A 1,153,433-nucleotide genomic window follows, 5' to 3' on the forward strand; every position below is an offset into this window, starting at 1 on the left:
CAACAAATTTAAACAAATCAGTAAGAAAAAAACAATCCTATCAAAAAGTAGGCTAAGGACACGAATAGACAATTCTCAAAAGAAGATATACAAATGGCCAACAAACATATGAAAAAATGTTCAACATCACTAATGATCAGGGAAATGCAAATTAAAACCACAATGCGATACCATTTCACTTCTGCAAGAATGGCCATGATCAAAACACCGAAAAACAGTAGATGTTGGTGTGGATGCGGTGATCAGGGAACACTTCTACACTGCTGCTGGGAAGGTAAACTAGCACAACCACTATGGAAAACAGTGTGGAGACTCCTCAAGGAACTGAAAGTGGAACTACCATTTGATCCAGCAATCCCACTGCCGGGTGTCTACCCAGAGGAAAAGAAGTCATTACATGAAAAAGATACTTGCACACGCATGTTTATAGCAGCACAATTCACAATTGCAAAGTCATAGAAACAACCCAAATGCCCATCAAAGAGTAGATAAAGAAACTATTTTATATATATATGTGTGTGTATGTGTGTACACACACACAGTGGAATACTACTCAGCCATAAAAAGGAATGCATTAACAGCATTTTCAGGCCCGACGCAGTGGCTCACACCTGTAATCCTGGCACTTTGGGAGGCCGAGGCGGGTGGGTCATGAGGTCAGGAGTTTGAGACCAGCCTGACCAACATGCTGAAACCCCGTCTCTACTAAAAATACAAAAATTAGCTGGGCGCGGTGGCAGGCGCCTGTAATCCCAGCTACTCAGGAGGCTGAGGCAGGAGAATCGCTTGAACCTGGGAGGCGGAGGTTGCAGTGAGCCGAAATTGTGCCACTGCACTCCAGCCTGGGCAACAGTGTGAGACTCTGTCAATAAATAAATAAATAAATAAAGTTAACATAAAAAAAAGAAGAAACACAGACAAAAAATAATAAATTAGGCAACTCCATAGCCATTTTTATTCTTGAAAAAGAATTACCTTGTGTGTAAAGGGAATTTTCTTTTATTTCCTTGTTTTCTTGTTTTGTTAAGAGATAGGGTCTCGTGGTGTCACCCAGGCTGGTGCCATCATAGCTCACTGCAGCCTTGAACTCCTGGGCTCAAGCAATCCTCCCACCTCAGCTTCCCAAATCACTGGGATTATAGACCTGAGCCACCCACCGTACCTGGCCTGTGAAGGGAATTTCCTAAATGAGTTTGAAAGTTTAAGTCGTGTCATACAAATAAGTGATTTCAGCCTCCTAGGCTGCCAGGAAGCTCTTAATATAAGTTTGCTAAGTAAATTCCTGTGAAACCGTAGCCTGTCAGCTATCCAAACCATACTTTGTAATTTCTCTGAACTCATTTCATTAATTCTCAAAATGATCATGGAAGATCTACTGTCATTTTCTTGAAAAATTAAAACATAAAATGCTTATTAAATAAACAATCAATACGTGATGTGGACAAGTGAACAGTCATGCTTTGTTGGTGGGAATGTAAAATTGAGGCTACCTTCCTGGCAATTTGGCAATCCATAAGAGTTTCAGAAATTTTATATCCCGTTATCCTTCTAAAACTCTTTCCTAAGGACAAATCAGAGATAAGGATAAAGATTTTTGTTCAAGAATATTTGCTGTTAGGACATTTATAAAAATGAAAATTTAGAACCATCTCAAAAGTCTAATAATAGAGACTTTGTAAAATAAATGTTAGTGCATCCACCTGATGCAATTATAATATAGCTGTTAACTGTTCACAATATCATATTATTTTTAAAATGAGGAACACAAAATTATATTTACAGTGTGATCCCAGTTTTTTTGTTAAATATACATCTATAACACACACATACGCTTATAAGGACTTATACAAGACTATTAAGAGTAATTATCTTTGGGTGATGGATTATGGGTGATTTGAATTTTTTGTTATTCTCTATAGTTTTAAAATTCTCTACAATGAATAGACATTACTTCTAAAATAAGTGATACTTATTAAAACAATAAAAATATTTAAAAATCAACCATCTGGTAACATTCCATTTTCATTACTTATGTAGACTTAAAAGACTATAATCATGAAATGACCTTAGCTAAAATTTTAGAGACTTTTAATCAAGGGTATTTCTGAAATAGTCTATCGATTCGTAGAGAGTGTAGCCGATGGGCTTCATTAGTGCCTTTTTTTTTTTTTTTTGAGACAGAGTTTCGCTCTTGTCACTGAGGCTGGAGTGCAATGGCATGATCTTGGCTCACTGCAACCTCCGCCTCCCAGGTTCAGGTGATTCTCCTGCCTCAGCCTCCCCAGTAGCTGGGACTACAGGTGCCCGCCATCACGCCCAGCTAATTTTTGTATTTTTAGTAGAGACGGGGTTTTGCCATGTTGGCCAGGCTGGTCATGAGCCATTAGTGCCTTTCAATCACTAAGTTATTTGGTTCATGACATTGTCTTGATTAACCCAACAGAAAAAAATCTGATTTAGTCCAACACACGAACTACCACTAATCTTATTGGTGACAAGAAGCTCCTGATAAGGATGAGCTGAAGAGGTGAAAATGAGGGCAAGTTTTGGGATTTAACTTCACTGAAACCATTTTCTTTGAAGGATTGGATATCTGATCTGATGTCGTTTACTTCAGATCTTTGAACAAATCATTACACAGGTATGTTTGGGAAGGAAGGAGTTAAGTCTAAAAAGAGTGCTTGATTCAGGATTTGTTTTGGAATCACTTATCTATTGGGTTGCTGACAGCAATAAACATTTTCTAAATACCTAAAGGAATGAAAGTAGAGTGTCACCCAGTGAGAAGGTGGCAGGTGAAACTTGGTTATTTCTTTATATTAGTTCGGCTGAATGTTAGAGTTAAAAAAACCCTAAAACAAAACAAAACAGATAAAAGTTGCCTTTTAAATTTGTCACACATCTGTCGCTGGTGTGTGGTCCTTTATAGTGTCCAAGATGGTCTATGGAAGATATTTATTTTGTAAAACAAAGTTCGAAAAGGCAAAGAGATCATCAACTTAGACCAAACATGCAATAACTCCTGTAAATGGATTGTCAGCAGGCATTGACATACATTGTCTATTTTGGCCAGGAAGAGGTGGAGTTATTCTCAAGGTTAAGTAAAGGTCATCTCTCTCTACCATACTGCCACTCAGCAGTGATGGAAAAGCAAAGCCTGAAGTTGGGTACTGGGAAATTTCACTTGGGAGACGGATGGCCCAGTCTGTCTGTGCACTCAGGTCATCTTGGTTAGTTTTCCCATAATTGTACTAGATCAGCAGTCAAGTGAAATGCCAGATTCATCACTGATAGAATCTCTGTCCTGGGTTGACAGTCCTTTAATTTGTGTGCCTTTGTGGCCAGAGGCCATTATTTCTAATTGCCTTTTTGTCCTGTAGCAGTTCATCTATCTTTCACACACACCAAATTTAATCTTCATGTTAGACAATGATGGGGAATTTGGGCTGAAGTTGTTATCAAATGAGTTTCATAAGCTTTAGTAACCTCAGGGAAAAAAAATCTTAAAAGACTTACCAAAATTTGAAAATAGTAAACAATGATGGCTTTCTAGTAATTTAAGGTTGTTACAGGATCTCCATACTGATAATTCAAAATATCTGGGTCAATGATTTGACTCCTTAACGTATGAAAAAAGGCTTACACTTCTCTTATTGCACCTACAATTTAATTATAACACATCTGATGATTTCTGATAGGAATGTCTGATTTTTTTTTTCTTCTTCACTCAACAACCATATATATATATGGTAGCTACCTTGAGGTAGGCACTGAGACCCAAGATGAATCAATCAAGTCCCTGTGAAGACAAATGAAACAGCCGAGTCTGCCTTTGGACCAGGTTGTGTACCACAGGGTACATTCGGAGAGAAATGGAAGCCCGTCTGGGGGTGTGGGTAGGGCCAGGGAACATGGAGGGAGCAGCAGTGAGACCATGGGATAGGCTCTGTGAATACCAGGAGTTTTACCCACTCCACCTGATTCAGCCCTGGGGATAGTGGAGAGAGGGGTCTCCATCTAACAGGTGAGGAAACAGAGCATTAGGCGGTGATATAGTTTGGCTCTGTGTCCCCACCCAAATCTCATCTTGTAGCTCCCATAATTCCCACATGTGGAAAAGACCAGTGGGAAATAATTGAATCATGGAGGCAAGTCTTTCCCATGCTGTTCTCGTGATAGTGAATGAATCTCATGAGATCTGATGGTTTTAAAAACGGGAGTTTCGCTGCACAAGCTCTCTCTGCCTGCTGCCATCCATGTAAGACCTGACTTGTTCCTCCTTGCTTTCCACCATGATTGTGAAGCTTCCCCAGCCACACGGAACTGTAAGTCCACTAAACCCCTTTTCCTATATAAAGTCTCAGGTATGTCTTTATCAGCAACATGAAAACTATTACAGGGGGTGAACACTCCCATGGCCTCACACAGCAAGAAGGAAGATGGGAGCACTTGAGACCCAGTGTCCAGATTTGTGAGTTGAGTTGGTCCAGCTGAGCTGGGGTGATGGGAAGCAGTTGGGGTCAGGAAGCTGCACAAAGGTCCCAGTCGCCCAGCCGACCAGGACAGAAAATGCTGAACTGTGAAACTATTTGGGACTTGTCTTTTTTTTTTTTTTTTTTAATGGAAAGGACTTCTCTGCACATGCGTTCACTTTCCTGCCCATGCCAGCAGCTCAGTGGCCCCATTTTTCGGGTGAATGTTGCAGGCATGGTATAAAACCCATTCCATTTCCCGCATTAACTTTGCACAAGCCACATGGTCTCTTTTCTCTCAGATCCTTCACACGGCTGTTGTGAAGAGGGGTGGAAGAGAAATTTACATTCCAACCTTCAGAGACAAGTCAGCCAAATTATGCCAAGGCCTCTGTCCCTCCATCTGTCCATCCATCCGTCCATCCATTAGAGCCAGGGCAAGTAGCATAGGGCTCTGGGTGGACGGCCCCCAAGATGTGCTTTACCTCCACCGCCACTTTCTCTGCCTGGCTTACTCATTCACTGGGCAGGTATTTATCGAGGGCCCTTCTGCATACCAGGCCTCCTGCCTCAGCCTCCTGAGTAGCTGGGATTACAGGCGTGCACCACCCTGCCCGGCTAATTTTTGTATTTTCAGTAGAGATGGGGTTTCACCATGTTGGTCAGGCTGGTCTCAAACTCCTGACCTTGTGATCTGCTCGCCTCAGCCTCCCAAAGTGCTGGGACTACAGGCATGAGCCACCGTGCCTGGCCTTAGGTAGTTCTTTATAGCAATGCGAGAACATGTCCTTAGAGGACAGAGGCCATGGGAGGTTTGATGGATACTGAAGGGGAGCACCCACAGGACCACTGAGGCAGGCAGTGGCGAGACGCAGCCACAAACCAAGGCTGTGTGATGTAGCGTAAGGCTGGACAAGGCCAGGCAGTGTCCCCTCCCACTTCCGGAGGGAGTTTGGCCCTGCTGAGGCCTTGATGGCTCTGAAGCTCATCTCAGTCTTGTGACCTCCAGGACTGCGAGATAATCCATTTCTATTGTTTAAAGCCACTTAGTTTGAGGCGATTTGTTACTGCAGCCCCAGGAAACAAATACAATGATGGACAGGAATTGGTGGAGATGAAGCAGTTTCCAGAGTGGTGAACACAGTGAGGAAAAGTGTGGGGTACAATAGCGATTACCATTACTCAAGGCCTGACTGTGGCCCAAGCACAGTTTTAAGCATTTTATATACTTCCTGTTTCCCAGTAGCCTACACAATAAGTGATGTTTTACAGATGAAGAAACCGAGCTCAGAGAGGTAATGTAACCTGCCCAAGGTACACTGGCAGGAAGTAGTGTAGCTGGGACTTGAGCTCAGTTCTAATGGATTCCCAAAGCCCATGCTCTTTTCACTTTGCTCCTTGGAGGTTGGCCACTTAAGTGCCATTTGTTTATTTATTCATTCACTGTTTGTCTATTTGAATAAAAATACTGAGTTTTTATCCACTATTTGAATAAAAATACTGAGTTTTGTTAGTATTCCAAGTTGCAAATTAAAACTACATACCATTCCTTAATTTCTTAGCAAAAGTGGGACAAGTGGTAATTACTGAGCCACTTTCTGGCATCTGGCCTACTTTTTGTTGCTCTATTCTGGGCCACCACATGCCTCGTTAAAAATGGGGAACTATTTCAAAGGAAGATGGGGAGAACAAACACAGAGATGTCAGAAGCCTCTGCCACAGGGTGTGTGCCCAAACCCAGCAGTGATGGCTGCGGGTGCTGAGACTGGGACAGGTGGACAGAGACCAATACAGTTGGTGTGCAGCACCCATGGAGGAGGGCCTTGAATAGCGGGTTGGTTGAGACACGGTCCTTTGGACACAGAGCTCCAAGCCCTGTGAGCCTTTGGCAGTTTGTGAGGGAGGGGAGGGAGGAGGTGGAACCATAAGCCTCGATAAGGCACAATGGCAGTGACAGCAAATACCATAGATTAAAAACAAGTATCCTCTTCCATTTTCTTTGATAGAATAAGCATAAGTAACCCAAAGGAGGGTCAGGAAATCCCACAATAAATGACTCTGAAATGTCTGTTAATAATGAACCGTGGAAAATCAAAGCATATTCAGTTAGACTAGGAAAAATGGAACACCATGATATTTTGTATACTCCAAATTTGAGGAACAATACATAAGGGTACATGGGTAATCCCCAGTGTTGGTGAGTTACAGGGAGTAAACTGATAGAATCCTTTTGGAGATCACTCTGGTGTTTTATATTAAGTGTCTTAGTCTGTTTTGTACTAGTATTATTTGTATTAGTCCATTCTCACACTGCTATAAAGATACTACCTGAGACTGGGTAATTTATAAACAAGAGGTTTAATTGACTCACAGTTCCACATGGCTGGGGAGGCCTCAGGAAACTTACATTCACGGCAGAAGGTGAAGGGGAAGCAAGGCGTGTCTTACATAGTGGAAGGAGAGACAGAGATAGAATGCAGGGGAAACTGCCACTTTTAAATCATCAGATCTCGTGAGGCCTCCCTCACTTTCAGGAGAACAGCTTTGGGGAAACCACTCCCATGATCCAGTCACCTCCCACCAGGTCCCTCCCTCAACACGTGGGGATTAAAATTCGAGATGAGATTTGGGTGGGGACACAGAGCTGAACCATATCAACATTCAAGCTCTTTGACCCTGTAGTAATTCCAATACAAGAAGCCTAGCCCAAGGACACAATTTCATAAAGTTTATCCACAAAAGATGTTTGTTGTACTCATTGTTTAAAATAGGGGAAAACAGGAGACAGCCCAAGTGGCTAGTGTCTGGGAGCCATCATGTTTTTGCCTCAACAATTGCAACACTTCAGTCTTTTTGGGGTAGTAGTGAGGAAGCCACTTCTGCCACTCTGTCTTCCCTATATTCTTTTTTATTTTTTGAGATGGAGTTTCACTCTTGTTGCCCAGGCTGGAGTGCAATGGAGCAATCTCGGCTCACTGCAACCTCCACCTCCCGGGTTCAAGCGATTGTCCTGCCTCAGCCTCCTGAGTAGCTGGGATTATAGGCGCCCACCTCCACGCCCGGCTAATTTTGTGTTTTTAGTAGAGACAGGGTTTCTCCATGTTGGTCAGGCTGGTCTCAAACTTCCGACCTCAGGTGATCCACCTGCCTCAGCCTCCCAAATTGCTGAGATTACAGGTGTGAGCCACCGCGCCCAACCCCCCATATTCTTTATACCCCTGGGAAGAGCTGTGACTTAGCCGATGGGTGAAAACGAGCCAAGAGTGACTGCATGGAGTTGTCTGCTATCCACCTGGCCCTGCCACCTCCTGAGCATGCAGCTGGTCAGGCCATGTCTCCAGGTCTGCAGGCCCAGTCCTCCTCACATCAGTCCCCAAGTCTAGATTTAGGGAAGAAAGCATGATTTTGGCTTCAGGCTTATGCAGCACTTGAAAATCGGGCTCCATCAGCAATAAGGTAGACACTGCATTTTAATTCTTGCCAGGTGCGTAAGTCCTTCACAGAATGGTGGTGAGGAGTGAGTGACTGAACTTTCCCCAGGATGTGCCCACCCATGGTGCATTCACTGAGAACATTCAAAAGAGGTTGCCTTAGAAACCAAAGTATCACAGGGAGAGATGGGCCTCTTGGGGCAGCAGCAGCAGCTGAAGCAGGCTGACTCACAGCTGCTTCTAATATGCTAGGCTTTGTGTAAACAGGCTTTATGACACAAGTGGGCTGACTACAGTGCAATTGGAGTGTGGCATCTGAGTCACTGTGAGGCTCTAGCTGGCTTCTTCCAGCCCTGGCCATAGGGTCCCCTGTGACTGTAACCTATACAAGCAGAGCTTGGGCATGCTGGATTTGCAGAAATAACCTTAGGCAGGTATTGAATTATTGGACATTAACTTCCCCTGCATTGTGTGAAAATATAAATCTTGGTCCACAAATGCCCTTGTTCAAGACTGTATTTTCCACAATGCCATCATTTCTCACTCTGTGAGTCCTTTGGTCCCTAATTGAGATTTCCATTGCATTTCTGACCTCTGAGACTTAAGTGGTGATGAGGCACAGAGAGGAAAAGAATATCTGGTCCTCAGTCATAGGTCCAGATAGGTAATCACTGAAACATCCACTGTGCTTGTCCATGTGGCCCTGTTCAGATTTGGTGGCTACCTCAAAGTGCAGTTCTTTGAAAACTAAACTGTTATGTTAAGCCATTGACAATTTAGGATTATTATTTATTTATTTATTTTACCATGGAATGACAAACTCTCCTGACTAGAAAAGGTGGGATAAGTACATTTCCTCCCAACCCAAAATAGTAAATAGTGCCACCATGAACCTAATTGTGTTAAACTGAGTGACTGAGACCCATGAAAACTGCCATAGCCTGACCTGCACCCCAGCACGATGAATCAAGAAGAATCTCTCTTTCCTCTTCCGTTTTCTGTCTTCCTTTCCCCATGTCCCATCAAGTCTGTTCTAGTTACTGGCTGGTGGGTCTGTACTATACAATGTACTGGGTTCCATCACTATTGCTGTAGGAGTTGATTTATTTGGATTTTCAAAGTTCCATGGGCATGGGACTGTTAATATGACATTTTCATATAGCCTACTGAATCTTTAAAAAACTGGGAGATGCAAGAAATTTTGGGTTGGGTCAATGTGCTTAAGGAATGACTCCCATTCTTATGACAGCCTAGGCAGCAGCTTCCTGAGGAAACCCAAACATCTGATTGAGATCCTTTTAACTAAAACAGGGCAGGTCAAGAAATTAGGGGGAGCAGAATTTTGGATTTAAATTATGTTGGCTTTTCATTAGGTGATTTCATACTTGGGCTTTTATTTCTCCCTGGGAGTTGAATCACTGGAGAAGGTTTTGTTAATATATGGAAATTTTTATATTATTGACACTTTCTATTTGGAGTATTTTAGGCTATTATTTGGGCTCATTGCAGAACAGTGTCTTTCAAACTTTTTTCTTAAATTAGGACATGCATTATACATCATGGCAGAAGCACAATTTTTACAAAACAAAAACATCTCACAGCCTGGGCAACACAGGGAGACCCTGTCACTACAAAAAAAAAAAAAATAAAAAGATTAGCTAGGCATAGCGGTGCATGCCTGTGGTCATAGCTACTTGGGAGGCTGAGGTGGGAGGATCGCTTGAGCCTGGGAGTTCAAGGCTGCAGTGAGCCATGATGGCACCACTGCATTCCAGCTTTGATCCTGTCTCAAAAATACCAAAAACAAAAAACATCTCAGCTGGAGTTCTGAAAGCAGAGACTGGGACAAAGGCTTGTGTGCAGGCAATTTACTGGGAAAGTGACCACAGAGAGCAGGGCCAAGTGGCAGAGGGTGCAAAACACATCAGACAGACAAGCACGTGGGCTGAGTCCACCACCATCGTGGCAACCGCAGTTCAATCCCATGAGACCTTCTGAGGAGCTCATGGAATGCAGTGCAGAACTGTCTCCTCCGGGCTGAAAGAAGGATGTGTATATCCACTGATACCTCTCCCAGGTTGGGCTCCAGGCTGGTCCTGTGGGTGTTAACCCCTCTCCTTCCAGAGTGTACTATAAGAGGCACCTATGTGGATGTGGTTAAATTTGCATGAACTGTTTGGGGCATCAGTGGCTGGAGTAAGAGGTGAACAGAGAGGCTCTGAAGTGGTTGAAACAGACGTTCAGTCAAAATATTCACCCTTACTGAGTGCAATGCACTGACATATTCTATTCTAGTTCATCACACACACACTAGTGGAGGCCCACTAACCAGTGGTTCTCAAAGTCCGGGGGTCCCAAGACCATATTTCAGGGGGCCTATGAGGTCAAAACTATTTTCCTAATACTGCTGAGATGTTTTGTCTTTTTCATCCTCGTTCTCTCATGACTATGCAGCGGAGCTTTCCAGAGGCTTCGTGACAGGCGCTAATGTCACAGACTGAATGCACAAGCAGATATGAGAAACGGCTGTGTTCCATGAAGCCAGACATTAAAGAGACTTGGAGAAATGTAAAACAATTCTACTTGTCTCACTGAATTTTTTTGTTTTAGAAAATAGTTATTTCTCATGAATATGTTTATGTTAAATTTGTCCTTTTAGAATCAGCTTAGTATTACTACAATGATTTGGGTGAAATGTTTCTGTAACAGAAATTTTGTTTCTCATTATGTGATGAGTTAATTTTATATCTAAAAGGTAACGTATTATTTATAAACAAATATTTAAAAATTTTCTATTTTAATTTTTAAATATATCTACATACACAAAAGGTCTTTGGGGCTCTCACTCTTTACAAGAATAAAGGGGTCCTAAGATCTTAAGAAAAGATAGAGAATTGCTACACTAAACTGATCATGACCCTCAAAAACACTGCTGCCCATAGTTTGCAAAACATTGGTGTTCCTTTCATGACCTGTAAGGACAGAGTGGTTGGAAACCAGAATGAAAAGTTAATTTGAGGCTTAATGTGCAATAGAACACTAGAGTCCATGAAGGTTCTATCCTGACCTATTTCAAACCCGTCTCAGGCCCATCACCTGTCCGAGGGGAAGACAAGGGAATACTGCTGACATGAGCAAGAGTCTCACAGATGGGAGGGAACCGCTCGGATAACTGCTGGCTTTCTCTTCCAAAGCTTACAGCTACTGCCCTGCTTGACCAAAACTCAGTTAAGTCTAATCATGTAAGGGAGTCCAATCATGTAAGGGAGTCCAATCATGTAAGGGAGTCCAATCATGTAAGGGAGTCCAATCATGTAAGGGAGTCATTCTCGACCCTGGCTGCATATTGGAAGCATCTGGAAGATGTTAAAAAATTACCCCTGCCTGTGCTCTACTCCAGACCAATGAATCAACATTTTCTGGAGGTAGGCATAGGCACTGTTTTTTTTTCCCCTTTTTATTGAGGTGTAACTTGCATCAGAAGCAGAAATCTTAATAACTTAATGATTTTTTAAAAACATGTATTACCTCCATGTAACCATAACCACCACCCAGATCAAGATGTAGGGCATTTTCAATTCACCAGCAGGCTCCTTCATGCCTCCTCCTAGATAATACTCTTCTCCAAAGGTAACCATTATTCTAATATTTGCCACCATAGATTAGTTTTTCCTGATTTTGAACTTCAAATAAAGGGAACCACGCAGTAGTTTACTCTTTTGTGTCTGGCTTTTTTTGCCCAATGTTATGGCCATATTAATTCATATTATTAGGTAGAGAAGTAATGCATTCTTGTTTGCATGGCTGTGTAGTGTTCAATTGTAGAAACAGACCATGATTTATTTATCATTCTATACTTGGTGGAGTTCGCTGGTTCCCTTACACTGCTTTTTTTTGTTTCTTTTTTTTTTGAGACGGTTGCCAAGGTAACCGTCTCGCTCTGTTGCTAAGGCTGGAGTGCAGTGGCATGATCTCGGCTCACTGCAATCTCTGCCTCCCAGGCTCAAGCAATTCTCCTGCCTCAGCCTCCCGAGTAGCTGGGATTACAGACGCCTGCCACCACGCCTGACTAATTTTTGTATTTTTAGTAGATATGAGGTTTTGCCATGTTGGCCAGGCTGGTCTCCAACTCCTGACCTCAGGTGATCCAGCTGCCTCAACCTCCCAAAGTGCTGGGATTACAGGCATGAACCACCACATCCAGTCCCCTTATACTGCTCTTAAGTGTGGTGACATGCTCTCACCATAAAATAACAGGAACTGGGACAAACTAGGGAACAGGAAAAGCAGATTCATGTTATCCATCTCATGCTTACTGGGTAAGGATATGGTTATTGTCCCCTTCCCAGCTCCTCCTCTGAATCTATTCTTCATTCACCAATCAGGATGACTTTTAAAAACAGAAATCAGGCCATGTCATTCCTTTCCTTCAAGACTCCCAACAGCTTGATCCTAAAGTGCCTCAAACTCATCACACTTACACTTAAATCCACACTTCCTACACCAGCCTACAAAGCCCTTCACAATCTGGGCCCGGTCTCTCCAGGCTCACCTGGGACCACATTCTCTCTTGTTTGGTATGCTCTATGCCCAATGCCAGTCTTCTCTCTGTTCTTAGGACAAACCAAGTTCCTTCCCACCTTATGGTCTTTGCCTCACCTGCTTTATACTTAGATCCCAACAGCCTCTCTCTGAGAGGCCTTCCTTGACCACCCAATGTGAACTAGTCATCCCTTTGCATTCTAGAATACATTATCTTAATTCTTTGCATAGCACTCATCAAATTATATTTCCTTGTTTATTTGCTTAGTTGCCTCACCCTGCTTCTAAAACTATAAGCTCTTTGAGAGAGAATCTTACCATTACTTCATCCTCAGTGCCTAGAAAAATACCTGGTACACAGTGAGTACTCAACAAATATTTGTGTCTTAGACATGAATCTGATGGCACAAGTACTAACTGTACCCTTCCCAAAAACTAAGGGTTTGAATTCTGGGCCCCTCAGGACAAACAGGAGGAAGGACATCATTGCCCTTTGCAAATTACAATATAAATGCCTCTCTGGAGGAACTTCTTGATTATACTGACATTGATTTTTTTTTTTAAGTCTGCTATATGGGAATGCAATATTGTATTTATTCTATTCATTAACAATACTTGAACATTTACAATATTCATTGAACATAATCTAAGAGAAGGTCAACTTACATTTTTTACTTCTCTATTAATAAGAGAGATGGTCAAATTAATTTATGGTCAAAATTATAATGGCAAAAACTTATAAATAAATACGTGCTTGGTGTTACTATGGTTACACACAGTTCAGTTTTTGGTGTAAAGTTCTTTGGCTGCAAGAAAGAACATTTGGTTTACTTCACTAATAGAAATATCTCTTAAGGCTGGAATGGCCTCCTCTTGGTATTTCTTCTGCTGTTGATTTTTTGCATAGTTATCTGTAAGAAAAGACCAAAAAGCTCTGTTTACCTAAGCAATTTCTTCTACAGTCTCTGTGTCTGATGGAGACCCACCACATAGTTTACTAGGCTGACGTTTGGATAGTGACAAACATCATGTTTAACATAATTAGATGATTACTTAAATCCTCTCTTTAGAAGAAATGTCCCAATTAAAATAAAAACATCCCTGTCTCTACTAAAAACACAAACACACAAAATTAGCCTGGTGAGGTGGCGGGCGCCTGTAGTCCCACCTACTCGGGAGGCTGAGGCAGGAGAACAGCGTGAACCCAGGGGGCGGAGCCTGCAGTGAGCCGAGATTGCGCCATTGCACTCCAGCCTGGGTGACAGAGCGAGACTCCATCTCAAAAATAAAAAATAAAAAATAAATAAATAAATAAATAAAAATAAAAAAATAAAAACATCAGTAAAGTACTTTTTTCATCTCTAACTTGGAAAGAAATCAATATTTTAATCAACCATACAATGATGATTAAAGTCTCATTTGCACATTTCTCACGGGAACAGAATTATATCCAGGCCTTGAAAATGTATTTAAATCAACATGGCAAAACTATTAAATCATTTGGTATAAATATTCATGCAATCTTAACAATTTCCCCTCTTTGCACAAATTACCTATTTGCTGCCAATTCCAATCAAGAATGCATGGAATGCAGTGTATTAGAAAGACACTTAAAAATAATAGAATTGATTTTCAAAATACATTGTAGAGGCTAATATATAAAGGTTTTGAAAAGTTGAAAAATCATACCAGGGAACTTAAAAAATACTTTACTTTCTAGAATTTAAGCAAGCTCAGGAGTCTGATTTATTTTCATCTTTAGACTTGAAAGAACTTTAAAAAAATAAAACCAGACGAACGTGTTGTGGCTCTTTTATCCACTTAATTGGAATAAGGAGTACACAATGATCCTGAGGAGGATACACACCCCCAAAGTCCTTTTTCTGAACAAGGTCTGCATGTACTATTTACTATCCCTTGATCAACGGTGTCTGTTCAGGATAAGCTTCTCTCAGGCAAAGTTAATGGGAACATATTATAGACACATATAGCATATACTTGTGGTTTTTATGGGAACATACACCTGCTAACCAGTGCTATAATTAATTATAATTTATTTCCTCCATGAATATAGCTAGTGTGTATTCATCAGAACTTAATTCCTTCATGCAAATATTTCCTTTTATATAAGTTTGTATTTATTTCTCTTAGTAGCTTCTTTTTACTGTCCGTGTGTGTGTGTGTGTGTGTGTGTGTGTGTGTGTGTGTGTGTGTTTTCTTTTAGGATGGAGTTTCACTCTTGTCACCCAAGCTGGAGTACAGTGGTGGGATCTTGGCTCACTGCAACCTCTGCCTCCTGGGTTCAAGTGATTCTCCTGCCTCAGCCTCCCAAGTAGCTGGGATTACAGACGCGCACCACCAACATGGGTTTTGCAGCCTGTTCTTTGTTGCTTTTCTGGGTAAAAGTGCTAATACTCCACTCTTTCATTGCCCCAGCACTTTCCTTTTATATAAAGTTACCTGTGATTGTATGGATGGAGTCGAGTGGAGAGGTACTCATCATGTTAATCCCAAACAAGAGCACGTAGCCAATTACTATAGCAATAAGGAGGTAGACAGGTAATGCAACTGCCCAATATCTGCCAAAGAGAATATTAAAGTACATAATAGACACTTTAAAAAAGTTGTAATTCTCAAGAGTCGGTCACAAAGCCAACATGTTTTTTAAATTTAAATTTTATAAAGTAATATGTGTACATAAGAGACAAATAGTTCCACAAGGCTTACAGTGAAAAACTGCAGTCCTCTATCCCACCATCCCAACCCTGGGGTCTCACTCTCCAAAAAGAAATGCTTTGAGCACTTGAGCTGTCTTCTGGTACTTACCTCCTCATTGCTACAAAACATGCTCATATTACTATTTCCTCATTTTTTTCCATTACAGACATTTTCTCTAGGCTTCCTAATATGGAGATAAGGAATTAACCTCCTCCTATCCTCTTCTATACTTACATTGCAATTTCTCATTATAGCAGCAGGTTTTAGAAATAATTGTACCTACATAAACAATTTTGCAACTGAGGATCTTAGTACATTATTATTATATATTTTCTTGTACAACTTTTTTTTTTCTGGAATAATTACATCTTTTTGTCTGTTCACTTGGTTTCCCAGGAATCCACCAATACCAGAGCCTCAAATTCTCTGATAGGACTCTATTATGCCTCTCAGTATCATTATGTACATGGAGTGCTATTTTTCATTGAGTGTTTTTTTTTTCTTTTTGAGAAAGCATTTCCCTCTGTCACCCAGGCTGGAGTGCAACGGCATGATCACAGATCACTAGCCTCAATCTGCTGAGCTCACTTCAGCCCTGCAAGTAGCTGGGACTATAGGCACACACCACCACACCTGGCTAATTTTTAATTTTTTTGTAGAAATGGGGTCTTGAGATGTTGGCCAGATGTTTTTTTTTTTTTAAATGATTTGTTCTCTATTATTTTCTCTTTCTGGAACTTCTAATAGTTTGAATTTTTAACGATTATACTTTCTTATATTTTCATTTTTTTTTGTTCTAACTTCTAGAGATTACCTTTGTTTTATTTTCCAGTCTTTCAATTAAAATTTTAATTTTGGTTATCATGTTTACAATTTCCAAATACAGTAATTTCCTGTTTGCATAGCATTCTGTTCTTGTTTCATAGTTATAATTGTTTCTTACCTCTGAGAATTTTATGTTATTTAAATTTTTTTTTCTGTTTCCTGCATTATCTCTATTTCCTTCAAATTCCCTTTAATTTTCTGCTTTTTCATTTCATGCTAGAGGCTTTCTTTTAATGTCTGGTAACTTAGAGTAGTCCATTCATATTTAAAAATGAAGTGCTAACAAGTGAGTTGGAAGCACTATGTGTATGTGGGCAGGGATGGTCAACTGGTGAGCCTCACTCTGAGAGACTTGGCCACTTCACTGGGGTCCTCTAAATGTCAGAAATTATAGATCCTTTCTCTCGGGCTGGTCAGCTTCCTCAGGAAAGAACTATCTATCTTTTTCTGTGAGCAGTAGGGTGATATAAGCCTCGAAGCCCCAAGAGGGAAGATGGAGCAGGAGGTAAATCTTCTCATTAAGCCATGTAGATTTTCACTTACTTCCCTGTTTTCAGTAAGATGCCGCATTCCCACACTCAGACTTAGTGGCCCCCATGCTAGAGACTCTTACTTAACCTTGCCAGAGAGTAAAACTCCTGTTTTCTGCAGGGGAGGGCAGGGCAGGCCTCCCAGCTTTGAGGGCTGAGGGAGATTTGAAGGCTGAAGACTTCATATGGTCTTTAAACATGTTTTCAGTTCAACCCAGAATTAAAGAGCTACCTGGTACCCCAATGTCTGAGCTATTCTGGAGTTCTAAGGCACAAATATTCTTGCTGGCTTCCCTACTTCAGCAACGTGAAAATCACAGAAACAAAGGCAGTTACCTCTCACCTATCACAATCCACTTTCCAAAATGTGGTTGATATCTCTTTTCTGCTATACTATTGTTTCTGTGGTTTGTATCTTCAGTTTTTTTTTTTTTTCCTGTAGGGTCATTTTAACAAGATTTTTGGAGGAAATGGATGGAGATAAACATGTGTGTTCATGCTACCATCTTTAATTAGAGATGTATCAATAGCGATCTTTAAAAAGCTTTCAATTTCTATATGGCTATTCATGAATTTTAAGAGAACAAATATTTAAGATTTGGGTAGGTTTAAGAAATGATATGACTCCTCAAAACAGCATTAATTATATCCTCATTTAAGAAATATATTAAACTTACTTTTGAGGCCAATAGGTTAAACCTAAAGAGTTTAGCCAAGATTCAGGAATAAAGGCCCACACGAGGTAAAGTACTGTAGAAAAGAAAAAGAAAAAAAAGAGGAAGAGAAGTCAGTAAGACATACATCTAATCTATCAATCTATTAAGATTCAGATAAAACAGAAAAGCTCTTTTGAAGTGTCCCTGATTAACTCAGAAATGATTTTTTCCTCCTTTCAGTTCTTCTAGCTCGTTTGCACAATTCTTATAATACTTATAATTACTGTATTAGTCTTTTTTTTTAATATCTTAACTCACATTATATTTTAAGCAATTCAAGGATACAAATCATGGCTTAGCAATTGTTGTAATCCTTATTACCTAGCAGTTTGCTTTAGGTACAGTAAGTGTTCAATACTTCATCCCCACAAGGTTGAAGTAATTATAGACATTTAATTGCTCAAAGGGAAATTTACCTACCCTAGTTCTCATCCACCACATACTGAGCTTCTGCCCTATCTCCCAGAGTACAATGTTATTTCCCTCAATCCGAAATCTCGGCACTCTTTACTGTTATCCCACGATAACAACAATGGCTAAGTTCTGAGCACTCACTGTGGGTTAAGCACAGTTCCAAGCATTCTGTATGCATTAAGATAATCCTCCAAGACAATCCTCCAAGGCAAGTATGCAATTTTAAATGATGAGGAAATGGAAGCTTAGAAAGGATACATCACCTACCCAAGGTAAGCGGCAAAGATAAATTTTAACTACCTACTACATCAGTGATGATGCATTCTTTTCTTAACAAATATGTATTACAGAATTCTGTATGTCAGGTGTGTGAGACACAATATTGAATCCAAAAGAGATGGCTTCTGCCCTCCCTAAACTTAAAATCTAGTGGTGAATAGAGAAAATTGGTATTTTCACTACATTGTTACAAGTGCTCACGAATGAGTAATAAAAGATGACATAGAAGCACATTAGAAGGCCCTCCTTCCACTTCGTATCCTCCTTCCCTTTGCTTAATTTCTCCCCATAGTACGTTATCACCTGATACTATATACGTTTTTCTTATTTAACTTGCCCATTGACTATCTCCCCCCGGCATGAGAATGAAGACTCAAAGCAGGGCATTTTTGGCTGTTTTGGTCCTTCCTGGCCTGTAACAGTGCCTGGCACATGGTAAGCACCAATAAATACTTGAATTACTTTTTGGTTGTGGGTATGATGGAATTTAATTTTGTTTTGAGACAGTTTCGCTCGTTGCCCAGGCTGGAGTGCAAAAGTGCAATCTCAGCTCACGGCAACCTCCGCCTCCCGGGTTCAAGCGATTCTCCTGCCTCAGCCTCCCGAGTAGCTGGAGTTACAGGCATGCGCCACCATCCCGGCTAATTTTGTATTTTTAGTAGAGACAGGGTTTTTCCATGTTGGTCTGGCTGGTCTCAAACTCCCGACCTCAGATGATCTGCCTGCCTCGGCCACCCAAAGTGCCGGGATTACAGGCGTGAGCCACCAGGCCGGCCAGAATTTAAGCCTTAAAGTGATTGCTTTTATTTATTCATATAGCTTCTAATCCTTGACATACTCTTTGAACAAGGATTTACAAAAGTGCTAACAATAACATCAGTAGCTAACACTTATTAAGTCCCTAACTGTTCCTAGGCATTATTTTACGTGCTTTACATAAATTACCCCCGTTAATCCTCACAACAGTCAGAAGAGGCAGCAGAGTGAAGTCAGCCAGTGTATTTGGGTTCAAATTTAGAAGGCTTTTATTTAGTAGCTTTGCAATCTTGAGCAAGTTACTGAAACCACAGGATGCTCATCTTTAAAGGACAGTAATAACAGAACCTACCCCATAGAACTGTTTCATGCGTCATAAGCATTTAATAACCATCATTATCACTACCCTTTTACAGATAAGGAACCTGAGGCTCAAAAAATTTGCTGAGGGTCCCAGCTCACATGGCTAATCTGTGGAGGAGTCAGAATTCGAACTCAGTTGTAACTTCTTCACTTCACTTCAGTTTTAATAGCCTGGCCATTACATTCATCTGCAAGCTGTGCTGATGGTGCAGGCTGATATATTTTAGTTAGGGTTCAGAAGTACTACCACTCCTCCACTTTCCTGGTTTCCAAACAGTTGCAGAACGTTGGATCACGGGCACTCAATTTTCTCCCTTTTGTGTGCCTCAAAATTCTCAAATCATTTTGGGGAGAGACTTGGGACTTGCTGTGTGAGTGGGCATATTAGTGTCTTAGTGAGCATCAGTCTCCTTATCTGTAAAATGGAATGTTATGGGGTTAAATTAAGGGAGATCCAGGACGCAAACGACACACCTTTCAACCCGACTTCTCTGGCCTACTTCTCCTGTTCCCCAGATCCCGCAGGGCACACTGGTGACATCACAAGCTCCTCGGGTCCAAACCCTCTCACGCCCTCATTCAAGGCCTTTCCACTTCTTCCCTCCCTCTTACTCTTTCCTAATCAGCATCAGTGCCAGGGGGAAAGGCCTCTGTAGAAAGCCTTGACTTTCCAGTCTGGTTTCAATGTCTCTCCACCGTGCTCCCTGACACTCATCACACTGAGCATTAACTGTAGATTTACCCATCTGTCTCCTCCACAAGACCACGACCTCCTTAAGGGCAGGGACCAGGCTTTATCCACTTTGCCATCGCGTCTGGTGCTGTATAAATATTTGTAGAGACTAAAACCTCCTAGGCTAGTGCTGGCACACGGAACACTCAGCAAACACGAGATCCCTTCAGATTTTCTTAAAAAGAGACATAGGGAGAAAGAATCAACAGTTCATGTGTGCACAGTCTAACCAATGTATTCTTCCCTTGTCACTGAACGCCAGAAAAAGCCCCTGGCCATCCATCAGGAAAGTACTTACTGAAGCCAAATTGGGAGCTTAAGAAAAGAACAAAGCCATAAATCGCTCTTTCTGGCAATGGCGACGGTGAATTTTCCACCATTTTTCCTGGGGCTTTAGACAATCTGTGGAAAAGGAACACAATCAGCGTCAGCGATGTGCTCCGTGGCACCATTGATCCATTCTCGCCTCCTCGCTCCGCCGCGGGTACGGCCCCCGCCGCGCAGAACCGCCTCCCGCGCCTCCGTCCGCAACCCGCGCCCCCGCCTCGAGCGCATACAGACACCCAGGCTGGCGCGCGCCCCGCAACAGAAGGGGTGGCGGAGGATAGGGCAGGGAGGGGGGTTCTGGGGCGATAGACGCGCGCTCCAGCTCTGCAAGCGTGGCCTCCCTGTGGGAGGGGAGGGCAGGGAACAAGGCTCGCGCGGCGCCCACCAGCATGCGGGCCTACTAGGTCGCGGCGCCCAGGCCCCGGGCCCTGCCCATTCGTGGAGACTTCTATTTCTCATTCGAGGCGGGGTATGGGGGGGCCCTCGACCTCGGGTCCTTCATACGCCCACCCAGGCCCCTCCCGACACCTCGGCCACCTCAGCGCTGAGTTCTCCGCGCAAGCGCCGACTGGGGAGCCGCAGTGGGGAAGAGGAAAACCTGAGGGAAAGGCCTAGGCGCGACGGCAACCCCCACCCTGGCGCAGGCGCACAACGACCCTCCCCGGGTGGGAGCCAGCGAGCGCGGGGGCGGGCGTGATCCCGCGGCTCGCGACGGCGAAGGAGGGGGCGGTGGGGTGCGACTGCGCACGCGCGCTGCCAGCCCACGTGACGCACCTCGCTTCAACGCCGCCACCCGCTCCCTCCCGCCGTCGGCTGACGTGGAGGGCCGGAGGTGGCGGCGGCGGCGGCGGCGGCTGCTGCTGCTGCTGCCCGCGTCCGAGGCTCGCGGGCGGCGGGCCCGGGTGAGTGCACACCCGGCGCGCTGCCGGGCTCCCGGATGTGTCACCTTGTCCCGCTGCAGCCGAGATGCCGGGGGAGCGGGGCCTTCCACACCCCCTCCGTGGGTGTGTGGTGAGTGTGGGTGTGTGCGCGTCTCCTCGCGTCCCTCGCTGAGGTGCCTACTGTGTCTGCATGGGTTGGGTCCCGCGCGATGAGGGGGTGTGGCCGCCATTGCCTACCCCAGTGGGTTTGCCCCCTTGGTCTGGTGCCCCTTCGCGAGCGAGGCCCTGGGATGCCGGTGCGAGGGTGTGAGTAGTCCCTTTGTGCGCAACCCCCCGCTGCCCGTGCCTCGGCCGGTGCGTGGCTGACACCTCCGCTGGGTGGAGGCGCTCGCGTGTCGCCTCGTCGCCCCTTTTGTGTCGGTGTCCGCGCTCCCTGGCGGCTGCGTGGGCGCTCTCGGCCTTGCAGGTGGCCCCCCTTTGTGTTACTGCCCCTGTCTGTGGGCTGCGCGTCCCCTAGCGCGCGTGGCCGCGCCTTCTGCAATTGCGACCCCCGCCTAGAGCCTTGCTCGCGCAAGTGTGCGTCCTTGCGTGTCTCCGAGTGACGCAGAGTGTCTGCGCATGGGTCCTGTTGAGTGCGTGATCTCTTGTGTGCGGATTTAATTCTGTCGAGTGGGTATCTCTTGTGTGCAGGTTTCGTTGGTGAGCGTGAACGTTCGTGCACACCCCTTGCTGTGTGTGCGTGTCACGACTCTGTTGCCACCTGTTTTCGTGTGAACTGGCAGTCCAGTCCAGGGCCTGTCCCCACGGAACGGACCCAGGAGGGGGGTAACCTCGCCGCTCCCCTCGCCCCCGCGCCTCTTTCTGAGCATTCTCTCCCACAGACGCTAATGGGAAGGGGGGTGGACAGGATCGAGTCTGGCCAGCTGCTCCGCAGTGTTGACGCTGCCAGTGTGGCCTCTTCAGCCAGCCTGTTCAGGAGACAGAATAGGGGGATCAAAGATAAAAAATGAAGCCGAGACGTAGGTGAATTTGGGCTGGTACCAGTGCGCCGTGCCTTTTCCAGTGGCGCCCTGGACGCCAAAACCCCCTCAGTTGCAGAGACCTTTCAAAATATATGCACTCTCCTACTGGGCGATGCGGTCCTTAGGCGTTCTTGATGATATTTAATGGTTTATAGAGTATTTTATGGCATTCACCTAAATCTCTTTCCATTTTGCCCAAGATCCTGGCGAGGGAAACAAGGTAGAAATTTTACAGATTTTACTCCTCCGGAGAGAGCCTTTTCCTTATAACTACGACTCTAGTTAGGACATTTTTTGTTGCAAGAAATTTGCGATTTATCCTAAGGAAAATGGGATATAGTATAAGGATACCTAGGGTAAGAAACTTCAAACCCCTTAGAGACCCAGCTACTGCTCCGATTGCTCAAGGTTTCGTGCTCTGCGCTCAAGGGCTGCGTTTTGGTGTCTTTGTTCTGCCCAATTTTCTTATTGTCTAATTTTCCTTTTTTTCTTTTAATTTTTGGAATATTTCAGATATCAAATACAGAGGGGGAGCTAACCAATCCATGATTCAGATTTTACAGACGTGATTATTTAATCTTTTGCCAAATTTACTTCAGATACTCTTTTTTTTTAAAGAAATAAAATTGCTCTCAGTTCCTTCCCCTCCTTTTCTAGAGATAGCCACTGCGTTGAGGTTTGTGTATATCTTTACTTTGCATATTTTATACTTTGATCAAGGTGAATCCATACACAATATATATTATTGTTTGTTTTTAAACTTTAATGGCATTAAAATATACATGCCTTTTTGCAACTTGCTTTTTTTTTTTTTGCTCAGCATCATATTTTGAGGTTTATATATGAACAAATTGAATGATTGTGTTATCTTTGGTTCATTCATTTTAATTGCTGGTATAGAATTGCGTTGTATGAATATACCATATTTATTTATACATTCCCCTGTTGATAGACTTTGAACTTGTTTCAGTTTTTGACTCTTAAAAACAGTCCTGCAATAAATATCTTTGTACTTGTCTGCTTGTGCACACATTTGGAAGTTTCTGTAGGAAGTACACCTAAGTAGTAGATTTGCCGGATTGTAGGCTATGTGCGTCTTCAATTTAACCAAGTATCACAGAAGCTCTCGAAGTGGTTGTACCAATTTTCACTGTCACTGGTGTTGAGTGAGAACACAATTTCCTCACAACCCTGCTAACACTTTATGTTATGAGACTTTACATTTTTGCCATCTCTTTACTGACCAGCTTCCTTATGACTTTTGGTTGCTGCTAAATTTGCTTGTAGCCACCTTGGCTTCTCTTGTAGCCCTGTGTCAGCCTATGGATTTATCTCTTATAGCTAATTGGCTTAGTCTTTATCTCCTTTGGTTCTCATAAGATTAATTCCAATGAACATTTGTTGTATACCTAATGTATGTCAGATCCTATGATTGATGTATAGATAGAATTTCCATGATATGTTAAATATGTACCTCTTTAGTGGCAGGTGAGGTGATTTAATTAAAAGTATTTTTTTTCTTATGATGAATGTTTAAAAAATTTTTCTTTTCCTCTCCATTTTATTGTAGTATTTGATAAATTCAAAATATATGTAAAACATATGCAAGCTGTATAGCAGAACAATAAAATGAACACCTATGAATTCACCACTCAATCCAATAATCAAAATGACCAGTATTGAATGTGCTTACTTCCAGAGGTGACTACCATCCTGAATTGTGTATATTATGCCTTGTTTTTAAAAATAATTTTATCAGATATGTATACATCCCTCAAAAATGTATTGTATGGTTTCTGTTGTTTTTGAGTGGAAAAAATCATATTGGGTATAGTTTCCTGGGACTTGCTTATTTCACTTGATGTTATGTTTCTGAGTTACTAATATTGGGTATAGATGTAAGTCATTAATTTTCACTGCTGTGTAATATTCCAAGTGTGAATATAACACAGTGTATGCATTCTTCTGTTAATGGGCATTTTGGTTGTTTCTAGGTTTTGCTGTTATGAAGTTATATACTTTTTGGTTCACAGTTGTAAGAATTTTTCTAATTTTCACACTGGGGTATATGAGCCCCAGAGGAGTAATGAAGATTTGCTAAGGAATGTGTGGGTACAAATGATGTTAATGAATCAGTTTCTAGATCATTACATTCCATAGGTACTCTTTCCTAAAAATGGTAATGCCTGAGGCCTCCTGCTAGTGCTACTTTCTTACCTTGTGTTTCTAACATTGCACTTTACATAAGACAGGCAAACCACAGGTTCTTGTGGAATCTTACTATGGCATTGCCCAAAGGGGGAAAACTCCCTTGGGGAAAACAAAGGGATTTTTTTTTTTTTTTTTTTTTTTTTTGAGTGAAGTTTTGCTCTTTTTGCCCAGGCTGGAGTGCAATGGCACGATCTCGGCTCACTGCAACCTCTGCCTCCCAAGTTCAAGTGATTCTCTTGCCTCAGCCTCTGAGTAGCTGGGATTACAGGCGCGCACCACCACACCCGGCTAATTTTGTATTTTTAGTAGAGACGGGATTTCACCATGTTGGCTAGGCACGTCTTGAACTCCTGACCTCAGGTGATCTGCCCGACTCGGCCTCCCAAAGTGCTGGGATTACAGGCCACCGCGCCTGGCCTACAAAGGGATAATTTAAAATACCACTATAGTGTTAGGGAAAGCCTCTTTTAATCCTGGCACTTCCCCATCCATTTCCTTAAGAGAGATATTTCCAATAAAGTTGCTTTTTTTTTTATGTTATCAGGGTATATTTTTTGGCCAACCATATGCTGGTAATAATTATACATTTAAAAGAATGAGATAATCAGTTTTACTTTAAAATGTTACTGTGATGTTCTAGAAATTCACCCTTTGCAATTATTTAATCTTATGGTGATATTTTTTAAATGTCATCTTAATGGGTAAAGGGTATGCAATTTTAAAAAGCACTTTTGGTGGTTTGCGAGCAAAAAAAAAAGGTTGAAATACCACCATGTTAATTTGTTCAGCAGCAAAAGAAAAAGAAAAGAGAAAGAAATACTGCCGTATCACTATAGTAAGCTGTTTGCTAGAAATGGGATTGCTAGATCAAGGGGTATGAATGATCAGCTTTACAAAATAATGTCAGATTACTTTCTGAAGGGGTTGTATCAGTTTGTACTTTGGCCAGCAGTTTTGTCTGTTTATATACTTTGATCAACAGTGTGTAAGAGTTACAGTTGATCTACAACCTCTCCAACACTTGTTATTGTCAGACTTAATATTTGCCAATGGAATGGGTATGAAATGATGCATCATTGTGGTTTTAATTTGCATTTTTTGTTATTAATGAGATTGAGCATCTTTTGTATGTTTATGAACTGTCTTTGTTTCCTTTTTATGAAATATCTAGTCATATATTTTACCCTTTGTTCTGATGAGTTGTCTTTTAAAACTGGTAACATCGATTATGTGCGTTGTAAATATCTTTTTCTGGTTTGTGGCCTGTCTTTCTACTGTTTATGGTGTATTTTGGTGAACAGAAGTTCTTAATTTTAACATAATCTGATTGGAACCTTTCTTGCCCTGGGCTTATAAAGACATTCCTCTGTTTCTTTTTAGAGGTTTTAAAATGATGTCTTCCACATTTAAGTTCATAATTTATCTGGAATTGATTTTTGTGTATGTTCTGAGATAGTGATCCACATTGATTTTTTTTTTCTCCTGTGTGGTTCTAATTATCCCTGTACCATGTATTGAATTGGCCCTCTGTTCACCAGTGGTCTGCTGTGCCATCTCTTTTACATGTTTAGTTACTACCTGCATGGGTCTGTTTTTGGCTTGCCTTTCTGTGTCACTTGTCACCTTGTCTGTCTCTGTGTTCATACCACACTGTCTTAATCATTAATACTATAGTTTTACCTGAAATCTCGGTATCTGGGGAGGACTTGAATCTCACCTATTTTTGGTCATTTGTTCTTAAGAATTAGCTTGTTACATGACATGAAAAACCCTGTAGGTATTAATTAGAATTAATTGAATCAGTTTGGGGGAGAATCGAAATCTTTAAGATTTTGATCCTTTTTATTTTTAAGAATATGGTATGTATCTCTATTTATGTAAAGTTTTAGTGTAGTTTTGTAATATTCTCCATAGAGGTCTTCCACTTTTTCATATGTTAATTCTGATGTTATTGTTTTTGTTGCTATTATAAATGGTGGTGTTCTTAAAGATTCTATCTTAACTTATTTATTGTTAGTAAATATTTTAACTTATTGTTAAATAGAAATTTAATGAATTTTTAAAAATATTGACCCTTTAGTCATCCACTTGATAAACTTACTACTTCTAATATTTTTTCTGAAATTCCTTTGTGTTTTCTGTGTGGATAATTATATCATTTGCAAATAGTGACAGTTTTAGTTCTTCTAGTTATTTTTGCTTTTAATTTATTCATTTTTTTGGTCTTAAATGTGCTGGCATACTTTATACTTACGTTCAATGGAAGTGATTAGGGTTGTTCATTAGAAGCGATTATAGTGGGCATAGAGTTCTTGTTCTCAATTTTAAAGAGAATATTTCTCAGCTGAGAATAACATTTGCTGTGAATTTTTGTAGATACCTTTGATTAAGTTAGGGAAGTCTTTTCAGTTGTCACATGCTTTTCTGCATTTGTTGAGAATATCTTGTGTCTTTTCTTCTTTAATCTGTTAAATGTAATGAATTCCGTTTTATAGATTTAAAACTGTTCATTTTCTTTTATATTCTTTCTTGAGATAAACCCAAATTGGTCTTTATAGATTATATTTTTATGAACTACTAGATTGAGTTTGCTCATATTTTATTTAGATTTTTGTGTCTGTTTATGGCTAGAATCACTTCTCATTTTTCTTTATTGGCTGTCTTATCTGACTTGGGTATTAAAGTTACACTGACTTTATACCATGAGTTAGAGAATAGTTCCTCTTTTTCTGTTCCCTGGGAGAGTTTGGATTGGAGTGATTTGTTTCTTAAAAGCTTGGTGGAACTTAACTATAAGGTCATTTGGATCTAATGTTTTCTTCTTGGAGGTTTAGTAGTAATTAGCAGTTGAACAGTCATAGGACTGTTCAGGTATTCTATTTCTTTTAGTCAGTTTTGGTAAGTTTTAGAAATTTGTCCTTTCATCAAGTTTATGGTATGGTTTTTTTTTTTTTTTTTTTTTTTTTTTTTTTTTTAAGATAGAGTCTCCCTCTGTTGCCCAGGCTGGAGTAGTGCAGTGGTGCCATCTCATTGCAACCTCTGCCTCCTGAGTTCAAGCGATTCTCCTGCCTCAGCCTCCTGAGTAGCTGGGATTACAGCCGTGCGCCACCATGCTTGGCTGATTTTTTTGTATTTTTAGTAGAGACGGAGTTTCACCATGTTGGCCAGGCTCTTCACAAACTCCTGACCTCAAGTGGTCTGCCCACCTCGGCCTCCCAAAGTGCTAGGATTACAGGTGTGAGCCACCGCTCGTGGTATGGCATTAATTCTCTTTTTAATCTCTGTTTTATTTGTATATGTGTTCCCCTTTTCTCATGTTGAATATTATTTATGTCTGACTTCTCTTTCTTGATCAGTCTTAGTAAAAGTTTGTCCATTTTTAAAATCTTGGCAAAGGATTAACTTTTGGCCTAATTTGTTCTATTATTTGTTTTTTATTTCATTGATCTTTTTTCTCTTTTATTATTTCATTTTACTTTCAGTTTATTATTTTACTATTTTTTTCACTTAAATTACACACTTAATATTAATTTTCAACCATTCCGATTTCCTAGTATAAGCATGCAAGACTGTAAACTTCCTCAAAGTTCATTTTTGCTTATCTAACATAGTTTAATTTATAGTGTTTTCATTAACTTTCAAATCTAAGTATTTTTACAATTTCTATTTTGATTTTTTCTTTGACTTATGAGTTACTTAGACATTTTTAAATTTTCAAATGTGTCTATATTGTTTTCCTTTAATTATCGATTTCTTACTTGTGTTGCCAGAGAATATTTTATCTTTTTAGCATTTTTTTTTTTTTGCCCTTGCTTTATGGCCTTGTACATAGTGAATTATTAGAACTGTTCTGTGTACACTTGTGAAGAGTATATATTCTGTAATTGTTAAGTGTCTATTAGGTAAAGCTTGTTATTTGTGTTGTTCTGATAGTCTTTATCCTTATTAATTTTGGTTTATCCTATCATTAACTGAGAGAAGTGTGTTGCAATATTCCACCATTACTAGTTTCTAACAGATTTCCTGTAGTTCTAACAATTTTTGTTCTTCTGTATTTTGAGACTTTTATTAGCTACATGCAAGCTTAACATTTTTTTCCTAGTGGCTCGAACCTTTACTATATTGTGATCTTCTCTAAGTTTGCTTCTTTGTCTTAGAGGCTTTTTGTCTGATCCCGTCTTTCTTTTGGTGCTAATTTACCTGGAATATTCTTTTCTTTCATTTTACTTTGATTTTTTTTAGTGTCCTTACATTTTAAGTGTCTCTTATAAGGGACATACTACTGGATTTTTCTTTTAATCTCACCAGACAACTTCTGTCTTTTAATTGGTTATGTTCCAGGTGTCTTGGTTGGTGTTTGACTCAGTTTTAGATATTAAAAAAAATCTAAAAGTATTTTTATTTTACCTTTGTTCTTGACAGATCATTTTGATGGATGTACAATTGTAGGTTGGTGTTTCTTTTCTGTCAGTAGGGTAGGAATACTATTCTGCTGTTGCTTATACAAAGTGTGCTGCCAGTTTTATTTATGCCTTTTTTTTTTTTTTTTTTTTTTTTTTTGAGGTGGAGTCTTGCTGTGTTGTTAGGCTGGAGTGCAGTGGCGCCATCTTGGCTCATTGCAACCTCCGCCTCCTGGATTCAAGCGATTCTCCTGCCTCAGACTCCCAAGTAGCTGGGACTACAGGCACCTGCCACCATGCCTGGCCAATTTTTGTATTTTTAGTAGAGATGGGGTTTCACCATGTTGGCCAGGATGGTCTTGATCTCTTGACCTCGTGATCTGTCCGCCTCAGCCTCCCAAAGTGCTGGGATTACAGGCGTGAGCCACTGCACCCAGCCTATTTATGCGTTTTTTGAAGAAAATATCATTTTTCTTTTAGTTACATTGGATTTTCTGTCTTTTGTGTTACATCATTTCACTTCTAAGTCTAGATAGAGATTATATTTATCCTATTTTGGATGCATGTGTTTCATGATTCTGCATTTTGTCTTTCATGAGATCTAGAAGTTTCTGAGCCCTGTATTCTTTAAATATTATGTCTCATTAGTCTCTTCTCTCCTGCTGGAACTTTAACTGGATATATATATACACTAAACTGTTTCCAGATCACTTATTCTTTATCTTTCATATTTTTTATCTCTTTGTTTCTCTTTACCAGAATTTACAGTGCTGGATAATTTCATAAGGCATATATTTTAGTTCACCAATTTTCTCTTCAACTGTGCCTAATATCCTCTGTAACCCATCCTGTCTCTTTTTTTTCTTTTAACAATTGCATTTTTAATTACTTTTTTTTTTTTTTTTTAAGATGGAGTCTCTCTCTGTCGCCCAGGCTGGAGTGCAGAGGCGCGATCTCAGCTCACTGCAAGCTCCGCCTCCCGGGTTCACGCCATTCTCCTGCCTCAGCCTCCCGAGTAGCTGGGACTACAGGCGCCCGCCACCACGCCCGGCTAATTTTTTTGTATTTTTAGTAGAGACGGGGTTTCACCGTGTTACCCAGGATGGTCTCGATCTCCTGACCTCGTCATCTGCTCACGTTGGCCTCCCAGAGTGCTGGGATTACAGGCATGAGCCACCATGCCCGGCCGCATTTTTAATTTCTAAAAGTTCTGCCTGGTTCTTTTTTGATATGTCCAGTCATTCTTCATGTTCTCATGTTATATGCTGATTTTTGTGACTCTATAGCTATTCTGTAGACTATATCAGACATTCCCAATGTCTGATATCCTTGAGGAGGGGGATGTCTAAATTTATTGCTTTTTTGTTTTTTTTTCTGTTGTCTCTCCTCAATGTAGCTGTCACCTCATGTGTTTGGTGATCATTGATTATGAACTTCTGTTTGATCTTTGTGGTGATCTTGAGAGTCTAATTTGAGGATGCTTGCTTTCTGAAAGCATTTCTATCAGCTTTGTCTGGGAGCCAGAAAGTTTAGCTGGCATCACTTTTGAGTTCCTACATTTTGCTTCTGGCCCAGGGCTCAGTGTCCTGATCCTATTACTGCTCTTGGCACCACTACTTGTAGCACTAAACTGTAGCCAGGTTTAATTTCTAGCTCAAGGTTTGTTGCTTTTGCGTGGAGAGGGTGCCTTCACATGTTCCCCTATTTCTATGAGCTCAGCAAAAACATCCAAAAAGTGTTTTTTTTTTTAATCTAGGATATACCTTTTTCCTCCCAACAGTACATTCCCCCAGAGTGTATAGTTGACCATAACTGATGGGATCAGAAGCTCTTTATTTTAATATTTAATTTTAGTAGTATATTTTTGTTTGATTGTATTATAAAAAATTTTATGGTACCAAGCAAGCTTTCTTGGTGATACCAACATTTCCATTAAAACTAGTTTACATCTAAGTTAAGATTTGAGTTATCCTAAAGAAAAGTATTAAGTAAATAGCAGTACAGATGGCAAATGGATTGCACAATATATCCTCTGGATCCATAGTGACCCTGCAGAGATAAACCTGTGATGGTCAAACAATGTGAAAACTGCTGTCAGAGACATGGGCAGGGTGCTCTTGTTTACAGAGAAGAGGTGCAAAAATCAACTTGATGGTAGTGGGAAGATCAGGAAATGCTTCCTGAAATTGAGTATTAAGAACTAATAGACATTAGGTGGTTGCAGAATAAGTTTTGTTTAGGAAGGACAAGCAGTTGGGTATGACTGGCTTCTAGGTTGTGTGTTGTGGAGTGACTGGGGATAAAAGCAGGAGCAAGATCACAAAAGGTCTTCTATGCTTATATTAGGGAAGTTGGACTTTATTCTCAAGCTGAAGGGAAGCTGTTGCATGGTTTTAAGCAGTAAAGTGATATGATCAGAGTTTTAGAGGATGCCAAGATTGAAGGCAAGTCTGACCAGTTAGGAGACTGCTTGTTAAATTAGTTCAGAGGAGAAACAGTGAAGGCAGTGGCACTGGGCATGAAGAAGTATATGTGTGCTAATTTTAGATTTCTTAGGGAAGCAGAAATGACAAGAGTTAGTGGTCCATTGGACAGAAATATTGAAGGAGACTGGGGAGTCTAGGTTGACTCCCAGGGTTTAGGTTTGGGCAGTAAAATGACATGTAGAACAATTAACTGATAAACAGCATACAGAAAGAGGAAAGAACTTCATTTCATATGTTTGTTTTTGAGGAAAAGATGTTTGTTTTTGAACTTCCTGATTCAGAGGGGCTTGTGGGACATCTTGGTTAAGATCCTGTAGTAGTTCTAGTAGGGTCTAGAAGTCAAGAGATACAACCCCGCCTGGAAGGATTTGGGAGTCTTCAGCATTTGGAATTTTGGAAGCCATTGTTTACTGCAGTGCATATGAGATAATTTAAACTGGTACATAGATAAACACTTGAAAAAATTTTAATAGATAGGAATTTAATGTGTATGAGAAACATAACTTGCACATCTAACCTTTGATAATCATGGACATTATCACTTAGGCCAAGTGAGCTCAATAAAAGGGAAATATTAACTAAAAATATATGTGATACATGGAAATGGCAAAAATCACGGTGAAGCTATGCAAACGATGCAAGTTCAGAAAGTGCTGTGTTAAGTCATGGGTGTGGTGGATAAATTCACCCAAGGAGAGAGTAAGAGTGAGAAGAAAAGAGAGTTGACATTGGGTGGCGGGGAATGGAGAAGAAGAACCCATGAAGGAAACTGAGGAAGAGCAGCCAGACGAATAGGAGGAAAACCAGGAGAAGATGGTCTTTGGAGTCCAAATGAAGAGTTCTGAGGAGGAAGTGGTCCACAGCGTCAAGTAAGTTGTAAGCTGAAAAGTGCTCTTTGGATTTAGCAATTAAGGTAGACTATTTAGCTGGAAGCATCCAAACAGTGGATTTTAAAAATACTCATCTAACATTAATGTTAATGATAGCTGGTATTTATAGCATTTCCCATATACCTGGTACTCTTCTAAGCTCTTTACATGTATTAACAGATTGATCAGGTAGGTAGTATCGTTATCCCCATTTGATATGCGAGGAAACACAGAGGAAGCACAGAGAGGTTAAGTAACTTGCCCAAGATCACACACCCAAGGAAACAAGAGAGCCAGGACTCAAGCCCAGAGTCTTGGCTGCAGAGTCCCTGTTCTTAACCACTTTGTCACATTGCCTCTCTAGTTAAAAACAAAATACAAGGCCGGGTGCGGTGGCTCACGCCTGTAATCCCAGCACTTTGGGAGGCCGAGGCGGGCGGATCACAAGGTCAGGAGTTCAAGACCAGCCTGGCCAATATGGTGAAATCCTGTCTCTACTAAAAATACAAAAATTAGCTGGGCGTGGTGGTGGGCACCTGTAGTCCCAGCTACTTGGGAGGCTGAGGCAGGAGAATCGCTTGAACCCGGGAAGTGGAGGTTGCAGTGAGCCGAGATCGTGCCAGTGCACTCCAGCCTGGGCGACAGAGTGAGACTGTGTCTCAAACAAACAAACAAACAAACCAAAACAAAATAGAAAATAAAATATACCCCAGTGTCGTAATTACAGTACAATTGGTGCTGTGTGTGTTATCAGTGAGATTCGCTAGGCTTGAATGACCAGTATCAGTCTGCCAGGTATGAGCACATTAATTGTATTGTAATTGATGCCATGATGTGTGGGCTGTGACAGTTCTTGGCTCTTTCTGTATTTTATGCCAAAAAAATTTGTAAGACAAGTGAGATTAGCATATACCTCATATTATGTGCTATAGTTTGGGTGCTCCAGTATCTTATGTTTTCTGGTCATTGTTCACTTTTAGAGTTAAATTTTTTAAACTCTAGAAATATTCATGCAGAATAGGTCAGGTTCTAGACATTATAGATAACCAGTCTTTTGTGGAAGGTCATTAATGATCCTAATGAAAGCAGTTTCCCTTGAATGGTCGAAGTGGAAACCAAATTGTTAGGAAACTGACAGTGAATGAGAATGGAGGATTCAGATGGGTGAAAAATGAAGAGTTCTTGATGAAGTTGAAGAATGGCTGTGGTAGGAAATCAGGAAGACATGAGCCGTAATGACTCTTGGCTATGGTCAGAGAGGAGCTAATAAAGATTTAAGAACTGGTTTCGACCCAGGTAGTGATCTGAGGTGTCCCCCTGGGGTGGGAGAGCCTAGTGAGGTAGGCAGTGAAGATCATGTTAGTTGAGGAGGTTGTTAAACTACAAGGCTAGGGTATTGTGTGCATGGACCTCGATGTGGCTGGGATGATGATAGAATTTGGAGGAAAGAGAAAAACACTGAACTAGTTGCCAGTGATCTTGAAACGTGACAGTAACCAAGAGATAAATAGGTGACAATGACAGGAAAATTAGATGTAGTAAAAGAGAGTGTTTGAGAGCAGAAGCTATGGCAACTAAAGACTGGATTTGAATCCTTCCTAGCTTGGTGACATGAGCAAATTACTTGATTTAAGTGAGCATTTTCCCATCTGTACAGTGGAGATAACGATAATTGTGCCTGCTAAGAAGAATTGCTGTGAAGATTAGTGAAATAATGCATGTAAAACATTTGGTACAGTATGTGACACATAGTACAAATAGTTTGCTAGGAAGATTGTTATTATTCTTCACTTGTGATATTGTGAAGTTTTCATACAGCAAATTGGACATCATGAGATGGATTGATTAAATAAATAGATTTGAACTTCAAGGACTGGTAGTGTTCTTGCTTTGGAAAGAAGAAACTTGGTTTATCCTAATAATAGTAGGATAATAATGGTGAAGTGATAGGTACAAGTAATAGTGTTTATGATGCGCTGGTGATGATAGGAAAAGAAAGCCATTATATGGGCAAGAGCTAGAAGTAATAAAATGGTGCATTTTTCAGTGATGTTTGGCCTATGTAGCTATTCTCTGATAACTATAAAAATCCTTATTATTGAAGATTCTTCAGGAAAAAAAACCCTTAGTCTGAAACTTTACCACCAATCCCCCTTGCCCCCCATTGAAATACGTATTTTTAAAACATGGCTTTTGATAATGTGAGGGTTTTTTCCTTTTTGCGATTTAGCAGTGCTGATTGTGTATTGCAGTAGTTGTGAGAGCATTAGAAGCAGCAGTCGATAGGAGGATGGAAGGTCTGGATGCCGCCTTGGGGAGTTAGGAGATTGGCAGACTTACCCTGTACCACTCTAGCCCTACTCCTTTGCCCAAGACAGAAACACACTGAGATGGATAGGAGAATATGAGCAGTTGATAGGAAAGTTCTCAGTGGAGTCAGGATTTAGGTTAGGCCAGGAGATTGAGAATATAACAGTTTGTGTATGATGAAATGGCATATTTCACAGAATGCAGTAAAAGCAGGTAGGGTACAAGTGCAGCAACAGGAAGATGTCTTTTCTTCATTCAGCAAACACTTATTTGAGAGCTTACCATGTGCTAGGCACATACAAAGATAAATAAGATGCCCTTGATGATCCTCTATTTAAAGGAGACATGTAAACAGGTTAACTTAGAGTAGAGATGGTGAATATGTGAACCTGAGGAAAGGAAGAAATAGATTAAATTATCTGGAGAGAGAGGAAAAGTCAGCAGAATGGGGACGAGAATCTTTCGGAGCTCAGTGTTCTGATAGGAGTTATTTCCTTGGGCATAGGTTCCAAGTATTTTTCTAATATACCATAGAAGCCAGGAAAACTTTCTTCTGTTATCTCAAATGATTTAATTACTGACTTGAGTTTGTGTTGTCTCCTTAGACTTGTGCACCATGGACAATTTTGCTGAGGGAGATTTCACTGTGGCGGATTATGCCTTGTTAGAAGATTGCCCTCACGTGGATGATTGTGTCTTTGCTGCTGAATTTATGAGCAATGATTATGTTCGTGTGACTCAGCTTTACTGTGATGGGGTGGTAAGTAGGTTTGCTAATTTTTCATTTTTGACATTGTGTATTGAAGGTTTTCTGGTTTAGGGCTATCTGAGTAAAGATGTTTTTGTGGTACGTGCGTTTTGACAGGGAGGTACACATGCTGTTGAAAAGTTGATTTGAGAAGGGAAAGTAAGCACTGGCTCAAAAATAAGATTGTGGAGTGCCAGAGAATGAGTGGTGGCAAAAGGTGGTTTTCTGACAGGGCATAAGAAAAGCTCTTGGGGAGAGCCATAGAAGCAAACTCAGGTAATACTGTAAAACGGGTCTCAAATTAAGACTCTTTGGCTGAAGATGTGTTTGAAGCATATAAATAAATGCCCACTGAAAGTTCTTTGGTTAGTTCTGATAATCCTTAGATTAAAAATCAAGAACATTTTACTAGACACAAATCAAAATAATTTTCTTCTTTTTAGGGTGTGCAATATAAAGATTATATCCAAAGTGAGAGGAATTTGGGTGAGTACGTTGGTATTTTTAATGTTAATTTATGGAAAGACTACAAAGGGAGGTCCATCCATCCTGTCATAGCAATACAACAGATTTATATGCCTTTTAAAAATGTATTCTTACTAGTTTTTCACTAGAAATCAGAACTTTTCTTTGTTAAAATAGAGTTTTTGCCAGCACTTAAATATTCTTAACATTTAACAGGCTAGAATACTTCATTCATTCATTTCTTCCCTCTCCATATCCATTTTTGCCTTTTTACTATTAAGTGTTGATTCATTAAAAAAATGAGGCACAAACATTAATTTTAAACTTTTTTTTTAATTAAGAATTTGACATCTGCAGTATATGGTGTAGTAAACCAATTTCTGTCCTGCAAGATTATTGCGATGCCATTAAAATAAACATCTTCTGGCCACTTCTGTTTCAACATCAAAACAGTTCCGTAATATCACGATTGCATCCCTGTGTGGACGCCAAGTAAGTTACTATATGTTGCTCATTTTGTGTGGACAGTGATAAACATGTTACCCAATACCAAGAAATGCAAGTTCAATGGAAGGCTTATGTCTTATTCTTGTATGCTGCTCAACGTTTGTGTAATAGGGTGGAAAAAACAAATACTTGAGATTTGGATATGAATGAATAATTGTAACATAATCAGTGAAATTCTGAATAGTACTAGATGGTAGACTGGAAGCTGAGTCAGGAGGAATTAACATGGGTGTTTATAAGTATCAGTGTTATAGTGCAGAAGAGAGGAAAAAGATACAGTATTTTGTTCATTTAATAAATAGCTTAGTTATTGTTACCTAGAGTGAAGAAAAAGAGAACTTATTTTTTAATGGTTTGAGATATATAGCTAAGCATAAAGTTCAATGAATTTGTATATATGAGAATCTAATCTTTTAAAAAATAAATTTGTCTTTAAGCAATTCACGTGCTTCTGAGATAAATTTGAAGAAACTACAACATCTTGAGTTGATGGAAGATATTGTGGATTTGGCAAAGAAAGTTGCTGTAAGTGGTAGAATGTAGGTTCCCCCGAGCCCTTGGTTTAAATAATATAAGCATTTATATGGTGTTAGGCTCAAATGACTAATTTATAGCAATTAACAGGTAATGGTTTTAGTTTTGGTTAACCTGAGATAAATCTGCTGTCCATCAGTGCGTGCTCAGTATTTGAGAGATCAGGGAGATGGCTGATGTCATGGTTCTACGCTGGGGACCAGGACTGCATCTTGTCATTAAAGGATAGAAATTGGAACTTGTCACAGAAAGTGGGGTATGGGTTCATGAAAACCTTTGCCACAGGTTCTGAAAGTGATGTGCTCTATCTGTTGATATAAAATCACATCACCATCAACAAATATTTTGTCTTTGGGTAGGTAGACTTTATCAGGGCAGATTTGAGGAGGTGTCCTTCATTATGCTATTGAGATAAGTTGAGAGTTTTTGTGGTTTTTAATTTTTTTTTGAAAGCTATTGGATAGCTTTTTAAATTTCAGTTGGTTATGGAGTCAAGTGTTGTTCTTGGTACTATTAAATTTAGAAAGGGCATTCTGATGTTTATTTTCTGCAGTAGTTATTTGCAGTAACATACAAACCAGTGTACCTTTATAAAAAAAATTAAGTGCAATGAACTTTATTATTATTATTATTTTTGAGATGGAGTCACCCTCTGTCGCCCATGCTGGAGTGCAGTGACGAGATCTTGGCTCACTGCCATCTTCGCCTCCCGGATTCAAGCGATTCTCCTGCCTCAGCCTCCCGAGTAGCTGGGACTGTAGGCGCCTGCCACCATGCCCAGTTAACTTTTGTATTTTTAGTAGAAACGGGGTTTCACCATGTTGGCCAGGCTGGTCTCGAACTCCTGACCTCAGATGATCCACCCGCCTCGGCCTCTCAAAGTGCTGGGATTACCAGTGTGAGCCTGTAGAAACCTCACCTCTACTAAAAATACAAAAATTAGCCGGGTGGTAGTGGCACGTGCCTGTAATCCCAGGTAGTTGGGAGGCTGAGGCAGGAGAATTGCTTGAGCCTGGGACGTGGAGGTTGTGGTGAGCTGAGACTGCGCCACTGCACTCCAGCCTGGGTGACAGAGTGAGACCCTGTCTCAAAAAAAAAAAAAATTCACATGTCTAAAGATTATACTAAGTTATTTTACTGCTAGAACCCTATTGGAGACTATTTTGGAATTCTTGTCTTAAGATCTTAAGGGGTAACTTGGTCATGTAAATGCTTGTCGGAAGTGTACTACTGAGTACATATAGTAGTGTTCCTAAAATGTAGGCCATTTTTCCGTTAGAAAATTCAAGTAGAATTGACTGAATAAGGAAAAAATATGTCCTTTTTTTATTTTTCAGAATGATTCATTCCTTATTGGAGGCTTATTGAGAATTGGTTGTAAAATAGAAAATGTAAGTGTTAAACACTGAAACTGGCACAGCCACTGTGGATGAGTGGCAGTCATCTCACTGCTCATTTCCCCTTGCATTGGGTCCATACACTCAATGTTCTATATGTGGTATTTGGTAGTATTGACTTCTATATTTTCCTTAAGGAGACTCCTCATTTTGGGGGTTTGGATCATTTTCTCTCTTTTTTTTTTTTTTACCCATGTACATAGTGTAATTTTGAGCCTATTTTACAAGTTGATTCTTTTTCTCTTTTAGATTATTTACCTGGCTTATGTTTCCCCAAATGAAATTATTAGGCCTCTGGTATGAATATTTTTTGTTATATAATTACTAGGTAATCTCCAGATTCAATGTTAAACCAATTTTTAATGATACTGATGCCATAAACATCTATGTTTACCTTAAGCCCATTGTTAACTTTAATTTTTGAAGTTACTTTAGACATTAGAAGTACAAATAACATTTCTGTGAATTCTTGATCCTTCATGGAGATCACTGCACTGAGTGCCCATTTGCCCAGCCACATCTTCCTCTTGTTCTTTATCTCCTTATTCTTCTGTTTGCCACAGACCACGTAAAATATGTAGTTCCTTTGGAGAACTTTAATCTATAAATTTAACCTTGGGGTAAGGATGGAAGTCTTTGTGTAGATGAGATCTGAGAACCCTCATCCACCTTGTTATATTGCACTTGCCTGCTACCCCAGGCAGTCTGGCCAGGTTGTAGACCTCAAATTGCAGGTCTGTAGTAATTGCAGAAGCATCTTGAGCTCTGAGGGTGGCCTGAAGTCACCTGAAGAGGTAACATATATGAGTCCATAGTATCTGTTAATTTATATGTCAGAGTCTGTCTACTCTAAGTTACATGCCAGAGTAGCAAAAAATAAGTGGTTGTACCAGTTTTGTAGTAAGGATCTGAAATACTTGCATAAGATGAATTTATAATGCCACATGCAAATTTAGAATTAATAACCAAAGCCCCATTCTTCATTTCTCTTTTGAAACAGAAAATCTTGGCAATGGAAGAAGCTCTGAATTGGATAAAATATGCAGGCGATGTAACAATTCTAACTAAATTAGGATCAATTGACAATTGTTGGCCTATGTTAAGTATTTTCTTTACTGAATGTAAGTATAAATGCTTTAAATTGTTACTTGACTCAGTTTTTAAAGGTGTTTGGGAAAATGAGATATGTAGTTAAGTGATTTCTGATTTATCTTAGAATTTAAAAAAAGTTTTTATTTTGTTATATATGGCTGAAAAAGAGAATTTCTTTTTTTTATTATTTATTTATTTATTTATTTATTTATTTTGAGGCAGATTCTTGCTCTGTTGCCCAGGCTGGAGTGCAGTGGTGCAGTCTCTGCTCACTGCAAGCTCCGCCTCCCGGGTTCACACCATTCTCCTGCCTCAGCCTCCCGAGTAGTTGAGACTATGGGCGCCTGCTACCACGCCTGGCTAATTTATTGTATTTTTAGTAGAGACAGGGTTTCACCGTGTTCACCAGGTTGATCTCGATCTCCTGACCTCGTGGTCTGCCTGCCTTGGCCTCCCAAAGTGCTGGGATTACAGGCGTGGGCCACCGTGCCTGGCCGAAAAAGAGAATTTCAAACTGGTAGTTTTATTCTATATTTTCTGTCTTAATTATTTTTATGACATTGTACTTTAAAAATTTTCACTGAATGGATATTGTAAGTTGTTATATGTAATACTCAAAGAGACCACAACTGGGTAGTCTCCTTTGTAAGAAAAAGTCACTGAAGCTAAGCTTATGATTTTTATTTTCTTCATGAATCTGTTGTTCTTTTATGTATGAGGTAACTGCCTTACATATTTCTTTTACTTTGTGAAATATTTTTCTTTAAAGCATTTGAATATTAGCAGTGTTTTTATAGTATAGTTATAGGAATCTTGAAACAGGAAAGGTTTGGCTTTTCAGTAGATGATGACCAATAATTTACCATCTCTGCTGAGATAAAGGCAAATTTTGCACTATTGACTTAAGTGCTAGAAAGGAATTAAATGAAGACACATCTTTCTCATAGGTTTATTAGACACTGGGGTGTATTACACTGATAGAGGTTGTTCTCTTCATTGTTTTGGAGGCCCTTAATTATAAGCTAGATTTTATGGTGGAAGTAGAGAAGCAGTATCTTGTACTAGGTACACCTCTTTAGGCTTATAGCTGATTTTTTACATTCTATTTTCTTTATAATAGCTCTGCAAGGTGGCTGTTACTATCTTTGTTTTAGCAGTGAGCACACTGACTTTGAGAGGTTAAGTGTTGTTTCTGCAGTATAGTAAGTAGTAGGTAGTAGTAGGTAAGACTAGATAAGTCAGATCTCTCTGATCTCAAAGCCCAGGTTTTATTCCATGTAATCTTACTCTGTCCCTTAGAATTTCTTTATTTGGTGACTTTCTTAGGTCCTTTATTGAATCTTAAATTTTAGGTGCTCTTTTCACTTTAGAAATGAATATGTTTGGCTAGAGGCTTAACTATAGTTTTGTTGCAATAAATTTTTTTTTGCCACTTTAAAATATCCTTTTTATATAATAGCTTACAATGTAGAAAATGAGGCCCGATAAACTTTAGTTACTTACTGCATCTTAATTAGTTTATTAAATTTTTATAATAATAGTGTTTCAAATAACTTCTCATTGTAACATTTTACTCATGAGAGTCAAAATACTAAATAAAAACTTTTGAAAGTATTTATTTAAAATATGTTGAGCATCAAAAATCCAAAATCTGAAATACCCCAAAATTTGAAACCTTTTGAGCTTCGCTATGACATTCAAAGGAAATGCTCGCTGGGCGCGGTGGCTCACACCTGTAATCTCAACACTTTGGGAGGCCGAGGCGGGTGGATCACGAGGTCAGGAGATCGAGACCATCCTGGCTAACATGGTGAAACCCCGTCTCTACTAAAATTACAAAAAAAATTAGCCAGGTGTGGTGGCACATGCCTGTAATCCCAGCTACTCGGGAGGCTGAGGCAGGAGAATCGCTTGAACCCGGGAGGCGGAGTTTGCGGTGAGCCAAGATCATGCCATTGCACTCCAGTCTGGGCAACAAGAGTGAAACTCCATCTCAAAAAAAAAAAAAAAAAAAAAAAGGAAATGCTCATTGGAGCATTTTGAATTTTTGGATTTGGGATACTCACCCAGTATAATGCAAATATTCCAAAATCCAAAATTATCCAAAATCCAAAACACTTCTGATCCCAAGCATTTTGAATAAGAGATACTCAATCTTTATATTAAATAGATTGTAGAAAGTAGTTTTGCAGGTTTTTGTTTTCATGCATTTTTATTGAATATTGTGCATGGTACACCATACATGCTTGACAGTGTTTATTGAATTGACTTAAGTAATTATGTGGCCTATTTGGAATATGTTATGACAGAGCATTTATTGTAAATACAATTACAACTAATATAATAATAAATAAAGGTTTTTTATTGCTAGAAATAAAAGGTGAGATTAGATTCATAGCAAGCAATAACTGATGTTTTCTGCAACATTTTATCAGTTTATTTTTTTACTGAGTTATTTAATAGACATAAAAGGTTACAAGAAACATGTGCTATTTAGAAAGAATAATAATATAGGACCGTTGTGGACTCACCTAACTCAAGAATTAGAATATTATCAATACCAATTTGTTTTTTTTTAAACAAATGTTCTCTCTTGCTCTCTCCTAAAAATAAAATTTAGACAAGTACCACATAACTAAAATTGTAATGGAAGACTGCAATTTGCTTGAAGAACTTAAAACTCAAAGTTGTATGGATTGTATAGAGGTGAGAATGAATATTATAAATATATTTTAAGATTTGCCCATTAGAACTTTTTAACACTCAGAGGAAGTTAATAAAACTGCTGACAATATACAATTCATAAAATTGGATGACATATTTGAGGGAAAGAACTAATATCTTGATCAGAGTTCTCTAATGATTTAAAAACCATTAATTGAAAGTGAAAATTTGGTTTTTAAAAACTTTAGTCTTTAATGAGTTGAAGAAATATGATTTTCTTTGGTAACAGCTGAGATGTAATTCATGTGCTACACTGTTCATTCATAGGAAATAGGACTTTAACTCAATTTTATAAAAGGAATTTGGGAAAATATTTAATGTTGTATTGAATTCCCTAATGCTGTTGATATGATGTGATTTAGTTTATTTTTAAAAAATTGAGTGTTCGAAATGAAAAGTTTTAGTTTTTTCTCTAGCACCTTTCATATATATTCTCGTTAACCTACCAACTCATGCTTTGCAATTAATCTAATCAGCATTGCCTCTATGTTATTGATTTATATATGTTTTTCGGCACTAAGGCTTTTTGAATAACATCACATTTGCTAACCTAAAGTTAAAATTCTACTTTGCATCTATTTTTTAGCCTTATAGATAAGGTATATTTAAAAGTGGGTCTGCCAAATACCGCACAAAATTTTAGCAATTATTCATAAGGTGATGGTTTTGTTTACTTTTTAATATTCTCTAACAAAGTTAGTGTTGAGTCATTCAAGACAGGTTTATTTAAATATATATACCGAGGCTGCACATGATGGCTCACACCTGTAGTCCCAGTACTTTGGGAGGTCGAGGTGGGAGGATTGCTTGAGGTCAGAAGTTCAAGACCAGCTGGGGTAACATAGCAAGACCTGGTCTCTACAAAAAATTTTTAAAAATTAGCTTGGCATGGTGGGGTGCACTTGTAGTCCTAGCTACTTGGGAGACTGAGATGAGAGGATCCCTTGGGCCTGGGAGATGGAGGCTGCAGTGAGCTGTGATTGCACCACTGCCCTCCAACCTGGGTGACAGACCCTGTCTCTAAAAATATGTGTGTGTGTGTGTGTGTGTGTGTGTATAGTGGGTGTGTATATATATATGTAACAAAATATTGGGTATTGTAATCTCATTTTCTACATAAATAATCCCCTATGTTATTTCTGATATCGAAGATAGAAATCCAGATCCATTTTTACTAGGTATTGGGTTCTTGATGATTTTTGGAGGTCATTGATGGGTCTTCTTTCACCTTGGTTTCTCAGGAAGGAGAACTAATGAAAATGAAAGGAAATGAAGAGTTTTCCAAAGAAAGATTTGATATAGCTATTATCTATTACACCAGAGCCATTGAATATAGGTAAGAGCAAATAGAACAAAAGAGATGCTTTTTCTATGGCACATCAAGTTAGAATGGTAGTCAGAAGAAATAAAAACAAGACGGAGAATTGGAGAGTATCTTCCAACTTGTGCAGAATAGATTTTCTCATCCTTGGGTGTTGGAAGCATTGGAGATGGCCTGGGTATATGAAGCTAACGTAGTAGCATAACTCAAGCAAGTCAGGCAAAATGGTGAATTTTCTGTTCCATTTTCTTTAAAACTTTCCAGTACAGAGTTACCTCTTTTGTCTTGTTCTCATTTTGCTATCAACCAAGTCCTCCCAAGTTATTAACTGGTCAAAAAGGATTAAAGGATTAGTTCTTAATAGTTAAGATGCCACCCATTCAGGGTTTTTTGCTTTCTAAGAGGGAACTTTTACAGGATAATTGAGAGAATGCATACATGCTCTCTACCTTGTCTTCTCTTTGCTCAGCTGCTAGAATTTTGTAGCTTTCCTCCAGATGTGCCTCATAACTGTGCGCCTATTGTCTCAGTCAGGCCGCCTAATATTGTAGCAGCCTTTGAAGGGTGCTCTGTAGCCACTGCTCTTTTTCCTCCCTTGTGCATCTCCACAGGGAATGAGGGAATCCGGTTAGTGTACCACCTCTGAGAGGCTGCTGCCCTATTCTTTTGAGGAAGAAGTGGAGGAAAGGGAGATACGTTTCACCACACAGTCAGATAAAACTAAAAAACAAAAGTTCAAATGAAGCTATTTTAATTTGCAATTACTGTAGGCTTCCTTTCTCAGTTCTTTGTCAAAACGACATAGTCCTGACTTATTATATAAGTAATCCTATCCTCTAGAGTTACTCTGTAGTTTGCTAGCTCTTTAATATGTCTCGTTTGATCCCCCAACAGCCCTATGAGTTAGAGCAACTAGAGTTATCTTCATTTTGAATATAGGGAAGTTTAGGTTGGTTCAAACAAAGTTACTTATGTAAGAAGTGAAGGAACGGGGACTTCGCCAGTTAAGACTCCAGGTCCTATATTCTTTTTGCTTTGCCACACATATGTAAAGTTTAAAAAAAGTTTTCTCATGCCTTATGTTTTCTACGTGATTTTTATTTGTTTCATGTGTAATGTGCTTTACTGACTAAACATTGTATCTTTTTAAGACCTGAAAACTACCTTCTTTATGGTAACCGAGCTCTTTGTTTTCTTCGTACTGGACAGTTTAGGTAAGTTGGTTAAAATATCTCAACCACTGAATTATTATGCTAAATACCCATTTTTGGGAAACGTTTCTGTTTTTCAGGTATACAAGAAAATCCTTGACTGGTTCTTTGGCAGAAATACTTAAGTGGTTAAAAGAGTATGCTTAGGCTTTATATATAATAACAACAGTGACAGCAGCAGCTATTCTGATTGAGTGCAGACATATGTTAAGCATTATTTTAAGTGCTTTGCATATGTTATTTGGTTCTCACAGCACCCGTAATAGGTAGGTAATGTTATAGTCCACATTTTACATGACCAAAGTGTACCACTAGTAAATAGTGATACCAAGATTTGAACACAGATTTTATCTGATGATGTCAAAGTCTGTGTTTGTGGCACCTATATTACCTCTTTATGCTCTGTTAATTAATCCATATAGTATAAAAGAAGCATTTTCATCTTTTCTCTGTTTATCCTGGTATAAAAAATTAAGTAAATATCCTTCATAAGTGAAAGAAAGCAAATAAATTTAATATTATGAGAGTGGAGTCATAATTAATTCCAGTTCCTTATATTGAATTTGAGCTGAGTTTTTATTTATTAGCTAAGAAAGATTGAGAAAGATACTGCACCATGATTTTATTGTTCCCCAGTATAAAATTTTTAGAACATAAATTATATATATTGAGCATTAATATTGAGCAGGTAGACTATTATATTTAATTTTGTCCTGCCTTACTGTAAGAAAGGTGTAGGGTGAATTCAAGAATACATCCACACAGTAGAAGAATATTCAAAATAAAACAAACCAGAAAACGAAGTTGGAATCTGGGATTCTCAGAACCAAGCTACATAGGCATAAGGTCCTGCATAGGTATTAGTTATAATTCATATTTGCCTCTGACCTTCAGCTACCCAAAATGAAATGGGAAAACTTGACAAGTTACTTAATTCTCATTGTCCATAAAGAAACAGGACACCAATTGGTCAGGTGAAACAGTTTTCCTAGTATTTAGTTTTGAAAGAAGTTGGGCTGTAATATTAATTGAGTGATGGAGTAGAGAATAATCTCAGCAGTATCTTATGCATAGCAAAAAACTCCCTGAAAGCACAGTTTTGGGTTTCACAAATACTTTTTTTGTGAAGTTTTCTCATGAAAGCTGAGAGTCTGCTATCAGTTGTTTTTCAGTGAAAGCGCTTGTATGGGAGGGTGGGAGTGGGGAAGGTAGTAAACTCTAAGCATGTAGCTTTAAAAATAACATTTATTGTGTTTTTCTTTTATTGTAAACAGAACACATTCTCATGGTAGAAAATTTGGAAAATACAAGAGTTTAAAAAGAAGAAAATAAAAATCACCAGTAATCCAACCACCTTGGAGAATACCGCTGTATTAACGTTATGCAGCTTTTAGATGGCTTAAGCCGTGGATAAACCGAGGCTATCTAGACTAGAGGAATGGATGGGCTTGACACAGTCTTCCATCAATACCACTGTCCTCAACGGGTTCTGACAAGAAATGAGCTGCACATGTCTTTAGGTTATTGCTACTGGCTAGGTCCAGAATTGCATTTATTTTGTGCTGTTTGAAGGTGAATTTGTATGCTTTCAAGATCAGATGAATAGGTTGGCAACTTGGCTAGCCTCTTGTGAAAATTGAGGTGCCTGTCTGAAATATTGCCTGGCAGAAGGTTTTCCACTTTCCACTTCTGAGAGCTGAGAGGCACACCAGGGTGTTTCTGCTCTCTTTCATGAGTGTTGAATGCTAGACACACAAGGAAGATCCTTCTAATACCTTGCTGCAACAGGAGGTGAATCAGAGTAGAAGTACAGAAGCTAGGTAGTTTGGTGAGGTAAAGGCCAAGAGCAGCTTGTGGATCTATCCTTGTACCTCCTTGCTGATGGTCTAGCTTGTGGTTTAATACCATCTACATTTCACTAAAGCCAGGTCAGCAGCATTGTTCCTTTGTTTCTTATTAGGCAATCACCAATATATATTGGATGCCTATTTTATTCACGAAGTGTTTTACCACACTGGTTTTGCTGGTGTTTCCTACCTCCTCACACATTGTCTATATGATTTGCTCAGTAATGTAGGGATAATGTTTTCAGAGTCCATAGTATATATAACTCCTGATCAGGTGACTAGATGGTGTGACTTAAGGAAAGAACACGTTGCCAGTAATTCAGATGTGCCATTGACACAGGAGGACCCATGCCTGAGAAAGACTTTTATCTGAGTTACTGAGATTAAGATGTTTTGAAGCTCCCAAGCAGAGGGATGCTGGATCTGCTGTGGAAATCTGGCTGAGCAGCTGCAGGGACAGCTGGGGGTAAAGCATCCACCCTCCCCCAGTTTGGCGAGGATGCACTCCTCAGCTGTTCTGGAAGGCCAGACTTCTTATCTGCTGTCATTGAAGCAAGAATTGAGATGTCCAAAGAGAACAGAAATGGGACAATTTAATACTAGAAAGGAATAAAAGGGTTAAAGTCTTGAATGCTAAAACTTCTGAAATAATTAATTTATCCTGAAAGATTAGAAAATATAAGTTGAAACTTTAAATGAAAAAGAGATTCAATTTAAAAAAGAACTTTGGCAAGATTGATATCTAAAAGGGTAAAAATAATAATACTGTATCTTACAACATGGTTATCACTGTTCTGAGCATTTAATGTGTATTAACTCGTAAAACCATCACAACTACGTGAGGTAGGTGCTACTGCCTTTTTACAGATGATGAAACAGGTATAGGGAGGCCAAGCAAAGTGTCTGAGGACACTAGGTGGATGTGATGGAGCCAGAATTTGAACCCAGGCAGCCTGGATGTAGAGTCTCTACTATTAATCACTATGGGAAGGTGGTGATAGAATAAAAGGGAATGTGAAAGTCGAAAAAATTAAAAAATAAATGGTCTAAATAGTCAATAAACGTTTATGAGGAAATGATTATCCTTCCAGGACATGTAGATTAAAAACTACGAGTTTCTCATTTATACCCATCAGATGGACAAAAGCTTAAAAATCTCATAATACCAAGTGTTTGAGAGGATGTGGAACAAAGGAGACTCTCATATTCAGCTGGAGAAAGTGTAAATTGGTACAATCACTTTGGAGAGCAATTTGACAAGGTGAAGATGTGCATACTCTGCAACCCACTTCTAGGCTCATATCCTCTGAACTCTCAAATGTGTACCCAAGAAGATATGTACATGCCTTCATGATAGCATTGTTTGTAAGAGTAAAGAAATGAAAACGACCTAAATGGCCATCAATAGGGGAATGGATAAATATGGTATATTCATACAATGGAATTCTATATGGCAGTTAAAATGAACGCAATGTTGAGTGAAAAAGCAAGTCACAGAATGATTTGTACACTGTGATGCCATTTATTAATGTTTAAAAACATGCAAAACAATATGCATATATACAGACTGTGTATTAACAATGTTTAAAAATGCATGGGCATGTTAAACACCCGGGGAGTGGCTGGGGAGAGAAGGAGGGAAAAGGGATTGGAGTTGGGAGGGGTGGTACACGGTGGGTGTCAACTGTAACAAACTACTACAAAAAGAGCTGAAGTATATGGCAACATGTTAATTTCTTGCTAAGGTGGTATGCCATTGGTACATGGGTGTTCATTTTGTTAATGTTCTCTGTACTTTTATGTATACTTGAAATATTTGATAAAAAGTAAAACAAAATGTAATTAAAATGCACATGATAAAAGGAACAGAAAAAGAACAGAAACAGTGACCACTAAACATCAAGGATAAAATAGTGAACAATGATCTTGAAAAGAGAAATATAAGTATTGTAAGGCCAGTTGCAGAAGCGTGAAGTGTGCATGGGGAAGCCTGAGGTGAGGTATATATGGGGAAACAGATGCTTCCTTCTGGTGGCAGTGGCAGTGATGATTTTAATGCCAAAATAGTCATACAGTTTGTAAATCCAACCACTTTTGGGTGAATATAAGTTAGGCCAAGAGCCTTTCAAAACCCCCCTGGGCCTGCGAATGTTGCGCTTGGAAAACGCAGGAGATGGGGTTGGAATGAGGCAGGGGTTGGGGAACTGCGCTGCCTCCTGCGCCCCCACTCCTGCCGCAGCCTCTCCCCTTCAAATCTTCACATTGAGGATTGTGTTTATCCCAGGACACCTGGCTTAGAAGATGAGATGTCCGTTTTATTCTGCTCCTTCTCAAAGTGTACTTTTCAAATATGAGTTGGTAACTATAGGGCATTTGAGAGTGATCATTGTAATTATAGTAATCAGAACTTTTCAGTTTAGTCAAGAATCTGGACAAAGGAATCAGTCATATCTGTACCTTCTGCAGTTCCAACAGCTTATGTAATGTACATGATTAGGCTTTGCCCACTTAGTGTTCAGTTCATTCTTGTGAGACTCGTGGAAAATTCAGATTCTTCGGTGGGATGTGATGAACTGTGTAAGGGCAAATGTTAATTGGAGAAAGTGAATGCTTAGCTTGAATCGTTTTTGAATTGCTTTGGAAACTCATGTATTTTTAAACTTGGTGTTTACTTGAACTGTTGGTATTCATTTAAGTATTTACCCATCACATGATAACTGCCTTCCATCAGATCCCAACTGTGATTGGTAGCAGACAGATAGACTTTAACTAACTCTTCTCTTGTTGCTTTTTTTCCCCCCTAAATTTCTGGAAGACTAGAGATATAAAGCACTGTATGTTTCTGTGAGAATTTCACAAATTCTTGTGTGTGTGTGTGTGTGTGTGTGTGTGTGTGTGTTGGTTTGGTGAATTATTCCTCACTCTGCCCTCTGGTGTGTGCTCTTTATTTTTACTTAGAGCCACTGAATTTGCTTTTGAAGAAAACATTTACTTTTTTCAGTCTTCTTTGGGGTATACCCCCTTTTTAAAAAAACAGTAACAAATGCACATGGTAAGCAACAGAGTAGGAAAAGGTACACTCGCCAGCTCTGACCCATCCTCTGATTCATCTCTTCAGATCCTTGTGTATTCCCATAATATTTTATGCCTATACAAGCATTTATGTTGAACCAGATGAAATTGCCATTTTTGTAAGTCAGAATATAGGCAGTTTTATTTGGTTTAATGTAATGTATATGTCTTTTTCTTTAAATGGGTAGGAACATACTACATACACTGTTGTACATCTTGCTTTTTTTTTTACATTTAAGTCTTGGAGCTTGTTTTGGATCTGTATATAGAGACCTACCTTGTTCTTCATGGCTGCACAGTGTTTTACTGAATGGATTGCCTATGTAATCCATTAGTTTGTATTATATTAGTATATAGTTTATATATATATATTAGTTTATATTAGTATATAGATTATTTTATTTACAATGTTAAATTATAGATATATTAGTATGTAGATTTCCATTTTAAAGATTATATATACCTATGCAATGATTATCTTTTTACTTATGTTTTACACTCAGGTTCAAATATATCTGTAGGACACATTTCTGATAAATTTATTTTACTCATGATATATGAATGAAAGAACATATCATTTTAATTACAGACACTTTTTATTTAAAATGTATGTTTATTCAGTCCGTGGTTATTACTCACTGCATATTTGTCAGTGACTGACCATTATACCTGAATCTTGCTTTTGTTCCTTAGTTGGAAGATCTGGAAACTTGGGGAATAGTTGTTATTTCTTTATTGATCTGGTCATATCCTGAAAATAATTATAATTGAGGAAAAAAGGAATATCCCTTATATGGCTTGCAAAATTCTTGCATACTTTTTATGGTATGGTTTAAGAGAGTCAATAAATAGCATCTCCTTTCCCTTCCAAGTCCAGAATCAGTTAAAAGATGGATGGAAAAGACAGGCAAATGGTGATCAAATATTGCCTTTATTACTGATGCAATTGGAGAACAGGCCTTAAGTCTGATAGTCAAGGGGCTGGTTACTATTAGGTTGGTGCAAAAGTAAATGTGGTTTTTAGAAATAATGGCAAAACCCCTAATTACTTTTGCACCAACCTAATAATTCACCCACAGTCAGACAGAACTGGGCTCTTGGGAACTTTAAGCCTGGAAGAAAAGGGAATCTGGTGTTTTAGATTCCAAAGAGTAAGGCCAGGTGCAGTGGCTCGTGCCTGTAATCCCAGCACTTGGAGAGGCTGAGGCGGATGGATCACTTGAGGTCAGGAGTTTGAGACCATCCTGGTCAACATGGTGAAACCCTGTCTGTACTAAAAATACAAAAATTAGGTGGGCATGTTGGTGCATGCCTGTAATTCCAGCTACTCAGGAGGCTGAGGCAAGAGAATTGCTTGAACACAGAAGGCAAAGGTTTCAGTGAGCTGAGATTGCGCCACTGCACTCCAGCCTGGGCGATAGAGTGAGACCATGTCTAAAAAAATAAAAGGATTCCAAAGAGTGAGAAAAAGAAGAGGTGAAGCCATGTATGATTAGTGTCCCTCCCTCACCATTAGATAAATTATTATTCATCATCTGGGGATGTTAGCCAAGGGTGGGGAGAGGAAAGAGTTCAGGAATAATTAGCAAATCCACATGGAAACTAGGGGAGAGGGAATAACTGTTCTTTACAAGCATCATCTTTTAGGGCAGAATGTAGCATATTTTATATGCAGTAATGGGGAGGGGCTGGAGAAATAAAAACACTTCCCTATGTAAGAGCAATAAGTTGGAGCACCTGGACTAGAACTCTCTTTCTTACTCTGTTTAATACTCACCATGTCACACAGTCTTCAAGAGTAAATAACCGTTTGCATCTGGAGTCTTGTCCCATTTTCATACATCTCTTGCACAGGGGATTGCTGCTACCAAAAGTCAAACCTGATTATTTAGACCCTGGGCTGCAGTGGTCTGGATGAGCAATAGCATCATGTAATTGACTATGCCCACTTTGCCTTAGTTGTAGGATGTGGTCATATGCCAGTAAATGTGAAATTTTATTAGTATTAATATTAATTGCATTCATATACTAATTGTGATATTTATAATATATGCTATTATAACGCTGTTTGTAGTGCTATATATTATAAGTAATGTTCAGCATTGATTCAACAAATATTGGGGTTCTGTTGATGGATAATGTCAGAAATGAGCAAAAACAGCCTCTGTGTTTCAGACAGTGGGCTGGCATTGTGAGGGCCTTGTAGTGGGAAGGAATTTGTTGCATTTGTGGAACTGATAGTTGCTAGATGGCCTGAATACAGAGGAGAGGGTAGTATGTTCATAGGCTAAGCCAAGGAGGGCCTTGTAGGCTGTGTTAAGGCTTTTGGCCTTTAAGAGCAATAAGAAAGTAAAGGATTTTAAACTGAGGAGAGAGAGCATGATTAGCACTTAAAAAAAAAATTTGAGCATAGTGAAAATGGATCTGAAGGGGATGTAGTGTGGATGTAGGTTAGGAGGCTGTTGCAGTAGCCCAGGCCAGAGATGATGGCTTCCAGCAGAATATTGACAGTGGGAATGGAAAAGTAGAAGGATTCAAGAGTTTAGAGGTGAAGCTGACAGAAGTTGCTCGTGGTTGGTGTTGGAACTTGAGAGTGAAGGTGGTTGGAACTGTTCTGACGTTTCTGCCTTAAGCAGCATCATGGATTATGGGCCTACTCACTCACATTGGGATTGCTGGAAGAGGAATAAATTTGTAGGAGGTAGAACTGGACTTCACTCTCGGACACTGAATCGAAGTGCCTTTGAAGGCCAGGCATGGTGACTCACGCCTGTAATCCCAGCACTTTGGGAGGCCGAGGTGGGAGGATCACCAGAGGTCAGGAGTTCGAGACCAGCCTGGCCAACATGGTGAAACCCTTTCTCTACTACAACTACAAAAATTAGCTGGGCGTGGTGGTAGGTGCTTCTAATCTCAGTTACTCGGGAGGCTGAGGCAGGAGAATTGCTTGAACGTGGGAGGCGGAGGTTGCAGTGAGCCAAAGTAGCGCCATTGCGCTCCAGCCTCGGCGACGAGCAAAACTCCGTCTCAAAAAAAAAAAAAAAAAAAAAGAAAGAAGTGCCTTTGAAGCATCCAAATTCCAATGTTGTGTAGGTAGTGAGTTATATGGGTCTGGAACTCAAAGGAGGGTTTGGATGGGAAACATGTTTGGAATAGCCAGCCTCCATGATTTGAAGTTGTAGATGTGGGTGAGACTGCTTACAGAGAAGTTTTTCTCAACCTGGACTGCACTTTGGAATCACTGAACTTTGACAAATACCACCCACCCCAGAGATTCTGATTCAATTAACCTAGAGTAAAGCTTGGGCATTGGGCTTCTAGGAACTCCCCAGATGGTACTAATGTGCAGTCACGGTTGAGACCCACTGGCCTAGAGAGAACCTAGGCTGAGACTAGGAGAGGAATCAGGATTGAGCCTTGAACACATATGGCCAATTGGAGAAGGATGAGCCTGCCCAGGAGATTATTAAGATGTGACCAGAGAGGTGGAACAAAGACTAAGTGTGGTGTCATAGAAGTAAGTAAAAGAGTGGTCAGCAGTGTCTGTTGGCTACTGAGAAGCCAGTTACAGTGGAACTTAGATTTGGCAACATGGACATCATTCACTAACCTTAGGGGGAGCTGTCAGTGGGAAGCTTGAAACATGCCAATTAGATGGGGTTGAGAAATGCAAGGAAATGGAGACAGCTAGCGTAGGCAGCTTTTAAAGGTGTTTGGGGAGAGAGACCCAGGGTGAGTCTCTTTAAATGGTAAAGAAAACTTACCTTATTCAAGAGTTCCAGAAGAAGGTGGCACTAGGGTTGTATATTCAGTGGCTCAACAATGTCATCAGAGACTTAGATTTTTCCAGCCTCAGTGTGTGACTTGGTCCTCAGGCTGTCCCCTCAGAATGTAGGATGGCTGCTGTAATTCAGACATCTTTAGCAGAAGAAGGACAACTTTGTCTTATGTCCTTTAAAAAAAATCTTAATACACATGCTGAAAAGTATACAAGTGTTAAGTGCAGCTGGAATTTTCAGAAGTCAAACAACTGTAACCAGCATGCAGATCACAACCCCAGTACCCCAGAAGTTCCTCTTAGTCATGACCCTCCTCCTAGTCATGATCCATCTCCTCCCCCAGGAGAACTACCATCCTGGCTTCCAGTGGTTAATTTTGCCTATTTTAGTACAATGTAATGAAATAATATACTATGTGTTCTTTTATGTTTGGTTTTCAGCATCGTTTTTGAGATCCATATTGTTGCATGTAGTTGTAAAGTGTTCATCTATTGCATGAATATACCACATTTTATCCATTCTATTGTTGATGGGCATTTGGGTAGCTTCTCCTATTTGGCTTTTACAGGTAGTATTGTTGTGAACATATGTATTTATTTCTGTTGAGTGTATAATTAAGGAGTGGAATTGTTGGGACAGAGGGTATGCTTATATGCATTTAGCTTTCCTGTGTGATTGTATCATTTTGTACTCTTACAGCAGCATATGAGAATTTCAGTTCTGTGCCCTCAACACTTACTATTTTTCATCTTTTATTTTAGACATTCTGGTGGGTGTGTAGTGGTATACCGCTGTGATTATAATTTGTATTTTCATAAATTGATTAAGGATGTTTCAGATTTTCATAAGGTTATTGACCATTTGGATATTCTCTTTTGTGAAGTGCCTGTTGAAGTCTTTTGCTATTTTTTTCTCTTGAGTAGAATGCCCTATTCATTTTTAGGAGTTTTTCTTTTGTATTCTGAATATGAGTCATTGGTCAGATATATGTATTGCAAATATCTTCTCACATTCAGTGGCTTGCCTTTTCACTGTTGATGTTTTCACAAACAAGTTACTAATTTTAATGTAGTACAGTTTATCAGTTTTTTCCTCTGTGATAAGCTCTTTTTGTGTTCTGTTTATCATCTTTACCCATTCAAAGGTCACCAGATTTTCTATGTTTCATCTAAAGGTTTAATTGTTCAACTTTGATGTACAGATCTGCAGTCCATCTGGACCTGGTGTTTGTATTTAGTGTGAGGTAGTGTTCAAGATTCATATGGGCCAGGTGCGGTGGCTCATGCCTGTATTCCCAGCACTTTGGGAGGACAAGGCAGGAGAATTGCTTGAGCCCAGGAGTTTGAGACCATCCTGGGCAACATAGTGGGACCGTGTCTCTACAAAAAAATTCAAAAATTAGCCAGAAATTAGCTAGGCATGATGGCATGTGCCTATATTCCCAGCTACTCAGGAGGCTGAGGTGGGAGGAGCGCTTGAGCCTGTGATGTCAAGGCTGTAGTGAGAGGGACTGGCACTGCACTCCAGCCTGGGTGACAGAGTGAGCCCTTGTTTCAAAAAAAAGAAAAAAGATCCATATGGATGTCCAATTGACCCAGCACCATTTATTAAAAGAGTATATTTTCTCCATGTACCGCAGTATCACCTTTGTCACGAATCAGGTCATTATGTGTAAGAATCCATTTCTAGTTTCTCTGTTCTATTTTGTTGGTCAGGTTGTCTATCCTTATCTAGTTGGTTTTTTTTTTTTTTTGTACGTAACCTTTTAGTAGGTATTGATATCTGGTAGTATAAGTTATCTAGTTTTGTTCTTCCTTGTAATCTCTTTAAGAGTGATGAATTAGCATAAATATGAATGTGAAATGATGAACCAGCAAATATTAATCTACGTTGAAAAAAGAAGGTGGATAAGTCAGTGAGTTGGGTACCCTGAGGAGATAGGAACAATTGAACAAGTTAAATGGGATAAGCAAGGTTATAGTGAGAGGTGGATACCTGAATTAGTGATTGAACAGTTTGAAGTTTGAACAGTTTTGAGTTTGAACACCCTAAGTTCCAGGGGTGCAGTGATGGGTGGCTGAGTTGGGCTAGAGGTGGAAGTCATTGAAGATAAGGAAGCCAGGAAACTGATAGACTGTGGTATGGATCTGTTAGTTCTTGATAGGTTATGAAAGTACATTTAATAATGTAGTATCTAATTTAATATCTACCTCAGAACAGGTAGAACAGAATTATTTACATTTTACAGATGAGAAAAATGGGCCCAGAGATGTTAATAACTCCCTAATAGCCCCAAGAAAATTAGTGATTAAATTAGACCTAACCTGGGTCTTATGGTCTAGCTTCCATGCTCTATTCAGTGTAGCTTAACTGATGTTGTGTGAAAGACCTGGTAGTGATACATTTGGAAAGTCTTACTGACATGCAGAAATAGTACAGAAAAACATACAAATAGGAATGTTATTGGCTGGGCATGGTGGCTCACACCTGTAATCCCAGCACTTTGGGAGGCCAAGGCGGGTGGATCACAAGGTCAGGAGATCGAGACCATCGTGGCTAACATGGTGAAACCCTGTGCCTACTAAAAATTCAAAAAATTAGCCGGGTGTACTGGCATGTGCCTGTAATCCTAGCTACTTGGGAGGCTGAGGCAGGAGAATCACTTGAACCCGGGAGGCAAAGGTTGCAGTGAGCCAAGATCACGCCACTGCACTCCAGCCTGGGCGACAGAGCGAGACTCTGTCTCAAAAAAAACAAAAGAATGCTATGCATAGGTACAATGTCGAAATGTGCAAGAAATACTTCAGAAATATTAAAAGTAGTTATTCCTGGGTAGTTGTGATTGTGACTCTGGGTGACTTTTTCCCTTTGTTTTATTTTTCTGTATTTTCCAAATTTCCTATAATGGACATATATTATATGGATTTTTTTTAATTAAAATTATCTTTTGACTAGATAATATACATGGAAAATTCACAAAGTACACATATGCAAGATATAATACTTTTACTATAAAAGAGTGAAAATTTTTAAATACTTGTTTTTCCTTTTAGAAATGCACTCGGTGATGGAAAGAGAGCCACTATTCTGAAGAACACTTGGCCAAAGGTAGGTTTCTTCTGTATTTTATATTGAGCAAATAATGCCATACAACATTGTGAAAAATCTGTTTATAGGGTGTGTTTGTTCATAAAAATGCTATATGAAATTACGTAGAGCTCCAGAATGTGAAAGGGGAGTCATCAGATCCATGATCAGCGTGGGGACCCAGCCACAGCACTGACAGGCTGTGCGTGAGGACAGGTGGCCTGTGGGCATCTTGAGTCTTCAGGGTGCCTTAGTGATTGAGAGGTCATCTCTGCGTATTCTGGGTGGGTGTGCCTGAATGTGAAAAATGACTTAAAACTGGGGAGGAAGTATAGGAGGCTGTCTTTATAGGAGGCAGGAAAAGATTTCTTAACACACAGTGCACAAATCAGCAGTGAAGACAACCATCTTGATATATTTGGCTATATCGAACTTAAAAACTTGTGTATGTCAAAAGGCACCATAGATGAAATAGTAGTTTGAGAGGAGATAATTTGCCACATATATAACTGGTAGGATTTACAGCTGGAATATGCACATAATTCCTAAAGTAAATAAGAAACCCCGTAGAAAATGGGCCAGTAAAACAAGTAAGCATTTCACAGAAGAGTAATCCTGAATGGCCAATAGAAATAAGAAACTATTTCGGTAGGGGTGGAGCCAAGATGGCTGAATAGGAACAGCTCCAGTCTACAGCTCCCAGCGTGAGCGACACAGAAGACAGGTGATTTCTGCATTTCCAACTGAGGTACTGGGTTCATCTCACTGGGGAGTGCTGGACAGTGGGTGCAGGACAGTGAGTGCAGCGCACCATGTGTGAGCTGAAGCAGGGTGAGGCATGGCCTCACCGGGGAAGCGCAAGGGGTCAGGGAATTCCCTTTCCTAGTCAAAGAAAGGGGTGACAGATGGCACCTGGAAAATTGGGTCACTTCCACCCTAATACTGCGCTTTTCCAATGGGCTTATCAAACGGCACACCAGGAGATTATATCCCGCACCTGGCTCGGAGGGTCCTACGCCCATGGAGCCTCGCTCATTGCTAGCACAGCAGTCTGAGATCAAACTGCAAGGTGGCAGCGAGGCTGGAGGAGGGGCGCCTGCCATTGCTCAGGCTTGAGTAGGTAAACAAAGCAGCCCAGAAGCTCGAACTGGGTGGAGCCCACCACAGCTCAAGGAGGCCTGCCTGCCTCTGTAGGCTCCACCTCTGGGGGCAGGGCACAGACAAACAAAAGACAGCAATAACCTCTGCAGACTTAAATGTCCCTGTCTGACAGCTTTGAAGAGAGTAGTGGTTCTCCCAGCACGCAGCTTGAGATCTGAGAACGGGCAGATTGCCTCCTCAAGTGGGTCCCTGACCCCCGAGTAGCCTAACTGGGAGGCACCCCCCAGTAGGGGCGGACTGACACCTCACACGGCCGGGTACTCCTCTGAGACAAAACTTCCAGAGGAACGATCAGGCAGCAGCATTTGCGATTCACCAACATCTGCTGTTCTGCAGCCACTGCTGCTGATACCCAGGCAAACAGGGTCTCGAGTGGACCTCCAGTAAACTCCAACAGACCTGCAGCTGAGGCTCCTGGCTGTTAGAAGGAAAACTAACAGAAAGGACATCCACCACCAAAAACCCATCTGTACGTCACCATCATCAAAGACCAAAGGTAGATAAAACCACAAAGATGGGGAAAAAACAGAGCAGAAAAACCTGAAACTCTAAAAATCAGAGTGCCTCTCCTCCTCCAAAGGAACGCAGCTCCTCACCAGCAATGGAACAAAGCTGGACGGAGAATGACTTTGACGAGTTGAGAGAGGAAGGCTTCAGAAGATCAAACTACTCCGAGCTAAAGGAGGAAGTTCGAACCAATGGCAAAGAAGTTAGAAACTTTGAAAAAAAATTAGATGAATGGATAACTAGAATAACCAATGCAGAGAAGTCCTTAAAGGACCTGATGGAGCTGAAAACCACGGCACGAGAACTATGTGACAAATGCACAAACCTCAGTAACCGATGCGATCAACTGGAAGAAAGGGTATCAGCGATGGAAGATGAAATGAATGAAATGAAGCATGAAGATAAGTTTAGAGAAAAAGAATAAAAAGAAACAAACAAAGCCTCCAAGAAATATGGGACTGTGTGAAAAGACCAAATCTACGTCTAATTGGTGTACCTGAAAGTGACGGGGAGAATGGAACCAAGTTGGAAATATCTGTAGGATATTATCCAGGAGAACTTCCCCAATCTAGCAAGGCAGGCCAACATTCAAATTCAGGAAATACAGAGAACACCACAAAGATACTCCTTGAGAAGAGCAACTCCAAGACACATAATTGTCAGATTCACCAAAGTTGAAATGAAGGAAAAAATGTTAAGGGCAGCCAGAGAGAAAGGTCGGGTTACCCACAAAGGGAAGCCCATCAGACTAACTGCTGATCTCTCGGCAGAAACTCTACAAGCCAGAAGAGAGTGGGGGCGAATATTCAACATTCTTAAAGAAAAGAATTTTCAACCCAGAATTTCATATCCAGCCAAACTAAGCTTCATAAGTGAGGAGAAATAAAATACTTCACAGACAAGCAAATGCTGAGAGATTTTGTCACCACCAGGCCTGCCCTACAAGAGCTCCTGAAGGAAGCACTAAACATGGAAAGGAACAACCGGTACCAGCCACTGCAAAAACATGCCAATTTGTAAAGACCATCAAGGCTAGGAAGAAACTGCATCAACTAACGAGCAAAATAACCAGCTAACATCATAATGACAGGATCAAATTCATGCATAACAATACTAACCTTAAATGTAAACGGGCTAAATGCTCCAATTAAAAGGCACAGACTGGCATATTGGATAAAGAGTCAAGACCGATCAGTGTGCTGTATTCAGGAAACCCATCTCACGTGCAGAGACATATAGGCTCAAAATAAAGGGATGGAGGAAGATCTACCAAGCAAATGGAAAACGAAAAAAGGCAGGGGTTGCAATCCTAGTCTCAGATAAAACAGACTTTAAACCAACAAAGATCAAAAGAGACAAGGCCATTACATAATGGTAAAGGGATCAATTCAACAAGAAGAACTAACTATCCTAAATATATATGCACCCAATACAGGAGCACCCAGATTCATACAGCAAGTCCTTAGTGACCTACAAAGTGACTTAGACTCCCACAGAATAATAATGGGAGACTTTAACACCCCACTGTCAACATTAGACAGATCAACGAGACAGAAAATTAACAAGGATATCCAGGAATTGAACTCAGCTCTGCACCAAGCGGACCTAATAGACATCTGCAGAACTCTCCACCCCAAATCAACAGAATATACATTATTTTCAGCACCACACCACACCTATTCCAAAATTGACCGCATAGTTGGAAGTAAAGCACTCCTCAGCAAATGTAAAAGAACAGAAATTATAACAAACTGTCTCTCAGACCATAGTGCAATCAAACTGGAACTCAGGATTAAGAAACTCACTCAAAACCGCTCAACTACATGGAAACTGAACAACCTGCTCCTGAATGACTACTGGGTACTTACGAAATGAAGGCAGAAATAAAGATGTTCTTTGAAACCAACGAGAACAAAGACACAACATACCAGAATCTCTGGGACACATTCAAAGCAGTGTGTAGAGGGAAATTTATAGCACTAAATGCCCACAAGAGAAAGCAGGAAAGATCTAAAATTGACACCCTAACATCACAAAAGAACTAGAGAAGCAAGAGCAAACACATGCAAAAGCTAGCAGAAGGCAAGAAATATCTAAGATCAGAGCAGAACTGAAGGAAATAGAGACACAAAAAACCCTTCAAAAAATCAGTGAATCCAGGAGCTGGTTTTCTGAAAAGATCAACAAAATTGATAGACCGCTAGCAAGACTAATAAGAAAAGAGAGAAGAATCAAATAGACACAATAAAACATGACAAAGGGGGGATCATCACTGATCCCATGGAAATACAAACTACCATCAGAGAATACTGTAAACACCTCTACGCAAATAAACTAGAAAATCTAGAAGAAATGGATAAATTCCTCGACACATACACTCTCCCAAGACTAAACCAGGAAGAAGTTGAATCTCTGAATAGACCAATAACAGGCTCTGAAGTTGAGCCAATAATTAATAGCTTACCAATCAAAAAAAGTCCGGAACCAGATGGATTCACAGCCGAATTCTACCATAGGTACTAGGAGGAGCTGGTACCATTCCTTCTGAAACTATTCCAATCAATAGAAAAAGAGGGAATCCTCCCTAACTCATTTTATGAAGCCAGCATCATCCTGATACCAAAGCCTGGCAGAGACACAACAAAAAAAGAGAATTTTAGACCAATATCCTTGATGAACATTGATGCAAAAATCCTCAGTAAAATACTGGCAAACCGAATCCAGCAACACATCAAAAAGGTTATCCACCATGATCAAGTGGGCTTCATCCCTGGGATGCAAGGCCGGTTCAACATATGAAAATCAATAAATGTAATCCAGCATATAAACAGAACCAATGACAAAAACCACATGATTATCTCAATAGATGCAGAAAAGTCCTTTGACAAAATTCAACAACGCTTCATGCTAAAAACTCTCAGTAAATTAGGTATTGATGGGATGTATTTCAAAATAATAAGAGCTAGCTATGACAAACCCACAGCCAATATCATACTGAATGGACAAAAACTGGAAGCATTCCCTTTGAAAACTGGCACAAGACAGGGATGCCCTCTCTCACCACTCCTATTCAACATAGTGTTGGAAGTTCTGGCCAGGGCAATCACGCAGAAGGAAATAAAGGGCATTCAATTAGGAAAAGAGGAAGTCAAATTGTCCCTGTTTGCAGATAACATGATTGTATATCTAGAAAACCCCATCGTCTCAGCCCAAAATCTCCTTAAGCTGATAACCAACTTCAGCAAAGTCTCAGAGTACAAAATCAATGTGCAAAAATCACAAGCATTCTTACACACCAATAACAAACAGAGAGCCAAATCATGAGTGAACTCCCATTCGCTATTGCTTCAAAGAGAATAAAATACCTAGGAATCCAACTTACAAGGGATGTGAAGGACCTCTTCAAGGAGAGCTACAAACCACTGCTCAATGAAATAAAAGAGGATACAAACAAATGGAAGAACATTCCATGCTCATGGGTAGGAAGAATCAATATTGTGAAAATGGCCATATTGCCCAAGGTAATTTATAGATTCAGTGCCATCCCCATCAAGCTACCAATGACTTTCTTCACAGAATTGGAAAAAAACTACTTTAAAGTTCATATGGAACCAAAAAAGAGCCCACATTACCAAGTCAATCCTAAGCCAAAAGAACAAAGCTGGAGGCATCATGCTTACCTGACTTCAAACTATACTACAAGGCTACAGTAACTAAAACAGCATGTTACTGGTACCAAAACAAAGATATAGACCAATGGAACAGAACAGAGCCCTCAGAAATAGTGCCACATATCTACAACTATCTGATCTTTGACAAACCTGACAAAAACAAGCAATGGGGAAAGGATTCCCTATTTAATAAATGGTGCTGGGAAAACTGGCCAACCATATGTAGAAAGCTGAAACTGGATCCCTTCCTTGCACCTTATACAAAAATTAATTCAAGATGGATTAAAGACTTCAATGTTTGACTTAAAACCATAAAAACCCTAGAAGAAAACCTAGGCAATACCATTCGGGACATAGGCATGGGCAAGGACTTCATGTCTAAAACACCAAAAGCAATGGCAACAAAAGCCAAAATTGACAAATGGGATCTAATTAAACTAAAGAGCTTCTGCACAGCAAAAGAAACTACCATCAGAGTGAACAGGCAACCTACAAAATGGGAGAAAATTTTTGCAACCTACTCATCTGACAAAGGGCTAATATCCAGAATCTACAATGAACTCAAACAAATTTACAAGAAAAAAACAACCCCATCAAAAAGTGGGCGAAGGATATGAACAGACCCTTCTCAAAAGAAGACATTTATGTAGCCAACAGACACATGAAAAAATGCTCATCACTGGCCATCAGAGAAATGCAAATCAAAACCACAGTGAGATACCATCTCACACCATTTAGAATGGCAATCATTAAAAAGTCAAGAAACAACAGGTGCTGGAGAGGATGTGGAGAAATAGGAACACTTTTACACTGTTGGTGGGACTGTAAACTAGTTCAACCATTGTGGAAGTCAGTGTGGCGATTCCTCAGGGATCTCGAACTAGAAATACCATTTGACCCAGCCATCCCATTACTGGGTATATACCCAAAGGATTATAAATCATGCTGCTATAAAGACACATGCACACATATGTTTATTGTGGCAGTATTCACAATAGCAAAGACTTGGAACCAACCCACATGTCCAACAATGATAGACTGGGTTAAGAAAATATGGCACATATACACCATGGAATACTAAGCAGCCATAAAAAATGATGAGTTCATGTCCTTTGTAGGGACATGGATGAAGCTGGAAACCATCATTCTCAGCAAACTGTTGCAGGGACAAAAAACCAAACACCGCATGTTCTCACTCATAGGTGGGAATTGAACAATGAGAGCACATGGACACAGGAAGGGGAACATCACACACCGGGGCCTGTTGTGAGGTGGGAGGGGAGAGGGATAGCATTAGGAGATATACCTAATGCTAAATGACGAGTTAATGGGTGCAGCACAGCAACATGGCACATGTATACCTATGTAACAAACCTGCACGTTGTGCACATGTACCCTAAAACTTAAAGTATAATAATAATAATAATAATAATAATAAAGAAACTATTTCTATTTCCTAGTAATTAAAATTGTAGGGATTTGGTACACAGATAAAAGAATGAAACCAATAGTGCAGAATAGAGGGCCTCCACACAGAACCCACTATGTGAGTAAATATTACAATGTCATATTGTCTGAGTCCTTCAGATTGGCAGAAATTAAAGAGGCTGATAGTCTGGTGTTGGTGGGTATGTGTAGTAACAGGAAGCCCCAGTAAACTGGTGGGAGTGTGATTGCTTACAACCAAGTCAGGGAGCACTATAATAGACTCCACAGTTACTTGATTCTGAGTGTGTGTGCTCTAGAAAATTTCTTGCAAATGTGCACATGGTTTGATATGCAAGGTTGGTCATTGCAGCATTGTTTTAATGGCACACAACTGCAAATACCTACATGTCTATTGATAAAGCAGCAGATAAATGTGGTATTTTCACTTGATCAAAGTTGTTACTCTGACCTGTGTGATCTGTCCCCGTCTTGAACACTTGTTGTTTCTCCAACCTCACTGCTCCTGCTCTGTCCCTGGTTCACTTTATCTTGGCCTCTTGGCATCCTCACTGTTCCTCAGACATTCCAGGCCCACTTCCACTTTGTACTTGCCCTTCCCTCTGCCTAGAATGCTTTTCCCCAGAGCGTTGGCCAGCCCCCTTATTTCTTTTCAGTCGATATTGAAAGGACTCTTCTCAGTGAAACATTCCTTGGCCTCATTACTAAAATGCCAAACACCTCACTTCCTACGCATTTCTTATCTTCTTTCCTTGCTTTACTTTTTTCTTCTTAGGACTTACCATTATCTAATACATTATATCTACTGTTTGAGTTATAGTGGCTATTGTGTGTCTTCCAGTATAATATGAGCTCCACAAGGAAAGATTTTTTTGGTGTTTGGTTCACTTCACTCTTGAATCCAGACTGTCTGACAAGCTGCCTGACACTTACTTAGCAGGCACTCATTAGTAAATAATTGTTGACTTAGTGATTGAATGAATCAAATAGTAGATTGCAGTTGAATTAGCTGGCTTATCAACATTTATGGATTTTAAAAAGTTAAATGAAAAAGTCAATAAAACATAGGCTGGAAAAATATCTATCGAGTTCATGATAGTGTTTGCTTCTGGGCAGTAAGAGAGGGAAAGGAGATTGGAGAGGGTACAAAGGAGATTTCAGCCATATCTGTATCATCAGAAATAGTTTTATTTATTTCATTTAAAAATCAGAAGCAAATATAACAAAATGTTAACAGTTAATTCTGGGTATCTGTGTATTAGTCTCTGTATTTTCCTAAATTATAAAAATATTTTTTTTTTAAGTGAAGCTTTAGATGCCAGGCATGATGGCTCACACCTGTAATCCTAGCACTTCAGGAGGCTGAGGCGGGCAGATCACTTGAAGTCAGGAGTTCCAAGACCAGCCTGGCCAACATGTGAAACCCCGTCTCTACAAAAAAATTTTAAAAAATTACTGGATGTTGTGGTGCATTCCTGTCTAGCTACTCAGGAGTCTGAGGCAGGAGAATCACTTGAACCCAGGAGATGGAGGTTACAGTGAGCTGAGATCACACCACTGCATTCCAGCCTGGGTGACAGAGTGAAACTCCATCTAAAAAATAAAAAAATAAAAATAAATAAATTTTTTTTTAAGTGGAGCTTTAAATAAGATATAGAAAGGCACATGTATTTCATACTTCATTCCTGGTTTTACGTAATTTAAAAAAAGCTAGTGCAAGTAGAATCAGAATTTGAAGGCCTTAGGGAATTTAGTCTAATTTGATACTTCCATTACTGCTCTGCGGATAGCCTTCATTAGATTAATTGTAGGAGTTTATTTTGTTTAATTTTTTTAAATGAACTTTATATTATAAATATCACATGATTAAAGAGAAAAATAGAATATAGCAAGGTATAAAGTAAAAGGGAAAAGTCAGCCTGGAGACCTTGTTTAAAAGACAGATTTCTTCGCTTTTCCCCCAAATTGTGATTCAGGTGGCCTAGGAATGTATCTAGGAGTGTGGAGATTGTAAAATTCCCCAGGTGGACTTCTGCATCCAGATTTTAGAATCATTTTTTAAATGCCTTATTTTACACATGAAGCAATTGAGTCCCAGAGAGGTAGAGTGATTTTTGCAAGGTGTCATTGCAAATAAAAGACAAAACTGGTGGTTCTGTTTGAGGGTGACCAGTTTGTTGGTATTTTCATTATGAGTCATTCTTTTGCTTGAAACAAAATCTTTGCTGATCCTTGAACCTGGTGTTTGACAGGTGCTATATCAATATTTGTAAAATGAATGAATGAATGATAGAATTCCAAATACTGAAACCCAAACCATGATACTGGTTTTCCAGAAATACTTCCTGCTATTTTAATATATTATCAATTAAGAAAAACAGTTATTAAAACTTTTTGAAGACCTGGCGCTCACTCCTGTAATCCCAGCACTTTGGGAGGGCAGGACGGGCAGATCCCTTGAGTTCAAGACCAGCCTGAGCAACATGGCAAAACCATATCTTTACAAAAAATTAGTTGGGCATGGTGGCATGTGCCTATAATCCCAGCTACTTGGGAGGCTAAGGTGGGATAATCACCTGAGCCCAGGAAGTATGAGGCTGCAGCGAGCTATGATTGCGCCACTTCAAAAAAAAAAAAAAAAAAGAAAAAAGAAAAAAACTTTAACAATTATTTTGAGAACTTTGTGGAGAATACTTGTTCCTGGCTTAGTTTCTTAAACAAAATATTCACTTTTTTTTTTAAATTGGAATGTTTGGTGATGTCCAAACATCCCTTCTCAGGGGATACTCTCTTTTGTTGCCTTGTATTGGTGATGTGTCGTATGATTGCAGAAATATTTGTATAGATAAAAACATATAACCACTAGTAAGTATTTTAAAAATTTGGTAACTACATAACTAGGTTATTTTTCTTTTTTTTTTAAAACCAGAAAAGAATGCTTATTAAAGGATAAACTTCAGGAGCAAAAGTAGATCATACAGGGTATATTTACTTTTATAAGATTGCCTTACTTTAGAATTAATTATGAGCCTGAGTCTATGGAGTCATACCTCTAAGATGTAAGTGTGTTAGTGGAATGTATTCTGTAGATTTCTATGTGAGGGTAGGACATTTTTTTCCTTCTTCTTAATGGGGAAGATTAGTACAGTGCTACCTGTCTCTAGACTCACTTTCAGGATTTAGAAAGAATGAGTCATTTGTCCTGAAGAGTGAGAATTTTTCTTAGCCTCAACAGATATGTTTGTGCAGGTCTGTGAGCATTGTGTTTTGATCTATATCATATAGGATACAAACTAATAACCTCAGAAATGTCCTCAAGAACATTTAAATTTTGAGGGGCGCATTAGGACTTTTGTTGTGAATGACAGAAACTGAACTCAGATTTGATTTAAGTAGAAAAGGGAATTAATTGGCTCATGTAACTGAGAAGTCTAGGGGTTAGCTTCAGGAATGGTTGGATCCAGATTTGTACACATCTTTCTTTCATTTTCTCAACTTTGCCTCCCTGTTTGTCAGCTTCATGTTTAGTCTTTTTTCTAGCTTCCCTCTCTGATTTTTACATGGATTCTCTTGTTATGTCTTCAAGCTCACCCATCTTTTCTTCTGCAGTGTTTTATCTGCCTTTATTTCCATCCAATGTACTTTTCATCTTAAATGCTATAGTTTTCATCTCTAGAGGTTAAATTTGGGTCTTTCTTGCATATTTCATGTCTTTAACATATTCCATCTTTCCTTTCACCTCTTGAACACATAGGGGATAGTTATAATAAGTATTTCAATGTCCTTGTCTACTAATCTGTGTCATTTGTGGGTTGTTTTCAGTTGGTTTATTTTGCTGTTCATTATAGGTCATATTTTCCTGGTAATTGTAGATGGATGCCAGATATTGTGAATTTTACCTTGTTTGGTGCTGGATATTCTTGTTTTTCTTTAAATATGCTTGATCTTTGTTTTGGGATGCAGTAAAGTTACTTAGAAACAATTTTAATTCTTCAAGGTTTTAAGATTTTTTTTAGGCGGGACTATAGTGGCATTTAATCTAGGGCTAATTTTTTCCCCACTACTGAAGCAAAACTTTTCTGAGTACTCTACTTGAAGTAGAGAATTCACCCCATGAATTATGGTGTTTTTCACTCTTGTTGATAGGAACAGGAATTATTCCTGATTTGTTTCCGTTCCGGCTCTTGTTCCCTGTTAACCTTTCAGGTTGTTCTTTCCCTGGCTGTGGACCGTTGTCCCCCAGGGATGTGCTGATCAGTACTTAGCTGAAGACTCAAGGGGTCCCTCTGGAGTTCTCCCTGTGTGCAGCTTTCTCTTCTCTGGTCCTCTGCTCTGTGAACTCAGCTGCCTTGGTCCTCTGTACTCCCGCTTCTGTCTCCTTAACTGAGAGAGGCTGCCAGTCTCTGCCTAGGTTTTCTCTTCCCATGCTCTGGCTTAGAGACATTCTTATCAGTAAGCGGGATCAATCACAGGGCTTACTTTATATGTTTTTCATACTCTCTTTTGTTGCCTTGTTTTCAATGTCTTGCAAGCTGTGGTTTCTTATCTTTTGTCTTTGTTTTAGGTAGGAGGGAAAAATCAAGTCCTTATTACTTCATTTTGGTCAGAAGTGGAGGTTAGAGTGTAGGCGCTCTTGGTTTTATTTTTAAAAAGACTTTTACCATGTAGTGGGATCTGCAAACTGATGTCATGAGTAGCTGTTAATTCTAGGAAAAGGAGACCCTCTCTCAGTGTGTGTACAGTAGACCTTAGGGATGCCTCAGACTGATTCTGATTGAGTCATGTGCCCACCTGTGGATTTATTGCTTTGACCTAGAAAGTAGTGCATTTCAATTGGCCAGTCTCCTGGGTTACAGCCACACTTCCACCGTGCCGTCCATTGTTGGGGTGGAGCACTGGAACTGACAGTCCTGCTGTTACTGTGAGAAGTGGGAACATGGTGGTCTCCTAAGTGAGGGGAGACTAGAGAGATGAGCAAGAGGGAATTTCCACATGTGTGATAGAGAATGAGATAGTGAAAAGACCTTTTTATTGTAATTGGGTTTCAGAAACTCTGAGATACCTTTAATTTAAGCTTCATTGAAATAACTTCAGTAGGGAGGTCTGAATTAAGTCTTTTCTCAACTAACAGGAGTTACATTATGTTTTATAGGGTTCAGGGAAAAGGATCCAATAAAAGGTGAGAAAAGTATGGAGAAAAGAGAAAGAAATAAAGTTCTCTGCAAATTTAGTAGATTTGGTTTATGATCTATCATTATTTCTTATGCTAGCTGTGGGTTTTTTAATGCAGTTATTTAAACTTTGAAGTCCGTAAATGCTTAGGGGATAGGATTTGACCTTGTAGCCTATCTGAGAGATGCCTTTGTCTTCTTATACTTTAGGTGTCAGGAAGCATGGCCTATACCCTTTCAGCAAAACAGAGTTTAATGAAATGCCATATGAATTGGAGTCTGAGCTAAGCCCAAATAGTCTGTCTAAAAAAACTCCAGAACCTTTAGAGCCACACGGTACCCCAGAGCAGGATTACTTATGGTAAACCTGCATAAACACGTACCCACGTAATTGTTTCTGGCTTCTTGTAGTGAAAAGCTGATCCTTCTTAAAAGCGTTGTTTGTTTTTTATAATTTCTCCTAGATTTTCACTGAATCACAGTGTTCTTTGTGAAATGTGTAGTGAAGAGGAAAGAGCTTTGGACCAGGTGTCATAAAAATCAGGGTTCTTTGGTTTGCCTCTTAAGTAAGTGTGATATTAGGCCAGTTTCTAGCCTCTAGCCTCTTTCACTAGTAAATCACCTTGCCAGTAGTACTGTGCCTAAAATGGGAATTTGGTTTGGGAGGAGCTAGAAGCAGGGTTGGTTCAGTTAGCTTCAGGTTTTGGTACTGTTAGCTTTGTAGATTAAAAAGTTTATACTTAATATAGAAGATTTCCAAAATATGTAAATGGACCAGCAAAGATTTTGGTTCTGTAGCAAAAAACCCTTATCATTGGAATTAAATGTAAATCCCTGGTTTTTGGTTTCTTAAAGCCAGGAGCTGCACTTAGAGATAACAATGAAAAGCTGAGTGAAGGGGAGACGGCTGGATGGAAGATCTAGCCTGAGCACATCCCCCATCTGTCTGCACTCTTCGGAGGTATCGGAAAACCATGGCACAGGCCCATGGTTCCATCCAGCTCTAAAAACTTCTCGATTTCCAGGTGTAGGAAAGGCGATGACTTAGAGATTGTTACTGCCTTCAAATATTTTTAAAACATAAAGTTATTTATAATGAATGACATTTTTTACTTTATCTGGCACAAAATTATTATATTCTCTGTTAGCAAAATATAACAAAAGTTGAACTCTGCTGGGGGTACAGAAATTTCTTAAGCAAAAATATTGATCCTTAGTTATTGTGATTATTTGTGTATTTATAACTTTTCACTTAGCTCATTAGGTAATGTTATTTCCTGAGGTATTAACATTTTACATTTATTTTTCATTGGTAGGGACCTAATCTAATATTTTAAGTAATGAATCAGTTTTCAAGCAAAACATTTTTCCTTACCTGTTTTCTTTAACTTAAGCATATTTTTGAGAAAAAATTAAATTTATCTTTTTGGAACAGGGTCATTATCGTTATTGTGATGCTCTTTCTATGCTGGGGGAATATGACTGGGCCCTGCAAGCAAACATAAAAGCTCAAAAACTCTGTAAAAATGACCCTGAGGGAATCAAGGATCTAATTCAGCAGCATGTAAAGTTACAAAAACAAATAGAAGACCTACAAGGTATTTCACCTAAGATTCTTTTGGTTACAGTCTTAATTCCCTTTCAAACTTTGGAGGGTGGGTTTCTTGGATTAACAGAGGACCACAAATCAATCCTCAGATGATTTATCCTTATTTTATCATGTTATCTTGGTCATGGCACTTGAGTTTTTCATTTCTATCTGTGTAGAGTTACATGTTATCCATTAAGTAATTATAAATGATTTGTACTTTTTATTTGAAACAGACAGCAACCAAATTGTTATTTATTCCTCTGTAGAAAAAAAAATCCCTTTCAGAAATTTTGAATAAAATAAAAGCTTTTTTGAAACAAAATTATTTAAAAATATTTCCTTCATTGCTAAAGTTATTTCCTAAAGAAAAGACCCTTCAGTAGAGCTGCTTGATGTTTCCGCACCATTTGTGCTAATTCTGCAGCGTGCTGAATATATATATATATAATATATATATATATATATTATATATATATATATAATGTTTTTTATATATATAGCAGAAATTGGCTGTGCAGGCTAGGAGTTGTAGATTTTCATTCTCTCCTTGTTTTCTCTCCTAAGTCTTTTTGCTTTCTCCAATGCCTGAAAGTCCCTTAGTCTACATTTTTAGTGTATGAGTCTTTCCTGCTTTTTCTTCTTCGGGTTGTACAAAGCTGAGCTGAACAGCTCTGTTTGACCGGCAGATGTTGTTATCCATCATAACATGATTATGTAATAAGATGGTGAGCTCCTTGAAGACAGGTGCCACCTTTGATTCAGATTTACATATTGCTGTCATCTTGTCAATGATCACATGTGATGGAATGTCAGACAAAGTTTGTGTAACATTTTGTTGACACCATCCTAAAACTAAAGACATCTAGAAATGTAAAATTGCTTAGATTTACTTTTCAGTTTTCTAAATTTGAGGTCCTTACTATCAGCTTAAAGTAAATTTGAAATCTTTTAAAGTCTGTGTTGCCAATCCATTGATTACTATGTGTGTGTGTGTGTGATGACTTTTATAGGTCGAACAGCAAATAAGGATCCAATTAAAGCCTTTTATGAAAACAGGTAAGTTAATAGCAGGTCAGTAGCTGCTACTACTAGGAATGGCTTTGCTGCATGAATTTAAGAATCACTTATGTTTGACGCTTTAGGAGCTAATAGCAACCACAGTAAAGTTGGAGATGGAAGGAAGAGAGGTAGTTTTTTAAGTGTCCGTGTTATCAGGTGACCTGTAAGTTGTCAGATTTATTTCGCTGTTTTAGTGAACCATATAGATATAAGCTCAGTAGCCTAATCCTGTGGGAAAAGAGGGGTGAAATGTTAATTGGACATTACTATGCTTGGATGGGACCAGTTTGGCCATGAAACTCCTGGCAGCACAGAGCTAGGACATAGCCTGTGCCCTGTGCCCTTCACCTCTGTCTTGGAAGTATCTATGGCAAAAACCACAATTACTTTTGCACCAACCTAATATTTCCAGCTTCCTGATGTCTTTCAAAGGCTAAGATACTTCCTATTAGAAATAGGCAACAGATAGACTTGAGTATGCTCACAAGAAAGCAATAGCAGCCAGGGTTCTACCTTTACTTATTTGGCAATTAAAACAGATTAAATGTTTTTCTGCATTCTTGTTCAGATGTCTGGGATACCGAAGCTGCTAATTCTGTAGCATGCTGAACATGTAGACATAAAGAAATTGGCTGTGGAGGCTTTAAATTTAATTTTAGTATCCTAATTTAACTTAACTTAGGATATTTAAATTTAGCACAAGGTCATAGGTATTTTTTTTTTTTTAATTTTTTTGAGACGGAGTCTCACTCTGTCACCCAGGCTGGAGTGCGGTGTTATGATGTCGGCTCACTGCAACCTCTGCCTCCCGGGTTCAAGCGATTCTCCTGCCTCAGCCTCTTGAGTAGCTGGGGCCACAGGCGGCTGCCACCACGCCCTGCTAATTTTTGAATTTTTGGTAGAGATGAGGTTTCAACATTTTGGCCAGACTGGTCTCAAACTCCTGACCTCAAGTGATCCGCTCGCCTTGGCCTCCCAAAGTGCTGAGATTACAGGAGTGAGCCACTGTGCCCAGCCTGAGCCACTGTGCCCAGCTGATATTTAAATGTTAGAACGCAGAATACTTCTTTTTGAACTGTTCTTTTTTTTTTTTTTTTTTTTTTTGAGACAGTCTCCCTCTGTCACCTAGGCTGGAGTGCAGTGGCACGATCTTGGGTCACTGAAACCTCCGCCTACTGGGTTCAAGCAGGTCTCCTGCCTCAGCCTCCCCAGTCGCTGGGATTACAGGCACATGCCACCACACCTGGCTAATTTTTGTATTTTTAGTAGAGACGGGGGTCTCACCATGTTGGCCAGGCTGGTCTTGAACTCCTGACCTTAGCTGATCCACCTGCCCTGGGCTCCCAAAGTGCTGGAATTACAGGCGTGAACCACTGCACCCAGCCCTTGACCTGTTCTTTATTATTTTGAGTTTAATGCCAAATATAAAATAATGTTTATGTATAAAGCCCCATCTCACAGGTAGGAAATCTTTTTAAAACAATAATACCTTGCTTTCAAGGAAAAAAGGCTGTGATTGCTGCAACCTGTTCATTCAAAGGATAACTTTCAAAAAATGTATAATAATTCCTTTTTTCCCCCACTTAGGGCCTACACACCTAGGAGTTTATCAGCACCTATATTTACTACTTCACTTAACTTTGTGGAGAAGGAAAGAGATTTCAGAAAAATTAATCACGAAATGGCCAACGGTGGTAATCAGAATCTAAAGGTAAGCTCCATTGAAAACTACAGTTTTTTTCAAGGATAGATAGTCTCATATTTTTACAGTAATATTTTGGTGGTAATAGAAACCAAATTTTTGGCGATTTGAACCCTTTTTGCCTATTGTTACTGAAATAATGATTCTCTTTTAAATAAATAATCTGAGTATCTCATATAACTACGTAAATAATATTTGAAAGTCACAGAATTTCTTTTGAAATCACATTTATGTGTTTCCAACATATTTTTAAAAATAACCATTTTGCCGCTTCTCTTTGTATCTTTTCCCTTCGGTTGTTGGAAAAGTCCTCTTGTTGATAATATTGAAAATTTCTAAGAGACTGTGTTCAGTTAGGGAGAGGAGTTTATACCGAGCATCTCCAGCTGGATCTGGAATTGTATTGAGCATTTCCAGCTGGATCTGAAGCTAAGGGTCTGTAAACACTCACCTCAGCCTGCCTTAGCAGCCCTTTTCCAGCCTTCCACCCTTTTTGAGGTCTTGAAATCACACAGGTTTACTTAGTGCTTCCGAAATGAACTCTACTCTTGGGTTCAGGCCATTCTGTCCAAATCGTACTTCTTTCTCAAAACCAAACACAAATGCTGTATCCTCACTAACATTTTTCTTAACCACTCCAGCTTAAGTGATTTTTCCCTTTTGTGAGTTGTGAGAGATATTACTGACTATGCAATTTATATGTCAATAACAACACAGTATTTTCTTTTCTTCATAAGGATGGTTGTTGTTTAACTACTGAAGTGATGTGTCTTTTCACCCCATCTGATTGTAAACTGAGAACGGGAGTTATCTCCTGTATCTCTCTGTATCTATGGTAGACCTAAATCATAATAATGATCGCTATTATAATTGATCTTTAATAATTGATTATATTTAATAATTTATTATATATAGAAAAATATCATCAGTAGCTTCTTTTTTGGCTTACCCTTTTGTAGTTACACTCACATACCACATTGCTGCTTCTGTTTCTTACTCCAATTTATATTTTAAAAATAGTTTTACTCTCAGGCTTGTAGATTTTTATGTACAGATGTGATAGTGTTAATTCAAACATTATTGAACAATTGTCATGTCAGACATCGTGCTAGGCAATAGAAATAGAATTGTCATTCAAGAATTTGTTCGTTGCCATATCATGATCCTTATCATTAGTTATCATTTTGTTTGCTTGTTTATACATTTAGGCTTAATAACCAGCTGCATATTTTAGCTGCTAGGGTGAATTCTATCCTATTCTATTCTAAATTCTTTTATATAGCTATTGAATTCTTCATGGCTGGGTTGTTTTTTTTTTTTTTAAGTCTCACTAATTTCATTGGCAGGTGGCGGATGAGGCGTTGAAGGTAGATGATTGTGACTGTCATCCTGAATTTTCACCACCATCAAGTGAGTATTGTTTTTATATCAATTGTTGCCAAGTTAATATAATGTCTCCTAAATTTGGATGCCCTACAATGTGCACAAGCCTTGCTTATATCCACTCTTGTTCTCCTTTACTTTATAATGCTTCTATGTTAAGAAAATATTGAATATTTATTTGAAATCAATGCTCAGTCTTTTTGTATTATTTAGTGAATGTAATTTTGGAAATTCAAATAAAAGGAAAGGAAAAGATGAAGTACATAGCTCTTTTTGGTCTGCTTCTTAATTTTTTTTAGGCTGTTGTTTCTCATTATTGAAAGTTTATTATTGCCTCCCTTCCTCCCACCTGCTAGGAGCCTGTTTAGACCTTTTTAAATCTAATTGTTCTCCCTCATAAAATTTTAATAGCTGTTTATGTACCATATGTGCATCTGCGCTTTATGTATAAAAGGAATTGATTTTGTCTCCCAATAACTAATTTTCACCCTATTGGGGGTGATATCACCCATATTGAGAACAGATGCTGCTGTAACAAAAATACCATAAACTAGATAGCTTATAAGCAACAAACATTTATTTCTCACATTTCTAGAAGCTGAGAAATTCATCATCATGATGTCAACAGATTCGATGTCTGCTGAGGGTCTTCTTCCCGGTTCATAGATGGCCATCTTTTTGCCGTGTTCTCATGTAGTAGAAGGAGCAAGACAGCCCTCTGGGGTCTCTTTTCTTTTTCTTTCTTTTTTTTTTTTTGAGACAGATTCTTGCTCTGTTGCCCAGGCTGGAGTGCAGTGGCATGATCTGGGCTCTCTGCAGCCTCTGCCTCCTGGGTTCAAGCAATTCTCCTGCCTCAGCCTCCCGAGTAGCTGGGATTACAGGCATGCACTACCACACCAGGCTAATTTTTGTATTTTTAGCAGAGACAAGGTTTTGCCATGCTGGCCAGGCTGGTCTCGAAATCTTGGCTTCAAGCAATCCTCTCGCCTTGGCCTCCCAAAGTGCTGGGATTGCAGGTGTGTGCCACCACGCCCAGCCTGGGGTCTCTTCTTATAAGGGCACTAATCCCATTCATGAGGGGACAGCCTCATGACCTAATTCCTCCCAAAGGTTCCACTTCCTATTACCATCGCCTTGAGGATTTGGTTTTCAACATGTGAATCTTGTCGGGGACACAGATATCCAGACCATAACAGTGCTGTAGGCTAAGTCTCATTTGTTTTAAGTTGTGTGTGCTCAGTGCATGTATTTATTTACATATCTAGTAAACACAGACACCGCAGAACCTCATTACTTGGCATCATTTGGAGATGAAGGTTCTGGAGAAGTGAATATTTTTGTGCTTCATTTATTTCTGAATCTTAATACCACCAGAGTTTGATGAAAATCCTCTAAAGTATATTACATGCTTCCCTGCCTTTTAACACGGAATTTAGGAAAATACAGGTTTTCTTGATGGCTTAAGGTTGTGGTCACACATAACAGTGACTGACCTCAAGCCTGGTGGTGTTCCTCCCAGGATTCTTCAGGTGAGATTGTTGATTTTTTAGTTAGTGATCCTCTCTTTTCCCTTGTCTTGTTTGTTGGGTGGTTGGTTTTTCTTTCCATAGTTTTGCTTCTAGCAGCCATTTCTATTTTTTGTGACCTGCAGCTCCATGTTCGCTCAGGCTCAGTTAGTTCCATAGATACAGCTACTTAGTATTGAGCATTTCCATTTGGTTAGCACATTAGCGTAATGATAGGGAGGGGAAACTCAGGCAGTTGTCCTACCTGATGCAGTTCCAACAGCATATAAAACATCTTTGAGGATAAAACTTTTTTTTGGAAGATAGCTTTTAATTTCTTCATATTTCTCAGGCCATTACTATCATTTAATTAAATAAATTCTGTCCACCCTTCAGCATTTACATACAGGGGAAGAAATTGAGGTTCCAGGATTAAGGTTAAGTAGTTTTGTCCAAGGTCACAGAATGGAAATCAAACTAGAATTCTTCTACCTTTCCAAAAGCTGCTTTTGTTTTCTGAGGCCACCAAAGCCCAGGCTCTCATTCCCTCCTTATTACATTGGCTCTGACTTGTGTCTGTGCCCTCCCCTTAAACCTTCATCAGATGCACCCTGCTCCTCCTGCCATACCAGTTCTTCTACACAGCTCTGAGCATGGCTCTCCCTGCCCAAAAATATGCAGTGGTTTCCTACTCCTGCCAGCAGAATAAATCTGGGCTCACAGAGCTGGATCTGAAGCTAAGGGTCTGTAAACACTCACCTCAGCCTGCCTTAGCAGCCCTTTTCCAGCCTTCCACCCTTTTTGAGGTCTTGAAATCACACAGGTTTACTTAGTGCTTCTGAAATGAACTCTCTACTCTTGAGTTCAGGCCATTCTATCCAAATCGTACTTCTTCCTCAAAACCGAACACAAATGCCATATCCTCACTAACATTTTTCTCAGCCACTCCAGCTTAGGTGATTTTTCCCTTTTGTGAGTTGTGAGAGATATTACTGACTATGCAATTTATATGTCAATAACAACACAGTATTTTCTTTTCTTCATAAGGATGATTGTTGTTTAACTACTGAAGTGATGTGTCTTTTCACCCCATCTGATTATAAACTGAGAACAGGAGTTATCTCCTGTATCTCTCTGTATCTATGGTAGACCTAAATCATAATGATCACTATTATAATTGATCTTTAATAATTTAATTTATTATATATAGAAAAATATCATCAGTAGCTTCTTTTTTGGCTTACCCTTTTGTAGTTACACCCACGTACCACATTTCTGCTTCTGTTTTCTTACTCCAATTTATATTTTAAAAATAGTTTTACTCTCAGGCTTGTAGATTTTTATGTACAGATTTTAGGAACAAATACTTTTGTGTTCACAGGTCAGCCTCCAAAACATAAAGGAAAACAAAAATCTCGAAACAATGAATCAGAAAAGTTCAGGTATGTTTTTTCTCTAAGGTATGTTTTTTTCCCCTTAATATACTCTTCCCAAGAAAAAGGAAAAAAAATTGTTTTTCGAGTATTAGCTACTTTAATGTATGTATTATGATGACTACCAAAATCCCTTTCAAATATCAAAAGCATATCTTTAGGAAAGGATAATTTTTGGCTAAAGGATTATTAATCCTGGATATTAATATATTGACTTCTGAAAGTCACATAATATGAAATATTTCCATATTAATTTCTTAAATCCCAGAATATGTACTCTAAAAGGAAAAAGCATTAAGAGAGATATAAGGTGCACATGAAGCCTCCTTCCCTGCTCACCTCATTTGACCCTCCTGCAGTCCCTTCTCTAAGGCCTCCTCCAGGAATACACTGTTAACAGTTTCATGACTATTGGGAAACTTACTCTGCATACGCAGACATGGGTATGCATATTTCAGATGCCCTTTTGAGTAATTATTGTTAGAGGAAAATCTTTCCTAATGAATTCTGACTACTTCTAAAATGAATTCTATCAAACATCCCCATGAAAATTAACAGTAATTAATTGCCTCCTATCTTTTTTTTTGTTTTTTTGAGATAGGGTCTTGCTCTATCACTTAGGCTGCGGTGCAGTGGTGTAACCCTAGCTCACTGCAGGCTTGAACTCCTAGACTCTAGTGATTCTTTTTGCCTCAGCTCCCAAGTAGCCAGGACTACTACTGCTACTATGGTGCACGTCACCATGACTGGATAACTAAAACTAAATGTTTTTTAGAGACAGGGTCTTGCTCTGTTGCCCAGGCTGGTCTTGAACTCCTGGCCTCAAGTGATCCTTCTGCCTTGGCCTCCCAGAGTGCTGGGATTGCAGGCGTGTGCCTGGCCTTGCCTCCTGTCTTTATTGTTAACACCCCATTGACAACAAGATATAAATTGATTACAATGTGAAATTGTAAATCTTTTAATACAGAAGTTTATGAAGTGAATTAAAGTGATGTTGGAGAAACAGCAAAGCCATGTCTGCCACAATACACTGGTTTTCAATTTCTTCTCCATTTCTTAATCTGAATCCATGATAGATGCTTCAGGGGGAATGATTTGAATATCAAAACACTAAAAAAAAATCAGTGAAGTCTCATTTCTTTTCAAAAATGACCATTTTTGGATGCTGCTACAAAAATTAAATACAAAGCAAGGATATAGCATATTATTATGTTTTTCTATTATTTGATAGAAAAATCATGAGTCTTCTTCCCTGCCCTCCCCTGTACCCCTAAAGAAACCAGATATTAATATATGATAATTTTTTAAATGCAGAGTTGTAATTTTAACCTGTTTTATTTAAAAAAAATTTATTTTTCTGATATTTTGTTTCACTTTTCCAACTGAACACTCCTTTATTAGGTAATATCTACCATATGGGACTATTTCTTCATTAAATGGGATAACCACGTAAAACACTTAGAGCCCTGGAACATAGTAAATCTTCAGTGTACTTTAGTCGTCATTACTGTTACCACCATCATTTTCATTATTATTAGAATGACTCTGGCCTACAGCTTGCTTTTTGTCTTTTACAAAATATCTTGTGTTTCTTCCCATGTTCAGAACACAGAGCTCTTCCATTCTTCATTTGCTGTACAGTATTTTGTAATATGGCTGTATCCCCCATTTTTGTGCATTTAGGCTCTTCATTCCTCTTTTCCTCCCTCACTTTCTATCCCTCTATCCATCTCTCTCTTTTTCTTCTTCCTTTGAGAGGGATAGATCAGACAGTACTTCAAACATCCTTGCACATACACCTTTGTGCACCTGTTCATGTATATTTACAATAAATACTTTGTAAATAATGTATAGAAGTTGTTTCTGTAGTGGGATTGCTGTATCAAAGGGGATATGTAATTTTATCTTTGACAGATATTGTGAAATGGTTCTCTTAGAAAATAGGCACTGTTCACACTCCGACTAATCTACAGGAGGGTGTGGTATAATAAAAATATATATATATTTGGTATTTGTCCCAGTTCCTGGTACAGAGCTCCCAAAACCCATGGCATTTCCTGAATGATAGGAGTGTATTTTGTTACTCATCATGAGCCCCTTTCCATGTACTTGAGTTTATGCTAATGAGGTGACTCAAGGTAGTGCCTCAGATAGTTCAGGAGGAGGTCTCGTCACTGGAAAGACCAAACACCTGATTAGAGGGTTAAGACTTTCAGCCTCATACCTGACCTCCAAGGAGAGGAGGGGGGCTGGAAATTGAGGTTAGGCACCAATGGCCAGTGGTTGATTTAATTGTACCTACATACCTACATAATGAAACCTTAGTAAAGTCCTTAAAAGAGGGCATGGGGAGCTTCTGGGCTGACGAACACATTGATGTGCTGAGAAAGTGGCATGCCCAAGGGGATCATGAAGCTCCTCGCGCCCCCCAACCTTCCTATGCATCTCTTCCTCTTGGCTGTTTTTGAGTTGTATCCTTTATAATAAATTGGTAATAGTAAGCACTTCCTTGAGTTCCATTGTTTTTCTAGTGAGCCTGAAGAGGGACTCATGGGAACCCTCTTGTAGTCAGCAGGGCAGGAGTGTGGGTGACCTGTGCACCCCACTTGCAGCTGAAGTGAGGGCAGTCTGGTGGGACTGATTCTTTACCCTGTGAGGTCTGCGCTAACTCTGGGAGTTAGTATCAGAACTGAATTGCATTATTGCACACTCATTTTGTGTTGGACAGTTGAATTGATACGGAAAAATGACAATATTTGGTATTGGAGAAAATCTACACATTGGATGTCAGAAGTACTTTCAGAAAACTCCACATCGAGTGCCTCAGATTTTCTTACTCTCACCAACTTAGGGAGTCAGACTTTCTGAAATGCTTGTATCTTATTATTAGATTTTCCCATCACATTGAACATCTTTGCACTGTTTATTGGGCACATTTATTGTTTTAGGCCCATGTTGTTACTAGTGACTACAGATCAAGGCAAATACCCCTTAATTTTTCTCTTTTTTCAAAAGCTGTTTTTCCATATCATCTTTATAATCAATTCATCTGGTTTCCCTCCACCTCTGATTTTATAGGAATGTTTATTGAGATTGCATTGGATTTAGAGATTTCTAATAGAAATATTGCCAAAATGCCAATTCCCCCCAAAGAATGGCCAACTTGTATGGCTCACCATTTACTCACTATTTTACATGGCCTTCAGTAAATATATTTTTTTCTTCTATCTGTCACATTGGAGGGATGAGAGCGAACTAATATTCAGATTCTATTTTTTTTCTTTTTTTTTTTTTTAGATGGAGTCTTGCTCTGTCGCCCAGGCTGGAGTGCAGTGGTAAGATCTCGGTCCTGGGCTCAAGCAATTCTCCTGCCTCAGCCTCCCAGGTAGCTGGGATTACAGGCATGCACCACCACGCCAGGATAATTTTTGTATTTTTAGTAGAGACAGAGTTTCACCATGTTGGTCAGGCTGGTCTCGAACACCTAACCTCAGGTGATCCACCCACCTCGGCCTCCCAAAGTGCTGGGATTACAGGTATGAGCCACTGTGCCTGGCCCTATTTTTTCTTTATATGAGTAGAACTTTTATTTTAAAATGATTTTTAAAAATGCTTTTTTTCTTTTAGTTCTAGTTCACCATTGACTTTACCAGCAGATTTGAAGAACATCTTGGAGAAACAGTTTTCTAAATCTTCCAGAGCTGCACACCAGGTAATGGAGAAGCTTTTCCAATGGAAAAAGCAAAACTCTTTGAACAAAACATTGTTCACATGAATAAGGTTCTAATCATGTACATCTCTAAGTTTTTTTTATATAATTATTGTATTATATTGTAGTTTTGTAGAGATGGGGTCTCACTGTGTTGTCCAGGTTGGTTTCAAACTCCTGGCCTCAAGCAATCCTCTTAAAGTGTTGGGATTACAGGTGTGAGCTATTGCACTCAGCTATTATAGACATATCATTTAATATATATGACTGCTAAGAATCCAATCTATCACTAATTTAAATATTAACTTGATAATTACGTTAGCTAGAGGTTTAACTAATGATTAGCACTGTGGAATTATTTGCTTCTCAAAGAGTTAACAGTAGTATTAACTTTAAATATTTTTAAAAGATTTAAACACAGTTTCATTATACTTATTCTAAAATCATTAGAGGGCAAACTTTTATTCTTTAAATGATTTAACTTAATCAGATAATGTTGTATATAAAATTCTTTTTACGTTACTTCATGATGGAAAATATACATTAACATGGAATAGAATACTCATTTCAAAACATGTGGATCTTTTTTTAGGTATACATAACAGATATTTTACAAAGAACTAAAATAGATTCCTAATCATTTGCTTAAAAACATTTTTGAGAATTTCTTAAAGTTGGAGATTTTAAATTATATCTTTTTACATTGATTTTTACTGACTCTAAACACCATGAAATACTTAAATAGATGACAGCCTGTGAAGATGAAAAGACTATTTAAATAAATATGATCGCTGTTTTTGAGCCTCTGTTTGTTCATTCAACACAGTTTGATTGAGGCTCTCTCCATATGCTGGGGAGTGAGAGAGATTGGGTGCACAGTGATATGATTTCGGCCTGCTCTGCTGGAGCTTTCAGGACAGATCATTTATGTCGTATTGAGGGAAGTGACTTCCAATGAAAGCATGAGGCTGTATGGATCTGATTTCTAGACTGATAAAGAAAGCTGGGCATGGTGGCACGTGTCTGTAGTCCCAGCTCCTCAGGAGGCTGAGGTGAGAGGATTAACCACTGCACTCCAGCCTGGGCAACATAGGAAGGCCCTGTCTTATTTATTTATTATTTTCTTTTGTTTTCTTTTTTAAGCCTCTCACTAGTTTGGGAGCCCTGTCTCTTTTAAAGAAGAAAGAAAAAGAATGAGAACAAGATTAAAATTGAATGAGTTTATGCAAGGCTAATAACTAGTATTTGTAGGGCTAGTATATCATCATTTATAACTTCAAGTTCATATCTTAAAACAAGTATGGCTGTCATCGAGCTTTTAAGTTTTTCTGAAAGCTGCTCTTTTCTATGCATATTCTGGGGAGCGTTCTGCCAAACTTTGATTCATTGGTTCAAAAGCCAGCAGAGGCCGGGTGCAGGGTCTCACACCTGTAATCCCAGCATTTTGGGAGGCCGAGGCAGGCGGATCACAAGGTCAAGAGATTGAAACCATCCTGGCCATCATGGCGAAACCCCATCTCTACTAAAAATACAAAAAATTAGCTGGGTGTGGTGGCGTGCACCTGTAGTCCTAGCTACCCAGGAGGCTGAAGCAGGAGAATCGCTTGAACCCCGAGGTGGAGGTTGCAGTGAGCCGAGATCTGCCACTGCACTCCAGCCTGGACGACAGAGCAAGACTCCATCTCAAAAAAAAAAAGCCAGCAGAAGGCTTTTGTTAATGGGTAACCAAACTGCTTTTTCCTCTGTGATTTGTGCAGTGGGGCCTCCTTTTGGATCTTCATTGTTAGGAATGGTGAGGAATACAACATACATATTTGCATTTGCGGCCCCTTTGAATGGCGCACACGTGTATAGCAAGGAGTGAGGAGATTTTAGGCTTAATGTCTAGCCTTGCCTCTCCAATCTTTGTGGAACTTTGGTGACTTACAGCTATTCCCATGTCACTAAAATATGAATTCAAATTATAATGCGTATTCAAATTACAAAGTTTTTCTCACTTTAAGGGCACATGATAGCAATTTTGTTTTTATTTTTTATTCCTTATGTTATTCCTTTTGCATTTAACCTATTGTTATCTCTCCCAGTAATTTTATCTACTTATATTCAAATATATGTTAGGCAGGAGTACAGTTAACAATTACAGTATTTATTTCTTGCTTAGAATTAAGGTTTGTTTCAGAGCAGGATGGCAGTTGTTAAAATCTGGTAGTGATCAGAATATTGATTGTATGTTCTTAAGTGTCTAATTGTTCTACTCCCAAACAACTTACTTATTTAAATGATGGCTGTTGTTTTTCATATATATTGTTAAAACTTAAAAATACTGTCTGTTTAGTCTGGAGAGCAAGTGAGGCTTAGTACCATGTAGTGTAAAATGAGCCACCTTTGTCACAGGCAACAGAAGAGGTGTTGCAATTAGGATGGTAAAGCAGTACCTTTTCATTTTCACTTTAAAAGTGTGGTGCTGAGAAAGGAATATGATGAATAAGGGTAGTTTGGGTATTGATGTAAACATTTTATCATTAGTTATAAAATATTACTATGAACTTGGCATCTTAGGTTTTAAATTAAAAATGTGTAGATTCAGGTTACTGAAATAGAATTTCTTTTTTCCAGGATTTTGCTAATATAATGAAAATGCTGAGAAGCTTAATTCAAGATGGCTATATGGCCTTATTGGAGCAGCGTTGCCGCAGCGCTGCACAGGCCTTTACAGAGTTGCTGAACGGTTTAGATCCTCAAAAAATAAAGGTAAATTTGCCATATCATAACTTGTTTATCAATGCTAATGCACCTCAGATGAATGCAGAAGAGAACCAAGGGCTTAACTCATTGTAGTAATGTACCTAAGACCTTGCTGAGATTGGCTGAATCTACTTCAGGTTATGGGAAGCAGGTACTGCTCCAATTCAGACTTCATGAGTATGTTCAGTATGTGATCCATGTTTATATTCTCTCCTTGACTATAGTTTAGGGTCATTAGAACTGGCTTTTTCTCTGAATCAAGGTTTTCAACTATCTTTAGTCACACCTTTTCACCCAGGAAGAAAGTACAGGCACACCTCGTTTCATTATGCTTTGCTTTATTGTACTTTGCAGACAATGCATTTGTTACAAATTGAAGATTTGTGGCAACCCTGTGTCAAGCAAGTCTGTTTTCTGAAAGCATGTGCTCACCTCATGTCTCTGTGTCACATTTTGGTAATTCTCACAATATGTCAAACTTTTTCATTATCATTATCACTGTATCTGTGATCAGTGATCTTTGATGTTACTATTGTAATTATTTTGGGGCACTACAATCTGTGCCTATGTAAGAAAGGGAACTTAATAAATTGTGTGTGTGTGTTCTGAGTGCTCTGCCAACCAGCTGTTATCTCCACCCCCTTCCTTAAGTCTCCCTGTTCCCTGAGACACGATATTGAAATTAGGCCAATTAATGACCCTACAATGGCCTCTAAGTATTCAAGTGAAAGGAAGAGTTGCACGTCTCTCACTTTAAATAAAAAACTAGAATGATTAAGCTTCGTGAGGAAGGTATGTTGAAAGCCAAGACAGGCAGAAAGCTAGTCCTCTTGTGCCAAATAGCCAAATTGTGAATGCAAAGAAACAGTTTTTGAAGGAAATTAAAAGTGCTACTTCAGTGAACACATGAATGACAAGAAAGTGAAACAACTTTCTTGCCGATGCAGAGAGTCTTAGTGGTCTGGGTAGAAGATCAAACCAGCCACAACATTCTCTTAAGCCAGAGCCTAATCCAGAGCAAGACTCTAACTCTTCTATTCTGTGAAGGCTGAGAGAGGTGAGGAAGCTGCAGAAGAATAGTTTGAAACTAGCAGAAGTTGGTTCATGAGATTTAAGGAAAGAAGCTATTTCCATAACATAAAAGTGCAAGGTGAAGCAGCAAGTGCTGATGGAGAAGCTGCAGTAAGTTATCGAGATCTAGTGAAGATCATTGATGAAGGTGGCTACGCTAAACAACAGATTGTCAATGGAGACTAAACAACCTTCTGTTGGAAGAAGATGCCATCTAGGACTTTCATAGCTAGAGAGAAGTCAGTGTCTGGTTTCAAAGCTTCAAAAAGGATGGGCTCATTACTCATTAGGGGCTGATGCAGCTGGTGACTTAAGTTGAAGCCAGTGCTCATTTATGTTCCAAAAATCCTCAGGCCCTTAAGAATTATGCTAATTCACTCTGCCTGGAGCCCTAGAAATGGAACAACAAAGCATGAATGGCAGCACATCTGTTTACAGCATGGTTTACTAAGTACTTTAAGCCCACTGTTGAGACCTACTGCTAGAATAAAAGATTCTTTGCAAAATACTATTGCTCATTGACAATGCACCTGATTGCCCAGGAGATGTGGTGTACATGTACAAGGAGATGAATGTTGTTTTCATGCCTGGTAACACAATATCCATTCTGTAGCCTATGGATCAAGGAGTCATTTTGACTTTCAAGTCTTATTATTTAAGAAACATATTTTATAAGGCTATAGCTGCCATAGTGATTCCTCTGTTGGATCTGGACAAAGTAAATTGAAAACCTTCTGGAAAGGATCACCACTCTAGATACCATAAAGAACATTCATGATGCATGTGAGAGATCAAAATATCAACATTTACAGGAGTTTGGAAGAAGTAAATTCCAGCCCTCATGGATGACTTTGAGGGGTTCAGGACATTAGTGGAGGAAGTCACTGCAGATGTGGTGGAACAAGCAAGAGAATTAGAAGTGGAGCCTGAAGATGTGACTGAATTGCTGCAACCTCAGGATAAAACTTGAAGGGATAAGGAGTTGCTTTTTATACATGAACAAAAAAAGTCATTTCTTGAAATGGAATCTACTCCTTGTGAAGATGCTGGAATATTGTTGAAATGAGAAACTTAGTTGATCAAGCAGTGGCAGGATTTGAGAGGATTCACTCCAATTTTGAAAGAAGTTCTAGTGTGGGTAAAATACTGTCAAACAGCATCACACATTACAGAGAAACCTTTTCTGAAAGTAAGAGTCAATCAGTATGACAGACTTCATTGTCTTATTTTAAGAAATTGCCACAGCACCTTAATTTTCAGGAACTACCACCCTGAACAGTTAGCAGTCATCAATATCAAGGCAAGACCATCCACCAACAAAAAGATTATGACTCACTAGAAATACCCAGTGTAGATGACGGTTGATGGGTGCAGCAAACCACTGTGGCACGTGTTATACCTGTGTAACAAACCTGCACGTTCTTCTGCACATGTATCCCAGAACTTAAAGTATAATTTTAAAAAAAGTTTAAAAAAAGATTATGACTCAGTAAACCCTCAGATGATCATTAGCATTTGTAGCAATAAAGTCTTAAATTAAGGTGTGTACATTGTTTAATGGACGTAATGCTACTACACACTTAATAAACTACAGTATCGCTAAAACATAACTTTAATATGCACTGGGAAACCCACAAGTTTGTGAGACTCACTTGATTGTGATATTTGCTTTATTGTGATGCTCCAGAGCCGAGCCCACAGTATCTCTGAGGTATGCCTATAATAGCTAAGTAAATGTCTTAATCTGTCACTAGTACTGCTTATATGCAAAATAATATGACTTTAATTATAAATTAATCTATTATGAATCATGCCTCAAGGAACTCTGAGACAGTGATTCTGTGTTTTAAATAGCAGGATAACTGCTTTATTGGAACAAAAATCTCTTTTCTAATTTGATTTGGCCAATCATATTGATTAGTGAGATTTTATGACAATCATTGATTCGTAAGATTGATTAGTGAGATTCTATTACACTTCTTTTTCTGTTGTGACTGGATGCAAATTGGGCAGAATTATATTCAGATTTTTAACTGAGGCATTTTTATTGACAGCAATTGAACCTGGCCATGATTAACTATGTTTTGGTCGTCTATGGACTTGCCATTTCTCTCCTTGGAATAGGACAGCCTGAGGTAAGATTTGTAACAGTGGTAATAAACAATTAAAATGATATTGACATATCTTATAAAAATTATTTTCTCATTTTTACCCATTTTCTTCTCTGTACCTTCTGATAATTTTGTCTGAAATATCTCAGTTTAATTTAGTTTGTGTTTTTAAAGAATATTTAGTTTCCTATTAGAAAAAGGCTTTGCCAGGCAATCAGTGGGAATCTACTTTTTATTTGTGTAAAAATTAGTATGTAATGTATCATGATTGATAGATTTCAGAAACATAATCTTGAGGGAAAGGCAAGTTGGAGGACATAAACATTGTGATCCCACTTATATACTTTTTGGAAAACATACATAACAGTACTATATACTGTTTATGAATTCTGTGCATCTTGTAAAAAAGTGAAAAAATATGGATTATGTTTATATAAAATTTAAGATAATGGCTGCCTTTAGTGATGGCCAGGAGGGAATGGACCTGGGGAGGTTTCGTGTTATGCTGTTTTCCTAGAAAAACAAAGGTAACAATGATAACGTTAGTATCTCTTATTTGTACGTAGAAAGTACTTGGATATTGTATTATTTCTAGATTGCAGGCTTCCTATAACTGCATGTAGTCAGTGTATAGACATGAGCTCCCAGGATTTCCATTAGTCATGCTCCTGCCTGGCTCTCCTGGAATGTTTACCTACCTATACTGTTTGGCATTATAACTTTGCTTTCTGAGGTTTTGAGTTTGCTATAAATGTTGAAATGCTCTAGAATTACCTCAAGTATAATATATAATTTGGTCTCTATTTTTCCCTGTCTAGATGAAGGTTTAACTCTAACTTGCCACCTAGTGAGGATCTAAGTAGTCTTTTACGTTCTGTTCTCTCCCAGAAGTTGACAGTGCCCAAGATTCATTTTCCTTGATCTCAGTGTCACAGATTAATAATGTCTCCCATGAATGCTCTCTAATTCTATTTTCCAAGAGACAGTTGGAGACAGAACTTCATGATTTTCATTTTATTCCTGACAGAATAATAATAAATACCATATTTTACCTTATTAGAATTGAAGAAATCATTTATTACATTTGTGATTTAATGTAAAATAGCGAGACTGATTTAGAAAAAAAAAATGTGTTATAGTAGAACTTACATGTTTAAAAGAATTTCATCAGAGGACAGCCCTTGCTTCAAACGTTTTTAGAATGCCTCCTTTGGAACTGGCCTCAAAGCTCCATTTTGTAGTGACATTTCTTTTTTTCACTCACAGTAGGGTTACCAGTATTTCTTAGAACTATGTATCTTTTGGATGTTTTCCAAAAACAAAATTCATTCAACTTAGTGGTTTTTCACTGTTGAGAATATTCAAAAAAGAATGTACTCTAAGCTATGTTAAGTGTTTACTAATGGGCTGTTTTTAAGACAGAGCTTTCATCCGTCTTGTGCCACAAAAGACTGTGACAACGTCATTGGAATGGCATTCCTTCCAAGGGATTAGCACTTAATAGGATCTATGTTATGGTGTGTTTACACCATAATTAGCCTTTTTTAAAAAACAAAAACAAAAACACGATTTGACTCTTTTTAGTATTAGCCAGCACACGCCAGGCCCTTAGTGCGTACTAGTAAATGCTTATAGGTTGATTGTCTGATGTGTTCAGCAGGATTGGTTTGGTTGTGTCTCTGACTATCCATATGATCAGAAATTTATATAATTCCTAAGAAAGTGAAACACAGAGGTATAATTTTGCCACAGGAATTTGGGGATATGCAGTTGTTATTTTAATATTATAAAAAAAATCAACCTTTAGATAAAATTTATTTCAGTATTTCTCTTTGTATGTAAGTGATCATTGTTTTCACTGCTATTCAAGGAATTATCTGAAGCCGAAAACCAGTTTAAGAGGATTATTGAACACTACCCCAGTGAGGGCCTTGATTGCTTGGCCTACTGTGGAATTGGAAAAGTATATTTGAAAAAAAACAGGTTAGTAGAAATGACACTACTTTAAGCTCTAGGCTGGTAACTCATTTAAAATCCAATGTGATAATGATCCATTTTCTAGAATTATTTTGATATCTCCTCTGTAGCACACTATCATAATTGTGATTTACTTTGAGGACCTGAAATTTCACTATCAGTATTAATTGTTAAAGCAAGGCCAGTCATTGCAGTTCTTGGTACTTCCTGATTTTAAATCTAATAAGTCAACAATATAGTAATTTGACATTAAAGATTTAATAGTCTAGTGTATAATCATCTATAGATAGTGAGTGAATTGATATAAACTAATGTTTTTAAAATCTGATTGTTTAATTTTTTTGATTTAATTATTTTTTAAAAATCTGTATGAAGATGGTTTTAAATAAGAGGTATATATGTGTTCAAAGACATCATGAGTGAGTTAGGAATATAAAAGTCTGTCCTCTGAACTCTATTGTAGTTGTAATCCTTACCTGCAGTTTAATATTGAAGCTGTTCTCTAAATGCCTCATGTCTCTTAGTCTTGTCTCCCCGAATGTCAGTATGTCCCTGAGGGGACAGGATTATGTCTTGAGCTTTAAAAAAAGAAAATCTGTTTCTGCCACTTGTACCCAATATAGAGGTAGGTATGTTAGATTATAAAGAAATAATTGTTGACTGATTGAATATTATTTATAATTTCTAACTGTCTTTAAATTTTCATGTAACTTGTTAGGGGAAATTTTATGAGATTTTGGGGAATCCCCCCCCCAGCCATCTTAGAATGTGCCTAGAACCTCCTTTATAGTTTTTTTTAAATTAAAGAAAGTTTTTTTTTGGCCAGGCACAGTGGCGCACACCTGGAATCCCAGCACTTTGGGAGGCCAGTGGGTGAATCACTTGAGGTCAGGAGTTTGAGACCAGCCTGACCAATATGTTGAAACCCTGTCTGTACTAAAAATACAAAAATTAGCTGGGTGTGGTGGTGCGTGCCTGTAGTTCCAGCTACTCAGGAGGCTGAGGCAGAAAGAATCACTTGAACCCAGGAGGCGGAGGTTGCAGTGAGCTGAGATTGCACCACTGTACTCCAGCCTGGGCGACAGAGTGAGACTCCATCTCAAAAACAGCAATAACACAGAGACACAACAAAAAAAGAGAATTTTAGACAATATCCCTGATGAACATCCATGCAAAAATCCTTAATAAAATACTGGCAAACCGAATCCAGCAGCACATCAAAAAGCTTATCCACCATGATCAAGTGGGCTTCATCCCTGGGATGCAAGGCTGGTTCAACATACACAAATCAATAAATGTAATCCAGCATATAAACAGAACCAAAGACAAAAACCGCATGATTATCTCAATAGATGCAGAGAAGGCCTTTGACAAAATTCAACAGCCCTTCATGCTAAAACTCTCAATAAATTAGGTATTGATGGGACGTATCTCAAAATAATAAAAGCTATTTATGACAAACCCACAGCCAGTATCATACTGAATGGACGAAAACTGGAAGCATTTCCTTTGAAAACTGGCACAAGATAGGGATGCCCTCTCTCACCACTCCTATTCAACATAGTGTCGGAAGTTCTGGCCAGGGCAATCAGGCAGGGGAAAGAAAGAAAGGGTATTCAATTAGGAAAAGAGGAAGTCAAATTGTCCCTGTTTGCAGATGACATGATTGTATATCTAGAAAACCCCATCGTCTCAGCCCAAAATCTTCTTAAGCTGATAAGCAACTTCAGCAAAGTCCCAGGATACAAAATCAATGTGCAAAAATCACAAGCATTCTTATACACCAGTAACAGACAAACAGAGAGCCAAATCATGAGTGAACTCCCATTCACAGTTGCTTCAAAGAGAATACCTAGGAATCCAACTTACAAGGGATGTGAAGGACCTCTTCAGGGAGAACTACAAACCACTGCTCAATGAAATAAAAGAGGATACAAACAAATGGAAGAACATTCCATGCTCATGGATAGGAAGAATCAATATCGTGAAAATGGCCATATTGCCAAGGTAATTTATAGATTCAATGCCATCCCCATCAAGCTACCAATGACTTTCTTCACAGAATTGGAAAAAACTACTTTAAAGTTCATATGGAACCAAAAAAGAGCCCGCATTGCCAAGTCAATCCTAAGCCAAAAGAATAAAGCTGGAGGCATCACGCTACCTGACTTCAAACTATACTACAAGGCTGCAGTAACCAAAACAGCATGTTACTGGTACCAAAACAGAGATATAGACCAATGGAACAGAACAGAGCCCTCAGAAATAATACCACACATCTACAACTATCTGATCTTTGACAAACCTGACAAAAACAAGAAATAGGCAAAGGATTCACTATTCAACAAATGGTGCTGGGAAAACTGGCTAGCCATATGTAGAAAGCTGAAACTGGATCTCTTCCTTGCACCTTGTACAAAAATTAATTCAAGATGGATTAAAGACTTCAATGTTTGACCTAAAACCATAAAAACCCTAGAAGAAAACCTAGGCATTACCATTCAGGACATAGGCATGGGTAAGGACTTCATGTCTAAAACACCAAAAGCAATGGCAACAAAAGCCAAAATTGACAAATGGGATCTAATTAAACTAAAGAGCTTCTGCACAGCAAAAGAAACTACCATCAGAGTGAACAGGCAACCTACAGAATGGGAGAAAATTTTTGCAATCTACTCATCTGACGAAGGGCTAATATCCAGAATCTACAAAGAACTCAAACAAATTTACAAGAAAAAAACAACCCCATCAAAAAGTGGGCAAAGGATATGAACAGACACTTCTCAAAAGAAGACATTTATGCAGCCAACAGACACATGAAAAAATGCTCATCATCACTGGCCATCAGAGAAATGCAAATCAAAACCACAATGAGATACCGTCTCACACCAGTTAGAATGGCGATCATTAAAAAGTCAAGAAACAACAGGTGCTGGAGAGGATGTGGAGAAATAGGAACACTTTTACACTGTTGGTGGGACTGTAAACTAGTTCAACCATTGTGGAAGTCAGTGTGGCGATTCCTCAGGGATCTCGAACTAGAAATACCATTTGACCCAGCCATCCCATTACTCGGTATATACCCAAAGGATTATAAATCATGCTGCTATAAAGACACATGCACACATATGTTTATTGCGGCACTATTCACAATAGCAAAGACTTGGAACCAACCCAAATGTCCCTCAGTGATAGACTGGATTAAGAAAATGTGGCACATATACACCATGGAATACTAAGCAGCCATAAAAAAGGATGAGTTCATGTCCTTTGTAGGGACATGGATGAAGCTGGAAACCATCATTCTCAGCAAACTGTTGCAGGGACAAAAAACCAAACACCGCATGTTCTCACTCGTAGGTGGGAATTGAACAATGAGAACACATGGACACAGGAAGGGGAACATCACACACTGGGGCCTGTTGTGAGGTGGGGGGAGGGGAGAGGGATAGCATTAGGAGATATACCTAAGGTAAAGGACCAGTTAATGGGTGCAGCACAGCAACATGGCACATGTATACCTATGTAACAAACCTGCACGTTGTGCACATGTACCCTAGAACTTAAAGTATAATAAAAAAAATATATATATATAAACAACAAACAACAAAAAAGTGTACACCTGCCACAATAAAGCCAGTGTCCAAGACGAGTTGTGTTTAATGTATATTACTTTTATAGCAAACAGCAATAGTGACTTTGTTTTTTTAAAGAAAATTTAGGTTACATTGAATATTGCTGTTCAGTGATTCATCAAATGTATTCGTCCCAGTAAGCTTGAGATCTTTGGTGACTTTTGAAGGGAGTGAAAATACCATTTTACATCTTTAATGCCTTTTTCATAATTATGACTTTAGATTTCTAGAAGCTCTCAATCACTTTGAGAAAGCAAGAACCTTGATTTATCGTCTTCCTGGAGTGTTAACTTGGCCCACGAGTAATGTGATTATTGAAGAGTCTCAGCCACAAAAAATAAAGGTAACCATTTATTTTTGCAGAGTGTTTCTTACTGTGAATGCTTATCTGCATTGACTGACTCAGGTATCAGGAGGCGGAGAGGTAGGAGCATTCCATCCCCACCTCCCTTACACGCATTTCCCCTCTACTGTCTAATGAGAATCTCTGACATTTATTGAATGTTTTCTGTGTGCCAGTGTGTACCTTCATTTATCATTATGCTTAATCCTTATAGCAGCCCCGTGCAGGGGGGCACTGTGATCATTCCCATTTTACAGATGAGGAAGGTTAAGTTTAGAGAGGTGAAATGATGCACTCAAGGTGAAACAGCAAGCAAATTGTGGTCCTGGAACTTGAGTCCAGGCATTCTGACTTCTGAGTATGCATGATCATGCACTCTGCTGGACTTGGTTGTACTTAGAGGAAGGTATAGTATTGTTGTTTCATCATAAAGTTACCACAGTTACTGAGATGGTACTTGAAGATTTAGAAAAATATGAATTTAGTCTCATATCCAGAAGCATAAAGATGCTTTGCTTGTTCTAGAAAGACTTACGTGTGAAATGACTGAGATAGGCTTTTACTTGTAGTGAACTCTCACATGTACTCAGAACTTGATTTTGGCTGAAGCTTTTAAAATCACAGAAGTCAACTTTTACAACTCAATAATAAAAAGACAAATAATCTAAGAAGTAGTCAAAGGATCTGAATAGACATTTCTGCAACGAAGATATACAAATGGCCAAAATTAGCACATGAAAAGACATTCAGCATCATTAGCTATCAGAGAAACACAAATCAAAACCACAGTGAGATACCACTTCACACTCATTAGGATGTGGGCAGACAATAAATATTGGCAAGGGTGTAGAAAAATGGGAACATTCAGACACTGCTGGTGGTAATGTATAATGATGCAGCTGCTTTGGAAAATAGTCTGGCAGTTCCTCAAACAGTTAAACATAGAGTTACCATGTCTCAGTCCATTTGTGTTGCTATAAAGAAGTACCTGAGACTGGTGATTTATGAAGAAAAGTTGGCTTATGGTTTTGCAGGCTGTATAAGAAGCATGGTGTCAGCACCTGCTGGTGAAGGCCTTCAATAGCTCCTACTCATGTCAGAAGGCGTAGGAGAGCCTGTCTGTAGAGATCATATAGTGAGAGACAGGGAAGTGCCAGGCTCTTTTTAACAACCAACTCTTTAGGGAACTAATGGAGTGAGAACTCACTCACCCCAGGGAGGGAATTAATCTGTTCATGAGAGATTCGTCGCCATGACTCAAAACACCTCCCACTGTGCCTCACCTCCAACACCGGGGATCAGATTTCAATGTGTGGTTTGGAGGGTCAAACATTCAAACTGTAGCATACCATATGATCCAGCAGTTTCACTCCTAGGTGTGTACAGAGAAAGGAAAACATGTTCTCACAAAAACTTGTACATGAATGTTCATAGCAGCATTAGTCATAATAGCCCAAAATGGGAAATAGCCCAAGTATTCGTGAGCTGATAAATGGGTACGTAAGTATTGGAACCTGGGAGGTTGAGGCTGCAGTGAGCCTTGATTGTGCCACTGCAGTGCAGCCTGGGCAACAGAGTGAGAGTCTGCCTCAAAAACAAATGGCCAGTCTTGGTGGCTTACGCCTGTAATCCTACCACTTTGGGAGGCCAAGGCAGGAGGATTGCTTGAGCTCAGGAGTTCAAGACCAGCCTGGGCAACATGGCGAAACCCATCAATACAAAAATTAGCCAAACATAGTGGCACATGCCTGTAGTCCCAGCTACTCAGGAGGCTGAGGTGGAAGGGTCAGTTGAGCCCAGGAGGCAGAGGTTGCAGTGAGCTGAGATCGTGCCACTGCACTCCAGCCTGAGTGACAGAGTGAGACGCTGTCTCAAAAAAAAAAAAGAGTACTGATAACATGCTGCAGCATGGATGGACCTTGGAAACATTATGCTAAGTAAAAGAAGCCAAACACAAAGGGCTTGTGTGAGTCCATTCCTATGAAATCTCCAGAATAAGCAAGTCTGTATATAGTGACAGAAAGTAGACCAGTGATTGCTGGGCCTGGAAGGTTAGGGGAAAATGAGGAGGGACTGCTAATGCGTATGGAGTTTCTTTTTGAAAATGTTCTAAATTTAGACCGTGGTGATGTCAGCACATCCTGTGAATATGCTAAGAACACCGAACCGTACACTTCATTTGAGTTGTATAGTGTGTAAATTATGTCTCAACAAAGCTATTATAAAAAATACAACACAGGGATTCTTGGATTTACCTCTCTTCATACAAGATTGGGATAGAGGCATAGGAGCTATTGATAACAAAAAGCCAGCACTGGAAGCATGGCATGAGTCTCTTGGGGGCTTCATTAGCAGTGGAATAATTCTCCAGGGAGTCCACAAACAACAGTGGCAGAGCTGCAAGGAGGAAGATAATGGGAGTGTTAGGATTCTGGATGAGGTGATGTTGGGCAAGAGGAGCCTGGTAAAGTCCTCAGGATTACCCTAAGGGTTATTCTGCCTTACTTGACTTCCTCTTAATGCTTATGGAAGATTTCTGAGAGCTGTAAATTATAAAATGCGATTTGATGATTGTAACAGGACAAAATTTTGATTCTTTCGAAATTCTGAAAAAAAATTTTGTCCAGTCCTCTTTTTAAATCTCTCTTATGTCTCTTATCAGCCTTCCTTTTAAAAGGAAAAACTTTAAAAGTTGTATGTAGTTTGTTGTTGGTGAAAAAATTTAGTCATTCTTATGCTGAAAATATTTTGATGGCAAGAGGTTATTGAAATCACAAGCATTTTTATTGACAGATTAGTATTGTAATGGTATCATTTTTGTTTATTTTGTTTTAGATGCTGTTAGAGAAATTTGTTGAAGAATGCAAGTTCCCTCCAGTGCCAGATGCCATTTGTTGCTATCAGAAGTGCCATGGATATTCTAAGATCCAGATATACATAACTGATCCAGACTTTAAGGTAAATAATGAGTGTACAGTGGGACATTAACTTGCAAAATCATTTCTTAAAATGGGCTCAAAACAATCTGTAATTGGAGGCACCCAAGTTCTCTGGCTAGTTAGCAGTCGTCCACCCCTTTCCCAGGATTTTTTTTTTTTTTTTGAGATAAGTCTCACTCTGTCACCCAGGCTGGAGTGCAGTGGCACGATCTTGGCTCACTGCAACCTCCGCCTCCTGGGTTCAAGCAATTCTCCTGCCTCAGCCTCCCAAGTAGCTGGGATTACAGGCGTGTCCCAGCACGCCCAGCTAATTTTTGCATTTTTAGTAGAGACAGGGTTTCACCATATTGGCCAGGATGGTCTCGATCTCTTGACTTCGTGATCCACCCCCTCAGCCTCCCAAAGTGTGGGATTACAGGTATGAACCACCACGCCCAGCCTTCCTGGACTTTTTTAGGTCTACATCGTCTCACATGGGAACCAGAGCCACTGATGTATAAACGCTCTGGGCTGGGGTAGTGACCTGAGAAGGCAGGCTGGCTCATTCTTTTTCCTCTTCAAGCTACCTTAGGAGGATAGGAAACAAAGTGAGATTGTTACCTCTGATTTGTTGCAATTCTGATCTCTCATAAAATTTGAGTCCCAAATCTAAAGGTCATTGTGATCATTGAATTAGCTGTTAGAGACCTAAATTTGAGATAAGTCTGGCACTTAATTGAGTTATACTGGTTTATTCAAGAAGCTAGTAGCTGCCCTTGTCCTGCTGTTCCAATGTCCCTGGTTAGTAAATCAGATGAAATAATGTTTATAAAATATTTGATATATTTTGAAGAATGATGCAACTTTATGCTGTGGAAATAAATATGTTAGTCAAGCTCTCTCTGTCTTTATGTATGTTGTAGTGAGTGAGTGTGCAGAGACATCTTTAAAACGTTAATTAAAAAATTTTTTGTAACCCTAGGGTTTTATACGCATCAGCTGTTGCCAGTACTGTAAAATAGAATTTCACATGAATTGCTGGAAGAAGTTAAAAACTACAACCTTTAATGATAAAATTGACAAGGTAAAGCATAACAGGATTGTCTGAATTTTTCAGTATACTTATTGTATGTCAATTTTTCCCCCAAGAATTCCTTCCTGAACATTCTGCACATAATTAGAAAATTTTAAATTATAACTTTAATAATAAAGTGGAAAATCAAATTTGTTTTTATTTGGACAATCATAAAGGCATTAACCATAGAGGCTTTGTTTTTTTAAAGAGACGGATCTCACTGTGTTGCCCAGGCTAGAGTGCAGTGGTGCAGTCGTAGCTCACTGCAGCCTCAGACTCCTTGACCCAAGTGATCCTACTTCAGCCTCCCAAAGTGCTGGGATTATAGGCATGAGCCACTGCACCAGGCCCCACTTGAAAGTTTTGATGTGGAATTAGGGATTTCAAAACCAAAATTTGATGAGGTAATTTGTACTAAGAAGTCAACTCAAAACAATTTTTTTAATGTTGGGAAGAAAGATCAACTTCAATTTTAAACTGCCATTTCTCTCCAGGGATTTTCTTATTACCAAGATAATGATGTTAATTACCATTAAGTAGACATACTTTGAGGGAAGTCATAGTATTACAATCTTATTTGTATTCATAGAATTTGTTTCTGATCTATAGAAACTATGGACCTTTTCCTACACTTCTTAGGCTTATGCAGACCACTGTTCTTATTGGGGAAAGAATGAGGCAGTTGTACTAGGCATCTGTTAACAATAGCAATTATTAAAGTATGGTAGAAATAAATTCTCACATTTTGTACATTTTCACATAATTAATTAACAATATAATGATATGAGTAAATAACTGTCACCTTTGAGTCACTTCTGCTATGTCTTTGTCTTACCTAAATTGAGTTTCTCTAGTGATATACCCTCTTTTAGTGGTCTTAACTATTCCCATCATTTTAAATACACTCTGTAAATTAGTCAGCTTTCCCTAGGATATGCTGAAGTGATGCAACCCAAATATCTTGTGGCATACATCAGAGAAGTTTGTTTTTTGCTTACATGACTTGTCCTGCAGTTCTGCAGTTGTTGGCTGGGACTGGGCTGTAGCAGCTTTATTTTGTGTGGCTCTATTCCTTGTTTCTCAATCTAAGTTGAAGAATGACCCTTTTCTGGAACATCTTCCTGTGTCAGAGGAAAAAGAACAATGTCCAGTCTATGAAGTGTTTGTTAAACCTTTTGTCTAGACATGTGTATGTCATGTCTGGTCACTTTGCATTGATGAAAACAAGTCACATGGTCAGACCCACACCTGAAAGTATATTTTTCCTACACGGAAGCCTTAAAATTCGCATGGCAGTGAGTAAGGATTTTCACCACTTGCCTGAAGATGGTTTTAGTCCGTATTTTGACTGTTCCTAGTGGTAAAAATAGTATACGTGTATAGATTTATCCCCCCTAGACATAACATTTTTCTTGTTTTTTTTTTTTTTAATCAAATAGGATTTTCTACAAGGAATATGTCTTACCCCTGACTGTGAAGGTGTCATTTCTAAGATTATCATCTTCAGCAGTGGTGGTGAAGTTAAATGTGAAGTAAGTAATAAAGGGGAAACCTTGTTAGATAGATAACCAAAATGTTTACACCTTTTGAAACATGATTTGAATTTGTAGATATCATGTAATTTGGATCTTTTCCAGGAAAGAAACAATTACTTCATTTAAGAAAATATAGGAAATACTGGGATGTGAGAATGCTTCATTGTAATGAAAGCATTCTTATATTCTTTTATTTCTTAATAGGAAAAGGAGGCTTTTTATATCTTAGTTTTACTATTTTTACTGTTTTTGATAACTTCATTTTCTTAATCCCGGTAAACTTTTGGGCAGTAGTGGGTGTGCAGGTTTTTAGGGAGGGGGAAGAGCGTCTTGAGGGATTACCTTTAACTTCATGACATGGGAATGGCAAGAGTGGGTAGTTGTAATAATATTTACACTTTATTAGATCGTCTGCTTACTCTTAATTTTTTAAAAACTTTTTCCTCAAGTGTGTCTACCCTCTTGTTCCTCTTCAGTAAATTATTTTGCTAAAGCTTTCTGGGCTTTTGTCTGGGTCAGAACATCATCACTGTTCTCTATCAAACTGAACATTATGTGTGCTTCTGAAATACTTGTTACTTGTGGTTTTGTGTTTTATGTCATGGGAGTATGAGACAAATTTTGGATGTCTTTGTTTTATTTAAAGTTTGAACACAAGGTCATAAAAGAAAAGGTTCCTCCAAGACCTATTCTGAAACAGAAATGTTCTAGGTAAGATTTTTAACAATCAATCAGTGGTTTGATGATGTCTCTTAGAATATAATTCTATTAAATGCAGATTTCTAAATTATGCCTTTTTAAAAATTGGCTGTGTATACATATATTCAAATAAGTGTTTTTTAAAATGATTTTTATGGAAAATTAAAACTTAAAGAGAACTAGCCTAGAATGATTAAATACTAAAAACTTGATTCAGAATTATTTATCTAGTGGTTGAATTTACAATTAAAATTATAACATTTGATGCTGTGAAATTACATGTTTGATTAATAGATTTGGCATTTATATAAAAACTATACAGTTTGCTCTCAGTTGTTGAAACTTTAATTCCAAAAGCATATTTTTCTTTTTATCTCTCTTCAGTAAACATTTTGAACCTATGACTATTTTTTACCCTGAAATACTCAATGTACTGTCTAAATTATTACTTCTCTATAGCTTTTTGTTTAGATCAAATAATTCAGATTCTTTTTTCTTTTCTTTTTGGTCCTGCTTCTTGTTTTTCTTTCTAAGAAGTGATTTTTTTTTATCATTTGTGACCAAGAAAAAGCAAAAGAAAAGATGAACAGAATTATTTGTTGGAGAGAATTCATTGTAACCAGATCAACCAAATTATAGTGTTGTGGGTTATTATTGAGATGTGAAAATTATATTTTACTATGGGACCTTTCTTAGAAATGAGAGTTTACATGAATTATTTTGCAGAGTAATTTGTACTATTTCTGTTTACCCTATGAAGTAACTTAGATACATGAAAGTGACATCTATACAATCTGTAGACTGCATCCTTAGACATCACCTAATCATTGAGGTTTTTGTTTTCATGAAACAAGTACCCTTATTTTGACAATACTGACAGTTTCTTACATTGAATGGAAGATGTAGGCCGGGCTCTGATTAAAAAAGGAAAACTTCTAATATATTGCTTGGAAGATGGTTTCTACGATAGTCAAAGGAAAACAGTTCATTGAGTTGTCACTAATTGTAAATGTTTATCAGCCTAGAGAAACTAAGACTGAAAGAAGACAAAAAATTGAAGAGAAAGATCCAAAAAAAAGAAGCAAAAAAGTTAGCACAAGAAAGAATGGAGGAGGACTTAAGAGAAAGTAATCCACCCAAAAATGAAGAGCAGAAAGGTATGCAGAAGCCAAAGGCATGATAAGAATAATATACTCTCATTTAAATGTATAAATGTAAGCATCTTTTGGGCCTTATATTCATCATTATTGAATTGAAATAAAGATTTCACTTAGTAATTTAATACTATCACTGTCTTCTGTTACTCGAAGACAGAATTGGGTTGGTGTAAAGAACACTGAAAAACCTTTCAGAGATTGTATTCCCACTGAAAAACCTTTCAGAGATTGTATTTTAACTTTCTGTGCTTAATGACTAAACATATTTATTGTATATAAAGTTAAGGTAGTTGATGAGGCTGGGTTAGGATTGTTGAAGGAAGTGGCCGTATTTTAGGGGAACTAAGTTGTTTTTTTTTTTTGTTTTTTTTTTTTGAGACGGAGTCTCACTCTGTTGCCCAGGCTGGAGTGCAGTGGCGCGATCTCGGCTCACTGCAAGCTCCGCCTCCCGGGTTCACGCCATTCTCCTGCCTCAGCCTCCCCAGTAGCTGGAACTACAGGTGCCCGCCACCATGCCCAGCTAATTTTTTGTATTTTTAGTAGAGATGGGGTTTCACCGTGTTAGCCAGGATGGTCTCGATCTCCTGATCCACCCTCCTCGGCCTCCCAAAGTGCTGGGATTACAGGCATGAGCCACCACGCCTGGCCTAGAGGAACTAAGTTTCAAATGCTACTACATGAATGGTTCAGAATGAAGGGTGTAAAATGCTTACTTTTGGTATGTTTATTTTAGCGTACACTTTCATGTCTTTTCAAAAGTATTGTTAAGTGTTTATATTTCTAATTAAAGTTTCTTGAGTTTAGTAAAACAGTATAATCAATCTGAATCATATTTTATATTATGTAATTTTGTTATTTCTAAGTTTATGTAATTGTGAATTAGTCCTATTTATCACTTTAACCATTGTTATTTATCCTTAGAAACTGTAGACAATGTTCAGCGTTGTCAGTTCCTTGATGACAGAATTCTACAGTGTATAAAGCAGTATGCTGACAAGATTAAATCCGGCATACAGAATACAGCCATGCTTCTCAAAGAATTGCTTTCTTGGAAAGTTTTGAGCACAGAAGACTATACAACCTGTTTTTCTAGCAGAAATTTTCTAAATGAAGCAGTGGACTATGTTATTCGCCACTTGATTCAAGAAAATAACAGAGTAAAGACAAGAATATTTCTGCATGTTTTGAGTGAGCTTAAAGAAGTGGAGCCCAAATTAGCCGCCTGGATCCAAAAACTTAATAGCTTTGGTATGTCCCTTTATATTCCAGAGCAATAAACTTTAATACGAAGGGGAAGTGTAGGTCTCTGAGTCATTTTCATTTTCCTGCCATATAATTTATAACTTTAAATGCAGGACTATAAATTTGTATGGTTAAGAATACTTTTCCAGTCCCAGCTACTTGGGAGGCGGAGGCAGGATGATTGCTTAATCTCAGGAATTTGAGACCAACCTGGCAATGTTGCAAGACCTGTCTCTAAAAGAATTTTTTAAAAAAAGAACTAAATATATGAAGGCCTTTAAAAAACAGAAAAACTATTACACACACACGCACACCACAATTTTTAGGTTATTTTATAGATAGGTTACAGTATACTTCTTCAAAAGGTGCAATCTAAGGAAAGACCAGTCAGTAAAGAAATCCAGACCTATATTAGACTAAACTATTTGTAAATGTGTAGATGTGTGAATACTAGGCACAACCATGGTAAATAACACATCCTGGAGTCTGCCCCCTGCTCAGGAGCTGTGTTGAGAAGACAAATCTATAATTCAGATTCTTTGAAGAAAAATTTAGAGGCAAGAGTGGATGAGACTAATTGCTCAGGGTCACCTAAGGCAAATCTGTATCTAGAGATTAAGAGGAACATATCCTAGGGTTGGACTGAGCTGTGGTAAATCACAGGATTATATAACTCTGTACTGTGTTCTGACTTTCGTAACTTGGCTGGGAGAAGGGAAGAGTGAGCAAGCCCCCTGCCCTCCCCTAAAGCAGGCGCTTTGCCTAAAGCCATGCAGGACTGCAGAAGGCAGCTGCAGATACAGTTGTTGTGTAACACGAGGTAGGGATGCTTTGGGCACCTACCAGGGCACTATTTATCTTGCTGACTGGATAGCAACTGGCCTAGCACAATAGTTCATTCAGTCGGCAGCTATTAGATAAGAGGCTAAAGTACGCCACGGGAAAAAGGCAGGGCCTTTAGCCGCAGACCACAGAGTGAGGCCTGCTAAGCCTCTGCCAGCCGTCCCCACCTGTCTGAATGTTTAGAAACGTGGGGCTATTAGAATTCTAGGGTTTCAGAGAAGATACTGGTCAGCTTCTGCCAGAAGAGACGATGTAAGATGGCAGCAAGCCTGGCATAGTTAGACAGCTGAACATGCCTGCTTTGAACATAGATCCTCATGGATTTGTGATCCCGGAAAGTTATTTTTAAGTGACAAGATTGTCACTAGTGAGTATCAAGTAAGCAAATTATAAAGTTAATGCTTGCTTTAACATGCTTTAGGAGATACTCAGGACTGGAGAAATAGGTTTGCCTGGGTTATGCTACACGGTCAAGACTGCCAGCCACTGTTCATTCAGGTAAATGCAGCACTTGAGCCCTCCAGCTCACTGGCAGGAAAGGGTGAACATGTCTTTTGATATAAACCATGTGTTTTTTTTGTTTGTTTGTTTGTTTTTTTGAGACAGAGTGTCGCTCTGTTGCCCAGGCTGGAGTGCAGCGGCGCGATCTCGGCTCACTGCAAGCTCCGCCTCCCGGGTTCACGCCATTCTCCTGCCTCAGCCTCCCGAGCAGCTGGTACTACAGGTGCCTGCCACCACGCCTGGCTAATGTTTTGTATTTTTAGTAGAGACGGGGTTTCACCGTGTTAGCCAGGATGGTCTTGATCTCCTGACCTCGTGATCTGCCCACCTCGGCCTCCTAAAGTGCTGGGATTACAGGCGTCAGCCACCGCGCCCGGTCGATATAATCCATGTTTATTCTGTAGATTAAAGGTATCATTTTAATAAGGATATATGTATACTATTTAAAGTAGCAATTTTTATTTAAAGTTGTGAAATGAGTTCAAGCATGTTAATTAGTAAGGCTGTTACTACAGTCCTGAAGTAAAATGCACACTTACTTAAATAGTAAGTAAAGCAGTTTTCATTTCCTGGAATTTTCTTCAATAAAACGACTATTGGGTGGACTTACATCATGCACATATTTACCATAAGAGAGGTCCAGTTTTTATGTTCAGCAAAAGATGAAGGGAGGAAAGGAGGAAAGGAGGGAGGGAGAGAGAGAAATAATAGAGCACTAGTGAGATAAATTTAACATCCCAATAGTGAACACTGCCTGCCTGCATTCCCCTCACTGACCACAAGCTCTGACGTGGATAGGGAACGGGAATGTGCTATTTTTTCATTGGGCTCTCATAAATCTTTTATTGTGTGAGTATTCTACATGGTCCCTTATTCTGGTGTTTAAAGATCCTAATTTTCCTGCAACATGATCTCTGCAAGCTAACTCTTTAATCCAGAAGCAAGCAGTCTAGGATAATTTTGACTCTGAGCAATCTCTGCTTCATTTGTTGACTTCATTTGTTGACTAAGGCCCTCGGAAGAAGTGACCGTTTTATATTAGAGGCATGATGGAGAAACTGGACAGAGCTCCTTTTTGCTGGCTGTTCATCAGGAGTGGGGCTTCACCGTCATTTCAGTAGGAGTCTGTATGAGATTGTAGTCACCTGTTTTCTAATTTGGAGAGTGGAGAATAAAAGTAGGCATACTGACCACCTTGATTTTTGTAGAGAGGGGTGAGGACCCACATTTTGGGGAATAAGGAATGTTATTTTAGGTGTTGGGGAATGGGTTTACCCATTTCCTCTTTTAGACACATTTGGGAAGATTCTGCATATTGTTGATGTTTTATTACTATGGAATCCATATAAAGAATCATAAAATCTTGCTAGTTTATACTAATTGGAATGAAAGTCTTTATGAATTAGTGAAAACATTGTTTGGGTTTGTTTTTTTTTTTAGAGATAGGGTCTTGCCCCATCACCCAGGCTGGAGTGCAGTGGCGCCGTCATAGCTCACTGTAGCTTTGAAGTCCTGGGCTCAAGCAGTACCCCCACCTCAGCCTCCCAAGTAGCTGGGACTACAGGCATTTACCACCATGCCTGGCTAACTCTTTTTTTTTTTGTAAAGATAGGGGTCTTGCTATGTTGCCAGGGCTGGTATTGAACTCCTGGCTCAAGTGATCTTCCAGCCTTGTCCTCCCAAAGTGCTGGGGTTACGGGCCTAAGCCACCATACCTGGCCTCATTGTTATATTTTTAAAGGAATTTAATGCTATACTTTCATCTCCTAGGTCTAATAAAGGTAACTATGATAGTAGAAGGCTTTGGCCCACATTATTCAAATCTAATAGACAAGAATTATTATAATTAGCCTAACAATGTTAAATGGTGTTTCTAAAATGCCCAATAGCTTGAACGAATCTGTTCTCAACTATTTAAATGTTTTTGCTGAGAATATAAGCAAACTATAATCAGCTGCTTTCAGAGATGTGAAACTAAATGTGATTTTACAGTAAATAATTTCCCTCCTCTTCTGATTTGGGTTTTGTTTTTATTACAGGCTTAGATGCCACAGGAACTTTCTTTTCTCGTTATGGAGCATCTCTTAAACTGCTTGATTTTAGTATCATGACTTTCCTCTGGAATGAGAAATATGGTCACAAACTAGACTCTATAGAAGGAAAGCAACTTGATTATTTCTCTGAGCCAGCATCATTGAAGGAAGCCCGTTGTTTAATATGGCTGCTAGAAGAACACAGAGACAAGTTCCCAGCATTGCATAGTGCTTTAGATGAATTCTTTGATATAATGGGTATGTGGACTGAGTTTAGACTTATATTACATTTAATCTTAAGGGGGAAAAAATCTGTGAAGGACCTAGCTTGTTTAAATATATAACAAAGAAAATAGTGAAAATTATTATGGTACAATCAGTTTATGTGGGGAAGTTAGTGATTAACAGTAGCAATTTTTTTATATCATGAAGCTTTTTTACTTTATCAGTTAAAGAGATACTCAAATGTAGGTATGTTATGCTAACAATACACAATGTTCTTCCCGTCTTAGATATTTTCACAGCATCATGGGAAAGATTGCATGTTACACTGACAGAATCTATTAGTAAGTGGTTTGATTTATAGCATTTTAGAAAACATTGGTCTGCAGAAGTAGGTGATGTTTGCAGAATCTAGAATGGATAGCATTCTAGGATGTTTTAATGGGAAGAGCCTAGAACTGGGGGTCAGGAAAAGTAGGTTGTGGCACAGCTTCTTCCTTAGTTTGGTTCATTAAAAACCCTGTGGGCCCAGTGATGGGTGTTGAGAAGGAATTCAGAAATGCTTACACTTGTCTCTGCCCTTGAGGACCTTGTGTTCTAGAAAAGAGAATAAGAAGCATGCACTAATAACAGTAACATGGTAGTAAACTCAATACGGGAGGGCCAGAGAAGGTGCCAAGGGCATCAAAGGAAGGACCCAACACTTTCTTTCTCCCTGGGAGAGAGGAAAGCTGTGGTGCAGGGGTAGAGTCTCAGATGGGCTGTGAACGTGAAAGTGGAATTAGAAAGCTGGGTGTCAGGGCTTATTTGGAATTGGGGACCCTATTTGGGTAATGGCATGGAGTCCAGCTTGAACTAACTAGCTAGCTAGCAGCTAATTCCTTCTTTTCTCTTAGATCTTAATTTCCTCACATTAAAATGAGATGATTTGGAGGCAGTGACATGTGTGGTCCTGTTTTACTTAAAAATTATAATATTCCTAGATTCTAAATGATAATTTCTTACCTTTCATACTATATGAACATATTATGATAATCCCCAAGTCCCTCAGAATCAGAAGTCTCCTTTATGTGTTGTTAGGAGTTAGACTTTTAAATGTCATGCTGTTTGTTTTAAAGGGTACATTAAAAGGTCTGGCCTTGTACGATGGTGTCACAGATGATAAAGTTCCAATGCATATAAGGAGTGGAAAGCTTACTTTTGACAACAAAAGTTCTTAGAAAAGAGCACACTCAAATACAGATGGCTTTATCTTTTCAGGATACTGCTTCATGACTGAAGGTGACATGCTACTTGATAGCCTGAATTTATTGCCATCAGTTTGCTGCTGCTGGTAATAAAATGCTGTCCCGGGACTGAGCTTACAAAACCTGATGCATGTTTGGATCACAAAACAAGACAACTAAAAAGGACACAATTCCCTCTCAGCATACACTCGTCCTTTAACTTGTGTTCTCTACATATAATACACAGCACTTCCAGCTGCCACTGTTTCTCTGTTTCTAGTCATGAGGTCAGAAGCCACTAACCAAATTATTGGCAATCCCAATGGATTCTCAAGTGCAGTAGCTCTGCCTTCCACCTTCACCCCAAACATTTTCAGTTTTATCTCTTCATTTAAAAGAATAGTTATATTTCTTAAAACTTTTCAAAATCTACTGATCTTGTAGATCAGAGTGTTTGACAATGTCATGAGTGCTTTGATAATTGAGAGCCCCGACTTTTTCCCTGACCTCTTCATGCATGATCCCCTAGGGTATTTCTGTGAGACAGCCAAATAGCCCCTTAAAGCAGTATGACTGAACCCACCTATCACATCTTCAGAGATCTGTTTTTCCTCAATTTATCTCAGTCAATAATATTGTATATCTAGTATTTAAACAGGAAACTCTGTAATTAGTCTCAATTCTTTCTTTTCAGTATTAAGAGTATAACTTGTTTGTCATCAATCCAAATGAGCTTTGTCCTTGATCTGTCCTTTGCTGTCCACCCCACTTCCCGAGGCCAAGACCTTAGTTGTCTTTCCACAGTTAGACCACTATAGTAGCCTCCAAACTGGACTCCATGCCTCTAGAATCTCCCATTTTCCGTCTTCCTCTTATATTGCAGCTAGTGACTCTTCTAGAACATCTGTCTAACATTCTGTTAACTATTCAATTTGGGAAACATTTGTTTAGTTTTAATTGCAGATTAAGTTCACATCATCTGGGGTCTGGGTTCATCATCATCCTCTATCTCTGAGCACACACCCCACTACTGACTGTGCCCAAACCTGCCTTGTGCTTTCCTGCCTCCTGTCTTCACTCACGTAGTTCCCCCAGCCATGCCCCACCCCTTTGCTTGTTCATTTCAAGAGTAACTTAAATGTCCCCTCTACCTCAGAGCTTCTTTGCCCCTCCTGTGGGCCTCTCCCTTGCAGACTTCAGACTTGAGTCCTTCGTGAGCCTTTGTTGCCTTGTGTTTCACGTGGTCCTTAGCACGCTGGGTTACAGGAGTTTGTCTGTTTGTCTTTCTGGCAGTAGAACAGGAGTTCATCAATGGTAGGGACTGTCTTGTGCATCTCTATTCCCAGGACTAGCATAGATGGTACCTAGAAGGCACTCAACATTATGCTGAATCAGATTGAAGTTTTATGGTTCTTTGTAGTTGGTTTCCCGTTTAGTCAGCCATTTTGCCCTTGGTTTCTAAACTACACTTGTGTCAAAGCCAAATAAGGAATAGAACATGGCCTATGCCAGTAGTATGAGGAGTTATTTTAAGGCTTTAGTGTACTATATGGAAATGTAAATATTTAGTTTTCTCACAAAACCATCTGTATATTCCTACAGACAGCCGCTGTACTGTGTTAAGGAAACAAGATAGTGGTGAAGCACCGGTAAGTTACTTGGATCACTTGAATCTTACGTTCTAATCTGATGTTAAACCAAGGATGAGAAGGGGACCCAGGCCAGTGTTTATTGACATCACAGCCAGCATTCAAGAACCACATTAAAAGGACGTCTGGGTAGTACGTACTATTATTCATTAGAAAGTCACTGCCAGTTTTCCTCTCGGAATTGGAGCAATAATCAGCAAACTATGAGGCTTAAATTAGACAATTTCTATAAAGTTTCAGAGCTGATAAACATTAATATTCTAATTAAGAAAGGAAGAGTTCTTCATCTCCTGGCATAAAAATGAAAAGTTGTCTTTAATAACTAAACTTCTAATGTTCTGCTCTAGAAGGAAAACAAAGGGACTTTGTTTTGAGTGGCTCTAAATTACGTTTAAGTTAAAACAGTTCCAGAGTTGTCTTCCTTAGTAGTTTGCAGTTGCCTTTTATTCATTCTTCAGAAATTCTTCAGTTTAGGAAAGTGAGTAAATAGAGAAAAGCACAACATTGTGGCAGTTTTCAAAGAGAAAAATGCCTGTTTACTGATTTTCAGGAGCAAATCATCTATCTATATGAAATTTTGTCTTAATCTGCTCCATCAAATATTGCCCAGCTAAGCAGGGAAACACAGCTGAAATACTCCATAAGGAGCTGAAGGCTTCTTTATTCACTGTTTGTGCCCCAGTGTCTGGTCAGGTGCAGAATGTCTAGTTTGGCTTAGTAAAAGAAATATATTAATAATAAATTTACTATTATGGCATCTAACTGGAATTACTTAAAAGTCTGATTAATTACTTGAAATAACAGTCCAACCCTGTGGAAAATAAGATAAAAATGTTGGAACAACTTAATTTTAGTATACATTAGTATTATTAAATTTTGTTTGTTTTCTATTATAAATCGTAGCACTTGGGCTGATACACTGTAGTGTTATTTTTGTTAAACATTTTATGTACATTTAACTTATGGCTAGTCTGTAAAAACTCATATGGTTTCTTTATGTTGAGCTTCATAATGCTGTTATTTGAGTGTTCACTGATTTTTCCCCCCATTTTTTAGTTTAGTTCAACCAAGGTGAAAAACAAAAGCAAGAAAAAGAAGCCAAAGGATTCAAAGGTATGGAGTATTTTCTGTATTAATTCTTGTCTAAACTCTCCAAAATAGTTAGTTGGACATATACATTAGAATTGAGCAATTCTTGGGATATTTTGAAACATTTGTAGAGAAAGACTTTCTAGGACTTAAAGATGTTTTGGCAGTCTTCTACATTTTGAAGAAATTCCAGGTTCATATTATATAATAGCAAGTCTTGACACTCGTATTCTTTATTGTCTTTTTTATTTTTCTAGGTATTTCTGAGTAAAAAAAAAAAATTGTCATAATGTCCCAAAAAATAAATAAGTCTCAAAAAATAGATAACATATTTAAACTAAAAATGATGAATACTAATCATTATGACAGTCCCAGGATTGATAGAATCCCTTCCTTCCTCTCACCAAAGGCTCTCCTCCAAGCCCATTAGATAAGTAGGGCATTTTTATTTTTATTTTTGAGACAGGGTCTCCTTCTCTCACCCAGGCTGGAGAGCAGTGGTACAGTGACGGCTCACTGCAGCCTCAAACTCCCAGGCTCAAGTGATCTTCCCACCTCAGCCTCCCGAGTAGCCGGAATGACAGGCGCATGCCACCATGCCCAGCTAATTTTTTGTATTTTTTGGAGAGATGGGGTTTTGCTATATTGCCCAGGCTGTTCTAGAACTCCTGCGTTCAAGCGATCTGCCTACTTTGGCCTTACAGGCGTGAGCCACTGTGCCAGAAGTAGGGCACAATTTTTAAGTCTTTGGTGGGTTCTTCATGGCTCTTGTGTGTATGTGGGGAGCAGAAAGGGGGATGGAGTGAGAGAGAGTAGCAAATCTTCAAAGGATGAGAACAGTTAAGGAGTTCCAATACAACTTTTATTTTTATCTTTGACTATGTATTTAGTTTAGATAAAATGGGAGTTTAAACTGAGTAACATTTAAATTTTTTTGGAGCATTGGAAACTATCCTAAATGTTAATTTGAGCTTATTTTTGGCTGTTGAAACTTTTATTACTATGTGTTCCTGTTTATAAGAAAATTTGGATAGATCTTATATATCAGCAATTTGTATGTGTGTTTATATAAGTATTCATCAATTTTAATGATTTTTCTCTTTAATGGAATTTTAAGGTAGAAAATCATTGTCATTTTTCTGTCTTTTAAACCAGCCTATGTTAGTTGGGTCTGGAACAACTTCAGTAACTTCAAATAATGAGATCATCACTTCAAGTGAAGACCATAGGTAAGTATAATTTTTAAATTTTTGCTTCATTTTAACTCAAATGTCTTTACTTAATAAGTTGTGTTAATTTAATATATATAAACTTGTGTTTTATTTCCCTAACTTTCCTTTCTAAAGCTGTGCATCTGACAACCTGATGTAATTCCATCTTGATTACATTTATATAGTGTGGCTAGAAGGCATTAAGAATTCATTCAAACTGTGTTAAAGTCACGACACTGGTGACATTCATTCACTAAGTACATATTGAGAACCTACCATGTGCAAGGCTCTGTGGGAAAATCATAGAAAAATGTCTAGAAATTATTCTTTAAAATAGTCAATAAAGAGAATGTCCTGTTAATACTTACTAGGCATTTTTGCCTGTAAGAGAGGAAGCTGTTTTGGGAGCTGTATATGATGTTATGTTTTCACCTTATATATTAGTGATTTTCAATGCCATCTGGTTGTCAAAACTGAGTTTTCAATAAACAAATATTTAAGAAATAAAACTAGTGAGTAGCAGTAACCTTTTTATATCATACTCCTTTATGAACCAAAAATGTACAACATGGTTTTTTTTTTCTCATTTCTTAAAGGAGCTATCAGAGCAGTTAAAAATTACGTGGTCATTTCATGGATTCTTTAAGTAGGGTAATTGTTTTAAGTTAAAATAATAGCCTGTCTTAGTCAGTTTGGGCTGCTATAACAATATACCATAAACTGGGAGGCTTACACACAGAAATTTATTTCTCACAGTTCTGGAGGCTGGGAAGTCCCAAGATCAAGGTACTGGCAGATTCAGTGTTTGGTGAGGGCCTGCTTTCTGGTTCATAGATGGTGCCTTTTTGCTGTGTTTTCTCATGGTGGAAGGGACAAGGCAACTCTCTGGGGCCTCTTTTATAAGGGCAATAAGTCCATTCATGGGGGTAGAGCCTAATTACCTCCCAAAGAATCCACATCCTAACACCATCACATTGGTGATTAGGTTTCAACATATGAGTTTTGCAGAAACACAAACATTCAGACCATAGCATAGCCTTTACTGAGATTAATTCTTATGTATCAGACATTGTTTTGGGGGTTTACATACATAAACTCTTTCAATCCACTTATCCTGCCTAGGAGGTAAGTGCTATTATATTCTGTCCAATGTACAGATAAGGAAACTCTGAGGCACAGTGCAGAGCGACTTGCCCAAGAACACAAAGCTTATAAATAGCAGAGCTGGGATTTAAGTCATGCAGCCTGGTTTTAGAGTCCACACTCAAACTACTACATCTTTTTAGAGTGCTAACATCTTACATTTAAAAAAAACTTTTGTTTAGATGGAGTTTCGCTCTTGTTGCCCAGGCTGGAGCGCAATGGCGTGATCTCAGCTCACTGCAACCTCCACTTCTTGGGTTCAAGCAATTCTCCTGCCTCAGCCTCCTGAGTAGCTGGGATTACAGCCATGCGCCATGACGCCTGGCTAATTTTGTATTTTTATTAGGGACGGGGTTTTTCCATGTTGATCAGGCTGATCTCGAACTCCTGACCTCAAGTGATCTGCCTGCCTTGGCCTCCCAAAGTGCTGGGATTACAGGCGTGAGCCACCACACCTGGCTTAAAAAAAACCTTTTATTAATACCATTTACCAGTCTCAGTCTCACTTTAAGTTAATTTATAGCAGTTATAATACAATCTTCATTTGTCTTTCAGTCATTTAACAAGTTATAATTAATGCAACTTTTTTTAAAAATATGGAGTTTTAAGAATTTTGCTCTTTGGAGCAAGACTAAATAATTGAAAGTGCTTACTTAGATTGTCAGATATGATATTTCTCGCCTATAACTGTGGAAGGGTAACTTTTCTACACTAAGTTCCCTGGTGCTATTTTTTTGCAACATAGAGCTGAGTAATATATTGCCATTATTGTGTTTATTTCAATTAGACATTCTTCTGGTTAAATAATAAACCAAAGGTCTATCATCCACAAAATTGGGTGTTTTTTGTTGTTATTTACCAGCAATCGAAATTCAGATTCTGCAGGCCCATTTGCAGTGCCTGACCATCTTCGGCAAGATGTAGAAGAATTCGAAGCTCTCTATGACCAACACAGTAACGAATATGTTGTCCGCAATAAGAAGCTATGGGACATGAACCCAAAACAAAAATGTTCAACTCTATATGAGTAAGTGGGTTGAAATTTTTACAACCATTATTTTATACTAAGGCTGCCAATTAAAGATCAGAAGTTGTTTAATTTGTGCCTGTTTTTAGAGATTTTGCCACATTTTACACAAAGTTAATTTAGGATTTTTTTTTTTTTTTTGAGACAGAGTCTTGCTGTGTCACACAGGCTGGAGTGCAGTGGTGCAATCTCTGCTCACTACAACCTCTGCCTCCCAGGTTCAGGTGATTGTCATGCGTCAGCCTCCCGAGTAGCTGGGATTACAGGCTTGCACCACCATGCCTGGCTAATTTTTGTATTTTTAGTAGAGAAGGGTTTCACCATGTTGGCCAGGCAGGTCTCCAACTCCTGGCCTCAAGTGATCTGCCTGCCTCAGCCTTCCAAAATGGTGAGATTACAGGCATGAGCCACCTCGCCCCGCCCTGAGGATTTTTAATTATTAAATTTAGAGTCCTAATGATTATTGATTTTGTCAGTTTGAGCTACTAAGTCGATACTGAGTGGGGTGGATAAAACAAGTAAAAAATTCAGGAAAATCTCAGATAGCTTACCATTTTGAGCTTTGTGTTATTAGATAGTGCATGAGGCCTTCCTTTTAAGAAAATAAATCAAGGGCTGAGGTCTGTAATAGAGTATTAATTTAAAAGCCAACTCTTCTCCTGGAAGTCCTGTCAGTAGCATATCCACCATATGGCCCTTTCTTCTGTTTTCCTGTATTGCATCATTCCTATTTAGTTCTGTGCTCTTAGATCCTTCTTCATGGTTTTTCTTTAGAGTTGAAATGCTGAGCAAATCATATTTCCAGAGAACTCTTGGGTGACAGTGTGGAAACAACTGTAAAATTATACTATTATTTCTTAAAGTATGCTAGAATTTGCTTCAGGCATCCAAAAGTAAAGCTAAAGTATGTAGTTTTCAGTATTTACTGTACGCAAATTCAAATAGGATTTGTTTTTGAGATTTGATTTTCTCTTTTTATTTAAAATTCTTATTGGCATTATTATCTTTCCTGAATAAATTTTTTGTTGTTGTTTTTAGAATAAATTATGTAATTACATAGTTGAAAGTTATGAAATAACTTTTTGATTTCCTTTTGCTTTCCCCTGCTCCCAGAAAAGTTTTAAATGATCATTTTCTAGGAGGTAGACAAAATTTTCTTTATAGTATCATTGATTGCAGTTAACCTTATGTTTGTTATATTTGTTGTTGAGGAAAGGTTGAGATCAGTGAAAAGTGAAACAGTGTTTTCCTTTGGGAGAATAAAAGTTTTTTTCAAATAGACATATTCAAGTACTTCCTTATAGTAACTCATGTAAATGTAAATTTTTTCCAAGTTACTTCTCTCAGTTTTTGGAGGAACATGGTCCCTTGGACATGAGTAACAAGATGTTCTCTGCAGAATATGAGTTTTTCCCAGAAGAAACTCGACAGATACTAGAAAAAGCAGGAGGTTTAAAACCTTTTCTCTTGGGATGCCCTCGTTTTGTTGTGATTGACAACTGTATTGCACTGAAGAAGGTTGCATCACGGCTCAAGAAAAAAAGGAAGAAGAAAAACATTAAAACAAAAGTAGAAGAAATTTCAAAAGCAGGGGAGTATGTACGAGTTAAACTACAACTGAATCCAGCTGCTAGGGAATTTAAACCAGATGTAAAGTCTAAACCAGTGTCAGATTCATCTTCAGCACCAGCTTTTGAAAATGTGAAACCCAAACCTGTGTCTGCAAATTCTCCCAAGCCAGCTTGTGAAGATGTGAAGGCCAAACCAGTATCCGACAATTCTTCTAGACAAGTTTCTGAGGATGGGCAACCCAAAGGGGTCTCTTCTAATTCTCCTAAACCAGGCTCTGAGGATGCAAATTACAAGCGAGTCTCCTGTAATTCCCCCAAACCGGTTCTTGAGGATGTGAAACCAACTTATTGGGCTCAATCCCATTTGGTCACAGGATACTGTACGTATCTTCCTTTCCAGAGATTTGATATCACCCAGACACCGCCAGCATACATAAACGTGTTACCAGGTTTGCCCCAGTACACCAGCATATATACACCCTTGGCCAGCCTTTCTCCTGAATATCAGCTACCAAGATCAGTACCAGTGGTGCCGTCTTTTGTAGCCAATGACAGAGCAGATAAAAATGCTGCTGCCTATTTTGAGGGTCATCATTTGAATGCTGAGAATGTTGCTGGTCACCAGATTGCCTCTGAAACACAGATCCTTGAGGGCTCTTTGGGAATATCTGTAAAGTCACACTGCAGCACAGGTGATGCTCATACAGTCCTGAGTGAGTCTAACAGAAATGATGAGCACTGTGGAAATTCTAACAACAAATGTGAAGTAATTCCAGAAAGCACCAGTGCAGTAACAAACATTCCACACGTGCAGATGGTTGCCATACAGGTAAGAGTTAAATAGAAAAGTCTTCTTAATACTGAAGTTAAATTTTCCTTTTCATTTTTCATTGCCGTTATATTTGCAAGAATCCTTAAAGTTGATTGACTTTATAATGATTACTGAAGCTTTTGCCTGAAAATACTTTTAAAATATGAACTCTTTTGTGAGGCATGACAGGTAATCTTCTCAGAAAGAAGCTTGGGTCCAATAAACAATACCCATCTTTGCTACTGAAATTCTACACAGATTGAGAAATAAGACAGCAGGTGGAGCCAAAACGTCATCCTAAGAATTAATAAAGGTGCTGGAGGAGAAGGTGGCTGTTTGTAGGAAAGTTCAAGTGCTAGCTGGAAGTGTAGCCTGCATCACAGTGCCTTACCTGCCAGTTACAGGAGGGCCCACCTGGAGGCCTTCCAGCGTGGGGTGCCTGCCCCATAGGACTTAGCGCATGAAGGAGGAAGGGAAAATGTGCTGGCAGCTCCTCAGAAAGAGAAGGAAAAAGGAAGACTCTGACCTACACAGGCCCAGCTTCTCCTGTCAAACCAGGGGAGGAATGAGAATGTTAAAAAGAGACAGCCAGGTAGAAACAAGAGGGATGTGTATGAGTTCTTTCCTAACAAGGAAGAGATGAAATCAAGATTCTCCTATGGTTGCCTTTATAGGGTATGAATTCATTAAATCCTTATTGAATTGCCCCACTCATTATGTTTTCTAGGAAGCTTTGAAAAAAATAGGTTAAGAGCAATGGATCATAATCATTTCCAGATATGCTAATTCTAAATAACTTTCCTAATATACATGTTTACGGAAAGCATGGAACATGATCTAAATGGGAAAAAAAACTTGAAAAAATTGTGGGTGTGTTTTAAAGTGTTACTACTTGATGGGCTTATTTTACTAGAGCGATTGAGATAAAGTGAATTTTATTTTTTGTTTTGCCCACAGGTATCTTGGAACATAATACACCAAGAAGTCAATACTGAGCCATATAATCCTTTTGAGGAACGACAAGTGAGTCAAAATTACATTAAACTGTTTAAAGGTTTAGTTTTCATTAATTTATCTAGATGGAATGATGAACTAGAACTATTTTGGAGTCAGCTTATTCCACACAAAGTTATCATGGAATAAGCTTGAGAACATAACAAAAAAATGATTTTGTTTTTATTGTTGAAATTTGAGAAGGGAAGGAAAAGGTAATTTTTTTCCAGCATACTTATTTCAAATTATAACAGCGTTATTGTTTTATTTTATTATTTTTAAAATTTTATTTATTTTTATTTTAATTATTTTTGAGACACGGTCTCACTGTCATCCAGGCTGGCCAGCTTTATTGTTTTAACTGGTATAATGAGCATATAATAATTTATAAGTAAGCTTATTCATGCGAATAATACAGAAAGATAAAGACCTTCTCTACTATAATAATGATTCAATTAGAAAACCTACTAATATAATTTAGTTCGTTAATATGCATCATAAGAGAAAAGTTGTCTTATCAACTCAAAGTTGCTGTAAAGGTATTGGATAAAATTCAGGTCACTGTCTTGACCAAAACTAGTAAGAAAATGGGAATTGATGAATATTTCTCAACATGCTAATATTTTAAGCCAAAAGCCATCATCTTGCTTAATGGTAAAACATCACCATTAATATTTATTGTTATCCTGGGTATATTAACTGAGAAAGCAGATATGAGAAAGAAAGAAGATAGAAAAGAGGAGATGTGAGTATCATTATTTACAGAGGCTAGGGCTGTGTACCAGGAAAATCCAAAATGATCAACTGAAAACCTACACTAACCTATATAAACCTATACTTGTATATAAAAATATATATAAACAATTACCTGTTAGAAAGTATGTTGAAAGAAAATATTTTCAATACCAAAAAAGAGATAAAATACTTAAATGTATATAAAGAAAAATTTTTAAATGCTATGGAGAGACACATAGAAGCCTTAAATGAAAAGATATTTCATGTACTTGGATAAGAACACATATTATGATAATGAGATTGGTTCTCCCTAAAGCTTTTTAAAATTTAACACAATCCCAGTATATACATGAACAGGGCAAATTAGTTATGTATATTGCTGTATATATAACAAACAACCTCAAAAGCTAGTGGCTTAAAACAGTAAAATATTTCACAATTGTGAAATCTCACAATTTCGCTAAGTCAGGCATTCAGGAGCAGTTTAGTTGGATGCTTCTGGAGATTCTCATGTAGCTAGCCAAGATGTTGACCAGGGCTTGGTCATCTGCGGGAGTAACTGGGCCCAGAGGTTCTACTTCCAAGATAGCTCACTCACATGGCTGGCAAGCGGATGTTGGCAGTTGTCAGGAAGCTTCAGTTCCTTGCCTTGTGGACCTCCACCTAGCCCTGCTTGACCTCATGGGGCTGGCTTTTCCCAGAGTGTGTGATACCAGGCAGAAGCGGCAGTGCTTTAGGAAGTCACAAATTATCACTTCTGCGCATTCTCTTGGTCACATAGATCAATCCACCAACCCTGATACATGGTAGGAGAGGTCTATACAAGGCTGTGACTAACAAGAGGCCTGGTTACTGCACAGGATTAATTTGAAACTAGACAAATTGATTTTAAACTTCATATGTAAAAATGAACATCAAGAATGGGTATGGAAGAGAAACTAAGAAAAGGAGTTGTGCAACTAAATATCAAAACACAATATAAATCTATCTATATTACCACATACATAGACCATTAATATGAGAGTGCCTGGCCAACATGTTGAAACCCCGTCTCTACTAAAAATACAAAAATTAGCCAGGTGTGGTAGCTTACCTGTAATCCCAGCTACTTGGGAGGCTGAGGTAGGAGAATTGCTTGAACCTGGGAGGCGGAGGTTGCAGTGAGCCAAGATCACGCCAGTGTACTCCAGCCTGGGCGACAGAGTGAGACTCCATCTCAGTCAGTCAATCAAGATGGTAGATTGGCTGGGTGTGGTGGCTCATGCCTGTAATCCCAGCACTTTGGGAGGCTGAGGTGGGTGGATCACGAGGTTAGGAGTTTGAGACCAGCTGGCCAACATAGTAAACCCCATCTCTACTAAAATTAAAAAAAATTAGCTGGCCGTGGTGGTGGACACCTGTAACCCCAGCTACTTGGGAGGCTGAGGCAGGAGAATCGCTTGAACCCAGGAGGCACAGGTTGCAGTGAGCCAAGATTGCGCCACTGCACTCTAGCCCGGGCGACAGTGCGAGACTCTGTCTCAAAAAAAAAAAAACAAAAAACAAAACCGAAGATGGCAAATTATCAGTGAGCAAAAACTGGATTATTAAATACATAGGAGAAATGGATTGCCATCTAGAAAAAATCAATCTTGGTCCCTACCTCATTCCTTATACCAAAATAAGTTCCAGGCAGATTAAAGATTTTAGCATAAAAAATGGACCTATAAAAGTATCCAGGAAAAAAACGGGAAAAATTTTTTGTAAGATCAGTAAACAGCATGGGAAAAAAGAATGTTTATATTCATATACACATGCATGTAATGTGTATATCCTATATGCATAGCATATGTATGACAACAAATACATACACATACACATATCAAAACACAGGAGAGAAACAAGGAAAATTATGTGCAGTGTGAAACAGATAGAGAACTAATTTCCTTAACAACAAAGTTTCTATAAATCAGTAAGGAAAAGATCAACAATCTGTCACAAAGATGAGAATGGATGTGAATAGACAATTCACAATGAAAGAAATACAGATGATTTTTAAACATATAAACAGATGCCCACCCCACTTGAAATAGGAAAAGCAATCATTCACATTTTGAAAGATAGTGAAACTGAAATTTCTGGGAAGGCAGTTAGGAATCGATCTGCACTCATATATGTATAGAGAGACCAGTGAGCCAAGGGGATTTGTATGTTTGTTTTGTCTGTATTTGAATCAGCAGAAAATTGAATACAATCTAAACCTCCATCAATAGCGGACTAGTTAAATTATGATATACCTATAAAATGAAATATCATGCTGTCATTTAAAAAGCAGTTCTATAGTTAGATATGGAATGTTTGACAAGATCAATGTCTAGTTAAGTAGGAAGAAGGTCAGAGCTTGTGTTTCCTGCTGCTATTTGTACAAATAGTGTTTAGTTTTTGCTAATGATAAAATAATATATAGAGTTCTTAAATTTTTTAAATGAATAATACCAAAAATTATGAAAGAGAAATTGAAAATCATCTACCTTCCCATCACTCATGTTAATATTTTGATGTGTAGCCTTCCAGGATGTTTGAACATTTACATATAATTAAACAATAGTTTTTAAAAGATGGGATCACAGCATATATATTTTATTTGAAATTTGCAGGCTTCAATTAATATATTGTAGACTTGTTTCCATATCAGTAAATACGATTTATAGCATCATTTTAAATGGATACTTGGTTTTCCATTTTATTAATGTGTGATCATTTATTTGACCAATTTCTTGTTGTTGAACATTTAGATTGTATCAGCTTTTTATGCTTACAGGCAGTCTTATAGTGAACATTTTGGCCTGTTTACTGTTGTTGAAGTCTTATGCTGTGCTTAGCTTTAAACCAGGTAGGCTCTGTTGTTTAATGAGTCAGTGCTTTTGACCATCAAATGAATGTTTTTATCAGTGATGGGAATGTTCACAAATGCTTTCTTAAATTAGCTGTTAGTTTTAGGACCTTGATGCTAGTATAGGTGATTGCTGGCTTCTCAACCAGTGAGAATTGCATTTGAATCCCAGCATTGCTACTTTCTCCTGGGACTTTGAGAAGTTGCATCACTTGGTTCTCTGATCTATTAAAGGCAAACATAATGTATTTCTCACAGAAGTATCGTGAAGTTTAAATGTAATAACATAGAGGTGGCATTTAGCTTCCTGCCTGTCTCTGTTGGTAATTTGGGGCATGTAAATTCATTCACGACAGCAAGTTACTATTCACTGTGATCCTTTTGCTGAATTAAGAATTAAAATGGAGGTAACTAAAGTCTTAAACCATAAAGTTTTGCTCCTGGTTGATAGTAAGGTTGACTGTTTAATTAATTTAGTTAAGCATGGACTCTATTTATAGTACTAAACTTTCGGTCTGAGCAGACAAAGTGGCATGCTCCAAGGCAAAAGGGCATGTATGGTCAATCTGACCATAATTCACAGTTCTCCAACTGATCATTCACAGAGTTTCAAATACTTGATTCCCTGCTTTTTTACACTTGAAAGATACTAAGGTATTGGGGGAAGGTACAGGAAATGTCAGAGCTGGACCAGGTTTGTGCCTGGGATAGATTTCTAAAGCCTGGCTGCCACAGGGAGGACAGTTACCTGCAGCTGGAGAAGCTGCCAGCATCAAACAGATGCTCTTTCAGAGTTATATGCAGTTTGAAAGGTTTTAAAAAATAATTACATAAATGACATTTATTGTTTGCCAACAGAATGGTTTCTGGGTTTGGGGTTTTTTTTGTTGTTGTTAAGCTGGTGCAAGAAATATAACTGACAATAATTCATAGATAATATTTTAATTTGTCATTTTGAAATAACCAGCAACTATTTATTTGAAACACCTAAAAGTAAAGCCAAAGTTAAAATGTTCTGTTTATATCTAAAATATGTATAATATGTGCAGCTTTTTAAACCTAATAAATAATCGTTGGTGTTAATTGTGGAGAGTGACATTTAAATCAAACTGTTGATCTGGTATTGAACCCTTCTAAAGCAAATATTCAGAACTAATTATAGTATAGATTGGAGAATTTATGAATTTCAATAATATGAATGATTATATTTATAAAAGTGCTGGTTTTGCTAAGCAGTGTTTAGGGGTTTTTAATTCCTGAATGATTGTGACATTTCCCTTGTAAATTTTCATCTGCTTTTTACTCTCCTTTGTTTATTTTAAGAAACAGTAAAGAACAAGATCATAAGTAGGCATTTTAAATGATTTTTAATAGATTGTTTTGTAATTCACTTTTAGGGGGAAATTTCACGGATTGAAAAGGAGCACCAAGTATTACAAGACCAACTTCAAGAAGTGTATGAAAATTATGAGCAGATAAAACTTAAGGGCTTAGAAGAGACCAGGGACCTGGAAGAGAAGTTGAAAAGGCACTTAGAAGAAAACAAGGTAATCCTGTCTGAAACCTGTCTTTAATTGCATGTAGCATAGTTAGGAGAATGTGAGTGTAGCTGTGCTTGTGCGGCCTCAGCTGAACTTCTGCATTGGTGGCTAAACAAAAGATTCTTTCTCAGAATCGCCTGCTTCAGATTTCTTCATGACATATTAAAGTGGCTGTTGCCATGCTTTAGAACTTCTGCAAACTGCCTTATGAGAAAGGGGCTGTAAGTCTGGGTTTTCGTTTAGCTATAGTTCAGTTTCCCTGGTTAACTAAAACTCTATTTTATGGTGACTGAGCTCTGAGGTAAATTCTTGTTTATATTGAGAGGCAGCATAGGAATAGAGGTTCAGAATGAGAGCCCTGGAGACAGACTGGCTGGGTTCAGATCTAGGCATGGTTCTATACTAGTTCTAATCTTGGGCAATTTACTTAACTTCTCTGTGCTTTAGTTCCTTACCTGGAAAATGTGAGTAATAATAACTCACATTTTGTATGGTTAGATTAATACTTATAAAGTACTTAAAACTGCCTCGTTAGTAAGGACTCAGTAAGTATTGTCTGCTACTGTTATGATCATCATCTTCATCTTACTCCTAAGGAAGTATAAGAATAACACATGGAGCCTTAGACATACTAGAACTGTAAAGTCACCCAGAGTATTTTGTTGAGATCTGCTGACCTTGAATTCTGTTAGTCAAGACTGATCATCAGATACATGGCTAGTGGAGGGATAGCAATTAGTGGCAAAGCCAGATTGAATTAGTGAGAAAATGGAATCACAGATGTGAGGAAATCATGGTGCATTTGTTTTTAAAAGCTACCATCATCTGTTTAGAAAGGTAACAAAAGAATAGTAATTCATTTAAGAAAGGAGGAATTTGTTCCAGAAGTCTGGATCAATAGCTGGGATAACATATTAAATAGAAGAAAACTAGCTTAGTGGGACCTTAATCAGGAAACCTATTTACTAAGATTTTAGTAGAAATCTTAGGGTCAGTTTGTAAAGGTAACTGTCATAACATTCCCCAGGACCTGTTTATACTCAAGATGAGGCTGGGGAGAGTCTAAGGACAAGAAGAATTAGATAGATCCTGAGACTTTACTCAGTTTCCTGGCTGGGAGAAGTAAAGAAGAACAAAATCCTACACAGCATAGTGACACATGGAACACAAGTTTCTATAAGCTACTTGTGGGTTTAACAAAACAAAATAGTTTTATAAACTTTATATTGCCTCAGGAAACTTCAGTTTTAATTCCCATGTGGGAATTCCTGTAGCTGCCTGTTTGAGTGATGAGGCAGATTGGAGACATAGTCTTAAAGGTAGCATTCAGCCGGTGAGATATCTTTCTTTCTGGCCGAGGCTTTCCTGGCTTTATAAATTGCTGGTCTGACTGTGTGTTCTGTGTGCACAGTTCATCAAGGCTCTTTCTTTGTACAGTCAGTCCAGAAGAGTCTCGGAAATAAAGCACCCAGTGGGAGGGCCCCAGCTCTCAGGCTTTTTTTTAACTTGTTAAGGCTTTGAGTCTGCTGTTGCGTGGCCCTACTCAAGAGTGCCTTAAAAGGGCAATTACTAAGCCCCCCAGATCACAGGCCTGATAAGTTATTAGACTTGCCACGTAAAATGTATACCTATTCCCTACCAGGATAAGTCGCTAATCTGAGTTCCTTGGGTTGGTGTCCACATAAGAGTAGATGAGATTTAGCCACAGTCATTTCTTTATTAATGGTGGTTACGCTCATAGCTCATGGAGAAATTTCTTAAAACATAGAAAGAAATGAGTGGCTTTTCCTGATATGTCCCTTTGGCCTTTGACTGCAGATTGCTGAGGTTATGAGCTAACCAACTTTTCCTTTATACTCCAGTTACTTGATGCCATGTTTGGATGTAGCAAATGCATACCCAGCCCCTTATAGAGAACAGAAAAACAGGGAAGCTATAGAAATCTGAGTGCATTAGAGTCCCACTGCCCATACCACACCCTAGCACCTCCATGTAGTAGCTTTGTGATGTTAGACAATTTCTTCAGCCTCTTTGACCCTCGGTCTTCTCATTAATAATGTATTGTCTACTTCACAGCTTTGTGAGGCCTCACCTGGGGTGGTTGAAAAAGGACAGGGGCTAGCCAGAGATAGTAAGTACAGTACTCAAGGAGGAACTGTCCCACCCAAAATTCTGCTTGTGCCTCTGCTAAGCAAATTGTTTTTTTACAAACCACTTTAAGAATACTTAGCATATGGCCAGGCGCGGTGGCTCACACCTGTAATCCCAGCACTTTGGGAGGCCAAGGTGGGTGGATCACGAGGTCAGGAGGTTGAGACCATCCTGGCTAACACGGTGAAACCCCGTCTCTACTAAAAATACAAAAAAAAAAAAAAATTAGCCAGGTATGGTGGTGGGTGTCTGTAGTCCCAGCTACTCAGGAGGCTGAGGCAGGAGAATGGCATGAACCCGGGAGGCGGAGCTTGCACCGAGCCGAGATCACGCCACTGCACTCCCGCCTGGACAACAGAGCGAGACTGTGTCTCAAAAAAAAAAAAAAAAAAAAAAAGGAATGCTTAGCATATACAGGCCGGGCACGGTGGCTTACACCTGTAATCCTTGTAATCCCAGCACTTTGGGAGGCCAAGGTGGGTATATCACCTGAGGTCAGGAGTTGGAGACCAGCCTGGTCAACATGGTGAAACCCCATCTCTACCAAAATTACAAAAATTAGCCTGATGTGGTGGTGGGCGCCTGTAATCCCAGCTACTCGGGAGGCTGAGGTGGGAGAATCAGTTGAACCCAGGAGGCAGAGGTTGCAGTGAGCCAAGATCGCACCATTGCACTCCAGTCTGGGCGACAAGAGCTAGACTCCATCTCAAAAAAAAAAAAAAAAAAAAGAATGCTTAGCATATACTAAGCATCAGTAAAAATCTGAGCGAGGTATTATATATAGCTGATGGGGTTCTATTATTATTCATGAGCTAAGAATGGCCTCTTTAGGCAATTAGGCCAGTTATCTATTCTCTGCCGGCGGAAAAGTGGCTTTTTAAATTTTTTTTTTTATTTTTTAGATGGAGTCTTGCTCTGTCGCCCAGGCTGGAGTGCAGTGGCATGATCTTGGCTCACTGCAGCCTCTGCCTCCCGGGTTCCAGCATTCTCCTGCCTCAGCCTCCTGGGTAGCTGGGATTACAGGCTGCACGCCACCAAGCCTGGCTAATTTTTGTATTTTTAGTAGAGATGGGGTGTCGCCATGTTGGCCAGGCTAGTCTTGAACTTCTGACCTCCTGTGATCCTCCCACCTCGGCTTCCCAAAGTGCTGGGAAGGCACCGTGCCTGGCCAAAAGGCACGTGAGGCACCGTGCCTGGCCAAAAGTAGCTTTTTTAAAGCCAGAATCTCTTGTTGTTTTTATTGTACCCTAACCTATGACTGGCAGGTTATAACTGGTTGCAATATTGCTGAAGGACATAGGTTCATTTTTGTTTGAGAATAAAATTCTCATAACATAAAATTTGCTGTTTTAACCATTACAAAGTATACAATTTAGTGGTTTTTTGAATATTCACATTATTGTGTAACCATTACCACTGTCTAATTCCAGAAAACTTTTATCACCCCAAAAAAGAAACCCCATATTTATTAATCAGTCACTCCCTATCTGCCCAGGACATATGGTCTTAAGGTGCTTTAATGAGATGCTAAAATGGGCATTGAGTCAACATTAGGTCTTAAAACACTGTCAAATTATTTGGCCCAGAATAATTTACAGGGTAGAATTTTGGACCTTTGTCTGTATTAGAACAGAATCTTGGCCCTGCCTGCCAAAACTTCCTCAGCCCACACTGGTGCAGAGGTGGGATTCTCCTCTTCAGTCATGGGTCCTTGTCAAGTTCAGCCTTTTTTAAATCTATCATTTATGAAGCTCCTACTATGTGCCACACTCAATTGTTTTTACATGTATTTAATCTCAAAACAGTCCTTATACAATAGTGTTATACTGTAGTACATAAATAAATCTCCATGTTACTGGTGAGGAAATGGAGGTGGGAGCAGCTGATGCAGCTTTCCCCAAGCCACACCAGTACGAAGTGGCAGAACAGGTTGTGTCAGGCTTCAGAGCCCATGCATTTGTTCTCCCTTAAGAGAAGGTCAGCTCCACGGCCTAGTTCAACTAACTGTTAGGAATGTTTCTCACCACTTTACAGCAGTGTAGGCATATCAGTTAATCACTGTCATAATAATGCTGAGTGACTCCCAGCCACAAAACCCCAGTGACACATGACTGTAATCGCTAAGCGTAGAAGTCTGGATCAGCTGGTCCTGCTTGGGCTCGGCTGGGTCAGTTCACCTTAGGGCTAGCAAGAGCTCTGCAGCATCTTTGCTGTTCTTGCCTACATATCTGGGTTCAGCTGGCTGTAGATTGATCTAGAATGGCCTCAGCTGGGATGACTGGGACAACTAGCTCTGCTCCACATGTCTTGCATCTTCCACCCTGAAAATCCTATTCTGAAGGCAGTAGGAAGGTGCAAAGGCAAGCAAAGATGGCCACACGGCACCTTTCAAGCTTCTACTGACTTCAGGTCTGCTCAGACCCCACCGGCAAAAGCAGTCACATAGCCAGCCAGAGCCCGGGCTGGGGAAGATAGACTTTGCCTCCTTAGCGAAGGGAACTGCAAGGTCACATGATAAATGGAATGGCTAGAGTGTGAAGGATGGAGCTATGAATGCCATCCCTCCACTACAGTAGGTCAGCGCCAGTAATTTACTAACACTCAGTAATTACCAAGAGCCTTCTGTGATTGGTGCCTGCTTCATCTTCCGCCTTCTCCCTTGCCAGTTCTCTACATTGTTCTCTAATTTAATGGATAATGTTTGTCATTCGATTTCTCACTTCCAAACCTTTTCCCAGTACCATCCCTTCTGCCTGGAGTGGTTTTCCTTCTCCCTGAGCCTGACTCCCTCCTGCTTCTCCTTTGGGCATCACTTTCTTGAGGAAACAGTTGTTGATGGCAACCTCAGGCTTGCTTACAGGCCTTTGTTAATGCAGTGGTGGTAATAATGACTATGTGAGATGGTAATTATCATTTTATAACATCTTTATTGAGATATAATTAACCATAGCATAACATTTACCTATTAAAAATAGACAACTTAATGGTTTTGATATATGCCCAGGTCTGTGTGTAGCACAATCTAAGTTTCAACCATTTTCATCAACCTAAAAAGAAATCTTATACTCACTAGCTGTCACTCCCCATTCTCTCCTGTATCCCAGCCCTTGGCAACCACTGATTTACTCTCTAGATTTATCTATTCTGGGCATTTTGTATAAATGGATCATGTTACATGTAGTCTTTTATAAGTGTCTTCTTTCACCTATAGTGTTTTCAAGGTTCATCCATGTACATCCATCTATGTTAATATGTATCAGTGTGTCATTCCTTTTTACTGTGGAATAATATTCTATTGTATGACTATATCACATTTTATTCATTCACTAGTTGATTGACATTTGCGTTCTTTCCACTTTTTCACTATTCTGAATAATGCTGCTGTGAACATTCATGGACAGGTTTTTCTTTGGACATATGTTTTCATTTCTTTTGGATATATATGTAGGAGTGAAATTGCTGATCATATGGCAATTCCACATTTAAGCGTATGAGGAACTGCGAGCCTGTTCCAAAACCATCCTACCAGCAGTATATAAGGATTCCAGTTTCTCCATTCTCACTTACACTTATCATCGTTTGTCTTTTTATTTAGGCCTCCTAATGGGTATGGAGTGGTATCTCATTGTGGTTTTGATTTTTATTTCCCTAAAGGCTAATGATGTTGAGCATCTTTTCATATGCTTATTAGCCATTTGTATATCTTCTTTGGAGGAATGTCTACTCAGATCCTTTATTCATTTTTGAATTGAGTTTGTCTTTCTATTATTGACTTATAAGAGTTTTTGGGCCAGGTGCGGTGGCTTACACCTATAAAACCAGCACTTTGAGAGACCAAGGCAGAAAGATCGCTTGAGCCCAGGAGTTTGAAACCAGCCTGGGCAACATGGCAAAATCCCATCTCTACAAAAAGTTAAAAAATTAACCAGGCATGATAGTACGCACCTGTGGTCCCAGCTACTTGGGAGGCTGAGCTGAGAGGGTCACTTGAGCCCAGGGGTTTTGAGGCTACAGTGAGCCAGGATCATGCCATTGCACCCCAGCCTGGGCAACAACAGAGTGAGACCCTGTCTCAAAAGGAAAAAAAAGAAACAAAACAGGGCTGGGCATGATGGCTCACACCTATAATCCCAGCACTTTGGGAGGCTAAGGCAGGAGGATTGCTTGAGCCCAGTAGTTCAAGACCAGCCAGGGCGATGTGATGAGACCCTCACTCGCTACAAAAAAATTAAAAAATTAAATAAATAATTAGGTAGGTATGGGGATACATGCCTGTAGTTCCAGCTACTCAGGAGGCTGAGGTGGGAGGATCACTTGAGACCAGGAAGTTGAGGCTGCAATGAGCCATGATCTTGCCACTGCACTACAGTTTGGGCAACAGAGCAAGACCCTGTCTCAAAAAAACAAAAACAGAGAGTTTTTCTATATTCTGGATACAAGTTGCTTATCAAATATTTGATTTGCACATATTTACTTCCATCTTCCATATTTGTAAATGTATCTCCTGTCTCCATTTTGTGGGTTGCCTTTTCACTTTCCTAATGGTATCATTTGCAGCACAAAAGTTTTTACTTTGAGTACACTAAGTCCAATTTCTCTTATTCTTTTGTTACTTGTGCCTTTGGTGTCATAGCTAAGAAACCCGTCTACTTCAAGCGCACTGCTTACCCATTTAGGTCTGTGATCCATTTCACATTAATTTTTCAAATAGTATGGTATAGTAATTATCTTTTATGCATATTTTCTCTACCAAACTGTGATCTTGAAAGTAAGGACTGTTTTTCATTTTGTTTGTTTTTTGAATGGGGGTCTCATTGTATTGCCAAGGTAGAACTCCTGGGCTCAAGGGATCCTCCTGCCTCAGACTCCTGAGTAGACAAGACTACAAACACATGCCACCAGCCCCAGAAGGGTGGTTTTTAAAATTATCTTTGGTTGACAGCACCTAGCTTAGTATACAAACTAGGAGCTTTGCAAATGTTTATCAAACAGTGTGTGCTTGGCCCCTGAAAAGCTGCATTTAATGAATTGTGTTTTCATGTTCTCTATCAGCCTACATCAGAGGACATCAGGCTCACATTCTGTGAAGTTTGCTGCTTTGTTTACTGCTAGTATGGAGTTGGGGATATTATCCATTCTTTCATGTGACAGATATTTCTTGAATGTTCTCTTAAGTGTCAGGCTCTGTGCTGGTCTTGTGGGGCGTTTCTGCAGCATCCTCTTCTTGAGGCCCTTCTGTCTGCCATCACTTCCAGGGCCTCTCTTGTGCAACTGGTTTGTTTTTATGTTTTATATTGAATTGTACAGTTCATTATATTTTCTCTTTGACCTTGTCTGCCAGAAAGTTTTCATGTTATTTCTAAAGAATGGTTAGGACTGCATGCCATTCATTTTTATATTACTCTCACTCATGGTTTTGTATTGTCATTCCTCTCTCTCTATTCTGTTTTCTTTATCTGCTTAGCATTCTTTTTATTTTGTCTTTTAAATATTTATGTATATATTATCTTTTTTTTTACACCATGGAATACTATGCAGCCATAAAAAATGATGAGTTCATGTCCTTTGTAGGGACATGGATGAAACTGGAAATCATCATTCTCAGTAAACTATCGCAAGAACAAAAAACCAAACACTGCATATTCTCACTCATAGGTGGGAATTGAACAATGAGATCACATGGACACAGGAAGGGGAATATCACACTCTGGGGACTGTTGTGGGGTGGGGGGAGGGGGGAGGGATAGCATTGGGAGATATACCTAATGCTAGATGACGAGTTAGTGGGTGCAGTGCACCAGCATGGCACATGTATACATATGTAACTAACCTGCACAATGTGCACATGTACCCTAAAACTTAAAGTATAATAAAAAAAAATGGCTTTATAAGGAGAAAAAAAAAAGAATGTTTTAATTTCAGTAAGAATGAAACAATAAAACTTTAGAAAATGTAAAAAAAAAAAAATTAAATATTTATGTATATATTATCAAAGGTACCTCAAATATTTATTTTAGAACAACACTGAGGTTTAATAAAAAAGATAAGTTTTTTCCTAATTGAGAAAAAGAAATTGTTTATAGTTATGTCAATAAACTGTAATATAGCAGATACAGTTGTGTATAGCCTATTTGTTTTATGCTAAGTTTGAAAGAAAAACGTTCAGGAGATCATTCTGTCTTCCATGCAGTCAGAAACAAGCTCGTGATAGCTGACCTGTTTAGCATTGTGAGGCAGCTATGGCATTCAGCAGTGGTTAGTACAAACAGAAGATGAACTCATGTGGTATTTTCGTTGCCTGAGCTATATGTGTATGTATGTGCACATATGTTTATAATACTTTGTGCTTCTTGATACTTGAACTCCCTTAGGTACTTGTTGCCAACTAGGTTCTTATGCCTCAGCATAACCTTGTGGTTGCACATAATCTCCCAGCCAAAGGGATGGATCCCAGGTGAGATCATTGGCTCAGAATAGGAGCACAGGATAGGTGAGAAACAAGATTGGCTTGGCTGCCAGCAGCAAGGCATACAAATTCACATTGGTCCTGGTAGAACCGAACCAGGTGGAACACAGGATTCTTAAGTAGAGTAGGCATGGTGGTCACCTCAGTCACAGTAATGACTCAAGAAATTCAGGATCAACAAGGTTGCAGCTAAGAAGATGTGGGAAGAACTGGTTCCTATGTTAAAGGGAACATTACTGAGCTGTTGTTCAATTTTTGCCACCTAAGAACAGTTGTCCTGTGCCAAAATCAACCTTATCCCTGCTGTAGGATTCAGAAATCTTAAAGGACCTTGACTGGTTAGCAAATCTGCCTTTAAAAAACATGAAAACCTTGGTGTCTAAGGCTGAAGAGGGAGTAGTGGTCTCTTAAGTTGATAGAGCTTTTGACCTGAGGGCCATGATTTCCTATGGAATCCATGTAGGTTGACTTTAGTGTCCTTTCTTACAGAGAAGACCTCGAGTTTCTATAGCTGAAATGACCTACGTGTGCTCTAAGCCTAAGCAGGAAGTTCAGGCTGTAGGGAACCTGATAGGAAGTAAAAAATTAAAAGTTTCCCTAAAGCAAATGTGAAGTTAGGATTTCATTAAGCCGTCATTGATAATAGTGAGATTTTAAACTAGAAAATATTTGTTTCCTTTAAATATTGCTTTGATTCACGTTTAAATTAATTATTAGAAATATTAACATAGGGAATGTTTTACTTATAAGTGACTGGTATTTATAAGCATGTGCCCCACCCAAACCCCTTGCTACAATTAAATAGATGATACTTCAAAAAAGACATCAAACCTTTAGAGAATGTGTAGATTCAGAAGTTTCAAACCAGCAACTACATAGGAAGTTGACAAAGAGGGTTAGGTGTCAAGTGGTGCTGTACCAAACCCTCCAGGGGAACGGTAACTAGCATTGTCTCCAAAGAGGTTTTCATTTCTCTTTGTCACACTGCCTGAAATTCTGGCAGGTATCTCAACCCAAATGCCTTTAATGACCAGCAAGAGGATTACATTTATATTTATAAAAGCAAACAAAAACTATTGGCCTTGCCAACTAAAACATGCATACACTCCCTGTAGATTAGAGAATCATTTAGGCTGGAGAGTAAGTGTGAACACTTCTGGGCACGTCGGAGTGGTTCTTCGGGGTGTCTTACTGTAATCAGGTACACGTAGCGGGTAGGATGTGGCTGTCTGGTGTGACTTGGTGTCCCAGGCTTGGCTGGGGGGCATAGTCTGCCACAGGGCGCCAGCTTGGGAGTGTGTTCCACTGAACTTAGGTCATTGTTTAAGCTATGGCACCGTCACAATTCTAGCCTTTCAGTCTCTTTTGTTAAAAAGTATATTTTGCCATTTATTTAAGTACTTTCTAAATGTTTTTAGATCTCAAAGACGGAATTAGATTGGTTCCTTCAAGATTTGGAAAGAGAAATTAAAAAATGGCAACAGGAAAAAAAAGAAATCCAAGAAAGACTAAAATCACTGAAGAAGAAAATTAAAAAGGTTTCAAATGCCAGTGAAATGTAAGTAATGATTGAAAGGCAGTAATTTTTATTTAAAAAAAAATATTGTGGCTTTTGGTTATTTTCACATTTTTGATATTTAATATTAAACTACATCAAGTAAAGTAAAAATGAATACTGTTTTCATTGTTTTGTCTCATTTAAAAAAGTATTCATTGAGTAATTATCTCACCTGAATTTTTTTCTAAACTTAACATTTTTTCAGATAAATTATATAAAAGTGAGAGTAGCATGGAACTGAGAATCCCCAAGGAACTGACTTCCTTCCAGTTTGAACACCATCCCTTTCTCTGGCCCTCTTTTTTCTTATCAGCAAAACATGGGGGCTGGTCTAAAATCTAAGGTTCTTTTCAAAAGTAAGATTCTGTGATGATTATTTATAATTACTTTTATCCTGAATCTATAAATTATTAAAATTTGTCTTGTAGTGTGAACGATTTGATAACATATACAGATCCTAGGAATGATTGTCAGGTGGGCCAAGAGTGTGTTTTAAGATTCTCTGTGATCCATCCCTAACCTCCCTCTGCTCTTAACAGTGATAGGTCAAATTCTTCAGCTTGTTTTCTACCACTGTGTAAGAAAACACCCAAAAGTCAGTTTCTTTATTAGCAGCCATTGTATTTGCTCATGGTCCTGCAATCTGGGCTGAGTTCAGCTGGGCCATTCTTCTGCTGGTCTTGCCAGGAGTCCTCATGTGGCTGAATTTAGCTGGGTGATGACTGGGGGTGGCCTCAGCTGGGATGCTGGGGTGGCTTGGCCTCACTTTCTCTCTGTGTAGCCTCTCTGTGATTTTTATTTATGTGGTCCTTCCATATGATCTCTATTATGATAGCCAGACTTCTTACATGGTAGCTAAGGACTTCAAATGGTGCAGAAGTGGAAGCCACTAGGCCTCCTGAAGGTTCAGGCCCAGAACTGTCACAGCATCATCTCTGCTACCTTTTATTCCTTAAAACAAGTCATAGGCTTGGTCCAGATTCAAGGGCATGAATAATGGGAGGCTGGGTTCACTGGGGGGCCACGCTACACACTCACCTTTCAAGGGCTTTTGTGTTTTTCCATGCCGCATGCCATATGATCAGATGACTTTCATTATGAGTCTTGCTAGCATTACATTTAGGCAGTCCTCAAACAATGAGGAAAAGTAAAACACTGCCTCAGAATTTTCACTCCCTGTGTCATGTCATTTTGATGATCAAAGTAGCTTCACTAGTAGAACACACTTACGGAAACAATAATGTCTGTAAAGCTTTTTACCTCTAATATTTGAGCATGACCAGTCTTGGTCATTTTGTTACTAAAAAGTGTGGAAATATTTATATTTAACATACTTTTTTTGTTCAATTCAGACATACTGTCAAACTAGACAAGGTAACTAGAGGCTGTTAATGATAAGAAATTTTTTTTCTGTACTAGCATAAAAGTTAATTTCTGCTGGAGAATAAACTTTTTATTGTTGACTTTTTTCCATTTTATTATTAGATTTCTTTACCTTTCCTGTCACAATTTAAAGATAAGCCACACGCTTCTCTCTAAGTTTTTTGCTTTTTTTTTTGAGACAGAGTTTTGCTTTTGTCACCCAGCCTGGAGTGCAATGGTGCAATCTCAGCTCACTGCAACCTCTGCCTCCCATGTTCAAGCAATTCTCCTGTCTCAGCCTCCCGAGTAACTGGGATTACAGGTGCCCACCACCACGCCTGACTAATTTTTCTATTTTTTTTTTTTTTTTTTTAGTAGAGATGGGGTTTCACCATGTTGGCCAGGCTGGTCTCGAACTCCTGACCTCAGATGATCCACCCATCTCGGCCTCCCAAAGTGCTGGGATTACAGGCATGAGCCATTGCACCTGGCCTGCTTTTTACATTTTCCAAATAAATGCTTTAAAGCTCAATTTTTCTATTTAGATTTTTAAGTAAAATCTTTAAACTTTTTGGATCTCTTTCTCAGAGATGCACAAGGGACATGAAAAATGATTTCTTGGATGTTTCTGTGCTCTTGATCACACTTAGTATTCGTTAAGAAATGACTAGAACATAGAGCTCATGATTGGTACAGTGACACAAACCACAGATGGCTATGAAAGAAGGCAGGGCTTCCATGAGAGTGTCAGAGTGTCACCCAGTATTTGTCTATTTAGAGGAGGGAGGAAGTGTTTTACAAAAGAAGTAAAATAATAGTTAAACTGGCTTGTATTAGAAACAAGCGGCTTTAGTAAACAGAGATGACTGCAAAGGTATCTCAGGGTAGCATGAAAGAAGAGGCAGAACCCGCCTTGTGCAGGGCATGGCTCAAGAATCGGAGATTCACACACTTGTTTTGAAGGATTATCAGAGAATGTGAGTGTGTGTGTGCGTGCGCACCCGCGTGTGTGCATGAATGCTTGTTTTGACTTTAAGTTCTGTTTTAAAGAGTAGAAGGCTGTTTTCATTTTGAATGAGAATCCACATCTTCTCATTTTGAATAAGAATCTCTGGTTACACTGATGATGATGCCGCAGTACCTGTGTTCTCTGCTTGAGCTGCACATCTTAGACTGAGATAGGGTGATTTACCTGTAAGCATATGACTTAGAGTGAAGAAAAAGGTGATCTGGAAGGAAAATTTCCCAAAAGGGAAATGACCTCAAATTATTTTCCTATTTAGAAGATACTAAAAATGAAACAAAATGTAAAAATATATATATTAAAAAATCAAGAAATGTTTTTAAGGATATGGGTGCAATTTACTGTGTGGGGGTCCTGTTAAAAATTTTTCAAAATTAATTAATATTTGGTGATTATGCTTTTATAGGTATACCCAGAAAAATGATGGAAAGGAAAAGGAACATGAATTACATCTGGATCAGTCCCTTGAAATCAGGCAAATTAAGCTTAAATTTATTTTTAATATATTTTAATACTTTTAATGCCAGGAGTACAAGCACAGTAGACTTTGAAATATATTGTTGCTTGTCTATTTCTTTTAAATAATTATGTTTCTGTTTTCTTTATTTCTATTTCTGTTGCATTTTAAAAATTAATTTATAAATATATTCTTTGAATATTTAAATATTTTTATTTTACAAGATTTCTGCATTTATTTCCCATTGTCAATATAAAAATACTGAATTTATTGTTGTCAACTTTTTTTGGATTAACTTGAAACTATAAACATGTTGTAAAAACTTTTCTTTTGTGTTACTTGGAATATTCGTCTCCACTGTAGGCTGGTAGTTTGTTGCTGTTATTGCTTTATAATTATAGGTTCATTAAATTTTTACTATGAATCTATGCAAAGTTTCCTTTTAACCCTTGCTTGCTAATGGAAATAATATGTTTTCACATACTGCTAACCAGTACATTCAGTGATAAGCAGTTGCATTCTGCTTTTCTCACTATTGTTTCTTACGCACATTCCCATCCCGGTTTTTGAATAATTTTGTACAGATTTCTTTTTCCCTTTGGGTTCTGTCCTTGTAATATGCGTCAAAACAGAGTTTCTGGCTCAAAGGATAGGGAATGTTTTATAAAGCTTACTTTTTAAAATTTTTATTTATTTATTTTTTGAGATAGGGTCTTGCTCTGTCACCCAGGCTGGAATGCAGTAGTGCAGTCATTGCTCACTGCAGACACCATCTCCCAGCTCAAGCAATTCTCTCGCCTCAGCCTCTCGAGTAGCTGGGACTACAGGCACGCACCACCATTGTATTTTTTGTAGATATAGGGTTTTGCCATGCTGTCTAGGCTGGTCTTGAACTTCTGGGCCCAAGCGATCCGCCTGCCTTGGCCTCCCAAAGTACTGGGATTACAGGCCTAAGCCACTGTGCCCGGCCTATACAGTTTATTAATGTCACCAGATTGTACTCCACCTGCCCTCATAAAAATGGTGAACTGGAACAGTACCCTCACCTTGATTCTCAGCATGCCCACCTAATGTGCACTTCCATTTCATATCTGCCTTTGATCACTTATAAAGCACAAAGAGCACACTTGAGCCTGTGTATTGTGTAGTAAAATATGAGATGAGAAACTGCTCTGGAAGATGTAGCTGAGGCTATCGTGGTGTGGTTTCAAAGCTCATCCAGCCTGAAACCTTTGTCATCTCACTGTGAAATTTTGTTCAAGAAAGTTTTTTTTTTCCTTCAATATTTGTAGCAACACACTTACAAATGAGAAAATGAAAATAGAAGAGTATATAAAGAAAGGGAAAGAGGATTATGAAGAGAGTCATCAGAGAGCTGTGGCTGCAGAGGTGAGTCCATGACACTTAGTGACCACTATGGCATTTGTCATTTGTTTTTGTGTTTCTTTAATGACATATGAGGCATAACAGACATTACTGAAAAGTGTGGTGCATAAAGGATATCCTGTAACCCATAATATATCCTCCCTAAAACGACCACTCTTTTTCCTTGCCTATAGCCTTGTAATGTTTTACCGGTATTATGTTGTTACTTAAATGCACTCATAGTGTACACCAAATTTTGTAACCTGCCTTCCTTATTTACCATTATAATTCAGCCATTTCCTATATTATACACTTTGAATACTTTCATCATATTTAATCAAGTGATGTACCATGAAGTAGCCAACCATATTTGCCAATACTTGGAAAGGAACTTGAAAATAATCCACATATTAAGAATACGCTCCTTCTGCCCCTAGAAGAATATATAGCAATGTCAGTACACTGTTTCAGAAACTACTGAGACAAAAATCAAAATTATGACATCTGGCTGTATTTTATTTAGTTCCAGAAACATGATTCTCTATGTTTCTGTAGCTGAGAAACAAATGATATTTATTGGCATATGTGTCTGTGATTATTCTGGTAAAGTAAGAAAAGACTTAGTTTATACAGTCTGCAAACATTAGGCTTTTCAATTAAGAATTGACTATGCACCTGCTTCTAAGGACAGGAAAGGAAAAAGAGCCAAAGTATGAATACTTTTTGGGTCCTACACCAGCATCCGTATTCCTGAGCTTGTTTAATTCACACCACCGTTTGGTAAGCAGGTTTGCCTGGTGGGCCCTGTCAAGTTTACTGACACCTGGATTAAAAGGCTATTTAATGGATCATTTGGACCATGAGGCCATTTTACATTTCCTGCAGTGATTCTCACAAAAATGGCCAGTTGGTTTGTGGGGAAGCCACAGAGAGTCTAAAATCTTAAAAGCATACCCCGAAGCTTTTGATGCCCTTGCCGAGAACAGCTTCTCTGAGGCTTTTCTAAACTTGCAGAGGATGCAGCCTTTATTAAGGGTTATTCTGCTGCAGGACCATAGGTAATGCACACTCGTGTACACATGCAGTTAACCTGGCTCTGTGCTTATATATAGCTTAAGCAGAAAGCCATGTACAGTTATTCATATCTGCAAAAAGGATCATGGAAGGTATGCATTTGTGATGTCATTTTGTTCTGTTTTCAAATCTCAAAGTCTAATTCATGTTCACCTATGATACAATCAAGTTCTGATGATTCTGTCATGCTTCATTTAAGGAGAAATGGGAAAGTGGTTTGAATGTTTAAGTTTTAACCTTTAAAATAGTTTCAGGCTGTCATTTGTAAAATACTCATATGTCTTCTGATCTACTGGCAGGTATCCGTACTTGAAAACTGGAAGGAGAGTGAAGTGTATAAGCTACAGATCATGGAGTCACAAGCAGAAGCCTTTCTGAAGAAGCTGGGGCTGATTAGCCGGTATTGCAGTTTCGTGGGTGTTCTCAGCACGTCATTTAGAAGATAAAGCTAGGACCATTTGAGAAAAACATTATTTTGTATTAGGACCATTTTATTTTTAATAGTTATATAATTGATACATGTTCAATTGTAGAAAAGTTAAGACATACAAACAAAAATGATAAAAATCATTCCTAATTCTAAATGGATAGATAACATTTGTATTTTGGAATAAATTCATGAAGTGTTTGAAAAAATGAAAATTTATGAATTATTTTTACTAAATAGTATATAGGAAATTTATTTTCATATTGGTAATTACATATCTCCAACCTAATTTTGAAAAGTTGGATAGTAATTGAGCATAGAAACATGTCATGATTTACCAAACACTGCTGTGCTGGAACAGTGGAGTTGTTTGTGAATTTGTGTTAATATAAGCCACCCTGCAGTGAGCATCCTTATAGTTAACTTTTTATGCACATTATTAGTCATTTCCATGCAGTAAAATTTGGAATGAAGATCACATTTTCAAGGCTTTTAAAATTTTTTGCCAAGTTGCTTTCCATAGTAGCTATTATTTAACAGTCTGCATGACAGCATGCGAGAATGTTTACAAAGTATATTCACACATGTTAATTTTTTTTCAACTCTCCACATAATCTCTACCTGTTTTTGTTTGTTTTTTTGCGACAGAGTCTCGCTCTGCCACCCAGGCTGGAGTGCAGTGGCCTGATCTTGGCTCACTGCAACCTCTGCCTCCTGGGTTCAAGCGATTCTCTTGCCTCAGCCTCCCGAGTAGCTGGGATTACAGGCGCGTGCCACATGCCCAGCTAATTTTTTGTATTTGTAGTAGATATGGGGTTTCACCATGTTAGCCAGGATGGTCTCTATCTCCTGACCTCGTGATCCACCCACCTCAGCCTCCCAAAGTGCTGGGATTACAGGCATGAGCCACCGTACCTGGCCTTGTTCTTGTTTGTTTGTTTTTGAGATGGAGTCTCGCTCTGTCGCCCATGCTGGAGTGTAGTGGCGTGATCTCGGCTCACTGCAAGCTCTGCCTCCCGAGTTCACGCCATTCTCCTGCCTTAGCCTCCTGAGTAGCTGAGACTACAGGTGCCCGCCACCACTCCCAGCTAACTTTTTGTATTTTTAGTAGAGATGAATTTCACCATATTAGCCAGGGTGGTCTCAATCTCCTCATCTTGTGATCCACCCACCTTGGCCTCCCAAAGTGCTAGGATTACAGGAGTGCCTCCCAAAGTGCTGGGATTACAGGAGTGAGCCACCACGCCGGCCGGCCTTGTTTGTTTTTAAGATAAGGCTTGCTGGGATTCCTAGAGGATCTTCTTCACCCTAGTACTTAGCACTTCTCTATGTGGGATTACTTTTCATTGAGTCCTTTTACCATGTTCTATACACAGATTTTGTGTTTTTAATCCCAGGGTTTTGATCCTTCCTGGTGCTTGCCTTTTGATTCAAATTTCAAACCCTCAGCATTGAACCAGAGATTGTGTGAATCACGGACAGTTTTAGTGTATAGTTCTTTTTCTTTCTTTTTTTTTTTTTTTTTTTTTTTTTTTTTGAGATGGTGTCTTGCTCTGTCGCACAGGCTGGAGTGCAGTGGCGTGATCTCGGCTCACTGCAACCTCCGCCTCCTGGGTTCAAGTGATTCTCCTGCTTCCCGAGTAGCTGGGATTATAGGCTCCCACCACCACGCCAGGCTGATTTTTGTATTTTTAGTAGAGATAGCATTTCACCATGTTGGCCATGCTGGTCTCTAACTCCTGACCTGGTGATCCGCCTGCCTAGGCCTCCCAAAGTGCTGGGATTACAGGTGTGAGCCACCATGCCCGGCCCCTTCTTCATTTTCAAGATTTAATTTTTTTTCATGAGAAAACTTTTCTGATTAAAAGTAAAATGCTGATTTAGAATATAGGACTAGTACAGCTGAGGTTGAGACCAAGTGGTAGTCAACCGCCTGTACTAAGCACCCACCATAGGCTGCATTGTGGCTCATCTGGGAAACAAAGATAATCTCAGACTCATTTCATCTAATAGTATCAACTCTTCCAATAAACGGTAGAGTATACAAAGATTCTTTCTTCAGGATGCCATGCTAACTCTGCCTTCTCCACCAAAGTATAGAAACATAGAAAAGGGGTAAAAAGAATGCTCTGTTTTTTCTTCAATATGTATAATGAGGTCTTACTATACCCACAGATTGGTAGTGTTTTTGATCTTCTCAATTAGGAGTAGTCAATTTATCTGTCACTTTCAATAGACCAGATTCATGAGGTGCTGAGATTCATGAGGTGCTGAGATTATAAATTTATCTTAGGCTCATCCTTTATTTTTATATTAAGGTAATGATTAGGGTTTGATTGGAATCTTTTGAATGTTTCAGACTACCTTTTTAAAAAATCTTTAAATGCAGACGCTGTCTTTAATATTAAACATAAAGATGTCAGATGAAGAACGGTCAAACTTTCAAATTTGGGAAAAGAACTTAAAATTCAGGAGACTTATTTTCTCTCTGCCCTTCGGTTTTAGAGTTTTTGTTATATTAATAATTAAAATTTTCTAAAGTGTCTCTAGTGGCAAGTTTACAAGATAAGCAATTCCTTAAAAATAGTTGGATTTTTGTGTGTATGTGATTATGTTAAATGTCTCTTTTGCTCATGTTTAGATGTTTATTTGACCGTAAGTGCTTTTAATTTTTAAAATTTCTAAAGCAGTTTTATATTATACTTTTTCAGTGATCCTGCAGCATATCCTGACATGGAGTCTGATATACGTTCATGGGAATTGTTTCTTTCTAATGTTACAAAAGAAATTGAGAAAGCAAAGGTAAGTTGTAAACATCTTTTAATCCCATCAAAATCTTTATGATAGTTATAATTCTCGGGAGGCTGGTGTCATATTGAATCTATTTCTTTTTTATCTATTATTATCAATAATTTTTTTTGTTGAAAGTATTATGAGCTTTTCATGGAACTAATGGTTTTGTTTTGTTTTTTTGAGTTGGAGTTTCGCTCTTGTTGCCCAGGCTGGAGTGCAGTGGTGCGATCTTGGCTCACTGCAACCTCCGCCTCCCAGGTTCAAGTGATTCTCCTGCCTCAGCCCCCCAAGTAGCTGGGATCACAGGCATGTGCCACCATGCTCGGCTAATTTTGTTTTTGGTTTTGGTTTTTAGTAGAGATGGGGTCTCTCCATGTTGGTCAGGCTGGTGTCGATCTCCTGACCTCAGGTGATCTGCCCGCTTCGGCCTCCCAAAGTGCTGGGATTGCAGGTGTGAGCCACCGCGCCCAGCCGGAAGTAGTGATATTTTCTTAATTAAATTAACCATCTTGACCTCTGCCTTGATTGGTAAGATTAGAGGAGTTATGTTTGAAAAGGCTTTGGAGCATTCGGTTTAATGAGGTCTTATTTTGAATTTCCTTACCAAGACAGTTATGTTTCATTTATAATGTGTAGGAAGAAACAAAGTATTAATTGACAATTGTGGTTTTCCCACACTTTACTTTCTACTCACAGTCTCAGTTTGAAGAACAAATTAAGGCAATTAAAAATGGTTCTCGGCTCAGTGAACTTTCTAAAGTGCAGATTTCTGAGCTTTCATTTCCTGCCTGTAACACGGTAAGTCTAGCACATCTTTTTTTTTTTTTTAAACCATAATTCATTTGTTAACTGGCCAAAGTAGTTATTTGTTGTTGTTTCCTGGGAGTGAGGATGAGATTGGTTAATAATTGCCTTAATGTTTCATTATTGGTGCTACTGATTAACCTTTTAAGCTTTATAACATTCTTATATAAAATAGATCAGTCTTTCTACATCTGTATGAGGGATGGACTGAGATGAATACACCATTGCTACATTTCTATCACTCTCATGTTCCTTGGCCTGTCTTCTATCTTTGTGTGTGTGTGTGTGTGTGTGTGTGTGTGTGTTGTATATGTATTCCTGACTTTGAACAAATAATCCAGGAGTAGCAGTTGCCTGTTGCGCACTGCTTTTGTGATTCAAGCAGGCCGCTATCACCACCTCAGATTATACTCTTATTCCTAGATATTTGGGACATAAGACCAAAATCTAAAAATTAAGAGGTTTCCTCCTCAAATACAGAATAAAAGCTGCTATGCCTGAGGCATACAGGGCTTTGTTGGTCCGGCACATCATATTTTACTATTTGTTTGAGGTATTTGCCGAATCTTGTTAATAACAGTGAATAATCTTGTCTTTTTATTTTAATATACACAGCACAGTAAAGAAAAGCATTAATTGCATTTTGTGGACTTTACAACATGGCTAAACCCATATTTCTTAGATTTGGACATAGATAGATGCTTAGTAAATACTAAATTGAAATGAATTAGGCCCAGAGGAGATCAGACCATAGGAATTTAAAGTTAGATCTTGAGAGAAAACTTAGGTAAAAAAGAAAAACAAAATTAAAGGAGGACTGTGTGTGAGAGTTGAAAGATATAAGTTCCAGAATGTTGTGGCAGGACAGTGAAATCTTCTGGTTCCTAAAGACGGAGGAGACTCTCTCCCAGCACCTGACTTCCACCCTCCCACTACTGCCAGACCTTTGCCTGGGCTGTTCCTAGCCTGGAGCACTGTCCCCGCTCTGCATCCTGCCTTCCCCTGAAACCCCGTCAGGCGTGCCCTCTTTTGGCCTCCCACTGTGTCCCTTCTCTCATGTGCATTAGATCTCAGCCTGGCCTTGAATGTCTCTTTCTCACCAGTACCTTGCACAGTAAACATTCAAACTTACTGTGAATTCATCTGAAAAAAAAAAAATTAAGTGTGGAAAAAGTGTGACCACCCTGAACTGAGTAAAATATTCTGTTGAGATCCAGTTTTTTCTCTCCATTGAATGTGCAGTTTTAGTTAGAATTACACTAAAGGGCACTTATCATTTATCGTTTTTCCAAGTTCTTGTAACAGATATGTATAGAGAAAACGTTGGCTCTCAATAGGATATTTTACTGTTAGTTTGTAATCCTAGCTTATGTTATTTTATCAATACTCAAAAGGATTTTCATATCCTAAATTCTGGGAACTCTTAGTGTGCCAGGAGCTTGAGTAATAAGTGTGCCTAAAAATTATTTGTATCTCATTTCTCCCTCATTCATTCATTCGGTAATTAGTGGTGATAAAGACTGATGTGGGCTGTGCCCTCAAAGTGCACATGGACTTGGGGAAAGGCAGACTTTAAACCCATTGTTACCTGCAGCAGAGTGAGGTTTCTCATGGCAGAATGCTGGAGCGGCGTGGATCAGGGGCCACTAACCTAATCTAGAGGTGTGGCCTCAGCGGGAGATTCCCAGTTGGAAGTCTCCCAGAGACAGAGATCTGCAATAGGAACTTACCAGACAAAGGAGTGAGAGGGGTGTGTTTGGACGGTTAGAGTTCCAGATGGAACACACAGTGCTCCTGGAGCCTAGAGAGACAGAGAACACACTCCTTTCATACTGTAATAGAAGCCCAGTATGACGCAGGGGCAAAGCCAATGGAGCCTTCTTCTCTAAGCTGTGTTACAGCAGCTTAGACACTTCTAGCTTCATTAGACCAGACAGGATAGGTCTCAAATAAGGGAACAGCAGCAGAACAGGAGTCCCTCCTTCTTCATGGCTTCGCTTTCCGTGGTTTCGGTTATCCGCAGTCAACCGCAGTTAGAAAATACTCAATGGAAAATTCCAGAAATACATAATTCCTAAGTTTTAAATTGCACACTGTTTTGAGTAGCGTGATGAAATCTGTATTCTCACATGGTCACATTGTGACCTCCTCCCTTTGTCCAGTGTTTTCATGCTGTTGCTGCTCCCTGCCCGCGAGCCACTTAGAAGCTGATTTGGTGACCAGATGAACTTCTCGCGTTACCCCAGTGCCTGTGTTCAAGTCACCCCTATTTTACTCCATAATGGCCCCAAAGCATGGGAGTAATGATGCTGGTCAATCAGATATGCCATAGAGAAGCAATATATTGCTTCCTTTAAGTGAAAAGCTGAAAGTTCTCAACCCAATAAGGAAAGAGAAAAGATCGTATCCTGAGGTTGCTAAGATCTATGGTCAGAACAAATCTACCCATGATATTGTGAAGAAGGAAAAAGAAATTCATGTACAGTATATGTAGGGTTCGGTACTCTTTGCGACCTCAGGCATTCACTGGGGGGTCTCAGAATGTATCCCTGAGGATTACGGGAAGCTACTATGCTTTTTGAAGATGAGCTTGCCACTAATGTGGGGGAATGTTGGGGAGGGGCTTGAGTGATTTCCATTTGTTCGATTATCAGTTTATTGCCATCAGCCTGTCCTGGATGGGGCATGGCAGTGGGGGTGGAGGGAAGAGAACAGATGTGAGAGGTGATTGGGGGTACATTTACAGGTGCCATGCTGCTCAGGAGACCAGGCCCCATGTGTCCACGTGGGAGTTGAGGGTGAGTCTTGGGCTTCCGTCCAGGAGTACTAGGGGAAGAGCAGGACTGGGGAGGCTGCCTGAGGCTGGTTTCCAAAACACTGACTTTGAGTTGCCTTGGAATCACCCAAGTGGATTTGCAGATTTGGATCTCAGGAAAATATTCTAGACTGCAAACTTTTAAAAAGATTTGGCCTCAGGCAGCTGCATGGGGAGGAGTGTCAGCACTGCAGGCGTGGACGGAGGCCTGAGAGCTGCCAGGAGAGCTGGCAGGGAAGAGGAGGCGGCCCCCTGGGATGGAGACAGCTCTGGGGAGTGTGGTGGCCATGATGTTCCATCTGTCAGCTACATGGTTTAGCTCAGAAGGGGAAAAGTGTAACCAGGTAGAGGCTGAAGGAGGGCCAGTAGGCAGGCAAAATGGTCTCATCTTACAGAGAAAATAGTGACTTATAGAGATAATTATTTAGAAGTCTGAGCCCTCCTACTCTTGTTCTAATAACTAACAAGTTATTGTCAAGAATTCTTTTAAAACGAAAATATTTAATTCATGGTATTCAGGTTTCCTGTGCACGGAGCCTCTGCGCTGCGTTACTGTATTTATTCATCGGCCTTTGTCCTTGGGCGTTTCATCCTTCAAGGGAAGCCCTAAGTGATCCATGGTGTGGTGTGTTCCTCACAGGTTCATCCCGAGTTACTCCCTGAGTCTTCAGGCGACGATGGCCAAGGGCTTGTGACTTCTGCAAGCGACGTGACTGGAAACCACGCAGCACTTCACAGGGATCCTAGTGTGTTCTCTGCTGGTGATTCCCCAGGGGAGGCTCCTTCTGCGCTGTTGCCAGGGCCACCCCCTGGTCAGCCTGAAGCCACTCAGCTGACAGGGCCAAAACGGGCTGGCCAGGCAGCTCTGTCAGAACGAAGCCCTGTGGCTGATCGGAAGCAGCCTGTTCCTCCAGGACGTGCTGCGCGTTCAAGCCAGTCTCCAAAAAAGCCGTTCAATAGTATTATTGAGCACCTGTCAGTGGTATTCCCATGTTACAACAGGTATGAACAGAAAATGTCTGTGACTGTGTTTAATACTTTATCGAACTGAGGTTTCCTGATTAGATAAAATCATGGCTAGTTAGGTGTTAACATGAAAAGGGTTGCATAATTGTTTTGCTCAGAAAGACAGTTGCTACATTTCTTTCTTTTTGTAAATATAGAGATAAGTATTTTCAAATAAATTGGTGGGTTTTTTCTTTCTTTTTTTTTTTTTTTTTGAGACAGAGTCTCACTCTGTTGCCTAGGCTGGAGTGCTGTGGCACAGTCTCGGCTCCCTGCAACCTCTCCCTCCCGAGTTCAAGCGATTCTCCTGCCTCAGCCTCCTGAGAAGCTGGGATTATAGGCATGCATGACTAAGCCTGGCTAATTTTTGTATTTTTAGTACAGGTGGGGTTTCACCATGTTGGCCAGGCTGGTCTCGAACTTCTGACCTCAAGTGATTCACCCGCCTTGGCCTCCCAAAGTGCTGGGGTTACAGGCATGAGACGCCACACCCAGCCTCAAATAAATTTTTTAATGTGCATATGTAAATTGAAAACATTGAGCACTGGGTAATATTCATCAGAACCCATGACAATTTGCTAAGATTTTGATGAGACCAATAGCACTGTCTAAAACTAGTGTTATAGTATCAATAAATGAACGCAAAACAATAATTTTGCATCATTTGGGGGGACAAAATTATATATAGCAAAGAAGGCAGCAGCAACTTAAACCTTGTTATATAAGACCTCTGATTTGTTAGAGTGTGAGGTTGAAGACTGGATGGAATTCCATAGTGAATGGGGCATGTGGACATGTTAACAAGGGGTCCTTGTGAATGTGGGAAAAAGCTGCCCTTACCTGAGTGAGCAAGAGCTGTAAATAGAGTTGGGATGATGGCAGGCTCTTCAGTAGCGTTTCTGCCTCCACCTCTGGTTTCCGCTGTTCAGGTTGTTACGAGGGGGACAGAGTTGCCTCTTGTCTCAGCTGTGAAAGATGATGAGGTAGAGGCGGTGTCTCTGAAGTGCAGCTCGGATCAAAGGACTCTATGCTCAGGAATGACCTTTGGCATGTGCCCTATTATTTCAGTTTCTGAGACAGTGTTAATTACAGGCTTCAAAATTGAAATTTGTAAACAATGGGGCAGTTAAAATATGATTAGCCAGCAGGCATGGTGGCTCACGCCAGGCCGAGGCAGGTGGATCACCTGAGGTCAGGAGTTCGGGACCAGCCTGACCAACATGGTGAAACCCCATCTCTTCTTAAAAAAAAATGGCAAAACTCGCTTGAACCTGAGAGGCAGAGGTTGCAGTGAGCAGGGATCGCGCCACTGCCCTCCAGCCTGGGCAACAGAGTGAGACACTGTCTCAAAAAAAAAAAAAAAGTTATGCTTTTTAGATAGTTATTGTTGTTATCAGTGGTCTTCAGATTAATTTTATGTGCATTTGTCTTTGTTTCTTTGGGTTGGGCTGTTGGATTAATATTGGCATGTAATATTTCTTAGCAGTAGAGAACTTTCTGTTGTCATTCATCACTCACTCTCCCTTTCAGCACTGAGCTTGCTGGTTTTATTAAAAAAGTGCGAAGCAAAAACAAGAACTCACTCTCAGGATTGAGTATTGATGAAATTGTCCAAAGAGTGACAGAACACATTCTAGATGAACAGAAAAAGAAAAAGGTATTTTATCTAGATGTTCCAGTTTATCCTTATTTATTTATAAAATATGAGAATTGTTAAAAAAAAAAAAAAGCTTCAAACCAAAACCTAGAGAGCAATGTACTAAAGACAGAAGATGGTCAAGTTGTTGGATAACTGGTTGCTTCCCTCTTGTCCCCTCCCCGCCACCCCTGTTATTTTCGCAGCCAAACCCAGGAAAGGACAAGAGGACTTATGAGCCCAGCTCTGCCACCCCCGTGACCAGGTCCTCCCAGGGCTCACCCTCGGTGGTTGTTGCACCATCACCCAAAACCAAGGGGCAGAAAGCAGAAGATGTCCCTGTGAGGATTGTATGTATAACTGTATAGTTTTGTTTTTTAATGAAAAACAAGAAGCAAACAAAATTTTTAATCCATGATTTAGCCCCATTCATTTCTAGACCTAATTTATTTGATCCCAACATTAGAAACTGAATTTCAATGTACTTGAATGTGTCCAGTTAGAGCAATCAGTGAATGGCCGAGGTCATGGTGTCTGCTGTGATACGTTTGGGCCCAGCATGGAGAGAAGCCCCTGCACATGAGTGACAAGGGCTCTGACCATCGTGGGGGATCTGAGCCTTCTCTCTCTTGCCCTTGTTTTGCTGCAGATGGTCAAGTACATGAACTTTGTACATCCAGTGTGGTATTTTGAACAGTTGGGGAAATCATTTTTGAATAATTTTCTTCTGTGTAACCATGGCTTTGGAATTACACAGATGTGTCAATGTGTCGTGTGGCCACACCCACCCCAAGATAGACCGTGATTGCCTGGAGAAGAGGGTTCTGTTTTTGCTTCATGATGGATGTTTGTAGTAACGAAGATATAAAAGCTGACTTACTGAAACTTCACCAGATTGTATGAGAAAGAAAAATATGTGTTCAAACTGGGACCTAATTTGATAACCATAGTTTGTTAAAATTAAAAGTATTAATTTTCAAATTACAAAGTATTACATACAATAGAAAATACAAATAAAAAGGGCATTTAAAAACCCGCCCTGTAATCAGTATTACCACTTTGGTATATATTTTTCTAAACTCTTGAATGCATGGATATGTGAATTAGTCAAAACTGAATACGCTAGTCACACTTTGTATGTTCTCTGAGGGGCTGAATGTTTTGGTTGTTTTCCATTTTTTTTTTTATTGTGGTTGTCCTTTTTTTCTTTTAGTTAGAAATATACTGTGCCCATCTTTTCTAGGAAATAGAAAACGGTCAAGTTAAGTGTATATTTTTTTCAAACTAAACCTGGCTCCGAGCTTTGCACTGGGCATTGGAGAGGCCTTCAATGGCTCTTCCCCGGTCTGGCACTTCCTCTTCTTCCCTGACCCTCGAGTCATGGGCAGCAGTGGAGGGGCATGAACCCTCCTTCTGCAGCATCTGCCCCATCTCCTCCTGGGCCGAGTCATGCCTTGGGAGAGACAGCAAAACCCTGAACAGCAGTTCAAGGTCTTCTCAGCCTTGGGGTGATGCCTCCAGTGCCACTCCCTGAACTTGATCCCACTGCCAGGGCTGCCTGCATTCGCCCACTCCCTCAGCAGGGGTTTTTAGAGCATGAGTTTGAGCTAGGTTTTCTGCCAGCTGCTAAAGACCCAGATGGGACTCATTTTGTGCCTTCAAGGCGCTCAGAGTTAAGAGGCAGTGAGCTAGAGTAGAAGTTAATGGTGCAGTAAGGGTAAGTGCTGTGAGCTGCAGGGAGAACTGTGCCTGGAGTCCCAGGCGACACTCAGGTCTGCTCTCACATCGAAAGCACTGTCTATGCTCACCAGACTGTGAGCCGCTGAGGCCAGAGCCCTCCATTCATCTCTGCGTCCAGCACCCGACACCAACCCTGCCCATGGATGTTTGCCGGATGAGCCATCCGTTTGTTTTGTTTTGATTTGCACAAGTAATCCATGCTCATAGAAACTAGAAAATAGTAAAGAAAAAGATTAAATCTCCCTTACCCTGAGGCAACCACTGTTAACTGTTTTTCTAGGCATGTATGTATACATGCAGCCCCTTTATTAAAAAGTGAGTTATATATGATACATGTTGTCTTGTTAGCTGCTTTCATTCAGCAGGCTGTTGGGGCCAGCTTTCTATGTCAGGGATTATGGGCTTCCGTCATGATTTTCCTTTTGGCTACACAATAGCCCATTGTGTGGATGTGTTGGAATTTACTACCCTCAACTGTTAGATGATTAAATGTATGATTAATTCACACCATGCCATGTGATTATCCCATACTGTACTTTAGGTATGGTAATCTTCACCTGGGGATCTTCTGGTCACATAAAACAGTTTTTTCTCTGAGGAAATTAGAACTTTATACTTTTCTTTTTGTATTTTTATATTTTTTCTTAAGAAATGCTATTAAAAAATAAGTTGTTTCCTCAGACTGTTTAGCTGTAATTGTGAATAATTTGCCACCCTTTGTGGCAGAAGATGTTTGAAGGCCACTTGAAGGAAGAACTCGTGTCATAAAAACAACTGTAGTTATTCTTTACTATTCAGGTGTGTTTGTTTCCACAGGCACTGGGTGCAAGTTCCTGTGAAATATGCCACGAGGTGTTCAAATCAAAAAACGTGCGTGTGCTCAAATGTGGGCACAAGTATCACAAAGGGGTAAGAGCTCTTTTTGGCCATCCTTACAGCATGCATTGGGACCTTCAAATATTTTCAAAATAAGAAAGGAATTGTTTTCTAGTCATCAGTATTTATTGTGCTTTCAAACTATTTTCTTTGCAAACCTCCCGTGTCAGTGTTCAGTGCCTCCCTGTCCTCACACCAGCTCTGCAGGAAGGGCAGCTCTGGAGACCGTCCTTTCCATCCCTTGTGGGGAGAGGGGAACAGCAGCTCCAGCCACTCGTTAGTGCTGAGATTCAAAGCAGTATTAGTTCCTTGAAAGGTGATTTCTTACACACTTGACTAAATGGAGAAACAGTGAAACCATTTTTTTGACTTAGTGTAGTATATGAAGTCAGTTTAACATTTTAGAGGAGAAAAACTAAACCTAGCTGAGTCCCTTCTGCCTGACCCAGGGACAGTCCTGCTCGTACCGTTCTGGGATCTGTGTGTGAACTATCATGGTGTTCTAGGTACCGTGAGCATTTGTGTGCACCCCTGCTGCTGGGTTAGAACAGATCAGGTCTCTGCCATGGGGATTTGCTAATCCCTTGGAACGGGATAAATACAGCATGCTCACTGAAAGGAATTGAGACCACTTGCCAAGTCTCTGGTGTGGTGTGCCTCCTTGGGTACAGGGTCTTATATTTGGGCTAGCTGACTGTCCACAGCCTCTGCAGTGTGGGCAGCAGCAGCAGGAGTGTGGCGTGCAGGCTGGAGGGCTGTTCCAGAGCCAAGGGCCAAGGCCAGGCCAAGGGATGGGCTAAGAATGAGTGATTGGGTCATAGGGCCGAGAATGCCAGGCTCTGGAATTTGGCGCAGCTGAAGTGGAAGAGCCGAGCCTGGAACCGGGGATCAGGGCAAGACCACCCCCTGAGGCCAGGTTGGAGGCCCAGAGCGCTCAGGATCTGACCCTGAGGTGGGATCGTTTGCGGCTGGGGCTTTGTCCACACTCTGGCCTGAGCGGGTGTTGGTGTCCCTGAGTATTGGGCAGCTCCAGGCCCAAGAGACCAAGGGCAAGTGAGCCACGCCTGCCAAGGAGCCCAGCAGCACAGGGGAGCTAAGCTTCCTCATGGTCCTGAAGGCATCTTCTGATTTTGTTTTCTCCTTTTCAGTGCTTTAAGCAGTGGCTTAAAGGGCAGAGCGCTTGCCCGGCCTGCCAGGGTCGTGATCTCCTGACAGAAGAGTCACCTTCTGGAAGAGGCTGGCCCAGTCAGAATCAGGAGCTGCCTTCCTGCTCTTCTAGGTAGTCACACTTCACTAAAGTGTCATCCACCAGTGTGTTGAATCCGAAGAATGACAATTTTCTACCACTGGTGTAAAAAACAAACATTTGAAGACCCTTGTGCATTGTGTGTCACAAAGCTAAATACATGGAAATCGTTAATATCGCTGATATTAAGTAATTTCCCCACTCTGAGTGAATACTTTGATGATTGCCAACAGTGGCTAATAAAATGACGGCTACCACACTCATGGGTCACTGGGGCTGCGCAGGGCTCTTTGAGGTGGGTGGCTTCTTTTGGAAAGTACTATGAACGTCTCGAAGCAGTATTCTAGTGATAAGAATTCTTAACATAGCCAAGCGCCCCACGTTTGTTCCCCACGTTTGTTCCCCTTTTCTGTTTGAAAAACCTGTTCTGGTAGCTCCACAAGAGAGATGATACTGACTTTTTAAATTTTTTACAAGAGTCTGTATTCCTGATATGCCTATATTTTTCCTCAAAGATTCTGCATTTTAAGGATGGGCATAAGCAAACTATATTTTAATAATTTATAGTTAATGTTAAAATATTGGCTGATTTAGACCAAAAGATTCAAATCTCCTCTTTGTGAAATCCCATCTGCATTTGATTTTTTATTATTTTATGTTCCCCCGTTAGATTGTTTTAAGTGTTTGCTTTTCATCTTTTATAGATGTAATCTGATTTTCAAAAATCATTAACACTTTTTAATTAGTATCGACTAAGACTTTTTCCCCCTGGAATCGAGGCTGTGTGTCCGTCATCCCAGCCCCCGGTTGGAGCCTGCTCTTTGAACTCCGCTGCCTTCCTTAGCAGCTTCTGTCCTCTTCTGTGAGTCAGTCAGCGAGTGCTTGGGATCCGCATCCAGCCGTGCTGAGCACACAACAGGCTGTGTGTGGAAATGGCCACCACCATTCTCCTTCCCCACCCCACCACAAAAAGAGAAGCTGTGTCTTTAGACAACCCTGAGGTATCTGTGTTACAATCGTTCTGTGTTTGATATTTGTGTAAAGTATGCATGCAGTCTTGTACTGTGACCTAAGAACAAAACTGTAACTGCATTAGAAACCATGAAAAAATTAGATATTGTTTTGTGACTTTTAGACAGTGGTAAATATAGAACCATGAATTCTGGTCACATTCCATTTCTCTCCAACATGAAGGATCAAAAAATGTTTTTCAATGTGTTCTTTGTTCCACTGGAAACTTAGAGTCATGAGTTTATGAGCTGATTTGGTCACCTTCCTCTGCCTTTGTTCACTGTGAGTTCTGATGTCTTAGTGACTTAGTTCTTAGAAGCTCACGCCTTAGTTTGAAACAGATTCTCCACGGTGGTCCCCAAAACACTGTCTGCATATCCATAAGAATTGAGCGCTATGGGTGTTAACGTGCATGAGGATCAGTTTGCAGCAGCAAGTACAAAAGGAGAAGAGGAACATCCGTTGAATGAGTGTGTTTTGTACATAACTTCAGATACTTGTGAACATGCCTTATATTTGTCCAACAACTGTCAGAATAAAGAACATTCTAAAATGAGAAGTTCACTGTCACTCTTGTCCATTCTTTCTTAGAGAAGTTTAAAAATGCATTCTTCTGGAAAACTTAGGACATGTATGTCATGCTAACATTTTAAGAGTGCTTTCGTCAGGAAAGAACAGCCACGCCATGCTGTGTCTGAGGAGTCTGACCAGGGATCTCAGGGCGTTTTAGGGCCTGGGTCAGAATTTTCCTTTGTGCCTGCGTAAGATCGACTATAGGAGTTCACACAGAGATGATAGAGTTTACTTCTTAAGGCTAAATTAAGAGATTTTTCATGTGAATACATATAAGGATGTTGAAGATAAATTGCATTCCTTGGTATATTTTTTGAGGCATTTGTGGATTTATGGGCCACTGAGGCTGTCGATGGGGTTTCCTCTATAGAGGGGCTTCTGGGTATGCTGAGCACTCACAGAGTGAAAGCTCATTTGAAGAAAGCTCATTTTCAAAATCTGTCTTCTGTTTTTTCAAGTGTATTCAAAGTATTATCAGTACGTATTTTTAGTCTGATGGCATTTAATTTAATTTAAAGCAATGACTATTCCTTAAGAATTTAGGCCGGCCGCGGTGGCTAACGCCTGTAATCCCAGCACTTTGGGAGGCCGAGGTGGGCGGATCACGAGGTCAGGAGATTGAGATCATCCTGGCTAACACAGTGAAACCCCGTCTCTACTAAATACAAAAAACTAGCCGGGCATCGTGGTGTGTGCCTGTAGTCCCAGCTACTTGGGAAGCTGAGGCAGGAGAATGGCGTGAATCCGGGAGGCGGAGCTTGCAGTGAGCCGAGATCGCACCACTGCACTCCAGCCTGGGTGACAGAGCGAGACTCCGTCTCAAAAAAAAAAAAAAAAAAAAAAGATTTTAGATTAGTTTTCCCTGCTGAACTGCTTAATCTATGTTATGAATAATGGATAGCCTGGTATAAAATTGAAGTGGTGCCCCAGCAATGCAAAATGTTACTACGGTTTTAAGGTAATCTCAAAGACTACAGAAGTGCCCCCACTTATTCGTGATTTTGATTTCCACAGTTTGTTACCCACGGTCAGCCGTGGTCTGAAAATAGGCAAGTACAGTGCAGTACAATAAGATATTTTAAGGGGGAGAGACCACACTCACATAATCTTTACTACAGTGTAATTGTTCTATTTTATTACTAGTTCTAGTTGTTCATTTCTTACTGTGCCTAATTTATAAATTAAACTTCATCATAGATACATATGTATAGGAGAAAACATTGCATATGTGGGGATTGGAATTTTCTGTGGTTTCAGGCATCCACTGGAGGTCTTGGAACATATCTCCCACGGATAAAGGATGTGTGTGTGTGTGTGTGTGTGCAGTCGCAGCAGGTGGTCAAAGTGCTCAACACACCACAAACTGAAGCAGTAAAACTATTTTAGAGTAGTTTTTTAGTCAGATGACTGGAGAAGGGAATTAAAGGAAACAGTAGAAGACACAATAGCAAAGATGGAAGTTCCTTCTGTCAGCCTGAGGTACTTACTCAGGAGGCTGAAAAAGCAGAGGCCGTAAAGTGATAGGATGGTTGGTCAGAATGAGGACCAAAAAGCATCTGCAGTATGACCTCAGAAAGAAAGAAGGTATCAGAAGGAGAAGCTGGGAGGGTATACAGATGAGTAAATTCCTGGTGAAGTGCTCAGCACAGTGCCTGCACACAAACTCGTGATAACCGGAGCTAACAACTAACTGTCACTAAGATTAAGGGCCTGGAAATTGCACAAGAAAGAGTAGGATAGTACAGTAGGAAAGCCGCCGTTAGTTAGGAAGTCCACTTCCTCAGTGTGGCCTGGATTGGAACACGATCCAGTGGTGAAAAGAGCAAGAAGAAATCAGATCACCTCAAAGTCGTTTTGGAAAATAACAGCTTTGTTCCTGAGATCTCCCTGAATTGACTTCAGGAATATTGTGATTCTATAGCAATGGATCATTTCACCTTTTGGCTTTCCCAAATTATCGGACTGAGCAGCTTTGAGTCAACCTTTCCTATCCAGTTTGGGTTGAGGATCAGGGCCCTGTGGTGGGCTCACTAGGGATATGCCCTGGAGCATCGGTGTGGCCAGGCAAGGCTCATTGTAGTGGAGGTGTGTAGTCCAGACTCCCTGGCTTAGGGTGAGAACTGTTACCATTTGTTCCATCATCGCCTCTACTTTTTTTTTTTTTTTGAGACGGAGTCTAGCTCTGTCGCCCAGGCTGGAGTGCAGTGGCATGATCTCCACTCACTGAAACCTCCACCTCCTAGGTTCAAGCGATTCTTCTGCCTCAGCCTCCTGAGTAGCTGGGATTACAAATGCACACCAGTACACCTGGCTAATTTTTATATTTTTAGTAGAGACACGGTTTTATCACGTTGACCAGGCTGGTCTGGAACTCCTGACCTCAGGTGATCCACCTGCCTTGGCCTCCCAAAGTGCAGGGATTTATAGGCATGAGGCACTGTGCCCAGCCCATTGCCTCCACTTTATACTGTCTCTTCCTATTCTCCCTTTAAAGGTGAAAAAAGATAAATATTAGCAAGAATGCAGAAACTAAACAATAGTAAACTAGAAAATCCTAATGAGTCATCCATTAATCAAGTCGGATTGATAAACCATCATGGCAAAAAGAGACTTTTAACTATGTTAAGAAGAATAATTTGGGGGCCAGGGCCTGGTGGCTCACATCTGAAATCCCAGCACTTTGGGATGCTGAGGTGGGCAGATTGTTTGAGCTCAGGAGTTTGAGACAAGCCTGGACAACATAGTGAAACCCCATCTGCAAAAAATGCAAAAATTAGCTAGGCACGGTGGCACATGCCTGTGGTCCCAGCTACTTGGGAGGCTGAAGTGGGAGGATCACTTGAGCCTGAGAGGCAGAAGTTGCAGTGAGCCGAGACTGCACCACTGCACTCCAGCCTGGGTGACAGAGTTACCCTGTCTCAAAACAAAAACAAAAACAAGATCTCCATATGAAAATAAATGAAGCTTGACCTCTCACAGCATATACAAATGTCAATTCCCAATGGATCACAGTCCTCAATATGGAAAGCAAAATAATGCAGCTTCTACAAGAAAACAGACAATCTTCCTGCCCCTGGAATAGGCAAAGATTTTAAGGAATCACTAGCTCCAAGAATAAAATGTTGATAAACTGGATTTTGGTCTGCACTAAGAACTCTTAAGTTGCTGTTGAGAGAGTGAAAAGGCAAACCATGAAGTGGAAGACGCTGGTAATCCACACTTCCAACAAGACTCCTCCAGAATGTACAAATAACTACAAATCAGTAAGAAAAAGATAACAATATATTAGAAATAGGCAAGAGATTTGAATAGGCACTTCGCAAGTATCCAGATGGTTTGTAGGCATTTTGATAGCCACATTTGTTCAAAATCAATCACCAAGGAAATATAAATTAGAACATTGCTGGCAGGGTGATAGGGTTTGGATTCGTGTCCCTGCCCAAATCTCACGTCGAATAGGAGGAAGGGCCTGGTGGGAGGTGATTGGATCATGGGGGCGGATTTCCCCCTTGCTGATCTCATGATAGTGAGTCCTCATGAGATCTGATAGTTTAGAAGTGTGTGGCATTCCCCTTTGGCTCTCTCTCTCCTGCCCCCATGTAAGTCATGCTTGCTTCCCCTTCACCTTCCTCCATGATTGTACATTTTCCTGAGTCTCCCAGCCATGCTTCCTGTTAAGCCTGTGGATCTGTGAGTCAATTAAACCTCTTTTCTTCATAAATTAGCCGGTCTCAGGTAGTTCTTTATAGCAGCGTGAGAACGGACCAATACACAGGGTATTTTAAGTTGTCTTGAAGTTTCCTGGTTCTAGCAGGTAGGACCATGTACTTAGCAAGGACCTGTTTTGCTGTTCTCTGGGGCATGGGTGAAGGTCTGGGGTGTGAGAGGCTACAGTGAGCTGTAATCACACCACTGCACTCCAGCCTGGGGGACAGAGTGAGACCCTGTCTCAAAAAACAAAAAAAAAAATTGAATCATGTATACACTTATATCAAAAACCAATGTACTCCTGATTACCTCAACTTATTATGTTGGGATTATTGAGGTCTATAGTATCTGTATGGTGGAAATACCGTATAATGCAACTCTTCCCAACTCTGTGTTTAGTGGGGTGACACTGGTAGCTTGAAATCAACCATCGTTGGAGTACTAACACCACAGTCATTGGCAAATGCTGTTTTGCTTCCCTGGAAAAGCTGGTAAAGCCTGGAGTTCTGCTGGTCTGGTGGTGCTGGTCTGGTGGTGCTTGATACCTTTCTCATTTCACATTTGAAATGGTGATTCAGGCACTCAGCAAACCCTGCTGGGATGATTTCTGCTGAGAGAGCTCCTTCCCATTGCTCTTTGGCTAGGGTCCTCACTTCCCTTGCCACCGCCTGGCCTTGCCTGGTTCTCTGCCATCCTGGAAAGGAGACACTGCTCTCTGCAGCGTCTCTGGCCCAGAGACAGGCCGAGTCTGTCATTGCATTAGCCTCTTAGTGGTTCCTTGGGGGCCACTCCCAGCAGAACCTCTGTCCCTGCCACAACAGGTCCTGTGCTACGAAACACCAAGGAAGTCCCCTTCCTGCCTCTGGCCAGGCCCTGCCTGAGAGGGTGCATGTGAATGCAAAGCAGGTCTGTTTCAGGAGTGCCCAAAAAGAAGCCACCAGGAGGACACCTCCATGCCAGAGGTGACTCATCTTACCTCCCAGAGGAAGGACTGGGGCCGGTCCCTTGGCCTTGCCAGGACAGCCTCCACAACGAGCAGCTGGTATGGTTACAGGGCTCCTGTGGCAGGCACTTTCAAAGAGACAAGCTTGCTCTCTGTAACATGTGCCTTTGTGTCAAACAGACCTGTCATTGTTTTCAGCAAATACCTTGGGACTTCAGTGCATAAATACCATTCTAGGTATTTTTCAGAAGTTGTGTATAAAGGCATTCTGCCTAATTCCTTCAGTCCTCTATTTCAGTTTCTATTTATTTGGTGTGATAGAAAGCTCTTAATTTAGATCTCCCCACCGCCAGTTCCAAGAAATCTGCCACCAGCTCCAAGCCTCATGTCCTGAAGTGCCACCTCATTCCCGCGGGGTGAGCCAGCAGCCTCTGAAAAGAGGAAGCCATTGAACAGATCACACTGTGCCTCCCGCCGCTGGCTGCCGCCCCAGCGCCAGCAGGACTCCGGCTTTGACTGGGGACTCACTGGAGGCCACATCGCTTTTGCTTCCAGTTTCCAAACTGCCACCACCTCGAAACTGCCAGACCTTTGAAAGCTGAGGCACAGTGCCTCACCCCTTCCTTCAGAAGACTGTCCAGCTCCCCCTCCTTCCCCTCCTCCCTCCCCCACTGGGGACCTCTCCTAGGGGAGGGGTCTGGTGTCCTCAGCTGGCTCCTCTCCACCTTCGCTTCTACCCGGGGGCTCCAGTGCATCTGGCTTTATCTCTGGGGTGAGCCATGCGGCCCTGGTCATCTGGACGGGCCACTGAACTCCACACATTCACCTGTTCACTGGCTCATCCATTCATTCATCTGGTCTCATGTGCTGCCCTGTTCTAGGTGCTTCCATACAAAGGGGACAGAAGAGATGATGGAAGGCCTCAGTACTGCAGGAGGGGAGACGGATGTCATCTACAATCACACAATACATGGGAGGTCACAGGTGATCCCGAGGAAAACGAAGCTGGGAAGGGGATGAGGGAGTCTCTTTGTCTAAACTTGACCCAGGTTTAGACAGAAGCCAGGAACGGCGTCATCTGAGTGCAGCCTGAGGGACGGGGGAGGAGGTAGGGGCAGGGGCGGGCAGTCAGGCAGAGAAGCCAGTGGAGCGATGCCCGCTAGGGTGTTTCCAGAGCCCGAGGAGGCCAGAGCCGCTCTTTGCCTGGAGGATTGTACAGAAGTGGGGATTCCCAGGGGGTGGATGGGGGTGGGGGCTGGGGGGCAGTGGCCTGAGCCTGGCAGCTCAGGGATTCATGCGGCAGGCGGTGCAGCTTGTTGGTCAACCTCATGAAATACTAGTTTTGCACGTGGCCTTAGACTCTGGGGACTTGGTCTGGGGCCAGGTAGGGGGCATTTCTGATGTGATGTCACCTGTGTTACTCTATCCGTCAGGGCCTTACGGAGCCCTTGCTTCCTCCAACACCCCCACCGGCTTTCTCCTGTGGCTTAAAATTGACCTAGTCAGTCCTGCCAGTGGGTCTACCCTGCAGGCCCATGGGAGCACCCATGGATCCCAGTCCTGGCCCAAGCACCTGCCCTCACTGCTACCCACCCCAAGCCATCAGCCTCATTCTCACTTTACCTCCTCACACCTGGTTTCACTGAAGCCTGGGCCAGCCCCCTCAACCCCTTCCCAAGCTCCCATCTACCCCTGCCACAGCCCTGCTCCCTGCAGCAGGGGCCTCAGAAGTTAGTCTCTTGGAGCGCTGGGGTTAAATGAATGTGCCTTGCACATACTAGCTGCTCAGTAAACACAAAAAAACTCAACCCAGGCTCCAGAACAAGAGCCACACCCCACAAGCTGGCTGTGGTGGCCTCTGAATCTGAATTCCCACCTCCATGTGACCTTCCTTAAGCCCCTCACTCCAGCCCTGCTCTTCACCATCTCCCAACATGATATTTACTAATGGTCATTTCAGGTACTGTGTTACCTGTCCACAAACATTGCAGCATTTAATTTCCCCAAGTACCCTATGAAGAAGAGATTACTCTTGCCTGCATTTTACAGACAAGGAAATAAACCTAAAAGGTTAAGTGATTTCCCCAAGGTCATGTAACTGGAAAATGTCAGGATTTGCACTTGCTAAGCCAACTCTCTCCTCTAGCCATTCTGCTTCTTCCTCTTAATACAAAACCCACTTGTCCCCCAAGGTTCAGCTCAGGTTCCCATGCCAAAACCAAACCTTCTTAGGCATGCAGGTGGCAAAAGCCTTGGAACCCCTGTTTACTACTGCTCACCCTCACACCACGGCTGCAGTGGCTTTCCCCTTCACGTTTGCTCATGAGGCTGATGCAGGGCAGGTGAGACCCAAAATCGGGGCTTAGCCCGGGAGGGTTCTTGGCTTCACCCTGGAAAGAATTCAAGGGCAAGCTGGTGGTGTTAAGACAGCAATTTTTATTGAAGCGGCCATGCATAGCGGCAGCACAGGTGCTGCTCCCTGCAGAGCAGGGCTACCCCATAGGCAGTGCGTCCAGAGTAACAGCTCAGAGGCAGTGCTGCAGTCCTATTTATAGCCACTTTTAATTATATGTAAATTAAAGGGCAGATTATGCAGGAGTTTCTAGGAAAAGGGTGGTAACTTCTGGGTTGTTGAGTCCTTGCCATGGGAAGGGGAAGTAATGTCCGGGTGTTGCCAAGGCAATGGTAAACTGACATGGCACACGAGTGAATGTGTCTTATGGACGGTTGCTTCTTTTTAGGACTTTATATATTCTAGACACAAGTCATTTGTCGGATGTGTTTTGTAATTTTTCTTCAAGTCTGTGGCTTGCATTTTCATTTTCTTAACAGTATTTTTTAACGGTCTTTTGAAATTTTGAGGAAAAGTCTTCAATTTTGATGAAGTCCAATTTATTATTTTTTTCTTATTATTTTTATACTTAGTTTTTTTTTTATTTAAAAAAAATCAGCAAGGCTGGGCATGGTGGCTTGTGCCTGTAATCCAGTACTTTGGGAGGCCAAAGTGGGTGGATTACTTGAGTATAGGAGTTTGAGACCAGCCTAGGCAACACAGCAAGATCCCCCCCTCCCCATCTCTTTTTTCAGAAGAAGAAGGAGAAGGAGAAGAGGGAGAGGGAGAGGGAGAGGGAGGGGGAGGGGGAGGAAGGGAAAGGGTGGGGAGGGGGAGGAGGAGGAGAGAAGGAAAGAAGAAGGAGGAAACAAATCTGCCAAACCACCCAAAGTCAATAAGATTATTCTTCTCAAAGTTTTTTAGTGTTCTTACATTTAGGTCTCTGATCATTTTCTAGTTGATTTTTGTATGTGCTATATCATGAGGATTGAGGTTCACTTTCTTTTTGCATATAGTTAACTGGTTATTTCAACTTGGAGCCTTGAAATCATGTAGCGTAAGTCCTCTAATTTTGTTCTTTTCCAATTTTGCTGTTGACTATTCTATTTATTGCCATATTAATTTTACAATTAACATCAATTTTTACCAAAAAGTCTGCTTGGATTTTGATCTAAGCATCTATAGATCAATATAGGGAGACTTGACACCTTTACATGATTGAATCTTCCACTCTGTGAATATGGAATATCTCTCCATTTATTCAGGTATTCTTTAATTTCTTTCAGGAATATTTTGTAGTTTCTGGTGTACACATCTTTCAATCTTGCACATCTTTTGTGAAATTCATCCCTAAGTATTTTCTATTTTTGATGCTGTTAACAATGTTTACTTTAATTTTAATTTCTGATTGTTCATTGCTAGGATATAAAAAAGCAATTGGTTTTTGTATATTTATTTTATATCCTGCAACCTTGCTAAAGCCACTTATTGGTTCTAGTAGCTTCTTTTTATGGATTCTGTAGAATTTTCTACATAAATAATCATGTCATCTGAGAATAAAGATAGTTTAAATTCTTTCTTCCCAATCTGGATGCCTTTTATTTCTTATCTTACTGAACTACATACAATGCAATTAAGTCCAAATGTTGAATAGAAGAGATGAGAGTGGGCAATTTTACTTCATTCTTCATCTTAGACTGAAAGCATTCAGTATTTTACTACTAAGTATAATGTTGATTGTAGATTTTTTGTAGATGCCCTTTAGCAGGTTGAGGAAGTTCTTTTATAGTTCTAATTTGCTGAAAGTTTTTTTTAAATCAGAAGTCAATAACAGATTTGTCAAATTTTTTCTGCAATTTGGATGATTATATGTATCAAATTTTAAGTTTTCCTTGTTTAATCTGTTAATATGATAAATTATTTTTAAATGTTAAGCCAACTTTACTTTCTTGGGATAAACCCCACTTGGCCATCCTTTTTATATTATTGTTGAATCCAATGTTCTAATTTTTGAAGTGAATATTATTTTAAATTGACAAATCATAAGTGTATATATTTATGGGATACATTGTGATGTTTTGATATGTGTATACAATGTGGAATAGTTAAATCAAGCTAACAAATATATCCACCAACTCACTTATTTTTTTGTGGTGATACATCTGAAATTTACTCTTTTAGCTATTTTGAATATACAATGCATTATTAACTGTAGTCACCCTGCTGTGCAAATAGATCTTGAACACTTATTCCTTCTGCCTAACTGAAACTTTTTACCCTTTGACAACGTATTTCCATTCTCTCTCCTGTCCCTACTCCCCAGCCTCTGGTAGACACCATCCTATTCTCTACTTCTATGAGTTTGACTTTTTTAGATTCCATATGCAAGTAAAATCATGTGGTATTTGTCTTTCTGTGACTGGCTTACTTTTTTTTTTTTTTTTTTTTTTTTTTTTTTTAAATGAGACAGAATCTTGCTCTGTCTCCCAGGCTGGAGTGCAGTGGCATGATCTCAGCTCACTGCAACCTCTGCCTCCCAAATAGCTGGGACTACAGGCGTGCGCCACCACACACGGCTAATTTTTGTATTTTTGGTAGAGATGGGGTTGGTCTCAAACTCCTGACCTCAAGTGATCCACCCACCTTGGTCTCCCAGAGTGCTGGGATTACAGGTGTGAGCCACCATGCCCAGCCCGACTGGCTTAACATAATGCCCTCTAGGTTCATCCATGTTGTCATAAATGACAGAATTTCCTTATTTTTTTTTCCATAAGAGACAGCCTTAAATAAAAAAGAAAGAAAGAAAGGGAAAGAAAGAAAGAAGGAAAGAAGGAAAGAAAGGAAGGAGGGAAGGAAGGAAAGAAAGGGAAGGAAGGGAAGGAAGGGCCCTTTTTTTTTTTTTTTTTTTTTTGAGACAGAGTCTCGCTCTGTTGCCCAGGCTGGAGTGCAGTGGCGTGATCTCAGCTCACTGCAACCTCTGCTTCCCGGCTTCAAGCAATTCTCTGCTTCAGCCTCCTGAGTAGCTGGGATTACAGGTGCCCACCACCACGTCAGGCTAATTTTTTGTATTTTTAGTAGAGACAGGGTTTCACCATCTTGGCCAGGCTGGTCTTGAACTCCTGACCCCATGATCCACCCACCTCAGCATCCCAAAGTGCTGGGATTGCAGGCATGAGCCACTGTGCCCAGCCAGAATTTCCTTCTTTTTAAAAGCTGAATAGTATTCCATGGTGTCTATAGATGTATCATATTTTCTTTATCCATCCATCTGTTGATGGTCACCCAGGTTGATTTCATATCTCAGCTATTGTGAATAATGATTCAGTGAACATGAGAGTATGCCCGGCCTCTTTCACTATCAAAAAGATAATAGCCATTGTAACAGGTATAAGGTGATATCTTTGTGGTTTTAATTTGCATTTTCCTGGTTGGGCGTGGTGGCTCATGCCTGTAATCCCAGCACTTTGGGAGGCTGAAGCGAGTGAATCACTTGAGGCCAGGAGTTCGAGACTAGCCTGGCTAACATGGTGAAACCCCATCTCTACAAAAATTACAAAAATTAGCTGGGCATGTGGGCCGGGCGCGGTGGCTCACGCCTGTAATCCCAGCACTTTGGGAGGCCTAGGTGGGCGGATCACCTGAGGTTGGGAGTTTGAGATCAGCCTGACTAACATGGTGAAACCCTGTCTCTACTAAAAATAGAAAATTAGCTGGGCATGGTGGCGCATGCCTGTGGTCCCAACTAATTAGAAATAGTTGTTTCCAATTTCTAATTTTTAAAAGTTTTTTGCATCCATGTCCATGAAGAATATTAATCTATATTTTCTTATATTGTCTTTCTTTGACTTTGATAACAAGGTGATTTGGCTTCATATAATGAACCCAGACATCCTTCCTTCCTCCCTCCCTCTCTCCGTTTCCCTTCCCTTCCCTTCCCTCCCCTCCCCTCCCCTCCCCTCCCCTCCCCTCCCTTCCCTTCCCTTTCCAACAGGGTCTCGGGCCGGGTGCAGTGGCTCACTCCTCTAATCTCAGCACTTTGGGAAGCCGAGGTGAGTGGATCACGAGGTCAGGAGTTCAAGACCAGCCTGGCCAAGATGGTGAAACCCCATCTCTACGAAAAATACAAAAAAATTAGCCAGGCGTGGTGGCAGGCATCTTTAATCCCAACTACTTGGGAGGCTGCGGCAGGAGAATCTCTTGAACTTGGAGGGCGGAGGTTGCAGTGAGCCAAGATTGCGCCACTGCACTCCAGCCTGGGTGACAGAGTGAGACTCTGTCTCAAAAAAAAAAAAAAAAAAAGACAGGGTCTCACTCTGTCGCCCAGGCTGGAGTGCAGTGGTGCAATCCCAGCTCACTGAAGCCTCAACTTCTCAGGCTCAAGCGATCCTCCCACTTCAGCCTCCTGAGTAGTTGGGGCTAATTTTTTTTTTTTTTTTTTTTTGTGTGTGTACACAAAGTTTCTCTATGTTGCCTAGGCTGGTCTCAAACTCCTGGGCTCAAGTGATCCTCCTGCCTCAGACTCCCAAACTGCTGGGATTGCAGGCGTGAGCCACCACACCTGGTTTGGTATTCTTTTCTCTGTGATTTTCTGAAAGAGTTTGTGTGGAATTGGTATTATTTCTTCCATAAATTTTGTTAAAAGTCATCACTAAACCCATGTGGGCCTGTAATGTTGGGTTTTCATTTTGGTTAAGTTCAAAATATTTCCTAATTTTGATCTTCTCTTTAACCCATGAGTTATTTAAAAGTATGCTATTTAGTTTCCAAGTATTTGGAGAGTTTTCAGATATTTTTCTGTTACTAATTTCTAATTTAATTCCAAGAGTCAGAGCATATACTTTGTATAATTCAAATCCTTTTACAATTATTAAGACTTTGAGTTGTTTTATAGTCCACAGTATAATCTATCGTGGCAAATGTTCATGTGTACTTAAAATATGAATTCTGAGCCGAGCGTGGTGGCTCATGCCTGTAATCCGAGTATTTTGGGAAGCCAAGCAGGGCAGATTGCTTGAGGTTGGGAGTTCGAGACCAGATGTTGTGCAATGTGCCAGACAGTCCCAGAGAGCGAAGTCTGATTCTGTGCTCGGTAAGACTTTCCAAAGTCCCACTGACCTCCACCTACATCCGTGCTGCTGCCCAGTGATGTGAACTGCATCTATAATTTTTTTTTTTTTTTTTTTTTTGAGATGGAGTCTTGTTCTGTCGCCAAGGCTGGAGTGCAGTGGCACAATCTCAGCTCATTGCAACCTCCGCCTCCCAGGTTCAAGCAATTCTCCTGCCTCAGCCTCCCGAGTAGCTGGGATAACAGGAGCCCACCACCACGCCTGGCTAATTTTTTATATTTTTAGTAGAGACAGGGTTTCACCATGTTGCCCTCCTGGCCTCAAGTGATTCACCTGCCTTGGCCTCCCAAAGTGTTGGGATTACCGGCATGAGCCACTGTGCCCGGCCCATAATTTTAAGATTTCTAAGAGCTGAATTTGAAAAGTAAAAATGAGCTGAGTGCGATGGCAGTCACCTGTAGTCTCACCTACTTGGGAGGCCGAGGCAGGAGGATCCCGTTAGCCTGGGAGTTCTGGGCTGTAGTGTGCTGTGCTGATTGAGTGTCCACAGTAAGTTCAGCATCAATATGGTGACCTCCTGGGAGTGGGGGACTACCAGGTTGCCTAAGGAGGTGTGAACCGGCCCAGATCAGAAATGGAGCAGGTCAAAACTCCCATGCTAATCAGTAGTGGGACTGCACCTGTGAATAGGCGCTGCATTTCAGCCTGGGCAACATAGCGAGACTCCCTCTCTAAAAAAATAAAAAATAAGTAAAAATAAAAAGTAAAAATGAGGAAATAGAATTTTAGAAATAGAATATAGAATTATATTTTGTTTAATCTAGTATATCTAAAATGTTTAAAAATAAAATCAATATAAAATTATTGTCATTATTATTATTATTATCTGAGTTGGAGTTTTGCTCTTGTTGCCCAGGCTGCAGTGCAGTGGCGTGATCTCGGCTCATTGCAAACTCTGCCTCCCAGGTTCAAACAATCATCCTGCCTCGGCCTCCAGAGTAGCTGGGATTACGGGTGCCCGCTACCATGCCTGGCTAATTTTTTTTTTTTTTTGTATTTTTAGTAGAGACGGGATTTCACCATGTTGACCAGGCTGGTCTTGAACTCCTGACCTCAGGTGATCCATCTGCCTTGGCCTCCCAAAGTGCTGGGATTACAGGCGTGAGCCACCACGCCTGGCCTAATGTAAAATTATTAATGAGGTATATTACATCTTTTTTTTTTCTCATCCCAGGTCTACAACATCCAGAGCAGCCACATTGCAAGTGCTCAGTAGCCACATGTGGCTGGCACATGTGGCCCATGGCAACTGTGCTGGACATGGTGGGTCCAGACCTCACTTCATTTTATGTATAAACACCAAGTATCTTGTGAGCTTTACTGTACGTGAATTTCTCAGGAATGCTGTAACTGTGCACATTGAGGTTTGAGGTTTGATTGCCCTTTTGTTGTTTTTTTCTGAACGTTACTAAGGGTTGTTCATAATTTTGGAAGGTAGTATTATCCAATAGCCCCCGCCCCCTCCGCGTCCGCAGTGTGAGTCCCCTGCACAACATGCACTGAAGCCTCTGCATTTGTAGCTCTCACATTCATGGTGATTCTACCCGAGGCCATGCACTGAATATGTCAGTATCACGGCTTGATATCTTCCAGTTTAGCTGTGCCTGAGTGTCTATGTACTGAAATCTGTATTATTTTATAATACATTTCTTTGTTTTTTGAGATGGGGTGTCACTCTGTCGCCCTGGCTGGAGTGCACTGGCGTGATCTAGGCTCACTTCAACCTCCGCCCCCTAGGCTCAAGTGATCCTCCCACCTCAGCCTCCCGAGTAGCTGGGACCACAGGCACACGCCAGCACGCCCAGCTAATTTTTTGTATTTTTGGTACAGATGGGGTTTCGTCTTGTGCCCAGGCTGGTAAAATACATTTCTTTATATTTATTTATTTATTTTGAGATGCAGTCACTCTGTTGCCCAGGCTGAAGTGCAGTGGCGCGATCTCGGCTCACTGCAAGCTCCGCCTCCCTGCAAGCTCCGCCTCCCGGGTTCACGCCATTCTCCTGTCTTAGCCTCCTGAGTAGCTGGGACTACAGGCGCCCACCACCACGCCCGGCTAATTTTTTGTATTTTTAGTAGAGACGGAGTTTCACCGTGTTAGCCAGGATGGTCTCGATCTCCTGACCTCGTGATCTGCCCGCCTCGGCCTCCGAAAGTGCTGGGATTACAGGCGTGAGCCACCGCACCCAGCCAATTGTGATTTCCTTTGTTGCTATGCATGTAACTGATTTTTGCAGTTTCCATGGATTAAAAAACATGTATTTGCTACCAGATATAAAGGAAAATCGTGGTAAAAGTACACTCACTTCTTAAGCATATCTTTTTTATGTATGGGATTTTGCTTTTTTGTTTGTTTTGAGACAGAGTCTCACTCTGTCACCCAAGCTGGAGTGCTGTGGCGTGATCTCAGCTCACTGCAACCTCTGCCTCCTGGGTTCAAGCAATTCTCATGCCTCAGCCTCCCAAGTACCTGGAATTACAAGTGTGTACTACCATGCCCAGCTAATTTTTCTATCTTTTTTTAAGTTAGAGACAGGGTTTCGCCATGTTGGCCAGGCTGGTCTCAAACTCTTGGACTCAATTGATCCGCCTGCCTCGGCCTCCCAAAGTGCTGAGATTACAGGCATGAGCCACTGCGCCCAGCCATGTAGGGGATTTTGAATTCAACTTTGAACTTGTGTTTTCTTAATACATATTGGTGTCGAAAATTGTTTTAAAACAAACATGAATATTTAAGATTTTAGTTTTTTGCTCCTTTCTCTCACCTTTCTGCAGCTAAGCCTGGGTGCATCCTTTTTTGGTGTATCATGCGGCAGTACATCTGGGCTCCTGGCCCAGCCTCCCCAGGTGGCCCCATCAGAGGCTATACATCTGTAGACAGAAAAGCTGGTCTCCTTCCTTTCACTTAAGACCCAGAGGTTGTGGTCTAGTTCTTGAAGGTCTAGTCCTTGACCCAGGTGGGGGACAGTGACCTCTGAGAAAGGAAGTGACCACACCCTGCTTTATGGGGCCTTTGCTGACCAAACCCTACCTCTCATAATGCTTTTCGTTTGAGTTGCTTTGTCCCTAAGTCTTCATGCTCAGCCTCCTACCACAGCTGGACGTTTGTAAAGGGAACCAGAAACATCTTTTGGGGAAATGACAGTTGATGCAGATGACAGTAAACCATAAACTTTTGGTATTATCCTGACCCTTAGTCCTGATCAAGCTGGCACTCCCCAGAATGCGACAATATACAGACATAGGCACAAATTCTGTTTTCATACTTTTCTAAGTACTTAAAACCTCCACAGCATATGTCTTTTGTATGTTATACACAAGACTGTAAAGAGACTGGCTGGGGTTGGACATGAAAAGCCCTACAAAGTCAGAATCCTGCCGGCCTGGAGCGGGGTCTATCCAAGGGATTCCATCTTACCAGTGACATTCATAGAAAAGCACAGTAAAGCACAGGAGATCCTTGCTGAGTTTTAATTCCTCAGTCTGCCTTTCTGCATCTTTTGAGTGATACACTCTAATAATTTGACTGCATTTTGTGTGAGTATAGCTGGATCCGCTTTGATTCTACAAATTAGGTGCCCTTCTGTTTCTTAGTAATGTCATATTCTCTGACCACTGTAGCCACTTAAGATAGTCTCAAATATGAATAATTTTCAGTGGCCATAGTGGAGAAGATGCTGACCCAGGAGGCTTATTCTCACCTCCACCTCTTAGACTCACATGTATGATTTTTTTTTCTCCCTACCAAAGTGGCTAGTTTTGACAGCCTTTAGGTTGCAGAACTGTTTATATTCGAAAGAAGACCTTACCTTCATAGAGCATTTTCCCGGGCAGTTGTTCTGCTTTGTGTTTTTAATATCTACTCTTATTCGGAGTCCCAAAATGAGTTAGCTTGGGTAGCTCTCACAATGAAAACTGATTTCTTCGCATAAAACTTTATTCTACCTTTTTGAAAACCAGCTGGAAATGATGAATGGTGGCTTCAACAGTAATGGTTCACGAAGAACTGATCGTGTCCCCATCAATGAGGTCTTACCCATGGCAGGGCAATGGCGGTCTACTGTAATTCTGTGTTGGTTGTAGTAAGTTGGGGGAATATCAGGCCAAGAATCAACAGAGCTACGTGGCTTAGGCAGGTCAGTTTCTCTGTGCCTCAGCCTGCTCACCTGTGAGATGGGAATAATAAACACCCCTCAGAAGGTATTGTGAGGTCATTCACTAAAGGACATTTCAGTCCTTTGAATGGGTCTGGAACATACCCTAGTATTTTTACTCTACATAGAAGAAATCAGTCCTAGAATATAATTAGATCGGACTTTCTGGTCCTTTAATCACTCGCCTCCTTCCTAAACTGGATCCAGCTGCAAATGATTGCGTTAGTCTCAGGACTTCATTTTCATTTGACTCAGCTGATCAAAACTGAGACCATTCTGAGGCAGGAGAATAGGGTCTGGAGGCAGTAAACCTAAGCCCAATTCACGCTGACTTCCTAGAACTAAATCAAAAGGAAAACCCCAACTTTCCACATCCAAGTAACAAAAGGACCAGAGGCTACTCCCTCTGCAACCCCCCTTTTTCCACGTGGCAGATAAACTCTAAGTACCTTTGATTGGTCCCCTCCCACAGCCAATGAGGCTGTTCACAGGTCAAGACTTCATTTGCATGGGAGTATAACTTTGTAACTTCAGCCTCTGATTGGTTGCTTTCTGCAACTAATCAGATGTTTGCATAGGGTATAGCTTTATAACTTCGCTTCAGCCTCTGGTTGGTCCTCTCCTGCAACCAATCAGACTGATTATGGTCCACTACTTCATTTACACAAGGTGTACACCAAGTAACCAATGGGAAACCTCTACAGGGTATTTAAATCCCAGAAAATTGTGTCACCGGGCCCTTCAGCCTCATGGGCTGCTCCCACCTTGTGGGTGTACTTTCATTTTCAACAAATCTCTGCTTTTGTTGCTTCCTTCTTTCCTTGCTTTGTGTGTTTTGTCCAATTCTTTGTTCAAGAACGCCAGGGTGACGTAACAATTCAAACCATGAAGAGGTAACAGAGCCCTTCGCGCGTCTCAACACGTGGTGACGCAGCTAATAACCTGTGATGCATACATGGGAACAAATGCATAGAAAAACTTGTCAATGACACGGCAAAGTAAAACCCAAATGAAGCGAGGTGAAAGAATGGGCTGCAGCGCAGGCAAAACTGCACCACGTTACAGACTGCTCGCCTGGGATGGAACGGTGGGGAGGTGCGCAGACGGATGGACAAGCGCCTGGCAAAATGGATTTCTTTTCCTAGACTGCTAATGCTACTAACAGTTCCCTCCTCACAGGGTCGCTATAACGAGGTAACATACAGCACTTAGAAGACGGCCTGACCCAGAATAACACTAATGTTCACATGGCTGCGAGTCTCAGACCAAAATCAATAGCCGGTATCTACTGAAACTGCAGCAAGGCGAAACCACGGGAATGGCGCTCCGTTGAGTAGAGCAACGCACAGCACATCACATCGCATCCTCCGTAGCGGGAGGCTCTGGCCTCACCGCAGCGGCACTTCCCGGAAGAGCCCAGGATATTCGGGGACCCGCACCGGACAGGCGGCCCAGGCCCCCTGGCGCCCAGCTGGCCGCCCTGTTGCAGCTCTCATGCCAAGACCTGCGCCTAACGGCAGGGATTCCGGCGGTCATCATTTATTCTTGGCGCTAAGCTGCCGCTTCTCTTTTTTATCACCACAGAGTAACGCAGACCCCACCGTTTCCTTCCATTCTGAGCCAACCACTCCAGCAGCCACCGGGGCGCCAGGTTATGCTGGGGCTGCACCACCCGGCCCGAGGCTTTTGAAGCCACGCCTGAGCGCGGAGGATGGGCAGGATTTGCCCCGTGAACTCCCGCGCACGCAGGCTCCGCGCGAGGCCCGGGCGCCCGAGCGGCGATTCCCTCCCCTATCACCAGCTCCAGGGTGGTGCCCCCCGGCTGTGGAGCCCAGACCCCGGCCGTCCAGCAGCGTATAGACGAGCCCATGTCTGCGATGTAACTGCACCGCGCTGGGGATCCACCTCCCGCCAGGGTGAGGGCGCCGTCCTCCAGCGTATGCTAGGCAGGCGCGCCCCGCCCTCCTGGTCACGTGACCACGCCTACAGCCGAAGAGGATGGGAAAATGCGGCCCTGTTCCTGAACAGGAAGCGGAAGCAGGAAGGAACTGAGAACACCAGCATCTGCTGCCGCCCTGAATCAGCGTTAGCATGTGGAGGCAACCTCAGCCCCCAGTTTTTGAAGAAGGTGATTCAGATTCAGACACAGGAATTATGGTGACGGTAGAAATGGACTGGAAGGTTCGTTCCCCTTGCCCACCAAGACTCCAGAGCAGGTGGGTTCTTGATGTCTACTCTGCATGAAGCCCTGGGCTTTCCGGCCCTCCCTACTTTTCCTCCGAATTCACAGCACAGCGGAGCCAAAATGTATTCCTGCCAAAACGGGCATTTCCCAAAAGAAAATATTGTTTTAGATTCATTGTTCACAGCCTCTTTTTTTTTGTTGTTCATTTGAAGCAATTTTTCTTTTTTATTATTATACTTTAAGTTTTAGGGTACATGTGCACAGTGTGCAGGTTAGTTACATATGTATACATGTGCCATGCTGGTGCGCTGCACCCACTAACTCGTCATCTAGCATTAGGTATATCTCCCAATGCTATCCCTCCCCCTCCCCCCACCCCACAACAGTCCCCAGAGTGTGATGTTCCCCTTCCTGTGTCCATGTGTTCTCATTGTTCAGTTCCCACCTATGAGTGAGAATATGCGGTGTTTGGTTTTTTGTTCTTGCGATAGTTTACTGAGAATGATGATTTCCAATTTCATCCATGTCCCTACAAAGGACATGAACTCATCGTTTTTTATGGCTGCATAGTATTCCATGGTGTATATGTGCCACATTTTCTTAATCCAATCTGTCATTGTTGGACATTTGGGTTGGTTCCAAGTCTTTGCTATTGTGAATAATGCCGCAATAAACATACACGTGCGTGTGTCTTTATAGCAGCATGATTTATAGTCCTTTGGGTATATACCCAGTAATGGGATGGCTGGGTCAAATGGTATTTCTAGTTCTAGATCCCTGAGGAATCGCCACACTGTCTTCCACAATGGTTGAACTAGTGTACAGTCCTACCAACAGTGTAAAAGTGTTCTTATTTCTCCACATCCTCTCCAGCACCTGTTGTTTCCTGACTTTTGAATGATCGCCATTCTAACTGGTGTGAGATGGTATCTCATTGTGGTTTTGATTTGCATTTCTCTGATGGCCAGTGATGATGAGCATTTTTTCATGTGTTTTTTGGCTGCATAAATGTCTTCTTTTGAGAAGTGTCTGTTCATATCCTTCACCCACTTGTTGATGGGGTTGTTTTTTTCTTGTAAATTTGTTTGAGTTCATTGTAGATTCTGGATATTAGCCCTTTGTCAGATGAGTAGGTTGCGAAAATTTTCTCCCATTTTGTAGGTTGCCTGTTCACTCTGATGGTAGTTTCTTTTGCTGTGCAGAAGCTCTTTAGTTTAATTAGATCCCATTTGTCAATTTTGCCTTTGGTTGCCATTGGTTTTGGTGTTTTAGACATGAAGTCCTTGCCCATGCCTATGTCCTGAATGGTAATGCCTAGGTTATGGTTTTAGGTCTAACGTTTAAGTCTTTAATCCATCTTGAACTGATTTTTGTATAAGGTGCAAGGAAGGGATCCAGTTTCAGCTTTCTACATATGGTTGGCCAGTTTTCCCAGCACCATTTATTAAATAGGGAATCCTTTCCCCATTGCTTGTTTTTCTCAGGTTTGTCAAAGATCAGATAGTTGTAGATATGCGGCGTTATTATTTCTGAGGCACAGCCTCTTTCTTTCGTCTCCCTTTCCTTTCCTCATCTCTTGCTCTAATTGGAGAATTTGACAACTCTGAACCTCTGACTGTGGATAACCCCAACTCCAGCAAGCCTGGGCAAGAGTGGGACAGTTGCAGCCCAAGGTAGCCAAACATCTGAGTTTTGCCTAGTAACAGATCATGGAGAGGTCAGACCAAGAAGTGGAAGGAAGTGGCCGGCCTGAGGCCTTTGTTTGGGCCACTCAGGGTTGAATGAAATGATAAAGGTAGCCACGTTGTCTGGATGCGCTTCAGGTAATAATTATTCTCTAAGGAAAGCAGTCATATTTATATCCATAAAATCAGTTTATTAAATTACATAGCAATATACATCCCAAACCTTTTCTCAAAATTGTCATTAGCTTTTTAAATTCGTTAAATATTTTCATCTCATTAAAAATGGTTTCTTCCTTTAAAATTTCCCAGAAAGTGTGGCCTCTGTTTTCTGCTACTCAGTTTAAACACATCATCAAGGATAGATAATTAATGTCAGGTGAGCATAAAAGGAGATTATAAACCAGAAATGTGTTTTCTGGGAACCAAGTTTCAAGTGACTCAGATAAGTTTTATTAATTTCATGGGTGAAGCCCCTGGATAAAGCAGTGCCTAAATCAGGCTTGTTTACCCTTGGCATTATGTCACCAAACACTGTTTCAGGATACTGGAAGTACATACAGCTTGGGAGGTCTTTGGCCTGAGCCTGTTTTGGCCAAGCCCATCCAGAATGAAAAGTACAAAAGAAGGCTAGTGTGTGTGCAAAGCAGCATGGCTTATTTTGAGGTCCTATTAGTTGTGGGCCAACAAAACAGTGGCAGGATTTGAAGGAAGAAATGTATTGCAATAGTCCATATCCTTCGAACCACAAAGGGAGACTGAGGAAATGCTGGCTTTAGGCCAAAAAACCCTGGCTCAAAACAGCTTCCTCCAGTGGCTCAGAGGCAGACCAAATTCATCAAGTCAAGGACCTTTTCCTGCTACCACCTTGCGGAGAGGGGCCTTCACCAGCCCACCCTGCACATGGGTTTCTGCTGTTCAGAACCTACCCAGTAACAACAGGAGCAAACATACATGTTTTCCCCTCATGTAACTTTGCATTTAAATATATTCTGGGAAACTGCTGGGCACAGTGGCTCACACCTGTAATCTCAGCACTTTGGGAGGCCAAGACAGGAGGATCACTTGAGTCTAGGAGTTCAAGACCAGCCTGGGCAACATAGGGAGACCCTGTCTACAAAAAATTTGAAAATTAGCTGAGTGTGGTGGCACTCACCTGTAGTCTCAGCTACTCAGGAGGCTGAGGGGAGGGATCGCTTGAGCCAGGGAGGTTGAGGCTGCCGTGAGCTGTGATCCTGCCAGTGCACTCAGCCTGCGTGACACAGTTTGGAAAACTGTCTCTCTCTATGTATGTATCTGTTCAGGGAAATGGCAGCGTGAGATTTTATGGCAGTTCTTGAGACTTCAGAAACACTTCGGCACCAGCCAAATCCCCCCAAGAGAGCAAGGAACACTTTTCCAGTTGCTTAAAAAATTTAAAGTTATAATGAAAAATGTTGTAAAAAGAACTACAGAGGCTGGGTGTGGTGGCTCACACCTGTAATCCCAGCACTTTGGGAGGCCAAGGCGGGTGGGTCACGAGGTCAGGAGTTCAAGACCAGCCTGGCCAAGATGGTGAAGCCCCGTCTCTACTAAAAATACAAACATTAGCCGGGCACGGTGGCAGTCACCTGTAATCCCAACTACTCGGGAGGCTGAGGCAGGAGAGTCGCTTGAACCTGGGAGGTGGAGGTTGCAGTGAGCTGAGATCACTCCAGCCTGGGTGACAGACTGAGACTCCGTCTCAGAAACAAAACCAAAAAACTACAGAATAGAGTAGGGGTGGAGGGAAGTCATGCATTTCCAGTGGCTAGCACTTTGCGCTCTGCCTTGGCGAGTATCTGCAAACTTCCTGACCATCAAGTGCGCTTGCAGCCATCCTGGATGTCAACTGGCCACAGACCCTTTGCTATGGGGAGTCCCTGGCTACATCCATTAGCAAGTCAGAGGTTTCCTTTTGTCCCCATGATGCCACTCTCCAGCAAGCTCAAACTGCTGTCACAATTGTTTTACTGTACCTAAAAAGGAACAGATAAGGCAAGAGCCACAGTCAATGTTTTCTGTGAAATGGTCTTGGCAAATAGCATTAAGAAATCTTGTTGAATTTCAAAGAAAAGGTCTGATTAGAGGTGCCTGTTGGAAGCAGAAGCCTCAAGAAATGAGGAAGGAAAGTTAATTTGAGGGTCTGTTTCATTTCTGATACAGAATAATCACAAAAACAAGTATATGCCGCTGGCTGTAGCTCCCCTTAGGATTTGGATAACCAGCTGGATTTCCAGATGGCCACTCCCGTTCTCTATGCTTCCCTCCTCCGGGCTATATCCTGCAGAGCTTCAGCGGGAAGTTCTCCGTGATGAGGTGGTCAGGGTGAAGCAGCACCACGATGTTAACCTCAAATTCTGAGAAGAGAAGAGAGGGTGGGTTTGTGCTCACTGTTACCAAGCAGCGAAACCACACGCCGCCACCACTGCAGTCGCAGGAAGCTCTAACGGCGAAGGAGCACCCGGTGCGGGTGGGTTTCATTGCTGTCCCCTCAGCGCCACCCTGACCTTTCAGCCAAACTTTCAGTGGAGATGACTATGCTGATGTCTGACTACCTCTGTCAACTTTCTCTAAGTGAATTTTTGTCCTCTCATCTTGGAACATGAGTGATCAGGCTTCACCAACTACACTTTCCCTGTCCCTTTGCTTTCCTAAAAAGGATATTCTAGAACCCTTTCAATTCATTTGTATTCCTTTGCCTTATTTTTACATTTCCTACGGTTCTTAATGAAATAGCAGACTGTGAACCAGCGCATAGCTGTCTGGGCCCATGTCCCCAATCCCCAGGTGAGAAACAGTCTTCAGAAGCAACAATTTCATTGTTGCTCCATTGGATACTATTCATCCATCACCTTTCAGCAAACAGGATTCCTTCTCCACCGACTCTTCAGCTGATATGGGTGAGCCTTGTTGATCCTAACAAAAGGGATGTGTGTGAAGAGGAAGCACCTGACGACAAACAAGCACCATCTCCTTCCCCAGTGTGAGGAGGGGTGGGAAGGGCATCGTGTGGGCAGAGGGCACCCTGTGCTGAGCCCCACACTGTGGCAGCTCAGCTGTGGAAGGGGCCTTGGAGTCAGTGCCCACCTGTGGCTGGGGTCTGCAGGACAACATCCCCGTGTGGGAGTGTCCACCTCCGCCCAAACATCAGCCACAAGAAGAGTCGGCCACCAGCAGTGGCCGGCCTGTCCTTCCTCACTTTATTGTCACTACATTAGAGTCCTCTGGGCACTTCCTGCCACCACTCCCTTCAATGGGTTCTCCACCCCTCTTGTTGTGCCCCCCAGAAGGGTGGAGGGTGTGGCTGGAGTGGACAGAGAGGGATGCCCAGCAGGCAAGATAGGGAGCTGGCGGGGGCTTTCCTTTACAGCAGGAAAACAGCTGCACTGGAGCCGCCATGATACCCAGGCGCTGCTTAGAGTCCGAGTGAGTTCCAGTCTCGGGCCTGACCGTGCATTTGAGGTCACTCGCACGGAATTGGAGGGGAACACACAGAGGTGCTGCTCTTGATGTGGATGCAGTGCTCACTCCTGACTTCCAACCTAGAGGTCCCCGAGCCTCTCTGAATCACAGTCCCCTGCTACTGAGAAGGCTCGGTCCCTTCCTACTGGGTCTCTCTGTTCTACTTCTTCGTAGTGTGGAGTGATCTCCCAATTAACATGATTCTTATTAAGATGGAGGTCCCATTACAATATTTATAGGAAGAGTTAAAAACATGGAAATGTTCATGATACAATGTTAAGGGAAAAAGGCAGAATATAAAAGGGTGTCTGTGACCTGATTCAGATCCCATGGTTAAAATATGAACACACAGGTTCATGGAAACTCACTAGAGGCATCTAGGCCGCGGGGCTCAAGGCCTTCCTGCTTCTGAGCGCTCACTCTGGGGTTTTCACGGGTCCTGGACCTTCACACAGAGCCACTTTCTCAGTATCCACACCACCCCCCACTCCTGTGGTGCTCGTTCACGGGAGTTTTCTTCACGGAGCTCAGCGTCACCTGCCCATGTCTACACAGAGCTCAGCGTCACCTGCCCATGTCTACACGGAGCTCAGCGTCACCTGCCCATGTCTACACAGAGCTCAGCGTCACCTGCCCATGTCTACACTGATGTGGGTCTGTGTGTTTCCCCATGTGACAGTGGAAGTCCCACAAGCACCAGGACTGCCTGTGGGTGTGTCCCCTGTGCGGCACAGCAGCTCCTTAACAAGGTTTTGTTGAGCAGCCGAAGGGCAGCAGGCTCTGAGCTGTATGGCCTGTGGCAGGCCCTGGCACTGAGGGACCGAAGGGCGGCAGGTTCTGAGCTCTGTGACCCACAGCAGGCCCTGGCGCTGAGCGGCCCTTCCCATGGGCCCATGAGGGCTGGGAGGCGAGTGCCACTTACCCACTTTGAAGTTGGTGGTCTCCAGTGTAGGGCAGGTGAACAGCCTAGGGAAGACCATGTAGATGGGGACAGAGAGGCCCCTGCACACATCCCCGTCGGCGATCTGAATGTTCTGAATCTCCGTGGCGTCGCGGGCATAGCCTTCTGCACACCCTGCGGGAGGGAGGCCACATCACGCGGTCAGGGCCAGCAGAGGCTGCGGGGTCCACATCCGCACCGGCACCACCCACCAGTCTGCTCCAAGAATCCTCCAGGGTCCCCTCCCCTCACTTTCCTTAGACACGCGGCTACTGCTAAGGCACAGCCACGCTCTTACTTTTGCTTCCCCGACGTCCTCTCGTTTTTTAGAGTCAGGGTCATGGTCTGCTCTGCTGCCCAGGCTGGAGTGCAATGGTGCGATCTCAGCTCACTGCAGCCTCAAACCACCCTCCCACCTCAGCCTCCTGAGTAGCTGGGATTACAGGGGTGCGCCACTGTGCCCAGCCCCCCAGCATCCTCTTAACCATGGAACGTGAGGGTGGCAGTCGAGGGGGACAGGCAAGCGCCAGGCCTGGTGGCACGGCCCTCACCGCACGTCTCCACGCGCACCAGCTGCAGCTCCACGCTTCTGATGGCGGCTTCCGAGCTCTCCACCACCAGCTCTCCCGTTAGTGGCTGCGTGATGACACAGTTTGTTGAGTTGAGATGTCCTCGAAGGAGAAATTTGGGAAGCAAAGCTCTCTAAAACAAAATGAAAACAAATACATCAGAATGCAGGCAAGGGGGGAAAGTGCTCCATACTTTGGTGCAAATAAAACCTGGAAGCGAAGTTGGATAGTGGTTACACAGTCCACCGGGACCGTCTCACAAAACGGGAAGAAAGGAGCGAAGTACTGACGTCTTGGACATTAGCCGGCTGAATTATTCAACGACTCTCTACATATGGCACCTGACTGACACTCTGTGTACAGAGAATGCCTCAGAGAACCATCCTAATTGCCTAGTCTCAGAGCTAGAAAGCTCCTTCTTACCAAGGAATAAGACATGAAAAAGTCTGAGGGAGTCGCCATGGTGTTCAAGACAACCTGACACACACACAGTTAAAAAGAAAAGTCCTGGCCAGGCACAGTGGCTCAGGCCCGTAATCCCAGGGCTTTGGGAGGCAAAGGCAGGAGGATCACTTGAGGCCAGGAGTTCAAGAACAGCCTGTGTAACACAGCAAGACCCCATCTCTAAAAAATGTTTTAAAAATTAGCTGGGCAGGCTGGTGCACACCTGTAGTCTCAGTTACGTGGGAGGCAGAGGCAGGAGGATTGCTTGAGGCTCCAGTGAGCAATGATTACACCAGTGCACTCCAGTCTGGGTGACAAGAATGAGATGCTGTCTCTTAAAAAAAAAAACATTCAAAGATGTTCCCAATTGTACAATTTTTAAAACCCAAGACATTTATTTTATTTCATGGAAATTTGAAGAAAACTAGTTTCTTTGACGCTTGATGAGAAGCCTACAAACCTTTACTCTGCACACCTGACGCTGGCCAGGAAGGACTGATGATGGTCTAGAGCAGGGGTGTCCACTCTTTTGGCTTCCCTGGGCCACGTTGGAAGAAGAAGAATTGTCTTGGGTCACACATAAAATATATTAACACTAATGATAGCTGATGAGCTAAAAAAAAATCACAGAAACAAAATCTCATGTTTTAAGGTTTATGAATTTGTGTTGGGTCACATTCAAAGCCATCCTGGCCGGTGGGCTGTGGGTTGAATGGGCTTGGTCTAGACAGAGACAATTTTTCTAGGAATCTTTACCTCTGGCTGGATCCCAGTTACTGAAAGGATCAGATATTGGCATACTACTGTCCAACAGAAACATAATGCAAGCTGCGAGTGGAAGCCACATATATAATTTGGAATTTTCTGGTAGCCACATTAAAAAAGAAGGTAAAATTAACGAATATATCAAAAGTGTTATCACTTCCACATATAATCAATATCAAAAATATGAATGATGTTTTACATTCTTCTTTTCATCCTGAGTCTTTGAAATCTGGTCAGTATTTACACATCCAACTCAGCTACTTGGTCCAGCCATGTGTCCAGGGTCAATGGTGATGTGTGGCTGGTGGCCACCTGATCAGGCAGTGAAGCTCTGGACCTGAAAAGCCCGGGACTCTGGACCTGGCAGTCCCCAAAGGTACAGACCTCTGAAGAAGTCTGCATTCAAGATGGAGCTTTTATTTATTTGTTTTTATTATAAACATTTTTAGAGACAGGGTCTTGCTCTGTTGCCCAGGCTGGAGTACATGGCTCACTGCAGCCTCACCTCCTGGGCTCAGGCAATCCTTTTGCCTAAGCCTCCCTAGTAGCTGGGACTACGATCGCATGCCACCACACCCAGCTAATTTTTACATTTTTCTTTTGTAGAGACAGGTTCTATGTTGCCCACGCTGGTCTTGAACTCCTGACCTTAAGTGATCCTCCTGCCTTGGCCTCCCAAAGTGGTGGGATTCCAGGCATGATCTACTGTGCCTGGCCAAGACAGAGTTTTAAAAATAACTAAGAGAAGCTATTTGTGTAGAAAAACAAAAAGCAGTAGCAGTACACATTAAAATTCTTTTAGGCGACTGATGAAAAAGGATAGCTTTCAACATTCAGCTCAAGATACTGACTAAACAATCATTTTCCCTCTCCTCCCACTGACATGATATTAACATATACAAATAAAATAAACCTATACTATTTTGAGTCTGAGCTCCAGCCTAGTAGTTCCTGTAAAGCTGTCTTATATCCTTCCAATAAATCTCTTTTCTACTTAAAAATCTACAAGATTTTCTACAATACATCTCTTTTCTACTTAAAAAGCAAAACAAAAAACCACCAGTGGCATTTTGTGAATAAGCAATTTTATTTTATTTGCTTTATGTGTTATTTTCTTATTTTCCAACAATAAACCTGAATGGTTCTGTGGAAAGAAAAGTTCTTCGTGTTTACAAATAAACCTATACCTAGAAAAGCCACAAGGAACGCCCCGTGGGGACCACCCCAGTGAAGTGTTTCTGTCCGGCAGAAAGTGGACAGACAATCCGGCTCCCGGGAGTTCGGGGCACCCGTCCTCCAGGTGGCAGGGGGAGCGGTGAGAGCGGGTGTGCTCGCAGGGCGTGTGGTCAGCCTGCCATCGGGCGGGGGCCTGCGAAGGGCAGTAGGCAGGTATCACAGGTGAGCTCACCAGATGGGGGAAGCTGCCACAGACTGGCACCACAGCTTCCTGCAAAGGGGATCTCCCACCCGGAAAAGCAGACTCGGGGCAAGGTAGGACAAGTGTCCCACGTCATTCACAGCCACAATGCAGACAGCGAGCCTCTGGACTCAGGAGACAAGCTGCCTACAAACACCCCGGCCACGTGCCACACCCAGGGCAGAGCGCCTCTGATGAGCAGGTGCTGAGGACCAGGAGAACAGGTTCTCACCTGGGCTAAGGATACAGCCTCTACAACACCACCACACACATTAGATCCTCATTTGTAAATGTAAACTGACAACCGAGGATCAATACACATTTAAGGAAAACAAAAGCAAGAAAAAGACACACACACTCGACAAACAGAACCAACCCCTGAGAAACAGAATCAATACAGGAAAAGGAGATGAAAGGCCACTGCGTCCGTCATGGAAGCAGCAGCTATCCCGAAGAAGAAACGGTGTCTAGAAATGAATCACATTACTGCTGAGGTCAGCGCTTCCGAAGACAGGCTACAGAGGTGGGAGACGGGAGTCTGAGTGGCCCACTGGGGTCGCGTGCCCTCAGAGCCCGGAGAAGGGAGACGTGCAGAACAGACAGAGGAGTGGCCTTTCCTCCCTCACCTGTCTGAAAGGCTCCCCACGACACATGTCCAGCCTCTGAGGGATGAGGCCAATGACATCCCAGGGCCCAGGCCTCCCAGCTTGTCCTTCACTTGATCCTAGTCAGTGTGGTCCAGACAGCAGAATAAAGAATTAGAGGAAGGATGAAAAGTTACATCCAGGAAGAACTACAGGACTCCACTGTTTAGGAGAAATGCATGGCAGTGGATGAGAGGGCAAGATCAGGGAGGCCGGGGCCAGGCAGAGTTTTGGACGGGCCCAAGTTCACCGTGCAGCTCGAGGGACCAGCTGAGGCTCCACCAGCGGCTGCCACTGACAGCCAGACAGCCCTGTCCTGATGCAGGAGGCGGGGGAGCTGGGCTGGCACTGCCCAGGCGTCTGTGTCCTCACTGTACCTGCCCTGGCCGTGAGGCGTCCACCACGGAGGGCACTGCGGAATCTTTGAAAAGCACGTTGCTGCCCGGCCTCTGTCTGATGGGAATGCTGGGGAAGAAACTGCAAACTAAACATCCATGGAGGATGACAACAGGCCAGGGGGCCGGGCGCAGGCCCCGGCTAACCATGAGAAATGAAGGGACGTGGCCGTGTCATGGGCAGCAGGGGGTCTTGGGGGCCCATGATGCAGTAAAACTGAGGGAAAATGGTGAGATTAATAGACATGGACCCTCCCTGAGGAACTTTTCAAAAGCAGTCCTCTTCTAAGCTGCTTTACTGAGCTTAAAAAGGAAATCAAATGGAAAATACTGAGTAATTTGGGTACAATCAGAAATCTCTGCCGGCTGATGACGTGATTTCCAAATGAAGACCACCCGGGCAATAGCTAGTCCGTGGGGTCTGGCTGCTGGGAAGATACCCACGGCATTCGCCTGTGCAGGACGTCTTACCTCTTTGACGTTCTGTAAGGTTTCAGGTGTAATCGTGAAGTCCACGGGACTGGGAGTAAACTTCCCCTTCTGAGGCTAAAACGAGAGGTGAAACCGAAATCAGTAGGTGAAGGCCAAGAGTTCTGCAGGTCAAATAGCTTTTCCCTTTCAAAAATAAACCAACGGCAGCCTGGCGATGCAGGAAGGACGGGGAACTAAGAGGCGCAAGCCTGGGTCCTGAACACAGTTCTGTCAAATTTCCCCATCTTGCTGAAACTCAGTTTCCTCATCTGTAAAATGAGGGGAGAGATGTCTTAATCTCCAACGTGCCTTTCAGATTCAGAATTTTAAAATCAGATCTAAGAAACAGAACAGTGTTATTGGCAAGTACTTATTTGAAACCTCAGCACAGTGACCCTCCAAAGGGCTCTTCACACCTCCCAGATGGTCCCACTTCACAGACGAGGCAAGCGGGGCAGAGAGCTCAGTGGCCTGCTCAGCTCAGTGGTGGAGCTGGGGGGCTGAGCATTGAACCCAGGAGGTCAGGTTGCTATTGGCCTCTGAGCTATAGAGCTGTCACCTGAAGAATCATACTTTAAACGTTACCAAAACAGCAGTAACAGTGATCACCTCCATGTTACATAATTTCAGAATCTACAGATACAGCCGAGCTTCATGAGAGCCTGCCTGGCATTTTTTATCCAGGGGCTGGGATGCAAAGGGCCAGTCTACCATCCAGAGAGCCAGGGGGAGGAAAGGTCCTGCCTGATGTGCCGACGTGGAGTCCCTCTGGCCCGCGGCCTCAGCTGGGGGACTCTGGGCCCAGGACAATGATGCACACGTGATGCGCATGCCACCGACTGTCTCTGACCCAGAAGTCTTGTGTCTTCTGCCAGCACCCGTGAAACAGTAAGAGGCTAAATGGTGAGCTTGTAAATAGGGTAAACTCTCAGACCCCATGGGAGATTCCTATCATTAAGCACCAGAGTCCCCGAGTGAAGCTTACAGCGGAGTGAACGATAAATTCACAGGTCTTTGTCAAGTCCTTGGCCAACAGAGACCGCTTCATGTCACAGCGCAGTGTATACTAAAGGGGAGAGTTGGAGGAAAAAAGTTCATTTTAGTGGGATTTGCTTTCATCTTGGAATTATATTCAAAGAGACAAGTCAGTCAACATATTTTAGGGAAATGTTGTACAATCAGTGCATTATAGAAAATTAACATACATAATATAATACATAATAGGATAGTTAATGTTCAAAATAAAGGCATTTCTGTTTTAAAAATGAACCACTTTAAGGTTATTCTTCAATCTGTTTGCACAGCTGGCCTGCAGTTGGACCCACTGGCAAACAGGTGCACGGTCCCACCTGTAGCAGGGAGCAGGCTGGCGAGACAGAAAGGGCAGTGCGCTCAGGAGCAGACGCCAGGCCAGATCCCGTTGTTGTCTGCCTTACTGTGCGAGCCCAGACAGATAACACAACTTGTCTGAGCTTCTGCTTCCCTTCTGTAGAATGGGGCTCTTAAGACCCACCTGCAGCGAGACTCCAATGAGATCATGTGTGACAAGCACTCAGCACAGGGCTGGCACAAAGCAATGCTGGAAAACAGCAGCTACTTTGTAAGCGGGATTAGAAAATCCATGCAGTGAGGACTGCAACCCTGGGACAGCACCCAGCATGTCACAACCCTTCCTCGCTGGGCACCTGCTCTGAGTGCATAGCACTGCCCTGGGCACCAGAGCCAAGCTCAAGGTCACACCTGGTCCTCAGGGAACTTCTAGTTTACTGAATATGCAGTAACCCACACATCCATCAACCAACTTCCACAAGGGTCAACTCATGGCTAATCTTATTTCTCGAGACATCTGAGGTCTCTCTCCATCTGCCAACACACAGATGTAGCCTGCACCTCAAAGAAAAAGTGGGTTGGAAAACAATGTAGCATCGCACTTGCACACTTGCTTTTTTAATGTGGCAGAGCCGCATTCCATTTCTCTGCTGTCCCTAGGTTAGTTTTCTGAGCTGGTTGCTACCATGGTGCCTACTGCAAGGTGAGCTCTATTCCCCCAAGGGGAGCCCCACTGCAGAGCTGGTATTGAGCTTAAAGCAGGCTTTGAACGGAGACTGTTGCTTCAAATCCCTGTCCGTGAGCTGAGAGACTATTTAAAAATGTAATTCTACAGCAGGACCACTGTTGTAATGCCAGTCTTTAAAAAAAAATCACATAATCCACGTTTAATAAAGTTAGTTGTTGTTTTAATCGTCCAGGAAAAACTTCAGAATTATGTCAAAAATAATTTTCATAACTCGGACTCTATGCATAACTGAATCTTCCAAGAAGCTAATATTCGTATGAACAACCTGTCCGCATGAAATAAGAAGTTACTATATATATTTAAGGTACTACTGGGAGAGTAAAACATTGTTTAAAAGAATCATCCTTGTCTGCAAGGATCTTTATGTAGAATATATATACAATATATATATTCTTTTTTTGTTTTTTAATACGGAGTCTCACTCTGTCACCCAGGCTGAAGTGCGGTGGCGTGATCTCGGTTCACTGCAACCTCCACCTCCTGGTTTCAAGTGATTCTCTTGCCTCAGCCTCCTGAGTATCTGGAATTACAGGGGCCGCGCCACCATGGCTGGCTAATTTTTTTTTTTTTGAGATGGAGTTTCACTCTTGTTGCTCAGGCTGGAGTGCGATGGCGTGATCTCGGCTCACTGCAAACTCTGCCTCCTGGGTTCAAGCAATTCTCCTGCCTCAGCCTCCCGAGTAGCTGAGATTACAGGCATCCACCACCATGCCCGGCTAATTTTTGTATTTTAGTAGAGATGGGGTTTCACCATGTTAGTCAGGCTGGTCTTGACCTCAGGTGATCCACATGCCTTGGCCTTCCAAAGTGCTGGGATTACAGGTGTGAGCCACCGTGCCTGGCCTAATTTTTGTATTTTTAGTAGATACGGGGTTTCACCATGTTGGCCAGGCTGGTCTCGAACTCCTGACCTTAGGTGATCTGCCCACCTCCGCCTCCCAAACTGCTGGGATTACAGGCGTGAGCCACGGTGCCCAGCCCTGTCCATAGTTTTAAAGTAGATTCCTATAAAAGGAATTTTTAACTTTGAAAAGGGATGACTAGGATCTCTAGAAATGAGTGCTGAATATACAATTTCAGCAGACATGTTTTATGTGATAGGATAAACGCTTGCTAGCACAGCTACAAGAGTAAAGCAAGAGTAGAACAAACCTAATAAAACTTGCCTACAATTTAAATTATTGTAAAAAGAAGAAGTAGATGCACAAAGGGCAACTACGGAAGACTCTGATGATCATATGAAGTATCTAGTAACAAAGACAAACATGAACGCAACATGACTGAGAAGAATGTCAAGCTCTTCATCTAAAAAATGACAAGAAAGCCAAGCCTCTGGAAGTCAGGAATATAATACTGGCATTTGATACATATACATATATATGTGTGTATATGTGTGTGTATATATATATATATATATATATATATATTTTTTTTTTTAATTAAAAAATTTTTTTCTTAAGAGATGAGGTATTGCTATGTTGCCCAGGCTGGACTTGAACTTCTGGGCTCAAGTGATTCTCCTACCTCAGCCTCCCAAGTGGCTGGGTTTACAGGTGCATGCCGCTGCACCCAGCACGTCTATCTTTTAAATCCTTTATTCTGATTTATGATTTTTACCGTTTTAGATTGTTACAACACAATTCAATTTATGAATGAAAAATTTCTTGGCACATAATTTAAGAAAGATGATATTAGGGTTTAGCAACAAAAGTTTCTATCCAAAGAAATGTGCCTATGTTAACCTTTAGAGTAAGTGCGGTAAACAGTGCGGGCCGAGGAGTGCTGGTCTGGACCCGCAGGCTGAGGCTGGCCTGTGTGACCACAGGAAGTCACTGCCGTCTCTGGGCGGCACTTGCTCTACTATAAAACTGTAAGAAAAAGACCTGCCAAATAATGGCATGAATGAATGAATGGATGGATGGATGATGACAGATTTAAAAAAACATAATCTTAGTTTCTCTTAAATTTATTTTCTCAAAAGACGACAAATTTTGATATGAATCAAGAATTAATCAATACTTGAGAATTTTTACAAATTCTGATAGGTGTGCAAATGTTAACTGTAATTATAGAGACAAACGTCCTTAGTTTTTGGAGATGCGCAATGAGGTATTTTGAGATGAAGTATCAAGACTCTGAAACTAACTTTAAAATGATTTAGAAAAAAATCTAAATTTTTAGGTGAACAAAGATGGCAAAATACTATTAAGTGCTGAATGACAATAAGTGTGATAAAGTCATGGAAATCAGAGGTTAAGCTAAGAAATCTCTTCATTGTTAGAAATCGGTGAGATAGTTGGGGAGGTACTGAATTCCAAATTGTAGTACTCTGAGGTTAACCCTCAAATGGTAAAATCTGATGATGAAAAGACGAGGGTAGGGGCAATTATTCCCTTTACTAAGGAACCCACCACCTGTTAACTCTCCTACTATATTTTAAGTAGCCTCCAATGTACACACAGCTCTGCAGCAACAGAAGCACACAAGCTTTTTGTTTTGTTTTCTTTTGTAGAGATGAGATCTTGCGTTGTTGCCCAGGCTGGTCTTGAACTCCTGGGTTCAAGCAATCCTCCTGCCATGGCCTCCCAAAGTGCAGGGATGACAAGCGTGAGCCACTGTGCCTGGCCAGCACACACGTTTTCTATGTATATCTGAACATCTGTCTTGGCAACATGTGGAAAAGGATGGGGTTTCCAATTTGACTTTAAACAAATTCATCTTCTTTTGGTAAGTCTTGATGAACGCAGGAGTTAACAAATATGATCACTGAAAACGTGATCTTATTCCAGTTTCTAATGAACATATTCTTGTATTTTTAAATCAACCATATTAAAGAACTGCCGTGTGGATAAAGCAAGTCGATACTGATTCTGGGTAGATAATAAAAATAATTTCCAAAATCAATGTTCAAGATATCTTCAGTATTGCCAAAAAGGCATTTTTCATTCAGTTTCTTTCAGGGTGGAAACAGTCCCAACCTAGAAAGCTGATCAGAAGACTCCCACCCACATACCAGCAATTGGTATCTGCATGGCTACGTACGCAGCTTCCTCTGAATCCAGGTACTACTCAGTCATCACTGCTGCTTCCTTGGGGCTGTCCAAAGCCTTTGGTGCTAACAATAAAGGACTAGAAACACTTCTTTTCTTCACAGAAGATGTACATCATACTACATGTGTTTCCTCTGGACAGATCTCTTAGGCAATTCATAAAACTCCCATACAGATGAATCTTTAAACACTCACAGGGGTTTGGGGGGCTTTTATTTTAAAGGTTCTATTATTTTCAGCAGGATAATGTATCTACTAAGGCCAAATTATTGACCAAAACTTAATAAATCAAAAAAATTCCTGACTTTCATCCCTCTTGCATATAAGACTGAAGAGTTGTGTCTCATCCAGCAAGGGAAGTGCTGCGAGGCTGCTATCACAAAAGTATCTTTCTTTCTGCTGCATAAAGGAAAGGCTATCTCACCCCGCGTGGACTCCACTGCTCCTGAGACAACAACAGCAGACTGTCAAAGACGTCCCTTAACCAGCAGAGGTAGACAGGAAGTCATAATCCACTTCCCCTCATTGACAAGGTTTGTTCAGTAAAGAACACCAGCCTATGTCAAAGTAGTAGCCTTTGGGTGTTAAACAAAGAGATACTTGTAAGTATAAAACAGACAAGTTAATGCTAGTGCCAGAAAGAAGTTAGGGCATATCTGTTACCAGACAATAAAAGCATCCCTTACAATGTGAGGTGGCCTGAAAAGAGCCCAGAAGAAACAGAGGGAAAAGAAGTTACAGCACGAGTGCCTTGAGGCTCCCATCAGAAATAACGGCCATACATCAAATGCATTTATCAGGGAAATGAGAAATTAACGTCGAATATACATGCGAGGTCTCAGCAATAAACACAGTATTAAATTCTTGGGCCCGTCTACTAACGTTGAGAGAAAGACCACACCGTTTGTCAGAAGAAAACTTGTGAAGTCAGTCGCGTAGGACTAGGAAGCTCTCACCTGAATGTTGACAAACACGCCATGATACGTCTCATACAGAACTTTGTTACCCTTCAAGTGCAGAGGAAATTCAAAAGGGATTTCTGTTTTGCCGCTGGGAAATTTCCCCGGCTTCACCATTTCTATGGTGCTGTTGATAATCTGGATAGGCTGTAAACAAAAATCAGTTCAGTCCATCAGCACACACTTGGAAATGTCCTTTCCAATTACTAATAACGTTCTGAAGGACACAGCACCCCGACCCCCTGGAGGCCACCATCCTGCTGTCTTCGGCAGCTCTGCGCTGGGTCTGGAGATGAACAGTGACTTGGCTCTGCTTTTTAAGACTCTGGCACAATAATGATTCATTTACAACATGAGACACATAGGTGCTTGAGACACATGGGAACTGAACTGATACATCCCTCTCTCCTCCCCAGGTATCTCATTTAACTGTTTTAACGACCCCGATCTTCAGGATCAAGAAGCAGACCCAGCACAGTGAGGCTGCCTGGCTAACAGGGTTGACGTGTGAACCCACGGCTCCCCCTCACCGAGCCCCGTGCTCTTCTGGGCAGCGCTGCCTCTGCTCCTGACAGCCCACCAGCTTCCTCGGAGCCTTCCTGCTGCAGCCGCTCAGGGAGAGCAGGCCTTTCCTCCAGCCCTGTGGCCTGCACAGACCTCCTCAGCTGGGCCTCCAAGGAGGAGCAGGAGGGTACTAACATTTGGAACCTGCCTTCAAGGCACGTATTCATGCTTTTTAAGCATTTATAGTTTAACATCAGTGGCTCGGAGAAGACCCATGACTTAGGAAGTGAATCTCTTAAGTACTAATGGATTAAAATAAAGTTGTAGAAAACATAGGAAGCCCCTAAATCTGAACACTGTGAATGCACCTTTCTCTGTCTTCACTCTTTTCCCTGCAAAACTTAAAGCGTTAATATGTCCTTCAGGAAAAGGCAACTACAAGAATAGAGAAAGAGTTTACATTCTGGAACACAAAACTCTACCCTAAATGACAAAAACAACAGTTACTTGCTCTATTTTCATCTTACCTTAGTGTCAAATCAACAGTAGCATAGACACAGCTAATAAAATGACAGTTTTGATTTTGGAAGGCATGTAACATAAGCCACAGGCACAACTTCTCAGAAGAGCTGTGATCTTTTTTTTTTTTTTTTGGAGATGGAGTTTTGCTCTTATTGCCTCAACTAGAGTGCAATGGCGCCATCTCAGCTCACTGCAACCTCTGCCTCCTGGGTTCAAGCGATTCTCCTGCCTCAGCCTCCCAAGTAGCTGGGGCACACGCCATCACACCCCGCTAATTTTTTGTGTTTTTAGTAGAAACGGGGTTTTACCATGTTAGCCAGGCTGGTCTCGAACTCCTGACCTCAGGTGATCTGTCTGCCTCAGCCTCCCAAAGTGCTGGGATTACAGGCGTGAGCCACTGCACCCAGGTGTGATCTTTTTAATGGCTGAAATTAATACATTTATAGTTCTCCTAATCCTATTTATCAAATAGGAATAAATATAAGCAGACTTTCAATAACAGGATATACTTAGAAACAAAGTATCTCCATTTTCGCAGGTTGATTAGTAAATATCAGAAGTGTAACTACCACCATCCCTTGCAAAATAACAACAGATAACAATAAAGGCACACAGCAAGTGAAACCCACCATAAACATGTCTTTTTTTAAGAGACATGGTATCTTGCTCTGTTGCTGAGGCTGGAGTAGAGTGCTGTGATCATAGCTCACTGCAGCCTTGAATTCCTGGGCTCAAGGGATCCTCCTGCCTCAGCCTCCTGAGTAGCTGGGACTACAGGCACGCACCACCACACCCGGCTAATTTTTAAAGTTTATTTATAGAGATGGGGTCTTGCTATGTTGCCCAGGCTACTCTCAAACTCCTGGGCTCAAGCGATCCTCCCGCCTTGGCCTCCCAAATTACTGAGATTACAGGCCTGAGCCACTGCGCCTGGCCCTGAGCCACTGCGCCCAGCCCAACATTTCAATATTGAACTAAAAACTTGCAATCTAAGCATTCTTTCTTACCTTAACAGAATTATAAAAAGCTTCAAACACACCCACACTTTTGGCACTGAGCTGGAGGTTTACAGTTCCTTCCATGGTCAAAGACACTCCCTGGTGTTGGACTGAATCCTTACTCGATATGACCACCACGCCAGAGAGCACTTCCTGGGAGAGAAAAGACAGCCACCAATCAAATTAGCATGCTTCCTCCATTCTACCTTGTTTATTAGCAAACGTAGGTCTCCTTCATCATCAATTTGTTTAAAGATCCAGACATTCACTGAGACACCTGGATACCAGGGTGGAGAAGGCCCAGGTCCTGGTAGGGGACAGATGCCCACTGATAATGACGTGGCAGCCTGGACACACCTGACGGGGAGCACCCGGGTGTGGGGATGAGAAACCTCGTCCCGTCACTGCCTCTCAGACATGTCTTCATTCCTGGTTGGGGAATCTCAACAGATGTCTGAATTCAAGAGTGCAAGGAGAAGGGCCAGGGCAAATGTAAGTTCCCAGTGATATCACACATGGGCATGGATGAGGTCCCTTCAAAAGGAACAGAAGAAAATAAAACTCTGTTCGTTAGGCTCTTTCTCAATAGCGCTGACTAAAATGACAGCACAACTGCAAATGCATGAGTAATTTAACACGATGGTTAGCCTGGTGTCCTTTCTGCCCAGAAATGCCTACTGTGAGCAAGACTGGAGGTTATTGGTGCCACCCACGAGGCAGCAGCATGCCACTTTCCAGAAGGACTGCCCTGTCCCTGTGGTTCCTGCTCACACCAGGAGGCATCGGCGCCTCCATTCCCTTGGTTCACACATCATCGAGAGACTTCACAACAGATCATCTGTGCATTTATCTGAAGATAATTACTGAGTAATAGATTACGGATAGTAACTGCATTCGCTATTGGAGAGCAGTTTCTTCCTGTCACCATAGAACTGGATGGTCTCAATCTGTTACAGGGGCTCGAGTGGAAGAGGAAATTGAGGGGATGAAATAGTATCAAGCGGAACAGAAAGACTGAATCCACAATCCACACAGAACAACACGTCTCAGGCTGGGCGTGGTGGCTCATGCCTGCAGTCCCAGCACTTTCAGAGGCCAAGGTGGACAGGTTGCTTGAGCCTAGGAGTTTGAGACCAGCCTGGGTAACATAGCGAGACTCCATCTCTACAAATAATAAGAAAAAAAATTAGCTGAGTGTGGTGGCACCCACCTGTGGTCCCAGCTACTGGGGAGGCTGAGGTGGGAGAATTGCTTGAGCCTGGGTGGTTGAGGCTGCAGCGAGCTGTGACTACGCTACTGCATTCCAGCCTGGGTGACAGAGCAAAACCCTATCTCAAAAATAAACAGTAAAAATAAAAATTGGCCTGCAGATCAAACCATTAAAAAACATCTGTCCTACTGGTGTTTAAATCTGCTTATCTTTTATTTCTTCTAGTTATCCAGTGAAAAATTTTTACCAAGTTCTTACTTTAACTTGAATTTTGGAAGCAAGAAATATTCTATGTCCCTTAAATGTGCTAAGTATTTTGTTTTTGTTTCCACTCCCCATCCCAAAGCCTTGAAGTCTAATTAAAACAAACACGATCATCTCCATTTTAAGCAATCTTAAGAATAAAATGAGTTCTCCTTGAATTCTGCTTAAAATGGAGATGACTGTGTTTGTTTCAATGTTAATGTTTAATGTTTAATTTAATGTTCCTAAAAAATTCCTAAGCAGACTTAAATAAAAATTCCTGTGAAGTAACTTAAATTCTAAGTTTAATTAACATTAATTCTATTAATTTTTTGTATAGCCCAAATTCAAATGGAAATTTAATATTAAAAATTCAGGCCAGGTAACATGGCTCATGCCTGTAATCCAGCACTTTGGGAGGCTAAGGCAGGAGGATCACTTGAGCCCAGGAGTTCGAGACCAGCCTGTGCTGCATAGTGGGACTCCTTCTCTACAAATAAAAAAATTTTAAAAATTAGCCAGGCGTGGTGGTGTGCTCAGGAAGCTGAGGGCAGGAGGATCACTTGAGCCTGGGAGGTGAAGGCTACAGTGAGCCATGAATGAGCCACTGCACTCCAGCCTGAGTAATAGAGTGAGACCCTGTCTCAAAAAAAGAAAAAAAAATTTAAATCCACTAGTATATTTTTTAAAGTTTACTTGACGAATATGTCCCACAAATAAATGAGACAAAATAATTTGTGAGCTTTATCAATTGAACCACACAGTAGCGCCTGAGGATGGTCCCGTTCCTATGCAGTCATAACCCTTTCCGTCAGTCTCACGGGAACAGGTCTCTGGGTCTCCCTGATGGGCATATTCTAACTATGACATCAGTAAAGCCTTTTCCCTCCTTAATCCCTGCAGCGTAGGAGGAAAAAAGTAGTGACATACCTCGGAAGTAAGCAGAGTAAATATTTTATGACTCGAGACACAATATAGTACAGAAAATACAAAATTAACATTTGTGGATAAATTAGATATTCTTATAATATACAGGTTTATTCAACTCCTACCAATGAAAGAAGGATAGGGAATTAGCCCACCTGAGGCCGAGGGCCAAGGGATTTAGAAACAGGAGACGGTTTAACAGAGAGGCAAGATCTGTCTACACAATGCTTGATTGATCCTGGCAGAGGAAGATAGGATACACTGGTAGAACAGACATTAAGGAAAACCCAAGATCTCACCAAGAACTTCTCCCTCAGATTTTCGTCTAGACTTTCATCAGGAAGACATAAGATTTATGGCTCCAGATAGTACTAATACCTCGTCCAACATCACAAGCAGAGGCCTTCAACTGGGGGCCGTGACTACAAAGAGGGACCGTTCACAGACTGGCAACGAACCCAGAACGTATACACCGAAATCGTGTGCAGGGTGCTACTGTTTTGGGAGAAGAGCCGTAGCTTCTGTCTCATCATGGAGGAGGCGCCTGGCCTGGGAAAGGCCATATTGTCAAGTGGGAGGAGGAAGAGGCGCAGCCCCGTGTGGTGTGCGTGCTCATCAGAGAAGCCAGCACAGACACTGGGACCCACTCGCGTCACCAAGAGCCAACCCCTCTTCAGGGTGAGTAAAGGAAAGAGCTTTCATTGGAGGAATGTGAATACTTTTCAGTTATCCAGCCCAGAGACACTGAAAGGAGACGGCAGTCCCGTCCTCCCCTTCTCTGGGTTGTGCTCATCTCTCGAAACTACCTGCTTTTGCCACCAGCAGCTAAGCTATAAATTCCCTCAATCACACCCCATCCGAGACTACAGCCCGCACCCTAGAGCTTAACAATGGAGAGCCAATCGCCCATCAATGCCATTTCTGTAAGCCTATGAGAATTCCTGGCAAACAACTTTGTATCACCCCACTCCGTGTCCCCCTTTCTTTGCCTTAACAACCTACTTGTAACACAGGGGAACGGAGTTCATATCCAGGGTCACTGGGTCTGTATCTTCTGGGCAGCTGTCCTCTCTTTGGCTCGAGTCAGCTCTTTATTATACTTTGTGCCTCAGCTGCTTTGCTTTAGATGGACAGAGGCCATGCACCCAAGAACCACACCACTCAGAGCCTGCTTCGAGGGGCTCCTCCAAGTCCCTGCCCTGGAGGAGCTAAGTCTGGAGAGAGGCCTGAAGCTGCCCATCTTCAACCTCAGCCCAAAGAGCCGCCTGGAAACAAGCATTCCAAAGGCTACTGGCCACCTTGCTCTTCTCAGCTTTGCTGGCTCTCACAGCGGAAACCACTGGCAAGTTTGTTCAAAGGGGGGCAAAAGCAACCACATTTTCTAACTTTGTATTCTCTTTTTTTTCCTCATTCACTCTGTCACCCAGGCTGGAGTGCAGCGGCACGCTGCAACCTCCGCCTCCTGGGTTCAAGCAATTCTCCTGCCTCAGCCTCCCAAGTAGCTGGGACTACAGGCATGCACCACCACACCCAGCTAATTTTTTGTATTGTTAGTAGGGTTTCACCAATGTTGGTCAGGCTGGTCTCGAACTCCTGACCTCAAGTGATCCACCCATCTCAGCCTCCCAAAGTGCTGGGATTACAGGTGTGAGCACCCAGCCTAACTTTGTATTCTCTAAATGTAAAAGGCCACTACCAAACTATACAACTCTTTTTCTTATTTGTTCTCTGTAATAAAATGCCAAAACCATAATTGGAACTCTGGATTTGAAAATAGTGGCATCAAGTCCGCGACCCCTCTTGGCTTCCTGGAAATCACCCAAAGAATGAGAACCAAAACCACAAACTGCATTTTCGGCGAGGCAAGGAGATAGCTAAATACCATGAAATAGGTGGAAGAGCTGTTAAAAGAAGTGAAGACTGAGCAGGGGGACGTGATGAAAAACGGAAAGAAGGCCCCCAGCTCTGCAAACGTGCTTCTTCTGGAAAGTGAGGGTACACCTGGGAACAGCTGAGGCCACACCCAGAGAGGCATCCTGTCAACCCGCCCCATGCTGGAAGCAGTCGGTCTCTGCAGTGGTGGAGACAATGAGCCCCTCTGCAAGGTGCAAACGCCCTGCAGCTGGTTACTGCATGGGCTCATGCAAAGTCAAGATGAAAGAAACTCTCACGTAAATCCTCCGGCTATTAGAACACTCCAGCCAGCCTGGTCTAGGAATAAATTCATCTCCTGCAAGGAGAGGTTAAAAGGAACCAGCAGAGGAGCACATGACATCTAATGGATTAAAAAATGAGAGTGGGAAGGGAAAGGAAGGAGGGGAAGTGAGGAAGGAGAGAAATACGAGTGGCAGATGAATGCGAAAGCCAGGTCAGGTCACTGTTCCACTTAGATTTTTCAGCAGCTCACCATCTCAAGCACACAGTAAGAGCCACAGCAGCCTACAAAGGGGGACCCGCCCTCTCCTTACCTGACGGCCCTCATATGGGGCCCTCTGCTCCCTCGCTCCTGCCCTGGCCCCCTTGCCATTCCTTTCAGAGGCCTGCACATTCCAGCCTTAGGCAACTGCCCACGTTCCTTGCTCCACCTGCTTGTTCTTCTCAGATACCTGCAGGACTCGGTTCCGTGAGCCCACATTTGAAACTGTACTACTCCCTCCCTAGCACTCATTATCCCCCCTCCCTGACTGACTGCGCTCTGTGACACTTACACCTTCCAAAATAAGACAAAAGTGCCTCCCTATTTTATTTATTGTCTGTCTCCTGCCCCTGAACATAAACTCCACCAGGGCAGAGTGATTGGCAACAGTAGGCATTCAATGAACATTTACTAAATGAATAAACGATCATTCACCAGAAGAAAAATCCATACCATCAAGCAGATGAAAATGGTGAATGTGCATTTCACCATGAATTTGTAAAGTCCGATGAGACAATTGCTTCTATAAAGGATGAACACAAAACAGAGCTATAAGAGCTCAGGGAGGAAATGGTGAGGCAAAAGGAAGAGATAAAAATATAGGAAAGCTCAGAAAAGAAGTAAAAGGAAAAAATCAAACCACCACAGAAAATAAATTTAAAAGGGTCTAAGGATATATGCAGGGCAGAAATGACAAAATCCAAATAAATTAAATGAAAATTTAAGAAAGAATTCAAAAAGAACCACAAAGAGATAAAATTGGAGACAGGTAACAAACACACAGCTATGCCTAATTAAGTTCCAAATAAGAAAACTGAAATAATGAAGCAGAACAAATATTTACTGTGATAATTCAAAAACAGTCAAGGGCAAAGGAATTAGGAGCACTCAATGAAAATACTCTGTAGCAAAAGTGTTCTCATTCAAAAAAGAAAATATCCTTTTGGAGTCAGGAAAAAAGATCGAGTCACTCATAAGAGGAAAAGAAACCATATTTCTCCATAGCAAAATGGAATTCAAAATGCAAGCAGAATGATACAACAATGCTCAAGGCAGTGAAGTGTGACCCTAGAATTTATACTCACCTAATCTGTCATTCCAGTGTAACTGAAAGTTTTAAATGTGCAAAAATAAAAAAACCCAACCAAACTAAAAAAAAAAACATATCCCAAGCAATACTATATAAAAGTCCTTCTTGAGGAATGTACTAAATAGTAAACTATAGCTATCCAAGAGATGGCTAGAAAAACTATGTCAAAAGAACCAACTGTGAGGATTAACTCCATTTAATTGTAAGAAGAAGACTGAGATAAGTGATGATTATAATGAAAGAAGAGAATGCAAAATATAAGTCCTGACAATGTAGAATGTAATCGACACTAGCTGGGAGACTAAGAGAACTAGAATCTAGGAAGTAGTATAATGTACATGGCTTTCCCATCTTTGATGGCTGGGATTTAAAAATGTATTATTCAAACCATACTTCCATACTTTTAAGACAGGGTCTTATTGTCACCCAGGCTGGAGTACAGTAGTGTGATCATAGCTCACTGCAACCTCCACCTCCCAGGCTCCAGTGATCCTCCTGCCTCAGCCTCCTGAGTGGCTGGGACTATAGGCACACACCACCACACCCAGCTAATTTTTGTATTTTTTGTAGAGATGGGGTTTTGCTGTGTTGCCCAGGCTAGTCTTGAACTCCAGGGCTCAAGCAATCCTGCCTTGGCCTCCCAAAGTGCTGGGATTACAGGTGTGAGCCACTGCACCTGGTCTACACTTTTCAGTATGGTAGCTGTAAGCCATATGTGACTATTGAAACTTAAACTTATATTAATAGTTAAAATTCAGGACCTTCCATTTCAAGTGTTTAATAGCCACACTATGGCCAGTGGCTATCATAAGAGACAGAGCAGATAAGAAGTACATTCACATCATCACAGAGAGCTCTACTGGACAGTGCTGATTTAAAGTTAATAAGTCAAATAATGTCGTACAAATAAACTTAACAGAAGTAAACAACGACGAATACTATAAGTAACTAAGATCAGGTAGTAGCGGGAAGAAAGGGAAAAGGAAAGAGGAAATATGCTAATTTACCATTGTTCACAGTAGGAAATTAATAAATAATGTCTAAAATGTGAAGATTCAGGTACAATAAAAAGTTGCAAGGGTAACAGTTAAAACAAAAATAAAACTCCAGATGACTAGAAAATCATACAAACAACTAAAGCAAACAAGACAGACTGTAAAAAGATGTTTCAAAAGCTACTTAAAAACACATTCCCCCCAACCAAGCAGGAATGACAGAATTAATGCCAAACGTATGTCATATTAACAAATGAGCCAAATTAATGCCTATTCAAAAACAGACATGAATATTCCATTACAAGGCAAAACCCAATTTTATGTTGTATGACAGAGAAGCACCTAAAATGGCAGGGGTGGATTTGGAGAGGATAAAAAAGAAAGGATAAACAAAGGCAAAGAAAGAAGGCATGGATTGTCACCTTAATATCAGACAATGCTGAATTCCGAGAATGAAGGATTAAACAAGACAAAGGGGACTTTACAATTCTAAAGGAGCAACTCACAATAAAGACTTGTGAGGCCAGGTGTGGTGGCTCATGCCTGCAATTCTAGCACTTTGGGAGGCCGAGGCAGGAGGATTGTTTGAGCCCAGGAGTTTGAGACCAGCCTAGGCAGCATAGCGAGACCCTGTCTCTAAAAAAAGAAAAAGACGTGGTATTATTATCTGCAGATCAAACAGTGTCCACACTTGTAAAGCAAAAACTACAGGGAATAGATTTAAGGAGAAACTGAGTAAAACAAATTCGTTGTGGGAGACATTAATTTACAGATCATGACCAATAGAGTAGACAGAAAGAAACAAGGATACAGAAGACCTACGTCACATATCAACAGGGTATAATGAACTGGCATACATAGATCTCTATACCCTGAAAACAGAGAATATGCTCTTTTCAGTGTCCATGATATACTTTTAAAAACTGGCCAAACTGATCCCTTAATAAGTCCAATAGGTCTTTCTTCTGGGGGTGGGGGGAGGGGGGGAACAAAGCAAATTATTAAATAATCTAATCAAAAAAGAAAAACACAAATATCCAAAATAAGAAATAAGAGCAGAAATACTAGAAAAATGGAGGTAATTAAAAGATAATATTCAACACTATTCAACTGTATATAAGTAAATTTGAAAAGCTGACTAAGTGAATTATTTTTCTGGGAAAATATAATTTATCCAAAATCACTCCAAGGGAGACATGAAATCCAAGCAAATCAATCATCATAGAAAAAATAAAGTTCTAAATAAGGCCCCCAAACCCGACAGCTTCACAGGAGATCATTCCCTGAATTTTTCTGTGTGAAGAACAGAAAATTCCACTATAAAACTATTAGAAAGCAACGAACTTAAAAAAAAAAAAAAAGCCAACATAACAATGACAGCAAAATAAGACAAAAGTCTACACACTCAGAGAGAGAGACAGGAGAGAGAAGAGAGAAAACTAGATTATTCTCATTTGTAAATACCAGTGCAAAGGTCCTAAATAAAATATTAGCAAATGCAATCCAGTAGCAACTTAAAACAACACTATACATAACCAAGTAGAATTCAGTCAAGGAATATAAGCATAGTTTAATAATGAGAAAACTGGTAATACAACTCATATTAATAGCTATTAAGAGAAAAATTATATATAGTCATCTCCATAGATGCTGAAAAGGCATTTGAAAAAATTTATGCATTCTTGATAAAATTCTTAGTAAAATAATAGAAGGATGACCAAATATATCTACCTTACCCCAAAGCCAGCATCAAACTTAATGAGAAAACAAGATATCATCCATTTAAGTCAGGAATAAAAGAAGGATGTCCACTATCACCACAATTAACGTTCTGCAAGTACTAGTTAATACAATAAAACTAGAGAGAGAAAGAGGTAATTCAAAGGCAGGAGGTAAAATGATCACTACTTGCACAATGAGTGTATACCTGAAGAAACCCAAGGGAATCCACTGAAAAACTACTATCAACATGAAGAGAGTTTCAGAAAAGATGACAGCTGGGTACAAAATTAACACAGAGAACCCAATAGGTATCACATATAAACCAACAACTAGTGAGAAGATACAATGGAAGAAATGGCCTTATTTTCAAAAGGAACAAAAAGTTAAAATATTATAAGTCAATTTCACAGGAAATGTCTAAAACTCCCAGATGACAAAACTTAAAACATGCCTGAAAGCCACAAAAGAAAATTTGAAGAAATGGCCAACCATGCCAGATTTTGAATGGGAAAGATTTAATGCCCTTAACAAATCTACTTTCCCAGAAGTTGGTTTATAAAGGCAACCTAATCTTAAAAGAAAATAACACCACAATTGTTTTTCTTTTTTGAGGGGGAGATGGCGGGAGTGGGAGGGATACACTAGACAAGCTGATTCTGAAGTTTATATGCAATGATAAATCTGAAAAGAAGGAAATTGGAGAAACTAGCCCTGTGAGATATTACAACGCTGCTATAATTTACAAAGTGTCATACAGCACACATGTTCAGGCTGAAAGATCAACAGAACAAAAGTCTAGAAATAGACCCAGACAGTATGGGAAGCTAATGTTTGATAAAGGTAGCATTTAAAATCCTTAGGGAAGAGAGGGAATATTCAATAAGTGATACTGGGAAACTGGCCAGAGAACTCAACCAAAAAAAATTAAGTTGGGCCGGGCAGGGTGGCTCACGCCTGTAATCCCAGCACTTTGGGAGGCTGAGGCAGGCGGATCACCTGAGATCAGGAGTTCAAGACCAACTTGGCCAACATGGTGAAACACCTTCTCTACTAAAAATACAAAAAATTAGCCAGGCATGATGATACATGCCTATAGTCCCAGCTACTTGGGAGGCTGAGGCAGGAGAATCACTTGAACTCAAGAGGTGGAGGTTGCAGTGAGCTGAGATCACGCCACTGCACTCCTGCCTGGGTGATAGAGTAAGACTCTCTCTTAAAAAAAAAAAAAAATCAAGTTGGACCATACTGAAACTTTTTGTGTATGACAAATGTAGCAAATACTTAAATGTAAAAACTGAAATAATAAAAGTTTTGGACAAAACCATAGAGAATAATTTTTTTCACATCTAAGTGGGAAAGGCCTTTCTATGAATGCCTCAAAACTCTGAATAAATATGGCCACAAATATGACTATGAACAATACCACTATATAAATGATAAACTAGGTAAAATACCTACAACTTAATATAACAAATTAGCAAAGGGCTGATTTCCCTAATATTTTAAGAATGCCTAAAAGAAATCAATGAAAGGCTGGGCGCGGTGCTCACGCCTGTAATCCCAGCACTTTGGGAGGCCGAGGTGGGTGGATCAGGAGGTGAGGAGTTCAAGACCAGCCTGGCCAAGATGTTGAAACCCCATCTCTACCAAAAATATAAAAATTAGTCGGGTGTGGTGGTGCACGCCTGTAATCCCAGCTACTCGGGAGGCTGAGGCAGAAGAATTACTTGAACCCGGGAGGCGGAGACTGCAGTGAGCCGAGATCACACCACTGCACTCCAGCCTGGGCAACAGAGTGAGACTCCATTTCAAAAAAAAAAAAAAAAAGACATCGATGAAAAAGATAACTCAGAAGAAAAATGAAAAAAAAAAGGGCAAATGATCTGAACAAAGAGCTCACAGAAAAGGGAATGCAGATTGTTCCTAAACACAGAAAAATATGCTCAATTTCAACAAAAATATGATAAATAGCAATTAAAACAAAGATAAAAAAATGTCATTACATTGTGTTGCCAGAGGGGAGGCAATAAGCCTTCTCTGCATTGCTGGGGATAACCTGAAATGTTGCAACCTCGTGCCGGCTATTTGGCAAGACCAAAAACATTTTACAAACACATGGGCCCAGCAGATACATTTGCAGATGTGAGATGACTTATGAACATAGTTATTCACTGCAACACTGTTTGTAAATAACAAAAGATGGTCGACAAACTAAATTCCAACAATAGGAAAATTGTGAGTTTTCTTTCAACAATGTGGAGATCATTTACACTAGTACATATGGGGATGCAGGGCTAGTTTCCTTCATTTATCTTAAGAACTGACTCCTTATTGCATATGAATCAGCATGTCCAGTCTACGCCCCCTCACTCCCATACATTCTACTTTTTTTTAAAATTTAAGCTGTATATTGCACCATTTGTGAAAAAGAGGAAGAAAAAGCACATTTGTACATATTTACTTGTAGATGCATACAGTATCTTTGGAAGGAATCACAAGAAATTGATAGCTGTGGTTGCCCCACAGGAGAAGCCCTTGATGAATAGGGTGGGTGAGGCAGGGGGTATCGATCTTGAAATTCATGAATGTTGAACCCTGTGAATTGATTACCTATTATAATGAATCCATTTTTAAATAAAACAAAATCCCAGAGTGGGTAGCCTTTAGACCTCAATGTACAAAGTTCTAAGCCTCTTAAATTTTGATAACCTATAGGCCTAATAGTCTCTCCTCAGGAAAAGATCTGAAGATTGTGTGTTAAAAAGTCACATTTCTTTGGGTTAGTTCTTATTTTGGACTTGAACACAACTGCTAGAAAAGTAAAAGCCTCTCAACGCCTCAGCCATTCTCTCTGCAATGCTTTTCCTTTCCAATGGTCCTGGCAGTGGGATGCACCATGACAGCCCATCTTCGTTCCCCACAGTCGTGTGCATATATCTGAACAAGGCCTTCCCTCCTAAACCACCTGAGATTCTGCCATCCCATTTGGTCTAAAGATCCGGTACACCTATAGTGAGATGCCTTTTTATTTACCAATGAGGACCAAATGCACTAAGTAGTGAACTAACATGAAAACAAAACACCAAGGTAAGTTACTGAGCTGGGTGGGAAAACATGAGTGAGACAATTAATTGCTTGTTGAAACACTCTACCCTTTCTTAGTAGCACTGAGAGACCCATTTTGATTAGAAAGCGGAAATCAGAAACATTAAAGAGATTTCAATGTGTTAGGTATCCCCATCTCCACTATTTTATGTAACTGTTTCCATCTTGTCTGAAAAAACAGGATAAACAATCCTCAGATAGTTCTCCACATGGTAAGTAATGGCCAGTATTATGTGAAATTTACTGAAGTTCCAGGAAAGAGAATTTTGCATGGAATACACTATCTCCAAACTATCATTTAAACTGAGATACTCCAATGCAGTTCATTTCCTGGTACAGAAACAAACAAACAAACAAACAAACTAAGACAATGCCACTCAGCAACCCCATTCCTAGATTTTAAAACCCAAGTGAAATGAAAGCTATGTTCACACAAAAATCATGCCCAAGTGCTTCTGGGAGCTTTATTCATCATCACCCAAACGTCTTCTACAGGTGAATAGATGAACAAACTGTGATACATCTATGCAAGGGTGGACAACTCGGCCATCAAAACGAATGAACTATTAACACACAACCTGGATGAATCCGAACGAAATGCATTACGCTAATGATAAAGCCAGATTCAAAGGCTACAAAGCACATAATCATATTTATGCCAGTTACGTGACATTCTGGAAAAAGCAAACTATAGGGACTGAAAACAGGGGCTACAAAGGAGCACAGGGGAATTTGGGGGGTGTCAGATCTGTTCCATATCTTGAATTGTGGGTGGCTACAGTCTCAAGGAACTTTATACTGAAAAGAGTCATCTACTGTTTGTAATTATACCTGTTTTTAAAAAACACAGAAATTATCACGTATAGGAGGAAATAGTTATATTACTTTCTGGACAATTGAGTCATATTCTAAAATTGATTAATGTTTAAGTAAAATCTACAAAAGTTAGTTCACTAGCAATGAAACTGTAACAAAATAACAAGATATCAATTTACATGGCTTACATACATGTGCTGCCAATATAGAGAAATAATACCATCATTTGACAACTTTTTTGGCATGCTTGCTGTATCAGACACTGTTTTAGGCACTTGGACATGGCAGGGAACACAACAGGTGAAGCCCATGCTCTGGGGGCTTATGTTTTAGTATCACATTCTGGGGCAGAACCAACATGGTAAAACATAGCTGGTTCCTTCTACGTATGGTATAGTATACACACAGGCGTCAATACTAAGTAAAATGGGCTGACAAAAAGCATACTGTCCAATAGTGTGATGTGAAACTTCAAAATCTGAAACTTTCTTGAGAGCCTGGAAAAGAAACTGAAGCCACTGAACAAAAGTTTAAAAGAAAGGGAAAAATACTATTCATAAAAAGTAAACATTAATAAAAGTAAGTATATGCAGGATCTTTAGCAGCAGAGTATTAAATTCTAATCATGGTGTGTTGCGTGGCTTCAGGAGTTAGATAGCACATATTAACAAAATTATGTTAATAGAGACTACCTGATTTCAGATTTCAATAGGATGGAGCATCCCTAGTCTGAAAATCTGAAATCTGAAACGTTCCAAAGTCCAAAGCTTTCTGGGCACTGACATGACATTCAAAGAAGACCCTCACTGGAGCATTTCGGATTCTGGATTTTTGGATTAGGGATGCTCAACCATTAAATATCTACAAATACTCCAAATCTGAAAAAATTCCAAAATCCAAAACACCTCTAGTCCCAAGCATTTCGGATAAGGACTATTCAAGAAATAACATTCCAACTTGTAGGTTTACAAAGTTGACATTCGTTTGGAACTACTGGCATAAGTGCATGTAAAGACTCCAGACTATAAACCAAACATTTAGGAGGGCTCCAATTACAAAGGAGCCTGGAATTGGCATAATTACAGGCCAAAGTAATGACCGTGGAACACAGGGAGTCCGCCAAAGAAAATGCTCTGTAGAGCCAGCCCACACTTATATATGAACAACCAAAGAGCCAGCAGATTGAAATCCCAGAGTGAAATCATGTATGAATCACGATAGTGCAGCATTCAAATCCAAGCCAGGATGCAGGCAAACTTCAGAGTAGAGGACAAGAGATGAGTCTAGCAGCAAATGAGGCTAACAGCCTAAAGGGCCCTTGTTAGAAAGCAAGAGCACGGTTAGGTGGGGTGGCTCGCACTGTAATCCCAACCCACTTTGGGAGGCTAGGATGGGAGGATCACCTGAAACCAGGAGTTTAAGGCTGCAGTGAGCTATGATTGTGCCACTGTGCTCCAGCCTGCGTAACAGTGCAAGACCCCATCTCTAAAACAAGTAAGTAAAGAAAGAAAGAGCTCAGGCTGGGTGCGGTGGCTCACGCCTGTAATCCCAGCACTTTGGGAGGCTGGGGCAGGGGAATCACCTAAGGTCACAAGTTCAAGACCAGCCTGGCCAGCATGATGAAACCCCATCTCTACTAAAAATACAAAAAATAGCCAGGCATGGTGGCGGGCACCTGTAATCCCAGCTACTTGGGAGGCTGCGGCAGGAGAATTGCTTGAACCAGGAGGCAGAGGCTGCAGTGAGCTGAGACATTGCATTCTGCCTGGGTGACAAGAGCAAAACTCTGTCTAGAAAAAAAAAATAAATAAAAGAAAAGAAAAAAAGAGCTCAGCAAAAAGAGCACTGTAGGGTAGATCACGTGTTAATTAAGCAGTACGGAACAGGGTCTCTGCTTCAGGTTAATCCAGGGTAGGCTCTGGGGACAGATCACCTAAGGCTGCTCTATGAAACTACTGTGAGATGCAGAGAATGTCATGTGGTTAATTCTGGGCACTGTTCATGGGGCAGCAGAGGAGAAGGGGCAGAAGACATTCTTTTGTATTAGTTGCATTTTCTTAGCAAGTAAAAATATATATTTTCAATTTACAAAATGGTTTTTTAAAATCTGAAACACACGGTCAAACTATCATGACTGTATTTTTTTTAGATTAGAAAAAGCTTAGTTTTTTTCCTGATGATTACTGAAGAATGGGATTTCTGCCCATCGGTTCCTAATTTTCCATTGACAGGACTGCTTGCTGCTCCTTTCCCAAAGGTGAAGATTTGGGTTTTAGAGAAATTGTCTTAAATAATTCTTTCTGATAAAACAAAGGAAGAGCTAATTTTGGGCTGAAATCATGCCTGGCATGTGACAGTAAAACCATAAACGTAAATAAGACACTGTCATGGGGGAACGGTAGTGAGGATGAAGGGACCGCGACCATCACTGGAAAGCATGTGAGCCAATGCTACTGGCCACCAGAGACCTGCCCAACGGATCAGAGCACACACAGCAGGTGTAACCCTCACAGCTACCCAGAGGTCAATTCTGTCTGAGCATCAGTAATCCAGGGTCAGGACAGCTTGTTCCTATCAGAAGCAAAAGGGCCACAATCTCATGTTGTCCTTCCCAGCTCAAGTTCCCAGGACAAGTAAGTAGGACAACAGTGAAGGTCTCCAGAGCCCACCAGCTTTTGCTGAGACTGCTAGTCCAAGAGCCCCAGCTGAGTAAATTCTCCAGGAGGAAAATGGCAGAAACTATCAAAGGATAGTCAGTAAACTGGTGGGTCTGTACCTTTTTGGCTTAAATGCTCCAGTAAATAAAGGCAAAATATTTAAAGCCTCATTCTATGCACTGCATTTTTTTTTTTTTTTTTTTTTAGATAGAGGCTGGAGTGCAGTGGTGCAATCTCAGCTCACTATAACCTCCGCCTCCCAGGTTCAAGTGATTCTCCTGCCTCAGCCTCCTGAGTAGCTGGGATTACAGGTGCCCGCCACCACACTAGGCTAATTTTTGTATTTTTAGTAGAGACAGGGTTTCTTCATGTTGTTCAGGATGGTCTTGAACTCCTGACCTCAGGTGATCTGCCTGCCTCGGCCTCCCAAAGTGCTGGGATTACAGGCATGAGCCACCGTGCCCGGCCCTAGGCACTGTATTATATCTGAAAGCTAACAGAACTTGTAAGTTTTGACACAGGACCAAATTAAATGGGTTGGCATGAAAAAACTTCAACTTTGTTGCCTCTTGCTAGTCACAACATCCTATAACTAATACTTTACAAGAGAACCACTGGCCGTAGGCCTGTGAAGACACCTCAGCAGCCACTTTGGGATGTGAGGAAGAGTCAGGGAAGGGAGGGAGGAAATAGATATTCTCACTTAAAGTAGAACAGCTCTGCTTTTATCTGTTTATAAAATAAAGTATTTTAATATGTATTATTAAAATTGACATTAGAATTTTATATAAGACTTCATTTAATAAAAGGGTTTCATTGCTTTTTTGGAAAATCTTTATGCTAAACGATGTTCATTTTATTGACTTATTTATAAGGAAACAACCATTTGTAACTTACCAGATGAAAGGTAAAATCTATTTTCTATCACCTTGGAAAGGCACTATTTCTCTGAGCCTGGATTTGTTTTCTGCCAACAAGTGACGGCACAAGCTCTCTATTACAGAGAGTAAAAAGCCCAGGCAGTCTTTTTCATGGCTGCTCACCATGTAAACATGTCCATAAAGTGTTCTGTGTAGCTAAGTTAGAGGACAAGAAGAAGTACTTTACAAAAATTACATCTTTACATATTTGCGTTTGTATGACATACTTTTTTCTTTTATTCCTGATAATAAAGTTTTACCATTTTATAATTTAAAAATGTAAATATGGAGTTGGGCATGGTGGTTGGGAGGCTGAGACCAGAAGATCGCTTGAGCCCAGGGGTTTGAGACCAGCCTGGGCAACATGCAGAAACCCTGTCTCTACAAATAAAAAATTAGCCAAGCGTGGTAGCACGCACCTGTAATCCCAGCTACTCGGGAGGCTGAGGCAGGAGAATCGCTTGAGCCTGGGAGGTGGAGGCTGCAGTGAGCTGAGACTGTACCACTGCACTCCAGCCTGGGTGACAGAGTGAGGCTCTGTCTCAAAAAAACAAAACACAAAAAAACAAACAAAAAAAAGCAAATATATGTAAAAATAGGAAGTGCGGTTTCCCAAAATGAGGTCTGTAAACAACTGATCTAGAAAATGTTCTGGAAAAAGTAAAAAAGGATCAGGATCTGAGGTCAACTGACCTCTCCCTGCGCTCTGGACAGGCAAACAGGCAAGGTTCCCTCTGAGGCCGTAGCGGCTTCTCGTGGGCGAGTCCCTGTTCGCAGGTGACGTGTGGACCACGCTCTTCCGAAGCGTCTGGCCTGTGTGCTCTCGGGGAGGGGACGCAGGTCAGCCCACCTAGCCGATGGCTAACAAGTCAGTTTGTTTTCTGAACGGAAGCTTAAACCTAGAAAAGTAACTGGGTTGGGGTGGGGGTGTAGCCACATGCAGTAAAAGCACTGCCTGTCTGTATAACAACGACCTGATGAAAAAAGGAACGCGTGAAATGGGGAGTGTTAGGGCGTCACAAACTCCAGTGTGGTTGAAATGAAAGCAGAAAGCAAATGGCAAGCTGGCTTCCCCTTCCAGCTTTTCACAACCCTGCCTTGCTCATGGTCAGCCCCAAGCACGGGCGGAAGAAAGGACTGGAGGGGAGGGAAAGGGGTGGGGAGCGAGGGTACCAGAGGCGTGGGAGGACGGGGACAAAGGGGCAGCAAGGGACCGGCGGAAAGGAAAGTCGGCGTTAGCTGGATTGGAAACAGTCCAGACAGAACGATGGGCTCTGCTGCCTCCGGGTGGGGCACCAAGCGGGGAGCGGGGCCACGAGGCAGGGGACAGTGAAGCACCATGCAGCGCCCACCAGCCGGCAGCGCCCACCAGCCTGCGCTGCGCTGCACATGGTACCCGCGGCCCCAGCTGGCCAGTGTGTGGCGGAGATGAGACCCTCGTGAAGAGACTAAGCGGCCACAGCAGGGGGAAGGGTTGCTCACATAACCCCATACTGCTCACACTACGAGGTTAACTGCCGTGAGATCTGCCTGCAGCCAGCAGAAACCCGTTCTAGGAAAACGTTGCCCAGTGACTTCAGTGAGTGCCACTGACCCGGGCGCCTCCGCCCCGGCGTCCGGCAGCAGCACCGATTGCGCAGGAGGCACCTTGCAAACAACCTTTCCTGATCCGCGCTGCAGTTCCCAGGCCGGTTGCAGCCGTTTCACAGAGACTGCGCACACAAAGCGTCTCCGTGCCCTGCCATTCACCTTTCGACACAGCCGCAACCCCTCTTTTCAGTGTTAAAACCTGGCGCCAAAAGGAACATGCGATGTGACGTGTTACCTCTGCGCATGCGCCGGGCATTCCCAGCGCCCCGAACCTGATGAACGCGCGGTGGGGACCCCAGGCTTCCGTGCTTTCGTTTTCCTGGAAGCTACGTGTCCTCAGTCTACATATTGTTACCTGGAAAATAAAGTTTTCTCCTTTTTTCTTCCTTTGTTAACAGGCAGAAGGTGTAGGCTGCAGGTTTCGGGCCTAAGAGAGGGCATGGCTGGCGACACGGAGTAGACTCCTAGATGACATAACGGAGGCGAGTCTGCACCGGGGACTCGGCATTAGGAGGAGGCAGAGGAAAAGCCCACCACCGTGGCCGAGGGAGATCTAGCAAGCAGCTTGCAGGGGGTGAAGTGTGTGCAAAGCAGGCTGAGACCTGTCCAGTATCGAAACACGCCGCGGTGGTCAAGCAGGCTTTACCATGCTCAGGCGCAGGCTGGTACAAGATTTGCAGCAACAAACACCAAGTGGAGAACTACATGAACACTTTTGATCGCATCCCAGTTTTCAGACAATCTCGGATAATTCTGAAAATGCTTCTTATGCATTATATAAGAGTTTAGGTTATGATTTAACAGACAAGCTTTTTCAGGAGTATTAGGTTATTGGCAGAAGAAGAGACCTACTTAAAGTTTGGATGACTGTATTCCTAAAAGGTTCATACCTCTCAAAATTACCTTAAGATCTCTTCTGGCTCAGAGATTTAAATTTTTATACCCTAAGTCCTTACAACAAGCATTCACTGTTACAACTGATCATTCATTTACTAAGAATCCAGCAGGTTAAAGTAGAATATTTAAGCTTAAAAAAAAAAACAAAAAAACTAGCATTTTAGCTTTGCAATTTTTCTTCATAATAATGAACTGTTATGTATAGGGTTTCTCCTTTTTTTTTCATAAGAAATTACGGGCATGCCCAATTAAGGTAGTATTGAGGTTCTTAAGGTAACAGTACTCAGTCCACAGTGTATAAATTTCTTCTCACTGTAACCTGGCTATGCTGGGGAGTAAATCTCTTATTTATGTTTTTCACAACCATAATATTTAACAATGTCATTTTCATGAGTACATGTGCCAGAATTTAAGAATGTAAAACATTCTGGATTTATAAAAACAAATGAATTATATTTACACTACAGAAAGATTTACTGCAGGATTTTTCTAACCAATAAGCTCCCCTACAGCGTTCCAAGACACAAAGTAATTTACAGTGCATTTGAGTCCAACTTTTTGATCAAGAACACATCTGCTGCACTAAGCAAAGGAGTTGCAGCAACACCAAAATCACACTTGGCTCTCACGGCCAAAATCGCCGTCACCTCCGTATGTTCTCCTTGGTCACTGACTCTCCTTCCTCCAAGCAGACATAGACAGTGGGCACATATTTGACAATCTGTGAAGCATCTGACAAGCACTCATTATGCCATTTGGAGGGTGTACTAACGTAACTAGCATTGTGGCATACAAAGGGCAATTCTAAGGGTGAACAGACTTCGGAGCGTGGAAAAGAACATGACAATGCCACCACCTATTACTGCGGCCCCCACGAGGTGTTGGAAGCTAGGATAAGTGTCTTAAAACACTATCTCATTTAATTTTTAAAATACAACCTTTGAGTAGGTATCATCTCCATTCTACAGATGAGAATTAAGACCCAGAGAAGGCACAAAGAATCCTGGATTTAGGAATAAAAAGATGCAACTTCAAATATTTGCTATCATCAGTCCCCCTGGCATGTCCCTGAATTCTCTGGGCCTCAGTCTTCTGAACCACAAAACGGAGAAAACGCTACCTCTTAACAGTATATGGAGGATTAAAGCACTCTGTGAGCTGGAAAAGGCTATCCTAGTCTACCTAGTTATAAAACAGTATTAGTTAGGTGTTTCCATGGGAAATTTAATCTTTCACTGGAAGTAGGGAATTAGGGAATGTTTAACACAATTCCTGATTATCTCATATCACCCATGGGTCTTTGGAAACAGAAGTCAAGTTTTTAGGCCAGGTGTGGTGGCTCATGCCTGTAATCCCAACACTTTTGTCAGGCCAAGGCAGGAGGATTGCTTGAGGCCAGGAGTTTGAGACCGACCTGGGCAACATAGCGTGATTTCATCTCTATCTTAATAAAATACTTAAAAAAAGAAGTTTTCTACCCAAGTGGAAGGATGCTTAGGGAGAAGGTGCCCCAACAGCAATGCTGCAAGCTTGGAGAAAGGGTCTATATTCACGCTGAGCCACAGGAACTGGGATGAAGACCCTGGAAAATCAAACCTTGGACAATTTTCTATTATATTCCATTCCTGAATCAGAGAGAAAACCATATTTATAGGAATTCTGGAATCTCTACTCCCAATTTATTTGAATCATGATCTTAAGAATGACTATTTTAAAGCAAATACAAGTAATGGTGGGTGCAATGTGTAGCTCTGGGGCTATGTCAAAATAAGAATAAATCTTATCAACATCTGTCTGAAATTGATACCTAGAATATTATTTATAATTACGAAGCAAAATCCATAATGTGCCTACAATACCATAGTTTCCCCTTTCTGATCAATGCATTTATAAAATTATCAGTCTTCTGCATTTTGTTTAAATGTTTCAGGGCTTCAACTCATCATTTAATAAAGTTTTTGAGCACCTATTAAGTGGTGAGTACTGCCAGGCCCAGGAATACAAAGATAAACAAAACCAAATATTTTAATTGAGTGGACTAATAGAACAAAGTCACTACAACAGAAGGTAATCAGTGCAATGACAGCAGTATACACAAAATGTGTTTGTAAACTATTGCCAGTTACTACTAAATTACAGAAAACATTCCCATGTTATTCTGTTCACTTTGTTTCCTTCGCTGTGTAGAAGTTTTTTAGCTTGATGTGATCCCATCTGTCCATTTTTGCTTGGGTTGCCTGTCCTTTTAAGGTATTGCTCAAGAAATCTTTGCCCAGACCAATGTCCTGGAGCATTCCCCAATGTTTCTTTTAGTAGCTTCATAGTTTCGGATCTTCTAAGTCCTTAGTCCATTTTGATTGTCATTCCCATGTTATTTTGTCTTTTCCTGACAATTAGACTTGACATTCCGTTATCCCATCACAATCTCACTTTCTTGTTAGTTACTCTTTTTGTAATTCTGCTTGTAAGAAAGTTTCTAAAATTTAAATATTAAAATTAGGAATTTTTGTAAGGCTATGGGTGACAAGAGTTGTTGCTATAACAGAAACTGAAGCACACATTTCTATACAACTCATGTCAAAAAAAAAAATGGAAATTAGAAGATATTTTAAGTTGTACAATGATAGAAAATACTACCAATCAAATCTTGTGGACACAATTTTCAGACTTGGCAGTGAAGCATTATCTCGGGGTCCTCTGACATTCCCACAGTGCATGAGGTTACCAAACCATGAAACCTCATCAAGGTCCTTTGGAGCAGGGTCTTCTCCCAGAATCTAGATGGAGTGATCCTACTTCCAGTCTCCTCTCCAGCAGGATGTGGGTAGGGTTACAAGGGTTTGCCTTACAATAATTCACTCACCTATTAAAAAGAAAAATAAAACTTAAGGTACGAAGTACTACTTAGAGTAGTACTTAGTGGGAAATGTCTACATTTTTAAAAAGGAGGCTACAATTCAATATGCTGAACAGCCAACTTACAAAGTTTAAAAAAAAAGAACATAATAAACCCTAAGAAAACAGAAATATTTTGGAAAGACAGTCAACCTAAGTCACATTAAAAAACTGCTGTTGCTGCCAGATTAGATGAGGATGAGCAACTATAAACACCTGGTCAACCAAGTAAAAGAAACAGTCTAAAGGACTCAGGTTGCGTCCCAAATGTCTGCAAACTCTTCTTCACCAGGTTTACATTGTCTATTCCTCATGACTGAAACCAGCAGTGCATGGTGGGCACTTAGTTTAACACTCAGTTTTCAAAACTAGGTTTGATGAAGCTCCAGAAGGGCCCCCAGCTTCTCCCTTTTCCCCCCAGATGACTATACCCTACTTTATGCTCCTTCATACATCACAGATGCTCTTATTTGAGCACTTGATCATCTTTTTAATCATCTTTTATTTTATATATTTGCCTATCTCTACTAACCTGTAACCCTCATGAGATCAACATACATTGGCTGAATGAAGCTGATTGATTAAATAATATAAAAAAGAATGGGACTGATGAAAATGTTAATATGAAAAGGTATCCAAGATAAAGGTACATTATTAAGAGAACAAGTTGCGTGTGTGTGCACACGTGTGTCTGGAACACTACACAAATCATCAGTGGATACGTCCAAGGGCAGAACAGGGAGTCAGGAAGAGTAAGGAGACTTCACTTTTCATTTTACCTTCTTCTGTAGCACGTTAATTTTTTTTTTTTTTTTTGAGACAGAGTCTTGCTCTGTTGCCCAGGCTGGAGTGCAGTGGTGTGATCTTGGCTTACTGCAACCTCTGCCTCCCGGGTTCAAGTGGTTCTCAAACCTCAGCCTCCCAAGTAGCTGGGATTACAGGCGTGCACCACACCCAGCTAATTTTTGTATTTTTAGTAGAGATGAGGTTTCGCCACGTTGGCCAGGCTGGTCTCAAACTCCTGGGCTCAAGTGATCTGCCTACCTCGGCCTCCCAAAGTGCTGGGATTACAGGTGTGAGTCACCGCACCCAGCTGGGATATTACATTTTAACGTTTATATTTTTTAAATGCTTCAACTGTAATTTTTAAAAAATCATTTTGTCAGTGAGTATTTTTTCTTAAAAAAAAGGTCAATTTTAAATCTAAGTATAACTTAGGTTTCTCTGGTGTCCACAGAATCAAGCCATTTTCAAATGCTTCCACAACTAAGATACTGAAAAGCACAATAACAGAATCAGCATATATTCAAAGTAGAAGTCATATCAGTCTCTTTTTATTGAAATATCACAATGTTATTCACAGCACTCCTACGAAATGAATAACAACATTTCTATATTACAAATTCCTCCATTTTGCATAAATGGCCACTCCTAGGGAGGCAGAATAATAGAGTGTTCAATGGACATGCTTTGAACTGGAACTGATCTGAGTTGGAATCCAGACTCTGTCCAATTAGTCGGGTGAAGTTCTTCAACTTGTCTAGTTGGGTTATGAAATTCATCAACTTGTCTAAGCCACCATTTCCTCATTAGAAAAATGAGAGTGATACTGCCTGGCTGTCAAACCCTACCCCAGAACCTCTGCTGGAACATAAGCTTGCCTTATGTGCTTACGCTGACAAACACGTTTCACTTGAAAGACAATCACTTAATGACCTCAAGCCTGGGATAGTACTGCTTAGGATCAGGCTAAAGTAGGTGGCAGTCACCTCAAGCAACCCATAAGAATTGTAGGCATGGTGCTCTGGCAGGTCCATAGGTAAGTCAAATCTTTGGTAACTGAATCTTTACTGTCACTGTTGAGATGTACGGAGAAAAGAGAAAATGTGTATGCTATCAGCTCCATTGCAGCCAGCTAAGGGTGAGGAGGATAGGAGAGAAGGGCCGCTTCTCCCACAACCACAGCGCAAACTAGATGTGACATATGCACTGTCTGCAGTCAATGAGGCCTCCTCAAGGACCAGACAGCAAGGATCCTGCTACGTGAGGCTTGGAAAACAGCCATGACAGTGCTGGCTGCCTACTCCACCTACCCTGAATTACAGATCATGGAGTCTAGCACATGAGTCATGGGCACACATGTCAGAGATTTTTGTCAATTGATTAATTAGTTTAATAACTTTCTCTTTTCTGTCGCCTTTTAAAAAAACATAGCAACCATCTATTTGGAAGTTATACTGGTTTTTCTTTTATATTCACCATATAAGGTTTCCTTTAAAATGCATGTAAGTATAAAAAGTGACTGAAGGTTGAGAGAAGCTGCCTTCAGCCATCAATTGCAGATGCTGTTCCTTATACTAGCACCAGGAGATGTAGTCTAAGGGACAGAGCTGACTCTGTCTTCAACTCTGTGACCCGCAGGAAGTGGTCCTGGCTGTGTATGACTTCTGCTGGGGCAACTTTACCATTCCACTGCTTGTGTCTTTTCTAATGTACTTTTCATTACTTGTATCATATTTAAAACCACAGAAAATATCTCAGCATCCCAGCTGGAGTAACATTTCTGAAGAGAACATGCTAACTTGTTAATGAAATAATGAATACTAAAGTTAAATGCATATATAGTCTCCTGTCACTGCCCTCCCATTGTTATTTTGAAACATTTCCAAGCTCCAGAAAAGTTACGAGAATACAAAGTAGTGGAAAAATTGGAACCGTCATACAGTGCTGGTAGACTGTAAAGTGGTGCAGACATTTTTGGAAAATAATTTGGCAACTCTTCAAAAAGTTAAAGTAGCTCAGCAAAATCCACTCCTAGGTATATATCCAAGAGAAATGAAAACATCCTCTCACATAAAAACTTGTACTAGAATGTTCATAACATTATTAATAGCGAAAAGGTAGAAATAACTCCAATGTCCATCAAGAGACCAGTGGTTAAACAAAATATGATCTATCCATACAATGGAATATTATTCAGCCACAGAAAGGAATGAGGAACTGACTCATGCTATGACAAGCATGAACACTGAACATTACTCGAAGTAAAAGAAGCCTGTCAGTCAAAAGGGCCACATAGTGTACGATTCCATTTATATGAAATGTCAAGAATAGGCAACTCCAGAGACAAAGTCAATTTGTGACTGCCAGGGGTCAGGAGGGAGGGGGAATGAGGAGTGACAGCTAATGGGTTCAGGGTTTCTTTTTGGGGTGAAAATGTTCTAGAATTAGATCGTGGTGATGGGTGTGCAACTCTGCAAATACACTAAAAAACTACTGAATTGTATACTTTCAAAGGGTAAATTTCGTATTTTAAATTATCTTTATAAAGCTGTTTTTAAAAAGAATACAAAGTAGACCCATGTAGCTTTTAACTTCATTCAGCAATTGTTAGTATTTTGCCACATTCACTTTCTTTCTCCTATACACATATGTGCATAAACATATGTGCACAGTCTACGGCTTGACACTTTGATCCTAAATACTTCAGCATGTGGAGTATTCTACATAACCAAAATATAAATATTACACTGGAGAAATTCAACACCAATATACAACAATTATAGTCCATAGTCGAATTTATATTTTATCAGAAATTAAGCATTCTATTTGGTTCTCATGTCCCTTTAGTCTTATAGTCTAGAAAAATTATCTCGCCTTTATTTTTTGACACTGATATTTCCGAAGAATCCACGCTACTTGTTTCACAGAATGCCCTTCAATTTGGATATTCCTTATTGTTTCCTTATGAACTGATACGGATTAAACATTTTTGGCAGGAATACTACATAGGTGAGTTGTGGCCTTCTCTGTGCATCATGCCAAGGGGTACCGAATGTCAGTCGTCTCATTAGTTGTGATGGTGAAGTGGTGTTCATTGTTGTGCTTGGCTAGAGGAGTGTGACTACCAGATTTCTCCATTATAAAGGTAGCTTTTTCTCTTTTTTTTTTTTTTTTTTTTTTTTTGAGACGGGGTCTCACTCTGTTGCCCAGGCTGGAGTGCAGTGGCACAATCTCGTCTCACTGCAGCCTCCGCCTCCCGGGTTCCAGCGATTTTTCTGCCTCAGCCTCCCTGGTAGCTTGGATTAGAGGCGTCCGCCACCACGCCCGGTTAATTTTTGTATTTTTAGTAGAGACCAGGTTTCACCATGTTGGCCAGGCTGGTCTCGAACTCCTGACCTCAGGTGATCCGCCCGCCTCGGCCTCCCAAAGTGCTGGTAATACAAGCGTGAGCCACCGCGCGGGCCAGATTTTTCCCTTTGTAATTAACCATCAAGGGGATGACCATTTGAGCTTGTGTAAATAAGAGCAGGCTTCCCTAGTTGTCTTTTGCCCAAAAGTTTTAGCATCCATCCAAGACCTTTGTCTGAAATTCTGTCCCTTTTGAGATTACTTTGCATTAATATGACCAACCACTGCGATCAATTTTATTCCAAAGAGTGTTGGGGCTGTGATTTCAACCCTAGCTGCACATATATCACCGGTATCGCTGGGAGTGGAACCCAAGCAATCATATTTTAAAATTCTCCAGGATGACTGATTCTGATGTAGAGTAAGGGTTGAGATTCCCCGAGTTAGAGGAACCTTACAACACCCTCATTTGCAAATAAGGACACTGAGGCCCAAGGAGGTTAAATGACTGGCCAATGTCACAAAACCTGTTAATGGCATAGTCAAGATTTTACTTTTTTATACTTGCATTTTAATAGCCATTCCTTTGTGTCAGTCGAAGAATAAAACCAGAAAAAGCAGTAACTTTCGTAGTATGTTAGTATGTTGTTAAAAGTGACTACCATCTAATATATGCTGCCGCCAGACATACCCATTTCTGCTTCCAAGGTTTGTTTTAGCTTTCGTTCATTAGACCTTTGCGGTCACCTTAGGAGAGAGGGAAAGGGGAGTTTGGTCGTCAACTCCTCCGCCCTCAGCGCTCACTGAGGGAGCTCAAGCCTGAGAACCCAACACCGCCGGGTGTTCAAGGGGCCAGATGGGAAGAGCGCAGCCCCGGAGCTGGGCGCCTGCCCTGCACGTCCCGCAGATGCGGCGGCGGCGCCTGCCCTGGGGCCTCCTCGCAGGGCAGCCAGCCTCGCGCGGGAAGCACCTGGCGGGGACGCACCTGGCGGGAACGCACCCACCTTGGCGGAGACGCACCTGGCGGGACAGCCCTGCCCCGCCTAGGGACGCGGGACGTGCGCAGAGCGATGGAGACAGCGGAACCTGCAGACCCGCCCAACCCCACCTCCATCCCCACCCCCAGCCCCCACTTACCCCGGCGTGATAAACTTTATTCGCTCTTTTAATCTTGATGTCCAGGGCGGTCCCCATCTCCAATTCTCCGCAGCAGCCGCCACTTCCGGCTGCGCGTGACCCCAGGGAAACAAGGGGCGCCTCCCCGCTTCGTTCTGGGCCCCGCCCCTTTCCCTCTCTGCCGGCAGTGGCTCACGTGACCTCGCAGCGGCGTCGCACACACTCCCTAGCTCCGAGGGGCGAATGCCCACGCCTTCCTCCTTCCGGCACAAGAGCCGGCCTTAGTGCGGGCCGAAGCGCTGTCACGGTTCACCCCGCCCCCTCTGGGCGTGAAAGACGGGGCCAAGCTAGCCCCACCCCTTCCGTAGGGACAGTCTTACGCCGGAAATGCTCCTTTGCTGTCCGGGTTAGCGGAGGGAGGGAGGAACGGCTCTCCCCGCGTGCCCCGCGGCTGGAGGCGGAGCCGAGCCTGTCTGTCGGTTGCAGCCTGCGCAGGAAGGATGACGCTCCCGTCAGGCTGTGCGGCGCAGACGGTCGCCCAATGGAGTTGTCTTTCAGGAGGTTTTAACTTGGTAATGCCTGCCCTCCTCAAATGTCCTTAGTCTCCTCAACTCTAGCCCTCCACCGCTTTCTCCCTGGGGTTCTGAAGAGCCGGCGCCCCCTTGTCTGTCTGCGGCCAGGCGCCGCACCCTGCCCTTCCCGCGGGAGCGGTTCCGGTCACCCTCAGGGGTGCGGCCCCTGCGTGCTAGTCCTGCAAAGCGCTGATTGGCCGGCGGCTCGGTTGCCTCGCGTCCCAGCGCCAGCTGGGCCTAGGGCCAAGGTCTCGGGAAGCGCCGGGTGACCTCGCTCCTCTCGGAGCCGCGGGCGCTGGGTCACCCGCCAGCCGGGCTCCGCGGGCCGCGAGGGATTGTGGGTGTTCCCCAGGCGCGTGTCCTGGAACCGGGTGTTAAATATTCAGATCCGTGCGCCCCGCGTGAAGGGTGGAAAGGCACGGCCCCCAGGCTCTGGGGCTTGGAGATTGGTTGCAAATGAAAGACTGAAAGCTGGAGTGAATCTGCCTATTATTTTTATTCCCAGCAACAGCTGACCCCAGATACAGTTTGTGGGGGTGGGGGGCGTTACTGCAGGGCAGGGCAGTGCACTGTTAACGTACTTCGTTTATTGAGTTAAAATCTCTTGTAAATGTTATAAATGAGGATTTTGCCAATAAGCAGAAGGTCAAATTTCATTTTGACAAATGATTTAATTAAATAATGCGGTGAAAAGTGCTTTTTGTTTAAATTCTTTGCTTTTTGTTTAAATTCTTTGATTCTGATCATTATTTTTTAAAGTGCATTGCTTTTGGGATAACATCAGAAACTATCTGTAAAAAGAATTAGTATCACGAATGCCTCCCTCTTAAGAATATAAAATGTTTTACAGGCCAGCAGTGATGGTGCTGCAGCTACAATTGCATTTGAAGGTTAATAAATGGTATTTTCAAATATTCAGGTCTTGGTTTGCAGCTCCTCTCTGCCCTCAGGGCTTTGGTCTCTGTCTTCAATGTTTTCCTGGCAATTCAAAACTCAGCGATTTTAGAACAATTCATTAGGGACTTGAAAATCACAGTCTAGTCTATTTGAATTCAAGAAGTGGATCCCTTTCCGCTAGACTCACCCATCATTTTCAAGTGGTAAAAAATCAATCTCAGTAGACACTGCAGAGAAACAGGAAAAGAAACACATGTATCAACATTGTATACTTGGTTTTTTTGTTTTGTTTTGTTGTTGAGACGGAGTCTCGCTCTGTCGCCCAGGCTGGAGTGCAGTGGTGCTATCTTGGTTCACTGCAACCTCCGCCTCCCAGGTTCAAGCGATTCTCCTGCCTCAGCCTCCCGAGCAGTTGGGACTACAGGCATGCGCCACCATTCCCAGCTAATTTTTGTATTAGTAGAGATGGGGTTTCACCATGTTGGCCATGCTGGTCTCGAACTCCTGACCTCATGATCCACCCGTCTCGGCTTCCCAAAGTGCTGGGACTACAGGGGTGAGCCACTGCGCCCAGCCTCCAATCGCTATCCTTTTAAATCTTTTCCATCCCTCACTCACACCTTAGATGATACCTTAACTTTCTGGTCCATTTGAGTTACCAAAAATCAGACCGTGTTAAAGTGTCGATCTCATGTCTCAAGTGGGACCCTAAATCCCTTAGTGTGAGTGGGAAGGTGCAAAGCGTGGTTCTGGCATGCAGACACTTCTCAACGTACCTCTGCAAGGCCTGGCTTCTGTGTTGAGATAAGGAAGAGGAGAGAAAATGAGACAAATATCTCTTAACTAGCCACTGCTGAATTTTCTTAGTTGATTCCTGCCTCTCTGGTAACTGTCTCGTTTAAAATTCCTTTCGTGGGGTACAGATGGGGAGGTCGGGTGGGGCCTTCTCCCTGCCGCACAGTTCCATGGGAGATCTTTTCCATCACCCGCCCCCGCCGCCGTCAGCACCGGGCAGTACACTCAGCCTCTCAGGCAAGATCACTCAGGACCATTTATCTTCCGCATAGGAAGAATTTGACCCAGGAGAAATACACATCTTTGCCACACAAAAGGGCTGGACTGAAGACCACCCCGTGGCTACTCCTCTCTCCCCTGCTATATCCCTCTTCAATTTTGTTGTTCCCCCTTGCCATACAGACAGGGATAAGTCAGCAAGAGTGCTGGAGGAACAGATCTGCAGGCAACAGATAGAATACCAGACTCCCCTTCCAGCAGGCCCTCTGATACCTTGGAGAGATTGTCCTATGTCCTTCCCAGCTACATCACTTCCCACCAGAAACACCGTCCTCCGCAATACCGACTGCCTCCTTTCATTCCTTCCCCTGCCTTCCTGTATAGATTGAGGAGAGGACTGGGGAAGTATTTGGTGGAAGCGGGGCCAGATCTGCAGCTTTTTATTAAGCCCTGGGGGAAGTGGCCCCAATTATAGGCATCTTTCATTAGGAGATGGAGTACTATGCCTGTAGTTTTCCATTGTGAGCCTAGTGCCAATTCTGGGACAATAGTAGAGGTCCCACTAAACATCTTTAAGTGGGTGCTATGATTCTCTGCGCAGACTCTTCCTGCAGGACTGGAGGACATGTTCCCTGAGCTGCTAGGAGTATTGGTCTCAACAGTTTTCAGCTAAGTCACTCTTCAAAGCTTGGCTTTAATGAAGAAAACTGCCTTGCCCAAGGTCATTCCCCCTTCTAGGGGGCAGCCCACACTTGACAATTAATCCATTTAGGATATAGAGGCCTCTCCGTTGTTCCAGTTTAGGACAACTCTGAAGGACCATTCCATATTCAAAACTCCCAGTATTAGTTAAATACTGATGTGTAGCAAATTACTCCAATCTGTAGTAGCTTTAAATAACAAACGTCTCATTATGTCTGCGAGTTGGGAACTCAGGAGCAGCTTCCCTGGGTGTTCCTGGCTCAAGGTGTCAGATTCTTGCAGTTGTCTGAAGGCCTGTTGTCGGCTGGAAGATCCAGTTCCAAGATGGCTCCCTCACATGGCTGAGGTTGGGAGCACTCACTTCCACTCCACAGGCTGCTTGAGAAGCCTCACAGTATGGCAGCTAGCTTCTCCCAGACCAGTCAATCAAGAGAGAGTGCAATTAGGGAGCTGCAATGCCCTGTGAGGCCAAGTATCTGAAGGACATCTACTTTTCTTCTCTTCATCAGAAGACAGTCACTAAATCCCACTAATTCCATTTGGGAAGGGGAATTTAGCTCTACCTATGGAAGGGAGGGTCAAAGAATTTGAGGACATATTTTAAACCACTACGCTCCGCATTGAATCCTGCTTCCTACACCCAAACCCTGTGCGCCTGTTGATCCTGAGAGCATCTCCCCAATAAACTTCCTGCATGTTAAATCTCCATCTCGTATTCTGCCTTCTGGCAACCTAACCTCAACAATCCAGTTATGCTAGTTTCATAATAACCCTCATAATAACCCTCAAGACACTCTTGTGATACAGGAAAAATTACTATTTCCTCACCTTACAAAAGGGAAGACAGGCACAGAAAGATTAATGTACTTGCCCAAGGTCATAGAGCAACTAAGTGGCAGCCACCAATTCTGACTCCAGAGTTCATATAGGCAATTGCTGATCAATGCGCTACATACATGCACACAACAAACGCCTGGGTGCATAACAATGGGGGGCTCATGATCTTAATCAAAAGACTGGACAAAAGACTGCCAATCAAATGGGAAAATCCAGCAGAGGTGCAATGTCATAGTCAAAGGCAATCTTAAAGAGAGGAATGGGGGGTCATTGTATCAACTGATGGTGAAGATAGAATATTAAAACTATTGCAGAATAGTATAATGCTTTAGTTTGCTACGGCTGCCACAACGAAGTACCACAAACTGGGTGGCTTCAAACAACAGAAATTTATTCTTTCACTCTTCTGGAGGCTGCAAGTTCAAAATCAAGATGTCAGCAGGGTTGTTCTTCTGAGGACGGTGAGGAAAGAATCTGTTCCAGTTCTCTCTCCTTGGCTTTTAGGTGGCCCTCTTATGTCTCCTCACTCTATCTTTAAAAAATGTGTCTTCATGGCTGGGCACAGTGGCTCACACCTGTAATCCCAGCACTTTGGGAGGTCAAGGCAGGAGGATCCCTTGAGCCCAGGAGTTCGAGACTAGCCTGGGCAACATGGCGAAACCCCCCATCTCTACAAAAATATAAAAATTAGCTGGATGTGGTGACGCATGCCTGTAGTCCCAGCTACTTGGGAAGCTGAGGTGGGAGGATCGCTTGAGCCTGGGAGGCAGAGGTTGCAGTGAGCCAAGATCATGTCACTGCACTCTGGCCTGGGCGACAGAGCGAGACCCTGTCTCAAAAAATAAAATAAAATGTATCTTCATGTTCACGTGATGTTCTTTCTGTATCAATGTCTGACTCCAAACTTGCCCTTTTTCTAAATACACCAGTCATCTTGTATTAAGGTCCACTAATGACCCCCTTTTAACTTGATTACCTTTGTAAAGACCCTACTTCCAAATACCGTCACATTCTGAAGTACCAAGGGCTAGGACCTTAATTTGGCAGGGAAACAATTCAACCCAGAACACCATCCTCATAGATGGGATTAGTGCCCTATAAAAGGAATGGAAGGGAGCTAGCTAGTCCTTTTGCCCTTCTGTCCCTTCTGCCAAGAGAGGACATGGCATTTGTCCCTTCTGGAGGACTCAGCATTCAAGGCGCCATCTTGGAAGCAGAGTGGAACCAGACACAACGTGCTGGTACCTTGTTCTTAAACTTCCCAGTCTTCGGAACTATGAGAAATGAACTTCTATTGTTTAGAAATTACCCACTCTGTGGTATTTTGTTATAACAGCATGAATGGACTGAGACAATTGCATGTATGGCCACTAAGAACATCTCAATGTTGATTATGTACAAGTTTGATTAAGGATGTCCTGGATACCTTAACTACCACAACTTACACCACTTGGCAGTTAAGACACACTTTCTCAAATAACAAAATGTGAAGCATTCTTTGTAAACAAACACATAAAAATACAATATTTGTTTTTTATAAACAATATATATGAAATTTATATATAAATAAAGAAAAATAAAATTTTAAAATAAAATTTAAATTAAAGATAAATTAGCCAGGTGTGGTGGCTCACACCTGTAATCCCAGCACTTTGGGAGGCCAAGGAGTGTGGATCATCTGAGGTCAGGAGTTCGACATTAGCCTAGCCAAAATGGTGAAACCTCATCGGTACTAAAAATACAAAAATTAGCCAGGCGTGGTGGCGCAGGCCTGTAATCCCAGGTCCCCGGGAAGCTGAGGCTAGAGGATCACTTGAACCTGGGAGGCAGAGGTTGTAGTGAGCTGAGATCACGTCACTGTACTCCAGCCTGGGTGACAGAGTGAGATTTCATCTAAAAAAAAAATTAATTAAAATAAAATAAAATAAATAAAATTAGAAAATAAAATAGAATTTTAAAATGTAAACATACATAAAAATTTATATAAAAATGTTTAATGAATTTTATAAAAATAAAATTTATATATAAATTTTATATTTTATATAAATTTTTTATTAAAATGTGATTAAAATACAATATTTGTTTCTTATTTGTCAAGAAACAAGTAAAAATATGATACCAGACTAAAAATAACAAAGTATGAATGCTTCACACCAAAACCTATGGGATACAGGTAAAAAAAGAATCCTCTGAAAAATTATTGGAAAAAGTTTGGAAATTTGGTCAGAGTGAAATGATATGCTATCTGGGATTTGCTTCTAAATAACTCTAGGAGGAGGAAGAGGGAGAAGGAGGAGGAGGGGGAGGGGAGAAAGAGGAGGATGAGGAGGGGTGGAGAAGGAGGAGGGGGGAGGGGAGAAAGTAGGATGGGGAGGGGCGGAGAAGGAGGGGAGGAAATGGAGGAAGAGGGAAGGGGTACAGGAGGAGGAGGAGGAAAGGTTTTATTCACTCATTCACTCTGCCTTTGTATACACTTGAGTTCCATAACAAAAGAAGAGAAGATAAATTTACAAAGTAGGATAATATTTTTGAAATATTAAGCTGAAGTATTTTTAAAATTCCTTGTCATTCCCAGCAGGTGCCCCTCAACTCTCTCTCCATCAAGTTTATACCCTGAAGCAAAAAATGTGTGTTGAAGAGCACTTTGCCAAAGATCTGAAACATGGTTTGGTCTAGAGGAAGGGGAATAGAATGAGAAGAGCAGAAGTAGCTCCTGGGGTGGGATCCAGCTGTATTTCATGCTTGGAGTCAACGTCCCAGTTGGGGTTAGAAATGCGCAGGGCAATAGAAAACATGACAGGAAACTCGGAGCTCGAGAGAGAAGAATCAAATGATTAAAATAACCCAAAAGTTAGAGGTATGGGCTGAGTCAGCCAAGGGGGAGTCCCGGCTCTTTCTAGCGGTCCCTCTAGTGTGCTATTGCCTGTGCAGAGATGGGATTTTGAGACACTCCAGCTGGGACGTTGGCAGATAGGCAAGGGACATGGCATTTTTGAACCATATGCCTCTCTCCATCCCAAGTAGAATGCTTTTGGGGAAAGGTAAGAAGGAGACTGAGGATGTGAAAAGAGAATTCTAAAACACTGGCTATCAGCTGGGTTCCAACTGAATAATGAGACTGATTTTCTTCTCCCCTGTCCTCAGCAGAAATGGTTACTGGGGAGCTAAACTGGGTTAATTTATAGAGAAATGAAGACTGGTACTTTTTTGGTCATCTATATGTATGCCTGTAAATTTTGAAACAGCCTACGTATGCAAAAATCAATAGGCATTACGATTTAACAGCAACAACCAGTTAGAAAATAAAATGAAGATACAGACTGTATTCTCAATAGCAATCAAAATATAAAATATTTGGAGTAATTTGAATGTGATCTATGTTTTAGTTACATGAGAAAAGCTATAAGGCTGAATTAAGAAATGTGAAATATGGCAAAATAGAGATTTACAGTATTTCTGAATAGAAAATCTATTTTAAAATGTCCAGTTGTATACAATTAATTTTTAGAGCTAATTACTCTCAATATCCTAATAAAATTTTTCATGAGGAAATTCAATGAAATTCTGTTAAAATTCTTCTGAAAAAATAAAGAAGTATTTTGAAATGACATCTCTTTAAAGAGCTAATTGTAGGAGAAAGGTTTTTACTAGGCATAAAATATAGTATAACTGTAAGAATTAAAAGAGCATCATCCTGACATAAGAGCAATTGGATAGGACAGATCATTCAGAACAGATCCCAACATATTATGTATAGGATTATTTATTTATTTATTTATTTATTTATTTATTTATTTATTTATTTTTGAGACGGAGTCTCACTCTGTCACCCAGGCTGGAGTGCAGTGGCACGATCTCGGCTCACTGCAACCTCGGCCTCCCGGGTTCAAGGGATTCTCCTGCCTCAGCCTCCCGAGTAGCTGGGACTACAGGCGCAGCCACCACGCCCGGCTAATTTTTTGTATTTTTAGTACAGACGGGGTTTCACCGTGTTAGCCAGGATAGTCTCTATCTTCTGACCTTGTGATGATCTGCCCGCCTCATCCTCCCAAAGTGCTGGGATTACAGGTGTGAGCCACCACGCCCGGCCTATTTATTTTTTATTGTATATATTCAAGTTGTATATGAAATTTCAATAAATGATAAAAGAGGCATTGCAAATCTATAAAGAACAGGGGATTACTCAGTAAATGATATTACACTAAATGCTATTTAGAAGAAAAATTCATTTAGATTTTACCATAACAGCATATATCAAAAAAAAGGAAGAGAGAGAAGAAAAGACCTAGTTGGATTAAAGAGTTCAGGAAATAATAAAACAAGTTAAGGCACAGACTTAATGAAAAGTATGGAAAACTTATATGAGAAAAACTACTAAAGTCTTGCATGAGACGTCACAGTAGATTTGAACAGAAGGCAAACATACCATTATCTTGGATAGGAAAGTGTAACATCATAAAAATGTTAAGTCTCCTCTGCTTAATTTATATATTTAAATTAACACTAACAAAAATATTAATTTATTTATGGAGCCAGGCAGGTTGATTATAAAATTTATTTGGAATAATAAATAAGGGAGAATAGCCAGAACAAATCTCAAAAGAGATGAACCGGTGGGGGGCAGGGGGAGGAGGAGGAGCCTAGGACGTGTCATACAGAGAGTGGCACCTGGGACTCATTTTAGCCAGTGGAAGGCAGTGAGAGTTCTGCACCTAAATCTTTTTTTTTTTTAAACAGAGTTTTGCTCTTGTCGCCCAGGCTGGAGTGCAATGGCGTGATCTCAGCTCACCGCAACCTCCACCTCCCGGGTTCAAGCAATTCTCTTGCCTCAGCCTCCCGAGTGGCTAGGATTATAGGCATGCACCCCATGCTCTGCTGCTTTTGTATTTTTAGTAGAGATGGGGTTTCTCCATGTTGGTCGGGCTGGTCTCGAACTCCCAATCTGAGGTTATCCCCCTGCCTCAGCCTCCCAAAGTGCTGGGATTACAGGCATGAGCCACCGCACCCAGCCTCTGCACCTAAATCTTAAAAAGGCCTGGCAACAGGCCTGGCACAGTGGCTCATGCCTGTAGTCCCAAAACTATGAGCCAAGGTGGGAGGATCGCTTGAGGTCAGGATTTTGAGACCAGCATGGGCAACCCAGTGAGACCTATCTCTACAACAACAACAACAAAATTTTTTTAATTAGCTGGTCACAGTGGCATGCGCCTGTAATCCCAGCTACTCAGGAGGCTGAGGTGGGAGGATTGCTTGAGCCCAGGAGTTTGAGGCTGCAGTGACCTATGATTACACCACTACATTCCAGCCTGGATGACAGAGCAAGACCCTATTTCGAAAAAAAAAAAGGCCTGACCTGGCAACTTCTGCTTTTACATGCTGGGAGGGCTGAGTATGATGTAAGGAGCCCAGTGACCCTGATGGAGACACTGTTGAAGGACCACAAAGAGGAGAGGCCCTGAACAATATGGAGAAAGAAGGGGTGGGAGAGAGAGAGAAAACCCCAGCTCCCCCAGCGTAGCCACCAAGAATGGCCCTCCTGCCATGTCCACAAGGACCCAACATACACATGAAGCCATCTCGGGATTTCCACTCCACTGCCATAAAACTGCAGTCACGTGAACGACACAAAGTGAGACTGGCAAAAGGACCACTCAGCTGAGCCACAGTCCACCAGTAGAATTGTGAAAAATAATACAGTGGCCATTGTCCTAAGCCACTGAGTTTTGAGGTGGTTTGTGATGCGGCAGTAGGTGACCAGATCAAATGATTACCGAAGGGGAAAAGACAGAATAGGGCAGGGAGACAGGAAGAGAAGCAAGACATCTCTGCATGTTATGTCATAGAATTTTGACTCTGTATCCATGTAAATGTTTTAGCTAATTTAAAAAAATTTTAATTTAAAAAATTAAACCACACAGAAAAGAGAAATACAATGGAATTGTTAAAACTTCAGTGGGGTAGAGGTAGGAAGACTTTCTACATGACTGATAGAAACATCACAAAGGAGGCCAGGTGCAGTGGCTCACGCCTGTAATTCCAGCACTTTGGAAGGCCGAGGCGGGCGGATCACAAGGTCAGGAGTTTGAGACCAGCCTGGCCAAGATGGTGAAACCCCATCTCTACTGAAAAATACAAAAATCAGCTGGGCGTGGCGGCATGTGCCTGTAATCCCAGCTACTTGGGAGGTTGAGGTAGGAGAATTGCTTGAACCCGGGAGGCGGAGGTTGCAGTGAGCCGAGATCGTGCCAGTGCACTCCAGCCCGGGTGACAGTGCGAGACTGCGTCTCAAAACAAAAACAAAAACAAAAAACAAACAAACAAAAAAGAAACATCACAAAGGAAAAACATAGCCACAGCTGGATGCAGTGGCTCATGCCTGTAATCCCAGCACTTTGGGATGCTGAGGTGGGAGGATCACTTGAGCCCAGGAGTTGGGCAACATAGTGAGACCCCTATGTAAAAAATACAAAAATTAGCCAGGCATGGCGGCGTGTGCCTGTAGTCTCAGCTATGCAGAAAGCTGAGGCCAGAGGATCACTTGAGTCGGGGAGGTCGAGGCTGCAGTGAACCGTGATCGCATCACTGCATTCCAGCCTGGGCCACAAAGCAAGATCATGTCTCAAAAAAAAAAAAAAGAAAAAGAAAAAAAGTCAATTTATTATATAGAAAATTTTCCTATACATCAGTGGGGAAACCCATAATAAGAAGGAAAGAACTGCTGGGCGCAGTGGCTCATGCCTATAATCCCAGCACTTTGGGAGGCCAAGGCAGGTGGGTCACCTGAGGTTGGGAGTTTGAGACCAGCCTGACCAACATGGAGAAACCCTGTCTCTACCAAAAATACAAAATTAGCCGGATGTGGTGGCACATGCCTGTAACCCCAGCTACTCGGGAGGCTGAGAGGGGAGAATCACTTGAACCCGGGAGGTGGAGGCTGCGGTGAGTCGAGATCGCGCCATTGCATTCCAGCCTGGGCAACAAGAGTGAAACGCTGGCCCCCCCCCGCCCCCCCAGAAAAAAGGAAAGAACATTTTGGGAAATATATACAACAAACATGACAAGAAAAGTTCACATTTTGACCACAGAGGATGTGTTAGTTTTCTACAGCCGTGTAATAAATAACTATAAATGTAGAGATGCGAAACAACACCCACTGATTAGCTCACAGCTCTGTGGGTTCAACTGGATTCTCTGCTTAGGGTCAAACAGGGTTGAGATCAAGGTGTCTGCCTGGCTGGGCTATTACCTGGAGGCTCTGGGAAGCACCTACTTGAAAGCTCATTGAGGTGACGGGCAGAATTCAGTTCCTTGTGGTTGTAGGACTCCAGTCACGTGCCCTCGCTGACTGTCAGCAGGGACCACTCTCAGCTTTTAAAGACGTCTCTCTGATCAGTGGGCAGAGCCCCTCCATCATCAAAGCCAGCCATGGTGCATCAAATCCTTCTTGTGCTTTGAATCTCTTTGACTGCCCTTTCTGCGGCCAGACAGAGAACATTTTCTGCTTTTAAAAGGCTAATGATATTAGATTAGGCCCACCTAGAAAATCTCCCTATTTGAAGATTAACCATGCCAGGTAACATAATCTTGGGAGTGATATTTCATCATATCCACAGCTTCCACCCTCACTCAAAGGGAGGGGATTATAGAAAGAAGAAGGTCATTGGGGGTCATTCTTAGAATTTTGACTACCAGAGGGGATAACATTCACATCTATAATAAGAACTCTAAGACACAGGACATGAATAACAGTTTGCAAAAGAGGAAATCAAGTAGTTAGCAGACATATGGGAAAATGTTTCACTTCAATTGAAATAAAAGAAATTCTAGTAGAAATCTTCTACTCACAGATTAAATTAGCAAAAAATACTAAATATTGGCAGCTATGTGGTGAAACAGGCATTTCATTCATTGATGATAGCAATGTGAATGGTACAACACATGTAGAAATAAATTTGGAAATATATACCAACGCCTTTAAAATGTTTATATTCTTTGGCCCAGTAATTTGACTGCTGGGAATCTATGTAAAGATTAATCCTAAATTTGGAAAAAAAATTTCCCAGCAATCAAGTAATCCTAAATTTGAGAAAAAAACATTTTTAAACACTGATATGGTTTGGCTCTGTGTCCCCACCCAAATCTCACTTTGACTTGTAATAATCCCCACGTGTCATGGGAGGGACCCGGTGGGAGGTAACTGAATCATGAGGGCAGGTTTTTCCTGTGCTGTTCTCATGATAGTGAATAAGTCTCACAAGATCTGATGGCTTTATAAAGCAGAGTTCCCCTACACAGATCTCTTGCCTGCCGCCATGTAAGACATGACTTTGTTCTTCATTTGTCTTCTGCCATGATTATGAGGCCTCCCAAGCCATGCAGAACCGTGAGTCCACTAAACCTCTTTCTTTTATAAATTACCCAGTCTCAGGTATGTCTTTATTATCAGCATGAGGACAGACTAATAAAAACACCATGGTATTCACGGCAAATTATTAATAATGAAAAAGTGGAAACAATCTAATTGGCAAAATGGACATTGTTGGATACATTACACCTTCAAATCAACAAGATATTAGGCAGTCACTGAAAACATGGTTATGCTGAAAGAAAATACAAGAAGGTCTGATAAATGGAGAAGAAACATTCCATGTTTATGGAGTACAAGACTCAAGATGCCATCTCTCCCTCAATGCAATTGCATTCTATAATCCCAGTTTTTGGTTTAAAAATTTAAACACTTGTATGATAATGCAAAGATCCTATAACAGCCAACACATTTTGAAAAAGTAGAGCACAGCAGGAGGATTTACACTGCCTGACTTTAAGACCTGGCATAAAACAACAAGGATCGATGCTTAAAGAGAGATAAGCAGATCAATGGAACAGATTAGGGAGTCCAGAAATAAAACCGTATACATATGGTCAACAAAAATCATATATGACTTTCAACAAAGGTGCCAAGGCAATTCCACAGGGACAGGAAAGCCTTTTCAACAACTGGTGCTGGAACAACTGGATATCCATACGGGAAAAAAATGAACCTTGCCTGTTACTTGACACCATATACAAACATTAACTTGAAATGGATCATAGACCTAAAAGCTAATACTATAAAGTTTCTTTTTTTTTTCTAATCTTATATTTTTTATTTTTTTTGAGATGAAGTCTCACTCTGTCATCCATGCTGGTGTGCAATAGAGCCATCTCGGCTCACTGCAACCTCCGCCTCCCAGGTTCATGCAATTCTCCTGCCTCAGCCTCCCAAGTAGCTGGAACTACAGGTGCCTGCCACCACACCCAGCTAATTTTTGTATTTTTAGTAGAGATGGGATTTCACCATCTTGGCCAGGCTGGTTTTGAACTCCCATAGTGCTGGGATTACAGGCATGAGCCACCACGCCTGGCCCTTATGTTTGGTTTTTGCTCTTCTCACAGATATGCATTATTTCAAAACTATTTGCCAGTAAATGAAAGTATTTACTATTCAAGTTAAAAATATTTCCTATTGAATTTAAAAAAAGTGAAAGGAAATTGACAAGAGCAGCATTAGCATTATTTCAACTGCAAGAGCCAGAAACCAATTTATTTTTTATTTTATTTTGTTATTACTATTATTTTTGAGACAGGGTCTTTCTCTGTCACCCAGGCTGGAGTGCATTGGCACAAACAAGGCTCAATGCAGCCTCAGCCTCCTGGGCTCAAGTGATCCTCCTGCTTCAGTCTCCCAAGCAGCTGGGACTATAGGAGTACACTATCATGGTTGTCTGATTTTTTGATTATTTGTAGACACAGGGCTCTGCTATGTTGCCCAGGCTATTTTTTTTTTTTGAGATGGAGTCTTGCTCTGTTGCCCAGGCTGTAGTGCAGTGGCACAATCTCAGCTCACTGCAAACTCCACCTCCCGGGTTCACGCCATTCTCCTGCCTCAGCCTCCTGAGTAGCTGGGACTACAGGCGCCTGCTACCATGCCCGGCTGATTTTTTGTATTTTTAGTAGAGATGGGGTTTCACCGTGTTAGCCAGGATGGTGTTGATCTCCTGACCTCATGATCCGCCTGCCTCAGCCTCCCAAAGTGCTGGGATTACCGGCGTGAGCACAGCGCCCAGCCTGCCCAGGCTAGTCTTTAACTTCTGGGCTCAACAATTTTCCCACCTTAGCCTCCCAAAGTGCTGGGATTACAAGCATGAGCCACCATGCCCAGTCCAGAAATCAAAGTAAATAACCTTAAACCAAACACAGATGAATTGGCTTTCCTAACTCAACCCAGGATGGAGTTGTTTTCAGTTGAGTTACATATACAAAGTCAATTTACCAGTTTCCTAATAGTCTTCTTACCATTTATAGGGGAGACATCTAAGTTATGTCAATAGGCAAATCAACGAATACTACATCACAAACAGTTTCAATATTTAAGAGGCAATAAGAGAAGGAAAGCTTGTGGAAACCACACATTTTATTTATTACCTTCATTTCATTCTCACAGCCTAGCAATAATTCAGAGCTAACGTGTGGCAACACATCTCCACTTTCCTGGTTTGTGCGTTTGCTTCCTCCTTGCCTGTCCCAGTGCGGGGCGTCGTTTGCGATGGGGGTCCTGCCCTGTGCTGACTGTAAACCTCTTGAAGCACATCAACAATGCGCCAGCACGTCCTGAGAGTTTGTGGACTGAAGTTATTCCAAATTCTAAAATGTAAATCCACTAAAAGAAAGTATAAGAACTGTAGCCTGAACTCGCCAAAAACAAGTCCCCCAAATGTGTGTAATGGCAGGGGTCCCCACCCCTCCCGCCCCCCTGGGCCCCCTTTGAATCCCCCCTACAGACGCCGACTTGTTAGGAACCGGCGGCACAGCAGGAGGTGAGCAGCTGAGCAGCAGGTGGGCCGGCAAAGCTTCATCTATACTTACAGCCACTCCCCATCGCTGGCGTTAGGCCTGAGCTCTGCCTCCTGTCAGATCAGCGTCGGCCGTAGAGTCTCATAGGAGCATGAACCCTATTGTGAACTGCACGTGTGAGGGATCTAGGATGCACGCTCCTTATGAGAATCTAGTGCCTGATGATCTGTCTCTGTCTCTGCCACCCCCAGATGGTGTGTCCGGAATTGGTGGGTTCTTGGTCTCACTGACTTCAAGAATGAAGCCGCGGACCCTCAAGGTGTTACAGCTCTTAAGGTTGCGCGTCTGGAGTTTGTTCCTTCTGATGTTCGGATGTGTTTGGAGTTTCTTCCTTCTGGTGGGTTCGTAGTCTCGCTGGCTCAGGAGTGAAGCTGCAGACCTTCACGGTGAGTGTTACAGCTCTTAAGGCGGCGCGTCTGGAGTTGTTCGTTCCTCCTGGTGGGCTCGTGGGCTCGCTGGCTTCAGGAGTGAAGCTGCAGATCTTCGTGCTGAGTGTTACAGCTTATAAAAGCAGTGTGGACCCAAAGAGTGAGCAGTATCAAGATTTATTGCAAAGAGCGAGAGAACAAAGCTTCCACAGTGTGGAAAGGGACCCGAGCGGGTTGCCACTGCTGGCGCGGGCAGCCTGCTTTTATTCTTATCTGGCCCCACCCACATCCTGCTGATGGGTAGAGCCAAGTGGCCTGTTTTGACAGGGCGCTGACTGGTGCGTGTACAATCCCTGAGCTAGATACAAAGGTTCTCCACGTCCCCATCAGATTAGTTAGATACAGAGTATGGACACAAAGGTTCTTCAAGGCCCCACCAGAGCAGCTAGATACAGAGTGTCGATTGGTGCACTCACAAACCCTGAGCTAGACACAGGGTGCTGATTGGTGTGTTTACAAACCTTGAGCTAGATACAGAGTGCTGATTGGTGTATTTACAATCCCTGAGCTAGACATAAAGATTCTCCACGTCCCCACCAGACTCAGGAGCCTAGCTGGCTTCACCCAGTGGATCCCACACCGGGGCTGCAGCTGGAGCTGCCTGCCAGTCTCGCGCCATGCACTCGCACTCCTCAGGCCTTGGGTGGTCGATAGGACTGGCCGTGGTGGAGCAGGGGGCGGCGCTCGTCGGGGAGGCTCGGGCTGCACAGGAACCCACGGAGGCGGGGTAAGGCTCAGGCATGGCGGGTTGCAGTCCCGAGGCCTGCCCCGCGGGAAGGCAGCTAAGGCCCGGCGAGAAATCGAGCGCAGCACCGGTGGGCTGGCACTGCTGGGGGACCCAGTACACCCTTCACAGCCGCTGGCCCGGGTGCTAAGTCCCTTATTGCCCGGGGCCAGCAGGGCCAGCCAGCTGCTTCCGAGTGCGGGGCCCGCCAAGCCCACGCCCACCCGGAACTCCAGCTGGCCCGCAGGCGCCGCACGCAGCCCCGGTTCCCGCTCGCGTTTCTCCCTCCACACCTCCCTGCAAGCTGAGGGAGTGGGCTCCGGCCTTGGCCAGCCCAGAAAGGGGCTCCCACAGTGCAGCGGTGGGCTGAAGGGCTCCTCAGGTGCTGCCAAAGTGGGAGCCCAGGCAGAGGAGGCACCGAGAGCGAGCGAGGGCGGTGCGGACTTCCAGCACGCTGTCACCTCTCAATGGGACCATCTAGTTTCAGGAAAACAAGCTCAGGGCTCCCACTGATTCTACATTATAGTGAGTTGTGTAATTATTTCATTATATATTATTACAATGTAATAATAATAGAAGTAAAGTGCCCAATAAATGTAATCCACTTGAATCATTCCAAACCCATTCCCCTGCCCTGTCCATGGAAAAAAATGTCTCCCATGAAACCAGTCCCTCGTGCCAAAAAGGTTGGGGACCACTGTTATGGGGTAAAGCTAATAACTCTGCAAAGAATAGGGCAAGCCTTTGTAAAATACATCAACATTCACTTGATTTCCTGCCACTGCAGGAATGCCTAAGAACGTTTCAGGGAGTGGAGCTAACCGTGGTTGAACCATGACAGTGGCCAGGTCCCCACTCTGGCGCCCGTATCAGCTGCAGGAGCCGCAGTGCATAGCGTGTGCGCTGGCCCTGCAGGAAGAAGAGGCAGGCCCATCTAGGCAGCAGACACCATGATGGAGCATGGTGGACTCCTCAGCAACCAGCTCTTGGTGGCTGCCAGGATTCATCAGTTGTGGCTGCACCAAATCTCTTTCTTCCACCACTCCCAACGGCCCGTTATCCTGGGCTTCTGTTTATTGGGATTTCCTGGAATTCCAGGAGTCCCATGTGGCAATAAGATGTCAAGTGATGCCACAGGCCCTTAGGGAAGGTCCTCATTTTGGCTCCAGATCCAGCCAGGCTTACTCCCTGATCCTGACTGAGTGGGCCAAGGCGTGGGCCCTAGGGACGGGTCCTCCAGGTGAGGTATCCTTAGTTCATGTCAGTTATGGTCCCATTGATTTATTTTCTTTCTTTCTTTCTTTCTTTCTTTCTTTTTTTTTTTTTTTTTTTTGAGATGGAGTCTCACTTTGTCACCCAGGCTGGAGTGTAGTGGCGCAATCTCGGCTCACCGAAACCTCTGCCTCCTGGGTTCAAGCGACACCCCTCCGCCACCCACCTCAGCCTCCCGAGTGGCTGGGATTACAGGCGCATGCCACCATGCCTGGCTAGTTTTTGTATTTTTTGTAGAGACGGAGTTTCACCATGTTGGCCAGGCTAGTCTTGAACTCCTGACCTCAGGTGATCTGCCCTCCTCTGCCTCCCAAACTGTTGGGATTACAGGCGTGAGCCACCATGCCCGGCCCCATTGGTTTATTTTCTGTATTATCATGGAGCTCTTCTTGGTTTACCTGAGGTGTTTCGATATTAACCCTAACTGAGGGCAAAATGTTTTATTAGATAGATTGGTGGATAGGTAGATATGTGATACAGCAAACATAGCAAAACATTTATTCTAGAATCTGGTTGGTGCCTGTTCATTGTACATTTTTTCCAGCTCCTATCTACGTTTGAAATTTAAAATAAAAGTTGGGGCTGGAAATTGTGATAGAGGTGCTTATTATACAATTTACAGGGATTTAAAAAAGGTATTTTTCAAGCCGGACATGGTGGCTCACGCCTGTAATCCTAGCACTTAGAAAGGCTGAGGTGGGTGGATCATTTGAGGTCAGGAGTTTGAGACCAGCCTGGCCAATATGGTGAAACCCTTTCTCTACTAAAAAGACAATAAATTATCCGGACGTGGTAGCACACACCTGTAGTTCCAGCTACTTGGGAGGCTGAGGCAGGAAAATCGCTTGAACCCGGGAGGCGGAGGCTGCAGTGAGCCGAGACCACGCCACTGCACTCCAGCCTGGGCAGCAGAGCAAGACTTGGTCTAACAACAACAACAAAAGATATGATACATTTCTTTGGTCAGTCATTGCACATCTATTTGCTGGGTGTCAATTATATATGGTACTGAATCCTGAAGACTCACCAGGGAACAAAACAGGTGCAATCTTCCCCTCATGTAGTTTACAGCCCAGAAGGGAAGAGAGATGACCGAACAAGTAATTCCAGTAGAGTGTGAAGAGTTGCTGTAAGCATCAAAGTGTTGGGGGGAGTTAGTCTCTTACTAGCCCCTCCCAAGACCCTGCACCCCTCCTACTTGTGCACAGAGTCCCAGCCCTGGCCTTCCTAGGGTGTTGACATCACTGCTGCTTGCAGTACACCCTGCACCAGCTAGGCCTTAGCTGGCTCCAGAGTGTGGCAGGGGTGGGTGATTGCAGAGATACTTTCATTCCAACAATGGTCAAGTCTAGTTTTCTCCTTAGTTACTTTAGGGTGCTGTACTGGCTTCCTAGAACTGCTGTAACAAATTATCACAAAATTGGTGGCTTACAGCAATAGAAATTTATACTGTTACAATCCTGGGAACCAGAAGAGTCCAATTTTAAGGTGTTGGCAGGGCCGCTTCCCCCTGGTGTGTCTGCAGGAGAATCCATCCCATGCCTCTGTGCTGGCTTCTGCTGGCTGCCGGCAGCCCTTGGCGTCCTTTAGCTCGTTGATACATCAGTACAATCTCGACTTCGGTTATCACATCTGCTTCTCCTCTGTGTGTCTTCTCCTTTTTCCTCCTCTTCTTTTTTTTTTTTTTTTTTTTTGAGACGGAGTCTCGCACTGTCACCCAGGCTGGAGTACAATGGCACCATCTCGGCTCACTGCAGCCTCTGCCTCCTGGGTTCAAGCGATTCTCCTGCCTTAGCCTCCCGAGTAGCTGGCATTACAGGCGCCCACCAACATGCCCGTCTAATTTTTTGTATTTTTGGTAAAGACGGGGTTTCACTATGTTGGCCAGTCTGGTCTCAAACTCCCGACCTCATGATCTGCCCATCTCGGCCTCCCAAAGTGCTGGGTTTACAAGTGTGAGCCACTGCGCCTGGCTCTTTTTTTCCCTCTTATGAGAACACTTGCCATTGGATTTTGGATCCACCCAGATAATCGAGGATGATCTCATCTCAAAATCCTTAATTACACCTGCAGAGAACTTTTTTCAAATGAGGTCACATGCACAGGTTCTAAGAGGACGTATCTTTTGGGGAGGCCAACACTCAGCCCGCTATGAGTACACCTATCTCATAACTAAGAGACTCATAGAGCACATGGTCTCTCTCCTCTTTTTAACATGTCGTGGGCTTATTTTGTCATAGGATATTTTCCTCTGTCTTGGGTCTGATTTCTTCACTCATTATTTAAAAAATTTCTCTCGGTCTGAACCATGATGAATGAATTCTGAGTGGGTTATTGCCATTCTCCAAAGTTTTCCTCCTGTGCCCAAATTTCTCCTCGATAGTGGTTCATTCCTCTACATACAGAGAGCTATGGAGGTACATGGAAGGTGCTATGGTTTGAATGTGGCCTCTCCAACATTCGAATGTTGGAAACTTAATGCCCAGTGCAACAGTGTTGGGAGGTGGGGCTTGATGGGCCCGATGCTGCTATAACAAGGGCTTTGGGGCATGGGTCTGCTTGCCTCTGCTCTTCTGCCATGTGAGGACATGACGCTTCTCCACTCCAGAGGATGCAGCATTCGAGACCATCTCAGAAGCACAGAGACCAGGCCCCAACCTGCCAGTGCCAGGATCTGGGACTTCCCAGCCTCTAAAACTGTGAGAAATTAATTTCTATTGTTTATTTATTTATTTACTTATTTTTGAGACAGAGTCTCACTCTGTCACCTAGGCTGGAGTGCAGTGGCACGATCACAGCTCACTGCAGCCTCGAACTCCTGGGCTCAAGCGATCCTCCTGCGTCAGCCTCCCAAAAAGCTGCGACCACAGGCACGAGCCACCATGCCCAGCTAATTTTTGTATTTTTGTAGGTGGGGTTTTGCCATGTTGCCTGGGCTAGTCTCAAACTCCTGAGCTTAATCGATCCTTCTGCCTCAGCCTCCCAAAGTGCTAGGATTACAGGCATGGGCCACCATGCCTGGCCCCAACATGTGTTTTTTAAGGGAACACAAAACACAATGCAACCCATAACATTAAATGATCACCTTTGCGTTTAGAAAGACCCTGCACATTGCCTGCAGTGTGCAGCGTGTGGTAGAGGGTAGCAGCTCACCACACATTCCAGTTGGCAAATGTTTGTAGTAATCTCAACAACAGACCATGGTGAGTGGGCAATGCCCATAGTGGCAAAGTAGGATAAAAAGAAGTGGGACAATAGAAAACAACGTAGCGGCTAGCCCCAGTGTGACTCAGTCACTGAATGGACCTGTGCTGGGACAGCGAGAGAGGCTCCACCTGTAGATGAGGGGTCAGGGTTCCATGTCCCACGCAAATCCCCATTCCCGTCAGATACACTCACAGGGCCTTCATGAAGCTTAATGGTCAGTGTAGGAAAGAGTCCCCGCTTCCTGGTTCCCCGCGCCCTGGAGCCTCACTCCACTCTGGGATACACCCCAGCCATCACACCCAAATTATCCATTCGCTGATCGGCGGTAGATAATTTGGTGTATTCTGAGCTTCAGGAGGAAAAACCCCTCTGTTTACTTTTGGAATTAGTAAACTTCCATTTCATGTTTTTCCCTGAAGGGTGTTTAATGTGAGGTCCTTTTTTCTCTCTCTCCCTACTTTTTTAAGGGAACAGCATTAGTCTGAGGGCTACACAAAGGATGCTTGTTGAATTCTGTCAAAGATCTGCACAAGATGAGTGACAGTTAGGTAGACCTGTCTGCTTTCTGAAATTTCACATGTTTGCATTGAATCCCCGCCTGAAAATGTACATATAATTTTAGAGATCAGGTCAGGGACTCTAGACATTCTGTTAGATGTCTCCCCCTATATGTCCTCCCCTTCCTCTGTGATAGCAGAAACCTCAACTTTTTTTTTGAGACAGAGTTTCATTCTTTGTTGCCCAGGCTGGAGTGCAGTGGTGACATCTTGGCTCACTGCAACCTCCACCTCCCGGGTTCAAGAGATTCTCCTGTCTTAGCCTCCCAAGCAGCTGGGTTACAGGTGCCTGCCACTACGCCTGGCTAATTTTTGTATTTCTAATACTTTTAGTAGAGACGGAGTTTCACTATGTTGGCCAGGCTGGCCTCGAACTCCTGACCTCAGGTGATCCATCCACCTTAGCCTCCCAAAGTGCTGGGATTACATGCGTGAGCCACCACGCCCGACCTAAACCTCAACTTTTTAGCTGGACGGACATGTGACTGCCCTGAAGAAACCTTGCGTTTCTTCACCACCTATGCAGCTAGAGGTGACCATGTGGGCTGTTAATGGAAACCTAGTGTGCAACTCTTGGGAGGTGCCCTTCAAGAGAGGGTGCAAACCGGGCGGTGGCTCACACTTGCAATCCCAGCACTTTGAGAGGCCGAGGCAGGCGGATCACCTGAGGTCAGGAGTTCGAGACCAGCCTGACCAACATGGTGAAACCCCGTCTCTACTAAAAATACAAAAATTAGCTGGGCGTGGTGGTCTGCAACTGTAATCCCAGATACTTGGGAGGCTAAGGCAGGAGAATCTCTTGAACCTGGGAGGCGGAGGTTACATGAGCTGAGATTTCGCCACTGCACTCCAGCCTGGGTGACAGAGCAAGACTCCATCTCAAAAAAAAAAAAAAAAAAAGAGGGTGTGCAAGTTCTTCTTTCCTCCCATTCTTCCCACTTGCTGGTTAGTATTTGGATGCACTGGCCTGAGTCTGCGTAGTCTTCTGGGGCCTTGAGGCAGAAGCTACTTACTAGGATTGTAGAGGGATGAGGGACAAGGCAGAAGGAGGCCGAGCACTTCCAGGTACCCTCCGTCCTGGCCCCAGCTGCCTATATTTATTTAAGAGAGAAACAAACAGCTATCTTGAGGGGTAGACAGAATAATACTTCCCTCCTTCCCCGAAAAAGATGCCCACATCCTTGCCCCTAGAAATAGTTGATATATTGCTTGACCTGGGGAAAGGGACTTTGCAGATGTGCTTGAGGACCTTGAGATGGGGGCGGGGGTTAGCCTGGATGATCCTAGTTATTCTGGGTGGGCTCAAAGTCATCATAAGGGTCCTTATATGAGATAAGCAGGAAGATCAGAGACAGAAAAACAACCTGTGATGACAGGAGTGGCCAAGGTTGAAGTGAGGCACCTTGAATATGGAGGCAGGCCCAGAGGTCAAGAAAGAATGCAGGCACTGCAACACCCTGGAAAAGGCAAGGAAACACGCTCTCCCCTGGAGCCTCCAGAAAGAACTCAGCTTGGCCCACACCTTGATTTTAGTTCCTCAACTCTCATTTTAGAGTTCTGAACTCTAGAGCTGAAGGATAATACATTTGTGTTGTTTTAAGCTAGTAGGTTTGTGGTCATTGGCTACAGCAGCAATTGGCAACTTATACACTTCATCTTGCTTGAGCGACTGTTATTTTGTAATTTCAGACACTTGCAGCTACCTCCAGTCCTAACCAGGACAAAATCTGGTATCTGGAAGTGGGAAAATGTATGTTGCAGAACGTAGGTTGTGGCACTGACTTAGCAATGACATGCCCGGGACTCATATATTGCAGGTTCGGAAAAATGATGGTCATTAGGACATGGCAATGGGACACTTGGTGGCATGTTTCCAGGGTTACTTTAGAAGGCATACTATATGCTGACCAAGGCTGAGAGTCAGGAGGAAATGGTTGGAAGATCAGAATTTTGGGCACAGTCAGCTTCTTCCTGCCACGTCCTGCAAAATCCAAAAGAAAGGTGAACTTGAGGAAAGCCAGCCAGTCTGTCAACCGAATGAAAAACATCGTTTTGGCAAAGGAGCCCTCTCTGCCTGCCACTTGCAAGCAAATTTGAGTGATAAGCTGGTAATTTGGGGCCTTGCTGGACTGAAAAACCCAATGGCTTCTGTATTCCAAGTAAAGGTTTTACCGAGGTCTCAATGTTTTGCAAAGGGCTTTACATGTCCAATTCTCTGCTAGACATTGAGAGCCAGTCCAGAGGCAAACATGTTGGGGAAGGTAACTTTTCTTTCAGTTCGTGGGTTTCCAGCCTACAAAGAGCCCTTCTAGACTTATGGAGAGCTCTGAACACCACCCCAGGGTGCAGGACTTGGAGCTGGAGGAAGTGCATTGGTGGGACTCTGAAGTTGTTGCCCTTGGTAAGGCTATGAATATGTACCACGTGTGGGAGGAGAGATGTGTATGGATATCAGGCGGCTAAGAGGGCAAGCTGTGGCAGTTTGCTTTTCTCCTCCTCTTCTATAGCAGAATCCTGGCATGTCTTGAATGAGTTATGTGTGTATTCAGATACTGGGGTCCTCAATTTCCAGGGCAGACAAGTAAGCCCTGGAACAGCGTCGAGCCTCTGGCCACGATCAGCTTTGTCCTTTCGCCCCAGTGTACTGTTATAAGGAAATGGTTGGGGCATTATGAAGTTAAGGTGAGCATAGTCTACACATGCTCACCCTCACTCCTGAGAACAATTAAAAGTATGGGGGATTCCGGCCGGGCGCGGTGGCTCATGCCTGTAATCCCAGCACTTTGGGAGGCCGAGGCAGGTAGATCACGAGGTCAGGAGATCGAGACCATCCTGGCTAACACGGTGAAACCCCATCTCTACTAAAAATAGAAAAAATTAGCCGGGCATGGTAGCAGGCGTCTGTAGTCCCAGCTACTAGGGAGGATGAGGCAGGAGAATGGCATGAACCTGGGAGGCGGAGCTTGCAGTGAGCCGAGACCACGCCACTGGACTCCAGCCTGGACAACGGAGCAAGACTCCGTCTCAAAAAAAAAAAAAAGTATGGGGGATTCCCAAAACCACTCTCAGTTTTGATAATTCACTAGAAAGACTCACAGAACTCTCTGAAACCTGGTGTACTTATGGTTACAGTTTATTACAGCAAAAGGATACAGATTAAAATCAGCCGAGGGGGCTGGGCGCGGTGGCTCATGCCTGTAATCCCAGCACTTTGGGAGGCCGAGGCTGGCGGATCACGAGGTCAGGAGTTCGAGACCAGCCTGACCAACATGGTGAAACCTCGTCTCTACTAAAAATACAAAAATTAGTCAGGCGTGGTGTTGCGCATCTGTAATCCCAGCTACTTAGGTGTCTGAGGCAGGAGAATCGCTTGAACCCAGGAGGTGGAGGTTGCAGTGAGCCAAGATCCTGCTACTTCACTCCAGCCTGGGTGACAGAGCGAGACTCCATCTCAAAAAAGAAAAAAAAAGAGAAGAAGAACATAGGGTAGAGTCCAGGAAAGAACCCATCACAGAGCTTCCATTGTTTTCTCCCTGGGAAGCCATGGATAGTGCCACTTTCCTGGCATTAACGTGGACAACACACATGGAGTTTGCCCACCAGGGAAGCCCACCCAAGCTTAGAGTTTTTATTGGGGTTCCATTGTGTAGTAATGATTGATTTCCCATGTGGTTGATCGCAGCCTCCAGCCCCTCTGGATGTTGAACTAATACGACGTGACCCCAACCCCCTCCCTAAATCACACTGTTAGACTTCCTGGTGTGGCCAGCTCCCAATCTAAACAAAGATACTCCTATCGAGCATGATTTTCCAAGGGCTGAGAGATTACCTACCAGAAGCTGAAGGCAAAGGATGGACCTCTCTTTGGGCAAGGTCAAATTCTTTATTACCCAGATGCATTGTTCTACAATAATGGAACCTCAATTTCTAACTGAGCACAAAGCAGCCACAATCAAGAATCCCAACCTCTGCCAGAATTCCAGCCTTTTGTGCATCTACTTACATCCCATTGTAACCATGTGACTAAATTCTAGTCAATGGGATGTAAGTGGGGGTTGTATTTGCCACTTCTGGGAAGTGTCCTTAAATAGAGGGGCCTTCTTTTCCTCTGCCTTCTGTCTTTTTGCTTCCTATACGGGACTTGAGGAGCCTTCTTGGCCCATAGGTAATGCTTAGGGGTGCAACAAGGTGGAAAGAGCCTGGGTTCCTGTTGATTGAGGCACCCTTTATACCTGCACCAGGCTGCTTGGAGAAACCACTTCTATCATGTTTAAGCTGCTGTCATTTTGGGTTTTCTGCCATTTGCAGCCAGATATAGTCTCAACACCTTGCTTGAAACTTACATTTATATTGGTTACATCCAGATTTGTAAAACTCTGCTCATCAAATTGACGATCTCATCTTTAATCCAGCTCACACTCATGCTGCCAAATTGTAGCCTGTCACTGGAACACTAGACAGGGTACTGGACAGTTGCTTCTCTGGAACACTGGCCTTTATTCCCAAGCCTTCATCACATTCAGAAGGGACTGTTTTCTTTTTCTTTTTCTTAAGAAACTCACAGTCTACCTTTTCCAAGTAAATAATCATCACACTTTCTGTGGCTAACCAGTTGGAGATTTGACTGAACACCTAAACTTTACTAATGTTATATCTAAACTTTAAGTGAATTTTTGCTACACCTTTAAAAAACTGACTAAAAGATATTTTTTAAATCAAAACGAACATTTACAGATCTTTCCAAGACCTGATATTTGAATTTTGTTCATATTTTATCAAAGTGGGCCAGAGTTTCCTATGTGCAATGGCTTGGCATCGTGCCTAGAGAAAGCAGGATAAACACTGAATCTCTGCCTTTTATTTTTTGTTTTTGGTGTCTTGCCATCCTTTGTTCTTCATAAAGACCTTATGGTAGCTTTTATGAATATCTCTAAGAAATTAATCTTTAAAATATAGAAGGTGGACAAAAAACCCTTTGCACATTGTGAAGACAGGGATTTTATCCTTCGTTCATTGAAGAGCAGCAAGATATTGGGACTTGGATATGGTGCAACCTCTGTCATCACCTTTCCTGTTTGTAGTCTTGGGATTGGAGGTTGAAAGAGAATGGAAGAAATGGCACTAGAACCCCAAATTCCATTTCTTTCTTTCTTCTTTTTTTTTTTTTTTTTTTGAGACAGAGTCTTGCTCTGTCGCCCAGGCTGGAGTGCAGTGGTGCGATCTAGGCTCACTGCAACCTCTGCCTCCCGGGTTCACACCATTCTCCTGCCTCAGCCTCCTGAGTAGCTGGGACTACAGGCACCCGCCACTACACCCAGTTAATTTTTTGTATTTTTAATAGAGAAGGGGTTTCACCGTGTTAGCCAGGATAGTCTTGATCTCCTGACCTCGTGATCCACCTGCCTCGGCCTCCCAAAGTGCTGGGATTACACACGTGAGCCACTGCACCCAGCCCAAAAGTTCCATTTCTAATTTGCCTACCTTAATGACTTGATTTTCTTATTTTCATAGTAAATAGGAATATGTATGTTGAAGAAATATGAACATTAATTTTCTCATAACTGCACAGTCAAAAACAATGTTTTAAACTTTAATAAATATCAATGACTTGTTTCATACTTTGCTCCATTACAAACACAAGGAAAGAAAAGATGTACAATGCCTGAGGAATAGAAACACCATCAATCCTCAACAGGGTCACCTAACTGTCATTATGAAGCAAGGGACTCTTGCCAGAGATTTGTGTCCTCAGTGAAAAAGGCCTCATGGAATTTTCTTGCTAAAAGGAACCTGAGACTTATTGACACACGCGTCCTCCTTTTCCAGACGAAACACTCAAGGCTTAGGGAAGTCAAAGTGTACAGAAGGTCCCCGCTAATTAGCAACAAAGCCAGACTCAGCACCCAGGTTGTTCTCGCTCCTGGATCAGGGTTATTTGTGAACATCCCATGTCCTCTTTATGATGGTTACAGATGTTTCATATCATCAAGGTTAAGATGAAAGATCTCAGAAGCTGCAGAAGTGCTTAGATGCACCCACAGAAAACCACCGGATCCAGCTAACTCACTCTTGTGATTGGAAAGAAGCATATTCTGGTGAAGCAAAAGATTTCTATCTCCAGAATAATGCAGAAAGCATTTTTACCTACCAAGCCACAACAAACCAGTGAAAGAACATTTAGATTTCCAGAGTCCATCGGCAATACAAAAGTCACCTAAAGAATAATGCCAGAGGCATATCTTCTCTTGTAGGTTGTAAATTCCTTGAAAACGAGAACTGCTCAACTTCCCATCTCCTACGACACCCAGCACACAGTTGATGCTGGAATTTCTTTTTAATGAATGAAACACACAAATCATTGCTTTAAACCCTGGAATTGTGCCCTTTTCAAAAGAAGCACTTAATAGACATGTGTCTAATTTCCTGTGCTGTCACAAATATTATTTAATCACACTGTTAAAAATAAAGAACTCTGGGGCCCATGAACTACATTCTCCAGGCCATTAGCTGCTCTTTCCACTTTGGGCCTCTCAGCTGTGCAGCCGGAAATGGATCGTGGGGAGAGGAGCTGCCACTCTTCTGCAAATATCCTGGAATCTTGGCTATGTCAGGAAGTGTTTGGAGAATGCCTTGGAAGCTGAGAAAGTGTTTCCAAAGCAGCATGCACACGAAGATATTTGAACCAGAGAACGTCCACTCTGAAATAGATGCATGGAGTGCATTCACAGAATATCACGTTTTTCTGAAGTTTAAAAGCTACAGCCCAGTACTCTGAACCCAAGAATTAAGGTAAGTGTAAAAAGTGAGTGCCTCAGATAGTTGTTATGTTTGCAACAGGTCACTTGGTTTTACATCAATCTCATGGTAAAATACATATAAAGTCGTTATGAAGCTCATAGGCATATTATAATGGTTCCCTGGTAAATGACACTAGCATGTTGCATAAACAACTATATCTTTTAGGCTGGGCGTGGTGGCTCATACCTGTAATCCCAACACTTTGGGAGGCCGAGGCTGGTGGATCACCTGACATCAGGAGTTGGAGACCAGCCTGGCCAATGTGGTGAAATCTCGTCTCTACTAGTGGCAGAGATTAGAGGCAGGAGCCACTGAGCCCGGCCTCTTTTAATTGCTTTTTTTTAAAAAACGGCTTTATTGGCTGGGCGCAGTGGCTCACACCTGTAATCCCAGCATTTTGGGAGGCCAAGGTGGGCGGATCACCTAAGGTCAGGAGTTCGAGACCAGCCTGACCAACATGGTGAAACCCCGTCTCTACTAAAAATAGAAAAATTAGCTGGGTGTGGTGGCACATGCCTGTAATCTCAGCTACTCGGGAGGCTGAGGCAGGAGAATCGCTTGAACCCAGGAAGCAGAGGTTGTAGTAAGCCGAGATCATGCCATTGCACTCCAGGCTGGGCAACAAGAGAGAAACTCCATCTCAAAAACAAACAAGCAAGCAAACAAAAAAACCCCAACAAAACAAACAAACAGAAAAAACTATATCTTTTAAAAATGATAGTCAATGATTTTTCACTGAAAAATAGGTATTATTCATTAAAATCTAAGAATACAAACCAGCCACAGTAAGAAAACTGTCCTCTCCTCTTTGCCAGCAGCCTACACAATTGAGATGCTGTGCAGTTTTCCCCTCAGCTCGTAACACTGAAACAGCAAGAAATTGTCTAAGGTTAGAATTTCTAGTCATAGGAAACTTCCAGCGATGCCAATGTAAAAACATTTTGTTTCATTTCAGAGAGTTAAGAGAGCAAATCAAGACATGAAAATGATCCCCCCGTGGAATATGCCCCTGCTATTGAGAGAATAAACTACTGATCTACGCAACAGCATGGATGAATCTCAGAGACATTTTGCTAACTGAGAGAAGTCAGACACAGAAGACATAGTCAATGATTCCATGTGTATGAAATTTCTAGAAAAGGCAAAACTATAGAGACAGAATGGCTGATCAATGTTGTGGCTGATCAAATCGAGGCACAGAATGATCAATGGTTGCCTGGAGCTGCGGGTGGGAACAGGAGTGACCTCAAAGGAGCAAGGGGAACTTTTGGGGGTGGATGGGAATATTGGGAAACTGGACTGTGATGGTTGCTAAGTGCGTCAGTTCACGGAAACCTATCACACTGTACCCTCACAATGAGTGACGTTTATGGTTTGTAAGTTAGACCTCAATAAAGCTGTTTGTAATCATTTTATTTATTCTTTTTTTTTTTTTTTGAGACAAAGTCTCACTCCATCACCCAGGCTGGAGTGCAATGGCACGATCTCGGCTCACTGCAACCTCCGCCTCCAAGGTTCAAGCGATTCTCATGCCTCAGCCTCCCAAGTAGCTGAGATTACAGGCGTGTGCCACCACACTCAGCTAATTTTTTTGTATTTTTCGTAGAGACGGGGTTTCACCATATTGGTCAGGCTGGTCTCAAACTCCTGACCTCAGGTGATCCGCCCACCTTGGCCTCCCAAAATGCTGGGATTACAGGTATGAGCCACTGCGCCCAGCCAATAAAGCCATTTTTAAAAAAAAGCAATTAAAAGAGGCCGGGCGCAGTGGCTCGTGCCTGTAATCCCAGCACTTTGGGAGGCCAAGGCAGGCAGATCACCTGAGGTCAGGAGTTCAAGACTAGCCTGGCCAACATGGTGAAATCCCGTCTCTACGAAAAATACAAAAATTAGCCAGGCATGGTGGCAGGCACCTGTAATCCCAGCTGCTTAGGAGGCTGAGGCTGGAGAATCGCTTGAACCCAGGAGGCGGAGGTTGCAGTGAGCAGAGATCGCACCATTGCACTCCAGCCTGGGTGACGAGCGAAACTCCATCTCAAAAAATAAAACAAACAAACAAAAAAAAAAACAAAAGGCAATTAAAAGAAAGGATTCTTTCAAGGCCAGTGCAAAACTGCTTTGCAGAAACAGGTGACCTCCCTTGTAATATTCATGGTAGCCATCACACTTCCCAAGTGTGGGACACTTTGTCCTGAGCAGGGGTTCTCTGAGGTGCACATCCAGATGCTGTCACACCAAACCCGGCTTGGTGATCTTTCAAACTCCAGAATTTACAATTTCTAAACATAATGATTATGATATTAGTCAACTCATAGAGTCCAAGAACATGAATACATGGAACTGAGCAAAACAAACAGCATTTCCCTAATGTCGGGGGATGGTGGTATGACTGGGAGCCAAAGAGAGCTTTGTGGGCTTTTGCTGAACTACGCAGCTGTTCGGGGCAGCTCCTGGAACGAGGAAAGGTATTTCGGGTATAGACTGAAATACCTTCACTAACAACTGTGGAATGCTGGCTATACACATCACCATCACTGCAGAAATGTGGGGAAATTATTTTAGGAAAATCCATCTTGCTCAGAGGCAAAAGAATAAATCGAACATTCTGTAGTCCACCTCACCAGTGTTTCTATCCACAGCGAGGGGTTTTCAAACTTGAGTGTGAGTCAAAATCTCCTGACCTGTTGAGAAGGCAGATTCCCTGGCAGGGCCCCAAGGCCATACAACTGAATGCCTGGGACCAAGTGCCGGAGTCTGAATCTTTAACTAGCCCTCGAAGTGATGAGGGTCCTCAAAACACGGCGTAAGGAACGCTGGCCTCCAGCAATGAAGAAGGTGAAGACACTCAGTCAGTCTGTGCTGTTTGGGCACCTCTGCTGATTTTAGTTCTGCTTCTTTCCATTCCTCTCTGTCTCATCTGCACATCTCACGTTGTGCCTTGGTCCTTACCTGCCCCATAGCCTTGCTCTCAGGGACAGAAGTCCCACCCGTGGTGAACTGGAGACAAATAATTGTTAAAAGGTTTTCTCTTGCCTGCCCCCCTTCCCCTCCATGGGACAAGACTATAACCAGAGGCTGATTAAGCCTGTGCCCATTGGCTTCTATACCGGTTCTCACTTAATCACTGGAGAGGAAGCTGCAGCAGGTTCTAGGTTCTAACACCCTGCTGGGGTTTTAGATTGGTGGCTCATGCCTATAATCCTGAAGCTTTGGGAAGCCAAGGTGGGAGGATGGCTTGAGTCCAGGGATCGGAGATAATGTCTCTACAAAAAAAGTTTAAAAAAAAATTAGCCAGAAGTGGTGGCACACGCCTGTAGTCCCAGCTACTCAGGAGGCTGAGGTGGGAGGCTGACCCCAGGAGTTAGAGGCTGCAGTGAGCCGTGATCCCACCACAGCACTTCAGCCTGGGCAATAGAGTGAGACCCTGTCTCTAAAATCAATCCATCAATCAAACCGTGTTGAAGGGGAGGGAAGCATAGACTTGGTTGAATTGGACAACCGAGCCCAGGACAGAGCTCTAGTGAGGCCCCCTGTTCTGCTGTCCCCTGGGAAGGGAGGGATGGCCCCTGCATGAGAGCACCTGCACATGGTGGTCCACTATGCTCTTGATTCCTGGGCTTCAGGGAGGCCTTGACTTCCCACCCTCTTCTGCAGCAGCCCAGCCTTTGAGTGGTGACCCTTGGCTTTCTCTGCAAGATTCTCCCCACCCACCCAGACCCTTGGGGGAAGCCTTAGGCAGCCAGATCCATAACACGTGACCCCAGCCCCTAATGCTCAGACCAGGAGTAGACTTAACCAAAACTGGCCAATCAGAGCCCCTTTTCCTGGAAACTTAAACTTCTAAGATATTCCCATCTTGGTGTGTGCTGGTTTCTCATACAGAGTAGGCAAAATGCTGGGGCTGGAGCATTGCTGAGTGAGTGGCATAGAAAGCTTAGATGAAAGGGAAGCAGGTCGTGAGATGGAGAGGGCATCCTGGGTGACTGCATTCAGCACCCCTCGGGAGTCAGTCCCCTCCCGAGGCCCAGCTGAGGTCCTGAGCTCAGTTCCGTGAGACACCCCAGTGTTATTGGAATAAAGAGCCTTTACTGTGGCAGCGCTCCCTAACGCAGGAAGGATCACATTTCCCTTGCCATCTCTGTCCTTGTTTTAACCCGTACTCTCTTTCCGTAGACAGGATGGCAAACCATGTTGTCCTCCTTATAGTGCAAAACGGGAATTTTCCCAAAAAACTGATTTGGTTTGAATGAACTGTCTTTGGCGATAGTATGAAATTATTATTTATAGGTGCAAAAATAGAACTGTGAACATGTTTTATCTTAAAAAGGGTTCTTGTCTATTAGAGTAACTTTGAAATATTTACACCTGAAATGATGTCAGGAATAGCTTCAAAACAATGCCAGGGCCAGGTGTGGTGGCTCACGCCTGTAATCCCAGCACTTTGGGAGGCTGAGGCGGGCGGATCACAAGGTCAGGAGTTCAAGACTATCCTGGCCAACATGGTGAAACCCCATCTCTACTAAAAATACAAAAATTAGCTGGGCATGGTGGTGCGCACCTGTAGTCCCAGCTACTCGGGAGGCTGAGGCAGGAGAAACACTTGAACCCTGAGATGGAGGTTGCAGTGAGCCAAGATCGCGCCACTGTACTCCAGCCTGGCGACAGAGCAAGACTCCATCTCAAAAAACAAAAACAAAAACAAAAAAAAAACAATGCCAGGGAGGCCGGGCGTGTTGGCTCACGTCTGTAATCCCAGCACTTTGGGAGGCCAAGGTGGGCAGATCACTTGACTTCAGGAATTCAAGACCAGCCTGACCAACATGGTGAAACCCTGTCTCTACTAAAAAGACAAAATTAGCCATGCGTGGTGGTGCATGCCTGTAATCCCAGCTACCTGGGAGGCTGAGGCAGCAGAATTGTTTGATCCCGGGAGGCGGAGGTTGCAGTGAGCTGAGATCACGCCATTGTACTCCAGCCTGGGCAACACAGCGAGACTCCATCTCAAAAACAAACAAACAAAAACAAACTAACAAACAAAAAAAACAATGCCAGAGGACAGGAAGTGGGTGAGGATGTAAATGAAACAAGGTCGACCTTGAGCTGATAATTATTGAATCTGGGTGACGAGGGTTCATTGCCCAAGTCTGTCTTCTTCTGTGTATGTTTCAAATTGTCCATAGTGAGAAGTTTTAAAAAATGCTGATTTAGGGGTATACCTATGAAATATCACAAAACCACCAGCCTTCCAAAGTGAGAAGAAGCTTTTTAAATGGGAGATCTAAGTGTGGCTCCAAAGGCAGCTACCCCTAATGGGACTGGGTGTGGTACTGTGAGTGTACAGGTGTGTGAACAAAAACATATGGGGAAATGTCCCTCTTTCCCTTAGAGGAAAATAGGAACTTGGGCTTCGTGTTCAATACATCTCTGATGATGCAATCCAAAAAGAAATATGCTAAGCTCTATGGCTTGCTTTTAAATTAATAAAAGGCACATTTAACTATATACTTTGTAGATTGTATTAAAAGTTATTTGGTAGATTTAAGGGTAAGAAGCATTGCCTCCAACTAGAACATTTTCCTAATAGGTTGAAAGCATATGTGTCGAAAGTAAAGCATTTTGGGAGTTCTCCAGCAGCTATAAAAAACTCAATGTATCTATGCATACCTTCTAATTTAGAGGAGCGAGTGGGAGGTAGGAGGTGGCCGATGCTTGTTGGATATTCAAGAGCATCTGTATTCACTTTTTTATAAATTCATTATGGTTAAGAGTGGTCTTTTGTAGGGGTTTGGATTTCGGGAGAAATCATTCATAATACAAGTTTTCCTTTAAAGTTGTGACTGTCCATTGTACCCTTACGCTCGCCCCGTTTTCAAGGAGGCCAAGTTCTGTTTTCTGTATGAGGACTCAAGGGGGCCTGCTACTCGAATGCCCCGTCGCTGTCTAATTCTGTGGTTAATCTCATAGTGTGGACACACTTGGGGGCCCAGCTCTGAGACCAGGAGTCCCCAACCACTCTGTTCATGTCTGAATGTCTGTCCCTTTTCATTTCCCCCTTCTTTCCATCTACTCCATAATGTCTGCAGTGGAGGTGCTTGCATACTTCACTTGTACTTTGCAATATTTCTCTTTCTTTTTTATTGTCATTATATTTTTTGAGAGGCAATCTTCGCTCTGTTGCACAGGCTGGAGTGCAGTGGCACCATCTTGGCTCACTGCAACTTTCTCCTCCTCGGTTTAAGCGATTCTCCTGCCTCAGCCTCCTGAGTAGCTGAGATTACAGGCGCCCACCACCACATGTGGCTAATTTTTGTATTTTAATATAGAGACGGGGTTTCACCATGTTGGTCATGTTGGTCTCGAACTCCTGACTTCAAATGATCCACTTGCCTTGGTCTCCTAAAGAGCTGGGATTACAGGCATGAGCCACCGTGCCTGGTCATCTTTTAACTGATCTTTCCACTGTAGCCTTCTGCTTTTATAATATATGTGTATTCAGAGAAATGCATCCTACTCTCTAAGTTATTGGCCCTTTGGGTCCAACAATAAAAGACTCACTCTCTACTTCATGGAAACAAGAGTTCATTGTAAGAACACTTTTCATTAAGACACATTGAGACCAAAAATAAAACCGTGTTTCTCCACTCAGGAGCCAGGTACCCCTCGTCATCACATCTCCACGTATTCATGAGCTGAATGAGACTAAAGGTTTAAAGTTACAAGGGCGGTATTTTAAAATGTTTCTGTTGGCCAGGTACAGTGGCTCATGCCTGTAATCCCAACACTTTGGGAGGCCGAAGTAGGAGGATTGCTTGACCTCAAGAGTTCAAGACCAGCCTGGGCAATATGGTGAAACCCTGTCTCTACAAAAAATACAAAAAAGTAGCTGGGTGTGGTGGCACTCAGGTACCTGGGAGGCTGATGTGGGAGGATCCCTTGAGCTGGGGAGATGGAGGCTGCAGTGAGCCATCATAGTGCCATTGCATTCCAGCCTGAGTGATAGAGTAAGATCCTGCCTCAAGAAAACAAGTTTTTGTTGAAATAAAATATTTACACTAAACAAAAAATAAAGCAAATAATATTCTAGCTAAGTCATGGACCAATTAATAGTTGACATTATTTTTTCCGAGAGAATAATATTAACCAGAAGTAAAACCTAGAGCAGGCCTCTCATCACTACATTCCAAACCCAAGCTAAATTTTAGTTAAATTGTACATTTCAGATTTTGAAATAATGCATCATTTAAAATATTTTAAAGAAAAATGCAAAGGCCTTTCAAACCACAATTTCTTCTATGGATTATATCTCTGTAGATGTGCCTGACTATGAAACAAACTACTATAATATCAATTATTAGGCCAGGTACTGTGGCTCATGCCTGTAATCGAAACACTATTTTTTTTTTTTATTTGAGACAGAGTCTCGTTCCATTGCCCAGGCTGGAGTGCAGTGGTGTGATCTCAGCTCACTGCAACTTCCACCTCCCAGGCTCAAGCGATTCTCATGCCTCAGCCTTCCAAGTAGCTGGGATTACAGGTGCACAACACCACGCCCAGCTAATTTTTTTCATTTTTAGTAGAGACAGGGTTTTACCTTGTTGGCCAGGCTGGTCTCAAACTCCTGGCCTCAAGTGATCCATCCGCCTTGTCCTCCCAGAGTGCTGGCATTACAGGAGCCACCATGCCCAGTCCATACTTGCTTTAGATCATTTTTTCGAGATCATAGTGGAAGGCACCTGTGTACCCCTCTCACGTCAAATGCATCTTTCTATCTCCCAGAGGCAAGAACTATTCTGAATTTGATGATTACGCTCCCCATGTGTGTTGTTATATAATTGCTCTAAGTGTATGAACCCATAGGGGATATGTAACATTGGTTTTAATGTTCACAAATTTAAAACAAATGCTATATTACTCTGCAGCTTATTTTTTTCTGTGTATTATGATGTTTTCAAGATATATTCATATCGGGCTGGGCATGGTGGCTCATGCCTGTAATCCCAGCACTTTGGGAGGCGGGTGGATCACGAGGTCTAGAGATCGAGACCATCCTGGCCAACATGGTGAAACCCTGTCTCTACTAAAAGTACAAAAAAAATTAGCTGGGCCTGGTGGAGTGCACCTGTAGTTCCAGCTACTCGGGAGGCTGAGGCAGGAGAATCACTTGAACCCGGGAGGCGGAGGTTGCAGTGAGCCAAGATCATGCCACTGCACTTCAGCCTGGCTACGGATTGAGACTCCGTTTCAAAAAAAAAAAAAAAGATATATCCATATTGACATTTTGTTTTGTTTTGTTTTGTTTTGTTTGAGACAGGATCTTGCTCTGTAGCTTATGCTGTAGTGAAGTGGTGCAATTATAGCTCACTGCAGCCTCGAACTCCTGGGCTCAATCCATCCTCCCACCTTGGCCTCCTGAAGCTGGGACTATAGGCATGAACCACTATGCCTGGGTAAATTTTTCTTTTTTCTTTTCCTTTTTTTTTTGTAGGGACAGAGTCTCACTATGTTGCCCAGGGTGTTCTTAACCTCCTGGGCACAAGCAGTCCTCCTTCCTTGGCTTCCCAAAGTGCTGGAATTACAGCTGTGAGCCACCACATCCAGCTGATGTATTGTTCTAGTTCATGCTTTTTTTTTTTTTTGAGACAGAGTCTCACTCTGTTGCCCAAGCTGGAGTGCAGTGGCACAAACTCAGCTCACTGCAACCTCTGCTTCCCAGGTTCAAGCAATTCTCCTCCCTCAGCCTCCCGAGTAGCTGGGACTACAGGTGTGTTCCACCACACCTGACTACTTTTTGTATTTTTAGTAGAGATGGAGTTTCACCATGTTGGCCAGGCTGGTCTCGAACTCCTGACCTCAGGTGATCCACCCACCTCAGCCTCCCAAAGTGCTGGGATTACAGGTGACTGCAGGGTATTCCACTGTGTAAATGTTCTGTGCTCTTATGATCCATTCTCCTGTTAATGGGTCTTTAAGTTGTTTATCATATTTTATTATTGCCACCAATGTTGCAAAAACGTTCTTGGGCACCTCTCATTCTGCACTTAAGCTAACATCTCTGTAGAATATGCACAGGAGCTGAGAGGGCTGGATAATGAGCTTTACCACCTATTGACACAAATTGTTCTGTAAAGGGACTTCTGCTCCTACTGGCTGTGTATGAAATTTGCTGCTTGTCTACACCTTGAACAGTGACACAGAGGCTGTCCTTCCAGTCATTGTATCAGCTGTGTCTTCGAGGAGCCATTGCAATTTTCTGTCAAGCCGACTGCATCTACATGGGGTGGTATGTGGTTCTATCATTGGACCCCAGGGTCACAGGCCCACTCTGTACCTTCTTGGCTCTGAAATGGGTACCTGGTCACTTCTATGTCATATAGGATTCCTTGTCTGTGGATTAGGCATTCTGTGAACCCCCAGAGAGTGGTGTGTGCAGGAAAGATAAATCCAGAATAGACTTGGTGCGTGTGTGGAAGGATCATTTGGCATGGAAGGGGCTCAGTGTAGACAGGTGCTACCAAGGGATTGGTTGGTCTCGTTGAGGAACACTGTCTTATCGGGAGCTCGACATCGGTCTCTGTTGCTGGCAGTTGGACATTTAGAAGCGGCAGTAGCTAGATTGGCCTTGGTAAGTGGGAGTCCACGCTGTTGCTCCTCCCGTAGCCTCCATATATGCCAAGGGGAATCCTATTCAGTTCTCCTTGCTATGGACTGAAGCTTGTGTCCTTAGATTCATGTGTGAAAGCCTGATCTCCAGTGCGATGGTATTAGGAGTTGAGGCCTTTGGCCAGTGATTGGCTCGTGGTGGGGGAGCCCTCCTGAATGTAATTGGTGCCTTTGTAAGAGACAGGAGAGAGCTTCCATTCTCTCTCTCTCTTCACCATGTGAGGAAACAATGAAACAACTGCATTCTGCAAACCAGGAAGAGAAGCAAATTGGCCAGCACCTTGACCTTGGCCTTCCCAGCTTCCATAACTGTGAGAAGTAAATTACTGTTGTTTAAGCCACCCAGTCCATATGAATTTGTTGCAGCTGAACTGACTAAGACACCTGTCATGCCAGTTCCCTAGCAGCCAGTGAGAAAGACTGGCTCATGTGAACTTGGCTGTTGAGTGTCCCTTCTATAGGGGATACTTTCTCCTTCTCCCCCCCACCCAGCCCCCCATAGCTTTATTGAGACATAATGGATATAAAATAAGCTGCAAATACTTAACGTTTACAAAATGAGTTTTAACATAAGTATGTATCTATGAAGCCATCACACAATCAATACAATGAACATATCCATCACTCCTAAAAATGTCCCTTTGTCCTTTTGTAATCCCTCCCCAAAAACTTTTTAAGGGACACTTGGAATGTGCTTATCTCAGTGGAAACTGACTTAGGTAAATAGTTCAGAGAAACCACCTGCTTCTCCATACCCCTGACTTCTATAAATAAGGATCACCATAAGAACACAGAATTACCAGAAGGTATATTTTTCTTTAAAAAAATTTTTGTTGGGGCCAGGGTCGGTGGCTCATGCCTGTAATCCCAGCACTTTGGGAGGCTGAGACAGGAGGATCACTTGAGTCCAGGCGTTTGAGACCAGCCTGGGCAACACAGTGACACCCCGTCTCTACAAAATAATTTAAAAATAAGCCGAGTGTGGTGGCACTCACCTATAGTCCCAGCTACTCAGGAGGCTCAGGTGGGAGGATCACTTGAGCCTGGGAGGTTGAGGCTGCAGTGAGCCATGACGGCACCACTGCATTCCAGCCTGTTTCAAAGAAAAAAAAAACTGCATTATAACTCATATACCATAAAATTTACCCCTTTAAAGCATAAATTCAGTGTATAGTCACAAAGTTATGCAAGTCTTGCTACTATTTAATTCCAGAACCTTTTTATCGTCCCCAGAGGGAAACTTTGTATTCCTTAGCAGTCACTCCTCAATCCCTTTTCTCCCCAGCCTCTGGCCACCACAGAGCAGCTTTCTGTCTGCTTGGATTTGTCAGTTCTGAGCATTTTATGTAAATGGAATCATACATATGTGGCCTTTTTGACTGACAGGCTTCTTTCACTTAGCATAATCTTTTCAAGTTTCACCCATGTTGTGGCATGTATCAGTACTTCATTCCTTTTTGTGGACAAACAATATTCCATTGCATGGATATAGCCATATTTTGTTTATCCACTCATCGGTTGATGGACATTTGAGTGGTTTCTATCTTTTGGCTGTGATAAATAACACTGCTATAAACATTTGTACACAAGTTTTTGTATGGACATGTTTTCCACTCTCTTGGATGTCAACCTAGGAGTAGAATTACTAACTCATTTTGTAAAATATACGTTTAACTTTTTGAGGAACTGTCAGACTCAGACTGTTTTTCAAAGCAGCTACACTACTTTATATTCCCATGTTCCAATTTCTCCATGTCCTAGCCAACATTTATTACCTTTTTTTTTTTTTTTTTTTTTTTTTGGTGGTGGGGCAGAAGGACAGGGTCTCACTCTATTGCCCAGGCTGGAGTGCAGTGGTGCCATCTTGGCTCACTGCAACCTTCACCTCCCGGGTTCAAGCGATCTTCCCCTCTCAGCCTCCCAAGTTGCTGGGACTATAGGCACACGCTGCCATGCCAGCCAACTGTTTTGTAATTACCTCACTTTTTAATGATGTCCATCCAATGATGTCAAGTGGTATCTAATTGTGTTCTGATTTGCATTTCCCTAATAACTAATGATGTTGTATATGTTTTCATATGCTCACTGACCTTTTGTGTATTTTCTTTGGAGAAATGTTTATCAAAGTCCTTTGCCCATTAAAAATTGGGTTATTTATCTTTTATTATTGAGTTGTAAGACTTATTTACACATTGTATATACAGCCCTTCTATCAGATATGTAATATGCATGTTTTCCCCTCATTCTGTGTGTTATCTTTTGACTTTCTTGACAATGTGTTTGGAAGCACAAAAGATCTTAATTTTGATGAAGTTCAATTTATTTCTATTTTTTCTTTTGTTGCTTTTGCTTTTGGTAGCGTATCTAATAATCATTACCAAATCCAAAGTCATAAAGTTTTACTTCTATATTTTTTCTAAAAGTTTTATAATTTAGCTCCTAAATTTAGTTTTTCAATCATTTTTAGTTAATTTTTATATATAGTGTGAGGTAGGACTATAACTTCATTCTTCTGCATATGGATATCCACAGTCCCAGCACTGTTTGTTGAAAAAACTATTCTTTGTTCTTTTGTGAAATTTTTTTAGTTATTCTGAGTCTCTTGCATTTCCATATGCATTTTAGGATCAGCTGATCAATTTCAATAAAAAAGACAGAGGAAGCTAGGATTTGGATAGAGATCACATTCAATCTTAGATCAGCTTGGGGAGTATTGCTATCTTAATATTAAATCTCTCAATCAATGAAACTGGGAAATATTTCCATTTGTAGATGACTTCTCTAATTTTTTCCAATGATATTTTCTAGTTTTCAGTGTACAAGTGTAATCTTTCTTTGGTTAAATTTTTTTTCTAGTGTTTTATTTCTTTTGATGCTAAAGTAAATAAATGTTTTTCTTAATTTTAATTCAGAAATTTAATTTTTAATTTAGATTGTTCTTTACTAGTATATAGAAACTCAATTGCTTTTTTGTATATTGATGTTCTATCCTGTAATTTTGCTGAATTCATTTATTAGTTTTGGTGAATTTCTTAGAATTTTTGATATGTAAGAAATATTTGATATTTTTGCAAATAAAAATATTTATTCTTCTTCCTTTCTGATGCCTTTTATTTCTGTTTGTTGCCTAATTGGTCTGACTACAACCTCCAATACAATGTTGAATAGAATGGCAAGAGGAACGATTCTTGTGTTGTTCCTTATCTAGGGGGAAAGTATTCCATTTTTCACTGTTAGGTATGACATTGGCTTTGAGTTTTTCATTGATACCCTTATCAGGTTGAGGAAGTTCCCCGCTATTCTTAGTTTGCTGATTGTTTTTTTTATCATCAAAGTGTGTTAGATTTTGTTAAATGCTTTTTCTGCATCATTGAGATAATCTTGTGTTGTTTCCCCTTTTTACATTAATATGGTATATTACATTAATTAATTTTCAAGTATTAATTTAACCTTGCATTCCTGGGATAAATCTCACTTGATAATGCTCTATAATCTTTTTGTACATTGGTAGATTTGGTTTTTTAGTATTTTTTTTGAAGATTTTCATATTAACATTTATAAAGGAGGCTACATGTGGTGGCTCATACCTACAATCCCAACATTTTTGGAGGCCAAGGCTGGAGGATCACTTGAGCCTAGGAGTTCAAGACCAGCCTAGGCAACATAGTGAGATCCTATCTCTAAAAAAAAAAAAAAAAATATATATATATATATATATATATATATATATATATATATATACATATATATATATATATAGACATGTCATAAGAAAAATCACTGAAGAACTAAAAAGTTAGTGGGGAATTTTCTGGCCAAATTCCTGAGAAAAACTTGAACCAGAGAGGTAAGAGGAATATTAGTACACCTAAGATATTTTTTAACTCTGGATATTTATGATGCTACAAATTTGAGCTTTGATTCTCTGGCTTCAAGCGGGAGACAGAAGTCAAGGATCAGGACTCCCTAGAATACCCACATTTGGCTGAAACCCCGAAGTACTCCACTTTCAACATTAGAGTACAATACCATCACCACTTCCCCTGGTAAAGCATTTGAGATATTACATGAATTTTAGAAGAAGCAAGTTCAAATCTTCTCTAAGTGAAAGCATTCTCATGCTAGGTATTATAGAAACTGCTCAAGTGATTTTTGAACAGCAATAATCAGCAAGCAGGAATACAAAAAACTTTAGCTAAATACAACAGAAAAAAAGACAGTAAAAACAGATCTAAAAAACCTGCAAATATTGGAATTATCCAACAGATTATTCAACCATGATTACCATGTTGGAAGAAATAAAGGATAAACCTAAACAAATGTTCAGAGAATAAGAACCTATTAAAAACAACACAGTAAAACTAATTACAACATCTAAACTAAAAATAATATAAATACAATTAAAATTAAAAAGAGGTGCTTGGCAAAGTATTGGACAGTGAAGGAAGTAAGAATTGATGAAAGTTAGATGAGAAGAAATTTGCAATGTGTAATGCACACTTTTTAAATATTTATTTATTTATTTATTTATTTATTTATTATTTTTTTGAGATGGAGTTTCACTCTTGTTGCCTAGGCTGGCGTGCAGTGGCGTGATTTTGGCTCACTGCAATCTCCACCTCCTGGGTTCAAGTGATTCTCCTGCCTCAGCCTCCCAAGTAGCTGGGATTACAGGCACCTGCCACCACGCCCAACTAATTTTTTGTATTTTTGGTAGAGACAAGGTTTCACTATGTTGGCCAGGCTGGTCTCAAACTCCTGATTTCGGGAGATCCACCCACCTCGGCCTCCCAAAGTGCTGGGATTACAGGCATGAGCCACCACGCCTGGCAGACTTTTTTTAAAAATGAAAAATAAAGAAGAGAGGTTAGGACATATACGTAGGATAATGTCATAAATCTAACACATGTTAGATGGAAATTACATAACAAGAAAACATGAGAGACTGGGGAATAATTAATATTTAAAGGAATAGAATAAGATTTTCTAGATATGATGAAAGACACCAATCCATTAATTCAAAATAACCAACAGTTTCCAGGTAGAATAAATAAAAGGAGATCCATATCTGGATATATCCTAATGAAATTTCAGAATACTTTGGTAAATGAAATCTTAAAAGCCAAGGGGGATAAGAGGTAGCCTTTTTAAAAATGAAAGTATTTAGATTAACAGCTGACTTTTTAATTTTTGTGGGTACATAGTAGATGTCTATATTTATGGGTTACATGAGCTATTTTGATAAAGGCATGCAATATGTAATAATCACATCAGAGTAAGTGGGATATCCATCCCCTCAAGTATTTATCCTTTGCTTTTTGTTTTTGTTTTTCTGAGAGGGAGTCTCGTCCTGTCACCCAGGCTGGAGTGCAATGGTGCGATCTTGGCTCACTGCAACCTCTGCCTCCCGGGTTCAAGCGATTCTCCTGCCTCGGCCTCCTGAGTAGCTGGGATTACAGGCACATGCCGCCATGTTCAGCTAATTTTTGTATTTTTAGTAGAAACGGGGTTTCACCATGTTGGCCAGGCTGGTCTCAAACTCCTGACCTCAGTTGATCCGCCTGCCTCAGCCTCCCAAAGTGCTGGGATTACAGGCGTGAGCTACCGCACCCAGCCAAGCATTTTTCCTTTGTATTACAAACAATGCAATTATACTCTTTTAGTTATTTTCAACTTTCAGTCATTTAAAAATGACAATTAAATGGCTGAGCGTGGTGCTCACGCCTGTAATCCCAGCACTTTGGGAGGCCGAGGTGAGTGGATCACCCGAGGTCAGGAGTTCAAGGCCAGCCTGGCCAACATGGCGAGACCCTGTCTCTACTAAAAATACAAAAATTAGCTGGGTGTGGTGGCGCATGCCTGTAATCCCAGCTACTCGGGAGGCTGAGGCAGGAGAATCGCTTGAACCCAGGAGGCAGAGGTTGCGGTGAGCTGAGATCGTGCCATTGGACTTCAGCCTGGGCAACAAGAGCGAAACTCCGTCTAAAAAAAAAAAAGACAATTAAATTATTTTTTACTATACTCACCCTGTCATGCTAACAAATACTAGGTCTCATTCATTCTGTTTAACATTTTTGGTACCCATTAAACATCCCCACTTCTCCTGCCTTCCATTACACTTCCTAGCCTCTGGTAACCATCTTTTTACCTCCATTTCCATGAGTTCAATTGTTTTAATTTTTAGCTCCCACAAATAAGTGAGAACATGCCATATATGTCTTTCTGTGCCTGGCTTATTTCACTTAACATAATGATCTCCAGTTCTATGCACGTTGTTGCAAATGACGAGATCTCATTCTTTTTTGTGGCTGAATAGCACTCCACGTGTCTATTATATACCACATTTTCTTTATCCATTCAGCTGTTGGTAGACACTTAGGTTGCTTCCAAATCTAGATTATTGTGAATAGTGCTGCAATAAATGTGGGAGTGCAGATACCTCTTTGATATACAGATTTCCTTTCTTTTGGGTGTATACCCAGCAGTGGGGTTGCTAGATCATATGGTAGATCTATTTTTAGTTTTTTGAGGAACCTCCAAACTGTTCTCCATAGTGGTTGTACTAAGTTACATTCGCACCAACAGTATACAAGAGTTCCCTTTTCTCCACATCCTCACCAGCATTTGTTACTGCCTGTCTTTTGGATACAAGCCATTTTAGCTGGAATAAGATGATATCGGGCCAGGTGCGGTGGCTCAGCCTGTAATCCCAGCACTTTGGGAGGCCGAGGCGGGCGGATCACGAGGTCAGGAGATCAAGACCATCCTGGCTAACATGGTGAAACCTCGTCTCTACTAAAAATACAAAAAATTAGCCGGGCGTGGTGGCGCGTGCCTGTAGTCCTAGTTACTCGGGAGGCTGTGGCAGGAGAATCACTTGAACCCGGGAGGCGGAGGTTGCAGTGAGCCGAGATCACACCATTGCACTCCAGCCTGGGCGACAGAGTGAGACTTCGTCTCAAAAAAAAAAAAAAAAAAAAAAAAAAAAAAAAAAAAAAAAAAAGAGATATCTTACTGTAGTTTTGATTTGCATTTATCTGATGATTAATGATGTTGAGCACCTTTTCTATACGTGTTTGCCATTCGTATGTCTTCTTTTGAGAAACGTCTATTTAGATCTTTGCCCACCTTTTAATCAGATTAGAATTTTTTCCCATACAGGTGTTTGAGCTCCTTATATATTCTGGTTACTAATCCCTTGTCAGATGGGTAGTTTGCAAATATTTTCTCCCATTCTGTGGGTTGTCCCTTCACTTTGTTGATTGTTTCCTTTGTTTTGCTGAAGCTTTTTAACTTGATGTCATCCCATTTGTCCATTTTTGCTTAGGTTGCCTGTGCTTGTAAGGTATTACTCGAGAAATCTTTGCCCAGTTGAATGTCCTGGAAAGTTTCCCCAATGTTTTGTTTTGGTAGTGTCATAGTTTGAAGTCTTAGGTTTAAGTTTTTAATTCATTTTGATTTGATTTTTGTATATGGCAAGAGATAGGGATCTAGATTCATTCTTCTGCATATGGATGTCCAGTTTTCCCAGCACCATTTATTGAAGAGACTCTTCTTTCCCCAGTGTAGGTCCTTGGCACTTTTGTCAAAAATGAATTCACTGTATATGTATGGATTTATTTCTGGGTTCTCTATTCTGTTCCACTGTCTGTGTGTCTGTTTTTATGCCAGTACCATGCCTTTCTGGTTTCTACAGCTCTGCAGTATAATTTGAAGTCAGGTAATGTGATTCCTCCAGTTTTGTTCTTTTTGGTTAAGATAGTTTTGGCTTTTCTGGGTGTTTTGTGATCCCATATGAATTATAGGATTGTTTTTTCTATTTCTGTGAAGAATGTCATTTGTATTTTGATAGGGATTGCATTGAATTTGTAGATTGCTTTGGGTAGATGAACATCTTAAACAATATTGATTCTTCCAATCAATGAACATGAAATATCTTTCCTTTTGGTATGTGTATCCTCTTCAGTTTCTTACATCAATGTTTTATAGTTTTCATTGTAGAGATCTTTTACCTTTTTAATTAATTCCCAGGTATCTTATTTTATTCATAACTATTGTAAACATAATTACTTTCTTGATTTTTTTTCAGATTGTTCACTGTTAGCATATTTTTTGTATGTTGATTTTGAATCCTGCAACTTTACTGAACTTGTTTATCAGTTCTAATAGTTTTTTGGTGGAGTCTTTAGGTTTTTCCAAATATAAGATCGTATCATCAGTAAACAAGGATAATTTGACTTCTTCCTTTCCATTTTGGATTCCCTTCATTTCTTTCCTTGTCTGATTGCTCTAGCTAGGACTTCCAGTACTATGTTATATAAAAGTGGTGAAAGTGGGCATCCTTGTTGTAACTGACTTGTTTTTTTGAGACAGAGTCATGCTCTGTCGCCCAGGCTGGAGTGCAGCGCCGCAATCTCGGCTCACTGCAAGCTCCGCCTCCTGGGTTCATGCCTTTCTCTGGCTTCAGCTTCCCGAGTAGCTGGGACTACAGGCACCCACCACCACGCCCAGCTAATTTTTTTGTATTTTTAGTAGAGATGGGGTTTCACTGTGTTAGCCAGGATGGTCTCGATCTCCTGACCTCGTGATCCGCCTGCCTCGGCCTCCCAAAGTGCTGGGATTATAGGCGTGAGACATCACGCCTGGCCAACAGCTAAATTTTAACAGCAATAGTGGTAACTAGAAGAGAGTGGCTTGATAACTACATTGTGCTGAAAAATTTAAAAAATAACTGCTAACCAGTAACTCTACACCAAGAAAATTTATCTTTCTATATTGAGGGCAAAATAAATAATTTCAGACTTCAAATAATTTTCAAATAAAAGCTGAGAAAATTTATTATCAGTATTAAGGAGAATCTAAAACATATACATAAGCCAATAACAAGCAAAAATGGTAGGCCAGGTGCGGTGGCTCACACCTGTAATCCCAGTACTTTGGGAGGCTGAGGCGGGCAGATCACGAGGTCAGGAGTTTGAGACCAACCTGGCCAATATGGTGAAACCCCGTCTCTACTAAAAATACAAAAATTAGCCGGGCGTGGTGGTGCGTGCCTGTAGTCCCAGCTACTGGGGAAGCTGAGGCAGAAGAATCGCTTGAACCCAGGAGGTGGAAGTTGCAGTGAGCCAAGATCGTGCCACTGCACTCCAGCCTGGGTGACAGAGCGAGATTCTGTCTCAAAAACAAACAAACAAACAAACAAAAAAACAAGCAAAATTGTTGCTAGATACGTGGGGAAATGGAAGTAAATATTAAATGTATAAAACAGAATAATAAAGTCTAGTGGAATTAGAAAATAAAGAATTAAAATATTTATATACCATACCACGTAGGTTGAGTAAGCAGGTCAGTGGATGGAGTAAGAGGGGTCTAAGATCTTTGTTTTACCTAGAAGCAAGGTAAAGGTTTTTATTATTTTTCATAAGTTAAGTAATACATACTGTAATTTATAAGTGAACAACTAAAAACAATAGAAACAAAGTGTATGACTTTCAAACTAGTAGAGGAGAAAAATCATATGCTAAAAAATACTCAGTAAAAAATAGACAATAAAGGATAAAAGGGATATCATCAAGAAACAACCATAAAAATGGGCAACCAGCAGCCTTCAGGGCTGCTCTGTCTATGGAGTAGCCATTCTTTTGTTCTTTTACTTTCTTAATAAACTTGCTTTCACTTTAAAAAACAAAAAAGGATAAAAGAGAAACCAAAGATGGGAAAATTATGATTTAGTGGCAAATTAAACTATAAATTTATCAGGAGTTACATTAAACGTATGCACAAAAATTGCCATAGTTAAAAGACAAAGATTGTTGAACTAGGTAAAAGTATAAAATGCAACTATATGCTTTTGATAAGACATACCTAAAATGTAAAACTATAGAAAGGTGAAAACAAAAGCTTGTAGAAAGGTATACTATATAAATACTAAGCAAAAGAAAATTGATTAGTAAGACAAAGAGAATTTAAGACAAAAATAATTGTTAGAGAGATTCCCTTCATAAGGTTAATGGTTAAATTCACCTTAAAAATTGTTTTCGGCTGGGTGTGGTAGCTCACACCTGTAATTCCAACATGCTGGGAGGCTGAGGTGGGAGGATGGATCACTTGAGCCCAGGAGGTCTAGGCTATAGGGAGCCGTGTTCACACCACTGCACTCCAGCCTGGGGAACAGAATAAGACCCTGTCTCAACAAAAAAATATTTTTTTAAATTTTTGTGGGCTTAGAAATATAACTTCAAAATACATAATGCAATATTTACAGAATTATAAGGAGAATTAAACAATCTATAATCACAGCAAGAGATTTTAAGACACATATCTCAGTAATTAATAAAACAAGCAGACAAAAAAGTCAGTATTGATATAGAACATTTGAACAATAGAATAAATGAACTAAAGCTGGAGGCATCACGCTACCTGACTTCAAACTATACTACAAGGCTATAGTAACCAAAACAGCATGGTACTGGTACCAAAACAGAGGTATAGACCAATGGAACAGAATGGAGCCCTCAGAATTAATACCACACATCTACAACCATCTGATCTTTGACAAACCTGACAAAAACAAGAAAGGGGGAAAGGATTCCCTATTTAATAAATGGTGCTGGGAAAACTGACTAGCCATATGTAGAAAGCTAACACTTGATTCTTTCCTTACACCTTATACAAAAATTAATTCAAGATGGATTAAAGACTTAAATGTTAGACCTAAAACCATAAAGACCCTAGAAGAAAACCTAGGCAATTCCATTCAGGACATAAGCATGGGCAAGGACTTCATGATTAAAACACCAAAAGCAATGGTAACAAAAGCCAAAATTGACAAATGGGATCTAATTAAACTAAAGAGCTTCTGCACAGCAAAAGAAACTACCATCAGAGTGAACAGGCAACCTATAGAATGGGAGAAAATTTTTGCAGTCCACTCATCTGACAAAAGGCTAATATCCAGAATCTACAAAGAACTTAAACAAATTTACAAGAAAAAAATCAAACAACCCCATCAAAAAGTGGGCAAAGTATATGAAGAGACACTTCTCAAAAGAAGACATTTATGCAGCCAACAGATGCATGAAAAAAATGCTCATCATCACTGGCCATCAGAGAAATGCAAATCAAAACCACAATGAGATACCATCTCATACCAGTTAGAATGGCGATCATTCAAAAGTCAGGAAACAACAGGTGCTGGAGAGGATGTGGAGAAATAGGAATGCTTTTACACTGTCGGTCGGACTGTAAACTAGTTCAACCATTGTGGAAGACAGTGTGGCAATTCCTCAAGGATCTAGAACTAGAAATACCATTTGATCCAGCCATCTCATTACTGGGCATATACCCAAAGGATTATAAATCATGCTGCTATAAAGACACATGCATACGTATGTTTATTGCTGCACTATTTACAATAGCAAAGACTTGGAACCAACCCAAATGTCCCTCAGTGATAGACTGGATTAAGAAAATGTGGCACATATACAATATGGAATACTATGCAGCCATAAAAAAGGATGAGTTCATGTCCTTTGTAGGGACATGGATGAAGCTGGAAACCATCATTCTGAGCAAACTATGGCAAGGACAGAAAACCAAACACGGCATGTTCTCACTCATAGGTAGGAATTTAATAAACAACAATTAGAATATCCACAATTTAAAAAATTGAGAAGTGTAGTTTATATAATTTATAAAAAAGTAATCTTTAGAGATATTAGAATTAAAAGATTCATAAAGGATTGCGTCCTAAGAGTTGGTGATTGTGGCTAAAATGCTAATTTAGGGAAATTTATAGCCTTGGATGAAAACATTAGAAGTGAAAAAAAACACTCAAATTATTTTTTCTTTTACTTTTTCTTTTAGACTGTGCCTCACATGATCATGGCTTACTGTAGCCTCAAACTCCTGGGCTCACAAGATCCCCCTGCTTCAACCTCCCAAGTAGCTGCAACTATGGGCACGTGCCACCATGCCTGGGTAGTTTTCTTATTTTTTATAAAGATGGGATCTCACTGTGCTGCTCAAGGTGGTCTCAAACTCCTGGGCTCAAATGATCTGCCCACCTCAGCCTCTGAAAGTGCTGAGATTACAGGCATGAGCCACCACACCCAGCCTAAAAAGCTGAAAATCAAATTAAATATCTTTCTTCAGAAGTAAGAAAACAAAAAGCAAAATAACTCCCAAATAAATAGAATTATAAAAATTAAATATAAGCAAAGATATTATAAAATAGAAAGCAAGGGCCAGCCTGTAATACCAGCACTTTGAGTGGCTAAAGTGGAAGGATCACTTGAGCCCAGGAGTTCAAGACCAGCTTGGCAACATAGCAAAATCTCATCTGTACAAAAATTAGACGGGCATGGTGACATGGACCTGTAGTCACAGTTACTCAGGAGGATGAAGTGGAAGGATCAGTTGAGCTCAGGAGGTCAAAGCTGCAGCAATCCACGATTGGGGCACTGCATTCCAGCCAGTCCAGCACAGTAAGACCCTGTCTAAAAACAAAACAAACAAACAAACAAAAAAGAAAAGAAAGCAGGGGGCAAATAAAGAGAACCTAAAAGTTGGTTCTTTGAAAAGACAAACCTCTGGTGACAATGATATTAAAAAGAGAAAGAAAGAATATATTAGAAGTGAGGTAAGAGGATACTACTACAGACAGGGTGTACATTAAATAAATAATAAAGTTGTATTTTGCAACACTGTGTTCAATAAATGTTTAAAATTAGACACAATGGAAACAAATCAGAAAAAAATGTATAAAACTGACATAAATAGAAATAGAAAAAATGAATAGTCCTATAACCTTTAAAGAAATCAAATCAATGCCAGGCATGGTGCCTCACACTTGCAATCCCAGCACTTTGGGAGGCTGAGGCAGGAGGATTGTTTGAAGCTAGGAGCTTGAGACTGAGTTAGGCAACATAGCAAGACCCTGTCTCTACAAAAAAAAAAAAAAAAAAATTTCTTAATGTCCTGGGCATAGTGGTACATGCCTGCAGTCCCCACAACTTGGGAGGCTAAGGTGAGAAGATTGCTTGAGCCTAGGAGGTTGAGACTGCAGTGAGACAGGATCACTCCACTGCACTCCAGCCTGGATGACAGAGCAAGACTCCTCTTCAAAGAGAAAAGAAAAGAAATCAAATCAAATCAACAGTTTAAAATATTCCCACAACAAAAGCTCCATGGCTGATATGAATTCGTTTGTGAGTTATATCAAACATTCAAAAAAGAAATTATTATCATCTTATGAAAAACCATTTAGAAAATAGGAAAAGACTCCTCAATCTATTTTAGAAGACTTTAATAATAATGATACCAAATTCTGGCAGGGATGACATAAGAAATCCAAAACTGGCCGGGCGCGGTGGCTCATGCCTGTAATCCCAGCACTTTGGGAGGCCGAGGCGGGTGGATCATGAGGTCAGGAGATCGAGACCATCCTGGCTAACAAGGTGAAACCCCGTCTCTACTAAAAATACAAAAAATTAGCCGGGCGCGGTGGCGGGCGCCTGTAGTCCTAGCTACTCGGGAGGCTGAGGCAGGAGAATGGCGTGAACCCGGGAAGCGGAGCTTGCAGTGAGCCGAGATTGCGCCACTGCAGTCCACAGTCTGGCCTGGGCAACAGAGCGAGACTCCGTCTCAAAAAAAAAAAAAAAAAAAAGAAATCCAAAACTAAACAAAATATTGGCAAACCCAAACCAGAAATAAAGTATAATACATATGGCGATGTGCAGTGGCTCACACTTGTAATCCTAACACTTTGGAGGCTGAGGCAGTAGGATTGCTTGAGCCGAGGAGATTGAGACCAGCCTGGGCAACATGGCTTTAAACATTAAGAAAATACTTCATTTTTTCTTTAAAGAAATAAAGAACAAGTACAATGAATACAGAAAAGTTACAAACATGGTCAATATTAATTCAACTATATTGAAAACTACTTTAAAAGTGAATGGTCTTTGGGAGGCTGAGGCAGGTGGATCATCTGAGGTCAGGAGTTCAAAACCAGCCTGGCCAACATGGTGAAACCCCATCTCTACTAAAAATACAAAAGTTAGCTGAGCATGGTGGCTCATGCCTGTAATCCCAGCTAACTGGGAGGCTGAGGCAGGAGAATCGCTTGAACCCAGAGGCAGAGGTTGTGGTGAGCCAAGATTGTGCTACTGCACTCCAGCCTGAGCAACACAGTGAGACTCCGTCAAAAAAAAAAAAAAAGCAAATGGTCTAAATACACCAATCAAAAGACAGAAGCAGTGGCTTATACCTGTAATCCCAGCAGTTTGAGAGGCTGAAGTGGGCCAGAAGTTTGAGACCAGTCAGGGCAAGATAGTGAGACTCTGTCTCTATAAAAAATAAAAAATTAGCTAGGCATGGTGGGGCATGACTGTAGTTCCAGCTACTCAGGAGGCTGAGGCTGGAGGATTGCTTGACCCTGGCAAATCAAGGCTTCAGTGAACCATGATCATGCCACTGCACTCCAGCCTGGGTGACAGAATGAGACCTTGTCTCAAATAATAATAATAGTAATAATAATAATAGCAGAGATCACCTTTTAATAATTAAAAAAAGACCCAAAATTCACACCCATTAGAATGGCTACTATCAATAATACAGAAAATAACAAATATTGGCAGGGATGTGGAAAAGTTGGAATCCTGTGCACTGTTGATGGGAATGTAAAATGTTGTAGCCACTATAGAAAATAGTATGGCAATTCTACAAAAAACTTAAAATAGAGTTTTATATGATTGAGCAATTCCCCTTCTAGGTATAGATATAAAAGAATTGAATGTAGAAGCTTGAAGAGATATTTGTACATGTGTGTTCATAGCGTTGTTATTCACAAAAACTTAAAAAGATGGAAGCAATCCAAATATCCATCAATGGATGAATGGATAAACAAAATGTGGCATATACATACAATAGAATATTATTCAACCTTACAAAGGAAGGAAATCCTGACATATGCTATGACATGAATGAACACTGAGAACATTATGCTGAGTAAAACAGGCCAGTCACAAAAAGACAAATATGATAGGATTCCACTTATTTAAGGTATTGTGAGTAGTCAAGCTCATGGAAACAGAAAACAGAATGATAATTGCTGGCGCTAAGGGGAGGGGGAAATGGAGAGTGGTTTAATGGGTATATAGCTTTGTTTTTGCAAAATGAAAAAGCTCTGAGGATTGGTTGCACAATAATGTGAATATATACTTCACACTACTAACCTGTACACTTAAAAATGGTTAAGATGTAAATTTTGTGTTTTGTGTCTTTTACTACAATTAAGAAAAGCACACCCAAAACTATGACCCAACTACATGTCATCAACAAAAAGCCCAATTTAACCATAAAGACATAGACTGGTTAAAAGTAAAGAGATGGGGAAGAATATGCCATATTAACACTAGTTAGAAGAAAGTTGAAGTAACTATGTTAATTTCAGACAGAGCAAACTTCAGGGAAAGGAAAACATTCAGGGATAAATAGGACTTTACATGATTCTTCAGGAAGATGTGGCAATCCTTAAAATGTATGCAACCACCAACAGAGCACCAAAATAGCTAAGACGAAAATGGATAGAACTGCAAGGAAAAATAGACAAATTAAGATCTATTGTGATAGATCAAGCAGGCAGAAAATCAGTAAGGATATGGCTGAACTGTGTATTAATCAACCATCAGTCAACTGCACCATTAATCTACTGGATCTAATTGATGTTTATAGACTATTTCATCCAAAAACAGCAGAATACCCATTCTTCTCAAGTTCACATGGAATATTCACCAACAGAGATCATATTCTTGGTCATAAAGCATACCTTAACAAATTTAAAAGGATAGAAATCATACAAAGGATATTCTCACAACACAATAGAATTAAACTAGAAACCAATAACAGAAGACAGCTGGAAATTCCCAAATATTTGGACATTAAACAAAAACACTTCTAAATAGCATATGAGTCAAAGAAGAAGGTTTAAGAGAAAATTTACACTATTTTGAACTAAATGAAAAACGAAATACAATTTATTAAAATTTGTGAGCTGCAAGAAAATTTATAGCATGAAATGCACATATTAGGGAAAAAAAGAACCTAAAATAAAAAATCTAAGATTCTACTGCAGGAAACTAGAGAAGAGAAGAGCCTAAAGCAAGCAGGAAAGAACTAGTAAAAATTAGAGGAGAAACCAATGCAATCAAAAACAACAGAGAAAATTAACAAAACCAAAAGCTGATTCTTTGAAAAGATCAATACAAATGATTAACTTCTAGCCAAACTAAGAATAAAAGAAAGAATATACAAATGGCTAATACTAGAAATGAGAAAGAGGTCATCACTGTTGATTCCATGGACAGTAAAAAGATAATAAAGAGGGCCAGGCGAGGCAGCTCACGGCTGTAATCTCAGCACTTTGGGAATCCAAGGCAGGTGGATCACTTGAGGTCAAGACTGGCCAACATGGTGAAACCCTGTCTCTACTGAAAACACAAAAAATTAGCTGGGCGTGGTGGTGGACACCTGTAATCCCAGCTACTTGGGAGGCTAAGGCAGGAGAATGGCTTGAACCCAGGAGGCAGAGAATGCAGTGAGCCGAAATCAGGCCATTACACTCCAGCCTGGGCGACAGAGCGAGGCTCTGTCTTAAAAATAAATAAATAAATAAATAAATAAATAAATAAATAAATAATAATAATTAAAAAAATTTATGAACAATTCCATGCAACAAATATGATAACTCAGATGATGTCAGTGAATTCCATGAAACACACAAGTTACCAACGCTCATGCAAGGAGAAAGAATAATCTGAGTAGACCAATAAGTAATAACCTTCTCAAAAAATGTTCCATGTCCAGTTGGTTTTGCTGGTGAGTTCTATCAAATATTCGAGAGAGAAATGATACCCATTCTCCACAATATCTTCCAGAAAACAGAATATACTGTTCATTTCTTTTTTCTATTTTATTTTTTAAATTAAATCTACAGAAAAGTGCCAAAAAAAACCTTATTGGCAAACTAAGAATAGAAGGACAAAATTATAAAACTTTATTAAGAAACATTTAAGAGATCCTAAGTTTATGGAAAGATACATTGTGTTCATGAGTTGGAAGATTCAATTTTAAGAAGTTGTCATTTCCTTCTGAATGGGTTTATGCACTCAATGCGATGTCAAATTCCTAACGGTGTGTATATTTGGGGTGTGCGTGTGTGTGTGTGTGTGTGTGTGTGTGTGAATTTGACAAGCTAATTCTAAAATGTTAATGAAACTATAAAGGGATAATAGTAGAGGGATTTAGTTTTGTTCATTTAGTGGTGGTCACATAGCTCCAAAAGCAGAAAGAGAGGGCAAGCCCCATTGCCCTGAGCAGTGCGAGTCTCTGCTTGTATCACATTTGCTATAGTTCAACTGAACAAAGCAAGACCAAGCCACGGGTTTATGTGGAGGAGGCAACTCAAAGATCTTCATACATGGAGTGGGAGAATTTCACAATACATGGAGTGTGGACAATTTCACAATCTGCCACGACAAGGTGCCACAATCTGCCACATCACTAGCAAGTGATGGAGGCTGTCCCAGTATGTCCCAGGCAATCTGTCTCCGGGGTTAATGTATGGCCTTATCTACCAGAGCTGCACCGTCCAATATGGTAGCCACTAGCCACATGTGTTTATTTAAATTTAAGTTAATTAAAGTTTCATTACTAACTTAATTATTACCCCAAATTATAAAATTCTGCTTGTAGCCACTAGCCACATGCTAGTAGTGGCTTGTACAAGCCACTCAATACTACACGCATAGAATATTACCATTATTACAGAAACTTCTATTGGATGGCACTGTTTTAAAATATACTGCCTCTCTTAATAATATTGACAATTTTTATATTAGAAATCAAACAGTAGATTAGTTGGATTCTCAACCATGTTCCGTGAAGCCTAAAAGTTCTTTAAAAACCTAAGGGGTCTTAGGAAGGATGGGTCCTTATGGTAGACAGCTCTAACTGACAAGTGTGCCAACATGGATGTGAATATCACAATTTTGCAACATAAAAGCAATATGTAAGTATGCTCTAACCTAAAAAAAAGAAAAAAAATTCTTACTACATCTTAAAGAGTCATGTTAAAGCTTTTTCAAACAGAAAAATACATAGCTAAGAAACCAATAATTATTTGAACAGTTAACTACAAGATAATTAACTTAATGGGAAAAAAATGGGTTCAACTGTTGCTCATGTTTGCTTCAAAGAAATGCCATTCAACTGCGAACTTTGCGCATTCATCTTATAAGTGAAAGTTCTGATGTCTGGGGGCTGTAACCCACATGCTACAGAAAGTCATCAGCTCCAAGCATTGGTGGGATGTGACAGACACCGTACAGGCTATCTGACTCAACCTCCAATCCCAGTCTTTTCCCCTTACTTCCTGTGATTATTGTAGAGTGAAACTGAATGTTTCACTTTCCCAGCCTCGATTGCATTTATGGATGGGCATGACACACAGTTCTGGCCAGTGAATGGAAGTAGCAGGCTTCTGGGGGCCTTATTTCTGGAAAAAGTCAAAGAATCTTGAACTCCCGTTGTCTCCCTTCCAATCCTCTCTGCAGTTAACGTTAGATATTTTAGTGCCACATATGTAAGTAACTCCACAATATGTTGTTGTTATTATCATTTTTGTTAGCCCATGCATTCTAGCAGAAATGATATTGCTCCCCTGTCACCAGGGGTGGGGAAGATTCTATTAAAATGCCTTAAAAAGCTGCTTGGGAGGATGTTAATACAAAAGTGACAAACATTGCTCTAGAGAGTCAATTATCTCTTAAAGAAAAGTTAAATATACAAGAAAACTACATTTAATTCATACCCACATATTTACAATTTCCCAGTGCTTATTTACTTATTTTATATTTTATTTTATTTTTTGAGACAGAGTCTTGCTTGTTGCTCCAACTAGAGTGCAGTGGCACGATCATGGCTCACTGCAGCCTCGAACTCCCAGGCTCAGGCCTTCCTCCCACCTCAGCCTCTTGAGTAGCTGGGACTACAGGTGCATGCCACCAGGCATGGCCAGCTAATTTTTTATTTGTAGTTTTTGTAGAGACAAGGTCTCACTATGTTGCTCAGTCTGGTCTTGAACTCCTGGGCTCAAGAGATCCTCCTGCCTTGGTCTCACAAAGTGCTGGGATTATGGGCATGGACCACCACCCCTGGCTTTATTTTATTTTATTTTTTTATATAGAGATGGGTTCTCACTATGTTGTCCAAGCTGGTCTTAAACTCCTGGCCTCAAGCAATCCTCCTGCCTCACCCTCCCAAAAGTGCTGAGATTACAGGCGTGAGCCACCATGCCCGGCTTTATTTTATTTTATTTTTTTACTTATTTATTATTATTACTATTATTATTATTATTATTATTTTGAGACAGAGTCTTGCTCTGTTGCCAGGCTGGAGTACAGTGGCACAATCTTGGCTCACTGCACCCTCTGCCTCCTGGGTTCAAGCGATTCCCCTGCTTCAGCCTCCCAAGTAGCTGGGACTACAGGTGTGTGCCGCCACGCCCGGCTAATTTTTTGTATTTTTAGTAGAGATGGGGTCTCACCATGTTGGCCAGGATGGTCTCGATCTCTTGACCTTCTGATCTGCCTGTCTCGGCCTCTCAAAGTGCCAGGATTACAGGCGCGAGCCACTGTGCCTGGCCCCCACTGCTTTTTATTCCTTTGTGTGGATCCATGTTTGCATCTGGTATCATTTTCCTTCAGCTTTAAGAACTTTCTTTAATATTTCCTCTAGTGCAGACTTGCTGCTGACAGGCTTGGTCAGCTTTTATTCATCTGAAACAGTTTTTTTTCACCTTCATTTTTGAGGGATGTTTTTGCTGGATATAAAATTCTAAATTGACAGGTTTAAAAACAAATTTAAAGACTTTAAAGGTGTCCTCCAATTCCTTCTGGCTTTCATAGTTTCTGATAAGAAGTCCACTGTAGAGGCTAAGGACATGAACCTCTGCAAAGAAGACATCCGAGTGGCCCACAAACACATGAAAAGATGCTCATCATCACTAATCATCAGAAAGATGCAGCTCAAAACCACAGTGCGACACCATCTCACACAGTCAGAATGCCTTTGATCAAAAAGTCAAAAAATAACATGTTGGCAAGGCTGAGGGGAAAAGGGAATGCTTACACACTGTTAGTGAAAATGTACATTAATCCAGCCACTGTGGAGAACAGTTTGGAGATTTCTCTCTCTCTCTCTCTCTCTTTTTTTTTTTTTGAGACAGGGTGTCACGCTGTCCCCCAGGCTGGAATGCAGTGGTGTCAACATGGCTCACTGAAACCTCAACCTCCTGGGCTCAAGCAATCCTCCCACCTCAGCTTTCCAAGTAGCTGAAACTACAGGCGTGTACCACCATGGTTGGCTAATTTTTTTTGGGTCTCACTATGTTGCCCAGGTTGATCCTAAACTCCTGGGCTCAAGCCATCCTCCTGCCTCAGCCGCCCAAAGTGCTGGAATTACAGGCGTAAGCCACTGTGCCCACCCGAGCTTTCTGAAAGAAGTAAGAGTTGAACTATCATTCTGCCCAATAATCCCATTACTAGGAATATACCCAAAGGAAAATAAATTTTTCTACCCAAAGGACACACGCTTCCCGTATGTTCATCACAGTGCTATTCACAATAGCAGAGACACAGAGTCAACCCAGGTGCTCATCAATAATGGATTGGGGCCAGACGCGGTGGCTCATGCCTGTAGTCCCAGCATTTTGGGAGGCCTAAGCGGGTGGATCACCTGAGGTCAGGAATTCGAGACCAGCCTGGCCAACATGACAAAACCCCTACTAAAAATACAAAAATTAGCCGGGCATGATGACGGGTGCCTATAATTCCAGCTACTCAGGAGGCTGAGGCAAGAGAATCAATTGAACCCAGGAGGCAGAGGTTGCAGTGAGCCGAGATCGCGCCACTTCACTCCAGCTTGGGCAAAAGACTGAAACTCCATCTCGAAGAAAAAAAAATAGTGGATTGGATAAAGAAAACACGGTACAAATACACCATGGAATACTATGTAGCCATTAAAAAGAGGGAAATCATGTCCTTTGCAGCAATGTGTTTGCAGCTGGAGGCCATTATCCTAAAAAAACTAATACAGAAACAGAAAACTAAATACTGCATGTTTTCACTTACAAGTGGGAGCTAAATTTGAGTACGCATGGACATAAAGATGACAAAAATAGACAATGGAGCCTACTAGATAAGGGAGAGAAGGAGCGGGGCAAGGGCTGAAGAACTACCTATTGGGTGCTCACTACCGGGTGATAGGTTTAGTCATACCCCAAACTTCAGCATTATGCAATATACCTTCATAACAAACACGCACATGTATCCCTGATTCTAAAATAAAAGTTGGAAAAGGAACAAAAAAGGGGCTGGGCATAGTGGCTTATACATGTAACCCCAGCACGTTGGGTGGCCAAAGCGGGAGGATGGCTTGAGCCCCTGAGTTCAATACCAGCCTGGGCAATATAGTGAGAACTGTCTCTACAGTTAATTTAAAAAATTAGCTGGGCGCAGTGCTGCATGCTTGTAGTCCCAGCTACCTGGGAGGCTGAGGTGGGAGGGCCGCCTGAACCTGGGAGGTCGAGGCTACAGTGAGCTGTGATTGTGCCACTGAATTTCATCCTGGGTAACAGAGCGAGACCCCATTTCCAAAAAAAAAAAGAAAAAAGAAAAACAGTTTACTGTAATGTTTTTTGTGCTTTGTATATAATGTGTCTTTTTTCCCCTAGAGCTGCATTTAAAATCTTTCTTCTAATATTAGTTTTCAGTAACTGGATTATAATGTATTTAGATTGGTGGATGTTGTGTGTATGTTGGGTGTTGGGTCTATGTATTTATTGTTTTCAAATTTAGAAAAAAATTTTAGCCATTATTTTTTCAAACCCATTTTCTGTTCTTCGCTCCTTCCTCTCTTTTTAGGTCTCCAATTAAATGTCTGTTAAACTAGCTTATACTTTCTAAAGGTCACAAAATCTGTTCGGTTTTTTTTCCCGTTTTTTTTCTCTATATGTTTTATTGCAGATGTATCTCATTTCCTTTTTTCTGATGGGAAATTTATTTCTTAATTTTACATTGATACATAATAATTGTACGTATTTATGGGGTGAATTCTATGTCTATGTCTTCGAGCTGCCTGATATTTTTTTATTCTGCAAGGTCTAATTTTGTTTAGTTCTAGCCAGTAAAATTTTTATTTCGTATATTGTATTTTCATCTCTAGCAGTTTCATTTGGTTCTTTTTTTACTTTCTAAAATTGCTCATTTCGTTATGTACATGTTTTCACTAACTTTTCTAAACATAGTTGTATTATCTGTTTTAAGGTCTTTGTCTACTAGTTTCTTCATAGCTGTCATTCCAGGGTCTCTTCCATTGACCAATTTTCTCCTGGGTATAGGTCACATATTCCTGCATATTCCTGATTTTTTATATATCTAGAATTTGCAGTTGAATGGTGGACATTGTGTGTGTTACAATGCAGGTGTCTGGACTGAGTTCTCATCTTTTTTTTTTTTTTTTGAGACAAGGTGGAGTGCAATGGTGTGATCACAGCTCACTGCAGCCTCAATCTCCCAGGCTCAAGTGATCCTCCCGTCTCAGCCTCCCAAGTAGCTGGGATCACAGGCACACGCCACCAAATCTGGCTAATGTTTTGATTTTTTTGTAGAAATGAGGTCTCATTATGTTGCCCAGGCTGGTCTCAAATGCCTGGGCTCAAGTCATCGTCCTACCTTGGCCTCCCAAAGTGCTGAGATTACAGGTGTGGGCCACCACGCCTGGTCGAGTTGTCATCTTTTAAAGACTTTGTTTCAATAGGCAGTTAATTTACTTGAAGTTATCAGCTTGATACCTTCAACCTCTGGGAAGTGGAATGGAGAACACAGCAAGGGAAAGCTTTTCTTTATATATTTTTGTACATGATATTTTTTCAATGAATATGCAATAATTTTTGTAAAAGTTATTTTAAAATCTTTCATGAACATGTGTGGTCATACATTCTTGCCTCGGCTGAATCTACTAAGCATAGATTGAGTATCCCTAATCCAAAATGCTTGAGACCAGCAAGTGTTTCAGATTTGGGAATTTCTTCAGATTTTAGAACATTTGCATACACACAATGAGATATCTTAGGAATGAGATCCAAGTCTAAACAAAAAAGAATTCATTTATGTTTCATATACACCTTCTCCACATAGCCTGAAAGTAATTTTATACAATATTTTAAATAATGATGTGTATGAAACAAACTTTTTTTTTTTTTTAGAGACAGGGTCTTGCTCTGTCATCTCGGATCACTGCAGCCTCCACCTCCTAGATTCAAGCGATTCTCCTGCCTCAGCTTCCTGAGTAGCTGAAATTACAGGCACATGCCACCATGCCTGGCTAATTTTTGTGTTTTTAGTAGAGACGAGGTTTCACCATGTTGGTCAGGCTGGTCTCAAACTCCTGGTCTCAGGTGATCCACCCGCCTGGGCCTCCCAAATTGCTGGGATTACAGGCGCGAGCCACCGCGCCTGGCCTGAAACAAACTTTTGACTGTGCTGTGACTGTAACCCATCAGGATGGTCAGGTGTGGGATTTCCCTCTTGTGGTGTCATGTCAGTGGCTCAAAGAGTTTTGGATTTTAGAGCATTTGGGATTTTGGATTTTTCAGATTATGAAGCCTCAACCTGTATAAATTAATCTTCATTTGATGCATTGTCATCATCTGCTCTTCAGGGTTTCACTATTTGCACAATAAATACTTAGATATGTGACTGGACTGAAACTATTCTAATCTATTCAGAGTGTTTTGGAATCAAACCCTTTATAATGTTTATTAATTTCCCACTTGCCTTTTTCTAAACATACAATGTATTGTTTTTTTAAAGTTTATGTAAAAGCTTTCCAAAAATGTTATGAGAAGATATGCACATTCCCTACTACTGGGATTATTTGAAATTATTTTGGAGGTTCCAATCAATGCTATAGATATATATAAAACATATATCTATAGCATTGATTGATTAATATATTATATATTAATATATTATATATAAATATATATATTAAATAATATATTTAATATAATATATATAATATAATATATAATATAATATATATTATATTATATATTATATAATATAATATACAATATAATATAATATATAATATAATATAATATAAAATATAATATATAATATATTATATATTATAATATATAATATATTATATAATATAATATATAATATATTATATTATATATAATATATCATATGATATATATTATATGTATTATATATATTATACAATATATTATATTTAATATATATATTATATAATATATTATATTTTATATATATTATATTATATATATAATATAATATATATAATAATATATATTATATAATATATATTATATTATATATATTATATAAATTATATTATGGTATTATATTATATATATAATATAATATATTTTATATTATATATTATATATTATATATTATATATATAATATATATATAATATATAAAATATAATATATATAATATATTTATATATTATATAAATATATATTTATATACTATATTTATATTTATAATAATATATTTATATTTATAATTTATATTTATATTTATATTATAAAATATTATAACTTAATATTTATATTTATAAATTTATATTTATAATAATATACAATTATATGTATAATTATATATTATATGTATTATACATTAACATATATTTTATATATATATTTCACATATGTATGTGAAAGAAATTATTTGTGCATGACAGTGTTGTCTACCCAGAAAATCTGAAAAAATAAACTGAAAACCTATTGGAACCAGCAGTAGAGGTCATTAAGGTAACCAGCTACCAGATAAACACCTCCCCATACCAACTAAGAGGAAACAAATTTCAATTTTATTAAAAATAATATTTCTATATACCAGCAGAAACCAATCAGAAAATAGTTCCTAAACGGAAAAAATTCCATTCCCAACAGCAACCAAAAGCTAAAAAATAGTCCAAGTTTAATAAATGTTTGAGACCTATATGAAGAAAACTGCTGACATTATTGAAAGACATTCTGAACATATGGCCAAGGGCTGTCTGTTCTTGGATAGGAGGGTTACATTTATGGTGCATTATTATGTGGCAGGCATTTTAAATGCATTATTCCACTGAATTCTCATCATAACCCCATGACATGAGTATTGTTATTACTTCTGCTTTAGAGATAAATAAATTAAAGATTCCTGAGTTGCGCTAACTTGTCAGAGCAGAAAGACTGAGTTTCTGGTGCCTGTCTCCTGTCTTTTTAACCATGGCTGCATCATACTGCATCATTTCTCCCTAAACAGTTATAGATTTGGCCAAGCACGGTGGCTCACGCCTGTAATCCCAGCACTCTGGGAGGCCAGGGAAGGTGGATCACCTGAGGTCAGGAGTTTGAGACTAGCCTAACCAACATGGTGAAACCCCGTCTCTATTAAAAATACAAAAATTAGCTGGGCGCGGTGGCAGGTGCCTGTAATCCCAGCTACTTGGGAGGCTGAGGCGGGAGAATCGCTTGAACTTGGGAGGCGGAGGTTGCAGTGAGCCAAGATTGCACCATTTCCCTCCAGCCTGGGAGACAGAGCAAGACTCTGTCTCAAAAACAAAACAAAACAAAAGTTATAGATTCAATGCAATTCCTATCAAAACCTTAACAGGAATTTTTTTAACTTAAAAGTTCAGCTGGGAGAGTAAATACTAAATATTGTCAAGATGTTTTTGAAAAGAATGACAAGGTGGAAATTGCCCTATTAGGTATAAAAAGAGACTACCAAAGTAATGGAATTAAAAGTGTTAATAGAAAAAAATTAGCAGGGCATGGTGGCATGGGCCTGTAGTCCCAGCTACTCGGGAGTCTGAGATGGGAGGTTCGCTTGAGCCTGGGAGGCAGAGATTGCAGTGAGCTATGATTATGCCACTGTACTCTAGCCTGGGCAATAGAGCAAGACCCTGCTGATTTAAAAAAAAAAAAGAAAAGAAATGAAAAGAAAAGGAAGAGTTATGGTTGTACGGGTATTTCAACTTTGGGGTAAAGTAAATTCAGTAAATGGTTTGGAGATAAATGGCTATTCAGTTGTAAACTGTGGAATAGATAGCCACTTCAAACAAAAAATAAAAGTAAAATGAATCATAGTTCCAAACGAAACAACAAGAGCACCAAGAGAAAATCAAAGAGACTATGCCCAGGGATAGTCTAAGTAAGACACTAAACTCAAAAACAATACAGACACAAAATATTAACATTTCTGGCAAATGTGATTAGGAGAAAAAGTTTAACATCACTGGTGAATAGGAAAATGCAAAGAAAATCAAGAAACCATTTTCCTCCTATCAATTTAACAATTGCTTTTTTAAAAATGATACTATCCAAGCTAGGTGCGGTGGCTTACGTTTATAATCCCTGCACTTTGGGAAGCCTAGGCAGGCAGATCTCTGGAGCCCAGGAGTTCAAGACCAGCCTGGGCAACATAGCGAGTCTCAGTCTCTACAAAAAATACAAAAATTAGCCAGTGTAGTGGCTCACACTTGGGGTCCCAGCTATTTGAGAGGTTGAGGCAGGAAGATCACTGGAGCCCAGGAGGCTGAGGCTGCAGTGAGACGTAATTACACCATTGTACCCCAGCACGGGTGGCAAAGTGAGACCCTGTCTCAAGAAAAAAAAAAAAGGATATTATCTAGTGTCAGTGAAGACTTGGAGAAAAATCCTTATCATTGGTGGAAATATTAACTGATACAGCATTTTTGGAGGACAAATTAACATATCTATCAAACGTTAAGACTAGATCCTTTTTGACAAATGAGCGCTTATTTAGAGTGGTAGATTGACCATAAAATATGGATCCAATACTGACACAGAGGTTAAAAAGAAAAAGCTCTCTCTCTTACTTTATCCCAGAAGAATTTTTAAATTTTGTATTTTGATAATATATTGTTTTATAAAGATTCAGAGCTACCATCTTTTTGGTGCATTGGATCTTTTATCAATGTATATATTCTCTTTAGCTCTCTCTCTTAAGGTGCTTTATCATAAAATTATATTTTGTCTGATATTCATATTGCCACCTATATTTCTTTTAGTTTGCATTTGCTGTTGTTCATCCATTATTTTCTTATTCTCTTTCTTTCTTTTCTTTGTTTAAATTGAGACAGAGTCTTACTCTGTTGCCCAAGCTGGAGTGCAGTGGCATGATCATGGCTCACTGCAGCCTCGACCCCTCGGCTCCAGTGATCCTCCTATCTCAGCCTCCCAAGTAGCTGGTACTACAGGCATGTTCCACCATACCCAGCTAATTTTTTTTTTTTTTTTTTTTTTTGCATTTTTTTGTAGAGACAGGGTTTCAACATTTTGGCCAGGCTGGTCTCCAGCTCCTGGACTCAAGCCATCTGCCCGTCTGAGCTTCCCAAAGTGGTGGGGTTATAGGTGCGAGCCATTGCCCCCAGCTATTTATTCTTCTTCTTCTTTTTTTTTTTTTAAGATGGAGTTTCCCTGTTGTTGCGCAGGCTGGAGTGCAATGGCGAGATCTCAGCTCACTGCAACCTCTGCCTCCCTGGTTCAAGCGATTCTCCTGCCTCAGTCTCCCTAGTAGCTGGGATTACAGGCGGATGCCACAGTGCCCAGCTAATTTTTGTATTTGTAGTAGAGATGGTGTTTCACCATGTTGATCAAGGCTGCTTTCAAACTCCTGACCTCAGGTGATCTGCCCGCCTTGGCCTCCCAAAATGCTGGGATTACAGGCGAGAGCCACTGCGCCTGGCCTGCCCCTAGCTATTTCTTATTTTCAAAAACTGTTTTGGTTACTGTGTATCTGATGAACATCATATTGTTGGCTTTAAAAATAATTTTAATAGACTATTTTTAAGAGCAGTTTTAGGTTCATAGCAAAGTTTAATGGAAAGTACAGAGAGTTCCCATACACACTCCTCACCCCCACATGCATAGGCTCTCCACTCTCAACATTCCCTACAATAGTGGTATAGCTGTTACAATCGATGAACTAACACTGATGCATGAATATCACCCCAAGTTCACAGTTTACATTAAGGCTTCTTCTTGGCATTGTACATTCCATGGGTTTGGGCAAATGTAGAATGAAATGCACCATCATTACAGTATTGAACAGGAGAGTTTCACTGCCCTAAAAATCCCCCGTGTTCATCTATTTATTCCTCTCTCTCCCCAAGTCCCTGACAATCCCTAATCTTTTTACTGTCTCCATAATTTTGCCTTTTCCAGAATGTCATAGAGTTGGAATCACAGAGTATATCGCGTTTCCAGATTGGCTTCTTTCACTTAGTAATTTGCCTTTATGTTTCTTCCATGCCTTATTTATTTTTATTTTTAATTTAATTAATGTTTGTGGGTACATAGTAGGTGTATATATTTATGGGATACATGAAACATTTTGATACAGGCATGCAATGTGAAATAAGCACATCACAGGGAATGGGGTATCCATCCCCTCCAACATTTATCCTTCGAGTGAGTTACAAACAATCCAATTACACTCTAAGTTATTTTAAGATGTACAATTAAGTTATTATTGACTATACTCACCGTATTGTGCTACCGAATAGTAGATAACATTCATTCTTTCTATTCTTTTGTACCCATTACCCTTGCCCACCTCCCCACCCTCCATGTCTTCTCATGCCTTGATAATTCCTTTCTTTTTAGCTCCGGATAATATTCCTTTGTCTGGATGTACCACAGTGTATTTATCCATTTACTTACCCAAAGACAGTTTGTTTGCTTCCAAGTTTTGGCAATTATGAATAAAGTTACTATAGACATCCATGTACAGGTTTTTATGTAGACACGAGTTTTCAGCTAATTTGGGAAAAACTAAGGAGTGTGATTGCTGGGTCATTTGGTAAGAGCATGTTTAGTTTTGTAAGAAACTGTCAAAATGTTCTACACTACTGGTGGGAATGTAAAGTGGTACAACTGCTATGGAGAACAGTGTGGAGATTCCTTAAAGAACTAAAAGTGGAACTAACATTTGATCCAGCAATCCCCCTACTGGATGTTAACCCAGAGGAAAAGAAGTCATTATACGAAAAAGATACTTGCCCACGCATGTTTATAGCAGCACAATTCACAATGGCAAAAAATGTGGAACCAACCCAAATGCCCATCAATCAATGAGTGGATAAAGAAACTGTGATTGAGATATATGTATATATAAAACAGAATACTACTCAGCCATAAAAAGGAATGAATTAATAGCATTTGCAGCAACCTGGATGAGATTGGAAACTATTATTCAAGTGAGGTAACTCAGGAATGGAAAACCAAACATTGTATATTCTCACTCATAAGTGAGAGTTAAGCTATGAGTTAAGCATTGAGCATAAGAATGACACAATGGACTTTGGGGACTCAGGGCGGAAAGGGTGCAAAGAGGATCAGAGATAAAAGACTAGAAATATGGTGCAGTGTATACTGCTCGCATGATGGGTGCACCCAGATCTCACAAATCACCACTAAAGAACTTACTTGTGTAACCCAATACCACCTGTTCCCCAATAACCTATGGAAATAAAAAAATAAAATAAAATATTTGAGAAGAGAAACTGAAATTCTTCTACTTAAAGAAGAATAGCATTTTAAGAAGTTGCCTTGATACTAAAATCTGCAGGTATTAAAAAAAAAGGAACTGACAAAATGTCTTCCAAAGGGGCTCTTGATTCTGCTTTCCTACCAGCAATGAATGAGAGTCCCTGTTGCTGCATGTCCTTGCCAGCATTTACTGTTGGTGTGTATTAGTCTGTTCTCACACTGTTCTAAATAACTTTCCAAAACTGAGTAATTTATGAAAAAACGAGGTTTAATTGGCTCACAGTTCCTTAGGCTGCACAGAAAGCATGGCTGGGGAGGCCTCAGGAAACTTTCAATGATGGCAGAAGGCAAAGAGGAAGCAGGCAAGTCCTACATGGCTGGAGCAGGAGAAAGAGAGCAAAGCGGGAGGTGCCACACACTTTTAAACAACCAAATTTTGGCCAGCATGGTGGCTCACACCTGTAATCCCAGCACTTTGGGAGGCTGAGGCAGGCAGACCACTTGAAGTCAGGAGTTCTAGATCAGCCTGGCCAATATGGTGAAACCCTGTCTCTACTAAAAATACAGAAAAATTAGCTGGGGGTGGTATTGGGCACCTGTAATTCCAGCTACTTGGGAGGCTGAAGCAGGAGAATCGCTTGAACCTGGGAGGTGAGGTTGCAGTGAGCTGAGATTGTGCCACTGTACTCCAGCCTCAGCGACAGTGCGAGACTCCATCTCAGAAACAAAACAAAACAAAACAAAAACACACAAAAACCTCCCCCAGCTTTCATGAGAATGAACTCACTATCACGAGAACAGTGAGGGGGTCATGATCCAATCACCTTCCACCAGGTCCCTCCTCCAACACTGAGGATCACAATTCGACATGAGATGTGGGTGGGGACACAAGTCCAAACCATATCAGTGTTTTCAGTGTCTGACATTCTGATAGGTATGTAGTGGTATCTCATTGTTGTTTTAATTTGCATTTCCCTTATGACAATTATGTTATTGCTGGATGTTTATGTTTTCATTCAGCCTAAGAGTATTTAAAAGTTTTTTAACTATGGTAAATGACACATGAAATTTACCATCTTTATCATGTTTAAACATACTGTTTAGTAGCATTAACTATACTCACATTGTTGTGCAACTGTCGCAATCCATCTTTAGAGGTTTTTCATTTTGCAAAACTGAAACTCTGTACCCATTAAACAACTCCCCATTGCCCCCTACCCTTAGCTGCTGAGAGCCGCCATTCTACTTTCTGTTTCTATGATTTTGCCTATTCTAGGCATCGCATGTACATGGAATCATACAGCATTATTTGTCTTTTTGTGACTGGTTTATTTCATTTAGGATAATGTCCTCAATGTTCATCCATGCCATACATTTGTCAGAATCTGCTTCCTTTTTAAGTTTGAATAATACTCCACTGCATGTGTAAACTACGTTTTTTTTTTCTTTTGAGACAGAGTCTTGCTCTGTTGCCAAGGCTGGAGTGCAGTGGCTCGATCTTGGCTCACTGCAAGCTCTGCCTCCCGGGTTCAAGTGATTCTCCTACCTCAGCCTCCCGAGTAGCTGGGATTACAAGTGCCTATCACTAATTTTCTGTATTTTTAAGTAGAGAAAGGTTTCACCATGTTGGCCAGGCTGGTCTTGAACTCCTGACCTCAAGTTATCCACCTGCCTCAGTCTCCCAAAGTGCTGGGATTACAGGAGTGAGCTGCCACTGCGCCCAGCCTTTTTTTTTTTTTTTTTTTTTTTTTTTTGAGACAGGGTCTCACTCTGTCGCTCAGGCTGGAGTACAGTGGCACTATCGCAGCTCATTGCAGCCTTGATCTCCCAGCTTAAGTGATCCTCTCACCTCAGTCTCCCAAGGACTACAGAGGTGCACCATCAGGCCTGGCTAATTTTTAAATATTTTTGTAAATTCCAGGTCTCGCTATGTTGCCCAGGCTGGTCTCCAATGCCTGGGCTCAAGTGATCCTCCCACCTTGGCCTCCCAAAGTGCTGAGATTACAGGCATGAGTCACCTCGCCTGCCTTATATTTTGTTTATCCATTTATTTGCTTCTACCTTTTGGCTCTCGTGAACAATGCTACAATGGACATAGATATGTAAATATCCCTTCAAGATCTTGCTTGCAAATCTTTGAGGTATATACCCAGAAGTTGAGTTACTGGATCTCATAGTAATTCTGTTTAATTTTTCCAGGGACTGCCATACTGTTTTCAATAGTGGCTTCACCATTTTACTTTCCCATCAACTGTGCACAAGCGTTCTAATTACTTCACATTCTGCCAACATTTGTTATTTTTGTGGAGTTTTTGGTTTTATTTTTATTTTTTATAGTAGACGTCTTAAGGGGTGTGAAATGTTTCCCTTTAACAGAGTTGAGGCTGAGTGTGGTGGCTCACACCTGTAACCCCAGCACTTTGGGAGGCTGAGGTGTGTGGATGGCTTAAGCCCAGGTGTTCGAGAGCAGCCTGGACAACATGGCGAAACCCCGTCTCTACCAAAAATACAAAGATTAACTGGGCGTGGTGGCACATGCCTGTAGTCCCAGCTACTCAGGTGACAGGCGGGAGGGTCACCTGAGCTTGGGAGGTCGAGGCTGCAGTGAGCCATGATTGTGCCTCTGCACTACAGTCTGGGTGACAGAGTGAGACCCTGTCATAAATAAATAAATAAATAGTGAGTTGAACCCATTCACATTTAATATAGTTACTGATTTCTGATATTTTATGTTTTTTATTACATTGTTCTCTTTATTATTTCTTTTACTTTCTTATTTCCTAGGATTTTTTTTTTATACACTGAATTTTCTTTTTTTAAAACTCTCTTCTGGTTGTTTGAAAAGTTATACGTACTATTTCTTTTTTTTTCTTTTTTTTTTTTTTTAGAGATGGGATCTTGCTATGTTGCCCAGGTTGGCCTTTGAACTCCTGGCCTCAAGGGATCCTACTCCGTCAGCCTCCAGAGTAGCTGAGACTACAGGTGCACCCCACGGAGCTGGGCTTTCTTCCTATTTGTCTATTTTCAGGTAAAGGCTCATGTTCCTTGAACACCTGCTATGTTCCAGCCCCTATGCAGACCTTTTTATATTGATGATCTCATTTAATCCTTACGACAGCCCTATGAGGTTGCTCCTATTTTTAAAAATAAACTTTATATTTTAGAATAAATTAATTTTAAATTAGAATTAACTTAGAATTATTTAGAATAAATATTTTTACTTTAGAGTAATGTTTTTAGGACTTAGATTCTAAAAAGAAAAAGGAAAGTGCTGTAGGCAGTACAGAGAGTTTCTGTTTACTCTACACCTAGTACACCCAGTTTCCTTTAGTATTCATAGCTTCCATGGATATGGTATGCTTGCCAAAATTAATGAACCAATAGTGACACATTTTATTAGCTAAAATCTGTAGTTTATGCACATTTCCCAGGTTTTTGTCAAAATTTTACAATCTGTGTCAACATACCACACGACATCAGCCTCCTGTCTCCCTTAGGTTCTTGTTGGCTATGACAGTTTCTTTGTTTCGATGACCTTGGCAGTTTAGAGGAGATGGCCTTTAATTTAATAAGACCTTTTAAACATCTTTCTCCATAAACATTTAGAATGAATCAGTATCCATAATTTTTCCCTCTGGAATAAGATAAGATCTTAAACATCTCATGCTTTGTAGGAATAATCTAAAATTTCAGTTCCAATTGAGCAATAAAATTCTTTCTACATTTCTCTTTCTCTTTAAAATAGTTTCTTAAATGTCTTAATCTTAAGATCTCAGTATAAATTTTATCAGTTTATTTATATTTGTTACCACTTTTTCATGTTTTGAATTTAATTATCTTTCTTGAATTACTTTTTCCCCCCCGAAGGAAATATTTTCAGAAAGGATGGTTGGGTGATAAACTTTCTGAGCCCTTCATGGTCAAGCTTTTCTTATTTGCAACATGGAGATCAAAATACCTATCCCACAGAATTGCTGAAGATGAACGAATTCATACTTTTAAGCTTTTAGCAGAGTTCACCATATAAGCAATCAATAAATGTTAGCTCTTGTTACTATTACAATGAGCACATATTATTTTGTAATTATAAGGAAAACTATGCACGGACGCACGCAAGGAAGGAGGGATAGTGGTAAAGAAGGTGATAATACGGAAAGTGATGTGACAGAATGGAAGAGCAGGTGACATAACCACTATTTTCAGCTTGGTAAATGTGGAAAAGTCCTGAGCATTTCTGCCAACCAGCTTAACCTGGGCTATGCTGTCATCCATGGTCCAGACAGCCACGTGGGTGTTAGAAGCCACATGGCCCATCTGTCTCCTCTGAGGTCACTGGAGTTTATCAGCTGTTGTGTACCCTTAGCATGAGTCAGGAGGGTTCTGGGAAAATGTCTTTCTAGTTGAAGGACTGGCAATTCAGTTCAAAGATTAATAAACACAAAATAACACTTGAGAAGCATGTGTCATGTCAAATGCAGAACGTGTGTTCCAGAGGGAGGAACAAAACACGAGTGCTCTCTAAACAGACCAAAATTTCTTCAATTGATTCTTTGCTATTCATGAGCAAGGGAGGGAGAACAAATTGTTATGCCTGACACCAGATTTCAGGCCTGGAATTTTGTAGTGTGATTCATGCAGCTATATTTAATATTTGCAGAGTCATCCAGTAACCCCTGTCAGAGCCCAGGGAAGCCTTCACCCTGGGGCAACTCCCTTCTCCACCATCCATGCACTGCTTAGGGATCCTTGTAGGACGGTCTTGGTATGACGTATCATTCCTCGCATGCTTGAATGGCAGTTGTGTCTCCATAAACACCAGTGCCGGCCAAACACAGCCAGGTCTTTCATGTCAATTTAGGAATGTGTTGCCCTCATAAAGATAAGGCATTTAGTGCTCTTGACCTTGTTAAAGGTCTGTGACTGGCTCAGAATTTTTAATACCCGGGGAGTAGTGCGGAGGCGCGGTGGGGGATGGACTCTAGTTGTTTCCTGTGCTCAGGGTAGAATCCTGGAACCTGAGTTGCCAAAAAAAAAAAAAAAGAAAAGAAAAGAAAAAAAGGAAAAGAAAAATTGGATCATTAAGTTAGGATATTATGTTTAAATCTTATAATGTACTTGTAAATGTTGATGGCATAATATGTAAGTAACAAAAGACATGGCTTCATCAATTTCTACTTTAAAAGCTTTCACAGGAAAGAGATAAAGAATAATGTGGCTAATAAATGACATGCTGATAAAGTATTAAAAAGAACAGAACACTTCTGATGGCTTCACACTCTGGAAGGATGGGAAATAAGCAAACGCAAAATAAAACAGCTGGGTAGACTCAAAGGAAATAAAAAAGGGGTTTCCCCCACCCCTGTACATTCCCTCAAATAGGAGCTAAAAAGGAAAATAAAATTGCACCAAACCATGAGAGGGGAACATTTAAGCATTCTAATATTGTAAATAGACATTCAGGCTGAGTTTTCCATCCAAAAGCTAGGACAGGAAATAAATCCTTAAGCATAACTAAGAGACTAATAAGGAAATATTTTCAGGGGTTTAAAGCAAATAGTTTTTTTAATGCAAAAACAACATAATCAAGACATATTATCACATGTCATATATGACAGCAAATATGCTTACCAGGCTTCTTCCAAGAGCAAATGAGATAAAAGTACTTTGAAACCATAAAACGTTATGCAAATGTGCAGTGATATTAGCGTTATTTGGGAAAATAAAAGCACTGGGCTTCTCCCTTTTCCTGTTTCTCATTCCTTTTATTTACCTTAAAATACAAGTTTATTTCTTCTCAATATACCTGAGGAGTTGCCTAGTAGGAAATGGAACACACACAAAATCCGGCTTTTTCTTCCTGTCTTATTGTTCGTTTGTCACAATATTTGTTTTTCCTGGTTGTTGTTTAAAAATTGTTATGGAAAATTTCAAACAGACATCAAGTTAGAGAGAATTTGATCATGAACGTCATGTCCTCATCCCTCAGACTCTACATGTGTTATTAGCTTTTTGGCCAGTCTTATTCCATCTATAATCCCACCTACTTTCCAACTCAGATTATTTTGAAGTAAATGCCAGACATCCTGTCATTTCCATTAGAATTCCTAAAAGATAAAAACTATTCAAAAAAGAACACGGGACAGAGGCAGGCGGATCACCTGAGGACAGGAGTTGGAGACCAGTCTGGTCCAACATGGTGAAACCCCGTCTCTAGTAAAAATACAAAAATTAGCTGGGTGTGGTGGTAGGCACCTATAATCCCAGCTACTTGGGAGGCTGAGGCAGGAGAATCGCTTGAACCTGGGAGGTGGAGGTTGCAGTGAGCCAAGATTGCTCCATTGTACTCCAGCCTGGGCAACAAGAGCGAAACTCCATCTCAAAAAAAAAAAAAAAAAGAATACAGGCTGGACGTGGCGGCTCACACCCATAATCTCAGCCCTTTGGGAGACCCTGGAGGAAGGATCACCTGAGCCCAGGAGTTTGAGACCAGCCTGGGCAACACAGAGAGACCCAGTCTCTACAAAAAATACAAAAATTAGCCTGGCATTGTGGCTGCGCCTGTAGTCCCAGCTACTGGAGAGACTGAGGCTGGAGGATGGCTTGAGCCCAGGAGATTGAGGCTGCAGTGAGCCGTGATTGCAACACTGCTCTCCAGTCTGAGTGACAAAGGAAGACTCTGTCAAAAAAAAAAAAAGAAAGAAAGAAAGAAAGGACCTTACTATAACAATTATTCTTGAATATCACCAAAATCCAGTCAGTGCTCCATTTCCCCGATTGTCCTGTAATTTTTTAAACAAGTTGTTCGAATCAGGATCCAAAAAAGTTCCCATTCATTGTGATTGATTGAGGTGTCTCTTTAGATTTTTTAAGCCTGGAGGTACTGGCACAACCTCCTTCTCTCTCTCTCCCTCCTCCTCCCACTCTTTCTCTCCCACCCCCTCCACCCTCAAACCCAGCAGGTCTGACCAGGCAGCAGTGGTCATCTGATTGACGCGCATTGAACTCTCTGCCTGAAAAGATGCTGTACTTCGTTGAGTTCCTTCCTTTTCTGTTCTGCCCAAGCTGTAATGGCTCTGAGGATTTGGAAAAGGTTTTAGAATCTAGGAATGAATGAGAAAACTGTTTTAAAGGGCCCCTCCACACTACTGAGGTCATTTACTTTTTCTTACTCTTTACCAAAACCTGTATAGATCACTGATATAATAGATGCGAAAGATACTCTAGTGGAAAATGTCATGTAAATGTAAAGGACTGCTGATGGTTATGTTATCATTCAAGAATGTTTTACAGGGGGAGATCTTAGCAAGCGGAAGTACAAGTAAAACTGAATCATGAGCAATTTATGTTATTACCTTCAGGGCAACCATAAATTAAGCCAGATAATTGTTCCCGGGCTCTGAACACTATGGGACAAGAAGCCATGGCTATAAGCCAAGAAAAAAAAAGCCGTATTTTTAAAAATACCCATTTAAAAGAGGAAAAGCAATTAGGGAGCAGATCCTGTAAGTAAAGGAAGACGGGGAAATAGCATTAAGTAGGTATCCAACAAGTTATTTGATATGACAGTGGTACAAATGATGCAAAAATATTCTCTTTCTTCCCTCAAATTTACAGAAACTGGCTCACAGTTTTTTGAGTAGTGAAGAATTTTAGGGCTGGGCGCAGTGGCTCATGCCTGTAATCCCAACACGTTGGGAGGCTGAGATGGGAGGATCACTTGAGCCCAGGAGATCAGCCTAGGCAACATAGTGAGGCCCCATCTCTACAAAACATTTTGAAATTAGCTGGGCGTGGTGGTGCACGCCTGTAGTCCTAGTGTATTAGTCTGTTCTCACACTGCTATAAAGGGCTGTCTGAGACTGGGTAATTTATAAAGGAAAGAGGTTTAATTGACTCATGGTTCCACATGGCTGGGGAGGCCTCAGGAAACTTACAATTGTGGTGGAAGGGGAAGCAAACATGTGCTTCTCCACATGATGACAGGAAGGAGAAGTGCAGAGCAAAAGGGGGGAAAGCGCCTTATGAAACCATCAGATCTCGCGAGAACTCACTCACTACCATGAGAACAGCAGCATGGGGATAACCGCCCCCATGATTCAATTACCTCTCACCAGGTCCCTCCTGTGACACGTGGAGATTTTGGGAACTACAAATCAAGATAAGATGTAGGTGGGGACACAGCCAAACCATATCACCCAGCTACTTGGGAGGCTGAGGTGGGGGGATCCGCTTGAGCTGGGGAGGTCAAGGCTGCGTTGGGTCATGATCGCACCACTATACTTCAGCCTAGGCATCAGAGTGAGACCCTGTGTCAAATAAATAAATAAATAAACAAATAAAATAAAAAATTCAGGCCAGGCATGGTGGCTCACGCCTGTAATCCCAGCACTTTGGGAGGCCGAGGCGGGCGGATCATGAGGTTAGGAGATCGAGACCATCCTGGCTAACATGGTGAAACCCCATCTCTACTCAAAATACAAAAAAATTAGCCAGGTGTGGTGGCGGGTGCCTGTAGTCCTAGCTACTCCGGGGGCAACCCAGGAGGCGGAGCTTGCAGTGAGCTGAGATTGTGCCACTGCACTCCAGCCTGGGCAACAGTGCGAGACTCCGTCTAAAAAAAAAATTAAAAAAAGAATTTTAGAGACAACTCAATCTGCCATTCCCGCATCCCCATCTTTTTCTTTATTTCTTTATTTCTTTTTCTTTTCTTTTTTTTTTTATTTTGAGACATTGTCTCACTCTGTTGCCTAGGCTGGAGTGCAGTGGCGCAATCTCAGCTCACTGCAACCTCCGCCTCCCAGGTTCAAGTGATTCTTCTGCCGCAGCCTCCAGAGTAGCTAGGATTACAGGCGCACGCCACCGCACCCAGCTAATTTTTGTATTTTTAGTAGAGACAGGGTTTCCCCATTATGGCTGGGCTGGTCTCGAACTCCTGGCCTCAGGTGATCCACTCTCCTCGGCCTCCCAAAGTGCTGAGATTACAGGCGTGAGCCACCATGCCCAGCCTCCCCATCTTTTTCACAGATGAGAAAATGGAGACCTAGATGGGCTATGAGGTATGCCCAAAGTTGAAGAGCCATTTAACTGTGTTGTGGGTTGTAAGCCATAGGTCTCCTGATACTGAATCCAAAGCTCTTTCTCTCTCTTTCCTCCTTTTTTCTATCATGCTTTGAGAGAATTTACAAAGTGTTGGCCATAATTTTACGGAAATAACGCTAGCAATAAAGGTAATTTGCTATCAGCAATAGTCTTGAATCTGGAGTTTCAATTAAATTTATTAAATGTGTTGGGTACCTACCACCAGGTTATAAGAATACTTTGAAGTTTCTTTTGCTTTTAACATTACACTTTTTCTCAGGTTTTTTATTTGTTTGTTTGTTTGTTTGTTTGAGACGGAGTCTCGCTCTGTCGCCCAGGCTGGAGTGCAGTGATGCGATCTCCGCTCACTGCAACCTCTGCCTCCCAGATTCAAGTGATTATCCTGCCTCAGCCTCCCGAGTAAGTGGGATTACAGGTGCCCGCCACCACACCCAGCTAATTTTTGTATTTTTAGTAGAGACGGGGTTTCACCGTGTTGGCCAAGCTTGTCTTGAATTCCTGACCTCAAGTGATCCATCCGCCTCGGCCTCCCAAAGTGCTGGCGTGAGCCACCGCGCCTGGCCACTCAGGTTATTTTAATGCCACAGTTTACTGTCACATATAGGAGGTAGAGATTCCTTTCATCAAACTTACCACTCGTGTTGGCACCATTTATGGTCCATTATTTGCTTTTCTCCTCGCCATCCTCCAACCCATCTCTTCGTCTCCCATTCACAGCCAAGGATTGACTTATTTTGTACAAAAGTGGCCGTGCCTGCTGGTAGGAAGGTCAAGAGGGACGTCCACCAGTGGTGCATGTGGCCGTCTGCCTTTAAACTTAAACTTTCGTTTCTGCTTGCTTCAAAATTATAGTTTGAAAGGTCGCTTTCATTGGTAGCTAGATCTAGCTGCCTCTTTTCACAGGTAAGACCACAGGAACCCAGAAAGGCAGAGGGCTTGCTCAAGGTAACTCGAGGTATCAGTGGTAGATCCAGGCACAGAGCCCAGGTCTCTGCAGTGCTCTATCGTTGGATCTTATACACAAGAGAATCAAATCTACTCAGCTGCCTAGGGATTTGTGCAGAAACAACTTCCATTTGTGGTTGAGATAACTGATGCGAGAATTTTCAGTAACAGGATTTCTTGGGTAGAAGTGGGAAAAAATCCCCACTGGGAACAAACTTAAAATGAAAAGATGTGAAAATGTATGCCTCTCTGAGAAAAGATGTTTCAGCTGCTTCCTGGAGTGACTTGGGTTAGAGAATGAGTTTGTAAGTGCGTGCTGACCCAGTTAATGTAGGAAGTATCAAACTCCAGGCACAAGTGACCTGAAAGAGAAGGAGTCCTCTTTTTAATAAACGTAAACAAATGCTATCTTCATTTTTCCATTTAATTTTTTTTTTTTTGAGACAGGGTCTCGCTCTCTTGCCCAGGCTGGAGTGCAGTAGCACGATTGTGGCTCACTGCAGCCTCGACCTGTTGGGCTCAAGCAGTCCTCTCACCTCAGCTTTTGAGTAGCTGAGACTAAAGGTGCACAACACCATGCCCAGCTAATTTTTGTATTGTTTTGTAGAGATAGAGTCTCACTATATTGCCCAAGTTGGTCTTGAACTCCTGGGCTCCAGCAATCTGCTCACCCTGGCCTCCCAAAATGCCAGATAACAGGCAGGAGCCATCACACCTGGCCTAATTTTATTTATTAAAGTAATATATGGCTGGGTGTAGTGGCTCATGCCTATAATCCCCACACTTTGGGAGGCCAAGACAGGAGGATCGCTTGAGCCCAGGAGCTCAAGCTCAGTCCTGGCAACATAGCGGTATCCCATCTCCATAAAAAATAAAAATTCAAACATTGGCCAAGTATGGTGACATGCAGCTGTGGTCCCAGCTACTTGGGAGGCTGAGGCAGGAGGATTGCTTGAGCCCAGAAGACAGAGAATGCAATGAGTAGAGATTGCGCCACTGCACTCTAGTCTGGGTGACAGAGTGAGATCTCAAAAATAAATAAATAAATAAATAAAATAAAACAAACAAACAAAAAGAAAGTAACATATGCATATAGGAACAGTTCCACTAGGAACCAGAATCTAATCATGAAGAAACATCTTAGCATGTGAGCCATTCTGAGACAACTAGACTGCTGTCTTCAAAAAAGTCAGTGTCATGAGAAGCAAAAAGGCCTGATGGGACAGGGACTATTCCATATTTTAAAAGTCCAAAAAGACAAAACAACCAAATGCAAAGTGTGAAACTTAATTAGATCCTGGATGAAAAAAGATATATAAAAGATATTTTGGGGACTACTGAGGAAATTCGATTGTGGATTGGATATCCAATGATCATGGGAGATTATTGTGAATTTCCTTAGATGTGAAGATGATATTCTGGGCATGGAGGAAAATGTCCTTGTTCTCAAGAGACAGCATCTGGAATATTTCCGAATGAAGCATTGTGATGTTTTTTAACTCACTTCAAATGGTCCAGAAAAAAAGGAGGAGAGATAAAGCTTATGTGGAATCCAGGTTAAAGGTATATTGGTATTTCTTGTACTATTTAACTGTTACATAGATGTGAAAAATTTCAAGCTAATAGGAAAAAAAAGTCTAATGCAAAAAGACTCTTTACAAAAAATATGGTCTCCACCCTATCCTTTTCTGTTCCCTGGGATATCTGCTTTTATATTTTATTTTTATTTTATTTTTGAGACAGAGTCTCATTCTGTTGCCCAGGCTGGAGTGCAGTAGTGCAATCTCAGCTCACTGCAATCTCTGCCTCCTGGGTTCACACAATTCTCCTGTCTCGGCCTCCTGAGTAACTGGGATTACAAGCACACACCACCACGCTTGGCTAATTTTTGTATTTTTTAATAGAGATGGGGTTTCTCCATGTTGGCCAGGCTGGTCTTGAACTCCTGACCTCAGGTGATCTGCCTGCCTTGCCTCCCAAAGTGCTGGGATTACAGGTATGAGCCACTGTGCCTCGCCTACTTGTAATGTATCTAGTTGCTTGTTCTAGTATTTAACTCCAAATTAAAAAATAAATACAGATACTGCTATTTCTTGAGTCTATAACTTTAGATAGTTCTAATAATTTTCTCTGATAGTAGGTGATGTTTTTAACTCTTTTTACACCCCATGTCTTTTCACCACATGGTCTCAGAATTATTCTATCAAATTTTGTGTTGAGATCCATATTCAATATTTTCATTATTATTACTAAATGATACAGGATCATGTACTGATTAACAAAAAAGCATATAATGATTACAGTTCCTTTATTATGACACCTGCTATTTTTTTACTGAATTTAATCATTGCTTTGTTTCTTCAGTTGCTTTGCTTTTATAATCCATTGTTAAGTATTTCCTCACCTGAAGAAAACAGCTTGGTTAAACTTCACCCAAGGCCATTTTTTCCCCTAAAATCTCTTCCAGTTCCTTTTTTTTTTTTTCCTGAGAACACCTGGTGTGGAGCTCTCTAACCACCTGCTGTGGTCTGGAGTGCATGCTCACCAGGTTTGCTCCATAATTCCTAACTGGGACTTTCCTCCACCCCTGCCCTGGGAATTCCCATTGCATTGCTCCTATGTTGGATCCCCTCTGGCTCTTGGGTTCCATGCTTCCTTGCTTCCCTATCTTACGGCTATCAGCGTTGTGTTGAGAAGTTGAATTCCATTTCAATTCCTGACTCTTTGCATGTCACCTACTTTTTCTCTCTAAAAATTCTTGGGATATTTTCTTCTATCTGATGTCCTGAAATTACACCATGATGTTCTTTGATGTTGGTGTTTTCCATTCAGTGAACTGGACATTGCTTGGAATTTTTCATTTAGAGGGACATGTTCTTCAACTCTGGGAAAATTTATGAAATTATTCAATAATTTTCTTCTTTCCATCTTCTCTGGTCTATCTTTCCAGGACTCTTGTCAGTCAGATATCGAGTTTCTATATTGAACTTCTGAGTGTGTTACTTTTTTTCTCACTATGATCATCTTCCTTTTGCTCTACATTCAGATAGATATATTAAATGTAATCCTTCAGTCCTTTTACTATTTTTAAATTTCTGCTATCATGTGTATTTATTTGTATTTATAGTCACCATATTTTCAGTTTTCAAGAGTTCCTTCTTTTTTTCTAATCCATTCTATTTTAAGCATTCTATTTTCATTTTATGAATATAATATTTCTCTGGTTTTTCTTTTTTTTGTTTTTTATTGAAGTTTAATCTCTATATAATAAAATACACAAACTTTAGGGGTAAAACATAATGAATTTATATATAAACATATATTAGATCTATTACATATTATTATGTTTATATATTTGTTAAATATTTTATATATCATATATTTATATAGTTTACATATTTATTTGTAATGAATTTTAAATTTTATATCACTAAACATTATTTTATTATATATAATAAGTTATATATTACAAGAAACTAAATCATATATGATGTGACATATTTGTATATATGATTTATATTCTTATGTATGATTTATGTTTATATTATTTATAAGTTATATGTATTTATAATATAACATACGTAATTTAAATACACCTGCATAACCACCAGTCAGATCAAAATAGAAAACTTTTCCAGCATATCAGTAGACTGCCTTGTGCTGCCTTCCTGATCAATTCCCTTCACAAAATAACCACCATTGCCACTTCTATTGTATTATTCAATTTTTCCTATTAGCTTTTATATTAGATATTCTTACATATTTTTTCAGTAAGAGAGATCACAGTGTGACCTAATAACTTATATAGTCTACTTTGAATTGGTCCTTTTACCACTTACAAACAATGCAAGAATCTAACAACGGCTTAACTCTTTCACTCCTTCCTTAGCTTTGTGATACTGTTGTCACGTATTATACTCCTGCATGTGTTACAGAACACATAGGACAGTGTTATTATTGCTAATTTATATGGAAATAGTCCTTTATATTTTCCCACATTACTCTTTTTGGTGCTGTCTGGTGCTTCTTTTAGTAACATATTTCTTTCAGTGATCATTTTACTTCAATTTCCAGAAGTTCCTGTGGTATTTCATTGAGTACACATTGGATGGCAACAAATTCTCCCAGTTTTTGTTTGTCTGAAAATGATTTAATTTTGCCTTCATTTTTGAAGGATATTTTCACTAGGTATGGAATTCTATGTTGTCAGTTTCGTTTTCTTTTAGCACTCTAAAGATGCTCTTCCATGATTTTATGGCTTCCATAGTTTTGTTGAAAAATCAGCTGTCAGTCTAATTGTAGCTTCTTACAGATGTGTTTTTTTACTCTAACAGCTTTTAAGATTTTCTGTCTGTCTTCAGTTTTCAGTAGTCTGGATATAACATTGGTGATTTTTTTTTAATTTTGCCTAGATTTTGCAAAACCTCTTGAATCTGTAGTTTAACATTCTTCCTTCTCAGACATCATCTCTTCAAATATTGCTTCTGCCCCGTTTTCTTTCTCCTTTCCATACAGGACTCCAATTTTACATTTGTGAGACCTTTTGCTGTGACTCATAAGTCTCTTATAGCAAGTTTTCTTACTTTTTTCTGAGTGTCAGTTTGAATAATTTTCTATTAACCTTTCCTCACATTTGCCATTTCTGTCTTTAGCTATGTCTAGTCTTCTGTTAAATTCTTCCCATAAATTCCTAATTTTCATCATTGTATTTTTCAGTCTATGTTTCTTTTATAGATTTAGATCTATAGGTTGAAGTTTTTATTTAAATTCTCCATTTTTTCATCCATTTTGTCCACCTTTTCCTCCACTTACTTTTACACAGTATTTAGTTATTTTAAAGTTCTAGTCTGCTTATTCCAATATCTGGATTGTCTGTTGGTCTGCTTCTATTGTCTGTTTATATTTTTATTTATTATTGGCTATATGGTCTTGTCTCATTGAAAAGTTAACTGTTTTTTAATTATATATTAGGCATTGTACATAAAAGAAGTGTAGAGCCTCCAGATGATATTATTTTCCAACAGAGAGGGCTTCATTTTTTCCTATGTGAAGTACACAGGGTGAAGCACTAATCACTTCAATCTAGTTAGAAATTAAAGTGGATCAGGGCTAGGCTGCAGTTTTTGTTTGTTTGTTTGTTTGTGTTTTTTGAGACAGAGTCTCACTCTGTTGCCCAGGGTGGAGTGCAGTGGCACAATCTTGACTCACTGCAAGCTCCACCTCCCAGGTTTGTGCCATTCACGTGCCTCAGCCTCCTGAGTAGCTGGGACTACAGGTGCCTGCCACCACGCCCAGCTAATTTTTTGTATTTTTAGTAGAGCCTTGGCCTCCCAGAGTGCTGGGATTGCAGGCGTGAGCCAGCATGCCCGGTCCTAGGCTGCAGTTTTAAGAAGATTCAATTCACCTCTGATTCATCTCTGTATCTTGGGTAATCTTCAGCCTGACTTATAGGATTTCATTGGTCTCTCTCAAATGAAAGCATTAAATTAAATTTTTGTTTTGTGTGTTGGGGACTTGGAGTTGGCACTCAATCAATGTCCTTTCTTCCATACCAAATTATATAGTTTGAAGAGAAATTATGGAGGCCAAAATATTATACTTATTAGTGTTAGAAGCCCTGTTGGAGAACAAGGCTTTAAGCTTGCTGAACAAGTTAGCTTGTCTGTATTAAATCTCAAATTAGGCAAACTTTCTTACCTAGAACCAGATAATGCTAGATGGGATCAAGTCTCCTTATACCGGAGTACTGTGTAGGCATGAGGGCACAGCAGAGAATGTTTGGTTCTACAAGCAACTTCCTCCCAAGAAGAAGTAGAGCAGAGTTGAGTTGAGCATGCTCAGTTATCTTAAATTTATCAATCAAATTAATGATTCCACCTCCCTTGTATTATGGGGAAATTTTTCACTGTAGAAAATAGGAGTGGGAAAAGGTATTCCTCCTCTAACATGCACTGGACTGTGTTCTTGATAGGGCCACAACGCTGAGGCAGAATCACCAACCTCATTTGAGTAAATAGTCCCCTTCATGCATTCATTCCCTAGTTAAGAATTAAAGAATGCCTAAAAATTAGTCATCCAAAGGTTTTCTTATTGCCAGTTCTCCCCACATTCTCTTACACCAAGGGCTGATAAACTGTGACCCATAAGCCACATCTAGCCTGCTCCCTCTTTCTGTAAATAAAGTTGTATTTGGAATGCAGTCACATCTGCTTGTTTACATACTGTTTATGACTGTTTTTCACACTTCAATGGCAGAGTTGAGTACTTATGACAGGGATTGTATGGCCCTCAAAGCCTAAAATATTTACTGTCTAGTACTTTACAGATGAAGTTTATCAACCCTTATATTAGACCATGGCTGGTTTTGTACCAACCTTTTTCTCTCTCTTTCTGAGGCTTATTTAAAGAAAGAAGGAATAACTGGATAAAAGGCCAGATACCCTCCTCTCTATCTCTAACACACCTAACATTTGAGGATCTCTGAATATTTCTCATAGTTGTTTCTTTCTGCCTTTTAAACAATAAAGGTTCCAGTCAGAAAAACCAAGGCATGGTATGGATCCGGGAGTTAGAAGGAAACAAGGCTTCCATGATTGATATCAGCTCTGGTTTCCTGCAAAGGACAAAGTCAAGCAAGGTTACCTATCAGTTCTCCATAGCAGGTAGTGGCCAACGGGTCTCAGACAATGCAACCTTGAGTTCATTGTTTCTCAGGCTTGGCAGTCTCACTTTGGACAAGCGGGATAAGTGCTTATACACACTTTAAGAATATCTCTAGCCAGGTGCGGTGGCTCACGCCTGTAATTCCAGCACTTTGGGAGGCCAAGGAGGGCGGATCACGAGGTCAGGAGATCAAGACCATCCTGGCTAACACGGTGAAACTCCATCTCTACTAAAAATACAAAAAAAAATTAGCCAGGCGTGGTGGCGGGCGCCTGTAGTCCCAGCAACTCAGGAGGCTGAGGCAGGAGAATGGCATGGACCCGGGAGGTGGAGCTTGTGGTGAGCCAAGATCGCACCACTGCACTCCAGCCTGGGCAACAGAGCAAGACTCCGTCTCCCCAAAAAAAGAAAAAAAAATTGGTTGATTGAAGTGTTCTTTTAATTCTAGGGCAGTTTTCTTTAGTTATATCTTTAAATAACTTTTCCTATACTCTCCTCCTCTTATTTCTAGTGAGATGAAGGCTATGTGTATTGAATCTTCTTTGTCTTCCATATTTAAAACATATTCTCTCTAATCTTTTAAAATATTTATTCTCATTTATTTATTTTTGCTTTTCTCCTCCAGATCCTCCATATGCTTTATTACGTTTTTCAGTGTTTATTCTCCTTTGTGTTACTTCCTATTTGACCTTTATTTCTAGGATTATTTTCTCAGTTTCTCTCCTGGGCTTTCATTTCTTTGGTTGCCTGGGCATCTTTCCTGAGCACTTGATCTCTATGTGTGCTTTTTTACTGTGGAGAAAATAGTTTTGTTGGGCTTTTGTAATTCAGTTTTATCTATTTGGAATCAATTTTCATCTACTATATCACAATTTCCATCTGTTCCATGACAATATTTTTCTATTTAATGTCCATTATTTGTCATTTTTCTATCATTTATTTCTGCCAATATAATTATATAGATTATTTTAATTCATTTTTACAATTATGAGTTTTGCTTAAATAAACTAAATATACTAGGGATAAGCTCATTTCAGGAAGTTCAGATGGAGGAGAGGTGAGGATTATGTTCCTCACCTATTAGACAATATGTGATGTGCCCTAGTGAGCTTTTTCAGCCTGTATTTCTCCCAGTTATCAAAGCTCAGCCCTGCATTGTTGTTCATAATACAGAGTTGCTCTGTCCACCACTCCTCTACAAGATGTCTCCTATAAATATGACTTTTCTGTGTGAGGCTTTATTTGGTAACATATTCCTTGTTCATCAAGAATCTATGCTTACACTGGGCATGGTGGCTCACGCCTGTAATCCCAGCACTTTTGGAGGCCAAGACGGGCAGATTGCTTAAGCCCAGGAGTTCGAGACTAGCCTTGGCAACATGGTGAAACTCTCTACAAAAAATGCAAAAAAGGCCAGGTGTGGTGGCTCACACCTGTAGTCCCAGCACTTTGGGAGGCAGAGGTAGGTAGATCACCTGAGGTCGGGAGTTTGAGATCAGCCTGACCAACATGGAGAAATCCCGTCTCTACTAAAAATATAAAATTAGCTGGGTGTGGTGGCACATGCCTGTAATCCCAGCTACTCGGGAGGCTGAGGCAGGAGAATCGCTTGAACCCAGGAGGCGGAGGTTGCGGTGAGCTGAGATCGCGCCATTGCACTCCAGCCTGGGCAACAAGAGGGAAACTCGGCAAAAAAAAAAAAAAAAAAAGTAATAGTAATGCAAAAAATAGCCAGGTATGGTGGCACATGCCTGTAGTCCCAGCTACTTGGGAGGCTGAGGCAGGAGGATCACTTGAGCCTGGGAGGTGGAGGCTGCAGTGAACAGTGATTGTGCCACTGCACTCCAGCCTGGGTGACAGAGCGAGACCTTGTCTCAAAAAAAAAACCAAAAAACAAAAAACCATGTCCATTTAAACTACTTAAATCCCAAAAAGGTGATGCTGAAAAGCTAATAGAGAAAATACACATGATGAAATTTATACATGTGCTTGATTTACCCAAGAGAAACCACTGAAGAAAAAAGAGACAAAGTACAGATTGCATTGCACAGGTAGAAAACAAACGCCAAGACAGAGGTGTAAACTCAGTTATATCAGACATGTAATTAACCCTTCTCCTTTAGGAAAAAAAAAAGTGCATCTTGCTGCCAGTGTTCATATTTTACATAAACACTCTCTTTGAGGCTGAAGCAAATCTGACTGATTTTTTTTCTTTTTGAGACAGAGTCTCGCTCTGTTGCCCAGGCTGGAGTGTAGTGTTGCGATCTCAGTTCACGGAAACCTTGACCTCTCGGGCTCAAGCGATTCTCCTGCCTCAATCTCCTGCTGATTGATTTTCAATGTGGAAATAAAATAGAAAAACTGTTCTTGGAGTTACTTCTAAACATAACTAACAGAATCATCAGAATCGTCTATTTCGGAAAAATAGGATTCATCAAATGAATCTTTGGCTAACAACTGTTCGAGAATGATGTTAACATCGTAAATAGGAATGCTACGTTTTCTAGCATTTGACTTTTTCAGTGATCGAGAATTACGATATTTTGTAATGGAAATACCACTACTAAAAACAAAATGAATGCTATAAATAGAATGATGTCTTTTGTTTCCAAAGTAGATAAACTAGAGCGATGCAAAAATAATAATAAGAGCAAGATATTTCATGGCAAAGTTATCTTAGGATAAACACTGCAGCCGTAAGCACCGGAGACGAGTATTCTTGGGGCAAATGGAGAGGGTTAACTTAACATGCACCACATCCCGCAATTAAAAGGCAAAGATTGTCAGGTTCAATAAGAAAAGCTCCAACTATATACAATTTCACAGAGACACACGTTAAATATAAAGGTAGGGGAAAGGTGAAAGTAACAAGATGGGAAATGACACACCATGTAAACACTAAGTAAGGTTGGTCCGACAAATTAATCTTAAAAACTAGATTGAAAGGCAAGAAGTACTACTAGTGAAAAACGGGCATTTTATAACAATAAAAGGGGGAATTCAGCAGGAAGACATAACAATTATAAATGTATCTATATCTAATAATGAATCTTCAAAATATAAAAAGCAAAATTTGGCAGAAATTAAAAGAGAAACAAGCAAATCCACAATCGCAATTGAAGTAAATCCACAATTTCTCTCTCAACTGATAGAGCAAGCAAACAAAAATCAGTAAGGACACAGAAAATTTTAATAGCACTATTAGCCAAATTGCCCTAATTGACATTTTAAAAACTTTCTGCCTAACCACTAAAAAATACACACTGTTTTCAAGTGCGCATGAAACATTCACCAAAATAGAGTATACACTGAGCCATAAACTGAGTCTTAACACATTTTGAAGTGTTGAAATCATACAGAAAATATTCTCTAAAAACGATAGAGTTAAAGTTGAAATCAGTAACAAAAATTAATATCTTAATTTGAATATTTGAATATTATTCAGCATATTCCTAAATAACCCATATCAAAGAAAAAAGCACAGTTAGAAATATTTTGAATTACCAGCCTGGCCAAGATGGTGAAACTCCGTCTCTACTAAAAATACAAAACTTGGCAGGGCGTGGTGGCACGTGCCTGTAATCCCAGCTACTTGGGAGGCTGAGGCAGGAGAATCACTTGAACCCGGGAGGTGGAGGTTGCAGTGAGCCGAGATCGCGCCACTGCACTCTAGCCTGGGCAACAGAGCGAGACTCTGTCTCACAAAAAAGAAAGAAAGAAATATTTTAAATTGAAATAATAATTTAAAAATAGTTTAAATACAACATATCAAAATGTGTAGGACAGAGCCAGAACAGTGCTTAGATGGAATTTACTGCCTTAATGAATAAACTGGAAGAAAAGTTCAAAGCTATATATATTTCCATCTGAAAATGCTAGAAAAATGAGACCAAATTTAACCCAAAGAGAAAGAACCTTTATACAAACTCCTTCCTCCTCCCCACTCTCTATCAGGCATTCCAGATCTATCACAAGCTGGGAGGGTAAGTGACAAAAACTTCAGGCCGTTGATCTGGGATTCCCCCAGATGGGGTTCAGGGGCCTCTTCCTTCTTACTCCAGAATTTATCACGTTATAGTTTCTTTGACCCATTTGGTCTTCCCTACTGGTCTTGGACGTTTTCAGGACTGGGGTCCAATCTCAACCATCTTTGCATCCCCAGCACCGATCAGAGTAACTGACACAGTGCAGACACTCAACGAGTGCATGTGGTATAAATGAATAGCTATGCACTTCACTGCAGGTAACCTGTGACTCAACTGTAGAAAGATTTTACAGGTTATGGGGTTTGAGAGAATGGTGACTGCATCCACGAAGGCACCGTCTAAGACAGCCGGTTTTGGGAAAAGGTGATCTCTGGTGTGACAAGTTGAGACCTCTGGGCTTTTTGTTCCATTTGTTTTGGTTCTCACTGTCTTGACCTCCTTCTTGGAAAACCCTTTAACATGCAAAATTGCGAGTGGCACATGATACTTGCTTTTCTCTCTCCAAGGCAAATAATGTCAGTCCCTTTGGTGATCCAGGGATCAGAAACTAGACTACGCTCTGATAAGGACATCACCCGTATGATGGAAGGATTAACTCCTGGCCATTCTATTTTAATTTTACTGGCTTAAAAATACTGCAAAAATGGTGAAGCTGTTGTTCCTTCTATACTTATGTCCCTTTAAAGGGGATGTGTCTTTCTCTTGCTGTTGGAGCTGGTAACTATTAGGGACCTCTGATTAATAGCCCAGACAAGCCAGGTGTGGTGGGGCACGCCTGTAATCCCAGCACTTTGGGAGATAGAAGCAGATGGATCATTTGAAGCCTGGAATTCAAGACCAGCCTGGCCAATGCGGTGAAACCCCATCTCTACAAAAAATACAAAATTTAACTGGATGTGGTGATGAGCACCTGTGGTCCCAGCTACTTGGCAGGGTGAGATGGGAGGATAGATTGAGCCCAGGAGGTTAAGGCTGCAGTAAGCCATGATCGTGCCACTGCATTCCAGCCGGGGGGGACAAAGCTAAATCCTGTCTCAAATAATAATAATAATTTTAAAAAGCCCAAAGTGAAACATACAGCAAATGTCCTTTGTAATACGGAGTAGAAATCAAGCCATAGGAAGCAGCTGAGAGAAGGTTTAATGAGATGGAAGGATGCGAGAGTGCTTTTCAAGTACTTAGGCAAGTAAAGAAGAAAACAAATATTTATTGAGTGCCCACTGGGCTCCTGGTACTCTGAGGCTATTTGCTACACATATTAATTTCTGAAATGAGAAGTAGGAAGAAGCCTATTTTGTGATATTCTAAAAATTAAGGTCTCAGGTCATTAGGTAAAAATTACAGGGACACGGGGTCTATTTTTTCTCCTGATTACCAGTAGTTGATTATACAAAATTTGAAAAACAAGCACAAAGAAGACAAATTATCACCTGTGATTGTACCCTCCAGAGATAAATGTTACAAAAATTTTTTATTATATACATTGTTTATTATAAAGTTGAAGTCATGCAAAGTATACTAACTGCTGTAATCATTTTTCTCATGTTGTGAAATATTCTTCATTTTGTGTTCTATTTCCACAAGTCGATGAGCTATATTTTAAAATTGAGGCTCCACCGCTGGACACTTAGGTTGTTTCCAAGGTTTCACTTAGTGATGTTATCAACAGGAGTCATACGAGGGTGGGGGCTGGTCTGGGGAAACATACTGGATGAGCAAGTGAGAGAAGAAAACGTGTTTAGCCTGGGAAAGTCACAGCTTGCTTCAAATGTTTGAAGGTTGTCATTTGAAAGAACAGTGAGACTTGGTCTATGTGGTCTCAAATGGGAAGATTTAGAAACTGGGTGGAAAGCCTGGGAAGAAGATCCATTCACAGAATGCAAAGGCAAATTTCCTGTAGTTGAGGGTGACCAAAGAAGGTCTGGGCAGCTTTAGGAGGTAGTGAGTTACCGGTTGGTGAAGACATTCAAATATAGGCAAAGAAAAATAATAACTTACAGGAATATAATGGGTTAAATGTGTTTACAGCAGAATGACCTGAGTGTTTTGAGAACACGGAAGATGTTATTTATTTATTTGAGATAGAGTCTTGCTCTGTCGCCCAGACTGGAGTGCAGTGGTGTGATCTCGGCTCACTGCAACCTCTGCCTCCCAGGTTCAAGCGATTCTCCTGCCTCAGCCTCCTGAGTCGCTGGAATTACAGGTGCCCACCACCACGCCTGGCTAATTCTTGTATTTTTAGTAGAGACGAGGTTTCACCATGTTGGCCAGGCTGGTCTCGAATTCCTGGGCTCAAGTGATCCACCCGCCTCGGCCTCCCAAAGTGCTGGGATTACTGGCATGAGCCACTGCGCCTGGCCTTTCATTTATTTTTGAAAGGGGAAAGGGTCTTGGGAAAGGCTTCAAAAGTTAAAATTTGAATCGAATCAAATCCTCTTATTCTTTACATCGGGGCCCAATATTTACACAATGATTTATAGTTCACAAAGGATTAAAGACTTCCCTTAAAGGATGAGGAAACAAATTCAGAGAGGGTAAGTACACTACCCCAGTTCCTGCGGCAAGGAGGTAGTTGAGAATCCCCCATGTTCTCTGTCCCAACAGAGAACTCTTGTTTCCAGTTGCTATTATTATTATTATCAAGCTCACCAATCCCTTCTAAAACATCCAGACTTGCAAGACATTGTCTGTGCCCTGCTTCATTACAATAAAATGAAAATGTCTCCAATGACTAATGTGAACAAAATGTCAGTGTTGTCAGGTAAGTTTTCCTGCATGGAAATTCCATTCCCTTTCTTTCCCACAGCAGCCACTGGATGATTAGAGTTTATGATAGGTAACGATTGGGCTCCCCTCAACTCCAGCATCTATGTGTGAGTCTATGATGTCTCTGCTTGCCTTCTGCTCAGGGCGGGCCTCCTTCCCTGGTGGTCTGAGACCCGTGAATGAAGGTACTTCCCACATTAGCCCTATGTCTCACAGATGCCTTCCATTCTGTCAACTCAGGACCCTGGAAAGCTGGGCTTCCATCCTCCACTCTACCTGTGCAGCTGCAAAGTTCGTAGTCCACGAATGTGTTCCTGTTTCCAGCATCTACCCTGAACCCTGGGCTCCACCCCAGTTCTTCTGGGCTAGACAAGCTAGAAGGAAATGTGGAGGTCCCCTTTTGGCTACAGGAGTGGGCTGTCACCACCCTCAGGAAACCAGCTCCCTTCTGCCCCTGCTGAGGTGTCCCTTCCCACCCAGCCTTTCTAGCAAAAGCAAATCAGAAGGTCTCTGTGCCATGACCTACCCCATCCAAAAGGCACCCTCATCCAGCACTCCACTAACGCCACCTCAGCCATCTGTGGGGCTGACAGCCCTCCCACCGAACAGCCCTCCCTATCTTCAGGAAGCCAGCGTCCAAGCTGGGAGCGAGAGGAAGGCCGGATGCAGATGGTCCCTCTTTCAACTCCAGAGTGAAGTGTAGTTCTCTTGCTTTTAACCATTTCCTGGATTTAATTGCTTGCCTACTCCATCCTGCCCGTGCTGTTTTGCAATTCTCTGGTGACTCTGTTCTTGCAAAAACATTCATTTGGTGATCAGTAGATACCAGGCACTGGGCGAAGCACTGAGAATAAAAATTCCCAGGGAGCTAGGTTTGTACCCCTGGAGGGTTCCCTTTTCTCCTAGTGCATGGAAGAAGAAACCTACCGTGAAAATACAGTGATAAGTGACTTGACAAGGGAATGAGGCTTTCCTGGAGACAGCAGAGGAGATGAGAAAGAATGGGTTGTGTTCTGGGAGTGTAAAGTGGTGGACCCTGAGCAGAGAAGGCCTGAGAGGTCAGATCATGAAGGGATTTGGCACCAAACTAACATGTAAGAATGTTATCCCCAAAACAAAAGCTTAAAGTCCTCTAAGCTTTTCAGTGGGCAATGATGTGATACCCAACTGTAGAGTCCCATGAAGCCTTGAGGAACCGGGTGAAGGACAAAGGAGTCCGGGAGGCTGGTGGGAGGCTTGGACTGTTTATTTGACTCTTTTCTGTTCTGTTTGGATGTTTCAACCATGTACTTGATTATTTTTTATCTTGAAAACAAACAGGCCAGGCACAGTGGCTCATGCCTGTAATCCCAACACTTTGGGAAGCCGAGGCAGGTGGATCACCTGAGGTCAGAAGTTCAAGACCAGTCTGGCCAACATGGTGAAACCTCATCTCTAACAATAATACAAAAATTAGCTGGGGGTAGTGGCGCATGCCTGTAATCCCAGCTACTCGGGAGGCTGAGGTAGAAGAACTGCTGGAACCTGGGAGGCGGAGGTTGCAGTGAGCTGAGATCATGCCACTGCTCCAGCCTGGGAGACAGAGCAAGACTCCATCTCAATAAATAAATAAATAAATAAGAAAACAAATGGTCATGGCTAGGTGTGGTGCTTCATGCCTGTAATCTCAACACTTTGGGAGGCTGAGGTGGGAGGATAGCTTGAGCCTAGGAGTTTGAGACCAGCCTGGGCAACATGGGGAGACCCCCATCTCTACAAAAAAAAATAAAAAAATTAGCTGGACATGGTGAGGCATACCTGTAGTCCTAGGTACTCACGAGACTGAGGTGAAAGGATTGCTTGAGCCTAGGATGTCGAGGCTGCAGTGAGGCATGCTTGTGCTACTGTACTCTGGCCTGGGTGACAGAGTAAGATCCTGTCTCAAAAAAAAAAAAAAAAAAAAAAACCAAAAACCAACCAACCAAACAAAAAACTCCAATCCTAACCAAACCAAACTAAATCAAACAGTATTTATAATATTCCAGATATGGTGCTTGTGACACAAAGATGAAAATACAGGATGCTTGCCCTAAAAGCACTTCTAGTTTAGAAACAGACATGGAAATACAATATAACAAAATAGTACTAATGCTATAACAACTATAAACATATTTTGCATTGAATTGAAGCAAAAATAGGAAAAATGTTGAAAATGATAGCAGTAAGTGTGCAGATCAATAAATACTGTAGAAATATTAAAAGATGTTCACTACATACTTAGATTAAAAAGCCAGGAAAATAAGCCAAAACTCTCAGGAACTATTGAGCTAATGAGCCAATGCAGAAAGTTATCTTTGTAGAACTCTGTGCCTCCTGCCTAATTTTAAATTCCATTACTTAATTGTTTTTCACAGTTTCATTAGGGCATTTTCCTCAACCTGTTAATTTTGAGGAAGCTAATATATACGTATGAATCAATATACAAAAGTGGATTTCTTTTCAAGTCTTGCCAAAATGTTGCAAAATACGATTTTCTTTTTTTTTTGAGACGGAGCCTCACTCTGTTGCCCAGGCTGGAGTGCAGTGGCGCCATGCTGGTTCATTGCAACTTCTGCCTTCTAGGTTCAAGCGATTCTCTTGCCTCAGCCTCCGGAGTAGCTGGGACTACAGGCACCTGCCATGACACCTGGCTAATTTTTGTATTTTTAGCAGAGACAGGGTTTCACCATGTTGGCCAGGCTGGTCTCGAACTCCTGACCTCAATCCGGCTGCCTCGGCCTCCGAAAGTGCTGGGATTACAGGCGTGAACCACCAGGCCCGGCCGCAAAATATGATTTCAAGATATTCTGAAACTGTGGAATACACACTTTAATAATTACATATTTACTATTTAAGCTTTATCTTAATGTCACAAGAAAAGAAAATGTTAATGGCAATTCATAAAATAATATTGGTAAACATGCTTACATGATAAGGAAGGCAATGAATATTGTCCTCTCTCTCTCTCTCTCTCTTTTTTAATGGCACCATGAGAACCACATCTTGACATAAACAACTTTGTAACCTTAAGATTCTGGGAGAGAGTCCTTGGTTGCAGGTGTCTGGTTAAGAGGAGGAAGGAGGCCAGGAGCCGTGGCTCATGCCTGTAATCCCAGCACTTTGGGAGGCCATGGCGGGTGGATTACCTGAGGTCAGGAGTTTGAGACCAGCTTTGCCAACATGGTGAAACCCCATCTTTACTAAAAATACAAAACTAGCCAGGCGTAGTGGTGCATGCCTGTAACCCCAGCTACTTGGGAGGCTGAGGCAGGAAAATCATTTGAACCCGGGAGGTGGAGGTTGCAGTGAGTCTAGATCGCACCATTGCAGTCCACCCTAGGCAAAAAGAGCAAAACTCTGTCTCAAAAAAAAAAAAGGGGGGGGGAAGGACAGTGAGAGCAAGAAAGGCGTCGGGCTAGCCCTACTTGGGAGATGGCTAGGAGAATGAAGATGGCCACAGACACATTGACTGGGGTGACATTCATGTATCAATCTAACAGCATCCCATGGCCTTCCATTTTTCTTTTTTTTTCTTCCTGTTTCTTTTTACAGTAAAATCTCAAAAAAGAAATCAATTAAAAAAAAAAAGGCTGGGCGTGATGGCACACGCCTGTAATCCCAGCACTTTGGGAGGCTGAGGCAGGCAGATCATGAGGTCAAGAGATCGAGACCATCCTGGCCAACATGGGTGAAACCCCGTTTCTACTAAAAATACAAAAATTAGCCGGGCATGATGGCGGGCGCCTGTAGTCCCAGCTACTCGGGAGGCTGAGGCAGGAGAATCTCTTGAACCTGGGAGGCGGAGGTTCCAGTGAGCTGAGATCACACCACTGCACTCCAGCCTGGGCCACAGAGGGAGACTCTGTCTAAAACAACAACAACAAAACCAAAACAAACCACAAACAAAAAACCAAAAACCCCAAATACTTCTCTGCTTTCCCAAATAGGCATCAGATAGATATACACAGGCAGGGCACAAATACACAACAAACATATTTTTAAAAAGTCACAAAATGTCCAAATAAATGCAAATAAAAATAAGAGGGTGTGGCAGGGTGTAGGAAAAAGCCATTGTCACACATTACTTTTAGGGAGTGCATATTGGTGGAATCACTTCTGAGGAATATTTTGGTAACATGAATCAAAAGCTTTTTAAGGACGCATACTTTTATCTGAAGGAGATAATTGGACAGGTGTGTAAAATGGATGTAGGACATGTTTATACAACTTTATCTGTAGTAACAACAACAACAAAAAGGAAAAACTTCCTTAAAAAATAGAGGAGCAGGTAAACAAATTATGGCCTATTCAACTGATGGAATACTAGTAGCTGTTAAAATGATTATCTAAATTTCAGTTGATTAACACTAAAATGTGCTCATAGTATAATTGTAAGTAAAAACGGCATGAAACATATCTGCAGTGTTGTATGTGGGTGAATGTACTCATGTCTCCCTAAGAAAATCTGGAAGGACATATGCTAATATGAAAATACCAATAAGGTTTTTTTTTTTTTTTTCCTGGGTGATATCTACGAGTAATCATTCCCTCTTCATTGTTTTCCATATTGTAAAATCGTCTGTAATGACCATGCATGACTGTTACATTTTGTTTTTGGACCTTAGGTACAAAGAATTAAGAATTAACTCCTCGGCCAGGCGTGGTGGCTCACACCTGTTACCCCAGCACTTTGGGAGGCTGAGGAGGCAGGATGGCTTGAGTCTAGGAATTTGAAACCAGCCTGGTTGACACAGAAAAACCTCATCTCTACAAAAAATACAAAAAGTTACCCAGGCGTGGTGGCATGCGCTTGTAGTCTCGGCTACCCAGGAGACTGAGGTGGGGAGGATTGCTTGAGCCTGGGAGGTGGAAGCTGCTGTGAACTGTAATCTTGCCACTGCACTCCAGCCTGGGCAACGGAGTGAGACCCTATCTCAAAAAAAAAAAAAAGGAAAAAAAAAAGAATTAACTTCTTATTTCATAGCATACTACCATTGTCAGTTTATAGAAGGCCTTTTTCTTGTTTTAATTAATTTTGTTTCTTTGTAATCTGTTTTAGATAACGAATTACCTTAAAAATAAGAATAAACAAGGCCGGGTGCAGTGGCTCTCACCTGTAATCCCAGCACTTTGGGAGGTCGAGGTGGGCAGATCAATTGAGGCCAGGGGTTCGAGGTCAGCCTGGCCAATGTGGTGAAACCTTTTCTCTACTAAAAATACAAAAATTTGCCAGGTGTGGTGGCGGGCACCTGTAATCCCAGATACTCAGGAGGTTGAGGCAGGAGAATCGCTTGAACTGGGGAGGTGGAGGTTGCAGTGAGCCGAGATCACACCCCTGCACTCCAGCCTGGGTGACAGAGCGAGACTCTGTCTCAAAAAAAAAAAAAAAGAAAGAACGAACGAACAATAAAGTTTGTACAAGGGCAGCAAGTGAAGACTTTTACCCAGAAGTCTGTAAGAACAGTAGGGGTGTCAGATGCCACGCCATGCCACTGTCTAGGGACCAAATGCAAATTGTTCACCTTCTCGCTTGGCGTGAGGAGCATTGATAGGAATACTGGTTTGCTTGTTTGTCCTTGGAATATTTATTTGGGTTATAACTCTCAGCGAGATTCCAACTACTGGACTTTCAGGCTTAGAATAGTGCCTCACCAGGAGTGGTCACTAACGGATATGAAGCCAACCAAAAGAAACCACCATCTTGGCACGCATCTGTGTGTTAGTTTCCCTTAGTGCCACTACAAAGTACAAACAACTAGGTGGCTTAAACAACAGAAATGTACTGTCTTGAATTTCTGGAGGCCAGAAGTCCAAAATCAAGATGTTGGCAGGGTTGGTTCCCTCTGATGGCCGTAAGACAAAATCTGTTCCATGCTTCTTTGTCAGCTTCTGGTAGCCTCAGGTGTGCCTTGGTTTGTAGATGGCCACCTTCTCCTGGTGTCTGTACGTTCTTCCCTGTGTTCGTTTGTCTTGGTCCAAATTTCTCCTTTTTATAAGGGCAGCAGTCATTTTGGATTAGGGTTCAATCTAGAGACCCAACTCGATTACCTCTGTGAAGACTCTAACTCCATATAATCTTGAATCATCTTGGTGTGGTAGAAAGAACATGGGCTTTGCAATTATACCTGTGTTTGAATCCTGGCTTCACCACTTACTGGTGAGTGGTGACTGCCTTGAGAAAGTCATGTAATCACTCAGGACTTGTTTTCTCATCCACATAATGGGGATGTAATGTTGCTGTGAGGATTAGAGATACTCTAGAACATGCTGGGTAAGTGGAGGCTGTTACTACCTATGAGCTGAGGGCCTTTGCTTTTCAAGGTGAACAGTCTATGAATAAACACATCTGTAAGTGAATCTAATGGGAAGATTCTTAGATGACAAGGATTTCATCTGTGAACCAGGTCAGCTGGCATCTATACCAGAGTCCTTCCGGCCTACATGTGGTCACTTGTTTGGAGCCAGCTGTAATTCACAGGTTACGTTTTTAGGTGAAGCCTGTATAAAACCATTTTACAGCATTCCAACCTGGATATGACATTCATTGACCAATGTTGTCTAAGGCTGTCACACTGGGGAGAAAAGGGGTGCAGCCTTCTAGATACGAAGACCAGCAATGCCTTCTATACCCGCATGTTTATAATCTCAAGATTCTGCCCCACTCCGATATCTTCTAGGTTGATTTGAACTGAAGACAAGGACACATATCTTGAGACATTATCATATTCTGTTCAGGTTACCTGGAAGATTAACTATACAAGTTTCTTCCATTACCAGGAATAAAAATTTGAGTCAAATTTAATTTAGTATTAAAGGTTGCAAATGCTGATGTGCTCTGATAGAAGCGAAAGCTTGGTGAATGGGGTGGGATGGGGTGGGGGCAGGAAGGAGACCCACAAGCAGAGAGGAAGAAGTTGGTTGTATAGGTGGAAGCTTGAGCTTGGGAGGAACCAGGTAGGGACCTCTCCTCTGAATAAGGGGCGCTCTGGGCCACTTCCTCTTTCTTCAAAACAATTAAGTTGACCGTGGACCTTAATCACACTAGCAGGGCAATTTTGAAACAATAATCCGAAAGAACTTTTGCCAGCTACGGCAACTTTTTTATATCATGGAGATCAGCCTGAAAGCAAGCTATTTGCCCGACCACTTTTTGACCAATTTATTTTCGGTTTAGTCAGGTTTCTTCCAAGTCTGTGCTAATCTGAATGGTTACCTTAGTAATTACTTTTTGACTAATTTATTTTCGGTTTAGTCGGATTTCTTTCAAAGTCTGTGCTAATCTGAATGGTTACCTTAGTATATCAATGTCCTAGTAACTGTAGCAAGGACATTTTTGCTGGAAATCATTTAAAGCAGGTGTATTTGAGTCATGTAGCATAGACAGCGGCATTTACTGCGAGTTTTTTACATCTAATATTGTTTATAAGATTTTATCTGTTGTCACATTTGTGAAATTTATGAAAAAAATTGGTTACGAACACTATCACAAGGTGGCAAAATCAAGCTTAGAAATCAATTAGTGACTCTGCTGTAAAATAGTATATATATACACACACACTCTTTTTAGGTATACATTTATTAAATGCCATTAGAGTTGGTACAAAATACAATTTTTAGCTGGTGGCTCTCTACCGATTACAACGCAGCCAGCACAGCATACTTGGGTTTTCAAGCCTCGGGAGCTCACCCAGCAATACATAGCTAGGGAGAAGGGGTAGGGAGAATAAAAATCAGCGAAAGCCAGGATATTAATAAAGAGTTTTGATGGTTAAGGACAAGCAGGCGAATTAAGACTCTGGAAACCGAGAAGGTGTATAGAAAAGAAAACCAGAGAGCTGGACGACAAGGACACAGTAACAGCACAAGGGGATTCATCTAAAGGGCATTCCGATGGAGCAGGCAGGCTGCGCCCCGAAAGGTGGGGAGAGGTTGGAAGCAGATGGGCAGGCACAGGCGAGCGTGCACTGCCTGAAAAAGTTTTCATGATGGCTCCAGCCTAATTTCCCAACGCTGGTCTCGGGCGCCACAAAACCTGGGCGGCCCGACCGGAGCCAGGTGCCAGCCTCAGGGCCGCCGGGCCCGGCGCAGCGTCCGGAATTCCTGCGATGTCTGGGGCGCGGCGGTGGCTCCTCCCCGCCCCCACCACGGCCTCCGCCGGCATTTTCCGGCTAGGAGGCCCGCCAGCCCTTCGAAGAACCGGCTCCACGCGCGGACGGTCGCGGCCGCCGCGCTTCCCGGGGAGAGAGGCGAGCGCGGCGCCCGGACCGCGGTGAGAGCCCTCCAGGCCCGGGCGCGCGGGGTGGGCTTCCCGGGTCCCCGCCCGAAGGCCGCGGCGCCCCTCCTCCTCCCCCTCCCCCGCCCGGGGCAGCCCGCCCCTCCCCCCGGCGCGGGCGGGGCTGCGGGCGCCGACGCGGAAGCGCGGGGCGCTAGGGCTGCGGGGGCGGCGGCGCGGGAGGCCGCGCGCGCTCCCCGGGCCGCAGTCGGCGCGGGCGCGGGGCGGGGCGGGGCGGCCGGGAGGCGGCGGGCGATCGCGCACAGGCCTGGCCGCCGCCTCGCCCCCCCTTCCCCAGCCCCTACCCTCCCTCGGCCTAGCCGTCCCCCTCCTCTCCCCTCCCCCGGGCGAATCACGCGCCCTCCTCTGACACTCGTAGCGGACCCGAGCTCCGAATTTATCCTTCACGTGACCTGAGGGGGTTGGGTGGTTGGCTGGGGACAGAGGGGGAGACGGAAAGGAGGGAACGGAATCTGCCGTTACCTGAGCAACAGGCCCCGCCCGCCGGCTCGGGGCTGGGGGGCGGGAGGAGGACGTCAGCACGTCAGCCGGGGTTTTGCGTTTTGATTGACAGTTGCTATAGCGACCGGGTCGGTCCGTCGCCATTTTGTTGGTTGGTTTTTTTTTAAACCCTTTCGCTTCCCGCCCGAATAATAATAAAAAGCCCCATTGGAGTGAGGCGGGGGTGGCGGCGGCAACCGCGGCGGGGGTATCCGGGGAGACTGCTGCTGTCGCTGCTGCTGATCGCGGCCCAGGTCGGCCTCAGAGAGCGGACACCCCGAGCGGGGGGTGCGGGCGCCGCCGCCGCCGCTTCTGCTGCTGCTGTTCCTGCTGCTGCTGTTGGTGCCGCTGCCGCCGCCGGCGAGCAGGCGGGACCGGTGTGAGTGCGAGTGTGTGTGCGAGGGAGCGTGTGCGAGGGCGATTGTGCGCGCGAGTGTGCGGGTGTGTGCGAGTGTCTGTCTGTCTGTGCGGGGACTCGGGGGCGGGCGGTTCGGGCTCTCCTGGCGGAGGAGCCGCCGCCGCCGCCCGGGCCCCGGCGCTTCTCGCTGCGCAGGTTCGGAGCGCGCGCCATTTTGTGAGATTTACAAAATCCTCCTCGGGAAGAAGCCGCCGGCAGCAGCCGCCGCTCGGCGCCCGGCCTCGCCGACGCCGCCCTCTGCGCCGGGCCGGCCGTGCGGCCCCGCCGCCTGGAATCGGGGCCCGGGGACTGCGGTATTTGCCGGGGAGGGGGCTGTCGCCTCCCCGGCCCCGGGCGCCGCTGGAACCGCGAGCCGAGGAGAGACTGAGCAGGCTGCGGCGCGGCCAGGAGCCGGAGCGCCGGGGGCGGAGAGAGGCTGCCGGGGCGGCGCTGGCTGCGGAGGCCGCGGCGGGAGCGCGGCGCGGGAGCCCGAGGCTGAGACTCACCGGAGGAAGCGGCGCGAGCGCCCCGCCATCGTCCCGGTGAGTGTCCGGCCCGGCCGCGGCCCCGCCCGGCCTGGCGCTCGGCTCCCCCGGCGGCCCGCAGCCGGGCCGGAGCCGAGGCCGGCCGGGCGGAGGGAGGGACCTGCCATTTTAGGAGGAGGCGCCGCGGGCCCAGGGCCGGCCGCCGGGGGAGGGAGCCTCAGGCCGGGTCCCGGAGGAGCGGCGGGCGCGAGCGGAGGGAAAGTTGCGGAGGGTGGGAGCGGGGGCCGCGGCCTCCCGGGAGCCGGGGCCTGGGGGGCCGTAGACAGCGCCAGACCTTCACTGGCCGCCCGAGCGAAGGGGTGGAGGTTGTCTTCCTCCTCCTCCTCCTCCTCTTCCTCCTCATCCTCTTCCCCCAGCTCCTCCCTCGTCCCTCCTCTCGGTCCCCACCAGTGTGGGAACCGCCGGGGTGATTCGCAAGGACAATGCACGGGTTAAGAAAATGGGGCCGGCTGCCGGGTGGGCGAGGACGGCGGGGCCGGGCCGGGCCGGGCGCCGGCGAAGGTCGGGAGCCGCTGCCTCGGCGGCCCTGGGGGTCCGCGCTGGAGCGAGGGGCACTCACTGGCCTCCGAAGTTGGGCGGGGAGCGCGAGTGTCCCCGGCGGCTCGGGGTGGAGGGATGACCTGCCCGGCAGCCGGGGGAGTTGGTGGCTGAGGAGAGGTGAATTAGAATAGATACCTGTGTATCGCCACAAAACTTCACCAGTCTATTTATAGGCACAAACCCACTCTCGCTTCGGAGCCACCAAAGCTGCTGAGTAGCTCAGTACTTGGCGAAAGGCTCCTCCCTAATCTGAAATAGTTAAAAATGGTAAAATTAGTGAGTCAGTGACTCTGGTTACTTGCCTGTGCCTTTCGCCCAACCCTAGGTGACACGAATCCCATAATCTGGGCACAGCGCAGGAATGCTAGCACCATTTGGTTCTTGAATTCCGCCCAAATTGTCAGAAAATACGCCTTAGAACGTTGTTTTCACAAGTGCCAGGCTCTGTTTTTAGGGTTTTCAGTGGATCGACCAGCTTGCCCAGCCGGTAGGAACTGTTCCCATTTTATAGATGAGGAGAGTGAGTCTGGAGAGGGGCACTGACTGGTCTAAGGTCATACAGCTGGGACTCCAGGAGCCAGAAGGCTGTAGCCAGTCTGGAGTTGTGAATCATTAGGGTGTAACTCATTATTAGAAATACTGGCAAATTTTGGAGTGATTCGTGTTTAATGACTCAGGGTTCTAACCTAGAGATGTGTCCCCGTAAGGTTTTTAGCGTGGAATTACCTTTGTGGCTTGCCGAGGCCAAAAGGTAAGGTAATGGTGATGAGGCCTGTTAATAAACTTTTCAGGCCTTTCCCCCCCCAAGAAAACTATGTAGTCAATTTTTGAATGAAAGGAATTAAAGATATTCCTTGATGTGTTTTGTACTTCAAACAATTTTGATTATAGTCATTTTTTGAGTATTGATGAGTCATAAGAAAGTTTTGTGTAAAGTTATTTTTAGTTATTCTTTGAATGCTTAAGGGTTCCTCTGTGACCCTTTTATAGTTTATGTGTCCAAAGTATTAATGAATATATTTAGCATTTTGATTTTGAGGTGTTTTAATAACTCAGGGGAATTACCTTTAGCTTTTGTGTTGTTTAATTTCTCATGTCTTGATCAGTTACTTTAGGATAATATTGTTTTCAAGTAGACTTTTAAAAATGTGAGACCAGAACTAAAGTTTCATGTGTTAAGGTTTTAAGCTGCAGAAGATCATTTCAAAGAAACTGGTTATGAAAAAAGCTTACTTGATTATAGTCAAGATTTTTTACGCATACTTCAGGTATCCCAGTACTTTGGAGGATTTTCCCTGGTATAGCAGTGGTGTTTATGGTAGCTGTCCAAATTTATTTATACTTCAAACCATGCCAGAAAGTTAAGGATTTCTGTCAATGTCTACACCTAGTTCTCTTGTTAAGACTAGTAAAAAGTTCTCTTGTAAAAAGTTCATTTTTACCTCGAGAGGCATAAGCTCAGAGATTATTGCAGGAGGAAGGGTCACCCCTTGTGTTTGCGCCATGAAGGCACACTCCTTTTTACCTGGTGGGTGTTGAAAAAATATTTGAAGGAATAGACCTGAATGAATGGTAATTATTGGTAGGGGTGGGAAATGGACTAAATGACCTAGTGAGATCTTTGTTTTGAGATCTAAGTATAAGATCATCTCTTAAACCTTTTAACAATATTTTGGTGGAACCTATTAGAAACTTAACACATTATTGTGTGCAAGATATCTAAAAATAAGTCCAGTTTTTTAGAGGCAGTAACATTTAAGATAATTTAAAACATTCCATATTAGTGTAATGTCTTGTTAGGGAATGTGGACAGTAAAAACGACCATTTGTTAAATTTTTTTTCCCCTCCAAAATATTGTCTGATGTTTGCTCCTTCGTGTTACTTATGGAGAGTTACTGTTTATGACTTAAAGATATGGGGGTGGAGAGGCCTAGGTAACTGCAACAATGTATTTAGGTAATTTACATTAGGTTTTTAGAGGGCTATGACTATCTGCAAAAGGAAAATTCAAGATACCTTGTTATAAACATGGTATACAGTGACCTTTGGCATGCATTTTGTTTTGTAACTACACGAAGTGTTAATTTGGATTGAATCTTTGTTTTCACTTGAAAACCTTTTTTTTTTTTTTAAGAAATAGCTTGGAAATTTAGGCTGCCCTGAGGTGTTTTCGTGTGTCTGTTTATGGTTGACAAGTATCTAGTTATGAGAAGAAAATGTGGATAGAATTAACTGTATTATAGGCGAGAAGGGAATTGCCTTATAATCTTGTGCCACTGAACACAAGATTAGTAGAAGAGTGGGCTTCACTTGTGACTTTCTTGGTATTTGTGATTAGGCGTGTGCCAGTTTGTCTTTGCTTTGGCATTAGCTTTCCTCATATTTGAGAAGGCTTTCACGTTTCCTGTACACACACAGGAAGCAGTTTCACCCCTCCCCAAGAAAAAACTTATCTAAACCCAGCAAAACCCAAAAACTTCCAGAAAGTCTTTATCAAGAATTTAGTTCCTCATCCCCAAAGTTGTGTTAGTCTTATTTTGTAGTAATCATAAGCAGTTATTTAAACTGAACCAAGAATCTTTACTTTCTGTTGAGTGTTTTGGTGATTTTACCTCCATATATGTTCGTCTATTTTCGATTTAGAAGTAAAGATATTACGTGAAACTATTAGTAATGTTTCCTGAAACTTGATACTAACAGTTTGCTCTGTGAAAGTGAATTGTGTGACCAGTGTAATAGCACCTTATGTATATATGGTGGTTTTGCCTTTTAAAAGACTTTTTACCAGATGTTATCTTGACTGTTGGGCAATTTTCTGATGGCTAGAGAGGTGGTAATTTATGACCCAAAGCTTGCTCAACTTTGGATTAAAAAGTTTGGAGAGTTAAAATTTGTGTTTAATTACTTGGAAAAATCAGCAAATTATATTAAATTACCTAAAATTTCTCCTCAGTTGCTCCCAAATGAAGAAAGCTTTTTGAAATCTTGCCTTATGTCAGTGCTACAATTTTAAGCTAGAGTTGTAAAGTTTACCATAGAGTGTTTGAAAGTGAAATGTAGACTTCATGTGACTAAAATAATCATTGAAGGTTCGTTCATATTGGGTAATTGAAGAAAGATCTTATTTGTTAATACTGGCTACCAGCAGCCTTAGTTTGATTATTATTTTTTTATATGGAAACAAAATGATTTGGAAATATTGCACTGCGTAAGCCAGCTAGGTATTTAAAAAGTTAAGCTTTTGCTTTGAAATCCTACTTCCAGAGTACTAAAACGAGTGAGAATTGTTTATTGGTGATAATACCCTACGTTGAACACGTGAAATGGTGTGGTTTCTTTTGGGCATATATGTTTTGCTAATGTAGAACCATTTTGGTGTCTTGGCAATTGGTTCTTATACCAGAGCTATGTATCTTCTCTTCTAGAAAGCGATATTTAAAAGTTTGTATTACTGTTAAAACTAGGTTTTGACAAGTTACATAATTTTTTTTTGGTTTGGGGCAGATGCTCATATCTGATACATAGTGAGTAATAGCTTAAAATGTGTCTTTGTTCTTGTCAGTGAATATTCTTGTTTTATCTCCCCATGTTAGAAAAGTTTGTTTTAATTGATTTTTGGGGGGGGCCCAGTGAACTGGCTTAACATAGAATGAAACTGGCTTTCAGCATCAACTCTATTTTAAATAACATCCCTGTTCATTAAATAACCCCCTAATTTTTCTTGAGTGTATAACATTTCCAATGACAAGATTTGATTTTTTAATTTTTAAAAAAGCTTTCACAAAAAGCTTTTCCGTATTATCATTATCTATATTATTTGATAATATAGAGCCATTTCGACATCTTGGCAGTTGGTTCTTCTACCAGAGCTATGCATTTTCTCTTCTGGGTTTTTCACAAAAGCTTTTGCATGTCCGTAAAATGTTATGGACATGTATGGTTAAGGCTTGCATCTTGGCACCCATGTATTTGGGTAAAAAGATGCTTGAGGCCTGGCGTGGTGGCTCACACCTGTAATCTCAGCACTTTGGGAGGCCAGGGTGGGCGGATCACTTGAGGCCAGGAGTTCGAAACCAGCCTGGGCAACATGGTGAAACCCTGTCTCAAAAAACAAAACAAAACAAAAAAAAAACAGGTGTGTTAGTGCCACCTGTAGTCCAGGCTACTCAGGAGACTGAGGTGGGAGGATCAGTTGAGCCTGGGAGGTGGGGGGTTGCAGTGAGCTGAGATTGTGTCACTGCACTCCAGCCTGGGTGACAGAGTGGAGCACTGTCTCAAAAAAAAAAAAAAAGGTTTGAACTGTGACATCTGTCTGTCTGCTTGCTATCCAGTTATAGACAGCAGTTGAGGCAGCATGATACTGTGGAAAGATCCCCTGCCCATGAAACCATGAACAGAGGCTCCAGAATCTGGCTGATCTGAGTCTCAACAGGTTCTGTTGGCTGTGTGACTTTAGGTACAGTGATTTCACCAAACATCAGTTCCCTCATCTGTAAAATGAGGTTGATAGTAATTAGCATAGGAATCTTGTGAAAATTGAGATAATGCATGTACATTTCTTCATGGATTTCTTTCTCCTCCTTTTTTCTCTCCTCATCTTCATTCATGCTCATTCTGTGATCCTAGCATAAATATTTTCTTCAGAGAGGCCTTCCCCAAACCAGGTAGTCTTCCTTGGCCATGCATTCTTTTTTTTGGCCAAGCAGGACCATTTGTTTTTCTTTGCAACCCTTACTGCAAATATGATTATTCATATATGTTCTTATATATAATTGTTCATTAAATTTCATTTAATATAATTGTAAATTTAATTTCTCCATTAAATTTTAAAGTCCATTTGGACAGGAAGAAGTTTTTCTTGATCATGGCTGTAACTCCAGTGCCTGGCACATAGGGGGTTTAGATTCATAGAATGATAGAATGCGGAACCTGTATGTTGAATCCTTCCTGACTACCACTCCTTAGCCATGTCATCTTGGGCAAAACAGCTTCTCCTCGCTTCAGTATCCTGTATGCCAGATATAGATAGCACCGGCTGCCCTGCCCAGGATTTTGAGAATGTGAAATGAGACACTATAATGAAGTGCTGAAGTGTAAAATGCCATATAAATATAAAATGGCACAGTAGCAATAATCTCAGTAATGGGGTTATTCAGTAGGAAGCTCTATTGTGACTTAAGAGTATAGAATTTTAGCTTTGCTGAGTTGGTTGGTAGCTAATATTTAAGAGTTACGATAAATTTAAGCTTTCTTATATGTACCAGTTAGAATGTAGATGGGCCTGTTTCTGACTAAATACAGTGGCTTAAACGAGAAATTTATTTTTCCTTCATAAAACAACAGTATAACTTATCTAAGGCTGATATGGTGGCACCACGATGTGAGGGAGCTTGGTTCCTTCTGTCTTGTTGCTTTCCTGTGCTTACCATTTTCTTCATAGTACAAGGCAGTTTCTCACTACATCCACAGTCCAGGAATAGGATTTTGGGAAGGCACATTCCATCCCTTTAAAGACAAACCTGGAAGTTGCATACATGATTTTTCTTCATACCCTATTGGTCATAACTTAGTCATGTGGCCATGTTTAGATACAAAGGAGTCTGGGATATGTGGTCTTTGATAGGTGACTATTTGGCTGAAAATTTGGGTCTACTGAAGAAGGGGAGAATGGGGGATGATTAAACATTGCCTGTTACACTTCAAAATGTTTTGGGAGAAGCTTCCAGAAATAGACTTTGAAAATACAATGGATTGCATTAGTTAATAAGTTTATTTTCTGTATTTAATCATTAATTTTTTAAACTATGGTATGTGAATTCAAATAGACCGTTATGCAAAATATAAGTAAGTGGTCAGATTAGAAAAATGTAGCTATACTTTTAGTAGTGAAGGGATTTTGGGTCTAATAACAGTTATTTTACTGACGCTTTATTTTCTGATAGAAACATGGTTCTTGATTGCTGTGCTTGTATCACGTAAGCAATATTTGAAATCTGAGCTTTTGCATTTAGTGTTAATAGTCCACTGGACCAACTGAATGTCTTCTTGCTCATACCCTCAGCAAACAATGCTACAATAACACTCGCATGTTGTCAGGATGTCATAAAGATTTGAGTCACCGAACACTGCAAGAAGGATGATAGCAGAGATATTTAAACGTACATTTACTATCTAGTATGTTCCTCTTGAATTCCTGTGGATTTGAAAAAAGAGAAATATAAATATCTAAGATTCCCTTAAACTATGAAATATTATTAGCTCTAGTACAGACTTGGGAAAACTAATGGTTCCCAAACAGTCTTCTGGAGAACTTGTCAAAGTTAAGAGATTTCCAAGCTCAGATGCCTCTCTTTCTGTAGGTTTAGAGTGATGCTCTGGAATCTGCTTTCTTTTTTTTTGAGACAGAGTCTCGCTCTGTCGCCCAGGCTGGAGTACAGTGGTGCGATCTCGGTTTACTGCAAGCTCCGCCTCCTGGGTTCACGCCATTCTTGTGCCTCAGCCTCCCAAGTAGCTGGGACCACAGGCGCCTGTCACCACGCCTGGCTAATTTTTTTGTATTTTTAGTAGAGACGGGGTTTCACTGTGTTAGCCAGGATGGTCTCAATCTCCTGACCTCGTGATCCGCCTGCCTTGGCCTCCCAAAGTGCTGGGATTACAGGCTTGAGCCACTGGGCCTAGCTGGAATCTGTTTTCTTAAGGACTCCAGGTAATCCTGATGCAGTAGGAACATTTTGAGAAACACCAATAAAGTTCATTTCTCACATATTAGAGAAGGAAGTGGGTGCAGAGAAGCTGAGTGACTAATCAGTGCCTCAGAATAAGCAGGCCTGGGACTAGCATTGTTTTTCCTGACTCTTCGTTCTTTGTTCTTTCTACAGAAGAGGGAATAAAGGACAAGGTGTACAGAGTGCAGTGGGATTTTATAGGAATAGTTATCATCTTAAAGTAAGTATGTGGCTTTTAATGTGGGAGCTTATGTCTAGTGAATGGTTGGCCCAGTTGTCCTTTTTGCCCTATAGAAAAATAATGTGAATATTTAAATACTCAAGTGAATGTTTAAAGGTTAAGTGAATATTTAAAGGTGAAAAGCTGAAGGTTTTAAGTAAGGTTTTGTTAGTATCAGCACTATTGTGGGCAATGTATATACAGCATTAGAATAGATGTATAGGCAGCTACTTACTTGACATGATTAGAAGGAACAAAGGTAGTTCTTGTCCTCAAATTACTACTTTCCTTTTAGGTTGCTTGTAATTTTCACTGTTGGAATTCATTTCATTAGATTAAGATAAAATCTGGAATTCTCTAGTTTAAAATTTTAAAATTAGAATATTCCTAGAGGAATATTACTTTTTTTTTTTTTTTTTTTTTTTGAGATGGAGTTTCACTTTTGTCACCCAGGCTGGAGTGCAGTGGCACAATTTCGGCTCACTGCAACCTCCGCCTTCCGGGTTCCAGCAATTCTCCTGCCTCAGCCTCCCGAGTAGCTGGAATTACAGGTGCCTGTCACATACCCGACTAATTTTTTGTTATTTTTAGTAGAGACGGGATTTCACTATGTTGGTCAGACTGGTCTCCAACTCCTGACCTTGGCCTCCCGAAGTGTTGAGATTATAGGTGTGAGCCACCACACCCAGCCCTGGAGGAATATTCTTTACCTGTTATGAGGTTAACACTTTATTTGTATCAGTTATTATTATTAGATCTAGCCTGAAAACCCATAGCCCTAAATTGGAACAGGCATGCCTGTTTTTGCACCCAAAAGTTGCCTTTTGGCCCGCCAAGCCCCCCTCTTCCTATACCAATATAAACCTGAAACCGCAGGCCCCACAAGCAGACGAGGAGATGAAGAACAGAATGACAGAATGGCTTGGCAGAGAGAAGAGAGAGTCTGAGTGCTGGGAGGAGTTCCACTGGGAGTGGTCAAAGGGGAGAACAGCTGCTTAGTGCAGGTGTCAGTCCAGAAATCAGAATGATGCCTGCACTAAGAATGTTTTGGAAAGGAGGGAAGAACACAGTCCATGTGCCCTTTACTGAGAAAAATGAAGGGTATGTTTAGGCCAGGCGCAGTGGCTCATGCCTGTAATCGCAGCACTTTGGGAGGCCAAGGCGAGTGGATCACGAGGTCAGGAGTTCGAGACCAGCCTGGCTAAAATGGTGAAACCCCCATCTCTACTACAGATACAGAAATTAGCCAGGTGCAGTAGTGAGTGTCTGTAGTCCCAGGTACTTGGGAGGCAGAGGCAGGATAATTGTTGGAACCCTGGAAGCGGACGTTGCAGTGGGCTGAGATCGTGCCACTGCGACAGAGTGAGACTTCGTCTCAATTTTTTTTTTAAGGGTATGTTTAAGAAATATCACCTTGTGGTATGGTCATGGGAAGGTTCATGTGAGTATTCTCTGGTGGCCAGAGGTTGGTAGTGTTAGCTTGCTTCGATGGCTTCCTATCACTGAGAGTGTTGGTAATGGCACTGTGGGTAATTCTGCCTAGGACCCTGCGCTTGATTAACTACTGGACTAGAGGGAGTGTCCCTGTTTTCTTACTGTCTTATTTGTTAGGGCCCGTATTTGAGCAGTGTTATCAAACATATAAGGTACGGTTCTGATCATCTAGGATATTCTAGTTTTTAAAGAGATCCACAAGTAGTATATAGTTTAAAAAAACAAGCTCTGTGGAATGATAGCAGATCATTTCCCCCTTCTCATGTTCCATAATAATAACTGTTCAGTTTTTCCTACCAGAAATGTATGCATGTGTATATATACACACACAATTATATATATTATACTTTTAGTATGTATTGTGTTAGAAAACTATGTATGATTCCATTATTTTTAAGTGCATAGACAGGTGTGTGTGTGTGTATGTACACAGTGTCTGTGTATTTAAAATCCAAACCAAATGGGATCAGACATACTAAACACACAGTTTTGCAACTTAAGCTTTTTATTTATTTAGTTAGTTTTTGAGACGGAGTCTCGCTCTTTCCCCAAGGCTGGAGTGCAGTGGCGCAATCTCGGCTCACTGCAAGCTCCGCCTCCTGGGTTTACGCCATTCTCCTATCTCAGCCTCCCGAGTAGCTGGGACTACAGGCCCCTGCCACCACGCCCGGCTAATTTTTCGTATTTTTAGTAGAGATGGGGTTTCACCATGTTAGTCAGGGTGGTCTCCATCTCCTGACCTCGTGATCCGCTTACCTCGGCCTCCCAAAGTGCTGGGATTACAGGCTTGAGCCACCGTGCCCCGCATTTTTTTTTACTTGACCTATGTTAGAAATATTTCCATGTCAGCTCACAGAGCTCCCATTTTTTAAAATTTGGGACAGAGTCTCGCTGTCACTGAGGCTGAAGTGCAGTGGCATGATCATAGTTCACTGCAGCCTTGACCTCCTGGGTTCAAGCGATCCTCTCACCTTAGCCTCCTGAGTAGCTGAGATTATAGGTGTACACCACCACACCCAGCTAATTTTTAAATTTTTTGTTGAGACATAGTCTTGCTATGTTGCCTAGGCTGGTCTTGAACTCCTGGCCTCAGTGATCCTCCTGTCTTGTCCTCTCACAGTGCAGCTGTGAGACACTGCCCAGCCTCTATTGTTCTTAATGGTCGGAAAGTATTCTGTTCTATGGTTGTACCTCTGTTTAGTCAGACTGCATTAAAGGACATTTAAGTTCATATTTTTGCTCTTTTAAACAATGCTGGTGCGTACTTCCTTGCATGTATAGTTGTGTTCTGTGAGTATTGGCCATAGGATGTCTATTTATAAGGAAAGTGGCTGGTTCACCAGGTATATGGATATTTGAATATATGTTGCCATATTGTCTTCCAGAAAAGTAGCAGTAGTTTATGCTTTCACCAGCAGTGTCTGAGAGTGTATAGTTTCTCAAATCTCACCAACACTGTTGTTACCTTAGATTTTTGTGAATGTAATAGGTGAATAATGATGTCTAGTTGTTTGGATTTGCATTTCTTTAATTATGACTGAGTTTGAACACCTTAAGTTGTACTATAAGATTTTTATTTTAAATAACAAAATAATTCATTCTTCATCAGATGTATGTTATAGTTAAAGTATTTCCTGGGGGCCAGGCATGGTTTCTCACACCTGTAATCCCAGCAATTTGGGAGGCCGAGGTGGGCTGATCACCTGAGGTTGGGAGTTTGAGACGACCCTGACCGACATGGAGAAACCCTGTCTCTACTAAAAATACAAAATCAGCCGGGTGTGGTGGTACATGCCTGTAATCCCAGCTACTGGGGAGGCTGAGGCAGGAGAATTGCTTGAACCTGGGAGGCGGACGTGGTGGTGAGCCGGAGATCACGCCATTGCACTCCAGCCTGGGCAACAAGAGCGAAACTCCATCTCGAAAAACAAAACAAAAGTATTTTTTGGGTTCCCTTTATTTCGTTACTCTGTTGATTGAATAACTGATGTTTTGATAAATTGTAAATGCCTACAGAAAAGGGGGCTCTTGTTCTTCTTCAATTGAGTGAACATTTGCATGTCCTCTGTATGAGATATGAGTCGTGGTAGAAGCTTTTGATTATAAAAGTGAATAAGGTTTGGTTACATCTGCTTTTAATGTTGAGATAGGTGTGTCAATACAGGAAAACTTGAACACAGATAAGACCATGGCCGTTAACAGTTAGAGGGGTTGACATGTGGAGAGCTAGAAGAGCACAGGAAGTAAGACAATTATGGGGATTCGAGTGTGCATTGTGGAGATGGGACTGGGTCTCGATCTTGAAGAGTGGATGGATGGGCTTTTTATGGTGGAACCTGAGGACTTGACAGTCTATTGGAGGAAGTCATGTGGGCAATGGGTGGTGGTGGGAAATGAAGGTGACTTTGAAGAATGACAGAGTCATATCCCTGGAGCATCAGATGAGGGAGAGAGGGAGGGAGAGTGAGTTTGGTATGCTCAGGGAGTGAAGGGGACACTTGTGGACATGAGAGTGGGGTTGAGTCTTAATATTATAAAGATATGAATTTGGGGCGATTGAGGGTTTTTCAGCAGGGATTAGGACAGATCTGTGGGTTGGAGGGAGGTGACACTGTAAGAAGGAGGGTTTGGAAGGCAGGACCATTCTAGATGTAATGTATAGGCATGAGGGAATACGAAGAGGTGAAAAGTGGAAGACAGATGGGAAAACCTTAAAAATATTCTTAATTATACTTTAATTTCCAACAGACCAAAGTGAGTATTTCTGGATTCAAACAGCAACATGGCCAAGTTTTTGGAGATAGGAAAAAGAGTATTAAGCTTTGTTGGCAGTATACTAAAAGGTTCTAGGAATGCAGTGATTAGGTTTTAGTGGGACATGGAGAATATGTCCTACTGAGGACCTGAAGGAACTGTTGAGGAACTGAAGATAGAATTATTATTGTAGTTCAGACCTTACATTAGGGACAGGTGGAAATAATTTGCAGCACCATTAAATATGAGCTAAAAAATAGGGCAGTGGGAGAGGGCAATGTTTGAAGCTGTGAATCTGTAAAGGAAAAGGTTGTATCATAATTCATGGTTTGGAAAATGGAGAGTAGCTGAGCATGTGAGCAGTTTCATTTTTTCTGAGCATCTTAGTATTTGCCTGAAAAAAATCTCATATTCTCTTTATTTTTTCATGTATCCTAATTGGAAGACTGGTTATTTAAAAAGCATTTATCTTGTGGAGTGATAGAACTATTTATTGAGCACCTGCTGGTGCCAAATATAGAAAAACCTGGGGCCTGGGAATCAGTGCTGAAACAAAGGCCACTCCTGTCCCTGCTATCACGGATGTTACGTTCTGGCTGGGGGAATCTTTAATAGTTCTTGAGTAGGCCTAAGGACTTAGTCTAGAATAGATACAAATTAAATTTTCCTTAAAGCGAACATAGAGTCTATAAAATGGAATAATTTTTGATGTTGCTTTTTGAAGGTCAAAAAATTTTTGTTTCATTTTAGAGTCCTTTTAACAGTTAATTTTGACTTAAAAGTTTGTTTGGATAAAAATAGGACTCTAGCCCTTAAGACAAATACTGTCTGTTGAAAAATTTATTCTGATTTGGTTATTTTCCCTCGAAAAAAACAACTGTTACCACAGTGGTGTTTTTTACTTTATCTTTACATCAAATGTTCGTTATTGAGAGACATTGCTTCTGTGATATAAAAGATTGTTTTGTAAAAGTTTGTTGAAACAACAATGGTAAGATCCTATAGGATCTCATTGAGTATTTTACAGTTTAATTTTTTTTTTTTGTATTTCGTTGTTGTGGTTCTGTAGTACAATTTAAAACATCAGTAAAGCTAGGTAAATTTACCTAGGAATTGGCCTGAAGGCCCACAGTTACTCAGCAATATTAGAGACAGCTATGCAAAGGGAGAAGCCAGGCGTTTTAAGATTCACGGGAGACAGTTTGTAGGAAGGCTGTTTGCTGAATAAGACAAAGATACAGACATGCAAAGTAAAGGATGTGGGCCTATAGGGAAGGTCAAAGAATAAGGAAAGTTCACTTGAGTGAGCAGAAATGGAAGAGGGATTTAAGCAAATAGATGAACAAGAATTGTCTCTCCTAAAAAAAAAAAACCTACACAATTATTTGATGATTTATTATGACTTTTGGGGTAGAGACCACGCTAGTCACAGGATCTGCAAGCCCTGCCACCTGGATGATCTGGCTCCAGCTGGCTCACTGCCTCTTCTCACCAGTCTCTGGATCATGTGACTGTACCGGCTCCTAGTCTTTGCATATGCTGCTTCCTTGGCTTGGGATCATCACTTCTATCAGCTCTTCTATCCCTTCTATGCGCTCTTCGTTTTAAAAATCTCATGTGTCCTTGTACTCTTCCTTCATAACGCTTATTACAGTTGATAATTTTTTAGTGCTTATTTGATTAATGCCCTCCAGAGATGAGGACCAGTAGTGTTTTGCTCTCTCTTGCAATCTCAGTGGTTGGCAGGGTGCTTGGCACATAGTAAACACTAAATAAACATTTGTTGAATGAATCAGTGAACTACATGCTTTGGTCTTTACTAGTTGGTCTCAAGGACCAAAAACCTACAGTAGGAAGATGTTTGTTGGACTAAGAGATTAGCAGGAAATATGAGAGCTTTGAGGAAAAAGGAAAAGATGAAGTTTTTTAAAGATAGGATTAGAAAGTTCTATGTAGTCAGGAGAAAGAAAATTATTCGTGGAATAATTCAACAAATGCACATGAAATGCCTACTATGTATTGAGAATTAGATACTGGAAATGTGGAGTGGAAAGATTCTGTCTTCTGTATTAAAGGAGTGTATAATTGTAGTAGTTTACTGAAATGGGGACAGTCCTTAGTGGTTGTTTGGAGCAGGTGTAAGTTGTGGAGAGGGATCAGCCTGGATCAGGATATTCTTCACTCTTCTAGCCGACACAGTGAAGTTCATTCAGCAGTTATATCTGGAATGTAGCTCTGGCATTTGTAGTAGCTTTCAGGTGCATATCGAATATAAGTGCTATAGCCAGGTGTGGTGGTCCGCAGTCCAGCTACTCGGGAGCCTGAGGCAGGAGGATCGCTTGATTCTGGGAGGTTGAGGGTGCAGTGAGCTGTGTTTGTGCCAGTGTACTCCAGCCTGAGTGAGTACACTTTGAGTGATACCCTGACTCAAAAACAAAAACAACAACAAAAATCCCTGTAGCTTTGATTATTTGTTTAAAGACTGACAGAATAGTTCATTTGGATTCTTTTTGGCTTTAACTTCAAGTTTGGACAACAGAACAAGAATGAGGAAAAGTTTGTAGTATGGACAAGTTTTCAAAAGAATGAGTCGTGTAGTTAGAAAATTGAAGCTGTTGATCTTGTCAGCTGAATGAGCTTTCTTAAAGCTTATAAAGGGATATGTTTGAATATAGTTTTATAACCTTTTTCAGTGACTAATTTCTGTAGTAAATATTTGGAAAAGCAAATCATCACATAATTCCTGCAGGTCTCTTTGTGCCTGGCTCCATGCTAAGCTCTTGGGACATAATAGTGAATCAGATGGATATTCATGGTTCCTGCCCTCATGAAGCTTGCTTTCTTTTTTTTTTTAAAAAAAAAAATTAAATTTTTTTTTATAGTGATCTCACTTTTACGGGGATCTCACTTTGTTGCCCAGGCTGGTCCAAACTCCTGGGCTCAAGTGATCCTCCTGCCTCAGCCTCATGAAGCGTAAGCCACTGTGCCTAGCAGTTGAAGCTTTCAGTTAGTCAGAACTCCCTGGAGTGAGTGTAAAGGAAAACCTGGCTTGTGGATTGGGTGAGCAGTTGTATTGATTTACTTATTTATTTATAATTTCTTGAACTTAGTTTTGGTAGCACCGTTTTAAACTACTTTAAACTACTTGTTGCTTTATTTCTGGTAACATAGGGAGTGTGGGATCACACTTACTTTACCAAGGTAAAATAAAAACTTGGATCTTCAACCTTTTGGCAGATTATTTTCTAAAAAAGGTATTCTTGTAAATCTGAGTTTCTCCTCTTAAAAAGCAAGCTACTATTTAGTAACAGTAACAATAGCTACTATTAATCAGTTACCTGCAGCAGACCAGCCACTGGCCTACTGAATGAATAACTATTTATTATTAGTTATTTTAATATACCTAGAAAGTGATTGGTATTATCCGTGTTTACCTCCAGATAATAAAAAGCCTAAACAGTTAAGTGCCGTAAAGTTGAACATTTAGAGAAAAAGAAGAGTTTCTGTAACCCATTAACTGAAGAAATAGATAAAAGTTCTGGCATGCTGGGATTGATACCTTGTGTTATTGGTTCATTAGTTTTTTTGGATTATAAACAAGATAATCTAACACCTTTCTGTGTTTGGGGAAGTCTTTATCTTAGGAGTCTTTGTGAGAGGGAGAGCGATCTCCACCATTAAGAAAGCTAATTGTTCACTTTCCCCACCGCTTTTGCAGTTAGGATGCAATCCTGTGGCCTCCATGACTGGCAGTGCTTGCCTACCTCAGAGGCCAGTGATCTGCAGAGGCAGGCGGTATGTAGAATCTGTATTCTCTAGTCAAGGAGGGATGGGGATGGGATAGCAGCTTATCTTTTCCATAGGCAGCAGTGACTGAGATTCCAGTTGCAACACTTAGTGCCTGGTGTTGGTATCAGTATAAGTTGCAGTGACTGAGTCTCATTTGGTCTTCACTGGACCATATCTGTGGTTTGAATTTTGGATGTTCTTAACTATGTAGCTTTCCAGCCTGGTCCCCATGGGGTTTTCTGTGAGTTGCCTAATACACTTTAATAACTTCCTTTCAGCTTAAACAAAGCCAGAGCCAGTTTCTTTGTTTGCAACTAAGAACCTTTACTTGGAAGATGCTAATTAAGACAATAGATAATTCCAAGGAACTCTCCTGGGTCAGGTTTACCTGCATGTAGATTAGAATTTACTGAGAAGAGTTCACAGCATATATTAAGTGAAATACTTAGAAACCTGTTTATTGATTTAATTAGTTTGCTGAATTTGAGTGCCTCTTCTTGGCTGCGATATGTTTTAGGTGTTAAGGATACAGGAGTGACAAGATTGACAAGGTCCCTGCACTCACAGAGCTTATGTTCCATTGTAAGATGTAGAGTAAACAAGAAAGCAAATAACATAATTACAAAAAGTGATAAATGCCATGAAAAAAATAAAGATGGGGTGATGTGATAGGTAATGGTGTATGTGTGTGTGTGTGTGTGTGTGTAGTTGTATCTTAGTGTAAAACATTTAAACTTCAGTGTCAGGAATCATGGCTTCTGCTTTTGACTATTCTGAATTTGCCTTCCTACTGTAAACATCTAGAAAACTGGACAAAACACAGGGAAGAACTGTTTTCAGATATCAGATAATAGGTAGCACAGAACTGTGATCCCTGACAGATGGGAACCAAGTGAGATGAGCCCTGTGATGGCCAGTTTTCTGCTTGAAGGCACTTTTCACACCTCAGTGCAGGAAGGGGATCCCAGATAAAGCCACGTGGCCCCACTAAGTTGAGAAAACAAAGATTGGAGTTAGGGGTAACCAAGGGTGGTTGTCATTTGAGGAGCAGAGTTCCAGAGAGGAGGGAGCTATACTGAGAAAGAGTTCTTATACATCTACTTAGTGGTCCCCTTAAATGTTTGATTGTACATGTATAAGGTGAAGTTTCACAAAAGAACAGTTTCTGGGGGAGCTGTAAGCAGAAAAAATCTCAGAGTTTACAGAGGGCTGAGAATTATTTGAGTACCTTGTAACCAGAGTGGAAATGCAGGATTCATTGAGACCCCAGAAGAGTTATGTCTTGGTAGTGGGGCTAAACTAGTCCTGAAGTAAAGACTCCTAGCTTTGCCTGAAAAAAGCTTAAAAGCAAGCCTTCAAAGAAGCAAACTAATCTGAAACTAATGTAATTGCCTGTTACTACAGTGCCCAACATTCTTTAAAGGAATATAACAGATCCCAATATTAATCATGTAAAATGTCCAGCATGCAATCAAAGATTACTAAATGTGTAAAGAAGCAGGTTAACATGACTCATAATTAGGAGATCAAGCAGTTGAAACCTAGAACTCACACAGATGTTAGGGTTGACAGACAAGGATATTAAAACAGTTATTGTATTTCATATGTTCTGAAAGTTTGGCAGAAACGTGGAAGGTATACAAAAGACCCAGATCAAACTTTTAGCAGCAAAAATTATAATATGTGATATGAAAAATATACTGGGTTGCATTAATGGTATTTTAGACATTTAGAAGGAAAGATTAGTGAACTTGAAGACACAGAAGAGAAAACTCAGTCAATAGAAATAGTAATGACAGGTAATAGAATTAGCAGACAAGGTTGTTAAAGTGGCTGTCATAAAATGCAGGATCAGATTGTGGTTAATGTTGACATCTTGGACGTGAGGTTTGCTTAAGAACAATTGTGACAAGCAGAAGTTGGCTTCATATATACATCTACATGAAGTTAGAGTAGTTGAAAATCAGTATTTGAGCAGAGCAGGGACTATGGTAGAAGAACTTTATTATGTAGCAGTATGTTTATCTCTTGCTAAATGACAATATCACCACAGAGTTAGTAGCTTAAAATATACACTTCCATTTATTATCTCAGTTTCTGTGGGTCAGATGTCTGAGCACAGTTTAGCTGAGTCCACTGCTTTAGGGTCTTAGAAGGCTGTAAAGATGTTGGCTGAGGCTGTGGTCTCATTTGAGACTTAACCACAGAAAGATCTCTTCTAAGCTCATATGGTTGTTGGCAGGATTCTGTTCTTTGTACGCTGTCAATCAGCAAACATTTGCCATCAGTTTCTTGCCATGTGGTCCTTTCTGACACACCCACTTACTTTTGCAAAGCCAGTAAAAGAGTCACCTTGCAAGAGGTGTACATCTTAACGTGTCATAACCATGGACATGCCATGCCATTACCTTTGTTGTATTCTCTTGCTTAAAAACAAGTCACAGGTACTGCCCACACTCGGGGAATGGTGTGCACAGGATGTGAACACTAGGAGGTGGGTCATGGGAGCCTCCATCAAAGTTCTCTGAGCTTTTCTTTCTTATCGCTTCATGACTTGTTTCACCGGAATTTTAGAGCTATTAGGCTTTATTGCTTTAAGAAAGCACTTTTAGTATTACCATACCATGTTCTTCTAGTTAATGGAGAAATTAGTCTGAAAGATTTTCCCTCTGTTTCTGCTCTTCTTCCCTAAAATTTGCTCTGCAAACCATTCCTCCTTCAGATGGTATGAAGGAAATAAGCCTGGGGAAAATTACCTTCTTGGAGATTGACAGCTCACATTAGCATATTGTAGGAAACCTTCTTTGCACCCGTTAACATAGTTAGGGCAATCTTTATTAAGCTTGCCCTGAGCACTTTATAAACGTACACATACCACTAGCCAGTAAGGTACTGTTTTCATTTAACCTATGATGAAACAAGCTTAGAGGTGAACTAATTTTCCCATTTTAAATGGGAAGTGGTTGATAGGGTAGGATTCAAACCAGGCCTTAGTTTCCACTCTTAGATTTTATTCTGTATTCCTTCTATATTATGGTGAGTTGTATAATTATTTCACTATATATTAATATTAAAAGGTAATACTAATAGAAATAAAGTGCACAATAAATGTAGTGCGCTTGAATCATCCCAAAACCATCTCTCCACCCCCAACCCCCACCCTGTCCTTTGAAAAATTGTCTTCCACGAAACTGGTCCCCGGTGCCAAAAAGGTCAGAGACCGCTGCTGTAGAGCAATACTTGTCAGACTTTCTCACGTCGGGGCCTTCATGGACGAAATTGAAGACACCGTTTTGGGTATTCTGAGGGTTTTAGGGGATCTTTGCACATCTAAAACATCTGTGGTGCTGTGTGCCACACACAACAGTTGGCAAGCTCTGCCCTATAGGTAATCACTTTTTCCTCAGTTCTTTTAGCTGCTTCTTCAATTTACCTGTCTATTCTAAACAATGTGCTTGTTTTATCAGGATGCTTTTGGATGCAGCTATTGAACCTGACCCATACTGGCTTAAAATAAGAGGACTTAACTCACAATTGGAATTCCAGGGACAGGCTCAGGGGCTAATTGATTTGGTAGCACAGTGATGTCTTCAGGGCCCCAGGTTTTCTCATTTCCCCCTTTAGTCACTGGCAGGCTCTATCCTCAGATTAATCAGATGGTTGCGGCAGTGTCAGGAGTTGGATTCAGATGCAACAGTGCCCATGGGAAGAAGGGAAGATTATTTTTCTTGTAGCTGGATAAGAATGTGGTACCTTGGCCTAGGAACACGCCCTGGATTCAGGAAAGACTCACTAGAAAGGGAAATGGGATTACACTTAGACCAGTTAGGCTCACTCCTGGCACTGGGCACGCTCTCCTTGAGCACATGTCTAAATGGACGTGGGTCCCTTGGCACTGGGCATGCTTTCCTTGAGCACATGCCTAAATGGAGGTGGGTGTGCAAGTGGGTTCTGAACAAAATTAGCTTCTGTTACAAAGAAAGAAAGGGAATTTGGAGGCCGGGTAGGCAACCCTGTCCCTATTTTTGTATTTGCCTTAAGATTTAATACATTATTTGTTGATTTTATTTAAGGTCGATGCCTATTTAACATTAAGCCACCTATCACACTTTTTTCTTCCAGCTCCTGATTATAGTTATATAATCTTTTTTGGTAAAATCAATATTCCATGCTTAATTATGACTAAGTTTTGTTCACCATAAACCAGATTGTGTACTATGATTACATTTTCCACCTTGTATAATCTTGTTTTTCTAAGAGTTAGTAATTGTATTTCCATTCGCTTTGTTTTCTAGTACTTGTAAGTTTTCTCATTCTTTTTAGTAGCCACTCAATGTAGTTTTTGGTATAATAAAAAATATCCGACAGTTGTTTTTGTTCCCTCTTAAGAACCATCTTATAGAGCCTCAATCAAACTGCTCCTCTATGAAATTCTTGCTCTCTGGACCTAATAGGATCCCTTTTGCATATTTTCCAGCATGGTTGGATCTCCTGTTTCCTGGCTTTCTGGCCATTATCGTTTCTGTTTTTATCCTTCGTTTTACTGGAGGACATCTTTCAATACTTCCTGAGAAAAGGGTACATGGGAGGCTAATTTTTTGAGATACGGTCAGAAAATACCTTTAATCTGCTTTCATTTTTAAAAGTTTTGACTGGGTATAGAAATGGAGTTGGAATGTAATTTTTACTGAGAATTCTGTATATGTGGCTTCATGGCCTTCTAGCTTCATACAGCAGATACAGTTTGAATTTTGGATTTCGTTAAAAAGAAAACACAACACTATGGAAAAGGTAGAAAATATAATGAGCTCCTTGTACTCATCATTCAAATTCAACATGTGTTAACTCATGACCTCTTTATAAATGTCTGTGTTTTTATCTCTCCCTCTTCCCTTCATGACCTCCTTATAAATTTCTGTGTTTTTATCTGTCCCTCTTCCCTTTGATTTTTTTTTTTTTTTTTTTTTTACTCTTGCCCAGGCTGGAGTGCAGTGGTCATGGCATACAGCAGTTTCGACCTCCCTGGGCTCAGGTGATGCCACCTCAGCCTCCCAAATAGCTGGGACTATAGGCACATACCACCTTGCCTGACTAATTTTTCTGTATTTTGTAGAGACGGGGGTCTTGCCATGTTGCCCAGGCTGGTCTCAAAACTCTGGGCTCAAGCAGTCCACCCACCTTGGCTTCTCAAAGTGTTGAGATTACAGGCATGAGCCACCAGCCTGACCCTGCCTCTTTTGCATTTGTAAAAGCAAACCTAGATGTATAATTTCACTTTTGAAAATTTTAATGTGTATCTGTAAAAGATAAGGATGCTGTAGCACCAATTCCTTTGTCATACCTTTAAAAGGTTAACAGTGAGTCTTCCAGTATCCAGTAAGAATTCACATTGCCTTGTTTGCCTCATCAATATTTTTTTTAACAGTTTATTTTAATCAGGATCTAAGCAAGGACCAGAAATTGCCTTGTTTGACAAATCTTTTGAGTTCTTTTTTCTCCATTTTTTTTTTTTCGGAGTCTCGCTCTGTCGCCCAGGCTGGAGTGTAGTGGGGTGATCTCGGCTCACTGCAAGCTCTGCCTCCTGGGTTTATGCCATTCTCCTGCCTCAGCCTCCCGAGTAGCTGAGACTACAGGTGCCCACCATCATGCCCGGCTAATTTTTTGTATTTTTAGTAGAGACGGGGTTTCACTGTGTTAGCCAGGTTGGTCTCCATCTCCTGACCTCGTGATCCACCAGCCTCGGCCTCCCAAAGTGCAGGGATTACAGGTGTGAGCCACTGCGCCCAGCCAAAAAAGTTTGTACTATATTATTTTTTTGAGGTGGAATCTCATTCACTCTGTTGCCCAGGCTGGAGTGCAGTGGCCAAAAAAAAGCTTTTAAATTAAAAAAAAAAATTTTTTTTTTAAGAGATGGAGTCTTATTGTGTTGTCCAGGCTGGTCTTGAACTCCTGGGCTCAAGTGATCCTTCTACCTTAGCCTCCCAAAGTGTTGAGATTACAGGCATGAGCCACCACTACTTGGCCTTACTTTTCTCTCTCTCTCTTTTTTTAAAAAAGTATATATATATATAAACAAATACATACTGCAGTCTTGACCTCCCTGGGCTCAGGTGATTTTCCCACCTCAGCCTCCTGAGTAGCTGGGAATATAGGCGTACACCACCATGCCCGACTAATTTTTTAGTATTTTTGGTAGAGGCGGGGTCTCATTGTGTTGCCCAGGCTGGTCTTGAACTTCTGGGCTCAAGCAGTCTGCCCGCCTTGGCCTCTCAAAGTGCTTGGAATACAGGTGTGAGCTACTGTGCTGCCTTAAAAGAATATTTCTGATTCGAGGTTGGTTGAACTTATGGATATATGGAGGACTGGTTTTTTTTGTTTGTTTTTTGTTTTCCATCATAGCGTTGTCTCAGTTTCCTCTGGATTCCTGTTTCTCTGCTTGTTTTGGTTTCTTTCCTTGATGTTGGCAGCTTTCCTCAAATATTTGGCCATCCTTGGGCATGTGGCTTGTATTTAGGAGTAAGGCATAAAGCTGATGAGAGCTCTTTGCGAGGGTGAGGCTTGTTCGCTGGAGGCTTAGTAGGCGGATTGGTGGACCCATGAATATGAGTATCCCTAAGGTTTTATGGCAGTGCTCTTGGGTCTCAGGTTGGGGTTGTGAATCCCATGCTGGTGTTCTGCAGGCAGAACTGTGGAAGAAGGGCTGGCATGCACAGTTCTGTCTAAACACTTTTGCTCACTTCTGTAGTATTTACTTATGTATTTTGTTTTTTGTTTTTTTTTTTTTTTAGAGACAGGGTGTTGCTCACTTGCCTGGGATGGAATGCAGTGGCACAATCACAACTCACTGCAGCCTGGAACTCCTGGGCTCAAGTGATCCTCCTGCCTCAGCCTCCCAAAGTTCTAGGCTTGCAGTTGTGAGCCACTGTGCTCAGCCTTCACTTTTGTTTTCAGTCCTGTGCCTCAAACCTATTTTCTGTTGTGCTTGATACCTGTCAGTACCAAGTCTCCATATTCACTGGTCCCCAGAGAATATGTCTTTGATGTCTTTGGAGCTAGGATAGTTGCCATCCTGGATGGGGTTTGGGCCGCAATTTTGGGGTCTTATTACCTTTATTTATTTTTCTTGACAATAACTGAGAAAACTTGCAGGTATGGTACAAATAGCTTATTTTCTACACCATTTAAACGTTGTTGGCATGAAGTCCATTATTTGAAAACTGTAGTGCATTTTTCCTACAAACAAGGGCATTCTCTTACATAACAGCAATACAGCCATCAAAGTAGCAGTTTAACATGGAGACATTACTGCTATCTAATCCATATGACTCCATTCCGTTTTTGGCAGTTGCCCCCATAGTGTAGTGTTCTTTATGGGGAGAGAATGTTGCCTAGGATCATTTACACATTTTGTCGTTACTGTTTTTCTTTTTTTATGAGACAGTCTCGCTCTGTCACTCAGGCTGGAGTGCAGCGGCATGATCTTGGCTCATTGCAACCTCCGCTTCCCGTGTTCAAGTGATTCTCCTGCCTCAGCCTCCCAAGGAGCTGGGATTATAGGTGCCTGTCACCACACCCGGCTAATTTTTTGTATTTTTAGTAGAGATGGGGTTTCGCCATGTTGCCCAGGCTGGTTTCGAACTCCTGAGCTCAGGCAGTCCGCCTGCCTCAGCCTCCCAAAGTGCTGGGATTACAGGCGTGAGCCACCACGCCCGGCCTGTTACTGTTTTTCAACTGTCCTGATTTAGAACAGTTTCTTACCTGTTCTTTCTTTTGTGATGTTGATATTTTTGAGGAATACAGACCAGTGATTTTAGAGTGTTACCCTCAGTGTGCGCCTGGTGTTTCCTCATATTAGATACAGATTAGATGTCTCAGGCAGGAATGATGCTGTTTTGAATTTTGATGAAGTCTAATTATTAAAAGTTTCTTTTATGGATTGTGCATTTGTTACCAAATTTCAGAACTCTTCCTAGTGCCCTGGTTCTTTGGAGTGGAGAATGGCATTTGGAAACCTATGTCTGAATGTTAGGTGTGCTTGGTAGTGTTAGTGTGTGGGCGCTCCTCGGCTTTCAGTGGACAGAGCCAGAGAATATGTGCATGTCCTGAGCCTCCTGTTCGTCCTCTTTCCAGGTTTGGGGATACATGAGCTAGTTTCCTTGGCATCTTCAACTGTAGACACTTATTCTGTGGCTTCCTTTAGTCTCCTAAGCCTGCCACTACTGTGCCATCTTCTATCCATTGTCTAAAAACTTCTTTGTCCATCACTGTCTTGTATCTTGTTTTATTATTTTTTAACTACTGATTTTAGGTGAGTTTTATCTTCAGTGCAGTTTTGTGAGAGAACAGAGGTAAATGTATGGATTATTCAATATGTTGTTTACTTGCTGAAGCTTTAATACTCTTTCAAACCAATTTTTGCCTTTTATTATTTTTTGCAGTCCTCCTTAACCCCTTGTTTACCTGCTCTGTTCCTGATTGGGCTGTTCTACAGCCTATAATCTTCCACGATTCTCCTTTGTATGGAATGAAGACAAATTTATTAAACTATTCAGATTCTCTTGATAACCTAGCCCTAGTTTATCTTTCCGTTTTCTTTTCTGCAGTTCTGCCATCTTCCCTCTACTTCAGAGCTTACATTTTCCCACTCGTGTTAGGCTCCTCTTCAGCTTTGCCTTTGGAGCATACTGTGCTTTTCTGATAACGTTTTCTATATGGCACAGAGCCTCTGCCAGGGCATGTAGTAGGTGTGTTCAGTGCATTAAACAAACATACAGATCCTCTAAACTAGTAAAGCCACCCAAGCTTGTTTGTTGCCTGTTATCATTTTCCAAATACTGTCATTTAACCCTCAAAGCAACTCTGTAAGCCATTATCCATCTTTCATAAATGATGTTGAGTAAATTGCCCAAGGTTACATAGTTGTAGTTGTTAACACTGAATTTAACAAATGTTTGTGTGCCTGTATGTGACAGGCTCTTTGAGGTTGTAGAGACAGTTGGGGAATAAAGCTGACAACATACCCCTAATGGAAGCAGTGTTAAAATGCTCAATCCAAGTGAGGTTGATTTTGGGGCAAGTCTTCTGTAACCTGACGTACTCATCTCAGATGTCATCTCCTGTAGTCTTTCCTGACTTTCCTAGAAGGAGGCAGGGGAGAAGTGGAAAGAATAGCTCCATCTTTTGTTCTCATTAGTTCCTTCCTTTCTTATTGTATTATCATATATAGCATTTATAAAATTATTATTTGTATTTGAGGCATGTCTTGGTCTGTTTGTGCTGCTCTAACAAAATACCTTGGACTGAATAATTTATAAAAAATAGAATTTATTTTTCACAGTTCTGGAGGCTGAGAAGTCCATATCAAGGCACCAGCGGATTCGGTGTTTGCCGAAGGCCTGCTTTCTGCTTCATAGATGATGCCTCTTGCCGTGTCCTCACATGATGGAAGGGCAGGGCAACTTCCTTTAACCTCTTTTACAAGGACATGAATCCCACAGTTCCCCAAAGGCTCCACCTCTTAATACTGTTAGGGCCTAATGTAGAAATTCTGTGGGGAACACCAGTATTCAGACTGGTCATAGTCTGTGCTGCTGTAACAAAACACAGGTTAGGTAGTTTACAGAAAACAAAATAATTTCTTACAGTTCTGGAGGATGGGAAGTCCAAGATAAAAGTGTTGGCAGGATTGATGTCTCGTGAGGATCCAGTCTTTCTGCTTCCAAGATGGCGTTTCAAACGCTGCACCCTCTTGAGGGGAGAAATGCTGTGTCCTCACAAGGCAGAACGTGAAAGAGCAGAAGAGACCAAACTTCCTCTGTTAAGCCCTTTTATAATGGCATTAACCAATCTGTGAGGGCAAAGCCCTTATGACCTGAACATCTTCCAAAATCCTCATCTCCCAGCACTGTTATGTTGTGGATGAAGTTTTCAACAAATGAATTTTGGGGGACACATTCAGACCATAGTAGGGCCTTTGATAGATTGAGCTGTTTTGGTGGGGAGCTGTCTCTTTCTGGTATCCAGGATGCTTGCCACATGATGTGTAGTCTCAGTAAGTGAGTGCATTGATAAAGAAGTATCCATGATGTGCTTTACCGACAGCAGGTAGCAGTACTCTCTGTTACTCAAGACTGCCTCTTTGTAAGGGTACAAGTAGTTTCAGAAACTCCACTCTCTGTTTAGTTGGGAGGATGTGCTCTCAAAGAGGTTACCTACAGGCACATTTTTACCGGAGTTTAATAAACTGTCTTTTTTCTGGGTACATATAGGTCTCTGGTCTGGAAGATGGGGTCTTGACTCCCCAACCACCAATAGTAACCATCTGGTAGGAGTTTTGAATTATTTGTTAAAGAAGTATGCTGATATGAGATGTCACAATGTACAAGCCTCTTTTCAAATCAGGAGATAAATTATTTCAGAAGAGGTAGAATGTTTATTTTGAAACATTTTACAAACAGGTTTGTTGTAATTCTTTCCTTGTATTTGTTGTCATATAACATGTTGAGGTTATCTGTTGCTGCTTAACAAACCATGGCGAAATTCAGTGGCTTAAAACAATATTCATTTCTTTGCTCACTGTGTTCCAATTTGGGCAGGGCCTGTCTCCATCCCACGTGGCATCTGCTGGCACTGGGCAGTCCAAGGTGATGGATTCCCTTCCATGCCTGGTGCCCTGGGCATCTTCCTCCAGGTGGCCTTTCCACCTGGCACACTTGGGCTTTCTCACAGCTGTGACTGGTTTCCCCACAAGTGCGCAAAGTTGAGGCTGCCAGGCCTTCTTAAGACTTACACCTTGAACTGGCAGTGTCATCTCCACTGGATTCTGTAGGCCAGAAGCAAGCCACAGGCCAGCCCAGATTCAGGGGGTTCGGGGTGGGGTGGGGATTGTACAAGGTGTGAACACTGGCAAGAGTGGTTTATTGGGCCACCAAGGAACACTACCACATGAACCAAGTCTCTTTCTGAAAGGGAAAAAGAAAGATAACTTTTTTATTCTGTTTGTTTTTTATTGTCTAATCCTACTGACCGATTCATTTTGTAATGCAGTGGTGTATTTCTTTTTTTTTAAACCCTTTTTTTTTTTTCTAATTTTTTTAAATTTTATTATTATTATGCTTTAAGTTTTAGGGTACATGTGCACAACATGCAGGTTTGTTACCTGCAGTGGTGTATTTCTAACTTTTGCTATAACTCCATTCAAATAGCAGTATAAAATTAATATAATTTTTCAAATTCAGTTGAACTGTACTCATCTTGATACGGATCATAAATACAGATTTGGGAGTGAAGAAAGTAGAACAATGAATACTTTATGGCAGGGGTCTCCAGCCACTGGGCCGTGGACCGGTACTGGTCTGTGGCCTGTTAGGAATTGGACTGCACCCCATGAGGTGAGCTTTGGGCAAGCGATCATTTCTGCCTGAGCTCTGCCTCCTGTCAGATCAGTGGCGGCATTTGATTCTCATAGGAGCGCGAACCCTGTTGTGAACTGCACATGTGAGGGATCTAGGTTGCATGCTCCTTATGAGAATCTAACTGATGATCTGAAGTAGAAGAGTTTCATTCTGAAACCATTTCCCACCTCCTCCTGTCCGTGGAAAAATTGTCTTCCACAAAAGTAGTCCCTGGTGCCAAAAAGGTTATGGGATACTCAGCTCCACGTTGCACCTAAAGTAGCAAAAGACTAGATAAAAACCCTGAATATGTACTTGTGAAATCCTGAATATGTACTTCGTGAAATCAGTGACATAAACCTCCTCCTGGGTTACGTGTTACAGTTCACAAACGATCTCAAGTATTCTACAGTTCACCTGTGGTTGTCCTTTGTACAGGTGGAAGAAGAGAGGGATCTCAGATTCCCTGTAGTTGCGTCCCCGCCCCCAGACAGATCTCTCCCTTCTTCATGCCCTGGATTGTTTCATCCATTTAAATAGTTCTCTTCTTGATTCTGACTTGAGGGATGGGCATCCTGTGATTAGGTTTGGATGTGACAGTGGAAGTTTGTCAGAAACATTTTGGCTCATGGGCCAGATACATTGGAGTCCGTCCGAAAGCTCACTAGGAAATGTAGATTCTCAGGTTTAACCTAACTAGGCTAACTATACCTAAGTATCTTAGCAGAGGTTTGGATGTTACAGAGTTTGAAGATCGCATTTTTAGGCCCTGTATTCTTATTCTCTGTAAGGATGATGTCGCCCTTCAAGGGTGTAAGGATTGTTATTGGGGAGTATATATTCAGGGCAGCTTGAATCTGTGCTCCCGCTCCTCACCTCATTGTTCTTCGGAGGGGGATGGAAAATCTTAGATGTTAATCATGGTTTGTGGCCCTCCAGAAGTTAATCTTACCTGACAAAACCTTATTCCTTAATGTTTAATTTCCCTTGTTAAGAATACATTTAATTTATTGAATTAAATTTAAATTAAATTTCTCTCCTGGGGATGGGATACTCAAAAAAAGGTTGAGAAACATAATCCTATAAGAATTACTCTGGCATAGTACCTGCCCTGCATTATCTGTGTCCCCTCTCCCATCTTTGGAAACCTTAGGATGTGATTTTGGCTATATTATTTTAATACTAAGATTTTACTTACATTTAATGGATTAAAAAGAAAAACATTCTAGATGGGTGGAAACATTTACTCTGTGAAATTTTGCATCCAAGTCAATTGGTTTTTATCCTTGTGAATAAAGCCCTGTTAGGATAGACTCTGTTCTGGGATTTGGAAACCTTTTGTCTTCATAATGGCACTGTATACTGAAAACTCTTCATGTTTTCCACCTTGTTAACATATGACAAGCCAGGGCTTTTATATGCCACACAAAACATAGGAGATGTTCTCTCAGGGACATGTTCTTAAGTCATTGCTGTCTTTCCTCCTGGGAGTGATTCCTGGCCCCATGTATCTGTTTTCTGTGTAGTGCAGGGCCAGTAGGTGAAGTGGGTGGACCACAGGTCCCTGTGCCCTTGTCCTCTAGGAAGGAGAAGGGGTATAGGAGGCATATTGTTATCTGGGTTTATTGGTTTGTGGCTTTGGACTTGGTATAAATGAAAACGCCTCTTTTTTTTTTTAGGTTGGGGATGGAGGGCAGTAGTGGGAGAAGTAGAATAGGGTTTCTAATATATTACCCTCTTTAAAGAAAATTTTCAAAATGAGTTATTTTTCTGTCATTTAAGGTAATGTTAACTTCTTTGTATTTGTCCGTTTTCTGTGTAATTTGTCCAGGCTCAGGAGAGTTAAAGGCATAGTATAGCCAGAAAACTGAAGTCCTCTGGAAATCTCCATTCACCTGAAAATACATTGCTTGGCAATTGATAGATGCTGGGGTAAATTATTTTTTGAGTCAGTGAATTAAATTAATCCAAAGTTTTTTTGTTTTTTTTTTTAAGTGTAATTCCCTGTTCTATGATTTTAGAATCTAGTCCGTAGCGTAATATTGAGGGAAAAGTGAACTAGGAAGTTAAGAGACCTGGCATCAACTATTCTTACTACCTACCATGTTTTAAAATTTCCATAGGCTTAACTTTCATTGTTTATAAACTTGAAGAATTGGTAGACGACCCTTTGAGAGCCCTTCAGGGTGCAGAATTTTATCATCAAGTATGGTGAACACATTAGAATGTCCTCAACTGATGTAGTTGTGAGAAGGAATTAGTTCCATTTATCATGTAGAGAGTAGTGAATTAGGGTAAACAGTTGAGCCACTCTAACAGTTCCAGCAATTTGATGGCTCTAAGAGCATGGAATCATCTGGAGGTGAGTGCCTAGGTTGGTGGCGGTGACTGCCTCACGTGGTCATCTGGAGTCATGCATTTTTTTCCGTCTTGTTCCTCTGCTCTGCCCTAGGGTATAGTCCTCGTGTGTTGTCTCTGTACTAGCTCAGAAGATGCAGAGTAGGAGGTGCAGAGACAGAATAGAAATGCTCACTCAGTGTCCTAAGGCCCAGAAGTGGCACTTGTTTTCACATTCTTTCCATGCGAACTTAGCCACATGGCCATACCCAGCCACAAGGGAGCCTGGGAGGTATAACCTAGTTGGGCCGTCATGTGCTGGGCTACCATTACTATGGAAGATGATGACTGGAGTCTCTGCCACAACTAGTATATATGAAGCTATTTCTTAGTATATTTCTGGGGACCCTTTTTCCTCATTTTTGTTTAGCAAAGAATTAATGTAATTAATGGAAAAAGTAAATTATTTGGGCAAGTTGTGCTAAGGGTAGTATATTGAAAGACAAGTTTTGAAATTAATTAGAAACCTAAAACTAACCAGCCCTGATTATACCTTTGTCTCCTCTAATTAAAAGTCCAGTGAAGAGTAGTTAGAAGTTTGCTACACTCTGGTTTCTTAGGAGCACTTAAGTACACATTTAGTCACAAGGGACATCTCTTTTCCAGAGCAGGAACCTATAGTTCTCTTCAGTAAACTAGTCCTATAAAAGGAAGCTGCTGCTTGAATATCACCAGGCCTCTTGGGCTCCAAATTCTTAATCTAAATACCCAAAGTTGGCCATGTTTCAGAATTGCCTGGGGTCCTTGTTCAAAATATAGGTTCAGGCCTTACCCTCTGGAGATTCTGATGGTTGTGTTTCTGAATCTGAATTTTTTAACAAGCCCCTCAGGGTGATTGTGATGCAGCTGTCAGTGGTATGGGATCCAGTACCTTAGCCATCTGTGCCCCAATCGCCTTACATGTGAAAGTGCGTAATTAATACTTGCCTGGCTCCTGTACCACACAGGATTCAGAGAGCATGAGATGAGTTGTATTTCAAATTATTTCATAAATTTAAAAGTACCGTAAAAGACTGGGCACAGTGGCTCACACCTGTAATCCCAGCAAACTTTGGGGGGCTGAGGCAGGAAGATTGCTTGAAGTTTGAGAGCAGCCTGGGAACATAGCAAGACCTCATCTCTTAAAAAAAAAATATATATATATATTTATATTTATATATTTTTGTATATTTTATATTTATATATGTGTATATATATATATTTTTTTACCCTGCAGTGTACACACACACACATACACACACACAAAATAGTTAGCCTGGCACAGTGGCAGGCACCTGTAATCCTAGCTACTCTGGAGGTGGGAGGATTGCTTGAGTCCAGTCTTGAGTCCAGGGCTGCAGTATGGTAGGATTGCACCTCTGCCTTCCAGCCTGGGTGACAGAGTGAGATCCTGTCTCTTAAAAAAAAAAAAATAAAAGTGCCGTAAAAATTTTTAGGTGGTATTACAAGTTGTTTGGCAAGATTTTGTGTACAACAGCCCTGAAAGGTAAGTGCTATTATCTCCATTTAGGAATAAACTGGGAAATAATAGGTAAAACCCTAGGCTTCTTGATTTTGCGTAATTAAACAGACTCAGAAAAAGTTATCTGTCCTGTGTAACTGCCAATAGCAGAACAAACTGAATAATTTATAGATACTTTTGTTTTTACATAGTTTATAAAATACCAAATGACAACTTGATGCCTTTGGTGTCCTATGTGGAAGACTCTGCTTTGTACTTTGGCGATGTCAAGTTGAATGAGACACATTGTCTGCCCGTATGGAAGTTACAGTCCAGTAGAGGAGAGAAGACTTAAAAACTATTCATTATAATGTCCTTAAGAATCATTTTCTTTTTATGAATGAGCCCTACAACCATAACAGGACAGGTTGTGAATATATTGTACAAGTTCAGAGGAACGGAGAGGCCACGTGAGGTGATCCTTTTGTAAAAAGCACAGCTTGAGACAGGAGGAGAAACTTTTTTTTTTTTTTTTTTTAAACCGCAGAGAGAACAGTGTCGGTTGCTCAGAGGACTCTTCTTTCTACCCTGGTGCATTTACTAGGACCTTGTAGGCAAATAAAATGATAGAGAAACTTGCATAGATGAAGGATGTGTCCCATTCCCTGAAGTCAAGGGAAGCAGAGCTAAGATTGGTTATGCAGACCATGGGCTAGGCACTCCCTACAAAGTCACTTTAATCATTCCCAACAGTCTTGTGAGTAGAGAGAGCAGAGCCCTTTAGTGGAAAGAGCATGAGATTTTTAAAACCTAGAAGTGGTTGGCAATGGTGGGGCCAAATCTGGATTGTGTGTGGATATTCAAATAAGTGGATTTTCCTTTTTTATAAGACCCATAAGACTCTTCCTCCTTTTTCAGCACATTTGGTTTGCCTTGATTTTGACAAGAGTGTGATTGCTGCTACCCCATTATGAAATTGGGGATAGAGATCTGTGGATTCATTGTCAAGGTGGAGGATGCAGGCAGGGAAAGAGTGCGGGAACCATTCCTGCAGAGTTTGTGGTAGGGGACCTTTACAGGAAATGTAAAGGTTAATTTATTTGGCAAAGATTGTACCAGATGTTTGGGGTAAAGTAGTGAAAAAAAGACAAATACAGTTTGTACTTTCATGTTGTTGACAGTTTTGGTGTGGCATTTTAACATTTACTGTTCTTAATAGAATATGTGACAACTTTCTAGACAGGTACTACTGTTTAGGATTGGGTAGCTCAGTGTTGGGTTTCACTGAGCATGAGAGGCGTGGAGAGTTTACATTACATGTCTTCCAGTGGTTCTGTCTTTCTAAAGCTTGAAGGTACTCACGAGAAAGCAGTGAGACTGTACATCATTCCAAATGAGATGTTGATGTAGATTAAGCACAGTTTTTCATCCCAGAATGCAAATTAAGAATACAAACACAGGTTGAAGCATTTTTCATAGGTGACATTTGTAGAATGTATATATTTTAAGAACATTTGGAAAACTTTTTTTAACCTACTTGTATTAGTTCCCTGTGGCTCCTGTAACAAATCACAGATTTAGTGACTTAAAACAACAGAAATTTATTCTCTTACAGTTCTGGAGGCTAGAAGTCCAAAATCAGAATCATTGAGCCTAAACCAAGGTGTTGGCAGGGCCAGGGCTGTGCTTTAGGAGGCTGTAGGAGAGAGCCACTTGCTAGTGGCTGCCAGTACTTCTTGACTTGTGGATGCCAGCATTACTTGACTTGTGGCCACATTACCTCAATCTCTCCTGCGATGGTTGTGTTGTCTTCTTTTTGTGTCAGATTGCCCCCTCCCTCTCTCAACATTTGTGATGGCATTTAGGGCCCACCTTGATGATGAAGGATAATCCCCTCATCTCAAGATTCTCAACTTAATCACACCTGCAAAGACCTGTTTTTCCCCCAAATCATAAAACATTTATAGGTTTCACAGTGTAGGATGTAGATATCTTTTGGTGGACCATTTTCCAGCTTATCACACTCCTATAAATTATTTGGAAAAGTAGGAAGGTTGCTTTTGAAGTAGCAACTTGTAGATATATCATAAGTATACTTCCAGCTATAATAAGAATTAGTCATAGTTTTATAACTTTTTAGTGTTAACTTGATGATCCAAATTTGAGATCCAACCTGGGAGACAGCTCCCAAAATTTTACCACCTAATCTGTTTTTTATAACAATGGTTTTGAGCGACTTTTCTCTAAATAATGGAAGTTATTGTTCTTTTAGGGTCAGTGTAAGCTGACAGTGGTAATTTTTATCAAGTATTAAAAATGAGTCTGAGTTTAGGGAAATGATATGAATGATTGGAATTTATTTTAGCATCTAGGAATTTTATTGACTGAGAAAGTGCAGATTGCAGAAGAGTAGCCAAAAATATACTATGATTGTACCCTTTCTAAAGTTGCTTGGTTAAATCAAGGTTGAAAATAGGGGCCAGGTGCAGTGGCTCACGCCTGTAATCCCAGCACTTTGGGAGGCTGAGGTGGGCGGATCACTTGAGGTCAGGAGTTCAAGACAGCCTGGCCAACATGATGAGACCCTGTCTCTACTAAAAATACAAAAATTGTCCAGGTGTGGTGGTGCACACTTGTAGTCCCAGCTACTTGGGAGGCTGAGGCGGGAGAATTGCTTGAAGCCGAGAGGTGGAGGTTGTAGTGAGCTGAGATCGTGCCACTGCACTCCAGCTTGGGCGACAGAACGAGATTCTGTCTCAAAAAAAAAGGAAAGAAAATAGGTTATAATTGGACTATATTTTTCTTATTGTGCTATATTAGGTAGTTAATTTTGGACTGGTCTAATATAGCCCATTGTGAATAAAATATAAGCATATGTAGTGTTTAAAAAAAAGATGTTCACACTTAGAAAGGTGCCAGTGGAAAGTTTTCATGGTCATGAGCCAATCATGAACATAAACGTGTGTATTAATTTTAATATTTGATTTTTTTTCTTGAACCTGCCTGTTTTTTACCTTTTACAAAATACTTTTTATTTCTCTACACCTTAAGATACGTATTTTGAAGTTTTTCAGATAGTCTTGTTATTTCTAGTTCCTTTTTTTTTTTTTTTGGGAGACAGAGTTTCGCTCTTGTTGCCCAGGCTGGAGTGCAATGGTACCATCTCGGCTCACTGCAACCTGCGCCTCCTGGGTTCAAGCAATTCTCCTTTCTCACCCTCCTGTGTAGCTGGAATTACAGGCGTGCCCCACCACACCTGGCTAATTTTTGTATTATTAGTAGAGACAGGGTTTCACCATGTTGGCCAGGCTGGTCTCGAACTCCTGACCTCAGGTGATCCACCCACCTTAGCCTCCCAAAGCACTGGGATTACAGATGTGAGTCACCACGCCCAGCCAATTCTAGTTCTTTTGGTGTGAAATTTGGTTTCTCTTTTGTAATGAAAGGTTCTTTGTATCTTTCGCAATTACTGTGTATAAGCTCTTCTTCACATGAACTTTGGAAGGTGTTCTACATTTTGAGGGATATACACATTACATATTTTCAAATATTTAGAGTTAATATTGTTGCAACTCCTACTTCACACTGACAATTTCCACTTCCCACTTCCCATTCCCCAGTTGCCAAATGTAGTAGCCATAAAGAGCATCAGATTGATTTATCTGCCATCCCTTTGTGCAATTGCTGCCATGTTTTTACTCCTACTTATATTATACATTATGTACAATTTTATTATTTTTGCTTTAAGCTGTATTTTAAACAACTAAAATTTATTTTTGTTTAAAACTCTCAGTTTTTAAATATAAGTATCCAAAGGAAAAATATTTATGAAAACTTTGTTTCCATTTGGTATCAGTTTTCTGTCTTAACACTCTTCGGCATTTCTTGTGCAGCTCTGCTGGCAAGGACTTCTCTCACTTTTTTTCCCTTCTTACAAATTTTAATCTCTAAATGTCTGTATTCAGTCTTGAGTTTGAAGGTTTTTTCACTGAATGTAGAATTCTAGATTGATACTTTTTGTCTTTTAGCACTTTAATGGTGTTCCATTGTCTTCTGGCTTCCATTGTTTGTGATGAGATGTAAGTGGTAATGACTATCTTTATTCCCTCGATATACCAGTCTTTTCTTCTGGCTGCTTTCAAGATTTTCTATTTCTCTGCTTTAAGCTGTTTTACTCTGCTGTGCCTGGGTATGGTTATCATTTGAAAGATTTTAAGCTATGGTTTCTTCAGATATTTATCCCTTTTTTTTTCTGTGACTTTATTTACTTGCATTATACAACTTGATATTGTTCCACAGGTCACTAAGGGTCTGTTCAGTTTTCTTTAGTCTTTTTTCTCTCTCTTCTTTAGACAATTTTCTTTCCCTTTCTCTTTCCCTTTCCTTTTCTTTTTTGAGACAGAGTCTTACTCTGTTGCCCAGGCTGGAGTGCAATGGTGCCATCTCGGCTCACTGCAACCTCTGCCTCCCAGGTTCAAGTGATTCTCATGCCTTAGCCTCCCAAGTAGCTGGGATTTACAGGTATGCACCACTATGCCTGCCTAATTTTTGTATTTTTAGTAGAGATGGGTTTTCACCATGTTGGACAGGCTGGTCTTGAACTCTTGACCTCAGGTGATCTGCCCCCCCTCAGCCTCCCAAAGTGCTGGGATTACAAGCGTGAGCCACTGTCCCTGGCCTAGATTAGATAGTTTCTATTGATCTGTCTTCCAAGTTTGCTGATTTTTTTTCCCTACCATCTTCAATATGCTGTTTAATTTCATCTAGTAAATTTTGCCCTTTGGTTATTATGTTATTCATTTTTAGAGTTTTCTTTTTGTTCTTTTTTTTATAATTTTTATTTTTCTGCTGAGATCCCCTATCTGTTCACACATTAAAGACCATGTGTTCCTTTAAGATTTTGAAAATAATTCTAATTCTTTGAATGTATAAAATAGCTGCTTTAAAATCTTTGCTGCTAAATTTAACATCTGTTCTAACATGGGGTTGGTGTTTTACTGACTCCTTTTTCCCCCTTATTGGATCACATTTTTCTGTTTCTTTGCTGCCTACTAATTATTTTTGTATTAAAAAACAACAACAGAGGCAAGGTCTTGTTCTGTCACCCAGTCTGGAGTGCAGTGGTGCAGTGGTGCAGTGGTGCAGTCATAGTTCACTGCTACCTCACACTGCTGGGCTCAAGTGGTCCTCCCACTTCAGCCTCCTGAATAACTGGGACTACAGGTGTGCCCCACTATGCTCAGCTAATTAAAAAAAAAAAAAAATATATATATATATATGTGTGTGTGTGTGTGTGTGTGTGTGTGTGTGTGTGTTCACCAGGCTGGTGTTGAACTCCTTGCCTCAAGCCATCCTGCCTTAGCCTCCCAAACCATGCCTGGCATGCTTCCCTTGGAACTTTTGATGAATACTGTTTTTTTTTTTTTCTTCTCCTAAGAAGGTTGATTTTTGTTCTAAAGTCTGGTTGGTCACCTTGAACTTGTGTAGGCTTGGTTTTATACTTTATTAAGGCAAAATTTATTTACCTTAGGTAACCTCAAGGTGATTCCTTACCCTGTCTAATATGGTGGACCATGACTTTCAAACTGGGTTTTCCTGTGACTCTTGTCTGGATTTTGTTTTAGACATTATTGGTACTGGTTTGGAGTAGGCTGTATGCTAGAGTGTGGTTCTTAGTCTTGAAGGAGGAAGGGAATGTTCAGGTGTGTATTAGGGTTCTCCAGAGACACAGAACCAATAAGAGATACACAGGCGTGTATATATGTATGTATCCATAAGTAAATAAACAAATATAAATTGATGTAAGGAATTGGCTCACGTGACAGTGGAGGCTGAGCAGTCATAAGATGCACATACCCAGAATAATGCTTGACCAAATGTGTGGGCACCCTGTGGCCTAGGCAGGTTGACACATAAAGTTAACTATCACAAGGTGTTAATGAGATTTCTTGTCTGTGGCTGGGTAGGGACCCCAGATCCCCCAGACTTGCTCATTGTCTATCATTTTGGTTCTGGTCTCAGCCTCTAAGTAATCATTCTGTGGCTCAGGTTGTTTCACCTGGCCCATGTGCATTCTGGTCCTCATGGCTCTCCTACATCCAGACTTCTGGAGGTCCCCTTCTGTGCACCTCCCTTCTCTCTGGCACATGGTTTCAGATGCCTGAACTCTAAGCTTTACCAAGCTTTACCTTCACATCTCAGCATGCCCGCCATGCTTTACTGAGCCTCTAGTTCGTTTCACCATGTTGGGAAATTGTTCCCAGACAACCAGGAGACTCATGACCCTTCAGGGATCACAGTCTTGGGCTACCATTTGTTGATTGTCAGAAAACAGTTGGCGCAAATATTTTCTTCAGTTTTGTGGTTGTTTAAAGTGGAAATAGCAGTACTAGTTATTTTCTTGTACAGAAGCAGGATATGTGAGGATTACTGTTTAATAGCCGTTAGGCATACAGGTTCTTTGCAGGTGCTTGGAGGAATGTAAGGATTAATACAGTCAGTTTCCTATTGAGCATGGCTGGGGTGGGATTGTGTAGTGGAATGTATGGATTTAGAATGGTTCAGTATAAGCAAGTATCCAGCGTCATGATTCCAGAATACAGTTTTGCTCTTACGGCATGTACATTCTCAGAAAGTACAGAATCTAAGGATGAAAAAACAAGCTGAGTGGTGGAGACAGTTTTCTTTTACATTTTAGCTGTTCCTCTGATTATATTTCATGGGGTAGGTAGATACTTAAATGATTTTTTAGTGATGTCGGCCTTTGGGTGAAGATGAGGCCCACTGAGAGGACTCTAGAGCAGTTGAACCCCGCTTCCCACCTAGGGTTGGAATCATGGCCCAGGCAGATGCTGTGGGTCCCAAGCTCTGCAGGAATGACTGGGGGCTGCCATTCATAAAGCAGCTGTCCCATTATTGGATGTTTTTGTTCTTTTATCTATTTTCTGCCTAGTCTCCTGCATCCTTTTCCTAATTCTTGGCTTTAGTTCTGTTTTCTTCAACTATAGGGAGCGAGTCAAGTCATCCCACCTCTGTGAGACTTGCTTGATTATTTGCAGGCATCTATGCATGACTCCTTCCGTCTTTCATTGTCTTGACTGCACAGCCTTAGTACCTCCAGATCCCCACCCACCTATTACTTTCTCAGGAGTTTTGAACTTTCTCACTAACTTTTTTAATGTGGATCTAGGATTGAAAAGAATCGTGAGCTTAGGAAGCGTTACAGATACAAAGACTACAAATTCAGGTCTCACTTGTCAAATATCAGAAAGGTTATTTCTGACAGTCCTCCTTCCCCAAATCTAAATGTTTCCCTCTTTTAGCAATCTTTCCCTCCCTCATAACTTTAGCATGGTGTATGGTGTGTGCGTAGTCATACATTAGTGTGATTTTTGTCTGTTTTGAACACTATACTGTGAAGTCCACGAGGTAGAGGCACAGTGACAGCAAGCCTCACTCTACATCTTCAGTGCTGGACGTCATCCAGTGTCATGGCATCATGTGATTTTTAGGGTACTATTCATGTGTGTTCAGTTATGTAAACTTGTTTCTCAGTTGTATCAATAGGCGTAAATAAGTTCTCATTGTTGATGTTATTGAAGTGTATCCATAAGTATGTATGGTCATTCCTCTTTTTTTTTTTAAGGATGATACATATATTTATTTCTTAAAAATTTCAGGGGACGTCCCAGTGTTAGCCACTTCTTGTCCCTTCTGTGGCTACATCCAGTTGTAATTGTTCAGTACAACACATCAGGTGTTTGAAATGCCTCAAATGTCAAGAAACACTAACTTATCTCTGGCATACCGTACTTTTTAAAGCAGAAGTATTTTCTGTAATGGTTACTACAGAGTGTTTACTGGTTAATTTTTAGTTAACCAGAAGCATACATTCCATAGCTATTCCAGTTAACTGAGGTTTATATCCATAAAGACATTACCAGAGATAGAAAAATTTCCCTTTTCTTCAGCTAGAGACCCCAGGCACCAACACACCCTCACCACCTTCTTGAAAATATAAAGTGATGGGACAGGGTGCGGTGGCTCAAGTCTGTAATCCTAGTGCTTTGGGAGGCTGAGGCAGATGGATCACTTGAGACCAGGAGTTTGAGACCAGTGTGGTGAACATGGTGAAACCCTTCTGTACTAAAAATACAAAAACTAGCCAGGTGTGGTGGCACATGCCTATAATCTGTAATCCCAGCGACTTGAGTGGCTGAGGCATGAGAATTGCTTGAACCCGGGAGGCAGATGTTATAGTGAGCTGAGATCATGCCACAGCACTCCAGCCTGGGATACAGAGTGAGACTCTTGTCTCCAAAAATGAAAAAAAAAATTATATCTATGTATATCTCTATATATCTCTATATATCTATATATGTATATATCTCTATATACATCTCTATATATGTATATAATTATATATATCTATTTATATATGTAATTATATATATATATCTTTAGTAGTGACTTTTACTAGTGAAAATTTTAATATCCTAATTACCGTTATTTAGAAAAAATTCTTTTTGAGTTGATGTTTAAAATTCTTTTGATTTTTTTTTTTTTTTTAAAGTCATCTTTTACAACTCCTCCCTACCGCTCCTCCCCTAGCTCTCCAGGCCCATTGCCCTGACTAGTAAAGGTTTGCTGTTTTTTCTTCTGGACATTTTCCTTTGCGTCTTCATTTATATATAAGTGCTCATATTCTTGTTATACACAGATATATTTACAAACGTAGGTTGGGTATCCCTAATTCGAAGTGTTTGGGAGTACAACTGTTTCGGATTTTGAAATATTTGCATATATGTAGTGAGATATGTTGGGGATGGGACCTAAGACTAAACATTCATTTATGTTTTATATACTGTAGACAGCCTGAAGGTAATTTTATACAATATTTTCAGTAATTTTGTGCACACAATAAAGTTTTGGCTGAGCTGTGGCTGTAACCCATCATATGAGTTCAGGTGTGGAGTTTTTCACTGGTGGCATCATGTCTGTGCTCAATAGATTTAAAATTTTGGAGCATTTTGGAGTTTTGTATTACAGATGCTCAACCTGCACTTCTGTAACAGAGTAGTTTGAATGCTTAATTAAAATGGCAGTTGAATATTATGTTAACTTTGGTTTTATGATTAAACCTTTTCAAAGTTTTTGTTACTTTCAGATACTCATAAGTAAGGCATATAACCTCTCTAGACCTCACTTTCCACATTTGATAAAGGAACGATTTGAATTAAATGAAATTGAAAATCTCTTAGCTCTAAGTATAACAAATTATGTGTTAAATTGTATAATTCATCTCTTAGATATCATGAAGAATGTGTTGTTTATAATATGAAAAAGTATGAAGATAAAAATCAAATATGACTTTGGGTAGCAAGAAGAGATTTTGGGGGAAGTTGCTAATGTGTACAGTTTTTTCCCCTAAGAGCGGCGAGAGAATGGCAGCTGATCAGACTGGTGGTGGAATCTGTCTCTATTGCCCAGCTTGGCACTATGAAGTTTGACCTGTGTCGATCACTCAAAACTAGCTGATGACATCTGAAAGGGAGTTTTACCCCGGCTCCCTGAAGTTTCACATTACAGCTCTACATTTGTGTTAACACAATGAATGCTTCAAAAAAAAAAAGTTATAGAAATCAAAGCTTACATAGGCAAATCTTTGTTAGTGACTTAGTTAAAAACATTTCATGAATAATAGTTGCTCAAGCTATTTTAACCCTTTTCCCTTTCCCAGAAGAGAAACAAGAAAATCCCACACATTTTGCTCAGTCATGGTATGTTTGTAAGCTCTCTTGTCAGAAAGTGTCACTGATTCTTTAAATTTCTTTTAGTTAGCTGCTTTTGTCCAGTAGCTCACTTATTTTGTGGTTTGAAGATGACTGTACTTCTGACACTTTTCTCACATACTCCTGCTTTAATTTTTCGAAAAACTCAATGGCAAGAAACTGAAAACATATACAGAAGTGGAGAGAATACTAGAATGAGCTCTCACGTCCCTAGCCTCTTGGCTTCAGCAGTACTCAGTGTTTTGCCCATCAGATTTTCTAATGCTTTTAGTGTAAGTAATGCCACATTTAAAAATACTCCTTTTAGAAAAGAGACTTAGTATTTAAAAGGAAATAAACCAGAGTCATTCCCAAGATTTATCTGATTAAACTGTAGAGTTTATAATTATATAAATTTTTTTTAGCACATAGAACAGTCATTCTCTATAGCAAAAGTACTAGCTTTTGTGCCCTTTGCATTGGATTGAGTTATAGAGCTAAACCACAGCAAACTCATTTGTTCCACTCTTAGGTTGCAAGTATCACTTAACTGTGCTTACTTATCTCATCTTCAATATTTACAAATTTTAACTCACATTTGTTTCAGTAAAGCAACCCAAAGTAGATGTTTTAGGAGATGAGTTGGTTTGATGGTTATGATTTTCTTTTACTCCTGTATTGACAGTCAGCTGTAGTTGAGACTATTAGCCTTCTGGAGGGTGAGGTGAACAGGGCTTTTTCCACTTCAGGGGCTAGAGGCTGACATGCATGCAGTTACCTGCAGTTCAGGGCAGAGTGGGGTTAGGGTGGTAATGGTGGCATAAATACTGTTGTGCCAGGGTCATGTCTATAGGTGTGTGGTGGGAAGCTCTGGGGGAGACAGCACTGGCATTGGGTTTGGACGTGGCATTTACGGGCAGAGGTGGATAAAGAAGACCCATGGAGTAGCCTTAGCAAAAGAGTGGTATTTGGGTAGTAGGACTTTGTTCATGTGGCTGGAGTGTAGATGTGTACTAGGAGATAGAGTGAAAAGGTGGAGGTAATAGTAATTTAAAATATAACAGTAAAAAGAAGCAGCTGTGTATTGATCACTTACTGTGCACTGTTTTAAATGGTTTACAGGTGCCACATCTTTGATAATACAGCAATTCTGTGGGTGCAATAAGTGATGGAGCCAGGAGTTCACCTGGGGCAGGCTGGCTCCGGAGCATCACTGGTGCCTTAGGGCCTCAAATACCAGATTCAGCAACGCTAAGCACTTTTTTGGGTCTTATTTTTGGATGGTGATAGTTAGCAGGATATTAACTGATTTTTAAAAACAAATATATTTGTCCATTGTCATGAACTTTTTAACTCTGTTGGAGTTTAAAAAATTGGAAGTACTTAGTGGTTACTCATTGTGGCCCCTAGTTACAGTTCATGAAAGGGATTTTTTAATGTTAAGATGGAAGCTGAATTTCTTGGACCATTTTTTTCCTCATAAAAGATGTATATATTTATAAAAATTGCGATACATTGAGAAGTATAATAAATTAGTAATTACTCAGAATTTTATTGGCCAAAGATATTCATTATGAATAATCTTAAATGCTTTCTTCGAGTGTTTTCTATGTATTTATTCTACTCTTCTAAAACTGTGCTTTGGGAAGGGCTTTGAGTCCTTTCTAATATAATGGTATAACTTCCCCCCTCATGCAGTGAAGCTTTCAGAAGAATTCAAGTGATCACACAACATCATATCTGTGTTACCTTTTGTGTTGAACATTTATTATTTATAACATTTAATTTTTAATGATAAACTTTTGTATATACATTTTGTATATTCTGTTATGAAACGGATTTCTAAAATTAGAGATTGAACATGAAGCAGAATGGCCTACAAAAGGAACATGAATCTGTGCTACAGATATAAAAACTATTTTGAAGGCTATAGGAACAACCACATTTGCCAGGACTCATGCTTAAATAGACTGTGTACGGCTGTGGAGATCATAAATTGAGAAAGCATGATATTTGAGCAAGAAAAATTTACTGAGGTTTGTTAAGATTTGAGAAGAGAGATGGAAAATCTTCCTGTTCAGTTGGAGAAGAAGCTGAGGAATAAGTCTTTGTGCATATGAAGAGTGTTTTGTAGGCTGTGTATAGGTATTTTCTGTTTCTTCAGAATGTAGCAAAAAACAGTGTGAACTTAAGTTGGTATAGAGGAATTTAGGAGATAATTTATGACTAGGGATTGGAAGCTATTGAAATAGTTTATCATGACAATTCTTTGAAATGGATGAGTTTTCATTATATTTAGGATTTTATTCTCCTTAAGGAGAGGAGGGGTTAAGATGGTGTCTTACAGGTATTTCTAGAACTTTATTCCCAAGATTTATTTATTTACTTAGAGACACTTTCACTTTGTCACCCAGGCTGAAGTGCAGTGGCACGATCATAGGTGGTCACTACAGTCTCAGATTCCTGGGCTTAAGCAGTCTTCCCACCTCAGCCTCCCCAGTAGCTGGGATTACAGGTAAGTGCCACCATACTCGGCTCATTTTGATGTTAATTCCAGTTTTCTCACCTATTGCACGTCTCCTGGACTTACACAGAAAATAGAAGACAGTTGGCTGGGCACTGTGGCTCACGCCTGTAATCTCAGTACTCTGGGAGGTCACAGTGGGCAGATCACTTGAGGACAAGAGTTCGGGACCAACCTGACTATCACAGTGAAACTCTGTCTCTACTAAAAATAGAAAAAATTATCTGGGCATGGTGGCGCCCACTTGTAATCCCAGTTACTAGGGATGCCGAGGCATGAGAATTGCTTGAGCCTGAGAGGCGGAAGTTTTAGCGAGCTGAGATTGTGCCACTGCACTCCAGCCTGGGCGACAGAGTGAGATTCTGTCTTTAAAAAAAAAAAAAAAAAAAAAAAAAAGCCCAGGCGTGGTGGCTCACACCTGTAATCCCAGCATTTTGGGAGGCCGAGGTGGGTAGATCATGAGGTCAGGAGTTCGAGACCAGCTGACCAACATGGTGAAACCCTGTCTCTACTAAAAATACAAAAAATTAGCCAGGCGTGATGGTGTGTGCATATAATCCCAGCTACTCAGGCGGCTGAGGCAGGAGAAATGCTTGAACCCAGGAGGCGGAGGTTGCAGTGAGCTGAGATCACGCCATTGCACTCCAGCCTGAGTGACATAGTGAGACTCTGTCTCCCCCCCAACCCCCTCCCCCCCAAAAAATGACAGTTATACTACATGAAGGTTTGTAGTTTTGACTGAAAGGACAAACCAAAACAAGAAAACCCCACCTATAATGCAGGTAGAGTAATAGCATGCTCATGTATAATTGATTTGGCAAGTCTGTGAATGAAGTCCCAGAAATTGTATATTCAGTTTAGTGAGGCCAATGGAATTTGAAGTACAGGTGTAGAAATGTTGACATTAACAAATGTCATATGTATTAGGATTGTGACAGTGTGACTACTGACATGGTAGTGTGCCAGTCATTTTTATAGAATGTCTATTGGTTGAGAAAATTCCAGGGTAACAATTTTAAGGTTTAAGTTTTAATTTCATCACAAAATACACATTCATTTTAGAAAATTTAGAGAATACAGATAAGAATGACAATTCCCTGCAGTTTCTCTCTTCTGAGATAACTATTATTTGCATTTTGTATGTAATCCACCAGTTTTTTTCCTGCACATAACTACTATTCTCTTTTTGAAAAACAAATACAATCATGTTATCTGCATATTGCTTTACAACCCACTTTTTCTACATGAAGCAATATTTTCATTGTATTCCGCTGTGCCAATCTGTTTATTGAACATGTACTGCGATACAGAAATACGAGATCTAGTGGTACTTTTCACCAAGTAGTAGATAATACCACTGGAGTGAGTATATAACATAAATAATTAACAGAATATAGCAGGAGATAAATGCAAGTTAAGAGGAGAGGCTGGAGTGACTTTAAAGTGGATGAAGGCAAATTGAGGTGATCTTGAAAATGGATAGGCAAGAAGGGGCAAATTTCAGGTAGAAGAAATAAACACTAATGCAGAAGGGGCTTAAATGCACTTTATGGAATGTCACATTGAACTGTGAGTTCAGAGGAATAAGATAAGATCATACGTTTCTAAATTATAGAGGGGTTAAATCCAGGTTGAAAGTTCTGTGTCTCAGAAAAGTATGTGTAGCAGCTTTATGCAAAATAAATTAGGGCAGCGGATACAGCTTTTTAAGCACAGTAGTTCCCAAACTTCGCTGGGTCCAGGATTCATCTGTAACATCTTGTTAAAACAAAACACATATTCTTAGGTCCTTGTCCAGGCTTCCTGAATCAGGATTTTTGGGAGTAGAGTCTGATGTAGTTTAGGGAACCTGCCCTAGAGTTTATGACATAACCATCAGGCCTAGGAGATAGTTAATTCTAGGAAGCATTTGTAATACTTAAGGTGAATTAAGGACTTGGTTCAGGTGACTAAAGTGAGCATGGAGAGGAATGGAAAGGCATGAGGCACTTCGAAAATGGATAGGATTTAGTAAGACCATTTAGATAAAGTCAGCAGCTTCTAATGAAATTACTGAAAGAATGGTGGTGCGGGAATAGAGATGGGAAGTTCAAGTGGATAACATGTGGTGCAGGAATGTGATGAGGAGTTGTAGGCATAGAGAATGGAGGCAGGGATGTGGCACTGTAGGCAGCCACCCAACAGCTTGTTAGACTAGATATTGAGTGAAAAGTTTGAGTGGAGAAGAGAGTTTGAAGTATTAGTTTGGAGTAAACCATTGAAAATACTTCTTTTGCAGGGAAAGATGTATAGAGAAATGAGTGAAGCGGTCAGGGGATAGAACCAGAGGTCACATCTGAGGTTAGGGCTAAATGTGAAAGAGACATGGATTATTTGGAGGATAGCTAGTGTTGTGAAATACAAGAACATACATTTTAAGAATTTTTAAGGGGGTAGCATTTCTCTGTAAACTCCACAGAAGTGTGGGAGGGGAAGTAAGTAAAACTGAACTCACTTTACTGCTTTTAGTAATAGACTCATTGGAAGAAAATGTAAGCTATTCATGCAGTGTGTGTTTTTGATTATTTCTGGGCCTTGTTATTTTTCTGTGTTTCTGAGATGCAAGGATTATTTAAAGGCAATGGTTTATAAAATGATATATAATTACATACGTATAAAAGTACATATAACCAACTAAGTATATGTATGCATGCACTCATGCAAATCAATTATATATTTACATTTTATATATAAATTATATATGTGTGTATATATTGTATTATAGAACATCCTGTGTGGAAAAGTTGGTGCTGTCAGAAGGGAGAGAGAGCAAGGCAGTTTTCCAGTGCATTTCTTATAAGCTAGTTATGAGAAGGGCTTGCAGGTTACTGATTGAACATATTCTTTCTAAATGTCTTCTGTCTGATAGATACTCCTTTGTTAGGGAATATATACATAAATGAGATTACCCTAGATGTTCAGGTTAGTGAGGGAAACGTTACAATAGATAGCACTAAGCGCTGGATCTCAGCTTTGATTCCCAGAGCACCTAGAGCGTCATTGGGCCACCTCTTCTAAGTTCCTCTTAAGATCTAGAATTGATTTGAATAATAGAAATTTTGAGTACATTTTGTGTAGGTGACATAAAAGAACATCCTTAAGCAAGCATATCAGTTAAAGGACTTGTCTTCATGGCTCTTGGTGTTTTCTTCATACCACTTTGCTCTTAGTTCCTGTTAGCAGAGGGGAAGAAGCAGGCTCTAAGATTTAAAATTCATGCTAGTGAAAATTAGAAACAAGCCACATACCCTCAATAGGTGTTTGCTTAAAATGCATTTACGTCTTTGCAGTGGAGTACTGTGCACCTGGTAAAATGATGATGCAAATATAAATTGTTGATATAAAGATATATATGTATATATACATATATTTAAGGAGCAGAGATTCCAACACCAAATTTTGGGTGGTGGAATTTTATTAGGTTGGTGCAAAGGTAATACAGTTTTTGCCCTTGGGAGATTGGGCTGATGGTGACACCCGTTACCCAAGACTGAGAATACAGAAAGGAGAAGTGGATTTTTTCTCTGTTTTTCCTCCCTTTTTGAGTAGGGGAAATGGTAGATTCAGTTTAATATGGCCAAAAGCAGTGGCTTAGTAGTCAGTTTGCTTGGATTTGAATATCTCTCTACCATTAGTCGTGTGTGATTTGGGATGGTTTCACTTCACCTCTCTGTGCCTTAGTTTTCTCACCTGGACAATGGGAATGATAGTGGTACTTACTTTTTGTAATTATGGGGTTTAGTGGTTTAAAGTAGAAAATTTATACCAGGGCCCATTAAAGATAAGTCATCTCATGCAGTGAAACATAACTGGGACTTTCGAGCTCAGTTCACTGAGGTCTTCTGGGCCTGGAACAAGCCCGCCTTATAAAAGTTGGCTTTACATACTACATACTAAAGGAGTTCTTAATGTAGACTTTTAACCAACTGTCTTAGAAATGAGCCTTTGGAACCTAGGTCTGCATGTGATAGGGGTGCTTTCTAGTGTCTACTTGATAGACCAGTCACTTTCTAGTAGTGGGAGTTAGGTTCCCGAAAAGCTCTGTGGTTTGAGAATTCATTTTTGAGAATATCTATTCACAAGAGAATAGATAAACAGTTGATAGACTTGAAGGTCATACAAACCTGTGCAAATCATTGTAAATGTTTTCACATTCTAAAGGAAGACAGAGGACAGCAAGCAAAATAGAATATCAGTGGTAGTTTACATATTTTGAGTTAGTAACAGAGTACCTGTACTACTACTTTACAATTACTGATGATAACTTACCCCCAGAAACTTCTGTTTCTCCCCTTCAGTTTTAGAAATGATGTGTCAGTGCATTATGTATTGTTGCAGGTAATGTGCATATGAGGCATTTCCCTCCTGTTTTCCTCTATTTGTTGGTACGTCCAAATACTCAGTGCCTGATTTTGTCTTTCAGGCCCAGATGTGCTCTCAGAGATACTGAGTTGATGGTTGAGATAGCCAAAATTTGGGGCAAAACTCATTTAATCTGCTCAGCTTTTAGTTCTTAAACCTTCTCCCTAGTTCTTTTCACATAATTGCATGAGAAAGCACATGCTTCTAGCCTCTTTAACACAAATTTCAGCTATTCCACTTCCAAAATGCCATTGGAGTAGTATAATCCAGCACCCATGTTTATAATCCCACATGTTCTTTGACCTTGACCAAGGTTTTAATGCAAAATTGACTCATCTGCTATTGGTTTTTACCTTCCTTTCAGTTTGTCTCCTTTAATATATATATGTTTTTTTTCTTTTTGAGACAGGATCTCACCCTGTTGCCCAGGCTGGAGTGCAGTGGCATGATCAGGGCTCACTGCAGCCTTGACTTCCTGGAATCAGGTGATCCTCCCACGTTAGCCTCCTTATTAGCTGGGACTACAGGCTGCACCACCACACCCAACCAAGTTTTTTATTTTTTGGGGTAGAGATGGGGTTTTGCCATGTTGCCCAGGCTGGTCTCCAACTCCTGGTCTCAAGCGATCTACCTCCCTCTGCCTCCCAAAGTTCTGGGATTACAGGCATGAGCTGCTGTGCCTGGCCTAAAATGTTTTTGGTAAAGGGAAAATATAGCAATCTGTTATATGCTGGAATCAAAATTTTTCTACTAGATGAACTTTTGGGGAAATTTAGTATTCTGTTCTAAATTAAATGCCTTTTTCAAGTAATTACTGCTAATGAGCTCTTGTTTTTTCATGTTTAGGGTGGTTGATGCAGAGTAGTGCATATAGGGGCTAAAATCAGACTTAGACACTTGGGGGTTCTTGCATCTCTGTATTTTCTCACAACTATTTCAGTGATTCTTAATGAGTGGCATCTTGGCATAGTGAACTTTAATGTGGGACCATAGTTCACAAACTGTGACCTTAGGCCAGTTAATCCTTCTGACCCTTGCTTTCCCTGTTGATGAAATGGAAGTAACACTACCTACTCGTAGGGCTGTCAGGAGGTCAAATGTGTCAACGTCTATAAAATGCCTTAGCCAAGTGGTTGGCACATAGATAGTAAGTGTTCCACAAATGTTCATTTCCCTGTAGTTTTACTAACCATTTTGGTGCAATATTATATTCTTTATAAAGTCTTGTGTTTTGGCCTTTTTTTTTTTTTTTTTTTTAAAGACTGTGACTGTTTTCTAGGGTTTTGAGGGGAGTGATAAATGTTCTGGGTTTTTAGGATTTCACTTGAAATCCTCCTATATAACTGCTTTTTCTCTGTAATGCTGCTTGATCATCTTATTGGAAATAAGAGATTTTTTTTCTTGTGTGTTAGGCATCAAAACTGTGATACTTCTATTTTCCCTTTGACTCCTTTGGCTATTATAATTCTAGAAAATTATTTCTAAAATTGCTATATGGAAAAAGTACTTTCTTCTGTCACTTCTTTAATTCGTTAGTGTAAATGAGCCAAAGTTTATAAGAGAATGTTAGTTAACTGTATAAATTTTAGATAATGACATAAGTTTAATTTATGTAATCTAATTTTAGATCTAGTTTTTCTTGATTTCTGTTTTGTAGCTTTTCTGTTGTTGCTTATTTTTAATGGGCATCTTCTGAGTTATCTTTTTAGATCCCAGTGTGCACTGTATTTTATCTTTTCATATGGGCTAAATTTTGTAAATTGTGAAATATGCGAGCATTTATATAACATATAAAATGAAGTAATAAAAAACAACTTGGTATTTTCTTCCAGCTTAAGAAATGAGGTAGTACTTAACTAGTACTTTTGAAGCTCCTTGTATCATACTGATTTTTTTTCATCTGCTACTTGTAATACTTCATACTACTTTAGTTATTTTGAAATTAGATATAATTTTTAGTTTGGTGTCATTACAAAACACTGTCACATTAGAGAACATATTGCACCTGCCATTTAGTTTATTAGCTCCTGGGTTAGTCTGAACTTGCCTGTCATGCTGATGCATTCATTTCAGTCCCAGTCTTACATTCTGGATCTCTGTTTATTAGTGTATATATATATATTTTTGGAGACAGAGTTTCCCTCTTGTTGCCCAGGCTGGAGTGCAATGGCATGATCTCGGTTCACTGCAGCCTCCGCCTCCTGATTTCAAGCAATTCTTCTGCCTCAGCCTCCTGAGTAGCTGGGATTACAGGGATGCGCCACCACGCCCAGCTAATTTTTTTTGTATTTTTAGTGGAGATGGGGTTTCTCCATGTTGATCAGGCTGGTCTTGAACTCCCAACCTCAGGTGATACGCCCACCTCGGCCTCCCAAAGTGCTGGGATTACAGAGCCACTGCTCCCGGCCTTGTATTTTTTATTTTTCTTTTCTTTTTCTTTTTCTTTTTCTTTTTTTTTTTTTTTTTTTTTTTTTACAAATCTTGGTGTATCAGTGCTTTTTATTAGGTGACTTGATTTCTCCCCAACCCCTGCCTGTGGAATACAGACACCAAGAGACTAAGCTCAGTACCTATCTGAGCATACCGTGTGTTTAACAGCCTGTGGAAACTGTCCTGTCCCTGAAGATACGCTGTAGATTAATTTTATGCAGTGATTTTAAGACAACTAAAAAAAATGGTTTGTAAGTTTAACTTCAAAAAACCATGTAAGCTCGGTTCCTGGATTGTTCGTAGACCTTCACATTGCCTTTGGCAAACTGAGCTAGAACATACTGTAGAAGATTTGAGGGTCATGAGAGGTTCCTGTGGTAAAGAGAGATGTTTGTCATTAGCATTTGATTGTTACTCCATAGTTTGTGAATGGCTCCATTTGTGGGGCAGATGATGAAAAATATACTCTATATTTTTCTCAAAAAAATGAAAATATGACTGTCTAGATTTTTAAGCTTCTTTAAGAAGAAAATCGTATCTGTAGCTTATCTGCAAAGCACATTTGGTGTGTGGAATTATCTGCTTATTGTCATATAAAAACTCTGACCTTGTATTAACATTTTTGTTTTTGAAAAGTGGCTAGCCTGAAGGAAGGATATATGGAATAATCACTAGAGTCCTTATTTAAAGTAATCCAAGGTGAAGATTTCTGGAGTTTATTGTTACTTAGCATATGATGGTTTGGTTGCTGTATAAGTCAGCAGAAAATTATGTAACTCAGAGATACTTTAGGTGGCCTTTCATATGAGTAATGATTAATGGATAATGTTTCAAAAAGGTGTCAGAAATTTTGATGTGTCTTACCTTTAGATTTTTAAAATAGTAATGAAATCTAATTTCTAACAATTTTTAATAAAGAATACTGATAATTGATTCTACTGTCTTACAAAGAACTTTTGTGTCAGTAATATCTACTTCTATCGAAACTGGCGAGGTGTAAGTAGCATTGTAACATTTTCTGGGTGAAGAATATGATGTTGAGAGCCTAAAGGATTTGATTATATAGTTCATAGCTAGAGATTGAATTTATGTTTTCTTTCCCCATAGTTCATGTCATAATTTTAAAGACTGACCATTTTAGGGGAAAAATTATTAGAAAATGATGTCCTTTGAGTAAAGATAATCTTGATTCAATTATTTTTACAAATAAAACTATTCTGATGCAGCACTCTAGTGTTCATCCATCTAGTCATACACCCCCCACAATATGATACCAGCTAGTTGTAGGTCTAGTGTTTAATGTAATACCGTAACAGGCATTTGAATTGGAATGGTAGTTCTTCAGGAATGGAATCTGGAATATAGGCAAAGATTTCAGAGACAATTCCTAATTTAAAAATAACTCATATTGTCTCTGAGGTTCTTTTCCAGTGAAGTGTTTAGTATTGCTGCTATTTGGAGTACAAAGTTGGAGCTTTTAAAGAACCTGGGAGTTCAAAAGTATAAGGAGAAATAAATGAAAAGCAGAAATATTTTGAGGCAATAAGTATAGACTCAAATCTATATTATGACCCACTTGTAGCACCACTTGGAATTCTACCAATAAGAGATTTATTTGGGCAAACTATAATGGTTGTTGGAAATTGCAAATCTTAGTGTGAATTATTTTAGTCCAGTTGGTTTCTTTCTTTCTCTTACCTGAAATGAACTATACTGAGGCAATAGGAGCTTTGTATAGTAATTTAGGAGTGTAAAACAACTTAGGGAAAAGGATTATTAAGCAGGATGATTGGGATGACATCATGTGAAATTTAGGAATTGGAGGCATTGGGAATTGAGAGGGTGCTAACAAAGGAAAACAGCTTATTTTAGAATTTGTCTGGAGGATGTAGAATTGAAGAAGTTTTGGTATTTCTTCTGCAGCGGCCCCAGTGCCCTTGACCAGGAACATCTCTTGGAGTCAGTAGTTTTCATGAGGCTGACCTAGGAACTTGGCCAACATATGCAACATTGTTCTATTTAAAATATTCCTTGAATTAAATTCGATAGTATCAATTTAAAACATAAAGTTTTCACTCAACTCCTTTAGAAGTTAGATTTTAGCTTGTACTTGTCTTTACCTCTTCTGCTGATTATCAGTTGACAACACTGAGATTACTTTCATTTTCCTGTAAGTCATTATGAATTTTTCTGGTCAACCATGAGTTATCAGTGGAAGCAATAAGTAGGAAGTACTGTAAAAGAATTACAATAAAATAAGAGAAACCACTTGGAGAGCAAGAGGGCTTGTGGACTTGGGGGAGCGGTTGTGAGAAATGTCTCAGAACTTAATTTACAAATAACATTGGTAGATTGACATGTTGTCTTTCCTATAAAGTAACTTTACCTCTGTCTTAATAGTAAACTACTATGAAAGTGAATTCGTGTTCCTCTTGATTTGTGAACTGATGAAAATTACAAAATGTGGAGTTTTTTCCCCAGATAAAGTAAATGGTGGAATATTCAGGTTTATTTGATACCTAGAAAATACCTGAAATTTTCCGTGGTAATAGGCACATTTTGAAACTGTTTTTTTTTTCTCTGACAATTGAATATATTTTATATATAGTTGATTTTGATTATTGAAGACTAAGGAAAATTTAAGTTTGAATGTTAGAAAATGAATTTTGCAAATTTGAAGTAATTTTATTCTTTATGTTTTGGGATTGTAGTTATGTTAGATATTCCTCAGTTGGGGTAATTGTCTTGCATCATTATCTCTTATCATAATCTGTTTTTCTTCACACAGTGTTATAGTTTTGCCGCTGGACTCTTCCCTCCCTTCCCCCACCCCATCAGGATGATATGAGACTTGAAAGAAGACGATGCATACAGGTGACTCAAGTTTTGAAATACAGTAAAACTCTGGCTAAGAGAATGTGGGAATCGATGGTCTATTTTGAATGGGGGAGGTTTCTGATAAATAGCAGTTAGTGGGGGGAATTGTAGATCAGTAAATGCAAAGGTAGTTGGGCTATTTGTTAAACTTACTTTTGAACTCAGATTGATAATCAGTGATTTATAGTGGTGTTATTACAAATACAGCATAGTAAATGCTAGCACTTAGGCTTTTCAAGAGCTAATATTTTGGTGGGAATTGGAATAATTCTGTTAATGTAAATAACACAGTCACCTTTATGGTTGAATGCATGTCTCCCCCAGAACTCTATTAGAATATGGCAGATCTTTTATGGGAGTAGATGTTAGTAGGATATCATCAAAAAGACTGACAAGTTAAGGATATTATACCCATACATACGGTTTCTTAAAAAGATATGCTCTGGGATTTTGTTTATTTTTTCCTTGTTCCCAATATCCCTGCCTCCCATTTCCTTTCTTCCCACCCTCCCCCTCTTATCCTTTTGTCATTTGTATTTTTATACAGAAGAAGCAGTGTGAAGGCATTTTTGAAAGAATATTTTTTGATTGCTCTATAATTAATTGAGGTGATCTTTTACATGGGAAACTGGAGGCTATTCCACACATGGCTATGTTCAAATTTCTGAAAATGTAGTGCAGCTAATGTATAAAGTGTTAATAACTTTTGAACTTAAATGTTCTTAAATTAGGCATATTATAAGGCATTTTGTTGAACTAAGTGACTTAACATTTGAAACTCTGTCAGAGAGCCTTATTTGATTATATTTATAAACTGTTTGAAAATGTGATTGCTAACTGGAAAAGAAATATTTATATAAATTTTGAATTGATACCTAACAGATGCCTAATTATATCATTGGTGTAGTTTTTGTGATTGGTTTTTATTTTTGGCGATCTGGGTTTTGTCTAGGGGAAAAATCATCATTTTATGATTTTAAGATTTTAAAAAATTGTTTCGGTGTACTATTTTGTATGAAGAAATGTGCTTGAATATATTTATAAATTAAATTAGAGAGTATATAATACTTCACGTTCATGTAGAAGTCACCATTTTAAGACCGATGTTAATTCTTGTTTACGTCAAAGGTGATTGAGCAATCATCTCTGTTACGCATCTATCATGCATGCACACAGGCTTGCACATGTATGTTTGCCTGTACATATTAGAAGTATGCCAGGTACACATTCTGGCTGAGTTGCTCGCTGATTGTTAAAAGCAACGTGATGCTGAAGCTGAATATCACCATCATAGAAAAACAAATAGGCATATTTACAGAAACATTTTTAGAATTTTATGCACATTTTTTTGTTGTCAGATTTTATAAGTTTGACCTTTTGGTGCAGGAACTATTTCTCAGCATTGTCAGCTCCTGGATTGCTCCTTGGGCGCTATACTGCACATTGGCTATACCAAGTAGATGCTCACTTTCGACTGAGGTCAGTAGAGGAACAAAGTATTTTTGGGGTATCTCATAGATTTATCTATGAATATTACTGATTTTGGAGATTTTCTCTCGTGAAATTTTGGAGTTACAAAGTTTCTATTTATCCTCACAAGACATGGAGGGTTTCCAAATAGCTCTTTTTCTTGAAAGGCTTATGGTCTCAATGGAATGAAATAACTAATGAGTAAATACAGTTTATAGTTATCTAGTTAATTTTATGAATGCTAGAACACAAGAAAATTCTACAGATTAGATTTATGATAAAATCCAATCTCTTATTCAGCCTTGTATTCTTTAAAAATTGTCAGCATTTATTGGCTTACAGAGGAAAAAACCCAGGAAAGAAGATCTAGCTGTCTAATAAATATATTAGCTGTTGGTGTATTCCCTTTCTAATAGTTTGAAAGTTAACAATTGTTTTTGAACATAAAATTAACAGCTTTCAGAATCATCATTAATTAATGTAGCAGTTTGGTCTTGTATTACTATGCACACATTTATTCGACTGATAGAATTTCAACACATTAAAACTAATGAGTAGATGTTCACCGAAAGTTGTTTCTAGAGAATGCTTCCTGACATTTGAAAGCAAGTGGTCTGCTTTCTCTGGGCCTTGTTTTTACCCTCTGGCATTGTTCATGGTACTGGCTTTGTTCTGTTGGTTAGATGTGGTAACTTACTCTCATCTTTTCCTTGATGAGGCACAGGTTCAGGGATGCTGGAAAGGACACTGAAGTAGGCCTTGGCTGATGGGCCTTTCAGAAGTGAACACTTAAGAGTAGGTTTTCAGAGTAACTTTGTGAGGTGATGAATATGTTAATTGGCTTGATTGTGGTGATCATTTCATTTTGTATATGTGTATCAAAACATCATGTTTTACACCTTAATATATACACAATTTTTATTTTCCAGTTATAACTCAATAAAGCTGGTGGGAGGAGAGAAAAAAATAGTTTTACTGAACACTAGGCCAAAGTCAGACTTTGATGTATTTAGTTCATGTATCTATAGGTGTTCCTGTACTTACTTAATTTGAGAATCTTTTTGCATGTTTTAAAATACAGTTAGAACATGAATGAAGTACATTTGGATTTTCTTTTGATTTTTGGAAGAACAAATGATTTGTTAACAAACATTTATTTGGTGAGCATTTGCTTTGTACCAGGTACTATTATAGGTGCTGCTCTGCATACAAGGATCCCTGAGCTTATGGATAACAAATAAATGAGGCAGTGGAGGTTTTTGATAAAGTTTTAAGACTCACCTATTGAATTCAAGGCATGCAGAGAGAAAGTAGAGAGCACTGTCTGGGTAATGACATTGACAGTAATGGCTTTACCTGTAGGCAGAGGTTACCAAAATCTCTGCATCCCATTCTTCTCTTCCGAGCTCCACACTCAGGTAACTGCTTTCTGGATGCCTCTCCCGCATATTCCCTCCTCCTCCCCCATTCAGTCCTCTTAGTAATGAGTGACACCATTCTACCCTAACACAACATCATTTGGGGAACCTAGCAACCACTCTTTGCCCTTTTGAATCACAAGTAACCAAATTCAGTTTATTTAAGGTGTAGAATGACTTCTCAGATTAGATTTGGAAAAAGTACTGCCTCAGAGATTACCATGTATATGAACATAAAGACTTTTATATAAAGAAACCTGTGTAAACCAGCATTTCTTCAGTTTATTTGATTAAGGGACCTCCCCTCCCTTTTATTTTTGATTTATACCTATTAATAACATCCTGTGGACCATGATTTGGGAAAATCATGTTGGAAATAGAAGGGGCTGCCATTCTTTGTTTTGTTGAAATGAACTTCTTTAACAACTAAAATTTTTTAAACAATAGTGATATACTAGTCACTTTTAAATGTGGAATAGTTCCAAAGCATACAGAGCTATCACTTTTTGAGGATGAATAAACATGGAAATTTATTTTTAAATGTGCTGATTTGTTCATATTGTCTATGTCATAATTCTTATGCATACACTATATATATACTCATATATATGAATTTAAGTACTTAAAACCGTTTGTGGCAGAGTTTTAATTTTGGATTCTCTTAACTCATTTTAAAATGTGAATTTTGTAGGACAAAATTTTCATATTTCCAGTGATCACAAATGGGGTGTATTCATTATACAAGAGTTAGAAATCAGATCTGTAAATTACAAAACCCCAACTTTTAAAATCCCATCATATGTGGGGTACACTAGGAGAATGAAAGGGCATGTAGATTGTAATATTTAGGAAGCTGTCACCAGTTTGCCTCCCCTTGGAATTGTTGTCGTGGTCGTGTGTGTCTGATCTTTTTCTTTGTCTGTGTCTCCTTCTCTAGCTTTCGTTCATGTCTCAACCCAAGCAGTTTGACTTTTTTCTTACTGATTCAATAAATTTATTTTTCTAGTAAGTTAAAAAGATAGTGGATTTGCTTTTGCACTCATGTTTTTACTTTTTGTTTATTAGATGATACAAAATCACTGAAAGAATTCTGAAATGTATAAATATATATAGATAAGTATAAGGAAACATATCCCAAGTTTTAGTGTCCCCTACAGTGTGGCACATTCCCTTCCAGTTGTTTTTCATGCCATTTTTTTAACTAATTGAGGTCATTTTGAATATTCAGGATGATGTGGTTGGGTAAGATCCATTTTATACTCGTGTTGACTAACATATCATAAATGTTGCCCTACATCATCAAAAGCTAACCATAGTGATTTGCTGTTACTTTGAACTTGGAGCAAATCCAGGGTACTCAGAATGCTTTTGAAGATAATTACTTTAGATATTTATTTTACAGTATGCTTATTTCCTAGTTAAGTTAGGTATCTCTTATTTTTAGGCATTAAGTTGTTTTTTAAAGCACTAATACCTGTGCATAGTATTTGGCTGTAAAATTATTTTCTTATAATTGATTCCTAGGAGTCATAATGTTTGAAAAATTTTCAGGCTCTTGATGCAACTTTTCAGAAAGCTGTTTGGTAATATGTACCACTCTGTACATTACAAGAATGTCTCTTAATTTATTTTTCTCAGCATTGAGTATTATAGTTAAAATAAATCTTCAACAGGCAAAAAGAAGAATCTCTTATTTTGGAACAAATGAAGTAGTATTGTATACTTGGTGGAGGAAATATAAGTGCTTTAGAAATGCATAAAGTAAAAAGAGACAGCCACTCCCCTTTTCCTAATAGTTTGGAGTCTGTCTTTCTAGCGAGTAGTTTTTGTTTAATACGTTTATGGCATTTGCACATGTTGTTTACCAGTTTTATGTCCAGCTAGTCCGATAGTTCCTGAAGGTCAGGGGGTTAAGGCTTATCCTCTTTGTGTGCCCTGTGACTGTCTGGCAGGATTTCTGGGACACAGGAAGTGCTCAGCAAATGCAAAAAGAATAATTTTTGGCATCCTAATGGCATTTTTAATGCCTAAAAATAAGTATATTAATGCTTGCTTTAATACATTTCTTCAAGTGGTTTTAAGAGTTTCTTATTATTTTCCATTGCTTTTTATGTTTCATAGTTTTATTTATGTTTCTAAGTGGAAGCAATTAATAATGATTACATTATGTATGTGTCATATGAAAAAGCATTTGATATTTATAGAAAAAATGATGGGAAATCTGAGGTAAGCCACATTGTAAAATTGAATTTTTTACCTTAGTGTGTCTATTTAAGACCCAGGTAAAAGAAAATACATTTATATTCATGATTTTGGATTTTAGGTATACTTATTAAGTGTACCTTGAAAGAATGTCTAAGTTCTAGGAAGATGACAACAGAACATAGTTTTAAAATTTTCCCATTTTCCTCTAGAAGAGACAGAGTAACTAGCTCAGCAAAACCAAAACGTCACATTCAGCATCTGCAAGACTAGGTGAACAGTATCCCCACTGACTCACATACAAGTAAGTAGGTGAGAGTGAATGTTGATAGCAAGACCTGTGTGGTATCAGCATTTGTGCAGAAGGAGGCATGAGGGTGTCTGATGGACCTGAGAATAGGAGAACCCTAAGATAACCAACAGAGGAGACTCACTGCAGTGAGAGACTTGCGGAAATTATGTTTGAGAAGAGCAGCTGGAACTGGAGATAGTTTTGAGTTCCCTGGAGGACACAATAAGTTCTGAAGGGGGGTTAGAGTCATGTGGTCCCCATGAACTCTCAAAACCAGTTTAAGCTCCATTCCCAGTCAAAGCCCTACACCAAGGAGACACTGCTGGGGATAGAATCCACATTAAACAAGATGGAGATAATGAGGGCAAAGGAAAAAATGTCAGATGAAAGTGGGAGAAGATAAAAGCACAGGAGATCTTATTCATGAGTCTATATTTTGGGATCCTTCATGAAAAGGGAAGAGAACTCTTATTGAAGTCAGAAAAGCTACTCCAGTTTCCCCAAAGTTTTTTATTTTACATAAAAACGAGCAGTGGACAGGGATCATAGTCAAAATCCCCACAGAGTTTTTATAAGAGAAAAGCATAAGGAGCCGAATATTATTACTGCAGACAATGAAAGCATGCCAGAAAGAAATGTCCACAAAATAAATGAAACTATAACTTGTTTCAGAATAATCCCAGAGAAATTTAGAAAATGATACAAACACTAAAGCACAATGTAAATCTGAATAAGGAAAAATCAGAAAAGTGGTGATAACCCAGGAAAGAGAAGTAAAAGATAATTTAAAAAATGAAACCTAAACAGAGTGAAAAACACAATATAAAATTTCTCAAAAAACTGTTTAAGATGAATAACCAGCCGGGTGTGGTGGCTCACGCCTGTAATCTCAGCACTTTGGGAGGCCGAGGCGGGCAGATCACGAGGTCAGGAGATCGAGACCATCCTGGCTAACATGGTGAAACCCCGTCTCTACTAAAAATACAAAAAAAAAAAAAAAATAAGCCAGGTTTGGTGGCGGGCACCTTTAGTCCCAGCTACTTGGGAGGCTTAGGCAGGAGAATGGCATGAACCTGGGAGGCGGAGCTTGCAGTGAGCCGAGATAGCGCCACTGGACTCCAGCTTGGGCTAAAGAGCGAGACTCGGTTCTAAAAAAAAAAAAAAAAGAGATGAATAACCAAGAAGAAATGAAGAAAAATGAAGCATTCCAGAGAAAGCGACAGTTACTAAAGACAGGCAAGGAAGTTTCAACATACAAATAACAGGAGGCTCTGAAGAAGAACTAAAGCAATGAAACTTAACAGATACTAACAATATAACTCAAGAAAATTTGTTGAAATTTGCTTTGCAGATTTTTTTTAAGAGAGTCTTGCTGTGTTGCCTAAGCTGGAATGCCATGTGGCATAAGCATGGCTCACTGCAGCCTTGAACTCCTGGGCTAAAGCTATCCTCCTGCCTCAGCCTCCCAAGTAGCTAGGACTGCAGGCACGTGCTGCCACACCTGGCTAACTTCTTTATTTTTATTTCTGTAGAGATGTGGTCTTGCTGTGTTCCCTAGGCTGGTTTTGAACTGCTGAAGACCAGCCTTAAGTGATTCTTCCGCCTTAACCTCCCAAAGTGCTGGGATTACAGGTGTGAGTCACCGTCTTGGCCTTTAGTCACTTTTTAGTGTGCTTTTAAAATTTAAACATTCTCCAGCATCAATATTCTTCTATAGTACTGTTTTAAATGACTAATCAGTATTCTGCGAATTAGTTAATGTTTAACGGTTCCCCATTTTTGCTAATTAGTTCATGAACAATGTTTAAGTGGATACTATTATCGTGTTTTTTGTTTGTTTTTTATTTATTGCCTTAGGTTCAATTCCTAGAAGTTGGAATTGTTAAGGTGAAGCATATGTACATTTTAAAGCCTTTTGATACATTATTTTCAAATACCTTTTTAAAGTACAGTTTATGCTTCTACCAGCTGCACATCAGAATTTTTCTGCACCCTAGGATCCTAGGTATTTTAAAATGTTTGCCAATTCAATAGACAAAACATAACTCAATATTTACATTTACATTTGCTTGAATATTAGACCGAGTATGTTTTTTGGGGGGTTTGTTACTCATGTTTTTTGTGAGTTTCCTTTTATCATTCTTTGTTGATATTTCTTTGGGGTTTTAATTTTTTTTCTTAATTTACCAAAGTTTCTCATTGAACCCTTACTAGATGCCAATGACTATTCTAAATTATTTACAGGTATTAACTTATTTACTCCTAATGATAACTCTGGTACAGGTACTGTGATTGACCCAGACAGAGGTTCGGTAGCCTGCCCCAGGTCACACAGCTAGTAAGGGATGGAGCTGGGGAGCAAATTCAGGGCCTGTGAGTCCCTCCTCTTAATGATCATGCTTTTGATTTTAGGGATACTTACTGTTACTTATTGCTGGTACATTTTCCAGTTTGCATTTGCCTTTTGTTCATGGTGTCGTTTTATACAAGAGCTTTAACTTTTTGTATGGGAGAACTAAGTTTTATTTATTAGTGTAATGCCTCAAACATAACAGATTCTCAAATCTATGTGTTGAACAAATGAGAATGAACCCATCAGCAGTCTGTTGATGGTGATGACCTTTTATGTAGTGTAATATGTATCTCCTTTTAAAGGGATTCCCAGGGCTTCATAAATGAGTTACTCTTTGGTTTTTATCAGGCACAGTAAGCTTATCTGTATTAGCTCTTCTGGAAAGTTTTTTAGATGTAATCACTGCTTTTAAAAGGAACATGTGTTCTTAAACAAGCAAATAGGAGTTGTGAAGAATGTATTTATTGATAATGATTTGAATTGTAGATTCAAAGTGAAATGAAATAATTTCACTCTAGGAATAATTTGATGGGATTTGTTTTTTGTATTTTTAGAAAATTATAGATTTGGCCATTGTTTAAAAAGTTTTGAATAAATTTTGGCTTAGTGTAAGAAGATTCTTTGATAGGAAAACTAAAACTATTTGATATAAAAAGTTATCATTGCTTAAGATTTGGATAGTGTAGATCATCTCCTCAAAAGGTGAAATTTAAGATTTTACTTTTCTCGAATTCCTGACCTCAGGTTATCCTGCTGCCTTGGGCTCCCAAAGTGCTGGGATTACAGGTATGAGCCACCGTGCCCGACCAAGATTTTACTTTTCTTTAAGCACTCTTTCTCCTCTTCTCTCTGGTGGTGAATACCAGGCTACTTAATGGTGCCTTCTTAGTTTGGCCTCTGTATTCCTTAGTCTTTTAAAAAAGTGTAGAGATCCATATTGCTAATGGATATACATTAGAGAGAAACACAAATAAGTTAATTTTAATTTTTATAAACCATCCACAAAATATACTCCATGGAATCAGATACTCAAAAAGATACCGAGATGTAAATATTTATGTTGTTAACGCAAATCCAGGTCTGCTTTGTAGAAGGTTACCAAAGCTTAAAAACCATTGTTGAGTGCTTGCTGTTTTTGTAACCTACTGGTTGCAGCCAGCTCTTTCCTCTCCTACTGGTGGTAGTAGTATTCTTCAGGCCATTTGTATTAGTCTGTTCTTGCACTGCTATAAAGGAAACCTAAGACTGGGTCATTTATGAAGAAAAGAGTTTTAATTGGTACACGGTTCCACAGGTTATACATGAAGCATGGCTAGGGAGGCCTCAGGAAACTTAGAGTCATGGTAGAGAGTGAAGGGGAAGCAGGCATGTCTTACATAGCCCCAGCAGGAGGAAAAGAGAGAAGTGGGAGTGCTACACACTTCTAGACAACCAGATCTCGCGAGAACGTACTCACCATCGTGAGAATAGCAAGGGGGAGGTGTGCCCCTGTGATCCAATCACCTTTCAAGAGGCCTCTCCTCCAACATTGAGAATTACAGCTTGACGTGAGATTTGTGTGGGGACACATATCCAAAACATAATCACCATGCTTAGCCGATATTGTTAAATTCAGACTTGTTCTTTTAAGCATTAATCAGTCAATTTACATGCTTATGTTAATAAAATTTAATCCATTCTGGAAGTAAAAGAACGAAATGTCAGTTTTCCTTTTCCTCGTTTCCACTTACAGGGGTAACCCCTTTTACTATTTTCCGTTTTAAAATTCTTCTCTTGGTTGCCTCCATGATTTTTAATACATTAGTATGTTTGTAGCTGTGTTTTAGTATTTTAAAAAACTATTGAAAAATGAAACCAGATAGCTCTCAGTGCTACCTCTTTTCCATCCAGTTTCTCCCGATCCTCTTTTAAAGTTTTTCTGTTGATTATTATTAAAATTTTATAAAACTAACTTAAACCTCATTCTTGGCCATCAGTTTTAGACAGTTTCTCTTGATTTCTCAAGATTTGAAATGAGAGCTTTAGAGCCCTTTATATTTCTTTTTACCTCACAGCTGTTACCCACCAGTTACTTCCAGCTTGTATATAGGTATGTTCACTTACACATCTTTCTTTCACTTAATTGAATCCTTTATTTTTGTCTTAGAATCTTCTGAATATTGAAAACAGAGAACTATACTGGAAGAACATAGTGTATTAAGACTCATGGAGAGGGAGATGTGATACTGTGTCACTGAGGTCGTTCCAGTCATAGGAGAAATGTTACCACTGGATTGAGGTCTGGTACATTTTAAAAGATGATTTAATTCTATGATATGTGTTCAACTTGCACTAGGATAGTTTTTACTTTCACCTTTGTTCCATGCACCGCGCAAATACCTGGGAACCCTTGTTGCCCAACTCAAGAGCCAGAGTCCTCTGTCATCATTTTGCCTCTCTCCTAAGTGACAGGACTGAGTGCAGACTTGGTGTTTGTGGGTGAGGCATGTGGACTGACAGGCAGGCTTCAGTTTATTTAGCGAGTGTGAGCCCTGGCAGGAAGATTCTCTTTCTCTGCTTGCCAGGTTGAGGAGGCCTCATTAAGCAGTTTGAACTTGTGGTTTTGGCGTGTCTAGTCCTGGTGCAGGTGGCTTGGTATCCTCACAGGCATTTCTTTGGCCTCACCCTTGGGGTGACTGTTCACTTGTGTTTGAGCGGCTGGGACTCAGTAGGTTCACTGGAGTAGGTATTTCTTTAGAGCCACTGGCGGAGGCTGATCATGCGGCAGATAGTTGTTTAGTATCAAGCCAGTCTCTCCCCTTCTTTCTACTCCAGTTTTTCTTTACCACCCAGAATGGCATCTGCCACTTCTGCTCTGGTTCCTAGATCTTTTTGACATTCCTTAAATTATTGGTATTATCCCAGTTGCCTTTTCTTGCAGAAAACTGACAAAATCTTTGGTTCACTGGTATGTCTCCATCCCATGCTTTATTTTATTTAGTGATCTTTCACTGCTTGTTTCTATGGATGATATAGAGGAATATAGAGGATAAGAACAATATGTTTACTCTATCCAGTGTTCTAGATTTTCTTGTTAGAAGCACCCTCCTTCCCAGCTTGGGAAAACTGAGCTGCTGGGGTGGCTGTTGGCTCCTTCGCTTGCTGTTAGTTTTAAAGGATTGTTTTCAGTCACACTTGAATTGTAGCTATCCTTGGTTCTCTTTTTACCAATGAATTCTGGTAGTATGTTTTAAGAGCTGGGTGGCCTTCCTGGCCTTTGTAAACATTTCCTGCAATGCCTAGCTTTAGTGAGCTGCGAAGTTGCCCATTGGAGATGAGGCTCTATTGAAAGTCAGCACCTGTACTTCACTCCCTGCCTTTTGTGACTTTGGGTTTCGACCGGGTGTTTGGAAGCACTGTTTCTTCTGTCCTTGACCTTGTTCCACATGTTTTACCCATTACCTCCTGTGAGCAGGCACAGGGCCTTTCCTTGTCACCTGGGCTTCAGCTGCTTTGAGGATGACTACTTACCCCTTGCAGTAGCTTCCCACCAAGGTTCTTGAAAGGGAAGTTTTCATAATGTTCATTTTTTTAAAAAGTTAGACCAGCTATACCCCCTAAACTTAAGTCTGCTTGTTTTCATATGACGTAGAAATTGATACAAAAATACTTTATGTAGTTTGTATAGATGTAGTTGCTTAAGAAAGATGACACTTACTGTACTATTTTGTTGTCTTGATAAGTACAGTACAAAAACCAGTTTTTAAACCCTAAAGTTAATTTGCAAGAAATTGATACAAAAATACTTTATGTAGTTTGTATAGATGAAGTTGCTAAGAAAGGTGACACTTACTGTACTATTTTGTTGTCTGGATAAGTACAGTACAAAAACCAGTTTTTAAACCCTAAAGTTAATTTGCAAGAATCTTTTTGTTTTGACAATATACTATTATAACTTTTAGCTGAATAAAATCTTAAGTCAACTTTTATGTTTTCATGATACCTAAATGAGGGAGCAAAAGTATATTTAGTATATGACAGTATACTGTCATATACTACTGAATTTTCATAAGGTTCTAGGAGCCTTTTTTTTTGTTCTGGGAAAGGGAGGGAGGAAGAGGATGGCACTGTTACCCAAATGTGAGTTAGTTGATTCAGAAGAGTAAAGAATAGTCCAATAGTCCAGTAGTTAAAAATTTATGTCTGTAATCCAGATTTAAATACCAGTTTATCTTCTAGCTTTATAAACAGTCTTAATGAGAAGTAGGGGACAAAAAAGAAGCAGGATTGCCCTTAGGTTAGAGAATAGAAATATCTACTTGGCTTAACGTTTTTATGAAAGATGTCCAGCAAAACTGTGGTGGCAGCCTCACTTTAGAGAATGAGGTATTAAAAACTTGACCAAGGTAGTCATGCCAGACTTTTGAATATTTTTCCAAATAAGATGGCTTCAAATTGAAAAATTTTATCCACTTGATATTTTTCAAAACTATAAAGCTGTGTTCTATTTCTACCTAAAATATAAAATTGTTAGTATGGTATGATTTGTCATTTGAGATGATCTTGGCTAATACATTACTGGGCATAATAATGGCTATTACACATTGAGAGGATAGAGGCTGTTTCCGTGTCTCAAGCATCATTAACTGCAGATAAAAAAAAGTTAACAGTTATTCTAAAAATATTTCTTATAGGGGAGAAAATGTAATCAGTATATTGTATGTTTTAGTCTGGTGTGGTGGTGCAAGCTTGTAATCCCAGCTACTCAGGAGGCTGAGGCAGGAGAATAGCTTGAACCCAGGAGGCGGAAGTTGCAGTGAGCCGAGATCGCGCCATTGCACTCCAGCCTGGGCAAAAGAGCAAAACTCCATCTAAAAAAAAAAAAAAAAGTTAATGATTAATTGTATACTTAGAAAACTTACTTTCTTTACTAGGAATTCTAAATATATATATATATATATATATGTAATGAAGATTTTAGTTTAGTAAGTTAACTATTTTAAAACATGTTTAATGTTTAATTTCTGATTCTAAAAGTAGTACTTTTTGGTACTTTCCTAAACTCCATAATTTAAGTAACTTTAAAAAGAACTGATGCTAAGCTAAACATTTAAATTGAGGATTATCCCAGAGCATCTGTCACTAGGCAGATGATGTTTCCTTATGTCTCTAGTCCCCAAAGGAAAGTAGGAGTGCCAAGTTTTTAATATTTGTCCCTTTCAAGAAGGGGAAAGTTTTGTGATACAAAAAATGTTTAAGAGGTGGACCAGGAAACAGTCCCTTGACATGGAAAATGCCCAGGCTGAGTTAGGATTGCTTTATCTATATGGAGGGAATAAGAACCTGGGAGAACAAACCAAAATATTAAAGATTCATGAGTAAGAGTATGAATGAAATTGGCTTTAAAATCTTTCCCTTTTATTTCTCTCTTACCTTTATCCTTCGGAATTAAAGGAGGCTAATGCAGGTTCCAAGTAGTTCAAAAATGTACCAAAAGTTGTGAAGTTTAAAGGGCTGAGATTGAGTCTTTCAGGGAATGGATTAAATACTTTGGTTTCGACAGTGATTTTCAAACCTGTCTTAAGCCTTGACTCGTAGTGTGTAGATGATAGTATCGTGAATGATCCTGAGCTAATCTCATGAAAGCTTACATTTAAACAAATTTTCATATGGACAAGAAACCAAGAGACATTGATGTGTGACTAAAATATTGATTATTCATGGATTCTGCGAGAGCTTTGCTTTTTATCTGTGGGATCTTACGCATTATGTTTCTAAAAATATAGTTTCTTTGTTTCTAGGATGGGGGGGTTAATATTAGATTATTTTTAAGTTTCCTTCTAGTTTTAGAGTTATTGATCCTTTTTCTGACTTTTAGAACCTGACTTTTCCAGTCTTGGTTTCATTGGACTTTAACGGGTTCCAGAATTCCTGAGTAGAGAGAACATGGGAAGAAATTAAGGGACAGGTGTGGGTGATGGGTGCTTAGAGATGGTGGAAAAGTGGCTTCAGGAGAAGAGAAATTGTAGTGTTAGGGATAGGACCAGCATGCTCTTCTCTTGGAATCTGATGCTTGAAATCTACTCTGTCTTAATGAAATATACTTTACAAATGCTAGACGTCTTTCTGGAGACGTTTATAGACACTCTATGGAAAAATATCTAAAAATCATGAAATTTTTCATGATGTGGAATGAATCTGTACTCTATTTAGGAGGAGATAATTGCTAGGCTAGGTGGGACAAGTTGATCTATTTTAAAATAAAATTGTATCTTTTATAAGGCACAAATGGGAACTGTGTCTCCTTGACATGTTTCAAAGCATTTCTCTGAATATGTGAGATTAAAGAAACTCTCAACCACTCAGAATTGTCAGAACACTGATGTTCTTTAAAACTATCTTTGTAGCTGTTAGTATGTACTGACACAGTTGAAGTTTTTAATGTTTTATTCATTATTAGACATTTTGCATATGAATGTAATGTCTTTTATTTACAGTTACATCTTAACTGAACTTGGTTCCCAGATATGAGTATTATTTACTTGGTCTCAGTCTTCATATTTTAAGCTCTATAGGTTAATACTTAATTGGGTTTTATTTTAAAATTATTTTTGAAGCTATATATTAAAGTTTGTCGTAATAAACCAAATGTTAGTTTTCCTCCACCTGGGAATACTTGAGACTTCAGTGAGCCACGCTTTCTGTTATGCCCACCTCTTTAGTCTTTCCATTATAGAATAAACATGCTTTGTGTGATTTCTCTAAAATGTAATGTTTGAGAATCTATTTTAATGTATAGAAAGACATTTACATAATGCTTTTGAGTAGGTGGGGAAAAAAGTTGAAATGTTGATGGCAGCATCTGTTAGAAAAACTCACATGTCTATATAGTAAAAAGTTAAAATTACAACAAATGCACTACTTTAACTGTGTTCTGCATGTTATTCCATGGGATCGCCTTTGGAGTAAAGTAGAATATGTTTCTAGTCTTTTATAGTTGGTGTTAATTTTGTTCTAAACGTGAAAGTGTTAACAGCAAGTTGAAAATGTGACAAAGCTCAATTTCATTTCTTGTTTATTGCTTGTTTTCCTATTGGACAATTGGAAGTAGCTTTGCCCTGGCAACTAAAATAGGCTATTTGCATAACCTAGTTTGATTGGCTAGCATCCTGACTAACAGTTCCAATCATATGGTGTCGGTTTAGTGGTAGGCTATGCTAATTAGCCGCTGTTGCTGGGGTTCAGGGATGGTTTCTGTGTGCTGTTCTGCTGCATTGTGTTGCCTGGTGAGAGACATTGATAAATGAGCGTTTAATGATCTGCAGCAGTTCCCACTCACTGCGGGCAGGCGGATTTTAGAACAGAAGTGGAAATAAGGCTTTAATTGCTCTGTTAAATAACTGTAACCAAAATATGTGTATTACATTTTAGAAATTAAGTTGTATGAAATCTTAAATACTTCATAACACAAAAGGAAAATACTTTAGCTTTGTCTCTTAAAATATAACTCAGGTAGCAGCACTATGCACAGGTTTCCTAAAACTGTGAAACTGATCATTTTTTTCAGATCAGAAACAGTACCCTTGTAGTAAGTAGCATGCTTGATTTTTCTTATGACTTTGACCTTTTATAAAGATACACGTTTGTATTTAATAAAATGTTGCAAGCTTTTGGGCAGAATTTATCTTGTACTGCCTGTGTAGTCTAGCAAATAAGAGCATAAACTTGAATTCCCTGTTCTTCTTCTGTTGAATTTGAAGATCAGGTTGTTATTCACTACCTCCTGCTATTACTTTTCTAATTGAAGTCAGATGTTTTAACTGTTGCTTGTACCGTTATGTTGGTGTATGTGAAGTCTTTATTGGTACTGTCAGATGGTAGGTTCTGCAGAAAAAAAAATCAGTTCTTTGTTTAAGGAACATGAGGTGAAGAATAAATACATGTGACGTTAGATTAAAAATTCAAGATGACCATATGGAAAAGTGCTGTAAGGATTTATCTGGAAGGGTATAGGGGAAAAAATTCTAGGCCTTTTTATGATAGGGACATGGGAAATGGATTGAGAGTCTGGGAAAGGGTTAAAGAGGAAGCCCATAGAATTTGTGTTAAGGTTTTAAATATCACTTAGGTTTCAAACAGCTAGAGAGTAATAAGAAGAAAGAGCATTTTAGGGTGAGGAATAGGTGAGCAAAAGTAATGTTTCTGGTATTCAGTTGTCAAATGTAAGTGGTCACAGTGATCAAGGACTCCGGGGCCTTAGGTGTGTCAGTGCCCCAGCTTCCAGGCAGGCTTGTGTCATTCCCTTGAAATAAGACCTGGTGTCTTACTGTTCCAGCTAGCACCATTTCTGGCTTTTTGTCACTTGGTTTTGTTGGAAGCAGGGCTGTCCACTTTTTGTGTCTGATGGTTAAAGCATAGGACTCTTTTGCCTTCTTTTGTCCCTCCCATTGGCCCTAAAGCATTGAAACACGGATGCCAAAAATAATTCATGTGAATTTAGATGTTTGTATTAAATTTTCTGTAAAGTGTATCCCTTTAATTGTTCTGGCCTTTATTTAAGAGCATAGTAAAATTAGACAAGCTAACTGGACAATCTTACAGACTAGTAAAGAATGAAAACCAACATTAAACCATAACATTTGATTCTTAATCACACGTCCCCAGGCATATATACTGAACATGTATTCTAAAATAAATTTACAGAAATGCTTTATTCAACCAGTCAGAGGGGACCTAGATACAGAATTTATAATTTAACAGAGGTGGATATGTCTTTACATAACTATATGACATGGTGGAGTATGGAGTATCCATGCTGTAAGAGAGGTGGAAATTCAGAAGAGGGAGAAATTTTTGGATTGGGACTAGGAAAAGATTCTTGGCGAAAATGGTATTTCATATGGTCTTGAGGAATGGGCAGTATTTTAACAGGTGATGTTTGAAGGCTACAGGGTGTGGAAGATGCTATACCAGTTGAAGATGGGGGCCTGTTCGAAAATTGCATTTACTAAGGTAGATGGTAGAGGAGACTATGTTGTTGAGGGCCCTAAGTGGTGGATAGTATAGACTTTGAAGTTTTTCTTGTAAAAAGTGGGGGATTTTTGAATTTTTTACAGCAGTGGTTCACAATGTGTTTTTTAAAAACACATGCCCTCCATGAATGTTTGCAAGTTTCAAAATAGACATTTCTTTGATTTTTAAAATATGAAAATGTGGTATTGAGTAATTTCAAGGGGTTTTTGAGTTGCCATCATCTAAAACGAGATATGTTGTAGGAGAAGCAGATTTTTTTGTGGAGTGGAGGGAAGGGATTGATTGTACTTAGAGTCAGGTTTTGAATGGGTTAAAAGTTTTTAAAACAGCTTTATTGTGTTATAATTGGCCTACAGTAAACTTCACATAATTGAAAGTATACAATTTGATGGATTTTGACAAGTATTACTTGTGAAACTTTTACCACAAGTCAGATAATGAAGATTTATTACTTCACTTGTTCCAGAATTTTATATAAACAGGATTATATGTGTTCTTTTTGCCTGGTTTTAGTTCTTTTGAGAGTCATATGTGTTGTGATACCTATCAGTAGTTCACTGTTTTTATTGCTGAGTAGTATTTCATTGTGTGTATATACTTTGGTTTATCCACTTACCTGTTGAAGCACATTTGGGTTGTTTCCAGTTTTTGTCTATTACAAATAAAGATGCTATGAATATTGTTGTACAACTTTTTGTATGGACATATGTTTTTATTTCTCTTTATTTCCTAACATTGGAGTGACTCAATCATGTGGTGGGTATATGCCTAACTTTTAAAGAAACTGCTAAATGGTTTTACAAAGTAGTTGTACCGTTTTACATTTTCACCAGCAGTTCAGGAGAGTTTCAGTTGCTTCACATTTTGCCATATTTGGTGGTCAGCCTTTTTAATTTTAGCCATTCTAATACTTGGGTAGTGATATCTCATTGTGTTTCTCTGTGATTAATGTTGTTGAGCATCTTTGTATGTACTTTTTTGCCCCCTGTATGTCGTGTTTGGTGAAGTGTTTGTTCAAATCTTTTGTCATTCTTTTTTCGGTTATTGAGCTTTTAGAGTTTCTTATACATTTGATACAAATCCTTTATCAAATACATGATTTGCTAAGCTTTTCTCCTAGTCCATGGCTTGTCTTTTTATTCTCTTTAAAAGTGTCTTGAAGATCTGATGTTTTCAATTTTTATGAAGCCTAATTTATTCATTTGTTCTTTTATGAAAGCTGCTTTTGGAAAGTTTTTGCATAATTGTCCCATGATCAAAAACGTTTTTGCCTATGTTTGTTGTTGTTTTTTTCCCCACTAGATTTTACAGTTTTAGGTTTTATATTTAAGTCTGTGGTCCATTTGGAGTTAATGTTTGTTAATAGTGTGCTGCAAAGTATAGATCAAAGATCACTTTTTTTTGCAAATGGATATTCATTTATTGTAGAACCATTTGTCAAAAGGACTGTCCTTTCTCCACTGAATTGCCTTTGCACCTTTGTCAAAAATCAGTCTTCCATATATGTGTGGGTCTGTTTGTGGATTTTCCATTCTGTTCCATTAATCTATTTGTCCTGATACCAATACCATATTGTGTTGACCTTCTGTGGCCTTAATAATAATTAATGCAATCAGGTAGTCTTAATTCTACAACTTTCCTCTTATTCAAAGTTTTTATAACTACTCTAGGTCTTTTGCATTTTCATATGAATTTTCAAATCAGTTCGCTAATTTCTTCAATAAAGTTTGCTAGGATGTTGATTGGGGTTGTGTTGAATATATAGATAATTTCAGAAGAATTGATACTTTAACTGTATTGATTTTTGGACCCGTGCACATATATCTATTTAGCCCTTTCTCTCATTTTTCTAATTTTCAGTATGCAGTTTTTTCATGTATTTTGTCAGGTTTATGCCTAAGTATTTCATATTTTTGTCACTATTTTAAATGGCTTTTAAATTTCAGTTTCTGATATATAGTTACAGTACTAGCACATAGAAATACAATTGATATAAATATATCCTTGTATTCTGTGACCTTGCTAAAATCACTTAATAATGCAGCTTTTTGGTAGGTTCCATCACATTTTCTATCTAGATAATCACATTTCCTATGATGAGAGACAATTTTTCTGCTTTCCAGTTTGGTTACCTTGTATGTATTTCTTTTTCTTGCCGTTCTACATTGGCTCCAACCTCTATGGAATGTGGAATATATATGGAACATAGACTACAATGTTGAATAGAAGTAGTGAAAGAGGACATTCTGTTTTGTTCTTTATGTTAGAGGATCAAACAGTATGTTAGCTGTAGAGTTTTTTTGTCAGTGTCCTTTATCACAAGGGTCCCCAACCCCTGGTACTGTCTGAGGCCTGTTAGGAACTGGGCCGCACAGCAGGAGGTGCCGAGCACTACCACCTGAGCTCTGCCTCTTTTCACGTCACCTGAAGCATTAGACTCGCATAGACATGCACATGCAAGGGATCCAGGTTGCGTGCTTCTTATGAGAGTCTAATGCCTGATGATCTGAGGTAGAACAGTTTTTCATTCTGAAACCATATCTCCCCCCATGGAAAAACTGTCCTCCATGAAACCAGTCCCTGGTGCCAAAAAGTTTGGGGGACCGCTGCTTTATCAGATTGGGAAAGATACCTTCTATTTCTAGTTAATGAAAGTTTGTTTTAGGTCAAGTATGGATGTTGGATTTGTCAAATGTTTTTTCTGCATCTCCCGAGATTACCACATGGTTTTTATTTTTTAGTTAATTTGATGAATTGTACTGATTGATTTCTTAATGTTAAACTGATAATAGTGTTTGCTGAAATAAAGGTCACTTTGTTATGATGGTCTTTATTTTGATTGTTTGATTCAAATAGTTACAATTTTGTTTAGAATTTTTATATCTTATGTTCATGAAAGATATTGGGGTTTTATTGATTTCTGTTTTTCTGTTTTGTTGATTTCTACTCTGGATCCTTATTTTTGTTATTCCGTTGACTTTGATTTTGTTTGCTCCTTTTTTTTTTTTTTTTTTTTTTTGAGACGGAGTTTCACTCTGTTTCCCAGGCTGGAGTGCAGTGGTGTGATCTCGGTTCACTGCAACCTCCGCCCCCTGGGTTCAAGTGATTCTCCTGCCTCAGCCTCCTGAGTAGCTGGGACTACAGTTGTGTGCCACTACGTCTGGCTAATTTTTTGTATTTTTAGTAGAGACAGGGTTTCACCATGCTGATCAGGCTGGTCTCGAACTCCTGACCTCAAGTGATCCGCCTGCCTCAGCCTTCCAAAGTGTTGGGATTACAGGCGTGAGCCACTGCGCCCAGCTTCATTTGCTCTTTTTCTAGTGTATTAAGGTAAAAAGCAGAAGCCATTGATTTAAGAACTCTTTTCCTTTCTAATAGAGATGATTAATGCTATAATATTCTCCGTAACTATTGTCTTAGCTGTATCAAAAATTTTGATATATTTTATTTTCATTCTTTTCAGAATGCTTTATAATTTGCTGTTTGCTTTCTTCCTTGAGTTGTGGTTATTTAGGACTATTTTGTTTTGAGTTATGGTTTCTTCCTTGAGTTGTGGTTATTTAGGACTATTTTGTTTTACTTACATGGTTCTGTTACTTTATTCTGATTTAGTTTGTCACCAGAGAACGTATTTTGAATAACTCGATTTCCTTTAATTTATTAGGGTTTGTTTTGTACCCCATAATGTTGTCTATCTTGGTTAAAGTTGCTTTGTCCCTAGAAAAGAATGTATATTCTGCTGTTCTTTGGTAGAATATTCTCTAAATGTTAATTAGGTCAACTTGGTCGGTAGTGTTGATCAGATCTTGTATATCTTTATTGATTTTCTCTCCACTTGTTCTATCAAATATTGAGAGACGGATATTGAAATCTCTTAATATAATTGTGTCTATCGTTGTAGTTTTATCATTTTTTTTGGTCTGTGTGTTTTAAAGCTCTGTTAATAGGTTCATAGATGTTCAGGATTTAGTATGTTCTCTTGGTGATTTGACACTTTTATCATTGGAAAATAACTTTCATCTCGTGATATTCTTCAGACTGCAGCATACTTTCTTTGATAATATAGCCATTCTGTCTTAATTTTGATAGCATGATATATCTTTTCCCAGATGTTTACTTTTAATCTATTAATGTCTTTGTATTAGAAATTTATTTCTTACAGACACATATAGTTGACTTGCTTTTCTTGTTGTTCCTGGTCTGAAATCTCTGCTTCTCATTTGAGGTATTTAGATCATTTGTGTTTAATGTGATTATTGGTATGTTTTGGTTTAAATCTGTCATCCTGCTATTTATTTCCTATTTGTGTTGTCTGTTTTTCCCCTTTCCTCTTTTTCTCCTACCGTCTTTTATTCTGCTTTTGGATTGATTGAAATTTTTAAATGATTTGATTTTCTTCCTTTTATTGGTTTATTCATTTTAACCTTGTTTTTTAAATTTAGTGGTTTCTCTTTATCTTATCACAGTCTACTTCCAAAGGATATTAGATCACTTCACGTATAGTGTATTGACCATACCATAGTATTCTTCTATTTCTCTACTACTGTCCTTTTTACTGACTTTAAAATAGATTTTGTTTGTGCATATGTTATTAACCTTACACTACATTACTATTATTGTTTAAACACTTAGATTTAAATAAGAATTCCTGTATTCTTATCCATTTCGTTATCTTTTCTGGTCTTCATTCCTTTGTATAGGTCCATATTTCCATCTAGTTTCATTTTCCTTCATCCTGAGTATTTCTATTAACATTTTTTGTAGTGCGTATTTACTAATGATGTATTCTTTCACCTTTTAGGTATCTGAAAATGCCTTTATTTTGCTGTTTTTTTTTTTTTTGACAGATATTTTCAGTGGGTATGGAACTCTAAATGACACTTTTTTCTTTCAGTAATTTAAAAATGTTGCTGCACCATCTGCTCTCTCGCATTGTTTCTTACAGAAAATCTTCTTTATTCATTTGTATATAATATGTCTCTTTTTCTGGCCGTTTTTAAGATTTTTCTGTTTATCATTGGTTTTTAGCAGTTTGATAATTACGTACCTTAGTTTAGTTTTCTTTGTGTTTCTTGTGCTTGTGGTTTGTTGAACTTTTAGATCTATGGGTTTGTAGTTTTTATCAGATTTGGAAGATTTTTGACCATTAGTTTTTCAAAATTTTTGGGTTCTCCTCTCTGTCAGGAACTTTAGTTACATGTATATTATTAGGGTGCTTGAGATTGTCCCAGAACTCAGTGAATGTCTGTTAACTTTTTAAAATCTCTTCTGTTTTGACATCCAATTTCAGTTGTTGAGTACTCATTTGGAATTCTGAGGTAGTTTTTATTGCTGTGTCTTCAAGGTCACTAGTCCTTTTTTCTGTACTATCTAACCTTTTATTAGTTTTACCCTTTGTGTTTTTTATCATTCACATTGTAGTTTTTATTTCCATTTCTATTTCATCATCTCCTCCTCTTCTTTCTTTTTTTAAAATAGAGACAGGGTCTTCCTATGTCTCTGTTTGCTATGACGGGCTGGATTTGAATTCCTGGCCTCAAGTGATATTCCTGTCCCAGCCTCCCAAAGTGCTGGGATTATAGGTGTGAGCCAGCATGCCTGAACTGTAGTTTTCATTTCTAGTTCAATTTGGGTGTCTTAAAAATATTTTCCATGACATCCCTTAGATATTTGAATACATGGAGTACAGTTATAGTACCTGTTTCTGTTTTTTGTTTTGAGACAGGGTCTCACTCTGTCACCCAGCCTGGAGTGCAGTGGTGCTTTTGTAGCTCACTGGGGCCTCATACTCCAGGGCTCAAGGAATCTTCTCCTGCCTCAGGCTTCTGAGTAGCTGGGACCTACAGGCATGCACTACCAAGCCCAGCTAATTTTTAAATTTGTAGTAGAAACGAAGTCTCTTGGTGTTGCCCAGGCTGGTCTCAAGGGAGCCTCCTGCCTTGGCCTCTCAAAGTGCTGAGATTACAGGTGTGAGCCACTGTCCGCAACCATAGACCAGGGTAGGAGATGTCTTTTTTTTTCCCCTTTCTTTTAGAGACAGGGTCTTGCTCTGGGGCCCAGGCTGAAGTGCATTGGTGCAATCATAACTTACTGCAACCTTCAACTCCTCAAGAGATCCTCCTGCTTCAGCCTCCCAAAGCACTGGGATTACAGATTGAGCCACCGCTCCTGGCCAGTACCTGTTTGGGTCCATTTCTGTTAATTCTAACAGCTGTATCAATTCCTGATTGGTTTCCATTGATTGATTTCCCCCACCCGTATGGGTTGTGTCTTTCTGCTTTTGTGCGTACCTGGACATTTTTTATTGTGTACCAGCCATTGTGAATTTTCACTTTGTCGGGTGCCGAGTATTTTTGTATTTCTTCTGTAAGTTTTCTTGGCTTTTGTTCTGGAACAGTCGGGTTACTTAGAAATAGTTTGATCTTTGAGTCTTACTTCTGAGATTTTTTAGGTGGGACCAGTGCAGTGTTTAATGATAATTATTCTTCACAAATGGGAGCAGTGTAGTCCTGTGTAGTTTATCCAATGCTCGGTGAGTATCGATGTTTCCCATTCTGGTTGGTGTGGGAAGCTTCTGGTAGTTTGCTGGCAATCTTGGGCATTCCTTGGCTTCTGCTGCATTACGCCTATCTTTGCCTTCTTTCTCACACGGTGGTCTTCCTGTGTGTGTGTCTGTCTCTGTCTAAATTTCTCCATTTTATAATAACACCAGTCATATTGCATTAGTGCCTACCCTGATGACCTCATCTTAACTAATTATGTGTGCAGCAAAGCTTTTTTCCAAAGATGGTAACATTCTGAGGTACTGGGGTTAGGATTTGAGCATAGAATTTTGAGGGGACACAAGTTGACCTGTAACGTTGCCCCTGGAATGTTTCCTGAATATACTTCTGTGCTCTTAGGGTGTTACACACCTCCTTCTCTCAGCTTGGTATGCCCCCGTTCCTTTCTTCTGCTTCTCTTTCTTAAAAGCCACCTGCTGATGAGAACCTCTGTTTAGAAGGTTTATCAGATTGTACCTTTTATTATAAATATTTACATGGCATATTTCTGCACATAAAACATTTTTGAAGACCTGGAGAGGATTTGTCCCACTTCTTTCACTGTCTCCCAGTACCACCTGTAGTACTTTATAACTAGTGATTACCCGAATTGAATACGTTAATGAGTATGTCTGAACAGACAAGTTGCAGAATGGACATTTTAAGAAAGATCAGTAACTGCAGGAAGGATTGGAGGCTTAGGCATCTGGAGTGAGGAATTCATTTTGGAGATTATTATAGTAAGTCAGGCACGCATTAATTTATTAATTGAGCCTACTAAGTACGGAAGCCTTCACTGGGTATCAGGTGTAGACCTGTGACAATTTCAGAATTTGCCTCTGTCCCCATGGACCTTACTGTGTGTGGGGAGTCATGAGGTAAGAACAGAAAAGATGGACAAGAAGGGTTTTCCTGAGGAACCCTAGACAAACCTTGAGAATGATTAGTCATGGGTGAGGATGAAGCATCGAAAAACATGATGCCAAGCCTGGGTGCATGAGAGAGGACCGTTAGTAGAAATGAGAAGTCAGGCATTTGGTGGGTAGGGGATGATAAATTAGTTTGCTTCTAGATAAGATGAGTAGAACATCTAAGTAGAAAATCCAGATTGCAGAAAACTCACAGTTGAATGGTGGAGTGGTAGATGTTCTTGCTTGGGTATAAAGGGAGAGAGAGCACCAGCAGTTAGTTGGGTGAAGGGGCTGACAGTCAAGAGCAGAGATTTTTCTGGGTAGGTGCTACACCGAACATATTTGTAGGAAGAGGGGAAGTGACTGGGGCACTGGGAGGTGACATGCAATTATTTCCATTTTACAAATGAGAAAACTGGGACACCTAAAAGTTAAGAAAGGTGCCCCAGGGACACAGCTAGTAAGTGGTGGAGCCAGAATGGAAATCTGGGCAGGATGGCGGCAGAATCTGTGCTCCTAGGCACAGGATGGTGCTTCTGATAGTTTTCTTTAAATCTATTAACTTTTTAATATGTTAGTTTGCTTTCATAGGGAATTAATACTATAAAGTTAGAACACCAGCCCTGCTTGTCACTTACAGAAGGCAAGAGTAAACACGAATATAGGGAAAGCAGAATAATTCAACAAAACAGAATGCACACCGGAAAGTAATGGAACTATTTGTGATCAGTTAGTAACTAAGGGGTGTTTTCTGTTAGATGCCAGGAGGTTTAAGATGATGAGGAATGTTTCGGAAAATAAGCAACAAGTATTTGAGCATTTACTGTGCCAAGCATTTCATGTTGGTGCGGGGGATGAAGTAGTGACTAAGACAGAGTCCCTGCTTTTGTGGAGCTCGTTTTGTAATGGAGAGAGATACACAGTAAACATCTGAACAAATAGAGTTGGGGAAGATGCAGTTTTTGCTGGGAAGATCAGGGATAGTCTTTCCATGGGAGTGCTTTTTTTCTATTTCATTTGGTTTATTTCAAATGAGCAAATACATCTGTGGGGTAGTCTGGTTTATAGAAGTGCCCATCAGTCATGCAGATCTCTTGTATCATGAACAGTGTGACATTTTTTCCCCATTGGAGTACAGTAGTAACAGTTTTTCCATATCAAAGCCCAGCACCCTCTATATAAAAGAGTAGTCATTTGTAATCAGATGCCAAGAAAAAGTTGGGAATTTTAGCACCCTGTCCTTAACCAATATTAGCAGTCTTAACATTCTTACTGGCAGGGCACAGTGGCTTATGCCTGTAATCCCAGCACTTTGGGAGGTTGAGGTGGGAGTATTGCTTGAGGAGTTCGAGACCACCCTGGGCAGCCTAGTGAGACCCTCATCTGTATTTTAAAATAAAAAAACAACATTCTTACTGTAATTGATGTGGGAGGAAGAGCATCCCTGCTTCTAAAACGGTAAATCAGTGTTGCTACCAGAGTATCTTAGGCGTTAAGAAGTGAACGCAGTGATGTGCAGGAAAATGTATTGGAAAATCCTTGTTAGTGACCCACACCTGCTGTCCTTGTTGCTCTGAAGAACATGCTACAACTGCAAGTTTGAAAAAGTTTTCCTGAGCATTGGGCCTCTCAACGCTCTCATTTTGCATGTAATGGATTACATTGCTGTCTTATTTTAGCCATCTCCTAAGAAGTATTAGCTCTGAAAACATATTTGCTTTTTTTCTAGAATGCATTGAACTAAATGCATTACTATTAAGATAAATACTGTAGTGGATGCAACTCTTAAAAAAGCTAACAAGTTGCATTTTCAAGAAATTCAAAATGAAAATGGCCTACTAAGGTCTGTGGGGAAAACTTTTAGAAAATCATTTAAATTGATTTTCCCTATTTAATAAAGTAGTTAATGGGAAAATTCACATGGCTTTCCAGCTATTAAAATATTCCTATCCTGACATTTGAGAATCTACAATGTATAGGCAGGTTTGAAATTCTTTTTTTTTTTTTTAATTTGAGTGGTGTTTCAGAGTTTACAAGTGTGCTCACACGTGTTACCTCACGTGAACCTCACAGAGATGTCAGAGTGGCTTATCATCCCAACTTTACAGTAATGGCAGATGAGCCTTGGAAAAGGTCAGGGTCACACAGTGAGTTAGTAGATCTGAGGCTAAAATGGACTTTTCTGTTTATCATATTGTTTACTGAATGCCTGTAATATGCCTTAGGTACGCAAGAGATCTTGTTCTGCGCCCCACCTTGTGGCGGTGGAAGCACACAGGTCAGGCCAGAGGAGGAGTTCTGCTCCTTTTGTGCTCCCTCTGTGATTTGGGAGCATGCAGTTCTTCATAAGAATCCCCACTCTCCTGATTGTTACTAGTCTTGCCACCATTCCTCATTGCTACCACTTGTCCCCTGTGTGAGAGGGATGGGTTGGGAGGGGAAGAGAGGGCACTTAACATCTGATTACAGAGGCAGAGCTTTATGTGTAATAAATGCTCTACTCTCCTAACAGGAGAACTTGCTTCTTTTATATCCCCTTCCTCCCTGTCAATCTATGATTGGATCTCAGGAGGTGAGTTGAGTGAGACAGTGTTTTCTCTGAGGGCCTTGTTTCCTGCTCATTCACTAAAGATTTGTCAGTGAATGAAGCAGCACTTCCACCCTCAGGATCTTATGTTATAGTTGGGGGGAAAGTGACAATGACACACCCCATGTAACTTATAAATAAATATATTTTATGATACTAATATATAAGTGTACATATATATACACATTTTTATATGTGAACATACATTAAAAAAACATAATTTCAGAATGCCTCACACGAATCTTGCTGCCACTCAAGCCTTTAAGACCTAAAGTCTGCTTACCTCTTTTTGTAAATAAAGTTTTATTGGAATATAGCCCTACTCATTGGTTTATGTATTATATCTGTGGCTGCTTTTGTGCTACATGGGAAGAGTTTTGATTAATTGCAACAGAAGCTTCATCTTCCGCAAAGCCTAAAACATTCACACTCTGGCCCCTTAAGAGAAAGCTTGCTGACCCCTGCTCAGGATGTAGCAAGCATTGTACTCACGGCATTATACTCACGGCCATGGTGCAGCTGCAGACTTAGAAAAGAAGGCTTGAGTTGGCGAGCTGATGGACATGGCAGGTGGGTGGAACTTAGCAGTGGAGTGGGTAGTTTCTAGCCTCTAGGTGTGGGATCACTGTGCTAAGTCAGGAAGTGTGGCTAATCTTTGCTTAGAGGTGGGGAACTTGTGCTTTTAAGAAAGCACTTGGTGTTTTCTAGTAAATGTGAATTGTGGCGATTAAAAAAATTGTATATTAAAATTCGGAATTAACAAGTTTATGTAAATTAGAAAGTGAGAGTTGCCGCTGTCCCCTCAATTCCCACTCTTCAAGGTGTTAAGAGCTGTTAAGAGATGGAGTTTTTCCCCCTCTGAGTATTAACTTCTACTTAGTAATTTAAAAATCTGCTATATTTTAGACCATCTTTTTTTACATTGTGACCCTGAGGTTCACTTGATTCCCAAAATGTAGTCGGGATTGTTCAGTTGAGTGTTTGTTACATAGAAGATTAACGTGTAAAATATTTCAGAAGAGATTTTAATAGACATCTCCCTGTCAGTTGATGAGTTGACATTGTTTTTCTAAATAGTTTTAGAATTAGGCTTTTTATGACAAGTATTAAAGCACTTTGTACTGTATTACTGGTATTTTAAATTTTTACAATTTTTTTTAAAAACTCTTGTTCTGGTGGAGGGTCCCATAATCAGAGTCACCTGAGAAACTTCAGAACAATGCTGGTGCCTGGTCCCCATTTCAGGCCTAGCAAGTCCAAAACTCTAGAGGTCAGGAGATCATCTACATTTGTAAAAGCTCTGCAAGTGAGCTATGGAGTAGATAACACTTTTTATAACATAACTTTGTTTTTATAATAATTTGTGGGAAAATAGGAAGGTTTAACATGAAATATTATAGGTATGATTTATATTTCTAGTACAGGTCATGATTTATGCTGAAAAAACTTGTATATTTTATTTAAACTCAAATATTGAGCAAAGGAGGGAAATATATATAAAACAAGTATTTAAAATTTTTTTTGTTTGTTTTTGAGGCAGAGTCTTACTCTGTTGCCAGGCTGTCAGGCTGGAGTGCAGTGGCACAATTACGGAGCACTGCAGCCTCAACCTCCTGGGCCTAAGTGATCCTCCCATCTCAGCCTCCTAAGTAGCTGGGACTATAGGCACATGCCACCATGCCTGGCTAATTTAAAAATTTTTTTGTGGAGATGAGGTTTCGCTATGTTGTCCAGGCTGGTCTTGAACTCCTGAGCCGAAGCAATCTGCCTGCCTTAGCCTCCCAAAATGTTGGGATTACAGGTGTGAGCCACCATGCGTGGACCTAGGAATTACGTAATTTGATTTGAAGAGTCATATCATTTTTCCCCTGCTTTACTTTTGTACCTCTTCTCCAAGAAAAAAGTCTACTCTCTCAAAAACCGAAAACACATTTCTTAACTTCTGGGAGGTAGTTTTGTTTGTATTAGTTCAAGTCCATACTGGAATACGTTTGACCAGTGTTTTCAAGCTGAGAAATGACATTTAATTATTTGTTATCATTTCTAGGTAGATAGTAATTTCTGTATTTACTAAGGTAAGCTAACTGGTTTAACGAACACACCTAATATTTCAGTGGTTTAAATCAGTAGAATTTCTTGCCATATAATAGTCCAATGACTGTTAGTACAATGGGATAACAGCTCTGCTCTGCAGTTATTCAGGCTCTGAACTATGGGCATTTTTCCTATTTTAAATTTAATAGTGTCCAAAGGTCATCCTAGGTTTTGGCATTTGTTGAATGGGGGAAGAGCATGGAGGTTTTCACACGCAATTTTTATGGGTCAGACGTGGTAGTGGCACACATCACTTCTGTTGACATTTCATTGGCTTGGTCTTAGTCACGTGGCCATGCTAACTGCAAGGGAGGCTGGAAATGTAGTCTAGTTGACTCAGGGAAAAAAATGCCTTTGGTTATCAATTAGCAGTCTCTTTCGTGTGGTCAAGGTAAACAACATCAGCAAGACATTGACTTCTCTGTGAGCTACCTAATTATTTCGTTTTTGCTTTTCCTTTTCTCATTTTCCCATGTTTTTGCAATTACTCTCCACTTTTCCCCATAAATATCCTGTTTTTGAGGTGATGGCCCGCATTCTTCATTTACTTTCAAGTCTAGTCAAGTCAAGTCTCTTGGATGCAGACAACAGAAACCCATTCCTGGCCAAGTTGGGCAGAAAACAAATGTAATGGAAGGCTATATGTTAACCCATAGAATTAATTGAAAGCTGGAAACTATGCTGGAAAAATAAGTAGGGGCCAAAGCAGGTGGCAGCAGAGGACACAGCCAGGGTCGCAGCAGAAGACCAGTCTGCTTCGGATCCCACACCTGGCACTTGTGCAATGCATTGCTATGTGAGCCTCAACTTTCCTGCCTCCACTGTGGATAGTCTCTTACTGTCCCTACATCTTGCAGGAGTGACCCATCAAGACTCCAGAGTCTGAACAGGAGCATGTGATTGTCAAAACTTTGGTCACTAGCAAAGCCCTGGTTACCAGGGAGGTAAGGTAGGAGATTTGTTAGTTTGGTTTTTATACTTGGTGGCATGGCTTTTTTGCCTTCCATGATTCTCATGAACTGTGAAGAGTGTTCAGATACCAAATGGCCTAAAAATGACAAATACCTATGTGGGAACCTTTTTCATCAGGAGAAATAAGTTGTGGTATAAGATGGGAGGCTGTGTTCCAATCTTGATTTTTATCACGTTGTTAAGCCTCTGGGTTGCAGCCGCCCCCTCTGTAAAGTGAGGTGGGGGAACTAGATGTCTGACAGTGTCTGTTCATTTACTCACTCATTGAATAAATATTTAGTAAGTGCCTTTTATGTGCCAACACAAAAGAATTATCACACCCTTGCCTTCCTATATTTGGGTGAGTCAGCAGAGAAGTCATTCTGATACAGTTAGGGTGAAGTGCTCAGATACTCTAGCCTTGGGCAGGGGTTTAGGAGCTCGTGAGAGTTCCCAGGCCAGCCTGGGCAGAGAGTGTTGGAGTAGGGGATTCAGGGACCACACTCCGCTTCTTTCACTCATTCGTTTAGTGTTTCCTTTAAGCCTTTGCCTTGTTGTTATGAGAATACAAAAATAAATAAGACCAGTACTTCCCTCCAAAGCACTAATTGTGAGAGCATGCTGATGGCTTTAGCAGGCAGCATGCTTGCTGTGTTGAGATAAGAGCAGAATACAGTCATGCACCAAATAACATTTCAGTGTTGGACTGCATATACGACAGTATTCCCCTAAGACTGTAATGAAGCTACAAAAATCCTATCACCTAGTGATGTCTTGCGATCCTTACCCAAGGAGGTCTTGGCTTACGTGTATGTGTATCTTAATTTTTGAGAAAAATGTTTAAAAAGTAAAAAGTTAAAAAAATGAAAGCTTACAGAATAAGAATGTAAAGAAAGAAAACATTTTTGTACAGTTGTGCAGTGTTTTAAGCTGTTATTACAAAAGAATCCAAAAGTTAAAAAAAGATTAAAAAGTTATATAAAGTAGGCTAAAGTTAATTTATTACTGAAGAAAACAAGTTTTAAAATAAATTAGTGTAGCTTAAATGTACAATGTCTATAAAGTCGACCGTAGTAGACGGTTTAATGTCCTAGGCCTTTGCATTCATTCACTCATCTCTCTTCCTCTCCGTCCCTCCATCCCTCCCTCCCTCCATCCCTCCCCCACCCATTGCAACTTCCAGTCCTGCAAGCTCCATTCCTGTAAACGCCCACACAAGTGATCTTTTATATCATATTTTTATTGTACCTTTTCCATGCCTATAGCACAAATAATGAGGGTTACAGTTGCCCTCATTATTCAGCACGGCTGAACAGGTTTGCAGCCTAAGAGCAGTAGGCTCTACCGTCTAGCGTGGGCGTGCAGTAGGCTCCACCGTCTAGCGTGGGCGTGCAGTAGGCTCCACCGTCTAGCGTGGGCGTGCAGTAGGCTCCACCGTCTAGCGTGGGCGTGCAGTAGGCTCCACTGTCTAGCGTGGGCGTGCAGTGTATACTCAGTGATGTTCTCACAACCATGAAATCGCCTGACAGTGAATTTCTTAGAACATATCCTCATGGTTAGGTGACAGGTAAGTGTTCTGAGGGAAGAATGGAGTAGGGGACCAGTTCCCTGTAAGATTCTGAGAACGTTTCTTAGCATGACATTTGATCCTGGGTCTTGAAGTTTGAGTTGAAGACTTCTAGGAGGAGAAAATAGGAGGGCGGGGATAGCATGCTAGTTGGAGAGAAGAGTTGCTGAAGAGAAGAGCGAAGAGCTGCTGAAGAGCACCATTGAAGAATGGTGAGAAGGTCGGTGCAGTTAAGGGAAAGGATGTCATGGAGGGGACAGGATGGAGAGAAATGGTGGGAAATAAGACGAGAGGTGTAAACACTTAACCTGGGTACTCTGGGTATTTAAAGTATTGTGAAGTATTGATTTTGAGCTTTTTTTTTTTTTGGTTGTGGACATGAACTTTGACAGCAGTAGGGGGAATACACTGAGGGAGGGCATGGAGCCTGGATAAGGAGCAGTTATTGTAGGGGATTCCCCTGGCCCCTTTCTGGATTAAGATCTTGACAGAGCATGGAAATAAGCAGCTGGATTCATGAGACATTCCAGAGGCCAAAGTCACAGAATGTAGTTAGATTGAGGGGGATTGAGGTAAAGGGGGTGGGGAGGTGGAAGTAAGAGAGCGAATAAGATTGAGGTTTCTAGCTTGAGTGGATGGATGGGTGGAGATGCCGTTTATAGAACTGGGTCAAACTTGGCGCTACTGCCTGCTCCCCAGCCTGTGCAGACACAGTTAAATATAGCATGCCGTGCTTTCCAGCTGAGGCTTGAGTTAGCTTTGGAATCTTTTCTATAGCAGTGAGTGCTCCAGACAGCCACTGCCAATCTATTTGAGTTTGTACTGGAGAGGAAACCTATTTGCCTTCCCTGTCATAGGAGATGGGGAGGGGAAGGGAAGGGGAGCAGGGAGAGGAATCCCACCCACACTAGTCCCTCTTTTCCCTGCGCTCTTTTCTTCAGAACACATCATTTTCTGATCTCACACTCCCGTTTTTTTTTTTTTTTTTTTTGCTTGAGGATTCTTCTGTGCCCAGCAAAATACAAACTCCAGGAGGCCTGAGATTTGGCCCATAATTTTTGCATTTATGCCTTTAATGTTAAGAGCGTTGTCTGGAACAGCACTGCCAATAGAAATGTAAGCCACTTATGTAATTTAAATTTTTCTAGGAGCCACATTTTTAAAAAAGTAAAAAGAGGCCTGGAGTGGTGGCTTACGCCTATAATCCCAGCATTTTGGGAGGGCAAGGCAGGTGGACTGCTTGAGGCCAGGAGTTCCAAGGCTGCAGTGAGCTATGCTTGCACCATTGCACTCCAGCCTGGGTGACGAGGGAGAGACCCTGTCTCTTTAAAAAGAAAAAAGTACAAAGCAACAGTAAAATTAAACTTAAATATATTTTAATTTACCTGGTGTTTCCAAAACCTATTATTTCAATTTATAATAAAAAAAATTGAGGTATTTTACATTTTATGTTGCTAAGTCCTTAATCTTGTTTTTTCCATTTATAGCACATCTTAATTCTTTGTAGCTACATTTCAAGTATTCAGTAGCCACATATGACTATTGTTGACTGCATTGGACGGTGCAAGTCTAGAATATAGTAGGGGCTCAGTAGATGTTTGTTGAATGAATGAAGGAGAGGAAGATGAGTTGGTTGTTAAAGGTTGATTGTAGAATCGAGGAAGGGTTTTGTTCTCACAGTGAGGCAGGAGCATATTTTTATGTTTAAGACAGAGCTGGGAGAGAGAGAGGCGGAGATAACAGAAGTCAGCACGTGACTGATGGAGGAAAGCCCGAGCAGGTGTTTGGTCCAGGGGTCTGCAGCCAGGTAGATGGGAGGAGAGATGCCTTGCTAGTTACTTCCCTGAAGGATAATCTTCAGTTACATTTTAAGAGACTTAACTCCAGTTTGTTTGGCATAAACTTCTCATTGAAATGTATTATAACTCTTCCTTCCCCACATTTTAGGTGCTGGTTAGTTGAGGGTCATTTTTAAAGTCTTAAGGTGTTTCCCTAGTGACTTAACAAAAGAAAGGAAAATAAAAGCCTCTTTTTTTACGTACAAAATAGGAAAAGTCTTATTGGTGTATCTCAACATCTTTACTTTGGTATCACTCAGCTAGAAAAATAAGTACTTTCTATACTAAAAATTGATTTACTGAATCTGATTTTTAGCATTATTATATTTGGAGTTGTATAAATTATATATTTTGCAGTCAATATAAAATAAGGTTATTTTCCCCACTGTTGTCCCTCAGTCTTTACATACTTGAGTCCTCAATCTCCTACATTGTCTTTCATATTATGAGATGTAGTCTCCTTTTTTTTTTTTTTTTTTTTTTTTTGAGACAAGGTCTCACTGTGTTGCCCAGGCTGTAGTGCAGTAGTGTGATCACAGCTCACTGCAGCCTCGACCTCCTGGGCTCAAACGATTCTCCTACCTCAGCCTGCCAAATAGCTGGGACTATAGGCGTGCGCTACCATGCCTGGCTGATTTTTAACGTTTTTGTAGAGATGGGATCTCTCTGTGTTGCTCAGGTTGGTCTTTTAACTCCTGGGCTCAAACCATCCTTCTGCCTCGGCCTCCCAAAGTGCCGGATTGTAAGTGTAAGCCACCGTACCTGATCTCCATTACTTTGAGTAACAAAGTCTTATTTGAGGTTGACACATAGACATGGAGCAACCTCTGTCAATAGTAGTTTTGGATGCTTATGGAGGTCACTTGATGGAATGAGTCTAAAAAGTGAAGCAATGAAATGTAACAGATTTTTTAGGTTATGACCTCACATTTTCAGGTAATGATATTCTAAATCTTTCAAAAAATCATTTTAAAAAGTATTGTTGTAAGTGAAAATAATTAATGTACCTATTGGGTTAATGGAAAACACCACCTTTCTGATGTTAAAAAATTTTATCTCATTGTTACTTGAGATAAAATATCCAGTTATAGTATTTTACAGGGATTCAGTAAGTGTTGTATCTAAAACAACTTAGAAGTTAAGATTATGTGCTGCGGAAAACCAGATGACTTAAAGAGGATTTAATGACGACAAAGATGCTGATGTTAAAGATGGAGTAGGCTTTCCACTATATTGAGAAGGGCACCTTATCCAGACAGATTTTAATAAGTGAGATTGGTCTTATCTCTTTGCTTTTGGGACAGCTTTATATTCCTGAGTGTGCTGTGCTCAGCCAGATGTGATAATGTCAAAGCCGGTAGTGATTGTAGAGATGGTTATTCAGGGGTGGTCACCTTTTTTTTTTTTTTTTTTTCGTGCCCCAGCATACTTGAGCAGGTTAGGTTACATTCTGGCAAAAAACAGGCTCCCAGGACAATTCTTGGGAGATGGGGGAGGGAGAGAGTGGTGTATATATTTTGAAGAGGTCTTAACTACACAGTGATTCTACCCCTGTGTGTGAGGGCCTGGGCTCTTTGGACAGATGACATGTTTTTTCCAGTGTTATGGAGTTAACCTTAGAGCTGGGACCAGAACCCTGGACTTGCTCCTTGTGCCAGTTTTAATTTTCTCAGCCACACCCTTTTCTTTCCTTTTATTTTGTACCCTTTTTTCTTACTATTTTCAATAGAATTTTAAATGTCATATGTTTAATAAGATGGAAACTGCTGATATAAATCAAGAAGCAGTCTTTAAATTTTAAATAATGGTACATTTATGGAGACATTATCAACTAATTTAATTTCTTTTTCTGACTTTTTAAGTCACCTCTTTTTTCCAAGTCACCATGGCTTGGAACCGCTGAGTCATTCTTGAATCCAGCTGTCTCTTATCTGTCGTCCGTATTGAAACAGGTTTTGAAGTCCTGTCAGTCTGCTCTCAGAGTGTCTCTTCATGCATCTCCTTCCTTTCTTTTGCTGACAATTCCCTCCTTAAGGGCTCTCACCGTCCCGTGCTTGGGCTGGTGCAGTAAGCAACTGATAGATCTCTATTTGTGGTTCCTCCTGGTTCCAGTCCACCTTACACATTCGTTCTATCATTTAGCATTTGCCATTTGCCAGGTACCATTTTAAACATTAACTCTTTACTGTTCTTAGTACCTTGAGGTTTAAGTACTGTTATAAACCCATTCTGCAGATGGAAAGGGAGGTATGGATTTAATTGATTTGCCCAAAGCGACACAGAAGTTGGTAGCTAGCTAGTAAATGGCAAAATTGAATCCAGACTCCTTATGGTGTTAATTGCTATAGCTAAAGATGAAACTGGAGTTGTGCCACTCCTTGCACACTTTTATCTGTCACCCTCTTAGGCTGTTTTAGAAAATCCCATGTTTTAGCTTGCCATTCTGTTGACCCAGCCTGCCTTTCTAGCCTTAACTTACCCCTCTGTCTATATTCTATTTTCCAGCCAAATATGAGGTGACGTTTAAGCTGCTACTTGAAAGAGAAGTGGGAGTTAGGCAGAGCAGTAGGGGAATCATGTTTGGGGAAGAGTGAAGAGTGTACTTGAGAGAGTGTGGAGGTGCCTTGGAGGAGCTGGAGCCCAGAGGTGCCCCATGAGAACAACACAGGAGGCTGCAGGTGGAGGTGGGTGCCTGATTGTAGAATGCTTTCTAGTTGTCTTCCACAGGACATTTTTGGGAGCTATTCACAAGATTCATGGCTACCGTGCTCTAAAATTTGATGTGAAGTTCATTTTTCCTGGACTTCTTACTTAATTCCTCTGTCTTTTGGCCCAGCCACCCCTTTGCCAGTTTACACGGGTGATGAGCAGGCTGTTTGGAAAGAACGTCCTCGAGCAGGGTGCTGTTTCCTAACCCTGCGTCTTTTTCCCCTCTGAGATCAGTTTATCTTTATTCACTTGCAGGTGTTCAACAATCTTGTCTTTTATGGGGAATTTCTAATGTGTCTTGAGCACTTTCCCACCCTCCTATCTTGGAGGCATGGTTCAGAGTGGAAAAGGGCGCGGGCCCACCTACCTCTGGCCTTCCCACCTCAGCCACCATGCTTAGGGCCGTGGTGGAGTGCTTGACCTCTTTGTGTGTACAATGCAATACATGCTGGAATAATGCCACCTTATGCATAGGGCTTTTGTGGGTGTAAGGGCATACCGGAACAAGTTGGCATAGAATAAGAGTTCAGTGAATGTTGTCACTACTTTTTATTACTTTTTAATTGTGAAAAACTCACAGATTCTGTAATAAAGGGTCATAGAAACCTGCTTTATCCATACTATCATTACTGAGAATACTTTCTGGTTTGGAAAATTTGCTTGAGAGGTAAAAAGAAAATTTACTTACTTACTTACTTACTTACTTATTTATTTATTTATTTATTTATTTATTTATTTATTTATTTATTTAGTAGAGACAGAATCTCGCTCTGTTGCTCAGGCTGGAGTGCAGTAGCACGATCCTGGCTCACTGCAAACTGACTCCTGGGTTCAGGTGACTCTTGTCTCAGACTCCGGAGTAGCTGGGACTACAAATGCATGCCACCACACCTGGCTAATTTTTGTATCCCCCCCGCAAGACAGAGTCTCACTCTGTTGCCCAGACTGGAGTGCAGGGGCACGGACTCGGCTCACTGCAACCTCCACCTCCCGGGTTCAAGCTATTCTCCTGCCTCAGCCTCCCTAGCTGAGACCACAGGCGTGTACCACCATGATCGCCTAATTGTGTGTGTGTGTGTGTTTAGTAGAGGTGGGGTTTCGCCATGTTGACCAGTCTGGTCTCGAACTCCTCGCCTCAAGTGATCCGCCTGCCTCAGCCTCCCAAAGTGCTGGGATTACAGGCATGTGCCACCGCGGCTGGCCTTTTGTGTTTAACTTTTAAAGCGTCTCTGGTCAGATGAATATTTTGCCTTTTGGGTATTTTTAAATGGAAAATTTATGTAAATAATCAGTGTTTTAATTAGAATCACAAAGCCAAATGATTGCCTCATTGGATAATTTTAAGTATTATGCTGCAATTCAATATAGGTACCAAGTACTTAACTAGACTTAAAAATATCTTGTATGTTTAACAGCTGTTTAGCTAGAACTAAAAAAGAGCAAGTCCTCTATGTGTATGCTTCTCCCCTTTTCTCCCTGGGATGGGAGAAGGAAAAAGTTAATTTTTTTCCCCCTTGACTGCTGTTGCTGTGCCTGCTTTAGAAGAAGACAGAGGTAAAGATCAGGGAAGGCAACTTTGTTTCCAAAGAAACATTATGTGCCTGAAACTTAGTAACACCTTCAGACACTTCTTAAAATGGCTTGGTTATGGCATAGCTGAAGGTCTGAGGCTGTGGTAGGTAACCTTCTGCCTGTGTTGTATTCCTGGCCGCCTCTGTGTGTTCTGACCCTGCTCCTCTAGAGAGGAAAGCAGCTAAGCAGGCACCTTTCAACTTTTGAATGGCTTCATAGTATTACAGCATTTAGATGTGTTGTGCCATTCCCCCTCTTTTTGTACTTACGGGTTTCTTGGAAGACAGCTGTAATATGCCTGTAGGCACGCTAGACAAAGTTATGGTCAAGGGGGCGGTAGGGGAGGGCATCTGGGTAATTTACTGTGTGTGTGTGTGTGTGTGTGTGTGTGTGTGTGTGTGTACATATACATATGTATTATATTTTAAAAATTTTACATAACTAGTATTTCACTATCTTTTTGATTTTGAAAAAAATGAACTAAGTTGAACTTTAACCACCATTTATTAAAACATTTCTTTTAAGCTCTAAACAGAGGCTCCAGATCGTCTTTGAGGCACATTTCCTGTCCCCTGGCAACTCTGTGTGTAACGTTTCAAACCCAAGGCATTGTACAAGGGAGAGGAGTACTTTGGGTTTACATGGTTGAGGGTGATGATGAATCCTCTTATTTCATGTGTAAGAAGACCGGGTTATTTGTTGCCATGCCCCACACTGATGCTGGGGCCAAGGCAAGCAAAAGGGGACGCCTAAGTCCTAGCCTAATGTCTGTCTTCTGTAGAGCAAGCTGAACTTTCAAAGGTATTTCTCGTTTTACCTGTTTTGTAAATGAATATGCTAACTTTGCACGCCGCAGAGGAATGTGAGATATAGAGAGCAGGCCGAGGTCCATGGGGCTTCATAAAGGGCATTTTGAGCAGCTGGAGGCTTGTGGTTACCATGTCCAGGCTCTTCCCCTGCTCTCCTTAACTATCCTACAGATGCCTCTGACCTGGGAGGAAGGAAGAGAAGCCCTCATCTCCTGACTGAGAGTGGGAAGTGGCAGTCACTGAATGTGCTTGCCGTGTGACATTACTGCATGTCAGGCTGGCAGTTCACTGTTTTGTGTGTGGAGGACTGTTTCTGATGCTCTCTGCTATTTGCTAAGCCATAAATAAGGATATACCGTCTGACAACTACTATAATAGTATGAAGGACAGCTTTGAAATCAAGACGTCTGATAACCTTAAGCTGTGGTCACTGTCATTTTTCTCTTGAAAGATCCTGGACTCTCAGGATCTGGCTTACCATCTTTGATGGACAATCATTTTATTAGCTTGCTTGAAAGAATTAGTTCCTCTGTTATAATCACTGTAGTGTCAGTTGGAATGACTTGAGCCATTTTTGTAAAACTTGTGAAATCTTTATGTATTTATGAAAGTTAAACTTACTGAAGGCTGAATGACTGCAGTGAAAGTATGAATCCTTTAATTAAATAAGTGGTTAGCATTTATATAAGCAGTCTAATTAGGACCCCAAATATTTGTTCATTTTCTTTAGGGCTACTAACCTGGATGCCCGATGGAGTAATCATCACTGTCCTGTGTAGATCTTGTAGATTTTTGAAAGTACTTTCTGTCTCACAGTGGTGGTAGATTTTGTTTATTTAATTATTTAGGGGGCATGTTTTCAGTTTAGCCTGATTAGTTACCTGCTGAATAAATAATGTTATTCTAATACCCTGCTAGGAAGAAATTTATGTAATTGAAATTCTGATTTCTATGTAACGTTCTGTTTTCGTATTGAGACATGATACTGCCTGACAGGGCTGCTTCAGCAGCTGTCATCTGGTTTGTTGTTTCTTGTGTTGTTATATGGATTCTGCTAGCCTAAAAGGCATTCTTCTCTGTGTCTCTGCAGGGCTGTCCAGTGAGTCATCTAAAATTAAACTTTGATCAGAAATAAGTTTCGTTTTTTTCCCGCAAAGGACTGGAGTGAGTGGGCTTGAGAATACTTGTATGCAAATTAAAAATATATATATTCATAAATATTTGGGAGCATTAGGTCAAGTGCCAATTAAGTCAGGAAGGATCCTGCAGCCATAGTCATGAAGATAAACTTTTTAAATTGCATTTGCTCAAACTTAAACATGTTTGTGAGTATTTTGTATAAGCGACCATTATTTCAGTTGCTATGTTAGATTTGTTGCTTTCTTTAGCATGGATTTTTTTTTTTTGGTAAAGTGTTAGTTTTTAATGTTTCAAAAGATTTTTTTTGCAGTCATTTAAAATCAATTGTCAGTTAATACCTAAAATTCGGCAGATTGTATGTTTTATTTATTGCAACATGTTGAGAATCTTTTGTTTCCTGTTGACATTTTAAAAATCTCCTAATGGCAGATTGATTTGTCTGTGCTCTTTTTGTATTATTAAGTCAGGCAGCAGATACTTAGAGAGCTTCTGCTGTTTTAAGCCATGGGGAGGCAGTAGCGAACAAAAGGGGTGGGGGAGTCTTGCGGCGTTCACATCTCAGAAATGTTACTGCGCTATGAGGGAGACTTTGGCCTCTAATCCACTGTTAGCCACTAGCCTCCAGTCAAAGTTAGAGAACCACCGGTCTTCATTCTTTTCATTAAGTGGTTGGACTTGTCTAAAAAGGTTTAATTTCACCTCCAGACTTTGTCTTGAGACATTGCGTGTCTTTGTTTACCTGTCTTTTGTTTCCAAACGTCCCTACGCTCATTCCTAGATTTAATTAAGGGCTCAAAGACTGCTCAATACCTTGTTTTGTACTAAGTAGGGAAGAATTTTAATTTAAATAGGTTTCATTACTGATTATTAATTTAAAATTTATGGGCACTACAAGAAAAACTATTTCTCTACCTGGAATTTTCATGACTGCCAATAACTTAGTACTAGGTGGTATTATCTGCTTTATTCATTCTTATTATTTAAAATATTTTATAACTTTAGGATATTAAAGAAAATATAAATTTACCCATATTATATGTTATCCTCTGTACAATATGATAATTTATGGAATCCAGCAGCTATATGTTGGATTACTATTTTAATCTTTTCTGTCTTCCAGATGGTATTACCAAAAATAAATCCTTGGCCTCCTATTTCAGCTGTAAGAATTTGGCTTACCTTTTGTAATCAAGAGTGGTAAGGGCCCTTTTACTGTAGGGTTAAGTAAGATTTTCTGTTATTTAGTTGTTGAGGATAGTACAGTTCCTAAAAAATGATACGTGCTTGTTAAATACAGAATGAATGAAAAGCACACATCTGCATATTAGTCTTAAAGTTTTAAGATGATTATTTTTGATTTTCAAATATAGGTAGTATTTCATTTTATTTAAGTTATACATTTATTTAAATTATCTAAGTTATAATAAAATGGCAAAACCACAACTACTTTTACACCAACCGAATACTTACATTTATTTCTCCTGTCCTTTGTGCTGTGATTGTTTTATTTATATGTAATAAACTCCACAATGTTATTTTTGCTTTGAACAGTCAGTTGGCTTTCAAAAATATTAAGAAAAAATGTCTTTTATATTTATCTACATACATATTTACATTTCTGGTGCTCTTTATTCCTTTGTGTGAATCTCAGTTTCTGTCTGGAATCATTTTCCTTCTGTGAACTTGTGTGAACATTTTTTGAGGGCGGATCTACTGTTGACAAATTCTTTCACTTTCATGGGTCTGAAAAAGTATTTTGCCTTCGTTTTTGAAGGGTGTTCTCACCGGATATAGATTTGTAGGTTAAAGGTCTTTTTTATTTTCATCATTTAAAGATGTTTTATTTTCTTCTGGCGGTGCACATGGTTTCTGGTGAGAAAGTGGTGACTCCCCTATATGGAAACAGGTGTTTTTGTCTCTGGCTGCTTTTACAATTTTTTTCTTCATCATTGGTTTTCAGCAGTTTGGTTGAGTTGCCTCAGTGTGATTTTTGTGTGACTTTTTCCTTTTTTTTTTTTTTTTAAACTTGTTTTCAGTTTGGTTAATTTATATTGCTTTGTTTTTCCATTCACTTATCTTTTCTTCTGCGGTGTCTGAACTGCTATTAGGTCCGTTCAGTGAATTTTTCATTTGAGTTATTTTGTTTCTCATTTTTAGAATTTCCATTTAGTTCCTTTTCGTAGATTCTATTTCTCTATTAAGATTCACTATTCCCTTATTTTGTCCATGTTTTCCTTTATATTTTAAAACATTCATAATAGTGGTTTTGGTCTGCTAACTTCACTCTTTCTGTCATTTCTGAGTCTTAAATGGATTTTTTCCTCCCGAATACAGACCACATTTTCTTGCTTCTTGCTGTGCCTAGTGAATTGGGCTGGCTATGGGGATGAGGAATGCTGGCCCGTGAGTGTTTGGATTTTGTTGTTCTCTTTAAAGAGTGTTGAATGTCGTCCTGGCAGGCTGTTAATTCACTTGCAGACCATCTTGATCCTTTGAGGTTTGTTTCAGTCTCTGTTAGAACAGGGGCCAGCCTTTACTGTAGGGCTGGATTAGCCCTAGCCCTAAATGTGGATTTTCTGGGGTCTCTGTTGAATGTCTGTGGGTTTCTCCACTGTAGCCTGTTTGAACACTCAATGTCTTACAGTCTTGTGTGAATTTTAGTAGTTATTCAGTTCACAGTTCCCTGGTAGTTGTTCTGTGCCTGGCTTCATGGTCCTTCTCCCAGTGCTTGTGCAGCTTAGCATTTGGCCAAAGAGTCAAGGAGAACCCTATGTACGGATTGATGGAGCTCCTTCTCTTTTTGTTACCTGCTGCACAAATTCCAGCCAATTCAGTGGCCTTGAACTCTTCCTTCTGTCTCTGCAGCACAGTGAGATTGCTGTGTTCTGTTTGGGCTCCCCCTTCCTATATTGTACCCTGGAAAGTGCCTCTAGATAGGAAACCAGGGGGATTGTAGGGCTCACCAAGAGTGATTTCTTTTTTCAGTCATCACGATTCTGCACTGCCTGTTGTCCAGTGTTTGAAAACGGTTATTTCGTATGTTTTGACTAGTTCTTTAGTTGTTTATGATGAATGAGGGAGTCTGGTACCAGGTACTCTACAAAGGTCATAAGTGGAAATCTGATAATACAAATTCCTAAGGGTAACATGTTTTTATCCATAACCCATTGTTACTAACAATTTTAATATATAGATTCAGTTAATCTTTCATGCTGAAAAACCTGAGATTTTATTTACGTCTTATATGAGCAATTTCATTGTGTTTCTAGATAATTGAGTATGCTCTTTTGGCTAGTGGGTTGACAAGCTTGTGTGTGCATGTGTGTGTGTGTGTGTTTAATGTTGGCACGTGTGTGTGTGTGTGTGTGTGTGTGTGTGTATCCTGTAGTAACACATATTGGCCACTAGAGGGTAATAAGAAAGCAGTTCATTTGTTCTTATTGGCTCACTGTTACTAAATAGTCCTTATCATTAGACTTTTTGCATAGTCACAGTCATTGCTTACTTTCACTTTAATATATATTTATTTAACACCTTCTGTGGAGCCAGGCACTGCACTGTGTGCTTGGGATATAAAAATGAGTAAGAGCAGTTGACTGAGCAATAGCTGTAGCCTGTGCTATAAGACTTTTCTCTGCTTTTGATTCAAGAACCCCTCATTTAAAAAATACTACATTCATCCTTACCTCCCGTGCAGTCCCCTCCCTCCCTCTCTCAATGATTTCTTCACAGTCTAAATATTCCTGATGGATTCAGTTCATTCCTTTATTGCACAGATATTTATTGAATGCAGGCCATGTGCCAGGCACTGTTCTTGGTGCTGATGATAAAATCGTGAACAAAGCTTACTCATGGACTTTCGTTCACTTACCCTCTTAATCATGTGCCTTTATTTCCGGCCATCATTAGAGGTGCAATTCATTTTGGATGTGCCTTGTTGCTAGGGACCTCGTGGGTTTTTGCCCACATAAGCTTGGTTGCCCTCCTCATTTCTTAGTGGATTCTGTCTTAGAACCTCAGCCTCATAAGTTTCCACATTTAGATGCTATAGTTTTAATTAAATTATTTTCATTTACTTTTTGTTCTTTAATATTGTTCTTTGATTTAACTGTTTCTCTTTAAAATCTACTATCAATTAATACTGTCACAGGAATGGTCCCCTGTTAACACATTACTAACAAAGAAATTCAGGTTAGGTAAGAATAACATTCAGATCTACAAGTAGAGCTACGTGTGGGTTATGTATCAGAGATGATGGCTTCTGATACTTGTTATTTTTACTTTTTTGTTTTTAAACTTAGGGTCTTTTCTCATGCTTTTTGTATTTGCTGTTTCCTCTGTGTTTACCACTATCTTTTTGAATCTTATGTCCCAGTCTTTGAGATGTGTTGTTTATGAAATATTTCTCTGTAGAATCAGTGCTGATCCATACTGGTAATATGGTCTCTAGTTATTATAGTTCCTTGCTAGAACATAGTAACGTGGCTGAAGTAAGAAAGCTGCTTCATTTTTCTTTTAGTAAAATATTGAATTTTTCCCAAGTTTAGCAAAGTTACAGAAACATGCTCATGGTAAAAATGATCCATACAGTTCAGAAGCACGTAAAGACAGAACTCCACATGCATGATTTTCTCCAACATGCTTTCCATACTGTTTGACAGCAGTTGAAAATACTTTGGAACTGCACTCCAAATGATGATTTTAGATAGCTTTGAATTATTTGTTAAGTTCATCATTAAATTATAACATTATCTGATGTTAAAACATGTATTGTGATACATTCTTAAGCTAAGATATTATTATACTGAGTTGAATAAAGATTATATAATACGGTAGATAGTAGGTTGAACCATATGAAATTACTGTTTTTGTAAGCCAAGGGTAGTCAGAAATCTATCAGCAGTTTCATATGGTTCCGCATAATACTTTATATGATCATCCCTGTTACAGGATGAACTGAGTCATTTTTTCCATTAACATTTGCATTAAAATTTTAGGAAGATAGAAACTTAAGAGTAAAAACATGGGTAATTTGCTTAATTATGAAATCAGGTTAACTAGAAATACGCATATTAGTTTTGTCCCCTTGGAATCTTATCATAGGAAAGGAATGAATGAATGGATAACTTAAATACTTTTTGGTGTTGCAGGAGGAAATTAAACTTAGGTTTATTCTGAATTTCATACACAGCAGTCGAGTTAAGAAAGGAGACAATGAGCATGTGGCAAGCACACCTCGTTTATATACCATGTTTACCAGCAGTCCTCCTGTACTGGTGGCTTAATCTTTCTTCACTTTCACTAAATAACTGATAATGTCACTAACTAGTTATGATAGGTGTTATAATACATAGCTAAAAAGGTACCAGAAGTGAAAAAGTTTTTTCTTGCCAATTCACATTCAGATCATCCACAGCAAATTCCAAAAAGAACATCAGATTCTTTGTCACCTAGCATATCACCGTTATGCATGGGAATGTGTATTATTCTCCCTAAAAAAAGTTTCAACTTTATAACTAGAAAAGTAAATCTATTGGGGAAAAAAAACCCTCTAGTGTATTGTTTAGATAGACTATAACTTATTTTTGGATTATCCACTACTTGAATTAGTTGGAGAACAGCTTTCTTTTATTAAGGTGACCAATGCTTTTCAAAATAGTATTGGCATCATCTGATGACTTGTTAGAAATGTTGACCCTTGGCCAGGCATGGTGGCTCATGCCTGTAATCCTAGCACTTTGGGAGGCCAAAGTGAGTGGATCACCTGAGGTCAGGAGTTCAAGACCAGCCTGGCCAACATGGTGAAACTCTGTCTCTACTAAAAATACAAAAATTAGCTATGGGTGGTGGCGGGTGCCTGTAATCCCAGCTAGTTGGGAGGCTGAGGCAGGAGAATTGCTTGACCCTAGGAGACAAAGGTGGCAGTGAGCCAAGAGTGCACCACTGCCCTCCAGCCTGGGTAACAGCGCAAGACTCTGTCTCAGAAAAAAAAAAGGAAATGTTGACTTTCAAGCTCTACTGAATCAGAACCGTCATTTTTAAAAAGATTGAAAAACAATTTGCAGGCACATTAAAGTCCAAGAAGTGCTGTTACAGATTATGAATGGCATTGTCACCTCCGCAAGACAGTGCTGATGCAGCCCCTCAGTAAGTGCTTGTTGAATTTAATGCATATAATTCACTCAATCTAGATTCAAAAAATGAAACAAGTATTTCAGGAGGGTAGTGATAACAGCAGTAATCAAGGGAACTACCTGTTTCTTTGTAATTCTTTCATAGCTATCTGGATGTCACAGAATTACCCATCTTTCCTTCCAGATGCATCTTTCAGTCTGATTCTATCCATGCTGGATGGTCATTTGGATGTCTTGTGAATACAGTAGATATACACACATATGTGTATGGATGAGAGAGCAACAGAATTAAAACAGAAATCAACATAGTGGATGAGTTTAGGGAGTAATTAGATTTTGATTAGTCAAGGATGCATAATCTTTTGTAATATTGTAATATATAAGGTAACTAAAAAATAAAAATATGGGGAGATGATATAAAAAATTCCAGCAAAAGATAAGAAAGGAAAAGGAACATAAAACAGTTGGAACAAATAGATTGTTAGTGTTCATTTATAGATACAGCTCAACCACATACTCTTTACAAGAGATAAACCTAAAATACAAGGAAACAGAAGAAGGTAAAGGTAAAAAGATGGACAAAAGACATACCATACAAAAATTGATGCAGAGAAGGCTTGGTGTAGTCAGACTGATAACAGATAAAGCAAAAAGCTTTACTAGAAATAAAGAGGGCAGTTTATGATGATAAAAGGTATTATTCATCAGGAAGGCATAACAACCCTGAATTTGTATTATCCAGTATAACACTTTAAGTAGGAGATTTTTAATACATTGTTGTTGGTAACTGATAGAACAAGATGAGACCAAAATTTAAAAAAAAATACCTATATAAGACAGCATACTTAATAAAATTAAACCTTTGATGAGGCGGACCATGAAGAAAGAGAAGACCTCATTAACCAATGTTGAGGTGAAGAGGATATCACAAAAGCTTATGAGAAGATATTATAAAAACTTGATGTCAGTCCATTTGAAATTTAGATGAAGTTATACTATTAGAAAACTACAACTTAACAGACACAGCAGAAAATAGAAAATCTGAATAGTCCTATTAAACATGATCCTTAGTGGAAAGAGCTACCCACTAGTTTTGAAGTCTTTGGGATTTACAAAAGAAAAAAAAAAAAAAACAAAACAAAAAAACGGAAACTATCCACAAGCAAAACTCCTGGTCCAGAAGGTTTCACCAGTGAATCTACCACACACGCATAAAATCATGACCAAATCGCATTCCAGAAATGGAAAATCTTTTTTTGTTTGTTTTCACAGGATCTTGCCCTGGGCTAGAGTGCAAGTGGTGCAATCATGGCTCACTGCACCCTCCTCCTCCTGGGCCCAGGTGATCCTCTAACCTCAGCCTCCTGAGTAACTGGGACCATAGGCATGTGCCACCACACCCTACTAATGTTTTAATTTTTTTGTAGAGATGGGGTCTCACTATGTTGTCTAGGCTGGTCTCAAACTCCTGGGCTCAAGTGATTTTCCCACCTTGGCCTCCAGATTGCTGGGATTACTGGTGGGAACCACCATGCTTGGCTCAAGGAAAGTCGTTTATCATTTCAAAAATCAATCAGCGTCATTCACCACATCAACAGAGTAAATCAGAAAGGTCATCTCATTTCAGTAGATACAGAAAGAGCATTTAATAAAAGTCAGCATCTATTCATGAGGAAAAGGTCTTAGAAAACTAGCAGTAGAAGGAAACTTTGTTAATCTGGGAATAGTATCTGTTAAAAACCTGCAGCAACCATAATACTGGAGAAATGTTGAAAGCTTTCTTTCTAAGAAAGCTGTATTTCCAAGATTGAGAATATGTGAGAGTAGTGTCTGTTACCTCCTTTTTAAATCATCACTGTACTAAAGGTCCCAGCAAGTAGAATAAGGCAAGGGAAAGAATAAGGATTGGAAAAGAAAAATAAAATTGTTCAGATGCTCACTAGCCACATGTGGCTATTTGCTACATTACTGATACAGGTAAATCCATCATTGCGGAAAATTCTGTTGGGCACCACCATTCTATAGAGATCAATGCAATTTCAATTTCAACATCCCAACATGGATTTGTTTTGGTGGATTTGATGAGGTGAATCAGGAACTTACATGGAATAGCCAAACTTACTTACTTTTTTTTTCTTTTAGAGGTAAGGTCTCTGTTACCCAGGCTGGAGCACATACAGTGGCACAATCATAACTCACTGCAGCCTTGAAATCTTGGGCTCAGGCAGTCCTCCCACCCGAGCCTCCTGAGTAATTGGAACTACAGGTGTGCGTCACCATGCCTGGCTTTTTTTTTTTCTTACAGAGATGAGGTGGTGGTGTGTTTCCCAGGCTGGTCTCAGACTCTCGGGCTCAAGTGATTCCCGCCTTGGCCTCCCAAAGCCCTGCAATTACAGGCATGAGCCCCTGCGCCTGGCCTGCCAAAACATTCTTGAAGAAGAACAGAATTTCCTGTTGGATCTTAAAATTTTTAAAGCTATTGTAATTTAGGTAGTGTCCAGTTCTTGAACAGAGACCTAGGTAGGTAAGTCTGTATCCAGTAGAACAGAATAGGCAGTCCAAAACTAGATCCAAGCATAAAGGGAAATGTGATTTATGATAAGGATGGGGTTACAGAGCAGTGGAGAATGTTTGTCTTTTAAATAATTGGTTAAGGATCAATTGGATGTTAATTTGGAGGGGGAAATGAAACTTGATTCCTATTTTACACAGAAGTCAAATGCAAATGGATTTTGCATTTAGATGTGAGAGAGAAAGCCCAGTGTTTAGAAGGTAATAGATTTTTTTCATGACTTTGATATAAGGAAAAATTTCTTAGATTCCAAAAGTATAGTACTAATTGTAAAGCAAAAGTTGATAAAATTAAGAACTTTTATTCATCAAAGTATACCATTAAGAGGGTGACAAGGCAAGCTGCCTGTAACCAATAGGGGCTCGATCATATTCAGAATATGGATTTTTAAAAATCCTAGAAATTTGTAAGAAATGGGCTTACAATTCAGTAGAAAAAATAGAAAAGCAACCTGAATGTACATTTCACGATGTGATGTATAAGTGGCCAATAGACATGCAAAAATGCTCAGAGTAACTAGGAAAATGCAAATTAAAAACCACATTGGAGTACCACAGCACAAATACACTTAGCATAATGGCTGAAATTAGACTGATGATTGCATGCCATAGTGAAGGAGTGGAGCGTGAGAATTTTTCATAAACTGCTAGTGGATAAATTGATTGGAACAAAAAAAGACCAGAAAAACAACAGGACAGCATCTCTGTGTATACCAAACGATGCATAACAAGAAGCTTACAAGTGGCAGTGTTCATAGTAGCCCCAAACTGGAAATAATCCAGGTGTCGGTCAGTAGTAGAATGGATAAATTATCATTTGTCCATATTGTTGTAAAGCAAGGTAATGGACAAACTGCAGTTTATAGGCATAAGATGAAGTAAACAATTCTACTCTATTACATTAGTTTGTACTTGCCCTGCTATAAATAAATACCTGAGACTGGGCAATTTATAAAGAAAGGAGGTTTAGTTGGCTCATGGTTCTTTCTTCAGGCTGTACAGGAAGCATGAAAGCCTCTGGGGAGGCTTCAGGAAGACTTTCAATCATGGCAGAAGGCGTTGGAGAAGCAGGCATGTCTTACATGGCCTGCAAAGTCAGGCAAAAGGGGGAGGTGCCACACAGTTTTAAACAGCCTTTTTTCGTGAGAACTCTTATCACGAGGATAGCACTAGGGGGGATGGTGCTAAACCATTAGAAACCACCCTCCTAATCCAATAACCTCCTACCGGGGCCCTCCTCCAATATTGGGGATTACAGTTCGACATGAGAATTAGGCAGGGACACAGATCCAAACTGTATCACCTGCTTATATGAAAACATCACGCCTGTAATCCCAGCACTTTGGGAGGCTGAGGCGGGTGGATCACGAGGTCAGGAGATCGAGACCATCCTGGCTAACATGGTGAAACCCTGTCTCTACTAAAAATACAAAAAATTAGCCAGCGTGGTGGTGGGCACCTGTAGTCCCAGCTCCTCGGGAGGCTGAGGCAGGAGAATGGCGTGAACCTGGGAGGCGGAGCTTGCAGTGAGCCGAGATTGTGCCACTGCACTCCAGCCTGGGTGACAGAGCGAGACTCTGTCTCAAAAATAAATAAATAAAAACAAATCGGGTTTTGGAGGTCAGGATAGTAGTAACTTTTGAGGAAGAGGAAGGAGGTGTTGGTTAGAAAGGGTCATAGAGTGGTGTGGTGGGTTTCTGGGATGCTGGCCATTTTTTCCCCGTTTCGTGACACAGATTGATTTTATGATAGTAATTTAAGCTTTGTGCTAATGATTTTTATCCTCTTTTCTACAATATTGCATTGAATAAGTTTAAACATAGTATATAACAGTGACATAGATAATAAAAACAGAAGCTAACATTTTTATAAAAAGTGTTTGGTGTGTGTCACAGGTTTCATTCTGTGTGCCTGTTGGTGGTATCTCATTTAAACTTTGTAACAAGGAATAGGGTCAGTATAGTAATACCTCTGCTTCATAGATAGGGAATCTAAGGCTTTGAATGGTTAAGAAATTTGCCAGTCACAGCCTTAGTCTTTTACTGTTTATAAGAACTTTTTATATATTAAGGACCTCAATTCTTTTTATTTATATTCCTTCCTACCTTTTTCTTTTTAATGTTCAGATTTAAAAGCCCTCATCACCCCCAGTATTTGAATTTAGATTTTCAATGTTTTGCTTTTACAAACAACACCAGGATAAACATGCTTGGCATCTTTGTGCACATCATTGATTATTGCCTTAGTGTAAGTTTGTAGAAGTTCTTTTAAAAAGTGAACAAGGTTGTTTTACAGAATTGAATTGAATGAAAGTATTTTTGACTATGAATGATGAAATGTTTAGAAAAGTTGGCCATCTTTCACCACAGTTGTACTATCCTTTTACTTATTTAATAAACATTATTAATCATGTAGATTGGGAAAGTTAAGGACCTCACTGTAATGGGGAGAGACAGAAGAGAATCTAAAGTCTGAAAGCAATGCTAGGGGCAGTTGACATTCCAGCTTCAGCAGGGGTAGAGGACTTGAGATTTGTATTTTAGAAAGGTCACTTTAGCCATGTTATTGAGTAGATCCAGAATTGAAAATAGAATAAAGACAGCTATTAGGAATCTGTTTTGGTAATCTTAAGTGTTATATGTGGTGATGTAGATGAAAAGGTTGTGTTTGAGTATTCTGTTAGGAGAGGGAATGAGCAAGATTGGGCAGCTGTAAGGGAAGAACTCTAACATGACTGCCAGAGTGTTGAGTCTCGTTGACTGCGTAGGAAATGGTGTCATTCCCTGTGGTGGAAAGTAGAGGTGGAACTTATGTTTGGGGAGCTTTGTTCTCTTTGTTTTGCAGAGTGTGTGCCACATTCAGGTAGAGATGGTATGCTCCACAAGGTGGGCACTGGCCCCATGAGCCTTTACTGCACATTGACTGTGCATTACTCTACAGTACTTGCAGATAACATTGGGCCATTTATTAATTGCCAGAGCTGTTCTGAGTATGTTGTATGTACTAAAGCACTAAACCTTCATAACAACCTTTTCAGGTAGGTATTATTATCATTATCAGGATATTAGGTATGCATGGCCATACAGCTGGTCACCGGTAGTGCTGGGATCTCCAACCCCAGCAACCTGGCTGAGAGTCTGTGCCCTTCACTGTTGGACCACCATTATTGTGTGTCTTGAAAATGGTAGAAGTCGGAAGTATTTTGCTACTGAGCGTTATGGTCGGTTGTGTTGTGGCTGTTAGCTGGTTCATTCAGGAGGACAGGCACAAGTATTTTGAATCTAGTCATTCTTGTTGACCAAGGTTTTAGGCTTTAGTCTGTGATTACAAATTTGGCTGAATTTAAGAAAAATCTTTTTTTTATCCTTTTCTTAAAGAATTACCTTTTATTAGATACCATTACTTTTATGGACCAAAGTGTTAATTTTTCATTTCCACCATGGATATCATGATCATGGTTCATCCTACCCGTAGGATAATTATTGGTTATTTTTTCTTTGTGGTGAGCTTGCCAGGTCTAGATTCCCTTAGGACTGTTTGAAAGGTGCAGAGAAATCCAACGACCTTGGGTTGAGAAGTTTAGTTCTGTGTTTTATGTTTGTTTTCCTGTTTTTATATCCAACCTTTGATTGCCTGTGTCAGTGGAGAGCACCATAAGGTTTCACCTGGTTTGGGGAATGCTGGCGATGTTGTTTGCCGTAAACCTGGCAGCAGGTGCAAAATAGCATCTCAGAAATGTTCCTTTGAGTTGGTTTGTGAGGAGCTGGTCTGTTGGAGAAGTCCCTCAATAATTAAAAGATTACTTATTTAACTTGTATTATGGTTCTTAATTTATGAAAATCTCGTAGGTGAAAGTAAGTCTTAAAGGTTGTTGCTGTTGCTTTACAAAAAGATTTTCTGAAGATTTTCTCAATACAAGTTTATATTCATTTTAATCACTATGGATCTTCTATACCATTAAAAACATAACTGTTGTGTTGAGTAACATATACCTGTTTGTAGTTAGAAAAGTTTTTTAATATTGAATATCCTAAAGTTCTTATTTAAGGAACCATTAGATATGTCAAATGATACAAACATTAGGATATGAATATTTCCTTTAAACCTCACTTATCTTCTTGTAGGAGGAGAGACTTCAGCATGCAAACCTTCATCTGTTCGGCTTGCACCGTCATTTTCATTCCATGCTGCTGGCCTTCAGATGGCTGGACAGATGCCCCATTCACATCAGTACAGTGACCGTCGCCAGCCAAACATAAGTGACCAACAGGTTTCTGCCTTATCATATTCTGACCAGATTCAGCAACCTCTAACTAACCAGGTAAGTTCATGGAGTATCAGAAATGACTATTGGAATGGCAGTTTATTCCTTAAAAATGTTGGAATACTAAGTAGGCAAAATGCTTTAATGGCTTTCAGTTTTACATGCAACGTGGGATTATGGATTGGGAAAACATGTTAAGAAGTTTGCATTAAATTTTTTTTTTTTAATTTTTACTTGTATTTCACTTAAACACTCATAAACATAACCACAGTCTCTCATTCTGTAATAGAAAGGGGAAAAGTTATTTCTGAAGAATATTAAAGGATCTTGAAGAAAAAGCTTATTTTTATGGAAAGGTGGCTAAGTTAAAACCGTTACAGGAAAGCAAGTCAGATTCCATTACAGCAAACTTACAGAACCAATTTTGTGTTATTTTAAACTACCTTTCTACACATTTGTAAAAATAAATACAAAACTCCCTAAAATTCAAAAGAGATGTATGCAAATTAACCGTGCTATTTATTCTAATATTCAGACAGGCTATTCACCATTTTTCTATGAAGTGAATGGTGTAAATAGAATACATGCTGAACTCTTGGTACTCACACACACATACACATGCATATATATGTATGTGTATGTATTTTTAATATCTTTCTAAATTAACTGCACCGTCTACGTTGAGTTTTGGTTTGGGAGACTTAACAGCTGTAGTTGTGTGAAAGTTTCTTGCCCCACGGATATTTGATGTGTGATGAGCACTGAAAATGGCTGCTTTTCCATGGACTTAGAAATTTGGTTTGCCATTCTTTTGTTTAGGTCTTTTAATATATTGTGTGAGGATAAAAGAGTTGGGAGATTTAAAAGTATGTCTTTTCCTGGTGTCTTGTTTATATTAAAACGTGTTTGTAATAAAATTTTGCTAGTAGGCTGACATAATGTTTAAAATATACAACATGTTAACATTCACAGTTAAATCGTTACAATAAGATGAATTTGGCAGGACTTAAGATTTTATGTAGTGAATTGATTTCAGTTTAGTTGCGTGTTTGAGAATTGGGACAGTTGTTCAGAATGTCCAAGTTTAGGAAGTGTTTAATTGTGTACCAGAAGAAAACTGCCTGGAAATCTAATAATAATAACACGATGATCCATTTGCACTTTGAGGAAACCAAGTTGATTCAGATTAATTTTCCCACTTGTTCAAAAGCAGCCTGTCAGGCAGAGTGCTGTTTTTAATGTGTTTCACAGCTGAAAGGACTGCGCTCCCATTTGTGACTTTTCCGTGTGTGAGCAGGAGACTGTGGGGTCCAGCCTGGGCTTCCTTCTTCTTAGATACAGTGCTCTTTCAGGTCTAACCTCTGGTGTCTACAGCGGGCTAGGAAAACTTCCAGTCCTTTAAAGTCATTTTTATCATTATATTATTTTAGTAAATAATTTAATTAACAAAGCACCTATTTTTATATCCAACTAACGTCTTATGTGTATTTGGATCATATAAAATAAGAGATATTTCACTTACTATTTCTGTTTTAAGCTATGAAATACTTTTAAAGATTTGTGTGATGTAAAAAGACTATCTTTAAAGTAATAATACTCAGCCAAATATTTCTGCCAAAATCCAAAAATTTCTGGGCCTAATAAGGGAGTCATATTAGAGGATCCCTTTCCTGTAACTAAAGTGTAGGCTGCGTATTAAGTGGCATAGTCTAGTCATAGGACCTGGCTTCAAGGTCTTGGCCGGCTCATGATCTGGTTGTAGGATTTGAGTTAGGTTATTTGTACCCTTCATATCTGTTCCTTGGGTGTCAAATTGGCACCTCCGACTAGAACCCCCAACACATACAAAGTACCTTTTAGCTGTAAACTTACTGTAATTTCATTATTTAATTTTCATTGTTTCTTGTTAATCATCCTATCAGATGTCTTTTAAAAGAGAAATAGAGCGAAAGTAGGTGTAGAAGAGGAAGACTGATGTTTGGAATGCTGGCTCTCTGGGCTATTCTAGTTTTCACAATATCTTCCATAGTTCTTAAATTCTAGTACCCTGGATATGTGTTATAGATGCTATTCAGCTTTATTAATGCTCTCAAAATAACAAGAAAGGCAGAATACAGTGTTTCTGATTCTTCATTATATAGGAAAACAGGAGGTAAATATAAATAAAATGAAATAGGTATTATAATGGAAAACAGTTTTTGAAAGGAGTCCTAGAGCTTATACTAAAGAATCTTTTCAGGACAAAAGTTAATTATTGTTTTAGCTCTTATAACTGATCTAAGCAGGAGGTTTGTAATCTGGGTGAAGTAAAAGGAGCAAGAGATGTGAGCATTGAGGGTGTACTGTTTCTAGCTCCTGGAGGCAGATAGCTGAGGCAGCAGGAGGAGGTCACCTCAACTTCCCTTTTATTAGGTTACTTGCCTTGCAAAAGGGGTCATTTCTGCAGCTTGGTGAGCTCCTGGGTCCTCTGAACACCATGGACTTAACTTTTTGCTGTAGAAGGTAGAAGGGAGCTTGCTCTATTACTGTACATTCTCTTGACTTTGGCTAGCAGAAGCAGGAAGTAGAGAAAGTGTCAGATGCTTAGGGCTGGCCTTGAGTGTTAGTATAGATATATAAGTAGGTATTTGGAAAAGCTGCTTTCTAATTCTGGATATGTACTAATGGCATCACAATGTTCCAAAAGAAAAAATTGGTTAATATGAAATCACAATGAAAGCATAGGGAGTATTACTTGCTTTGTAGACATTTATTTGTTCTTTCCATGTATTTTGAGCATCTCAATGCAGGATGTTGTTTGAAGCATGAAATATAAACAGCTTGGCCTTGTAGGCAGAGTATGACCAGTTGTGGAAAAGATTAGCAACATTTTGTGAAGTGCTAAGCACACAGCACACACTCATATTGAGTGCAGAAATTTGATCATGTAACTCATGTTTATATCCTATTTTGTATATGTACTGTATATTTGAAATTTTTTTTTGATTATATGTGATTTTGGTGTTTTTTAGTGAGCATCATTACTCCTGAATGTAGTTACTGATTCTTTTTTCAGATGTTTGAAATACCAGTGGAATTGTAAATGGGCAAGTTAAAAACTTAAAGACATTCACAGTTTTTTGATGTAACTAATTTTAATAAATGCCTTTGCTTATTTTAGGCATACCTCAATTACTTTGCTCAACAAATAGCCTAAAAATGACTGCTAAGAGGGTAGACTAGAGGCGTAACATTGATAGGGAGCTCCTGGCAAGAGTGTCCTCGTTAAGAGCCTGGGGTTAGGCATGGACATCTTCAGCTACAATATTATAGTAGCTGCACTACGATAATATTTCGGACCACCCGGATGGTGATTTTCCTGTTCTTTAACTGGCTCTGGGACCTTGGTCAAGTTCTTTAACGTTGGAGACTCTGGTTTCGCGTGTGTAAAATGGTCACAGGAATGGTATTTATCTCCCTTGAGATTGTTGAGGGGATTGCATGGAAGACTTGTAAAAATATGCATGCTAAAAACATGTTGTTCAGTAAATACCTGCTACTGTTATTGTTACTTTATTATTAAGTTATTCGGTTGACTCTACCAATGACTTATACTTCCTGTCAACTTTTATTATAGCAGTAATGAAGCATTGCACTGATTCAGATTTTGTGAAACCTCACATTTAGGCTGCACTCCACCAGCCCAAGAAAGGGGCTTACTGAATAAACTACCTACATGAAAACAATGCTGGGAACTTAAATTAAAAAAGAAAAGACATTTAAGGGAAACCTTTCATCACCCTAAATGCTTACAGCATTCATTCACAGAAAAACTGACGTTTATTACCCATATTAATTTATGCATTAAGTCCTTAAGGAATAGTATAAAAATATTCTGTGAACTTAGCATTAGCTACTGTTTAGAAAAGTAAGACTGTCTATTTGAAAAATTAAATCAGATCATCTTCTTAATTCTGATGATTTTTGTCAGACAAATAGTATAATCACCAAGGGTTCCCCCCCCCCCCAACCTTATTTGGAATTAAGAAGCACAGGACTTTGAGAAGAGATAGTGTTATTTCAGTAAATGGGTGAATTTGCCCTCTGGGTAACAACTTTTTAGAGTTTGAGTATACATGCAGAAGAAACCAGTGTTAATGTTGGTTCATGATAAAGCGCACGTAGTAAAGTTCATGATTTACAGCACGTAAAATGCTGTAACAATTCTGTCTTTTCGGACCACATGGATGGTGATTTTTCCTGTTCTGTCCACTGGTACAAACCTCCCCTCTTCTCTTTTTTGGTGTGGGTTAGGTTAACAATTATACCATGACTCCACACATTTTTGCGAGGTCTTAGTATGATGTGTTTACTGTCACTCTGCCCCTCCGATTGACCCGAGTGTCCTTGGAGAGATGTTGTGTCAGGGTCTTCTGGCTCATTTCCCAGCACAAATGTCCAGAAGAGTTGGGCAGGAACACAAAGATGGGCCAGGGGGAATGGCTGTGACCACCTTGATGGAAATAATTGGTTTTGAGGATCTGTTGATTGCAAGAACCCCCATTGGGAATCCTTTGACTGAGGCATGGCACTTGCTGGAGCAGTGGCACTTGGACAGCAATCCAGGATCATTGATGCTAGCCACAGCACTCCTGGGGTGTGTGTATAGAGGGGGTGCATGCCCCTGCTCTATCATCTGTTGTAATTGCTGTGGAAACGGTCTAGCAGGATGCTCACGGTGGAACCCCTCATTGCCTGTCAGATGGTGTCGAGAGCCATGAGTTGGGATCAGGGAAGGGGACTGTGAGGGCAAGCCTTGGTTAGGGGCAGATATTTGTCAGAGGGCAGCAGGGTCTGGAGACATTAGGAGCTGAATTTCTTCTTATTAGGAGCAGTTGGAGGGAATGGTGCTCTGCTGCCAGCCCCCTTTTTTGGTGCCAGCTGGGTCCTGAAATCCTATGTTAAGGAAGCTGAAAGTTGCCTCTGAGGGCTGGGTTTATCTTTGTCTGCTAGTTGTGAACCTGGTCAGGTTTTAGGAATAATTCAGAAAAAAATTTTCTTTGGGCTAATTGTGTGGTAGAGAAGCCCTCGTGGGCAACATCCTGTGTGTCTCCTAGATTGGCGTATGTCTGCATTTCTACCACTTTAAATTTGGCGGAATAGGATCAAAGCCTCAGGCAGCTGGGCATATTATCCTCTAATTTCATTGATTTGTTCTAGTGGTTGTCTTTATTGGAATCCACATGAAAGGGAACTTTGAGAGAGAATGTATAATCATCTAATGTGTAGCTGTCTTTAAAAAAGTAGATACATGCAGGTTACAGAAGAGGGAATTTATATCTTATAGTTAAAGTGCTAGTCTTTTCTGTCTATTTAAGGTGATGCCTGATATTGTCATGTTACAGAGGCGGATGCCCCAAACCTTCCGTGACCCAGCAACTGCTCCCCTGAGAAAACTTTCTGTTGACTTGATCAAAACATACAAGCATATTAATGAGGTAAGACTTGATTTGTTATAATAACATCTATCTTGCAGTATGTCATTGAGAAAAAAAGTGTGACCTATTTACCCTAAACTTTTTTTTCATTCCTAGTAGTTGTCATATTGATGATTATTATGAAGACTAATGATTTAGAAATAATATTACAATTATGTAAAAGATATATTAACAAGGACTGCAGAGTATAAAGATAATTGTGGATAACTTGATTTTTTTAAGGTTGTATTTAATATACTGTTATTTCTTTTTTTAATTTTTATTTTTTGTTTTTTATTTCATTTGAGTTCTGTAATAACTTATTCAAAACAAGAAAGGGGAATAAGGACTCTAAAAGTATATATGTGTTAGAATTTTTGCTAGAATTTTTATATATTTGTTTCTGCTTTTGCCATGGGTGTCAGGAAGCTCTGAAATATGTTTAATACCTAGTTACAGGCATTTGGCCTAGTTTATTTGATCTATCTATATTTCTGTGATTTTATTGTCTTTTAACTTTTTATGTGTGTTCTTTTATCTATATCTTTTTATGATAAGATGTCCAGAAGCTTTTTTGTTGTAAGTAAATAAGATAAAAAACAGACACAGCACTTTGAATTCCTTGCCTGTACTTGGTGTTTTGCCACCGAAAATTTTTCTGGTGTCTTGGACCATTGGCTTCATTGCCATTTGCTTGTGGCTTCAACTCTGTCTCCAAAGTTAATTATTAAAGGAGCATTTCTGGAGAAGAATCCATGCTTTCTTTCCTCTTCTAGTGGGAGCCCTGCACCCTTTCATGTTGAAGGCTTGTCCTTTGCCAGCTTTAGAGCTGCTTAGCTGAAAAGTGAAAAGATGTTCTTAGGTACATGCAAATTTTATAGCAATTTAATGTTATTTAATGACAGTATTACTACATTACAGTGGCAGTGTGGCAACGTAAAATTAGAATGAACTCTGTGAGGAACATTTCTGAGTTAGATTTTGTACACATTTATATATTATAAACATGTTCCAGACTAGCTTGTGATTATCTGAATATATCTGATAAATTGTTGATAACAGTATATTAATTTCAATTTGTTATTATCTGATAAATTGTTAACAAAGCTACAGTTAAACTGTTGTTAACAGTAGCTTTCTTGGAGCTTGTTTTTAAGTGTCTTAACCACGTTATAAAGTAGACTTTTTCTGATGTTATTCCATGCAGTGTAATTTATAATTTCGCCAAAGTTAGTTTACCAGTTACCTGGACTGTTTCCTAGTTCATCTAGTATTTTTTTTTTTTACTAGTCTTAGAAACAGTGTTGGTGTTTTGTTTTTGTTTTTGTTTTTGTTTTTTGTTTTTTTTTTTTTTTTTGGAGACAGAGTCTCACTTTGTCACCAAGGCTGCCAGCCTGGAGTGCAGTGGCGCGATCTCGGCTCACCGCAACCTCCGCCTCCCAGGTTCATACCTTTCTCCTGCCTCAGCCTCCTGAGTAGCTGGGACTACAGGTGCCCGCCACCATGCCCAGCTAATTTTTTGTATTTTTAGTAGAGACGGGGTTTCACCGTGTTAGCCAGGATGGTCTCGATCTCCTGACCTCGTGATCCACCCTCCTCGGCCTCCCAAAGTGCTGGGATTACAGGTGTGAGCCACCGCGCCTGGCCCAGAATCAGTGTTAAAGAAAATAACTCAGCCTGTGATTAACCATAGGCGTATGGTCTTTGGGAGTGGGGGCTAAGAGGCCATAGCTGTTTTTCATTAATCGTTATATTTTTATAGGTTTAAAAACTGGGCATGTCTCAGAGGGCCTATTTATTTTAGTAAAACATCACTTGGTCTACATCTGAACTTATTTTAAAAATATGTTGCCATAAAATCAAATATAAATAAATTCATGCAAGTTACAGAAGAGGGAATTTATATCAATAAATTCCCTTTATATCCCAAATATAAAGTTGGGATTGACTGGAAGGGGGCATGAGAGAACTTGAACTTGAGGGACATGAAAATGTTACTTGGCTGTTTGGCATTTGGTAACTTTTGTCAAAATTCCTCATGTTGAACTCTTAAGATCTGTGCCACCTCACTGTATATAAATTATACTTCAATTTAACAAATAAATATAAACCAGGTCCTTTTACTTTTCTTGAATGGCATACTTTGGACAAGTCACTTAACATTTTTTGTTTACAAAGTCTATAAACAGTATAACTATAATGAATTTCACTGTATAAATTTTTTCATTGGTTAGATCAGTATTATTTTCTAACTCAAATGTCAACTGTAGAAAATAGGTGTGTGTCAATATACTCTGATAATGCCCTTCCTCACAGTGATTTAAATTTTACAGTTAACACTATGTATTCTCATTTCAGGTTTACTATGCAAAAAAGAAGCGAAGACACCAACAGGGCCAGGGAGACGATTCTAGTCATAAGAAGGAACGGAAGGTTTACAATGATGGTTATGATGATGATAACTATGATTATATTGTAAAAAACGGAGAAAAGTGGATGGATCGTTACGAAATTGACTCCTTGATAGGCAAAGGTTCCTTTGGACAGGTAATTTAATGGAAAATGCTGAATTTCATTAGTTAGAAAGAACTTCTTAGTGAATCTTGTTGTTAACAGCCCTTCCTCAAGAGTGTACTTTTAATATTTGCAAATAGAGCTCAGCAATGGATATGCAAGTATTTGGATGACCATAATTCTTTAAAGGTAGTGATACTGCATCAGTAATATAAACTCCTTAGACTTCTAAAAACTTTTATGGCTACCAAGTGCTCATTTTACTAATGACTGGTGAATTTTAATCACTTAATAGATAGTATTGCCTCTTTGTTATGGGCCTTGTATAGTCTGTAGATGATTGTTAATTACATATGCTAGAGGTATTTACCTTCTTGTCCGATAGACCACTTCAAAGAGAAAAGAATTACCATGTTCAGGTGGTGCAGTGGGAGTCCACTCACTTTTCAGGAGGCTTTGGAAAGCTGGGGGTTGTTCCCTGGCTTTTTCTCCCACTTCATGTTGTAACTATATCAGACCTCTAAGCAGGCAGGCAGTCTTAGTCTCTTGTATCAGTCGCACCAATACCAAGAGTTTTGGGTCTTTCTCCTTGTGCTTTATTTATTTATTTATTTAGAGACAGACTTGCACTCCTGTCACCCAGGCTGGAGTGCAGTGGTGCACTCTCGGCTCACTGCAACTTCCATTTCCCAGGTTCAAGTGATTCTCATGCCTCAGTCTCCCGAGTAGCTGGGATTACAGGTGTGTGCCTGTAACCACACCTGGCTAATTTTTGTATTTTTAGTAGAGACAGGGTTTCACCGTGTTGGCCAGGCTGGTCTCAAACTCCTGACCTCAGGTAATCCGCTCACCTTGGCCTCCCAAAGTGCTGGGATTTCAGGCGTGAGCCACCATGCCTGGCCTCCTTGTATTTTTAAAAATATTTTTTCGGGTCAGGCGTGGTGACTCACACCTATAATCCCAGCACTTTGGGAATCTGAAGCAGAAGGATCACCTGAGCCCAGTAATTCCAGAACAGCCTGGGCAACATAGCAAGACCTTGTCTCTATTCATTTAAAAAAAAAAAATGTTAGGGGGATCTCTGGTTGTGGTCCCCCAGCTGTTCCCAGTTGTAAGTCCTTCTATCACATTGAGTCACAGAGCTGTGTTTTGTTTGAGGTGTGATTTGCTGATAATCCCAGTCTCCTCTGCCTTGCAGCCCTTGTGGAATGAGATGGTTATTAATCTGCAGTCCAAACTTTTGACTTTTCGATGATGAGGATAGAATGGGAATCAAAATGACTTTTCCTAAATTGCCTTTTTTTGTTTTCTTAAACTATGGAACCTGCATGTGCTTACTTCTCTGTTCCTGCCCTGAGAGAACACAAAATACATGCTCCTTTTTAACCTGTGAGGAAAAAGCCATCATGCTTAAAACAGAAAGTGTTCTGTATTATCGGGGGAAATTCAGCCAGATATCGGGCAAAATTCACCCCCAATATTTCATGTAGGTTCTTTTCTATTTTCCCTAAGCGTCGGCCGGTTTGAGAAATAAAGGGACAGAGTACAAAAGAGAAATATTTTAAAGCTGGGCATCTGGGGGAGACATCACATGTCGGTAGGTTCTCTGATGCCCCACAAGCCGCAAAACCAGCAAGTTTTTATTAGGGATTTTCAAAAGGGGAGGGAGTATACGAATAAGGTGTGGGTCACAGAGATCACATACTTCACAAGGTAATATAATATCACAAGGCAAATGGAGGCAGGGCGAGATCGCAGGACCACAGGACCAGGGCGAAATTAAAATTGCTAATGAAGTTTTGGGCACCACTGTCATTGATAACATCTTATCAGGAGACAGGGTTTGAGAGCAGACAACTGGTCTGACCAAAATTTATTAGGCGGGAATTTCCTTGTCCTAATAAGCCTGGGGGTGCTATGGGAGACTGGGGCTTATTTCATCCCTACAGTCTCGACCATAGAAGACGGCCACACCCAAGGGGGCCATTTCAGAGACCTACCCTCAGGGGCTCATTCTCTTTCTCAGGGATGTTCCTTGCTGAGAAAAAGAATTCAGCGATATTTCTCCCATTTGCTTTTGAAAGAAGAGAAATATGGCTCTGTTCCGCCCGGGTCAGTGGTCAGAATTTAAGATTATCTCTCTTGTTCCCTGAACATTGCTGTTATCCTGTTCTTTTTTCAAGGTGCCCAGATTTCATATTGTTCAAACACACATGCTCTACAATTTGTGCAGTTAATGCAATCATCACAGGGTCCTGAGGCGACATACATCCTCCTCAGCTTACGAAAATGAAGGGATTAAGAGATTAAAGACAGGCATAGGAAATCACAAGGGTATTGATTGGGGAAGTGATAAGTGTCCATGAAATCTTCACAATTTATGTTTAGAGATTGCAGTAAAGACAGGCGTAAGAAATTATAAAAGTATTAATTTGGGGAACTAATAAATGTCCATGAAATCTTCACAATCCATGTTCTTCTGCCGTGGCTTCAGCTGGTCCCTCCGTTTGGGGTCCCTGACTTCCCGCAACACTCTATGTCATTAGCAGCCACAGGTCTAAATCCAGAAAAATAAACGTGTAAGCAAATATGAACATTTGTGTTAGACCTGTGTCACTCCAGTGTGGCCCTACCAGTCCCTGATGTCACGTGTATATGTCTTCTTCCCATGATTTGAAAGAATTTTGGTAATTACACATAATCCAGGGACTTTTTCCTTGAATTATAACCTCTTTTTCTTCTGAGGGGGTTTTCAGTGCTTTGGGAGTCCTTTTTTTTGTTTTGTTTTGTTTTGTTTTGTTTTTTAAGAGACAGGGTCTCACTGTATCAGCCTGGCAGGAGTGCAGTGGAGTAGTGATCATGGTTCACTGCCTCAACCTCCTGGGTTCAAGTGATCCTCCCACTTCAGCCTCTAGAGTAGCTGGGACTACAGGCACGTGCCACCATGCCTGGCTAATTTGTTGTTTTTTTGTAGAGGTGAGGTCTTACTGTGTTGCCCAGGCTGGTCTTGAACTCCTGGGCTCAACCAGTCCTCGCATCTCAGCTTCCCACAGTGCTGAGATTATAGGCCTGAGCCACCACACCTGGCCTGGGAGTCCCTCTTGATTAAGGTCTTCCTGTTAGTCAGAAGCAGCTTCTCTGTCAGCCTCTTAAGGAAAGGCATTTGTGAGGCCCAGTCCTTAACTAAGGGTGTGAATACCCTCTACTGGTTCCCAACCCGGGCTACACAGCAGGAGGTGAGTGGTCAGCAAGCATTACCGCCTGAGCTCCGCCCCGTCAGATCAGCAGCAGCGTTAGATTCTCAAAGGAGCTCAAACCCAATTGTGAACTGTGCATGCGAGGGATCTAGGTTGTGTACTCCTTATGAAAATCTAATGCCTAATGATGTGAGGCAGAACAGTTTGATCCCCAAACCATCCACCTCACCCCTACCTACCCTGGCCGTGAAAAAATTGACTGCTGCTCTAGACCTAGAGAGTGCTACCTCCGCCATGAAAACTTCACTAACGTTTGGGCAGTTGCACTCAATAGGTCCCTTTTTTTTTTTTTTTTGAGATGGAGTTTTGCTTTTGTTGCCCAGGCTGGAGTGCAATGGTGTGATCTTGGCTCATTGCACCCTCCGCCTTCTGGGTTCAGGTGATTCTCCTGCCTCAGCCTCTTGGGTAGCTGGGATTGCAGGTGCCCCCCACCACACCTGGCTAATTTTTATATTTTTAGTAGAGATGGGATTTCACCACGTTGGTCAGGCTGGTCTCGAGCTCCTGACCTCAGGTGATCCGCCTGCCTTGGCCTCCCAAATCATGCTGGGATTACAGGCATGAGCTGCTGTACAGGGCCTAATAGCTTACTTTCTAACTTTCCTGACATCTACCATGCAAATTGTAGCCATACAGGCTGCTCTGTAAGCTGATTGGCCCCTGATGACTCAGTCTTTGTGCTCATAGTTAGGTTTTTCTTCTCCCCTTCACCTTAGTTTTCTCATACTCAGATTCCACAGAACAAGTGAGCACAGGAACCCTGTGACGATAGAGTCCTGCTTGACGTTGAACTCCTTTTTCCCAGGGCAGACTGATACTTCCCCTCTTGGGCTGAGGTGTTGTGCAGTGTCCACGTTGAGGTTCAGGTCCTGTCCCTCACCAGAATAGTATCTTCTGTATAGACTTGGTCAGACTTTCTCCACATTCTGTGTCAGGTTATTGTCAAATAAGGGATTTCTCCATTTCCGTAGCCAATACTTACCAATCCTGATTGCGTATTGAAATTTCTTGGGGAGCTTACCCAAAAAATTACTGATGTCTGGGCTCCAGGCCAGTTAAATTCTCTAGGCATTGATGTAAAAGAAAAAAAAAACCTTATTAAATTTGTAATTCATGGTCAAAAACTGGCAGTTAGCCTGTTAACTGTTTGGCAAGTCAGTAGATACTTGGGCCCACATGAGTGTCCTTTATCCTGCAGCCCATCAGGATCTGGGCACTGAACTGCAACTCTTAGTGCAGTCAGTACATCCAGTGAAGCAGAAGCATATCAGAACCCCTTGGCCACATGTTTACAAGGGTAGCCTCTGTTATAAAAGACCACAGAGAGTGTCTTTTAGAATTGAGTGAAACCAGAGATTAGTGCATTTTTTATTCCAAGTTTGATTTCAGTTGAGCCATTCAGAATCTGTCACAGTAGATTTAGCCTTGACTGATGAAGATCTGAGAACATACGTTTCATCCTCTTCCTGACCTTATGGTTTCATCCTGCACCTTGGAATCATTTGGAGTTCCTTCCCCATCCCCAGGCTTTTTGAATGTGCTAGAAAATGTATCTAAAAGAATTACTTATTCAGACAATGTATAATATTATAAATGTAACTTCTATTTTATTAGTTGTAATGGTTGTCACTGGTTAATAAGAGATAACATTTTCTTTTACTTATATATTGATTTTGTAATGTTTATGTAAATCTTTTATAGTAGTATGAACCTCGTTTTAAATGAGTCAGATTTCAAGTGAGAGGTGTTGCATGGTGATGTGTGCTCATGAACGCTGTGCTTTCCTTAGCAGTAATTCTCATTTTAAAACTATCATAATCCCCCAATTATGGCGTTTGTGGCATTGTGGAACTTTACTGGTAATTTGTGTTTGATTTTTTTTTAGTCTAAACCAATTTTTCTTTTATATACTTAGGTTTTTATGTATGAAAATCTAATTGAAAGTTAGAAAGTTATCTGAAGCCTTCTGCTGATAAACTTTTAAATATTTCATACATATTCTTAGGGTTCAGGTATCTCTCATTAAAAGAATAGTTCGATGAGTTGTTTTATAGTGTTATTTAGTAAGAAAGATAAAAAAACCTAAGCATTTGTCAAGAGTCATAATTTATTTCTGAAGGAGGAAAATAGTTAATTTAATTTTATTAAGAAAATTATCTATTTTGTGGATATTTAGAAATATTGTACAAATGCAAAAAGAAATTCAATTTAAAAGATTGATTTAAAGTTACTGTGTAATAAGTGGATATATATTGAATAGAAATAGATGGCATCTCTTCTACTTAGGAAGGTCAGAAAAATAATTATAAAAACATATAATTGAGAATTAGGTAAATGTTATAATTAAGGTGAATTATAAATTATTGTGAAATTTTTGCAATTAATGAAATAGAGAATTATTCATCTTCTCTTTTAGGTTGTAAAGGCATATGATCGTGTGGAGCAAGAATGGGTTGCCATTAAAATAATAAAGAACAAGAAGGCTTTTCTGAATCAAGCACAGATAGAAGTGCGACTTCTTGAGCTCATGAACAAACATGACACTGAAATGAAATACTACATAGGTAAACAAACAGGCAAACAGCGCAGTGTGCCCCAACCCACACCAAAACTTTGAGTTAATGGTTCTTTTCTATCAAAATATTTTGATTTTATTTTAAAGTGGCTGATTAAAAATTTGTTTATTTCTGTTGGACAGCAAGATTTATATAAGTGACTTGATCTGGTAGTAATAGTCTAAATCTTGGGGAATGTGCCTTCCATGTAGCATACCATGTAGAAACAAATGAGAATAGTGTGTGTGTGTTTTTTATTTGCAACTTACTGGTACCATTTGTTTGCTAATAATGATGCATGTTTATCCATAGGGTCATCTTTCCAGTAACTTTAACCATTTCTAATCTAGCTCAGAAACTAGTTGTGAGCTAGTATGTTCTTAGTGGTTGTGGAACCATTTTTGGGGCATCTGCAACAAGATCTCAGGCTCCTCCCCAGTCTCTTCATCAGCTTGGCAGCATTAGAAGCTATTAGATTTACAACTACAGAAAAGAGATAATAGCCACTGCTTATTGAATTTCTACCACATTCCTTATGCTTTTCTTCCATCATCTGTAATAATTTATAGCAGTCTTATAAGGAAGATGGTAGAATCCTTAAGTTATGGTTGGTTTGTATAAGAAGCCCCATACCCAGGGTCATAGGGCTCTGCAGCTAAGATTGGAAGCTGCCGTACTTCTGCCTACTCCAAAGTCTGTTTCATTCTCACATAGTCTTCCTTCTGAAAACAGAAATAGGAGACAGAAGAATTATGACAATACTGAAGTCTAGGGCCATTTGATACATGGGCAAAATATCTTCTAGTACACCTTCTTTCGCAGTATTTTTTAATCAAATCTAATATGTCAGTGATTGTAAGACACCATCATTTTATGTACCGTCAAGGAAAAAACTGTTAAGTATTCATATAAGATGCCATCAATCGAAGATACAGACCTTAAGATCAGCACAGAGCCATAGTCACTTGTGTTCAGAAACACTGACCTTATTTGATACACGTAAGGCTGAGTTTTATTTAACAGATCTTTTAAGAAAACGTTATGATTCTTTGGTCCACCCCAAAAAGGTAGAAACAAATAATGGATCTTTAAAAGGGGCAAGCTTCAGATTGTTTAGATTTTGTTTGTGAAATACTTCTCATTCCTCATTATTAAAATATAAAATGAGTTTCTATTAATTTTTCTTAGTTTCTTTATAGATACTGATATAATTCATAATAATACCATTCTTATCTTAAAACCTTGTCACACACAATGAAACTTTGCTGTTCACTGTCAGTTATAACTTACATGAGGTGACCCATTTCCATTCAAGGGTTTTAGAAGCACATCAAGGACATTCTAAGGATGATTGACTTACACAATGATCTCTGAACATGCCTCCTGCCTTCTCCTCACTCTTGAGTATTTGCTTAGGGGAGCAGAAAAAATACTGGTAGCATTACTGTAACATTTTAATTCTGCTTTATTTAAAAAAGACATAGCTGGCATATAGTTAAGTACTGAAAAATGTTAGCTACTCAGTTATGTATAATGCTAGTATTTTGTTTTGAATAAAGTTGACATTAATGATCATATTATTAATTGTATTAGTTATTACAGATACTCTTTGGATGAGTTTTTAAATTCTTATTTCAGAAGATGGTGAATGCATAACGTCTCAAGAAACTGAGATTCTGTTTGGAAAACAAAAGAACTTTAGATTAGACAAGTTCATATCAATTGAATTGATACCTTAAACTTAAGGTATCCGAAAGTCATATTGATTTTTATGATGTAAATTAGTTTTAAAGTGATTGATGAGTCTGATTTATTCTGATGAGTTTTATTGTCTTGTCTTTGAACTTTAAAAAACATCTACTTCTTTACTGTGTAGCCAAATTTCTTATCTGGATTATTTGGTACCTGCCATGGTCTAGTTAAAAGAAAATTTAGTTGAAGTCTTCAACAAAGTCTTGCCAGCCCTCCATTCTCCCCAAAATTTGGTTAAAAAGACTGAACAAATATGCTTGTTTGAGCTTTCTTTGACAATGTCTTTAGTGCTCAGCACACTGTAGATACTAAGTAAATGAATAAAGAATTGTGAGGTCAAGTGAAACTAAGTAGATCTTTCATTGGACGAACATTGTGATCACAGAGCTTCTTAAAGGAATTTTTATAATCACATTAGAATTCTGACAGCAGTTACTTTTTGCATTCATTTAGTGGCACCTGCTTAACCAGGAGATTAAAAGCCATCCACAGACCATGATTGTGAGGTATCATGGAACTATGTTTTTAGTTTTAAACCTATAAACTGAAGTGACTAAGAGCAGATATTTTACATTCTTAGGTAACATTTAAGGATTCCTTTTGTTATTTTTAGTATCGAGTTGTGCTGTAGACTCCTATATAGCCATGTAGTTATTTTTATTGTGTTACTTATTCTAACTTTAGATCACCTATACCATGAAAGATCTAAAAGCAATATTGATGTTCACTGCTTTGAGGCAGGCAGCCCAGGACTATTCCCAGGAAAACACAATGTATCCACAGTTCTTAGTGATCAGACATTGATTACTATCAGTTTATTCCAGATAGATCTGTAGAGAAACCTCTCATTTTGTAATACTATAAGATAAAATGAAAATCACCTTGACAGATGGGTGTTTTATGTCATTGCAGTTGTGTTACAGGTGCTCAGTTTGGTATATATAAGACTTAACAGGGAGGGACAGCACTTTATCGAATAACCTCATCTGATGTGACGTCAGTGTTAATAGTTAAAGCACAATCTTTGAGGCAATTTAGTGAGTATTCAGCCTTTTTAGAGGGTCAACAGTGATAGCGACCTATGTATTCTATGCTGTTTCCCCACTCACAAGCCTCCTTATCATCTCTTCTTGTAGCTGAGCTTTATTTTGAAGTTTTCCAAACCTTCAGTCTCACACAAGAGTTGTCACTTACCAATTTGATAAACACAGTTAAGTCCTCCAATACTTTTACCAAAGCATGATTTTCAGACATTTGTTGTATTTGCCTAAAGGGTAAAAAAAAAAAAGGCTATCAATGAAAATTGTGACAGAAAATTACCAGTGAAATCTAAAGTTCAGCAGTGCAGATACATTTCAAAGCCTACACAGAGGGCTGCCAACTACAGCATTGTCACAAACCAGAGATCCCAGTAGGTGGAGCTTAGACATAGGAAGTTGTGAGGTAGGGCTCTCGGGAAGTAAAAAGTGCTTTCTTTTATAAATGAAGATAAAATTGCTGAAATATTCTCACTGCTGTTTGTCCATTTGGTCCTTATGTTTTCAGATCTGACTTTTAGAGAAACAAGGCATTTTGGTAGCACTGCTTACCTTATATCACTTACCGACATATGCTGTACCTGTTTAATTCAGCAGAAGAGCAACTTAGATATTCTTAACTGATTGAAAACTGCTGTTATTACAAAATGCTGATCTCCAAACTTTAACTGAACTCTGCATTTGATGTAATAATGTTATAGAACATTTGAGAGTGCATGTGTTTGTTACTCTCAGTTTATTGGTATATATAATTTAAAATGAAACTGTTTTCTCTTTCAGTGCATTTGAAACGCCACTTTATGTTTCGAAACCATCTCTGTTTAGTTTTTGAAATGCTGTCCTACAACCTCTATGACTTGCTGAGAAACACCAATTTCCGAGGGGTCTCTTTGAACCTAACACGAAAGTTTGCGCAACAGATGTGCACTGCACTGCTTTTCCTTGCGACTCCAGAACTTAGTATCATTCACTGTGATCTAAAACCTGAAAATATCCTTCTTTGTAACCCCAAACGCAGTGCAATCAAGATAGTTGACTTTGGCAGTTCTTGTCAGTTGGGGCAGAGGGTAAGTATTATTTCAGAACTTGTGAATTAAATAGAAATTAAATAGAAGTAGGTAGGACAGTGTAGGTATTAGGTTGGCGCAAAAGTAATTGCGGTTTTCGCCATTGCAGTTGCTGTTTTTGCAGTGGCAAAAACCGCAATTACTTTTGCGCCAACCTAATAGATATTTGAAATGTTAATAAGGTGTATACCATTTAGAGGCAATTACAGGATGCTTATTTATCTTTAAAATGTAGCACTTAATTACCTTGTGTTGATATCTATTTTGGGGAAATACCTTTTAAAATGCAAATAGCAATACTTTGAGTCAAAAGACATTGATTTTTTTGAAATGGGTATATTTAAAATTGTATGTATGCTAAAAGATTAAGGGAGAGAATAGGAGATGGAATGATTAAATATTAGGGGATTTGTAACTATATTTCCCAAGTAAAGGTTTTAGTATAAATTTTGGGACTTTCCAGTACTAGAACATTGAATCTTTGCTGTAAAATACTTCTCTGAAGATGGATCAAGATAAATCTTTTTTCTCAAAAACTGATGGTTCAAAAAAATGCAGGTAATTTTGCATTAGTCATGGTATAAGTATAGAAAATTCAGTTGATAGACTTACTTGTTTTGATAAATAAGTTTGTCTTATTTTCCCCACTCTTATTTAAAATTTACATAAATTCTGACACATATCCAAGCTGGTTTTTTTCAGACTGCTAAAAACAGATGTGTTCGTAGTGCTGATAAGTTTAGCTGATTTAGGAAAGCAGTTTTTTCCTGTCATTCTTCCAGCATTATGAAAACTACTCTAACAGCATTGTTTTATGTATAAAATAGAAGTGATAGGGGTCTCCTCTTGAAAGGAATTAGTGTCACCATTTGATAATATTTTACTCATTTTAAGCACTATTCTTTTTGCTTTAAGTATTGAAACTATATTTCTTCTGTTTTAAAGAAACCCGGCTAACATACAGATGTTAATTTTTCTTACTGACTTTTCTGTTTCTTATTTTTCCAAATTAGTGAAATTTTCTGTCCCGTCCTACTTTTGTCCAGGTTTTAACTATAACAGATTAATTTAATCATAAGGATTTATAGCCAATTAATAGGACTGTCTTTTTGTTATTTTCTGCAACTTCTCATGGTAGTGAGGCTATCAAATGTTAAAGTAATTTTTAAAAATTGGAGTAGGGAGCAAAGTTTGCAGTTTTAGATGCCTTCAAAAAATCAAGAGATGCTCGTAGTTAATATGTGGTAGAGTATATTGTGAATGAAAAATACATGCCCATCTTGACAGTAATTTGAATAGATTATAGAGTTGGGAAAATTTCCCCCTATTTAAGCCAAATTATGTATTTTGTCCTAATATTAAACATTATTATTTCTGTCTAGCCAAAATGAGCCAGTTATCCCTACAATAAGTTTTTAACTATTCAAGTTCATTGGCATCACATGGGAAGTTATTTCTAAAATAGACCTGCAGTGGTCCTGCCCCTAGATCTGTTGGATTAGAATCAGAAGGTGGTAGGGCAAGTGTGTTTTGGGGAAAGCAACTGCTTTAAACAAATTAGATAGGGAGGTGACAAAGTTCTTGGCATAAGCTGTGAAATAAAAGTCTCAGGAGTGGTGAGTGTTTGGGCCTAGGGAGTTAACAATGGTATTGGCTTATAAAAACCATGGAAATGTAATACTTCTTCCCAGTTCTTTTAAATTAGACTTTCTTCTCATAGTTCCTTAAGGTTGGTTGACCTACCTGTGGAGGCCTGAGATTGTTCTCGAAGACTTGGCTGGAGGTTTCAGTGGGAACCACAGAAAATTTCATGAGCTTTCTGGCTGCATGGTTTGGGTGTTAGGAAATTTAGTTAGGATTTTATTTCTTTTCCACTTTTAATAAGTGAAACAAATTGGTCTCTGAAGACATCCTAACATTACTTCATTGAAAATAGTCCATTTCAGGATTGTCTTTCTATAAGAAGTCTTGGATGGAGGTAGAGAGAGAAGATGAGAGAAGAAGCTATTGGTCAGAGACAGCTCTCAATTGAATCTTTATGTGGCAGTGTTTCTGGGATTTATCTGTGAGACAGCAAGAGTACAAATATCTGAATTTTAAATTATATTATATTGAAGTTACTTGACTTTTAACGCTGAGAAATACATTGTTTGGGTTAATTTAAATACTATTTAGTTGTAAAGTTAGTGGTAAACTAAGTGCCAGCCATAGTAGGAAGAAATAATTATTAGGGAAATACATTGCTTTCAATAGTGTTTTTTTTTTCCTAGTGAGGCATAATTGTTTTAAGAAATATCATGATGACTAGGTAGGATTAGACTAAATGAAAGGGCTTGAATCTTTACGTATTATGCATTTCACAGTCAGATTAACCAATCCCTCAAAATGTTTAGTTCTTTAAGCCGTATTCGTAGTCTAATGTTGAAGTTAATCAATGGAACCCTAATTCAGGAATTAGCCAATTCTTTTCTGTTAATATCAGATCAATGTTTTTAATCCAATGCTGACTGCAGTTTTAAGCAATTGAAGTAATACTATTTTGAAATATATTTCAGATATACCAGTATATTCAGAGTCGCTTTTATCGGTCTCCAGAGGTGCTACTGGGAATGCCTTATGACCTTGCCATTGATATGTGGTCCCTCGGGTGTATTTTGGTTGAAATGCACACTGGAGAACCTCTGTTCAGTGGTGCCAATGAGGTAAATGATGTATTGCTTTACAAATTCTGTTTTCATAATTTCTTTTTGTCTTTCATCTGTGACAGTGTAATTTAAAAGTTGTTTTTAGGCAAAGATGTCTACTTAATCATTCAAATGTGAGGTCAGTTTGAATATACCTATTTTTCATATTTGTCAGTTGTCATGTAAGTTTAGAATTATGAGATAGGAGTAGGATATTTTAATCTACTCATGAAGGAGAACAGTTAGAAAGTGTTAAGTATTTTGGCATACATTTTACAGGTTTTAAATACAATACAGAAAGCTTAAAGATGATAAAGAATGAAGGCCATCCTGAAGAGTGATACAAACATCACTCTAAATTTTGAGATTATGATTTGGAGTTGAAGAGTAATGATCAGTAGGACTGATGGATACTCAGTCTGAATAATGTAGAGTAAACGAGATTATAGACTTGTAGGGCTACAGAGACTGTGTGCAGTTCTGAAGTCTACAGGTTTTCAGTCTGTGTTCTGGAAGATTTTTCAAGGTCAGAGGCAGTGAATGGGAGGGCAGGGACAGGCCTTAACTTCCCTGCAGTCAGAGAAATTAGACTTTCATTGTTTTAAAAACTACACCTGTGGGGTTTTGTTTGTTTTTTAAAAGAAAAATTGACAATTTGCACGTCTTGATCAGTCTATTTATAAATGAGAAGAGAAAGGCCAAAGGCATTAATGACTTGTACCGGATTACACAGCTGTTAATAGGTGGTGTCAGAAACTTGTTTCTTCCATCCTTCCTTTTAATTCTTCTTTTTTTTTTTTTTTTTTTTTCCCGGAGATGGAGTCTTGCTCTGTCACTCAGGCTGGAGTATAGTGGGGCAATCTTGGCTCCCGAGTAGCTGGAATTACAGGCAAGCGCCACTATGCCTGGCTAATATTTGGATTTTTACTAGAGTTGATGTTTCACCATGTTGGCCAGGCTGCTCTCGAACTCCTGACCTCAAGTGGTCTGCCCGTCTCAGCCTCCCAAAGTGCTGAGATTACAGGCGTGAGCCACTGTGCCCAGCCCCTTTTAATTCATTTCAACTTGAACTGGTGAGCTACTCTTTTATAGTAACTGTCATAGTTTGTTTTTTTTTTTAGTATAAATCTTACTGTGTAAATTAGTATCTTTCTTGGGCTTAAACAATATTAAAAAAACTTTGCCATGTTACTCATTGTAAAGGCCGAGGTCCTTTGAGTAACCCACAGATTCCTACTTCCTCTGATGCCAGTTCTCTCACCACCACCTGGTCTCTCCTTCTCCCCTCACTCTGTGGTCCCTTGAAAACGCCAGCTACAGGCCCATAGCCCTTTGTATTTCTTCCTTCCTGTGCCTAAAATGCTCTTTTCTGAGATACTCCTTTGCTGATGTTAGTGTTTGCTCTGATGTCACATTCTCGGTGAAACCATATACCCCACTTACGGTTGCAGTACCCCTTCTCCTCATCCCATAGTTCTTAGCCAGCATCTGACATCATGTATTTAATTATTTATTGATAATGCCGGGCGCAGTGGCTCACACCTGTAGTCGCAGCACTTTGGGAGGCTGAAGCAGGCAGATCACTTGAGGTCAGGAGTTCGAGACTGGCCCTGCCAATATGGTGAAACCCCGTCTCTACTAAAAATAGAAAAATTAGCCTAGTGTGGTGTTGCGTGCCTGTAATCCCAGTTACTTGGGAGGCTGAGGCAGGAGAATGGCTTGAACCCAGGAGGCAGAGCTTGCAGTGAGCCGAGATCACGCCACTGCCCTCTAGCTTGGGAGACAGAACAAGACTCCATTAAAAAAAAAAAAAAATTGTGTGTTTGTGTGTATATGTATTTGCTGTCTTCCCACTATAACATAAACTTCTTTTTGGCAGGAATTTTTATGTTTTGTTTATTATTTTCTACCACTGAATATGGTTCCTAGCATATAATAGGCACACTCATTTAAAGTACTTAAAAAAGTACTTTATTAGGTCCATACTTTATTAAGCCTCTGGGATTTTGTGTGTGTGTGTGTGTGTGTGTGTGTGTGTGTGTGTGTGTGTGTGTGTGGTTATTTAACATGCTCTGAAAACTGGGTTGGGTGCCGTACCTCACGCCTGTAATCCCAGCACTTTGGGAGGTCAAGGTGGGAGGATTGCTTTATCCCAGGAGTTTGAGACTAGCATAGGCAACATGGTAAAACCCCATCTCCACAAAAACTTTTAAAAATTAGCTGGGCATGGGGCCGGGCACGGTGGCTCACACCTGTAATCCCAGCACTTTGGGAGGCCAAGGTGGACAGATCATTTGAGGTCAAGAGTTTAAGACCAGTCTGACCAACATGGTGAAACCCTGTCTCTACTGAAAAATATGCCTGTAGTCCCAGTTACTCAGGAGGCTGAGGCAGGAGAATTGCCTGAACCTGGGAGGTGGAGGTTGCAGTGAGCCGAGATTGCGCCACCGCACTTCAGCTTGGGTGACAGAGCGAGACTCCATCTAAAAAACAAATAGCCGGGCATGGTGGTACATGCCTGTAGTCCCAGCTACTCAGGAAGCTGAGGTGAGAGGATCACTTGAGCCTGGGAGGAGGTCAAGGCTGCAGTGAGCTCTGAGTGCACCACTGTACTCCAGCCTGGGTGACAGAGACCCTGTCTCAAAAATAAGTAAATAAAAAAAATTTTTTTAATAAAATTCTCCCAAAACAGAAACTTTAAAACTTCCTCTCATCTTTCCTTACTGTTCAACATTGTATCCATGGCTACCTGACATAATATGTTTGTTAATTGACTGTCTTCCCTTCTGTGGGGTATTTGACTCAAGGAAGGTAGGGCCTTTCTTGTGTTTGTTCATTACTGTATGCTGGATGTCTAGAGGAGTGCCAGACACACAGGAGGTGTGCAATTTATTTATGAATGAATGACTTGATGAGCAGGAGTAGATGTACAGTAGAAATTACAGGTTTTGTTGTTTTTATTTTTAATACAGGTAGATCAGATGAATAAAATAGTGGAAGTTCTGGGTATTCCACCTGCTCATATTCTTGACCAAGCACCAAAAGCAAGAAAGTTCTTTGAGAAGTTGCCAGATGGCACTTGGAACTTAAAGAAGACCAAAGATGGAAAACGGGTAAAATAAGGATATATCTGTTTTGAGCCTTTATTAAATTTCTTTATCATACCTGTCTTTTTATAGCTCATTTTGCATTTACTTGAAATCAGTGTGTTTCAGTTAACGATTTTATTGATACCTTACATAGATATTTTGTTCAGAAGTTGAGTATAGTTTGACCTGAACTATCAGGTATGGACCAGTGTTTGATTAATGGTCAGAGTTATCTTTAAAACTTCATATTAAAAACTGTATGCCTGCATTTTGAGGCAGCTGATCACATCACCATACTTGGTTTCAACAGTAGAATTAATAAATTTGATCTTTGTTTCTCACAGCTTGGGCATGTAATGAGGTCACAGTTAATACTGCAGCTGTGAACAGAAGTCACAATTGGAGTAAATGATTTTTTTTTTTTAAGTTCAGTTGGTAAATTATGTCAGAAGATGATTTTTGGCTTAAGTAGTATGTGATTTTTTTCCAAGGATATTAACTGACTAGATGGTCCTTTGATAGACTTCAGATTCCTAGCTCATTGACTTGGATAGCAAAAATTTCACATCTCCAAAATCTTTTAAAGTGAGGTTTTTAAAACATTTGGTTTGTTTTAGTAATTTTCTTTTATCTGAGGACTTTTTAAAAGATACCTAAACTATGTCAGTTTAATAGAGTAAATGATGCCAATTTTGCATCTTGATTTTTTACTTTTGTTTTATAGATCTGTAAATAATCATGTTTTGTAATTTACTTTGGTCCTAGTATTGAATGAATGTAATGTATAAATATGTGATTGAATATGACCCCCACACACACATGTACATACAGAAGTCACCTTGAGATCATAGTTTTGCATTTTATAACATTTAAGAGTTTATTTTTGTTTCAGTTATTATTTTGCCTTGTATTTTAGCGGACGCTGCCACCAGGTGTCATTTTCAGTGAACTGAAGATGATGGTTGATCGCCTTAATTCACCTCCACACAGCTATGGAGTCATAACTTTTAATATCAGATGATTTTCTTTAGAATATTTAAAAGCACATACGTAGTTGTATCTTTCAAAACTGATTTGTAAGTTCTTGTGTTCTGCCATATTCACTAAAGCTATAGGCAGTGCAGTTTCCAGCTGCTAAATTATGCCTATTCCCCATAAGGAAAGGATGGAAAATGCCATCGAGACCTCCTGGGCTCTTGTTTTTTCTTTACCCACATAGCTCATTAATCGTGGCCCATTTTCCATGTAACCAAAAACTTAGTCTGGGAATCCTTACTAGCTTCACCAGCATTTAAAGGCGTTCCTACCAGTTTGAATTAGCATGGAGAGGAAATTAAATCTTTTTTATGTTGTCTCTCTCTGTGATACAGGCTGCTGCTTTCTCCATTTCAGATTGATTTATTTATATTTTGCTTCTGCTATTTTTTTTCCTCAATAAAACATCCCATTCCATCTCCTAAATCTCTGCCTTACAAAAACCACAGTGACCTATCATTTCTTTCAAATTGATCTATAGGTATTACTATTTTTAGTTATTTGGGGTGGGGGCATTTCAGAAATGAGTAGATTGTCTTTTCCCTTTTAAAATTGGAAGTGGATATCTTAACATACATTTAATACATGTGAATTAACTAGATTTTTATGAGATTTATTTTAGTCGCACTTAGCAATTGACTTAAGCAACTTAATTTTTAAAAATATGAAATAATTATTTTGCTTTTAAGAGATAAATTTTGTAACAAAAAGTCAAATTCATAATCAAATAATTACATTACAAATGGTACACTAAGAATTTTGACTAGAGATACAAATAGATGTGCATATACTTTCATTGGCTATCTCTTTGTGGTTTGTTTACTGATTTTATTTTTACTTTTAATTTTTCATTTTACATTTCAAAAGCCCCATATTAGGGTTTTCCAATAATGAAATAAATACTATATATTTTTTTCCTGGTGGAGGTGCAGAATGAAGAAGACAATAAATGATGCTTTTTTTGAAGTACAGTTTATATAAGATACATATTTTAAGTGTTGAGTTTGTTTTCACCTTTGTGTACAGCAGTGTCCCCCATCTAAACCAATATGAAAGATTTCTATCATTCCAAATCCTCTTGTGACCTTTTCTGTTATCCCACTACTTTCTGATTTCTATCATCAAAGACTAGCTTTGCTTTTTCATTGGCAAACTTAGTATAATTGGAGCCTTATAGTATTTATTGTTTAGTTTTGGGTTTTCTTCACTCAGCAAATGTATTGTTTTTGGAAAATCATCAATATTGTATGTCTCAGGAATTAATTTTTTTTTATTGCTTCAACATATTTCATTGAATGAACATGCCATAATTTATATTCACCTGTCAGTGGTCATTTGGTTTGTTCCCAGTTTGGGACTATTATGAATAAGGCTGCAGGGAACAGTCTTTTATACATATGTTTTCATCTCTCTGACAGCACAGTCTAAGAGTAGAATTGCCAGGTCATGGGGTATGTGTTTACCTTCACAAGAAAACACCAGTTCTCCAAAGTTGTTTTATTTTATATTCCCATGATGTATGAGGGTTCCAGTTGCGTGACATCCTCACCATTTTGTATGGTTTGTCTGTTGGGTTTTAGCCATTCTGTAGTGGATATGTAGTGGTTTGCATTTGCATTTCTTCATGGCTAATACCACCTTTTCATATGCTTATTAGCCTTTCATACATATTCTTTGTCACAGGTCTTTCCCATCTTTTGCTTGTGTTACTGGGTTGTTTAATAATTGAGTAGTCCTTTGTCATTAAGTTTTTTGTCACATGTATGTCAGTGTATTTCCCTAGACTGTGGCTTTGCCTTTTCCTTTCTTAATATGGTATCTTTTGATGAATAGGGAGTTTTAATATTGATGAAGTTGTATTTGTCAACTTTTTTTGTTTGGTACTTTTTTTATCCTGAAAAATCTTTGCCATCTCCAAGTTTGTGAAGATATTCTGTGTTTTCTTCTAAAAGTTTTTTATTTTTATTTTTTAGTCTGCTTTTACAGTTAGGATTCTGTGGTCCATCTTGAATTAATTTTTGAGCGTGGAACAGGGTGAAGGGGTTGAAGTTCATTTTCTTCCATATGCTTACCTAGTAGTTACAGCAGCATTTGCTGAAAGCAATTACTTTACCCTGTTGATATGTTTTCTATTCTAGGTCCTTTCTTTTCACATATGGATTTTTAGAATCAGCTTGTAAATTTCTACCAAAAAAATGGTGCTAGCATTTTGATTTGGGTTGCAGTTGGGATTGCATTCAGGAAAATGGACATCTTAACAATATTAAGTCTTCCACTCTGTAAAGATGGGTTATCTCTCCATTTATTTAGGGCTTAAAATCTCTCAGCAGTGTTTTATAGTTTTTAATGCAGAAGTCTTACATATTTTGTTCACTTTATTCCTTAGTTTTTAATTTTTTAGATGCTATTTTAAATGGCATTTAAAATGTATAATTTCATAATTTTTCATTTTTGGTATACAGAAATACAACTGATTTTTGTATATTGATTTTGTATCCTAAGACCTTGCTAAATTCACCTATTCTAGTACAGTTGACCCTTGAACAATACAGGTTTGAACTGCACAGGTCCACTTGTATGCACATTTTTTTCTGACAAATAGAGTCAGCCCTCTGTATCTGAAGGTTCCACATCTGCAGTCAAATGTGGATCAAAAATACAGTATTCCCTGGATGTGAAACCTGTGTATGAGGGCCAACTTTTCACATATGTGGGTTCCGCATGGCCTCCTTGTGGAGCTTGAGTATGTGTGGATTTCAGCATATTTGGGGGGGTCCTGGAACCAACCCCCTGCGTATACTGAGGGATGACTGTATTTTTGTTGTTGAAATTTGATAGGGCTTTGTACTTAAACAGTCTTAATGCTCCATGAATGAAGACAGTTTTGTTTTTTCAACTGTATGTCTTTTTTGCTTTTTTAATATCATGAGTGGGTTTTGAATATTGTCATGTTTTTTCTGCACGTATAGAGATCATCATATGATTTTTCTCCTGTTTTGTGGTAAAATGCATTAATTTTTTGAATGTTAAGCCCCACCCTGTGATAACCTACACTTGGCCTTGATATACTATTCCCTTATATATATTGCTCAGTTCAATTTGCTAATCTCTTGGTAAGGAATTTTGTTTCTATGTCATTAATGGATATTTGCATAACATTTTATTAATAAAACCATCATTGGGGTTTGATTTTAGGATTGTGCTGGACTTGTGAAACTATTAGGAAATATTTTTTCTTGATTTTCTGAAAAAATTTGTATATGATTGGTTGGCATTATTTCTTTTGTGATGTTTAGTAGAGGTCATTGATGAAACCTTCAGAACCTGCGACATTTTTTGTTAGAAGGTTATTTAATTATAATTTATGTTTTTTGATGAAAATATGGTTATCCAAATTTTTTTTAAGTTAGTTTTGGTAAGTTGTATCTTTCAAGAAACTTTTCTTTCTCATCTAAATTGTTGAATTTGTTGGCGTAAACTTATCAATAATATTTTACTATAATTTTTTTTTAATATCTAGAGAATCTGTAGTGATAGTCTCTCTTTTATTCCTGATATTGGCCATTTGTACTTTCTGTTTTTTCCGCAAGTAGTCTTGCCTCAGGGTTGATCAAGTTTATTAATCTTTGCAGACAACCAGCTTTTGACTTTGTTGATTTCTTTTTTTTTTCTTTTCTTTTTCTATTCTTGATCTAGTTTCTATTCTGTTTTTTGCTCTTCATTATGTCCATTTACTTGGGTTGAATTTACTCCTTTTCCAGCTTCTTAAAGGTGGAAACTAGATCATTAATTTTTAAGCCTCTTTGCTACTATAGAATTTAATGGTATAAATTTCCCTCCAAGCACTGCTTTAGCTGCATTCTGCAGCTTTTTATATGTTTTTTTTGTTGTTGTTGGTTTTTTTTTTTTTTTTTTTTTTTAAGACGGAGTCTCGCTCTGTTGCCAGGCTGGAGTGCAGTGGTGTGATCTCGGCTCACTGCAACTTCCGCCTCCCAGGGTCAAGCAACTCTCCTGCCTCAACCTCCCAAGTAGCTGGGACTACAGGCACCCACCACCACACCCAGCTAATTTTTGTATTTTTAGTAGAGACGGGGTTTCACCATATGACCAGGATGGTCTTGATCTCTTAACCTCGTGACCCACCTGCCTTGTCCTCCCAAAGTGCTGGGGTTACAGGCATGAGCCACCACACCCGGCCACTTTTTATATGTTTTAACAGTCATTCTGAAATGTTTCTAACTTGTGATTTCTTCTTTAACCTGTCATTAGAATTTTGTTACATAATTTCAAAATATTTGAGGATTTTCTAGATGTCTTATTGAGTTCTAGTTTAGTAGCAGTTTGGTCACAGAACGTGATTTTAGTCCTTTAAAATCGAGACTTGTTTTATGGCCTAGCATCTAATGTGTCTTTGTGAATGTTTTATGTGTGCTTGATAAGAATTGTATTTTGTGTTTGTTTGGCGTAGTGGTCTCCAGCTATCAATGTAGATCAAATTGTTTGATATTTTTCTTCATATCTTTTATATCTTTGTGTGTATTTGTGTATATTCTGTCAGTAATTGAGAGAAGAGTCTTCATTGATAAGTTTGGATTTGTCTTAGACTCCCTTTGTAACATTGCTTTATGGTTTTTGAAGCTTTGTTAATAGGTATATGCATGTTTGATATTGTTACGACTTATTGATAAATTGACCCTTTTATCATCCTGAAATGTCCCTCTTTGTCTCTAGTCATGTTTGTCTTTAAGTCTGCTTTGTCCGATATCACTATAGTCTTACCAGTGTTCTTATTCTTGATATTTTCATGGTGTGTGTGTGTAGATATGAAAGATATGAAGAAAAATATGCAACATGTGTAGACACACACACACACACTTTTACCCTTTTACTGTAAACCTGTGCCTACCTTTATATTTAAAGAATTATTTTTGTGTTGTGTGCAACATATGATCAAGTCGTTTTTTTAATCTAGTCTGTTAGTGGTTAACCCATTATTCAGAGTTTTGGGTTTAAGACTTGTCTTATTTGTGTTCTGTTTGTCTTTCCTGTTCTTTGTTTCCTATTCCTTCTTTCCTGCCTTTTGCGGGGAGGTTTGTTGAATACTTTTTGGCATTTTATTTTATCTCTTGTACTGATTTTTTTACTTATTCCTCTATGTGTCATGTTTAGTGTTCCTTTTATAATATGCACGTTTAACATTAGTTTACCTTCAAATAATAATATATTGCTTGTTAAACAGTGTGATAACCATGTGATTCTATCTACCTCTTGTGCACTTGTTGTATTACTTTTGCATGTTATAAACCTCACAACACATTGTTGGCTGTTTAAATAAAAAATAGATTTAACACAAAAAAGAAATTTAAAAAGACATAAAATAAGGATAATAGATCTTTTATATTTATCCTTATATTTGCTCTTTTCTGGTGTTATTCATTCCTTTTTGCAATTCCTAGCTTCCATCTGGTATTATTTCTTCAGCCTCAAGACCTTCCTTTAACTTTTATTTTGTAATGAATAAGCTATCCCGATAAATTCTCTCAGCAGGTGTTGATCTGAAAATACTTGTTTACCTTTATTTTTTGGAAGATATTTTCAGTGAATATAGAATTATAGATTAACTTCTTTCTTTCAGTGAAAGAAAAAGATGTTACGATATAGCTTAAAGATGTATTGACTTTTTTTCTGGATTACACTGTTTCGGTAGAGAAGTCAGTGGTTATTCTTAGCATTGTTCCCCTGCATATAATATTTTCCCCCTCTTCCCTCTGGCTGATTTTAATATTTTCTCTTTGTTTGATTTCCGCAGTTTGACTATTTACCTAGGTATGATTTTCTTTGTATTTTTTCTCCTGGGAGTTCACTGAGTTTCTTGGATCTGTGGGTTGATCTCTATCATCAGTTTTTGAAAATCCTCAGATACAGTCTTGCCAAATATTTGTTCTGCTTTCGTCTTTCTTCTAGTTCTCCAGTGATGTGTATGTTACAGTGCTGAATATTATCCCAGAGGTCTCTGTCTGGTTTATTCATTCTGTTTTCTGTTTGTGTTTTTAATTTGGATAATTTCTTTTTCTGTCTTCTTGTTCACTGATTTCTTTTTTTTCCTTGTGCTGAGTCCAGTCTGTTGTTGAATCCATTAAATGGATTCATGTGATGTTATTGTTATTTTTGAGACAGGTTCTCACTCTGTCACCCAGGCTAGAGTGCAATGGTGTGATCATGGCTGATTACAGCCTTGACTTCCTTGGCTCAAGCAGTTCTTCTACCTCAGCCTCCCAAGAAGCTCGGACTACAGGAGTGGTGCAACCACCATACCCAGCTATTAAAATTTTTTGTAGGAACGGGGTCTGGCTATGTTGCCTTGGCTGGTCTTGAACTCCTGGACTCAAGCAGTCTTCCCACCTCAACCTGGGTGTAGAGACATGAGCCCAGCCTATATTTTTTAGTTCTAGCATTTCTATTTTGTTTTAAATATAGTTTTTCTCTTCTGAAATTCTACATCTATTCATATGTTGTCCACTTTTGAACTAAATTGTTTATCATAATTTATCAGAAGTAATTTATCATAATTATTTTAAAGTTCCAGTCTGCTATTTTCAACATCTGCACCATTTATTTATGTGTATCTTCTATTGGGTTTTTTTCTTTCATGTGATTGTGGACGTCATTTTTAAAAAATGTTTGTAATTTTTAAATGTGTGACAAATTTTCTTTGCTTAAGAACAGTTAAAGATGGAAGTGAGTCATATTTTCCCTCAGAAAGAGGCCTCTCAACTCTGTCAGGCCCCTCATGTGGGGCTGAGTTGATCTCTTTTGTAGCTTAGCTGACTCTGGGCTTTGCTTGTTTGACTTAGATTCTACTCCCCACTGTTTTCATATGTTTTGAGCTGGGATCAGGACATTCCCTTCAGCAGTGTTTGTGTCTTTAGAATCAGGGAAAATCTAGTGGTCTCTATACATTACTGCCCAGTCAGCAGCCCCACTCCTAACTCTCTGTGCCTGGGAGATCGCCTTCCTCCTGCTGTACTGCCCCATCCTTCTGTCTGTCCACTCCTGGCCGTCAGAAGTTGGTTCAGACTTGGGCTGGAGTCTTCTCGCTCATCTGTGGCTTACTTGCGCCTTCTCCCACTGCAGGTCTCTTCCAGGAGAGGCTTTTCATTTTGTAGAATTCAGGAGATTTTTGTTCCAACTTTGGATCCTCATACAGCTCTCTGATGGGTCTTTAAAAGGCAGTGATTTTATGACTTATTAGAGGAGGAACAATCATCTCACACATTTCTGCATTGTAACAGAAGTCAAAGTCTGGTGATGCTATTCTTAAATTCAATATTTATAGAGATCTTGAGGGTTATAGTATTATCTGTCAAAAATGAGTTTTCAGGAAATCTCAACACACGTTAGTTTATTATTACATAGATTTTCTAAAGGGAAGCATACATAATTTTCTCTTTTTCTACCATGAGCAGGTAGGGTTAGGCCAGTGCCTTTTTATGTAGAACATCCTTGGTGTCATTGCCATAGCTTTCTTGGGCTGCTGTTGCTGAAGGAAGTGTAACAGGTGCTGCGGGTGCACAGTTAGGTAGGAAAGAGGCTCCCAGCCAGGGTGAGCAGGGGCATGCATGTTCTCTGTAAAAGATGAGAGAAAATGCTTTTAGCCTTGTGGACCTCTGTTGCATATTTTTTGTTTTTGGTTGCTTGTTTTTACAACCTTTGAAAACAGAAAAACCATTTGTAGCTGGAGCTGTAGAAAACCAGGCTCTGGATCAGGCCATAGTTTACTGACCCCTGGGCTAAATGATCTTTATAGCCATTTTTGGTCTCAGAATTAATGTTGAACTGTAACTACCATGCATTTGGGATAGTAATGTGTGAAAAGGCAGAGGATTTAACTATGAAGTGTCCTTTTTAATAAAGGCCTCAACATATATATTTAAACATATTTGAAATTCAATTATGTGAGTGTTTACGTATTCCACCAAATTTAGAGAAAGCCTTTCATCTTCTCTCTTACAGGAGTACAAACCACCAGGAACCCGTAAACTTCATAACATTCTTGGAGTGGAAACAGGAGGACCTGGTGGGCGACGTGCTGGGGAGTCAGGTCATACGGTCGCTGACTACTTGAAGTTCAAAGACCTCATTTTAAGGATGCTTGATTATGACCCCAAAACTCGAATTCAACCTTATTATGCTCTGCAGCACAGTTTCTTCAAGAAAACAGCTGATGAAGGTACAAATACAAGTAATAGTGTATCTACAAGCCCCGCCATGGAGCAGTCTCAGTCTTCGGGCACCACCTCCAGTACATCGTCAAGCTCAGGTCTGTGCTGCTGCGGTTAGATTAGGCTTGGGAATGTTTTGTGTTTTCTTTATGAAGTGGGATTATTTTAAAGTGTTGATTAAATTTGTTAATAGAGTGGGGAGCAGTTACTTTACTTAAATCTGTTCTTTGTAGTTAGTAGTAAATTCATCTCCCCCAAAGCTCCAATATTTAGTTACGCATGTAATAAAATCTGCTTGGCAGTTGGAAATCTGTTTACTAACCAGCATTTTAAATTACTTCTTAAATGGAATTTTTGTCCACATTGCTTGAGTTTTCCCCTACCTTAACCAGACTTCATTGTATTTTAGTTAAGTGGTGGACGAGAGAGAACCTGGTTTTAGTCAGAGAATATGAAGACTTTGTGATATACTTTCAAGTTAATATTAGAGATTTTGTATGTGTGTGTGTGAGTACTTTCAGTTTTAATGGTATAGCTTCAGAGTATAAATTTGAACAAAATGAATTTTAAACTCACAGTTGTATTGTTTTGTGTTGTGATATTTCAGGTGGCTCATCGGGGACAAGCAACAGTGGGAGAGCCCGGTCGGATCCGACGCACCAGCATCGGCACAGTGGTGGGCACTTCACAGCTGCCGTGCAGGCCATGGACTGCGAGACACACAGTCCCCAGGTGAGCTCGCACGTGGTTCATTTGCTTGTGTCACCTGCCATTCTCAGGTGGAGCAGCACTGGATGCCAGGTGCCTTTAGAATGACCGTATCATTTACCCTAGAGGTTCATGACGTTCCTGTCTAAGGAAATGTAAGTATTTATCATAGAGAAGCACATTCTTGCAGTTTTCCTCCTCCTTGTCTAGAAGTGGCTAACACTTATTGGGGGCATAACAGTTGTTGTTTTGAACAGTTTTTTTCCTGTGTTTATCTCATTTACCAAAGCAGCGTTTTGAGCCTCATGCTTTTTTGATTCCCATTTTACAGTGGAAACTGAGACTTCATGGGCTAAGTAAATTTCCCTGGGTCATGATCTGAATGACTCGACTCTGCTTCCTCCCATGATTTTTTAGCATTTATAGTCCTGGATTCTGAATCAATTTCTGATTTGATTTTAGCCTTTTTGTTGTTGTTTTGTTTGTTTTCTGTTTTTAAACCTGTTGAAGAGGATCTAATTAAGTACTTTTTCAAAATTGGAGTGAAGCAGATGGTGATGGTAAAAATATTTAAATAATCTAATAAAGTTGTAAGTTGGTTCATACCGAGTTTTGCGTGATGGTGTTTGAAGGTGAGAGGCCAGTGTAGTATTTGATGGATGAGTAAACTGCTGTTGATTAAGAGTGCTCTCCATTCTTGTGACTAGGGCAGCTGAATGGTGCTGGAGAAAATCCCACATGCAGCTGTTTGTCAGCACTGTTAATACTCACCAACCTCTGCTGGGCAGTCTTACATGTTTTCCAAGTTGTCCCATCCTCTCCTATTCTCTTTAATAATAGTTTCAAACTTTTCTACTCTTAGAAACCTTTGCCCTCCCCTTCTCTGTTCTTACCCACTCTTTGCTTTGTAAGGAAAAGAGTCTTCAGACAGGAACTCTCTCCACTTTGTAACATTGAATACATGATCCTGCCTATGTGTGCACTGTCCACTTCTCCTCTACCCCTTTTTTGTTAGAAGCAGTGTGTTTCTTTCTGCCTAAGGCCAAGCCCACTCATTGCCCTGATCCCCTCTCTCCTGCCATCATGGGGGCTTTGCCCTTTGGTCTCCCTCAGCTCCGGTGTCTTCACTCTCTCCTCTTTTGGCTTTTTCTGTTGATCAGCATTTCCTCATCCTCAGGCCTCTCCCATCTTAAGCAGCACCTTTGCGTGTCCCCCTTTCTTTCCCTATACTTCTGCTACCTGTGGTCTTTGTCTCTTTACCCTGAAGACCTCTTTGCTTGTTCCACTTAGGTCCTGCCCTCCAACTCTCCTGCCGGTGTCAGCGGTGACCTTTATTCATGGGTCCAGTGGACACCCTAATGCTGTCTTTCTGCATTCTACAACTTCATTTGGCAGTGTTGACTTTTCCCCACTCTTTGAAACACTCACTGCTGGTTTCCTTGGCAGGATGTTCTTCTTTCCCTCCCCCCACCCCTTTTCTTTGCCCTTTCCTTCACTGTCTGTTTCGTTTTTTTTCTTCTACCCAGCACTGAAACCTGGGTGTTCCTCGAGGCATGACCTGTGTCCCTTCCCTACTCCGCTTAATGTTTCCTGGATGATTTCAGCCACACCTGCCAGGGCCTGCAGTCACCATCCTCATGCTAGTTGCTCCTAAGTCTTGACTTCTGACTTAGACTTCACTTCTGAACCCCTGGGGCCTTTCTAATTGTTTACTATAAATGTCACCTTGAAAGTCTCAACAATATGTGCACACACAGCACATAAACTGAAGTCATCATTTTCACTTCCTTCCCAACGCTTCTACTTTTGCCATTCTTTGTAAAAATGGCCCTAAATTTACCCATTTGCTCAAGTTGTAAATTTGGGGGCACTCCTCTCTCCCTCTTTCCCCACACTGAATCAGACAGTAAATTATCTGGATTCACCACATCTTAATACGTTTTTATTCTCCACCTTTCACTTTACCTCATTGTTATGACTTGTCTTATTAGAATGGAGTGTCTCATTCCATTCACCTGTCAGCACCATTCTCTTCCCTGCAGCCAAGTGAGCTTTCACTAAAGTGGTCTGTTCTTGCTATTTTCCCTACTTTTTTTCTCCCCTGCTGAGACGGAGTCTTGCTCTGTCGCCCAGGCTGGGGTGGAATGGAACAATCTCTGCTCATTGCAACTTCCGCCTCCCTGGTTCAAGCGAGTCTCCTGCCTCAGCCTCCTGAGTAGCTGGGATTACAGACGCACATCACCATGCTGGCTAATTTTTGTATTTGTAGTAGAGACGGGGTTTTGCCACGTTGGCCAGGCTGGTCATGAACTCCCGACCTCAGGTTATCTGGCCATCTCGGCCTCCCAAAGTGTGGGGATTACAGGCATGAGCCACTGCACCTGGCCTGTTTTCCTTACTTTAAACCAGTTTTGACTTGCCCTTCTACCTGAAGTGAAATGTAGACTTATTATCAAGGCGTCGGTGCTTTCCAGGATCTGGTCCCCACCGAGGCCATTCTTTCTCCTCTTCACTCACCCTAGTCACACTAATTCATTTTTCACTTTGTGTAATATGCCACATTCTCTCTTACTTTTCTTACATTTCCTGTGCTCTCAGCCTGGAACACTCTTTTCCTCCTCCTTTTGTTTTGGTAACTACTATTTATGCTTCAGGTCTTAAGTATCACTACTCCCAGGGGCTCTCTCTAAATCTTTAGACCATCCGCCTGTCTTGTCTTCTTCCCTTTCTTTCTTCCAGATCTATTCCATACCGCAAACACATACAAGAGTAGCATAAGACACCGCGTTCTTCCCACCTGGATTTCACAGAGGTCAAGATTTTGCTTCAAATCCTTTTTTGTTACTTAATTTTTGAGTGGTTGATATAGTCACATGGTTTTAAAAATAAGTAAATATAAAAGGGAATTCAGCGAAAGGTTTTCCTTCCTTCCATGCCTTCTAGCCCCTCAATTTCTAAACCAGTGTTATTAGTTTATTAGTTTTTTGTATACTTTTTGAGATATTTTATACATATTCAAGCAAATACAAATACATATTCTTCATCCACCCTTTGTACACAAATAGTACCATACCAGGCAAACGCTTTCAGAACATCTTGGTTTTTCTAGTCTTGACATATATTTTGGAGCACTTTCTGTATATCAGTAAATAGAGAGCTTTTTCATTCTTTTATTTATTTGCACAGTATCCCGTTGTTTAGATATTCCATAAGTCTTTTCACCATTCCCCTATTGTTTGTTTATTCATTTTTAAATTTATTTTTAGAGCTAGGGTCTTGCTCTTTAGCCCAGGCTGGAGTGCACTCGTGTCATCACAGCTCACTGCAGCCTTGAGCACCTGGGCTCAAGTGATCCTCCCACCCCAGCCTCCTGAGTAACTAGGCCTATGATTGTGTCCCAGCACACCCTGCAGTGAGGTCTCACTATGTTTCTCAGGCTGGTCTTGAACTCCTGGGCTGAAGTGATCCTCCCACCTCAGCCTTCCAAACTGCTGGGATTACCGATGTGAGCCGTCTTGGCCACCGGTCCCCTATTTATTAATGGACATTTAGTTCATTTCCAACCTTTTTTACTATTTACAAATGGTAGTTTAATAAATAACCCTGTACGGTAGTGTCCCTTCTTATCCACAGTTCCAGTTATTCAGTCAGTCACGGTCCAAAAATATAAAGTGGAAAATTTCAGAAGCAATTCGTAAGTTTTAAATTCTGTTATGAGTAGCACGATGAAATCTCATGCTGTCCCACCCTGGGCATGACTCATCCCTTCGTCTAGCATGTCCACACAGTAGATAAGTTACTTTGCTTTGTAGCCATCTAGATTATCAGATCAAAAAACATAGTATATAGAGGGTTTAGTCCTCTGCAGTTTCAGGCATCCAGTGGGGATCTTGGACTGTATCTCTTGTGGATAAGGAGGCACCACTGTACATGTCTCATTCACACATAGACATTTTATCTGTGATATAAATTCCTGAAAGCAGAATGACTGTTTCAAAGGGTAATGTGATTTATAATTTTGATAACTATTGCCAGATTGCCCCCCATGTGATTTTCTAATCCAGTAACTTGATTAACTTCATATAAAAACCATATAGTATTTTCTGAGAACTCACTGCCAGCTTTTCTACTGATTGTTTTCAGTAGTATCTCTTAAAAGTTTGGTTCTCAGACCACCTTTGTTGAATAAACCCTTAACAATTTGTGCCAGCCACTGGATAGAGACTGAGCCTTTTGCCTTCCTAGAGCTTACAGTGACACAAGTAAATAAAATGAACATGAAGAAAAATGGCAAGTAGCATTAGCTGTTAAAAAGAAAATAAGGATAATTTGGTAGAGAAAGACTGTTTGTTGGATAGGATGTATTAATTAGAATAGGCCAAACTCTGATATAACAGACCCCCAAAATATGGTAGCTTAAAGAGTACCAAGTTTCCTTCATTTTTGTGCAACAGTCCAGAATAGGTGTTCAGGTTAGTGGCTAGGCCGTCTTCCAGGTCCTGATCTCCTACCATCTTGTGGTTCCACCTTGCCCTAGGGCCTACTTGTCTACTGTGTCCAGCAGGCAGAAGGACTTGGGAGGTATTATCTTGTGTGCCAGGCTAGCAGTGACACAAGCTTTCATTCACATTCCATTGACAGCTTAGACATATGGCCATCAGTAAGTACAAGGGAGGCTGGGAAGTGTTGTGTAGCCATGTGCTCAGGAACGAGAAGAATATTGTGCACAACCAGTAGCTTCTGCCACAGTTGTTGAGGCAGCATCAGCCAGAGTGGTCAGGGAAGGCTCTGGAACTGAAGCGATGAAAAAGAGACATCCAAGCAATAAGAAAATCCAAGAAATAACATTTCTAGGCAGAAGGGAGCAGCGTGTTACTAGTACACTGAGGCATTTGAGAGATTTTGACCCAGGGGAGGAATGGAAGGCAGGTCTTCTTTGTTTGGAACTCAGGTAGCCAGGGATAGGATGGGTGGAGAAAGAGGTTAGAGAAGTGGGCATTGGCCAGATGATGCAGATCGTTGTATCCATTTGGGTTTATTTTGTTTTTCTAAGTGCAGTGAGAAGTCATTAAAGGATTTTAAATAGGGAAGTGATTGGATTTGTGTTAAGAAAAGATTGTTCCTGCTACCCTTTGGAGAAGGGCAAGGATGGAAACAAGGAGTTCATTTAAGGGGCTGTTGTGTTAGCGTAGGCAAGAGATGATGGGGATGAAGAGAAGAGGCCAAATTTGGAATCTGTTTCACAGGTAGACTCATAAGTTCTTGCTCATGGGTTGGACAGAGGCATTGTTGAGCAGCTAGGTAGATAGTAGTCCTTTATTGAAAGAAGAAAGATGGAGAGAGGAAGGACATGAGGGAAAAGTAAAGACTTCCTTTTGGACCTGCCCAGAATACTGTCCAGCCCTTTTCAGGAAATATTTGCTGACCCCTGGCATAAACAGGGCTCCCAAGGAAGGACAGTGGCTAGTGAAATAGATGAACCTATTTAAGGATATAACTTCCTAAAAATTGCAGCTTTCATGATGAAATTTTTTGCCCTTGAATGTATTTGGGATTTTGTGTTATAAAACTGTCTTAACACATTAAAAGTTTCAAAAACCGTTTCCCCCTGATTAATATGATGCTAGTTTGTTAGTGTCATGGCTTTTGATGGAAGATTAAAGCTTGGAAACAGTCCTCTGAAAAATCCTTTTAAAAATCTGTTCTTTCAGGTGCGTCAGCAATTTCCTGCTCCTCTTGGTTGGTCAGGCACTGAAGCTCCTACACAGGTCACTGTTGAAACTCATCCTGTTCAAGAAACAACCTTTCATGTAGCCCCTCAACAGAATGCATTGCATCATCACCATGGTAACAGTTCCCATCACCATCACCACCACCACCACCATCACCACCACCATGGACAACAAGCCTTGGGTAACCGGACCAGGCCAAGGGTCTACAATTCTCCAACGAATAGCTCCTCTACCCAAGATTCTATGGAGGTTGGCCACAGTCACCACTCCATGACATCCCTGTCTTCCTCAACGACTTCTTCCTCGACATCTTCCTCCTCTACTGGTAACCAAGGCAATCAGGCCTACCAGAATCGCCCAGTGGCTGCTAATACCTTGGACTTTGGACAGAATGGAGCTATGGACGTTAATTTGACCGTCTACTCCAATCCCCGCCAAGAGACTGGCATAGCTGGACATCCAACATACCAATTTTCTGCTAATACAGGTCCTGCACATTACATGACTGAAGGACATCTGACAATGAGGCAAGGGGCTGATAGAGAAGAGTCCCCCATGACAGGAGTTTGTGTGCAACAGAGTCCTGTAGCTAGCTCGTGACTACATTGAAACTTGAGTTTGTTTCTTGTGTGTTTTTATAGAAGTGGTGTTTTTTTTCCAAAAACAAAGTGCAAAGCTGCTTGAATCAGGAGGAGATTAACACACTGAACCGCTACAAGAGGGCAAAGCTGATTTTTTTTTTAACTTGAAAAGATTGCAAAGGGACATTGAAGTGTTTAAAAGAGCCATGTCCAAACCCATCTTCATGGATAGCTCAGAGGTATCCTCTTTTTGCTCCCCCATTTTAACTTGCCACATCCCAGTCACAGTGGGGTTTTTTTGTCTTTCTATTCAGCAAAAGTTAATATTCAGATGTTGGTCTTGGTCATTTGCCAACTAATTTTAAAGTAAAAGGCACTGCACATAATTTGCATAAAGGGCCCCATGAGGGTGTTTTTTTTTTTTCTTTTTGTCCCCCCCATCCCCCTTTTTTTTTGTTTTGTTCTGTTTTGTTTTGGGTGGGAGGGTGGGAAATTTGGGTTTTTAAGTCCTCTAAACACACTTGGGCACGGAAATGCAGTACTGTAAGGAAGAGGGACCTCCAGCTTCCACAAACACCATCTTCAGCTGTATGAAAGGGACGGTTGTGGTGAAGTTTGTCAGGCACAGTAAGCATGCTGAGTGGCGGGGATCAGAACTCTCCTATCTGAACCTACTGAGGAGCAAAGCAGCAATTACATGGGATCCTGTGGCTCTCCCGTTGCAGAGGCCACAGGAAGATAGGATGGAACGTGACTGGTCTCCTAACCAAGGTGCACTGAGAAGCAATCAACGGGTCGGTCGTGGCCAGTCCTGGGGAGGTCTGAGTGGTGGTCTTTGGGATAACCTTTGGCCTTATGGATTTGGACTCGAAATTAGAAGAGCCTACCATTTCAGATGCAATCACTTTTGGACATGCTTTTGCAGACAGTCCTTAATGCTGAAAACACAGAGAATGGGTAATTCAAGAGGCCTTTCTTTTAAAATAGACTTTTGTGACCCACTAATTGTAAGGTATTGCAAGGTCACTTTGCGTGTGTCATAAAGTTGACTTCCTTATTGGTTGAAGGTCACAGAAGTAGTGGTTTGCTTTGATGGAAATAGCTACAGCTGTGTCCCTTCCTGCTTTTTACTTTTTCTTTTGCTTTTTCTCGGCACGTGGTATCTCCACCATTTCTTCTGCACAAAGATGTCTTCTGTTCATCCTGAACATTTTTAAAAAATGCAGAATTTTATGTGACTGCTTTTTTGCCTCACAATTATGCTGTGAATTTTACAAAAATTTATTTTCTTTTTTGATAATTTATTGTACCAAAGCTGTTTTTATAGCACATAGATGTCTGTAACCAATAATGTAGCAGTTCTGCACTTTGACACAAGGTGTAACTAGACCATTTTTAAATGTCAGTTGAAAATTATGGCTGTACTATTGCTTAAACAAAACTGGAACTGTTGTTGAATCCATAGCCAATACATTTACAGCAATCTGTGTACTGAACATAGTAGATTGACATCTAATTCAAGATTACAACATCTGTTACATTCTAAGTGTGTTCAGGCTTCTGAAGGTAAAGGGACACTGGATCCAGAAGCTATGGAACCAGCAGTTGATTCTTGTATTCCTGATTAACCTACTTGTAAACTTGAAAGCAAGACCTTGATTGCACCAACAGGTCCAGAGTATGAGTGCAAGCAAAGCAGAACTCTCATGCGTGACCTGAGCAGACAGGCTGGTATTTAACAGGTGCCTCGTGTTGAGATTACGCTGCCTTAATGTAACACAGTCTGGCAGTTGCTAAATTTGTGTTCCCATTTTAAATTGACCAATTTTGGGGTGTGACACTTTTGAGCGGTTGAATTGGGAGAATGAAGATAAGTAATTTACCTGTCCAGGATCAAAAGAAGCCTAGAAAAGAAGCAGTAATCTACCTCTGCCGATAACCTGTTTAAGATGACTCAGCAGAACACCGCGTTTCATTCTATTGGTCAATTCCATGTGGCTGACTAGGTCAATTTTTTTTCTGAACAAAAGCAGGTTTTTATATGTAAACAGTGAGAAAAGAAAGGCTAAACACTATGTAAATGTGAATGGAAACTTGGAAATACTCGTTTTTATAAACTACAAAAACTTTTTGTTGTTTATCAGGAAATCCATATTTATTTTGTAATTAACTGTCAAGCCTGTGGATGATTTTTTTGAACTTGGTAGTTCATAAAGGTTTACAGTGAATAAAAGGATATCATCTTGAGTATAGCAATATCAAAAGGAATTCAGTAGTTACTGCTGTTTAGGAATATAAGGTTAAGATATCATATGGGTCAGGTCATTTTTTTTTTCTGTGCTGGTTGCCACATCTTAGCAAGCACCAAAAAACTAAAGCAGTTTTTAAACCGATATTTACGTAAAGAAAATCATAAAATCCAATGCTTCTGCATACTGTGTTATGTTACAGTCCAGTTTTGTGTGCTTTACTACACAGTTTGGTTACAGGACTTCTGTGCATTGTAAACATAAACAGCATGGAAAAGGTTAAATACCTGTGTTCAGATTGTAAGATCTAGTCCGGACTTGCTGTGTATATTGTAACGTTAAATGAAAAAAGAACCCCCCTTTGTATTATAGTCATGCGGTCTTATGTATGATAAACAGTTGAATAATTTGTCCTCAGACTCTTTACTATGCTTTTTTAAAAATTAATTTAAGAAAAATGTAAACATAGTAAAAATCTTCCTATGCAATTAAACTGGTCCAGGTCTGGTAGGTATAGTATCAAAGTTGAGTTAAATGTGTAAAAAGGAAACTATTTGAGATACATTGACATAGGCATCAGCAATCTCTGAAAGTAAAAATTGGAGGTTTAACAGATCATTTTGATTTTTCACATTGATTTTTTTATTTGAATGTTTACATAATTTTGTGATTCAAAATGCTCATATTTTAGTTGGTAGCATTTCGACTGGATGTGAGGGTCTGATGGTTTTCTCTGATATGCTTTGACGTGCTTGGATGAAGGAAGGAATACGAATACTCATTCTTCCTTCCCTAACTCCTCGTACGGGGCCATATCAGAATTCTAGAATTCTTGCCACTGTGATTCAATTGCTAACCTAAAGTCTTCTCTTTTTACAAATTCACCTGCTTCAGTATATATTAAGGTGGCTTTCGAGAGGCAAGATGCTTATTTAAAAGTTAAGCGTGAATCTGTAAAATTAAGGTTGGTTGCGTAAAGTTGAAGTTAACCACATGTAAGAAAGGAAAACTTCCATTAGTTTTCTTCTTAGGGTGTGAGAATTTTACCTAGGCACATGGATATTGGGCTGAAAAAAAAAAACCGACATTTTTATTTAAAACTACATGTAAAAAATCATGAAAGATTCAGTAATTATGTTAGGCTCACAAGTGACCATTGAGTTTGCCCCTGTACTGCTTCCCAGCTTTTGTGGTGTTGAACTTTTCTGTTCTTCCAATAGGGAGATACATAATCAAAATACACACGAAGACGAGATAGCAGGCACTCAGTTCTAGGCCAGTTTCTCAGTTTCCTTTGGGCCTGCCTTTATTTTGATAGTCGCAGAATGCAGGTTCAGATGCGATCCGGTGCATTCTGGGTGGTATCCCCATAGACAGAATACAAGTTCAAGACTCATTTTTATGTCCATTTTTATAGTGGTAGACTGTATGTAATAGACCAGATGGTTCATTCCAAATACATGACTTGGTCTTACTGCTATATATGAAGGAAGTTTGAAAATGTAATGGGGACAAAAGCCGTGCGTGACTTCGGTATACCCAGACTTCATTCAGATTTCTTAAAAATCTGCTAGGGATGTCTGTTGACCAGACGTTGGAAAACCTTTGGTGTCAGGGAGAGTAGAGGAGAAGTTCTGATTTTCATAACCCTGGTTTCTTATCTAGGCCTGTTTCCTTGCGTGAAAACATACATCACCAAGTAATTTGTAGTACAAAGAACAAGAGAAGAAACCCTAAGAAGATAGCTTATTTGTTATCCTCCCTTTTAATGACTAACCTTAATCCAAATGAATCCACTGAGAACCAGCCTGTGGATGCCTACTGGGCTTTCACCCTGGACCAGGAATTTTTGACGTATGCCTGTGTTGAAGGCACTGGATGCTTGTTTTGTGGAAGACATGTTCATTGAGGTAAGTGGCTCATCGCTTGGTGTGTTTGGCTCTCTTTGGCATTATGCATAGCCAAGGTCCCAGATTTTGGCTGCTCTCAGTGGGTGTTCTTGCATCAGAACTTTAAAAAAAATAACACTACCTTAACACTGAGACTGTCAGGTATTTGTCAGTATTTATTTCTAATTTCCTACTTTAAATCTTAGGAGACAAAGTGTTTCTCCAACTGGACGCTGATTTGAAACACAACTAGAATGCTACAGGTCTCTCTTCCAGTATGCAGCTGCTGTACCTGAAAATTTTTCCCCATAATTTCCCATCTTTAGGGTATGTCCCTGTTATCAGGTGTGGAATTAATGTGGGTAAATTTCCATTTCAGTTGAATTTCCTGTCATCCCCAGCAAAACCTGTGAATCCTTCTTCAAAGCATAGAGGAGGCAGAGACAAGTCTTAAACCGGCTTCCCTTCGCTTTTACCAGGTAGCCTGGTTCAGTCCCAGCTGGGTCCTGAAGGAGCACAGTACTAGAGCCTGAGTCATGTTGACTATTAATAAAGTGCATTAAGTTTGGGTCAGGCAAAGTGGTGGCAAAAGTTCATGATGCAGGACAGAGGAAACAAGTGGACAAGACAAGTGGAGCCCAGCTCTGTTCGCATGGGAGGCCGGGCGATGCTGGCATGGGTGTGGTTGGCCGAGTTCTCATAGCTAGAGAAAGGCCGTGTAGGTATAAGTGCTTAATGTTTCATCTGTCTGAAAGACCAGCTATTTGATAATCTTCCCGATTAAATTTCTAAAATTGCTACTTTGGGAATTTTTTTCTTTATTCTTGTAAAGTTTTGCTTCCATTATATACTCATTCATTAGTCAGTGTACTTGCCCCTGAATTCCATATCTGAAACTGCAGTCACGGGAGATTCAGAGCCAAGGGCAAAATAAAGTGGCAGGCACTGGGTGTGTGTGGTAGTTCTGCACTAGGGTGGCCAGGAAGCAGCCAAGCAGGTGTGCCGGGCAGGGAGTTGTTAATGAACACCCAGGCAAGAGGACGGGCCTGAGCCTGAGTGTGGCCAGCAGAAAGTGTTGAGTTGCTTAAAAGAGACCCTGGGAGGATGAATTTGGAATCATCATCCACTCACTGTTGGACAGAAAGACTGCAGAGAAGGGCACTGCTGGGGTGGGGTTTGTTAACTCCCTCTGAAATGAAAGAAAATACCTCTAGTGGCATGAAACGGCTAAGTTTTTTTTAATGTTACTTCTTTAATTTTAGAGACGGTGTCTGGCTTTGTCACGCAAGCTGGAGTTTGGTGGTGTGATTGCAGCTCACTGCAGCCTTAAACAACTGGGCTAGGTGATCCTCCCATCTCAGCCTCCCAAGTAGCTGGGACTACCTGTGCACACCACCATGCCTGGCTGTTTTTAATACGGGGTTTTGCTGAGTTGCTCAGGCGCTCCTCAAACTGCTGGCCTCAAGTGATCCTCCAGCCTGGGCCTCTCAAACATAAATAGGCTGGGCGTGGTGGCTCACGTCTGTAAAGATTTAAAGCGGAAAAGCGGAATGCAGTGAAATAGCATGAGAAAGAGCGTTTTTATGTACATCACAGACAAGCCTTGTTCTGCTGAAGAGGTGATGCCACGAGGTGGGGAGGAGCTCACTTCAGGCACCACTCCCACTTCCATTGCCCGCAAATCCAGGAAAGAAATGACTAATGAACTCTAGTGATCGCAAACTGCTCAATCGGTACTCATCAATTTAAAATGACTGTCCAGCCTTGCTGCACACTAAACTCATCTGTAGAACTTTATAAAACCACGGATGACCATCACACTAGCAGGATTTTAGATTCAGAGTTGGGGTGGGGCCTGGAGCTCTGTTTTCTGAAACTTTGCGGGCCATTCTGAACCTGCAGCCAGGCAGGACTCTGGCAAGAAGAGGCGTGTGGCTAATATGACGGAAGTCTGAATCCAAGGACTTTTTTTTTTTTTTTTTTTGGAGACAGTCTTGCTTTGTCTCCCAGGTTGGTGTGCAGGGGTGTGATCTCGGCTCACTGCAACCTCCATTTCCCAGATTCAAGCGATTCTCGTGCCTCAGCCTTTCAAGTAGCTGGGATTACAGGTGCACACCACCACACCCAGCTAATAGTATTTTTGATAGAGAGGGGGTTTCGCAATGTTGGCCAGGCTGGTCTTGAACTCCCGACTTCAAGCTATCCACCTGCCTCGGCCTCCCAAAGTGCTGGGATTACAGGCGTGAGCTACTTCACCCAGCCCCAAGAACATCTTGAAATGGAGTTTGATTACCAAAGTTTACATAGAGTAATGGATAATTAAAATTTTCAATTTATGGTGCATTACAAAATGTTATAAACAAGCCTCCGGGAAAGGCAGAAATTGCCAGATGTAAGTATATAAAACTTACACAGTTTGTTCCTTTTTGTTGTCTTCCCTTGTGGAGATGGGTCAGTGTAACATCCTATTCATTAATAGCTCTCAGATGTCCCATGAGAATGGCACATGTTATTTCCCAACAGTGGGAATGGAATTAGTTCCTTTATATCTCAGTCTCATCTGGTCTTGTAAGCCGGTGAAGGGTTTCCCAGGGCACCAGCCACCAGCTCTGTATAGTAGTTACAGTTTCCCTCTCTAGAATCCCAAAGAGGTTCAGATCCCACTGCTCCTCTCATTGGCTTCGTGACCCTGGGTACGCTGCTCAACTTGCGCAAGGATTACTGTCCGCTTTGTACAATGGAGATACCTATAGTGTCCACTTAGGAGATGCTGTGCATGCCTCAGTGAGGTAATGTCCGCAGAAAGCACAATGCCTAGTATGTAGAAAGTGTCCGATAAATATAATATGCGGCTAAACAGCGGAGTCCACAGCCTGAATGGAACTTCTTTTTCTACGTAAATACAGCAAACAATGCAGGGAAATGAGGTGGACAGTGTTCTCCGTGGAGGGCTAAACAGCATTGCTTTCCAGCTGACTTTTATTTTTGGAGTCTGGGACTAGGTGTTAACATTCCTTTACTAGTTGGTTTTGCATACCGCACAGTCCCTGCATCTATTTAAGAGTTTTGAGGTTTGTTGTGGGAAGTTTTTTTTTTTTTTTTTTTTTTTGAGGCGGAGTCTCGCTCTGTCGCCCAGGCTGGAGTGCAGTGGCGCGATCTCGGCTCACTGCAAGCTCCGCCTCCTGGGTTCACGCCATTCGCCTGCCTCAGCCTCCAGAGTAGCTGGGACTACTGGCGCCCGCCACCACGCCCGGCTAATTTTTTTTGTGTATTTTTAGTAGAGATGGGGTTTCACCATGTTAGGCAGGATGGTCTCAGTCTCCTGACCTTGTGATCCATCTGCCTTGGCCTCCCAAAGTGCTGGGATTACAGGTGTGAGGGAGTTTTTCGGTAGTTTGCTTTGCCTTGATAAACTATATGATATTTAAATGTTTTATAAGGATGGGTTTTCAGTAGAATTTCTCTGTACAACCTCAGGGAGACTGCCTGGAGGAATAACTGTGGTAAGGGTCTGTTTTTGAACAGGCATGGTCATTAGACCCTTGTGATCACGCATCCAGGGGCCAGTCCCCACCCTTTGCTCCCACTCCAAGGAAAGTCTGTTACATTTTTAGCCTTCAGAGGTTTGATGTAGATAGGAAGAGATGAGGGTGACAGAAATCAGCTCTTAAGTTTATAAATAAAACAGGGATATTATCGGGGAAGCTTTTGAAATGTAATAGGTTGTAACCCACATTTTGAAAGCAGTAAGGAAATAATTGCTGCTTTTTTCTTCTTCTTTATTCTGTTGACTTTGTTGATAATATTAGGTGACTACATCGAGCCTGGGTTCTCTCAGTATTAGCCTGTTATTCCTAAAGTATCATCCTCTCCTTGTATCAAATATAAGGACAAAAATGTCTTAGGATAAAAGTCTGTTTGTTTGCATTAGACTATACATGATTTGCATTACAATGGGCCGTGGATTTGGATGGATGATGAAGCTGAAACAAGGGACCTAATCATGGGATTTAACTGTTCACTTCAGGTAGATAAGATATTTCTGGGAGAAGTAAATTGGATGAGCTTTTGTGCTTCCCAGCAGCTCCAGGTCTTGTCCCTGGCCAGTCTGGGCAGCTCTGCGCTCAGAGGCCTTTGGCACGATGGGTCCTCCCAGCAGGGGCTCCAGCGCTCACCGCTGGGTGAGATCTACAGGGCTCAGTGCGCTTGGAGTCCTGGATTCCTCCAGGACTGCTACTGTATTCCAATTGAGTGGTGGTTTGCTCTTCACAGAGCGCTTACATGGGATTCTTACCTTCTGACTGGAGTGTCACCCTCGCCCAGGAATGTGGGTGCTGGAGAGACGGGCTACCTCTTTCTGTAGGCGGATGTTTCTGAAGGCATCTCCCACTGATTATGTAATGACAGCTACTTAACATCTTCTGTAGTCTTGAAGAATTCAGATGAGGAGCTTGTCCAGGGAGGGCTCCCACGTGCGTATTCACTAATTGTGGTCTTTCTCCCCAGCTCGGTTTTGTTTGCGTATTAGAGTTCTGACCATCTTCACTAGAAGTGGGGGCGGCTAGCAGTGACTAGATGCAAGAAGCAAAACGGTAAATTTCCTTTTACTGGCAAAATTAAAACAGTGAACTTGAAATATCTCCCCTACTCCCTGCAGAGACACTCTGAATCAAAGAAAACAATCAGTACTAACCCTGGAAACAATTTAAAAATGAACAAAAAGTCCTACCCTGAAGAAGAAGAATGTCTTACCAGCAAACGGTCTTGGGACAGCTGGTGTGAGAACTATATAAGAGAAATCAACAAATATTAATTGAACACCAGTCATGTGCAAAGCACTTAGCTAGGTCTTAGGGATGAGGACAAAAAGCATGTCACATTTTGTTGTTATAAGTGGGAAAGATAAGTAATTACAAGTAAGCCCAGTGTTTTTAAAAGAGTGTGAACAGAGACCTTATTCTAATCCAGAGAGGCTGTGAAGTGCTGTATTCCCAAGGAACTGAAGTTCTAGCTGATACCTAATGGAGGAATGGGTGTTATCCTGGTGGGAATGCCCTAGAATCTAGGAGAAGACAACAGGCCATTCGAAGGTGAGGAGGCTTGCCAGCATCAGTTTATAAGTGGACAGAGTCGAGAGCTATTTAGGAAGGAGAGCTGACAGACCTCGGGGACTGAATGGATGCTGGGAGTAGGGGTGAAAAGAGAGGAGTCAGGCTTCCTCCCAGAGTTTGAGGACTTTGAGTGCTAAGGGCTTGTAGGAGAACGTTGTGGAGATGTCCGGTAGGCATCTGAAAGAATGGATGGAGGAGGGGAAAGTCGGGCCTGGGAATGGCCAATTTCTGGTCATTCTCATATAGGCAACTGATGGCGAAGGGGATGACCTAGAGGGAGTTGGGAGGACAGCCTAGGATACGTAAATAAGAGAATCTTGTATGTTCTAAAAATTAACATCATTGCAGCTTCCTCAGCCCTAGGATGGTTTTTAGATCTATCAAGGGATAGAAGATTGTCCAGCCCCTTGCTGCCCAGTGTAGTCAGTGGGCTGACGACATTAGCATCACCTGGGTGCTTGCTAGCAATGCAAAATCTCAGGCCCCAGCCCAGACCACTGGATGAGAATCTGCATTTGAACAAGGTCCCCAGGTCATTCATGCACATTCAAAGTCAGAGACACTGCCCCAACACCTCACTTTAGAGTGAGAAAACTTAACAGGTTTAAGCAACTTGCAGAAGATGACACAACTGACCAGCGACAGTCTGTCTTCTAGTCAGGCCTCTTTCCAGTTCTCCACGCTGACCTTGACTTTCGAGATCACATACCAAGACCTTCAGCTGGATGGTCCCTGTAGCTGCTGTGACCACTAGAAGCAGGGTTAGGGGCGAGACTAATTTAATATCAATTAATGTAGACACTAGGCTTAGGGCTAGGGAAAATGTAGTGAAGGATGCCTGTATTGTCCTAATGAACCACACTGGTGCCTACAAAATTTTTATTTTGGCAAAACCGTCCATGAATTTGGAGATGTTGAACAGGTTTCTCTCCGACAATCGTCTCGTTTAATTGTGAAACTAGAATCACTTCCAGGAAGCTCTGAAGAATCAAGTCTGAGTGATGCAATGCTGCTTCCTCCTTCCTTCTCAAAAGCCTGCTCTTTGCCCATTTCTCTGTTCCCAAGGTCATTTTCTCCCCTTCTTGTTTCCAGGATCCACAGTTCCTGCTCTGCTTCCGCTTTCCCCACTGCTGGTTCAGGCTGTCTGCAGCAGCAGCAGCTCCAGGGTGCTGGGACACTGCTGGGTGACGCTCCACAGTGTGTGCTTCCCCATGTGGCTTCCACAGTCCCCTCTTGCTTCTCCCACATGTTAGTCTTCATAGATTAGTCTTCATCAATTCTTAGTATTATTTTTTAGGGATAGGGTCTTGCTGTGTTGCCCAGGCTGCAGTGCAGTGGTATGATCTCTGCTTACTGCAGCCTCCACCTCTGGGACTCAGGCGATCCTCCTGCCTCAGCCTCCCAAGTAGCTGGGACCACAGGCGCATGCCACTGTGCCTGGCTAAATTATTTTATATTTTGTAGAGTTGAGGTCGCACTTTTTTGCCCATGCTGGTCTTGAACCCCTGGGCTCAAGCGATCCTTCTGCCTCAGCCTCCCATTACGGGCAGGAGCCACTGCACACAGCTGATGAATTTTCGTTTAGGCCCCTTTCTTTGTGAGAGGGGGCCCCAGGATTATGCCCCGGGATTAAAAGAAGCTGGGAGGCTCTCCAGGACCCTGAACAAAGGTGGAAGTAGGGTTGTAAATGGAAGAAAAAATAAGAGAGATTCATTATGTTCTAATGACTATGAGGGAAGCTTTAGTTTTTGTCTCCCTGAAGCATCAACCTGCTTTCCTGCTGCTGTTATCACATCCTTCCAGGGCTATCGGCTGTTCAGGAACAGGAGAGCTCTGGAAGAGCAGGGACGACTTTGGCTTCTGTTTCCTGCCCATTGCAGATTAGGCATCAGCAAGGTACCCTCCTGTTTTTGTATGGCTCACCAAACTAAGGGTGATTTTCACATTTTACATGGCTGAAAAACATCAAATGATATTTCAGGACATAGGGAAATTATATGACATTTGAATTTCAGTGTCCATAAATGAAGTTTTATTGGAACATAACCACATTCATTTGCAAGTTGTCCACGGCCACTTTGGTGCTACTGTGGCAGAATTGAGTAGTTGCTGCAGAGACCGTATGATGAGAATATGTGGCATTCTCATCATTTTGCCCTGCCGCTCTGTGCAATGTAAATTGCAGTGACACAGTTATAACTCAGCAGCATTTTGAATGCCACTTGTATTCCCATGCTACAACATTTTATTTTTTATTACCAATATATACAAGAAAAGTGGATTTCAAATATCATTGTGCTTTTAAGGTACAATGGAGTATGAATTGTTACTGAATTAGGCAGCAAAGTGCAATGACATGGTAGCTGTCCTAAGGAACACAATACAACCAGGTGCAGTGGCTCATGCCTGTAATCCCAACGATTTGGGTGGCTGAGGTGGGAGAATCACTTGAACCCAGGATTTGGAGACCAGCTTGGGTGGTATAGTGAGACCCCCCATCTCCACAAAAAGTAAAAAAAAACCAAAATACATGTTGTTACTTCCCATCTTAGCACTCATCAAGATATTTCTAATTCACAAGAAAGCAATGGTCAGAAAAATTAGAAAATTTAAAATTGAATATCTCATCACAGAATTTATTCACAAAAATAAAAAATGAAAATGAAGCTACAACCAAAGTAAGTTTCAGATGGCTCATTTGTTAGCCAAGCAAGGAAAGTCACTTATGGTGAATTAATTAAATCATGCTTGATTACTGCAGCTGAAGAAACATGCTCAGAGAAAGTAAACTTGTTTATTGGCCTTTCCACGACAACAGTTGCTCAAAGAGTTGACATTAGGAATGACATCAGTAGTCGACTAAAAAGGCAAATGGTTTTGAGTGGTTTCCCCTGACTCTCATGACAGGGGTCACCATATGTTATGCACACTGCTCCGCTATTGCTCTTTATTTGAGGAGCCAGTACCAAGTTGGAAGTAACTGAAGAATTGGCCTCTATCAATAGTCTTATGTGGAACAACTACTGGCAAAAGTATTTTCAAAGCTGAGAAAACTGGTCAGGTGTGGCGGCTCATGCCTATAGTCCCAACACTTTGGGAGGCCAAGGTGGGCAGATCACCTGAGGTCAGGAGTTTGAGACCTGCCTGGCCAACATGGTGAAACTACATCTCTACTAAAAGTACAAAAATTAGCCGGGCATGATGGCATGCACTGGTAATTCCAGCTACTCAGGAGGCTGAGGCAGGAGAATCGCTTGAACCCAGGAGGTGGAGGTTGCAGTGAGCTGAGATTGCACCACTGTACTCCAGCCTGGATGACAGAGTGAGAACATTGTCTCAAAACAAAAAGTTGAGAAAACGAATTCAGTACACCCTGAAGTGGAATCTGCTAAGATGTGTTATGACTGTTGGTAGTGGAAATATATGTGTGTATTAGTCCATTTTCATACTGCTATAAAGAAAAGCCTGAGACTGGGTAATTTATAAAGAAAAAGAGGTTTAATGGACTCACAGTCCCGCATGGTTGGGGAGGCCTCACAATCGTTGTGGAAGGTAAAGGAGAAGCCAAGGCAAGTCTTAGGTGGCGGCAAGCAAGAGAGTGTGTGCAGGGGAACTGCCCTTTATAAAACCATCAGATCTCATGAGACTTACTCACTATTATGAGAACAGCATGGTAAAATCCTGCCTCCATGATTCAGTTACCTCCCACTGGGTCCTACCCATGACACGTGGGGATTATGGGGGCTACAATTCAATGAGATTTGGGTGGGGACACAGCTAACTCATATCAGTGTGGAATAGAAAATGGCTCAGTTGGACAACTTACAAAGCTTGTAATAATATAAGGTGTTAAAGCCTATAGATTATTCATTGTATTATTTAAGTCAACAGATACTTTGTGAGAAATATTTGAATCTATCATGCATTATTGAACCAGTATTGTCAATAGTGAACTTCCTTTAGCTCTTGTGGACTTCACTATCAACAGCTCTCATGAATTTTTGTCAGAAATATTAGCTGAATATCCCGACATGGCCTGTAATACAGCAGTTCAATGGTTTAGTAGTGGTAAAGTTTCATTTAAGTTTTGAGCTCAGGACAAAGATTGAAATTTTTCTGAATGAGAACTGCCCCGAACCACCGTTACTAAACACTGAATAGTTTTGGAAATTCACTTTTGCTGCAGACTTGATAGTGTTTCTTAAGGAATTCAGCCTAAACCACAAGATAAAAACAGTGTTTATGTGAAACTCCTACTGTGTTAAGTGATTTCAAGAAGAACTATTGTTTGAATCACAACTAATGTTACTGCTTTAAGCTCTTCCCATGTTGTTAAAAGTTAAAAAAAGAAGAGCTCCATTCCCACACACATTTGCCACAGATACATTATCTGAGCCCAAACTACAGTTTGAGCAGTGTGTTAGGGACCTCAATGCAAACCCAAAAGAAATTTTTATATTTCAGAATCCATTGATCTGCATTTGAGAAGTGATTAATGTGTTGAAAGGCAACTATCTAAAGAAAAATTTAATAGAGTCTAATAGAATCTTATAAAAATGTATAAATGTGTTTTATGTAATAAATATGCTAAGCTAAACATCTTATGCTCATGAGCTGGGTGCAGTGGCTCACACTTGTAATCCCAGCACTTTGGGGGTCTGAAATGGGAGGATCACTTCAGCCTAGGAGTTCAAGACCAGCCTGGGCAACATGGTGAAACCCTGTCTCTACAAAAAAAAAAAAAGTACAAAAATTAGCCTCGCTTGGTGGCACATGCCTGTGGTCCCAGCTACTTGGGAGATGGAGGTGGGAGCATCATCCGAGCCTGGGAGGCAGAGGTTGCAGTGAGCTGAGGTCACACCACTGCTCTCCAGCCTGGGTGACAGAGCAAGACCCTGTCTCAAAAAAAAAAAAAAAATGCTCATGGACATAGTAGTGTTGGGAAGGTACCTATCTGTGTGAAGACATGTTCAAAGATGAACTGTGTCACATCTCATTCCAAATCAGCATTAACAGATAAATATATGCAAATATGCAATTGGTTTTGACGATTCACAACACTAGCTCTGAATCTCAATTAGGGAAATGTTATTCCCCCAAAAGATTTCCAATTCTTATTGGTAGACCGGCGTTACCAGAAAATTGTACTCTATTGTTATCCTTGAATTTCATCAATTAAGATTTTTTTGGAAAATATTTTTGGAAATATTTATTCTCTTCTTATAGAAAACACCTATTCAATATTTTAGATTTGCGCCTTTTGACCCAGAAAACCTAAAGTATTTGTTATTTTTACAAAAAACATCTCTAAGAGATGGAGCAAATAAGTAAATGGGTTTGGGTTTACAGGTTGGTATCCCCAAAAAGCAAGTTTGGGGCAGGAATCTGGGACCTTCTGCTCCCACTCCCCAGCACAGCCTCTGCTTCTTAAAGTCCTGGGGCCTGTAGGAGGAAGGCACCTTGGTGAGAACCACCAAGAGGATGGCTACGTGCCCAGCAGCGGGAGATGGCAGTCCAGAGATGAGTTTGCAGGCCTGCAGCTCGTCTGCTGAGCTCGTCAACCCTCATGCTGATCTCCACTCACCAGTTTGCCTGCTTAGCGGCAGTCCTGTTGTGTGGATCTTCTCACTTAATGCACACAGCAGTCCTGTGAAGCAGATGGACCCTGTTCCTGTCCTCATTTCTGAGATGGAGAAAATTGAGGCCCCAAGAGAACGGTCACTTGTAGCATCCATTGGCTGCAGTGTTGAGGCCAGCTTTTGACCCCAGGCAGGCAGAATCCAGAGACTGCTTTGAACTCCTCTGCCAAGCCCACTGGTGAGGAATGCTCAATTACTGCCCCACATTGAGAGGCATTTCTTTATTCCTAGTACCAAAAAAAAACATGCTTAGCAAATAGGCTTTGGAGTCAGGCAGAGCCTCCCCGCCACTTTTTTTGTGTTTTTGTTTTGTTTTGTTTTTTTAATAGGAGACAGGATCTCACCCTGTCGCCCTGACTGGAGTACAGTGGAGTGTTCATAGCTCACTATATCCCTGAACTCCTGGGCGCAAGCAGTCCTCCTGCCTCAGCATCCTGAGTAGCTTGGACTACAGGTGCATGCCACCACCAAGCCTGGCTAATTTTTTTTTTAATTGTTTTTGTAGAGACGGAGTCTTGCTATGTTGGCCAGGCTGATTTGGAACTCCTGGGCTGAAACACTCCTCCCAACTTGGCCTCTCAAAGTGCTGTGATTACAGGTGTGAGCCATCATGCCTGGCCCAGACCCCATTTTAAATCACAGATCTGTCGTATACTAGTTGTGTGTCATTAGGCAAATTGCTTAGCCTCTCTGATCCTTTATTTTCCTCAGCTATCAAATGGGGATAATAATATTTGCCTTGCAGCATTGTTAGGGTTGGATACAAGTTTGGAAGGCCCAGATGTGATGATTGGCACACAAAGGCTAATACTGGGATTCCAAGGAGTCCCATGTGGTGGGTCCATCCGGGCCCAACAGGTTGTATATCTTAGCACTCATTCGGCCCCATCCTGCCTTTCCCTGTAACAGTGGCCGGTAGGGGTCCCCCGAACAGTCAAATTGACCAGTGGTCTTGCCCGTAAAGGGTGTTTCTGGGATCAGAGGGAAGAGGAGGATTAATGATTCCAGAACAACAAAAAGTCCTCAATTTCCACGTTTCTGGTCTTACTCTTGGAATCCAGGGTCGCCATTACCATTATGGAATATGGAGGAACCCCCTTTTTGGGCTTGTAGAAACCCACAGACACATTTCTCAGGGGCTGGGCCATGTGTGCATTCTTCCCCAGTCTCCTTCCCACTCCCACTGGCCGTGTCCTGGCCTGGCCTTATCTTTGGCTGGACTCATTGTTATAATGCGTGCTGCTGGTGAAGTGCTCACTATGTGTGAGTCTCTGTGCTGAACAGTCCACTTCTTCCTCGCTCTGGGACTTTGGGCAAGGTACTTAAACTATCTGGGTCTCTGTTTCCTCATCTGTAAAATGGGGATGAGAATGTCACCTTCCCTATAGGTTACTATGGGATCAAATGAGTTAATACACTTGACACTATCAGAACAGTGCCTGCCGCATAGTAGGGCTTCATGTTCGTGGTTCTAATAGCCTGGGACATAAGGACTGTTACCTGAGATTCCATAATACACCCAAGGCCACAGAGCTGCTGATTTGAGAGTGAGGGTTCAAACCCAGGTTTGCAGACTAAAGCCAGGCTACTTGACCATTACCCCAAACCGCATCCAAGCCATGCCCACCCCCTCCCCTGCTGTCTCCCCATGCCCCTGTGCCCCGGCTCCATCCGTTACCTGATGAGCAATGCAGACATTTCCCTCTTCTATTGAAAGTCCTATCCCTGTCATTGCCATATAACCTAAGAGTCTGGACAAGTCATTCCCTAACTACCCTCAGCCTCCTGCACTCCAGCTTTATGGGCCTCTCAAATGTGCCTCCTCTGGCACTTGCTTCTGGCTTGAGCTTCTGTGATGCTTTCCTGGTCCTCACCAGCATCACATCCATTCATGGCCCGTGGTCCCATCTGTGTTGCCCTGCACTTAGTTTGTGTCCTTAGTCTCCACACCCCATAGCTGGTGTCAGAGTCAACAATGTCTCTCCCCTTTTCCTCCTGAAGGCAGGAGCTGTTTCTCCTCCTTCTCCTACCTCTAGTGCATGGTGCGCATTGGATGGATGGATGGATGGAGGGAGGGAGGGAGGGAGGGAGGGAGGCATGGAGGCACTTGCTTCTTAGGAAGGAAGACAGTTGGCTGGACCAGTTAGATCTCTTTCCAAAAGCTTTTTGAAGTTACTTTTTAAAACTGTGCTAATAGAGCTGGAAGGGACTCCCTCAAGCAGGAAGTTGCTGAGGGAGCCAGGGACTAAGAAACACCATTTCACTCTTGTACCTGAAAGAGCTTTCTCGGCTTGGAGTGGGAAACCACAGGCTGCCATCCCCAACTCTGCTGGTTTTAGAGAAACACAGTCGGGAGGCGCAGCTCCCCCATTCACCGACACCCTTTGGGGCAGATACTTTTAGTTTTGTTTGGGCAGAGAGGAAGCTCGGGGCTGGGGACTGTCATGGGTGGCCGTGTGTGCAGCTCCAGCACCCCAGATTGGTCAGGGTTGAGGGAGCTGACTGAGGTGGAGCTGTGCCCATGGCCAAGGGCAAGGGCCCAGGGTTGGTTCAGGTGGGTGGGCTTGGGCTGGCCTGAAGGGGGCAAGAGTGGACATTTGGCCACCAGGAGAGAGGGTGAAGGCAAATAGAAAAATATGAGTTGCATCAGGGAATTTTGGCTTTTGAACCTAAAGCCAATTTTTTAAAAAATGATCAAGTTTCTTTGCTTCTTTGAATATTTAACAAATAGTTATATGTGATGTAAGCCTGAATTGTGAAGAATCTATGATTATAAAGAGTTAGGGCTTGAGTAGCATGCCCCATCTAGTCCCAGATGTCATCCAAAAGGTCACAGGATGGGCCGGATGCAGTGGCTCATGCCTGGAGTCCCAGAGATTCTGGAGGCCAAGATGGAAGGATTGCTGGAGGCCAGGAGTTCAAGACCAGCCTGGGCAACAGAGTAAGACCTTGTCTCTGTTAAAAACAAAAACAAACAACAAAAAACACACATAAAATTATTAGCTGGACCTGTTGGCACATGCCTGTAGTCCCAGCTACTCAGGAGGCTGAGGTGGGAGGATCGCTTGAGCCCAGGAGTTCGAGGCTGCAGTGAGCTGTGATGGCACTACTGCACTCCAGCCTGGGTAACAGAGCAAGACTCTGTCTCTAAATAAATCAATAAATGAAACCAGGATGGCTAAATAGTAGCAAGCAGAGGCTTACCGGCAGTATCAGTTTGTGGCATGTACCGAAGGCGATATCCAGGGAGAGGGGAAGGACAGGTTGGGTTTTATGCCTCATGGGGCCCGTATCACACAATGGAGTCACAGATTCAGCAGGTCTGGGGGAAAAGCTATACATATTTCCAAGGGAGATTGAGCGCATGGGCAATAGGCAAACGTGTAACATGCATCCCATGTCCACTTGGGGGTGAGGTTCTAGCATTAAAATGAGGTGGATTTGGCTTTTGACTTCAAAAGGTGAGCTATAGGGCACAAAGTTGGTGCACACCCTGTCGGCGCTCAAGCTGGCCCCGGGTCTGCAGTGTTATGAGGAGAGCCGGTAGGGCCGCCCTCGGTCCCAGCAGAGTTGTAATGGTCTGTGTTGTAAATCAGAGTTAGGAGGGGTCTGACAACTTTCCTGTTAGTGCGGAGTTTAGCCCCAGTGTGGTTTGTCCTGCAGCTCAGGAATCTAGGGGGTTGCCTGCCCACTGAGCTTAGACCCTGGAGCCCAGGGAGCTCTTAATTGACAGAAGGGTGTCCTTTTGGTCTCAGATCATACCGGTAACGCTCCTGCCAAGCAGCCCTGGACAGGGGCCCAGCCTACCGCCAGGAGCCACCTGTCAAACGGCGGCTTAGGGGGTTTAAAAAGGAAATTAATCCCTCTTCAAGACCACATAGATAAACCTCTGGTTGGGAGGTGACAGCAAATCTTATCAAAGCAAATTGTCTAGACGTTTCGAGGAGCTCTAGGACGTGGACCTGCTCAATCTTTCTAGAAAGGCCTGCGGCTGCAGGGGCCAGGTTAAGGGGCCCCTTAACCTGCTTCAGAAGAGGCAAGACTGCGTCCTTCCCCGCTGCCCACTGGGACTGACTTGGAGGCCCGAGGAAGGATTTGTTCCCGCAGGACCAAGTTCCCTCAGGCCACACCAGCCTGGGAACCAAAACAGGATTGCAGTGACAGAACACAGCGTCTCTGGCTCTGCGCCTACCCTGTTCTTGCTGTGCCCCCAGCGCTCTTGAAGCTGTGTCCTTCCCTGCCTGCCTCCCTCCAGCTGGGCCCCCCTCTCCAGCCACCCTGTCCTGCCCTCCTTCCCTCCCTGCCTGGGTCTTGTGGCTGCGGAGGCCAGAAAGTGGAGTGGCCCCTATGTTACCACAAGTCCCGCAGGGCAGAGGAGGGGAGGAAGGGGGCGCGCAGGAAGCCTGGGAACACCCACCCTTCAGGGCTCAGGACAACCCCACTCCTGGACAGCCTCCAGCCCTGGCAGCGACAATCCTGGGCCCCGCCCAGTACTGCATGGGCACTGCCAAGACAGAGCTGGACACATGCCCACGGGGTAGAGTTTGATTTGGGGGCCATTTTTGCCCCTTTCTACAATGACGTTTTCTCTGACAAAATTTAGACTGTAATTTAAAAAATAGTTTCTGACTGTGATGAGAAGGAAAAGGCAACATGCTTCCCAAACTAAGAGTATTTGAAGACTTTTTGAGTTCCTGTAATAATATACCAACTTCGCTTAGATTTAACAATTGTTTTTTGCTGAAACGTGGTATTTCCAAATTACTTCAGTCTGCATCTCTAAAAAATGACATTGTCTTGCTTATCCATTAATACCATTATCACACCTTAAAGAGAATTAAAATCATTCCTTACTGGTGTCAAACACTTGATCCGTATTCAGTGTTCCCATTGTCCCCAAAATATTTTACTGCCAGTTTGTTCAAACCAGGATTCAATTAGGGTCCACGTGTTGTGTTTAGTTCGTTTCTTACCTCTCCTTAGATCTAGAACAGTTTGCTCTCTGTATTTTGGGTAAAAGAAAAATGTTCCCCAGCACTTTAGGAGGCCAAGGTGGCTGGATCACCTGAGGTCAGGAGTTCGAGACCAGCCTGGCCAACATGGTGAAACCCTGTCTCTACTAAAAATACAAAAATTAGCCAGGCTTGGTGGCGGGCACCTGTAATCCCAGCTACTTGGGAGGCTGAGGTGGGAGAATCGCTTGAACCCGGGAGGTGGAGGTTGTAGTAAGCCGAGATTGCACCACTGCACTCCAGCCTTGGCAACAAGAGTGAAACTCCATCTCAAAAAAGAAAAGAAAAGTCTTCCCCAGTCTAATGTTTTTAATGGTTTCATATTTTTCACGTAAATCTTTGATCCATTTGGAATTTATCCTATTATTATATATTGTGAGGCATGGATTCAATTTTATATTTTCCCAAATGGCTGGCTGGTTGTTCCAACACCACTTATTAAAAAGTTCATCTTTCCCCCATCTTAGTTAAAGATTCACATTGATCACTTATCATATGATAACTGTCGTGATTACTTGGGTCTTCTTCTGAACCTTCTAATGTGCTGTGTTGGTTTGTAAACCTCTGCACATGCCACTCCTACCTGGCTTCAGTTACAGAGGCTTCTGGGCCGTTTCAATACTTAGCAGGCAGGTGCACCTCATTTCATCACGTTTCTCTTCGGGGTTTTCCTGCTTACCCTTGCTTTTATTCACACACACACATATATATACACACACACACGTATACAAGTATATATAATTAACTGGAGTTGGGGGAATTAGCTGATAAGAGAACTGGCTAAACAATGTAGGAATCACCAATGCACCCAGCAGTCACTACACCTGGAACTGATCCTGAGCACCCAACGAAGGGCCACTCCTACCCGCACCCCTCTGCTAAGACCCAGACCTCGTGGAGAGGGCTGCCGTCATGACTCATTCATGGGAGAGGGTGTGATCGTGACTCACTGGACGACAGAGGAGCTTGCTGAGGTGCTTCCCCAGCAAGACGTGACTGAAACCCACCCTCTGCTGTGGGAATTGGCCCCCGGGGAGGTGCCACGTCTCAGAGCTCCCTGCTGGCTGCCTCGGGCAGTGCTGCAGAAGTCCCTGGGGGGGAACCTGTCTGGCTGCAGGCTCTCCAGCACTGCTCGTGGGAGGGTGATTGGCAGGTGTCCCATGGTCAGTGCTGTGCTGTGCAGTCACTAGGGTATGTGCCCAGGTAAATCCATCCGTGGGTGTTTCTCCTGCTGGCACTGGCTGGAAGCCACCCAGGGCTGGGGCTGTGCCATGGAGGCCGCTCATGGGGGGACTCACTGCTGGAATGCCCAGGAAGCAATCCAGGGAGAAGCGACCAGCCCGCAGGACTGAGAGGCACTGATACCAAGTGAACTGAATTAATAATATGGGTGAAGTGTTCGTTTCATTTTTTTTGAGAGGGAAAATAAAGATTCTTGGTTTCATTCTAACTACCTACTCACTTGCCAAATTGTTAGGGGGACTAGTGGCACTCTTAGTGTAGACTCTCAAAAACAGCTCAAGGATATTAAAGGACCTATTTTAAATGTAAAATTTGACCCGTTTTTTAAAACTTATATTTGTAGGTTCAGGGGTACGTGTGCAGGTTTGTTATATAGGTAAACTCATGTCATGGGCGTTTGATGTACAGATTATTTTGGCACCCAGGTATTAAGCCCAATGCCCAATAGTTATGTTTTCTGCTCCTCTCCCTCCTCCACTCTCGGGTAGGTCCCAGTGTCTGTTGTTCCCCTTTGTGTTCATGAAAACTTGATCAGTTTTGATGTATGTATACCCTTATGTCATCACACCACTATCAGAATGTCAATTTCATCTCCCCAAAAACTCCCTGTTCCCATTTCTGGTCCATCTTTCTCTCTGTCCCATTCCTAGGCAACCACTGATCTACTCGTAGCATTTTCGATTGGTTAAAATAATATAGGAAAATCAATGCCTGAGAATAGCGAGAAAAGCACAAGGAAGAAGAGCAATTAGGGGTGGGGCGACTTGCTTCACCAGATGTTGGAATATTCTTTGAAGCCACTGCAGTCTGATCAGTACGGTGTAGGTGCAGGAAGAGACAACTGGATTGGAGGAAGGACAGACCGGTTGAGACACAGCCCACTGCCTAGGAAGGGGACTGTGAAACAAGGAGCAGTTCTATCAGAGGCAGTCTGACAGGGGCCACCATGCATGGATACTTCTTTTAATGTGGTAGGGGCATGATTCAAGGATTGGCAGGATCCGAAGAGGAACAGGGTGGGCAGCTTCAGAGGAGGTAGCACTTGAGAAGGGTTTGGCATGATGCCTGCATTTGTTTGAGGACCAGTGCATGGGGATTAGGAGTTCAGGGAAGCTGTTCAAAGAACTGCATCAGCAAAGGTAGGAAGGTGTGAGTGGCATGCTTTGATGGAGGCAGAATAGTGGCCAAAGCTGTCCATGTCCTACTCTCAAGAGCCTGTGACTGTTAGGTTACATAGCGAAGGGGAATTATGGTTGCTGATTAGCTCGCCTTGAGATGGAGGGGATGAGCCTAGGTTATCTGGATGGAGCCAGTGTCATCACAAGGGGCTGTATGAGCAGAGGAGGAAGGCAGGAGAGGGAGACCCAGAGAGGCTGTAGCACGAGAAGGACTCGGTCCCATGCTGCTGGCTTTGAAGGTGGAGGAGGGGCCTCTAGAAGCTGGAAAAGGTAAGCACAGGGATTCTCCCCTTCAGCCTCCAGAAAGAAATGCCGTCCTGCCGACAGCTTGATTGGAGCTGAGTGAGTCCCATTTTGGACTTCTGACCTCCAGATAATAAGTTTGTGTTAATATCTGCTATGTACCAATAAAAACAAAAAATAACAGACTTAACAATGACAGCAAAAAATATTTTGTGTTAAGTCACTGACTTTGTGGTAATTTGTTACAGCAGCCACAAGAAACAAATACTAGCACAAAGTAGATCATATTGGTGGAAGAGTAAATCCAGTAGAAGGTGGGGAGAGATGAGGGCAGAGAGGGGATCAGGGCCCAGATCATGAGGTCCTTGAGTGTCACCCTGGGCGCTTCATTCCATTGGCAATGTCAAGGATTTCTGTTTAAGGACCATGACTTTGGCTGGAGGGTTTGGAGGCAGAATAGAGTGCACTCTTTGTTAGACATTGGTGTCATTTCCATCTTGGTGACGTCGCTCCTTAGAATACTGTTATAGGAGAGGCATTAATGAGTGTTGCTGCCATGGGATGTGAAAGGCTACACAGTCTTTACTCGACTTGCCCTTCTTATGCTTTTAATTTCAGGTTTTCTACAAAGTTTCACTTTACCTCCCCTTTTTATAGTCTGGCTTGACTTGGTGCCCTGAAGTAGAAGAGCTACAAGTGGCATCTGGGAGCCGTAAGAAAGAGCCACGGAGGAGAGGAGGACTTGGGCAGAAGGTGGCAGTGGGGGCAGGAGAGGTTTGCGCAGAGGGCAGATGGCTTCCTGCATCCGGGACCCCTTGGCACAGCATCTGTGACAGTCGTGGCCCATCTTGATCCAGACTCGAGCTAGAAAGCCTATGCCTGGCTCCTCTCAATACTCTGGAGACTATTCACGTGGCTCTCACCTCCACTGTCACCTCAGGGTTGAAGTAACCCAGGGAGTCTTTTCCTTATCATGAAAAGAGCCCAAACCATTCTTATTATTCATAATTATTATCATAATGATTACCTGGAAGTCTCTCATCTGAAGTTCATCTGACCCAATTTAATTAATGTCAGGGCTCAGGCAGGTCAACCCATGATTATTTTCGTGTTTACTCAAGTAGAATTTTTGTTTATTTGTTTCTGAGGCAGGATCTTGCTCTGTCACCCAGACTGGAGTTCAGTGGCACGATCTCGGCTCACTGCAGCCTCCACCTCCCAGGCTCAAGTGATCCTCCCACCTCAACCTCCTGAGTAGCTGGGACTGCAGGAGTGTGCCACCACACCTAGCTAATTTTTTCCTATGTTTTGTAGAGATGGGGTCTCGCTATGTTGCCTAGGCTTGCTCAGGGAGATTTTTGTTGTAGACAGTAAGCAACACAAGTATTTGTTATTCAGTGACACATTAATAAGCTTGGTTAAAAGCCCTGTCTATCTCCTTCAGTTCTGCTCTAATCTTAGTTATTTCTTGTCTTCTGCTAGCTTTTGAATTTGTTTGCTCTTGCTTCTCTAGTTCTTTTAATTGTGATGTTAGGGTGTTGATTTTAGATCTTTCCTGCTTTCTCCTGTGGGCATTTAGTGCTATAAATTTCCCTCTAAACACTGCTTTAGCTGTGTCCTAGAGATTCTGATACGTTGTGTCTTTGTTCTCATTGGCTTCAAATAACTTATCTATCTCTGCCTTAATTTAATTATTGTTAGAAATAAGTCTCAGAGTCCTAAGGAAAAATGAGCATTTAGACAAAGGATTTCTCAGCAAAGCAAATTTACTTCTATGCAGAAGGGTGTCTCCCATATGGCTGGTTGCCACGAGAGCACTTAGAACACAGGAGAGTAGAAGTTTTTATTCCTAATGCGACTCCTGCCCCTGTGTCCTTCCCCCATTGGCTGGGGTCAGACCGCACAATTTAAATTAGACCCGACTGGCTAAACGTTTAAACTTTCTTAGATAAGGTGGATGCATAATGGGAGAGAGGGGAGAGGAGGAAGGGGTCATCTGCGGGGAACTAGAGAGCCAGTCTTTTCCTAAATAAGGAAAGGAATGTGAGCTGTTGTTGATAACGCCACTGGTGCTGTGGCATGCCTGAGCATGTAGTAAAGTTAGAAAAAAAAGGGGAAGAAAGGTGGGGGGTAGTACTTGGAATTAAAGAATAAAAAGTTGAGCAGGCTGTTTGAAGAGAAACCTTGCCATATTTCACAGTTATTTACCCAGTAGTCATTCAGGAGTAGGTTGTTCAGTTTCCACGTAGTTGTGTGGTTTTGACTTAGTTTCTTAATCTTGAGTTCGAAACCTACATGTTCTGCACATGTGTCCCAGAGCTTAAAGTACAAAACAAAAAATAAAAGGGAAAAAAAAAAGCCCTGTCTATTCTAGGGGTTACTGTTTTGCACAAGTGCTGTTCTCAAAATCACAGCAGGCCTTGGACCATGGCGTGGTACTAGCAAGAGGCTGCTGCTTTTAAGTTCAGCAGATTCTCACTCAGCTCCATGCAGAGCAGGGCCCCAGCCTCCTGCTCACTCCAGGGAACCCTGGGCAGCCGCCCTGTGCTGACATGGGTGGGCAGTGGGGCTGCGGTGGGTTCTGAGGCAGGTGGCAAGGGACATGGAGAAAACACACCCAGGTCTTCAGGTCCTGCTGTACAAAATGTCGTTGGTGTTGTCTTTATTTTATTTTAATTTTTTTTTTAGAGATGGAGTCTTGCTCTGTTGCTCAGGCTGGAGTGCAGTGATGCAATCATGGCTCACTGCAGCCTCAGCCTCCTGGGCTCAAGCATCTCCCACCTCAGCCTCCCAACTAGCTGTGACCACAGGCATGCACCACCACACCCAGTTATTATTATTATTATTATTATTATTATTATTATTATTATTATTATTTGGTAGAGATGGGGTCTCAGTATGTTGCCCAGGCTGGTCTCAAACTCCTGGGCTCAAGTCATCTCCCTGCCTCAGCCTCCTAAAGTACTGGGATTACTGGTGTGAGCTACTGCGCCTGGCCTGGTGTTGTCTTTAATGTTTTTTGAATGTAGAAATGTTGATAAAGTTCTTGCTCTCAGGCTTTGTAACCCAGACTTTCCTACAAAGCCTGGTGCTCACCCCTGCCTTCCATCTTGCATTCAAGGTTGTGGGGGAACCCAGAACATTCTAGAACCGATCAACTCTTTGCCTTTGGTTCAGCACAAATTAGGCTCACTTTTGAGGGAATGTTCTTAAAATGCTGCTCCCTGGTTTGGTCACTGGCAACAAAACTGAAATCTGTTTTATTTTTATTTTTATTTTTGAGATGGAGTCTCACTCTTTCGTCCAGGCTGGAGTGCAGTGGCACGATCTTGGCTCACTGCAACCTCCGCCTCCCAGGTTTAAGCAATTTCCCTGCCTCAGCTGCCCCAGTAGCTGGGATTACAGATGTGTGCCACCACACTCGGCTAATGTCGTTTTTTTTTTTTTAGTAGAGATGGGGTTTCACCATGTTGGCCAGGGTGGTCTCGAACTCCTGACCTCAAGTGATCCACCCGCCTTGGCCTCCCAAAGTGCTGGGATTACAGGCGTGAGCCACTGTGCCCAGCCCTGAAAGCTGTTAGAAGGAGATGCCTGTGGGGAGTTGAGCTCATCAGAACTGAATTTTTTATTTGTTCCTTACTCAAAAGTAGCAGCTGTTTATGCTTTGAGGGTAATAATTCTGCTTAGTACAGTAAACAATTATTTAATGCCTAGTGTCATGTTACCCTGAGTCTAAAATAATTATCAATGGTAAGACGGACCATGAATTTATTATAACAGCTTTATAGGAAGAATTAAAAGAAACACCATGGCATAAATGGACCCATTGATTGTAAGACTGGTTCCAATATTAGAATCATTGTATTGTGAAAAAAAAGTGTGCTTTTGAGAATCGAGGGAAGAAGATATGTGTGGTGAGAGAAAAGGGCAAGAGTAGCCATAAAAATACGAATTCTCAGTATTAAAACCCATTTATGCCTAGTGTTCCATTATTGGAATGCTAAGCATGTGGGAGTTATTTATATCCTACTGCTGAAGGTCATCACCAAGGTCTGATTGCCTCAGGCATACATGGGTTAAGAACCCTTGCTTTGTCTGATGGCATTTCATATGTAGACTCCCTCATGCTCTTCCCATCCTTTCCCATGAGTCCCCAAAGTCTATTGTGTCATTCTTAATGCCTTTGCATCCTCATAGCTTAGATCCCACTTTTGAGTGAGAACATACAATGTTTCGTTTTCCATTTCTGAGTTACTTCACTTAGACTAATAGTCTCCAATCTCATCCAGGTTGCTGCGAATGTCATTAATCCATTCCTTTTTATGGCTGAGTAGTATTCCATCGTATATATATGCCACAGTTTCTTTATCCACTCATTGATTGATGGGCATTTGGGTTGGTTCCACCTATCTAGTTATTTTTGTAGAATAAATTCCTATAGGTAGAATTACTAAAAAGTGCATGCATGTTTACACTATAATGCTATTTCAAAGAGTCCTACTGACGGGGTTGTACCTTTCTCTAGACAGTATACCAGAATGTCCATTTCTATTTCAGCACGTACATTTCCCTCCCTCTTGTCATTTTTGCTTGGATGTACATACACTGGCTTGTGATAGGAGACTCAGTTTACATGTTTGTCATTTTTCCTATTAGGTTGTTCCTCTTTTTCATTGATTTCTTTCATTTTCATTATCTTAAAATTATAAAATATGTAATACATATAAAAAGGTATGAACACTCTACTTGTGAACTTATTTACTCATCAAACACTTAAAGATAACATTATTCATGCAGCCAAAGCCACTTCTTACTGATTTTTCAGGCGCTTTTTACATATTAATCACCCTTTGGCTGTTTTGTATATTGCAGATATGTTTCCTAGTTTGCCCTTTGTCTTTTCATTTGTCTATGATGTCTTTGACATATGAACATTATACGTTTTTATGCAATTATAAAGAATATGGTTTCCTTTATTGTTTTTTACTTTCCTGCCAGACTAAGAAGAACCTATGTGCTCCAGGATAATATAAACCCTCTCCAATATTTTTCTCGACTTTTAAAACCTTGTTTGCATTTAAATGTTCTATCTATTTGGAACAGACAGTATGTGTGTATGTGTGTTGAGATAAAAATATAACTTTATATTACCAAGAAAATTGAGCATTGAGGTTAGAATAAACTTACCAAGTTGGCAATCTGAAAGTATATCACCTTAATGAATGCATTTCTGATACGAATTGAACATTCCTAATCCAAAAACCTGAAATATGAAATGCTCCCAAATCCAAAACTTTTTGAATGCCAATATGATGCCACAAGAGGAAAAACTCACACCTGATCTCATGTAACAGGTCAAAGTGCAGTCAAAACTTTTTCATGCACATAATTATTTAAAATATTTATAAGATTACCTTCAGGCTATGTGTAATAGGTGTATATGAAACATAGATGAATTTTCTGTTTAGGCTTGTGTGGGTCTCATCCACAGGATATCTCATTATGCATATGCTAATATTCCAAAAATCAGAAAAAATCGGAAATCTGAGACACTTCTGGTTCCAAGCATTTTGGATGAGGGATACTCAACTTGTATTACTGGAGAGGTTGAACCTCTTCATTCTGTTTTTCTTGAGTTCTCTCTTTGAAATATTTTATTATACAAAAGTAATGTAATGAATTTATCTGTATTCATGACTTAGCTTCAACAATTGTCAACTTAATAATTCATCTCTATCTCTACCACTCCCCACCCTGTATTCTGTTGAACCAAATCTCAACATGTTATTTTATCTGTAAGTATTTCACTATGTGTCTCTAAAACATAAGCAAGGGCTTTAAAGAAATATAATCATAATACCATTATCATACCTTAAGATATAATTGTTTTATATTTTATTTTTATTTTAAGCTCTGAGGTACATGTGCAGGATGTGCAGTTTGTTACATAGGTAAACGTGTGCCATGGTGGTTCGCTGCACCTATCAACCCATCACCTAGGTATTAAGCTCAGCATGCATTAGCTATTTGTCCTAATGCTCTTCCTCCTCTCACCCAACCCCAACAGGCCCCAGTGTATGTTGTTCCCCTCCCAGTCTCCGTGTATTCTCACTGTTCACTTCCCACTTATAAGTGAGAACATGTGGTGTTTGGTTTTCTGTTCCTGCGATAGTTTGCTGAGGATAATGGCTTCCAGCTCCATCCATGTGCCATGCAAATGACATGATCTTGTCCCTTTTTATGGCTGCATAGTATTCCATGGTGTAAATGTACCACATTTTCTTTATCTAGTCTATCACTGATGGACATTTTGGGTTGATTCCATGTCTTTGCTATTGTGAATAGTGCTGCAATGAACATATGCATGCATGTATCTTTATAATTGAATGATTTATATTCCTTTGGGTATATATCCAATAATAAGCAATAATGGGATTGCTGGGTCAAATATAAGCAATAATGGGATTGCTGGGTCAGATGGTACTTCTGGTTCTAGATCTTTGAGGAATCATCACACCATCTTCCACAATGGTTGAACTAATATATATTTCCACCAACAGTGTAAAAGCCTTCCTATTTCTCTTCAACCTTGCCAGCATCTCTTGTTTCCTGACTTATCAATAATCACCATCCTGACCAGCGTGAGACGGTATCTCACTGTGAGTTTGATAGATATAATTGTTTAATATGATCACATATTAGATCAGTGTTTAAATTTCTCATTGTCTTATAAATGTCCAAATAAGTTTCATATGTTGGAGTTGGTTAATATAGCTCTAAATCTCGTTAATTTCATAGACCCCTTTCTATCTCTTTTCTTTTTCCTGCAATTTGTTTTGAATACATTATTTTTAATTTATTCCTTATTCTGTAGAATCTCCTAGAGTCTGGGTTTTGCTGATTGCATCTTTGTGGTGGTGTTTAACATGTTTCTTTTTCTTCTGGTTTTTTAGAAGATTGGTAGTTGGATCTAAAGGATTGTTCATATTCAAATGTGACGTTTGGGGGTCAGTTCTATAGGTAATATTGATCTCACCCTCTTTTTCCCAATATTTATTATAAAAAATTTCAAACATACAAAAAAATGGAAAGACCTGTATAGTGAACACTAATATACTTACCATCTTGATCATATAATTAGCATTTTGCTATATTTCCTTTATCACATTCTATTCATCTCTCATCTCTTTATCCATCCCTCAACCTTCTTATTCTTCTTTATTTCAAGTAAGTTTATCAGTAGAGTTCACCTATAAACACTTCAGTGTGCATATCATTAATTAGAGTTCACATTTATTTATGGTTTTTGTTTTTTAGGTAAAATATACAGAGAGTGAAATGCACAAATATTAAGTGTACATTTAACGTGTATTGACCTTTGTAACCAACACCTGTCAAGATACAGAAATTGTCATTACCCTAGAAAGATTCCTCATCCTCCTACTGAGTCCCTACCTGCAACACTCGGAGGCAACCACTATTCTGATATTTTTGCCACAGATTAATTTTGCTTCTTATGAAACTTCATATACTGGAAAACAAGTAGCATGATAAGAGATTTAAAACCAACCATTTTACTAACTACACTAAATGTAACTGAAATTAAAACTCCATTTAAAAGGTAGAGACTATCAGACTAGATAGAAGAGCAAGATTAAATGTATGCTGTTTACAAGAGACATGCTTTTGGTATAAAGACAGAATAATGAATTAAATGAAGGAAAAAGATATAATATCATGCAAATACTAACTATAGGAAAGCCAGATTAGCTTTCCTATAGTTATATCAGATTACCAGATATAAAGGAATATTAACAGAAACAATGAAGGAGCATTTTATAATGATAAAGAGCAATACGACAAGGAGATATAACAATCTTAAATGTATATGTACCTAATAATAGCTTCAGAAAACATGAAGCAAAACCCAACAGAACTATAGGGAGAAATTTCCACATCCACAGTTATAGTTGGAGATTTTAGAAATCTTCTTTCCATAATTGATACAGTTAGTACTCAGAAAATTAGTAAAGACAACAAAGGTTTGAATAATCCTATGACCAGTTTAACCTGTTTATCATTTGCAAAACACTACACCTAAAGGATATCAAATGCTTTGAAAAGGATTTTAAAATTTGTGAAATACAGCTATAACAGTGCATAGAGGGAAACATAGCTTTAAATACATATGTGAAATAAGAAGAAAAGTTTAACATCAAAGGTCCATAAAGCTTAAAATGCAGAGCAAATTAAAGCCAAAATAAGTAGAAGGAAGATAATAATAATATGAGCAGAAATTAATAAAATAAAAAAATGGGCTCAAACTCTTGGCCTCAAGCCACCCTCCCACCTCAGTCTCCCAGAGTACTGGGATTACAGGTGTGAGCCACAGCATCCAGCCTATACAATGGCCACAGAAGGAATAGAAAATCTGAATTGCCTTGTATCTGTTGAGAAATTGAATTTATGATTAAAAACCTTCCCACAAGAAAACACAAGGCTCACATTGCTCACTGGTCAATTCTGTCAAATACTTAAGAAATAAATAGTAACCCTATTATGCAGATTTGTTTGGAAAATGAACAAGAAGGAAGTACTTCCCAATTAATTTTATGAGGCCAGCATATCCCTATTTTAGATGGTTTAATGCATTAAATTTCATAACATTTTGAAATACTTAAAAATTTAAGAAAATATGTGCAAAAATGTAAGACAATATCTACCTATACATTGAAAACTAAAACATTTTCATGAGAAAAATTATGGAAGACCTAAACTAATGGAAAGATATAGCATGTTTATGGGTTGAAAGATTCACAATTGTTAAGGTATCTTTTCTCCCCAAAGTGATCTATGGATTCAACACAATCCCAATCAAAATTCCAGGAGGCTTTTCTGTTGGATTTGACAAGGTGATTCTAAAATTTTTATAGAAATGCAAATTTTTATAGAAATGTTATGGAATATCCAAAACAATTTTGAAAAAGAACAAAGTTGTAGAAATTATTCTACCTGATTTCAAGATTTACTACCAATATACAGCAATTGAGACTGTATGTAATGGTAGAGAGACAGACAACTAGGTCATTGGCATGGAAGAGTGACTCCAGAAATAAATCTGCTTTTAGATGGTCAATTGATTTTCAACAAAGGTACCAAGGTAATTCAATGGGGGAAAGGATATTCTTTTCAACAAATGGTGCTGAAACAACTGGAAATCCATAGGAAAAAATAAACTTCAACCATTATCTCATATCATGTACGAAAGCTAACTTGAAATGGATCCTTGGCCTAAATATAAGTGCTAAAACTATAAAATTTATAGAAAAGAACACAGAAGGCTGGGCACAGTGTTTACCCAAACAAAATGAAAACAGGCTTACAAAAAGATTTATCTTAGCCAGGTGTAGTGGCGCACACCTGGGCCTACAGTCCCAGCTACTTGGGAAGTTGAAGCAGGAGAATTGCTTGAGCCCAGGAGTTCGAGGCTGCAGTGAGCTATGATTGCACCACTGCACAGCCTCAGCAGCAGAGCAAGACCCTCTCTCTAAATAAAAGAAGAAAACACAGAAGAAATTACTTCTAGAAGAACCTTTACAACTTAGTAAGAAAAAGACAATCCAATTAAAAAGGAGGCAAGATACTCGAACATACATTTCACAGCAAAAGCAATATTAATGGGCCAGTAAATTCTTAAGAAAGTGTTCAACATTATTTTGCATCAGTGATACATACAATAAATTAAAACCGTAGTATTATACCTTTTATGGTTTTAATATGCATTTTAGTAGCATAGATCCTATTATACTCCAGGAGAACGGCTAAAATTAAACCCTGACAACAACAGGCGTTAAGGATGTAGAATCACACAATGCTCTTGCATCATCATGGGAAATATGAATTGCATATCAAGGTACAATTGCCATGGGAAAATGCTTGGCAGTTTCTTCCCAAGTTCAACATTCACCTACTCTACAACCATCAACTCTACTTCTAGATATTTATGCAAACATATAAAGTAATAAATATGGCTGGGTACGGTGGCTCACACCTGTAATCCCGGCACTTTGGGAGGCTGAGGCGGGTGGATCACCTGAGGTCACGAGTTCAAGACCAGCCTGTCCAACATGGTGAAACCCCATCTCTACTAAAAATACAAAAAATTAGCTGGGCATTGCGGCACTTGCCTGTAATCTCAGCTACTCGGGACGCTGAGGTGGGAGAATTGAACACGGGAGGCGGAGGTTGCAGTGAGCTGAGATTGCACCACTGTACTCCAGCCTGGTTGACAGAGTGAGATCGTGTCTCTAAATAAATAAATAAAGTAATAAATATGTACTAAAGTAGTCTTTTCAAATTACTTATATTTATTATAGATTTAACACAACAAATGCAAAATTAGCTAAACTTGTTTTTACTATACATGTGATACACTGTGTGTGTGTGTGAATGTGGATGCCACACAGGGTTTTGCTCTGTCACTCAGGCTGAAGTGCAGTGGCTTGATCATGGTTCACTGCATTCTTGACCTCCTGGGCACAAGTGATCCTCCCACCTCTGCCTCCCGAGTAACTGGGACTATAGGCGTGCCCCACCACACCTGGCTAATTTTTGTAATTTTAGTAGAGATAGGGTCTCGTTGTGTTGCCCAGGCTGGTCTCGAACTCCTGGGCTCAAGTGATCCTCCTGCCTCGGCCTCCCAAAGTGGTGGGATTGCAGACATGAGCCACCGTGCCCAGCCCCCATCATACACTTTCCTTTGAGGTAGGGGAGGAGTACGGGGAACCTTAGTGGCCAGGTGGGTGCTACCTTTTTGTTGTGGATGCTCCTTCTCCAGGATGGCGATGTAGGTCCACAAGGTGGATGGGGTCCTGAGTGAGGACCGCCTCAGAGAGACAGCCAGGGCTTGTGGTCGGTGACTAGACCGACCAGTGTTCAGAGAGTGAGACAGCAGCATTCCCGCATATGGCTGGGCTGGGAAAGCTGGGAGACTGTGTGCTCTGTCGTGGATATGATGAGCGGTTATGCGGGCTCTGCTTCTTGCCACCTACTTGCAGGTTGAAGGATGTGCCTATTCCACATCGCTGATGGGGCATCCGAGCTTTCCTTGGAGGTGGGCAGCTCTTTCGGGGTTGGTACCCATCAGGTGCTGTGGCCAGAACTCAGATTCGGAGTCTAAATTCATACTCACACTCTATACACCTGGATTGAGATCACAGTATTATTATTTTCACAATCGAACTGAGCAAAGATACGGCAGCCACTGAAGACTCACTGTGAGGTGCGTCTAAGGGAGAAACCATGGGCTGTTGCCGAAGATCTGGGAGAAAAAGTGTGGAAAAGGCAAAACCGCGCCTGGGAGCTCCTGCAGGAGGCGCCCCGGGACACTAGGACGCTGCCTCTCCAGCGGGGGTTTGCAGTTTTCATGGTCCTGTGTGGCGTGTCCTGCCTGGTTTGCATTTCAGAGAGAAAGAAGGAGAATGAAATAGGTTTGGTTCACAGCCAATTTCAGGCTCACCGTGTCTTCAGACATTATGAGGCTGAGGTTCCGGGGTCCGGCTGCACTTTGGATTACAAAGGAGGGGCGTTGTGGGAATGGACAGGAAGGGAGTGGGTCTCCTCCGGTGGAGTTACAGCAAAGAACGGGGGACTTTGGGGCAGGCACGTGCTTTGGTTCCAGGATGCACTATTGTTATTACCTACTATCTTTTAATATCACCTTCTAGTTCACACGATCTCATTAACCATCAGAACAGTCCAGGGAGGTAAGTCGGACCATTCCCGTTTTATAGATAGGACCCCAGATTGGTCAAGTGGCTTGTCCTCGATCACATAGCCACAAAGTGGGAGGGCTGAGGCTCAAAACAGGTGTCTGTGAGCTTCACAGGCGGTAAGGCCGTGTCTACATGGCCGGGACATGCATCCCGGGGCTGCCCCTGCCGTGCTGCCCGAGTGCACGGGGGATGAGGACCTGACAAGGCCATTGATCTTGCGGGAGCTTCCTGAACTACTCCAGCGTGAAAATCTTCCAGAAGGATTCTCCACAGGGCAATGAGGCAAGAAATTTACAGCTTAGCCTGATTAATGGGCCAGGCAGTTAAGAGTTCTTTGCCAAGCTATGAGCATAATTTATAGTCATCACGGCAGGAGGAAAGGCCACATAACTCACATCCTTAAAGGGCCCTTAGAACAAGAGACACGCCGGATCATTGAAAACGTCTCCACTCCTGGCGCCAAAAGAGATCGGCACGTTTCTGGGTATTCTGGTCAAAGAACAGGGAGTCTGGATTAATATACACGGCAGAAAAAAGCGAAGAAAAGACACACAGGTCATATATTTCTGACTGATATTCCGTTTGTTGTTTTCGGAGGGACTTGGTATTTATTTAACCACATTCTCACTTGACACGCCCCCTCCCCACACCTTGTAAATGCCTTCCTCTTTAGCCGAGTCATTTTTCATCACATAGAATTGAAATGTTGCCAGGAAGGCGGTTTATGAGATTGTAGAAATGGCACTAGAGAAAGCAGTGTGAAAAGAGGCCTAGAACGTAAAAGTAGAAGATGCAGTTTGATTCCTGGCCCTTTTGCCGTGGGCTGCCATGGGACCATATCAAGGTACAATTGCCATGGGAAAATGATTTTAGGAACTTCCCCTGATCTCTCTGGACCTGTTTCCTCCTCTGTAAAAGAAAGAGTTTGGACAAATTGTCCTCTCTGGTTTGAAAGTTGTGTGAATTCCTTGCAATCTGACAACCACAATCTTATCATTACTCAGCATCTGGAAGTAATACTTCCCTCTGAAACCCCCAGAGCATTCTTTCTATATGTTAAAAAATGATATTTATCACTTTGTATCTCAAGTTCTAGTTATTTATGAGCATTTATTTTTTTCTTATTCCTCCCCAAATGGACTATGAGTGCTTTTGGCAGGCTGTCTTTTTCATCCTTGAATTCCCCAAGCCCCAGCACAGTATCTGGCCTGTGGGTGTCACCTAATAAAACTCTGAGTGTGAAGGACAAGCAAATGAATGAGTAGAGATGGTCTCTGCTCACTCTGTCCTTAGGTGGTATGGCTTGATTTAGAGTTTTTCTTACAAAGCATACATTCTTTCTGTTTGATATAATTTATGTGTTTCAAAATGAGGAGTCAGAAATAGATTTCATTTTTGCAAGATACTATTATTTTAGGAGAATCGTATGAAAATCTTCCCCTGTGGTGTCTCTTTTCCCCACATCAGACTTTGAATCAAAGCAACATGCTTTTCAAGGATTCTGCAAGATACAGCTCCACAATTTCCATCTCGGTGGCTTTCTTCTTCCTGCTGATTATTCAAAAACAATCCACCCTCTTACTGTGGAGAGAATATGCCCACTGATGTTGGGCCTGAACAGGTGGGCTGGCTTAGGCCCATGCAATGGTAGCAAATGGCACGCAAGCAGAGGCCTTAGATGTACTAGTGTGGTTTTCCTTGCCTCTTGTGTGTCTGCCTTTTATCCTGAAAAGAACTTAGAGAAGAGACCAGAACCCAAAATGCTGCCTAGATCAGCCCAGCACAGTTGACCTGCAACACGGTGATAAAACTGTCATGAGATACTGGGTGTTGGGACTGTCTGTCATGCAGCATTATTGCAGCAAGAATTGACCAATACAGTTACCAGCAGCAGCTGGTACCAGGGTCTGCAGCAACCTCAATTCTGGCTTCCTCAGAAGACAGAGTTCTACTGAGGGTCATAAGACAGAGGGAGAGACCAAGGCAAGTTTTAGAGCAGGAGTGAAAGTTTATTAAGTTTAGAGTGGAATGAAAGGAAGGAAAGTACACTTGGAAGAGGGCCAAGCGGGCAACTTGTGAGATCATCTGCCCTGTTTAACCATTGACTGGGGGTTTTATATGCTGGCATGCTTCTGGGGTCTTGTATCTCTTCTCCCCGATTCTTCCCTTGGGGTGGGCTGTCCGCATGCACAGTGGCCTGCCAGCACTTGGGAGGGGCCGCGTGTGCAGTGTGTTTACTGGAGTTGCACGCATGCTCACTTGAGGCATTCTTCCCTTACTAGTTGGGTGTTCCTAGAAGGTCACCTACCAGTTAAACTCTGCTATTTTGCCTCTTAGTGCACATGCCTGAGCCCACTCACCAACTCCTGATCACCAGTTTCAGTTTTTTTTCTATCTACTGAAAGACTGCCTTTCCCGGCCCTGGCTGTGACCAATGGTTATTTGAGAGAGACAGTTACCAGCCGCCTGACCATCACCTAGTGGTCACCTGACATTCCTGGTGGGGGGGACCCTCTCCTGCCCCGCTCATGTCTGACTAGCTAACAACTGCAACGATACTTCTGATTTCATTTCATCTTTGCATGTGTTTACTTTCCCCACCAATTCTTTATCTCATTTTCTTTGTGCCTTTTGAGATAGAGACAGATGCACTGCTTGGCTTGGACATCTATTTTTTGTTTTGTTTTGTTGTGTTTTATTATACTTTAAGTTCTGGGATACATGTGCAGAATGTGCAGGTTTGTTACATAGGTATACACGTGCCATGGTAGTTTGCTGCACCCATCAACCCGTCATCTACATTAGGGATTTCTCCTAATGCTCTCCCTCCCCTAGCCCCCCGCCCCCCTAACAGGCCCCAGTGTGTGATGCTTCCCTTCCTGTGTCCATGTGTTCTCATTGTTCAACTCCCACTCATGAGTTAGAACATGTGGTGTTTGGTTTTTTGTTCTTGTGTTAGTTTGCTGAGAATGATGGTTTCCAGCTTCATCCATGTCCCTGCAAAGGACATGAACTCATCCTTTTTTATGGCTGCATAGTATTCCATGGTTTATTTGTGCCACATTTTCTTTATCCAGTCTATCATTGATAGGCATTTGGATTGGTTCCAAGTCTTTGCTATTGTGAACAGTGCCTTGTTTCATTGCCCAGGCTGGAGTGCGATGGCACCATCTCAGCTCACTGCAATGTCTGCCTCCCGGGTTCAAGCGATTCTCCTGCCCCAGCCTCCTGAGTATCTGGGATTAGAGACGTGTGCCACCACTCCCAGCTAATTTTTGTATTTTTGGTAGAGATGGGGTTTTGCCATGTTGGCCAGGCTGGTCTCAAACCCCTGACCTCAAGTGATCCGCCTGCCTTGGCCTCCCAAAATGCTGGGATTATAAGTGTGAGCCACCCCACCCGGCCGGACATGTATTTTTTTATAGCGACAGTTCCATCAAGCAGCTTCTGCAGACACAAGCCCGCAGCTGGAGAACTGAGTTTGGCATCTCTCATTCTCTACGGTCATGTCTGCACTTAGTTTGTTGTTCTTTATACTTTAAAATAATTTGAAACATAACCTCTGGAAATGTTACATAATTTACCAACGTCTCTTTAAAAATCGACACTTCCGTCATACATCACATTTTATGGAATCAGAAGTTCCAGATGGCTCTTCCTTGCTGAAACAATGGCTAAAATAAACCCTTTCATATAGGATTAAGAAATTTGAAAATTAAAGTAGATCTAAAGTAAAGGCATTTGTTTTTTTAAAAATGAGATGAAATTCACATAACATAAAATTAACCCTTTTAAAGAAGGGCATTAGTAGTCTTCATCTATTCTAGTAGGTAGTAAGCTACTTCTTTCATTTTAAGTTTTATGACAAACCATAATTCAGGTAGGCCAGAGTCAGAGGAGGGAGGGAAAGGGGAGAAGAAGCCCAGAGCAGCTGGAGAAAAAGCAGAGAAGGTGGGAGGACTGAGAGGGGAGAAAGCTGGGGGAGAAAGCTGGGGAAGAAAGAAGCTCCAAACGATGAGCCTGTGGCTGCCTTCTGCTCACTGCCCTGTGTGTTGGGGGGGTGGGGGCATCTAAAGCAGACCCCATGCTCTGTGTGTTCTGGGGGTGCACTAATGCTCCCCCAAAACCATTAGTTAAAGCAGGAATCGGATAGCCATATTCCCAGCTGCATATCATTTTGGAACTGGTGGAGGAAAAATGGAACTAACGACGTGGTTTTTAAGGCAGGAGGTTAAGACGTTGAAAGTCCTTGGCTTGGACAAAGTCTAAAACTTATCTCTTTGCTCAGGCTTGAGGCAGGATGGCTCCTCATCGCCCCCCTCCCACAGCACGCACACCCTCCGGAGATGGGATGGGCCACCCTTGTCCGTCCCCGCAGGCCAGTCCCCTGCTGTCTGCTGCTTGGATCTGACCCCTGCATAAATACGCAAGCATGTGTCCCTGCTGTGGTCCGGGGGTCCCTGTGGGGGGGTCCCTGAGACTCTTCCGGGAGTCATGCAAGGTCAAAACGATTTTTCATAGTAATCCTAACGCGGTATTAGCTGTTTTCACTCTCTTGCATGTAACGTGGAGATTTCCAGTGGCCCCATGACATGCGAGGGGGAAACAGATTGAAGGCAGACGCAGACCTGGGATCCAGCTGGCTCCTGTTCAGCCAGACACGAGTTTGCAAACATTTAAAACAATGCCATTCTTGCACATTTTTTTCTTTCAGAAAATATATTTACATTTCATAAAAATGTTATTCATATGAACCTGTAATGGCTTTTATATTTTAAAAATGTCTCTGTTGTAACATGGTAAAGAGTGATTGCTGTGCCCCACATTCACAAAAGCTCGCTGGAGTCTTTCCAGGACTCTTAAGACCAAGAAGCCCGAGGACTGTTCGGGAGCAGCCGGCAGTGTTTCTGCAGTTTCCTGCTACACATCCCACGTGAAGCCTTGTGCAAATAAAAAGATTGCAGGAGGGCCCCCTGGGCGGTGTGCAGGCTCTGCTCTGGGCGAAGGCCTGAGGGGCTTGCGCTGCCGCTTTGGCTCTCGGTGCCGCGCCTTCCCAGTGCTGGGCCTTGCAGGCCGCCTGCCTGGGACCACCCCCTACCCTCACAAGGCCTGGTGCCTTCAGGCTGCCAGCCCCAGCAGCACCCTGAGGCCCACCAAGTGGGCATTTGCACTGAGAGGCTGAACATACAAATGGACAATGGTGAGACAGGCTGCATAAAAATAAACTCTGACCACAACCTCTGCAGTGACCTGCTGGGTAGCCAGTCCGCGAGCTCTGCAGCTGTTGGCCCCAAATGGCCAGGACTTGGTCATCGATGGCCAGCTTCTGAAGTTTTGCCAGTGCTTCCAACTCAGGAGCACCTAGTAAAAGGCAATGACTCACTGTAACCCTTCCCAGAGGATGCCCTGCTGCGGCCAGCTTCCCTGCAGGACAGCCAACTGTGGCCTCCCCTTGGTCACTCCGCCTGTCCACACCTGACTTGGCTTTGAGTCTCTGCCACAGGCAACTGTAATGGGTAGCACTGTGTCCCCCAGAAATTCATATGTTGAAGTCCTAACTAACCCCCTGTGACACAGAATGTGACCTTACTTGGAAATAGCGTGGTTGCAGATGTAGTTAGTTAAGATGAGGTCCCATATAACTAGTGTCCTTATAAAAATGGGAAATTTGGACCCAGGGACACACACAGGGAAAACACCATAAGAGGATGAAGGCAGAGCAGGGCTGATGCTTCTATAAGTCAAGGGGGACAAAGACTGCCAGCATGCAGCAGAGCCGGGGACAGGCCGGGGGGAGATGCTTCCCAGTGCCATCAGTGGCAGCTGGCAGACCTTAATCTTGAACTTCCAGCCTCCGGCACGTTTGTGCAGGCCACCAAGTCTGCAGTACTTTGTCACGACAGCTCTGGTCAGCGGCAGTGGCTGACATCCTGGCTGCAGCAGGCTTGTCCTCATCTGGGTGGGCTTCATCTATCTCTGCAGCCCCCACACCCCTGCTGCGGGAAGTACAGGCCTTGAGGTGCAGTTCGCAGGACCCCAGGCTTTGAGTCAGTTTTGGAGAGGGCAAGGCTGATGGAAGCCTTTTTGTGGGCTGCAGGTGTTCAGTCTTAGAGACATGGCCTGAAGGATCTCCTGACATGGTCCAGGGAGGCCTCCGTGCCGTCTGCCTTCATCTCTGTGTCACCCAGACCCCCCTCGAGGCGGCCTGGGCCTGGGCTGCAAACCACTGAGCAGGTCTCAGCCTCAACCCCAGAAGCTCACAAGTGGGAGGGAGCCCTGGAAGCCCGTGGTGGTGTTTTGATTCCCGTGGTGTAAAGAGCCTGGGGTTGGCTCAGAGGTCTTTATTTGGCCTTGCGTGTGCATGGGGAACCAGCGCCTCACTCCTCCCATGGCAGGCCAAGGCCGACTGGAAAGGAGTTATTTTGAGATCAGCACAGCCTGTACAGATAACAGTAATAGTATTTCACTGCTAAAGTTGTGTGAGAAATGTTGGGTTGGGGGAGAAGAATGGAGATGAGTTTAAAAATAGAAGGCTGTAATTAGCCAAGCACGGATTTGTTCTAGAAGGCATCAATTACTACGGCAACCACACGGCCCAGATTTTCCAGGGCGGTCTCATTCCATGGGACCGGATTCTTTTCAGTAAATGTGATCGGTTCCACGTGGAAAAGTGATTTGCTGTCATGGAGGTGTCCGATGTTACACATAAATTAATTCACAAATCCAAGCCAATGCTTTGTCCTATCAGGACTCTCTTTATTTTGTTATTAAAATGCAGTCATTTTGCCTGTGGTCTTTTCCTACAGGTTAAGAACTATTCATGTAGATAAGAATTCAGGAAGGTGTGCGTTGAAAGCGGGGCCGCTGAAGGAGTGTAAGGAGGAGAGTCAGACAAACTTTTTGGTTGCAGTGCTTTCCATTTTTCATTTTGGAGACAGTGTCTGCACTCCCAGGCTGGAGTACAGTGGCGTGATCATAGCTCACTGAAGCCTCCAACTCCTGGGCTCAAGGGATCCTCCCTCTTTAGCCTCCCCAAAGACTGGGACTATAGGTATGTGCCATCACTCACAGCTAATTTTTTGATTTTTTATGGAGAAGAGGGTCTCACTGTGTTGCCCAGGCTGCTCTTGAACTTCTGAGCTGAAGAGATCTTCCCACCTTGGCCTCCCAAAGTGCTGGAATTACAGGCATGAGCCACCACTGTGTCTGGCCACTTTAAAAAAAAAACTTTTTTCTTTTTTAAATTTTAGAGACAGGATCTTGCTGTCTCCTAGGCTGAAGTACAGTAGCAGATCATAGCTCACTGCAGCCCCGAACTCCTGGCCTCAAGCGATCCTTCCACCTCTGCCAAATAGCTGGGACCACAGGTATGCACCACCGTGCCCAGCTAACTTTTTTTTTTTTTTGAGACGGAGTCTTGCTGTGTTGCCCAGGCTGGAGTGCAGTGGCGCGATCTTGGCTCACTGCAAGCTCCGCCTCCCGGGTTCACGCCTTTCTCCTGCCTCAGCCTCCTGAGTAGCTGGGATTACAGGCGCCCGCCACCACGCCTGGCTAATTTTTTGCATTTTTAGTAGAGACGGGGTTTCACCGTGTTAGCCAGGATGGTCTTGATCTCCCGATCTCATGATCCGCCTGCCTCAGCCTCCCAAAGTGCTGGGATTACAGGCATGAGACACCACGCCCGGCCCCAGCTAACTTTTTATTTTGTTTGTTATAGAGATGGGCTCTTGCTATGTTGCCCAGAATTGCTTTACATTTCTAACTGGACATACACCCAAGGGGCTGGTCACAAGTGTTTGCCACATTTGGTATAGTACATCTCACAGTATGCCACAGACGCTCCGCAGGCTACACTCACACAAGCTGTTCTGTGCATGGGTTATTATGGCTTGTGTATCCTGCGTGCCCATGAAGTGCCACACGAAGTGTGTACTGAAAGGGATGTGTGTGAATGCCTCAGAGGCCAGAGGCAGAGCTTGGAGCCAGAGAGATGGGAGCGCCTCAGGACCAGAGCTGGTGGAGTCATCCTAGCCGCGTGGGATAGGAAACCGTATTTTCTGTTTTCTGCTTTGGTTCTCAGAGAAGGCAACGGTTGTGTTGGGCCGGTAGGTGCAGGGGGAAGTATGCCAGCAGAAGTCTAGGAGTCAAGGACCCTGGAGGTGGAGGTGAACGGAGGGACACCCACTCACTGCTGGTGAGCGGGCATCTTAGCAGTAGAAACCTACATTTTGGAGACTTGGATATTGTTGCTATTTATAGTTTCAATCATGATTCCCCTTAGTTTTCTCCATCTTTTGCTTTATTACTTTTTTTTGCAAATGTCAGCTAATTTTAGTTATACTCGGGATAAGGCGATTGGAATTTTGATGGGCATGGTAGAAATCAGAGTTAAAAACAACAACAACAGCAACAACAAGCAGAACTCCAAGGGGAAGGTGAAGCTTGGAGGTTAAATGCTGAGAGCCCTGAAGATGACTGGAGCCCCTGCTCCCATTCCGCAGCATCTCCTAGCCCTCTTCCCTGCTTAACCTTTGGAGGGTCTTGCACTTTTGTTTTAAGAGGAAGCTGTTCTGTGTTCTTCACAGCTGATTACTTGCTACCAAGGAGGTGGCATCTCCAAAAACTTGCCTTCAACACTGGTTTGTGGCTGTACAACAGTCAAACAGTTTCTCAAAGTGTGCTTTGTGGCCCGTCAGCACCTGAAGCCCCCAGGGGCCTGTCAATTGCAGAATTCCAGCTTCCTCTTCAGACTGACTGCATGAGTCTAAATATCTGAGTGGCTGGACCTCCAGATCTTCATTTTCAGCACACAACTACTTAATTTTTCAGCACACCAAAGTTTAAGAGCCACTGCTGCAAAATCTCAGCAAGTTGAGCTGAACTCTGAACTCCCTCTTATCTCCACAGTCCCTAAATGGGGAGTATCATTTTCCCAGCTCCAAGGCGACATGCCTGAATTCCTTCAGCTTGAGTGGCGTGAACAATGTGGGTGCCTTTAAAAGGCTAACATGCTGCCAAAAGATAACCACAGGTGGACATGGCTCTGGATGGGACTCAAAGATGTGGGTTGTTTCCAAAGATAGCAATACCAAACCCGTGCTGATGACTCTGTGTGTCTATATGTGTGTGAAGCTGAAGAGCCTTATATAGCGAGGTGAGGCCCCAGGAAGGATTTGCGGAGTACAGTGCGTTCCGCACGCTCTTGAACGTGCGTGTTCTCAGAACTCTGATATGTGTGTCTCGGCAGCTGATCTGTAAGGAGGTCACCACGTGTCCACATCTATCTTTGCAGACTGCCCCATCCAGCTTAGTGAACAGCTGATAAATGCCTGTAGCAAGCAGAGCGAGGCAGCTGAGCCAGAACTTTTACAAATGGGAGCAAACATCTGCCGTGGTTGCTCGTGGTAGAGGGGCTGTTATTAGTGTTATTACAGTTGGGGATGGATAAACTGCGGAGCCTCAGATGGTTCTGTGGAGATGGACCAACAATGGCACCACAGGTAAGAAGAGGAAAGGCACACCCGGCAGCCACTCCCTCTTGTTCAAATGTTGTTCTCTTGGTTGTTTGTTGATTCTCCCATTGTATTAGTTCATTCTCACACTGCTATAAGGACATACCTGAGACTGGGTAATTTACAATGGAAAGAGATTTGATTGACTCACAGTTCCACAGGGCTGAGGAGGCCTCAGGAAACTTGCAATCATGGTGGAAGGAGAAGCATATGCATCCTTCTTCACATGGCAGCAGCAAGGAGAAGCACAGAGCAAAAGGGGGAGAAGCTCCTTATAAAACCATCAGATCTCATGAGAAACGCACTATCGCGAGAACAGGATGGGGGAAACTGCCCCCCATGATTCAATTATCTCCACCTGGTCCCTCCCATGACACATGGGGATTATAGGGACTACAATTCAAGGTGAGATGTGGGGACAGGCACGGTGGCTCACTCGTGTAATCCCAGCACTTTGGGAGGCTGAGGAGGGCAGATCACTTGAGGTCAGAAGTTTGAGACCAGCCTGGCCAACATGGTGAAACCCCATCTGTACTAAATCCCATTAGTATATAAATTAGTCTGGCATAAAATATAAAAATTAGTCTGGCATGGTGGCAGGCGCCTGTAGTCCCAGCTACTCGGGAGGCTGAAGCAGGAGATCACTTCAACCCAGTAGGTGGAGGTTGCAGTGAGCCGAGATCACGCCACTGCACTCCAGCCTGGGAGACAGAGCAAGACTCCCTCTCAAAAAAAAAAAAAAAAAAAAAAAAAAAAAAAAAAAAGAAAAGAAAAGAAAAGAAAAAAAAGAAGAAAGAAAGAAAAAAAGAGATTTGGGTGGGGACACAGCCAAACCATACCACCCATCAAAGCAGGGCACTCTCTTCCCTCACCTGCTTTACTTTTCCTCAAAGCACCCACCATCCCCTCTGGCATAAACGCCTGGATTTATTCCCAGTCCCCTTCCTGGAACATGAACCCTAGGGGAGGCTTCCGGGATGTTCTGCTCACACATGGGAGGAGCTCAAAGAGCCTTTGTTGATTGAATCGATGATAGACAAGCTATCTCAGAGGAAGATTTGAAGTGACTGGGAGCTCCTTCTCAACCCTCTCCCTGAGACCTGCTCACAGAGCATGAAGTCTAAATTCTGGCTCTGAATGAGTCTGAGCAACGCCTGAGTGCCCAGCAACCTCAGCTAAGCACAGCAAGTTTCGGTTTGTGGCTTCCTCCCTGTGCCGAGCAGATCCCATCCTTGGGGAGTCCCCAGCCGGTCTCCACAGTGTCCAGACACCACGGTTCTCATGAGGCTCTACCCTCCCTGACTTCCACTCATCCAAGGGCCTCCAAGTCTTCAAGGCCAGCTCAGGCCCAGCCCTCCAAGAAACAGTTTCTTCTGATGACACCAACCCATCCTGATGTTTCCTGATTCCCAGTTCCTATGGGCTCCAGGCCTATTGCAGTCCAGGGCTCTGCTACTGAAGCTCTGGGTCTCACCAAGTGGGAGGTATGACTGTTCATGGGATCAACAGACCCCAGAGTCCAAGGTCCAGGGCTCTTAGATTAGGTAGAATCTGGTAAGATAGTAAGATACTACCAGATACTGGTCAGGCGTGGTGGCTCATGCCTGTAATCCCAGCAACTCAGGAGGCCGAGGCAGGCGGATCACGAGATCAAGAGATCGAGACCATCCTGGCCAACATGGTGAAACCCTGTCTCTACTAAAAATACAAAAAATTAGCTGGGTGTGGTGGTGCATGCCCTGTCGTCCCAGCTACTTGGGAGGCTGAGACAGGAGGGTCGCTTGAACCCGGGAAGCAGAGGTTGCAGTGAGCTGAGATCGTGCCACTGCACTCCAGGCTGGTGACACAGCAAGACTCCATCTCAAAAAACCAAAAAACCAAAGATTCTACCAGATACTACCCACAGTGTACCCCATGCATAATACCTAGTACACAGTAGAGTACACATTAGGTGCTCACAAATCCCTGTTGTTTAATTATTCAGGCTCCATCTCCATAGGTACCATGATCAGTTTTTTCACACATTCCTCTCTTTAGGGTCACAGTATGTGAAAGATCCCCTGATGCATTTTTTAAACATTTTATCAAAGTAAGAGATGCATGTAGTTGAAGAACTGTGTAGAACTGAAGGGCACGGTATGGTGAGAAGTGGTGCCTCCATCCGTTCCTTACCTCCCGGAAGATGACGCCTTCCTCTTCAATCTTTTAAGGACCCTGTGAGTATATTAGGCCCACCCAGATAATCCAGGACCATCTCCTCATCTCAAAGTCCTTAACTTAATCACATCTGCAAAGTCCCTTTTATCACAGAAGGTAAAAGTCATGGGTTCCAGGGATTAGGTTTGGGACCAATTATTCGGCCAACCACCTCCGTGTGAGCGAATGCCATTATTTCCTGATAAACCCATCCTTCACGCATCACCTGCCGATTTCCTATTACGAGAAGGATTTCACTCTTGTATCTTTACCTCACTTCCTCTCCCATCTTCTCACAATGTTATTAAGACCCTGCAACCATCCTTCCCAGCAGAGCCAGCTCATGTACTATCATTTCATGTCCTTTCTTGGAGGGGATTTTCTCCTACAGTGGAGACGCTTCTTCAATTTTCTGGCTGTCTTTATCTCTGTCCTGCAGTTTGCTCTTATCATGTTCCTGTCCTTCTCCTGGAACCCTCCCTCTGGAGTCCTCCAACTTTGTCCTCTGGGCACCTCACAGCATAGTGGTTGGGTGGGTTTCAACCATTGAGAGATAGAGACAGAGAGAGAGAACACAAACACGAGAATACTGAGTAGAGTCCTCTCACCTTTTTGACCCAGCCTTGGCAGTCACACAATGTCACTCTGGCTATACTCTTCTTCCAATTCTATTCACAGAGGCCCTGGTACGTTCAAAGGGATGGGGAAACAGACACTATCTCTTAAAGCAGGGGTAATGGTAACATTCTAGAACATGTGAGACCAGAAATGTTACAGTGGGCAACTGTGGAAATTATCAATCCACCCTACAGCAGAACAGTCTTTTTTTTTTTTTTTTTTTCCCCAAGATGGAGTCTCCCACTCTGTTGCCCAGGCTGGAGTGCTGTGGCGCAATCTTGGCTCACTGCAGCCTCCACCTCCCGGGTTCAAGCGATTCTCCTGCCTCAGCCTCACCAGTAGCTGGGATTACAGGGATGCACCACTATGCCCATCTAATTTTTGTATTTTTTTTAGTGGAGATGGGATTTCACTATGTTGGCCAGGCTGGTCTCAAACTCCTGACCTTAAGTGATCTGCCTGCCTTGGCCTCCCAAAGTGCTGGGATTACAGGTGTGAGCCACTGTGCCCGGCCTGGCATTATAGTCTTTTTCTCAAACAAAAATCTGTTTTCTCAGAGAGAGACTGGTGCTAGCTGAATAAAACATTATTTTCAACTCCATCCCGCTTGCTTTTCACTGTCTACCCACATACCGTATACAACTTTGTCATGAGGCTTTAAGACAACTTTTCTCTCTTGTTATCTCCACCCCTCCCATTATTTTCATTTTATATGACCTTATCTTTTTTCTTTGCTTAGTATTAGAAAAATAGCTTTTAAAATGAAGAATAGTATTTTTTCTTCAAAGGATGCATCCAGAAACAGTTGCATTTCCTGAAAGTCCTTTATTTTTTTAACCACTTCAAAAAATATAAGGTCTTTGGGACAGATTTTTGTGTAACCAAAAGGCTGATGTTAGGATGATGGCCAAACTGTAACCACTCCCTGTCACCCCCTTGGCTTGTTGCTCTTGTTTTAAAAATCATTCTTTTGAGAACAAATACTTTTAGGCAATCTAATTACAATATGATATGTAATATTTGAACCAGTTGACCAAAATCAACATTAAATCCAAATCTCACATTATTTAGGCAAAAAGGAGACCTAATGCATTACATTACATGTAGATTTCAAAGTTCTTACACTATTAAAACAGTGAGAAGACAGCAAGGGTTGCCTGCAGGCCACACAGCCCCTCTGTGATGATACCTTACGAGTACCACTGAAGATGTCAAAAGCCGCTTTGAGCCTTCCTGGTGCAGGTGCTGCTTGGACATTATGAGGCTTCACTGGCTCATCTCAGCCCATGTTCACAGAGCTTACTGCTGTCTAGTGCTTGGGGAGCCTCAGCCTCATCAATGGCCTGTGTTACGCTGCCGTGGAGGGTGTCCAAATGTGCTTTCCACTCTAGGTCACCAGGTACAGTAGTGCGTGCCAGGCACTGAGCAACTCTAGGGGCACCATTCTCATAGGGGTCATCCTAGGTCAGTTTCCTAACAAATAGTAGAATTTATCTCTAGCAATGGGAGCCTTTTCTAGTTCATGCCAAGGTACATGCTGCCTGGAGGGAAAAGAGCACTGTTCCTGCAATCAGTTAATTGGGGCATAATCCTGCAGCTTTCGTTTGACGACCCTGTGTGTATTAAGTTTCCTAGGGCTGCTGTAACATACAACAGCCTGGGAAACAACAGAAATTAATTTTCTCACAGTTCTGGAGGCTAGAAGTCTGAGATCAAGGTGTCAGCAGGGTTGGTTTTTCCCAAGGACTATCTCCTTCGTTTGTAGATGGCTATTTTTTCCCTGGCTCCTCACATGGTCTTCCCTGCGTGTGTCTGTGTCCTAATCTCTTCTTACGACACTAGTCATATTGGATTAGGACCCACCTTTATGACCTAATTTAACCTCATTTATTTCACTCTTATTTGTTAAGAGTCAGAGTCTTGCCCTGTCACCCAGGCTGGAGTGCAGCGCCATGATCACAGCTCATTGCAGCCTTGAACTACTGGGCTCAAGTGATCCTCCTGCCTCAGCCTCCTGAGTAGCTGGGCCTACAGGTGCGCACCACCACAGCCAGCTTCATTTATCTTTTTAAAGACGCTTTATGCAAATATAGTCACATTATCAGGTACTGGGGGTTAGGACTTAAACATACGAATTTTTGGAGAACATATTTCAGCCAATAACACTGTGCCTCAAGGGCCCTAATCTTTAACCTAGGGAATATAATGATATTCTTACAGAAAATCATATCAAAGTGCTTTGTAGACTGCAAAGGGCTGCACAAATATTGTGTGGTTACTTCCTGTGTCCTGACAACTTGTGCCTGGATCCCTGATGTGATCATTTAGATCTGGTAGAAATACCAGGTGGAGTCAGCCTCCTAAAGATGGAACAGTGGGTAACAGGTGTAGAAGCTGGGGCATGAGGTGGTGGCGTGCTCTCCTTGCATGAAGGCCCTCTCTCCCCTGCTGCTCCCGCTGTTGGTGCTGATGTTCAGACTCATGGACAGTGAGCCCTACAATGTGTCATACCCCTGGGGCTGAGGGCAAGAGGGAAAGGGAACAATGGCCCACACCAAAATGTAAAAGGCCCTCCGGGAGTTCTGGTGTATAGGCCCTCCATGTAGCTGGAAATGATGGCCACAATTCCTCAGACGCCTGCCGGCTCTTTCTTCCACGTCTTTAGTAGGGGATCAACAAGGTCACTTACTGTAGGGAGTGATTTACTCCGCCTTCCCTGGATCACATCAGATTGATTCTAATCAGATATCTATGTACTGTTACTCCCTGAACAAGCATTTGGCAGTACTGGTAGTGGGGAGCCAAGATGGATTTAATTTCCTTTGGCCGATATGCTTCATTTTCATGATAACATTTCTCAAAACTTAACGGAGGGGCTCTTGATTTCTGAATCTGCCCTTTTTTCTAGAAGGGTAAGGCAGGAAGGTAAGATCTCATTCTCAGATGATTAAGACCAGCACCCTCCTGCAGTATCCACGCTCCCACCCTGGGGCTTTCCTTTGAAATCAGCAAGAGTCTGTGTAGATGAAGAGATACGAGTCAGGAGCAGGTCCACATAGAAGCGGCTTTCCCATATTAATAATAATGTTTCACAATAATATCACTTTGGGTGCTTCCTCTACTCCTTGGAGCCATAGATAGTGGATTTATTGACTTGTTTTCCTTTGACTTATGGCTCTTTCTCGTTATTTTCTGAGTGTGGTTTTGCTTTGCTTCCTGGAAAGGGAAACAGAAGTGGTTCTGGTGAATCCTGGGAGAGTAGAGCCTAGTTTTGAACTCTTACTCTCTTGATGACACGGCTGCTCAGAGGGAAGCGTGGCCAGAAGAACATGTTGGAGTTCCTTGCTCATATCCCTGTGAATATGGCCACATGTGGCTCTAGGCATTCAGTGGGTTCATGCAGTCTTTGGAACAGAACCCCACAAGGGGCTGACAAACAACCTTCTAAGGCTTGGGGAGTGCTGAACTGGACAAACCAGGGTTTAGAGCTTCCTCAGTGACATGCACCGAGTGGATCCAGTGGCCCCTCTTAGAGTCTCTCCAAAAGGAGGGGGGCCCTTCTTCCCTTTTTTGCATCTCCACTTCCCTCTCCCTAGGGCCCAGTGCTTTGTCTGACCTCCTCTCCCACTGGAAATTTAGAGGTTATGTGCATTTCATCTATCAATGAATACAAAGAAGATGATTCCGAATCCGAGAACTGCTAAAATGGAATTTCAGGCATTTCCAGGGAGAGTTTAAATGGTAGAAAGGGCTGGATTTACCATTAGTGGCTATTAGTTTGATTCTACTAAGACAGCATTTCTATTTTGCTGTTGGGACTGAAACAAACCTCATTCATTTGACATGAAAAAAGTTGGGACAGTTTTGGTATCTCCTTAGCTGGCTCGGTTAAGTGTATGTGAGGGAGACCATTTTTCACGCCTGGCCGGCTCTGTGCTTAAGTGGCCCCATCGCAGCCAGAGTAGCCTCATTACAGCTGAAGTCCCTGGTAGGTCTCCTCCTTCCTCTGAGCCCAGCGCAGTGCCAAGGCCGGGGACTCTGGCTGGCACTGGTGACACGCTGTCTTGTCCTGAAGACACGAGGTTGGGTTCGGCAGCTGGCTCCTCCGGGACAGGGCCCAGTGCACTGAGCTTAGCTGAGCCCTTCCCCTCACACCTGAAGTGTGGCACGAGGATGGTCACTCAGAAGCAGCGAGTAGGGTGTCCTGGTGGGAAAAGCCTGGCTTTGTGCAGTCTCGGGGAAGGTTTTCAATGCCATCTGAGCCTGTTTCCTCATCTCTAAGGCAGGGACCAGGTAGCCCGCCCCGCAGGGTAGTTGCAGGAAGCAGACATGTATCTGGGAGCAGCTGGCGAGTTCCTGGCATGCACTGCTCCCATCCGATTTCCGCAGATTTCCTGCTGGAACGTTCTCTCGGGCCTCAAGTTTTCCTGAGAGGACGACGTGGAGAGTGGAGACAAAGATGCTCAAAAGCCAGGAAATCGCAGGCTCGGAAGCCCCCACGCATGCCTCTGAACGCAGCGCCATCTCGGGGCTGCGGCGGGACCAAGCGGGACGCTTGCAGGCTGTCGGCGGCGGGGGCCGCGAGCCGCCGGCGTAGGCCGCTCCAGCTGGAAGACCCCACCGCTAGGGTTCCAGGGGGCTGCGGACGCTTCCGAGGGGCCCAAGGCGAAAGAACGCAGCCCGCTTGTCGGCCACGTGACCGTCCCCGTCCGCGTCCGCAGCGACCACGTGACTGTGCGTCCGCGGCGTCGATTGACTGGGAGCTCCCTGGCCACGCCCTAAGCGCCAGCCCCGGGCTTCGGGGGGCGGTGCTGCTGCGGTTGCCATGGCGTCTTCCGAGCGCGCAGGCGTGGGCCCAGAGTAGCTTTTCGGGTATTTGCTACCGGCTCTCGGTAGGGCTGGTCACCTTTGCTTGCTGAGCTTCGCGCCCTGCGTCCTTTGGTCCCCAGCAACTTGCAGGGCAGCCGTCCCTCATGAGGCCCTCCAGCGAATGCCCTAAAGCTCCGAAGTTGCTCCGGAGGAAAACAGGCTTGCTCCGAGGGTGCACGTCCTTACTGCCCGTGACGTCGTGGTGCCTTGAGGGCACCCTTCTGGGAAGATCCTTGCAGAGGCCATGTCCCCTCTCCACGACATCCAAGCCCATTCCCAACTTGCTTTTCACTCCTGTCCCCCCGGGGAACGTCTACTGGACCTTAGGACAGCCCCTCACCCCCGTGCACCCCCCAGGTGGATCTGCAGCGAAACCTCTGTGGTGACTCACAGTTGCTAGCATTGGTTATCTTCTTCCTGGCAGAAGGTGGCAGGCTGATGCTGTCGTCGTTCCTGTGTGTCTGACAAATCACAAATATGAATTCAGATCGTCACAGCTGAGTCATGCCCAGGATTTCCATGAGCCCTGCTGGGGTGGCCAGCTTGAGCTCCCTTCCCCACAGCCTCCTCCAGCTCTGCAGCGCCAGGCACCAGTGTGACTCATGGGGGCCTGTGGAAGCCGGGGCTGCTCAGTGGGGCTGAGTCTAGGAGGGGGAGAGAGAGAAAGGGAGCCCATCAACAATTACAGTGCAAACGCCGCAGCTGCCACCACCGAGTGCCTCCAGTTAGGAACTGGTTTGTGAAATTCATTACCCTATGAGACGAGTTTTATCTCTGTTTCACTCAAGAGGATTCTGAGGCTCAGGAGGTTGTGAATGACTCGGGGAAGCACAGCTGGTAGGTGGCAGGGTTGAAATTTGAATCCAGGTCATTCTGACCCAGGAGTTCAGACTTTTTCCCAGCCCAGCCTTTCCACTCGACCTCAATTAGCACAGTCATGCTGGGTGCCAAAGCTATTTACTTTGCTTGCGGGAGTCCAGGAGCTGGCTCCTAATGGCTCCATTTGAAATGGTTTTTTAGGCAAAGGAGACTAGATGAACGTGGAGGAGAGGGAAAGTATTTAGGCGCGAAGATGCTACAGAACAGGCTTATTCCAGTGCACCTCCAAACCCAGGCGTGGTGTTCTTCCTTCTCGTGCCTTACTTTTACATCCCCAGCCACTGCTTGGTATCACCTGGTTGTCCTCTGGGCACCTGAAGCTCAGCATTTCCCAGGATGAATATTTGCTTTTCCCTGCCATATCTGTCTGCCCTGAGTGAGTCAGTATCAGCGGCCATGTGACCGTCCGTGTCTGCAGCGTCCTCCCCCCATCCCAATATTCTTGCAGGCAGTCAGGCTTTGAAGACCAGGTTGTCTCTTGTTAACTTGAAAATCACACAATCTAGAAATTTGGACCAGGAGACTTTCTTTCTTTCCTTTCTTCCTTCCTTTTTTTTTTCTTTTTTTTTTTTTTTTTGACAAAGTCTTGCTCTGTCGCCCAGGCTGGAGTGCAGTGTGGCTCGATCTCGGCCCACTGCAACCTCTGCCTCCCGGGTTCAAGCGATCCTCGTGCCTCAGCCTCCCGAGTAGCTAGGATTATGGGCGCCCGCCACCATGCCTGGCTAATTTTTGTATTTTAGTAGACACAGAGTTTCACTTTTTTTTTTTCAAATAGAGACAGTGTTACTGGTGGAGGGTGTCCAGGTTCTTGGCGTCTTGTACAAAGAACTGGGCAAAACCCACAAACACAGCAAGGAAAGAACGAAGCAACAAAAGCAGAGATTTATTGAAAACGAAAGTACACTCCACAAGATGGGATCAGACCCGAGCATAGGGACTAAGAGCCTGGTTTCAGAATTTTCTGGGGTTTAAATGCCCTCTAGAGGTTTCCCATTGGCCACTTGCTGTACACCCATGCAAATGAAGTAGTGGCTTGCAATCTACTGTAACTACAAAGTGAAGTTACAAAGGTTACACACTATGCAAACGTCTGATTAGTTGTGGAAAGCAACCAATCAGCGGCTAAAGTGAAGTTACAAAGTTACACTTCTATGTAAACAAAGACTTAGCCTGCAATCAGTCTGTCTGGTTGTAGAAAATGGGAAAGTATGGAGGGTTTATCTCTGGTCCTTTTGTTACTTTGTTGTGGAAAGTTGGGGTTTTCCTTTTGATTTAGTTCTAGGAAGTCAACATGAGTTGGCCTTAGGTTCCCTGCTTCTAGACCCCATTCTCCTGCCTCAACAGGGTCTTACTATGTTGGCTAGGTTGGTCTTGAACTCTTGGCCTCAAGCAGTCCTCCTGTCTCGGCCTCCCTAAGTGCTAGGATTACAGGCGTGAGCCCCCACGCCTGCAGAGGAGACTTTATTTCTTATAAGGGGTTATAGGCTGCAGGGTGGCCATCCTGTAGGCTGGGAAGAGCCTCCTTCAAAGACCAGAGACAGGCCCTCTGGGGGAAGAAGGGGTAAGTCAGAAATTTAAGTTGAACATGTTGACCAAATGTACATATTCAACAGATTATCAGAGGAGATGTGAGTATTTATGAAGGGGGTCCTGACACATGCATATTGAACAAACATGCATGTAACATACAACCCATGTTCATTTGGGGTGGAAAATAACATTTGAATGTATTACAATTAGCCCCTATAGGTCAAAAGTTCCTTTTGGGACACAAAAGCACTCAAGTGTGCACCCTCTGTAAACTGGCTAGGACTAGTTCATGATTGGATTGGTGGTGTCTCATCTAGAGAAAGTTACTGACATCAGTGTCTTGTACAATCAAAGGTGTAGTTATGGCTGGGCAGTTAGTCTGTGCCTTATCTGCGTGAGCTGCAAATTGTTTTAATATTGCTTATCCTGAGACCAGTGCTTATTTAGACGGTAGAGAAAAAGAAAAATTCTGTGGCTGTTAGAACAGAATTTATTCTTTAAGCATAGAGGTGAGTGATTCAACCCTTGCTTGGTGTAAGGAACATGGTTGTGCTTTGGTCAAGGATAGGCCAAGGTGGGATGTTTACATCCTGCGTGACTCAGGGAGTTTAGAGCGCAGGCGTATAACTCCACTTGTTATCGCATCCACGGAGCCATAACATGGGAAGGCCGTCCCTTGGCATTAAGCCACTATTGTCTGTAAAAGGTATAATTGCCCTGCCGACACTGTACAGGTGCTGGCACCCAGAGAAAGAGAGAGAGCCAGAGCTGTCCATCTTTGCAGATGGACAGAGGGGAACCAGGACACAGCTTGGCTCACTGGCGCCCAGAGAGAGACAGAGTTAAGCTGCCAACCTTGAAGGCAAGGGAGAGCTGGCTGCGCAGCTGTGTGTGTGGGAGCTACCAGACTAAGCAGCCGAGACAGGGCGGACAGTGTGAGAAAGCTGTTGATGAAAGCTGCTGTTGAATAAAACCATATTCACCTGCCTACCACCCCATGACTGTTCTTTCTGCTCATCTACCCACTCCCTTTGGACCTCAGCATGGGCTGGAACCTGACCCCAAGTGTGACATTTGGCATAGTTGTGAGCCTGACACCTGGCGTGGCCATAGGTCTTATTTATAGTTTGATGTCTTATTTATAGTGTGATATCTTATTGTCACAGAATCTGTTGTCCTATGATCTCTATTTTAGCATTAATGCTCATCAGCTGTGTCTAAACCGCAAAATGGGAGGCATTAACGAGGCATGTCTGCCTGCCCATCCTGTCATGGCTGGGAACTCAATTTTTAAGGTTTTTCAGGGGTCCCTTTGGCCAAGAGAGGGCTCGTTTAATTTGTGGGGAGGACTTAGGATTTTATTTTTAGCTTACACTCTGAAGCTCCTGCTCACATCCAATTGTATGAAAACAAGCTTTTCATGTATTTCGTCTAGTAATTTTTTTAAATTTTTTGTTTTTGCAGCAGAAGGATTCCTCTGGTTCTCCATCACGGCCAGAAGCATAATTTGATGACAGCATTTTTTTTTTTTTTTGAGACAGAGTCTTGCTCTGTCACCCAGGCTGGAGGGCAGTGGTGTCACCCAGGCTGGAGGGCAGTGGTATGACCTTGGTTCACTGCAACCCCCACCTCACAGGTTCAAGTGATTCTCCTGCCTCAGCCTCCTGAGTAGCTGGGATTACAGGTGTACGCTGCCACTCCCAGCTAATTTTTTGTATTTTAGTAGAGACGGGGTTTCACCGTGTTGCCCAGGCTGGTCTTGAACTCCTGAGCTCAGGCAATCCACCCACCTTGGCTTCCCAAAGTGCTAGGATTACAGGTGTGAGCCACCGCGCTCAGCCGATGACAGCATTCTTTTCGATCATTTTCTTTTCTGCTGTTCAGACACTGCTAATGGCTTGTAGTTTCCCGTGATACTAATGAGACAGGCTAGTTTATTAGTGTTTTGTTCTCTTTTTTCTATCTCCTCCCCATGCCCATTCTGAGCAGATAGCTGTACTCTTCACATGTCCTTGCTTCAAGAAACTGGTTGAAGACCACCCTTCGTCCAGCCTTGTGTGAGTCTGAGCTTGTTGAAGAGACTTTGCCACAAGTTTAGTGGTGGGAGAGGGGGAAAAGGAGTGCTTTTGAGGTCTGGGAAGGAGAAGAAGATATTTTAGAACCGACTCTCACACCTCGTGCCTCCCAGCAGGGCCTCGAGGGTGTGGTGAGACACCAGGACCACACAGCCTTGGGACCAAAGCTGTGCCTGATGTGATACAGGTCTCCATAAAGGTTTGCCAAACAAGCAAGTTAGTACTTACAATTTCCCATGACTGTCACTCAGATTACGTGTGCCTAAATAACTTGCCCATCGCTTAAAAGAGAAACCCCATAAATGTCCTTTGATCCATTTATGCCTCAAGACTGTTGTCATTGTCATTGTCATTATTGTCATGTTCTCAAATATTTTTGCCTGGAGAGTTTTCCTGTCTGAGGACTTTTCACATGTAGAAGAATTACTTCTCATTCTTCCTGTTGAAATTACTCTCAAATCTTTTCTGACAGAGTTGCAAACACACTGACAGCTCCCGAATGATCTGATACAGGATCCTTAATAGGCATGGAAGTGTTCGCCAGACAGAGGGGTCCTGCCCTTGCTGATCTGAGCTGGTTCTGTGTTAGAGACTCCGTGGGCGTCTGTTTGACAGGATCTGCCAGGAGCTGAAGAATAACTTTCCTGATCTGGAAGAGCAAATCTCAGATATTTTGCACATTTGCAGGTATTTTAAAACAGTTTCTGTAAGATGCCAACATTACTTTTCCAGTATTTTGAAGTTCTCCAGTGTTTACTGAGAAGAGCTCAGTTGTGTTTATACCGAATTTCAGGTGGGTTTCTTGACCGCGCCTCTCACTTCATCACCAGCTTTGCTCTGGGCCCCTAACTGTACTCCTCCTGAGGGTCCCGCGGATTCAGGTGACTGGTGCCCTTCAGGTTTCATTTGTGAGGACCTATTCTTCTTCCTGGGACTTTGGCTTGTGTCTTTCTTCTGCTAAACCAAATTTGCCACTTCCTCTAAGATTCTGTTCCAAACTCTCTCATCTCAGGAACGTTTCCTGAAAACCCGACTCCCTGTGCTGATTTTTCCTGATGAGCCTTCCCTATGCCCTTGGTAAAATGAAGTTTGACAAACACAACTATGTTTATGAACATTTGCATTCATATAACTTTTCTCTTCTCTTGAATTATTTGCTTAATAATCCTCCAGGAGTGAATTTACTGGATGAAAGCATTTCAACTTTTTTTTTTTTTTTTTTTTTTGTGAGATAAGGTCTTGTTCTGTCACCCAGGCTGGAGTGCAGTGGCACAATCATAACTCACTACAGCCTTGACCTCCGGCTTCAAGCAGTCCTCCCACCTCAGCCTCCCGAGTAGCTGGGACTACAGGCACACACCACCACACCCAGCTTATTTTTGTATTTTTTATAGAGACAGGGTTTCCCCATATTGCCCAGGCTGGTCTTGAACTTTTGGGCTCAAGTGATCTGCCTGACGCAGCCTCCCCAAGTGCTGGGATTACAGGCATGAGCCACCCTGCCTGGTCGCATTTAGACATTTTTATGGGTGATTGAATTCATTCATTAAAAAAGTATTTGTTGAGCATCTGTAGGGTGCCAAGACTGTGCTGGTAGCTAGGGTGTGACAGTGACTCATAGTGACCTCTTATCCTTCCTAGAACCTACCCCTAGGAGTGGGAGAAGACCACAACCAAAGAAGCAAATGGACACACGGACTATCAGATGAAAGGCAGCTACACAGGAAAATAAAGCAGTGCAGCAGGATTGGAGGTGCTTGTGGTGAGAGGAGGTAGGGAGTTGCTTTTTACATGGGGAGATCAGGGAAGGCCTCAGTAAGGAGGTGATATTTGAATAGAGAGAGACCTGGGAGAGGAAAGAGAGTGAGCCCTGTTGATATATAAGGGTAGAATGACTCTGGCAGAGCGGTTAGTGCAAAGGTCTTGTGGCAGAAAACACCCTTTTGGACTTCCATTGTGAATGTCTTGGGACACTTGATGGTGTCCCACAGGTCTCTGAGGCTTTGTTTGTTTATTTATTTATTTAGAGACAGGGTCTTGCTCTGTTGCCCAGGCTGGAGTGCAGTGGTGCAATCATGGTTCACTGCAGCCTCAAACTCTTGGGATCAAGTGATCCTCCCACCTCAGCCTCCTGAGTAGCTGGGACCACAGTTGCACACCACCATGCTCAGCTAATTTCTTATTTTTTGTAGAGATGAGGTCTTGTTTTGTTGTCTAGGCTAGTCTCAAACTCTTGGAGTCAAGCAATCCTCTCTCCTTGGTCTCCTAAAGTGCTGGGATTAAAGGTATGAGCCACTGGCCAATAAATCATTTTAAAAAATCATTTTTTCCCTTTCTGTTATGGACTGAATGTTTGTGACCCAACCCCCGAATTCATATGTTGAAACCCCAATCCCTAATGTGGTGGCATTTGGAGGCGGGGTCTTTGGGAGGTAATTGGGTTTGAATGAATCTCGAGGTGGAGCCGGTGAAGGGATTGGTGCTTTTATAAGGAGGTGAAGGGACCAGAGCTCTCTCTGTCATGTGAGGATATGGCAAGGAAGCAGCTATCTGCAAGCTTGGGACCAAAGCTAAGAAAAGACTATGCTGCCACTCTGATCTCAGACTTTGAGCCTTGAGAACTGTGAGAAATACAGAGTTATCGCTGAAGCCACCCTGTCTGTGGCATTCTGTTGTAGCAGCTGGAACTGACTAAGACAGGTTCCCTTCTTCAACCTGGATAATCTTAGTGGACCTACCTTCAAATCTGCTGTTGAGCCACTGGTGAATTTTTCATTTTGGTTACTGTACTTTTCAGCTCCAAAATTTATAGATATATATTTTGACAATTTCTTAATTTCTGTCTCTTTATTCATGTTCTGTATTTGGTGAGACATGGGTCTCGTACTTTCCTTTATTTCTTTAGATTGGGCTTTCTTTAATTCTTTGAACGTACAGTTGTCCTTTGATATCTGCGGGGGATTGGTTCCAGGACCCCTGGGGATACCAAAATCTGTAGATGCTCAAAGTCTGTTGACTCTCCCTATCTGTGGATTCAACCGATCGTGGATTGAAAATTGCAGTGCAGGAATGTGGATAGGAGGACTGACCATACGTTATTTGTAATAGCTGACTTGACATCTTTACATAGTCAGTTCAACATGTGGGCCTCCTTAGGGACAGTTTCTGTCTGTCTTTTTCCCCCCATGTATGGGCTATATGTCACGTATCTTTTTATGTCTCCTTGTTTTTGCTGTTGAAAACTGGACATATGACATAACATAATGTGGTTACTCTGGAAATCACATCTCCCCAGGCTTTGTTGTTTCTGCTGTTTATTGAATAATTTCCCTGGATAAAGGGTGTAAAGTCTATGTTCTTTGTCACAGATGATTACGAGGAGTTTCTGGGAACTTCCAGACAGGTTAGACAATAACAATCTTTAAGAGTAGGACTTTCGGGGAGTTTCACTCCCTGGCTCCCCTGTCCAGCGGCTGCCAGCTTTTTGCATTTACAACTGCTGTGGAGCTGGGAAGAAGGAGATGGCAACAGGGCAAGTTAAAATGCTGCACAGCTCACAGTTCTGTCTGAGATTCAGTCATTTTTCTTGAATAAATCTCCAGGAATTGTTGCAAGCCTTTAGTTAATTTCCACAGTTCTGAAAAGTTGATTTAGACAATTTTCCATCATTTTCAGCCACAGCCAATTTCACCATTCCCTTGAAACTTGCATTTATTTTGCTTACATCCAGATTTGCAAAACTCCTTGCTCACTGTTCACTAGATCCCGTCTTTTTTTTTTTTTTTTTTTTGAGACAGAGTCTTGCTCTGTTGCCCAGGCTGGAGTGCAATGGCGGTATCTCGGCTCATTGCAACCTCCGCCCCCTGGGTTCAAGCAATTCTCCTGCTTCAGCCTCCCGAGTAGCTGGGATTACAGGCACCACCACCAGGCCCAGCTAATTTTTTTTTTTTTTTTTTTGTATTTTTAGTAGAGACGAGGTTTCACCATATTGGTCAGGCTGGTCTCGAACTCCTGACCTTGTGATCCGCCTGCCTCGGCCTCCTAAAGTGATGGGATTACAGGCGTTAGCCACCACGCCCTGCCAAATCCCATCTTAATTCAACTCACCTGCACGCTTTCAGACCTCTCTTGGTCTTTGCCCCTCTGTGGTAACTATTGCATTTCTAGAACACTGGACTTAATTCCCAAGCCCTTCTTCACATCCAGGCATTCTAGGACAGGAAGAAACTGCTGTCTGATTCTATAATTATCACACTTTCCATGGCTGAGTGAAGTTTTGACAGAACTTTTATTCAAATGTTATACCCTTGTTAAAGCAAACTAAATATGGCTTGAGAAGGACTCCGTACTTCTATATTTTAGTCCTTGTGGATGAACTGCAAACTAACTTCATAGGTAGACAAGATTGAGACCCTGATTTCAGAGTATGCACACCTGTAACAATAGCTGAATCTTGGCCAATCCCAGCAGCCGTACTTCAACCACTCAAACACTGCTGAGTGTTCACACTATGTTCAAATAAGGCCAACACCGAGCCATAACCAATCCAGCTGTTTCTGTACCTCGCCTCTGATTTCTGTACATCGCTTTACTCTTTTTGTTTATAAATGTGCTCTGACTACGAGGCACCCTGGGAGTCTTTCTGAATCTGCTGTGATTCTGGGGGCTGCCAGATTCGTAGATCATTCATTGCTCAATTAAACTCCTTTAAACTTAATTCAGCTGAAGTATTTCTCTTAACACACTTTATGTCTAACCTTTCCAGTTTCTTGATGCACCTTTTAAAAATTGAAGAACAGGCTGGGTGCAGTGGCTCATGTCTCTAGTCCCAGCACTTTGGGAGGCCGAGGTGGGCGGATCATGAGGTCAAAAGATCGAGACCATCCTGGCCAACATGATGAAACCCCATGTAGTAGGGTCTTTAGTAGAGATGTCTCTACTAAAAATACAAAAATTAGCTGGGCATGGTGTCATGTGCCTGTAGTCCCAGCTACTCAGGAGGCTGAGGCAGGAGAATCGCTTGAACCCAGGAGGCAGAGGTTGCAGTGAGCCAAGATCGTGTCACTGCACTCCAGCCTGGTGACAGAGTGAGTCGACTCTGTCTCAAAAATAAATTAAATAAATAAATAAATAAATAAGTTGAAGAACAGATGTAGGGAGCTAACACTTCACTGGGGTGTACGTGAAAATCCCAGAGAGGCCAGAGCGAGAGCTCAAGGGATTGAGGAGGGAAGGAAGGAAACTCATGGAAGGGGATGAGTTACTGATCTGGTCCCAGCTTCTCTAGGATGGCCAACTGGTTGCTGCTGGGGAGGCTGTTTGGCCACGCTGTTTGTCAGAATGCTCCGCAGGAGGGGGAGTGGGAAGGATGCATCCAGTGGAAACCCCCATCTGTCTCCTCTCATCAAAATTCTCTTCTCAGGGGGAATTTTCATTAACTCTCCACAGCTCTGGGTCCCCCTCCCTACCCAGGAAGCCCGAGGGGTTAGGCTCTTTCTCAGGATACCCCTTCTCTGGGCAGCCTGGCTCCTTTCTCTCTGTTTTTTAAAAAAAATTCATTTTCTGGCCAGGTGCCCTGGCTCATGCCTATAATCCCAGCACTTTGGGAGGCCGAGGCGGGAGGATTGCTTGGGCCCAGGAGTTCAAGAGCAGCCTGGGCAACACAGTGAGACCCCATCTCTACAAAAAATTTAAAAAAATTTTTTTTCTTTCAGGATGGGCCCTGTAGAGTGCATTTCTCACAGGGAGCACGTGTTTTGGGTGCTGTCTTTCCATAGGGCCCTTCTGACTGGCGGGTGAACCTCTGTGACTTTCTGCTTCTGAGTGGTCTTGGTGGGACTTCCCCCACTTGGGAAGGCTGTTCCTTTCTTTCATGTAACCGAAGCTGGGATCTTGGGGTAGAAAGAGTCAAGGGCCATGCAAGCAGCCCTGGCAAGGCCAGGCTGCGGGAGGGGTGACATCTGCTGTGTTTCCCCCATTGCTTACACCTCAAACCCGTGGTTCCTGTGTTCTGGTCAGTTCTGCCTCTGGCTGGCCTCACAGACCCTGCATGTCTAGAGCATGCCCTTGGGCTCGTTCCTGGGAGAAGAATGGCCACATCAGGACAGACACCTGCCTGTCTACTAAGAAACACGTCCCCATGGCCCTGAGTCCCCCTTGCCTCACCTGTGTCATATCCTGCATTTCTGGCCCTGCCTCCTTCTTAGCTCAGCTCTGCAAAGAACCTTAGAGAACATTTGGAACAGTGGTTCTCAAACTTTAGCAAGCTTCAGATTTCTCTGGAGGACTCGTTACAGATGGCTGGGTCACATCCCCAGGCGCTCGAAGTGCCTGATCTAGTTGCCTGTGATGAGGCCTGGGAATTTGCATTTCTAACAAGTTCCCGGGTGCTGCTGGCTCAAGGACCCCACTTGGAGAACCAGAGCGCTAAGGGTCCTCGGTGGCCCAGCAGGACCCCTGCAGATGCCTAAGGCAGATCAGTGCTCAGTGGCTAGGAGCGCAGACTGGAGCTGGCCTCCCTGGGCTCAAATTCTGACCAGGGGCAAGTGACTGAAACTCTCCACTCAGTGTCTCCATCTGCAGTAGGGATAGTGACAAGGTTCTGGGGGTGAAGAGAAAGAGAGTGTCTGGAAAGCACTGAGAGCAGTCCCAGCTCATTATTTGGGCCGCATCAATGCAGCCTATTGTCATTCTTGTTTTGCTCACAGGGAAAGAGAAATTTAGGGGGTGAAAATTAGGCCCAAGCTGGCCAGAAGCCCATCGGAGCCTAGACTCCTTGTCTTCTCACTCCGGTGGCATTACCTTTCCACTCTCCAGGCCACCTCCTTTTGGTGTCTTGGTCACGTAGCTGCTTTCATCAGCCCCTGAGGAAATGTGGGGTCCATCCAGAAGAACATGGAAGATGTCTGTAGATGCCACCCCAGGCTTCACCCAGTGCTTTCACTGGGAAGAAAGAACACAGGGTGGGAGTTTGTCGCCAGCTCTTGCATTTCCCACCCGCATCTCTCAGGGCCTTTCTTTCCTTGTGTGAGGATAACAGTGGTGCCTACCTCTGAGGTTTCTGGAAGGATTACATTTGACGAAATATGATCAAGCCCCTAGCAAAGTGTAAGGCACAGAGTCCGCCCTCTGTAGAGCCTCGTTGTCACCACGGCTGACACGGGTGTCCTCTGGTCTCCTAGGATCAGGCCAGGTTTCCTTATCTCCGCAAGAAGTCTTCTGGTGCATGGGCCCAGCTGTCAAAACAGATGGTTTTGCTGTTTCCTTCATTCATGCAAACTATTAAAAATAAATCCAGGAGTGACTGCATGGAGGCGTGGCAGCTCTGCGGTTCTGCCAGGGGCTGGGTGTCCCCAGCTGTCCCCGCCTCATGACATCTCCTCCCCGCCCCCTCTGTTACCCTTTGATCCCCGTCTACACAGCACAACTCACATTTTCTCTATTATTTTATACCATTCCCGTTAGTTTTAATCCTGTGGTCCTAGATTTGTATTTACATTTTTTTCTGATTATTGGACACCATTTTGTCCAAAGCCCTGCCCTCTGGCTTTCATGAGTAACAGTGAAACCAGATCGAAAAACTTGAGAAAATTGAAAAATTCTTTCCTTTGAACCACACTTTTAGGGAAAAAAGGCAAAGCATAAGAATAAAAAAAAGCTAATAAAAATTAAGAGACATTGTTAATTTATTTGAAGACCTTTGAGGGCCTGTCTTCACACCACCTCCACCTCACTATCACCAGGAACTGTGACTGATGTCATTGAAACATGGCCAGGACTTTGTATGCAGGTGTATTTAGGTTTGTGGGGTCCAAAACATATGATTCTGGGGGCCCACTTTAATAATAGGAAATTATGAATATGAAGTTAGGTATAAAAGTGACTATCTATTTAGAAGAGACACCAATCACCATCAATTATAAATTTAATAACACACACATAAAAGGATCCAGAAAAGTAACCTAGTATTTTATTTATATTAACTAACTATATTTTTTTTGGGGGGTGGGGGATACCTATTCTTTGCTCTCCTCTTCATTTGATGAAATTTTTAAAATTTTCTAAAAAAGAGAATGGATTGGTAATCTGGTCTTTCCCCTGGCATCTGGAATCAATATTTATTTATTATCAACAGGTGAGACATTATTTATTTATTTATTTTAGCCTCACAGCTCATTATTGGTAATGATGTCATGCAAAGTTTTAGAATTGTTGTTAAAATTGGGAAGACCTCTATCAAGTTTCTTTCACACATGGGCTTTAAGTGTTCAAGGCATTTCATGTTTTCTTGACTATGCTTAAGTAGTCTTTGAACCAACATTTCCTCATTATCCAGATGGTCAAGATTGCCTATATTATGAGTTTTTCATTATCAGTGTCAGTATTCAGTGCCACAAAAGCAAAAAATTGGAATCTTATTTCACTGTGTTCCTATGATTCACTTTTTTTTTTTTTTTTTTCAGACAGGGTCTTGTGCTGTTGCCCAGGCTGCAGTACAGTGGTATGAACATGGCTCACTGTGGCTTCAACTACCCAGGCTCAAGCAATCCTCCCACCTCAGCCTCCCATGTAGCTGGGACTACAGGTGCGCACCACCACACCCAGCTACTTTTTTGATTTTTTTTGTAGAGACAGGGGTCTCACTATGTTGCCCAGGCTGGTCTCAAACTCCTGGGCTCAGCAATCCTCCTGCCTTGGCCTCCTAAAGTGCTGGGATTATGGGAGTGAGCCACTGCACCTAGCCCACTTCTTATTATTAATTGGATATCAAATCATTCAAGAAACTATTTATTATTTCTATTAGAAATTTATCTTCCTATTAATGATTTACTGCTTTTGGTGTAAACTTTTTTGTTATTGAAGTTCCTTTTTTAATATAGAAATAATTTCTGTTGTTTCATTATTCATCATTATAGCTTTTAAAATATTCTATTTTTTTCTTTTAACCCTTTAACAAATTTTAAATTGTCAAAAAGTTACTTTTTATGCATGTCTACATAAAGAGTCTGTAATTTCTCCCATGTTTTATCGAAACATTCCAAAACATCTTTTCAAATCACAGTTAAATTAACATATTCAAGCTTCGTCAACATTTTGAGTAAATTTTTTTTGGCATTCCTGTTGTGTTTGGGTTTCTCTCTCCCTCTGTCATGCAGGCTGGAGTGCAGTGGTGCAATCATACTTTACTGCAGCTTTGAAATCTTGGGCTCAAGTGATTGCCTTTCCTCAGCCTCCTGAGCAGGTGAGACCACAGGCATGTACCACTCTACCTGGCTATATATATATTTTTTTTTGGTAGAGATAGGTGCTGTTATGTTGCCCAGGCTGGTCTTGAACTCTTGGCTTCAAGTGGTCTTCTACCTTGGCCCCCAAAAATGTTGAGATCATAGGCACCCGTCACCACACCTGGCCCTCTCTTGAATCTGTAATAACATATACTAGAATCCTCATAATACTATTATAACCATGTTTCAAAGGTTGGAGAGGTTTATAAGGACATCTCTGTAATTAGACCCATCAAAGAAAAATCCAGTTGATATGTGTGCTTAAAATACTCCATCAATGAACCTGAACTGCCCCCCCTGCCACATATAACTATTGCAGAATATCAGGGTAGTTAAAACTTTAGGTCCTGTGTAGGCAGATACTTTTCCTATGAGTCAAAGAAATGAGATGTTCAATGCCCATATATTGTGATATTTGTGTCACCAAGCTGGGTGAATTGGAAGAGTGTGTAGGAAGAGTATTCCTAGAGGTCATTTCTACACTAGACTAGCTGGTGATAAGTTCATGTGGAAGTAATTGTGAAGCACATACATTTATCCTGTTAAACCCAAACTAAACTTAATCCCACCCCTGAGCCAGAACACAAAAATCACGGCAGCCACTCCAGTTCCACCAGTCATGAGGGGAAGTGTGATAGAGGGAAACTGAAGTAGGTGGAGACAGTGGTCTAATTCTTGAATCTGTGTATTGATGTCATTCATCAGTTTTGGGAAAAAATTTCAGCTAGCATCACTGCAAATATTTATTCTGACCTATTTTGTCTCTCTTCTTCTCTGGGACTTCAATTACATGTGTATTAGACCATTTGGTATTACCTTACATTTCTCTCACCCTCTGCTTTTTAAAAAATACTTTTTTCTTTCTATGCTTCAATTTAGAGAATTTCTACTGAGAATTTCAAGTTTACCAAAGCTTTATTTTGTTCATTCTGCTATTAAGCCCGCCCACTGAATTCTCTACGTTGGTATTGTGTTTTTTAGTTCTACAATTTCCATTTGGTTCTTTTTTGGGGTTTTGATTTCTTTGCTAAAATTCTTTATATTTTCACCCATTTTGCCCATATTTCCCTCTAAAAATGTCACCATATGTATTAATTAGTTTAAAATCTTTAGTTGCTAATGCCAACTCTGGGTCATCTGTGGGCCTGTTTCTACTGACTGCTTTTTCTTTTGATTATGGGTCATACTTCCCAGTTTATATGCATGGCTTGTAGTTTTTGTTTTTTTTTTTTTTGAGGGAGTCTCACTGTCACCAGGCTGGAGTAAAGTGGTGCAATCTCAGCTCACTGCAACCTCTGCCTGCCAGGTTCAAGTGATTCTCCTGCCTCAGCCTCCCGAGTAGCTGGGACTATAGGCACAGCCCACAATGCCCAGCTAATTTTTGTGTTTTTAGTGGAGACAGGGTTTCACCGTGATGGCCAGGATGGTCTTGATCTCTTGACCTTGTGATCCCCCTGCCTTGGCCTTCCAAAGTGCTGAGATTACAGGCGTGAGCCACCATGCCCAGCTGGCTTGTAGTTTTTTTATTGAATGCTGCAGTTTATGTATACCATAGCAGTGGAGACTGAAAGAAGGTACTAATTTTTCTAGGAAGTGCTTGCCCTTTTGTGTGTCAGGTATCTTGGATTAGGATCTGATCTCTTCAATCTAATAATTAGTTGAGCTGAATTAGAGTTGAGGTTGCCACTCCAGTTGATTTAGTTCACCTCTGGTTTCAAATATCTTGAGTGTGAGATCACCCTCTCTCCAGGAAGGCTATGAAATCTAAGCACCATGACACCACAACATTTCTCTCTGCTTTTCTGTGTCATCTCCTGACTTCTTGGACACCATTTATTCAATAAATTTCTATGAGAGAGAGTTGGAAGACGGACAGAGATGTCCAATGCTGTATTTGGGATTCCTCCAGGTTCAAGTCTAACACTAGCTGTAAAATTTCCAGTTAGTTTCTCCTTATTCCCCCAAATTTTATTTGCCTGTAGCAGACTTGATTTTCTGTCCATCTACAACCCCATGCTTGACAACTTACCACAGGAATGGAAGGGACCAGTTTTCTCACCTGACATGGGCTCATCCATCTCTGGAATTTAGTTTATTTGGATTTCGAATCTATAGGTTTTAAATAGTTTTAAAGAAAAAGACAATTTAATAGCTTACCAGTGCTTTATCCTTGCTCTGCTGGAGTGGTGGTCTTTTGTGATTTTTTACATCCTAACCAGAAGTTGAAACACTTAATATCTTTTTAATTTTGTAAAATCTCCTTTTTTTTCATTTTTGCATTTTACATTTCTTTTAAGGCATTATTTGTTTTGTTTATTGGCTCTGATGTCCCTTCTAATTTAGTTTTTATTTCTGAAAAATTTCCTTTATACTTCTAATTCTGTTTTGTGTTCTGTCATCTTCATCTGTCTTTCAAATCTTATATTTCTAAATGTTTCTAATTATGATTTAAATGATACTTTAAGATACTTTAATGACACCTATCATTTTCCTAGTTCTTTTTACCTCATTTCAAATATTAGGTTACATTTTCATCTTCATTGAATGTGTACCTCTCTGTTGTATTTTCATTGTCTGTAGGGCCAATATTATTGTTGTTATTAATATGTTATTATTCTGCTTTCTCTTATCATAACTTTATATTAGATTTGGCTATCATCCATTTTATTGCTTTTTTTAAAGTGAAACAAGTTTTTCTTTGTTCATAGGATGAGGCATAGGTCAAGACAGGTTTTCAAACTTCATGGGTCTACATTCCCTCTTCTGTTGTTTTTCCAAAATGATTTCAAAAATACTGCCTGTGTTTTCTGAGATCTGACATTCTGATCCCCATTCTGCATTTTCTTCTAAGTCATTTCTCTTATCTGGGCATTTTGTTTGCTAGCTTTGAAGACTTATAGACTGCTTCACTGTGGTCAGAATAGTATTGTGGTCTCCTTTACCCACTCAGGAACTGAACCCGGTAGAGTCATCTCCCAACCTGCCACTCTCGGATTGGAGCTCTGTGCTTTCAGTGAACACAGGTCAGCAGTGTTGTTTTTTCCTGTCCTCTGGACTGTTGGAATCCCAGTTGACTTCCCCAACTTGCCAGTTGTTTCCCTTTACACAGATCCTCATACCACGTGGGTCCTGCAGCTGTTGGTGGTTTGTGCCACACACTCTTACTGTGAGATTCTTTGGGATTCCTGGTCATTGATTTTGTTGTAGAAGTACAAAGTCTTTGATTTTGATATGCTAGTTATTCAGTCTGTTTTTATAAGGAAATTTGAGGAGATTAAATTATTAAACCCTATAATCTCCCCAGAATCCTTGTCATAATTATGTTCAAAAGACTATAAAAGAAAAAAATAGTTTACTAATTATCCACCTCTGGTGCCAGTCAACTGAGATATTTCTGGAAAGGATGGTTCTCTCTCAGTTTGATGGCTAGACAAGGTCATACACACCATCTATGGCTGTTTGCAAAGACCCCCCAAAAGCCTGATCTGGTTCCTTGACACCTTGAATTTTCTCTGTCAAGGGCTGAACTGTGTCCCCCAAAAGTCATCTGTTGAAGTCCTAACCCCCAGTACCTCAGAATGTGACTGGATTTGGAGATAGGACTTTTAAGGAGGTGACTGAGGTTAAATGAGGTCACAGGAATGGGTTCTAATTTAAACTGACTGGCATCTTTGTAAGGAGAGGAGGTTAGGACACAAACAGACACAAAAGGAAGACCCTGTGTAGACTCAGGAGAAGACGCCATCTGCAAGCCAAGGAGAAGGGCTTCAGACTGAAATGAAATGAAACCCCCACTACAGACACCTTGATCTTGGACTTCCAGCCTCCAGAACTGTGAGAAAATAAATGTCTGGGCCGGGTGCAGTGGCTCATGCCTGTAATCCCAGCACATTGGGAGGCTGAGGTGGGCAGATCACAAGGTCAAGAGATCAAGGCCATCCTGGCTAACATGGTGAAACCCAGTCTCTACTAAAAATACAAAAATTAGCTGGGCATGGTGGCGGGCACCTGTAGTCCCAGCTACTAGGGAGGCTGAGGCAGGAGAATGGCGTGAACCCGGGAGGTGGAGCTTGCAGTGAGCTGAGATCGTGCCACTGCACTCCAGCCTGGGTGACAGAGCGAGACTCCGAGACTCCGTCTCAAAAAAAAACAAAAAACAAAAACAAAAAACACATTTTGTGGAAAGAACAAGAAAGAATAAGGTAGAGTGATTTTTATTTTATTTTTTCTGTTATTTTGGCACAGGCACGACAAAGACCAGGAAGTGATTGGTCTTTTATCTGTTTTCTTATCTGTTTCTATTATGGCTGTACCTGAAAGTGTTTAAATTATACCAAATATTTTCTTGCTCTCTCTCTCTGTGTCTCTCTGAGTTTTACTCCAAAGGTTTTCTGGAGAGGGCACGCGGTGGAAACCAGACTTTGTTGGCGGAAAGAGATGGTTCAAACCTTTTGTCTGCTGCTTGCTCACTGGACGTTGGGCGAGGCATCTTACATGTTTGAGCCACTGCTTCCTCATTTGTAACTGGGAAATGATGCCCTCTCAACGGATAGACATGAGCGTTATATGAGATAAAGCTGTAATTTGCTTCCTGGCCCATAACAGACCCCAAATAAATGCTATTTTCCATTTCTTCTCTTCCTTCTCCCAACCCATAGTTAGCCAGAAAAAAACCAGTTATGAACCAAAGAAAATTCCAGTTCACTGAATCCCTGTTTACATTTATGTAAATTAGAAGCATAAATGTAAATTACATTTATGTGCACTGCACTCCCAAATCAGTGTCCTCAGCAGGAGTTCAAAGAGGTGCTGCTCCCAGACTCAGGAAGTGCACCACTAGGCCGGTCCATGGACAGTCTTCTGAGCATGGGCCCCTCTCAGAAACAGAGGCTGTTTCAAGAATTCTATAGACATTGCATTTATTGGGCAACTGGCAAGCTGATGTCCCACCTAGTGGTCAGTGGGAGGTAGCCCATTTCAAGAAGAGATGAGAAGACCTTTCATAATATCTTCTGCTGGGCAGAGCCTGAAGAACTGTGTCAGCTCACCCCATTCTCTCCATTTACAGAGGCCTGGGCACGTACAGCACAAGCGTGAGGCATGACAGGTGCAGCGTGCAACGTCCTCTGGCAATGAGGGTGGGGCTGGTGAGAGTCACTCTCCTGGAGAGAGAGAGAAAGTCCTGAGATTAAGAGGCATACCTTTGAATGGTTTCCCTAAAATATAAAATATTTCAAATACACAGAAAAGTTTATAACACACAACACATTCCCCACCCAACTCTCTTGAGTGCTAACATTTTGTCACACTTGCTTTCTGTTTTATTAAGAAGCAAAACAATACATATGCCGTCAAATCTCCTAAAATACCCTTCCACGACCCTTTCTCTTCCCTGTCTTTCACCCAGTGGTAACCATCAGCTCCAATTTTGTGTGTACCTTTAATGGCATTCAAAAATTCCACTAACATCCCATGTGTGAATCCATTTTTTACATGTTTTCAAAATTTATTTTATTGATGACATGCTGTATGTATTTTTTCTATTATGAATAATGCAATGAACTTTCTTGTGCCATTTTCCCTATGGAACTTCTGCAAAAGTTTCTCTATTATTTTTTTACATGTGGAACTGCTGGATCAAAGAGCAAATGTTTTCTTTCCAGAGGTATTGTACCAAATTACCCTTCAAATCTCCAGAGGTAAGAAGACCTCATGCTCTATATTTGCACTTATGTTGAGATTGTTAGTCTTCTTAATATTTTCCATTTGATGGTTATGAAATGACATTTCATACTGTTTTGATTCATAGTTTCTTATTTAGTAGCTATATTGAACATCTTTTTATGTTTCTTGGCCTTGTATTTTTTTTCTCTTCTGAATGGTCTGTTGATATCTTTTGCCTTTTATTTTTAGTTTTCAGACAGGGTCTCGTTCTGTCATTCAGGCTGGAGTGCAGTGGCGGGATCACAGCTCACTGTAAACTTTGTCTCCCAGGTTCAAGCAATCCTGCCTCCTCAGCCTCCTGAGTAGCTGGGACTACAGGTGCACGCCACCATGGCTGGCTAATTTTTGTGTTTTTTGTAGAGACAGAGTTTTGCCATGTTGCCCAGGCTGGTCCCGAATTCCTGAGCTCAAGTGATCCTCCCACTGTGGGCCTCCCAAAGTGCCAGGCATGAGCCACTGTGCCTGGCCCCTTTTATTTTTTAGTTGGACTTTTTTCCTTACTGATTCTCAGGGTTGCCTTATATATTCCTAATAGGAATCCCCATTTTCGGTTATATGCTTTGCAAATATCTTCTCCCATCTGTATCTTATCTTTTTTATAAGTAAAAAGTTTAAAATAGAGTTATATACATTCATAAAAATGCACAAATCATAAATGTAGAGCTCAATGAATTGTTACACCCATGTAACCATCCAGATCCAAGAATTGGAATACAACTTGCCCTACTTCCTGACCATTCTAGCACCTGCCACACTCCCAAGATAAGCACCGTGCAGATTTCTGAGTAACTTTGTGTTGTTTTGAACTTTATATGATGAAGTCGCACACCATATACTCTTTGGTTTTTGTTTTTTTTCACTTGATTATAAAGTTGCAAGATTCGCTTATAATGTTGCGTGCAGCAGTCATTGTTTATTTCCCATTTCTATTTAGTATTTCAATGTATGTATCTACCTACTTTCATATGAATCCATTTGAGTGTTAAAAATGTTTGGGTAGGATGGACGTGGTGGCTTATGCCTGTAATCCCAGCACTTTGGAAGGCCAAGGCAGGCAGATCACTAGAGGTCAGAAGTTCGAGACCAGCCTGGCCAATATGGTGAAACCCCATCTCTACTAAAAATACAAAAATTAGCTGGGCATAGTGGCACATGCCTGTACTCCCAGCACTTTGGGAGGCTGAGGCAGGAGAATCGCTTGAACCCAGGAATCGGAGGTTGCAGTGAGCCGAGATGGTGCCATCACATTCCAGTCTGGGCATCGCAGCGAGACTCTGTCTCAACAACAAACAACAGCAGCAGCAACAACAACAACAACAAGTGTCTGGGTAATTTCCATGTTTGAACAATTATGAATAAAGCTGCTGTGAACATTCTGGTACATGCCTTTTGGTGCGCACAGAGCGAAAGTGCGAGGTCATAGGGCCCACGCGTCCAGCGTTTGTAAAGTCTGCCTGTAATGATGCTGCGAGTGCTGAAGACCCTTCCATTTTCGACCTGTCAGGATGTTAGCTGCTGCTGGGAGCTGCCTGGCCAAATGCTATCCTCTTAGCCCAGTGACAGTCCTGATTTAATGACTAGGAGATGTGGGGATAAAACAGCCCAGCCCCACAGGTTAATGCTGGACGTCTCTGAAGGACCATCCCAGCTTCAGAACTTCCTGAAGGATCACCTGAAGTCTCCATTTCAAAGTTGAACAGAAGCAGTCAGGACAAATACAATTTTCCCTTCTTACCAGTGTAAGGGGGAAAGCAACCTTGTATTTCTGGAATCAACTCCATTGGTCATGATGTATTTTTTATATTTCCCTTGTTATTATTGGTAGTATTTTAAAAAAGATGTTTGGACCTAACTGCATGAGGGATATTGGACTATCATTTTCTTCTCTTATCTTCTCTTGCCATAAAATGAGTAGGGAAGAGTTTCCTCCTACTATATTTCTGAAAGAGATTGGTATTTTTATTTCTATTTGATAGACTTTACTGGTGGAACCATCTGGGATGAGTAATTTCTTTGTGAGAAAATTTTAAAATTACAAAATTCAATTTCTCACTATATATATATATGTAGATGCGATTTCTCCTAGGTTTATAATTTGTGTCTCACAAGGAATTTGTTCATTTCATCTAAATTGTCACATGTATTGGCATAAAGTTGTTTATAATATAACTTTATTAATTTTTTACTATTTGTAGGTACTATAGTAATGAGCCCTCTTTATTCCTGATATTGATAATCTGTGTGTTGTCTCTTCAGTTTTTTTTTTTCTTAATCAGTCTATTTAGAAGTTTATCAATCAACCAGCTTTTGATTTCCTGTAAGTTTTCCTATTATTTGTCCACTTCCAATTTCACTGATTTCAGCTCTTTACTGTTTCCTTCATTCTTTTGATTTTGATATTATATTACTCCTCTTTTTTCTTCTAATTTCTTTAGGTTGATACTTAGATAACTGATGTTAGACTTTTCCTGTTTTTCAATAAAGAATACATTTCTGACTACATGGCAGCATCCCACATATTTTGATATTATATTTTCATTCACTCGCATTGAAATATTTCTAATTTCCTTTGTGATCTCTTCTTTGACCGATGAATTACTTAGAAATGTACTACTTAATTTCCAAACATTTGTGGATTTTCTAGATATCTCTTTTAGTGGCTTGTATTTTAACTTCATTGTAGTTAGGGTACATACTTGGTATGATATAAATCCTTTAAAATTTATTGAAACTGTTTCTGACACTGGATATGGTCTATAGTGAATGTTCCGTGTACACTTTTTACAAGATCTCTCTTAAATAAAATGCAAAGCTATAAAATTTCTAGAAGAAAATTTGCATAACCTTAGGTCTATTGATGAGATTTTACATATACAACACTAAATGCATGATCCATTTAAAAAGTTTATAAGTTATTTACAAGATCTCTCTTAATTTATATAAATATACATTGAAATCAGTACTGCCTGCATCACTGACTTTTATTTTTTATTTTTATTTGTAATTTTTTTTTTTTTTTGAGGCTGGAGTCATTGGCACGGTCTCTGCTCACTGCAACCTCTGCCTCCTGGGTTCAAGTGATTCTCCTGCCTCAGCCTCCTGAGTAGCTGGGACTACAGGCATGTGCCACCACGCCCGGCTAATTTTTGTATTTTTAGTAGAGATGAGGTTTCACCATATTGGCCAGGCTGTTCTCGAACTCCTGACCTCGTGATCCTCCTGCCTCAGCCTCCCAAAGTGCTGGGATTAGAGGCGTGAGTCACCGCACCTGGCCGTATTTTTTATTTTTAATTTGTTATTATTTGGGTGAATTTAAGGGGTACAAGTGCAATTTTGTTACATGATTATATTGAGTAGTGGTGAAGTCTGGGATGTTAGTGTATCCGTCATCAGAATAATGTACATTGTGCCCATTAAATCATTTCTCCTCATCCACCTCCCTCCCACCCTCCACCCTTCATAGTCGCCAGTGTCCAGTAATCCACAGTCTCTGTCCATGTGTACACATCCTTTAGCTCCCATTGATAAGTGAGAACGTGTGGTATTTGTCTCTTTCTAAATCTCCACGGGTTTAACATAACCTAAAGCATCTGTTGGTAAACTCAGCGTTTCAGGTGTGAAAACTCTGAAGTAGAGGCACCATCCAGCGAGATGAAGCAGTCAACTCTGACCCTACCCTAATGTGTGACTTAAGAGTCCTGAGCACCTGAGCACCTTACTCTGAAGATGACTGTCCCCAAGGGCATGCTGTGTCCTAGCCCAGTGTCAGTAACAGAGCTCCTTCTGCCTCATGCCTTACCCTCTTCTCCCTCTGCTCAAGAACCAGTTGTTTGGCTGTGAAAGTGGCACCACGTAGGGAAGGGAGTCACACACCCAGCCCTGAATCCTGAACCGGCTGGGCACAGGTGTGCTGTGAGAGTCTCGGAGCCTCCCACAGGGATCATCTTGCCTGCCTTGCAGGTTGGGTATGGACGATACATCACTTATGTGTGGTGCCAGCCACAGAGTGAGCAATGAACACATTCATTCATTTATTCCACAAATATTTATTAAGCAACTGCTTTACACCAACAACACCGTCCAGGCACTTGGGATAGGGTAGTGATTAAAATATAAAAAGGCCTGCCCACGTGGGGCTTAGACTCTAAAAAGCAGCAAAGAAAATGTAAACAAATAAACATATTTCAGGTCAGGAGTTGGCTGGGGCTGCTGGAACAAACTGCCACAGGCCGGGTGGTTTGAACAACTGAAATCTCTTACTGATCTTCCTAGAGGCCGGAAGTCCAAGGTTGAGGTGTCCCTGGGGTTGGTTCCTGCTGGGGCTGTGAGGGGAAATCTGCCCAGGCCTCACCTCAGCTGTAGATGACCGGGCTGGTCCTGCCCAGGTCCAGCCTGGAAGGAGAATATCTCCTTGGTCTAAGAACCATTTGCCTTGTGTGGGAAGAGATTGATAGGTGGAAGTTTCAGCGGGGGAGTAGGTGGGAGTGACTGATGTGAAGGAGAAAAACTAGCCATGAGGGACAGAAGTTGGAATGCTAGCTGTTTGTCTAGCCACCTTATCAGCATAAGCATTGCCTAGAGCAATGGGATCTGATGCCTTTTGATGCCCCTTGCAGTGAATGACTCCAGCTTCCTTTGGAAGTAAAGCGGCTTTGAGAAGTGTTTTTATTGAAGAGGGATTAATGATAGAGGATCCTTGTGTAGTGAGGAAACCTCTTGTATGGTGGTGCAGGATATGGATGGCATATTTAGAGTCAGTATAAATATTGACGTGTAGTCCCTTTGCAAGAGTGAGGACTTGACTTAAGGCAATGAGTTCGGCTTGCTGAGAGGTAGTGGATGGGGGCAGAGCGATAGCCTCAATGATAGGTGTGGAAGATACTATAGCATAGCCTGCCTTTGCTGGTGAGTGGCGATTAGGCCTAGTGGAACTGCCATCAATAAACCAAGTGTGATCAGGGTGAGGAACAGGAAAGAAGGAAATATGGGGAAATGGGGTGAATGTCAGGTGGATCAGAGAGATACAGTCATGGGGATCAGGTGTGGTATCAGGAGTAATGTGGGAGGCTGGATTGAAGGCCGGGCTAGGAACAATGGTAATTGTGGGAGACTCAACAAAGAGTGAGTACAGCTGAAGGAGCCGGGGAGCAGAAAGTATATGTGTCAGGTGTGAGGAAGAAAATAGATTTTGGAAGTTATGAGAACTGTAGAGAGTGAGTTGAGCATAGTTTGTGATTTTAAGGGCCTCTAAAAGTATTAGGGCAGTGGCGGCCGCCGCACGCAGACTTGAGGGCTAGGCAAAATAGTAAGGTCAAGTTGTTTGGACAGAAAGGCTACAGGGTGCGGTCCCAGCTCTTGTGTAAGAATTCTGACCACACTAACCATGCCTAGGAAGGAAAGGAGTTGTTGTTTTGTAGGTGCTGGGGTTTGAGAGATCAGTAGGACATGATCAGCAGGGAGAGCACGTGTGTTTTTATGAGAATTATGCCGAGATAGGTAACAGATGAGGATGAAATTTGGGCTTGACTGAAGTAATGGGGGCTATCTGTGAAGGCTTGTGGCAGTACAGCCCAGGTAATTTGCTGAACCTGATGGGTGTTAGGGTCAGTCTAAGTGAAAGCAAAGAAAGGCTAGGATGAAGGGTGCAAAGGGATAGTAATGAAAGCATGTTTGAGATCCAGAACAGAATAATGGGTTGTGGAGGGAGGTATTGAGGATAGGAGAGTATATGGGTTTGGCACCATGGGGTGGATAGGCAAAACAACTTGGTCAATAAGGCGCAGATCCTGAACTAACCTGTAAGGCTTGTCTGGTTCTAGGACAGGTAAAATGGGGGAATTGTAAGGAGAGTTTATAGGCTTTAAAAGGCCATGCTGTTGGGAGGCCGAGGCGGGCGGATCACAAGGTCAGGAGATCGAGACCATCCCGGCTAAAACGGTGAAACCCCGTCTCTACTAAAAATACAAAAAATTAGCCGGGCGTAGTGGCGGGCGCCTGTAGTCCCAGCTACTTGGGAGGCTGAGGCAGGAGAATGGCGTGAACCCGGGAGGCGGAGCTTGCAGTGAGCCGAGATCCCGCCACTGCAGTCCAGCCTGGGCGACAGAGCGAGACTCCGTCTCAAAAAAAAAAAAAAAAAAAAAAAAAAAAAGGCCATGCTGTAACAGGTGAGTGATAACAGGCTTTAATCCTTTTAAAGCGTGCTGTGGGATGGGATGTTGGCATTGAGCAGGGTAAGGGTGATTAGGTTTTAATGAGATGGTAAGGGGTGCATGATCGGTCGCCAAGGAGGGAGTAGAGGTATCCTATACTTGTGGGTTAAGGTCGGGGGAAACAAGAGGAGGACGCAAAGGAGGCTTTGGATTGGGAAGAAGGGTGGCAATGAGATGTGGCTACAGTCCAGGAATAGTCAGGGAAGCAGATAATTTAGTTAGTGTCTCGGCCTAATAAGGGAACTGGGCAGGTGGGGATAATTAAAAATAAGTGCTTAAAACAGTATCGTCTAAGTTGGCGCCAGAGTTGGGGAGTTTTAAGAGGTTTAGAAGCCTGGCCGTCAATACCCACAACAGTTATGGAGGCAAGGGAAACAGGCCTTTGAAAAGGAGGTAATGTGGAGTGGGTAGTCTCCGTATTGACTAAGAAGGGGATGGACTTTCCCTCCACCGTGAGAGTTACTCGAAGCTCGGCATCCGTGATGGTCTAGGGGGCTTCTGAGGCGATTGGGCAGTGTCAGTCTTCAGCTGCTAAGCCGAGAAGATCTGGGAAGGAGTCAGTCAGAGAGCCTTGGGCCAGAGTTCCAGGGGCTCTGGGAGTGGCTGTCAGGTGAGTTGAACAGTCCGATTTTCAGTGGGGTCCCGCACAGATGGGATGCGGCTTAGGAGGAATCCTGGGCTGCAGGCATTCCTTGGCCTGGTGGCCAGATTTCTGGCACTTGTAGCATGCTCCCGGGGGAGGAGGTTCTGGAGGAACCCCTGGCAGCTGCGCTTCAGGCGTTTGGAAGTTCTTGTGTCCTGGAGATGTGGCTGGGGTTTGTCTCACAGTGGAGGCAAGGAATTGCAACTCAGAAATATGTTGCTACTTGGCTGCTTCTACTCTATTATTGTACACCTTGAAGGTGAGGTTAATTAAGTCCTGTTGTGGGGTTTGAGGGCTGGAATTTAATTTTTGGAGCTTTATTTAAAGTCGGGAGCGGATTGGGTAATAAAATGTATATTGAGAATAAGACGGCCTTTTGACCTTTCAGGGTCTAGGGCTGTAAAGCGTCTCAGGGTTGCTGCCGAACGAGCCATGAACTGGGCTGGGTTTTTCATATTTGATGAAAGAGCCTAAACGCTAACTGATTTGGGAGAGGTCGGATAAAGAAAAAGGAGCATTAACCTTGACTATGCCTTTAGCTCCAGCCACCCTTTTTAAGAGGAAATTGCTGGGCTGGTGGGGGAGGGCTAGTCACGGAACGAAACTGTAAGCCAGACTGGTGTGAGGAGGGGAGGTGATAAAAGGATTATAAGGTGGAAGAGCGGAGGCTGAGGAAGAATTGGGACCTAGCTCAGCCTGGCGAGGAGGGGAGGGGTCAGATGGGTCTGTAGAAAAGGAAGATTAGAAGGACTCAGCGATGCTTGGGGTTGGGACTGAGGGGACAGGCAGGAGGGAAAGAAGGAAGATTTGGGACGACTTGCATTGGGAACAGAGACTAGAGAGGGACTGATGTGTAAAAGAATGCCTGGATGTCAGGCACCTCAGACCGTTTGCCTATTTTACAACAAGAATTATTTACATCTTGTAGAATGGAAAAATTGAAAGTGCCGTTTTCTGGCTATTTGGAACCATTGTCAAGTTTGTATTGGGGTCAGGTGGCATTGCAGAAGAAAATAAGGCATTTAGGTTTTAGGTCAGGTGTGAGTTGAAGAGGTTTTAGGTTTTTAAGAACACAGGCTAAGGGAGAAGGGGGAATGGAGGGTGGAAGCTTGCCCATAGTGAAGGAGGTAAGCCCAGAGAAAAGAGAGAGTAGAGACATGGAGAGAAGGGGTGGGGGGTTCTTGACCCCCAGAAAAGCGGAGAAGGGGTGGCGACACAGAGAGAAGGGGTTGGGGGGTTGTTGCCCCCAGAAAGGCGGTACTTGCCGCTAAGGGTGAAGGACCAAGGCAGGCGTCCCGTGGTAAAACACCTCTGAAACGTGGGTGAATAATCAGGGAGGTGTCCCCGCGTGATTAAACACCAAGGGAAGACTTCTTGAGTCCGTGACTGGCGCTGGAGTTTTGGGTCCACGGATAAAACGCGTCTCCTTCGTCTCTACCAGAAAAGGAAAGGAACTGAAATTAAGGGAGAGATTAAAGTGTGGTGCCAAGATTGAAAGGAGAAAGAGGTTGAGGGACAGTGAGAGAGGTTGGAGAAGAGAGTAAAAACAAGGCCACTTACCGGAGTTAAAATTGGTGAGATGTTCCTTGGGCTGGTTAGTCTGAGGACCAGAGGTCGTAGGTGGATCTTTCTCATGGAGCAAAGAGCAGGAGGACAGGGGATTGATCTCCCAAGGGAGGCCCCCGTTCCGAGTCACGGCACCAAAATTTCACTCGCGTCCTTGTGAAGAGACCACCAAACCGGCTTTGTGTGAGCAACAAGGCTGTTTATTTCACGTGGGTGTGGGTGGGCTGAGTCCGAAAAGAGAGTCAGCGAAGGGAGATAGGGGTGGGGCCATTTCATAAGATTTGGGTAGGTAAAGGAAAATTACAGGCAAAGGAGGGTTGTTCTCTGGCGGGCCGGAGTGGGGGTCACAGGGTGCTCAGTAGGGGAGCTTTTGAGCCAGGATGAGCCAGGAGAAGGAATTTCACAAGATAATGTCATCAGTTAAGGCAGGAACAGGCCATTTTCACTTCTTTTGTGGTGGAATGTCATCAGTTAAGGCAGGAACCGGCCATCTGGATGTGTATGTGCAGGTCACAGGGGATATGATGGCTTAGCTTGGGCTCAGAGGCCTGACATCCTCTCAACCCCCAACTAATTACATTTGCAAAGACGCTATTTTAAAATAAGGTCACATCCTGAGGTTCTGGGTAGATGTGAAATTTGGGGGATACTATTCAACCCCTTACAGGCATTCACACTGGGCTCAGCATGTGGTAGCAAGGTAGTCACCCACAGTGGCTGGAAGCTCCTTCCTTTAGGCCTGAGACAGGAGGCCCTGAGAGTCCTGGTCCCGACCTGGTGAGCCCTGCTCCCGCCCCAGATGACCCCTCATGACCCCTAATCTTTGGGGACAAGCCTGCTGACACTGACCAGGCTGGAGGACATTTGTTTGCTCCCCTCCTCCAGCACCCAGGGCAGCCCTGGAGTTTTTTCTAGCTTTCCCCGATTCTTTTTTCAGCCCTATTTTATTTTCTGCATCTTTTTTTCCTATATCTCAAGTAGCCTGCAATCAAACCAAAGCCACGGTCTGAATGTTGTGGTTATTGAGAGGGTAAAGTTTTTTATTTTTATTTTTAGAGATGGCATCTCTCACTGTTACCCAGGCTGGAGTGCAGTGGTGTGATCCTTTGGACTCAGTTGATCCTCCCGCTTCAGCCTCTTGAGTAGCTGAGTCTACAGGCATGCACCACTGTGGAGTCCAAATTAGTAAGCAACAATGAGAAAGGGGCCCCCTGTGGGGACAGCCATTGTTCTGAGAGACCGGTAATCACAGACAACCCACTAGCACAACATCCTGTTCCCAAATACCTCGCGCCACACAGCGCCAGCAGCACAACCTCATTCTGCACATAGCCCCCTCCAGTGTGAACCTATAAAACTTCCCTCCAGCCCCTGCCTCTCTGCACACAGCCCTTTCTCTGCTGTGCTGTCCATTAAACCCTTGCAACATTTCTCTGTACCTTACCTAATAAATTGGCCTTTCTTTACTTACAACTGTCTTGGTAAAATCTTCTACCACCTGTGATGCTGGCCCCAGCCAGTCGCACCCACGACAGCCACCATGTCCGGCTTTTTAAAAAAATTTTTGTAGAGATGGGGTCTTGCCATGTTGCCCAGGCTGGTCTTGAACTCCTGGCTTCAAATGATCCTCCTGCCTCAGCCATCTAATATGCTGGGATTACAAGCGCAAGCCACCGTGCCTAGGCTGCAAACGTTTTTCTAAACGTTAAAGCAATCATTTGTTTAAAACTATTTTTAATTTGAAAAGAGAGAGAAAGTACAATAGGTAAATGCGTGAAATTGGTGGTGGGCTGCAAAAATGCTCATACTGAGTTCTTTCTGTCTGTCCCCTCTCGACTTGGTTATCAATTCCTGCACCCCCTTGGGCTCTGTCAGGATTGCATCCTGCCTGCTTTGTACACATGGAACAGACTTCTGGGTTCTTGGCAGCCCTAAGGGATCAGGCTCTAGTGAGTGATCACAGCCAGCGCTGCCTTCCTTTCAGGCCCTGGTGCTTCTCTGTTTATGTGCCTTACGGCTTCTGCAGCGCTGCGATGCCTGGAGGAAGAATTTCCCACTTAGAGGCTTACTGCTCTGTGCACAGACACGCGAGTTGCAGAATGAGTGTCTAATTTGGCGTGGCCCATGAAGGGTGAAGGCTCAGCCCCACGTCTTGGTTTACCTTCAGCTGCTGGCAATGGAGGTGAGGGGGAGGGTGGGGCCGTGGGTTTCCACTTAATTTGTTTCTCCTGGATCTTTGGCCCTGGCAGCCTCCCTTCAGCATTTCGAGGTACGGATAAACCCCCGGAGAAGGTTTGTTCAGATTCCATTTGACACCAGTTATCTCGGTCACCCTGTGTCTGAGTGCCGGCTAAGTAGCTGTCCGCCTGCATTTCCCACTGCAGTCTTCTCACTTCCAGGACTTGTTAGGGTGCATTAGCCAGAGCTAATTAGCAGTGAGATTGTTGCTGTGGCTCAGAGGGTTTCATAGGGCGGCTCTTCGTGGCTTCAGCATGGGTGCACACCAAGGGATGACGTGAATAGCGATCCTGACAGTTGTGTTTTCATCAGGGAGCTGCTGTGACCCTCTCGTTGGAATGCCGTGAATATGATGTGGTTCTGTCTTCCTTGTTGCTACTTTTTGGCGGGGAAGTGATGTGTGAATTCGGAGAAGGAAGCAGAGGAGGGCCGGGTGGGCGTTGCCCTGGGCAGGTGCTGTAGAGGGAGGGGACAGTGTGGAAACTGGGCTGAGGGAGTTAACCCCTCTCACCAGGCCCCTTCCCAGCCCAGCGTCCGCAGAAGTGGAAGGGAAATGGCAGTGAGGCCTCATGTGGCAGGTGGTTTTCCAAAGCTAACTACAAAGCTGTTGCCACGCCTATGGTCTTCTGTGAACTTGCCACCCTGTGATGGTGGAGCCTCTGCGTGGTGGAATCCTGGAATCCGACTGCATGGAGCATCGGAATATGGTGAAAAATCACTCCGTTCCTCGTGTGGATAGGTAAACCAAAAATAAAATTCTAACCCCGCCCCCCGCCCTCCCCATCTGAAGGTACCCCTCCCCTTGGCAAGGGTATTGGAAGGCTAACCTGAGGGACTGGTTCAGGCCACGATGTGGGGCGGGGGCTGGACATGCCTCACTATCCCCTCCTCCCTTTCAGAATGACTGATAGAACAGGCTCTTTCAGTCTAATGAGAAACATTTACAATCTCTTCTCTCTGAAGCCTGCTACCTGGTAGCTTCAGCTGCATAATAAAACTTTGGTTTCCACAACCCCTTAACATAACCCAGACACTCCTTTCTATTGATGCCAGGTCTTTAGATAGTAACTTAACTCCTTCAACCGATTGCCAATCAGAAAAAATTTAAATCTAACTATAACCTGGAAGTCCCCTCCCCGCTTCCAGTTGTCCCGCCTTTCTGGACAAAACCAATGTTTATCCAACATGAACTTGATGTCTAGTGTCTCCCTAAAGTGTGTAAAACTAGGCTGTGCCCTGACTACCTTGGGCACATGTTCTCAGGGTCTCCTGGGGCTGTGTTATGGGCAGAGTTTGGCTCTTTTCACTGACAGACATTAACATTAACTGAGGTGCTTTGGCTTCTAGCCCCTTGGAAGCTGCCGTCCTGTAAGGAGGGGCACCTGGAGACTTCCCGACTGGGAAGAGCTCACATCTTGTGGAGTTTGGGGGCTGCGGAGACAGAGCAAGACAAGGAGGCTGAGGCACCCGCTGATGGTGCTTGGGTCAGAGACACATCCTCTGTGCCTGTCCTCCCAATCCCTGACCTGTAAAATAATGAGAAAATAAAGGATGATTTGAAGCCTTGAAGTGTGGGGAGGCTGCCTATGGAGCAACCACATCACCGGAGCATCCAGCCAAGACAAGGCTGGGATGCGGATGAGGTTGTAAGATGAGCTGCCCAATAGCCTGGTGGATGGGGATTTCAGCGGCTCTCCCAGGCAAAGAGAGGGGCATCTGGCAGGGCCCAGTGAGGACTCTGGCTTCCTGTGCAGCCTGGTGGAGGCCCCCATCTCACTGCCTCTGGGTGTGAGAGGGGACTGAGCAAGAGCAACTCACTGTCCGCTTGCTGGGAAGCTCAACGTTCATCTCCCCACTTAGCAAATGCATCCCGATTACGTGTCCACAGGCCTGCTGAGACAGGAGGAGCAAACAGGTGACCTGGGCCCTCAGCAACTGACGGTGTAGTGGCACGTCCCAAGAAATCCCTGCACATCCCTGGGAGGGGCAGGCGGGTTTCCATGGGTCACTCAGAGTGGGGAGTGCAACCCAGATGGTGGCTGCTCCACCAAGAGCCTCCCTTAGCTGGTACCTCTCTGGATGCTCCTCTGGGGAGTCTTAGCGATGGAAGCAATATGGCCATCAAGGTATCATAGCTGGGTCATGACATGAGCACCTCCTGAATCCAGGTGGATAAATACAGGTGAGATTTGCTTAGGGGCTTTGAGGCACCACTTGTTGAGACCCCTCTCCCTCGAGGAACAGGGAGTCATGTTTAGGGACTAAGCCCTGATCTTTTTCCCTTCGTCTTTGTTATCCTTGGCAGTAGCCCTGAGCCCTCCTGTAAAAAGTAAAGTAGAGGTTCCTCTTCAAAGATTTTCTCCCCATTTAATTAGGAATAAATAGTAACTTCTCTTAAAAGCAAAATTTATTCAAAGACCTGCACTAACATTCTTAAATATCTGCTAGCCGTAATAAAGAAATCAATATACTTTATGTTCTTAGCTCCCACAATTTAGCCTAAATATTTGCCCTGGCATGCTTATACTGGTCCAAGCAAGCATTAGGTCATAGCCTGTTCCTCTTCCTTATTTGAAGGTGGTTTTACCTTTCTCAGCATTCCGCAAAGTTACTTCCTCCTTCCTCTGTTCTCCTCTGCCTTTGCCTGTTTTAAAAAGTTCTAAGTTGCTAGCCAATCGAGACAAATACAGAATGTGAGGTTCCCTTCCAGCCAGTGGAAACCGGACACAGCAGTAGGGTGGACGCGTCAGGTTATAAATGATCCCGTCTCCTTTGTTTGGTGTATTGTCGTGGCAAAACTGCTGGCGAGTGTACCCTTTCTGCAGAAAGTATAAAAATGGCCTTGCTAAAAAAATTAAATTTATGTTCAAGTGCTATTTCTTTCTTTCTTTCTTTTTTTTTTTTGAGACAGAGTCTTGCTCTGTCGACTAGGCTGGAGTGCAGCGGTGCGATCCCGGCTCACTGCAACCTCCGCCTTCTGAGTTCAAGCAATTCTCTGCCTCAGCCTCCCAAGTAGCTGGGACTACAGGCACATGCCGCCACGCCCGGCTAATTTTTTTGTATTTTTAGTAGAGACGGGGTTTCACCGTGTTAGCCAGGATGGTCTGGATCTCCTGACCTCGTGATCCGCCCACCTCGGCCTTCCAGAGTGCTGGGATTATAGGCGTGAGCCACCACGCCCGGCTCAAGTGCTATTTCTTTACGGCACCGGGAAACAAGCATTTTAAACACCTCCTGACTCACTGAAGCCAGTTTTTGTTACTGGGCAAGAAGGAATGGCTGAAGATCCCCCACAACGTGGTGCCTCCTCTGCCCAGCAGCCTGTGCCTTATGGTGTGAGACGCAGCCCCAAGGACTTTTCCTCAGGAGGAGGCTCATCTTATCCTGGGGCTTGTGGGTTTTGTCCTGGGCTCAGGAGGGCACTGCACGTTTATAAAATAAAACCTCAGATTTCTTTAATAATAGGGAATTAAAAGGGAGTGGATAAACTTAATGTAAAGACAATTCACAAATGTTTTAATCAATAGTTGTATTACTCCACCCTCACGCTGCAAATAAAGACGTACCTGAGACTGGGTAATTTATTTTAAAAAAAGAGGTTTAATGGGCTCACAGTTCCACGTGGCTGGGGAGGCCTCGCAATCATGGCGGAAGGTGAAGGAGGAGCAAAGTTATATCTTACATAGCAGGCAAGAGAGCATGTGGAGGGGAGCTTCCCTTTATAAAACCATCAGATCTCATGAGACGTATTCACTATCGTGAGAATGATAAGGGAAAAACTACCCCCATAATTCAATTACCTCCCACTGGGTCCCTCCCACGACACGTGGGGATTATGGGAGTTAAGATTCAAGATGAGATTTGGGTGGGGACACAGCCAAACCATATCAATAGTTTAATCAAAGCTACTTATGGGGAGCTAATTTGAAACTTCCTTCTGTTTCTTTCTTGTTCTGGACGTGTGCGTTACGATGTTATCACCAACTCTCCAGCAGCAGTGGGATGAGCTGGGAAGTTCATCATCATTTCTATGACTGATTGAGATTTGATTCTGTCTGATTTCATGCCTGCATGGGCACATTTTTCAAACAGTGTGTGGTCGGCCCGTTCCTCGTATTCATTCATGGCTTCTGTGTGAGGAACCTGTGGTCAGTGTTAAGGGGACAGTGTGACCAGCAGGGATGATAAAGCTGTGGGCATCTTAGTGAGGTTCTTGGGGTAGCTCCTCACCCCTTGATCACCCCAAGGGCCACGTGGCTTGCCCCTGAACCTCCCTTCGCGTCCAGCTTCCTGGGCTGGTCAAACACTGATTCCAAAGGAACACTCACACGTTGGTCTGCTTGAGGGCTGCAGAATCGTGTGTGGAAGTTTGGCAGCTCCTTGGCAAGCCTGCTCCTTCCCCAGCAAATGGAAACACCATTCTGAACACCTGGGCATTGTCTCTGATGTCCCTTTTCATCTCCCTACTCTCACACAATCCAGCTGCCTCTCTGCCTTCCACGGATATTAAGAACGTCCACCATCTCCTGAGTCCAAGCCCTTCTCACTCACCTCTTTCTTGAACTAATTTCTTTCTGTTTTTTTCCAGTCCTCCCTTCTGTTCATGTCTCTCCTCTGCACACTTCCATTTTCTGGTTCAGAAAATGTCACCGTCCCAGTCACACTTGCCTTATGGCTGTTGTGTCATAAATACAGTTGACACTTGAACAACATGGGTTTGAACTGCATGGATTCACTTATACACATATTTTTTCAATACAAATATATTTAAAAATTTTGGAGATTTGCAACAATTTGAAAAAACTTGCAGATGAACAGCATAGCATAGAAATATTGAAAAATTAAGAAAAAGGTATGTCATGAATGCATAAAACATATGCAGATACTAGTCTATTTTAACCTTTACTGCCATAAAATATACACAAATCTATTATAAAAGGTTAAAGTTTATCAAAGCTTATGCACACAAACACTTATAGACCATATAGGGAGCCATTCAGTAGAGAGAAATGTAAGCGAACGTAAAGGTGTGCTATTTAATCACAACTGCATACACACTGTACCACTGCACTAATTTCAGAGCCACCTCCTGTTGTGATTGTGGTGAGCCCAAGTGTTGTGAGGATCTGCTTAAAATGCCATGTGATGCTCATCCTGTCTGTGTGAGCAGTTCATTTCTCCAGGAGATCGTGCATCGCAGGAAAAAGTGATCTCTCGAGTGTCCTGTGTATTTTATGTCGTGTCTGGTGCAATATTGTAAACATTGAATAACATCATGGGACCCATGCGAAGTTCCACTAGTGGTGCTGGAAGTGCTCCCAAGAAGCAGACAAAAGTCATGACATGCCAAGGAAAAGTTGACTTGCTACAGAACTCGGATTGAGGCCTGCCGCTGTGGTTGCTGCCATTTCAGACAGATGATCCAGCTTGTAAACAGATGACATAAACTTATGGTATTGATAATAGGGCATAGCACTGTCCATGTACTTTCTCTTCCTTATGATTTTCTTAACAATGTTTTCTTTTTTTCTAGTTTACTTTACTGTAAGAATACAGTCTGTAATGCATATATGAAATGTGTGTTAACCGTTTATGTTATGGGCTTCCAGTCAATTATACTACTAATAACTTCCAGGCTATTAGTCAAATTTTTAGGGAGTCAAAACTTATATGTGAATTTTTGACTGTGTAGGGGTCCTGCGTTCTTCAAGGGTCAACTGTGCACCGCACTGGGTGGCTTAAACAACAGAAACGTATTCTCTCATGGTTCTGGAGGCCAGAAGTCTGAAATCAGTACTACTGGGCTGAAATCAAAGTGTTAACTGAGCCCCTCTCCCTCTGGAGGCATCGGGGGGAATTCCCTTCCTTGTTTCTTCCAGTTCTGGTGGCCTGTGGCCTTCCTGGGTTGCGGCCACATCACTCTGATCTCTGCCTCCTTCTCCTCTGTGTGTGTTCTGGATCTGCCTCTCTCTTATAAGCTACATGTGATGGCACTTAGGGCCCACCTGGATAACACAGGATAAGCTCCTTCTCTCAAGAATCTCTACCTTATCACTTCTTTTGCCATATAAGATAACAGTCACAGGTTCTGAAGATTAGGAAGTGAATCTACATGCAGGGGCCCCTTGTTTTGCCTGCCACCACCACCCTACTTCAAGATGGCACCCTTTCCCCTCCAGCTTCCTTTCTCTGCTTTATTTCCTCTCATAACATTGGGAATAAGGAAACAGAAAGCTCCAGGGTTTCTTAGCAGTCAGTCCCTGGAGTTGGTGAATTTTAGGCACTAAAATGCCCAAGAACTGTAATGCACCAAGAACTGATGGCCTCTGTATTGGTCGGGGTAAAGAAGCCACTCAATGGATTTCAGGTCTGAAGGGCTTAGTTAGGGAGTTAGGGGCTTGCCTATCTCCTGGGAGAGCTGGAGGAGAGAAGGTCAGGACTTGTCTCTCCTGAGGCACTGAAATATCTGGGTTTCAGAAAACTGGAGTGACTCCCAGGGTCTCTGGGCAGTTTGCAACAACTTTCTCCAACTGCAGCAGCAAAGTAGGCGATGTCGAAGAGTTTACCAGATGGCCGTGGAGTCTCATGTGTCTGCTTGCAGCTGTTTTGGGACAAGAGGGGCTTCTCCTTCTCTCCTCTTTCTAGGCTTCACACAAGTTCCTCTCATGGACAGACTCACCCAGAACCAGACAGGGATGGAGAGTTGGTAAAGGTAATTCCTGGCTTCCTTGAGATGCAAAGGGGAGTGTAGAAGGTAGTGGCACTGGTGATGCAGGCTGACCTCCCATCTCCAGCCCCACAAACAGTGGGGAATCATTCGCATGTCCTCACAACACAAGTGTCACCGTGTTTATTTCTCAATACTTCTGCTTATCTTTAAAATGCACTCATCCATTCGTTGGCTAGAATAGATTGAATGCTTACTCTGGACAAGGCATGGCTTCCACTGAAATGCATGTCTGGCTCATATATTTGCTCTGGGGAATTCTTCCCTAGATCTCCTTTCCCTTACTCTCTGCTCTTCCCTCACTTTCTTCTCTTTTCTCCCATTCTTTCATTTTCTTTCCCTTTTTCTTTTCTCCTGATTCAATGGTGAACTTTTGTGAAGTCCCGTTTAAGTCTTCATTCACTCAATTCATAAACATGCCTTCCCTTTTTTTCTGTATCATTCAAGGATTTTGGATGCAAATAAGAAAGCTTGAACTCTGGTTGGGAAGTAAACTCTACATTTTGAACTGCATATACTCATTGTCATGTCCTCTGTTGGAAGTGCTATTCCCTTGGGTACCAAGATCTCTAAACAAGCAGACCCTATAGGTTGTAGGATAAGATGCAAACATTTTGCAAATGGGTCTTAGATGTAGTCCTGAGATGCCCCATCTCCACTTCCTCTCCTTCTTCCCATTCCCATGTCTTCCCGTAATGGGAGAAATAGTCTCATATCACACAGGTCACTGGCTCAGCATGCACACTGTATCCTGTGAGATGGCCCTCAATCTTGCAGGGTGTAGCCTCCCAGTTGATGGTGTAACTGAGTCTTCAGTAGGCCTCTTCATGAGCCTAGCTGATTGTGAATAATGGGTACATGGTCAGGCTTGTGAATTCCATAGGCACCTGGTCATTGCCTTAGTTCTTCTGCTGGTGTGATACCAATAATGTGATAAAGTGAATCCTTGTTCAGAAGCAGTGTCATGTCTGATACTGCGACAGTAAGAAAGGTGACCAGTAGGGCCATGTGCGATGGTGTTGGTATAAGTGAGGGTGTTGGAAAAAGCAAGCCGAAATCAGAGTAAGAGTCTCTTCCAGTGAGAATGTATTGCTGGGGTGATGGAGTCCCAGTGAAACAACTGGTTGCCAGGTAGCTGCCATATTGGTCTAGAATTGAGTGTTCACACGTGGTTACTGCATTGGAAAATTAAGTACTCAGTGGTGTAGCAGCTGAGTCAGCCTTGGAGAAGGAGCTGTCTGTATTTTTGAGCTCATGAATAGGATCCATCCTGAAACCATGGTCCCTTTGTTGCTGGGTTCCCAAGCAAGCACAATGATGGTTGGGGAGGTTGGTGATTGACAGTCATAGGTAGCAGGGCCTTAATACAAATGATCGGGACCCTTCTCCGCAGTAAAGACTTATTGGTGAGCATTTGCGTGGACCACAGGTATTCGCACACCCAGCGCTCATTCCTAAGGGTCTTCTTTCTGAATTTATTGACGCCAATCATCCAACTGTGCTTCTTCCAAGACCCTGGCTGCCCAGTCAAACCAATAGTCACTGCCTATGTTCTGGTCTAGCTATTTCTTCCCCTAGGCAAAGTAGACAATGAGAGAACCCTTGAAGTTATGTCTACTAAAAATATTTACCTTCTCCACCATCTTTCAGAATCATCTCTGGTTTGTTTTGGGAAATGTTTAACAACAGGCTCTCTGGAAAAATAGAAGCTGTAATTTGTAGTATTTGCCAATTTCTGTGGTATAAATATTCCCACAGTCACCAGTCTCAAGCTACTGGCTTGACGTCACTGACTGCAGAGTTGGGAAGAGAGGTGCCATTGTCTTCCATTAGATAGCATTTCCACCAGGCATATACAATAGATGTCAGTGACCTCAAGAACAGAGATAATAGTGAAATACATAAAGCGATGAAGAAGAGATGAATTTTGAGTATTTTTTTTAAATCTTTGTTTTAAAACATAATTTATTTAATTGTAAGTTTATATAATTTTGTTTTTAATAGTGGTTGTGTTTAACAACCAGCCTGCAAAATTCCTGGAAGAATTTCGGTTGGCTCTTGTGAACTGGTCCCAGCCGGCTCCAGCTCAACACTGGCTGTAATGCTGCAGTGTTCGTCCCACTGCTGGCTGGGGCATACGTGGTTGGCAGTGCTACCAGTAAATTGGGCCCCTTTTTTTTCTCGCCAGGTAACTGGTCATAGAGAACTTCCCATGAGGCCTTAAGAGTGGATTAAGGAATGGGTAGCAGTGAAATGAGACTAAGCATGCCAGGAGTTTGCAACCCCTACCTCCACTTATGCAACTTTCTATGGTCTTCAGACCTGCTCAATCCCTGGCCTGTACATGCCATCCCCCCCAGCTGATGCAATGCTGCTGGGGTGCCCACTTGATGGCCAGCTGGGAGAGACCCAGCAGGACCTAGTATTAGTGGAGTGACCCTGCTAGGAGGTCACTCACCCCCAGTCAGCTGTTTCCTCCATCATTAGCCAGTGTTGTGCCCCTGCCAGCCTTGGCAGGGGTTGATTAACGTTCTTATACCCCCTCTGGCTCTAGCCTACTGACTCTGTCACCGTGTAGCTAATGATGGGGTAAATGCTGGTGTTCATTTCTTCCTTTCAATACAAAAGGACCCAGACATTAGATCATCTCACAGTGTTCACTATGTAACCAGCAGTATAACTTTCCATTCATTGTTATAATTGTGTGATACTAATTGTCATTTGTGATGTAATTTCGGACTAAATATTTAAATCTCTGAGCCTCTGTTTCCTCAGCTAGAAAATAGCTACTGATACTACTGATCTTGCAGGACTATAAGGATTAAATAAGATAATGTATAAAGAATGCCCTGCACCTATACATAAAAGTGCCAATGAGTGGTGGTGTTTGTAGTTGGGGTGGTTGTGCTGTGATACAGTCCACAAAGGGAAGGAGTCATCTGTTCACCTTGAGTCTATAAAAGTGAAAAAACAATGGTTTTTGAGACTGGCTTGACAAGAAAGAAGTTGGAAATGAGACCTGAAATGTATTGACCATAGCCTCTGGCAAGGCTACTCTGTCCTCACTTTACCCCGCTGTACTAGTGAAAAGCAATGGTTTGGGGAGCCACATTTCCCATTTTCTTGTCTTTGGGATTTCCTTGATGCTGGAGCACAGGGAGGCAGAGACTGATCTGCTCCAAGCCTCCTTGGGGGATGGAAGGTGGCCCACATGTCTTCTCTCTGGAGATGATTTCAGGATTTTGAGAGAAAATAAACATGGAGCTGTGATTTAGGAAAACTGTAAATCAAGCAGCTGTTGGGAAGACCCAAAGTGACATATTTATTTATAAGGGAAGAAAGATCATATTATATGAGCAAACATATAAAAGGATGTGTGTATTCGTGCTGGCTAAGGACAGCTGCCATAAAATATACACATATATTTTATGTGGGAGACACGTGCTGTTCCGAGTTCCTCCACTGTGCTCTTTGAGTCCCATTGGGTGTAACATCTGTCCATCCTGAGGGGCCCTGCCTAGGTGGTGAATGTGGAAGCGCTTGCCTTTCTGGGGTACATACTGACCTTAGGTGGTTAAATGTATCCTACTGGTTATAAGTACCTGGGTCACAGCCACAAGCAATAATTGGATAAAAGGACTCCTTTAGTTAATGTATACTAATTAATTTCACAGAAATCACCTGTAAGAGCTGATGTAAGTAGTGCGTTGTGTTTTGTCAAAATATGAGATAATTTGGTAGATTAAACATTTCTACTATAGATGGAAAGCACCCAATAATTCCCAGCTGGCAAAGAATGAAATTTCAAAGAATGAAATTTTCACAATATAATGCAACTGTGAAAGCAATAATAAAGGTTTCAGTGGCTGCTGTAGTCACCTGAATGGCGAACTCTGAATATTCCATCCAACCCCTCCCACTCAGCCACCCATCCAGTCACCCATCTACTCATCTATCCATCCATCCATCCCTCCACCCACCCGCCCAACCATCCATCTACCCATCCACCCATCCATTGACCCATCCACTCATCCACCCATCTACCCATCCACCCATCTACCCATCCACCCATCTACCCATCCACACATCTAGCCATCCACACATCTAGCCATCCACCTTCCCACCCATCCACCCATCTATCCATCCACTTATCCACCCATTTACCCATTCACCCATCCACCCATCCATCCATGTACCCATCCATCCACCCATCTACCCATCTACCCATCCAACAATCCACCCATCTACCCATCCAACAATCCATCCATCTACCCATCCACCCATCAACCTATCCACCCATCTGTCCATCCACTTATTTACCCATCTACCCATGCACCCATCCACACATCCATCCATCCACACATCTACCCATCCACCCATCCACACACCCACCTATCCACACATCTACCCATCCATCCACCCATATACCCATCTACCCATTCAACCATCCACCCTTCTACCCATCCACCCATCTACCCTTCCACCTATCCACCCATCCACTCATCTACCCTTCTACCCATCCACTCATCTACCCTTCTACCCATCCACTTACCCATTCATCCACTCATCCACCCATCCACCTTTCTGCCCATCCACCTATGCATTCATCCACCCATCCATATATCCATCCACCCATCTACCTATCCACCCATCCACCCATCCACCCATCCACCCATCCACCCATACACCCATCTACCCATCCACCTATCCATCCACCCCTCCACTCAGCCACCCCTTCATCCATCCATCCATCCATCCATCTATCCAATAAATAAGTACTGAACACCAACTAAGCTCCAAGCATTACAAAAGGTGCTGAGAACAAAGATGAGTGAGACCACCTTTGGCTGACAGAGAGCTTGTCATGTACTGGGGAAGACAGACAAGAGGAGTGAACACACAGGGCAGCGTTAGTTTACAGATCTTTGAAGACCCATACTTGGAAGCCTACTGGCTCCCCAGGGGAGTTAGGGAAGGATGTCTGAGTTCCCTGGATGGCTCTGAATTCACATTCCAGAAAGAAAGGAACAATATTGTCAAAGCCGAAGTGGCCTAAGAGGGTGTGCCCTGTCTAGGGAAAGTAGACATTTGATAAGGTAGGCTAAAAGGGGAGAGTTTTGGTCTGCAGAGGGGCCCAGGGCCCAGAACCTGCTGGTGCTGAGAGGCTCAGCTGAGGCGTTTGGACTGAATGCTGCATAGCAGTGAGCATTAACCTGTGCTCCGGTGGCAAGAGTCTTGGGGCAGTTGGGTTTGAGGGGTAGGGCTCTTAGCCTCCACCCATGCTGCAACCAAGCTCTCCACTTTGTCTGCGTTAAATATCGAGCTTCTGCTTGAGCTTTCCTTCAGAGCATAGTTTCTTTAATTTGAAAACTACCGGAATAGATGAAGAAGTGTCAGTATGGTTTTGACCAGGGAGTCGCTTTAGCCAATCCCTTGGGGGTAATGCAGAGGGTTGCCTCAGTGGCCAGAGAAAAGCAGAGATGGGGCTCTTCCCTGGATGCATCTCCACAGGGTTGCGTGGGGCTTGATGGGTGCCAAGTGCGACAGACACACAGGGGCTGGGGGACACAGAGGACAGGGTAATAATTCCACCAGGCACAACAGTAATATTGGCAGGGGCACATTAGGAAAATCAGGACGAAATACACACGATGTCCCAGGGTTTGTTTCACCAAACACTAGCTTCTGGGAAAGAATTTATCTTAGGCACATTTTTACATGACTTTTGTTCATGTTACAGTATGAGGCAACTCACGTGTCATTTTAAACCTTGGCTTCCTGCACGCCTCGGTAGAGAGGGACAGCTGGCTAAGCCACCAGCCCGAGATTCCCTGGTGGGGAGGAGTTAGAGCCGAGCCGAGGCACTGGAGTTTGGCAAAGCCAACCCATGCAAAATGGACCACTGAGAACACGAAAAACTCTCACGGAATGTTTCTTTAGTCCAACATGGAACTTTATCATGAATGATCAAACTCCTTTTATTAAGACTCTTAGAGCTGTGACAAGGGGCAGGATCAACTGCTCTGCAAGTCCCTAATTCCCTTTCGTTTTTTTCAAGTTCCATGAAGTGCAAGGTACAAACAGGTATCAAAGGAGTCCCACTTGGGTCAGTAGGTGTGGAAAGGAGCGGAGCTGACCCATTGCTGGGATCTGGCCATAGGCAGAACATTGTGGGAGAGATGGGGAAAGAGACAGGAGGGGGAGAGCGAGAAGGAGGAAAGGGAGCAAGAGAGTTAGGGAGAGAAAGAAAGAGATGGAGAGAGAGGAAGAGTGGGAGGGAAGAAGAGAGAAGATCACTCCAAACCCATGGTACTATCCTTGGGTTATGCCTGATATGCCTGACATCTTGAGTGGCCCTGGGGCAGGGTGTTGCGCTTTGAAACAATTCATGCTCTCACTTGTAGAAAAGGCCGACTTCTTTGGACACAGACACACATAAAAAAGAAACCAAGGCCATATCAAATTTTTCTTTTATTGTTCCAGTCAAAAAAAGAGGAACACCTCAATATGTAAACAGTTTCCCTAACACAGCGAGTTCTTAAAGATATATATATATATATATATTTTTTTTTTATTTTAAAAAAATTTGGCATTGTAGTGATTTCTCAATACATAATTTGTGCTTTCGCATTGAGCATGCTTTCGTCTCATTGTCCGTGCACAGACATACTTGGAGTTGAGTAAAGGGAGTTACAAAAGGACCAAAAAATGGGACAGGAGCCAAACCAGTACTTGAGCCCTACCTGGTGTTCCTTCCTAAAAAGCATGGTGGAAAAGTTGGCAAGATTGACCTCAGAAGCAAATCTTAGTGACTTTATTCCAAAGAAATCTTAGAAGCCTTGGTAGCAACTTTTGAAAGAAGCATTTCTTGTTTTCTTTCTGTTCATCCCTAAAGGATCATTGGTTTTGCTTGGAGAAAACTTTAGTTATTTTGTATGTTATATTTCTTAATATCCCTAAGTCCCTTCTAAAATAAACTCTTGTTTTGTGATTTTGCTGGACACATGATGGTTTACAACTACATGCTATTGAAATTCCACTAGTGATTTATTCTGCTTTTTGCTGAATCATTTCAAAGTGCTTGACAGTTGTGTAAAGACCTTTTGGTTTTGTCCAGTGAAAATTATTTTTTAATTCAATACTAAAGACTTCAGAGCCTTTAAGATGCAATGATGGGTTTATCAATAATACTGTTCATGCTATTCGTTTCTTAGTCCTTGTCCTTAGCCTGAAATTCTAAGTCTCTATAAATTAGCACCAGTTTTCCAAATGCATATTTTATCAAATCCTATGATCCTAGGCTGGTCTAGGTACCATCCCCCAATCTTACCTTGTGTGTTTCTGTTTTAAGACCCTCTCCCATGCTGGCCTTGCAAACTGAAATGCCTTTGCTTTTGGATCTCTCTCTCTCTTTTTAAAATAGAGATGGGGTCTTGCTGTGTTGCACAGGCTAATCTTGAATTCCTGGGCTCAAGCAATCCTCCCACCTTGGCCTCTCAAAGTGCTGGAATTACAGGCATGAACCATTGTGCTTGCCTGCCCTTGGATCTCTGTCTCCAAAACCTAAGCAGTCTTTGAGAAATGTCAGGGCAAATGTCCCTTTCTTCCTCATGAGGCCATTTCTTACTGCTTACGCAGAAACTGATCTACTTTCTTTACATTCCAGCAAATTTGTTGTGCCTGTCCCTCTTCGTTTAGGTATTTCTAAAACTAGACTCAGTTACTTCACGTGTGAAGTGGGAAGCAGTATTTTCTCACAGGGTTTTGTGTGGTTCGATGCACTTAGCGCAGTGTTGTTGCATGGTAAGGGCTGGCAGCCATGGGATTACAGGCTTGTTGAGGACAGTGGGGGATGTTACTTTTTCTCAGAGTCTTCATAGTAACTTGTCAAGGACATCACTCACTGTACTGCAAGTGTTCACTGAGTGCTCATGGCCAGCACTCAGGCAAGTGAATACACATTTGGAGTAATAAAATATGGGGCATCAGCTAACTTTCAGAATATTTTGAGTGGAGTTTTGTCCTTGTCTAGTTTTAGTTGCCTGTTGGGATCCCTGAGTATAAAAATACAAGTGTGTGCCTGCTCCCAGCATTGACGAGCTTCATGAACCTTGAAAATGGAACACTTTATTTCTCTGTAGGATGTGAGCATTTGATAAAGAACTCAAGTTCCTGAAAAAATTTCTGGAGACAAAGTTGAGGATCAAGTATCATCTGTGCTTCATTTCTTTTGGGAAGATGTGCGTTCTCTAGGTGTGGATATTGGAGTTGGCACACTGACATGCACCCTAATGACCCTCAGCTTGGGGACCCAATTCTGACACCTGCTGGGCTTTGCTTTCTTTGCTTAACTAGTTCTTGAAAATTCTGTGTGATGGTGAGAATAAGAAGTTCCAGGTACATAGAAACATGAATGTCCACAAACATGCAACCCCCAAACTAGATGCAGTCTTATCTTCAATCGCATAGATTCAAAATTAAAGAGACTATTGAAACCTTGGCACTGCTAGAGACTTTTGAACTAATAGCTTTCTGGAATAATTTTCTATCCTAAGAAATAGCTCACAGAACAACCCTATATTTTACTGGGCCATAGTAAACATTTTGGGCCTTAATATAATGCCATTTTATTAGGAAAGACAAATACAATGAATTATCTTATGATTAATAATGAAAAGTGGCCACTATTTTCCATTACTGGTATATAACTAAAATAAAGCAGTAGTGCTACGGTTAAAATAAATCAGCTTAATTAAAATATTATGGTTTAAGCTTTTTGCCTCCTTAATTATCCTGTCTGGTTTAGTTTTTGTTTTGTTTTTCTGACTGGGGCCCTAGGTGCATGCTTTAGGGAGGGTAGAGCTGGATTTGGGTTAAAAGCAAATTGTCAGTAGCCTGCTGGAGCTGAAGGAATTGCTCATGGATGAGCTGGCGAGATGCAGCCTCACATTTATTTTCTATCAATGATGCTGACCTTCCTTGGACATTTTTCTACTGCAGAGAAGACCACAGTGCATGTCCAGTAGCACCTCATTTATCTAGAAGGCACCTACCTCACAGCTCATCTCTCTGCTACCGGGTTTAGTGGTGGTAATGACAGGGGAGCAGGACGTGGTCGGTGGGTGCTGTTGGAGACAAGTGTGTGGCTGGTAGTTAATTTCCCTGCTGCCAGCAAGGGAATCAGTTAAATGATGAAAACAGCTGAGACTTAAAGCTGAACCATCTGGGGTCATTTAGTGTAGAGGTACAGTCTAGAACTGATGGTGGTGTAGGTTGGAATGGATACTAGAATTATTAAAGCAGAGACTATGGGGTTCAAATGTTTGTTGAAAAAGATGAGGAAACTACAGCAGATTAGTCTTTTTGCTTAAGCTTGCATGGAATGTTCATCAAGTTAGACTGCATTCTGGGTCATAAAACATACCTTAACACATTTAAAAGAATAGAAATTCTCAGATCACTTGGGATCAGGAGTTCAAGACCAGCCTGGCCAACATGCTGAAACCCCATCTCTATTAAAAATACAAAAATTAGCCAGGTTTGGTGGTGGGCACCTGTAGTCCCAACTACTTGGGAGGCTGAGGCAGGAGAATCGCTTGAACCCCGGAGGCAGAGGTTGCAGTGAGCCAAGATCATGCCACTCTACTCCAGCCTGGGCAACAGAGTGAGACTCTGTCTTAAAAAAAAAAAAAAAAAAAAAAGGAATACAAGTCCTACAATGTTTGCTCTTAGATAACAATGGAATTAAGCTAGAAATCAGTAACAGAAAGGTAGCTGGAAAATGCCAAAATACTTGGAGATTAAACAACACACGTGTAAATATCATGGGTCAAAGAAGAAATCTCAAGATAAGTGAAAAAATATTTTGAAATAAATGAAAATAAAAACATAGCTTATTATAATTTGTGGGATGCAATAAAAACAATGCTTAAAGGGAAATTTATAACATTGAATGCAGATAGCACAAAAGAAGATCTGAAATCAATCATTTAAGTTTCCATTTTAAAAAAGTAGAAAAAAAGAGCAAATTAAACCCAAAGTAAGCCAATGAGAAGAAATAATTAAAATTAGATTAAAAATTCACGAAATTGAAAATAGGAAATCAATAAAATAAATAGAAACAAAGTTGATTCTTTGAAAAGATCAATAAGCTCCATAAGTCTCAAGGCATGCTAACTAAGAAAAAAAGAGAAAGAACACAAATTACTACTATCAGAAATGAGAGCGGGGACGTTACTAGCAATCCCATGGAGGTTAAAAGGATAATAAAAGATAATGAAGGAATTTTATGAATGACTTTATACCCACAAATTTGATAATGTAGATGAAATGAACCAATTCCTTGAAAAATAGAATTTGTCAAAACTCACACAAGAGCAAATAGACAATCTGAATAGGTATATCTCTGTTAAATAATTTGAATCAATGGTTAGTAACCTCCCCAACCAGAAAGCACTTGGCCCAGATGGGTTCACTGGTGAATTCTACCAAAGACTTAAGGAAGAAATGATACTGATTATCTACAATCTCTTTCAAAAGCTAGAAGCAGAGAGAACACTTGCTAACTCATTCTATGAATCCAGCATCACCTTAATACCAAAACCAGACAAAGACATTACAAGAAAACTACAGACCAATACCTGTCATAAGCATAGATGCAGAAATCCTCAACAAAATATTAGCAAATCAAGTCCAACAATATATGAAAATAATTAAACACCATGACCAGGTGGAATTTGTCCTAGGTATATAAGGCTGGTTCAACATTCAAAGATCAACTAATGTAATGAATATCAACAGGCAAAAGAAGAAAAATTGCATGATCATATCAACAGATGCAGAAAAATCCAAACAGTCTTTCATGATAAAAACACTCAGTAAAGCAGGAATAGAGGAGAAGCCCCTCAACCTGATAAACAATATCTAAAAAAAAAACCTTACAGCTAACATCATACTAAATGGCGTGATGGTGAGAAACCTGAAGCTGTCTCACTAAGATCAGGAAAAAAAAGGTGTCCCCATCACTACTGCTTTTCAACATGATACTGGAAGTCCTGGCTGATGCAATAAGACAAGGAAAGGAAATAAAAATATATAGATTGGGAAGAAAGAAGAAATAAAACTTTGTCTTTGTTTACAGATGACATGATCATCTATGTAGAAAATCTGAAATAACTGACCAAAAAACAAAACAAAAACAAGCCCCAGAACCTTCCTGGAACTAATAAGGGATTATAGCAAGATTTTAGGATTCAAAGTTAATATACAAAGTCAATTGTTTTCCTATATACCGGCAATGAATAAGTGAAATTTGAAATTAAAAGCACATGATTATTTAAATTAGTATCCCTTGAAATGAAGTACTTAAGGTATAAATCTAACAATATGTATAAGATCTACATGAGGAAAACTACAAAACTGGTGAATGATATCAAAGAAGAACTAAGTAAATACAGAGATATTCCATTTCATGGAGGGACTCAATATTGTCAAGATGTCACTTCCCAGCTTCCTCTGTAGATTAAATACAATCCCAATAAAAATCTCAGCAAGTTATTTTGTTGGTACCAAAAAACTGAGTCTGCAGTTTATATGGAGAAAGAAAGCTACAGTACTCAAGACGATGTGGTGTTGGTGAAGGAATAGACAAATAGATCAGTGGAACAGAATGGAGAGCTGAGAAACAGACCCACACAAATATAGTTAACTGATCCTTGGCAAAGGAGCACAGGCAAAACAGTGCGGCAAAGAGGGTCTTTTCAACAAACGGTGTTGAAATAGCTGCACATTTGCACATCCACAGGCAAAAAAAAAAAAAAAAAAAAGAGTCTAAATACAGACCTAACAAACACTTTTCACAAAAATTAACTCAAAATCGGTCACAGATCTAATGTAAAATGCAAAACTATACAACTCCTAGAAGGTAACATATAAGAGAAAACTTAGATGACCTTGGATATGGCAATAGATTTTTAGATAGAACACCAAAGACATGATCATGAAAGAAGTAAATGATAAGCTGAACTTCAGTAAAATTAAAAGCGTCTGCTCTGAAAAAGACAAGGTCAAGATAATGAGAAGACAAGCCACGGACTGGGAGAAAATATTTACAGAAGACACATCTGATAAAGAATTATTATCTAAAATTTACAAAGAACTTTAACAAATCAACAATAAGAAAACAACCCGATTTAAAAAAATGCCCAAAAGACCTGAACAGACACCTCACCAAAGAAGATGTACAGATGGAAAACAAGCATATAAAAATATGTCCCAAATCATGTCATTAGGGAATTGCAAATTAAAACAGCAATGAAACACCACCGTACATCTTTTAGAATGGCCCAAATGCAGATCATTGACAACACTAAATGCTGGTGAAGATATGGAGCAACGGGAACCCTCATTCATCGCTAGTGGAATGCAAAACAGTACAGCCACTTTGGAAGGCAGTTTGGCTGTGTCTTGCAAGACTAAATATAGCTTTAACATATCATATTTACCCAAATGAATTGAAAACTTATGTCCACACAAAAACCTGCATACAGATATTTATAGTGGCTTTATTCATAACTGACCAAACTTGGAAGCAACCAAGGTGTCCTTCAGTAGGTGAATGGATAAATAAACAGTGGTACATCCAGAAAATGGATGAGTGTTTGGTGCTAAAAAAGTGAGCTCTCAAGCCATAAAAAGATATGAGGGAAACTTAAATGCATGTTACTAAGTGAAATAAGCCAATTTTATAAGGCTGCGTACTGCATGAGTCCAATTATATGCCATTCTGGAAAAGGCAAAACTATGGAGACAGTAAATAGATCAGTGGTTGCCAGGGGTTGGGAGGACACAAGATGAATTGGGAGAGCACAGAGGATTTTTAGGGCCGTGGGACTATCCTGTATGATTCTATAATGGTGGATCCATGCCTTTATACATTTGCCCAAATCCATAGAATGTACAACACCATTGTAAACAATGGACTCTGGGGTGATAGTAATGTCTCAGTGTAGACTCATCCATTTCCACAGATGTACCATTGTGGTTTGGCATATCACTCGTGGGGGCGGCCATGCATGCGGGGGCCGGGGGTAAATGAGAGCTCTTGGTAATTTCTGCTCTATTTTGCTGTGAAGTTAATGCTGCTCTAAAAAATAAAATTTATCAAGTTTTTAAAAAAGGGGTGGAGGAAGCTATTTCCGACCAGTGAAATGATATACCCAGGACGACATTGCTCATCTGGGGGCAAAACCTGGTCTTCTGAATCCAGGGTTCCTACCAAACACTGGAAGAAAGGCTGTTGCCTGCAGGTTCAGGGAAGTGTATGGTACATTTTTAAAATAATGCCACAGTGCATGCAGGGGAGGAACGCCAATCTTAAGGCTTTGATTTCTGGAAATTTACTTTTGTGGTGTCACTCATAACTGATTGGAAAGGATAAGAGTGTGTGTGTGTGTGTGTGTGTGTATATCTGTGTGTGCGTATGCATGTGTCTGTGTCTGTGTGAGTATGCGTGTATCTCTGTGTGTATGCATGTGTCTGTGTCTGCGTGTGTGTGTATGCATGTGTCTGTGTGCGTGTATGCATGTGTCTCTGTATGCATGTGTGTATGCATGTCTCTGTGTATGCGTGTGTGTGTATGCGTGTGTGTATGCATGTGTCTCTGTATGCATGTGTGTGTATGCATGTCTGTATGCGTGTGTGTATGCATATGTCTGTGTGTGTATGCACGTGTGTGTATGCATGTGTCTCTGTGTATGCGTGTGTGTATGCATGTCTTGGTGTGTGTATGCATGTGCATGTATGCGTGTGTGTGTATGCGCATGTCTCTGTATGTGTGTGTATGCATGTGTCTGTGTGTATGTGTGTGTGTATGCATGTGTCTGTGTGTGTATTTGTGTGTATGTGTGTGTGTTATGTAGGGAGAGGGTGCTTATATTGTTACTGTGTTACTTATGAAGGACTGGGGACATTATTGTTGCATAGTGTAACATTCAGAGGAATCCTCATTCTTTTAGAAAAGGAAAAAATCTCTATGAAGGTGCACACAGGGAGGAACCATGTGATAACAGGCCACATGTTTTGTTGATGCCTGTTGTCACAGAATTAGAAAATACACAGAAGAAATTCTTACAGTGCAGTTGTCGAGATTGCGGAAAGTTCTCATCTACCCTCTAATGCCCCATGAGACACAGCAAGCTGACCAGGTAAACTATGGACCCTGGGATCTTGTTAGGCCTGACTCCCACAGTGTGGGCATGGTTCAGGGATTTGAATATTAATGTCCTCTTTCTGAAATCAGACCCTCGACTGACATTCCCAGCATTCTTTTTTTTTTTTTTTTTTTTTTTTTTGAGACGGAGTCTCGCTCTGTCGCCCAGGTCGGACTGCGGACTGCAGTGGCGCAATCTCGGCTCACTGCAAGCTCCGCTTCCCGGGTTCACGCCATTCTCCTGCCTCAGCCTCCCGAGTACCCAGCATTCTTAAGCAGTACCATGTCCAGAATTTCTCCAGGGTTTGTGTTCAGTACGGTGGCTGCAGAATTGTTACTGGTGAGCAGAGTTTATTCTTGCCTGGTCCATGGGGCCAGACTAAATTGAGCTCTGAAAGTTTCAGTGGTAAATTCCACTTTACCTTTTATGCCAATATAGGGGAGTCTATTCTCAAGTTCAAAGCCAGATGGAAAATGGCAAGTTCAAGAAGAAATAGTATTCTGGAACTTTGCTCTGGGGGCAAAAATGAGTATTTCTGATTTGAAATCAGGTTTTCTGAAAGAATCCATAAGTAAATTTTAAAATTGCTTTTGTTTATATTTGTGCTTATTAAAACACTCCCTGTTCTGGACCAATCTTAATCTTCTAGGCAGAATTTATTTAGTGTTAAGAAAATGGCAACTCTTTGGACATCTGTTACATGGGATAATACAAAAATAATTTTGAAAATTTTTTAAAGGCAAATGTGACTGGAGTGTGGGCATGAGTGTGATATGAGGATGATGGCTTGAAGAAGAGCCTTTTAAGAAGCAATTTGGCCACCTAAGTGCATCCCATCTTAGGAAGAAAGGATGGGAATACCCCAGACCTGGCGTGCGGAGGGAGCTCCTGTGTGCTGGGTCCTACTCCACATTACCTTGGGTTCTCCCAAGGCTGTCTGCAGGTGGAGCAGCCCTAGGGAGCCTCCGCCCCATGGGGCCTCTGCCAGGTCTCCTCGAGCCTGCGGGAGAGTGGTCCACACTGAGAGGCTGGGAGTTACCATGGCAGCCAAGCACATCCTCGGTAACCAGGCACCCACAAGTGCTGGGAGTTTCCCCAGAGTACAGTCTGTGCAGACAGTGGGAAAGGAAAGAGCACTTTGCCAACACAGGCAGACACTTGGGGAGTCAATCATTTTGGAATCCTATGAACTTGTGAGTTCACTGTTGTCTCTGTGTGGCTCTTGGTTAAGACGAGGAAGCACTGGGCTGAATAAAGATGTTCAGGAGCTTCTTTGGCAAGCTGGTCCCCTAATGGCATGCTGCAAAGGACAAGAAGATCCCACTGGACCAGTCCAGCTGTCCTTTCAGCACAAGACCTAACTTTATGCTGCTCTCGTCAGTTACCGGGCTGAGACCATGTATACGCCCAACCATCACTCATAGACTCTCTGGGCAATTATGAAGCAGGAACAAAATGTACATATATATATATATATATATATATATGGTTAGACTCTGAACATATACGCTCGGTTAAAATTGGTGGTGGCTATTAAGTGGTAAGGAATAGGACTAACCCCAATAATAGGTTGCTGGATTGTGGATGCTCAAAAATGATATTAACCTTCCAACGGGGGTGCCAGGAAAAGTGAAGTTTTCGTGGTGAGATGAGGGAGCAAATTAAGAGAGAGCAGCTGGGGGGAATGGTTGGCTGACAATCTGCCATCACCCGAAAGCTGTGTGGGCACCAGGAGACAGCATAAGTTGTGTCTGTAAGTGCTGCAATGCAGAGTTCCTTGCAGATAATAACGGGACTTGAAATTGATGCCTTCATTTGGTGACCCTGATAGAGGTGGGGATGTGCGATTTCTTTTCTCTTTCTTTCTTTCTCTTTCTTTTCTCTTTCTTTCTTTCTTTCTTTCTTTCTTTCTTTCTTTCTTTCTTTTCTTTTCTTTTCTTTTCTTTTCTTTCTTTTTCTTTCTTTCTTTTCTTTCTTTCTTTCCTTCTTCCTTCCTTCCTTCTTTCTTTCCTTCCTTCCTTCCTTCTTTCTTTATCTTTTTTCCTTCCTTCCTTCCTTCCTTCCTTCCTTCCTTCCTTCCTTCCTTCCTTCTTTTCTTTCTTTTTTTGAGACTGAGTCTCGCTCCGTGGCCCAGGCTGGAGTGCAGTGGCATGATCTCAGCTTACTGCAACCTCCCCCTCCCAAGTTTAAGCTATTCTTGTGCCTCAGCCTCCAGAGTAGCTGGGTGTACAGGCAGGAACTACCATGCCCAGCTAACTTTTTCATATTTTTAGTAGAGGCGGGGTATTACCATATTGGCCAGGCTGGTCTCAAACTCCTGGCCTCAGGTGATCTGCCACCTTGGCCTCCCAAAGTGCTGAGATTACAGGTGTGAGCCACAGCACCCGGCCTTGTGAGATTTCTTAGCCAGGGTGGGATTCTATTGGTTGTGGGGTGGCTCAAACAAACCAAACTCCCAGCCTTACTCAAAAAGAGGGACCAGGTCAGACTATCTGGAGAGAGTTCTGCCATTGGCCCGATGACTGAGTCTGTGCCCACGGCATCGTGATACCAAAACGTGAGACTTCCTAGAGAAAAGAGAATTAGATATGTCATGAAAAAGAAAAGCACTGAGATCATCACCATGAGAAAATCAGAACTTTTGGGGATTTCCTTACCCTGACTCCATTTATTTTACTTGGACTTTCACATGGGAGGGCACCCCTGTGCTTAGCAGATGCTAAAGGTCTTAATTTAGTCATCATTCCTGACCCAGGGAGGTGCTCTGTGGGGTCAAGGGTGTGGGGCAAGTTAAGCTTGAAAGATACAGGGTCCCCCGGAAGATACTTCTAGGGGGTCATTGTCCAGATGGGCAAGAGCCAGACCCTGCAGGGAGAAGCTCCCCTAGAGAGACCTCAGTGGGTGGGCATGGCTGAGGATTTTGTTCTGCCCAAGTCTGAGCTACGGGAGGGTATTTCTCATACCCATGCCCACAGTCAGCAATGCTGAGAGATGATGTCAGGGCGATGCCCGTGATGGCCGGATCTGAGGACAGTGCTCCTTCCCCTCTTCTAAGAAGACTGGCTGAAGACCCAGAGGTTTGGGTAATGCACGGCTGACCGAAACTCTGATCTCTGCACTCCAGTTGATCGAGTTCTACTAGTTGTGTTTAGTGATAAGACCCAAGACTGACATACTCCATAAGGCATTCAGCCTGGACTAGGCTCTTTGTAGCCAAAAGTCTGCTCCTAGGCTCCTGGAAGACCTTGCCCTTTTGCTTGAATGTTTTGTGATTTCTATCAGAGTTTTAGAAACGATGATGATTACATGTTTATTTCACTAGTGCTTGTTGGTAGCAGATATTTACATTGCCTGAGAAAAACAGCCCTTCATATTCTTATAAAGATTGGCTTAGTTGATATCACAGTATTGATGATCGGTGTTAAAACAATGGGCACTGAGCCTTAATCTTGAAATGGGCAATTACACAAAGTCGGTAGGAACATTTCATTCTCTGAAATCAAGATCTGTTTACTATGTGGCCACAATTCTCCGGCCAACCACAGTGCATGTTGGGATTTGCATCTAGGGGGTATAGTGTCTAAAAATAACTCTATAAATACTGTTTTCATCAGTGATAAATCTAATCTCCATCACTTAATCATGTTGACCACCCCAGTGAAATATTTTTGTGTGCCTTTAAAGTATTTTGCCTTCCTTTTCCTAGGACTCTCTTATTGAATTAGGTGGATACATGAAGCTTTCTTTTACCAAGGCAATGAGGCCAAGTAAAAGTTTGACTCCTTTTACATTTATTTAAGTTTTATGGTGTTGAACTTTGAGATTTGTTTCCTCCCACTTAGTTGTTTCCTCCCACTCTTCCATGCAGTTGAAGGGTCACAAGCTTTTTGCATGATCTATATTGTAGATACCATTACCTACTTAGTTTCAGACGCAGGATCAAATCCATCCTTTATCTGTCGACAATATAACAACATCACAATGATTTGTTACATTGTTACTTTTTTTTCTTTCTCATCTGATTTCCAGGAAAGCACTCATAAGAGAACTTGATATGTTTTTCCATAGAACTAAAAAGATAAGGAACCTAGCTTGGCTGACTACCTCTGGCATTAGAAATGCTTCCTTAGAAGACAAGGGAGTTCAGCTTAGTGACACAAAGAATGCCATTTAATATTGACTCATCTAAAAACCCCAAGGTCTGGACTTTTTCCATCCATTATGTCTGTAATTACCAATCTTTGTCTTTGCTTCAGACTCAGAAAGCGCAAGAAATCCAACAACCCTTTACTATACTTCCGTGTCTCCCTGAGCTCTTTTCAAAGGACCTTTTGGTTTTCCATAAGAAGCATTTAGTTCTTTAATTACACATTAAACTTCTAGCTTAGTGGCTAGAGAGAGCAAAAACTAGCGCAATTAAACATGAGCTAGTTCCAGGTTCACGTTCATCACCTTGATCAGTTGTAAACTGTAGGCTAGAGAAAACTAGCAAGAAAACAGAGGGAGACATCTGGGCCACCTATTTAACTCTCCTCCAAGAGAGCCTAAGAGAGAAGCCATGTGGAGGAGCGAGGCGGGTTTGATGTGTGGCAACCACTGCAGGTCTGGGCTGCTTTGCTGAGCAGAGACTGGCAGCCTGAGCTATGTACATCATCCAACGCCTGAGGGTGCCACTGAAGCAATATTTCAGCGGCTGGGCTGGGAATGCCCATTTCTCTGTAGTTCATTAAGGAGTAATTTTACTGTATCCACTTTCTGAGTTGACCGCTAGATCCTGGCTGGCTGTTGACTCTATTTGCCACTCTGGAGGAATGGCATGAAAAGGAAGGATTCTTCCTTTGAGACCCTAACTGAATGACTGGGCTCTCTAAGTCTTGTGAAGCAGTTGTCTCTTTGACAACCGAAAAAAAAGAGTTATGTTATTTTGAACAGACTTATGAGTGACTTCAATAATTTATGCTAGAAAAAAAGTCATTCTTCTATATTGCCTAGGACTCTCTTAAGAGTACAGTACAATATTTCATAGTACTTAGTACTCTTACATACTATTATTAATAGTACTATTACTAGTACTTAATAGTACCAATAGTACTTAACAGTACAGTACAGGGGTCAGCAAACTTTTTTTATACAGGGCCAGATAGTAAATATTTCAATCTTTGCTGGCCACACGGTCTCTGTTGTAATTACTCAGCTCTGTGAGTGCATGTGGAAGCAGCCATAGGCAATACACAGACAAATGGCTGTGGCTGTGTTCCAATAAAACTTTGTTTGTGGACATTGAAATTTGAATTTAGGATGATTTTCACATGTCTCAAAATATTCTTCTTTTCTTTTTTTTCCCCCAATTATTAAAAAATGTAAAAATTGCTCTTAGCTCACAAGTGGTACAATAACAGGCAGCAGGCCAGATTTTTTTTTTTTTAGCAGATTTGGTTTGCTGAAATTTTTTGTAGTAAAAATAGCCCACAGCTTAGGGCCCTGTGACCTGGATTTGAGACAAGGAGCTATGATTCACTGGCCTTTAAACTTGGCCAATTTGCCCAAACCCTAGTTTTCCCTCTATAAAATGTAAATTATAATACTCAACCTCTCATGGTGAATTAGAATGAAATAAGATAATTTGTACAAGTGCTCTTAATGCTCTCAAACACCACACCATGTTGGGTAAAATATTGTTGGGTTATTATTATATATTCTGTGATTTATCAAAATCTCTTAGCAGCCTTCTGACAGAATTTTGACTTCTAGATGACACTCTGCATCTAAAGCACTCAAGACATTAAAGGCAGAAATATTAGGAAGAGGCGTGCTTTACTCAATTTTAAATTAAAGGCTAACATTTTCTTAGATACCGGTTGGCCATAAAGTTCAGAAACAAGATAATGTTATTTTAGTGTATTGTAAAGTAATATCAATGAATCATCTATTATGTATATGTTACCTATGTTTTTCAATGTTAAAGCCATCCATTGAAAGGAAATCATCCTTGAAGATAATGTTTACAATATATAGAGGACACTGAACTTTCAACTACCTTCCTGACATTTTTAAATCATACAGAGTATCACCCAAGTCAAGGAAAGAAAGACTGAAGAGTAGCCAGACTATTAGCAAACTGTTTTGGAAATGATTTACTATGAGTATTTTAATTGTATTCTCTCAGCAAATCAAATGATTTCCCATTCTTCTGGTGAGTTCAGGTAGTTTTCTAATAGCATTCTTATGCCCCCTTTCTCTGTCCACCAGTTCCCACCTTTGTAAGCAGTTTCTAAATATCCCAAAGACACTGGCTTAAATCTAAATAAAAAAGCAAAGGGGAAAAAAGTAAGAAAACTGAAATGTAAGAAAATGTAGGGATGGAAAGCATAAGAATGTTGCTCTGGAGAATTCAAAATTTAGACTATTAAATGAAGTCATGAATAATTTTTAAATTGGAGTGCAGTGAAAAATAGACATTTCAGAGCCCTAGCTTGGTTAGACCTGCAAGAGAAAATTGTGCTTAAGAAATAGGTTGACATTTGCAGCTGGATTTCTGTTAGGGAACATAAGGTACTGAACTAAAACAATAGAATTGGAACTGGAGAACCAGGGAAACAGCAAAGGATGGGGATAGATGGAAGAACGGAGTGGGGGAAGAGAGAGTTCTGCCTCATGGACATAGAGGGGATATATGCTGGAACAACCAGGCTGGAAGGCCATGTTTGAAGGAACAGAAAAGTTGACATTTGCTATGTTAATGTAAAAGAGTATAGCTTACCCAGGGGACAGCTAAAACAGAAATGATTTTATTGGTTCCATAAAGTTGATTTATAAATGAATGGGTGCTCTTCCAGTTGGAGAGCACGTTGGGGTGGGTGGAGGTGAGAATCCGAGGAACTCAGCAGCCTTGTGGTGGGGGGTCATGCTTGCAGCTGAACCTGCCCTTCCATCCAGGAGCACTTTGTTCTGTCAAATTGGGGTCAACTGTGGCAAACCATAACCCTTAAATTCCAAATTCTTATCTGGCTCACGGATCCCACCATGCTTTATGGAAAAATGACTCAAATACATTAACCAAACAGACCAAAGGATCTAGTTGAGAGTGATCTTCATTAGTTATGGATACTGTTGTATTAAAAGAGACTTTTAAAAAATTCTCATTGCACTTGGTTTGCTAATGGAGTGACTGAGGGAATGAGGACTGGATATTGCGGAATAGAATGAGTGGAAATTGTGGGGTCAATTTTGTTGAGCTGTCTTAATGGAAAACACCATTCACTCACTACTCGCTGCTTAGAAAATCAGTCTCAATGAACTTTCAGTTCCAAATTTTAACAGTTGACACAAAATACACTGTTAAACTGTGTTAACAACTGTAGAAAAATAGACATGTTTGATAGGGACATTCTAGTAAAAGGTTCTTCAGGAGCATCCCCATGTAAAGATTCAGAGGCTCACATTACAAAAACGAGATTTGGTTCAAGTTCTGTCTCCAACTACATTGACAACAAAGACAGTGAGAAACAGGGAGAGACCTCACATCTGGGTGCCCGTCACAGACACAGAACTGACAGGTGCACGTGGCCAACGTGTTGTCAAGGCTCTTCGTTCAGTTGTGCTAAAGGGCAGGCAAGCAGGGATGAGGCCCTGAGCTGCTTGCTCTTCCAACCAGACACGGGGGTGTGCGCTGTCCTTTAAACCTTAGCAATGGAATTAAAAAGGCCCAGTGAGTCTTCAAGAGCTAAATTAGAAGACATTTTGCCGCCCCTATTCCATCTTGTTTTGTGCCTGCCATGGCCTGCCCTGCGACCCTGGCAAGGTTGCAGGGGAGCTCCCCAAGCCAAGAGTGCCCTTCATTAGGCTGCAGAGAGGTCAAGCCATGGCTCCTCCCCGCAGCCTCAAGGGGAGTGTATCGAGCTTCCTCCTCCCGGACCACCACCTCCTTCTTAGAGTGTGCGAAATAAAGAAATGATTCAACAGAGATTCAATGCAAAAAAGGAAATGCTGGCAAACAGGAAAGGGCTATAGCCAACAGTTTTGTTTTCCTTAAAGTCAGTGCCAAGAGGCAGTTGTCCTGATCCAAGGTCTCTGAGATGGGAGAAGAGAGGCCCCGAGGTTATATTTAGGAGCCACTTTCCTTATCCTGGGACTTCTTTTTTAGTAGACAAGGTCCCCAGACTACACCAAAGGCCTGTGCGATCAGGTCAGGGAAGGCAAGGGAAACAAAGAGGGACAGCTAGTTTGATCTCTTTGACCTCCATGGTGCAGAGCCTCAAACTGAGCACAGCTGTAGGAGCTGAAAATAAACTTGGATCCATTCAATGAATATTTATGATGGGCAACTGTGTTAAAGAACAAACAGCTTATAAATGCAAAGTGAATGTGAAAGATCTGTAACAGTGCAAAATCTCCACCTGCCCCGGAGGTTTGATCTAAGATTTGTTTCCTTATTTTTTTCATTTTAAAATTCAGATTTCCAGTACAAATACCCTTCCTTCCTTCCTTCCTTCCTCCCTCCCTTCCTCCCTTCTTTCCTTTTTGCAGATTAAAGTGAATTAAGGCTGGAATTTTTTTATTTGTTTTCTTTTGATTGACAGACACTGGATTTGATTTCTAGCCTGTGGCATACTCTAGAGACATTTCTTAGACAATCATCAAGATTGTTGATCTAATCTTTGAATACTGAACTCTGGTCATTTCAAAATAATAAAAGATCACAATGCAAGAAATGCTGATGGATAAGCCCCAGGGACAGGCGAGATGTCATTCTCAGAAAGCCAGATAGAGTCAAAGTGAGAGGTCGATGATTATAATGCATGCCACTCACTACATGCCTTTGTGAATTTCACGGCTTTAGACCCAAACCATCTTCTGCTAACTTACCATGTCTCATTGTAAGAGTGTAGAGAAACTACAGCTGGAGAATCAATGGTTTTGCAGAAAAGTTTCCTAAATTATTGTACTACAAAGGGCAAGAGCTCATGTGAAAAGTAAAAACATACCTTTGGTGACAGGCTAGAGAATATTTCCTTCCTGGTATTCCCCCTCCTCCAGGCCAGTTAGTGAGGCCCTTGTTATCTTTTAAAAAAAGACATCTGTTTTGTAACATTTCACAGTATATCAGCATATTGGTGGTGGGTTTTGCCATCTACCAGACCTCTCAATTTCCCCCAGACCTATGGCTTGTTGGATTCAATGAAAGGATCCGTGTGGGAACAGTGAGGTACCCTAACGTCTGCCAGTCTGAGACACAAACAAAGGCCATGCACTGAAGGGCCAGCCGTCAACTGGATCAAAATAACCTGGAAAACACAGACATCAAAACAGAAATGCCTACTGCATGTTAGGAATCTTTCTTTCTTTCTTTTTTTTTTTGCTTCTTATTTCTAAAGTTATATATCTAAACCTACATTAATGATACATCTATGTACAGTATTTAGCAGTTCTGTTCTATGGTACTTTTGTACATGCTGGGTTTTATTACTAATTACAAAAAGAAAATAATTACATAAGGCATATATATGTACAGTGGTTTGTCTTCAGCTCACCTGGGCCCTGTAACTGCCACACCCACATGGGGGCAAGCACCTCACCCTGTAGTAGATGAAATGAATTGGGATCCATAAAACTGAGGGCTCCACTCTGTGTCTCACTGAATGAATAAATAGGCACCAGAAACCTTGCTTGTCATATCCCAGGTAAAATCTTTGACACACCTTTTTGAGTGATCTGGTATTGTACAACACATGCAGGTAAGTAACTGAAATCTCCAGGAGTTGGATGTGTAGTATTTTGGGAGGAGACCAGGCTTGGGCCACAAATGAGGGCACTTTGCACTTTCATCAAATCCATGTCTACCTTGTCAATCTGAATAACTGAGAGAGGGCAGGTAGATATTTTACACCTTGAAGATTTGTTTTCTGGTCATGTAAAAATTAAATATAAACAAATAAAGAACAAAGCAAGAGAGACAGAAAAAGAAAGAGAATGAGAGACAAGGAAAGATTGTGTTGGGGGGAGAAGAGAAGGGTTTGCCCAGCTAGGGCACTAAACTTTGGATTCATTCTCCAGGTTTGCCACATCACCATTTCTTTCTGTTTGCTCTTCGAGGTTCTTTTCTTCCTCTTCAGTCTCCAGTTCTGCATGTTGGTTGAGTTTGCTGGATACAGACCAACTCAGGGGCAGCTCTGCCCTGCTGGCTAACTCGGCCAGCTCTTTGGCACTAAGGGATGGGGTGCTGGTCTCATAGGTCTCATGGAAGCTGTTGTAGTCAACTTCGTAGAACCCGTCCTCCAGGGTCAGGACAGGTGTGAACCGGTAACCCCACAGGATCTCACTGGTGATGTAGGAGCTTCGAGCTTGGCATGTCATCCCTGCAGAGAGAAGAATGGAGGCTTTAGCATATGTAAGTGTGGGCTTTCCATGGCCAAGGAGTCACAGAGAGCCAGGAGGAGTACTGCATGCAGCTGTTGAGACTGACCTGCATACGATGCCACACTTAGTAGGTGTCATTCATGTTGTAGACACATGCTAATGTGCCATGGAGATTCCAGGCCTCTTAAGGGAGTCCTGGGGAACAATGAGAGAGTCCTGGCCCACATCAAGCCACATTTGCCTGCATGGCCATGCACATGCAAAGGAAATCAAGTGTGCAAATGCACACAAGTTTTCGCATGTGCATGGCTATGTCTGGTCCACTCTGCTCTGGGAGAACCCTGAAGCCATGACTCTGGCCTCCTACTGCTCTTGGAGGTTTAGCCTGGGTTCTAATGGGATTTGAGCTCTTTGGCCACAGACTTAGAATGAAATTTCATATATGGAACTACACTTAGGCTGCTTTTAAGCTAGAGGCCACAGATCAGTGTTACCCTCCCACCTGCCATTAACACACAGGCCATGACTGTGGCTCCAGATGCAGTTGGAAGGGTCACCCACCTGAATTTGCACTTTACTTAGGCCCAGTGGTCATAGTTGCTCAGACTGTGCAATCATAACTACTTTAAAAGCTTTTCCCCCTTCTTTTTTTTTTTTTTCTTTGAGATGGAGTCTCGCTGTGTCGCCCAGGCTGGAGTGCAGTGGTGCGATCTCGGCTCACTGCGACCTCCACCTTCAGGATTCAAGCAATTCTCCTGTCTCAGACTTCTGAGCAGCTGGGACTACAGGTGCACACCGCCATGTCCGACTAATTTTTTTTTGTATTTTAGTAGAGACGGAGTTTCATCGTGTTGCCCAGGCTGTTTATGAACTCCTGAGCTCAGGCAATCCGCCTGCCTCAGCCTCCCAAAGTGTTGGGATTACAGGCGTGAGCCACTGCTCCTGGCCACTTTTCCCTTTTCTTAAAGATAAGAAGCCTTTTTGTAATTTGCATAAAAGCACCACGTGAGCTACCAGCAGCCCTGGAGTCAGGAAGTAGCTTTCTCTTAAATATGAAATGGCAGAATGAGGAAAAGTCCAGCCACCTCCTTGGAAAATAAAAATAGGCAACAAGTGTGGCATAAGATATGAGAAATGACACGTGTGGTTTTTTAAAATTTTTTTCTGAGGTCAAAGAAATCTTTTATACAAATTCTCAGGAAATGAAAACATTCATTCAGTCATTAATCCAGGGCTGACTTCTCCATTAGGCAAAAAGGCGTGGTGTCTATGGCCCATGATACTTTTAGAGGCCCGTGAAAATGTTTTAACTCTTTTAAAATCAGAAAAAGATAAACTTTTAGATGGAATGGTAATATATTTATCTTTATGCCAACACAGTTGTAAAATATAACTTAAAACATTTTTTTAATGGGGCAAGGGGCTTACAAAGGCAAGCTCACCAGGGACTCATGAATATAATACTGTGGCCCTGTGTCCATTCAGGAGAGCAGCCAGCCAGCCAGTCAGTATGTCATCTGTTAGGACCACCAATAAGTATTACGCAGCTGCTTTGTGCTGAATGCAGGTGGATTAGGGAGAAGAGAATACCTGTGAATGTTTACACAGAAGGATCCAGAGCTACACAACATTCCTGCAGCACTGCATTTGCTCCTTGTGTCTAGAAGAAGAAACTGGGGTGCCAGGGACCTATGTGGTTGACTCAGCTACAGCTGTCAGAGCCTGAGCCAGCACCAGCCCTCACGCCAGCTCTGTGCTCTTCCTCTTAATCTCAAAACCGAAATGTGACCCTTTTTCAATGTTTCCCTGAATGACCCACAGAAGCCCCGCCTTTATGCCTCTAAAACAAACATTGCAGGGCTTTTAGGTATTAGGAAAAAAAAGGTCAACACTGATTTGATTTTACTTCTCAAACAACGTTTCTCTTCTGAATTATTTTCTTTATCTGTGCTTGAGGGTGGGGTGAAGACAGGTGATGGCAGTGATATGTGGGCTCAGAATGAGAAACAAACAGGAAGTCAAGAGGAAAAGGTGATCCAATAACTCTTTTTCCACCAAGGAAGTACATGTTTATGGTAAAGTGGCTAGAAAATAGGGCTGTGATAACAGTTGGGGAAAATAGCAAGCTAATCAAAGAACAAAAAGAAATTCTGGGGAAAGAGGTTCACAGGGAGCTTTGGAAAGCTCTGACATATTCCTGAGAAACTAGAAGACCACATGCATGTGTAAGGCTGTGCACATGCCCAAGAAAAACCAGAGAAGGCCCTGAGCTCTCACTTCTGGTTGACACCGAGTCTCTGTGCAAGTAGGAGGTGAAGGTTAATGCAGTTGTAAAGTGCCTGACTGAATGTTGAAGGCACGTCCCACCATGTGCATAGAGACCCTTGACAAAGACTGGGAGATTTTTGGTTACTGGCTCTTAAGAGAATCTGTCTAATTATTAGCTGATCACTAAATTAACTGAGCAGAGACTTTAGTGGCCATATACACAAAAAGTACAGACCTTACAAAATTAGCTCAGGAAAGTTACTAAAAAACAAATAGCAATGGCAACAAAAAACTCTGAAAAGGAGGGAGAATCTGATTTTCAGGGTTACTACATTATATTACTTAAAATGCCTGTTTTCAACAAAAATTTATGACACATGCAAAGAAATAAGAAAGTATGTCCCATACACAGGAAGGCAAGCAGTCAATAGAAACTGTCCTTGAGGAAGCCTAGGCATTGGATTCACTAGAGAAAGACTTTAAATCAGCTATTTGAAATATGTTCAAAGAACTAAAAGAAGCCATGTCTAAAGAACAAAAGGAAATTAGGGAAACACTGTTTCCCCAAATAAAGAATATCAATAATAAAAATAAGTTACATGTAAAATCCCAACATAAATTCTGAAGTAAAAAGTATAATAAATGAAAGAAAAGAATTACTACAGGAACTTAACAGATTTGAGCTGGCAGAAGAGAATCAGTGAGCCTGAATATAGGTCAGTTGAAATTATTGAGGTATAGAAAGAAAAAAGAATGGAGAAAAATGAACAGTGCCTCAGAGACCTGTGGGACAGAGCAAGCATACCAACGTACGCATAATAGGAGCTCCAGAAGGAGAGTATAAAGAGAAAATAGCAGAAGGATTATGTGAAGACGTAATGACTGGAAAGTCTTTAGTTCAATGAAAACCATTAATCTATACATCTAAAAAACTTAACAAACCACAAGTAAGGTGAACCCAAAGAGATTCACACTGAGACACATCATAATCAAACTGTTGAAACATGACGATGAAGGTAGAATCTTGAAGGCAGCAAAAGATAAACAACTCATTACATGCAAGTGATTTTCAATGATATTAATAGCTTATTCCTCATTAGAAACCATGGAAGCCAGAAGGCCATGAGAAGACATTATTAAAAGCACTGAAAGAAAAAGACTGGCAACCAAGATTCCATATCCAGCAAAATTATCCTTCACAAATGAAGGAGAAATGAAGCCATTCCATGAACAAAAATGGAGAGACTTTGTTGCTAGCAGACTTGTACTCCAAGAAATAATAAACGGAGTCCTTCAGACTAAAATAAAAAGACACTAGATAGTAACTCAGATGAGAACAGGTGTGTTCAGGGTGGTATGGCCATAGACTAGACCGTAACTCAAATCCACATGAAGAAATAAAGAACACTGGAAAAAGTAACTACATAGGTAAATATAAATGTTTTTCTCCAGCATGATTTTAAGGTTATTCCATTTTATGGCAATTATACTATTCCATTATATGAATATATCATGGTTTTATTTAATCAATAAAACAAAGTGATCCAAAATATGTGGTGGGTCTGTTTGTTGGGGGAAATATTAATAATATTGGCTTGGTTTGTGTAGGTTGTCTTAAGTGTACTATTATGGGCTGAATTGTGCACCCCCACCCCCACATTCATATGCTGAAGTCCTAATCTCCGGTATTTCAGAATGTGACATGTTTGAGATGGGATCTTTAAAGAGTTAATCAAATTAAAATAAGGTCATACTGGTGGGCCCTAGTCCAATATAATTGATGTCCTTATAAGAAGAGGAAATTAGGACACAGACACACACAGAGGAAAGATTATGTGAACAGAGGGAGGAGATGGCCATCTACAAGCCAAGGAGAGGGGTCTCAGAAGAACCAGCCCTGTTCACATTTTGTTCTCAGACATCTACCATCCAGCCTTGTGAGAAAATAAATTTCTGATGTTTAAGCCACTCAGTCTGTGGTACTTTGTTATGGCAGCAAACTCAATACACTTACTGACTTCTATAGGGAGAGGAAAATACCTTTCCGTAGTGCCATTTGAAGAGGAGTATTTAATTTATGTAATAAGTAAGATTTAAGTAAATGCTCATGGATGCTTTTCCAATTTTTATTCATTTTTATATCAGAACTCATTTAAAAAAGGATAAAAAAGAATATTAATGTTTGCCTATCAGTAAAATATTAAAAAGTATTTCTGGGGTAAATTGATAATTTTCTTCAGAAAAATTCCTGTCTTACGTATTGACTTAGGTCCCAGTCCAGTCTTTAAAACTGTGATGTTTTACTGAATTTGGAAAAGTAGCAAAATAAAACCAACTGAGTTAGCCTCATAAGCAAGGCAGAACTGCCAAGATGACATCTCTGTGTGTGTGTGTGTGTGTGTGTGGTGTTTATGTTCCATATCAGGGACATCATCATAAAGGCTCCCAGAACTAGGTTATTTTGTGAGTAAAGTACTTTCTGGAAAAAGAGATGCTTCATTTGGTGAAGAGCAAAACGTGGAAAACCTGATCTTGATCTCCTTTGAGCATGCAGTCATAGGTGTCTGTTTTTCTTATTGTATTGTGAATGCCTTGAGGATCTATTTGTCTTGTTTATTTCCATATTCCTTAGCATTTGCACAGTGCTTCAATATTGGAGGTTCCCAATAAGTACTTGCTAAGTGAAAAGAGTGGACTTGGGGAACTATACAGAAACAGCTTAATATTGTTCGTTGGCCATGTCTGAATTTATTATTAAATAAAAAGATGGCTTGTGAGTCATTAGAAAAGAAAGTGGGAGATTTCTGCTTCCATCATCATGTCAGTCTGCATATGAAGGACCCTTAGCTAAGATATAACACAATGCTGGAAAATTACAAAATGTCTTACCTTTCGTTTTATGTATTTGACAAGTAAAAATTATACATATTGATGGTGTACATGATATTTTGATATACGTGTATGTTGTGAAAAGGCTAAGTCTAGCTAATTAACATAGCCATTACCTCACACACTTATTTTTTTGTTGTGAGAACATTTAAAATCTACTCTTAGCAATTTTTGGGTATATAATGCATTGTTGTTAATGGTAGTTGCCATTTGCATTTCTATTTTTGTGACAGTGCTTGTCCTCTCCTTTATCTTGAATGCCCTTCCCATAGTAAAATGCTGCTCATCTTTCAAGAGCTAACTAATGTGTGGTCTCCTTTCCAAAGCACATTGTGACCAACCAGTCTCTTGCTGGAACTATCGAGTTCCAGGCCACCATAACACTTCAGTGACCTATCACAGCACTTATCAGAGTGTTTTACAGCAGTTATATGTGTCTGTTTTCCTTGCTGAATTGTGAATGCCCTGAGGATCTATTGGTCTTATTTCCATATTCCTTAGCATTTAGCACAGTGCTTCAACATTGGAGGTTCCCAGCAAGTACTTATGGTTAAGTGAAAAGAGTAGACTTAGAGAACCATACAGAAACAGCTTAATATCGTTCATTGGCCATGTCTGAAATGTATTATTAATGTTAAATAAAAAGATTGCTTGTGAGTCATTAGAAAAGAAAGTGGGAGATTACTGCTTCCAGCGTCATGTCTGTCTGCAGATGAAGGACCCTCAGCTAAAATATAATACAATGCTGGAAAAGTACAAAATTCATAATTTGAATTAAACCTGAGTTCAATAAAAGCAAGAGATGAGCCTTCTGGGGCTGGTGAAGAGGGAATAACACGCCTATTCCTTCCCACCAAGTATAGTTGAGGCCTCTGGACAATGTACAAAATGAAACCACCTGAAGACTCTAGAAAGTTCACAATAGCAGGACGATTGGAGAAGGGAGTCAAAACTTGAGGAATGAATCGTCTGAGGATAAATTTTTCTGCCTTCCTCTTTTATTTTCTGGCTTTAACCTGAGAGTGGCCCCAGTGTAGAACTGGGGCCCCAATGCAGAACAAGTGCTGGCAAGAAAATCTCAGAGAGAAACCCTGCCTTTCTAACCGGAGGACCAGGAAAAGGTGCTGCTGTGAGTCAGAGACGGGAGTGGGAATCCCCGTTAATTGAGTGTGAGGACTTCCCCACCAGCCCTGAGTGCAGCCTTTGTCCTCAGCTGCTCTGCAGTGCAGCGGTGACACAGGTGCCAAAAACTGAGAGAGAGCCTGTCTTTTTGGACCGAGTATTGGGAAAGGGGAATTCCAGGGACCAGAGTTTGTGGCTGCATTTTCCTCTTTCCTCTGACTGCTTTACCCTAAGAGTGGCCCCGATTGTGTAAAACAATGCAGCAGCCCAGGTGGCTCAAATGCTGAGCAAGTCTTGGCTTTAGAGAAAGAAGTATCAGAAAAGGAGGCCCGGGAGCTGAAAGTGGGGGCCGACCGGGGGGAGGGGTGGATCTCACAGAGGAGAGAACTGGAGAAGAGGATTTCCAGATTCTGTGTATGAATTGATATAATCGTGAGCTTTGCATGCACAGGACGGAAAACAATAAGAAAAGATGAACTTAAAAATTACCTCGTTTTGGAATATATGACCACACTTCTAAATGTCAAAGAAGAAACCATAATGGAAATTTGATAGTACTTAGGACTGAGTGATATTGAAATTCTAAATATAAAAATTAAAGGGCATATAGAAAGTAAGAAAAATTTATATGCCTAAATGCATATATTAGAAAACAAGAAAGTCTGAACATTAATGTTTAGAATATTCAACTGAAGACATTAGGAAATGAACAACAGAATTAATTCACGGGAAATAGGCAACAAAGATCATTGTATAAATTAATAAAATATAAAACAAGTCAACCACAGTGAGAATCAATAAAGGCAAAAGTTGTTTTTTGAAAAGTCTAGTAAAATAGACAAATCTCTGATCAGACTGGCCAAGTAAAAGGTGTAGAAGGCAAAAATAAATGGCATTGGGAACTCAAAGGTATACATAACTTTAGAAACAGCAGAGACTGAAAACACAAAAGGAGATTATAATAACTTAAAAATATAGACGAAATGGACAATTTTCTAAATCATATAAATTACCAATACTTATTTAAGTAAAAATAAAAAGCAGAGATACCTTATAACCAATTATGAAATTGAGCCAGTGATTAAAAACTTGCCATAAAGAAATTACAAAGCCCAGACAATCTTAAAGATGAGTTCAATGAAATATTCTAGGAAGAAATCATGATAATTTTACATAAACTCTCCTAGGAAATAGAAGAATCATTTCCTAACTCATTCTATAAGGCAAATAATCTTGATAATAAAGTCATAAATATAGTACAAGAAAGAGAGAAAAAAAGGGAGAACACAAGCCCATATTATTCACTTGTGTAGCTACAAGAATCCTAGAAGAAATATTAGCAAACCAAATCTAACAGTTTAGAAAAAAAGACACCATGATCAAGTTGGGTTTATTCCAAGGAATGCAAGGGTGGTTTAACCTTAGAATACTGATCATATAATTTATCATGTTAAAAGATTGAAAGATCATTTAAATATGTGCATAGAATTCATTTGATAAAATTCAAAAACCACTTATGATGAAACTTCTTAATAAACTTTGAATATGAGACCAACTGTATCTACCAAAAATCTAAACAATCATTATTTTTGATGATGATGATGATCAAAAGTTAGGATTGTTTAAAGTCAGGACCAGTGATTTTAAATACAGATGCAGTAAATGCTTGCTATCACCTTTTCTATTCAGTATTTTACCAAAGGCCTTTGCCAGTAAAAATAAGATAAATACAATAATTTGATTCAAAAATAAATGAAACTTTCATTATTTGCAGATAATATAACTGTGTACATAGAAAATCCACAAGAGTAGTACAACTATTAGGATTACTAAGAATGTTTAGCAAGGTGGCTAGAATTTAAAAATCTATGCAGAAAACTTATGTATCTTTTTATATACCAGCAACAAATAAAAGACATAACAGCAACCCTTCACCATTTCCTCTAGCAACAAAAAAAACCCTAGAAATCAATCTAATAATAGAAATATAAAACCTTTATGACAATTTACAAATTATACAATTTGGGAGACAGTAAGGAAGATTTAAATAAATGGAGAGATATATCATGTTCATGGATAGGATGATTAAACATCCTAAAGATGTCAGTTTTTCCCAAGTTACTTTATAGATTCAATACAATCCCAACAAAACATTCTTAAAGTCAAAAAAAAAATGGATTTGACAAATCCTTTCTTACACCATGAGGAAGTACAAAGACTCAAAAGTCAAAACACTCCTGGAGAAGAACAAACTGTAGGGACTCACTCTATTAGATCACAGGACATATTTAGTAAGTATGGACATGTGCAACAGGAAACACGTATGATTATGTTCATAGCAGTTGTTATACTTTGGATATTTGTCCTCTCCAAATCCCAGGTTGAAATTGGATCCCCAGTGTTGAGGGTGGGGCCTGATGGAAGGTGTTTGGGTCATGGGGTGCTTGGTGCCACGCCCAAGGTAATGAGTAAGTTCTCGTTCTATCAGTTCTCATGAGAACTGACTGTTTAAAAAGAGCCTGGCACCTCCATCCCCTCTCTCTCTTCCTTTCTCTCTTGCCATGTGAGCGTCATGCACCTGCTCCCTTTTCCCCTTCTGCAATGAGTGGAAGCTTCCTGAAGCCCTCACCAGAGGCCGGGGCCATGCTTCCTGTACAGCCTGCAGAATCAAGAACCAAATGAACCTCTTTTCTTCATAAATTACCCAGCCTCAGGTATTCCTTTATAGTAACACAATGAACTAGGACAGCAGTATCATTTTTAACAAATTGGAAACAACCCAACTGTCCATTGACAGACAATGGCATATATTCACCTAGTGGAATTTTAAGAAGTACTAATAAGTAAATTACACATGCAGGGTCTAATATAGATGAATCTTAGAAACATAATATTCCACAAAAAAGCAAGTTTTATAAAATTTAAAAATATACCACTTTTATGAAGTTAAAATAAGCATAAGTGAATAATATAGTATTTAGGAATACATACAAATCATTTTTTTTTTTTTTTCAGACAGAGTCTCACTCTGTCACCCAGGCTGGAGTGCAGTGGCATGATCTTGGCTCATTGCAGTTTCTCCCTCCTGGGTTCAAGTGATTCTTGTGTCTCAGCCTCCTGAGGAGCTGGGATTACAGGCTTGCACCACCACGGCTGCTAATTTTTGTATTTTTTGTAGAGATGGGTTTCGCCATGTTGGCCAGGCTGGTCTCGAACTCCTGGCCTCAAGTGATCTGCCCACCTTGGCCTCCCAAAGTGTGGGATTACAGGCATGAGCCACCATGCACAGCCAAATCACTTTGTGGTTTTTTTTAAAGAAAGCAAGGGAATGTTAAAAACAAGTAGTTATATTGGGGTGAGAAAGGAATATAGAAGTAGATATAATGGTTAGCAGTGTTCTAGCTCTTAAATTGAGTGGCCAAGTTACAAGTATTTTATATAATATTACTTTATTTTATTTATTTATTATTTTGAGATGGAGTCTTACTCTGTTGCCCAGGCTGGAGTGCAGTGGTGTGATCTGGGCTTACTGCAACCTCCGCCTCCCAGGTTCAAGAGATCCTTCCCCCAAGCCTCCCAAGTAGCTTGGAGTATAGGCGCTTGCCAGCACGCCCGGCTAATTTTTGTATTTTTAGTAGAGATGGGGTTTTGCCATGTTGGACAGGCTGGTCTCGAATTCCTGACCTCAGGTGATCTGCCTGCCTCAGCCTCCCAAAGTGCTGGGATTACAGGTGTGAGCCACCGCACCTGGCCTATTATTTTGTTTTTTTGAGACAGGGTCTCTCTCTGTTGCCCAGGCTGTAATGCAGTGGCAAGATCTTGGCTCACTGCAGCCTCAACCTCCCCAGGCTTAGGTGATCCTCCCACTTCAGCCTCCTGAGTAGCTGGGATTACAGGCATGTGCCACCACACCTGACTATTTTTGTATTTTTTGTAGAGATGGGTTTTTGCCATGTTGCCCAGGCTGGTCACGAGTTTCCAAGCTCAATTGATCTGTCTGCCTTAGCCTCCCAAAGTGTTGGGATTACAGGCATGCGCCACCACACCCAGCTAAATTACAAGTGTTTTATTATCACATTTTATAACAATATGTGAGGTACATTATTTTGTACTTATCAAGTACTATATTAAAAAATCACCTAATTCCATTTTTGTTGGAAATTTTTTGTATTACACTGCTTGTAATTATTCATGCAAAGGTCCTTCTTGTTCAGTGTTTTCAGAACCATTAACTATTCACGTATTTGGTGGTGGGTAGGGGAGAGCTACTGGTCTAAGTCCTGGGCTCTGAAGGTCTGAGAACGTGGAGTACTGATGTCTGAGGGAGAGGATGGACACCCATCTCTAGAAGAGAGAGCTGATTTCCCTTTTCCCTGCCTTTTCCCTGTTCTATCTGGGTCCTCAATGGATTGGATGGTGCCCACCCACACAGGTGAGGGCAGATCTTCTTTACTCACTTCAGATTCAAATGCCAGTCTCTTCTGGAAACACCCTCACAGACACACCCATAAATAATGTCTTATTAGCTACCTGGGTATCCCCAGCGCAGTCAAACTGACACGCAAACTCACCCAGGACAGGAAGGCTGCTTGATTTCCACAGTGTTGTCTGAACTAAGTTATTTCTCCAAAGGGTGTGTAGGAGTGTGCGTGTGTGCGTAGCTTTTAACAATTATTTCATTCCGCAGTTTCTCCACTGAGAGCTTCTCTGTCTGGATGCCTAGTTATTCTTCCAAGAGTTAAGCTTGCAGGGACATGCATGCAAACAACCTGTCTTTGGGTGGCCGTTTCATTCCCAATAAGACCATGTGAGAAGGAGAGCTTGGAGGGGAAGGGAGTGCGTGTTACGGGTGGTGATTGCAAAGCTCACTCTGCCTAGGATCCAGGAAAACAGACTGAAACATAGCTAAGGAATGTGCCATAGGCACTGAGCAAACACAGGGGCAGGCCCTGCAAGATGGAGATTTAACAGGCAAAGCCCTATTTTTAGATCCTGTGACAAATTATGGTGGGAGAAGTTTGTGTGCAGAATACCAATATGATGAAAGTCATCCTCATGAGAGAACCCCCTGGACAAAGCCAGAGGTATAGTCAATACATAGACAATACATGAAAACAGCCTGGAGGATATGATTCCAATAAAATTAGATGGATACAAACCACTCTCACCACTTCTGAATACTGTAAAATGAATCTGTATTGCCAATATTCAAAAACAGAACTGATTGTAGACACTTAACCATTTTATTTCAAACACCAGGCTACATAGATGATGTTTTCCTTTTCCTTTACTCCTGTGCCCATTCTCAATAAGAACTGTGCTGAATCAGTGCAGTAATAAAGTGTTGTGCACTTAGAAGTCAGTGCTGGGTCGCTTTTCATGTGGGAGAATGATGTTGGTGATTAACCAAGCCCAGTGTCAAAAAGAAGCAGGATAGTGTGATTTCTGGCATAATCATGGTTTTAGTTCATTAGGTTTTGCCAACTGCCGAACATTTAAATAACGATGAGCCCTGCCCTAGGCTCAGGTTAAAAATCCCTTCAATGAACAGTTGTGTTTCTTCTATTACCCAAATATTAGAGGGCCAGTGAGGGTCACCTCCAGTTATGCAAAAACAAATGGAAGTGTGGATTTTTAAAAATGTCTAAAAAAGATCCTACATGTGTACTCCTAATTCTATTCTCACCAAGGTCATTGATAAGTGTATAAATTAAGTATTGAATTAAGTAAGAAATGTTATTTATTGAGTGTTTACTGTGTGCTGGGCTCAGTGTGTGCTCGGTGTGAGCCAACCATCTGGTCCCTGAAACAGTCTTCTCAGACAGATGCTATGATCTTATGTGTGAGCAAACTAAGGCAAAGACAGATTAAGTAACTTCTCTGGGTCACATAGTGCTGTGGATTGAATATCATGCCCCAAAATTCATATTCAAAGCCCTGACCTCCAATATGACTGTATCTGGAGAACTGGCCTTAGGGAGATAAGTTAAGTCAAATGAGATCATAAGAATGGGTATCCTTAAGAGGAAGAGACAACAGAGCATGTGTACGCTCTTTCTACATGCACACAGAAGAGGCCGTGTGAGGACACAGCAAGAAGGTGGTTGTCCTACAAGCTAGGCAGAGAGCCCTAAGCAGAAGCCAACCCTGCTGACACCTTGATCTTGGACTTTCAGCCTCTAGAACTGTAAGGAAATACATTTCTCCTGTTAAAGCCACTGAGTCTGGTATGTTGCTGTGGCAGCCTAAGCAGACAAGTAGGTACAATAGGTAGTGGGGTGAGGGTTCTCATTTAGGAGGCCAAGCTCCAGAGTCTACGCTGTCAACCACAACACTATTATTTCTACATTTGAGGACAGAGACCACATGTTAATTTTGATCTTGATTTATTTTTATTTTTAAGATGGAGTCTCGCTCTGTTGCCCAGGCTGAAGTGCAGTGACGTGATCTCAGCTCACTGTAGCCTCTGCCTCCTGGGTTCAAGTGATTCTCCTGCCTCAGCCTCCCAAGTAGCTGGGATTAGAGGCGTGTACCACCATGCCCTGCTAATTTTTGTATTTTTGGTAGAGATGGGGTTTCACCATGTTGGCCAGGCTGGTCTTGAACTTCCGACCTCAGGTGAGCCACCCTTCTTAGCCTCCCAAAGTGCTAGGATTACAGGTGTGAGCCACCGCTCCCAGCCATAAATTTTGATCTTTATAACTGCTATAGTGTCTTACACCTAAAGATTGATAACATATTTTACAAAATAAAATGGAGTGCAAATGAATGATCATAGCCAAAGGCATTCTGCACACCAGCACCTGGCCACCATTTGTCCCAAATTGCCACTCCCTTCTGCCTACCATTTCCACCCTCCGCTAGCTTTCCTTTTAAGCCTGTCCATTCTTACCTCATCTTCCACACAAATGGTGTTTATTCTCTGCCCAAATCTGGGGTCCTGGCTACCATCTTCAGAAAATTGCTTGCAGACACCAGGCAACCTTCATTTACTTTTAAGAAATCACGAGATAGCCCCAAATCAAATCTCAAACTGCAGGAAACTTCTTCAAATTCTCCCATTCTATATTTGTATCTTCCTCCTCCAACAGTAAGAATCTGAATTCTCAACAACCTGTATATGTAGGCTCTCTCCTACAAAACATACAAAACACTTTCGGAACGGTCACATCCTTAACTCTACTGAGGAATTGCTTATGCAAGACTCAGACCTCACAGCTAAGGACCAGCAATTCCTCCAGTTGAAAAAGAAAATCCCATGTCACCTTATTTAGCCTGAGGGCTCCCAATAATGTACCAGTAGGTGATGGACCAATCACAAACTGCCCAATGCACTTGAAAGCCAATCAGAAAGCTTCCCTACTTCCAAAAATTCTACCTAATAGAACACTCACCAAGCAAAGATTATTTGTCTTAAGACTTCCTTCTTTTACTCTATAAAACCCACCCTCCTTTGATTTTTCACTAGGAGGAAAGTGATGGTAGCAGTCTTCCTTGTATGATCTCAATAAATAGCCTTTTGTTAATTCTACAGATGCACTTTGCCCTTTTGATACCAACAACTACAAACCTCTGAGGTAAAACTAAAAATTGCTTGCAATTCTTTTAAATCCTAGAATATTCCCACGAGGTTGTACAATCAAAACACTGTGTTCAAAAGTTACCTGAACTATTTTTTTTTCTATGTGGTTATGTTATCCATTGCATAAACAGTTAGGTTCCTTTGTTTCTATTTGTGTTTCCCTTTAGGGTTTGCTTTTGTCATTCTTTTTCTATTTTGTTTTTAAACTTGTAAGCCATTTAAATGGTTCAAAAATTTAGTCAGCACAAAAAGACATATTCAGAAAAGTCTCATTCCCATCCTAAACTCCTTCTGCCCACCTCCAATGTGAGGTCATTTTTATTCATTTCTGCTAGATCCTTGATATGGTTTGGATTTGTGTCCCTGCCCAAATCTCATGTTGAACTGTAATCCTCAATGTTGGAGGTGGCCTGGTGGAAGACGACTGGATCATGGAGGCAGATTTTCCTCTTTGGTGCTGTTCTCATGAGATTTTGTTTAAAAGTGTGTGGCATTTCCCTGACTCTCTCTCTCTTCCTCCTGCTCCAGCCATGTAAGACATACCTGCTTCCCCTTCCCCTTCTGCCATGATTGTAAGTTTCCTGGGGCTTCCCCAGAATCTGATGCTATCATGCTTCCTGTACAGCCTGCAGATCTGTGAGCCAATTAAACCTCTTTTCTTTATAGATTACCCAGTCTATAGCAGTGAAAGAATGAACCAATACAATCCTTCCTGTGTCTCCTTCTGTAAAAATAAGCAAAGCAAACATATATGCATACACGTTCTTGTTTCCCAGTCTTTTCCCATGGAAACAATGTTTCAGAACAAGAAACTGAATAATAGGTTCCTTCTGCTAAAGTAATTTGAAATCACTTAATGCATTCATTTCATTTTACAGAGCACAGTCTCCTCAATGAAGCCTAGGGGCCACACTACAGGAGTGGGAGGCACACAGGCCTGGGTTTGAATCTTGGCTGCTTGGAATGGCTGTGGGACCTAGGACAGGCTACTTCACCTCTCTCACTTCCTCATCAGTCACATGGGGAAAACAATGACCAGATTATAGGTGCTATCACATCAATGTGAAGCATCACATGTGAAAGTACTCAACACATGGCTCTGCCTGAGGACACCACTAGGGATGCTCTTAATTCCCTTCCTTTCCTTGGTCAAGTGTAAAAGCAACAGCTGACCTTTCTTGTAGAATTAGCCTCATTGATCAATAGCGTTTGTCCCTTACATCATATGTTTTGTTGTTTGTTGATTCTTTCAAGTGGAATAAAAACCTCCACAGGGAAAGATCTGGTGATGCCATGTCTTGGCTTCCTATTGATGTCAGGGTTTACTTTACATATACTTGTTCTTTGGACATTTCAAAATACTCTTTGATGCGTGGTATTTAAAGAGTCGCCCTTCATTTCATTGTCCCTCATTATTCTGCATTTTTCAGGCACTGGTTCTTAACTTTTTGAGGCAAGGACCCTTTTGGGAATCTGATGAAACTCATAGATCCTCTTCTCTTAAAATATACATGCATTCCAAAGTTTCCCAATGATCAGGTGCTCATGAACTCACTAAAGCCCATAGGATCCCAGGTTCAAATAAAACAAAGGAAAGCAGAAGTAGAAGAATAAAACAACTCTTCCAGGGTTAAGTGCGTGCATGCATGTAATGGGGAGGAGGTTTAAGAAAAAGTAGGGAATAGGAAGAGGGAATTTACTTAAGCTGCAACTGGGTTATAGGAACCTCACACACTTTCACAGTATCCAGTGCTCACCCCATCAGAATCTTTTTCACCAAATTGTAACTGTCAATACTTGTCTGTATCTCTCTCAAGTCTGGGGATGGGGGTTTCTGTGGGCAGGAGCTCTGTCTTGGCCACAATTTTATCTCCATTCCATAGTATAGTATTTGGCTATATGTCTAATAAATAATGGCTAAATGAGTAAAAAGACCCAGCTGGTAATAATTTCATTTATTTGTTCATCATGTATTTATTGAGAATCTATTATGTGTCAGGCACTTTGATGGGTTCTGAGAACAGAATGATGACTTGGCCCTCGGATTCATTGGATGTATAGTCTACTGAGAATCCGAATAAATATAAAGTTACTCCTGTGATAAATGCAATGAAGTAAAGGTGGATTATCCTATGAGACTGTAAAAAAGGACTGTATTTGGTCTTGTGTGCAAATTAGTAAAAATGTCTCCCTGAGGATGTGACATTTGAGCTAAGATTTGAAGGATGGATAAGGCAACGTGTGGGGTAAGGGTGAATGCCCTACAAGCAGAGGGAACAGCATTTGCAGGGGGAAGAGCTGTTGTAGGAAGGCTCCTTGGGTGTTCAAGAAGCTGAAAGTAGACGAGTGTGTTTGGGGGATGGGCAGGGGAGCTTTTGGTACCAAATGAAAACACTGCTCTGACTGCAGAGGAGAAAACGACTTGGAGGAGGACAAAGTAAGCAGATGTGGGGGAAATAGAAAGCTGCTTCAATTGCACGAAGAAGAAATTATAGTATTGGGACTAGAACAGAAGTGATGAAGATAGGGAGACTGAAATGGATTCAAGACATATTTAGGAGGTCAAGTAGACAGACCTCTGTAACGAATTATTCATGAGGGCCAGTTAGAGGGAAGAGCCGAGAAGGACACCCAGGTTTCTGGCATGGGCAACAGGACGGATGGATGGTGGTGCCACTGGGAATCTTGAATGCAGGAAGATGATACGTTTGGTTTTGGACATGTTTACATTGTTGTGGCTTTGACACATGCAAGAATATTGAGCAGGCCATCGGGATAACCAAATCTCAGATCTACAGAAGAGGCCTTGGTTAGACATACACAGTGGGGATATCAGTGGCATATGGATGATAACAGAAGCCTGGGAGGGGGCGAGATTGCCTAGGGAGGGTCAAATGAGAAGGAAAGGCTGAGCAGGAGACAAAGCCTGTGAAAACGTAACATCTGATGGGCAGGAGAAGGGGGATGAGCCTGTCCAGGATGTTGAAAGAGAGAGGCTGGAGAGGCAGTAGAAGATCCGGAGAGCAAAGGGCGGCAGAAGCCACGTGAGGAGGATATTTCAGGAAGAGCAAGTGGTTAACGCTGTCAGAAAATGCTAAAAGAGAAAACTGCCGCAAACTGAACAATATGCATTGGATTCAAACATGGTGGTCAAAGCTGAGGGGTAAAGAGGGAGCCAGTGAGGTGGTTTGAGAAGTGTTTGAGGTGAGGAGGTGGGAAGTCAATATAGAAAAGTTTCTCAAGCATCTGACCCCGAAGATAGGGGAGAAGGCAAAAGTTAGCAAGGGATATGGGGTTGGGTGAGTTCTGAAAGCCGTGAGCATCCGACCATGTTTAAACATGGCTGAGAAAGGCTCTGTTTGAGTGGGTGTGGCTCCATCTACAGGTAGGGGAGGAGGTGATCAACTATTTAAGGTTCTGGAGAGATGGGTGAGGCTGGGAGAAGGAAGTTTGGCTTAAAAATTTAAAAACTTTCTACTAAAACAAAAAAAGATACTTATAACTAAAATGTCTTCATCATGAAAGATAAAAGCAGGATCTGTGATCCTGAGCATGCCCTCTGGTGAGTTGACAAGTCTTGGGAAAGCTTATGTGATATTATTGCTCTGTGTAGCTGAAACATAAACATCTATGTCAATGGACTTTATGATTCTAGTAAAAACAGACAGACCTCCAAGTTTTGAGTATGATAACTGAACAATATAGAGCTATGGGTGGTGGGGGGGACAGCTTAACAAAAGACTTAGGATCTTTTTGATGGACAACAGGCATATAGTTGGGCAATTTTCATGGATCTATGGGCTCCAGTCCTAGTATGTTTACCACTGGTGTTAAAGGCAGGTATTGTGCTTTTGAGAAGACAAAAGCTCCTAGGAAACTCTGTCTACATTGTTTCTGTAGCAGTCAAGTGGAAAAAACAGTAGAGGCAAACCCTCTATGATGGTCTCATCTTAATTACCTAGCCCTTCATGAAACCAGGAGCTCAGGGAAGCCACCCTGTGGACAGGAAACAGACTGGCCATCAGACCAAGACACTCAGAGCCAAGGGACCTGGTAAGAGTGAGTGCAGTGGTTTCAGAGCTCCTGTTGTGGGCAAACTCACTGGTCTGGCCCTGCCTCTACCCTTGCTCCTGGAAAAGGAAGAATGCCTTTAGCTGGGCCCTGAAGAATGGGCAAGGGGTGGGTAGCTGGAGGGGCCAGGGAGTTGCTGCACGGGAGTCGGACCAATGTGTGTCAGGGTCTCTATCTGTTGTTTGCAAACAAGCTCTGGACTAAGGTGATACCACCCAGATGTGGACACCTGAGGAAAAGCTAAATTTGTCATCCTGTGCAAACTATTGGTCTCCCACAATCCCCTGTGACCCCTTAGGTCTCTAGACCTCCCTTTGCCACACATTTGCATCTGGGCAATTATCCAGGAAGGTGAAAGTGAATAGAAAGGTCTCCTGAAGGCAGAGGGTTACTAGAGAGAAAGAAGTTTAGACCTAAAAACAGAAATATCAATCGACCCAGCAGTCCCATTACTGGGTACATACCCAGAGGAATATAAATTTTTCTGTTACAAAGACACATGCATGTGTAGGTTCATTGCAGCACTATTCACAATAGCAAAGACATGAAATCAACCTAAATGCCTATCAATTGTGGATTGGATAAAGAAAATGTGGTACATATACACCATGGAATACTATGCAGCCATAAAAAAGAATGAGATCATGTTCTTTGCAGGAACATGGATGGAGCTGGAGGGCATTATCCTCAGCAAACTCATGCAGAAACACAAAACCAAATACCACATGTTCTCACTTAAAAGTGGGAGCTAAATTATGAGAACTCATGAACACATAGAGGGGAACAACACACACTGGGGCCTGGTGGAGGGCAGAGGGTGGAGGAGGGAGAGGATCAGGAAAAATAACCAATGGGTGTTAGGCTTAATACCTGGCTAATAAAATAAGCTGTATAAAAAATCCCCATGACGCAAGTTTACCTATACAACAAACCTGCACATGTACCCCTGAACTTAAAATAAAAGTTAAAAAAAGGAGAACTTTTACTGATTTGTCAAAGCATATAATGCCATATAATACCTATTAAAACAACTTTTGGTTCCCCAAACCGAGATTTGCCTCTGTGGTATAAGATGCATGTGTCTAAGGCTTGATTTAGTAACTGGGTAATTTACTTGTTGGAAGGAAATAGAACGTGTAAACCTCTCCCCCCGACATATTTTTAGGTCTATGAATCTGACTGATATTTCAGAAGTATAGAGAAACTGGAGAAATTAAACTAAAAATTAAACACAGCTTACGCCTGGCCTAGCTATAGTTCACTTTTATTGCCTTTTCATAATTGTTTACGTTCTCATTAATTTTGCACCTCGGGAGCCACATTTGATCAATTTGCAGAGTGATAAAATATCGCCATTCTCTGAGGACCAGTTTGTACCCTGCTTTGTTAATAGCCTGTCAAAAGGAAATGCCTTGAGCGTGTTTTAAATTCTTCTTAAAGTTAAGGGAGACTGGCGAAACAATAGCCGGACTTCCTGCCCTCCCTCCTCACCTCCGCATCCTTTCTAAAAGATTCCAAGGTGCCCTTCTCATGGGGAGGAGGGCTGATGAGCAAGGGAAGAAGAAAGGAGAGCATCACTGGTTGCAAGAAAACAGGTGGGTTTTTTTTTTTTTTTTTTGTGAAAAAACAGACTTTAAAGAATTTTGAACCAAAAGCAATAGATTTTTTAAAACAAGGCTGGGTATGGTGGCTCAAACTCGTAATCCCAGCAATTTGGGAGGCTGAGGCAGGAGGATCATTTGAGGCCAGAGTTAGAGACCAGCCTGGGCGACATAAAGAGACCTTGTCTCTACATAAAATAAAACAAATTTAGCTGGGTGTGGTCCCAGCTACTCAGGAGGGGAGGCTGAATAGGGAGGATTGCTTGAACCCCAGAGGTCGAGGCTGTGGTGAGCCATGATTGCACTACTGCACTCCAGCCTAGGCAATACAGCAAGACTCTGTCTTTAAAAACAAACAAATAAAAACAAATAAACAAAAAAACCAAACAAGCTCCTTACAGAGTGACTCACAAATCCAGCACCAGGAAGATGATAAAATAGAGACATATTTATCGAAGCAACCACATCTTCTCGTGGGTCATCTAATGAAGGCAGTCTTAAATTGAAATAGTGGGCAAATTTGGAAAAGTAAATGTAGTTTGCATCCTCCATGTTTGTGAAGGTCTGTGGATCTTGGTGGCAGTGAAGTGTTTGAACCATGTTTAATAGGGAAGTTTTGTCCCAGAGGTTCTAAGCCATTCTGCCTAGGCTGCTCTGGGGCTGCGGTGACCCTGGAACGGGTGAGCACCCAGTGGTATCCCAGGTACCAGTGTTCCTTTGGTGGTAGCTACTAGACTAGAAAATATTACTTGTAGAGTCACGTAGCAGCCTTTTCCAGAGCTTCTTCATAAATCTGATTCATTTTTACTATTAGAGCTGTCTCAAGAGGTCCAGAGTCCAGTGCACAGCCTCTCTTGTGATCTGCTGGAAGTCCCTCACTTCTTCGGACTTAACAGTGAACAGTTAATAAAACGGGGGTAAAAATCCACTTATGACTCTGTTAAGGACTCTCACCCTTTCTTCACACTTGGAATCTTTCCTGACTTGTGGAAAATTTGGTTTGGTTTATAGAATGTGAGACAAGCCTTCTGAATTCGTACATCCTCGTAAATGTATGCGTAATACATTTAGAAGTCAGAGAGTCTCCTTCAGTCCAAGTCTAGTTTTGAAGTATTTATTTCAAGTGTATATATCAACGGATCTCTACATTCCTACATTAACTGGGGTAATGTAACCTAGGAGAGTTTAGCATTTCAAATATTTTTTATATATATTTCATAAGAAATATTTTCAGGAACAAATGAAAACTTGGTGTGGCAAAATAAACCCCCACCACGCTACATCCCTTGGCTCACAAATCACCACCATGTGCCCAAGTTCTGTCCTGTGAAATTCTAGTAATAACAGGATTATCTCATCAATTTATATTCACACCTGTAGCTTGTTATTATCCCGGGGTGACATGAGATCCTTGTAGCTTAATCATTTATTTGGCTCAGGCTTTTAAAGACGAGCGGGAGCTGAGTAACAGCACTGTGTGCCTCTCTGGGCTAATCTCTGTCATCTCAACACACTGTTTTCCCTCTAGGGAGGGTTGGCATGTTCCAGTTCCAGCAGCCGGTGTGCCGGGCGATGTTCAGCAGAGCCAGAGAGCAGGAACAGCAGGTACCAGAATCCTGGGTCACGGTGCAGTTTCAGTTAGTTTTTTAAATTATTTTTATTTTTTTTTTTGAGACGGAGTTGGCTCTGTCGCCCAGGCTGGAGTGCAGTGGTGCGATCTCGGCTCACTGCAAGCTCCGCCTCCCGGGTTCACGGCATTCTCCTGCCTCAGCCTCCCCAGTAGCTGGGACTACAGGCGCCTGCCACCACGCCCGGCTAATTTGTTGTACTTTTTTAGTAGAGACGGGGTTTCACACGTGTTAGCCAAGACTGTCTCCATCTCCTGACCTCGTGATCCGCCCACCTCAGCCTCCCAAAGTGCTGGGATTACAGGCCTGAGCCACCGTGCCTGGCCAAGTTTCAGTTAGTTTAGTTTCAACAGCAGCTCTTCCAAGGTGGTGGAAATAGACTGTGTGTAGGGATCAGAGCGACGGGGAGGGATGGAGCCCTTTCATCTGTCCTATTTTGAGGAAGACAAGTCATGTATTAAATGAAGTAATACATGAGGATATAGCACAGGGCAGAACATGTAACATGTTCTTCATGACATCACTTATTATGCATGGGCTATTATTGGTATCCTTATTATAACTTGAAGGGGCTGACTTAATTCTTACTTTTTAGCTCATTTCTTTGGATCCATGAGGTTTTTTGGTCTTACTTCTAAGAGTGTCCTATTAGACATAAAGACTTGGCCGACAGATGTGTGTATGAGTAGGGTCGGGATGGAGGGGAAGCTGTATTTTGTGTCTATGTCAGAAACGGCTTAGTTCTGGGTTAGTGTCTTAACCATGTCTTTTATTTTCTGTATTCTGATCCTTTGACATCTGAGGCTGTGCTGACCCAATTGCCAGAGACCAGTAAACAACATTTGCCCATGGAATCACTTTTCAGATGCAAACCAATGGCTCCAGGGTCCATACCCCCAATCACTTCTCTCATGAAGCTCTCTCACTCCAGGCCATGATCCACTCACCTTAATCCCCCCCAGAGTTAGGCCTCAAACATTAGGGACAGTCTCCATGCTCCAGAGTCTGCTGAAATGATCCAAACTAGCCCATCCTAAGCCTGCTGACCAGCATCATCCATTCCTTCTCATGGAAACCATGATAAGGGGTCTTGCCCACAGCTTCCCTCCCTTGTTCCCTCCTGGCTGACAGGGTGCTTCCTCATGTGGAACACCTCTGCCCCCCAATGACATGGTGTGGCCCCGACTTTGGGAACTGTGAGTAACAAACACCTCAGCAGAGCTTTGTGGCAGCAGAGGCAGCATCTATACCTTGGTTTATGTTGATATTGCGTGGAAAATGGCACTGCTAACACTGATTGCATTTCCTGGACCTCAAGTTGGGACAAGCAGTCTGAGCTGGCAGAATGTGTCAGAAGTCATGCCTGTGATCCGTGACTGTTCTGAGGCTGCAGGAAGCCTTTCCAGCCTGGGTTAGCCAGGAGTGAGCTGGGCTGCTGCTACCACTGACCCTCATCAGACAGCCCAGGGAGGGGGACATCAGGCTGAAGCACAGCTGGTAGGGGTGGCATTTCTGAGCATGCAGGTGTAAAACGGGGGAGGAATCTACAGGGGAGGAGGCTGTGCCCCTGAGGGCATAGGCTGCAATCACTGAGGCCAGGGAGCTCTGTCTACAGAGCTGTGGGCCGTGGAGGGGAGGAAGTCTTGCAAGTAGCTGGGCCTTGTCACTCAAACCTTCATGAATGGCACCTGCTGGCTGAACTCTTGGACTTCTCGGAAAGATGATGGGGAAAGCTGTGGTCTGTAAGGTTTACCTTTCCTCTGGGGAATGCTACTGGCACACGTTATAGACATCAACATTTTAGCTGCTAACCCTGGAGAGCTGGTCTGGGATCTCCATGGGATGTCATCTTGCTAATATTTAGAGTGGGGGACAAAATCCAGAATAGATTATTTCCTTTCCTGGATACTTTAATTTCACTTGTAACCAAATTGCCAATAGGTGCATTTTCTCCTAACCAAATTGCCAATAGGTGCAAGTTTAAAATGACTTCTCTTGGAATAGACAGTCTTAATTTTATTATGCTGCTTCTTGGAGTGTGGATGCCACCTGACAAAATGATGAAAATTAACCTTCTTCCTGCTATTTCTTGGGGTCAGTCATTTGTCCAATCACATCACACTGAACTCATTACTTTGGGTTTTTAAAGTTTTTTTTAAAACTGCAGATATTTAAATCAGGTCACCTACAGAAAGGGAGTTTAGGCCAGGCGCGGTGGCTCATGCCTGTAATCCCAGCACTTCGGGAGGCTAAGGCGGGCAGATCACCTGAGGTCAGGAATTCGAGACAAGCCTGGCCAACATGGTGAAACCCCGTCTCTACCAAAAATACAAAAATTAGCTGGGTGTGGTGGCGGGTGCCTGTAATCCCAACTACTCGGGAGGCTGAGGCAGAAGGAATCACCTGAACTTCGAAGGTGGAGGCTGCAGAGTGCTGAGATTGTGCCATTGCACTCCAGCCTGGGTGACAGAGTGAGACTCCATCTCAAAAAAAAAAAAAAAAAAAAAAGAAAGAAAAAGAAAGGGAGTTTATAAATCACTGTGCTTTTGCTTTCCCTCCTCCTCACTTATCTTACATTTCCTCAAGCTAACCATGGCATGTTGTGGGAGAGGCCGAGGAGTTCCGACCCAAGGAATCTTGACCTGAGATTTCTAGGAGAAGGAGGTGGTGCTGCCTCTTTCCTCTGAGGCCACCTCCAGTTGCACTAATTGTTCAATGTTGTTCCACAGACTCAGAACACATTATAATTGTATGCTTCTCAATAGGAGTTATTAATGAACATAGAATGAGAAATTGATGAAATTTTTTTTAAGTCGAAAAAGCTCTCAGCAGCAATCCCATGACGAAACCCAGGAGACAGGGCTTTCTGTAGTGGGAGGCTGTGGGCAGGAGAGTTTGTTTGCAAGAGGCTGTCTGCGGCACCACCGCGATGTAGCCAGACCCCGCATCACCTTTGCTAGGCTGTGCCTTGCTGACATTTCTGCAGGTGCTGCTTCCAGATGAACCAGCCTGGGTTCTGATCTAGCCACATTGATAATGAATGTTCCTTTTGATACCGAAGCACAAAACTGGGAGAAGCTGAGCTTCTTCACTTATTTCCTATCTGTTTGTTCTATGTCTCTAAATAGGTCTGTCTCGCTCTGTCGCCCTGGCTGGAGTGCAGTGGCGCCATCTCGGCTCACTGCAAACTCCGCCTCCCAGGTTCACGCCATTCTCCTGCCTCAGCCTCCCCAAGTAGCTGGGACTACAGACGCCCGCCACCACACCCAGCTAATTTTTTTTTTTTTTTTGTATTTTTAGTAGAGACGGGGCTTCACCATGTTAGCCAGGATGGTCTCCATCTCCTGACCTTGTGATTCACCCACCTCAGCCTCCCAAAGTGCTGGGATTACAGGTGTGAACCACCGCGCCTGGCCTAATTCCAGCATTTAAAAACAATCTGTCCAGTGTGTCTGCATTCTAGAAAAGCAGGGCACAATGAATGTGGCTTTGATTCTGCCTGGTCCTTAGATAATCCTGGCCACACATTAAGCCCAGGTTTAGCGTCTGGCGCCAGTTCCCTCTGCCCGCTTCCTTGAGCTCTCTGCTCCAGCAAGGTGGGGTGGGCAGATAGGGTTGTTGTAGGCTTGGGCTTTGGCAATAAGCTACCTCTGGACTGAGTCCGAGTTCTGCCTCTCACTCTCCACATGAGTTGTGACAAGCTCCATTACTTTCCTGAGCCTCAGTTTCCTTGTGTGTGAAAAAGGAATAATAATACCTCCAGGTTGTTGTCAGGTGCACATATGGTAGGTACCAGGTGTGTAGTGCGTTATAACTGCCTCGCTGTGGGCTCTCAACAAAGACGGCAACTGGATGGCCACAGCCTCCTCACTGTCCTGCGTGTCATTCCCCTGCCTGGACTACGCTTCCTCTCCCTCTGTTTATTGAAATTCTATCCAGTGGTTTTAGGAGGCCTCTCTGAGCATCTCAGCCAGCTTTCCTTCAAGAATCCTGCTTCATCTATTGTCTGAAGCACCTGCTAGGCTCTTCACACTCTGCTTATTGCTTTTCACTTGACAATTTTTGAGGTTTCATTCATTACAATTATCAAAAGAATTTTGGCATAAGTCTTCCTTCCCCAACTAGGCTGTCAGTCTCTGGCGTTTAGTAAATATGTATGCTTTGTCTGTCTTTGTACATCCACCCTCATCTCCTAATCAGATAATCTCAATGAGATTTGTATCTCTTGTATACCATAAGCTCGATAAATACTTGATAATACTCGATGACAACTCAAAAGTTCAATTCTATTGCCACTCCTTGAATTATAATAGCACTTACTCTGTGAGACAGTTACTATGTTAATTATCAGAATGAATGAAACTAGAAACAGACCTTCTCCTCCTAAAACTTATCGAGGCTAGGGAAATGAAAGACATTGATCATTGTATAAAACTTGTAATGAGTTTTACAAAAGAAAGGTACAGAGAGCCACAGGACCATTTAAGGGCAGGAGCTTGGTGTCACTTGGGAGTAGGGATGGCTTTCTCGATGTCACACTACAGGGGGGTGGACAGAGAAGGGTATCCCTGGACTGAAGGAGCAGTGACTGTGTTGTGGGGACAGTCATACATGAGATAATGATATGAGGTGAGGCTAAAGAGGAGAGCGGGGGCCCACATGTAGGCCTGTCGGCCACATCAATAAACCAGCCTTCCCTCTAAAAGCAGTAAGAAGGCATTGGAGAGTTTGGAGGAGATAGATAGGATCCTCCTCTCTGTGTTTTGAAAAGAGCCCTTGAGCTGCAGTGCTCATAGGGGACTGGGGCAGAGCAAGAATGAACAAACCGAGAGCAAGGAGGAGCCTTCCCAGTGGTCTGGGCAAGGGATGATGGCGGGTAGATTGGAGTGGTCATGCAGAGGAAGGGAGTGGAAGGATTCAAGACAGAGCGGGGAAGGGAAATAGACTGAGCTTGATGCTGGGTTGGAAATGGGGACAGGGAACATACAAATTCCCTTGATGTCATCTAGGTTTCTGGACTGAGCACCTGGGTGGACAGTGGAGCTGTACACCAACATATGGACTCCTGGAGAGGACTGGATTGAGAAGGAGTGTGTGAGTTTAGTTTGGACAGGTTAAGTGATGCCCAGGCTCTAAGAGGAGCTGTCAAAGGATGGTTGGATAAAGTCTTCTGGAACTTTAGGGACAAGTCTAACTTGTCCAGCATTGATGGTGACTAGTTCACATGTCAACTTCAACCACAGTCTCCATCCTGCGGGCTTGTAACCTTATTTTCAACCTTACTGACCCACTGATTTTACTCCATATCTCTTTAGGATGAGTCTTTAGGTTAGAGGTAAATTTGGGAGTCACTGGTGTACAGTAGCTGATGTTGTGGAACGTCAATGAGAATTGGAGATAGAATAGAGTGAGGGGGGAAAAGAGATTAGTTAGACTGAACCTTGAGAAAATGAACCAACATTTTCATGGCTGGTTACAGGAGGTGGAGGCTGAACAACAGCTTGAGTGAATAGAGGCAGAAGAAAAACCAGGAAGCTTCAGGTCATAGGAGCCCACGGAGGAGAGTGGTTCCAGAAAGAAACAGTGGTCAACATCAAAAACTGCTGGATGGACAAAAGAAATGGAACTAGTGTATTGGATTTAAAGACTAAAGATCATTGATGAGCTGGGCAGGGGATGTTTCAGCAGAACAGTGGGGTCAGAAACCTGTGGGAGCCTGTTGAGTAGTGAATGGCAAAAAGAAGAGGAAGAATGGAAGTATCAACAACTCTTTTGAAGAATTTGCTTGTCAGGGGGCAGAAAGAGCCAAGGTTGATGGAGAATTGTGGAAGCGAAGGAGGGTTTTTGTTTTTTTTGTTGTTTTGTTTTAATGGGAGAGACTTGACACAATTACATACAAAGAATTCATTGGGAAGAGAGAGGTCAAATATTTGGGAGAAAGAGGGGATTATTTATAGTGTTTTAGGGTGAGGCTATTCTGGATTGTCCAGGACTAAGAGGTACCCTGGGACACAGGACTTTTAGTGCTAAAACTGGGATAACTTTGGACAAACTGGGATGATTGGCCACTCTAGTTGTCAGATAGGCAAGAGAAGATGGGACTTAAAGCACAGGAGCTGGAATTTTCTGCAGGAAGAGGGGCATTTTCTCTTTTGCAATGGGAGGAAAGAAAAGGATGGACTCAGATGTGGAAAACACTGCAGGCTTACTTGAGGAAGCTAGGGGATTCCTGTCTGATGTTTTCAATTTCCTGAGTAAGTCCATTTGCTGAGAGGGAATGAGTGGAGAAAGTTTGAAATGCTCTTTGTGGAGCCTGGGAGAGCACATTGAACAGAAAAATTACTGGGCAGCGTTGAAGGTCCCTGTGAGGTTGGGTTGCATGAATTTAGAATGATGCTCATCTGCCCGTGTGTGTGTGGGATTATTTAGCAGAGATCAGCAGCTCAAGTGCAGCTCACAGAAGGTCAATATTTGGCTACTTCTAGGGCTGACATTTTCTCCAGTGATGCAACAACAACAACAGCAACACAAAACAAAGGAGTAAAAAGGGAATTAAGGAACTGTCAAGAATTTTACTGAATTCATGGACTAGAGCTGGATAAAGAAAGAAGTGAAGACAGGAAACGATAATGAATTTGGAGTAAAATCAGTGGGTCAGTAGGTTGAAAATAAGGTTACAAGCCTGCAGGATGGAGACTGTGGTTGAAGTTGACACGTGAACTAGTTGCCATCAATGCTGGTGGCGCAGGTGTGTGGTGGCAAGGGGTGCTGGCCAGGCTGCAGAAGCAGATGGGGAGATGTAAACATGCATTCTCTTTATGGGAAGTTATGACAAAGGAAGGGAGGGATTAAAATACTCAAGGGGGGACGTAGGGTGAATGATGATGGAAGCAAGCTTTCTAACTGTGCTTAAAAAATAAAGCAAATGCATTTAAATGCTTTAGGGAAATTGCTGTTATCAACTGCCAATATTAATTCCACAGTGCATGGTATTACAGGACTTCAGTCAATGTTTGATACATTTCATAGGCTCTCTCCATCCTGTCTTCAACCCTGTTGTAATTCTAGTTTGGTATTCTGAGCAAAGTATTAGTTTAATTATCTTGCCTTTCTTATTCTCTGATGTACTATGTTCCATTCTTATCAGGTTGCACAAGGTAAGCATATTTGACTTGTCTTAGCCAGCAAACCACTTTCCACAGAAAGTTAGAGATGCATTCTTAGTTAGGGCAACCTCTAGAAAAATGGAGTGAAATATGAAAGACATTACTCAAAGTGTGAGAGAGTCCCACCCCAACAGAGACTCCAGGACCCTACGGTGGCTCAAGAAGGAGTGTGGGGACCCTAGAAAGTTCTGGAACCAGCCTGGAGAGACTCTTAGGTAGGAATTTTATAAAGGCTGCCCTTGGGCAACCCTCACTGTCTCTCAGAATCCAAGAAAAAAATTCCACTTTGTGGGTTTTTTTTTTTTTTTTTTTTTGGTGTGTGAGCATTAGGGATCATGGACGTGCAGCACCAGGCACAGTGGCTCGTTTGTTAGTTCATCCACACTTTTTCCTTTCATTCATTCACTCATGGAATCAGGAAGCAAGCATCTCTTCAGTCTCCATGTCCTGTGATCTAGGTGAAGGTGCTGGAACACAGAAAATGGACACCCACACACCTCAGTAGACTCAACAAATGGAAGCGTCTGTCAGCTCTTCTGCTACTTTCTGATTGGTCTTCTACCTTCTTGATTCGACATCTCTCTGCTGTCTTGACATTTGGTAAAAAAAAAAAAAATGTTTTGGCATTTCCTAATAACTCTTCCCATATTGCTTTCCTCCAGTTTACTCTCACAGCCCCAAATACAGCAGTTTTAGGAGAAACAGCACCAGTCAGGGGTAGGGGCCCTGACTCATGTGTCCTTGAGTGTGTCAAGAGACCCCTCTGGCCACCATGCAGGGCCTGCCCATGCTGTTCCTTGCCATTTTAATGTCTCCGTTGAGCTTCTCAATGGCTCGGTGAAGCAGCAGGCAGGGGTGGTTCTTGCTACTTCCATTTCACTGATGAGCAAATCTATGAGATTAAATGACTGGTCCCAGGGACAGAGCAAATTCATGGAAGACCTGGGTGTCCTGGCATTTGTGGTGGCCTCCTGGCATCTGCATCTTCATCCTGTCTGCACAGCCCCTGGCTGGGTCTGGGGATGCAGCTCTCTCCCTGGCTCTGGGTGAGGAGTGCATGACCAGCCTCAGCCAATCGGCATGGACATCCCCAAGGCCAATGGGTAGGCCTGTGGCCCGAGTCAATCACTGTGATTCTCAGAACTCATGGGAGCTATGGGCAAGTACTACAGCTCTTTCCCATTAAACTTGAACCTGAGAAGATGTGAGAGAGAGGTGGACCGAGACAGAGGCAGCACAAAGGAAGTGGAGCAGGGAGATGGAAGAAGAGAAGGTCCTGGTGACATCATTTGAGTTCCTGGGTCAAGCTCTATCCAAGCTAGTCCTGCCATGGTCTTAGAATACACTGCCTTCACACTCTAGACATTTGTGTGTGTGTGTGTGTGTGTGTGTGTGTGTGTGTGTGTGTGTGTGAGAGAGAGAGAGAGAGAGAGAGAGAGAGAGAGAGAGAGAGAGAGAGAGAGAGAGAGAGAGTGTAACCATGAAGAGGTAATTGATACCTAGGGCCTCTGAGCTCCTCCACCAACACCCTCCCCAGAAGTGGCCAGATTACTTTTGGAGTAATTGTATCATAGGCAAATCAAAGCTGAAATTATTTATGAAGAAGCTGAATGAACTCATTGATTGTTCTTTACAAGAATTTCAACAGACTTTTTCTTCTAAGGAAGAAGTAATACCAGGTCTTATGTGGGTTTTTATATAGGCTGTGCACTTGTGTGTGTGTGTATGTATTTGAGAAGGTAGGACATAGGAAGGTAGAATGGACAAGGGGAATGATGTGAAAATTCTTTGCAAAGTGAAAAGTCCTATTTAAGTATAAAATTATCTTCAGTTATGTTTCAGTTGGTAGTTGGCTTCTTATAATCCAGTGCTTGACTCAGGGACCTTCTCTGATTCTTAGTGGTAACCAGGGAGCTCTGTGTCAGCATGACTCCCATGCATGGGGAAGCATTTTTCCCCAAAGGTCATAACTAGAGGCCAGCCCTGGGGCAGAAGAGGAGCAAGACGAAGCCACGGAGGTCAGGGTTTGCACTTCTGTTTCTGTATTTGGCTGACATCATTCCATGGACTTGGGTGTGGAACTTCCCCTATGTCTCTCTTGCTCTCTCTCTTTTTCTCTTTCCCACACACAGCCCTGGGAGGATGGCATAGGAGAGAGCGTGTGACACCACATGGCCATGGCCCATGGGGGGGCCTTCCTGGACCCTCATGGACTTAGGGGTTTTGCATCACCATGGTGCTGCCAGACGTGGCATGCACACGTTACATCAATGATAATGGGACATGGTGCCTGGACTCAGCGTGATGCTGCTGTGCCCTCTCCAAATGATACACCCCTGCTCCACAGGCTGGCATCAGCTGGCCACACCCCTTCTCCCTGCTGAGCAGCACAGGAGATGCTGACTCCTGGCTCTAGTGCTTTCATCCAATCATTGGGGGTTCTTCCTGCTGTGCTCAGGGTCCACAGAATCTTGACAAGCTCCTCACACAGAAGACACAGGCCTGGTCTGTGCATGCCAGCTTCAGATCCCTCATGAATGCTAAGGGGCTGCCTTGATGTCCCCACCAGCTCTCCTCTCCCTGCTGGGGCCTTCCCGGGCTGCAGCTGCAGACCCAGGCTGAGTCAAAGTGGTTGGTTTGTGGGGTAGACGATGAGCTTTAGCATGGTGGCCCCCCACCCAGGCTCACATGTGGTACTCTAACCTCTGAGGTGGGCCGCATAGCAGCCTCCCTTGCCCGCTCCTCTCCCAGCCTCCCCATGGCTCTGCAGCCCTGCAGGGGTGGTGCAGCTGGAGCTGGAGCGGCTGGGGCTGGCATGGGACACAAGGGCGATTCTTATCTTTGTCCTTTCCCCGGCCTGCCTGAGCTGGACGGTGGCTGGAGATCAGACCCTTGGCTTGCCTTCTGTCAGGGACACTGTCCTCAAAACTTGAGGATGGAAGAGAAATTCACATTCTACGTGGCCAAGCCTCCTGTCTCTCTTCTCTGGGGAGGGGAGGCTGCTTTTGTTTATGCTTCCTTCTCTCTGCTGGAAGAGACTATAATGAGAGGATATTTTCTTGTCCTTTGGCCCAAGAAGTTGGCACCCCAGCGCCAGGGTACTCAATGATGCTTGTGCTTCCTTCCCACCCAAAGAAAAGTTCCAGGGGATGTCAGTGATGGCGCTGTCCTGTTCTGCCATTGGAGGTCCTAGAAGATGCAGAGAGGTTGCTTCTTGGAGAGGAGGGAGGGGACAGGGTGTCCTGCCCTGGTACCCACATGGGCCTTCCTACACAGGGTGAGGAGTCTGAGAAGCCAAGGGGACCAGTCCACCCAGAACCCCTGCCTCACCCCCAGCCGGTCCCCAGGTATCTGGGACCTGGGAACTCTCTCCTCCAACGGCCCTGATCCAAGGCCTGTGCTGGCTAGAGTCATGGAAGGGTGGCTCAGGGCTGCAGAGCTGGGGATGGGACTTGGGGAGCTGGTTGGGGTGAACCTACACACGTCACCAATGACCCTCACTGGATGAGACAGGAGATAAGGGTGGGAGAGAAGAGGCATGTCCTGGGGGCCCCATTTGTGCTCTTGTTCTGGCCCTGAAAACCTTAGGGGTGGGTCTGGGGTGAGGCTCAGCAGTGGGAGCCCTGGGAACCTTCTCTGCCATAAGGACGGGGGATTCTGAGACAGGTGAGGGTCTGCCTAGTGTGCCCAGAAAATAGTTCCTGCTCTTCCTTAGTAGCACAAGCACTGAGGCTGCCTGCTCCCAGCTTGACAGGGGTTCACTAGGACCCCTTCCTCTCCTCTCCCTCCTCTCAAAGAGATTGGGGACTCAGCTGGGATCGTTGGGTGCCTGTAACAAACCAGAGGGGTGCCCCTCACTTTCTGGACTCAGTGAAAATCAGTCTTCTAATTTTGCCCATATCATTCCTGATGAAAATTCAGTTAAGTGAGGTCTTAGAGAAGAGGTAGTAGAGAAAGTGGTAATTTCTCATAACTGACCCGCCCAGGCCACCCTCTGGTTTAGAAAAGTCCCTGCTCCATGAAGGGAATTTTCTGGGGGAGACGGCATCTGAGAAATCAGTATTTCACGACGGTGTCTTTCCAGTGATGGTTCTGCAAGCTGGTAGAGTGGTGAGTCGGGATTTGAACTCAGATCTTTGGCCACCCAGGTTTTCCTTGCCTTGCCTTGCAGGGCTGGTCTTAGGCTTCAAGATTCATTTTTGTAGTTTGTGGGTTTTCTCTTAAAACGAGGCTCTTATTCCTGCAAATATTTACAGGTTACTTTATTCTGTGTGGAACAGAATTGCTTCTAACCTGGTGGGGGCAGGGAACACTGCAGTAAGGGCTCAATTAACTGATTTCACAGTGGTCACGACTCAGACATTCATTTTAGAGATTAAGTGGAAAATAAAAGAGATCAGAGCACCTCAAGCATACAGCAGGAACGCACAGTGAATTAAATGGAGAGATGGAAGTATTTGGTCCCTGAAGACGAGCATGACATTGCGATTTAGCTTGGATGAGAAAACTGAGGTTTCTTGGAAATGCCTACCCACGTGGGGGAATTTCTCTGTCAAGTTTCTGCTGCTTTGCAGCCATTTAAAATGGGTCCTGAAATATCTGCAGTGCAGAACATCTGAGAAGAGCTTTTCATTTGCTAGAATGTTGCAGCAAGCAGGCTAAGCGATGTTAGCAGGCAACTTTGTGATAGATTTAGAAAGCCCCGAAGAAATGGGTGGTGGTGATACAGAGAGATTTTTTCTTTCCTTTTTTTCCTTTTTTGGCTTGTCTGCAGAATAGATGAAAAGAGAAAATATACCCAGATACTTTGCTCACTCTCCCAAGTGCACACTAGGCAATGTAAGCTCCAGAGGCAGCGCTTACAGGAGGGGAAGGGACGCTGAGGCCAAGAGTGCTGGCTCACTGGGGTGGAAGGGACTTCAGAGGGCGTTCCTCACTCCTCTTATTGCAGGTGAAGAAACAGAGGCAGTGGTCCTTTGCCCCAGGCCATTCAGCTGGCCAGTAGCGGAGCCCAGGGCTACCCAGATCCTCCAATGCCCAGGCTGGTCCTCTTTCCTTTCTGACCCCAACACATGAAGAGTCCATCTGGAAATGTTGGCTCCCACACTTCAAAACATTAAACTCCTTGTTCTCTTTCTCCAAATGATTAATTTGTTTTCAGTGTTTACATTAGCTGGAAGCCAAGTTGGGAACACTCCTAACTCGTTTCTCAAACAAGATGTTTTTAAAATGAAGTTTCCCAGCATGGAATGCTTTGCTACTTTGTAAGGGCTTCAGTTGCTAAGAACTTACTGCACCTGTGTCAAAACTGTGCTCTCAGGGCCCCTGGTGGAGTCCAGAAGAAGAGTTCCACGCAGTCCCTGTTTTTCTTTTTTTTCCAGGAACTCCTGGAAACTGAATCACAGATCAGATCATGTTGTTCCACAAGAACGATGTGTCACTGTGAGGCTGCATTCCTGACCACGAACTGAGCACCAAATAAGTCATGGACATGCACCAAAAGGTGTGACCCAAGGGAGGCAGGGTGAGCCCCATGTCTCAGAACATCCTCGCGGACAGCAAAGCCCTTGATGTGGTGGAGTAGGGGCCTGTGGCAACCCCTCACACATGGCAGGTCCTTTGCAACCCCAAGTGCTTCAGATGCTACCAGCCCTCCTTGGGCAGGTCTGAGATGTGACAGAGAAGAAGATGAGAATGGAAAAAGAGAAAGAAGAGCGGAAAACTAAAAGAGGGAAGGGCAGAGGAAAGAGCAGAAATGCAGTCTAGCTGGAGGGCAGGCTGCTGGCTCCAGCCACTGCCTCAGATCCCCCCGACCTGGGGTACTCAGGAGTCTGAGTGGGTACAGGGCTATAGCCTCAATTTCCCCATCTGATGTGGGACTTGCCTTGACCCAATGCCTGGACCACAATCATCCCTGATACCTGAAGCCTCCATAGATATGACTCTTTCTAACGTTTGCTGCTTCAGGATTCAACCTTGTCCACTTTTGGCTTCTTCATGCCCTCTCCAATGAGCAGTGATTCAAAACCTTTTATAAAACTACCCATCACTATCATCTCTGGCAACATGGCTGTCTAGAGAACTCAGAAAACTGTCTCCCTCTGTAATGTTTAAAATGCTGGCTATATTTCAGAAATGTAGATGGCTGCACATGACAAAGTTAAAAAGAAAGGGAAGTGTTCAGAGGTCAAAAGAGGATGCCAAAGTCCAGAGAGCTGCAGGAATGCTGGAGGGAGGCTGCCCTGGGGCAGGTGCTAACCCCATGACCTCAGGTGGCTTTGGTGTGCCCACTTCCTGGGGACTTGGCACAGCAGCTTGGGTGAGACTCACGTGCAGAGCTCACTGTCCAGGCAGCTTTCCCAAGAGGCACCTGCCTGGGCACACACCTACACTCTCTTCCTTTTTTCTTTCACAACTGGTCCCCTCCAACTTGACCAAGAAAGGCCATGTTTTACCAGGATTCCTGCCACAGGGTGCAAGGCCCTAGACAAAGGGGCGAGAGATAAGAAATATCAGTGCTGTTGGACACCCTTCTAATAGTGGCATCATGTGCCCCAGGCTGGCTTCGGGGCTCTCCTTCTCTCCCATGCTCTACCCTGAATGGGAAGCACTGGTCGTGGGGTGTTCTGGCCCAGCTGTGAGGTTCTGAATTCATTTGAGTTGTAGAGTGGGCTAGCACATGGGATGCTGATTTTCCTTTAATGACCTTGCCCCTTCCATTCCCTACTATGGCCACAGAATGCATTGTTCCCATAAGGACCAAACAAAGACTTGTAGACGATGGTAGCTCATGTCACCCAGGCAGCAAACACACACCTCACTGGCGTACCTGTGTTAGAAATAATTTGGGATGGGGAGAAGGCGTGCTGGGACTCTCCATGAGGTTCAGAGCATGCTGCTGTCATGCTCACCACCAGGGCTGGAGGGAGCTTGTTGGAGAGCACGCTTACTGCGGGCCAGGCACTGCACCAGAGGGCACCCGTTTGGCCTTAATTGACACCGCTAATCTTGGTAAGGCCTGTCTCCCATCGGTGTCCCCGTCTGTGCCTTGGTTGGATCATTTGCATGATTTTAAGGTTGAGAAAGTGAAAATGTGCACACCTAAGCAGATTGATGGAACATCTCTGACAGAAAGTCACATAGGATAGAGGTAAGATAGTGTCTTAGTTTCTTCAACATTTACAGGGAAAACACTTTCATGATCTTTTGGCCAAAATACAATTGAATATTGTAAATCCATATTCAACTTTTTTTGCAAGGGTCTATTGAAATTCATACTATCTCTATGTTTCTGAAATTTTCACAGGATATCAGGCTAAAAGAGGCTTTTCTAACTATGAGTAACAGATTAATAGTTATTTGATAACTGTTGATAAGACCCCCTCCCCACTCCCACCTTTTGGTATAATTCCTTGAAAGTGAGAATGTGACTGTCTATAATGACTAGTAACAAATGACTAGTAACTTTTGTAAGATAGGTGGGTTCTAATTATTTGCTTTTAACAAAACGGAAACAGCTTATGGGTAATTTAAAATAACTTTCCATGATTAATCAGCACGTGATTTTTAATAACAAATGACTCCAAAGGGGTTCATAGAACAGAGTGATGTGCTACATCAATACTCATTTCTTCCCTTTTCTGTAATTTTGAGAATAATGTTCATAAGTGCATATATCTAAACTAATAAAGATTGGAACAGAAGTAATGCTGAATCCTGCCTTAGACTACCAGTAAGTCATATTAATCTATAGCTACATGTAAAAAAATTAGAAGCTCCACCCATTTCCTTAAGAGACATAGTTTTTTTTTTTTTTTTTTTTTTTTTTGAGACTGGAGTCTCTCTCTGTCGCCCAGGCTGGAGTGCAGTGGCGCGATCTCGCTCACTGCAAGCTCCGCCTCCCAGGTTCACGCCATTCTCCTGCCTCAGCCTCTTGAGTAGCTGGGTCTACAGGCGCCGGCCACCATGCCCCGCTAATTTTTTCTATTTTTTTTTTTAGTACAGACGGGGTTTCACCGTGTTAGTTGGGATGGTCTCGATCTCCTGACCTCGTGATCTGCCTGCCTCGGCCTCCCAAAGTGCTGAGATTACAGGCTTGAGCCACTGCGCCCAGCCTAAGAGACATAATTCTAATAAAATTTTACTATTTGTACTTAAAAATTATTTACCAAAACTTAATATATTTATGTTTTGATCATTTGCGTTCTGCTTATGTTATAATAACTATCTAGAAGAAAACAATTTAATCCTTGCAGTCTTGTGATCAGAGAAAATTTTATTTATTTTTATTTTTATATTTTAAGTTCCAGGATACATGTGCAGGATGTACAGGTTTGTTACATAGGTAAATGTGTGCCATGGTGGTTTGCTGCATCTATCAACCCATCACCTAGGTACTAAGCCCAGCAAGCATTAACTGTTTTTCTTGATGCTCTCCCTCCCCATCCCCATCCCTGACAGGCCTGAGTGTGTGTTGTTCCCCTCGCTCTGTCCATGTGTTCTCATTGTTCAGCTTCCACTTATAAGTGAGAACATGTGGTGCTTGGTTTTCTGTTCCTGTGTTGGTTTGCTAAGGATAATGGCTTCCATTATTCCAGCTTCATCCATGTCCCTGCAAAGGACATGATCTCATTCCTTTTTATGGCTGTATAGTATTCCATGGTGTATATGTACCACATTTGCTTTATCCAGTCTATCATTGTGGGCATTTGGGTTGATTCTATGTCTTTGTTATGTGAATAGTGCTGCAATGAACATATGCATGCATGTATCTTTGTAATAGAATGATTTATATTCCTTTAGGTATATACCCAGTAATGCGATTGCTGGGTCATATGATATTTCTGGTTCTAGGTCTTTGAGGAATCGTCAGACTGTCTTCCACAATGATTAACTAATTTACATTCCCACCAACAGTGTAAAAACATTCCTATTTCTCCACATCCTCGCCAGCATCTGTTATTTCTTGACTTTTTTATAATCACCATTCTGACTGGCGTGAGATGGTATCTCATTGTGGTTTTGGATTTGCATTTCTTGAATGACCAGTGATGTTGAGTTCTTTTCTCGTATGTTCATCAGCCACATAAATGTCTTCTTTTGAGAAGTGTCTTTTCATGTCCTTTGCCCACTTTTTAATGAGGTGGTTTGTTTTTGATAAGATTTTTAATATTTTAAATTTTGTATACATATTCTTGTTGCAGAGAGGTCTGAGAGGGTGATTAAAAAATACTTGGAAGCAAAAAAAATTTAATATATTAGGATAAAATTCTGTAGGTGAGATGAAATGGAAATAAAAGTTCAAGGAAGAAAAGGATACTCTAAAACTCCAGATGTTTAAAGAAAGGCTTGACTTGTGTTTTTTTAGTGGACGATGATGGGTATTGAATTGTTGTAAATTTATATTCCATGGGATCTATTTACATGAGTTCTGTAATTGTTTATGTCAGTATTTACAGTATGCTAGAAAAAACATCTTTTATAATTATTTAAGCTTATAATAAAAATTCTGGATGTCAAATTAAAAATATGTGAGAGGCCTAATAGTTTTCCCAAATGTTTAAGGAGTATGTGAGCAAAAAAGTTGAAGACCACTGTCTTAGAGCACTCAGCTAATTCTCTAGTTAAAAGACAAAGAGAGTTTCATGAAACAAAAAAAAAAAATCCAGCTACATACTGTTTACAAGAGGCACTCCCCAAACAAAAGGGCATAGAAAAGTTGAAGCTAAAATAATAGGAAGGGATATATCAAACAAATATTAATCAAAAAGAACAGTGGTATAGCTATACTAATATGGGACAACATGGATGAAGGCAAAAGGTATTGCAAGAGATGAAAGGGTCACCATAATGATGAAAGATTCTACTCACCAGGAGAAGAATACTGATTATATACATCTAATAATACAGTTTCACAGTAGAAAAAACCAAGAGTACAAGATGAAATGGACACAGTCACCATCATAATGACAGCTCTATCAGTAATTGAAAAATTAAATTAATAGACAAAAATCAGTAAGAATATACGCATACCTATGAAGAACACAATTAGCAAGCTTAGCCTCATGAACACATGACAAACACTGCATCCCACAGCTGGCCTTGCATTCTTTTTAAGCACCTACAGAACACTGGATATTTACCATGTACAACGTTAGCAAGTAAGTCTTTATAAGTCCCAAAGAAACTATCATTCAGTTCACATTATCCAATTATTATGAAATTAATTAAGAAGTCAGTAGCAAAGAAGACTAATAAAACACCATACTTTTGGAAATAAAATAAAGTTGAATCTAAATAATTTATCAGTTAATAATCCAACATCATAGGAATTAGCTCTTAGAATTGAACAATAGAATAAAAAACTACATATAAAAAGTTTTGGGGTAAAACTGACTCTTGGAAAATGAACCCTAAATTACATTAGAAAAAAAGAAGAAAGAAAAATAATGAGCGAAACACCCACTTTAAGAAATTAGAGAGAAAAAGTAACAGAATTCAGCCAGAGAAAAAGAAATAAAGAGACAATAAAGATGACAGCAGAAAGTAACCAAATAGAAAACAACTGTGCAATGGGAAGAATTAAAGTTGATTCTTTGGAGGTAAGTGAAATTGACCAATCCCTGATGAGATTAATACAGTAAAAAAATATATAATTTAAATACACAATATCTGAAATTAAAAAGTGTGCATAACAAAAGATGCAGTAAAAATATTTTAAGAAATATCATGAATTCATACCAGCAAATTGGAAACTTTATATGAAATAAACAAAGATCTAAAAAATATTACTTACAAAAACTGACTCAGTTACAAATAGAAAAACTTGAATAGTCCTATAACTATTAAAGAAATGAAATCAGTAGTTAAAAGAGTTCATAGAAAGAAAATGCTAGATGGTGTTTTACTCTGAGTTTTCCCAAACATTTAAGGAATAGATAATTCCAACGTTATGGAGATTGGAAAAAGAAAGAATATTCCTTTTTTTTTTTTTTTTTTTTTTGAGATGGAGTCTCGCTTTGTTGCCCAGGCTGAAGTGCAGTGGCGCAATCTTGGCTCACTGCAAGCTCTGCCTCCCGGTTCACACCATTCTCCTGCCTCAGCCTCCCGAGTAACTGGAACTACAGGTGCCTGCCACCGCGCCCGGCTAATTTTTTGTATTTTTTAGTAGAGACGGGGTTTCACCGTGTTAGCCAGGATGGTCTCGATCTCCTGACCTTGGGATCCGCCTGCCTCAGCCTCCCAAAGTGCTGGGATTACAGACATGAGCCACCACGCCTGGCAAGAATATTCCTTTTAAGCCTTGGTTTAGTCATTTGCCAAATGGGTCAACAATGGCACAAATCTCACTGGATCCCTGTGAAGATTAAAGCAGATAATGAATAGAAGTATCTTGCAGCAAGCAAGAGAAAGGTTCACTGGCACATAGGATGCATTAAATAAACAGTAACTATTATTATCATTATTTATGATTATTGATGGTTCCCAAGAGAGCCTCCCTGGCAAGGCAGGCCATGGTGCCAGTCGTCTGTATAAGTCCATGCGATCATTGAAAGCATTATTTCTCCAGGAATGAGGTAGTCATTGTTCTCTGGTTTTACAATAAACATTTAGCAATTGGCAGGATGTGGACGAACCTCATGGGAATCGGAAGTAGCTCTGAATTGTAAAGAGAAACAGCCAGATCAGATAGGAAAGTAATTTTTAATTACTCCGCTGAATTTCTAGCAGGGAGATTGCAACCTTGGTGAGTGAGTCTCCATGCTGGTATGAGGTAGAGCTGGATTTGGACAGCTCAATGCAGGTGTGCCAACCTTTCCTTCCTCTCTCAGTGGACAAGGAAGGGAGGAACAAGACTAAAATACAGTTTTAGGTCGACCAAGTGTCTGCTCGCTGACATCATTCATCCCTCCCTCAAGTATCACAGACAATTTTTGTAGCCGAGCGTTGCTGCTGTTTAGTAATTCAAAGTGTATCTGAGAAACACAATTATCTCGACAGAGAGTTGGACAGCAGCTGAGGGTGATGTGTGAGCTGGTGCCAGAGGTTTGCTTGTTTAGTTACTCCAAGCAGGGAGTTGTCATAAGGCTTCCTGGAGGAGTGGAGCTGGGGGCAGAGAGTGGCCTCTCACTGGATGCAGGTAGAAAAAGGAGCCAGAAATGAGCAGGCCCAGCTAGTTGCTGGATTGGCTAGTTGCTACCATGATGTCATTTCATACCCACAGCCACCCTGAAACCTGAAAGCAAGGTTTTATCACTTCCCATGTTGCAGGTTAGAAGACATGGCTTGCACAGGTGGAGTGATCCTTCCCAAACCACAGAAGCGGGAGTGAAGGGATCCTATCCTTGGGCAGAGGCTCAGAGGGGAGAAGATGGGTACACAGGCAGAGATCTGGGAATGGCAAGGTCAGCTTCTAGTGGCCCAAGAACCCCTAGTTCTGGCTTCCTGTTGAGTAGGACCAAGTCCTCACTCCCCTTCCCCTGGGATTCCTCAGGCTGACCTGAGGCTGAGCTGACTCTCACGGTTTGGACTGGGTGACTTGGCTCAGGGGCTCCTGTGGGATGAGCACCATGAGCTGCTCCGAGGTGCCAGGACATCCAACCCCAACCCTTGCTGGCTGTGCTGTCTCAGCAAGTCACCTTGCCTCTCTGAGATGCAATTTCCCAATCTGTAAAATGGGGATACAATGCTAGTACATCGTTCATTGTTTTCCCTTTAAAAATTAAATGAGGTACCCGGCCGCCACCCCGTCTGGGAAGTGAGGAGTGCCTCTGCCTGGCCACTGTGCAATCTTCCAAGTGTAAAGTGACAGCCTTTCTGCAGGTGTACCCAACAGCTCTGAAGAGACAGTGACCATCGAGAACGGGCCATGATGACGATGGCAGTTTTGTCGAAAAGAAAGGGGAAATGTGGGGAAAAGAAAGAGAGATCAGATTGTTACTGTGTCTGTGTAGAAAGAAGTAGACATAGGAGACTCCATTTTGTTCTGTACTAAGAAAAATTCTTCTGCCTTGGGATGCTGTTAATCTATAACCTTACCCCCAACCCCGTGCTCTCTGAAACATGTGCTGTGTCAACTCAGGGTTAAATGGATTAAGGGCGGTGCAAGATGTGCTTTGTTAAACAGATGCTTGAAGGCAGCATACTCGTTAAGAGTCATCACCACTCCCTAATCTCAAGTACCCAGGGACACAAACACTGTGGAAGGCCGCAGGGACCACTGGCTAGGAAAACCGGAGACCTTTGTTCACCTGTTTATCTGCTGACCTTCTCTCCACTATTATCCTATGACCCTGCCACATCCCCCTCTCCGAGAAACACCCAAGAATGAGCAATAAATACTAAAAAAAAAAAAAAAAAAAAAAAAAAAAAATTAAATGAGGCAACGCAGGCAAAGTGTCCAGACCCAAACTGGATATGTAACAAGGGCCGATGAGTGTGAGTTCCTTTTGTTCCCTCTTCATATATCCAGGCCAGGGTTCCACATTTTGAATTGGAGAATTCTCTACTGTGGGGGGCGTTTAGCAACACCTTTCCCTCATCACATAGGACCTCTTGTAACAAGCCCATCCTGTCTGGACCAGGGGGATTCAGCTAAGCCTAGGGTCAGTCCAAATAATTCCAGGACTTGGAATGACTCAATAGGACATCAGGGGTAGTAGGCGCCGGGGTAGCGGGAGCTGGGGTAGAGGACGCTGGGGTAGTGGGCGCCGGGGTAGCGGGGTCCGGGGTAGCGGGCGCCGGGGTAGCAGGCTCCAGGGTAGTGGGTGCTGGGGTAGCAGGAGCCAGGGTAGCGGGGTCTGGGGTAGCAGGCACCGGGGTAGCAGGTCCAGGGTAGCAGGCGCCGGGTAGCAGGTCCGGGGTAGCGGGCTCCGGGGTCGGCACTGCAGGGTGTTTAGCAGCATTCTCTGCCTCTGATCACAGGGTGCCAGTAGCAGAGTCCTCTCACCCCATTGTGACATCCAAAATGCCTCCATATATTGCCCTCTGTCTCCCGGGGGACAAAACTTGCCCTTGACTGAGAACCACTGTCCTAGGTCCATCTCGTGCAGTTGGGCCAGAGCCTACCTCGACTCTGGGCACAGAGAAGCAAGTGCCACTCCTGGAGTGGTGTCCTCCTCCAGGAGGCATGCCAGAGCTCCTTGGAGCTTCTTAAAAGCGCAGGGGCCTGGGCTTTACTCCACAATTCTGATGTCATTGGATGCAGTGGACATTTGCTGAAAGCTCACGCCATGGTCTGATCAGTGGGCGCAGCTGAGAACCACTGGTGCCTGGCTCCCTTGGGGACGGAGCCCACAGCCCCAGGGCCTCAGCTCGGGTGTGTGGGGCAGTTCTGTGCATGCTGAAAGCATACCCCCTCCAGTGCTTGATGGGGGCTTCTCTGGTCTTCTGCCTCAGAGCCCTCTCCAAAACCCATAGAGGCCTTCAGACCCATGTTCAGCCCCACGTGAGGAGTTGGAGGAGTGCTAGTGCCCCAGGGGTAATGGGAGCCTGTAGGAGCTCCCCAGAACTGCCTCAAGGGAAACCACAGATGGCGCCTTAAATAACACAGTTCTCTCTCCTTGGCTTACAGATGCCCTCTCCTCCCTGGGTCCTCACAGGGTCACCCCTCTGTGTGTGTCTGTGTCTGTGTCCTAATCTCCTATTCTTATAAGGACACCAGTTAGGTTGGATGAGGGCCCACCCTAATGGCCTCGTTTACCTTAATCACTTCTTTAAAGGCCCTACCTCCAAATACAGCCACATGCTGAGGTATGGGGGGTTAGGACTTCAACATAGGCAGATTGGGAGATACACCTCGGCCCACAGCAGCATCCGGAGGCCTGTGTCTTCCTGTCTGAGCCTGGGTGTGGATGCCGCACCCGTGCTGGTTGGAGGAAGCTGGCCTGCACGGCCTCTGAGCTTCTCCACTTTCTTACTCATCTGAACTTTGGGGCACTCCAATTCTGCTGAGGAAGGAGAAGGATCCTTTTTGCAAATTATATACTGACTCTAGTATAACATCACATGACAGGTAAAGGAGGATATCAAAATATTTTATCCCAAAATAGGTTTCTTTGCTATACTTTGAAATGGTGCTGCAAAGCTGGCTTTCGTGATGCAAAATTTGCATCTGTAAGGAATCTCTAATAATATAACTAGGTATTTCCCCTTCCAGGCCCTCCCAATCCAGAAGAGATTAGCACCTTTAAAAGATCTAAATAGGAAACATTGCCATCTATTGTCTCAAAGGGCAGCTACCTATGAGACTTCATCTACATAACAAGAACCCTGGTCTCCACAACCCCTTATCTTAACCCAAACACTCCTTTCTATTGATTCTAGGTCTTTAGATAATAACTTAACTCTTCAACCAATTGCCAATCAGAAAATCTTTGAATCCACCTATGACCTGTAAGGCACCCCCCCACCTTCCAGTTGTCCTGCCTTTCCAGAACTAAACAATTTATACCTCACATGTATTGATTGAGGTCTTATGTCTCCCTAAAACGTATATGACCAAGCCGTAACCCAGTCACCTTGGGCACATGTTCTCCGGACTTCTTGAGACTGTGCTTTGGGCCCTGGTCATTCATATTTGGCTCAGAATAAACCTCTTTAAGTAGTTTACAGAGTTTGCCTTTTTTTGCTGACATACTACAAATTCAAAGCTCAATGAAAACAAAACAGGGAAGCCTCAAAGAAATCTCTGCTTGATGCCAATCAGTTCTTTGTATCTTTAGGGAGATGGTAGGTGGTGTTGGGGAGCATGAAGTCTGTGTGTGTTGTGTGTGTGTGTGTGTGTGTGTGTGAATGTGCATATGCATCTCTGCTATAATGCAGGGATAAAAACAACAATGCTTTGGACATTTTCATGATGCTGAATCTACTGTTTGGAGCTTACAATAAGGAAATATGCAGAGACTCTGAAATGTCTTCACAGAATTGTAGCTGGAATAACATGGTTAAGATGGATATTCAAAATATTTGAAAATAATTTGAAAATATTTTCTCCCATTCTGTATGTTGTCTTTCACTTTCATGATAATGTATTTCAATGCATACAAGTTTTTTATTTTGATGAAGTTATATTTATATTTTTCTTTTGTTGCCTGTACTTGTGGTGTCACAGCTAAGAATCCATTGATGAATCCGAAGTCATGAAGATTTACCCCTGTGTTTTCTTCTAAAGAGTCTTACAGCTTTTGCTCCTCTATTTAGGTCTTGATGCATTTTGAGTTTATTTTTGCAAATGTATGAGGTAGAGTTTCAACTAATTCTTTTGCATGTATATATCTAGTTGTCCCAGCACCATTTGTTGAAAAGAGGATTCTTTCCCATTAAATGATCTTAGTGTCCTCATGAAAGTCAATTATTCTAAGGTGTGCAGGTTTATTTCTGGACTCTAAATTCTATTCCACTGGTTTAGATGTCCATCCTTATGCCTTATATTCAGTCACTGCTTTAATTACTATAGTTTTATAGTAAGTTTTGAAATGAGGAAGTGTGAATCTTCTAATTTTGTTCTTTTTCAGCATTGTTTTGGCCATTTGGGGACCCTTGCATTTCCATATGAACTTGAGGATTGGGCTTTTTAGTTCTGCAAAATGGCCATTGGAATTTTGGCAGGGATAACATTAAATCTGCAGATCACTTTGGGTAGTACTGCCATCTTAATAATATTAAGCCTGGGCTGAGTGCAGTGGCTCACACCTGTAATCTCAGCACTTTGGGAGGCTGAGGTGTGCAGATAACTTGAGCTCAGGAGTTTGAAACCAGCCGGGGCAACGTGGTGAAACCATGTCTCTCCTAAAAATACAAAAGTTAGCTGGGCATGGTGGTGCATGCTTGTAGTCCCAGCTACTTGGAGGGCTGAGGTGGGAGAATTACTTGAGCCTGGGAGGCAGAGGCTGCAGTCACCCAAGATCGTGCCACTGCACTCCAGCCTGGGTGACAGAATAAGACCCTGTCTCAAAAAGACAAAACAAAACAAAGCAAAAATAATATTAAGCCCTCCAACCTATAAGCACAGGATGTTATTCCATTTATTTAGATATTCTTTCATTTCTTTCAGCAGGACCTTATGATTTTCAGTATATGAGTTTTCACTTCCTTGGTTTGAACTTAGGTATTTTATTTCATTTTTTGGATGCTATTGTCAATGGGCCTGTTTTCTTAATTTCCTTTTTGAATTGTCCATTGCTAGTGTATTGTGATATTGTGAAATATATATTTGGCCTTTATCCCATTTCCTGATACATAGCTCCTAAAACCACTAGAATCTCTGGAGTGTTAAGAATGTCTTTTGTTTGCTACTGAGATGACTGGCAGCTGCAGACCTCTAGATAGCTTCCGGGTGGGGGCTGGCCACCTGAAAGACCATGGCATGATTAGAAGGTTGAGACTTTCGGTCCCACCCCCAACCTCCAGGGAAGGGAAGGGGGTTGAAGGTTCAGTTGATCACCAATGGCCAATGATATCATTACTCATGCCTACATAATGAAGCTTCCATAGAAAAGCAAAAGGACTGAGTTCTGGGGGCTTCTGGAAAGCTGAACACATGGATGTTCCTGGAAGGGGTTAACCCAGGGAGGGCGTGCCCCTCTTCTTGCCTCTTCTCCCACACTTTGCCCTGTACCCTTCTTCCTTCTGGCTGCTCATCTGTACCCTTAATTATATCCTTTATAATAAATGGGTAGGTGTAAGTAGAGTGGTTCCCTGAGTTCTGTGAACTGCTTTCGCAAATTAATTGAATCCCAGGATGGGGTTGCGGGAACTCCCAATTTACAGCCAGTTGGTCAGAAGCACAGGCCACAACCTGTGCTTGCGACTGGCATCTGCCGGGGTGGGGCAGGCTTGTGGGGCTGAGCCCTCACCCTGTGGGATCTGACACTGCCTGCAGGTAGACAGTGTCAGAGCTGAACTGAATTAGGGAACACACAGGGGTGTCCACTGGAGAATGACCTGCAGCACTGGTTGTTGTTGGAGAAACCCCAACAGCCCTCTGGAGTCATGGAAGTGTTATCTGTTGTAAGAGTATAGTACGAGATGCGGAGTTTGTTTCTTCCTAGGTCCTTATGTATAGAAATTCAACATTTTTTTTTGTGTTGATCTTGTACTCTACAACTTTTCTGAATTTGTTTATTGGCTCTCGTAGTATTTTTGTGGATTCTTTGGGGTTTTCTCTGTATAAGATCATGTTATCTTTGAATAGAACTAGTTTTACTTCTTTCCAATTGGAATACTTTCTGTTTCTTTTTTTTACTTAATTGCTCTGGAGGGAATTGTGTCTTGACCCATTCTCTACCTGTAGTCTAGGAGGGATTGACCCCATCTCTTAAGGGTGATCCCTGCTTGGCTTAAGCAAGTCCATAGAGCTCATCTGCTTGTCCCCAGTGATTGGGTCGGAAATGGCATATGACCTCCTTAAGGACAATGAGATGCAAAGAAATATAGCTTTAGCTTCTAGGAAGGAAGCTTCTCTTTTCTGTGGAAGCTTCTGGAAGAGATCCTGACTCTTCTGCTTGTGAGAAGTTGGGGCCTGAAATGTGGTGGACACTTCTGCTACCATGAAAGAAGTAGTCTAAGGATGACGGTGATGCAGAAGGAAGGGAAAGCAGGAGACCTGGAGAAAAGGAGCTGGGTCTGGGGGTCATCTCAGCGCCTAGGAACCGGCAGCATCGGAAGTCCTCTCCCCCTGGGTTTTTGGTTGTATGAGCTAAGACATCCTCAATTTTTTTTTCTTTTTTCATAAGTCAGTTTGGGTTCTCTGACATCTCTTTTTACTTGAAAATGTTAAAGTTCAAGATACATGGTATATCCTTAGCTTAGTATAAACTTATCAGCTATGGTTGTTTCACTTGGACTTTTTACCTAATCAAAAAGGAAATAAAGATGTAATACACATGTAAGGAGATGGTAGGTTTTTCTCTCTTTCTCTTTTTCTCCCTTCCCCTTCCCTTCCCTTCCTTTCTCTTTCTTTCTTCTCTCTCTCTCTGTTTTCTTGAGATAGGATCTGGCTATGTGGCTAAGGTGGGAGTGCAGTGGTACCATCACAGCTTACTGCAGCCTCGAACTCCTGGGCTAAAGTGGTCCTCCTGTCTCAGCCTCCCAAGTAGCTGGGACTACAGGTGCATGCTGCTGTGCCCTGTTAATTATTTTATTTTTTGTAGAGACAGAGTCTTGCTACATTGTCCAGGCCAGATTTTTCTTTTAAGTGTGGTAAATGCTATAAAAGTCTCCTTTTTACATTATTCTCAAAACGTTTTTAATGAGCAATAATATTCATTATTGAATGCAAAATGAGAGAGAGAAAACAAAGGAGGAGAAGAAGAATTGAGAGGAGACGGGGACAGGTAAGACAGCATGAGGGAAAGAGGAGTGGTGGAAATGGAGCAGAGGCTGGAGGAAGAGGGTTGGGACCTGAACCATCTCTAGGGCTATGGCCGATAGGCCCAGGGGCAGCCTGCTGGAGCTAGGGAAGTGGGTGGTTGTCCATCAGCTTTCCTGGGTGGTCCCATTACTGGGAGGCTTCCATCTCCAGCTGGACTGTCCTGCAGCTTCCTTTGGCTGGGCTGCCCCTGTCCCCTCCCCCTCTTCCAGTCCTGTTTCTTTCCAGGAGCCGGCTCCTTGGAGCTCATCCATCCTCCTTCCTGGGGCTCCAGGCTTCCTTTTCTCAGGGATAGGATTTGTCTCTCAGCTTCAGAAATGAGGGTGCATCTCAGAGCAGCACTTTTCCTGGCCCAGTGGCTGGGCTCACTTGTGTCTGTGTTGTGTCCAACTCACTCATCACACACCTGTTGTGGATAGGACACAACACAGGGACACAGGGATGAGACAGAAATGAGGACACAGGCACTGACATGCATAACCAGCAGACAGATGGGTATGTTTAATTTTAGAGGTGTGTTCAGAGTTAGAGGGGGACAGGGAAGGGAGGGATTCTCTAGGCAGGACTGAAGCAGGGAAGTCTTTACAAAAGATGTGCTGGGCTTTGAAGGATGAGTAGGAGTTGATCAGGCAAACCAGTGGAGGAAAGAAGGGGAAGGGGCTCTCATTGGGGCTCATCCTGGCTGCACATCGGAGACACCTGGAGGAGCCTTGGGAGAGAAGATGGCCAAAGAGCAGGGAGAGCTGATGCTGTTCCCTCAGGGTTTACCTGTTTGCTTCCATGCTGTGACTTTGAGCCCTGTGATTTCCCTTAGTGATGACAGCATATCCCAACCATGTGAAGTCTAACTGCCCTCTAGCCAGTGTAAACAGGCTATTCTGGAGTGTGGGGCCAGGGGAGAACCTTCAGATCCCTGAAATATGCCCCAGATATGGTTTGCGGAACTCAACGGCATCTTTTTCACCTTCAACCCAACCTGTCCCCAATGTCAGCTCTCAGCTGAGTTACTGCAGCAAACCTTTCCCCAGTTACTGGCTGCTATCTGCACATTGTGTGACCAACTAATCTCTGTTTGCCTGGGACTTACCCACATTTAGCATTGAATGTCCCACATCCCGGAAATCCCTCAGTCCCAAGCAAATGAGGACAGTTGGTCATCTACAGCTCACACGCCAACCACAGCCATCCTTTCAAAATGCATGTAATGTCATGCCACTCTTTGCTCGACACCCTCCAGGGCTCCCCTCTCAGAGCAAAAGCCACACAAAGCTCTCCCTGGCCTGGTGCCTGTGACCTCACTCGCCTCCTCTCTGCCCACTCCCCTCCTCACCCACTGGCTCCGCCGAGTCAGGCCTCCTTGATGCTTCTCCAAGCTTCCTTTCACCACAGGGCCTTTGCATGCAGGTCCTCTCTGCTTGGAACACTCTCTCCCTGATACCCACAGGGCTCACACCTCCTCTCACCCAGGATGGATCTAGTATTAGCTCTGCAGGGACAGCTTCCCTGACTCCCCTATACCTCACGTACTTCACCCCCTCCAGAGCCGTGATTCCTTTCCTTTCTGCACGTCTCACTCCGACAGGCTTACTTTCTGGTTTAGTCTTTCTCTGCTCACTTGGATGTAAGCTTGGTTTACTCATGCTGTGTCCTGACTACCTAGAACACTGCAGAGCGCATAGCATGAGGGCAATAAACGACGAATGAATAAATGAATGAATGAATAATGAATGAATGATTGAATGAAAGAAATCTGGACAACTTACTCACTTAGGGTGGCTAAGGAGAGGTAAGGGCTGCTTTTCCCAGACAGCCCACCCTGCACTGCCCCTGTCCCCAAGCCTTCCAGGTGGACTCATGCAGTCCTGCTCGGAGCTCCTCTGCTGCTCCGGGTTTGACTCAATCGACACCCTTCGCACCACTTTCTAAGTGTCTCCTTTGGACTGGGCCCTTGAGCCATGAGCTTTCTTTTATTTAATGTGATATTCCCAGCGTCTGGCAATGTAGCAGGGGCTCCGTTTTGAACTACTGGCCTGTGCAAAACCAAAAGTCTTTCCTTTAAGGATCTGGAGTTAATATGATGGCTGCGTCTCAGAGATGTAAAGGCCACACAGATGAGACCTCAGAGAGGAAGGAATCAAGTTGGCGGGGATTTTTCCGCGAGTGGCTGCATTGGCTTTAAGAAACTGCGCCGGGCTGGGCAGCCGACGCACCGCTAGGTGGCGCACGCGCTCGCTGCGTCTTTCAGGGCTGCAGGTACGGTGCGGGTTTCTGGTGCGCTGACCGCGCTGGGGATGAGCACCACTGTCATCGCGGGGACCCTCGGGCTGCGCCTCTGCCCCTCGGTCCCCAGCACCCCTGGGAGGAGCTGCTGCGATGACACCCAGTCCCTGGGCGCCGCCGCATCGCCCTGCCCTGAGCGGAATTCTCCGGCCCCAGGAGAGGCCGTGTGGCCATAAAAGGGCTGACCTCCTGATTCGGACTCCGCAGGTAGTCACTAGGGGCTTTCGCTGCTCCTGGAAGCAATTTCAAACCAGCAAGCAGGCTCTTATAGACTCTTACACCAAAAGAAGAATTTGGAGGTCCACCCCTAAACAGTCCATCACTGTTACATTGACTCCCAAATTCCTATGCTAGAGTTACCTTAACGGCAAGCCAGACCCCTGACCCCAACCCATGTCAATAGCGGGGGTGGGGGTGGGGGTGGGGGTGGGGTGCGCCGACCCTGCTGCGCTTGTCAGCTTCTCTAACTGTGGCTTGGCTCCTCTGTCCTCATGTGAGCTCTGGACCAGCAATACCTGCACCCTTGCCAGCAGGTTGCAAATGCAGAACCCAGACCTCCTGAATCTGAGCCTGCATTTTAACAGGGTCCGTGGGAGATTCGTGGGCACCACAGAACTGCAGGAGTGCTGGCGGAGGGCAGGGCTGAGTGCGGAAAGGGAGATGGGCAGGCCCATGGCGTGGGGACTGACCTTTGGCACAGGGCACGTCTGAGTGCAGAAAGGGAGGTGGCAAGTCTGTGGCTTGGGGACTGACCTTTGGGTCAGCGGTGGAGAGGAAGGGTACAGGGGTCCTTTCTCCAGGAGGTGGTCCTGGCATGGGCCAGGTGTGAGTCCCGTGACCTCCAGAAGCACATGGTAGGACAGGCCGGGCAGGCCAGGTAGGCCCTAAGCTCCATCTATTAGTGCAGGAGGGAGGCCCTGCACTTTGCTCACCACTGAACTCTGCCGCCAGCCAACACCAGGCACCTGATGGATCTATGTTGGGTGAAGCAATGAAGTGGACAGCCCAGTGCCTTGTGGAAGGGACACCAGGGAGTGCTGAGGCCTGTGGGTGGGCGTATGAGGTGCAGGGCAGCTGGCATTGGCCTGGGGGCTGTGCTCAAAGACAAACTCCATCCACTTCTGGCTGTGCACAGGGCCAGCTTGGGGAGGTAGCAAGTGGATGAGCAAAACCAGGGGAAAGCAAGGCACCAGCCAGAGCTGTGTTCTCAGCAGGGTTGTGTTGGCCCAAGTGGGGACAGCAGCCATGTCTGGAGACATTTTTGATTGTCAAACTGGAGGGGGTGCTACTGGCACTTAGAGGTAGAGGCCAGGAATGCTGCACACAGCTTGCAAGGCGCAGGATGGCCCCTGCAACAGAGAGTGACCTGGCTCCAAATGCCAATAGTGCTGAGGTTGAGGAACCACGAGAGAAAGCAGCAGGCTCTGCAGGCACTGGTGGAGATTTCTAGTGCCAATAGCTCTATGTCCCCTTCCCCACCTCCACCAGTCCCCATTGGGACCTGAGACCTTATTAGGAGTGACTACAGTGCTGGTCCCAGTTGACTAGGAAGAGGGCTCCTGGTCAGGCTGACGTTGCACTCAGGAGTCTAACTGTCCAGTGGCAGAAATCGATAATTGGTTCCAGTTCCTCTCCCCAGGTGCCACGATGCTGGCAGTGCCCACCACTCTGCTGGCCTTGGACTGCAGGACTGGTCCCTCCTGTGGCTTGAGACAAGCTCCAGCTAGTCTGCTGCAGTGTGACAGCCTGGGGATGGGGAGGGAGAGGACTCCGGTACACAGCCTGGGAGATGGCTTTTCCATGGCAACAGCTCAGTTCCTGGTAGGCAGCCCTCACCTGCTCTGATCCTGCCACATATGTGCAGCTCCCTGTGTTCCATCCAGAGATCAACTTGGCCAAAAGAATTTATTTTCAGTTTTTTGGGGAAAACCAATAAAAACACCTCCAAATAGCCCTGCTTTGCCAGGAGTACCAAATCCTTGGGTTTGCAGAAATACTAACGAGTGCTTTTATTTGACCTTTCCTTTCTTCTCCTTTCCCTTTCTTTCTTCTTCCTCCCTTTTTGTTGTTGTTTGTATTTGAAATTTATGCTTTATGTTTCATATGAGTTCATCATGATGGGGCTGTTTTCCATAACATTTTTCTTTAGCAAATTTCTTCAAAGTATGTGTTAAAATTATTTTTGTTTGACTATTGCATAAGCTCCAAGAGATCAGAAACTGTTTCTCTCCATCCATTTATCCATTCATTCAATCCATCCATCCATCCACTTCCTCACCCATATACCCACCCACACACCAAACCATTTGTCCATCCATCCATCCATCCACCCACCTATCCACCCACCCATCCAGTCATTTCAGTCATCCATCAGTTCACTCATTCACCCATTCATCAACCCATTCATCAACACACCCTTCTGTTCACTCATTCATACAGCCAGCCAACAATCCATTCATCCATCCATTAATTCATTCATTGGCAAAGGCAAGCATTTGGAATTGCTGCTCTTTGCCTAGCCCTACAAAAGTTCTTACTGTCACAGAGATATTTCTCTAGTGGAAGGCTAGAAATTCACAAAACAAAGTGTTAAATGCATTTGAGTGTTATGCACAAAGGCCCTATGGGGCCAAACAGAAGCCGGCTAACTTGGCGGGTGGTGGTGTCAGAGAAGATTTCAAAGAGGATGGGACCTATTAGGAGAGCCTTGAAGGATAAATGCAGGGCAGTGGGGTCAGTAATTATCTAGAAGCGACAGCTAGTGAGTGATTCGTTGGGCTGCTGAAGTGAAGATGGGGACATGAGATGATACTGGTCAGGTAAGGTAGCATTGTAAAAGGACTTCAATGATGTCCAAGGAATTTGCATGTTATCCTGTAATCCTGTAGACAATAGGAGTTATCCATGAATGTTATGGTCGGTGCTGTTTTAGAGAGAAACTTCTGGGATTGTATAGAGAGGTGGGGATGCTCTCCTAAGTGTCTTAACTGATTGGTTTGAAAACTCTTTTCTGGGGTCATAGGCTTCTTGCATAATTCCCAGAAATACCCAGAAAGCCTCCATGATAGGCAGTGGTGCCTGGACCTGCAGCTCTGAGGGAAGGAGCCTGGAGGAGAGGACTACCTGCACTGAGCAATAACCCATTGATGAATGGATTGATGAATGTATGGGTGGGTGGATGGATGGATGACTGGATGGGTGGACAGATGGATGAATGGACAGGTAGATGAATGAATGGATAGATGGGTGGATAAATAAATAGAAAAGACTACAGAGCTTTGTACATGTGGCTGAGAGACCCACGTAAACTCAGGGAGCACCTACTGTAGTGGTGAAGCATGTAGCTGTTGGAGCCAGTCTGAGGGGGCCAAATCCCAGCTCTACTGCTTACATGGTTTAAAACACAGGCACAAAATATTTGATGCTCCCTCTTCAAGAGATGGAGCCTACGTTCCTTCCCCTTACATGTTGGCTGGATTTAGTAACTCATTTCTGTTAAATAAAGTGGAAGTGATGGTGTGTAACTTTAGAGACTAAGTCTAAAGGGTGCTGTGGGTTTTCTCTTTCTCTCTGGAATTGTTTGCTTTGGGGAAAATTAGCTATCATGTTGTGAGGACACCAAGCAACTTATAGAGATGTCCACGTAGCAAGGAACTGAGGCCTCCTGTCAACAGCCATATTAGTGTATCATCTTGGAAGTGGATCCTCCAGCCCCAGTCAAGCCTTCAGATGACTGCAGCCCCAGCCAACATCTTGATTGCAACCTCATAAGTACTCAGCTAAGTAGCTCCTGAATTCTAGATCTACAGAAGCTGTGAGACAATAAGTGTTGGTTGTTTTCAGCCACTAAGTTTTGGGGTAAATTGTACAGCAAGAGATAACTAATACAAAAGCTATGTGCCCTTGGACAAGTTAATTCACTCTCCTGTGCCTCTGTTTCCTTACTCATATAATTAGGGTGGTAATAACAGAATCTACATTATAGAGGAGCAGTAAGGATTTTGTGAGTTAATACGTGTGAAACACTTAGAACAGGGCTGGCATGCAGTAAATACTCAATGAATGTTAGTTATAACTACTGTTATTGATAATTGCATGATCTCAGGCAAACACAGAAAGAACAGGGAAGAAATAGAGTGCTTGCTGAATGAAGGAAAGGTGGAAATCAACACTAGTCTTAACCATTTGTCATGTACTGTCAATCCAAGCTCAGCCCAAGGGTTAGTGTGTTCATTGGCCAGTGGAAGTTTGACTGACCTTCACCGAGGGGGCCTTCTGTATGGTAGGGATTACACTCAGCCTGGCACTCTGTTTATCTCTCTAAATCCTCAGGGCCACCTTTTGTATGAATTGGTGTATCACATACTGTCGCCTTTCTAGACATGGTTGGAAAAATCTTCAACATTAACCTGGAAGAGCTTTACCAAACATCTTCGTTATTCATTTTTGAAACAACTGAGAGTATCCATGGTCACTGGTGCTCAGGGATTCCCTATGTCAGCAGAAGGGCTGGATACCATTGTGACCATTTTAATTAAAATTCTTATTTGACAAGAGCCAGATATTTGTATGTATATCAATGGCATAGAGCAAATCATGCCTTTTTTCCTGTCTCTCTGATACAAAAGTGAGATTTATAGATCCCACTCATTCTCTCTCAACTGGTTTCCTCTACTGGCTAGGAGTATATATGAACAACAGCTTGTTTTCAACTATATTATTTACTCATTTTTTACCTTTTGGAGTGAAAAAAGGTTGTAAAGTTCCATCTCAGTGCAGAAATTCCTGAGGAAGAAAGCCCTCTCGAGACAATTCAGAGTGAAATGTTGGGCAAGACCCAGCATTATGTTTCTCCCCCAGCCCTCCCTGAGACTGAGCCAGTATCCAAGGATCTTCACTCCTCGAGCTCACAGAACAGTTGACCAACGAACTCTCGGCTGCACGTGGCTGCTGTCAAATTCCTGGGTATCCAGACTATGACGGTTAATTTTATATATCAACTCGACTGGGCATGGGGCACCCAGATATTTGGTTAAACAACCTTCTAGATACTTCCGTGAGAGTGGTTCTGGATGAGATTAGCATTTGAATCAATAGACTGAATAAAACTGATTGCCCTTATTCAATCTGCTGAAGCCCTGAACAGAACAAAAAGGCAAAGTAAAAGAGAATCTGCTCCCTTTGCCTGACTGTACTACAGCTGGGACACTGGTCTTCTCTTCCTTTTGGACTTGGACTTGGACTAGGACTACATCATTAGCTTTCCTGGGTCTCCAGGAAACTGCAGGTCTTGGGAATTCTGAGCCTCCATAACTGTGTGAGCCAATGCTTGTAATAAATCATGTATATTTGTATCTGCATAGACAGATGTATATCTCTCTCTTTCTATCTCTTCATCCATCCTATTGATTATATTTCTCTGGAGAACCCAGACTACATACACACTGTATAGAATGCAGCCACCATCACTGTGACACCCTCCTGGCGCTTCTTTAACCCATGAACCCAGTATCTAGCTGCTCGCCAGGACAGTCCATTCTCCCAAGGGACAGCGCTCAGTAGCTCTGCAGAGGTTCCCATCAAGGACACTGGGCCTGAGGATCATGTTGGTTGTGAATGTCGCTATTATCTCTAGAACTGAATGGAAGATTTCTAACTAATCTCAAGGAACCTGTCCATTAGATGTCAAAGAATAAAAAAGGTTCGGTTCTCACGACCCTAGTCAGAAATAACAATGCCAAGGTGTAGGGTTCCTCTTTTCTCTCTAATTCTCTTCAGGGGCTGAGAATTCTTGTGTGTTGCCTTACTTGGCATTTGCCAATTGATGCTGACAACTTGAAACTCTCAAATTAGGGGAGGAATTCCCAAGGTGTAGGCAGGGATAATGAAAGATGATCTAGAAATAGTCGTGGTAATCTGATAACTTGCCAAGTTCCTCTGATGTGCTCTTCTCTTTTTCTTCTCTGGACAGCTCTTATGTTGGTTTTGGTCTAAAAGAAGAGTGACAGTTGCCTGTTGGGGAATTTAACACTGGCTCTCACATTGTCCTGGGCTGAACATAAACCTGTAATTTGATGAAGTGCTTCTGACAGGTGTATGCACATGCTTGTTGGTTTCACTCGGATCTGTCTTGAGGGAGTTGCTTCTTAGAAATTTCTGTACTGAGTCAGATTCTTCATAACTTTTCTTTCACGCTAAAAGGTAAAACATGAGTGACTTTAAAAATCTTTCTATTCATTCAACCTTTTGTCGCTGAGTACACATGTGGCTGGTGAAATTTGCTAGTGACTCAACCAGAAAGAGAGCGGGAGAGAGGACGAAGAGAGGAGTAGAGGGAGCGACCCAAATCACATTTTCTAGAAGGTCATACCTCTGAGTAGTAACCTTGGTTCAGTGAGACCACTCACCCATGGAGCTCCTGTGTAATTTGAGGTCAGGGTGTGTGATGCTGGTCTCAGTTGGTTGCTGAATGGGATGAACACCAGCTGCCCTATTTCTTCATTAAGGGGAAAGAAGTCTGTCTTGTGCATACACTGGGGACTGGCCTTGGCCCATCACATTACTGTCCTGTTGCTTCTTTCATTCCACAAATGTTATTTGTTCAGGTGGTCACCAGGTAGACAATAGAAGGGGAGGGGTGGCTCGCAAGGATGGTGGATTAGTTTCCTGCAGCCGCAGTAACAAATTACCACAAACTTGGAGGCTTAGAACAATAAAAAATCATTCCTTCCCATTTCTGGAGGCCAGAAGTCTGAAATCAGGGTGTCCTCAGGGCTGTGCATACTCTGAAGCCTCTAGAGGAAGGTCCTTTCTTGCTTCTTCTGGCTTCTCAGGGAGTAGTGTTAGCACGTAGGCTGGTCATTTGGAACAAAATGCAAGCTGACTGCCCAGCCGAGCCAGCAGGGTCAAAGAGCTCAGTCTAAAAATTAAACTATTGAAAGCACTACAAGAAAACAAGGGAGCATTATTTTATATTGGTTTTATAGGAATAGAGGAGGCCTTTCCAAGTGTAACGTGGTGGCCCCAGGCATTCCTTTGCTGGTGGCTGCATCACTCCAGTCTCTGCCTCCATCTTCACGTGACCTTCTTCTGTGTGTCTCTTATAAGGGCAATTGTCATTGGATTTAGGGGCCACCAGGATAATCCAGGATGATCTCATCTTGAGACCCCTAACCTAATTACATCCTTATAGGAAAAAGACCGTTTTTCCTATAAGGCCCCATTCATCGGTACTGGGGCCTAGGATGTGGACATATCTTTTTAGTGGTCACCAGTCAACTCACTACAGATGGGTTGGTGCTTAAGCAGTGAGCAGAGTGGTCCTCTGTCCGCCCAGGGGTGTTCCTTGGGGTGGGGCCAATTCTGGGTCCTGCTGCTCATCCCTGGGCCATCTGTCCCTGCAGCCTATTGGGAAGTTCTGCAAATCCAGTGGCCTCCACTAGATCAGGAGTGATGGGGAAGGAACACAGGGCTGCTTCAGGGAGCAGCGGGCTCAGCCCTGCCAGTTAGTGGGGAACCGCGCTTCGGCCAAATCAGAGCTGGAACATTCAAGCCAGCCTTTGTTTTCCCAAGTAAATCCAGCTTGCTTCCATACTGTTTCTCAGTCTCTGGCGTCAAGCGAGGGAAGCATTCCTGGAAAAATATGTCCTCTGAATCATATTACCATCCTGATTTACATTATAATTTCTTCAGCTATGTATTCCCAGAGGGAGGAAATTGGCTACAAGACATCACCAAAAATTCACACATAAGCACAAAGCAAGCCTGAAAGAAAAATCCTATTTGCAGAAAAAGGAGCCAGTGTTGCAAATGTGGCTTCCCCCGTGACAGAAATGGCCCTGGTTACCAGCAAGAGGCAGCAGGGAAGAAGCCCCCCTTTCTGGAGGGATTTTCCAGGTTCTTGCTTTTTTAAAAACAGCATTTAAAGAGAGCAGCTTGAATAAATCCTTCCTCAGGGTTTCCTGGAGTGATCATCTTGTTCCTCCCTTCTCCCCTCCTCCTCCTCTGTCTTCTCTACCCTCTCTTCCTTCTTTAAGCCCACTGGCTTCTTTAGTTTTTATTTGCGCATTGCAGATAACACTTCTCTGCTGAGGACCTCTAGGTGCACTGTCTCTTTAAGGGCCAGAATGGTCTGTTTTCCCTGCTTAACATATTTGTTTGTTCGTTTGCATGAAAAGGGTAGGAAAGACCAAAGCCTGGCAGGGAGGTAGAAAGGAAGACAGGACAGAAGCCAACCCCAAGGGAGTGAGATGCACAGAGTTCCGGTGTGGGGAGCCTGAAGTGGCCCCACAGAGCTGGGGTCTGGACCTGGGGCCAGGCTTCTTTCTTGGTGCGTCCCAGGGGAAGGAGCAATTATGTGAAGTGGCAGAGGGAGAAAGGATCCCTTCTGCAGCGGGGGTGAGCTGGCTTCTCGTCATGCCTACTGCACTGGCTGAGTGGGCAGGAGGCCAGGCATGAATCTTTCTGATGGTCTGAGAGGCACAGTGACCACGTTTGGTGAGCCTGCCCTAAACAGAGGAAAGATGTTCTGTGTCACACCTACTCCAACAACAACTGAACTGGTCTCTAGTAATAAACAAGAAATGATCAAACTGCCCTATAATTGTTGTCTGAGTCTCCTTGGGCTGTCATAACGAAGTATCACAAACAGGTGGCTTGAATGACAGAAATGTATGGTCTCACAGTTCTGGAGGCTGGAAGCTGAGATCCAGGTGTTGGCAGGGTTGGTTCCTCCTGAGGCTGTGAAGGGAGGTCTGGTCCAGGCCTCTCCCCCGGGTTATGGTAGTTGCTGGCGATCTTTGGCTCTTGTTGCATCACCCTGACTTCTGATGTCATCTTCACACGGCCTTCTCCCCGTGCACATGTCTGTGTCCAAATTTCCACTCCATTTTTTTTTTTTATGAGGACACCAGCCACATCGGACTATGGTCTGCTCTTCTCCAGTAGGACCTCATCTAACTTAACTAATTACATCTGCAATGGGCCTATTTCCCAATAAGATCATATTCTTAGGTACTAAGGGTTAGGACTTTACCATATGAATTTTGGGGAACACAAACAGTAATTGTGAAGTGTTATGTTAGCATAGGAAGGTTAGGGGAACTCAGACTGGTATTTGAAACAGTTACCCTAGCCTAAGGTTAGGAATATTATTTGGAAACCATTGTTTTCTTTTGCTAAAGTGGGTGGGATAAAATCAGGAAGTACAAAGCTGAAGACCACTTAAGTCCATGGAGGAAAGCCAGATTATTCGGTGAAAAGTGTTAGGACATCGGCTGGTCTTCCAGCAAACAATGCAAGCTGGCTGCCCAGCCGAGTCAGCGGGGTCAAAGATCTCAGTCTAAAAATTAAACTGTTGAAAGCACTATGAGAAAACAAGGGAGAATGACTTTATGTGAATTTTATAGGAATAGAGAAGGCCTTTCCAAGTATAACATAAAACTGAGATGGCAGAAAGAAACATGTCAATAACTTTCACTACATAAAATAAATATATTTTGCAGGTAAAATACCATTAACAAAAAAATCAATAAGACAAATGACAGACTATGAAAGATATCTGCAAAACATAAAACTGACAAGGGAGTCATTTCCTTTATATAAAGCCAGCCATTACAAATCAACTAGAAAAAAGAAAAAATCAATTAGGAAATGGGCAAAGAGAAGAAAAGGAAACACCAGTAAATATATTGAAAGATGCCCAACTACATGCTAGAAAACACGAATGACACCCGTTTTCACTTATCCTACTGGCAAAGATCAATGAGTTGTTTCTACCCAGTGTGGATGAAAATAGGTAGACAAAGGCGTGCCTGTCTCTGGAGGTAGGATTGGAAATCAAATGATCCTTTGTAGGAGGGCAATTTGGCAATATCTTTAAAAGCAAAATATGCATATCCTCTTTTATCCCATCAATCTCACTTCTAAGAATCTATCCTGGCCGGGTGCAGTGGGTCACGCCTGTAATCCCAGCACTTTGGGAGGCCAAGGCGGGCGGATCACAAGTTCAGGAGATTGAGAACATCCTGGCTAACATGGTGAAACCCCGCCTCTACTAAAAATACAAAAAATTAGCCGGGCGTGGCGCGTATGCCTGTAGTCCCAGCTGCTGGGGAGGCTGAGGCAGGAGAATGGCGTGAACCCAGGATACGGAGCTTTGCAGTGAGCCGAGATTGAGCCACTGCACTCCAGCCTGGGCGACAGAGTGAGACTCTGTCTCCAAAAAAAAAAAAAAAAAAAAAAAAAAATCTATCCTATGGATATCAGAGGTTTACTGCACTGTTATTTGTAACAAAAAAAGTAGAAAGCTGTCTATAATATTCTCTAGAGCACTAGTTATAGAAATGATCGTATGTCCATCAAATAAAGTATTATTTTGCAATTTAAAAAGAACAAGTTAATGTGTTAATAAAGATTTGTGGTATATGTTAAATTAATAAAAAGCAGTTGACCATATACAAAATCATCCACTTCCATTTGTGTAACACAATAGGAATATGTATGAATACATGTTACAATATACCTGAAGAGGCATAGAACGTTTCCAGAAAGGCACCCAAGTGACAGTGAGCACGGCTTCTATCCAAGCAGAGGGACTGCAGAACAGAGGATGGAAAGGGATGTATTTTTCATTATCTATCCTTTATACCATTTGAATGTCTTATCCTGTGCAAGCATTACTTTTAATGTAAAAACACCCAAATTAAAATTTAAAAAATGAGGAACAGAAGATTAATCCTTCTCTGTGGACAAAGAAGGATTTGCTGTGGGGTACTCATACGTGCTCTCTTGATACCCGGTTGAGGAGGGGGACAGGTGAAATCTAATTTCTTTAGACTGAAGCAGATGGAGGGAGACTCATCACTCCAGTCCAACTGGCTGTGAAGGTGGAGGAAGCTAGTGTCTGGGAAGGAGAGAATGCCTATGATTGAAAAAATATGTGTTGAAGTTGGTGTTTATAGTTTGCAACCTCCACGCATTCACTCTCCCGGGTGAAGTCTTTTTTTTTTTTTTTTTTTTTTTTGGAGATGGAGTCTTGCTCTGTTGCCCAGGCTGGAGTGCAGTGGTGCGATCTCGGCTCACTGCAATCTCCGCCTCCTGGGTTCAAGTGATTCTCCTGTCTCAGCCTCCTGAGTAGCTGGGATTACAGGCACCCACCATCATGCCTGGCTAATTTTTGTATTTTTGTAGAGACGGGGTTTCAGCATGTTGGCCAGGCTGGTCTTGAACTCCTGACCTCAGGTGATCTGCCCACCCTGGCCTCCCAAAGTGCTGGGATTACAGGCGTGAGCCACCGCGCCCAGCCTCTGTGTGAAGTCTTAATCGGGACACGGGTGGAGACAGGGACCTGTGCATTTATTTGGTCATGGCCTCAAATTCACATGCAGCAGGTGTCAGGATGTAGGCTTGACAGGAAGGAAGGCAGGGGTTGAAAAAATGGAGGGTGGGCAGAGGTGGGGTGGGCTGGGACAAAACCCAGAGAGCACTCTTCTTAAAGGCAGGCAAATTCAGACTTGCAATACACATTCTGCTGAACGAAGCTAATTTCTGAGGAAAGTGAGGCCCAGAGTGGTTAAGTGATTCATGATGGTATCAGGGAGGGCCCTGAGGGTTCTGATCACTCCCAGCACTTGATCCAAAGGCCCCAGGCCCTTGGAGGCATTTCAGTGGCTGGCTTGGGTTAAAACTGCATGACAGGCGCCTCTTAACCTGGGCCTCTTGGGCCTGGAAAATTGGCTGCTGGAAGGGAGAAAGGCTAAGGGTAGCGTCCCAGCCGGTATCTCAGCAACGCGGGGTTACAGGCCGCAGGATGAGTGCTCCAGCTGACCCAGACTCACCACTTTTCAGTTGTCATGCAAGCAAGCAAACACTTCCCAATTCCAGGCCAGAAATCTTTCTAAACTGTGGCAGCCGCTTCCCTTTCTTCACAAGCAGACGGCACTGGGTATAATTTAAGCTTTTTCTTCATGTCTCCGTGCCATCTTGCTGAAACATCAGCTACTGTTCTGTCCTTCAATGCAGACCTGGCCTCAGGAGATTGTAAGGTGGGTAGAAACATTGGCTTTTCTCATAAAGGATTCCAGACAGTGACGTGTTTGGGCTTTTTTTCTTTGATTTATAGCTCTGGGCTTTTTTTCCATTCACTGTCAGACTTGCCTCTTGTTGCTCTCAATGTGCCTGTTTTATAGCAAATCCATCTCCTCCCTTTATTTGCTGCTTTGGTCTCCTCTGGTCTGGGAGACCAGTCAGCTCTGAGCTTGTTAGGATTTCTTATTAGAAAAACAATAAATAAAAAGGACACACCTCTGCTTAGCTTCCAGCATCGGTCTTAGATGCTGGGATGGACTGCACGGGCATTGTGGCATCTTCTGTGATTGCATTTCTCCCCTCAGTTTGGAGTTCTTAGTTGTATTCTAGAGTCTAGATGGATAAAGTTGCTAGATAAACAAGTGCCAGATGATGGAATGGTTTCTTTGTTCTACCAATAGCATATTCAATAACTGTGGATGATTTAAAGTGTTTTTGTTCACTGAGTCCTACCATCTGAGATGGAAGGTGTCCTTCTTATCTGACCTGTTTTAGGCATAAAACACATGAATGAGAAATAGAGAACTCTCTATTTCTATAGCTGATTTTTAAAGAGCTTGGCAGACAGGTGTTTCTTCTTCTTTATTTTTCTCTTATAAGGATAATTTTAGAGCAAAACTGTTCTAACATATTTGAATTATATGTGATGGGATTCCCAGCTCATCTCATTCAAATTCAACCTAAAAAAGAAGCATTACCTGCTAATTCCTTATTAGTAAGCACTTTTTCTAACTTGACATTTTTAGATGTTTGAACCATCTGTCATTTTACAGGCAAATGGAACCTCTTGAGTACTAGAGATACACCCGTATTTTAAAAGCATTTTTTTTTTAAAAAATCTACTACATTCTAGATTCTATGCTATGTTTTTTTTTATCATCTAATTTAATAATCATTGAAACCTAGCCAGGCAGGAATCTCATCAGATAAAGAATATGAGGTCCAGGGAAATCAGATCAGTCAGTCAAGGACACAGCTAATGAGCAGGAGGGACAGGGCATGAGTGAAAGGGCTCTGGACACAAGTCCAGGGCTTTTCCTAGTGAGCCTAACCTTCGTTTTTCAGCTTAATGGGATGTGTGACACAACCCACTGTTGGCCAGGCTTATTCTGTGATATCGGACTCAATGACCCAAGGGGTGGGGGAGAGGGGTGCAGATGCCAGATAAGGCACCAGAGATTATTCACTTATGAGACATGTCTTCCATGATGGTTGGTTGGAACCCAGACTTAGGTGCCTAGTAAGTATTAATATTTTTCTCTTAGTTGTACTATTTTGAAAAACTTACTAGACACAAGGACATGATGAAAGTGTTGGCTGAAGTATCACATCCAAAGAGGGGATGATGGCAGTCAAATGGAACAGGTTTGAATATGTTTCATGAATATAATTCTATTGTAGTAGAGATACATTTAGATATATGTATTGTAGATATACACCAAAGGTGCATATATCATTGGTGATATAAATCACCATATATCGTTGGTGATAAATCAAAGGTGATATAAATCAATGGATATCTGAATGATGTATGTATATGTATAATATATCTCTATTCTCTCTGTTCCTCTATCTATTGAAGTGCAGGAGGAAATGAGAAGTCCCATTACAGGAAAGCTTGCAGAGTCTACAGCTTTTCAAAAGCAGTCACTTTCTGGTGGACAGAGCCCTAGTAATGAAGAAAATGGTGCTCTCCACCCTCCACCATACTTAGTGAGATGAAATTTTGACTAATTGCTCTGCAATCACTTCAAAATCCATACATACTAAAAAGTCTGATGGAATGGATAAAGAAGTGTCACTTGGAAGCAAATTCATAAGCAAAGTATATTTTCTTTTTCTTCTTACTTCCCCCTTTCAGTGGTTTCCATCTTGTTTTCCTCTGACCTTTTAAGGGGCTCACTGTTCTCATCCTGTCTCTTTGTTATCAGAGCCTCCCAATAGAGGAGAGTTACAGTTCAGGTCGAACATTCACGGCATGACTTATCTGTCCATCTATCTAACCACAGTCCTCATTCTTAATACATACTAGGCACTCAGTAAATTTCTATCTTCTCTCTCTTCCTTCCTCTCTCCATTCATTCCTGCCAAGAATTAACAATCTATTGGTGAGAAGAAACCAATTACCACTGAGTATCAGACAAATGACATGTCATGCCGGGCTATGTTTATGTTGAAACTCATGGCCCACCGTGAAAGAAAAGGGTTAGTCTCTTAACACATGAAGTATTGGGAGATGAGTGCAAGGGACGTGGTGGGCTGGGACTTTCACCCACACCATTGCTTCCTATCAGGGAAGCAGTAGTGTCTCCCTGTCAACTAGATGGCTTGGGTCTCAGGCAGAGTCAAAAGTTGGGTCTCACATGGCCAAGACACCAACTCACAGATTCTCCATTAATGACCCCCACTCCTGCATTCGTAGGGAATTTAATTTTAGATAAATTATTTCAAAAAATAGAAATACTCTTATCCCTCTGCAATAAACTACAGATTATCCTTATAAAAATCCTTTCTTTCTCAGTATAAGATTATGCAATTAAAATTGTTTGATTGAAATTGTTTGATTGACATATGATATAATTATTTCAAAATATCTATATATTTGATAAATTACCAGTGACTATGCTTCTTCATGTCATCATTATGAACTACTCAATGTTCAAAGGTTTATCATTTTCCATGTAATTATTTTTACATTCAAGGCTTTCTACTCTATAGCATGAACCTGACAATAACGATTCCTCCTTGAATCTGTATTGAAGTTTATAAAGCTTCAAGGACTTGTCAATGATACATAAAAAGTTAATTAAAATCATTCAAGGACTGCCTACCATAAGACTTGCAATAAACTGTCTGTTTGCATTGAAATGATGGGGTGCTCTGTGGGGTAGATTTTCACCTCCAGCCAATGTCTACTGTGGAGCTGCATGCTTGCATTTGTAATGGGCATTGCTGGGATAAAAGGTCTCAGCTGTGACAGTCTTAGGAAACCTCAGGATTTTTCAATTTTCCAAAGGCCTAAGAGTATTTTCTTGAAATTTCGGCATGGTGCCACAGCTACCAACCATGACACCTGGCTCAGTGAATATCTATGGCCACAGCCAGGGCACAAATGTGAATTTTAAAAATTCCACAAAGCCCCTCCTTTTCCAAACAGAAATTGGACATAAATATTCGTACATCAAAGTAACATATTAATGGGTGATACTTCAGGTTACTTCTTTTTTCTTTTCTTTTTTTTTTTTTTTTGAGATAGAGTCTTGCTCTGTTGCCCAGGCTGGAGTGCAGTGGCGTGATCTTGGCTCACTGCAACCTCTGCTTCCTACCGGGATCAAGCAATTCTCTTCCTCAGTCTCCTGAGTAGCTGGGATTGCAGGCATCTGCCACCATACCCGGCTAAGTTTGGTATTTTTAGAAGAGACCAAGGTTTCACCATCTTGGCCAGGCTGGTCTTGAACTCCCAACCTCGTGATCCACCTGCCTCAGCCTCCTAAAGTGCTGGGATTACAGGCATGAGCCACCGTACCTGGCCCAGGTTACTTTTTCAATTCCAAGCTAAGCAAGCTTAGGTCACACCTTTGAGGAATAAGGACAGAGACAGATAATTGAATTGTGTGGGGCTGAGAGTGCAGGGTTTCCAACCCCTGAAGCCACTGCAAGGGCAGATGGCCAGGTATGGCTAGGACAACAATTTCCTGGCACCCCTAGGCTCAGGTGTAGGGGGGCCTCTGTCAGGACCTCTAAGGATTCCCACAGGGTCTTCATTTACTAGACTGGAAGTGAGAGACATCTCCCTCCCCTCCCTTATTGGGGGCTGTGATGCTCCCAAATCTTAACTTTCTGATGATTTATCTTCAATGAGGGTGAAGTGCTGGGCATTTTGACACCCTCCCAGCCTGCTTGGCACAGCCTGCTCAGAGCTCTGGCAGCTCTTGTTGGAAGGTGGGAACTATTGACACCTATTGAATGGGAGCATCAGCTGAGACCGACTTCTAAGGAGTTCCTCTGAGGTGTCCCGTATCTTCCTGATTCACAGTTTGGCTTCTGGCTAGAATGGTTTCCAGGAACATCTTCAGCCACTGCTCAGTGATTACGGTCTCTGTTCTAGCTTTGCTCAGTTTTTGGCAAATCCAAAATCTGATTTTGGATATGACAGTGGGATATAGTGAGACATGGTTGGAGGCCACTCGGCAGGGGTGGAATCTGTGTGAGTAACCGCGCACCTGTGCTCACAGGAAAGCACAGCCGTTAGAACTCCTTAGACCCTGCAGGCAGGCCCCGCTAAGTTAAATAGTGACAGGGACATGAACATATTCATTCAATGTGCTTTTGCTATGATCCACCACTCTGGATCAAACATATTTTTTGAGACGTTTTGCTGTATAATTAAAAAAAAGGTTTCTCTAACCTCAGCTGATGGCCCATTTATTTCAAGCAGTTTGGGATGTCGTGGCATTCCAGCACTTAGTCATTTGGGGTTTGAGGCAGTGGAATTTGATATGTGTGTCCATTTCCATGGATTGCATTAGGACAAATACTTAATGCATGCGGGGCTTAAAACCTAGATGACAGGTTGATGGGCGCAACAAACCACCATGGCACATGTATACCTATGTAACAAAGCTGCATGTTCTGCACAAGTATCCCAGAACTTAAAGTAAAAACAAAAACCAAAAAATCCCAAAAAACAAAAAACGTAGAGTGGCAGACAAATTCCCATTTAATATTTGTGTTTCAACTGCCTCTCCCTTTACCCTTGAGAAAAAAAGGCAATGCATTTTTTTTTTCCTTCAGAATAATTTCCAAGGAGCAGCATTAGGGGTGTGAATGGTACTTAAAGTGTGTGGATTTAAAGTAGACAGAAGAATCAATATATTCTCCTCAGCAGTGCCAGTCCCAGCTCCCACACTGATCTGCTGTAAGGATGTTGCCTCTATCCCAAGCCCCATTTTAGTGCAACAATTTGGAAACTGACGGGAATGTGGGGGGCCAATAGGAACCGTGTCTTGATTAGACATGTGCTGGCCTGAGAGACAACATTCTCTTCTGCCAGGATGTTGGGGCCCAATGGTTGGGGCCTTCCTGCTCTCTGAAATAGAGTTTAGGTTCTGGCTTTGGAGTGAATCAGGAAAATGGCAGAACCCTTCAAATTCACTTTCAAAGAGACATAGAATATTGACAATGTGACATTCTCTAACAAACAAAATGTTTCCATTGATAACCACAAATTACTCAGCGATCTGCCAAGGAACCATTGATTTAGCCCAAATTTCTAAGGCCACTCCCCTCACCTAAATGGTTATTTCATTAAACTTAGAGCGAAAGGGTAGCATTAGATATGCTAAGCTTTACTCTTAACATAGATACCAAGAAGGGACAGTTTTTGACGCAAATCTTTATTTGGGTTGACAAGAGCCACAAAGAAACTCATTCTGTAAGTGAGCTTCTACAAAGTGTCACTAGTGACTGCCGCACCCTGTGTATGTTCCATCATGTTTTCAAGCTTTTATTAAAAATGGTTAATGGGTAGAGGGAAACATCCCTCTATTTTGACAGCAGGAAATTAAAAACATGAATCCAACTTGGAAATCCATCAGATGACCTGTTTAAATGTCTTAATTTTTCGAGATAGATGGTACCAAGTGCTATGTTTTCTTGCCACTTGAAGGTAGAACTGATGTTTTAGGCAACATCCAAGCAATGTCTCGTTCAATGCCCACATAAGCAAGACTGTAAGTTCTGCCATCTCTTGATTCACATCACCATTTGGAGGATGGGAGTCTTAAATTTCTCTGTCACAAGGAGGGGCCCAGGGATTGGCTGAGTTGCAGAATGAAGGAGTATGCAGGAATGAACCACGGCGGATGAGTCCATAAGACAGAATCCTGGAGGAGAACCAGGAAATCAAACCCTCAAGGTGGGCTGTGTGGATCTGGGACAAGCCGGGAGAGAAGCAGGGGCCACCGTACGCCCCTTGGGCCTCTCTAGCAGGCAGGTGCTCGCCCCTGAGAACCTAGATCCTCTCAGACGAGAGTGGGCAGGAAGAGAGGTGGGAGGGGTGGGGGGATACAACATAGTGAAAATTTAAAAAATTGATACGTGATTTTGGGATAAAAGCAGAAACACTATTGGATGAGCTAGAACAGAGCTCCCCAGGCCCACAGACAAATGGTCTAATAGATTAAATGGTAACACTTTGATAATCATTATAAAGAAGTTTTTCATAGAACTGTTACCTTTTGGTAGTCTGGCTTCCTCATGCCCTCCCTCCAGCGGTACCCACTTTCTTCCCTCAACCTGAACTCATTCCTGCAGAAATACTTTTCACGCTTTTCATTTCTTCCATGTGCCCACTATCTTCATTCAATTATTTACCATTTTTTTTTTAAAAAAAACAAACATTGGAACAAATATAATAAAACTTCTTTACATTGATTATCTAAACATTGACATTTAATCCCCTAGCCTTTTTGTCTAACAGTTTTGTGTTGTGCCAGCCACCGGGCAAATGGTGCCTTCCTGCCAGAGGGGCGTGGGAAGTAAGAAAGTGCTGAGAAGGTTCTGGAGGGAGAAAGGCCCCTCCTGGGACAGAGGTGGTGTTCCCCACACTGCAGCCTCAGATACCTGTGGGCCCTGAGTTTTCCTGAAGGCACTTTCTGCTGCTGTGGAGGTGACGATTGGACCCATGGATGGCCGGCTGTGTGTTTATCTTAGTGCTTCTCACCAGGACAGCCTCCCATCACCTTCACTCAGACCCTTGACCTCCTCCACCTTGATGGTTCTTTTAGCGAGGACAAGCTCACACGTTCAAATAGAGAAGGGGCATGGCCAGCTTTGGAGAAAGAGTACTGTTAGCATTTTTGGTATCTTTCAATACTGCCTGACTGTGGAATAAGAAGCCACATTTTACATATAGGGATTTTGCCTTACATAACTTTAGATAAAGCACCATTGATCAAGCTACATGTGTGGCCCTTACAACATTTTAGTCTGCAAAAAGTCAGGTTCTCTATTCCAGGTGTCAGCGGTGTGTCGGGGAACTTATGTGGAGGCTACAGACTTTTAGTGATGATGAAAACATTGTGTCCCTTTATTATTGCTCTGATTTGGTCCAAGAAGAATAGAAGTACTTTGCGTAATGTCATGGACTGAATTGTGCACCCCCCAAGTTCCTATGCTGAAGCCCTAACTCCCAATGTGACTGTACTTAGAGGAGGTCCCAAAGGTGAAACGTCCCACTGTCTACTCATTGTATTGTATCAGGTGGGGAACCTGATCCAGTAGTTCCAGAAGAGACACAAAAGAGGGCTCCTTCTCTCTGTGCCTGCACAGAGGAAAGGCCCCGTGAAGATAGAGTGGGAAGGCCTTCATGCTAGGAAGAAGGCCCTCACCAGGAACCCAAGCTACCTCTATCTGGGACTTCCAGCCTCCAGACTGTTAGTAAATAAATATCTGTTGTTTAAGCTGCCTAGCCTATGATATTTTGTTATGGCAGCCTGAGCTGACTAATATACACAGCATATAACACAGCCAATTTCAGGGGTGGTGCTATGGAGAGAGTAGCCCCTAGGGTAGGGACCTAAAAAGCACCAGGAATGAAGTGAGCATGCACACCATAATGATGCACAATCTTGCTGCATGCCCAATAAATTTGATTCCAGGCATTGTTGCAACCACAAGGGAGACCTGGCTTGTTACAGAACTTAACAGTGTCCATCCCATAAAAGGAAATCAATGGCTAAGCAAAAGTCCAACTATTCTTAGTGCTGTGACATGAAGAAATTTCCCCAGAGAGTTTGCAACAAGGCAGCTGGTGGGGAAGTTAACACCACCTTCTAGCAGACACAGGGTCAGTTTCACAGGGCTGGTTTTTACATTATGCAGCTCAATAAAAGTAGTGGGCTTCTAAGTGTAGGGTGGCTCTTTGATCCTCCTGCAGGTGTTAAGAGCTGGGTCTGAGACTTCTGGAAGAATGCAGGAGCTGTGACTTTATGCAGACCTCCCTACATGTTTTCACTCCAGATCAACATGCTGGTAAGTATTGGAGTGAGGAGCTTGGGATTTCTCCCTGACAGTTTCTGGAAGGCAGTGTTTTTGAGCTATGAGTTTAGTTCAGATACGTGTACTTAGCAGCCAGTTAAGCTGGGCTAGAACCGACCTCTTTTGTAAATGGAGGGACCTGGTATGAATATCTTCTCGGTACACCAAGTGCCTATGTCTTGGCTTCTAAAGACCATTCCCTAGTAAAAGGAACAAGGAATCTTTGGAGAAATGTCTGACTCCAGAGCTGGAGCTGAAAAAGTCCAAGGTGAGCCTGTAACATCTTTTTGTGCCAGAAAAAAGGAAGAACACACAAAATGATTATGTTCAAAGGGCAAAGAGCCACTAGAAAGGGATCCCACTGGCCAGATCTGGGATAATGTGAGCATCACAAATAATATCAGTAGCAGATTATAACTCATTGAATACAAGAGGAATCCATGAATCCATACTGATATAGATAGATCAATAGATAACTAAGGGAGGGGAAAAGCTCTTCCTTATAGCTGAAAGAGAACACATCAATGTAGAAAGAACCATGCATTCAGAGGTAACCATCGTAGAAATAACCGATTCAGGTTAGAATTATCGATGAATGCTAAAAGCAAAGTTTGAGGAGGAATAAGATATTTACATGGCCTCAAAGTAACTGCTCTGAGATACTTCTTACAAGGTGAAAACTAGTAATTTTAAAGTTAAGAAACCTGGCAGACACCACCTGAGCCAGAGATAGAAGTTAACATCATTCAAATTAGGAAAAGCTGACCTTATGTGCCTCCTGATATAATGCACTGGGAGGGACACAGCACCACTTTGTATTCTTGCCCCACAGACATAACCTAAATCTAATCATGAAAAGAACATTAAAAACCTTAAGTTGAGGCACATGCTACAAAATAACTGCTCTATAGTCTTCAAAAAATTAATGTCATGAAAGATAAGGAAAGACAGAAGAATTCCACTAGATAATATGAGATTGAGAGACATGACAACAAAGTACGACCTGGGATTTCCTAGAATATAAGAAGAAATGGTTGGAAAAATTGGCAAAATCTGAATCAAGTCTGCAGATGCTACTATATCAGATTAGATATAGTAGCATTATGTCAATATGCATTTTCTGATTTTGAAAATCACACTGTGGTTTTGTAAGACTGTCTTCACTTTTACATAACTGCATCATGCCTACAGTTTACTTTCAAATGATTAAAAAAACTCACATGTATACATGCATTCACACATACATCTACATGTGTGTCTATATCTAGAGAGAATGATAGATGTGGTAAAATGTGGAAGATCATTCCTTCTGCCCCTAGCTCCTGAGGTAGCATGGCGAACAGGATCAATTTCATGATCTGAAATGAGTTAGCTGTGTTGAGCTTTTGTAGCCAGATTCACTCATCAAATTGTCCTCAATGAACTCTCCTGTGGTTTGGATCCACAGTCAGGCCAAGAGGTATCTTGACAGGCTCCCTAAATTGTCACCAACAGGTGCTGTGGTCTTCATGTGCTCAGCATGGTGCCAAGGGGAGGAGGGAGCGAGAAGACCATAAGACGATTGTTTGACCACCGTGTGGCTTAATTCTGCCTGGAGAAATGTCATTGACATGGGGGAAGTAGGAAACAGAACAGGGGCCAATGGGGTGCTCCCCTTGCTGGGGAGAGCTAAACTGGTTTGAGGAGGGAGCACAGGATTGGCTGAACCCTGTGAGGCCTCATGGAAGAGGCAGAGCTTGCTTGGACCTTACAGGGTGTGAAGAATTTCGATTGGCTGGGGGAAAGGAGCCATAGAAAGTGGGGTGGGAAAGACAGAGAACAAAGCAAGCCGGGAAGAACCTGAGTATTCCCAATGTGTGTTTTCCAGGGAAAATCCATTCTAGAAGAAAACGACTTTGAGTTGAGAAATTTCATATGTGCTACTGGTACTCAAGCGTTTGTTGCAATTATTCTGATCCAAGGTCCTGCCTATCAGCTGGATAGGAATTAAGCCAAACCACATCTTAGGGTCTTTGTGAGGGCTTCCCACCAACCACATTTGGTTGGTTTGGTGATGAGAAAGTTCAAACAATATTCCTTGGGGGCCATGTTGGCAATAGTTGATCTGTGTGATTGGATGCATTTTCAAAGAGTTTGTTAATGGTGCCTTTCTGCATAGACAGTGTTCCACAATCGCCTGAGAGAGGATAAGGTTGTGTGGTGTGGATGTGTGATTTATATTTGTTGATGGTACATTATTCTAAGTTACACTCAGTCTCCTAGGCAAATAGGGGTGGGAGAGAGAGGAGTTTGCACAAAGAGAGTCTCTTTTGGAGTGGGTGGAGTTTGGGACCTTTAACGTTCAAATGCATTTATGATAAGAATAAATGTCGGTGTGAGGAGTTGGGACACTTTAAGTAGTGGGAGTACTTTTCACCCAAAGAAAGACAGAGCAAGCCCAAAAGGAAATGGGGGCATTGGTGCAAACACTCGTTAAACAAAGACACTCATGCTCTTTTATCATTTTCTTTGAAAACAGAATGTTAATAATAGTACTGTTTACTGCGGGATCTCTGCTTTTGAACAGAAGTTCAATTTTATCTTCCTCCCAAAGGTCAGGAAACCTCATCTCCCCCTTATTTTCTCATCCAGGGAGAATGCAAATGCAAATACACATGCAAATGATCTCATCTCCTCATGGACTGTGGCCACTTCTGCCTGTCCAGGAGAAATGGATGCTGGCTGCCCTGCTTCTCCAGGCGGGGGCTGCCCTTGCTGCATCCTGGCAGTGATGATGCGGTGCCCACTCGAAGAGCGGTTCTGGCTGGGAGTGCGGGAGGGGGGCTCATGGTCTTCCTGCTGTTCCCCTCCTCATCGAAAATGTTTTCTTATGTATATGATTCCATTCCATATTGTATTGTAATTTGTTTTTATGTGAGGAAAGAATTAAAAATAGTTTTGACTTTTGTTGTTGTTGTTTGAGACAGGATCTCGCTCTGTTGCCCAGGCTAGAGTGCAGTGGCACCATCATAGCTCACTGCAGCCTTTCGACCTCCTGGACTCAGCTGATCCTCCTGCCCCAGCCTCTCTAGTAGCTGAGACCACAAACGAGCGCCACCATGCCCAGGTAATTTTTTTTTTTTTTTTGAGACAGAGTCTTGCTCTGTCACCCAGGATGGAGTGCAGTGGCACGATCTTGGCTTACTGTAATCTTTACCTTCAGGGTTCAAATGATTCTCATGCCTCAGCCTCCTGAGTAGCTGGGATTATATGTGTGTGCCACCACGCTTGGCTAATTTTTTTGTATTTTTAGTAGAGATGGGGTTTCACCATCTTGGCCAGGCTGGTCTTGAACTCCTGGGCTCAAGCCATCCTCCTGCCTTGGCCTCCCAAAGTACTGGGATTTCAGGTGTAAGCCACGGCACCTGGCTAATTTTGCCATTTTAAAATGGTTAAAAAAAAATCCAAAGTGAAGAATAATACTTTATGACATGTGAAAATGATATGTGTCCATAAACACAATTTATGGCAGAGTTGAGCTGTTGTGACGGAGACTATCCACAAACCCTGAAATATTTACAATCTGGCCTTTTACAGGAAATTCTTTGCTTAATCCTTGCTCTAAAATACCAGTTCCGTAAGGGCAGGACTTTGTCCTTTTTATCTTTGTACAATGCCAGGCACATGGAAGGTTCTGGAAGGTCTTTGCCTGCAGATTGAGTACACCTCAGCTTCGGCCCCCTTGCCTGTTGAGTTTTTACCTTTCAAAAGGCCTTTTGCATAGTTTTGGAGGCTCATCCTTCCCACTCCTCCTCTATTACTGCAGGGGGAAGGGATACTTAGGGATAGAGCATTTTTTATTGATATGGATACCTCATATTCATATTAATTAGAAACTTCTGGAAAGCGATCACCCTTCCCATGTTTTGCTCTTCTGAGAGCCAGCTTGTTCCTCTGGCAGAGGGGAGGAGATTTGCCAGGGAAATCGGATAACATCAAAGGGAGTCCCTGAGCATGTAATTAGGTAGCATGAAAGCCTTGGGGCATGGCTGCTCTTGGAGTCCAATCTCCTGGCCTTGGAGAGTCTCTGTTGGACTAGACCCACTTTAAAAAGGGGCACAGGGATATTCCTAGTTGGCAGAGTCTCTTGAGTCTCTTGTGTGATTTTGAGACTGAAATCTGGGGACAAGTTTGCTTTTTGGATGTCCGCTTTAAACTCTCTGTATTTATGTCAGATGGAGTTTATAAGATGTGTGGTGAATACTGGGTGGGAGGGGAACCTATAGAATAGACTCTTAGTAAAATGTGTCTTTAATTTTTACATTAAATGACATGACAGCCTTCATAGGGAAGCCAGATGTTGCCCACAACTGGTAGAGCCCAGATTACATAGCGTCCGGTGGAAAGGAAACTCTTGAGGGTCTGAGACATATTTAGAAAGGCCACACCTTATTTTTAGAAAAATCATTTATTTTTTTCATCCTTTTTATTGAGCACTGACCATGTGCCAGATTGTGTTACTTTCTGGGAACAGAAAAAAAAAAGGCATAATCTTTATCCTCAAAAGTGTAGTCTGTTGAGGACACCCACATGTGGTCAGTCACCCATGAAACATCATGGAGATTTGCAGAAACTCAGCAGAAGCAGAGGGAGGACTTTTGAGAAAGGTTCCATAGGGGTGGCATTTGCAGGGAGATTTGTGGGCAGGAGTTATTGGAAAGGTAATGGAAAAGGGTATCCTAGGCAGAGACGATGTCACAGCACATGTGCAGGCCAGGGTTGAAATAATCCATGGCATATTCAGGAACGTCTGCAGCCTATGGAGGTAGTGGGGCAAAGGACAGGACACCTGGAGAGGTGCCATGTCTGTGACAGGCAAAGGTGGTTGGTCTCTATTCTCTAGCTCCTCAGAAGCTATTGAGAATCTCTGAACCGGGGAGTTGAGGGGATGAGATTTTTATGTTACAAAGTTTATTCTGACAATGATGAGGAAGGGAATTGCAAAAACGAGAGACTACATTTAGGGAGATCAGTATGGAGCATGGTAATGGTCCAGCAGGAGGGCTTGGTGGCATGAACCAGGGCAGCGGCCAAGCCCCTGAGAGGAAAGGATGTTTGGGTACTAGAGACAGGTACAAGATGGAATGGACAAGCTTAGCCAGGGCCGCCTCATATGGTTGTGCAGGATGTACACTGCACAACTCACCACATCTTAGGGGTACAGCTATATAGACCTATTCCACAGACTTCCCAGCAGATGGCAGTAGAGTGTCTTGAGGAGGGATGCCTTTTGCTCATTTGCATAAGAGAGCCTATGGTCTGGCAGCAGCCCCATGGGAATAGCTGGGCTGTGGAGCACGTGGGAGGGAAGAGCACAAGATGACGGCCAGGTCATTTCCGACCTGGGCACCTGGGAGACAAAGTTCCTTTCATCAAGATATGAAATGCATGACAGGAAGCAAATCTGACTTTAGGACACATTATATTTTAGGGACTTGAGAGCCACCCCAATGGAGATGCCCAGGAGGACACAGCTGCCTGGGTCTGTAGCTTAGGAGAGAGGCATGGGGCTGTGCCTGTGGGAACTACCTCTATACTGACGGAGGTGGTGCCCAGAGGCAGGAAGAGATTGCCTGGGAAAATGTGCAGAAGGGAAGCATTGAGGGTGCAGGACAGAGCCCTGGGGAACCACCGAGGTTTTGAATTGCAGGTGGAGGAAGGGAACCTTGAAGGAGACAGGGAGGAGGCGGTTGGAACTGGTTGCCTGGAGTTATTCCCATTGCCAGAAGGTAGAGGCTTCAGGTTTGACCAAGACCAGGTTAACTTTTTGTGTGTGTGTGTGTGGCAATTTTAAGTGACTCAAGACTTCTTTTCTATGTGCTTAAGAGAGCAGTCTGGTTTGTGACCACATAGGAGATTTCACTCATTTATTCCTCCTTTCATTCTCTCTGTACCTATGTATCCAGGGCCCGCTGTGGTCCAGGAACTGCTCTGGGTACTGAGAGGATAGCAATGAGCAAGACAAGGCCTTGCTCTCACAGAGCTTACATTCTAATTGGTAATAATTAAATTAATGACATAATGTCAGCTGGCCATGAGTGCCACACAGCATTGTATGACGCACAGTGGTCAGGGAGCTAGTTTCTTTTGGGTGATCAGAGAAGACCTCCTGAGCAAGATCTCTGTGCTCAGGATTGGAAACCCATGTGGCTGCAACATGTCAGTTGGGAAGAGGTTGGAGGTGAGAGCAGACAAGCAGGCAGGAGCCAGGCCAGGGGGATCTTATAGGCCAAAGATTTTTCCAAGTGCAGTGAAAATCCACTGGAGGGTTTTAAGCAAGTGAGGTGATTTGCTCTGATTTATGTCTTACTAAGAGTGCTCTGGGCCGGGCACGGTGGCTCATGCCTGTGATCCCAGCACTTTGGGAGGCTGAGGTGGGTGGATCACTTGAGGTCAGGAGTTCGAGACCAGCCTGGCCAATGTGGTGAAACCCCGTCTCTACTAAAAATACAAAAATTAGCTGGGCGTGGTGGTGGGCGCCTGTAATCCCAGCTACTTGGGAGGCTGAGGCAGGAGAATCGCTTGAACCCAGGAGGCGGAGGTTGCAGTCAGCTGAGATCGTACCACTGCACTCTAGCCTGGATGACAGAGTGAGATTTTGTCTCACAAAAAAAAAAAAAAAAAAAAGCTCTGACTGTTCTGTGCCAAGTGAACTTTGGTAGCGTGGTCATTAGCAGATAGACCAGTTGAACGTCACGGCCTCCACATTATGACAACTTAATCTGGGATGGTGGCCATAGAGACAGACATATTTTGGAAGTAATACCCATAGGATTTCCATGGTAAGGGACTGAGATGAATCTCCGATGACGCTGTAGTTTTTGACTTGAGTCACAGTATGGCTCAGGATAACATTTATGGCCCTGGGGAAGATGAAGAGCCGAACAGCCTCTAGAGGACTTGGGAAATCTCTAGCTTCTGCTTTGGCCATACTGGTTGTACAAGCTTGTTAGGCCACGTATGCATTTAAATCTTTGAGTGCAGAGCTCAGGGGAGAGGTTAGTACTGAAGATAGAAATTTAGTGTCACATAGAAAAAGATGGTAATTAAAGACAAGGGCTGAAGTCGCTGAGAAGGAAAGTAGGGGACAGGACTCTGGTTGGAATAGGCTCTGAGGCATTTTGGGAAGAGGAGAATAGCTTGCAGAAGAGAATGGAAAGGCACTCTTATTGAGGTAGGAGGGAAAGCAGTAGGGGAGTCATGAGTGCCAAGGAAGAAAGTGCTGGAGAGGGAGGCTGCGGTCAAGTGCGCTAATGATGTGGAGAGGCCAGGGAACCCAGGAACAGTGGAGTGGTCTTTGGATCTGGCGGGATGGACGTTGTTGGTGAGTTTTGGTGGTGTGGTGGGAAGGGAAGCCCATTTGAGATGGGAAGTAAGAAAGTGGCGAAGGAGAGGACAGGTGATTCTTTCTAGAAGTCCTGAGAGAAAGAGAGCTGAGAAATGGGAAACTACTAGAAAGGGACATGGCACCAAAAGAAGTATAGTTTTGTTTTTCTTTGTTTGTTCTTTGAGGTGGTGGATATTAGGGAATGTTTTGATGTTGATGGAAATAGAACTATTAGGAAAAATTGGTGATGGAGGAAAGAAAGAGGATGGTTGTAGTCCAAAAGTCTTTGAGTAGGCTGAGGGAATGGGAGTTGGAGATGGCCCTTGATGGAACAGGGCTCCACAGCAACAGGGGGGAAGAAAGAGGGAGAGGCCCAGGTGTGTGGCAGAAATGGGAAAGAGGGAGAGGCCCAGGTATGTGGTGGAAATGGTCGTGAGAAGATGCCAGTGTTCGGTCTGATTGCTTCTATTTTCTCAACTAAGCATGAGACCAGGTTGCTATCTAAGGGGGAGATGGTGTTGAAAGACTGAAGAGAGGGAAGAAAGTAGAAATCAAGAGTTTGGTGGGTTGGAAGATAAAAAGACTAAACATTTATATTAAATTCATATTACATCTGTGGATTTCGTTTCATTATAAGAAGAGACCCTGGGGTGAGACATATGACAGGTACCCCCTGAAGGCAAGTGCACAAAACATCTAACACCCTCCGTGCCCCCTCTCCACTGGGCCACCACCTTCCTGGGTCATGGGTGCTCACTGTTCATGAGATGCTCCTTGTACCTGGTCAAGTATGTGTCAGACTGCACTCAAGGACAGAAACGCCACTGTGCCATTCTACCTTTCAATGTGGTAGTGGAGGACACCTTGCCTGGCTGGCACAGGGAACTCAAAGTACCCACACTGAGCCTCTTCAATGTCGGGGATGAGAAATCCAGCCACAGGTGAGGCTTTTGCTAATTCATCCACCAAACCCAGGATGTGACTCCATGCAGCTGTATTGGAACCCAGCCCCGCCTTGCCCTGCTGGGCCTGGTTTGTGGGTGGCCCCTCAAGCTGCCTTCCCTTTCATTTGTAGTCATGACCCATCTGTTGTTGGCTTAACAGATATGATCTCTCTCTTCCCCTAGCCTTGGGGGTATGGGGTAACACAGGGTCTGCAGGCCATGCTGAACATGCTGAGGTCCCTTTGGGGGAACAAAAAGAAATTCTGCTGGAGGGACCAGGAAAGTGCTTGAAAATCTCTCTTGACCCATCCGTGTCGGACCTCACGAATCCTTAACATCATCTAGGGGGATCACGAACCAGCAGCATATTTGTTCCCCTGAGGTTGTACACCTTTTCCAACTTTGTTTGAGGAAACATAAAGTACATATTACTGAGTATGTTAAGCAAACAAAGCCCTGCTTTTTATCACTACTTTAGCTTTCCAAGTTGTATTAAACATACTTAATTTTGGGCCAATGCGAATGGAGCCTTAGTCTATTTTAGACTCAGTCTCTACAGTCTAGCCATCTCAGCTATCCCCTATTGTACATTCTCCTCTAATCCCATTACTCATCAAGCCCTCCATTATCCGTCCGCTTTCACAGATTTCTATTAATATTTACACTATATAAAACATGCTTGAGGAAATGTAAAAGGAAATGTATTTACTTAGCAGATGAATAATTAAAATCTTCCTAGGATGGCCTCAGTATGAGTCGTCGTCATCATCATCATCATCATCATCATCTCCAAAAAGGGTCTTGTTGAGTGTTTTACAGTGGAATGGAAACCCCAGCCGAGCTTAATTAGGCTGATCAAAGCCTATATCTTTTTATTATAGTGCTTTCTGGCAGGGAATTCAGAGTCAAAATTGATTTTTCCCTTTCAATGTTAAACTTTTTTTTTTCCTCCCTTAAGGGTTTGTCAGCTGGCCGCACTTTGGGTTACACTTGGTTGCACTTTGGGTTATACTTGGCACGGCACCAGGGCATTTTGGATGGGGTTAACCCAGAGCTTCAACTGGCACAGTCACCTGATAACACTGAATTGGGTAGAACTGGAGGGTGGGAGCCTCTAGACTGCCCTTTCAAGGGACTCAATGCCAACTGTTATGCAAGACTGGATCATTCCTGCCTGCCTCCTGCAGTCAGGAAAGGGGAGCCCAGTGGAGAAGCCATGGCCTGTAATCAAGAAATTATATATCATTGAGCCATAGTTGTCGGTGCATTAATGAACTCGAATCAATAACCACTATCTTGGAGCTCCTCAAACATGCCATAGGATTTGTGTAGGCTCCTCTAGAGGGGCACTGGAGCAGATAGACTGGGGAAGGGGCAGCCCTGAGACTGCATCCTGGCTTCATCACTTCACCAGCTGGGTGACCTTGGCCAAGTTACTGTCTTCCCAACCCCCTTGCAAGAGCCAACTTCCTCATTTGTTAAATGGGAATGGTACCCACATTTCAGAATTGCTTTGAAGATTTAAAATAATCCATGCAAAACATCTAATAAGGTAATTGGCATCCATTAGGCATGAAATAAATGACAGCTATGAGAACAGTATGATTCACAGAATCATAGTGTCACTCTCTTAATTGATTGAGCACCTACTACGCACCAGGCTCCACAGTGAAGGATGTGCATGATTATCTCGTGGAATCTTTTTGTAGGTACAAGTATCATTCCCATTTTTCAGAATGGGGAAAAAAAGATTTTGTGAAGGTAAGGAATGTGATATACTCAATCACAGGGATAGTCAAGAGTGGAGACAGAGTTTGAATTCAGTCTGTCTGATCTCAGTCTTCACCAGTGAAGAAAGAATTTAAAAGCTAGAGGAGAAGTTCTGCAAAGTAGCCAGCTGCAGATTCATTTCCTGGCAAGTCTAGTATGCTTGGCAGTATACAATGGCCAACTTGTCAAAATGTTAATGTGACATTTTATATCAGGCAAGATAGGCTAGATTTTACCTTGGTGACAAGCAACCCAAATTTCAGTAGCTTAACCCAACATAAGGTTATTTCCTCAGTCATCCTGTATATCACATGGGACTTGGCTTGAGGTCTACTCTTCAAAGCCAGTCAAGGGTCAGGAGGACAGAAGCTTCTCTGTGACATGTGCTTCCACGAGAGCCTTAAGAAGTGGGAAGGGAACACACTTTGGCTTGTAAAGTTTCCACCAGAGGGATACTCACCTCTTAATGTTTCTATTGATGGGACTACTGTTCGCATAGCCCTGTTCAACAAGAATAGGGAAATGCAATCTAATACGTGTCTGAAAGGATGAAAGCTGGGAATTTTTGGTGAACACGCTAATGACACCACACATTTCAAAACCTAACTCACAAAAAATTTTTCAGCTCAGCTTACTGGTTTTCAAAACCATGAGGCGATCTGTGGTAAACTGAAATTGTTGCTCTCAATGATTTACTCGAAGCTCCTGTGAAAAAATTATATTTCCCCATTTTATTGACATTAGGCACTGCCATATGACTTGCTATGACTAACAAATTGTGAGCAGAAGCGAGTGTTTGGCCCTGTCTCTTGTTTTTCCCTGACTTAAGAACGGTGTGTCCTATGTAGGGGCTGCTCCTTCAGTCTGCATCTTGGAGAAAACAGGCTGTAAACAGCTGCGGCTGCCATGTAGTGCGAATGAGAAATAAACCACTGTTTTCAGCCTTTGGGGTTGTCTGTTACAGCAGCATAACTTAGCCAAAGCAGACTGATATAGTATCTATCATTCTTTCTATGTAAACAGAGAATAATGAAATTGGCTACATAGAAATTCACATTTACTGTCCACTTCGTTGAAGTATAGCTGTACTTTAAAGCAGATGTATCTATAAGAACTAACCATGAAAGTAAATATTATTTGGTTAACAGCACAGAAATGCATTTTCTAAATTGGAACATCAGCTGATACCTCAGAATTCTTATGAAAAATCTAGGAGAGGAAATGGGAATATAGAAATCATATTGTTTTCAAATGTAAACGATTAGTCTTGTTCTCACTGAGCAGTTGCCTCAGAAGACCTGGGAGTAATCTACATTCATGTCCACTTTCGGTAGAAATTGGAATGATGAGACGTTACTATCTATAGGAATGCAAAGTCCCTTCTGACTGAGTCCAGTGATTCTCATTAATTCAGATCCCATCGATTTGTCATTCATGGCAGTACCCGGGCAGAGGCCAGGCTGGCTTTTACCCTTGCATTGTGCTTGTGCACTGTGTGGCCTGGTGCTCACAGGTTAACACTCGCTGTTTTGACTATTCAGAGTGGTTTTAGAGGGGAGTCATTTGTCATTCTATCACAGCACTAACTGCAAGGTCCCTGGGGACAATGAAGATGCTCGCTGGGACTGGGTCTCCCGACTGCCCGGCCTCCTGTCCCCGCAAAGCTTTACTCTTTCTTGTTTTTTGCCTGTGTGGTCTATAGAGGAAGAGATGATCTGCTCTAATGGAATTCAGAGGGTTGAAAGGTTACCCGTGAGTAGGTACCATTATTGTTCCCATTTTAGAGTTGAAGAAATGGAGACAGACAGAGGTTACGTAAGGCAGGGAAGGGAACAACTGTGGCTTGAACCCAGGATGGCCTGATGCTGTAAATGACACAAAGGGGCACAGATGAACTGAGCTATAGCCAGAGAAGTTAATTTGGAAAAAGAAGCTTACTAAGTAATTAATATAACAAACAAGGTTATAAGTGGGTGGGTGTGCCACTGTGGAGCAAGGGCATGATTGACTGAAGCAGCAGCACCTCAGGCTGCTTAGCTGTTTAGTATCTGTGCATGTGTGTGTGTGAATAATTTACATAGCTTTCCCCAGTGATCCTCTTCCGGTCATTAGAAATTGTTGAGTAAAACTGCTTTGCTGGCAACCTGCTGTCCGCACTTGTATTACTGAATGCCCTAGGAAATAATAAAACTCTATTTGTTTAAGGATATGCTAATTAGAGACTTCACACGATTTGACGTTCATCTCCTAATTTGGATGATGCTGTTCCTTTGGAAGATGAGTATTGACTTTAGAGTTTGGGTCTGAGCTAAATTTAGATGCTAGTCCAATTTTGTCCAATGGCTTTGAATTCCACATTGTATATACTGAGAGATCATCACTCACTTCTATTGAGCATCTAATTTAGTGGCTTCTTATGGCCCATTTGGAGAAGGAAGAACAATGGATTTTCTGGTATTGGTGAACAATGAACAATTTTTGCCTTTTTCAATCACAGTAATATATGGTGACCTTGACTCCTTGTCTTCTAAAGTATGGGAAATGTTTAGTGGAGTTATAATGCTAGGTTTCTTACAGTAGCCTGCCTTTTGGAAGGAGTGGTAGAAAAGTTAAGACTCTATGTGTGCACCATAGCATCCAAAATCCAATTGTTAAGACATCTGATGAACCAGAACACAGTGTCCCCAAGCTGTGGAGGATTATAGAGAGTTTACCATATTTGGGGAGCAGTTGTCACCAGTTTTTACCCAGCCAGCCAATGATACTACTGGGATATATTATAATGAGATAGACATATTGGAAGGAAGCCCTGAATAAATGAGCTACACTTAATGCTCAAAAAGAAAGGAGAGCTGGATTTCTTGATTTACGGGTGGCAGATTTTGACCTAGGAAAAACATATTCCATATGTCTTTAAATTGAAAAAAATCACTCCTTATAGAGATTCCTCCAGGAAGATGCCTCTATGAAGAGTTTTACCCAAGTTCTTAGCATTTCAGAGCTCACCAATTAACTCTTTTCCCAGGCTGGGTGGTTGGGGTTATAACTCTTAAGATAAAAAATGGTAAAATTGGAGATAATGGCTTGGCAATGGAGGGATCAGCAGTAAATTATCAAAAGGAGAAAAATAAGATTTGAAAAATGTAGCAGCTATGAAATATCATTACTAGAAACAGTTTAAGAGCATGGTGATGCTTACCCTCAGCAGTCTTATCTTTTCAAAGGCTGCAATCTCATATTCTCCCCTGCTAGGGTAGATTGGCATTTTTGATTACAGTAAAGAAAAATGTGCCTGGAAATCAGACCTGACAGAACATCATGTTCTTCCAGGGGTATTTTTGTAGACAATGCTTATTTAATTTTGATTTCAGAATTGTTTTGTGGTACATCTCATTCTGATACATGGTTGTTTAAAATTCATGTCAATGTCTACGTAATTTAAAAATGAATTGATAACATTTGGAAACAGAAGAACCTTAAAGGAAAGGAAGAACTAATGGTGAGAGAAAAGAATTGAGGGCACATTAATACCAGTCATCTGCACATGAAATATCAGTTGTTGACTGGGCGCGGTGGCTCACACCTGTAATCCCAGCACTTTGGGAGGCCAAGGTGGGTGGATCACCTGAGGTGGGGAGTTCCAGACCAGCCTGACCAACACGGAGAAACCCCATCTCTACTAAAATTACAAAATTAGCCGGGCGCGGTGGTGGTGCATGCCTGTAATCCCAGCTACTCAGGAGGCTGAGGCAGGAGAATCGTTTGAACCCAGGAGGCGGAGGTTGCAGTGAGCCAAGATCACGCCACTGCACTCCAGCCTGGGCAACGAGAGCAAAACCCTGTCTCAAAAAAAAGAAAAGAAAAGAAAAGAAATATCAGGTGTCTTTTCTGGGTGCATTTCTCTGCCGAATCATCATGAATCAGCAGCACTCATGGTGCAAAGGGCACTGAACACAGAGTGCCCGACAACACCATTGGTGGCTGTGGCTTTCAAGGTCCTGCCCTGCTAGTGGCTATTTGACCTTAGCCAAGTCACGGGTCTTGTTGAGGTTCCATTTCTTCATCTGTGAAATGGGCAAAGATTCCCTCCAACTCAAAAATTTTATGATCTGTGGTGTGATTTATGTGACTAAAATTCTCTGCCTGGGAATAACTATACTAGTGACAGAACTGAGCTTTTCTGTGGTGAAGGATGGGTGATGGGTTGCCTTCACCTATTTCCAGTGAACACTGGCTGTCCTCCTTGTTAACTCCCAGATGGCAACTTCCGATTAATTGGCCTTGCCTCCTTGTCTATAAAGTGTTCTCTGGTGTGTTTCATCCTCCACTCTCCCCAGTGTTCTATGCAGTATTTAAATCTTTCAGAAGTTATCTTCTTTAAGAAAAACTTATTGGAAAAAAAAACAGATGGAAGAAGAAGTCATAGATTAAGAGGCTTACAAGATATCTCAACCAATCACCATGTGTTAACCTTATTTGTATCCTGATTCAAACAAGCTGATTGTAAATATAAAAAACAGTGACATGTAAGAGACGATTGGAAGTTTGAACACTTGGTAGATGTTGGATCTTAATTTATTGGTCATTATTTTAGGTGTCATAATGGTATGATAGCTATGTTTTTAAAAGAATCCTTATCTTTTAGGGGCACATACCGAAATATTTGCAGATGAGGATGATGTGATTCTGGTGGGCAGCCAATGAGTGGGGATACAGAGGAAGCAAGTTTGACCCTGAATTGATAATCACTGGAGCAGAATGACGGGGACACAGAGGTTAGTGATACTACTGGGTCTGTTTTTGTGTAAGTCTGATAGGTTCCATCAAAAGAAGTGTAAAATAACCAAAAGGCTTAACGGGGACTCATCCTTGCCAGCACATTTGCCGAGGAGTGGGCAAGTGCTGCCTGTCGCAGTTGTATAATCGCTGGGGGTAAATGTGGAAGTTCGTCAATCAGCAAGGCCGTAGTGGGGGCTGACTGGCAGCAAGCCCAGCGCTGCGTGGCTGTCATCTTGCCTCGAGGCCCATTTGCCCTCTATAAATAACAGTCTATATGAATGCTTTACTATTTTAACACACATGGGCCACAGCTGCTGAGCACGTTTGTTTACGTAGCTATGAAACCTTCTGTAAACACCACTATCTCAAAATCGCCCATGTGTCAGGAACATAAACGGCCCCCTTTAAAAATATATCTGCAGATGAGACACAGCCAACTCCTAGATGTCTGAGTGGCTGGTGTCAGAATTTTCCAGGGTTTGATTCATTTTCAAAAATAGAACCACATGACTGGAAGGTTCTTGAAAGGTCGCCTGGCATGTCCCTCCTGACTTCAGGCGGGACCAGGCCAAAGCCATTCACAAAGGACTCGGGGCTGTTCTGCGTGGGCATGGGTCTGTCTTTTGTGCAGTCCCTTCAAGGCCATGAAAGGGGGGCTCGCTTCCAGCCTTCAAGGAGCCCACTTTCGTTTTCTAAAAATGGAACCTGACCCTGCAATGCGGCTGGCATTGGAAGGCAGTGCATCCACAGAGCACCACTCGCCTGCACCGGGCCTGAGCTCCCAGCAGACGGAAGGACCCAGGTGGCCTCCTGTGGGACAACTCCGGTCTCCGGAAAACACCACGCTGGGATCATCCTGTGCCCAGGATGCCTGCTTCCTAACAGGGAAGAGGGCACCGCGTGAAGGTGGCCATGTGGGCCTTCCCTCCTCCCTGGAAGAGGCCTGCTCGTGGAGACCACTGAGCACAGCAGGTTAAGGTCAACTGCGACATTGTTGAAAGAAGTGATGAGCGCAGGGGAAGCTGTTTTGTGTCAGCTTGCTATTATCACGGCTCCTGATTTCCAGTCCAGCACTACAATGAATAATTAGATCCCTGTGAATTTGTTTTCCTCGAGTGTGCATTTGGTCCACATTTTTTTTTCCTGTGGTTTTGAGAGATTGAAGCATTTTTCTCCCCTAAGGGCCTGTTTAATGCCCATAAATCCTAATTGAGCTTTTCATTCACAAAGAAACAGTATCCTGCTGAAGCGTAAGAGAGCAGCTGTGCTGGGGGTACTGAGTTGTATGATTCCCCTGAGGAAAAGACCAAGACACTTCCAGTTTCCAGACACCTCCAGAACTTTCTAGAACCCCCCCCCCAAGTCTAGAAATTAGAAGACTATTTTTTAAAAGAAAATGAGTAGCAGTTGCCTTTTCCCAGGGATGGGGTGAGCGTTTGGATTGATTTTGCTGGTAATTACTCAGATTTCTCTATGAAAGCTGTAGAAAGGCCATAGGGTGCTCAGAGGCAAGTATCACTGTTAATTACCAAGAAAACCATATTCCTCCCTTTGGAAAGGCTCACTCATTACCAGCTGTCATCAGAAAGCCAGGGCCTGCCCCAGGGAGAATTCTGACTCAGGGACATCACAAAGATAATTTGCTTATTCCAGATTCATTTATTTTACAGAGATTGGGCTCTGGTTTGAGGGAACACAAAGCTTAACTCCCACAATTTAAAGCTCAGACTAGCATCAGTAACCAGAGGGTACGTCTCCAGTGGTTTTTGCTTCTTGAGCTTGGAGACACTGCCCTCTCTCATGTCCTCTTGGGGGAATTTATGGTGAAAAGGGAAAAGAAAAACTGCATCCTGAGTGGTCAGTTCATAGTGTCAGAGGCTGTAGCTCTGTGGCCGCTAGGGGGATCCAGAGTCCCTGTGCTCAGCTGAGGTTGGGGAAGTTTCTGGTCTGTAGGAAAGTGACAGCTCCCTGTTTGAATTATTTCTCTTTCCTCCCTCCTCCCCAGCCTCCCCTCCTCCTCTCTCCCTCCTCCCTTTCTCTTCCCTCCCTCCTCCCCTTCTCCTCCTCTCCTTCCTCCCTTTCTCTTCCCTCCCTCCTCCTCCCTCCCTCCTCCCCTTCTCCTCCTCTTCTTCCTCCCTTTCTCTTCCCTCCCTCCTCCCCTCCTCCTCTCTCCCTCCTCTTCCCTCCCTCCTCCCCTTCTCCTCCTCTCCTTCCTCCCTTTCTCTTCCCTCCTTCCTCCCCTTCTCCTCCTCTCCTTCCTCCCTTTCTCTTCCCTCCTTCCTCCCCTTCTCCTCCTCTCCTTCCTCCCCTTCCTCCTCCCCTGCCTTCCCTTCTACTTCTCCCTTCTATCTCCCTTCCTCCTCCCCACCCAACTATTGCCACACAAATGCACCCCCAAATCAGGCTCAAGGTACAGATAGTCCTGTTAACACCTGGAGCACTTATGTCTTATTTTGCAACAGTGACTTTTGTTATTCTTTAAAGCTACTTTCCGATTAGGTTCCTGTGCCTTTTGTTCTATGGAAAGGAGACCGCTCCTACCATTGAGCTCCATGCAAAGCCCTTTACTCACGTTTTCACTGTTTGCTGCATTTAAAAACCCTATAGCAAAAGTTTCACACCACCACCGTAAAAGAAATTTGTGAGAGGTTGTGACCTTGCCTGTTGGGTACAGGGAGGTAGAAACATGGGACCCATGGCTTTTCCCTAAAAGGGATCACAGGATTAAGTTACTTGTCACAGGTTGATGAAGAACATGGGGCCAGCCTGCTGGTCATGCAATTTCAGACAATATAAACCACCTGAATCTCAAGCTGAAGACTTAAAAGCGTAAAAGGGCTGATGGTATCAGGAAAAAGGACCCCAAAGACACTATTACTACCTCAAAGAACAATAAAGACCTTAATGAATTAGGGTTCTGGTTTATACTTTCCCCGTGAGGCACTATGGTTATCTTGAGTCCTAGCTGATGGCTCTGTTTTGGGGGATGTTACATACAAACATGGGCAGAACCTGCTTTGCTGTTGGGATGTGTAACGTGCAAATTTCAGACATGAGCGAAGACGTCAGTAAAAACAGACCATTTTCTCTATTTCCTGAACAGATCATCTTCCCTAAAACATCCCAATGATTAGCCATTAACAGCAGGAGGGCCGGCGGGATTAAGATGAATGGATCTTCAACTTTTTTCTTTTCTGCTAGAGTTATTTACTGTGTCTGCAGCTTTATACTTACTGGGAGCTCAGCAGGTTGAATGTGGAGAGATACTAGGCACTCACTTCATACAAAAGAAAAACCAATGCTATAGGCCTTATAAATGACTCTCAAAGAATGGGTGAAATTGCATTTTTATTAAAGCAGTTTGTCAGGCTTCCTTTGAAAGGCTTAACTTCCTCCTTCTAACTTGGTAACAAATAACCTCAAGTATTTAAATTAGCAATGTTTTAAGGCCATTTAAAACATGCTTTAGAGACAGATCAGAGTTTAATTTAGGTAAATATTTGGAGACTTAAAATATATTACATGGTGATTTTTCATTGTTCATTAATTTATTTTCCAAAGGGCTTTAAAAAACTAAATGGTTAGGCTTCTTGGTGGATATACTTCAGGTGAGACATGTAGGCATACTATGTCATGAAGCAAGGGGATGTTGTCAATATTGAGTGAGGTTCAGTATTCTAGATCTTGTAATAGATAAGAACATCAGGTCCAGTTTAAAATGAGCATCTATCCCACAGCCATCCCAGGATAGAACACATCTTACCTGTGGCTTCCACCATTCCTTCTAGGATGACCACAATTTCCAGTTCCTCTTTGGGCAGCTGGGCTTTGGAGATCTCCCAGAAAGGACTCTGTTGGTTAATTTCATGGCTAATGATCAGCGGTGACACCAGAAACAGACGGTCATCCCCCGTGTAATACCCTACGTTGATATCCGTCTGGTTCAACGGGATGAACTCCCCCTCCGAGGTCTGTTTGGATTTGATCAACTTGGCTCTGATGGAAGCCTCCACAATGTGGGAATTCCTAAGGTCCCCTACCCGGAACATCAGGCACAGTTTCCCATCCCGCATGGAGATCACTGCATGGGTGGAAAAGACCAGGGTCTCTGCCCTCTTCTTGGGTTGAGAGATTTTTACAAACATGCATCCCACCATGAATGCATTGACAATGGACCCCAACACAGATTGGATTAAGAGAAGAATAATTCCCTCTGGGCATTTATCTGTGATGACCCGGTAGCCATAACCAATGGTGGTTTCTGTCTCTATTGAGAATAAAAAAGCAGAGACGAACCCGTTGAGGTTGGTAACACAAGGAGTCCAGGAGGGGTCCTCTATGTGGTCCATGTCTCCCCGTATGTATGCGATCAACCACCAGATCATTCCAAAAAAGAGCCAGGTCACTGTGTAAACCATGACAAAAATCAATAGGTTGAATCTCCACTTCAGGTCCACTAATGTGGTGAAGATATCGGTCAGGTAGCGATAGGTCTCCCTCACGTTGCCGTGATGAACATTGCACTTTCCGTCTTTCCTCACGTACCTCTGGATTTTCCTTTTGGTCCGATCTCGGCTGATGTGTCTTGGCAGGTCATCCCTGGCCTGCTTAGGCAACTTTGGCTGGTGAATGGCCACTGGGCTTTCGACGTCCTGATCCATGGAGTCGCCCTCCAGGACGTTAGCTGGTGGTTTGGAGAAAAGAAAAGAAACACTGAATGAAAGGCTGGCTCTTTGAGGACAATGGAACGGCACACTTTGTATGGGCTGGTGAAACCAAATACCATTTGTGTAGCTATAAACAAAGTAGACAAAGCCATTTTTATTCCACACCATCTGGATAGGCCTCTAGTTGACTTGGACTTCTGTGCTCTTCGATCTAGTTTGTGTAAGTACTTCACCATCCTGCCCACCAGGACGGAGCTTATTGCTGCAAAATTGTGTCCCTGCCAGCAGGTTCTACTGAGTCAGCTCTCACAGAGGGATGCCTCCCAACTCTGAGATGCTGTGGCATGGGAGAGGCAGTAAGCTCTGATGAAGGAGTCCTCTTTAGATTCAGACAGGCTTAGCTCTACTACTTAGCAACTCTTAGTGGGCTCTTGGCCATGATATCTGTTATGGACTGTATTGTGTCCTCACCAAATCCATATGGGGCTTGAGCCCCAACCCCTAAGGTGACAGTATTGGGAGATAAGGCCTTTAAGGAGATAGTTAAAGGTTATATGAGGCCATAGGGTTGGGGCTCCAATCTAATAGGACTGGTATCCTTATGCGAAGAGGGAGAGACACCAGGGGTGCACACAAACAGAGGAAAAGCCATATGAGACACAGGGAGAAGGTGGCCATCTGCAAACCAAGGAGAGAGGGCTCCCAGAAACTAACCCTGCCAACACCTTGATCTTGAACTCCAGCCTCCAGAACGATGAGAAAATAAATGTCCATTGTTTAAGCCACCCATTCTGTGATATTTTATTATGGCAGCCTGAACTGACTTACAACACACTATCCAAATTCGTGAGCCTCAGTTTCCTCATTTACAAAATTGATCATGATACCCAACTCACAGTGTTGTTATAAGGTTAAACAAAACCATGTATGTGATCTGTGCCTGCATGTAACAGACTTGCAATCAATATTTTTTTGTAATAAATTGTTCCCTTGTCACTTTCCTTATGTTTAGGGCAAGAGTCTTGAACAAGCTCTTTGAACTATTGGCCAAATTTCAGGGTTTAAAAAACATTTCTGGTTTTTGTCGGTAAGTATGCATGCATTGTACTTTAATGGTTGATTCAATGCCAAGGTAAGTAAAAAAGGGTGGGGAAATGTTCTCTCTGTCTGTGTGCTTACATATTTGATTTGGTTTCTGCCTCCTCAACATTCAACATCTGTAATTTTAGCTTGTGGTTATTTTTTTTCTTTTAAAAAAGTTTAAATTTTTTTTTTTTTTTTTAGAGATAGGGTCTCGCTCTGCCACCCAGGCTAGAGTATAGTGGCACCATCATAGCTCTCTGCAGCCTTGATCTCCTGGGTTCAAGTGATCCTCCCACCTCAGCCTCCTGAGTAGGCACAGGAGGCTCAGGCTTATGTCACTATGCCTGGCCAATTATTTTATTTTCATGGAGACGGGGGTCTCACTATGTTGCTCAGACTGGTCTTGAACTCCTGGTCTCAAGCCATCCTCACACCTTGGCCTCCCAAAATGCTGGGATTACAAGCATGAGGCACCATGTCTAGTTATGTTGTTTCTTATGGCTTTCATGATTAATGCACTGGTTCACTCATTAGTTAATAATGCATTAGGAAAGCTCTCCTAAAACTTGAGTGCAGGGGAATTTTGGAACCGATTTCTGCTGTTTAAAAGCATATAATCCACTTATGAAATTATTTATTTGGCCAATAATACTAAAGTCTTCTACAAGTTTGGTAAGAAATTTCTTCCTCCAGACTTAAATTCTGTGTCGTTTGACTCTGCCATGTGTTTCCTTTATGGACACTCTGTTTTTAATCTTGGTTAAAGGACAAATGTCATCTCTCCACAAACCATCATTTATCTGAATAAGAACATAGCCGGAGATGGGATTTGAGTGCCCCCAACCTAACTTATGAGTTAACCTTGCTCATGGATGATCAGTTGCCTTAAAAATCAATCTCCTGGATCTGTTTTTGTGTTTCAGCCTCAGGAAGAGACAGCATCTGTTCTGCAGAGCCTACTCTCTAGTCTGACAGCTTTGACTTTTAGATGATCTCCCTCAGTAGTCCTTCATTGAAAATAAGAAAAGTCATTCATTTGTAAGAAAATTTGCTTTTTTCCCTTTCTTAGAACAAATACCAGGATAGGTGTTGATGGGGGGCTGTTGAGGTTGGGAGGGCTGGAGGTGGGGTGGGTGTATGGATGGAGGCAGAGGCCATGTCCTTCTCACTGGAGTTAGGGTGGGTGTGTGGAGGGAGGCAGGGGCCATGTCCTTCTCACTGGAGATGGGGTGGGTGTATGGATGGAGGCAAAGGCCATGTCCTTCTCACTGGAGGTGGGTTGGGATGTGTGGAGGGAGGCAGAGGCCATGGCTTTCTCACTGCCGCTACCCCCTACATGGCAGGGTGTTCTTGTCCTTGAATGGTCAACAACTCTGAGCTCTCACTGCTAATTTTGTGCTGAGTGGAAGTCTCTAAATATGACTTTATATGGAACGGTGTCTGGGCTCAAACTGTGCCTGGCTGGGGAGACCTTGTCTGCAGAGCCCTGCGAAGGGTCCAGCAGGCCTGGTGTATATCCCGTCTTGACCGCTGGGAGGCTGCCCAGCTGTGCAAAGCCACCCTAAGCTCTTGTCTTTCTGAGTCCTTAAGTGGGAGAAGAGGGTTTGTCAAATTAGCTGATTCTCAAGTCTTCAGTGATATATCATACTTAAAAAATGTTACAAAGGAAATTTATTCCTGCCTCCCCTCCATCTCCAATTTGTAGGCTTTATCCCTTTTCTGACTAAACTGCAAACCCCCAGCTCCAGGCAATTGTCCTGACCTGGAAGAACCTGTTTTGAAAGGTTAATGAATGAGTAGCGATCAGTGCTCTGGAAAGTCTGGGGGGATATCTGTTACTCCCCTAAAATCCAGTTCCTCCCAGGGCTGGACCACATTTCTCATCCTCTTTGCATTGAGGGTTGGCCATGGTGATTGAGTCTTGGCCCATCTGGAGTTGAGTGTGTCTTCCTGGGCCATTGTCCTAAACAGTGGATGTGTCCCCTCCTTATGCCTTTGCCCCTTCTGTGGGGGACAATGAAGTCAAGAGGTGAAGGAGCCTGGATCCTGAGTCATGGGTGGAGAGCTGCTATCTATCTGTCTAGAAACCAGAAAAGCAATGATTGTGTTTGACCCATTATATATTTTGTGTCTGTTTTCAAATTGAGCCTTATCTCTAATGTTGTGGGAAGAAATATATGACACCTATAAGCAGATAGAAGAGTGGTCAGGGGGAATGGTTGTGGGAAAGAGCAAAGACAGAGAAAAGAAAGCCGAAGATGAATGTCTGGGTTTAGTGTTTGTAATGAATTAGTCTGGGGTTAATTAAATGCTTGTGTTTGTTATTAGGGGAAGAAATGTAATGCAATGCTACTTCATTGCCTTTAAAAACCAACAAAAAGTAAACACTGCATATTCTCATAGGTGGGAATTGAACAATGAGAACACTTGGATGCAGGGCGGGGAACATCACACACCGGTGCCTGTTAGGGGGTGGGGGATTGGGGGAGGGATAGTATTAGGAGAAATACCTAATGTAAATGACAAGTTGATGGGTGCAGCACACCAACATGGCACATGTATACCTATGTAACAAACCTGCACGTTGTGCACAGGTACCCTAGAACTTAAAGTATAATAATAAAAAAAAAATACAATAACAATGGGAAACAAAAAAACAACAAAAATTTCAAAACAAACAGAAAAAGCCAAACCTCCCTGGTAGTGTGTTTGGAAGGTGGCTCCGGTGGGTCCCTCCCAGGTGAGGCCGTGGGTGCAGGCCAGGTGCATCCATGGGGAGATGGGGAGGGAAGGCTGGGCCTTGCATCATGGCAGCTGGTGGGATGAACAGGCATGGAGTTGAGAGAAATAAAAAAAGCCAAGGAAATGTGAGAGTTCTGGGAGAGAAGAGATGAAGGAGGAGCCCCGAGGGGCCAGGAGGAGGAGAGGGTGTGGGGTATGGGGTGGGTGAGAGCAAAAGAGGGGCCAGAGCCTCAGGGCTGTGTCCAGAGTCATCACAGGGAATGGGGCTAGGGAGAGAGGGCGAGTCCAGGTCTGAGCAGGGAGCGGCGGCTCAGCACTCACTGGCATGCATGCAGATGTTGCAGGGTAAATATAGAAGGAAATGGTGATCACATTTTGTGACATTTCTTTCTTTCTCGGAATCCCAGGTGTGAATTTGAGCGGGGGATCTGAATCGCATCTCCAGGAGCATTTTGAGCTGCTCCGTAGGGCAAGTTGCAGCTGTGGTTGGGAGAGCAGACATTTCTCCCATGTTACTGCACAGCTGATGACACAGGCAACTTCTTACCACCAAGGATAATGTAGAGGGGGTACACCCTCTGTTAACCATGAAATGCTGCACAAATGTGCAAAGGGACCCAAAGAATGGCGCTGAGAACTTTGATGATTTACTTGACTTTGAGAGTAGCTTTTCAGGATTTTGGCTCAGAGTAAATGTGGGCCTGTGTGAAGGTCAGTTTTTCTCCTCCTCTCTTTTGTTTCTTTCTCCTTCTCTTTTAGAAAAATTATCAATTTACATGGAACTAGCTAAGGTACAAAATAGCCTCATGTTGAAATTTAATCTGAAAGAAATAATAATAAATGACAGAGCCACAGCTGGGCGGAGCCTTGTCCTCGAATCAGTGGGATTGTGTTGTTGCATTTCAGGTACAGCTCTTGTTGCAGGGAAGCCTCCCCTGGTGGCCCTGGTCTGTAGTAGATGTTTCTTACATTTCAAGTTGTATATGAATTTTGCAGGTGAAACTTCCAGTATCCAAGAAAACATACAAAAAGTACTTTGAGACTTTTTAATGTCGTGGGGAAAACCTAGTTGAGAAAAACAGGATAGATCTCTAATGTACCTGCAAAGTCAAAGATTGGAAGGAAATACACCAGATGTGAATGTTAATAGGGCAATTTTGGGTGGGGGGGTTCATGAGTACTTTTAATTTTCTTGTTAAACAAACATTTTTGAAATTTTCTAGAATACATTTATATTACTTTTATAATTAAAAAAACAAATTGCCAAACAACACATCGAGACACTCTAGATACCTGATTTAAGAAATGTATCACACAAAGAGCTAAATAATGATAAAGCACTTGATCTGAAGGTATCCCATCCCATACAGCTGACAATTTAGAAACTGAGACATTTGCTTGACCTGAATCCAAGAAAATCGTAACTAAACCCTACAGGGTCCTTATTGGGGGTATGAATTAGAAGGAAAAATGAGAATGTATGCAAGTTTGAGGCAACTTGAGGAGTGAAACCTATAGGACAAGTCGAGTCAGCTATCCCTGTAACTGTCCAGGGGACCTTGAAGGAGGAGGGTGTCCAGGAGGCCTGGGGGCTGGGGGCGCTGTCACAGTGAGCTAAGGAGAACGGGACAGATGTCATCTTTCTCTTGGGTTTAACCAAGTGTCAGTTGTTTGGGCAGTGCCCTTAGTGACACAGAAGTGTGGTTTCTTCCTCATCAAAAATCACCCCCAACCCACAGAATGGGAGAAAACATTTTCTTTTCTTTTTTTTTTTTTTTTGAGACGGAGTCTCGCTCTGTCGCCCAGGCCGGACTGCGGACTGCAGTGGCGCAATCTCGGCTCACTGCAAGCTCCGCTTCCCGGGTTCACGCCATTCTCCTGCCTCAGCCTCCCGAGTAGCTGGGACTACAGGCGCCCGCCACCGCGCCCGGCTAATTTTTTGTATTTTTAGTAGAGACGGGGTTTCACCTTGTTAGCCAGGATGGTCTCGATCTCCTGACCTCATGATCCACCCGCCTCGGCCTCCCAAAGTGCTGGGATTACAGGCGTGAGCCACCGCGCCCGGCCGAGAAAACATTTTCTAGTCATACATCTGATAAGGGACTGGGATCCAGAATATATAAAGAACTCTTACACCTTAACAAAAAATAAACAACCCATTCAGAAATGGGCAAAGGACTTGAATAGACATCTCTCCAAAGAAGATATCCAAATGGCCAATAAACAAATGAAAAGAAATTCTTCATTGCTAGTCATTAGAAAAATGCAAATCAAAGCCATAATGAGATACCACTTCACATCTATTAGATGGTTATTATTTTAAAAAAAGAAAATAGCAAGTGTTGGCAGGATGTAGAGAAATTGGAATGCTGGTATATCACTGGTGGGAGTGTAAAACAGTGCAGCTGCTATGAAAAACAGTATCTTAGTCCCTCAAAAAGTTAAACATAGAATTACCATGTAATCCAGCAATTGCACTTCTAGGAAACCCAAAGGGATTGAAAGCAGGGGCTCAAACAGATACTTGCACACCAGTGTTCATACTAGCATTCTCCACAGCAGTGAAAAGGTGAATACAACTGTTGCGTCAAGAAATGAATCGCTAAACAAAATGTGGTATGTACATACAATGGATTATTACTCAGCCTTAAAAAGGAAGGAGATTCTGATATATGCTACAACATGGGTGAACCTTGAAGACATTATTTAAATGAAATAAACCAGACACAAAAGGACAAACATATGGAAGGAAATTCTGATACAGGCTACAACATGGCCTCATTGGAAATAGATTTCCGCCGGTTGGAAGTAAGTTAAAACACTGTGGAAACAGAGATCAGAGAAAGGGGCACTGGGGAGGGTATGGGCAACATTACATTTCAATTTGTCTTGGGTGTAGAGCAGGATGGGTTAGCCCAAGGTAATGGTGAGTATGTGCTTGCTTCCTGATGGACAAAGACTGGGATGGTGGGGCATCTGAAAAGCAAGCACAGGAAGTCCTAGCCAGAGCAATCAGGCAAGGGAAAGAAATAAAGTACATCCAAATAGGAAGAGAAGAAGTAAAATGATCTCTCTTTGCTGATAATATGATTCTATACCTAAAAAATACTAAAGACTCTGCCAAAAGGCTCCTGGAACTGATAAACAACTTCGGTAGAGTTTCAGGATGCAAAAATCAATGTACAAAAATCAGTGTCATTTCTATACACTAATAATGTTCAAGCTGAGAGCTGAATCAAGAATAAAATCCCACTTATCATAGCCACACAAAAATAAAACACCTAGGAATATATCTAACCAAGGAGGTGAATGATCTCTACAAGAACTACAAAACACTGTGGAAAGAAATCAGAGATGACACAAATGGAAAAACATCCCATGCTCATGGACTGGAAGAATCAATATCATTAAAACAGCCATATTGCCCAAAGCAATCTACAGATTCAATGCTATTCCTATGAAACTACCAATGTCATTTTTCACAGATTTATAAAAACTGTTCTAAAATTCATATGGAACCAAAAAACCTGAATAGCTAAAGCAATCGTAGGCAAAAAGTACAAAGCCAGAAGCATCACATTATCTGACTTCAAACTACACTATAAGGCTACAGTAACCAAAACAGCACGGTACTGGTACAAAAACAGACACATAGACCAATGCAACAGAACAGAGAACTCAGCAATAAAGCCACATACCTATAGCCATCTGATCTTTGACAAGGTTGACAAAAATAAGCAGTGGGGAAAGGACTTTCTATTTAATAATGGTACTGGGATAGCTGGCTAGCCATGTGCAGAAGAATGAAATTCAATCCCTACCTTTCACCATATACAAAGATTAACTCAATATAGATTAAAAGTTTAAATGTAAGACCTCAAACTATAAGAATCCTAGGAGGAAACCTAGGAAACACCATTCTGGACATCAGCCTTCGGAAAGAATATATGACTACGTCCCTTGAAAACAATTGCAACAAGTCAAAAGTTGATACGCAGGCCCTAATTAAACTAAAGAGCCTCTGTACAGCAAAACAAACTATCAACAGGGTAAACAGACAACCAAGGTAATGGGAGATAATATTGGCAAACTGCATCTGACTAAGGTGTAATATCCAAAATCTAAAAGGAATTTAATTTAACAAGGAAAAAACAACCCCATTAACAAGTGGGCAACAGACATAAACAGACTTCTCAAAAGAAGACATACAAGTGGTCAACAAACATATGAAAAAATGTTTAACATCTCCGATCATCAGAGAAATGCAAATGAAAGCCGCAGTGAGATACCTTCTCACACCAGTCAGAATGGCTATTATTAAAAAGTCAAAAAACAACAGATGCTTGTGAGGCTGTGGAGAAAAGGGAAACTTATATACTGTTGGTGGAAATATAAATTAGTTTAGCCACGGTGGAAAGCAATTTGGAGATTTCTCAAAGAACTCAGAGCTGCCATTCAACCCAGCAATCCCACTACTGAATATATTCCTAAAGGAAAATAAATTCTTCTACCAAGAAGATACATGCATTTGTATGTTCATCGCAGCATTATTCACAAAGAGTAAAGACATGGAATCAACCTAGGTGCCCATCATTGGTGGACTGGTTAAAGAAAATGTGGTACAATACACCATGGAATACTACACAGCCATGAAAAGAATGAAATCACATCCTTTGCAGCATAGTAGGTGGAGGTCATTATCCCAAGTGAATTAACGCAGGAACAGAAAACCAAATACTGTATGTTCTCACTTATGAGTAGGAGCTAAACACTGAGGATTAATGGATGTAAAGATAGCATTGGGAAACACTGGGGACTACTAGAGGGGAGAAGGAGGGACGGGCTCAAGGGTTGAAAACCTATTGGTACTACGTTCACTAAATGTGTGACAGAATGCTGTACTCCAAACCTCAGCATCAAGCAATATGCCCATGTAACAATCCTGCACACGTACTCCTTGAATCTAAAATACAAATTGACTGATAGAAAACAAATAAAAAAAAAAAAGAAAAGCAAGAACAGCATGTGTAAAAGTCTTTAAAGGCATGAAACAACTTTGGTTGGGAGTGGCACAGATTCTGCACTGCTGGTATGCGGTGTGCGTGGAGGAAATGAAGGGGAATGGGAAATGAGAAAAGAGAGGTGGATGAAGCCCACGCTGGGCCCTGAAGTCCTCTGTGCTAGACTAAGGAGATTGTTTTTAAACTGGGGAGTGATATGATTGAGTATTTTGAGTGTTTTAGAAAGGTCTCTGAAGAGCAGTGGTATGGAGTATAGATTAGATGCAAGGGTCGGCAAGCATTCTGTAAAGAGCCAGACGGTAAATACTTTTGCTTAGTCAATGTGTTGCTTTCAGGAAACACAGGTCTCTGTTGCATATTAAAAAAAAAAACTTTTTACAACCCTTACAACACGCACAACTATTACTAGGTTTTAGCTCATGGGTAACACAGGAAGCGTCTGCAGTCTGGCTTTGAGTCACTGGGCAGTCGGTTGTTGAAGGGTGCCTGTAGGAAGGAGAAATGGCCAGGTGCTGAAATAAGGAGGCAGCCATGGGAGTGAAGAGATGGCAGTGGATTTGGGGCTAAGAAGTAGAACTGATTTAAGTTGGAGACTAGTGAGTGTGGAGGGGAGTGGGCAGGAGAATGACCCAATGGCGGTTGGGTAGTATGGTGGTCGAGACAGGAAGAATGGATTTTGGATGGCAGAGGATCATGTTCGTTTGGGCATATTCAGTTTAAAGTATCTGCAGACATTCAGGTGAGTTCTCCTGTAGGCAACCAGGTGTGTGGGGCTAGAGCTGAGGGCGACCTGGACCTGGAGCAGTTGCAGAGGAAGCATTTCTCAAGGGCATTATTCACTGCAGGCTGTGGGACAACTGATTGCCCTCCTGGAAAAAAAATGATGAGTCTTCTCCTTATTCCTTTTATTAGAATAAATTCTAAAGAGATCAAGGATTTAAAGGCAAAAAATAAAACTACAGAAGTGTAAGATGTCTTAAAAAAAATTCTAAGATTTAGGCAGGCCTTTTTTTAACCATGACAGAAATCCAGAAACTATTTTAAAAGAATATTTCTGACAATGTAAAAATTGTAAATGTCTATTAAAAAAACAGGAAAAATATTTACAACACGACACATATATATTCCCAGTTTACAAAAGCAATAAATACCCCAACAGAAAAAAATGGTCAAAGGAAATAAATGAGGAGTTTCTGATAGAAGGAATATGGATCATGAGATCAGAAGTTCCAGACCAACCTGGCCAACATAGTGAAACCCTGTCTCTATTAAAAATACAAAAATTAGCTGGGCATGGTGGTGCGTGCTGGTAATCCCAGCTACTTAGGAGGCTGAGGCAAGAGAATCGCTTGAACCTGGGAGGCAGAGGTTGCAGTGAGCCGAGATCACGCCACTGAACTCCAGCCTGGGCAATAGAGCAAGACTCTGTCTTAAAAAAAGTAGCTAGAAAACATATAAAAAGACTGTCCATCCATGGCAAAGGAAAGCAATACAAATAAGATAAACTTTGTTACCCTAAGATTCGCAAAATTTTAAATAAATGACAAATGAGTATGTGAAAGGTGTGTGTTGGGAGAGGAAGTGTAATTTCATACTTGTATGTATTATGTGTAATAGCACAGTCTTTCCGGAAGGAAGGGTAAGAGTAGGTATCACAATTTAGAAATGAAAATTCACCTTGGACTGACAATTGAGGGTCATTTATTCTAAGGAATTAACATAACAAATATTCATAAATTGTATGCAGGGATGTAGTACAGCCTCTTTTATAATAGTGAAAAATCAGAAACAACCCAAATGTCTATCACCAGAGCATTGGTTAAACATACTGCTGCAGATATAATCAATGGAATACCATGCAGTCATTAAAAATTATTTTTCAACATTTTGGGATCTTCAACTCTTTGCAAAGATTATCTTTTCAATGAAGCTTGCATTTATTTATTTGTTTTTTGTTTTTTTGAGATGGAGTTTCACTCTTGTCACCCAGGCTGGGGTGCAATGGAGTGAACTCAGCTCACTGCAACCTCTGCCTCCCGGGTTCAAGCAATTCTCCTGCTTCAGCCTCCCAAGTAGCTGGGACTACAGGTGCATGCCACCATGCCTGGCTAATTTTTGTATTTTTAGTAGAGATGGGGTTTCACCATGTTGGCCAGGCTGGTGTTGAACTCCTGACCTCAGGTGATCCACCCCCCTCGTCCTTCCAAAGTGCTGGGATTACAGGTGTGAGCCACCACACCTGGCCAGGCTTACATTTAAAATCTCATCCATTACCTCCCAGTACTCATGGTCATCCTTCCTTGTTTTACTGTTTTCTTTTTCTGTCGTGTTTTTCACCTTCCAATATGGTAGATGTTATTGTTTTCATTTTTAATTGTCTGTTGGCTCTTGTCAGAAGGTACATTCCAGGAGTGTAGGGATCTCTTTCTGTTTTATTCACTGCTAGAGCTCAGGCCCTGGAAAAAGCACGTGGTACATGGAGTAGGGCCACAGCACTTATTTATTGAATGAGTGGGTGTATGTTTATTGACCTGGCAAATTGTCCATGCCACAGCATTAAGAGAAGCAGCAGCATAAGAAACATATGGTCTACTTTGCAAATATTGCCATCTTACAGTAATGTGTGCATGTTTGTGAATGTGTGTGTATGTGTGTGTGTAAAGAATGAATGTTCTCCAAAGTATAAATTTTGATTAATCTCTGAGTTGTAAGTTTCTGTGGGTGTCTTTGCTTTCTCTTTTAATTCTTCTATTTAAAAATTTCCCCTAATATGCTTCTACCATCTAAAGAACCAGTAGGAAACATAAATCTATTTCTATTTTGAATAACCAAAACAAATGCTGCATAGAGCTACTGGGAGCTGTCCATTGGACTTGGCAATAGGGATTCACTAGTGTTGTGGATTGAAGGGTTCCCCTCCAAAGTTCGTATCTACCCCAAACCTCAGAAGGTGACCTTATATGGAAATAGGGTCTTTGCAGATATAAATAAGGTAGGGGTCAATATATGATCATATGGAATTAAGGTGGGCTCTAAGTCCAATTAGATGTCCTCATAAGAGACGAGCAGAATTCACAGGGACATGGAGAAGCAGCCAGATAAAGACAGAGGCAGAGACTGCAGAGATGTGGTCTCAAGCCAAGGAACACCCGGAGCCAACAGAAGCTGGAAGAGGCAAGGAAAGATTCTCCCTTTGAGCTTTTGGAGGGAGGGTGGCCTGCTGACACCTCGACTTTGGACTCTGACCTCTAGATTATGAGAGGATAAGTCTCTTTTGTTTTAAGCTGCCCAGTTCATGGTATTTGTTATGGCAACCCCTGGAAACTAATAGTAGGGGTGACTTTGGTGATGGTGGTGTTGGTGGAGTGGTGGGGTCTAAGGCAGATTGCAGTGGGTTAAGGAGTGACTCACCTGTGAGGGAGTGAGGGACGGTGAGTGTAGATGAAGTATTTAAAGGCAGAGAGAGCTGGAGGGGAGCTGAATGGAGTGAGGACTCACGTGTGTGTGTGTGTGTGCATGGATGTGTGTGCATGTGTGCACATGTGTCATGGGTGTATATGTGAACTGGGGGAGTTTTGAATACTTTTACATGTTGAGAAGGAGCCAAAAGGGTTTAGGTTGATGTTATAAGGAAGAGGGAGAGCCGGTTATAAGGAAGAGGGATAGTCGGGTGTTTGATAGAATAGAAGTCAAGACAAAATGCTGCTGAGACCTCTGGTAGGAGGGTAGGCTCAAATGGAAAAAGTGATGAACTTCATCCCAGAGTGGTGGCGAATATTTGGGAGGAACGGAGAAAGATGGGGGAGAAACAGAACCTTGGAGACAGTTCTCTTAGGGTTTGTATCACAAACAAGCCTCAAACTGGCTCATTTTTGAGTGTGAATTTCAAGAATGCTCTATTTCAGTTGATTCATTGAATTGAATCTGCATCTAGCAACAACAACAACAACAACAAACTGAACTCAGCATAATCACAGATCAAGCAAAGCCTTCTGCATCTTGACTGGTCAAGAAAGGCATATATAAATGAGTATTTGTATATCCATGTTCATAGCAGCGTTATTCACAGTGGCCAAAAGGTGGTAGCAATTCGAGTGTCCATCAACAGAAAAATGGATAAACAAAATGTGTTCTATCCATACAGTGGAGTATTATTCAGCCTTGAAAAGGAAGAAAATTCTAACACATGCTCCCACATGGGTGAAGCTTGAGGACATTATGCTCAGTGAAATAAGCCAGACACGAAAGGACAAGTACTATATGATTTCACTTACGTGAGGTTCCTAGAATAGCCAAATTCATAGAGACAAAGCAGAATGGTGATTGCCAGGGGCTGGAGCAGGGGGATTGGGGAGTTAATGTGTAATGGGGACAGTTTCTGTTTGGGAAGATGAAGAGTTCTGGAAATGGATGGTATTTCCATTTACCTTGAATGTATCATTGAAGTGTGCGCTTTAAGAATCGTTAAAATGATAAATTTTATGTTAGGTATATTTTACCACAATGAAAAGGAGATTGTGCTTAAACACAGAAAGCATAAATATATTTAAAATGAGAGATCAGCTTGTGACTGCATTCTTGTCTCATTGCAGGAAGAGCTTACAAAGAGCTACGATGCTATAGCTCCAGACTGAAAAATGGTGGGATTTTGCCATCATATTGATTCCTGCGATCTTGGATTTATAACCAGTTACTAGTTAGTGATGCCTCTGGGTAGGTATGTGTGTGTGTGTGTGTGTATATATATATATGTTTGAATTGCAAAGCAGATGTAGAGAAAAGCGTATGGAGAGAGACGCTTCCATTTTATGACCTAGACACATGTGAGAGATAATTCAGAGCTGTAGTTACAAGTGGAACCAGAAGTTCAAAATCAGTAGTTTCCTTTTGGTCCCTTGCCCTGATGTTTATCCTTTGGCATAAGTCCTTATCTGAAGTCTTGCCCATCAGCGACTGGTGATAACACTTGTCATTTGTGTCTGTGTTGTCATGTGAAGGTGAGCTGGTTTTGATTTGCTGTGTCCCTTGAGCTGTTGTGACTAGGGGAGACTATTCTAATCAGAATTCCAGACAGACCAGAAAGTTTGAAGTCATAGGTGTATGTGGTAGAACAGATCCTACATCCCATGAGGACCTGGTGACAGCTTCTAAAGGGTAAAGGGTCCTATTAGCATTTTAGCTTGGGGACCCCACAATGTGAATTTAAATTTAGAATGTCTAGTACCCACTGCAAGGTCAAAACACTGATGTTGGCTGCCCATGGCATATGGCTGGGTAAAATGTGCAATTTCATTGCTTAAAGGAGATAAACGCCACGTCACTCTGGGCTGGATAAAGGAGACAGATATTCAATACCCTGATTCTTCTTCTTTTTGGGGGGGGGGGCAGGGTCTCACTCTGTCACCCAGGCTGGAGTGCAGTGGTGCGATCACAGCTCACTGTAGCCTCAACCTTCTGGGCCCAAGCAATCCTCCCACCTCAGCCCCCTAAGTAGCTGGGACTATAGGCACGGGCCACCATGCCTAGCTAATTTTTGTACTTTTTGTAGAGACAGGGTCTTGCCATGATGCTCAGGCTGGTCGTGAACTCCTGAGCTCAAGCGATTCACCCACCTCAACCTCCCAAAATGTTGGCATTATAGGCGTGAGCCACCATGCCCAGCCCCTGATTCTTCTTTAAAGCGATTTCAAGAATCAGGACTGTCTACAGTTAGTTAGAACCATTAAGAACCTGTCATGACCATCATGTACAGCGATATAGGTTGTCCGCTAACAAAGATGCCCAGATGAGGGGAGAAAGAGGGTGGAAACCTAGTCAATGCTTCCCCTGCCAAGACACATGCCCGTTCATAGGGCTGAGTCCACCCAGAGGAAAGGGCACCTGTGGTAATTTGCACAAAGGCACTGTATGGGCTAGCAGCAGTCCTGCAACCTCAGATGTCATTTACTTCATCCTCCTTTTTTTTAGATGAACACATGAAGAAAGTGAGGCCCAGGGAAGCCAACAGATTTGCCAGGAGGCAGAGCTGGAGTGAGCTCCCAGACCTTGGGATCCTAGGCTGTCCGTTCCTCCTTCTGTGTTTCCCTGAAGCAGTGGCTGCTTCAGGCTATTGTCTTGCCCAGGGACTGTGGAGTTGGTGGTTTCCTTCTGAGAGCAAGAAGAAATCTATTGCTCCTGATTCTTCCAGTGTGGAGCTTGGAGACAGCCAGTCCTGGGGAATCCCAGCTCTGCTGCCCACCAGCCAAGGGACCCGCAGCCTTAAGTCTTCATATGCAAAATAGGGTGAAATGTCCACCTTGCTGGGTTGCTGGGAGAATGAAATGACATAATGAACTTTGGGAGCCTGGTGACAAGGTGCTTGGCTATAGTGCCTGGTGGGCCTGGGTTGGAATCCAGTTCTCCCAACTCCAATCTGCAAGTATTTGTTCAGGCCACTTCTGCCTCAGAGTCTGTTTCCTCAACTGCATAATGAAAATAATAAGACCTACCTTGAAGAGTTACTGTGAGAAAGAAAAAAATCCTGCAAGGATGGCACCTGGTCCACAGCAGCCATTGAACAAATGACAGCAATTATGATAGTGTCTGGGTCGAAGAAGGTACACAATTTGTAACTACAATAATCACTATTTTTATAAGCTCAACATTGTCCTGGAAACTGTGGGAAATCCAGAAATAATCTAAGAAACAGATGGGCAGACCCATCTGGAAGCTAAGAGCCTGCTTGGTAACACAAAACCTGCATAGTGCCCCATATCAATGTGCAGTTGCATTCTACACTGTGGACAAGAGGCCAAGAATGTTCTAGTGCATCAGAGACAGAGGCCAACGGTGGCTGGACTAATTGGCAAAGGCATCACAAAGGAGGTGGGAAATTATTGTGGCTCTGATGTGTGAAAGGGAAAAAGCCAACCCTTACTGAATATCTATTATGTGCCAAGTACTGGGCAGGGCACAACAGCCCACAGGGGGAGTATTGACCCGTCTTACAGATGAGGCAGTGGAGGTGCATAAGGTTCAGTCACTTGCTGAAGCTTACATGTCTAATATTCGGTGGGGATAGGAGATTGAACCCTCCATCAAGTTGGTCCCATTCTGAAGCTTGTCTTCTTTCCTTTCTGCCATTGCAGATAGATGAGAGAAGTGTGTGTGTGTGTGTGTGTGTGTGTGTTTGTGTGCCTGCATGTGTGTACAAGGTGAGAAAAAGTGGCAACAAGAAGAATCTTGCCTCACTCCTGTGTTAATAGAGTAAATTACCCCAGTGGAGCAGAAGAAGTGGAAATAATGGAGTGAAAGATTTAAGGGGCTTGTGTTTGGGATATGGGTCAACACTAGAGAGAGGATGCTGGGGATGGAGGAGAAGGGATAAGGCTAATAGAGAAAAAAAGACTTTCTAAGATTTGATGGCAGATTAAGATCTGGTAAGTGGGAAGATCCTGGTGTCTTACAAAATCATAAGTTGGGAAGGGGAACTCGCAGCTAGGGAATAGGATGAACATTTATTGAACACCTACTATGTGCCGGCATTGAGCTTTGTAGCTTCACATCTGTTTTCAGCTTTATTCCCTCCCCTTAATAAATCTGTGTGGTAGGCAGCATCATTGATCTGAGAGAGGCTGGCTACCTTGCCCAAGGTTACACAGCTGCAATTGGGTTTGGTCTTGGGTGATTGCTCTAAGTCTAGGGTACTTTTTATTAACCAAACAGCACAGAAGCATGAAACACCCAAGGGTGCTGAGCAGACAGATGGGCTGTCTCAGAGGATGAGAGTATAGAGCAACAATCAAGAATCGAGACCACCAGATACTTCAGGAAGCATCCACAGATAGTGCTCAGGAGGAGCAGAGGGTGCAGGCAGTGAGAAGGCGGAGGAGTTAGTGGAAATGAGGGGGCTCTGCTGATAAGAAGAGTCCAGGATGAGGAGGCCAAGGTGGTGCATTCAGCAAGGGAGAGGCCCTTCCTAGCAAGGAAGGAAACTCCCAGAGACTCTGAATAGGGTGGTCAGGATGGAAGTTCGACTGCAGGGACAGAGGGTGATGATGGCTGAAGCTGCAAGACACACTCATCTTAGATGAGGAAGGGAGATGGCAGCGTGGCTGGGGAAAACAAGCATGACACCTAGTTTTCCAAACGAGGGAGGGGAAGCAACCAGTAGAAATGAAGCAGTGGGACATTCTAGAGGGAAAGCAAGAACAAGATCTCCCAGGGATTGGGAAGAAACAGAATGAAGGTCAAAGCGTTGCCCTCAGAGAGAAGATGGGCCCCTCCCTGTCTGAGAGACACAATGCCAGGCACAGCAGGGTGTGTGGGGCTGGCCAGACTGGTCACCCCTGCTCAGAATGTGACAGTTGTTCCAGTCTTTCCAATGGATTGTGGTCACCTATCCTGGAGTGTCCATAAATTAGATCAGACTTTTCAGTCTTGAAGAGGGGCAGAGAGAAGCGAGAAAGTGATTGCTTGGTTTTCCCACTCCAGTTAAGACACAAGTCGCCCTCTCTTAGATTCCAGAATTGTGGAAAGCCAAATCTTCTAAAAAGGTCTGGTGAGCTTTAGAGTGAGGAACGGGGAAGCTATTTCGGAAGAACTAGTCTCTGCATGACTGATGGGCAGGACGTTTCCTCGTCAATTTTCTGGGGCAAGACCGATTTGGATTTGCTTTGATTCCACCACGTCATGGGTTCTCACGACAGAGGAAAGAATAGTCAATCCAAACCCTCACATTAGCCGGAGTTCCAATTTTAGACAGATGTTCCAACCCACTTCCCACAAACCCGCTTCTCTTAAGAATTCTAGCAAGTGGAAAATTGAATTTCATTTTCTCTGCTGTCCCTCTCCTGGGGATGACAGAAACTGGGTTTTGAAGGAGAAAAAAGGGTCCCAGGTAATTCACCCAGAGCAGTGACCACATAGTTGAGGGTTAAGAACAAACTGATCCCCACAACTCAACACCTGTTGGGTAGCTCCACCTGGTACCAGCAAGAAAAGGGGGGGCTGGCAAGCAAGCATTCAAGGGTATTTTCCCTGCTCTAACAAGGTATGTTTAATTCTACAAGAAAACTGTTATTTCTCTGCATCATTTTCCCTCTTGACTTCACCTTTAATGCACACTCTATAGACGTCCTGTTGTTTAACTTTGTGCTTGCAGTTAAGTGTTAGCATTTTGAACAAATTAATGCTGACTTCCTCTTTTCCTATAAAGGCTGCACCCTCTGGATGTATTTCAGTGATTATACTAATTCCTGCATCAATAAAATAGAATTACTTTTACTTAAACGTGGCTTAAATTCCTGGCGATACTTGAGTGGAATGCAAAAGGCCTATGTTTTGCACTTCATTGCATCTGTGTTGTTCTGGAGAAATCTGCCGTTGGTATTTCGGGGGTCTTTTGAAGAGGAGTCTGCTCTCTGTAATCATTGCCATGTTTTATTTGAGCTCTCGGAGATGGGCATTTCCTTTGCCTGGGTTTTGTGGAGGAGACATGCACTAACTAGATTTGGGGTTTCAAAGACTCAGGTCCTCAGATAATCACTTGGTACCTGTTCTTTGGCCAGTGGCCAAACATCTCCGCATCTCAGCATCTTTCTTCTAGGGACTGTTGGTCAACAGCTTATGCTACCAACTTCTACCCTGAAAAATATTCACTTTTTTAGGGTTTTTTAGGATAAAATAAGAAATTTCTTTTAAAAGAAAGCTTGATGTGTCTTTGAATGGTCTGATGCATTGAATAAATTGCATGTCCTTTTTCTAGAAAGCAAATGAAATAATTTTAGTTAAAAGGTTTCATAAGGCAGGTTTCGGTTGATGGGAGCGCAATGTCTCCCTGTATGGTCACATACACGACTGTGTTTTGTGAGTGTTGCATTTCCCCAGGTTTCAGAGAAGAAAATGATTCTTTTCCTCCATGGGTCAGACATGTAGGTGTAGTTCTTCTCTCAGCCTCTGCCTTCATTTCTCAGACAACTTGGTTTCCTGTGAACCAGGCACATGCATGTTCTTCAAAATGGCCCTGGATTGAAGCAGGCCACCAGTTTCCATTTAGCCTTAGCTGAATGAGAAGATGTTCAGTCCTGCCAGCTTCATTATCAGCAGGTCTCTTGCATTTTAAGTGTTTTTCTCAATTTGTTTGAGTCATCCTGTTGTGTACCCTGAGGCTTTGAGGTACCAGAAGACGGAGGTTGAAATCTTTACAGTAGATGTGGGCTCCTACCTTTCTATTGTGTCAGGTTCTAGGAATATCATTTTTCTTCTCAAAATGACTTCACTAGCGGGGAGAAACCAGCTGGTTTTTTTCCTGGTAGGGGTGGCTTGAAGATGCTCCCACGGGGGAGGAATTGAGGGGCTTGTGACTTTGTGCATGGATCTCTGCTCTACTAGTTTGTGCAAAGTGGAGATTGTGCAGACCCTAAAATGTTGTACAGAGGAGAGCCCAGTCTAAGGGTTCTATAGCGGAGAGAGCACCAGCGAGGAGTTCTTGGATCCAGTGGGCCCCCTCCAATCCCAGGAAGCCTCTATAAATTGATCTGTCTTAACAAAAAGCCTCAATTTGTAGCATTTGTCAATTTTTGTGGTGTACAAGCTCCCACCATGGCTGACTGCAAACTATCACCTGTTGACCAGCTCACAACATTCCCGCTATTTAACGATCAGCTGTCATGAGCTGATACGAGCTCACTGCAGCACCTCCACTGAAACAAGTCCTACATCCTTGCAGTGGGGGTGAAGGGATCCTATTTTGCTGGAAGGTGGTGGGAAGGAGGGGGTGACATGGAAGGGAAATAAAGGGATGCAGGTTTGGGAAAGGTTGCCCACTCTGTCTCCCTCTTGGAGAGTTCTAGAACAAGTGAGCCTATTAAGGGCTCTGAGAAATCCTATGATTGATATATATAATTGCTTAAATGTGCTTTCCCAAACTCATTTGAGCTTAGGATAACCTACGCACATCTTGGTTCTGTGGAACGTATTTGATATTTGGTTTGGCGGCTCCTGGAATGAATGACAGGAACGTTGGAGATGGGCACACCCCCACTATGCCTTCTTCACGATTCGCTCAGGGCCAGCCCAGCATGTCCCCGTTTCCACCTGACACAGCCCAAAGCTGTCAGCCCAAGCATTCACTGTCAGCATCCCCTATTGTCCTCAGCGTGCACCGACTCCCGCTCCCTTCCCCTTGCCTCAGTAGAAAGAGACATGACTCAGTCAACCAGCAACAAGCAAAAAGGAGAGTGACATATTACCCAAACAGAGGAAGATTCTCTGACACAATGGGAGGTTAGCTTAGACTCTGTTGCTAGACTCAGAGGGTAAGATGAAAGTAAAGGTTCTAAAATAGAATCCTATCACCAGAAACGGGGACAGCCTGAGGCTGGGATTACCTACAGACCACCCACGGCGCTTTCACCTTCACCCACTCCAGTTTTTCCCTATGGGTTTGCAAATGGAATCATTCCATATTCGAGTGCGGTGCTGCTCCTCCAGCTGCCAGGAAGCCCCCAAACCTCAGCACTGTAGGCTCTGAATGTGTTCTGCATTTATCCCTCCTCCAGCCCTTCTCACTGAAGCTCTCAGCTTGGTGAATGATGACTTGGCAACTAGGGAGGTCGGGGCCAGGGCCAGTGTAGTATCCACATTGGGCTCCACCCCATAGACTCCATGCAAGCCCCCTGACCTTCCCTTGAGAGTGATGTGTATGGGCTGTGGGAGGAAGGGGTGTGTAAAGCCTGTGACTTTGCTTGGTGGAAACCCACAGCTGGAGGCAGAGGACACAGGGACACCTGCTCTGAATGAGGCCTGGAGCAGCCACTTGGAGGATGCTGAAGGCACAGCTCCCACCTCTACGGCAGCTGTGGCAGTGGCAGTGGCAGCTGGGGCAGAGCTGGGGAGAATTATTAGGGGAGAAAGAAACACAATCAAACGGCCTTCCTTGAAAGGTTTCCTAAGGGAAGAGAGCCTGGGGTATGGAGCCCCATCTATGGGATGAGCCATTGGGAAGCACATGGGGTCAGCACTCTGAGAATAATGGAGAATTCTCCCCCTCCGGGCTCTGACTTTTTCGGTAGCACAGACTTGGGTGAACTTCAGGTGGAGTCTATAGTAAAGTGCAGCCTAGGGGCTTGGCTCAAAACAGATGAGCTGAAACGTACATACCTGATGGCTCAAGCACAGGCTTGGAGCCCCATCTCTGCCATTTTGGTCCCATAACTTCTACCAGGCACCTCCTGTGTACCGAGCCCTGTGCTAGGCCCTGGGGATGCAAAGACCAATAAAACACAAATCCCTGCCAGGGGAACTCAGGGTTCTTTTGTGGCTTAAAACTGGTCTGAGTCTGGGGGTGAGGGTGGGGTGGGGTAGGAGACATTTTTTTGGAATGAAATAAGACATCCTCTTAAACACTGTTTTGGAGTTGGGAGTCACTGCTTTATGAGCATGGGCTTTCCTTTTGGGGTAATGAGAATGTTTTGGAACATGATGGAGTTGTTGGCTGCACAACATCATCAATGTACTAAATGCCTCTGAAATGCACTCTTGTAAATGGTTAATTTCACCTGAGAAAAGAGAAGTTGCTTTTGATGGTAAAACTCTAGAAGTCCAACACCTCTGGAAGGTCATGTGTCTTCATCTGCCTAAGCCTGAGAACCAGGGGTGTGCAGGGTAGACATCTGAGAGATAAAGCATGGTGGCATGTCCATCCAGGGCCAGTGTCCCGATGGGGAGATGGAGAGAGGGAGGCACAATGCAGGGGACTCCTCCATGAGCCTGGGCAGCCTACATCCCAGCCCTGTTAAGGTACTGTTCACCTCTGCAGCCTGCAGCGCTGACAACCATGCTTGAGGCCAGGTTGGAACATCTGGCAAGCCATTAATACCTGGTGACTGTGATGAATGCCTATGAGCTCCAACTGACTTCAGCATTTCACGGTCACCCTCCTGGAGGCACCGTCCTTAATAATACTTTTATGCAACTTAGACACGAGTTGCTGCGCTGGGCTGTTGCAGTTGACTGGGGGACAATGTGATTTTTCTCCTGACATGAGTTTCCTAACAAATTACGTTGGGGGCACGATGCTTTTCCTTTTGTGAGATTGGACTTTCTCTTTTATTGTGTGATGTTCTTTTCCTGTGTTGTACTGATATGTTACGGGGGGATCTGCAGAGCTTCTTTACACAGCACAGCTTGTTTTTTCTCTGAGGTCCTCACTGTGCATCAGTGCCCGATGGCAAGAGAAGACCTGTTTCATATTGCCTCTCTCTGGGTATATGTGCTACAGGAGTACGTCTCATTAGGGGTCAGAGTGGCCAGAAGTAAACTGGATTTGTGCTTATCAGTCATTTATTCCTTGAGGTGATTCCTACTTTAACCTGAACTACTTGGTGGATTTTCATCAGACAGTGGAAATATTTGCATTTTCCTTTTTCTCTCAGCTTGGGTGGCAGTGTTTCTCTTGCAAAATTAGCTGCATTTGTAAAGTGAAGCAGAACGAAAGTCAAGAGGGCGATTTCTCTGTTGGCGTTTGTTTGTTTATTTTTCCAGGATCATCTTGCTAAAAGGAAAAGTTTTCCTAGCAATAACCTTGCGATATCTTTAGGCAGCTCTGATCATAATTGATCTGCAGTCAAGTCTTCCATCCTGGAAGGAAAATATCCGGAAAGAGGACTTGATTCCCTTCTGCCCAGTCATAGTCTATTTAGGGTGAGGCCTGAGTGGTGTCTGGGGACAGGGTTTCTGGGGACAGAGTCTGAGTCACAAAGTCTCCCTGCTGATTCTCTGCTCACCAAGCCATGTACTCTGGTTTGGGACAGTTGCTGCACAGAAGGGGGCAGATTCCTGCCCGATGATCTTGTATAACCCTGCAGTGGCCCCGTCTAGGAACCCAAAGACATTCTGGTTCTATGTTTGTAGAGTATATTTTAAGGCCACAGTGAATGAACTTGGAAGGAGATAGAAGGATTTGCCATTGAGATGCCTTTTTGGTAGACAGCATGAAAACTCTGGGCTTCTCCCTGGGGTCAAACCATGCTCTGCACCTGGCCAGCTCTCCAGGAAGCCAAGGTGGAATGATGGGTTTCAGGACAGTGGTTTCTCATACTTTCCAGGGCTGTATTTGTTTAATGCTCACACTCTTTTTTAACAGTGAGATTTTGAGCACTTTTGAGTCTCGGCTCACACAGACAGCCAGCATGGGCCATGGAGACAGGCAGCCCTGGGGGCCAACTATGGTTCCCCATTTGGTGTTCTGTGTCTCCTGGGGATGACTTATTAATAGCTCATAGATTACAAACGGCCTGTACTTCCCTGCCCTGTGGCTTGTCTACTGCAATGCTGTTTGGGTTTCATGCACTTGGGATATAGTCCTTTTAAAATTACATTTTCTCCTGCTTCCATGCTTCTCCCCCCTGGGGCCCATTGGCAAAGCCTGTGTGCTTTGCTGTGCCTCCCCTGAATTATTCTTGCCTTCTCCAGCAAAGGTTTATTTGATTTCTTTAAAGTTACTTGACTGAATTCTCAACGCAAGTACATACACTAAAGTAATCACATCTGCTCTTTTTTAGGGAAAAGTAGAAATCTGCACTCTTGTCTCGACTTTGCCTTGCCTGCAGAACTCAACATTTGCGAATGATGTGTCCTTGAGAAGTCATGTTTTACCCAGTTTTGCAAACTTTTGGCTCATATCATAAATTCAAAGATGCTGGTGCTCCCAGTCTTAGTGCTAACATTTCTATTTATACCCCTTTCCCTGAGCCCCAAGAAATGTTCTTTAAACATATTCTCAGCTGGACCAGAAGAGATTTGGTTTGTGTGTTTGTTTTTAATGGGCCCTGCATTGACTTGGATAATGCTGTTGAAAACACAGTAAGATGGATTAAGTGCTGGATAATTCTCCTTCTAGCACCAATACTCCCTAATAACTTTTTGATACATACAAACAAAAACATCCTCTTTAATCTGCAAATTCCTCTTTGGATGGGCTGAAGGGTAAGGTTATCTGGAAAAAATGAGTAACTTCGGCAGAGAGAATCCTGTGTCAGTCACCAGAGGAGAAGAGAGAAAGCTGCTTGTCTCTTGCAGACCTGTGCTGGCCAATACAGCAGCTACCAGCCTGAAATTTGCCTGGTCTGAATAGAGATGTGCAGTAAGTGTTAAACACACAGGGGATTTTTGAAGAGTAATAATGTAAAAGTAAACTATCCCATTAATAATTGTCATACCAATTACATGTTGAGCTTTTAATATCTGGATATAGTGGGTGAAATAAAATATATCATTATTTTAATTTCACCTATTTCTTTTTTCCTTTCAAAGGTTCATATTATAGAATTTAAGATTATGCAGGTGGCTGGCATTATATTTCCACTGGGCAGGGCTGTTACAGAACATCCAGTACTGAGGAACGCCAGCTCTTAGCATGTTGGGAATAAAATTGATGCAAAAGGCAGTCCCTTGGTTGGCTTAAGTCAGAAGAAAAGGGCTGCTTATTAGGGGGGTTTAACCTTTTGATGTGGAAGGAGCTGAGGGCTCTGTAATTGGGAAAAAATTAATAAGAGTTCATAATGTGATATAATAAGGGGTATTGAACACAACTAATCAAAAAATGGTTGGGGAATTGCTGATAAACGTGTGTAAATATGTTCCCTCCTAGTTTGGGAGCTGTGGCTACTTTAGCCCGCTGGTTCAATTGTTTTTCATTTTTTTGAGTGCTATGCAAGCTCGTGTCAGCTTTCTGCACACCACTAATAACCCAATTTGTGCCTGATTGGAGAAGCTTGACATTGACAGTATCTTATGTTGATGCCATGCATGATGGGGTGAGGAGGGAGAGAGGGAGAAAAGCTCCTGGAAAAACGGGCATTTACAAATGGGAAAAGTGAACTGGGAGAGGGCAGTGTACCATTGGCTTGGGTAAATATTCATTTTATTTATTTATTTAAAAATTTTGGTTCATGAACAATTCTTTAGGTTTGAAAAAAAAAAAGATCAGGTGTTGTTATCCAGGGCTGAAGAAATGAATCATGGTCCCAGCTTTGAAGCACCTGTGGCAACATTGCCAGTCTCCCTGTTCTTTCCTGCTAAGCCCATGACTCCAGTGTGGCTTGTGGAGGAAGCTCACTGGGACTATTTTAAAACGTGTGCCCAAGGAAGTGCAAATGCTGTGCCCAGCACTACTACAAACCAGTAGCTCTTGTAAACCAAAAACAAAATTTGAACGCCCCCCAACCATCTGAGTGGACTTCTTCCTTGGCCAGGGCTCTCCTAAAATTTAACCTGAGAGACTGGTTCAGGCCATTATGGTAAGTGGGGATTGGACACGCCTTATTATACCTCTCTGGCATTAACATCAACACAGACCCGAAGTCTGATAAGAATCGGTTACAATCTACTCTCTCTGAAGCCTGCAACCTGGAGGCTTCAGCTGCATGATAAAACTTTGGTCTCCACATCTCTTATCGCAACCTAGACATTACCTTTCTATTGATCCCAGGTCTTTAGATAAACTCAACCCATTGTCGACTAGAAAACATTCTAAATCTACCTATAAACTGGAACTAACAACCCCCCTCCTTTGAGTTGTCCCGCCTTTCTGGACTGAACCAATGTATTTCTGAAATGTATTTGATTGAAGTCTCATGTCTCCCTAAAATGTATCAAACCAAGCTGCACCCTGACCACCTTGGGCACATACATGTTCTCAGGACCTCCTGAGGGCTGTGTCACTCATATTTGGCTCAGAATAAATCTCTTCAAATATTTTACAGAGTTTGACTCTTTTCATTGACATTCTTCTGCCATTCCCCTGTTCCTGGAGGCTCAAGGACCATAAACTTGAATAGCATGATTTGGCTTTGGTTTGAGCCTATGCCTTTAGGTTTAGATCTTTGCCTAATTGACTAGTAGACTTTGCTGCTAAAAAGCATGACTGCAAATCTGATAAACACTCCAGCTTTTGCCTTTAGATCTCTGACCAATTCTCCTTCTCAGTGACTTTTCCTGACTTCCTCTTCTGTCTGTCCCCTTGAATGTTGGGGGTACCCCATGGTTTGTCTTCAGCCTCTTTTTCTTCTCATCCCTCACTGTTTCTTGGGGAAAGGTCTCCTGTGGATGAAGCGCTCCCTATATGTAGATGACTTCCTCATCTAGCTCTCCAGGTCAGATCTTTCTTTCCCTCAATTTCTTTGCTGTCATATTGACTTGCTTGCAAGATATTTCCACATGGATTTCCTGTAAGAACCTCAAAATAAACATTTTTTCAAGACAGAGATTGTTATCCCCATGCTGTCTGGACTAGATATTCTCCATCTGTCCCTGAAGAGTCCCCCCACACCCTCTGGACTCTCTCTGCAGCCCAGGAGAATGACCTTTCTGGATGTACCTGGTCTCTCATGTCCTCTGGCTTCCTGTTGGGCTTGGCTCATGAGAGGTTCTGGTGGGAGATCAAAGAGTAGGAGGAGAATGGAACCTTTCTATTAAGATGGGTTGAGTTGAAATGGGCTGTGTTCCTCTTCCTACAACCATAGTCCCACTCAGTGGTCCTCTCTCCTGCAGCTCTGTCTGGTTTCCTCCCTTGGCCCCTTTAGACTCAGGGTTGTGATGGCTCTAGATGTTGCCAGCCCTGGGTTCCTCTCCTTTCCTTCTTGGTGACTAGCCTTGCCCATGCCTCCACAGAGTTCCTTTTCTAAGCATCCTCATCACCTGATGATTGTTCCTTCTTTTCTGCAAGGCCCCAGCTCAGACCTTTTCCATGTGGCCCCTCCTGTGCAGGGCTCTGTGCATGGCACCAACGCCAGCCCAGGATACCAAGCCAGCACCCAGAGGCATCTTTGTGTCTCCATCTTTCACCCCACTGCCAACAGATGCCAAGTCCTGTGGCTTCCTTTTCCTAAAAGCCTTTCCTCATGGTCCCTCTTTGCTGTCCCCAAAGCACCAGAACTCTTTGGGTTGTGGAAATAAGTGAAAATCAACCAAGTGAGGAAAACAGAGGCTATTTATTCACACGTGCTGTAGTAAGGGACCATCACGTGCATTTGGTAACGGCCCAAAGGCAGGCAGGGGAGTGAGAAAGCTTCATGTTGGAAAAGGGGGAAGGCCTCAGGCATGCCCTGATGGAAACTGTCATCATGGGGAAGCTGCAGGTGAGCTACCTAGAAATGGACATCCTGTGTGATTGGTGAGGGGGCATATTTGACTTTTACCAATTGGCCTTAAGTTGGAAGTAGGAGCAAAAATCAGGGAAATTTGGTTATTAACCAAGTCCTGGTCATTTGGGCCAATTGTTACAGAAGTTATTGTTTAGCTTTCTGGAGTGTCACTGGTTTCTTGCAAGGCTGACTTACAACAGGCTGGCTTCCTGGGTTGTTTATTGTAGAAAAGCAGTTGGTTTCCTGGGCAGGTGGCTGCAGGCTGTGGGTCCAAGTGCTATTTTTATATGTGGTTGGCCACTGTCCATTTCTGTATTCAATCTCAGGGTCAGTTTTTAATTAACTGTTTTTTTTGTTGTTGTTGTTCTGGATTATAAAGATGGTATATACTCATGTAGAACATTTTAATTAACCCAGAAAAATATTAAAAAGAAAAACACCTTGTATCCTGCCAGCAGAGGTAACCATTGTTGACATTTCCAGGAACATCTTTTCAGAGATCTCTCTGTGCATTGACACATTCATACATGAGTGGCCATCCTCTACAAAGCGTTCTGTAGCCCTCTCATCAGTTTTCACTGGGGTTGCTGTGGCAGTCACCATATCTAGATCACTGTTCCAGTCTTGCCAACATCCACTTCATTTCTCACAGAGCTTCAGATTGGGCTCTCTCTAATTCAGATTCCATCAGTTCCTGTCCTGCTTTAAATTGTTCAGTGGTTGCTCATCAAGTCCAGGCTCCCAGCAAGGCTCTCTGGGCCACTGATGATGTGTCCTCTTCTTCCAAACCTTCCATCTCTTCTCTGCACTTGGGGGAACTCAGGATTCTCTAAGGACTGTGCTCCTTCCTGCAGATGTGTGCCCACATGTTGCCTCTGTTGTCTCCCAGGCTCTTCCTCAGCCCCCATAGACTAGCGAAATCCTCAGGAGTCAGCTCAGACTTGCCCTTCCCTGGAAGCCTGCCAGAGAGCTCCCAATATGTTTAGTTTCTGTCCTCACCACCCAGTGCCTGCCTCTGGGACAGCACTTAGCCCACAGGATGACAGTGGCTGGCTTTCATGTCTCTTCCCTGACAGACCCTCAATCTTCAAGGTAAGCAACTATGCTTTACTCATTTTGTCCCCAGCCCAGTGTCTGTGATGGTACCTGAGACATAGTGGAGGCTCAGGAGACATTGCCTGAATAAATGAGGTGCTGGGTGGATGCAATCATATGTATGTATGTGTGTGCATGTGTATGCGTGTGTATATGTGTGTGTGTGATACATATATATCTGTAGATGCCCTGATTGTATGTCAGCTTGCTGTTTGGGTACCTGCCATGGTTTGAATGTTTGTCTTCTCCACAACTCATGTGAAATTTAATTGCCACTGTGATGGTACTAAGAGGTGGAACATTTAAGAGGTGATTAGGCCACGAGGGCTCCCCCCTCACGGATGGATTAATGCTGCTATTGAGAGAGTGGGCTCCTCATAAGAGAATGAGTTTGGCCCCTCTCTTACTTTCTTCCCTCTCACCCTCTCTTACCCTTCCACCTTCTGTCATGAAATGATGCAGCAAGAAGGCCCTCTCCAGATGCTAGCCCCTCCATCTTAGACTTGCAGCCTCCAGAATTGTGAGAAATAAATTTCTGTTCATTATAAATTACCCAATATGCGGTATTCTGTTACAGAAGCTAAAAAAACAAAGACTATGACAGTACTAGACAGAGATACAAACACCTACTTTCCATGGGGAAACCACTTACACCATTAAAAAAACCCCTCAGCGATTACTTTTTAATATGGTCAATAATACTTCTACACACTTTGCCTCCATTATCATACCTCCTATTTATAATCCCACGAAGATTTTTGTGGGGAGTGAAATGTTATATTCATGAAAATGCTTTGAACTTTTTGGAGAAAAATTCACTCTTCCCCAAATCAGTAAGGGAGCCACACTACTCTATCAATAATGGATAGTATATCGCAAGGACAAAAAACCAAACACCGCATGTTCTCACTCATAGGTGGGAATTGAACAATGAGAACACATGGACACAGGAAGAGGAACATCACACACCGGGGACTGTTGTGGGGTGGGGGGAGGGGGGAGGGATAGCATTAGGAGATATACCTAATGCTAAATGACGAGTTAATGGGTGCAGCACACCAACATGGCACATGTATACATATGTAACAAACCTGCACATTGTGCACATGTACCCTAAAACTTAAAGTATAATAATAATAAAATAAAAAAAATGGATAGTATAGGTGTCTATTTTTCCAGATGAGATAAGCTGAGAGGTGACTGGGAAGGAATGCACATGATTTGGAATGCCCTGGAAACAGAAAGAATGAGAGGTCCAGACAGAGAAAAGCTCAGGTTAGGAACGGGTCTCCTCTGGGATTTCCAACCCACCAAGCCATGTCCTCTTGGGAGGAGGAGAAAAGGGCAACAAAACTGGCAGAATCCTTATTCCACAGCCTGTCCCCAAACACCATCTTTCACTGATGGTAATAATTCAAGTAAGAGAAGTGGAGATTAAGTAGTTGCTGAACTAAGGATCAGAGAGCAATAACTGAAGCTTGGCAGGCCTGGTAATTTATCTCCTATGCAATGTTTTTCAGATGTTCCTGAGATATTCAAGTCTAGAGACCAGGCTTATTTGGAGTATGTGTCATAGGGAAGGCAACAGTGGGGGGTGTGTAAGGATTTCACTGAGTTGCAGGAATCACAAATTAGGATGGAGGTTATTTTCAAACCTCTTTATATGGCATATAGTAGGCAGAATAATGGCCCCAACGAGGCCCACATCCTGATCCCGGGAACTGTGGATATGCATGTTACATGTCAAGGAGAAATTATACTTCCAGATGGAATGGAGGTTGTCAGTCAGCTGGAAGATTATCCTAGGTCCTGAAAAGTGGAAGAGGGAGACAGCAGAAGAGAGGGAACCAGGGAGATAGTAGCATAAGAAGGACTTAGCCCAACGTTGCTGGTTTTTTTTTTTTTTTTTTTTTTTTTTTTTTTTTTTTTTGACAGACAGGGTCTTGCTGTGGCCCAGGCTAGAGTTTGGTGGTGCAATTAGGGCTCACGGCAGCCCCTTGACCTCCCAGGCTCAAGTGATACTCCTGCCTCAGCCTTCTGAGTAGCTGGGACCACAGGTGTGCACCACCATAGTCAGCTAGTTTTGTTATGTATTATTTATTTATTTATTTCTATATTTATTGCAGAGATGAGGTATTACTCTGTTGCCCAGGCTGGTCTCAGACTCCTCAGTGCAAGTGAATCCTCCTCCCTTGGCCTCCCCAAATGCTGGGATTACAGAGGTGAGACATCATGCCTGGCCATGGTTGCTGGTTTTGAAGATGTGGGAAGGGGACCATGAGCCAAGGAGTGCAGGTGGCCTGTAGAATCTGGGAAAGGAAAGGAAGTGGATTCCCCCAGAGCTTCCAGAAAGGAACACAGCCCTGATGACACCTTGGCTTTAGCCCAGTGAGACTCCTGTTGGACTTCTGACCTCTAGGATCTTAAGTCAATGCATTTGTGATATTAGTCCAATCAATTTTCAGTAATTTGTTACGGCAGCAAAGGTAAACAAAACAGGAGTAGGCAGATTCCCGTTCAATTCAATTTATACACACTGAACACCTGCTATGTGCCAGATCCTGTGCTAAGAGCTGGGTACAGGGGTGAATAAAGATGCAGCCCCTGCCCTCAAGTCTCACAGCCTTGAAGAAAACACAGGAGCACACACGTCCCACTAGGGCAGCGGAGGCAATTCCAGGATCACGGTGTGTTCGCTGGGGCAGCCGTGACAAAGTACCACCAACTGGTGGCTTAAATAACAAACTTTTGTTTCTCACAGTTCTGAAGGCTGGGAAACCCAAGCTCAAGGTGCCGGCCGGTTCTGTTCCTAATGAGGGCTCTCTTCCTGGCTTGCAGGAGGCCACCTATTCACGCCCACATGGCAGACAGCAAACTCTATCTGTGATCTCTCTTATAAGGGTGCTGACTCCATCCTGAGGGCCCTACCCTTAGGATCCAATTACCTCTCAAAGTCCCCAACTCCCAAATGCCATCACATGGTGGATTAGGATGTCAACATATGAATTTATGGGGAACATAACTCAGTCCATAGCAGATGGGAATGGGGAGATGGTGGACTAACTGTCTTGGGTGAGGTGGGAGCGGGTTAAGGAAAGCAGGAGTGGCAGTCCTTAGGTAGCAAATCAAAGGCCCAGGGATAATCCAGATCTGGGGAACAGAGTAACAAATCATGAGGTTGCAAGAGAGCCCACTTCCTTCATTCTTCCAGCTGTCTGGTGATCTGGGGTTGCTTTGGGCCTATCTCTGAGGCAGAGGGGAAGGGAGGTGAGGGTGTTTACTGAGTGTGCTCTGTATACAATTCAGTCTTCTCCAAAAGGCTGTGAACAAATGTCGTTTTTATCACCATTGTTAAGATAGGGGAGAGGAGTTTCTGGAAAGTTCCATAACTTGCCTAGGGTGTTTGACCTCTAAAGCTGGTATTCTCCATGATACTCACTTGACTCTGAGTAATTCCCCTCTGATTAAACAGTGGAAAAGAAAAAGACAACATGACGTCTCCTGCGACCTTAAACCCAGCACTGAGACAGTGCCTGGCACATAACAAGAGCTAAAGAAATTTTTCTTGAATAAATGAATAGGTAATTTCAGATCCTTTAAGACTGACCATTTGGAATGGGAGTCTATAACTTCTACATACTCTGTAAATTGTCCTTTATCCACTCTGACTGCTCAGTGGATTTTTTCTTTTGAGCTCTAGCATTCCATCCAAATAAATCCCAAGCAAAAGTTTTAAGTGCTCCAGCTACTAGAATTGATGGCAAAGCCTTATATTCGCTGATATTTTTGCTGACTTTTGGAGCCTTGTTCATAAGGTGCAAGATCAGTGGAACACTTGAATGTGTGTGCAGAGCACTGTGTGAGCCCTGCTGGAAGCTTCCAGAAGTACAGGATGTGGTCCCAGGCCCACACATGCATGAAGAGAGGAAGGGGAATGGAGGCAGAGGAAAAGACGCCCTGCCAGGGTTCAGCAGACACAAAGACACAAGTGTAGGAAGGATGACTGAGAAATGATCTGTTTTTTCCCACCCCAAAAGGGGCAGTTGTTTTCTTTGCCCCCTTTGGAGAGGGCCAGAAGGGGATTTGTGTCTTGCCAGAAGGGATTTATGCCTTGCCTTAGAGGAGGTTCTTTAAAGGTCTTTGGTTTCCCAAAGCCTTGGCTGTGGTAGGCAAAGCACTGGATTGCTCCAAAGGGATGAAGCTTTGGGATTTTTATTAGGAAAAGCTGGCAAAGGCCTTACTAGGGAAAGGGAGGGGCCCCTAAGACCTGCAGAAGTGAGCTGGGTTTTCTGATATACAGAATCTGTGAATATGTTCCACTATACAAAGAAAAATCGAGGTTGCAGTTGGAGTTAAGGTTGCTAATCAGCTGACCTTCAACTGGGGAGATTATCCTGGATTATCCGGGAAGCCCAGTGTCATCACAAGAGTCCTTTTAAGTGGGAGAGGGAGGCAGGAGAGGGAGAACGAGAGAGATGGCAATGTGAGAAGGACTCAGCCCATGGTGCTGGCTTTGAGGGGGGAGGAGGGGGCCATGAGACAAGGATTGTGGGCGGCCTCTGGAAGATGGAAAGGCAAGGAAACAGATTCTCCCCTGGAAGGTGCAGCAGTAATGCAGTCCTGCTGAAAACAATTTTAACCCAGTGAGACCTGAGTTAGACTTCTAACCCGCAGACTTGCCAGATACATTTGTGTTGTTTAAGCCTCCAAGTTTATCGTAGTTTGTTCCAGCTGCATAAGGAAACTAACACAGGGTAATATGGGGGTGCCTGGAGACTGAGTCACAGGGCTGAGACCTTGGAGACCCAGTGATGGTCTCATGGCTTTCCTGGATATAGAGGAAATGTACCCACAGGCTTGTGACTTGTAATGTGTTGTGCAGACTTAGTCAGAAGCAAGACCAGAAACCCCTCCACACGTTTTATGGACAGTGTAAGTTTCTAGGGCCATTTATACAACCCCAGGTACGGGTGGTGTCCCTCAATAATGGTGGATACGTGAACACTTCCAACCCTGGACAGCAGGTGCTCAGAGCCAGTTTAATTGGATCTAGGAAAATTAAGGGTTGTGATGTATCTTGCACCTGAGGGTGGTGAGCAGATTCACAGCTGCTCTGCTCATCAAGATTTTTCTAAAAGAATATGTTAATTGCCGCAGAACTGCACTTGTCAGAGCAAGCTCATAAAAGAGATGAGTTTTCAGTTGTGTTTGGAACAGGGTAGGAGTGGGTGGGTGAGGACTGGGATCCATGGTTCGTGGATGGGAGGAGAGAAGAGTTCAGAAATGGATGTTAGGAATCCATCTCTAGAAGTCTTAACAGTGTTTTCCATTGACTCAGAGCTTGGTTTTGTGGTAGTGGGAATGTGGCAATATGAAGGATTCTGGTGATAGGAAGTGGAAGACTTCATAAGCAAAAGCCCCAGTCTTAGTGGAACGCTTCAAAGCCACAGGTTCTTCCAGTAACTGCCTGGGTCTTCCGCTTCTCCCCTTGGCTCTAAATTCCCAACAGGCTTTGTGGAGGTTTGACAGCTGCTCCAGGAGCTTGCAATTTACTTTTTGTTCACTTTATGCAAATTCATACTTGGCTTTGTAGCACAAAGGACAAACCTAGTGGGGTCTGAGTTGCCCTACGGAGGTTTTATCCCCGCAAAACTCGGGAGCCCAGGAAGCTGCAATGACAAGGGAAGAGTCCAGGAACAAAACCGTGGGAGAGACCTACATATGAGGCATTCCAGAGTGGTCTTTGCACTGTGCTGTCTTAATAGGTATAGAGCTATCAACCTGGAGTAGGCAGTAGATATTTAACGCTCACATTTCATCTAGATGTATATGTGTATGCATGTGTGTATGTATCTGTGTACAATGTGCATATTTATATATAATAAACACACCTATGCATGCACACTTTTTGATGGGAGACACTAATTTTAGGCAGTATAGGTCAATTTCTAACTTCTGAGCTGGGGCATGGGGTCATTTTCAGGTGACAGGTGGGGTAACAGCCACAGGTATGCAAACTTCCTTCTAGCTGGTCTCGAGGGCATCTTTGCTCAGAGGGGGCAGAAGGAAGTAGCACTGGCATCACTTCGAGGAAGCCGGGTGTTTGCCCGTAGCACAGCCTGAAGCAACTGTGCTTGGGACATAGGTGAGTAGAGAATAAAGTACGCGTGGGCAAGGCCAGGCAAGCACCAGCACAGCCTGAAGACACACCCTCCGCTCGTGGACAGAATGGGGCACCATGCAGGGAGCCCCATAGGGACTGCTCAATGAATCCACCTGGACTGGATTTGTCACTAGATGGTGTGAGATGCAACTTGTATTGCACCCATACCTGGAGCCCGGCTGTCATTCTCTGCCATGGAGACAAAGTGCCTATGTTGTGGCTGTCCCAGACCCTTTCCAAGAGGATTTAGACTGCAGTGTAAAGGGGGCTTCATGTTGAGGCACATTATCCATTTGTGGTTAAAAATTTTAGCAAGGAGCTAGGAAAGTTATGTTTGGGGTCATGATCCAAAGGAACTTCTACCCTATTAGCTTAAGGATTGAATCTAAAAGATATTGGAGGTTGAAAAACGGTCTCAGGAAAGTCCTCTAACTTAACACAGGGACATAATCTATTGAGGCTGAATGGAAAGAAGGACAAGGTGTTGCTTTTGGAGCCAAAGTGCCAGGGTTCAAGACATTCGTCAAAGGGCAGTAATCATACCTATGCAGCCTGCCTTGCACCGTCGCCAAGAAAGCTCCAAGCCAGTGCAAACCAACTATCTGCAAAACATCTAATGAGAGGTCAGAGCTGGGCTAAAAAGTCACAGACCTGAACCTTTATCTGCAGGATAAAACATTTGGATTAAAGGCATTTAAAAAAAAATGCTTGCTGCTTTTTTGGTAGCAGAGCATAAAGCCACATCAAAAGAAGACATTTATGCAGCCAACAAACATATGAAAAAAAGCTCATCATCACTGGTCATTAGAGAAATGCAAATCAAAACCACAATGAGATATCATCTTACACCAGTTAGAATGGCAATCATTAAAAAGTCAGGAAACAACGGATGCTGGAGAGGATGTGGAGAAACAGGAACGCTTTTACACTGTTGGTGGCAGTGTAAATTAGTTCAGCCATTGTGGAAGACAGTGTGGCGATTCCTCAAAGATCTAGAACTAGAAATACCATTTGACCCAGCAATCCCATTACTGGGTATATACCCAAAGGATTATAAATCATTCTACTATAAAGACACATGCACACACATATTTATTGCAGCACTATTCACAACAGCAAAGACTTGGAACCAACCTAAACGCCCATCAATGATAGACCGGATAAAGAAAATGTGGCAGATATACACCATGGAATACTATGCAGCCATAAAAAGGATAAGTTCATGTCCTTTGCAGGGACATGGATGAAGTTGGAAACCACCATCCTCAGCAAACTAACACAGGAACAGAAAACCAAACACCACATGTTCTCTCTCATAAGTGGGAGTTGAACAATGAGAACACATGGGGACACAGGGAGGGGAACATCACACTCCAGGGCCTGTCTAGGGTGGGGGGCTAGGGGAGGGAGAGCATTAGGAGAAATACCTAATGTAGATGACGGGTTGATGGGTGCAGCAAACCACCATGGCACATGTATACCTATGTAACAAACCTGCATGTTCTGCGCAGGTATCCCACAACTTAAAGTATAATAATAAAAAATGCAATATTATTATTAGAAGCTAAAACTTGGTAAGAATGGGAGCCTACCTGAAATTGCTATCTGGTTACACACTCAAAAAACCTTTGTTATATGTTAAGGTAAACAAAATTTACTACACAAACTACAAGGCCTCTGAAATGAGAGAATCTCAAATGTATTTGAGTTCCATGATGTCTTTTTGAATAAACCACTAAACAATGAAGTAGGGAATATTTTTGAGGGTGCTGAAGGAATGGACTGATTTTTATTTTTTTGCTTAAGCAGGGCCAAGAGAAAGCAAGAGAGGGCCACACACACAGAGAGAGAAATGCAGTAGCCTTTGCCCCTAATCTCATGAGAATCTGCTAATTTTCCAATCTCTCACTGGAATATTTTATGCCTAAAATAATTCACGATGTGGCTGTAGCATGCACTGCCCTGGACTGCTGAGCATTTTAGTAGCAAAACATGGAGAGTGTTACCTGCTGACCTGCTAAGGAGCATGGGCTCATTCCCATCCCTCTGTGTGCTAACACTGGGACCAGGGAGAGCAAACGGGAGGTGGGACGCTTATTGTTATCAGTATTATGTGCCTATTTTCACACTCATACGTAAGAGCACCCTGGGAATGAAGTGCAAGGTTCAACATTCCTGTGTTTAGAGGAATGTACTTGCTGAGGCATGAGAAGTATGAGCAGACTGCGAGGCTGTAAGAAACTCAGTTGTCCCGGGATGCTCCAACTCTGAGGGTGAGTTCCCCCTCTAAATGTGATGTTTATGGTATCACAGGAGGGTCCTGACCAAAAGTGATCCGGGCACTTTGTACTTAGTTTCTATGTATGATTGTGCCAGCTTTCACAACATTCCCACACTCTTACCAGAAGGGAGAATGATGAACTCATCACAAACCAATGTAGTGTAAGCTCCTTCACCCTATCTCGGGGTCTTTGAAGATAGAAGCTGTGCTTTCTTGATCTGTGTGTCCTCAGGCCCTAGTACGATGCCTGACATATGATAATTCCTCAATGCATTCTTGATAAGTGATTGTTTGAATGAATGAATGAAAGAGAAGGAAGACATTTCCACTGGATTAATGAAACGCTAAGTTGGAAGAGTGCATTAGGAACAGTTAAAGAATGGGCAGTGATGGAAAGCTATCTACAATGTACAGAATCTTGTTACTGTGCAGATTTGAGTCAGCCTTTGATGACTACTGATAGCTATGTCACCTAAAGAAGAGCCTTCAGGAATCTTGGATCTGTCGTTCACCCAGTGGGAGGTGGAGAAGCACTGTAGGTCAAGGCGGGCTGCTCTGTGTCCTCATGAGACCTTGGGCACCAGGGCCAGCCATGCTTTGGAGGGGTTTTCCAGGATCAGTTGCCTTGATTCAGCCCCAGTGGCCCTGCTACACTGATCACAGCTGGTTGGACCAGAGGTGGACACCTGACCAAAAAGGTAGCTGCAACAGGCTGACCAGCATCCTAGGAGGTGGTCTGACATGAAGCTCTGCCCAGTAGATTTCTATACACATGGCGGCTGGATCACCCAGTCAAACCTTCTCTCCCAGGAAGTCTGAATATGAGCTAAATAGAGAAGCCAACAGCAGCAAAAGCCGAGAGGAATACAGAGGGAAGGCATTAAGCAGAAGCTTTTAAGGAGAGGGAAAGAGAGGAGAAACAATGCAGGCAGAAAGAGGAATAGAGAGGGAGGTGCTGGGTCCCACACATGGCAGACACGCTGCCACAGGGTCACCATAATGTGACCGTGCTCATAAATCCTGGGGACAAATGAGGCTTCAGTTCCCAGGAATCCTGGCTAGGCGGCCCCAGACACATTCAAACAAATCTCATGACCCAAGGCAGCCCCTAGTTCTTCCTGCAACCCTGAGGAGCCTCATTCCCAAATTTCACTTCTTGGGTCCCAGAGCCAGGCTGGTGTGGATGACACAGAAGGAAGACCTGTGACTGTAGGATGCTGTGTGCTGTGGGAAACCAAGGGGTTCTGTAAACTGTAGGCTCTGCCCCTGCCCTGGAAGGGATTCATACTGGAGTTAGAAAAGCCAGAAAAATCCACACACAGGTGTCCAAGGTGTTATATATTAAGTAGCCAAAGTGAGAGAAAAGACAAGGGCTGCCAAGAGTAAGAAGTGAAGAGGGCAAGGTGGGCTGGGCAGGGAACACAGGGAAGGCCTCGGAGCTGGGGACTGAGTGCTGAGGGTGGGCGAGACGGCCGCATGGAAAGGTGCTTGCAGACATGTGCACAGGGTGGCAAATGCCTGCAGCGTGTGCAGCTGGGCTGAGAAAGGCAGCTCTGGTCTCTGCAAATCTGCAGGGGTTTCTGGATGCCTAGAGTGACCAGAAGCACGGATTGAACCTGTCAAACAACCCGAGTGAGTGGACAGGGCCCAGATGGTATTTCCTGACTTGGGGGCCAGCTGTGATCCTGAACGTCCCCTAGTGCCCTGGGATCAGCACATTTGAAGGCATGTCTGCGTTTCTTCCTGGGAAACACAGATCTCTGATGAAGATAGGCTATGATGTGAGAAACTTCAACCAGGCGTAAATTGCAAAGGGCAGCAGAGTGTTCTGTTCGCACATCAAGAACGTATCCCAGCCTTAGAAACAAAATAGAAACGGAGAGCTGAATCTAGAGAGCCGGACAGCAGGCTGCCTGGCAACCACCAAGGAACACGACGCTCTTAGCCTGGTTCTGCTCCTACTGTGCAAAGGGCAGTCTGGAGATAGCAGGTCAACATCCACTTGGAATCGAAAAGGTTAAAAAAGCATGCATTTGGATGGCTCTCTGTTCTCTTTTTCTTTTCATATTTGTTAGTGCCTGTTACCTGCAGATCGAGGGAACGCTGTCACTAATGTTATGTTTTATAGGCGAGCCTTTGCTGAGTAAGAGACTACACTCAAAAGAATCACCAGGACCCTCCCGATTTTCAAGGCAGGGGGCAGGTCCCAGTCCCTACACTCCTTGGTCTCTGAGACATCGGACACTATGCCTTTCATTCCCATGGGATGCTCTCATTTTCCTTGGCTAGGTCTATTACATTGAGAACAAGGCTGGGCCCTTGAGCATGTGCTGCCTGACTCTTTAGAGCACGGGGTGCCTTCCTTGTGGGGTCTGAAATCAAAGACAACATGCCTGCAGATAGTTTTCTTGAATTTTTGAAGACATCTGGGGCCTGGGCCACACATAAGATACTGCAACCAGCTAATAATTAAACCTGGATGCCACCTGCCAGCTCATTCTCCAGGTTTGGCAAATGAAACACACATTACTAGAGGAAGGACATCTTTAGGGGAAGGAAGGCCCATCTTTAGGGGAAGCTGCATCCCTGGTATCTTTAGAACAATGAGGCTTCCCCAGAAAGGAGGGCTTCTGAGACCTCAAGGAGACAAAGTACTGTGAATCTCAAGTGCCGCTTGCTTGAGCAAAATGCAACCGACTTTCTAAGAAACCATGAGATTTCTGAATAAGGAGAAAGGGCTTTTATCAGGGTTTTTCTAGCTCCATAGTTTGTTAGCAGAACACAGAGTTGGATATGATAGCTTGAAGCCTGTGGTATGAACTGATGTGTCTTTCTAGGGTTTGACACTTAGTAGACACCCCACAAATGTCACTTGGTTACAGAAATAAGTGAAGGTTTAAAATGAAAGAAGAAACGTACTGTGTCTTTATTTCCTGTGGCTCTAGCTGATCCGGGACAATGGACTGAATGCCATCATGAGCCTCAATGGACTTACCTGTAAGAAGGGTCACGTGAGATTCCAACGCTAATGAGCGTGAAAGGTTTTTGCAAACAGGAACTGCAGCACAAAGGAGAGGTAATATGTTGCTGTTGGGTGAGGTGTCCTGGCTGGGTTTGCTTTAGTCCTCACTTTCGGTACATTTCCTGCCTAAGATATTTGTGATGGTGGAAGAAAGGCCTGGATTTCTTCCTTTAAGATTAGGAGTGGCTAGTTTCCCTTTTGGGGGCTGTTCCTAGGACTTGAGGCACCGTCTCAGAGCTGAGGAGTAAGCAAGGCTAAGCCGCAGTGCAGCTGGACAGAAAGCCGGAGAGGTATTGCTGGGCTTCTGGAAGTCCCTGAAGGGTGGAGCTTCTCAATAGGTAGCAAAATGACAAACTCTAGACAACTCCAGGATGTGTTCAATGATAAAACACAGGCTCTGGAAGCTGGCCTGAGAAAGAAGTCTTAATTCCTTAAGGACCCGAGCGAGACCCAGTTCTAAATCTTAGAAAAGAAGTTTGCAAGTGTCTTAGTGGATGCAGAGTCAAGATAAACAGAATTTTCTAGCACCGTGGAAGGAACAGAAATTACAATAAAGAAGAAATAGAATCAAAAGGAACTTGGCTGACTTTTATAGCTTCTGGTTGTCTATTTCTGGGACATCTATGTTCAGTGGCAAAATGAAAAAAGAAAAAAAAAGAAAAAAACAACTACACAAACACACATGCAAAAGCTTTCAAAGAAGGCAAGAAAAAGCTATGCCCCTGGGATAGAAGGCTCTTTCCTGAGACTTTCTTTGTTATCCTAAGTCCTGCAAATCTTCAAATGTTACCTGAGAGTGTTTCATCTGGAATTCAAAGTCAAAACCAAAACAAAACTAAAACCCAAAAAGAAAGGCAGGAGAGAACAGCTAGTCTTGAAAATAGGCAGACTAGTTGAGGGAAACAAATCTGTGTGTGCTTTGCCATGAGGGGCAACTGAAGGAAGAGAGGAGCCTGGATTATCCATGATTTAAGTATTTGTAATTGAGGGAACAGAAAAGGTGTCCTCTCTCTGTGTTTAGCCAGCAAGGGAGCATGGCTGAGTTGCCTTGAGCTCCTGACCCTATCATGAGAAGCCATGAAGGGGTGAGGTGGGTGCTACCATGGGCCAGCCTCCGGGTGAGAAGGATGGATACGAGGGTGCGGTACAGGCAGCAGGAGCTGTGCCAAGCAGAGTGGAGGCTGCCCCTTTCCCCAAGCACATCTCACACTGCACCTTGGCCTTTGGTGGAGCCACTGACTTCTGGAGAGCCCCATGCTGTGTGAGTGCTAAATGCGGAATGCAGGCACTTTGTGAAGTCTTTATTCGGTGGCTCGAAATGCTCAGAGCTTGAGAAGAAAAATCAACACCAAATGGGTTAGCTTCCTCTAGATGCTTTTGGATGAAAGCTCTTCCAGGTTCTGTGGATGGATGGACGCTGACACAGCACCCTCGTTTGTAAAGCAGGGCTGGTGGCATCCACTTGGAGGCTGGCACAAGGGTTGTGTGGGATTTCCCTGCCCGCCAAGCTCCTAGCCCTTGATTCAGTGTCTGTGGCTCCTTTAGGACCTGTGCTGGACCTTCATTAAAAACCAACAAAAGTAGGAAAACTGATGCAAATAAAAGAAATAATACCACAGATGACCATTCATTCCATGTCAGAAACAAATGCCTGGATATTCCTTTATGATAAACCTGGAGAGCAGGAACCACCCATTGAAGACAGTGTGGGCCACAGACCCCACGGTCAGAGAATGGGTGGTGGGAGCAGGGCTGGCGTGGGGGCCTGGGAGAAGGCAGGGGACGTGCGTGGAAACAGAGGCGCAGTCTGGGTGAGGGGTCCAACCCTTAGGCAGCACTGACATCTCCCCGCTATGCTGGTCTCCACCCTGGCCCCAGCATTCACACTGCATTCCTGCTTTGCAACTGTGAACCCTGTGAAGCACCGAGTGGAGTGTCCAGCCTGGAGTGAGCACTCCCTCACAGTGTGATGATTCCAGCCCAGAGTGAGCACTCCCTCACAGCGTGATGATTCCAGCCTGGAGTGAGCACTCCCTCACAGCGTGATGATTCCAGCCTGGAGTGAGCACTCCCTCACAGATTCAAGCCCGGAGTGAGCACTCCCTCACAGCATGATGGTTCCAGCCCAAGTGAGCACTCCCTCACAGATTCCAGCCCGGAGTGAGCACTCCCTCACAGTGTGATGATTCCAGCCCAGAGTGAGCACTCTCTCACAGTGTGATGATTCCAGCCCGGAGTGAGCACTCCCTCACAGCGTGATGATTCCAGCCTGGAGTGAGCACTCCCTCACAGATTCCAGCCCAGAGTGAGCACTCCCTCACAGCATGATGGTTCCAGCCCAAGTGAGCACTCCCTCAAAGATTCGAGCCTGGAGTGAGCACTCCCTCATAGTGTGATGAGTCCAGCCCAGAGTGAGCACTCTCTCACAGTGTGATGATTCCAGCCCGGAGTGAGCACTCCCTCACAGCGTGATGATTCCAGCCTGGAGTGAGCACTCCCTCACAGAATCCAGCTTGGAGTGAGCACTCCCTCACAGTGTGATGGTACCAGCCTTGGTGAGCTGTCTCTCACAGTGTGATGATTCCAGCCTGGAGTGAGCACTCCCTCACAGTGTGATGATTCCAGCCTGGAGTGAGCACTCCCTCACAGCTATGATGTTTCCAGCCTAAGTGAGCACTCCTTCACTGATTCCAGCCCGGAGTGAGCACTCCCTCACAGTGTGATGATTCCAGCCTGGAGTGTGCTCTCCCTCACAGTGTGATGATTCCAGCCCAGAGTGAGCACTCTCTCACAGTGTGATGATTCCAGCCCGGAGTGAGCTCTCCCTCACAGCGTGATGATTCCAGCCTGGAGTGAGCACTCCCTCACAGTGTGATGATTCCAGCCTGGAGTGAGCACTCCCTCACAGCATGATGGTTCCAGCCCAAGTGAGCACTCCCTCACAGATTCCAGCCCGGAGTGAGCACTCCCTCACAGTGTGATGATTCCAGCCCGGAGTGAGCTCTCCCTCACAGATTCCAGCCTGGAGAGAGTACTCCCTCACAGCATGATGGTTCCAGCCCGGAGTGAGCACTCCCTCACAGTGTGCTGATCTCATTTGTTGCCAAAGCAATCATTCCCTATTACGGAGAAGAGAACACCATTTTGACTTGCATGAGGCCACACGCCTAGTCACTGGCTGGCTCGAGCCCAGGTTCTGACTTGAAATCCAATTCCCACAAAATGCTTTCCTTAGCAAATGATTCCTAATTAATACAACAACAGAAAGGCCTCACAATGTCAAATCTTAGAATGAGATCAGGTTTCCAGCAGGTGTCCCTGCATTCACCCACCTCCTGCGAATGGCTTCCTGGCATTAGGTTTCAGGGTGTCACTGGGTGGGTTGAGGGTGTGGGGATGGTGAGGGAGGAGACCCTGGGCCTGGTTTAGTGGAGGGGGAGAGGCTTCACCTAATTTTCAGGGGTCCAGCTCCAGTTGACTTTCCTCTTTGTGCTCCTAGGCATGAATCCTTGAGCGATTAAGACAGTGGGAGTGACGGGGCAGAGTCACCACGGAGGTGGGTGTCTGCAGATGTCTGTGAGGCTGATGGTGTGTGGGTTCTCTAGGGTCCTGTAACTTTATTATCTTTAGACTCAAAAGGTGTTCTGGGATCATCGTATTTGCATTGGTGGGAGTGTGTGTAGAATAATAGCAGTTATTTTGGGAGAAGTTACCCTGCGCCAGGTGCTGTAAATATCACCTCCTCCTTCCATTCTTAAGATGGGAGTATCCACAGTGGTAAGCTGGTAAACCAAGTGTCCAGAAAAATTAATCCCTCATTTGTAGTGTTTGCTGATTGCCATGATGTGAATTGCTTTTACCACTGCGGATTTCAAGATTATCGACCATTCACAGGATTCCTGAATATCTACCCGTCAACTCTTATGAGCCAGAGGAACTGGCTCTAGTACAAATAAGCCAAGTAAGGGATTGTACAGACATAGGAGTAAGCAATAGAGATTTTTTTTTTGAGACAGGGTCTGGCTATGTTGCCCAGGCTGCAGTGCAGTGGTGCCGTGATAGCTCACTGCAACCTTGACCCTCTTGGGATTAAGTGATCCTCCTGCCTCAGCCTCCCAGGACCACAGGTACATGCCACCATGCCTGCCTACTTTTTTGTTTTTTTGTAGAGATGAGAGCTTGCTGTGTTTCCCAGGCTGGTCTTGAACTCCTGAGCTCCAGTGATCCTCCTGCCTTGGCCTCCCAAAGTGCTGGGATTACAGGTGTGCGCCACCGTGCCTTCCCGGCCTTAGATATTTTACAGGCGAGGAAACTGAGGATTAGAGATCACATGGCTCAGCCCTGCTCACATGGGTTGCAAGAGTTGCCCTCAGTCTGACCCCCAAGGCCATTGCTTTTAAGTCCTCCTCTTGACAGCCTCCTGGCCCCTATCTGAGGCTCAGCTGAGTGGTGACTGTTCCATGTTTGAGGCTGGGGAGGAGATCAGCTCGCAGTTCAGCTTCCTGTCCCCCAGGTGGCAGGGGCGGTCCTGGCTGGGAAGGCTAATTTGTCCGGGCTGCATCTCTGTCCTACTCTCGCCAGCTCTGCCACAGGGCCTCTGTCTTTCCCTTGCGCTTTGAGGTTTCTCTGGGTGCCTCACCCTCCTCTTCTTGTTCCCAGACACACCACTGTGAAATGAATGGCGGGACTGCACTGAACGGCAGAATGTTTGAGGGCTTGGTCATACAGCTGGAGGGAAGAGTGAGACCAGGAAGAGCTGAAACGCGGCCTCTCCATCCCTGTTACAGCAGCACCTTTCTCACTGGGCTGCAGGCACCCTGACCGCAAAGGTGTTCTCACAACCCCGCAGGGTCTTGCTCCTCCCTGTGCCGCCAAGCTTGCCACTCCATCTGCCTGGCACGCTCATCCCCGCCATCCCCATCACTGGCTTCCCATTGTCCCCTGGGTCTTGTCCTTGAGGAAGCCTCACAAGTCATCCTGTCTAAGTAGCACTGTTGGTCTTCTCCATAGAACCTTCTCTTCCTTTCCTGGCATCTATATCATCCTGGAACCATTTTATCTGCGTGTTCACCTGTCCAACCACACTGCGATGGTTTTAAAATATGTTCTTAATTCTTAGACACTCCTTCCTTCCAAAGGCAGAGTGTCATTCCTCTCCTTTTGAGTGTGGGCTGGACTTAGTGATCCCGTTCTGCAGATGAGAACATGGCAGAAGAGGTGCTGTTAGGACTTCTGGGCTGGGTCACGAAAGGACAGCTGCTGGCTGGCCTGCTGTCTTTTGGACTGCTCTCCCCAGGGGCAGCCAGATGCTACATCGTGATGACACTCAAGCAGTCCTACCCAGAGGCCCATGTCAGAAGGAACGAATGCCTCTCACCCACAGGCAGCACCAACTCGCCAGCCACGGCTACGAGCTGCTTTAGAAGTTGACTCAGCCCAGTCGAGCCTTCAGATAACTGCAGACCCAGCCAACATCAGATGGAACCTACAAGAGAATAAGTCCTGGTCCCGACCTGCCCAGCCAAGCTGGTCCTGAATTCCTGACCCACAGAAGCTGCAAGAATAATGTCTCCTGCTACTTTAAGCCACTATGTTTTGGCATATTAGGTAGCAATGGAGGATTAATATAAATGTTGAAATGCTATGATTCCTCATTTCATGGACAAGGAAACTGAGCCACAGAGAATTTACACGGCTCACCTAAGGCCACACAGAGTCAGAATTTGGACAGAGGCAGTCTGATTCCAGAGTCCACACCCCTGAGCCCTGTACTACAACCTCCCTCCAAACAAGGCACCATCTCAAACAGTGTCATTTTTCCTGTGAAGCCCCGATTAGGTGGTGGGCAGGCACAGGATCTTTCCCTCCCCAGACAGATGTAAGTCCAACAGCGTGAGGCTTCTGACAGCTTGGTGCTCCACACAGGGCAGGGGTGCAGAGTCCTGCCTGACCACCAGCCATCCAGCTGTCACGAGCCAGTACCCTTGCTCCTGGGTCTGACTGGAACTTCAGGCGAGTGTCTCATGCTTAAGAACCTGCCTTTTTCCTTTTATCCCTATGTTTTGGGATGCAAGAAAATGCCTCTCAGATGTGGTGTGGTCTCCTGGCACCTCACCTAGGATGGGAGGCCTGGGATAGAGAAAGGCTCAGGTTCCTCCTGTCTCACCTGGGCTGGGAATGAAGGACTGTTCTCCCTTCTCTTCAACATACATTCTGGAGGCGGGGTGGGGAACTGTCTTAGGCCTGGGTCAAGAGGGGAGGGCCAGACGGTCTTGGGCTGAGTGTGCTGAGCTCAGAGAGGCACATGTGGATGAGACAAAGCCAGGCAGGTCAGGGAAGAGCCAGAAGAAAGATGCACTTTGTGGGTCCTAGGCATCTGGGTTCCAGGCTAGGGAAACTGGGCAGGGAAGCCTTGCCAGGGGACGCCCCTTAGAGTAAGGGCCAATGGTGGTGTTGCGTGTGTGTGTGCTATGTGCTGTATGTGGTGTACGTGTGGTATGTGTGGTGTGTGTGCTGTATGTGTGTTGTGTGTGCATGTGTGTGCGATGTGTGTGTATGTATTGTGTGTGTGTGTGCATGTCTGTGTGTGTGGTGTGTGCCATATGTGGTATATGTGTGTTGTGTGTGGTAGTGTAATGTGTGTAGAGTGGTGTCTGTGTATGTGCTGTGTGTCTTGTGTGTATTAGTGTGTGTATATTTGTGTGTTGTATGTAGTGTGTGTGTATATTTGTGTGTGTTGTATGTAGTGTGTGTGTATATTTGTGTATGTGGTGTGTGTGTTGTGTTGTGTGTGTATATTTGTGTGTGTTGTGTGTATGTAGTTTGTGTGTATATTTGCGTGTGTGTTGTGTGTATGTAGTGCATGTGTATATTTGTGTGTGTGGTGTGTGTCGTGTGTGTGGTATGTGTGTATGTGTTGTGTGTATGTAGTGTGTGTGTATATTTGTGTGTGTTGTGTGTATGTAGTATTTGTGTATGTGTTGTGTGTTGTGTTGTGTGTGTATATTTGTGTGTTGTATGTAGTTTGTGTGTATATTTGCGTGTGTGTTGTATGTAGTGCATGTGTATATTTGTGTGTGTGGTGTGTGTCGTGTGTGTGGTATGTGTGTATGTGTTGTGTGTATGTAGTGTGTGTGTGGTATGTGTGCATATGTTGTGTATAGTGTTGTGTGTCGTGTGGTGTCTCTGTGCGTGTCTGTGTGCGGTGCATGTTCATGCACTCACTTTTGCACCTGCAACCCATGCTCACTGTGCTACACTTTCCACACCTTTTGCCCCAGACCCTGATAAGGTCCAGGGAGGAGGGTGGTGAGGAATGCCTGCAACGATTTAATTAGGAATAAAGAGGAGTTGCTGATCTGGTTTAGGGCGGGCCAGGAGTCTTTTAGCTCCAGAAGGACAGGGGTGTCTGTCAGCTGTTTGCTGCTCATAAATTCCCCAGTGTGTGTGCAGGATTGCACCTATCCTCTGAGCTACCTGATGCTGGGGTCTTGACCAGATAAGAACACCAAATATCCTCTTCCTTTCTCATTAGTAGACAGGCCAGGCCCATCTGAACCCACTCCTCTGGCTCCCTGAGGAGTGTTTGGGTGTCCCCGCACTTAGCATCCAGCACAGATGGCTCCTTCCAAAGCCACACTCCAGTGGCTTCTTTGGGGTGGATGTAGACGCTCAGCCCATGGAGAGCAGCTCATCTAAGTTACAGCCCTTTAGAGTAAGGGATGTGGATGAACAGGTGAGAGGCTTCCTGCTCGTCATTAGAAATTTTTAAAAACCACGTGGTCCACAGGTCTTGAGGCCAAGGCTGATGGGCTGGCTGGGCAGGAGCCACAGGAAGAAATCCACAGGTGCTGGCCATGTGGAACTGCCTGCCAAGTTTGCTGGAAGCAGAGCCCGTTTCTTTTTTCGGCAGCCTGAATAAGAGGCAATGGGGACCCTGTTGAGGTCAACTCTTGTATGTTACCAACGCCCACAGCTGTGTGCCTCCTCTGAGGACATTCGAGTGGGCTCACCACGATGACATGGGCCTTCTGCTGGGGAGGCTGGGCCATTCGGTGACCTGTGGCGCTGCGCTGTGTGATGATTGCTGATCAGCTGTGGCTCCCAGGCCAGCTTACACATGACGATCCCCTGGGGAGGTTTTAAAGATTCCAGTGCCTGAGCCCCACTCCAAGCCAATGAAATCCCAGCCTCTGGAAGTAGGGCCTGGCATGGGCCTGTCTGCAACACGCCCCAGCTGTTCCTAATGGGCAGCCCGGGGGTAAGAATCAGCGACTGAGAATAACGATGTTCCAATCTTGATTCAGCCGGGGAAATCTTTCTTCACACAGATGCTACTGGAGTGAACACAAGCAGATGAAAACAGGGCTGTCTAAATGACACGCAGCCACCAGTGACTGCCCGGGCTCCCGAGAAATCCAGATTCATCAGGACCCACTGATTTGGGCATCTGATGATGGCATGTGAGGAGGAATTTTCCAAAGTTTCTGGGAGAGTACAAGGCAAGTCACCACCCGCTCCCAGCTGTGTGCCTTTCCTGGGGCCAGACCCTGCAGCAGCTCCCACCTTGTCCCACGCTGGATGGCAGCCTGCTTGTAGGGGGGGCCTGCAGACACCTTCTCACCCCACCCAGGACTTGAAGGCAAGGGTGGAATTTTTGGTGGATGCGATGATCTGTCTTCTCGTGGTAAGGAGGTGATTCCCTGAACAGCTGGGACAACACCATCACCTCGTCTTCCTTTCTCCTCTCTTACTTCCTGCTCCTGATCCTAGAGGAGCCACAGAGCTCGGCCCTTCCCCACCCCCGCCTTGATGTGGCTTGGGCAAGCTAAGGGCAGGTGGCTCTGTGTGTCATGAAGTCCTGTAGGGCCTGCTCCTGAGACTTTCCTGCCCACTGAGTGGGATTACTGAGTGACAGCTGGCCCTCTCAGTGACTGTGTGCCTCACCCTGTGCTTCTGGTATCTGGACAATGCCCTTCCCAAACAGGAAGTGTTTGAGCCATGTGTTCTAGATACATGGCTGTTTTTCTCTTGTTTAAAAACCTTTGTGTGTGATGTTCCCCACCCTGTGTGCAAGTGTTCTCATTGTTCAATTCCCACCTATGAGTGAGAACATGCTGTGTTTGGTTTTCTGTCCTTGCGATAGTTTGCTCAGAATGTGGGGGGAGGGGGAAGGGATAGCATTAGGAGATAAACCTAATGTAAATGACAAGTTAATGGGTGCAGCACACCAACATGGAACATGTATGTTCATATGTAACAAACCTGCATGTTGTGCACATGTACCCTAGAACTTAAAGTATAATAAAATAAAACAAAAACCTTTGTTTTACCCCTGACTCATCTCACATATCTACATACTCAAAGGCCATGTTTGTCTAGGAGTAGAACCAAGTCCCTGATTTGACAAAGTGAATTATTATAACACATTTGTGTTTAACATGCAGGTGAGTCATAGATGAAATACCACCTATGGAAACTGACAGTCGCTGCTATGCCTTTCTTGGACTATGGTGAGTGAGATTGAGGGTCTGGTAATGCAAGAGGTACCTAGTCATGGAAATGAATGGAGAAGCAGCTGGTTTGAAGGGACTTTCTCCTTCCAAAGTAATAAGCTGAGAAAACGGAAAGGTGTGAGCCATCAGCAGAGTATTTAGGAAGCATGACAGATGGAGGGGACAAAGTAAGAGAGAGACTTCAGCTTGGGATGATTGGAAGAAAAATTTGAAGATATTTACTTTTTTTTTTTTTTTAAGACAGTTTTGCTCTGCTGCCCAGGCTGGAGTGCAGTGGCACAATCTTAGCTCACTGCAACCTCTGCCTCTTGGGTTCAAGCGATTCTCCTGTCTCAGCCTCCTGAGGAGCTGAGATTACAGGCGTGCGCCACCATGCCTAGCTAATTTTTGTATTTTTAGTAGAGCCAGGGTTTTGCCATGTTGGCCAGGCTGGTCTTGAACTCCTGACCTCAGGTGATCCACCCACCTCAGCCTCCCAAGTGCCGGGATTACAGGTGTAAGCCACCGAGCTTGGCCAGAAATTTACTTTTTGATGGTGCTTTCCAAAATGAGTTTCCAGGCAGTCTGCAGTCAGTTGTATTTTTAAGGTTGAATGGGTGTTTGGTCATCCCGTGATCTTACAGTGCTTTGAAAGTGCTTTCAGAAACTGCTGCAACTGAGGGGAGAATTGAGGGTGGTTGATGGGGGAGATGCAAGTCAGGCAAACCAGCCAGAAGCCTTGCTCTAAGATGCAGGCCAAGAGGCACCGCAAATATTTCACTTCCAAGCCAAACCTTCCTTCTCAGGGGGTGAAGCAGTGTTGTGCTGGAATCAGCTGTACTGGCCTATGAGAGCCAATTGTTAAATTTTCAGGAATTTTATAAGCTGGTTGTTAAATAAGGCTATTTTCAAAATTAAATTATATAAACTTAATACTTAATTATATTAAAAGCAAAGGAAATTAATACTCAAAGCTTATAATCTTTCTACTTATTTTGTCATATTTTACTGTGTCAATGTTCTTGGGGTTGTTTCCGTCTGTTGTGTCTGCATGGTGGAAACACTTCATATGACATGCCACTGCACATCTCTTTTAAATTTTGTGTTCATGACATCGCTTTGATAGCTGGAAATTGGCCATGGTGGGATATGGATACCAGGGAGACTGTAAAACAAAACCAGTTTGGCTTGTTTTATTGTTCTGTCGATGATCAAGATCAGTGGTTCTGAACTGGGAGGATTTTTCCTCCAGGGACATTTGGCAGTATCTGGAGGCGCCTTTGACAGTCACAGATGGAGAGGGTAGGGGTGCTCCTGGCATCTAGAGGGTGGAGGCCAGGGAGGCTGTTAAACATCCTACAATGCATATGGCAGCCCCCTTTGCCTCCCAGCCCCAGACACGGAATTCTCTGGTCCAAAATGTCAATATTGCTGAAGTTGAGAAATCCTGGTCGAGATTTAAGGAAGTGATGGGAAATTAACTTAAAATAACTTAAGACTGTGTCAAGTTCATACCTGTTACATTGTGCATACTACAAAAAAACCCCTGAAGCCTTCTTTCAGTGTTTGAAAGCTATTATATGATTCATTAAAGAAGTTGTTCAAGTCAATGAATGAGTCAAGTTCTAACACACTTCTTCATCTTCTTTGTTTCACTAAATGAAGATGTCAATCACTACTTGCATGGCAACTATCCTCATTTAATTGTAGAATCAACAAAAGCATTCTGTAAGAATCAATTGGCTATGTAAAATTTATAATAAAATTATTATGCATATTTTGCATTGCATATATACAAATATGCATATTATGTATTTTGCATATTTGTAAGTTGAGTGCTGTACATCCTTCTTATCAGTAAAATGTGTGTGTGCATAATTTTTCCTGAAGAGCCTGTTGATAAACATTTACCAGCACGCCACTAGTTAGAAGCTACAGAGTTATCAGATTTTAAATGTAACACCCTCATTCTGCATCCCACACAACATGTTCATGAATTTTGTATCTGGAGAAAGCTCAGTACTGTATGGTTCGGGAAACTGTTTTTTGGGAAGAACTGGGGTAACTAAGAATGGCGGCTCTGTATGTGGGTGGAGTAGGATGCCTGTCCTGTCATGTGATTTGGGCATGCCGAAAGGCTGCCACTCCCTAAATATCCACTCCAGAGTCCTGTCTCCAGGGTTTGACATGAACCCCTTTGGAGACAGGTGGGTTGTCACTAGGCTAAAAAGGAATGGGTGCAGGGACAGAAGGGATGGGGGTGGGTAACACGGTAACTGCCTAGAGTTTTGGCAGGATTTTGATCATGCATTTAATCTGTTAGATCCCATTGTAGCCCATCTACAGCTGAAGTCAGAAAAAAATAACCAACGGGCCTGGTAAATTTGGATAGCAGGAATGAAATGGAAATCCCCCGAGGGTTCTAAGTCAGTATGGGACACTCTGATGGGACCCCGGGCAGTGGAAGCACATGGTGGTGATTGGCTAAGGGTTCCAAAGGAAGGGAATGGATGGACTTTACTGGCTTTGCAGTTGCACCAAAGGAAACGATCACTGAATCTAGACCAGGGGTCCCCAAACCGTGGGCCATGAACCAGTGCTGGTCTGTGGCCTGTTAGGAACTGGGCCACACAGCAGGAGGTGAGTGGTGGATGAACGAGCATTACTCCCTGAGCTCCACCTCCTGTCAGATCAGTGGAGGCATTAGATTCTTACAGAAGCACGAACCCTACTGTGAACTGCACCTGCGAGAGATCTAGGTTTTGAGCTCCTTATGAAAATCAAATGCCTGATGATCTGAGAAACAGTTTCATTCCCAAACCACCCTCTTCTACCCCCACATCCCCTGATCTGTGGAAAAATTGTCTTCCACAAAACTGGTCCCTTGTGCCAAAACGCTTGGGGACTGCTGATCTAGACTAATGAGATGCAACTCTTAAGAAGCCCACTTGGATATTCCAAGGGTCTCCCCATCCTCAACACACCGCATTAGTGTTGGGCACACTGTACATGGGATTGGAATTGTTCTGTGTCCCATTATCTGACAGCTTCAAGGATTGGCGAGCACACATCTTTGTCTAGGTGAGAAAGATGGGAGACAGAGGGCGTCCAGCTGCCTCGTCCTCACCTCAGGGAAATCTTAAGCATGTCGTCATTTGTGTTCACAGTTTGGCGTTCGAATCTATGATTAAGAACTTAGGATGGGTAGAAGGGTCAAAAGGACAGTAGAATTGTGGTACGTAGGATCTGCAAGGGACCTTAGAACACTCTAGTTCAAATCTCATCCTTCACAGAGCAGGAAGCAACCGGAGCAGTTAAGTGACCTCTTCCAGGGAACCAGGGAAGAGGCTGGGCCACACTTGGGAGTTGCCACTGCCAACCCTGAACTCTCACCACTCCCCAGCCCCAGTGAGAGTGACAGGGAGAGGCAGGAAAGTGAGAAACCCAGCAGTCCAAAATGTCAATACTGCGGAAGCTGAGAAATTCTGATCTAGATCTAAGAAAGTGATGGGGAATTAATTTAAAATGATTTAAGACTGTGTCATGTCCATACTGGTTATATTGTGAATACTACAAAATACTGAAGAAATATTCTTTCAGTATTTGAAACTACTATGGGCAAAAGGTTTGTTTTTTTCTCTCCCTCCAATAGTCCTAAAATTGTATTTTGAGAAATCGTGAGAGGGGAATTTAAATTTAATTTTCATGTTTCCACTAAAAAAGTGTATTGATTAGATTTTAGCTTTAACTGTTGTTTGTATTTTATACACCTAAGCTTGGAAAATGATCTGTACTTAGAGGAAGACACAGAGTCTAGAGGTCTGGGAAATCATATGTGAGAACAAAAACTCTTTTTAGACATGTGGGCTTTCATGCAAATTATATTTCCAAAGGACTTGGGTAAAATTTTTAAATTAAAATACTGTAGGTGGCTGTGTATGGACTTTTTTTTTTTTTTTTCGAGCATCTGTGTGAGTCATCTTGAGCTGTCTGACTTTTTCTTCTCAGCCATATGTCAGCCTGTTTGTCCTTCCCAAGCTGCCGGGTTAACAGAGTTGATTCCCTGAGGCCACTCCATACGGGTCACTGTGACATGTCAGTCAGGCCATCTCCTGTGTGATATGGTGGTCAGAGACCTCTGGGGCATTCGTGGGACCCTTGGAGGGAAGGTGCTGTTCTATTTCAGCTTCTGAATTTTCACATTAATGATAACATAAGAGAATGACATCCAAGCTCCTTCCGGAGTTGCTGCACTCACATCTCTAAAATTTCTGGCAGTTCCTCCTTACCAAATTATCCAACTAAAGGAAAAAGTAGGGAAGAAGAAAAAGGAAAAAAACTGAGCAACCAAAATACAACTGTTGAATTTACAAGATGGAGGATGACACTGGATGTTCATAGTGCATAGATTCATGAACCCTCTCAGTTTTCCCTGCTGCTTTGTAAAAGGTGGGAACAGATCTTTACCATGTACAAGAGGTACTGTGTTATGAGTTATCACACCTGATTTACTTAAAACATATACACTCTTAGATGTAGCTATCATTATCTCCAATAAGCACAAGAGGCAACAGGCTTATAAGGAAACTGTCCCCATGCTCCTAATATGAAGTTGGCCTGGAATTTACATACAGCATTTTTCTCTATGCTTTTCTGTTCAACTGTCTCTTGGTGCAAGATGAAATAACACAAGTAAATGGCAAAACGTAATTGAATGGGAAGGGGCACTTATTTTTTGAGTTAGTGTAGAAATGTGTGTTGGGGAGCCCACCTACCTGAAGGGAATTTATAGCTCAGATGGAAGTTTACCTGCATGCAGGTGTGTTTAGGAGAAAGTACCAACTTTGATGAATCAGCCTGAGGAAGTCCAACCTAGGATGTGATTGTAAACATTGCACGCATGGTAACTGATTGAACCAGTTGAATTTTGGATAGAGACATTGTTCAGCTCTTCAGATGCTGCGCACGGGGTGATGTGGAGTATAGTTAGGACACTAGGCTGTGGTTAAGCTGCATTGATATACTGTGTCAGTGTGGGCAGGCAATTTCCCCTAAGAGCTTACGTGATGTTCCAGATGAAAACTGAACTCTCTTCTCCGCCTGAAAATGTAAGGTCACATGGAAAAGGTGGCTAATGTGTGTATGCCAGCCTCTGAACATGGTGTATATTGTGTTCAGATACCCCCCACCCCTTTTAGTTTTATACAACTTCAGACTTTCTTAGTTGTGAAAGACTTAAGTAAGACCTGATCTGGTCCTGTAGCCTTCAATTTTATTATTATTATTATTATTATTATTATTATTACTATATTTTTTTAGTAGCAGAACACTTTATTTTCAAACTCAACATAGGCAATATATAAAAGCTAAGCCACTCTGGATGCAACGGCTGCTAGGACCCACACCCTAATATCTTATCTCCTTTCCCCACTGAGACGCCTCCGAGAAATCCTAGAGTTCTAGAGAACAGAGCTGGAAAAATGCTGCAAGTTACGGAATTGATTGGGAAGTAATGGGATCCTGACATTTGGAATGGGGGCTGCTATGGTTTGAATATGTCCTCTCAAAAACTTAGGTGTTGAAACTTAATGGCCAATGGGATGGTATTCAAAGGTGGGGCCTTTAAGAGGTGATTAGGTCCTGAGGGTTCCTCCCCTCATGAATTAAGGGATTAAGGTGCTTGCTAAAGAGGCTTCATGCAGCGTTAAGCCCTTTTGTTCTTGCCCTTACTCCTGCCATGTGAGGACAGTGTTCCTCCCCTCCAGAGAAAGCATCTTGGAAGTGGAGAGCCATCCTCATCAGATAATTGAACCTACTGGTGCCTTGATCTTACACTTCTCAGTCTCCAGAACTGTGAGAACATACATTTCTATTCTTTATAAATTGCCCAGTTTCAGGCATTCCATTATAGCAGCACAGGTGGATAAAAACAGAGACATTTCGGCAGATCCTTATGAAACTAGGGTTACCAGCCCCTGTATTCTACCCAGTTGTCTTGGCCAGTAGGAGCTGCACTTTCACCCTATCTGAGGAAGTTTTCTCTGTTTTGGCTCAGGAATCTGTAAGGGCCTCTCTTGGGACAGCTGTCTTGTAAGACACTGCTGATTCTCCTCAAGACTTTCGCGGGCCATTTCTATACTCAAGTCACAGCGGGCTCCAAAGGGTGAGGGGCAGAGTGTGACCTGTGAGGAGGTGCTCTACACTCTAAAAGAACTGCATGATTTTTTTTTTTCAATTTATAGAGAAGGAATTGATTCTCATGCCTGTGAATCAACAGGCAAAGAAGGGGATTAATATACCACTTGAGGTGATTGATCCTTATCAACAACAGGAAATTGGATTGCTACTACATAATTGATGTAATGAAGAGTGTGTCTGGAATACAGGAGATCCTTTAGGGCATCTCTTAGTACTATCAAGCCAGTGCTGAATGTCACAATGGAAAATTATAAAGCTGTCCTCTGCAGGACTGATAATGGCCCCGGCCTTTCAAGAATGAGGTTTGGGTCCCTCCACTAAACAAAGAACCATGACTAGCTGAGGAGTTTGCTCACGGCAAAGGTAATAGAAAATGAGTCATGGAAGAAGGTAGTTACATCAGCTATGATCATAAACCAGTTGCAGAAATGAAGATTGTAATAGTTATATTTTTTCCTATTTTGAGGGGATATATTTGTATATATATGTTTTCCCCCTTCTTTTATCTCCTATCTAATTATCATCTATTAATGCATCTGTTATCACCTATTAGTATATCTATTAATAAGATATATTAATAATGGTTAACTTTATATCTCAGCATTTAAAGTGTAGAATGTCAAAGGATAAGCAGAACATCAACTAAGGACTTTGCGTCGTTTTCTAGGAAAAGAGTTGGTGTGCTTTTGCCTGTACACAGGATATTTGGTCACATAAGGAGGAATTATGACATGGCTATTGTCTTTATTTGGCGAGTAAGTGTGTTTTAAGGAGATAGTGTGGTTGCTCAGTTGATAGGCGTGGTCTTTGTTGGTCTTTTAGGTATCAACATGGCTTAGCAGTAGTCCCCAGTTATTCACTCACCCAAATACAAATATAGATGCTGCTGTGAAGGTATTTTGCAGATATGATTAAAGCCCATAATCAGTTGACTTTGAGTGTGAGAGATTATCCTAGATAATCTAGATGGACCTGAATCCTTAAAAGCAGGGTTGAGTCTTCTCTGAGATAAGAAGAGATTCTGCCTGTGGACCGAAGCTTCAGCTTGTGCCCAAGAGTTTTGGTCTGTTCTTCCAGATGGCTTATCCTACGCATTTCAGACTTGACTAGCCAGCTGCCACAATTACACAAACCTATTCTCTGCAATAAATCTCTTACTATATTTCTCCTACTGGTCCTACTTCTCTGGTAAACGTTGACTGATACACTTGAGCTGACTTTCTAGTGGGTGTGTGGGTGAGGTATCTGCTCATTAGTCTATGGTCCACCAGAGCCCCTGTAGGTGGTCCCAGAAGTGAGGCTACAAGCACTGCTAGATCCAAGGAGATGCGCCAGATAGCTCCTTCTGATTTATAGAAAATGATGTTTTAATGACCACCTAATTTCTAGTGAATGATTTTTGGTTGAGGCTGATGTAGTTTTATATGTATTACTTGGAACTTCCCAAAGTATGCTTTTTTCGGGGGGAAAATAAGGGCAGGAATTTCTCTGGGCAAATAAGTCTGAGATGTGGTGTTGAAGATAATTCTTTATTTTAGGATTTTTCATGGCCTCTACAATGCTACTGGGCATGAGAGGTCCAAAAAACGAACAGAATATGCAGTTTATACCCATCTTGTCTGAATATGGAACGATGTTTTCCCCTTCTGGGGACTGCAACATGAAAATTGCATGAAATACATTTTTGGAACACTTATCCACACATCTATGGCCCATAAATAAAATTATCTCATCTGCATCTTATTAGCTTGCCTTTTACTTCACCCATAGTGACTCATAATTAGACAATGGTCCTACTTATTAAAATGTTTCATAGTAAAAACAAAGAACCAAAAATTAAAGAGTGCCCCAAAATTATATTTGAAAAAAGGATATTCATGTCCTAATCTCAAAAGGTTACCCAATGGAAACAGAGCACGCCGAGACAATTTATTATTGGTTGCACATATTATTATGTTTATACCAGTTGGTGAAGTGAAAATCTTCTAGTTTGCTTATTTAGGGTTCATTGATAGAAACACACACACACACACACATGCATGCATATTTAACAGTAGAAATTTAACCATTTGCAGATTACAGCAGATGGAAATTACCTGTTTTTCATTCAGGCACTTAATAGTTATTTTAGAATCGTCATACTTTTAAATTCTACTCTATAATTTTTCCAACAGTGAAAAAAGAAACTAAAGCAATGCTGTAACATTAAATATTTTAAATGGGTTTAATTTTAAAAGACAAAATTATAAAGCTCAAGAGACTTGGGTAGAATGTCTTATGATTATGTTGGCACCTTAGTATTTTCTGATATTTATCTGTATAGCCTATATTTCTCTTGCTATTTACTCTCTTTCAACCAAAAATTTGAGGTAGTTCATTTGGCTTTCTTACCGTGTTTACTTTTATATTACTTCTAAACATTTTTATTCTTCACTAAATATGATAAAGTACATGTAAAACCTAAATATGTAATTTACAAGTTTCAGTAGTATGAAGAGACTTGCCATGATTTCTTTATGCTGTATTAAATGTACTATATATATGTTATACTATAGCATTAACTCAACAAGGATACTGTGAAATGACTGAATCCTTTCAGGAAGCCTGATGAGTTCATTTGAAAGGTCTTTTTCATATGGAATACATCAGGGAATTAATTAGTGGGGAGATCTATCTTTTTCTACTTCTCTAACACGATAGCCATTCTCGGGCAGTTCCAGGGCCTTCAGGGTGTCTGTATCACTGGGGTGTTGTTATACTGTGGCCTGTATACAGTAGGTGCTAAATAACTGTTTGTGGATGATGATCCTTTTCCACTGTTTTCTTGAACTCATGTTGCCTACCTAGATAGGTTGCCCACATGGGATGGCTGTGAAAGGCTGGGAGGTAGCTCTGAGGCTTCACGGCATAGCAGGAGGCTCTCTGGACATTTCTGTAGCATGCTGGGTTCCAGCCTCAGCCCCGTCAACTGGCTACATGTCTTGGGCAAGTCACTCCACTTCCTTGTCTTCATTTTCAAGGGCAGGAACCATGTCCTATTTATCTTTATCTCACCAGTACCAAGATAGTTCCTGGTAAGGGAAACAGCTGCTATTCTCTCCTTCTTATGAGTAGGGAGCAGAGGGAAGGTGTGAAGTCGCTAACTACGGATCTCCCTTCATCCCTCCCCTTCACCTCCCCCTTTCCTCCCCAGACAACACATAATTGCGCATCCATGTTAAAGTGGGTCTTTTGGAGAGGGGGATGGAATTGTCGACTTCTGTTTGTAATTGCTTTCTTAACATGGAAACTGAAATTTGACATGTTGCACGTTAAATTCATCATCTCTATTTTTCTCTAACTGCCCCAATGTGGGCACCAAATGGACCCTCTGCACCACACCTGCACCAGGGCTGACAGTACTAAGAAATATCATTCTCTTATAGTCCTAGGATTACTGTTATTCCATCCCTCCTGAGTTCTCCAATCTTGTCATGAATTTTTGAAGATCCGTTTTCTAGCTCCAGTTTGAAGCATCCATCCCCTCCAGGTGCACGGCCAGTCCCCTGGGCCATGTCCTGCTCCATTCATACCTGGGCTCTGTACTTCTCATGACCCCGTATTTCCTCTGGGTCACCCTCATGTGATGATTTCCAAAACACTGTTTTTATCACATCATTCCCTCAAGAACTTAAAACTGCTCTCTACATCACACTGAATCTTACCTCCCTGGCCTGACCCTGAAGATGGATTCTGTGTCCTTATCCTACCTTTTCCTTCATTCTTCTTGTCTTATCCTTACTGATAGCATAACAGGTAAGAGTGAGGGTTCTGGAGTCAGGTTCTGCCCCTTGCTAACTGCTCGACCTCAGGTAAGTTTCTTAATCTCTCTGGGCCTCAGTTTCCTCAGCTGTAAAATAACAATAAAGCATTTACTTGACACAATTGTTTGAGTGCTGAATAATTGTTTGGGGTAAGAATTTTAGAAGATAATAGCAGCTTGTCCCTATGCAGGGTTTACCTTAGGGCTATTCTTTTTTTTTTATTATACTTTAAGTTTTAGGGTACATGTGCACAATGTGCGGGTTTGTTACATATGTATACGTGTGCCATGTTGGTGCGCTGCACCCATTAACTCGACATTTAACATTAGGTATATCTCCTAATGCTATCCCTCCCCCCCTCCCCCTACCCCACAACAGGCTCTGGTGTGTGATGTTCCCCTTCCTGTGTCCATGTGTTCTCATTGTTCAATTCCCACCTATGAGTGAGAACATGCAATGTTTGCTTTTTGTCCTTGCCATAGTTTGCTGAGAATGATGGTTTCCAGCTTCATCCATGTCCCTACAAAGGACATGAACTCATCATGTGTTATGGCTGCATAGTATTCCATGGTGTATATGTGCCACATTTTCTTAATCCAGTCTATCATTGATGGACATTTGGGTTGGTTCCAAGTCTTTGCTATTGTGAATAGCGCCGCAGTAAACATACATGTGCATGTGTCTTTATAGCAGCATGATTTATAATCCTTTGGGTATATACCCAGTAATGGGACGGCTGGGTCAAATGGTATTTCTAGTTATAGATCCCTGAGGAATTGCCACGCTGACTTCCACAATGGTTGAACTAGTTTACAGTCCCACCAACAGTGTAAAAGTGTTCCTATTTCTCCATATCCTCTCCAGCACCTGTTGTTTCCTGACTTTTTAATGATCACCATTCTAACTGGTGTGAGATGGTATCTCATTATGGTTTTGATTTGCATTTCTCTGGTGGCCAGGGAAGATGAGCATTTTTTCATGTGTCTTTTGGCTGCATAAATGTCTTCTTTTGAGAAGTATCTGTTCATATCCTTTGCCCACTTGTTGATGGGGTTGTTTGTTTTTTTCTTGTAAATTTGTTTGAGTTCTTTGTAGATTCTGGATATTAGCCCTTTGTCAGGTGAGTAGATTGCAAAAATTTTCTCCCATTCTGTAGGTTGCCTATTCACTCTGATGGTAGTTTCTTTTGCTGTGCAGAAGCTCTTTAGTTTAATTAGAACCCATTTGTCAATTCTGGCTTTTGTTGCCATTGCTTTTGGTGTTTTAGACATGAAGTCCTTGCCCATGCCTATGTCCTGAATGGTATTGCCTAGGTTTTCTTCTAGAGTTTTTATGGTTTTAGGTCTAACATTTAAGTCTTTAATCCATCTTGAATTAATTTTTGTGTAAGGTGTAACGAAGGGATCTAGTTTCAGCTTTCTACATATGGCTAGCCAGTTTTCCCAGCACCATTTATTAAATAGGGAATCCTTTCCCCATTTCCTGTTTTTATCAGGTTTGTCAAAGATCAGATAGTTGTAGATATGTGGCATTATTTCTGAGGGCTCTGTTCTGTTCCGTTGGTCTATATTTCTGTTTTGGTACCAGTACCATGCTGTTTTGGTTACTGTAGCCTTGTAGTATAGTTTGAAGTCAGGTAGCGTGATGCCTCCAACTTTGTTCTTTTGGCTTAGGATTGCCTTGGCGATGCGGGCTCTTTTTTGGTTCCATATGAACTTTAAAGTAGTTTTTTCCAATTCTGTGAAGAAAGTCATTGGTAGCTTGATGGGGATGGCATTGAATCTATAAATTACCTTGGGCAGTATGGCCATTTTCACGATATTGATTTTTCCTACCCATGAGCATGGAATGTTCTTCCATTTGTTTGTATCGTCTTTTATTTCATTGAGCAGTGGTTTGTAGTTCTCCTTGAAGAGGTCCTTCACATCCCTTGTAAGCTGGATTCCTAGGTATTTTATTCTCTTTGAAGCAATTGTGAATGGGAGTTCACTCATTATTTGGCTCTCTGTCTGTTATTGGTGTATAAGAATGCTTGTGATTTTTGCACGTTGATTTTGTATCCTGAGACTTTGCTGAAGTTGCTTATCAGCTTAAGAAGATTTTGGGCTGAGACGATGGGGTTTTCTAGATATACAATCATGTCATCTGCAAACAGGGACAATTTGACTTCCTCTTTTCCTAATTGAATACCCTTTATTACCTTCTCCTGCCTGATTTCCCTGGCCAGAACTTCCAACACTATGTTGAATAGGAGTGGGGAAAGAGGGCATCCCTGTCTTGTGCCAGTTTTCAAAGGGAATGCTTCCAGTTTTTGCCCATTAAGTATGATATTGGCTGTGGGTTTGTTCATAGATAGCTCTTATTATTTTGAGATACGTCCCATCAATACCTAATTTATTGAGAGTTTTTAGCATGAAGGGCTGTTGAATTTTGTCAAAGGCCTTTTCTGCATCTATTGAGATAATCACGTGGTTTTTGTCATTGGTTCTGTTTATATGCTGGATTACGTTCATTGATTGCATATGTTGAATCAGCCTAGCATCCCAGGGATGAAGCCCACTTAATTATGGTGGATAAGCTTTTTGATGTGCTGCTGGATTTGGTTTGCCAGTATTTTATTGAGGATTTTTGTATCGATGTTCATCAGGGATATTGGTCTAAAATTCTCTTTTTTTGTTGTGTCTCTGCCAGGCTTTGGTATCAGGATGACGCTGGCCTCATAAAATGAGTTAGGGAGGATTCCCTCTTTTTCTATTGATTGGAATAGTTTCAGAAGGAATGGTACCAGCTCCTCCTCGTACCTCTGGTAGAATTTGGCTGTGAATCCGTCTGGTCCTGGACTTTTTTTGGTTGGTAAGCTATTAATTATTGCCTCAATTTCAGAGCCTGTTATTGGTCTATTCAGAGATTCAACTTCTTCCTGGTTTAGTCTTGGGAGGGCGTATGTGTCGAGGAATTTATCCATTTCTTCTAGATTTTCTAGTTTATTTGCGTAGAGGTGTTTATAGTATTCTCTGATGGTAGTTTGTATTTCTGTGGGATTGGTGGTGATATCCCCTTTATCATTTTTTATTGCAGCTATTTGATTCTTCTCCCTTTTCTTCTTTATTAGTCTTGCTAGCGGTCTATCAATTTTGTTAGCATGCCTCCCGCACCCTTTATCAAACAGGGGCATTTCTGTCTCCCCTGCCCCTATCTGCTCTTTTCTTTCTTTCTTGTCCTTTCCCCAGTGGCCAGCCTCACTTTCCCTGGACTCTCTGATTGGCCTTACTCAGCAATGATTTATCTTCTGCTTTTTGACTCTGAGGACTTTTTCCTGGTCTGTTTCACTTTACCCTGAATTCCTATGTTTACTATTTGCTTTTTGTCTTCTCCCAGACATTGTGCCATGTTTTCTAGCACTTAGAATAGAGCTAAGCTCTTGGCTAGTATTTTTTTAATTAAGAACCAGGTACTAAGTATTATGCTCAGTTGACTCAAGGTAGAGAACTGACATCTTTTTTGACAAGTTGAATTGCATTTTCAAAGAATAAAGTGGAGTTATTGGCCAACATATCAGGCGTCACTTCTGGAAGTCATATAACACAAGTCTTGCCTATTCATTTGAAGGAAATTAAGCATCTGATGCAGGCTTTTCAACCTGGCTCTGTCACCAGTGTTCCCAGTACCTGTTAATAGAAAAAGGTGCTTTGTGCGTGCTTGGGAAAGAATCTTAACCTCATGGAAGAAAGGATAGCAGGGAGCTGGGAACATCACTCTTGACTGTGGTTCAGCACACCTGGAGCCCACGGAGGCAGGAGCCCAGGACATCCTTCTTTCTGTAGGTCAGAGACCTGGGAGTGTTGCCTGTTCTAGAAGAGGAAAGTGTTCCTGATGTTCTCAACCCATCAAGCTGGGAGCAGATGTTTGACAAGGAGAGAGAAAAACATGACCTGAAGCGTTCAGGCATTCTGCTTTTTTTCCATGCTAGAAAAAGAACTGTGTTTGATCTATAGCAGAGTTTTTTATTTGAGCAGAAGCTATCTAGGGGCATCTACTGACACATGATGCTGACTAGGGTATGATTCTGTCCTCAGTCAGTTCTTACCATGTAAAAGATCCTCAAAGGAAGGATCTCTTCCCCAACCCGTTGCTACTTTGCTTTCTGAAAGTCAGTGTTTCCATAACCTGACTTTTGAGTCTCCTCTGTTTCTAAGATTGTAAAACTAGCTCTCCAAACATAACCACCTCTTAATAGACAACTGTAGCTTCCTAGAGAACATGGAAAGACAAGATATCACAGTTCTGGAGGCGTTTCTCTTATACTTTTTTTTGTATTTTTCCAATTTTATAGAATGAACTTGTATTATTTTTTGCAATGGAAGATAACTTACATATTTCAGCAGCAGCAGGACTGCCTCTGTTCATGAGTTCTTACTTTTGAATTGACATCAGATAATTCTGTACTTGGGAAACTACTCTGGATGTGGCATCCATCTCAGTCTTGGGTGGGACTTTCAGGTCCCTGGACTCTGGCCCCTTCCCACTACATTGTGTGTATCCGTGTGCTGTGTGCGTGTGTGTGTGTGTGTGTGTGTGTGTTTTAACACTCATCTTCTGTTTGAATCAAGACAACATGTTCCCATCTCCTGTACCCTCCCTCCCCAGCATGTGTACCCCCCACTTATTCTTGGAGCACCCCCTCCTTCCTTCTGCCTCTGTAAACCTGACCCATTTGTCAAGCTCATGAGCACCTGGGGCCATCCACACGCAGCCCTTTTTTTCTCTGAATTGTTACTGCCCTTATGATCTGCCATAATCACATGCTCGGAATGCACGTGAACGGGCATTTGTACAGCTCTTTGCAGTTTTCAGACCAAGTGCACATCTATTGCTTCATCTCAGGGCCATGCAAGAGCTGGATGAGATCCTGTCATTATTTAAAATTTAGATATTTTATTCATCATAAAAATTTTGCATTTGGGTTAACTTTTAAAACCATTGCATTAAAATAGTACTTGTCTTGATCCCTGAGTTGTGGTGGCCTTGTAAATTTTGCAGGCCAGTCCCAACCCTGCTTCATTTAATCCTTGTAACTAGAAGAGTCCTGTGAGGTGTGCACAGGACCTCCTGTGGTATTACTGGCCCATTTCACAAATAATGAAACTCATCTCTCCCACTGGATTCCAAGCTTTGTGAGGGCAGCTCTGTAGTTCATACTCTTCTAACCTTCCCAGGTCAACATGGTGCTACCTGTTGGTTCATTTATTTCAAGGTATAGCAATGAGATGGGGAGAGGTGTGTTAATCAGCCCTTGGGGGGACCATGAACTTGTCAAAAGTCCAATTATTACCCCTAACCTGTCTGATTGCATCCATCCATAGACCCCATTGCACTTCTAGGAAGCAAATTTTCTCTGCTTTAGAAATTTAGTGCTCATTTGGTGAGAGAGTTACAGAGGCTGTCAGATAGGGAGTATGACTGAAGAAAAGCCACTTGGGGAACCTGAGGGAGTTCAAAAATTGGCTGGTCCCAGGAGCCTCTGTTTGAAGCAGGAATGAGTTCCTTGAGACGAGGCTAATGTCTCTCTAAAAGCACATGTGCTAGTGATTCTGAGATGACTGTAACCTTGAAGGTTTGCTTGTATGCTCGTGTGGCACTGAGATGAACTTTTTGGAGTCACAAGTGAGGTTGTATGTACTGAAAATCTTCTACCCTTGAAATAAGAATGCAACAGTGTATGTCTCTGGATGTGATTCCATTTAACTGAGTGTAATTTAGGTGGACAGGATTAATATCTTAAACCAAGATGTGGAGACTTTCTGTATCATCTCATTGCACAGAAGTGGGTGGGGTGGTGAGGCAGTAGGTGGTGTCCTTGACTGCCAACTTTTCCTTTGTTGGTCTGAGGTCATTCTGCCTATTTGAGGTTGGGAGAGAAAGCGTGGATAAGAATTATTACCTTGAAAATATAAGATAAGGAAATAATGTGAATATTATTCAGCAATAAAAAGACATAGTTTTTAAGCCACAGAAAGACCTGGAGGAGGCTTAAATGCACATTGCTAAGTGAAAGAAGCTAGCCAGTCTGGAAAAGCTACATACTGTGTGATTCCAACTATATGACATTCTGCAAAAGGCAAAACTATGGAGGTAGTAAAAAGATCAGCGGTTGCAAGAGGTCTAGGGAGATAGAGGAAGTGATGAACAGGTGGAACCCAGAGGAATTTTAGGGCAGTGAAACCCTTTTGTATGATAATGTAATGGTGGCTACTTAAACATCATGTAGTTGTCCAAACCCACAAAATGTACAACATAGAGTGAACCCTAATGTAAACTGTGGACTCTAGCTGATAATAATATATCAATACTGGTTCATCAGTATTGTTACAATCATATCAAATGTTCCACACGAATGCAAGATGTTAGTAATGGGAGACTGTGTGTGTGTATGTGGTGGGGGTGGGGGAGTGCAGGTAATAGGGGAATGCTCTGTACTTTCTACTCAATGTTTCCATAAACCTAAAACTCTTCTTAAAAATAAAGTTTAGCATGAAATACTAGGTTTTATTTAATTGTACATTTTAAAATAACTAAAAGACTACATAATTGGATAGTTTGTAACACAAAGGATAAATGCTTGAGGGGATGGATACCCTATTTTGCATGATGCGATTATTATGCATTGCATGCCTGTATCAAAACATCTCATGTACCCTATACATATATATAGCTACTGTATACCCACAAACATTAAAAATTAAAATAAAAATATAAAGTTTATTAATTAGATAGAAAGGCAGAATGAGAGAAAAGGAGAAAGAGAAAGAAATAACAAACATGGCCTATTTGCCTCATGTTCCAACAAAGGGTCTTGGCTCCAAATATCACGTTAGGGGAATGGAAAAGACAAGTTGGGACTGGCTGAGGCCTGGCTCCTTCCTATGTCGAGTCTATTGCACAGCACACGCCGGCTGCTTCCATCAGTCAGGCTAGAACAGCAGAATTCCCATCTCCACACCACCACCCATCCGGCATCAGTCAAAAGGAGCTTTCGATAATGTGAGTCATGACGGAAGCTTCTTGACATGGTGAATGTTCCCCAAGGGATGTCAAGTGTGATCCTTCTCCTTTGCAGAGCATATGAGCTGCCTCGATTGTGTGACAAATATTTTCGTGTGCCAGCATAATCCGAACTTTGGCAGAGGCTGGGGTAAGGGCGCAGTGACAGAGAAGTGTTCTCAGAGCCTGGCAGTGTTAGATTTAGAAAGAAGGGATGCATTTTGCATTCTTGACACAGGAATCCTAGGAAGTGACTCTTCTTGTCTTAGAAACAGGATTTATCACTAATGACAAAGAGATAACTCATACTTCAGAGAGGCTTGCAGCATACAAGGCACTAATGATGACAACAATTATGAAAATTATGATGATGAGGAACATGATGATAGCAACATGCCTCTAAAGTATACCATGAGGCAGGCGCTGGTCTAGGCACTTTATAAACATAAATGTATTTAATCATTATAATGGAGGTAGTGTCTATCATTATCCCATTCTACAGATGAGAAAACCGATACTAGAAAGAGTAAGTAACTTGGATAAGATTGCATAGTATTTTAGGTCAAGATTCTGTGGCCTTTCCCTCAACTATGTAACCTCTGATCATTCCCTGGTCATAGCTAACAGTTCAAAGCCCGGTATTGTCACAGCCCCAGAGGCAGAGAACAAATAGCTATCACCTGGAAATACCTACCTACCTACCTACATATAGGTAGGTAGGGTGAATAATGTCCTCCCAAAGACGTCCACATCCCAATCCTCAGAGCCTGTGAACATGTTACTTTACATGGCAAAAGGGACGTTGCAGATGTGATTCTGTCAATAACCTTGAGAAGGGGAGATTATCCGGGATTACCCAAGTGGGCCCAGTGTAATCACAAAGCTCCTTACAAGAGCATGGCAGGAGAGTTAGTGTCAGAGAGAGACGGATGGGGTGGGAAAAGAGAGTGAGAGAGAGAGAGAGAACAGAGACAGAAGTCAGAGTGATGGGGCCATGAGCCAAGGAGTGCAAGTAGCCTCTAGAAGCTGGAAAAGGCAAGGGAAAGGGTCCTCCCTGAGAAACCCCAGAAGGAATGCTGGCCCTACTGACACCTTCATCTTAGGACTTCTGACCTCCAGAACTGGCAGAAGCAAAATTTTTGTTGCTTTAATCCACAGAATGCATGGCAGTTTGTTATAGCATCAGCAGGAAACTAATGTACACACATAATATATAAACACATAACACACCCCCCTCCCTGTAAATGCTTACCACCTGCAAACCTTTACATATACTTAGTGCCCACTTGCTCCCTTAGGGCCACGCTTGCTGACTGCAACCTCTTGGTCCTTTGTCCTTTCTCCTGGGGCTGGTTCCCCCGTGTGGCTTTCCTCCTTCATGGCCACAACTCCCTCCACCCAGGGGACCCTAATTCTGGTTCTCCAGCCACCCTATTCATTTTTGCCTCATATTCTAATCTATGCAACAGAAAATCTGTATTGCTACTAACTTTATCAAGGAAGAAGAGGGTGGACAAGTCAGGCTGTGGCCCTACTGGGGAAGTTGGACACCTCTTTTCTAGTTCTTGCCTCTGCCCTTGTCCACCTAAGTGTGGAGCTGGATATTTATCTACACTCAGGTGCCCAGGGCAGTCTGGATTATGCCTGTTGTCTTGGTGTAAATATTAATATTACAAGCTCTCCCTTTCAGTCTGAAATGTGACCTGATTTGTGTGATAAATTACATGGTTGCCCCATCTTGACTCACCTCCCAGTTGTCTGAATTTGTCTTAGTCCCCAAACATTTTAATTCCAGGCTGACTTCCTCCTGCCACCCGGCCCACCTCTGAAACCACCTCCCTGAATTATGGGATGCCCAAAAGACTGTCAAGCTCAAATCCTTAGTTTTACAGAGGAGGAGGCTGAGTTCTCAAGAGGTTAGGATCACACAGGAGTCAATGCCATGACCAGGCCTTGAGCTCAAGAATCCTGACTTCACCCAGCGATGCTTTCACAAGACTCACATCCTTGATGCACGCTGAGGGAGATGCAGAAGCTAACCACGGATGAGGGCGTGCATCAGCAAAATATCTGTGTGGTTTGGCTGTGTCCCCACCCAAATCTCATCTTGAATTGTACTCCCATAATTCCCATATGTTGTGGGAAGGACCCGGTGGACAATAATTTGAATCACAGGGATGGTTTCCCCTATCCTGTTCTCATGGTAGTGAATAAATCTCACGAGATCTGATGGTTTTATCAGGGGCTTCCACTTTTGCATCTTCCTCATTTTCTCTTGCCACCACCATGTAAGAAGTGCCTTTTGCCTCCCACCATGATTCTAAGGCCTCCCCAGCCACATGGAACTGTAACTCCAATTAAACCTCTTTTTCTTCCTAGTCTCGGGTATGTTTTTGTCAGCAACATGAAAATGGACTAATACACCTTGCCAGCCTGCAACCTGAATACCTGGAATTCTGTAATCTCTTGTTAGAGGGTATCAATTCCCTGCTTGAAGTCTTTGCTTTTGTCATGAATTGAATGTTCAAATTCATATGTTGAAGCTCTAACCTCCAGTGTGGCTGTGTTTGGAGATGGGGCCCCTAAGAAGGGAATTAAGGTTAAGTGAGGTCATAGAGTGGGGTCCTGAGCTTTTAGGATTAGTGTACTTTAATAAGAGACACCAGACAACTCTGAATCTCTCCTCTGTGTGTCTGTGCACATGCACCGAAGAAAGACCATGAAAAGACACAGCAGGAGGTGGCTGTCTCCAAGCCAGGAAGAGACTGCACACCAAAAATCCATCAGTTAGCATCTTGATATTGGACTTCCAGCCTCCAGAACCATGGGAAAATAAATGTCTGTTGTTTTAGCCACTCAGTTTGGGGTATTTTGTTATAGTGACGTGAGCTGACTCCTACAGCTGTGTCCCATTGAGTCCACCTCTTTGTGGCATTTAAGCCCCTCAACATGCACTCCCTCCCTTTCCTGTGGTCTCTCATGCTCCCATCCATGCACCATAAACTCTTCTCACTACTCACTCAATAGGGCACCGATTTTTCCAAACTGTGTGCCCGGCTGCACGAGTCTTGCTGGCTTTTTATGACCCTCTACCCTGGAGCCATCTCTCCCAGCCCCACAAGTTAAAGTCCCACCCCAGGCTAAGGCCTGGTTGCAAGACTGCTTTGTCCAAAGGCCTTTCCCTGCCCTCAGCCAGACCGAGCCTTCTGCCTTGGAGGCTGGAGTAAGCTGGGTGTCACAAAGCCATGAGCAGTGGGTTGTACATTGTCCCCACAAAGTTCATGTCCACCTAGAACCTCAGAATATGAACTTATTTGGAAATACGGTCTTTGCACATGTTATAGGTATTTGATTTCACACCTGTCTCCCAGGACAGATACCTCAACCTGGATAGCATGGGGCCTTTCCTAGCTCCCAGCACCCCATGAGCTTGCAAACTGTCACACTGCACTGAGTCGAAGTGAATGTCCCCAGGCAGCTCTCTCTTACCACCCCTCTGCTTGGGGGCCCAGCGGCTGGGTCTGTGTTTCACATCATAGAGTCTGTGCCTGCCTGGCTCCTGGGATGTGTGAATTGCTGGCAGAGCAACGTTAGAATTCCTAACAAGCACCCCGGTTTCTCCATCTGCTTGTTATGACTTGTCTCTTAGAAATGCTCTCAGGATTCTCATAAAATGGTTCTTCCAGGAGAATTTAATATTTTCCTCCAGAATCTGTTTGTCAGCTCTTTGGAGCCTCACCCCTCAAGGGTACAGGTGGCTCCGAGCACAATTTGGAGAATGTCACAGAGATTCATCTCCTAAGAGCCCCCAGACTCGTGTCTGCCTGCTTTTGAGAGCAAGTGTTTTAAGTAGAACTAGAGGAGCAGAGGAGGGACCTCAGGTCACTGCAGAGCCTCGGGAGCTGCACAACAGCTGACAGGAGTGGATTCACTTGTGAACAATGTTGCCTGAGATTCCAACAGTCTCCTGGGAGTTTCAGAGACATTTGTGGAGGCTGAGATCCAGCATGGGCCCATGAGGATGAGAACCTGAGGCTTCAGGTTATCACTGTTAATGTGACTTTTTGTGCCCAAGAAGTGGGAGGACCAGGAAAACTTCCACAAGTGAGTTCTGAGAATTATAAAAGATGTTCAAAACTCATTTAAAAGAAGATTTTAGACAAGCACTGCTTAAGCTGAGGAAAAACCACCTTGTCTGTAAGTAAACCACGTGGCAGTTTCCAAAGGCTCACCGTGATCCTCTTATCACTGACAGGCATCCATGTCTTAATGCCTGGGAATGACATACATGGAAACTGTATTCTCAGTGTGTTGGGTTTTCATCATTGTTACATGCTGTTGATATGTCATTAGCACAGAATAACAAGTGCATTAGTCAGGATGCACTATTAGCAAGTAATAGTATCCTTCATTGAGTGTCCATTCTCTGAGACAATGCACAAATGCATTATCAATATTATTTCTTCTAATCTCCAAAACAAGTCTTTGAGGAAGGTTTATCCATTGCACAGGTGCAGAAACTGGGGGTCAGAAAAGTAGTGCCATGGTCTGAATGCCTGTGTCCTTCCCCCAATTCGCACATTGAAATCGTCATCCACAAGGTGATGGTACTAGGAGGTAGAGCCAGAGATTATTGGATCATGAGATTGGAGCCTAATGAATGAGATTAGTGCCTTTATAAGATAGGCTCAAGGGAGCTTGCTTACCTCTTCTACCATTTGAGGACACAGTGGGAAGATGCTATCTCTGAGTAAGAGAGGTGGCCCTTTCCAGGGACAGAATCTGCCTTGATCTTGGACTTCGGAGCCTCCAGAGCTGTGAGAAATAAATCTGTGGTTTATCCGTCCCCCAGTCTAAAATATTTTGTTATGGCAGCCTGATTGGGCAAAGGCCTGATGAGGCCTGATCTGGTCCTACAACTCTTTACAGCCTAGCCCTCCAAGTGGTCAATATTAATCAGATGAAGTTGGTGTTGACACAGAACATGAAGCCTCTTTGCCCTCCTGGTGATATGATGCTTCCTGTCTTGGTGATAGGATGCTGACCCACTGGCTACTTAAACTAGAAATATGAGCTTCCACAGGGAGGAAGGGTTGGGGCAGAGGGTATTCTAGAAATGTGCTCAGAACTCAGGTGGACCAAGTGACAGAGGTTGGCACTTGAACCCCATGTGCTTCTTCCTGTTGGGGCATCCACTTGGGGATCCCAAGACAGATGAGTAGGCCCCTCCTCTTGGATATGCCACCTACAAATTCCATGAATGTGGCTTAGAATGGAGAAGACTGTCAGAGGCCATCTCCTTTCAGAAGAAAATAAGGTGCCTCTGGACACTGTCGTGTGCCCCACAATTCAGCTGAACAATAGGCCAACAGTCATGAGTGCAGCTACCCCGATTGGTGGCCTCAAAGACTATATGCAACAAATGGTTCCACTTTTCTGCTCTCATCTCTGCCTGGCTAAGGCCACCTGTTGTTCTAGCATGGAGGAAAGAGACTGAGTCTTACAGCGAGATTCAGCAGAGATTGGCTCTTGAATTTGCTACTTACTAACACCATGGCCCTAGACATCTTATCTAATTTCTCTGAGTCATGGTATCTTCATTTTAAAATGGGGCCGTTGTGAGGATTATACCTGACCAGATACATAAAGTTCCTAACACAGATCTTGGCAGAAAATAGGGACTCAGTAAACCATGGCTTCAAGTTTTAGCTATGATTGTTTAGAGTTACTTTCTCTGTGTCTATATTCTATTTTTCCAGCAGACAATAAATTCCTTTAAAGCCAGGCACTCCTCTGAGCCCCTCACAGAGATTGCTTTGCACATAGTAGGACCTAATAAACACATTCCCCAAATCAGAGTTGATGTTACTCATTTTTACTTTTGGTCTCAGTTGACCTGGATTCTGTTCTCTTTTGTCCTCTGAATTCAGGCCAGCATCTCAGAAAATAGTTTAAAAAAAACAACAAATGAGCAGGGGGTTAGAAATTTGACATCTCCCGTAGACTGTGAAACTAATTTGACATCTCACATAGTCTGTGAAACTGATTGACTAGAGCTGTATAAAAACTTGCCTGGAAAACTTCTTAGGAAGAGCTGAGACTTGAAGGAACTGGGGGTAGAGGGGGCTGAATAGTATAACAGCTTCATGTTCCTCAAGGAGCTCTACATCCCTGGACACACAGTGATGCCCCATGACACCTTTTGGGAGGCTGGCCAGGGGTCATACTCACTCTTCTTTTAATGGGGATCTCATAATACATGCTGACTGTTTTTACAGTGGGGCACGTCAAAGAAAGGCAAGAAACCTTATTTTCTTCTGAAAGGAGATGACCTTTGACAGTCTTCTACATTCTAAGCCACATTCATGGAATTTGAAAGTGGCATATCTGAGGATGGGTCTGCCAATCTGCCTTGGGATCCCCAAGGACATGAATGTATTTGTTTGGGAACTTGAAGTGAATTTCAATGGACACAGTCATGCTGGGAAAAAACAGACAAGGTGCTGACTAATGCCATGGGAATCTAATACTGATTACTTTTGAAAGCACAAGGGAATGGGCCTACAAAAAAGTCAGTATACAAATCTGAAATGGAGTTAGAAAGAACTGGAAAAGGAAGTATGAGAAATATTAATTAAAGTTACAAGTTTGAGACTAGTCATGGAAAGGTCAGAAATGTTTTCTTTAAGGTCATGGTTCCATCAGTAGTGACTTTAATTAATAATAATAGGGTTGGAGAACCTCTACCCTTATCCCTGCACCATTACCATCTCAGATAGGAAGATATCTTCTTTAAGGTCATGGACAGAAAGCTAATGGGATTATGATCTGGCTTTCATATTTTTCAAGTACCTATTGTGTGCAAAAACCAGAATTTGAGAAGGAAGATCTGTTATTGCTGAAGGCATTTGCTCATGGAGTTTTAATACCAGTCAGTGGTTATTGATCACATAATGAAGCAGTTCATGGATTTCTAGTTTTCCTCCAGAGTTCTGCATTACTTTTAGACAAATTATATTCTTCAAAGTACTTGTCATTCTTGCCTTGATGAAAGGTGAATCTATGAAGATTTAACAGAATTTGGGCCCAATTCCAGTAGCTAGCCATGGAACATGGAGCTTCTTTTTGATCTTTTTGATATAGTGTATGATGTTCCCTCTAATTTTCTTTGGGAGTGGTTACTAATATAAATCAATAAAATACTGATTATAATGTCCTTCTTATTCGTCCCCCCACATTTGCTCAGCATACTTCCTATAATTTGACCAATGTGCCTGTGAAAGATTGTAAAAATGGCCACAATGCTCTTATACCACTCTTCATATTTATGACCTGTGCAATGTGGCTTTACAGATGTGTTCAATAAGAGACAGTTCTGTTTCCCCATCCCTTGGATCTGAGCTGACATTGTGATTTTCTTTGGCCAGCAGAGTGTGGCAGAAGTGAAAAAGGAAGGTGTGTCAGTTCTTTTCCTTTCTGAGAAATCTGCCCAGGTGCCATGTGTATAAGCCCAGGCTAGCCCATTTGAGGATGAGAGACCACGTGGAGCAGAGATAAGCCATCCCAGCCAGCCGCAGCTAGCTTGATCACTGACCTAGACGCATGTGTGAGCCCTGCCAAGACTAGAAGAAGAATCGCCAAGAGGAGCCCAGCTCAAACTGCTGACTATTGAGTGACTCATTTTTGGGATGGTTTGTTATGCAGCAAAAGTAACTAACAGTACCTAAGAGTGGTTTTCTGTTCTCTATCAAGAGCCCCCTTTAGGAAAAAAATGACCGGTATTGTAGAGTCATCATCGAAAAGATTGAAGCTTCTTCTGGAAGTTTATTATTTCACTACTCTCAAGACTCTTTTCCACAGTCTCCTCTCTCTTACTTCCAAGTCTTCCTTGCAGCTAGGCATGGTCATGGAATGTAAGTGGAAGTTGGTCAAAAAATTCTTCTTGAAAAAGGGACATGTATTTTTTTGTACTCTTTTTCTCCTTCTTCCTACTAGAGATGCAATTCCTGGACCACACAATGCCTTTACACCCTATTTATGGAGTGAATTGTGTTCCCCCACATTTACATGTTCAAGACTCAACCCCCAGTGTGACTGTACTTGGACATAGAGCTTTTAGGAGGTAACTAAGGTCAAATGAAGTCATACGGGTGGGGTCTTAATCCAACGAAATTGGTGGCCTTATAAGAAGTAGAGAGATCTCTTTTAGGAAAGGCCATGTGAGCATGTAGCAAGAAGGTGGCCATCTGCAAGCTAGAGAGAGAGAGCCCTCATCAGAACCTGACTATGCTGGCACCATGATCTTGGACTTCCAGCCCCTAGAATTGTGAGAGAATAGATTTCTGTTGTTGAAATGACCCAGGCTATGGTATTTTGTCATGGAAACCTGAGCAGACTAATACACCCTCTGAGATGACACACTTGAGGATGAAAGGTTAACTTGTTAAGGTTAGCATAGATGAGAGAAAGAGTCTAGGTCTTCGACGGCATCCTTGCACAGCTGAATCAATACCAATCACTTCTACCACCAAGTTTACATTGCATGGAAAGCATACTCCTCCCTGTGGTTTAGTGCGCTGTCGACCAGTGTCTCTATTACTTGCAGCAGAAAGTCCTCCTAAGTCATGCAGATAGATATAATTCTCCTCTAGGTGAGAACTTTAGGTGTCTTAGGCCCCTTTGGACACATATGCATTAGTCTGTGGTTTGAGTGGAAGGTCAGTGGCTCTATACACTTGATAGCACTTGTGACTTCAAAGGCCGCTACATACCCAGGTGTGTGAGTGATAGAGTTGGGGGAAGAGCCAGAGATCTATGCAGGATGGGGAAGGATCATCGCGAACTTCCAATGAGTTTGGGATAAAGTAAGGTCTAGTCTCAGCTCTGACCAGTCTAGTCTGTCTTTGATGGGTCAGACTCAAGTGGTCCACAGAACTCATCCCTTCAAGGCTAAATGTTACATTCCATGTTTAAAGACTCTGTTGCATTTGAAGTCAGCATCAATCTTAGTGCTTTTTGGGGCACAGGGTTGCAACACTTTGAATTGTGACTAGGAGATATGTTTTCTTCAGCTTTGGCTGCATCAAGGAGAAGATACAAATTTCTTAGATGCGGATCAAAGGAAGATGAAAAGGAAATGGAAAAAGCAGGCAGTAGGGGGGCATCTGTCTGTCGTTTACCACCACACAAAACTAAAAACCAACAATAACTAGCATTTATTATTGCCCTCTTTTTGCCAGGCAGCAATACCGAATACTTCCCATGAATTGTCTTATTTAGTTCTCAAAATAACCCTATGTTCCAGGCACCATTATTATCCCCATTTCATAGATAAGGAACCTGAGGTTTAGAGAAATTAAATAACCTTGCTTAAAGTTTCACAGGCCTCAGTGGGGGCAGAGTCAGGATTAAAAGGCCAAGTGCCTTCACTCTGCGTAGGTTTTTATAACAAAACCAATCGATTTAGAACCAGTGTGGATTTCTGCTACCTGTAGGGGACCTATATGTGACTAAGGGACTGTGACTATAGTCTCTGCAAAATGCAAGAGTGATATCTTGCCAGAGAATGTCTTCATTTCTGCTCCTCTTTTGCAAGGATTTGGAGAAAACTTTGTAAACAGGACTGAAACAGTAAAGCTAATCACATCACAATCACATGCCCACCGTCCCAAAGGATCATACTGGTGTTTGCTAATGGGAATCCTCCCTGTTCAAAGTTTAATACCTCATCCAAGGGCTCCACAATTACATTTCCATTACTTCCCACTGTTTATCACAGTTGGATTGCAAAAGCCAATTTACGTTGTGATTTCTCCTCTGCTAGATCTTTACCATCTATTTTTAAATTTGTCTCACAATCCAGCTGGGCGCTTCATCCCAAAGTGTTGGCTCCATGGTGCTGTTGGAACATTGGCCCTGGGAGGGACCTTGTCCTCCAGCCACACCGTGTCTGCTGGACCAGGCATGAGGTCATGGGAGGACCTGCGTCCTTGAATACGTCTCCAGCTCCTTCTCTCTCCTCTGGGGCAGTTTCTGATTAACCTTACATTTGGGGGCATTTAATAAAATAGATTTCCTTGTGTATTGTAAAAAGAAGAAAAATGATAGTGTTACTCTTGAAGGTCTCTGACCTGGGGTTTGTGAACCAGATTCACCCTGAGGAAAGAAAAGCACTTTCATCATCTGACTATCCCCCGTCACAGTTCTTGTGGTCCATGCAGGGGTGACCTGCACATTGAGCTGGGGCCAGGTTTGCCGGGGCTCTGGGAGAACAAGCACATTGTCCCCTGACAAGAGGAAAGAAAGGTTTCAAGAGCCCCTTTAGAGATGGGAGGGCAGCCTGGGTCAGCAATATTTTTGTTGGCACAATCTTAGTTCTAATAAAAGAAGGAACCAGCGTACATAAAAGAAAATATAATTCTAGAATGATTTTGACCATAGCTGTCTGATATTTGAAGAGGTTTTCTTGACGGGAGATTTTATTGGCCACCTGTCTTCCTTTCTAATAGTTCTCTAAGGTGGCAGGTGAATAAAATATGCCTGCCAGCATTGCTTTCCTAATCTGTTGGCAAAGATTGATTTTTTTTTTAGCCTGCTTTAAAAATGTTCTTTTTTATTGATGCATAATAGATGTACATAGTTTCAGGGCACATGTGATAATTTAATGCATTCATATAATTTGTAAAGATCAAATCAGCGTACTTGGAATATCCATCACCATAAATATTTGTCTTTTCTTGATGCTAGAACTGTTCCAATTCTTCTCTTCTAGCGATAAAAATGTTGTTATATCCTCCCACCTTATTTCCTTCAAACGAATTGAGCAGGGTTTTTAAATTGATATTGGAGAGATGTGACTTTCTCCATCAGCGGTCCAGTTGTAATGTGGTCTATTTAATTGCTAACGAATACACAGAGGTGCACATTCTCCTGGGCCAGTAGGTTTATCAGAAGACAGAATAAGAGAAAGAAAGTGAAGAAATACTTCAGCCCATGGGCTGCAAATGCTTGTGCATCAGCTGCAACCCTCCTATCTGCTGCTTTGTGGTCAGTTAGTGGTGTTTTGGCACAAGCTTCAAGTCTCCAGCAAACCCTGCCCATCTCTAGTTCAGTGGATCTCAGTTCATATGCTGGCTGGGCCACTAGCTGCCCAAATCAATCACTACACTAATTATTTTTGTTTCCTTTAAACTCAGTTCCCCTCTCTGCATTTATTTCTGTGGCCGACTGTGAAAAGCACAATCTCTCTCTTTGCCCATTTCCTTGAAGATCAGGATGTTTAAAATTTTCCAGCAACAAAGCAAAACTTTATGCAATATTATGGGAAAAGCACAGATTCTAGAGTCCAGTAGGGTAGGAGAGGAAGTAGAGGGAGCAAGTGGCTGAGATTTATTGAGCAACTACTATATGCTAAGGGTTGTATGCTTATTGTCTCATCCACTCCTCATAGTAGGCTTAGTTTACATTGGCATTGTTTTGAATAAGGAGCGGGAGTCTCAGCCAGGGTAAGTCACTTCCCCAATATCACACAGTGAGTCTAGGGAGCAGATCTCTGTGACGAGATCTGCCCATTTTAATCAAGGGGCGTTTTCCAGTAAAGATTACAGGACAGAAGGCACACAAAAGCACACTGGTAAGCTCGGAAGCACTTCATGAGAGTTAGTTGCTGTTGCTTGCTACGTGTACATTCTGTTGGTTCCTGGAAGTTCTGCTACTTCCACTACATAGATTGGTCAAGGCCCTGTGTTGTGTGAGGCTTGGTCACAAGGTGAGTCAGTAAGCCATGAGGCCCCTCCTCTAAAGATGTACCAGCTAAGGGTGCTCCGGGGGGACTCTGATCCTAGGGCTTGTCAACTCCATGTTGAGACCTCATCAGAACCTGTATAAAGTCATTCTCTCTGTGTATCAGGATAGGATGGCCTAACCCTGATGAAGCTGGAAGGAATTTAGAGTTAGAAAATCTTCATGGTTGAAGTGTTATTTCTAGAATGTTCCGTATCCATTAAATAACAGCTCTGTCTTTTTGAAAGGCTGACTTCTCATGGCTTGTCAGACAAAGCAGGTTATTTCATTTACATATGGAGGAATGGTGCAGGTTGTGAGTGGGTGTTAATACAACCAGAGGGCCCACACTATGAAGACAACCAGACCTGTGACACCATGAGTCACCTCTCTCCCCCAAAACCCTTCAGCCTTCGGCTGAGATGCCTTTGGTGGCACAGGCAGACACAACGGAATTAAAAGTCATCCCTTTCTTGGCACATCTGTTCTGGATCAAAAGGCGTGGTTAAAGAGTGAGAGCTATTGTGAACCAAGATAGCGCCACTGCAGTCTGGCCTGGGTGAAAGAGCGAGACTCCATCTCAAAAAAAAAAAAAAAAAAAAAAAAAAGAGTGAGAGCTATCAAGCCTCTAAGGCTCCCTAAATGCCAGTCTCTCTATTAAACATGTGATGTGTGTTATTATTGCTTTTGGTCCTGGCAAGAATCATGCAAGAGTGGTGCTAGTTCCATGGCAATCTGAGGCATAGGGGTGTTAAGCACTTGGCCCATGGTATATATAAAAGCTGGGGCTGAGACTCAGGCTAGTCTGATTTCAGAGCTTCAGATCTTACACACATGGACACACAGCTTCTGCAAGGGCCGGTGCCTAACTCACCATGTGAAGTGAAAGTTTGCTTAAGTAAGTTAATACCATTTGCCTTTACCATAAATGGAAGGCAGGAAATGACACAGGCATGATGAAAGTAAAGGATAATGCATCTATTTTAAAAATGCCATGTAGTTTAGTGCATTACTTTTCAAACTTTTTTGACAATACCTCACAGTAAGAAATATATTTGTTATTGTGACTCAGTAGAAACACTCACATATATGTGTGTGCACGCATGTGTGTGTGTGTCTGTGTATGTGTATGGACCCAAACCAAAAGTTTCATGGAAGAGTTCTTTTTTCCTTAACATGTACTCTGCACTGAAAGATTTTCTGTTCCATATTTCTCTACTTCACTGTTTTAAAGTGCTGGTTAAATTCATTTCATTTCTCCATCTGTTGGTTGTGACCCTTCATCATACATAGATAGTGGTTAATGGGGGCCATGTCTCTGGACCAGACTATCTGAATGGGATTTCTAGATCTTCCACTTCTTAGCTGTCTAACCTTGAGACAATTCCTTAACCCCTCATGCCTCAGTTTCCTCATCTATAAAATGGGCATAATAAAAATAATACCAGTTCAACAAGGTTGTTATGTGAATTAGGTAAAATAAGGTATATGAAGTGCTTAAACCAAAGACTGGGAAAAGCAAAGACCTCACTAATGTTAGCTGTTAGTTCTTTATCGTTACACATGACTTTCAACAACGTATTTATTTTATTAGGTGAGGCACTCATAGCTGCTGTGTAATAACCTTTTAAAAAAATTCTTTCTCCAGCAAACTAACACAGGAACAGAGAACCAAACACCACATATTCTCATTCATAAGTGGGAGTTGAACAATGAGAACACTTGGACACAGGGAGGGGAACATCACATACCGGGGCCTGTCGGGAGTTGGGGGGCAAGGGGAGGGAGAACATTAGGACAAATACCTAATGCATGTGGGGCTTAAAACCTAGATGATGGGTTGACAGGCAAACCACCATGACACATGTATACCTATGTAACAAACCTGCACGTTCTGCACATGCATCCTAGAACTTAAAGTAAAATAAAAAAGAAAAAAAATAGAAAAAGAAAAAAAAAATTAAGGCAGTGGGCATGTACGAGAAGAATGCAATTCCGCCCATGAATGAGTTAGAGGTCTGGGTAAAGATCATGTAAAACTCCACTTCCCTAGCTCTTAGAGACAGTAAGGCTGGTATGAAGTAGGTAACCAAAAACTTAAAATTCAAACATTGCTCTACATGTTAGTTTAATGTATATTCATAATACAGATAATAGGTCATCAAGAGAAGGTAAAATTATACTTAGCCTAAACTAAAGAAGTTGAGGAAACAGAACACATTTTAGAAAAACTTCCATCAGGATAATGAAATGAAACCAAATTGTTGGCGCAGATGGAGGTAAACTTCTGTGTTTTAGAAGATTGATTTGTGTGGAGGTGTCCTCCCCAGCATGCCTTCGGGTGATGGAAGGTCACTTACAATGTGTACAGCAGGAGGTGCTGGGGTGAGGAAAATTAGGGCAAGAGGAGGCTCAGCTAACCCTCAGGCTTCCCTTTTTAAGAAAGATATGGGATTTCCTTGGGTCATGTCCTAAAGAAAGTAAGATTGCCACATAGAGGGCTGGACATGGTGGTTCATGGCTGCAATCCTAACACTTTGGAAGGCCGAGGCAGGTGGATCACCTGAGGTCAGGAGTTCGAGGCCAGCCTGGCCAACATGGTGAAAACCCGTCTCTACTAAAAATACAAAAATTAGCCGGGCATGGTGGTGGGTGCCTGTAATCCCAGCTACTCGGGAGGCTGAGGCAGGAGAATGGCGAGAACCGGTTGCAGTGAGCTGAGATCATGCCATTGCACTCCAGCCTGGGCAACAAGAGGGAAACTCCGTCTCAAAAAAAAAAAAACAAAAAAAAACCCTGCCACATAGAATGCAACCACATTTTTTCTGAGGGTTAAAAAAGAAAATAAAGAAAAATAATCTCTTTAGGGCCTCAAGAATGTTTTTGAGGTGGTATTATTTTTATTATGCCCATCTTACAGATGAGGAAACAGGCATGAGAGGTTAAGGAGTTTTCCTTAGCCACAATCTTGGGCATGAAACCCTGGGATTTCTCCCAGTTTTGATGTATTATAATAGAGTCTCATCCTGCCCCTTGCAATTGAGATGTAGAAGAATAATCCGTTCTATGGGAGCCTGAGGGGAAGGGCAGCCATGGAGGACTGGAGTCTGTTGGGAGAGAGCAGCGCTGTGATCGGCTTCTATGCTCTGGGTTTACATTTGCCGTAGCCCGTGGTTGCATCCAGCGCTTTCTCCCTGCCATTTTTTATGGCCCTGCGTGGAGGTGAAAAGGCGAGGACGATGCCAAGATGAATGAGCAAGCCTGAAGTCACTGTTCTCAGCTGGATCAACAGCCTTCGCTCTGCCTGTTCTTAGGAGCTTGGTGTGTTGGAAACAAAGCGAAATTAGAGTGATATTAAAATAAATGACTCCATTAAAATGGATCAACCCCGTGAGCCCAAGGAAAGACTGACTTCATTTTGAAAGCGGCAAAGTGGTTGGTATTTCAGAAGCCTAAGGTGGCAGGTTCCAGGCCAGTAGCCTGACCTGAAGGGTGGCAGATGGGACCAGGCCCCATTTCATTTGCGAGTTAGTTGGATCTGACTCACTTGTTAGCCTCGGTTTTGTCCTATTTGCAATCAAGTGCTTGGATGAGACTTTTCTGAGGTCCCTCCTGGTTCTCATACTGAGATTCAGGGTGGTCAGAGTGGGACCCTCCCCTCATTGGACCTCAACTGGGCCTCCTGGAAGACCAACTTCCCAGATGTAGCCCTGTTACTATAACTTGGGGTCCCTGTGTCCCTGTATTATTTGTCAATACAGTTGCAGTTGGCCTCTCTGGGGTCTCCTTTGAGTGTTTGTGGGCTTTCTTTCTTTCTTTTTTTTTTTTTTTTTTTTTTTTTGAGACGGAGTCTTGCTCTGTCGCCCAGGCCGGACTGCGGACTGCAGTGGCGCAACCTCGGCTCACTGCAAGCTCCGCTTCCCGGGTTCACGCCATTCTCCTGCCTCAGCCTCCCGAGTAGCTGGGACTACAGGCGCCCGCCACCGCGCCCGGCTAATTTTTTGTATTTTTAGTAGAGACGGGGTTTCACCTTGTTAGCCAGGATGGTCTCGATCTCCTGACCTCATGATCCACCCGCCTCGGCCTCCCAAAGTGCTGGGCTTTCTTTCTTTTTTTAAGATGGAGTCTTACTTTGTTGCCCAGGCTGGAGTGCAGTGGCTTGATCTCAGCTCAATGCCACCTCTCTGCCCCCTGGGTTCAAGTGATTCTCTTGAGTAGCTGGGATTACAAGCATGTGCCACCATGCCTGTCTAGTTTTTGTCTTTTTAGTAGAGATGGGGTTTTGCCATGTTGGTCAGGCTGGTTTCCAACTCCTGACCTCAAGTGATCTGCCCGCCTCGGTCTCCCAAAGCACTGGGATTACAAGGCGTGAGCCACTGTGCCTGGCCTTTTGTGTCTTTTTGTAGTTACCATGCACAAGGATTTAGTGTGAGTTATAAACAATGAAACAAAGGTAATTTTTATGTAATCATGACAATCCACAAAACCCAGTGTCTGGAGTGAAGGGAATGACAGAATACCAAGTTTTAGAGTCTATCTTTATACGGCTGTATTTCCCTGACAGAATTATAACACCAATGAAAACATGACAGTGACACTGTTGACTCACTACCAACTGACATTTTCCCGCCTGTGGTTTGCATTTTTTTTTTTCTAACCAGTCTACCACCTACAACAGAGATGAGTGCCAGATACTCACTTTTCAACATCCTCACAACTCGGGGTTGCCTGTGTTTTCCAGTCCTAAGGGAAGGTCAGCAGATAAGTGGGTAGAGGTGAAATGAAAGAGGGGATTCTCCCTGCTCCATCCCACGTTTGCACCTGGTTGAGGCAGGATACGATGTGTGGAGCTATGGCAGCCTTCTTACCTCCAAGAGGGGAAGGCCGAAAGAAGAAATGAAGGGAAATGGGTCCAGGCAAGCTCTGAGAATTTTGAGCTACTGAACTGGACAAGTTACCTTTGGATTTTTTGTAGGTGGGACTTATTAACAATCCTCCAATATTGATATCACTTTAGCTAAACATTCTCTCAGTTGCAGTCTAGAGCTTCCTAGTTGATAAGCTATAGCAAACTCCTTTTAGGTCACTCCTCTATACTGAGCATTGGTGCTAAGGGCTCCCTGTTTTATCATTCTAATAATACAACAACAATCCCAGAAAGTGCATTTATTACAAGCCCTGTTTTACAGACACAAAAACTGAAGCCTAGAGATGGGAAGTATCTGGCCTTGGAACACGTGGTTGGTGGGTGGTTGAGGCAGGACTTGAGCCTGTGCTTTCAAATTCCTCTGTGCCTGGGGCACAGCGGAGCAAGCAGCCCCTCCACATGGGCTCTGGAGAAGCCCAGGAAGGGCACTAGCTCTGCTTTGAGTCCTCCTTCCCACTAGCCTCATGTCCCATGAGTCTCACTCCTAGTATTTCCTTAGGAAGGCTTTTGGGGAGCTGTGCATTTGAGTGCAGTTACCCTGTAGTGCTGCCCCAAGAGAAAGAAAACATATGCTCACACAAAAACGTCCAAGGCAGTGTTGCTCACAATAACCAAAAGGTGAAAACAACTCAAATGTACATCAACCGATCAGTGGATAAACAAAATGTGGTCTGTCCAGGACGGAATATGATTCAGCCATAAAAGGAATGAAGTACTGATCTGTGCTACAACATAGATGAACCTTGAAAACATGCCTAGTGAAACAAGCCAGATAGGAAAGACCATAGATGGTGTGATTCCATTCATAATAGGGCATCTGTTGAGACAGAAAGTAGATCTGTGGTTGTTTGGGGCCGGGGAAAAGGTGTGGGAAGGTGATAGTTTAAGAACACAAGGCTTCTTTTTGAGGTGATAGAAAGGTTCTAAAATTGATCTCGGTGATAGTTACACATATCTTTGAATACACCTAAACCACTGAATTGTACAATTTAAATGGGTGAATCGTACGGCATGTGAATTATCTCAATAAGGATTTTAACTTTTAAATTCAAGGGTACACATGTGCAGGTTTGTTATATAGGTAAACTTGTGTCACGGGGGTTTGTTGTACCGAATATTTTGTTACCCAGGTATTAAACATAGTACCTATTGGTTATTTTTCCTGATCCTCTCCCTCCTCCCATGCTCCACTCTCCACTAGGCCCCAGTGTGTGCCATTCCCCTCTACATGTCCATGCATTCTCTTCATGTAACTCCCACTTACAAGTGAGAACACGCAGTATTTGGTTTTCTGTTCCTGCATTAGTTTGCTAAGGATAATGGCCCCCAGCTCCATCCATGTTCCTGCAAAGGACATGATCTTGTTCTCAATAAGGATGTTTTCAAAAAATCACAGTGCTGCCTAGGAGGGGAAATGCCTTAGCCAGTCACCCAACACATGTAGGCTCAGCCTCCAGCAGCTTTGAAGGGGGCAGAAAGGGAGGATGAAAGGCGGGAAGGCTGGGAGAAGCTGGGGTCAGGGAGATCTGTTAGCTCAGCATGACCCAGGAAGAGGCAGGAGAGGAAGGGGTGAATTCCTTTCCTTCTTTCACTCCGTTGAGCAAAGTGAGTCTCCTCTACACAGTAATTATGGGTCAACAGGCAAGAGCAAGTTCTTCTGCTTGAGGCAGAAAAAATAATGCCTCAGTGAACTGCAGCTTAGTTCACAAAACTTTGTGTGAATAAATCAGATATTCCCATTTTGTAAAAAGATATAAACACTCAGGAAATACCTACTCAAATATTTGTTCTAAGTTCTCTCGAAATGTTTGAGGTTTCCAGAATGTCTGTTACATTTCTTATATGACATTTAGAAGCCTCACTGATTATCCTTGACTTATATATATTTAAAATGTGGTTTAGTTTGGGCATCTTCCCAGAAGCCCTAATTTTGAGAGAGCACTGTTACAATAGATTTGTCTTCCTGGTTATTTTTCCTATGGATTCTATTTTAAAGTTACAATTTTAAAATTATTATCTATGAATTTCTTCAAAAATTCCTACAAAAAACTATGAAAATGTGTTTTTTAGTAAGAGAGGCACCCAAATGCCTCTATCTGTTAAACCTTGGACTCCTCACCCCTAGGATAACACCATGAACTGCAGACAAATGTATCTGAGGCATTTGTAAGAAGTGGCTCATTCCACAGCTATAATTCTCAGCTAAAGTCCTGGAAGAAGTTGGAAATGGAGCATTTATCAAGAGCAAAAGGAAGACTTGGCTGGAACAAACCGTGCCCTATTTCCCTGGAATGGAGACTTCTTCAGAGGTAGCTGGGCAGAGGCTGAGCTAGCATGACACACCAAGTTGCCCACTGAGTCCACACTGGGTTCTAGACAGAGAGGATGTGGCGTGGGATGACCTCAGGGTGTTGGAGAAAGGCCATGAAGAAATCCACTTAAATAAAATAGGGACCCAAACTTTATGCTGGACAATGAAAATGTCCAGTGTTACATTGTGGGGACTTTATCCCAAAAACTGAAACAAAAACTCTGAAAATAAGTTATCTGATATTAAACATAATTTTGGACGTAGTTCTAACCAAGCTACCGTTCTTAGAAAATAAGCAGGAATTAAGTGTTGATTATTTCTCATCTGGGTGATTTTTCTGGCAAAAATCCACATTAGTACAATTAAATAGCCTCTCTTTTATACAGAGAGCTTATCAGCAAGACCATAAAGAAAGTCGGTTTTGCAGAGACAGGCAGGGGCTTTATTTCCTGAAGGGCCGCTGATAACCCTTGATAAGCATATCATTCTCTCTGAAGGCACATCCTGTTTGCCATCTTCCTGATCATTTTCTCCTCTTCAGTAGGGAATGAGTTCGTCTCTACTAAATCATCATTGTCAGTGATGTACCCCCCGCCAAGAGGGGCGGAGGTTCCCAACCTCCCAGCCCATGACTTTATGAAATTCCACATCTGTCACAAGATTGCACATCTTACTTTGCAAGGCATTTGCACTGGATTATCGGGTAGGATCCTGACTCAGAGAGAGACTGAACTACAGGGAACTGGATGCCTCTGCGGAGGTTGATGAGAGGTAGGGAAGACGGATGTTGGGGATAAGGGAGAGGGGGACTCGTTGTTAAAGATGGCCAGTTCATAGGGAGTATCCTTGTTTAGGACAACTTTGACCGAACATACTCAACCTTCTGACTTTTCAGAATCAGATAGCTGGGGTTCTCTGCATATCATCTGGATTTTTGAACCCAACCCTTTGGCCTCAGTTTCCTGGATATTTTGGATAAAAGCACACCCCCATTTTGCCTGAGTTATCTTGCAAACAGCCCCGATTTTTGGCTTCATTTATTGTCTGGGTTTTGATACCAGATGAACATTTTTGGAGCATCCACTGTGTGCAAAACTCCAAGGAGCCACTGGGGCTTCTGCAGAGCCCCTGCCGCATGCTTTTCTCCAAGATGCCATCTGGAGAACCCCATCCTGCACAGTTTCAAGCAGCACTTCTGGGACGCTTGGTTGTCCTGCCTCTCTGGTGACCCCAGCTCTTTTCACATCACTTTGCTTGCCATGCACAACTGCAATTATTTGTGTGCCAGTCTCCCTCCACTTCACCCTCACGGGCAGCCCCAGGGCATGGGCTCACCACCCTCCTTGGGTCTCTACTTGTGCTTTTCTCCATCACTGGGTAACGCTGAGCGAATATGTCTCCCTGACTCAGCTTCTCCCAGCCTTCCCACTTCTCATCCTCTCCTTCTGCCCACCTCAAAGCTGCTGGAGGCTGAGCCTATGTGTGTTGGGTGACTGGCTAAGGCATTTCCCCTCCTAGGCAGCACTGTGATTTTTTTTAAAAAATCATCCTTATTGAAGTGGAGGTGTGGACCCCTTTCCCGACTCAGAGGACTGTGGTGAGGACAAGGAAGATGGCATCAAACCACTTGCATTTTATTTGGTATTTCTCAAAGCCCCTTAACATCAACTATCTCAACATTATTCCCCCCAGTCACCATGTGTGGTAGGCATGAAAGATACTGTCCCTAAAGTGGGTTGATAAAGTAGTAGTTAGAGTGACTATGCTCAGAGAAGGTGTGATTTGCCCAAAATTATACAACTTGTGAGTGGTGAAGCTGGAGCCAATGCCAAATTCTTAGTTATTTCCACAGAAACAGGGCACATTTAGGGCTTTGACATCACCAACTTTCAGAGCCTATTACTACCTATGATGAGAAGGATATAGCATGGCGGGGGTGAAGGATCCAGGCATCCTTCCATTCATTTCCTCATCCTGTGGTCCTTTCTTAGCCTTCCCTCTAAGCAAGAAGCAGTTGTTGCAGGGGGGAACACCCCAAGCTTCCCAGTGTCCAGGCCTGGGAGACTGTGGCAGGCTAAGCAATGTCCTCCCAAAGATGTCCACTTCCTAACCCCTGGGACCCGTGAATTTGTTTCCTTACATGGTGAAAAGGTCTTGCAGATGTGGTTAAAGGAAGGCTCTTGTGAAGGGGAGATGGTCCTGGGTTATCCAGAGGGCCCAATATAATCACAAGGGTCCTTATAAGGGTAGGGCGGGAGGGACAGAAAAGAAAAAGGGTGATGTGATGATGGAAGTGGAGAGAGAGAGATTGGAAGAGGCTATGCTGCCAGCTTTGAAGATGAAGAATCAGGTCAGGAGCCACCTCTAGAAGTGAGAAGAGGCCAGAAGATGGCTCCTTTCTTAGAGCCTCCAGGAGGAACCCATCCAGGCCAACCCATGTTAGACTTCTAACCACAAAAACTCAAAGGGAATACATTTATATTAGGTTTTTGTTGCTGCTGTAACAAATTGTTACAAATTCAGTGGCTTAAAATAATATAAATTTAGGTGACTTACAGCCATCCTTCTGGAAAAGAGCATTTAAATCATTTTAAGGGTCACGTGAGACCATGGGCAAACAGACCTGCTTGGAAACACATCAGTGGGGAGCAGAAAGGTCAGCATAGTTAAGGAATCAAGTCAACACTGCGGTGATAGCACTGCAGGTATAAATAAATACTCGACTCTCCTGCCACTAGGATCCTCTGCCCTAGGTATTTCACTCAGATCCTCCACTCCTGACCTGTTTTACCCACCAGTCTCAGCAGGGCTTTCCGACCTGGCATGGATTTTGAAGACCATTATAGGCTGGTAAATTTCAAATAGTTGACGTCCTTGGCTCATCCTTGTCAACGCACAGCGAACTGGTTAAATTCTAAGCCTTTGACAATGACGTTGAAAATTATGTTTTCTTCCTTAGGGCTGGTTGGAAGAACAGGAATGCGGTGGGGAGCAAAACACCCACCCATCATCCTGTCAGAGGCTATTCTATCTCAGTGGCCACAGAACTGTGGAGGAGGCCTTGAAGCTTAATTTCCCATTTTAGTGCCTTCCTTCAGAGACAGTGCTGGCCAAGAATCTATGACCTCAAATCCACACAGCACAGCATCTGCGTGATCTTGAAATGTACTTAGTAGAACAAGACATCAATCCACCACGGAAATAAGTCTGTGGTGATGCTGGGGCTGGAGTTGGGGCAGGAGATTCATGGTATATAGTGAGTCGGCCAGAATCATAATTAGAGCATTTATCATAATTCCTGACACTCTAATTGGCTTAAAAGTCTCTTCTTAGGACAGTGTTGGACAGTATTTCACCGTAGGAATTTGCTTTTCCAGGTGATTTTGTAGCAGACGTCACCACTGTCACTGACCATTATTCCCTCAAATTGGCAGAGAAGTGCCCTCCTCCCTGCCCCACTGGGGTCCATGGTGGGCACACACCAGCAGGCAAAACGATGAGGAAGTGCTGTCCTATTTGCTTCAAATTAAAATGAACACACGACACCTACCTTCCACATGAAGAAATAACACTATCTTCCCTACGTCTGTTTCTCTCTTGGCATGACTCCATCTGAGTTGGGCTCACCTTTTGACTGTGTCCTCACCATCTCACTCCTTCATGGGACCAGGGACACTGGATAGAGGGGAGGGCTCACAGAAGGGGCGTCCTTTTGGGGAAAGCTTTTGCTGATGTTGCCTGCCCTTCGCTTCTATCCAAGTCTCCCACTTTGAATTTTATTTCTGAGCTCAAAATCCCTGTGAGCAAAAATACTCTGCCCCCAGTTAAAAAAATGGGGAAAGGATTTTAATAGACATTTCTTCAAAGGAGATATTAAAATCTGCCATGAGCACCAGAAAAGATGCATCGTTAGTCACTAGGGAAGTGCAAATCAAAACCACTTTCACACCCACTAGGATGACTCTAATCAGAAAGACAGATAATAACAAGTGTTGACAAGGATGTGGGGAAATTGCAACACTCATTGTTTGTAGGATTGTAAAATGGTGCAGCTTCTGTGGAAAACAGGTTGGCAGTTCCTCAAAAGGTTAAACATTGAATTACCACATGACCCAGCAGTTCCACTCCTAGGTGCATACCCCCCAAAATTAAAAACCTATGTCCACACAAAAATTACTATGTGGATATTCATAGCACTACTATTCTTTTTTAATTTTTATTTTATTTAACTTTATTTTAATTTCAGGGGTACGTGTGCAGGTTTTTTATACAGGTAAACTTGTGTCATGGGGGTTTGTTGTACAGATTATTTCATCACTCAGGTATTAAGCCTAGTACCCATTAGTTATTTTTCCTGATCTTCTCCCTCCTCCCATCCTCCACCCTCTAATAGGCTCCAGTAGAGGTTGTTCCCCTCTGTGTGTCCATGTATTATCATTTAGCTCCCCCTTATAAGTGAGAACATGCGGTATTTGGTTTTCTGTTCCTGCATTAGCTTGGTAAGGATAATGGCCTACAGCTCCATCCATGTTCCTGCAAAGGATATGGTCTCATTATTTTTTATGGCTTTATAGTATTCCATGGTGTATATGTACCACATTTTCTTTACCCAGTCTATCATTGATGGGCATTGTTGAGTCTATGTCTTTACTATAGTGAGTAGGCACTACTATTCACAACAGCCAAAAAAGTGGAAACAACCAAACTGATGAATGGATAATTATGATGTGGTACAATGGAATATTATTTAGCTATAAAAAGGAATGAACATGGATGAACCTTGATAACATTATGCTAAATAAAAGAAACTAGACACAACAGACCATCTATTGTGCAAGTCTATTTATATGAAATATTCACAACAGGAAATCCATAGAGACAGAAAAGAGATAAGGGATTGCCAGGAAAGGGGGCAGGTGGAATGACTGCTAATAAAGACAGAGTTTCTTTTTGGGGTGATAGAAATGTTCTGGCATTAGATTGTGGTGATGGTTGCATGAATTTGTGAAGACACCAAAACACACTGAATTGTATACTTTACAAGTGTGAATTTTGCGATATGTGAATTATATTTCAATGAAAATAATTGTATGAGAAAAATATCACTTCTGGGGAGTGATACTGGGGTTCCAAGGTGGTCCTGTCTTCTGCTTGAATCTTAAATTGTATTATTTTAGTAAAGATGATGATAAAAATAAAAAAAATACGCTCTGTCAATCTGAGCTGCCTCTTCCTTCCCCATTTGGCGTTTGGTGTTATCACTTCCTGAGCAGCTGGGACAAGGGTCTCTTGCTACCCTTTGCATCCTGAATTTTATTTCTTTGCTCTCTGAGCCTGCCTTTCTGGCCATGAGCCCCCTGAAGTCCCTGCTGTGTTCCCTTCTTGTTTATTGATTTGTGTTACCAAAAGGATGTGACTTTATTTGAAATAAGGCATTTGCAGAAGTGATCAAATTAAGATGAGTTCGGACTAGATTAAGGAGTGTCTTAATCCAATGACTGGTGTACTTATGAGAAGAGGTAAATTTGGACACAGAGAAAGGCACAGAGGGATGATAATGTGAAGACACACAGGCAGATGTGTGGTGTGTGATGACAGTGGCAGAGCTGCAGTGATGCGTCTGCAAGCCAAGGAATGCCAAGGATCTCTGTCAACCACGAGGAGTCGGAAGAGGCCAGGAAGGACACTCCCCTAGAGCCTTCAGCGACAGCATGACCCTGTTGACATCTGAATTACAAACTTCTGGCCTCCAGACCTGCAAGTGAATAAATTTCTGTTGTTTTAAGTGCCCACTTTGTGATAGTTTGTTGCAGTCACCCTAGGAAACTAATATAGCGTTCTAACATGAAATCTGGCACACGGAAGCCCAAACATGTTTGTTGAGTGAATTACTCTTCTGCTTCTATGTGATCTGTGATGGCTGACATGGAAAGAAGCCCCAGCAACTGGCTGATAAAAAATGGAATAGTTAGTTCCTGCTTTTACAAGTGAGAACTTCAGCAAGAGATGAAGTTGTTTACCCCAGGTAGATAGCGGATGGGGACTGAGGATTTACTTCAGATATTTCAACTCTGAGTTAATGAAAGGAGATAGGAAAGAGAAATGAGCCTCTTCGAGAGCCTACTATGAGTCAGGCACTGTGTATGTGGTATAATTTATTTCTCTCAAGGACCCTATGTTATGAGCATTCTTATCCACATTTCTGCAAAATAGACAATTGGCATGAAAACAGAGATGGGCCTCTGGACCTTGGATGTCCAAGGTCACGTAGTAAATAGCAAAGCCAGAATTCCCCCCTCCCCGGGTCTTTATGATTGTAAGGTCTTCCTCCCCTTGATCATGCTGAGGAGATTTATTGATCAGACAGCTTTCAAATATCAGGAGGACGTTTCAAGTTTATTTGGCAAGTGATCAGGATCTACTTACCTTACAAACTCAAGTTGTGAATGAAAAATTCATTATCTCCATTTTCTAGTCATTAACTATACAATCCTGATCTAAATTCACAAATATAAACATTTTCTGTGATCAATAGAACAACGATAATATTTTAATGTGTGCAGTGTATTTTTGCTCTTTTGAGAGTAATAAATTGCTGAGATGAGTAATATAACCAATAAATGAAACATAAAAATAACTAAACCTTAAACTTAACTAAGGAATTTTTTGCATTCAGTTTTTTTCAGTGAAGTGACTGATAAACCTTCTGTAAAGGCATATAACATTCTTACAGATTATATTGTTTTATTATTTTGGGAGTAGTAAATGGGAATAACTTTCAATAGGATATGCAAACCATTTTCTTTCTCAGCATCATTTATTTTAAAAATTTTGTAACAATTTAGAAAGGTTGTTTTTCAATTTCTTTCTCCATTTTCTCAGGAAATTGCTATGAAGATTGGCTTATTTTTAAGTTGCTAACCTATTTGAGCATTTGGGGAAAGCTTTCAACAGCTAATGACCTACACTTACCCCATATGTCGGGAACATTGAGTGTAGTTAGCTAATGTTATATAATCTTTGCAAAAATTATTTTCATTAGAGTAATTACTGCTATGGTTGGGAATGAGTTATTCCATTTTTCCATGGTTTTGAGAAATATGAACAGAAAAGTACAAGCTATAATTAAATCAAACCATTAAAAAGAAATGTAATGGTTTAGCCCTGGAGTGAGTTTCTAAAATGTAAAAGTCACGTATTTCCTGAAATTCAAAGATGGTGAGAGATTCAATGTCCATTGTCATATTTAAGAACACAGTCATGTGTCGCATAACAACGTTTCTGTCATTGACGATGGACGACAGTGGTCCCGTAAGATTATAATACCACATTTTTATCGTCTTTTTTCTATGTTTAGATTTGTTTAGACACACAAATACCATTGTGTTCCAATTTCCTACAGTAGTTAGCGCAGTAACATGCTACACAGGCTTGTGGCCTAGGAGCAACAGGCTGGACCATGTAGCCTAGGTGAGTAGCAGGCTATGCCATCTAGGTTTGTGGTATCTATCTAAACATATCATCTAGCAATTTGAACTCTCTCTGAATGTATCCCTGTTCCTAATCAATGCATAATCTTATACCCATTTCATGGCTTTGCTCCGCAGGCCCAGAGCTCTGTTGGGAGACATGGTTGTGCCTTGGAGCCTCCCTTAGGACTGACAAGTAGATGTGGCAGTAGCCTGCACCTCCATGTACTGCCAGGGTCTGGGAACCAACCAGGCATCCAGGGTTCAGATAGGGGGCGAGCATGTCCTGGTGTGACATGCAGGGAAAGTTGGCAGAGGATATGTCCTGGGTGCTACCAGCCACTTATGGCCAATTGTGACCCTCTCTTCTAGAAAAATATTTCCTCTGCAGAATTCAAGGTAGCCACACCTCTACTATAGGATAAGATTAGCATTAATTGCTTAAATTATTCTATGAATTTAATAATAAACAGCAACCTGCTAGTGTGATAACCCCCAAATACATTTTAACAGAATACCTAACGAAATCCGTGGAATTTGTCCTGTTGTAGGGCATACGAGCAAGGTGTTAAAAGTGTCAATCATAACATTGTGCATGATCTCAAATGGGCTGATTATTTTGGTCCTGGGCTATCAAGTTAGCTTTGCCATATTATTCTGAGAAATGGAGCTAAAGAATCATAATCTGCCTTAAATAAAAGTCACAGGCAAGAATAACACTAAAAGTTAGATGGCCTGTTGAAAACTTGAATGGAAAACGTTAGCAAACATCCTACCACCTCCTCTCAGAAATGCACAAAGATACATGAATCATCCACTTGATGAGGTTATGCCTGGCCTTGAGTGCACTTTAAAAAAGATAGCAGCTAATCCAATAATAACGCTATTGACTTTTCCTTGTGTTAAAAATCAAATTTAATAATGTTCTGCTTTAGGCCCTAGATATCTAAGATGTTAGAACAGAAAGATTCATTTTCAAGGGCTAAGATTATTCCATTCTCCGGTCTTATGGACTGATATTGGAGGCATGAACACCCAGAGACAGAAGCCACTCATCCCTGGGACAAAAGAGTCACATACAAAGGGGCATTGGCTCTGCAAGACTTCAAGCTTCTTTATTCTCTTGGGCTAGCTCTCCCAGAGAGAAGGTCTTGATTTCCTTTCTCTCTCTCTCTTCTTTGTTAGTCTTTCTCCCCTTTTAACAGGTGCTAGAGAGGATGTGGAGAAATAGAAACACTTTTACACTGTTGGTGGGACTGTAAACTAGTTCAACCATTGTGGAAGCCAGTGTGGCGATTCCTCAGGGATCTGAGAAAACTAGAAATACCATTTGACCCAGCCATCCCATTACTGGGTATATACCCAAAGGATTATACATCATGCTGCTATAAAGACACATGCACACATATGTTTATTGCGGCACTATTCACAATAGCAAAGGCTTGGAACCAACCCAAATGTCCAACAACGATAGACTGGATTAAGAAAATGTGGCACATATACCCCATGGAATACTATGCAGCCATAAAAAATGATGAGTTCATGTCCTTTGTAGGGACATGGATGAAACTGGAAACCATCATTCTCAGCAAACTATCGCAAGGACAAAAAACCAAACACCGCATGTTCTCACTCATAGGTGGGAATTGAACAATGAGAACACATGGACACAGGAAGGGGAACATCACACTCCGGGGCCTGTTGTGGGGTGGGGAGAGGGGGGAGGGATAGCATTAGGAGATATACCTAATGCTAAATGACGAGTTAATGGGTGCAGCACACCAACATGGCACATGTATACACATGTAACAAACCTGCACATTGTGCACATGTACCCTAAAACTTAAAGTATAATAATAATAAAATAAAAAAGATATTATTATTCTTAGAAAGGAAATTTGCTGTAATTTTTTCTGATTAAAAAGATGATGTAAGTTTGTTTGGAAAACTCAAGCAATATAGAAAAAATATAAAAAGTAAAAATCTCAGTATCTGGGATTTGGGCTATTCATCATCTCCATTTTCTCCTCCTGTGGGGACACAATTATACTGGTATCTCAGCCTCCCTTGTAGTAGGTAGACATGAGCATGGTATGTGTGCTGCTTCTGGGCCTGATTCATTTGTAGCCTTCCTTGCGATACTGCATAGTCTTTCTCTCTGCCATGTCAGACTGTCATGGACAGGTCCCCCAGAGTGACCTGGGGATCCACACCCTGGAGATGATAAAGCACAAAGTGGCAGAAGCCTGAATTTCCTTTCCAACCCACCACCCCTGTCACTGGACTTTATGTGAGTGAGAAATAGGCTTCCATTGTATTGGATCATTACATATCTGTGTTTATTTTTCAATGCAGCATAGCCTATCCTACCTAACTAGTAAAATATCTTACCACCAGAAATAACAATGTAACATTTTAGTGAGAGTCATTCCAGATTATAAACAACACCTGTGTGCATGCACACACACACACAAACACACAAAATTTTTTCAAGTAGGATCATATTATACATAACACCCTTTTCACTTAACTATATCTGGTGCAAATCTTTCCATATATTGTGTCCATATCACCCTTACAAATGACTTCATGGTATTCCATTGAATGATTATACCATAATTAAATAAATTAATTTTTCATTGATGGAAATTTAGTCAGTTTCCAACAAACTTGGAATGAGCAACCTTGCATACATCTCTTGGTGCAACTGGTCAATTACAGCTTTAGGAGGCAGGGCTAGAAGGGGATTGTAAGGGCAAGAGCAAGGTTTGATCCACATTGCCAAGCTGCTCTCCAAAAAGATGAGGATAATCTACTTGTCAATGAACAGTCAATAAAATGTACCTGTTTTTGCCACCGTTACCCACCTGGTGTTGTCAAGGTATAGAATCTTGGCCCATTTAACAGGACCATTTAAATATGAGCTTATAGCAGTGATTTCACTTGTATTTCTTCTTTGGCTTTTGATATTGACGTTATTTTCATGTGTCTATTGACCCTTGATCATTTGTGCTTCCTCTTTTGTGAGTGATTTGTTTGAATATTTTGCCAGTTTTTCTACTGGGTGTGTGATACTGTGATTTATAATAAGATATACATATTGTATTTAGCCTTTATTGCTGGTTCCTGGCACAGAGCTCCTTAAACTCTTGTAATTTCCTGAGCAATAGCGGTGCTAAGGTGCATCTTTTGTTCTAATATTTGGTCTTTGACTATAGTTCCTGACATAGAGTTCCTAATCCTTGTAATTTCCCGTAATTTTATTTTAATGAGGCAACTCTTGGTGGATTCCTGGATGGGAACTGATCATCAGAGAGATCAAACCATGATTAAAAGCTTGGAACTTTCAGCCCTAACCCATCCATCCTCCGGGAAGAGGAGAGAGGCTGGAGATTGAGTTAATAATCAATCATGCCTCCATTATGAAGCCTCCATAAAATTTCTTGAACTCCAGGGTTCAGGGAGCTTCTGGGTTGGTGAACAAGAACACATCCCATGCCAGGAGGCTGGTGCACCCCAACTCCATGGGGATAGGAACCCCTGCTCTCAGACCTTTCTAACCTTTACCCTGTGCATCTCCTCATCTGTATCTTTTATAATATCCTTTATAACAAGCTGGTAAATATAAGTAGTGTTTTCCTGAGGACTGTGAGCCATTCCAGCAAATTATTGAACTGGAGAGAATCAGAAGAACCCCAGGTTTATAGCCAGTCAGAGGTATGGGAGGATGTCCAGGACTTGTGATTGGCATCAAAAGTGGGGGCAGTCTTGAGGGGCTGATGCCTTAACTTGTGGGAGCTGACATTAACTCCAGGTAGATATGTCAGAATTGCATTAAATTGCAGGATGCTGAGCTGGTGTCAGAGAATTGGTGGATGTGGGAAAGAGCCTGCACATCTGGTGTCAGAAGTGTTCTGTTTGAGAATGGAGATAAACAGTGCTTTTCCAGAGGGAGTTTGTCTTGTTCATACTAATTAGCTAGAGCTTGTCCTCCCCACTTCAAATTTGTGAATTTTTTTTTTTACCAGTGGAATATGCCATAAAACTGACATAACTACCAAGCTCTAGAATTTAAATGATCTTGGAGGGCTTAAGGGAGCTTCTTTTCAACCTCAGACATACCAGAAAGCAACGAATTCTGCAGCAGTTTTCTGGTTAATATGGCAATGCAGACCTAGGGAATATGGAGAGGTGGTTATGCAATGAAAGGGGAGACATGGGAAACACACCAGAAGACATAACATTGGAAAAACATTTGGCAAACATAAAGCCATCCCAAAAAGATAAGTTGCAACACTGCCAGTTGGGCAAGATGATTAAATGGCAGAAATATTTATATTGTTTAGGTAGAAAGAAGGGAATAGTCTCAGACATGGAATAGCTAAACTACTGAAAGAATTTAGACCATTTGGGGTCCTTCTGACCCCCGTGAAATTGGAAACCATGTAAATTAGATTATTAATTATAAATAAAAATGCTCTGGTTATACCACACTTTCTGAGGAAATCATAAGTCCTGTTACCCTAGTGTTTGGGGACTCCTCTTGGCTAAAATCACTCCCTTGGCCCCATCACCAGCTGCAGTGATTCAGGGGAGTCCCACCTGGTTGTTCCTCTTAGAGCTGAAAGTGCTGAGGAAGGCAAGGAATTCTTGAATCCTAGAGAGTCCCTATTTTCTAGAAAATGGTAGCTGAGAAAAGAAAAGTGGCCATCTAATCTGGCACTAGAACTGGGAATTTAACCAAAGGGTCATCTTACTCTGTCATTAAGAAATGGGTGTGAAGACACATTAAAAAAAGAAAACTACACACCAAAATCTCTGATGAATATTGATGCAAAAATCCTCAACAAAACACTAGTTAACTGTATTCAACAACACATTAAAAAGATCACTCATCATGACGAAGTGGGATTTATCCCTGGCATGCAAGGATGGTTCAACATACGCAAATCAATCAATGTGATACATCATATCAACAGAATGAGGGACAAAACCATATAATCATGTCAATTGAGGCTGAGAAAAAATTTGATAAAATTCAACATTCCTTCATGATAAAAACCCTTAAAAACTGAGTATAGAAGAAATATACCTAGACATAATAAAAGCCATATATAATAAAACCACAGCTAGTATCATACTGAATGAAGAAAAACTGAAAGCCTTTCCTCTAAGATCCGGAACAAGACAAGGATGCCCACTTTCACCAATTTTATTCTACATAGTACTGGAAGTCCTAGCTACAGCCGTCAGACAAGAGAAAGAAGTAAAGGGCATCCAAATTGGTAAGGAAGAAGTCAAATTGTCCTTGTTTGCAGATGATATGGTATTACATTGGGAAAAATCTACAGGCTCCACCAAAAAGTTATTAGAATTGATAAACAAATGCAGTAAAGGTTCAGGATACAAAATCAATATACAAGAATGAGTAGCATTTCTACATGGCAACAGTGAATAATCTAAAAAAGAAATCAAGAAAGTAATCCCAATTACAATAGCCACATATAAAATTAAATTACCTAGGAAATAAAGAAGTGAAAATCTCTATAATGAAAACTATAAAACATTGATGAAAGAAATTGAACTGGACACCACAAAATGGAAATGTATTCCATGTTCATGGATTGGAAGAATCAATGTTGTTAAAATGTCGATACTACCCAAAGCAATCTACAGATTCAATGTATTCCCTATCAAAATACCAATGACATTCTTCACAGAAATAAAAAAAAATTCTAAAATGTATGTGGAACCAGAAGAAACCCAGAAAAGCCAAAGCTATCCTAGGCAAAAGAACAAAACTGGAGGAATCACATTACTTGACTTCAAATTATAACACAGAGCTACAGTAACAAAAACAACAGGGTACTGGCATAAAAATAGACACATAGATCAATGGAACAGAATAGAGAGCCCAGAAGCAAATCCATACACCTGCATGAACTCGTTTTCAACAAAGTTGCTGATAACATACACTGGGGAAAAGACAGTCTCTTCAATACATGATTCTGGGAAAACTGGATATCCATATGCAGAAGAATGAAACTGGACTCCTATCTCTCACCATATACAAACATCAAATCAAAATGTATTAAAGACTTAAACCTAAGACCTCAAGCTATAAAACTACCACAGGAAAACACTGAGGAAAATCTCCAGAACATTGGTCTGTGCAAAAATTTCTTGAGTAATACCCTACAAGCATGGGCAACCAAAACAAAAATGGACAAATGGGATCATATCAAGTTAAAAAGCTTTTGCACAATGAAGGAAACAATCAACAAAGTGAAGAGACAACCCACAGAATAGGAGAAAATATGTGAAAACTACCCATCTGACAAGGGATTAAAAACCAGAATATGTAAGGAGCTCAAACAATTCTATAGGAAAACAAATCTAATAATCCGATCAAAAAATAGGCAAAAGATTTGAATAGACATTTCTCAAAAGGAGATATACAAATGTCCAACAGGCATATGAAAAGATGCTCAACATCATTGATCATCAAATAAATGCATATCACAACTATAATGAGATATCATTTCACCCCATTTAAAATAGCTTATATCCAAAAGACAGGCAATAACAAATAAAATAGCTTATATCCAAAAAGACAGGCGAGGATGTGAAGAAAAGGGAGCCCTTGTATGCTGTTGGTGAGAATGCAAATTAGTACAACCACTATGGAGAACAGTTTGGAGGTTCCTTAAAAAACTAAAAATTGGGCTACCATATGATCCAGCAATCCCACTGCTGGGTATATATCCAAAAGAAAGGAAATCAGTATACTGAAGTGATACCTGAAGTGATCAATGTTTATTACAGCACTGTTCACAATAGCCAAAATTTGGAAACAACCTAAATGTCTATCAACAGATGAATGGATATAGAAAATGTGGTATACGTACACAATGGAATACTATTCAGCCATAAAAAGAATGAGATCGGCCAAGCGTGGCAACTCACGCCTGTAATCTCAGCACTTTGGGAGGCCAAGGCGGGTGGATCACAAAGTCAAGAGATCGAGGCCATCCTGGCTAACACGGTGAAACGCTGTCTCCACTAAAAATATAAAAAATTAGCCAGGCGTGGTGGCGGGCGCCTGTAGTCCCAGCTACTGGGGAGGCTGAGGCAGGAGAATGCTGTGAACCCAGGAGGCGGAGCTTGCAGTCAGCCGAGATGTGCCACTGCACTCCAGCCTGGGTGACAGAGCGAGACTCTGTCTCAAAAAAAAAAAAAAAAAAAAGAACGAGAATTTTTCCATGGATGGAAAAATTCCGTCCATGTTTGCAACAACATGGAAGGAATTGCAGGTCATTATGCTAAGTGAAATAAGCCAGGCACAGAAAGATAAACATCGCATGTTCTCACTTATTTTTGGGATCTTAACATCAAAACAATTGATCTCATGGAGATAGAGAGTAGGATGCTTACCAGAGACTGGGGAGGGTAGTGGGAGGCTGGGGGGAGATGGGGATGGTTAATAGGTACAAAAAATAATTAGAAAGAATGAATAAGAACTAGTATTTTATAGCACAACAGGGTGACTATAGTCAATAATAATTGAATTGTACCTTTTAAAACAACTAAAAGAGCATTGCTGGATTGTTGTAACATAAAGGATAAATGCTTGAGAGGATGGATACCTCATTCTCTATGATGTGATTATTATGCATTGCATGCCTGTGTCAAAACATCTCATGTGCCTCATAAATACATATACCCACTATGTACCCACGAAAATTAAAAATAAAAGATGGAAAGCCTTGGGGAGGGGGAGAAGAATGGGTGTGACCATTGGAGTGGTGATGGCTCTGTGCAGTGTAATCACCAGACTTTGTCAGTGTCAGTCCCACAAGTGACTCGGGGCAGGTAGCAGGGCTGAGCCCCCATAGTGGGGTTCTGGGGACTTGGTCCTCCACGGAAGTCCTGAAAACTTGGTGCTCCAGGGAGATCATCTAATCCAGTCCACTTGGCCTTAGACAAGGTGGTCTATGGAACAGCTCTGGTGGAGCAGAAAGAACCCCTCTGAGTATGTCAGGTGAGTATGATGAAGGCTCAGACTCGAAGGAGCAGGGATCTCACAGTTTTCTACAGCTGTTTCCCTTTGGGAGGCTGATAAAAGCTTTGAGCCCTTGGCTTTAGCCCCCATATGTGAATAAACATGAGTGTACCCAGGACATTTCAGGTGTTCACCGAGGCCAGATGTACGTCCCTGCGCATGACACGGCAGGCAGTGACGCGACTGCAACAAGCGCTAAGAGTGCATCTTCTGAAGCAGACAGTAGAGGGGCAGGGTGTCTTGGTGAATACAGGCTCTGCTCCCTGAACACCCATTTTTAGTTTCCTCATTTGAGGTGGCCACAGGAAAGGGTGTTGGCCATGCTGGCCTCTGAAGGGAACCAAGCTCTGATGCAGGGGCCGAGACCAGAGCAGTGTCAGCGGCATCCCTGTTCTGGAAGGTCTCAGAGGAGTACCCAGGACTGGGGAGTCCAATGCCTGCCGCCTTTTCTGGAGCACTTTATTGACCTTTGGCTGTGTGCCACGCTCTGTGGTAGGTGCTGCAGGGACCAAGCATAGGTAAGGGTTCTGTGTTTTTGGAGGACCGGTTTACATTCCTGATGTTCAACTCAAAAATCCCTAGTAGGGCATCTGGGAGAAGCTATTGCAAGGGCTTGGGGTTGCTTCTATGCTCTAGATATTGCCTGCAGATAAAATAAATCATTTCTCAGTTCATGTCTGTGTTGCAGTTATTACACGTGAGTACATGCTGCTGTGATAACAGATCACACATTTACAAACGAACTGACTTTTACTTTTTGTCATTATGTATTTTCTCTCCTCCTCGCCCAATCTTTTGTGTAAGTCTGTGACCTGTCTGAGGTTATAACATCATCCTGATGCTGGAAAAGGTTGGGCATTGGCCTAGATTTTTGCTGGGCTGGGTCAGGGCGATTGGCGGAGGGGGCACCTCTGTGGCTATAGCAGTGAAACCTGCTTACGGTGGATTTCTTGGCAGAGAAGGAACATAGAGACGTGCCGCCTCTGCTGAGTGTGGATGGTGGGGATGCATGCAGGTTTGGGGTTAGATGTGATTGTGCAGTTGGTCCTAGCCCTACTTGAGGGTAGCTGGTGGGCCTTCCCATCCTGCTTCTCTTAGGCCGGTCCATAGAGAAGCAAGCCCCCCGTCCCCTATCCAGCCTAACTCAGACAACTGCCCTGAATCCAAGAGATAATGCTCTGACCCTGGCCACATTTGCTCCTACAAGCTGTCCCCTTTCTGGGAGTTTCTCTTGCCATGTTTTTGGATCCTTGATGATTGTTTCAGAGCCTGAATGCATGAGTTCAAATTCCAGTCCCCTCCCATTGTAGCTGGATAGCTGTGGGCAAGTTATTTTACTTCTCTGTGTCTCTGTTTTCTCATCTGAAGGTCTATTAGCACCAACCTCACGGAACTGTTGTCAAGGTTAAACCTGGTAATACACACAAAGCTCTTAGAACAAAAATGGCTCTTAGAATCACGGCGAGGTGCTACAGCATGGAGGTTAGGTAACTGGGTTTGCAGCCAGGTGGCCTGGGTTTGAATCCTGATTGTTCTTTCCTAGCTGGGTGCTCTTGAACAAGTTTCTTAACCTCTCTGTGCTCCTCCTGCACAGCACAAGGAGAATAACAGTATTCATCATAGAGGATTATTGCAAAGAATTAATGAAAATGGTTAGAAAGGCCCCTGATGCATACTAAGTGCTATGCAAATACTGACATATTAATTTTGTTTTACAAATGAGGAAACAGAGAGGTTAAGAAACTTTCCTGAAGTCACACAGAAGTCACAAAGCTAATGAATGGTAGTGTTGAGACTGTGAGGAGGTTAGATCCCTGAATAAAAGGGGAGACATTTCCCCATTTCTCCAAAGTATTTTCCTTGCTCTGAGAGACAGAGGGGGTATTCTCAGGTTCACCTTAGCCTGTGCATGACCCTTTGCAAGTCAGCTGACAACAGCACCCTCATCCTGGTTCAGAAATAACCGCGTGGCATTGCTGTTGTTGCCGTTGTTTTGGTCTGATATGATTTGCTGATGCACACTGACAGTTACTCTGGGAGGTGATTCCACTGTCTCCCTGGCTCACTTGGGAGGGTTCTGGCTTTTTAGCTTTGCCTCAGGTCTGACCCACACAGGTACAACAGAGTGGGTACAACAGAACTCTTTTTGTATCATTATAATTGTCTGAATATCATTAACAGTTTTCCAAATTATTTGGTGTCATTCGCACTAGACAAACTGGATATTGGCCTTGGGTAGTTATTGCTTTTCAGAAGCCCCATCTGCCTCGTACCCAGAATGCACATGAAGATGGCATTCTCTTCATTCTCAGCAAACCACAATTCAAACACTACAGATGCTTAAAAATACTTTCTCTGCCCCCAAACATTCCCCAGTCTTGTCCTTATTTCCCAAACCCTAGGAACCCCTTTCATGTGTCTTACATTTCTTGCTATATATAGCCAATTGGCTTAAAAGTGCGTGTGTGTGTGTGCGTGCGTGTGTGTGTGTGTGTGTGTGTGTGTGTGTGTGTACTCTGAATGCTGGGGCAGTTTCCTTCCTTCCTAAAGGGAATACCAGCAAAGCTGCAAAACATCTCCATGGAAACCAACCTCTCAATCCATCAAGCTTCTGCAGCGTCTAATACATTATCTAAAAGGCGGGCAGGGACTAATGAGGCAACTTAATAGAACTCACAACATGACATTTTATAACACAATGCCCATTCCTAATCAGCTAGCGGCACCCGAATGATGAAGGAATCCCATGTTTTACCCGACTCAGGCTTTGACGGCCTGCAACTTTGGTGGATTTACCACATCCCCTCCTCCCATGTCACTAAATGTAGGTCTCTATAGTAACCTACGATGCAATTTAAAATGATAATTTCTCCATAACGATAAGACTCGTCTCCCCCAACCCAACTGCCTTTCAGGTTTCTTATGTTGTCATAATGCGTTTTATCTTGTTACAATGATACTTTTCGATTCACTGAGAAAACAGAAGTGACTTCAGGAGAAATATTCCTAATGTTTTTGGTTGATTTTTCACCTTTCCCTCATCCTCTTCTACCTTTTCTTTGTCAGAGGATGGATATTAAGGTTCTAAACAATATACATTCAACCTGTTTGCATTTCTGACAGGAAGCAAAACAGGTGTAGATCTTGCTGTAAGAGAAATAAGTGGTTGGATATTAGACTTCCAAGGTTTTTCAGGAAGTCAGAAATATTAACAGACAGGATAAAGCAGGTATGGGGTGAGCTAAAAAAATCAAGCCACAAGTATTTTCCACAGGTATATTACTTCACCCCTAGAACTCTTTTTGTATCATTATAATTGTCTGGATATCGTAATAGTTTTCCAAATTATTTGGTCTCATTCACACTAGACAAGCTGGATATTGGCCTTGGGTAGTTATTACTTTACTTTTTGTTTACAGTTTCTTCTGTTGTTCAGAATCCTTCTGGCAACAGATAGTGAATGATTCCAAATCTCTTTCAACTTGATGAACTGTTTTGCCTGAAATGCTCTGGGAAAAAAAAAAATGTAGGATCAGATCATGTGAGACAGAAATTGTGCTAAGTTGTTTGTCATTTTAGAATTGAGATCAGAGTGTCAGTGCCTGAAAAACTGAGGTCGTTCTGTTTGCCTCTTAGACTTTTTAACTCCTGGTATTTAAAAACCATCATAAATTATTAGTAGAATGATTATAGCAAGGGAATACAATTTGAGAATGCTTGGAGATTGAAATTCCATCTGACAAATCTGAAAGGACATTATGTATTTAAGGAAAAAAAAAACTTCCCAGAACCTTATATCCTCTTCAACAATGTACTACATGTCACTGCCCAGTCATGTGACAGGTACAGCTATAACCAGGCAGAAGTAACCTTTGTTTTTCAGATTATAGATTAGCCTCCTTCTTTACCTACATTGTTTTGTAAAATGTTGTAAATGACTGAAGGGTGCCAGGTAAGACCTCTTTGCTCTTACTGTTTATTTTCATTATAGATTAACTCCTCTCTTACTTCTGTCATGCAAAGACTTCATGGCTATCACATTGTCTAAGATGGAATGTTAAATACACTTTTTTTTTTTTGAGATGGAGTTTCACTCCTTGGAATGCAATGGCACAATTTTGGGTCATTGCAACCTCTGCCCCCTGTGTTCAAACTGATTCTCCTGCCTCAGCCTCCTGAGTAGATGGGATTACAGGCGCTCATCACCACACCTGGCTAATTTTTTTTGTATTTTTGGTAGAGTCGGGGTTTCACCATGTTGGTCAGGCTGGTCTCGAACTCCTGAGCTCAGGTGATCCACCCGCCTCAGCCTCCCAAAGTGCTGGGATTACAGATGTGAACCACTGTGCCTGGCCCACTCTTTTAAATTGGAAAGGAACTAAAAAGCTGTATGGAAAAGAAAACAAACTGCAACTAATTACACGGTTGTAACTCACAGAAAATGTAATCTGATTACATTTCTTTGTTTTCTTCCTATATAAGCAAGATCTTAACTTTTAACTTTGAAGCGCTGACCCATTTATGTGGAGTCTCTTTTCCGGATGGCTACTCCCAGCTTTTTGCTTGAATAAACTCTTTAAAACTGTATTCTGATTCTTTTTAATTGTTTCGGATTGATCTGTTGAAGTACATGTTCCTGCTCAAAGCTGGGTGTGCTGCAATTCAATTCTGACACTAACCACCTGGAGTTAGACTTCACAGATTAGGGACTCTGTCCTGGAAGCCACAGATTTACTATGGATTTGCTGTGTGTCTGCCATTTTGCACTGCATTTGGATGACACTGCTTCAGATGTCAGCAGCACATCGGGGATCCTAGGCTATCCTCACTTCTGACCTATGTTCTGATCAAACTTCCTGCTACGAATTCTGGGGTTCGTATGACCCATTCAGGTTCCATAATTTACTAGAATGACTAACAGAACTCAAGAAAGTGCCATGTCAATGTTATTAACCTTGTTCTTACTCCTCATCACTTTGGCAAACCCAAATATTCAGATAATTTGTTTCTTTTTGAAAGCTTATTATTATTTTATTTGCTTTTCTGAAGAGCTTAGGATATAAGAACTTAGGAGATACACTGACCAAAAACCATGAGGTATATGTTGGCAGCCCTTGAGGGATGTGCCTTGTTTTGACTAGTTGGATTTTCTTGTGAACAATGTCTTAAGTAGAAAATAACCCTCTGTGTTCAATATTATTTCTTGTTGAAAAACTTAAAAACGTTTTAGCTGGCTTTCCTGTCTTAAGAGAGTGTGACAGATACTAATCTTCTATTTAAAATGTTTCAGCTGGTTTTTCTATCTTAGGAGAGTGTGACAGATACTTATCTCCCATTAATGATGCTCATTCTTGCCATGTCTCCTCTTGCAAATATTATCACAACCACTGTTGCATGGTTTTGTGAAGGTGTGACTAAATTTGTTCTGACCCCAGTATAATAGCACATAATATGGAAAATAACTTTTTTATTTAGGTGAATTTCACATAACAAAAAATTGACAATTTTAACTTAAAGTAAACGTTACCTACATTGTTGCACAATGCTGTATAACCACTACCTCCATCTAGTTCCCATTTTCAACAACCCAAAAGGAAATCCTGTACTCACTTAGCAATTCTCTCCTTCAGAAGGCAATTTTTTTATTTCTTAATTTTTTAAAATTTAATTTTACATTCTAGGTTATCCATGAAGGACATGCAGGTTTGTTATATAGGTAAGCGTGTCATGGTGGTTTGCTGCACCTATCAACCCATCACCTAGGTATTAAGCCCCACATGCATTAGCTATTTATCCTGATGCTCTCCTTTCCCCTGCCCCCCCAACAGGCCCCAATGTGTGTTGTTTCCCTCCCTGTGTCCATGTGTTCCAGAAGGTAATTATTTTTAAATGAAATCTTTGTTATCAGTCGTCCACTTAACACCTACTTATGCCAACTGTGTTAGGGTACTTTATTTCTTTATCACTTTCTCATTTTTCCTAAATGTATTGTATATGGTTATAGGAAGACTTTAGTCTACTGGGTCTGGTTAATCAAATAGTAAATTCTACTCTATAAATAGAATCTATATCCTTTATTTTATCCAGAAAGAATGGCAGACACACAGCAAATCCTAGTAAATGCTGAATGACAGTTTTCCTGTAATGGTTTTGGATTAGAATTATATTGTCTAATGGTTGTATTATTTTAAAGATTTCTTTAGCAGGCATTAGTCATGACCAGCCAGAGACATGACTGCATATCTGAGTCAATGTGAAGATTCCACCAGAGGAGGATAATCAACACAGAGGAGCTGTCACACCTGTTTGTTAAAATAAGTATTTCTCACACTGCTTCAGGTGAGCCAGGTTGAACTGAACTGCAACCTGAAGCTACTATTCTCAGGTGAGCTAGCTTCCCAGAGTTGCTGTTTGGAGAGACAGATGTAATAACAATCTGGCTGCACGTGGAGGATGACAGGTCCCTTGTCATGCTAGGAGCTGGGGAGTGGCTTGCAGACACCATTTCACAATGAAGAGTGGGTCGTGGTTTGATAGGCACCTGTTGTCTATGGCCATACCACTCTGAACATGCCCAATCTCCTCTGATAGGCACCCATTCCTCGTGGATGGGGAAGGTGGGGGTGCTGCCAGGGCTGTGCCCAAGTGCCTGGTTCCATTTTTTCCCCCAACACCAGACAGCAGCCAATATCCCAGGACAGCTCTGGGGCTCCTACAAGCTGGGAGCTGTTCCTGAAAACCCACTCAGCTCTCTGCTCCTGAAGCCTCTGAATGGGTACGGGCTATTGTTTTATGCGGGAAATTATCTGTCAAAAGAAACGCCTTCTGTGTTCCTACTCAGCATTGAGAGGCATATTTTTGTTGAGAGGATGCTTTATATTGGGGTCTATGGCTTTGTTGGAGCCTGCTCACATAGACAAGTGAGTGGGAACTTCTCATAGACCTCTAATCTCTATGGATTCGATTTTGATTGTCTTTTGTGAGGATGTAAAACCCACTATTGGTCTCAGGTTCACTGAGGAAAAGAACCTATGGCTCTGTCAAGAAGCCATAGACTTAAATCACTTTTAATAAATATTTAGATTGGGTCTTATATGACAGCTCAGAATGTTTCAGTGGAATTGACACCAAAACGGGGGACTCGAGAGTGATGTCAGCAGGGGGTGGAATAAGACTTTTCAGTCCTCATTCCTTCATCGAAACATCACTTTGAACAACTTGTCATGCATGAAAATTCCTTCACAAGAGCTAAGGAAACCAGGCAAGAGACTATAGCACCAGGGGTTAGCACAGAAATAAGAAAGGACATGTTGAAGAGGGAGGGACAGATTCACATAACCTGTGTCACCCTCCCCTAAACCCGAGCAGCACAGCATGGAGAGAGATGGCAGGCAGGCCCCCAGCCCCAGTCTGCAGGCCAGCACCTGCCGAACCAGCCCCCACGGCCACCCCAACACCAGGCCAGAGCCCTCAGACTTAGGCTCTGGGCACACCTGAGGCTCCAGAAAAATGCTGCAATAAACATAGGATTTGGAAAAGAAGGAAATTCTGTCACTTGCAACAACATGGATGAACCTGGAGCACATTATGTGAAGTGAAATAAACCAGGTACAGAAGGACAAATACTGCATGATCTCACTTACATGTGGAATCTAAAGAGTCCAACCCATATGACATGGTTTGGCTTTGTGTCCCCACCCAAATCTCATCTCAAATTATAATCTCCATAATCCCCACATGTCAAGGGAGGGACCTGGTGGGAGGTGATTGGATCATGGAGGCTCCTTCCCCCATGCTGTTCTTCTGATAGTTAGTGAGTTATCATGAGATCTGATGGTTTTATAAGTGTTTGACATTTCCTCCTACACACTCTCACTCTTTCTCTCCTGCCGCCATGTGAAGAAGGTGCCTGGTTCCCCTTTCGCCATGATTGTAAGTTTCTTGGGGCCTCCCCAGCCATGTGGAACTGTGAGTCAATTAAACCTCTTTCCTTTATAAATTATCCAGTCTCAGGTAGTTCTTCATAGCAGTGTAAAAATGGACTAATACACCATAGAAGCAGAGAGTAGGTAGAATGGTGGTTCCCAGAGGCTAAGGGATGGGGAGATGTTGGTCAAAGAACACAAAGTTTCAGTCAGACAGCAGAAGTTCTGGATGCTTACCATACGGTATGGTGACTGTGGTTAATTATTATGCATTGTATACTTGAAATTGCTAGATCTTAAATATTATCACCACAAAAATGATGTTTGTGAGAGGGATATGCTAACTAGCTTGATTGAATCATTTCACAATGCGTACATATATTCAAATATCACATTGTAAATATATACAATTTTATTCATCCATGATATCTCCATGGAGGTGGGGGGAAAAAGAGACAAATGCATTTTTAAAAAGGGAAAGTTCTTGACACAAAAAATGCATATTTTTGTTCTGGTTAATGTAGAGAGTCAGCCTGTGTCAGGACAATTCAAAATTCAAATTTGAGAAATCACCAGAATTCCTATAGGCCAAGTCCTTTCTCTTAATGTCATATTTAACACCTTCATAATTTTTATGATATGACTGTTAGACAAACACAATTCTGAAGTAAAACTGTCATTCAGCAGTTTTACTTCAACCTCTCTCCTCGTGTTCAACTCCTGTCAGAAATGACCAAAAACTGGATGGCTTAAAACGATATAAATTTATTCTGTTCTGTAGATGAAAAGTCTGAACTCCAGGTGTAGGGGGTGGGGGGCAAGTTCTCTCCCAGGCATCTAGGGGAGTGATATGGTTTGGCTCTGTGTCCCCACTCCAATCTCATCTGGAATTGTAATCCCCACATGTGGAGGGAGGGACCTGGTGGGAGGTAATTTGATCATGGGGGCATTTTCCCCCAAGCTGTTCTTGTGATAGTGAGCTCTCATGAGATCTGATGGTTTTATAAGTGACGGGCTTTCCTGCGCACACTTTCTTTCCTGCCACCATGTAAGACGTGCTTGCTTCTCCTTTGCCTTCTGCCATAATTGTAAGTTTCCTGAGGGAGGTCGCCTAGCCATGCTTCCTGTTAAGCCTGTGAGTCAATTAAACCTCTTTTCTTTATAAATTACCCAGTTTCAGGTAGTATCTTTATAGCAGTGTGAGAACGGGGAGGATCCTTTCTAAGGATTCTCCCTAATACAGGGAGGGTCCTTTCTGGCTTCTTCCAGATCCTGGTGGCTGCTGACCGTCCTTGGCTTTCGTGGGTTTACTCCCCAGTTTTCAAGGCCGGCATCTGTAAGTCTCTGTTCTGTCTGCATGCCAACTCCTTCCCTGTGTGTGGTCAAATCTCTCTCTGCTTCCCTCTTACAAGGATACATGTGATTGCATTTAGGGTCCACCTGGATGATGTGGGGTATTCTCTCCAAGTCAAGATCCTTACTTCCATTTGCTGAGATTTTTGGCCATATAAAGTTTGGCCATTTAAAGGTTCCAGGAATTAGGATCTGGATCGTCGAGGCCAATTTTTAAATCTACTACAGTAGTTAAGCAGATTTCTATACCGTAGGACATTTTGAAACATTTATTACACTAAATATAATTCACTGAGAATCTCAAGAGGAGGGCTAAGAACTTCCTAAAATTGTTGAATCTTCAACACCCTTCTTCAAGCCTGCTTTAAAAAAATTTATCCTGAGGCTACCATGAGACTAAAGCCTCTAGGAGTACTTCAGAAAATGTTATCCTATGGATAACTGGGCAACATTTCATATATACAAACTCCTTGTCTAGCACTCAATACCTCACTCGATCCAACCCCATCTGTCATTCCTAGACTTTCTCTTACTATTTTCTTACTTAAAGTGTTCACCTTTAGTATGTTCTGATCACTGTTCTCCAAACACATACTGTGCTTTCCTGCCTCTATTTTTTCTCCTAAGTGAATGACCACTGTATTCGTCCGTTTCCACACTGCTAATAACAACATACCCAAGACTGGGTAATTTATATAGAAAAAGAGGTTTAATGGACTCACAGTTCCATGTGGCTGGGGAGGCCTCATAATCATGGCAGAAGGTGAGGGAAGAACAAAGGCGTGTCCTACATTGAGGCAGGGAGAATGAGAACCAAGCAAAAGGGGAAACCCTTGATAAAATCATCAGATCTTGTAAGACTTATTCACTACCACGAGCACAGTATGGGGCAAACTGCCCCCATGATTCAATTACCTCCCTCTGGGTCCCTCCCATGATGCGTGGGAATTTTGGGAGCTACAATTCAAGATGAGATTTGGGAGGGGACACAGCCAAGCCATATCAGCCACCTATCCCCTTCCCCACTGCACCCCTAACTTGCAGCACTGTGACCCCTTTCTCTCTTATTAAGTCTGGGCATTCTCCAAGGCCCAGCTTTCTCTAAGTCTTCCTTAATCCCCCAAGAAAGGATCTCCCCTTTTCTAAATTTTAGCTTTAGTGTTGAGGTACCCTGGGGTCAATAATAATCCAGTATAGAAATGTGCGAATAGTTACTTTTTTTGTTTTACAAGCACCTTCAAAGTCATCCCTTGATTGATTGTGTTGTCTTTGCAATATGGAAACTGGAGCTAAAACAGGAAGTTAAAATTACAGCATAATGTTGGGGTTCCTCCAGGAAGTGGGGCATTTCAGGTTGAACTTCATTTGATACCGTGTCTTAGTTTAAAAAAGTGAAAAAGTGGAGTCTGCAGGTGTGCCTCTCTCACTTGGAATCTCATCATCTATTTCCTTATGATAATTAAGTCTTGTTCAAAGTAGTGTTTAACTTTTTATGTCAGACTCACAGGTATGGCTCCTGTTTTGTAACTTACCTCTTCCCCCCTCCCTCATGGTACCTACTGATAAATACTTAGTGACTACTTGGTTATTTCCAATTTATTAAAAAAAAAAACAGATTTTTAAAAAGAGAATGCAAGGAAGAATCGTGTAAAATAATTCTGATGAATGCAACTCTCGATTTACTCAAAGAAAGATTTCTTTCTTCCTTGATGGCCTTAGAGTAACATTTCCAAATCTGACAAGAGAAAATAATGAGAAAACCTCCATGGGAGAGATTAGAGATGGGTCTGAAACCTTTCCTCTTATTAAAGCCAAGGAAACAGGGTGGGGAACACACACAAGCAGAGAGTAGCCTGGATTTCTTTCTTAAATCCAGACTCGTTTTGTCCTTTTCACGTCTTACTGAGAGTGTTCTTGTTAAGAATGCGTGGTGGAAGAAGGGACCGCAAAGGCTTGTCCCTGGGATGTGGGGACTCAGCGACTCTCAGGAGAAAATAATTTTGGGAAGGAGATTATTGAAGAGTCAGGGCACAGTGGCCTCTGGGTTTAATTGGACACTTCTGAGTATGAGAGCTATAACCTGAATTAAATAAATCTCCACTAAGAAAAATATCCCTAGCAACTAAGCAGGGAATGATATTTGGTTTGGGTTTGACTTCAGGAAATCAAAAGTGTGCTTTATCTCCCTGAATTCTGTGAGCTGGACTGTGTGAGTCCAGGAAGCAATCACCCTCTATATCCCCATCTGTCCAAGGGGAGTGTGTGGTACCAGGAGGGAAGCACTTGCATATTTGGCAGGAAAGATCACTAGTATTTAGCAATGAAACCCACAGGTATACTCTGGCAACAATGAGATTTCAGGTGTAAGGTGCAGTGTTACTTGTCAGAATAAACGTACTGCAGGTAACAAACACCACATATCCAAATCCCGTAAGTAGTAGAAATCGATCAACAAGAATTTTTTAGTACCTAATGGAAATTTATAAAATCATAGAGTGACATCATAACCCTTGGGTTTTTTTTTTAACCTCGAGTCTTTAAAAGGGTTGAATACAGTACAAGGTGATAAAACTCAACAATATGAATATTATTATAATGGGCTTGAGTTGAGAATAGTAAGTAAAACAAGGTATGGAAGATAATGATACTTTGTCATTTTCACCTTTGTTTGAGTGCCTGATATGGGACAGTTGCTATGTTACATGTTTTATATGCATTATATATTAGTTTTCAATATATGAATATATTATCTCTCTCTCAGCTTTCAGTGTATCTGTTAGTTTATATACACAGGGAACATAATCAAATGCAGTTATACATATTTATATATGTATAAATATACATATTAGCACACATGTGCACATACCCATTAGCTTTGTGTATATTATGAAACCCAGGTGGGGAGCTGGTATGATCAGTGGCAGAAACTCGGACCAGAGGGGTTAAGTGAGTTGCCTGTAGCCTCACAGCTAGGAGGTGGCTGGGCCACAGTTAGATCAGCTCTGTCTGTCTCTTAAGGCCACACTGACGTGCCTCACCTGATAAGCACTACACCCTCTGTGGACGGCAGGGATGTTGTGCTAATTGTGGAGAAGCCTTTATGAATGCAATTCTGGGCTGCAGAGAAATTCTGAGTCAATATTTAAACATGTAGATATCCCCAACCCCCAACACCTTTGAGCCTGAAATGTCATATCTTGTGATAAAGGTGACATGGAATCAGGAAAGCACACCGGGGTGTAGGTGGTGATGTTTTTACTGCTGAACATCCCGGACGCCTTGACTTTTTCCTCTCTGGGAAGCCATCGAGGAGGTGGCTTTCTCCCACTGGTGCCATCCACCTTCATCTGAGTTTAATTCCCCGCAGCACTGGAAGCCAGGGTGCTTCCCCGGCCTGCTTCCCTTCCCCAGCTGAATTCAGGGAGCCTGTGGGCTGTCCCAGCTCACACACCTGTCACCAGGGAGAAGGCAGGCCTGGGAGCTGGGGGGTGATGGATTCTTGATGAAAAGTCCCTGAAGAGATCAGTTTCCTTTCGGTGACAAAGTAACATGAGGCAAAGCGGGCTGCATGAGGTGAAAAGCAAATTCCTCCAAGCAGGTGTTTGCATCAGTCCCGGTCCGGGAGAGGCCCATGGCTCTGCGTGGCAGGCTGTCCTCCCCACCCTCGTAGCTGCGCTCTGCGGAGTTTCAGCCTTTAAAATTCAGTGTTCTGCTGCTCCCTCTGACCATCTGCTCACTCAATTTCCAGAGCTGAGGCTGAGGCTCAGCGCTTCCTAAACATGCTGCCTTCTCCCAGCTGTGGACTGTCCACGCTTCCCTGATGAGTTAGCCATCTACTCTGTACCCTCCAGGCTGTCTACCCTGCACCCTCCAGCTTTTCTCTTGGCCACACATCTGGGCATCTCTTCCAAATGGCCATTTGTTTGCAGGTCCCATTTGTTTGCATGGCCATTTGTTTGCTCTCTGAGGGTGCAGGGAAAGGCTGGCACCCCAAAATCCAGCCATGCAGCCTAACCCAGGGCCTGTGCCATCCTGGGGGAGACTTCCTCTCCTATTGCCCTCTGCCTTGCCTGGGTAGAACCTGCTGTTACCAGAGGTTGATGGGAGGATGAGCAGAAGTGGGAGTGGCGGGAGGTGGGGGATGGAGCCTGAACCAGGGGTGGAGGTGGTGGGAGGGAGGAGCGGGCTCTTGGAGCCAGGTGGCAGATTGTGGGAGGAGGGCGGGAGGGACAGTGAGACACAGTGAGATGGGGTGGCAGTTGGTGGGAGGCGGGGAAGGCGAGCGGAGGAAGTGTGAGGCAAGAGAGTTTAAAAATGTGTTTATTTACTTTTCTACTTTGGGCTGGAGCAAAGGCAAGTGGGGGTAGGTGCCTTTCATGTTCCCTCTGGGAGCTGGGGGCCTCCAGCTTTGGAGAGGTGCTTCTGCACTTGGGTTTGGTTGGGGCTCCTGGATGTCACCTGGGCACCCCACTGGCTTGGAAGGGGCTGGGAACACATCCTGCTGCTGGGTGTGTGGGGGCCAGGGGGCAGTGATGGAGACAGAGGCAGAGGTGTGTGGAGCTTGTGGCCCCAGTGATGATGGTGGCCGCCTGGCTCAGGCCTCTGTGTCTGAGTTGCCAAGCTGGGCTGGTAATGCAGTGACTCATGTTGTGAACAGCTGCTTTGCCCATGATTACTTTCTGTAAGAGGAGTGGCAAATGAGGAAGGCCAAAGTCCCTGTGAACCCATGCGAGAGAGGAAGACACTGGAGTGAAATGCTCCATGGAGGCTTTGCCCACGCAGGGGTGCCCCCGAGATGGGGGCAAATGGAACCAAGTGAAAAGGTCCATAGCTGCCCCAGAGCCGGGCTTTCCATTACCAATAACTTGGAAAGGCAAAATGAGTGAGAAAAATTATTATTGAGGAAGTCATCGGGCAGGCCCTAAAACCTGCTGTTGTGGAAAGAATGACACTCTCGTTCCATGTTCTGGGAGAAAATGGCCAGCTCTGCTCAGAATCAGGGTCCCCGCCTCCTCCACCTGCCCACTTTCCTGCTCTCCTGTGTCTGTCAGTCCCCAAGGCAGTGGTATTTCCAACTCCCCGACAACACCATCACGATGGAAAAATCAGTGCATCTTTCTGAGCCTCAATCAGATCATCAATTAAATACAGATTCTTATGTCTGAATTGTCTCCACAGTCAGGTGGCTGACCAGACAGACTCTCCTGGTGGCTTCCTGGAGTGGTTCAGGTTGATCATCCCAGTGTTAGGCAAGTGGAAGGTGGGAGGCCGTAGCCTGGAGACCACAGGCCTAGGGAGGGTCTGAGACTGACTAGCAAATCCTGCCATTACTGCAGAAGAATAAATGCCTGGGTCTGTTTGGCCTTCCTCTTCCTTCCTGGTTTCATCTACAGCATTGATTTTCAACTACTCCCCTGGGGGTGACTTTGCTCCCCCAGGGAAAATTTAGACATGTCTGAAGTCACCTTGTTGTCATACCTAGAGGGAGGGTGCTACTGGCTTCCGGTGGGTTGAGGTCAAGTTGATCATCCTACAATTCACATCAAGAATTACACAGCTGACAAATCTCACTGGTGGCCACGCTGAGAAAGCCCAGTTCATTCCTTCCCAGTGCCAGAGAGAAGGTGTGGGCATCAGAGAGGTGAGTTTCTTACCAACCAAGTAAGGGACATTCATCAGAAGGTGAGGGGCAACGTGATCTCCAAGACAGCAGAAAGAAAGGAGATGAATTTTTAGGTAACAGTTTTAGCCCCATTTCCATTTGCACAAAGACCAGTAATAACTTACAGGAATGTCACGCGTGATGGTTCTAAAATTTTGCTGTTTTGCAAACCCCTGCATGTTTGTACCAGTTAAATGCTTTAAGCCACATGCTCATTCTGGATATGGCAAGGGAGGGAATTGCATTCTTATTTGGAAATGGCCGTTAGGGGGAAGATCCTGGGCAGTGAGTGCAGGAGGCAGCAAATAAAAACTACAGGATCAAGAAAGTCCCACCCTGAGGGACATGGGAGGGAGAAGAAGGGAGAGCAGGCAAGGCGGGAAGCCCCCCTTGCATGGAGACATGGCTCAGGCCTTCTAGTCCATTTCAGCCCTGTCAGCCTCAGAGGTAGGTAGGATCTCTGATTCCAACTGAACATGCCTGTAATCTCAACCAGGAAGCAATTATCCTTGAGTTTAAAAGATATTTTCCAGTAAGGACAAACGTATCTCACAGTGAAAAAATACCAGCTTTTCAGAGGAGCACAGACAGGGAAGAGCCTACTAGCTTGCTTTTGCTTTCAATCAAAGGCTGCTTTTCTGCCTAATGGTGGGACTGAAATGATACATTGTACAGGGACTGCACTAATGTGATGAAGAAGCATAAACGAAGTTTCTGCTGCTGCTCCCAGCCAGCCCTTCTTAGTATCCACTGAGTGCCTCACTCCCCTGGTCCTGCAGGTAACCCAGCAATGAATAACAAAAGAGAGGCTGAATCCCTCAGTTACAAGTTGAGATGACAGGAGGCAATTTGGCAAGCATGAGCAGACAGGGGTGGTGAAGGAAAGCTCTTGGAGCCATAGGAGAGCATGAAAACCCGCCTCTAGGTTGGCCTTCAGGACCTGTTCCCAGAAGTACATGGCAGAAGCTCTTGGTAAGGGAATGACTGCTTCTGTTAGTACCTGTGCTGGCAACTCAAAACCTGCACCTGCCTCCAGTCCTGTAGCTCACCTAGCTCAGCTCACCCTGCAGGAGGGGCACACGGTCCTGGGGCAAAGGAGGCAGGGGAATGCGCAAGGAGGGGAAGTGGAGAATTGTCAGAAGGCGGTCTTGCGGGGAGAGACTGGGCAGCCTTAGTGATACCTGCCCACTATGGAAGAGGAAGGCAAATGAGAAGGGAGGTTTTGGAGAGAAGAAAGGCAGTAGAGGGAAGTAAGTACCATTCTGCAGGGACAGTAGAAGGCACACTGATGGACAGCTGAGGGGGATGGAGTCCCTGTGGGACTTTAAGAAGACCCCAAACCTCCTTTATAAAGGAAGTATGCCTCTGGTAGGGACATAGCAATGTTTTCCTGGGTGGTTGTCACTGCAGAGCTCATTAGACAATAATCAGAAATAAAACATCACAGCCATGTCTTAAAATATGTAATGGCAGGAACTGAGTTGTCAAGAGTAATGAGTTTAAGTCAAGTTACTTTTGAGATGATGCTATAACTACCTGTGTGAGTGTGAACCTGAGATAAGGATCTTAGTATTTAAAGTGCCTAAATTTCATTGGTAGGGAGAAAGTGCATTTTAAAAAGCACCATCTAGTGGGCCTGGAGTAGCTTTTGTCCCGGGGGATAAAGGGTCATTTAGCACCTTAAAGACCATATACGATGAACAGCTCTGCCCCGCGTGAGGTGACACAACGTCTTCCTCGGCCCTTAACTCCCAGCCCAGCTACAGGATCTACAGAAATCTACAGGATTCTCCCATTGTCAGGAACCCTGGGACCTCCGGATGAATGGGCTCCCATCTAGAATTCTGACACCTGCTTTCCTGGCTCTTTGTCTTGGTTGCTGGGACCCAGGCTTTGTCTTTGTAGGCAGGTGGTTCTGGAGGCATGGGGCAGTCATCTGCTCTCTGACGGTCAACTCAGGTTTTCCCCGTGCCCATCCTGGTCTGTCTGTCCTCAGGTCCCTGCCTCACCCTTAACCTGCTCAGCTCTGTATCTGGTGGGGGGCGGGGAAGCTCTGTCAGCTGACATCCAGATAGGCTTAGCCAGTGGGGGCTCCACTGGGAGCCTGGAGGTCGGTGGGAAGAGAGAACAAAGGTATTTCTCTCCCTCTTCTTGGCCTATAGAGGCGTCTCTGGCAGTGACCATACCTCCTGCATGGCTCAAGCTTTCATCAGACAGGTAGGCTGTCGTTCCAATTCTGTCGCCCCTTTCCATCCCTATGACCTAGAGGTAGTGGTGGTCCCCAGCCATTGCTGAGAGTAGATTATCTCCCTGTCCCCCAGTCTGGCTTCTCGGCATTTCTTTTCTTTTCTTTTTTTTTGAGATGGAGTTTCACTCTTGTTGCCCAGGCTGGAGTGCAATGGCGCAATCTTGGCTAACTGCAACCTCCACCTCCCGGGTTCAAGCAGTTCTCCTGCCTCAGCCTCCAGAATAGCTGGGATTACAGGCATGTGCCAACATGCCCAGCTAATTTTTGTATTTTTAGTGGAGACGGGGTTTCACCATGTTGGCCAGGCTGGTCTCGAACTCCTGACCTCAGGTGACCCACCCACCTCAGCCTCCCAAAGTGCTGGGATTACAGGCATGAGCCACTGCACCCGGCTGACTTCTCGGAATTTCTAGCATGCAGTTCAGCCCCTCTGTCTTCTGGTGACCATACATCCTCCTTCCAAACACAGAGTGGAATTGTGCCCCCTTCATCTTGGAAGTTAGGCGAGGTTATTGACTTGCTTTGGCTAATGCAATCAGAGCAGAAGTGACATGTGTCATGTGTCACTTCTGGATGGAATTTTAAGATGCAGTGTCAATATACCATGTGCTCTTCCCCACCATGGCCATGGATGTGAAAACGCAGGTGGAGATGCAGCCTCCGAGACTGTGGGGGTCCCAGGGTGACCCTAACATGTCCAGTTCATGGCTGACCAGTGTGGACAAGTGGCATAAAGGAGAAATAAACGTGTGTGCATATGCATGTACATTCAGCCACAGAGATGTTTTTGTTATTGCAACATAACTTAGCCTCATGCCACTGATATACACACACCTGCCCTATTTGTATCCTAGAGAGTAGGGAGTTCTTTCCCAAAAGGCACACTGACTGTGGACCAAAAATAACTCCAAACAACTGAAGCCTGTGCCTAACAATGGAAAACCCTAAACTCAATATATTTGCATTTGAACCAATTGTAACAGCTTATCAAATGACTCCTTCTACCACCTGCATTTCTAGCCCTGGGGTGTCTCGAAAGCTTCGCCAAGCCTCTCTCCTAAGCTCAAAGTCCTTTCTTGTCCTCCACTACATCCCACTGGTCACCACCTCTTAAATTCATTTCAGATCCACTCTTGTCTAGGTCCCCAGAGCCTCTCAGCTCATGTGGTGTGCCAGCTCCTGGATTCTTTCATCCGTGTATGCCCAACCTGCAATCCACGCCATGATGCCTCAGTGGATTCCTTCTAAAATGCTGATCTTCTTTGAAACCTTCAGCACTGCCCCATTACCCACAGGAAAAATTCAAGCCACATACAGGCCCTTTTATAATCTGACCTCTCCTATCTGCCCAGTCATCTGCTATCAATGCTTTGCTCTTCCGCCACCTCTGTCTTCCTGCATGACGTTCTAGCACTTACAGTCCCATTGGCTGCCTGGTGGAACCCTGATCATCCTTTGGGTGCCTTTTTGATGCAGGAGCACACTGGGGTCTGTAAAAGGAAAGCCTCGTGGCCTGCACCTGCAAGCTACAGCGACTTACAGGATGCTTCTGCAAGAACGCATGCCACATGTCATAGCTGTTACTCTCTTGCCTCCTTTGCCCCCAAATGTTGCGCCTGGTGCAGGCAGGAACCCCATCTTTTTGTCTTTCTGTGCCTTAACACAATGCCAGAGCTATAATAACCACCCCATAAAAAAGGGAATAAATGATTAAAAACCACTCTGCTTTAATTGAGCTAATTTAATGTGTGGTGATTGTAATTGGTTCTCTGTCTTCATTTCATCTGACACAACAGCATTTCAAATCTGTACTAAATTTGAGCTGTTTCTTTAGTCATAGGAGGAATTCCCTCTATATCAAAGCAGACAGCCAAGACCTCTGAACCCCTCACAGAGCAGGTCCTTGACTCTTTGCAGAAAAAGAAACCATAGTCTTTTTGCCTGTTTCTGGCTGGATGAAGATTCAGCCCCTGGAGCTACTCAGAATAAAGCTGCTGCTCTGTTATTTATTTGGAAATGATGAGTACCTCTTCTCTGCTCCATGTGGATGTGTTATGGTGGTGATTTCAAGGTGGACCATGCCCAAAGGGATGGCTGGGGTAGAATGGCTCATGACAACAACCCCTAGGGACGCTCTGGCTGCCAAGGAAAAGTGGGGAGTGGGCATGCCTGAGAGAGACTGGCAGGATAGAGACAGAAAGCAAGAGGAAGCCAACTCCTTCTGCCAAGATGCAGAGACAGCCACAGGTAGCTCAGGCGGCCCCCACTTACTGATGCAGTAATGCATGGCAGACACACAACTGATGCAGAGAAGGGGACAGAAGTGTGATTTCAGCTTGCCAGCAGAACCCTGAGGTTGGAGGTGGGGGGTCCTAGGGAAGGGATCCTGCAGCCAGGAGAAGACATCAGGGCCAAGTCCACTGCCTGTTCAACTCTTGCAACTCCAACACCATGCACAAGACCAGATATCTGATTACAATTTAAATATCAATGAAACCATGTGGCAAGACTTCCTGCGCTGTATTTGATGCATTCCCAGGACCTCCAAGGTTGGAGGGCAGTGATGTGTCAGCAGACAATGACCATGAAGAAAATTACCTTTGGAAATTTATGTAAGAACAGCCTGCAAAGTATTCCATGCAGACCATGATTCAGAGCTTTCGGGCTATTTGCCTGCCTCTGGACATCTCCAATTTGTCATCATCTGAGAGGCCAGGACAGAGTCTACTAGGCTGTGTCACCTCTGATGATGGCACGGTTTGGGTCACTGCATGCCTGTCTTTAGACAATATTGGGAGCCTCCACTAGAATCAGGCTTTCAGTTTCATTTCAGTCAGTGGGTGTAGTGGTAAAGTGCTGGTTACCAGCGAGCAAGCTGAGAGTCACCCTAACCCTAACCCTAACCCTAACCCTAACCCTCCAGTGTGGGCTTTCTGGTTGCCTCATTTGGAATGGGCTTCTGGTAGTCTAAGTATGAAAATATCCACTGTGAAGATGCAAATAGAGATTAACATTTCAAAGGGTAGTGTTAAAAAATTGGCAGCCCACTTTTTGATGCGATCTATCCATCTGACAAAGGGCTAATATCCAGAATCTACAAATAACTTAAACAAAATTTACACGAAAAAAACAAACAACCCCATCAAAAAGTGGGTGAAGGATATGAACAGGCACTTGTCAAAAGAAGACATTTATGCAGCCAACAAACATATGAAAAAATGCTCATCATCACTGGTCATTAGAGAAATGCAAATCAAAACCACAATGAGATACCATCTCAAGCCAGTTAGAATGGTGATCATTAAAAAGTCAGGAAACAACAGATGCTAGAGAGGATGTGGAGAAGTAGGAACATTTTACACTGTTGGTGGGAGTGTAAATTAGTTCAGCCATAGTGGAATACAGTGTGGCGATTCCTCAAGGATCTAGAACCAGAAATACCATTTGACCCAGCAATCCCATTACTGGGTATATACCCAAAGGATTATAAATCATTCTACTATAAAGCCACATGCACACACGTGTTTATTGTGGCACTGTTCACAATAGCAAAGACTTGGAACCAACCCAAATGCCCATCAATGATAGACTGGATAAAGAAAATGTGGCACATATACACCATGGAATACCATGCAGCCATAAAAAAGGATGAGTTCACGTCCTTTGCAGGGACATGGATGAAGCTGGAAACTATCATTCTCAGCAAACTAACACGAGAACGGGAAACCAAACACTGCATGTTCTCACTCATAGGTGGAAGTTGAACAATGAGAACACATGGGCACAGGGAGGGGAACATAACATACCAGGGCCTGTCAGGGGTTGGGGGGCCAGAGGAGGGATAACATTAGGAGAAATACCTAATGTAGATGATGGGTTGATGGGTGCAGCAAACCACCATGGCATGTGTATACCTCTGTAACAAATCTGCCCGTTCTGCACATGTATCCCAGAACTTAAAGTATTATATATAAAAAAAGATTTAAAAAAATTGGCAGCCTTTGGAAGGTTGAAAGTTCACAGGCTGTGAACTGCCACACTTAGTTTGCTAATTTTTAGACCCCATGGACCCTCTCTTTGTTAAATCTCTCCCTACCTCCTCTCCCTCTTTGCCTACCTGTCTTGTCTTTGCTCCTTGTAATTCTGTCTCGGTCCTCCTCAATACCCCCTTCTCTTGGGCTTTCATCATATACCGTACATATATTTTCTCTATGCTTTGTGCGTGTTTTTGTTGTTTCTCTATCTCTTCTTCCACATCTACTTTTCTTCCCTTCTCCATTTTTTTTCTTATCCTTATCATGCCCGTCCTCGTTTCAATAATGTGACGTAAAATATTTTAAAGTATTTTTAATGTATTAAAGTTGCTGTAATTTTTTTCACAGCAAAGTCGTCAGAAAAATAAAGGTGGTTTTATTCAAACATTTAAAATTTGCTAATGTTAATCAAACATTTAAAATCTATCTCTTGCTTGCCCTTAAAAAAATGATCGAAGTTGACTTTTTGGAGGTGGTTGATGAATGGCACGTAGCGGAAAGAAATGCACCTCTTCCCTGCTCTAGAAGAAGACATTCCTTTCCCATTATGGTATTTGCTTAGCCATTGATGTGGCTAGCCATTTGCTAGCATGTGGACACCTAGGGTGATGGGAGAAGAATCTCTATCCAGTTCTAGTTAAACATAGAGATGTTCTAGTAACCAGATGGTTTTTGCTTGGCAGTTTAACAAGCAAAGTGTTTATTGGCTTTGGAAACCCATTCATAGCATTGTGTTTTGGGTATTCATGGTTCTGTCTGTTTTTTTTTTTTTCTTCCAGAGTGTGGCCATGGTTTATGTTCCCATCAATTTTATTGTGTGGTAATTATATGTTAATTCTTTGCTCAGCCTACTGATAGAATATCCTTACCTAATTATGTATTTCATTGTAGATTTCTATGTAAAATAAGTGTGTGGTATATTTAATTAGTCATGAGTTTAATTTAAATGAAATGTTTGGTATGTTGACCACATGATTAGCATTTTGTAGCATCTATAGAAGTTGCCTCACATCTTATATATTTTATAATTTGCTGTATCTTTGTAAGGACCAATAAACTCGGACATTGGGTACGACTCTAAGGTCTGTTCTCAACTTTTAAATTTCCTTATGCATTGAGAAACATTTATGCAATCTTTTTCATAATGACAGAGCACATTAGAAGAATGGGTGCACCCAGTCATTGACCCAAGGATTCGGAATTCAACTTTGATAGAATTCTCTTATGACAGTTGATTCACAGACCAAAATCATTAGAGATATTGTTCAGCCAAACCTGAAACCTAAAACCAATAAATCGATAGTCAGGTGAAGAGCTCTTATTTAAATGTATCTGGAAACCAATATAGATGGAAAAATAAAAATAGCTTTATCAGAAATATTAATCAGTACGGTACCCTTCCAATTCAGTCAGGTGAGTTAAAAATAATATTCACTGAACCAGAGTATCCATTTCCAACAGAAGGAAGCCTTGGGAAAACTGTTAGCATCATAACTTATGTGCAACACCATCTGATGTAATTCACCCAGACACCTGAGACTCCATTCATGGACAATGATGCTTAGGTTCTAAGCCACTGATCCTCCTGTCATTTAGAGAACGTGGCGAATTTGGACTTAAAGATTAGAAAGAAATCTGCTCATGTGCTGTGGATTGTGAATTAGTTGATAAGGCCCACGGATCCACTGCATATTTGGACAATACAGGCTGGTCCATTTTGTGATGGCACTGGCCACATTCTTTCATTCCAGGTCTGAGAAGAGCACATTTCATCACTTTAGGATGCTTTCACTTACAGAGAACCAGTGATATGATTTGGCTCTGTGTCCCCATGCAAATCTCATATTGAATTGTAACCCCCAATGTTGGAGGTGGGGCCTGGTGAGAGATGATTTGATCACGGGGGCGGATTTCCCCTTCAGTGCTGCTCTAGTGATACTGAGTAAGTGCTCGAGAGATCCAGTTGTTTAAAAGTGTATGGAACCCCCTCCCCCTACTTCCTCCTGTTCTGGCCATGTGACATGCCTGCTCCTTTTTTGCCCTTCACCATGATTGTAAGTTTCCTGGGGCCTCCCCAGAAGCTGATTAGATGCCAGCACCATGCTTCCTGTACAGCCTGTGGAACTGTGGAGCTAATGAAACCTCTTTTCTTTATCAATTACCCAGTCTCGGGTAATTCTTTATAGCAGTGCAAGAATGGACTAATACAACCAGTTTGGGGTTTTTCAAACCAAGTTGTAAATTCTTTTAACATTTTCAGTTTGCAAGACTACAGGTGGAAAAAAAGGACGGAGCAGAGAGCAGGGCAGGAGATGATACAGAAATAAGAGCAGGGGAGAGGGGTGTCAGTGCTGAAGGGATTTTTTTCTTTACCCAGTCCTTTCATCACAGTGAAATTAGCATGTGTTCAAGACTTATGTAAAATTACACAGAGGTTTGGGGTCAGGAATGAAAGGAAATCAATGTAAATAACTTTTTAACGTTATATTTTCTTGGTATGGGTGGATATTTTGGAATAAAGATTCACTTACCATGCTACAGAGGAAGACCTGTATTTAATAGTCTCATGATTAGAGGAGGAGGAAGGTGCACAGTTAAATGTGGGCAACATTAATGGTTAATTTTTGCAGGCCAAATTTAATAAGGTGTTCATGGAGAAGTGTTCGTAAGCCTCCATTGTAACTTTCCATATGAAATCTATCATCAGGAGAAATTTCCATTTTTCAAAGGAAAAAAATATGCCTTGTATTTCATATTCATATGGTCTTTAATAATTAGATTTCATCATAGAAAACTGCATTTCTCATTTGAAGAAGGCTTTATTCTAATAAATTCCACTTTCCTTTTTTATTTTTATCTTTTATTTTGAGACCAGGTCTTGCTCTGCTGCCCAGACTAGAGTACACTTGGCTCACTTCAACCTCCACCTCCCAGGTTCAAGTGATTCTCCTGCCTCAGCTTCCGAATAGCCATAATAGGGATTGCAGGCATGCACCACCATGCTCAGCTTATTTTTGCATTTTTAGTAGAGACAGGGTTTCACCATATTAGCCAAGCCGATCTTGAACTCCTGACCTCAAGTGATCTGCCCGCCTCAGCCTCCCAAAGTGCTGGGATTACAGGCATGAGCCACTGTGCCCAGCCCCCTTTCCTCTTAAAAATGCTTTGTGTATCCTGTTTATTTAGCTTAAGAGCACTATAACGCTATGTTCAAAACCTAAATCATTACAAGCTATTTATACTGCAAGCACTCCATTTTTTAATAGTTCTGTCTGAAATTTCTGAACGACACCTGAAAGGTTTAACAATGATTTACCATTCTTTCCTCTCTTTAGATCATCCAGCCCGTGGAATAGATGCCCAGAAAAAACTTCAGCTGACTTTGACTAAACCTCCTAAAAGTCAGGTTGAAATTATTGTGAGTCCCAATCCCCAATGCAGTGTTACAAACAAAATCTATTTTTATTCTTCAGCTCCATACTGTGGGTAACAGCTTCAGCAAAGAATTTGACCTCAAGCAAGATGAACTCCAAATAACGCATAAAGTAACATCAACATGATGCAGTGTGTGTGAAACAGATCTCGGTCCCGTAAGAGCAAAAGAGAAGGACAAATCAGATCATCACACGGGATGTCTTTTTTGTGCGATTTTGCATTTTCCCATTCAAAACAAAAAATAAATAATAAATTTGAAGCTACTCACTCATGGATTCTGTCAGCTTGGCCATTGTTGCAGTTTCTTCTTTGTGCTTTTCCTGGAGGTGAGAAGAAAAGACAATTATCTGTAAAACATGTCTTAGATATGAATTGATCTAATTGCCATTTACAGCTATATCTCTCTTCCTTCTTTTTCCTAGGTCAGAATTTGGTTTCCAATAATTAAATGAATAAAAAACCCACATGACAGTTATATTATCAGTCAGTCACTGAAAAGAGATTTTTAGGGCATTAAAAAGCTTCCCATTGCTCTTGGAAATGAGCATCTGTCACACTGATCTTGGATATATATAATTGGTGACGCACGACCAGTTTTCAAAACCTCTTTGACACTGGATTTTTGACATCCATATGCCAATTTTTTTTTCCTCTCTGTTTCCCCCCATTGAAGCTTTCTTGGTATTTTTGGAGTTGATATTTTTGTAGTCATTTGGTTTCCTCTTTCCAAAAAACTAAATAGATTTTATACATATTTCTTTGTCTTAGTTTTTTGGGTTCCTGGAGCCTTTAAAAAGTCATAGGTTTTGATGGGTTTATAACCTTATCTACTTTGGGCTAAAAACATTTTGTTTTAACCGAGATATAGGTTATAACCCACTGAGTTTGAAAGCCAGAATAATACATACAGAAATTGAATCTGTCCTAATTAAAAAATGACTTTGGAGCTATTAAGAATACTGGTCATCTCTACTGAAAAGTTCTCTTTAACTTTTCCACAGTTCTTTGGGTTTAATTTCTTTGTGTTCCTAACATATGTAGTAACTGCAACATTGCCCACTATTATTATACTTTTTTTGTAGCCTTGTTTTTCTGTGAAACTAAAATATGTTCATTATTTAAAAACTTCAGAAAAAACCTGAAAATTATAAATCTAATGTCACCCCCAGAGGAAATCATGGTTACATTTTGGTGACTGCTTTCTAGGCCTATTTCTTTACCTGTGCATATTTACAGATATGGGAATATGATCCTATCTTCATAGAGATAAATATGTCATATACACATTTTGTGTTGAAGCAACTTTTTCACTTAACATCATATCATGTATCTTTCTATGCCAATAAAGGTAGAATATGTCATCATTTTTTAATGACTGCATAGTATTCATCATGGATTATATCATCATTTCCTTTACCAGATCCCATTTAATTTACTTAGAATTTTTTACTACTTCATAAAACACTGGGATGAGCATCTTGGAACTTATATGGTTGTGCACTTGTCCTGTGCAAGTTATTTTCTGAGGATAAATCCTAAGGTGAGGTATGGCTTGGTCAAAAAGTCTAAATACTAAAAATTCTGACATATAGTGCTCAATTGTCCCCCACAAAGGTTGTACCTGACAGTGTATAAAAGTGTTCAGTTCCTTACATTCTTGCCAGCTTGCCAGTGGCACTAGCACTTTTGACTCCTAACCTTTGCTAAATCAACAGGCAGACAACATTATCTTGTTATTTTACACTGTTGTCTTTCTCTGACCTTTTGTTTACGGACAACTGTAGTGTTCTTTCCCATGTCATCGTTATGAAGTTTACTCATGGTTTCACATTGTTGTGTTCCAGCCCCTCTGCCATCGACATTTTCGTGCTTGGAAGCCCAGGGTGGTATTTGCTTTTCCCCACGGCCCTGGTACAATGCTGAGTACAGTCTAGCAGTTTGGCTAACACTTGAAATGATGTCATGGCTTGGGTGTTGTAGTAAGGATAGAAAGATCATTATTCATCCTCCTTATGACACTGTTCTCAAACTGGAAGGGTATGCTTTGATTGAATGGCAACAAACAACTTCGCACATGGCAAGTATTCTTGATTTCCACAGCCCTGTATTCATGACAACGAAATCAGCACGCTGCCTCTTACTTAAACTAATAATTGCCCTTGAGAACAGAAGGAGCTAAGGAGCTGTAATCTACCAACCTGCTTGCTGTGGAATTTCACCCGTGATATTTAGCCTACCACTTGGGTTATGTCAACATGCAGAGAAACAGCATGGCGTGGGCCAGTAGAGAGGCTAAGTGTCACGTCACAGAGCTGAATAAGACAGGCAGAGAGGAGCCTCTTACCACAATGCCGGTTCATGTGAGTGTGCACAGCGGCTGCTCAACAGCTGACCCCAGCGGGTTGTGACAATTCAGGCCTAAAAGCTGTTCCATGGCAGGGACTCAGTGAAGTTGGTCCCAGAGCTTGTTCTGTCTCTGCGTGTCCTGTCAGTGACTCTCAGCTTCCCCTCATAGCCCAGCTCTGCTGTGTCAGTCCGTCTAGCTGTACTAGCTCTCCTTGTGTCCTGGTCTGTGACTTGACTTCCCCATTTTCTGGGTCTGTGCTCCATCAGGCCTCACTCTGGATCACAGACCTCTTCAGCTTGACCCTCCTCTGATGGCATCAGCAGTGAGAACCCCCCAACGCCAAACCATAGGCGTCCAGATTCCAGGCATTACATTTCTAACAAGCCCTGTTTAGTGTGTCTGTTTTCTTGAGTGTGTGTGTCACCACTTTATCTCTTGTGACCTAAGGACCCTGCCACATTCTGGACCCCATTCTTGCTGGTGGGTGGTCCTTGCAGCTATTTTTGTTCAGATGTGCTGGATATCTTAGTCCTAGAGATGTCAAATACTGCCTGGACCAGCAATTTCCTCTTCCCTGTAGTTAAATGGAATCCTCTGACATTAAGTGGGGAGAGGCTCCTAAAATCCTAAATATAGCTCTCCCAGACTGACTCATCTATATCATAACTTATGGTGGAAATCATGACATATGTTTTGGTGTAAGTGGTTTAGTTATTCTATTGGATGTCTCTAAACTCCTTATGTCCTTCCCTCATTATCAGAAAGTTGATGTTTGCAGTTACACGACATGTATATCCAATAAAGCATTTACATTTCATTCTTGGTCCCAAGCAAATTCTCCTTATTTTAAAGCCAAGAGTTTCCTTCACAGCAAATTTCCTGGTTGTTGGATTTACATTACTGGGAAGAGCTTTAGAATTACAGCATATTAAAATTGGAAGTGATTCTTTCAGAGATTGTCAAGTCCAATGCCATAGTGATGCAGTTGATGAAACTGAAGCCCAGGGAAGAGTGTGATGTGCCAGGAAAGGATTTAGAGGGAGCTGATCTCTTTCCCTTATCCACAACCTCTGCTCTCCCAGAAATCTTAAGGCCCATCAAACCTAAGCCCATTTAGCCAAGATCCCTTATACAGCAGTCCCAGTGCAGTGTTGAAGTTTCCTAGATTTGCCATTTCTATGTTCTTTCTTCGAGTATTCTCATTCACAACAATGTCCCTAATTTCCATGAATGGCTGGCAATGCCCAGATTTGCATATCCTGCCTGACCTCTCCATGGAACCCCTGCTGTCCACCTCTTCTTCCTTCCTCACCCCCTGATATTTTGCATTTTTTTTTTTTTGAGATGGAGTCTTGCTCTGTTGCCAGGCTGGAGTACAGTGGCATGATCTCCGCTCACTACAACCTCCGCCTCCCGGGTTCAAGCAATTTTCCTGCCTTAGCCTCCCAAGCAGCTGGGATTACAGGTGCACACCAAAACGCCCAGCTAATTTTTGTGTTTTTTAGTAGAGATGGGGTTTCACCACGTTGGCCAGGCTGGTCTTGATCTGTTGACCTCGTGATCCGCCCACCTTATCCTCCCAAAATGCTGGGATTACAGGCTGAGCCACCGTGCCCGGCCTACTTTGCATATTTTAAAGTTGGTCTTCCCTCGCTGCACTCTACTTAGGAGACTATTAACATTGCCTCCACCTGCTTGGAGCCTCAGCTACAACCCTGAAGGTTTATCATGAAATAGCTCTGGGGGATCTATCTAAAACCTGACATGGCCTCTCCCTGCTTGAAATCCATCAGTTCTTTAGCAAGTGAGAATGCAGTCCTTGCTTTGAGCCAGGGCCCCTGGACCGATGGTTCTTTCTTCTCCACTCATACCTTAGGTCCAGCTCCCTGCAATCCGTGACCATTTTCTACCTCCTTGCCTTGGCAAGCACTATTCCCTCTGCCTAGACACTCCAAGTTCCACTTCATTCTTGTCCTCTCCAAATTCATCCCTAAAAACTCTGCTGGGCACCAACCAGTCTCTGCTGGCTCCCCTGCTCTTTCTGACCATTTTCCTGAGTTTTATCTTTAGGTTTGTTTGTGCACAAATGCATCCATGTGTCACACTGTATAATTTGTTATGGCATTGAGGGACTCTGGAAGCTCTGGAAAATTCCAAAGCCCCATCTCAATAGCCTCATCTGGAGGTCATGGCTGGGAGGTAGTGTGTGGTAGACCAGAAGCCCTGACCACTAAACCTCCCTAGGAACCTGGACAAGTCATTTTACTTTTGGAGCTACTGTTTCCTGGTGTGCTCATTTCAGAAGTGGTCCGCTGCTTGCTGTTTTCTGCCCCGTCCCCCATCCCTTACTCCCGCGGAAGTCAGCAACATGAAGAGGATACCTGAACATGCTTTGATAGACTGTGATTATTGGTGGTATTTTAAGGTGAAAAAGACAGATATATTTGTTTCATGAACTTGTGTTAAAAATGTCTTTCCCTGGGGGAGCCAAGGGTTTTTATATCAGAGGTAATCATCTCATGTTCTTTTAAAATGAAAAGAAAATCAGAAAAGCAGGAATCATACTTGTTGGGAGAAAAGAACTTACTTTGGCCTGAAAATTTTTTGTTCTTGCTTATTGTGTCTATCCCACTTGGATGTTCGTAGAGAGAGTGGCGGGGAGAGAGAGAAAGAGAGCACATGTATAAGAGTTTGGAAGCCTGGGTCTAGAAAGGTTTTTGTCATGGTTTTACCACTTCTTATTCACTCATTAACTAATCTTGGAAGCTCTAATTTTCTCATCTGTGAAGTGGGGATAGGTGGAATTTGCACTGCCTGATTCACAGGACTGTTTGAGGAACAAATGAGACAATGTATATAAATACAGTCAAGTGTAATGTCCATGTGTGGGTTTGTAATCATTATTCCGTTTGGCTACTGTGTGGGGACCCAGAGTTAGAACCTGTTCTTGCTATTTGAGGACAAATATTGACCTCTAGCATTTGTGCCAAAAATAACAAAGCAAATTTCCCTGAAATTAGCCAGACCCATGGCTGCCAGCCCCTCAGGGAACTACTCGTCAACAGCTGGTGACTATGCAACCCACACCTGTATTTCCACACCCCTGCTCCAGAATATAAGGTCTGCAGAACCTAGGCACACTGCTTGGAAGAGCTATGCTATTTTGCTCTAGGAGGCACTCCACTTAAAGTCGTATTGTTGTACATTTAATAAAAGGCATTCATAGACACATCAAACGTTTGGGGTAATCATGATGATATATTTGAGTAAAACATGTTCACAGATGCTGAAAAAAAAACAACGTTAAGTGTCTTGTTTAAATCATAAACTCCTCGGGTAGAGCATTGACTTTCAGGGGCAATGGGCATTTAATTTTCTGTCTGAACTTTATTCCCTCTTCCACACCTGGGGAAGTAAATAAAGGCTCAGCAACTTGCTTGTGGGGGTGTGTGTGTAATTTATACTCCCACATCTGTTTCAGCTAAAGAGAGTATGGCTTTCTACTGAGTCCATGCCAGCTACATACTTCTCTTTGAGTGTCTAAAATGACAGAGGTGTTTTTAATGAGGGCAATTATAACAGTCTGACTTTAGCTCAGAGCTAAGGCTGAGACACTCTGTGTGTGTGTGTGTGTGTGTGTGTGTGTGTGTGTGTGTGTGTGTGTGTGTGAGGGAGAGAGGAGGATGGGGAAGAGGAGATTGATTCATGAATGCAGAGTATCTAGAAAGGGTAGAAAGGGTTTTTTTCTGCTGCATGGGGCTCCCTCAGACAGAGGACAGGAGCTGGCAGAACCCAGTGAGGTCTGCATTTTCGGTGGTGCTGCCTTGCTTTCTGCTACCCAGAAGTAGGCTTTTAAGGATGAGGGGGAAACTCATCATGGTTGATATATTTCAAACCGGTTATATTTGCATCTCAGATATTTTTATCTCTCTAAAATGTGTGCTTGTATTCATCAGAAAACTGTGATTTTTTTCCCAAAATACAACCATTTAAAGAAACATTTATGCAAAGTAGGAAACGATAAAGCCATTTTATGAACTTAGTATCCTCAACAGGGCCTCACCTCTGGTTAAACCAGGAGCCCTCAAATCTCCCGCCCTGTTCTTCAGGTTCTCAACAAATGCACCAGCCCTGGCCCCTCCTCACCTTCCCCCCTCCTCTTCCCTGACACGGTGCCATGGCAGGTCACCTGAGGACTGATTTAAATGGAAAATGCCACATCCTCAGATAGCCAAGCAAGTGAGTGTTCTCTTAGTACAGCATCATTTATGTTGCCTTGAGTTGCTGCCGAAAAATATAGGCCACAGCATTTAAGAATCACTAATTAGTTTTTTGCCTAATGAAAAACAAATGGAAATGAGTAGTCGGTATGCAAGTATGGTTTGGGGCAATATAAATATAAAATACATAAAAATATAATATGAAAATATATAAAAATAGTAACTCCTAATGTTTACTTCACATTTATTATAGCCTGTCACTGCATTAGTACATTAGACTATCTCCTTAATTCTCACAAGGACCCTGTGAAATGGTACTGTCTTCTCTACTTTGAGGATGGGGAAACTGAGGCACAGAGAGGTTCAGCAGATCATGCCAGATCACACGGCTGGTGAGGAGTAGAGTTGAGCATGAAACCCAACAAGTCTTCTTTCTGCACCTGCACTCTCTCAGCCACGGTGCCACCTGCAACCCTAGGAACTGGTGAGAAGTCCTAGAAATGAAGGCCGTTCATGCTGAAGGCAGCAGTGAGAATCCAGGTCTAAGATCCTTCTTCAATCATCCGATGCTGAAAATTTATTGATGTGCACAAGATGGACACTGGATAGAAGAGGACATCCAGGTAAAGCCAGCTTTACACCTGCCTTCAGAGAGCTTCCAGTTTGGTCCAGAAGGCAAGATGTGTAGAGAAATAGCTGCAATATGTGGTATCAAGGGTAAAACACCAGAAGGGTTCTACAGGACATCGATAGAAAGAGGAACAGAGGGAGCAAAGAGAAAGGGAGAGACAGAGAGAGAGAGGGAGAGAGAGAGGAGAGAAGGGAGGGGGAGAAGGAGGGGGAGAAACAGAATAGAGACAGAGAATGAGACTGGAGAAAATGTAGTTCTAACTCACAGAACCAGGGTGTGCCTCACGGAGGAAGCAGCTTCAAGGTGTGAAGGAGGGGAAGAAGAGTGATGGGAGAGGGGAGGGCAAGGAAGAATACTCCAGATGGAGAAATGGCATGAGGAAAGGTGGGGAAGCTTGGTGCGTGAGGAGCAGCAGGTCACAGGGGGACCAAGGCTTGGTGTGAGAAGAAGAGCAGGAGGCTGGCATGGACAATGAGGACATAAGCCCTGGAGGTCCCTGGAGGCCAGACAGCTGCTCAGGAGGGAGGCCAGGGCTGGAGTTGTGGCAAACCAGTGGGAGGAGGAAGGTGCCTGTGTGAAGACCGTGGCAACCCACGCTGGTGAGCCAAGGAAGATGGTGGGAGATGTGGAGGCAAAACCCAATGAGTGTGCTCTCCTGTGAGCCCGGGGACTAGCAGATTTGAAGAGTAAAGAACTTGCCTATCAGGATGGGGTACCATTTTTTTAGAGTAAAGTTAGTTTTCACCACTGATATACTCAGTTAAAGTTTCTAAAATAATCTGAAATTTTCACAATTTGGGGTAAAAACATCTGTGGGGTGTGCTCGAAGGAGGTGACATTTTTGCTAGGCAGGCCATGTAGGATGCTTTAGGTGAGAAAGCCCTCTTTGCAATAAGGCTCAGAGCCTTAGCCTCACCAGATAGCCTTTCTAAGGTCCCTATGTACAGGTCACCCTGACTGGTTCCTTATGCTGCCACCATTGTGGTCTTGTTGACCAGACCAGGGAGGGTCCTAATACACTGAGTTATGAGGATATCTCACAAAGATAAATCAGATTCAAAGTTAAGTTTGTACTAACATTGCCTCAATTCCTTTGGGCTTCAGCGTGAGTTCGTAGATGGCAGGAGAGTATTTGGAGCATTGCTCTGGGTACTTTCTTGAAAGCATGTTGAGCACGTGACCTTCTAAGAGTGATGGGTAGCAGAGATAAGAGTAAGAAAACAGTTGGACCACATGGCTGCCAGAGTTTCTCCAAACCCAGCTGTGTGTGTGTCCTCCCTGGCTTGAAATACTGTGGGACAAGCTCTTGACTTTCAGCGTCAATATCCAGACAATGTTTCACGAATTTCCCCAGGGGAGTTGGTTTCTTGGAATATTGGTGAGTGACTCATTTCTCCTTTCCTAGAGCTCCTGGAAATATTGTAAAATATAGGACAAGCATTATCACCACAGACCTATCAGGAAATTTTCTTTAAAGAAAATACTATGCGAGACTGCAGGGAGGCACTGAGGATGTCCAGGTAACTGGAGCATACAGAGCCCATGCCCGTGGTGGACAAGCATCTGCAGTCTTTTCCCTGTCAGGTACCTCTGCTTCCAAGATGCACCTATTCTAGGTTTGGTCCCTAGCTTCCCAGGACTCAACCACAGTGCTGAATCTTGGAAACAGGCAGGAATTTCCTGTTGGTCTCATGACTCTCAATCTATGGCCTCTTTTGTGGTTCAGCGTCTCTCTGGGGGCTCTTATACCAGGGTGATCTTCCAGACATCCTAAGCCTTGCGGTGGCCAATGCCTCTCCCACCTGGCTTCATCCAACCCACAGGCATTGCCAAACCATCTCTATTTCCAAGAGGAAAGGGAACAGATGCCATATTAGTTCCTTTCTTTCCCCTTTACTTTTCCAGGTTGCCCACAATCCAAGTTCTAAGCAAACTGAGTCTTCCAACATCCACTCTGCACTCCCAGCTCCCCGCATTCCATGGCTTGCCTGGACCCTTCCCTTCCAGCCATGGTCTCCACCTACCTCTCCAGGCCCATTGCTCATCACTTCTACACTATGCTCCTGCCCGACAAGCCCCTTTGGTCTCTGAACACATTGCATTGCTTCATCCCTCAATTCAGGTTTCACTTCCGTTTGACATTCTCCCTGGCTAACCCATTCTGAGTGCCCATCCCCTCTGCACCTTAGCAACTGTACATACTGTGGATGTAGGACTTGTCATTCTTGGAGCCATGACTTACAAAGTAACAGAGCAAGTCAGAGGAAATAGTCTTGACAACTCCAGGAGCAACTGAAACACTATAAAGGATGAATTCCTCTGTTTCCAAAAAGGGTAAAACGAAATACCAAATCACAACCAAAGAATGCATAGAATGAATGGAATGTCCCTGAACAGCTGTGAGTTTCCTGACATGAGATGCTGACCAGTCATTTGTTCAGAATTTTCCAGAAGAATTTCTGCCCCAGAAAGTAGTGCAATACAATGACCTGTAAGAGCTCTTCTAAAATGGTTTCAGGGATGTAGTGATAGTTCCAGGGAAAGAAATCCCTGATTCCTTTTGTTTTTCTTTGTATGACGTTCTTTCTTTTATTTGATCAGAGGTAGGTTGCGGGGTGCCAGGGGTCAGGTGGGACTGATGATAGGGGCAGGATGGCAGGCCCCAAGGTAAGGCTGGTTAGTTACTCTGACATATAAGGGATACTTAGAACAGGGGTCCCCAAACCCCAGGCCGTGGACCAATACTGGTCCGCGGCCTGTTAGGGACTGGGCCACACAGCATGAGGTGAGCAGTAGGTGAGCATTTCCACCTGAGCTGCACCTCCTGTCAGATCAGCAGTGACATTAGATTCTCACAGGAGTGCGAACCCTATTTGAACTGCCCATGTGAGGGATCTAGGTGGTGCACGCCTCATGAGAATCTATTGCCTGATGATGTGAGGTGGAACAGTTTCACTCTGAAACCATCCCCACCCCCTCCTCCTGCCCCTGGTCCGTGGAAAAATTGTCTTCCATGAAACTGGTCCCTCATGCCAAAAAGGTTGGAGGCTGCTGATTTAGAAAATAATCACCCGGCCCAGCAGCTTGACCCTGTTTTAAGGAGTCACTCAAGCCCAGTGGTGAGTTTGGTATGGTCACTAGAATGGCTTACGTTTGTCTAATGATGCAATGTTGTATTACGGAGCCCCATGCAAAGGTGCTGTGGGGGACTCTGGTTACCATGGTGCTCAATTCTCTCCTGCCTTTTAACTTATGCCTATAACTTCAATTTAGAGGAATGAATCCTAGGGAAGCTTAGGGTTATGCATGCTGCTGTGGGACTATTTGTCATGCTTCACCTTGAGAACTGGCTGGGTTGCAGTGAAGAGTAATTGATTGATTGATTCATTCATTCATTCATGGCTCAGCCTGTGTGCATCTGTGAAAACACACAGCCTTTGGGAGGGCCGTGATCAAGTTTTGTGACAGGAGATTTAAGCCTAAACTGCCTAATACTGTATAACCCATGTGGAGCCCCTTAATCAGACAGGGAACCCAGTGGGGCATGATAACAGCTCCTTCCCAAGCCAGGCCACTCTGGTCACTATCAGTATCCAGGGAAGTGGTGTGGTTGCCTGTTCTCAAAACAGGATACTATCCCTGCTGAACTCTGCCACAGCATTGTCAATAGGACAGCAGAGAGTCCCAGTTATTGGAATAACCCCTGGAAGCCAGCTTGTTCCCTACGCATGCAAAAAAGTGTAGGGTGCAGAAAGATGTGCTTCTTCAATCTCTCATCTGTGTCAATAGTTATAAAAGAAACTAAGTCAGGGGAATATTTTTAAAATGTTCCTTTGAGAAATTCAATTTTATAACCAAATGTGACATTTACTGGGGCTGGAGACTGAGGAAAATTTACAGATGGAAACTGTATTATTTTCTTGTGCTTCTTGTCGTGTGTTTTCAGCTTGAACTTCTGTTTGGATAGAGGAGGGAAGGGACAGAAGGTGACCCCTTTGTTAGGTATCTAATAATTGATTCTCAGCAACAGAGATCTCTGAGAAGGAAAATGAGGAACACCGTCCTAATCTCTGTTGTTCTTTTATCTCTTCTTTTTTTTTCTCTATTTACAGTTAATTTCTTCATTTCAGCTTTGGCAAAGATGATGCAGATTGATTTTTTTTTTCCTATTCCTCTCACTAAGCACAACAAAAAAATCCTGGACAATATATATGACAAACTTAAGTTGACTCTGAAAGGTGAATAGAGGAAGCCATACCAGCTAGGGACCTTGATATCTGAGGAATAACATGGGAGTGAGCTCTCTGAGTTCTTTTTTTTTTTTTCTATATTGTTTATCCCTGACTGGATACTGGAGATGTTAGCAAATTGGAAATGTCAATAGATGCAGACAAAAATGCCCCAAGCTTGAATTCTTTAGCCAAAGACCTAGGAGAGAGGTAGTCTAAGAAGACAGAAAACCTTTGAACAATAACCTCTGTAGCCAAACATTATAGAAAAAACAGCAATTCCACCTGGAAAGCAAAGGCTGGGTGGGGAGCTTTGGCTCCCACTCTTATCAGGTGTAATGCTGCACCCAAACCTGTTGTCAGGATGGTGTCAGGGAAGACAGAGTGGAGATTCTGAATTTTCCTTCTTGCTAAAGGACAGTGAGACTCCCTGGAGACCATATGGGGAGCCTGGTCCTCCACACGGTTCTGGTAATAATGAGGTATGTCTCCCCAGAGCCACAGGGGAGGTATTAGAGGAGGGCCAGTATAGAGTCAGGATATTCACTGCCATCCAGCTGTAACAAGGTCACTCTTGCAAAGTGTTGGTGGAGACCACCACGTGAGAAGTAGTAATGAGGTGCCCCCTCCTATCCCAGCCAGGATGGTGTTGCTGGAGACCCAGTAGGGATCCTGAGCCTTCATTACCATCCAGCAGTAAAAAGGATGACACCTTACTAGTGAGCAATGAGGTGGTTCCCTCCTTAACTCACCAGAGTGATGTCAGAGGAGTCCTGCTATAATACAAGATTTCAATAAGATCCAGAATCTTATAGTAACACCAAAAATGCTTAGGTTTCAGTAAAAAATTACCTGTCATACCAACAGAAAGAGCTAAAACTGAATGACTAAAGACAAATATCAACACTGATATGACCCAGATTTTATAATTATATAAGGAACCTAATGCAGCCTGAAACAAATGAAGAAAAGTGCTAACAAACAAATAGTAAGCCTCAGCAAAAAATCAGCACTTATGGAGAAGAACTGGAAAAAAATTCAGAACTAAAAATTTTAATAACTGAAATAAAAAACTCAATCGATGGGCTGAACAGCAGGGTGGGTAAGACAGAGCAAAGAAACAGTGAACTTGTTGATAGAACAATAGAAATTATATAATCTGGACACTAGAGAGAAAATAGACTTAAAAAAATGAACAGAGCCTTGGGAACATGTGGGGTTGTAACAAAAGATCAAACATTTATGACACAGAATATCAGGAGGAGAAGAAAAAGAAGATGAGGCTGAAGAAAGTATTCAAGGGAATAATGGCTGCAATTTTTTCAAATTAAAAAAAAAAAAAAACAACTACAGATCCAAGGAGCCAAATGAAACCCATGCAAGAAAAACCCAAGGTAATTCACTCAGAGACACATGATAAACTTCTGAAAACTAAAGAAAAAGAAAAAAATCATGAAAGCAGCCAGGGAGAAGTAGTGCATTATCAATAGGGAAAGGTAATTCAAGTGACAGAGGTTTTCTACTTAGAAACTGTGGAGGTCAGAACAAAATAGCATAACATTTTTCAACCACTGGGAAAAAAAACATTTTCAGCTCAGAATTTTATAGCAGCAAAAATGTCTTTCATGAATTAAATGAAAATCAAGGCACTCAGGCATTTTCAGATGAAAGAAAACAAAGAGAATTTGTCACCAGCAGACCTACCCTGAAAGAAAGGAAGTTCTCTCAACAAAAAGGAAATAATAAAAGAAGCAATCTTGACACATCTTAGAGGTAGAAAGAACATGGAAAGAGAAAATATATAGGCAAACACAGTAGACTTTTCTTGAGTTTTCTAAATTATGCTTGATGGCTGAAGCACACATTATAGCATGGTCTACTGTGATTCTTAATATATGTAGAGGAAATATTTAAGACAACTATATTTTAAATAGGGGAAGGGAAACGAATGTAAAGGGAGCTAAGATTTCTATGTTTCCCTTGAATTGGTCAATATTAACAGCAGTAGTTAAGAGATACATATATATATGTATATATATATATATAAATTACATTGTGTATATATACATAAACACAGAATGTAATTCCTAGAACAGCCACTGAAAAAGCTAAACAAAGAGATATATTCAAAAACACTATAGATAAATCAAAGTTGAATTTTAGAAAATGTTGAAATAACCCACAGAATTTCAGAAAAAAACCCCAGAGAATCACAAAACAAAAAACAAATAGAAAACAAAAAATTAAATGGCCAACCTAAGCCTTAACATGCTAATAATTATATTAAACATAAATGGTCCAAATACACCAATTAAAAAACAGAGATTAGCAGAGTGTATAAAAAGCAACTCCAACTACATATCATTAAAAAAAACTCACTTCAAATATAATGGTATGGGTAGATTGAAAGTAAAAAGATGGAAAAAGATGTACCACACAAGCATTAATTTAAAAAAAGTATGGCAATATTATTACACAAAGTAGACTGCAGAGCAAAGAAAATATGAGAGATGGAGAGAAAAATTACATAATAATAAAGATTAAATAATGGAGAATATTACGTTAAGTGAAGTAAGCCAGGCGCAGAAAGAAAAATATATGTCCTCACTCATACTTGAGAGCTAAAAAATTGATCTAATGGAGTAATGAGTAGAACGGTAACCAGAAGCCTGGAAGGATCAGGAGGCAGATGAGCAAAGGTTGGTTAGTGTATACAAAAATACATTTAGATAGAAAGAATAAGCTCCATTGTTTGATAGCACAGTAGAATGACTATAGTTAATGATGCTGTGTTGTATATTTCAAAATAGCTAGAAGAAAACTTGAAATGTTCCCAACACAAATGAATAATATATGTTTGAGGTGATGGATATCCCAAATACCCTGACTTGATCATTCCACATTGTATGTATCTATCAAAATATCACATGAGATATTCATAAATATGAACAACCATTAAGTACCAATACAATAAAGGTTTAATCAACCAAGAATACATAGCAATCCTAAATGTGTATGCAACAAACAACAGAGGTGCAAAATATGTGGAGCAAAAACTGATAGAACTGAAAGGGGAAATAAATCCACGAATATAGTTGAAGATGCCAACACCCTTCTCTTAACAATTGTTAGGACAACTACAGAGAAAATCGGTAAGGATACAGAGAAAATCAACATCATCAACCAACAGGATCAAATCAATGTTTATAGAATTTGCCACACAACAACAGCAGAATACACGTTCTTTCCAAATGCCCACAGCATATATACCAAGACAGACCTCAACAAAAGAATTGAAATCATACCGAGTATGCTCTCTGATCACAATGGAATCGAACTTTTAAAAAATAAAATTTTTTTGGTTTCTTTTCTTCTTTTTCTCTTTTTTACTTGTGCCACCCCCATGTTTGCTTCCTACCAGTCTAGCATGTCATTATTCTGAATGCTGCAGTGAGGTTGCAGTTCTTCAGAAGTTTTTGGAGTACGATGTGGTTTTCATGGCTCAGAGTTTTAAAGAAAAGGGAGGAATGGACTCTCCATTCTCTTTAGCTTCTTTATTGGAACACTCTCTCTGATCTTGGAGAATTAGCATAACCCTCACATCGCTCTATTGTGACTGTTCTTGGAACCTTTCTATAGAATACTAGAGGAAAGAGGAAGATAGTTAGATTCTGAGTCTGTGTCATGGAAGATGGATTTGCATCTTTTGTGCAGTTTAAACAGTTTTGTGACAAAAAGAATTAAGCAGAGCAGAAAAAATAGCTTTCCTTATGAAATCAAAAATCCAACAGTAAACTTCCAATTCAGAAGGCAGAAGTCAAGAATGACTGCATCTGCTGGGGGCCCCTCTCTCCCCCGGGGACCAGTCATTGCAGAATCATGTCCTTTGTTTATATCATCCTTTTAGCACTGCCGAGCCAAGAAACTCAGTTCTGCTCAACCGTGATGAATATTTTTCCAAAACCACATATTCACAATCATGAGATTCTCATTGACAATTCTGTGGTTCCTAATTTTTTAAAATATCTATCTGTGAGGAAGAAAAAATGACTCTCTCCACTTTTAGCTATAAGGTGGGCTATTGGCCAAGCACGGCCAGGGGCCTCTGTCCCTGACAGGCAGCAGCTGTTCAGCCTCCCTGTCCCAGAGCACAGCAGAAGGCAGGGGAGAGGGGGTGGAAGCAGGATTCAGGGCGCTCAAGGCAAGAATTCTTTCCCAAGGCTTTATCCTCCCTGGGACTGGGTGCTAGGGCAGATGGTGCTTGCATTTTCCATCACTCAGAAAGCCATGGCCAGAGACAGGAGGGTGGGGAAGGGGAGGGAAGAGGTCCAAACATCATTTCCGGAAGCTCTTCAGATTCCCTGCATTTTAAAATCTCGTAATTCTTCTCTCTGAATACCACAGAGCCAATGCCATACAATGTTGTGGCATTTGCTGGGCCACATTCCCTAGTGAGATGGGAGAAGAATTACTGTGCCTAAGGCAGCAACCAGCTTAAACATTTTCATTTCCTTCTTAGCTCTTCCACCAGGAAATCCTGCTATCATCTTCCTTGTCCTCTCCCTACTCCTTGCTGTTCATTTCTCAACTCTGTGATTTTGTGCTTCCGGCCTTAGTCAGAGCCAGCCTCTCTGTTCCTGGTTCTCTATGAGAAGGTGCCTAGGTTCCTGCCTTGATGAGCAAGTCAAGACTGTGGACTAGGTGAACTTCAAGTCAGTGTGGAAAATGCCCTTGCTCTCAGGAGATATACACTCAAATACTTAGGGCAACATATCCTGATGACTATAACTCTTAAATGGAGAGAGAGAGAGAGAGAACACAAATAAAGGAGGCAAATGTGACAAATGTTTACAAACGGGGGGATCCAGGTAATGGGTATATCATGTGTATTATATTATTCTTGTGGCTTTTCTACAGATTTTCCATTTTTCAAAATTAAAAAAAGATAAAAAATCAGTATGGTGAGTGTAAACTGCTTCCCCTAAGCCCCAGGTCAGAACAATGGCCTCTGACCTGGGGAAGTTGTATGGTTTGGGTATTGACCTGGCTGGATGTACCAGTTACTTGGTTTCATTCCAGTGTGTGATGCTCTTGCATGGTTCACCAGGCCATGCTCTGGTAGGAGTATCGAATGGTATCCCTAATATTTTAAATGCATTGCTTGTGGCTCTTCTGAGCCTTGAGGTGCCGATACTCCAATGAAGACCCACTGAATCAAAATCTCTGCGGATAAAAGTAAATAATATGCATTTCTTTAAACCATTCCTATGGATAGATCTAATTTTAAGATGGTAAGACAGAGACTTTTGTCTCCTTTGGAAAACAGTAAAGATACCAAGAAACTGAAGGAAATCTTCACTTTTGATGCAACTATGAAATGCCTACAACCTCAGAACATGTATGTAGAGGGAGGGCTATTGTTACATGCAGCAGAAATTGGGCCAGGATAAAGGTGGTGAGTGAGAAACGATGCCTAGCCCCAGAAATCTATGGCAGAGCTGGCTGCCCACAGCCTTCTTCATCCTGGGGGCATAGTCAAAGCATTACCAATGTTTAGAGCAACAAGATGAAGATGTGGTACTGGCTATGAGAGCCTTCCTGGACAGTGTGTGATACCACAAAGGGACTGGAGGAAGCAGAGAGACAGAAGAAAATGCTCAGATCTGCCATTTTGCAAAGGGAATCTTTTTGTGTGGCTGAGTGGAAAAGAAACTGTGGACAGTGAGCAGCTCTGTGGCTGCCAACCTTTGTTAGCTGTGTGATGTAAGGACTAAACCTCTGACAAAGCCCGGAATTAGACAGAACTTTACTCTAGCCCAAGAGACTTCTTGCTCTGTGCTATGCTTCCTGGGCCCTTCTCAACACTTCCTTTCACAAATTACTGACCCAGAAAGAAATCCCCTGTTTCATGAGGAGCCAGCAGTGGATCTATCCAAAATATTACAGGAAAAAAAAGACAAGCTGGAAGCTGAACAATGACCTAGAAAAGTAAGGTGACTAGTAAATGGTAAAGCAAATATAGAAATAGTACAGTGAATATAGTAAGTGAATATTGAAATAGAGGCCATATTTATTTAGAAAAAAGAGAAAGACACTGATGAAAATATAATCAAGGACACAGAGTGTAATTTGAGAAGATAGAGCAAAATAAAAAGAAAATAAATATCAAACTGAAAATGACAGACATGGAAGACAGAAAAAGATGATTCAACATATATAGAGTTTGTATCCTAGGAGAAGAAAACAGAATTAGCAGAAAAATATTTAGATACATCATTAAGAAAATTCAGATTGGCCAGGTACGGTGGCTCACGCCTGTAATCTCAGCACTTTGGGAGGCCGAAGAGGGTGGATCATGAAGTCAGGAGATCGAGACCATCCTGGATAACACGGTGAAACCCCATCTCTACTAAAAATACAAAAAAAATTAGCCAGGCGTAGTGGCGGGCGCCTGTAGTCCCAGCTACTCGGGAGGCTGAGGCAGGAGAATGGCGTGAACCCGGGAGGCGGAGCTTGCAGTGAGCCGAGATCTGGCCACTGCACTCCAGCCTGGGCGACAGAGCAAGACTCCGTCTCAAAAAAAAAAAAAAAAAAAAAAAAAGAAAGTTCAGATTAAGCTCAATTCTTAATATTGATAGAGCATGCTAGGTCCTGGAGGGGAAAAGGGGATTCATGGGCACTGATATATATCCTAATATAGTTACTGCACTTCAGAGAAAAAAGAAATAATTTTACAGGCATCAAAGCATAAAGGGCACATAGAAAAGGGGAAAAACAGACTATCTTTAGCCTTCTCTCTAGAAACATTCAACAAGACAATGGGATAAGATCTAAAGTCTTTGGGAAAATAAAGTGAGATACTACAGTTTTATACTCAGCCACACTGGTGTTCAAGCAAAGAAATGCCTGAGAGATATCTTAAAGATGCAAGCACTCAGGAATGAAATTCTCCATGGGTTTTTTTTGAAGATATCATAAAGGGAGCTATAGAAATATAACTTAAGGGAATAAAGGTCAGCACTAGATGAACTAGGAATAACAGCGTAACCAATTAAAACCAGGCAGGGAAGGTGAAGGAGGAAAGAAACTACATGAAAATAGAAAATCAAAGAATCTCAATTTAAACATACTTTATGGTAGGGAGACAAAAGTTTCTGTCTAAAGAACAAAGATGTAAGTACAGTATATATTATAGAAGAACAAAATGAAACTCTCATTCTACCGAATTTACAAAATTGCAAATTGCAACAAAGCAAAGCAAACAAAGAACACAAAATAAAATATGATAAAGAACAATAAACATATTTTTAAGATCTAGAGGCTTCATGGAAAACAACTTCAATAAATAAAAGACCAAAATATAGCAATAGGTAATTACTATGGAAAAATTCCCAAGATACATTGTTAAGTAAAAAAGCTATTTATAAAAGAGAATATATGGTAGTGTTCCACTTATGTTTAAGAAAGCATACATATATATTTTTTAAAATTTTATAAGATGTATAACTAAGGACACAAAAGCACACATATGTGTGAGCATATGAATAGGATATCTCTGGAAGGATACACAAGAAACTCATAACAGTGGTTGTCTCTGGGATAGGAAACTGAACTGGAGTCTAGGAAGGGTTTTTCATTGTCCACAATTTTAACTATGGGCTTATATTACTTTATATATATATATATATATATATATATATATATATATATATATAAAATACTTAAAAAGCTCTACAGATGATTCTAGCCAGCACTGGGTGTTGAGCAGCCCCAGTTTTTCATTCCAGGGCTTCTGACAAGCTAATGGTAGTTGTACTGTATCTCAGTGGTAGGGATAAAGTGATGATTGCTATCTCTGTTTCATGTGGGTTTTGGCAGACCAGCAAAGAATTTCATTGATTTACTTGTGTCTGAAATTTCTTGATTTCAGAAGAAGGTTACAGTCAACTAAAAAAACATAAAAATAAAAACAAAAGCCCAATTATGAAGTTATAAAGTACTGGGGCTTTGGGTCTTCTAAGCTACCACTGATACTTTTGTCTTCATGCTAGAATGCCTGCATTTCAACTCCTCTGAATTAATAGAATGGCTTCTTAGCGTATCTCCTGGATTCTGACCTCTTTGCCTTTCAGTTCTCCCTCTTTCCCACCTTTACCCTGCTGGTCCCTTGCATCATGACTCCTTGTGGGCACTCCACAAGACACCCCGTGCCCTGGATGCCCAGAGTAACATGGCCCCAAGACACATGCTGCAGGTGGACAGGTCACCCGGTGCAATGGCTATTTCCATCTTTGCTCCTGTTCTTCCCCAGGCAGGAGTAATCCCAAACCCACCTGCTGCTCGGTCCTACACTGATTCCTTTTTCTCCTGAATCCTATTTTACACCCAGGTAATAGCTCATAATTTAGCCCTTAATTGTTCTCCAATTACCTTATCGGTGATAATTTTTCTCCAACTTGAGTTTGAGCTCCTTCATGGGAAAGACCATGGGGCTCTGTGTTCTAAGCCGATCCCACATCTTATGGCCTCCCACCATCCTCACAGCTACTAGCTTAGCTCAGGCCACCCTCCTTTCTCGCCTGGTCTACGCCAGGCAGGTCTCCCTGCTTTTCCTCTTGGGCCTCCTGTGGTCTGTTCCCTATATGGCAGCCAGAGCCATCACTGGCTTCGAAGTAGAAATAAGCTGACTTATTTCCCTGGCTTAAAACCCTTTCCAGCACACTTGTGATAAGATCTAAGCTTCAGGTGGCATGGAGTTCCTGCAGGATCTGTCCCTAGGCTCCCTCCACCCTCATTTCCCAGCCTTCTCCCCATCACTCACACTGCAGTCTTTGACTTTCTTGCCCAGTCCTTCCCCGGGGCCATTGTACTTGCCAGAAAAGCTCTCCCACTACCCCCCTGGAGTGGCTCTCTATGTCATATCATCCAGGTCATGGTTACAATGTCACCTCTTCCAAGGCCTTCCCTGACACCATATCTAGCATAGTTCCCATCTTCACTCCCTCATCACTTCCCAATGTTTTCCCTGCTTAATTTATTGTAGCTTTCGTCTTCATTGTGTATGTGGGTAGACAGTATAATCTGGGGTTAGACTCTCAGAGTTTAAATCTCAGCTCCACTACTTGAGCTGCATGACATTGGGAAAGTCCTTAACCTCCTTGTGCCTCATTTTCCTCATCTGTACAATAGGGATAATGTTATACATAGTTTATGAAACTACAGTGAGAATAAAAGGAGAGATTAATGATATGAAAACCACTTAGAAGGCTGACAGGCAGGAGGTGAGGACTACATCAATCTTTGTTTCTTTATTTACTCATTATTGCCCGACTCCCTACCCTAGACTGTCAACTCTGGTGTATTAGTCAACTCAGCCTACTGTAACAAAGTACCACAAACTGGAGGGCTTAAACAACAGGCATTTATTTTCTCAAAGTTCTGGAGGCTGGAAGTCCAAGACCAAGGTTTCAGTGGGGCTGGTTCCTTGGAGGCCTCTGTCCTTGGCTTGGGGATGGCGTCTTCTCCCTGTGTCCTTATAGGGTTGTCCCTCTGTGTGTGCCTGTGTCCTCATCTTCTCTTCTTATAAGACCACCAGTCAGCTTGGATTAAAGCCCACCCTAGTGACCTCATTTTACCTCTATCACTTCTTTAAAGGCTCTATCTCCAAATACAGTCCCATTCTGAGGTACTGGGGGTTAGGACTTCAACATACAAATTTTGAGGGCATGCAATTTAGCCCCTAACATCTGGAGAAGTAGGGTTGCGACATGGTTAGCCCTGTATCTCAGCAGGCAGACATGCATTTTTCAGCACACTTCAGTGTCTCAGTAATGACCCCTTGGAAGCCTGAGAGCATTTCCCACAGAGCTGGTCCCTCTGCCCCACAGCCATAAAACATGGAGTGACTACTGGGTGCCAAGCTGAGAAGGTACTTGAGGAATGTCCTTGAGAAGCACCAAACTGGGGAACACTCCGGGCCTTGGATTGTGTTCACTAAAATTTAAATGACTCCTTCATAGCCCAGTGGCAAGTAGGGGACCATCAGCCTCACTGAGGTGTTGATGCTGGGCCCCTGGGCAAGCTGGTGACTGGAAAGGAGAGGAGGGTGTGGGTACCCTGAGCTTCCAGTAGTGGGGCTGTAGGTCAGCACTCAGTCAAGTGGGTGGCTCAAGCCCCGCTGCAGAACACACCTCCACTCTAATCAAACAAGCCCATGTCTATCTCGTTCCTTGGCCTGCTCCTCAAGCCCCAAGTAAGGCTTAGAAGACAGCCCTTCTTGGAACCAGTTTCCAATCTTACATAAGGTGTCAGAATCGCCAGTGGTTGGAATTCTTCCATGAGAGCTGTGGAAAAGGGCTGTATTTTGCTTACAATCAGGTGAACCTCACTCTATACAACAGTTGAATCCCCCAAACATTGTGTGTGAATTTTAAGTCCAAGTCTACCTTAAATAGGCAGGGCTGGAGGGGGTCACTATTTATAGTAAATATCCAATGTGCTTTTTTTGGCAAGCAGAGAAGTCTTCTATTTTAACTTTTCTGTTTTGTAAATGTCACCTTTATACACACAGGCATGCATGCATGTATACACATTGTGGCATTCAAGTCTGTGAGGACCAAGTATCTAGCTGTGCTTTAATTCTAAAAGGCGAAGGCTTTGTTAAGTAGCTCAAACTGCAGGGGAAATTATGATCTGAGTTCAAGCTAATATATCACGAAAAAGCCTAGACACAGCATCTGTCAACTTGGGTGATCTTGCTTCTATCTGGGCAGCCACCTGGTAAATTTGTATTTTGCAACAGCAGCTGCAGAGACTGTGTTTACCCTGTGTAGATAGTCAGAGAAATATGAAGAAACTGGGGGTTCTTCCTCTTCTATTTGTGCTAGCGGTAGGCTGACTTAGTTGAACACATTCTGGCAGTTTTGTAAAAGAGTACAATGCCTTAGAATTTTGAGCTGCTAAGTCGGTCCCCTCAACAGCCAGGGGAGAGACAGGGCAGACATCTTGACTGATGTGTGACATCATTTGTTGCCAGGAGGAAAAAGCAGGACTGGCTCCAAGATGAAGCAGTCAGACCTACAGGAGAGTAGCCACAGCTACTGGTTTTCAAAAGGTAGGACAGAGACTCTTAAAAAGGCTAGGAAGATTCGGACAAGGTGAATGGAGAGAGCCAACAGCAGAGCCGTGCTCATGAAGAGCATAGACAATCATGGAGAGCATAGACACTCGACATTCACAGCAGAGAATTACTGGTGAAGATCAATGTAGTAAAACTGAGGAAAGAGGAAAAACATGTTTTATAGTCTTTTCTTTAACATTTTGCTTATTTTGTGTTATTTGATTCATTAATATTTTAGGCACAGTAATTCCTGATTTATTAGTATGTCTGCTTAAATGAGTAAAACATGGAGTAATAAAATTTTAGGTTCTTAGTTTTTGAAATTCAGAGATTGTTACGCCTGACTACTTACTGTGCCTCCACAGTAACCAACACAGTAGCCCCAATGGCTGGAAGCGAATTTGACTCTTTGCCCATATGCTATACCCTCAGCTTCTTAATATTGATGGGTATCGCACAGGTACCAACTTTGATTTATTGCAAATCTGATTTAGAGTGGGTACAGAGAGACTTGAAAGGGCTGTGTCCATTTATGACTGAATTTTTGAGAGTTTATTCTTCAGGAAGTACCTCTGGTGCCAGACATTTATATTTTTAACGATTTGGATGTATTTTGCTTTATGCACAGGGTGTGGTTGATATCTACAATCGTTTTTGTGCATCAGGAAATAAGGTTATTAAAATATTATTAAAATAGGTTTCCACAGGCACTTTGCTACATGTGACAAAATGCATAATTAGCTGGAATTAAGAGCTAATAGGTTTATAACATCAACGCCCCACTTCTAAAATAATATTTAGCTGCTACTTATGTGCACTGCTGTAACTCTTGTAAGAAAAAAAATGCTCCATGGCTCCTAAAAGTCTTATTGGCTTACATTGTCTCTTTAAGCAATTTTAAAATATAAAGGTTTTTTTTTTTTTGTTTTTTTTTTTTTTTGGTGAAGAGAGAGAAGGTGAGCTTCTGCTATATTGGCAGTTTGGAGGTTGAGTTTAAACTGCTTGAAATGATGGGACCTCAGGAAAGACCATATGAAAATATCAGCTTTTCAGGCCAATGAGTCATCCGGCATCACAAGCCGGGTTGTGGGGCTTGAGGCCGGTTTCAGTCTACGTCATCCAACAGCTGACGCTTGACAGAGACACAGGAAAGGAATATGCAATTCTCCAATTCTCTATTTTTTTTTTTTGTTTTAGGTAGATTCTCACCCTGTCACCCAGTCTAGAGTGCAATGGTGTGATCTTGGCTGACTGCAATCTCTGCCTCCTACATTCAAGTGATCCTCCCACCTCAGCCTCCCAAGTAGCTGGGACAACAAGTGTGCACCACCATGCCTGGTTAATTTTTGTATTTTTAGGAGAGAGGAGGTTTCACGTGTTGGCCAGGGTGGTCTTGAATTCCTGACCTCAGGTGAGCCACCTGCCTCAGCCTCCCAAAGAGCTAGGATTACAGGTGTGAGCCACCATGGCCGGCCAGGAATATCCAGTTCTTTAATAGTGTTTCTTTTTTAAAACATTGGCATTCAGATTAAATATCTGTATGCCATTGTTTAATACACCGCAAAAACAAGTCAGGTGAGAGATGAAACCTAGAGAGAACTAGACAACAAGTTACCCAGACTTGTAAGCTCTGTGCATGATTAGGTAGCTTCAAATACAAAGCTTTGAAGATGTGCAGGGGTTTCAGAGGTGGAGGGACTCAGGCCCTTCTGGTAGGGCCACGTGTTTGCATTGTCTTATTGGACTGTTACAGGAGCTGTCTCTTCAAAGGCACTTGCTCCTAGCAAACTTATGCCTTTCCAAAGTCTCCTCTAAAAATGAGTAGAGGACACTTTGTTTTACTTTTACTGAAGTGAAAACACCAAGGCATGCTTTAGGGGTCTCTAGCACTTCTGTGGGTACATCAGTCCCCATTCTCCCCATCTGTCTCTCTCTCTTTTTTTTTTTTTTTTTGAGACTGGGTCTTGTTGTATTGCCCAGGCTGGTCTTGAAATTTGGGGCTCAAGTGATCCTCTTGCCTTGGACTCCCAAAGTGCTGGGATTACAGGCATGAGTCACTGTGCCTGGCCCAGAAAAAGATGTTCTCTATGCCCATGAGGCTTCAAGAGAAGCTGGTTTCCTTATCTTCACTATTTAGAGCTAGATCCCAAGTACCTCCAGGATTGAGCCCTAATCCTGACCCCAAACATAATTTGTGTACAGAAACTCCGTGTAGGAGTGTTAGAAAAGCTGGAGGCCCTATTGATAGGTGATTCAGATATGCTGGGAATAATGTAAAGTGTGTGTCTGGTGGAAAGAGCTGTATTTTTAACGTGATGCTGAAATCACCAAGAAATACTCTACTTCACTTGATACGAAAAACAGAAGTTACCATTATACAGAAAAAAAGTGGAGGAGGCCTTATGCAAATATTTTCAGATAACCGTATATACTGTTTTTTTGCCAGTCGTGTCCCATCATGTCCACCCCCAGTTCTCAGCTGTCTGCATGGGCAGGAGAGGAAAGGAAAGACACTGGCTGGAGGGGGAGGCAGGGGCCTGACTCTTCTGAGCTTGAACTGTCTCATTCTGTACAATACGGATCCAGCTCCTCTTTGAGAAGCCAGTGGTAGAACAAGCAATTTTTTGAGCTCCTTATAGCTTATCTAATTAATCATTTTATGAATGGAGGAGCCAGCTTAGAAAGAACTTGTCCATGTCATACCCCTGTTAAGGGCTGAGGCACTACGTGCTCTTGCTGATGCTTTCATAAATGATAACTCAGGCACTTTCCCACTGTCTGGTTTTTATGGGGTGGTTTATAATTTGGTGACTGGGGACTTCAACACCCCACTCTCAGTCTTGGACAGATCATCTAGATAGAAGATCAACAAAGAAGTGTTGGATTTAAACTGCACTCAAGACCAAATGGTCCTAACAGACATTTACAGAACATCTCACTCAACCGTTGCAGAACACACATTTATGTGCTCATCAGCACATGAAACTCTCAGCAGTGTAGATCGTGTGTTAGACCACAAACCAAATTTCAACAAATTAAAAAAAATCATATCAGGAAACTTCTTAGACTACTAACTTAGGTGTTGCTGTGAAGATATTTTGTGGATGTGATCATAATTGGTTGACTTTAAATTAAGGGGAGGTTATCGCAGATAATCTGAGTGGGCCTGACTCAATTAGGCAAAGTTCTTTAAACGCTGGCTTGAAGCTTCCCTGAGAAAAGAAGACATTCTGTCTGTGGATGGTGGATTCAGTTCCTGCCTGAGAGCTCCTGCCTGCTGTTCTTGGTGGCCTGCCCTTCAGGCTTTAAGACTTGCTTAGTCAGCCCTCACAATTACATAACACAATGTCTTGTAATAAGCCTCTTACTGTATATCACTTCCTCATTCTGCTTCTCTATTGAACCCTGACTGGTATACCAGGAGAGACATCACAATTAACAAGTGGATCTGATGAGTTGGGAGAATACCTTTGGGTTTCTATAGATGGATGGAAGGAGGAAATTGGTCCTTGGGTGGGCACAGGCTGCTGGTTCTTCACTGAACCAGGAGCCCGACCTTTCACATACTTTTGTGCAGCTTTTGCTAAAGGAACAGACCTGGCCGGAGCTGGACAGTGAGGCCAGGGTTGCATTCAAATGGAATGACCAGCTGGACATTGGTCCCTGCCTACTGGCAACTGGGGAGAATGAGCAAGAAAAGTGTGGGATCAGAAACTAAGTACAGAGAATGTCAAAAGGGTCCATTGGCAATTCCCACGAAACAGCACTTCAGCCAGATTCACCTGCCACCAGGCCATGGTCAAGAGGACCATGTCTCTTGAGATCTGGGGGCCACAGGATGAACTAGAGATGGCCAACGGCTGTTGGAAAGAGAAAGGAGGATGGGAATGATGAATAAGCAATGAAGATTACTGGATGTCTTCAATACAAAACTACGCATTACTTAGAACATATCCTTCTAGGTTTTCTGATTCTAGCTATTCATTGCCATTCAGCTATTTTTACAATCTCTAAATTGTAGAGAACTGATGGCAGTGCAGTTATAATTGGCAACGCAAACATGATTATTGTGTATAGACTGGCAAATAAATTCTGTTAGGTGGATGCTCAAATAATATCCCTTCTCATAGAAAAAGCCATCTTGACATTCCTTAACTCCATAGAAATGTGCCATTCTTTGACTTCTTCTTTGAATCTTTTGTAACATTTATATGATTTCCTTATTAATTAATAAGTGTAATAAAATATTTTCCATATGTTAGTTTTATATTTGCCTGAGAGTCATGATTTTACGCTATTTAAAAATCATCCTTTAATAACACCTGAGGTGTCTAGGGTACTACAGGGAGCAACATCAGAGGCAGCATCGCACTCAGAGTCAGGGACAAAAATCTGTCCAGTGAGGAGAGCTGAGGGGTCACTGGCCCCCAGAAAGCCCCATGCAGCCAAGCTTGCAGCAGGGACAATATGAATGAAAGCAAACTGTTTTATTTTTATTTTTAAAAGTTAGGGCAAAATACAGATCCTTTATCTTGCCTTTTGAGAGTAATATCAAGAGATGCTTTTATAGTTTTTTGAAGAAGAGTGAAATCCATCTCTGCCTCATCTTTATATAAACATTTGTTTACGTATTTGTACTTTATATCCTACCTGCTTCCAAAAACAACAATTGAAATGGGCCAAACGGTAATAAAAGCGACAATAATAGATTGTGTAGCAGACCAGACCTTACCTTGCAAAGAGTGATGTCAGCTGTAGAACCACACAGCAGATGGTGAAAAACCATATGATAAAAATAACAGAAGGTTACACGGTAAATATATTACCACAACAATCAGGCAGCGAAGAGACTGGTGAACAGAGAGGGAAAAGCCAGGGGGCAGAAGGATCATCCAAGGTCATGATCTCTGAGATATTAATGGTACCTTGCACTTTGGGTTTATATGTCAACAGTCTCTGAAGAGCCAGGTGTGGTTGCACTTTCATTAGGACTTGGCCTTTATATAGCAGGTAGCTGGGGACAGAAAGGTCCAGGGCTGGGCAGCAGAAATCGCTAGTTCTTGTGTGGATGGAAACACTGGTGCAGGAATGGGGACCATCTTTTCCCTAAGACCTCACAGCCAGCTGGGAGAATGAAGTTGAAGGCCAGCTCTCTGGCTGCTCCGGGCATCCTATGTATCTGGCCATGTTGCCTCCAGCACTATGGGGACAGTGGGGATGGCTATGTCAGGGGTCTCAGAGCACTTTGCAAACAATGCAATAAATACGGTGGAGGGTAGCACATTCTCCTATTAATATACATGACTACAGCTAGCGAGATCATTACTGCAAAGTTTAGGGCAAGTTGTATGAGATCTGCGATTACAGAGATTTGTACTGTCTGGAATATAATTTTTAAAAATTCTCCAGAAAGCCTTTTTAAGGAAAATATCACAGAATTAAACTGAATGTGTGTGTATCCTATAAAACATGGTGTGCCTTCAACAAGTAAATTATACATCTTATCAAGAGAAGCATTTGGAAAACTAAGATAAAATGTGAATTCTCTTACCATCTAGAGGCTGCTATTCAGAGAAGGATGCAGATTAAAGCTGAGTTCCAGACAAGGGAGGAGAAACATCTCTCTGGGATTTGTGGGAAAAATATAAATCGAACTTGAAAGGTCCCGAGGAAGTAGCGGTCCATGCATGTTTACACAAAGGGAAGATGTGTTAGTCGGAAAATCAGAGGACTAACCTCAGAACCCTGGAAATGTACCAGTTAGGGGACAATCCCTGTGTAAATTCTCACAGCTCAAGACCTGTGCAATATTCTAAGCAGAATTACAAAGGGCTCTCACAACGGGCAGGCAGGGCTGGGGTTGGGTGGAGAGGGGAGGACAGAGGCGCTGGCAATCATCAAACAAAATGAAAATGTTCTTCAGAATCCACAGTACACAAGATTCTTGGAAGCTATTTATGTGGATGACAGTTTTACAACATGGCTCTCAAGCTGTGTGTTTGGTGTTTCACTCACAGTTTAGAAGAGGGAAAAACGCAGTAGAGAATGGTGATGGAGCACCCATTGCCTGTTGGGCAAGAAATTCACAGTGGCCCTGGGATAGAGAGCCAGGCTTTGTGGATCCCTGAGCTGTGCTCTAGGCAGTGAATTCTTTAGGGATGATCGAAGCAGGCTGTGAGTGGATCGCCTGGGTGGCTTGGAGTCAATCATGAATCACACACTCTGGGGACATGGAGGGATAGAAGCCATGCCCATCATGAGGCACCTTTGATTGACAAGGGGCTGCTCTCCCATTTCCATGGCCTCCACGGCCGAGCCCTCATATGAGTGACCCCTCTTCTAACCTTAATACACTACTGGCTAACAGTTATTGAGCACCTACTGTATGCCAAGCATTCCTTTCTGGGTAATAATTCATAGAAATAATCCAAGAGGTGTTTTTACAGATCTGAGTGGAGAAACTCATCAGGTAAGTTAGTTAGTTTGTGTTTTAAATGTACAACCATTTTCCTAAGTTGTCAGTTCCAATAATTCTTGGATCTGGTTAAGCTGGATCCTGATAGGAACATTTGCCTCGGGCTTTTACATGTTTGTGTAATTTGGGTTTAGCTCACCTGCTCATTTCAAACCCTGTCAGGAGCTGGAACAATTTCTACCTGCGATGTAGGTGGCTGATGACATGGACTGATTTGAAGGAAGTAGACAGGTTCTAGCTAACCCTGAGTAGCCTCCCTCACCCTTCAAGCTACATGGTGTCTTTATCCTTGAATGATTTAATTCCACTTTGTCATTCACACATCTGAATTAGGTAGCAAAATCCTATTTAGGCTCCTTTAAGAGGCCAGCCTGGAAAACCTACTCATCCCCTACCACTGGCCTATTGGTTGACCAGATGGCAGTGGTCCCTTTAGCAGATGCTAAGTAGTGAAGTCTGGGCTTTAGGACTTGGCAGCTAAAAGGAAAGACTGAGTGGCTTCCAAGGGTAGACCCAAGGGGTGGGGTGCTATAGATAGTAGGAAGTGAAAAGCAAAGGGCCAGCTCAGGCAGAGGGTAGGCCAAGACAAGGCATTTGCTGCAGAGAATGGCACAGGTCCCTGGGAGGATGAAGGGAAGGAGAAAGGAGAACACACTTCTCTGAGTGGGCATCTTGCATAGAAACATATTTCCTGGAAGAGGGAGACAGGAGCTGTAGCCAGATGATACATTTTCCCTTTTCTGATGCTCATGTATGTTGCAATGACCAGGAAGGCATGCAATCCATGGAGGATTTCCCACCCACCCCCGCCCCCACCCCCCGGCCCCAGCCACCTGGCCTGCTGAAAACAGATAGGCACATGGCATTGTATCTCTGGTGAGATAAATTAAAGATCTGAAAGCAATATGCCATCAATAGCCAGCATTAAACAGAGATCGCAGGAGTGGAACAGACCTTTTAAGCATCTGTTTTCTTTGAAGCTCAGTATTTCTCTCTTTGGCACAGGCCCAGCTACCTAACTGGCAAAGACCCAAACCCATCCCAGAATTGCCTCTTGGGATCCAAAATAGCCAGTCCATCAGGATGGAACATTCTCTCTCTGCCTTGCTTTCAGCACTGTTAGAATAATTCTGAGATATTTCAGACAGTACATTAAAAATACTTAGAACAATTCAAAATTTTGTTTTTTTTGGTTTCCAAAAGCAGCTCTTAGGAAGGCATTTAAAACCAACTGTAAATCATTTGAAAGTAAATTTGTACACAGTACAATGTATGCCCAAATGGTCTGGTTCCTTTATTATCAGACATTTATATTTGATGATGTCTATAAATTTTTGAGTGACTTTTCAAGGGGGTCATCTTGCTAACATCAAAGGGTGATCTGATGATGCCATCGTCCATCATGGCTCATTCTCTTCCTACAGCTTCTGCACCCGGTGGGTTCTGCTTTTGAACTGTAGCTTGGCCTGACTACTCATGTGAGCCTTGTGGTGTGATCTGGGAAATTCTTTGTGCATCTTACAGACTCAAACACCAATCCCAAGTCTTGGAAGATGCACCATTATCTCTATCTACCCAGATTTTTTTTGGCCACAATCATGCATTTTCTTACTTTCCTGATTCTTCTCTCCCATTCATTACCTTTTTTTTTCCTATTTTCATTCCCTCCTCTTGATGTTGAGGGCTCCACTGACTGCCATTGACACAAGAGCTTAGTATGGATGGAGGGGACAGTTTCAAGTGGATGAGAACTATCATGGCAAATGACAGGATAGTTGGATTGGGCACACCTTGCATCCTGTACCGTGGGGGGAGCCATGGCCATGAAGATAGCTTGCATGACATCATAGCCATGATAGTCATTGAACATGTGTTGTGTCCACTCCTCTGATCCTGGTGTTCTGCTCTGCCTTGCACCGTAATCACAGACGAATGCCAGAGCTCAAACCAAAACCTGGACTTCGTGTTCCAGGTGGGTGGGAATTGAAGCAAGAAATGCAAGGCTGATATAGACCCTGTACACCTCCCACCCACGTATCTGGCAGAATGTTCAGGTGAAGGGCTAGAAGAGGGCCCGATGAGGGCAGAGGCCAGCTCTACCCTTGACAGGAGGACAGAAATCTGGGCACAACCACACCCTGGGCTCTGAGACTTTTTCCTGAATAACAGTAAGATTTGTACTCTGGGGTATTCTTCCTACATGACTCATGGCTCTCTCTTCAAATCTGGAAGAAGTTGCCTGAAGAACAGTGTGCTCTTGCAGACAGATGAGTAAACCGGCAGACAGATGGGTGGACTTCTAGATAAACAGTGATGGAGAGAGGTGAGGCTGCAGCATGCAATGTGCCCAGAGTCACAGAAGTTTGGTATTGTGGTTTATTTCCCATTCACAAAGTATAACCACCTGTTTTTTCTTCTATTTTTTAACGAAAAGCTTTTTAAAAACCTGTTAAGAAACAAAATGATTCTTGGACATTAGGCAGCTGTTAAAATGTTTTGATGGGTTTAGAATAAATAACTCAGAAACATATGGATTTGATTTTTCATAAGTTAAATGTGTGTATTTTCAAATGAGAAGCAAATTTCCCAGGAAAATACAGTTCAGTTTTTTTTTGACGGGGATTGTGGGAGAAGGTTGGTTATTAAACAAACAAATGTAAGCACACAAATCAAAGTGAAGAGGTATGGGGCACGGATGTCCTAAGAGCTACTCTGGTCCATCAACACAGGGCAAGGCAGAAAAACAAGGCTGTCCTCAGGGAGCTTACCTGGTTAATTCATTAACTAACGTGTGAAATGACATCTGAAGGAGTCATCAAGAATGAGTATATCTATCAGGATGGAGTAGCACACCCCAGACCTAGAAGTCTAATCAAGGCTGCCTGATGTTCAAGAAGCCATAACTAATAACATGCCTAGAAATAATATGTGGGCAAACCTAAGCAAATCAGTTGCCTGGAGTCTGGATCTTACAAAGTCAAAGGGCAAGGCTTCCTCTGTGTCACCGGCATTAGTTAGGGAATGGGGCACCTTGGCCACCAACAGGAAGTTTTCAGTGCACCCAGGAGGTGCAGCCTACAGGAGGAATAGGTGACTGATGATCATGGCTTAATAACACTCATTTGCTTCACCTAACTGCACTCCCAAGGCTCTTTGCCCAACCTTCTGATCATAACTTTGCTCCCTCAATCAATTTTTCTCCCAATAGTGATGTTTCCTAAGTTGGCTTTGTGGTTTATGTATCAGTCTTCTGTGAGTTTAGTTCATGTGAATCTGCGCCTCCAAGATCAATACTCTCTATAGGCCTGATATGGTTTGACTGTGTCCCCACCCGAATCTCATCTTGAATTGTAATCCCCATAATCCTCACATGTCATGGGAGGGAACTGGTCGGAGGTAATTGAACCATGGGGTCAGTTTCCCCCATGCTGTTCTCATGATAGTGTGTTCTTATGAGATCTGCTGGTTTTATGAGCATCTGACATTTCCCCTGCTGTCACTCATTCTCTCTCTTGCCGAACTGTGAAGAGGTGCCTTCCACCATGATTGTAAGTTTCCTGAGGCCTCCCCAGCCATGTGGAACTGTCAGTCAATTATACCTCATTCCTTTATAAATTACCCAGTCTCAGGTATTTCTTCATAGCAACGTTGAGAACAGACTAATAATGTCAAGGCCCTTGACAAAGCCTAGCTGTTTCTCCTGCTGGGCTGAAGGTGAGACTCTGGAACACAGTGACGACTAATCATTACTTGCCAGGCTCACCCAGCACAACATCACCATCCCAGCCATGCATGCGCTGCAGTCGTTTCTTATTAATATCATAACACTGAGACTGCCGACGATGGCTGTCATTGATTCCAGCTTACCACATGCCAAGCACGTTACGCGAATCCTTGCAGTAAATCCTCACAGTGACTCTATGGGCAGATACCATTATTGGTGTTAGTTTACAGAGGAGAAAACTGAGACTAAACCAGGTGAATAACTTTTCCAAAGATCTCATCACTGGTGGCCAATGGGGATAACTGGATTGAGGCCAGGCAGACTAGTGCAGTCAGTGTACCTAACCGTCCATTGACCTGATCTCTTAAACCAGCTCTCTAAACACACCAACCACAACTAGCTGAGCATTGCTAGCAGTGTGCATACTCGTCTAGGCTTGGTGTCTTTTCATTGACCCTAATCTATAAGTGTTTCTGCACTGAAAAGCCTTTTTTAGAACCCACTATGTAGGACTAGAAATAGAAATATGAGCAAATTATTGACTTTCTCACTCTCCCTGTTCTCTCTTCTTAAACCTCCAGCATCTTCTCCCCATCCTCACTCTTAGCTGAAGACACAGCTTCCACCTTCACCAAGAAATCTGTCACCATTACAAGGGAACATCCACAAACTACCAGATCACATCTATCCACGCTTCCACTTGTACCTTTTATCCCTCCCTTTTGCCCTCTACTGGACAGCATTGCTCAGCATTTACCTCATTCCTCAGCATTTTTCCAGTCCTTCCCATCAGCTGTTACCACTCCACCCTGCAAAGAAAACTGCGTCTTATCTCCACTCCCTCTTCAACTTCTATCTCCATTTCTCTGCTCACTTTCACAGCAGAACTCCTTAGAAAACTCGGCCATACTTGCTTTTCCCATTTCCTCTGCCTCCATCTCTCTTAAACTCATCCTAATCAGGGGTTCACCCTCTCCCTTCCCTGCTCCCTGGAAGCTGCTCCTGTCTGGGCCCGCAGTAGCACCCAGCCCAATGGATGTCATCACTGGGGGAGGAGGCCTGTCTTGCTGGCCCATCAGCCGCAGGCCACACCTGATCATCCCTCCCCCTTGAAACGTCACTTTCACTTGGTCTCTCACCAACTCCTCTTTTCTTTTTCCTTTTCTTTGCTGGTTTCTCACTATTTGGGATGCCCCAGGGCTCACTAGGACATGTTCTCTTCTCTATCCTCATTCTCATTTTCAATACCCAGTGGCCAGATTTATTATCTCCAGCCCTTGAACTCCAGACTCATATAACAGACTGACAGCTTGACTTCTCCATTTGGATGTCTAATAAATATCTCAAAATTCACCTGACCAAAACTGAACTTTGATACTAGTCTGGATTTAATGTCATTTAATTTATCCCAAATTATAAGTATTTATGCATTCAAAAGTCTTTCTGATGAACCCACTCTGTAGGGTCTAAGGATAGAAAGATGAACAAATTATTCACTGTCCCACTCAGCCACACCCACGCCTACACTCAGCTGTCCTCAGGGCTCTCTGATGAACACTGGGAGGAATGATGGGAGGGTGACAATGCCTTCTTCCATTTGCTCAGGCCTCAACCTTAGAGTCACTATGTCTGTCCCTTTTCTGTGACAGTTCACATTCGATCTCTTAGAAAGCCCTTTAAACACATTCACAATCCAAGCACGGCTCCACCTCCACCACTGCCACCCTCCTGACCCAAGCCACCATCTCTGCAATGACCTGACTGGCCTCTCTGTGTCCACTGCTGTGCCCTGCAAAACTATTCTCAGCACAGCAAGCCACGGTAGTCCTTTCAAAACATAAGTCAGATTCTGGCAGTTCTGCTCCAAACCTCTTTCTCTCAACAAAGCCAGAGTCACTCTATGCCCAGCAGTCTGTTTCCGACGATTGGCGAGGTCCTGAGAGCAGGGCTGTCTCATGGGGACACATGCTCCTCCCCTGCCCTCAGCCATAAGTGATTCTAGAAATGAATGTGCAAGGCTGGTGGAGCTCTCTCTGGAACACAGTTATCCCCTTCCAGAGTGAATTATAATTCTCCCCAACAAACAGGCATTATTTTTGTAAAATAAAAAAATCTTATTTTAAAAAAGAATTGAAAAGCAGAAGCCTTCCAGGACTTGAACCACAGTTGGCCTATTCCCTCTCTCCCCAGCACAGTGCTTAGCGGGGAGCCTCCACCTTTCCTATGAATTCAAAATGCCAAGCTCGCCCATCCTGCTTCCTCCTCCCCCTTCTTCCCAGTGCTTTTTGACCCCAAGCCAACCTGGAGAGCCAGAGGTGGGGACAGAGTGAGCAGCCAGGGCGCTAATCTTCCTGGGGGCCAGGTCACAGGAGGCTCCTGGCTTCTACCCTAGGGTTCCTCGGGGTTTAATTGCTGGTGGTTTTATGCTTCTGAAGCTGCTGCAGGATGTGCAGCTGCAAACAGCTTACTGTTTCGATTTTCCCTTATTGCTGGCCTCACACTTCAATACTTATGTGAAACTTAAAAGTAATTTTCTCTTTGAACCAGGCTCAGAAGGTAGAAGGAAAACCATGGCCTTTTCCACAGCAGCCATCTCAGGGTCAGTGACTATCAGTGCCCACAAACCCGGCCTCCAGAAAATGGAACTCTTGTGCTAGTCTGCAGGTGTTTCCATACAAGGAACACCTCCGGTGGGCCTCTCAGCCCCTCATTTATTCTTTTAGTACTAAATAATTCAGGGCTCTAACAGCGTTGGAGGGTGGCTTATAAAGTTGAAAAGTAATTTGTAAAGATCTGCAAGTTTTGACTCTGTGTTGAGCTTTGAAATAATGAAGAATCAATGGGGACCATCGATAGTATTAGCCAACATTTAATGGGCTCAGAACCAGCTATATAATTTGTGGGGCCTAGTGTAAAACAAAAATGCAGGGCCCTTTGTGCAAAAATTGTTACAAATTTCAAGACAATGATGGCAGAGCATTAAATCAAGCATGGGGCCTTCTGAGCATGGGGTCCTGTGCAACTGCCTTGGTGGCAGGCCTGTGTCTGGGCACAGGCTGTGCCAGGCTCTAAGGTACACACTGGACCGGGCCGTCTCATTTCACACTCACCAGACACTTTGGGACAGACACCCATAATATTCCCATTTTACAGATGAGCTAACTGACGGTTTCAGGGGTTAAGTAACTTGCCAAAAGTCACCCAATTAACAAAAAAGAGAGCCAGGATTCAAATCCAGGTAGTCTGATCCCTAGAGAAGCCGTCCTCAAAGAGTTATATTTTTAATATTTTTACTATCCATGCTTTCCTATTACAAATAACATTCATTTTTGCATCATCATAGTCATTACTTATCCCAGGACATTTGAAAAAATAAGAAAAAGCCTAAAGAAGACAATTAAAATCACCCAAAATAATGATATCAGTGCATATATGTTCTGTCCTTTTTTCAAAGTATATTTTATATACAAAACAAATTTATGTTATATATGTATATATGAAATATATATATAAATTAAACACCTCATTTACAGCATTGCATGTCTTTAGGTTGAGAGTTGAACAAACAGGCTCACTATGAAACATACGTGGGTGGATCCATGTAGACAGGCTGGAAAACCCAGCAACAATTGGACAAGTTGGCCAAGTCCAAGTTCAGAGGGGCTGTGGGGATAATGTAATACATGAAATCACATACTTTGAAGTAGAAGCAACATTAAACCTGAGGCAAGACCTGAGGCAAGCTTGCTTCAACCACCCAAAAAATCATGGACTGCCAGTGCTCAAAGAGTGAAGAGTCCCCTGTAAATATCTGTAGCTTCACTATTTAGTTTTTCTTGTGGGGTCCAAGTCAGAATAAACTTAACATTTTTATTACTATGAGTCATGTTCCAAAGTGCCCTGCCCTTGAGTTGATGTCGAATGGTTTTACAAGTTTTTTGTACCTGGATGTCATTGAAACACTATTTGCATGTGCTATAGTGAACCCAGAATGGTGGGATTAAGTTAAAAAAGGCAAACCCACCAACGCCTAATTGGGGAAATAGCAAACTCTGATTTAATCACAGTGATAAAATAAAAATCCACCCTCTCACCTTTTCTCCCCAGGTCTCTCCTGATAACTCTGAAAGTCTAAAACAGCAGTACCATTCTTCCCTGCCAAAGGTATTATCTGCAGTTTCTACCATGAAATACACAGGTCAACAGTTGGTAGGAAAACTGACCGCATGAGAACATTCCTGCAGTTTTTATCTAATGATGTTGAAACAGCTCTCTGCAGGATGTGCAGAGGGAAAGAATCACTGATCTGTGAGATGCTTCTTCCCTCAAACAGAAAAACTTGAGTGTCAAGTATAAAATCCAGATGAACAAGTTGCTTTCCAAATAAAAGGAAAAGAGCTGGAATATTCTGTTAATGCATCAAACCTAATGTGGAGTAAATGACATTAAATCTTGGCTAGGCTAACAGGCCACCGAGATTTAGACCTGCAGGCTAAGTTGGCTCTTCCTTATGGAAGGCAGAACAGAAATACTGCTGCTCAACGTGTATTTCCCCACCTACAGTCGGATCGGCCACAGGTGGCCTTTGAGGACACTTGTCCCTCTCACTTCTTCCTCTCCAGAGGCTGATTTCCTGGGACTGTGGATTTGAACACTCCATTGTTTTAGTTGGAACTTAATAGAATACCAGGTTTCAGAACAAAAGTGGGTGTATATTGTCTGTCTCTTTTTCTGGCGCATGCCGGAAGTTCATACACTTAATTTATTTGACATTTTGCAAGATAAAGCACAAGTTGGAGAAGAGAAAATTCAAGAGAAAGAAAAGGCATCATAAGACTTTTCTTAAAGAAAGTGTATGTCAAAGAAATGACTTAATTCTGAGAGTACACTCCATAGGAATGGATGACTAAATGGTTTCATTTAGAGACAGCTCTTTTTGTGAGTTTCTGTCCTCTATCAATCTGCACGGTGGAAACAATAAGCACTGAGCTTTGAACAACCAAGGTTTGAGGGAGAAAACACAGTAAAATGCTAGTTTCAAAATAAGTAATCTTCAAGCATAATTGAATTATTCCTGAGCATGGAGTTGTAATGTCATATCCCATTGTGACTACTGCTGCATTTGTGGGATTTTTTTTTTTTAAAGAATTACCTTCTTTAGAGAGGAACAGAGATAATAAGTATTTTTTATCAATATCCTCATATTCAACCTCTTTCCCTAAACTGTGAATTGAAATTCTAAGCAAATAGCTTTGCAGAATTGCAATGATTTGCTTAGCAGTGTTCTGAGTTAGGCAAGTAGTGAAACCAGCTCAGCACAGCAACTGCTTTCTAGGCATCCCTGTGGTGGGCCAGCCTGCCCTTCCAGCAGGCTTGCAGGTCTACCAGCCTCCTGTTACCAAGTCCAGCCCAGCCCTATGGCAAGAAACCAGGACTGGCATGAAAGATGGAAGAGCTTAGCATGAGGCCTTACCAGCACCAGAAAGTAGGAAACTTGTGTGCTCCAAGCATGCGCTTCTTTTTGCCCGGTTGAAATTTGATCAAGGTACCAAATGTGTCTAACATACTATGTCTACCACTGAATCACAAAGGGAAAAATACAGGTGGGGCTGGGTGGGGAAAGAGGGTCCGGGAGGGAAAGGTAGAGCGGTATGTGGGAGGGGGACAGGGGCATGTGACGACCAGCACTCACCCCCACTGGAAGGCTGTCTGCCTTGTCACATGCTTGCTGTGAAAATGGCGATCCCGTGTGATGTTCCTGATAGACCAACACCACAGAGTTTCACAATTATTTGTGCGTATGCCTGAATCCAGTACTAGACTGTGACCTTCTTGAGGGCAGGGACCGTGTATTGATCATCATTCACGCCTGCATATGGCTCTTCAGGGAGGTTTGTAAAGGAGATGATTGAGAAAGACCATAGGAATCTATCCTCAACAGCAAGTCAATGCAACAGACGGTGATCTTGCTATGATCTGGCTAGGTGCCAAGTACAGTAGTGAGCTGAGTACTGAGTAATGGGAGTGGTCATGCATGAGACATATTCCCTTCCCCCAAATTGCTCAGTGTCTAGATAGGGCCATGGCAGGTTTATGACTAACTCCATAGAGAATTTGTACAGGTCAGGATGTTAGCTGAAATTGACTCTGAGGACAGGGAAAGGTGGTGTGAAATGCCTCCAGAACAAAGGTGGGTTGCATTTACTGGACCCCCTGCAGCACGTATGCTCCCACTGGATTCCTAGTGATGCTCCAGCACTAAACTTGTGATTATGAGGCTTCTCTGCACTGGAAAAAGGCAGCTCAGTGGGCAGAGTGGTAAGGGGGTTGGCTATGACCTATACTGGCTACTCCCAGCTCCATCCCTGCGTGAGTGATATCCAGGACTACACTAAGTTCACTGTGCCTCAGTTCATCCGAGATCATGTCCAGGTACAGAGGAAGGCCTATTTGCCCAAAATAACATTGCTCTCTTCCCCGGCTGAAGACTGGGTCCTGTTTGTTTCTAGGGTTACAGACAAAGTAAAATTATGGAACTTGCCAGGTATCAGGAAAAACTCAATGTCTGCCTTGAAATGAAGTGTGTGTGTGTGTGTGTGTGTGTGTGTGTGTGTGTGTGTGTGACAGAGAGAGAGAGAGACAGAGAGAGAGACATGCATGTCGGATTGGGAGGAGAGATGGTTCCAGGTTGGATAAAAATATTTTCCAAAAAGAATCTTGGATTTGAAGGTGGCCTGTTATTTTCTATAGGGTCCAAAACGGAAGTAAAAAAACCCTTTGACTCACCTATAGGTTTTTATAGAAATTTACACCTAATTTCTTATTTCAAATGGATGAAATGTTGGCTGGGCATGGTGGCTCACACTGTAATCCCAGCACTTTGGGAAGCTGAGGCAGGTGGATCATTTGAGGTCAGGAAGTCGAGACCAGCCTGGCCAACATGGTGAAACCCGGCTCTAAAAATACAAAAAAAAAAAAATTAGCCGAGTATGATTGATAATTACAGGTGGCAGGCACCTATAATCCCAGTTACTCGGGAGACTGAGGCAGGAGAATTGCTTGAACCCAGGAGGGAGAGGTTGCAGTGATCCGAGATTGCACCTGGGTGACACAGCAAGACTCCGTCTCAAAAAAGAACAAAATGTGCATTGTCCAGGAAAAAAGGAGTCACAACAGCTTTTGTCAAGCACATTGTACACCACCTCTCACCTCTGCAGAGAAACATTGGAATTTAGTCCTGGTTTGGGGGAAACTCAGACTCTCGCATCTACAAAGGGCATGGGCCATGCCAGGGCTATGGGCCAAACTCACTATCTTCTTCCCACTCAAGTGAAGGAGGGAAGTGGGGAATGCTCCTCTGTAAGATCCCCAAACAAAGAAGTCCTGATTGATAAAACGGCAGGGATGGGAGCCTCAGAAAATGGGATTCCCAAGAGTGAGGGAGGAAGAAGGAAGTGCACAGTCAAGCAAGGGTTAATCAGACGGCTTTGCATTTTCTGTTATTGCATTTTCTGTTACCGCCCTTCAAAGGTTAATAGATGGGCCATAACAAAGGACTTCCTCAGGAATACATTTAGGAAATTTTGGGATCAACAAAGTAAGTGTTTTTATCCAGGGCTTTCCAGGCGTGAAGCATATTTCCCAAGCTGGCTTGACATCAGAGTCTTTTTAGTGGAAGACCTATTGACAACTCACGAATCTCATCCTCCAAGGAAAACAGATGAGAACCCTGCTCTAGGTTGTCAGAAGGCAAACTTCAAAAGAATTCAGAGAACATGTGGATAAGAGCCCATGGATAGAGATGGCTCAGGAGGGATGGGAGGATCTGAAAATTAAAATCTGACAAGAAAAGCTCAAAGGGCACAGAAGAGGCAGAAGGGCAAGGCAACTCAAGTCAAGACTGCCCATGACAACTTGAGCTGATGCAGACGTGGAGAGTCTGGAGGCAGGCAGGCAACCTTCCCTCTGTGCTTTTTTTTCAGGGGTTCACTAAATATTTATTGAGCCTATTTTCTGTATCAGGGGCTGAGCCTAGCACAAGCTGGGATGCACCCAAAGGAAGGCAGTCAGGAGTGGAAAGCTCCGGGATTCTGATGTGGAGAAAGTTGTAGAAAGTAAATATATTTAGTCTGTGTCTTAGTCATCTCGGGCTACCATAACAAAATACAATTGACTGGATGGTTGAAACAACAGACATTTATTTCTCACAGCTCTGGAGGCTGGGAACTCTAAGATGAACTGTTGGCAGGGGTCAGTTCCTGGTAAGGGCTCCTTTCCTAGCCTATAGATGGGCAGACCTCTTGCTATATCTTCACTTGGCCTTTCCTCTCTGCATGGAGAGAGAGAGAGAGAGAGAGAGAAAGTGCTCTTCCTCTGCTTCTTTTGTTGTTGTTGTTATTGTTGTTTTGAGACAGCATCTTGCTCATGCTGGAGTTCAGTGGCACGATCACAGCTCACTATAATCTCCAACTCCTGGGCACAAGGGAGCCTCCCATGTTGACCTTCCAAAGTGCCGGGATTACAAGTATGAGTCTCCACCTCTTCTTCCTCGTCTTCTAAGACCACCTATCCTATTGCCCTCATGATGGGCCCCACCTTCATTACCTTATCTAATCCTAAATACCTCCCAAAGTTCTCATCTCCAAATGCCACCACGCTGGGGGTTAGGGCTTCATCATATAAACCTTGTGGGGACATGAACATTCAGTCTACAGCAGTCTGTAGACAAAAGGACAGCTGGGTCCTGACAGTTGCCTTCAGGTGGACAGTAAATAGGGCAGTGCTAAGACCAACAGGAGGAAATTTGTGACCAGAGACTTGGGGGTCTCACAGCTAAAGCTGCTTAAACATTATAGGGCTTCTGTGTTAGGTAGCAAGTGCCCTGTCTTTGGAAGCATCCAAGCAGGGGCTGGCAGTTTTCACCTTAAGGTTGTTACAAGTGGGATTCCTATGGAGGTGAGAATTCAGTTAGAAGCTCCCAGACCCTCCACTTCTACAGTTTTATGTGGGTTCACTCCATAAGCATTTTCTTCCTTTTTAATTCTCTACTGTGTGCCCAGGATGGTTTTTCTGTCCTGTTTCCAAAGCAGTGTGAGCAGGAGGGGGTTGTAGCCTTGGGTTGACAGATGAGCGTGCTGGGTATACAATCAATATGTGTGCTCAGAATCCACACAACAGGCTTGGGTTTCTTGGTAACAGAAGTGCTGGGGAGATGGGGCTGCTCTATTAAAGTTTAGTTTCATAAACCTTATCCACAGAGGGCGATGAAAACTACAGCACATGGGCAGGTGGCATCAGGAAACCACTGCATGACTGGGCATGGATTTATTGCACTCTTCAATGCTCCTTTATGTGCCACTTACACGCAGCAAATACCAGCCCTTCGCCCCCAGCCTTTCCTCTTGCAGGGTCACCCATTAATGGAAGAAGGCAGACAGGTATAACTATGTTTCTTCACTTTGGCCAAATTCCTCATGGTTTATAGAAAACAGCAAGAGGTAAGGCTTGTGAGAATGGACAAGCTCCAACTGTGGTGGGAGGCAGGCAGGGACACAGCAGGCCAGTCACCACGGGCACTTTTAGTGCATTTGCCATGCCCAGCATCCTATTGCTACTAAATCGACTTAAGCTCGACAAAAATAAAAACAGTCTCTGCCTTACAGGCACTTTAGAGTTTGCAAACTGCCTTCATGCATGGAATGTTTCATAGGACACAAAGAAAAGGCAGCAATATTATTCCATAGTCATAGGGCTTGTGTGTGCGTGAGTGTGTTGTGTGCAAACAAGTGGGCATGCACATTTGTGTGTGTGTGTGCACTCATGAGTGATAGTGCATGTGTGTGGATGCATGTGTGTATGCTCATGTGCCTGTGTGTTTGTATGCATATGTGGGTCTGTATGTGCATGTGTATTCACGCGCTTTTACGCCGGTGCAGGCCTTCACTCTAGATAGTAGAAATAAGAGACCTGAAGTCTAGCTCCCAGCTCTGTCTCCAAGTAGTTGGGTAACCTGGGAGTTGCTTCACCTCCTTATGCCTTTGGCAGTTTTTGCTGAAAATGTAGGCTTGCCCCAGAATCTAGGAGTTGATAAACTCTTTTCTAGAAAGGGCCAGCTATTAAGTATTTTACTCTTTGCAAGTCCCATGTAGTCTCTGTAATAGTTTTATTTTCTCCCCAACCTTTTAAAAATGTAAAAGCCATTCTTAGCTCAAGCCTTACAAAAACAAGTGGTCTTGTGGCCCTGGAATAGAGCCTGCAGACCCCTACAGATTACCCCTTTTAGCCCCAGCAGGATTGAGCCCCTGCCTAAATGAATGAGTTGTCACTAGCATGCATGCTTCATGTTACTGGGGAGCTTGTCATCTGATGGTCTTGCTTGACCAAGCACCTAGTGCCAGGTGGGACATGGCTGTGTTTCCAGGTGCCAGGCGGCGGGCACCGTCTTGGCTTCTCTGCCTGGGGGAAGGCTTATGTAAATGCATTTGAAGTTTCCCTGCTCCCAAAGTCCCGGGCTTCAGAACCAGACAGGCACGGGTCTGAATCCTCATTCTGTCACTTTCTGATTGTTTAGTGCTTGGAAAGTCATGTCACTACTCTGGAACTTGGACAACTGTGTTCAAAATTGTTCAGATTCCTTTCAGATTTGAAATTGTCAGATTGACTCTTAGTGATGCTTGACAGTTAAGCATTTTGAATCCCTTGGTAGGTATAAACCTTTAATGTTTGCAGGGGCTAAGAAATAAGTGAGCCCCTGTTGGCTTTCCAGGTTGGTGACCCCAGAGGACTGGTGTTCAAGGAAGCTGCCTGTTTGCCAGAAGCTGAGCTGCAATCCACAGAGGCATGAATGCTCGTCCACTCACCTGTTCTTCATCATGGGATGCATCTGTGGTAAGTCTATGTGTCTCCTGAAAAGTGTTCCAGAAGGTTGGCATCTGTTTAAAAAGTCTAAAGCAATGAAGTCACCTTACTACTTTGCTCGTGTAGAAATCTTTCTACTCGGGGAACTGCATGTCAGGATTCTTGATTCTCTAGTATGTCTGGGCCTATAAGCCAGGTGTGTCGTCAGGGCTCTATGGATGCATTTCCGCACCTCACATCCATCTCACTTAAGAATGCATCAAGTAGCGCAGCAATGGCAGTGCCTTCTGCAGCTTAGAGGGAGGCACAGGTGTTCACCTTGTTCCTCTCAAGTTCATGGTCATGCTTGCTGGGCTGGCGGGCTACCACGACTGAGACCCTCGTCTCCCTCACTCCTCCTTTCCAGCTTCTCTCTGCATCTCAGCTTCCTGCCTCCTTTCTGTTTCCATCACAGCCTTCCAGGGAGCATCATCTCTCTGCCCGCATCTGTAGTCTTTTAAAAACTGCTACTCCATTGTCTACCCTGTTGCTGGGTTAACCTTCCCCAGAAGCCACATTGCCTTCTGCTACCCCAAGTTACCATTTACTCAGAAAACTTTCAGGCCTGCCCAAAGCCCCAAAGTAAAAGTCAAATTTCACAAAAACTCAGAGTTCCATAGTCTATCTGCCCCCAACCTACCCTTCTATCTTTATCTCAGAATATCTTTATAAGTAGAGTCACCTGGCTCTCATCCCCAGGGACCTAGGACCACTGGGTCAGGAAGAGGGGCAGACACTGGGCTGAGAGCTGTGGCCTGCAGGAACCCACTGCTTAAACCAAGCTAGGCTACTTATGGGTCCTAAATAATGTGCGTCTCACTTCTACAGTCAGAATAAAATAATGGAGGGCATTAATTATAAATGACTACCTGCCCTCCTGCTTCTCAACCTTCTGCTGCAGTTTTCTGCCTCCTTTGCCTTCAATGCTGGTCTAGAGCTTCTTGTTCTCAGAGAAATCTTCTTCCTTTTATCTCAGCACTTATGGCTGTTATTTCTCTGCCATGCTTTCTGAGCACTGTAGATGGTTCCCTGTGTTGGGATCCATCTGTCTAGCCAGTCCTATCTCATTCTGTCCATCCTATCCCTGGATTGACTGCACCCTGAGTGCTTGGTGAAGAAACAGGTTAGAATTAATTCTGAACTGAAAATCATTTCCTAGGAAAGGCCACTTCATCACATAGCAGGGCTCATGGGGTCCTCTTGGGGGAGGTACAGTGGTGGGGAGCAGAGGAAAGGGTCTGACACAGCCACCTTTGTCAGTATTGCCCCAAAGCCTGGAAGACATGGACACAGGTGCTTGTGTCTTATGGTAGGCAGAATTCAAAGGTGGCCCCCAAGATCCTTGCTGCTTGGGGGACACACACCTGCTCCCAATTATCCAATCAAATGCTAAACAGAGACTTCTGAGAAGAAGAGATACAATTAAGATTCCCAATGAATTGACTTTAAGAGAGGGAGATGATCCTGTGGGGGCAGACCTGAGCACTTCAAAGTGACCCCATTCTTCCTTGCAAGAGAGATTTGAAACATGAGAGGGATTCAAAGCATGCAAGCCCACATGGAGGGGACACGTGGTGAGGCACTGAGACAGCAGTCCCAGGAGGGGAGCACAGTCTCCACCTGACAGCCACAAGAATGGGAATCTCAGTCCTGCAGCCTCAAGGAATTGAATTCTGCCAACAGCCACGTGAGTTTGCAAGAGGACCCAGGAATGAATGCAGCCCTGCTAACACCTTGATTTCAGCCTTGGGCAAAGCCCAGCCAAGCCTGCACTTCTGACATCTGGAAGCTGTGAGATGATCAATGGATGGTACTGCAAGATGCTAAGTTTGCAGTCACTTGTTATGCAGCAGTAGATGACTACTGCATGCCTTCTGCCCTCCAAACTTGCCTTTCTCGAGGTTATTTTCCTTTATAATTTATTAACACATGGCATCACCAGGCTCATGAATTGCACCAAGGAGTCCTGGGAAGGCTGTTATCTCTTGGTGGATAAAATGACACGATTTGCTTATTACGGATCCAACAGACATTCTCCCAGAGCAGAGTGGGCTGGAAAGAATGAGGATCCTCCACTTCTCAAGACTCTTTTTGCTACCTGCTGCCAAAATTCCTAGCCTGTTAACCACAGCTCTCCAAAAAATTGGGGGTAGGGGAAAGCTTATATTTTTTAAAAACCCAACTCTTGATCTTTTGTTATCAGAGCTCCAAGTTAACCTAACTCTGCACCAGAGGCCTGGGTCATGTTTAATGCTGGACTAGAGTATGCAGCTGCTCACTCTTACTGAGACACCCTTGGTTTCTCAGTGTTGCCTGGTGACAGCCAGACACCTGGGCACCACCTGCAGGTCCTTGCTGCCATGGACCAGTAGCTTTTCCCCGAAAGTAAGAAAACAGAGTTAATAATTTGGGTTTGGGGATGGATCATCCTGGGTCTTTCCAAGCTCCTTAAAGAATCTCATGTAATTAGAGCTAACCTGTCCCAATTTCAAATCAAAAGGTAACATGATTAATATACTCTAAAAATAGAGGTAGCTAAAGGCACTTTTAATAAGGCATCACGCATATAGGCTACTTTTAAGTATAACCTACGATTAAGTCTCTGGATTTGCCCGCTGAAGGAAGCTGAAATTGAGAACCCCTCTTAACAGACGAAGAGCTGCCTGCTGCCTCTCCATTTTCACTTTGCAACTCTTCAGCCTCCTTCAAAGCCTAGCTGTCACTCTGGCTTCAGAGCCATTTCTAGAACCTCTGGCTTCCACTTTTTGAGGGCTGGAATCGTGACTTTCAGGTATCTTTTCCCCAGCCCCTAGCAGTTTGCTGACACACAGAAAGCCCTCAGGGAATGTTGATTTAATTAGTTAAAATTCAACTATTTCCCCCACCACCTGATCCAACCTTGTTTTTTTTTTTTTTTTTCTTTTCTAAATTTCACTCATCCTCTGTTCCGGCTGACAGACAGTAGTGTGGGCCATCCACCCCCACTCCCAGGAAGAAAGCCCTTCCTTCCCTCTCCTACCCTCACCACTGCCTGAAGGCTTCTGAGCCTGCTTGGGAAGCTCAGCTATGGTCTCCTGGTGACCAAGGAGTTTCCTGCATCCTGTTATCCCCTGCTGAGAACTTTGGTCAAGTCACCCTTGTGTGGGAGGCTCCCAAAGTGAAATAACTCTTAGACCAACCTTGTAAAGAACCACGGTAGGGCTGCTCTGTTTTATAGCCATACCTTACCCCAGAGTTAGCACAGGGTCCTGTATTGACTAACCCTCCCCCAGCCCCATCCTCATGCCTGGTTATGAATCCCAGGTTGGCTTCCTGCAAAACCAAGCCCCTTCCAAGTCGGGTTATAGTTTTCAGTGGTTGCTATCATGCATCCACTCCTCAAATCTTTTTTAAGTGCCCCTTATAGGCCAGTTACTGTTCCAGGTACTGAAACTCAGCAGTGAATAAGACAAAGTCCTTGCCTTCATGGAGCTTGCATTTTGGTGGGAGATAAAAGCCAGAAATAACAGCTGTGTATTCTAGCTGTAACCTAAATCTCAGGAAATGTTACGTGCTGTAAATTCAAGATGTGTAAGAAGATAATGAGTGATGTGTGGTGGTGATTTTAGGGTGGTCTGGGATCCCCTCTCTGATGAGATGACCTTCAAGAAGAAACAGGATGGATGTGAAGGGGCAAATTTTACAAAGTTCTGGGGAAAAAGGTGATCTGGAGAGGGATCTGTAAGTGCAAAGATCCTGAGGTTAGAACAAACTTGACTTCCAGCCCTTCACCATGAAAAATGCCTCAATGATTGAATATAGCTTCTCTTTTTCCTATCCTGCAGAATGTGGAAGGAAAGTCACGGGAGCTGGGTCAAGGCAAAGGAAGACAAGATCAGAGGAAGCCTTCACCTGCTTGTTGGGCAGGTGGCCTCTGAAGCTGTGTGGGCCTGAGGCAGTCAGCCAGGCTGGCCAGACCAAGGCTTGTTGCTGCCATAGCTGGAGCTGTGTAGGGAAGGTGGGATGAGATGCCATGGGACTCCTGGTCACTCTGAGACAGGCTGTTCCCAATTGTCTCCATGACAGGCCCATGAAAACCAAGGCTGGCTATTCTGGACTTAGTGGGGTTGATGGGGATTGCAGGTGGTGTGTGTAACACAGGCAGCCTCACTACATGGTGCGTGTGATTTTGGGGTGCTGGTAACCCTTTCTGATTCCCCTCAGACACTTTCCTCTCTCTCTTCTTCTACTGCTCCCACATCATTCTCAGTAATTCCCTTTTCCCCTTCAGCCTCTCCATCATTCAAACCACAGGCTGAAGCTAATTGGCCCAGGAACAAAAAGAACACTACAAGAACAGATAGCAACATTCTTAGCTTTGACACCCCAGATAGTCTTGGAAGTCTGGGTTTTGGAATACAAGGGCCAGATGGATTTTTTTTAAGTTCTCCAAAGGTTGACTTTGGAACCAGGCACTAGACCTTGGAAAACTTAGAGCATAAAGATTTGGAAAGAAGATATGATGTTGTAACAGCAGTTTTCTCAACAAATAGAAGATAAGAATCCTACCATGGGGATGGGAGGAAGGTGGATAAAATTTGGCAAGGAGAGAAGGATGTATGGGGCCCATGCCCAGCCATCTCCGTGAAGTTGGAGACCTGGTGGGGCAGGAGATACGAGCCCATGGGTGAGTTTGGGGATCACAACGCAGAAGAGATCTGCACCTCATTTGTTCATACGTGGCCCAGAGAGCTCGTAAACCAGTTAGTGAGCCCCACTCCTAGTACTGAAAGTTGGAGTGACAGGTGGGGTGTGCACCAGCAGAGGTGTGTGGTTTGGACAAGCAGCCAGGCCATGCTGCGGCCTAAGCAGCAGACAGAGCCGGGAGACTGAGGTCATCAAGGTATAACCTGAGGCCATCAAGTTACACCTCAGTGGAGTTCACAGAAGTTGAGACCTCAGGCCAGAAGCCTGCTTCCTCTCTCCACCTGACACCATAAGGCTATGTCAGCCTTCCCCAAACCCACTTGCTGTCTGCAAGAAGGAAGGTAGGAGATGCTGAGGGTGGGGCATCCTGAAACCTTGACCTGTGTGGGTGGTGGCTTCAAAATCAGATGTGAACCACACGTGACTGAGGGAACCTTAAACTGGCAAGTTGTTCTGCTACTCCCTAGATATGGGGGCTTGTGAGCTAAGTGGAGTTCAGGTCTAAAGAAACGAGGTTCTACCTCTGGATGTTTTGAGGTTTGTGTTTGTGAGATTCCTATCTGCAATCCCTCACAAATTGTCTCAACAGGCAGAAGAGCCTATCATTTTATGATAAGAAACGAGCCTCAATGTTTGACAAGCAAGGAGCCCTCCAGAATCCCCATGCTGCATTCCTTGGTGCAGGCTTTAATAGGAGGAGGTGACGGCAGAAGAACAGGGTAAGAGGGGAGGGCTGGGCTGGGGAAAGGGGTGGGTGTGGTTCACCATTTTGCCCAGGGCCGGCTGACCCTGAGAAGAAGGTTTTGGGTGGTGTTCCTAGAGGGCTGCCATGACAAAGTACTACAACCTGGGTGGCTTTAACAACAAACATTCATTCTTTCAGTTCTGGAGGCCAGAAGCCCCAAATCAAGGTGTCTGCAGGGCCACACTCCCTCTGAAGGCTCCAGGGAAGAATCCACTCCATGCCTTTGTCTGAGCTTCTCACTGGCCAGCAACCCTTGGCATTCCTTGATGTGTCTACAGACCCATCACTCCAATCTCTGCCACCATCTTCACATGGTCTTCCTCTCTCATGGCCATCCCATTGTCTCCTCTTTTAAGCACACCAGTCATACTGGATTAACATTCACCCTAATGACCTCATCTTAACTTGGTTACATCTGCACAAACCCTATTTCCAGGTAAAGCCACATGCATAGGTACCAGGCATTAGGCCTTGAGTATGTCTTTTTGAGGGACACAATTCAACTCAGTGAGCTAGCCTGCACAAATTCATTTTTTTTCTTCCTATTTCTGGATGCTGGGTTTAGATAAATCAGCCTGAAAAATTTATATACTTCCATATTAGTCTTCTCATACTGCTAATAAAGACATACCCGAAACTGGGTAATTTATAAAGGAAAGAGCTTTAATTGACTCACAGTTCAGCATGGCTGAGGAGGCCTCAGAAAACTTACAATTATAGCAGAAGAGGAAGCAAGCACATCCTTCTTCACACGGCAACAGGAGGGAGAAGTGCCAAGCAAAGGGGGAAAAGCCCCTTATAAAACCATCAGATCTCATGAGAACTCCCTCACTATCATGAGAATAGCATGATGGTAACTGCCCCCATGATTCAATTACTTCCCACCAGGTCCCTCCCATGACTAGTGGGGATTACGGGGACTACAATTCGAGGTGAGATTTGGGTGGGAACACAGCCAAATCACATCAACTTCTCAAAAGAGTTTTACAGTCAATTCACATTTCTAAGTAAAAGAGCTTAAGACCTATTTTAACCTACGACATAAAAGACTTCTGCTTTCGTGGCCTCCTGTTGCCCTGGAAGACACTCCTGCAAGAAGGCTGACCTGCCTTCAGCTGCATGTCTGTACAGCAAACCCACTCAAGGTTTGACACAAACCTTCTATGTGTGAAACACATGCTGAGATTTCTGATTTCTGAGAGTTGAAAAGAACCATGCAATTGTAAATCATGTACAAAGGAATAAAACATGGCGGCTCTGTGTGTCAAAAGGTTTTCCCCTGCAAGTCCCACAGACATGGGGAGTGCATCACATCGGTACAATTCAGGAGAACACTGCCTCTGACTCTGCCCGCCTCCCCCGCATCCAAGCAAGCAGCCAACAAACAAAACAAGCCCCAGTGAAGCTGTAGCCTACTGTGGGTTTCCAAAAACCTTTACAGAATCGAATCTGGCAAGATGGCACATGGGGGCAACCTTAATAAAAATCTTTCCTGTAAAATATTGCGCATTGAAAGTCAGGTTATAAATTCTGGAAATTTCTCCCTAAAGTTAAACACAAGGGATCCTGAGGGTTTACTCTGATCTCCTGAATCTAACTGTACGATGCTCACCTACCTATCTCAGAAAGGTGAGTGACAGAAGGACTGGGAAGCAGGGAAGGCATAGGGGACGGGCTTTCCTCCTTGCTTTCATAGGATACTTTCACAGGTGGGCCTCTCAGCTGTGTGCTGGATGGATGAAAGGTGAGCAGGTTTTGCAAAGGCAGGTTAGGGGAACCACACACAGACACACACAGGCAAAGACACACACACAGAGACAGGTACAGACACACATAAACATGCACACATAGACACAGAGACAGATACGAACACAGACACGCATAGACAAACACACAGGCACACATGCACGGACACAGGCATGTACACTCTGCACTGTACACGATGTCATTTTAGGTGTAGTGAGAATAATTTTATATAGAGATCAAAATTTTGCCTCATATCTATGAATGGTTCCGACTAGCTAGAAAACCATGGATGATTAAGCACTGCTTAGAAATGTGTCCCTAAAATCTACAAAGTTAAAAAAATCCCTTAATATGTATTTTAATTTGTGTAACAGGGGATTTATGAATTGAGTACTTGTAGGCTGTTTGGGTGAGAACATTTCCAGGCTTTCTTAGACCCAGCTGAACCTAGGGGGCCCAGGTTGCAAGTGTTTGAACTACCAGATACCAAGCCCTCTCAGTGACCCCCTCATATATAAATTTTAAAGGCTTGAATATCCAAGTGCCAAAGTCGATCATTTGAGATAAGGGCCTCAGCTCTGCATTTCACTCTTTCTTCTTGCAGCTGCTGTTCCTGTTGGAGGTAGCAAGGACATTGGTGCTGATGCTGGCGGCAGTTGTGGTGGTGCTGGGCTGGGTGTGGGTTGATGGTCTCAAGTGTGGGATGGGGAAGGGGTGTGGGATGGTGGGGGTGGAGACACGCATCACATGACTCTCAGATGATTCTTGGCAATAAGAAGACAAAGATTTTCATGTTGGGAGCTTAAACACTGAAGAATTTGCAGGTATCTTTTTAAAGCATTCTTGTGATTCTTCTTTAAATCAATGGTTCTCAACCCTGGCTGCCTGCTACAACCATGTGGGAGCTTTTGAAACATACCAGTGCAGAGACTGTTCCCCATTGTAATTCTGATTTAATCAGTCTAGGGTTTTAGAGTGAGGAGCTCTTCAGGAGATGCAAATGTGCAGACAGGGCGTTGAATCATTTCAGGTCAAATGGGGCATCCCAATACAGCAGTAAGAGTGAGAGGGAGCCCTGGGCACAGCCATTTCTTCTGCAGGAACAGCACTGATGTGGTCCTGGCTGATCGTAAAGTCACCTACCTCAGTTTTTAATAGTTATTACAAAATATTTCAAGCATTCAGGAAATTATATGGAATTTCTATGCTCTGACCTCCAGGTTTAATGACTGTTAGTATCTGGCTATATTTCTTGTTTATTAGTTTAGAAAATACAGCTGTAAAAAAATCTGGTGGCTCTGACTGGGTTGGGAAATTTGGGATACCTTTGGGCAAAATGTATTGAGAAGACAGGCTGCTCACTTAGGTCCCTGCTGGGTCATTTGCACTTTAGTATAAGTGAGGCAACAGGGTGAAGGCAATGGTAGAGACTTAAGGTTGGGCAAAGATGGGGAGGCAAGTTGGGAAAAGGGGTGCAGAATGGGCATAGGGCTTAGGATGTCTATGGCAACCCCAGGTTGTCCACTGTTGACCCTGGCAATGAGGTAAAATCTTTTCACTGAGGAGTTTTTAAGAAGAAATCACTATACAGGAGAGTGAGAAGTCCCAGTTTTAGCATTCTTTGTCCCCATATGGCTTCTTTCATAGTTTTTTTTTTTTTTTTGAGATGGAGTCTTGCTCTGTCACCCAGGCTGGAATGCAGTGGTGTGATCTCGGCTCAGTGCAAGCTCCACCTCCCGGGTTCACACTGTTCTCCTGCCTCAGCCTCCCGAGTAGCTGGGACTACAGGCGCCCGCCACCCAGGCCAGCTAATTTTTTTTGTATTTTTAGTAGAGACGGGGTTTCACCATGTTAGCCAGGATGGTCTCGATCTCCTAACCTTGTGATCCGCCTGCCTTGGCCTCCCAAAGTGCTGGGATTACAGCCTTGAGCCACCGCACCCGGCCGGTTTCTTTCATAGTCTTATGTTACATTCCTGGGTACCCTTTTGAATGTTCCCCTATTTTTTTCTTTTTTTGGAGATGGAGTCTCACGCCATCTCCCAGGCTGGAGTACAGTGGTGTGATCGCGGATCACTGCAATCTCTGCCACCTGTGTCCAAGCAATTCTCCTGCCTCAGCCTCCCAAGTAGCTGGGATTACAGGCACCTGCCACCGTGCCCAGCTAATTTTTGTATTTTTAGTACAGATGGGGTTTCACTATCTTGGCCAGGCTGGTCTTGAACTCCTGACCTTGTGATCCACCTGCCTTGGCCTCCCAAAGTGCTGGGATTACAGGTGTGAGCCACCGTGCCCAGCCTGTTCCCCCTATTTTCTAGGGAAATGTTGACTTCTTTGGTCCATACCTTCTTGCAACAGCACTCGGCTCCAGCACTGTGTGTATAAATGGCAGCCTGTGCCCTCTCTCACCTACGGCTGGAGAAGCCTTTTTTTTTTTTTTTCCTCTGCCTTTCCTTATTTGGAGTTGATGCTTTTTGACATTTCTGTCCAACAAATACTACCTTGGGTTCTGGATTATATTCTACGGAAGCAGCTGACATTTCTTTGATCCTTCCATTTGAAAATATTTATTTTAAAAAGATTGAGAAAGGTAGAATTGACTTCTAAAATACTTCAATAAATAACCACTTTCAAGTTGCCATGATTCACTTTGGCAGAGAGATGCTATAGACAGATAACCCAGAGCAATGTCAAAAATAGACACAAACGAACCCTGCTCAATTCTGGCCTCTTCCTTTCTCTTTCTTTTCACTGATTCTATTCAACATCCTGCCTTCTGCAATCTTAACATGATCTGTTAAATTATGGTATAATCAAAACCCTGTCACCCTCCATCACTTATAACTTCAGGAAGCCTTATAATTCTTGCTTAACCATTCAACAAAACAAACATATCAGGGGATGGTCTAGCAAGCTTAGTTCTAGAAGCTTATTTATCCTTCTTTGATATCTGTCTAAACTCATACAAAGGAACACAAGTCACTTAGCAGATATGTGGAAGTTAGGTACAGCCTTGCAACATCACAATCACCAGGGAGCTTGCTGGAAAATGCAGAATCCCAGGCCCCACCCCCGATCTACTGAACCAGGATCTGCATTTTAACAAGAGCCCCAGATAACTGCTGTGCACATTGAGGTTTGAGAAACACTAACTTACAGCATAAAAATCAACACTTGGCTGGGTGTGGTGGCTCACGCCTGTAATCCCAGCACTTTGGGAGGCCGAGGCAGGTGAATCACAAGGTGAGGAGTTCAAGACCAGCCTGGCCAAGATAGTGAAACCCTGTCTCTACTAAAAATACAAAAAAATTAGCTGGGTATGGTGGTGGGTGCCTGTAATCCCAGCTACTTGGGAGGCTGAGGCAGAGAACTGCTTGAACCCGGGAGGCGGAGGTTGCAATGAGCTGAGTTCGTGCCACTGCACTCCAGCCTGGGCGACAGTGAGATTCCATCTCAAAAAAAAGAAAAAAAAAATCAACATTGTACCACTCAGCTCCCTCATGCAGCATTAACTTACCTGCCTAGAAAATGTGGCTTTACTACTTTTGACGCTGCTTTTAGGTCCCCTCTAGGTGAGGCAGTTTTAGGGAAAAAAAGCACCAATGATACAAGCATTTTCTTCAAATTTCTTTTGTTAATGTGAGAGTGATAATTACAGTCTCACCAGTTTTTTTTTAAAGAATCTAGAGATGTCCACTTTATTTTAAAATTATGTTCACAGTGTCATATTTTCTATTTTCCTCTTCTTCAGAGATGGGATCTTGCTATGTTGCCCAGATTGGTCTCAAACTCCTAGGTTCAAATGATCCTCTGGCTTCAGCCTCCTGAGTAGCTGACATTACAGATGCAAGTCATTGTGCCCAGCTCCATATTTTCCATTTTCTAACTAAAATGACATATGCTAAGCAGGGGAGAGAAATACACAGAACTTCCAAGCTATAGCAGTTCAGCTTCTTTCTAAAACCCAAATAATAGCCCTGGGATTTAGAGATGAGCAGGAGAAGGGCTTTTCTTAAGGATTCAGGAGGCAACACGGCTTTGTCCTTAAAGACCTTAATGATCATGCCTTATCTTGCCAACTTTAGCTGCCTAGAAATGTGAAGGGCTTAGAAACAGCCAGGGCTGAGTGGGGTGCAGCTAGCTTCAATATGACCCCATTAGTAGCACCTTTGGAGGTGTCTGCTCCTAGTGGGAGAAGTATGACCAGACTTTTGAATAGAACCAGCTTTGTTTCTGGCTGAAGATGACATCCTTGCTTTAGTAAATCCTCCTCTCCATGATCCAACATTTCTCTCCTTGACCCATCCCCATTTCTAGCTACCTTCACTGACCCCATAGAGGTCATTCTTTGGAAGCACCTGAAATAAAAGATGCACAGCCCTTTCCTCCTCTGTCCCTCCCACCTGGTGAAAGAGGCAGACTTTCCCATTAACCTGCCCTCAGGGTGAAGTACATTGTCCTGATTACTTCAGTAAAGAGGAACATTGGAATGAAGGTACCCCAATCAGGGAGGCTGTGTGATGAAGACAAAGGGCTTCAGAGCCATCTCCCTCCCTCTCCTGCCCTGACAGTGGTGCCCCATTCCCCATTTTTAAAAGTTGGAAATCTGAGGCAAAGCCTTATTGTAAAATGTTGCAGTTTCTCAGGTATTCCCAGGGTGAAATCTCACCCCTAAAATCAGAAACTTTCTCACAAGTCTGATAAATGCCTGCAGGCTCATTGTATTACGCCGTTCTTGGACTGCTATAAAGAAATGCCTGAGACTGGGTACTTTATAAAGAAAAGAGTTTTAAGGGGCTCACGGTTCTGCAGGCTGCACAGGAAGAATGATGCTGGCATTTGCGGCCTCTGGGGAGGCCTCAGGAAACTTACAATCATGTCGGAAGGAAGAGGTGAGAAGCAGGCACGTCACATGACAAGAGCAGGAGGAAGAGACAGAGGGGGAGGTGCCACACACCTTTAAACAACCCGATCTCGTAAGAACTCACTCACTATGGCGAGGATAGTGCATGGATGGTGTTAAACAACTTATGAGAAATTCGTCTCCATAATCCTATCACCTCCTTCCAGGCCCCAACTCCATTATTAGGATTACAACTCAACATGAGATCTGGGCAGGGACAGAGACCTAAACTGTATCACCCATGCTAACTGCTGAGGCTTCTGAAGCCCTTCGTAGGGTGCCAGAAGCCACCTGTCTGGTCATCGTGCACACACCTGTTTCCACCTGAGATGACCAGGCTGATGTGGGGCTGACTGCTTCTCACCTGCCTGGCATGGGGTTCGGCTGTGTCTTTGCTAGTGGTGCCTGGAACATTACGGGCACGGAACATGCATTTTCTTGTGGGCCGTGAAGGTGCAGAGGCCACTTTTCTTGGGTCTCCAGGTGAACCTTGGGACTGTGTTACCACTAGGAGGGCAGAGCTGTCACCCCCGATTCCTGGGGGAGACTCAAGGGTGGCACGTGGGCTTGGGGATGAACAAACTCATGGAAGCCTTGTAGGAACACTCAGGGTTTCTCTGGCAGGAGCCAGTGTCTGTCAGAGGAAGAGACAAGCTGACAGCCTTTGACAGAGAAGACACCCGGGCCCCAGAGGCAGCGGAGGACCCCAGGCTGACAGACACACCTCCACCAAAAACAGAGGCAAGCTGACAGTGCCTGGAGCTCACGGTTTGCTTCAGAAAAGGCACCTGAGCTTCAAAAAGGAAAAGAAGAAATGAGTGCCCACAGCCAGGCTGCTGGGAATTCATCCAGGAGCTGTGGCACTGCTGGGGAGGGCCAGAAGCCGGGGCTCCTGCCAGAGCCAGGAGGGCAGCTGGTAGCTGGTTCGTGTGGGAGGCTGAGCTTTGCCTGTAGGAACAAACACTGTGGCTGCTCTTGCTAAGGTATTTAAACAGCATCTCAATGCTGGGCTGACAGTTTTTGGGTATAACTGGGTTCTCTCCATTCTACAAGGCCACTTTGGCTTCTAAGAAGGCAGCTCTAAAAAGAAGTCCCCTCTCCTATTACCTTACAGAACCCCCATTGGTGCGTGGACTCCTCCCCTTGCTTAGTGTGGGAGCCCCACCCAAGGTGCAGCCCAGCAGGGAGACAGAACAGTGTTGTTCAGTCCTGGCTGGAAGGTGTGTGCACAGTGACCCCCGATGACAGCCAAATCCATCCAGGTACAGCAATGGCAATGAGCAGAGGGAGCCTCAGCCCAAAGCTTCCCATGCTGGGAGAAATGACCCACCACACAACACTTTCTTTCTAGAAGCAAAGTTGTCTGTTCCACTGCCTTGTCTAAAATCTTGCTTTAGCTGCTGACTGGCTCTGAGAGGCCACCTATGGTCCTGATCCTGGTGCTCTCCGTGCCCTGTGGCCTGTCCCCATTTCCCCAAAGCAGACCTTTCTTCACACTCTCTCCCTGGGATTGTACTCCATTGTCACACTGCCCTCTAGTCCCTCACTTTTCTAAGCCTCTGTCCCCAGGGCTACCTCGGATTTCCTGCATCCATCAGGGAAGTCTCTGCCTTTGAAGTCCTGGCTCAACCAGGGGTCCGTGCAGACTGGACAATCGCATGTGTCCATCTCAGGGACAGGCTTATCATCACAGCCATTGTATTCTGTACCACCTGTTAGTATAAAAAGTCTTTTGCATCTGTTTTCCCAAAGTTGCCACAGCACTTAAGACCCAGTGGGATCCAACCCCTATTTGCTACGGGAGTAAAAATTAAGTGAGATGGGAAATCACTCCTGAGTTGGAGATCATGAGAAAGAAGAAGGGAAGATTCCTATTAAATGACTGTTATTCAAGTGAACCTTGGACATTGGGCTGTGTGTGCTCACTACTGTGGGTTCTCCATGTTGACCGCCCTTTAAAACCATCTGGGAGGCTCGATGAAGTATCCGTGTGGGAAGGGGAAGGCAGAGCGTGATGGGGGCCACCACACATGGTGTGTCTGAGCAGCTTTGGTTGCTGACGCTAGCCTGGCATCTGTGGAATCTGATTTGTACATTTGAGTGGCCATGAAATGGGCTCTAGTGCCCTTACCGGTCATGGAAAGTTCTATTCCAGGTAGGCCACTGCAGAGTGTCTGTCAAGGATTGTTCCCATTGGATTTCATTTCTTTTAAATTTCAAAAATGCCAGTATTGGGAGGCCAAGGTGGCTAGATCACGAGGTCAGGAGATCGAGACCAGCCTGGCTAACATGGTGACATCCCATCTCTACTAAAAATACAAAATTAGCCAGGCATGGTGGCACATGCCTATAGTCCTAGCTATCTGGGAGGCTGAGGCAGAAGAATAGCTAGAACCCAGGAGGCGAAGGTTGCAGTGAGCCAAGATCACGCTACTGGACTCCAGCCTGGCTGACAGAGCAAAGACTCCATCTCAAAAGAAAAAAAAAAAAAAGAAAAAAAGAAAAAGAAAAAGTCAGTAATGTGTTACTGTTCTATTATTGCCCTAGAAAGGCTGTAGGTGGTGGGTGGAGTTGCAGACCAGGCTCCACAGATGTTATGCATCCTGGGCAATAAGACATCTTCCCTTTCAGCCTCAGTATTTCCATCTGCAGGTAATATCAAAGCACTGGATACAGAGGTATTAGAAGAACTGAATTGTTATAATATTTGTGAAATTGTACTTTTTAAAAGGGAGGCATAGCCAGGGAAAAACATTTCCTTTTTCATTAGTTTAGGTGTAATTTACAGTTGTTTATGATGATGACCCTCTCTTTGCTATATTTCTTTGTTGAAGCTTTGAATACAGAAAAAAGTTTTAAATATCCTGCTTTAACAAGAAAATATTATCCAATGTTTTAAAATAAGAAAGGTTAAAAAGAACTTACATAGTAAAAATGCAAATATTTCCCTCCTTCTGTTAAGAAGTAAAGGCTTTCAACCCTTTAATAAGTATACTTTTCTCAAGTTTTCAGGGGGCAAAACAGCTAAGAAAGGGAGAGACGGCTCCGTCTGTTGAGAAATGTGATTTTGAGTTTCTCCTGGGTAAAGGTGGAAGAACAGTGAGAGGAAGAGATTTTTGTCTTTTGTGTATAATCTCGGTAGAAATCATGACATCGCTTTAATGATATTCTTGCACATGTGAAACTAATAATAGTTTGTGAGCCCAGAGGGAAAAACCAGTTTTGCCCTGAAATACAGCCAAGTTGGACTAGAAAAGCGATTGTTAAGGAAACTGTCCTTAGCTGGATTGTCCTCTTCTCGTTCTCTCTCACTCCCCCTCACTCTGCTTCTTTCTCTCTCTTTCTCCAGCTCTCTTGTCTCACCCTCAAGTCTAAAAATTATAACAGCATTTCAAGAAGCTAATACACTACCACACTTTTGCTGACACTCTTAAAATCTCTTGTAAAGAACACACCTTGGACCCTCACAGCCAGTGAATGTTAATTGAAGAGTGGACCTTGGTAGTGTCTGGGAGAATGCTGAAAAAGACCAGAGGTGGGAAGAGTTCAAGGCCAGATGTCCAAAATGCAGGGCCAGAGTCTCCTGACCCTGATCACAAATCCTAGCTACCTGGTACAACCTAACCTTGTGAACTTGGCTTCCAGTTCCCTACCTACAAAATGGGAAAACAGTAAGTTCCCTTCCTTCCTGGGCGCTTGTGAGAACCAACTGGCTTAATGACTGGGACATTATTGCTGAAAGCTAGTAGCATATGAGTTCCACTATGCAAAGGTGTTTGCTTGGTGTCTGATGTTAATTCCTCCTTTACAACTCGCCCAGTTCGTGTGGCTGGGAGGCTCAGGTTGGGCACAGGTTCTGGCAGCTGAGAATGACCTGTCCAGCTTCTTTGAATGTTTTCATGTCAAATCAGATTGCTTCTGTGGTCAATGGATGAGGGATTACAGATTGTTCTTTCACTAGGAAATGTTAGAATGTAAATAGGCACAGCCTTTTTGAAGGGCAATTTAGTGAAATGTAACAAAAGCTTTCAAAAAAGTGCCTACCCTTTTTACCCAGCAATTATATGTATAATGCTTTATACTAAAAAGGCATTCTGATATAGTGTGTAGAAAGACACAGTGTGTGGGAGATGCTTATACAGCACTGTTTACAACAACAAAAAAAGGGAAAACAACCCAAATGTCCAAAATATAGGATGCTATAAATCCACAGGAAGTATGTTTTAGAATCACTCACAATGCAGCCACCACAATGATAGTCTATGTTTCGTTGACCATATCGAGTACCTACTATGTGCAGGACATCAACTAGGGAAACATCAGTGAACAAAACGAACAAAAGAACTCTACCCCTAGGAGCTTGCCTTCTATTGCAGGAGACAGAAAATAAACAAAGCCACATGCAATTTGCGTGGCGTGTTAGAAGGTAACGCATACTATGGAGGAAGTTTAATCGGGAAGGAGGAGGTGGCAGCAGAGGTGAAGGATGGGTGCCAGCACAAACTTAAAGGAGGTGGGAATGAAGGCGCTTGCTGAGAAGGGGCAATTCTGGGTGGATTTGATGGGAGAAAGGCAAATCTGGGGAAAGGACATCCAAGGCAGCAGAAGGAGTGAGTTAGGAGGCCTGGACATATGGAGCAAGTATCCATCATGTTAGAGAAACAGCATGAGGCCATCAGCAAGGTGCGTGAAGAGCAGGGAGTGAGACCCACAGTAAAAGACAATGAGCCCAAAGAAATCTGCAAACCACTCCTCATTCCTGACTTGGAGAGAAGTTGATGATGAATTATCAAATAACAATATCAGTCAACAATATATGATCCAATTTTAGTTATAAAACATAAAACATAGTAAACCCTCCTATTTACAGTCTGTGCTATATTCTCCCCCACTTCTGCCTCCCCCTTCCTTCTCTCCTTCCTGCCTTTCTTTGTTCAAAAATTTAGCTTATCTGAATGTTCACATTTTTCTACAGTGAACATACTTGTGCAACAAACAAATAAGAAAGGCTCAGGTAAAATAAATTGACAGTATTTTATTGTCTTTGGTCAAGCTGTTTGAGCACAGAATTCACCAATGTTAAAATGTGTTTACTTTTCTGAATTAGCAATAAACACTATTTGCTTTGTAGAAAGGTTAAAACAGTGGAAGAGCTCAAATTGGGAAGTTACTTTAAAGGTGAGTGTTGTCTTAGAGAAAGAGTAGGTTGGTTTCCACAAGTTAGGCTATACCCAAAATACACTTTCTCTGCATTTCTATCGGTGAAATTTCCCCAGGGTGAATCTGAAAAGTGCCAGTGTATGGAAACCACATGGAAATAGAGGGATAAAGGTAGAGAGCTCCTCCACCCCCACACATGTATCTACAGACATGTTCAAACTCATCTGTAATCATAAGAGCATTGACCTTGACTTTACCGTAAAACTTTGATGATTGAGAATGCTTCAGGACTGGAGTGTTCCAGTTTAATTTGAATTATTTGGATAATTGACTCAACCAGGAATAAACAGACGTTCAAGTTAGGATTTCAAATTCAGTTGTTAAAAATCTTTCTAAAAAGTGAGCTCCCTTCTCTATGTTGGTAAGTGTGCTGTGCTGGACACAGTTCAGTCTTTGATGATGTGGGTGCCCTGGGATGTAACTGGGTCATTATTCTAGTCTTAAACTCATTTATTTCTCCTTTAAAGTCCTAGAAGAGTAGTGTAAGTAGCATATCTGCCTTCTGAAGTAACACATATGCTTGGCATTAAAAATTATAAAATCATTAAATTGTTTATTACAGTTTTTCATATCCTCTTAGAAGCAGGGGACAGGAAAACCAGCTAACTAATTTGTTTTTTTTAATTATCCCAATTTTGTAGCTAGAAAACCTGATATAGAGAGAAGTAAAATAACTCATCTAATAGAGCTCAGTGTCTGTCAAAGCTCATCCCATAGAACCACATGACTCCAGGTTAACTCCAATCTCTCAGGCTCCTAGAAAGGAAATATGATTATGCCCAAGGGCATGAGGACTTAGGTTCTGAAGATCTTTAAGGCAACCCAGAAGAACAATGTCAATACAGGAAGACCAGAAATCAGTGACCTGGACTGTGCTTCAATTTTTATATGGCTTAGAGAAGTGAATGTTACTTCCCTTGTCCCATCTGAAACACAAATTTATTCCTTCTCCTCCATCGTTTAAATATCACATCTGAGTGACATCTAGAATGGATGTTTTTGCCAGTACAAGTTACTAAGAAAAGAAGAAAGCTCTTTCCCATGTGACATCTCCCCTCTGACCTACATAACAGTATTTTGGTGTTTTATTTCTTGTACAGTGGGTCCTCACAGCATTCATAGAAATGGCTACAATGTGCCTACATGGAATAATAGATTCTGTATTATTTTTCCAAAGATAACTATTTTCAATAGTTTTAATAGTTTCTGGTAGTTCTCAGTACACTTTAAGGATTATAGAAATATTATTCAAATATCATATATTGAATGGCCCTTCCATGAAAACATAGGGGATACAATAATGTGTAGTCTGACCCTCGTTGGCAAAGAAGTTTGCATCTGGCAGAGAGAAGAAGTGTGCAGGAAGGCACCGGCCTACAGGGTGGCTGCAGAAGAAACCCCACAGACAGTGCCCATGGTGAGAAGATAAAAGCTCAAGCCTGAGAACATGACTTTGCATTTTGGTGGCATTTTCAAATATACTTTTAATTGACATCTCAAATTCAATGACCTGGACATCTAACTCAAGAAGCCACCTAGTTTATTGTTTTGATTTCTCTGACATGACAGCATATAAATTACCCTTCCTTCCTTTTAAAACAATGCCAGGGTGTGAGAACCTCTGTTTTCAGCAAGTCCCTCTTGCACATATCTTAAGCCCATTTTTTTTCCTCTCTCTTTATTAGAAACAATTGTCCCTTCCTCTCCATGCTGTCTGCGATTTGTTCTCAGGGGCTAAGAGCTTCAGTGTTCCTACTCAGTGTTTTCTCTTTCTTTGCCAACTCAGTGAGACCCCTCTTGCCTTTTCTCATGATATGATTTGGCTGTATCCCCACCCAAATCCCACCTTGAATTGTAATAATCCCCATGTGTCAAGGGTGGGGCCAGGTGGAGATAACTGAATCATGGGGGTAGTTTCTCCCTACTGTCTCATGGTAGTGAATAAGTCTCATGAGATCTGATGGTTTTATAAAGAGGCATTCCCCCGCACAAGCTCTCTTGCCTGTCACCATGTAAGATGTGCCTTTGCTCTTCTTTCATCTTCCACCATGATTGTGAGGCCTCCCCAGCCATATGCAACTGTGAGTCCACTAAACCTCTTTCCTTTATAAATCACCCAGTCTCAGGTATGTCTTTGTTAGCAGCATGAGAATGGACTAATATGTAATGCAATTGGCCATCTTATGGAATCTTAGGGTGCTTTAAGGGGACAGAGTGATTGGATCTGTTTTGTGGTTGGAATATGAAGCACAGATGACTCAATCAGATTACCGGTGTCTGAAATGACATGGGAAGAAGCCAGGACAGACACACAGGGCTCCTCACTCTATTTATCACTCTCCATGTATAAGTCTTGCCTTATTTTAGCAATATCAATAGTTCCTCTGGAAATTAAAAACAAAACAAAACAAAACAAAAAAAAACGAAGAAGCAACTTGAGTCCAGATTCTTTACCTGAAGAAAGAAATGAACTGCAACAATACTTGTACATTGCAAGGGCTCAAGTAGTCAAATGAGGTTATGATTTTTCACCAGGACACCCAGGGTCTGTCTTTAGTGCTAACAGCCTCCTGACACCTATTTTGTAATAAAAGGACAATTTACTTTATATTGGTAGAGAGTAACCAAAAAACATCCAGATATTGTTGAGTAACTGATCATTTTAAGAAAACCTTATTAATGCAATGAAAATATTGTGGGTTTATTTGAAAATGGCTGGTGGGGTTTAATTAAATTCTCCTATCCCACAACAGTTTTTTGTGTTGCTGAAACCACAATGTGATCCTTTCTATTAGCTGCTCTAAAGTCCAGGTTTCACACTTTTTGTGGGTGGGCTATTGTGAATGACTTTGGTATTGTTTGGGTGATTTATAACCCAAGGATTTTCAGGTGAAATATACCTTCTGATGCTGGATCCCATGTTCTAGCTATTATCCCAGTGGCCAAGATAACCACTTTGTACTTCCCATGAGAGCTGAATCTCACAAAAGACTCAGCCTTGCTAACTTAAAATAAACTCCACTTATGCACACGACAGGAATAGAGAAGACTATCTCAGTGGTGCAAGCCAAATAAACAATTTCCCTGAAAAATAAAATTCATTGACAGCAAAGTATTTTTGTTCATTTTTTTTTGGTATCACTTTGGGGTCTTGAAAAAAAATTATCTTCACTTACTTAGAAGTTCTATACTGACCCACACTTATCACTATACTGAAGTAGTGGGCTGTGCCATAAAGGTTAAGTTCCACATAAACCCCATTTTATTTTTTTACTATAGACTCCTTGTTTTCATGGGGTCTCCATTCATGCTGTTTGGGAGCCAGGCTAAATTCCCAGTGACTTCTATCAAAGCATAAGTGAGTTTTACTTCATGGGCAGAGAGAAGGTTTGTAGTTTGACAGATATGGCTGAATGACTAGGAGATGAACATCAAGCAACATTGTTTTTGCACAGGAGAAAAAAAGGAGTCTTGTCTACTCTCTGCTCCAGATCACAAAATAAAATGGTCTCATCATATTCAGGATGAACAAGTTTCCCATTCACAGCAAATCCCCAAAAACATGCTCTTAAACTCTGCCAGCCAAAACCTTGCACATGAAAGTGACAAGACACCACAGCCCCTATCTGGCTGCTGCAGCAGCTCACCTAGCTCTCTGCCCAGCACCGCTATTTATTCACTGGAACAACCTCAACACTCTGCGCCTGGACTGCAGCCACGTGCGCTCCCTCTGGCCCATGCAGTGTGGTGTGAGAGCTTTCTTTGGGTGGAATCCATCATCAGCCTGCTCTCTTGGCTCATGAGTGATTATCTGCTCTCAGCACCACTGATGACACTAAAGCAGGTCCATTTTTCTATTACTCATTTACTGCTTCACACATGCTTAGGGCTTCTTGCCTTCTGATCAGTGTCCTAGCTGTGTGTCCTAATCCCAGTATTTAACTCTGTCTTGCTCATGACTGCCAGATTAAAATTCCTGTATTTCCTCCCACTTGCCCCCAATCAAAGCAGTCACTTTTCCAAGAGCTATGAGCTCATGTACCATGCCGATGCGTGGCGCTCTGATTTCCATGGTGTGGTAGACCATACCCCTGCCTGATCAATCCTCATTGCCAATACACCCTATATATATGTAATGGCAAAACCGCAATTACTTTTGCACCAACCTATAGGTGGGTTCCTCATAGGAAAGCCCTCTTTCTCCTGGGAAAACCTTACTAAGCACCAAAACGCTACTGTTCTTCCAAGACTCCTTCACATTTCCCCACATCCCTGGATGTTTTCTGCAGATACCAGCCCTTATTAATGTTCTCCTCCCTCACTTAAACTCTAGCACCATTCTCTTGTGTAATGCTATGCTTCTTTGTGTACATTATTGTTTCATCAATACTCTCATTTTCTAAGTTTAAGGCCTCTGGGAACTGAAGTCAGGGCATTTTTTTCTCTATGTCCCCTTGTCTTCTTTAGGTAGTAGGTACTTAGCAGAGATTTGTCAACTGACTAACCCAAGAAGCTAAGACAATTCTGGACATAGCTATGAAGCGCCAATTTCTGGCAATATGAAGGTGGTCAGGAGATGTTTAGAATGAAAGTAAATGTTATATAGTTATAACTCTTCCTCACTTGACTGCATGAAGGTCTGCTGTGATAAGCCCTCTATTCAATTTTCTTAATATGGCTTTTCTCAAGAGTACAACATTCTTATTCACTGATAGCATCTTTTATTTAAAGGATAATAAATGAGACTATTAATTTTGAAAAGAACAAATAAACTTCAGGATGGATTAACTATAATTCCAAAATACTAAGCAGTTTATTTAAATAACCTGCATAACAGAGAAGCCCTTGCTTTGTGCTCATAATCTTTGCAACTTAGTGTGATCATGAGTATTTTTTCTGATGGACCAAAAGCTTTTTGTTTTTGCTGTTTTTCCCCCCTAGACACTGAGTCCAGGTTAAATCTGCCTCTGCAGTGGGCATTCTGGCATTCCATTTCTAGTTGTGACCCTACCTGGCTCTTGCATGAGCCTGGACTTGGAGGTCTCTATCGTGGGAAGAAGGCTGTGAGAAGGGGCATTGTGTCTGGGTTCCTCCTTAAAGCAGATCTGAGGAAAACCTAAGCCAGTAGCTCCCACCCTTTAGAGTGCATCAGAATCCCTGGAGGGGATGGGCAGATGATTGGCCCTGTCCTCAGGGTTCCTGATCCAGTAGATCGGGGGGTGAGCTTGAGAATTTGCATTTGTAGCCAGCTCCCTGGTGATGCTGCTGCTGGTTCAGGGACACACTATGGGAACCACTGACCTCAGCTGACTTTCATCAGCTCTGATGCCTCCTTTTGTCCACAGAGACCCCCAACAGTGGCCAGTCAAGGAGACATGTGGAGTGTGGGCTTGGGCCCAACACTCCTTGAGTGCTGATTAAAAAAGAGGGCCACCTAATGCGGCCTCTCTTCCAATGACAACACATAATGTCATAGGTTCTTTATTTGCCGTCCTCTTTCTGCCCTCTCTTTATATGCTTTACTACTGTGGGCCCAGCCACCCCAGGAGGGCTAATGAAAATTTAAGAGGGTGAATATGTTTAGGGTATTGACTGGTGAGACCTTGGGAGACAGCTGAAGAGGAAGGAATCTACCCCATTCGTTGCCATTATTGAAACTAGATTTCTTGAGAGGAGGAATTATATGTTAGTAGCACTATATTTTGCACGTTAGAGATGTCTAAAAATCTGAAGTGTGCTCTGCCTAACTCGTCATGGAGTCTTGGCTCTGAAAATGTTGTAAGGTGATGCAAAAACCTCCGAAGAGAGATTTCATTCCTTGTCTTTTGACTGAAGGTAGTGTGTTGACAACAAAAAGCAAGGGTAAAGCTTTTCCATGAGCAGTGAGTCCTGTACCCTTCCTCTTAGTCATGTGATGCTGCTTAGTCATATGATTACTGCATTCCAGACCTGCTCTCATAGACACAAGGTTCGTGTAGGGACTGAGATATCATTTTTGGTTAAATGTGATTCATTTTTTTTATAGAGAAATGATGGCTCCCTCAGTCATAAAGCAATGGCCCCATAGAGTGGTGAGGTCCAGTCTGATTTGTTGACTGAGCCTGAAGGGCATCGCTTCTCTCATAGCCATTAGAAGTGCTCTGTGTTGCAGAGACTTTGAAATACATACACTCCAACCCCAGTTCCTAGCTCTCTCAGCTTCTTTATGCTTCTAGTGACAAAGAATTCAGAGCTGTGTAAATGCAGAGAAGACAGATCACATTACCTCTGCCCCGCTCTGACTACTGAAAATGCTTTCTTATATTGAACCAAAATATGTCACTTTGTAGCTTCCACTGCTGGGTCCCACTTTTATCCCTTAGAGCCCAGCAGAACAATTATAATCCTTCCTTCATCTTCAAATATCAAGATACCTGAAAACAACTATCATGCCTCCTCCCCCACATATTCTCCAGGGAAAACACTCCTAATTCTTTCATCTACTCTAATATTACATGGTTTGGACTCAGGTACTGTCCTGCCTATTCCCTTCTGCACATAGATTGTTGGATTATATCCCTTTTAAATTGAAATGATTGAATGTGGCAGTGAAATAAATCCTGTCCTCAAAAACATTCTCTTCATTAAACAGAAGTTCCACTATGAGACATTATTTACTTTGGAATGGCAAGATATTTGAAGAGGTCAAGAGTTTTCTAATCCAGTATTACTGCCCCATGGAAGGATTAACATGCATTACTGGTATTTACTGTTTCATTTTGATAATGTTTTCCCCTGCATGAATGTATGTGGCTGTGATATCTGAGTTAGGGAAATGGAAACGATGTAAGAGAACCGGAAGTATTATGGATCACCACTCTGTTTCTTCTGGTTCTTCCTCTCATAGTCTTCTCAGATATTTCTCCCTGACATTTCTCTTTTCTAGGTTGTAAGTTTGGCATTAAAGCTGTTCTTTTGCTTCTAGTGAAAAGGTATGGAACTTAGTTTCCAAGTTTTCTCCTTGAGGGAAGCAGAGGTTCTCAAACACTGCTTACAAATTACATGGTCTATTTTCAGGAAAACAATGACTATTAGTAGACTAATTCAACCTAAACTTACAGCATGTATCTAGCCTATGGACATTTAGGGGATTTAAAACAAAATGCAAATTGCTAGTCAACAGCAAGTGCCAGATATTAGAAGACAGCATCTAATTCTTCAGCATTCTTAGACACAATGTGGGTGTAATTGTCAAGATTAGAACATTGCTTTTGAGCATGGGTTGTGAAGTTGGCTTTTCTCCTTTGTGTCTACTTTAACAGATCAGCTAACAGAAATCAAACAATATGTATTTGCATCTCTTTTGTTAAGAATCATCTACACCTACTCCAAAAGTCAACATATCCCAACTAATTTATTTTAAAAAAATACACCACTAAAGAATGATTCAAGGGCACCAGGAAATATTGTCTCTACCAGGAATCTTTTCACCACTGGGACAAATCATTTCCTCTGCCTTACTCTATCCTGATTCACATTAGCTGTATTTCTTTGCTGCCAGACATTTATATCGGGCATGCATACCAAAGACTCCAGTGTGTTCACCCTACCAGTTTCCCTCCTCCTGGATATAGAGCTGAACTACAATTTGCAGCTGCTCTTGCAGTTAGGTATGACCATAGAATATGAATAGGAGTGATATACATTACTTCTAGGCCCGGATCATTAAAATCTTCTACATAATCATCTACTCTCCCTCTTTCCTTGTCTGCTAGTTGGATATCACCACTCAGCAGATCTTAGAAGCCATGTACTAAAGATGACAAAGTGTCCCTCAGCCTGGGTCCTTGTACGGCATCAACCAATTAGATTTATGTGAAAGAAATCTTCTATTTTGTTAAATTAGTGAGATTTAGATATTTTCTGTTTCAAGAACTTTCTAATTAATACAGTATACACAGGCTCATCAAGAACTGAAGTTAATGCCACATTGCAATAAATGAATAAAAACATCTGCTATTTTTAAAGTGCCTACTTTGTGCTGGACACTGCACAAAGAACTTTTTTTTTTTTTTTGGAGACAGAGTCTCCCTCTCACCCAGGCTGGAGTGCAGTGGTGTGATCTCAGCTCACTGCAACATCTGCCTCCTGGGTTCAAGCAATTCTTGTGCCTCAGCCTCCTGAGTAGCTGGGACTACAGGCATGTGCCTCCACACCTGGCTGATTTTTGTATTTTTAGTAGAGATGGGGTTTTGCCACTTTGGCCAGGCTGGTCTCAAGTCATCTCCTGGCCTCAAGGGATCCACCTGACTCGGCCTCCTAAAGTGCTGGGATTATAGGTGTAAGCCACCGCTCCTGGCCTGTGCTAAGAACTTTACTTACATTATCACATGAATCCTCATAACATCTCTGAGGTATATGTTGTTATTATTACTCTTATTGTTATTATTTTATGATAGGGAAAGCAAGGCATAAAGTTGATTAAGGTCACATAGTTAGCATAGTGGATTATATTATTGCCTCCAATTATTCTCTTCCCTCTCTGAAAGATTAGATGTCTCTACCTGTTGCTGCACGGCTTGCAGTGCTTCACTGTGGGAGAAATATACATCTCCTTCCCATTGATCATTGACACTGATGTGACATGTGAATTGTCCGGTCAATGGAATGTGAGTGGATAACTTGTGCCATGTCTGAGCAGAAATGTTAAGGGCCATTGCTTAACTTGGGAGTCTCCTTTTCCTCTGATACTGGGATAGAGTGTTCCAGACCAATTCTTGATCTTGAATTCCAGAATGAAGTCACAGGAGCAGAGCCACAGCTGACCAGCAGAGGCATAGCGCTCCAGAGAATAATACGCCTTTGTTTTGTAAGCCACTGAGATGCTGGGGTTGCTGTTACTGCCCCAAACTTGGCAAAAATGGACAGATACACCTAGACCTTGATGCAGATTCAGTTAGTAAGAAACACCGGAGCCTGTGCTCTTAATCACGGAGCAACACCGCCTACCAAGCACATTGTCAAACTTGCACAAGTTCCTGCTAGATGATACAAGAGAAATTTAAAGCATCATGAAAAAAATCAATTCTTATCCTGGATAAGAAAAAAGTAGATGTCTGTAAGTTTAAAGAGGAAACTGCCACAGGATTTAAACTTAATTTATAGATATGTCTCTCACATTGCATATAATACCTTCAGATTTAGTCCCACAGAACAGTTGTTGGCAAGGACATGGATCTTTTTAGCCACAGATGCACTTTCTGGTTCCTTTTGTAAGGATTTCATGTCGGAAACCACATCTCTGTGACTGGGAATAAGACCGGTGATACATGTTAGCCAAAATCTATTCACTAAAAGAATCACCAGTACTGTATGATTCCTGGTCCTAAGCACAGCCATACAGAAAAAATGAGAAGCATGAGACTCAAGGAGATAATGGGTTTAATCTGACTTGGATACATTTGTATAGACATAAATTAGTCACTTGGTTAAAATTTAGGGTTAACTTTACACATTGTAATTGGGAAAATTGATTGATGGCCTTACTGCATTCCATATAAAATCAGATCTGAATGACCATTTGAACATTGCACACTGCACAAAATCATTCTCTGAGGTTTTGTTTAAACAATGATTCAATTTAGTAACAAATAAATAAATGAATATTTACAACTGATTAGCAGGTATGATTAGATCAAAGCTATAGTTTAGAGAGGATACAGACTCTTCTTTTAATGATGAGACCGCTCTTTGAGGAAAATAATTTCACTATTATTTAATGTTATTAAAATGATAGCAAGTATATGTATATTCTAGTACTTTGCCAGAGGAAATTCAGAATACCATTAGAGCACTAACTGCAATTGTGATTATCTCTTCTTTTTATTGGAGCCTAATTATTTCTAGAAATAATTATTTAAAATGCACTTCAAAATGTATTTTTATCCTAAACAGCTACATTTTATTCTTCTATCTCTCCAAATACTTTCACTAAAATTAAAAAGAAAACTAACTCAACAAAAGTGTTTTGATGATTTTTCAACTTAACTGCCAATTTCCCCCTTACTGGTATTACCAAAGTTAATAATTTTGTAAAACTCCAGAGTGAATCAATTATCTTTTGGTACTTAAATGCCAATTATTGAAGATAAAATGAAGAAACAAGAAATGCCATCTCAATAAGCTATAAATCCAAATTCACTGAATTTAAACATCTTAATTCCACCAAACTTAAAGTTCTAATACAATGAACTTAGAAAAACCAACCTCACTTTGAAAAGTATTGTCAGTTTAAAGCTGGTAGCAATAAGTAACTGCCTTTTCCCCTCACTTTCTTCTTTCCTCCTACTCTGCCTATTTCTGGTCCATTTCCATTTCCATATTACTTACATATCATTTGATAAAGGAAGAACTGGTGAAAAAGAGAAGAGCTTCACCTTATCTGCCTGCCTTTCCATAAAGAGCATTTATCTTGTTTTCATTAAGGTTTACATGGTCAACATTAAACCCTTGAGAACAGCAACATTTTCTACCTGTGAAAATCAGTGAATGGGGTTAAGATTCCATAAGGGTATTTTATTTTTAATCTCCAATGAATTTTTTCTATAACTTCTTAAATAACTATTCTAATTTTTTTCCCTATAAAGTAGAGGTAGACTGAGATGATAGGGAGGAATATGAGACTGAGTTAAAAGCCCTTCTATATTCTCAAGGAAAATAGTTCATGTAAGTCCTATGTATTAAATAAAGACCTGTCTCACACAAAGGAAAACATACTAATGTTTAGGCAATATCTAGATGAGGTAACTATTGTTTAGGCAATACCTAGAAGAGGTATCAAAATGATTTTTTAAAATAGCAAAATGGAACCAAGTGAATGGGGGCGAATTTTCACAAGTTGCTCTCCTTAACAAATCTTACTTGAAATGAGTAAACCAATTATTTTGGAGTATGCTATTGACTGAAAAGGGCATAGTGACACTTTGTTAATCAATTAGCCACCTAGGAAGAAAGCAAGTCATAGTTCGGTGAATAAGCACTGAATATGTGAGCATGGAAACTACCAGAAGTAAAGATTATTGACTGAACAATTTCATATACCTAGATTATTGACACCACCCCCCTTTTTAATTTATTAGAGAAATTGAACTTTAGAACTCAGAAATACATTACTTTGTTTATCTAACAGTCTATATTCTCGTATAGCTTCATCCTCATAATGAACGTCTACTTCCCTTCTGCTGATAATGTCAGATGGAACAAGGCCAAGGAACAGCTGCGTTGTTTAATACTCCACGTGTCACTTCTTCTGTCTACTTTAGGTAGCAACCTTTTCATAAACTAAATTATGGATAAACTTGTCAATACCTATCAGGAACTGAAATGTAAGAAATAGTGTAATAACTCATCCTTTTGCTTAGGTTTGAAATAGATTGCTCTGTCTTCACTAGCAATCATTTGAAAAGACTGGAAGGTAGAAACACACTGCTTTAACCACATCCTGAGTGCTCAGCATGCAATATCTTTAGAAACAACATGTCACACTTGGAAAGCCCAGCAAGGAAAACCAGGATCATATCTTGTTTACCATTAAAAATAACAAACCAGAACCAGCTCAAGACCTCATGCACAAGTGCATCCACAAAACAGGAAAGCAGCCAGGGATATTGTTGAAGCTTTATCAACATTTCCAACCAGTTGCCAAACCTTGACTGGGCTCTGCAATTCAAAGTATACCTTGTAACACCTGGATGGCACTCTGACAGGCATTCTATTTCAAATATGACTGTCACCTTCCTGTATTATTTTTCCTCTTCATATCAGTGACAGTTGTGGTGGTGGGGGACCTACTACCAAGGATGAGAGCAGGGCAAAGACCAGCTTCTCGTAAAGTGAGAGCAGAAGGGCTTGATGGACTTACCTGTTTTCCCTGTATGAATGTTGAAATGGAACTTGAATGGTAATAAATCCTCCCCTCCTGCAGTTTCTTCCTTGTTTGTATTAAGAGAAGTGACTCCTCTCGGTTTCCTACGACTGCAACCTAGGAAATGTAGCCACCTTGCTCACACGCAGGCTTGAAGATGTGATCACTGGCTCTCATCTTGCTAACAAACTCTCTCTCCTTTTCGGAAGCTCACCAGTGTTGTTTTGATTCCTTCCAGTTCTAGACCGAGAGGAAACTATATCTCCACCCTCTTCAGTCCTAGGACCCTTAGAAAGAATTTGGCTGGGCCGGATACGGTGGCTCACGCCTGTAATCCCAGCACTCTGGGAGGCTGAGGCAGGCGGATCACAACGTCATGAGTTCGAGACCAGCCTGACCAACATGGTGAAACCCCGTCTCTACTAAAAATACAAAAATTAGCCAGGTGTTGTGGTGTGCGCCTGTAATCCCAGCTACTCAGGAGGCTGAGGTAGGAGAATCGCTTGAAACCGGGACGCAGAGGTTGCAGTGAGCCGAGATCGAGCCACTGCACTCTAGCCTGGGTGACACAGCGAGACTCCGTCTAAAAAAGAAAGAAAGAAATAACAAACTTGGTTGGCTGGCCTCTCGCTGACCAGGGTGCTTCCACAGCTCCCTTCTGCCATCTATGCCCAACAAAAAGTTAAAGAGAAGAGCGTGAGAGGGCAAGGGATGCATGCTTTTGAAAGCCAAAGGGACTCAGCTGAAACTAGCAACCCTCGTCAGAGGCGGATCGGGGTGTGTGTGTGTGTGTGTGTGTGTGTGTGTGTGTGTGTGTGTCTGTGCGCGCGCGCGTCCTTTTTCTCCCCCTGAGGACAGAATCCTGTCTCCACTCTCAGTTCAGCTCAGGTCTTTCCCTGTCCCAGTGTTCTTGATTCTGAATAGGTCCTCTGATGCACCGCCATGCATAAAATGGATGATTTGCAAGCTTCTTTGCCTCACGTAATTCCGTGGGTAATTTGATATCCAGATTCTGCACGAGCCAAAGACTCATTTATTTATAGAAAGTGATTGACCTCCAGCGACCAAAGGAGTGGGTACTGCTTGCTGGGGGCTGCAGACAGGTGAGGCTTCACCCTCGGCGCCTGGGCTCTGGCCTTGGTGCTGAATCCGGAACCCGCTGAGGAACCACCACCTCGGCGGCCCCCAGGCAACTTTCGGGAGGTTTCAGGGGCACCCGGCCAGCTCTGGGCGCCCTCTCGAGCGTCGCCGTCAGGGAGTTGGGCACAACCGATGCCCTGGGACCCGCCACAGGGCACGCGGCTGGCGTATTCCTTTGCCTGGAGCCGGGAAAGTTTTGTCCAATTTTTTTCCCCTATAACTGGAGCTGCGGTCTCCCCTCCCACCTGGGTCGCCATGGAGACTCGAGCTCTTTTTCTTTCTCCAGGCAAAATGGGCGAAGCTCAGTTAGCTCAGCCCTGACTGTAGCAAGCCCTTTTTTCTCCCTAAGCAGTTCCTGGGCATCACCCTTTTCCGTTTCTTTTTTTCAGCAAAAGAAAGGCAGGCAGGGAACAGGGCTAGCAGGATGTGGCATTGCTCCCTGTACCGTAGGGCTCCCCGGGACCGACAGACTTTGGATAACAGCAGTTGGGAAACACTCTAAACATATAATACATCTCCAACTCCCAAACACTGGAGTTGTGGGGTTTTTTTTTTTTTCTCTTCCTTTTTTTGGGGGTTGGAGGCGGAATTCTTTGGAAAATTCTGGTATTTTGTTTCTCCACTAACCTCACCCTCTGTGGCTGTTTCTATTAAGATATATTTTCCCCCTGACAATCTCTCCATATTGCACCTAGTACAACAGATGTACCTGTGGATCCACTGGGCTTTTATTGGGTTTTGGGAATACTGATGTTATTTCACTTAAAAACTAATCCAAGCTTAATGTTTTGATGAAAATGAAAATATATCCACAGGGAAGCAAATATCCACAGCCACCCAGTCCTCTAAATGCCACACACATCTCATTTTATCTAAAGTGTTTTTTCTTCCCTTCCAATTACAAAATAATTCAGTTTACTCCTAGGAAGATCTTCCTATTCACTGTTTTTAGTCATGCTAGCACATCTTCGGTTTTAAGGATAGAGAACAGTTAGGAGTTACAGTATTCTGTTTCCCATTCTCCGCATGTTTCTCCCCAACCCTCACTTTTCCTCCCTTTCGTGTTGTCTCCTCTCCTCTCCATGCAAAGCAGAACAAGAAGACTGCCTTCCACAAAGACAATAGGCTTTTCCCAACTGTAAATGACTACATCACAAGCCGCACCTGTCAGTTAATCAGTGCATTTAAGTCTTTGCCAGCGGATGTTGAAATGATGTCTGCAATAACTGACTGGGTTTCTGCGAGCCCAGGGATGCAGACCCCTCCTTCCCCCGCCCCCCGTGCGAGTTTCAGTCGCTAATGAAAACCGTATGAAACAGATTCCCCTTCTGTTATGTAACCGGCTTCTCCCTCGCCTTTCGGCTGACTTGGGCACAATGTTTCTCATGAGAGTGGAGATGCCTGCGGCGACGGCGGAGCTGGGGAAGGGGACGCGGGGACCCGAGAGCACGGAACGCCTCGCCCAGGTGGACGCCAGCTCCTCGCCTGCGAGCAGCTCAGCGCACCGCTTACCTGGCTGCGGACGGGGTGGCTTCACTCAATCATGATCTCCTCTCTTGAAACGGAGCAAGACTGAACAATTCACTACACGACGGATGGCGAGGGAAGGAAATGCAAAAAAGAAAAGGAAAAGAAAAAAACTGGAATCAGATGGTCAAATTTCACATCAGCACCGAGAGGCTGTTAGGAGACTCCATTCTGCTCGCGGCTGCTCCGGCTCCAGGTCCGGCTTCCCGGCGTCCGCGGGTCTCCACCCCTCCGCCCGCCCAGCCTCTCCAGCCAGGTGCGGCCGTCTCCGGACTGGCTCCCTCTGGCCGAGCGCGGAGAGCAGGGCTGGGCGCTGGGGCCAAGGGAGGGGCGGAGGGGCGCGCGTTTGGGCAGGGACGGGGGAGGGAGACTGGGTGGAATGAAGTGGGGAAAGATAAGAGTGGCAGAAGAAAAAAAAAATCCCCGGTTAGGAGAAAAGTGGTGGACCACGCAGAGAGACGTCATGAAATCCGCAGATTCAATGAATGCTACTCAATTCCAGCCGACTGGCTGAGCCCCGCTGGCAGCGCACGAAGCGACGCGGCTCCGAGATAAAAGCGAGTGCAGCGCCGCGTGCTGGGGAAAAAGCCGCACAGCGCCGGCGCGGTCCGGGAGGAAGGGGCGGGGGCGAGCAGGACAGAGCCACAGACCCAGAGACGCCCACCCCGCCGCCCATGCCAGCTAGCGTGTCAGCGCGTCGAGGACCGGGCTTGGTGGGGGCGGGCTGGGCACAAACCAACGTGCATCCCCCGCCACTGGAAACGTGGGTGCTCCATGCTGGGGGAATCTTTTGGGTTTCGGTCCCCGACCCCCCAGTCCCAACCTTTCTCCCAGTGCCACTAAGTAAGTTATTCCCGGAGAAACGCCTGGAAAGCAGGAAAGAGCCGAAGCTCGGGGAGCAGTTTTGTCTGCTGGTTGTAGGGGTTCGGCTTTTAGGGTTTTGTGAGATAAGGAAAAAGAGGCTCTGGGCACTGCCTCCCACCGGGCTGAAATCCGTGAGAGGCAGCCCCGGCGCGGGAGCCGGAGCCTGCACCGCCCAGAGGGGGCGCAGCGAGCGGCCGGGACGGAGGGGAGGGGCCCTATCCCTGAGCTTTGCTTGCACCTGGTGGCGCCCCAGCCTGCTGCCCCATTCAGTCCCTTCTGTCCTGTCCACTGCAACTGGGACCTGGTCCCGGCTGCTGCATCATCACCCCATCCTTATATGATGTCTCTGGGGTCACTGGAGACAAAGAATGGCCTTTTCCAAGAATGACCCAGGCTGCCTTCAAAGTTGAATTTGTCAGGATAAGCCCCTTAGACAAAGGTCTACTCCACTCTTTGAATCTAACTTGCTTTGTGCTGTTATTCCAGGGGCCCCTCATAGTGCTCCCCTCTTGCACCCCCTCTTTTTCTTATGGTCATCAAAAACAATGGTTCTACATTTCCAAAGTCTTCCCATAAATTGCTTCTACCTATGAACAGAACTCTCTTTTATGCTGTCTTTTTCCTAGGGATGAATGGATTGACAAATTGTAAGAGTAGCGAATACCATTGGCTAGTAATTTTATAATGGCCCTTTCAATAACTGGCTATTCTTGTGCTGCTTTATGAAGTGGCTTTCCTTCCACAAGGCACAGAATCTCTACCTCAAAGAAGGTGACCTTATTTTAGAGAGAAGGCTTACGGAAACCTCTTATTTCCAAGATTATTTTATTCTACATACATACATTTTAATTACCTAGCAATTCAGGTCCCCTCAAGAATGCTGTCTGCCCTCTAAAAATGACTGTAATATGGAGAGGTGTTTGTGTCAATTTGCATCCAAAGTCATGTAAAAGTCAACCGTACACACGGCCTGTGAGCTTGTATTTGCTGTTGATTTTCCCTAAGAGGTTGTAATCTGACTTGCTATTACTTCTGAGTCATATATCCCATATACAGAAGATATGAGTATGTGTAATATCTGTAGTATGTGTAATACGTGCTCCACAATGCCTGCTGGATCTAGTGATAGTGTTACAAATAAACAAAGAACAACTGAACCAAATAATCCCTGAGAGACCAGGAATACAAATGCAAGATGCAGGATTTCGGTGGACACAGCCTTAGAACATTAAAAGAACAACCCATGTTGACTATAGTTGTGTAAAGGGCATTCTGTTTAATCTGTGAAGCTGCTATGGGTATGCCTGCTAATTTTGATGATATATACTTTTACCAGTAGAATGATTTCACAAAGTATCTTTCTTACAAGATATTAGACTAAATAAGAAAGTCAAGAGTTGGAAGTAACCTATTTGTCTCCTTCAAATACTTTGAAAACTCCCCTACTTGAAACAGCTGCCGGGGTGATGTGGGCAATAGCACTTTGTGAATGGCATAAGAGCACGTGTTGAATGAGATGGATCCCATTAACACAGCCTGGGATTTGATAAACACCAGAGACAAGAGCAATTGGCTTAACTGAATTCATTCATTTATTCCGTAGAGTTCTGATAAAGTGATCTGCATGGGTGTAACTAAGAGACTGCAGCCACATCTGAAAATCAGGCGAGCTGTGCTTCAGAGCTGCAAATTGTGGCTCCTCTGAGCTCCTGAGAGCCTGGTCTCTCAAACTACATTGTGTTTAGCTTGTCTGAAATCTCACTTATATATCTATTTTATGATTTCAGGTGAAGGCAAGGCCTGGGGGAGAAGATCTTTCAGGGTAAATCAGTGCTCCAAATCTCACAGTGACTTTTATAATTGATTGATTATGTCATACAGATGAGACTGGTTTGTCTCCCACATATAAAGCTGTAATGGAGACTTATTAGCTAGTAAAATTAACAAACTGAATTATCTTGACGGGCTGTCATTTGTTTTGGGTAATCTTGTTTTTCTCTGTCATTGATTGCGGCAATTTATAAACCATTCTATCTTCTTGGCCCATGTGTAGATCTGGCCTTGCCTTAGACAGGCTGACACCAGAACTAAGATGGTTGGGAGTTTTTGGTCTCCACCCTTGGGCCAGTACTTGTTTTAGATTTAAGACCTTAGCTGTTGTGGGTCTAACTATTAAGAGACCTAGTTCTTTTTCAGTTTCACTCCCCTGCCTGCTTTCTCCACAAAAACCCTACCACAGATAAACAATATATTTAAAATGCAGAGATGGGAACATAAATTTTAAAAAATTTATTTTGTCTATAAAAGGACATCTTAAAGAGTATCAAGAGATAAGTGTTAAAATTATTCTATTTTACATTTGTACTTCCAGTGTACTGAATGTGATATAGGAGTTAAGAAGCAATTACTTAGGCAGATAGTAAGGGTATGGGAGTCCTAGGTAAGGCTTTTCTTTTTAATGAAAATCAGCCCCAAATAATTTTCTAAGAGAGCAAGCAGCCTGCAAGCTGGGAGCTTGCACAGGTGAATGCGGGCAGGAACTAAGGACTAAAGATGTTAAATATGGCGGTCCCATCTTCCCGTCTCTGTTAGCCACGTGTACTGTAAACGAGCAGACAAGATGGTGCCAATCAACTGGAAAGTCCATTTGCATAAGAAGATTAGGGTGGGGCAACTAGCCTTCCCAGCACACTATGTAGACATCATACCTGAGTGAACCAACCTGTGAGCCCTCTGTAAATCAGACACCGCCTTCTCCAGCCTGCGTATAAAATCTGCTGCGGTCCTCTACCTTCTCCCTTTTCCACGTGTCTCTTGCTCGTGAGGAGCTGCTCTCCCCTCCTCTCTCCTTTCTTCTATTACACTTTCTGCTCCTTAACCCACTCACCTGTGTCTGTGTGCCGAATTCTTTCTCAGTGCATGACAATGAACCCCAGGGTATATACCACAGACAGCAGTAGCCACTTCAGATGGATTTCATTCATGTCTCTTATTTAGGGAATATCTGTAAACAGCGGTTGGTATTTCTTTGATTGATTATAAATTTGGAGATGTATTAAGAAATACATCTTAATTCTTAAGAAATATTTCTAGGTGTAAAAAGTTAAGAATTTTTGCTAAGGAGGGGGTTTCAGAGGGGTTTTAGCTCTGAGGCATTTTGGGGCTGGTCTTTAGAACTTTAGGATAATTTAGAACAATTATTGAGTTATGCCCTTTTCCCTTGATACACTTTTATCTCCTACGTGTTTTCCTTATTTTTGTTACAGTAGGTAGCTAGTCAGACATGAGCAGGGCAGAAGAGGGCCTTCCCCACCAGGCATGCCAGGAGACCGTCAGGTGATGGTCAGGCAGTTGTTAAACTGTCCGTCTACAATAATAATTGGTCACAGCTGGCACCAGAAAAAGTGGTCTCCCAATAGACAGAAACACCGAAGCTGGTGATCAGCAGCTTCCTGATGACATCTCAGGACTTAGGTGAGTGGGCTCAAGCATGTGGACTAAGGCAAAATGGCACAGTTTAACTGTCATCTAACCTTCTTCTAGGAACACTTGGCTGGTAAGGGAAGAACGCCTCAAGTGAGCATGCATACAACTCCAGTAAACACTGCACATGTGGCCCCTCTCAAGTGCTGGCAGACCATGGCACATGCAAACAGCCCACCCCAAGAGAAGAATCAGGGTAGAAGGCACACAACACCCGGGAAGTATGCCAACGCATAAAACCCGAAGTCAAAGGTCAAACAGTGCACTTGATCTCGCAAGTCGCCCACTTGGCCCTCTTCCAAGTGTACTTTACTTCCTTTTGTTCCTGCTCTAAAACTTTTTAATACACTTTCACTCCTGCTCTAAAACTTGCCTCGGTTTCTCACTCTGCCTTATGCCCCTCAGTCGAATTCTTTCTTCTGAGAAGGCAAGAATTGAGGATCCTGCAGACCACACAGACTTGCCGATACTAACACTTTAAAATGACGTTCACCATTTCTACTAATCTTAAGTCATAAATACTTATGAATGTCCTGAAATCATATATTTTTATTTTAATTTCATGGCTTGATAAATAAGTGCAGTCAGAAGACTATTTGATAGATTCTTTCTTATATGATGTTTTATTAGTTCATTGTTTAGCAGGTATATCCTTTTTAATCATAGTCTTCTCCCCAAAAATGTATTAAAATGCAATTTAGAAAATTATAATAGCTTTGAATATAATATTTCAAAAGACCAGGGGAGGTGACAATTACAAAAATTACATAAATGAAACCTAGTTAATCTTCCTTTACCTCTTACTGGAATTAATTCTAATTAGCATGACATCTGCACAACAAAAACATTCAAGGCCAAAATAAGTGAATTAAATTGGTACGTTGCTCTTTCTCATTCATTTGCTAAAATGCCTAGATTCTTTATTTTCTACTGAAATTCTTAAGGAATGAGGATATGAGGTGGAGAGAATCAGATAAAGTTCCTTTTTTTGTGTGCTATTGCAACTCTCTGTGAGTCACCTCCTATAGCCACCCTGGACAACAAGCAATTATTAACCTACTGGATCTTGTCTGCTTTCAGCAGAAGTGAAGCTCCTGCTCCGCATTCCCAAGCTTACATAGTTCTCCTGCTAGGACGTTACCTACCTTCCCTCTTAGAAATACAGTTCAGAGTCCAGTTCCAAATTCCAGGTCATCCTTGGTGATCTTAAGCCAGATGCAAATATTTAGGCAGTCTCAGCCCCCAGCACCTATGCCAAGTGATGGGTTAAGGCAAGAATTTTCTGCTATATCATTTTATCTGAAAAATGGTGTTGTAGATAGTGTTCTTTGGGAAGCAGACTCTGAGATGAAGTTTTGTGTGCTTAATGTTTATTAGGGACGTTTCTAAAGGATGTAATGTTTGTGTGATCAACACCTATGGAAGGGATAGAAATGAAGTAGGACTGGGCACAGGACCCTTGCCTTGGCTGATCTCACTGGGAGCTCTGAGCTAAAATGGCCCATTGGAGTTGTCCTGATTTGGTTCCAAATGGCCTCCACCAGCTCAGTCACTGGATGTCCCTCAGTTGGGCAAGGGCATGACTTTGGGCCAGGCAGCTCTTTGCACCTGATAGCAAAATGCAGTCTACAACAGCCTTCTAGCAGCTAGGTCAACAAGCCCTTACTGGAAGGGGGATCCGGAGGGCATATCTCATTGCCCACCACAAGTGGGGATAATAACATTACCTACTGCATAGGATTATTATGACTGCTACATACCGTAACTGTGAAGCAGCTTCATTGTGCATTGGTTACCACTTCAGCCCATCTTGGGTGGCAATTTTACTACTTGTCTGAGTCTGGCGAGATAGAATACTCATACACACAGCAAGTTACATGAAGTAGGTTTATTACCTGCAGACAGGCAGCAAGGGACAAGAGAAGCCTAGGACCAGGGTGAGCTGGCTTCCCAAGACTCAGGAAAGCTGCCCCGGGTGGGTGAAATCTCATCTGGATGTGCTCCACTTCACGCTGCAGCTGAGTGCCCCCAGAAATCACCCTGCCCTGGGTTTTATACCTCAGAGCAAGATTTGCTGAGCTAAAGCATTGAAAGATATTCTATGTGCAGGGGGAGCAGGAGAGTACAGGCTATTCCAGACTACTTTTTTTTTTTTTTTAATTTCAGGATGTTGCATTCCCAGCATATACTACAGTTATTCTTGAGAAACAAGTGTGTAAGGAGGAAGAACTGGTTCAAGGCCACCCAGAAAGCTGTTCTGCAATAACCCATAGAAACAGTGGAGCACAGGTTCTGGTATATAATAACACTTAATACATGTCAGATATTTATTAATTCATGATGCTAATCATCTGTAAGATTAAGAAAACTGAAGACTGTGTATTTTCAAGTGGTTCCAGATTTGTATCCACCCAGTTTCAAGTCCACTGGGACTTCAATCCAATTTCAAATCCCCCTCTTTTTTTAAAATTTTAGTGTAAGTTCTGGGATACATGTGCAGAACGTGCAGGTTTGTCACATAGGTATACATGTGCCATCGTGGTTTGCTGCACCTATCAACCCATCATCTGGGTCTTAAGCCCTGCATACATTAGATATGTGTCCTAATGCTCTCTCTCCCCTTGCTCCCCACCCCCTGACAGGGCCCAGTGTGTGATGTTCCCCTCCCTGTGTGCATGTGTTCTCATTGTTCAACTCCCACTTTTGAGTGAGAATCTGCAGTGTTTGGTTTTCTGTTCCTGTGTTAGTTTGCTGAGAATGACGGCTTCCAGCTTCATCCACGTCCCTGCAAAGGACATGAACTCATTCTTTTTTATTGCTGCATAGTATTCCATGGTGTGTATGTGCCACATTTTCTTTACCCAGTCTATCATTGATGGACATTTGCAAATCCCCCTCTTCTAGTAACAGTAAAATACCAAAAATGGTTCTTATTGTCTCTGATTAGTTAATAAACCCCATCTCTGAATCAATTACTGTGGCCAGAAGGATGGAATGCTAGATATGGTCTGTTGGACCCTGACATATATTTCCACTTACTTCTGGTGCCCTGACTCAGGAATACACCATTCTTCAGAATAAAAAGAACCCAAGACTTTGGCATCAATTGCTTCTCCTTCAGTCTGAAGGGGAAGGGGCCTAGTGGATAGTAAATGTTCAAGAAATACTATATAATCCTCTAATTACAACACAGAAAAGTTTGGTTTTCTTTCTTTTTGTTGAAAACAGATAGTGGCAAATTATCTTTTTTAGGCTCATAAGAAACTTTGGTAACCATATAAATGGATTCACTTTCTCTTCTTACAGTATTTCTCAACACTCAGTGATTTGTTTAGGTAGGTATTTCCTCCTATTTTCTCTTTATTTAGAACTAAAGTGGAAGAAATAAAATGTAGAATCAATAAAAATTCCAAAGAGTCCACAAGGGAAACAAGCATCCCAGCCAGGATGGAGTGATGCTACAGTTTAACACTGAGATCCATGAAATTGATTGCTGTGGCAAATAAAGAAGAACAGATCTTATTTGTGGCCTCAATTCTCTGAGTTGTTGTGCCTACTTGAATTTATCTGCTGGCTCAAGACCCATTTAGTAGTGGGAAAGAGAACACTGGCAAAAAAAAAAAAAAAAAAAAAAAGAATATAAAGATCATAGAACCAGAAACCGTAGGAGCTGGAAGTCCCCTTAGAGATTATCTGGTTCCTTTTCAACTTCTATCAGCCATTCTCTGACCCACAACTAAGACCCCAAGGCATCCTTTACCTCCTAAACATGTTGATTTGTTTCCGTCTCCCTTACTTTTAAACTCTTGGATAGCCTGTCTATTATTCACCATGTGAAAGCCTTTTACATCATCTCTCAAATCTCTAGCTTCTTCCTTATCTTTGAGCCTACTGGAATACAATTCTGTCTTATGCATTAAACATGATGGTATGTTTTGTGTTACTATTTATAGTAACATAAAAATGAAAATCACACACTTATTTTCCATGAAGTTATGTGATCCTTTTCAAACAAATATAATTCAGGAGAAAACAAGGATATAAGATAATACAATAATGCCAGGATAAATTTTTCCCAAGATATTTCATGAAGTAACAAAATAATAGCAGAACCTTCAGAATTTAAGTTATCTTGGACAAATTACTTAACTTTTTAGGCCCTCTAAAGTAGTAATAACAATAATATCTAGTATTAGTGTTCTGTTGCTAAACAATTACTGCAAACATAACAGCTTTAAAAGTAGCCATTTATTAGCTCATAGTTCTGTAGGTCAGAAGTCCCAGCAGGATGTGGGTGGGTTTTCAGCTCAGGATATCACAATACTGACATCAAGGTGTCAACCAGGCTGGGTTCTTGTCTGGAGGTTCTGGGAAAGAATACACTTCCAAGCTTATTCTTGTTATTGACAGAATTTAGTTTCTTGTAGTTGTAGGACTGGTGTCTCCATTTTTTTACTGGCTGTCAGTGAGGGGGCTGTCCTTTGCTCTGAGAGTCTATCTGAATTTCTTGCCATGTGGTCCCTCCATTTTTAAGCCAGCAATGTCACATCAAATCCTTCCCATGTTTTAATTCCCTGACATCTTCTGCTACCAGCTACATAAAACTCTCTTTCTCTTTTTTAAACAGGCTCATGTGGTTAGGTAAGGCGCACCTAGATCATCTCTCTATCTTAAGGTCAACTGATTTGGGACATTAATTATGTCTGAAAAATTTCTTCACAGCACTATTTAGGTTAACGTTTGATTGACTATCTTGTGTGTACACAAGGGATAGGAATATTGGGGGCATCTTGGAATTCTGCTGCCACATACCTACTTCATAGATCTTTTACTAAATGAGATAATACATGGGTAAACAGTGTATTAAAAGTTAAGTTTTGTTGGAAACACTAAGGAACATGTATTTTTGCTGATCTGCTGGATCACTTCATTGGTGTGAAGCAGCAGCTGGGCCTGCAACTGCTCCACCTTCCTCTGGATCTTCCTCCAGCTTCTCCAACTGCCCAGCCAGATGTGTGTGATTTTAGCTCTGTGATGAAGGGCTCTCACCAAGGCCAGAGACAATAAAAATTGACACAAGGTTCAGTTCATCCTTGTGGTGTTTCAGCACATGCTTATGGGTTCCAGCCTGTTTGTACCGTATTACATCACTGCTATCGTACCTACACTTCTAGCTGGTCTCCTAAGGGCTAAGATCATAGTAGTAGATGCCATTTTCTATTATCGTCTTGTGTTCTCTCTACCCTCTGTCAGCACATCAGCAGGATGAACTTCTTTACCTGAATAGGTGACTCCAACTTTCATTGGTTAGAACGAGGGACCCTGGTGGTATGATTATTACGTTGCCAGTTTTCCAGGATTATTGAACAACTAATAAGAAATGCTTTAGAGAATTTCCTGGATTCAAAAATATGTCTTCTTGCTCATGCTAAAGAGCACCACCTCAATTTCTCTCTGGTAATCATCACAACAGTTAGGGACTCCTTTTCTGCCTATTGGTTTTGTAGCATAAGGAGTCCCAAAAGGGTAGGGTGCAATCTCAGCTTCCAATGCATCAGGACTACTGTATGTTCCTTGGTAGACGCTTTCCTCCCTGAAACACTAGGACCTCTAAACCCATCAGGCCAAGGTAGTAGGAAGGAGAAGCAAACATTATTTGGTAAAATAGTGATGGGGCCAAACCCCCTTTGCCCTATTGGTTATTGGCTATACATTATATGCATTCTGGATAAGTGACATCACATGCATTGGTTGCCAGTTTATGGCATTTACCACACCTTGTAAGGCAGGATCCAAACCTCACAGGGTGCTGTCTCCCAGCTGGTGTCATAAAAGAGTTTTCAGAAGACCATTCCACCATTCCACCAAGCAGCTGTTGCTCAACAGGAGAAACTTCCAGCCAATCAACACAATCATAAGAAATAGTAAATCCTTTTTTTTTTTTTTTTTTTTTTTTTTTTTTTTTTTGGCTTTTCTTATAAGTCTCTATGTTCTGGGGTGGTTTGTTATTCAGAAATAGGTAATCAAAACAAAAATCAGTATCTAGAAGTGAGGTGCTGCTGTAATAAAAGTAAAACACGAGGCCTTGACTTTGGGACCAGGTAGTGAGCAGGTGCTGGAAGAGAAGCAAGGAAACTGCTATTGGAAGCTGGAAAGATGGCACTTTGAGTTTTGTAGCAGCTAATCAATTTGCAGAATTGTCACCTGCAGTAACTTGGAAGTTAGAAAATGTACCCGAACGTATGGATCTGGCTAAGGGGATTTCCAGGTAGAATGTTGAAAGTGCCAAATGGCTTTCTTAGCTGCGTATAATAACCATTGGAAAAGAGAGAACTGTTCTGTTTGTAAGCAGAATTTAGGGGAAATATAACAGAGATACAACTTGCTGTTTGGAAAATAATACAGTTTATTATCCCTAGTCTTTCCTAGAGTGAGAAAGTCTCAAACTAAAAAATAGTCACAGGATAAGGATCAGATGAAGGATATGGCTTCATCTATATGGCTTCAGAGATATGCAAGATCTCTGAAGATTTAAGATGGTGCCTGGTTACTTCCTCAGCTAGAAAAAAAAGCACTTTAAAGAATCTTCAGGGAATTGTCCTCTAGAAGTTCTAGGTGAGGCCCAAAGTACAGTGATCTGTCTTGAAAGAAATGATGGTTTTAGATTGGGACACAGGGTAAACTGCAAACATTCTATAAAGAGCTCACAATGTCTTTAAAGGGATTTACCAACTTGAACTGAAAGAGACAGGATCAAATCAAAAGGCAACGAGGGTTTGGTTCCCTGACTTTCTATGCGCAGGAAACAGGAAGAGAAAACTGCTCGCATGCAAGTGCAAGACACTGCTTATGGGAAGGAAAAAGCTCTCACAGAGCAAAGCTGAGAACTTCTAGAGGAAGGAACCAAGAACTGCAAACAATTATTAGAAAGCAGAATTAAGCCTTAATCGTGGAACACTTCAGGATCCTTGGAGGTGCATGACTGGGTGTATTTCAGAATTGCTATGGGCCAATGACTACTGTATGCCTCTCATTGCTTTCTATTTTAAGTGGGAACATTGACTGCAATTACCCTGTTCTTGTCTCAACATGGTGTGTTGGATATGTGGGAACAGATAATTTGACTTTTTGTTCACATATCTCTAGATTAAGAGTTACTGATACACACCAACAATCCCAGCAATTTAGGAGGCTGAGGCAGGAGGATTACTTGAAGCTAGGAGTTTGAGACCAGACTGGACAACATAGCAAAACCTTGCCTCTACAAAAAAATTTTAAAAAAATTAGCCAGGCGTGGTGGTGCATGCCTGTGGTCCCAGCTACTCAGGAGGATGAAGCAGGAGTATTGCCTGAGCCCAGAAGTTTGAGGTTGAGGTTGCAGTGAGCCATTATGGCATCACTGCACTCCAGCCTGGGTGACAGCGAGACCCTGTCTCAAGAAAAAAAAAAAGAAAAAGGAAGGAAGGAAGGAAGGACAGACGGATGGAGGGAGGGAGGGAAGGAAGGAAGAGAAAGAAAGAAAGAAAGAGTTACTGATATCAAAAAGTCTTGTCTAAACCTGAATAAAGATAAAGAGATTATAAGTCTGTAGCCTGGTGACATGATTGGGTGAAACTCTGGAGGCCTTTGGAGGGGGTGAGTGTATTTTGTATGTGGGAAGCGTATGAATCATTGGATTAGGGGAGGACTGAAAGATTGGTGAGGTCATAGATGTGGTTGATGGAAAAGAGATGAAGAGAAGTATCAACTATTGTAGTAGTTTTGGCCACTTGCTTAAGCAGATTTCTCATACTTTCCAGGCCTGATCGGACCCATCTTATATGGACACATGGTACATTGTTACACCAGTGGCTCCCAGTGAATCCCACTGTACCCTTGTGAGCCCAGGCAAAATCAGCAGAAGAGTGTAGCAATGGACAGTTGATAGAGTGTAGAATGCCATTTCCATTTTATAATGGAACGCTGCTATGAACATCCCATTTTTAATGGTTTTGTGGGTCAGATAACATCCAATTAATGAAGAACAGTTTAGTTACATGGTCACTCAGGGATCCACGGTGAACATTCTATCTTGACCAGATCCTGAAATCAAGCAAGAAGTTGCTTTTCAAATGGAAAATTACTGTTAGCGTGAGAGAACATGGCTTTACTCCCAAAGCCTAAGAGTCTGTTCTGTGATTCTCCTATGGGGACTTGCCAGAGTCTCCATACACTTACTTCCCTGCTTGGCATAAACAGCCACATTACAGGGCTCTTCCTCAAGGAAACTGACCTCCTCCTCCATAAAGACTCCGTGTCTACAACGGACTTAGGTCCGGGAACTGGACCGAGACTGTGAATCCCAGGAAGGCAACTTGAGTTAGGACTAGACCCACTTGCCAGATTCGTTTTTCTGATTTTGCAGGCAGAGCAATAACCTCAGGAGGAAGCATTTATTTCATTTTTGGAGGTCCCATAACCAGTCAGATCCCTGCAGATCAAAACATTGATCACGACTCCATTCTTGAGGCATACTATGGAATGGAAGTTCAGCTATGGCTTCCAAAGCATTTGCCATTTCAATGTAGATTTTTAATTCATTTGTTTTATTTTGGATGTTTATTATTGGTGGATTCTGGGAACCCTAGGTAGCCTGATTATCGCAGTAGAAGCAGGAGGAATCCTGGAAGAATTGATGCTTAATTATAAGATGACAAACTCAGTAGACAGGGAGTTACCAATACCAAGAGACACTAGGTAAGGAATTTTATTATAGTAATGTTGAAAATGCTGAAGGGTTTGGGGGATGCCAGATTCATGCAGCTACAAAAGCAGCTAGATCTTTGCTCTAATAGGACAGTCTTCAAAAGTGTGCATTATAATTTATTTATTTATGTTGGCTTTGTTAGCCTTTATACCTGAGAATGGAGAGAAATAGGATGCACCCCCTGCTTCTTTATTTGACTACAGCTTTTAACTCAGAGTGAGACGTCAAAAGACATTTAAACTGTAATCATTAACTAATAAATTCAGATAAATAAATTTAATATAATTATAGAAGTAATTTTGAAGCACCCATATTTGAAGAAAAATGAGAAAGATAAGCAGTCCCACTGTTTTAGGTAACTATTTCTAAGCCAAATAAAATGTGATATAAATTGCTAGGGGGTGAAGTGCAAGCAGACTCAGGTTCACATCATTAAAGGACTTTTGCTCATCACTCGCTTGCAAAGCGACCCTTACCTTCTCCCATATACAGAAATTAACTCAAAATAGATTACAGACTTAAATGTAAAATCTAAAACTATAAAACTTGTAGAAGAATACATAAAAGACAATCATGACTTTGGCATAGGTCAAAAATTTTTAAGTATGATTCTAAAAGGCATGTTTCATAAAAGAAAATACAGATAAATTTGAATTAATTGAAAATTTTTGTTCTTTGAAAGACTGTTAAGATGAAAAGACAAGCCATAGAAAGGGAAAAGTTCTTGCAAAAAATATGTATGATAAAAACCTGCATTCAGAATATATAAGATTGTTTTCTTATTATTACATTTTGAGAGTTTCTTACATATTGGATATGTTAACTAGTTTGATGTTAACCTTGTGTTAATGATATGATATAATCATTCCACAATGTATATATATTTCAAAACATTACATTGTACAACATAAATATATATAATTATTATTTCTCAATTAAAAATGAACATTTTAAATGTGCAAAAGTTCAAGTAGACACTACATAGAAGAAGATACATGGATGATAAACTCACACGAAAATGTGCTCACATCACTAGAAATTAGATAAAATCCAATTTGAAGTACAATGAGGTAGACCTACATACCTATGCAAATGGAAACAAAAACAAAAACAAAAAAACACCTGACAAAACCAAGTGCTGGTAAGGAAACAGGGAAATTGGAATGATCACATATTTCTGTAGGAATGCAAAAGATGCAGCCATTTTGGAAACCAGGTTGGCCATTTTTTAGTTAAACACATGCTTGCAACAAGATCCAGTAATCCAACTACTATTGTTTACTCAAAGGAAATGAAAACTTATGTTCACACAAGAATTTGTATGTGGATTTTTAGAACAATTCTATTCATAAGAGCCGAAAATGGAAACCAATCCAAATGTCTATCAATAGGGGGAATGGGCAAACTGTTTTCATCTATACTATGTATCATAGTAATAAAATGAAACAACCTGTGATAATCCAACAACATGGAAGATTTTCAACTCCATTTTGCCAAGTGAAATAAGCAATACTCAAATGGCTACATAGTGGACAACTCCATTTATATGACATTCTAAAAAAGGTGAAACCATGGAAACAGGAAATAGATCAATGATTGCCAGGGCCTGGGAATGGGAAGAGAGATTTATTGCAAAGAGGTATTAAAGAATTTGAGAATTCTTTAATTTTATATATTGATTTTGGAAATGGTTACAGGACTATTTCTGTCAATCAAAACTCAGAACTGCGCAGCTAAAAAGGATAATATTGAATGTATATAAATTATATCTCAGAACATTTGACTTAAAATACATGAGAACAAAATGAAGACATCTACAGATAAAGAAAAAGCATTGAAATAAATTATTGGTAATACGCTTGTGCCACATTGCTACAAGAAGTCCTTTAGGCAGAAGGTAAATGACATCAGACAGTAAATCAGATCTATGAGAAGGAATCGATAGAACTGGAAATGGTAATAGAGTGTGTGTGTGTGTGCGTGTGTGTGTGTGTGTGTGTGTCTATGCATGTGTGTATTTCGCTCTCTTAATTTATTTGTAAGACATATGACTGTATTTTGGGGTTCATATTGTATATGTGTGCAATGCATGTGACCATATAATGTGGGGAGAATGACTGAACTTGTCGCAAAATTTCTATATTTTACTTGGAGTAAGTAAATATTAACTTGAATAATATTGTAATATGTTAAATATATATATTTTCATCAGGAATCAACAACCGAAAAGATAAAGAAGGCAAATAAATATAACTAATAGTTGGAAAAGTTAAAATTGTATAGTAAGAAATATTTAACACAATTAAAGTAGGAAAAGAAGAATAGGACAAAAAAAGGAAGAGAAAAAACAAATGGCAAGTTGGCAGGCCTAAGTTAAATCATGTCAATAATCATATTAAATATGAATGTGCCAAACATTCTAATCAAAAGGCAGACATTGTCAGACTGAATGAAAAATCAAGGTCTAATTATGTGCTGCTTATAAAAGATGGACTTTAATTTCAAAGGCACAAATTGGTTGAAAGTAAAAGGATAGAAAAATGTATCCTGTACAAATATAAACATACAAGGGTTGAGTGGTTGTATTAAAATCAGATGAAGTAGACTTTAATATAAAGAACATTACTAAAGACAAAGAAAGGTATTTTATTATGATGAAAGGCTGAATACAGTAGGGAAAGAAAACAAGCATAAATGCATCTGACAATGAGCTACAAGATATATGAAGCAAATATTGAAACATAATTGAAAAGAGAAATAGAGAAGTCAACAATTACAGTTGGAGATTTCAACATTCTTCTCTCAGTAATTGATAGAACATGTAAATAAACAACCAGTAGGATACTGGCCTCTTGAGCAACATTATCAACCAACTGGATCAAATATAGTGATAACTGTGGAACACTTCACCAAACAACAGCAGAACACATTCTTTTCATGCACTTGGAACATTCTTTAAGGTATACCATGTACTAAACCATAATATATGTCTTAAAAACTTAAAGATACTGAAATAACACAGCATGTATTCTCTGATTTCAATGTCAGTTAGGAATCAAGAAGAGAAAGAGAGAGACGTGGGAAACCCCAAGTATGTGGAAATGATAAAATGAATGAACATGTAAGTATAACAAAATTTCTTTTCTTTTCCTTTTTGTTTTAGAGACTAGGTCTCACTCTGTTCCCCAGACTGAAGTGCAGTGGTGCAATCATAGCTCACTGCAGCCTTGAACTCCTGGCCTTGAGTGATCCCCCACCTCAGCTTTCCCTCCCAAGTAACTGAGACTACATCTGTGCACCACTGTACCTGGCTAAAAAATGCAATTAAGTAAACTTGAAATGCAGTTAAGTAAACCTTTGAGAAAGAAATTTAGCTTTAGAGAAGAAGAAAGATCCAAAACAAGTGATCTAAGCTTCTAAGAAGCTAGAAAGAAACAGAAATTAAATTCAAGTAGAAAAAAGGAAAAAGTAAAATCAGAATGGAAATCAGTGGAATGTGAAATGGATAAACAATAGAGGAAACCAAGATTGCCAAGGTTAGCTTTTAAAAAAGACTAATAAGGTAGAATAACCTTTAGCTCATTGATCAAGAAAAAAGAGAAATCATGATCAATATCTGGATGATTGAGATCACTATAGACCCTACAAACATTAAAAGAATGATAACAGAATGTTACAAACAACTTTATACCAAAAATTTATGCATTTATGTGAAATAGATAAATTCCTTAGAAAGTAGAAACTATTGAAATTGACTCAAGGAAAAAAAAAACTGCAAAAAATCTGAATATCTCTTTACAAAGCAAGCTGATTTAAATAGTAATTTAAAATATCTTTGCAAAATATATTAAGGCGGATTTGGTGGTGAGGTTTTACCAAGCATTAGGGAAAAAATAATACAAATTATCCTTTCAGAAAAGAGAGGGGGAAGGTATAATTTTCAATTCATTTTATGAGGACAGTATTACTTTGCTACAAAAGCCAGCCAAATACTTCGTAAGAAAACTAGAGATTAATATCCTTTATGAACACAGATGCAAAAGTTTTAAACAAAATTTTAGCCAATTGAATCCAGCAATATGTAAAAATGATAATACACCATGATCAACTGGGTTTTATCTCAGGAATGCAAGGTTGGTTTAACATCCAAATGTCATTAGTATAGTACACCATATGTGAAAGGCAGAATAATGGCCCTTCAGAGATGTCCATGTCCTAAATCCCCAGAACCTACAAACATATTACCATAAGTGGCAAAAGGAACTTTGCAAATGTGATTAGCGTCAATCACCTTGACATGAGGAGATTATCCTGGATTATCTGGATGGGCCCAATGGAATCATAACGGTCTCCATAAGGGACACATGAAGGCAGAGGGAGATATAACTACAGAAGAGAAAGGAAGAGTGATTCAATGTGAGAAGGACTTGGCACATAATATGGTTTGGCTCTGTGTTCCCACCCAAATCTCTTCATGAACTATAATCCCCACAAGTTGATGGAGGGACTTGGTGGGAGGTGATTGGATCATGGGGGCAGTTTCCCCCATGCTGTTCTCATGATAGTGAGGGAGTTCTCACAGGATCTGATAGCTTAAAAGTGGCAGTTTCCCTTACTCTCTCTCTTTCTCCTGCCACCATGTAAGATGTGCCTTGCTTCCCCTTTGCCTTTTGCCATGATTGTAAGTTTCCTGAGGGCTCCCAGCCATGTGGAACTGTGAGTCAATTAAACCTCCTTTCTTTATAAATTACCCAGTATCAGCTATTTCTTTACAGCATTGTACAAACTAGCTAGTACAGAAAATTGGTACTGAGAGTGGGGTACTATTACAAAGATAATTGAGAATGTGGAATCAACTTTGGAACTGGGTAACAGGCAGAAGTTGGAACAGTTTGGAAGGCTCAGAAGAAGACAGGAAGATGTGGGAAAATTTGGAACTTCCTAGAGACTTGTCTAACGGGTTTTTTTTTCAACTTTTATTTTCAGGATGTGCAGGTTTGTCACATAGGTAACTGTGTGCCATGATGGTTTACAGCACAGATCATCCCATCACCCAGGTTATTGAGCTTAGCATCCATTAGCTATTTTTCCTGATGCTCTCCCTCCTCCCAGCCTCCCTCATAGGTGCCCAAATGCTGATAATGATATGGACAGTGAAGTCTAGGCTGAGGTGGTCTCAGATGGAGATGAAGAACTTATTAAGACTGGAGCAAAGGTCACTCTTGCTATGCTTTAGCAAAGAGACTGGTGGAATTTTTCCCTACCCTAGAGGTATGTGGAACTTTGAACTTCAGAGAGATGATTTAGGGTATCTGGCAGAAGAAATTTTTAAGCAGCAAAGCGTTCAAGAAATGACCTGGCCTTTTCTGAAAGCATACATTCATAAGCATTCACAAAGAGATGATCTGAAATTTTACTCCTAGCTACTTTCCTAAAAGAAGTTAAAACATATGTCTACACAAAGACTTGTACATGAATGTTAATTGCATCATTATTCATAATACTCCCCAAATGGAACCAACCAACCTCAGTGTCCATCAACTGGTAAATAAATAAGTGGTATATCCACACAATGGGATGCTACATAGCACTAAGAAGGAATGACCAATGATACATACCACAACATGGAAGAATCTCAAGAACAGCATGCTAAATAAAAGAGCCAGATATAGAAGACTTGATACTGTATGATTCCACTCATGTGAAATTCCAGAAAAGCCAGGCTAAAATGTTAGAAGGCAGATCAATGTTTACCAGGGGCTGGAGATAAGAACAAAAATTGACTGTAAAAGGACACAGGGAACATTCTAGGGCAATGAAAATGCTTTAAACCTTAACTGTGATGCTATTTGCACACCTGTGTACATTTACCAAATCTCATCCATCTGTACGTTTAAAATGGGTGAATTTTATTGTGTGTAAATTATAACTCGAGTTGTTAAAAATATAAACATCTCTAATAAAGTAAAATAAAATAAAGTAAATGAAAATAAAACAAAACAAAAAATAGTCCAGCACCATGATGATCTTTTCATGTGTCAATCTGGCTATGTTATAGTTTCTAGTTATTCAAACACCAATCCAGGAGTTACTGCGAAGGCATTTTATAGATGTGATTAAAACTCATAATCAGTTGACTTTAAGTAGGGAAGGATATCCTAGGTAACCTGGACTGACTCAAACAAAGGGTCTCAAAAGCCCAGCTGAGTCTCCCTTAAAGAAGGGAGGCTGATGGCAGCTTCAGCCGTGCAGAGTGTTCCAGCCTGCCCTCCCCAATGGTCTGTCTTATGAATTTCAGACTTGCCTTGTCAGCCCCACAATTAGATAAGCCAATTTCTTGCAAAATTTTCACATGTACTATTATTTTGTCCCATGAAACTGATCAGAGTTGTAATTTTGCTTTGATTTTTGATTATGTGTTTATCTTAATTGGCAAGGATATTGTCTTCATTCATCACGTGCATTCATTCTTCATTCATTCATCAAGGATATTGTCTTTTTTATTCATAGCTACGTATATGCTGCCTGACCTATAGTGTACACTCTGTAAATATTTGTTGAATGAATGAAGTATTATTTTATGAGTATGTTTATATTTGTCAGACCATCTCCAAAATGTTGGTTTGTGAAATGTCAACATTTATATCATAAAGCAGGAGCAGGGAAACTTTTTCTTAAAGGACCATATAGTAAATATATTCAGCTTTATTAGCCAACAGTTTACGTTATTGGCCCACAACAGTTGACTCAACTCTGTTGATGTAGGGCAAAAATAAAGATAGTTAATATGTAAATCAATGAGTGTGTCTGTATTCTAACAAAACTTTATGAAAACAGGTGGGGCCAGCGCAATGGTTCACACCTATAATTCCAGCACTTTGGGAGGCCGAGGTGGGTAGATCGCTTGAGTCCAAAGTGTGAGACCAATCTGAGTTGAGTAACATGGAGAAACCCCATCTCTACAAAAATTACAAAAAAATAGTCCAGTGTGGTGGTTCATGCCTGTAGTCCCAGGTACTTGGGAGGCTGAGGTGGGAGGATGCTTGCTTCCAGGAGGTGGAGGCTACAGTGAGCTGAGATCGTGCCTCTGCACTCCAGCCTGGGTGACAGAGCAAGACCCTGACCCTGTCTTAAAAAAAAAAAAGAGGAAAAAAGAAAAGAAAAGAAAACAGGTGACTAGTCTATGAGTCATACTTTGCCCACCCTTGCATAAAGTCCTGCTCATCTACAGTAGTCATGGACTATTGTGTTTAAGAAGTATCTGGTTACTATGTAATTTATTAGGGCCAAGGTGTTAGAGTACAATAAGAGACCTTGTCATCATAGTTGTAATGAATGTGATGAATATAATTTATCTGATGGTTCATAAGGTGCTCTAGCTTCACCTCGTCCCCATGTAAAAAAATCTCATTGCAAAATACAGCGAAGATGTATGGAGGCATTGACCTAAATCAGCACCAAATGCACGGAAGTCTCTGAAAACTTATTATATTTAATAAGTATCTAAAATGTTATTATTTGCAAGGTTTTGGGTTTCATCTCCTACATATGTAGGCTTTGAGCCAGTGTTCTATCACTCAGCTGTGAGAGTATGACTTATTGGCCTCAGGACTCAGCTGTGAGGATTTAAGAGATGACTGAGTGAGCAGCACTTTTATTACAGAATTCCAGGAGATGACTGTTGTTATATTCCCTATATTCCCATTTATCTGGAGGTAATATTCTTTACCTGCATACCAACTTTCTAGAACCTACCACTAAATGCAAAAATAAAAGGTCTTTAAATATGAGGAATAATTTTCCCAAGGTCTTTGGGGTTAAAGCCGTGTACTTTATTGCTTATTTCTTACTGATTTTTTCTTTACATGCAACCCTAACAAACTTGATTATTTACACTTCCAGCCATGGCAAGTGAGAATAAGCAAGGTCTTGGTGAAAATACCCACTAAGAGCAGAAATACTGCTGACTAAAAAAAACAAAAAACACCAAAAAAAAGCCCACTGTGTTTATTTCATGCACTGTATTAAATAACTATGATTCATCAAGAACATTTTAAATTATGTTCATTGTTCTCTTTTTAGAAAGACAGAAACTATGCTGTGCATTTTAGGATAATTTCCATTAAAATAGTTTATTTAAATTAATTTTCATGCTAGATAAGAAAGTTTGATTAGCTGGAGATAACTCATATGTAACAGCAGCTGATAATGCCTAATGGCCAAGGTATTAATCTGGGACATGTACCTCTTTCCTCTTCTTCTTTGTAAACATTTATTCATGCTGCTCAATTTCTTTGCATAATAGATATCTGCCTTTAGAGCCAAGTTTCTGGGAAGTATTTTTTACAGTAGCAGGTGTTTTTTAGGTCTTCTGCAGAAAACTCCCTCAGACAGTATGCGGATTTTGAAAAGAAAGGGTGATGGAAAATGCTAGTCATTGTTCCTGCTTATAAAATTCCAACCAGAGTAGGGCTTTTGTTCAGGAAAACAGAAGGGGAATAATAAATGCCAAGTGGAATGATCAGATGCAATTAGAAACTTATCTGCCAAGGTAATGTGTGAGGGACGATTTGTCACTAGTCCCAAGTACTCTGTGTTATAAGCTGCAGGCTGAGTTGTCAGTTTGTTGAGAAAGGCAGCAAACCACTCCTGTCCTGCTGCAGAATCACAACTTCCAAGGGCGCCCCTGGGAGACTGAGAGCCTTGACCTTGGGCTGGATTCCCCTGTAGTTTATTGGGAGTGGACACTGAGCAGTGAAGGCAGGAAAGACGAATATGCTTTTGGATTAGGCTGGCTGCGTTTCCGCTGAGAACAAGAGCACACAAATGTCTAGGAGGGCAGCAGGATAAGTAAACATGCAGGCCATGAAACCAGCCTGGTGGATTTTAGATTGAATTCCGCAACTAGGCTATGCGTGGGCGAAGTGGGAAGTGAGTGTTCACCTGGCAGATCCCTCTCCAGTCTTGTACAAAATTCCCACGTCATGTTAGGAGTCGATGCCTGTTCTTCCCACTTTACTATCACTGCTGGGCACAGCAGCTAGTTCCAAGCATATCTTTACTTTTCCTAAAAATATATATATATATTTTTGAAAATAGGTAACACCTACCTGCACTTGTATAAATGATTACAATATCACAAAACTAAAGAGTAAGGCAGGCCAGGCATGGTGGGTCACGCCTGTAATCCCAGCACTTTGGGACACCGAAGGGGGCAGATCACAAGGTCAAGAGATTGAGATCATCCTGGCCAACATGGTGAAACCCCGTCCCTACTAAAAATACAAAAATTAGCTGGGAGTGGTGGCACCAGTAGTAGTACCAGCTACTCGGGAGGCTGAGGTACAAGAATCACTTGAACCTGGGAGGTGGAGGTTGCAGTGAGCTGAGATCACGCCACTGCACTCCAACCTGGAGACAGAGCGAGACTCTGTCTCAGAAGAAAAAAAAAAAAAAAAAAAAAAAAAGAAGAGTAAGACAAGGACCTCAGCAAATCAGATATATGATATGCTATGGTTATTTAGCTGGTCATCCAATGTTGACCACTTCCATAAAGAAAATGTGGTAGATATATACTGTGGAATACTACTCAGCCATAAAAAAAAACCAAAATAATGTCTTTTGCAGCAACTTAGATGGAGCTGGAGGCCATTATGCTAAGTGAAGTAACTCGGGAATGGAAAACCAAATATTGTATTTTTTCACTGATAAGTAGGCGCTAAGCTTTGAAGACACAAAGGGGTAAGAGTGATGTAATGAACTTTGGGAACTCAGGAAGGGGAAGGTTGGGAGGGGGTGAGGAATAAAAAACTACATATTGGGTGCAGTGTTCACTGCTTGGGTAGTCGGTGCATTAAAATCCTGAGATTTTAATACCCACCAAAGAACTTATCTATGTAACCAAAAAGCACCAGTACCCCAAAAACTATTGAAATTAAAAAAATATTGACCACTTCCTTACACAGGTGGCTATAAACGTAGCTCTTACAATCAAATCCGGGCTATGCTACTATAGTTGGGTGAACTCTGGCAAATACATTCATATCTATGAATCCAACATACTCATTTATAAAATGTGGTTCATAATAGCACCTACTGCCTAGAGTTGCTATGTGAGATTAAATGAGAATTTTTTTAGCATGTTCAAGAATTTATCTCAATGTGTGTCACAGAATAAACACCCAATACCTGGTAGGCGCTACTTCTGTGACACTCTTCCTTCCCCATGCTTCACGGCACCGGCATCGTGGGGCTGTCTGCTGTCGCCATGCCTGCTGCAACAGCCTCTCGATGGCCACCCTGGAACCAGCCTGTCCCCATTCATACCCTGCTTGCAAGTTGCTGCCAAGATATTTTTTCATAGCTATATCGAGGTATAATTGACCTACCACAGATGACTCATGTTTAAAGTGTACAATTTTATAAGTTTTGGCACAGCTACATACCTGTGAGCCAGCCCCACAATCCTGTAGTGAACCTACACATCACCCTTGGAAAGTTTCCACGTGCACCTTTGCAGCTGTTCTCTCTTGCCCTTCTCCCTACCCTCCCTTAACCAGGCAGCCACTGACTGTGGTATGCTGCTTTAGATTAATTTGCATTTTCTAGAGTTTTATATAAATGAAACATTCAGTATAGACTTTTTTTTTTTACTGACTTGTTTCACTCTGTGTAAACATTGTGAGATTTATTCATCCTGTTTTGTGTATAGTACATTCCTTTCTTCCTCCTATTATTCTATTGCATGGACATATCAAATTTGTTTATCCATTTCTCTATTGATAAACATTTCAGTTGTTTCTGGTTTTGGTTAATATAAATCAAGCTGCTACGAACAGTTGTGTACAAGTCTTTTTAGGGACGTGTGATAATTTTTTTCTTGGATAGATACCTCGGAGTAAGTAGAATGTCTGGATCATATAGTAGGTATATGTTTAATTATTTAACAAACTGCCATACTTTTTTCCAAAATGTTTTTGTTTTGTTTTGTTTTTACCATTTTATTCCCACCAGCAGTGTAGAAGAGTTCTAATTGCTCCATATCTTTGCCAATACTTAGTATGGTCAGTCTTTTTAATTAATCAAATGGGTACGTATCACATTGTGATTTTAATTTGCTTCCCTAACGACTAGTGATGTTGAGTATTTTTTTTCATGTGTTTATTTGCCATCTGCACATCTTTTTTATGAACTGTCCAAATATTTTACCCATTATTAAAAGTCTGTCTTCTATTTTTTAATTTTGAAAGTTAAATATATATATATTCTGGATACAAGGGCTTTATCACATATATATGCTTTACAAGTATTTTCTCTGAATCTATGGTTTATCTTTTGTTGTTAACTGTAGACTACTTTTTAGAGAAGCTTTAGGTTTATGCAAAAATTGAATAGAAAGCACTGAGTTCTCATATACTCTCCCTTTTTTCATTTCCCCTGTTATTAACATACTGTATTAGTGTGGCTCATTTGTTATAATTGATGAACCAATAGTGATACATTATTTTTAACTAAAGTCCGTAGTTTACATTTGTAACTCTTGGTGTTGTACATTCTATCTGTTTGGCTAAATGTGTGATGACATGGGTCCACCATTATAATACCATACAGAGTCGTTTCACTGCTCTAAAAATCTGTGGTCTACTTCTTCATCCCTCCCTCCCCCAAACCCCTGGTAACCAGTATCTATTGTCTGCCTTTATTGTCTACTGTCCGCTTTTTCCAGAATGTTGTATAGCTGCAATCATACAGTATGTAGCCTTTTCAAATTGGCTTCTTTCACTTAGCAATATGCAATTTAGTTTCCTGTGTTTCCTTTTATTAATGAACAGTATTTCCTTGTATAAATGTACCACAGTCAGTTTAGCTGTTTACCTATTAAAAGACATCTGGGTTGCTTCCAAGTTTTGGCAACTATGAATGAAGTTGCTATAAATACTCGTGTGCAGGGTTTTGTGTAGATGTAAGTTTTCAACTTGTTTGGATAAATACCAAGGAGTAAGCTTGCTGGATTGTATGGTAAGACTATGTTTAGCTTTCTAAGAAGCCATCAAATAAAAAAGGGGCCATACTATTTTGATTCTCATGTGGTTTGTCTTTTCATTCTCTGAAGTCTCTTGAAGAGCAGAAATTGTTGATTTGATGAAGCCCAATTTAACAACTTGTTGTTTTGTTTGTGCTTTTTTTGTCTTATCTAAAAATTCTTTTGTTTATTCAAAGTCACAAAGATTTATCCTCATATTTTTTTTTCTCTAGAAGTTTTAAGTTTAGGTTATGCATGTAGGTCTAAGATCCATTTTGAATTAAATTTGTCCATAGTGAAATGCATGATTTGTAGTTTATTTTTGTTTTTGAATGTGGATAACCAATTAATTGTTCCAGCACCATTGGTGAAGACTGTCCTTTCTTCAAGGAATTACCTTTGCATTTTATTTTTGTCAAAAATCAGTTGTCCATTCTTGTTTGGGTCTGATTCCAAACTCTCTGTTCTGCTCCATTCCTTCATGTATCTATCTACCTGCCAGTACCACACTGCTGTGGTTATTATGGTTTTATAATATTTCTTGAAATCACATAGTGTTAGCCCTCCAACTTTATTCTTCATACTCAAAGTTGCTTTGATTATTCTAGGTTCTTTGCATTTCCAAATTAATTTCAGGATTGTTTTCTCAATTATTGCAAAAAAATCTCTCTGGGATTTTGATTGAAATTGTTTTGACTTTACAGATAAATTTGGGGAACATTTACTTTTTGAAAATATTGAGTCTTATGACCCATAAAAGAGGTTTAACTCTCCCTTTATTTGTGTCTTCTTTAATTTCTGTCAGGATTTTTTTTAGTTTTCAGTTTAGAAGTTATTCACATCGCTTGTCATATTCGTCCCTAAATATCTCTTAGCCTGTTTTCTGGTGTTATAACTGCATACCTGAGACTGGGTAATTAAGAAATTGATTTCTTGCAGTCGAAGAGGCTGGAAAGTCCAAGATGGAGGGTCTGCATCTGGTGAGGGCCTTCTTGTTGTGTCACAACATGGTGGAAAGCATCACTGGGCAAGAGGACACATGAGAGAGAGTGAAACTGACTTTTATAACAGATATCTTCTAGTGATAACTATGCCACTCCTGTGATAACCCATCCATCCATTAATTCATGAATGGATTAGTCCATTCATGAGGGCAAAGCTCTCATGACCCAATCAATTCTTGAAGGCCCAACCTCTTAATACTATTACATTGGGGATTAAGTTTCAACATGAGTTTCAGAGGAGACAAACATTAAAACCAAAGCAGTATTGGCCAGGTGCCATGGCTCATGCCTGTAATCCCAGCACTTTGGGAGGCCAAGGCAGGCAGATCACCTGAGGTCAGGAGTTTGAGACCAGCCTGGCCAACATGGTGAAACCCCATCACTACTAAAATTACAAAAATTAGCTGGGTGTGGCGGTGCATGCCTATAATCCCAGCTGCAGGAGAATTGCTTAAACCTGGGAGGTGGAGGTTGCAGTGAGCTCCACCACTGCACTCTGGCCTGGGCAACAGAGTGACAGAGGGTTGAGACTCCATCTCAAACAAGAAAAAAAAAAAAGCAGTAACTTATTGTTCATTGCTGGTGTATATCAATACAATTGGTTTTTTGTATATTTTTCTTGTATCTGAAAGCTTGAAAATTCACTTAGTTCTAGTAGCTGTTTTGTATGTTTCTAAGGATTTTCTACATAAATGATCCTGTCATGTGTGAATAAAGACAGTTCTACTTCTTTCTTTCCAATGTTGATGCCTCTGATTTCTTCTTGCCTCATTGCACTGGCCAGAACCTCTAGTACAATGTTGAATCAAACAGTGAGAGCAGACATCCTTGTCTTGTTCCTGATCTTTGGGATAAAGCATCTAGTCTGTCACTGTTAAGTATGACATTAACTGTGGGATTTTTTGTATATGCTTTTTAACAAGTTGAGGAAGTTCTCTTCTGTTCTTAGTTTGCTGAGCATTTTTACCAGGAATGGGTGTTGGAATTCGTTACATGCATTTCTGTGTCTGTTGGGATAATCATGTTTTTTCTTATTTTTTAGTTTGTTAATATAGTGAATTATATTGTTTTCTGAATATGAAAACAATCCTGCATTCTTGGATGAATCCCACTTTGTCACAATATGTCATCATTTTAATACATTATTGAATTTGATTTGCTATTTAAAATTTTTTTTGCATGTTTGTTCATGAGGGATATTGGTCAATAGTTTTCTTTTCTTGTGATGTGACTTTAGTATCAGTGGGATGCTGGCCTGAAACAATGAGATGAGAACTGTTTTCTACTCTTCAATTTTCTGGAAATGTTTATACAGAACTGGCATTTTTTTTTTTTTTTTTTTTTAAGCAGTCTGGCTCTGTCGCCCAGGCTGGAGTGCAGTGGCACGATCTCTGCTCACTGCAAGCTCTGCCTCCCTGGTTCATGCCATTCTCCTGCCTCAGCCTCCCGAGTAGCTGGGACTACAGGCGCCCGCCACCACACCCGGCTAATTTTTTGTATTTTTAGTAGAGACGGGGTTTCACCATGTTAGCCAGGATGGTCTCGATCTCCTGACCTCGTGATCCACCCGCCTCGGCCTCCCAAAGTGCTAGGATTACAGGCGTGAGCCACCGCGCCCGGCCGGCATTTTTTTTCTTCCTTAAATGTTTAATAGAATTCACTAGTGAAGCCATCTGGGCCTGGAGTTTTCTTTGTGGGGAGGTTTAAAATATAAATTTAATTTCTTTTTTATATAGGGCTATTCAGGGGCATTGCTAGCCTGTAAGTCATTTCCTGAAGCTCCCCTCCATCTCTCCCCTGAGCCTGGGGGTAGTGGACAATTCCAGTTCTTCCAGAATAGAAAGCTCATCTTCCTGCAATGTGCACATTTTCACCTCATTCTCACCAGTTCTCTTTGACCTCAATCCCCAACTACTTTATTTGGATGCCTTTTCTAAGATGTGATAATGCAAACTTTCAGCTGTTCATGCCCTTTCCTCGTAATCCATAGTCTTGTTTGTATTTGGTCTCCTTCACCTTTTCCTGGGTCCCTGGGGATCTTTGACAGCTCTCATGCAAATTCTGGTATTTTCTAAAGTCAGAAAAGCTAGGGAGAAAATGAGAACATCCTTGTGTTGGAATCCAGTATCCTGGGGAATTAGGAATCTTGATTAGTCCAAAGAGGTAAGAAGGAAATGTCAGCTGATATTGGTGTCTGGTCTACTTAATACACAGGAGGGAAGCTGCCCTTGAAGACAGAATGAGCAAAAGCGCCTCTCCCTGATACCCCGTCTCCCTTGCCATCTTCAGTGGCAGTCTTTCCTTTTCCAGGACTCTTCCTACCAATCAATATGACAAGCCTTGGACAGTCAGCAAGCGATAGTAATATTATGATTTTTTTGTCTTGTAATCTATTGGCTCTTACACTTTAATCACCATCAGAATTGCTTGGAGGGCTTGTTAAAACACAGGTTATTGGGCCCAACTCTTAGACTTTTTGATTTATTAGGTCCAGGGTGAGGCCTTAGGAAGGAAGAAAGAGGAGGCTGCAGAAATGTCACAATCCTGAGATCATAGACTGTCACAAGCTAGAACTACCTATGGAACAATGTCTCAAATAGGTGAATGTGTGTAGGCTTTGCGTCTGGTAACCATGGTTACCATGGGCACAGGGAGAGAAGCTTCACACTAAAGAGTGAGCAGTAAATAACGGTGGAAGAGCCTCCTCCCGTTGTCTACAGGGAGTCTGGGCAGGGGGCTGCTGGGATACAATGCAGGGATTGTGTCTCAAGACTGTAAATGAAAGACACAATTCCTTGCTTGCGGCCTTGGTGTTCTTTGCTACTGCGGGCCTCTTGTATGGCTAACCAGTTGATCATTGTCAAGAAATGGAATGGCTCATAGACACGCACTGCCTCCTCAGATCTCCTGGTGGTCCCTGCTGCAGGAGAGAAGACCTCAGGACTGTGAGAAAGCGGGACCACTTCTCTTAGCATGAGGACCTTAAAGAACTGGTGTAGGTTGTTAGCAGTTGTGGCAGCCTGCTGCCTTGGTTATGACATCTGGCCCTTGCTGAAATGGAGAAGGTTGAGCCCATCCCCAGGAGTTAGGATGCACAGGTGGGGAAGCTCCCAGAACTCCTTGCCTGGGAGGGAAGGCAGGTGCATAGAGTCTTGGCTTAGCCCCCGAGTCTCTCTGTGTCTGGCAGCTCTCACTGAGGACCACACACAGGCCCCAGATGCTCCACCTGGGCCTTGATCCTGTGCTCAGCTCCACCTCCCTTTACAGCAGATGCCACCTGCTCCTGCTTTTATGATCTAGCTACCAATTTCCCATTTCCCTTCTGCGTGCAAGCTGTGGAAAATCTCTCAAAGAAGATACTAGACCTTTTGTTCTAGGAAAGAATTTATATATGCTTAAAATAAAATTCCTTTTACTCTGATGGTAAAAGTTAACCTGGGCCGCTGTCCCAGACTACCTTGAGTCCTTTTAGTTTTTAAATTTTTTTTTCCCATTCATTCAGGAAGCATTTAATGAATGTCTCCTGGATACCGAGCACTGTGACGTGGAATCAACAAGAAAGGTCCGTGACTTCAGGAAGCTGAGATAGCTCACAATCTAGCCAGAGAATTGGAGATAAACAGACAATTTTAATATAATATGAAAGAACTAGGATACGTGTGTGTTCAGGGTGGTCTAGGAGCACAGAGGAAAATCTAATGCAATCAGAAAAGGCTTCTTGGAGGAGGTGGCCCCTGGGATTAGCCTGGAAATATGAATAGTATTCACTAGTTCAGAATGGGGACAAGACATTTCAGGGAGAGGGAAAGGTATGAACAGAGGAACAAAGGCAAGAAATAGCAATGTGTATATGTCTGTGCATATGTGTTTGTGTCTGTGCATTCATAGGTTGTACATGTGTTTGTTACTGCATGCATATTTATGTGTGTGTACATGTGCATATGTGGATGTGTTATTGCATGTGTTCATGTGTGCAAAAGTGTATTTGTGTGTGCATGTCTGTATGTGTGGGTGTGTGGATGTGATTTGATTTGGATGTGTGTCCCTCCAAATCTCATGTTGAAATGTGATCTGCAGTGTTGGAGGTGGAGCCCAGTGGGAGGTATTGGATCATGAGGGAAGATTCCTTATGAGTGGCTTAGTGCAGGGGCTGGGGACTGGGACCGCTCTGTGGCCTGTTAGGAACCCGCCAAGCAGCAGGAGGTGAGTGGTGGGTGAGCGAGCATTACTGCCTAAGCTCCGCCTCCTGTCAGATCAGCAGTGGCATTAGATTCTTATAGAAGCATGAACCCTATTGTAAGGTTCACAACTGCACATGCGAGGGATCTAGGCTGCAGATTTCTTATGAGAATCTAATGCCTGATGATCTGAGGTGTAACAGTTTCATCCTGAAACTATCCCCCCACCACCATCCCTGGTCTGTGGAAAAATTGTCTTCCATGAAACCAATCCCTGGTGCCAAAAAGGTAGGGGACCACTGGCTTAGAGTATCCTCTAGTTAATGAGTGAGTTCTCACTCAGTTAGTTCATGCAAGAACTGTTTTTTAAAACTCCTCTCTCTCTTGCTTCCTCTCTTTCATGTGATGTTCTGGCTCCCTCTTTGCCTTCCGCCATGATTGTTGGCTTCCCGAGACCTCACCAGAAGCCCAGCAGATGCTGGTGCCATGCTTCCTGTACAGCCTGCAGAACCATGAGCCAAATAAACCTCTTTTCTTTATAAATTACCCAGCCTCAGGTATTCCTTTATAGCAATGCAAATGAACTAATACAGGATGTATGTGTGCAGGTATGCATATGTGTTTGTGTCTATATGTGTATATGTGGGTGTGTGCATGTGTGTTCGTGTATTTGTGTGTGCATGTGTGTTTGTGTGTATGTATCTGTATATGTGTACATGTGTGTATGTGTTCATCTGTGTGGGTGTGTGTGAGGGCATGCATGCCTTCACAGTGAGACTGGCAAAGGAGGGGTGGAAGCAAGGAATATGAGCAGTTCTGTATTTCTGAATCTGGTGGGGACAGATCATGGAGATCCTTGAGCACCACATTGAGAAAGCTGGCTCTGGGTTATTTTTCTAGCAACCCACTGAATGATATTTAGGGAGGTGGTACCTGATAGAAAAGGTCAGGCTGTAAACCTGGTTAAGCCTTTGGAAGTTGTCTCAAGTGGAGCTCCCCAGAGGCAGCGTCTGGGCAGGGTTCAGAAGCACAGAGGCAGCGCCTGGGCAGGGTTCAGAAGCATGTGGTTTCTAGAGGGCTGCTTTCAGGAGATGGAAGCACAGTGGAGCAGGGGATGATGCCAGGCAGGGCTGTGGTCTCAGCTGGAGCCTGCTGAAGCCTGACCCTACCAAGAGATCTGAAGGGAGACCCCACTACAGAGCTGGTCCTGCCTGTAGGAAAGGGTGTGGCATTCTGAACCTGGAATTGGTCAGTTACTGGCTGCAGGCTGAGGAAGGGTGATGGTGAGGCGGTGCATTGATGGCCAAGGCCAATGCTCCAGAGAGAGGTCAGCTGTGAGCATTTGTCAGGCAGCGCCTGTTGGGAGGGTGCACTGCCTGGGCAAAGGGGCACCAACAACATCTAAAACAGTGCAGAGTACTTTTGTCAGTTCCCTGAGAAGTTCTAGCCTTTTGAGTTGCTTCAATTTAATGCTGGTTGCTTTAATTGAAAAAAAAATTATTTGTTCAGCATCTTCTGGGAACTAATACCCTCAATGACTATGTTATTATTATTATTATTATTATTATTTGCAGAATACTTTGCAGCTTCCACATTTGATTGCTAAATTTTTAGATTACTGTTTTGCAGTTAGTTTTATGCAAAAAATTACTTCTGTAGCATTTCAGATAGAAAAGAGACCTTCTTTTCACCAAAGCCTTAAAAGATATTTTCAAGTTGAGTAAGATGGGCTTTGATTTGATGAAACCTCTACCTGAGAAGCCAACAATATACAGATGCAGATTCTTCCCTATGGGGCTTTGATGCACAGCTTTCCTGCCTGTAACTCATGAGGAGTGAGGATGGGGAGGCGGAGCCAATCATGAAGCCAGTCATGAAACCAGCATTTGGCTATTGTTAAAGAGAAATGATTCTGACACTTATTAAAATGGTAAGGAACACTTTATCAAGACTATTGCAATTGGGGGACACAGACAGAACTCAAATGCAAACACAGCAAGATTGAAGCCAAGAGCAGAGTGAGGGGGGTTGACACCTGAAAAATTTCAAAGAGGAGACATCCAGGTAGGGGAGGGGATTCTTCCTAAATTGGCCTAATGGGATTCTTGCTAAAGGCACCCAGGGACCCGGACTTTAAGGGTGGCAGATCTTCTCTAAACTCATCTAGCAAAATTCTTTGCTAAAACTGGACTTGCAAGGACAGACAAGGAAGGCCAAGGCGGAAGATTAGTGGAGAAGAGGGCTCCAAGACGCCTGCCTAAGGTCTGGCCAAGGAGGAGTCTTTATCACCATCGTACCCCACTGCAGACATCCCAAGAATTTGTCTCTGAACCTTGAAGCTTGGAAAGCAATGGGGCTAAAAATTAGTCATCACAAAGTTAGCTTTGCCTGGAGACCCTGGAAGCTTAATACGAGGCAGACAAAACCAAAATGAAGAGCAGCCGTGACCCCACTAATCTTGAGGAAAAGCAAGGCTCAGTCTTCAAGAATAGCAGAGATGCCGTTGTCATCTCCAGCATGATTCAGAATAGTGAGGCAGCAGGGAAGATGAAGATTGCAAGGAGTTGAAATTCCGTGGCATGGCTGTTCAGGTGCTTAGGACTTTAATTTTAAAATTTCCCAGTTTTAACCCTGTGTTATGTTCTACTTTTAGGTGCTTGGTGAAGCAGCATTTACTTGTTAAGCAGAGCATGGGACGGTTGATAGCAAAGGGGCGGCCCTGTCTTGCTGTGGGGGAGGAAACATATTCCAAAGACCACGCAGCTCTGTTGAAAAATGCCAGGAAAGGCTCAACTTGAAACACCAAGAAAATAATGTGTTTTAAATAATATCCACCTCTTCCTCAAATCTATTTTTAAAAAAACAACAACACTGGAAACTCTATCTTTAATCTTCGATTCTTCTGGAGAAATTATCCTCCCAGGTTGCATTAGAAAAGTAGCTTATACTGCACTTAGGCCATCAGAGTAAGAGCCTGTGATGGGGTTTATTTGTGGCTGTCTGTCACCTCTCAGGCAAACAGGCATCATCAGCTCGGTTGTAGACACAAGGCTAGGCCTGGCCCAAATATGTGGAATTTAATCACTGATGTTTCACAGTGATGCCTGTTACTAAGTGAAAGAAGGCAGTCTGAAAAGGCTACATGCTGTACGATTTCAACCACCTGCCACTCTGGAAAAGGCAAAACTTCGGAGACGGTAAAGAGATCAGTAGCTTCCAGGGGTTGGGGTAGAGAAAGGGATAGATAGGCATAGCACAGAGGATTTTTGCAGCAGTGAAAATTCTCTGGGTGATACCATAATGATGGATCTATGTCATTAGCCACTTGTTCAAACCCACAGAATGCACTCTGGGGGATAGTGATGGGTCAGGTTGGGTTTTGTGTGATGGAGGCATGGAGAGCAGCAGACGCTCAACATTGACAACTCCTGGCTGTTGCACTCCGTGATGCATGCTGACTTTTGCTATTTTTTAATGGCAAAAGAACATGCTTTGGTTTTGTTTTAGGAGGAGAGGGATTGAAGGAACCAAGGGTGGCTGTGGGGGAGATTCAGAAACTCAAGGCTAGATGGGACTTGGCTGGATTTTGGAGTTCAAGAGGTTAACAGGACTGAGTTTAGGTAAATCTGTCCTCTCCATATTGCTTGATATATTGTGGGGTGTGTGTGTGTGTGTGTGTGTGTATGTGTGTGTGTGTGAATGTTAAAAAACAATCAGTGTAAAATTTATCCATCATAACAAATACACCCCTCTGGTGGGGGATGTTGATAGTGGGGGAGGCTGTGCATGGGAGGGAGTGGAGGATATATGGGGAATCTCTGCATGTTTTGTTCAATTTGCCATGAACTTGAAACTGCTCTAAAAAAGAAAAATCTATTTAAAAAATATATGCAGTACACTGTGTTAGTGGCACATGGGTTGGGAAGAGGGAATACTGGCCTTGGTTTAGGCCCATAGGAGATGTGCTTCCTTCCCATCCCCCATATTCTCTCACATAGACTTAATTACTAGGCCTGTCTTTCTACTTGTACAATCGATTCTCATTATTCCAAGCAGTTAAGTTCTGTAACATTGCCAAAAAAAGAAAACTGAATTAGTCAATACTGAACTTCTGCTCCCAGGAGAAATCTAGGATTATGTTCCTGCGAGCCTCTGGTCACAATATCTTTGTCAGCCCATCAATACATAACGTTGTTTTATGTGTGTTTCTGTTTAAAGACTACTTATTTATTATATATTGTTGATTAATTAACATGGAGCTCACAGCCAACAGAACTATATAACACATGCCTGAACTGAGCTCATCTTAACACATATATTTTCTTTTTCTTTTTTTAAATTATACTTTAAGTTTTAGGGTACATGTGCACAATGTGCAGGTTAGTTACATATGTATACATGTGCCATGTTGGTGTGCTGCACCCATTAACTCGTCATTTAACATTAGGTATATCTCCTAATGCTATCCTTCCCCCTCCCCCCACCCCACAACAGGCCCCCGTGTGTGATGTTCCCCTTCCTGTGCCCATGTGTTCTCATTGTTCGATTCCCACCTATGAGTGAGAACATGCGGTTAACACATATATTTTCTCCGCAAGTTACGTCACAATCTTCATGCACTTAGGAACCCCACACAACGCTTCAGCGCTGTGCTTGGGGCCATTTTAAAAAATGAAATCACTGACGAAAAACACAAAAATGTGAAAAACATGGCATCGAACAGACTGTGAAAAGAACACTTGTTTACGGTAGAAGAGCTGACGGAAGAAGGCAGAACAATGCCTCATTGCAGCTCAGCTGGGAACATACTCCTGCTCAAATTTTTTGCCACCGTGCACATGCCCATAAATGACCACTAAAGCTCCTTGAGTGTTGATTTTGGAGTTTCAAGTATATTTTATGGAGTAGGCGACCTTGCAAATACTGAATTTGAGAATCAAGAGGCTGGACCGTCTCTGCTTTTGGTCCAGCCAAGGGCCCTGTTGGTCCACGATTGCCATATCGTGTTTTGACTGCTCCAGGGACTTTGATGTGACTCTAGTTTGGAAGATCTGGAACACTTTGGGAGCTTGAGAATGAGATGAGAACATCGTGTGGGGTTTGATGAGAGTGTTTTGGCTCCAGGTCATGGATTCACATCTCTTGGTGGGTCGCGGGAAGTAAAGCAGCCCATAGCCTGCAAATGTTGAGGCAGGCTTGCAGCTTGCGTGGACACAAGTCCCTGCTCACTTCCCTCTCCAGTTATCACAAGCATCCAGCTCAGAAGGACACCTTGTGTGCTTCTCTGAGTGCTCCTGCACCCTCATCCCTCACTGACCCCACTCTGCCCACCAATACTTTCCATTTCTTGAAGCCTGCTTCTGTCTTGACCACTGGGGAGCCTTCTTACATGCCAGAGGCCTCTGTCTTGCCTTGGGGTGTGATCATGATTTACTTTATTCAGGTTCTGCTTATCCAGGGTGGCCAGGAAAGTTCATCTGTAATCCCAGCATTCCATCCCATCCTGCCTTTTGGAAAGACGTAAAATAAATGCACCAAAAATAAACGGAGGCTTTGAATAATATCATACATTGATATGATAAATTTCAATAAGCAGTTTTTTCACATATGTCCCATGCAATATATGGGGTGTACTTATGTTGAAAATGCTTCATTATTTATTTGAAATTTGAATTTAATTGGCTGTCCTATATTTTTGTTTGCTAAATCTGGTGACCGTATCTCCGCAGAGCTTGCAGCGCACTGCCCAGTGCTGGAAGTGGTGTGAGAATCAGGGAACTATTCTGCCAATTAGCAGCTGTGAGGTCTTGGGGAAGTCACCACCCGTTTGGGCCTCAGTCCCCTCATCTGTGAAATGGACACGATTTCTAGTATTTGCAGCTATGACCTTTTCTGGAGAATCAGAGTTTGGGTCCCCATTTTAGGTTTCATATTCTCTTTCCCTAATTGGTAAGTTGGCAATTTATTTATATGTTCCCAAAGACAGCTTAAAGTGAATTCATGTATTTATTTCTAAGTAAAACTTCTCTGTTGCTGAGGGAAAACCCACCCATCTGGGCCAAAATAACACGCCGCCTTGGCAGGAAAATAAACCTGCTGAAAATCGTTAGAGCACTTTCTCCCTCACCTGCCTGATAGGCTCTGCTGCACAGACAAAGAGCCTGTTCTCCGATAAAACAAGGCAGCTAAGGGGCAGGTCTGGGCTTTAAATCAGCCCTCTGAGGGGGTAGGCTGCATCGCTGGGCCCCACGTCCATACCAAGTTGTGCTCCTGTGCACCGCAGAATGGCTCGTACGAGGCCGTGGGGAACCAGGATGGCAACAACAAAAAATGGGTTCTCCGCCTCCAGGAGAGGCAAGGCAAGACCTGGTGACAGCAGCCTTGTCTGCATTCTGTAATTGGCAGCCTCAGACATGTGCCTGTGCTCTCCATGGGGGTTGGCCAGTTGAGCCCTGGCAAAGACGTGGCCTGCACCTCTGTGTTTTCACACAGCACCCACACCAGCGGTGCAGGGGGAGAGTGGAGCTTCAGAGGGGGAGAAGGTAAATGCTGTGACGTGTTTCTTCCAGCAACCCCCCCCTTGGATAGCACTGCCCACCTGGTCTTATTCTCATCAGAGACCTACCTCTTCTGGGAAGATTTCTCAGCAGCTGTGGTCACCCAGAGCAGGTATTCTCTGCAGGTAGAAAATCCACTTGGGGTTGGGGCTGCGCACTGCACCTGCCAAACTGTGCGCTCCAGGCTCTAGGCTCTGTTTTTGCTGGCCTTGAGCTGAGTTCCAACTGGGATTTGGAGGCCACAGGATCCCTGCTGAGTGAAGATTAGCAAATGCTCTCTGAGATCCCAAGTCTCTGGCTTGTCTTAGGTCGTGAACAGGTGGGATGGGAGTGTAAGCATGGCTCAGTGGTCCCCAGAAATTTTATTTTGGTGGAATACAGGTATCCATTTGCTCTTTTACGTTGTTCCGTCTAAGAAATCTTTGACTTACTCTTAGTCACAAAGATTTGACTTATGCAGGCAGCTCTGAGCTGTATTTTGAGTTAATCTTTGTGCATGGTAGAAGGTACAAATTGTAGCTTTTGTTTTTACCTGTGGATATCCAATTGTTCCAGCACCATTTGGTGAAAAGATTATCCCTTCTTCCCTGAATTGCCTTTGCACCTTCATCAAAAATCAGTTGTCTATTTCAGTGTGGGCCTGAGTCTAGACTCTGCTTTCTTTTATATGGCTAACTGCACGCCAATACCACACTGTTTTTGTTACTATAGTTTTATAATAGTTCCTAAAATCACATAGCATGAGCCTTTCAACTACAGCAGAGAATTGAAGCCCTCAAGGCTAAACATCATCTGGTCCAGTACCCAGTGGTCTTTAGAATGAAATGCTGAAACTAGTTTACATTTAAAGAAACAGAAGTATAAGAGAGGGAAGGGGCTGACCCATGGAGCTAGTACATAATGGAGAAGCCAGCTCTCCTTCATCACAAAGCCTTAGCAAAATGCCCTTTCAATAATCAAATGATGATAAAAACAAAAGCTGCCATTGTTTTGGACTACCAGTTAAGGTGCTAGGCATTTTACACATAGTATTTCATGTAACCCTGCATGCATTTCTGTGATGTAGCACTAGTATATATGTTGCAGACGAGGAAATGGAGACACAGAGAGCTGAAGGAATGTGGGCAAAGGTGTACAGCTACTGGTTGGCTGGGCTGAGACACAAATACAGGTGGTTCAGGGCAAAGCCTGTGCTTCCTCTAAACCAGCAGTTTTCCAAGTGAGGTCCCTGGGCCCACAACATCAGCCTCACCTGGAAGCTTGTGAGAAAGCAAATTCTTACCCCCAGGTGATTCTGATGCAGACAAATACCTGAGAACTACGGGTGGAACCAGTCCACGTGCTGCCTCTGCTAACAGGGCAGCATCTCTATGTTTAAAATCCCAGTGGACAAATAAACAATTGCAGGGACTGACGTCTGTGGAGGGGGCATGTGGATCTATGGTTCTGTCTTATGGCCACACTCCATGACAATGACTTCAGAGGAGGGAGGAGTGGATGGCGAGGCCAGTATCGCATCTGCAGGCAGGTGAAATGCACAGGCTGCAGGTGGGGAAGGGTGGTCAGAGCCCTGGGCAACTGATTTTACCTCTCTGCATCTTCTCTTTCCTCTAGTGTAGAATAGGGATAAGAACAATGCTTACCTTCTAAAGGGACTGTAAGGATGGGTGAAAGAAGTCAGGAAAAGGACTTAGCACAGGGTGTAGCCATAAAAATAAAGACTGCATTGAAGTTGTTATGTAAGTCCATTTAGATACTTATTTCAAGAACTGAGCACGTAGAAGCCCCTGTGTTGGTTTTTTACTGACTCACAGGCAGTGACCAATTGCCTGGCCATACAGTCAGGAGAGAGGGCAGTGAAAACCCGGCCTATTAAAAGAATGCCCACAGGCAGCACAGCGCTATGGAAATTTGAGGGATGTATTCAAAGAGAACAAGTCAATGCCCATCAGAAGAGCTCCCTTCCAGTTTCAGAAGGTGGCTGGAATAGACAAGAAGAGATCCCTATGTGCTCCCTCGAGGTGGCCGCCTGTGTCCATGAAATGAATGGATATGGGGGCACTCAATGCAGCAGTGCAAAGACGGGCTGAATCTAGACATGTTCCTTTGGCACCCTCTCAGGAGCATAATGCCAGGAAGAACTGCTTTGCTTGTCAACAAGGGAGACAGAGACTGCCACTGGCTATGGGGCAGATTCACTGGTGGGAGGGCCCTGCGCACAGCTGGCGAGCGGGACTGATGCTGGCTGCCTTGGGGGACTAAAAATGGGTCTTGCCTGGAATAAACACGGACTCTGGACTGGGCTTTGTTTACCTGGGGGAAAATGAAAACGCTCAGAGTGCCAAAAAAAAAAAAATCTCAACAGAAGGTATTGCATGGATTTAGAAGGCCAAACATCATTTCTTCAGACCAAGGTATACTGAACAGCCCTTGACGTCCAACAAAGGGCAGATATATCATCCTTAGAGTAACAGTTTGATAGAGGGGTAGAAGGGGCAGTTGAAACACTGGTTGTCTAAAACAGCAGTCCCCAAACTTTTTGGCACTGGGGACCAGTTTCCTGGAAGACAGTTTTATCACAGGGGGAGGGAGGATGGTTTCAGGATGATTCAAGCACATTCCATTGATTGTGCACTTTATTTCTATTATTACTGCATTATAATATATAATAAAATAATTACACAACTCACCATAATGTAGAATCAGTGAGAGCCCTGAGCTTGTTTTCCTGAAACTAGATGGTCCCATCTGGGGGGTGATGAGGGACAGTGACAGATCATCGGGCATAGATTCTCATAAGAAGCACACAGCCTAGATCTCTTGCGTGAGCAGTTTGCAATAGGGTTCCCGTTCCTATGAGAATCTAATGCTTCTGCTGATCTGATAGGAGGCAGAGCTCAGATGGTCATATAAGTGAATACAGATAAAGCTTTGCTCACTCAACCCGCCACTCACCTCCTGCTCTGTAGTACAGTTCCTAACAGGCCATGGTCCATAGCCTGGGGGCTGGGGACCCCTGGTCTAAAACATGGGGAGATAAAAGCATGAAGGCTGCCTTACACACCTTCACTAGTCTGTGCTCACACTCAACACGTGTGGGACTAAAGGAGTGTCCCTACTAGATTTTTGACTGTTTCCCTGGTTGCTCTGGGGAAGAGGGGTTGGGGAGGATGCTGGCATGACCTTGCAATTCTTGCTATGGGAGGAATACACTGGTACAACAACTATGTATTTTTTTTCTTTCTTTCCCAAATCATCTCAGAAAAATGTCTTGTTTTTTTTTTTCTCCCTTACCTGATGCGGTGGTCCTAGAACCAGAGGTGCAACTGCAAGTTCTGGAAGCAGGAATGATTTCTAAGCAAGAAACTGTCACTGTGTTTTTAAACTTTGTCAGAATTCCTAACAATTCTGGGGGTGGACCGTGTCTTTATCTCGTCTGGCAAAAGTGGGGTTAGGACTAAATACAATGCACATACACGTGCATGTATCTTTATAATAGAATGATTTCTGTTCCTTTGGGTATACACCCAGTAATGGGATTGCTGGGTCAAATGGTATTTCTGCCTCTAGGTCTTTAAGGAATCACCACACTGTCTTCCACCATGGCTGAGGCAGGAACAGAAGACCAACACTGCGTCTTCTCGCTTACAAGTGGGAGCTGAATGATGAGAACACATGGACGCATGGGGTTGGGGGAACAACACACACTGGCGGCTGTTAGGGGTGGGGTGTGGGGAGGGAGAGCATCAGGAACAATAGCTAATGGATGCTGGGCTTAATACCTAGGTGATGGGTTGATCTGTGCGGCAAACCACCACGGCACACGTTTACCTATGTAACACACCTGCACGTCCTGCACATGTACCCCTGAACTTAAAAATAAAACTTGAAGAAAATAAAAGAATAAATACAACTATATTTCCTGGTGGTAGAAGTGGCTCACTAGTTTGGAATCTGTGTAACCCTGTCTTGAATGAATGGGAACAGACTGAGGTAGAGGCACTCACTAGGCTGATATTGCTACCAGCGATCTGGACCAGCACAATGGCTGAAGTTAATGTCCCTTTCAAAGGTGGAAAAGTTTGGGTAAAAGTAAATGACAAATGGAAAAAAAAGAAAGAATAATAGCTGAGGGTAAGAAATGAATAAATGTGTTATAGATTGAGGGAAATCCAGTAGTAAATTAACAACCCTTTTAAAGAGTCTCAGAGCAAGAGATGACGTCATTGGCCAGCTCAGTTATTCCAGGTGCCTGAAAGGGCGAAGCTGTATATTTACCGAGACCCCTCCTGCTTTTGGGAACTGACAAGTTCCCTGAAGCACCCACGGAGGGCATGGAGGCTCCGTGCCCCTGCCCCCATACCTCGCCCTACACGTCTGTATCCTTTGCAATATCCTTTATAATCAACTAGTATACGTTTAAAAACAAAAATAGAACTGACCACAGGCTGCAGGTCTCCCATGGAATTCTTGGTGCAGGCTTGGGTATCTCTGCCTGGTAGAACTGCCAGATGAAATACAGAGACCAAGTTATGTTTGAATTTTAGATGAATAATTCTTTTTTGTATAAGTATGTCTCATGCAATATTTGGGACATACACTAAATTTTTCTTTGTTGATATCTGAAATTTAAATGTAACTGATCTCCCCTTTTATTTGATAAATCTGGCAACTCTACTGCCTGGACAGCAGTGGCCCTTTGAGCAGAAGGAATTGACTCCTGGTAGTAGAGGAAGGACTCTGGTCCCCAATGTAAACCTATCTGTTTGCTTTCAGGATGCGGGTTCAGAAACCTTTATTGCTGCCTGTAAAGACTCAGCATGGCCAGGGACTTGCAGAAGGACTCTCACCTGGCTCCATGTTGATAAATTTCAGCCACATGTAATGAAATAGAGAGAAATGGAAAAGAACAGGGTGGTTAAGGGACCTGTTAAAAGTGACTACAATTTGGCCCACACCAGTTGAAAAACAAAAGCAAAGAAACAAGCTGCTTTGTTCCAGAACACAAACAAAAAAAACAAAAAACCAAAATACCACGAACTAAACAAAGCCACAGACACATTTCACCAGAAGTGTATTTATTTATCCCTCTAAAATGTCTTTCTTAATATATGGCTGGATGTTCTGTTTTATAAATCTGTAATTACAAGTAACTGGTGTTACAATGATTATAAATTTGCAATATATTTATTTGGGAATTAAATGGCATTAATTGGAGGGTGGAATAGTGACTACGACTTAATTAACCTGAGACTATGGGCTCTGGTTAAAAATCCACCACTACCAGGTAAGTGTGTGTTCCAGGAACAGTGTAGCTTCCACATTTAAAGGCTGTAAATTATTGATGGCAGTAGTCAGTGCTTCTGACAAGCAGTAAACTGGGAGACTGAGTGCTGGAAAGTTGGAACACATTTGATCCGTGTAGGTGGAAATGTGCAGGGTAAAAATAGAGTCGTGGCAAATGCTTTTCCAGATCCATAAGACCTCCAGGGAGCAAGATCATTTGCCAGCTCTCTCCACCTCTGCTAGTATCCATTCTCCATCTCTTCCCTTCAGACCTCCGCCCTGTGTCCACACTCTGGTCATCAGCTCTCTTCTCTGGTCAAAAGAAGTCCGGATGGGACGAAAGAAAACAGGCTGGAGAGTGAAATGGGCATCTGAGCAGAAGGTGGAGTTGAAAATTCACAAAGGGAAGCTTGCACTTCATCCTCATCTGTTCTCTTCCCTCCCTATTCAAATGGGGATTGTGTTTTTAAGGCTGATTTCTTTCCTCCTCACTGGAATTGTCTTATGTAATCCTAGCTAGTGGAGTAGCTGAACTTAATTTGATGGGATAAAAAGAAATGTGCCTTTGTGTTCTTAAAAAGAATGAATGTTTGCCATTTCTTATTTATGAATACAATAAACCAGGCTCTACTGGGGAGAGAACTAGAGGGGGGAGCAACAGATGCCCGGAAAAAAAAAGGGCATAATATTTATAACACTGTGAATGAAGCATTAAAAATGGGCAAATTAAAGCAATCCCTCAGCAGATGGGGCATATGTATTGCTAGAAACTCATGTGCACATGTTCCAGCCTCATCTATGGAACTGCACTGAATGCCAAGCTATTTGGTGATAGGGGAATTTGATTTAAAGCGTATGTTTTCTAAGAATTGTCATACGTGCCCATGTGTGAGTAAAACACAAGTGAAGAAACCCTGAAGCTTCTCACTTCTGGAAGCCTTTTAATCAGAAATTGCTCTCCTATGCCTGCCACATAGGGAGTATCATAGGAGAGGATACTATGACATTCTACTTAAAGATGTAATGTGGGTTACCCAGCAATTTCACTCCTAGATATTTACCCAGAGCAATGAAGCACCTGTCCACAAAAAGACTTCTTCGAGAATTGTGTAATTGTCAATCCCTGCCTCTCTTAAAAAAATAAAATCAACTCAAACAGACATCAATTGTAGAATGGATAAACAAATTGTATATGTTGGACTATTACTCAGCAACAAAAAGAAACAAACTGTTGATACAATGGAAAACATGATCGATGACTCTTTAAAATGTTACACTACGGCCGGGTGTGGTGGCTCACATGTGTAATCCCCGCACTTTGGGAGAGTGAGTCGGGTGGATCACCTGAGGTCAGGAGTTCGAGATCAGCCTGACCAACATGGCGAAACCCTGTCTCTACTAAAAATACAAAATTAGCTGGGCGTGGTGGCACATGCCTGTAATCTCAGCCACTCGGGAGGCTGAGGAAGGAGGATTGCTTGAAGCCAGGAGGCGGAGGTTGCACTGAGCTGAGATTGCACCATTGCAGCCCAGCCTGGGCAACAAGAGCAAAACTCTGTCTCAAAAACAAAACAAAACAAAAAACCATCATGCTGAGCAAGTGAGGCCAGACACATCAAATAAAAACAAATCTGGACTCACTGGAGAGACTTTATATAAAAGGATTATTGCAGTGGGGGTGGGAAGGGTATTGCCATAGAGAAAACATTCTATCTATAATGTGGACACTTATCTCAAAGGTTAAGGCAAGCAGCATTTTTCTATTATAGAGAGGAGTGAACAAGGCTAGGAAGAACTGAGTGAGGGAAAGTGGGGGTGAAAATGTTTTACCTGAAGCTAGTTTATTCTCTGGAGGGGTTGTCTGCAGGCTTTGGCTGAGGATAACCAAATCTTAATCTTTGTCTAACAAGTATTTTGTTCCATTTGATCAGTGGCAACAAGGAGATCAGCCAATCATTTATGAGGCAAAGAATGGGAAGTTGGAGGGTCTGGGTCTGGCCTTGTCCTAAGTAACAGAGAACATCATGAACTGTAGCTAAGTCCTGTGGGGAACGGTGTTTCCCAGAGCATGAAAGGGTGGGGGGAATTCTTTGAAACTTTGCTGTTTTTTCAGGAGCCCAGACTCAGCTAAAATTCAACCTTGTCACATTACAAAGTACATTACCATATGATTCCATGTATACGAAATACAAAAAAAAAAAAAAAAAAAAAAAAGACGAAACTAGGCTATAGTGAAAGAAAACAGACGGTGGTTGCCTGAGGCCATCCAAGGAGTAGGGACTGACTGCAGAAGGGCACAGGGAAACTACTGGGGGTGGCAGGAATGTTCAAAATCTTGATTGTGGTTGTCTTAGTCCATCAGGTGGCTGTAACAGAATGCTATATATCGAGTGGTTTGTACACAACAGAAACTTACCTCCCACAGCTCTGGAGACTGGGACTCCCAAGATCAAGATGCTGTCAGAGTCAGTGTCTGGTGAGGGCCTCATTCCAGGTTCATAGACTGCACCTATTCACTATGATCTCACCTGGTGGGAGGGACAAGGGAGCTCCCTGGAGTCTCTTTTTATAAGGGCACTAATCCCACTCAGGAGGGCTCCCCACTCATGACCTAATCACCTCCCACCTCCTAATATCATCACCTTGGGGGTTAGGATTTCAACATATACATTTGGAGAGAACACAAATATTCAAACCATAGCATTGGTGATGGTTGCATTGTATATACATGTCCCACAATTTATGGAACCATACATTTAAAATGGGTGTATTTTATTGTATGTGAACTATACCTCAATTGAATATATTTTAGCAAATGTCAAGTGGGTAGATCATAGTGGCCATGAGCTCAGGCATAGAAGCTGGGCAGGTGTGAACTTGACAAGCACAAATACATCACTTATGAGCTGTGAGAGAGATATTAGGCAATTGCTTATCCTCACTAAACATCACTTTCTCCATTAGTGCCAACCTCCTAAGACTGATTAGAGCTTTAAGGGCATGCACCTAGTAAGAACTCAATAATTTCAGCTGTTATTGCTGCTACTATCATTACGGTGTGTTTCCCTTTACATGCATCTCTTGGGCAATGTGATATAGTGGAGAGACAAGATTTCAAGGCAGAATATTTGGGCTTCAGGATCCTTCGGCTCAATGTCTTCAACTGTAAAACAGGAAAATATAATCATCACAGCTCAGCTGTGTTACAGTGTAGTTATGAAAATCAAATGTGAAAGTGGATGTGAAAATATTGATAAACTAAAGCAACCTCACAAGTGGAACAAGCTAATACATGGGATTAAGTGTAAGTTTCTTTTTTTTCTTTCTTTTTTTTTTTACTTATTCCCCTAGATTTTCTGGTCTTTTTCACAAAGATTATGGATTCTTCTTAGAATCAGGAAAAAAGTAATTTCCATTTCAGTAAAAGATGCTGTAGACCTGGAATAAGTACTTAGATATTTATTTGAAAAAATAGGTCCATAAGTAGAGGTGATGATAGAATTTATCTTCTATGGAGATGACTTTTGAAAGTGAAAGAGTATGCTATCATTAATTACACCAGTGCAAGTGTCATACACTGAAATGATCTGGGGAAATTAGAGACAATTGGTCATCTCTATATAAGGGACACTTAAGCTAATACTCATCCACAAATGCCTCTTAAAAATAAAAAAGGTACCACCTGAGGAAAGAGGGGTGTGGGAGGATGAAGAAGTTGGTGAATGGGTCCAAAAATATAGCTAGATAGAAGGAATAAGTTCTAGTATTTGATAGAAAAGTAGGGAAATTATAGTTAACAGTAATTTATTACGTATTTCAAGATAGGTGAAGAGAAGAATTGAAATGTTCCCAACACAAAGAAATGATAAATGTTTCAGGCGATGGCTGTCTCAATTACCCTGATTTGGTCCATACACATTGTATATGTGTAACAAACTATGGCATGTAGCCCCAAAATATGTGTAACTATGATGCTATCAATAAAAAATGAGATAACTGACATCACTGGATCTGAAAATTAAGAAAACATGGTCTTGCCTTTGGACCTGAGAGCTCAGAGGCACCTTTGTTAAGCAACGTCTGCTCACTTAAGGTGGAGACTTTCTAAAAGCTGGGAGCATAGTCCCATGACTGTCCCCCTGGAGAAACTCACACCTCCCAGGGGACTCCCTCCCCGTGAATAGATGAGGCTTGGGGCCCTCCTTCCATAGAAGAAGGAGGTTCTTCTATGGGAGTCAAGAAATCAAGAAGTGTGGATAATTCCATGTGTTTCTTTAGTTGTTAAAGAAATTTAAGTATTCTACTTTAGACTGTTGATTAAAGGTTATTGTTTAAAAAAACCTTAAAACTGTTTTGCATTTTGATCATCATAGTGAAGACTATTTGAACAAAGATCATCAATGGATGCCAAATCTATGGAAGAACACTTGCATAGTCTAAAAATGTCTCCCGGCCAGGCACAGTGGCAGACGCCTGTAATCCCAGCACTTTGGGAGGCCGAGGTGGGCGGATCACGAGGTCAGGGGTTCAAGACCAGCCTGATCAACATGGTGAAATCTCGCCTCTACTAAAAAAATACAAAAATTAGCCGGGCATGGTGGCGCTAATCCCAGCTACTCGGGAGGCTGAGGCAGGAGAATTGCTTGAACCCGGGAGGTGGAGGTTGCAGTGAGCTGAGATCGTGCCACTGCACTCCAGCCTGGGTGACAGAGCGAGACTCCATCTCAAAAAAAAAAAAAAAAAAAAAAAAGTCTCCCTATTGACCACTAAGTAAAAGCAAGAGTAAAAATTGTCAGTGTACAGCAGAGGTTCTATACAATTCTTTGCCCCAGAGACCAAAATGAGCATCCTCATTGAACTGCCGTGGACACTGTGGCCTCTGATGTGATGCCCTGAGAAGGACAAATCTTCTCCATGTAGATTTCCATTCAGGGAGGTGGTACCTGAATCCAAGCACAAGGAAACATCAGAGACCACTTTGAGCAATTCTTTAGAAAATGAATGGCCTATAGTCTTCGAAAATGTCAATGTCATACTACGGAGAGGCTGAGGAAATAGTCCAGATTAAAAAGCCTGGGAACACAATAAATACATGCTATTCATGATCTTAAACTGGATCTTAAACTGGAGGGAAGATTTCTACACAGAGCATTTTTTGACTATTGGCAAATTGGAATACAGTCTGTGTTTAGACAAAAGATTTGATCAATGTTAAATTTCTTGAATTGTTACCTATGGTTTTCTTTTTTTATTTTTGCTTTATTTTATTTATTTATTTTTTAGATTTCCTTTTTTTTATTATACTTTAAGTTCTGGGGTACATGTGCAGAACTTGCAGTTTTGTATAGGTATACACTTGCCATGGTGGTTTGCTGCACCCATCAACCTATCACCTACATTAGGTATTTCTCCTAATGCTATCCCTCCGCTAGGCCCCCACCCCCCGACAGACCCCGGTGTGTGATGTTCCCCTCCCTGTGTCCCTGTGTTTTCATTGTTCGACTCCCACTTATGAGTGAGAACATGCGGTGTTTGGTTTTCTGTTCTTGTGTTAGTTTGCTGAGAATGATGGTTCACAAACAAGCAATGGGGAAAGGATTCCCTATTTAATAAATGGTGTTGGGAAGACCGGCTAGCCATATGCAGAAAACTGAAACTGGACCCCTTCCTTACGCCTTATACAAAAATTAACTGAAGATGGATTAAAGACTTAAATGTAAGACCCAAAACGATAAAAATCCTAGAAGAAAACCTAGGTTTTCTTTTTAAAGAGAATATCCTTGTTCTTAGGAAATATGGCTTGAAGTATTAAAAGGTAAAGAGGCATGATGTATGAAATTTACTCTCAAAACTTTCAGAGAAAACAAATTATGTGTGTGTGCATGTGTGTGTATACACAGTCATTTACCAATAGACTTTGAAGGAGAGAGAATATGAAAAATAAATGTGGGCAAATATTAAATATTGATAAATCTGAGTAAAACCTACATGGGAATAGTTTGTATTATTTTTGCAACTTTTTTTGTAAGTTCAAAATTACTGTGAAGTAAAAAGCTTTTAAAAATTGAGGAAAGATGCTAAGTAGTGATGAGTGAATGATGACCGGAAGCTTAGAGACCTCAGGCTCTGATTAAACCCCCAGATGAGGCTGGGCACAGTGGCTCATGCCTGTAATCCCAGCACTTTGGGAGGCCGAGGCAGGGGGATCACCTGAGGTCAGAAGTTTGAGACCAGCCTGGCCAACATGGTGAAACCCCACCTCTACTAAAAATACAAAGATTAGCCTGGCATGGTGGCACGTGTCTGTATTCCCAGCTACTCAGGAGGCTGAGGCAAGAGAATCGCTTGAACCTGGGAGGTGGAGGTTGCCGTGAGCCAAGATCATGCCATTGCACTCCAGCCTGAGTGACAGAGTGAGACTCCATAAAAAAAAAAAAAAGCCCCAGATGAAAATGGTGTAGCTATGGGGATAAGCTAGGCCCAGAGATGCTCACATGTGGTTTAGGGGGACAAAGGAAACATGAGGATATCCGTTTCTCTTTGGGTGCTGTGATTTGGACTATGCAGACTCCACTGGGGTGGCATGAGGAAGTATTGGTAAAATCTGGCTGTTCTTGAAATCGAGCTCCTTGGAAGATCGTGATAATCAAGTGAGAGATCACTGCCCCACCAAATTTGAGTACTTACAGTTGATCACACGAAATAAAAATGCCCAATTATGATTACTAAGGAAGAGATCCTATATTGCTGGAATTATTGTCTCCCCAGAGTCAAGCGCCAGTGCCAGGGTCAGAATGAGTACTGAACACCAGAAGACTTCCTATCCAAAGTATTTGCTGAGCTACTAGGCATCCAGGTGGTCAAGAGGACAATGAGCTAAACTGATAGTAGCAATCAAGCCTCTATCTGCTTACTATGACAGTGTGAGCAAGAGGCAGAAAAAGAAGTGCCAACCACCCCCCTCCCCGTGTTCCATTTCCCCCATGGAGCAGTGCCAGGTCAAGATCAGCATGGACCTGGGCAATAGGAAACTGCAGAGGAGTGCCAGTCTAAGGTCTACTGCCTCTTTATGGACACAGAGGCTGGGGAGAGAAGGGGGACAAGGATGTTCTTTAGCCATGGATCCTGATAAGGAGGTTATGGTAGAGGACCCTGGACTAGGAGTGCAGATATGTTCATGAGTTGGGCTGGCCAGGCAGGGCTCAAGTCCCTGACTGCAGCTCCCTCTGGGGACTGCAATACACTTGCTGTATACCAAGACTGCTGTGGGGAGGGCAACTTCCCTGGAGAGGCCTGCAAGGCAAAGCCTTGTCACTGCCTGTGGTCGGACCTGAAAGATCACACATGGGATTTGGGCCGGAGCTGGACTTCTTATGATTTTCGAGTAAGAAAACCTGGGCTGAGTTGGAGATTGCCCTCCTTCAGGTGCAGTGAGCTGAGCTTTCTTCTCGTAGGCACTTGCTTGGGATCTGGGACTGCTGTTGGAATTCTCCCAGCCAGATTTTCCCAGTCCATGAGATCAGTCTGCCCTTGCTGCCGGGGTGGGGTGGGGGTTGTCTGCAGGTGCCTTGTTAGCTGGTCAGCACGCTGCTGGCTGCGCGCTCCTCCTGGCTTCATTTTCCTCTTCTCCTGCTTTCAGCAGGACATAGCTGGTCGTGACACTTCAGGAAACCTGGCGTTTGTGTGCACTTCCTGAGCTGTTTAGCACCACTGCTCAGAACCCCTGGAGCTGGGACCACCACCTGCTCTTGTGGGTTCAAGCGCTCAGAGAGAGGGTTCTAAGGCTCTGGGCCAGTGCAGGTAGAAGGTGAAGATCCCAGCTTGGTAAAGCAGAGCGGCACATCCCGAGCATTTTCAAGATATATTTTAAATTCACTCCATCGCCTGTGAGCCAGTGAAGGAAAGGCAGACCCCAGCCGAGGGCAGAGGCAGAAACGTGATTTTAGAAATCATAAGGGTGGTGGGCAAGACCCACAAAAGGTCACAGGCCAATTACTGCTTTCGAGAGGAGGAAGGATGTCCTTGGGTAACTATTAAAATGCATGACACAATTAAAATATGGGGACACATGCGGCCTGTGTTAAAATTAGATTATCAATACTGCTTAGCAGCCTTGGAACCTCAGGCGAGGCACTGAAGCAGTTAGGGTTTCCTCTTCTGTAATTGAGTGATTTTAACTGTATCTCTCTCATAGGATTGTTGAGAGGATTAAAAGAGATGATGCTTATAAAAACATGAGACTGCTTGGACCTATTCTGAATGCTTAATGAGATCTAGCTGTGAAAATATGTGTCTACATACATATTTAATAAGCACACGCGCGCGCGCGCGCACACACACACACACACACACACACACACAGGAATGCTGTACTCCGTCACGTGGTGACCAATGGAACAAACCCTCTCTGTCCCGGACCTCCACCGCCCACGGCAGCTGAACTGGGCCCGGGGTCTTGACTCCTCACAGGCTTCCCCTCTCACTGGCTTCTCTTCTTGCCGCTCTTCTTTTCTCTTTGTCTTCTTTGTAGGTTTCTCAAATATCCCTTTTTCTCTTTGGTCCTTTTCTTATGTTAACCTCTTGCCTCCTTGGTGTCTACATTTATTCATTTAAGAGTCTAAAACAAGGTAAGAAGAAAACTAGTTTGTAACCTGAAAGTTCTTCTTTACTGCTGGAAACACCTGCCCTTGTTCAAATACAGCAACAGGACTTGGTTCACATGGAAGATAGGAGTTGGAAAAGGGTTTTCTAATTCACTCTTTGCTGGTGACTTGAGATCCCCACATCAATACACTGCTGAAAACAGAAGGAAGCATTAGCAGAAAGGGATGAGGGGTGCTGCTCTCCACCCAAGAGGATTCAGGCATGTTCCACAGCCCTCATCGGGATGCACAGGACTTGACACTGCACTGTCCACACCCCTGCCGCGGGAGGCTGAAGTGACTTCCTTCCACTCAGTTCCAGCGGGCTCTGCTCTAAGGCGTTTTCTCCAATCTCTCTTTCTGCACTGGGGATTTCTGAGCACAGAGAAAAGTTTCCACTCCTGGTAAATTTATGGAGAACTTGGTCCCATATGATAAGAAATGGAGCCTATTATAAGTTGATACTAACAAAAATGGGAGATTTTGTTGTTTCATAGGAAATGTTTGCAAGTCTAATGTCAGAATGTTCTGTGAGTGTTGCAATGTAGTAGAATAATGCACCCACATGCTTCTTGTTTTTTTTCCCTCATGACAAGTATGACATAAGATGCACTTAAATAAATCTGTGGATTTATTTGGAGAAAACATCCCACATGCTTGTTTATAAAAGCCATAAATAGGAAGACAGAATGCAGAAAGAAAGGAGACATGAAAGAAACCCTTATGACCCTTTGAATTCCAGTAACTCACTTCATGCATAAAAGGGAACTTATTTTTATTATTTTCTTCTATTCTTCTTCTTTCATTATTCTGAAACATGGGTGACAAAGAGTCCAATTTGATGGAATTTACTATAGTATAGAAATTTAAAATCTCCTAAATATCTTTCTTCTCTTCCTATTTACTCAGTCACCACCACAGCTAAAGAGCTAATTTTGGAGTTGACTAAATATGACATTTAGTTCAAAATGATAACTTGGACATCCACAGTTCTTGTTGTTGCAGTATAACACCAAGTGCAGCACCTATTATTCACAGTACTGTGCAAGGAAACCAATTATTCTGCAGCATATAAACCCATGTTCAATATCTTCATAGGAATGTCATTTCACATCTAGTGATTTTCCAATGCAGTCATGTTAACCTCAAAGGCTTATGTTTGGGAATGTGTTTGAGGCTTAGCAGCTATCATTTTCTTGAAAGTGCTGATTTTTTTTTCCATTGCCTTACTTAAAGTATGTTCCAGAGCCCTGCTCATAATTTTTGACTTCCTGAATGTCTTCTCTGAAACTGGCCTGTTCTTCCTCACACATTTACTGTGGACTGTGCACGGTAGCTGATCAATTAGGACTTTACTGAATGGCTGGGATGGGAATGTCCAGCACCCCATGTGCTAGGGTGACTTTCCAGACACTAAATATCTGCTCAGGAGCCAATCAGCTATAGCCAGAAGTTGGGAGGGCATCCTGCATCTCCCAGCTCTCCCCACCAATTCCTGTTGTCCTTAACATGGATGACACCTGAGTGTATTGGACATGGGACTGGGTGAGAAAAGGAGGTCAGATTTCAACTCAAGTCTAAATAGCTGGCCTGGAAGGAAGTATGACAACTCTGTGTTAACCTTTTTACATTTATATTTATTACTCAAAAAACTTATGAGTAAGTTTTTGTTATTACAATAAGAAGACTTCAGACAAACCTGAGATGGAGAACCAGATAATACAGACAGCTGGAAGAACCAGGCAAGAGTCTGGGGCAGCTCACAGGAGGGATGATGCTACCTCAACTCTGCAGCATCTGGGATCGCCAGCCAAAGGGTCGGAGAACTGCCAGGGAGAAGGTGTGAGTGATGAGGCCCTGGCGGTGAGCTCCAATTCCAGGGCTGGGGTGGTCCATTGTAGGTGGCTCCTAGGATGGGCTAGGGGCTGCTTCCAACAGTGCCCTTGACCAGTGCAAGTGTAGGTGGTAAAATCAGCAGCCAATTGGTTCACCCAAGGAGCAGCTAGGATTCCAAGGTTGTGCATACACCCTCAGTGGGTGGTGGGCGTAGAACTTCCCAGGCCTTCTCTGCACCTCTAACAGTTATGCTATCAATACTATTTGAAGAGGATGACCCAACTCCTTTCTGATCAAGATAAATATTTCTAAATATTGTGTTTGTGTAAGTGTTTTTTAATTTCTGCCTTGTCTAGGGAAGGGATGATGTGCTTGTAGCATGACATCCCCATTCTTCCAGTCAACTGAACGGCATCAATAAGTGGTGATGTCACTCTAACTGAGCCTTAGAGTCCTTCTCAGCATAAAGCTGGGCAGTCCCTTCCTGTTGATTGTAATAAAACCCACTTGCTACCTCTTGGCCTAGAGAATGTAATGATATGATTTGAATAGCTAGATACTGACCTTTCCAAAACGTTGGCTTACAACAGCTTCTTGGATTGTAGTATTTTAACAGTAACTTGTCGGTAGATATTTTGTCACTGATGTGGGCATAGTTTGTTGCAGCCTACTATGCTACTATTACTGCTTGTATTTTTTCTCAGCACACACTTTGTTTCCATAGCAGTTCTCATTTTCCACGTGACAAAGGCCATGGAGCTGGCCGTGTGTGTACAACACAGGTCAGAGAGCTCCCGTTTTGCTTCTGTGAGTGTAGATGGGATGGCCCACTTCATCCTGAGGCCTTTCTCCAGTGTTGTGCTGTGAGACCCAGTGGGTCCTCTTGCCTTCAATGTCTTTGTCCTTGCACTCAAGCAGAGAAGAGTTAAAATAAAACTATAATGCCTATTAAGAATCAGCATTCCTATTTTGGTCATTCTGCTAACCGCTTGACACCCATCCTCCCATTTATTCTTCACAGTAACCTTGCCAGATAGGTAGTAGTAACATCTTCACTTAACAGATGGAGAAACTGAGGCTTAGAGAGGTTAAACAATATTCCCAGAGTTACACAATAGAGAGCAGAGGCAGGGCTGGAATCTAGATCCATTTGATTTCAATATCCATAATTGTACCACGTTCTTAGGCCCAGGGTTTTTGAAAAGCCCATCTTGGGCTCTGAGAGGAGAATAAGTAATGCCATAGTTTGTGTGATGAATCCATTAGGGAACCTGCTCTCCATGAGTTTTCCTGGGACTCCCAGAAGCAAGGTGGCCCAAGGATGGTCCAGGGCATCACCTATTGGCTGGGCTAGAACTCATACAAACAGACTCAACCAGAACTAGAGGGTGGTGAGTTTTGTGTGATAGAGGCGTAGAATGCAGCAGACACTGAGCATTGGAAACTTCTGGCTGCTGGCCTGTGTGATGCATGTTTACTTTGCTTTTTTTTTTTTTTTTTAATGACAAAGGAACATGCTTTTGTTTGTTTTAGGAGAAGAGGGATTGAAGGAACCAAGGGTAGCTGTGGAGGAAATTAAGAAACTTGAGGCTAGATGGAGCCTCGGCTGGGTTTTGGAGTTCAAGAGGTTAACAGGACTGAGTTTAGGTAAATTTGTCCTCTCCATTTTGCTTGAAATATTGTGTTGTGTGTGTGTGTGTGTGTGTGTGTGTGTGTGTGTGTGGTGTGTGTGTGTGTGAATGTTAGAAAAATAAATGTAAAGTTACCAGTGTTAATGTTCATAATAAAAGTTAATAACTGTGAGGCTTTAATGGTCCAGGCTCACTTTTATTATTAACATCAATTTAACACTCTCAGAGAAGTTATTAGACTCTAACCTCCCCTGTCATTGCTCTCGAAATAGGAATAAATGCCATTTTCCTCTGGTTGTTAATTCAGCTTTTAGAAACAGAACATCGGCAAGAGCCTGCCTGTAAACAATCCCAAATATATGTGATCACTGCCTCAGCTAGAAAAAAATAAATATTAATGAGACCATGTCCTGGCCAGTGGTACAAATGCCACGGGCTTCAGGCAGAATTACTATGAATGATCTGAATCATAAGCTTGTGTTGGAAACAAATAATTTTACTCCAAACCTCATCATAGAGATTGCGAGGAGCATTCTTCATTTTCTTTTGCACGTGTTGACAGCCTGATTAAGAGCTTTGGGCACTTGCCATAGTTCCCCATTTGAGAGTGATCCGTGCCTGTCTCCTGGGGTGTTTCCTTGGTCTGGCAGCATGGGGTTGCTATGTCCCTGGGACTGGCAGAACTCTCAGGGAAAAGCAACTTTTAAACCATCCAGATTTTGCTATCACCCCTGAGCTTTGGAAAAGTCTTTCAGTGTGAGCTGGACTGGGAACCTCTTTCATCCTCACCCCATCACCCCATGGTACCCGGGAATATCTGCTAATGTGTAGTTTGGTGACCTCAGACTAGTATACTAGGTGCTGGTCAAAAATGAGGAGTGGCATGCTTCTTCTGGGCTATGCCCGATTACTTTTAAGCTTAATCTGTTGAAAACACTGGTAGAATTTCTAGGATACCAAGATTCTTGGCAAGCTTGGGAATGTTTTCTTGCTGCCTCTTACTCCTCTACTCCAAATGGTATTACTCGAGCAGATGTGGCAACATTAATTTGAGGCCCCTACTTGAGTGCTTTACTTTTCAGGTGTGATAGGATATGAGTAGCCTTCCTATAGTTTGGAGTGGTGGATGTAGATGGTTTTGCCCAGTAGTGGGTGTTGCTTCAAATGGGAAGTGTCCTGATTCTGGTTTTTACTTCCTTGGGGCTAAGGTGTTAAACTCGATCTCATAGTTCCATTTCATCCCTTGAGAAGGCTCACTGCAGAGCCTTCTCTGTCCTACGAGATGCTCTGTAGTATTAAAGAAAAACCTCAGCACCTTTGCCTTAAGCATCATTGAAGTGTTACATGCTTTTCGTGTATCAGAGCATGTAAATTACCTTCCAGGGAAAGGACTCATATCTCAGGGTCACTTCAGTACAACAGTGACAATTTGCTGATTACAGCAGTTTCCCCGAAGAAAGAGGGAAGCCATCACTATTTGTGTAGCAAAGATTAGAAAGCTTGAGAATCATAAAGGCAATTCGGCCCAGGATCTCCTGGCATGCCATGTCAGCTTATTTATTAGTCAGGGTCCTCCGGGAAGCATGTGTTGAGATGGGATTAAACTTGCCTGCATTTTGTTAGGAGAAACTATCACATGAGGGAAGATAAAGAGGGAACCAGGGAAGGCCAGGAGGGCCATTAAGCCTTGATGCAAATCTGACTCCATGTCAAGAGAGAAGGAGGGGAGGCTGAGAGAAGGCACGTTGGACTGCCTGCTGCAGTCTCTGGAGGGTCCTCAGGGTGTTGGGGGCCCCTGTGTCTGCCTTAGTGACCTAAAACAGTCATTCGCTGGGAGCAGCCCTGGGGATGCAAGTCCTCCTGCAAATGCAGCTATGATGGATTTCAAAGCACCACATCTTGAGCCCTCAGTGGGTGGTGTTCTCTGTAGTTGGAGTCTGCCAGGTGTGTTCCAGAGGCTGCCACAGTGCACTTTTCTTAAACTAGAGAATGTTCCTCCATTAAATACCTGCTTTGTGCCAGACAATGGCTATATTCTGGCATCACGGAGGGCGGCCAGAGGGAAATGAGAGGAGACCCTGTGCTCTGCAATGCAGAGGCGTCTCCCTGAGCAGCCTCCCTCTATGGACGGGCATTTCACAGACTTCTCCACCAGGAAGCAGCAGGGTGATAGTGCCCAGGTCCACAGGCCACAAAGCCCATTGGTATTGTCAGGTCCTGTGCTTCACTGCATATGGGTCAAGACCACAGATGGTGGCGGCTACCTCCAGCTCCCATCACTCAGGACATGGCAGGCCCTTGCCCTTTCCCCTCCACAGCGTCGTTCTCATCTTCCTTTGACAAGGCACCTGCAGGTATTCTCTCTCCTGTTCCCCTGCCAAGCTTGCAACAGGCGGGGATGGACTCTCACACCTCTGTGTAGTGAAAATGAGAATTCCCATTTGTCATTCTGATTTTGTCCAATGGCCTTTCTAGTGTCTCCTGGTCTCTCCTCTGCTTAGTGAGGGGTCCTCATGCTTCTTGAGAGATGGCAGCTAATGTGGGTGCCCGAGTCAGGCTGCTAACTGTTGGCTGCATGATTTATTTGGGGTAAGTTATCTAAGTTCTCTGTGCCTCAATCCCTTATTTGTAAGAAAGATAACAATGTCTGTTGCTAACACTTACGACTGTTTTGAGGATTAAATGTGATAATACAAGCAAGCTTTTAGCATAGTGCTCAATAAATAGCAGTTATTATTAGATTGAACCCCACAGAATTACCATTTTTCTAAGTCAAGAAATTTAAATTTTGGCAGTTTCATGAGGTTTAACCAAAAACTATGGGTGGGCAAAACTTTTTGGTTTGGAAACCTCCTTACCCTCTGTGGGGTACTTGGTAGAGCAGCTGAGGTGAGCCACTTTTGCCTTCCTATCAGGACCTGGCACGTCACCCTCCCAAACTGGAAGAGAAGGCAGGTAGCTATTAGGTGGGAACAAAGACGTTGGTTCCATCACACCTGTGTTCACCTCTTCTTCATACCAATCAGTGTTCACAAGGGTGACCTTGGCCTGAAGACAGCCTCCTTGAGTGTGTGCTCGACCCATGAGAGGAGAAGGCCCTCTCCCTATTCACAGACCAAAATAAGCCACATCAGGATGGCTACTTCCATGTTAGAAATCACCATTGATCCATGTATTTGTCTGGGTTCTCCAGAGAAAAATAATCAATAGGATATATATATACACACACACATATAAAGAGACACATGCACACATATATGTATATACACACACACACACAAACACACATACAAAGAGAACGCGAGAAAGAAAGATATTTATACAGAGGCATTGACTCACGTGATTGTGGAGGCTGAGACATTTTGTAATCTGCCCTCCGCAGGCCAGAGGCCCAGGGAGGCCAGTGATGTAAGTTCCAATCCAAGCCCAAAGGCCTGAGAACCAGGGAGCCAGTGCTGTGATTCCCACCAATCAGGTCTGAAAACTAGAAAGGTCAATGGTGCAAGACCTGGTCTGGGTCTGAGGGCAGGGGACTTATGTCCTAGCTCAAGCAGTTAGACAGAGAAAGGGAGAGAGAGAATCCCCCTTTCCTCCACTTTTTTGTGCTATCCAGGCCTGCAGCAGATGGGATAATGCTGACCCACATTGAAGAGGGCCATCTGCTTCACTCAGCTCATGAATTCAAATGCTAATTTCTTCCAGAGACACCCTCACAGACACACCTAGAAATAATGTTTAGCCAGATATCTGGGCATCTCGTGACCCAGTCAAATTGATATATAACTAACCACCACAGTCCAGGTAGACTTACCTAAGGTGAGTTTGATTTAGTTAAGAGCCTATCTTTGTGCCTTCTGGGAGACCATGGGAACCCTTCAACGCTGGCTATGGAGAGAGGTGCTCCTTCTGCTACCAGGCTCAGGTAGGTACAGCGCAGGCCCTACAAAGTGAGGGAGGAGCGGTCCTGAAACGGTGGCCTGAGATCCCCATTCTCACCTCTGCTGAGTTGCCTCATGTCACAGGTACTCCTCGAGGTCAAGACATTTACCACCCACAGCCACTGTTAAACCACTAATATGCGGTGATTCATGTTTTTACGTAGGTGACAGTTTAGTGTTATGGGGAAAAGCATTGGATTTGGAGTGTGGAATTAGTCATTCCTGACCTGGCTGGGTGGCTGTGTGTAAGCATTTTCTCTCCCTGGAGCCTCATCCATAGCAAGAGGGTTTTGCAGCAAAGTTAAGATGGCAAATACGTCTTCTCTCCCAAACCATCCCTGACCAGTAAACATCAACTCCCTGGAGACTGGAAGGCCCTGGACAGCACCATCTTCTCCAGAAAAGCCAGTGATGTAGGTACCAATCCAAGCTCAAAGACTTAAGAACCAGGGAGCCAGTGCTGTAATTCCCAGCATAGGAGGCCCAGAACCAGAAAGGTCAGTGGTGCAAGTCCCGGTCTGGGTCTGAGGGCAGGAGATGTATGTCCTAGCTCAAGCAGTTAGGCAGAGAAAGAGAGAATCCCCCTTTCCTCCACTTTTTTGTGCCGTTCATGCCTGCAGGAGGTGGGATGAGAAGTACACCTTTTCTCCCAAACCATCTCTGACCAATGAGCATCAACTCTGATATTGTTTGGCTGTGTCCCCACCAAAATCTCATCTTGAATTGTAGCCTCCATAATTCCTACATGTGATGGGAGGGACATGATGGGAGGTAATTAAATCCTGGGGCCCGGTCTTTCCATGCTGTTCTCATAAGAGTGAATAAGTCTCATGTGATATGACGGTTTTATAAAGGGGAGTTCCCCTGCACATTCCCCCTTGCCTGCCGTCATGTAAGACATCCTTTTGCTCTTCCTTCATCTTCCACCACGGTTGTGAGGCCTCCCCAGCCATGTGGAACTGTGAGTCCGTTAAACCTCTTTCCTTTATAAATTACTCAGTCTCAGGTATGGCTTTATTAGCAGCATGAGAACAGACCAATACAAACTCCTTGGAGACTGGGAGGGTCTGCACAGCACCATCCTAGTGCACAGGTTCTACCCAGGACACTGACAAATCCTAAGAGGAGGGAAAAAACAAGGCCCTTGGGACACAGCTTTAAAAAAAAGAGTCCTATTTTCTGTCATTGCCAAAGGAAAAGGGGCTCTCTGCAGCAGGAGATAGAGCCTTCCCCCTCTCATTCCCTTCACCATTCTGTTCTCTTGAGCCATGAAGCAAAACCACCTGTAGCCAACATTGAAGCCACTGCTCCATCTACACTTTCATCACTTTCATATATTGTCCCCTGTCTTTGTCATTCCACCTCTCTCCCTCACTGCTATTGCCTCCTTCATGTTACTTACTCCTGATTTTCCTTCAACGTTCCTGACCATTTCTAGTCACTTTCTTTTGGCTTCTTTATCTCTAATTACTCCTATATCTCCCAGGCTGAATTTTACACAGAGGACAATTACATACTTCCAGAATTACTCTCATCAGTGTCCTCCCATTCATGAACAGAGCATATGGCCATTATTACTACCCCATGAGGTTCAGCTGTTAGTTAGCAGTTATGTAAAAAAATTAAAGAGTTGCACTGGAGTAATGTCAGTTGAGTTCACCCTTTCTTTCACTTTTCATTGTGTCATGGAATTGGAAGTAACTTTGAAGTTTATCTGGTCCAATTCCTGTCATTAAGTTGAAACTTAAGGAGTCTGGTGGCTGGGCATGGTGGCAGGTACCTATAATCCTGCACTTTGGTAAGCTGAGGTGGGAGGATCACTTGATGTTAGGAGTTTGAGACCAGCCTGGGCAACATAGCAAGACCCTGACTCTACAGGAAAAAAAAAAAAGAGTCTAGTGATTTGTCAAAGGTCCATCTGCTTATTTAGTGGTTGAGATAGGATTATTTAACCTAAGTTTAAACTCCCAGCTAATTTTTTTTCTATTTTAATTCCAAAACCAATATCCAATATGAAATCACATCATGGACATCTCAAAACAAACTTTCCTTTAGTTTTCAGGGGTAATTTCACTGGGAAACATAAATTACACGTGGAGCAGGCAGCCTTGTTTGTGAATTAATTAATTTTTTTTTTTTTTTTTTTTTTTTTTTTGAGATGGAGTCTCGCTCTGTCGCCCAGGCTGGAGTGCAGTGGCGCGATCTCGGCTCACTGCAAGCTCCGCCTCCTGGATTCACGCCATTCTCCTGCCTCAGCCTCCCCAGTAGCTGGAACTACAGGCGCCGGCCACCACGCCTGGCTAATTTTTTCGTATTTTTAGTAGAGACGGGGTTTCACCGTGTTAGCCAGGATGGTCTCGATCTCCTGACCTCATGATCTGCCCATTTTGGCCTTCCAAAATGCTGGGATTACAGGCGTGAGCCACCGTGCCCGGCCTATTTGTGAATTAATTTTGCAGTCACGGTAAGAGTCCCTGAACTTAAGCTTTGAGCTTTTGAAAACTCTGGAAATTGATTTCAAGTTTTATTGTCTTTGTTTCCAAAACGGTGGATTAGAAGCATGCTGCCCTTTCCCACCTACTCTATAATCCCTAAAAGGTTGAGAGCAGATGGGACACGATGGAAGAGGGATGCCACAAGCCAAGAGATGGCCATGCATACACGTCCATAGATGTTAGCAGCATACAGGGTCCTCCTTATCTGAGATGGAAGAAGTCGGGGCAGGCAGAGTCCAGGGGAAACCTAAGGGGTGGTTTGCTGGGGAATGACCATGGTGGTCATCAGCCAGATTCACTCCATTATGTCTCCCCTTCCTGAGACATTTGATCTCTAACAATGTTAGAGAGCGACAACAGGCTCAATAAATGGAAAATCATCTGCTTGAGGAAATGGAATTAATAGAACAATCAGGATGTATAATTAATACATCAAATAAGTAAGTTTTAAAAAATAAAGTAGACATCTTAAGAATGACTGCTAGACTGAGCCAGCAATATTTTTAACAAGCGCTGTCTGATACCTAGAAAATAAAACCAGATTCTTTTAGCTTAAGGAAAACAAAACAAAATGAAGGAAAGCAAAGCAAAATAGTTGATTTTGGGGGGTGGGAGGGGATTTTACCATCTCATTCATTTATTCATTCAACTCATATGTCGAGCACACTATTGTAGGTGCTGGAATACAGCAAAGAAATAAGAGAAATGTGGTCCCTGTTGTCATGGAGCTTAGAGCTGGAGAATGAAAGGAGAGAGTAAAAAGAGTTAATCAATGAAGCAACAGTGAAATATTGATAGTGGCATCTGTAGAGACTGAAGTAGAGAGATGCAATAGAGAAGAACTATGATGCCTACTCTAAATTGGTCAGGAAATGTAAGTGACATTTGAAGATGAAGAAGAAACCAACCATGTGAAGGTGAAAAAAGAGGAGGAACCATAACGCTGGGGCTTGGAACCTATGGGAGAAGGGAGGAAGGTTATAACATTAGGCTGGAAAGACTGATCGGGGTGAGATCATGGGGGGCTTTGTGAAATGAGAGAGCTCATTATATCATCCTCAGTAAGTTGTCATTACACCACTGTGTTTTTGACACACATCAGTGTGAAATTACTGTTGTAAAAAAGGCTAACCTGGGTGGCAATAAAACTCATCATAGGCCACAGACAATTTGAAGGAATTAATTTGCAGGATTGGTTAAGGGAAGAACACTACTAGATGAGAACAGAAGGCCCTCTTAATTTATTTAAAGAACAAATGGCAGCTTAAGGTAAAAGCAAAATATATGACCACAGTAGCAAAATTAGAAACTACTACTTATTGATAAATACTATTAAGGAAATGCAAAGGCAAACTGCAGACTCTGAGAAAGTATTAGCAACACATATACTTGACAAAGGCTTTGTACCCAGAGCACATAAAGAACTCCTACAAATCAATATGGAAAAAGCCACAATCCAATAAAAAAATGGAGCAAAATTCTTAACAGAAACTCCACAAAAGAAGATACAGGAATAGCCAATAGGAATATGAAAAGATGCTCAACAACATTAGTCACTAGGAAAATGCAAATTAAAACCACAAGATGCAATTTCACACCCTCTAGAATTAGCTAAAATTAAAAAGATTGATAACATCAAATGTTTGTGAGGATGCAGAGCAACTGCAACTCTCATACACAGCTGATGGTAGCCTAAGATGACACAACCACTTTGGAAACTGTTTGACAGCTTTTCACAAAGTTAACTATATACCTCCTCCTCCTTCTTCTTCTTCTTTGTTTTTTTTTTGTGTGTGTTTTTGTTTTGTTTTGTTTTTTGAGGCAGAGTTTCCCTCTGTCACTCAGGCTGGAGTACAGTGGCATGGTCATGGGTCACTGCAGCCTCTACCTCCCCAGGCTCAGGTGATCCTCCCATGTCAGCCTCCCAAGTAGCCGGGACTAAACACGTGCACCGCCATGCCTGGCTAATTTTTGTATTTTTTGTAGAGACTGGGTTTCGTCACGTTGCCCAGGCTGGTCTTGAACACCTGGGCTCGAGCAGTCCTCCTGCTGTGGCCTCACAAAGTGCTGGGATTACAGACATGAGCCACTGCACCTGGTCTATACACCTTCTTAATGACCTATCTATTCTATTCCAAGGTATAGCCCAAGACAAATGAAAATGAAAATATTTGTCCACAAAATGTCTTGCATAAGAATATTTATAGGAGGTTACTCATGCCAGTCAAACACTGAAAATAATCCGTGTAATCATTGAAGGGAAAATTACTAAAAATTTAATTAATAAAGGGAAAATTGTGGTATACACACAAAAGTGTTTGTCACTGATACAGGTAACAGCATAAGAGAATCCATAAAACATTGCGTTGCGTATAAAGAAGCTAGTCACAAAGAATATACACAGCATAATTTAATTGATGTGACAGGAAAGAACAGGCAACACTAACTTAGGCTGATAGAAATCAGAACAATGGTTGCTCTTGGGAGTGGGGACTCAGTAGAGGTTTCTGAGTGATGGAAAAGCTTTCCACCTTGATGATCTTAATCATGGTGGGAGTTGTGTGGGTGCATACATCTTTCAAAATTCACCAAACTATATACTTAAGATATGTGCCTTTTACTGTTTGCCAATTTTGCTCCAATTAGAAAAGTTGGGGAGGTATAGGAGGAAAGAGATTAGCAACAATGAGAATAGTTTGCTCCTTGAAGGAGTTTTACTTGGAAGGGAAAAGGGAAAAGGAATGGTAGAATGGTGACTGGAGGGGAAGGAAGGTTCAGAGTTTTGTTTGTTTGCCTGTTTCTTAGACGGGAGAGGTAATAGCATGTATGTTTGCTGATGAGAAAGATTAGCAACAGAGAGAAAAAATAAATGGTTCAGGAGAAAGTGAGCAGATGTACAAGAGGGAGGTCCTTGACTAGGGAGGAGGGAAGGGATCAGGAATGCAAGTAGGGCACTGGCCTTTGCTAGGCATTGGGAAGGGTTCCTCTGGAATAAGAGAGATGGCATTCTAAATGGGCACTGATGCAGGATTACTATCCAATCATTTAAAATGAGGCCAGTTTGCAACACTGAGTTTTCCTCCACTCTTATGCAGCCCTGCCAGTGTAGGTGGGCAATGAGCGTAGACTTGGGTTTTAATAGTGTTTTGGTTTTGCCAAGTTAGCAATACTAAGTTAGAAGGGGAGAGGGAAATTGATGAAGTTATTATCTTGATTGACCATAGACTGCAAGTTGGCTTAAGATGTTGGTAAGGACGAAACGATGGTAAGGGATAGGAAAAAGTAGAATTTGCGTGGTTGATCCTGTTGGTGCTGAAGAAGTCGGAACTGAGTTAGTGCAAGAAAGATGTTGGGAAATGTGAGGTAGTGCTGGGAAAGTGAAATGCCTGAAACCAAACAAAATAAAATGATTGAGGATGACAAGGTCTAGGAAGGAAGAGGTTGAGAGAAAGTGAAGGTAAAATCTTTGCAAGAGAGGAGGTCAGGGAATGGAGAAGACAGAATACTGGAAGATTTATCTCATGGATATTGAAACCTCGAATTGTTGATATCCTCAGTAGTGTTGATGAACATGTCAGTAAACTAGGAGCTAAATCTCCAAGGAATGAGCGGCAGTGAATGGGAGTCGGTCAAGGATGATGACCAGCAGGGCAGGAAAGTGGTGTATTCTGATGACGTGAAACTCAGTGCTGGTGTTTTGATGGAGGGAAAGAAAGTCTGCTCTGGAGGGAGAGAGGGAACACTGTGTCAAATGCTGCAGAGAGATCACACTTGCCTCCAGGCCAGGGCTGCAGAAGAGAAGACACTACCAGCAAAGCTGCAAGAAGAGTACACAGAAGAAAATGAATGATCTACATGTACTGATGTAGAAAGACGTTAGAGACATACTGTTAAATGGGGGAAAAGCAAGTTACAAAATGGTTCTGTCTGCATGAATTGTTTGGTCAGTTACAAATGAGTGGAAAATTAATGGTAAGTCTCCAAACTATAATTGCAGTCATCTCTGCATGGCAGCAATGGGGGGAACTTTTATGTCTGATTTTCCCACATTTTGCTATACCTAACAGGACAGAGTGAGTGCCCATTCTGGACCAGAGTGACTAGATTATATTCTCACACCTGCCATCTGAATGGTCATGGCCAAATTCTGAGCTTCCCTAAATCTCAGTTGTTTCATCTATAAATTAGGAATAAGTAATATCTACTTATGTTAATTGTGAGGGTGATGTAAGAAATCATGTGAAATATCACAATACGACACTTAGAAGGTAAAAGATAAAAGAACAATTGTTATCCTTACTATTGTATTTTATATAACAGGCATAGATTGCTTTTCTATTTAGAAAAAAAAAAAAAAAACCGGGATTTTTTTTTAAAGGAACTTAGTTAGAACACAGGCCCAGAGGAATGATCACCCCCAGTTCCACACACAAATAACTAGAATTAATAAAAGAACAAATGGGATGGGTGACGGTGGTGGAGAGCTGATGGATTCCTCTGAATAGTAATTGATTTGAATCTAAAACCAATGAACAGATTCTTATCACTTCACAGGGAGCCAGCGAGCCAGCTGTTTTTCAAGACGGTGTTTTATTTTGACTTTCATACACTCCTCGTGTATCTTGTCTGCAGAAAGTTATCTCTTGTGCTGTGGGAAGTAGGGGCCCTGAGCTCCTCGACCTGCTGACCCCCTCCCTGCGAAATAACCAGGTGTGTGGCAGGATTCTCAACCATGCAGAGGAGATGGGTGCTGAAGTGAGGGCCAAAATGTGGAAACTCTTTTTTTTTTTTTTTTTTTTTGAGACGGAGTCTCGCTCTGTCGCCCAGGCTGGAGTGCAGTGGCGCGATCTCGGCTCACTGCAAGCTCCGCCTCCCGGGTTCACACCATTCTCCTGCCTCAGCCTCCCGAGTAGCTGGGACTACAGGCACCCGCCACCACGCCCGGCTAATTTTTTGTATTTTTTAAGTAGAGACGGGGTTTCACCATGTTAGCCAGGATGGTCTCAATCTCCTGACCTCGTGATCCGCCCGCCTCGGCCTCCCAAAGTGCTGGGATTACAGGTGTGAGCCAGCGCGCCTGGCCAAATGTGGAAACTCTTATCCTTAGATTCCACCTGGTTGCAAGAGGGGCCAAAGAAAGGCATCTTGGCGGCTAAGCAGGAGTCGAGGTGAAATCATTGATGGAACAGACTAAGCTATACTGATATTTAGACCCAAGTTCGTTAAACAACAACAAGATGCTTGCTTTTCAGCCCCACCTTTTGACTTCCTAAAATAAGAAAAGAATCCCTTTCCATTTTCCATTTCAAACCACAGTGAGTAATGGCATCTTTGAGCGCTGGGGCCTAGAGGAAATTCTATTTGTGGGATAAATTAGGAATATTAAAGAACTCTCACCTCTGGGGTACTGAATCAAAATTTCAATTGTGTACTCAAGCTTAAAGCTTTAGACCTAGGCAAACCCCTCCCAACCCCGTCTTTGTCGTTTCCCCCTTGTGGGAAGTCTGGTCTGTGGTCGTTGTCTTTGAATCATGCAAATTAGGAGAGCATGTGTGAAGTCCTTTTATAATTTAGATTCTGTGCATGTAGCTCATTGGCCATCAGGAAGGGTATCTCAATTCAGATGGTCACTTGGGAGGGGGGCTGGATGGAAAAGAGAAATTCTCAATATATGAAAATGGTTTGAAATAGTAATTTCCCTCAAAATTCTCTTTCTCTACTTGTATGTCTGTCCTCTACAATGGAGCAGACCCGTAATCCCCAATCACTCCCATAACTCACCTTCCTGGGGCTGTGGCATGTGCAGTGGTGTGTTGTTTATACAGCCTGTGTGTTTGTACTGTGCTGTCCCACATGGAGGCCTCCATCTGAATACAAGGGCTGTGAGCATTTAACCTGGCGCAGGGTATAGTACACCTGGCTCGTGGATTTTGAATAAAAGTCTCTCATCACTCTTTCTGATTTACACTTAGAAGCCATTTTTCTTAAGCCCTTTATGTTGCTAAATGCATTTCCTTACCCCTCTTCAGCCTGAACACCTTTGGGCAAACACATAATGTCCCTTTCTTCTACTCTTGGAAGGAGCTATGAATCAGAAGGAAGTGGGATTTCCTTCCCGGGTTAAACTACCAACATAGGTCACACTTATATGCTTGCTTGCCTCTGATTCTTAAGAACATCAAACTCATGCCTCACTGGGCTAATAAAAGTTTATTTTTCTTTACTTATGTGCCTCTTGGTGTATTTTTCTCTAGTGAGGTTTAGATCTGCACCTTGTATTCAATGAAAATATTATTATAGAAGAAATACTATTAAATAAGGTAATTTTAGATGATGTTATTAATATTAGAACAATTTTAGACTAATGTCAACTATCAGCTTGTAAAGTTTGAGCTTTTTTCTCTTTGTCCCCTCCTTCCTTTCCCTCTCTCCCCACCTCCTTTCCTTCCTTCCTTCCCCTTCCCTTCCTTTTCCTTCCTTCCTCCCTTCCTCCCTCCCTTCCTTCCTTTCCCAGCCCTTCCTTTTCCTTACTTCCTCCCTCCCTCCCTTCCTACCTTCCTTCCTTCCTTCCTCCCCCTCCCTCCTTTCCTTCCTTCCTTCCCTCCTTCCTTCCTTCTCTTCCCTCTCCTTCTTTCCCTCCTTCCTTCCTTCTTTCCTTCCTCCTTACCTTCCTCTAGATTTCTTTTTTAGAAAGAGTTAGAAATATATTTTACACAAAATATCAGACAACTCCAGGATCTTCTTTTGGTATTATTTATCATTTTAGATAGAGGGGTATTGCCTGTCAAAGATTTGACAAAATCTTTGACAGGCAATACCCCTCTATCTAAAATGATATATGCCTAGATGCAGAAACAGACGCATGGAATGCCATTGTATGACTTCACAACAGAATTAGTATGCTGGCTTCCTGACTTGATATTCCTGCCTTTGATTCTTCTTCCCTGTAGGTTGCCAAGTACTCAGCAGTACTGAACTCTCTAAATGACCAGTTTCATGAAAATCTCAAAGCTCCCTTCAGGGGAATCCTCACTGTAAAGGATGAAGTGGGAAGTCTTCCTTTCATCTAAGACTTGCAAAGATCTGACATCTTCCTGTCCAACCTTATGTTCCAGGATTGCTTTGTCTCGAAGCAAAGATGGGCTCAACATTGTTTTCAACCACCAGCTACATTTTCTAACTCCAAACATTTACTTTCCCACCTCCTGGGATGCCTTTCTTCCTGTCCCACACAAATCCAACTCACCCCTGACGTTCAGCCCCAGTGCCCCATTTTCCAGAGAGCCTTTTCTCATAGCTTCAGTTCCCACTGACTCACTTTACTGACATTCCTTCAGTGTGTCTCACTTAAAATACCCCCAGGTATGGAACTCAGAACTCATAAAACTTAGTGTCTACATTGACCTCGACCTGCCCTCACTATTCCACTGTCTTCGTCACCAAACTTTATTATGCCAGAAAACTTGTGCCCAGGAGATTAAACATTGCAAATAAGTCTATTTGCAGGATGTTCAGTAATTTCCTGAGAAAAATTAAATAAACATCAAACAGACTTAAAAATTTATTTATTCATTCATTTATGTTTTAGAGAGGTGTTGCTCTGTTGCCTAGGTTGGCCTCAAACTCCTGGGCTCAAGCAATCCTCCTGCCTCAGCCTCCCAAGTAGCTGGGACTACAGGCGTGCCCCCCCTTGCCCAGTAAAACTGTTAAACATTTTAATAGATAGCATCAAACAAGTGTTTATGCTTTTGTGTCCACGAATTCTAGGCTATTATAAGATGATAATTTTCCCAGCCCTAATAAACACTTCTCTTCTTTAAAATGTTCACCTTCAAGCAAACCCTATACCTCATAAATATCCCTTTCCTTTCCAAGACACTGCTCAGACTCTGTTGTGATGGTGGTCTTTCTTACCGGGGTGAGTAGTATACTCAGCTTGGTCTCACTAGTACATTGTTTTGGCGGTTTTATTTTTTTTGAGGGTGTGGTGAGGATTCCACAAGTACAAAATAAATCTCTTTGTTGTGGTTACCTGAGTAAACAAGATGGACCTGGCACTCAAATTTGGCTTGGATGTCAAGTCTGATGAAGCTGCACCCCCCTGTAAAGAGGGTGTGATGAGGTTTATTACTCACATAATGAGGTTTCCTTGGAGAGTAGGGTGGGCTCCTAAGCAGGTCTGACAATGGCTTGAGAATGCAGAGACATGAGGCTGGCTGGACTTTTGTGGTGGTTAGTGGATGGGGCTGGGATGAGGGTTCCCATACTTGGGAACGTTCATAGACTAGAGCTCATGCAGTTTGAGCTACCCATAGGTGCAGAAGGAGGAAGCACTTGGGCTTTCTTAGTTTGTCCCAATGCGAGAAAAGGGGTAGAGGGAGGAGGGTCCTGAAAGCTGTTGTCAGTTAACAAATGGACTCAGACTCTGTATAACACCCCTAATCACCCCTCCCATTTACCCCCTCCTCCACCCGTTCCCTGCAGCATCTCAAGAATCCCATGAATACTCTATCCACACATGCCAAGGGTATTGAGGGAATACAAGCATTAAAAGTTGTTATTGTCAATCAAGAAAAATGACCAGACAAGTGTCAATCATTTTAGGAGGTTTATTTGTCAAAGATAAGGATGCGCGCCTGGGAGACAGGTCTATGCCTTTCTCCGAAGATAATTTTGAGGGCTGCAAATTTAAAGGGGAAAGGGCAGGATATTAAGAAGTACACAGTTTTCATGTAAGAGAGGGGTGGGGAAAAATAGTCATTCATGCTTTTGTCTGGCTTAGCGAAACTGCATTTTTTTACATAAGATGATATAGACAAATGGAGCAGAGGAAAAATGCAGGGAATCTGCATTTTACATAAGATAACATAGACAAAATGGGGCAGGGGAATAATCAGATATGCATTTGTGTCTGGTGGACGGCAGGGGTGATGGCTGCACCTGTAAAGACAAGCTATCAATTGGCATTGCCATGGTGAAATTTTACAGAAGCACCTTAGAGTAAAGATTTTGCAGCTCACTAGGAATTTCCTTGAGGGCAAAAATATAGGGGAGGTGTGCAGCTTTTCATCTTGTAGCCATCTTATTTAGGAAGCAAAAAGGGGGAGTCAGGTTTGTGTAACCCAGTTCCCAGCTTGACTTTTCTTTCAGGCTTAATGAATTTGGGGTCCCAAGATTTAATTTTCTTTCACATTATACTCAATGTTCATGAGAACTCCATACAAATATTAGTATGTAGTGCTAATTTTAAAAACAAAACAGTGAATTATGCTTCAGTGGAAGACCCTAAGGTGAGCCCCATTGAACTATCTTCTGATCTCCATGCCCTTAGATGATCCTCTCTCTGTGAGTGACAGGAGGACCTACAACTTCTTTCTAGCCAATAGAATAAGGCAAAGGTCAAGGTATTTTGCATAAGCAATTAAGATCTCAAATCAGTTGATTATAAAATTGGAAGGAAGGTTATTATTGATGGGCTTGACCTAATTGGTGAAAACCCTTAAAAGAGGGGCTCAGCTCTCCCTGAGAGAGAGGGCAGCTCCTGTTGCTGGCTCTAAAGATAAGATGTCATGTTGTGAGGGAGTATACGGGGAAGGCCATATGGCAGGGAACTGGGGGGCCACTGGGACCTGAGATTGACTCCTGGCTGACACTCAGCAAGAAATTGGGGAGCTTAATCACAATCGCAAGAAGATAAAATTTGCCAACAACTTGGGTTGTTGGATTCTTCCTGGTCAAGCCTCCAGATGAGAACGCAGCCCAGCCAACACCTTGATTTCAGCCCAAAAAGACACTAAGCAGGGAACTCAGCTAAGCCATGCCTGAAATCCTGACCCTCAGGAACTGTGAACTAATAAATGTATGTTGTTTAAAGCCATGAAGTTTGTAATAACTTGTTATGCAGTTGTAGATAACTAATACATATGCATTGAAGTAATAATTTATTCTCTCAAGATAAAGAATGGAAAGTTGCTATTTTAAATTGCTTTAAGAAGATAAGAATAAGGGAAGTTAGTGTACTTGGTGTACTTAAGTGTATATAAAAGAGTGTCCTTATTATTAAAACAAAATGAATTGGGCTGCTGCTTTGGTACCTTGTGCATTTCACTTCATAAGAGATACAGTCTCTCCTGATCAGATTTTCCTTTGGTGCTCAAGTCCTCATTACCTTGCCTGCAAGGCAGGCAGATGGGAGAGTCTGGCCTTCCGACTTGGCTCACAGATGTCACAAATATTATCTCGATGTAATAAAAGACTCATTCCAATTATACACTGAGTATTGGATCCATTCCAGCCTCATGACTTTCCAAATTGTCTGTATCAGATCACAACTCCTAAGAACCATTTCCAGCTATATGGCACTATAAAACATAACCTAAATTAACTTGGCCAATGGCTTCATACCCTCTAGATGGATATTGCTAGCAAATATTTGCACAAGTCATTACTACCCATTTTGTGTGTTTAGACAGCGTATCTCTCATTTCTCCCTGTAATTAGCATTTTATATAAATGCAGCCTTTTCTCTGTTCTAGGGCACAGCCTTCCAAGCAGGGGCTCAGGCAGTCATTTGTCTTGTACTTGTTTATGGGGTGGGTGACTTGCCTGAGGCTGCCCTCCAGGTTGCCTAAGGCAGTAAACATGTATCCTGGAATAAACCACAACTAACATTTTTCTTTCTCGTAAAATTCCCTCTAACTGCTTGGGGAAATCGTAAGTGCTTCCTCTTTCAGCTTTGTTTGTAGTTTGTAAGGACAACACCCTTATCAACCTGCCTGGCACTATTGTGATGGCTGCCACATGAAAACATAGCTTAGAGCTTCCTTTGCCATCTATCTATGTATCTGTCTATGTATGTATGTATGTATGTATGTATGCATGCATGCGTGTGTGTGTGTATGTATGTATGTATGTATGTATGTATCTATCTATCTATCTATCTATCTATCTATCTATCTATCTATCTGTCATCTCCTTACTCATTTAACAGAATCATTTCTAGAGAAGGTATAGGGAAGAATACATGTTCAATAAAGTTACGAGTGATCCAAAGCCTTCTTTGTGAAAAAGCCTATTTTGCAACAATTTATTCTCACTCCCTACTCTGTGTGAAGCTCTTTGGTATCTTTATTGGTTTGCTAGGGCTGCCATAACAAAATACCACAGACTGGGTAGCCTCAACGACAGATGTGTATTTTCTCAGGCTGGAGGCTGGGAGTCTGAGATCAAGATGTCATCAGAATTGATTTCCCCTGAGGCCTCTCTCCTCTTGGCTTGTAGATGGACACTTTCTTTTGGTGTCCTCACAGGGTCTTTCCTCTGTGCATATCTGTCTGTGTCCTAATCTCCTCTTTTTTTTTTTTGACAGAGTCTAGCTCTGTTGCCCAGGCTAGAGTGCAATGGCACAATCTCGGCTCACTGCAGCCTCCGCCTACTGGGTTCAAGCGATTCTCCTGCTTCAGCCTCCCGAGTAGCTGGGATTACAGGTGCCTGCCACCACACCTGGCTAATTTTTTGTATTTTTAGTAGAGATGGGTTTCACCATGTTGGCCAGGCTGGTCTCAAACTCCTGACCTCATGATCTGCTCACCTTGGCCACCCAAAATGCTGGGATTACAGGCATGAGCCACAGTACCCGGCTGCTAATCTCCTCTTCTTATAAGGACACTAGACAGATTGGTTTATAGCCCACCCTTATTGTTAGGCCTCTGAGCCCAAGCCTGCATGTATATATTCAGATGGCCTGAGCCAACTGAAGAACCACAAAAGAAGTGAAAATGGCTCATTCCTGCCTTAACTGATGGCATTACCTTGTGAAACTCCTTCTCCTGGACAATGAGTCTCAGAAGCTCCCCCACTGAGCACCTTGTGACCCCTGCCCTTGCCCGCCAGAGAACAACCCCCTCTGACTGTAATTTTGTACTACTTACCCAAATCCTATAAAACTGCCCCACCCCCATCTCCCTTTGCTGACTCTCTTTTCGGACTCAGCCCGCCTGCACCCAGGTGGTTAAAAAGCTTTATTGCTCACACCAAGCCTGTTTGGTGGTCTCTTCACATGGATGGGCGTGACACTTATGACCTCATTTCACCTTAATCACCTTGTTAAAGGTTCTATCTCCAAATACAGTCACATGCTGAGCTTCTGAAGGTTAGGACATCAACATTTTGGGCATAATTTAGCCCATTGCAACATTCCCTCTGGGAATGCAACTTCACCAGTGCAATACAGATTGATGTGAAGACAGACGAGCCTCTGGAAATGTCTGAAAAGATAGATGCAGAATTGGCCTCCAGACGCTACCAAAGTCTTCCTTAGACAATGAATCAAGGATGGCCCATGCCCATTCCCTAGAATTTTAATCAATGGAGACAGAGCCAGTGCCAGTTTCCACAAAGACCCAAGGAGAGGCAATGGAAACTTGGAATTCAAGTTTTCCTCCAGGGTATTTCCGAGGTGGGTTAGTGGTCCAGAAGTTAGGAAGACCGTCACTCTCTCATGGTGGATGGAGTTCTCACAAGGAAATGTAGACAGAACACAGGACCAAGACAGGGGCCAACCCTGTGCTCCAGCACTTGTGCAGAGTCATGGAGTTGAGGCACCAGCCATTCAAGAGGCCATGGACAGAAACAACCAGACTACCAGAAAGTGGGGGAGCAAAAATACTCTAGTGAGACATGGTATTATATGCTGAAAATACAACCAAATAGAGTGTGGTTGTATTTGGAGATGGGACCTCTAAGGAAGTAATTAAGGTTAAGTGAGGTCATTGGGGTGGAGTCCTGATCCAATAGGAGTAGCGTATTTTTAAAAAATATGCCAGATCTCTTTCTCTTTCCATGTGCACACATTGGGGAGAGGTCTTGTGAGGACACAGCAAGAAGGTGGCTCTCTGCAAGCCACAAAGACAGCCCTCATCAGGAACCAAATTGGTCGGCACCTGGACCTTGGACTTCCCAGCCACCAGAACTGTGAGAGATAATGTCCATTGTTCAGGCCACGTCGTGTGTGGTACTTTGTTATGGCAGCAGGAGCAAACTAAAACACACGGTGAGAGAACAACCCCACTGATACCTGGGGAGGCTCACTGAGGAGTCCAGGTCAGCAGGCCTGGACCCTTGACCCTGGCAAGCCATGCCTCCCTCTCTGCAGTTAATAAGAAACTTCACTTTGCTTGATTAACAGGTAATTCTGGTGGTTTTTCTGGAGAGATGGCTGTTGATACACTCCAAAATTAGCTTCCAATGAAAAACTAAAGCCTCGAATCGCTTCTTGACTCTATTTTCTACCTGTACACTTTGGCAGAGTATGAGAAATCATGTAGGAAATATCAGAAATGCCAAGTACCTCTCCTCTTGGCTTCTTTGGCTCTGTTGCTGCAGACAGAGCAAAGGGCATCAGTTCATGCCATCAGGTGCCCCCTGATATCCTTAGACTTTCTGCATGTCCTACTCTTAGCCCCTCAGCATTTATGCCTAGCACTGAAGTACTCAGCAGGTGGAGGCACCTGTTAGCACATGCTTACCATGGTTTGAGGGCAAGTCTGCTCTGCGAGAAGGTTTGGCCTGCCTGGGTCCCTGAGAGCTAATCTCAGAAAGTGAGGGTTAGCCAAATGGAGGCAGGGCAAAGCCCACTTTTTGTTTCCTTTGCTGTTCTCAGTGGCCTCAGAGGAGGTGTGAGTCTGCTAGCCATTGTGCACTCCCCTGACTCACCTCTGAGTTCCGGCCCCCTGTGACCTAGGACCCTCCTTAAGTCACAAACTGTCTTGGACATCCACTTTCAGTGATGTTTTTCACAGAGATCAAATGATTTATTAATTCCATTAGCACTCATTAATTTAAAAGAGAAAGAGGAAGGAAGGAAGGAAGGAGAAAGAAAAGAAAAAGAAAGAAGAAAGGAAGGAGAACAAGAAGATTCTCCCGTAATTTTATATGAATTAGGATGCTTTTTGGCTGTAGATAAAAAATCCAACTAAATGTGGTTTCAACAAGTAAGGATATTTACTATCTCTGGTAGGAGAAGTTTGAAGAAAAGCGGTTCAGTGGATCAGAGATGCTTATAAGGCTGGAGTTTAGCATCTTTCTCCTCTGTCAACCTCAGAGTGCCAGGAACATTGTCCCCCATGTCTGCCAGATGGCTGTCCTCAAATGACAGTGTCTGAAAGTAGGAAGGTGGCTGTGGGGACATAATCCCTCTTCCTCCCACCCCCCGATTTCTGGGTTCCTGTAAAAAGCCCCAGCCACCAAAGATTCTTCACATACCAGGAGAATCAGATCTGTAGCTTTTTGTTTAGTTAGTTGTTGTTTTCCAAGGGGATAGTAAAATTTCTCTTCTCTCTCCAAAGGGTCAAATAGTCACAACCCAGAGTAGGAACCCAAGTTAAGCCTCCTAGGTGCTATGCTAGGAAAACCTAAAGGCTATCTTCCTGCATATTTACATTTCAAGGGAGACTGAAGCCAGAGACACTTGCAGGTCTTGGATTATAAATCATTCTACTATAAAGACACATACACACCTATGTTTATTGCAGCGCTGTTCACATTAGCAAAGACTTGGAACCAACCCAAATGCCCATCAATGATAGACTGGTTAAAGAAAATGTGGCACATATACACCGTGGAATACTATGCAGCAATAAAAAAAAGATGAGCTCATGTCCTTTGCAGGGACATGGATGAAGCTGGAAACCATCATTCGCAGCAAACTAACACAGGAACAGAAAACCAAACACACTTATGTTCTCACTCATAAGTGGGAGTTGAACAATGGAAACACATGGACACAGAGAAGGGAACATCACACACCAGGACCTGTCGGGAGGTGGGGGGCTAGGGGAGGGATAGCATTAAGAGAAATACCTAATATAGATGACAGGTTGATGGGTGCAGCAAACCACCATGGCATGTCTAGATGTATGTAACAAACCTGCACATTCTGCACATGTATCCCAGGACTTAAAGTATATATATATTTAAAAAACCTAAAGAAATCTGAAAAAAATATAGACTTTAGTTAAAAATAATGTATTAATAAGGGGGACCACTATACTCACACATACTCTCACACTTGTGCACACTGACACCCACTTCTACATTGTCACAGTCTCTCACACTCTTACTTCCACACCCTTACACATGCACATTCACACACACATCTCTCTCTCACACACACACACACATACACACACCCACACCTGGATAGATTTCTAGAAGAGAACAAAATTAACACCTCCCTGTTGTTGAAAATAAAATTCTATTCTGGCAGCCGAATATAAAATTTATTCACGGATGTGAATTGTGTCTATCATCTCCCAAGACCTCTAGGTTTTGTTTTTCAGTCCTCACTGCTATTGTTAAATCATGTCTCCCACATGAAATTCATGGAGGTAGTTGGGTTTTTGAACTTCTGGGCAGGACATCCATCCTCTCCCTTCTCCCATCGCCTTTAGCTGGCTTCTTCATCTCTCCCCTGTGTTTAGACTCAAATTCATCTATTAAGTTACAACTTCTTTTGTATTTCTAGCTGGTATTTATAACATCACATGCTGTAATGATTGTTCACCAGCTCTCCATGGGCTCATCTAGACAGAGCCCCGATCCACGTGAAAGTTGCAGATACCAGGATGAAATTGCTTGGTCAGACCCTGCCAAAATAGGACAGGGAAGGCGTGAAGGAGAGGAGGCTTATGTGTCTGAGATAAATACTGCTTCTAAGGACTTGCTAAAAATCCCATAAGAAACCATTTCACGTCCTTCACGAATCTCTGGCCTTGACAAGGTTTACCACCAGACATTCTTTAGGACTGCAGTGATCCAGATGAGATGCTCTTGAAAGAACACTTGCCCAGTGACAGCATCTTTACCAATGAACTGACAACAACTGGCTTTGAGCCTCTGGACCAATGGACTCTGTTTCTAAGCAGCTTATGTGGACCTCTCTCTTTTGCTAATAAAATCTTCCCTTTGCCTTCCCTCACGGGAGGCACTGGCAGTTTACCATCCTATGCATTCTATGTTATAATCCTCATTTCTCACTCCCGCATAAACTCCATATATTTGGAGATAATTTTCTTCACTGTCTTTTTTTTTTCAGGCTGACACCCATGCGCTGAAAGAGGAAATAATGGATGTCAGTTTCAGGCCCAGGCCTCTAAGAGCTGGAGCCTCATCTTCTGGTTTCTCTCCCACAGTGACCGTGGATGCCTTTTCTCCCAAAAAGGGCAGCTCTCGAAGGCCTGAGTCCTGGTTTAACTAATACAATTTCTCAATATTGAATAATTACGTGTCTCTATAGTCAAGTTCAAGAAAATGCTTTATATTGAGCCTCACTGCTTGTCAGCATATATCTCATCTTTTAAAATTTATATAATGTGATTTTGTCTTAGTAGACTATTTTAAATTAACATTGATATTTAATACCAAAGGGTAGCATTTCCCTCTCAAAACTGAAAATATTTCTGGTAGAAGAGTTGAACAAATGTGATTTCTTAGATTTATTTTTGGATCACCTCCAATTAAATTTTACTTAACATTTTTGGCTGTCTATAAAAGTCATAAATTACCAAAACTCTAGAATTAACTTCTTTCAGGTGCAATTATGATTCATCAGTAAAAATGCTTCATTTTAATGTTTCCTAGATTGCTTATCAACACATCAAACATCCCATTGGTTTGAGATAATCTATTATTACGTCATGTATTGGGAAACTTGGGCAACAGGGTGATGATTTCCTATGTTCTCCAATCATTGGATGATATTCTTTCATCTAAAGAATTGCTCTTTACATAGTTTGAGGAAAAACCAGAAAGAAATGAAATAAATATTATATATATGTGTGTGTGTGTGTGTATATATATATATATAAAATCCAAAGTTTTATCATAATATTTACTTGTGGGTTGTATATACACAGTCCTCTCTTTTATACACAGCTATCAAATATGATAATAAAACTGAATTTGCTGAATTGATTGGGTAGGATAAAAATATGAGAAAAATAAACAATGACTTCCATTGGTTGTCTTTGAATTTCTTCATTGTGCCATTATATTATGGCTGAACATGGGTCTGGACTAGTATTTTGGAATATTCAACTTTGTATGCATACAGCAGAGAACTATATTTCTATCTTCCTGTGTTGGAGTGAATTAATAACCTTATCAGGTAAAGTAAGAAAAAATGGAAACTTACTGAGTGTTTATTAATTACTCTGTATTTATGAGCTCAATTTTCTCCATTAAATCATTTGGCTCTGCAGTCAGTTTATCCCCATATTGGGTATTCTTGTTCCAAACCCTTCTGATGTTCTACCTACCCACCTGCCATTTATGGATTCTCCATGGCTGCTTTCCTGCTGCAATGGCAGAGTTGATCCTACAGAGATCATCTTGTCTGCAAATCCTAAAATATTTACTATTTGGCTCTTAACATAAAATATTTGCCAACTCCTGGTTTAGATAAACTTCATGAAGTCTGAAATGGAAATTGGTATTATTAGAGTAACTCTATGTCCTAGTTTTCATGAGATGACACGAAACCTCCCTTCACTTCCATGAATCTCAATCCAAAACAAATGATGTTACTTGCAATGGAATGTGTTGATCCCAATTCATTCAACTTTATTCACATTGAGCAAGGAGATATGTGTCTAATTACGATTGCGATGAATACCATGCAAACCGTCAAAAACATACAACAAAAATATCATCAGATAGTAGTGAATGTTTTAGGTTTAATCCTGTGTCCATCTGGGACCAGAACGGGGAGAAGGAACTTCAATGCACATTCTTGGAAACAGGTTTTGAATGTTGCTGAGTCATAAGGCAGGTCACTTCATTCTGCCTTTGCTGGAGAACAGAGGGCATTGCCAAGAAGCTCTCAGCAGCCTCCTTTACATCTCCCATACAAACTTAGCCTGATAAAAATGGCCCAATTCCCACATTTACACTCTACCACTTTTCAGCTTTCTTTTTCCCTATGAAATAAGAGCAATGATTTTTTTTTGCTACTGCTTTAAAAATGATTCTTGTGAAAAACTCTAAAACAAAATAATTTTTCTTCCTTTTAATGTCATTTCTAAATTATGATCACTCACTTCATATTATTCTGGATATAAGTAAAGCGTATGAATTTAAAAAGGGGCCTGGAAAACCAGGAGAAGTTCCCGAGACTTTAGCCACCTTGATAGAAGGGACAGACAACTGGGTTCAGGAGGCCAGAGCTTGTCAAGCTGGAGGGAAATGACTTCCTTCTATCTTCTGCTGCCTGAGGAAACCCTGTGAGTACGGGCATGGAGTGCTGGGTTTAAGGAAAAACCAGCCTGAAGGGCACTGTCTGGGAAGGATGGGAAATAATACCTAAGGGTGGCTGGGGAACTCTAATCTTGGAAGTTATATCAAAAGAGGACAACAACCATCTGCCTTGGAAGTTTTAGGTGCAGGTTTTCTTCCAGTTGGGGAAGGGATTGGGGTGTGGGGGCACTTTCCCTCTGGTGGTTTTGTAGTAAACCTTTCCAAATGGACCCAACTACTTAGATGTATGGACCTATTAACAAGAAGGCATAGATACTCTTCGGCTCATAACCAGTGGAAAGGCATGGTTCCTGTATTGGAAGCATCTACTACTGGAGTGAAATTAACTCCTAGTCTGTTAGTTTTCCAGAGCTGCTGTAACAAGTCTCCACAACTGGATGGTACAAAATAATGGAAATTTATTCTCTTACAGCTCTGGAGGTTAGAAGTCCAAAATTAAGGTGTCAGCAGGGTGGGTCCCGTTTTGGAGGTGCTGAGGGAGAATCCATTCCCTGCCTCTCTCCCAGCCTCTGATGGTTGCTTCAATCCTTGGCATTCCCTGGTTTGTCAGTGCTGATGCATTCAATCTCTACCTCTGTCTTCACATCACATTCTCCTCCCTGTGGATGTGCATGTGTCCCAATTTCCTTCTCATAAAGACACCAGTCAGTGGAGTAGGGCCCACCATAATCTGGGATGACCTCCTCTAACATTATACCTGCAAAGACCCTCTTTTGAAATAAGGTTACATTCACAGGTACTGAGAAGATCTGGGAGGAGAGGCACTGCGGTGAGCACCTGTGGGCTGTCCCAGGACCTGTGATTGCTCTAAGCTGTGTAGGATCCACACAGATACCAAGCCATAAGTCAGCTCTCCAGGTGAAGCATTCAAGGAGTGAACAAAAGAATGGCTGATTTAGAAACGCTGACCAGTGCAGTGAAGGTCAGCTTTCCTAGTAAAGCCTGATGGGACAACATAAAGAGAATCACTGTAGCCTAGCCCCTCACAAAAGAAAGACTGGCCTTAAATTTAAAGGCTAATTTAAAGTCGTGGACCTAGAAGCCAGTGTCAGCTCAGGTTTATCGCTTACTAACTATGGCTACTGGAAAGGAGTTGGTGGAAATCTACCCCAGGCAACTCACTTCACAGATGGAATGAATGTAGAGAAAGGCCACACTGCTGGACTTCAGCAGGACTGGGACCTCTGATTCAAGACTAAGCTAATTCTTCTCTCCCCTATCTACTTTCATGAGGAAGGGCTGGAGAGACCGTGAAGTCAAAACTTCTGCTTAATAATGCACATTGTGATTCTTAGGGTAAAATGATAGCAAGGCAGTATTATTATTTTTAAAGCTGAAAAGCAAAAAATGCAGTCAAAATATTCAACATAACAAATGCAAACCAAGCAAGCAACAAACAAAAAACTCAACAACTCACCAGTTCCTTTCTTGGCCTCATCACTAACAGAGTTTAACTGTACTAAAGTCAAATGATGTTTGAAAAACTAGATTCCCCCAGATGGGCTGGCAAGTGATCAGAGCCTGAGGGTGTCACCTCGACGCTTGAATTGGACTGGACCTGTTGATCACACTGCCCTTTCCTCATCTGAAAAGCAGGCCTGGAGAGGTGGTGGCCCCCACAGGGCTTTTGTGAGGATAGAATGAGTTACACACCAAGTCTTCGAACAGTGCATGGTACCTAACGAATACTTATCATGGTATTGTGATTAAGTGGAACATCTCTTTGTATTTCCCACATATGCAAGAGTCCATTTTAAAAGAATTTCTACCCACACTTCTTTTATCACATTTGTTCATGTTTCATGTTGTAAACATAATATTTGCTTTTGGAGGAAAATGTAGAAAACGTGAATGTAAAAAAAAATCATGGATTGACATTATTCTCTTGGTTGTATTTTATTTCCATCTCTGAAAAAATGCATACACCATTATTATTTTTATAAAATTAAGATTATATGACTGCTTTGCATGCTTATTTTTAAATTTGGTATTATGTTTTGAAAAATTTTCTAGGTCATTAAATACTTTTGGAAATCAGCATGATTTGAAACACAGAGAGAGAACTCCATGTGAAGATGAAGGTAGAGATTGAGGTGACACAGCTACAAGCCAAGGAACACCGAAGAGTGCCAGCAACCACTGGACGCTATGGGAGGGCCTGGAGGAGGTTCTCTCCCATGACCTCAGAAGGAACCAGACCCGCCTGGTCTCAGACTTCTGGCCTTGAGAGCTATTTTGATTCAAGGCTAAAAGAACATCAAAGGAGCACTTGAACACCATCACAATAGAGCCTGCTAAAAGCTAAATGAATTGGACATCAAGGTAGTCTCATATGTTAATGACAGTGACTTCGGCTATCATGGGTGACACATTCATTTTCCAGCACACACCGACTGTATTAGGCTGTTTTCACACCGCTATAAGGAACTACCTGAGACTGTGTAATTTATAAAGAAAAGAGGTTTAATTGACTTACACTTTCACATGGCTGGGGAGGCCTCAGGAAACTTACACTGATGGTGGACCGCGAAGGGGAAGCAAGGCACGTCTTATACGGGGGCAGGAGAGAGAGAGAGAGTGGTGGGGGAAGGGCCACGGTTTTAAACCATCAGATCTTCTGATAACTCACTCACTATCACAACAACAGCAAGGTAGATTATTCCTTGCTGGCTTTGAGACAGGGATTGTTATCAGCTCCCATAGACCCCCTGTGTTCCTGGCTCATATAGCTCCTCCATCTTCAAAACAGCAATGATTATGGAGGCCGTCTCATACTTCCAGTTTCTCTGACTTCTGTCACCAGCTGGAGAAAGCTGTCTGCTTTTAAGGGCTGGTGGGATTGCATTAGTCTCATTGGGTCACCCAAGATAATCTTCCAATTTTAAGCCCAACTCTGCCATGTAACAGCACATGGTACAGTTCTGTATTCACAGGATGTGTGACTGTACCTCATCATATGCACATATTCTGGGGAGTAGGGTAGGAAATCCTTGGGAGTCCCATTTGGAAATTCTGCCTACAATAACATCCAAATGAAATTTGTCATTTTATCTTACTTCTTCTGCTTTAATTGGTTCTATTTCTCAGTAATAATCTTATCCATCTGCATTCTAACATTTTCCACCCACTTTTTGATTTTATACTTATCAGACATGATGGGATTAGTGTTGCTTCTAAGGCACTCAAAACTGAACTGAACTCAGCAAACGAATTATAAACCAAAAATCGATCTGATGATCATGACTATCACTGCTTGATACATTTGCCAACAATGTCTTTAGGGGAGGACAAATTAATAAGCTTGAGCTCTGAGGTTTAAATTTTTCTATTTAATTTTGAAGATTCCTTAGGTTGAAAGTTTATACACAGGATAAAATACCATTTTCCCAGAATGCCTGGGATCTGACCTGCCCCAGATTAATTGACATTTCCAGATTTTGGTAACTATAACCAAAATAATGAATTTATTTGATGCTGTTACCCACAAAATCATATTACCTAAGGGGCATTGTCTGTCAAGATCATGAGATGAGCCCATCTTGACATCCCCAATTGAAGGTGGCTTCGTCATATGCCATACATTGTAGAAAAATGTTTTGCATTTGTGATCAAGCCATGCTTTTCCCGAATGCATGATTATAAAAATATCTTATGAAGTATTTCTAGTGGTTCAATGCATTTGTGTTGGCTCCCAGGGAGAGAAGAGCTTCTGTATAAACAGCCATCACAACTTCACCATCAGTGAGCAGATTTACAGAAGAGGAAACATAAATGACTAATTCACATAAAGTGTTCAGCCTCACTCAAATTGAGATATAATTTTATGCATGATTTTAATGCCATCTTACATAATATATTCTTGTCCATTTTTCATTGGGTTGTAACCATTTTATATATTCAGAGTCTTAACATTTTAATGGTAATATTTCTGATATACATCTTTTCTCATTTTGTTATTTAATATTTTGTTAGCTTTTTGACATATGGATATTTCACATTTTTATGAATTTCTTTTTCATTTGTGACTTCTCTCATTATTTTTTATGCTCAGAAGGTTGCTTTTTCATCTCAAGATCAAACTCATTTTTCTCCAGGCTTTTTCATTATTGACTTTTTTTTTTTAATCCACCAGGAATTTGCTTTGGAGTATAGTATTAAGTTGAGGCTCTAATATTTTTCTCTAAATATTTAATCAGTTATTCTAAACTACTTCAAATAATGATTTTTCTTTTTGCCATTATTGTTATGCCATCTTACATAATAAACTGAATTCTCATGTATATATTCAGGACTGTCCCAGGGTGTCTATTATGTTCCATTGTTCTGTCTGCTCACTCTTTAGCCAGAACCATTATTTCTGAAATTGCTATAACTTTATAAATATTCTCAAATACCTGATAAAATATTAGAACCATTCTTCACTAAAATTATTTTTCAAAAAACTTTGTTATTTTTCAAGACAAATTTGAGAATTCGATTTTAAGTTCCATCTTCATAATGTCACTGCATTGAACATTTAATTAATTTGAGAGAATTGCTATCTTTCCCATATCTAGTCTTTCCATCCAGAAACATAAAGAATCAATATAATGACGTAAGTGTTTTTACATCCTTCCATAAAGTTTAAAAATTTTCCTCATATGGCTTCCACACACTTCTTATTAATTTGTATTAATAGATTTCTCATTAATTATCTTGTTGCAATGGTGACTGAAATCTTTCCCAACCATGTTTTTAAATTGGTTGTTAATGATATGTAGAAAATAATTAATTTTAGAAATTTATTTTGTATCACGTGCTTACTATTTACATGCCTTGTTCTTTATTGACAGAAGAAAGAGAATAATTTCAGCTCTTGAATTAATGAAGAAATAGCCCTGTAGATTTGCCACTATAGGATGTTTCTGTTTTTAGTCAGACTTATCCTCATAAATGCTACCTAATTGTCTAATTTCAAATACTCGTATATTCCCGCACCCTGGCGTTTATTAAACTGCCACCGCCAGCTTTTTGTTTGTTTGTTTGTTTTGGTATCTGTGGTGGGCTAAATAACAATCTTTAAAGATATCCCTGTCCCAATACCTGGGACTTGCAAATATGTTACCTGACATGGTGAGACAGATTTTGCAGATGTGATTGAATTAAGGATCCTGAAATGGGAGGGCCTTGGGGATTTCTAGGGTAGGAGCAATGTACTCACAAGGATCCTAATAACAAAATTATGAGTATTATATTTAAGGGAAGGGTAACAGGTGGTGAAGTCATGCTTTGAGAATAAAACTGACCTGGAAGCCTGACTCTGGGCTTCGGTTGCTGCATTTCTCCGCTTGGTCATTGTCACAAACCCATTCCTTCCACACAAGTGATGGAGAGACTCAGCCTGGGACATGCTGGGTCCTGCGAGATTCTGCACCCATTCTCGGTGGCAGCAGCGGCTTCGGAGGCTAGTGCCAGGCTCATATCTCAGTGCCCTTCCACATCAGTAATCTCTGATTAGTGGGTCTGTTTCTAGGGGGCCTCAGTGTGGAAGGAAGGTCACCCGTTACATCCCTGGTCCCTCCTCAGTAGTCTCAAGGGATTCTATCCTGGTTCCAAGCACTCCCAAATCTGTACAAGGAAACTCCGTGGGTGAGGGGACTCAGGTCACTTGGCGGGATTTAGTTTACCTGAATCTGTGATATCACATCCACCTGCCTGTCCCCTCAGCACCTTATCCAAGAACTCCTTTCACCTATGCGTGCTAATCCTCTTGAGAATTCTGGTAAATTCAATTTTCTTCATTCCCCTGCTTTCCAGAAAGTTTTGCCTCCAATGGTGTGTTCCTTGCAGACCTGTTTCATGCAGCTCCACAGCCAACACCCCACTTCACACGGCATGCTGAGGATGCAGCATCACCTGGCCAGGGTTACATCTGCTTGGAGGCTGTTCAGGTGCTGAGAACTCTGGCAGTGTCAGGGAAGCCCACGACAACCTCATAGCTGTGAGCCACAGCTCACACAAAAATTGTAGTAACATATTCTTCACATGTTCCTGCCTTTTCTCAAAGGTTCCTCATGGTTTGGGTTATTTATTTTCTCAATGCTTTTATTTTTAAATAGTTATAGATCTGCAGGAATTTGCAAAGACAGTACAGAGAGATCCTGTGTATCCTTCACCAGGTTTCCCTGATGATTACATCTTACCTACCTACAGCACTATATCAAAATTAGAATATTTATAATGGTGCAATGTATGCATATAGTTCCATGCCATACAGAATTGTCCCATCAACATAAAGACCTCTCTTATACTATCCCTTTCTAGTCATTTCCTCCAATACTCTCTCCACTATCCCTCACCCCTTGGCAAACACTAATATGTTCATGTCTATAATTTTCTCTTTTCAAGAATGTTACATAAATGAAATCATATAGCATATGACTTGTTAAGATTGGCTTTTCCCAGCCTGGATACTGCCTTCGAGATCTATCCAAATTGTTACATGTATCAATACTTCCCTCCCTTTAATTGTTGGGAAGTATTCCATGGTATTAATCACAGTTTGCTAAACCATTCACCTGTTGAGGGACGTTTTGATGGTTTTGAGTTTTTGGATATTACAAATAAAATTTCAATGAAAATTCATGTGTGGGTTTTTGTGTGGACATAACTTCATTTCTCTAGGATAAATGCCCAGGCATGCCATTGCTGGGTTGTATGGTAAGTGTATATTTAGTTTGCTAGGAAACTGCCAAATTTTCCAGGGTGGCTGCACTATTTTAGATTCCCATCAGCAATGCTAGCATTTGGTGGTGTCATCATTTTATATTTTAGCTGTTTGGATAGATACATAGTGATATAAAGTGATATAATGGTTTTAATTTGCATTTCTCTGATTGCTGATGATATTGAACACCTTTTTATGTGCTTATTTGCCATCTGCATAGTCTGTCTGGTGAAGTGTCCTTTCACATCTTTTGCCTATTTTTGAATTGGATTGTTTTTTACTGTTAAATTTTTAGATTTCTTTCTATATTCTTAATATAGGTTCTTTGTCAGATAACATGGCTTGCAAATATTTTTCTCCCAAACTGCAGCTTGTTTTTTTTATCATTTTAGCAGGACTTTTCACAGAACAAATATTTTAAATTTTAATAAAGTCCAATTCATAGATTTATTATTTTATTCACTGTGGTTTTACATCACGTCTAGAACTCGTTGCATAGCCCAGGTCATGAAGGTTTTTACTCTGTAATCCTATAAAAGTTTTATAGTTTCACATTTTACCTTTAAATCTATGGTCGATTTTTAGTAAATTTCTGTGAACTGTGTGAGTTTTGGTTAAGGTTAATTTCCTTTTACCTATGGATATCCAATTGCCCCAGCAGCATTTGTTGAGAAAACCATCCTTCCTCCATTGATTTGAACTTTTATCAAAAAGTTTTGAATTTTGCCTTGACTGAACATGCAGTCCAAATTCGGATGCAGTAGACCATCAGCATCCAGTGAGAAACCACATTGAGACTCAGTGTCATTGTTGGTGCTCAGTGTATCATGGAGAAAACCTAACATCAAGAACAAGTTGTGATCAAAGTTGAATACAACAGGCTATTTACTGGCAGGCTGAGCATGTAGGAGAGGAATAGAGAATTACAGTTTGTAGACTGAAGAAAGCATTCTTACTAAGATGCTCCCAGTTAGATGCAAGTATCTTTTGAGGCTGTCAAACTGCTGGCTTGGGAACACTTGGTAGGTTCAGAAAAACAGCTGGTGCTTTGTGGAGCCAGTCCTCACGATGCAAAGTAAAACCAGTGAGCCCTTTTCTATGTTAACAATACTGCATTAACCTGGTCTGGAAAAGAGAAACGGTGATTTGAAAATTGCTCTTGCCATAATATCTCCCCAGAGAAGTACTGGAAACAGGCAACACCATTATTTTTTGCACAATTTATGAACTGAAGTGAGATTTATGAGCAGGATGCAGTTTATCTGCTTGAGACATGGGATGCTGGATTTTCTGTGTGATGAGGTGAGCACCCTAACATGAACTTGTACATCACTTCTTCAAATAAGCCTGAAGATGACTTCCCTTCTGGTTGACTTCCTCTCCTCTGGATACATTTCCTGATCTGGACATGGGACATAGAATCAATGTGCAGGGGCAGCCTTGGCCAAAATGAAGCACCCCCAGACCATCTGCTGAGGGATTTGACTGCCTGTGGACAAAGTGGTTGCCAGCCAGCCTCTGGAGTCTGTTGGCACAGCCCGCTCCATGGAAACCATCAGCAGCCTCTTGCTCAGACCAAGAGGGAATATCTGTTCAAAAGAGGCTCTCAGCAGTACTTAAATCTAGCAGAAAAATTAAAAATGTTCACGACCTGGCAGGTGGTCCATTTGAGCACCAAAGTGCCATTTAGCTTCCCAGGAAAAAAAAAAAATCTAGGTAGTAAGCGGAAGAATGTCCAGCAGGGAAGAAGATAAATTGGAAGGACACTGAAGGAGAAAGCAACTCCCAGGGACAGCTGCTCCATGTGACGCACTGAGGACCCACTCATTGTCATGGACACACGGGGTGCTGTGCTCACCTGTCATGAATAATTTGTGAACTCACACAGGACTCCTGCTCCACCATGTCTCCAGTGGCTCTCATGTGTTGGCCATATTTATTGAGTTCACTCCATGGGTCTGCTGAACAGACTGTAGACCGTAAGGCAATGGGATATTAGTGCAAAGAGAACAGAGACAGCTTTTGAAGACCAAGTTAGACTTGTGAAAGTTAGACTTGTGAAAGGGATCAAAGGGTTGTTTTAAAAGTATCTTTAAAAACTAGCATTTTTAAACCCTGAGAGGGGTGGCTAAAGATCTGTGTCAATTTCACAACCAAGTACTCTTATGACTTTAAGCCAATAACTTGACTTCTGTGGATCTCAGATTCATGTCTTTAAAGGTAGGAGGATGTAGGCTTAACTCATGGAGCTGTCTGGAGAGATGCTTAGAGGTATCTGGAAAATAATCACATGGAAATCAGCTGAGGGCCCCCATCTTAGTGGATAGCAGGTACTGCCTCAGCTTCCCATTCCATTTATATGTTCATTTCCTTAACCCTACATATATTCCCACACATTTTAACCATGTGTCACGGGTGTATGAAGCTAGGAAGGCAACACTGGTGAGTTTGATTCATCAGGGGTCAGTTGGGCACCCACTGGGGAGTTGGCACTGGGCTTGGTGGGCACTCTGAGGGAAAAAATAGAAAATGACAAGATGCGGTTTCTGCCCCTGAAACATTTTCAAGCTCGTTATGAAGATAACACACTTGCCCAGGCACAGTGAAATAACTACACAGTGGGGTGTAATGCTTAATAGGATAAAAAGTCAAGCAAATGGAGTTATGAGGATCCAGGACTGTTTTCATGCTAGTCTGGCTCACAGAACGCTAGCAGGTTGTACTGACCTTCAGGACAAGCGTAAGTAAGACCTACGATGCTCGTTTGATCCCAACAGTTATCTCCCCTTTCTCAGTTCCTGTCTTCTCCCAGAGGGTGGCAGGTAGCTGGGGAAGAGATGACTGGGAGTGGAGAGGTGCCGCTGACCATTATGGTGGCAGCTACTCATTCAGGGTGCTCTCCTCCTAATTCTGCTGGAGAACACTATTTTGGGACAATTTGTCATCTTGGCTGGAGGGTCCTTTCCTAAAGTCTAGCACTGATAGAACACAAGGACGTAAGTGCTGCCTTTTAACCAGGAAGGCGAAGGCAAACTTTTCTTTAAAGGAGAGAGTTGCAGGTAATCCCTGGTGTTTTTTTTTTTCAATAGTTAGCAACTGCAGGGGAAGGGAAAGGCTGTAACACCCTTCAGCTCAGACGCACAATGGGAATATTAATTTGAGCAGTTTCCATTTCAGTCCCTTGTCATGTTAATTTTGAAGTCTGGTATACGCCCCTCAATTCTAGTTGATGATAAGCTCTAAAAGATGGCAAGATTGGTGAGGCCAAAATGCAGCTGACAAACTGAGCTTACTTAGAGATTTTCAAACTATTTGTAAGACTGGCATCTCCAATAACACTTTTGTCATTCCTGCCATTCAAACAGGAACTGTTCCCTGGAAGACCCTTAAATAAACCTGTGCTTTCAACCCACTCACCTGCCAGAGGTGGAGCCTGAAAGAACTGGGGTGTGGGCTTATCATCCCAGTTGGGTCTCCTTTATTTCCCACTGGTGTTTTCTGACCATGCCAGGGAAAGCAAACAGTGGCTACATTCCAGCCCCTCCACAGTCAACTAAGTTTCATTCTTCCCTCTGGCTGAGGGTCTGTTGGAGGTGAGCCCAGGATCCCTGAGGCTGCTACAGTTGTGTCCCTCTGTCCCTTTGAGGTCTACCCAGCAGATGTCTTCTACAGGGAAATGCAAATCAAAACCAGAGTGAGATACTACTTCCCACCCACTAGGATGGCTAGAATAGAAAAGACAGATGGGAACAATTGTTGACCAAGATGTAGATAAATTGGGACCCTCATAGATTCCTGGTGGGAATGTAGTGTGGTGAAGCTGCTTTAGAAAACAGTCTGGAAGTTCCTCCAAAGGTTAAACATAGGTTTATTACCTGACCCCTCAATTCCACCTCTTGGTGTATACCCAGGAGAAATGAAAACCTATTCTCTTCTAAGGTGCTGGAAAAGCTGTTCAGGAGCGATTACAGCTATTACCCATGTAGGCAGACAGTGTGCATTCACACATTTAATTCATTTATTCAACAAAATATTGAGTGTCTACTATGTGTCAGGCACTGAGAAGCAGTAGTGAACAGAATGGATAAAAAGCTGTGCCCTCATTTACCTCACTGCACTGTGGGGAGGAGGAACAGACCATCAGCAACATAAGTAGGTCATGGAATAGGTTAGACAGGTTCTGGGGTTAGGGGAGACACAGCTATTTTAAATATGATGATCAGGGAAGTCCTCACTGAAAAAGATGTAATTTGAATGATGACCCAAAGGATGTGCAGGAGATAGTCAGGCAGGCATCTAGAGGAAGAATGTTCTAGACAGAGGGCCATCGAGTGCAGTGTCTCTGAGGTGGGACTGTGTGTGTGCCTGGCATGCTTCAGGGACAGCAAAGCCAGAGGAGCTGGATGTGAGCAGGTGGGTGTGGCTGTCTGAGGGTTATGACTTCTGCTCTGAATGAAATGGGTTCCGGAGGAATGACATGAAGCTTTTCCTGTTACTTAGGCTTTAAAAGGATCACTCAGGCTACTTTGTGGGGAAGAGCTGCTTGCTTACTGGTAGTGGGGAAGCATGAAGACAGACCAGTTAGGAGTCTGTTGCAAGAATCTAGTGAGAAATAATGACATCTGAACCACACGATAGCAGTGGAAGTAGTGACTTGAAGGATTTCTACCAATGCTCGTGGAAGACAGGAGATGGGTGAAGTGATGTGATGTTATGTCGTAGAAAATCTGGGTAAATAAAATCAAGATAGATCAAGGAATAATGAAAAGAGAGATGGACTTATGGGCAGGATGCTTGATATTTATATACAGCAGAGGTAAGTGGCTGGTATCCTAGTCAAAACATTGTAGCTGTCAATCTACCCTAAAATTACAGAACTAACCCAGTTGCTGGGCTCATTATTAATAATGGCAGAAAGCAACATAAGCAAATTGAGAGGATAAAATTGCTTTATTGGTTTGGCTTCCAAATCATGGAGAGCAAAACATCACAACAATTCAGTGAGCAAACACACAGAGGTGCTTCTAAACCATGAGGCAGAAAACCATTTATGTTTATTTTCATAATTGGTTTTCTGGATAGGCCAAAAATATAACAGCACCATTCCCTTCTATAGCATGAGGGAAAATCAAGATTTCTTTTTTTTCCTCTTCTATGTTCATTTCCTTCTTCCTCCAGTCACTCTTTTTGATTGCTATGATTGTATCCTTGGATGGCTCAATTGCAGTCTGTTGAAATTAAAGAAAAAGATTCTACGAAAAACTATAAAATGGACAGGTCTGGAAGAACCTCTTTTTCTAAGGCTATGTGTCATAAAACGTACGTATTTACTTTATAAAATACATTTCTTGATTGAATTTAAAATATGTTTTCGTTGTTAGAACTTTGATTTCCTTGCAGGTTTTCAGAAGCACATTACTTCAAATCCTACGAGCCCACTGTAGGTGATGAGAATATAAGCAGTGAACAAAACATAAAACCCTGGCTTTACAGACTCATAGCCTAGTGGGGGAGAGAGAAATGCACAGATAAATAAGAACAATAGATAGTATGTTTGGTGATGAGTACTACAGAGAAAGGAAAAGCAAAGATGGGGGTGAGGAGCTCCAGGTAGTGGGGTGGTTGTCAGGTAAATGAGGTGGGCAGGGAAGGCTCCTCTGAGAACCTTTTATCTGAGTAATGACTTCGAGGAAGTGAAGGAGACATGCAGACATCTGGGAGAAGAGGGAATAGCAGATGCACAGGTCTCAAGGCAGGAGGATTGTCAAAGAGGCCCCCATGGTTGGGATGGAGTGAGTGAACTGGGGGTAGTAGGAGATGAGGTCAGGTCAGTGACGGGGAGCAGGGCAGATTGAATAGCAAGCCAAGAAATCAAAGTTCTCACAATTTCCCTCTCTAGTGAGAAGGAATGCCAGAAGAGAAACGAGATATGTTTAAAAGGATTGTTAAGAGATAGAATGGGAGCCAGGCACGGTGGCTCACGCCTGTAATCCCAGCACTTTGGGAGGCTGAGGTGAATGGACTGCCTGAACTCAGAAGTTTGCGACCAGCCTAGGCAACACGGTGAAACCCCATCTCTACCAAAATACAAAAAATTAGCCGGGCGTGGCAGTGTGTGCTTGTAGTCCCGGCTACTCAGGAGGCTGAGGCAGGAGAATCACTCGAACTCGGGAGGTGGAGGTTGCTGTGAGCCGAGATCGTGCCACTGCACTCCAGCCTGGGTGACAGAATGAGACTCCATCTCAAAAAAAAAGAAGAGACAGAATGGGCAAAAATGTGCAAATCTTTCATTTGACAAGGAACTTACAGATAGAATATATAAAGGATTCTTACAAGTCAGTAATAAAAAGATAAATAGCCCAATTAAAACGGGCAAAGGATGTGAATAGACAATTCGCCAAAGAAGATTTACGAGTGGCCAATATACATTACATTTCACTAATGGCTAGTGGCATTGAGCATAAAAAGATGCTCAACATTATTCATTGTTAGGGAAATACGAATCAAACCCACAATGCGATACCACTTCACACCCATCAGGATGGCTAGAATCACAAAGACAGGCAGTACCAAATGTTGACAAGGATGTGGGGAAATTGGGGCTCTTGTGCATTGCTGGAGAGAATGTAAAGTGGTGCAACTGATTCTGAAAAAAGTCTAGAAGTTTTTCAAAAGGTTAAACATAAAATTACCATATGATCCAGCAACCCCACATCTATGTCTATGTCCAAGAAAAATGAAACATTCCCACACAGAAACTTGTTCACAAATGTTCATAGCAGGATTTTCATATAGCCAAAAAGGCACAACCAAAAATAACCATTAGCTGATGAATGGATACATAAAATGTGGTATATCCATACAAGGGAATATTAATTGGCAATAAAAAGTAGTCAAGAACTGATAAATACTATGACATGTATGAATGAATCTTGAGGACATTATGCTAAGTGAAAGAAGCCAGACCCAGCAGGCCATGTGCTGTGTGATACTGTTTATGTGAAATGTCCAGACATTTCAATGAGACAGACAGCAGATTAGTGAAGGCCAGGGCCTTGAGGAAGTAGGGAATGAAGGGGTGAGGACTAAGGGGAATGGGTTTCTTTTTGGAGTATTGAAGGTATTCTAACTGTGGTGGTGGTTGCATAACTTTGTAAATGCACTAAAAAAAACTGACTTGTACATTTTAAATGGGTGAGTTATAGGATATGTGAATTAATTATATTTTCATAAAGCTGTTTAAAAAGACCACTCTGGCTGCTCTATAAAGAATCTTGTACAGGACTTACAAGCAGGGGGGGCAGGATCTTACTGAAGAGGCTGCTGCATTAATGCAGGATGGTGGCGGTGGAAGTGAGAGAAGTGGTCAGATTCTGGCTGTTTTAACAGTGGAGCCGGAAGGCTTTGCCGGTGGGCTGGATGTGGGGTGTGAAGGAGATGGCTGCCTTATTGTTCCATTGGGAAGCCTGCATTGAGGCAGAGAGGAGCCAGAGATCTGGAGTGAATCCATAAATGAACAAATTTATGGCCCTCCTCTATGGAGAAGGCAGTATGCTCCAGGAGGTAAAAGGAGACAGACTCCAGTCCTTGCCTCAAGAAAGTTACACTCTGTAGATTTCAGCACAGTAACACAAAAAAGTTAAACGAGTATGACATTGTGATAAGTGTTTCAGACAACACCAGAAGAGATATTGCAGGAACATAAACTAGTGGTTGCCATAGGAATTCGAATATATGACTCTTGGCTGGAATAGCCCCAGAGCGGAGGGCTGAATGGAGGACGATAATGGCACACAGAGATGAGGGAGGGAGCCACAGGAAAACTGCATTTCAGGAGTCGGGAAGTAGACCACTTTGGCTGAAATCAATTTCATGTGGAGATGCCAAGGGAGATAAGGTTGAGAAAAGCAGAAAACAATTCCCTTTTAAAACACAGAGAATACTTGTTCATCACTTGACTGATCACAAGAATGAGCTGAGCAATTTTGTTATAGATCATAAACCAATTGCCCGCTTGCACAAGATTTAATACGAGGAAGACCTACTGGCTTTCTCTGATGATGAGATGATAAACAATAGACATGACAGATTGCCTAGAAAATGAGACATAATAATGAGAGTCAAACGCTGTTATTAAATCCGTGTGAAGGGGGAATCAGGAGGATAAGAAACCACTGTTAATGATGGTGAGAAAGCTGTGATCCAAAATGGCCTGAGGGGATTTTTGTTTTCACATGTGTGAATTCAATAAATTATGAGACTGTCAAATAGGTCCATTAAAACCATTAAGTATACTCAAGCTACATATGAAACTACGTGCTCTTCTTTCAGAAAAAGCAAACAAGATGGCCTTGTGATTTTTTAATGAATAATAGACATTCATTTAGATTTTTTTTTCCTCTTGTGATAGATATTCCATGCTCAGGTACTGGCAATGATCATTATAGCCCAGATGTTAGGAGCTCATGTCTTAGAATGAGGATGTCTCTGTTCAAATTCCAGCTTCTTGTTTTACTGCCATTTAATCTCTCCGTGCCTCAGTTTCTTCATTTGTAAAATGAGGATGATGTTGACAGCAATACTCACTTTATGGGGTTGCTGGGAGGTACCATTTGTACAGCACTTGGAGTAGTTAGCTCCTGCCGTTTATCAACACTCCAAAAATGTTAGCTGTGAACTGAAAGCCTGCTTTTCTACCTATTCATCACTTTCTGCCCACTTTTGTTGTAGCTAAGCAGTGTGTTTCTTCCTTATTACAAATGTCCTTGCACCTCTTGTTGATGGAGCACCAGTTTTTCTAGAATGAGGGGCTGCTTTTCATTTCCAGCAGCACAATCAGTGGCTGGAAAAGGGAGAGAGAAACCCCAGACAAAACCCACCTGATGCATCACAGATGCTGCAGACCGAGGCCTGGAGAAAAAAAGGGGGACTTGATTCCCTTTGATATTGGGAGAAGTCTGTTTCCCAAGCTGTGGCCACTGAAATGAAACTGCTGAGATCCCCATACCTAAGAAGGAACTTTTGGACACAGGAAGGGGAACATCACACACCGGGGACTGTTGTGGGGTGGGGGGAGAGGGGAGGGATAGCATTAGGAGATATACCTAATGCTAAATGACGAGTTAATGGGTGCAGCACACCAACATGGCACATGTATACATATGTAACAAACCTGCACGTTGTGCACACATACCCTAAAACTTAAAGTATAATAATAATAAAATTAAAAAAAAAAGAAGAAGGAACTTTTGGACAATAGGCGTTCTTCCATTATAGGATGAAAGGGTAGGTGGGGCTGGAAGTATACTCAGCAGTGGACACTCTTTTCCCCACAAGGAGCTTTTTTACTTTTAAAAACTAAAACTGAAATGAATTGTTATAAAATATCACATCATATTAAAATATAAAATATTTTATATTGAAACATATATTCAATATATCTTGGCACTCTGTATATGAAATATTATATCATACCTGATGATATCATAAAATATCATTTTAAATTATATTAATACAAGTTTGTTTTATAAAACCTAAAAAATAACCAAGAAATAAAGCAGGGAAAAAAACCTTGATGACTGCTTCTCAGAAGCTTGCTTATACGATTTCCCCTTTTGAAAATTAAGTTTTTTTTCAGAATACTCTGTTTTCTTAGTTATCAATGTGTGAGTACAGGTCAAATGACTTATAATGAAAATTGTTAATATGGAAAGTTTTGTATTTCCTTAGGCTGAGTTTTTTTAATAAATAAACTTAAAATTTGGAAGAGTTCTAGATTTACGGAAAAGTTGCAAAGAGAGTGTTGAGAGCTCCCCTTGGATCTCCCTCACCCAGGTTCTGTTCCCTTAATGTGACCGTCTTATGTCACCACAGGGCACTCGTTGAATCTGAGAAACCAAGCTTGTTGAAACTAAACTAAATGGGCTTCAGATATAGGTTTACCTTTGGATCACTGCAATTATCTCCCTCCTCACCCATCTTTCAGATTAGTAATTTTTTTTTTTTTTTTAGATGAAGTCTTGCTCTGTCGCCCAGGCTGGAGTGCAGTGGCATGATCTCGGCTCACTGCAACCTCTGCCTCCCGGGTTCAAGCGATTCTCCTGCCTCAGCCTCCTGAGTAGCTGGGATTACAGGCGCCTGCCATCATGCCCAGCTAATTTTTGTATTTTTAGTAGAGACAGGGTTTCACCATGTTGGCTAGGCTCGTCTCAAACTCCTGACCTCAGGTGATCTGCTTGCCTCGGCCTCCCAAAGTGCAGATTAGTAGTTTTTTTTTTTCTTTTTTTGAGATGGAGTCTCGCTCTGTCACCCAGGCTGGAGTCCAGTGGCGCCATCTCGGCTCACTGCAAGCTCCGCCTCCCGGGTTCATGCCCTTCTCCCGCCTCAGCCTGCCGAGTGGCTGGATTTACAGGCGCCCGCCACCACACCCGGCTAATTTTTTGTATTTTTAGTAGAGACGGGGTTTCACCGTGTTAGCCAGGATGGTCTGGACAGATTAGTAGTTTTTAAAGGTCTTATATCTCTCATTCTTGAATACAATATAATTACCTAATTTAAATCACTTGTTTCAAATTTCTGGAACTCATTTTCGCTGCGAAAGAATACTAGCCATGATTATCAAATATGTGCTTTTATCTGTGGTAGTTTAAGCAGAATAACTAAGCAACAATACAATAGGCCCTCCTCCTGGGGTTACTGTGTAATCCACATATTGAGGTGCCCAACAAAACAGAGTCCTTAAATGTCTTACAGTTATGGTTCTTTCTTTATTCTACATTTTTTAAAACGATGAAGAAGGAAGGCTGTATCAGAGTCCTGGTAGAAAACATGACACACTCAAGTGAAGCAACCGAGGACACGTTAAGACATTTATTCACAGAGCTACGGGCAAGTGGAAGGAGACTCTTGGGGTAGTGCAGTACTTTGGAGCTAGCAAGAGTGGGGAGCTGTTAGGATTCCTAGGCTTGGGAGGAGCAACTGCAAAAAATGATGGCAACATATATGCAAACAGACATCAACAGTTAGGTATGTATTCTCAAACAGACTTCAAAAGTAATTTAACACAATTGTTCGTGTGTCCTTCAGTCTAGACACTGTTATTCACATCAGCTGTGCAGGACTGAACAAAGAGAGAAATCAGAACTTCTGGCAAAATAAAGGGATAACATGTCTCGTTCAACTTGAGAGTCACAATTCCCCTGCTGTTTCTGGTAAATGCTATGCCTCATGGAAGCTGGTCAGAGCTTTGTCAGGCTTTCTAGAATTAGTATAGTCAGCATCTTTGCTGCAGAATAAGCTGTCCCTGCTTCATTATGCAAGCTGCACTGTGAATGTTTGCTGTGACGCTGCCGTCCTCAGTGCCTGATGCTGGTTTTGCATTTGAGTTTCATTCTTTTTCTGTATTCATGCGGTTGGGAGTTGTTTCCTGCATAACAGCACCATTAACAGCTACACCTCATTTTCTATCAATTCCTTAAGATTTGGATGGAAGAAATTCCTAAATCACATTCCTTGTCAGACAGTTTGCATGTCAGTTTAAGGTCATTAAATCCACCATGATTTCTGAAATTTCTCTTTTGCTCTTCAGTTTGTGAACATGGATTTGTAAGTCACCATTCCAACCAGGATGCATACACTGAAATGCATATCCAGATTAATAACAGGCTAGGAAGAATAATGAGTTCTCTCTCTCTTCATTCATTCACACATTTGTGTTTAGACAAAGACATTTTGGACCAAATCATCTATAACTGACTGAAACTCCGTTTTGATTGTCTTAATAAGAAATGAATTTGTAGAACATTTTAAGGGCTTTATTAATAGGTTATAAGTTTACGATAAAAGCAAAATAACTTAAAATTTTTTAAAAGGTTGAAAAAGAATGTATTACTAGGCTTATAGGTTAGATAAATATGAAAATATGAAAAATTTGAAGAGATCATATTCAAAATAAATTAAGAAACCAATTTTTATGTTAAATGATTAATAAATGAGTTGGTGTCTGTATGGGGGAGTTTTCTTTTGGTGTGCAATAGCGCTTGTCTTCAATATTATCAACAAATACTCTGGAAACAGGTATCAGTGACACCCAAAATATTACCAGCAGCAATAGTAAACATAAGTGACAGTGAGTAAGTGCTAACCATGCCCCAGCTGTGTGCAGAGGACTCTGTAGGATGATCTCACTTAATACCCACAGAACATAGGTCTTGTAATGAACCTATTATTATCCAAGGGAATGGAGGCAAAGAACGGAAGTATACCCAAGATGGCAAAGGGTTGGAGCAAAAATCTGGACCCAGTTTTTCTGATTCCATTGCCCAGGCTCCTAACCACAAGACTCTGCTCTTGCCCAGTGATTCAAATTCGTGCTTGCTTTGCAGCTGGGATCGAGGCAGGGGATGTCTGTGAGAATCTGGGCCACCCTGAATGAGAACAGGAATCCTTCAAAATGAAACTTATCATGATTCACTACTTCATGAAGCTGCCCTGGCATCCTAAAACTCTCCTCGCAAATATAGAGAAGTGAGAAGTTTTTCAGCAATGACATCTACAAAAAAGACTAGAGGGTCTAATGATTAACATTTTTGAAATGAGTTCATTGTATGATTTGGCTGCTATAAGTGCTAGACAGCATATGGGAATGTGTTTTATAAGCCATAAGTCACTACAAAATGTCACATGTACGTATATGCTGTAATGATAGGTGTTGATTCTGCTATAAAGCTAGGGACCACATGTGGGAAAGTGTTCTGTAAATCATAAATTACTATACAATGTCAAATATGTATATGCATGTGCCATTGATAGATATTGACTCTCAGAAGAAGGAAATGAAGCATGTCTTCTTGGGAAGGGAGGTTGGAGGGATTGATTGTCTCCTCTATGAGTCATCATCCCTATTTGTTTCTGAAAGATTTGGCGTGGTCTGTCTGGACATGAAGCATGGGGACAGAAAAGCAATAAGAAGGGAGGGAGAATCTCTCTCAACAGGTCTTGCTGAAGGCTGGCATCACACCCCAGGGGCCTAGGCAGTGTGTAAAGCTGATTTATTTCTCTGGTAAGTTGCTTTTATTCATAGATTGTTCTCTTGCTGAGTAATCCCTCAGTGGAGGTGATGTCTGTTACCACAGCTCATCACTGACTCTTTCTGCAGACCTCAGGAGCCCTCAATCCCTGTGGCTTCTCTTGCCAAGGGCAATTTGTCCTAATGTCCCAATCAAACAGTGTTATGGTTCCCCGCAGGGCAGATGGACCCCCACCCAAAGTTTGTTTTGAATGCGCAGACAGAGGTGCACATAATCCAATCCATACACAATCCAAGAGGGCACGAAAAGCATTGCAACTTACATAATTGTGGTCTCTGGGGAGGGCAGAGTGGGCCTCTCAAACAGGCTAAAATGGCTTAGAGAATAGGAAAGGACACTGACCTGGTGGTTAAGGGATAGAGCAGGCTGAAAGAGCCCTCTAGTGAGCCAGTGGGCACATGCTTGCATGGTTTGAACCTCCGGGCAGTGCCAACAGAGGGAGGCCCCAGGCTTTCTTTGCAGCTTGTCCAGGTGTGGGGCACAAGGAAGAAGAAGGGGAAGCCCCAAAGCTAAAGCCAAGCAGACTCCTCATCTACCAGCAGGCTCTACACCATGCATGCCAGGCAAGTGGTGGGATTCTTGCAGGTGACCTTTTCCTGGGCGGCAGGCCCATCCCGACACAGCCACCTTGCCTCAGAATCCTCTGGAAGAAGCCAGCCAGCTGGTCTTTAGAACCTTGGAAGTCTTAGGAAAAATCAGACCTATGTGTTGCCCCTTGTCCCTTGCCCTTTTTCTCTTGGTAAAGAAATTCTCTTCAAAGCCCTTCCTGTCTTCACACACACCCACCCTTGAACACCTGTGGTGACGAGGAACTCATGGGGATTGTATCTGCTTTTCATTTTGGGACTACATCTGTTGAGATTTGCTTCTTGGTCTGGCATTTTAGTTTGGAACTGCATAACTATTGTACCTTGGAGGAACATTTTAATATCCTGCTACAGTTGTTTACTTATTACTTATTACTGGCTTCTTGCTTATTACATAATTTATCCTTCAATTACTTCTCAAAGGGATTAGAGAAGATTGACAACATGGAAATTCATATGCTGTCATCCAGTTTCAAGTACAGTCAGCATTCTCCTCCCAGTGGGAAATGGCTTTGATGTTCCTCATGGTTTCTCAAAGACACCAATGGATGTACTCAAGAGGGTGATAACTATGTCTATGGTAAATATATTTCTTAAAGCTTTATTTAAAATGAATTATTTTTAATCAGGTAACTTAGGTATATTCCAGTATCATCAATAGAGCTTTTTCTCTGTGTGTGGTTTTCCTTTTGTTTTGTTTTGTTTCTTTTTTAAGAGATAGGATCTCGCTCTATTACCCAGGCTGGAGTGCAGTGGTGCAATCCTAGCTCACTGCAGCCTCAAACTCCTTGGCTCAAGCAATCCTCTCAACTCAGCCTCTCAAAAGTAGCTGGGACTAGAGGTGCAAGCCGCTGCACTTGGTAAACAGAGCATTTTTTTTTTTTAAGAAAAAAATTGATGTGCCTGGATCCACCCTCAGGTATTCTATTTTAGTAGGTATGGAATATATCTAGTATATCTAGGTATTTTCATTGACCATCAAAAGCTGCACAGGTGATTCTGATGCATGCCCTGGTTCAAACCTATCCCTCCCCAAACCATAACTTATCTAATTAGTCTATCTCTGCAGATCCAATCTTCTTTACCTTTTTTGTTTTTAAATCTAGAATTCTACAAATAAATGAAACATTTCTCAGCGTGTCTTACCCATGCTGGACAATATGTCTCAGTTATTTCACTATTTGTCTCAGGGAAAGGTTTTCTGATGATGGCAAATAGAATAGGGAATCTCACAGTATGAGTAGGATAGAAGTATTGAGCCGCAAGGGAGTGCCCTATTTTGTATATGTCTGTCCTTATCTTCCAATTCTAATGAAAAATGCCCTGCCCCTCTGATATGGTTTGGCTCTGTGTCCTCACCCAAATCTCATCTTGTAGCTCCCATAATTCTCACGTGTTGTGAGAGGGAGCCGGTGGGAGATGATTGAATCATGGGGGAATTCTTTCCCATGCTTTTCTCATGATAGTGAATGGGTCTCACAAGGCACGATTGTTTTAAAAACAGGAGTTTCTCTGCACAAGCTCTTTTTGCCTGCTGCCATCTACTTAAGATGTAACTTGCTCCTCCTTGCCTTCTGCCGTGGTTGTTAGGCCTCCCCAGCCATTTGGATCTGTAAGTCCAATAAACCTCTTTCTTTTGTAAATTGCCCAGTCTAAGGTATGTCTTTATCAGCAGCATGAGAACAGACTAATACAGTAAATTACTACCAGTAGAGTGGGGCATTGCTGAAAAGATACCCAAAAATGTGGAAACGACTTTGGAATTGGGTAACAGGCAGAGGTTAGAACAGATTGGAGGGCTAAGAAGAAGACAGGAAATTGTGGAAATGTTTGGAACTTCCTAGAGGCTTGTTGAATGGCTTTGACCAAAATGCTGATAATAATATGAACAATGAAATCCAGGCTGAGGTGGTCTCAGATGGAGATGAGGAACTTGTTGGGAACTGGAGCAAAGGTGATTGTTATGTTTTAGCAAAGAGACTGGTGGCATTTTTCCCCTACCCTAGAGATTTGTGGAACTTTGAACTTGAGAGAGATGATTTAGGGCATCTGGTGGAAGAAATTTCTAAGCAGCAGAGCATTCAAGATGTGACTTGGGTGCTGTTAAAGGCATTCAGTTTTATAAAGGAAGCAGAGCATAAAAGTTCAGAAAATTTGCAGTCTGACAATGCAATAGAAAAAAAAAATTCATTTTCTGAGGAGAAATCCAAATCAGCTGCAGAAATTTGTGTAATGAGCAGCCAAATGTTAATCCCCAAGACCATGCGGAAAATGTCTCTAGGCCATGTCAGAGATCTTCATGGCAGCCCCTCTCATCACAGGCCTGGAGGCCTAGAAGGAAAAAGTGATTTTGTGGGCTGGGCCCAGGGTCCCCATGCTGTGTGCAGCCTAGGGATTTGGTGCCCTGCATCCCAGCCGCTCCAGCTGTGGCTGAAAGGGGCCAATGTAGAGCTCAGGCTGTGGCTTCCGTGGATGCAAGCCCCAAGCCTTGGCAGTGTGGTGTTGAGCCTGCAGGTGCACAGAAGTCAAGAACTGAGGTTTGGACACCTCTGCCTAGATTTCACAGGATGTATGGAAATGCCTGGATGTCCAGGCAGAATTTTGCTGCAGGGGCAGGACCCTCATGGAAAACCTCTACTAGGGCAGTGCAGAAGGGAAATGTGGGGTTGAAGCCCCCACACAGAGTCCCTACTGGGGCACCACCTTGTGCAGCTGTGAGAAGAGGGCCACCATCTTCCAGACCCCAGAATGGTAGATCCACTGACAGGTTGCACTGTGCACCTGGAAAAACTACAGACATTCAACACCAGCATGAAAGCAGCTGGGAGGGAGGCTGTACCCTGCAGAGCCACAGGGGCAGAGCTGTCCAAGACCATGGGAACCCACCTTTTGCATCAGCATGACCCAGATGTGAGACGTGGAGTCAAAGGAGATCATTTTGGAGCTTTAAGATTTGACTGCCCTGCTGGATTTCAGATTTGCATGGGGCCTGTAGCCCCTTTGTTTTTGCCAATTTCTCCCATTTGGAATGGCTGTATTTACCCAATGGCTGTACCCCCATTGCATCTAGGAAGTGACTAAGTTGCTTTTGATTTTACAGGCTCATAGGTGGAAGGGACTTGCCTTGTCTCAGATGAGACTTTGGACTGTGGACTTTTGAGTTAATGCTGAAATGAATTAAGACTTTGGGGGACTGTTGGGAAGGCATAATTGGTTTTGAAATGTGAAGATATGAGATTTGGGAGGGGCCAGGGGTGGAATGATATGATTTGGCTCTGTGTCCCCACCCAAATCTCATCTTGTAGCTTCCATAATTACCACATGTTGTGAGAGGAACCCAGTGAGAGATGATTGAATCATGGGGGTGGGTCTTTCCTGTGCTGTTCTCATGCTAGTGAATGGATTTCATGAGATCTGATGGTTTTAAAAGTGGGAGTTTCTCTGCATAAGCTCTCTTTTTGCCTGCTGCCATCTTGCCTTCCATCATGATTGTGAGGCCTCCCCAGCCATGTGGAACTGTAAGTCTAATAAACCTCTTTCTTTTGTAAATTGCCCAGTCTTGGGTATGTATTTGTCAGCATGTAAAAACAGACTAATACACCTTCCCTCCAATGGCTTTATTTCCATATTTTGCTGGACCAATTTTCACCTTCATTTTTAACTCCCTCATTTGTTTTGTCTTGCAAGCTTAACTAAGGTTTGAGGTGGGCAGACATTTCTGAAGACAGTGATCTCTTTTTAATGACATGCCACAGTTGGAAGCTACCTTGTTAGGAAGTACAAAACTGGGAGGCATTTGTCTTACACTTTCATCTGGTAAAGTGATTCAAAGACCAATTCAAACTTCGTTGAAATTATAGTAACATTTTAGAAAATGACACACACAAACCCAAATGGCACATGCAAATGCAAACCTTAGCATGCAGAATCCTTGGAATTGCCAAATGTTCACCAAATGAGGTGTACATTTCTGTGAGTATAATGGATAGCATTAAAGATTAAGAATGCTGGAAACTCTGTGTTGGATTAATGTCCAGAAACTTCTGATTAGTTTTAAACACAGTAACTTAGAACACAACAGCTTTCCCCTTTTTATTTTTGTTATGCCAGAAATTGTGTGGTAAAGTTTTCACTGTAGAAAAAAATTAGAAAACATTAAAATATCACAAGCCTGCCTCAATGTCACCACCCACTAATAAGCAATATAAATAATTTGGTTTATATTTCCATAAAATTAGTTAAAAGGGTATCATGTTATATACTATTTTTAGCTGTTTAGCTCAGTGATGAAAATACCATAGAACTTTTCTTTTAAAATAGATAATAGTTCAGGGTTTATTAATTGAGCATCTTCTGTATATCAGGCATTTGAGGTATTGGGATAGAGTGGGGAGCTCACAGAACTTTCAGTTGAGTGGAGGAGTTAGTCATTAATGAAGACACATGCAGGGTGTGAGGAGAGGCTGAAATGGGGCTGGGGTTGGTTTAATTTGAAGGTCAAGAAGGAACTACAGGAAGAAGGGACATTTGAGCTGATATCTGAGGAATGAGAGAGAGATAGCAGGGAAACAGCTGGTCTGTCCAGACATGATAATCTCATATTTATTCCATGTTTTAGGTGCAGCTTCAAACTTACCATCTTAGCATTGTAAGAAGCCTCCCCTTCTGCCTCTCCTGCCCCTCTACCTTACCTTGTGGCTCTTTTCTTGGGTCAGGAGCCTGGAGGTCTGGGAGTCCAGCTCTGAGCCTGCTCCCTGCTCATACCTGCTGTTTCTCTCTTCTGTTACACATCCTTCTCTCTCTGACTCAGCTAGGTCCAATACTAGGTCTTTTCTCAATAGGAGAATCGTGTATTAGGAGAGAAATTTTCTATTCTTATCACCAATTACAAGATGCCAAGAAAAGCTTATTCAATAAAATATGTGGTGCAATTGTGAGATTCCCTTCATTGCAGGTGAGAATATTCTTCCAACAGAGTTGAGGTCAAATTCTCCCAGCAGTTACCGGGTGACTCTGTCATTGTGAGCACAATGTAAGTAAGCAAGAAGTTGGGTTTTCCAGGCCCTACAGTATGCATCTGAATAGCACTCATCACACGGTTTGGGGGAACCAGTCTCTTCCTCTTTACTAGAGGTGTAACTAGGGCAGGTTATTGAAACTCTGCTAACCTCAGTTTTCTCACTGATAAATGTCCTAATAAGCTCAGACTACTATAACAGAATACCACATACTTTGTGGCTTAAACAAGAGAAATTTATTTTCTCACAGTTCTGGAGGCTGGATGTCCAAAATAATGGGTGCTGGCTGATTCAGCTTGTGGTGAGGGCTCTCCTCCTAGCTTGCAGACCGCCACCTTCCCATTGTATCCTCACATATGGTGAAGAGGGAGGGAGCTCTGGTCTCTGTTCCTCTTCTTACAGGGATGTTAATCCCATTATAGAGACCCCCACTCTCATGACCTCATCTAACTTTATCAGCCTCCCAAAGGCCTCACCACGCAAATACCATCACATTGGGGGTAAGTGCTTCAACATATGAATTTGGGGGGAACACAAATATTGAGTCCATAACAATACAGTAGGGATGATGACACTGTTGTTGGCTTCTGTTGTTTTTGTCTGCTCAGCATCCCTTTCCTTGAGAAGCAGCCATGCACCATCTGGTGCTGGGGAGAGGCACTGCCAATGCCACAAGTCCCACCTCTCTGGTCATGGAGGGGGCCATGAAATTCAGGCCCAGCCAGTGATAGTGACCTATCCTTTTAGCCTCAGAGTCAGGCTCAAGGTTGTGAATGTGACTCAAATAAGGTCAATCAATCCTTCTCTGGGGTCTTATTTACAGATGATGAGCGAGACCCTGACTCTTTCCTAGGCCCATGAGCTAAAAAAAACTATGGGCAGCCATGGTCTCCATTGCACAGGAGAGATCTTGTCTGTAACAGGAAAGAATAAACCAAAAAGAGCTGAGAATAAGGGGATCAGGGAGAGAGGAAGGGGCCCGTAACAGTGGAGGAGACACCCACCCTTGTCATCCCTGAGGTTAACTTCACCCTTAGACTTCCCTGTGATGCTTCTTTAGCATTCCTTTTCATTGGCATTAGTTTTGGTTGTGTTTTCATCGATTGGAACTTAAAAAGTTCTGGCTAAATAAAATATTGACTTTATAGAGTTGTGAAAATTAAATTTTGTATTATGTTAAGGGCTTCATTATCAGAGCCTCTGGAAAATGGAAAGTACTTAATAACTTATGGCTAATTGTATTGGTGGCCCTTCTCTCTGTTTTTCTGGAACCTGGTTAGTAAACGGTGGTCCCTGTGGTCCAGTGGCATTGGCATCTCCCAGGAGCCAATTAGAAATGCTGAATCTCAGACCTCACCTAAAATCTGCTCAATCAGAATACGCATTTGGCAATGTCCATGCATGAATTGTATGCACATAAAGTATAAAAAGTACTGGCCTAACACCAAAAGCACAGGCAAGAAAAATAAAAATAGACAAATTAGACTCCATCAAAATTTAAAACTTCTGTGCATCAAAGTGCATAGAGTGAAAGGAAAATCATGTATCTGACAAGGCGTTAAAATCCAGAATATATAAGGAATGTCTACAACTCAACAGCAGCAAAACCCAAGTAACCCAATTAAAAATGGGCAAAGGACTTGAATTTCTCCAAAGATGATATAAAAATGGCAATAAACACAGGAAAAAATGCTCCACATCACTAATCACTAGGGGAATGCAAATCAAAACCACAATGAGATATTGCCTATAACCATTAGGATGGCTATGAACACACACACACACACACACACACACACACACACTAGCAAGTGTTGGTATAGATATGGAGAAATTGAAATGCTTGTGCAGTGTTGGTGGAAATGTTAAATGGTGCAGCTGCTATGGAAAATGTATGAGGTTTCCCCTAAAAATTAAAAATAAAATTACCATATAATCTAGCAATTCCACTTCTGGATATATAATGAATATAATTGAAAACAGGATGTCAGTGAGATATGTGCTTGCCCATGTTCATAGCAGCAATATTCCAAGTAGCCAAGAGGTGAAAGCAATGCCAGTGTCCACTGATGGATGCATGGATAAACAAGATGTGGTATATCCATACAATGAAATATTGTTTAGCCTTAAAAAGGAGGAAAATTCTAATACATCCTACAACATTAATAAACCTTGAGGACATTATACTAAGTTAAATAAGCCAGTCATAAACAGACAAATACTATATAAGTTCACTTATGTGGGGTATCTAAGGTAGTCGAATTCATAAAACCAGAAAGTAGAATGGGGCTGTGGGGGTGGTGATGGGGGAATGGGGAGTTGTTCAATGGGCAAAGAGTTTTAGTCTTGCAAGATGAGAAGTTCTGGGGATTTGTCTCACAACAATGTGAATATACTTAACATGACTGAATTGTGCACTTGGAAATGGTTAACACTGTAAATTATGTTATGTACGTTTTACTAAATAAAAAAGAAATAAGACGGGCTGGGCGCGATGGCTCACGCCTGTAATCCCAGCACTTTGGGAGGCTGATGTGGGTGGATCATGAGGTCAGGAGATCAAGACCATCCTGGCTAACATAGTGAAACCCTGTCTCTACTAAAAGTACAAAAAATTAGTTGGGCGTGGTGGCATGCACTTATAGTCCCAGCTACTCAGGAGGCTGAAGCAGGAGAATCACTTGAACCCAGGAGGCGGAGGTTGCAGTGAGCCAAGATTGTGCCACTGCACTCCAGCCTGGGTGACAGAGCGAGACTCCGTCTCAACAAAAAAAAAAAAAAAGAAAGGAAGAAAGAAAGAAATAAGACAAATGTAAACAAAACAAGAAAAACACTGACCTGCTACACTGGGGTTCTTTGATAGAAAAGTCTGAAAATATGAGATGTTACAAGTGGATGGCTTCCTAATTCCAAGTAGAAACACTCAGATGTGTACCGTGGAAGTCAGAAAGTCAATGAGATAAACAGACTTCACAAACAAGTTTAAAAAGAGTTGGTGGCGTGAATGTCACTGGCGAAGATTTTACAACTAGCAGTCTTCGTCTGTCGCCTGGCTTTCACAGAACTTAAAAAAAGCCTCATAATTTAAGTTTGACTTGTCTCTTCGATCACTGTTACCGTGTTCTTTATAGTAAATGTAGTCAGGATTCTTTTGTACCCTAACTAGGGCAAGTTTGTTTTTGGAATAAATGCAGCCCTCAAAATACAGAAGAACTCTGTTCCAGAAAAATTTATTTCTAGGTCAGTTGAATACAAGTTTGAACTCATTTGTAGTTGAAAACAACGCTAGAAATAGTCTTTAAGTTATTAGATGTGTACACAAATCTTACAACATAAAAGTGCTTAAGATGAATTTCACTCACAGCCAGTGACCACTTCTAACAGCAGAACTTTTTGCAGTTCGGAGAAGGAGACCTGAGACACATTTACCCTTCCTCAACCACCCAGAGGGGATTGTTTGTTAGGAGGCTGCCAAGGTATAGCCCAGGGGGTTGGAGATGACCTGATGTCATGCTGCCTCCAGCACAGTTGGATTTTGGTCCTTGGCTTTTCCCTAGTGTCATTAAACACATCCCCTAAGAAAAATGCTCACTCTTTGGCCTTTGGTCATCACTGATGAGTTCTAGATCTCTCTATCAGAAGTCTACAGGCATCATAATTAGCTAGAAAGGGTTCTAAGCCTAAGACTCCTCCCTCTTTCTAGGATTCTGTTCAATGCAGTGTAGCCATGAAGATTCTCTCTTTCAAAAGAGACCTCACTATTCTGTCAATGGCTGGGCAAGTGCCCAAAGCCTACCCAAATGGAAGGCTTCTGAGAAGCCTGGGTGGAGAACACAGATTTGCCCAGTGCTCAGAGCTTCTGTGGGAGGCTGAATAATGCCTCCCCGAAGATAGCCATGTCCTAATCCCTGAAATCTGTGAATGTTACCTTGTGGCATAAAAAAAGGATCTTTACAGATGTAATTAAGAATCTTGAGATGGGCAGAGTCTCCTGGATGACCAAGTGAGTCCTAGTCCTAAGTACAATCACATGTACTCTTTGTAACAGGGAGGCAGAGGGAGATTTGGTAACACTCAGAGGAGAAGGTGACTTGAAGGGAGAGCAAAGAGAGGTTGGAAGACTCTGGCCTTGAAGACAAGAGATTAGAAGATAGCATCCCCACAAGTCAAGGGATGATGGCAGCCACCAAAGGGTTTCCTGTTGACACCTCGATTATAGTCCAGTGATTCTAATTTCTGGCCTCCAGAACTGTGGGAGAATGAACTGCGATTGCCTGAAGGCAGCAAGTTTGTGGTCATTTGTTATAGCAGCCACAGGACATGAATACAGCCCCCATCTGCCACCTGCATCCATCCTTGGCACTCTGGTGCATGTGCTCCGAGCCAAGTATTACCCACGTGGCTGGCTGCAAGGAGACAGAAAGCAAGGACAGGCTGTGATACCTGAGCAGGAAGAAGGACAACAGGGAAACAGAAGACCTATTGCACTGATGAGAAGGAGAAGGGAGAGACCTGCCTTTACAGCACAATGTATTAAAATATGACACCATGAATTCCAGGTTTCCACACCGTCTCCCTTCAGGGAGAAGGAGCAGAATAGTAACAAGGAATTGAAATCTTGTGTACCAGACGATCCCATCACTGCCTTTACCACCTCCCATGGACACATTATGGACAAAGGGAGCTTGGGGCACAAATAGTCCTCCTTTCTCAAGCTTTATCTTGTCCTAAATTGATCTCATTATCTCCCTTGTTCTGTCTCTACCCCTCTCAACTTATGCTGCCTTCCGTGCCCCCACTTTAGTTTATAGCATCATCATCATCTGCCCTATATGTACCCAAGAGAAGTGGGACCACCCTGACTCCCCTTTTTTCCATCCTGCCCCATATCTCATTAGAAATGTAAGCCCTTTGTATTATCCACTGAACATATTTCATTGATAATTTTTCCTTTTTCATTCTCATTGTCAGTCCCTAATTGAAGTCCTCTTTCACAGGAGCTTCACCATATCCCAGTCCGATCCCACTACTTCCCTGATGGAAACCCTTCAGTGGGCTCCTGGCATGTTTCCCAGAAGGTCCCAGATCTCTGGCATCACTCTCTGTGGTTTGAACTTGCTTTCTTTCAAGATTCACCTGTAATTTTATTCTGCTTTTCACTATAAACTGTAGACTATAGTTACACTTAAGATGTTACCATTTCCTGACCATGCCACGCGATTTCATGACACCAAGTCTATTCTCCTTGGCATAATGTACCATGGCTTCCCCAGCAGAACTGGGGGCAATGAAGGAATGAAGCCCTACATCAGTGCTTTCCTTTAAGACTGCAGGGAAGAAACATGGAGAACAGGCATCCAAAAGGGCAGGTCACCCCGGTGGCCATACGTTGCCCTCAGTAACTTCAGCCCCAGAGTCCCCAGCAAGTCTCAAAATCAACACATTTGGCCGGGCGCGGTGGCTCACGCCTGTAATCCCAGCACTTTGGGAGGCCGAGGTGGGCGGATCACGAGGTCAGGAGATCGAGACCATCCTGGCTAACACGGTGAAACCCCGTCTCTACTAAAAATACAAAAAATTAGCCAGGCGAGGTGGCGGGAGCCTGTAGTCCCAGCTACTCGGGAGGCTGAGGCAGGAGAATGGCGTGAACCCAGGAGGCGGAGCTTGCAGTGAGCCGAGATTGCGCCACTGCACTCCAGCCTGGGCGACAGCGAGACTCCGTCTCAAAAAAAAAAAAAAAAAAAAAAAAAAAAAAAAAATCAACACATTTGCTCCAAGAGGCTCCAGGTGATGGCTTAAACATCTGATTCACCTTATCTTTTTCTTCCAGAATGTATACATTCATCCCTTGTTTAAAGAAGTTTGGTTTACTTTTTTTCTTTAATCTACCTGAGTTTAGAAGATGCCAGTCTTTGCATTTAGTAATTGTTTTGCAGCAAGTTAAAGAAAGCAACACTTCCACTCCAAGTCTATACCACCACCTCCTTGTGCTCCTCTTCCCTGAGTGTGAGTTTCTGCAGAGAAGGCCCTCAAATCCCCCACCCCAGCACCAATGCTTAGTGCTTCCTTCCCTGCTGGAGTGTGTGCAGGTGGGTAAGGACTTTGCTTGATGGTATAGTAGATATCTTAGAACACAGTTCATTCCTCTGTCAAAATGAGTCTGCTGATATACAGCTGTTGATTAAATACCCAAGCTTTGAATTGCCTAAGCATTTTCCCAGAGGTTTTAGCCTGGAAGTCACTAAGTTGCCTGTGAGAGTCAAGATTACATTTTCCCCCGATACCAGAAGAAACGAAAGCTCATGAGTTGTTGAGTGCAGCTATGGAGAAATAGAATGTCACCTCTCTGTACAGGTAAACTTCTTTAACCTCCTAACATCCCATTGGGCAGAAGTCATGTCTGTCCCCTGAGAAGGGATCAGCTTCTCTCCCACATGGATCACACTTTAGGTCAACTTTCGGACCCAGGTCTACACTCTTACTTCTTGGAAAGCAGGTTGTTTTATCCAAAGTGTTCTTCATGCGCCGTAGCGACTTCTGCAAGAAAAGTCTATGTACGTGGTAGGGGCTACAGTCCATCCCACGCATGCCCCATGGAAGAAAACCCTTCTGCATCCTGCTTTTCTGCTGCTGGGTGATTGGAATTCATCACTGGCTGTCTCCAGTTCAGAGGTGGCCCACAATTGTAGCAGTCCCCGTTAATGGATAATATAGGATGTTTTGCATACTTTGGCCAAATATGGTTGTCATTTTAATGTATGAACCGACACAGTCTAAGATTTAGGTCTTTCCTGAACTTCATTCTGGCCCTATCATTTTATGCACATTCTGTAAATGCGGGGGAGGAGACAATGATAAGGAAAAAGCATGGAACTTCACAACTACAAGCTCTGAAAGGGTCTGCTCTACAGAGGATCATCAGACATTCCTGGTACATATCCTATTTGGATCACACTGTGCAACCAGTCCTAGGTCAGGTGGCAGAAAGGGTTGCCTGCCCTCTTTATGAGGAGAGGAATCTACTTCTTAACCTGCTTGCTGAACTCTTCAGTGACCTCACCTCTGACAGCAAAGTCATGGAGATCTTTCTGGCCAGGTTTGTAAAAGTTAGGTAGCTAGCACGGCAGCTCTGAGAAAACATGAGAGTGTGTCCTGCATCCACTTTTTGGGCTCTGTAGCAAATTTGGGTGCTGCCTAAGGGAATGAAACAACCTCCCTATGTATAACCTGATCTCTCTAATTGTACCTTAATTTGCTTATGCAGAAAATCACTGGAATTAGAGCCACACATCCTGCTCATTCTGACTAGTACTTCATCCAGCCAAGTCCAGTAACTATGGGAAGGGAAAGCAGCTGAGGGTCACTCTCTTTCGGAAAGGTTTTCATCTGCTTGCAAACCCACCCACACCTCTGCCTTCACTCCTGTAATCAAAGATGCAGATCTTTCTTAGGGCAATTAGGTCTATTCATCTCCTATTTCTATTTTCAGTGTGCCTCTCCCCGCAACACCCAAACACTCAGGTCAGTTCTTCCACCCATGAAAGCATAATGAATACTTACCTACCTGCTCTGGGCACCTCTGGAATTTCAGCAAGCAAGTATTTGATAAGCAAAGACTAGTTTCCTGTTAATTATACTCAGAAATATGACTCATACAAAAGAAGCACAAAACTAATTGGAAAAAGAAATAAAATTAGGCCTGAGAAAGTAAGAAAGTGAAATCATGCAATGGTAATGGGAGAAAAAAATATCCATGATGATAAGACTGAATTAATAGCTTAGATGAGTGTGTGTCGGGGGAGCAGGGAGGGATGATACACCCAGGAAGTGATCATAGAGGGTGGAGATTTGCACTGACATATGAGTCATGACCAAATGGAACAATAAGTTTTGTTTTATGAGATAAAATGTCCAGCCAATTTAGTCCACCATTTAATTGGTTTTACTGATTTTTTTTTCATGGAGTTGACTCATGGTTGTCTTCTTCGTTTTCCCTATTAAATTCCTCCTCCCTATTAAATTGTCTGGTTTGCATTAAGATGATAACTGCCCCACTCTTAAAGATGATTGGAAAACTGGTACAGAGGAGAGAAATCCGTCCTGGAAATAAGACAGAATTTTCTAAAGTAGGATGATGGAGGGCCTTTCTGTACCATAAACAAAGAAGGGAAGGAGGCCCCGCACGGTGGCTCACGCCTGTAATCCCAGCACTTTGGGAGGCTGAGGGAGGTGGATCACCTGAGGTCAGGAGTTCAAGACCAGCTTCGCCAATACAGCAAAACCCCGTCTCTACTAAAAGTACAGAAATTAGCTGGGTGTGGTGGGTGCCTGTAATCCCAGCTACTCAGGAGGCTGAGGCAGGAGAATCACTTGAACCCAGGAGGCGGAGGTTGCAGTGAGCCAAGATCATGTCACTGCACTCCAGCCTGGATGACAAGAGCGAGACTCCATCTAGAAGAAGAAGAAGAGGAAGAAGAAGGAGAAGGAGGAGGAGGAGGTGGTGGTGGAGGAGGAGGAGGAGGAGGAAAGGTAACAGAGATGTTGAGGGCATTTATAAACTGATGAGTTTGGGTGCTCCTTGGATTGAAAGATTCCTAAATCAGCTAATCCCTTTCTCCTCAGAATTATGTCTTTCTGTATAGCAGTCTGTCCTCCAAGTTGGGAAACTGGGAGTTAGGCTACCTGTGTAGTCTTCTGATTTTACTAAGAAACAGAAAATAATGGAACAGGGAACACACAGAGAGGAAGGAACCAGGAAACCAGTTTTCCCCATCCTGATAGTCACTCTTCTGTTTCCCACAGCTGCTTCCTTCAGCAGTAACGTCTCACCATTGAGTGGCCAGGGTGTCCTCAGAGCCATCTTGGGTCCCTTGGTGGCCTGAGTGGGTAGGTCATAGTGGGTGTCTACCTAAGCCCAGTAGGGCCAATATTTATTGAATGACTGTTATGTTTCAGGCACATTGCCTACAGTCCACTAATCCTTAGAGATGAGAAAACAGAAGATGACAAGTTAAGTAATTTTCCCTAAGTTTGGTAAATAAGGAAACCGGGATTTGAGGCTATCTGATGCTCAATCCTGCATTATTTCTGCTAACCCAAGCTGTCTGTTTCATCAGGTAACAATTTTTTTTTCAGGAACTCGTTTAGATTTTATGGTTGTATTAGGAAATCAAGCCTAGAATAATGCATAGAGTCATGCTATGCTGAGATGTTTATTAGCTTCTATTTTCAGAGAGAGCTAGATTTGCTTTTTCCTGGATCAACTTTCTAAGTTCTAAAGCAAATGCCCCAAAGAATATTTCAGGTAGAGCTTAGTTCTCCATCTTGAAAATTCATACCACAACCCTTCTTGAGTGCCTGCTAAGAGCAGTTTCCATGTGAAGTGCTTGGAGATGATTAAAACACATCACTGCCTATGGGGCTCTCAAGGTGAAGTGAAGGGAACTCCTAGAGACCCAGAGAACTGTACATAATGAGAAAGTGCAGTGGTGCAGCTGAGCACGGGAGCCTAGAAAGAGCATAATACCTTCAACTGCTATTGATTGAGTGTTACTCTGCTTCTCTGTCTCTGCTTCTCTGTCTCTGTCTAGCATGCCTAAGTTTGCTATTTCCAAGATCTGGATTTTGGGGTATAATGCCTATCTGCTGTTTTTTTTTTTCTGTCCCCCTCTCCCCACTCTTTTTTGGCACTACACTGTTTTTCTTCTGAAAAACTGTCCTTCTGCCATACCTGGTTCATGTGACTCTGAAGTGTGGCTTGATCCACTTCTTGGCAAGGACTCACATGAGAGGCCTGGCCCATTGGTGTATTCCACATCCCTGTCCAGTGGCTGGTTTGGGAATAGGCATGTGACCCAAGTCAGACCAGAGCAGAGTAATCTGAGGACATTCAGGGACCTATGGAGAAAGAGATACCCTCTTTATGGCTGCTGAGCAGGTAGGAGGCACAGCTGGATATACAGAGCTCCCATAGAGGACAGGGTGCCTGGGAAAGAAGCTGATGTAGAAGACAAAATGTGGGCGGGGTCCTGGCGACAACTTTGTGTCCTGGGCCAGGCCATATTTAACTAGATGCATGGACTTGTAGATCTGTAATCCCACAAATCTCCAACACGTCCTTTACCCTATCTCACCAGGAAGAGTTTGAGTAACCCTTAATATAATAATCCAACTTTCATCTGCTATTGTTCTTGGGTGAATAGCTATTCACTTCTCTGGGAAGTTCATGGGGGAGGAGTGACTAGTAGGGTAGGATCCAGGCCTTCTGGTGTCCATGGTTGTAACGTCAATCACAATACTGTCAAATGTCATCTGAAACTCCTAACAGAGGTCACCAACTTCATCTCCCCACTTACATTCAGATATAAGATTTCTAAAAATCTTTTTTTTTTTTTTGAGACGGAGTCTTGCTCTGTCACCCAGGCTGGAGTGCAGTGGCACGATCTCGGCTCACTGCAAGCTCCGCCTCCCAGGTTCACGCCATTCTCCTGCCTCAGCCTCCCGAGTAGCTGGGACTACAGGCGCCCACCACCACGCCCGGCTAATTTTTTCTATTTTTAGTAGAGATGGGGTTTCACCATGTTAGCGAGGATGGTCTCGATCTCCTGACCTCGTGATCCGCCCGCCTCGGCCTCCCAAAGTGCTGGGATTACAGGTGTGAGCCACCGCGCCCGGCCTTCTAAAAACCTTGGTTTCACCATCAATGGTTATTTGCAGGTCACGTCACTGGTCACTGGTGGCCTTCTCACAGCATAAAACTGTTAATGAACTGAGACTGTAGACTTGAAAAAAGTGTGAAATGGAAAAACACCAAAACACCTGTCTTCTGTGATGTTTGTATACAACCAATTATTTGCAATAATCACAACCGGCTTGAATACAATATAAAAAGAACCTTTCCATTATACTGTTAAAAGTATACAAATGCCTCACTCAAGTCTTTCAATTAATATAAAGTATGATTGAGAAATTAAGCTTGTTAACTTTCCACCCCCATTCACCTAACGCAACATATTCAATATCATATATAAGAAACCTAAAACCACACCTAAACATGTAAAACTCACCTAAACATTCATGTTCTGGTGCTATTGGCTGTACAAGTATGAGGAGATAGCTTTTAAATAAAAATGGCAACATATATTAAGTATATTTCATGAGGTAAGAAATTGCATGATTACCTAAGTCCTTTTGATGTAAATTGTACCACATTTTGCCTGCTCTGCCGGTTTAAACAAATCCACAGCCCTGGAAATTACTCTAGATTTGATTTTTGCGCTTCTATGCAAACTATACCACAACCCATCTTGCAAACTATACCACAATCCTTCTTGAGTACCTGCTCTAGATTTGAACTAGAGCAGGTTGCTTGGGTCCCTAGGCCTAGGTGTTCCCTTCACTTCATCTTAAGCGTCTCATAGGCAGTGATGTGTTTTAATAATCTCCAAGCACTTCACATAGAAACTGCTCTTAGCAGGTACTCAAGAAGGGTTTTGGTATAGTTTGCACAGAAGTGCAAAAATCAAATCTAGAGTTAACTACTCTAGCACCAAATCCAGAGTAGTTAACACTCTTGAATACCTGCTCTAAATTTAAACCTGAGCATGTTTAAAGAAGGTGTCAATCTGAAGAGGTAGGACCAGTCATCACTGTAAGTAATGAAAAGGGAAGTCAGTGGAGGAACATATATTTCTTCAAATACAAGAACATTCCCTTATGCAAGCTTTCCCTTCCCCAAACTCTATGCAATATTATTTGTCCAGTGGCAGGAATCATGCTTAAGCCATTAGCATCATAAATTGCTTAGAAAACAAAGTATGGCTTATTTGAAAGATATATGGAGAACTGAGCAAATTAAGTCTGTCCCTGCTGTTTTATCTTTATTTATTAATGGCAATAATTCTGTCCTAATCGTTTGTATAGCACTTAGTCAATTATGTGGCATCTAAAGCTCTTCAAGTGATTTTAGTTAATGTCTTCCTTTTTCTCCTGCACAGGCAGATGCAAATTGCTCTGGGGAAAGTTGTAAGGTCAAGGGCAGTTGTGGTTTCTGCTGTTAAGGGAATCTGTACAGTCACCCCTCTTCCCAAGACAAGAACTTAGAATTGATGAAGTAAGCAATCAACAGATCACAGCAGATATAAGGAAAGTACTTTAAAGAGACGGAATGGTTTGCAGGTGTAGGGGATGATAATGGTAGTTTTATTGGAAGTATGAGCATGTTTAAAGAATGCATCAATCTGAAGAGGTGGGGCCAGTCATCACTGTAAGTAAAGAAAAGGGAAGTCACTGGAGGAACTTGGCTCTGTCCATCTGAGCTCTGTGGCCAGGGGAGCAGCCACGTGGGATTCCAATTGATTAGTACAGAACAGGACCCTGGCTTTTGAGGAGAGGATTCACGGGGATAAGAGCCAGTGAACCTGCTGATAAGATCACTTCTACCAAGCACTTCATTCCTGCAACCACCTTCCTTTCTCATTTCCAGTTCCATAGTCAGCTTGCAACTTTCTGATTAGAAGGTGGCTTTTTGGGTGGATCTTTTAACTAAAGGAAGAAATGCTTTGGAATAGGCATTTTGAGTTTTAGTGTTTTTGTGATATGTTTTAAAAATATTTTGTATTGTGGTAAAATAACTTGTAATTATTTTAACCATTTCTTGAGTATTCAATTCTGTAACATTAAGTACATTCACAATGTTTTGCTATCCTTATCACTATTACTAGAACTTTTTCATTATCCTAAACAGAAATCCTGTACACATTAAACAATAAAACCCCATTTCCCTCTCCTCTCAGCCCTTGGTAACCACTATTCTACTCTCTGTTTCTGTGTCTCTGTTTGTTCCAGATATGTCATCTAAGTTGAATCATACAATATTTGTCTCTGTGACTTTGGCTGCACTCATTTAGGACAATGTTTTCAAGGTTCACCTGTGTCGTAGCATGTATCAGAATTTCCTTTCTTGTTAAGCCTGAATAATATTCCAGTGTGTGCACATACCACATTTCATTCATCTATTAATCTGTTCATAGACATTATGGGTTTTTTCCACCTTTTGGCTATTGTGAACAATTCTGCTATGAGCTTTGGCGTGCATGGATCTAGTTGAGTTCCCATTTTGAATTTGTTTGGGTAGATACTCAGAAGTGGAATTGCTGGGTCCTATGGCAAGTCTCTGTTTAACTTTTTGAGGAATCTCCAAACTGTCTTCCACATTGGCTGCACCATTGCATAATCCCAGCGGCAATGCACGAAGGTGCCAGTTGCTCCACATCCTTGCCAGCATTTGTTATTTTCCATGTTTTTATATTAACCATTCTAATGGCTGTGAAGTGGTTATCATTGTGGTTTTGATTTGCATTTCCTTAATGATTAGTGGTACTAAGCATCTTTTCATGTGCTTTTTGGCCATTTGTAGATCTCCTTTGGAGAAATGTCTACTCAAGTCCTTTGCCCATTTTTAAAATTAGGCCTTGTGATGTAATTTCTTTATGTGAATTTGTGTAACTTCTTCATTAATCAATGGAATTCTTAGTCAACTTGGCTGTAGGAAGGGACTGTGCTGATTTTGTTGATGCAAAGAGCTTGGCTTACTGCTTTGCAGTTACTTCTATTATAAATTAAATTGTCCCTGTAGTTTATTTCAGTTTTCCAAGCCAGATTATCTTGATTTATGCCTAATAGGTGGATTTTCTCTTGCTGTACTGGCAAGTCTGATTCTGAACTTGTGAGGCGGTGGGTCTGAACCCAGATCATAGCATGCTCTCCACTTTAATGAGATACCTTCTGAGGTTCCTGGGGCGGGAACTACTGGCTCTGGATATTTTCTAATTAATCTGCAAGTTTCATCGTCCAGTGCAGTGGCCAGTAGCCACACGTCATCACTTAAAATTAAATTCAGGTTAATTAAAAATTAAATAGGCTGTGCACTGTGGCTCACATCTGTGGTTCCAGCACTTTGAGAGGCTGAGGCAGGGGGATCACCTGAGGCCAGGAGTTTGAGACCAGCCTGGCCAACATGGAGAAGCCCTGTCTCTACTAAAAATATTAAAAAAAAAAAAAAGAAAAAAAAATAGCTGGGTTTGATGGTGCACGTCTGTAGTCCCAGCTACTCAGGAGGCTGAGGCAAGAGAAAATTGCTGGAACCCAGGAGATGGAGGAACCAAGATCAAACCACTGCATTCCAGCCTGGGTGACAGATTAAGATTCCATCTCAAAAAAAAAAAAAAAAAAAAAAAAGGCCGGGCGCAGCGGCTCACGCCTGTAATCCCAGCACTTTGGGAGGCCGAGGCGGGTAGAGCACGAGGTCAGGAGATCGAGATCATCCTGGCTAACACAGTGAAACCCCATCTCTACTAAAAATACAAAAAATTAGCCAGGCGTGGTGGTGGGCGCCTGTAGTCCCAGTTACTCAGGAGGCTGAGGCATGATAATTGCTTGAACCTGGAAGACAGAGGTTGCAGTGAGCCGAGGTTGTGCCACTGCACTCCAGCCTGGGTACAGAGTAAGACTCCGTCTCAAAAATAAATAAATAAATAAATTAATTAAATTGAAGAAATAACCCAGTTTTTTAGTTTCACTAGCTACATCTCGAGCAGTCAGCAGCCACATGTGACCAGCGTCTGCTATACTGAACAACACAGACATGGAACTCTCCCATAATTTCAGAAAGTTCTATTGGACATGTTAATTTTTTAAAATAAGCATTTTTTGGAATCATAAACAATATTTACATCTAATAGAAAACAGATGTTCCCCTTCCTGTGTCCAAGTGTTCTCATTGTTCAATTCCCACCTATGAGTGAGGGGCCTGTCATGGGGTGGGGGGAGCGGGGAGGGATAGCATTAGGAGATATACCTGATGTAAATGACGAGTTAATGGGTGCAGCACACCAACATGGCACATGTATACATATGTAACAAACCTGCACGTTGTGCACATGTACCCTAGAACTTAAAGTATAATAAAAATATATATATAAATAAATAAAAATAAGTAAATAAATAAATAAAAAAGAAAAAAACAGGAAACAGAGAACAAATAATAGATGGGGAAGACGGAAAAGAAATAGCAAGATGATAGATTTAGATCTAACCATATCGATAATCACATTAAATGATCTAAACACCAAAATTAATACACAGATGTTGGCAGAGTGAATAGAGATGCTACCTATAAGAAACCCACTTTGGAGGATAATTGACATCTAAATAACATTTCATTTTTCAGCCAATAAACGCAGTGTATCTCTCCGTTTCTTTAGGTTTTTAAATTTTATCTTAGCAATATTTTGTAATTTTGTCAGATTTGTTCCTAAGTATTTCACATTTCGGAAGTCATTTTAAATAGTATTGTATTTAAAATTTTAATCTCCAATTCTTTATTGCTAGTATATAGAAATACAATTGGTTATTTATACTGATCTTGTATCTGCAACATTGCCAAGCTCATTTAATGGTTCTGATAGCTGTATTATAGACTCCATAGGATTTTCTACATAGATGATTTGCAAATAAAATTGTTTACTTTTTCCTTTCAAAAAATTAAATAAAATAAAAAATAAGCATTCTTAAAGGAGCTTTGGAAACAGGTAAATAAAACTGAACAAAACAGTAACAACCTAAAAAATGACTCCGTGATTAGGCAATGGATTAAAGAACAAAATTAGGACAGAATTGAAATAAACTCTACAGTCTGACTACTAGAAAAGTGTCCATTAGTATTCTCTGCTACAGAATCATTGTAAAATGCTCATGTTGTGGGGCCGACGTGAGGACTCCTGAGCCTAGCACATAGTGAGCGCTGTATAAGGAGGTGACGGTCCTGAAAATGCACTGCAGAGATCTGCTGCTGCTTAGAGTGTAGCTGACTGCTGTCCTCATACTGAGGTCATGCCTCCTGCAGGCAGCTCCCAGCCAACAGCAGAGTGTGGCAGGCTGTCAACGCACACACATTCCAGAGAGGCGCAGATTATTTTAACAGGTGATTTTGACTTGAGGACTCCCCATTGGCCTCCTCAAACCTTTTTGGAACTGCGCTGCAGTCCAAGACTCTTCCTAATACACTCTTTCATCCTTCCTGCTCTTCTTCCCAGATGTCAAACTTGTAACATCAATTGAAGGCTCTCCCCGTTTCCATCTCTCCTGTTCTTTCCCTCAGAAAATCTCTTGTGTGTCTAATCCTATCTTAACATCAGCTTCATGGCAGACCCAAACTAAAGCCAAGTGTTCACTGTTAGTATTACTCTCCAGAAGACATTTCTTCCCCCTTTCCCCATGAGAAGCCTCTCAGAAGCCTTCTCAGATGGAAACTCTCATGTCAGCTAAGTGACCACCATTTCCTCCATTTCAACTCACACCTTGGAGAGAAGCTCTTGTGAGCTTCTCAGATCTATCAGCACAGGCTTGTTAAGATGTCATTTTGGAGTCCTCCAGAGGTCTCTCTAATTCTAGGCTATTGGTGGGGGTTTGTTCTTTTATCTTCCATTCAGTTCCCTGAAGTACATTCCCAATCCAGATATTACTGTTGCTTCTGCCTTCTGGTGTAGGTTACTTTTCTTTCAATTGCTCTGTGTGCATAAGAACACCCTCCATTTTAATCATGTTTCACAGAAAAACCTGGAACTACTCCCCCCACCCCCACTGCCCCACGGTTTCAGAAACTTCCCTCAGCCTTCGTGTCTTCTTCCACAGCTTAATCAAACCCTTGGGAGTGCTGGAACTGAGTTCCGGTTTTCAGTCTGCTGCCCAGTCAATGCTCGTTCCTTTCTTTCTGCAGAATTTCACTAATATTACTCCTTCAGGGGCTCCCATTTTATTTCCTAGGGCCATGTCTATTCAGAATATCACCATTGCTTGCATGTAAAAAATCCGAGATACATGCCAGTATTCCCCAGACTGTATTCTGCACAACCTGAGTGTTCTGAAAGCTACAAGACTGTCTTGAAAGCTGTCTTGTCAGATGCTGGTGCTCTGCTGACACCTTGGTCTTACCATTGTAGTAGTCTGGCTTCCAACTGCAAATATCTGTGTCTCTTTGCTTTCTCTTGCTCTAGAATGCTCTGTCCATGAGTGCTGCAGGTCGGATATTCCTCAGTCAGTGACTGAGCAGAAGCAGATGCTCTACCTGGGCTCTTAATTACTAGCTAGAACCAGGGTGGTGAGTCGCTTGATAACAGACCCTTTCCTGGCTGCCTTCCTTTCCTCAGCTCATGTTCTCACATACTCATTGGCATTTCCTCCAATCATTTCCCAAATAAACTCCTTGTACTGGAATGAATAGCAGGGGAATCCAAACTAAGATATTGTTCTAGTAAGGAAAGATGATTCATGGTCAGACATGTCTGGGAACTACTAGGTTAAACAAAAGCGAGTAGGTTTCCTAGCTGTAAAACTTCAAAGAACATTTAATACGTTGATTTATTTAGTGACTCTCCAGGGATGACAAGTAGACAGACCATACAAAGTTATTTGGCAATGTGTGATTGTGGAATGCAATGCAAGTGCAACTGTGTGTGTGTGTGTGTGTGTGTGTGTGTGTCTGTGTGTGCACGTGCACACGGACACACACACCCAGGCATCCACCACAGAACACAGCTTAAGAACAGCTATGATGTGGTTAACTGAACCCAATGTTCTGGGAAGAGCAAGGTTTTGCTTTTTTTGGTTTTCTCCTCATAGTACTACTTCCCACAAAATGTATAACGCTCATTAACTCAAGGACGTACAAATACGAAATGCATAAACACATTTTTAAGAAGCAGTAGACGAGGTAATGAACAGTGCCTACTTTGGATCATGGATTACTATGGTGTTTGGGGAACGGACTGGAAGACAAGTAGGCTCAGGACTGACATTCTCATCTTGTGGACGATAATAGAGCTTTGTTCTTTGGCACTTAATTAAGCAGTTCTGATTGTTCTCCAAGCATGAGAAAATGCATGTGGAGACTCATGTTAATGGTTCTGCTCTCCCAATAAATCTAGTTACATATAGATCCTTAGCCAATTTACTTTTTCATTATAGAGAGGAGAAATCATAACATAGCATGAACTAGAACTAATTTAACATTGTACACAGTTTAAAACTTCAGTGGAGTTGAAATTAAGATCATTGAAACCCCACGAGAAAATTTACTTCCTGTTCCAAGATACTTGGGCTTCCCAGGGCTAAATGGACAGTATTTATTCAGCATCCTAGGTGAGTCTCACTCTTAGGTCTAACATTGGGTCACATCTATGGGGATTTCAGCATGGCTTCACACAATCTGTCCCTGCCTTCACCTCTGAGGCACCAACTCCAAGAAAAAACTGTGGATATACCGGTCAAATTGGGTCTTCAAATATGATTTACTGGGGTACCAGTATGTGTGTATGTATGTGTGTTTGTCTTGATATGGGTCTCTCTTCAGGGAAAAAGACAGAGACACGCAGAGATACAGAGATAAAGAGAGAGAGAGTGGGAGAAAGAGAGAGAAAGAAATAAAGCACTCACTTCCCTCAAAAACTCATACTTGAAAGCTAAATTAAAAATTAAATATATTTAAACTTAACAAATGGATTCAAAAGTCACTAAACTTCATTTAAAAGGATTTTAGAGCTGGCCATGGTGGCTCACATCTGTAATTACAGCAATTTGGGAGGCCAAGGCAGGTGGATCACCTGAAGTCAGTTAAAGACCACCCTGGCCAACATGGTGAAACCCGGTCTCTACTAAAAATACAAAAATTAGCCGGGTGTGGTGGTGCACACCTGTAGTCCCAGCTACTTGGGAGGCTGAGACAGGAGAATTGCTTGAACCCAGGAGGTGGAGGTTGCAGTGAGCCAAGATCTCACCACTGCACTCCAGCCTGGGTGAGGGAGCAAGACTCTGTCTCAAAATAAAGAAAGAAATAAAAATAAATAAAAAATAAAAGGTTTTTAGATTTCTTTTCAATTTTATTTTTCCTAAAGTTTTTTGTAGGTGACACATTTATATCACATTGAACAATAGATGAAAGCATTTGCAAACATCCATTTAAAAGTGCTTTCTCCATAAGCAGTCATTTTATGAACTGAATGTTAATATCTGCCACCACCCCCCAGTTCCTGCGTTGAAATTCTAAGTCCTAATGTGACGCTGTTAGGAGGCGGAGCCTTTGGGAGGTAATTATTTTATGAAGGTGGAGCCTTCACGAATGGGATTAGTGCCCTTAAAAGAAGAGACAGAGAGAGATGTTCGTTCTCTTGGCTATGTGAGGATGCAATGAGCAGATAGTCATCTGCAAACTAGAGGCAGGTCTGTCCCAGCAGGGGGCCTGCCAGTGCCTTGATCCTGGGCTTTCCAAACCCCAGAACTATGAGAAATAAATGTCTGCTCTTTAAGACTTCCAACCTATTGTATTCTGTTATAGCACCTCAGACAGAATAAGACAAATTATTTTAAAATTGTTGTTAAGCGTCACCTTTATTTTGAAAGAGAACATTGTCTTTTCCTTTCAAAATATCTAAGAAGTAGTATATCACTGTCAGTTATTTCTCTGGAACACTTGCCATTTCATTAAGGAAACGTACTCAAATGTTTTTTTTTAATCATTTTGTCAACTCTTTTAAGTATTTTGTCATAAAATAGACATTGAAACTCTACCAAGGAAGACTCCATCTGGCAAAAACTTTTCCTGGTCATTCCTGACTCATTACAAAGTATTGCACTGGTTTTACTACATTTTACAGGTTGTGGCAAACAGACTCCAAAATGGCCCCTAGGATTCCTACCTCCTGGGAATCACAGGCCTGTGTAATTCCTCCCCTTTGAGTCTGGGTGGGACCTGTGACTTGCTTTTGCCCAATAGAACCTGGCACAGGGGAGGAGATGTCACTCTATGATTATCTTACATAAGACTGTAACTTGCATCCTGCTAAGGAACTCTCTTTACTGACTCTTTCCCTTGCTGGCATTAATGAATTATGCTGCCATATGGAAAGGACCGTGTTGCCAGGAACTGAAGGTGTCCTCTAGCCTGACATCAGCAGGAGAGGAGGCTCTCAGTCTAACAGCCAGTGAAGAACTGAATCCTGTCAACAACCACAGAAGCCTGGAAACAGATCCTTCCCCAGCTGGGCCTCAGATGAGGCCCCAGCCCTGGCCCTTACCTTGATTGCCATCTTGAAAGAGACCCTGACACATAAGCCATTCCTGAACTCCTGACACTCCTACCACTAGCGACCCTGCTTTATTTTCCCCTAGCACCTCTCACCATCTGACATTTGATCTATGTGCTGATTAACTCCATGAGAGAGTAAGGCTTTGCTCTGTCTGCTCTTTTCTCCCCAGTACCTATACTATACAGCAATCAATAACTAATACACATGTTTTGCATTAGTTTCATAAATCCAACTAATCATTGCAGCAATAGCTTGCTTTCAAAGGATGCAGTGCTTGGATTTCATTTGTGCAGCTATATCTGTAATGCTCACCTAGATTTTGTTTGTAAAGTTACAGTCAAGCAGCCTCCCCATTAGGGGTTCCGCTACACTGTTTTTCCATCAAACATTGTTTTTACTCAAAAAAATTACTCCTATGAAGATGTTTTATCTAATAAATCTTCCACTTGGTGGCTTATAAAAAATGTAGTTTATCATATATTGCCTTGCTGAAACAGGATCTAGCAAATATATCAGCTGAGGCATTAGAAATATCTGTACTCTCATCCATGTAATAATCTAACATTTTCCACTGTATAATTTATCCCATACTTTTATCTTCAAGATTTTACTGAAATCTCTTCCTGATTTGTTGACAATGAAAAGCATTTTAATTTGTCAACATATATTGGTTCCTATGTATCCATTTAGCCATTTTTCTTCAAGAGGATGAATAAGTGCTTCCCTAATGAGGGTTTTGCTACTGAGTAAGAGACTTCAACAGATCTTCTAAACAAGTATCATTAAGCTTAGTGGAATTTTTTAAGTACTGGGCTGAGTATATAGTACCTTTAAATTTAAGCAATAAATAAATAAACAGGTAGTTGTTTTTAGGTTCTAATTTTAAGTGTCCTGCTAATTGTGATGATATCAAGGCTCAATTACACACCCAGAATGACTTTCATTATTAAAGGACAATCCATATTGCAAACTCAATGGCTACATGGTCTCCCTGCTTCCACCCTCACTCCTTTTGTTAATCTCAGCCAGAAAAAGCAGGTTATATCCTGTCACATCCCTGGGCAGAGTTTCCAGTGCCTCTTCCTCCCGTTCATAGGAATGGCCTGAGTCCTTATAGGCCCCTGCATGACCTCGACCTTCATCAGCCCCCAGTGCTTGGATCATGTCACCTCCCACTTTTCTTCTCACTCACTGCTTCTCATCCACACTGGCCGCCCCCATTGCCTTTACATAACACCCTGCCCGATGGAGCCTTGCTCCCCCCACCCCTCCTTCCCTGCCTTTGCAATTGCACTTTCTTCTGCTTGGAATGTTCTCCCTTTGGTATGCACAAGACTCTTTTCCTTTAGGGTCTGCTCAAATATTTCCTTACCAGAGAAGCCTCCCCCAGCTTCTCAGGCATTTCTGACACTGGCTCCCCTGCCTTATTTTCCCCTAGCACCGCTCACCACCCGACATTTTATATATGTGCTGATTAACTCCATGAGAGAGTAGGGCTTTGCTCTGTCTGCTGTTTTCTCCCCAGTACCTAGATTATGCCTGGCATGTAGAAGGCATTTGATAAATATATATTAAATGAAAGACTATATTTCAGATAGGTTTCTTAATAATACCGAATTTTTTCATTGGTTTTCATCTCAGTTTGAATCAGGCTGTCATTGTTTTTATCTTGTCATGTGGTTAGACATATTAGTTGTTGTTTTACCCTGGTTCTCTTGCGATTGTATTTTTTTGGTTATTTTCTTCAGTCCACAGGGTTTGTTTTTTGGAGGATTGCCTTTTAAAACAGCTGCTCATTGTGTGAGAATTGGCTCAGCTTAAATGAGATAATGTAGTTTCTAAATTCACCTAACTGGGTGTGCATAAGTCAGTATGTTTTATTATATGGAAATCAAACCAATGACAGGAAGACTTGATATGGACCCCTTATTGCCAATGGACAGCCAGCCTCCCTCGAAACACCTCCCTCACTGCGGGTGACACATGAAGGTCTGATATTTACTTACAGCACAAGGTGCATTAGTCATGGGAGGTTAGGCTATGCTGTGGTAATAAGTAACCCCCAAATACCAGTGTCTAAACACAATTCAAGTTCATTTATCACTCTAAGAGAGACAGCATGGACCAGACAGCTTCTCTGCATGATCTCTTTGCTTCTAGGGTCAGTGCAATGTGAAAGGAAGGCTGTGATCAGGCCAGGAGGCCAATCCCATTGGCCAGATCCTGGCCACATGAATTGATCATAGCTGCAAAGGGGTCTGGGAAATATAAAGGAGCCCATGGGTATTTGGTGAGCATTACAATCCTCTGCCTCAATCTCAATCCATATGCACTAAATAGTAGTAAAGTATTGTTCTTTTCATTTTTTAGTATGAAAATAAAATATTTCCTTTGTCTACCTCAATGGATAATTTTGTGTGTGCATGTCATACTCTGGAGATCACAGCTAAGACGCTGATAACATAAAACCCATATTTAACCAATATACAAAATATCATCTTGTTTTGTGATTTTCTCCTTTGTCTTAAAATGGAATAGAAAAAAATTTCCAGTTAATAATAGTGCCCTTTAAGAGATTTTCTGAATAATCAAGCTCTATTGCCACATTCACACAGGACTTGCTTGTCTCTCATGTCTCAGTAAGCTGGTCAATAGCATTAACAAGCACACCCTTAGTGAGCAGATTATCAGGAAAGGAAGAAGACAAAGTCTATGCCCATGTTTATGTATTGATTATGCTCTGTTTCAAGATCAATTCTGCACATCATAGATGGCTCGAAGGTTTGATTTGGGATGGTTCTGCCTAATAAGGACAAGGAGGAAGTATTAAAAGCATCTTTCTTTTCAGGGAAATGGAAAACAACAAACCAAAAACTCTTGCTGAGTGGAGGGCTCTGATACATTGCCTGATCCCCAGGCAAAAGAGAGCATTGTCAGAGGCTGACGGGTGACAGTCAGGCAGTACTGAGAGGAAGAAGCAGAACATGCAAATGAGAACAATATGCTCTTAGCAAGGGTCAGGGAAGGTGCCACCCATGTCACGGGCCTCCAAGATCTTTGAGTCAAGGGTGGAAGATCCCACTTATTCAATGCCAAGCTCACCCATAGGTACTTCCATTTTCTCTTAGCTTTCCAGGGTCACAGCCTTTGTTATCATCTCTGTACATGGCCTCTTAAAATGTGTCTATGGCTTAAAATGTGCCTCGGCCTTCCGGGTCCTGAGCACTGACACCACGCCTCCTCATGGGGTCCATATCCCCAGGCTTGGACGGATTCTCTTTCTCAGACATTCCAACACAAAAGTCCCCTTTAGCTCCATTTCCCTGTGATAAGCTTTGGCTGCTTCCAAGGCTCAGCACAACTCCTTTTGAGAAGGCAGGGAGTCGCCTCTGCACCTGAGTGTTGAAGGTGACTTTCCCGAGTGTCTTCAAAAGGGCATTTTTCTACTTAAGCTTCTGGAAGTGTGCTTCCTAGAGCTGGGTTGCAATATCTCTGTTCTCAAGATGTATGATGAGGTCAGTAGAACGATCTATGATCCCATGAGCCAAACATGTTTCTGCCTTTACTGCATTAGGGACATGCTGGTACTGTATTAGTCTGTTCTCATGCTGCAAATAAAGACATACCTAAAACTGGGTAATTTGTAAAGGAAAGAGGTTTAATGGGCTCGCAGTTCCACATGGCTGGGAAGGACTCACAATCATGGTGGAAGATGAAGGAAGAGCAAAGGGAATTCTTACATGGTGGCAGGCCAGAGAGTGTGTGCAGGGGAACTCCCACTTATATAACCATCAGATCTTGTGAGACTTATTCACCACCACAAGAACAGGATGGGGGAAACCACCCACATGATTCAATTATCTCCACCTAGACCTGCCCTTGCCACATGAAGATTATTACAATTCAAGGTGAGATTTGGGTGGGGACACAGCCAAAACACGTCAGATACCAATAGTGACAATCACCACAAAATCCTCACTTATTCCAATAAAAGGTGAGGCTCATCCTATGGCATTTCAACGTGTTGATCTAACAACTGCCTACCCTGAGTTATCAGTGGGCTGCCTACTCTAGCCTCTCATTACGTTATGTGTCCTGACTTGTGGTCTTAGTTTATGTATCTTACCTACTGACTCCTTTAATTTCTGACAACCCTAAATATTTTTATACTGGTCTTTCCCAGTTGCTGTGCCTCAGCTGAGATAGGATGCTACCTACTACCCTCCTGAACAGCATCTTTCCTCTTTCTACTGGCTGTGTCTGCCTTCTCTAACTTGACTTGGTATTAGTGAAACATGACTGACAAACCCATAGTAAAGGAAGGGAGAGGAAGAAATGACTCCTTCTGGGTTATCTCACACACTTATCTGAAAAAAAAATCAGGGCTCATGGTTCCTGCACAAAAGTTTACTAACTCTATGACCTTGGGAAAGTTATTTCATGTATCTGAAAATCAAGATTCTCCATCTATAATTGTGGATAATATCTATCCTATCCCCATGTGGTTGGTCTAAGAGTTAGAGTGAATTCACAATGAAATACAAAGGATTCTGGAAATGTAAGATAATGTCACTACTCTATTATTGAAAAGGTCCTGGTGCTGACTTTAGTTCCTTTATTTTAAAATTGGGTTACTACGTCATTTACATACTGCTTGTGTTTATTATTTAAAAGTGTCCCCTCCTTTTTCTGTGTCTACTAAAATCACAGTCATGAACTGACCTTCTAGTTACATTTTGTTGTCATTGTTCTGTTGTTACAGAGGAAAGGTGTATCATTAACTTGCCTTCTAGATATGAACCAAGCATGCAACTGTTTGCCTGGCACTGTATTCACCATTTCTCAGTATTCTTCTACTCTGCCTGTCTGTGGAATTAAAGGCCCTTCCAGGGGGCACACTGGGATGGTGGAGCTCTGCAGATTTCAGGGTTGTGGGAGAGGTTAGAGAGCTGCTGGGATAAGTATTCATGAACAAACCAGGTTTTTGCAGAAACAAACTCTTCATACTGAAAATAAATGCCACTAGGTACGGAACCTCACATTTTAATGGCACACCAATATTGGTCTTGTATATGCATATCAAATAAAAATGACTGAGTAGGTATTTCCATGTAGTGGAATACTACTGATACTCAATACTCAGAGAAGTGCATTTGCATAGACTTTGGGATGTCTAATTTACACAAAGAAGAGGGTAAGTGTGAGTTTAATGTTTATAAGATAATGTTGAGCATTTACTTTTAGCACTTCTAATGAGCTAAACAAATCTCTTCATTCAACAACTCCATTTGAAAGATAAAAAACAGCATTTACCTTGTACAAAAGTCTTGGAGCTCTGCCCTAAATGGCAAAAGTCAGGCAAGAGAATTGGTTGTAAGTTTTCTCCTAAACATTTAGGCTGGGCATTTGGCTCTTTGCTGGGCAGAGGAAGGGGCTGAACTCAGGATAAACTCAGGAAGGGAGGAGAAATTAAAGTAAACATCGAATTTGCTGTCATTGCTCACAAGAACTATTTTAAAAATCATGAAAAACTACTGACTTTGGACATGCATCGTGGCTGTAAAGATCAATGAATTTGGCCATAATGTTCAATGAGTATTTGACATGGTTTGGCTCTGTGTCCCCACCCAAATCTCACCTTGAATTGTAATAATCCCTATGTGTCAAGGGCAGGGCCAGGTGGAGATAATTGAATCATGGGGGTGGTTTCCTCCATATTGTTCTCATGGTAGTAAATAAGTCTCACAAGAACTGATGGTTTTATAAATGGGAGTTTCCCTGCACATGCTCTGTTGCCTGCCTCATGCAACATGTTCCTTTGTTCTTCCTTTGTCTTCCACCATGATTTTGAGGCCTCCTCAGCCATGTGGAACTGTGAGTCCATTAAACTTATTTCCTTTAAAAATTACCCATTTGGGGGACATGTCTTTCTTAGCAGCGTCGGAATGGACTAATACAGTATTTATAGAATTAATGGATGAGGTTAGGGCAAGAAGGGCGAGAATGCAGTAGGAGTATAAGAAGCATTGGTTTCCGAGATTCACTTGGGCCCAAGCTTATGCTCCCTTTTCCTGTCTGCTCAGAGAACACTGAAGAGCATGCTCTGCCACAAGAGGAGGTCTTTGAGGACTTCTTTGAAGTCCCAGAGGGGGTCCTGAGATCCAGGAATCGAGCATCAAGCGGCTCTCAGATTTGTTTATATGTTTTGGCCAATGCCATACATTGTATGGCCTTAATTTAGGGTAAAAAAAATGGCTGCTTTAGAAAAAATGTTTTGGGCATAGAAAAAAAGACCTTGATTTTTTAAAAGAGATTGTTTATTAATTATTAATCAAAGGCATTTTTTCAGGACATTAGGTCAGGTTCTATAAGAAGTGTGATGGCTTATTTTTTTTCTCTTAGTAAGGCTACATTCTACCTGAGAACTCAGGACCTGAGGACATGGTTATAGGAAGAAAAATCATAGATGAAAAATGGTTAACAATAGTCAGTACTTAGCATTGATTCCCACAATATCATTATGTATATTTCAATTCGATTACAGACAAAGCCATTAAAAATGAATTCTTTTAGTTCTTTAATTTATTCTTAAATTAGCTATACCATTTTTTCTTTGAAATATTTTATGTTCTTTTTCTTTTAAAAAACTTAAGACATTTTATTTTTAATTATTGTGGATACACAATAATTGTATACATTTATGGGGTGCATGTGATATTTTGATACAAGCATATAATGTGTAGTGGTCAAATTGGGGTAAGTGGATGATCCACCACCTGAGGCATTTATCATTTTTTGCATTAGGGATATTCCAATTCCACTCTTTGTTATTTTGAAATATATAAGAAATTATTAACTACAGTCACCCTATTGTGCTACCAAACACTATGTTTTATTCCTTCTATCTAACTGTATTTTTATACCCATTAACCATCTCCTGTTTTCTCTCTCTCTCTACTACTCTTCCAACATGATTCAAAAATCAAGAGGGACAAAAGGTACACAGTAAAGTGTCCCTTCTACCTGTGTCTCCCATCTACTCAACTCCTATCCTTGGCAGCAAACATGTTGTCAGTTTCTTATTTATCCTCCCAGAGGTATCTTATATCTATTTTAAAACACAATGAGAATATAAGAGAAGACAGCTCTTAGTCATAGCCATCCCGGACTTCTTCCCAACAGGTACAGATTGCGGAGTCTTATTTGTCTTATCCAGGGATCTTGGGGAAAGGGTGGCTAATATTTGAACCCTCTTAGGGGCAGATTCTAAGAAAGTACATCTTCCCCTTCTTCTGGGATTTCAGGTCAGAAAAACAGACACAGAAGCAGAGATAATGGTGACTCTGTAGTTGTGGGATCCATAGCTGGCACTGAAAAAATATATAGTATATCATTATAAAGCTTTTAATTTTTATAAATTCAAATGTATGTTAAATATATACATAGTATCAGTGTCCATAATATCACTATCTGTCCCTCCCAGAGGATCTCCAATGTTATTTATGGTCCTAATGTCGGAGGACAAATTATAGAACAGTAATGACTGAAACAGAGCCAGCCTGTCCTCAACTCTCCCCATGCCATTATGTATATTTCAATCCTATTACAGACAGAGCAAGCAAGTCCAGAACGAAAAGTAAGAATTGTGCCAATCAATCAGAATTAGTTTTACCTAAATGATATTATGAGATGCAAAAATATGGCTTTAGACACTGAAATTAGACACTGAAGCTGGTGTCCTCTGTGCAGAGAATGCTAATGCTGAGATTGTGGTCCCTAGTGGCAACACCAGCTGCCCCACTGCCGACCCGTGCCCTGACGCTCTTCTTGGAAATCAGCTTGTCAAATGTTGGGAGTGCTGCGATGCGTCTGCACGGATCCATTTAGAACTCCTTCTCATTCGCATTCATCACAGCTGGCATGAATTCACAAGTGATGGCAGCAAAATGTTTCTGCCAGTTTCTAATGCCTCTTAGAAATATGGGCGTTTTTAACAAGTGGTTGCCTGACTGCTAAGCAAACACACTGAGATAATTTCTCTGAAAAGAGAGCTCATTGTTAAACACGGACACTTCTGGCAGTATTCCTGCTAATCCATCCCTGTTCACTGTGTCACTGTGCCAGCATCATGTGGACATAAGAATGGATGCCATAGCTGTCCATTATTTCTGACATCATGGCAATATGTTGGGTGGAAAATAGTAGTTATTTCTTCAACACGTGAAGAATAATCATCAATAGTATTATTCCAGCAAGAGATTTAGGTGAGGTGGAAAAGGATTGGCCCACACTTCTCTGCCCTTCTCTCCATGGCATAAATAATGGTGTGTTCCAGGGAAATTGTTTGAATGCCGCAGGGTACTTCTGGAAACCTAAACTTCTGAAATAATGCTGCATAACTTCAGAGGTGGGTAAGAAAAGGCCATGCTGAGATTGACTTGCTAAAGAAGTTACACGTGGGTGTTCTGGCTAACAGCCCAGCTGACCTGGCTGCAGCCACATGTAAGAGCTACCTTGAGCATCCAGCTTAGTTGAACTTTCAGGCCCCACTGGCAACTGACTGTTTCCATACAAAAGACTCCAAACCAGAACTGCCTAGCTGAGTCTTTCCTGAGTTCCTGAACTACAAAATCACAGGAAAAATAAAATGGCCACCATTTTAATCCTCTGCATTTTGGAGTAACTTTTAAACTTGGCAATGATGATTGAACTGATGCTTTAAAAATTAAAATGTAAGTATTGTAGAAATAAAAACATTAGAAGAAAATCTAGGAGACTAAAAATACAATCTAGGAATTCAGGAGATTTTAAGTGAGTTAAAATATCCAGACTGGATTTATGTAGATATATACACGTATATGTATTTATTATATGTATATACACACATGTATGAAAACATATATGTGGCCAGGTGCGGCGGCTCACGCCTGTAATCCCAGCACTTTGGGAGCCCAAGGTGGGAAGATCACGAGGTCAGGAGTTCAAAACAGCCTGGCAAACATGGTGAAACCCTGTCTCTACTAAAAATACAAAAATTAGCTAGGCGTGGTGGCATGGGCCTGTAATCCCACCCACTTGGGAGGCTGAAGCAGGAGAATTACTTGAACCGGGAACCTGGGAGGTGGAGCTCGCAGTGAGCCGAGATCAGTGAGCCGAGATCACGCCGCTGGACTCCAGCCTGGGCTACAGAGTGAGACTCCGTCTCAAAAAACAAAACAAAACACAACAAAAAACCATACATACATATTTAACATATATTTGATATCATAAAAAATTAAAAACTTTATAATGATATCTATTATAATCAGATTAAAGGAGCTATGGATTTGGAAAAATATATACTCAAAAAAGCCTTAGATTAATAAGAAAATAATGAAATAGAAAATTGGGCAAATAATATGAATAAGAAGTTTACAGAAAATCCAACTCAAAGAAGCATCAAATATAAGGGTAAAAATACTCAAATTCACTAGCAGTTAAAATAATAAGACACAACTTTAGATTGCCCAACAATAGAAATGAAGAGCCCCTATATGGTTGAGAATGTGAAGTGGGTACACTTGACATAGCCAATGGAAATATGAGTTGGTCCATTCTCTTTGGATCAAGATCTGGTGAGATCTATTAAAATTAAAAACCATATGCTCTTTAATCACCAAGCCCAGTATTAGGAAACTATCCCAGAGACAAAAGCTCACTACGTAGGGACAGAAGTACACAGATAGTTAATGTAACTTTGTCTCAAGACATGAAGATCAAGTGAATGCCCATTAAGCAAGAAATGGCAGAATAAGCTATGGGTATAAGCACAATGTGAAATCGTATGCAGTTATAAACTATTAAAAAACCAGTAAGGGCAATGGCAGTTGACTTTCAGGAAACCAACTCCAAGTGTCATTGCTGAATGAGAAAAGCAAGGTTCGTGGGTGTGTGTACAATGTGATTGCATTCAAAGCAAAACAAAGACCATGAAACAACTGTGTACGTGTTTGTATATGATTAAATGAACATGGAGAAAAACACATAGGGAGATATGACGGGGTGGGAGAGGCAAGCAAAAAATGTAAAGTGTACACTGAAAATACTAAGCACATACAGTATGACTACCTTCATATAGAATTACGTATGTGTATGCAGATGCATAAGTGAGGAGATAAAATATAGATCTATATTCACTTACCAATTAAGAGTTTTTGATATATTCATTGAAAACCAGTTTGAGAAAGACAAACAAAAATCCTGAAAATGTGTATAAATACTTGTAAATGATTTATAGGAAAAGGAAAAACTGTGGCTGAAGAATGAGCTATTAACATTAGGCCCCCAGGATGGTGAAGCTGGAGAGCAGTCTGGGGAAGAAGATTCGCTTAAAAAAAAATCTTTGCATTGCTCTAGTTACTCCAACAATTATGCATTACTTCTGCTATTTGAAAAAGTAAATCCAATGCCAAGACTTTGAGTATTGCCAACTTTCCGTAGCTATTGGTGACATTGCCTGTTTTATAGCCTGCCTCTGGTGACAGTAAATTGAATTTTGATCAGGTAAAAACCAAATTTAAGCCTGCTCTGTGCACCTGTCAATTACTTGCTTGAAATGCTTTAAATCACTTTGCTTGAAATGCCCCCTGACTTCTGGGGTCCAGTTATACTTGTGGCCATTGGTAAAGGGTGACTTTCCATCCGCTTTTCCCTGGCTGAGATTGACCATGGCGTCAGTCCTCGTGTGGTCTCCCTGAGATTGGGAGGGTCCTTCCATGTCCCTCAGTCTTAGCCTGGGCTCTTTGTTCTGGCTGAAGTTGGCATTCGGGTCAGGCACCTTTCAGGCTGACATACATATTATATTAATCCATCCATCCTGCATGTGGATGGGGAGAATGCATAGCACCCTCATTGAAAATTTGCTTTATCTCCCTTTGCTGATTATGTTCTTATCCTTTTTGATCTTTTCTTCACCCTCCTCCTTTCTTTTGCACAGCAGGCAATGGGATGGTGACTCTTTATATCCTAATGCCAAAGACCCTAAGGTCAACCAGCTGCTGTCTACTAGCCTCCTTCAAGAGTCCTATTGCTAATGGTTAGTTTTTTATACCAACTTGGCCAGGCTATAGTATCCAGTTACTCACTCAAACACTAGTTTAGGTGTTATGATGACATTTTATAGATATGTATATAATCTATATACTATATATCTCTATATATAGTATATATATATACACTATACTATATATCTATATATACTATATACATCTATAGATTATATGTGATGTGGTTTATATATATGTATATATGATATACATATGTATGCATATATGATATACATATATATGCATGTATGATATACATATATATGCATGTATGATATACATATATATGCATGTATGATATACATATATATGCATGTATGATATACATATATATGCATGTATGATATACATATATGAGAGATGCCAATATCAGTTGACTTTACATAAGAAGACCACCCTTGATAATGTGGGTGGGCCTGATCTAATCAGTGGAAAGGCCTTAAGAGCAAAACCGAGGCTTCCCTGAGGAAGAAATGTCTGCCTGTGGACCACAGAGTGACTTCCTGCTGGAGAGTTTCTGACCTGCCCACCTGCCCTGCAGATTTCAGACTTGCCCAGCCTGACTTCACAATCGTGTAAGCCACTTCCTTGAAATAAGTTTCCATACATGTCCTACTGGGTCTCTTTCACTGCTAACATACTGACAAATACATTTCCCCTTCAACTCGATTGACCTGGAAATAGGACCTCTAAGTCATCTCTTTAGGAAAAAAAAATAGGAGGAATTGGGTGAGGTGGGTAAGAGGCCTCTCTAGTTCCTTCTTTCATCGGTGAGTCTGCTCTGTAAATTGGTTGGTAAGATTAATAATTTGTGACTTTGAAAATATTATCACTCAAAAAAAGACATTATTTAAGACTTTAATGAAACAGAAAGCTCCCCTAACCCTGGAAGAGCAAACAGGAACACAGGAAGCGTTCACAGCTGGCTCTCATGGAGGCCTGCTTTCCAGGTACCTCCCAGACTTAGGTCTGCATCTCCATCTCCTTCTCACCAAGCTGTGACATCTTCATCAGTTTATAAAGAATCACTTCACACCTGTAATCACAGCACTTTGGGAGGCCAAGGTGGGTGGATCATGAGATCAAGAGATCAAGACCATCCTGACCAACATGGTGAAACCCTGTCTCTACTAAAAAAACAAAAATTAGCTGGATGTGCTGGCGTGCACCTGTAATCCCAGCTACTCGGGAGGCTGAGGCAGGAGAATCGCTTGAACCTGGGAGGTGGAGGTTGTAGTGAGCCAAGATCACACCACTGCACTCCAGCCTGGTGACAGAGTGAGACTCTGTCTAAAAAAATAAAATAAAATAAAAAATCCATGCCTCTCCATGCAGGAACACAGCCTGCAGGACCAGTGCAGAGAGCCTTGGGGACCCCAAGTCAGAGCCCCTTTGAGATCTCATTGACAATGAGGGCTATAGATGTGCCTCCTTCTCCACAGCATGACCCGCAGAAACTGTCAGGTCACACCCCTGACCCTTAAGTGCACAATCATACCTCATCCCACCCCGACCCAAGACAGAAACACATTTTCAGAGGAAGGAAGGGGATGGTATTTTACTTGCCTCTGTATAGGCTCTTTCACCACACATACCCACACCCCCCACCCCCACACACACACGTAAACACATGCATTCACACACATGAGTACACAGGCACAGATGCAAACAATGCACAAATGTGCAAACTCACACACACACACACACACACACACACACACACTGCTATTGCACATGACATTGTGAGGTGTTGGCCTTTTCACTGATGCTCTGCTGCTCTCACGTTCACAGTGTGTCCTCGGATCTGCTGGAAATCAGAGCCAGTCCAATAGCTGCAGAAAGGTCCAATCATTTCCTTGTAATTACTGCTTGTAAGGGTGAGTTAAGCATTCAGACAATGGTCATCTCCTGCAAGTCTCTCTCTAGTTACAGAAGGCAGATCTTCCTCCTGTTCAGTTCCATCAACTTAAATTGTAAAAGACTTGCTTTCCAGAGGGAATGTCATGCCCCAGTACTTGTTACCTCTAGCTCCTGCAGAGGCCAGTTCAGCTCATTCTTTTTCTCTTTGATCCCTGACCTTGTGAGACGGTCTCCCACACTCCAAGGGGGAAGAGTTACTCCTAGCCTCCTGGATTCTTCTCCATCACATTTGCCCTCCCCCAGGCCATGGAGCTGGAGCTGCAGCTGCCCAGCCTGGAGACCCACGGAGGAGGCTGGGATGCAGGGTGAACTGTAGCCGAGGGCCACCTCTGCCTCTCTCCTAGCCCACACAGAACCTCGCTCTCCTTCCAGACAAAGCGGCCACAGATGGAGAAGTAGGTGGGGAGGGCTCATCTTTCCCCCCACTTCTCTCTCTGTATCCATGCTTGGTTCAAATGAACCAGAGGAATGGTAATAAAGGCCTGCTCTGGATGCCAGCAGTGGGAGTGGAAAGTTGAGAATAGATGCTAGAAACTCTATGATGTAATCTTTTTACATTAAAAATTTTACGTAGTAATGCCAAGAACTTTATATCTTTAATAGTGTAGAAAATTGATGACACCCATTTCCTTGAGAAGAGGGTCACCCTCTGGATACAAACTAATACCACACAGAGTTTCTGGATTTCATTCTCCTCAAAATCTCTCTGCCCCAGTCCACAGTGGGTGCGAGTTTCTTGCCTCTCTCTCAGCTGCCACTCTTCTGCTGAGGCAGAGAAGTTTTCTCATCCTCTGGGTCTCCACTATAACCCCAACTTGCATGCCCCAAAGACACGCACACCCTTCCCAAAAACCCAGCAGTTCTCTGTGAGTCTGGTAGAAAGTCCCCATTATTTGTGGACCTACTCAGCCTTGGTGAGTGGCTGGTCCCAACAGGATCCACAAGAAACTTGCATGACCGCAAGGCCTGGGCACAAGACAAACCCTTCCACTGCCATGCTGCCATTATGGCTGTTGTTTTTCCATATGGTCTCACATGGCCTCTCAGCAGGGGACGACACTGATGGGATTTTTATGGGTCTGTAAATAAAGCTCTTTCTTTCCCACTGGAGTTGTAAACTGAGAAGTAGACACAAGAATCAGACAGATGGAGATCAAAACGTCAGCTTTGCTGCTGATCAGAAGGAGGTGGCTGGATGTGGTTTATGCCTTCAGGTTGATGGGCTTGCGCTTATCTGCTTGTCCCTTCTCCCATCTGATTTCTTGTGGAGCCCATGGAGGTAAAGTTGGTATTTCCAAATCAGACATTTTGCCCAAAATTGCTGCCCCTCTCTGGTTCTGAGTGGAAAGGGAAGAAAAGAAATCAAATCTCAGTTACTTATAGTTTTCCAGTAGATCAGCCTCACCAATCATGGGCCATGAGCCAATATAATCTCCCACAGACTGAGACCTCCATCCCCCATGGTGAGGGGCTAGTGAGACTGGAATACGAAGAGAGTTGCTCAAGTGGCATTCCCTCCTCATGTAATTATGAGGCACAGGGAAGAAGAGGGCCCTGCCTTTTTGCTCCCTGAATGCTTAACCTTTAGATTGAAGTGTTAAGTCCCTGGTTGGCCAGGGAGGCACCATCTTGCTCTTGCGGCTGCTCACTTGGCAAAAGCTGCCCCTGCCTTCAGCCACCCACTCCCCAATATCAGCCACTGTGTCTTGAGTGTCTTCCGGGGACTACTGCCAGGGAGTATGTATTTTGTTCTCAGAAGCTGTCACTTGGGTCAGAATAGTAAAATATTCAAATTAAGTTTGAGCCACACTGAAGTCAAAGTTGGAAATTTATTTTTTCTTTCTTTCTTTGCATTCTTTTCCAACAATATTGCCCAATGTAGCTTATCTGAGATTCTGCAATGTGATTAAATGTCAACATTAATATGATCTGGGAATAAAATGCCAACAACCCAAAGTTGAATCTAAACCTCTTCTTTTATTAAATTCTCTTTTAATAGGTTAGGCTAGGTTGGCTGGCTGTATTCTGGACCCTGGGGCTCTCAAATAGCAGCAAACAATTCCCAGATCTCATGGCTTAACACTAGGAAGGTTTGTTTCCATGGACTTCACTGGCCAGCCTGGGCTCTGCCCTGTGCCTCCCTGGTCTTCACTCTGGTGCCCAGCTGAGAGCACAGCAGCCATGTGGAATGCTGCTGGCCGTGTGCCAGAGGGAAACTGAGCTTAGCTAGGCACACACTGGTGCCTACAGCTTTTCCTGGAAGGGACCATGTCCCTACTGGTCACATTTCATGGGCCAAAGAAAGTTACATTGCACCACCTGAGTTCAAGAGGGCACACAAGTCCAATCCTCCCTTGTGCCTGGAGGCTGAGAGCTGAAGTAGCTTGCACCACTCTAAGGACCAGCAGAGATTCTCAGAAAGAAATTAAAAGAGGCAACTAATAAATATGCTTGGAAGTTAAAGTTCAAATAATTCTGTGTCTTCAGTAAAGTCTAAAATTAAATATTCTTGCTCTTGTGAAGTCAAATCCAAAGTCTATAATTCCCAGTCTTATATTAATGTCCAATGAAATTAAGGCCTTCCTCCATTTCTTTCTCTGTTTATTGGATCTCTGTTCTCTGGATCTGTTTCTCTGTTCTCTGGATCTCTTCAACAATCAGATGTGAACTGGGCTACCCTTCAACATGATGTGCTTAATGCCTTCAGGACTTCAGAGGATGCATTAGGTTAGGTCAATCTCTCATTTCCCACTTGAAAGAGAAGAAAATGATCTTTGCACCGCCAAGATTCTCACAGCACTGACATTCCATCACCAGCTAACTTCATTGTCTAGAGGAACTACCTAATCCAAACATGCTCTCGGGACATCACACTCGGTAAAATCTTGGCCCGTGTTACTGATGCCAAATACGCCATGGAAACTCCATGGGATCTGAGTGTAGGTTGATGTACAGAGAAGAAATCATCCTTGTTTTTATCTCTGCAGGATACCTTTGGTTGCAGAGCACTGTGACTGGGGCAGTTAACTCCATTGCAAGAACTGTCCCTTCACCAAACCAATAATGGCCCTACTTAACCTGTACATATTGTCTCCTTCCCCAGAGAGGTATTTGTTGAGAAATATTTGAGACATTGCTATCTTCTTTCAAAGTATAGAAATATACAGAGGTGGCACACTTTCTTTTGCACCTTGGGTGTCATTTCCCCTCTAGCCCAGTGTGTGGAGTCCCCTCAGGCTGCTCTGAGAGTTGGTCCTCTATAGTGTCATGGCTGCCACTGAATCTTACAGGCATGTGTGCAGTGCTGTGACAGAGTGAACTGTTTCTATTGCCTCTTGTTTTGAAATTGCTAAGACCCGGGAAGCCTGGTTCCAGGGGACAATTTCCCTCTAGTCCTCATGTTGGTTTTCAATCAAGAACCATCCTTAGAACATTTCCAAACCAAAGCTGCTGTTATTGCTTCGAGAGTCTTTGCTCCCGGAGCACCACTCCTCACCTTTGGCTGCAGCTTGGAATCCCTTGGGGGACTTTAAGAATCCTGAGGGCCATACTGTACCCAACCAATTGAGTCTTTGGGGGTGTGTGATGACTAATTGTATGTGTCAACTTGGCTAGGCCATGGTGCCCAGATTTTTGGCCAAAAGCCAGTCTAGATGTTGCTGTGAAATAATGTTTTAGGTGAAATTAACATTTCAGTGAATGTTGAGTAAAACATATTACCCTCCATAATGTGGGTGGACCTCATGCAATCAGTTGAAGTCTTTATGAGAAAAGGCTGAGATTCCCCCAAATAAGAGGGAATTCTGCCTCCATACAAGCTTCAGCTTGAGCCGCAGCATCAACTCTGCCCTGAACCTCCAGCCTGTCAGCCTACCCTGCAGATTTCAAACTTGCCAGCCTCCAGTCTTGTGAGCCAATTCCTTAAAATAAATAAATCTCTCTGTCTCTATCTCCATCACTATCTCTCTATCCCTTTATCTCTATCTCTGTCTCTGTTTATCTCTATTTCTATTTCTATCTGTCTCTATCCCCATTCCTATATCTATCTTTATCTCTCTCTATCCCTATCTCCATCTCGATCTTTGTCTCTGTCTCTACCTCTATCTCTATCTACTTCTGTCTCTATCTCTATCCCTAGCTACCTCTATCTCTATTTTTATCTCTATCTCTCTTGTCCTATTTCCATCTCTATCTCTTTCTGTTCTATCTCTCTCTGTCTCTATCTCTATCCCTATCTCCCTCTATCTCTATCCCTTCTCTCTCTCTATCCCTATCCCTGTCTCTCTCTATCCCTATCTGTATCTGTGTCTGCATCTCTATCCCTGTATCTATTCCTGTCTATCTCTATCTCGATCTCTATTCCTGTCTCTCTATCTCTATCCCCATCTCTATCTCTGTCTCTATCCCTATCTTTCTCTATCTCAATCTCTATCACTATCCCTATCTGTCTCTATCCCTGTCTCTACCTACCTCTATCTCTATGTCTATCTCTTCTATCTCTATGTCTATAACTAGCTCTATCCTTATCTCTTTCTCTATGTATCTCTACCTCTGTCTTCATCTCTATCCCTATCTCCATCTCCATCTCTTTCTTTATCCCTATCTCTCTGTCTCTATCTCCTCTATCTCATCTCTGTCCACTTCCTGTTGGTTCTGTTTCTTGGAGAACCCTGGTGAATACAGGTGGTGCTGATCTTCCAGGCACTGGTAGTGTTTAGAGCTTTCCTGGTGACTACAATGTGCAGCAGGGTGGACAGCCCCTTCCTGAGGGATCTAAAAAGGACCATCCCCCTTTTTCTCTGCTTCATCTTTTGTTATTTGTTTGTTTGACAATTGTAGGGGTTCTCTCCATGGATCGCGACCCTCTCCTGCCCCTGCTATTTCCAGAAAGTGCAGTGGCATTTCTGACAGTAGAACCTCATCTTAAGATCATTCCCCTTCTGTATCAAATGACTTGCTCTTCCATGCCTTGCTCCACAAACTAGCAGCATCAGTCTTACCTAGAGCATGACAGACAAGCCTAGATATTGCACCTACTGAGGGATGATGTCCTGAAGTACTGCATCCACAGCTCCACTGTTCTCTCAGGGTCCATCTGCAGCTCATCCTCCCTTTCACATCTGCCCAATCTCATCTCCCTTCCTGCATGCCCTGCCTCCCCTTTGAAACATCAGCTTTCCTTCCACTGAAATCACTCTCCTTCCCTCCAGTTTAATTAGCCTGACTGCCTAAAAAAAACAAACAGGCCAGCTGCAGTAGCTCACTCTCATAAGGCGAGGCAGGAAGATCACTTGAGGCTAGGAGTTCAAGACCAGCCTGGGCAGCATAGCAAGACCCTGTCTCTACAAAAACTAAAAAATTAAAAAATTAGCTTGGCATGGTGGTGCATGCCTGTTGTCCCAGCTACTCAGGAGGCTGAGGTGGGAGGATCACTTGAGCCCAGGAGATTGAGGCTGCAATGAGTGACCCATGATCCTGTCACTGCACTCCAGGAGCAACAGGGCAAGACCCTGTCTCAAAAAAATTATAAAAATAAACAACTCTTCTACAGCTCCTTTTCTTCTAGTAAAGTGAAGTACACTTTCATAGCCTTCTAGCTCCTCCTTGATTCTTCTAGCAAATATGGCATCTATAAAGTAATCCAGATGCAAGACTTGTCAGTGCACTTCTAACCTTTGGGTTCACAAACACTGAATTAAGTTGTTTTTTTGCCACTCCACTAAAAAAAGACATTAAAAAAGTGCTGCCATTCCTTCATTTAATTTTCATGGAAGATTCACTGAAATGATCTAATTTCTTTGTCTGTATTTTGACTATAAAGCTAATACATGGCTTTATTCTTCTTTATTTGTTGATGATTCAAATCTACTATACTTCTACAATTAAAACTGGTCTGGAACTCTAAAATCGAAATTCAGGATTACAGTTTATGCAGCTAAAAATTGCAAAGCCAACTTGAGATCACACGGTGGTGGTGATTGGGGTAATGGTGGAGTGATGTGGTGATCATAGCAGTAGTGGGATGGTGGTAGAGATGGTATGATGGCAGTATGGTGGTGGCAGGAAGATGCTCATGGAGGTGACAGTAACCATGATGGTGGAAATGGAGCAGGAGGTAAAAGTTGTGATGGAGGTAGGGGTGGGGGCTGTGATGGTAATGGTAATAGTGATGGTGATGGTGGTGGTGATGGTTGGTGGTGGTGATGGTGGTGATATTGGTGATGGTGTTGCCTGTGATGCTGTGGTAGTGATGATCATGGTGGTGGTGGTGGTGGTGCTAATGGTGATGGTGGTGATGGAGGTAATGGGAGTGGCAGCATTGGAGGTGTTGAGGAGGCTGGTGGTGGGAGGGGAATGGTTGTGACACAGCCTCTGGACAAGGCACATAGTAAGGAGGGATTCATCCCTCAAATTCCTCTCAATGCCTGCATACACCTACTGGAATTTGGGACAGTGAAGCAGGGAGTGTGGGACAGATGCTGCTCTGTTGGCCTGGTCCTACCGATTCAAAACAGAATATGAACTCACCATTGCCTCCTGAACCACACAGAGCCCACTGACTATTATTTAGGGGCCTTGCCTAGAGGCCCCACTGAGGTAATCCAGAAAGGGGCAAGTATGTTTTCATCACAAATGCCAAGACAGCACCAGGCTGGCTGCTCTCCTGGAGTCCAGGATCAAGCTGCAGTGGCTCCCACGGCAGCAGGCATGTGCTGCAAGCCAGATTGGAAGCAGTTTTGCTAAGGTTCTTCCTTATTAAAACAAGCTCTGTTCTGCACTAGCTGCTGGCTGTGAGTTCAGAGGGCATGGGTTTATGGTGGTGCCAGTAGTGCCTATTTGCAGCGGTTCCAAGCAGCCATTTGACCAGACTCCCCCAGCAACCTTTTCAATCTCACCAATTCTTGTTTTTCTTGGGGTTCTCAGCTCATGTACTAAAGGCGTATGGCAAATGCCCTCTATACATACATTCCATACATGAAATGTGGGAGTTTTAGGGGGAATTTAAGCAACACCCCTCTGATGTCATTTCTGAGGTATTTGAATGGAGAGAGCAGGGCACGCAGGGATGAAAATACGAGTTTATCCCTGATAAGTGCTGGCTTGGAGGACACAACTTAGGTGGGCAGTCAGATGGGCTGGGTGCTTCCTTCTCCCCCAACTCTCCTCTCCCCAGCTGTCTAGCCCTTGGCACACTTACTCCAGGCTTGTGTCTCCCTAACAGATTCACTTACCCTGGTTGCTGGCATGCCTGGCCATTGGAAGAAAGGGAAATTTCTTCCTTTTTTTTTTTACATTCTTTCCCTCAACAAACTTTATTGAGCACCTAGTAACTGCCAAGCCTGGACAAGACAGAAAATAATTTTGTTTTTCTGATACTTATGTTTCAGCGGAGACACAAGTACTCTTTGTTTGATTGCCTTTTGCTGAATGTGCCCAGTTGAAACTCACTTTTTAACCTGTGAGGAGAGTGATAAAAGGACATACTCTTTGGGAGGCTGAGGTGGGTGGATCACGAGGTCAGGAGTTCGAGACCAGCCTGGTCAACATAGTGAAACCCTGTCTCTACTAAAAACACAAAAATTACTGGGCTTGCTGGCAGTCGCCTGTAGTCCCAACTACTCGGGAGGCTGAGGCAGGAGAATCCCTTGAACCTGGGAGGTGGAGGTTGCAGTGAGCCGAGATCGCGTCATTGCACTCCAGCCTGGGCAACAAGAGCAAAACTCCACCTCAAAAAAATAAATAAATAAAAATAAAAAAAGACAGGCTCCTGGAGCTTCCTTCTCAGGGGAAGGAGGAGCATCCACTTCCCCCTAGTCATTCAGAGAGGTCAAATGCAGTCCTCTTTGGGAAGTGACTGGATGTGCAGAGAAAGTCAGAGGGAGGTCTCGCCGCCTCTCAGGCTGCTTCGAAGGATCTCAGTCTGTGGACCAATGGGCTTTTCTGCATTCGGCTGCCATGGCTTGTGGCACATTCAGCAGGATTGGTTTCTGACCTCCCATCAGGCTGGGAGCACCCCACCGTGTATGTAGCTCAATACCGAGAGATTTGTAAAGGTTTTTATTGAATGACTCTAAGGTTCTAAGCCTGGGTAACTTGGGTTATAACAGCATTCATAAATGGAAATAGAGATATTCGAAAGACACTTTTTTTTTTGAGGGAGAAACTGCTGAGCGCAGGTTTAGACTTCGTGAGATGTTTAGAGGACAGCATATTATTTTTTGCATGGCTGGATTTAATGGTTGTTTTGCATCCCTTTGCAGGGTTGAGATAGCAGAGGACTCTCAGAAACCCTCACACCCAGCATTAAGAGGCACACACTAGATCAGTTTGCAGATACAAATCTTTGTGGCTCTATACTTTCTTTAAAATCAATTCCCAGTATTTTAAATTCCTCATTATTCCTCTATCATGTGTTAGACAAATATGATATCCACAGATCTACAAATGGCTATAACTATGCTGTCACTGCAGGGATGTCTTGCTCTCTGAACTGTCGTCAGGAAGCTTATAAATAAATACGGGACACATGAAGCTAATTTGATACCAACAGCAATAATATAAACTCTGACTAAGGGAAAATTGGAAAGTGTTGCTGATCTAACAGCACAAAGAGGCATTAGGAACGTGCGTCTGCATGTACCTCACTCCCAGGCTTGGGCTCTTTCCCATAACATTTGGAGGCTGTGATTTCACCTACCAAATACCTATTTACATGCTTAGCCTTTGGATCATATAATTCACATCTCTGAGAAAATGATGTATTGTTACCTAAATGTATCACTGCTAAATGAGATCAACTGAAGAGTATGTTATTATTGGCTTCAAACTATGAGTTGGAAATGTCCACACACTTGCACCTTGCTTTGGTGCTATTATTTGTTTTTGATTTTGTTTTGTTTTATGTTTTTGATGGGAGAGTGCGGGGCGTGATGATCATGGCTCACTGTAGCCTCCACCTCCTGGGCTCAAGCCATCCTCCTGTCTCAGCACTCTTAGGACTGACTACAAGTGCACACCACTGCACCCAGCAACTGTTTTTTTGGTAGTTACAGGGTCTAGCTATGTTGCCCAGCCTGGTCTCAAACTCTTAGACTCAAGCAATCCTCCCACCTGAGCCTCCTGGGTAGCTGGGACTACAGGCACTCACCACCACGCTCGATTAATTTTTATATTATTTGTAGAGATGGGGTTTCACCATATTGCCTAGGCTGGTCTCAAATTCCTAGGCTCAAGCGGTCTGAATGCTTCAGCCTCCCAAAGTGCTGGGATTACAGGACTGAGACTTCATGACTGTCCAGCGCTGTTATTTAAAATACAAACTGAGTTCTCTACAAGGTGGAAGTTTTAATAAGTGATGCACCTTGTCAGAGTAAAAGCTTTCAGTGGGGGAAAATGTGCTTTAATTTAGTTCATCTAAATTTCTCCACACTCTCAGCACAGCGATTATCTTGCCTTCTATATCACCCTGACACATACTATTAACCTATCAAACAGCAGAAGGCTGAGCACCACCAGGCTCCAATCTATACAGATAGTTGGGCCAATTCAGGTCAAAATTTTATTGGTTTTGGCCTAAAAGCTGCTGGAAAAACTTGTAAAATGAAGAGAAGTTACAATGTGATTTTAAAGCGGATTTCAAAGATGAGAACAGGATAATATCAGTTTCTGGCTGCAAAGTTTTCTTCTGTTAAAAACCTATAAGTTAAATAGGCACACAAATATATTTCTATGCTCTTTAAACTACTGGGTATAAAGTGATCACAATTTTAAGTTGCATAAAAGGACTGCAAATATTAAAACACTTGACTACAATAAGGTTCCTTTTGGGCCTTAGGTAAGTAATGTTTTCTGGTGTTGTTCCAGAAAGCATAATAAATAAAATAAAATTATCCTTTGATCATACCAAGGGGTTTGTGACAGTGTGTATTAGCCTGTTTTCACACTGCTATAAAGAACTACCTGAGACTGGGTAATTTATAAAGAAAAGAGGTTTAATTGACTCATAGTTCTGCATGGCCAGGGAGGCCTCAGGAAACTTACAATCATGGCAGAAGGTGAAGGGGAGGCAAGGCACGTCTTACATGGTGTCAGGAGAGAGAGCAAGGTGGGGGAACTGTCACACACTTTTAAACCATCAGATCTCCTGGGAACTCATTCACTATCATGAGAACGGCATGGGGGTAACCATCCCTATGACCCAGTCACCTCCCACCAGGTCCCTCCCCGACACATGGGGATTACAATTCAACATGAGATTTGGGTGGGGACACAGAGCCAAACCATATCACAGTGATACCACAATAAGATATCCATAAGTGTCAGTTTCTTAAGGCAATTTTCCAAAGTACCCCACATCGGATAGTTGAAATATCTGAGATGTATTGTCCCACAGCTCGGAAGGCTGGAAGTCCTAGATGAAGGTGTTGGCAGGGTTGGTTCCTTTTGAGGCTGTGAGTGGGGATCTGCTCCAGGGTCCCCTCCAGCTTCTGGGGGTTCCTTGGCTTGTAGCAACATCACTCCAATCTCTGCCTTGTCATCACATGGCCTCTTCCCTGTATGTTCGTCTGGGCCCAAATGTCCCATTTTCATAAGGACACCAGTCACACTGGATTAAGGGCCTATCCTATCTCTGCCTTGTCATCACATGGCCTCTTCCCTGTATGTTCGTCTGGGCCCAAATGTCCCATTTTCATAAGGACACCAGTCACACTGGATTAAGGGCCTATCCTACCTCTGCCTTGTCATCACATGGCCTCTTCCCTGTATGTTCGTCTGGGCCCAAATGTCCCATTTTCATAAGGACACCAGTCACACTGGATTAAGGGCCTATCCTACTCCAGTAGAACCTCATCTTACCTAAGTTACATCTTCAGTGACCCTCTTTTCAAATAAGGTTATTTTCTGGGCATTGGGACTTTAACAAATGAATTTTGGGGGAATCTGATATAACCGATCCTACCCCCCACAGTGATGCTTGGGCACCTCAGGGAGCACCCCCCTCTCAGCCCTGCATCCCAGTCCCTCATCCCACCTCCTGCTCCTGGCTTTGTTGTGCCTTGTTCCATCTCACGGCCTCACCCGCACACCGCCATTTTGGTTGGGCTGTCTGCTTTGTCCCTGAACGCTACCTTCTAATCTTCCCTTGACTCCTCTCCTGCTCAGAGCCCAGGCTGCCTAAATCCCAGACCAGGGATCGGACTCTGAGGAGCCCCCATTTATTCAGTAAGGGAGTGTCTCTGTCCCCTTAATAAACTGTTATCCTGCTTCTTGACTCATGGAGGAACAGCAAGTCCTGAAGAAAGATGCAGGAACAAGGGACCCAGAAACCCAGCCAGGTGGGCTTACGGCATCTGGGAAACTGTGTTTTGGAACAAGATTTGGGGCCTATTTGTGAGCACATTGTCCTAAAGGCATTTTTGAGCCCAGGATAGGTAAGGAAATGGAATTCTCTGCTGAGATCACTATTAATATCTTACACCACCTAGAAAAAAATGGTGTCTAAAATATCCAACCTGTCAGACAAGGAGCTTTGATTGAAGATGCAATCACACAGCCAAGCCAATGCCAGCTGACAAAAGGAGTTTCTGGGGTGGGAAATGGGTGGGATGTGTCCAGGGATTTAAAACCCAATCCTTGCAGGTTTAAACGAAGTATGATTTTTGACAGGAGGTTCTCAGTGGAGTCTTGTATTTTTCTACAATTTTTGATTAGGGCCTCATGGACTGGAATCTACCTATTCTCTGTCTGGAGTCATAGGGTGCTAGTGGGTAAGTGTGATGTTTTCATAGGTAGCAGTTCTATAAGGTCTCCTGTACAGTCATCTGTGGTATTTTCAAATGTTTACCTCTGCTCTATAAAGAATTTGGGTCACTTTTGACTATGTAAGACTTTGGTCTGAATTATTTAGACTACCACCCCTACTGCAGTAGTATTTTAGAATTCCTTCTACAACTTCAGTGGCTATGACATTTACTAATCTTGGCATATGATTTCTGAGGAAGGGTTGCTTAAAATAAATACCTAGGCGCCCAGATACAGAATTTAGCTATGGTGAAATCTCAACTGTTCAGTGTCTCCTGAAAATCAGTGATATCTTCTGGATGACCAAATTGACCAAACACTTGAAGGCTAAACTTATTCTTCCCCAGAACATTAAAATCTAAGTTTCACTTGTATCGTATTTTGTTTTTGCTGGAAGTGTGGGCTTTCTTTTAAAATAGCTGACATCAATCAATCAAACCAGTTTCTTAATAGTTTATCATGGTCCCCGGGCACTCCAGTTATTTTGTCATGTTTCCTTGTGGCTCCGGTTGTATTAACAGATGCAAACTTGCATGTAGAAGGTGTGAGGGCACAGAGCATGTTGCACATCTGTATAGAGCTTGCTTTCATGGGAATCTGTTGATATTAATTTCAGATCATTTTTCTTCTCATCAAGATGAAGTGAGGCACACAAAGGCCACTTGGTTGAGGTCATTCCCCAGCCTCTCTGCAGACTTAGAGAATCAAGCCCTGAGTCCATCTTCCACGGAGTGTTTTTCTTACCTTCCTAAAAGAGACTCATCTTCTGATTAGCCCAGTTACCTTTGGTATCTTGGACCCATCTATGGCTTGGATCTACTTTCCCATCTCTAGTTCTTTATGAAAGGTTCACGAGGATTTTTTTCTCCCTTCTACAGTAATTTGTGCTAGGAGAGGGTACAGACTGACTCTAGATCAGGGGTTCTCACTGGGGGTGATTTTATCCTCTTCCTTGGGGATATTGAGCAATGTCTGGAGACATTTTGATTGTCATGATGAGGGGGTGAGGTGCTAACCCTAACCCTAACCCACCTAGGGAGTGAGTGGAGGTCCAGGATGCTGCTCAACATCCTACAATGCACAAGACAGGCCCCCACAACAAAGCATTATCCAGTTCAAAGTGTCAAGAGAGTTGCACTTGAGAAACCTTATTCTAAAGAAAATAACACTTTGGCAACATAAACTGAGCTACAATCTCTTTCAACCTCTCTTTATCTGTGATAATTCAGAGTATTAACCTCTGTTAGCAATTGCATCTTAATATTAAAGTTCCTATAAAATGCCTCCCTGATGGATAAACCTTTTCATATAGTTTCTTCTCTAACACACGCTTCGTAAAGCATGATAATCCATAGGTTGAATCTAGTAAAGGCAGGAAGTGAAGGTAGGATGCCAGTTAAAATAAATACATGCAATGTTAACTCTGCAACTGGAAGGAGAACTCAGATACTGTCTTGCGCTGGTTGAGACAACTTTTTTCAGGTGTCAGGCTGGTATCTGCATTAGTTTCCCAGGGTTGCTGTAAACATGGACACAACTTGAGCAGCCTAAAAACAATAGAAAGGCTGGGCGCAGTGGCTCACGCCTGTAATCCCAGCACTTTGGGAGGCCGGGGTGGGTGGATCACAAGGTCAAGAGATCGAGACCATCCTGGCCAACATGGTGAAACCCCGTCTCTACTAAAAATACAAAAATTAGCTGGGCGTGGTGGTGCATGCCTATAATCCCAGCTACTTGGGAGGCTGAGGCAGGAGAATCGCTTGAACCAGGGAGTCAGAGGTTGCAGTGCACCGAGATAGTGCCACTGCACTCCAGCCTGGTGACAGAGTGAGACTCCATCTCAAAAACAAAACAAAACAAAACAAGCAAACAAATAAAACCAATAGAAATGTACTCTCTCACACTTCTGGAGGCCAGAAGTAAAAAATTCAAGGGGTCATCAGGGCCATACTCCCTCTGAATGCTCTAGGGAGAGTCCTTTCTTGCCTCTTCAGCTGCTGGTGTTGCCAGCCATCCTGGGCATTCATCAGCTTGTTGTTGCATCACTCCAGCCTCTGCCTGCGTTACTATTTGGACTTCTTCCCTGTGCATTTCCAAATCTCTCTCTTGTAAGTCATTGGATTTAGGACTCATTCTCATTTAGTCTGACATCATCATACTGTATCTGCAAAGGCCATATTTCCAAATAAGTTCACATTTATAGGTACTCCATGGAGATTAGAACTTGGACATATCTTTCTGGGTGACACCATTCCACCCACAGCAGTCAGTAGCCAGGATGTATGAGGCACTTTACTTCCCCACACCACAGAAGTCCTTTTGTCCCTGTCAATCACGCACCGTCTGTCTCTGGCAGTGGCAATGTTGTTGCTGAGTCAGATTGCTGGTGGCAGGGTTGTCATTTGCTTGTCTTCATCATGTATTTCAGCCTCCTGTGTCTTTTCCTCCTCTTTCTTCTTTATTTTCCCATCAATTCTCCTTGTCTGCCTGATTTTACCACCAGAAGCTAATCATGATGCACTTTCCTTTATGATAAAGATGCTCACCCCATTCACTGAGCATGGGATCCGACTCTTTGGATCTTCTTGGTGGTATTCATTTGCTGCCCATTGCCTGGGAGCACCTGGTAATTGCAGAAGATATTTTCCTCTAAGTGCTTAAATGCTGGCAGTCCTTAGGGGAATCTGAGGCTTCCATAAAACTGGACTTCAGATGACAAAGCCATGCTACATTAATAGCTCTAGAGATCTGCAGTTGGGATGGCTTATCTTTCAGATGCCATCATTTTGGCTTTTAATTTGTTTGCGAACAATATCCTTTGGGGAGCTGCATCCTTCAACGTCTGCCTGCATTATCACATGGGCTTCTTCCCTGTGTGTCTCCAGATCTCCCTCTCATAATTCATCGGATTTAGGGCTCACCCTAATTTAGTTTGACCTCATTTTGATTATATCTGCAAAAGCCATGTCTTTTACCTGAGGGTAACAGATAGTAAGAACTTGTGGGCATCACCTAAGAGCAGGGAGTGAAAAAACCAACTGAGGAAAGAAAAATGCAGGGCCCAAAAACCTTTTTAAAATGTATTTATTTATTTGAGACAGTCTTACTCTGTTGCCCAGGCTGGAGTACAATGGCATGATCTCAGCTCACTGCAACCTCTGCCTCCTGGGTTCAAGTGATTCTCCTGCCTCAGCCTCCCAAGTAGCTGGGATTACAGGTGCACACCACCACGCCTGGCTAATTTTTGTATTTTCAGTAGAGACAGGGTTCCATCATGTTGGCCAGGCTGGTCTTGAACTCCTGACCTCATGATCCACCCACCTCAGCCTCTCAAAGTGTTGGGTTTACAGGCATGAGCCACCACACCCAGCCCAGGAAACCTTTTAATTAAACAATGTAGTCGAGGTCTGTGGGAAGAGGCAGAAGGGATAGGATTGTCCCCACCCTCTGTCAATGTTCAACAGCCTGAAACCCCCATCTTGTTGTAACCCTGATGTTGCTGTGTCACTGCTCAAGCAGAAATACAGAATGTCAATACCAGAGCAAAGATGGACTCTTGAGCTGTGTTCTATTGGTGGAACCAAGGGCTTTAGTTGGAGCTACGAAAGCGGCATAAGTATACAGAGGAGTCTAGACAGTAAGCCTGGGCAAGCCAGGCAATGACTGGCAGAAAGACAATTATTATTCCTGCCGTGTGTGCAAGTGCGTGTTTGGAGGGGAAAGATGAGGTCTGATTGTCTTCAGGCTTTCCACCAGATTAGTGTTTCCCATGAAACCTGGAGGTTCATGGACGTGGTCTTTTGGGGGATGGTTCCCTGGGTCTTTTTTTGCCCTTGTAAAATATTGACAGGTAAGTTTTCAACAAGAATGCTGCTGTCGTCTATCTTGTTTAAGATTGCCACCTTCCTCTGCCTCTGAAATCTCCATACCACTTCTGTGCTTTATTTTCCTCCTAAACATAATCATTTTCAAATATACTATATATCTACTCATGAATCTTGTTGATTACTTCCTTCTCCTTAGGACGTGAGCTCCACAAGGGCAGAGGGTCTTGTCTGTTCCATTCACTGCTGTGTCTTCCGTAAATGAGACACATGGCCCCTGGGCCATCCTGGCTTCCTCATCCTTCAACCCTTCAACCTGCACATACTTGTTATTATGTGGGGTGTGATTTTACTAGAGGGAACCATTCGATGTTGCACATATAAGGGATTTGTAAAATGGGAATAGCAATAGTATTGAGCCGATGTGGCTGTCGTAAATGAGTACCTGTAAACAACAGCAACAACAACAAAAAAAACCCAGAAGCAGCCTGACCTAGAATGAGTGCTTGGCAGTGTCAGCCCACTCACCAAGACCCTCTGATGGTGCTTGCTCAAGCCCTGGTGCTCTGCTGCCGAAAGGAATCCATATGTTTGGGTTTCCACCAAGCTGAAATCTTAATTAGCATAATATGTAAAATCGTGTCAGTGTTCAGTTTTTGCTCCCTTCCCCCGCCCCCCGTTTATATTTCCTTAACTTTTGGTACTTGGTCATTGCTTCTCTGTTAGGGAAACTACTAATAGGAGGGAAAAAATGCTAAAAATCTTTCAGGGAAGGGGGAATGATCATGCTTAGTTCAACAACTTGCATTTTTAAAGATTTATGCATACATCTGGTTTTGTTTTCTTTAAAATTATCCTTGGCTTTATAAATGCCTATACTCAATCCAATTGAATATATCAATGTTTCCTGGTCTTCCATAATTGCATCATGACCCCAAACACTTAGTCCACTCACTAATTTAATTGTTTATGTCTGGCCATCCAGGCAGACCCATGCCCTTGGTATGTGAGCATGCTTATGCATAAGGTTAGCACTAACAGGCGTTAGATGCTTTCAGCTTTGCTATATGTTGTAAAACTAATGATGATTTGCAGAAATGAGTAGGAATATACAATTACTTTATGGTCAAAAATTTGAAAAAATACTTGTTTTGGCTTTCACTGACACTATGTAATTGGAAAAAAAAGGTGATTTAAGAAGAAAATTGATTTACACAAATGTTTTATTAAGGCCTTTGATTTCCATGCAGAAGGGATATTGATATATTACTTATTTTTTAATTGCCAAATCCTTAGTGAACATTAAATGACACAAAAAAGGATTGTGGCAAATTGGATCTGGAAACAAGAGTTGTTGCTCTTTTAAGACCAAAGGTTGACTGAGCCATAACTTGCCAAGGTGTTTGGAGCAAAGTAGATGTTTATTCAATTATTTAACTCAATAAATAATTATGTGCTAGTTTTGTTCCTGGCATATTGTGTACACATGGCTGTTTGCCATCCAAGAGGGTATATAGTACATTTGGGAGTTATTATCATGTAGGTCGAGTTGGAAATGTAAAGCGAATGAACATGTCTTGGGAGATAATGTAGAATGAAGAGAAGACACCACTGTCTTTGGATGGGCAGACCAGCTCACAAAGAAGATGGAGGAAATGATGGAAAATGACAACAGGAGAAAGTGTGGTCTTATAGACCAAGGGAAGAGGGAGTTCACAAAGGAAGAAACAGTCAGAAGCATCACATGCCACAGTGAGGGTCAAGTGAGAGTCAGTTGCTATATTGCTATATTTGTTGCTTTGGAATAAGGAGGGCTGAGTAAGCTATAATGAGTTATTTGGGCTGAAGATGCCAAACTTGAGGTCAGTGGTTGGAAAAAGGAATAAAACTCTGTGTCTCATCTGAGTGGCCAAATGTGCCTTTGCCATGGCAGCACCTCCTGCTCCCTCACCTCTCTGTTATGCAGCCAAAATATAATTAAGTGTATGATTGAGATATGCTCTTTTTTCCTTCTGAGCACAGGATTTCTCAACCATGGCACAGTTGACATTCGAGACCCAATATTTCTTTGTGGTAGGGTATGCCCTGTGCATTGTAGGAGGTTTAGCTGCATCCCTAGTCTTTGGGGGCCAGGACCACCAAACTACTGCCCCAAAGTTGTGACATCCAAAAATTTCTTCCAGCAGTGCCAAATGTCCCCTGGGGGTCAAAACTGCCCCAGGCAAGAGTCATTGTTCTAGATATGTAGCCAGGGAGCTCAAGCTGCTTATTTTGAAATGCTCATCAGGATAGAGGTGCGGAACAAGCAGATTTTAGATGGAAACTGTCTCAGCCAGAAACCTGGCTAAGAAAAGGTGCGTATGGTGATGAAAACCAAATAACCAAGTAACTCAGACCTTAATTATTTAAGCAAAGTTTATCTCCCCTGAAGCAATGAAGGAATTGTCTCTAGAAGGTCAACACAAGACTGTAAAAGTCAATAATAAAAGATTGCTCCTAGTCACATACACACACCTTCATAAACTAAACATGAGGAAGCAAGATTGGCTAATGGTGATGGCGGTTTGTTGTGGGCATGTGGTTAGCAGGACCCTCCACCTCTCTGACCATAACGCCCTTTGGTCTTCAGTAGTTGATGACAATACCAGCTCAGAGTCATATAATTTGTTCTCTACCTCATCTCTGCCTTCCACAGAGCAAAAATTCAGGTGGTCCTAGTTTTAAAGGTAGAGTAATATTTTCCCCCTTTCTCCCTTTTGTTCTCCACTTGGTTTGTTTTTCTGCTTTCTAGAATCTGGAGGACATTCCTGGCCCTTAGCAGACTTATTTTCCCCTTTTCTTTTGCTTAATCTAATAAGGCAATAGCATGTACAAACCATCCAGCGAGAATTTTCCTCTCCTACAGAGTGTGCGGCTGTGACTCAGGATTTGGTGTGTGGTTCACTTAGCCAGTCAACAAACAATGGCTGCAACTCTGTTAGCACTGTGCTCTCACAGGTGAGACAGGTCCATGCTCTAGACAAAACAGTTGGCTGCCATTTTTCATTTGAACAAGTTTTGTTCAACTTGGGGGTAGAGATAATAAACAAGTCAAATGTAAATTTGAAAGACAAAATAAATACAAATTATAATCATTGGCAGAAAAAAAGTGAAGTCCTGTGATGGGTTTGAGATTATCCTAGATTATTTTAGTGGGTCCAATCTAAACACACAATCCCGTAAAGGTAGAGAATCATCTTTCCCAGCTGAATCAGAGAGATGAGACAGAAGAAGAGATTCAAAGCGTGAGAGTAACTTGCCCCGCCCTTCATGGCTTTGAAGATGAAGGAAAGACGCTGTGAGCCACAGAATGTGGGTGACCCCTGGACACTGGGAAATTATCTCAGCTGGCAGCCATTGAGGAAGTGAGATCTCAGTCCTACAGCTTCCAGAAGATGATTCTCCCACTAACCTGAATGAGCAAGGAAACGGACTTTGCTTTAGAGCCTTCAGAAGGGAGCACGGCACTGCCAATGCCTTGGCTTTAACCCAGTGAGACTCATGCCAGACTTATAACACATTTCTGTTGTTTAAGCTGCAAGTTTATGCCAATTTGTTACAGCAGCAACAGGAAACTAATACACTGGGCTTGGTGGCTGAGTGGATATGGAGGAGGGGGAGGACCACAGGGTGGACTCCTAGATCAGCCAGAGGGCAATGAGTCCACATACCAAGGTGAGAAAACTCAGGGAGAAATGGACTATGGAGGGTGGAAACCAGACTGACGTTTTGGTCATATTAAATTTGAAATGTCTATAAGACATTTAAGTGGAGATACTAGCAGGCAATTGACTATGTAAGTCTAGGGTTCAGAAGAGGAGACTGAGCTAGTGATGACTTTCTGGACTAGAAGAATACAGATCCAAGGCAGGAGGATCACTTGAGCCCAGGAATTCAATACCAGCCTGGGCAACATGGTGAGACCCCATCTCTACCAAAATAATAATAATAATAATGAGAAGAAGAAGAAGAAGAAGAGGAAGAGGAAGAAGAAGGAAGAAGAAGAAGGAAGAAGAAGAAGCCGTGTATAGTGGTGTGCACTTGTAGTCCTCGTAATTAAATACCAGCCTGGGCAACATGGTGAGACCCCATCTCTACCAAAATAATAATAATAATAATGAGAAGAAGAAGAAGAAGAGGAAGAGGAAGAAGAAGAAAGAAAAAGAAGGAAGAAGAAGAAGAAGCCGTGTATAGTGGTGTGCACTTGTAGTCCCCGTTCCTTAAGAGGTTGAGGTGGGAGGATCGCTTGAGTTCAGGAGTTTGAGGCTGCAGTGAGCTGTGATCGCACCACTGCACTCCTGGGTGACAGAGTGAGATTGTCCCTAAAAAAGAAAGAAAGAAGACAGGTGACAACATGCAACATGGAACTGAGTGGATGTAAGAAGTGAGTGTGGCTGGAGAAGCAAGACTAAGTCCAAATCAAAGACACCACAGTATGTGAGGTTGGGTGGGAAAGGAGGAGGACATGGCAAAGGTGTCAGATAAGGACCCCCAGTAGGGCAAGGAGAAAACCATGAGAGCACAGCATCAGAAGGGCCAGGAGCCAGGCATGGGCTGCAACGGAGGATGTGGGCAGCTGAGAGGACTAGTGGAAGAATGACAGACAGGTGCCACGAATTTGGCAATGTTGAATGGATGCTGGTCCTTGGTAAGTCTGCATTAGTAGGGTGGCAAGGATGGAAGCCAGATGGGAATAGGATGCGGAGGCAGGGGTGAGGCGATTAAATTCAGACAACTTGTTCACTAGAAACAGAAGTGGAGAGTGGATCTAGAATGGGTGAGAGTGAAGAGATGGCTTTTAAAGATGGATCAAAGAACAAAGCTGGGGTGTCACATTACCTTTCAAATTTATTACAAAGCGGTAGTAACCAAAACAGTATGGTGCTGGTGCAAAAACAGACACATGGACCAGTGGAGCAGAATAGAGAACCCAGATATAAATCCACCCATTGCAACCAACTCATCTTCAACAAAGGCACCAAGAACTTACAATGGGGAAAAGACAGTCTCTTCCATAAGTGGTGCTGGGAAAACTAGATATCCATATACAAAAGAATGAAAATAGCCCCCTATCTCTCATCATACACAGAAATCAAATCAAAATAGATTATAGACTTGAATTTTAGATCTGAAACTATGAAACTACTAGAAGAAAACACTGGGGAACCACCCCGTGACATTGGTCTGAGCAAATATTTCTTGTGTAAGTTCTCAAAAGCACAGGCAACCAGAGCAAAAATAGACAATTGGAATTACATAATGCTAAAAAGCTTCTGCACCACACAGGAAACAACAAACTGAATAGACAAACCACAGATAGAGAGAAAATCTTTGCAATCTAACTGACAAGGGACTAATAACCTGAATATATAAAGAACTCAAACAACTAAATAGCAAAGAAACAAATAATTTCATTTTTAAAAATGGGCAAAAAATTGGGACAAACATTTTTCAAAAAGAAGACATACAAATGGCCTACAGTTATATTTTTTAAATGTTTGACATTGCTAATCATCAGATAAATGCAAATCAAAACCATAATGTAGTATCATCTCACTCAAGTTGAAATGGTTTGTATAAAAAAGACAGGCAACAGCATTAAGGAAAAATAGCTAATGCATGCTGGGCTTAATACCTAGGTGATAGGCTGATAGATGCAGCATACCACCATGGCACACATTTACCTACGTAACAAACCTGCATACCCTGCACATGTACCCTGGAACTAAAAATAAAAACTGAAAGAAAAAAAAATGAAGATAAAAAACAATATGCACTATTCAAAAAAAAAAAAAAGGCAACGATGGATGCTGGTGGGAATGAAGAAAGGGGAATTCTCATACGTTGCTGGTGGGAATGTAAATTAGTACAGCCACTATGAAGAAGAGTATGGAGGTTCCTTAAAAAATAGAAAATAGAACTTTCTTATGACCCTGCAATTCCAGTACTGGATATATATCTATAAGACAGGAAATCAATATATTGAATAGATATCTACACTCTCATGTTTATCTCAGCACTATTCACAATAGCCATAGCCAAAATATGGAATCAACCTAAGTGTCCACAACAGATGAATGGATAAAGAAAATGTGGTATATATACACAGTGTAACATTATTAGGCCCTTAACAAAATAAAACCCCTGTCATTTGCAGCCACATGGATGGAACTGGGGGCCATTATGTTATGTGAGATAAGCCAGGCACAGAAAGACAAATATCACATGTTCTTATCTGTGGGAGCTAAAAAGTGGATCTCATGAAGATAGAGAATAGATTGGCGGTTACCAGAGGCTGGGCATGGGAGGAGTACAAAGGGGTAAAGTGGGAAAAAATCATTAAATGTCTTTAAACTGTACACTTAAAAATGGTAAAGATGGGCTGGGCTTGGTGGCTCATGCCTGTAATCCCAGCATATTGGGAGGCCAAGGTCAGGAGTTCGAGACCAGCCTGGCCAATATGTTGAGACCCCATTCTCTACTAAAAATACAAAAAATTAGCTGGACATGGTGGTCACGTGCCTGTAGTCCCAGCTACTCAGGAGGCTGAGGCAGGGGAATCACTTGAACCTGGGAGGCGGAGGTTGCAGTGAGCCAAGATCGCACCACTGCACTCCTGCCTGGGCGACAGAGTGATGAGACTCTGTCTCAAAAAAAAAAAAAAAGAAAAGAAAATGTAAAGATGGTAAATTATATATGTATATTTTACCTAAATTTTTAAAAAAGATGAGTCAAGTTTGTATACTGATGTGAACGATCTGGTCGGGGAGGATAAGTGGACCTGGAGAGAGAGAGAGAGAGAGAGAGAGGAACAGAGAGATAGAGAGAAGGGGAGAGAGAGAGAGGAGAAATGAGAAAGACAGAGAGAGATAGAAAGAGAGAGAGAAGGAAGAGAGAGAAGAGGAATGAGACAGAGAGATAGAGAGAAGGGAGAGAGAGAGGAGGAATGAGAGAGAGAAAGGAGAGAGAGAGAGGAGGAATGACAGAGACAGAGAAGGGAGAGCGAGAGAGACAGCTAAGGGGGAATGGGGGAATGAAAGGACAGAGGAGAGACAGAAATAATATTTGGGGAGAGAATATTTGGGGAGAATATAGGAGATGGACCCCAAGGCACACGCGGAGGAATCAGCCCATGGCGTTCACTGTAGTAGGAAGGGAAGCTGGGGAGATGGATCTGTAGATTTGTCAGTGGGAGGCGGATGGAAAAGAATAAAAATTCCTGGCAGCACGCCAGCTCGGCCTTCCCACATTAGTACGGCCGTAATAACGACTTGGGAGTAATAATCCAAAAATTCGGATGTGGAGAGGGAGATGACACTGCATCACTTTGATCCAAATGGCATTTTTATGATGGCTTTAAATATGTTTATGATGTTTACAAGGAGAAAGTCTAGAATGCTGAGCAAAAGGATGCCTTTGGGAAAGGACATTAACATTTTGCTGACAACAATAACCCCCATGCTTGCCTCTCTCCTCCCCCAGGCCTTGCACTCCTTCTAGTTCTTTTGTTGTTCCACACCTGCAAGGTTGACCAGCTGCCCCACATCAGGGGACTCAGCTCTTGAAGGTGTTATCCCAGGAATGGTAGTAGGTCTTTCTGAGTCAAATCAATGTCCTCCAATTTGACTTCCAAGTGAACTTGTAAGCAGAGATACTCATTATTCAGCTGATAGTGTTAACAGAGATGGCTCAGATTCTAGAATTATTCCTGAGACAGGCTAACTGGACCATCTGCAATGATTCATATCATGCGTGGTCTTCAGGAGTCCACAAGGAGAAAGAAAATATTTAAACTTTTATGCTAGTAACTTTTATCTCATTCTTTTAAAACTGTATGTTGCAGTATATAAAAGCATTAATACAATAATATATGCATACAATTTATGTCTGTATACAATCATACAGTGGTGTGATCAAAACCTTTATCCTGAAGGAAGAATGTGGTCTCACAAGCCTACACACACACACACACACACACACACACACACACTCACACACACGACCATGCATGGCGGTTGTGAGATAGTAACGCAATGGATTTTCATTGACATTCCTATTGGTGGTTGTCCTTTCAAGAGTCTCTCCTGGTGGGTTTGGATCGTAAAGCACTTGCTGCAGCTTCTGAGCTGTCACGTGGTGCTGGCTTCTGAAGGAAACGTTTGCACCTCTGCATAATGTTTGAGCTAAAATGATGACCCTACGATAGTCATACTATATATTAATTGGCATATAGAATGTTATATATGCCTGCAGTGCACCTTTCTGCAGTGACTAATGGGCCTAGAGAGGTGGCCTCTCTGCAGGAGCTGCTCAAGGCAGGTGAGCATGGCTATGTTCCTCAGGAGGACATCACCTATTTATAGGGCCCTGCATTCTTTCTGGTCCTCAGCAAGGCCATTTGTGAATTGAGGCAATCAATATCCCACCCACCCGAACCCCATGATTTCTTAGTGGAAATAGCCAATATCCATTCTGAGTTTACTCAGTGCCAGGTGCTACTCTGCATTAGTGCTCTAATGCAGAGAAACTTATGGTAAAGATAAGGAAACAGAAGCCCATGTGGTCAGGATTTGCTCATAGCTACGGAGTGGCAGACCGAAATTTGGTTTCATCTAGTCTGTCTCCAAAGCCCGCAGTCTGAACCATGGTGATTTTTGCCTCTTGCACTCTCAGCTGCTTGCAGCTGCAGGCACAATGATTCCAGATTTACAAAGGCCCGCAAGTTTAGACATCCACATTTACATAATGACTTAAGGATTTGCAGATGTCTGGGAAAAATTATCCTGCTCACTTGGATTATTGGGACTGTGTCTCAACTTTCCATTTTATTTTGCACGTGTGCACAATATTTTCAGGTAATTTCTATGAAATAATATCCTGTCACATAGTTAAAGGTTATAAACATGGTGCTTTACCTTTGTTTTTGCCTTAATGGCCAAAGGAAGGAGGTTAGCGAGTGAGCACATTTGCTCCTTTTATCTGCAGTAGGAGCGTTTTGTTGGAAGTATTTCCATGTAGCAGCATGAAGCCAAATAAGACATTTACAAACAGTTTTTTTTTTAAGTTAAGATATATGTTTCATCTCTTGTTTCACATTGTTGCACTCAATATTTGCAATTGAGTTAGCTTAAAGTAAAGTGCATTTATTCGACTAGATGGTTTGCTCCAGTTGCCCCACTGTGTTTTTTTCTTCTATTTGATTGCTGTCTTGGTACTAAGCCAGTACAAAGACAGGAATGAAGATTTACAAAGTTTTCAAAGATTATAATGGGCCCTTGGGTGTGATATTTTAAATAGGAGCTGACTTTAAGTCAAAAGCTTTCAAATCAACCAGTAAGTACTTAACAGAAGTCCTTTCTTCATGACAAGGATGAAACACAGAGTGGATTACGCAAGGTGAATCTGGTCAGCCCGGGCCTGAGGTCACGTCTGACTCCCAGCAATGGTGTTTTGCTTGGAGACTTCTACTGCCCTCTTGGCCCCTCTGTTTGACCTGGCATGGTCCATCTGTAGTCACTCTCATAACATGTCATACATTCCTACACATTCTCATTTTCTGTGCTCCTTCAACTTTTTTTTTTTTTTTGAGACAGAGTCTTGCTCTGTCGCCCAGGCTGGAATGCAGTGGTATGATCTCGGCTCACTGCAATCTCCGCCTCCCGGGTTCAAGCAATTCTCCTGACTCAGCTTCCTGAGTAGCTGGGACTACAGGTGCATGCCACCAAGCCGGGCTAATTCTTGTATTTTTAGTAGAGATGGGGTTTCACCATTTTGGCCAGCCTGGTCTCGAACTCCTGACCTCGTGATCCACCCGCCTTGGCCTCCCAAAGTGCTGGGATTACAGGCGTGAGCCACTGCACCTGGCCTCAACTTTTATTAAAAAACAAACAACAAAAAACTGAGGCAGGGCCCTGCCTGGTACCCCTGACAGCCTTCGGAAGAAGAAAACAGGCCTTCTCTGTGGGTCATGTCTCCAGGGTGTGCAGGACCAAATACTGCTTTATTCATAAAACAGGTAGCTGGAAAGCTGCCCCACTGAGACTAAAGGGAATGGGGTAAATCATCCTCCCTTCATTTGGCTGTGGCTTCTGACAATCTAGATAGTTGTTTGCATACCTGTGTGCACACCTGTTGTCATTCTGTTTGGACAGATGACTAGCGTACAATACAGGTTCTTCAGAGGATACGTAATTAATCAAATCATAACAACCTCAATAATATAATCTGAAGAATTAAAAGCAGGGCTCTGGTATTTGTTCTACATAGCATTCATATAAATGTCCGATTGCTCTTTGCAGCTTACGCTTGGTAGTCCCAATCACTCTCTAGAAAGGGCTTATGAGCAGCTACCTGGAAGGCCTGGATTAGGGAGTGGTAGCAGATGTCATGGTTGAGAGGATCTAGGGGACCAGGCAGATACCCCATCGGACAGTGGGCATCCTCTAAACTGTCTCTCACTGACTTCACTATGAACCACAGTACCATAATTTTGGTCTTTACCATTTTCAAAATTTTCTGTTTTTCAAACCACAGGTTCAAACTCTATCGTAGTTTCAGATTAGTAGTCCATGTTTTTCTTATGACTCCACTTATTTAAGAACTTCAGTGACATACATTTATCTCCACGTAGTGAGGATAAAAAAGTTGAGAACAAGAAGCTAATACGATCATCAAGACACAGTCACAGGAAGTAAAATAGGAAGGAAGGAAAAAGAAAGGTCTAGGTCTTCAGAGACAAGGGAGAGATATGGCAAGGCAGAAGTCCCTAAGAGTTCAATATAAAGACAGGTAATACCACCACTCTTAAGGAAAATATTCCCAGGGATTCAAAGTTGATCGGTTCCATGTGTCTAAAATTCACTTGGACTTGTAAGAGAACCCCAACTTTAATGGAAGAAGAAAACAGGTAAAAATATCCTCAGCTCAGGGTTAGTGGCTTTTCTTATCTCAAATAAAGGGAATAACTCATTCATGTTGCTGGGCTTTCTTTGTCCTGTTTTAAGAAATTTCAAGTTGTTGGCTACCCAAAAGCTGCATTCTAGACTTCTTCCTCTTGTCCCACTGGGTAGAAGCATGGCCTGATATTTTCCTTCTTCAGTATAATAATTTCATTTTAAGGACAGTCAGGTCCTCTAAATGTGTTATTATTTTGGTTCAGGCTTTAAACCGAATAAGCCAGCCAAACATTGATAAAAGCAATGTATCTGAGCTTCCCATATTTACTCGGCACCCAGTGACATTTGGCTCTTATCTACTGAGAATATGAGAGTGATAACAGTAGGAAACTTAAGTCAGAGCCTGCAGGTTCTTATTTAATATCTATAGACACTAAAGGATTTGCATCTGGATTTAAAAGGAATTACTCTGAGAATATTTAATTCCAATAGTTGGAGGAAATTGCTCCTGTGATCAGTACAATTTGCCACAGTTTTAAACATGTGGGTGACAATGACTGACTTTCATATTTCTGTCCTCGGCAGCGTGACTGTACACAACTGAGTCGCAGCCACTCTCAGAGGGGATTGCAGCCTGCAGCTCACGTCTTAGAGCTTCTGAATGCAGCAGAGAACCAACTTGCTGAGCCACTATCATTATTAACAAAACGTTGGGGATTTTAAAAGAATCCTCAGAGAGTCCCAGCAACATATTCAATATGGAATGATAAGGGCCAGGCCTTTGGAGAGTTGAAGAAACCATTTTCCCAGTAAACCCTTACATCAAATGTACCAGTGACATCTGATTGCGCTGTTTCCTCTCTTGGAAATGCTCTTCCCCTCCTCCTCACCTATAGAAATTTGATTCACTTGTCACAACTGAACTCGAATCCTGCCTCCCCCACCGAGCCACCCTCTCTGAGGTTTCCTTCCCTGACTCCAGTTGGAACGAGTCCTTTCCTACTTAAGGCTATTATGATATGACCCTTTGTCCCTAACACACTGTACTTCCAAAGCACACACGGGTTTACATGCCCGTCCTCTACTGCATGCCAGACTGTCACTCACTGTCCTTAGTGGGGGCGAGGTTCTGCATTAGCAGGAACCAGAACAGCACCTTGCATGTCCTTAAGCGGCCGGGTTTTGGGGAGCTGAATCTGTTCATGCACACTTGGCCTTGTCCTGTTCTCAAAGCTGCTCCACAGACACGGGGCTGTCTCCTCTCCGTGGATGTCCCTGGCTGGGGCAGCTTCTTTTCCATGCATCAGCCTGTAGCACGATGTGCAGTCTTATGAGCAGTAAGAATAAATGTAATGTTTCTTACCCAGCAACCGCAGAATGTGCACAGCTGCAAGCAGAGTGTGTGCATGTGACAGTGTATTTGTGTAATTGTATGTGTGTATGAGAGAGAGACACTGTGCATATGTGTATCAGATGTAACTATCTATGTCACGTAACCACATATTAGACTTAAATGTTACTGTTTCAAGTTTTTAATATTAAAAAGTAGATTTTGAGGTCAGGCGCGGTGTCTCACGCCTGTAATCCCAGCACTTTGGGAGGCCGAGGCAGGTGGATTGCCTGAGGTCAGGAGATCGAGAACAGCTGGCCAACATGATGAAACCCTGTCTCTACTAAAAATACAAAAAAAATTAGTCGGACATGGTGGTGGATGTCTGTAGTCCCAGCTACTCGGGAGGCTGAGGCAAGAGAATCACTTGAACCCGGGCAGCGGAGGTTGGCAGTAAGCTGAGGTCGCACCTCTGCACTCCAGCCTGGGTGACAGGGCGAGACTCCATGTCTATAAAAAGAAATTGATTTTGATTTTCCTTTTGTGCTTGTCCTCTGATGTCACCTTCCTCCCCACAACACACACTACTGTTGTTAATTTGTTCAGACCATGGGTTCCTGACTCACAATTAGAAAGTGGAAGTGACAGTAGAAACACATTGCTTTCACTCTGAGCGCCCATGGTGGGCTGTTCCCTATTTTCAGGAGGTAGATGTTCATGCGGGAATACTGCTTTGAGGACTACATGCCTTGAGTTCAGAAAATAAGTTTGATTTAACGCGCCCCCCGCCCACCCACCGCCTTTTGTTTTGCAGAGAACGAAGACTCAGTCATATCTTAGGATGTCTTAGGCCTGAACCTGAAAAAGGCTTCCCTGCTTTATGTCATCATCAGTCAGGATGCTATCTCCCTTTATCTTTTGTCCCGTGTGCTGGGAGGACATGGTCCAGGGTGAAATGAAAAACAAAGTGAAATGCATAACTTTATTTGCGTGTTTCTAATCATCCTTTAACAGCAAGAATAATACACTGTATTATAATAGTCAAATTTACTCTCTTGAGCTTACTTCATCTGGAGAGGTCTACTGACTATTTTGGTAACTCTTGTAAGATTTTTCACTAGCTCAAGCAGCATCTCTCAAAGTGTCAACTGTTCACCTTTCACTCCAGTTCATGCTGCTTTTTCTGGCTGTGCTGCTAGGCTGAATGCATCGCTAACACCCGCACAGGGGACACAGCAGATTTTAGCAGATGCCTCTGTGGTTTGCAATGGGAGGGAGCACTTCCCATGTGTCCCAAATGAAAACAAGCAGAACTTCAGGTATGAATATATATGCAAGTACATACAATTAGAAGAATATGCAGATGTACACATGCCTCCTGGGCACCTGTTTTCAGGACAGAAAAGGAAAGAGTCAGATCGTGTGTCTCTGCATGAGCTCAATTGAGAAAGGGGTTCCCTCACCAAATATTCAACTCATTGATTGTTGCAAATTCTGAGCTGGATGCTAATGAGGAAATCAAACACTGGCTCCTTCATCCCAGATTTGTAAAGCTTATTACTGATAGTTTTCAGTCTTTCCGTCTTCTAATTTATAACCCAACTTCTAATGTTCAAGTCACTCTGCTCTGTGCAAGAATCTACCCCTCCATGGTTGGGAGACTTTGGCAAACCCAATCAGAGATGAGGACAAACTGAATCAGCAAAGGAGGTGGTGCTGACCAGGTTCTGACCCAGCAGCATGTCTTGGGAAGAAACTAAGCCCTTCCTCAATACCTCCCCGCCAAGCTGGCACTGCTCATTGACTCAGATCACAAATCCTGGGTAATCTGGGTGGAGCATGTTGCCCAACCTCAGTGACATTTGCTATTTCTATTTTTGGAATAGAGCGAAAGGATCCAGGAGATCAATTCGGCTTGATCCTGTTTTTTCCTTTCTAGTCAACCTCCTACAGTGTGAGCAATGACCCTCACTCCACCCCCAGGCATACACACCCCCCTCTACATCCCACAACTTAGGCAGTTTCTAAGACTTTGGGAAAATCCCTGGGAGTTCCTCATAACACAAAATGCCTTGGGCTGTACAAGCCTAGGAGAAGATGCCAAGCTGTGGTCTAGGCTCAGGGAATAGTTTCGCTGCCCCTTCCTCCCCACCTCCCTACAGACACCCCCCACCAGCCAAGCAGCCTGTTCCCACTGATGCCTGACTGGGGAAGGAGACTGAGTTTGTTAGGGCCAAGGCCATAAGCACTTATCACTCAGCAACCACAAAAGCAACTGGGTTTTGTGTTGATCCCTCTAAGATTAGGCCTTGAACCTCCTTTGTGCACCCCTTCCCAACAGACAATTGTACTTCTGTCTGAAAGTTTTAATTAAATGACTCCTGCACAAGCTGTCTGATTTCAGGAGACATAGCAGCATCTATTGGATCAACAGTTCCATTGTTTGAAACATGAGGACTATAAATAGGAGGCAGAAACTGACAGCACATTTAGTGTGTTTGCCTATGTGGTAATGGACATGAATAGTATGGGCACTGAGCTGGTGAACAACAGAATCTCAAAAAGGGAAGAACACATTTGCCCAAAACATTAATCAGTATCAGGCTGGCAGGAGAGAATCAAAGTAGCTTCTGTGGAGAGAAGACACCTCACCCAGAGATAAATAGCTTGCAAGTATTAGAACATTCACAGTGAAAATTAACCCATTTCCTTTAAAAAAAAAAAAAACTTTTAATTTTGAGATACTTTTAGACTTACAGTAAAGTTGCAAAAATAGTACAGAGTTCCGTATCCCCCTAATCCAGCTTATCCTAATGTTAGCATCTAACAAAACCATACAACCAAGATGACGACTAAGAAATTAACATTGATACAATGCTACTAACTAAACTGCAGACTTTATTCAGTTTTCTCCAGTGTTTCTGCCACGGTCCTTTTTCTGATCCAGAGCCAATCCAGGATATCACCCTGTATTTAATTGTCACATCTACTTGGTTTGGTCCACATTTTTATTACTGGTTGTATTTTCTGCACTTTTTTGTTCTTTGAGACAGAGTTTTGCCCCTTTTGCCCAGGCTGGAGTGCAACGGTGCGATCTCAGCTCACTGCAAGCTCTGCCTCCCAGGTTCAAGCGATTCTCCTGCCTCAGCCTCCCAAGTAGCTGGGATTACAGGTGTGCACCACCACGCCCAGGTAATTCTGTATTTTTAGTAGATATGGGGTTTTGCCATGTGGGCCAGGCTGGTCTTGAACTCCTGACCTCAGGTGATCCGCCCTTCTCGGCCTCCCAAACTCCTGGGATTACAGGCGTGAGCCATCCTGCCTGGCCATTTTCTGCATTCTTTCTACACTTATTAATTGCTGTTTCTCTAGAAGGAAGTGTTATTCCTTCTCCCCCATTTATTTATTGGTTTTTTCCAAGGAGACATGACAATTAAAAACAGGGTGATATCCTGGATTGGATCTGTGACAGCTCCTTGGTGTTCCCTTTACTTTCATGACCTTCTTACTTTTAAAGAGCATTGGTCGGTTATTTCATAGAACGTCCTTCAGTTTTGGTGTGTCTTATGTTTTCTCACGATGAGATTGAGCTTGTACATTTTGGGGTTGAATAACAGAGGTGATGGGCCCTTCTCAGGGCATCAGGTCAGAGAGTACGTGATGACTATCTGTTTTACTATTGGTGGTGTTAACCTCAATTTTTAGGCTAAGGTGGATGGAGTTAACCTCGATTACTAGGCTAGGGTGGTGTGTGCCTGTCAAAATTATCCACTGGAAAGTTCCTATTTTTCTTTTTGTGATTAATAGACATTTATGTTGAAGGGGGTCCTTTGAGGCTATAAAAATAACTTCTTTTTTTTTAAATTTTGCTCACTAATTTTGGTATCCATGTGTAGATCTTGACTGGAGAAATTTTTGTTACTGGTTGTATTTTCCACATTCTTTCTACATTTATTAATTGCAATTTCTCTAGAAGGAAGTGTTATTCCTTCTCCCCCATCTATTTATTTATTCAGTTACTTATTTATATCAGTATGAACTCAGCATTATTTATTTTATTCTTTGGATAAGAATGCAATAATGCAATACTATAACAATTTATTTTCCTGATCAAATTGTTTCAGCTTTGGCCGCTGGGAGCTCTTACAGGCTGGCTCGTGCCCCCTATTGCAAGCTTCTATTTCTTTTGTTTGACTGCTTCTTTACTCTCTGGTACCACAAATCCTCTATGCTCGTCTTATATATTCTTTGCTCCAGCTTTGGAATTAACCAATACTTCAAAAGTCCTGTTTCCTTTTATTGCAAAGTCAAATTTAGAACCAAGATCTGGGCAATAGATGTGCTCATTGCTACTAGAATGTCATTTCCACTAGGTCATCTCAGCAGACAGAACTAGGAAATGCATGTCATATGTACCAACCCATATGTATATATGTATCTATGTTTATTTCTGCATATATTTATCTGTTTATATATTTTAAGTAAACACAAGTTTGTATTGATACTTTGGACTCCAATTCAGCACCACATGGTTCACTCTAGCCTTCTTCCTTATTTGTAATGCCTTTCCCTGACTGTGAGAGCCTGACTCACAGCATCTACCATACATTTCTTGTTTTGCTAACTCATAACCCAGAGACAAACAAATTTACCAAATAAAATACAGCATGGAGTATAGTTCTTGTTGTCTTTAGCCTTCCAGTATCGAGTCAAAACAGGGTTTCCAAAGATACCTAGGTCAGCTCTTTTGTCCCCCACCTGTCTCAGTGAGCCTTGGTGATTGATTAATTTCTGACACAGTTGGGTTTCTTTCTTACTGTCTGTGTTTCTTCTCAACTGCCCCCCCTTCCATTCAGCCAACATGCTGGTTGATTTTAAAAATTTAACTTACATATAACAAAATTGTAATTCTGTACATCAAATTTGTATGTCACTCTTTGTGACATATAGTTTTATGCATTTTGACAAAGTGATAGTCATCTATTTACTGCTATAGTTTCTTAGAGCACAATTCCATTCCCACTCCCCTAATTTCCTCATGATCCCTGCTTGTAGTTTGTCCTCCCCACCATCACTCAACTCATGGCAACCACTGATCTGTTTTCCATCTTATAAAGATGGAAGCTGTAAGCTTCACCTCTTCCAGAATGTTGTATAAATAGAATCAAACAATATGCAGCCTTTGGGATGAACTTCTTTCACATACTGAAAAGAATTTAAGATTAATCCATGTTGTTGTTTAAATTAACAATTTGTTTCTATTTATTCCTCAGTAGTATTCCATGATACAGGTGTACCATAGTTTATCCATCCTTGTTTGAAGGTCACATGGGTTGTGTCCAGCTTTTGGCCACTATGAATAAAGATTCTATATAGATCCACATACAGGTCTTTATGTGAACATATATTTTCCTTTTCTTGGGTAAATAACTAGGATTGGGATTGCTGAGTCATATGGTAGGTGCAAGTTGAACACTATAAGAAAATGCTCAACTGTTTATCAATGTGGTTGGCCATTTTTGCTTTGAGCGAATAGCAACATATGAGAGTTCCATTTGCTCTGCCTCCTTGCTGGCATATAGTATTATCAAGATTTATGGGGCTTAGCCATTCTAATAGGCAGGCAGTGGTATTACCTTGTGGTGTTATTTACATTTCCCAAATGACTGATGATGTTAATCATTTTTCATATGCTTATGCACCATCTTTATTTACATGCCTGTTTAGATTACTTGCCTATTTAAAAAATATTGGGTTGTTCATTTTCTTATTTTTGAGTTTTGAGAGTTCTTTATTGTATTCTGGACACATGTCCTTTGTTAGAAATGTGATTTGCAAATATCTTCTCCCAGTTTGTGGATTGTCTTTCTAATTTTTTAAGCGTGTCCTTTTCAGAGAAAACATTTTTAACTTTTATAAAGTCCAACTCTTTCTTTCTTCCTTTTCTTTCCTTTTTTTTCTTTTTCTTTTCCTTGAGATAGAGTCTCACTCTGTCACCCAGGCTGGAGTGCAATGGTATGATCTTGGCTCACTACAATCTCTACCTCCTGGGTTCAAGCAATTCTCCTACCTTAGTCTCCTGAGTAGCTGGGATTACAGGCACCCACCACCATGCCCAGCTAATTTTTGTACTTTTAGTAGACACGGGGTTTCACCATGTTGGCCAGTCCGGTCTTGAACTCCTGACCTTAAGTGGTCTGCCTGCCTCAGCCTCCCAAAGTGCTGGGATTACAGGCATGAGCCACTGTGCCTGGCCATTATTTTTTCTTTTATAAATTGTGCTTTGGTATTATATTTAAATACTTTTTGTCTAACCAAAGGTCATTACAATTTGCTTCCATGTTCTCTTCTATAAGTTTTATAGTTCTACAATTTAAATAAGTCTATTATCAACTTTGAGTTACTTTTTTTGTATAAAATATGAAGCATAGTTTAATATTCTTTTTAAAAATATAAATGAAATATTCACATGAATATGAAATTTTTTCATAATTCCAGCACCATTTGTTGAAAATACTATTCTCTCTACATTGAATTAATTTTGTACCTTTGTCCAAAATTAATTGGCTATTCTTACGTGGATCTATTTCTGGGTTCTCATTTCTGTTTCATTGATATGTATGTCTGGCCTTTTAAAAATATTATATTATCTTAATTATTGTAGAGTCATCATAAGTCTTGAAATTTGGTGCTATGAGTCTTCCAACATTTTTCTTCTTTTTCAAAATTGTTTTGGTTATTCTAGATACTGTGCTTTTCCATATATATTTAGAATGAGTTTTTCAGTAGCTACCAAAAAAGCTTTCTTGGATTTTGATTGGGATTGCATTGAACCTATAGATCAAATTAAGGAGAACTGACATCTTAACAATATTAAGTATTCTAATTTTGACCATGGCATATCTTTCCATTTAGTTAGATCTTGTTTGATTTATCAGAATTTTTATAGTTGTCAGCATGCAGATTCTACACACTAAACAAAAAAAAAGATTTATACCTAAGTATTTCACTTTAGGAGCCACTGTAAATTTATTTTAAAAAAATTGGTTTCCAGTGGTTCGTTTCTAGTGTATATAAATTAATATTTGTATGTTGACCTTGTGTCCTGTGACTTGGATCAACTTGCTTACCAAATCTAGAAGCTTTCTTTTATTCCCTAGTTTCTTTTTTAGATTTTTGTATGTAGAGAATAATATCTGTAGAGAATAATATCTATAACTAGAGACAGTTTTATTTCTTCTTTTCTAGTCTGTATGCTTTTTTTTTTTTTTCTGCCATATTGCACAGACTAGGAACCCAGAACAATGCTGGATACCAGGAGTGAGAGAACCTCCTTGACTTGTTGAAGATCTTAGGGGAAAAGATGGAAAGTCTTTCACTAATAGGTATAATTATAATTAATTATTTCAATATCCTTTATTGGTTAAAGGCAGGTTCCTAGGTGATCACAAGTTTTTTTTTTCACGAATAGATCTTGACTTTTGTCAAATGCTTTTTCTGTTATCTATTGAATATATACATTTTTTTTTCCTTTTTAGTCTGTTAATATGTTAATTACACTGGCTGCTTTTTGAATGTTAAATCAGTCTGGTAGTTTTTGGAATAAACTCCACTTGGACATGATGTATTATATTTTTAATATATCGTTTGCTGAAAAAAAATATTGGTAGAATGCATTTATTGTTGGCAGTAAAGACCTCCATGTTCTTTAAAAGCCAAAGACCAGGGCCAGAGTACTGCTGGAAGCTAATCTCCTCCCTGGGAGCCACACAGATAAGGTTAACTGGAAGCAAAGGGCTCTGGAAGAGAGGAAGCCAGGGTGCCGCTGCTGCGCCCCGTTCCTGCCTGGCTTGGACGTATCTGGAACTGACCTCATTCTTTCACTATGGTGGACAGAATTCTAAAGCTGTCTTTCTAAGATGTCGTCCCCTGGTTATATAATCAAGCGCTAATCCAGGTAATGCTGTGAAGGGACTTTGCAACCCAAATTAAGGAGGCTAATCACCTGACCTGAAAATATGGCAATTATCTTGGGTTACTGAGTAGGTCCAATGTAATCACATTAGCTCTTAAAAGCAGAAGAGGAAGCCAGAGAGATGCAGCAGAAGGGCTGGTGGGACTGGAAACATGAGAACTTTGTCTGCCATTGCTAGTTTTGAAGATGAAGATGGAGGAAGGGACCACCGAGGAATGTGGGTGGGCTTTAGAAGCCGAGAACGATGCCCGCAAGGAAGCAAGCAAGGGAATGCACCCGGAACGACTTTGGAAGCAGATTTATTCCCCAAACCTCCAGGAAGGAACACAGCCCCACTAATACCTTGATTTTGGCCTATGAGACCCAGAGCAGAGAACAAGCTGAACCCCACTATGTGTGGACTTCTAACCTACAAAACTGTGAGATAATAGATAGACACTGTTTTAAGATGCTAAATTTGTGGCAATTTGTTAAGGCAGCAATAAAAAACGAATGCTTTGGCTTAGCAAACATATACGGAAGACCTTCTATGTGTCAGGGACTGCCAGGTGCTGAAGATAAGGAGACTGGGAAGAAAAACGACCTCTTTATCTAAGGGGCGCACCAACCAGAGGGAGACTATAACACCAAACAAAACATGGAGGTATTCCGTATATGTGCCGTAAAAGCAAAGCTTATCTTGGTTGCAAAGAATAAAAAGCAATTCTGGCTAACTTTAAATAACAAAAGAAAAAAAAAGAGAGACTATGTGCTTTTAATTTTGAGAGCAAAGATACTGGAAGATTCTAGTTTGAATCTTCTAGTTTGAAGGAAACTTCAAACATGTCAGATTTGGGGAAAGGACGACCAGTACATTCCCAGGAACCTTAGTCATAGAAGTTTGTAGACTTTCTGCTGGTTCTTTAACTCTGAACCCACAGTTCTTGGCCTTAATTTATCCTTTCCAAATTTAAAATTATAAGAGGGAAAAAGACAAGGCTTAGATTGGTCCTCTTCAAGGACGGCATCAATCTATTCATGAAGGATCCAACCCTCCCCAGCCCAAACACCTCCCATTAGGCCCCACCTTAAAGACTAGTAATCAAATTTCGACATGAGGTTTAGAGGGGATAAATATCCAAACTATAGCAAGGGTAACCTGTTTTACTTAGAGTCCATTAAAAAAACATCTTCACAGCAACATGCAGCCTGGTGTTTGATCAAATTTCTGGGTAATGTGGACTAGGCAAGTTGACCCATAAAATTGAACATCACATCTTGTGGTACACATAACCCATGGGGTCTAGCTCTATGGGTCAGAGCCTCATCCCCAGAAAGAAGCCTCTTTATGGGCCTTAAAGTTAGTCAAACAGGTGCTCCCAAGACTGTCCAGTTGTCAGCCACACTTCAATTACCCCTACAATGAGGATGGTAATACTCATAGGATTTTTTTTGTGTAGCTTGGAAAAAGATTATGAGGATAAAATGATTTTGTTAACTGTTAAGTGATGTGCGTATGTGAAGTTGGCATTATGTATTTTAAATTAAGATTCAAGGAAAGTTGGCAAACTTTGAAATCTAGAATTTGTACTTGCTACTAAAAACGAGTAATTTTTAAGTGAGACGTCAGGAAACCCCAAAGCCTTTTCGTGATTCCAAATGCTGTCAGAAACTCCTCAAAGCAAAACTCCACCATCTGCACTTTAAATTGAAAAGTGTGGCGAGTCCTCAGGGATCTAGAACTAGAAATACCATTTGACCCAGCCATCCCATTACTGGGTATATACCCAAAGGACTATAAATCATGCTGCTATAAAGACACATGCACACATATGTTTATTGCGGCACTATTCACAATAGCAAAGACTTGGAACCAACCCAAATGTCCAACAATGATAGACTGGATTAAGAAAATGTGGCACATATACCCCATGGAATACTATGCAGCCATAAAAAATGATGAGTTCATGTCCTTTGTAGTGACATGGATGAAATTGGAAATCATCCTTCTCAGTAAACTATCGCAAGAACAAAAAACCAAACACCACATATTCTCACTCATAGGTGGGAATTGAACAATGAGAACACATGGACACAGGAAGGGGAACATCACACTCTGGGGGCTGTTGTGGGGTCAGGGGAGAGGGGAGGGATAGCATTAGGAGATACACCAAATGTTAAATGATGAGTTAATGGGTGCAGCACACCAGCATGGCACATGTATACATATGTAACTAACCTGCACATTGTGCACATGTACCCTAAAACTTAAAGCATAATAAAATAAAATAAAATAAAAAGTCATGAAGATATTAAAAATTTTTTTTAATAAAAGCACGATCCATATAAGGAAAAAAAAAAAAAAAAGAAAAGTGAAACTGCGATCATCCCTGTCTATCAGGAACAGCCAGGGGCTGATGAATTGCAACAGGATAGGGTTGTCCCAACCCCAAATGACAAAGACTCACTGCCCTGAAGGATAAAAGTGGGAAAAAACCTAAACAAAAATCACGAGTTGAGCCAGAGATGTTTGTGACCCAACAGAACATGGATTTTTCACGTTCTCTTGTGCTTTTCTGGTCTTTACTGGATGAAACATCAGAGCATCTATGCTGATTGTATTCTGACAAAACTATCAGAGGCCAGAGTGAGTCTTACAAATTTTGTGTATCTTATTGCTTCACAGTCAGTCCCTTCTTTATAGCATGGCTGAGTGCTGAACTTAGCCCCAACTTTTTAAAAATTAAAATTGGTCAATATTGCAACCCTTTCCTAGCCCTTCTGTCTTCTGTCCCTCCCTCCCTTCTATCCTTCTTGCAGATGTAATTCAGGCAGAATTCTGACATTCATGTATCAAACTTGCTGTTGCCGGCATCATTTTGCTTAGTGTTCATTATCATTTCTGAACGGTTCTATCAGGCAAAGGCGTCCTCGTTCTCCAAGCAAGGAAGCCCCAGCCAGACAGTTGTCAAGGCAACGGAAAATGCACACTGTGAACTACCAAGAAAAGGCCGTTTCTGGCTGCTAAGAGTTTTTGCACTCTTGAGGCTCAAACTTAATTTCTGGGCTTGGCAAAAAGAAGTATTTTATGGCTAATTATAAAATGTACCCAATGTTATTAGACTAGGGGATAGATGATTGCCTGCTAAATGTGTTGTGAAAAATTAAAGCAGTTTTCAGAGCGGAGGGAGCTAAACTCAGTGTGCCCAAAGGATCGATCGCTTATTTTTGTCATTCTTTATAGCTGGAATACAACAGTTGATTTGAGTCTCATTATCTATTTTGTTGTCTTAGGTGTTCAAAACAAGGTAGAAAGTGCACCGTCCATATTTAGACTTTTTTTGGTTGGCGGGGGTGATGGTTAGGGCAGCGTTTAAATAACATGTTTCTTGGTCCACATTAAGAGCCGTACATTACACTTAGCAGGTGAGACTATAAGATCAGAGTCTGTGGGCTAATTTCGTACATTAGCTGCTATCATTGTCTTCCACATCTATTTATTTATTTATTTTTGTCTTCTATTCTCTTCCCATGTACTTGCTTGTCAACAAACCCCAAATAAATGCCACATATTAAGTTAATAAAAGACATGGTAGTTAGGGATTGAAAGTGTCAGGGTGAAAACACTGGTATGACAATCCGCCTTCTTAATAAGGTTGTTCTTTTGTAAACAATGTTTTAAAATCTAACTTTATATGAATGGTTGATTCAAAGCCTGGTGGCCAGTGTTACAGTGAATCTCCATTCACCGTAATGGAGATTCACTGTAATGGACTCAGTTAATCCAGTCGTTGAATAATCCATGTTAAGCCTTCACTTTTTTTCTTTTTGGGTGAGCCTCCACTCATTGAAAACAAGGTAAACTTAGACTGAGGTTGACATGATTGGGTATCTTTCCTCAGGATCTCCCCCTTAAGAAAGGAAAACTGAACCATCCTTTAGAAGAGGAAATATGATTTACCTGAGGAAGAGGTAATATATTTCTTTCTACACTCAGCTGATTGATCATGGAATAAAACAGTATTTGTAGTCCTCTCTCAGGTAGAGAAGGCTCATGAAGTTGATCTCCTAAAAGAAAACAATGCTATGGAAACTAAGTATGTTTTAATGTTTAATGTGCATCGTATTTACTCATAGGTATTCAAACAACATCCCTCCCTTTAGCCTGAAATGTTCCCAGGATTGTATTTTATACACTAGGCACATTGATATAGGCAAAGGAATGGGGAAGGTAATTATCCAGCAATCAGACATGTCAACCAGGCTTGTTTGGATAACTGACAGCGGTGAATCAGGTTCATCGCCTCTATTGCTTTGTGGGACTTTGTTTCTCTTTATAGCATTTCCACATGTGTTGAAACAGGGCCTAAATGTAGGTGTTCAGGATATTAAAACTAGAGCTTTCTAAAAGGACTGAGTATAATTAACTCTTGACTTAAGTTCCTTCTTTAAATTTCATTTCTATCTGTGGTTTAGAGGCAGTGGGAGGCTGTGAAATGGAAAAATGGACCAAAATAAGAAACTGAAGTGAAATGAAATGACTGAAATCTGTTTCCCCATAGCCAGCTTTCTGGAGCGTTTCAGCAGCGCCAGTCATCCTTGCATACACTGAGTTTCTACTACATTCCAGGTGTTGTAAAATTTTCTTTGAGTGGGGTAGAAAGTAGGAGAATAAAAATCAAAGTGACGCCTGGTCCAGCTCTCAAAAACCTCAGATTCTAATCAAATGCAGATTCGGTCTGAATGTGCATCATCAGAATGTACCAAGGGCCCCTATCAACGTGTATACAGTTTCCACAGGAACACAGAGGAGAGAGCAGCTATCTCTGCCTGGAGGAGTTGGGAAGGTTCCACTGAAGAGGTGGATCTTGAAGAATGGGTATGAGTTCAACATATAGAGAAATGGGATATGAGACTGAAAGAGCATTCCCAACAATGCACATGTGGCTGAGAGGAAGAGCTCGATGCATACGAGCAGTAGAGAGTTTTTTCACAAGGCAGGGGACTCAGGCCACTTGTATGGATGGAAAGGAAGGGACTTAAGAAAGGTTTTTAAGGCAGGAAGAGCTGGCTGTCTCCCCGAGACGCTTCTGATAAGCTGTGCTAAAGAGCTTGGCATTTAGCTCCTGGGTTACAGGGCCTCTGAAAGGTTTTAAGCAAATGACTACCCTGAAGAGACTCTGGTGGGTGGAAAGACAAAGCATGGATTGGAGTGAGAATTAAAGGTGGAGACAGGCTCAGGGATTAAGGGATGGTTCAAGGGAGATACACGGACCTGAACAAAGGTAGGGGGCATGGGGATGGAGATGAAAGGAAACCATCAGAAAAGAAGGGGCCAAAGAGGGAGGTTATCTTGGCAGAAGAAAGACATTATTCATCTTGGTTGGTTGGAAATGTGGGTCTGGAGCTCATAAGACAGATCATGGATAGGGATATAGCTCAGGGTCTGGGGTCCTGACTCCCCCTAAGGGTCTTACCTCAGAGAGTGATGACTGAGCTTCTGGAGGTCTTGAATTTCCTGAAATTTATGTAAAATGGAAGGTGCATGTGTATACATTTCCTAGGGAATAAGTCAATAGCCTTCATCAGTTTCTCAAATGGTTGGAAAATGGAATATAGAACAGCACCAAAAAACACTATCTTAAATGAGGATCTATCTACAGGGTGTTAAACGGAAGTGAGAGTAACCCAGTGAGCAATGGAGAGGAGAGAAGGTCCCGGCAGCCTTGAGGCCCCTTCCCCCTTAAGCTGAGCACTCAGTGTCACTCTTCTCAGCTCCATCTGACTGTCCCCATCTCTAATCTCTCCCCATATGTACTTCATATGAATCAAAGGAAATAACATAGAGAGCTTGTAAACTCTGAAATGCTCTGCAAGTGTTTAGTTATCATTTAAAAGATGAAATGAAATATGGCAACTCCATTTAAGCTTTTATTAGTTCTGCCCATCTCCATGGAAAATATCTGTGACATTCAAAATGCCTGTTGATGCTACATTCACTAATCTTTTTATTAATAAGTGAGCATGTAAAGTTCACACACCTCAGACACTAAGATATGCTATCAGTACACATCGATGCCTTCCTCCTAATTCAGGGCTGGGTAGGATGGGCCTGAGACAACACAGATGGATGGCCAATGACTCAGAGGTGGAAAGTGGAATGCAACCCAGCAGTACTGTGCAGCGATGCAGTCAGATAGAAACAACATCTAACTTTTCAGTGCAGCTTAAATGATGTTGAATTAGCCATGGTGTGGCGGCACGATTATGTCTCAACATCACTGTGCTAAATCTAAACCAGAAGGAAGCCCTGTGTGCAGAGAGCGATGGTAGCAAAAAGCTCTATTAAGATTTGTTTCAGAACAGAAAAGAGTCAATATATACTATAAATTAAAAAAAAAATTGTCACCATTGTAGCCGATGTGAGAAATTTTGGCATGCTATTTATAGCCCAGATTCCCATTTGAAGTAAAATGCAGTCAGATTGCAAGAACAGGGTTTTGAGCCATAGAATTGATCATAGAGCTGATGGAGCCACATATCAAGAATTGTTGATGGGAGTGGGTTCTCTGCATTTAGACTTCTGAGATGAGGGATAAGGAAGAACCCTCTAATCCAGGTGTCTAAAATAGCCATGGGTCATTTAAGAAAATTATCCACCAAAGATTCCTTAACAAATTTTTTTCTAAAGGCGGGTTTAGGCACATGGTAGGAAGGAAAATCAAAAAGAATCCCTTTCTTAAATGAGTTATTAAAGAAATAGATTTGATTAGAAATGAACTCATGAAATTAAAATGTTAGGATGATTGAAAGTAGAACATCACTTTTTTCTTGTGAAGGTCAAATGAGGGGTGTGCTTGTGAGAAAGGAAAAAGACAACAGCAAGGAAAGCAAATTAAAACCAACATCAGGTTGTGCAATGGACTAAATGTGTTCCCTTAAAATTCATATATTGGAATCTTAACACCAATGTGATGGGAATAGGAGGTGGGGCCTTTAGGAAGAGATTAGGTCATGAGAGGGGGCCCTCATAAATTAGATTAGTGCCTTTTTAAAAGGGACCCCCGAGAGCTCTCTCTCACCCTGTCTCCCCACTGTGAGGACACAAATAGAAGGCAGCTGTCTGCAAACTTGGAAGGGAGTCCTCACCAGAACCCAACCCTGCTGGCTCCCTGATCTTGGACACATGCCTGTTGTTTATAAGCCACCATCTCTATGACACTTTGCTATGGCAGCCTGACCTGACTAAGGCAAGCTGGGAGTTAGAACTCTCAAATTCTCCGAATCTCAGCCCTGACATTCAATAGCTGTGGGTGGCATGATGGGCATGGCACTTTACAGATTTGTTTCCTGACTTTTAATCTAAACAAGAAAGAGCACAACCACTACTGCCTACCTGAGATCATTGCACACAAGTGTTTTATAAACTGTTATATAAATAATTTATTTTGGCACAATCTTGAAATTTTAAATGTCTATATGAAAATTTTCTCTGCTTGTCACCACTACCTCCTGTCCTTATAGAAACGTATTTTCATGAGCCATTTGGTTCAGAGTTTAAAAGCAGGGAGAATAATTATTCAACCATAATTGATGTCAAGCAATGTTGTAAAATCTCTTAACTTATCAGAGTCTAAGCACTGTTGGTTATGAAACCCAAATAATAACAATGCATGTGAAAGTGTTTTGTAAACTTTAATGCTCAATGCAAATGTCATTTATTTATTTCAGTTTCTCTCTTACTAAAGTCTGTTTTTCTGATCTTTTTGCTGCTGGTATATTTTTGCCCTAGTAAGTTCAAAAAAATTAAAAAGTCGTAATTCTTGGCTTCAGATACCTCCCTAGGAATTCTGAGAGTTTTTTTTCTATATAGATCTGCATTGCCTGCTTGATTCCAGCACATCTCAACTGGGTAGCTCCTACGCCAACCATTTATTTCATGAGCTTGCATCTCACTCTCTTCTCACCTTCTCCATTAACCTTTACCTTGGAAACGTCAGATCTGCTCCCATCTAAGCCAAAAACACTATCCAATTTTATATCCATTAGGTAATGCCTTGTGATTCAAACTACATCTCAAGATTCTCCTTGTTGAGAAAGCTTATCTCAATGTGCTTGGAGGGGTGACAAGGATGCAATTCGTTAATCATTGTAACTCTTCATATTTAGAGAATGCAGCAATTAAAAGGTGCTTCCTCATAAACATGTGACCTTGTTTGATCTTCACTTCTATAAAGAAAAACATAGTACCTATAATTATTTAACATTATTCCATCCATTGTGCAAAGTGAGAAAACCAACAATGTTTAAATCCAATAAAGTCCAAAATCTCTCAGATGATAAGTAAAACAGTGAAGTTTGCATTTTTTCTGTCTACATCTAAGTTTTTTTTCTTTCAGGATTTTTTCTTTGTTTTTGGTTTTCTGAAGTTTGAATATGATATGCCTACATGTGTATTTTGTTTGTTTGTCACTTATCCTGTTTGGTGTACTCTGTGGCTTGGTGTTTTGCATTACTTTTGGAAAGTTCTCAGTCATTGTTTCTTTACATATTTCTTCTGCTCCATCCTATGTTTCTTCTCCTACTAGTATTCTAATTACATATATATTGCATCTTTTGAAATTGTCCCACAGTTCTTAATTGTTCTGTTCTGCTTTTATCATTCTTTTTTCTCTTTGAATTTCAGTTTGGAAAGTTTTCATTGATCTATCTTCAAGCTCACTGATTCTTTCTTTGGCTGTGTCTAATCCACTAATGAGCCTATCAGAGGCATTCTTCATTTCTGTTAGTGTTTTTCATTTCTAGCATTTCCTTTTGATACTTTTCTAGAGTTTCCATCTCTCTACTTCATTATCCACCTGTTCTTTCATGTCTATTTTTTCCATTAATTACCTTAATATATTAATCAGTTACTTTAAATTCCATAATAATTACAACATATGTTTCATATCTGAGTCTAGTTCTTAATATTGTTTTGTCTCTTCAGAATGTTTTTTTCTTGTCATTTGACATGTCTTATAATTTTTTGTTGAAAGTCAGATACAATGTATCGAGTACTAGGAAGTGAAGTAAATAGGCATTTAGTATAAGAATTAATGGTCGTCTGGCAGAGAAGTTCGTTTGTCTTTAGTGTTTGCTATAGTTGTATGTTACAAATATAAATATAGCCAGAGGTTTCAGATTTCTCTAGTGTCTTTTTCTTTGTCTCATCTCTTACCTTTGGGCTTCCCTAAGTACTCCTTCTTAGAGAGAGTTTGTGTCACCTCTTTCAGCTGTGCTGTATTCCCGCTGATGTGATGGTAAGGTGCAGGGGAGGAGAAGCATTCTCTAATTTTATTAATAAATCTCAGTCTTTTAATGGGGCTGTGTCTTGGGGCTATAACCGTTACAAGCTTTCTCCTTTGGTACCGTCCCTTCCCCCTGCCTCCTACTCCCTTTCCTGTCTGCAGCCTCCCCAACCCATTTCCTGGAAGCCATGGTCCTTGTTGACTATGGGGATCTTTTGCCCCCTATAAAGTAGACAGAAAGTTTGGGGGGTGCTTTCCACTGGAATATGACTCTGGCAAAGTATTTTCTCTTGGAGCATAGGCCTTTGTTGCAGACACATTTCACAAAGATTACTCTCCCCCTTCTCTTGCCAAAACCTTGAAGAGATCTTGCAGATCTTCATCTTGAGAACCTGTGAATTTCCTAAAGGTAAAGCCAATGATGGTATGGGGTCCCTGAGGACTGGGGACCCCTGGAAGTTTCTGACTCTCATGCTAGTCTACACTCCTGGTTTATCAAAATTTCCATTTGAGTGTTCCTATGAGTTTATGCCTCATGTGGCTTCTGCTCCAGGTGAGCAGATCTTGGCTATATTTCCCCAGATTTGGGGGTGGCAGTTTGCCCTAAAGCCACAATTCTCTCGTGGTTCCAAGAAATATAATTGATTTTCCAAGAAAAAGTCCAGCTTTTTTGTTGTAAGAATAAAATTATGATTTCCAAAGTATTTACATGTCAGAACAGGAGCCAGATGTCCCAAGTCATTTCCTTTACCTGAGAGCCTTCACCAGCTTCTAAGCAAGAAAAAGAAAAATCTATAAATAAGCCACCATCTACTTGTTGCTATTAGTAAAACCATTTTTGTGTTATTAGTAAAGAGGAAGGAAATGCTGATGTATTGACTTCTCTATCTGCCCATTCTCTATGGAGGAGGAAAGCCAGCAGAAAAGTGCTGAAATATCTTTGAGGCATAAAAAGCTAAGACATACCATGATGCAGGAGTCTAGCAATCTGTCCAGCAGAAGGCTCAGTCTGACTGTGGCCATCAGGGGTGTCTTAGGAGGGATCCAGGCCTCCACAGATTAGAACAACCTCCAGATATTTCCCACTTCTGGCTAGTTATTGATATGCTGTCCACAAAATCATGGCAACTCATAAAATCACAAAAATTTGCATGTTGGAACTGGAAGATTCTCAGGGCTTTTTTCTTTTTCTTTCTTTCTTTTTTTTTTTTTTTTAACAAATGAGGAAACTAAGTCCCAGAGAGTCTGGTTCAAAGCCATACAGTTAGCTCTTGACAGATTGTGGGGTGGGTGGCGGGGGAGTGGGGGCAGTCTACACTTTTATCAATGCCTTTTGCTTTCACTCTAAATTACTTTTATTTTCATTTTATTCTACCCTTTGGAGCATAAGATTTCTATGTACTTGTATATATACTTTTCTCATTAGTATGTTGGCTCCCTAAGGAGGGTATAAACTGGCCCTTTATGTTATTACTAAATTCCCCTAGGCATTTATAACGATGAAAAATGTCAAAAAAAAAGAAAAAGAAAAAGAAAAATATAGCAGTGCTGAAGATGGGGAAAAAAAGGTAGGCTACACTTATTTATTTCCCTTCCACCTTGTCATCTAGGCATTTTGCAAGCATATCACAACAGTATACATCTGATATATCTGCTGTCACCTCCATCACCCTTCCATTCCACCTGAGATCGTGTTAGGAAAAGAAATGAGGAAGACGTTTGTGTTCTTCTTGCTCATTGTTTCAAATGATGAGAAAGACTTTGATGAGACAGACAGAAAGAAGAATGAGGCAAAGCAAGAATAATAAACCCAAGTGCAATGATAAAACCAAGTGTGCAGTGGGAAAATATGCAAGACTAAATCTAAATCCTTCAATGTGAGTCATCTGAGGATACCTTTGAAAATGGTATTTTTATTTGGTTTGTCTGAAACATTATGTAGCTTTTGTCCTGTGCTTGGTTATCTCAGAGTCTTAGCTGTCAGAGAAGGAAGGGACCTGAGAGCCTGCTTTGTTTAAAGTTCCTCGTGCTGCACTGGAATCCATTCAATCACCAGGGACCAGCTGACTTCTGCTGAACCCAACCCCATCCACACCCACCCCCAGTCCTCAACCCACTTACTTTACATTCCAGGGGTTTGGGTGTTAGAAAGTCCTTTCTCTTGTAGAACTGAATATGATTTCCTTGTAAATCCATGAATTGGTCTTAATTACATCATAAAATAAATATGCTTGACAATTCAGCTATTAAGCAAAGTATACATTTTGTATTACTTAGATGAAGTCTTTCTGAGGAGAAATCTTGGACAAAACTTGACAGTCTATTCTTTTATTTTCATGGATCTCCAAACAATATGAACCAAAATGGCTAGCCTGAGTGATTTAAGGGGTTCAGCAAATTGACCTATAAAAAAAACGGAGGCCAAAGTAGTTTGAAATATAGGACATAGAAATGTCTTTACTTCTCCCCAAGTAGTGAATGATCACAGGTCCCTGTGGGGTACTCAGGGCAGGAATATGCCCCCAATTTGTGGAGATGAAGGATCACTTTCTCATCTAGAGTGGTAAATTATATTAATTGGAGAAAGTGGTGAATTATATTAAAAGAGGCATTTCCAGTTCCAACTCTTCAGATACACATGGAAATGGGCAGTTGTGAGTATATTTAGAGACACCATGTTGCACTAGACGTTAGAGAACGCGAGTGTCACGTTAAATGGTGATAGGTGAGACTGAAATTAGTTATCTGAACATTCTCTTTTTCAGAAAGATACTGGACCTTGCATTAGAAAAACCTGGAAAAAGTTACAAGGTATGGAGACATTATTGATGTCAAACATGATTTCAGACAGGCTGTTTGTTCTAACCTCAGCCAAACTCCGGCCCCACCGGGGAGGCAGCAAGCAGATAGCAGGAGGAATGTGGAAGAGAGAAAGGCTTACGGAAAATGGACCAAAGAGGAAACAAGGCAGAAGTTCTCCATCTCTTTTGATTGGGGCCAACTATGAGAAGAGATAGCCCCAGTGAGAAAAAGTGAGCTCTAAGCTCCAGGGATCAGCAGGGAGCCATGAGGGGAAAGTTTTAGTACCTGAGCTCTGTGTATATACAAGAAAATGCAAATACAAATTGAGCACCAAGAAATTACACATCTATACGCAGAAGGGATAAGAAAAAAAGGCAAATTTACAATGTGACATCACTAATTAAAAGAATTAGGGAGGGGCAAGAGGGATCCTACTGTAGTAGATCCCAGACTTTTTGAGTTTATTAATTTTTAAAACTAGAATGTTGAGTTCATTTGTTTAAAATATTAAATGTAATTCAAATAATGGTATCTTAGTGATTATTCAAAATCAAAATTTTATTTGTCAAAAAGAATGCTGAAAAAGGTCATATTCAAAGGAAATAATGATTATATGACTAAAGATAGTAATTAATTTCTCAGGAAAAAAATGATCCACCCACACATAAAATCCTTCATCTTTGTAGAAACTTATTTGAGGTAACCCTATTTTGCTCCCTTAAGCTCACCTTTGATTGAACAAAGTAAAAATAGTCTTTCTTTGTCTATGCATTTACTTTAATAAATAGGCATCTAGAAACATCAGAGGCAATAATATATCAAAAGCTAACTGAATTCCACCAAGCTGTTTTGAAAATGGGATTTCTCCATCTTCGAATTTTCAAAAGCAATTTATCTCCTCCACAGGCTGACAAAAAAGGAAAGTTTTTGATGCCTTACTCTGAGGGAAAATTTCTTGATTTCAAATATGTAAGGAAAAGAGTTCTCTGCATATTTTATCTTATTGTATATATATATACATCTATCACTTTGTTTCTTTGTCAACCTCATAGCCAGAATTACTGACTGATGATCATTTGATGTACCACACTAATTTCAGTGAGAGTTGTACTGAGTGTTTTATCTCATAAATATGTTTATAATCTCTAATAAACTAGGTATGCAATTTCTTAGTGAATTTTCAATGGTAATGCAAAGCTAAATATCAATTAATTAAAGAGTTCTGGGGGTGGAAAAGGGGACAAGGGAAAGGAACCACTCTTGGTTCTTACAAGATGGAATTTGCAAGAGAACTTAAATTACAAAGGAAAAATGGCATTAAATTAATATCTAATTTCTAAGCTAGTTGACCAAATTATTTGAGGCTTATTGGCGTTCTCTTGCTTAGTATTGATATAGTACTTACTTAACTTGCTATCACCATAAACAAAAACAAACAATGATGACATGCTCTTCAAACTGAAAAGCTGCAGGTAGCATTCCCCACCTTCAATAGTAGCTGCCTGAATCTGTGTCTCTCCATATAACCTTTGAAATCAAACCGTTCAATGAGGATATTAAGAAATATCACCCCTAACCCTCATGTACAACAAAACTGGAAGACAAAGAATAGTTTAGACTCTAAGTGTAATGGGAAGAACCTCTCAAACCAGCAGAATCAGTTTCAGACTCCTGACTAAAGTCTCTCTGATGGACAAGGATGGAAGAGGTGTGACTGCATTTGAGGATGTAGCAGGGAGGAAAAGAAAAAGCACCCCCCCAAGAAGAATAGGGGTGGATCTCAGGAGTGTACTGAGATGGGACATAGAGAACAGGGACATGAGGCCTCAGGGATCCACTGGCTACTGTGGAATTGAAAGAAAGAGGCTTGATGTTTCAAAGGACCATAGGTGTAAGTCTTCTAGTAAAGAAGCAGGCAATGTGGAGGCTTGCTGGTAAAGGGGAAAAGATAGCAAAAGCTAGAAGTTATAGGAAGAAGTGTTATACATCAGGAAGCACTGTGGCCACCTCCACACGGTAGAAGAAAGCAACGAAAAAATATACCCCACTTACAAGGGCAACAAAAAAATATAAAATACTTAAAATAAATGTTGTGGCCAGGTGCGGTGGCTCATGCCTGTAATCCTAGCACTTTGGGAGGCCAAGGTGGGCGGATCACGAAGTCAGGAGATTGAGACCAGCCTAGCCAATATGGTGACATCCTGTCTCTACTAATAATAAAAATATTAGTCAGGCATGGTGGTGCAAGCTTGTAATCCCAGCTAATCGGGAGGCTGAGGCAGAAGAATCGCTTGACCCCAAGAGGTGAAGTTCCGGTGAGCCGAGATCGCGCCAGTGTGCTCAGTCTGGGCGACAGAGCAAGACTCTGTCTTTAAAAAAAAAAAAAGTTGCAAGAAATGTGGAAAAAAAACTCATGAATAAGCCTTGAAAACTCTCCTGGAAGACCCATGATCAACTTGAACCATAAGGAAAATGCCCCTTGTTCATGGACAGAACAAGTCAACATTATAAACTTGCCAATTTTCCCAAAAAGAATGAATAAACAATACAATCACAATGAAAATAGCAAGAAGTTTGTTTTTTCCCCCTCGAGCTAGACATTCGATTCTAAAATTCACATGAAATATAAAGATGGGATAATAGCTAAGAAACTCCTGAAAAGGAAGATAAACTGGGTGGGGGGCAGCCCTAACCCTATCAGGTATTAAAATATAGCATTGAGCTGCTGCATTTAAACGATTCTGGAAATGTTCCATGAATAGACAGACCAATGAAACAGAATAGAAAGTAGATCCAAGTATATAAAAAATTTGTGTTTGATAAAGGATGAATGCATCCTTTGTTATACACAGACTTTCATTTGGGAATGTATAAATTTGGGGGAATAATGAGCTTTCATTAATTACTGTAGAAATTATGAACTTTCATTATTTATTGGGGAAATTATGAACTTTCTTGTAAATAATGTTGAAACAATTGGTTTCATTTGTAAGAGAAAAACGTGGACCCATACTTCACATTATACTTAAGAGGAAATTCTAAAAGATCTAATATATAAATGTAAAATTGAAACCACATAGTACTCAGATGAAACAAAACTTTGAAGGGAAGAAAATACTCAAAATCCAGAGACAATAAAAATAAAAGAAAGAATTAATAAATTATATTCTCTGTGTGTGTGTGTCTGTATGTTTTAATATAACAAATAGAACAGGAAAAATAATCAAAGCTAAAATAAAAGAACATGTTTTCACCTGAAGAATTTAAATCTGTGAATCAAAATACTTCATCTATTATCAGTTGACTAAAACCATAGACCTGGACACAGTTTTGTAAAATTTATAAAAGCTCACTCCCCAAGTATTTCAGCAGAAAAGTCAATCTACCTACAATTTAATAAAAATAATATTTGTCTCAGACTTTTCCATAGCAATGAACATCAGATATAAATAAAAGTAACATTTACAGAGATTTAAAAAAGAAAGATTGTAACCCAAGAATATAAACTAAACAAATTTTCACTCATCTGTAAAGGTCAAAGTAAATAGTCAAGTCTTTAGGAAGTAGTTCACTTCCATGCCATTTTGGAGAAAAATAAAAAAATAATAATTGAATATGTAGTACATCAGAGCAAAGTAAAAAACTTGGTAATATGAAAATTGTGGTAAATAAAGAACATTCAGGTTCATTTTTAAAAGTTGCAATTATTGAAAATACTCTTGAAACCATAGGGTAAATATTTTGAAAATGCTCCTGAAAAAGAAGAGTCTCCAGTCTTTCCCTCTGTCTCTCACAACACACAGCCACAAACACACTTACGCACTTTTAAAATATTAGATTATTACAACCAAAGTTAAAAATTAGCTGGAGAAGAAGGCCAAGGAATAAAAAGCAGCCAGTTTCCTAATTTTCTATAAAGAAGCATCAATAGAAACTGTTTTATGTTGGCAATACTAATTAGATAAATATTGGTTCAAGTGCATGTTCTCAGATTTGAAGAAACTTATCAGATAATTAAAAACAAAATATACCTCTTTCTAGTTATTAGAAGTACAAAGACATTAAAAATAATCAACTTACAAAAAGCGGAAACAAGAAAATAAAAGCACACAAGCAGGAAAATAAAGGTATGAAATGCTAACTCCCTAAAGTCTATTATTTTCTCATCTATAAAATGTGGGTTATAACAAACCTAACCATAGGTTAATTTTGAAGATTAATAAGATAATGTTCAAAAAGTATTTCTCAGTGTCTGGCTCACAATCGAAGCTCAAATAATGTTTATTATTACTATTTATAATAAAATATGACAGTTATCAATTATGAAAGTAAATTTTCATAGTTAAAATTTAAATAAAATATTAAACCTTTCTTATTAAAGGGAAAAATTAATACAATAAATAAAATAACAAAGAGAATTAAAAATTTAGGCTTGTGAAAAGGTATCTCAAACAACACAAATCAAAAGAAAGTAACAGTGTAGAATTCCAAGTAAAAAAGCATTAGATGATGCAAAGATGGTCATTTTATATGGATACATTTTTAAAAATCACAGTGATGATAAAATTGTCATAAAATTTAATTAATTAAACATTTATCTTTACAATAAATAAAAGTATTTGGAAATACAAGGGATAAGAAATAATTTTTAATGCTTTGCTCTCAGTATTTATAAATCAAGAAGACCAAAAATAGGGCAACCCTCTTTTGGGCCCCCTGTCCGTGGTGGAGAGCTTTCTTCAATTGTTCATTAAACTCTTGCTCCAACCTCAAAAAAAAAAAAAAAAAAAAAGAAGAAGAAGAAGAAATAATATAAATCAAGATGACCAAAAATATACCTAAGATGGTAGAGGACTTTAATAATGTAATTAATTAGATTTAATTAGTGTATATTAAACAATATACCTTTCCAAGGTTTTGGAAAACCTTAACAAAAACTATATCTTATGTAGTCTACAGGATTTAAAAAAATTTTATTTGTATATGACACACTCTATCATGACTATGTAATAAAAATAAAAACTAATGGGAATAAAACATTTCAAAAAATCCAGTAATTTTAGAATAAAAAGAAAACATTGTAAATATTAGCTAAAAAGAAAAAGAAAATGAAAGTTACTACTACAAACCATTTAGAAAGTAATGACCATGTAAAACTATATGTTAAAATTTCTGTACCAAGACAATTAAATGGGAAAAGAAAAGGCCTTTCAGCAAGTGGAGCTGGAAGAACTAGATAGCCACACAAGAAAGAATGAGTTGAAGTCCTATCTCACATACAAAAATTAGCAAAATGGAGGAGCTAAAACTCTAAAACTGTTAGAAGAAAATAAGCATAAATCCTCATGATCTTAGAATAGACAATGGTTTCCTAGATAAGACATCGAAAGTATAAGCTGCAAAAGAAAAAAATACAAAAATTGGACATCATCAAAATTAAAAACTTATGTGTTTCAAAGAATGCCATCAAGAAAGTGAAAGGAAAATCCACATAATGGGAGAAAATTTTTACAAATCATGTATCTTATAAAGCAGGGGTCCCCAAGCCCCAGACCACAGACTGTACCAGTCCCTGGCCTGTTAGGAACCAGGCTGCACAGCAGGAGATGAGTTGAGGGAAGTGAGCATTACTGCCTGGGCTCTGCCTCCTGTCAGATCAGCAGCGGCATTAGATTCTCATGGAAGTGCAAACCCTATTGCGAACTGTGCCTGCAAGGTGTATTAGTCCATTCTCATGCTGCTATGAAAAAATACCTGAGACTGGGTAATTTATAAAGTAAAGAGGTTTAATTGACTCACAGTTCGGCATGGCTGGGGAGGTCTCAGGAAACTTACAATCAATGGCTGGGGAGGTCTCAGGAAACTTACAATCATGGTGGAAGGCAAAGGAGAAGCAGGCACCTTCTTCACAGGGCAGCAGGATGGAGTGAGTGCAAGCAGGGGAAATGCCAGACACTTATAAAACCATCAGATCTCATGAGAACTCACTTACTATCACAAGAACAGCTTGGGGGAAACCACCCCCATGATCCAATTACCTCCACCGGGTCTTACCCTTGACACATGGGGATTACAGAGATTATGTGAATTATAATTCCAGATGAGATTTTGGGTGGGGGCACAGCCAAACCATATCATGAGGAATCAAGGTTGCACACTCTTTATGAGACCCCAATGTTTGATGATCTGAGGTGCAACGGTTTCATCCCTAAACCGTGCCCCTCCCCCTGCGCTTCCCACCCCCTGTTCCAATTTTGTGAAAAATATCTTTCATGAAACTGGTCTCTGGTGTCAAAAATGTTGGCGACCACTGTTACAAGGGACTCGTACCTAGAATATGTAAAGAATTATTACAACTCAATAATAGAAGGGTAAATAACTCACTTTTAAAAATTAGCAAAGGATTTGAATAGACAGTTCTTTTAAGGAGATATACAAATGGCCAATAAGCACATCAAGGATTGCTTGACATCATCAGCCATCTGCAAAATCGAAATCAAATCCACAATGAGATACCACTTCACACCTGTGACGATGCCTATAACAAAAAAGATGGATAAAAACAGGTGTTGGCAAGAATACGGATGGAGAAACTGGAATCCTCATACACTGCTGCTATGAATGTAAAATGGTGCAGCCACTTTGGAAAACAGGGTGGCAATTCCACTCCCAGGTATATACCAAGAGAAATGAAAACATACATCCACACGAAACCTTGTATACAAATGGCCATAGTAGCATTGTTCATAATAGCCAAAAAGTGGAAACTACCCAAATATTCATGAACTGATGAATGGATTTAAAAATGTGGTATATTCTTATAATGAAACATGCTTCCGTGATAAAAAAAAAAAAAAAAGAAATGAAGTGCTGACATGTGCTACAGCTGAGACAAATCTTGAAGACATGAAGCTAAGTGAAAGAAGCCAGTCACAAAGAACCCCATATGGTATGATTCTGTTTATATTAAATTTCCAAAATAAAGGAATTTATATAAAATGAAGTAGATTAATGCTTGCCTTGGGCTACAGGGGCTGGAGCAATTGAGGGTGATTTTTAAGGGGTGCAAGGTTTATTTGTATTGTCATGAAAATGTTCTAAAATTGATTGTTGTAATTGCAGAACTCTGTGAATATACTAAAAGTCATTGAATCATATACTTTAAATGGGTGGATTGTGTCACATATGAATTATTTCTCAATAGAGCTGTTTAAAAAAAAAAAAACAACTTGTTGGCCGGGCGCAGTGGCTCACACCTGTAATCCTAGCACTTTGGGAGGCCAAGGCGGGCGGATCACGAGGTCAGAAGATCGAGACCATCTTGGCTAACACGGTGAAACACCATCTCTACTAAAAATACAAAAAAAAAAATAAAAAATAGCCAGGCGTTGTGGCAGGCGCCTGTAGTCCCAGCTACTCAGGAGGCTAAGGCAGGAGAATGACATGAACCCAGGAGGCGGAGCTTGCAGTGAGCCAAGATTGCGCCACTGCAGTCCAGCCTGGGCTACAGAGTGAGACTCCCTCTCAAAAAAAAAAAAAAAAAAAAAAAAAAAAAAAACAACTTGTACTATGACTTCAACTTCCAAGTGGAATGTAGATGTTGTGATTGCCCAATGTTCCCAACACAATTACTGGACAAAAAGCCAGACAAATGACCAAAATCTTGTTTCAAGTCGCCATACAGTTGTAGAAACAATAATTAGATGAACTGGAATTTCACAGGAGGAGACTTCTAGAACAGTAGGAATTTTGCTAATGTTTAGTAAGGCCTCATGATCAGATTTGGCCCACACCAGGGAGAGAAACCGGAGATGTTTTTGTTGGTCACTCAGGGCTGGTATGGGCGCAAAAGATTATATAACTTGAGAAGCACAGACTTAATAGGTGTTTTCCCCAAGAAATTCTCTGTGTGCTGGAGATGAACATGGAGGACTCGAGAGCTAGGCTAAGGGTTCCTAAAAGACAGAGTAAAATCTGCTTTATTCTCCAAGTGCTTGAGAGACTGTATTTCCCCAGAGGGACTGGGCCTACCAACTAGTCCTCCAAGATGTTTGCCACATTTAAAGCTGCAGGATATGGGAGCTAAAGATCCAAGCTCAAATCTAGAACAGTAGGAATTTTGCTAATGTTTAGTAAGGCCTCATGATCAGATTTGGCCCACACCAGGGAGAGAAACCGGAGATGTTTTTGTTGGTCACTCAGGGCTGGTATGGGCGCAAAAGATTATATAACTTGAGAAGCACAGACTTAATAGGTGTTTTCCCCAAGAAATTCTCTGTGTGCTGGAGATGAACATGGAGGACTCGAGAGCTAGGCTAAGGGTTCCTAAAAGACAGAGTAAAATCTGCTTTATTCTCCAAGTGCTTGAGAGACTGTATTTCCCCAGAGGGACTGGGCCTACCAACTAGTCCTCCAAGATGTTTGCCACATTTAAAGCTGCAGGATATGGGAGCTAAAGATCCAAGCTCAAATCTAGATAGTGGATTTGCCACAGTCTTCCATGTTTGAGGGAGAGTGACCCACTAGTCTCTCAGCCCAAATCCTTGAAGGGTCTTCCTTGAGAAACAGGGAAGGACCAAAGATGGATGAGTCTTAGGAAAACTGCATATGTGTAATAGAACTAAGAGGGGAAGCGGGAGAGAGACAATGGGCCAAAAGCAACAACTGAAGATATAATGGCAAAGCATTTGCCAAAATGGATAAAATATTAATACATCAATTCAAAAATTCAAGAAACCCTAAGTAGCTCAGCAAACCCCAAGTAGGGTTTAAGAAAAAAGAAAATCATACTAAGGTACATTACAGTTAAACTGCTAAAACTTAGCAGATGAGCTCAAGTTTCTTTTCTGAAGCAAATTCATATCCTTAAATAGCCTTATTAAATAATAAATATTTAAAAATTTTAAAACTACTTATTCATCATAAGAAATTAAGAAAATAATAAAATCTAAGATTCACAGGAGATTGGGTTACCAAAAATAAATGCTGAAATTAAATTATCAAAAAAAGGGAAAACAGTTAAATTGATAAATTAATAAATCTTAAAGGTGGTTATTTTAATAATAAAAACCCAACAAAAGACGTGTATTTACTTTCAATGTTTATTATTTTAATTAAATAAATTTGATTCAAATTAAAAAGCACAAATGTGAGAGTGAAAAAATGACATGACTACAGATTCAAAGGAAACTACAAAAATAAGAGAAACTGCAAAAATATGCCTTCCATAAATAAATTTGATAGTTTTAATGAAAAGTATAATTTCTGGCCAAATATAAATTATAATATTTTACTTAAGAAGTAGAATATCTGAATAGGCCTATTACTATGCATATTACTAAAAGGATTATTCAGAAATTTTAAAATTTACTACAAGATTTTACAAGATTAGGTTGTATCACATAAAATTACTTTATGCTATATATAATAGAGTACATATGCATAATAATTGGCTATATTTGAATCTCAATTTATTTTTGACATTAAATTAACTTGTTACCAAGCTTGAGAAAGCACTACAACCATGCAACTAAAAAAATAGCACATGCGACACTCTCACTTATGAATATAGGTGCAAAAATTCTAAAGGAAATTCTAACAAATCAATTTCAATGCTAAATAAAAATAAGGCCATACCATTTTAAGTAGAATTATTCTAGGTATGCAGACTTACTTCACACTAGGCAATCTATCAGTTGAATTGATATAGCTACAGTTCAAAGGGAAAACTACACAATTATTTCTACCCATGCTGAAAACACATTAATAATTAAGATACATTTAAAAATTAATAAGCTTTATGTTTTAGAGTAGTTTTAGCTTTACAGATATATTGAGTAGAAAATACAAAGTTCCCATATACTCCCTCTCCCTACCACAGTTTCCTCTATTATCAATATCTTGCATTGATGTGGCACATTTATTATAATTGATGAGCCAATATTGATACACTATTATTAACTAAAATCAATAGGTTACTTTAGGTTTCACTCTTGGTATTGTACATTCTAGGGATTTTGACAAGTGTATAGTGATGAGTACCCACCACTAAAGTATCTTATGTAATAATAGTTTCACTGCCTTAAAAATCCCCCTTGTACTACCTATTCATCTCTCCCTGTCCTCCAGTCCCCAGCAACCACTCATCTTTTTACTGTCTCCAAAGTTTTGCCTTTTCCAAAACGTCATAGAGTAGGAATCATACAATATGTAGCCTTTTCAGATTGGCTTCTTTCACTTAACAACATGTGTTTAAGGCTCCTCCATGTCTTTTTGTGGCTTGACAACTCATTTCTTTTCATTACTAAATAGTATTCCATTGTATGGATGTGGATGTACCATAGTTTATTTGTCCAGTCACCTATTAAAACACATCTGGGTTGCTTCTAAATGTCGGTAGTTAAGAGGAAAGCTGCTGTAAACATTCATGTCCAGGTTTTTTTTTCTGTATGTAAGTTTCTAATTCATATGGGTAAATATGAGGGAGTGTTACTACTGAGTAGGAGTATGCCTAATTTTGTAAGAAACTGCCAAAATCACTTTCCAAGTGGCCATACCATTTTGCATTCCCACTAGCAATGAGTAAGAGGATCTGCTGCACAACATTCTCATCAGCATTTGGTGGTGTTTATGTTTGGGATTTTGGTCATTCTAATGGGTGTGTAGTAATATCTCGTTTTAATTTGAAAGTCTCTAATGATGTTGAGCATCTTTCCACAAGCTTATTTTCCATCTGTATATCTTCTTTGGTAAGGTATCTGTTGAGATCTTTTGCCTATTTTTTAATTGGACTGTTTGTTTCTTACTATTGAGTTTTAAGAGTTCTTTGTATATCTTAAATACTAGCCTGCATCTGACATGTGTTTCACAAAATCCTCCCAGTCTATGGCTTATTTTTTCATTCTCTGAACAGTGTCATTTACAGAACAGAAGTTTGAAATTTTAACAAAGTCCAACTTATCAATTTTTTTATGGATTGTGCTTTTGGATTTAAGAAGTCATTGCCAAATTCAAGGTCATTGAAATATTCTCCTATTTTACCTTCTCAGCATTTTACAAGATATATTTTTAATTAAAAACAAATAGATGCTCTGAATCAGTCATGGTCCCCACAAGGATTTTTAATAGAAACTGTAAGGAAAAGACAACTTACAATGGGCTTGGTAAGGTTAAGGAAATATATAAGGGATAATGCTTGCAACCATGATAAGCTGTCATCACCCAGGTCAAAAGGAAAAAAGGGAGGAGCTAGTGCTGGGACCCAGTGTGGAGGCTATGGTGAAGAAGCTATTATTGTGAACTCCACTACTACTATAGGTTTCATACCTAGGCAAGAAGAGCATGTAGTCCTCATAAGTTGATAGATATAAGAAAGGGGGCTGGGCGCGGTGGCTCACGCCTGTAATCCCAGCACTATGGGAGGCTGAGGCTAGCGGATCATGAGGTCAGGAGATCGAGACCATCCTGGCTAACACGGTGAAACCCCGTCTCTACTAAAAATACAAAAAAAAAAAAAATAGCCAGGCGTGGTGGCAGGCACCTGTAGTCCCAGCTACTCGGGAGGCTGAGGCAGGAGAATGGCGTGAACCCGGGAGGCGGAGCTTGCAGTGGGTCGAGATCGCGCCACTGCCCTCCAGCCTGGGCAGTGAGAGCAAGACTCCGTCTCAAAACGAAAAAAAAAAAAAGGAGCCCTAACTGGCAGGAACAGGAGCAAGGATGGGGGAGAGCCATCATTCTAAGAAATGGCTGACAAGCCATCGTTCTGAGAACTGGTTAACCAACAACAACCCACTTGCACAACACCCTGTTCCCAAATACCTTGTTTTGCACATAGACCCAGCAGCATGACCTTATCAGCACGTACCCTCTCCAGCACAAGCCTATAAAACTTCCCTCCAGCCCCTGACTCTTCGAGACAACCTCCTCTCTGCTGTGCACCTCATTGTTCTCTTGCAGTGTATCTTCGTACTTTCTACAATAAATCTGCCTTTCTTTATCCATGACTGTCTTGGTAAATTCTTTCACTGCCTGCAATGCTGGACCCAGCCAGTCACACCAGCAGCATTTTGGTGGTCCATATGGAGACCTCTCCCCTGTTCACTGTTTTTTCTCTTCTCCAACTCCAACCTCTTAGTGGACAGCATCCAAGCCTGGAGACATCTGATGGCCCCCCACTGCAGCTACTCCCTGGTGGATCAGAAGGTCCCAGTGGAAAGAAGTTTGACCGTCACTGCCCGATCGAGTGAGAGTTTAGAGTTTACTTTCCTTTCCCGTCTTCTGGTGGACAAACTCTAGTATCCCTCTAGCAGCTGATGGCCACTGGCCAGGGCCATTCCCTGGTGTGGCCTAAAGGCCAAGGAGTGAACCAGGTTTGGCTGCCTTGCTTGGAAGGGAGGATGGCTCTCTCCTAACCCTTCTGGTCAAAAGTCCCCAGTCCCTACATGCAGCACAATAGGCAGCGGCAGCTTGACCAGGGCAAACGCACACACATTTTGGGGAACTCAGACCCCGTCCTTCTCACTCTAAATTTCTCCTGTGAAGAAAGCCAGCCATCCTTTTCTGGACATTTTAAGCAACATGATCCCAAATAGCACCAGAACAGTGAGCCTTCCCTCAACCTTTGCCCCTTATACCTGGATTCAGCACCCAGTATAATTCATACGTGGACTGACCTGGGGCTGCTCACCCTGTGTTCATCCATCCAGTGTAAGGCTCTCATGCTGGGAGGTCCTTTCTAATAGGTGGGATGCCCCTTTGGAAAGTGCCTCTCAAGGCTCCTCAGTGGACATAAGTGGAACCCCCTTTCCTTGGCTGGAGGCCCCAAGAGAAATTGTGGTTTGTGTCCCCAGTAGACATTATTTTCCAATCCCCCCATGGGACAAAGCCCTTCCATTCTCTCAGACTCACCGATGGGCTGCATTCTAAAACATTGGGATAAACTTGACTCCCAGACTCTCAAAAGGAAACATCGAATTTTCTTGTGTAATACAGCATGGCCACTTTATAAACTTCCAGATCAGGAATCCTACTGGCTTCCAAATGGGACCTCTGCCCCCAGTAGTATTTTATAGGTTGACCTCTTTGGTCATAATTCTTCTAAACGGCTTGAGATTCCTTATATCTGAGGTTGTGTAACTCTTTCTAAGTTTGCTCTCCTCTCCCTTACATGGTTCCTTCCTTTACTAGGACAGCTGCATTTATACTTCTACTTCTCCTCTTCAGTCCTTTGTCTCTTTAATTTACTGGTTAAATTTGTTTCTTCCAGAATGTAGCAATTCCACAGCAAACTCCTAATGATGCAAGGATATCAGCCAATCACCCTCAGAAAACCCCATGAATCTCCTCTAGACTCACTAGATATCAATTCCATATTAACACGCTCTTTCTTCCTGAGTTCTATCCTCCAGCAGCATTTAATAGACTAAGTCCCATAACTCAGGACAATAACCCACAGGGTCCCCTAACAGACCAATAATCACAGGTAGGGCCCACACTGTGCCCACAGTCAGCAGGAAGCAGTTGGAAGATAAGACCTCCATACCAATGCCAAAGATTTGTCATTGTTGTTCTGTCAGCGGGGAACATGGAGTCCTGGTAAGTTAATAGATACAAGAAAAGGGCTCTAGCTGGCAGGAACAGGAATGAGGATTGGGGAGAGCCACTGTTCTAAGAGATGGCTGACAAGCCATTTTTCTGAGAAACACCTAACCACAAACAACCTACTTGCACAACATCCTGTTCCCAAATACCTTGTTCCACAGGTAGCCCCAGCAGCATGACCCTATCTGTACATAGCCTCTCCAGCATAACCTTATCAAACTTCTCTGCTGTGCTGCCTGTTGCTCTCTTGTATCTTTGTACTTTCTCTAACAAATCTGACTTTCTTAACCCACAACTGTCTTGGTAAATTCCTTTACTGCCTGTAACACCAGCCCCAGCCTATCACACCTGTGACAGATGGAGAGGATGAAGTACCTTTACTTCTCTCTCCTCACCCTCAATAGCATGCCAGTGATCCTTGCTGGCCAAACACAATCAGAGGGCAGCCAGCAAGGGAGCCTGGGGGCTGCTGTCTGCATGGGTGATCATCCTGGGGCACAGGCAGAGCCAACATGAGTAGGCTATCCCTGTGAGAGAGGGCACATGGAGCATGAGGACCACAGCTCTTTGTGTAACCAAAAATTAGTGTTCCACACTCTAGACTCTTGCAGACCAAGGGTTGAAGCTGAGCTCTAGCACTCATTGGAAAGTTGATGTCTTTAAGCCTCTGCATTTTATGTGTAATTAGGATTAATAACAGTGCTACATTATAGATATTAAGATGACTATTTATATTAAATGTTTGTGAAGTATTAATGAGTGCTTAGTAAATGCTAGCTGCTATCACTACTGCTGCCACTACTATCAAAACTACTACCATTACTACTACTAATAACATAACTACTATTGTCACTACTATTACCACTACCATTAGTACTACCACCACTATCATCACTACCATCACTACTAATACTATCATTACCACTACTATTACCATTACCACGACTATCATTACTACTACTACCACCTCCACCATTACTACTACTAATGCTATCATTACTACTACTGCTTCTATAATTACTACTCCTACTCCTACCATTACTACTACTAGTAGTATCACCATTACTACTACTACTATCATTACTATTACCACCACCATTACTACTATCATTACTACTACTACCACCACCATTACTACTACTGCTGTCATTACTACTACTGCTACTATTTACTCCTACCGTTACTACTACTACCACCACCACCATTACTACTACTATCATTGCTACTATTACTACTGCCATCATTACTATTACTACTATTAGTTTAGTCATTATTATCAGAGGCGAGGAGAAGCAGGCAGCATAACCAAGAACATAAGTATTATTTCTCAATATGAGACAGAATCTCTATATTAAATTAATAGCCAAAGCCATACCCAGGAATGAAATATTTACATGTTCTCACTGAAACCAAGAACCAAATAACCAGAGGATTGCTACCATCATTATCATTGAATGTTCTAGAAATTTTAGCCAACATATTAAGATATGCAACATTAGGAAAGAGAAAAAGTTTACCTTTTTTGGTTAACATTTACAAAATATGATGGTTCTCTGCCAAGAAAATCACTCCCCAATTTAAAAATTAAGTGGCTAAACACAAAATGAATGTATAAAATTTAACGGTTGTTCTGAAAACTAGGATAAAACTATTCATAATATTTAATGAAGATAATTTTCCACTTACAATAGCAACACAAACTATTAAGTGCCTACATAGCTTTATATATAATTTTGCAAACAATATAAAGGCTAGTAAAAAATAAAAACAAAAAACTTATAACTACATTAAGAAAACTGGGCACAGTGGCTCATGCTGGTAATCTCAGAACTTTGGGAGGCTGAGGCAGGAGGATCGTTTGAGGCCAGGAGTTGGAGACTAGCCTGGGCATCATTGCAAGATCACATTTTTACAAAAAAAAAAAAAAAATAGGCACGCATAGAGGCATGTGCCTGTAGTCTGTTTACTTGGGAGGCTACAGGTAGCTAGACTACAGTAATGGTAGTAGTAGTCATGGTAGTAGTAGCAAAAATGACATTGGAAAAATGTCGATTTTTTCCAAATTCATTTATAGGATTAACACAATTGCACTTAAACTTCCACTGAGATTTATTATTAAATGTGTTCAAGTAAAACTAAGATTCATCTAGAAGAATGAATTTATAAGTAGAGCTCAGAAAAAATTTTTTAAATGCAAAACAGAAAAGATTAACCAGTGAGATTTGCCCTGTTATATATAGAAACATAACACTAATATAGACAAAATATGTGGTTTTGGCACAAGAATAGATTATTGGAACAATGAAATGAAACAGAAACTCTGGGAAAAGAATACCTACATTAATATAATGAAGTAAACCCAGACATGTATTCTGACACATTACCCCCAAAGAAATACCAGGTGGATTAAATATTTAAATGTCAAAAATAAGCCACCATAAAAATCTTAGAAGAATATGCAGCAGAATATTTGTGTATCTCACAGTGAAAAGAGGGTTTTACAAGTATAAAGGTAATACAAAATAGAACAGAAAATTGATATGACAACATGAAAGAAAACCTTTTATATTTCAAAAGTCAGCTTTCAGTTTTTCCCAGTAACAGCCATTGTTTATAACCTTGGGGTCTAAGTTTCCAGGCTTGTATTGGAACAGGATTAGAAAAGGAATTATACTATACATTGGGTGACTGTGTCATCACCCTCTAGGATGATTTCTTCTTGGAATGAGACTTAAGATACCATAGTTCTACTTTCATTGTGCATTGATACATTAAGTCATTTATAACATTTCCCAAAACTCCAATCTGGAGAACTTTCTCTATCACCAGGGCATTGCTTTGGAATTCAGGGAGGCCTGAGTTCTGGATGGGAATGGGAGTGAGATGGTCCAGTGAATGTTAACAGTCACTATTATTATCCTTATTTTACAGAGGAGGAATATTCTGCTCCTTTATGAGCCAACATTTACTTTCTCTGAATTAAATGTTACTGGTTTCTTATTTATAGACAGCAGAGATTGACTGGGCACACTTTCCCCCACAGTTTCCAAGACTCTGTAATTATATGCAAAATAGTAAAATTAAATTCAATCTAGATGAATCCATATTTCAATAAGGATATTAGTGACTTAGGTCTAAAAATTAAAATTAGACTCGTCAATCCTGTTATGCTTTCCATTCAAATGTTTTTCCTAAACAGCAACAACAACAAAAACCTGATTTCCTAATAGTCCATTTAGCTTTTATTTCATGCCATTTACAAAGTTTAGGCAACATAAATGCACTTTATGCATATCTCTGTCCCATATCTCAGTCTAGATAGTTGTCTAGATAATTTTCTAGACAACCTAGATAATCAATGGGAAGGCTGAATGGCAGAGCAGAAAAACCATGTCTTCAGGGTCTGAACTATTGAGAGTAAGTATCATCTCCACCACTTAACAACTGTACAACTCTGGGAAGATGTGCTGGGCAAGCCCTTTCAGTCTTGTTGGCTTACCCAGTAGTCAGGATTTGTTGCAAGAATACAGTGCCAGCTGTGTTCCAGCCACTGCTCTCAGGGTACTGTTCCCTTTCCCTTTATATGTTCTGATATTTCTCCCATAGCTACCAACCAGCCCATTCTTCCAGTCTTTCTCTGTTCAGATGCTAATGGGAGAGAGTTGATGGTCTTAGATAGTCACCATAATCCCTTTAGAGCAGAGATTTGTTGTAGAAGCCAGGCCACTTTGAAGGACACAGGCTGCCTGATATTCTGGCTGCCCTTGGGTCAGATCTCATCCCTGGCCAAAGTGGTGCCACCACTTTCTCAATGATTGCTTATTTCTCCCTCCTTCAACATGCTTTAGAAGGCAGCGTTTCCCTTAGAGGAGCACAGTGGGCTGGGCAGCAACAGTGGATGACGTGCGTATTACGGCACTGCTGGGTATCATCATAACCAACATGAACTTGTGGCTTGTTCTTACAATGCGCCAGACGTCTCATGAAACATTCAACGTTTCTTAATTCACCCTCACAACCAGAATGAGGTAAGTGTTGTTCTTATTCTTATTATTTGATATTTTATAGATAAAGAGAAGCTTACAGCATGAAATAACTTTCTCAAAATGATAAGATCAGTAAGCGGAATATTCTTTTTTGTTTTTTTTTTTGAGACGGTGTCTCGCTCTGTTGCCCAGGCTGGGGTGCAGTGGCCCGATCTCGGCTCACTGCAAGATCTGCCTCCCGGGTTCACGCCATTCTCCTGCCTCAGCCTCCCCAGTAGCTGGAACTACAGGCACCTGCCACCACTCCCGGCTAATTTTTTGTATTTTTAGTAGAGATGGGATTTCACCGTGTTAGCCAGGATGATCTGGATTTCCTGACCTCGTGATCCGCCCGCCTCGGCCTCCCAAAGTGCTGAGATTACAGGTGTGAGCCACCCTGCCCGGCCAGTAAGCGGAATATTCAATTGGATTCCAGAGTTTATGCTTTTAGCTATCAAGCTATACTCTTTCTCACTATATTTCCCTGAGCTTTGGTTTCCTTATCTATAAAACTGGAACCGCACTGCCTGTTTGCCTTTAGAGCTATAGGTAATAAATGTTATGCATTTATTATGGTAAATAACATGTAGTAGAGCAAAGCATGGAAATTCAGGAAGTAACAAAGAGCAGTCATAAGAATGTCTATGTGGTAAATCTAGATAAAAATTACTTGTATACACATTTACAGTAGCGCCTTTAAAACACACACCGATAGCACTTTAGTAAGTCAAGAATGCATGTTGCACCAATTAGAGAAAACACCAATTTTTTAAAAAAACATATAAATAACAAGCTAATAGAAGAAGAAATGTAATTAGAAAAATTTAAATAAGCCCAAAAACTTTAAGGAAGGACAAAAAAAATCATAGAACAGAGAAAATAGGAATCAATGGTAAGATGGTAGATTTAACCTTGAATTACAGTAAATATAAACAGACTAAATATTGAAATTGAAATATAAAGCTCATCAGAGAAGGTAATAATATCAAGCAAAGCTAAACAAGCTGCTTACTTTAAATATAAAGATATCGACAGGTTGAAAGTAAGTAAGGGATGGTAAAACTACTATGCAAAGCAAAAGTTACAAAACCAAAGCAAAGACTGGCTCGTTTCAGAATAATCAACGTTTCAGGTTTAATATGAAATAATCGTAAATTTGTTTATACCTAATAACATAGCCATAAAATAAAAATTGACAGATAAACAATCATGTTAAGAGCCTGTATAAGCCAGATTTCTCCAGAAAAACAGAATCAAAAGGATATATACATTAAGAATTATATTAAGAAATTTATTTTAGCATATTGGCTTACATGATTGTGGGGCTGGCAAGTCCAGAATCCGTAGGAGAAGCTGGCAGGCTGAAACTCAGGCAGGAAACGATGTTGCAGACTTTAGGCAGAATTTTTTCTTCTCTAGGAAAATTCAGTTTTTGCTCTTAAGGCTTCTGATTGTATAAGGCCCATTCACAGTATGAAAAGTAAGATTTATGTAAAGCCAACTGATTGTAGATGTTAACTACATCTACAAAATACCTTTGCAGCACTACCTAGATTAGTGTTTGATTAAATAAATGGGCAGTAAAGGCCGGGTGCAGTGGCTCACGCCTGTAATCCCAGCACTTTGGGAGGCCGAGGCAGGAAGATCACTTGAGGTCAGGAGTTCAAGACCAGCCTGGCCAACATGGTGAAACCCCATCCGTACTAAAAATACAAAAATTAGCCTGGCTTGGTGGCGGGCACCTGTAATCCCAGCTACTTGGGAGGCTGAAGCAGGAGAATCACTTGAACCCAGGAGGTTGTAGTGAACCGAGATCGCGCCACTGCATTCCAGTCTGGGTGACAAGAGCAAAACTCTGTCTCACCACAAAAAAAAAAAAAAAAAAAAAAAAAAAAAGGCACTAAAGCCTGGCCCCCATGATGACACAGGAAACTAATCGTCATGGAGACTTTATCCACACTTTTGAATATATGTTACATTTCAACATTAAAACACACACACACACACAAAATCATAAAGCAATCAACAAAATTAAGCTGAATGCTTCGTAATTGCTGGATTCCCTGGGAAGCTGACTCTGAGATGGAGATTAGCGTGCAGGACATTTCTTACGGGTTGTTCTTGGGATCAATACCTGTGGAGAGGAGAAGCTGAGGCAGGATCAGGAAGCGGGGAAGTAGAGTGCAATGCTGGTGAAGCGGCATCACTGTCTGGGGTAAATATCCGGGGTTCATCATCTCTCGTCAAGATGATTAACGACATGGACACACATGGGTGAGTTAAGAAGCGGAAAGTTTAATAGGCGGAAGAAAAGAGTGAGGAGACCAGCTCTCAGACATCCTTAAGGGAAAGGCTGGCCCGTGACTGACGGCAGCAGGTTTTACGGGCAGGCTTGAGGAGGCGGTGTCTGATTTACGTGGAGCCCAGAGATTGGTTCGACCAGGGGTGACGTTTACGTAGCGCGCAGGGAAGGCTGGTCACCCCACCCTAATCTTGTTATGCAAATAGGCTTCCCACTTGGCAGGGGCCGTCTTGTCCACTCGTTTCTGTAAACATGGGTGGCAAAAAGAGAAGATGGAGCTGCCATTTAGAACATGCCTAATCCCAGGTAGTGTTTTTTGTTGTTGTTGTTGCTGCTGTTGTCGCTTTTTGAGTCGGAGTTTCGCTCTTGTTGCCCAGGCTGGAGTGCAATGGCGCCATCTTGGCTCACCACAGCCTCCGCCTCCTAAGTTCAGGCGATTCTCCTGCCTCAGCCTCCTGAGTAGCTGGGATTACAGGCGTGAGCCACAGCGCCGGCCCCAGGTAGTATATTTTTATTGGCACAACTGCCGGTATTTGCCTGTGCAAGCTTTCAGCTTGCTTGTCTGTGTCTGCAGCTCGATTTTCCAGGTTGCTTTTTGTTAGAAAAGAAAATGATTTGGGGGCTGCTTTTCATTAAAAGGAAGACCTTACTGAGGACTCCCATACCTTCACTATCTGCCTAAGTACTTTCTTCTTAACTCCTATATCACTGGGTCAGCAGCAACCCCAGTCAAACCTCAAGGGAGACGGGAAGATGGGACGATCTGTCAGAGGTATGCTGAGTTGAGGCAAGAGAGCTGACCTTTATGGATTGCCAATCAGTGACTCATTGGAAGTGGGGCAACCTGGAAGGAAATGTGGCCTTAGGTGAGGCAGCTGTCTTCAGAGGAGGCAATTTCTTTGTATCTGGAGGGGCAATTGTTAGTGTTCCCCTGGACTGAAGGGTGAATTATGGAGAATGGAATAGAACGATTTGTTACTATGATTTGGTTGATGACTTATTTCCTGTTTCCTTAGCTTCATCTTGCTGAGCAAAAATGAAGGAGCCTGGACCCAACTTTGTTACTGTGAGAAAGGGTCTTCATTCATTCAAGATGGCATTTGTTAAGCACCTACTGTGAGTAGATGATCTCCTGTCAAAGACAGTTAACAAATCCTCGGAATATTGCTTCATGTACAGTTATTGGAGATGAGTAACTTACATTCTCTTAATTGTAATGGTTCCTTGGAAAGTCATCGTGGAAAATGAAGGCTGGCTCATACATTTTCCCAGACAGGAATTTGGCTGCCAACAGGGAATTCTAAACAACTAAAAACTCCAGATGATGAATGCACAACATAATGATGGTTAAATTAAAAAAAAAAAAGAGCACGGTAATAAAATTTCCATGAAATATTTTGTGTAAGCGCAGATAATCAGTCATTTTCTTTATAGAATTCTTATTCGTAAATAATTTAGAATACTTTGTTCTTTATAATATATGATGGGCAACTATAGTATGATTCTTCTGAGTGACTCAGTTCTTTTTTTTTTTTCACATTTAATGACTTTGTTTCTCCTAAGTGAATGCACAGATAGTATATTAATCAGGGTTCTCTGGAAAAACCAGAACCAATTTATTATCAGGTACTGGTTCATGTGATTGTGGAGGCTGAGAAGCCCCATGATCTGCTCTCTGCAAGCTGGAGACCCAGGAAAGCTGATGAAAGTCAAAGGCCTAAGAGCTGGAGGGCCGATGGTATAGATTGCAGCCCAGGTCTAAAGGCCTGAGAACCAGAAGCACAGAGGGCAGAAGATCAATATTCCAGCTCAATCAGGCAAAGAGAAAAAGTCCTCCCTTCCTCTCCGTTTTTCTTCTATTCTGACCCTGGATGGACTGGATGAGGCCCAGCCACATTGAGGAGAGCCATCTGCTTTAATCAGTCCACCAACTCAGATCCTGATCTCTTCCAGAAACACCTTCACAGATACACCCAGAAATAACATTCAACCTGTTAGGAGTATCCCATGGCTCAGTCAAGTTGACACACAAAACTAACCATCACAGATACACATCAAAGTTAAATAATATTAACACAGACTTTGGCAAGCTGTATTTTAAAACACAGTAGGTTAGTGAGTCTGGTTTAAGAGCACTAGATGAAACCACATATAAGGATGTTTTTGACATTCTGTGTCTGACCCTTCAGACTCCCTGCCCTCCTCCCCACCATGTTCTGAACCCCAGAACACTGACCTCTACGAACAGCCCCACATGGGCTCTGTTACCCTCTGGCTTCCCATTGGCCCATGGAGGCACAGAGGAAGTTGGGGCAGGAGGACAGAATGGTTGAGGTACGGATGCTCGAGCTCTCAAGGCCACAAGTCGGCAGGGGCTACATTCCTGTGTGAAGCTCACTACCCCTCAGTCGTCTCCTCTAGCTCTCTGTGGGGTCCGGTGACCTCTCTCCTTACAGTCCCATTAGCCCTAGGGGAGGTAATGGCTCTCCAGGGAGTGCTGCCCATGGGTGTCTCAGTATCACTTGTTGGTTCCCATAGCCCCACCCACACCTGTGTAAATAGGCCTTCATTAACCTTAGCTCAGTTGCCTGGTTTGAGTGTACCATCTGTTTCCTGCCAGCACTCTGACTGATAACAGCATTTTTGATATAGGTCTCCATCACATGTATGTACCTTTGTGTCCTCTGTATTCCTCATTGATCAGGGTTATAAATTTTCTCTTCCTGTGACACTAAATTGCCCTTAATAAAGCTTATTGACCCTAAAAGTCAAAGGGGGCAAAATCAGAGCTAGTCTCAATTCCTTAAAGTGGACATTATACAGAAGGTTAGGAAATATTAAATACAAGTATTCACATATGTGTTCCCCCCGTCAAGCTAATAAACATATGTATGTGCTTTTTGAAAACCAGTGTAACCGCAGGTTGTCTCTTGTTCCTAGTAGGTGCTGATTAGAGCAATGAGTTCCAACTTGGCAGTTTTTGGAAACTGAACATGAGCTGTTAATGTCTCTGCATCAACTCGGGTTTCCTTTTGCTTTTGTTTAAATTGAAGTTTTTCACTTAATATAAGATTTAGAGATTTCTGTCTCAGAGCTCGCCAAGATTTGCTACTTTTGTCTACCCTTGTTTTTAATCTTAAAAATTTGGATTTACTTAATAATTCCAAGTATGAACATTAATGTTGCTTTTATCTTCCATTTTACTGCACAGGAGGAGGGGAACAGATACCAAACTACTGATTATTTTACTTCCATTGTTAATACACATGAGAATATAAGTCTTCTTGTGTACCTGGAACTTACAAAAATTGGTTTCAGCTACTCAGGAGGCTGAGGCAGGAGAATGGCGTGAACTCAGGAGGCGGAGCTTGCAGTGAGCCAAGATCGCACCACTACACTCCAGCCTGGGAGACAGAGCGAGACTCCGTCTCAAAAAAAAAAGGAAAAAAAATTGGTTTTTAAAAAATTACATAACATATGTAATTTTTAAAACATATGTTTTAAACATATGTAATTTTCAAAAAAAAATTGGTTTTTAAAAAATTACATAACATACTTATGTTAAAATATACATAACATAAAGTGTATCATTTTAACCATTTTTTAAGTGTACAGCCTAATGGCATTAAGTACATTTGCATTGTTGTGCAGCTATCCCTACCATCCACCTCCAGAACCTTTTTTTATCCTCCAAAATTGGAACTGTGTACCCATTACACAATAATGCCCCGTTCTCTTTTCCTGTAAGCCCCTGGCACCCACCATTCTGCTTTGCCTCTAGGAATTTGACTACTCTAGGTACTTCACATAGGTAGAATCATGCGGTATTTGTCCTTTTGTGACTGGCTTATTCCACTTACCATAATGTCTTCAAGGTTCATCCATGTTGTATTAATAGCATGTCTTGGAATTCCTTTCCGAAATTTCTAAGGCTGAATAATATTCCATTGTATGAACAGACCACATATTGTTTTTCTGTTCATCTGTTGATGCAAACTTGGGTTGCTTCTACCTTTTGGCTGTTGTGAATAATACTGCTGTGAATATAGGTGTACAAGTATTTATTCAATCTTTGCTTGCAGTTCTTTGAGCTATATATGCAAAAAATGGGATCCTGGATTATACAGCAATTCTATGTTTAATTCTGTGGAACCACCATATTCTTTTCTGTGGTGGCTGCACCATTTTATATTCCCAATAGCAGTGCGCAGAAGTTTTTCCACATCCTTGATAGCACTTGTTATTTTCTGTTTTTTGTTTTGTTCTGATTTATCTTTTGACATGGAACATTCTTATACATGGTTACACATCCATTATGGTGGTCTTCATCAAGTTAGAGGCTGCAAAGCATCCATATCATTCATTCTTCTAGGGTTAAAGGCATTTGTAAAATATCAAATTCAATAACACTGCTAAATGTCTTAAACTTTGTGTGTGGGAGGGCGTAACTACTGGATTTTATAAGTGCTTATTACACTTGAAGATGACAGATTTCTTTTCTATTGAACATTTTAAAGAACAATTTAGTTCATCCCAACTGATATTTTCTGAAGGCCGCTATGTACCAGGTTCTGTTACAGGTGAATGGACCCATCAGTGAACAAAACCTTAAAAAAATTACAAATCATTTGGAAATCCACTATTACAGTGGCTTCTTCAGGGATGATACTGTTTTCCAATATGCTACCTAGGAAATGTGCTTCTTTCCAAACTCACTGTTATGTCTCAAGCGATTAGTTCATGGCTCAGAAGAAACATAAGTGAGAGGTGCTCCTTCTACAGCCCTTACTTTGTGCTTGTTTCTGGCACTCACCACTTTCGACCTTGTCATTCGTGTGCTTGTTTTATTTTCTTACAAGACTTTGAGTTTCTTGACAGGATTTCATCTGTATTTGATTTTCTACAATTATCTGCAGCATTTTGCATATAAGCATTAAAAAGATTTATTTCATTTGCTGAATAATAATGAACATGGCTGTTTTGTATTCTTTTTATGAGATGGTCAGTCACATGCAGCCACGGAGGAGACACAGGGGAGGCTCAGGAAGACAGAGTATTATACTCACAGGTCCTACAAAGAGGAGGCACGCCATGCCACGCAGGACCACACGGGAAAAAACACCAGAGTGGTCAGGAGGCAGGAGGCAGGAGCTCAGGAAATCATTCAACCTTTACTGAGGTTTCGCGGGAAAGGCAGGTGAGCAGCTTAGGATGGGCTAGTTTGAATCATCCTGGTGGGCTCTAAGCTCTAGGGATGGCCCTAGTTGTCTAGTACCCAGCTCTGGAATGGTTAAGGCAGAAATTTTAAAAAATGAAAATTTAAAAAATATATATGTGTACAATATCATACACACATATATACAAAATAATACACATATATATTGTGTTTGTGTGTACACACACACACACACACACACACACGTGACAACTTCATGCTAGGGAGAATGGTGATTCTAGACATCCTGAACTCCAGAATGATGGTGAAATAGGTAATGCAAGTCACCTCCCCACCTGCTCCTGACTCGGTCGGCTCCCTCGGTGGGTGAGAGGGTTGTTGGTCTGCCCTTTGGCGCCCTCTAGGTGAGAACACTGCATAGGCCATTCTGGTCTCATTGCTGCAGTTTGTACTTTTCATAGGAAAAAATTAGCAAGCTGACCTCTGTTTTGGAATGCCTCAGAAGCTAGAATAGAAGCCCACTCACTCTCCTACAGCACCCCTTTATCCCCACACACCTGTCTTTGCTAGGTAATAAGCAGATGCGGCTTGCAGACACAAAGCGTGAATACGATTAGTAAATTCACCTTGTGAAATGCAGCTCCACCTTCCTCTAATTTGGCCTTAGGGGTTGTTTTGCTATTTTTATGAGTCTGTATGTAATTAGCCACAATTAAAATCTGAAGTCTCTAAGTATTTTCACAGTCCAATTTCATCTGAGGCAATGAAAAATAAATAACTCACAGTGACTTTATTACTTCTGTTTCTCAGATTTGGGGAAGCAGAATAGTGAAGTGGGTCTCTTCACACATCCACAGGACAGGTAGGATTCGCAGGGGCTTGAAAGTCCCATAACTCAAGTGCATTTCACCTGTACTGTCAACACTGTCTATGGGCAAGACTTAAGGCAGCAACGTCCAGCAATTCTTTGTGTGCGAGGATCTCATTTCATCCTTCTTCCAGGGAGGAGAGGGGTGAGAAAAAATGACTCCCAAACCTCTTGTTACCATCCTGTCTCCACTTCTGAGCTCTGTCATTGTTTATGTCATTTGTATTCCAGATTCCAAAAGGATATGAAAGATCTGCCTGAGATCTAGTAGCATATTTCCAGCTGGCTCTTGGGAATCAAGAATATATACAAAGCATTGTTGACAACAAATGTTTATTTACTCTGAAGATGGTTTCCCCTTCTGTGTGAGTCAGGGTTCTGCAGAGAAACAGAACCAATGGGATATACATAGTGCTGTGGTTTGAATGTGTCCCCTCCAAATTTCATGTTGAAACTTAATCCGTATTGAGGTGATATTAAAAAGTGGAGCCTTTTGGGAAGTGATTAAGCCATGATGGCTCCACCATCATGAATAGATGAGTGCCTTATAAAAGGGCTGGAAAGAAATGGATTAGGCCCTTTTGCCCTTCAGCCTTCTGTCACATAAGGATACCATCAAAAAACACCACTGATGGAGCATTCCCTCACTAGATATGGAACCAGCCAGCCTTGATCTTGGACTTTCCGGACTCCAGACCTGTGGGAAATAAACATTCTGGTCTTTATAAACTACCTCGTCTTAGGTGTTTTGTTAGAGCAGCACAAACAGACAGGACAGAAATACATGTAGGAGGAGACTGGCTTATTTGATTACAGAGAGCAAGGAGTCCCACCATCTGCTATCTGCAAGCTGGAGAACCAGGAAAGCTGAGGGTTCAATTTAGTCTGAGTCTGAAGGCTTGGCAACCAAGGGAGCTGCTGGTCTAAGTCCCGGAGTCCAAAGGCCCAGAACCAGTAGCTCTGATGTCTGGGGGCCGAGGAAGATGAATGGACCAGTTCAAAAAGAGAGAGACAGAGAAGTCCTCCTCCCTCCACTTTTTTGGTCTATTCAGACCCTCAATCAATTAGATGATGCCTGTCCACACTGGTGATGGTGGATCTTCTGATTCAAATGTGAATCTCTTTAACCATCATAGCTTCTAAGTTCCCACCTTTCTTCCATCCTTGCCCCATCCCTTCTTCTCTAACCTCACCTTGTCCTCCCTTACCTCTATCCTTTCCTCTCTCTCCTGCATACATTTTGTGGAAAGCCTATGTATTAAGGGTAGACACAAGGCAAAATTGTTTCTCTGTTCATGGAACTTAGATACTACTGCACCAGCTACTGGAGAAAGTATTATGCACTTGCCAAGTAATACACAGGATTTTTGTCACTTATAAACACAACAAAGCTCAAAATCTACCATCATCATATTCTCCTTCTTGTCACTCAAAGTCACATCAAGAGGATGAATTGATTTTGTCCTCAGGACACCTTGTCATGTCTCCCAACTTTCCTATATAACTGATGGTTGTTACTCCAGACTTTTATTAGATTATCTTCAGTGTTGTGGGTTGAAATGCATCTTCCAAAAGATATGTTCAAGTCCTAACCCTGGGAATGGGACCTTATTTGGAAATAGGGTCTTTGTAGATATCATCAAGTAATGAGGTCTTACTGGAGTAGGGTGAGCCCTAATGCAATGACTGGTATATTTATAAGAAGAGGAAGATTTAGACACAGACACACAGGGGGAGAAGGCCATGTGATGATTGAAGCAGAGTTGGAGTGTCTACAAGTCAAGCAATGCCAGCAATCACCAGAAGCTAGGCGGGAGGCACCCAACAGACTCTCCCTCACACCCCCCAGAAGGAACCAACCCTGCAAATGCTTTCATATAGAAGGCCTCTCCAGAACTGTGAAGGACTTTCTCCTGTTTCAAGCCACCCAGTTAGTGGTGATTTGTTAAGGCAGCCCTAGGAAACTGGTACACCCAGTCAGTGCAATAACTTTCAAATAGTTCTGCTTGCCTCCAACACTCACACTCCATGTGTTCCCATCCTTGATTACTGTGGCATTCTGCACATGGCACTCAAAGCTGGGTCAATGTGAGCCAAGAGAACTCAGGAAAGGAGAGACATAAGAGAGAAGAAGACCCTGGAGAGAGAGGTTTTGAGACTGGAAAGTAATCATATAAGCCATTGGATACTTGCAGAAATCTTGGGGTGGTCGCTGAACTTCCCCCAGAGCATGGGATGGGGGAATTCAAAGGACAGAGAGGCTTCTGTTGCCTTCTGCATGATGTATAAGAAATCTCATTGAATCCTCTCTGCCACTGCATGGGCTGGAACTACTACCTGCACATACAGTTAGGAAGCTGAGGCTCTGTGGGGTTATCTCTTGCTTAAGAATGACCGACTGGACTGACAAAGTTCAGCCATAGAATTAGAGCCCAAGATATCCTGCTCTATAATGAGTATTCTTCCTTACCACCCTTATATCTCTAAATCAACAAACTGGGTTATTTGTTTCTCTTGGCCCTGACTTGCTATTTACCTATCTGGATTTCCTTCTCTTTCCCTCTGCACCTGGTCAAAAGCTGCTCATCCTTCAAAGTCCAGTTTAAATTTAATTGTCTCTATATAAATGTTCCTGAGCACCTTAGCCTGAAGAGACATGAATCAGTCCCACTGAACAAGACTAACTGACATGCATATAATTTAATTTGCACAATTGAACACCTGCTGTGTTGTTTCTTCAATTATGGGCTTGGTCTCTTTGCATCTTTTGTTCTGAGTTATTTTTTTCACACTGTTGTAAGCTCCTTGGGCAGAGTCCATAATTTATACATCTTTGTATACCTAGTGGGTCTCAGAACAGTTCCTTGCACACACAAAAAATGAGGCAAAATGAAGTCAGATGTCTTGGTTCTCAATACAGTCATCTGTTCTGGAGTTGTTAAGTGTAGGATATCGAATGCTTTTCTTAAACTTCCTGGTCTCTGTCTCCTCTTCTTTGACAGTAGGGGTTTGAACCAGCGAATGTCAGTTTCCTTCAGCTCTGTTGGACTGGGGCACTGCTCCTTTAGCTTAGGGACACATGCCGGGAAGAGGGAATGTGGGACTCCTCTGGCCCAATTTCCAGGCACCTGGGGCCCCAGCAAGCTTACCTTGTCAGATTCATCAGATGGTTGGACTGTAGGCATGACCTTGGTGTTCCTTGCAGGAAACAAAGGCCAGGTGTGATGCTGGCAGTGTGTCTGTGTGTCTCAGGAGTCTCTCTGATGTTCCGTCTGAACTACATGTCGGGAGATGCCAGATCTCAATCCGACAGATCAAGCCACATGTGCCCAGAAAGGCTTTTGGCGACATCACATTCACTTAGGAGCTGTGGTCCATAGGGGGCTGGGGTATGATATTCTGAATGGTGACGGAAATAAGTGTTCTTATTCTTGTTTACAGTGCCTTTTTGGGAAAATGGGTGAAATAAGGTTCTGTGTGAGTGTGCATGTGCGTGTGTGTGTGTTGAAGTAGGGCTGGAATGGAAACATGGGGGGAAGGATATTTGAAGCTCTGTAGTACCGTTCCTTATTGAAGTAACACCCCTCGCCTAAGTATAAACTTGTGGATGGCTTCCCCAGTGCAAGTTTATAAGTTTGTAAACCCCAGGCTCTGCAGATTAGATGTATGGGCAACTGAATTTTTTTACACAAGCAGAGAAATTTTAAGAAATTTAAAGCATAATCATGTACACCCAAATGCTGGTGGTTTGTGCTGGCTTAAGAAGCAAGAATATTCCTTTGGTTGGTGTAGCATTTCTCTTTACTGAACAGCATTAAAATAGCAACAACCGACTATACACTTCAGAGAGAACCATCTAGACATGGAGAGAAAAGAATCAATCTTGTTTGTAGGTAGCAATGTCTGGTAGTATCCATAAAATATAACAGCCAAGGAAATTTCAAGGGAGTGGAGCAATGGAGATTTTGTGCTTAAAGAGGGATCAATTAATTGGCAATCATGTACAACTCTAGGTATAATTATATAGAAAACAGGCAACATGAGATCATTTATTTATTTTTATGAGGGAATAATTTTATTTTATGCTCATTTTACTGAGGCTAATTTCTTCTTATTCTAAGAAGTAAATGTGAACATGCCTATTGTGCATTTGCAAAGGAAATTCAAACATTGTCTTTGTTTCAGAAGCAAATGCTGTAAATGTTGCTATTTCAGAATGACTTTTATCATAGTTATAGATGTTCTCATTTATTTGCAAATACATTTAAAGTGACAAAAAAGGAATACTTGGGGATTTAAATAGCATGTTTTCAACTTTAACTGCATACTGTATTTAGAATTTAAAGGGGATCTCTGATCTTTGTTTTCTCATACGTTCCACTTGAGGCCACATTATTCTAGGGCAGTGGTCCTAATCCACAGATTTTAGTCTCTTTTCCCCACCCCTCCAGGGCACATCTGGCAGTGTCTGGGGGCATTTTGATTATCACAATAGGGAGGGTCCCCTAGTACAGGATTCTAGTAGGTAAAGGCCAGAGCTGCTGCTAGACAGCCTAAAACACACAGGACGGTTCCCATCTACAAAGAATAATCCAGTCCAAAATGTCAGGAGTACTGAAATGGAGAAACCCTGCTCAAAAAAAAAAAAAGAAAGAAATTTTATTTCCTTCTTACAATAATCCATAGTTAATCTCTGAGCCCCATTTTGTCCACAACAGCATGGTGTCGTGACCTAAAGGTATATCTCAAAAGAATCTCTCATTCTTATCAGTGCAGAATAGAGAAATTGTGTGCAGCCTACGTGTGATTTGTCACTTTAGTACTCTGTGGTAGGTTATTTGACATTTCATGCTTCATAGTCTGAAATGCCCTCTCTTAGTATACCCATCTGACATTTTCGAGAGACTAATGTTTGCCTAAGAATGCTTAAACGATGGCCAGATTTTACTCTGAGTGATACTACCCCCTGGAAGTGGGGGGAAAAAAAGAAGGAGGGAAAAAAGTTAAGTTTTCATTCTAAACATCTTCAAAGCTTGATTGGCTTTAATAAGGTATCATTAATTAATTCAACAGCTAAGAAGGGACTGCAAGTGTTAAAAATCACGGCTGTCAAATGTTATGGCATCTGGGAGCCCTAGTGGTTGGTTACTTAACATGATATTTTAGGACAATTCTACTCTGCTTAAGCATAATAAACCGGAAAGACATGAACAAATGTCCCAACTGCTTCCCTTTCTACTCCCACCCCCTGCTCTGGAAAGAAGCCCTAACACCTCTAATACCACACCACTCTAAAATAAACCCAAATGTTGCACTTATTTTACTGCTATGCATTGAGCATTATTATTTGGAGATGCTCTATGCTGCTTCATTAAAGATCTTTCATATGGGGTGGGGAAACTGAGCCACAGGGGATGATTAAAAGAAGGAAGAAGTCAGATGACTTCGGATTCTGTTGGCTCCTGACTAGAGAACACCTTAGGAAAAGCAATCCTTCATCTGCAGCACACAGAAGAAACCACATTCCGAACTTCTCGGTGATGAGCCCCGTTTCCTAACAGTGTGAGGTTAATGAACCTCCTTATTTTTGGCAGGGTGAGGAAGTGGCAAGCAGAAAAACCTATCAAAGGGAGCCCAGTTCCAAGGCTTTAATTGCTTAGGTGACTATTAAGAAAAGAGCCCCCTTCTTTCACAGCAGAAGGATACAGTTCTCTGTTCCCAAATCTGGCAGCTATTCCTCAATTATAGAAAGAAGAAGGAAATTAAAATGTGATGGATTAAATAAGAGGGTGAACCGGTACTTATTTCCTAACTAGAAATTACCATTTTTGTGCTTTTAAATTGATAATTATCAGCACCATACTTTATTCACTTTTGTCATAAGGTCCTTCCTTTTAATTAAAATTGAGATGCTTCACATTTCTTGCGTTCCCTTAAGAAAATCTTTCAAGTGTTTAAGTCCCTGATATTGGAAAGCTTTAATTACAGCATAGAAAAAGAAGAGTGGAAAGAGCTGGGGCGGGGGGATGTGTCCCTTCATTTCCCGTGAACATGATCACACTGGGAACTCAGGGAGGTCCAGTGCATTTGTCAACTTGCCAAACATTATGTTCATTAAAGGCCAGAAAGTATCCCTGGGGGGTGGATACACTTGAGCTCATTTCCAATCATTTTACCTGCTCTGCCTCATTTCAGAGCCCAGTCAGATCATTACCAGACTTCCCACATTGTCCTAAAAAAATGCATTAAAATTAAGTCACAACAGACATCCAGGTTTGCACCTGTATCTCACACCTGTGAGGATCGCTTTTATATTGAAATAAGACAAGGTTCTCCAGAGAAACAGAATATATATATATATATATATGTATGTATTACCACACACGCATATATATATGTATGTATACATATATGTATATATACACGTTTTAAATTTTATTAAAAATTTTAAATATATTTATTTTAAGAAATTGTCTTGTGTGATTGTAGGGGCCGGCAAGTTCAAAATCTGTAAGTCAGGTCAGCAGGCTGAAAACTTAGGCAGAAGTTAATGCTACTGTCTTGAGGCAGAATTTGTTTTTTTTGTTTGTTTGTTTTGTTTTTTTTTTCAGGAAACCTCAGTTTTTGCTCTGAAGGCCTTCAGCTGACTGAATGAGGGCCATGCACATGATCCAGTTATCAAGGAGAATCTCTTTACTTAAAGTCAGCTGAGTAAATTGTCTAAAAAATACCTCCACAGCACCTAGATGAGTTTGATGACATAACTGTGTATTGTATAGCCTAGCCAAGTTAATACATAAAACTCATCATCACAGGCATCAAGCTCAAATGTTAGGGTTTGCAGTGGACTAATGCATACTTAAGTACCTAGATGACACCCAGAAGGGACAAAAGCCCTGAGCTTCCCCACTCAGCATGCTGCCACCTCCATACCCATGTTGACTCTCTTTCTGTTTTCAGGTTGTAACCCACGTATTCTGGTTCTGACCTGCTCTATTTTCTCTTTATCCTCCTGGAGCAGGAGTGAAGTAGCAAGTATGTTGAGTCATAAGACAGATTTCACTATTCCTTGAATGCTGACAGAACTCAGAGTCTTATGTCTCATGATTTTCCACTTGATTTCCATTTCTATGCTTTGGGTAATGAGGTTTAACTTGCCTCTCCATTGGGAATACAGATTCCTGGAAGGTAGAGAATCTTATTTTCTGTGTATAGAGTTCATAGTTAGGTTTCAGGTGATATTCAGAAAATACATTCAGAATTTTAGAGATGTATGGAGTTGTGAAACTAGCAAAATATTAATCATTCTTTTGACACAGAGCCTCACTTTGTCACCCAGGCTGGAGTGCAGTAGCATGATCTCCACTCACTGCACCCTCCGCCTCCCAGGTTCAAGTGATTCTCCTGCCTCAGCCTCCTGAGTAGCTGGGATTATGGGTGCCTGCCACCACGCTTGACCAATTTTTGTATTTGTAGTAGAGATGGGGTTTGCCATGTTGGCCAGGCTGGTCTTGAACTCCTGACCTCAAGTGATCCACTCACCTTGGCCTCCAAAAGTGCCGGGATTACAGGCCTGAGCCACAACACTCTGCCTAATCATTCATTTTAAGTGATTAAATCATCCATTCATCTACTTTTAGTACATCCTACATCCTTTTTCCTTCCTTCCTTCCTTCCTTCCTTCTTTTCATCCATCCGTCCATCCATCGATTATTAATTCAATAAATATTTACTGTTTTCCTTCTTTTGAGAGGTGTATGACCTAAACTAAGAGGTATGGAGTTTAAATGACTTGTGGAAAATTAGAATGTTTTATTCTCTCGTTTCCCACAAGTCATTTATATAGTTGCTAAAATTTAGTAACTGCAATAAAAATACATGATTCCGGACAACATATTCTCATTTTACTTACTTCTAATATTGATATCAGATTGGTTCTCCTGCCTCTGAGTCTCAGTTGAGATCAGAAAGCGGTGATAACAGCTCATTGGGAATTGGCCATTTGCAACCAAAGTTTGTGATATAGTTGGGACAACTAACTGAATAACTGGGTCACAATAGGAGACATCTTAAATTACTAAAGCTACATGATTTTGGAAAGTCTGGTTTCATTTATTTAACTAAACTACCAGTAATACCTTATGTTTCCAACTTTGGTTTTTGTCAGTTGAGATCTGGCTTAATATCCCTCATGGAAAAGATGGACAATTTAGGCAAAAAGTATTTATAAAGATAAAGTTTAGGCAGGGCACAGTGGCTCACGCCTGTAATCCCAGCACTTTGGGAGGCTGAGTCAGGCAGTTCACGAGGTCAGGAGTTCAAGACCAATCTGGCCAACATAGTGAAACCCCACCTCTACTAAAAATACAAAAAATTAGCTGGGTGTGGTGGTGTGCACCTGTAATCCCAGCTACTCGGGAGGCTGAAGCAGGAGAATCACGTGAACCCAAGAGGCGGAGTTACAGTGAGCTGAGATAGCACCATTGTACTCCAGCCCGGGCAACAGTGTGAGACTCTGTCTCAAAAAATAAATAAATAAACAAACAAACAAAGTTTAAAGAAGAAGTGTATATTTATGTATTATTTAATTAACACATGCACCAACCGTACAACTGCCTTCAGAAAGTACCTTTCTGACAAAATTAGAATAAAGGAGACATAGTGGGTAGGGAGGAGAGGGGTTAGGTGGGTAAATTTAGGCTATGCCAAATAAAAATGGGGCCCCTAGGAGTGGGGTGCCTAGGACTAGCATTGGCAGAAACCACTGGAGCCTCGAGCCAGCATCCTTTTGCTGAGGCCTCTGCATAGTTGATAGAGCAGTCCCAAAGATGTAAATGGAGCAATTAGATATCATTCAATTTATAGTGCTCTTGGCAAGAAAAAGATCTTTCAGAATTCTTCATCTGCCCTAGGCAAACCTTTAGAGGCTCTCCTCTTGCTTATTCACACTTGTGGCAATTTTCCAAGAAGAAATTCCACTAAAAAGAGTCTATTTTTTAATCCAAATTGAGAAAATGGGGAAGTAGTCTAGGATGATGGTAGGAGTTGAAATTCTGGTGTCAGACTGCCAGAGTGCAAAAACCTGGCCCAGGCCTCCCTCCTATCTACTAAGCAGGAAGGGGGAGGATGTGAAGAGGTGGTGGTTGGGGGTTGGTTTACCTTGGCTAAGCTGCTCCTCTAAGCTTCCACATTCCCACTTGTAAAATAGAGTAATAACAGTCCTTACTTGGCAAAGTGGTTAGAAGGACTAGATGAGCCACTTCTGAAGAAGTGCTCAGTGCATAGTAAGCAAGAGAAATGATAACTGTTGTTCACATGTGTACAGTGAATGGGACTATTACATGACCATCACATCAATGATAATTACATTTCCATTATTTTTCCTTTTAACTCATAATACCTTTGGGTATTTAGCTGGAATGCAGCATATTTTACTAAATGGATACAGTAGAATGCTCCATTTAATAATGATATCTACTTTGTTTTCTTGTCCTCAAATCAAAGGGACCCGAGTGCAGTGGTCCAGCTATTCAGGAGGCTGAGGTAGGAGGATAGTTTGAGCCCAGGAATTTGAGGTTAGCCTGGGCAATATAGCAAGACCCTATCTCTAAAAAAAATCAAATGGAGAAAACTATTGGTCCATATTCTATGTTATAGACAAGATACAAAAGACAAACTCAGATTAATGCAAGTTAACCAACTCTATAAAAATTCATAGAATTTTATTATTATTTAAACTGCCTTTTCTACCACTGCTATATTTGTTGACTCTGCCTAGGCATGCTTTAAAAATTCCATAAACAGCTCACGCCTGTAATCCCAGCATTTTGGGAGGCCGAGGTGGGCGGATCACGAGGTCAGGAGATCGAGACCACGGTGAAACTGCGTCTCTACTAAAAATACAAAAATAAGCCAGGCGTGGTGGCAGGCACCTGTAGTTTCAGCTACTCAGGAGGCTGAGGCAGGAGAATGGTGTGAATCCAGGAGGCGGAGCTTGCAGTGAGCCGAGATCGCGCCACTGCACTCCAGCTTGGGCGACAGAGTGAGACTCCGTCTCAAAAAAAAAAAAAAAAATTCCATAAACATGTAAAAGTATATTCATTACTAGATATCCATCAACATTGGGAGAGAATCTAAAGCAACTTATCCCCCATTCTTTTACCCAGCTGTATTTTCTGCTAAGCCACCTATCTCAATCTGAGATTATATTACACATTTAAAATTTTCTGGTTTATCATCCCTTCCTAAAATGCATACCTGAGGAGGGTGGGGACTCATTTGGTCTTGCTTACCAGTGAGCCTCTGGTGGACTGATAACACTCCATAAATACATGTAGAATGAATGTCAAGTAAATAAATTCAGAAAATGGGCATTTATGTTTCTAAGTTGAATATGTATTCACAATTTCAGTTAATACCCACTTGCTTTTATTATTTATCTTGTGAGATATGACATTTCCAATGCAAGCCTTGCCCTACTGAAACCATCATTTGCTGAATGTGTAATTTTCATCAAACTGTACTTTAATATTAATCAAAATGAAAAGAATCCTCTTCTAAATATTTGTTGACCTTGAGCTTATATCATGTTTGCATAATGAGATTTAAGTAGAACATACTTTAAGGTGCAAAGAGATATTTTTTCATATTCTGTGTTACAAACAAGACACAATAGATAAACTCAGATTAATCCAAGAAACAAAAATAAAAAAATGAAAGATCAAGAAAAAGCTGTTTTTTTTAAAAGATTAACAAAATGCACAAGCCCTTGGTGTGATTATCCCAGAAAAAAAATAGGACATAAAGAAATAATATTAAGAATGAAAAAAGTTATCTAATACAGGATTAGTAAAGATTTTTAATATCACAAGAGAACATAATTTTGATAAATTTAAATCTTAGTTTAGACAATTTTCTAGCAATTATAATTTTACAAAACTAACTCAAGAAGAAATAAAAATGTGAATAAACTACTAATTGTCAAAATATTATATACAAACTCGTTCTAAGCCTAGAAAAAAAACTGGGAGAAGTCCTCAACTTATTCTATATGGTTAATATAACCTAGATACCAAAGTTTAAATCTCTTTTTTTGAATTATATGAATTTTATGAAAAATTCTAAATAAAGCATTCATAAATTGAATATTTTAAAACCCCAGATACATCATGACTCAGGGATGAGGCTTGACTTGACACAGAAGAATCTACTAATGCAATTCACTACATTAATAGAGAAATGTAGAGACACCATATGATCACCTCAAAAAGTGCCAAAAAGGCAATAAAATTCAATAGTTATGGCTTGTAAAAACCGGAAGTAAACTAAAAACAGATGGAGACTTTTTCATCTGATAAAGGATATCCACCAAAAACAAAAATAAAAACAAACATAAAACAAGTAAACACCTACAAATCTACTGTGAATTTCTCCCTCTGTGGCTACAGATGAGTAAGTGCAGGGTCTTTGGCAGCTAATAGATCTGGAGGAGCCCTTGTCCTTTTATAGGACTTAGAACTTTAAGTACAAAAGTTCCAAATAAGTTTGACGGAACAAATAGGCACCAGCTTGGGCAAAAAAAAAAAAAAAACAAAGCTGAGCCTTCATCACAACCATCTTGGATTACTGAGCAGGAATCCTATACAAGATAATTTTTTTAAAAAGATAAAACAACAACTCATATAATGTTTAAATAAACACATATTAAAGATTTAGCCCATTCGTTAATGAGGGAACCAAGATCTTACAGTCAATTCAAAGAAGAATTCAAAACACATAGGCACACACATACGAAATAAGAAATGCTGAAATAAATTTATAAATAAATGCAAAATTAGTCAATATTTCCAGGGCAATTGTGAACTACATCTCCACTGGGTACAATTTGTTTGAGTTTTTATCGGCAGGAACCAGTTGGATGACAGTTTTTGTGGAGGTGTGAAGTAGCTCAAAGACAACAAAAGGCAGAGCCCATGCAGAAGGTACCACCCCACCATCCGCTTGCCCATTTTAACATCTTTCACAATTTCTGTTAACAGTTTAAATTATATTTTGATGTTGATCTCTTTTAAATACTTGATTAGGGAATAATTTTCTTTATTCTCTGATGTTGCTGACGCTTGGCTTAATAAAGAGTTTTTATTTTCTTATTTCTCTTTAAAACGTGAAATCAGTGGAGCCATATGCCAGTGTCAGTTAGATATGTCTATGGAAAGTCAGACCACACTCCTGTTGGGCCCCAGCTGGCTTACCTCAATTGCTAGCAAAATGCTTGCAAGGAAAATGTGGAGACAGCCTAAGCTACAGAAACCATCTTGCTTTTTTTCTGATAACATAAGTTTTCAAAGCAATATTTAAACAAAAGACAACATGTTTTTTCCCCAAGTAAATATCTACAGCCTTCCTCCCAGCCTGTCTTACTCCCAAATCATGTCCTTGTTATTTGCAGGTATCCAAATGTCTGCATGTGGGAGCATTCCTTGTGGATTAGGGTGTTAGTGTCTAGGAGTCTCCTCTTTTATGAAATGCAAACATTCTTTGAGCACAATTGCAACATCAGCTGTGATATTTACCTAAATGTTTCCCAAGGATAAGTGGCTTACGTCAGAGCCCTGAGGCTACAGGATGTAGGGTTTGACCAGCAAGAGATTTGAGGGCAGGTAGGTATCCCATGAGAAAAAAAGTATCAGAGACACAACAGCATTATCCCAGGACATGAGGTCCTGGAGGTTAGAGGCAGCCCACAAGAAAGCAGTGATCCCAAAAAGAGACAGGAAGGTGCTAACGACAAAACTCATCTTTGTGTCTACTCCCAGGCTGATCCGTGATTACCAAAATGATCCAGTCCACAATTTCCAATGCTGAAGACAGAGGAAAGATTTGGGGCTGAGAGTGATCTATGTTGTTTGTTTATATACAAGACATTAGGTACCCTGGGCCATTGACCTCATAGAGAACAGGCAGCATTTGTTGTCTGCCAACTCTGGATTCTGCAGGCATCAAAGGATTAGACTCTCATAATGAAATCAGCCCTTTAAGCTACTCGGAAGACTTACGATAGGGATCACTACCCAGATTAATTTGCTACCAAATAGAGAATGAGAGGCCAAGATAAACAAAAGAGAGCAGCCAGCTGGTAGGGTTTGAAAAAAAAAATGCAAGCCATTCATTTTCCTTTTGTTCTTGTATTTCCAATTGAATTATGATGGCTCATCTTTTCTAACCTGATATGAGCTGAATTTTTTATGATTTAAATTTGCTCATTATATTTCTATTGCAGAGTGGTTCTCTGAAGAACGAGCCTGTTGCTGGCTGTCAGGGTGTCATGATGGTATTGCGCAAATCCTCGAGGCAGCTTTCCAGGGCTGCTGTCAGCCTGCTCATGCCCTTTAGCCACTGGGCAGTAAATGAGGATCTCTAGGACTGAATACATAATTTGAGGGGGTTCTGTGCAAAATGAAAATGCAAGGTACCTTGTAAAAAATAAGACTTTCATCAGAGCAACAGGGAGCTTCTGGGTCCAGGCCTCAGGCCACACACCCATGAAGTTGACCCTGGGGGTCTCAGTGATGGGATAAGCAAATCCTTTCCCACAGCAATTACATAAACTGTCTTGCCAGGGACTGAAGGCTTACAACTTGGGAGTCAGATACACTTTGTAGCTCAGAAAGCTGACTTTAATAAAAGTAGTGTACCTAGAAGACAGCTGTTTATTTGTAGAGGTGGCTTGATATGTTTTGAATTTGTGTCCCTACCCAAATATCATGTCAAATTGTCATCCCTAATGTTGGAGGAGGGGCCTGGTGAGAGGTGATTGGATCACAGGGAGGGACTTCCCCTTGCTTTTCTCTCAATAATGAGTTCTCACAAGATCTGGTTCTTCAGAAGTGTGTGGCACCTCCCCTACTCTCTCTTTCTCCTTCTCCGGCCATGCAAGACATATCTGCTTCTCCTTCACCTTCCACTATGATTGTAAGTTCCCTGAGGCCTCCCCAGCCATGCTTCTTATACAGCCTGTGGAACTGTGAATCAACTAAACCTCTTTTCTTTATAAATTACCTAGTCCCTGTTAGTTCTTTATAGCAATGCGAGAATGGACTAATACATGGCTTTACCTTAGATTTCTTGGAATCTGTAAGTTGATCCAAATTGCTTGATGAATGTATTCTCTAGGGATCCATGTGAATCTCTCTTTGAGAAGATTTTTCTCTTGTGGCTTCACTTAGAGTCTATCTACCTTTACATAGGTGCATTTATATTGAGGTGATTGATTATTTGGGTAACAGCTCCATGTATACTATGATAGTTATAGGGGCCCCATTTGTATTAGGGTTTGTAATTCTGTCAGCATGAAGCAATCATTTCAACGGACAATATTTAATTTTTAATGTAGGATTTATCTAACCAGGTTCTGCAGAGGTGTTCTTGGGGTGCTCCAGTGCTCAAGTTAGGAAAACGCTGCTTTAGGTCTAAGTCAGGTTCGAATCAAAGGTTTTGAGGTCTTAGTGATTAATAAGTTCTGTGCCCCTTCTAATGACGGTATGTAAGTCCAAATGCCATATGCAAATCAAATCTTTGAAGGAATTGATAGAAAATGGCAATCTTCATTCAGATAAGATTTAGCCTAGTGGTTAAAAAAAAATTCCAAATAACCAAATATTGAGGAATAATAATGTAGCAACAACAACAGTTTTGAGTACTCACAGCATGACAGATACTTTTGGTGTATTTTTCCAGTCCTGTGAGATAGGTCCTTGTTGATCCTCCATTTTGCAGATGAGAAAAATGAAGCAAGAAGGATTCAGTAACTCACCCACGTCTCCAGGCAGCAGGAGGCAGAAGTCAAATTTAATTCCCCAGAATCTGACTCTAAAGCAAGTGCTTTACCCTCTCAATTTCATTTCTCTACACACTTGTGCTGGAAAATGCATGAAAGTTTGCATGATTTCACACTTTCACATGAGCATGAAGATCAGAATTTATGGGGATATGATTGTTTTAAATTGTAGGTTTTATTATTATTCAGGCATAGTGAGTTCAGCAGATCAGGAGATGACTGCCATTGAAAGGATGGTTTATTACTCACAGTTCCCAAGAGCAGGAGGCAGCCACACCATACAGGGCCTTTTGGGGAAGTGCCAGGATTGGTCAGGAAGCAGAGGGGCTGGGAGGAAAACATGGACAAGAGCATTTATTACAGTTTCTGTGAGAAGGAACAGGTGAGGCAGGATAGACAGACTTAGGATTGTCTGGTTTAATAATTCCAAAGGGCTCTGGGCTGCAGGGGCTGTCTCTCATTGCCTGGTACCTGGCCATGGGATGATTTGGGCAGGTGAATGGTGGGGGAGGCTTGTGAGAATCTGATAAAGAAGGTCTTTGGGGCATGGGCTCTGGGTTAGTTGGTTTGCATCTGGAAGACACCCTTGTAGGCAAATAATTTACTATCTTTAGAAATTGGCTATCCCTGGGAGGGGCAGTCTCTCCAGGGTCAGCAAGGCCCCAGATGTCAAAGCTTCAGAATTAGAAGATATGCTTAATGCATTGACCTGGAAGACCTGGGCTGACAAGAGGGACAGGGACTGCTGCCTGGTCTAAAGAGTCACCTCTTAGGACCAGTGTCCTCCCCTTTGTTAAAAGAAGACAAAGAGTCCTTGAAGAGTGATCATAAAAAGATGATGCCAAAGTGTCTTGGGGAGACAGCCACATTTTTCAGAGCTGTAGCCACATGTCTCAAAGATGTAGACTTGTGGGTAAATGGTACTTGAAGCAGAAAGCAAATGTGACACTTAGTGATTGTAAGTAATCAAGATGACACTTCTTGGTAATTAGGCAGAGACGATAAGTAATTTTTTAAAAGTTTCAGATGCCTATTGCTTTTGATTTTCTCTCCTCTCTTTGTTAGTCTCCTAATGTCAATAAGTAGAATTCATGCCAATGACACCTAACATCAGTCCTTTCTCCCTGGCCCAGCAAATAAACAAAAACACAGAGGAGGCTGCCTGGAGAACTGAGTGTTGCCTCTCACCTGCAGCACACAGGACAAGCTGGGTTCTTCGGGCTCCACATTAGAGGTCTCTTTCAACCAGTACCCAGATCCCAGCCCACCTTCTCTTGGCTGAGTTCTGGAGCAGACTTCCAAGTGCTCTTTTATTTCTGTTTGGAATCTGGGAGTCTTGGTGGTTGAAGACATAAGGCACCAAGATATCTGGGCTTGGAGGGGAGGATTCTAGAGTTCTAAGCAGGGGCACTAAGCTCTAGCATTGAGAAGTAGAAATGGAAGAGAGGAGAGGGACGAGTATTGTGAACAAAAAGTTGGGGTGGCTGGGTTTTGTACACCCAGAGGTTCTCAATGAATGAGTCTCCATCAGCCCCTGAGGCTTCCTCTCTCTCAAGGGGCAGGAGAATACCTGGAGGAAGTGGGGTAAAGAGGTCATGGAGATTAGCAGTTTTTCACCCTTTGAAAGTGTTAGGCCATGTGATGGAGCCTCCAGACCCAGAATCTCATTTAGTCCTTATACAACCTGAAAAAGTCTTCCAAAACCTTAGGGGCAAACACATCCCATCTCTTTCATTTTTCCCCCCAATGAAAATGGGTTTATCCTTTAAGGGCACTCTTATTTGGAGGTCCAGTACTCCCCCCTTTGATGTTCTCTCCTCCTCAAATTGTCCACAAACCTAGAGGGCTGATGTGGTCCAAATGGACCCAGGTTTAATCAAACTGTCTCCCCAATGAAAGCTAAGCTTCAGTTGGTGCTCGCTGCCACATGGCTTGAGCTGAGTGCTGGTCCTTTCCACCTGAAAGATACTGCCGGGCAGCTGCTGACCCAAGCTCTTTCCCAAGACATTGTGTTTTTTTAAGAGTGGCCAATGATACTCACTTGGAGCTAAACTCAGCTAATAGGATGCCATGATCTGAGGGCCTCTGCCTTTAGAGCTCAACCACTAGAACAAAAGGTCTCTCCCTACCCCCTCCTTCTAAGGGTGGACTCCTTGCTACTAGCAGGGAGCCAGACAGTCTTCTTAGACGTTCCCCTGAAAGTAAAGCTGCTACCTGCTCACCCTTAGGCAGCTACACCTGATTCCAAGCTCTTTCAGTATCTTGAAATTGCTCGATTCTCTTTCTTTTTCGTTTCTCAATATATTTTATTTTTAGAGCAGTTTATGTTCACAGCAAAATTGAGAAGAAAGTACAGAAAGTTTCCACACACCCCCAGTCTCCATACATGATGGCATCACCCTAGTCAGCAGTCCACACCAGAGTGGTACATTTGTTACAAATGATGAATCCGCACTGACAACTTATAATCACCCAAAGCCCATAGTCTAAGTTAGGGTCACTCTCAGTGCCATATATTTTATGTGATTTGACTATATGTAATGACAGGTATCCACAGAGATACCTGTATGACAGAGTGCCATGCAGAACAGTTTCACTGCACTGAAAATCCTCTGGGATCCTCCCATTAATCACTCCCTCCCACCAACCTCTTTTCATTGTTTCCATAGTTGTGCCCTTTTACAGAATGCCAGACCATTATAACAACACAGTATGGAGCCTTTTTAGATTGGCATCTTTCTGAGTTTTGGAAATTATGTAAAAACCTGCTCTACATGTCCCTGAGAAGGTTTTGATTGGATATAAGTTTTCAACTCGCTTGTGAAAATACCAAGAAGTATCCTTGATGAATTGTATGGTAGGAATCTGTTTAGTTTTGTAAGTAACAGCCAAATTGTCTTCTGAAGTGCTAGTAATATTTTTCATAATCACCAGCAATGAATGAGAGTTCCTGCTGCCCCACATCCTCACCAGCATTTGGTGTTGTCAGGGTTTTATATCTTGTCTGTTCTAATAAAAGTGTAGTGCCATCTCATTGTTGCTTTGACTTGCAGTTTCCTGATGACATATGATGTTGAGAGTTTTTTCATATGCTCATTTGCCATATTTATATCTTTTTTGACAGAGTGTCTGTTCAGGCCTTTTGCCCATTCTTTAATAGGTTGTTCATTTTTTTGTTGTTGTTGAGTTGCAAGTATTCTTTGAATATCTTGAATAATATTTCTTTCCAGATATGTACTATGAAAATATTTTTCTTCCAGTCCATGGCTTGTCTTCTCATTCTCTTGACAATGTCTCTCACAGAATTTTGGGTCTTTTTTGTTTGTTTTTAAATTTCAATGAAGGTCAGCATATTACCACTGTATTCATGGTGAATTAGATTTTCTCCTGTCTTCTTCTAGGGGTTTTATAGTTTTGTGTTTACATTTAGGTCTGTGACCCATTATGAGTTAATTTTTGAAAGGGGTGTAAGGGCTAGGCCTATAGTCATTTTTTTTTTCCTGCATGTGGATGTTTAGTTGTTACAGCACCATTTCTTGAACAGATTATCTTTTCTCCATTGTACTGCCTTTGATTCTTTGTAAAAAATCATCAGTTAACTATATTTGTGTAGATCTATATCTGAGGTCTGTATTTTGTTCCTTTGATCTATTTGCCTATTGTTTTGCCAATACAACACTCTCCTGATGATTATGGCATTGTAATAAGTATGGAAGGTGAATAATATCAGTCCTTTCACTCTATTATTCTTTAATATTGTATTGATTATTTTGAGTCTTTTTATCCTCATATAAACTTTAGAAGCAGTTTATCAAAATCCACAAAATAATTTCCTGGGGTTTAGATTGGGATTGTGTTGAGTCTATAGGTCAACTTGGACAAAAGTAGCATCTTGACAATATTGAGTCTTTATAGAAATAAAAATAAAATATTTCTCCATTTATTTAGCTGTTTGATTTCTTTCATCAGAATTTTGTTGTTTTCGTCTTGTACTTATTTTGTTAGATTTATAAGTATCTCATTTCAGAAAGTGCTAATTTTAATGGAAAACAATTTATTTTTAATTAAAATTCATTTTTAATTATAATTTAATTTATAGGAAAACAGTTTAATTTTGTTAACCTTATATCCTGTACCTTATTATAATCACTAGTTTCAGAAATTATTTTTGGTTATTTTGGATTTTCTACATAGACAACACTGTCATTTGTGAAAAAGAGCAGCCTATTTCATTCTTCACAAGCAATATATCCGCTTTTCTCATATTACTGCATTAAGACTCCCAGTAAAATGTTGAGAAGGGGTGCTGATAGAGAACATCCTTGCCTTGGTCTCGACGTTAGCAGGGTAATTTCTAGTTTCTCACCATGTTGGTTATGATGGTAGCTCTACATTTTTTAATAATATTCATTATCAAGTTAAGGAAATTCTCCTGTATTATTGAGCTGGTTTTTACCATGAAAGGGTATTCGATTTTCTCAAGTGCTTTCCTTTCTATTGATAGGGTCATGCTATTTTTCTTCTTCATATATAGGATGGATTGCATTACTTTCTTTTTATTTGTTCATTTATTTATTTTCTTTTCAACTTATTTTAGGTTGAAAGGGCACATGTAACAGGTTTGTTACATGGGTAAATTGTGTGTCATGGGGGCTTTGTGTACAGATAATTTTGTCACCCAGGTGATCGGCCTAATACCTGATAGATAGTTTTTCAATCCTCACCATCCTCCCACTCTCAACGGTGGACTGGATAAAGAAAATGTGGTACATATACACCATGGAATACTATACAGTTGTTACAAAATGAGATCATGTCCTTTGCAGCAACGTAGATCGAGTTGGAGGTCATAATGCTAAGTGAATTAATGCAGGAATAGAAACTAAATAAATACTTCATGCTCTCACTTATAAGTGGGAGCTAAACAGTAAGTACACAGGGACACAAAGAAGGGAACGATAGACACTGGGGTCTACTCTCTTAAGAAAAGGCAAGATGACATTCCAGTGTCCACCTGGCTAGAACAGAAAAAGGAAAAAAAAAAAAAAAAGAACATTGACTCATTCCCAGGGCATCTTCCTACACTTAGATTCTGAAAGATAGTATTCTTTCCATCACTCCTTTCCTTTCTACTCTTAGCACAAATATCCTTAAACAGAATTTTAGAGCCGAAGTCAAAGTCACTTTGTTCCACATACATACCCCAACATCTGCTACTTGTTCTCTTGATACTTAAATTCACTTAACAGGAGATCTGGCCTTTTTTCCCCAAGCTTTAATTAATGGTTAAATCTTCTGAAAGGCTAGCAGAAGTAATCTGTTAGTGCAATTGGGTTTCACTCCTAATTCTTAGTGTCATTCTACAGTTCTTTCTCAAGCCGTGACCTGTGATCACCATGATCAGGGATTGGCAAACTACAGCTCATGGGTCAAACTCAGTGAGCTGCTTGTTTTGTACGAGCTGTGAGTGTCCACAAAAGTTTTATTGAAACATAGCCATGCTTCTTCGTTGTCCCTATTTTCAAAGACCAGTTTTGTTCTATGACAGCAGAGTTGAGTAGTTGCGACAGAGACTGTATTTCCTGCAAAATCTAAAATATTTACTCTCTGACTCTTTACCAAAAAAACCCCCAAAAAACAAAAAAAAAATTGCTAACTCCTGGTCTAGGTAGTGTGAGGTTCAGTTTCTGGCTCCAGCACTCACTATTGGGGAGGCATTAAGCCAGTGCCATTCTCCTAGGAAGTGCTCCACATAGCAGCTATTGGCACACAAGTCATGTGGAGATGGGGAATCCTAAGGAAAAGAACGATCGACTTTGGATAAACTTATTGAACTTTTAAATTCTGACAGTATCCTGCTTATATAATTTCTGCACATATGGAATCTGCATCCTGAGTTTTTTTCTATCCAGTTCATGTTTGTACAAGTATCTTATATGTGCAGATGATGAAACAGTGCCTTTAAGCAAATGCCTTTAAGCAATGCCTTTAAACAATGCCTTGAGCAAAATGATGTATTTGAGTGAGTTTATTGTCAGTATTACCAAGCACAATGTTTGACTCCTGCTTTGGTAATGTCAGGAAGTGTGGCAGATGGTGGGGAGACAAGAGGAGTCATTCAGGAAGAAGCCAGGAGCTCCCAGGATAAAAGAAGCAATTAAAATGCAACCCTTGGATGGGCTCAAATGCAGTCTGCCTCCTCTTCCTTATCACGGGCCAGATCCAGTCTTTCTTAATTGAAGGGGTCAAGCTAAAGTTCTTATCAACAAAAGTGATGTTGCTTAGGAAAGTCATATTCCTTAGCTAATTTTAGGTGCTGTTTTGTGCTTCCTGTGTTACCAACCTTCTAAACAGTAAATAAGAGAACATTGCTGTCTATAAAAAAATCTTTTAGTTGTAGTGTCAACTTACAAAAGAATTGACAAAAAGGAGTGGAAGTTCTTTTAAGTCCTTGCCAGGCTGCAGAGCAGAGCTAGAAGAACATAAAGTCTTAATCCTTTCCCTGCTCTTTACCTTGGGGGTGGTGGATGTTTTTCAGGGCTCTGTGGGGGACTGGCGTGGTGTTTGGTCATGCTGACTGGGGAGCCAGATGATCTATCTGAGCTCTGGTGTTGGCTTTGCCATGTATTCTGAACCGTCGAATCAACCCCTATTCCAGGATGGTTGATTTTATGTGTCAACTTGGAGACATTTTGGGATGAAATTAACGTTTAAATTGATACACTAAGTAAAGTGCATTGCTCTTCATAATGTGGATGGGCTTCATCTAATCAGTTGAAGGCCTGAGTACAACAAAAAGACCAGCTTCCCCGAGCAAGAGGAAATTCTTCAGCAATTGCCTTCAAGAGTTCATCTGCACCATTGGCTCTCCTGGTCTCCAGCCTGCTGGTCCACACTGGGACTTGGACTTGCCAGCCTCAATAATCATATGAGCCAATTCTTTATAATAAATTTATTTAAATACACACACACACGCACACACACACACACACACACACATGCGCATTTGATTTCTCTGGAGAATCCTGACAAATTTAATTCTATGAATAGAGTAAAAGTCTCTGTTAACTTATAATAAAGTTCCTGTTCATTTTAAAATAAAAAAAGGTACTATTGGCTCCTGGTTGAGTCCTTGACCATCATATGCACACATGCTTTAACCCCAGACAGACAGCTTCATTCTTCTTTCTTGCACAGGCAAAACGGCTTCTCATCTTTGGAGTAGTCGAGAGTCTAGGTGCTGGATCCAGACTCCCTAGGTTCAAATCCGAGCTCTATCACTTGGTAGCTTTGTGACCTTGGGTAAACCACTTACTTACTCTAGGCCTCAATTCCCTCATCTGTAAAATGGCAAAATAAGAATACTCACCACATAGGATTATTGTGAAAAGTAATGACTTAATGCAAGTAAAGCGCTTAACAAATTATCTGGCACTCAGTAAATGCTTGTCCCACTTAGAATAGACCTGGTTTGTCTGCAGTGATGAAACATCAGTCTGCTGAGAACTTGGCTAGAAATGCTTAAGTAGTTGAGTGGAGCCTTAAAAGAAGCAAGTAAAAAAAAAAAATTCTGCTATGTGCCTGAAGGAGGGAGAAATGAAATCCTTGGCAAATAGAATGAATAATTTCCCCAGTTACTATTATTAATATGTATTATGTGGCTAGCTTCACCTTGTTTTCTTGCTCAGGGAAAATAATTTCTTTGAATATTAGATTGATGCTTCTATCAAAAAGCATCTTCTCTGTCCTGTTTAACAGAGAAAACATGGTTCCCCTCCTCCAGTAGTTAAAGCCCTGAGCTGTGTCCTCCAGTGCCCAAGCAGATAGCATTTAGTATCTTGGGCTGTTATCAAGGAGCTTCTTTATAGAAGGAATTACACCTTCGGTGGTTGGGGGTGGGGGAAATAGTTAAAATGCAAATGTATCAGTATTTACTAGCTTTTGGAGCTCACGTCTCGCGCATTTCATTCTGAACTTTTTGCTCAATGCCTCTGAAATCACCCTTGCTAATTTAGGCCCCTCGGAAATAATTCCACCAAGGCAGAAAATTGGCAACCAAAGAAGTTTCACTGGCCTTTAGATCATTTTCTTTCTTAACTTGTAATTTTCCGTTGCTTTCTGTTCTCCATTAACTTTTCATTTGTCCATTATATTACATGTGTAGTGGCAACCTTGATTTTGATACATGATGTATATTCACTGAGCAAGGGGGTTGATCCATTATGTGGACCCCTTCTGGGAATATGTGGACTGTGTCTATCAATTTAAGAATGTTATATATGGAAACATAATGAGTATTATAAATAAGTTTTAAAAACCTATGCACACAGATAATGAACTTCAGGGACATTTTAAATGAATTTTCCTTGTTTTTAGCTGAATACCCAATAAGAGTCTAGGTATATTATAGGTGAGTGATCTGTGCCCTTGATAACCTTGAAATTTGGAATTTTTGTACTGAATAAGATTCATGCTAAGCATTTAAGGGCAGTCTGTTGGATTCATGGCAAGTGTTATCTATTGGATTCATAAGATGGATCTTGGAGAACTTTTTATAAATAGATAATCCCATGTGCTATACCTGTGAGATTCCTAGAGCATAGAGATAATCGCTCTTTCACCATTGCCATTTATAAATGTGAAAAAAGTCTGAAAACTCAGTGAGGAGCCTTAAAGAATGTCTAGGCACCCAACTCTTGATGCATACAAGCTACCCAGTGTAAGAATGTGCATCTTATGAATACTGAATATTCAGCATTGGTTGAAAGGTGTGTGGGATAATCGTGTGATAGTGGGAGGAGGATGGCCTTTATTATTTGTAAATATGATATTTAATGCAACCCAAGTTTTAATTTTAAGCCATTTCTCATTAGTGCATCTTCATATGAAATTTGAATAGTATGAAATCAATTATGCAGAGGAAAAGTACTTGACTATTGATAGGAAGAAGGAATGCTGTATTAGGAGTCAGGAGACATAGCTCAGTACTTACTCAGTATGTGACTTTCAACAAACAATTGTTCCCCTCTAAGCCTCAGTCTCCTGAGTTGTAAAATGAAAGAATGACACTGGATCCTGTTTCTAGGTTCCTTTGCACTTTCAAAATCTTTAAGAATCTTTTGTTGTTGTTGACAAAAGGATTTAAAGAGTAGGGACAAGTGACCATCCATAAGTGATGAAAAGAAAAGTTAACCCAAGAGATACATAAAGTGGGGAAGCAGCAGAGTTACAGTTGGAGAAACCAGGGAGTGAAGTCGAGGTGTGCCACATTCCCTCTAGATGACTCTTGAAGGGTTGGGTTTCTCTTCTGTAAAACAGAGACCATAGCTCAGAGGTTTGTTATAAGGATTAAATGAGATAATGCATAAAACATGCTTCCAGGAATAAAGAATCATGGAAGTGAATAAGGAAGAAAGGAGATGGAGGAAGAGGAGGAAGAGAAAATGACTTAGAAAATGTGTGATTAACTAAGTAATTAATCCTTCTAAAACTTTCACATTCAGCCAAAGCACATTTGTGCATACAACTCTCATTTGTCTACCTTGGAATAATCAATTTTGTGAGTTATTCACAGAAGATGAGTGAACTCAGCCAGGTTTTCTAATACTCTGCTACCTTCTTGTTCACCTATTTTCTGACTAGGAGGCATGTAACTCAAGTTTTCATCAGCCTAAGCCCAACCACATTTTGGAGACATGTCTGCATCACAAATTATCTTGGGCTTTCAAAAATCAAAAATAAACCACTTTACCAAAAATCAATCCCACTCCATCACTTTGGTTTCTCTGTGCCTTGTGCGCCATTATTGGCATGAGGAGTTGTGAGCTAACCGTGCCACATTTTCAGGAGCCTTTGTGCCATCCTGTTTCAGCCCTTGACAGGTGCTCCTGCGGGGTTCTCAAGCTTTCCTTTTGATTTCCCCAGGATATTATCATTGTGGCTGGTCAAGGGAGGGGACATCCTGAGAAAATCAGCCAACAGTTCCTCCTGGAAAATCCAAGCTCTCTGATTAGAGGGGCAAGAAATCCAACTGATATGTATTTAAGCACTTTTATAGAATTCCCGCTATGTGCCAGGTGCACATAGTTCCTAGGTAATAGGATGCAGCAGCCAACTAGCTGACCAAGTCCTCTTGAAGCTAACATTTTAGTGGAGAATGTAGATAACCCCTCAAAAAATTAATAAAGAAGAAATAAAATTTTTGATAATGGGATGTATTATGAAGAAAAATAAAAGCAGGGGAAGGGGCAGTGAAAGTGATGGGGTGGTCTGGAAAGGTCGATCTGAGGAGGTGATTTTTGAGATCTGAATGCAGTGGGAGAACAAGCCATGGGGAGGAATAGAGAAAAAGCAATGGAGGCACAGAAAATATTAAATACACAGTGGGTGGAAACAAACAATTAACTTGGCCAGTGCAGCTGGAACAGGGTAATGGTTGAAGGACGGAGCCCATTCAGGTAGGCAAAGGTTGGAGTTTCAAGACCTTGTCAGCTAAAGTAAGGGGTTTGGATCTTATCAGAATTGAGATGGTAATCTATTGAATGGTTTTGAGTTGGAGAATGATGCAACTTATTTGCATATTAAAAAGATTACTCTGACTAACATATTGATAACAGACTGTCATGAGACCAGAGTGGAAGCTGGTTAGTAGATGACTGAAACTGTTTAGGAGAGAGAAGACCGTGCATTTCACTAGAGTAGTTATAGCAGGGGTAGTGTAGAATAATGGGATTCAGTACATATTTTGGAGAAAAATCCAGCCTGACTTTTCGCTGTGTTTATGTGGGACGTAAAGGGAAAGAAGGAGTCAAGGATAACTGCTAGGTTTCTGTTTTTAGCGACTGGGTAAATGGTGGTGGTGTTAACTGAGGAGATGAGGTGCTGTATCAGTGAGGACTCATGCAGGAAAAAAGGAACCACTCCAGGTGTATTAAGTATGAAGTGGTTTAATAAAGGGAATCGAGTGCTTTCAAAAGCATTGGATTAGCTGAGGAAACACAAGTTAGAGAAGGTGCCCGGTAGTATTTAGTTCTGCTGTCACTGCTTGGGCCAGTGAATTCAGAAGTTGTTGCTACCACTCAGATGAGGAAAGTAAAGGAAAACTAGTGCTGCCCTACAGCACTGAGAAGAGTAACTGGAATGGATCACCCAGAAGCCACCGCAAAAACTCTTGTCTGCCAAAGCTTTCGTGTCCTACATTGATGCATGGGGAAGAAGAGTATGTTCTGTGCTCTTTCATCTTTGAAATCTCTCACTAGTGCACCTCATTAGCAGAATATAGCTGCAACCAGAAACTGAAAGGCAGAAGAATCTGACAGATAAAGTTTCCAGCCTTTCAGCTGGCATTGCAAAAGAAAGCATATAACACAGGACAGAGGAGAGCAATAGAATCTTGTAGGCTAAGGGACAGATAATAAAATATTTGTATTGTTATGTCATAAATCTGTGTGTCTATCGGACATCCAAGCAGAAGTGTCAAGTAGGAAGTAGAATACACAAGTCCAGGAATCATGGGAAAGGTCAAGGATGGAAATATAAATTGGGGAGCCATTAGAACATAAATGGTAATTAAAGGCATGCAAGTGGAGAGTATTACCTAAGGAGTAAGTGTAGATAGAGAAAGGTCTTAGAACTGAGCTCCATATGCTTCGGGAAAAACTTGGACATTGGGGAAATTAGGAAGCACTTCTAGGGTTAAAAGGACTGAAGGCCGTGCACGGTGGCTCACACCTGTAATCCCAGCACTTTGGGAGCCTGAGGCGGGTGGATTACTGGAGATCAGGAGTTCAAGATCAGCCTGACCAAAATGGTGAAACCCCGTCTCTACTAAAAATACAAAATTAGGCAGTCATGGTGGCATACACCTATAATCCCTGTTACTTGGGAGGCTGAGGCAGGAGAATGACTTGAACCCGGGAGGCGGAGGTTGCAGTGAGCCGAGATCGTGCCATTGCACTCCAGCCTGGGCAAAAAGAACAAAACTCCATCTGAAAAAAAAAAAAAAAAAGACAAGTTGGGACTGGGACCTGAAAGAAGCTCAGACAAATGGCTTACATATTGCAGTCAAGACTACAAGAGGGCTTAGAGGTCAGGAAGAAGAGGAGATGCCAGTCAATGCGACTGACAAGGTGGGAGAGCAGTCTACAGAGTATGGTCCTCTGAAAGTCAAATGTCAAATACTGATGAGAGTTATGTTTTGTTTTGCTTTTGTTTTTGCTTTTGTTTTTGTTTTGAGACAGTCTCTTTCTGTCACCTAGGCTGGAGTGCAGTGGTTCAATCACGGATCACTGCAGCCTCCACCTCCCAGTTCAAGAAATTCTCATGTCTCAGCCTCCTGAGCAGCTAGGATTACAGGTATGTTCCACCGTGCCTGGCCTGATGAGAGTTTTTGTTTTTTAAATTAAATTAAATTAAATTTTACGTTCTGGGATACATGTGCAGGAAGTGCGGGTTTGTTACATAGGTAAACGTGTGCCATGGTGGTTTGCTACACCTATCAACCCATCACCTAGGGATTAAGCCCAGCATGCATTAGCTATTTATCCTGATGCTCTCCCTCGTTTCAGCCCCTCGCTGACAGACCCCAGTGTGTGTTGTTCCCCTCCCTGCATCCATGTATTCTCATTGTTTAGCTGCCACTTGTAAGTGAGAACATATGGTGTTTGGTTTCCTGTTCCTGTATTAGTTTGCTGAGGATGATGGCGTCCAGCTCCATCCATGTCCCTGCAAGGGACATGATCTCGTTCCTTTATATGGCTTCATAATATTCCATGGTGTATATGTACCACACTTTCTTTATCCAGTCTATCACTGATGGGCATTTGGGTTGATTCCATGTCTTTGCTATTGTGAATAGTGCTGCAGTGAACATACGCATGCATGTATCTTTATAATAGAATAATTTCTATTCCTTTGGGTATATACTCAGTAATGGGATTGCTGGGTCAAATGGTATCTCTGGTTCTAGTTCTTGGAGGAATTGCCACACTGTCTTCCACAATGGTTGAACTGATTTACATTCCCACCAACAGTGTAAAAGCATTCCTGTTTCTCCACAGCCTTGCCAGCATCTGTTGTTTCTTGACTTTTTAATAATCGCCATTCTGACTGGCGTGAGATGGTATCTCATTGTGGTTTTGATTTGCATGTCTCTAATGCTCAGTGATGAGAGTTTTAAGAAGATGGAGTATGAGAGTTCAACACTGTATTTGGCCAGATGGAAGCCGTAGGAAACCTTAAGCAGAGTAGTCTTCAAAATCTTGAATGAAGTGGATGGAGGTGGGGATAGAGAATGTGCAGTGAGCAAATAAAGAGAGAATTTACACAATTCTTTGGACTCATTGTGATGTAATATAAAGAGAGCAGAAAAAAAGAGCAGCAGTTGGAAATGATGTAGAATCTGGGGAGAGACCTTTTAAAGAAAGGTGATATCAAGGCTTGTTTGTGGACTGAGAATGATGTGTGATCTTGGAAGTCAGCTTGAGAATGGAGCAGTCAAGACACAAATTGGTTGGCAGGTCATGATCAGCATGAGAGGAATCTCTATCCTGCTTCCAGGCTATCCTTGGCACTGTGATTTTTAATAAAATAATGCACTGACTTTGCATTCAAAGAAATTACTGGACAGTCAAAATATACACACATATGCAAAAATTGAGGAGCAATTTCCCATAAGATGTAAGCAAGAGTAATAGTTATTTTATGTTATTTCTGTAAGTGTTAGTGGCAGTAAGTAAAGAATGAATTGTAAAATTGTGACAGGGAAGGTAGAGGAGTGCTTTTTGAAACCTATTTTCCATTAGATCTTAAAGAAAGTTGAGAACATAAATTTGTGGAGAAGTGAGGGTGAAGATTCTTAAGGGAGGCAGAAGCAAGATTTAATAACAATGCAGAACAAGGAATCAGCAAAACCTGTTGAAAACGTCAGAAAACTTAGGGGAAGCTGGAGCAGAGGGTTAGAGTTGGGAGACCTGAGTGAGGGTCTTGGCTTTCACTCAGTGTGCAGTCAGGATCCACCTAATGTGGAATAACCATGGGGTTCTGGAATGGGCTGAGACAGTGACATATTTGCCCATATTAGTGGATCCATGAATCATTTTCTACAAAGTCTTCTTGTTTTGTTTTTCAGACAAACCTTGGAAATCAAGAAAGTTCTGGAATGATGAAGCTGTTCATGCCAAGACCGAAAGTGCTGGCCCAGTATGAGTCCATTCAGTTCATGCCGTGACAATTTTCTTGGAACTCCTTTTTATTGTTAGTTCTCACTTGTTTCCATATTTAGTGAATGTACATTTAATTGCAAAGCTGTCATTAATAAAAATTCTTATAGTACCTCACTGCACAAACATCTTTCCTGTGTGCTAGGCATTTCCAAAAGCAGAATCATTCTGTATCTGATTTGCATCATCTTATTTAAACCAAGACAGTATTGGCCATACTGTCTACCAAAACAGGCTGTAAGAAATTACAATAATTTTTGCAGCTATAGGGTAACAATCTATCTCTTATGGGTTTCCAGAAAGTGTTCTGCTCTATATGATTTTAAGAAAACTGGGACATTGGTGGGAGGATAGTAGTTGGGAAATGCTTCTAGGATTAAGAGGATTGAAGTTGAGACTGGAGGTAAGCTTAAAGGAATGGCTGAAGTATCCCATCAAGACATCATAGTGTCATTATAATGACCATGTTCTCTTGTGAATCCTCACCAATGGTATAGAATCCTTTGATTTCAATTTCTACCACTCTGGGAAACCCCTAGGCTTGTGCTCCTGGTACATCAGCCCATTTCATGGTACGTTGAAGCATGCCTCCCTGTGGGATTGCTGGATTCCCAGCCCAGTGAGGTAATGACCAAGCAGCGTCTTCAGAGGAAGGATAGCTGTACAGCGTGGTGAAGGACTCAATGAGAAGGTAATTGATGCTTCACCTTTTCTTATTTTCTGTAAAGTAGGGGAATATGAGTCCTCCACTGTGTGCTTTTTTGTTTGTTTGTTTGCAAGCAATCAAAATTCTTTAAGCTTCTTGGAGGATGGGATTTTCTAGAAACTGAAATTTTTAGGGGTGGTTGGGGTCTAAGCAATCCAGAGAAATATGAATGCAACCTCAGGGGAAAAGATGAAAGGTGCTAAGGAGGAGGCAGAATAGTCCTATAAAGAAAAGGCACACACATACATGCACACACACACTGAGACTCACACGTATCTTGTTAAAAACATTACAGCAAACTGGAGTTCTTAAATCCCCAGTGCATAGAGCTTTGGGAGGGTAATTCTGTTAACTTAAAGGGTAGTCCTCTGTAATGAATGCAGTTCTTGTGCATACTCAGCTACTGTGCTCTAATAATGTCTTACTGAGCTTGAGGATCTGTCAGGCAAAATATGCTGATCTTCTGTACCCTGGGAACTTTCTCCAAGTGAGGTCACACTGCTGCCCAGCTCAGTTCTAGGACCGCTCTGGTGATGCGATTTTATTCCATGTCCGGCGATTTAGAAAACACAGAGTTTTGAGTTTGGGTTCCTTCTAATGAATCCATTAGTGGTTGTGGTGGGTTTCATTGATTTCTTCCTGATGATTTGTCTTCTCTTTAAAACTGGTGCTATTTGTGGTTTAGTGATATGTACTTGTAAGGATTTGGGTCTGATGTTTGGTCCATCAGCCAGATCATCTGCAGTTTGGGATTCTTGGTAATCTAAGACCCAATGTCTGACCCCTTCTGACCTCATTCTGTACATGCTGTTTAGTTACAGTATGAGCTTGTTCCTTAAACGTTCCAACAGCCACTGGGCTTTCAACAAATGTAACTGAATGAAAGACAAATCTTTCCTGTGCAGATTTGCCTGTCTAAAACACAGAGTTAAAAACACCTCTCATTACCTCCTTATAATTATATGCTTGGCCTCCTTTGAAGCCAAGGTATGGCTTTTCAAGCCAGTTGCCCTGTGACGTGAGAGGGCAGCACCTTTCTGAAGACGGTTCTCACTACTGCTACACCTTGTGCTGCTGAAAGCAGCAGGAGCTCTGCAGGTGAATGTGATTTCTCTGTAGCTGCCCAAGGCAGGGCCCTGTATCCTATGGTTGCTCAGGGGGACTCTTGGGCAGAAGATGCCTGCAGATCAGCTTTGTAGTGACCTCCACCATCCTGGTCTCAGCCATTTTTCCTTGGCACCATCCAGGCCGAGCTTATTGCAGCGAGGACCAAGATGTCCTCATCCTCAAGCATGCCTCATGCAAATAGAGTGAAGCCGGCTCATTTCCAGCATTTTCTTTCTGACATTAAATGTTTTTCTGGCAGTAGGTTTAATATTACTCTAGGCAAAACCCTAGGGTTTTACACAAATCATTTATCATTTGGACGTAATTCTCACTATTTAAGCACCTCCAGTTTCTACGTTATTGAATGAGACACTGTGGCCCTCACCCTTCCATCAGGATGGATTGGGTGAAGGGTCTTATCTAAAATTCCCAGTGTGCTCTAATTGTCAATCAACAATTCAAATTAAACAAGTGACCTCCACTACCTACAGGATAGACTTGGTGCAAGTCTAGTTTTAGTGTGAAAAGCAATTTCCATATAGACATAGACCATAAAGGGGGGCTCCTGTAAGGGTCTGAACAATAGGTCATTGTATGTGACTAGAAAAGTGGGGAGAAAAAAACAGAGAAATCTCCCTACGGGTGCAGCGTTTTTGGTTTTATAGAAAGAGAGAAAAACAACTCTTTTTGAATCAAATCATCAGGCACAAAAAACAAATGCTGCCAGAGTAATTATCCCTGGAAAAACTCAGTCCTGAGGGCTCTCCACGCCATAGGCTTCCTGATGCCACCTGCAGCTCATCCCAAGAAAGGGTTGGAGATGCATCAGCAGCCTTCGGCAAAGGGGAAACACCGTGCAGCAGGGCTGACTTGGCAAAGAGGCACCCCCAGAGGAATGCGAGGTGCAGCTTCTCTCCCTTTCCTTCTTGCCATGTGCTGAGAGCCCATGACCCCAGGATCTTTCTGCAGTCCTTCCCCTCAGGTTGCTTAGACAAGGAACTTAACTGCACTTCAACTACTGAACAGTAGAATGGGGTCCTAATTGTAACCCTGTCATGGATTTTGAAGGATTTAATGAGACAATCAATGGGAAATGCTTGGCACACAGTATGCCCCCAAGTCAGTGAAGTTGCTTCCATTCCCAACCTCGGTCTTCAGTCCCTGGTCATCTCACAAGCAACTAAGGACTCAACATTAATTCAAGGGACAGATCTGATTGGAGGGGCCTCCAAGATGAGGGAAGGTCCTCTCGGCCACTAGGGGGCACTAACTACATGGAAAACAAGCACTGAATTTCGGGGACTTGCTCCACTGCCCTGCAATGTAAATCCTGTAACTCATTTAATTTTCTTGGAGCAAAGTTTGGGAATGGTTGATACAGATGGTGCTATTTCTGCTTGGGAAGGTGGTTACACTTACATGTCAAATGAAGAAACTTTTCTTAGCTCCTCCCTGTGACTCACCAGCTCCAGCTATTATGAACTCATACTTTAAAATATTTTTTTCTATTCAGCCCCATTTACTTTCAGTCCTCTTTCTTCTGTATTCTCCAATTCCTGGAAAAATAGACAATATCCTTAGTTGTGTGGAAGAGGAAGAAGAGTTATGTAGAAGAAAGAAGCATCCTTACTGTAAAATGTTTCTGACTTTTTGAGCCAACCACGTCTGGATCAGATGTTTCCATCTAGAGTCATACCTTTTCATAGCCTTTTAAACCTGGCTCATGAGAGGAAAGAGAGAGTGCAATGTCCCTGAGATATCTAGGAAACCATGGAGAATTTCTTATCAGAATTAACCCCTATTGTTTTGAAAGTAACTAGATCCTAGGAAGCATGAGATGCCACGGGCTTCCCAGAACCCATAGCAGGTGAGAAAGAACTGGAATACAGGGTGAGGTGTGATGAATCGAACTGCTTTTCCCAGAACACAGAATACAGCCAAGGTATGAAAGCTGTTCCCCAGAGGGGAAAAATGTACACTGGCCAATGAGGGTGCATCCAAGAGCCTGTAGGCTTTCTTGGGCATTGATTAAACCAATATGCCAGGCATCACCTGCTTGAGAATTACTAGAGATGTTTGTCAAACCCCCAGTCCCTGGAATTAGACTACCTTGATGTACATCTCAGAAATATGCAACTACTTTGAGGTGGTTTTACATTTCCTAAAATTTAAGAACAATTGCTCTAGAAGATAATAATTCTACCTCCACTGACACTGGAAATACATGTAAGGATGGCTCTGCATGTCCTTCATCACAGCAAGTTGACATTTTCTAGAATCACTGAAAGGAATTATTGCTATAAAAAAATCCAATCCAACAATAAAGCCCCAGATGATCAGAATTGTTCATCCCGAAACTCTTCATGTCCCAGAATTGCACATGGTGTCTGGGACACTTGCTGGAGTGGATTCCTGTGATCGGTGACCTCCCAGTTTGTGTGCCGACAGGGCTTAGAGCTGCAGGCAATGCAGTTGCTACACGGTATCTCAGTGTCAAGAATCAACAGTTCCATGGAGCCAAGAGGGTGCAGGTTGGCAGTGGTTGGGTGGGGGGATCTGTTTGCAAGACGGTGTCATGGAGCCTTTCTGTGGCATTGAAGGAACAAAGATACAGGGGCACAAAGGACATGGCACTTTGTGCTGCTGGCACTGTTTCTACATTGAGTGACCTCCCCAGGAAATCCCCACTGAAACACAAGGTGAGTTTTGCCAGATTTAAACAAGATAATTCCAGTGAGTTTATCAGGAAGTGGAAATGGAGAGCTACATTGGAAATCTGTTTTCAGACATCCCGTGTCCATTTCTGTTTCTGGAAACCACTTCTAGATGAACCTTGGACTCAGTTCATCTTCCCTTTGCTCTACATTCTCTGATTTCCAAGCAATAAAACCAACAGGGCTGTATTTCTCTGGACAAGACCCTCACCTATCAGCAGAAACAGAAAAGCAAATCCTCCCCGAAACAGCAGCTTGGGGAAGTGGCCCATTGGATGCCTTTTTCTAGGGCTGTACTGTGAGAAAATGTCTTTCATTGCATCTACCCAATGCTCAAAGTTACTTCTCATTGAGAAGAAATCATAGATTTGACAAAATTGTGAGTGAACACTAAAGAACCTGTCTTCTGGAACGTACCTGTGAGGTGAAAGGAAAGGAACTTATGTTTGGTGTGTGGACTGGTGGGATGCAGGACAGGCTTCATCAGGGTGTGACTTGTGCCACTGCACAGGGGCCCATGCTCAGAAGAGCTTTGCACTTGGTTTAATGCCCTGATGGCACCATCCTGAAATTCTTTTTTCTTTTTTGTTTTTTGAGATAGAGTCTCATTCTGTCGCCCAGGCTGGAGTGCAATGGTGCAGTCTTGGCTCACTGCAACCTCCGCCTCCTGGGTTCAAGCGATTCTCCTGCCTCAGCCTCTGGACTTGCTGGGACTACAGGCCTGCATCATCATGCCCAGCTAGTTTTAGTATTTTTAGTAGAGATGGGGTTTTGCCATGTTGCTCAGGCTGGTCTCAAACTCCTGACCTCAAGTGATCCGCCTGCCTTGGCCTCCCAAAGTGCTGGGATTACAGGTATGAGCCACTGCGCCCAGCTGGCCATCCTGAAATTCTTAATACTGTGTAAACAAGGGTCCTGAATTTTCATTTTGTCCTGGGCTCCACAAATTACACAGCTTGTCCTGGTAGGACTGCATGGTGGGATTTGGAGAGCTCTGGATTTAAAATTAGGCAGTCTTGGATCAGATCCCGCTCTTCTACTTAGTAACTGTCATCTTAGACAAGTGATAGCATCCTCCCTCCCAGCCTGAGTTCTCTCATCTACAAAACAGAATTACAAACAGAATCCCACCTTTCTGGTGGGATTGTTGTTAATACTGAGTGAGTTCACCTGGCATATACAGCTAGCCTTGACCCTGGCATGAAGTCAGTAAATGCAGATAATTTGTACTCAATTTAAGTAAATTGTATGTCGTTCTTGAAATATATGTGAGTGACCTGCAATTTAATATAATAAAATATGTATTTCTTGAGTTGCTCTTACATGTACTATGCAAAAGTTCATATTTACAATGCATTATCATGGCTAAATCATAAATATGGGAAAGTCAGTTAAATAAGACTTTAAAAGAAGAACCCAAGTCTAGTCACCTAACACTTACGAGGCATTTCTCATTGAGAAACCGGATTATCTTTTATAGCCTCTGGAGACTCAGAGCCTATCCCAGGTTCCTACACATCCAAGAACAAATGTGTCCTGAGCAGATGAATGAAAGAGTAAGTGGACCCCTCAGGAAAAGAGCGTTTTTAACACCCTGAATTAACCTCTCAATATTCCTCTAACAAGAAAAAGTGTTAGGACACTGGGGCCTTAACATTAGCTTTCCTACTCACTGAGTGATCTTGACAAGTTACCTAAACTTTTATTTATGTATTTATTTTTGAGACAGGATCTCACTCAGGTTGTCAACAATCGAGGGTCATAGGTTCTTCACCCAGGCTGGAGTGCAGTGGCAGGATCATAGATCACTGCAGCCTCGACCTCCCTGAGCTCAGGTGATCCTCCCACATCAGCCGCCCAAGTAGCTGGGACTACAGGGACACCCCACCATGCCGAGCTAATTTTCTTTTTTTTGGAGATGGGTCTTTGCCATATTGCCCACACTGGTCTCAAACTCCTGGGCTTAAGTGATCCATTCACCTTGGCCTCCCAAAGTGATGGGATTATAGGCATGAGCTACTGTGCCTGGCCATCCTAAACATTTGGACTTCAGATTCGTTATTTGTGAAATGGAAAGTGAAGTCATCATAAAATCTCTTTCAACGTATTGGAAGGAAGATTAAATAAACTTATAATAGGTGAACACTTTTTGTAAACTCTACAGTGGTGTACAAATGGGATGTGTTAACTTTATATACTGTTGTTGTCAGTCCAGTGATTCCCAAAAGGTGACCAGGGAACCCTAGCTCCTCAGGGATAACAAGCAAAGCCAGTATCCTTTTCAGCCTCAGAACTTACCAGAGCCTTTGATGTGCTAATGAGCACTGGAACACTCTGTAAAAGAGGAGCATGGTTTGTGGCATTTCCCAAATACATTTGTCCAGAATCTTCTGTCAGAGAACTCCTTAAAGGATTCACGTTTTAGTGGGGCACCCACTGGAAAACACTGGGCTATCATGTGGACTGGGCCTACATGGGTTTATTTGGTAGACATGGTGCCCTGCTCACCCATCCTCTTCAGCCTCTCTCCCTCGTCATGCAGGCAGTGCTTTCCTGAAGAGTAACAATGAGGAGATGGGAGAAAGTAGATTATCTGTTTCTTAACTGGCTCTTTACCTCTCAAATAACCTTCCTCTTTGGGGCATTTTTGCACAGTTCTCTCTAGATTTAATGCATTGAGGGCAAAATAATTAACCCAAGACTGATTGCCATAGTTATTATTATTGTTCTCCTCCTCCTCGTCCTCCTCCTTTTCCTCCTCCTTCCTCTTTCTCTTCTCCTCCTCCAACTTCTCCTTCTACTCCTGCTCCTGCTCCTTCTCCTTCTTCTTCATCTCTGTCTTTTTCTTCTCTTCTTCCTCCCACTTCTTTTTTTTAAACTCAACTATGTGATGATTTCTTCTTTTACAACAATTTTATTGTCATAGTTTGGCATAGTTTACAAATTTTCAATGAAATATAAACCCTAAAATTTAAAATATTGCTCTAAGAATTTTTAAAAATAGAGTCATCTTTAAGTGCAAAGGGGCATATTATTCAAATTCAATTTTGAAGTTTATGTTTGTACCTTTCCTGGGGTTAGGGGCCATTTTAGAACATGGTAATCATGGACAGTATCTGATGGTACTGGTGGCCATTTCAATAGCTGTTAGCTGCAAATTCAACAAGTATAGGATACCTGTCTCCTTCTTGGGACTTTCATGGCATACCCCTTTTCCCAATAATGCTGTGTGGTAAAAAATAATAGTAATAATAATGCTGTGAGGTTCAGAGAGACTGAATAACTCTCAAAAGTCATGTAAAAAAGATATATGACAGAGTTACTATTTGAACAAAGGTTTTCAGACTCCCAGGTATTCCCTGCAAAGAGAAGGTATGAGGAACAACCCCTTTGTCTCTGTGACCCCACAGAAGCCTCTGGGACCCCACTTTCTGATTCTTCCTCCTATTCCTTTTTGTCTTTGATCTGCTTCTATTTCTCCTCTCCCTTTTCCTCTTGTCTTTTATCTGATCCTTGCCAATCGTGCTCTCCAAAATGAAGAACCTATGATCCCTCGATTGTTGACAACCTGAGAACATTTCTTGCCCTACCCAGGACAGAAGGAAATGACATAAAAACATTTTATTCATTGGGTGAAATGGGATTATTTTTGAGCTGCTCTGTTCAACATCAGTGAGGCTGCTCAATAAAGAGAAGAGGAAACCTGGCATAAAAGAAGAAACTGGGCTTCAGCTTTGCATGCATATACATGTTTATTGCAGCACTATTCACAATAGCTGCAAAGACATAGAATAAACCCAGATGCCCATCAATGGTGGATTGGATAAAGAAAATGTGGTACAATACACCACGGAATACTGTGCAGCCATAAAAAAAGAAAATTATGTCCTTTGCACCAACATGGGTGCAGCTGGAAGCCATTCTCCTAAGTGAATTAGTGCAGAAACAGAAAACCAAATACCACATGTTCTTACTTATAAATGAGAGCTAAACATTGGGTACCCATTGATATAATGACAGGAAGAGCAGACACTGGGGACTCCAAACATGGGGAGGGAGGGAGGAGAGTAAGGACTGATAAACTACCAATTGACTACTATGTTTACTCCTTGGGTGACGGGTTCAATTGAAGCCAAAACCTTAGCATCATATCCATATAACAAATGTACACATGTACCCCCAGAACTAATATTTTTAAAAAAATAAGAAACATTTCCTCCCAGAGACAGTGTCCTAATGTGGTTTTATCAGAGTCGGTTCTTCCTGGTGGGAGATAATAAATAATGGCATCTTATCCAGAAGACTTCATCAAGTACCTGAAGTTTACTCTGGGAACATCTGGGCTGTAGCCCCTCCTTCCAAGGAGCTCTGGGATCAACTTCTGATACTGAGAAGCGTGAAGTTCGAATTCAACTTTAGCCTTGTTATGCTTGTGTGTGCACTTTCACACTTATTGTTAAGGGATTCGTGAGTGGCTGAGGAGAGGAGACACAGAAGACTCCCTTTCTTTGTAATGTGCAAAAAACCATAGAGAATCAGTAAATGCAGATGAATGGGAATATAAAGCACTTACTGTTCTTATGGTTCAAAGGTTTTAGAACAGGCACATCCACCTTTACTCAGCCACAACCAAGAAGACTGGAATTCAGAAGCACACTCGACCTCTAAGCCTGCCTTTCTCATCATGCTGTCTCACACTTCTCCCTGGATAAATAAAGGCGACCTGTGCCCTAGCATTGATAATGATGCTGGGGACAAAGTCAAGCTCCGACAGTGTTGGGACAGTCTCTGGAGTCTGCCTGGGCCCTGGCGCCTGAAATGGCCTGGCTGGTCCTTAGGCCGGGCCACCTTGCCTGCCTGTTTTCTGGTTTCTTTCCCTCCTGGGCCATCTGTTTTTCACCTGCCTGATGGCTGCAGTCTGCTTTCCATCTGGTCATCGTTCCAAAAACATGGGAAGCAGAATATGACAAATGGTGATAAATGGAAAGAAAGGAGTCACAGAGGTTTCAGCGTTGATCATCCACAGATTTACCAGCCATTATAAAATTTGGCTCCTGCTTATTCATTTTCATCTGCATGCCAAAAGCAATCGATTGTAGAAAAGACCCGCATTCTTTGTCTATTTTACTTGCCAAGTCAGTTGGAGTCCAGATGGTGACACTGACCTTTGCAGAGTTCCTCATTCTTCCCAGGAAATGTACATTCGAGGAAAAGTCAAGCCTCTTACCACTTTAGTGGTACCATTAAGAGGGTGGTTGGGGAACCTGGATTATTTTAAATGCATACACGCACACACACCAAGCCTGGAACATGCTGCTTGCTCTTATCATCAAGAGTGTTATAATTTTGGGCTGGCTGGAAAGCAAAAGCTCCAAGTTAGAAAGCAATCTGTTCCACCCCTGCCCCCTCACCCTCCCTGAAGCCAGACGGCTGTAGTGCAGCTTTCTCCTCTTCAGACACACACCGGGTTGGAGCCTGTTAAATTGCATCGGCACTGACTGGACCTCACAGAGGCCCATGTTCTATGCCCCTCCGGGAACCCTCATTGGCTTTTGGATACTTTCCTTGCTACTCCGAGTTCGCCAAATGCTGTGATAGACCCTTGTAAGGTCACAAGAGTGCAACAATGAGAGAAAAAAAAAGCTGTGATTCTAAAACTGAACCACACTCCTACATTATCAGGATTTTTCCATTTTCCAGTGAGAGTGGAATAGAGAAGACTTTCTGCCCTGGAGCCTGGTTCCTTTCCATGGATCTTAACAACAGGGGGAAATAGTAGACCCTGCACCTGCAGGAGGAGGAGGGTCTGGGGAAAGACAAAGCTGGGATTAACCTCATGCTACTAGTTATAAAGAATGATTTGGAAGGATCAGTATCACCCAAATTAGCTATTTGCCAAACACTGAATATCTATCAACTGATAACCACCCTCTTATTATTGAAATAATTTTGTTTTCATAAATCCAGTTCTAATTCAAGAAGATGCCGTTTCATGTGAACTCCATCAGATTACAGCTCTCCAGGCACAAGGGGTCGCTGGCTTAGAATCAAAGCACATGTCCAGATTTCCTCCTCCTCACTTTTCTTCTTGGTTGTTTATAGATGCGAAATTCTCTTTCCTTGCTTCTCCATTCTGTGGCTTTAGGGATTTAGAAGAACAAGAGCTAAATCCTTACTTTGTGTCAGGGTCCGTAACAAAGGCTTCACACGTCTTAACATGTTGAGTCCTCAGAGCAAAGGCATGGAGAGGGATATACTATTATCATCCCCATTTTACATATGAGGACATCAGGGCACAGATAGGTTAACTTGCCCAAGGTCACAGGCTAGTATGTGTGGGTTTGAACCAAGGCCATGGAGCTCCAGGATTTGTGCTCCTAAACATGTTGCTGTGGTCCCCCTTAGAATGTAGAGCAAGAGTTCTCAGCTGGGGGTGATTTTGCATTTGGCAGGGGCCCTCTACTTTAGCACTGTCTGGAGACATTGTTGATTGTCACAGGTGGAGAAGCACTCCTGGAATCTCGTGAGTGGAGGCCAGGCTGGAGATGCTGCTAAACATCCTCTAATGTACAGGGCAGCTCCCCTCAGCATAGAACTCTCCTCCCTCAAGTATCAATAATGCTGACATTGAAAAAAACCCCGATGAAAAGAAATCACCGGACACATACACAGAAATGTACACAGATGTATAAATAGTAAATCAATCAATCAATCTATCTCTGTTGATCCACCTATCTAGCTAGCTACCTATGTCTTCCTTCTGCTCCCAGAAGACAGCTAAAAGGTTTACTCTTTTGAAAGGGCCTTTAAAGTATTCACTATTTTGAAAGCTTTTAGTAGTAATTTTCATATAAGAGTTATAGAGTAAAGTGATTTACAAGTTATTGTTCCTTGAAAATATAGTGGTGTGTGTGTGTAGTAGGGATGGCTCCCACTTTAGTTCCTGTGGACTTTCCCTTTGGCTGTGGAAAGTCCAGGTCATTCCCTAAGACCTTGTACCTGTGATTTTTGTCTCCACTTGGCCTTTGAGAAAAAAGCTGGGCCAGGACAGGTCATCTGGCCAAGGCCAAGTTCTCAGTCATTTTAATTCTAATTACATCCAGCTTACATTACACATTATGTTAATATCACACTCCATCATGTTACAGCAATATACATTATGTAATATATTAATAGACATTACCTATTCTGTTATTAGCACATGACATTAATACACCTTATATTAACACACATTAAATATTACATCAATACACATTACATGCTACATTGACAGCACATTACAAATTACATTAATAACACATTGCAAATTACACTAATGCATACTACATATCACAGTGATGCACACTACCTATCACATTAGTAACACCTTCCATATTACATGATTAACACATTACATCTTATATTTATACACATTATATATTACATTCATAATGCACTCGATATTACATAACACATTACATATAATGTAATTATATGGAATATATGATTAACACATTACATATTGCATTAATGCACATTACACATTATATTAATATGTACATCCTGATGCCTGGTTGAAGGAAGCTCATTCTTTCTGGAGTCCCCAACTCTAATATTCCTGGTCACCTCCAGTCCTAGTTGTCACCTGCAGCTGATCTAGACAACGCTGGTTTCTCAAAGAGCTGACAGTTCCCCCAAGGGCAGCTCCCTCCCAGGCAAGCACAGGCCCCTTGGCTGCCTGGGAAGTTCTCCATGTTCTTCACCCTAGCTTGCTTCACGGCCCACAGACATCCCCTTTGTGCTGTGCTTACCCAGTGGGGTCCTGGTCCTTTGGGGTCACCCCCACAGCTGCTCTACTACAGCCTACATGGCTGACCAGGGAGACAGGTGAAGCGATGTCAGTGCTTGACAACTCACACGGCCCAGCGAGCCATTCCTCAATGCTGATCAGTTCCCACAAGTAACAGGCTCTGGCTGAGTGAAGGAGATGGTGCAGGTGCAGGTCAAGACAGGGTCACTGCCCTTCTGGAGCTTGGGTCTAGCAGGAGAGCGGAGTAGAGGTAAGACTTTAATTAAAAGACCCATTGATAACTTGGAATTAAGGGTGATGTGCTGTTATATCTAGCTGTGAGGAAAAAGATCATTTGGTTTCAGTTCTTAGACCTGGGTGCTGGGCTTGGGGAAGCTTGTCCAACTCTTCTTTCCCTCCAGGTGAGTTCTGTCTTGAGGCCTCTCTTTCATTTGTTCCCCCTGCTCTGTGGTTTCTAGGTGCATTGCCCATCCTTCAGAGAGCTCTGTGTGAATCCATAAAAGGTGCTTAAAGCTTTTCACTCCATGAAGCCTCATCTGTCTCATGAAAGCAATAAATGTAAGTGGACATTTGGGAGGAAATGTTTGCTTTGCATGCTCATAACTGGATGGCTCATTTGGATGGAGATTGCCCCAGACATCCATGTAAGTCCTCCATCCTAGTAGACAGCAAACTACTGCAGCACGAACCATATTACATTACTAACACACTACAAATTATACTGATACACACTACATATCACAATAATTCACATTACATATTACATTAGTAACATCCTCCATATTACATGATTAACTCATTACACCTTATATGAGCTGGTTTGTGCTGCTCCCTATGTAAGCACCCTCTGTAATTCCATCAGGATCTCAAAGGTCTGGAGCTCAGGTTCAGCCACAGTACCTGCAATGCAATGAAATTAATGGTATTATGATAGTAATGATATGATAATATTAATGCAGGCTGTTGTGCAGTACACCTACTAAGGTTCTGGGAAATAGAATCCACAAGACATGATATACACCTTATCCTTCCTTTTCCTCCAAAACACTGCCACGATCTATCAACACCATCATTTAACAGATGTTGAAAGAAAGACTCTAAAAAATAACTTGCCCAAGGCCAGTCAGTGAGTTGGCTGCAAACTCTCTGTCTTTCCCCATTTCTTCCTTTTCTCTATTCCACGTAGTATTTAAGTCATCACCTCCTGTTCACCCCACAGTGCTCAGCTCTGCCACCCCTCACTCACTGGAGCACCAGTGCTCAGGTCACCCACTATGCCTACCTTGCACATCCCACCTCTGGCTGCACCCACAGGCTCACGCTAGGCAGGGAAGGGCAGGTAAGGGCATCAGGCATTGTGCCCTTCCATAGCCAGGCTCATGGAGGGCTTTCTGAGCAGAGATTCTAATTCTGCCAGCTGACCTGGTAGAAGCCCCCAGGCTGCAGCCCTGTTCTGCCCACTTCCACTCCCATGCATAGGGACATCCACAACATCCACACTCCAGGTAACTGAATCCACCTCCCCACTGCAGCATTTCAGAAGATGCTAAGTGCAGGATGAACCACACACTTCCTTCTCCAAACTGGGCCACTTTTGAGAGTAAAAGAGGCATTATTAATAACTGAGACAACAGGTGGATGCTGGACATATGTCATTCACCCTGTTTGACAAACTCCTGTCGCCTCTCACCAGCAGAGGAGGCTGTGAGACCAGAAGACTTGGAAGGAAGTGGCAGGCACTGATTGTTTCTAAGGGAGCTGGGTTGGATCCTCGTTTTGTGTGGTTGGGAGGCTGGCAGCTGGCAGTCCCCTCAAGCCAAGCATGATGTAGTGGGGGTAGGTTATCTTTCTTCTCACTGCCTTAGTGTCCTCAGGATTGCCTTGGGGCCACTTTTCTTGTCATCAGGAAGTGAGCAGGACCACAGCTGATGACCCTCAGCCTGTCATTTTGGTGCAATCCAGGGTTTAACTGGCCGGGGAGTAAAGGGGACTGTTGCACCATTCCAGGCTGGCTGAGCCTTGTATCTCACCTCCCCACATCTCTGTATCCCTGGGGCTAAATGGGGCTGTTTCCATGCTCCTTCTAGAAGCTTCTCCAGCACCAGCCTTCCCCCAAACCAGAACAAGAGCATTGATCTACACCCAAGAGGAGCAGGAATCAGCAGAAACACAATGGAACAAACTGATATGCCATCTAGTGGAAACACAGAAAGCCTCAAATGAAAATCTCAGCCAAAATGAGGCCACTCAACCAGTGTCCAGTGAATCAAGTTTCTGACAAAAGTCAGCTAAATCAAACACCTCTGTGTTTCACCCTTTTTGATGGCAACGCCTTAAATGTGACTGCTGCTCAGAAAGCCAAGTAAAGAAAATATAATGGGGCTGCTATTGGCTCATTCCGAATCAGGCATTTTCTCTCAGGTCAGCATTTGGGATCAGAATTTTGATTACATAATATTGTCGAAGGCAACAGAAAAGGACCATTGACTCACAGGGTGTTACAGCTGATAAAGGACTTCAGAATTAATCAACAAACATTGAGGCAACATTAACTAAAGGTCAAGAACTATTCTAACCACCTTATAAATATTTATTCACTTAATTCTCACAGCAGCCCTATATATAAGCACTAGCATTATCTCCACTTGACAGATAAGGAAACTGAGGCATGAAAAAGTTAAGAAAGGTGCTCAGGGACACACAGCTGATAAGGCTTCGCACCCGTTTGGTTAGGCTCGGAAGCCACTGCACCATGCCCAAGGTCACAGAGCAAGGAGTCCAAGCAGTATTTCCCTTACTCAGAGATATGAATAGCCAGAAACACTTAGGATGTTTGGTTTTACAACCCACAACCTCCTCCCCCACCTTCGCCAAAAGATAAACTATTTTCTTTTTTTCTGGAACTTACCTAACATAACATAATCTACATAAATCTACAAAATAATGTTGTTCATGAGAAAGGCATATTCGATTCAAGCTTATCCACCTTAAACTGCTTCTGCATAACCAACCTAGACGTATACAGAGTCCCTTCTGTTAGTTCCTTTGATGGATTTTTGCTTTTTTTCTCCTGAAAGTAAAAAGCAGGAACATATACTGTGATTTATTAGGTTTTGCATCTGTGACAAGGAATGCAGTCCTAGAGAGGGCGGTAATTAGCTAATGCTTCTGGAATGCTGCTTCCTTCCCACCAGCCCCTGGAGGTCAGCAGGCCAGGGGCGAAGGCAGCTTTGTCCTGCCCCTATGGGAGGTTGTGTTTCTCGACCCAGTGTCTTGAGTTTGCTTCGGGGCCGGCATCTATGGAGAGCAGGGAGCATTTGCACTCCTTGGGGAAGAGGCATGAGGAGGGGCAGCGGTGTCCTAAGCTCCTAGTGACTCAGTCTATTCTTGACCTGCCATCACAGGGATGAGTTTGGCCTGAATGAAAGTCACACACCCTGAGCAGGCTCTGAGGTTTGGTTTAGTCCACAGTTTTTCAACCTCAGGACTATTGACGTTTTGTCGTGGGGCTACTGGATGCACTGTGAAATGTTAACAGCATCCCTGACCCTCCACCACTAGATGCCAGTAATGGCTGTAACCGTAATAGGTTCGCTGCCTGATGGGCAGCCAGCAAGTCAGTACACCGAGACAGCCAGTTGCAGCAGAGAAAGAGGGTTCATTGCAGAGCCGCTGAATAAGACGGGAGGAAACCTCAAATTTGTCTCCCCGAGGAGTTTTAGGGTTAGGGTTTTTAAGGGTTTTAGAGTTGACCAAAGTGTGGAGATCAGTGGTTGATCGAAGAGTGCAGGGTGAAGGCATTGGACAAGAAGATGAAGACGCTGTATTCTCATACTGATTCAGTTCCTCTGTGAGGTGAGGGTCTTCTAACTGGTTGGTGTGAGCTGTTCCACTGGAATTCAGGATCTGAAAAGCATCTTAAGCAATTTTTTTTTTTTTTTTTTGAGACAGAGTCTCACTCTGTCATCCAGGCTAGAGTGCAGTGGTGCGATCTCGGCTCCCTGCAAGTTCCACCTCCCGGGTTGACGCCATTCTCCTGCTTCAGCCTCCCGAGTAGCTGGGACTACAGGCGCCCACCACCACGCCCAGCTAATTTTTTGTATTTTTACTAGAGACGGGGTTTCACTGTGTTAGCCAGGATGGTCTCGATCTCCTGACTTCATGATCAGCCCGCCTCGGCCTCCCAAAGTGCTGGGATTACAGGCGTGAGCCACTGCGCCTGGCCACATCTTAAGCAATTTTTAAGCAAAAGCCTTGTGATTCTAACCTCAGAGATGCTATCTATAAGAACAACAGGGATACAGATGGTCAGTGTCTAGGCCTACCTGACTTTCTGTTACAAGGAAGTGGGCCGAAGTGCAGCCTGATTAATGCTTAATTATAACTATATTTCTGTACAGAATTCTTGTTAAGAATTATTGGGTCCAGGATTGACCTAATTTTCCCAAATTATTTAAGATTAATTATAACATGGCCTCTCAGATTGGTTCAAGGGTAGAGTGAGGGGGACCATGCCATTTGGGAAGAGCCATTCAGACATGTCTAATAAGTAAGCATTGCTTTTCTCTACCTTACTCAATATTCTTTACAGATTTCAGAAACAGCCTAAAACAACATTCCACACATTGAATGCATATACTAGTTCACAGTGAGGCCCTAGAGTACTGGAAGCAAAGCTGGGAAAAATTAAAATTCTAAATCTTCTACACAGTAAATGCAAACATGAACTGGACATTCCTCATTTCTTCCATATTTCCTTTTCTACCATCTTTAGCCTATTCTCAGCCTCAGATGGACTGACGCATTAAAGCTCCAGAGTGTGGGTAATTTATGGAACTTGAAAAATGCATGTCTGGGAGCCATGGAGAGAGGGGGAAAGGGCAGTCCCAATCAGACCCTCAGTCTCCTCTTTGTCTTTCATGTACTCTCTAATGTCTACTCCATTGAGTGTACTCTTGGTACCCAACTCCTTTAATGGGAGAAGCTTTCAGCTGTTGCTCAGGGTATTGCTGCTCATATGCACTAAAGCCATTGAGCACACTATTCAGGGGACCCTCACCAGCCCTCTTGGATATTTGCACTATTGGTGGTCCTGAGGTGACCTCAAGGATGAGTCATAGGAGTTAGTCAATCTTTCAAAGGGAGTGTCTGTTCCCTCTGCTGGGAGATCGTGTGTTATTTGATGCAAATTTTCAATACAAACCCACTTTAAATACAGAAGACATCCCAGATGGAAAGGAAAAACCTTTTCAGACAGCTATTCTTCAATTTGGTTTCTGGAGGCATAATTTTCTTCGATGGTAGGCAGAATTCTAAGATGACTTGTGCCTTGAATAATCCCTTCCTCTTGAGTAGGGGCAAGAGCTGTGGATATGATGGGATCTCACTTTGTGTTATAATGTATGGCAAAAGGGACTTCTGCAGATGCAATTAAGGTCTCTTAACAGATGAGTTAAGGTAAAGGGAGACTGCCCCGGTTGGGCCTTATCTAATCAGGTGAATTCTTATGGTCTTAAAGTCTGAGACAGAAGTCAGAGAGAGGCATGTTCCTGCTGGCCTGGAAGAAGAAAGCAGCCACAGTAGCTAGAACCAAAGAGTGGTCTGAGAGCTGAAAGCAGCCTCAGCCCAGGAGCCAGCAAGAAAATGGGGACCTCAGTGCTACAATCAGAAGGAACTGAATTCTGCCAGCAACCAGAGAGCTGGAAGAGGGCCCTAAGCCTCAGATGACCTTCCAGCCCTGGCTCAATAACTTATGTTGTTTTAAGTCACTAGGTCTATACGTAATTTGTTATCTGGCAATAGAAAATCAATGCACCTTCATTTTATTTTGTTGCTAAATTGGATATTCACTGTATTTTCTTATTTGCTTTGTTCTTGATGCTCTGGCATCTAGGGCCTTGTTGACAGGAGGAAACCACCCTTCCCAAGGCTTTACTATCCCAAAGATTGTAAAGGACTTGCCCTGGAGCATGCTTTTCATATGAAAACTAACCAATCCAGAGGCCTTACTTTGAACCACCTTCTCTCTCTGGCTCTTACACTCCAGGAGGTAATGTTCCTCTGCTCTGATCATCTCAGGACCAGGTACCAGACAGCTAGAGACAGCCCCTATACCCTGGAGCCTATCAAAATTACTTAATCTAGCAGATCATACACCTACCTAGTCTGTTTACCCTGCCTCACCTGTTCCTTCCCATGAAAACCACAATAAAGATGTCTGCCTCTGCTTTCCCCATTTCCCCACTCTGCTTCCTTATAAACTTTGGTCCTTCCATTTGTAGCCCCTCCTCTTGGGAACTGTGAATAACAAACTATCTTGTCAGTAACAGTCATCGTCTGATTTGTTGGCCTCACCATACTGGAATAATAATAAAACCTATTTAAAACAAACTGTTAGGATCGTTTTGCTTATACATTTCTTCTCTATGTGTTCTACTCAGATCCTCCCAAACTTCAGAAGTGTCAAAAAATACTAAATGCAGATTATTAAATCTTGACCTTAATTAGGTTCCATTGTGAATTTTTTAAATAAAAAGATTGTTTTAGTATTAAAAAAATTCTTCACAAGGGATAACAAGCACATCTTGGCTTTTGTCCCTTCTTACAGATTTTTAGCATAAGCTGAAAGAAAAATAAAACTATGGGAAAGATTTTGCCAGACAAAACAGAACAATAGGCAGAGTTCCATGTAAAATGCCTGATTGGTGCAGGCAGCCAGTATCCTCTAATGGAAAAATTCACAAATGTAACAAAAATAAATGGTGCATCATACATTATGTTTGTCAATACTTTTGTGATGATTTATGCTAGAATGGCAAGCCAGAGATTGCCTAATTTTATGTCCTATGCTTTAAGACCAGCCTCCCATACTTTCCTGAACGTCTGAAGAGCTTACAAAAGGGCTTTTGCTTTGTTTTACTCAAAGAAAAGTGAACTCCTTCTCTTACTAATGATTTGAGCATTTTCCTCTCAGGAAACAAATAATATTTAAGCAAGTGATTTAGCATGACACTATTTTTTGCTTCTAATGTAAAAGGCCTATTACTTACAAAGAAAAACTAGATATTTATAAATAAATTATTTTGTTAATAATGTGCTGTTCCTTTACACATCTTATTATCTTGTATTAATAGCTCTAGCCATACTGACATTTTTAGTTTTATCTATACATGATATTTTCTCTAAGAGGCAGATTTTAGAGGCCAGTCAAGCATTTGGATATAATTTTGTGCAAGGATTTTTTTTAATTTACAAATAATGGTATCACATACCTGAGCATCTGCAAATAAATTGGTAACTGCTATAGTTACAAATAAACACACACTCATGTATGCACACACAACCATGATCATAAACATATCCCTGTGCCTCTCCCTTTTCTATGCACACCTCATACATATAGGGGGTATGTATGTGTATACCTGTGTGTGTGTGCGTGCATGTTTTTAATACTAAAACAATCTTTTTATTTAAAAAATTTGCAATGGAACCTAATTAAGGCCAAGATTTAATAATCTGCATTTAGTATTTTTTGACACTTCTGAAGTTTGGGAGGATCTGAGTAGAACACATAGAGAAGAAATGTATAAGCAAAATGACCCTAACAGTTTGTTTTAAATAGGTTTTATTATGTTTGTGTGTGATACTCTTATCAACTAATTGGGCAGTAGATTTTGTATTATGGCAAACATATCACTTTAGAATTTGACATGCCTGTGACTGACACCCACACTACAGCATACTTACTTCATCATTGTAACTTTGGATATTTTAACATATTTGGATGTTCATTTATTTTTACAACAGGAAGAATAATTCCTATCTCACCAAGTTACTAAGACGGTTAAATATGGCTCCACCTGCCTGAAATCCTTTTTCTCCTGACCATCCACACTGATGTCTTCTTGTCCTTTGAATGTCGCTCACTGTTGTAGAAAGGGTAACCCTGACTAATTAGCTAACATAGCCATCTAATGACTGTTATATCTCTTGATTCATAGCACTTGTTTATGTCTGCTTTGATCATATTCATTTCATTAAATATATATCTTACTCCCTCTGTAAGAGAACAAATGCTGTGAGAACAGGACCTTGTTTGACATGTTCATTATTCTAGCATCCAGTGCCTGAAAACATGCCTGACACATAGTAGTCACTTGATCAATATTTGTATGAAGGAAAGAAGGAAGGAAGAAAGGAATAAAAGGAAGAAGAGGGGTTTGGTGGGAGGGAGAAAGGGAGGGAAGGACAAAGGAGTGTGAAAAAGAGGGATGAAGGGAGGCAGGAAGAAGTTTAAATGTCCAACACAATGACTAACACATTACATAGGCACTCAATATACTTCAATTTTCTATTTTGTAATCTGTGAATTTTGGTAAGTTTCTTAAACTCTTTAGGCCTCGCTTATCTTATCTGTAATAATGGTACATGCAGTACCATCCATTAGGATTGTTATAAGGAATAAATGGAAAACAAAGAAATAAATGCAGAGTATATTGCACTGTGCAGAACTATATACTCATTAAATATTACATATTAATATTTTTGTTACTTCCCCCAAATGATATCATCGGACACAAACTTCTGAGTTCAATTAGAATTTATAACTTACGGATATGAATTTGTTCAAATAGTGTTATATTTCCTTTTATAAAAATAACCATTTGAGATATATGAAACTTGAACTCTTGGCCTCAAGTGGTTCTCCTGCCTCAGCCTCCCAAAATGCTGAAATTACAGGCATGAGCCACTATGCCTGGCCATTTGTGATGTAATTAATAAGCAATCAAGGAAATACTTAACTGTACTTATAATTATTAAGTTAATGTGACCAAAGTTAAACTTTAATACAAGGAATGTGTGAGCCCTTAACTAAAAATTATAATCCCTCTGCTTGTTTGATGGCTGAATCAAATAAACCATAAGAAAACCACTAGAAAATTATACTTGTTTTCAATACATCCTTATACTTCTGAATAGATAAAGAAGCCACCTTAAGTTTTTATTAAGAACAGTTTTTCTAACCGCAAACAAGAATAAAACAATAAGGTAAAATGCCACCAGAAAATGAAAACGTGAGTAATGACTTTCTTTTCATTGCCTGATGGGTATAGAGGGTTATTTTTTCCCGTACAGCATAGTTTAATTTTTTTTCATTTCTTATAATGAAATTACTGAGGTACTTTAATGAAGATTTCCTGCAAAATAGATTAAAACTTACAAAGTGATACAAGATTTGTGCTTTCAGCCAGAAATTGTCTTTTAATTGGCCAGTACAAAGACAAGAGAAGCTAAGGGAAATGGAATACCATTTGTGTCATTTCCATCACACCATTTCTTATTCTCAGCACTTACTGAGTGTGTAACTGCTGAGAGATTTGCCAGGTGTTCACTCACAGATTGATAGCTCCATGTATAATTCCAAATGATAGAGATGGAGTGTTGTGTCCTCTGATAGCAGAAGCAGCAGCCACTGCCTTCCCCACAAACCTGTCACAAAGAAATCAGTGGGGATTGGATTTTGCCCTGACCTGGATAAAAGGACACTTCATCACAGCAACAGCCTGCTGGGAGAGGAGGGAATAGACCCTGCTCTTGCTGCTGCAGATGCCTGCAAAGGATCTTTACTTGGAGGGGTCTTGGAGCTCCTTTCTCCGCAGCTACACCAAGTGGCCAGGTATATGTGCACATATACAGTAGCCACCTGCTTTCACTGTTGCATGTTACGCAATGAATCTCACCATGGGAGTGAAGATGCTTCTGGTTCTTCAAAGTGAGACAGGAAGAGGAAGAAGAAGAAGAGGAGGAAGAGGAGGAAGAAGAGGAAGAAGAAGGAGGAGGAGGAGGGAAGAGAAGAAGAAGGAGGACGAGGAGGAGGAGGAGGCGGTGGCAGTGGCGGTGGAGGAGGAGGAGGGGGAGGAGGAGGGGGAGGAGGGGGAGGAGGAGGGGGTGGAGGAGGAAGAAGAAGGAAGAAGAGGAAGGAAGAAGAAGAAAGAAGAAGAAAGAAGAAGGAAGAAGAAGAAGAAAGAAGAAGGAAGAAGAAGAAAGAAGAAGAAGAACACTGTTTGGTGGGAGCTATATTCCAGGCTCCATAGCTGGTTACTCCAAGTGAAGAAAATGCGGCTTCAAGAGGTTGTGAGGCTTACGTGGCAGGATGAGGGAAGTGAGGGTATGGGCATTTATGTGATGTAGCAGCAGCAGCTTGTCCCAGTGGGAAAACCTCACCCTGAGAGGTCATGGGAAATCCCGAGAACCACATAGCACTTCCCATCCTCCATCTTTCCTTTCAGTACAGTTCCCCACAATCTCTACTACCACCCCCACCCTCTGCACCAGGCTCTTATCTACGTTTTTTGGAAAGAAGACCATCAGTTCAACAAATGAGCATAAAACAAGACTCTCACAGCTGGAGCCTCTCCCACAGTTTGCGCTTTCTCCTGAGAGACTCTTTGATCTCTCCTGCCATTGTCTTGGGGCCATCCCAGTGGTTCTTCAGACATGCCTGAATATGTCTACATTCCACCAGCAAATGCCCAGACTGAGGGTCACACACCTACCCACACAGACACAAAAATAATCTCACTCATCAACAGTGGTGCACTAAGTCTAAGGTTACAAGGAACAGTGACACACAGGAAGTGTGCTGTCAGATAAGAGAGTTATACACTTCAAGGGACAACCAAAGTGGACTCTGATGAGGACCTGCATGGAAGGGTCCTGGTGTCTGTGCGTGAACACTGGAGGGACACTTAGGTCTGTGAGGCCTCAGGAAAGGCTTCTGAAAGCAAGAGGCCCTGAACTGAAACAGCTAGGTGTCTAAGTGTTCTGTGGCTGAAGGCAAGAAGCAAGGACAATCTAGGTACAGGGAAGCTGACAAGGGAAGGCTCAGAGGCAGAAAATACTTGGGTGAATCCAGAGCCCCCATCTCGCTTAATATGAGAAAAACCTAGAATCCCATGCAGGGAGTGGCAAGAAACCAAGCTGCAGTATCAGCAGAGACTGAGTCATAAAGGGCACTGAGGGACATAGCAGGAAGCTCAGATTTTGAACTGACAGAAAAAAAGAGTCCCTGATAGACTCAAGTTTCTCTCTCAGATTGATAGCTTCATTTATAAACCCAATGATAGAAATGGAGTATTGTCTTTGAATAATAGGAGCTATCACGATTATACTGTAGAGCTTTTGGAAGGCTACCCTGGAGGCAGTGTAACAGAAGGTCAGAAATTAAGAGGGTCACCTGATGAGGCTACTGCAATAGTCCAAGGGGATGATGGTTTGGGCCTGGACTAAACTATGGCAAGTAGGGATGGGGAGTAGATACCAAGAGGAGAGTAGCAGGTAGCAGGGCCAGATGACGGCCTAAATCGAGGGGTACAAGAGAGCTTGCACGAAATAAACAATCAGCCCTGGCAGGACTGACTGGGACTGCCCTTGCAGGACGAAGAGAGGAAGGGTTAAAACTACATGTCTTGAGGCTATTTGCCAATGTCCTTAGGAAGCAGGGAGTATGGCTAATGGAGCTTTTAGTCCTAATTAGCCAAAACTGGGATCCTGCCAATTTTAGAGGCTTTCAAGGGGCATGCTTCAAGGAAGAGTCCCCCTGAGCTTAAGTAATGAGTGATGGCCTGCCATCCAGCCCAGGGGCAATGTCTCTAACCCTGGGTCATGCCAGAATTATACTCCCTTGACTAAACACATCAGTTTATCCAGGACCCAACATATTTCATTTTATTTAATATTCCCCCAAACCCCAAGTAGATGTACTTACTACTCATTTCACAGATAAGGAAACAAGCTTCAGGAGAAGCAAGGCCATTTTTCACATAGTTGGTAAGCATTCAAAACAGTATTCGAATGCTGGCCTGTCTGATTCCTGGGTTTTATTCTATCCACTATGTACAATATCAGAGGGGTCCATGTGTTTCTCTTCTGGACAGAGAAAAGAGTGAGGAGACCTCAACAGTGGACACTAGCCTCCACAATTCAGAATGAAGTAACCTGGGACTTGCAGAAGAGGGAATCCACATTGTTTCAGTTAGGTAGCATTTGGTGACAGTGATAACAATGATAATGAAAACAGCAGCAACTAATATTTACTGAGTGCTTCATATGCACTAGACATTGCTCTAACTCATGTAATCCACCCAAAAACCTACAGAAATAGGTATTGTCATGATGTCCAGATTGTTGAGTGAAATAATTTTACAGATGAGGAAATGGGCCCAGGAGAATTAAATAACTCTTCCAATTGACAAGGTAGAGGTGGAAACAGCATGGAAATTCAGGCATCCAGCTTCAGAGCTCACTCTCCTAACCACTATATTATGTTCTCTATGGTCAGGTTGAACACAGTAGTTTGCCTCATGTTCCTTTATGGTTTGTGAATGCGGCTGAAAAGTCCCACAATCACTAAAAGACAAAACACAGTCAAGCTTTTTATTCTTCCTTCAAAAAAAAAAAGTTGATGGGAAAGGGTGATAGTACACACATAGGGTCCGGCAATAAATCATTTTTTCCCTCCCGTTTCACAGTGAAGGGCATAGGAATGAAATGAGCTTTTAGAATTCCTGAGAATCATAGGCACTCCACCCTAACCACAGATGCTGGAAGCTGCATTATGATATGTATTACATTCAAATGTGGGAACCCAGGGCTAATTTTAAGCAACAGTTCAAGCTGGATGTAATTAAAACCTGCAGCATTCTACTTCTGGAAATGACTAAGAAGCTTGTATCGTACTAATCCTCTCACAGGTGACAATTGTAAACTATAGCCAAGTTTAAAACATTATTTGAAGGCACTGAAGAAGGAAGAAATGCAGGCTGAATGTGGAATAGAGTCAGCCTTCAACAAAGAAAACTGCACTGTATGTAAATGGATTTTGCAGGGTGTTTCACCTGAGAACACAGCCCTGTCTGCACAAGATGAAGTGGCTGAGCTCCTGCAGAAATATGCAGTCTTCCTTGTTTGAGAAGTCAGAGTATGGAGTTCATAACTGGAAAAACTTCTGGGGTGTGAGGTGGGTAGGAATGCCAAAAAGGAGGATGTCAAGGAGGGGGGATCCCCCAAATCTGTGTGCAGACTTTGCCCCAGTTCCTGGCTGACTACACACGCATAAACTGCGCATGCATGTGGAAAATGTCAAGGGTCCTAGAAGGAGGCAGCAGATGGAGGACAGAGGGAATTGAGAGGAGATATCAACTGCAGTCCCCCACAGACAGGCAGCCAACTTCACCACCCTCTAAGGCAGAACTCAACACTCTGACCAAGTCTCTAAAACAAAACATTTACAAAGCCCATAGTAAAATAAAATATTGGTAGACATGTGAAGAAATAGAAAAATGGGACTCAAAAAAAGAAAAGCAGTCATTAGCAACCACTTCTAAAGAGACCAAAAGTTTGGAGTTATGAGAGAAGGAGTGCACAGCACCTATGAAGAGTATATGCAAAGATATAAAGGAACACGGGGTCATGGTGAGGGTCAACTGGGAATCCTGGCAGGAGAAAATAAATATATATACATAAAGAAATAATTATAGAACTAAAAATCAAAATGTCTGAGATGAAAAATTCAATTATTTTCCTTAAGAGCAGATTGGAGAAAGCAGAATAATAGACAGAGACAAATAGAAAGCAAGTAAGAACTTGATAGACATGAACCTAATGATATAATTCATTACATAAATGTAGATGGAGTAAACATTTAAACTAAAAGGTATAAATGATCAGACTGTACAAAAATATAAGACTAAACTATATGCTGTTTTTCTTAGTGATGGTTCTCTAGAAAAACAGAGCCAATAGGATGTGTGGGTGTGGATGTTGAGGAGAGAGAGAGAGAGAGAGAGAAAAAGAGAGAGAGAAAAAAAAGAGAGAGAGAGAGACTTATTTAAAGAAATTGGCTCATGTTACCTTGGAACCTGGCAAGTCTAAAATCCGCATAGTAGGCCAGCAGGCTGGAGACCCAGGAAGAATTAATGTTGCAGCTCTGGTTCAAAAGCAGATGGCAGGTAGAATTCCTTCTTCCTTGGGTGGGGAACTTCCATCTTTTTCTCTTAAGGCCTTCAACTGATAAGAGGATGCCCACCCACATTATAGAAGATAAACTGCTTTACTTAACGTCCCCTGATTTCAATGTTAATCTCACCCAAAAACTGTCTTCACAGCAACATCCAGTCTAGTGTTTGACCAAATATCTGGGTGCCATGACCTTGCAAAGTTTATGTTAAAGCATAAAATTACAGAACCTTTTTATCCCCTTATAGTCTTGGCTCATCTTTATGTTTTTGAATCTCATAACTGCTTCTGTTTGATCACAGCTTGATTCACTGATCTTATTGCATGGAGGCATTGCCTTCTTTTATTCTATTGAGAATGGAAAATTGTTTCCAAAATAATTTATTTCTGGCTTTTCTATAAATCATTTTGAAAAGTCTCTGTGCTTCTCTGAGTCTTCAGGGATACTGATTCTTTCAACTTTTTGAATCTTTTGTTCAAATCAGGACTGTATTGATCTTTTTCTTTTAGATTCATTCTTCACAAAAGAAACATTTATCTAGACTTGACAAAAGCCTAGAGAAAAATGTGTTAATTGCCCTTTCATAGTTGATTAGATTACTGGTTATATTGGTCAAGGCTCATAGTGGAAGAAAGTAGAATGCACTCTATTTGATCTGAAAAGAAAGTGATGTATCAGATGGAATGATGAACCTTACAGAATCTCAGTGAGGCCCAGGGCATAAGGTTTAATTATCACATAATCAAAAATACAGCAATCAAAGGAAATGCCCAACCACCTATGGAACTGTTTCTGTTGCTGCTGCCTACTGCTCAGTACCTAAGTTTCTAGGAATCAGACTTCAGAAACTGCCAGACCTGCAACGGGAGAATGAACGTTTCTGTCACGAACCATGGCCACTGGCTCCCATTGTTCACACCCTCCTGGTCTCATGTGGACATCTGCTTGGCAGAATCTAAGCCACATGCAAAATCTTCTCTGCTAAGTACGGTTTTTAGTCTCCTGGCATCTGTTATACTAGAAGGTTCAGTAGAAGGAAGTGGGAATGGCAGCGGAGTGAGCCAGTGAAAAATCTGCTGCACTAAACAATCTCAGTGCTGGATGGAATACCCACATCTCAAATCCAAGGTCTAGAAGACCTTTATCCATGGTGGCTTCACTGTAAATGAGTGGACCTCTCATCATGTCACTGATTTTCTGGGACTCTATACTAAAGAAAGATTTTTTAAAAATTGCAATTCCTTCTTATATCAACTCCAGGGCTCCTCCTTCCTGCATCTTCCTCCACAAAGCTTTATTTTCTTAAATGAAATGTGTCACCAGCAATTCTCTCCCCAAACCTTCCACACCACAACTCACCATACTCACTAGATTTTTGAGAATCTTAGTCTTGAGTGAAAATACAAGTGTGTGGGGAAAAAAAGGAGAAGTAGATTCTGACCACCAACACAGTAGAAGACGAGCCACATGGTTTCCAGGCTGGCACAGATCCTGGGTACATGAGCTGGGAACAGACTTGATGCAGGGATAATTTTGGGTAAATTAATTGACCTGTTTAAGGATATTTGGAATAAGTTACCTATAAGCAGAATTCTAGAGGTAATGTCCTATGATTTTATAAAATCTGGAAGTCACTCATTTACATATTGGAAATTCTTTTTCTTGACAAAAATGATTCATGACTTCAACAAATGGTGCTAGAACAACTGGATGTCTATGTTCAAAAGAATGGTGGAGTACCCCTTCTTCACTCCACACATCAAAACCATCTCATTGTTCAATTCCCACCTATGAGTGAGAACATGCAGTGTTTGGTTTTTTGTCCTTGTGATAGTTTGCTGAGAATGATGGTTTCCAGCTTCATCCATGTCCCTACAAAGGACATGAACTCATCATTTTTTATGGCTGCATAGTATTCCGTGGTGTATATGTGCCACATTTTCTTAATCCAGTCTACACCTGGGACTGTTGTGGGGTGGGGGGAGGGGGGAGGGATAGCATTAGGAGATATACCTAATGCTAAATGATGAGTTAATGGGTGCAGCACACCAACATGGCACATGTATACATATGTAATAAACCTGCACGTTGTGCACATGTACCCTAAAACTTAAAGTATAATAATAAAAAAATCTCTGAAAATATACCCAAGACCTAGATGTAAAAATTAAAACTATAAAACTTTTAGAAGAAAACATAAGAGTAAATATTTGTGATTTTGAGTTAGGCAATAGCTTTTTAAGATACAACACCAAAAACACAAGGGAAAAACAAAACAAAACAAAACAAAACAAAATCCGTGAATTGAACTTCACCAAAACTAAATGGGACAACATATTTAAAAATCACATATCTGATAAGGGACTTGTATCCAGAATGTATAAATGATACCACTTGCAACTCAGCAATAAAAAGACAACCCAATTAAAAGCAGACAAATAATTTGAACAGACATTACTACAAAAAAGAAATACTAATGATCAATAAGCACATGAAAGATGTTCAACATCATTAGTCTTTCAGGAAATGGAAACCACAAGACATCACTTTACACCCACTAGAATAGCTCAAAAAGAAAAGGCAGACAATAATAAATGTTGTCAAGGATATGGTGAAATTGGAACTCTCATTCATTGCTAATGGGAGTAAAAGAGTGCAGTCAATTTGGAAAACAGTTTGGGAGTTCTTCCAAAAGTTAAACATAGAGTTACCATATAATTCAGCAATTCTCCTCCAAGAATACTAAAAACATGTGTCCACACAAAAATTCACACATTAATGTTCATAGTAGCATTATTCATAATAGCAAATAAGTGGAAACAGCCCAAATATCCATCAACTGATAAATGGATAAATAAAATGTGGTATATTTATTAACTGAAATATTATTTAGCAATAAAAAGAAATGAAGTACTGATTCATGTTGAGCATCAGTGAATCTTGAAAACATGATGCTAAGTGAAAAGAGCCAGTCACAAAAGACCACATATCACATGATTCAATTTATATTAAGTGTCCAAAATAGGTAAATCTATAGAGATAGAAATCAGATTTATGCTTGACAAGGGATTGTGGAGGAGGGGGCAATGGGAAGTGGCTACCAATAGGTGTGGTGTTTCTTTTTGGGGTAATGAAAATGTTATAAAATTAGATAATGTTGGTAATTGTACAACTTTGTGAATATACTCAAAATCACTGACTCATACACTTTAAAAAGGTGAATTTCATGGTGTGTTAGTTATATCTCAAAAAGGCTATTAGAGATTTACTGGAATTTCACAAAAATAATTGCTTATTTAATGCAAGTTTATTCATGATATTCACATTATTTGAAGTATGAAAGTTCATTGTTTGAATTAATTAAAAATTAAAACAACATATCAAAATGTGTGGGATACAGATTTAAAGAATCTAAATTTTCATTTTAAGATATAGAAAATACAAGCAAAAGAAAATTAAACCCCCAATAGAAAGAAGACACAATAAACATAAAAGTAAAAATAAATGAAATAAAAACTAAAATATAATGATAATGATGATGATAATAATAATAATGGTAATAATAGTAACATGAATGAATCCTGCAGCTGTTTTTTTTTAAATGAATAAAATTGATAAAACTCTCACTAGACTTATGCAGAAAAAAAGAAAGAAGACACAAATTACCACATTAGGAGTAAAAGAGGAGCATCACTACAGATCCTATAGACTTTAAAAGGATCATAGGAAATATTATGAGCTGCTTTATTCCAATAACTTCAACAACCTAAATGAAATGGATAAATCCTCTGTCATAATGTTACCTTGCTTGTATTGGAATGTGTTTATTCTCAGGAGACCCATGCAGAAATATTAGATAAAGTGCAACTCACTTTCAAATGGCTCAGCAAAATGTCAACAGTTGTTGAAACTAAGTAGTGAATATAAAAATGTTTATTATGTTATTCTTTTATTTTACCTTTTCTGTATTTTTGAAAATTTTTGTAATGCAAAATTGGGAGAAATAAATCAGGTATGAATGCATGTTAGTAGAGAGGCTTTCACTCCGGGTTAGTCATTTCAAGTAGGGCTGATTATGGAAAGGACAATGTCATGACCTTTTCACCCAAAAAGCAGTGTTGTAACCTTCCTTTTGTGTCTGGATGAAGCTTCTTGGTGACACTGGTAGGCTATGGAAACTCCCACAGAACAAGCACAGAAAAACTCACACAGACATGAAACCTTGGCCTAAGGGGACACTTATTGGACACTAATTACCCTTAAGAGCTCTGTTAACCCAAACTTCCCATAAACCAAGCTTGGTATGAAATAAGAAAATGCATAAGGAAGCAAAATGCTGACATGACCAAATTTATCAGTCCTGAAAGTCCTTTCTTCAGAAGTGATGTTGCAATTGTACAATAATAAACAATAGAAGGTTGACAATCTCATGTTTGCAGGCAGAGAACAGCTTCCCTACATTTCTAAGAAGCTGTATATTTGGAAATGGATTAAATTGAAGGTAGGGATAATTGGCATTCTAAAGCCAAGTAGGATGAAACAAGCAGAATTTTCCATATTTTAATATGTCTCTTTTTAATTAGAGTATCTATAAAGGAAACAAATTATTGTATAGTTACCGATTCTTTTTAATGAACAAGGAAAAATGGTCTAATAATATGAGCTTCCTTTTGGACTTGGGTCCTGGCTGATGTTGGGTATCCAAGGACCCTCGCTGTCTTTTTTTCCATGTTGGACGGGTAATGTGCCCACATTGTAACAAGGTTTGAGGAAGGCACATCTCACACATGCACATGTGAACACCCAAGCATCACGCTTATGAACTACAAAAGGATCTACCCTCTCCATCTTAAGTAGAGACTTGAGAGGGAGTGATAGGCAGGAAGAGCATCAAAACTTCTTCACAGGACATAATTGAATGACTTGTTACTTATTTTCTTATGGTTCATTTATTCAACAAATGAAACATCTCAATTGTTCATTGCTATTATAGATAGACACTAGGTATACTGGTAAAAAAAAAAAGACTAAAAAATGTTGTTTTTATTTAACTTGCATGATGGCTGATATAGTAAAGTCAAAATTATTTAAATAAAGAAAAGGGGTAATGAAGACTTTGGATGTAGAAATCTAGGTTCTCATCCAAGCTTTGCTGCTAGCTTGCTGAGGGAACCCTGAGTAATGAGTCCTTAAACTCCCTCTAGGCCTGGAGGTTCATCCATCAAGTGAGGGGCCTTAACCATGTTTCCAACAACAGCCTTTCCGGCCCCATCTTCCTATGAAGGAGAAACCTCAGTATGGCCTCGTGGGGAACATCGTGGACTTTGGACTAAAGCACTTTTGGTTTGTTCAATTATTTCATCTCTGATCTTCATCATCTTATTTAACTACTCTGAGCCTCAATTTCCTTGCTGCAAAATGAGGTGATGTTTGCTTAAATGAGCAAGCAAAGCAATCACCACAGCTCCTGGCATGCCATAGCACATGGCTTTTGCTCCCTTGGGGTGCTTACATATGAAGAAAGGTTTTGCAATCTAAAGACAGTAATCATTTTGGTAGTGAGCCAGCTAATTGAGGAGGCAATTTCTCCTCCATCAGACTATCAGCTGATGTGCAACCTAAAAAGCATTTGTTGAATAATGTAAAAGGAGTTTTTACCAGCTCCTTCAATTTTGACCATCTTTGGACTGGAAGATTTCATTCAATTCAAAAAATTCCCAATGACATATACATTGTGAACACTAAGATTATATTCTTTCTGGAAGCTGTGTCCATTCCAACAAGTCAGGACCATTTTTACCCAACCTGTCCTAGGCAGCAAGACTCCTCAAGAGATACATGCAGAGGCAGAGTTTTCTAAGCTGGGCTGCCACATGGTCACCCTGGGGAGAAAATGGCAGAAGACAGCTTTCTTGGGCCCACCTATCAGAAGGAAGCTCCTGTGGCAACAGTGATCTCATCTCTTAGGGGCCCATGGTAGAAATATTGAAAGCAAAAGCTATAGGAATGGTCCAATATAACAATCACAGTTTCCTTCAATTTTCAGAAAATTATAAATGATTAAGAATACAAAATGGTTTTGATTTGCATTTCTCTGATGGCCAGTGATGATGAGCATTTTTTCATGTGTTTTTTGGCTGCATAAATGTCTTCTTTTGAGAAGTGTCTGTTCATGTCCTTCGCCCACTTTTTGATGGGGTTGTTTGTTTTTTTCTTGTAAATTTGTTTGAGTTCATTGTAGATTCTGGATATTAGCCCTTTGTCAGATGAGTAGGTTGCGAAAATTTTCTCCCATTTTGTAGGTTGCCTGTTCACTCTGATGGTAGTTTCTTTTGCTGTGCAGAAGCTCTTTAGTTTAATTAGATCCCATTTGTCAATTTTGTCTTTTGTTGCCATTGCTTTTGGTGTTTTGGACATGAAGTCCTTGCCCATGCCTATGTCCTGAATGGTAATGCCTAAGTTTCCTTCTAGGGTTTTTATGGTTTTAGGTCTAACATTTAAGTCTTTAATCCATCTTGAATTGATTTTTGTATAAGTTGTAAGGAAGGGATCCAGTTTCAGCTTTCTACATATGGCTAGCCAGTTTTCCCAGCACCATTTATTAAATAGGGAATCCTTTCCCCATTGCTTGTTTTTGTCAGGTTTGTCAAAGATCAGATAGTTGTAGATATGCGGCGTTATTTCTGAGGGCTCTGTTCTGTTCCATAGCACATATACACCATGGAATACTATGCAGCCATAAAAAATGATGAGTTCATGTCCTTTGTAGGGACATGGATGAAATTGGAAATCATCATTCTCAGTAAACTATCGCAAGAACAAAAAACCAAACACCGCATATTCTCACTCATAGGTGGGAATTGAACAATGAGATCACATGGACACAGGAAGGGGAATATCACACTCTGGGGACTGTGGTGGGGTGGGGGGAGGGGGGAGGGATAGCATTGGGAGATATACCTAATGCTAGATGACGAGTTAGTGGGTGCAGCGCACCAGCATGGCACATGTATACATATGTAACTAACCTGCACAATGTGCACATGTACCCTAAAACTTAAAGTATAATAAAAAAAAAATTAAAAAAAAAGAATACAAAATGGATTCAAAACTTACAGATAACTTGTAAAAATCAATTTTAAAAGATAACCTAATTTTAAAATGTTCAGAAGTCTTGATCTTGATCAGGCATATTACAATATAGCATGGGCCACTGATCAAGTCTCCAGCAGCCAAATCCACCCCCTGCCCCAGCCTGTTTCTTATAAATAAATTTCGGTGGAACACAGCCTAGCCTATTCATTCACACATTGTCCATGGCTGCTTTTGCTCAGCAACAGCAAAACTGAATAGTTAGGACAGAGGCCATATGGCCCGCAAAGCCAAAGATATTTACTATCAGGCCCCTTAGAAAATGATTTGCTTGTCCCTGAAATAGAAGCTATCCAAGTGACTGATAGGCATATGAAAAAACACTCCAGCATTAATTGCCAACAGAAAAATGCAAATTAAACCCACAGTAAGATACCATTATCCACTCATTAGAATGGCAAAAATTAAAAACACTGACAACATCAAGTGTTGGCAATGGTGGAGAACAGTGGGAGCTCTCATACACTGATGGTTGAAGTGGAAATTGGTTCAATTTTGGAAAACAGTTTGGCAGTATCTACTACAGCTAAACATTTATGTCTCCATGGCTCAGCAATTCCTGGTCATATTCTCAAGAGATATGAGGACTGTGGCCACCAAGAGACATGTATGAGAAAGGTCCTAGCACCTTTATTTATAATAGCCCCGAACATAAAACAATAAATGTCTGTCAACAGTATGATGAACTAAATAAATTGTGGTGTATGCGCACAATGGAATAGTATATGGCAATGAAAAAATATAAGCTGTTGCCCCATGCAAGGATGTTTCACAGACATAATGTTAATCAGAAGAAAGCAGATCTCAAGGAGTCCATGTTGTATGATTCCATCTATTTGAAGCTCAGTAACACATGGTACTAGAAGTCAGAATAGCAATTACCTCTAGGACTGGGGATTCATATTGAAAGAGAATGAAGGTTGGGAAGCCTGTTGGGGCCTGGGAATGTCTTAGATGTTGTTCTGGCAGGTGGTTGCAAGCCTGTAGACATATGTAAGAGGTTATTGGATGGTACACTGAAGATTGCAGCACCTAACCGTAGAAGGTACAGTGTTACATCTCAATATAGAAGAGAAAATATTAAAGAAAAAAAGACCGTGGGTCCTTTTGGACTTGAACCTTATGCCACAGTGGTACTACAGAGTCATGTCTTAACTGGAACTCAAATTGTAATACCTTTAAAGCTTTGTGTTGAAAAGAATGAACATTTCAGAATGTAATTCTGCATTTGTGATGAAGTCCTCCTCAATAACTGATTCAAAGCTGAGGAGACTGCAGTTTCCCCTAATGCCCTGGCCCTGTCTCTGATGGGTACATGTTTGTTGAGACATCTACCAAGGGGATCAATGCCCCAGGCTGATGTCACTCCCTGTGCTTGACTCCTGTGTCTGGGTGGCAATCGAGAGCCTTCCTGCTCCCCCAGCGAGGGACGGACAGGAGGAAGCACCCTCCAAAGGCTGGCCTGTGTCACAGATTGTCCAGGAGGTGGGCAACATAAGGGATGAGGTCATCTCTTGGTGAGCCCATGCCTGGCCTTACAGAGCAGTGACAGATCACCTGTCACCCCCGCAACAGGCAAGTGGCCCCATGTCCATGAGCCACAGGGTGCCAGGGATGTGGGATTGTAGCTCCCCTGTGGGTCCCCTCAATGAAGGGAATTATTCCTCCAAGGAGATTTGGGTCCTCTGCTGCTCTCAGACAGTCAGTTGCTTTCTGACTCGTCCACACAATGGATACTGCGTCCAATTGTATCACACCATCGTGGACGGCTGGAGTCACATCTAAAATGTCCTTGTACCTCCAGCCTCCATCACTGCACACCTGTAACTCTGCTCACCCTAAGTGCTTAATGAACATGGTGGATGGGCTGGTATACAAATGCCTTTTGGGGGTGGTTTGACTTACAGCCATCTCTGCTCTCACTACAGAAAGAGGAGAGGAGCCTCACAGAGGTAATGTCAGTGGAAGAACCTCCAACCCTCCTTTGAACACATTCCTAACAAAGAAACCTGCATGCTTTCCCCACCTTTTCTCCTACCTGTCTTGTGTCAGAGCAGTGCCTCCCTGCTGCTGATTTAGAACCAACCAACAGCTGGACCTGTTTATATCTAGCACCTTGCAGTGTTCTACCTAGATTCCAAAAATGAACTCAACAATGATTCAGTGTCATTGATCAGGTTCATAATGCTTGGATTTGTTCATACAAGGGCTTTCCCTAGAAGGTTACTTATAAAATGAATATCTAATAGGAGGGGTTTAATTATTTTGTGTTGTTTTTCTTACTAGCCATATCTCCTTAAAAGTATAGAGAGTTGAAATTAGACATCATTTTTCTTTTTATCAGGCTAACTGAAGTCCAACTTTGAAGTTTTGCAATGCTTGTATTTTAAAGTGTATTGGCATGGCCCTGTTAGTTTCCTGTGGCTAGTTTACTAAGGAGCTAATAAAGAAACATAGAGATTATGCTTCCATAATTATAACTTAATATGGATTTTAATAAAAATGGATTCCTTTATCATTCTCTGAATTTTATTTTGTGCATTTAAAATATTATACTGAGGAGTCGTATCAGTTTGCTTGGGCTGCTGTAACAAATACCACAGATGGGGTGGCATAACCAACAGAAATTTATTTTCTCACAGTGGAGACTAGAAGTCTGAGATAAAGGTATTGGCAGGGTTGGTTTCTCCTGAGGCCTCTCTCCTTGGCTTGTGAGTGACTGTCTTTTTGATATGTTCTCACATGGTCATCCCTCTGTGTGTGTCTGTGTCCTAATCTACTCTTCCTATAAGGACAGCGGTCATATTGGATTAGGGCCTACCCATATGAACTCAATTTACCTTAATTTCTTCTTTCAAGGCTTTGTCTGCAAACATAGTCACATTCTAAGGTACTGGGGCTTAGGACGTAACCCCTTTTCTTTCTTTTTTAAAATTATTTTTATTTTTATTTATTTATTTATTTATTTAGAGATGGAGTCCCACTATGTCACCTAGGCTGGAGGGCAGTGGTGCAGTCTCTGCTCACTGCAACCTCCGCCTCCAAGGTTCAAGTGATTCTCCAGCCTCAGCCTCCTGAGTAGATGGGACTACAGGTATGCACCACTGCATCCGGCTAATTTTTTTATTTTGAGGGGGGGGTATTTTTAGTAGAGACAGGGTTTCACCATGTTGGCCAGGCTGGTCTCAAACTCCTGACCTCAGGAGATCCGTCCGCCTCAGCCTCCCAAAGTGCTAGGATTACAGGCGTGAGCCACCACGCGCAGCCTTTTTTTTTTTTTTTTTAACTTTCATTTTAGGTTCAGGGGTACATGTGCAGATATGTTATATAGGTAAACTGTGTGTCACAGGGGTTTGGTGTACACATAATGTTGTCACCTGGGTAATAAGCATAGTACCCAATAGGTTATCTTTCCTGATCCTCTTCCTCCTCCCACCCTCCACCCACAAGTCAGCCCCAGTGTGTGTTGCTCCTCTCCTAGTATCCATGTGTTCTCCTTGTTTAGTTCCCCCTTATAAGTAAGACTAGGCAGCATTTGGTTTTCTATTTCTGCATTAGTTCACTTAGAATTATGGCCTCTAGCTCCATCCATGTTGCTGCAAAGGACATGATCTCCTTCTTAGTTATGGCTGTGTAGTATTCCATGGTGTATATGTACCACATTTTCTGTATCCAGTCTATCACTGATGTGCATTTAAGTTGATTCCATGTCTCTGCTCTTGTGAATAGTGCTGCAATGAACATACACATGCATGTGTCTTTATGGTAGAGTAATTTACATTCCTTTAGGCATATACCCAGCAATGAGATTGCTGGGTCGAATGGTAATTCTGTTTTAAGTTCTTTCAGGAATCGCTACACTGCTTTCCACAGTGGCTGAACTAATTTACACTCCCACCAGCAGTGTATAAGTGGTTCCTTTTTTTTTTTTTTTTTTGCAACCTCGCCAGAATCTGTTATTTTTTGACATTTTAATAATAGCCATTCTGACTGGTGTGAGATGGCATCTAATTTTGATTTGCATTCTCTAATGATTAGTGATATTGAACTTTTTGTCATATGCTTGTTGGCCACATATGTGTCTTCTTTTGAAAAATATCTGTTCATGTCCTTTGCCCACTTTTTAATGTGGTTTTTTTTTTCTTGTAAATTTGTTTAAGTTTCTTATAGCTTCTGGATGTTAGACTTTTGTTGGATGTGTGTCCCTGCCCAAATTTCATATTGAAATCTAATCCCCAGTGTTGGAGGTGGGACCTGGTGGGAGGTAATCAGATCATCAGAATGAATTTCTCATGAATGGTTTAGTATCATCTTGTTGGTACTGTTCTCACAATAGTGAGTGAGTTCTCATGAGATCTGGTCATTTAAAAGTGTATGGCACCTCCCACTCATGCTCCTGCTTTTGCCATATGATATGCCTACTCACCCTTCAGCTTCCACCATAATTGTAAGTTTCCTGAGGACTATCCAAAAGCCAAGCAGATGTCAGCTTCATGCTTCCTGGACAGCCTGCATAAACATGAGCTAATTAAACCTCTTTTCTCTGTAAATTATCAAGTCTCAGGTATTTCTTTATAGCAATGTGAGAACAGACTAATACAGATGCATAGTTTGCAAATATTTTCTCCCATTCTATGGGTCATCTTTTTTACTCTGTTGATAGTTTATTTTGCTAAGAAGCTCTAGTTTAATTAGAATCCATTTATCAATTTTTGTTTTTGATGTTACCGCTTTTGGGTTTTTTTGTTGAAATATTTGCCTGGTCCTATGTCTAGAATGGTATTTCTTAGGTTATGTTCCAGAGTTTTTAATAGTTCTAGGTTTTACATTTAAGTATTTAATCTATCTTGAGTTAATTTTTGTATATGGTATAAAGAAGGGGTCCAGGTTCAATCTTCTGCATATGGCTAGCCAGTTATTCCAGCACCATTTATTCATGGGGAATTTTTTCCCCATTGTTTGTTCTTGGCAAATTTGTCAAAGATCAGATGGTATGTGGCTTTATTTCTGGGCTCTCTTTTGTGTTCCATTGGTCGATGTGTCTGTTTTTGTACCACTACCATGCTGTTTTGGTTACTATAGCCCAGTAGTATAGTTTGAAGTTGGGTAATGAGATATCTCCAGCTTTATTCTTTTTGCTCAGTGTTGCCTTGGCTATTTGGGCTCTTTTTTTGGTTTTGTATAAATTTTAAAACAGTTTTTTTCTAATTCTGTGAAGAATGTCATTTGTAGTTTGATAGGAATAGCCTTGAATCTGTAAATTGCTTTGGGCAGTATGGCCATTTTAATGATATTGAGTCTTCCTATCCATGAGCATGGAATGTTTTTCCATTTGTTTGTGTTATCTTTGATTTTTTGAGCAGTGTTTTGTAATTCTCATAGAGATCCTTCACCTCCCTAGTTAGCTGTATTCCTAGATATTTTATTCTTTTTGTGGCAATTATGAAAGGGATTGCATTCCTGGTTTGGCTTTCAGCTTGGATTCAGCCCCTTTTCTACATGAATATTGGAGGGGACACAATTAAGCTCTTCATAGTCTTTCGCTTTGTCCCTTCTTTGCTGTGTTGGGATGTAACCCAGCAAAGAGTCAACAGGGGAAGGCCACCTTCCATCTGTGTCCTGTCTTTCATGCGTAGGCTCCTCTCTGTGCTCTCCCCTCCCTCCCAGGTCACATGTACCCTGACAAAAGCCTTCCCATAGCCTTAGTCATCCTATGTTTGATGGGTACCCATAGGAGAATGGTAGGCGGCAAGACCCTGAAGCCCTGATTTGGGAAATGACCTGCAGTCTTCAGTGCAGCACAGTTTTAGGAGTGGGCACCAGCTGTCAGTGCACATTCCTTCTGTTCCCTGAGCAGTTCCTTACCTCTGTCTTTGGTGTGAGGCTTCAGACTCTGTTGGATAAGCAGATGCCCATTAGGGGCAGTGCTTTGAATAGTTCATTTCAGGATGTTCAAATTGTCAGGGACATTTTATTACACACACACACAAACAACTGTAAGAGGTGGTATTTTTAAGCACTTCTTAAATGCCAGACACCATTCTCTAATTTTACATGTTTTACTCAGTTAATCTTCACAACACTATGAGGTACACAAATGAATGTGAATGAATGCAATGAAACACGCACTTTCAGTCAAATAAACCCGAGTGCTGGCCATTCTCCAGATTCATTCTTTGCCTGCTCTATGCCCAGGAGACTGACTCTGGCCTGCACTGCCCAGGCCCCCTTGCAGGAGACTGCCCATACAACAGCAGCCAATGGGAGGACGAGAGCAGAAAGTAGAGGCAGTTTCCCCTTTTCCCGTGACAGAGCCTCACTGGGCCCAGACAATAGCACTTCCTCTCTCCTTCCTTGAAACCTGGGGGTGGGAACAACTTCCCCCTATTGCTGTCATCTGGGAGCCTCCCCTTCCCTTGTCTGGGCCCTTATCCCTGCCCACAGCTCAGGAAACTTCTGTCATCAAAGGCTCTTCCTCTGCACAATTTGGGATGAACTGTTTCTTAGTGTATTCTTATCCCATACATTGAGCAACTCTCCTTTTATGTGTATATAATTTAGGAAACTTTTGTGTAAGTACAAAATGTGTGTGTACATATTTTTCTTTTCTCCCTTTTATTTATTTAAACAATGTTAAAACAATCTGTCCCTCTTAATTTTACATTTTCCTCAGGTGCTGAAATAACAACTAAAAGTTGCTTGTATCTGCATTGTGGTTTCTGTGTGTTTGCCATCAGGGGAAAACTTCTTTGAATAAAATTTACATAAATTTAAACAACAAACACTATCTTAAACATCATAACAAAGGTTTTATTTTTTTTAATTTTTAATTTAAATTGAATTTAATTATTTATATAATTTATAAATTTTATATATATTTATTAATATATTTATATATTTTTATTTCCATAGGTTATTTCCATAGGTTTTTTTTTATTTCCATAGATTATTGGGCAACAGATGGTATTTGGTTACATGAGTAAGTTCTTTAGTGGTAATTTGTGAGATTTTGGTGCGCCCATCGCCCGAGCACCCAATTTGTGGTCTTTTATCCCTCACCCCTTCCCACCCTTTCCCCCCAATTCCCCAAAGTCCATTGTGTCATTCTTACGCCTTCACATCCTCACAACTTAGCTCCCACTTATGAGTGAAACATACGATGTTTGGTTTTCCATTCCTGAGCTCCTTCACTTAGAATAATAGTCTCCAATCTCATCCAGGTCATTGTGAATACCATTAATTATTATACACAAACACACACACACATATACATATATCACAGTTTCTTTATTCACCCATTGATTTATGAGCATTTGGGTTGGGGTTCCACATTTTTGCAATTGCGAATTGTGCTGCTATACACATGCATGTGCAAGTATCTTTTTCATATAATAACTTATTTTCCTGCGGGTAGATACCCAGTGTGGGATTGCTGGATCGAATGATAGTTCTACTCTTAGTTCTTTAAGAAATCTCCACACTGTTTTCTATAGTAGTTGTACTAGTTTACATTCCCACCAGCAATGTAGAAGTGTTCCCTGTTCACCACATCCATGCCAACATCTATTATTTTTTGATATTTTGATTATGGTCATTCTTGCAGGAGTAAGGTGGTATAACATTGTGGTTTTGATTTGCATTGCCCTGACCATTAGTAATGTTGAGAATTTTTCCATATGTTTGTTGGCCATTTGTACATCTTCTTTTGAGAATTGTCTATTCATGTCCTTAGCCCACTTTTTGATGAGATTGTGTTTTTTTCTTGATAATTTGTTTGAGTTCATGGTACATTTTAGATATTAGTCCTTTGTCATATGTATAGATTATGAAGATTTTTCTCCCACTCTGTGGGTTGTCTGTTTACTCTACTGTCTGTTCCTTTTGTGTACAAAAGCTCTTTAGTTTAATTAAGTCCCAGCTGTTTATCTTTGTTTTTATTGCATTTGCTTTTGGGTTCTCGATCATGAAATCCTTGCCTAAGCCAATGTCTAGATGGGGTTTTCCAATACCATCTTCCAGAATTTTTATAGTTTCAGGTCTTAGATTTAAGTCCTTGATCCATCTTGAGCTGATTTTTGTATAAGATGAGAGATGAGGATCCAGTTTGATCCAGTTTCATTATCCTACATGCAGCTAGCCAGTTATCCCAGCACCATTTGTTAAATAAAGTGTCTTTTCCCCGCTTTATGTTTTTGTTTCCTTTGTTGAAGATTAGTTGGCTGTAAGTATTTGGGTTTATTTCTGGTTTCTCTATTCTGTTCCATTGCTCTATGTGCCTATTTTTATACCAGTATCATGCTGTTTTGGTGACTATGACCTTACACTATGTTTTGAAATCAGGTAATGTGATGCCTCCAGATTTATTCTTTTTGCTTAGTCTTGCTTTGGCTATGTGGGCTCTTTTTTGGTTCCATATTAATTTTAGGGTTTTTTTTTGTAATTCTTTGAAGAATGATGGTGGTATTTTGATGGGAATTGTGTTAAATTTGTAGATTGCTTTTGGCAGTATGGTCATTTTTCCAATATTGATTCTACTCATCCATGAGCATTAGATGTGTTTCCATTTGTTTATGTCATCTATGATTTTTTTCAGCAGTATTTTGTAGTTTCCCTTGTAGAAGTCTTTTACCTCCTTGGGTAGGTATATTCCTAAGTATTTTACTTTTTTGCAGCTATTGTAAAAGGGGTTGAGTTCTTGATTTTATTCTCACCTTGGTTACTGTTGGTGTATAGAAGACCTACTGATTTCTGTACATTAATTTTGTATCTGGAAACTTTGCTGAATGCTTTTGTCAGTTCTAGGAGCATTCTGGAGGAGTCTTTAGAGTTTTCTAGGTAAACAATCATATCATAAGCAAACAGCAACAGTTTGACTTCCTCCTTCCTCTTTACCCATTTGGATGCCCTTTATTTCTTTCTCTTGTCTAATTGCTCTGTCTAGAACTTCCAGTACTATGTTGAAGAGGAGTGAGAGTGAGCATCCTTGTCTTGTTCCAGTTCTCAGAGGGAATGCTTTCAACTTTTTCCCTTTCAGTATTATGTTAATTGTGGGTTTGTCAGAGATGGCTTTTATTACATTGAGGTATGTCCCTTGTATGCCAATTTTTCTGAGAGTTTTAATCATAAAAAGATGTTGGATTTTGTCTAATGCTTTTTCTGCATGTATTAAGATAATCATGTGATTTTTGTTTTTGATTCTGTTTATGTGATGTTCACATTTATTGACTTGCATATGTTAAACCATCCCTACATGCCTGGTATACAACCCACTTGATCATGGTGGATTTTTTTTTTTTTTTTGATATGTTGTTGGATTCGGTTCACTAGTATTTTGCTAAGGATTTTAGCATCTATGTTCATCAGGAATATTGGTCTGTAGTTTTCTTTTTTGGTTATGTCCTTTCCTGGTTTTGGTAATAGGGTGATATCAGCTTCATAGAATAATTTAGGGAGGGTTTCCTCTTTCTCTATATTGTGGAATAGTGTCAATAAGATTGGTACCAATTCTTTGAATGTCTGGTAGAATTCTGCTATGAATCCATCAGTCCTGGACTTTTTGTTTTTGGTAATTTTTAAATTACCATTTCAATTTCACTGCTTGTTATTGGTCTCTTCAAGGTATCTAATTATTCCTGATTTAAGCTAGGAAGGTTGTATCTTTCCAGGAATTTATCCATCTCCTCTAAGTTTTCTAGTTTATGTGTATAAAGGTGTTCATAGTAGCCTTGAATGATCTTTTGTATTTCTGTGGTGTCAGCTGTAATATCTCCCATTTCATTTCTAATTGGGTTTATTTGGATTTTCTCTCTTCTTTTCTTGGTTGATCTTGCTAATGGTCTATCAATTTTATTTTATCTTTTCAAAAAACCAGCTTTTTGTTTCATTTATCTTTTCTATTTTGTGTTTGTTTGTTTGTTTCAATTCTATTTAGTTCTGCTCTGGTCTTGGTTATTTCCTTTCCTCTGCTGGGTTTGGGTTTGGTTTGTTCTTATTTCCCTAGTTCCTTGAGATGTGACCAGATTGTTTGTTTGTGCTCTTTCAGACTTTTTGATGCAGGCATTTGGGGCTATGAACTTTCCTCTTAGCACTGCCTTTGCTGTATCCCAGAGGCTTTAGTAGGTTGTGTCACTATTGTCATTCAGTTAGAAGACTTTTTAAATTTCCACCTTGATTTCATTTTTGACCCAATGGTCACTCAGGAGCAGATTATTTAATTTCCATGTATTTGCATGGTTTTGAAGGTTCCTTTTGGAGTTGATTTCCAGTTTTATTCCACTGTGGTCTGAGAGAGTGATTGATATAATTTCAATTATCTTATATTTATTAAGGCCCATTTTGTGGCCTATCATATGGTCCATCTTGGAGAAGATTCCATGCGCTGTTAAATATAATATATATCCTGCAGTTGTTGGGTAGAATATTCTGTAAATAATCATTGTTTATTTGCTGACCTTCTGTCTTGGTGACCTGTCTAGTGCTGTCAGTGGAATATTGAAGTCCCCTACTATTATTGTGTTGCTGTCTATATCATTTCTTAGGTCTATTAGTAATTGTTTTATAAATTTGGGAGCTCCAGTGTTAGGTGCATATATATTTAGAACTGTGATATTTTTCTGTTGGACAAGGTCTTTTACCATTATATAATATCCCTCTTTGTCTTTTTTAACTGCTGTTGCTTTAAAGTTTGTTTTGTCTGACATAAGAATAGCTACTCCTGCTTGCCTTTGGTGCCCATTTGCATGGAATGTCTTTTTCCACCCCTTTAACTTAAGTTTATGTGAGTCCTATGTGTTAGGTGTATCTCTTGAAGGCAGCAGATGGTTGGTGAATTCTTATCCATTCTGCAATTCTGTATCTTATAAGTGGAGCATTTAGGCCATTTACATTTAACGTTAGTATTGAGATGTGTGGTACCATTCCATTCATCAGGTTGTTTGTGCATGCATAACTTGGTTTTCTGTGTATGTGTTTTTTTTAATTGTATTTTTGTTTCATAGGTCCTTTGAGATTTACGCTTTAAGAAAGTTCTGTTTTGATGTGTTTCCAAGATTTGTTTCAAGATTTAGAGCTCCTTTGAACAGTTCTTGTAGTGCTAGCTTGATAGTGGCAAATTCTCTCAGCATTTGTTTGTCTGAAAAAGACTGTATCTTTCCTTCATTTATGAAGCTTAGTTTCACTAGATACAAAATTCCTGGCTGATAATTGTTTTGTTTGAGGAGGCTGAAGATAGGGCCCCAATCCCTTCTAGCTTGTAGGGTTTCTGCTGAGAAATCTGCTGTTAATGTGATCGTTAATACAGAGTGACAACTTGATTGGGTTGAAGGATGCAAAGTTTTGATCCTGGGTGTGTCTGTGAGGGTGTTGCCAAAGGAGATTAACATTTGAGTTAGTGGGCTGGGAAAGGTAGACCCACCCTTAATCTGGATGAGTACCATCTAATCAGCTGCCAGTGCAGCTAGAATATAAAGCAGACAGAAAAACATAAAAAGCCTCCACTGGCTTAGCCTCCCAGCCTCCATCTTTCTCCTGTGCTGGATGCTTCCTGCCCTGGAACATCAGACTCCAAGTTCTTCAGCTTTGGGACTAGGACTGGCTTCCTTGCTCCTCAGCTTATAGATGGCTATTGTGGAACCTTGTGATTGTGTGAGTTAATGTTACTGAATAAATTCCCATACTCATATATATCTATATATCTATATCTATATCTATCTGTCTATCATCTATCTATCTAGCTAGCTAGCTAGCTATCTGTCTATCTATCTATCTATCTATCTATCTATCTATCTAGCTAGCTAGCTAGCTAGCTAGCTGTCTATCTATCTATCTATGTAGCTAGCTAGCTAGCTAGCTGTCTATCTATCTATCTATCTATCTATCTAGCTAGCTAGCTAGCTATCTATCTATCTATCTATCTAGCTAGCTATCTATCTAGCTATCTACCTATCTATCTATCTATCTCCTATTAGTTCTGTCCCTCTAGAGAACCCTGACTAATGCAATAGGTTACCTGGTATTTGTGCCTCACAGCTCTTAAGATTCTTTCCTTCATCTTAACTTTAGATAACATGTTGACAATGTGACTAGGTGATGATCTTTTTGTGATTAATTTCTTAGGTGTTCTTTCAGCTTCTTGTATTTGGATGTCTAGGTCTCTAGCAAGGCCAGGGAAGTTTTTCTTGATTATTCCCCCAAATATATTTTCCAAACTTTTAGATTTATATTCTTCCTCAGGAATGCCAATTATTCTTAGATTTGGTTGTTTTACATAATCCTAGACTTCTTGGAGGCGTCATTCATATTTTCTTATTCTTTTTTCTTTGTCTTTGTTGGATTGGGTAAATTTGAAAACTTTGTGTTCAAGCTCTGAAGTTCTTTCTTCTGCTTGATTCTATTGCTGAGACTTTCCAGAGCATTTTGCATTTCTATAAGTGTGTCCATTGTTTCCTGAAATTTTGATTGTTTTTTATTTATGCTATCTATTTCATTGAATATTTCTCCCTTCTCGTATCTTTTTTTTTTTCCTTGCATTGGATTTTTCTTTTGTCTGGTGCCTCCCTGATTAGCTTAATAACTAACTAATCTTTTGGATTCTTTTTCAGGTAAATCAGGGATTTCTTCTTGGTTTGGATGCATTGCTGGTGAGCTAGTGTGATTTTTTGGGGTTGTTAAAAAACCTTGTTCTGTCATATTACCAGAGATGGCTTTCTCTGGTTCCTTCTCATTTGGGTAGGCTCTGTCAGAGGGAAGGTCTGGGGCTCAAGGCTGTTGTTCAGGTTCTTTTGTCCCACGGGGTGTTTCCTTGATGTAATACTCTCCCTATTTTCCTAGGGATGTGGCTTCCTGAGGGCCAAGCTGTAGTGATTGTTATCTCTCTTCTGGATCTAGCCACCCAGCAAGTCTACCAGGCTCCGGATTGGTACTGGGGATTGTCTGCACAGAATCCTGTGATGTGAACAATCTGTGGGTCTCTCAGTCATGGATACTAGCACCTGCTCCACAGTGGAGGTAGCAGAGGGGTGAAATGGACTCTGTGAAGGTTCTTAGCTGTGATTAATCCACTATTTTGGTGCTGGTTGGCCTCCTGCTGGGAGGTGACACTTTTCAGAGATCATCAGCTGTGGTAGTATGGAGAGGAACAGGCAGTGGGCAGGGCCCTAGAACTCCCAGGAGTATATGCCTTTTGTCTTCAGTTACCAGCATGGGTAGGGAAGAACCATTAGGTGGGGGCAGGGCTAGGCATGTCTGAGCTCAGACTCTCCTTGGGCAAGGCTTGCTGTGGCTGCTGTGGGGGATGGGGGAGTGGTTCCCAGGTCAATGGAGTTATGTTCCTGGGAGGATTATGGCTGCCTCTACTGTGTCACGCAGGTTTTTAGGAAAGTGGGGGAAAGCCAACAGTCACAGGCCTCACCCAGCTCCCATGCACCCCAAAGGGCCAGTCTCACTCCCACCATGCCTCCCCGCAACAGCACTGAGTCTGTTTCCAGGCAGCGGGCGAGCAGGGCTGAGAACTTGCCCCAGGCTACCCACCTCCCAGCTGCAAAAGCAAGTGGGGCTTTCGTTCTTCCCCCACCGGTGGAGTCTGCACACTGGTTTCATGCCCTCCCCTGAATCTGGCCAGGAGACTTCTCATTCCGTTGGAATTGTTACAAAGTTCAGCTGGAGGTTTCCTTCTCCCTGTGGTCTTTTGCCAGTGCCTCTGGCAGCCCTCCTCAAGGACCCCTGTGAGGCAAGGCAGAAATGGCTTGCTAGGGGATCTAGTGAGTCCACAGAGCTTTTCCTGCTGCTTCCTCTACCCCTGTATTTCGCTTGGCTGCCTAAATTGACTCACCTCCAGGTAAGGTCAGAATCTTCTCCCATAATCTAGACCTTCAGGCTCCCCAGTGGGGGTCTGTGTTTGGGGGTGGACGATCTCCCTTTTTCACTTCCACAGTTTGGGCACTCACAGTATTTGGGGTGTCTCCTGGGTCCTGCAGGAGCAATTTGTTTTCTTCAGAGGTTCTGTGGGTTCTCTTGGCTTTCCTAATGTATTCCTGCGGTCATTGTGGAGCAAAAGTTCACAATTCAAGCCTCCACAGGCTGCTCTGTCCATCCGAGTGGGAGCTGCAATCTAGTCCTGTCTCCCGTCCACCATGATCTCCCCGATAACAAAGGTTTTAAAAATGATAAAACAGAAAACAAATTATTGCAAAATGTCAGCTCCTGTAAATAAATCTATGAATCGAGGGCTAAATTCATAAAACAAATTTTAAAAGTTTGAGTGGTGGTTTTGTTGAAGATTTTTTATTGTTGTATAAAACCAGTCGAAATTTCTTCAGGTAAATATTAAGTTACTTATGCAAATTTCTAATAACAGTTCATAGCATACAGAAAATGGCCTTTATTGCTTCAGATATCTCTGTGTTAAACTTCAATTATGGCTTCAGTAATAGTGAATCTTTCCTTTAAATTAAAACACAATATTTATACTATATAATTCTAGGGGGGGTCCAAAGACATGGAAATAAAAGTCATAAGAATTGAATGAAATAAAATTTTCCTTGAAAAACAGAAACAGAAATTATAATGCTATATCTATTTGAATAAGAGCAGCTAAATAACAGTAGCTAAACTAAAAAGAGATAAATCAAGATAACTTTAAAGAGATAGCCCAGGCTGCTGTGTCTCACTGTGACTGTGGGTGTTGAGGGCCCTGCTGCTGGGAGAGCTGAGTGAAACCTGCTGGCCCTGAATCCCTAAGCCTCACAGCACCTCACTTCTCCTTGCTGGGAACCTGATGACTCAGGGGACCCCTGGTCCTTGTGGGCCTCTGTTGGCTGTACCTGAAGCAGCAGGAGCAAAGAACCCCTAGTAAAAGGCAGGAACTTGAACTCCATGTCAGCCAGGATCTGCCTACTGCAATCATCTTCTTTTCTTAGCTCCCGGAGCTTTCTCTCAGTGGACAGAACTGCCCTCCAGCTTTCCTGAGCTCTTTCCACACAGGCAAGAATCTCCTTCTGATAGAAGGAAGTGATTCTTTCCAATTCTTTGCTGATATTTTCAGCCATCTCCTTGTAGAGGCTGTGAATCTGCTGTGTGTATTCACATTTCTACACACGCTCAGAAGTTTCTTCTTCATTTCTAACCTGTGTGTTTCCACCGCAGGTGATCTTCTCTGAAGTTGCGCTATGTGTTCTTGATGTGATTCAGGTAGGATTTGAAGCTTCAGCTGCAGGTTCTGGATCCCACCTGCAAGTTGGGAATTTTCAAACTGCAAAGACGCTTTCTCAGTTTGGAGATGTTTGATTTGTCCTGTGAGCTCTTCATTCATTGATTTTTTTTCCCACAATTGTCAAGCTATTTCTTGATTTTTCTTGACTTTCACAGAACACATTTAAGTCACCATCACCCAGGACGCTCTTCAGATGGCCTTCTGACTGATAGTTGGGCGGGAGGGGCTGGGGCAGGCAGTCTTCATTTTCTGCTTTCCTCTTTAGCTGTACTTTCGAGTCCTCGTCACTGTGGTCCCTAGAGAAATCTCCCAACTGCATGGTGTCCAGCAGGTTTTCAGCCATAGATTTTAATTGGCTCATGGTATCTTTCATGACCTGTTTTATTTGTGCATTCAAAGGTTTCCAGCTTTTCTTTCTCTCCTTCCTTTCCTGTACTGTCTGCTTCCATCTTGCAATTTCTTGGTCGAGCACTTCTGGACTTTCTGCTAAATGAGTGTTTTCATTCAAACTGTTATTTCCTTCTGAAGTTTTTCTCCATCCTTCTTTGATCCTTTTAAGATGTGTCCTGAATCAGTCACTTGAGAACATTTAGGAGACTCACTTTTCCATGCTTTTTCCAGAAAGCCGCCTGTGTCCTGCAGGGAAGACCTGCTCAGATTTGTATTAATGATTGACAAGCAGGGGGATTGTAATATTTAAGG

The 1,153,433-nt window shown here is 41.8% G+C and overlaps 5 protein-coding genes, 11 long non-coding RNA genes, 1 other non-coding gene and 2 pseudogenes across 47 annotated transcripts, besides 66 other annotated features; 10 read left to right on the top strand and 9 right to left on the bottom strand.

Annotated features, from left to right (window-relative positions):
- Positions 1–13,007: 13,007 nt before the first annotated feature.
- PIGP (phosphatidylinositol glycan anchor biosynthesis class P) lies at positions 13,008–20,715 on the bottom strand. Of its 4 annotated transcripts, NM_016430.4 has the most exons (6): positions 20,644–20,715; positions 20,078–20,181; positions 19,789–19,954; positions 17,196–17,268; positions 14,906–15,024; positions 13,018–13,356 (listed from the first exon to the last, which is right to left on the bottom strand). In NM_016430.4, the coding sequence occupies exons 3-6, from the start codon at positions 19,790–19,792 to the stop codon at positions 13,226–13,228; spliced, it is 327 nt and encodes a 108-aa protein (NP_057514.2). In that variant the 5' UTR covers positions 19,793–19,954; positions 20,078–20,181; positions 20,644–20,715; the 3' UTR covers positions 13,018–13,225. The 4 variants fall into 4 exon arrangements, with proteins under 4 accessions (NP_710148.1, NP_057514.2, NP_710149.1 ...); NM_153682.3 differs by lacking the exon at positions 19,789–19,954; NM_001320480.2 differs by lacking the exon at positions 19,789–19,954 and having other exon boundaries at positions 20,492–20,715.
- Positions 20,186–20,465: a silencer, noted in NCBI's record as "silent region_13296". NCBI's record gives its function as "represses an Ori minimal core promoter by ATAC-STARR-seq in GM12878 lymphoblastoid cells {active_cell/tissue: GM12878}" and the evidence as "EXISTENCE:reporter gene assay evidence [ECO:0000049][PMID:35858748]".
- Positions 20,613–20,907: an enhancer, noted in NCBI's record as "tiled region #5899; HepG2 Activating DNase unmatched - State 1:Tss, and K562 Activating DNase unmatched - State 1:Tss". NCBI's record gives its function as "activates a minimal TATA promoter and a strong SV40 promoter by Sharpr-MPRA in HepG2 and K562 cells {active_cell/tissue: HepG2 | K562}" and the evidence as "EXISTENCE:reporter gene assay evidence [ECO:0000049][PMID:27701403]".
- Positions 20,613–21,025: a biological region, named in NCBI's record as "Sharpr-MPRA regulatory region 5899".
- Positions 20,706–21,025: a silencer, noted in NCBI's record as "silent region_13297". NCBI's record gives its function as "represses an Ori minimal core promoter by ATAC-STARR-seq in GM12878 lymphoblastoid cells {active_cell/tissue: GM12878}" and the evidence as "EXISTENCE:reporter gene assay evidence [ECO:0000049][PMID:35858748]".
- Positions 20,898–150,762, top strand: TTC3 (tetratricopeptide repeat domain 3). Of its 10 annotated transcripts, none has more exons than NM_001320703.2 (47): positions 20,898–21,127; positions 34,891–35,045; positions 35,477–35,519; positions 35,840–35,990; positions 36,443–36,530; positions 37,877–37,930; positions 38,937–39,057; positions 41,649–41,734; positions 42,994–43,088; positions 44,225–44,287; positions 56,036–56,090; positions 69,461–69,623; positions 70,627–70,672; positions 72,263–72,386; positions 73,724–73,787; positions 76,647–76,707; positions 80,326–80,410; positions 83,024–83,158; positions 86,278–86,358; positions 88,205–88,317; positions 92,169–92,289; positions 95,125–95,247; positions 96,190–96,291; positions 97,722–97,814; positions 98,464–98,528; positions 99,537–99,673; positions 100,595–100,921; positions 104,299–104,550; positions 104,805–104,858; positions 107,343–107,389; positions 108,446–108,502; positions 109,634–109,707; positions 111,695–111,859; positions 113,194–114,259; positions 115,199–115,264; positions 120,239–120,388; positions 130,418–130,557; positions 133,350–133,418; positions 134,693–134,789; positions 136,139–136,239; positions 138,978–139,068; positions 139,756–139,857; positions 143,319–143,680; positions 145,214–145,340; positions 145,526–145,669; positions 147,876–147,968; positions 149,084–150,751. In NM_001320703.2, exons 1-47 carry the CDS (start codon positions 21,073–21,075, stop codon positions 149,216–149,218), a joined length of 6,198 nt encoding a protein of 2,065 aa, NP_001307632.1. In that variant the 5' UTR covers positions 20,898–21,072; the 3' UTR covers positions 149,219–150,751. The 10 variants fall into 10 exon arrangements, with proteins under 10 accessions (NP_001307632.1, NP_001307633.1, NP_001317612.1 ...); NM_001320704.2 differs by having other exon boundaries at positions 20,898–21,117; NM_001330683.2 differs by lacking the exon at positions 104,805–104,858 and having other exon boundaries at positions 20,898–21,117.
- Positions 21,246–21,305: a silencer, noted in NCBI's record as "silent region_13298". NCBI's record gives its function as "represses an Ori minimal core promoter by ATAC-STARR-seq in GM12878 lymphoblastoid cells {active_cell/tissue: GM12878}" and the evidence as "EXISTENCE:reporter gene assay evidence [ECO:0000049][PMID:35858748]".
- Positions 65,003–65,147: an enhancer, noted in NCBI's record as "145 bp enhancer 103 fragment used in the MPRA reporter construct; PK_construct_2836". NCBI's record gives its function as "activates an SV40 promoter by MPRA in HepG2 cells {active_cell/tissue: HepG2}" and the evidence as "EXISTENCE:reporter gene assay evidence [ECO:0000049][PMID:23512712]".
- Positions 65,064–65,087: a transcriptional cis regulatory region, noted in NCBI's record as "GFI1 motif; enhancer activity is reduced when this motif is scrambled". NCBI's record gives its function as "necessary for full MPRA enhancer 103 activity {active_cell/tissue: HepG2}" and the evidence as "EXISTENCE:site-directed mutagenesis evidence [ECO:0005528][PMID:23512712]".
- Positions 94,982–95,482: an enhancer, noted in NCBI's record as "H3K4me1 hESC enhancer chr21:38519638-38520138 (GRCh37/hg19 assembly coordinates)". NCBI's record gives its function as "activates a minimal SCP1, AML or CMV promoter by ChIP-STARR-seq in primed H9 embryonic stem cells {active_cell/tissue: H9 hESC(primed)}" and the evidence as "EXISTENCE:reporter gene assay evidence [ECO:0000049][PMID:30033119]".
- Positions 107,049–107,288: an enhancer, noted in NCBI's record as "active region_18443". NCBI's record gives its function as "activates an Ori minimal core promoter by ATAC-STARR-seq in GM12878 lymphoblastoid cells {active_cell/tissue: GM12878}" and the evidence as "EXISTENCE:reporter gene assay evidence [ECO:0000049][PMID:35858748]".
- TTC3-AS1 (TTC3 antisense RNA 1) lies at positions 135,256–141,570 on the bottom strand. The gene is made up of 2 exons (NR_046651.1): positions 141,452–141,570; positions 135,256–136,287 (listed from the first exon to the last, which is right to left on the bottom strand). It is a non-coding gene; the product is annotated as a TTC3 antisense RNA 1 (long non-coding RNA).
- Positions 143,077–144,276: an enhancer, noted in NCBI's record as "CDK7 strongly-dependent group 2 enhancer chr21:38567734-38568933 (GRCh37/hg19 assembly coordinates)". NCBI's record gives its function as "activates an origin of replication core promoter dependent on BRD2, BRD4, P300/CBP, MED14 and CDK7 cofactors, with strong dependence on CDK7, by STARR-seq in HCT116 cells {active_cell/tissue: HCT116}" and the evidence as "EXISTENCE:reporter gene assay evidence [ECO:0000049][PMID:35650434]".
- Positions 143,372–143,666: a silencer, noted in NCBI's record as "tiled region #9191; K562 Repressive non-DNase unmatched - State 14:Gen5'". NCBI's record gives its function as "represses a minimal TATA promoter and a strong SV40 promoter by Sharpr-MPRA in K562 cells {active_cell/tissue: K562}" and the evidence as "EXISTENCE:reporter gene assay evidence [ECO:0000049][PMID:27701403]".
- Positions 154,811–155,647: an enhancer, noted in NCBI's record as "H3K4me1 hESC enhancer chr21:38579468-38580304 (GRCh37/hg19 assembly coordinates)". NCBI's record gives its function as "activates a minimal SCP1, AML or CMV promoter by ChIP-STARR-seq in primed H9 embryonic stem cells {active_cell/tissue: H9 hESC(primed)}" and the evidence as "EXISTENCE:reporter gene assay evidence [ECO:0000049][PMID:30033119]".
- Positions 155,946–156,135: an enhancer, noted in NCBI's record as "active region_18444". NCBI's record gives its function as "activates an Ori minimal core promoter by ATAC-STARR-seq in GM12878 lymphoblastoid cells {active_cell/tissue: GM12878}" and the evidence as "EXISTENCE:reporter gene assay evidence [ECO:0000049][PMID:35858748]".
- Positions 156,147–169,380, top strand: DSCR9 (Down syndrome critical region 9). The gene is made up of 3 exons (NR_026719.2): positions 156,147–156,188; positions 156,298–156,400; positions 167,882–169,380. It is a non-coding gene; the product is annotated as a Down syndrome critical region 9 (long non-coding RNA).
- On the top strand, positions 163,249–163,547 carry RN7SL678P (RNA, 7SL, cytoplasmic 678, pseudogene; annotated as a pseudogene).
- Positions 168,534–168,683: an enhancer, noted in NCBI's record as "active region_18445". NCBI's record gives its function as "activates an Ori minimal core promoter by ATAC-STARR-seq in GM12878 lymphoblastoid cells {active_cell/tissue: GM12878}" and the evidence as "EXISTENCE:reporter gene assay evidence [ECO:0000049][PMID:35858748]".
- On the bottom strand, positions 171,064–215,752 carry VPS26C (VPS26 endosomal protein sorting factor C). 6 transcript variants are annotated; one of them, NM_006052.2, is made up of 8 exons: positions 214,882–214,978; positions 188,140–188,283; positions 186,104–186,253; positions 181,006–181,086; positions 180,021–180,095; positions 175,867–176,017; positions 175,298–175,450; positions 171,066–173,270 (listed from the first exon to the last, which is right to left on the bottom strand). In NM_006052.2, exons 1-8 carry the CDS (start codon positions 214,936–214,938, stop codon positions 173,188–173,190), a joined length of 894 nt encoding a protein of 297 aa, NP_006043.1. In that variant the 5' UTR covers positions 214,939–214,978; the 3' UTR covers positions 171,066–173,187.
- Positions 180,566–180,615: an enhancer, noted in NCBI's record as "active region_18446". NCBI's record gives its function as "activates an Ori minimal core promoter by ATAC-STARR-seq in GM12878 lymphoblastoid cells {active_cell/tissue: GM12878}" and the evidence as "EXISTENCE:reporter gene assay evidence [ECO:0000049][PMID:35858748]".
- Positions 204,933–205,032: an enhancer, noted in NCBI's record as "active region_18447". NCBI's record gives its function as "activates an Ori minimal core promoter by ATAC-STARR-seq in GM12878 lymphoblastoid cells {active_cell/tissue: GM12878}" and the evidence as "EXISTENCE:reporter gene assay evidence [ECO:0000049][PMID:35858748]".
- Positions 205,118–205,710: an enhancer, noted in NCBI's record as "H3K27ac-H3K4me1 hESC enhancer chr21:38629775-38630367 (GRCh37/hg19 assembly coordinates)". NCBI's record gives its function as "activates a minimal SCP1, AML or CMV promoter by ChIP-STARR-seq in primed H9 embryonic stem cells {active_cell/tissue: H9 hESC(primed)}" and the evidence as "EXISTENCE:reporter gene assay evidence [ECO:0000049][PMID:30033119]".
- Positions 205,118–205,722: a biological region, named in NCBI's record as "H3K27ac-H3K4me1 hESC enhancer GRCh37_chr21:38629775-38630367".
- Positions 205,443–205,722: an enhancer, noted in NCBI's record as "active region_18448". NCBI's record gives its function as "activates an Ori minimal core promoter by ATAC-STARR-seq in GM12878 lymphoblastoid cells {active_cell/tissue: GM12878}" and the evidence as "EXISTENCE:reporter gene assay evidence [ECO:0000049][PMID:35858748]".
- Positions 205,711–206,303: an enhancer, noted in NCBI's record as "H3K27ac-H3K4me1 hESC enhancer chr21:38630368-38630960 (GRCh37/hg19 assembly coordinates)". NCBI's record gives its function as "activates a minimal SCP1, AML or CMV promoter by ChIP-STARR-seq in naive and primed H9 embryonic stem cells {active_cell/tissue: H9 hESC(naive and primed)}" and the evidence as "EXISTENCE:reporter gene assay evidence [ECO:0000049][PMID:30033119]".
- Positions 214,574–214,883: a silencer, noted in NCBI's record as "silent region_13299". NCBI's record gives its function as "represses an Ori minimal core promoter by ATAC-STARR-seq in GM12878 lymphoblastoid cells {active_cell/tissue: GM12878}" and the evidence as "EXISTENCE:reporter gene assay evidence [ECO:0000049][PMID:35858748]".
- Positions 215,024–215,083: an enhancer, noted in NCBI's record as "active region_18449". NCBI's record gives its function as "activates an Ori minimal core promoter by ATAC-STARR-seq in GM12878 lymphoblastoid cells {active_cell/tissue: GM12878}" and the evidence as "EXISTENCE:reporter gene assay evidence [ECO:0000049][PMID:35858748]".
- Positions 215,624–215,783: a silencer, noted in NCBI's record as "silent region_13300". NCBI's record gives its function as "represses an Ori minimal core promoter by ATAC-STARR-seq in GM12878 lymphoblastoid cells {active_cell/tissue: GM12878}" and the evidence as "EXISTENCE:reporter gene assay evidence [ECO:0000049][PMID:35858748]".
- Positions 230,689–231,615: an enhancer, noted in NCBI's record as "H3K4me1 hESC enhancer chr21:38655347-38656273 (GRCh37/hg19 assembly coordinates)". NCBI's record gives its function as "activates a minimal SCP1, AML or CMV promoter by ChIP-STARR-seq in naive H9 embryonic stem cells {active_cell/tissue: H9 hESC(naive)}" and the evidence as "EXISTENCE:reporter gene assay evidence [ECO:0000049][PMID:30033119]".
- LOC124905018 (uncharacterized) lies at positions 241,305–244,176 on the top strand. Its single transcript, XR_007067860.1, has 2 exons — positions 241,305–242,752; positions 243,717–244,176. It is a non-coding gene; the product is annotated as an uncharacterized LOC124905018 (long non-coding RNA).
- A 44,872-nt stretch (positions 244,177–289,048) lies between these two features.
- On the bottom strand, positions 289,049–291,858 carry LOC124905019 (uncharacterized). The gene is made up of 2 exons (XR_007067861.1): positions 291,816–291,858; positions 289,049–289,183 (listed from the first exon to the last, which is right to left on the bottom strand). It is a non-coding gene; the product is annotated as an uncharacterized LOC124905019 (long non-coding RNA).
- Positions 312,953–313,878: an enhancer, noted in NCBI's record as "NANOG-H3K27ac-H3K4me1 hESC enhancer chr21:38737611-38738536 (GRCh37/hg19 assembly coordinates)". NCBI's record gives its function as "activates a minimal SCP1, AML or CMV promoter by ChIP-STARR-seq in naive H9 embryonic stem cells {active_cell/tissue: H9 hESC(naive)}" and the evidence as "EXISTENCE:reporter gene assay evidence [ECO:0000049][PMID:30033119]".
- Positions 313,217–474,002, top strand: DYRK1A (dual specificity tyrosine phosphorylation regulated kinase 1A). Of its 7 annotated transcripts, NM_101395.2 has the most exons (13): positions 315,201–315,272; positions 358,214–358,314; positions 367,943–368,028; positions 420,328–420,524; positions 425,825–425,944; positions 428,282–428,470; positions 434,111–434,258; positions 437,819–438,105; positions 440,661–440,807; positions 443,762–443,902; positions 452,927–453,233; positions 453,743–453,998; positions 459,555–463,020. In NM_101395.2, the coding sequence occupies exons 3-12, from the start codon at positions 368,019–368,021 to the stop codon at positions 453,949–453,951; spliced, it is 1,755 nt and encodes a 584-aa protein (NP_567824.1). In that variant the 5' UTR covers positions 315,201–315,272; positions 358,214–358,314; positions 367,943–368,018; the 3' UTR covers positions 453,952–453,998; positions 459,555–463,020. The 7 variants fall into 7 exon arrangements, with proteins under 7 accessions (NP_001387.2, NP_001334651.1, NP_001334650.1 ...); NM_001396.5 differs by lacking the exons at positions 315,201–315,272; positions 358,214–358,314 and adding an exon at positions 313,217–313,478 and having other exon boundaries at positions 453,743–453,867; positions 459,555–474,002; NM_001347722.2 differs by lacking the exons at positions 315,201–315,272; positions 358,214–358,314 and adding an exon at positions 313,717–313,829 and having other exon boundaries at positions 425,852–425,944; positions 453,743–453,867; positions 459,555–474,002.
- Positions 313,410–313,489: an enhancer, noted in NCBI's record as "active region_18450". NCBI's record gives its function as "activates an Ori minimal core promoter by ATAC-STARR-seq in GM12878 lymphoblastoid cells {active_cell/tissue: GM12878}" and the evidence as "EXISTENCE:reporter gene assay evidence [ECO:0000049][PMID:35858748]".
- Positions 313,630–313,809: a silencer, noted in NCBI's record as "silent region_13301". NCBI's record gives its function as "represses an Ori minimal core promoter by ATAC-STARR-seq in GM12878 lymphoblastoid cells {active_cell/tissue: GM12878}" and the evidence as "EXISTENCE:reporter gene assay evidence [ECO:0000049][PMID:35858748]".
- Positions 313,840–314,149: a silencer, noted in NCBI's record as "silent region_13302". NCBI's record gives its function as "represses an Ori minimal core promoter by ATAC-STARR-seq in GM12878 lymphoblastoid cells {active_cell/tissue: GM12878}" and the evidence as "EXISTENCE:reporter gene assay evidence [ECO:0000049][PMID:35858748]".
- Positions 314,730–314,879: a silencer, noted in NCBI's record as "silent region_13303". NCBI's record gives its function as "represses an Ori minimal core promoter by ATAC-STARR-seq in GM12878 lymphoblastoid cells {active_cell/tissue: GM12878}" and the evidence as "EXISTENCE:reporter gene assay evidence [ECO:0000049][PMID:35858748]".
- Positions 314,730–315,919: a biological region, named in NCBI's record as "NANOG-H3K27ac-H3K4me1 hESC enhancer GRCh37_chr21:38739461-38740385".
- Positions 314,803–315,727: an enhancer, noted in NCBI's record as "NANOG-H3K27ac-H3K4me1 hESC enhancer chr21:38739461-38740385 (GRCh37/hg19 assembly coordinates)". NCBI's record gives its function as "activates a minimal SCP1, AML or CMV promoter by ChIP-STARR-seq in naive H9 embryonic stem cells {active_cell/tissue: H9 hESC(naive)}" and the evidence as "EXISTENCE:reporter gene assay evidence [ECO:0000049][PMID:30033119]".
- Positions 315,070–315,149: a silencer, noted in NCBI's record as "silent region_13304". NCBI's record gives its function as "represses an Ori minimal core promoter by ATAC-STARR-seq in GM12878 lymphoblastoid cells {active_cell/tissue: GM12878}" and the evidence as "EXISTENCE:reporter gene assay evidence [ECO:0000049][PMID:35858748]".
- Positions 315,390–315,529: a silencer, noted in NCBI's record as "silent region_13305". NCBI's record gives its function as "represses an Ori minimal core promoter by ATAC-STARR-seq in GM12878 lymphoblastoid cells {active_cell/tissue: GM12878}" and the evidence as "EXISTENCE:reporter gene assay evidence [ECO:0000049][PMID:35858748]".
- Positions 315,640–315,919: a silencer, noted in NCBI's record as "silent region_13306". NCBI's record gives its function as "represses an Ori minimal core promoter by ATAC-STARR-seq in GM12878 lymphoblastoid cells {active_cell/tissue: GM12878}" and the evidence as "EXISTENCE:reporter gene assay evidence [ECO:0000049][PMID:35858748]".
- Positions 381,718–383,999: an enhancer, noted in NCBI's record as "VISTA enhancer hs2333". NCBI's record gives its function as "enhancer in: hindbrain (rhombencephalon)[7/7] | forebrain[5/7]" and the evidence as "EXISTENCE:transgenic organism evidence [ECO:0001131][PMID:17130149]".
- Positions 382,675–383,303: an enhancer, noted in NCBI's record as "OCT4-NANOG hESC enhancer chr21:38807333-38807961 (GRCh37/hg19 assembly coordinates)". NCBI's record gives its function as "activates a minimal SCP1, AML or CMV promoter by ChIP-STARR-seq in primed H9 embryonic stem cells {active_cell/tissue: H9 hESC(primed)}" and the evidence as "EXISTENCE:reporter gene assay evidence [ECO:0000049][PMID:30033119]".
- Positions 398,794–399,345: an enhancer, noted in NCBI's record as "H3K27ac-H3K4me1 hESC enhancer chr21:38823452-38824003 (GRCh37/hg19 assembly coordinates)". NCBI's record gives its function as "activates a minimal SCP1, AML or CMV promoter by ChIP-STARR-seq in primed H9 embryonic stem cells {active_cell/tissue: H9 hESC(primed)}" and the evidence as "EXISTENCE:reporter gene assay evidence [ECO:0000049][PMID:30033119]".
- Positions 404,483–404,996: an enhancer, noted in NCBI's record as "H3K4me1 hESC enhancer chr21:38829141-38829654 (GRCh37/hg19 assembly coordinates)". NCBI's record gives its function as "activates a minimal SCP1, AML or CMV promoter by ChIP-STARR-seq in naive H9 embryonic stem cells {active_cell/tissue: H9 hESC(naive)}" and the evidence as "EXISTENCE:reporter gene assay evidence [ECO:0000049][PMID:30033119]".
- Positions 404,997–405,508: an enhancer, noted in NCBI's record as "H3K4me1 hESC enhancer chr21:38829655-38830166 (GRCh37/hg19 assembly coordinates)". NCBI's record gives its function as "activates a minimal SCP1, AML or CMV promoter by ChIP-STARR-seq in naive H9 embryonic stem cells {active_cell/tissue: H9 hESC(naive)}" and the evidence as "EXISTENCE:reporter gene assay evidence [ECO:0000049][PMID:30033119]".
- Positions 410,903–410,952: a silencer, noted in NCBI's record as "silent region_13307". NCBI's record gives its function as "represses an Ori minimal core promoter by ATAC-STARR-seq in GM12878 lymphoblastoid cells {active_cell/tissue: GM12878}" and the evidence as "EXISTENCE:reporter gene assay evidence [ECO:0000049][PMID:35858748]".
- LOC105372797 (uncharacterized) lies at positions 426,677–437,689 on the bottom strand. Of its 3 annotated transcripts, none has more exons than XR_001755034.2 (3): positions 437,591–437,655; positions 437,196–437,268; positions 426,677–426,760 (listed from the first exon to the last, which is right to left on the bottom strand). It is a non-coding gene; the product is annotated as an uncharacterized LOC105372797 (long non-coding RNA). The 3 variants fall into 3 exon arrangements; XR_002958655.2 differs by lacking the exon at positions 426,677–426,760 and adding an exon at positions 434,884–434,971 and having other exon boundaries at positions 437,605–437,689; XR_002958654.1 differs by lacking the exon at positions 426,677–426,760 and adding an exon at positions 434,884–434,971.
- Positions 431,407–431,994: an enhancer, noted in NCBI's record as "NANOG-H3K27ac hESC enhancer chr21:38856065-38856652 (GRCh37/hg19 assembly coordinates)". NCBI's record gives its function as "activates a minimal SCP1, AML or CMV promoter by ChIP-STARR-seq in naive H9 embryonic stem cells {active_cell/tissue: H9 hESC(naive)}" and the evidence as "EXISTENCE:reporter gene assay evidence [ECO:0000049][PMID:30033119]".
- Positions 455,291–455,480: an enhancer, noted in NCBI's record as "active region_18451". NCBI's record gives its function as "activates an Ori minimal core promoter by ATAC-STARR-seq in GM12878 lymphoblastoid cells {active_cell/tissue: GM12878}" and the evidence as "EXISTENCE:reporter gene assay evidence [ECO:0000049][PMID:35858748]".
- Positions 466,280–688,346, top strand: KCNJ6-AS1 (KCNJ6 antisense RNA 1). Its single transcript, NR_183540.1, has 8 exons — positions 466,280–466,686; positions 646,199–646,338; positions 657,958–658,087; positions 661,880–663,845; positions 664,765–664,879; positions 676,197–676,317; positions 677,572–678,468; positions 686,148–688,346. It is a non-coding gene; the product is annotated as a KCNJ6 antisense RNA 1 (long non-coding RNA).
- Positions 480,703–480,932: an enhancer, noted in NCBI's record as "active region_18452". NCBI's record gives its function as "activates an Ori minimal core promoter by ATAC-STARR-seq in GM12878 lymphoblastoid cells {active_cell/tissue: GM12878}" and the evidence as "EXISTENCE:reporter gene assay evidence [ECO:0000049][PMID:35858748]".
- Positions 481,043–481,092: an enhancer, noted in NCBI's record as "active region_18453". NCBI's record gives its function as "activates an Ori minimal core promoter by ATAC-STARR-seq in GM12878 lymphoblastoid cells {active_cell/tissue: GM12878}" and the evidence as "EXISTENCE:reporter gene assay evidence [ECO:0000049][PMID:35858748]".
- Positions 494,190–494,690: an enhancer, noted in NCBI's record as "H3K4me1 hESC enhancer chr21:38918848-38919348 (GRCh37/hg19 assembly coordinates)". NCBI's record gives its function as "activates a minimal SCP1, AML or CMV promoter by ChIP-STARR-seq in primed H9 embryonic stem cells {active_cell/tissue: H9 hESC(primed)}" and the evidence as "EXISTENCE:reporter gene assay evidence [ECO:0000049][PMID:30033119]".
- Positions 494,691–495,191: an enhancer, noted in NCBI's record as "H3K4me1 hESC enhancer chr21:38919349-38919849 (GRCh37/hg19 assembly coordinates)". NCBI's record gives its function as "activates a minimal SCP1, AML or CMV promoter by ChIP-STARR-seq in primed H9 embryonic stem cells {active_cell/tissue: H9 hESC(primed)}" and the evidence as "EXISTENCE:reporter gene assay evidence [ECO:0000049][PMID:30033119]".
- Positions 504,914–504,973: an enhancer, noted in NCBI's record as "active region_18454". NCBI's record gives its function as "activates an Ori minimal core promoter by ATAC-STARR-seq in GM12878 lymphoblastoid cells {active_cell/tissue: GM12878}" and the evidence as "EXISTENCE:reporter gene assay evidence [ECO:0000049][PMID:35858748]".
- Positions 505,184–505,363: an enhancer, noted in NCBI's record as "active region_18455". NCBI's record gives its function as "activates an Ori minimal core promoter by ATAC-STARR-seq in GM12878 lymphoblastoid cells {active_cell/tissue: GM12878}" and the evidence as "EXISTENCE:reporter gene assay evidence [ECO:0000049][PMID:35858748]".
- On the top strand, positions 507,663–518,166 carry LOC105372798 (uncharacterized). 2 transcript variants are annotated; one of them, XR_937706.3, is made up of 3 exons: positions 511,692–512,525; positions 516,645–516,859; positions 517,814–518,166. It is a non-coding gene; the product is annotated as an uncharacterized LOC105372798 (long non-coding RNA). The 2 variants fall into 2 exon arrangements; XR_005647073.2 differs by lacking the exon at positions 516,645–516,859 and having other exon boundaries at positions 507,663–512,525.
- Positions 511,352–511,451: a silencer, noted in NCBI's record as "silent region_13308". NCBI's record gives its function as "represses an Ori minimal core promoter by ATAC-STARR-seq in GM12878 lymphoblastoid cells {active_cell/tissue: GM12878}" and the evidence as "EXISTENCE:reporter gene assay evidence [ECO:0000049][PMID:35858748]".
- Positions 511,491–511,785: an enhancer, noted in NCBI's record as "tiled region #302; HepG2 Activating non-DNase unmatched - State 10:DNaseD, and K562 Activating DNase unmatched - State 1:Tss". NCBI's record gives its function as "activates a minimal TATA promoter and a strong SV40 promoter by Sharpr-MPRA in HepG2 and K562 cells {active_cell/tissue: HepG2 | K562}" and the evidence as "EXISTENCE:reporter gene assay evidence [ECO:0000049][PMID:27701403]".
- Positions 535,353–536,140: an enhancer, noted in NCBI's record as "NANOG-H3K27ac hESC enhancer chr21:38960011-38960798 (GRCh37/hg19 assembly coordinates)". NCBI's record gives its function as "activates a minimal SCP1, AML or CMV promoter by ChIP-STARR-seq in primed H9 embryonic stem cells {active_cell/tissue: H9 hESC(primed)}" and the evidence as "EXISTENCE:reporter gene assay evidence [ECO:0000049][PMID:30033119]".
- Positions 539,951–540,788: an enhancer, noted in NCBI's record as "OCT4-NANOG-H3K27ac hESC enhancer chr21:38964609-38965446 (GRCh37/hg19 assembly coordinates)". NCBI's record gives its function as "activates a minimal SCP1, AML or CMV promoter by ChIP-STARR-seq in naive and primed H9 embryonic stem cells {active_cell/tissue: H9 hESC(naive and primed)}" and the evidence as "EXISTENCE:reporter gene assay evidence [ECO:0000049][PMID:30033119]".
- Positions 540,789–541,628: an enhancer, noted in NCBI's record as "OCT4-NANOG-H3K27ac-H3K4me1 hESC enhancer chr21:38965447-38966286 (GRCh37/hg19 assembly coordinates)". NCBI's record gives its function as "activates a minimal SCP1, AML or CMV promoter by ChIP-STARR-seq in naive and primed H9 embryonic stem cells {active_cell/tissue: H9 hESC(naive and primed)}" and the evidence as "EXISTENCE:reporter gene assay evidence [ECO:0000049][PMID:30033119]".
- On the bottom strand, positions 555,017–864,101 carry KCNJ6 (potassium inwardly rectifying channel subfamily J member 6). The gene is made up of 4 exons (NM_002240.5): positions 863,528–864,101; positions 788,302–788,353; positions 661,855–662,775; positions 555,017–573,128 (listed from the first exon to the last, which is right to left on the bottom strand). Exons 2-4 carry the CDS (start codon positions 788,324–788,326, stop codon positions 572,803–572,805), a joined length of 1,272 nt encoding a protein of 423 aa, NP_002231.1. The 5' UTR covers positions 788,327–788,353; positions 863,528–864,101; the 3' UTR covers positions 555,017–572,802.
- Positions 595,689–596,189: an enhancer, noted in NCBI's record as "H3K4me1 hESC enhancer chr21:39020347-39020847 (GRCh37/hg19 assembly coordinates)". NCBI's record gives its function as "activates a minimal SCP1, AML or CMV promoter by ChIP-STARR-seq in primed H9 embryonic stem cells {active_cell/tissue: H9 hESC(primed)}" and the evidence as "EXISTENCE:reporter gene assay evidence [ECO:0000049][PMID:30033119]".
- Positions 615,063–615,785: an enhancer, noted in NCBI's record as "H3K27ac-H3K4me1 hESC enhancer chr21:39039721-39040443 (GRCh37/hg19 assembly coordinates)". NCBI's record gives its function as "activates a minimal SCP1, AML or CMV promoter by ChIP-STARR-seq in primed H9 embryonic stem cells {active_cell/tissue: H9 hESC(primed)}" and the evidence as "EXISTENCE:reporter gene assay evidence [ECO:0000049][PMID:30033119]".
- Positions 615,786–616,509: an enhancer, noted in NCBI's record as "OCT4-NANOG-H3K27ac-H3K4me1 hESC enhancer chr21:39040444-39041167 (GRCh37/hg19 assembly coordinates)". NCBI's record gives its function as "activates a minimal SCP1, AML or CMV promoter by ChIP-STARR-seq in primed H9 embryonic stem cells {active_cell/tissue: H9 hESC(primed)}" and the evidence as "EXISTENCE:reporter gene assay evidence [ECO:0000049][PMID:30033119]".
- Positions 622,699–623,598: an enhancer, noted in NCBI's record as "H3K4me1 hESC enhancer chr21:39047357-39048256 (GRCh37/hg19 assembly coordinates)". NCBI's record gives its function as "activates a minimal SCP1, AML or CMV promoter by ChIP-STARR-seq in naive H9 embryonic stem cells {active_cell/tissue: H9 hESC(naive)}" and the evidence as "EXISTENCE:reporter gene assay evidence [ECO:0000049][PMID:30033119]".
- Positions 630,038–630,550: an enhancer, noted in NCBI's record as "H3K4me1 hESC enhancer chr21:39054697-39055209 (GRCh37/hg19 assembly coordinates)". NCBI's record gives its function as "activates a minimal SCP1, AML or CMV promoter by ChIP-STARR-seq in primed H9 embryonic stem cells {active_cell/tissue: H9 hESC(primed)}" and the evidence as "EXISTENCE:reporter gene assay evidence [ECO:0000049][PMID:30033119]".
- Positions 659,977–660,026: a silencer, noted in NCBI's record as "silent region_13309". NCBI's record gives its function as "represses an Ori minimal core promoter by ATAC-STARR-seq in GM12878 lymphoblastoid cells {active_cell/tissue: GM12878}" and the evidence as "EXISTENCE:reporter gene assay evidence [ECO:0000049][PMID:35858748]".
- LOC101928368 (uncharacterized) lies at positions 699,181–708,156 on the top strand. The gene is made up of 4 exons (XR_244309.5): positions 699,181–699,260; positions 702,214–702,344; positions 705,790–705,846; positions 706,950–708,156. It is a non-coding gene; the product is annotated as an uncharacterized LOC101928368 (long non-coding RNA).
- Positions 702,998–703,845: an enhancer, noted in NCBI's record as "H3K27ac-H3K4me1 hESC enhancer chr21:39127657-39128504 (GRCh37/hg19 assembly coordinates)". NCBI's record gives its function as "activates a minimal SCP1, AML or CMV promoter by ChIP-STARR-seq in naive H9 embryonic stem cells {active_cell/tissue: H9 hESC(naive)}" and the evidence as "EXISTENCE:reporter gene assay evidence [ECO:0000049][PMID:30033119]".
- Positions 776,004–776,726: an enhancer, noted in NCBI's record as "H3K4me1 hESC enhancer chr21:39200662-39201384 (GRCh37/hg19 assembly coordinates)". NCBI's record gives its function as "activates a minimal SCP1, AML or CMV promoter by ChIP-STARR-seq in naive and primed H9 embryonic stem cells {active_cell/tissue: H9 hESC(naive and primed)}" and the evidence as "EXISTENCE:reporter gene assay evidence [ECO:0000049][PMID:30033119]".
- Positions 776,727–777,449: an enhancer, noted in NCBI's record as "H3K4me1 hESC enhancer chr21:39201385-39202107 (GRCh37/hg19 assembly coordinates)". NCBI's record gives its function as "activates a minimal SCP1, AML or CMV promoter by ChIP-STARR-seq in naive H9 embryonic stem cells {active_cell/tissue: H9 hESC(naive)}" and the evidence as "EXISTENCE:reporter gene assay evidence [ECO:0000049][PMID:30033119]".
- Positions 802,948–804,565: an enhancer, noted in NCBI's record as "VISTA enhancer hs1811". NCBI's record gives its function as "enhancer in: neural tube[5/7] | hindbrain (rhombencephalon)[5/7] | midbrain (mesencephalon)[6/7]" and the evidence as "EXISTENCE:transgenic organism evidence [ECO:0001131][PMID:17130149]".
- Positions 837,021–837,213: a silencer, noted in NCBI's record as "fragment chr21:39261680-39261872 (GRCh37/hg19 assembly coordinates)". NCBI's record gives its function as "represses an EF-1alpha promoter that drives an FKBP-Casp9 reporter gene in an ReSE screen in HepG2 liver carcinoma cells {active_cell/tissue: HepG2}" and the evidence as "EXISTENCE:reporter gene assay evidence [ECO:0000049][PMID:32094911]".
- Positions 920,923–922,122: an enhancer, noted in NCBI's record as "P300/CBP strongly-dependent group 1 enhancer chr21:39345582-39346781 (GRCh37/hg19 assembly coordinates)". NCBI's record gives its function as "activates an origin of replication core promoter dependent on BRD2, BRD4, P300/CBP, MED14 and CDK7 cofactors, with strong dependence on P300/CBP, by STARR-seq in HCT116 cells {active_cell/tissue: HCT116}" and the evidence as "EXISTENCE:reporter gene assay evidence [ECO:0000049][PMID:35650434]".
- DSCR4 (Down syndrome critical region 4) lies at positions 1,001,655–1,069,004 on the bottom strand. The gene is made up of 3 exons (NR_147130.1): positions 1,068,772–1,069,004; positions 1,067,951–1,068,052; positions 1,001,655–1,002,417 (listed from the first exon to the last, which is right to left on the bottom strand). It is a non-coding gene; the product is annotated as a Down syndrome critical region 4 (long non-coding RNA).
- Positions 1,069,005–1,069,094: 90 nt separating this feature from the next.
- DSCR8 (Down syndrome critical region 8) lies at positions 1,069,095–1,104,155 on the top strand. Of its 5 annotated transcripts, none has more exons than NR_026838.1 (4): positions 1,069,095–1,069,245; positions 1,069,956–1,070,312; positions 1,102,077–1,102,173; positions 1,103,948–1,104,155. It is a non-coding gene; the product is annotated as a Down syndrome critical region 8 (long non-coding RNA). The 5 variants fall into 5 exon arrangements; NR_026840.1 differs by having other exon boundaries at positions 1,069,956–1,070,055; positions 1,102,059–1,102,173; NR_026841.1 differs by having other exon boundaries at positions 1,069,956–1,070,055.
- Positions 1,104,156–1,104,583: 428 nt separating this feature from the next.
- Positions 1,104,584–1,119,344, top strand: LOC124905020 (uncharacterized). The gene is made up of 3 exons (XR_007067862.1): positions 1,104,584–1,104,729; positions 1,116,813–1,116,912; positions 1,118,442–1,119,344. It is a non-coding gene; the product is annotated as an uncharacterized LOC124905020 (long non-coding RNA).
- Positions 1,119,419–1,119,713: an enhancer, noted in NCBI's record as "tiled region #8394; HepG2 Activating non-DNase unmatched - State 10:DNaseD, and K562 Activating non-DNase unmatched - State 23:Low". NCBI's record gives its function as "activates a minimal TATA promoter and a strong SV40 promoter by Sharpr-MPRA in HepG2 cells, with weaker activation in K562 cells {active_cell/tissue: HepG2 | K562}" and the evidence as "EXISTENCE:reporter gene assay evidence [ECO:0000049][PMID:27701403]".
- Positions 1,135,101–1,135,206, bottom strand: LOC124905070 (small nucleolar RNA U13). Its single transcript, XR_007067949.1, has one exon. It is a non-coding gene; the product is annotated as a small nucleolar RNA U13 (small nucleolar RNA).
- On the bottom strand, positions 1,152,188–1,153,250 carry LOC100288590 (cutaneous T cell lymphoma-associated antigen 1 pseudogene; annotated as a pseudogene).

This window comes from Homo sapiens, chromosome 21, assembly GCF_000001405.40.
Source record: "Homo sapiens chromosome 21, GRCh38.p14 Primary Assembly".
Taxonomy (NCBI): Eukaryota; Metazoa; Chordata; class Mammalia; order Primates; family Hominidae; genus Homo; species Homo sapiens.

Coding starts and splice junctions, on each gene's coding strand:
- PIGP (NM_153681.2), bottom strand. CDS start 20,231: ATGGTGCCACGGAGCACATCGCTGACGCTGATTGTGTTCCTTTTCCAC. Junction 15,025..17,195: donor TTAACCTATTGGCCTCAAAA/GTAAGTTTAATA, acceptor TCTCTTTGGCAG/ATATTGGGCAGTTGCATTAC. Junction 13,357..14,905: donor CTCCATCCATACAATCACAG/GTAACTTTATAT, acceptor CTTTTCTTACAG/ATAACTATGCAAAAAATCAA.
- TTC3 (NM_001320703.2), top strand. CDS start 21,073: ATGCCGGGGGAGCGGGGCCTTCCACACCCCCTCCGTGGGTGTGTGGTG. Junction 35,991..36,442: donor CATCCCTGTGTGGACGCCAA/GTAAGTTACTAT, acceptor TTTGTCTTTAAG/CAATTCACGTGCTTCTGAGA. Junction 104,551..104,804: donor TGAATTCTTTGATATAATGG/GTATGTGGACTG, acceptor TTCCCGTCTTAG/ATATTTTCACAGCATCATGG.
- VPS26C (NM_006052.2), bottom strand. CDS start 214,938: ATGGGGACCGCCCTGGACATCAAGATTAAAAGAGCGAATAAAGTTTAT. Junction 186,254..188,139: donor CTTTTTATAATTCTGTTAAG/GTAAGAAAGAAT, acceptor TTTTGTTTACAG/CCTATCCAGATTATCAACAG. Junction 181,087..186,103: donor GCGTGTTTGTCAACATTCAG/GTGAGAGCTTCC, acceptor TCTCCCCTTTAG/TATACACTGCGCTGTGACAT.
- DYRK1A (NM_001396.5), top strand. Junction 428,471..434,110: donor GCAAAGGTTCCTTTGGACAG/GTAATTTAATGG, acceptor CTTCTCTTTTAG/GTTGTAAAGGCATATGATCG. Junction 443,903..452,926: donor AGACCAAAGATGGAAAACGG/GTAAAATAAGGA, acceptor TCTCTCTTACAG/GAGTACAAACCACCAGGAAC.
- KCNJ6 (NM_002240.5), bottom strand. CDS start 788,326: ATGGCCAAGCTGACAGAATCCATGA. Junction 662,776..788,301: donor CAAGCTGACAGAATCCATGA/GTGAGTAGCTTC, acceptor CCAAACCACCAG/CTAACGTCCTGGAGGGCGAC. Junction 573,129..661,854: donor AGGAATGGTGGAAGCCACAG/GTAAGATGTGTT, acceptor TTCTCTCTGCAG/GGATGACATGCCAAGCTCGA.